The following is a 936,638-nucleotide window of genomic DNA, read 5'->3' on the forward strand; positions in this document are numbered from 1 at the left end:
AAATGCTCTGGGGATGAGAGAGAGGGATATATTACATTACCTGGAAGGGTAAGAAAGATTCCTCATGAGATGGCGCTGAGTTGGGTCAGTGACGAGGCAAAGCCTGTCATGCTCTGTACCTGCAGCCCCTGTAGCTCTGCAGATAAGTGATCACTCGTGACTACTTGCCTTTCTGCAACTACATGCATGAGGCTTAGTTGATATGTCAACTGGGATTAACTCAACAATATAGCTGTGATGTTGTGATTTATGGTAAGAAATATACATTTGGTCTTCATTCCCATTTCTGGCACAGAGCTCCTAAAAACCCTTGAATTCCCTAATGATGAGAGCCAAGAAGGTGTCTTTTGTTACGTTAATGAGGTGAATTGGAAAGCAGCAAGGGAGGGTGCTGGTAGCCAAGGGAACCAATCCTAATTAGAGGTTTGGAACTTTCAGTCCCACCTCCAGCTTCCAGGGTGGAGAGCGAGGCTAGGGATTCAGTTCAATCACCAATGGCCAGTGATTTTATCAATCATACCTATGTAATGGATCCTCCATGAAAACCCAGAAGGAGGTGGTTTGGAGACCTTCCAGGTCGGTGAACCGGAAGGCTTTCCTGTGCCACTGTGACAGGCCCCAAATTCCATGGGGACAGAATCCCCTTTGTTCAGGACCTCACCCTATGAATCTCTTCATCTGGCTGTTGATTTGTACTCTTTAATATCCTTTGTAAGAAGCAGGTAATCTAGTCAGTAAACTGCTTTCATGGTTTCACTCTAGCAAGTTAATCAAACCCAAGGAGGGGGTCTTAGGAACCTCTCATTTATAGCCAGTTGGTCAAAAGCATAGGTAACAACCTGAACTTGCAGTTAGCATCTGAAGTAGGAGTGGGGAGCAGTGTTGTAGGACTAAGCCCTTAACTGTGGAATCTGATGCTGTCTCCAGGTAGGCAGTGTCAGAAGTAAACTGAATTGTAGGACACCCAGCTGGTGTCAGAGAATTGCAGTGGTATTGGAAAACCTACACATTGGAACTGGAGTTAGAATAATAATAGTATTGGTGAACTTTTTAAGGCAATAATGCTATGACTTCAAAGTGACTGGCTGAGGTTGAAAGAGACTCCAAATATCACAGTACCAGGCTTCTGTGACGTATGCCAACATTCATACATGTTCCCTGGTAAGGAATGAGCACAGACCAGAGTCTGAATATCCCCAACTTGATGTCATCTTGTAACCTTAACTAAGACCCATACCCTTTAAACTTACCATAGTAAAATATAGTTTGTTTAAGACCTGTGAATCAGTGTGAATTCTGAACAGTCTCCAAACCCAATCCTTGAATTTGTGTTTGATTTCTTTTTCTAACTGGTAATCTCTAGAAAAAGGACATTCTACCCTGAGGAAAATCACAAGGAAACCCAGAGGAAGGATGTGGAAGAAATGGCACACTGATTAATGTGTCTGAGTCTAGGGCACAGAAAATGAAGAGAGGGGCAAGGCAGACTGGACACACTTCTGGCATGTTTGTAATGTATGACCTGTCATGTCTAATTGGACCAAGGGTGGACACTTGAGATGGACAGTCAGTTTACCTGGGAATTTAGAATTTAGACTGAGCGTTCTCTTGTTAGTCTCCACACCCAGGTGGGATTGCATCTGGGACATTCAGAGTTTCCTTATCCCATGATGGGGACTGAGCAGAGAAAGGGAAGGTTTTCCAAAATCAGGAGAAGAGTATGTAATTGGTAGGCAGTAGAGAGCCACTGAGATCTTTTTTATTTGAGAATGACCTGTAATCAGTCATCTAGTCTGCCAGAGACATCTAATACTTCTTAGTTCTGAAAATTGCTAAATTCACTGTGTGAAAGCTATTCTAAGGGCCTGCTCTAGCGTACTTTGCTGAGATGAAACCCAAGTACTTTTTTTCCACAGGAACTCAGCCTGAGTTCATGGGGCATCCAAAGGGAAGAATGACAGCCACGTGACTCTCCTACTTCCCTCCCTTCTGAAAAGGCTCAGTCATTTAAAAAAACCTCTTCATTTGCTTATCCTGGACCTGGACTTACACCTTGGCTTTCAGAAAATTCTATTATTTCTTTGGTTTTTTCTTGACCATATGCAACTTACAAACCGTGGCTGTCCAAATCCATTGGAAGGCTCAGCAGCATGGGCCCTCTTAGGCTTGATAATATCTGAGATTGTCTTCAGAGCTTTATTGTTGACAACAGCAGTCTTGTTATTTATTTATTTATTTATTTTGCGGTACGCGGGCCTCTCATTGTTGTGGCCTCCCCCACTGCGGAGCACAGGCTCCGGATGCGCAGGCCCTGTGGCCATGGCTCACGGGCCCAGCCGCTCCGCGGCATGTGGGGTCTTCCCGGACCGGGGCACGAACCCGTGTCCCCTGCATCGGCAGGCAGACTCTCAACCACTGCGCCACCAGGGAAGCCCCGTGTCTTGTTATTTTTAAGGGGTTCTTTTTCATACACTGACAATGCCTTCTGGAGAAGGTTGCAAACAGCTTCTTACCACGTTTCATGTAAAGAGGGTTAATAAGCCTATGTTTTCGCAGAGAGGGCAGCTGCAGCCCAGAGAGCACGGCCAGTGTTCTCATTTATCCTCCTCCTCCTAGTGTGCTTTCGGATTTCTGACGATAGGGAGCCCAGCACTCTGGGAAATGAGCTTCTCCTGGCACATAGGTACTGTCATTCTCTCTCCCCTTGGCGCCTACCTACTACCTACTTCTTCCCTTACGTGCTCTTAGCCAGCTCATTGTAAACACACTTCAATCCTTGCTTGATTAAGATTACGTGGTATTGACCTAACGTTCCCTGTACTGTTTCCTTGCTGGCCTCTTTCCTGCTTCCCTCACCTTTTAAGATGCTATTTGCAATTCCTTGAAAGTTATTGAACTGATAAACATATAAGGAAAAAAGGCTGTAACAATTAATAACGTTAATAATAACAATAGCAACCATTTGGGTACTTAATCTGTGCCGTGAACTGTGTTAGCACTTCGTAAACATTGTCTCATTAAATTCTGACTAAGGCTCACAAGTGAGGTATTTCTATAATTATCTCGATTTTCAGAAAGAGTAGCTGAGACTCAGAGAGTTTAAGTGACTTTCCTAATGGTAAACCTAGTAAGTGACAAAGCCAGAACTTGAATCTACTTGTCCTGCCCAAGTCTATGTTTCTATACACAATACTATTATAACTCATTGCTTGGTGGTACGAAATCATTTCTGAGAACCCTCAACATTGTTCATTTTCATAATATTTAGTCTTTGGCAGCCAAAATTCCCAGTGGTGATTTTGTTTCTCCTTGTTTTACTGTTATTGAAATCTGGGATCCAAGTTCTCTCCAAGCTCATGGTCATCTCTTACTTCCTTTACCAGGAGGTATTTACAGACATGTTTTCTTTACCTAATCAGGCAGTGCAGAGGCCAGTGATTATGTCAATGTTTTATTGGTTTTTAAATACCTTGTGTTAGATGTAATCGAAACCTTACTTCCTTTTAAGCAGATTAGTGTAATTTTGTGTTAGGACCAGATAGCTAAAATCTGATTCAGAGTTACAACGCCAGTAACCAGCACAGCATATATGCTCTTTGCAATGCTTTATGTGTATTCTCATTGATTCATTGCAATAGCCAGGTGAGGTTGATAACAATTATGAGCTTCATTTTGCAGAGAAGAAGCTAAGACTCAATATAATAGCAAGCCACTATCACCTAGATTACTGCATCATTTTCCCAACTTGTCTTTTCACATATCCTCTTGCTCTCCCATTTTTTTCCCACATTATGTTTTAAAATTGTGAATCTGATCAGGCCACTTCCCTATGTACGTCCCCTCAGTGGTCTCCAATTTTCCTTAGAATCCAGTCTGAAATCCTTAATGTGGCTTAAGAGAATTTCCACGTCTCACCCCCGACCAAGTTCTCAGCCTCATACTCACCTCTTTGCTCAAAGCTTATCTGACCCAATACTACTGGTTTTTATTCCATCTCCAGTAGGTGCCTATTTAACAGAAGTTGTATGTCTGTCTCCCAAGTTATCTGAACAAAGCTCGATCTCCTATTGGCGTACTGGCAAATACAGTAGTTTCATCTCTTCAGTTGTTGCCTACTTGTGCTATGCTTCACATACTCCACCCACAAAACTGTTTTCTGCATGAGGTAGGCTGAATCATGGCCTCCCAAAGATGTCTGTGTCCTAATCCTCAGGACCTGTGAATGTTAGTTTATATAGCAAAAGGGACTTTACAGATGTGAATAAGTGAAGGACCTTGAGATGGGAAGATTGTCCTGGTTTATCTGAGTTGGCCTGATGTAATCACAAGGGTCTTCATAAGAGGAGGCAGGAGATTGAAGCAAGTAGTAGATGTGACAAGAGAAGCAAGAGTTTGGAGTAATGAGAGGAAGGGGCTGTGAGCCAAGGAAAGTAGACAACCCCTAAAGGCTAAAAAAGGCAAGGAAACATTCTCCCTGAAGCCTCCAGAAAGAACACACCCTGCTGACACCTTGATTTTAGACTTCTGACCTCCAGAACTATAAGCGAATCAGTTTGTGTTGTGCCACTAAGTTTGTGGTGATTTGTTAAAGTAGCAACAGAAAACTAACACACCACATAACCCAAATTTCAAGATTCTGCATAACTGAGAGACTGAAATTATTCACTCAGCAAACATCCATTCAGTGCCAGACACTCTAACTAGGCTAAGGCCCTTGTGGTCTTTATATTCTAATAGAGGGAGACAGAAAACAAAGAATAAATATCACATTGAAGTGATAAGTGCCATGTATTTAGAGAGAAAAAAAAAAGGAGAGCGCGATTTTAAATAACGTGGTCAGTGTGGTCCTCACTGAGAAAATGAGTAATGCGAAGGAGTTAGATATTTGGACTTAGGGAAGGGCATTCCCCAGGCAGATAGACAAAACAGTACAAAGACCATTAGAAGGGAATGCTCTTGGCATGTGCGTGGATGGGTAAAAAAAAGCCAGTGTGGCTGAGGCGGAGTGAGCCAGAGTAGAGTTGTAGGATGATGAGGTCAGAGAGATAATAGTGGAGCCAGTTCATGTAAGGCTTTTCCTTGAATAATATGCGTTAGTCTTGGAGGGTTTTGAACAGAGCCATAAGATGCATTGATGTAGGTTTTAAAAGAATCACTCTGTTGCTGTTTTGAAAATAAGTTCAGAGCTGGGGGGTAAGGATGGGGATAACAAGAATGAAAACAAAGATCAGTGAGAAGGCTGTTGAAATAACCTAGGCAAGAGATACTGTTGGCTCAGACCAAAATGGTAGCATGGGATCAGTGAGAATTGGTCAGATGCTGGACGTATTTTGAAGGGTAGGGCCAATGAGACTTCTTGACAGAATGGATGTGGAAATGCAGCTACAAGATTTTTGGTCTAATCAAAGGGAGAATGGAATAGTCATTAACAAGTATGGGGAAAACTATGTGTACAGCAATACTGAGAGCAAAGATCGGGAGTTCAGTTTGGGGCATGTTAATTTTGAGTCATGTTAACATCTAAGTGGAGGTGATGAGTGGCAGTTGGATATTAAAATCTGTCCATCAGGAGAGGTACGGGCTGGAGATACTTGTTTGGGAGTTGACAGCATGTAGATAGCATTTTAAATGATGAAGCAAAAGAGAGTCCTAGGAGATGGAGGCAGGATAAGGGATATGCAGAGGCCTCCCCATAGGGATTGGAGTACAGGAAACAAAGAGTAATAACTGGGAAGTGTGACTTAGAAATGATTGCAACGTGTGCTGGGGAAAATCTATCTATATTACCTTAGGAAAATTAGTTGTCTATTTTCACATAGAGGGAGCTATTGATTGTCTATGAGAAAAAAACACAGTTTTGCATCAAATCTTTTGCTCCCTTTTCTGATTAACTCTACCGAATGCAATATAAGGAGTCCAGTTAGGTATCAGTATTTGCATTTCTTATGCTTACAGCAGTAATATCATTTTCCAGAGCCCCATAAATCTCCACACGTTGTACTCGAAGATGTCTATTCGCTAAGAAGTGAAAAATCAGCACAGTGACTTGAAACGAGGATAATTTTGTGGTTCAGGGAATGGAATTCCTAAGTGCACATTTTGTAGTCTCCCTCCTCATCCGACAGGTTGTTCTACTCTGCTCTTTGGCTGGAATTGGATGATAGCACTTACCTTGTGTTTGGCACTTTATAGATTATGAAAATTTTTCATGTATACTCTCATTCATTCCTCCCAACAGTCTTAGGAAGAAGATAATACTATTCTCATTTAGAGATGAGGAAACTTAGGCTCAGAGGGGCAAAGCAATTTACCCAAGGTCATTGAGCAAATTTTGGACGTGACTCAAGCTTAGAACCACCAGTTCTTCTCCTACTTCATTAAGATACATGAGAATCTTTCAGTTTATTAGCTTTTTTAAAAAAATCAGTTCAGAGTAAGAAAGAGGGCAAAGGACATTTTCTGGGCTTGTTAGAAATGGGTTCTACTAGCCATTAAAAAACTACGTGAGGTTGTATAAAATGTAATCTAAAGATAATTAAGCTATTATAAATTTCTTCTAGGAAATTACTCTTTCTTAGGTCTCGTGTGCTTCTCTCTTGCACAGATTAGTTAGCATATACGACATAACTTTTCCTTGATTGTTCCCAAGCTGCCTTGAGATTGGTCGAAATTGGAAAGCATCATGAAAGAAGAAGAAGGAAGCCAGCGAAGAAGACTAGGTGTGTGCCCCAGTTCACTGAAATGGGGCTTGCTAATGGTCTCCATTTTGTCCAGAAGTTTCCATCACTCTTACCTCTTATGTTTGCTAAAGTCTGTACTGTGTGAATTCCTCAAAGAAAACTAAAAAGCAATATCTTAAGTATTCTTGGATACATTTTCTGAGTATTGCTGATAAGGAGAGAGAACAGTAGATAAGGAGGGAGAACAGTACCAGAAGTGAGTGATGACCATTTTTGTTATAAACAAGTTGCCATGGGGGCAGGTTTCCAACTTGATTATTTGCTGCCATGGATGAGAAGTTTGGCTTCATGAGGAAGAAGTGTGGGACTAATTTAGAGTACGAAAGAAAGGGGGAGGCTTTGGGGAGCAAAAGGGACATGATAGATAAAGCTAGTCCCGATGGTTGGGAACACTGTATGTGGAAAACATTCAAGGATGACTCCAGAAGGAGGTGGGGATATGGAAAGGATACATTTATTAATAAGGTACACATGTAAGTGGAGATGAAACAATATATCCCAAATGACAGCATCTGAGTATATTTAGTTAGATGCTTGCATGTAAAAGAAATGAGATGTCAAGAGAGTTTGGTGATGGCATGACTCAGGAATAACCATTACAGAGAACAATTTGATAAAAATCGGCTGGTGGAGGGGGAACATTTAGAAACCCAGAGGGAGTTAAATTGAATATTGTCAACTTCCTATCCCAACCTCCACTCCCCAACTGTGTAAAGTTGTATTCAAGGTATTTATGGATTTGGAGAATATCATTGGTTTAGTGTAACCAGTATGCCCAACTGAAATCAAGTAGGATATTCCTGAAATAATTAAGTGGGCATTCCACGGCACTTATAGTCGCCAAGGAGCCTACACCTATTTTACTATGTTTCCTAGGTTTATCTATGACTGAAAATAATGGAAAACTGGTATTTATTATACTTAGGTTAAGTTGAAAGCTAGTGGAAGAAGATAATGGTAGCAATTAAAATTTCCATACAAATTTGTTCTATTATAAGAAACAGGAAACCAAATCTTAAGCTTTAGATCTAATATTTGGGAGAACACTGACTTAGAAATTAGAAGACAGCTTACTCCCAAGTATTAGTTTGATGATATTGACCAAATCATTGAGTCTTACTTTTGTTATCAGTAAAATGAGGATAATAAGCCTGCGTCAGTGAGTCAAGCTGTTCAACAAACATCTCCTGGGCAAGCAGTGTCTGCCAGGCCCCGTGTTAGCCTTTGGGGATGCAAAGCCTAACCCACAGGATGCAAAGTCCTGCCCACAAGGACTTCAGGATCCTCTGAATGATAGGATTGTTGTAAAGAGTAAATAGGTTTAATGAGATGCCTATAACAACACTGTGCACATGGTGAGCCTCTGTGTAAATGTAAGATAGTAGTATTTGTGTCAATGAGCCTTCATGAGGCATTGAATGTGATAGATCGTGTTCAGAACATAATGTTAAACCGTTACACGAGATCTTTGTTTCTAATTTTTCTTCCTGTTAAGTGTTTGTGTTTCTAAGCATAACTTCCTTGAAAACAAAGACATTCTAAAAAGCAATTAGAGTTTCATGCCCACGTCATGCTCTCTCTCTTTTTCTGTTATTTTGAAAATACTCACGCGGAAGGCGAGAAAGTGCCAGGAGGAAGCGCCAGGCAAACATCACAGCTGCCACGTACACAATGGCAGAAATTCACAGGCAAAATGCAACGCTGGGTATATTTTGAAGGTAGAACAAATAGGATTTTCTGATGGATTGGATATGAAGTGTGAGGGGAATATAAGATTCAAGAATGGTTCCAAAGATGTGGGCTTGAGAATCTAGAAGGATATGTTTGCCACCATTTAAGATGGGGAAGACTTCAGGGAGAGAAGGTTGGGAATAGCCAGTGGTAGAGATCATATGTTTCACTTTGGGATATGTTAGATTTGAGATGTCTACTGGCTTCCAAGGGGAGACGTTAGTTAGGCAGTTAAGACAGGCACATCTGAAGTTCAGGAGAGAGGTCTGGGTTGGAGGTCTTTTTGTATTTTTTTTTTTTTTGCGGTATGCAGGCCTCTCATTGTTGTGGCCTCCCCCGCTGCGGAGCACAGGCTCCGGATGCGCAGGCCCTGCGGCCATGGCTCACAGGCCCAGCCGCTCCGTGGCATGTGAGATCTTCCCGGACCGGGGCACGAACCCGTGTCCCCTGCATCGGCAGGCGGACTCTCAACCACCGCGCCACCGGGGAAGCCCCAGATCCTCTCACTTTAATGTCTAATCTATCTATAGGTTACTACACTAGACTAGAGTCTTAAACTGCATTTCCTTTATTTATAGTCATCATGGGAAGTCAATTTGTCACTACTCTGATCATGCACTGGAAAATTATATAATGAACACTGATTTTCTGTGTGCCATGGTGGAGGTGGATTATAGTGTCAAAATCAGGCCACTGATTTTGGTTGTGATACTGTCCAATGCAATGCAGAAATTCCTGATTGACCTTCACGTGATGAACTAATTTTTGCTGTTTCTCAGCATGATTTTCCGGGACTTTCACTAATTTGGCAATTTGAAGGATTGATCAAGTTAGAGTTCTATTCAAGTATCTGCTACAAAATATCAACTTGTGAATTTTTTTAAAGGTCAAGGTACAGCTTTTACCGCAGTACACTTTATATAGAAATTAAAGTGATTCTTTTTACTTACCCCTCTTAGAGGTATCTAAGATGGCCAGAGATTTGGGGAAACTCTGGGAGTGAGGGAGGTGGAGCCTTTGAAGGGCCAGCATTCAGTGGGTTTAAGCCAACGATCACCATATGCAGAGAGCAGCCAGTGGCGGCAAGAGTGTTGTTAGGAAGATGGGCTTGTGAGGCAGAAAAGTCAGGGATGAAGCAGCTCTTCTTTATGTGAAGCTCTGAGAACCTCTCTCTCTTCCTTCCCACCGAGGGGCTGTGTCAGGGATTGGTCCAACAGCAAACAGAAAACACACCAAAAAATTGAATAGAGGAAGTTTAATATAAAGAATTACCAGGGGCTTTTGGGAATGAGGCATTGACTAATTCAAGCCACGGGAATGCTAACAAATGCAAGAATAGCAGATACAGTAGCAGACATTGCCCCTGGTGCTGAGATGGGGCACCCCAGGAGGTGCTGGGTCTCGGAAGTCTGCAGGCTGTGGGGGCCTGGGATGCCGTAAAAGAGGAGATGCCAGGCCCACCAACTCTTCACGGAAAGGTGCTAAACAGTGGCCCTCCCCTGGGAAGCTCTCGGTGGTGGGGGCTTGGTGTGCTGAGAAGCCAGCCTCAGAGATGACGGCTCAGACACACCATCCTGGACCCTCAGCTGGGACGTCTCCTGAAGGCCGTATGCTGGGGAAGCTGCCACAGATAGGGGTCACTTGCTGCTGGCTGCTAGGCATTGCTGAAAAAAAGTCACACACTCTGCAGGAGCCCAACAAGCTGAACATGGCGGACCAGGCAGAGAAACCTCGTCCTCTTCTCCTGACAGCGTTGAACACCAGGCCACCCGGCAATGGAGAGAGATTTGCAGAATTCAGCCCTGATATTGCAGAGCATGGCAGGAAAAGTGAATCTGGAGCCGAGAGGTAATAAATCGATAGCTAACACTGCACTCTAGATATCTCCCCACCACCTCTCATCCCCTAAATGAGGGTGGCCCTGCGCTCTTTGCTTTCTGAGGAAATTCTATTTAAATGAAAACATTTGCTGCAAGGTGCCTCTCATAGTGCTTAAAGCCTACTATGAGATTCAAAGTCTCTTAATGAAGAAAAAGACTTAGTGCACAGCCTAACATGCCCTGAACATAAAACAATTCCAGCTCTGTGCCAGGTGTCATTACTTTGGACAAACCCTCACAACAATACCTAGAGGTTGAGCTGAGGCTCTGGTAGAGAACAGCAAGAAAGCAATTTAGAAAAGCAATAATAAAATGGATGGTGGCAGCCAAAGGCTATTCACAGGGAATTACCTTAAATATATTTGCCATTTTAGTTTTCTGGAGGGTTTTCTTTGTAATTACATGGAGGTCTCTAAGGACCTCTAGTTTCTTTATCAGCTCCTTCAAATTACATCTGTAGAAGACAAGGCGAATAGTTATTTAGGTCAGCATGGTTTTCGTATTTATTTTCTGCGTATATTTCTTAACAAACAACATGAAAGAAAAGGAGCTTAGTCTTAACACAGAAAAGCTGAAATCTAGTTTTTAAAATAGGATTCTAGGCAATTGAAATCAAACCAGAACCTACACTTCTTCATCTACTTGGGAAAGAGATTACTTCTTCGGCAGAATTGGTAGATTTGCTGGTTTGTTATTTTCTGAGCTAAAGGTTCCTGCTCTCTGCACCCTGTTCCAGCACACTTACATGCCCACAAAACAGTACAGCTATCGTAGTAACTACCCTGACAAGAAACCTGCACAAGCAGACAGAGTTAAGGCATTGTGTAGTTCAGTGCCCAGAAAGGATAGCAAGGAGGCAGTCAGAGCTGGAGATCATAGTTCCACATGCACTGGGATTCTCTGGTCTACACACAGTGATTGACTTGTCTACAACCCTTGCTTTCACTACTCCTGAAGGGGATGAAGAAGATAATCCAGGATGAAGGCAGAAGAAGCAATTTCCTCTTTGTTTAGAAGGGAATTTGGCTAGCATCTTTCAAACATGAAAAAGGACCCATAAGGGAGTTGTTCAAAATAATCAGCATGTAGCAATGGACAAACGGTAGTCTTTAGCAACTAAAAGAATGGTAAATTTGATGTTATATATATTTTACCAAAAAAAAGCAATCAAAATGTAGGCAGCTAAAAAAAAAAGTGATTTCCAGGCAGTTAATAATAATGTTATTTTTCTGGAGTTTGTGATGTTTGTAGTCTTGTCAGCATCTTTTAATCTGTAATGACTTCTCATTCTAAATATTCACTTTATTAAGAGAAAGTATGGATTAAACACTACCCAGAAACTAAGAAACAGATTTTCCTTATATGAATAAATGAATATAAAGTGAAAATAAAATGACAGTTTGGAATGAGGGAGGTTTTGGAGACATGAAAGGGACATCGCAAGGGTGAAGACAACCAAAAGAGAAGTCTGGTAGGTTTTACAGCCATTTTTTCTTTAAGGCAATTATATAAAGGGGAATATAACAAATTCTAGAATTTATATACACACACAGGAGACCTGTGTGTAACACTTTGAGTCACTGAATAAAAGAATCAAGTTTTTAGTATCCATTAAGCTCATCTCTAGGGAGATAATTCATTTAATAGATACTATCATCTCAGATATCCACCTGGATAACATCCTTCAAGAGCTTTTGAGAGATGAGTAATCTGATACTATATCTCTTATCATGTCTTATTTTGCTAGGAATTAGAGTGTGCTGATTTTTAAAAGCTCATTGTATATAAGACTTTTATAATAATTATTATTATTACTATCACTACTATTATTTGGCATAGAATGACAGGACTGCTTCAGGAACTAATAATCAACTGAATTACTTTTAAGATTGCCTGGTACAAACATTCCCAGGCTGGTAGTGACCAAAGCCCATTACTGTTGAACAGTTGTACAACAGACCACCATATTTATGTTTCCCTAGACTCAAGCCTGAAACAGGAAGAATTTTCTGCCTTGGGAGCCGCCTCTCTCTGATCCTTAACTTTTCCATAATTGTTTGCTTTGTCCCTAGCTACCTCTAATTTTTGTTGTTTTGCTAAAGTCCTGCTGTGCTATCATTACATGTGCCATGAAACTTGATCACTTAGCAGAGTTGGTTATAGCATACTCGGTACTAGGAGAGAAGGCATAATCGAATCAGAGATGTGTGGAATCAGCTTCCCCTACTGCATAAGCTGTTCCCCCAAAGGCAGTTAGACTCCTTGGGAGCCTGTAATAATCCAGACCACCAGGGTACTACTTCATAAATTACTATTTCTTCATGGTAAGCTTTTCTCTTTGGTTGCAATTTCCGGGGCTGCTAGTGGTGACTGCTTGCAATATCCAAAAAAGAGAGAAAGTGGGGCAATGATAGGGAAATAATAGAAGCAGGATCCAGAGCTTGAAATAGCTTTAGGACAGCACTGCTGACTGTAAAGCATGGTCTACTGAGTGGAGTAATGTTAGATCTTTTATCCATCCATCCATCTGTTCACCCAGATGGCAGAATAAATAGTCTAAAAAAAACCTTGGCCATTATGGAAGGAAAGTTGTAAGATTAAATGTAAAAGGGATATATGTATATATACCCTAAATTGAGGTGTAAAAATTAATCATACAGTTACAGTGTGGAGCACCCTACCTTAAGCAAGTATGTGCATGTATAAATAACAGGTGATTAAAAACTCGACGTTACTCAAATAGCTGTTAAAAAGCTCTGTGATCATGTAAACAGAGTTAGAATCTCTATCTCAGTGTTTAAGAGTCATGTTTTCCTCAGGGATGTTTGATTTACATCAGGCCACTTGGTTCTGAAACCACATTTAAGAGGAGCATTGTACACTGGAATTCTCAAGCTGAAACTGGTCAGAAAGCTGTTGGAATGCGATACTGGGAGCTCTTGGTGGCTATCTTTCCAGTTTATGGAGATACTTTTCTGCAATATGAAAGACTAAAGCTGATAAATATAGAGACAGATATGGTTAGTCAGTCTTTGAAGTACCTTCATCAGGAATCCACACTGTTACAGGTGGATGCTTAGCATTTCCAATATTATCAAAATCTTCATCCAAGAGATTGTTATTAGTTTAAGGGCCATTGGAAACACTTTCTTGGTGAAATGTGTCACGTTCAAGATAGATGTTTGGTTAGGAACATTGTACATACAGGTTCAAGGTACAGAAGTCCAGGTATCTCAGAAGACTTCTGCAATTACTGTTGTGCTTGAGTTCTACAGTGCCATTGGACCTATGTTCCTCCAGTTCATGAGGAACCCAGCCACCTAAACTGGTGATAAGTCTAGGTAGTTTTGCCATGAGAATACTGTTTCTGTACTGGAGCAAGGTTTTCATGCAAGGTGCTGTGCGTCAAAGACCTCAGCATGCAGTTAGAAAGTTCTTGCTAATCAATGTTTGTCTTCTCTTCTGTGGGAGACTGGTGAGCAGCATTTGGCTCATGACTTACTTTCTTTGTGATACGCCATCTGTTATTGAGGTTAGATCTGTGTGGTGTGTGTGCTTATGTGTGGTATCAGCTGCTACCTACCTCAAGCCGCAGGAAGATAACATTTACCCCCCCCAAATCTGCTATTTGCTGAATGATCAAATTGACCCACATCTTTCTGCAACAAGGGGTTCTAATACCAGGAGCAGAGATGGTGTTGAGGCTGCAGGCACCCTGCGTGGCAGGGTGCCAGAACTGGGCTCTGTTCATAAAGGTAAACAGGAAACTGCCCCATGGGGATGCCTTCCTAAACCAGGGCACATAAGACTCTCACCATGATAAGCACTCAGTCAAAAACTACAAAACACTCGAGGCACTCTACCACCCTGAGATTGTTAGCTGGCACATAAATTGGGAGCATTCCTCTCAAAGAATTATAGATAATAGAGAAACTTAGAATAAATTAAAATATGTGTCTTTAAAATGCTTAGAGATTCAGAAGAAGAGGATATTATTTTTTTTAATTACAGGAAGATGTGATAAACAACAAAATAAAAATTTCAGAAAGAAAAAGGCATTGAAATGAAAAATCAACAGATGAGATAAATGGTAGACAAACTTCACTGAAAAGAAAATTCATGAAACACAAAACAGAAGCTGAAGGAATCAGAATACAGTGGAAAGAAATAAAGAAATGGGACCGGTAGAGACAGATTTACCAGATTTATAAGGAAATAATGATGCTTATGTCTAGGCCCTTGCCCCTTCCAACAATACGCCCCTCTTTAGCAATGTGTTCATTTTAGTAGATGTTTGTATAAAGTTTGCAGAAGTGAGATTTTAAACTGCAATTGGTTAATACTGCTATATCTTTCCATTCCAATTAGCCTCTCTCACACTTTCCTCGTGTTGGGAAGCATTGGAGTAGTTATGTACATTTTTGGGAAAGTTGACTCGGGAATATTTGGCTTGTGTTTGGTGGGATACACTTGTGTAGCTTGCAGCAACTTCTCTGTGTAGCTGAGTTGCTGCAGGCATTCCTAGTTCCAGGATTACTCCTGCCACCACTGTGCCAAAATACCTAGGATCGTGTCACTGAAAAACAGGGCCAGAGATGATTTCACGACAGAAAAAGGTCCTCTAGCCCCTGGCACTGGGACAGTAAGGATAATTAAGAAGAAACAAGATTTGATATATATGGAGTCAGAAGGTGGTCTTCCAGTTTATATACGAAAGAAATGTGCTAGCAGTTTTCCCCATATTTGACAACAATCCTAGACACAGATACTACTAATGATGAGTTGTGGCACTACAAGAAAACTGCTTAAAAACAAATTATCAACAATAAGAATCAAACTAGAGAACAGCAGACCAAAATATCCTTCTATTCCTTCAACTGAAAAAGATACTACATAATCATTGTCATAAAAGAATATGCAACCAAAAATGAAGGAGAAAAAATTATTATGGAGGTATTCCAGCAGTTAATATACAAATTATATCTTTCTAGAGTTTATTATGTTTGTAGTATTTGTCTGCTTTGTTTCGATTTATAATTTGTGTGATTTATTTTTTCATTATAAATAAATATTCATGTTCAATTTTCTGTTCATACTTTGTATTCTTTTTTAAAAAAGGACTCCCAGATTGTGGAAATTGCAGGTCCCCAAAACCTGGATCTGTCCGTATAAGTATGAAAGACTGGTTGAGCTGTGGAAGATAAAATGAGAAATTCCAATTTAAGTGGGATTCAAATGGAGAGAATAGGAGAATTTGGAAGAGGCAATATTTAAAGAGATGTGTTGGAGAATTTCCTCAAATTGCAAGAAAACTTAAGGCTTGTATTAAAAGGTACATTAAGTTCTGAACAGCACGAAGAAACCAAATCTTTACCTAAGTACGTTACAGTGAAACTACAGAATATCTTCAAAACCATCAGAGAGGGGGACTTCCCTGGTGGTACAGTGGTTAAGAATCCTCCTGCCAATGCAGGGAACACTGGTTCGAGCTCTGGTCCGGGAAGATCCCACATGCTGTGGAGCAACTAAGCCCTTGCGCCACAACTATTGAATCTGCGCCCTAGAGCCCGCGAGCCACAACTACTGAAGCCCATGCTCTTAGAGCCTGTGCTCCGCAGCAAGAGAAGCCACAGCGATGAGAAGCCTGTGCACCGCAACAAAGAGTAGCCCCCGCTCGCTGCAACTAGAGAAAGCCCGTGCACAGCAATGAAGACCCAACGCAGCCATAAATAAATAAATGAATAAATAATAATAAAACTATCAGAGACAACAGAAAGAAAACTTACAAAGATGTCAATCAGAATAAAAACAGACTTCCCATCAGTGATAATTGATACAGAAGGACAATGAAATTGTATCTTCAAAGTGCTAAGGGAAAATGTTAACCCAGAATTCTGTACCCCAAACTATCATTCAGTGTTAAGAGTGAAAGAAAAACATTTCCAGACATTTAAAAACTAAGAGGTTTACTTTCACTGAGCTACTTAAATAATATTCCTCAGCCAGAAAAACAAAAGAATCCAGAATGAAGAGGTGAAAGCCATGAAGAAATGGTAAACAAAAGTTTTTAAACTAACGTATTTATTAAAAAAACAAACCCAAAACAACAACAGAAAAACAGCAACAGCCAATTTTGATGGATTTAAAAGCAAAATGGAAGTAAAACACTATACAGAAGTAACATAAAGGTGGAAAGGATGAAGATGGAACAGTCCAAGTTCTTTTAGACTGCTTTTTTTTCTAAATTAAATTTTGAGTTGAATATATTAAGGTTAAAGAATTAACCTTACATTTTAAAAATTAAGAAAATAAATTAGTATAATTGCAAAACCATGGGAAATAAGAGAATTATTTATTCAACATAATGCAGGAAAAAAGGAGGGAAAGATGCAAAACCAAAGTCTGTGTGTCAGGTAAGCAGAAGGTATTATTTTTATTTAGAAATGAGACAAATGAGGCTCAGAGAGTTTAAATGATTCATCTAATATCAGACACCTAAGTGGTGGAAACCAGACTCTCATCTTCTGCCTTTTAGGTAGATTATAGTTCTATCTCACTAAGCTATGTCTCTCCTTCACTTCTAAGAGGAACACACTCTGTAATATCTCTGACACATGGTTATATTTGAATACTTCCAAAGTAGCCCTCAGAGCAAATGTTCCCATCAAATATTTTCTTTCCACCCAATCATCTCATCTCACACTCGTTGGTTTTGGTTGACACAGCCTTCTGAATACTTCACACGAAGCAGGAAATTTGTCCATTGTCCCTGTATCCTAACCTGCCCCAAATACAACAACTCTCACCTCCTGACCTTAGTAAATTACCTTACCATTGAAGCAAAACAAGGAGGAATTGAAATGATGTCAAGTAAGGCCTTTGCTTATAAACTCAATTTTATTTATGCTTTTTGGGTTTACCCAAAGAAATTTTTGTTGGATTTTGTGGTCGTTGGAGTTTCCTAAGAATAGAGCCCTCCAGAATTCAACTGTCAGGTGTTCTTTCCAGTAGAAGCTCAGCTTGCAAAACAGTGTCAGTGGCCTTTCCCCTTTCTGCAGCCACCTGGTCTAAAAGGGCGCTCGCTGCTCACCTTTGTGTCTGTGGTGTGCGGGGGAGAGGGGAGGGGCAGCGGGAGGCTGTGGTTAGCAGTGCTGGCGCTTTGCGCCTTATTCAACTTGCTCCTTTTGTCTGCTAGACTCTATTACATTATCTATGTTTTTATCTTTTACTTTGAGATTTTATCTTGCTTGCTTTTATTCTACTCTATTACATGTATAAAGTTTTATCACTTATTGATGGCTGGAGAGCGATTTATTTTAACTGAATTATTTAAGCTCTAGAAATCTGGAAACATTCTGCTTTCTTTCAGTTCCCAAACTGCAACCTGGCTAAGAGTACTTGGGTAAGAGGGCGTATGTGATCTGATTAGTTAGTGATCTCTCAGTTACTGGAGCTGCATCTCTGAGAACCAGTGCCTTTTTTGGAGTCATGTAAGCTTGTTTAATGGACCAGTATCTTTTATTGAAATTGTGTGTGCACACATGTGTTCAAATAGTTTAATGATCTTTCATTCTACTCCTTTGGTGTGAGTGAGACAAGTTTATATGCAAGCCATTGGGCTGACACAAAATAATCCCTTTACAGAAAAATAGGAAATACTTAATGTCTATAAATGCTCTCTTTAATTCTTTGTTTCTCCTTCACTGTTCAAACCACTTCTTCCTTCACCAATCTACAGAAATAGCTTTTGTTGAGGTCATCACGTTGTCTACCAAAAGACTATCTTCATCTTTCAGAAAACACATTCAGCACATCTCGAAACACTCTCCTCTCTTGTCTTTTCTGACATCACATTTTTTAAATTAATTAATTTATTTATTTGGCTGCGTTGGGTCTTCGTTGCTATGCGCAGGCTTTCTCTAGTTGCCGCCAGCGGGGGCTACTCTTTGTTGTGGTGCACCGTCTCCTCATCGCGGTGGCTTCTCTTGTTGCGGAGCATGGGCTCTAGGTGCACAGGCTTCAGTAGTTGTGGCTCACGGGTTTAGTTGCTCCGTGGCACGTGGGATCTTCCCGGACCAGGGATTGAACCCGTCTTCCCTGCATTGGCAGGCGGATTCTTAACCACTGTGCCACCAGGGAAGTCCCATTTTTCTTTAATTTTTAGTTTTTATATTTTTGGCCACGCCATGTGGCTTGTGGGATCTTAGCTCCCCAACCAGGGATTGAACCCAGGCCTTCGGCAGTAAGAGCGTGGAGTCCTAAGCACTGGACCACCAGGGGGTTCCCTCTGACACCACATTTTCCTGAAATCTTTTTCTGCTCCTCATTCTACTTTGTTGACATCACCACTTCTGTGTCCAGCCTCTAAATGTGTTGGTTCTTCAAGCCTGGTCCTGAGTATCTCTCTGTCTCTGTTTCTCTCTCTCTCTCTCTCTCTCTCTCTGCTCTCTGCCTAGGAGATCTTACTAATCTCCATAGGTACTTGAGTCCTTGCCTCTCAAATTCATATATCTTGCCCAGATCTTTTTTTTTAAGTGTAAGATTCACACATCTAACTGCCAATGACTGACATATTCATGGGATGCTTCATATCTCAAATTCAACATGTTCATAAAGGAACATAGTTATTTTCCTCACCCATTATAGATACTGTTAGCCACCCATACATCTCTATCTTATATTTCCTACTGGCAGAATGCTGACTTTATTTTAACGGACAATTTTTAGAGCAATTTTAGGTTTACAGCAAGATTGAGTAGGAAGTACAGAGAATTCCCATTATGTCTTCTTCCCCTGCTCCCACCCTCCTCACCCCGTACCGCCACACAATTTCCCCTGTGATGCGCATCTTGCATTAGAGTGGTACACTTGTAACAGTTGACGTAATGATATTAATAAATGATTATTAACTGAAGTACATAGGTTATATTAATGTTTATATTTGTGTTGGCTTTGACCAATGCATCATGTCATTTATTTTATTTTATTGCATTACTTACCTCTTTCTCCCCAAAGAATGAAAGAGACAAGGGAATCCATCCATATTATTCAACATAGTGTCTCCAGCACCTAGCCAATGTGTTACATGTAGGAGGCACTCAGTAGTAGGTGCTAGATGAAAGAGGAGCGATAAACTTTACTTTTTCTTATTTTTAATAGTCATGTCCATTTGATCTTAAGTTGGCATTCACCAAGATTAGATTTTTTAAATGAAAGCGTGACATAGTGGAAAGGCAGAGAAAGGGGGAGAATCAGAGAAAGAGAAAATGGTGGAAAAGGCATTTGATAATTTATCACACTATGAATATTACTACCTCATTTTAGAATGTTTGATCTAGAAAGCATAAATGAAGGTTGTTATATGAGTTTTACAATTTTTATTCCATTTGGGAAAACAATCTACTTTAATTCAGTAGAGATGACTGTGGGTCCGGTGACCATATCCACTTGTATGTGTTCATAAAGTGTTTGCTGATAATGAGAAAGAGGTTACTGGGTTACTCTTCACTCTTTTTTTTTTTTTTTAATTTCTGTATTTATTCATTTTTGGCTGGTTGGGTCTTCTTTGCTGCGCACGGGCTTTCTCTAATTGAGGCTAGCGGGGGCTACCCTTCATTGTGGCGTGTGGCCTTCTCATTTGCAGTGGCTTCTCTTGTTGTGGAGCATGGGCTCTAGGCGCGTGGGCTTCAGTAGCTGTGGCACATGGGCTCAGTAGTTGTGGCTCATGGTCTCTACAGCGCACTTCAGTAGTTGTGGCGCACAGGCTTAGTTGCTCCGCGGCATGTGGGATCTTCCCGGACCAGGGCTCGAACCCGTGTCCCCTGCACTGGCAGGCAGATTCTTAACCACTGTGCCACCAGGGAAGTCCCTACTCTTCACTCTTGAGAGATGTTTTTATTTAATATCTGTCTTACTGCCATGAGGAAAAGTAGCTTCATTAATTTTTCAGAAATACATTAGATTGAGTCAATTATAGACATTCCGTTAAGTAAATTCGTTGTTTTTTCCATATTCGCACTATGTGGACTGCAATAAACACAAACCAAGCATTTTGAGTAAACCTTTAAGTTATGGAGCAATTTAGATTGATTTATTTGGCAGGTGAGGTTCTTTAAAAGCAGGGGGAGATAGGATTTTAAAAACTCATTATCATTCAATCATTGACTAAATATTTTTTGGTTGTGGTGATAAAACTTTCATTTATTTCATTTATCATCTGTTTTTTGGAAGGATTCTATGAGACACTGCATAAATCTTATAATTTCTTTGGGAATATCAAAAAAGTGGTAGTTTTAACATGCCAGTTTTTTTTTTTTCAGTGCCTGTTTCTGTTGTTAGATATATTATCAAAATATGATCCTTTCATTCATCAGATCACATTCTGTAGGAGTCCAGGTTTCAGATCTCCCTGTTTGGATTACCTTTCCTTCTCTGAAAATCCCTCAAGGCCAAGTTCAAGTCTGTGATATAGTGATTTACCCATATTTACATATTTGGTCTTTGTCCATTTCTGGCACAGAGCTCCTAAAACCCTTGGAATTTCCCAGTTGTGAGAGCAATAAAAATTGTCTTTTGTTATGTTAATGAGGTGACCTTTGGAAAGCACCTAGGGATGGGGGCTGGTTGCCCAGAGAAACAAACATGTGATCTGAGGGTTGAAAGTTCCAGTCCCATATCTACCATCCTCGACCCCACCTCTGGGTTGGAGAGAGGAGATGAGGTTGCATCTGGCCAATAGCCAGCGATTTAATCAATCATGACTATGTGATGAAGCTTCTATCAAAACCTAAGATGATGGGGTTCAGAGAGCTTACAGGCTGATGAACTCTTGGAGATTTGGGGAGAATGGCATGATCAGAGAGCATGGAGGTGTCATACCTCTTACCCCATACCTTGCCCTATGCATCTCTTCCATCCGTCTGTTCCTGAGTTTTATCCTTTTATAATAAACTGGTAATCTAGTAAGTAAAAGATTTCTCTGAGTTCTGTGAGTTGCTCTAGCAAATTAATTGAACCCAAGGAGGAGGTGGTCGGAACCTCTGAATCACAGGTGACAGCCTGGAATTGCCATTTGAAGGGGATTGGGGTAGTTGTGCGCCGCTGAGCCTTTAACCTGTGGGATCTGACACCATCTCTAGGTAGATAGTGTTAGAACTAGTTAAATTGTAGGACACCCAGCTGGTGATATGGGGAAAAAAACCCACACATTGGAGTCGGGTGCTGAGTCGAAGTTGGTGATCAGAAGTTGGATCAGAGTCAGAATTCCACCAGGGACTCAAAGCCTCTCCTAGCAGCCCCACAGAACCCCTTCTCCCCTGAACTTCTATGTACTCTGAATTTAGCACTGACTTTGTCTTGCTGCTGTGTGATAGTTGAACAGTTTTTTTGAGTTTCTATGTAGTCAATCTCCCTATTCTCTGGGATCCCTCCTGCCTCAGCCACTGGGGAGGGTTATAAACAGGTATATTTGTCCTATCTGATTCTTCCCATGGCCACACTGATTTGATCATAAGCGGTCAACACTGGATTCGTGCTTAGCCAAAAATGCTTTCTGTTTAGGGAATTTCAAATTTGGATCAAGAGCATCTAGTCCTTCTCTGTGGGGTCCTTGAAAATGACTTTTGTAATCAGAAGTTGTCTATATACAGGCAGCCGTAGCAGGGTATCCCATCTGGAAAGAGGGAAGAGTGAAGCAGCGAGCCAGTGGGAAGCAGAGATGGAGGCAGAATAGCTGCTGGGGAACCTGAGGGTTTTCAGTCCTTGACCGCACGTCCTTATGAGGGGTCAGGCTTCTGTTGCTTCCTTGGTTTCCATGAAAACCCCTGATATTGTGATAATACACACCCTTGTGTTGCTTTGGCTGGTTTAATGGATTTACTTACACGCTAAAGAAACTTGGATAAGATACATGCTGCTCATTTCAACAGTGCCTGTATGTTTTAGGAGTTAAAAATGTTTGTGGAAAGAAAGATCTGGAATGATAGCTTTTCTCTCTCTTCTCAGTGAGAACACTCCTAGGCTCACAGTAACTACTTTTCAACTTAATTCGGCAAGTTCTATTTTTTAAAAGGCAATATAAGCGTAAGAAAATAATAATCTACGACTTTACTTTCAGAAAGTATTGAACCTAATATGAATATTTTCAATATAAAGTCAGTGGTTCCAGGACTTCCTGGCTGGGTGACTTTGGACGTCACTTAATTATTTTGAGCCTCTGTCTTTTTCATATCTAAAACGGGGATGATGACAGCACTGCCATGAAGGGCTGCTGAGAAGACTAATTTGGGGATTGTGTTGTGCCCAGCACGTAGATGACGTGTCTGTTAGAACCGATTGTTCCAAGTGAGAGAAAACTCTGATAATTGGCTTTAACAACAGAAAACTGTCGTGCCACACGTAGTTGAAAAGACCAGAGTTATGACAACCTTCAGATGAGGTTTTACTCACTGACGGTATGGTTTCTCCACTCTCCTTTATGCGTTACCAGTCCCATCCTCAGATTCCATCCTGTGATCCCTTGGCAGATCCGGGCTCTCCTCTCATGTTAGCAAATTGGATGCAACAGTCCCAGCTATCACAGCCCTGTGCACACTATGCCTTAGCTCAAGAGAGAGGTTGTATATTTTCAAATGGGCCTAACAGAAAACTCACTGATTCTCACTGGATTTCTTATCATCCCAGTCAATGTAAGCAGGAGAATGGGATGCGATTCACTGATGAATCACCCAAAACTAGCACCTATTTCTTCAGTAGGGATAGTGGGAAGGGTAGGTCCTCAAAAGTAAGAGGGATAGATTTGAGGCAGATGTCTTCTACAACTCAGCACATTCAGTAAATGTACCTTTTTTTTTTTCACCTTCAAAAGGATTTTTAAAACCTACACAAAATAGACCATATTATCTTCCCCAATATTTTATTTTGTATGAGTTCTCACAGTTGTGTAACTTTCATTAGTTTGTATCTCAGTGTGGTTTTTAGAAAGGCATCCTAAGAAATATTTTATTCTTAATTGAAAGGTTGATCTGAACAACTTATTATTTGGCCTTTTAAAAAATTTCAGTAGGGTTTCTACTTTCCAGAGTCTTCTAAGAAAATGGAATTTTTGCAATTTTTTTAAAAATTTATTTATTTTTGGCTGTGTTGGGTCTTCGTTTCTGTGCGAGGGCTTTCTCTAGTTGTGGCAAGCGGGGGCCACTCTTCATCGCGGTGCGCGAGCCTGTCTCTGTCGCGGCCTCTCTTGTTGCGGAGCACAGGTTCCAGATGCGCAGGCTCAGTAGCTGTGGCTCACGGGCCCAGTTGCTCCGCGGCATGTGGGATCCTCCCAGACCAGGGCTCGAACCCGTGTCCCCTGCATTGGCAGGCAGATTCTCAACCACTGCACCACCAGGGAAGCCCTTTGCAATGTTTTAATTTAAAAAAAATAACTCTTCATATTAATGTGCTGGATCCTAATGTCTTTGGTGTCTGTTATATTCCTGTTCAATTATTCCTTCAAGCACTTGGTTCTCCCATGACTCTTCCTTTTTGTTACCACATCTTTTCAGAGATGAGCTTCTGGGTACAACTGAACCTCTTGGTATCTGGTACCAAGAGTCAGAGCAATCACATCTGGGAAGCTATTTATTAAGCTACACTTTTAAATATTCTAATGTAGTTTAAGAATTCAGTTTAATAGTGTACCTTACATTGGCTTAAACCGATATAATTTGGATTAGTACCTAATTTTTACAAATTTGTTATTCTAATCTCCCTGAAAAAAATTTCCTTATCCCCATTCTTCTCTTCCCATTTTATCCTATTTTATTGTTTCTGATCATCTCTACTTCAAATTTTTAAACTTGTAACCTACAGAAATACATTTTACATATACTTTACATTATGATCCAGCATATATACATATTCACACATACATATGTAAAACAAGTTTTACAAAACAATACTTACCGTACAATGCAACTTGATGTTGTCTATTCTGTTCTGTTCTATTCCATTCAACTTTATTATATAAGTTGCTCCTTTATAATCCTGTCATTTGACCTCATGATCCACTGATGTGTCTCAACAATATAACTTGAAAATTATTGCTAAAGCAGTACTTCCTCACTGGGAGATTTTTACCCCACAGGGTTTTTATGATTGTACTCAAAGGAATTTTGTCTCATAAAGGCAAAATAGCAAATATTTCTATTTCCACTTAAAAGGGCATTATACAAAATAAAATAATTATTGAAATGTTTCCCTTAACTACACAGTTGAAAGCCCACTGGAGCACATCAAGTGACAGTACAGGCCAGTAAATGAAAACCAGATTAACGTTATGATTCAGTTACACAGTTGTTTTACTACCCAACAGAGCAGTTCTGGGTACCTTGATGTTTTGACTATTATGAAGTTAATTTTGGCAAATTTGCATCGTCAGATGTATGATTTATATTCATCTGATAAAAATTTTTATATGATGCATTGTAATTGTCTCTAATATATTAGAAACCAGTTTATGAGTGAAAATAAATTATTAAATTATATCGTTTATTTTTTATTTACTGGGACTAAACTATTCACAGTAACAATGTGTTATTTTTGAGAAGTGCCTGCATGGAGTAGTGTAAAAATTCCTCTTTTGATTGTCATTGAGAAACAAAAAATATCAAAATTAACCAATTGATATTTTAAAACACAAAAATATAAGAATTGCAAACATCAGATCATAGTTTTGACCCATTTCTGATGCTGTAACACATTACTAAAATTTCAAAGTATTTGTGTGCATTCTGTATATTGAGACCAAACAAAAGGAATTTATCAACAAATTTGCTGTTGCTTATATACTTATTTATTTTTTTGTTTCTTTTTTGTTCACTAGGTTGTTGTATTTTTTAGATTCCACATATAAGTTATATCATACAGTATCTGTCTTTCCCTGTCTGACTTATTTCACTTAGCATAATACCCTCCAAGTTCATCCAAGTTGTTGGAAATGGCAAAACTTCATTCTTTTTTGTGGCTGAGTAGTATTCCCCTGTATATATATATATATATACTACATCTTTATCTACTCATCTGTTGATGGACATTTAGGTTGCTTCCATATCTTGGCTATTGTGTTGAATATAATGCTGCTATGAACATTGGGGTGTATGTATCGTTTCAAATTAGTGTTTTTGGTTTTTTTGGATATATACCCAGGAGTGGAATTGCTGGGTCATATGGTAGTTCTATTTTTGGTTTTTTGAGAAAATTCCATGCTGTTTTCCACAGTGGCTACACTAATTTACATTCCTACCAACAGTGTGCAAGGGTTTCCTTTTCTCCACATTCTTGCCAGCATTTGTTATTTCACAAGAAATGTAGCAATGGAATCATAGGGTTAGGGAATTAAGAAAATTCAATTATAAACGAACAAATTGTGTGACCTGGATTTTTTAAATTAAGCTGGTTCCTCCTCCCCTGCTACAGTATAGTTTTCAAAAGGTTAAATATTCATGACCCTCAGGCAAATATAATGTGAACCCATGTCAAAGATTTTCTTTAATTCATTAATTAATGAGGAAACCAGTAAGATGTTAAAACTGGTCTAAAGAGCATTTGAGAAGCTACAAACACCCACATAAGCAAAGGAATATTAGGATAAGATTTTTCAGTTAGATACAAAATTGTTACCTTTGGGGTTATCTCTGCCACCAAACAAAACAAACTATTTACATCTCTACTAGACAAAAATCTGCAAGAAATCTTTGACCCTATAGAGTTGTAAAATAGCCTAGTCAAAAGAAAGTCAAGCCTGGTTCTGCACTGAAAGAACACTTAGCAATTTCTTTTGCCTATTTTCAAGTTCTGAATAATTTTTCTGACACCTGTTCTCTCAATATTTTTAATGTTGGAGTGTCCATAATCCTCTGTCTATACTCACTCCCTTAGTGATCTCAGTCAGTCTAGTGGTTATAAATTATATAAACATTTGGATGACTTCCATAGTTATATCTAAGTATAAATATTTAGACCTCTTTCCTCAACTCCAGACTTGTATATTCAACTGCCTATAGTACAGTGCTCTTAGATATCTAATGGACAGCTTAAATTCAACACATCTAAAACTAAACTCCTGCTTTTCCTTTCTATAAAAAGGCTATTACACCTATATCCCCTATCCCCCAATACTGGCTACTCTATCCTTTCAGATAAGCAGAAGTTATCAGTACCTTATTTTCTCACATTCTATAGGCAATCCTTCAGGAAATACCAATCCACCTTCAAAATATATCAGAATCTACTTCTCACCACCTCCACTGCCACCACCTCATATATCATTAGGTATGTCCCTGCAGAAGGGCTGAGCTCCAGGGAGACAACTTTCCCAAATAAAGCAGAGCTTTGATTTGTTCAAGGGCAAATGAATAGTTCTCTAAACCTCAATATACAAACTGGCTCTCCAGAAAACCTATTCTCCTGAAAAGTCCAGTAAGTGGTGTTATTGAATAGAACATTATTTCTTTGATTTATAATTGCTATCTAGCTATTCCTAATATCCCCAAGCATGTATAAACCAACTTCCTCTATTGAAGTATGTTGTGAAAATTCTTTTATATATTTTTAAGTCTCGATTTTTTTTTTTTCTATTCACTTACATAAGTGATAATAGTCACTGTTCAAAACAATTGATTTCTCTGATGTACATGTCACTCTTCAGGGAACCTGAAATGTGCTGATGCTTTAGGTATGTACTTGTGTATCTGTGCAGAAAGGCTTTGTGATAGCTTTCTGGGACTATCATAGCAAAGTACCACAGACTGGCTGGCTTAAACAACAGATATTAATTTTCTCACAATCCTGGAGGCTACAAGTCTCAGTTCAAGATGTCAGCAGGGCTGCTTTTTCCCTAGAGGCCTCTCTCCTTGGCTTATAGATGGCCCTCTTTTCTCTGTGTCTTCACATGGTCTTCTCTCTAGCCCTGTCTGTGTCCTGATCTCTCCTTATAAGGACATCAGTCACGTTGGATTGTGGCCCACCCATTTGACTTCATCTTACCTTAACTACCTCTTGAAAGAACCCATTTCGAAATACAGTCACATTCTGAGGTACTGGGGGTTAGAACTTCAACACATGAATTTTGGAGGGAGATAATTCATGCCACACTTTCACTTCAGTAATGGGCAGAGATGTCATGTTAACTTAGATAACTGGCACAAATGCAAAAGAGAGATCTGAGTCACCAGCTTGCGTGTCAAGATTCCAAAATCATGGCATTCAGGGCCCAGCCTGGGGCATCCCTTACCCTCATGTGCCCTTTGGTTTGCGGTACCTACTAATCTCAGGTCCAGTAAATGAGTACAGTATATTTGTTTGTATTTCTCTCTTGACTCAACACAGATAAAAAGATTGAAAAACAGAGATAAAAAAGTTGCATCAGTAACAAGTCATATCTTTGCAAATGGTAGTGGAAAAGAAGACTACCTTCTGTACTTATGAAGACTGAGTATTGTGTTTTGTTTTCACGTTAATTGTAGCTACCAATTTTATATACAAAATAATTCACTAAATAACTCACATAAAATCAAGGGATTTTAAAATTTGTCAAAGTAGTCTTTTTCTCTGTTGTTAAGCAGAAAACCTAGAAGAGTTCTGTAGTTGGAGACAATAGGCTAAATCAAAGAAGGAGAAAACAGTTATGATTTTTAAAACCACTGAAGCTTTAAGTGTCTGCCAGTGTTCTGGTGATTTGGGGCTGAAATCTGCTCTGTTCCTTACTTTCCTTTGTCAGCAGTGTTCACCATGGCAACTTCAATAAAACTCCCCTCACAAATGTTTTTCTTCTAGAGTGCAAAGCACCTTTTTAAAGAAGGCCGACAACCTGGTAGGAATGGGTGTTCAGAAAAAATCAAATGAAAAGTATTCTGCTTTCTTCATGATTGCTGTAGGTGGCAGGAGGTGAGGACATTATACAGGGGATAAAGTTGGGTGAAAAGAACATTTTACCTTGTTTTGAAATAAAAATTGTTTTTTTTGAGGTATAAAATTAGTTTAAAATATGTTAGAGAAACTTTTCCCTTTCATAACGTTTCTTTATTTCTCATCTAAGCATTTGGACAAGCTTTGTCCATACAAATTCATGAGCCACTTTCGAATGTGGATTTTGTATGGACAACTTTAGCCAATTACCTGATTTAGTGAAAGCTGCTTGGGTCCAGATCCATTTCTTGGGACTACTTTGGTAAACTTAACTAATGTGGGATTTTGAGCACACCATTAAATCTCCCTGGGTTCCTTTTAGTCCCTCCCCATAAAATGTGGAGGCAGTAGAAGCCCAGGAGTTCTCAGCCTTACAATCACATTAGAATCAAGTGGAAATGTTTCGAAAATGCCAATGCTAGGACCTTATATTTTAATTTATATATTTTAAGATTATATTTTAAGGTCTAGGTGATACTCAGATGTAAGATTTTTTCTTTTTTCTTTTTAAGTACCCAAGGCAATTTTAATGTCTAGCTAGACTTAAGAATCACTGTATTTATTGATCTCAAAGAATCCTTCCAACTACACCCTTCTAAGGCACTGATGTACAAGTTGACTCCGGCAGGGCTTGACTCTTGATAGGAGTGCTGATTAAGTACCTTTGCTTTCAAATTTATGTATCTTTTGTTTCAAGATTCAGGAAAGAATGGCATTAGCTTTTAATTTAGTAGCCTAGCATCTTTATTCCTGCTTATCTATTCATTATCCAGAATAAGCCCAAAAGTCATGTCAGTGTCCAGTGCAGAAGTAATACCTTCACTTTCAAAACACATTGGTTTTCAAAGGATTTTATTGCTTAGAGGTTGGTCAAAAGGCATTAGCTAGATACAATATTACATTATTTTCTTGTGTGTGTGAAAATGGCCAAGACAAAGTTAGCAGCAGATTTTTCAAATGACTCCACAATTCTTTGTTGCCACAGTGGGTCACTTTTCTCTTAGAACAGTGGGTCTCAATCCTGATGGCCCTTCAGAATTGCCTGGGAAGCTTTTTCAAAATCTTCATGCTTAGGCTATCAGAATCGCTGGACCAGGCACCAGTTCTTTGAAAGCTTGCCTGGTAATTACAAAATGGAGCCAGGGCTGAGAACTGCTTGCTCTAGAATGAAGTTGTGTGGACAAATTGGGTCAAGCAACTGGCCAGTGATGAAATGCTAAGAGTGTGTTAGCCATCTCCTTGATTAGAAACAGCACCTCCTTTTCCCCTGTGGATAACACTGTCAGAGATGATTATTCTTCTTTTGCTAAAATTACCACTGTGAGGAAAATCTATTCCTTTAAATGTTCAGCATTATTAGACTACAACTATTTCTACTGCAGGTGGCAAATGAAACGTTTCCTTAAGTTGATGAATAACATCTAGGCCTGTCTTCTCACAGATCCCTTTGAAGATGATTGAAATAGTGGGTAAAAGAAGGAGAAAACACAGCAGTTTTTTTAGGACATTAATTTGTTAGGTTAAATTACAACTCAAAAAGACCCAATGGTGTATGCCTTTTAAGTTTCAGCTTTGTTGTTTCCTCATAGGTAAAAACTGCATTTCAGCATTATTCCTCTGTGATTTTCCTCTGTAAATTGTGATAGTCACTGGAAACTTAAAGAGTCCAGAGCCTCAGTACTGTAGTATCAAATGTGTGCTAAATTGTCATTCTGGAGCTTGGTTCTGGTGTCTCCCCAAAAGCCTATAAATCATCATCAAACAAACAAATCAAGTGATTAAGCTCTCTGGCCTGAATCTGATCTATACTCTCCACCTTAAGCCTAAAAAGGTATCCATTCATGTAGCTAGTTAAATCCTCCAATAATGAATCTGGATCAGGGAAATGACTTGCTAATGCTTCTCGCAAACACGGGGAAAGGGAGCTCATTTCCTCCCATCACGCACCCGAAACCCACTGTGTTTTCAGTGGCCCGAAAGAAAGCCAAAGCTGACGTACATGGAAAAAGGATGACAGAAGTATTAATAGGAGTTAGTAAAAAAAGTGTTGCCTTCACAAATTACATCTGAGCTCTTCTTGAGATGACTCCAGGGCATGTTGCAAATTCAACAATTTATGATCAGTTGCCTTTTATCCTTAAAATCACGCAAAACAAGCAATTATTTAGAATGCAGTAAATGGTTTAATATTTATGGACTTGAGAAAGAACTTGAATTAAAATTCAGTCTGGGATCTGAATTAGCCCCATCAGAATACAGAAGGAATTTAATACGCATGCACAAATTAGTTTTAATAACATACATAAGTAAAATACATTTGTTTTACTTGATACGGTTGTTTTGGAGGACGCTTCTTGGAGTTGAACTTATTTTTATTAGTTGGCTGGGCATGATACAGGTTGAACACCCCTTAGTTCCAGGGCCTTGGCGAAATTCACCTCCAATGGCTTTCCCGTGCCTTTGGTGAGCCTTAGGGATCGGATGCAACCTCGGAAACGAATGTTGGTTGTCAGGCCAAACTGGTTGAGGCCCTCTGAAAAACCAAGCAAGGAGGGCTCAGTTTTGAAATTCAGCTACTATGTTAAGAGCATGCTTCAAAGTCAGCTGTTAGCTTAAGATGCAATTGGAATGCTATTTTACGTAAAGTCAGTGATTTTGTTCTTAGCTTTACTAACAGTTAAACTGGTAGAGAAACATCAACTTTTTTATAGTTATGTATTATGAAATATGGAGACATCTATAATTACACATTTGAAGACATCAAAGAATTTGGTTTGGAAGGGACAAGTTTACAGTTGTGAATTAAAATTATTAAATTTTATTTAATGAACCAAAGTAACTGATCAAATACTTTAAGTACTGAATTAGGACATGGACTTTTAATGGTGACTTTTTTACTTTCTTCCATTGTAAAGATAAATCCCAAATGGTTAAGTTTGTTGTGAACTCACACAAAATCTTTCTCTTCTTAAGGAGAGAGTCCCTTCTTTTAGCAGGCCTACTAGGTGCTAAGATACCATTTAGTAGACTGTAAATGGAGAAGTATATTACCTCCTTCATAATACCTTGGGGTTTGTCCTGATTGAAGCAGGAGATATTTTCTTTTTCTTTTTGTCCCCGAAATTTTTTTTTTTTTTTTTTTTTTTTTTTTGTCTGAGCCGTGAGGCATGCAGGATTCTAGTTCTCCGAGCCACCAGGGATCGAATCCATGCCCTCTACATTGGAAGCACAGAGTCCTAACCACTGGACTGCCAGGGAATTCCCAGAAGGAGATATTTTCCAAACCCCAGGAGCAATTTTGGAAAGAGGAACTCAGAATTGGTCCCCATGACTTCTATATCTTTTCCATCATCAACTGCTGCTTAATATACATTTTGCTTGTTTTGTTAAGGAGAGGAGCTCTATATAAATGGGGACAAAGGTTTCTCTGGCCAAAATATTGAAAGACCATTCCAGCAGTCTGCATTACTACAGTATTTATTAAGAGGCTGTTGGCTTACGTCTTATCAAGTTGGGCACTCTTGTTTATAGGCACTCTGGGTAACTCTGTGGTTCACATGCTGTATTTAATGTGCTGGAGAGGTATTTTTGAATGCAGATTTATTGCTTGGGTTTCTTTGTCATATAAACTCTATAGTAGCCTAAGGGGGAAATTAGCTGTGTTTAACCCAATGATTTCCAGAACTTGAGGAAATAAGTTCCATAACATTTAATGATTCCTCTGGTATATTAATTTTTAAAAAATGAGAAAGAACACCGATTCTGGCCCTGATTGCTGTTAAATGCCTCATATCTTTATAAGCCAAATGCATTTCCCCTAGCCTCCATCTCCCACGAATGAAATTTTGGAGGCAATCATGCAAAGTTCAGTCCCATGTGGTTTATGTAAGTAAAATGCTCATTTTACACACTAGAAATGTCAGATAATGTATTATTTATTGGAGCAGATTCTAAAGCTAGGAAGCAAGTATACTTAAGCACACATTCTTGAATGTATTTATAGAATACAAATGTGTTCAAAACCACTAACAAAACAGAGCAAAGATATTCTTGCTGGGGTAGGCAACACTCACCTGGGAACCCTCCAACAAACACGGGGTCATTTGTATCAGCCGATGTAGATGCTCGATTTGGGCTCTGGGCTTCCACCCGGTTCCCATCTACTGTCAGCTCGATTCGGTGCTTGACCTTGTTGGCCGTGACTTTATGCCACTGTCCGTCACACAAACGCCCTGGGATCCCAGCATCATAGACAGCAGTGAATCGGCCGGCGCCATTGTCCACGTGAAACATAAGCTAGAAAGCAGGAAATTGAACAGCCACAGATGGTTTCATTGGAAGGGTGTCACGGTGGTTCACAGAGTAAAAATTATCTCTAGAAAAGTCATTAGCTGAAATAGTTTTAAATGAATAACTTAGGCATATTAAATTAAAAAAAAAAACTTGACAGAAATTAAAATGCAGATTTAATGACCAGGAGTCACAAATTATGCTCTTTACTTTCGGACATTGTTGGGAGCAATAGGCAAGACGTACGAGGCTGGTAATGAATAACTCTGCTTTCAGAAAATGTCAAATACAATTTGAGGCCGGGTGACGAAAAAAAGGATGTAGTACACGCTGGGAAAAATTCTACCACAGATCTTTCTAGAGTGTGGGAGTTCTTAGGAATCTGGTTTACAAATTCATTTGAAAGGATGATTTTTTTTTTTTCAGATTTTGATGTTTTAATTGTATATTTTTTCCTTCACGGAATCTCTTTTATATGTAGGATTGAGAGTTACATAAATTACATTTTGGGGCAAGTTTCATGTCACAGTTACCGAAGACTTTGAGCCAGAAGGCCAGTTCAATTCTTAACAATGAAGAACTTAGACTAGGAGTTCTTGTCTAAATGAGAAAAATCTGTTTTTAGTAACACAGAATGGGCCCTGAAACTTGAGATTGCAGAATTCTTTTGAAGCTGATGAAGAAAAGAAACATATTGAAACATTTAGAACAGGCAGTTTGGCAAAACATTTGACAAGGTAAAAGAAAAGAAATAGGAGTTTTAAAAAGAAGATTAAAAGTGCAAGTAAATAGGTGAGAAGTTTGTAAACTATACAGTGATGTAAATATTAGTTAAGATTTTGCTATATTCGGTGAAATTTGTAACAAGGGAATTTGGCATATAAAAAGAGCTTGGTGAGAAATCCATATGCATTGTGATGGAACTCGACACGCTGACAAGTTGCAGGGAACTGTGGTTATAATCAGGTGAAGAGCAACACTGACAAGATGCATTGAAACTGTGTGTTGGAAATCTGGCAAAACTATTCTATTATTATTATTATTATTATTTACATCTTTATTGGAGAATAATTGCTTTACAATGGTGTGTTAGTTTCTGAATATAACAAAGTGAATCAGTTATACATATACATATGTTCCCACATCTCTTCCCTCTTGCGTCTCCCTCCCTCCCACCCTCCCTATCCCACCCCTCTAGGTGGTCACAAAGCACCGAGCTGATCTCCTGTGCTATGCCGCTGCTTCCCACTAGCTATCTACCTTATGTTTGGTAGTGTATATATGTCCATGCCACTCTCTCACTTTGGCACAGCTTACCCTTCCCCCTCCCCATATCCTCAAGTCCATTCTCTAGTAGGTCTGTGTCTTTATTCCTGTCTTACCCCTAGGCTCTTCATGACATTTTTTTTTCTTAAATTCCATATATATGTGTTAGCATACGGTATTTGTATGACAGACTCTAGGTCCATCGACCTCATTATAAATAGCTCAATTTCGTTTTTTTTTTATGGCTGAGTAATATTCCATTGTATATATGTGCCACATCTTCTTTATCCATTCATCCGATGATGGACACTTAGGTTGTTTCCATCTCCTGGCTACTGTAAATAGAGCTGCAATGAACATTTTGGTACATGACTCTTTTTAAATTATGGTTTTCTCAGGGTATATGCCCAGTAGTGGGATTGCTGGGTCATATGGTAGTTCTATTTGTAGTTTTTTAAGGAACCTCCATGCTGTTCTCCATAGTGGCTGTACCAATTCACATTCCCACCAGCAGTGCAAGAGTGTTCCCTTTTCTCCACACCCTCGCCAGCATTTATTGTTTGTAGATTTTTTGATGATGGCCATTCTCACTGGTGTGAGATGATATCTCATTGTAGTTTTGATTTGCATTTCTCTAATGAATAATGATGTTGAGCATTCTTTCATGTGTTTGTTGGCAGTCTGTATGTCTTCTTTGGAGAAATGTCTATTTATGTCTTCTGCCCATTTTTGGATTGGGTTGTTTTTTTTTTTCTTATTGAGCTGCATGAGCTGCTTGTAAATTTTGGAGATTAATCCTTTGTCAGTTGCTTCATTTGCAACTATTTTCTCCCATTCTAAGACCATTGTCTTTTGGTCTTGTTTATGGTTTCCTTTGCTGTGCAAAAGCTCTGAAGTTTCATTAGGTCCCATTTGTTTATTTTTGTTTTTATTTCCATTTCTCTAGGAGGTGGGTCAGAAAGGATCTTGCTGTGATTTATGTCATAGAGTGTTCTGCCTATGTTTTCCTCTAAGAGTTTGATAGTTTCTGGCCTTACATTTAGGTCTTTAATCCATTTTGAGCTTATTTTTGTGTATGGTGTTAGGTAGTGATCTAATCTCATACTTTTACATGTACCTGTCCAGTTTTCCCAGCACCACTTATTGAAGAGGCTGTCCTTTCTCCACTGTACATTCCTGCCTTCTTTATCAAAGATAAGGTGACCATATTTGTGTGGGTTTGTCTCTGGGCTTTCTATCCTGTTCCATTGATCTATATTTCTGTTTTTGTGCCAGTACCATACTGTCTTGATTACTGTAGCTTTGTAGTATAGTCTGAAGTCAGGGAGCCTGATTCCTCCAGCTCTGTTTTTCTTTCTCAAGATTGCTTTGGCTATTCGGGGTCTTTTGTGTTTCCATACAAATTGTGAAATTTTTCGTTCTAGTTCTGTGAAAAATGCCATTGGTAGTTTGATAGGGATTGCACTGAATCTGTAGATTGCTTCGGGTAGTACAGTCTTTTTCACAATGTTGATTCTTCCAATCCAAGAATATGGTATATATATCTCTCCATCTATTTGTATCATCTTTAATTTCTTTCATCAGTGTCTTATAATTTTCTGCATACAGGTCTTTTGTCTCCTTAGGTAGATTTATTCCTAGATGTTTTATTCTTTTCGTTGCATTGGTAAATGGGAGTGTTTTCTTGATTTCACTTTCAGATTTTTCATCATTAGTGTATAGGAATGCCAGAGATTTCTGTGTATTAATTCTGTATCCTGCTACTTTACCAAATTCATTGATTAGCTCTAGTAGTTTTCTGGTAGCATCTTTAGGATTCTCTATGTGTAGTATCATGTCATCTGCAAACAGTGACAGCTTTACTTCTTCTTTTCCGATTTGGATTCCTTTTATTTCCTTTTCTTCTCTGATTGCTGTGGCTAAAACTTCCAAAACTATGTTGAATAAGAATAATGAGAGTGGGCAACCTTGTCTTGTTCCTGATCTTAGTGGAAATGCTTTCAGTTTTTCACCATTGAGGACTATGTTGGCTGTGGGTTTGTCATATATGGCCTTTATTATGTTGAGGAAAGTTCCCTCTATGCCTGCCTACTTTCTGCAGGTTTTTATCATAAATGGGTGTTGAATTTTGTCAAAAGCTTTCTCTGCCTCTATTGAGATGACCATATGGTTTTTCTCCTTCAGTTTGTTAATATGGTATATCACGTTGATTGATTTGCGTGTATTGAAGAATCCTTGCATTCCTGGAATAAACCCCACTTGGTCATGGTGTATGATCCTTTTAATGTGTTGTTGGATTCTGTTTGCTAGTATTTTGTTGAGGAGTTTTGTATCTGTGTTCATCAGTGATATTGGCCTGTAGTTTTCTTTTTTGTGACATCCTTGTCTGGTTTTGGTATCAGGGTGATGGTGGCCTCATAGAATGAGTTTGGGAGTGTTCCTCCCTCTATTATATTTTGGAAGAGTTTGAGAAGGATAGGTGTTAGCTCTTCTCTAAATGTTTGATAGAATTCGCCTGTGAAGCCATCTGATCCTGGGCTTTTGTTTGTTGGAAGATTTTTAATCACAGTTTCCATTTCAGTGCTTGTGATTGGTCTGTTCACATTTTCTATTTCTTCCTGATTCAGTCTTGGCAGGTTGTGCATTTCTAAGAATTTGTCCATTTCTTCCAGGTTGTCCATTTGATTGGCATAGAATTGCTTGTAGTAGTCTCTTAGGATGATTTGTATTTCTGCAGTGTCAGTTGTTACTTCTCCTTTTTCATTTCTAATTCTATTGATTTGAGTCTTCTCCCTTTTTTTCTTGATGAGTCTGGCTAATGGTTCATCAATTTTGTTTATCTTCTCAAAGAACCAGCTTTTACTTTTATTGATCTTTGCTATCGTTTCCTTCATTTCTTTTTCCTTTATTTCTGATCTGAGTTTTATGATTTCTTTCCTTTGGCTAACTTTGGGGTTTTTCTGTTCTTCTTTCTCTAATTGCTTTAGGTGCAAGGTTTCTGTTCTTCTTTCTCTAATTGCTTTAGGTGGCGTGACGTGATGTTTATTTGAGATGTTTCCTGTTTCTTAAGGTAGGATTGTATTGCTGTAAACTTCCCTCTTAGAACTGCTTTTGCCGCGTCCCATAGGTTTTGGGTCATCGTGTCTCCACTGTCATTTGTTTCTCGGTATTTTTTGATTTCCTCTTTGATGTCTTCAGTGATCACTTCGTTATTAAGTAGTGTATTGTTTAGCCTCCATGTGTTTGTATTTTTTACAGATCATTTCCTGTAATTGATATCTAGTCTCATAGCGTTGTGGTCGGGAAAGATACTTGATACAATTTCAATTTTCTTAAATTTACCAAGGCTTGATTTGTAACCCAAGATATGATCTATCCTGGAGAGTGTTCCATGAGCACTTGAGAAAAATGTGTATTCTGTTGTTTTTGGATGGAATGTCCTATAAATATCAATTAAGTCCATCTTGTTTAATGTATCATTTAAAGCTTGTGTTTCCTTATTTATTTTCATTTTGGATGATATGTCCATTGGTGAAAGTGGGGTGTTAAAGTCCCCTACTATGAAAGTGTTACTGTCGATTTCCCCTTTTACGGCTGTTAGTATTTGCCTTATGTATTGAGGTGCTCCTATGTTGGGTGCATAAATATTTACAATTGTTATATCTTCTTCTTGGATTGATCCCTTGATCATTATGTAGTGGCCTTCTTTGTCTCTTCTAATAGTTTTTATTTTAAAGTCTATTTTTTCTGATATGAGAATTGCTACTCCAGCTTTCTTTTGGTTTCCATCTGCATGGAATATCTTTTTCCATCCCCTCACTTTCAGTCTGTATGTGTCCCTAGGTCTGAAGTGGGTCTCTTGTAGACAGCATATATATGGGTCTTGTTTTTGTATCCATTCAGCCAGTCTGTGTCTTTTGGTAGGAGCATTTAATCCATTTACATTTTAAGGTAATTATTGATATGTATGTTCCTATTCTCATTTTCTTAATTGTTTTGGGTTTGTTATTATAGGTCTTTTCCTTCTCTTGTGTTTCTTGCCTAGAGAAGTTCCTTTAGCATTTGTTGTAGAGCTGGTTTGGTGGTGCTGAACTCTCTCAGCTTTTGCTTGTCTGTAAAGGTTTTAATTTCTCCACCAAATCTGAATGAGATCCTTGCTGGGTAGAGTAATCTTGGTTGTAGGTTTTCCTCCTTCATCACTTTAAGTATGTCCTGCCAGTCCCTTCTGGCTTGCAGAGTTTCTGCTGGAATATCAGCTGTTAACCTTATGGGGATTCCCTTGTGTGTTATTTGTTGTTTTTCCCTTGCTGCTTTTAATATGTTTTCTTTGTATTTAATTTTTGACAGTTTGATTAATATGTGTCTTGACGTGTTTCTCCTTGGATTTATCCTGTATGGGACTCTCTGTGCTTCCTAGACTTGATTATTTCCTTTCCCATATTAGGGAAGTCTTCAACTATAAGCTCTTCCAATATTTTCTCAGTCCCTTTCTTTTTGTCTTCTTCTTCTGGAACCCCTATAATTCGAATGTTGGTGCATTTAATGTTGTCCTGGAGGTCTCTGAGACTGTTCTCTGTTCTTTTTATTCTTTTTTCTTTATTCTGCTCTGCAGTAGTTATTTCCACTACTTTATCTTCCAGGTAACTTATCCGTTCTTCTGCCTCAGTTATTCTGCTATTGACCCCTTCTAGAGTATTTTTAATTTCATTTATTGTGTTGTTCATCATTGCTTGTTTCATCTTTAGTTCTTCTAGGTCCCTGGTAAATGTTTCTTTCATTTTCTCTATTCTCTTTCCAAGATTTTGGATCATCTTTACTATCATTATTCTGAATTCTTTTCAGGTAGACTGCCTATTTCCTCTTCATTTGTTAGGTCTGGTGGGTTTTTATCTTGCTCCTTCATCTGCTGTGTGTTTTTCTGTCTTCTCATTTTGCTTATCTTACTGTGTTTGGGGTCTCCTTTGTGCAGGGTGCAGGTTCGTAGCTCCCTTTGTTTTTGGTGTCTGTCCCCAGTGGCTAAGGTTGGTTCAGTGGGTTGTGTAGGCTTCCCGGTGGAGGGGACTATTGCCTGTGTTCTGGTGGATGAGACTGGATCTTGTCTTTCTGGTGGGCAGGTCCACGTCTGGTGGTGTGTTTTGGGGTGTCTGTGGACTTATTATGATTTTAGGCAGCCTTTCTGCTAATGGGTGGGGTTGTGTTCCTGTTTTGCTAGTTGTTTGGCATAGGATGTCCAGCACTGTAGCTTGCTGGTCGTTGAGTGAAGCTGGGTGTTGGTGTTGAGATGGAGATATCTGGGAGATTTTCGCCGTTTGATATTACGTGGAGCTGGGAGGTATCTTGTGGACCAGTGTCCTGAAGTTGGCTCTCCCACCTCAGAGGCACAGCACTGACTCCTGGCTGCAGCACCAAAGCCTTTCATCCACACGGCTCAGAATAAAAGGGAGAAAAAGTAGAAAGAAAGAAAGAGGAGAAAAGAAAATAAAATAAAGGTAAAATAAAATAAAGGTAAAATAAAATAAAGTTATTAAAATAAAAAAATAGTTATTAAAAATGTAACAAAAAACACGGACGGATAGAACTCTAGGACAGATGGTGAAAGCAAAGCTCTACAGACAAAATCTCACACAGAAGCATATACATACACAGTCACAAAAAGAGAAAAAGGGGAAAAAATAATAAATCTTGCTCTCAAAGTCCAACTCCTCAGTTTGGGATGATTCTTTGTCTATTCAGGTATTCCGCAGATGCAGGGTACATCAAGTTGATTGTGGAGCTTTAATCCGCTGCTCCTGAGGCTGCTGGGCGAGATTTCCCTTTCTCTTCTTTGTTCTCACAGCTCCCAGGGGCTCAGCTTTGGATTTGGCCCCGCCTCTGCCTGTAGGTCGCCTGAGGGCGTGTGTTCTTCGCTCAGACAGGACGGGGTTAAAGGAGCCGCTGATTCGGGAGCTCGGGCTCACTCAAGCTGGGGTGAGGGAGGGGTATGGATGCGGGGCGAACCTGCGGCGGCAGAGTCTGGCGTGACGTCGCACCAGCCTGAGGCGCGCCGTGCGTTCTCCCGGGGAAGTTTTCCCTGGATCCCGGGACCTTGGCAGTGGCGGGCTGCACAGGCTCCCGGGAGGGGAGGTGTGGATAGTGACCTGTGCTCGCACACGGGCTTCTTGGTGGTGGCAGCAGCAGCCTTAGCGTCTCATGCCCGTCTCTGGGGTCCGCGCTGTTAGCCGCGGCTCGCGCCCATCTCTGGAGCTCCTTTAAGCAGCGCTCTTAATCCCCTCTCCTCGCCCACCAGGAAACAAAGAGGGAAGAAAAAGTCTCTTGCCTCTTCGGCAGCTCCAGACTTTTTTTTTTCCTGTCAAAACTATTAAGTGTTGCTTATTCCCCCTTTTTGTCTCTGTGCTCCTGGATCTTTTTGCTTTACTGCCTTTGAGGATGGTTTGAAGACTGAGAGGAAGGAGGGAAGAGGATAAGGAAAGCGTATTTTAGGTCAGTGTGTGGTTTTTCTTCTTGGGAGGCAACGGCACCCTAGGATTGGAAATGTGAACAGAGCTGAAGTATGATTCCTGTTGCAAAGGCAAATAGGAAACTTGTGAAATTGCTTGCTTTGCCTTCTTCTTTTTACCTGTGCCCTATAGTACAAAGTACATGAAAACTGGTTATCTCACTGCAGGCAGGGACAGAAAAGGCAGTTAGAATTAGATTATCCATTGTGAGCAAACCGGCACAATACTTTATATTCTACTAATATAACTTTATTATGAATTTGTTCTATTGTGCAATGGTATGTGGATGCTTTTAAATAAATTGAGCAATCAATATGTCAGCTAGACATCTTCATTCCTGAGAGGTGCCTACCCTGTTATAAGAGGCAAAGACTGATTTTAGACAATCTAAGCCCTTTTTTTCCCCACTGGAATTGATAGCTTCATAGAGCATGTATTCATAAAGAGGAGAATAACTTTACTTTTAACCACACAGTAACTAGCTTGAGATCCAAAACCACTTCGGCCATTATTAGCATAGTTGGCTTACTGTAGAATTAGCACATTTAAAGTTTACACTGGTCTACAAAATAAGTGTGTTGAAAACACACAAGAATTGAGATAATCCAGAAGGATGAAAAGATCCAATCTAGCTTTCTCCCAACAAAGACAAGAGCAGGGCTTCAAAATAGAGCAGACGTAGAGAATGGCCTTGAGGACACGGGGAGGGGGAAGGGTAAGCTGGGACGAAGTGAGAGAGCAGCACTGACATATACACACTACCAAATGTAAAACGGATAGCTAGTGGGAAGCAGCTGCATAGCACAGGGAGATCAGCTCGGTGCTTTGTGACCACCTAGAGGGGTGGGATAGGGAGGGTGGGAGACGCAAGAGGGAGGAGATATGAGGGTATATGTATACATATAGCTGATTCACTTTGTTATAAAGCAGAAACTAACACACCATTGTAAAGCAATTATACGCCAATAAAGATGTTAAAAATAAAATAGAGCTTTCTACCTGTAAACGACAATATCGTGAAGAGAGCAGAAATGCTTACACTGCTGATGCTTACCTTTTCAGCGATCATTTCAATACCCATTCCATCCATTTTCTGGCTGCTGATTCCCAGAAGAACTCCAGTGGTTCTAGTTGTGCGGAATTCAAATTCTACAAGAAGGTCCAATCCTACTTTGAACCCGTCAACTGTAAAATGAAAACAGTTTTAAAAAATTGTGGATTCGAGTTTAGGAACTGTCAATTCAAATTTGTACAATGCCATGGTTTTATTAAGCTTTCAATTCATGTGTTAGACCACTATAAGTTCCAGACTTCCGTATGGCCTACACCTCCACCATTTAGAGTTATTGCTTATTTTCTTGGCTGCCTTCCTTCCTAGAATATAAATTCTGTGAGGGCAAGGACTTTGCCTATATTGTTCACCATTTTATTTCTGTGCTCACCAAAGTATCTGACACATGGTGGAGGTTGAATATATATTTGTTGAATGAATGAATGAACACAAGACTAAGATTGACTCAAAGAATCTCGCAGCCAGGTGTGATTGTCAGAAGTCTTGTTGCTGGATGAAGTCAAGCACTTCAATGATTATTCAGTAAAATTTCACTGGGGCACTCTACGTGGTACCACGATGATCTGAAAGGGCTCAAATATCCCCAGACATTTTATTTATAAAGAAAGGAATTACAAATACAATTTTGAAGGATAAGATTCTGGGACATAAATAGACTTTTCTAGTTCATCAAGTTAAGTCTTTATAATTTTCCATATTTGATTCATTGGTTTACTTAATCTTTTAGCAAGTATTTAAGACATGCTTCTTAGAAACAAAGTGATCCATTAAGATCAGGCTAGACTAGACCTGCATGAAATATTAGAGGAAAACTCATGGAAATTTTTTCCAGGTCTCCTATTTATTAAGCAAGAAATAAATGCTATGTGTAACCACAACTATCTCCAATGAAGGGAGGCAGCTGTTATGTGAAAGACTTTTTTCTTCTACTGAGAACCTTGATGAGTTTGAATGGACAAAGACGGGCTTAGGGCAGATTTTAAGAATAAAGGGTAGAAGAAGCTGGAATTTTCTGCAAAATAAAACAATGATTTTGTTTCTGTTCCTGAAAGGAGGATAAGGAAAAGAGAGAAATAACATGAAGCCATTCAGCAGAGGATAGGGGGAATGAAGAAGCTATTAAACCCCCAGAAACTGGGTAGCTGGAAAGCTTTTAAGGACAGAGGTGTCAAAGGTTTAAACTGAAGTCGTATATTTTCCAGTAATGTAACCTCCTCTGACCACCCAAGTCTTATATAGATTGTATTACACTGTGTGTTGAGGTGATGGCAGGAGTTATTGGAAACTGGGGAAGTGTCTAATTTTCTGGTCCAGTTTGATCTCGAACCAAAAAAGCCCAGGCAGGATGGTAAGTTAATCTGTTAACTGCAGAAGTTGAAGCTGAAGCTTGCCATCAATTTGACGAAGCTAATGCCAGCTATCTGAATTTGCAGAAAACTTGAGAAAAGCTTTGGGCTTTCACAGAACATGGAATTTGGGGTTCAACATAACCTCCAACATTTCAATATTTAACATATCCTGTGTTTCTCTGTTTTCTGCTTCTGCACAGGGGAAATTTCCCATGTATCCCCTGTTGGAGGGCCCTGCTCTTCCGTCTCCAACCTTTGCATGTGTGTTCAACTCATCTTTTAAACCTACCTCAAATGTCAATTCCTCCATAAAACCTTTCCTGATTTCCCCAAATTAATGTTTCCTTAAAATATCCACAGAACCTTGCTTGTGTGTCTTCTACAGTTTCTAGTTATTTTTTACTTGTCTTCTTGTGATTTCTGAGCATAAAGAATCTTATCTATTGATAGCATGTTCTTGAAGGAAGGGAATGACATCTTATTTACTTCTGTTTCCCATGTTAACTTCTACATATTATGTACTCATTAATTTTTTTCTAACCAGCAAATGCATGTTCCTATGGTAACCATAGGACTGATTCTATCTTAGAGTATGTTAATGTCAGATTTTTTTGTTATTATGTACAAGTGATTTCATATTTTTTCTTTCCAAATTGTACATTCACTGTCAGTGATCCAGACCCGCGCTGAAAATGCTCACTGGAACGGGGGGAGATACTTAAAGAAAGTCAGGGAAAGGTGCCAGTCATCATCTCCATCAGCAAGAACTGGGCACCAGTATGTGTGCAGTGTGTGTGAGGGGAGAGCATGAAATGGAGCCTTGCAAGGAACTGAAGAGAGGAAGCAAGGAAAATGCTGTCTCATCTCCAGAAAGAAAGGTAGATGGGGAAAACTAGAAAGTAGATACATTACATAATATAAACATATGAACCTTCTTGTAGAATTACATTTATTTTGCTATGATTGATCTCCAGGGAAGGAGATGGAATAAACTCGCCAGATAGCCTTTTACTTTATTTCTTCTATTAGTTCTTATCAGAATCAGACGTATTAATCTTTAAGAGGCATTTTTTTTATTACTTCTAAAAGTTTTTATTTCTGGTTTAAACAAAGGATGCTAGTTTCAGACCCCAGGGACTTTTATTTTCCCACACAAACAAGAAGTCAATATTTGGACCTAGTTAATATTCAACAGAAAGGACATGGAAGCACCTCACCTGCTTTGGCAAAACCCGTTCCGTCAAAATACGTTCCTTTCTGAGCATTTGCAAAACACGTCCCGACACGGTAGCTGGACGTTGGCTGTTCAAGATCGGCAGGGGCTTCTGCCATCTGAAGATTCCTGATGCAGCCGTCAATGCTGTAGGTCACCTAAACATTCAGGTCAGAAGAAACACATATCGGGTTTTAGCAGAAGTTTGCCTTTATGTGGAATGCAATCATTGGTAGGGGGTTCTCATAGGGGCGCGAACCCTACTGCGAACTGTGCATGCGAGGGATCTAGGTTGCACGCTCCTTAAGAGAATCTAATGCCTGATGATCTGAGGTGGAGCTGAGGCAGTGACGCTAGCACTGGGGAGCAGATGCAAATACAGGTTATCATTAGCAGAGAGGTTTGACTGCACAGAGACCATAATAAATCAGCTGTTTGCAGACTCACATCAAAGCCCTAACAGTGAGTGGCAAGTGACAATGAAGCTGCATCTTACGGAGTAGACTGGACATAAGCAACACGCTTTGGGTGTCACTGTCTCGCATCACCCCCAGATGGGACCATCTAGTTGCAGGAAAACAAGCTCAGGGCTCCCACTGATTCTGCATTATGGTGAGCTGTATAATTATTTCATTATATATTACAAGGTAATAATAATAGAAATAAAGTACACAGTAAATGTAATGTGCTTGAATCATCCCGAAACAACCCTGTGCCACTCCACCTCCCCGCCCCGGGTCTGTGGAAAAACTGTCTTCCACAAAACTGGTCCCTGGTGCCAGAAAGGCTGGGGATCACTGCTCTAGATACTGCATCTCTCAATATTTGCTGAATCTCTAGTCCCGAAACAATACCATCAATATCATCATTATCATCTTCCTTGTTGTCTTAGTGCTTTCTGTATACTTGGTATTTTTCCAAGCACTTTAAGTATGTTACCTCATTTAATCTTTCCATCAACCTTGCTTGTTTGGTTATTATTAGTAAACTATTTTACAAAAGAGGGAACTTTTCAAAGAAAAATTAAGTAAGTTGCTCAGGATCGCACAGCTACTTAACAGTTAAGCACATATTCAAACCAAGGGAGTCTGGCTCCAGGGTCCACACTCTGTTTTGTAATATTGCCTCTCATAGTCAGATCTGTCTAGAAGATTTGTCACTTCTCAGAAAAGATGATTTCCTATTCATCTATAATTGGTCATGGGCCAATGTGACCTAATAATTCAAAATACATTCATGACTCAGGCAGCTATTTAGGCCACAAAGAAACAAATTAGACACTCACTGGACCAATTCTTCGGGTAGTGTAGTTAATGGGTAGCCCGCCAATATACAGCATTCCCACAACATCCAGAATATCAGCTTTCTTGGGACTGATGGTTCTGTTGGAGGCACCGTCTACGTAAATAATTCCTTCTTGCTTAATTCGAATAATCTTAATCTACCAAAAGAAGAGGAGTCATTAACACCAATCATAGATAAATTTCAAATATGCAGAGTATAAAGCATAAGAACTTTTAGGATAGTCCTTAGGAAAAAGTGAAACAACTTACTGAGGGCCTAATATGTGCTAAACCCATAATATAAGTGAAATTAAATCTGTTTACAGAATGTCTCAAAGTCTGTCTTTTCCATGAGTACCATCTCCAAAAGAGGAGAGAATCTTCCTGGGTGAGTTTTAGATTGAAGACTCTTCTATAGTAGCCAAGTGAGCATCTGTATCAAGAGGTATGCTTGTTGTAAGGAAACTTGCAGATTGAGAGCTCTGTCATGAATTAAGTGGGCTGCAAAATTCATGTCCAAATTCAAAAGTTCATTGGTTTGATTGAGCAAAGCCTGGTCTTCCCAGCACCATTTCAGATATGCTACATCCCTCTGCTTAAGAGGCACTTCTCGTGCAGAACTGCAGGAATGCAGTGCATCCGGGCTTCACTGCCATTTCTGCAGCAGCTGATTAGTACAAAGTCAGGGAGGAAGATGGAAGGCTGACCGGGCTGAAATGACAGCAGCGGATTGAATTATTTTCTGGGGCAGAGTGAAATAAAAAGTGTGGAGACTAGCTTGAGCATAAAATCCTTGCGTCTGAATTTAGGAAAAGGAGCCTGTAACCCTGTGAAATGCTGGAGTACAATAATGGTTTAAAAACGAATCTACATCAGGATTAGAGTAATTTAAGACCTTATTTTACACTGATCTATTCTGGTTTTGGAAATAACTTTCTAAAAACCTGCAAGGATAAAATCCCTCCTTCATTTGGCTACTTAGCGTAATCCCAGCCTCATTGTAGCCCAACAATATGTCTTTTTCTCAAGTGTCATATTTATTACGCTATTAGCCAGAGATGAGAATAAACGTTAATGAGAGCTCCTGCATAAAGTATTTGCTAGTCATAAGCTCCCTAGAAAATTTCTTATTTCTAGATAACAAATTAGTTGACTTTGCGTTTATATTGTATTTTTTCAGGTTCCTTGGCTTTCTATATGATACGACAAGTCCAAATATGTTAATATATAAAATCCAATATCTAATAATACCTTACTCTAAAAATTAAACATTTAATTTGTCCACCGAGGGAAGCTTTACTTGATAGGCTACCACAGGTGCAGAGACAAATTCCGAGTTTTCGTTTTAATCAGGCAGTATATTATCTACTTGCAGTCATGCCAAAGAGGACAGTAAGCTGGCAGGTGAGCCTTCTGTGCCCATAATAGTACCAGCTTCTGGGTGTAAGGCCAACATTTAAAAAGTTGTTCCAAATGACTGTTAGTGGAAATGATACCCCAGAGGCCTTTAAACGTGAGGTAGCAGATTCTCAGACCCTTGGTGTGCTCAGACCACTATTGGGTGGGGGGGGGGGGGGAGGCGCAGCCATAGGGCCCATTTTAGGTTGCCAGCTTTCAAGCTGGTCAAATATTATTTCATAAAGAGAGGTTATTTTAGCACTTTGAAAATAGGAAAATATAATCTTAGAAGAAATATTATTCCTTTCAATTGAATACATAGAGCTTTATGGTTAACACACTCCACTGTCCCATAATAATAATAATACTTACTTAGAGTACTGGAAATGTCTTCAATTGCCTGGCCCTAGTTTGTGGACAGATGTTTGGGAACCACAGATGTACAGCAATGATGGAATCTTATAGCACCATGATGAGGCATGTAAGTGGTCGACTATAAACCTACCCAGGTTTGATCGCGTCTTCCTAGGTTGGGCAGTTGTATATGGCACTTACTGTATTTTTAGCCTCGGCCACGTTCCAGTACCGCCAGAGTCAGTGTCTGCACTGGCAAGATAATACTGGCACCAGGGGAATGCCGATGGCTGCCACCCAGTAACCCCCTCGTAGGGCACTGCCAACACCCTGGGGACTATTACCTTGTGCCAATGGCCATCATTGATTTTGGTGGGGATCATGGTGTTGGTGTCACCACTTCCCAAGTCATAACTGAAGTAGGGCAATCCATTTCTCAGCTGAACTGTAGCAAAATCAGCATGATTGATCCGGGCCATGTAAAAGAGCAAGCCTGATTCGGCTTCGGTTCGCACTTCAAATTCAATGGTGAGACTGTGAAATAAAAGTATGCGAAGTAAAAGAGAAGAATAAGAACGTTCTTATTCTAGGATACAGTGGCATCTGATCGTGGTGCTTTTTCGTAAAGGATAGCAAAACCTTTTCCAAGGTGAGGACTATCTAGGTCTGCTGAATTCCTCAACTGGCTTCTCAGGCTCAGACAAATATTAATATAATTCTCTTCTTTACAGTATTCAGTGAACTAAAAAAGCTCACCTCATTTATTAATAAATATAGTTATTTAAACTTGAATAAACAAATACTGAGTACTTCCATTTACCGGTTCTTGTCTAATATCTCAGAATAAATCATACCGGTTTTTAACTTTGGTGTCATCAAACGCAATTGCAATGTGACTGTTTCTCGAAAGCCCAAACTGTTTGCTCCCTATCAGGAGAGCTGGTTCCGATTCTGCAGCACAAGGAGCCTGTAAAATACCAAGGAGAGAAGGAACAGAGATTTTGGACTCCATTCTTTAAAAATGTAATGCTGCTGTCTAATGGTTTCTTATATTTTAGTTTAATGTTCTTACAAAATCTCGTTTAAGTTCCTTAGAAACGAAAGCTGTCTCTTATTCATCGCTGTACTCTACTACATAGTAGGTACTTACTATTTATACTGTACCTTTGCGTTGCCAAAGGAATGGTGCTCAAAAATATTCATTGATTAATGCATGTTTTCATTATCCTTTAAGGAAATCTATTATTTATATTTCTGAGAAAACTGGAATTTCCTGCTCACTTTTACTTCATTTATGAAGCGTTATATCGTTAGAAGATTGAACAGGGAAAATGACAAGCTTGCCACCGGGTTACAAGAGTAGAAAAATGTGTCCTTCTTGTCCTCCCCATTTCTCTCTCTCACCGGCTTACTTTTTCTTGAAAATTATCGGTGCTAGAAGGTTTCCGTGAATTTAGACTTTCAAGCTGGTGTATCTCAACTTGCAAGTCAGCCCATTCAGGCTTAGCCCGTTGCTAGGCAACCCAGCACACTTTTTAATGTAACCTGCCATACACCATTTCAACTGCCACTGTTCAAAGATCAACTTCCTAGGGTGCTTACAAGGTAGAGCTCGCTGCAGGGCTGGCTTCAGAGGCAGGCTTCCTGTGTAGTCACTGAGCTTAATGCTCTGCTGTCACCATTTTGAAATCCTTAATAATTTTTGAACAAGGTACCCTGCATTTTCACTTGGCCCTGGGCCCTGCCAATTACATAGCCAGACCTGACTGGGTAGACCTTACTTGGCTACTGTAACCCTCAGCTCAATAGTTAATCAAGGCTCCTCAAATTACCAAAACCACAATTCCTTTCCTTGGTCTCTGTTTTCACAGAAATAGCTCCGAGTACAAGCTGCTTAAGAAGTCTTTTACAACACAAAGTACGTGAGAAAATAAATAACCTGCCTGCTCTCAACAACACATCTGCTTTTAAAGATCTGCACTTAATAGCTGTGGATGGGCCACTGCCCCAGTGCGCCGCTGACTCAGCAGAGGTTCCCAAACAGCCCAAGGCAGGCTTTCGATGCAGCATGCTCTCCCCAGGGGGTACCTTGGGGATGACTCGTCAGCGCACAGGAAATTTTTACTTGATGAGGAAAAGCCTTGCCCCTCTTTTCTCTGGAGCTTAGTCAAATGGAGCACTCTGCCACAGCAGGTAAAAAGCTTTAAGTGTTTTGAAATGCTGTAAAATTGGGCTTTATGGAAGTATTTCCCTTCTTGCTTCCCAGGAGATGGTCAGTTACAAAGAGCAGACTGTGGCTGAAATTCACACAGATATGCAAAAACCCAGCGGGTAGAACAGGAACATGCTACTTATTCATACAGCTGAATGGACCTCTCTTGGAATCAACATGTGGCACCTTTCTTATTACCCTGACTGCAAAAAGAGCCCAAATGGAAAGGCCTTGGTAGCTTAATGTCTCAGCCTTCTATGATGCTATTAATAGAACTGGGAACATTTATCAACCTCTCACAATATTTCCTGTAGAGAGGACCGTCACAACACACGTAAGTAGCCTGCAGAAATCTCGAAGAGAATCCAACCTGCTGGGAGTCCATCAGGGGCAGAATTTAGCTAAAATATCTCTAAACCCTCAGCTCTGAAAAACTGAGGGATTGAAAAGGTCACTGGATGTGGAGGAATTAGGGAACTATAATGCATAGCCTAAAAGGAAACCACCAGCAGGTTATTTCTGTGTTATTGTTAACATTGTCTAGTGGCTACATATATATGTTAATATAAAACAACTTTTCTCATGTAATTTTTTAAATTATCAAAGTGGCTATTGTAAAGAGTAGGTCTTTTATGGGTAGCAGCTATTTGTCGTGGAGACCTTTTGTCTTTACATGTTTGGGGCGTTGTGGCCTGAACACCATGCTAACCTTGCTTGCTGGTAGACTGGACACGTGATTTCCAACACTGGTCTTGAGCTGAGCGGCTCTGCTACACGTTATGAGATTTTCTAGATGAAAAAGGCCCTGCTTACATTGTTTTAGAAAAACCTTTGACTTCCTAAGGGTCCTGTTTAGAAGCGTTACATGGTACATACACCCACTTGAAATTCAGGAAGAGCAGTGTTACCCGGAGAGTCTTCTGCTTCACTTTTACAACAGGTGGATCCTGAGAAGCAGGTGGAAAACAGTGGCTAATAAAACCGTGTTCTCAGATTGGCCAGTTTTATAGAAGAGATGCATCACTCTATTAGGTAAATGCAAAGTATAAAGCCGTTATGTAAGTTCATTGTTCTTTAAGGACATCCGAGTTGACATTTACTGTCATCAATTTGCAGTGGGATGGATATTATGGAAACAGTTTAAATAAACTGTCTATCACCTTCCTTTATAAAACTGGCAGTTGAAAGAGGGCAGAGAGGTTCCAGTGTAAGAGGATTTTCTGTGTATCTACTTTAGGATTTAAATGGGAAGACAATTCTCCAGCAGTCTCTAATCTGGTAATGTTTTTGGTGCAAGCCTAGATGTCTCCTCTCACTTGGTTAAGGGGAGGCGGGATGGATTGTGTCTGCTTTGCATCACTTTCCCTTGGGTGGATCTGAAACAAGGCCCGACATTCCCAGCAGGTTTGCCTGCTTGTTGTGCCTCTTCTTCCTTGTCCCTCACACCCCGCAGAGGGTGGAGCTCCTCACCTGGCCACTCAAGCAGCTCTTTTCCTTCTAATAGCGTTTTTTTTTTTTTTTTTTTTTTTTTTGCGGTACACGGGCCTCTTACTGTTGTGGCCTCTGCCGTTGTGGAGCACAGGCTCCGGATGCGCAGGCCCAGCGGCCACAGCTCACAGGCCCAGCCGCTCCGCGGCATGTGGGATCTTCCCAGACCGGGGCACAAACCCGTGTCCCCTGCATCGGCAGGCGGGCTCTCAACCACTGCGCCACCAGGGAAGTCCCTAATAGCATTTTAAAGAGTGACCATGTGAGATGGAATAGAAAATGCCCCAAGGTTTGCACGAGAATAAAATGATCTTGTCATTAAGGACATTTTCAACCCTGCTTCCCATAGAAATCTAAGCTAAGAGGAAGGATCTTCTAATGAGGTAATTTTAAGGAACCTTTAAAGAATGGCTGTTGAAAGATGAGTCGTCCTTCTCCAAGCCAGTGTGAGCTCGAGGGGAGGCACTGGCTTTATGGATGTGATACATGACCTGTGCTATTTTGGAAACACTTATCTCTGAAATGTGTTAAAACAATAATACAAATAGCAGTGGCTCATCAATCTCAGCATGTTACAATCCTGCCACCTTGTGGGGACTCTTTAAAGTACATATGGGGGAAAACAGAGGGCAGGATGTGCTTGCTCCTCATTTGTCTCTGCTTGGCAGGTGACAAGATGTGGGCAGACAAGACTTGGGTGGGGAGTCTAAATGTGGCCCTGCACCTGTTGCTGAGAACAGGGACACAGCTGGAGAGGATTCTGAAGGAAGCCATGCTGCCCATAGCCATGCTTACGCAAGTGGGTAGAGCCGCAGGTTAGTAATGGAGCTTAACATTTTCACCCTCGTATTGTTAATTAATTTCAGATCAGAATAAAGCATGGTCATTTCCAACTGCTGATTGTTGGCTGACATTTGGAAATGAGTTATTGGATTCAGGATGGCATATGATTGGTGGATAAGCATTCCTTGACTCTAGATTGGTGCAGAGTAGAGATTTCAGTCGCATTGATCAAAACTGGCATCTCTGTCCTTGAAAGCACCAAATGATGAATGATATAAAAATTGCATCATTGGAGTATAATCTGCAAAAATACTGGTTCACTATGCTGTACACCTGAAAATAATGTAATATTGTAACTCAACTATACTTCAATACAAAATTAATTTAAAATAGCATCATTTTCTTCTTTCATGAGTCAAAAATCCTCTAACAAGTGTGGGCTAACATGACATCTGCGAAGTTGGGTGCTTCTTTGTGATGCTCTTTCAGCATGAATACTAAGTGGAAGATATTTTTTACGGCACTGACTTTAATATTCTGAAATACAAAAATCCCTATTCAAGTTGTTTACTGAGAAACTGAGTTTAACTCCCTGCACATAAGCTTTTTTGCTAAGTAGAGGGCATTTGCTAACTCCCTGCATATAAGCTTTTTTGGTAAGTAGTGGGCATTTGCGGCACTATTTACACACTAATGCCTGAACAGTAATTCTTTGCAGTATGGAAAATGTATGTTTCCCCTTTAAATACATATCAGTATCCAACTGATTTATCCTTTGGCCGGGACTGTACTTAGCTTTTAAAATCACAGCATTCAATCTGCTGGAGGAAGAGCTTTCTTTTGCTCTGTTCTTTGCTTCTCTGCTCCCTTCTTTCCCCCAACTCCCCAAGAGCCCCGAACAGCACAGGGACTCTTCCTGGCTGCTCTTCTTAGTTATTCACGTTTTAAAGTTTGAAGTTCAAAGTTCAACTTTCCAATAAACTTCAAGTAAAAAAACCAAAAAACATGCAGCCAGCTTACTGTATACAAATCCACACAGGCCACGCTGGTTGTAAAGACTTGGTATAAACGCCGTATATACCTGCTGAGAACCTGTCACATTTTGACAATCTTCTGTAATACTAGAAGTCCACACTCTTAATCCCTCCCGTCCTCCACGAGAAATAGCCACAAATAAAACATGTAGAAATGTTTTATGCAGCTCTAAATGGGCTGAAGAATAAAAGTATAAAGAGAAGACAGGGTATCACACTAGCAAATGAGATAATACGCATAAAATATGCTCTCTGATCTATGATGTTCTGGCATGTATTAATAATAGGATTGACATAATCCATTTCACAGGGCAGGGCTTTCTCAAGATACTCTTAAATTGCCCTGGAGGAGAGTGAATGTCGTCCTGTTGCTGTAAGCTGCTGGTGGGGAGGGGTACGATGGCATAAAGAAGAAAACTAAAGGAACTGAGAATAGGAGAGGGTTTCTGTCCACTGTGCTAGAACAAATGAGAAACATATAGATAGGTAGTTCCCACTTCTGGAATTAGTGTGTAAGTCTTAATTCTTAAATTCTTAAAATTCTGAATTCTGATCTTAAAAAAAGAAAAGAAAATGGTGAGAGTTGAAAATGATTGATAGGAGACTTGAGAGATAATAACCATATCGTGTTGGAGTTTGTTTAAAAAGGAACGCTCACCCTCCTTTTCCTAGCGCTTGATCTCACCCTAACTAGCTCCCTTAGAAGAAGAATGATGGAGTGTTACTGTGAGCCAGGCATGGTGCTGGGTGCTTTGCACACAGTGTATATAATTTAGTCCATGGTAATCCTCAGGGTAGATATTATCCTCATTTTTCAGTGAGTTTACTTACATTTAGAGAGGACAGTAAGTTATTCAGTGAGCCCCCCTGAGTTCACTGAGTAAAGGTAGGTGGGTTACACCAAGGTAGGCAGACCCGCATCGTGGATAACTTGGATTAAAGAAGACCCAGTTTATTTCCTCAGTGACTCTCAACGCAAAGGAGCTGAGAGGGGATCACGCACCATGTCCCTCTTCCCCAGTGAAGAAATCAGCTATATAACTGGATATTGTGGAGGAGTCAAGGTTGAAAGACCACTGCTTTTGTCTTTTTAAACATTTATGAAAGCAAAACACGTTTAAGAATGTTTTTTGAAATGATGAAAATCATCTCTGGACCATATACCTCTGCTGTTAGCATCTGATGCATTTCTTGGAAAGGCTTTTCTTATGCATTTTTCTAGCTATTGATATAGACATGCTTATGCAGTATACAGAGTTTTATATTCTGTTTTCCCTACTTAACATAATGTCATAAGTATGTCATCATTTTATATTGTTTCAATTGAAAGATTTTAAGAGTATGGTGGCATATTAAAACTTGCATTTTATGGACCTGTTTTCACACTTCTAGGTACCACTACCCATTTTGTTTGGATGGAGTTTAACGGTGTCCCCTGCCATGCTTCTAATTTTCAGTCTTGGAAGCCAGCAGGTTGTTTGCAGCCCATATTGGCATTTATCCTGACTGACCGCTACACATATTTGCTTACTGTGGTATTTATGTTAATGTCTACTTTCTCAAATATGTCTCTCAGTTTCTCTTTCTTTCTCTTTCTTTCTCTTTCTCTGGTAAGCTCTTAATAAATATTTTTCATAAAATAAATGTCATAAGTGTCTTATTCATCTTTGCATTTAGTAGCCTTTTAATAAATATTTGTCATGAAATAAATTGTCAAACCTTTAAGTAGCCTTTAAAAAGCCGACACTTCTCTCCACACACACAAAAAATAAAGAATGAAGATAAGGGAAAGAAATCAGATTAAAAGAGGAGATCTGTATGGTTTCATGATCTGAAACCCTGAAAATACAGTACAGCCCAATAAAGATGTAAAATTCTAAAATATGTAATTATTTTGACCACATAGTCATACATAATTTATAACGTGCAAGATCTGATGTTCTATGAGTCCTTCTGTACCAATGCACGGGACCACTACTCAACCTCTCTCTTGCTTTTGTCTTATCTACTAAGTGGAATGCTCTTTTTTGGAGAAGTTAAAACATACACTGCTGAGAGAAAATGGAAACTGGAATGAGAACAGAAGGAAGGTTATAAGAAAACTTAAATGAGTTAAAATCTCCAGTCCAGATGGGAAAGTACCTTTGTTTTCAGAAAAAGGGGAAAAAAATGTGATCTCTAGAAACCACAGAAGGATATGCTTGAGACCTCCTATAAAAGAAAGTTTGTGATTTAGAAATATAACGAAGAAAAGAAAGGTGATCACTGAGGACCAGCAGTGTTATTCACCAATAAACCAGACCAATTCAGTGTGGACTGGCTGAGGGACCTGATTCAAGAGAAGTTCAAGTGATACAAAGGCCCTCAAGGTTTTGGTTGACCGAATATGGTACCTAATGATGAACTGATGGCATGATCCATCCGTGTACAACATTAAAACATTCCCAGGTATATTAGTAGAATATGGTGACAGACCAGTGAAAGGAGCAACTCTGCTGTTCTCTGAACTGGGCACTCCATTTTGAGTAGTATGGTCTATTCTAGGTGCCATATTTTGAAAGATATTTCAAATGTAAGAATATTATCAGTGTGAATATGGGAATTAGAAATTAATTAAGGAGAATGCTTGAGATAATGGAATATTCAGCGTGGGAAAGGAGAACACTTAGCTGTTTTCAAATGCTTGAGGGGGTGTTTGTTAGAGAAGATATAATGTGTTTGGCTACAGAAACACAATCATTACGTAGAGGTTACAGGGATGCAGTTTTACTTCATTATAACCAATGGCTTTCTAACGACTACAGCCTGCCTCATCATAACACTGGAAAATCCTCGTCAATGGAATGTTCAAGCAAAGGCTGTAAGTCCACATCAAGTATCATATAAAAAGATTCATGTATTAAGATGGAGATTGGACCAGCTGGTCTCTAGGGCTTCTGCTAATTACAATTTATAATTCTAAGTCAGTTGTTCAGAATTTAGGATCCACTTTCCTATAGAATCCAAATGGACATTTGGATCCAAGGTCAAAAACGTTTATTTTAACCATGGTGTTTTTAAATTCTTCAGTTGAAAACACTTTCCTGAGTCCAGGGAACAGACACGAGGGATAACAGTCTAGAGAACAGGACGTGAGGCAGAAGGGAGGGAGGATCATTAGCCTTCCCTTTGCTGGGGGAAATCGAGCATAAGGCCACGTTATGGAAGAGCTAAGGAAACATTCTACAGTCCACGTGGCAGATCTCAGTGAGGTCTTAGGAGAAAATCAACTCCTTGAACTAATCCCCACATGACTGACAGCCTTTCACTTGCTAGCTGTGCTGTGTGATTGTAGGTATTTTCTTCTGTGAACTGGGGCTAATAATACTTCCAATGATATAAATAAACATAAATAAAACAATAGCCTGTGAGAATCAAATGAAATAATGGATATACAGTGCCCGGCAGAATACTGGACACATACTATATAGTTACTTAGTAAATGCAGGGATTCCTCACAGTATCTATGTGTGTGTGCTTCCTTCACTTTTCAAAGAAGTTCCACGTGCATTACCTCATTTGATTCTTACAATAATCCCATCGGCAGGCAAGGTAGGTGTAATACCCACATTTTACAGAGGAAGAAATGATGCTTGGAATAAATGGCCGGTTTTCCTAAAAGATGATTATTTGGCTCCACAAAGTGTTGCAGTGATAAGGAACCAGATTGTATAATCAGACCCACTGGATCAAAATTCCTATCCTGTCACTTACTGGCCGTGTCTGGGTATATTACTTAGGCTAGCTAATTCTTATTAACTCAACTAAAAATGGGATGATGGTATATAGGTATATATTTTAGACAGCTGTTAGGAAAATTACAATAATATTGGATAGAAATTGTTAAAAGCAGTCATTATGATCATTACTGTATAGTAATTATGCCATTTATTAAACGCTTAGTATATGCTAGGGGTTTAACAAGCATTTTTTAAAATCCTCATAATGACTCTTTGATATATGTGTTGTTAGTATATTCATTGTACAGATGAGGAAACTGGGGAATAGATTAGGCAAGTAGCTTTCCCACATTCATACAGATGGTAGGTTAGAGTGCTGGGATTTGAACCCAGGCAGGCTGACTCTGGAACCCACGCTCTAATCAAGGATATACTACCTCCAGTGCTATGAAATATTTTGTGTGTGTCTCTCTGTCACACAAACACATATACATGTAATCATATTAGATATGCACATTTGCATGATGTTTAGAAACAATTTTAATTATGTATTACTGGTTTTAAAAAATAGGATACCAAATTGTATGCATGATATGCGATCTACTATGCAAAATGCAAATAAAAGGGGCTGAAAATCAATATGGTTGCCTCTGTGTGGTGCTATGGTAGGTGGCTTTTATTCTTGATTCTGTAGACATTTCTGTGCTAACTTTTCAACTGAAAACACGTGCCATTTTATAAACAGGAAAATTAAAGGAGAACAGATATATAAAAGAAAGTAATCCAAGGAAGATATAAGGAGAAAAGGTTTCCATAGACAGGTGACTGTAAGGCCAGCAGGTCCGGGGAAGGGCCCAAGGGAGCCAGACGGAACCCCCGCCAAAGTGGCTGACGCAACCGACACCTGACATTGCCACACCACTCGGCCCCGGTCTTCCCGCTCCCCGAGGGGCGGAACCAACGGCTCTGAGCCTGATGTAACCAACACCTGACATTGCCACAACACCACCCAAGAGATTACCAAAAAAGGGCTGCTTCACACAGCAAGCGCCTCCCCTGCGTCCACCCCTATAAATTTTGTTCGCGCCCGCACCCGGGCGCGACTTCTCTGGCCCCTTTCTCTCGGACCAGTGAACCTCGCCCAGGAGCATTCCCAAATAAAGCTTGTTTAAGCTCTCCTCCGTTTCTTGGTGCCGTTCCTTACAGTGACCCTTCCTTTAATTCTAGCAGTAGAGTATACTAGATATCCTGAATAACCTTCGTTCTGAAAATGACTAAAAACACAGCGTTAAAATGAGAAAGCAACGGGATATAAACACTTACATATGCCGGAACTGGGGTGGGTGCAGGTACGGCTGGGGTGGGAACTGGCTCTGGCTGGATAACTGTTTCAGCTGGAACTGCTCCATCTTCATCCTCAGGTGGTTTCTGATGGGCACAGCGACCGATGTCTGCATTTTTGAAGGATACAGGCTGTGCAAAGTCCATAGGGCTACGGGAATATAATTAAAATTCAATACTTTCTCCTATTTTTCATTGTCCTGCTTCCTTACCATGACATCGAATTTCCCCTTTCCCATTTTAAAGGTCATCAGTGCAATTAAAAAAAAAAAATCTAACCTGAAGATCTTCACTGTTTCCTTCCCCCTATGGTTTTAGATAGTGTAGATGCAACAGTGATGCTCATACCAAAAAAAAAAAAAAAAAAAAAAAAAAAAAATTAGTAACAAGGAGATTCACTTACACAGAGTTTATAACGAGGTTCCATATACAGCCTTCAAAAGGAGGAATATTTCTGAGTGGGGGAGGTTGAAATTCAGGTGGAGCACCCCCGACGAAAAGCTTTTTAACTTCTATCGCCTGTTCTACTGTCAGATTTTGCACATGCCTTCTGTCTTCATCCACTTGAACAGTAAAGATGCTGATAAAACATTGAAAATAAGTATAAAACACACAACGTCCGACACAACCGGAAATCCAACTCTTTCCTGCCACCCCGCACCCCTCCTTCCTGAAGCTTCTAAGAGAGCCAAGTTTGACGATTAGGGATTCGACACTAAGCACACAGTACTGTTTCTCAGGATCTCATCCCTCTGCCTCCCTTGTAAATTCTCCTTGAGAGCTTCCGGAAACAAGGCAATGGTGCAGCTGCAACACTAGCCTCTGGTGGTGGTTGACAACAGCGGCCTTACACGTGAGCCTGTGGAGCAGAGGCTTCCGTAAGGGGTAGTAATGTCTACTCGCAGGAGGCTCAGTCGGTTTAGCACAGCATGGGGTCACGTTTTGTTTCGCTCTTTCTTTCTTGCTTTGTGCTAGCTCTTATCTCCTTGCTAGGGAACAAACTGTACCCCTGAGAGCTTAGATTGCAGGAATCAACAGCAAACACTTACAGGATGTTTTATAAAGAACGTAGCTGCTGGCTTTTGAATAGAAGAGGCAGGCCAGAATACCATGCTAACTGTTCTCGGCAATGATTTTCCTTAGTGGCCGTTTCATTAATTTCCCTAATTTGCTTATGAGAGAGAACTCACACATTACTAATTGAACACCTCATGCTACTTATTCACTCTGTGGATCCTGGAGCACAGAATCAGGAGACAAAGAATTCTGCTGATGAAAATGACCAAAGGCATTTTCTCTTTTGTTCTAGAAGCAGATTTTAAACTTTAGTCCCAGTAGTCAGCATGGGGCTCTTAGTCATAAGTGTTAGTCAATAGCCCGAGGATCATGAATGGATTGCTGAAAACTTATTTCACATCTGGGGAGAAAACCCTAAGTACTCAGGTGGAAAACTCAGTTCCAAAATGCCATTTTACTTGATTTTAGAAAGAAGAAAAACCACATGTCAAATTAGAAACAATAAACTAGGGCAAAGATGCTCTGAAAGGGCACTGAACAACTGGCCCACTTTGGGACAATTCAAATGTAAGAGAATAAGACAAAGAATAGACATTGCTGTGGCTCAAAATGTCATTATTCAGGAGGTGTAGAGGGAGCAGGTTGGGTTTAGTTTCAAAGGCAAAGTAGGGGAAATGATACATTGATGTTTTGCCAGACTCTGGGCCAAGGACCATAGCAATGGTCCTTTCTTACTGGATCATAGGGTGGAGATGTAGAATGAGCCTGAGCTTTCAGAAGGAACAGACTGGAAGTAAGCACTAGTATGGAAGCTTACTAGCTGTGTGACCTTGGGCCAGTTACTTAATCTTGCTCAGTCTCATTTCATTCAGTTATAAAATGAGGATAAGAACACCTATTTCGAACCATGGAAAGCATTAACTAAGGCATTGCGCTGAGTCTGTATTACTTAATAAGGGCATTGCTAGAAGACTATAGCTGAATCCAGTTTGTATTTTACATCCTAGGAGCATCAAATCTAGGTCATTTATTTAGTTCTTTGTAAATAGGGATATTACCTACATGTCCTCTCTGATTCTGGAGCATTTCCTTTTTAAAAAGTATTTATTCAAAAACTCTTTACTGTGGACCTACTATGTGCAAAAAGCATTATAAGAACCATTACATTACTATTAGTATTGTGATAGGTCAGCTGAATTTCCTTAAAATTTCAATAGTTGATTCTTGAAGTTTTATAATTAAATATTTTATTACTTAAATTCTATTTATTTGTATGGAATATGGATCTAAGATTTTTTTCAAACCACCACCAAATGAACTGCGTACATGGTAAAAGATATTAAGAGAAGTGCCCTGATATTTGCAATTTACATGAGAAACAAAATCTGAAATTTTTTAAGTTGATGGTAAGAAAGAAATATTTGGGTTGCACTGTCCAAACCATGATCCCTTTCTGGAAACCTCAAGTTACTCCTGAAATATTTGCTACAACTGTGTGGTCTTTAGCCTAATTCTGTACCTGTGTGTAGAATGCTTTCACGTAGGAGAATACCTACTTGCCTAAACGTCTACTCCAGGCTCTTAGGATTTACTGTTTTCGTCCAGTTAGAACTACTGGCCACTGAGGTGGACTCCAGGTGGAAGATCAGAGGACCAAGCAGTTACAAAAGGCAGAGGTCACTGGAGTACTAGGAAATTAGATACCAAAGTGAAGGGAGTGGAATTTTTGCAGAGGAAGGGGTAGAAAAGGAGAGAGAATGTGGGAGGATGGGTAAAGAGAGGCAGAGGGAGAGAAAAGGGCAAGAGTAATATTGAAAAGTTTGCCTCTCTATTATGAGGTGGTATTAATGGTATTAAAATTGCCTTCTTATCCAGAGTTTTAAGAAAAGAGATAACAGTTGACATTTATGGTCTAAATAGTGTTGGAAGAAAGCAAATATTTCCAAGTTAACAGGAGTATCATAATCAACATGAGGTAATACAAATCTCTGAGGTCACAAAAAGGGTAAGAATAAATAGCGGGTGAGCACAGATGGGGGTGTTAAAGTCAAGTATATCTGGGTTTAAATCCTGCCTCTCTTATTTACTAGCTATGTGATTTTTGGCAAATTAGTTAATATATCCTCATCTGTGATGATATTAATACAGATCTCACATACATTTAGAATGACTAAAGGACATAATCTTTGTTTAGTATTTGACACACAGCATGCCATAGAATTGATATGAAGCATTAAAATTGTTTCTGGGAGATGTTCTTAGGGTCATTAGTGATCTCTAGTTAATCAGCTAATTGAAGTGCTCGCCTAAAGGATAGGTGATGATTGTTTTTTGACCTCAGAGTGCTGAATGAGACATTATGGTGCAAATGAGTTCTTGCTTTGCCACAGACTGCAGTGACAACCCACTAATATGTCCAATACATTATCCTTTAATTAACAGCCAATAGTAAAACTGTTTGTTTATATGGCCAATTAACGGAATGACCAGTTTTCAGGGGATGCACTATACACTGAACTTAATCAAATAAAGGTTGGATTGATGGCCAACAGCTGTGAAGCTGGCATAATAAAATACCCTTCTTGAAGAGACACACCTGTTAAAAGGACACCTTAGCATAACATCATAATGCACTTGAGAATGTCAGAATTCTTTCTCTACAAAATAACATATTTGGGTGATTCTTTTGTCAACTATATTTGTCAGATCTGCATTTGCTTCTTGAAGTTATTTAAAATTCAAAGACTTTAGAAAGTCTTTCCTACAATGAGAAGGACTAACATTTGGCAAAGGACCTGAAATCTAGTCTAGAAGACATGTAAAATCAGTATTCTAGAGCATTCCCTAAGATTCAGATGAGAAAATTCATTTTGCATTTCTCTTCAGAGACTATGACCGCAATATGTGCCTATAAGATTAGTAAAAGTTCTTAGTTAGTCCAAATACTGATCCCTCATTTGTCTTAATCATGGTTTCTAAACATCTCAGTTAGAAGATATCTGCAAGAAGGCTTAGTATCAATTCATCCCACAACCTAATGCTCTATGTAATAGAAAAACATGAACCAAGGAGAGCTTCATCACTTACTTAGAAGAAAAGGCATTCTTATTACTTAAACTGTTATCCACACAAGAGGATGATTAGAAAATGGAGGTCTTTAAGTACAGAATAACATCTGCTTACTTGAACTTTTCCTACACATTCATACTGTTGTTGTGTTTAAAAGTAGTCTCTGTGTTTTGTGGTTTCATCAGATTTGCTTTCCAGTTCTCTTCTGTTTCTTCAGTCTAATAAAATGGATTGCGGGTCTGGAGGTCTGAAGTCTCTGGGTTTCTGTTTTCTTTTTCTCTAATTGTTCTTCTAAGTTCATTACCTCTCTGAGTTGTCATACAACATTTTGATGGAAAAAAAAACAAATGACTTCCCCAATAAAGTCAGTATGAAGTACTGTAGCATTCTGAAGAAATGAGAAATCAGCTTATAACACTAATAAGCAATTCCCTGACTCAGGGCTGGGAAGCAGGTGCTCTGGTGGATCAGCAGAAAGGCAGCCACCGTGCACGGATGGCAGGACAGCAGCCTTCTCCCTTCCCTCTCTCAACTCTGTTCCCTCATGGAGCCGTCCCGCAGGGACCCAGCACACCTTGGCGGCGGGTGCGGGGGTAAGGGCCGGGGACGAGGCATGCGCAGAACCGTGCTCCGTGGGTCCTGCAGCCGCGGGCCGCGCTCTGTATCTGTGACAGATTTTTAAGCAGCCGCCATAACTGCTTTGGAACCTGAATGAAACAGCAGCTGTCAAAGGCTGGCGGCTCCAGCGGAGCTGTTCTGTGCGTTTCACCACGCGCATGCCCTCCTTGAGGAGAGAGTATTTGAGAGGTGAGGAGGGAGTTTTCTCATCTATGCTTCAGAAGATGCATTTGGTTTTTCCAAAGGTGGAGAGGAGAACCACCTAGCATAAAAACGTTAAGAACAAAACTCCTAAGGGTCAAGGGAAATGAGGTTCCCGAAGTATGAAATATAAAGAAGATGAAATTAAACTACTTGATAGTTTTGCAATGCATCGTATGTCCATACACACAAAGGTCCAGTAAAGGACTAAGGCGAGCAAAGGAGTTCGCGTTAGTTATGACAGTACAGTCAGTCGTTAGGACTATTGTTACCCTCTAGTTCTCTCTACATGAACAGAATGTTCTCTCCCGTCGTGAAACAGACTCGGCTCTGGTTTGACGGCAATTTTCCTCATTGTTCGTGCCCCTGTGGAGAGATGCACTTCCAGACGACCCTTGTTCAGGAATATCGCATAATAGGCCTGCAATAGCAAATGGTCATTGAAGATTAAAGAGGAGTCTCATCTATGACTTAGCTTAGTTCCCTGACAGAACTGCGTATTCATCCGCTCTGAGATCTTACCTGAGAAGTTAAGACTCAGTATTTTCTTAAAAAGAGTATTTAAAGCAGCTGGAAATAGCTTTTTAATCATTTACCATTTTTGCTTGTTAGATGATGTGGCAAGTGGAGATAGTAACATAGCAGTCTCTGCAAAGCAGATCTGCAATGCTGAAAGGAACAGTTGTGCTGGCACTGGGCTTCTAACTCACAAATCCCATCAGGAAATAAAGAGTGTCAATAAAATCCCTCTCCCTTGTATTCACAAACAGACAGCTAGCTTCTGGGAATGAGGTCTGACTCCCAACCTCACGGCATTCTGAGTGTTTAGATTTCAATTCGTTCTCAGGGCTGGTGGAATAGATTGCTATCAACATGTAACTTGTCTCCCACATTTAGAAAGAAGGAAGACAATTTTTCATCCACAAACAGGACTGCTTTCTTTTTGCCACTGTTACTATAGAAACACTATGGTTTTGAGATCAGTTTATGAACCCCAGGGAGCTTGAATGCAGTCCTTGTCCCCAAAGCTGACGCCACGCTTGCTCCCTTTCTTGTGGAGCAGGGGGGTGGCACCTGATACACGGTGATCACTTGGTCCTCCGCGAGTCACCTGAGGTAGTGGAGATGGTTTCATTCAAACATCATAACGTCTCCAATAACTTACAAAATCGTCTGTGCCGCGTCGTGTCCACCACAAAATGGCCAGAGGATCTGGATTAGTGCCATTCATCAAAAGGGGCAGCTGCCATCTACTCAATTATAATTTTTTTAGCTGACTGAGTTCTCAAACCCCTTTAGCAGAACGTAATCACAAATGACCCTATGGGTATCAAAACTGGTAGCTTTGAAAACTAAAGTACGTCATTTAACCAGTATCGATTCTACGACAGACATGAACTGCTTAACATTGTTTCCTCTTTCAGATAGCATTGACAATGAGATTTTGAAAACTAGATACTCATTATCATTAAAATGCTGAAACATTAACATGTTATTTCTAATTTACTTTGTACTATAGTGCTTAATATTTTCTCATTTTAATTGTTTTTATGGGAACATGTTTTATTTTAAGAACTATCCTGCAAGCTGATGACTCAAGTCCATTTATTTAGTTCTGATGAGGAGAAATCTGGAAACGATGGCTGGTGCTCAATTATTTGACTGTGACCTAGAAACACATATCCTTTAGTGAAACCTATTTCAGAATGTTTGATCTGGCCCTCTTATTATAACTAGCTTATCATTTGTAGCAGTGAGAAAATAATTTAATTTTTATGATTAAAACATAAAGGCTTTAAGAGAAGTTATATTTTATATTTATTCAGTGCTTATGCATAGTAAAAAATGAGATAAAATACCACTTTTTCTCCCTCTACTCTTCAAAAAATATTTTTTGTTTTTTTTCTTCCCAAAGAAATCCTTTTCTTCCCTAAGGTCAAAGGTTATCCTTTTATATTTTCTTCTAAACTTTTAAAACTTTTTTCCTTTCATATGTAAGGCTTTAATTCATTGGGAATTTATTTTTCTGTCTGGCATGAAGTAGAAATTAGTTCATTTTTTTCTGTATGGATAACCAATTGCCCCAGAATCATTCACTGAAAGGGCCACTTTTTCCCTAATGATGTGCAATGCCACCTATTGCCAAATGTTGTTTCCATCTATACCTGGCTCTCTGTTCTGTTCCACTGACACAGAGTTATCCATGAATTAACACCATACTCCCATGGTTCAAAACTCTAGCTTCTAATGTGCTGATATCTGCTAGGACAGTCCACCAACTTATTCTTCTATTTCAGGAGTTTCTTGGGCTCTTGATCTTTGATATAAATTTTAGAATTAGCTTGTCCTGATTTACAAGAAGATAAGGGTATTTTCATTGAAGGTGAATCTACATATCACTTTGTGGAGAACTGATATATTTTTAACACTGAGTCTTTCCATTAACATGTTGACTTTAATAAGTAGTCTGATGTAATTTTTCAATAAGTTTTGTAATTTTTTCCATATAGGCCTTACATTTTTGTTATATTTATTCTTAAATTATATACTTGTTCTTGTACTATATTTACTTGTTCTTTTGTTATTGTATTGGCTAAGACTGATATAGTGATAATATTCATCTTTTCTTGGGCTTGATTTCATAGAAAATGTTTATAATGTTTTCCTATCAAGAAGCCCCATCCTGTTCTTAGTTTATCAAGTCTTTTTTTGTTGTTGTTTTTAATCAGGAATGGTTGTTAAGTTTTACCAAAAGTTTTCTCTGCATTTATCAAAATGATTATATGATTTTAGATTTTCTAATATCAAGCCACCTTTGTATTCCTGAGATATTGCAAATTACTCATGGTAATGCATCTTTGGATTTTATTTGCCAATACAGCTGACCTTTGAACAACACGGGGCGCTGACCCTCCGCACAGTCAAAAATCTGAGTATAAATTATAGTCAGCCCTCCTTATACGCAGTTCCTCCGTATCAGATGTTCTGCATCCTCAGTTTCAAGCAACCTCGGATCGTATGGTACTGTTATATTTACTATTGAATAAAACCCGTGCATATCTGGACCTGTGCACTTCAAACTTGTGTTGTTCAAGGGTCAACCATATTTTGTTTAGTGTTTATTTTTTTTGTGGGGGAAGAAAATGGTATTATTATATGACTACCCATTACTAAATTTTAAATGCTAAAAGTGATTTTAAAAAACGTATAATTACAAACAACACAACCTGATTTACAAGAATGCATGCATATTTAAGGCTATATTTGTAAAGCACTCTGTGCTTTGGCCATGGCATACTGGTAATTCCTAAGAATGCTTTCACTGAGAAAAATGAGATTAAATGGAAAAATGTATATCTTTAAAAATGTGACTGAAAGTATTGGAGGAATATCCATGCAGTAAAGAGTTATGGTGCCTAGATCAGGACAACTAAGAGACAGCTTTTAACAGAATCAAATGGCTAGGGAGTATGAAAACTAAAGCTCACAGCCCTACAAAACAGACACTGTGTAGGCTTTATTTTAATGTCACTAGTGTCCATGCCTGTGTTGGTTGTGTTCTCTTCACCTCCTCCTGCCCAGGTCCATTCTCTGCCTTCTCTCTGTCCAGAGAGGGTGCAGCAGGTTAGGTTCCAACAGACTGCATCACATTAGCTAGTGAAAATGGGAAGCTGATCCTAAAAAAATTAAAATTAAAATTTAAATTTAAGGGACTCCATCTGGTTATCTACAGATCTGGTAGGAAATTGGATTTAGAGAGAAGATTAACACAATGTGAATGTATTTTAAGCTTTCTCTCTTTATATATGCAAAACCCATATGAAATATGGATGTAAATACAGGTGTGTCTGCACCTAGAACTGACCAACAGGAAAATCCTAGTGGAGATCATTGTCCTAAGAAGATGATAGTGGAAATAAATGATGCAAATCAAAAAATATAAAAACAATTTATAAACTGTAAATGCTTCACCTGAGTCTCTATAAAATAATTATTTTATATAAGCATTAGGGAAAATGCATTATTAGCTAGGTGTGAGGGTACCTGTCCAGTTTGCCTTCGTTTTCTCCTAGGTGGCGCTGGTGTCCCTCCACTTCCCAAGAGAATAATACCAGACTCATTCTTGGTGCTGAAGGACAGGTTGATTTCTGTTCCTACATCAATAGGCACAGGGGACAGCTCTACAAAACCAGGCTTCGGGAAGCTAACTGTGTAAACGTTCTTTGGGTAAAAGGAAAGAAGGGAAGAAAGCATTAGAAATAAACATTTAAATTAATTTCTCCATCTCACTCATCCTCCTCAATGCACTCAACGTTACTATGAAATACAGTGTCATTTTAGAACACATAAAAACCCACAGTTACATGGAGGGCTTAAGAGCAACCAAAGAAATATTATTTCTAGCTGTAACTGAATTTTCTGAACAGTTTGAGTTAAAATAAAAATTTGGGCCTCTGCTTTTATCCTAGAACTTTTGATTTGAAATATAAAAGGTTATCACTGACAGGTAACATTTTCTTTTGGTTTAAATCTGTCTTGCTAAGTCTCCCTTGAAAACTCTCTAACTGATCCCTGGAATAACACCTACCAACTAACTGCTTATGTTTTATAGCTGAGTCTGACCATGGTCTCTGTCTGCATTCTTCCTCAGTGAAGAGCCCAAGGTAAAGATGTTTGCTGCTCTCAAGTATATAAAGACACTCTAGTGGAATTAAAAAAAAATCAGATACAATCTATATCTTAAAAATAAATAAACCAAATATTTCTTAGTCTGGTTTTCTTCTCAGAATGAAAGTAGTATCATTGTCCTTGCTGATAATAAAATTAAAACAGTAACATTTTAAACGGTAACAAAGTGCAAAAGGGAGAAAGTAAAAATCACCCCCATTCCAAAGCTGTGTAGAAGCATATAGCTTTTTCTAATCCATTCATTCATGCATGCATGCACGCATGTTTTCATTCACTCACTTTATCTTTTACACCTGCCCTCTTCCTCTCTCCTCCTGTCTATATTTAAACTGAATCATGACAGGCACGTTCATTTGTAACTTCTCTTTCTCACTTCACATGTGGAGGATATCTCTCTGTCAGTAAACACAGATCTCATCATCACTTATAATGGCAGGAGGTCATTCCATTGTATGAATGTGCTAGGACTTATTTAAGCATGGCCATGGAGTCGGGCATTTAGAGTGCTTAAAACATTCATTTAAAAAGTCCTGGATTTGGCTGGAGTGAAAACAAGGGATCCTTTAATGCAGGTTATTTTCCTCCACAGTGTTTCAGGCCCAGTTAAATGTGTTGTAAAAATGTATAATCTGTTTTTGATTCCAATTTTCAAATCATAGAATTTTGGATACTTCAGATAAAACTACTGTGCAGACTTTTCAATATTTATCAAATATTGAACTTTCTGCATCATATTTTAGTTGCAAACAATTCCCAGTTATTGAAAAGTGCCTTTACAGAATCATCATTTCCACACATACAGGCTATCCATTTTCTGGACAGTTTTCCATCCTCATGCATATATCTTTTGCATGTGGATGAGAGTTAGGCTTTGGAAGATTAAAACTCTGAGTAAAAAGAGGCTAGTATGGATTCTTAGAGATTTGATTCTGTATGTACTTCCTTTTTCCTCATTCCCAAGCTTCTCAGGGTGGATGTCTATGGCTAATTCCAACTTGGAGACTGTAACTAGGCACAGTGAAGACCCTGAAAGTTCTGTTTCAGTCTTTAACCTCATGGCTCAGTGGTGATTTACTTTTTCTTTTTCCCCAAATCCCTTCATCTCCTATCACAATGCTTTAACATAATCTTAATTGGAGGAAGCAGCTAAAATGAATAGTTGTGTCACATCAGGGTAATTAAAAATTTGTAAGTATGATATATTTAACATTTTCTTTTTAAAACAAACTCATCACTTTTAGAATTCCCATAAAACTTTTACTAATATTTGCTGATGACTGTTGGATCTTGTTTACAGATATAATAAGAGAGCAGCGCTGTGACCTGTGTTCCTCTCTCCTATGGACCAGCCTCTACTGAAGAGTCAGTGCAAAATAGTCAAGTGGTATCAGGAAGCTTCTGGGCTGCTTTGGCAATAAAGAAAAGATACTGAAGATACATGATAACAGGGTACTTTGCAGTCTCGTCAAAGCCAAGTCTTTGTAGATGGTTCCCACTATGTGCCATCTTCAAAGAAAAGGAGGTTTGACTTCTAAGCTGTGAACAAGATTCTATGCACTAATGATCATGGTGTAAACTATTACTTGCTACTCGTGTAAACTCCTAACACATTTCAGAAAAATAATTTAAGGCTACTAATAAAGCTATATAAAATACATGAAGATAAACTAAATCTAATATAGATGACAAAAATGAGGCAAAGAGATAAGTAGTGTGGGAAAGGAAGAAGGAACCAGAAAAGGGATTAATATTAAAAATACATGCTATGAAGTGCTGTACGTGTGGGAAACTTGTTCACAATTTGGGGTCTCTATAATACTGTTCTCCTAAGTTCAGCTGATCATGAAAACTTATAGAAGTACTTCCATCTTGCTTTATCATTTATGCATAGCTAAGACTAGGGTCAGTAGGAATTTAAAATATATTAACAAGGACTGGTCCCTGTAATAGACCCAACCTAAGTAAGTGAAATCCGATATGAATGTATTTAGGAAGTCATTAAGAAGAGACCAACCTCCAGTGAACATCCTTTGGTAATACCAACATAATCAGGGCTGCTAAGTATATTATATGGAGTTCTTGAAATTTCAATATCTCTGAGGCAGCCAGAATATTTCTTCAAATTTACTTCCGGCCTGTTGAAAAGTTAAATGGAAAACAAAAGCAATATCATTAGGGCAATGGTGGTATAGCGTGTGTGCCTAGTGGATGAAAGCCACATGGAGCAAAGTGCTGCACAGGCAGGCACGTCTCTCAGACTGTGCACACACACACACATGTACCCAGAAAACTATGCTTCCCAAATTACTGCACAGACAGGCATGTCTCTCAGACTGTGCACACGTGCACACATGCACCCAGCAAACTATGCTTCCCAAATTACTGCACAGACAGGCACGTCTCTCAGACTGTGCACACGCACACACATGCACCCAGCAAACTATGCTTCCCAAATTGCTGCACAGACAGGCATGTCTCTCAGACTGTGCACACGGGCACACACGCACCCAGCAAACTATGCTTCCCAAATTGCTGCACAGGCAGGCACGTCTCTCAGACTGTGCACACGCGCACACACGCACCCAGCAAACTATGCTTCCCAAATTGCTGCACAGGCAGGCACGTCTCTCAGACTGTGCACACGCGCACACACGCACCCAGCAAACTATGCTTCCCGAATTGCTGCACAGGCAGGCACGTCTCTCAGACTGTGCACACGCGCACACACGCACCCAGCAAATTATGCTTCCCGAATTGCTGCACAGGCAGGCACGTCTCTCAGACTGTGCACACGCGCACACACGCACCCAGCAAACTATGCTTCCCGAATTGCTGCACAGGCAGGCACGTCTCTCAGACTGTGCACACGCGCACACACGCACCCAGCAAATTATGCCTCCCGAATTGCTGCACAGGCAGGCACGTCTCTCAGACTGTGCACACGTGCACACACGCACCCAGCAAACTATGCTTCCCGAATTGCTGCACAGGCAGGCACGTCTCTCAGACTGTGCACACGCACACACATGCACCCAGCAAACTATGCTTCCATTAGCTACTGGTTGGATAAGTGGATATGAGCACCATCCTGCACAAGGAGTCTTTATGTACTTCTTCTTCCTCTCCTTTTAAAAAATCTTCTCACCTATTGCATTTAAATACAAGGTACAGGAATTAACTGACTTCTTATGAAGTGCTTCATATGCATAATGAAATGTGTTTCTTTTTTTCCAACAAAGGGCAGAACTTGTATGGGACAGCATAATCAAACTACATACTGACAAAGTTAAATAAAATCTTGCTCAAAATTAAAAAAATATCTGGAAACATTGATTTTGAAAAGATGATATTTTCATTGAGACTTTTTTTTGGGGGGTGGTTAGCTGAAGAATAAGATAATGTCATATTTCTCTTTAAAGATTTTAAGTCAAATAAAACCTGAGAAACATTCTTTTGGATTACATAGTCCAAAAAAAAGATACTTTAAGATTAAGTTTACAGATTGACCCTAAAGTCCTCATTCTGTATTGCAGCAGTAACAAAATAAAGCAACCAGAGTCACGAAACATACATTTAATTTTTCCAATAAGGTTGAAAATGGCTTCAGTACCCAAATGACACTTGAATGTTTACTTTTTGCTCACTACTTCTTAAAAAGGGATAAACTTGCTAGCACGTAGTAAGTGCTCAATAAACATAAGCTAGCAGGATATTAATGGTGATGACACCTCTTTCATCTATAGCAGCACTGTCCAGTAGAACTTTCTGTGATGATGGAAATATTCTTTTCTGCACTGTCCAAATCAGTAATTAGTAGCCATATATGGCTGCTGGCACTTGAAAAGTAGCTTGTGCCAATGAGAAACTGAATTTTTATTGTTATTTATTTATTTATTTATTTGGCGGCACCGTGCGGCATGCAGGGTCTTAGTTCCCCGACCCGGGATCAAACCCGTGCTCCCTGCATTGGGAGTATGGAGTCTTAACCACTGGACCACCAGGGAAGTTCCATTTTTAAAAAAATTTTCTTTATTTTAAATTTAAATAGCCACTGTGGCTAGTGGTTACCATATTGAATAATGCAGGTCAACAACAATAGAAAAAGTAACACTTTTCTTTATGTTAATAAGCAACTCTAAAAACTGTCCAATCAACACCAAGATATTATATTTATTTGGATAATGATTAATTCTCTCCTCACTGTCCCATGATGGCAGGATTCCTTTTTTTTGTCTTAATAAAAACCACATGACATGAGGACAAACAGGTAGGAAAGCAAATCAGACCCTGGGAGTGTGTATCAGGTGATTTATGTCATGCTGGGTATTTGTTCTACTTGTTTCTCTCTGTCTGGGACTGTTTTATTTTCTTTGATCATTTCCACTTGTTCCCAAGGTCTTCCCCTTCTGTTCAATTAGCTGGGTATTACAAAAAACATGCCAACTGGAGAGTGAGAATCTTGCTTATATTCTTCTTGTATAAAGTAAAGGAAATGGGTGGACTTCATTCTCAGTGTTCATTTGCTTCCATGTTCGCTTAGAGGAAGACTGATTTATCACAAGTTTCTCAAAGGTCTTATCAATCACTCCTACACAAAATAAATCACTCCTACAAGTTATACACTTCATTGTTTCAGGGAAATACAAAGAATCATTTCAAAACCCAATGATTTAGCAAGCTCAACATTATGAAAATCACAGGGTATAAGTAATCACATATGGTGATCAGATTCCTAATGAAAACCACAGGCCACTGTTTCCTCTGTTTGCCTCAGAGACAAAATTACAAAGCTACACAGTGTCATTCCAGAGTTTTATTAGCATATATTTTCACTGAAAGCCAACCTCTGCTTTTCAGCCATCTCAGCAAACAGCACTTGATTGGTCTTATAACTGTATCGTGATTAAACAACTTGGATTGTTTTTTTCACACTTTCATTTCTATATAGTCTGGTTTCTGGTATTAAAAGTCTAGCCTTTGCTTTAAAAATTTCTTAGATCAGCTCAGCTTCATTATGTCCTTTCGGGAAATTTGGCACCATTAGGTTTTGAAATACCAAAACACTCAGCTGTAGCTCTAGCCAGAGTTTGATCAGCCACTTACAGAGGCCTGCTGCTTACAACTTCCACGCTAAGACCTCCTGCCTACAAATAGGAACTGAAATGCTCCTGAGAAGCTAGGATGACTGTCCGCAAGCTTCCTCGTCATTAATGCAAACACTTGTTTCACATATAGTATTTCCAGAGAAATACTGACGCCATAGCTAAATTCTAAATAAACATGGCAAGAAAGAAGCAGCTTTGTCAAGAGGTGCAAGGGCCATGTTAACACTTGCATATTTGCAGGCTTGCAAAAAGCAACCAGGCAGTAGTACGCATTTGGGAGCACAGGTTGATTGTTCAGCAGACAGTACGGTACCTGGGAGACCAGAGTCTGAGGTTCAACCCAAGAGACCAGTTTGTTCCCCGGAGCTAGATTTCGCCCATAAACCTGTCCAGCTGCCCTTAGCGTGTGCTGCTGCATGTGTGCACCTGGCGGCGCTGTGCGTGGGCGGTTGAACAAATAAGCAGAGCAACTTTGTCATCACGGCTGGTGAACAAGTCAAATTGCAGTGATGGTGGGGAAGCAGCAGCATTTTTATAAGCAAAGGGCAGCATGAGCACTATCTCAGAATGCACTACTTGTTCGTGAAATGTACTGTGAATAAAGCTGCATAGGTGTCACTCTGCTTCTGCATCACTGCTTTATCTAAGAAGCCACATTTACCCAACCCATGCACTTGAAGAAGGCATGCATAAATTTAAATTTTACCTTGCTTTCATACTAGGTCAAAGGGAAGAGAAAAAAAAATGATTTACTTATAATTGCATTTTCATTTAGTAAAACAATAAACCTTAATCATAAATCTTTTAAAAATGAAAGCATTTCATAGAGATCTACAAAGGAAAGGAATATAAAACATGAACAGAAAAGAAAACAGACATATACCCCTGACTACAGTGAAAATAGAGTCCAACGGTGACCATCTCCCACACTATTCTCTTGGAAAATTTTAATTTGGGAATTGAATTTAAAGCACTCATATTTATCATTCTTACAAATGGGAAAATGCCCAAGTGCTGCTATGCTGTAGTGTTCATGAGTAGCCTGTAAGGAGAGCTTATTGCCTCTTTGAACTTAATTCGAACTTAATATACATAAAAATAATTCATGTTCATCACATCTTTTGTACTTTATCATATTAAGATCCTGTTTGTAGGCAAAACTACAGCTAACTATGACTGCATGGCTCCTTGACTAGTCACAAATATATGTCTAAAGGCTGTTTTGAACTAAGGTGCCCTGCCATAGAAATATTATAATTATGAAATGCTGTACTGTGAGAGTAAAAATATCTTGGCAGTAAAGACTCATCAGGTATGTAGTCTGCAAACTAATACATAAACCCATCTCAATGAAGTTAACATATACACTTTTGTAGATAATTCCTAAAAATCACTTTATGGTAATTAAAGCTACATTATCACAAGGATAAATGAAGCCACCTTTGGATAGCCTTATTCTGGGTACATTTAGTTCACTCCTAGAGAATTTAGTTAGTGATCTTGCAAAGTAAATCTTAGCCTTGAACAATTTGCTGGATCCCTAGTATTTAAATAGTACCTGAAACATAGTATTGATAGATGCTCATCAAACACCTGTTGAATGGATAAATGGACTTTGGAGTAATAACTATGCCACTATTCAAATACATTTAATCTGCAGTGATTTTTCTGACCAGACACTTTAAATCTATATTCCTAATACAAATGCAATATCATGTAGATGAATGCAGAGCCAGTTTATCTGCACCATTAAAGCTTATCAACTTATACCCTGATAGACTGGTAACTGGACAGGTGCCTGGTTTACGAGTTTAGATACGGAGAGGAGCAAACCTCTGTCTGAATACTCACTATCATAAAATGAGACTGAATTTCCACTGCTCATTTGAGAAATATGAAAATAATTGACCACCGTACTTTTCAGTTATTCTGAGACACTTCCTATCGTAATGTGTCTTTTTAGAGTAGAAACACCTAGACAGGACTTTTGCAACCATCAAAAGGTAACAAACTAAACAAAACAAAAACTAAAAACATGGTGGTCTGTATTTATAGTAAACTCCTACAGGTTAGCCACATCAATTCATCCCATTCTAATTAGATTTAATTAACATTTATTGAGCACCAAATACTCTATAACTTGTATTTCTTATAGGTTGTTTTATAACAAGAAGGAAACTAATTAAATACCACATGAAATATTTTCTGACACTTTTTAGTTACTTCTATTAATTTTTTGAACTAGTTAAACTACGAGCTAAATATATCTCCCTATCTGCTCTCTACAAAACATACGTGAAATTTTAAAAAATGTTGACATGGGCACGAGAATAACTAATACCACTTTAGCATCAGGCATATGGAAAAGTTCCAAAATTATTATCATTGCTTGTGCTTAGCCATAAAATAGGTTATACTCACAGTGTCCTGGAACACTGACTAATTTTCAGAACACTAAGCAATGTCAGTACACCGTTATCTCCAGTGAATGTGCAAGGAGAAAGGCAATTACATTCAACTCCAGTTTCTACCTTTAATAACTTTTATAATTCTTTTCATCCAGTGACTGTAAGGGAAACAGTAATTCCCATACATCTCTTCAACAAAGATATCAAATTAATCTTTAGTTTTTAAATCCTGGTGGTGTTATTGTAACATGCAACATGAATTTTTAGATTAGGCCTTTCTGCAACTAAAGGTTATGACATTCCTGTTGTAATTAAACTTCAGAACTCTAGTGAGCATAGTGGCCATTTAATTAAAACTTAATCCTTAGCTCTAAATATACACCAAATTACCTCAAATTTCTCAGTGTTGGCAGACCACCAAAATATATTTTGTCATCTGCTTTCAAGTCAAGACCGAAGTTGTTTCCAGGAGATGAAGTTGCTATGTTCTCCTCCTGGTTAGTATCTATATCTACAATTGATATGTTGGCTGCAAAGGAAAGAGGAAGTTTCACTTTTTATTTGCACAATACCAACCACATCTATATCATCACTGTTCCTTCAAGATAAATTTACTTTAATTCTCAAATTAACATTGACTTTCTCAAGCACATATACTATATACAGCTATTTAATAATTGCAGAAACGACAATAACATCAATAAATACGCTGTTAAACGATCCACAAAGAAAGCACGAAAATAACAGCCTGAACACCAGTGAAGGTAAACTAACCAAGTTAAAAGAAAGAAGTGTAGATGGACAGCAGAGAACCAGTTGACATAATTTTCCATAATATAGATAGGTAGTTAGAAAATAGGGCAATATAATTAACTAATGCTAAGATAAATATCTAATTAGAAATTAGATTATTCATTAGAAATATACAGAATTTGTGGTTCCTTCTGTAAATTTCAGTATCCACAGAAGTACTGGGGTTTAAGCTCATCCACAGAGTGATGTTGATAAGATGGCTGTGCATGGAAGTGGAGAGATGGGAATGTTTGTTTTGCAAGATAATGGGATCCACATCCATTGTAAATTACATTTTAGTTGGGGGATGCTGCGTGTTTTGAGAGAGGTACCGTCTTCACGCCTTACTGCTTTTCTCTCAGGTCTCTAAAGGTTCTTCCAGTATGATGAGGATAAGAGTTCAGAAATAGAAAGGAAAAAGGAAAAAAGAGAGGCTCTTCTCTGTTTAAACTGCTTTGTTCAGAGAGCAGATGGGAACACTTTATCTCATTGATTTTACCCTCTTCATTCTTAAGAGTCAAGCTAGGCTCCTTCTGAATTATGTGCTTTCTCACCATAACATTTGCCCAGGCCCAGCCTTTAGCTGCTAAATATAGTTTGGATCCTTGATGCATACTGAGGCATTCGTTCATTAACATGACAAATTTGGCCTCTAAATCTTTGCCTGATATAAGATCTGGATTAGCAAGGGTCTAAAGATGGCCACTTGAACCAATGGATTATAAGGGCATTTCTAAATGTTTATTCTTTGGAACACTAGTTTCTTGGATGTTCCTGGGTCAAATAAATATGACAATCACTGGGTTAAGCAAAATTAAACATATGTCTTAATTTTATAGCTGCCCATATCTTTCAACATGCTAATATGTAATGGGATGCTCCAAAAGAGGGACACAGAGCACCAAGTATTTCCCAAGTTTGTTTGACCCTGGAACATTATTATTTTCTCTCAACTCATCATCTTTTAGAAGAGTGTTCTTTGAAAAATAAAAGAACTAGCAAACCGGAAAATTCCATTGTAATCTGTAGTCCTTCCATTTCAAAAGAAGTATTTTCAATGAAACCAAACATAATTGCCTTATAAAAAATGTCCAAAATAAAATACCTAAACCTATTAACACCTCAAATCCTCAAAGCAGAATTTTGTAAAAATAAACAAACAAAAAATACCTCAAAAATAAGTTCCCAATTAAAAAAATATTCAGCAAGTTAAGATTTAAAAAATTAATTACTTTCTAGCACATATTAATTTCATACACACATATCTTTTTGACCAGACTGGTGGCTGAAATAAAAACTTTTTCATACATATTCCTTCTTATCCAGATCAGCAAAGAAGTTTTCATATAGGGCTGTTGACTGGAACATGAAAATAGCCTTTTTTTCTACAGACCTGGTATGTATTTTAATGGTGTCTGTGAAAATGAGATTCTCTCTCTATCACAGGCAAGCCAGAGACTGGAGGTAGCTTTCCTTCTTATCCCTGAGTGAATATATGCATTTTTAGAAATCATTCTAAGAAAAACTGATTAAAAAGCAGAAACACAATTGAACTGAAACTCACTGGCCCAAGTGTTAGCTTTGATAGAGAGACAGAGGATGGCATATTTTTACTGATTTAAAGGAAGCACTCTACCCTATCCTTTATGAGTGATAGCAATGAAGTGGGTTCTGCTATGGAATGCTAATACTTGCTTTTATTTCTTGCCCTATTTCTTTCCCTTATAGAATAGCCATTAACATAAAAGTTTAGAGTTGATGAGTTCAGACATCATTTATGGGTAAGCAGGGAAATAAGGGTTTTATTAAATACTAGACACAGAGTAGGGGCTTAACAAGTATTTTATAATCAATGCTATAAAGGAGTTGTTATAAAGGAATTGTTTTTACTTTGGTAATTCTTTTCTTCTCTCTCTTAGTCCACTGAAAATCTAAATGATCAATCTTGCATCCATATCAATGCACTTGAGGGGATAGGAAGCACTTCTATTAGTGACTGTGGTTCCACTAACTGTCTCTCAGGGAAGGTGGGGAATCCCTCCTGAAGGAGTGGATTTGAATTTCAAGGGACAGTGGCTTTTACAAACTAGCTGAGAATAAAGCAACTAATCTGGTATCTGAAAAGGAGCAATGGCCTTACTTGAGTTCCTGTCCCACTATTCCATGGATTCTGTTCTTGCTAAAATCCACAGTGCCATCCCTACAACCAAACCCAATGGGGTCCTTTGATCCTTATCTTAATCCATATCTATGCAGTATGTGAGGTTAAAATTTCCATCCTTCTAGAATTTTCCTCTTTGACTTCCACAATGCCAACTTCTCCAAGCTTCTCTTGCCTTTCCAACGTCATTCTCAGTCTCCTTCCCCAGGACCTATTTCTTTGAACACTTCTGAAACGCTGATGTTCCCTAATGTGCTTTCATTTGGCCACTTGTCAGGTTTCAGCTCTCGGGGTAGCTCAAGTTTATATTTACTTACCATATGTTGACAACTCAGAAATATATATGCCTGGACCTGATTTTTGCCTAAAAATCCACATTCAACAGGTGAGTCACTATATACATCCCCAGTTGATATTCCAAATTAAAATGGTTCTCTTTTTCCTCCCAGATCTGTATTATTTATTTTATTTGGTGGCACTAAGACTCCCACCCAACCTAAATTAGAGTCATCCTTTCTCCTCACCATTCCACATCTTACCAATCAACAGCCCTACTAATTTCATCTCCTAAATAACTCTAATAGCTGTCCTTCTTAAAATTTTTTAAATTTATTTTTTTCTAATCTTCATTTTTTATTTTATTTTTGGCCACGCTGCACGGCTTGAAAGATCTCAGTTCCCCGACCAGGGATCGAACCCAGCCACGGCAGTGAAAGCCTGGAATCCTAACCACTAGGTCACCAGGGAACTCCCTCTGTCCTTTTTTTAAAAAAACACTTTTATCGAAGTAAAATTGACATAGTATAATTTGCCCATATTTAAAATGTACAATTTGACAAGTTTTGAGATCTCTATACATCCATGAAATGATCACAGTCAAGAAATGAACACATCCATCACCCCAAAAGTTTCCTTTTGTCATCCTTCCTTCCAGTCCCTCCCTACAAAACCCAGTCAACAAATATCCTCTATCGGCTTTCTGTGACCATATGTTAGTTTATGTTTTCTATATAATTTCACATAAATGTACTTTTTTGTCTGCCTTCTTTTACTCAGAAAAATTATTTTGTTATTAATCCATTTTGTGTGCAAATTAATAGTTCATTTTTTTTTAACCACTAAATACTATTCCATTGTGTGCATGTACAACAATTTGTATATCCATTCACCTGCTGATGGATGTTTATTTTTTGTTTTTCTGAGTATCACAAATAAAGGTGCTATGAACCTTCTGGTACAAGTCTCTGTATGGATATATGCTTTCACATATCTTAGGTGGATACTTAGGAGTGGATTGGTTGTTTCATGTGACAGGTCTATATTAAACTTTTGAAGAAACTGCCAACCTGTTTTCCAGTGTGGCTGTACCAATTTACATCCTCGTCAGCAGTGTATAAGAATTCCACTTACTTGACATCCTTGCCAGTCCTGGGTATGTTCAGTCTTTTTAATTTTAGACATTCTAGTAACCGTATAGTGGTATCACATGTGGATTCATTTTGCATTTCCTTACTGTCAAGTCCCACTGCAACTCTTATTTCAAGCCATCATTCATCTGTCTGAACTACTATTGTACCTAATTGGTCACCCTGCTTCCAGTTTAACCTGAAAATTTCCATTTCTTATTTCTCCTTTCTCTGATTATTTCCTTATAGCTCCCTTTGTGGGCTCTTCCTTTACTATACTGCTTCAATATTGCTGTTTGCTCAAGGGCTTTGGATCACCTTATTCTAGATATGACTGTTTTGTTTTTCTCATCTCTATTAAGGTACAATGATTTAAAACATGAGGATGCTTTGTAGCTATCCATCTCTGCCCCACAACTCTGCTTATCCTCAGATACGCATAACTAATTGCCTGTCAATTACACAGCTTCCCTAGGTTGCTAAGGATACTAAGAGTACCTTTAATAAAGCACATCCAAAATAGAACTCAGCATCTTTTCTAAAAAACTATGCTGCATTTTTCCTGTATCCAATAGCTTGGTAAATGGCACTGACATATTCTTTGTTATTTTAAGGAAAAAAAAAGGAGTCATTTTTGATCTCCTTTTTTAAAAAATCTTACTCTCTGCATTGAGTATATCATAAAGCTCCTCAATTTTAAAATGCTTAATATCTTTCAACTCCATTCTTTCCTATCCATTCTCACGGTTCCCTTCTCCTTGCTCCTCCCCTCGTTTTCCTGCAGACTGCAGGAGCATCTGAAATTGTCACCATCTACCCTCCAGGCTGCTGCTAAAGAAACTGTACTAAAACACAAATCTGATGGTGTCACATTCTTGATTAAAACTCTTAGTAGTTCCCTATTGATTTCAGGAAGAGTTGAAACTCATAAGTTTAGCTCATAAGGCCCTTTATAAACTGACTCTGTATTCTCTCCAGCTTCATCTGATAATTTTCTGCCAACATTCATCCCGTTAGCCTATGGATTGACTTGTAGTTCCTAAAGCATTTCCCAAAGTGTGTTCAGCCAATGCTACTATGGCGTGGAAGGATTCTGGTGATCAAAGAAGTTCGGGAAGTGTTGGATCAAACAAAGTTAAACATTCTTCTTAACTACTGTGCCGAGTCTCTAACACGCAAATGTAACTCACTCGGGAACAATGTATACAGACAACAGTATTCCAATTTATTTTATGAGTGCAAAACCAGTTTCTGTCCAAACTGAGGAGTTTCTCCAGGGTTTCCTGTTCCAAGGAAAAGCAGTTGGAACAAGATGTATAATGATGTATTATGCTCACTGAGCCCTTGAGGCTTTCATACAATGTTCACCTCTCTGAATTGTCCAAAGGTGCTTTTCACCCAGAGTGCTCCTCAGCCCCTGCTCATGCCTCAGGGTGCTTCCTTGGGGGCTGACCTCTGGGTTTGACTTTGACGTTTCTCTCTTCTGAGATTCCTAGCCTGCTCTGCAGATCTCTACATGGCAATTAGATTTCTACTCTCTAACCGTTGACTGACTTGTCCATCTCCCCCATTAGACTGCAAGTTCCATAAAGACAAGGACTTACAGACTTCACTTAGTTCTTGCAGAGTATTTACTTGGTTCTTGGCAGATATATGTTAAGTGCAAGAATGAAAGATGGTGCAAAGTTATACCTAAATTTTCATGAAATGTCACACTGGCATGTTCAAAATGAATGAAGTCTAATTATATAAACAGAAGAATCTAAGTTTCATTTGCAGATATTGGTAATGCCATAGTACATAGAATTAGCGGAATTATACTAAGATAAAAATAGCAGTCCGCAAAGACCTAATAGGCTCGGATTTCTGTCTTGGTTGTGAGATCTTATGTATATATGTCTGGGACCACATATAAGTTGGAGTCTACACTTTCCTTTCTGTAAACCAGAACAAAATACCTGCTTCATGAGCAAATGAAATAATGTTTGTGAAAGTGTTTTGAAAATGTCCTGGAATCATAAAAATGTTACATTATTATTATTAACTTGCACACATACAAATTTTTGGCATTTTCAAAAAATAAAGAACTGGTAGCTGTGCTCTATCACCGCTACAAATTCTACCTGTGGGCCACCCTAAAGGAAACATCTTGGCAAAATGGGAAGAAAAGGAAAGCACGCAAGATTTTCAAATCTACTACAGGATATAATTTTACAAGTTGTAAGACAGTTTTATGCTTTCAAATTAAGCTCTCAGTTTCAAAAGAAAATGACAGAGAACCATTTGGCTCTTCAATCAGTCATGTCTAACCCAAACCACCTATAAGCTAAGCCAAAGAAATGACTGTATCAATTTTTCACAGAATTTGTGAGTACCTAAAATAACAGACAGGGTCTTCCTCATGATTAGGTACGTGGGAGCTTTGGATAGCATGATTAAGGCTCTGAGTGCATTATTACTATAGAAACTCACCTTGTTTTTGAGTTCTTGACAAGGTGAATGATTTCCATTTCCCATCATTATGGTTTTGATTGCTGACAACGGAAGCCATTCCTGAACCCAGATCATAGCTGACTTTTATGTGCCCATCAGTGAGCTCTACACTCATGAAATCTTTCTATTAATAGAGTAAAAACACACCAGTGATTAGATACACAGAGAAATATATGAGTATTCATTTCCTTTGTGGAGTTTATAATAGGGCTTTATGGCTAAATTACTGACTGTGTTGATCTGTAACTGAAATCCATTTTTGGATACAGAATTGGTGTTACTATTTTGTGAATGTTTGTGGGTGTGATATTATGGTGCAAATGGTCACAACGAAATTACTAGGATGTGTCCTTTTATGACAGGAGTAAAACTGGGTTCCTTTGAAAACATATTAAGCAAACTAAAGAGTACATTTCCTGAAAGAATTTACTAAGAAATATTGACCTGGAAAAAATAATGAGGCTATTTAGAACAACCTTTTGACTTAGGTCTCTACAAGAAGACTAAGGAATAGTTTTTCTGCTGCATGTTTCCATACCGGGGGAATCTTTACTGGGTGCTTCTCTTAAAGGATTATAAGGGAGTTATACTGAAAATAAATAAAAATTAAATTGTATCTGTAATTAAAGTTACTGATGGAAATATATAAACACTATGCACCACTCTTGGGTATTACACAGCCATCCCAGACTCCTTTGAACAATAACTGATAATTCAACAAAACTGATAACTGCATTGGAACCTTACAGAAAAGAAGCAAACATATTTTCAGTCATGAAAGATCAGCTGTGCAAATCTTTACCAGGTCTCGTGTGGCAAGGTACATCAGAAGAGCATTTGAAGAAAATGTCCTGAACTTGAACATGACAGTAGAGATGTTGGGGTACCAACGAATGGGGCGGCTGACTAATGCATAGCCTTCTCCATCAAACTGAATAGTCCCCTCACTATCTTCTACCTGCGGACTGAAGAGAGACATTTCACATGAATCAGACGATGTCTACTTGGTCCATCAGTATTCAATACATCACACTGTCTTCTGAGACTGGACTGTAGGCTGTTGTAGGGCAGGAACCATCCCAGATATATCTTCCATCCTTCCCCTTCTCTCCAGCTCTACTGCCACCATCAGACCAAGTAACCACCATCTCTCACCTGACTTCATTAGCTGTTCAATAACTAGGTCATTGATGTTTTAACTACTTTTGCTGAAGTGCTTGGTGGCTAGTTATATTAGTGTTTAAGTGTATTTTAGTGGTGTGAACTAGTGGGATTTTGGAATGGGCTGAGAATGCATTATTACATTTCCCAAATACGTAACGTAATAGGGAGTAGGGGTTGGCTGAAGAGTGAAGGTGGTTGAAAGGTACTAACTTAAAGTTGTAAGAAAAAAAAAGCCGTACCAGGATATAGGCTTCTATTCTCTGAACTCTTGCTATGCAGTAGGATTTTCTGGGACAGATTAGATTCAGATAATGAAGGGTTCCTCTAACTATGTGTGTTTGTTGATCTGCCTTCTTCACCAGGATGTAAGCTCTATGAAACCAAGTAGAGATTATGGGCCAGGCTCCATGCCAGGCACAAACTCAGCATCTAGTGTGGTACTTGGCTAATAGCAGAATCTGGTAGATATTTGTGGAATGAAAGGGATATTAGTAAAGCAAATTGCCTCACAGAGAATATATGTTCAATCAATATTGGTTGAATAATTAATGAATATCTAAGATAAGTCTTATAAATATAACATTTAAAAAGATTTTTTTCAAATGAAAAGTTATCATCTATCTATCTTATCTAATTGATGCTAACAGAGTAAGTTTTGATTGTGGAGGTATTTTTAAACTTTAACTATCTGCGTATTAGCTTATATTTGAATCTGTGAAATTGGAGTGCTGTATTAACTTGAGAAGAGAGGAGATATGAGAAATATTATAGTAATCTCATAAAATAACAAGAGGTTAGAATAGTATTTGCATGCAACCTTGGCTAATGAGAAAAATAATAGGGTATAAACATTAATGGCCTTGAGGAGGAGGAACTGTTACTCATTTTAGACAAGTTGGCTTTCTCTCTGTTTCTGGAAAAGGAGAAATAAAACTCTGAAGACAAAAGGAAGGGAAGAGTCTTAACTACGCATTTCACAGTCAGGTTTTTGTAAATTTAAGATACATCTAAATAGGTATAAGATCAGATGATGCCATATACCCTTAAAAGATGCTTTTTCAATATTCATGAAACATGTTCACTGAAAGGTTGAGAGACTAAATCAGCCTATTAACAATATAATTTATGTGACTAAATCAGCTGAATAATTTTGGCCTTCCTTCATCATTATAACAAATCCATTAAAATCTACAGCACCACATTTGAGATAAGAAAATGTAATGTAGCATCTACTAAGGAGAAGTTCCATGAGGTTCTCAAATCCTAGGATTTTGCATTATATACTGCCATGCTACCAGTGACAATAGGGTGTGAGAGTCACCACTGACACTTTCCCGAGTGCTTTGGCCCAGTGCATTGTTACTCACAAATTGAAGAGAAAAAAATACAAAACTTCATATATAATGTCAGGAGAGGCACTGGAATAAAAAAATATATATCACATTTTATTTTCCTTGTACGGAAACCCTGGAATATTTGTATCCTGGTGTTCTCACGCCCTTAATCTATTAATTTCCTCAACACACAATCGAAAAAATAGCAGAGTAGATGGCAGGTACCCTGGAATCTGACGTGGAATTTCAGAAGTCACTTTAACACCTCAGGTTTCAGTGTCTCCACTCTGAGACGAAAGGGTTAGATCTACTCCAACCCTATTAGAGCTTCTACTCAAGCAGCAGGCAAATCTTCGAGCAAGAGTTTTGTACAAGAATAGCAAAACATACAGATGAAAATCAGCCTACTTCATTTAATTCATTAGCTAAAACCGGTAAATCTGGCTTCAAATTGTTGACTTGGAGGTGGGGGAAAAATGAATCTTTCCAGGTATAGACTCAATATTTCAACATCTAACATTATGCTAGAGTTTTCCTATTCATTTTCAATACATTTACCAGGAAGAGTGACAATTCTTTTCTAATTAATAAATGCTAAGCTTCTTAACTTGCTTTTTGTTTCTCTTTTGAACCTGGATTTCTGGTCAAGTTAGGAAAGATTAATTATGCTATTTGGAACAGCCATGCTCTTCCATGTAAAGCTTGTTAACCACAGAACTAGATGAATATTGAAGTTTAGTGTATTAATATTTCATCATTGTTTCAGTGTTCAGCTAAATACATTTTACTGGTAGCAGTTTTTTCCCTATTTTTTAAGAAAAATAAGATACACTTTTTTTATAGCCCTGACAGATATTCCTTTCTAAAACATTACAAAAATTATATCCTTTCTACTGACTACGGAATAAGTGCAAATTTCTAAAACTCACATTCCAAGATTTTCTACAAAATGTTCCTAGTCTATGTCTTGTAGCCTTGTCTATTTCATCTCCCCCGTTTTACCATTTCTGCTCTAAAAGTGCAACCATTAATTTTATGTTAAATGTGTTATATGTTCTCCTGAAAAGAAAACAAACACCAGGAGTTCTAAAACATTTTTCCTAAAATTACCAAGGCTTATGGAAAAATAGGGCTAGGGCAAGCCACTCAAAATTTATGTGACTTTGTAATCAGAGCACTCACAAAAACAGTAACATTCTTGATCAAAATATTAGTATAATTCAAAAACGTATATTAGGAATTTTTAAAATAAGGAATTATTTCAGTAAATGTAGAACTTTAGCCTATTATAATTATATTAATTCATATAATACTTTATATAATGAAGGCCCAAGATCTTTGCAGAATTGATAATTAGTGATGCTACAGTCTTAACACATAATATGCACTGCTGAAAGGACATTTAAATACTTTAGACGTTTGTTTGATAATAAGCTTTGGAAAATCCTACTTAGAAATTTACCAAAGAAATGTTTACGGAAAAGTTGGCGTTGATTTGTGAGTAGCAGAATATTAATGTAGAGCTCATTGTCCTTGTATTGAAAGAATTTTACAGACAACATTCTATATTAGATTTTATTGAAGATTATTAACAAAACCACTTTAAACTATGAATGGATCAGGCTTTCAAACTGTCCTCAATGCCATACTGAAAAGTCCATGATGACAAAAAAAAAGTAGAAAGATGAAAGTTAAAACTTTTGGAGGGGGAATATTTTTGGGCTACTTTCTTCTATAAAACTCTAGAGATGTTGAGAAGAAAATGTGAAGTATACTCTGCTACATTAATGGAGAATTTAGGTCCTAACAATGTACATGTTCCCTTTATACTGGAAATAAAAAATATAAACTCCTTAGCACCTAATGATGTTAGAGTTACTATGTATATATATTAAGCTTCCAGGTATTTAATTTAAATTTTATAGCTTTAACTAAGTATAATTAAAATTGTTGTAGGCTCAGATGATCAGTGGGCTTTAAGTTTTTTATGCAGAGAAATCCTCTATTTCTTCTTAATTGTTTTACATCCTCTATTCAGGTTTATATAAGAATATTTATATATGCTTTATATGCTTTTTAAATATTTTTGAATTCCAACATTCTAACCTCTATCTTATAATTAGTGATGTTTATTATGAAACTTTCTCCCGGTTTATCTTGACCTCTGCTTCTTAAGCAGAATCTTCAAGTCCCATGGGTTTCCACTTGAAAAGCACATACATGATGCTGTGTGTCATTTGAAAAATCCTGTGGGAGATAAAACCTGCAGTATCGTTCTATATTTTGTTGTAAACACAAGCAGAGTGAATCCAGGCTCTGAGAGGCCTGAAGCTTAATCAGTTTAGGGAGACCTTTCCTTAAGTAAAAATAAATGATGACTACAGAATAGCCACAGACACGCAACACCTCCTGAACATGAAGGTAAGCTGGAGTGGAAGGAGATAGCAGTCTTAACTGATCGAGGCTAAAATGTCTTACCTGTGCAAATTTTACAAAAACACATGACCATGTCAAAGTACTAGGATACTTCCCAAATCCTTGGAAAGTGCCTGCACAAGTGAGGGAGGGGACTTAAAGTTTCTTAGCTTCCTGGTAAATCCACCTCTGAACACAATCGCTTCAAACTTGTTGTATATCATCTACATGATAATAGAACACTGCACAATAAAATTAAAGCTTTTGTGATACACAGGCCTGATAGACCTTGGAAGAGTCCTCCTCTCCACTAACCTGACGGTACATCCTTTGCAGTCACCTTCTATTTCTCGGAAATTCCACAACCCTATAGGTTTGCTGTCAAAGTATGCTTCTCCCATACAGCCAGTGAATGTAATCACACGTACAGCATCAGCCTTCTGAAGAGAGAAACATATTTGTTAGAGTTTAGAATTTCACAAAAAAATTAAGAGTACCCTTGAGAGTTATTATATGAGCAGCAGAATCTGGAGTAGTTATTATCTACTCTTTGTGAAAGTCTTGGTTGTGTACGTATCCATCTTTTAACCATATAATATCCTCATGGATCCTGGTTATTCTGTGCTTTACCAGTTTATCACCATTAGTAAATAAACACTCCAAGCTTCCGACCTTAGGTAAACTGCTTATTCTGAGATTCTATTATTTTTATTGGTCTGTAACATGAGATTATCAGGAGAATTAACTAAGAGAATTTATTTATGGTACCACATTCAGTGCCTGGCACAGAGAAGGTGTTTAATAAAAGTAAGTGTTCCTATCCACTAAGGAGATTTACGAGAAAGGGTACATACTGACTACATAAAGGGGAAAAAAGCTTGCATATTGATTACCCTATGATACTGCTGTCCCCAATTTTTCATTTCCTTTTACACCCAAGTAGGTTTCTAGGGCAGGAGAATGAAGGGACAGAGTAAATTTATAAGAGAAGGGTCCCTGTTGTTGTTGTTTGCAGGCATACACAGCACAGAGCCTGACATCGAATAGGGGCACAATAAATATTTGTTGAATGACAACTCTGGTGTCATTCTCACAGGAAAAGGTCTTTTATAAATTTTTATTTTATATTGGAGCATAGTTGATTAACAATGTTGTGTTAGTTTCAGGTGTACGGCAAAGTGATTCAGTTATACATATACATTTATCCCTTTTCAAATTTTTTCCCATTTAGGTTATTACAAAATATTGAGCAGCATTCCCTGTGTTATATAGTAGGTCCTTGTTGGTTACCTATTTTAAATATAGCAGTGTGTACATGTCAGTTCTGGGTATTTAGCAGTCAAGAAGGAGGGGAATGATCCGATCCACTCTAGAGAACCTTGCTGTAATTTGAACAACTACTCCTTTTAGCGTCAATATATGACAATTCTACAACTTTAGAAGCACTTTGCCAAGGCGAATCCACATTTATCTGAATAACCTGGAAGGAAAAAGTGAATTGATATGTTTGGATTTTAGAAAAAATAGAAGATAGTCACTGAGTAGTTAAACATTTATAGTTATAATTTTAGGTTAAACTCATCAACACATACATCTTCCTACCGTTATGATCAAGTGGGGCACTGCCATGGAGAAGGAATGTTGTCAGACACTGACAAATACAAGTCAGGAACAGTCCTTGGAATTCTCTGTCATCTGTGGAAGCTTCTCTTAATTTTCCAGAGGTTGATTATCCTACTTGCGAATTGTACTTGCTTTTTGCTTCTCCTTCTTGCATCATAAAAACTATACTTGGGATATTTTCCTGCTCCCTTGAATTTTCACTAGCACGTTGATTTAATTACTTGTTTTCAGTTTTTTGGTTCATATTCTGGTACGGCAGAAGCCTTGAAACTCTTGGCCAAAATGATGAAGATTTTCTGTAGATTTCATTTGCTTGTGTTTTTTTCCCCCCTCAGACTGGCATAAATAAGTTTCTTTATGTCTAGTGACATCTGAATAATAAGAAGAATTATTTAAGGTGCAATTTAAGGTGTGACTACCATATCTTAGGCATGTAATCTCGCTATTCATTGAGGTAGTAAAGGGTGGTGATTAAGAGTAGAGATTCTTGTGCCTGGTAACGAGTGTTCAAGTCCCAGTTCCACCACTGATGGCTATGTGATCTTCGGTGAATCATTTAACTTCTCTCTTACTTAGAGTCCTTAACTATAAAATGAGGAGGATATTATCTACATTTTTGGGTTGTTATGAAAACTGTTAATTCATGTAAATTACTTAGAACATTACTTAGCAAACAGTAAGGGTTATATAAATGTTATAGAAGTTTATTATTGTATCCTACAATATGCAAGCAAGGTAGATACTTTTATCTCCCTTTCTAGTTAAGGAAACTGAAGCCCAAGAGGTTAAGTGACTTGCCTAAGGTCATATTTTCGTAAGTGATAGAGCAGGGAATTCAACCTGGATTTAATTTCAAAATTCATGTTTTTTTTTGTATTGCTCGGTGCTATCCCTATATTTATCTTTCTGAGGAGGAAAGAAAGTTGGCAGTATGACTATATATTACGATGTACCATATATATTTATATGCAGCTCTAAGAAATGAGGATGATTTTAGTGTGTAGCTGTGGCCTCCATTCCAATACTTTAGAGTCACATCTCATACACAAAGCAAATAAAACCACCTCACTCTATATGAAGGTTGAGTTCTCATAAATTTGGGGTCACCCTGGCTTTTCACATTTTCTGACTAATCTCATCCCAGGATGATTCTGCCAGACCCAGGATTACACATTGTACTTGGTTGTGCTCTTACATCTCACCCACAAGTCGTTTTCCAACACCTAACTCCATTTAATCAACACGAGCTTCTTTAAAATGCAGGCACTTTGCAATCTGAAATGCATAAGGACCTGTCACAAAGCAATTATGAATATTAAGTGCATTACTCGATAAGAATGAGAAGAGCAACTTGAAAACTTTAAAAATCGGATCATGATCTGAAGGCTTATGGCTCCTGTGATATTTCCCAAGGTATTCATAAATCTTTTTAATTAGATGTGAGTTTGAACTTTATAGCACTTTATATCAATAAATCATAAATTGATTCAGAAAATGAGGTATCTTTAGAAAACACTTTGCTCTTGAGGCAACTAAAATATCAAAACATTGATGCCACAGATGAGGGCAAAACAACAACTGTTTAAGTAAATACACATAGGTTTAAAAAGACTGTGCTTCCAGATTGCATATTCAAGGAAGAAAATTCTTACTCAAAATATATTCATGTTTTCATAAAAACAAATTAAGTAAAAAGTGGTCAAGTTTTTGCAGTGCTTTATCATGTCTTTGCCCAAAGTCATCATGCCAGGAATTGTCTGCAGAGATTAAATAAACAGAATGGGGAAGAACAACACATTACCTTCAATTTCCCAGTCAAGCCACCAACAAACAGCATTGCGTTTGCGTCCACATCTAGAATAGTGTACCCTGGAGGTGACGCTGAATGGTATGTACTGGGCACAATGCTGGCTTTGGGTCCATCCAGAGCTCTCACGGAAATTGTTCCATTTCTCCCAGTTCTTCCACGGTACGTGTTGAAATGAAATGAAAGAAAATACAGAAAATGAAGTAGGTATCACATTTCTGGTCACTTCAGATTTAAAAGATATAAAATGTAGAGATTTGTTTTGGAATATTTAAGAGATAGCTGGGTGTTTAGCTTCAAACATTCCAGATTCATTAAGCTGCAAATCAAAACCCAGAATCTGCTCTCTGCTACACGTTTACCAACAGATTCAACCAGGACCACTGAGCAATCTACCCTGATTCTGAATGTGTCCAGTGATAGATAGGAAATGACACAGCAACAATTAGCTGATGGAATTGCTGTTGGTTAAATGGAAAGTCTTTTTCCTCTTGCTTTACAAAACAATATGCTATTTACCTACATGGACTATTTAAACAAGTTTATATTACTTCATTCAGTCTAATTTAATTCAGCAAGTGAACCCCAAATAAGCCACGCTTCTGCATTATAAACTGCATAATTTCTCCTAAAATCCCTGATTATCTTGGATCCAAATTTGCTGAAGTAGTCTTCCTGGAATCATGCATCATTTATTGTTTGGCACACCATCTTAATGTGTACACTATAAAATCCAGGCTACAGAGTTGTGTATACAAATTGTACAGAAGAACTTCACATTTAGATTCAATTAATAGACTTCTGGAAGCTATTATTATTGTATTTCATTTTCTTTTTTTAAATGATTGGTTCCCATGAGTTATTAAACATGAAAATCTGATCTTTTTCCGGAGACAAGCAGTCATAACAAAACTTTGTCATATTTCTCTCCCTACTGTCTCATTTTGGTAATCTTTTTATCTTTGAGGGTGCAGTATTAACTGAAATAGGTAGAAACAATAGAATGAATTTATAAGGTTCTTCTTTAAGAGAATACATCTTTTCTAATAGAAGAACTGTACTTTGCAAATATAAGTATTCTTAAGCCCAATAAAGTACTTAATCCCTCCCCCACCATCACACATGTAAGCATTTTATCTGTTGCTCTCTCCTCTCTCTCCCTCACACACACACACACACACACACACACACACAAACACACACACACTTTTATTTAAGATCTTAAAAAGGAATTGAAGATATTTCTTTTCATTAAGTTTTTTTTAAACTTTTAATTGTGAAAAAATTAAACATGTACACACATAGAATGAAACTCTATGTATCTATCACCTAGATTCAACAATCACCAGATCTCCAAGTCTTCTTTACCCATCTCTGATCAACTTCCCTTGGCCTTTAACAAAACCTCTTGACTGTTAGCTGCTTTGTGTTTAGTAGGTAGTTGGGAATTAGAAAAAGAAGAGGAGAAAATGAAGAGGAAGTATTGAGGACCAGAATGGATTCTACAAGTAATCTGTACACTGTTAGAAGTTAATTAAATTAAAGCATCAAGGATAGAATTAATCAATTTCCTATTCCTTCCCACAAGTAGTGTGGACCTGACATATTTTATATTCATGCCAGCATTTAGATACTGCACCCACCTGTAGCCAAGACTGCTGTGTAGACTAGAAGAGGCGCTTTGCACCAAAGACAGATACCAACGGCACCTCTTAGGCTCTGGATTGTACTGAAGAAGGGCAACAGAAAACAACTTAACCTCAAAGTTTCTACAGGACAACCAGATGAGGAGGCCAAGAAGGACCGGTCATTCTGTTCAATACCTTGAAGATCTGTCAGTTCCTAACACGTTCTACAAAGGTACCATTCACACACACTTATATATGTATATAATATATAACATTCGTATACATGTGTGTGCGTACCTACATAGCTACCTTCTTGAAACAGAAATAAAAATTTTCTTATAAACTAGGAAACTACTTCAAAATTCTGTCAATGATCTTAATCTCTATTGAGTTAGTTACCTTGATGCCTCAATACGGTACCAATATGAGTCATCAATAGTCAAATCTGGATACTCGACACGTCCAACCCCGGATCCAACATCCCAGAGGAAGCTTACTTTGCCTTTACGCATCTCTATAGCCAGAAAGTCAATCTAGTGCAGAGAAACACAAAAACAATAGATATCAGATGTAAGGCACCCTGAAAGAGGAAGCCAGCCGAGTCTTTTCAACAGGTACCATTTTCAGATATATGAAATAATTAGAAGCCTCACAATAAAGATTCCCAAATAATATGATCTATTATTTCTACGATTAAATAATACTTTATTATTGTATCTTTACAATACAATGTCCATACACATGTTCATAGTGCTGAGGCAAATGTGTTAATTCAACCAATTCTAATTAGGTCTAACATTGGGACAAATGTCTTTTCTTGCACTGATACTTGTGGTAGAGATAAACACAAATATTGGGGTTCAGAATTCATTGTTTTCACCATGGGCACTGATGTTTTTGAGGGACCAGGTATGCTTTTTCACCCAAGGTGATCCAAAATGTCTCACCTGATTTCCAAGTATTGATTTATGTGATAAGTGGTCTGTTGAAAAGTCTTACTCATTTTGGAAGGTCTCCATGTGTATAAAGTCAAATGGGTCAAATGAAAGGAATTAGAAGTTTGGGGTGAGCTCTTTTAGATACATTTCTGTTATTTCAGTTTGAGTCATTAATTCAACATGAATCAGAAGAGTTTTCATTGGTAAGAAATAGTACACAATTTTCAGTTTCATTTCACATGCAAGTTCATTGTAATTTCTTAGTTAGAGAAAAATGTTTAAAAAGCCTCATTCCTATTAATCTTTCTTCTTAAATAGCTGGATCTGAAAATATAATTCAAAAATAAATGCTGGTATACTCACAAATGAAAGCAGATATGCCTAAACACTGTAAAAAGTTTTCATTTCATTTGCCTTCTAACTTCATTTGACACTTCAGAACTTGGTGAGGTAAGATTCTGAGGTTTTCGAATCTGAAAGGCTACCTTATTCAATTTTGGGACCATTATATTAGACTCTATACATGTCCCACACTACCAGGATTAACCTCTGACTATACACATACACAGTAGGCCAAAGAAAGGCTGAATGTTAGACTTACAAATTTGGCACTTCCAAGATAAAAAAGGAGGTTGTCCGCGACAGCCGTCTTTACGTTGACAATGATATTATTGTAGCTTCCTTTCTTGATTTCTGGCTTGTATGTTCGAATGCAGTCACCTCCCGAAGACACAGATACTTTGATCTTTAAGAAAAACGAGGTACAAAGAACCAAGACTAAATCTCTCAGAAAGTTTGAAGTAGCTCCCAATCACAAAGCCATCATCATCTCTTCTTTCAAGTTATTTTTCCATCAGCAAATGGTATCATTAAATGCCTATACGCAGACCCCATTATACTCATTAATGAGGGCACAGAAGAGCACCTTTCCACCAGTATTTTGACAATGAGCTGTTCACAGTGTCATGGCTTGTTAGCACGCCACTACTTTTTGAAGCATGCAACTAACAAATTCTTGCCTTCATAACTTACTCCTTTATGAATAGGGGAACATTCTCAAGAGGTGATTTTATATGAAGCTAATGGTGTAGATCTTCATTCAGGTTGCTTAATGAAATTTTACAATTCAAATTTCAGTGATTTTGGTATCACTTAAAGTAGGAAACCATTTTTCTTTTAGGTTTTGAGAGGAGGTTACCTACCCTGCCATGTTCTTACAGTTGAAAGAGGCCAACTAGATTTTGTTCCAGATGTTCTAACAATAAGAAGAATAATCATTCTACTCAGAACATACATTTCAGAATAAATTATACCTTTTTATTAAGTCACCAGGAAAAGGAACAGAAACAATTTCCAGTGGCTATCATTACTAATGTATTTAACAGCTTTTTCTTTTGACTAGTACTTTAAAAATTACTATAAATTGCTAAGATAGAAATTCCTATGTGACTAGAGCTGACACTGTTTGTACCAATTTGTACTTACACTTAGGGAGCCTTTCTTCAATCACAAATAACACTAGTTGATTATTCCATTTAATTTTCTTTGGTTCATGTGTACTATCAAAAAGGTACTTCCAGGACAGCAATGTTGTTGTTTGGACTCAGAGAGATTCTGTTACTTTGTTAGTGATAGTGTTCAAAGTAGGAGGCAGAGACACATACAAAACTTCTGTCACTGATTCAAATTCCTGGCTTCAAGGCTTCAAGAAGCCTCTTGGCCCTCAGTAGGGGTGAATTTCCATTTTCTCATCACTTATAGCACCTTGCACACTTTGGAGAAAGCCAACGGCTATTATTGTTACCTCCATAAAAGGGCTGTGCAAACTCCAAACAAGATAGCCTAGGACACCAAACCCGTCTCCACCTTATGGTGAGACAAGGAGGTGTCTTGAAGAGTCTAATGAGAGAGTAGGTGTTAGGCAGCGCCAGCACCCCTCTCCAAGGGTGGTACAGACTACACAGAGGACGTGCTGGATTCAAAATTGGTTGGATTCAAAAGAGAAAGCTAAGGAGAGATTTTTGGTTCTGACAAATATGTAAATTCATCTATGTTTGAGAACTCCCGGGGATATAGCAGATCTGTTGAATCTCCTGCGGATCCTGTGTAAGTCATATACTTGTACTGTTTCCTCGCCTAATCTGCTATCCAAATTGCATTTCCAAGCAAAGAAAACAGTGTGCTGGAAAGAAACAGGGGCTCACCCTAATGGAGTTCTGTGTGGGGCTGGGGCTGGAATAATCTAGGACGACTGCTGCTTAGACTGCTCTCCCTGTCCTTTCCTTCCCTCTAAGGGTGGGACCCAGACTGCCAACTGAGGAGCACAGTACTGGTCACCAGAGTGTTTGCTCTCTGTCCTGGAGAGTTAGTCTTCCTGCTTGTGTGCTTTTCAGTTAAGAAGGTAGCTCTTTGTTCCACAAAGATAAGACAGGATTTCCCTTCTACATAAAATGCTAAGAGTAGATGAATCAAAATGACTTGCAAAAGAACACAGATCAAGTCCAGAAGGCTTGACAACAGATTTTTATCAAGGAATTTTTTCCCCTTTTCTTAATTAATTTTATTAGAAGGAATAATCTCAAAATAGAACTGATAACGGTTAAAATGTCACACTGTACAATTTGTTAGAGATTTTAAAAAAGATCAAACTGACTTAATAAAATTTATTTATTTATTTTTAACAGGAAAAAAAAATGACTTGCAGAGAAACAGAACCGGGAAAGGTATAACTCATTTTTGTTATTTGTGATTAAACATAGCCATCATATGTTATTTTGGTTATTCCTTTTGTTATTAAAATAACTCATATGTGTTATAAAGAACACAATGTAGTAATACTCCTCGGTTACTGTTTAGAGAAGAAGTGACTGAATATGGGTGGAATGCATGACTGATCAGGATGTTTCTGCCCTTGCTTGGGTATACCTGGTAAAAATGGTAGGGGATCCATGACTGGAGTGTTGAAAGTGGGGTTCTCAAAGCGTTGTAGACAGAGCACCAGTACTGAAGCCTAATTCAACTGATGAGACTCCACTGGAGGACTGAAAGTCTGAGTAGCCATTTTAGAACTAAGGGTGTTTAACATCTCTAGGAGTTAAAATTACTCTGCCTTATGGCATACTTTACATATCAAAAATATATGGATCTCTGAACAACATGGCATTGTTATACCCAATATGCCAGGAATTAATCTTGTAAAGTAACCTATTGCTCAACTCTTACACATTTTTATAAAAACACTCTGGATTTTCTGTTCTCTGGCTTACAGTTTTGAATATATCCTCAGTATCTGAGATATTCAGGCAGCCCAAACTATCTGTAACCAGTCAATAGCTACTAATCTCTCTGTTTAAATACCTTGTGTTTTGTTTTCCAATTATATTGTTTTATATACCTTAAGACAAGTAAATCAAAGGACAATATTTATAAATTTCTCTAGAAGAAACCTCTGACATACAATCCTCTCATAAGAGGGGAGAGATTTCTGAAATACAAACATCCTCTTAAGATATTTGTTGCTATCAATTATTGTTATTTCTTTTTTGTGTGTGAATTTTTGAATTTTAATAAGCAGGCTCTTATTAGTTATCCATTATATACATATTAGTGTATATATGTCAATCCCAATCTCCCAATTCACCACACCACCACCCCCGCCACTAATTATTGTTATTTCTAATGTGAACCCTTAGTAAGACTTCTAAACAAAAATCACTAAGAAGTAGGTCTCTCTGAGGCATTTCTCATACAACATTATTTACCAATTCGTTATCATGAACTCAAACATTATTGAGGATCTCATTATTCTATCTATTGAATTTTCACTGCATTTTTTCATCCAGTTAACTAGGTCATTCATTTAAAAAGAGTATCAGCCACTGAATTTCAGAGTCAACAACAAGGGGAAATCTACTTTAAAATAAATGTCTTTAATTTCTTGGTCATATTGAATATGTGTTAGGGCCACATCCAGACACTCATGCCAGATTACAAATATATTTCTAAAATCGGGCAAATGTAATCTTCAATTAGTACAAAACCCATTTGAAAAAAACGTTGGCTGCTTACAAATTTATAACATCTTACAAAAAACAAAGAACTTTGTTGTAACTTCCATTTCTAAAGGTAGTTACAAATTACCTTGAAAGGCACAGACAATGGTTGTTTTTTCAAGCATGACTTTTATACCTTTCTTTCATTTTGTATTTTGAGACAGGTTTTATATATTTACAGGCCAGAATTTTATCTTTCTTTCCAGGGGGGTGGGGGTGGGAAGAGGAAGCATTTATAACTGATGAATATATAGGCATATATTTAGATTTCTTTACAATGAAGAAATAATGAAAATGTACAGATTTCCCTGCTTGGTAACTAAGTCAGAAAATGTGGCTAAGTGTGGAATTCACAAGAGAACAGTTACTATTACTGCTTCTTCAAACTTAACATGTCAAAATACAGGAGGGATACATCAATCTCTTTCTTTCTCTTACCACTGCCACTGCTACAGTTGGGTCTCTTATTAAATTTGCTTCCTTCTTTCTAGTTTCTCTCATCTATCCCACAAACTACTTCTGGATTCATATTCAAAAATCACCGTTCTGATTATATTGCATTTCATGTTCAAGAATTTTCAGCTTCTCCTCACCAATGAGGTTTATCTCAGGTACAACTGTGGCTAAAAGAAACTGTTTAACTTACCATTCAACTTACCTGAGAAAACCTGGCCTCCGTTGAATTTTCTAGTTTAATGTTCACTCTAACAATAGTCTTGGCGAATCAGACTGTTCTGTCATGAAATGACCCTGAAACCTCCTTTTCTCACTGCCTTGGCTGAAGTCATTCCCTCTCCTCAGAATGTTCTCCTTCTTCACCTTCTCATCCCATGTCCAGCACTATCCCATTTCAGAGCCTGGCTCATCCTTCCCTTCAGGAAATCTTCCCACCCTGACTAGAGGTGATCTTTCCTTTCAGAAACTTAATAGCACTTCCCAGCGCTCATGGAATGTAGCACAATATTCTGCCTTATCTTAGAGTTATTTGTGTACATATCTTATTTCTTCTATGGCGTTGTAAACTATTCGAGTGGAAGAACATGCCTCACAGCATGTAACCTTGTGCATAGGAGATGCTTTTTCTGCATTGGTTAAATCTTAAATAAAAATCCAAACCTTGGAGTAACATCTGATTTCTTTTCACCTTGTGCTTCACATATACAATGCTCACCTGTCATCCTTACTGCCTGCAAGGTTCTCATATTGTAGTTTAATGTATGTCTTCTCAATCCTATCTGCTTCTTTTACTCTGAGTTTATGTACTTCATCTTCACTAATCTTTCTGTCATTTTCTAGGTTTCTCTTCAATTAGTCATGAATTCCTTTTCAAGGTTCACCCTGAACTTATTGTCTTGACCTGGTTTAAAGATATCAGGTATGTATAAGGAGGGAGAAGAATATACTGTCACTTGGGCATCATATTCTTGGCCACTTACTAAAAAAATAAGTTTATGGATTAAGAAAGGTTATTTCTGGTCATTTTGGCTTCACAGTTGTTTAAAAATAGAACTTTTTAGAACTACCATATGATCCAGCAATTCCACTCCTGGGTATATATCCGAAGAAAATGAAAACTTTAATTTGAAAAGATACATGCACCCCAGTGTTCAGAGCAGCATTATTTACAATAGCCAAGATTTGGAAGCAACCTACGTGTAAAGAAGATGTGGTATATATATTCAATGGATTATTACTCAGCCATAAAAACAAATGAAATTCTGCCATTTGCAACAATGTGGATGGACCTAGAGAATATTATACTTACTGAAATCAGACAGAAAAAGACAAATACTCCATGTTATCACTTATATGTGGAATCTAAAAACTAAAACAAATGAATGTATATAACAGAAACAGACTCACAGATATAAAAAACAAACTAATGGTTACCAGTGGGGAGAAGAAAGGGGAAGGGGCAAGATAGGGGTATGGGATTAAGAGATATAAACTACTATGCATAAAATAAATAAGCTACAAGCATATATTATACAGCCCAGGGAAATACAGCCATTATTTGTAATAACTTTAAATGGAGTAGAGTCTATAAAAATATTGAATCACAATGTTGTACACCTGAAACTAATATAATACTGCCAATCAACTATATGTCAATAAAAATAAATAAATTTTAAAAATGGAATTTTTAAAATTGAAGTACAGTTGATTTACAATGTTTATTAGCTTCTGATGTACAGCAAAGTGATTCAGTTATATACGTGTATATATATATACATATATATACACATATATATATATTCTTTTTCAGATCCTTTTCCATAATAGGTTATTACAAGATATTGAATATAGTTCCCTGTGCTATATAGTAGGATCCTGTTGTTTGTCTATAATACATAAAATCATGTATATCTGTTAATCCCAAGCTCCTAATTTATCTCCCCTTTCCCCTTTGGTAACCATTAAGTTTGTTTTCTATGCTTGTGAGTCTGTTTCTGTTTTGTAAATAAGTTCATTTGTATCAAAAAATGGAATTTTTGAGATGGAAGGCTTGGGTATCTAAAAAGATTTCAGTTTAAGCCTGATAACATGAAAACTGTTTTTTTTTTTTCATTCTATTTCTATAAAGATCATAAGATGACTTCACAAGGTTAAAGTTTCATATTGGCATTTACAGTTCTGTCCTGGTTCATTAAGATGCTACCTTCTAGAAAGTTTTGCCTCTATCCTTATAGTCTTCTAACTGGGTTAATAAAGAGAAAAATTTTGAGACAAGTGAAGTATTTCCTATTCTTGCTCCAAAAAATTGTAGAAATTGTAAGCAAAATAATTTTTGGTTGCTTGTACTCAGACAAAAGAATATATAGAAAATAATAGTTCCTCTATGCTATTATTCCTTATAACCTTGTCCGTTCATTCCTTCCACAGCCTCACTGGTTGGCCTGTTTTGCTTTCATTAAGAGCAAGGCTCTCTCATCCATGCCTTTTTAGTACACAAAAACCAGGCTTTCATTCTTACAGTTTGTATTAACTCTATTCGAACAATAATAAAATATATCAGAACTTTCATTTCTCAAATAGTAAGTAGTGATTACTCTTCTCAAGAAATGTCTTTTGAAATTTATGGGAAAAGTATCTAATCTTCCATTCCCCACCTCACCTGCAAATAGCTTCAAATTAAAGGAAAAGAACCAGAGATCATTCAACAGGATACACTGAAGGAAGGTATTCCTTCTGGGAATAACACCAAAAATTACAATCATTTACTGATAACTGAAAGCAGAAAGAGCTTACAGAATTGGCCTGCTTCCGGGCTTGGTTTATCAGTTCTTTTATCTCAGAGATGTTTTTCTTCAGGTTATCCTCAAGTTCCTTGATGGGTTTGAGTTTATCTATCAGTCGATCAGCTTCTTGTTCTAGATTTTTTACAGTGGCATCTGCATCTGCAACTGCATAGAACAAGATTAGCGCATACCATGCACTCACACGCATACACACACACAGACACGCATGCACATGCATGCACACACAGACACACATACACAGAAATGAAAATAGCAGTATGCTTAAGTAAATAATGGAAAAGATTTCATCTCATCCACACGACAAAAGCAAGGCCATGACAGTTGAAGCAGTTTGTGATGGCAAATGGAAATATTTTAGTTGGGACTCAAGCAGACCAGAGGAGGAGATGTTAGAAAAAGAAGGCCAACACTTTGGTTTTGTGATTAAGGTGAAAATTTGCATTGAAGATTGAGACTATGATGAACTAATTCAATGCTTAATTTCTAGCTTCAGCCCCAAAGCTAATCTTTATAGCATAGAACTTTAGTCATAGAATCAAGGAATTGGAGAAGCATCTGTAAAATGTCACCTAGTCTGTCCAAGCCAGAACTGTATTTAAATCAGGGTTCTCACACAAAATTGGTTTTCCTTCTTTTTCTCACTGTCTTTCTTTGTACATCTTAACGAGAAAAGCTATAAAAATGTCTTCTGAAAAACATCTCAATGTTGAACAATCCTTCGACTGAAGGCCTATATTATATTTTAATTAAATCTTTCATGCTGCAGTTCATTTTCATTTGGAAGAACAGTTGATTCTCCTGCTCTTTACATTAGGTTGAACCACATTAAACTGTCACTTTTGTAGTTAAAATTTAAAGAAGGTTGAATATTGACAATTTTAAAAGGGGTTTAACCCTAAAATAATTGAAGGTTATCACTGATCCTTAGACTTCCAGCTTGTGCTTTTCATAGGAGGGCAAATGACACATGGAAAATCAATTATTCTGTCCCTAGGATGCTGGCAGTCTTATCCAAACCATGTCATTAATTATCTGATCAAGTGTGTATTGTTCTGTTTTCTGTCATTGCGACCCTGATGAAAAAGAGAAACTGCTTAAGGTCCAAGGCTTTTGGCCCTGATGAACTATGAACGATCTGGGAATTAATCCTTAGGAATGAATCAGATGTGCTAGAAAGGAAGTAAGTTATTTTAAAACTCGGTTTTGAAGTAAGTATTTTGAACTCATGCTCATAAATATGAGTTATATAGTTAGTGATGTTTAAAAAGAACTTGGTCTATTATTTTATTTTATTTTTATAAATTTATTTATTTTATTTATTTATTTTTGGCTGCATTGGGTCTTCATTGCTGGGCGCAGACTTTCTCTAGTTGTAGCAAGCAGGAGCTACTCTTCGTTGCAGTGTGCGACCTTCTCATTGTGGTGGATTCTCTTGCTGCAGAGCACGGGCTCTACATGTGTGGGCTTCGGTAGTTGTGGTGCAGGGGTCTAGTTGCTCCGCAGCATGTGGGATCCTCCAGGACCAGGGCTCGAACCTGTGTCCCCTGCATTGGCAGGCAGATTCTTAACTACTGCACCACCAGGGAAGGCCCATGGTCTATTATTAACTTCAACTAATAGAGCTGCTAGATCAAGAACTGACTCTTCTGAAATGCAGGTTATTGAGGTCAAAGCTCTTGTTACATAACTGTATAGGTATTCAACATAAAGACAGTTACCCCTCCGTTTTTACACTTTAAATAAACCATTTATCCATTTTCTCCCTTCCTTTAATATTTCCCAATATTACTCTGATATTCTAGAAGTTATTCTAGAAGTGAGAAAAAGTGATTTAGATTTAGATTCATGAGAATGAAAAAAGGGCTATGCAGGGACTACTTAGACAAGTAATGGATCCTTTTCTTCTAAAGCTCCCAGAAGCTTTTATAAAATGTTTCAAAATGGAACCTGGAGGTCCCCCCATCCCCTACTTTTTTTCCCCCCTCTATCTTCTGTAGCAGTCGAAGTCATATGGAAATTATCTTCTTGAGGTTTTAAAAATAAATAACCTGTGATATTGAGTCTGATGCTCTCTTGTGCAGTAGTTTTTGAAAACTTCTCACTTTCTTCCATAATTATGTGTGTGGATTTTAAAGTCATTGCTGAAGACAGATTTTAATAACAATATTTTACTAGAGAATTATCTATCTCTTTTAGGCTTTACAATTTATTAGCCTAGAGTTTTGCTAAGTCTTCTCTTACCTGCTAAATTTCTTCCCTTATCTTGTTATATCTCCTTCAGAACTTTGCCTATTTGTGCTTTATTTTTCTTTATTAAGCCTGTCAGGCATCTAACATTTTTTATCTTTATATTCCTAAAGATATACCACTTGAATTTATCACATCTATTATTTTCTGTCTTCTAATTCATTAGCTCTTTTTTATCTTCTTTCTTTTAGTTAATTTTATTTTGTCTGACTTATAGAGTTGATTGCCTAAATTGTTTTATTTCAATGCTTTTTAGTAATGTCATTGCATTCATTTTCCACTGAGGACCGCCTTCATCGTATTTCTGAGGTTTTGATATGCTGGATTTTATTATTACTATTTTCTATTTTTCAGTTTTATTTTAGACTTGGAATTTAAACGATGAAATTGTTTAAGACAGAATATTTTTATATCCCAGTGATTGCTCACTTGTTAAGATCTGATTTTATTAATTCTGTTTTATGCGTCTCCAAATATAATGCTCTTGAAGTTGAGAATAATTACTTGTAAGGGGAGGAGTGAGCTTCAGGGGGGGACAGCAACAACAGCAATGTAGATTTTAATCTATTTTAATCCTGCTAGAAGGAAGTCATTTGGACTTCAGTAGCTGCATATATGTTATCAGAAGCATCATAATTTAGCTGAATCTGTGGGAGAATTCAATTTTCTACTTTTATATGGATAACAGATATTTCACTAACTTTTCAAACACACAATTAAAATATTTATGTCAAATATATTCACATACTAACTTTTTGTAAGGAAAGATTCCTTTATTAATCCAGCATTAATACTGTGACACTGGAAAGAATAGCTATCTGATGTGTAAAGCAATACTAAAACATGCAAAGCTGAAGCTTTTTGCAATAGGCAACCAAGCATAAAAATTACTAAAAGGTATGCAAGTAAACATATACATACTGATTTCTTCAGGTAATTTCATATGGAAGTAAAACAGAAAAATAGAAAATTCATGAGAAAATATTTTTAATAGGTATTATAAAGTAGTGATTATCAAAAAAATAGAACTTTTCACAACAGGTGCTAATTACAAATTCACCCCATTTTAAGTCAAACTAGCGTTATCAAGTAAAAGTCCACAAAAACATGGCATTTAGCAGCCACTGTTCATATTAAAGGGAGCTTTATTATAACGTTCTAATAAGATAGAAACAGACCCAGTTTAATTAGTGTTTATAGATATTAACTATTTCTTTTGATAGATGATAGAATCAAAAAAGTGAGATAAATATTATAAAAAGGCCACTCTCAGCTGAGAATCAATCTGAAAATGAATGAAATGATACCTTAACTTACAGAATAAAAGAGAGAGTGACATTTACTTTAAAACTTACTTTCATTCATTTCTTGGGGGGAAATATTGTGATTTGGCATGACTCTGAACCAGTTATTCAGATGGTATCTTTGAACTACAGGGGTAAGCTAACTCTGGGCTTACATAAGAAATAAATTTAAAACTATGTATCTCTTCTTTTTCTTCCCTGAAGAAGTGAGGAGTGAAATCCTTCTCCCTAGCTCTGAAGTGCATGGCAGCTGTGTTTGTACTCTTCCTTGCTCAGGAAGGAGTCATGCTAGTTGTATCTATTATTTCATAGCATCATTAGCCTTTGATCTGAGGCAAAGGTGCTGAAAAATCAGGCTCCACTCCCCCGTCGAACAGCATCTGGATTATACAGTGTATAACGCCAATAACTGTGGTTTTGTTATTACACTCTACAAATGTTTTAATTCCCAATAAATATATTGGTGCTACATAAAGCGGGCTAATCTCTTGAGACTGACAAGTACAAAGAATCAAGCATCTCCTTCGGTGAAATCACATACTAAGATAACATTTTATCACTTGAAAGAATAAAAAATATTAGAAATCATAACGTTTATTGAGTATAATTAATAAATTATATTTAGTTCTCCCACATTTTCTTGTAAATCCTTGTTAACTCAATATAGTTTAATGCAATATACAAAAGATGTAAAGAAATATTCTTCTTGATAAACTAGATAAAAATTTTAATTTCCTGATAATGTTAACTAACCAGAATCTAAGTAATAAAATAATAATAGTTTCCAGTTTGAATGCATTTCAAGTTGATCCCATTTAATATCCTGTTCTAACAGGACTGCTAATAAGACTGCTCCTTGACCTCTAGGTTCTATGGAATTTCACCAACTCCGAGGATATAATTTCCCAAGTATAACTACTTTCAATTACACTAAAGGATTTTAAAATATTTGGCATCGCTATACCAAATATCATGTAGATCTGAGAATTCCTAATTTCCTCTCAATTGGACGAAATTTGAATAAGATAAGCTCTAGTGCAGAGCTGGGAGTCTTGGATTCTGTGTCTGGAGCTGCACGCACTCAATTCCTGAGCCCAGTCTATGAAGGGAGGAGGGCAGACTACACCACTACGAGGGTCCCTTCCTGCTCTAACAGTTATGAGTCTAGGATACTTTTATAGTGTGAAGAAATAAATGACATAATCAAAGTGAAAAAGCACATCTTACTGTTCTTTGAAGGATCTTTTACCACGGCATTTGTTTTGGCTACGCTGTCTGCCAGTTGATTGTAATTTTTCTTCAGGCCATCAAGATTCTGGTGGAGATCTTTAATCTGTGCCAGTACATCTTTAGCTGTGTCGTTGGCTTGTCTTGCTTTGTCCTTAACAGCTTGCAGTTTAGCGGCTGTGTCTGTCAGCAGAAGATGGTATGAGAAACAAAGGGTCTGGAGTTATTGGCTTAATCCATGCTTGTCAAAGCGAGGCTGTGGCTGGCTGACCTCAGGGACACAGGCACAGAGGGAAAGGCTGAACTTTGTCTCATTCAGTCATAGCAAATGAAGTACATTTTTAGCTAAACTGAATTTTCTCAGGGACCTTTGCTATGAATACCTGATTAGCTCTTAAAATAGCAACATGATTGTTCTAAATGTTCATTGTGTAAGGGTATATTGTGATTTGCTGCTGAACATATTAAAGAGAGAAGTTTATCCACATGAATCAAACAGCTTCATCAAAAGTAGGTTTAATCTGCATTTCTGAGGCGGGATGGGGAGGGAATGAATGTGTTTCAATTTTAGTATAAAGAGACTTTTTCAGATATATTAGACCTTGTGTTTGTGTATTTATATTTGTTTTCAGCATTGGAAATTTTCTATGTACATCTTTACTACTGAAGAGGTGACATGAAAATCGGGAAAGTTACTTAGGATTTTTAATGTTAAAAAAGTATAAATCATTAAGGTTTTAATATTTCTTGTTTTCTATAGATGTATGTGTTTCCTTCACCGTAATTTGTATAAAAAACATATATATGTGCCTAATAGTATGTTGTAGATCAGTGGTTAAGACCACAGCCTCTGAAGTTAAACTGCGAGGTTCAAATCATATATGCCTCTCTTAACAATGGCCCTTAGTATCCCTAAGTTTGTCCCCTATAAACTGGAGATAACAATGCTATTTACCTTGTAGGATTAGTATGAGGATTACATACACTTAACATAAGCATATTGAATAAGCACTCAAAAAACGTTAGCAACCCTTGTTATTGTTATATGATGCCACTAAAATATAAAAATAGTATCCCTAAAAGAATAGTGCTTTCAGGAACTAATACGAAACATTAACTCCAAGTACGTGTAATAGGTAGAAAGATATTACAGACATGGTTCAATTCTTAATGTCAATGTTTTTGAAAGCTAAAACATTTAAGTAACAGAACTTTGCCAATAAAGATATGCTGAAAGGCAGTTGGCTCTACCTATTACTGTAGGTACTGTAATAAGCTGCAATTGTGTACATCAACATTGTAGAGAATAGTGTCTGTATGATTTTATTTTTCCCACCAATATAAGATTTCCTGGGTCAAAACATGGAAGGACAATACAATAATAAGATGTCTATATTTTCCTTTTTGTAATTTATTCCAACGAATGTCAGCTAGGGTAACAAATGACAAATATCACAGTGTAAAGTACGATTTAGTTTCTCATTCTCACAAAGAAGAATTCATAAGTAAGAAAACTGTTATTGAATAGCCTGACAATGGTACAAATGTAGTGTTAGGAAAAAAAGGCAGAAGTTAGAACATTCTTTAAGAGTTCATATCCACTGGCACGGTCTGCAGTGTCCTGAATGCTTACCATTTGGAATGGCTGATAACTTTTCCAAAGTGTCATTCAGAGCTCTCAGAAGATCCCTGTTTCTGACATTGGCATTGTCTAATCTGGTTGTCAAGCCATTCAGATGTTCATCATTTTCTGTGAACAGAAAACAAAAAAGGATGAAATAATTTTAATCATCTCTGAACTGATACATGGATATAAAATTTCAGGTTATTTTAATAAAAATTTAGTTAAAAGCAAGAAATTGATTTACTTTATTGGCATCTGTCCCAAAATATATTTCAGACCAGAATATAAAATATGTGTTTAAATGACCATTTGACACTTCAACATGTTCAACAATTACATTTTCTTCTTGGTATCTGATCTTTATTTGACTTAATTTGATGGTTTTCTATGGAGAAAAAACTTTGACAGATTTGGTCTTTTATTGCATTTATAATGATGCCCTCTTGACATCACTTCCATTATGTCATTATTTTAAAAATTTTATTACCCAAATGAATCATTGAATTAGCTTTTAAAAATCTCAAATAGATATGATTGTTAAGCAGAATCTCCCAACTTTACTAAACATCACTTATTAACATTTATTTGAAAAAAACAAAAATCAAAAGAATGAATAAATAGCTTCTAGCACATTTCCAATTTTTTATAGAGAAAATATTTTATAAATTACTTCAAGTAGGCTTTATATAGGTCTTTTCTTGCTACTTTAGCATGCTTACTTTAAAAATAAAATATATTATTTACTATTACTAATGTAATATTACTACTGTAAATTTTCCAGCTTCTCTCCACTAATTTTTAACATGTCTGAATTTTAAGTTAGTTTGTATATAATGTATTTTATAGCAGATAAAAACTAGGAATGGAACAAGTAAGGCAGTTAATGATGGTGTGAGCGACAGTGTACTAAAATCTTTCATTTTATACCTGTTTGTGCTGGTTAAATCGTTTTCTCTGTGCAAATGTTTTTGCTTTTTTATCTAAAACAGTAAAATAAATAAGCAACTTGGACTGGGGAGGACCGTTATTTGCCAACACCGAGACTGTTGTTTTCGTCACTTTCCTGGTACCCAGAGTGGGCAGACCAGGAGAGACTACATCTCACAGAACAGAGCCAGAACAGTGTTGATTTGATTGTGTGTCCACCCTTGCAGAGGTAGTGCATCTGGCTTCTTGAAGGAACCAAACAAGCCACTGGCAGCTTAGGGAACAATGCTTGCCTTTATTGGCCTTCATCTGGGAAGAATAGCAAAGGGAAGGGAATATAGATGGAGGATTCTTAACTGTCAGTGTACTGGGTGTGAAAAAGAGTACTGAACATATTAATTAATGATCCACTCCATTTCATATCAGGGTTTTATAGGCGGACGAATTACACCACTGTTATACTACAGTAATATAAGTACATAATATTGTTTGAGGCATCTGCTTTTAGGTTCCAAGCCAAAGGCCTAACATCACTGAAAAATAAAGCATAAAGTATTCCAGCAAAATGTGGCTCTAAAATATCAATATGTCCATTTCAGTCACTAAGATATTATTATTTTCAATTCTAGTCCTTCAAAATATACTTTCCAAGTAATTAGATTTTCTCCTCTGTCAATCACAATTCACTTTTCTTTTAATACTTCTGTTACTTTCACTGCACTAAAGTAAAATCTTTGACTAGGTTATGGAAAGAATACTTTCTGAAATAAAGACAGTATGATTATGACTGTGATAGCTATATGAATCCCCTAAGAATAGTTAAAGGCTGCTCTTTTGATATTAATTTAGAAGTCTTCATCAATTAAGGAAATAGAACGGTACAAATTTGATTTCTTAGTTTCTTGATTGTATTTGACTTTTTAAATAATGAAACATTTAAAATGTTCTGGCAAGCAAGATATACATGTACAGTTGCAAAAATCATTAATTTAAAGGGTATCACTTGGTTTATACTATTTTATGAATTCTGAATGCAAATACTGGCAGAATAATCAGGCCAATTATTCAGAAGAACGACTGATCTGAAGAACATTGTTACTGCCGTCCCTCAAGTTTCAAAGTGATTTTGTTCCTCTTTTTCTGTACTAGAAAGTCAAGATGTGAATATTCTGAGCCTGTTCTGATATCTTTGTTTCAGCTATTTGACTCTATTTTCTTGTTAATTTATCCTTTCTTACACTCTGGTCATTTTTTTCTGAAGTACTTTTTGGAATTTCTCAAACCAAGTCTAAACACTTTATAGTTTTGTCAGTCCAATTCTTTAGATGAATAGAAGTTGTATGCAGAAAAGAATTACAGATTTTAAAATGGAAAACTTACAAAATGTTAGCCATGAAAACCTAGAAAATAAGCACTCCAAGGCTGGCTTTAAATGCAAAGATATATGAGGCAGAGGTATCTATAATCAAAATGTAAGGAAGAACGCATGTGGTCCAGTTAGAATGGTAACATGGCCAAAGAAACAGAATTATTGGTAGTTAAAAAAATATCCAACCCAATTCTATACTTGTAATTTTTGGAGAACAAGAAAAGGATCCAAATTATAATCATAGTGCATTTTCCGCTCCTTATTTCTTCAGTACTCATACCCATTAGCTGTAGCCAAGTCATTTATCTTCTCTCTAGATATCACACCCAACTAACCTCAAAGGTTACACACACGCTCCAGCTTTGGCTCTCCCCTTCTCATCCTCTCCTCCCACATCAGAAGACAAGTGTCCAGGAATGGGTTCGTCAGAGACAGAGCTCATAAAGTGAGGGGAAGAAGCAGAACAGCCAGGGTAGACTGTGAACATGCCTGACAATATCATTCCCCTTTGTTGCATAACCATTGACATTGAACCCGGTAGACATATTCAGAATGAAAATCACTAGACAGAGTTGTATGTTACTTCCATTAATAATATGCATTTACTTATGTTGACCTCATTCCTTGTACTGTGCTAAATATATTAGAGTTTAGTTTACTTGGAACTGCTAACACTGAACTATGCTATGTAATATCTCAAAATAAAGCTATTACAAGTAAATCAGTTATACAGCAGAAACTAACACAACATTGTAAATCAACTATATTTCAATAAAAATTTAAAAATAAATTTAAAAAGCTATTACAAGTATTTCTTTGATCATTAATAATGCATTCTTTTACAAATTCTAGCCATTAGAGAAAGTAGTGTGGTGCAATGAAATTATTACAGGACTTGGAGCTGGAAGCTGTGGGTTCAAATGTCATTTCTATCCCTTTTTACATGTGTAAAATGAAGATAACAACTTCCTTCATATGACTGATATGAGAAATCAATTGAAGGATGTATGAGAAAGTACTGGATTTATCACGGGCAGTTACTAAATAGTAACAAATAATTCATGTTGGTTTGATAATTTACATTCGTCTGATAATTGCCCTGGTACATTTGCCAGTTTTCAATAATATTATTTACGATTTGATTTCTTCTTTGTTTAAACCGCATCATCCAGAAACTAAAGTTGTTAATTTTTCTATTATACTTTTTTAATATATGTATATAGCTCTCATTTTCAACTAAATATAAGAATGATTTTTATAGATTTTAATGGGAATGTTCTATTTTGACTGTTCACACTCATCTAGTTAAGTTCCTCAAATGCAATTTTTTATTTTTTTATTAATATGAACAAAGCACAAATAAATACCTTGAGAGAATCCCTCATTCACAAGGGTGAAGTTTGTAGAAATGTTTTTAATTTTGAAGGGATCTAGTTAAATGGAATCTACTGCAAAATTACCTTATAGATAACATTTTGCAAGCACAATTTTCATTACCGTGACATTTGTCTTATGAGCTACTTCTTGTACTCAATATCACTTCTGACTTTGCTCCTTTAGCAAAAAATGGAGAAATATCCTCTCTTTAAGATTTCTTTGTAAAAAAATTTTACAAGGCTACAAACCTGTTTCATCTTTTGTTCTAGAGGCTCCTTCTGAATTAGAGAACAGCTTAATCTCTGCAGTGCTTCTATCTGCAGTTCCGAAGCAGAAAGTTTCGAATAGGTAAGGGATCTGTATGAAGTCAGGTGGAAACCTTGATTTTGACCTTTCTGGTAATGAGAGATTCCTGCTACTCTCTTCCATTCACTCATTCTTTATCAAATATTTGTTAGGGCCATGAGTTTTAATGTGTCACCTCTGCACCATGGCAAAAGCCCAGTTTTTGTCCAGCAGTGGTTAAAAGCATCAGCTTTGAAGCCTGACTAACCTGTTAAACTGTTGGCTCCACTATATTTACGAAGTTTATTCAATCTGTTAGTATTTCTTCGACTTAAGTGATTTTGCTTTAAATATCAAAGGGGGCCAACTGTACTAAATTATATAATATGTGATTGCTCTGTACAATTTATTAATTTTATTACATTATGTTTTTTTTGTTTTGTTTTGTTTTGTTTGCGGTACGCGGGCCTCTCACTGTTGTGGCCTCTCCCGTTGCGGAGCACAGGCTCCGGACGCGCAGGCTCAGCAGCCATGGCTCACGGGCCCAGCCGCTCCGCGGCATGTGGGATCTTCCCGGACTGGGGCACGAACCCGTGTCCCCTGCATCGGCAGGCGGACTCTCAACCACTGCGCCACCAGGGAAGCCCCTGCATTATGTTTTTACCTTTGGATATTTTAAGAACATAAGAGGTACAATTTCCCTCAAGTTACTTTACTATAATTTTTCATCCACTTATATAGTCCTTTGTCTTCTTAATATTGAGATTTCTAAGAACCTGCCCCTAGGTCAACCCCATGAGTACAGGATCCCAACACCTGTGCAGAAGGAAGAGCAGCTGTGTAAGGAAGAAAGCTGGGTGAAATTCAGAGCCCTATTCCTGTCCCTAGCATTCTGTTAATTGATTTGATGAGGTCGCTACACCCAGTCTTTCCACTTTGGGGTGCACCTAGCCTTCTTTCATGACATTATTCCTATGCTTCCCTCTCCCCAGTTGCTGTCACAAGATTGCAAAGTGTCCTATCTCTGGTTGCCTCTTTTGTCCAGACATGCACCAGTGACTGTGTATGGGAACTTCTAAGATCACTTAATGGAGCCTGCGTTTATAGGAAGGCATATTACCGATAAACTTTGTCCTGATCTAAAAGTTCCAAGTCAGCTCTTGTTCAGCATGGGCACCGTGCTTTCTAGGTCCTCAACAGCTGTTAGCTGCAACTAACTGCACAGGCTCTTCCTCCCCACTACAGGGTTGTAGTAGAAGCCCAAGGAGAGGAGGAAGGGGAATTTGCCTGGTGGCAAGATCTCCAAAGACTTAAGATATCAGGATAGAGGGAGTCCTCTCTTCAGCCAGTGGAATGAGAAATCAAAATGACCAGATATCGAAAACTCCATGTGGTTCCTTTAGGGCAAGCTCTAAAGCCTGACTCTGGGCTTGCAGGCTCGTTTTGTTTTGGCCAGCAAGATATTCTAAAAGAAATGGACTTTAAACAACCTTAAGTAAGACAAGTACTCTCTCTGGTTCTAATAGTTCCTGCCCTTCTATATTTGGCCACTACTTTGCCCCTTTTCCTTTTAACTCCTAAACCAAGCCCAACTTGGTTTTAATTTCTCAATTTCCTCTATTCACAAGGCTAAGGAGGAACAAAAACTCTGTATGAGGGATCAGCAATATCTACAGGAAAAGATTGCTTTGTTCTTCAGACTACAGTAGGCTAGGGGATCCAGGCTTGGTTTTGTCCATTTAGTCCAAAATTATTCTTTGTCAGTGGAATGGGTTTTGTTTCTTTTTCATATGCCTACCTACGGGAAGGCTGATTCTGGCAAACGGTAGTATGCAAATTCAAAAGGAGTATATATATATATATATATGTATATTTTTGGCTGTGCCACACGGCTTCTGGGATATAGTTCCCCGACCAGGGATTGAACCCGCATCCTCGGTGCTGAAAGCATGAAGCCCTAACCACTGGATCCCAGGGAATTCCCAAAAAGAGTATATTTTTAATAATATAAAAATGCTTTATTTACTTTTTGGGGGGGGCAAGGAATAGTGACTTTATTTGGAAAGCCAGCAGACTGCGAAGACTAGTGTCCCACAATTTTTAACTCCTGAGTCATACTTTGGCTTAACATCACTGCAATATTCCTGTTTATTCTCTTTTTTCTAATCTGAGATAATAACACAGATTCTTAACAGGTTAGTAATTGCAAGTGTTATTATATTCATGATCGCAAAACCATTCTGATACACTTGTCTGGACTTCATGACTCAGTGTCTGGAGGATCACAGTACAGAAGAAAAGTATGGATTAATTTGATTAAAGTAAATGTTTGGAATAATTCTGGCACTGCTCTGTAGTTTGGACAGCATCACATGTCATACAATTCACTGACTCCATATTCTTGGGCTTGGAAATAGATCTTTTTATTCCATATGCGTGTCGTCCATTTTATAGAAATGTTATCCATTTGTTCATAAGTAATTAAATAATTTCACTTATTTTGGGCAAAGATGAAAAGTAGGGATAAATTAAGAAGTAAAATAAAGTTTAAAAGTTACTCTATATAAGGTATATAATTATAGAATCTTAGTATTTTCAGACTTCTAATGTACCATCCTCAGCTTCATTCCTTGCCCTGTACACATTCCATGAGAACCTCAACTAGCCCTTTTATTGACAAAAATCTTTTGTCAATCTACAAAGTAGTATTAATTCACCCAGTGGCATTAATTTATCTTCTAACTCTTTCAATCATCAATTTGTACCAAGCCCCATATCCATCAACAAAACAATTTTTATCTCCATGGACGTTCAATCAATTCAATGTAGAATGGCTTCAAGTCTCAAATGCACAGAAGGGCGAATTTACTTTTAACAAATGTACATCCAAAAATTAAAAAGCAAAACAAATCGCTCCTGGAAAGTTCAGGTTCCCTCAAGGCACGGACAGCATAAAAATGGCAGGGAGAAGCTCTAAGTCATTCATGACTAAAGCTCATGAGCTAACTGGATTGTACTGAATCGAACCAAGGAACAACTTAGAAATATGGAGTGTGTACTGGGCTCACCACTTTTATTCCTTCTAAGTCCAGGCACCACAGAGAGAGAAATGACTAAATCTCTATTTTTAATAGCTGCTGTAAAGTATTTTGCTCTGTAGGGCCTATTTCAGCAGTTCCTGGTGGTAATATATGGCATTTCCCTGATTAACAGCCATTTTATAACTTGTGTAATTGGCCACAAATCAGGGGAATGTCATAATGTAGCAAGAAAACATTCCTGTCTCCCTCAGAGCCCTGGCTTGGATTTCTGGAGGAATTATTACTTGAGTAGTTTGTGGGTTTTCATTACTTTCAATAATGTACTACCTGAAGTACAAAAAAAGACATTTAAACTAATGAACATTTCTGTCACCTAACCCCTTCTACCGTGCCTGTCCTTAGATTTCTTTCTCCCTTGGAAAAAATTTCTTAAAAATCGGATTCTTTTTTCATTTTTATAACACCAGTATTTGTGGGGAAAGAGAGGCAAGGGCAGGGCTGGAAGTAGGGTGAGGTGACTCAGGCACTCCCCTCAGGTGTGAAATTCAAAGGGGCACCAAAAAATTCAGTGATCAAGGTAAAAATGTTTTAATGCAGTATTTTTTAAAAAATCAAAAAAGATCAATGATGAGCAAATATTAACATTTAAAATAAAAACAGGATCTAACTCTGCACTTGCATGGCTCAACCTCTCTCACCTCACCCTGATCCCAGCTCCGGCCAAGGACACTGGAGACGAAGGAGTGATGGCAAAGTAATGAGATCAACTCAACTTGCCCAAAAGAAAAATAGGGTTGACTCTATAGTTACTGTTCAGGTTGTAATAAGTGCAATCTCCTGCATAGGATTTTATATATATATAAGGGGTTGTATTTCACCTGTGGTACATAATCCAAAGCATTTACTATCAGAGTGCCATCTATAATGGAGAAAGAACGTGTAATTCCATACCAGCCTCTATTGGAGACTCTTCGTTTAAAGCATGACAAGTATAAATGATGCTAAAAGCTCTTTTCTTTCTAAGGTTAGTAAAGACCAACACCATTCTTTTATTTAAAAAATATGCTTATTTCCTGATTTGAGATAGTCATTGTGATACTATACACTAGAAATACAAAGTTAAAAAGAAGACCCTGTGACTGTCCTCAAGAAGATGGAAGCCAAGTCCATGGCTGCAGTGATTTGATAAGTCTATGAGAAAGGGATGCACAGAGAAGAGGCATGTAATTCAGATGGGATGCTAGGTTTCCCAGAGAAGATGACATTTGAGCTAAATCTTGAAGGTCTGGTAGAAGGCAGTTGGATGAAAAAGAAAGAAGGATGGTGAGAAGTTCCAAAGAGAAGAATGAATGCTGTGGAATGTGGAGGCTTGAAATGGTAGCATGTTTTCAGAGGACATGAATGTTTCAGTAAGGTTGCAGAGCTGGATGCAAGACAGAAAAGGGTGAGTGAGACTGAAGATAGAAACAGGAGGCAATTAAATGAGAACAGGAGATATTCGAATGAAATAAAAATATAATAGCTTATCTAGAGTGTGGCTGTATTGAATAATACATTTTTAATGCAAAACCCATAATATATCAGGGTAGCTATATTATGCACTTTGATCCTTGAATTAGGAATAAAATACCTAAAAGTGTATTTAAAAGGTGAAAACTTTTCGAGACGTGCCCCACTAAATCGAAAGTTTCACAAGGATATTTATATTACATCTGCCTGATTGATTCCTTTGTGACTATGATTTCTAAAGTCCAAAAAAAAAAGGTGGGGTTTGGTGCTCTTTAAAATTTATCATACATTAAAAGTTCCTATACTCTATATACAGATGAAATGATGCTATAGAAATTAGGTTTAAAAATTATGAAGTATTGCCCAGTGCAAAATGAGGTGTGAAGGCAAAATACTGTAAAACTGATGAGAGAGTTTACTTGCACTAAATCTAGATAGTAAAAACAATCATAAAAATTATGCTGCAACAATTACACTTTTCCAATAATGTGATAAAATATCCTACCAATTACAACTACAATTAAACTTAAAATAATAATAAAAAGTGGTCACACTAACCTTTTACATCATTTGCTAACTTCTTGGCTTCATTAAGAAACCCGAAGCTTTTCTGAAGAGAGCCTTTGGCACCTTCCTGTAATGAACCCTGAGGACCTGTTGCCTGTGGACAGAAAAAGAAGTGTCACATATCTAAAACAAAAGAATTATGGAGTAGAGATATCTAGCAGGCAATTGGTACACAGAGTTTACCTTCAGGAAAGCATTCTGGGCTACATATGCAGAATAATAAATTATCAGCACAGATTTGTGATTAAAGTCAGGAGACTGTTTATTGGGAGATGAGAAGAAAGCCTAGAATAGAGTCCTTAGGAATCCCAACATTTAAAGGCAGGTACAGAAAGCTGGGCTGGCAAGGTGATTGAGAGTCCAGAAAGGACAAAGAGAACCTAGGAAAGCATGATATTATGGAAATCAAGAGATACAGAGGTGGCTCAGAGTATGACGACTTGCTATGTTGCAAGGTCAAAACTGGTCAGTACTATCAAGTGCTGTCGAATGGTCAAGCAAATTAAGAACTAAGCACATCCTTGACTTTATACCTAAGCACATTTCATTCAAGTTGTGGGGTAAGTCGGGGAGCATTTTCTGTCCCCTAGGTGTTGAAATGAGGAAGAACACTGCTTCTGTTTTGAAATGCATCTCAGAGTACTAGGGCAAAACAAAATCTTCTAAATGAAAATCTCTGAGCCACAGTCATCTCCTAGCAAAGATGGATTTGTTGAACCTTGGACTATAAGAGGTGACACAAAGATAATAGAGTGATATGGGAAAACGATCATTTAAATTGAACGTTTAGCTATCCATTTTAATAGTGTTTGCTCTTCAAGAATCATTACATAGTACGTTAATACCAAAAGATAAATCAAATAGGATCTTACCTGTAAATTTTAAATTGGAAGAGTATTTCAGGGTGCAAGACGAGCTAGAGAATGCTAAATAACTTACTGTTGAAGTTATAGATCTGAACTCAGGTTAGCCCAGACATAATACTCTTCAAATACATCTCCAGTGCCTTAATAACATTTTTTATCAGTCATATGATTTAAACATTAAACTAGGAGAGATTACAGAACTTGCTACTGTAGTGGCAAAATTTATTTTAAGGTGTTATTCCAACAGTTTTAAAGAATCTATTGTTCATAGAACAGATTGATTATATAATACTATGACATCTACAAAGGGACATATAGGAAACATCTACATAAACAAAAAGAGACATTGTGCATTTATTTCTAGCACATGCAAAAAGAGCTGTGTGACAACCCTGCCAAATTATTCTATGGGAAATGGACACTCTCTTCAACTGAGAACACATAAATTCTTAGTCCTGCAGTTTCCTGTCAGAAATTAGGTACAGTGACACCACATAAGTGTAATTTATTTTGAAAAAAAAAGGAAGAGTGTCAATATAAATAGCACAAATCCAATGTACCTTACTCAAAAAAAATAAGCCTCCATTACCCACTCAGGTTCTATATTTGTTCCAAATTTATATGCCGTTCTTACTCCCTTGGTTATAGGTTTCCTGAATCAAAACAGATTAGAGAAAGGAAATTACAAAGAAAGAAGGATGAAGATTCTCTAAATAGGCACATGAAAACAGCCGAAGTGACAGCTGACAATCTGACAATGAGGAAAGAGAAAACCAACAACTAGAGAGAAGAGTTTTTAAATCTCAGAAATCCAAATCGATAAGGATGAAATAGGTTTCAGTAGATGCCAATATTATTGTAGTAAAATAACTAATGTTGACAATGATGATCCTGAACCATCAGAATAACACAGGTCATTCACAGTACAAGATGACACCAGGCAAAGCAAGCTTTCCCCATAGCCTTAACATGTGAATTCCTCTCCACAAGAACATAATCTGGTGAGTGTCTAACAACCAACATCTTAGAGCTAATCTTGGATATGCAAAGTGAGGCATGGGAGTAAAGGAGGGAGAGAGAGTTGACTTGCTGTCCATGAGAAAATTAAAGAAATGAGGTAAGAGAGAAGAGAAGGGCCAGACAACATGTAAAGAGGCTAAAGTCTGAGCCGTGGAAATTGTGGAAGGATTAGGAACAGCGATGGGCAATATTTATTTTTTTCTACTTTCTTACACTCTTCAGCAGTTTTATTGAGGTATAAAAAAACTTCACATATTTAAAATTTACAATTTGATAAGTTTTGACATTTATACACCCATGAAACTGCCAATCAAGGTAGAGAACATACCTATCATTTCTTTTCAATCCCTCCCTTCCACCCCTCCTTGTCTTCCCCCATCTCCACACAAACACTGACCTGCTTTCCAACACTATTAGTTTGCATTTTATAGAATTTTACACAAATAGAATCATCCGGTATGTACTCTTCTTTTTGTCTGGCTTCTTTCATTCAGTGTAATTATTTTGATGTTTATCCATGTTGTGTGTGTATCAACATGTGATCCCTTTTTTATTTACATGGATATGCCCCAAACTATTTATTCATTCATCTCTTGATGGACATTTGGATTATTTCCAGCTTTGGCTATTCTAAATAGAGTTGCTATGAACATTTGTGTACACATCTTTGTATGAACATATGCTGATTTCTCTTGGAGTGGAAACCTCTAAGTGGAGTGGCTAGATTATCTGGCAGATGTATGTTTACATTTTTTAGAAACTATCAACATGTTTTCTAAATTATTTGTACTATTTTAAATTCTCACCAGCAGTGTATGACAGTTACGTTTGCCTACATCCTTGTCACTACTTGATATAGTCAGTCTTTTAAAATTTTAGACATTCTAATAGGTGTGTACATCATTTGGTTTTAATTTGCATTTTCCTCATGACTAATAATGTTGAGCATCTTTTCCTGTGCTTATTTATTTATTCTTTGGCTAAGCGTTCAAATTTTTTGTCCAAGTTTTAACTGGGTTTTTTGTTCTTATTGAGTTTTGAAAGATATTTATGCATAACATGACAAATCCTTCATCATGTATGTAATTTGCAAATATATTCTTCTAGTTTGTACCTTATCTTAATAAATGGTTGGATTTGATTTGTTTTAACATTGTCCATAATTTTTGCATCTATGTTCATGAGGGATATTGGTCTATAATTTTCTCATTTTTTTTGTAATGTCTTTGTCTGGTTTGTATCATAGTAATACTGGCCTCTTAGAATGAGATAGGACATATTTTCTCCTCTTCAATTCTCTGAAGAATTTATTATTTCTTTCTTAAATATTTGGTAGAATTCACCAGTGAAGTCATTTGGAACTGAATTGTGTGTGTGTGTGTGTGTGTGTGTGTGTGTGTGTGCGTGCACGTGCACACATGTGCATGTATGTGAGGGTTTTAAAATACAAATTTAATTCCTTAATGAGTATAGGGCTATTCAAGTTATTTATTTATGGATGAGTTTCAGTAGTTTGCGATTTTCAAAGAATTTGTCCATTTCATTCAAAATGTCTAATTTTTGGCATAAAGTTGTTCGTAATTTTCTCTTATTATCCTTTACTGTATGCAGAAGTTGCTGTGATTTCACCTCTTTTATTCCTGATATTGGATATTGGTGGCCTTTCTCAATTTTTCTGATGAGTCTGACTAGATGATTATCAGTTCAATGATCTTCCATTGGACCTTTGCACCATCATCCAGCAACACGACTGAATCCTGACTGAAGTCCATCTGCTGATAAACTTCCCTGCTGCCAATTTCTTATCTTGCATTTATGAGTGTTGCCTACCTTTTGCTTCCAGACCTCTTGTCTTTCCTGTTTTTCAGGAAGCCAGTGATTTCTTCCTGGATTCTTAGTCAACTACTCCTTGCTCAGATGTAAGGAGGTGGGTGGTATACATGGGGGTGTAGGATATATTGTAGGAATAAGGTAAGGAAAGACAAGGAGACAGGGAATTTTGATGTGTGGATGGGAGAGCAAGTATTTTGGTTGCAAAGGACTGTAGATTTTATGAAGGGCAGTGTTAAGAAGTAAGGCTGTTAGGTAGTTTGGAGTCAGTTTCTGGAAAGTTTGAACGTTAGACTAAGGAAACTGGACAACAAGCAACACGGAGCCGTTAAAAGTTTCTGAGTAGGAATGTATGCTCAGAGCAATAGTCCAGAAGAGGAATTGGGCAGCTGTGTGGGACGAAAAGGAGGTATCAGTTGACTATTGTAATAGTATGAGCCAGAGAAAATAGAGTTGTAACCTTAGGCAAGGGCATTGGAAATGAGAGGTTTGGGTTCAAGAGATGTGGAGGAATAAGACACGTTTCAATGTTTCAAGAAGCACTTCAAAATATTAAAGTAAAGAGCTGATGGAGTACAACTGTCAGCTATAAGCAGTGTACTAACAATCCAGGTTTAAAAGACAAGTCTTTCATATGATAACAGAATGGAAAACACTAATACGTTATGGATGAACAGAACTGTTTCAATTCATTGGAATTTGGAGAGTTCATTTTCCAACATTGCTTAGTAAGTCACTGAAGCACATCAGCAATATCAGGACAGGTGATGAAGCAGCATTTTCCAAGCTAATTATACTTCATGCATATTTATAAGCATCACATCTGAGTTTCTGGGCTGTGTCTACAGCATATGTGAAATATAAATGAGGTTCTTAGACTTGCAAGATATTTTGTTACTTGCTTTTTAGAGACTGTATTTTTATAAATAAGTTCTTCTCTGTGTATATATACATATATGTATTTATAAATTATCTAAAACCTTTTATTATATCACACAAAATAGGATCTATTATTACATGTAGGTTGCTATATGTTTTATTAGCTAATAATCACTTATAGAAAATGTGAGATAATTTAAAACATCAGAGAAGGAAAGATACAGGAAAAAGTAAAATGATAAAGTCTACAAAGATTTAACAGAGGCTTGGCACTTAATTGGCTTTTAATACATGTTAGTTTTCTTCTTCCTACTATTTGTTAAGTATTCATAGTGACTTGTTTAGGCACCATGTCATTGACTAATAGATGAATGAATTGACTGATTTACCCAATAAAAGTTTTTAGCTCTCTCAAGCACCAGAGTAAGCTCTGATTATTCAAAGATCGAAAGACTCTGCCTTCTCTAATGGAACTGGAGTGGAGAGACAAACCAAAAAATCCTCATAAAGAAAATGATGATTGCCATAATGGAGTATGGAAATATCTAAGTGTTTTGTTGTCAGAGGAGGCTCTCTTAGGGGGAGGAGATGTGCAGGTGAGACCTAAAGTTAAGTTTATCAGGATGGTATACCCACACCCCACTGATGTATTATTTAAATAAGCAAATTTAAAAGTTATTGTTTATATTTCTTTCTATATTACATTTTTATTATTTTTTCTAAATGTTCCTCTACTAACTTCTTTATTAGAGATAAATTTTCTGAATTCATTGAAAAAGTTGGTGCTAAGGAGAGATGCATAATTGTTTTTGTTTATTTTTGTTTTCTAAAGAAAGTACTAGCTGAAAATTCATCAGCGTGGTTTATAGCCTATTCCATTACTTCCTCTTTATGAACTAATTTATTTTAGAAGACAAGTCTTGCACATTTCCAATGGGGATAATGTGTCAAGATAATATGTGACTTAGATGATTTTAAATTCAATATCTTTTTAATAAAGAAAACTGTTCAAAATGTGCAGAGGTATATGTAAGGGCTGATAATTAGCTGCAGTGTGTTTATGTAAAATATTTATCAGAAGAAATTTATATTTGGGCATGTTAGGCTGTTGTTAAAAATCGGGGAAAAATTTCTTACTATAATAAAATAAATTCTTAGAAGAAATGGTGGAATGTAGCCCTATATACATTTTAAAAGACATAACTTTTGAGAACACTGAAAAATGTGCAAGTGATGTTACTAGATATATTAAGCTACAAAACAGTTATGTAAAAATTACCCATTTGTACAAAAGCTATTTGCACAGGAAAAAGTATGGACAGATAAACAACATTATAAAACTCGTTGTTTGTGGTTGGTGAGATTACACACATTTTAGATTTTCTCCCTCTTGCTTGTCTGTATTTCCTATTTTGTTTTATAATGGACATGAACTGCTTTTGTAATAATGGAAAAGATCATACACAATTTTTAAAAAAGAAAATCATTGTGTATTGATTTTAAAGGTGTTTTAATATAACCCATATTTTAAAAATCGACAGGATACTAAAATGAAATTATGAATCAAAAACGAGTTCAGAAAGAACCCAAAGAATGACTTTGGTCAGAAATCTGGTGAAAGACAGGTTGTAGATCCTAGCATTGCGTAATATCCTAAAATGGGACAGGGGTTAGATGAGTCTCTGGAGGACTGGAAGCAACTGAGCACACAAAGGAGACCAAGGGATGAAACAGAAAATCTCCAAAACTACTCATGAGAATTTAGAATTCATGACTGCGAATTTGCAGCTTGAGAACACCAAGAAAGACAATTGAGAGAGGATTTTAAAGTATATAACTAATTGAGAACAGGTTTTCACCAGTCACAGCATGAGAGCCATTGCTCCATCACCCTTGGGTGCCACTGGCTTGCTGCTGACAAGCTGTTGAGGGTAGGATGGGTGGGTACCACAAGGAGTCTTGATTTTGAGTACAGACAATGCATAAAGGTCTATTGAGTTAGAAAACCTCCTCAGAGGGCTTATTGCTTTCTTTCCATTTAATGTCCAGAATCAAACTCAACATGGCAATTTCAAATCTTGATTATTCACGTATTTATTATTGTATTTATTCCTACTGGTGGAAATCTCAAATACCAGGTCTGAGAGCATTGCTGCCTTGAATAAAATTAGTTTAAATTTATATTGCATTATAGCATCACCCCAAAGAGTTTCTGTGTTGCTGACTGATGTAACAAACTCTTTGATTTCATTTTTAACACTTTATGCCCTCAATTTTTAAATACGCCAAATTCTGGGTAATCAAATAGAAGTTTGTTATTCTGCTTCCAATAGATTTTCTTAAAGTTATTGACGCAAATGAGTGTATCACGTACCAAGAAAATCACTAAAGTCAGCTGGCTTGATGAATACCGTTTTCACACACAGATTCAATATTTTTCTATGTAACTTAGATCCTCACTGACTTTTTCATATTTGTTCTTGTGTGAATCAGTTCTTATATAAGTCACTGAATTGCTGATGGAGAAAAAATGTTCACCAGTTTTATTGACAGATTCAATTGTCATACCTATTATGGATTATACTATTTCTCCATTAATACCACACTGGTACAAACTTTAAATCCCAATGATTATAGATATTAATAAGAAGTCAAAATTACTGTTTGAATGACTCCTAAGTAATCACTGGCAGAATAAAATACAAGATATATGAGAGTTAAAGTTTAAAACTTGACTGACACTATATTATATTGGGCCTTTTGAATGCAATGTGTATTCTGCCAATATTTGCACACTTCTTTATGTAGGAAATAAAAACTCAAAATGACCTTGCAAGTATTCTTTATGTATTTTGATTCATCCAATTACACAAAGCAAATATTAAATAAGACAGACTGAAAAGACGATATGACCACATTTCTAAATAGATACTCATTAGAAATACCTTAATGTTTACTCCTATTGTAAGATTCACAGTGTTTAACTATGTGATGTATTGACCAATAGCAGTGATATCAAAAGACTCTGGCTACAGATTAGGAACCAAGATGGCAGAGTAGAAGGACGTGCTCTCACTCCCTCTTGCGAGAACACCAGAATCACAACTAGCTGCTGGACAGTCATCGACAGGAAGACACTGGAACTCACCAAAAAAGACACCCCAATCCAAAGACAAAAGAGAAGCCACAATGAGGTGGTAGGAGGGGCACAATCACAGTAAAATCAAATCCCATAACTGCTGGGTGGGTGACTCACAGACTGGAGAACACTTATACCACAGAAGTGCACCCACTGGAGTGAAGGTTCTGAGCCCCACGTCAGGTTCCCAACCTGGGGGTCTGGCAATGGGGGAAGGAATTCCTAGAGAACCAGACTTTGAAGGCTGCTGGGATTTGATTGCAGGACTTTGACAGGACTGGGGGAAACAGAGACTCCACTCTTGGAGGGCACACACAAAGTAGTGTGCACACCGGGACCCAGGGGAAGGAGCAGTGACCCCAGGGGAGACTGAACCAGACCTACCTGGTAGTGTTGGAGGGTCTCCTGCAGAGGCAGGCAGTGGCTGTGTCTCACCGTGGGGAAAAGGACACTGGCAGCAGAAGTTCTGGGAAGTACTCCTTGGTGTAAGCCCTCCCAGAGTCCACCATTAGCCCCACCAAAGAGCCCAGGTAGGCTCCAGTGTTGGATTGCCTCAGGCCAAAGAACCAACAGGGAGGGAACGCAGCCCCACCCATCAGCAGTCAAGGGGATTATAGTTTTACTCAGCTCTGCTCACCAAAGCAACAGTCAGCTCTACCCACCACTAGTCCCTTCCATCAGGAAACCTGCATAAGCCTCTTAGATAGCCTCATCCACCAGAGGACAGACAGCAGAAGCAAGAAGAACGACAATACTGCAGCCTGTGGAACAAAAACCACATTCACAGAGAGATAGATAAGATGAAAAGGCAGAGGGCTATGTACCAGATGAAGGAACAAGATAAAACCCCAGAAAAACAACTAACTGAAGTGGAGATAGGCAACCTTCCAGAAAAAGAATTCAGAATAATGATAGTGAAGATGATCCAGGACCTCGAAAAAGAATAGAGGCAAAGATCAAGAAGATGCAAGAAATGTTTAACAAAGACCTAGAAGAATTAAAGAACAAACAAACAGAAATGAACAATACAATGACGGAAATGAAAACTACACTAGAGGGAATCAATAGCAGAATAACTGAGGCAGAAGAACGGATAAGTGATGTGGAAGAGAGAATGGTGGAATTCACTGCTGCAGAACAGAATAAAGAAAAAAGAATGAAAAAATGAAGACAGCATAAGAGACCTCTGGGACAACATTAAATGCAACATAATTCGCATTATAGGGGTCCCAGAAGGGGAAGAGAGAGAGAAAGGACCCAAGAAAATACTTGAAGAGATTATAGTCGAAAACTTCCCTAACATGGGAAAGGAAATAGCCACCTAAGTCCAGGAAGCTCAGAGAGTCCCATACAGGATAAACCCAAGAGAAACACACCGAGACACATAGTAATCAAACTGGCAAGAATTAAAAACAAACAAAAATTATTGAACGTAGCAACGGAAAAACGACAAATAACATACAAGGGAACTCCCATAGGGTTAACAGCTGATTTCTCAGCAGAAACTCTACAAGCCAGAAGGGAGTGGCATGATATACTTAAAGTGATGAAAGGGAAGAACCTACAACCAAGATTACCCTGCAAGGATCTCATTCAGATTCGATGGAGAGATCAAAAGCTTTACAAAGAAGCAAAGGCTAAGAGAATTCAGCACCACCAAAACAGCTCTACAACAAATGCTAAAGGAACTTCTCTAAGTGGGAAACACAAGAGATGAAAAGGACCTACAAAAACAAACCCAAAACAATTAAGAATATGGTCATAGGAAGATACATATTGATAATTACCTTAAACGTGAATGGATTAAATGCTCCCACCAAAAGACAGGCTTGCTGAATGGATACAAAAACAAGACCCATATATATGCTGTCTACAAGAGACCCACTTCAGACTGAGGGACACATACAGACTGAAAGGGAGAGGATGGAAAAAGATATTCCATTCAAATGGAAATCAAAAGAAAGCTGGAGTAGCAAAATCATATCAGATAAAAACGACTTTAAAATAAAGAGGGTTAAAAGAGACAAGGAAGGCCACTACATAATGATCAAGGTATCAATCCAAGAAGAAGATATAACAATTATAAATATATATGCACCCAACATAGGAGCACCTCAATACATAAGGCAACTGCTAACAGCTATAAAAGAGGTAACTGACAGTAGCACAATAATAGTGGGGGACTTTAACACCTCACTTACACCAATAGACAGATCATCCAAAATGAAAATAAACAAGGAAACAGAAGCTTTAAATGACACAATAGACCAGATAGATTTAATTGATATTTATAGGACATTCCATCCAAAAACAGCAGATTACACTTTCTTCTCAAGTGCGCACAGAACATTCTCCGGGATAGATCACATCTTGGGTCACAAATCAAGCCACAGTAAATTTAAGAAAACTGAAATCATATCAGGCATCTTTTCTGACCACAATGCTATGAGATTAGAAATGAATTACAGGGAAAAAAATGTAAAAAACAGAAACACATGAAGGCTAAACAGTGCATTACTAAATAACCAAGAGATTGCTGAAATAATCAAAGAGGAAATCAAAAAATACCTAGAGACAAATGACAATGAAAACACGACGATCCAAAACCTATGGGATGCAGCAAAAGCAGTTCTAAGAGGGAAGTTTACAGCTATACAAGCCTACCTCAAGAAACAAGAAAAATGTCAAATAAACAATCTAATGTTACACCTAAAGGAACTAGAGAAAGAAGAACAAACAAAACCCAAAGTTAGCAGAAGGAAAGAAATCATAAAGATCACAGCAGAAATAAATGAAATAGAAACAAAGAAAACAACAGCACAGAGCAGTAAAACTAAAAGCTGGTCCTTTGAGAAGATAAACAAAACTGATAAACCATTAGCCAGACTCATCAAGAAAAAGAGGGAGAGGACTCAAATCAACAGAATTAGAAATGAAGAAGGAGAAGTTACAACAGACACCGCAGAAATACAAAGCATCCTAGGAGACTACTACAATCAACTCTATGGCAATAAAATGGACAACCTGGAAGAAATGCACACATTTTTAGAAAGGTATAACCTTCCAAGACTGAAGCAGGAAGAAATAGAAAATATGAACCGACCAATCACAAGTAATGAAATTGAAACTGTGATTAAATATCTTCCAACAAACAAAAGTCCAGGACCAGATGGCTTCACAGGTGAATTGTATCAACCATTTAGAGAAGAGCTAACACCCATCCTTCTCAAACTCTTCCAGAAAACTGCAGAGGAAGGAACACTCTCAGCTCATTCTATGAGGCCACCATCACCCTGATACCAAAACCAGACAAAGATACTACAAAAACAGAAAATTACAGACCAAAATCACTGATGAATATAGATGCAAAAATCCTCAACAAAGTACTAGCAAACAGAATCCAACAACACATTAAAAGCATCATACACCATGATCAGGTGGGATTTATCCCAGGGATGCAAGGATTCTTCAGTATACATAGATCAATCAATGTGGTGGACCATATTGACAAACTGAAAAATAGAAACCGTATGATCATCTCAATAGATGCAAAAAAAGCTTTTCACAAAATTCAACACCCATTTATGATAAAATCTTTCCAGAAAGTGGGCAGAGAGGGAACCTACCTCAACATAATAAAGGCCATATACGACAAACCCACAGCAAACATCATTCTCAATGGTGAAAAACTGAAAGCATTTCCTCTAAGATCAGGAACAAGACAAGGATGTCCACTCTCACCACTATTATTCAACATAGCTTTGGAAGTCCTAGCCATGGCAATCAGAGAAGAAAAATAAATAAAAGGAATACAGATTGGAAAAGAGGAAGTAAAGCTGTCACTGTTTGCAGATGACACGATACTATACATACAGAATCCTAAAGATGACACCAGAAAACTACTAGAGCTAGTCAATGAATTTGGTAAAGCTGCAGGATACAAAATTAATGCACAGAAATCTCTTGCATTCCTATACAATGATGAAAAATCTGAAAGAGAAACTAAGGAAACACTCCCATTTACTACTGCAACAAAAAGAATAAAATACCTAGGAATAAACCTACCTAGGGAGACAAAAGACCTGTATGCAGAAAACTATAAGACACTGATGAAAGAAATTAAAGATGATACAAACAGATGGTGAGATATGCCATGTTCTTGGATTGGAAGAATCAATATTGTGGAAATGACTATACTACCCAAAGCAATCTACAGATTCAGCAATCTACAGATTCAATGCAATCCCTATCAAATTACCAATGGAATTTTTTACAGAACTAGAACAAAAAAATCTTAAAATTTGTATGGAGACACAAAAGACCCCAAAGAGCCAAAGCAGTCTTGAGGGAAAAAAGCAGAGCTGGAGGAATCTGTCTCCCTGACTTCAGACTATACTACAAAGCTACAGTAATCAAGACAATATGGTACTGGCACAAAAACAGAAATACAGATCAATGGAACAGGACAGAAAGCCCAGTGATAAATCCATGCACCTATAGTCAACTAATCTATGACAAAGGAGGCAAGGAAATACAATGGAGAAAAGACAGTCTCTTCAATAAATGGTGCTGGGAAAACTGGACAGCTACACTCCCCAACACCATACACAAAAATAAACTCAAAATGGTTTAGAGAGCTAAATGTAAGACCAGGCACTATAAAACTCTTAGAGTAAAACATAGGAAGAACAGTCTTTGACATAAATCACGGCAAGATCTTTTTTGATCCACCTCCTACAGTAATGGAAATAAAAACAAAAATAAAAAAATGGGACCTAATGAAAGTTAAAAGCTGTTGCACAGCAAAGAAAACCATAAACAAGACGAAAAGACAGCCCTTAGAATCTTCTGCTATCTTCTTTCCACAGCTTGATTAGGAAATTCTGGCACACCACTTGAGCCTAATTCTAATCAATAAAAAAATCCTACAAGGCATCTACATTCAAATAAATATTCATAGATGATCTCAAACTAAGTAGGGAAAGAAAGTAATTTTATTTTTTCTTTGAAATTTTCTTCTCTATTCAACTTTCCTATCTCTCTTGGCAGTGTATATATCTTGTTCATTCTGAAAATCTGGAGCATCCTAGCCTTTCTAGATTCCTAGTATCAATGTTTGGAGATGGCAGGGGGCAATTTACATTTAGTGATCAGCTACTATACACCAAGTATTACCTATATGAAAATCATGGAATATTACTTGTGAAATAGTGCAAATGAAATTCTCACGGAGTTATTCATGCTTCTGTCCCCTCGAGGTCTATTTTCAGCTTAAAATTTAATACTGGAGACATTATTTTCTGGTAAAAGGAAGTAGGAAGAGGAAAACACCACAGTCACTAAGCTGTGAAATGGTGGCAGCAGGCCATGGGAGCAGAATGCCCAGAGTAGAACGCAGGCAGAGATGCAACATCTTTCAAAGCCCCGGATGCTGCGGCTGTGCATTTGGCATCTGACCCAAAGACTTTTCTCCCTAATTATTTTAAGATTTTGTTTTCTTTTTCTCTTTAGTTTCTGTAGTTTAACAATGATCTTTCCAGGTGTGGACTTATTTTATTTATTGTGATAGGCTTCCTTAACTTGAGAAATCATATCATATCCTTCACCAGCACTTGAAAATTTTCAGTATCTCTTTTACTATTACTATTCCCCGTTCTCACCCTTTTCAACTTCTGGAACTCCTAATAGATTTGCGTTTCATTTTTACAATCTATATTCCTTGTTTCTTATACTCCTTTTATGTTTTACCATACTTGTTGCATTCTAGGCAATGTATTCAACTCTTTCTATTAACTCATTCTCTTTTCCTATATATTTTATTTTTAGAAATTTTATTTGCTTCTGTTACAAATTTCTGTAATCTTCTGTATTTTTTCTTTTTATCACTCTTTTCTATTCTTTTTAACATTTCAATACTTTTAAACACGTTTATTGTATATTCTCTTTCAGATTTTTGAATAACTTCAGGATCATGTTACATACTTTGCCTGCCTACCCTCTTTCCTACTTGATTATTTATACTGTATCTAAACAGACCACTTTCCTGTGTCCTTCTAGATGCTCTAGAGGTTGCAAGAACCAGGATCAGTTCCTTCCTCTCCCCATTAAATTTTTAGCTTGGAAAGTCTTGTACCATATGGACTTCAACCCATATATAAATATATACAGTATAAATTTGGACTTCAATCCACAGGCTTATGGTTTTAGCAACTTATGAGAGACATTTTTCACAACTGGAGGCATGAAAAGTAACAAGGCTCCTTGGCATGTTCTGGGCTAGAAGGAGTGTTTGTTGATGAGAACAATTGTTTCCAAGTCTCACGGTTTTGCATACTTTCGATTAGTCAAAAAAGACTCCTTCTTTTGTAGGTTTAGGATGATATCTGTGATGTCTTCTCTCCCTGCCTGGGCTTTAAAATCCCAGTCCCTAGACATATGATCTATATTTATGTTCCAAATTCATTGAGTCACCAAGCTGCCAGCTCTAGAATGTGCTATTCTGTTTTACTCTCGTTTTTATTTTTAGATTTTCTTCTGTTTCCTCTTTTTTTTTTTTTTTTTTTTTTTTTTTTTTGTGGTACGCGGGCCTCTCACTGTTGTGGCCTCTCCCGTTGCGGAGCACAGGCTCCCGACGCGCAGGCTCAGCGGCCATGGTTCACGGGCCCAGCCGCTCTGCGGCATGTGGGATCTTCCCGGACTGGGGCACGAACCCGTGTCCCCTGCATTGGCAGGCGGACTCTCAACCACTGCGCCATCAGGGAAGCCCCTTGTTTCCTCTTTATAAAATAAAGTATGAGTTAAATTTTGGGGAGTTAGAATTTACCTAGCATTTCTGTGAATTTCTCACATTTGGATGGATCTGAATTAACTCAGACTGCCATGTTATCAGAGCTCCCTGACTTTTCTTTCTAGTACCCTTATTTTCTATCAGGGTTTTTCTCCCCACTGATCTGTCACATAAGAGTGAATTTACAAAAATCCAATTTATTCTGTAGACTCGACCCTAAAGCAAGAAAAAACTCCTTCAAGTTTTCTGAAGAAAAAACTTCGAGTTTCTATGGATTTTTACTGCCCTCATACTAAGGAATCAACAGTGGGAAGTCACTTACACAGTTCACGTATTTTTAGGATCAGGTGTCTAAGGCTTTAAACTTACTTAATTTTAGGTATATTTTCCTCCTGTCTAATATTTTTTTCAGAATTTTCCCCCTCTCTTTAGTTCATCTAAAGCCTACATATCACTTACACAGCACTGTTCTTTACTACCTCTCACTATTATTGTTTCTATGAGAAAATGCATTACTTACAAATTGCGCTCACTTTCTTCTGTATTTTATATTATTTTTTCCTAGGTGTGCCTGAGAAAGATCATGCTGAAGATATTTAGACTTATGGCTCCCAGGAGTGATGGGTAACTGTAGCAAGTGACAGAACTTGAATTTGGAGAATAAAGAGGAAGACCACATTGTGTACTGGTGTTGAGAGCAAGTATAAATTCTTCTCAATTTCTAGTGCTGATTCTTAGTGAAGATCAGACTAAACACTGAGACTGAGACTAATTGAGAAAGAGGATTCTGGATTAGAGTGTTTTAAGGAATTTTGTTGGTGTGTGTTGGGATGGGGAGACAGAGAGAGAGAGAGAGAGGGAGAGTTTCAGACAATAACAATGATTGCAGTGTAAAGAAGAGGGTATAGAAGAAAAAAGAAATCTTCAGGTGCTGTGGGAAGTGAAAAAGTGATTCTTTTTTTTTTTAATGGAAGATACCTAGGGAAGGTGAGGACTGCCTACATTTTCTACACTGAAGTACATATCACAGAGCACATTCTATTCACCTTGACAAAGGGGGAGAGGGAGAAAAGAAAGAAATGAAGGAAGGAGGAGAACATTTCAGAATAGATGGAGATTGTGTGATTATTGTTGTGCGATGATTCTTCAGGATCTTAAAGAACCAGATCTAAGGAATCCATTCTACATTAGACTTCCTTTTTGTTCCTTCCTTTTGTTTGCTGTTTGGATATACCAGATTCAAGTGCAGAGCATCTAAGAACTTCCCAGTGAAAAGGGCAGAGGGTCTCATCTCCCAGTGCTACTGACACCGTGCCTATTGCCTCTGGTGGTCATCCCAAGGACCCAGCAGCACATGAAATCTACTTTTCATCTACTTCTAAAATCTGATCTGCTTGATAACATAGGTTTTAAGTTCACCTATGATCTGGAAACATTTTTTAAAGGTTTAATTCTCTGTTATTTTAGAGTCTGAGGACTTTTTACAGCATCAAAGCAATAAAGATTAGAAAAAAAATTACTGGATCTTCATATTCTATTTTCTAAACGGTGACATATTTCCTTTCTCTTTCTCCTTGTGCCCACCAATGAGAGGCACAAAATGAGATGTTATCTTGGAGATCATGTGTAGGGAAAACAATCTTTTGTACCAATAATATAATAATAGTATTTATCTGCCTAGCACTAATAGAAATACAGTGTTTTTTCATAATGTCTGTTCCTAAAATAGTATTTCATTTTGATATTTAAATAAATTATATATACAAGGGGCTGTTACTCTTCACATAGGAACTATACTACAACCTTGAATTGTTTATAACCTCCACCTGCTTATTATTTAATTAAAATAAAGGATCAACTTTTTTCTCATTCATATTTTCCTTTCAATTCCATTGTTGATTATGTGTGCACTACAAATAGGTAGACTTAAGCAGATTTTTAAAAGTGAAGTGGCTTTACAAATGCTGTCAATTATGCTTTGAGACTATTCCATATTCATTTGTTTCTTTTCCTATGGTATTTTCAATGTTTTTTTTCTTCTCACATTATCTTATCGTCCATCTTCTTCACAGTAGTAATTGATTGCTTTATTGCTTGTCTAATATGTCTTTTTTCTCCTTGTATAAATTCCTGCTGTGTTTCTTTGTCCTTTGTTTCTAATTCATTGAAAACATTCTTCCTGCTTTGCAGGACTAGACTCAAATGACTCTTTCATACACAAATAATAAACTTAATCTTACTCTTCTGTGTTTATCTATAGCTCTAGCAATAATATCAGCTCTAACATTTATGGAATGCTAGTACTATCTAGGTAATTGTTCAATTTAATGGTAAATATATTTCTTTTCCAGTATAATAGAACTATATTATAATGAATTATTAAAATTAAAACTTTATTTATTCTGTTCTTGAAACACGGTCCAACAAACTTTCTGGCCAAATCAGTCTTCTGTGTGTTTGTTGTTAGCCACTTAATATATCAGTGATTCTCTTTAGCTTTTACTTTGTAATTTTTCAGACACTTAATTATTTTTACATGGCTTATAGAGAAGGAATAACAATAACAAGGGGACATGCTGTAATGCAGTAAAACTTGTCCTAATTAAAACAAAAAACAACAACAAAAAACTTGTCCTAGCTCTATGTTTGAGTTTGGCTAGCCTATCATGTATAAGCATCAGTGTTGAGGAAAAGTGAATATTTCATGTTGGCATGAATATGAGAGTCCCTGAGTATAAAGTGATAGTATTAAATTTGGGTGAAAATCAACAGGTCTTTAACATAAAATGTTAGAAGTTCATAAAAATGAAGCAATGACAATAGTGAGGATTTTATTGGTACAAAATGTTGTAAATAGGTATGAAAAATGTCAATTAGAATGACATTCATTCATTTACTCACGAGTGTCTACTCTCTGTCAGGTACTGTGCTAAATGCTGAAAATGGTGATCCAATAAAACATGGGTCAGATGAAGATGGTGAACTTGAAGACTAGGATCTTTAAATAGATTTGAAAAATGGTTCCTTTTGAAAGGATAATTGAACATAGGGAAGTTTCTGTAATAACTGTGCCATGATTTTGAATAAGAAGTAAACAGAACATATGGTATTGGTAGAGCTCATTCCAGAGAAACCAAAACAGTACTAACTGCTGATGGAATATGATGCGTCATTCACCATGACCATAAAATAAACCTGCTAAGAGTGTGGCAAATACCTCCAATATCCCTGAAATCCATGAAAGCATCGTGCTCAATACCAAAGCAAAGAAAATAGGGATCTGTTTCTTCAACACCCACTATTTATGCATATTTCATTCACAGTCAAGTGTCCAATCAAATTCTTTTTCTCCTGAAATTCTGATGTATTTGGGGGATTCTGTGTGAAGCCAAAGGAGTAAGTGATGGTTCTGAACATTTTAACTCACCACGTGCTTCCTATGAAATGAAATTTGACCTGAAATAGTATTACCAAGGTTTATCACATAACTTGGTTACAAAATGTTGCTGTACATGTAAAGGAAAAAGATTTGTTACTATTGAAGATACTCAGATAATGTGCTATACTTAGAACCCGAAAACTCTAAAATATTAATTGCAAATTTATCTTGAACAATGACAGCAGCCAAAAGTAGCTTTGAAGGTAAACATTTCAACTGATAAAAACAGTATAATAGTTTAGAAATATATGATCTGGCGTGTTTGTAAAATGTGCACCTTATAATCAAACTTTACATAGAATCAATCTGTATGTGACTATAAGCACTGGTGTTAATTTCCAAGGCACTTTCTTACTGAAGACATATGGAATAATAGTGATAAATTTCCCTGTTCAGAGTCTTATGTTTGACTGTTTTTCCTTTGCGAGTTGGTGGCACAAACTATTTGGCATCTGCGATAATTTCAAGACCCTTATTAATAGTGGAAATTAGTAGGTGACTGAGAAAAGAGTTTTGCTATGACTGAGAATTTATTTAGGATAAAATTTAAAAGGAGCCTTTGAAAATAATACAAACCAAATATTCTAATTTACTAGCATTTTCCAGAGCTTTGAGAAATTTAGTTTAGGTACTTGTTCAAACAGATTGACTTCCATTCTCAGTACAGAACGCTATTTGTTTCTTACCAGTTCTGTGGCTTCATGTGCAAGATCTTTGGCTTCTTTGGCAATTTTCTCAGCTTTATCAATATAGTCCTTAATATTGCTGTAAGCTTTGAAGGCTGCAGTGGCATTGAAGGAGATGTTTTTGGCCTCATCAAGGATTCTGTTGGGATTGCCCCCAAAAAGAACATCAGAGCAGTTGGTGCTCAAATGAAGAACATCTTACTTATAACAAATATGGCTTCCAAGTGATCATGGTCAGTATAATTATGTTAATTCCAAACCATAGTGAGGTATCTACTAATTGTATTATATTGTAGTTTTCAGTTTAAACTCATATTCCTAAATAATTAAGCAGTGAAATGCTGCCAACATATTTTTAAGTACCCATAGCATCCTCCAGAAGTTTCTGCAACCATGAGCACCACGCAAGTATGAGCAGTGAGACGATTCTTTATGTTATTTGTGAAGCACGCACAGGTTTCAGAGCACTTGTTCTATATTATTGGAATGAAGTTCACAAAATCTCTTTAGAGTAAGTGCACTTCTCAGATGAGGCCAAATGAGTCTCAGTTAAATTGCTTGTCTCAGGTCACATGACCAACATGTCACTAATTAGCTAATTAAGGACTTGGAGCCTGCCTCTGTTGACTTCTAGCTTACTGCTCCATTTACCACCCTTCATGATAAATTAGCAAAATGTTAAAAAATGTTGTAAAATTGTTATAAAATGAATTGTATGTAAATTTTTTCCCAGGGTCTTCAAACATTAATATTTTCCTTTGTATCAAGAGTATTACACATGGAGTATATTAAATACAGATTCATTTAGGAAAATTATTCTTGGGGCTAATACACCTATTTTGTTATGACAACCCTGAAATTGTAGGGGAAGCACACCAGTTATACCTAGAAGGCTGTTTACGAGTCCAACACACCTCACCAGTTGCCCCCCCCTCACTGACCCGTATAAGAATCCCAGTTATAATGAGCTGTTATTTCACAGGGCAGTATGTAGTGCCTCCATGGAATTTGAAAGAAAAAACAGGACTTAAAGGCTATGTATGGAGCCACATTTTCAAAAGCCACCCTTTTAACAATAAATAGTTGGATTTCATTAAAAATATAAAACTGAAATTTGAAGCAGAATGTGTGTTTATACATTATTATTTAAAATGCTAATAAGGAAACTGCTGTGCTCTCCAATAAAGAACAGAAAATATTTTTTCTAAGTGTAGCCTAAGGCAATGTTCACTCCCCACCATGCCATACTTGAATCTACTTTTAACTCAGACTTTTGATGCTGCTCCAGTAGAGCTTTGCCCAGACCCTTCTAATTAGGCTTTTCCACAGAAAGGCCATGTAGCTCGTATGTGCATAATTACAAAAATCAAGCTTTGAAAGCAACTCTCTACCATTTCTGCTAGTCAAAACTTTTGGACAAGCGTCAAGATACATAGATATTTCCAACAACAAATGACATACCTATCAAGGACAGCAGATGAATCATTTAACTGAGCCGCATGGCTCTCAGCCTGGGACACCTTCTCAGCAAGCTTCCTGTCCTTTATTTCTTGGGAGAGGTCATCTATTTTACCTTTCAGATCCTCAGACAGAGGTGGCAATTTAGTTTGAATGTCTTCAACATACTGATATGTAGAGAAAAGAAGGTATTTTAAGTAAGTGAATCCAAGCCTCCTCTCACTTATTAATTTCTCTTGGAGATCTAATTATACACACTTAGGTTTTTATGAAACTTCAAATTTACTAACCTAGCAAAAAAGAATAGAAAATAAAAGCTATTATTTAATGATAGAGATTAGGAGATATATGAAGGCAATTTATACCAAGAAGAACCTGACAATCTTTTTAAAAAAATGCTACTTTGTAGCATAAATAATAGTCATTGGGATCTTTTACCCTATTTGCATTTCTATTACCATTCATCACCACATATCAGTATCTACTGCATTAGACAGCATGTTAAAAGTCTGTTTGTAGCTTTACATTTCTCTTTTAACTAATATTCTGTGAATATTGAAGCAGATTGTAAGTGCTATCCTAGGAACAAGAAATGCCCTTCATCACTGTGAAAAAAATACAGGTTGGTGTGAGTGTGTGAATACCCTCACCAGACATTCATGTCTACTGAGCGAATAATGTGAAGTCCTAATTGTTACCAATGGGTGAGCACGGTCACAATAGAATAAGGCAAAAATAACTTTATACCCACAAGAAACTAACAGTATTTGCTTATACTACTGAGATTTCTTATTGATTCCCATTTATGAGAGCTTGTATCATTATCATCTTTCTTTTAACTTTGGGTTTCACCAAATACTCACGTCTATGACTGAGTTGATTTCATCTGCAAGACGGTTGGCTTCATCAAGTATGTCAGTGCCTTCTTTTAAAGTGTCCTCAGTTTGTCGTTTGCCACTTTCAATAGCCTCCTTCTTTTTCTGTAGGACAGTATAAACAAAACATCAAAATGCCCTTTGGGGAAAACCCTATCCAGTCCTGTATTCCTGGCTTTCCTAAGCTGTCTGAACAGGGCTTTGCAAACAAGATATGTCATGTTGACTGTGAGACTACATGAGAGTGCTATAGACTACCCAGCCAGCCCTCCAAGAGTTACTTTATTTAAATACCTGTACAGGTACTTTCTTCCTCCTATTGTGAGAAAGTCATGCAAGAGAAGAAAAGTTATGTGATGGTAGCTGAGGAATTAAAAAATATTTTTAAAGTGAGATGCACATCCATTTTAACTGAAATGTAAGTACTGAATATGCATTGCTGAGCATGTGGTAGTACACTGAATTACATTGGAATGAGACATTAAATTCCAGAATCTATGTCCAAATGAATGTTTTGTGAGCATAAGTGTAAGCAGATTTATTCTATGGGAGTTCTGTAAAAATTGGAAGAAGTGGGATTTTATTTCTTTTTATTTCTAAAATAATTAATTAATTTTATTTTTGGCTACGTTGGGTTTTCGTTGTTGTGCGCGGGCTTTCTTTAGTTGTGGCGAGCGGGGTCTACTCTTCGTTGTGGTGCACGGGCTTCTCTTGTTGCAGAGCATGGGCTCTGGGCGGGCAGGCTTCAGTAGTTGTGGTGCATGAGCTTAGTTGCTCTGCGGCATGTGGGAGCTTCCCGGACCAGAGCTTGAACCCGTGTCCCCTGACTTGGCAGGCGGATTCTTAACCACTGTGCCACCAGGGAAGCCCAGAAGTGGGATTTCAAAGGAAACTTAGGGAAAGTACTTTCCAAAAAAAAAAGAGAAACTCTCACATGGAAGAATAGACTTAATGGACTGTTCCATAAAAAAGAGAGCAGACTCTAATTTTTCTTTGAAACTGACAGCTTGTCTCAAACCACATGAAACTCATTCCTAGTCTGTAAGAGTAAAATCAATGAGAAAGATATAGTGTTATTTCTCCGTTTGGAACATAATTTTGCCTTCTTTTTCTTTCTATTTCTGACTCATTCTTTCAATTACCTTTTTACCTGTGGATTTAACTGCATCAATTATAATTTTAAGCCTTTGCCACTTACGCTTTTTATATAAATAATAATGCTAGTTTATATATTCATTTAGATTTCAGTATGTGCCAGGTAGTTTATAAGCTTTTCTCATTTAATTCTAAACTAACACACGTCCTGTGTTTATTACCTTTTAAATGAATAGAAAATTGAACAAGTTAAGTGATTTACCCAAGGTCACACAGTTAGTACAGTGTAGTTAAGATTTGAATCCCAGTCTACCTAATGATAGAGCTTCGGTCTTGAGGTGTGAAAGCACTGACTTTCCAACTGTGGAAATCACACTTCTTATTTGCACTGGATAGTGCTAATTTCACACCCTACTTTCCCTACCTCTTCACCAACCACTTCAATCTGCTGCCAGTACACACATCTTATTCCTGCCTCTGAGCCTTTACAGTTGCAGTTGCCTTCACCATGTGCCCTTCCCCAGTTCCTTGCCTTGTTTCCTCCTCCATTTAGCTTCATGTAAAATGCTTATTCTCTCAATACTCAAAATATGGCCCATTGACCAGCAGCATTGGCATCACTGGGAAGCTTCTTAGAAATGCACAATCTCAATGCCTTTTTGGGAACTACCAACTCAGAATCTGCATTTAACAAGAAGCCTAAGTGATTGATATACACAATAAAATTTGAGAGAAATTGGTTTAGAACACAGCCTGGCACACAGTGAACACTACAGAATTGTTAACTATTATAATTACCTTATTTTCTTTTCCCTAGAACGCATTTATCTGAATTATATTTTATAGGGTGGCCATCGATTATAGAAACATAGATAATACGATTTTACTTTTTGTATAGATTGAACTATCTTGATTTCTTCTTCTAAGAGTTGCTAAAAGCACAGGCTATTTAATGATAATCAGACACCAGTTCATCACAAGATGCATGCATAGGGAGGAGAGGAAATGTACAGCCCATTGAGCTGGACCTAGTGGACGAAGGATAACATTTAATTCATCAGGCAATACACTGAGAACAAGTCACTTATTATGCATATTAGCCCATGCTCCAGACTTTATGGCCATATTATATTCTTATTTATTGGTTTAGTGACTATCTTTCTCACTATAATATAAATTCCATAAAACAGTCTTTGTATCACTTTATCTTCAGTACCTAGAAGAGTTTCCTCAATAAATAGTTCTGTTTGCACTGGTGACTCTTGGTTCATTCAACTACTCCCAGACCTGGCTAAATAAGAGAAATTTCATTCTCCCTTCACGAACAGCAAATGTAGAGGTAGTCCTGATGTTCCTGGTTATAAGGCATATCTTATTTTCCAAAGGTCTGACACTTTTATATAACTATCAATTTTAGCCCTTAGCTTTTTTTTTTTTTTTTTTTTTTGTGGTATGCGGTCCTCTCACTGTCGTGGTCTCTCCCGTTGCGGAGCACAGGCTCCGGACGCACAGGCTCAGCGGCCATGGCTCACGGGCCCAGCCGCTCCACGGCATGTGGGAGCTTCCCGCACCAGGACACGAACCCGTGTCCCCTGCATCGGCAGGCGGACTCTCAACAACTGCGCCACCAGGGAAGCCCTAGCCCTTAGCTTTTGTATGAACTGATTTAAAATTGACCCTGGACAGACATTCAAGAAACTTTCTTTAGCATGGCTTGTTTTCATTTATGAATCAAGCTAACAAAATGCTGTATCAATAGGAGGGAGAATATTTCCACCTATACGTGAGGTGAAGAGCTACATTCATTTTGGTTTCAATTAAGCAGTGAGTTAGAATCTTTATAAAAGCTCTCTTTGAGTCACTTTAAGGAATTCATTGTTATGCAAAGATCAAAATGTGCTTTTTTTTTTTTTAATCACACTGAAGCAGAAATGATCTAGGGATTAAAGAGATTTTCAGTGGTGGCTAGTTTCAGATTAGACACTAATGACATCTAGGTTTGAAACAAGGAAAGATGAAGGTTTGGAGCTCCTAAATATTGATAAAAGCATCGATATAACATTTATCTGTGTTTGCTTTATAGTACTTTCTTCATTGAGAAAGAACACTTCTGTTCTGTCTTGTGCCAGGTACTACGCTCTGGCCTGGAGATACAGTGGGCCAGAAGACATGTTTCTCATGGCTTTCTGCAGGGAAAAAAATTGAATGAATATATTAATGTATATTTTTAATGATGAGTGCTATAAAAATAAATAAAGACAGGGAATGGATAGAGAAGGATGTAGGATATAAAATACTTAAAGATAGGAAGCTTTGAGGAGCAAACGGGGTGCTCATGTTTAGAGAGAATTATTCTCCAAGTGTATACCACAAGCATAATTGTTAAGTGATTCTGATTAGATACCAAAGTTGTTGTAGTTCTACTTTTAACTTCTAATTAGATCTTAATACATTCCAGAGCTTTGTAAGTTTAATACTTTTTTTTTTTTTTTTTTTTTTTTGCTGAGGGGTGTTGCTGGGGGGTGGATTAAGAACTTACAAAAGTTATCTTCCTGTCTGTCTCTATCTAGCAACTCATTCTTCCCTTTCTTCTAGCTCCTTCCTGTTCAAGGTCATAATGGTAAACTTGGGGACAGACTGCTCAAAACACATTACTTTGCTTGATTGAATTGCTCATCTTCTCTTTGCCCCTCAGCCCACAGTTTCCTCTGCCTTTTCTCCATTGCTGGAAATGGCATTCTAACCCTGTCCCGTTCTAGAAAGTAGCATTCAAAGCCTTCTGTGATCTGGCTCCAAAGCCCCATTTTCAGAGCCATCTTCTGCTACAGACTTACGTAGCTTATGAACAAGTATCACTGCTCTATTCGACATTTCCTAAGATCATACTTGCAGAGCTCTGTGTTTCTGCTTATGCTGCTCCATCATTTCTATCAACTTCTATGATGCCATCATTTTGGTGTTTGATTCTCCCAGCCCATATTAATCACAGTGTTACGTATAATGAAAGGTTAAAATGCCTGAATTTTCAGGCAATCGTAAGTTCTCTGAGGCCAGAAATCATTCCTATTCAGCCTCTAACACCCTGGTTACCAATAGCATCTTGATAATGGTAGGTGTCTAACAGACATCTGCATATTTTTCCTGCCTGCTTTCCTAGCCTTATATCACACTATTTTCCAATACAAAACCAATCCTCCAGTTTACATGAACCACTCAGAAAGTCCCCCAGATATAATTTTAATCCATGACTCCAATATTTCAATTGCTTCTGATAGATTTCAGGATAAAACCAAATTCCTCAGCTTCGTTCTCAGAATGCAGTTCTCTTATAACTCAAGGTCTGGACCCTCTCTGTCTTTGTTGGCTTTCTATCCCCTCACTAGTTCACAGGCAGTCTTTATTCCAATCCTATCAAATCACTGACATTTCTCCAAAATGTCTATACGTTTGCATGTGTTTTTTCTTATTTCTGGAATGTTCTTCGTCTTCTACTTTGACTCACTAGAGCTCACCCTTCAGGACTTAGCATACGTGTCAAGTCCTCTATGAAGCCCTTCCTAAATCCAGGGGTGATTTCAGTGCCCTTCCTTTGCATACCTCCATGATAACTCCTGGAGTGTACAGACTGGTTTACTTGTGTGAGCCTCCCACTACATACAAGTCACCTGAAATCATCAGAGGTGGTGTTTTATTTTTTATATCAATATCAGTGTCTTTAAAGCTTAAGGCTGCATCTGAATCATGGGTAGGATTTTAAGAACACAGGTTGCTGGGCCCCACTCCCAGTTTCTGAGTTGATAGGTTTGGGGGGAACCTGAGAATCTGCATTATTAACAAGTGTCTGGGTGATGCTAACGCTGCTGTTCCAAGGACCACACCATGGGGACCAGTGCTCGATATACTCGGTTTTGGTTTAGTACATTTCCTGAACTTAGTAGGGGCTTGATAAATGTTTTTAATAATAAACATTACATGCTTACTTCCTTAAATTAAAAAAAATGAGTTGGGTCTTAATTATATCACCTTTTTGTGGGCACAGGCTCAATGAGTCATTTATTGAAAGCACAACGAATTACTCAATCAAATGGATACAACATATCAGTTCTTTTAAAATCTATATGTACATCAGATTAACCCAGGGGATGTTTTAGAATATGGACCCTGGACCACACCTCAGACCAGCTACCTCAGATTCTGGGTGGGAGCCCAGGGGATGCATCTGTTTAGCAAACTCTGAACAGGCGATGCTTTATTGGCCAGTCTAGCATCAACCTTAGCAATCAACCTTAATCAGCCTTGGCAAGCAACCTTAAATAAGCTCTGCCTTATTCATATTAATTTAGTCAGTTTATCTATTTATTCTAGTAAGTTTTAAACAAGCCTTTAGTTAAGCATCACGTGTAAAATGAAAATACAAGAAGGACAACTTACACTTCAATACTGACTACGTAAGCTCCAGGCTTCTCTAGGGGTACCCAAGAATGATGGCTCTTGGTTTTAAACACCACTAAAATGAAGGAATAGCTAAAAGCACCATTTACTGTGCCACTACAACTCTTCTTGAAATACTTCCCAGATGCTTATTATAATTTCCACACAGGTTATTTTAATTTCTTAAACTGTTGCCATAAAATGGAGTGGTGCACCTCCGGGTAAGTTACACCACTGGTGTATCACCGAGCAAGATGAATCATGCGGAAGCCTGTGATATGAAGGCAGCCTAGCATCCTGCCTAACAAGACAGTGCTTTTTCTTTAATATTGCCAGCATGTCAGTAGATTCCAAATTGGTTAAGATTAGACACATCAGTGAGTCTCCTCAATCCTCTATCAAAATGACAAGGCTAAGTCCCAGGAGAGGGATCCAGAAAACAATTCTTTTAAAAAATTAATTCATCCTTTTGCTTCTTAATCCAAAGGAAAATGGAAAGAAATGAATGGATAAAAAAAAATCCAGATTCTTTTTATTCAACTGTCATTCCATGAACAGTTTTGAGAGCATAATATATGCCAGAGAGTGTTCAGTTATAGCTGCAGGTAAAATTTTATGTTAGAAGAGATAAAGGTCTGCCACTGTTTTCAGATCTGTTGGGGTCAAATACTTTGAAAAGAACAAAGGTAAGTTTGTTTCTGGTGAGGAAGTTTTTTTTTTTTTTAAATGCTAAATACAGGTTTGTGCCATCATCTGAGCTGAATTCACTGTAGGGAGAAGTGATCAGTTTGCCATGTTAAATATTAAGAAAGAAACGAGAGAGAAAGGGGGAGAAAGGAAGGAGAGAAGGAAAGAAGGGAAGTAGGAAGGAGGGGAGAAAGGAAGGAATGGATGGAAGGCTCTGTTTTAGTTCTAGCTTCATTAACACTCTAAAAAAGGCAGAAGCTGCCTATCATTTCTTGAGGAGAGAACTCTCTCTTGTCTGAGGAGAAGGAGACGAAAATAGACTTGATCTGCTCATGTTAGTCCGTTGTAAAATATCATTTTCATAGAACATGTTGCAAAGAAGAAGAGAACCAAAATTTTCCCAGGCTCTGGTCTCTCAGTGAGCTGTTTCCTCTGTGCCCCGATTCCATTAGAAAATCCTCGGCACTTCTGTGACTTATGGCAGCCGGATGTCTAAACCATGGTTTGTGGATCAGGTTGGGTGGACTGTACAATCATATGGTATTAGTATTTGAAGAAACTCTAGATATGCCCTAGAGTAATGCACTCATTGTATAGTTGAGAGACTGATGCTTTGAGACTTTAACTTACTCACACTAGTACTTCTAGTTAGTGGCACAGTTGTCGTTAAGACCAAGGACCCCTCAGTAAAGATCTCATTCCACTGTACCATTCTGCCCTTAAAAATCTTAAATAGTTTAAGTTATCTAAATTTTATTTGATTATATGGGCAATGATCATTCATTAAAAAACAAAAAGAAGGATCATTCCCCATTCTGCTTCTTAGAAGTCTCCTTTCAGAGTTGTCACACTTGATTTCATGCGTGTGCATCAACTTGACTTACTCCGCCATGGTCAAACTCCCACCCCGTGCTCCCAGATTCAGATGAAAGAGCCTCTAAGACTCACCTCCAAAGCAGTCATGTTTTTCTGGTTTTCTGCAGATAAGCGATTAGCTTCTTTGATTCTATCTGTGGCTTCTCTCAACAGGTCCCAAGCATCATCAACCTTGCTTTTGTAGTCTGCCAGTTTCTCCCAGAGATCCTTCTCCATTTCTTCATTTTTCCCTCGGGATTCTCCAAACAGCTTCTTCACTTTCTTCAGAAGGGCTTCTGCAGCTCTATAAACACCCCAGCCCAATCAGAGACAATAAGCCCTTGCCACTGCCTCAGGGTTTATTGGTATTAAACAGTGTTACAAAGAAATGCTAACATTAAAAGTATGGAAAAATTAAAGACAATATTTAAGGCAGATTGACTGTGTGCTAAACCAAGTTGAAAACTGATAGCTGAAAAGTGGCAAGAGCATTTATAATGAAAACTAAAGAAGAAAAAACTCCACACATTTAAAACTGATTAGTAATATAACATTTTCATTTGGAAGGGATCTCATGTTATTCTCATAATCTGGCTGATGAAATCAGTTTTATGATTACTTCACACACCAAAAATAAAATCTACCTGATTAACCATGAGATATTTTCACTGTTACTTTGAATATAAGATATGAATATTGATATGTTTGGTTAGAAACTGTGAATATAGTGCCATGCTGTTGACATGCTAGTATGATATAATTTTGACCTACATTTCTTTTCCTTTGAACTGAGTGTTCTGGGAGTTTCCTGGATTCAACTTAATGGTTTTCCTAAAGTGATAATATCTGAGCCCTTTAAGGAAGGCTAAATATTTGAAGAACAGTAGTTCTCAAACTAAAAGGCATCATAATTCCCTGAAGAAGTTGCCAAAACAGATTGCTGGGCCCCATCCCCAAAGTTTCTGATTCAGTAGGTCTAGGGTGGGGTTTGATAATTTGTATTTCTAACAAGTTCTTAGGTGTTGCTAATGTTGCTGATTTAGTATATACTATTTGATTATTAATAACACCATCACTTTGAAGTTAGCTGACTATGAATGTAACAATGTATTTTTTTATTGAGTGTACGGTCACAGGAATTCATTGGCATTGTAAAATCACTATCATTAGTCACAACCTCAAATTCCCAAACTTTATTTCATAGTATTAGGCATGTATTATTTGACAATTCTTCTATTCAGTATTTCCTAAGATGACAAAATGTATAGGATGGCCTGTTAAATTCATAACTTTATTTATCCAAAGATATTTTTATTAAAACAAAAATAATTAATAGTTCTAAAGGCCCTAATAATGGAAATTAATAAAGAAAGACCATTAGCCTAATTGCAGAAGGGACAGCACCAAAAAAAGATCATTTACTTGATTATATATAGGTATAAACATGCCTTTGATCCGTTTTAGAGCAAGACAAATTATAACTAAGTAGATGAAAAATAAATAAAGAACAAAGTATCTCCTACTGATATGTGATGGAAAATTTAGAAATCTCTACACAACAATTTGGAAAGCTCAGTTTATCAAATGAAAAAGTAATAGCGCTTCTACTCACACCAACTCATCTTCAGCAACTTCCTTTTGTGTGTCTAGATTTTTCCTCCTCAGTTCTGTCATCATCTTATCAACTTCATTCTGAAGCTCTTGAAAATTTCTCTCAAAGGCCTTGTCTTGAATTCCTAGAGTTTCATTTAGTTTTACAGCTTTTTCACTTACATCTGCAGGGGGTAAAACAAATTTTGCAAATTAGTAAACTAAATGCCACATGCAAAAATGGCACCCAGCATCTGCTCTTCCCCACCATCTCTAAGAGAAATGTTGTTTGTCATGGGTGTTCCTGCTGGGAAACAGAGAGGCAGTTGCTATAACAATCCATAACAAACAAGGAAATGTGACATATTTCTTCATATTACATTGCTTTTAGGGGGACACAGTAATTAAAACACAGTGTTTCTACCCCAAAAGGAAGAAATAAAGTAAACAAATAGCTCAAACCTTCTTCAGGTAAAAGGTAAAAAATGAGACATGTAGCATAACACTTGGAAGCTGAAAATGCAAGGTCTGCATTGCTGATAAGACACAATCATATTCAATTTTAAAACCCTAAGTATAGAAACACTATCAGTGATGAGATCTCTCAAAACGAACCTGCCCTTGTACTTCCACGCAGTTCTGTGTTGATCTGTGTAAAGGAATGAGGAAAGGAGCCCCTATCTACGGACAGGCATTATGCATTAGGGCTCACAGATACCCTCCAGCAATAACAGCCATCCTAAGAGTCTGTGTTTATTATGCACTAAACACATTTTCAAACTGTGCTCTTTGGAATCTTAGGATTCTCCAGGCGCTTCAGGTATTCTACAAATGATATCTCTTCTGCCAAGAATCTGTTTTATAGGTTGGTGCTCTGGGCAAGTTTTCATTTGAAAAAAGAATTCTATGTCAAATAATAGTTTGAAAAATTGGTGAACTGAAACATGCACACAGTTCTACCTTAGTTTGAGACCAACTTTTCCTGAAGCGTGTTCTATGGAGCACTAATTTAGCAAGATGAAGAGAGGTGTTTTTCTGAACTCCTTTATCTTCGGAACACTATTTCTATTATATAATATTACCTATGAAAATCCCCAGAATAAAGGCTATGGGTTGGCCAAGAGACATTTTCTACCATTCAAAGCTGTATCCTAAGACCTCTTTAAGACCTAAAGAATTTTCAAAACTCATTTCTATACTTGGAGAAACTTTTCTGATTAACACTGGTGGGAGCTGTTCCAAGGGTCATATGAACAGAGCTCCTGAAAAAAGTGCACATAGTTAGGCGAAGTAGACCAGCCATGGGGATGTGACATGGTGGGTTAGTACAGTGGTTCTGAAATGTGGTCCCCAAATTAGCAACCTCAGATCACCTGGGAACTTGTTAGAAATGTATATTCTCAGGTCCCATCACAGATCTATTAAGTCAAAAAGTCTGGGGTGTGGACCAGCAATTTGTGTTTTTAACAAGCCCTCCAGGATCTTCTGATGCACCTAGAGTTTGAGAATCTTGGGTTAGTAGAAGAAATTGAGTTTCAATCTCTAATTCTACCCTTTCCAAAATGCATCTTTCTAATTCTTTTTTAATGATAAATGTCTTTGGTTAGAAAATTGCTGCAGTCAACCTGTTATTTCTGATAACCATAGTTTAATCTGCAGAACAATCTAAATCAGGTCTTTTAAAGAACAAATATGGCCATTCTTAGCCCTGTGGTAGAAATTACTGCTCAGGTGCTATTCTTAGAAGTAGGTGAGGGTGCCTACTTTCTGGCTGACTACTTCATAGTCATCCCTTGACATATGCCAAAGAACCTTCTTAAGATTCCACCACTATGATTAGTAAGATATCACCTAGGCCATGTCATTCTTGTTAAGGAAACATGGTAACCATGGACTATTGATTGGAAAGCTCCTTGGTCCAGCAGACTATGGGGAAGCCATGCTAGAATGTTGATGATGAAATGTAAGAAGGTTTCTACTCTTTAGATTTCAAGAAAGGTAGTAGTAGATTTGGCTCTACTGATGATACAGCCCCATCCTTTGGTTTGAGTGCATGCCTATCTGTACAGTTGGTTTTAACCAATTGTAGCATGTAAGTAACCAATGACATCATTTGTCTTCACATTTTTTTTTTAAATGTAAGGGATAAGCCCCACTTTCTAACCTGACAAAGCTGTATGTTTTTTCATTATTAAATGAATACATAAATGAACTTTGCTTAAAGACATTTTTGGAAATTTGATGGAATTTAGGTCCTGGGCCTAGGTGGTATTGAGGAAGGAAGGAATGTGAGATGCAGCCTCACTATTTCTTTTGTGGTCTAATCTCACAGCTAAATTTCTACAGAGAAGAATTTGGTGGAAAAAGAATGATGGAGTGAGAAAAGGAAAAGATGGATTGCATCATTTCTTTTAAATGAAAGCAATATGTAAGCAACCAGAAGAAATTATTAGGGTACACAAAAACTGCTTTAGCAAAATGATGCTATATTAAGAAAGCAGCATTATTTTAATAGAAGAGGTCTGATTGCTCCTTTGCTTCTATACATGGAATTTGGAACTTCTCTGAGTACTTTTAAACTAAAGATAAATGTGTTATGTAGTCTACTATTCCAAGATATACACTATCACTTCAGTATGTTTTCAACAGTATTAAAAATACTTGCAACATAAACACATCTTTTAAATTTAATTATCTTTTCTTTCTAACTTATTACAAAGGGAATTTAAAGTCGTTTGAAAATATCTTTAAAACAAGATAAAATAAATATAAAAGGAAATGGAGCAAAGATAAAAAAAAATTAATGTAAATCAGGCAAAGAGTTACTAGACAGAAATGCATATGCTGGAATGCCCAGGGCAGTGGATCCTACATCTAGTGTTAAGCAGCTCAGTAGCCAATGCATCAGGATAAAAAGGAGTATTTTAAGAGGTATACAGTATCCATAACATACAAACTAAATAAATAAATTCCTCAGGAGAAGCAGAGCTGTTTTTCATGCTGAACCTGAGAAAAATATCCTATAATGGGTAAATTTATCATGAATGACTAATACTATTGAGACCTGAAGAACAGGAAAGAAGGGTGTCCAGCATTTCTTAAGTCTTATTATACATCAGAACATATGCTAATGGTTTATACAGACATCCAAGCCTTGTTATATATATGTAAACGCTTTATGATTTAACTCTGGCATATTCAAATTTGAATTTTCATGAAATTTTAATAGTTAGATTAATTCTGTCAAAGTTCTTTTACAAAGAGCTGTGGTTACCATTTTTGTTATCATTTACGTTAGTACCTGGTGGAAGAAGAGAGTAGTATTCATTTTGTCCTCGGGTATAGGATCACAGCTGTCCACATGGTACTTCACATGAATTAGAAAAAGGTGCCCCATTTGGACAGACACAGCCAGACCACCTGACTGATGCACAATGTAGGAAATGGGAGACACCTTTGATGACATAACCCCTTTCTTTGATAGACAGATTGTGGATGGTGAGCCAAGCCTGGGTTAAATACCATCTCCACTCTGCCCCCTGCTGGTGCCTTTGTGGCACGCACAAAGATGCAGATAAAGTAGGCAGTGCTGGTACTGTAGTCTATCGGAAACGTGTATTAGGATTTATGCTTATGTAGCAACGTTTGATTGAAATGATCAAGATTAGTTCCTAGGATAGGCTGCTGGGTGTTAGTGCTTGAGACTGAGTTGGAAGGAAAAGGAAAGTCCCTGGAGTACTGACTAATGTCTTCAGGAATCCAGGTAGAGTGAATCTGTTCTAGCTGCAATGGGATTTTTTTTGGTGGGAGGAAGGGAGGGTGGACACTTTCAAATAACATTACTGGAAAATAAAAACAGGGAAAGGACAACAACTTCATCTAGCAGAGGAGAAACCACGAGTTAACTGAGATTTTTTTGGTAGGAGTAACTTCTGTTTCGGATCCTGACACGTCTTGCCTGAGATTATACCTCAGATTGAAACTCTGTTGTTTCTTGCTGTGGGGAATCTTTGGAATTTTCTGCCTCTTCTTGGCCAGTGATTCCTAAGACTGACCTGTCAGGATATGCCTTGAAGGTTCTCACGTCCTGATTTATTTGGCTATATTAGAAAGCAAAGTATCTAAAACGTATAACATTATAGAGCAATAAAAATGTTTTATTTTTAAAGCAAAAAGAAAACACTTTTTCCTATTTTCTCAACATGCATGCATGTTTATCATATAGTAGTAGATATTTAAGAACTAATGTTCTGTTGTTTTGTTTTTTGAGGGTTTTTTTTTCTTTCTTTTTGCATTATCTGTTTTCTTTGAGTTTCTTAATCTGGGCTTTTGCCTAAAAATGGCTTCCACTTTGATTCTCAAATCAGATTGGTAGATGCCAAGAACTAACCCTTTGAGAATTGTGGACTAAATGCAGTAGAGCTTCTGGTAAGGTAGCACATCCAAATCCCAAGGAACAGATGTTCATTAAAAACTGGTACCAAGTATTTAAAAGCCATTTTGAGAAATTAAAGTGCTGCTTTAAGGTACTAAGCAGAACAATAAAATTAACTTTTTTTAAAAAATCAAGGATCTTTTAAATAGTTCTGAATACAAAAACAGCACCATAGCAGAGGATAAGTTGCCCATTAACTAATTTAATCATATTTGATCACAATAGCCATTCCTCAAGGATCAGAGCATTCATAAAGGAATGCATTCAATTTACTGCTATTTTGTACTCATAATTCCTAATTCACTGACTTCTGTCACAAATTTAACACTGTAGGCTGTAGATTCTCAGTTGATAATGCCCTTGAATATCTTGATCAAAAAACTTTTTAAAAATCCAACCCTCAAATTTAGAAATGTCATCTCTTACTAGAGAAATTCCAGTCCTGTGCAATCCTTTTTTTCTTTTCCTGTTAGGAGAAATAATGATTAAATTGTGAGTTTTCTAATACCTTCTGCGTGCTGGGCCAGGTCCTTAATGAATTCTCCTAAGGAGTTTGCTCTCGTGTTGGTCCTCTCTGCATCCTGTCCAGTTTGCTCGCCATCTGCTGTCACTTTGGTAGCCTAATGAACCAAATTCGGGAAAAGCATAATTAATAGAGATGATGAAGCTACAGCTAGATAAGCTCTCACCGGCTGCATTTTCTTTCAAATATTACTTTGAGCCAAAGGAAATTGATGAATTATTGATCAGATGTACTGGAAATGACGCCCGTGCTCAAATATACAATTAAACTTTATTACTTCTTCCATTAAATGGAAATCAGAGAGCTGTATTTGGTCTTTTTAAAACCCTCATTGTACGCAATGGCACAGTAGAAGCCATAAAGCAGAATTATTTTTGAAATATTTTGAAGGTACTATTGCCAAAAGTCTTTAATGGATTCTTCAGCCTGCACATGTTGCAGTTTTGTCCATATTTTATTTACTGAAAAAGTGTGGAGTGTAGCAATGATCTCTCGAAAGAGGCACAGACAACCTGTCTCAATCAGCTTGATCCTATAGATTCGGTTTAGATCAATACATTAATTAAAGAAACAAAGAAAGGGAATGCTTAGCTACTAAGTAGTAAATGCTTGTTTTATAACACTGTAAAGATCTAGTAAAATGTTAAAGAAGAATAAATGTTAACTTTCCCCATATGACATCACCAAAAAAGATTCCAGTAATCACAGGACCATATATTACTATCAACAAAATAGAACAGAACTCTACAACAGCCCCACCTCCCAAAGAAAGTCCTCATATTGTTTCACCCTTATTCACATTGAAAATATCACTTGACACAATGGAATCCATTTAACGTGTTCATAGTTAAGATATACCATATGTAATCAAATGGCATGTGTAACATTACAAGTTTCAGATACTATGAGGCTTAGAGCACGTTGTAACAGGTTTATACTTCGTTTTTTAATGTGTATGCATATGCTAATAAATATGACTTCCTTTTCTAAAAAATAGGGATAATCTAACTACAGAAAATGAATCAAAGAATCACAAACTGCCTCAATACAATTTAAATAAAGGTTCAAGCTGGCAGAGTATTAATACTCCACAATCTTGTACCAGAGTGCTTGCATTTTAGACATGCCCAGAGAATCTAAGTTGTTTTATACGTAAACGGATTTTAAATAGAACTTAAGATAGAACTAACTGTCTGGCCAGCACAGAACATGGTAGGAGGTGCTGCAGGAATTATAGTGCATTTTATGATTTCCCAGGGGGCAATAAGAGGTTTAATCCATGAAAGTTTTCAAGGTTTTAAATAAAAGGTAGAATATAAAGTCCAACCATTATCATCTAATTTCTCAACCTTCAAATATTATCACCACAAATAAAAGAATGAAAGGAAAAGAATCCAATGGAAGTTTAAAAAATTCCTCGTTATAGTTTCAGTATATATACAAAATGATTTGGCGTGTGTTAATCAATATATTAGAATGCTCTGGATTAACTCTTCCAAAACATTAATATTGGAATGATTTTCACTTTTAAATTCGAGGTCCAGTTGGGTCAAGAAACTCTACACATACACACCACACAAATGTATGCTCACATAATTTTTTAAATGTTGCTTTTGAATTACTAAGGTCAGCTGCTTAAGATGTTGGTCATCTAAACTGCTTTAGATGTTTGTCTAGTCTGGATTTTACTGTGTTCTATAATATCTCTACTAATTTCACATACCACAGAATACCATAAGGGATTTGATCTACATTATTATCATCTTGCAATATCTTAAGAATTAATATACCACCAGCACTAGTATCACTTACTATACAGAAAATATACATTATAATTTGAACTAAAATTTATTTTTTGCTTCATCAGTATCTTATTTACATTACTAAAAGGTAATAATTCCCACAAATCTCATACCAGAGAGCTTTCCAACTCTTGTATGCTCAAAGCATCTAATTTCTTGAATAAATGTATACTGATACACTCTCCTTTTAAAATTCTGGATGATCAAGATAATATTCATTGCCTTGACTTCTATTTATCAAGTTAATTTATAGAAAAATGTGTAAGAGTCATTGTTAACACACTCAGTACCAATAACATGAGTACTCCAATATTAAGATGTGAAGAATTCTACATGACCCATGGTAAGAAATAAGTCAAAAATGTTATAATTAAGACCCTATGCAATCAGCTTCCCTGGCTTCCTTTTATATGTAATATGCCAATCTCTTCCCTTCTTAGGGTCTTCTCATATTCTGTTGTCTTTGCCTGGAATGAGCTTCTGCTCAACACTTTAGTGGCTGGATCCTTGTCATCCATCAGCTTTCAGTTTAATAAGTATCTCTTCTTGGTGTGGCCATCCCCAGGGCACCTATCTAGGTTTCTCAGCTTCCTGCAGAAGAATATTTCCTTCATAGCTCCATGCATTTTAGAATTACTATTTACGTGTTGGCATACCTATGTAATGGCTACCTGACTAAAAAGTAAGCTCTAAGAGGACAAAAACTTGGTCTGTTTGCTCATCACTTTATATCCAGCTTCTAGTATGATATCTCACTTACAGCAAATATTGAATGAATGTTGTTAAATATATGACTAAACAATTTCCTAACTAATCTTGTCAACATTATTGCCATTCTTATTGCCTACTTATTGCCTACCTTTCCAGAAAAAGCTTTGTTCACACTATTGCTCCCTAACTCCTCTCCAATTATCCAAAATAAATCCAGCCCCCAAGATGATTCGCTTCCAACTTCACCTTCTCTGTGAAGGCATCCCCAATGATTTTGACCCATACGCTCCTTTCTTAGATTTTCAAAAACAACTATCATTACCACTATTCGTGACTGTTGTGGGTAATTATTTTTTTAGGTGTTTCGTCATATCTATTGAATTGCAATCCTTGGGGGCTAGGGTTATATCTTATCTCTTTTTTATTCCTCCGAGTGCCAGGAACAGTGCCTGGCAAACTGTAGGGGGTCAAGGATGTTTGGTGATTGACTGATGTAGTAATAATCAAACAAACTATTCCTTTGAGGTTCTAAAGCCTGGTGGAGAAAGAAAAACCTCTTTCCATATGCCTTTCTGATACCATTCAAACTGGCCATATGCCTGGTTTTGCTTACCAGTGAATGTGGATGGCTGGGCATTTTTTCTGGACATTTTTCACAGCCTTATAGGAAGCTGCTGCTGAAGGGCTACAGCTGAGTGCTTAGGAGGAGAGCCAGGCCTGACTGCCTCTGGTCCCAACCACACTCCATTCTAGTTAGTGGCTTTCTGGTAATTCAAAACTAGCCTGCGATTGCACACCAAATACCACGCTGGTGGGGGTGAGTGGAGGTAGGGGCCGGGGGTGGGCAGAAATCTTTATGGCCAGAACAGTACTTACTAAGGGAGAAGATAGCCTTCCTTCTGCACAAAAAGAGCTTCCTCTCTTGGCTGCACTCCAGGAGAGGAGGAGATGTGAGATTCCTGGACCAAAAGGCATTGACTTATGATATTAGCCCTCTAAGAGGTGGGTTACACAGTCAGGCTCAGCTGTACCCCAGATTGACATGCGTGTTCAGAGGGCTGACAATACTCTTGTGTTTCGTTTACTCTTCCTGCCTTTAGAGATACATAGAGGGCATGATCCCTATTTTCACACTGGTGAGGATGAAGGTATAAAGAGGTTAAGTGACTTATCTGAACTCACACATATAGGAAATAGGGGACAAGACACAAATTTTCTGTCTCACAGCCTTGTATGCTGTCTGTATTAAACATTAACTTATGTTTGGCTAACATTCAGGAGGACTGGGAAGATATTTGAAAAAGTTAAGCATTCTGGGTGGGAGGAGGGACACGGCTCCAGCTTTTACGTATTTTAAGTGCATAAGCTTTAGGTTTTAGTAAACATATTTAAAAATCCATATCAGAATATCATATAGATACATTAAAAAAAAAATCATGTCCCTGGTGGCCCAGTGGTTAAGACTCTGCCTTCCAGTGCAGGGGGTGCAGGGTTGATCCCTGGTCGGGGAACTAGGATCCCACATGCTGTGTGACATGGTTAAAAAAAAAAAAATCCTGTCTCATTACACAGTAATGAAGTTGAAGAGTCACCTTGTCAAAACCACCCAGGAGAGACTCCATAAAGGAAGGCAATTACAAATACACTATCACCTATGGGGAGTGGTGATAGATTGTAAAAAGTGAAATTTACAAAAATCAGTTTCAACCAGGACAGGCTATTGATAATGTTACAGATGAAGGCTACATAGTTCATGATAGGAGCTGTCTGCCTGATTCAGTTTGGCTCTCCTTGTATTTTATTAACTTGCCATCCCCAACCCTTAGTCAGCTTCCTTCTAACTCACTATTATCTTGTCCTTTGAGTATTTGACAAATGTCTTCTCATTTATCCTAATATGTTGTACAATCTTCCTTTCACTCTCTATCTTAGATTTTCTTATTTTTACTTTCTCTTACCTCTGTTCTACATATTTCCAGTATTCCTTTGTAAATGATAGCTCACACACTGCTTTGCATGTATCTCTCTTACCTTTGATTATCTTTTTTTACATTCAAGTTCACTCAACTAGGTATTTTTTCCTTTTATTTTTCTTTTATTTTCTTTGTGGGGTTTTTTTTTTTTTTGAGTATTTATATCTAGGCAGCACGCATTACCATTAGGCACACATTCATTTACTTCTGAACAATGTAGCTATTACTTTCTTACTTTAGCTCAAGCAGTTCTCACTGTGCCTCTTGAAATCTGCACATAATTTTCTTGGTTGGATATTACTAGTGTCTTTCATTTTCCACCTTCTTTATGTTAAAACTAGAACCTAATGGAGCAAATCTAACTACTGAGTAGACAACATTGCTTAGATGTCATCCACCTTTGCATTTGCAGAGGTTTTCTGCTGAATATAAATTTGAGATCTAATCATTTACATGATATTCTTTAGGGTCAACTTCAAACACTACCGGTTCTGTATATCCAAGAGTCAGTGAAGTACTAGGACAAGCTACTAGGACAGACAGAGCACAAAGAGAGAGACAACCAACTGACCCTGGGGAATGATAATAAGTCAGTTCTATGTAAAATTTCTCCTTAAATATTTCAGGCGTCAGTTTTGAAAGTTCCAAATAAACAAGTGTGATTTGTTATACATTATCTCTCTCTCTTTTAAAAAAATATTTTATTTACTTATTTTTTATACAGCAACTTCTTATTATCTATTCTATACATATTAGTGTATACATGTCAATCCCAATCCCCCAATTCATCCCACCACCACCACCACCTCCACTTTCCTCCCTTGGTGTCCATACGTTTGTTCTCTACATCTGTGTAGAACTGTTGCAAAACAGTTCATCTGTACCATTTTTCTAGATTCCACATATATGCATTAATATATGATATCTGTTTTTCTCTTTCTGACTTACTTCACTCTGTATGACAGTCTCTAGGTCTATCCACGTCTCTACAAATTCTCTCTCTTTTAAAATATAACAGCAGAAATGAAAAACATTGTTGGCAACTTAAACCTTTTAAAACTATAAATAAGGCATTGTAAATATATATATATGTGTGTGTGTGTGTGTGTGTTTATATATATATATATAGTAGGCACTTAAATCATTTAAAAACTAGTTTCATCATTTTGGAAATGCCTCATCTTCATTTAAATTTGATTTTCAATATACAGTAAGAAACAAGGTAGATAAAGCTAAATTTTGATATTTTATATAGTTCAGTCTATTACATTGCATTTACCCCTTATGAAATATAAACAGTTAAGAGATGTTTATCAAAGAAAGCAAAATATTCAACTCAATATAATTATATGCCTGATTTTAGTGCATTTTAGAGAAATTCAAAATTAATGCTTATTGTAGGTTTCTATACCTTTCATTTATTTTTATGCTATTTTTAAAATTATTCACAATTAGTTAATTAATTAAACAAATATTGACTGAACACCTCCTATATACATGATACTGGTGATACTGTGGTAAGGGGGAAAAACCTCACACTTCCTGCTCTTTTGGAGTTTATAGTCTGGTGGGATAGAGAGGTATTTGTTTAATGATCATGAAAATAAATTATAACCACAAACTGAAGAAAAAGCACAGTGGTATAACACAATTATAAGAGGAATCACATCACACCTGGAATATCACAGAAGACTTGTGGTAGACTTCGAGGAGCTGAGCTTTAGAAAGTGAATTGGAATTAACAGAAGTTAACAAGATGTAGGAGGAAGTGATTTACTTCAAGGCTAAAGAAAACATGTCCGGAAAGGCTCTGCGGGACAAAGTAATTGAAGGACACCATGGCTGGAGTACAGATGGCCAGGGTCAAAGTGGTGTGAGATGTGGCCAAAGTGAGACTTTGGCCTTTATCTGAAGAGCAATGAGAAGCCAGGGGGCTGAGTTTAAGCACTAGGGTGCCATGTTCAAATTTGGGGTAGCAAAAGTGCATTCTGGCTATACCTTGGAGAACAATCGAAGGAAAATAAGAATAAAAGCTGGACAAGCTAGAAAGCTAATCCCAAACTAAGGGCTGGATGAGAGTAGGGTAGTAAAGATGAGATCTATACACAGAAGTGGAACTCACTGTATTTGGTAATGGGTTAAATAAGTGGGAGGATGAGAAGGAAGAAAGTGGCATCAAAGAAGATTTCTAGGTTTCTGGCTTATATGTTCAATGCACAGGGTCCAGATAACCAGAGCATGAGCTGGGGAAGAGACGAAGCTGGGGAATTAAGACCATGAGGAAAGAGCATCACATGTCAATGAACAAAATGGAGAATTTGAAGGAGGAGAGTGATGTGATCAGATCTGTGATTTAGAAAGTTCACTCTGCCATAAGAATAATAATTGTTTGGAGTTAGATAAAGCTTAGGAAGAGAGGTAATAGAAGACCTCTGAATTGGGTTGGGGTAGAATGAAGAGCAACCATTCAGTTCTATTTTGGGAGACTGGTAAATATTGGAGGACAAATCATTGAGGTGTTCTAAACAGAAGAAAGTATGGGTTTTAAGAGGAAGACGGTGAGTTTAATTTGAGATGTCCAGTTGATAGTTAGGTACGTAGGACTGAAACAGGAGAATGAAGTCTGTCTTGAGAATATGGACTTATTAATCACAAACATATATGTGGCGATCAAAGCCAAAAGAGAGGGTTTACAAAGTGAGAAGAGGTGTGGACTGAGGACTGGACCCCAAGAAAATCGACTTTTGAGGGATGGGCAGAGGAAGAGCTTGAAAATGAAAGGTCTGAGAATTAAGATAAAAGCAGAGAGGAGAGTATGTTAAGAAGGAAGATAGGGTCAAAAGTGGCAATTGCTGTAGGAAGTTCAAGTAAAATCAAGTTTCCACTGGATTTAGTGACCAGCTTGTCATTGATTACCTAGTTGAAATAGTTTTAGTAGCAGGCTGGGAGTGGAAATCTAGACTACAGTGGAGTGAGAAGTGAAAGCAGACCAAGTCTTTGAAAAAATTTGGCTGTGAAATGGAAGAGGGAGGTAAGGACAGTAGCTACAGAGGTATATGGAGTTGTCATCAAAAACATCTCAATATGCCACACTAATCATACTGTCTGACAGTATGAACATGTAACATATGATTGTCGTATTCAAAAAACATATTCCAAGGGGGAAACGGAATGACAATAAATTAAAATACATTGAAAAGGATACATAATTACGCAACATTTTGCATATGTAATATTTGACATTAAATTATATAAAATACATGTTTAAAATGTTAATCTGGGGGAGGAATATTATTCTCTTTACCAAGGGCTATCAGAGAACTAAATTGCTTCATGAAAAAGATAAGCACAAAATATACAAGCACTTGCAGGACAGAAGGCAGCTCACACCAGCTATGCAGGATCAGACTCGCCAGATGTTTTAACAAACATAAAGAACGTACTAGTCAGGCTTCCCTGGTGGCACAGTGGTTGAGAGTCCGCCTGCCGATGCAGGGGACACGGGTTCATGCCCCAGTCGTGGAAGATCCCACATGCCGCGGAGCAGCTGGGCCCGTAAGCCATGGCCACTGAGCCTGCGCGTCTGGCGCCTCTGCTCCGCAACGGAAGAGGCCAAAACAGTGAGAGGCCCGCGTACCGCAAAAAAAATAAAATAAAAAAAAGAATGTGCTAGTCATAAAGTGACTCGCCAGCTAACAAAGTAGAGAAAATGATTCTCAAAAAGATTGGCTGTAGCAGTGAAAGCACTTTCCAGAGGAAAGGGAACTGGAAGAACCGGGTACCTCTAGGCTCACCATAGTTTTCAATCTTAGCCAACATCAGAATCATCTGGAAGCTCTTGAAACTCCCAATGCTCATACTGTGCTCAGACCAAATACATCACAACCTTTGGGGGTGAGACTGGGCACCACGTAACTCTAATGTGCACTCCTAGTTTAGGCACTATCTCCTCTAACGTAGCCATGGATAATAGGAAGTCATGGCCCCTGCCCTTATACTCTGGGCCCAACTGCTGAATCATTCATGGCTGTGAGATAAAGGTACTGGGGGGTCTCAGCCAATATTAGTGGATATTTATGTTATCTAGTCCACTAGTTATGATTACATGTGTATCAGTACACCTTTTGATTATCACGCTGATTGACCACAGGCAAAGAAAGAATTGATCATTTTGAATATTGAAGGTCTCCATGACAATCCTGTTTCTGGTGGGGACAAGGTTAATAAATAAGCGAGGATTTCTATTTCCTCCCCATCCTCACTTAATCAAGGAGATACTTACTTTTAGAAGTCTTATTTCTAGGCTTTCTATGTTACAAAATCTGAAGAATGGGCAGACAAAAATGGTATTGAAGTGTGGAAAGGGGGAAAAAGAGTAATGTTCCAGTGGAGAAATCTGGCAAATGCTACCTCAGTCAGGTGATCAAGATCAACATCAACAGTAATAAGACATATTGATTGCATGGGTTCTTAATATGACGTGATAAAATGATACATTATCTCTGTGGTCTTCCCTACAAAAACCTATATGTCTATTCTGATCATGAGAAAAACATGAGGCAAACCCCAACTGAGGGACATCCTACAAAATACATGAACTTGTCAAAACTGTCAAAATCATCAAGAACAAGGAAAGTCTAAGAAACTGGCACATTCTAGAAGCCACAGCCTAAGAAGACACGATGACGTAATGTAATATCCTGGATAGGATCCTGAAACAATAAAAGGACATTAAGCAAAACTGAAGAAAAAGCAGAGTCTTTAGTTAATAATAATAATCAATATTAGTTCATTTGTTGTGATAGATAGATCATACCAAGATATTAGTAGGGAAAGTGGGTACGGAGTATATGGGAAATCTCTGTACTATCTTTGCAATAACTTTTCTGTACATCTAAAACTATTTTAAAATAAAAAAGTTTATTAAAAAATAGTATTGGAGGGCTTCCCTGGTGGCACAGTGGTTGAGAGTTCACCTGCCGATGCAGGGGACACGGGTTTGTGCCCTGATCTGGGAAGATCCCACATGCCGCGGAGAGGCTGGGCCCATGAGCCATGGCTGCTGAGCCTGAGCGTCCGGAGCCTGTGCTCCGCAACAGGAGAGGCCACAACACTGAGAGGCCCACGTACCGCAAAAAAAAAATCTCAACATAGTATGTCACTAGGGAATTGTAAATTAAAACTAGAATGAGATATTACTACATACCTACTAGAATGGCCAAAATTCAGAACACTGACAACACCAAATGCTGGTGAGGATTTGGAGCAATAGGAACTCTTACTCGTTGCTGCTGGGAATGCAAAATGGTACAGCCACTTTGGAAGACAGTTTGCAGATTTCTTACAAAACTAAACACACTCTTCCCATATGATCCAGCAATTGCACTCTTTGGTTTTCACACAAATGAATTGAAAACTTATATACTTGGATGTTTATAGCAGCTTTATTCATATTGCCAAAGCTTAAAAGCAATGAAGGTGTCCTTCAGTAGGTGAATGGATAAATAAACTTGGTACATCCAGAAAATGGAATACTACTCAGCACTAAAAAGAAGTGAGCTATCAAGCCATCAAAAGACATTGAGGAAACATAAATGTATACTACTAAGTGAAAAAAGCCAATCTGAAAAGGTTACATACTGTATGACTCCAGCTATATGATATACAGAGACAGTAAAAAGATCAGTGGTTGCCAGGGGTTAAGGAAAGGGAGAGGTGAATAGGCAGACCATGGAGGACTTTTAGGGCAGTGAAACCACTCGAAATGATACTATAAAGGTGGAGACATGTCATTAAACATTTGTCAAAATCTATAGAATATACAATACCAAGAGTGAACCCTAAAGTAAACTATAGGCTTTGAGTGATGATGATTCGTCAGTGTAGATTCATCTATTGGAACAAACGTATCACTCTGGTGGAGGATGTTGATAATGCGGGAGGCTGTGCTTGTCTTGGGGCAGGGGGCATATGGGAAATTTCGGTATTTTCCAATCAATTTGGCTTTAAACTTCTCAAAAATACAAAGTCCATTTTAAAAAATTTAGTATGTGAGAGTCTGCTGGAAAGATGAAAGGATGCCAGTTAAGAAGTTATAAGGTAATAATAATAATAATATTAAAGGCTCAGATCATTTGGCTGTAATCAGCTCAGTGAGAGCAACAACAGTGTCAGTTTTGCTTATACCTCTTTCCCAGTGTCTGTCATTCTGTTATAGTGTCTAGAATATATTTGACCCTTAGTAAGGATTAATTAAATGAATGAATGAATGAAAGGCCTCTGTTCCATGGAATCTTCCCTAGTTACCCTTAACATTAAATTAATATTAAATTAATCCATTTGTGTGTATTTCTCAGGTACATTCCTTTATTTTATTTCATGCTGTGTTACATATTTACTTGCACTTGTCCCATATTACCCTCCACATACCTAAATACTTATACACACACACACACACACACACACACACACACACACTCGAGATTGCAACCTCCTTGAAGACAGACTGAGCCTCATTTTTATCTTTCATCTGCCAACACTTAGCACTTGGGCTTTGTATGTGGTGAACATATGTGCTGTTGAATTGAGATTACTTTGGCATGATCTGTTTAAAAATTCTTATTTAGTGTATTCACATAACCAATACAAAATTGTTAATTATTGAATTGATATGAGATAATTTGTACTCATTAATCTGATTAATATCTAACTACATTTGGCAAGAAACTCTGTTCTGTATTTGTACATTCCACATTGCTGGTAGGAGATTCTGAAAATGTGTTTAGTACGCTATTTGTAACATCAGGGCCATTGTTTAGCATCACGTGCTCAGAATCCCATTTGATTTCCCTGTGGAAATTCTCCTAAGCCAGCAGCAGCTTAGGTGGAAATGGTACTGGGTCAGTGGGAATCTGGAATCTGGGTCCTACTTAGGTCCTTGAATTTGGTGAAGTACGCGGCCATTGCTAATTCATTTCACTATCATGGCCTGAGGGATTTCTTCTTTAAAAAATGGACTAGATAATCTGTAAGAACCTTCTAGCTCCAATATTTTTTGTCATTTAAAGTTCTTTGATAATCAAACTGGATCCCTAAATTCCAGGCCAGTTTTCCAGTTCATGCATTTTTCTGGCCACAAGATGGCAGACTTTATGCTCTTTTCTTCATTCTGTATCAGGGAAAAGAACCTTAACCCTCTTGCAGTTTTGAAAATTAAAAACTCCCAATATCTTAAAAAGTCTGATAAACGCAACATGGACTTTACATTATGACTCTAAAAAGTGTCTTGAATGCTTTGGATTTTCATGATAACGGACATTTCCTCTTTTGTGGGGGGATAATGATTTAGGCTGTATTTCTATACAAACACAAAAATCTTATGATGAGATCAAAGAGACTACAAGTATTTTCATTTGTTTTTCTTTTTCCTTACATATCAGAGCCGGGGCTTTGGGAATCCAGAATCAATAAAAACTTTACCATGGAAGCTACTGGATAGAGTACTCAAAATATACTGTCATTCTGATATTTTTAGCCATTGTCCTTGACACTTCCCAAGTATGTATCCCAATCTTTTCTTGTGCTACTGGGTTCTCAGATTTTATCTGTGGCAGAAGTAGCAAGTCAAAAATACATCTATTTCATGCACCAAATTGGGATTTAGGAAGAACAAGATTTGCATTTCAGAAATTTGAAGTAATTTTCCTTAATTATACATAATCTATCTGCTTTAAGAAGAAGCATGATTTTGCCAACTTACCCTGGTCAGAAGTTCATTCATTTCTGTCACCAGTGTGTTCAGATTGCCTTCTGCCAACTGAATGAGCCTCTCTGGGGCCCGCTGAGGTGAGAGCAAATGCTGAAAAAGATTTCATTCCATATGTTTTAGAGTAAATGGTCTTGCAGCGATCATGGGTTGAACATTTAACAGAACACATTTTTTCTTTATATACAAAGAACTTAGCCTTCTCACCTTCAGAGAAGAGAGAAAGAAACTATTTCAGTTGGGCACTTACAAAGCACCGTGCAGAATAATCTGGCAAATACTACAAACTGCTGCAATTTATTGAGACATTACTATGTTCCAGGTCTTTTTGTTTTGTTTTGTTTTTCATTGAGCTCTTACAACAGTTCTATGAGATAAATGCTATTTCATTTTGTATATAGAAAACTGTGGCTTAAAGAGACTTAAAAATTTATACAAGATTGCACAGCCAGTAAGGGGTAGAGTCAAGATGAACCTTGTCTGAGTCTTTAAGGCTCCCATTCTAATCAACAGAGATACAGTTTACAGGTTTATTACCTCTTTCTTTGAGGACAGGAGCCCTGACAGAAGGACCTGGCCAGACACTAACTAATTGCATGGCATCAATGTTGTAGGAGCTGCCCTGGCACTCACAGATGGGCCATTTTCCTCTCCTATTAAACATAATCAATCTCACCAAACACTAACAGTAGACAGCATCACTCTGTGAGAGTTATGAATGAAACAAAAGATGAGACCACTCCATAATCTTATCTAAATGCAGATGAAATCATGGTCTCTGTGCAGACCACAAAAGTACCTCAAATTCCATTTTCTGGCTAATATGAGTGACCACTGCCTCCTTACTAACTGTAGCTTTAGCGTCCCTTTTTCTTCCCTCCTTCTAGATAAGATTCATTAGAATACTTAATTATGGAATTATTCCCACTTCCTAATAGTACCCAGTCCAACACAAACTCCTGCTTCCTTGAATCTGCCCCCAAATTCCCTAGCACAAACCCCCAATACTCTAAGTGATTCCTAATGCCCTGTTATTGAGACAGCCCCAATTCCCCACACTGTGTAGTGCCCCTTGTTGCAACAAGTTAGTAAACCCAACTTCGTTCTATCACATGTGTGTTTCTGGTCATCTCTGGCTGGAACCCAGGGAGCACTGACACAGTTAAAGGAACTGAACAAAGAGGGCACATGACTTGCTTAAGGATTTAGAATATCAAAGTAGGGTTCCAAATATCCAGATATTAAACAAGTTATGGAAGAAGAACACAAACAGAAGCAAGAAAGACTGGAATTTAAGGAAAATCAAGGTCATTCTGACCAATACCCAGCCATAAGGAAACAGGTGACTGAACCCCAGGCTTGGTTGATGTCCACAGATTGGAACCTCTTTCAGAGGGCCCTTCAGTACTTCATCCACTGCTTAAGTTATTACTTTAAAATTATTTTACGTCCTACTGAAGTATTTGCTTCTCTAGTTTAATTTTCTTTCTTTGTATTCCTTCCATACATGATAACTGGTCAGCATTTTCTTTATTAGAACTCTTTGCACTCCTGAATGCTGGGCCTACAAAGGAAACTCGGATTCCTCTGCCTGGCTTTCATGATTGTCCTTCATATCACCCAGCCCCACTGAAGTCTCCAGCCTTATCTTTCACTAGCAGGCCTGACTTCTAATGTCTGCTGGACAGGCCTCGCTCATCCACACCTCTGCCTCTGCGCATGTGGCTCTCCTAGATTCAGTGGCAAGAGTATGTAAGGATGGGCTGGGGGTCAAGGAGACCTTGCTACTGGTGGACTGAGCCCTTCTCTCTCTGAGCTGTGTGAAGGTAGTTTCATTCTCACAGGCCCTAAAGTTAAACTACCTCCTTCCACGTCCCAGCTCTGTACCTAGTAGCCATGTGACCTTGTCTCTGTGCCTCAGTGTCCCTACCCGGCTATCTGAGACAAACATAGCTAATACAGTACTCCTTTCCTACTTCTTGGAGTTTCTGTAAAATCTATGTATGACAATTCACAGAAGACTTTAGTCAACTGTCTAGCACAGAGATACTCATCAATAAATGCTATTCTTGCTATCATTATGATTGGTTTCTTCTTCTGGTAAATAAGGATAACAATACTTACTTTGAAGGCTGTGGTCTAAATTAAAGAATATATTCCCTAGAAGAATGTCCGCCAGTGCCTAGTGAATAAATCTTAGGTTTCTTCCTCCAGTCTTCACCAATAATTCTCTGCCTATTGAAATTGTTTCTATCCTTCAAGTTCTAACACAAATTACACTTTCATTAATGATGTATTCCCTGGTTACTCTGAATCTTATCTATTTCTACAGTCTTTGAACCCTATTGTATGTCAAATGTCTATAAAGCATGTAGTAATTATGTATTTTTGCTAATTGTTTAACTATTTTTAAACCACATAGACTCTACGCTTCCTAAGGGTAGTGACTGCATTATAGGGGTCATGAAACCCCTGGGGAACCAAGTGCACTATTGGGGCTTTCCAGAGTTTCTTAATAAATATCCAGTAATTGACTGATAGTGTATAAGGAGTCACTTTTCATCTTTTTTTTTATTCAGGTGAAACAACTTCAATTTCCTTAACATTTCCTCTTTATCCCATTAACTACTGAAAGCTTTAAGGATGTCTTAGAATAGTGTTTCTCTTACAACAAAATTACTTCTTGTTGAAGTACTTTCAAAAGTCTCCTCATTCTCCAGTACAAAATTTTCACCTTGTGTTTTCATTTTGATAGTAAACTTAAATGTTAATATAAGCATTTCTGGAACCCAGGCTGGGCACCTGAGAGATGCACTTGATCTTAGCACCTACATTTGCATGCCTGTTTGATCATATGGCAGATTGAGCACATAAATCACTTGTCAAGTGATGCTAAATGCCATCTCAGGACCCCTCACAAAGGGTTCTCTAGTTCAAATTGTGGAAAGGTAGGAGAATCTAGTTACCACATGTCACATGCTGATGAAAGAACCTATGTGGAAGTAGCCAGTGTGATATTCTTGTTGCAAGTAGCAATTTGCTTTCAGCAAAAATCATCTGTTATTTTATATTAATGTTTTTAATTTGAATTTTATTGGTTCTTTAGGCTTTTGTAAAGATTAATTTGTTTTGATTTTATAGAGCTATTAAGTATAAGGAGTTCATATCTGATTTTATGTTTGCACATATTTAAGAAACATAATAAAATTGATTTAGGCCAAACACTGGGGGTACATGAGCCTCTTTTTCCATAAGAGCAATCAGTAAATTATAGTTCTCAAGTTTGAAAAACACTGGTTTAGAAAGTCTTTGAATTTCCCTAATGGCTGCCTGCCTTGATTTGGGACAAAGGGAAGAGCATTTACCAATTACGGCAATTACCCCTTTGGAAGCTTCTGTCATTTTTACCCTGGCTCTTGCTGTTACTGCTCCAACCTACCTTGAGTTCCTGAGTCATATTTTCAAGACCATACAGAATTTTATAAGGAGCAGGCAGTGGGCCAGTGAGGTTGATGCTCGTGGCCATCTGTTCCAGGCGAGCCAAGTCACCGAGAAGAAGGCCGGTGCATTCATCTCCACAAACTGTGAAAGGGAAACAGCAAAGAATATTTACTTCTGCTAGGCATCCCAGGCAGATGTGCAAAGATTTCAGCTATGAAATGTTTTATGGCCTAAGTATTATCCTGTGAAAGATGATGTTTCTCATCTCAGATAATTAATGCTTTCGAATGGATGACAGTTGATAAAAGATGAAAAGAACAACAAAAGAGCAGACATTCCTGTTGCCCAGAACCTGAAATAGGGATGATGATATAAACTGAGAAACCAAAGAGGACGAACAAATGGATTTTGAGGGTAAACGAGTGTACTGCCTAAGTACTAAAGGAGAGGTAAAACATGGACTATAACATTATAAATGCCCCAGAGAGTCGCACATGAACAATCTAGAGGAAATCTGTAATTGGCAATAAAATATACTTTGGAATCTAAAAATGTATACATTGCCCCATTAGATTGAAATGTGGAGTGTCTATAGCAATTAGGTCTCTACGTGCTTCAGGTATTACATATTCAAAAACTGTATGACTCTTTAGCTTGACATCTATTGAGAAGAGTATTTTTAAAAGTCAAAAGAACTCTTCTTTTTACAATTATTTTGTCATGATGAAATGTATTTATTTATTACTTACTTGTTCACTTACTTATGCATTTGCCAACTCTTCCTCTTTAACTATTCAGCACATTATCACTCATGATTAGATGCAGTCCCACAAATTCCTACTTTGATGACTAACCTAATCCTGTTTTGTGGATAAGTAATTGCCAAAAGCCAGGAAAACTTCATTCTTGAAGTAGCCAAGACTGCTAGTGTTCTACCTATATTTTTTCAATGATTAGAAAGGGGGACTATTCAAATTTAGTGGTGGTGGAAGGGGGTTGGACGGTAGTAGGGTGGTGGAGAGAAACAATGGTTTCTTCACCCTTATCACTTGAGTCTCATAAATAGTAAAATTTCTAAAATTAAAAGATATTGATTCTTTTGGAGGCTTTATAAAATATACCTATTCAGTTTGGATTTTTAGTTCAAAAATTTTTTTTTCACTCTTTGCATCAGAGTAATGAGATGTAGCTCTCCATGCCAAGAAGCACGTGCTACCATATTTATGATATGCGTTCGTGCATACAGTTACAATTTCTAGCTTACGTTCTGCAGATAGAGGTATAAAAACTATACACATGTTAGAAGAGAGGAAAATATATAACATGAAAAATACTGAGACCTGGAGCAGCTTTGGATCATGCCCCAAACTGGCAAGAATTCAATTAGTTCTCTAAACAGGACTCCCCTGAGCTGCCTAATGGAGAGAAAACCATTAACTGAAGCTTGTAAACAAAGAGAAGTAGTACAGAGAGTGATTCTGTGACGGGACAGCAGTTAGAGGTGAGTTACAATATCCCTTCACAGGGATTAAACTGCCCCAGCAGGGATTTTAATAAATCAACTCCTTGCAGGTGACACCTGTAAGTGTTGAGTGTCACCTGCAGGGGCGCTGTAAGCTCTTGATGCCTTGCAAGCTGAGTGAACAAAGAGGCTTTGGGAGCTGGAGGTGGAATCTGAAACTAGAGCTGGATCTCTTCCTCTTCTAGCCAGAACGAAAGAGAATTTGCTCTGCATGGAAACTAAGCAAAAGGAAAAAAATGCTGTGGCTTCAAACCCTCAGTTCAATGCAAGTGCTTGAGAAGCTTCAACAGACCTCTTGACATGAAGTAATTGTAGAAAACACAACCTGGAACACAATTAGGTGCCAAATTGACTATGTCTAAACACCAAGACCCTGTCTGATTCTCACACTTGAGTGGGTTTCAGAATCATCTGAGGGCTTTCTTAAATCACAGGAGGCTGGGCCATACCCCTAGCAGTTCTGATTCAAGAGGTGATCGAATCATCTGGTTTCTGATTCTCTGACTGATCATGTGCTTTTCCAACAAACTCCCAGGTGAACACTAATACTCTGGTCTGAGCACCACACTTTGAATAACTACTAGATCAACAGCAATGGCATGACCTGGGAGCTTGTTAGAAATACATAATCTTGGGCTCTATCCTAGATCTAGTGAAACAGAATCTGTGTTTTAGAAAGATTCCCATGTGACCTATGCATGTTAATGTTTGAAAAGCACTACTGTAGGTCAGTGGTTCTCCATCTTGGCTGCATACAAATCATGGCGATTTACAAAATACAGGTATCTAGGTGTTTCCCCTACCCACCTCCAGAGAATCTGATTTGATGGGTCTGTGGTGAGGCCCAGGCAACAGTATATTTAAGAGATTCCAGATGATCTTATCATACATATAGCCAGAGTTTAGAACCACTGGGCCAGATAACAAACTTTAGGGATGCTCTATCCTAAAGGGAGCAAGGATTTGGAAGAGGTCATTTTACTTGCTGTCTCCTCTGCCGAGAACACTTCTTTCTTCATCTTCATCCATGTGACTCCTGGACTCAAGTGCTCAAGTGTTACTTCCTCGGAGGAGAAGCCCCTGATGACTCTGAAATTACTGTCCGCACCAACCACTACAGTATTCCCTTTGTCTTTCTATCTTAACACTCATGCATGTATAGGCTATCTTTTCATTTTATGTGTTTATATATTGTTTCTCTCTCCTCAGAGAGGGACCTTAATCAACTTTGGTCACAGTGCCTAAGAAAGTGTCTTGCACATAGTAAATAATCAATAAATATTTGCTTACTACTATCTTTGTGAAAGGAGAGCAAAAAATATTTTGGAGAAGATCAGGGAGTTACAAGGAGAGGACTGAGAGAAGAATAGAGAGAGGGAGAGAAAGAGACAGAGAAATAAAGATAACAATATTGGCCAAATAGGAAATGTCTGAATGTGAGAACACTATACATGATACGAAATGAAGAATCACACAGATATGTGAGGAACAGAATAGTAAAAAAACTATAGTTTTTATAGTTATAAAACTATAAAACATAGTATAAAAATGGCCAGAGAGGGAAAATTGTCTTGTGATTGGAGAGGCAAAAACTGACTCATGTCAAGGAGATGATTGCTATGATACCTGCATGAGGTAATATTGACACAGGAATTGGAATGGTATTGGAATGGAGGAATGGAGGGGAAGAAAAGATATACAAAACGTTAATAAAAGAAATGACACAGTTGGGTTACTGGTCAGATAAAGATGGTGCTCATTTCTGGGGAGGATGAAGGTTTAAAAGTGTTTACCATTTCTTTGCCGCTCCTCCCGTTAAGAGGTGGAGTCTATTCCCCCGCACATCCCCCTTTGAATCGGGGTTGGCTTTATGACAAACTCTGACCATCAGAATGCTTCAGAGGGACACTGAGCCTTAGCTTCAAGGAGTTTCGCAGTTTCTGCTTCCACACTTCTGGAATCCTGCTGCCTTGTGAAAAATCCCAGGCTAGCCTTCTTCAGGAAGAGAGGCAACATGAGCAACAGAAAGACAGATCCAACCATTCTAGCTGAGGTCCTATCATGTAAATAAGGCCATCTAGGAACCCACCCCACCGCACGATAACAAAAGAAGTATCCAAGGGGACCCTGTTCAAATTGCCAACCTACAGAATAGTGAGGATATATATAGTTGCTGTATATTCTCAACAACTATTAAATTTTGGAGTAGTAGCAATAGATAACTGATAAACTTTGTCAATTTTCGCATGTGTGATTTAGAATGTGAATTCAGCTTAGAGACCTCAAGTTGCAATTCATAGGTTAAAAAGTATTAACAACAGTTCTTAATTTTATTAAAAGTTAAGAAGAATGTGAAGGTCCGTTTCCCACTGAATCCAAGTTCATCACTACTTTAAAAGTTCCATTCAAAGCACTGTGCTCTTTTTTCACTTTCAAGATCTTGAAAGATACTTGATAATATGACATCTCACTATGCTTTTTAGGGTAGTGTATGCTTCAGAAATACTTTGCTAGCTCTTTCTCTAATTTATCTATAATTCATAACCTACCCATTTCTAAGAGGAATTGAGTCAGCTCATTGATAATGGTATGGCTAGAGGCTCCTTACTGATGGTTCCAGAAATTTTCAGGGAAATGTTTTCTCAGTACTCTCAGTTTTCACTTCAGACAAGCAGAAATCAGGGACTGGAATGCAGAACTAGATCTGATTTACTGTAATACACTACAGAGTAAATTAGTGAGCTAAATTGATGCCAAGAGGCATGATGGATACGGATTTTTCTGTCACTTATTCTACCTCCTGCCCATCTGTTTTGGTTCCTCATCTTCAGTTGTTGAAATGAAAATGTACTTAATTGCTCTTTCAAGGACTCATAATTCCATTTTATGTCTCTGTGTCCAAAGGTCTATTATTATCCCATGTCTTATGGTCTCCGTATCTGCTTTTGGGGGAACAAAGTACAAGCACATTTCCATAGATGAAAGGTAAGTTTTATAGTATGCTCCAAGTAATACACTAACATCTGTCCAAATGGGTCAGAAAGACTTATGAATTCGACAGCCATGGGAGTTTTTTCAAAGCTTCTGTACAAGTCTAGTTCATGCAGTTATAAGATAAACACATGGGGAAGTGTGCCCTTTACATAATGGTTTGCTATTTTATCCTGACACAAAATATTTAACTTACACCACAAGCTACTTTTATTTGTCCTCAAAAAGTCTGAAATGTCTGGCAACAAACACTGGAAGTGGGATGCAAATTAAAACCACGTTTAATTCACTATGATAGGGAAGATCTGAAGAGTGTATAGAGACAAGGAATATTCACATTATGTAAACAATTGTTCTTTGATAAGGGTGCAGTAACTGCTCAGTGTAAATTGACACCTATCTTATAATCAAGACCCCCAAGGAACCTCTCCAAACCATTCTCCTATTCAGCAATAGAGATAAGGTTATAAAATGAGATTCTGCCTGAAATGCATGGGAGCAAAAGCAAATATTTCAAGACTATGATTATATTTTACATGACTAAATGTTTTTGAGGCTTTGCTTATAAAAGTGTCAGGATAAATTTGTGTCTAATACTAGCAAATGCAATACTACATTCAGGTTGTTACAGCTGGGCACATGTAAGGGGCAAATCATGCAGCTTATATTACAGATCTTTCCGTTAGCAATTAGTACAAAATACTGCATTTCTACCAGAGTCCCCCATGCATAATAACTACTGGCTTACCGTCACAAAAAATACACACACTGTATCCAAACCAAAGAAGCCAAAGCTGAAATGAGTGCACTGCATGTTTTTAAGAAGGCCAAACCTATTAACCAATTTTAGGTAAAGATACATAAAGTGTCTGGCTCTAATCAAAAAGGGATCAAATGAGTAAATATACATTTCTAACAAAAGATAAAATTTGTGTGTTTTAATTTAATTCTTCCACATTAAGGCCATTGATAATTCCTTGGGTATGGATTGTGTATTTCTCTTTCCTCTTTCTTCTTCAAGAAGAAAGTTTTAGATTAGCATTTATTTAGGGCTTATTAAAATGGATTCAGTTATTTCACATTATTTATAGATAAATATCTTCTAAAATAAAAATGTGGTTTCAGACCCATTAAAAAGGCTTTCTTTTTCTTTTTTTGCCTGTTAGTTCTTTGAATAGAGGGAAAGACTTTCCGTAGGTTTAGGATGAGGCTGATGAATTTATTCATGTACCAAGCAGTTGTGATATATATACATATATAAACATTAAATAAAATTATGTATATAAATATATATTAAAAATAAGTTCGATATGATTCAAGTATGGTATAGCTCTTCAAAAAACAAATGGAAGCTTTGAAAGTATTATAAGTAATAATGGGACAGTAGCTTTTATCTATACAATATTCACTACATTGAAGACAATATGTTGTGTCTTGCCTTCATTATCTCATCTAATGTTTGCAGCAATTCTATGAGATAAGTACAATTAATATCCTAATTTTAAAGATGAGAAAAAGAGTTACAATCATAGTGTTTATGAATCTATAAATAATGTATTTGAAGAACTTTAAGAGAAAACAAAAATGTAAGGTCACCGTAAAAGGGGTTTTCAACGACTTGAAAAGCTAAGAATTATTAAAAAAAAAACCCCAGAATTTAACCTAACCTAAGTATCTCATCAAAAACTGCTTCACTCAGTGACCAGCAAGCTATAGTTCTGGACACCCTATGCCAAACAACTAGCAAGACAGGAACACAACCCCACCCATTAGCAGAGAGGCTGCCTAAAATCATAATAAGGCCACAGACACCCCAAAAAACACCACAAGACGTGGACCTGCCCACCAGAAAGACAAGATCCAGCCTCATCCACAAGAACACAGGCACTAGTGCCCTCCACCAGGAAGCCTATACAACCCACTGAACCAACCTTACCCACTGGGGGAAGACACCAAAAACAACGGGAACGAACAACCTACAGCCTGCAAAAAGGAGACCCCAAACACAGTAAGATAAGCAAAATGAGAAGACAGAAAAACACACAGCAGATGAAGGAGCAAGATAAAAACCCACCAGACCTAATAAATGAAGAGGAAATAGGCAGTCTACCTGAAAAAGATTTCAGAATTATGATAGTAAAGATGATCCAAAATCTTGGAAATAGAATAGAGAAAATGCAAGAAACATTTACCAAGGACCTAGAAGAACTAAAGAGGAAACAAGCAATGATGAACAACACAATAAATGAAATTAAAAATACTCTAGAAGGGATCAATAGCAGAATAACTGAGGCAGAAGAACGGATAAGTGACCTGGAAGATAAAATAGTGGAAATAACTACTGCAGAGCAGAATAAAGAAAAAAGGAAGAAAAGAACGGAGGACAGTCTCAGAGACCTCTGGGACAACATTAAACGCACCAACATTCGAATTATAGGGGTCCCAGAAGAAGAAGACAAAAAGAAAGGGACTGAGAAAATATTGGAAGAGATTATAGTTGAAAACTTCCCTAATATGGGAAAGGAAACAGTTAATCAAGTACAGGAAGCACAGAGAGTCCCATACAGGATAAATCCAAGGAGAAACATGTCAAGACACATATTAATCAAACTATCAAAAATTAAATACAAAGAAAACATATTAAAAGCAGCAAGGGAAAAACAGCAAATAACACACAAGGGAATCCCCATAAGGTTAACAGCTGATCTTTCAGCAGAAACTCTGCAAGCCAGAAGGGACTGGCAGGACATATTTAAAGTGATGAAGGAGGAAAACCTACAACCAAGATTACTCTACCCAGCAAGGATCTCATTCAGATTTGATGGAGAAATTAAAATCTTTACAGACAAGGAAAAGCTGAGAGAGTTCAGCACCACCAAACCAGCTTTACAACAAATGCTAAAGGAACTTCTCTAGGCAAGAAACACAAGAGAAGGAAAAGACCTACAATAACAAACCCAAAACAATTAAGAAAATGGGAATAGGAATATACATATCAAAAATTACCTTAAATGTAAATGGATTAAATGCTCACACCAAAAGACACAGACTGGCTGAATGGATACAAAAACAAGACCCGTATATATGCTGTCTACAAGAGACCCACTTCAGACCTAGGGACACATAGCAGACTGAAAGTGAGGGAATGGAAAAAGATATTCCATGCAAATGGAAATCAAAAGAAAGCTGGAGTAGCAATTCTCATATCAGACAACATAGACTTTAAAATAAAGACTATTAGAAGACACAAAGAAGGACAATACATAATGATCAAGGGGTCAATCCAAGAAGAAGATATAACAATTGTAAATATTTATGTACCCAACATAGGAGCACCTCTATACATAAGGCAAATACTAACAGCCATAAAAGGGGAAATCGACAGCAACACATTCATAGTAGGGGACTTTAACACCCCACTTTCACCAATGGACAGCTCATCTAAAATGAAAATAAATAAGGAAACACAAGCTTTAAATGATATATTAAACAAGACAGACTTAATTGATAATTATAGGACATTCCATCCAAACACAACGGAATACACATTTTTTTCAAGTGCTCAAAGAACATTCTCCAGGATAGATCATATCTTGGGTCACAAATCAAGCCTTGGTAAATTTAAGAAAATTGAAATTGTATCAAGTATCTTTTCCAACCACAATGCTATGAGACTAGATATAAATTACAGGAAAAAAATGTAAAAGATATTAACACATGGAGGGTAAACAATACACTACTGAATAACTATGAGATCACTGAAGAAATCAAAGAGGAAATCAAAAAATACCTAGAAACAAATGACAATGGAGACACGACAACCCAAAACCTATGGGATGCAGCAAAAGCAGTTCTAAGAGGGAAGTTTATAGCAATACAATCCTACCTTAAGCAACAGGAAATATCTCGAATAAACCACCTAACCGTGCACCTAAAGCAATTAGAGAAAGAAGAACAAAAAACCCCCAAAATTAGCAGAAGGAAAGAAATCATAAAGATCAGAACAGAAATAAATGAAAAAGAAATGAAGGAAATGATAGCAAAGGTCAATAAAACTAAAAGCTGGTTCTTTGAGAAGATAAACAAAATTGATAAACCATTATCCAGACTCATCAAGGAAAAAAGGGAGAAGACTCAAATCAATAGAATTAGAAATGAAAAAGGAGAAGTAAAAACTGACACTGCAGAAATACAACCGATCATGAGAGATTACTACAAGCAACTCTATGTCAATAAAATGGACAACCTGGAAGAAATGGACAAATTCTCAGAAATGCACAACCTGCCAAGACTGAATCAGGAAGAAATAGAAAATATGAACAAACCAATCACAAGCACTGAAACTGAAACTGCGATTAAAAATCTTCCAACAAACAAAACCCCAAGACCAGACGGCTTCACAGGAGAATTCTATCAAACATTTAGAGAAGAGCTAACACCTATCCTTCTCAAACTCTTCCAAAATATAGCAGAGGGAGGAACACTCCCAAACTCATTCTACGAGGCCACCATCACCCTGATACCAAAACCAGACAAGGATGTCACAAAGAAAGAAAACTACAGGCCAACATCACTGATGAACATAGATGCAAAAATCCTCAACAAAATACTAGCAAACAGAATCTAACAGCACATTAAAAGGATCATACACCATGATCAAGTGGGGTTTATTTCAGGAATGCAAGGATTCTTCAATATAAGCAAATCAATCAATGTGATACACCATATTAACAACTGAAGGAGAAAAACCATATGATCATCTCAAAAGATGCAAAGAACGCTTTCGACAAAATTCAACACCCATTTATGATAAAGACCCTGCAGAAAGTAGGCATAGAGGGAACTTTCCTCAACATAATAAAGGCCATATATGACAAACCCACAGCCAATATCATCCTCAATGGTGAAAAACTGAAACCATTTCCACTAAGATCAGGAACAAGACAAGATTGGCCACTCTCACCACTGTTATTCAACATAGTTTTGGAAGTCTTAGCCACAGCAATCAGAGAAGAAAAGGAAATAAAAGGAATCTGAATCAGAAAAGAAGAAGTAAAGCTGTCACTGTTCGCAGATGCTACCAGAAAACTACTAGAGCTAATTAATGAACTTGGTAAAGTAGCAGGATACATAATTAATGCACAGAAATCTCTGGCATTCCTACACACTAATGATGAAAAATCTGAAAGTGAAATTAAGAAAACACTCCCATTTGCCACTGCAACAAAAAGAATAAAATATCTAGGAATAAACCTACCTAAGGAGACAAAAGACCTGAATGCAGAAAATTATAAGACACTGATGAAAGAAATTAAAGATGATACAAATAGATAGAGAGATATACCATGTTCTTGGATTGGAAGAATCAACACTGTGAAAATGACTCTACTACCCAAAGCAATCTACAGATTCAATGCAATCCCTATCAAACTATCACTGGCATTTTTCACAGAACTAGAACAAAAAATTTCACAATTTGTATGAAAACACAAAAGACCCCGAATAGCCAAAGCAATCTTGAGAACGAAAAACGGAGCTGGAGGAATCAGGCTCCCTGACTTTAGACTACACTACAAAGCTACAGTAATCAAGACAGTATGGTCCTGGCACAAAAACAGAAAGATAGATCAATGGAACAGGATAGAAAGCCCAGAGATAAACCCATGCACATATGGTCACCTTATCTTTGATAAAGGAGGCAGGAATGTACAGTGGAGAAAGGAGAGCCTCTTCAGTAAGTGGTGCTGGGAGAACTGGACAGGTACATGTAAGAGTATGAGATTAGAACACTCCCTAACACCACACACAAAAATAAGCTCAAAATGAATTAAAGACCTAAATGTAAGGCCAGAAATTATCAAACTCTTAGAGGAAAACATAGGCAGAACACTCTATGACATATATCACAGCAAGATTCTTTTTTACCCACCTCCTAGAGAAATGGAAATAAAAACAAAAAATAAACAAATGGGACCTAATGAAACTTCAAAGCTTTTGCACAGCAAAGGAAACCATAAACACGACCAAAGACAGAATTGGAGAAAATAGTTGCAAATGAAGCAACTGACAAAGGATTATCTCCAAAACATAGAAGCAACTCATGCAGCTCAATAACAAAATACAAACAACCCAATCCAAAAATGGGCAGAAGACCTAAATAGACATTTCTCCAAAGAAGATATACAGACTGCCAACAAACACATGAAAGAATGCTCAACATCATTAATCATTAGAGAAATGCAAATCAAAACTACAATGAGATATCACCTCACAGCAGTCAGAATGGCCATCATCAAGAAATCTACAAACAATAAATGCTGGAGAGGGTGTGGAGAAAAGGGAACACTCTTGCACTGCTGGTGGGAATGTGAATTGGTACAGCCACTATGGAGAACAGTATGGAGGTTCCTTAAAAAACTACAAATAGAACTACCATATGACCCAGCAATCCCACTACTGGGCATATACCCTGAGAAAACCATAATTCAAAAAGAGTCATGTACCAAAATGTTCATTGCAGCTCTATTTACAATAGCCAGGAGATGGAAGCAACCTAAGTGTCCATCATCAGATGAATGGATAAAGAAGATGTGGCACATATATACAATGGAATATTACTCAGTCATAAAAAGAAACGAAATTGAGTTATTTGTAGTGAGGTGGATGGACCTAGAGCCTGGCATACAGAGTGAAGTAAGTCAGAAAGCGAAAGACAAATACCATATGCTAACACATATATATGGAATCTAAGAACAAAAATGTCATGAAGAACGTAGGCGTAAGACAGGAATAAAGACACAGACCTACTAGAGAATGGACTTGAGGACATGGGGAGGGGGAAGGGTAAGCTGGGACAAAGTGAGAGAGTGGCATGGACATATATACACTACCAAGCGTAAAGTGGATAGCTAGTGGGAAGCAGCCACATAGCACAGGGAGATCAGCTAGGTGCTCTGTGACCGCCTGGAGTGGTGGGATAGGAAGGGTGGGAGGGAGGGAGACGCAAGAGGGAAGAGATATGGGAACATATGTATATGTATACCTGATTCACTTTGTTATAAAGCAACAAGTAACACACCATTGTAAAGCAATTATACTCCAATAACGATGTAATAAAAAAATTATGAATTTAGTCTTAATCATATCTATGAGTAAAAATTTTACTGTTATACTTTGCCTCTTATTTTTCTAGTCAGTTCTTAACTTCAATTTGGAAAGGAAATACACTTGTCTAAATAGATTTGGCTCAATAAAATTACGCTCATGTTCAGAATTTCGAATTTAAGGAATAAAAGTGTTAAAATATTAAAATTAAATGAGCATTAAAATAATCTTCCTTGTTACTGGTGAAACTGAGGGTAATCACAAGTTAGAGTCATTAAACTATTACTTTCTGAATCAATAATAAACTCTAACCTGCCTAAATTAAAAACAAAAACAAAAACTGAGGAGCTACATAAAGCATCATGCTTTTGAAAAAACTGATCAAATAATAACCATGGTGATAAGGCCAGCTAAAATTGATTGAACATGTATTATGCTTAGACACCACCTAATGTACATAGGACTTTATTTCCACTTTACGGATAATAAAATGAGGTTTAGAAAAGTTAGCTAATCGAACGTCACACAACTTACATGTGGCCAGCCAGAATTCAAAGCGTCTATACCCCTTCACTATAGCATGCTTCCTTGCATTAGGAGATGGTCTGTTTCAAGGACACCACCGAATAGAAGATGATTAGACTACCTCATTTATAAGACTTCCAACTTTAAGGTGATGTGATCTATTTTTCTTCAAGGTTAATAAACTCCCTGGATTCTACAGAGTGCAAATTGCAATCAAGTAGAGTTTACTCTCAAAATAAAGCCTGACTGAAAAGAAAAGAAATAGTGATCAGCCTCTTCTACACAACAGTTCAACAGCACAAGTCCTTAATCTGTTAATGGAACGGCTTTCTCAATGTGTATACAAACCACTGAGACTGATGGCCAATAAGAAAATTACCTGGAATCAGAGTGATAGTTGCTGTTCTACAGCATTGCTAGCCTTGACCAAGGCCGAGAACGTTGCCAACAAGAAACTCAAAGCACCTTTCACTAACAAAATAGATGTGAAAAAGGTGTGAGGAGGGTGAACAGAAGTTAGTTTTATAGCTATCCTGATGCCTGGATTTGAACAACATACCCCAGTTTAGAGTTGTAGAAAACCATAATAGCCATACTGGGCTTTGAATAGGAACTAGTACTTGGGGATTAAATGGGGACAGAGAGAGGATGGTGTTTAAAAGGTTAGGATGGGGCTTCCCTGGTGGTGCAGTGGTTGAGAGTCTGCCTGCCGATGCAGGGGACACGGGTTCGTGCCCCGGTCCGGGAAGATCCCACATACCGCGGAGTGGCTGGGCCCGTGAGCCATGGCCGCTGAGGCTGCGTGTCCGGAGCCTGTGCTCCGCAATGGGAGAGGCCACAACAGTGAGAGGCCCGCGTACCGCAAAAACAAAACAACAAAAAAAAAGAGGTTAGGATGGAGTGTGATCACATGTCCAACAGAGCCTCACTCATTAAATAGCAAATGGAGGTCAACTGATGTTTTTTATCATCTTTTATTATAGAAAGTCCCATTTTCTTTACAGTAATCAACTGCATTCCACTATTTTGTTCCTGCTCTCATATATAGGGGACAATAACTGCCATTAGTAATCATCTTTGATTATAAGAGTACTGCAGGGTTCTAGTGATAATACATAAGGGCCTCTGCATTACTGTGATAGATCCTTGTTGGCAACTGGCTATTGAAAACAATAATCTATATAAAACAGATAACTAACAAGGACCTACTGTATAGCACAGGGAACTATACTCAATATTTTGTAATAACCTATAAGGGAAAAAAAATCTGAAAAAAATTATACATATATAAAATGGAATCACTCTGCTGTATACCTGAAACTAACAAGACACTGTAAATCAACTAGGGTTCAATAAAATTAAAAAAAATAAAAACAACAATCTAGACTGTGTCTCTGCAGGTCAGTATCAAGTCAGGGTAAAACTTCAAACCTCGGGTTTTATCAAGTGTCTAGAAAGTGCACATTTTACAGAGTTAGTGCACTACCACATTTAGTTAGGCTTACCTTAGGCTACAGGTAAAAAAAACCACAGTTTATGATTGCTTTTGCAACATTAGCAAGAAAAGCATCTTCTAAAATGTTATATTTTAGATAAATTGTGACTATAAATAATAAAGCTGATATATACCTAATATTTCATATGCTTTGAATAAAAATAGAAAGCATCAATATGATATTTATAAAATGATATTTCAGGCTCTCTTTACAGAATGACATCCTGCCAACAGCTACTAATTTTAAATTCTGTTCTTTAGGAGAATAATATATTTTACTACGCCACTCATAATCTATTTTAAACATTGTACAAATTGTTCAGTGTTAATTACTAGTCTGTAGAAAATAGGACATGAAAAAATCCAAGTTTTGTGCTTCCCAATACAAAACTTTACTATTAAATAAATAATGCTTTTCTTGCCGAGTCTCAGATTTCAGAAAGGCAGGTGGTTGTTCTCACTTTATAAAATGACTTGTAAATTATGAATGAGGGTTGAAAGAAGAAGTTGGATTTGTATTAACCTAACTAAGTAAGAAGTCCTGATTTGGGAAATCCAATAAAATATCTACTCAGAACTCATCAACATCTGTAAAGAAAGAATGCATTGCAGAGCTCTCTCCAATTATCCCCACAAGAAAAAAATGAAAAGGCTTTGGAGGAAATCTGAGCACCCAGTTAGTGTGTCTTCTCATCTGCACAGAGGACAGGACTCCACTTGACCATCTCTGATGAATAAGAATCTATCGTAACTACCATAACGTTTTTTTGTTTTTTTTGGTTGCACCATGTGGCTCATGGGATCTCAGTTCCCCGACCAGGGATTGAACCTGGGCCACAGCAGTGAAAGCTCTGAATCCTAACCACTAGACGACCAGGGAACTCCTGATAACTACCATAATGTTTTAAAACTTAGAGGAAAGAGTCTTAATGGTTAGCAGAGGGGGAAAAAAATGTATGTACCTACTGACATTATACACATTAAAATTTTTTCATTTTTTTAAGCCCATTTTATCTTTCTTCTTCATAGAGGTAAGATGGGCTCTAAGCCCAGAAGAAGTAAATGAATTAAGAACTGAAATAATGTTGAATATATTGGGAAAACCATGTTTTCTTTTTGTGCCTTGCATTAACAGTCAGCATAGGGGTTAAGAAAGTAAGATTTTCAAGACAGATCTAGGTTCAAATCACAACTCTGTTGAAAAGTCAGGGTGAACCTTGGAAAGGTGACTTAAATCACCTAAATTCAGTTTTATTTATTTATTTATTTAAAATGTAAAAATTTTTGTTGGGGTATAGTTGATTTCAGTTTTTTTTTTTGTTGTTTTTTTTAAAATCACACTGTGGACATAATAATGTATGGGGACGTGGCAAGAATGAAAAGAACAGCATATAAAGCACTTAACATCATTTCTGACAAATGGAAGGCTCTCAACACGGGTGAACCTTTAAAGAATGACTACTGTGATGAATCCTGTGTGGCGGAAGGGGCTGTAGGGGATGCCTGGGATTGAAAGCAGATACGTTGGTCAGGTGTGCCCAGGCACTGAGCTGGTTTGGTGGGGTTGATAACGTTGGTGGTTTGAATTTGGCTAACTATGAGAGACTCTTGTATCTAAATATTTCCTACTAAAGGCACAGACTATTCGTGTAAATTCTTCATGATAGTAATGGAATGCCCATGTATAAAAAGCCTGTGTCCTGCAAGAAACTCACTATTTTGGATCCAATAAAACCCTAGCTTGCTCTCTGGCAATTGTCCGTGGCAGCTATTAGTTTCTTTTAGAAATGTAGGTGGTCAAGAAAAGTTCTTTCATGCTTTCTGCATTTTCTCTGTGTCCTCTACAGCACAATTTAAAATTATTTGTTAAATAAATTAAGAGCATAAACTAACTATACAGGGAGACTCCTTCCACCAATATGCAGCTCACCTGAGATACTGCAATGATCATGCCAACATCATTTACCCTACATTTTTTGGGGGGTATACATATCCATGATGTAGGCCAAATTAAACTGTGTTTTCTAGAGAATGAACCAAAGAGAGAAGAATTAACTGTACAATACATGCTCCAGGCTCCAAAGAAGCTTTTCTCAGAAGACATTTCTCTTACTATATAAATATTCTCTTGCCAGAACCAGGCTACTTTCATCCACTCCCACTCACGGGCATTATAAAATTCTACTATAGGCACACGTGACAAAACAGGCCCTGCAGATCAAATGTGCTGGGTCAATCCATTCTTTGGTTTCTTGCTCTAAGTTAGCTTAAGGATATAGAAAGATAGAAGGAAAAGAAGAAGTAAAACTGTCACTGTTTGCAGATGACATGATGCTATATATAGAAAACCCTAAAGGCACTGCCCCAAAACTATTTGAACTCATCATTGAATTCAGTAAAGTGGTAGGACACAAAATTAATATACAGAAATCTATCGTATTTTTATATACTAACAACAAACTATTAGAAAGAGAAATTAAGAAAACAATCCCACTTACAATTGCATCAAAAAGAATAAAATACCTAGGTATAAATCTAACTAAGGAGGTAAAAGACCTATACTTGTAAAATTGTAAGACACTGGTTAAAGAAATTGAAGACAACACAAACAAACGGAAGGATATACCGTGCTTATGGATTGGAAGAGTATTGTTTAAATGACCATACTACCTAAAGCAACCTACAGATTTGATCCAATCTCTATCAGAATACAATGGCATTTTCCACAGAACTAGAACAAATGATTCTAAAATTTGTATGGAAAAACAAAATACATGAAAGAGCCAAAACAATCTTGAGAAAGAAGAGCAGAGCTGGAGGAATCAGGCTCCTTGACTTCAGACCCTACTACAAAGCTACAGTTATCAAAACGGTATGGTACTGGCACAAAAATACACATATAGATTAATGGAACAAGGTAGAAAGCAAAGAAACCAACAAACTCATGGAAAAAGAGATCAGATTTTTCTGATCTCACCTCTAGAAAATTAATTACTTTAAAGTTCAAGGTCCGTTAGATTAGCATTTAGGTTAGGAATATCTATATATTACTTAGTTAAATATTTCCATATTAATAATTTAGTTTCAATAATATTAAAACTAGTTGGATTACATTGGAAGTCCATTTCAATTATCATTAAAATATGCCATTTTACTTGAGAAGAGTGAATATGTATACACCAATAACTGAATACGATAATGTAAATGTATATTACATATTACACTTCATCTCTCCCCTCCCATCAACCTTGACACTTACTTTTATTTTAAATGCAATACACTTTCATCAAAGATTGTTGAAATACATAGAAAAAAAGTTTAAAAAGTTATATTCCCAAACATACCCAGTCTTTACCTTTTGGCATATCTAAAAAGCCAGCCTTAGCTTTTGAGGTAACTCATCAAACTAGAGCACAAACAAAAATTCTAGTTAAAATGTTAAGCTTCAGACACACATAAGATGTTAAAACCAGAAATACTGGCATGTGTAAATACATTAAAATAAATAAATATTGAAATAAAAGACACTTAAATAATTTCCATTTCTATTTGTTAGAAAGAATTAAGACCACTAATGTAAATTCCCTCAAGGAAAAGAATACCATAATATAACTGTCCTCTCTAAATTTATAAATAACTGTTTTAGATTAGAATTTATATAAGATCCAAGAATTCTATTTAACTACTGATATTCGATGTATGTTTAGTATGGCATTACTGAATCCAGAAGCAGTTATTAAAACAAAACAAAACATATGAGTAAAAACACTTGAGTTCATTGTCACCACTTCCAGGTTCTGTAGGGCAAGAGAAAGTTACGAAGCAGGATGCCCATGGATTTCTGTAAAAACTCGGGAAAGAAAAGTCAGTTGTAATTCAAGCCTTACAGTGTCTGTCCAGCTGATTACAAATTCAGGAGGATTCTAAAAATATTTAATAAACCCAGACCTTTAATCTGTCACAAAGGCAACGTCAACTTTAGGTAAAACTGCAAACTCTGAGATGGGCAAAATAAAATAAAATCTGCCTCCGGGAGCTTTGCTGTAGGTCTTCAGTGAACTGACTAAAGCATGCTGAGGATTTTCTCAGCTGTTCTCGGCTCAGGAGGTGGAGACAAAAACAGCAGGCAAACAGAAGAAGGTGGATAGACAGTGTCAGAGAAAATGAAGAGTAACACTAGCTATTGCAGAATAAGAAAAAAAAAAGTCAGTCTTTCCCATTGGAAATGAGATAGAAATGGAACCAAGGCCCCCAGAACTAATAGCTAAGTTAGTATACGTACAAACACACTCCATGCCCTCGCGCGCATGCCAGTGTTTGCATCCGTCACACTTCTGCCCCGTGGCTCCGGGTCGGCACGTGCAGATCCCTGTGACAGGGTCACAGGGGACAGGCAGTGAGCCATGGGGGTCACACTCACATTCTTGGCAGGAGCCTCCGGGGCTGCTTGGGCTGCCGGTATAGCCAGGGGCACACCTGAATTTAAACAGTGACAAAGCAAAGGAGATTAATAGTAAGTCATGTCTCGAAATTGTTGTTGTGTGTGTGTGTATTGTTTGAATGAAACAAAATTGATACCAGAAGTCAATAGATCAGGGGTTAGCAAACTTTTCCTGTAAAGAACCAGACTGTAAATATTTTAGGCTTTGCAGGTCAAGAGGCAAAATCAAACTCGTGCAGTGAAGAAATTTTCCAACACTGTTGGTTGATGGAATTCAAAACATAATAATAGAATATAAATTGTTTTATAATAATAATCTACTAATGGAAAACCAAACTAATAATGAGAAGAATGGGATTCTTGTTGAGGTATCAAATTTACTTAACTAGGGCTCAAATTCACTTAACTAGGGCTCAAATTTATTGCTCTCTGTCATCAAAGTTTGCCCATAACCGCCATTCCCAGCTTGAGTGCCATACAGGATTAGGCAATGGGCCAAATTTTGTGGTCCATACTCTGCCCACTACTGCTCTAGATCATAAACTTTTTTTTGAAGGTTTCATTTTTAAATTAGAAATGAATAAAATTTTCTGTTTACTCCTGGGCTTTCCTAGAAGCACGCATTTTAGAGATCAAAATGACCAAGAAATTCAACCCATTAATTTTACTAATGAGCAAAAAGAAGCAAGTGGCGATAAACTACTACATTTTCTATTTAATTCGACTGGTCTTTCCTTTCTACCACATCTTCCTCAAGATGGATTTTTCATTGTGTACCTCTGGAAGTGGGGTAATGTTATGCCAATAAAATATGTAACACCGACTTGAGAAATTAGAAAGGAAATCCAACTGGATGAAGCCAAATTGCCATCCACTCTCTTCTACCCGTCTGTGCAACCATTCATCTACGTATATACCACTGTCGGTTATGTTACTGGAAGTCTGATAACTTTACAAGATGCTGGCAAAACCATATGCTCTGGTTTACCCAGAATGGTCCCAGTTTGCCTGTTGTCCTGGCTTAAGTATTAAAAACATATTCTGTCTTTCCCTAGAGTATCCTGGATTGGAAAATAAATTATACACATAGCCTAAATATAATCAACGGTAAGAATTTTTGTTCAAGAGGAAAATATGGGAGGAAGCTGAGAGACAGTAGGAAATTGAAGGCAAAAGTTGTAAACACTAGCCAGATAATCCTGGACCATCTTTAGTGGCCTGGGATTGTAGAAACTTGCAGGTTGATTGTGAAAGTTAGTTCATCCCATGCTGGTTAGAAAAAGCAAAGCAAGAAGAAAATGATCTGTAACGTTAGGTTTTTATACATTTATGGTTGTAATATTTTATTTCCAATGTACTATTACAAATGCTCAATAAAAGTATCATTTAAATAAGCCCACTTAAATGGTTTCTTAACATTTTCAGGTGAAAGAATTCAATTCTAAGCAGGTTCAGAATGATTAAATGTTCAAAGAGTTTTAGTTACAAGAGTAACGAAGACAAAGCATGGGTAGGGGTTTCTACAATACAGTGACACTCAAGACATTTAAGCAGTTTTAGACCTGAGCTGATGAGTTTGGGCAGGTCATAAGGTGATTTCAATGATTTAAGAAGCTCTCAGAAGTGAAACAAATTTATTTGGAAGGTTACAATAAAAATTTAAGCAAGACCTTTGGATTAATTTAGCTGAATAAAAGCAATTTTTCAGGGAAATATAACCTGATCATTTATGTGTTAGAGATGATGAATGTGGAGCCGTAACAACATTTGAGAACTGCGAAAACAATTCAAGCCATTCCCATTTGATAGTGTAGGACCCTGCTCATCTCTATGCTATATAAATGTCACCTCTTATTGATTAAACATTTATGGATGTTAAAAAAGTAATTTTTCTATAATCACTCTGCCTTATGACAATAATTGTCATTTCAGTGTACCCTTCCAGTCTTTTCTATATACACGCTTTTATAGATAGTGGAAACTCCAATTTACAAATGTAGCTACAGTATCAAACATTTTTTCATAAATTATGGCAGATAATCCCCTTGGCATCCAGGGATGTTTTAGTCATCATCCTACTGGTGTTTACAAGGGCATGAAATGAATATTAGCCTAAGCGTGAACACTAAAGCACGCTGGCTGATATTAAAATATACATATTCAAATGATGTATATATCGCCACAACAAATGGAAATGTTTTTGGATTTTGTACTGCTTTTAGTTACCTAATTGTTACAAATCTCTGTCGGCATGGAAATTGTGAATGTACTGTTTTATATATATATATATATAGGCAAGTAGTGGATATTGTGTTTAAAGTTACCACATACAGAATTATTTAGAAATATATTTTGCAAACTTATAGAAACAGAATTGGAATTTATAAAACGTGTTTAATTATTTAGTTACCTATTTATTTCCATTATTAACACAACCATTGCTGGTTATATTAAAAGACGATTCTTAAATTGATGATGATAATATTGGTTTATATTTGCAAAGAGATTCGTAATTTAAGGAAGTGCTCCTGGAAGAATCCAGCAAAGGAGTGGGTGAAGCAGGAAATGGAAAAGAAAGAATCCAGGCAATGGTGTGATTCCAGGTGAGGTCCCAGTCTTAGCCTAAGTCCATGGAAAGCTCTGGAGCATAAATAGCATCTCAAGATTTGTTCAGCTTTCGGGCAAAGGAGCTGGACTTTTGTACTCCCACACTAGCGAGTCATTAGATCTGGGCCACTGGAGGAAGGCGTGGGGGGTAAATTCTCAGGCTTTTTTGCCTCTCCTATGGGAGAGGAGACCTCTATGTAGGTACTCAGGCAGGGTATCCTCTATTTACCTGATCTTCATAATGTCAGTGGAAAGTAGGTAGAGTATCAGCTATTCTGATGTTATAAAAGAGAAAAATGAGACCCAGCAGTTTGTGGAGCTCAGCTATGTCCATGGGTCTTTATAGAACTTTATACTGTTATCAATTACATTAAAATTATCATGTGTGTTTAATGTTAATAGTTAATATCAGTTGTTCTCCATTATCTTAGAAAGAATAAAAACCTACTAAAAATAGTGGTGATAAGCTTGAGTATCCAAGATACTGATCTTATAGAAAATATGCATCCAGAAAAATATAAATTACAACCTTCCTAGACAGTCAGTCTGGAATTCTGTTTCTTAACTTACCATTTGTATCACATGTTAGCATTCAATTTAATAACTACATACATGCATTATCAGAATTTGTAAAAAATATGGTGAGAGGAGGCATTTAAATACTATTGTTTGCGTGTTGAAAAGGAGAACCAAATAACACTTTAATGTTTGGTGGTTTTAATTAAGAATTCCTGATACCATTTATATTCTGAATTACGTGTATACTTGCTGATGTAGTGCCAGAGTGCTCAGAACAGTGATGTGCATGCAGTTAGTGCTAGCCAACAACTTCCAGTGAATTCAAATGAGAATTATGTGTGGCCAGCTTTTTATTACTGTTAACTACAGATAAGCTTTTGGAAATTATTTATTTGTTCTTGTAAAATGCTCCCTCCCTCTGTCTCTCTCTCCCTCTCTAATCTATGTTGGAGTATATACATATATATATATATATGCTAAAATATAAATTAGATAATTGTGAAATAATTTGGAATCTTAGAAAAAGTCTAAACAGATGGAAGTAAACAACTTTCTTTGGATAAAGTCTAAAGATATAAAAATACTTTTGAAAGCATATAAGCTACTAGAGAATATGAAAATAATGACATAAAAATAATGAATACTTTTCTACTATGATCTTTTATTATATGATCTCTATGCATCATTGCTCTAAATGTATCATGACTGTTCCTACCGTTCGCAGTACTGGCCTTCGTATTCTCGAGGGCAAGCTGTGCAGCGGTAATCATCCAGGCCTTCCGTGACACAAGAAGGGCTGAAACTGAATCAGAAAAGAAAGATTGCAAAAAATCTTTAGACTTATTTATTTTATAAATTTAAGCAATTCTATCTATTAACTAGATGACTGGAACTATTTTTTGATGGTTAGAAATGGCATATTTATAATTATAAGTTTCTATTCAAGGGTAGGCTATCACAACTAAGTACTACTAATAATAGTCAGCAAATAAAGATGGTTGTTTTTTGATGAATTAACAATGCGACCATGTTAAAACTTTGAAATTTTAATAATTATATGACAACCAGGAAAATATTAAACACCCAGAGAAAGTGTACTATTTTTCATGAATCAGAAGAAAAACATGATGAGAATTCCTGCATATTTGTCAGATAGTAGAATAAGTATTATTGAATATCTTTCAGGTTAAAAAAATGGAGACATAAAAGCTATATAATTTTTTTTCTAAGAAGTCCAAATTGCCACTGGCATTTCAATGCATGACGTGTGAATAGATGTTTCACTTAAAATAAAAGAGTGCCTTTTCTAATTTATATACAGATTTCAAGCTACATTTTACTTTAAACACAAAATAATGTGATCTAGTGTGAGGAAAGAAGAATGGAAAACTTTCTGCATGAAAATGAATAAGCTTTTCTGACAACTTTATAATCTCTTCTAGTAAGTAGGTCTCATATAACATGCCCTGTTTTCACTACAACACTGACAGACCACGGCCAGTCAGCCCTTCTCCAGGATTCTTGATCACCTTACACCACAAAAGAAATACTAGACAAGACTTGAAAACTAAACTATGCTAAAACGTAGTTTTGTATTGTTACAAACTTCTCTCAAATACAAGTAGTGATTCATTCCCACTGGACAAAATGCATGGTACACTGGAAATTTAGGAAGAAAAGACACATATATTCGTTGCAAAATGGTAATGCTGCAAACACCATTTTCCTTTTTGTTGGTCTGCAAAAGCAGTTGATGCTGAAAAAGCAATAAAGTATATAGACCAGAGCTGCAACTCCTATTGGTCAGGTGCCATTAGGACACTATTTCAATTTTCTGTCTAATGCATTAAATCAATAGTACATGAATGAGTAATAAACTCTAACCTTTGCAAAATATGTGAACAAATTGATCAACTACTCACAACATCATTATTCAACAAATTATTTTTTTTGCCTTCACAAAAATAGACCCACAAATACATAATTGACACATTCTTGCAAGCTTCTAGCTCTTTTAACTCAGCTTGATGCTGAGTTCATCTGCGCGCGCACACACACATGCACACACAAACTCATATACATATATAGGCACTTGGAAACAGATTTTTAGACATTCAAGGGAAATTCTACAGAGCCAACATAATTAAATTATATTCCTTTATAGTAACATATCTGTCTCAATTACTATGCAGGAATGTTATAATTCTCCTTGGATAGTAGATATAAATTTTTTTGAATTATGACATTATGGTGGACTAAACTTTTTCCTTACATCATATATAAGGACTTATGAAAGAGGAAGTAGGAATTACACCTTACTTGAGGTTAGAGTTTATTCTTTATGCTCCCAAATCCCTCATCTCCTCTCAATTTTCATACTGTCTGCAGGACCACTCAGAAGTCCGACTGTTTTTCCTCTTGTAGGCCATCTTTTACATTCCCTTAGATTTGTTAATTCCAAGGTTGCTTCAACAGAATTTCTGAGATTTAGAGTCTGCTGCTCTGTGTCATCCCCTGTGGAGTCTACTGAAATGAATTAGCTTCTGGGATCCCACCCCCTTATCCCAGTTCCCTGATTGTTCCTTGTCAGTCTCCTTTGCTGGATCTACATCATGTCCTTGACCTCTTAATATGCTTCACAGTTCAGCCTTTAGGTTTCTCCTATCCTGTCCTGTCCTTTCTCCCCTAAATGATCTCATTCAGTGTTAAAAGGCTCTAAATACTGCATCTATCCTAACAGATCTAAAACTGAGCTCCTGCCCTCCAAAAAATACCGCTAAATTCCCTGTCTCTGTCAATGGCCATACTTTGCTTCCTTTGCTTCCATTTGCTCTGCCATAAACCACAGAGTCACCTTTGTCTCCTTTCTCTCACATTCCACAGGTATTCTATCTGCAAATGCTGCTGGTGTTACCATAATTAATTCATTGCATTATCCTGTTCTAAGCCACCTCTTGCCATTGGCAGATTTTTAGCCTTCAGGACGTTTAGTTACTCACTGGAGCTTCCCTGACTCCAACTCCTGTCACCCTTCCCCTGTCCCCATTCACTCTGCTCCAGCTGCCCTGGATCCTTGCTGTCTACTAAACGTGGCCTGTCTCCAGGCCAGTGCACTTATTCTTTCCTCTGGCTGGTCTGCTCTTCCTCCAGGTAGTCAGGTGACTCTCTCCATTACTTCATTCAAGGCTCTGAACAAGCCTCACCTGTTTGTTTGTGAAGATCTCCATCAAGCACCCTAACTAAAAGGGTACCCCATTCACTCCAGATTCACTGAGGCTGCTCTATTCTTTCCTGGTAGCACTTTCACTGTCTGATATTACATTATATATCTATTTGTGTTTTTTCAGCTTTATTAAAGTATAACTGGCAAAAAAAATTGTAATATATTTAAAGTGTACACGTGATGATTTGATATACGTGTATGGTGTGAAAGCATTCCCACCATCTAGATAATTAACATATCTATCACTTCATATATGTACCTTTCTTTGTGTGAGAATTCACAAGTTCTACTCTCCTAGTAAGTATCCATTATACAATAATGTATTATCAACTGTGGTCACTATGTTATGTATTAGATCCTTAGACCTTATTCATTTTATAACTGAAAGTTTGCACCCTTTTACCACCCTCTCCCAATTTCTCCTGCTCCCTGGCAACTACCGTTGTACTCTGTTTCCATGAGTTTGTTCGTTTTTAGATTACACCCATATGTGAAACCATGCAGCTTTTTCTTTGTCTGGCAAAAACTGCTGAACACATTTGGAGAAGAAAAGCTCCGAGAAACTCAAACTTGGCCTCATTGTAGAAGGGAGGAGAGGGCATTGAGCCTGGAAAGAGGGGTCAGATTGCAGAGAGTTTCTAACACTCTGCTAAAATATCTGAGCTTTCCTTGGTAGGCAGTGGAAAACCCTTGAGGGTATGCGAGCAATGCTGTACTGTCACAACGGTTAAAAGTTCATTGTATTTGTTTTGGTAAGAGATATTGGAGACTTGAACTAATATGTGGGTGAGTTAGTAATCACTTACTCACCATCCTCCATCTATGAAGAGGGATATCTCAGCCTCCTCCATCTATGTTTCAGAATCTTTTTTTCTTATCTCAGGGAGAAGTGCTTCTCTTCTCATCATACATAGGTCTTTACTTTGTTAATGAATGTTCCAAACTTTATGTGATGACCTTAGGGGGTCACGAAATCACTTTAGTGGGTTTTGACTAAAGTTTCTTCTAATAATACAAGAAAGTAAAATTGAATAGAAGTTACAGTATATATTATATATGTATAGCTAGCTAGCTAGCTAGATATCCACACACACATTTTTTGTGTTCTAGCTTATGATTAAAAAAAGGTTTTCATACAGTGGTTGCAATCAATAAAGTTTGAAAGCCACTGAACTAGCCACTTTGATTTCATACTTGATTCTTACAGTGTCCTTTGTATAAAAATATACTTAAATTACGTAACTCATATAAAACAAAAGTGAAACAAATATGAAAACACTTTTTTTGTTGATCGTGCTAATCAATCAAGGTAGTACTATTTCTTTCCCTTCTTCACATTTCTTAGAGCTGTGCACTCACACCCACGTGACCTAATGTCTGCTTCCACTATTGATTGCCAAAATCCATCAGGGACCTGCACAGTTAATTGCCACTGTATGTACTTAGTCTCCCTTGGGAGAGCAGCATCCAATGCTCATTCTCTGCTGCTCTTTTCTCTCACTGTGTCAGGGGCAGTGTGGCCTCGGTTCCATTGCCTCCCTCACAGCTCTTGTCCTGGGTCTTCTTTCTCTTCTGACTTCTCTAATGTGCATAGTCTTGTCTTTCCTTCTTTCCATGTGCTCCCCTTGAGTAACATGACCCTGGGGAATCTTATCTATAATTCATTTATTCACATATCACTTCCTTCATCTGCCCTCCCAATTTTCAGGTTTTGATTTCTTGTGGCTATTTGCGTATTTCCATTCAGATAGACCTTTCATATCAATTTAACTTATTTGAAACATAAATTGTCTTTCTTCTATAGCAGCTCTCTCCTGGTTTCTATTTCAGTTAATGACCCCACCATTTTGGGGGGTCAACCTGGCTACAAATCCCTGGCTTCAATCCTGCTTTGCCTAAACCTGTCGTATCTAATTAGTTATCAACCCTGTAGAGCTGCATTCAACAATTTTCTCACATCCATCTCCTTGTCTCTATTCTTGTTGCTATTACCTACTTTCAGGTTCTAATTATCTTTTGCCTAAGCTAGTGCAATAGCTTTTTAATCAGTCTCTTTGCTTTTCTTATTTTCCTGTTTCAATTCATTACACTCAATTCCATCATAATAGTCTTCCTAAAGTGTGGCTCTCATCACATTAATCTTTTTTTTTTTAATAAAAATGTGTAATGTTTCCTCATTACATAGAAAATTAAATAGCAATTTCTTAGACTGGTATTCATGGATTTCTACACTATGGCCTCCATTCTCTCATTCATTTTCTTCTGTAATTATGAAATTCTATTTGAACCCATGCTCCAAACTCTTAACAGTTCTTAAACATGATTTGCGTTTTCTGCTGCTAAGCTTTTGCTCCTTACATTTTCTACTATCTCCACCAGTAAAAACCCTTCAATCCACTGTAAATTTAATAATTTAAATACATTTTAAATTTATTATAAATACTCCTACTTCTTTAAATATGTTCTTTAAGTTTCCACAGTCAACTGTGGTACTTTGTGCCTTTGAATTCTCTTTATATCTCAGTTGACCTCTCTGAAGACACCCATTTTACTGTGAGCCTCTCCAAGAGGTGTTATGCTTCTTTTTTATATCTCCTGGAGCTTTTGCTATAGTCCGCCCAACAGGAAATTATAAATTAATTATTGAATTTTTCTAATCCAGATCATTTATATTTTAATAAACAATAAACAGCATTCTCTTGTTCAAAATCTGGTCATCAGAGGTAGATTAGGGAAAGGAAAATGATATTTTTCATACACCTACCACTTGGTGCTTGGATGAACAAGAAGATCATGTATTTTATCCTCATCAATACACCACTTACCTAAAAATTTACATTTGAGACCCTATGCAAAACTTGTGATTCTGTTCAACCAAAAAGAGGTGCTTACAGAGGAAAGGGAGACAATTACATGAAAATGTTTGCAAAATGTAAACAAAGCCAGAGATGGAAAAAGAAACTTAGTGAGTATAGGTGGAAATAGTTCTTCATCTGAGTTGCTTTGTGCTTCTTATACACTCAAGATAAGGTGTCCAGGATTCTAATTCTGAACAAAGTGCCCTACATTCTTTTCAAAAGCAAATTCTTAGAGAAATAAATGCCCTGCAATGTAGAGATTGATGTCTATAAATCACTTAGCAGAAAGTATAGATAGCCTTAGCAAAAAGGTAAGTGAAAACACCTAGGGGTTTTCATCAATACATAAACAGTGCAGAATGTTCTGACAGCACTAAAATAAAATATGCCAGCGTTTGTTTCCCCTTATGGCTGTGTTTCCATGGTACCAAGCTCAGACTATCTTAACAGAAAGGGGGTTGTGATTCTGGGAGATATTGACTTACTCTGGAGTATAACAATAAGTCACCCTGCTTTAACAACATTATTTTTCAATTATTTCCTTGATAATTCTTTACCAATCATGAATTAAACACATAAAATGAATGGAAACAGCTACAAAATTTATATAATATGCATCAAACAATCCTTCATAGCTGAATTTATGACAGAACTATATGCAAACACTAGACCTTTCTAAAAATTTATAAAATTATGCACATTTGTACATATATTATTTATTTCATAAATATAAGTTAATGTTGGTATTTACATTTTAATTAATAAGCATTATTTGCTTGGGACAGAGTTTTAAAAGAAAAATGAACCATAGAGTATTATGTGCTCACTTTTGTCATGTTTTTATATTGTTTAAAAACTCTATCTTAAATTGAGACTTTTGTCTACATGAAAAGAATAGCCAAATCATAGAAAGCCCATGTGCTACACAGATGGTGTTACTGATTGGGAAACATGGTAATATTTCACAATCTTACTTGTTGCTGGAAGAAATCAGAGGGCAAGCACATTGCTGACAGTCATCTGGCAATCCCTTGACAATGCCATAATATCCAAGAACACATCGTTCACAGAAGTCACCAGCAGTGTGATGTTGACAATTCTGTAAAGGAAGAGGGATGTTTGTTTTTAAATTAATGAAAGAATGTAATTTATCATACAGCTCCCCACCTACGCGTTGTGTGCTCCTGTGAACACACATGCACATGTGCACACACATATCATTGAGAGAGAACTCAGCTCTTAAACATATTGATACATACTTTTAAAGAAGCTCTTTGATTTGAGAAACGAATACTGGGCTGTTGTAGCTCTACTGACAAGAGTTTCTGTTCTCTTTTCCCTACATCAATCTCTGCATTAGTTTTTCTCTTACTCTAATCTGGGGAATAGACTTCACAAATTTCTAAAATTTATTGTAGCATCTGGCTATTTACATTTCTTCTCTACAAGGTGTTAAAAAAAAGTGCTAAAAATCCTGGGGCCTTGGTGCATACCCATCAGTGGGCTTTTTGAAACCAAACCAAGGTGGAAAACATAAATATTTTAAGAGGCAGGAATAGCAAAAAAAAAAAAAAAAGTCAGCCTAGTTACCACATTAAGAATGTTATTCACCTAATTCTTGCCAAATGTTGATCATTCTTTATAGATAGAGAGGACCCAACCTAAAACCAGGGATCTCAAGTCAATATTTTCTTTTTATGTTTGCATAGTAAGAGGCACTTGGGTAATATGCTTTAAGACACTTCCACAAGAAAATGAGAACAGTTTCAGAATATTGTGTAAACAGTTTTGAAATTAAAATTCTCACAAAGTGGAACTTTATTTAACAATATATTTAGCAATTATTCACGCAATAAGGACTTAGGAAGAGCTACAAGCCAGGTACTGAGAAAGGCACCAGGAGGAATCAAATGAGGGAAAAGGTAAAATAACATTCTAACCTATAAGAATTTATTTCCACTTTTGGAAAAATTTTTAAAAATGGCAAATAAGAAACATGGCAAATAAGAAATGTGGAATTTATTGGAAATGGGACAGTTGACTTTAGGAGTTGAGAAAAAGGAAGAAATAGAAGGAATTTAGAGTTGGATTTTAGCTTGATTTTATAAAACCGCATTTGGAATGGTCAGAAGGGTAATTTCTTATAAATAGTATTTTTTAAAAGGTTAAGAAGCAAAAATGTCAGTAACAAAATACATGTATATATACGCTAGTGAACCCATCTCCTGATCAGCTCAGCTGGAACCACATAGCCACCTGTGGGCTCTACAGTAAATTTTCCATATGCTGTGCTCTTTGCTTTATTCAATTAATCTAGAAGAACATATTTATTTTTCATGTGTCATCTAATGGCCAGTGTTTGGTATGGTATGTGTGGTCATTCACCACAAACAATAACTGAAGTCTCTTCCTCTGACTTTTTTTATGTTTATGTTACTCTCTGGGGAGAAACCATGCCATTATCACAATGAATTTTAGAATACCGTGGGTTTTTTTTTTTTTCATTATTTGTTGTTATATTTGAAAACACATTGTGTTACTTACAGATAGATTTTATAATTCACTCTTAAATGGATCCAGTTTTCTATATGATAGGATGCAAATCTCAAATCTTCTAATTCCCCACCTCACTCTCAGCAGATGTTAGCCCTCTATTTTCAGGGAAAAGGAAGCCCTCATTGGGTGTTCCCTTAGCTTCCTGCCAAACAGCACACCATCTTGTCTGCATTACTTTCCATCCCTTCGACATTTAGTTCTGTCCACAAGAAGTGGTGTGTTGTTCTCTGTCTAAAGCTTCTCTCTTCCTAAACTCTGGTTTAGGAAGAAGGCCCTCCTGTCTCCCATTTCCTCCAGCACCTGCATTTTCTCCTTCTTTGATGGCTTATTTCCATTGACAGTTGAGGCTGGTCAAGCTTTTCTTATCTTAAAAAAATCTCTGGGGTTTCTGGACAACTTCCATTCTATGTTTGATAGGCTTCCTAAAAGCATTGTTTACATTGCCGGTCTCTACTTCCTCATCTCCCTTTCAACTCTTCATTCTTTAAACAGGCTCGCTCTCTTTCTCTCTCTCTCTCTCTCTCTCTCTCTCTCTCTCTCTATATATATATATATATATTTATATATGTATATATATTTATATATGTATATATATATTCTTTTCCATTATAGGTTATTACAAGATATTGAGTATGCTCAATACTATATATATTGTGCTATATAGTAGGTCCTTGTTGTTTATCAATTTTATATATAGTAGTGTGTACATGTTAATTCCAGACTCCTAACTTATCTATTCCCCTCCCCCAAACAGGCTTCTGATTTCACTATTGAAGGATAAGTCCAGACTCATGCATAAGATCTTTGTTGCTAAATCAAAATTTACTGACAATAATCAGTCTTCATGATATATGAATCATCTGCAGCAGCTGATATTTCTGGCCACTCTTTCTTTGAAATTTTCTCTTCCTATGGGTTCTTTAATAGTACAGTATGTATGTAGATTGTTTTCCTACCTCTATGGCTACTCTTTCTAACCCTCCTTCATAGATTCTTCTTCCCTTTTCTGTTGAGTAAGATTGGGGTCCTTGATTCTAATTTTGGCTCTTATCTCTTTTCTTTCCTACATTTTCTACCTTGGTGATTTTAACCGTTACTAGAACTTCAGCTATCTTCTATGTACCCCAAACTCTAAATTTTATATATTCTGCCTAGATATCTATCTCTAATGAGTTCCAGACTTATGTTTCTAATTGCTTCTTAGCTAGGTCTTATTGCATAATGCAAAAGCATTTGAATTTGAGATGTCAAAAATCAAGCTCATTTCTTTTGAAACCTGCTAATACTCCGGCATTTCCCATTTCATTTGAGGTCACTATCATCTCTCTGGCATGGCAAGGAAGACCTTTATAATCTGGCTTCTGTTTACCCCTCCAGCCTTCTGTCTAGCCACTGCAAACTTTGCACTCTATGCTAAACCCATATGCAGCCATCCGAAATTCTCAAATTATGCAGTGTTCTCTCTTACCTCTAGGACTTTTCATATGCAAATCCCTTGTTCTGGAATGCTTTTCCTCCTCTTGCCTGGCTAACACCTATTCATTCAGCTCTCATTTTTGCTGTTGTTTTCTCTAATAAACATTCCCTGATGCCCCAAGTCTGGGCTAAATGCTCCATCTAGCTCAACACAGTGACTGAAATATGTTGACATTCAATGACTATTTTGAATGACTGCATAAATGAATGCATGTTCTAGGTATTATAGAGGAAACTGGTCAGGCGTCTTAAGATGAAAAAGGCCAAGCTTCAAGTCTGATGACTTTGCAGAAAGGTGGTTAGGTTAGCAGGGAAAGAGGATTTGTAGTATTTGGATATTGATTTAAGTACCATAATCCTCTCTTATTCAATCATCCAAAGGAACCACTGTATTTTAGCAATAAAATAGCCATTCCATATTTAACAGTAGCATGGTGAGCGATAATGGTTCCAAGATAAAATAATTATCTGTGAATTGCAGTCTCAAATCATTCAGCAAGATGCCAAATGATGAATAAATGTCAACTGGGGAGTGTTTTAAGAACATACTTTATAGTTACAGAAATGAAAATGTGCCCCAAAATACATGGAATCTAGAACAATAATTGTCAGCTTTTGCCTTTGGAAAAAAACTAACTGCATGAGTTATTTTGTGTAACCTCCTATAACATTGATAACTGAATCAAAACAATAATGCTAATCATTACTAAAAATACAGAGGTTGAAAAACATGGTTTGCCTCTTTTATATCTACAACTCTGTATAATTTCTTCACAAAGAAAGCAAATATTTTAACTTTCTTTGGACAGTCAATCTTTCACAGGGTTGCTGACATACTAAACTTGGTTAACGGAATCAAATGTCCCTGTTAGGTCCACAAATACAGCACATAAATCATGATGCTATTTTTGAAACTTTTTGACATCGACCTTTCGTATGACTTTCCTGTCTGCTCTGAAATAGTGGACATAATATTTCTCTTGTATAGATATTAATCTTTAGGAACAATTTTTATATTTTAGATGCCTAATGAGAAGTTTAATTATCTCAAGATTAATATGTGCTACTATCTTTTCAATAGTAGATTAGAATATATGGCATTTGTTTTTGTTTTTTGTACATGGGAAAACTGGTGGTATACACTTTTCCACTAGATCAAATGAATATTATATTTATATTTGGAATCTTAAAACTAAGATGAGAAGTTACTTAACCTTCTTTCCTTATAGGGATGCCTCTACACATTCCTTGACATATTATTAAATGCATGGATTCTTATAAGGCAGCCCTTTTCATCTTGTATAACTACAAGCTATAAAGTTTTTCCTTATGCTGAATGAAAACTTGTTTCACTCTAATTTTTAGTCAGTGATCCAAATTCAGCCTTCTGAAGCTATGCAGATTAAGTCTAATTCCCATTTCCTGGGGAAAGTCCTCAAATATCTAAAGAACACTATTATTTCCTAAATCTTTTTTCAATCTATCTTTTTTTTCCCCAAGCTAAACAGCTAACAACCCTGGTTACTCAGAATTTCTCTTAAAATAGAGATTATAAATTTTGCAAATATATTTAATGTACTTCCTTCCTTGATCTTGATCTTGTACAAATGAATCTGTAGTCAAGTAAGAACTCCTATTTCACAGAAATTGCTACTATGTGTCATTTCCTTTGTTCTTTCACTTAAACACTAGAATATAAACTCCTAGAGGGCAATGTTCACACATTCCTCATCATTATTCTCCCAGCACCCACCACAGTGCCTGAACTTTGGAAATACTTATTAACAAATGCCTCAAGGATGAACAAACAAGTGAGCCTACCTAAGTTCAAAACCTATTCTATTAATTTCATCTCGTTAATTGTAGCTCATAGTTCCACCTGCTAGGCTCTTTTTGATTCTTGACCACCATTCAACACAGTAGGTATAACTTCTAGCTTTACATCATCTGAATATTTGATAGATCTCATCCAAATCACTGATACAGATTTTGAACATGACAGGGTCAAGCACAAATCCTATGCCTCATTATTGGAGACATCTCTAGAGCTTATTCGAGGTCAGGCTGTTCAGCAACTTCTAACTTCTGTTAACTGATTACCACTTGACCCATATTTTCAACCATGTTTGTGAGGATATAATGAAACATTCTATCAAATGCCTATTTAAACAAACCAGAGTTTGAACCATAGATCTAACCCTTATAGGCTTATGACTTAAGCAAATTATACAATTTCTCTCAGCATCAGTTCATCAACTGTATTAGAAGGAATAATCCTGTCTGTCTCATAAATTTACTGTAAGAATAAATGAGAAAAGATCTATCTACAGTGGCAAGCCCTGGTTCTGGTACATATATAAGGTTGGACACATGGTAGCTGTTACCATTTTTACTAAATTTGACATATGATTTATCACACTGTCTGATGAATTTGAAACTATACTGAGATTCAGGGACCTAGAGTCTCAGATATTATATACATAGTAACTCTAGCAATTAGTTTGATATGTTTTGTTTTGAGGGAACCTATTCTGATTCCTAATAAGCACTGTTTATGTTTCACTGGAGATCGAAATCAATCTGTTTCTCATATTCTACAATACTTTCCTTTATAAAACCTAGAGTGGGGCTTCCCTGGTAGTGCAGTGATTGAGAGTCCGCCTGCCGCTGCAGGGGACACGGGTTTGCGCCCCGGTCCGGGAAGATCCCACATGCCACGGAGCGGCTAGGTCCGTGAGCCATGGCTGCTGAGCCTGTGCGTCCGGAGCCTGTGCTCCGCAACTGGAGAGGCCACAACAGTGGGAGGCCCGCGTACCACAAAAAAAAAAACCCACAAAAAACAAAAACTTGGAATGACATTTCACTGCTTTCCATCCTGTGACAAATTTCATATTTTCATGATTTTGCAAATATTTTTCATATATGGCTCTTAATCACACCACAGATTCCATCAGTATTCTAGGGTATAATTCACCTGGACCTTCAAATCAAACTCATTTAATCAGCTAAAAGTGTGATTACTCTCTCTCACAATCTCCAGGTACCATTTTGCAGTGGATTTGAAACCCGAGTCTAATGCTTTTTAGCCAAGGCACTGTAAGTTAAATTGTTTTAGGATTAATTTTCAGAGTTATAATGAAATGCTAATAATTCCTATCTTGGTAAGAGGTCAGATAGATTAAATAAGATAAGGTTTATAAAACACCTCATATACAGTAGATTATAGCTATGAGATTATTTACTGAGGATATAGCTAATTGATTAACCACAGATACTGACAATGTTACAGACAACAGGGCAGATCAATGATAGAGATTTATTTTATCCTTTTCATTTTAAAATAAGAATTGTGATAGAGTGAAAATAATATTTCCACAAAGTATTTGGTCTTGAGAAGTTATCTGCACTAGCTGGGACTTCAATTTTCCCACGTAAAATATAGGAGAAATAATATTGACTATAGAGCTATAGTGATAATTAAATTAGAATATATGTTTATAAATAAATATAGGCATAGATGTGTGTGTTATATAAACTCTGAAAACTCTATCTACCTATCTATCTATCTATCTATGTGATTGTGTATGTGTGTGTATGTGTGTACTGATTAGTATTAATTCACCTACCTCTTCTCCCCCTTCTGGCTTGGGGTTCAATATCATGCAGGTTTTACTCCTCCATTTTGAAGAAAATTTTCCTTAAGGGGTAATGGTCACTGAGCTATTGGTAATCACATGCCTACGTGTAGGATTTATTAGCACCTACAAAGAAGCAACAGCTCTCTTGTAAGTCTCATGAGGAATTATGAAGAGAATAGTTACAAAATGATGTGGGTTTTATTTAATAGTTGAAATGCCTAGCCTGTGAAGTTTTCTATAGTTTCGTTTCTTCTCTACCCCTTATTTTTGAAGAAAGGAATAAGAAAAAAGAAGAAAAAGTGAGAAAATCTAGCATAGCGCTGGATATAACGGTGGTTTTTACATTAATTTTTGATTATTTATCATCTGATTGGTTCTTAGACTATAAATAGTGGCTAACATGTATGGTAATGATCACCTTTATCATCACCAATCATCATAGCTATCACTTCCTCTATAGAGCTTATCACAAGCTAATTAATGTTCTAAGCCTTTTATCTAGTATTTCACTGAATCCATAGAAAAAATCTGAGTAGGTACTATTCTTATCTTCATTTTATAAATGAGGAAATTAAGACACCACTGAGGCTAAATAAATTGACTAGGCCCACAGAGCCCAAAAGGGATGAAGCCAGGATTTGAATCAAGGCAGTCTGATCAGAGTCATGCTTATAACCACTATACCAACATAGAGGGCATTGCACTGTGTAGTGGATATGATATTAACCTGGGAAACACATTACAAATAGTAAAGAAATCAGTATGCTTCAGTTGCCTCAGTTATAGCATCAGAGTAATAATAGCTATTTTCTATTTGCCTCATGGGGCTGTTTCAAGGATAAACAAAGTTGTCCAAATTCAGAAGTTATAAGTTCCCTGAAGGAAAATATAAAAATTCAGAGCACAGCACTTTATACTAGCTGTGCATGTGTGATGCACCTATGTATTTATTTTTTACTTCATCTAGGGATATCTCAGAAAATAGACCTCTAATAAGGATCCTTAAGGCACAAAAATAGATATAATAGCCTATTGGTCAAAACAGGACAATATAATGACAGCAAATTTTTATCCTAAATAAAAATGAAAGTAAACTGTATATTTTGTGAATGCTTCTAAATTATTCATATGGAGTGACATTACTATTAAAAATTCCAGCGACGATTGCATAAGAAAGAAAAATGCATTTAATTCCCACTTAAGAATGCATAAGTTAACCACATTCCTGAAATTATCTATTGAATTTTACAAGCCAGTAGATTGGTGAAAAAAATGCTACACTTAAACCAAATCATGATTATTTCAAGAATTTAAGGATGGGTAAGACCTTCACCTCCACTCCAGTCCTCACAAATAAGCATATGATAAATTTCCATACTCTGCCTTGATTGAAAGAAGGTATCTTTAAGAAGTCAGGAATAAAAAGAAGTTTTCTTAACATGATAAAAAATATTTACCTTAAACTAATCACCAGCATCATAGTTCGTGGTGAAAGACCTGAGGCTTTCGTATTAAAATCAGCAATAAGATAGGAAGCTGACTACCCTCCTATTTAACATTTTTTGGGAGACTTAATCAATACAAAAAATGAAATTATTATACTAGATATAGCTCTGGCAAGGAAGACACAATTATAGCTATTGCAAATATTATTGCTGTAAATATAGAAATAACTGTAAGAATCAAGCAAGAAACTTCTAGAAGTAGAAAAAAGTGGCTGGATATCAAACACATGTAAAAAATATATTTTGTCAATATTTACCAGTAATGACCAGTTAATAAATACACTGAAACAAAAAAAATGTAATGCTCACCATTAAAAAGAAAATGTAAGATAAATGGCAATAATTTTAACATTAACAAATGCATAGCCCATATGGATAATATTAAAAACTGTGAGACATAAAACATAAAATGTTTGAATAGAGAAGAGTATCATTCCTGGGTTTAGGGAGGATAGCTGAAGAGTGTAAAGATAGCAATTCTTTACAAACAGCTTTAATGCATTTTCAATAAAAATTCCAGTAATATTTTTGGGGGAAGAGATTAAAATAGTGAATCAAAATGTCATTTGGAAGAATATATAAGTACATCAAGTTAAGAAAATTAGGAAAAGGAGAGTAGTAAAGGGTCTTGCTTTACCAGAATTTATAGTGTACTATAAAATGAAGGTAATCAGAACATTATAATAGGAAATAAAAGGTAAGCAGAAAAGAATAGATGATTCTTTAAATATATCTTAAAATGAACAAAACAAATGTGTATATATTCAGATACCATGATGTGTCAAGGAGAAAAGGAAATATTAACAAATAAATGTTTCTTTAAAGTAACATATTGAAGGAAAATTACCTCCCCACATTATAATAAATTCTGGAAAGACTAAAGAGTTGGATCTAAAATTTCATCATAGAAATAATGGTAAATATTGTGAGATCTCAGTATAGATATTGAAAGTCATTGCCTGGGTGAGATCACCATGAGAATGAGTGTAGTCAGACAAGCAAATTGCTCCAAGGATTGAATCCTAGGAATACCAGTATATTGATTTCAGGTAATGAGGAGAAAACAGCAAAGAGGACTGAGAAGGAGCAGCCATCTAGCTTGAAAAGCCCTAGACTGTCATGTCCAGAAAAGCAAACTGAACAAAAGCTTCGAGAGCAATGGCTGCTTCAGAGGAGCAAATGCTGCTGATGAATCAGGCACAGTGAAGAGCGGAACACTAGTAGTTGGTATGCATATCGTGGTGGAGGAAAAGCCTGATTTTAGTAGTTCAAGGGAGAATGGGAGGAGAGAAATTGTAGACAAGAGTATAAACTCTTCTCTATGTGAAAGGAGAGGAATGAAGTGGTAAAAATCAAGAGGGGAAGTGGAGTCAAGAGAGATTTATTTATTTGTTTGTTTATTTATGTTTTTTAAGATAGAAGAAGTACCAAAAAGTGATTCAGAAGGGAGGGGAGAATAGGCATGGCCAGAGTGATGTCCTTGAGTGGGAGGGAGGGCTGGGATCTAGAGCATAGGTGGCAGAGTTGGTCATTTCTACAAACAAGAACAGTTCATCCAAATTGGTGGAAAAACCAGAGTCACTGCACACAGATGCAGAAAGGTAGGTGCATGTGTTAGTGGGAGCTTGGGTTAATTCTCTTCTGATTGTTTTTAATTTCTCAGTGAAATAAGAAGAAACAAGGCCATCAACTGAAAGTAAGGATGGAAATGGGTCTGGGAAGGGTTTGGGATTTGAAGAGGGATGAGAAGGTAGGAAATTATCACGCAGGAATGTGAGAGAGGCACTGGACTGGAGAAACGTGGCATGATGGAAGAGCAGAATAAAGGTTCCCTTTGAAGTGAGTGATAGTGAACATACGGTGAGACTAGTCAGCATAGTCGACTATTTCCCAGAGCCACTTTCAGATTAGAAGGCATAGGTATTGGAGGAGTAGGATTTAACCGGAGCTGGAATTCACTGAGTAAACATAAGTAAAGGAGTGGTAATAAGAGAAATGAACATTACAAAGCAGTGATATTAAAGAAGGGTCATGGGACTTCCCTGGTGGTACAGTGCTTAAGAATCTGTCTGCCAATGCAGAGGACACGGGTTCGATCCCTGGTCCAGGAAGATCCCACATGCCGCAGAGCAACTAAGCCCATGCGCCATAACTACTGAGCCTGTGCTCTAGAGCCCACAAGCTGCAACTAATGAACCTGTGTGCTGCATCTACTGAAGCCTGCGCACCTAGAGCCTGTGCTCCGCAACGAGAGAAGCCACTGCAACGAGAAGCCTGCGCTTGCCGCAACTAGAGAAAGTCTGTGCACAGCAATGAAGATCCAACGCAGCCAGAAAAAAAAAAGGGTCATGAATATTAAGGTGGCTAAGAAAGTGAGGGCATGAGAAACATAAGGAATGATAAAAATGTGAGCGTCGATGATGAGACAAAATGTTGACATTGAAGTACTAAGAAGTGAACTGGAAAGAAAAGAAACGGTGGTCAAAGAGAGGATAGTTGACATTGAGACTATAGAGGTACTCAGTTCCTGGTAATGACAAGTTCTCAGATAGGCTCATGGAGTGAGGACAAGACATGGGAAGAGTCCATTTTATGGGCATCAAAATCACCAGGAATTATGATAGGAGTGGTGCTACAGTGAACGGCAATGATACAAAGGAAAAATCTTCAAGGAATGAGGTGGGTGACCTGAGGGTTAGTAAATGGCTTCAACAAGCAGGTGTAGTGGGCAAATGGATGGAGACCTGAGATTCAAAGCTAGGTGTTGTTACAGAAGAGAAAACAAGGATGACCTGAAAGTGGCAGCGAGGAGCAGGGCCACAGCCCCGCCCTCAGGCTCAGGGAAATGAAGAGTGTGAGAAAAAACAGCGGCTTCCACTTGAGACCGCTGCCAGGGGAGTAGTGTGTTGGGAAACCAGGTTTCAGTTTGAGCAAATAAAGAGGACCTCAAAAGAAGAGGGAGATTACGTAGGGGATTTTGCTGATGTCTGGTCATGAGTTCCACAAAGCTCCATGAAAGAGCTTCAGGAGATGAGGAGAGGTGGGAAATGAGTTCAGCAGAGGAGACACCCAGAGTTGCCTGGGGACTAGAGTCTGGGGACCCTAAGTGGTGACACAGGAAACCTGAATTTCTCCACAGTCCTGATTGTTCCAGGGGTGACAGAGTAGGGTGTTAGCAGGAATGTAATAACAACAACAAGAAAATAAGAGCAGTAAACTGTTTTAAAGAAATGGTTAAATTATGGGATATCAAATCAAAGATAGTAAAGATTTTAGAGACTATTTAACAACATAATATGCTCATGATATGTACATTTTTTAAAATGCAGAACATAAAACTACACCTATGGTGTCATATAAATCTTCTTTATAAACACATACATAAAATTGGTGGGAAACACATAAAATATTAAATGTGTATGTTCAATTTTGGGTGACTTTTATTTTTTTCCTTAACACTTTTCTATGATTTCCAAATGTCTTACGAAGAGCTTATTTTTATTTAAAATCAGAAAAAAACCCTCATGTGATTTTTAAATAAATCGTTGCGTTGTCTGGTATTTGTCTACGATGCTGTTGATAATAATATACTATTTCTTGACATGAGCAGTGGTTTTTCCAGTTGTAACTTTTTAATTACTTTAAAAAATGCATAATATGGTAAATGTATTTTTTTCCCACGTTTTGTTTCACACACACACACACGTTAAGTCCCCTGCAGGTTAGCTGACCTCTGCACTCAGTGTATGAATATGTGTAAAGAGAAATGAGCACATGGGCTTTGTTCAAGAAAGGCTCAGATGAATACCTGGCATATGGACGTTTCAGGGTCACACAGGCTGCTGTGTCCATGACACTGACATGGAACACAGGTGCCCAGGGCTGGTCCAGGGGTACGGCCACCTGGCTCAGAACGCAGTCGATAAAATCCTGGCATGCATGCCTGAAAGAAAACGAAGCCAATTAGGACAGCCAACTTGGAAATCTTTCTTTAGTAACACTTGGGTTCTTCAGTAGTTAAAAAGAAGGATTTCTTTCCCCTCATCAGCAGTAAAGGCAACACCACTTAGAAACAATGAATGTCACTTTTGATTCCTAATGTGTATTCTGCCTGGTCCATAGAGTATACAAGCAGCGTCTGTGTCATCAGACTTTAGCAAAGGAAAGCTGTCATTTGCAAATACCACTCAGACTGGACAAACTTCAAATAGTCTTCTTTTTCTTGAAACAAAAGTTTGTTTTTAAATAAAATTGTCATATGGACTAAAGAGAGAATTCCAGTGTCCTTGACAACCTAAAATCTGCTTCCACTGTGCTTGATGGGTAACTAGGAAATGTCCAATGAGACTCAGAAAAACATTAAATAAATAAAAAAGTGTCACGGTCATGTTATTTATATAGGTATAATTAGAAGACTATAAAAGTAAGAAATTCAAAATAATAAAAGCTCTACATGTCTTGGGAATATTAGGCCACCAATAAAATGTATCTTTCCTTGATCTAGTTTTTTCATTTTGCAATAAAAATCTGAGAGCAAACAGGAAACCGCTAGCAAAGCTGACATATGCAAAATCAAGACTTCCATCTTCATTTGGGTTTATTATGTAAATGTATCAAGAAACATCTCTGGCTCTTTGAAAGAAAGCCCAGAGCTCTGAAGAGGGAATGAGAACAGTCTTGTGTTTTGGGCTCAGATCTCTTAGTGTGCAAAGCTGCTGCATTTATTAGCCATTGTTTGATTTATGAGTAAGAGATAGGAGTTAGTTTTCCAGATTCCACTGAAGATTATAAAGGGATATTAGCTATGTAAAAATTTTTTCACAGGATATTTTGCTCCCATTGATGAGAAAAGTGATTGCTGAATAAGCAGGGGAAAAAATAGTGAATTAAGAACTTCTTACTGCCTTTGCATCCTTTTGGTTCTGGACTAGGTCATCCAGAGTGGAGTATGTAGAGGCTCCTTAGAAGAAAAACGATCAACAGTCAGCACTCTCCGTGTTTGTTTTGATTTGGATAATGTGAGAGGACTTCAGTTAAGCATTTAAGAGTCTCTCTGCTTTTATCTCAGCCTACAAGAAATTCTAATGAGATTTAATAATATCCTGGATTTGAGCAAGCTGATAAAACTGGGAATAGTATTCAAAATATTTTGAGTCCTATTTGTCTTATAGTGGACCTAAGATATTTTAATAAGTTTATTCATATTCTTGAAAATAAAGGTTCATTTTTGCCACTGTTACCAAATAAGGCCTGGAAATTATGGCTGAGGAATTCATTTAAGCATAACTGAAGAAACAATCCAAGATGTATTTAAAAATTTTACCTAGTATGGATTGTTCCAGTCCTGGTGTGTGCTGACTGTAGAATAAAATTGGATTTTCTTTATATAGATTTCATCGCTGGATACCTATATAATTATTGTTATTTTACTGGTATATTTGCTTGAGAGGTGTGTGTGTGTGTGTGTGTGTGTGTGTGTGTGTGTGTGTGTATGTATGTGTGTGTGTGTGTCTTTAAAAATCACACAAATTGAGAGTTCCTAGCTCTACTTTTTATATCAAACAAAAGTTTAAAAAAAGTCTTAGAAGAAGAATAACATTAAGAAATGGTACTTTTCATTGAGGAATCATAAGAAATTCAATGTTATGGACTGAAATCTGAAGGTGCGCACCACAGGTAAAGTTTACACCCAGTTTCTCTTATTACTATGGCTCTTCTCTGGAAAGAGTAGGACAAAGTAGAAAAGCACTCCAGTGCGGGTAAAAGTCTGGGCTCCAAGTCAAGCTCTGTGTGGAAGCTTTTAGGCCTGTCTATGTGATTCTCAACCCTGGCTGCACATAGAAGCGTCTGAGGAGCTTTAAATACGGATACCTGGCTCTGCCCCCAGAGAGTCTATATAATTGGTGGAGACTAGGGCCAGGGTGTGTTGTAAAACTCCCAGGAGGGTCTAATAAGCAGCCAGGATTGAGAGTCACTGGCACACTCCTCATTCCCTGCTGGGAATGTGTGTCTTTGAAGGGCATACAGACTCTGGGACTATAACATCAATGAATAAGGAAGCCTTGATTTTACTAGTTAGTTTTTCCTGAGGGATACATGCAAGTCGTTTGGTGTCGTTGAGATGTGGTTTCCTCATCCCACAAATGAGCAGATGTATTAACTCAGTTGATTTCTGAAGTTTCTACAGTTCTAACACTCTAGATAAATTTTGTGTCCTTATAAACTTCTGAGTTAGGAAAAAAAAAAGACTACTCTGTAACACAAGAATTAGAAACTTCAAACACACTGTAAAGGAATGAGACATATTTATTTCTCTTTAATCTCCTCCTTTCGTGGACCCTGTATTTATTTTTTCCATTTTTCAAATATTTGAGGCTATTTTTCAAAATCAGATGTTTTTCTTGTCAGTCAACTGGGGCAAAATTCATGAGAATGATTATATTTGAGTTGGGCAAAAAAGAGGAAAGATAATAGCTACTTTTTAAAGTCCCATCTAAAATTCTTTCTGGAACAAAACAAAGAATTACAGAAAAGCAAGTACATAAACACTGTCCTAATCTTATCCATTTTTTTTTTTCCTAACTCAAACTTTTCCAAAGTTCTCTTCTTGCCTTGTGCTGAAATTATTCAGAGCTCAATTTTCTTCTGCTCTCCTTCCGTCTTTAATTTGTTTTCATAATATGGTACCCCATCATAATGTTAGAATCAAATTGCACAAAAATGTGGGAGGGAGGAAAGAAGGGAATGGGAGACAAAGAGAGTAAAGAGGCAACACACTCCAGATGCCGGGTTACATAACGCAGAGTTTAACCATTAAAAAAATAATAGATACTTGTGCTGTTGCCAGTAAAAACACTGTCTTGTATCTTTACATGGGTTTTGCAATCAGACAATCCTAGGTTTAATTCCTGTTTCACCACTTACTACATATGACTTATGCACGTTTTAAATACTGTGGGCTGCAGCTTCCTCACGTGGAATGTAAGGATGTTGTATAACTTACTAGTTGAGTATTAATGTAGCTAGGTTTTTTGAAACAGACTTAGGTAGGTTCAGATTGCTGTTTTCCAACTGTGTGATAAAGGGCAGGTTTCCTAACCTGCCTGAGCTTCCATTTCCTCACCCATAAAATGGGAATTATAATGTGCTTAATGATGTTGGTGTAAGTGTATTAGGGAATGCACTTGACATTGTGCAGGATACAGTAAGCACTCAATAAATGGTCAGTTTTGTGTGTTTTTTAAATAGGGTTGTGAGGATTAAATGAGATGATGTGTGTGTAGTGCTTGAAATACAATAAATCAATATGGGTGCCTCTATTCCATATAATTTTTTAGATATAGTCATCGAGAATACACTGAAAACAAAGGCAACAGTGATTGTTCTACACTGCACTGGGAAACAAAATTACAATGTATGCCACTTACCCATACCATGTTCTGTAATATTTTAATGTATATGAAAAGAGTCTTTGGGTCTTCCATGTGCAACTGAAGTGGTAAAGAGCATCCCTAGAAATGTGCATGTGTAAGAAAAAATGTCTAGTCTCGCTATTTTGTCTTTTGAGTTTTATGAGTTGATAATAGGTACTGTTTGAGGATTTAAAAAATTATTGTTGATAGCCAATTGACAGCTTGTGAGTGGTGATCCAGTACACACTAGCCATTCAACTGTGAGCCAGAAGCCCTAATAAAACATGATGGAAAGGGGAAACAAGATGAAATGAGCAAAATATCATTAGGAGATCACCTGTGAATTTCTGACTTCCATGATCTTATTGCAGAGAACCACATATTCAGCATTGAATAGTTTCCATTTCTACCTACAACCTAACCTAAGTTTAGGTCAGTTTAGGCAACAATGTTAACCGAGACAACAGTGAGGAGTAGCTTAGGTAAAGTATGGTAAACTCAACGGCTCCCACACCAACAAATGTGGTGAGGAAATTGTGTTATTTGACTTCTAAAGGTAACCTAGTCTCTACTTCAAATCATAAATTATAATAAGTAAGCATTTCTAGAACTGAAATTTTTAATGAACAGGGCTACAGTATTATAACCCTACAGGTAATAGGCAAGGCTAAGTGTCTTCACAACTGGCTACATTTACAATGGTAACCAACACTTAATTTGGTTTCTTTGCAACCACATTTCTGGATAAAAACATGAAATGAGTAGCTTGTAAATGCAAATGTCTCTAGAATACCTTACATTTGGTGAAAGTATTGTAAAGGTATTGCTTTGCGTATTCATGACTTAAAGCATATGTTACTAGAATGGGATGTATTATTTCAAAACTGTCCTTAGTTCTTGCTTTGATGATTAGATTTTATGCCTGAGTAATTACACTTTAGATTCAAGATGAATTATAAATAAGATGTATAATGGATTAGAGGCAATGGGTTGTGGAGAAAACCTCAGGTAGCTTATTATAAGAGATAGGTCTTTATCCCCTAATCTCTCCTCTAAGATATTACTGTAATTATTGTCTGTTAACAGGAGCTTAAGTGAAATTCACAGGACATAGGTGAAGCCACCAATGCAGATAGTAGTTTGTATGTGTTTCTAGTTTTTCTTGATTTTCTTCATATATCATTGGCTTTATTTGTATTGGCTAATTTATATTTTCATATAATGATGGAAAATTACTAAAATTAATGGGAAAGTATGTTTTAGAATATACTATTTAAAAAGCCTGGTTGTCATAATAAGATGAATTTTAACATTTCAAATCTGGAATGGAAGGTAGATTGCATTAAAATAATCTGACACTCTGCTAATATTTTGGTTCATAAGTGAAGAGTACTCTTTAAATAAATGCAGAAAAATATAGCTGTAGTAACTTTCTCTTCAAGATATCTAAGGTCAATTTTGACTACTTAATATCTTGTATAACAAGATAACATTGCAGAATTAGAGAATGTTAGAACTTCAAAACCCAACCTGTAATTTTATAGATTGGATAACTATATAATAACTAAGGCCTACAGCAATTAAGGTATTGACCAAGGTTACACAGTGAGACAGCAGTACAGCCAAACACTCCCTGGGATAAATAAAATTCCACCTCTTGTCTAGAAAAATCTCAAATTCTATCTTTTATCTTTTTCATGCTCATTGGAAAGGTAGCATATTTTGTATGTGCCTCTGTCACTGCCTCATTTTTCACATCTACAATGTGTGTGCATATATATATTTCACACATATTGGGTTGTGCATATAGGTACAATATATATACTTACTGGTATATGTACAAATGTATACGTGTGTATGAACGAGTTATGATTTAATAATGAGATGGATTATTTGGTCATTTATTAGATCAAAATATACACATTCAAATAAATATTGCTGTTCAGAGCAGTCACAAAACTATAAAATTATTCCAAGGATATTTCACAGATATTTGCAATTATTCTTAGGAAATTTGTTTTCTGACCTGTGTGGAATTCATACAATGGCAACTAAATTGAATGGCAACTAAATTGAATTTCAATTTGCAAAGGAGATTTTATATGTATGATTTCATTTAAATTAATCCTCATGATGATTCTATGGGTATGAAAACCCCAAAGTTCAGCAACTAAGAGCAAATGTCCTGTTCAAGTGGAGAAGCTAGGGAGGATTCACTGAGACCAAACTCCTTTTTTCTTTTCATTGTGCCATGCCACCTCTCAAGAGATTTATATTCATTGTTTTTTAGTGTACTTCACCTGCCTTGTGAGCCATACTTAATAAAACTTCTCAAATCCTATTTACAAAAGATATACAAAATTACAGTCCTCCCTCATTATCGGCCAGGAGATTAGTTCCATGAGTCTCTGTCAATGCTTAAGCCCCAGAGTCGGTGCTCTCATATCCGCTGGTATGGCATTAGTGGATTCAACCAACCATGGATGGAATTTTTGATCTGTAGTTGGTTGGATCTGTGGACTGGAAACCCGTGGAGGGTCCATTGTATATTTACTGAAAAAAATTCATATATAAGTGGACCCAGGCAGTTCAAACTCATGTTGCTCAAGGGTCAACTGTATTTATAAATAAATCAATAGTTAGATCTATAACTACTTATTCCATTAATAATATTATTAACCATATTGACTTTGGTTATTATTATGACTACTACCAGGCACTGTGATAAGCGCTTCAGTTCTAGTTCATTTAGCCTTCATGTGATTCTTGGGCTGTGGGTACAGGAGATATTAAAAATATCTAACTAGTATGTAGTGGCCACCAACCAATCTGACTAAGGGGAAAGAATCCATGCTGTAGGGCTGGAGCAGGTCCTGGAGGTCCCTCCCAGGTCAGCCTTTATTTGTTGCACTGTGGCGAGGACTATAGGGTCTGCAGGAGAAGGGGTGAGTGTGGTGGCAGTTACTCAGGGGCTTGGAGATTTACCAGCTGAAGCTTAAGCAGGTTTACAAGCTGCACAAGGTCTCAGTCTTAGTATATGATGAAGTAGAGATTCAAATCCAGGTGACTTTTTCAGCAATTCCACCTCTCCCTAGATCATACTCTTCCTATTAAGATTTAATATTTGTAAAATTTAAATTGGTTCCACAAAATAAAGATCTAGAAAATTTACCGATTCTGAAGATAGTCAAAGGAATATACTAGAAAGTAAAAAATGCAGTTTTAAAAATATGACTGAGTGACAGTGGCACTATTGGAACAATTTATGTCCTTCTGAGAAGCCTATGTTAAAGGGAACAGTCTGATATTTACTGCCTAAGTTTTGTCATGTTCTATATAAAAACAATCTTTCAAATCCCAATACAATCTTGTCTCATAATCACTGCAGTTTAAATGTCTCTGTTCAGAAAAGGTGCCAAGAAAACAGATCAGATACAATAAAGGGGCCTCAAGAAAACATTCTTATTTCCTGACTGTTTCATATTTTTACAAATCTTTTAATTTTTATTAGATATTCCCCTTGAGTTGTGATTCCTACTTCTAGGGAGCAATAACATCATCCTCTTCTTACTGCGTCTCATACTGTGAGTGGAAGATCAGATAAAATAGGTTGAGGGTATGCCTGAAAGTAAAACTGACTGTGGTAAAGGTGGTCCTGGGAGTATTTCCATTTGGCTGGTTGAGTGGGGCTTGAGAAGGTTAGTTGGAGCCAGCTTACCTCACAGGACAAGCCAGAATAGCCCGGGGGACAATCACATCTTTCTATCAAGTGAGCTGGAGGAGTCATTGCTGTGATGCGTCCTGGTTCAGCTACCTCCATTGAGATTTCAGAAATCCTGGAACAGCGAGCAAATACTTAGATGGGGGTACCAGTAAATTAAGCTTACCCAGCAAACACTCAATCCTGAAAGAAGGGTCTTCTCAAGGTTTTGTCAACAACCACAAACTTGTTCTATTGTTTTGAAGCTGCTAAATTCTAGGGGCTCCGTGTGCCACATTTTATTTCAGCATCTTCACTTCCTCAAAGGGTGAGATTACACATTAGCAAAATATTCACATAAATCATAAAGCGTTTAGGAAATTAGATGTCTGATGTCCTATTGAGAAGTTATTATAAAGAGTTTTCCTCCCACTTTTAAAAATGTGAGTGGCTTCAGGTAGACATGGCCAATTAGTTAGACATTTTCATTCTTTCAAACAGACAACCCAAGGTCATTCCCTGTTGGAAAATCTCCAGTCGTTACTAGTGAAATTGCTTTTAATTTGCAACCAGTCCCAATTTCTTGCTCTTGAATCTCTGAACGTCCTTTCAAGAACATTAGAAAACCATCTAGGAAACGACTGAGCATAAGCTAGTAATATTGATAACTTTCTGAGGATAAAGAACCTCTCAAATTAGTCTTTTGTTAACTTTATTGAATAAATCCTTCAAGTAACTTAACCCACCCTTCCTATTGGCGGAAAGGTCCTCATAATTGAAAAAAATTATTCACAATAAAAATGTTGATACCCTTTGTAATAATTTGAAATTATACATTAAAAAATATACACAGTCCATAAACTCACACTATTTCATGACTAACTGGTAACATGAAATGTTCTGCAAATAGACTTTTTTTTTTTTTTTGCAAATAAACTTTTAAACAAGACAATGAATAGTTTTGCTTCAATAAAACACACCTCTAAGAGCTTAAGGAGCTTAAATCATAAACTTTATAACAAGCATAGGTAGGTTTTATTGACACTGAATTATGAATGTGCTTTCTGACTTGGCTCCCATTGTAATCTACAATCTGAAGACCAGCCAGCCTTTATGAAACACATGTTCAGTTAAAAGTCAGATTTCATGCTCCCCTCATTATAGGACGCACAGCAGTTGTGATCTGTAAATAAACCACTCCCCTCCTACAAGAAGGACTCTGGGTTCTCTGACGGAGTAAGAAGGTAACTCGGTGTTTGTTGCAAAGTCATCTCTGCTAGTATCTCATGGTATTTTATAACCTGAGGAGTTTCTAGCATCACCTTCCCTTCTCTGGCACGTGCAGGCACACAACAGACTAGTGAGTATTTTAAAACCAAGTGAAACCTGAATGGTGTTAGCAACAGACATTTCTGCAACACATCATTATTTTTCCTCAGGGAATCAGAGAGGAACTGTTTTGCTTGAATCAGGGATTTGGCCAAACTCAGGCATCTATTTAAATGAATACTGAAAAACAAGGTCGTTAAGTTCTTCAAATAAATGTAAGACAGGACAAAAGCAAAGAAAAAAGAAAATTTCAGCATTGTAATATGTACAAAGTCAGAACCTCAAACCACATGTATAACAAACTCTCTGCTTCTGAGACTATTTAAATTTGTAACTGAATAAAGATGCAGCGTTATGTGTTAACTGCTTTGAGAGGAAGACTCAAACATATCTCTGACCTTTGTCAAAATTCCACTGTCTTACAAAATCAAGTGCTGATACACTGCTTTATTTGTTTTTATCGTTACTAGATGTTCACTCTAGTTTTTATTGAGCCTAGAAAAAGTGAAGTATTTACTTACTCTAGTGTTTAAAAAAAGAAATTCTTAAGCCAAAGGATATTACTTAGTGAGCTATATGAAATAAAGTGATAAGAGAAAGAGACTTACGGGGAAAAAAAGCAACCTTACAGCAAAGAAAGGTGGAATCGGTGTGAGAGAGGCAAAGAAAGCGTAATGAAAAATGCATGACAACACTGTTTCTACCAGATCCACTAACAAAATGTTCTGCGTATGACCAAACTTTTTTACTGAAGCATAGAACAATTTCAAAATAACATATTTTCACACTCACAAAGTCACCTGCTGTCTTCTAGGACATGCAAACCTGCTTTGGCTTCTGTCATCTAATTTACATTTGAAATTCTAAAATAATTAACAATATAACTGACAAGATATTTTGGTATATGTTTTTTTAAATTATTTCATAATTGGGATTTGGGATTGACATGTACACACTGCTATTATTTAAAATAGATAACCAACAAGGACCTACTGTAAAAAACAAAACAAAGAATCTCCTGTTAGAAATGAGAAATATGAAAAAAAAATCAAAACAATATAGACTTAAAAGTAAATTTTGGTCCTTGATTTGGTCCCTACTTTTGGTACAATCAGAAGAGCAATATGGATCTTCCGCAACAAAGAAAGGATTTTCTGCTACATGTTTAACAGTGTAAACATTTGAAACATGGTATTTTTTTAAGGTATTTTATTTTATTTTCTTTATTTTTTAATTTTATTTTTTTAAACATCTTTATTGGAGTATAATTACTTTACAATGGTGCTTTTCTGCTTTATAACAAAGTGAATCACCTATATATATACATATATCCCCATGTCTCCTCCCTCTTGTATCTCCCTCCCACCCTCCCTATCCCACCCCTCTAGGTGGTCACAGAGCACCGAGCTGATCCCCCTGTGCCATGTGGCTGCTTCCCACTAGCTATCTATTTTACATAGTAGTATATATAAGTCCATGGTAGTATATGTTAAGTCCATGCTGGGACGAAGTGAAACATGGTATTTTGATATTCATTGGTTTGTCAATGAGAGGGTTCATAATTTTGTTTTCTTTTGTTGTCCTGCACTGATCTACTATTTTGTTCTATAAGATTATTTCTAAACATCTATTGATTTCATGTTCTTATAGACACAACAGAGAAGCTAATATGCCAGAGAAGTTGAGACTATGTGTATGAACTCAACTCAACTTTCTGCCTCCATGGCATACATTTAGCTACATCTGTGCAGTTCCTCATTTTATCTCATTAGATAAGTTTTCCCTTATACTTGAGGCACATGACCTCAAGTATACTCATGTATACTCATGATGTTGAAGAATCCTGGCTTCTTCATTGTTTATTTTCTCTTTATTCTATCATTTTAAAATTTATATCTTGCTACTAATTCCTCCCCTTCCCCAGCCCCATGGTATATAAACATGCTTACTTCTCTCTCTGATTAAACAATCCTCCCTTGACTTTTGACACGACCTCATTCCTCCCTTTTTATGATTTTGTTCATGGAGAACAATAGTCTACATTCATAATATTAGGTTCATTGCATCCCATTCATTCCTCAAAACCTTGAGACTATTTCTGCCCCAGAACTTCACTAAAACTGGTATTATGAATGTCATCAGTGTGATCCTAGGTGTCAGTTTCAAAGAGCCTCCTTTTAATTGTCCTCTTTGGGTCATACGAAAAAACCATACCTACTCCCTTATAGTATTCTCATCCTTTGGCTTTCACGACATTCATTCTTGTTCTTGTTCTGTGTACTTTCCTATTCAATGTGATTCCCAGTCTTTTCACATCATGAGGCACAGGGAAAATGGCAATATAGTATGGCCCACTGGGGTGAACAGATGAGAATGCATATGGTTGGGAGAGACAGGACCAACTTGGCCCTGCCTGGTTCCCCTGACGGTTGAAGGAGGATACCTTCTCAGCAATCTTGCAACCTATTTATAGCACAGCAGTGAATTCTCTCTACCCTGTAGGACATCTTCTCCTGAACTTCTGCCTGACATCTAAAATTCACCATGTCAGAGATCAATTCAATTTTTCCCCTTAATCTTGCTTCTGATTCTGTTTCCCTTTTGGGGGGAATGGCAGTAATTTCCACCAGATGACCTGGACACCATCCTTGACTAGTCTTCTATCATCACACTCTCAAACCAAACTTTTAAATCTTTCTTGTCTGATGTCTTACTGATCTCTCTTATAGACTCTAGAATAAGAAATTAACTTGGATATTCATTATACTTTACCTGCTTTGTCTCATGATATTTCCATAGGTAGCCTTGATAAGAATATAATGGATATCATATAGTACATCCAAGAAGTCTTCACGGGTCACAGTTCTACTGATTCGAGGATCATCACCATAATATTTCCATTTTTTCTGTTAACAAGAAAAGAAACCACTTTGCCGAAACCGAGTGCAAATCCATTGGCATCCTGGCACCCAACAAGTAACCACCTTACCTCTGTCATTTCAATTTCATGTCTTGTCAACTGGCCAATTAGAGGAGCAGCCATATGCCTGATGATAATTCTCACATGACTAGGAGTCCCACCTCGAATGATAACTTGTGGGTTATATGTAGAGAAACCTGTCTCTTCCCGAGCCTCAAAATAGATTGTGTACTTGAGTTTGCCCCCATAGGCCATCAACTGATAAAACAGAATGAGGAACGATGAGTTAGATAAATCTCCAAATAGCATTATTCTAAAAACATTTTATTTTGTTCTCCTGTGACTTCAAAGTTCTTGTCCTTACTTTCTTTCCTTCAAATTGTTCTGGAAGTTTCCAATAAAAAGGTTCCAAATGAAGATCTTGTCTCACCAGATCCATGTGTGCAACAATCTCTGGATGTTGAAAAATGATGCCTCTGGTAGTTGTGTGCTGCAGCGCCTCATCCACCAGGGGCAGAATGGTCTGCTCAGGCTTCAGAGTCACCTGCATGGGATCAAAACACAGCAGGGGGCTGAGTTTAAGTCTTTGGAGGCCTCCTTTAAACTTAACCTCCAAAACTTACAAGCAGCTCATGCAACTCAATATCAGAAAAACAAACAACCCAATCCAAAAATGGGCAGAAGACCTAAAGAGACATTTCTGCAAAGAAGACACACAGCTTGCCAACAAACACATGAAAGAATGCTCAACATCACTAATCATTAGAGAAATGCAAATCAAAACTACAATGAGATACTACCTCACACCAGTCAGAATGGCCATCATCAAAAAATCTACAAACAATAAATGCTGGAGAGGGTGTGGAGAAAAGGGAACCCTCTTGCACTGTTGCTGGGAATGTAAATTGATACAGCCACTATGGAGAACAGTATGGAGGTTCCTTAAAAAACTAAAAATAGAATTACCGTATGACCCATCAATCCCACTACTGGGCATATACCCTGAAAAAACCATAATTCAAAGAGTCATGGACCACAATGTTCATTGAGGCTTTATTTACAATAGGCAGGACATGGAAGCAACCTAGGTGTCCATCGACAGATGAATGGATAAAGAAGATGTGGCACATATATACAATGGAATATTACTCAGTCATAGAAAGAAATGAAATTGAGTTATTTGTAGTGACGTGGATGGATCAAGAGTCTGTCACACAGAGTGAAGTAAGTCAGAAAGAGAAAAACAAATACCATATGCTAACACATATATATGGAATCTAAAAAAAAAAAAAGTGGTTCTGAAGAACCTAGGGGCAGGACAGGAATAAAGACGCAGACGTAGAGAATGGACTTGAGGACACAGGGAAGCTGGGACGAAGTGAGAGCGTGGCATGGACTTATATATACTACCAAATGTAAAATAGACAGTGGGAAGCAGCTGCATAGCACAGGGAGATACGCTTGGTGCTCTGTGACCACCTAGAGGGGTGGGATAGGGAGGGTGGGAGGGAGATACAAGAGGGAGGAGATATGGGGATATATGTATATGCATAGCTGATTTACTTTGTTATAAAGCAGAAACTAACACACCATTGTAAAGCAATTATACTCTAATAAAGATGTTAAAAAAAAAAAGAGTGATAGACTGCATGTCTCTCTGCAGCCCCATCCCCTTCTGATGAAGTGTTCTCATGAGAAACAGAACTCGTGCACAATGAACAGGTAGGAGAGGGCATAAACCCTTCTGACTTGTTTGCATAGTGAAATCCACAACATCTGTGAAAACTGGTCTTTTTCACTAACAATAAGTAGAGTTTAAAAGTAGGAAGACTTAAAGGAAAATTAAGGCAAAAATGAACTTTTTTCCACCCTAAAGAGTGATGATTCTCTAAGCCTGGTTGGACTAAATGCACAAGTTCTGGTTTTCATTACTGCATGAACACACATCTATCTTCCCGCTCTGGTGCCCTTGCTCTTCAGAGGGCAGCTTCTTCCCATCCCCAAACATAACATTTCCCTTATAATGTTTTCCTTTTTCACTCGGCATCTATTTCCTCGTCCGCAATAAATGAACTCTTTTAAAGGCAGGATAAAAACGATATTTACTCCAACTGTCTAATGGCACACGGCCCCTCTACCCGTCTAAACGTGCGCAGGGGAAAAGGTTACTTAAATGTTTTGCCATTTCCTCCTACCCCTCAGTGCCTGGCTAAAAGACGCCAGCAGGAACTAACATTATACCATTACATGGCTCAGCAGTTCCTTACTCACCCACGTATGGATCAGTCCTTTTGCTTCAGAGCACTGAGTAGTGGCGCCGAAGCAATAGCAGCTGCTGCAGCCAAGTGGGTTCCTGGCCTCAAGTCCGAATTTGCCAAGCCGGCACCTGTCACAGCGGACGCCTTCCACATTCACCTGAAGAAAGATGAGAGATCCCCAGAGTCCATACGGTGATATGGTGAGAGAAATAAACTCAAGAATGAATAACAGGAGCACATTTTAAAGACAATGAAACAAAAAATAAAAGAATGCTGAATATCAGACTCACGTCCGAAATAGCATATGCAGTTAATCTCTTTGTTAGTGTGGCATGGGTCTAAAAAAATGCTTTATTTATAAAGGCATGCATTACTAAGGATATTGTATATTGTTTTTTAAATTTAGGCAGCACATTTCCCATTATTCCACTGTGAGGAATATGAAAGAGTCATGAGAATTTTGAAAGCAAAATAAAAACATTGATTCCTAGACAGTGGTGTGATGCAAAGCTGTAAAAAACAGGCAATATGTTAAAATATAGATTTATATAATTATTATTGAATACTGTATATACACACATATAGCATGTATTAAGTATAATGTATAATCATAATTATAATATGTAATAATGCAGCATCATACTTTGTGCTTTGTCTAGGACTTTTAATGGCAGAATCTTCCATTTTCCTAAATTCTCAAGACTCTTAACAACCACTCCCTAGATTTCATCTTTCTGTTTCCTCTGACTCTCTTTGCATAGACTTTTTCTTGTAAAGATACTTCTGATACAGTCTTTACTGCATTTATCCTGGGACTGATTTTCCAGAAATATCTAAGGGAGAAAAAAATCCTTCTTAACCTTTTTTTTAAAAAAAATTATTTTATTTTTATTTATTTTTGGCTGCTTTGGGTCTTTGTTGCTGCACGTGGGCTTCCTCTAGTTGCAGCGAGTGGGGGCTACTCTTCGTTGCAGTGCGCGGGCTTCTCATTGTGGTGGCTTCTCTTGTTGCAGAGCATGGGCTCTAGGCTTATGGGCTTCAGTAGTTGTGGCTCATGGGCTCTAGAGTGCAGGCTCAGTAGTTGTGGCTTGCGGGCTCTATAGCACAGGCTCAGCAGTTGTGGCACACGGGCTTAGTTGCTCTGCGGCATGTGGGATCTTCCCAAACCAGGGCTCGAACCCACGTCCCCTGTGTTGGCAGGCGGATTCTTAACCGCTGCACCACCAGGGAAGCCCTTCTTACCCTTTTTAATTGGCTGTTTTCCTATGTCATTTAACAATATTAATGAGGACTGAAATTTGCATATAGTCACTGTTTGTAATGTCACTGCTTATACGTGATGAAGTTTTACTGAACTTTCACAGCAGTAAATCTATTTTTCAGTGTACAGTGATTGCGGATTAATTTGAGGAGAAAATTTTTTTTAAATCAACCTTATCATTTAGCTGTGATTTTCTCTGATGATGCTTAAGAGAACTTTTTTTTCTCTCCCACATTATTCTTGTTGAAGCAAAGTGAATATGTAAAGACAAACTGAACTTTACTGTTGAAAATATATCATTTATATGAGCTAGAAAAATATGTTGGGTTTTGGTTGAAAATCAGTTCTTAAAAATCAGTGCTAGGGCTTCCCTGGTGGCGCAGTGGTTGAGAGTCCGCCTGCTGATGCAGGGGACACGGGTTCGTGCCCCGGTCCGGGAAGATCCCACATGCCGCAGAGCGGCTGGGCCCGTGAGCCATGGCCGCTGAGGCTGTGTGTCCGGAGCCTGTGCTCCACAATGGGAGAGGCCACAACAGTGAGAGGCCCGCGTACTGCAAAAAAAAAAAAAAAAAAAAAATCAGTGCTTATCTGTATGCTAGAATAAAACTGTGTCTGGCAATGAATTTTCATTTGTCTGTCTGTTTGGCCTAATGATGCAGGAATAAATAACTGAATGAAGTTAAAGCTGAGCAATGGAAATAGAACTGAGTAAGGTTTTTCCTTACTGAATTTCGGCAGCACTTACCTTACAAGTACACTGCCCAGTCTTATCAGTACAGGAGCATTTTTTAGTCTCTAAATCACAGGTTGAGTCATCAGTCCCTGGCAGGAAGCAGTCACAGGGATTGCAGTGAGGGTAGCTCCAGTGGCCTCGATTGCACTCTGTACATTTTGCACCAGAGAATTTGGGACGACAGTTGCATTGCCCCGTGTTTATATTGCATTGGAAATCCAAGGATCCCACTGAGCTGCAGTTGCAAGGCTATGGAGGAGATAAAAACAGCAATGATTAACATCATTTCATGGGCAATATCTTTAAATTTTAATTCTAATGTTTCTATGCTTCCATTAAGCACATATTAATCATGTGTCTGTTACATGCTTTGTACTGTTCTAGTTCAGTCGCTTGGGAAACATCAGTGAACATAATGTGAAAATTGCTTCCTGCATTTACTAAAATATATGAGTGTCCAGAAACCATAAAGCTATTGAATAAGAAAGAAACTGTGTTTTCTTTGTCTTTGTGGTGAGCAGGAGGTAGGTATAGGTTTTCTTCAAATACTTCTTCAAAGATTGAACTTTAGACAAAGCCATTTTACCTTATCATTTCATTTTTACAGCATTTATTGTATAGAGACATACCTTACAATCTAATGTACATAAATATAAGTAAATACATAAATATAACACAGGGGAATAAGCATGATATAATAGGGAAAATGTAAAATGCTATGAGAACGTATAAAAAGCACCAAACCAGATGTGGGGAAGCCAGGGAGAATTTAGAGGAGAAGTGATATCTAGGATGTTGTGTTTTAGAGTTAGGTTTGCAGAAAAGCCCAATCTGAGGTGCTTTGCTGGTAACCTTTTTTCTTCTTCCTAGATATGCATAGGATTTTCTCTTTACATATGTAATTTGAAATTTTGCTAGAATTTTTTTTTTTAATGCTCATTCCAAACCTTTTATTTTAAACACTAAAAAAAAAAGGTAGGGGCTTCCCTGGTGGCACAGTGGTTGAGAGTCTGCCTGCTGATGCAGGGGACACGGGTTCCTGTCCCGGTCCGGGAGGATCCCACATGCCGTGGAGCGGCTGGGCCCGTGAGCCATGGCCGCTGAGCCTGCGCATCCGGAGCCTGTGCTCTGCAACGGGAGAGGCCACAACAGTGAGAGGCCCGCATACCGCAAAAAAAAAAAAAAAAAAAGTTTAAGCAATTAAAAAGTGATGAGACCATTAAAAAATTCCTATTGCTAGGGTGATGAGAGGCCCTTGGAAAATTTTAAACTATACAAACAAATAAGACTGGATTAAACCCATTCCAGAGTATTGAAGCTATTAAGATTATTAGGCTGTGAAATATGCTGCCAAGGAAGTGCCAGATCCACCACCTCCTGAGATACTTAAAACTCAACTAACAAAACAGTACAAAATGTATTTCTGGGAAAAGGAAACTAGCACAGAAGGGGATCAAGCTACTAATTAATCTTTTTGTTTTCCTTCTGATATTCATGTTTAAGCAGCTACTTTTTTTTTTTTTAAGAGGGAGGAGATATGGGGTTATATGTATACATATAGCTGATTCACTTTTTTATAAAGCAGAAACTAATACACCATTGTAAAGCAATTATATTCCAAAAAAGATGTTAAAAAATATTAAAAACATAAAAAATTTAAAAAATAAAATAAAATGATGCCAAGTTTTGCTAGAATTTTTAAAAGCTTGAGTCTTTTTAAAAATTAATTTACTGGAACATGGTGAGTTCTTTCAGTTTGAGAATAAAATTGCTCTTTAATTCAGTGCTATTTCTTCAAATTTGTTTTTGATTTTTACTTCTGTTCTAATTTATCAATATTCTTCTTCAGGATCACTTATAATTCTTTAAGTACATCATTTTTATCTGTCTGCCAAATCAATAATATACTACTGTTTTCTGTAGTCGTTTCCCTATTTGCCTCTCAAATTTGTTCTCCATTTTGTCCTTTCCATTCTACACCATGAAAATTCTGTTGTATGTATATACCACCAATACTTATTTTAATTACACTGCTGCATTTTTAGCTTCTTTTCAATAATTTCTTTATCTCACCTCATCAGCAATCTTCAATTGCTGCTCATCCACATGTCTCTTCGTCTCCTATTGCTTAAGGCTCTCTGTTTCTGATTTACAGCTCATAGTTCCTTGCATTTTAATTAAAATTCAAGTGGATTTCTAAATGTAATTTAAGGTCTTGGAATACATCATTTTCATAGATCAGCTGTGCCAGTGATTACTCTGCTGCCTCTGAGCTCTAAACTCACTCCTCCTTGCCCTGCTTTGTGATATTGCAGTTAGACCCTGTGGACACCTCTCCCTGGCCAGGTAGCAGAACATTAGGCTTATTCATTAGAAGGCCATAGTGATGGAAAGACATTTCTGTTCTGGGTTCTGGGTCTTCATTACTACTGCCATCATTATTATTTAATTATTTAGCATGGGAGCCCAGAGGCCCAGAAAGAATTCTAGCTATGCCATCAGGCCACTCTCCCCTAGGCTGCTTAGGTCTGCACACAAGCTCTGTCCACAACGGGCTGCTTCTAAGTAGCTCCAGCATACCCATAACCTCCAGCAATGATGGGTAGCATCTATAGACCAACACTTGCCCACAAACTCTGGCAAGTTTTGTGTATTATTATTATTGTTTGTGTTTTACCACCAGCAGGCTATGCATTCCTGTAGTAGCCACATTCTTTTCAACTATGTCTGAACCTAAGCCTTGTTGGGAGTGGGGGGCAGGGGGATGCCTTCCCCTAGCCCTTGGTTCCTTTATTGTCCACCACCCCTCACCCTGGAAGTAGTAGCTACTCTTTTGTACCTACTACTTCAGGACATTTTATATCCCTCTTTTATCCTTTTTACCGGTTAACAATTCTTTATATTCTACTTTCCCTGTTTAAACAGCTAGTGTGGTTTCTGTCCCCCAAGTGAGTACCACCTGTCTCTGTGTCTGCGTTTGCCACCACACAGGCTTTGTACTTAGTCTATGACCTCTTTTTGGTGACTTTCTATTAATTATCCTTCTCAGATCTACAGCTCTGTGGCATACTCAAATGCATAACAACTTGCCAAATTTCCAAATCCAAGTCTGGCTGGATCTCACTTTGCATTTCTCACATTTTCATTGCTCAGCTTAATTCTTATACCCACTACTACTAGGGCTATTCCTGCTTCTGCTCCTGCCAGCAGTTTACTTATGGGACAACACTTTCCAGGCTGTGATGTACAATCACCAGCTTTCCACCTATTATCTCTTCCCTGTCGAAATGTTTGGTGAAATATTTTCCCAGATTCTGATATTAAAATATCACCTGGCCTTATTTTTGGTGTCTTTCTGGTTCAGTATTTTCCTGTCTTCACTGCTATCCAGTAAAAAGGCCTGCAGTAGGGGATGCTCCTAAAAGGTATTTTAAACTCAAAGATCTAAAATGTGATTACGTATTATACTACAAACATGGCTATAGTTTCCAAAGCATAGAACAAACAACCGCCATCCCCCCAAGTAACTCGTTCTTATAGAACATCAGATGTAGAATGAGAATTCAAAATAAGGATGACTGGGCTTCCCTGGTGGCGCAGTGGTTGGGAGTCCGCCTGCTCATGCAGGGGACACGGGTTTGTGCCCCGGTCCGGGAAGATCCCACATGCCGCGGAGCAGCTGGGCCCGTGAGCCATGGCCGCTGAGCCTGCGCGTCCAGAGCCTGTGCTCCGCAACAGGAGAGGCCACGACAGTGAGAGGCCCGTGTACCGCAAAAAAACAAAACAAAACAAAATAAGGATGACTGACTTATTCCTTTCAATAACTTTTCCTTGACTCATTTAAACAAAACTGACCATAATCAGAAAGAGAAAATTATATGCTATGGAAACTATAATCATGCAATAACTTTAAAAATTGTTTTATGAGATAGAGATACTTAACTAAAATAGATGTCTTAGACTTTATTAACTAAAATAACTGTCTTTAGACTTTAACTAAAATATGAAATGTCTGCTACAAATTTATTATTATAAAATGAAAGCATTAATACTTAAAGACTAGTCAACAGTACAGACAGACATTGGGACCTTTCCAAATCAGGGAGTTTATTCAGGAAGTTATAGTAGAGAATAAAAGAGACCATTAACCGTATGTTTAGACAGTACTATAGCCAACATGAAATGTAAATCATAATTAGATGTAATGTTTGTTTAGCAATAGAAGATTTATGCACTATTCCCCTGCTAGTGAAAGATGGCAGGCTTTGTATTCTAGTTCAATAAAAGCTCAGATGATGTGTGTGCTCACACCTCAGCACAGAGAAATTATCCATGACACAAAGGAATGAAAGCTATAAATCTCAAATCACTGTTCATTTAGATTATAATCATCCAAGATTTTTAAATAGTAGGATACATGCTTATAAATATTTGTGAGGGCTGTATGAATTTTTTTGTAATTATTCATAATTATGAAGTGTCTAGCTATTCAGAAATTTAGATTTTTAACAGTGGTTCAAAGTAATCAAAATATTTCGATCGACTTCAGTCAACATAATGTTTATTCAATGATCAGTAAATATAATGGAATCAAACATACAAATGCTTAAAAATAACTTGGTCTACATTCTATCCTGATTTACATCCTGAACATTAAGCATCAGCTTCAATTTCAGGAGTTCCATTAGAGTTTGGCCACATCATAGGATTTTGTAGATAACATGGAACCCTCTTAAGTTTATGTACAACTTATTCATGAGTCAAGCGATAGGGCAGATGCTTGGATTTGAGGTTGAAAATGCAAAATGTCAGTCATAGAAACTTAAAATGTTGTTCATACTCATCAAAAATCTTTGGAACTCTTGAGAAATTTTTGTTTTGTTTCCAAAAATGTAGCTCTATGGACCTTCAAACTTAATATTGCTATTGGCAATAGAAAAATGAGCATCCTGTCCAGTTTTTAATTTAATCACATGTCTAACTGAAGTCATGTATCTGCACTTCCTTGAACAGTCACCAATACTCTTGTTTTCCTCTAGATCAGTGTATCTAGACAAATGTATTCAGATATTTTATCATATATGTAAGAATGGTTACAGAGTCTACATGTGTGCTGACTCAGTAGAAAGTAATAGTTTACATCTCTATAGGGTACTACCATGGAGTCAAACAGGCCACACTTGGTCATTATGTTCCAGTATTTCTCAGTCCAATCTGATCAACTGGAATGGCTCTCACTAACATCAAAAATGCCCTTATTTATTGCTCTTAAATTTAATGGACACAGTTCAGCCCTAATCTTACTTGACCTTTGTGTTGCACTAGGCACTAAAGAATATTCCTTCTTTTTAAACAGTCTTAGTTTTTAGAGCACTTACTGGTTTATCTCCTCTCTTTTAATCTGTTAAACTATAAAACTAAAAACAAAACACATACAGAAATAAAAACCAAGAAATAACTGTTTTCAAACATTGGATAACAGGAAGCGAAGGACTGTGATTTTTGAGAGAAGAAAAACAAATGAGTTAGAACATAAAGGCAGTCTAGTCTGCAACCCAAAGAGGGGAAACCCAAATAAAGCCCAAAACTATAGCTGAATTGAGAAACAGCGTAGAGTTTGGAGAAGCTGAGGCAATTAGAATTTATGGAAGACAAGTAGAATATGTGTCCCAAAAGAAGGAAGTTAGAAAATTCCAGAGATATGCAGAAGGGTTCCCTTGAGTCGCTGGCTAAGTACTGATCTGTGCATGCATGGAATGAAATTCTACATGGTTGGAGAAAAAATAATTGGAAAGCCTGAGGCTGAAAAATTCCTAGGGTCCACAGAAAGCTTGGAATAATTCATATTCCCAATAGCCAGAGTGAACAGATAGTAATGCACTGGGTAGTGTTCTCAATGTATTTAGCACCTTAGTAGTAGGGCTAAGTGATTCCTAGATTAAAGGCTGCTCTGGACCTTTCCTAATAAAATTTAAAAGCAAGCATCAAAAGGATTCAAGTGATCGGTGAGTAACTAACCTGATAGCCAGGATAAAGTTCAACTCTCTTTAAAGGAATACAACAAAATCTAATGTGCAACAATGAAAAAATGTACAACATCTGGCATCCAAATAAAAATCACCAGTCATGCAAAGAAGCAGGAAAACATAGTTCATAACCAGGAAAAAAAATCAACCAGTAAGCATGATCTTGAAATAAAACAAATGATGGAATTAGCAAAAACTACCTTACAAAAACCAATATTTATAAATATTATAAATAAATATTCTCAAGGATAAATGAAAAATGTGAATATAAGGAGGAGAGAAATGAAAGATATAAAAAGATACAAAAGGAAATTTAAAGATGAAAGATACATATTTGAAATGAAACAAGACTAGCAACTGGATTAACAACAGATTAGATACTACAGAAGAAAAAAAAATCAGTGAATTTGAACACCTAACAATAGATACTAACAAAAATGAAGAATATAGAAAAAAGAAGAATGAAAGAATAAACAGAATTTCAGTGAGCTGTGGGAAAATATCACGTGGTCCAACACATACATAATGAGTTCCAGAAGGAGACAATGAGGATGAAAAACAAACAAACAAAATTTTAAAGATATAATGGCTGGAAAATTTACAACTTTGATGAAGTCTGCAATCCCACAGATTCAAGTCCAACTAACCTCCTGAGAAATGAATATAAAGTGACTACAAAAAGACAACATAATCAAATTGCCGAAAAACAGGATTTAGGATTATATACTCAGAAACAATAACTTTGAAAAATGAAGGAAAAGTAGAGACTTCTTGGTAACAAAAATTGAAAGAATCATTGTCAGCAGACCTGAAATACTAGAAATAATAATAATAATAGAAATTTGGATGTATCCAAAGGAATAAAGAGCACTGGAATTGATATTTATATAGAAAAACAGAAAATAAGTTTTTTCTCATTTTGAAAAAATAATTGATTATTTAAATCAAAATCATAAGATTATATTGTGGGATATATAATATATAGAAGTAAAATATATGACAACAATAGCATAAAGATAAGAAAGAAAATTAGAGGTTTACCCTTGCAAGTTTCTTATGTTAAATGTAAAGTGTTAAAACATTATTTTAAGGTACATTATGAAAAGTTAAAGATGTATATCCCTAGACAAAGACAAAAATATAAAATAAATAAGTAGAGCTAAGAAGTCAAAGTGAATATAAAACGTAATTATAAAAAATTACTCAGTCCAAAGTGAGGTAGAAAAAGAAGAAAAATGAAGGTAAGAGCAGATAGGGCAAATATAAAGCAAATAGCAAAATGTAGACTTAACCCATTCAGACTGATAATTGCATTAAGTGGAAATGATTTAAATACTTGAATTAAGAGGCGGAAGCATTAAGATAAACATTAAACTATTTTTAAAAAGAGATGGAATAAATGATAATGTTTAAAAATGTATACAACCACAAAAACACCAATCAGAAGAAAGACAGAATAGCTATATGAATATGATAAAAAGTACACTTCAGAACAAGGAACATTATCATGGATAAACAGGGATGCTTCATAATGATAAAGGCATCAACTTTTCAAAAAGATAGATTCATCTTAAATGAGCATACACCTAATATCACTGCTACAAAATACATGAATCAAAACCCGAGAGAACTGAAAGAAGAAATAGATCACAGGTATAGCTCAACATCCTCAGGTATTGAGGAAACATGCAGACATAAAAATCATTAAAGATAATTGACTTTTATAGAAGATTTTATCCAACGGTGCCAGAACATAACACACCTTGTTTTCAAGGACACATGTTAATCAAAATGGATACGATTCTGAGACAAAAAACAAATCTCTATATATTCAAAAGGACTAAAAAATACAAATTACGTTTTCAGACCAATACAGAACTAGATGACAATAACAGAAAGAGATCTTGAAAACTCCCAAATATTTGCAAATTAAAGAACATACTTTTAAATAATCATTGGATTAAAAATAAAATAAGTAAGAATATTTTAAACAATGAAAATTGAGACACAACATATCAAAATGTATGGGATACAATTAAAGTAGTGCCTGGAAGGAAATTTATAATATGAATTGCTTATATTAGTAAAGAAGAAAGATCTCAAGTCAATAATCTAAGTTTTCACCTTAAGAAACATGAAACGCAAGGGCAAATTAACTTCAAAGTAAGAAAAAAAAAGGGATGTTAAAATAAACCTTTGAAAACATTCCTCCATTCAGTTCATTTAATATGTTATCAAATTTATTGTTTTAAGTTGTTCAGATTATTCCCATATTATTCTTTTAATGTCTATAGGATCTATAGTTATGTCCCCTTCTTTATTCATCATTTTATTTGTTTCTTCTCTCTTTTTTTCTTGATCAATCTTCTTAGAGTATTGTCAACTTTATTAAACTTTCCAAAGAATCAGTTTTGGGCTTCACTGACTTTTTTCTAGAGTATTTTTATTTTCTTTTTCATTGATTATGTAAACGCTTCAGAAATTATGTGATGGGAATACTTCCCAATCTATTTCATGAGGCTAGCAGTACCCCAATACCAAAACTGGAAAACAACACTACGAAAAATATAAACCAATATTCCTTATGAATGTAGATCCAAAAACCATTTACAAAATGCTAGCAAACATAACCTAAAATAATTCTAAAAGAATAATTCCCCATGATCAAGCAGGGTTTATCTGAGGATTACAAAGTTGGATCAACATTTGAAAATCAATCAATATGATTCACCATATTAAGAGCTTAAAAAGAAAAATCATATGATCATCTCAATAGCTGCAGAAATTCATTTGACAAAATTGAACACACATTCTTGATAAAAGTTCTTAGCAACCTAGGAACATGAGAGACATCCTAAAACTGATAAGGAGCATCTGTAAGTAAAATATAGCTAACATCATTCTTAATTATGTTTTAATTATAAAAGACTGAATGCTTTCTACTTAACAGAAGGAATGAGGCAAAGATGTTTGCTCCAACTTATTCTAGTCAACAATTTACTGCAGTAGGTCAAGAAGATGAAATAAAACTTATATGGATTGGAGAGGAAGAAGTAAAATTCAATTTACAGATGACACTATTGTCTAGATAAAAAATCCTAATGAATCTACCAAAAAGCAAGTAAAACTAATAAGCTTAGGAAGATTGCAGTATAGAAGGTTAATGTATAAAAATAATTGTATTTTTCTGTTCTAGTAACAAACAATTGGAAACTGAAATGGAACAAATAATAGCATTTGCATCAAAAATATGAAATACAACAGTAAATTTAATAATGCACATGCAAGTCTTGCACACCAAAACCTATAAAACATTGTTGAGGAAAATGATAAAGACTTAACTAAATGGAAAGTTATGCCATGTTCATACACTGGAAGATCTGATGTTCTTAAAATGTCAATTTTTCCCAAATTGACCTGTAGATTTAACATAATCCCAATGAAATCTTAGCAGGCTTTTTAGAAAGAAATTGGCAAGCTGAGTTGTCAATTTATACGGAAATGCAAAGGATTCAATGTAACCAAATGGTATGGGAAATGATGAACAAGGTTGGAGAGCTTATACCACCTAATTTCATTCCTTGCTAGAAAGCTACAGTGATCAAGACAGTGTGCTGTCAGCATAAGGATAGACATAAATCAATGAAACAGAATAGAGTCCAGAAATGTGTGAACGCATATATGGTCAGTTTATTTTGACAAAGGAATCAAAGTAATTCAGTGGGGAAAATAAGATAGCCTTTTCAACAATTGGTGTTGGAAAAATTGGACATCCAGAAAAAAAGTGAATTTTGACCTTTACTTTACACCGTATATAAAAATTAATATTGAAAATTGAACATGGACCCAAATTTAAGACATAAAACTGTAAAACTTCTTGACGAAAACACAGGAGAGATACTTTAGACCTTTAAGAAATATAAATTGACTTCCTAGATGGACCATAAAAAGCATGAACCATGAAAGAAAAAGATAATAAACTAATTTTTATAAAAATTAAAGATACTTAGAGGAATTGAAAAGCAAGTCATATACTAGGAGAAAACAGTTGCAGAACTAGATGTATTAAAGAGCTAGTATCCTGAATATATAAAGAACTCTTTCAACTTATTACTAAGTAAACAAACAACCCTAAATAAAAATAGGCAAAAGATTTAAATAGGCATCCAGAAGATATATACCTGACAAAAAACCAAAATTATTCCTAATATCATTGGACAAAAAAGAAAAGAAATGCAAATATATGAATACACACCCAATTGAATGCTTAAAATAAAAAAAAAGACTTAGAATCTTGAGTACGGGCAGGGATGTGGAGCATTCTTGTGAAGAGGAATGAAAATGTGTCTACACACTTGCTTTTGACATTTATACACTAATGGTCACAGCAAAATTATTCATAATAGGACCAAACTGGAAATGACCCAAGTCATGGCATATCATACAATGAAAAATTATTAAACAAGAAAAAAGAACTACTGATTAAATATAACAGATGGATGAATTACAAAAGCATTATACTAAGTAGAGAAGCCAAACTAAAAATAATCCCCCAAAACAAACAAAAAAACCCTCCAAACAACAACATGGAATATGACTATATTTATGTGCGTTTGTAGAAATGGCAAAACTACAGTGATAGAATGAAAAGAGTAGTTTCCTGGTGCTGACTGGGGGCAGGGGGCAGGGGAAGTAGACTGCAATGGAGCACAGGGGTTGGTTATACAACTGTAATCGTTGATCAAAACTCATCACTTTAAATAGGTGAATTGTATTTTATTTAATTAAAGTCTCACAAAAAGCTGACAAAAAACCCCGAACTCATCACTTTTCCTTTTTGAACTTGCATCTCCTCCTATAATCCCTCTAGCAGTAAATGATACGATCACCTGTTGCAAAGCAAAACCTGGCAGGCATCCCTATGCCTTCTCTTTCTTACCCCCTAAATACATGAGTTCAGCAGGCCATATCAGTCTAGGAGTTCTATAACTTAGCTTGCCACCTAAATGTTAGTGGATAATTGGCTGGGGCCAAAACCTCTGTCAACTCTCACCAACGTTTCTGCAAAGGCCTTACAAGCAACCTTCTACCCTGAGGCTGTATAGATTTCTCTAAATCCGAGTCTGGTCATATCACTTTCTATGGTCCACTCATGAAAAAAAAAAAGGGTAGTTTTCTAAGCTAAAGGTTGTTTATATGACTCTTCAGAATCCTCTCACCTACTTCCTGAAAACTGACACCTAGGTATAAGTTGGGAGAAATTCTTTTAATTCATTCTTAATTTCCTTGTACTTTGCAGATATATTCATTGTGTGTAGGTATGAAGTTATAGATGTTTCCGGTTTTATTTTAGAATTTTTGGTTCTTTTTCCTCCTTTTTTTTTGTAAGTATCATGGATGAAGCTACATAAATGTATATTTACTTTATCATCTTTCCCACAAGTAAAATGTAAGATACTGATCAATACCTGCAAGCATGCTATAGTGATAGTTCTGTATTGTTTTGTAATATAATATTGACTTTTGAAATGCCAGACTACTGAGGTCTACCAAAATAGAAATCCTTAAAAGACATTATGAGATGAAATAAAACAATTCACTCACCTTACAACCAGTGGTAATGCTGTGGCCCCAGGTATTAGGTACACATTTAGAACATTTCTCTCCAATGGTATTGGGTGGGCAAATGCATCGACCAGTCTTTGGGTCACAATTACTACCCAGATGGGAACAGTCACAAGCTTCACAGGTGAAAGGATAAAAAAGAAAAAAATAATTTGATATAAAGTGTTTGTGTTGGTTTTTTTGCGATTTGTGTCATCTTATTTGGTTAAAGATCCTTGAAAATGACTCACCTCATTCATCTTTTATATTATAGTACCGTGTATTTCAGAGGCGTTGTTCAATAAATATACTGAATTTCATTTAATAATTTTAAAGGGTAAAACATTTTTGCTTTTCGATTAAGGAGAAAAAGAACTGATGTATCAGATTCCCTGTTAACTGTATTCCCTTATATCTAGATACTATCAAGGTTACAATTCTGTTTCTATATTTATTTTAAGCTCATAACTAATGTTTCTGTGCTGTATAGATTAATATTTCCTTCCTGTTGATGACTCAGATTTGCAATAAAAACAATAAGCTTACTTAATAAGTTTCCTAAATTCAGTATATCGTACATTTAATTAAAATGACATCATGATATTTCAGTTGTGCAAATATTTTTTAAATAGTTGAACTACAGAAATATATTTACATATAAAAATATTTTTTGAGTTTCATTTACCACCTGCATTATTTCTTTTCAATGGATTTTTCATTTTCCTAGCTATGACACTATATATGAAGAGTGCAAACATCCCTATCTATTGCACTTTCTCAAAGAATGCAAAAATAAGATCTGACGGAAAAAAAAAAGATTTGAGAAGATCTTCAAAGCCATTCAAGACAAGGAGTGCATGTCACTTATTAGCTATAGTTGACTCAGTTGCTGAGTATACCTTAGTGCAGCATTTCAAATCAAAAAAGTGAAAGAGAAAAATACCATCAAATACTCAGATTCAAATAGAAGACTAATGTTACGAGAAATCTTTAATTAGTTATATGATGATGAAATCTTTTAAAAAATACATTTAGTTTATTTGATTAAGTTCACTTTTCAAGGGATCACAACTATCATTGCTCACAGCATTCTGTCCCGCTGTGAAAAATGTGTAGCACGATGCTTGACATAAATGTTAGCTGTTGTTTTTATTATTGCTGTTGTTGCTAATTTTAAGCCAAAGGATTTATTTTATATATACCCTTTATTAAGAAGAAAAATATTTTCACATTATGCTTAAACTTATGTGCTAAAGAATGTCTTGGGACAGTTACAATCTACTTGCAAGTAGAAATTCTCTAAGTAGTTCTTCAATGGAAGCACAACACTGAATAGGAAGACTTGAGTAATTAGCTAGTTTTCCCTACCAAAACAGAATGTTTATCACAATTGATAATACTAATAAACAAAAATGATGATGATGATGAACACTTACATAACACTTTTAGTGCCAGGCATTTCTCTGAATCTTTTATAGCCATTAACTCAACTATTTCTTACAAAACCCCAGTGAGGTAGATACTATTATTTTCCTGACTTAATAGATGAATTTTGCAGAGGGACAGTGAGGCCAGGTCACTCAGTCAAGGTCATATAACTAGTTGCTGGTGGAGTCACTAAACAAATCCAAGCTCTTTGGTGAGAGTCATGCTCTCAACCATAATGCTACCCTGCCTGTCCTGTGCTATATTTTTTTCTGTTCTGCTTCTCCAGGTTCGAATGCTACTAAGTTTGCATTTCTAAAATGTTATCACTGTTTCATAATTTAAAATAATTTTTTTGGTATTTATAATTTCTGGTAGTGGATATATTTGAATGTGTAGTACTTTTTCATCAATTCAGATTCAGTGAAAATGCTAGTGAGAGTTGTGTTTATAAAGAACAGAGTATACTTTAAAATGCAGCTCTATAAATTTTTTAGTATATACAGATATTGCCTTAGAGATCATACATAGATTCTTAGAGGATCTGTAATTATAATATTCAGAATAACTTACAATGGCTGAATTTATGATAAAACCTGTATACATCAGAAGTGGTTGAGAATATCTGAAAGGTATTGGCTTTTAAAAGAACTTTAAATATTCCTGACACTTCTCACATAAATTTGCTACAGTAGTCAATAACAGTATCTTAAAATCTTGCCATGTATTTATTATGGTGCTGTGAGTGTAAGAGTACCATCAATGTTGCATCAGTGAGTTTAGTAAACAAGGGTAATATTCAACCTAGTGACTGTTGGAATAGGGGTCAATTCCAATTTAGTGGCATAAAATTAAGGCAAATGTTCAATCTTTACTTTCATCTGCAGTGTGCTAATTCCTATTTTCTTCATTCAGGATCTGCAGGAAGGCTGTGGCCGGACATAGGAGAACACTGCTTGAGGGAGCCATGGTTAAAAAACCTGGCTTGCAATTTCTCAGGAACTGACAAATATCTAGAGCCAATCTATTTCTCTCTCAGAACATCACAGTTTTCAAGGCACCTGGAAGTAGATGAAAACATTTTTTTTTTTTGTACCAGAGAAAGATATTAACTTCCCTGATCCTTGTTCCAATTTTGCAATAGGAAGAGTAAAAGTTGAACTGTATTAGCCTGCGAGTAATGTTTAAACTAAGGTAACTTTGGCACCAGAAAAACTGAACATCTGACTTTCAAGCTGCAGTAGCCTTTGAGCGACTGGCTGAATAGAGGTCACAGAAAGGGAGGGAGACAGCAGAACTGGGACCTGCTGATGGATTTTTATTGCAAGCACAGTTATTTATAGGGCAGTGTTTCAAACTGCAATTTATTTCATCTATTTAAAAAATATATATATATGTTAGGTTAAATATTATTTGCATTATATATCAATACTTGCTTGTTGTCAAAGTGTATTTCCCTTAACTTCTGGGAACCTTGTAGAACCAACTGTTACAAATGCTTAAACACCAAAAGCAGATAATGAATGCATGGAGCTTAGTCTCATTTACAGACCTGTGCATCCTCCTTCTTGAAAGTTGAAATAGCCGTGGGCACAGCGATCACATTTCTTTCCTGTTACTCCGGGCTGGCACCAACATTGACCACTCTCTTCACAGTCAAATGATTTAGACCCAAAGGAATTGCAGTTGCAGGGAATACACCCCCTTGCTGATTGGAGGCCAAAGGTTTCAGGCTGGCATAGAAGAGGAAAGAGAAAAATTACATTTAAATCAATTAATTCACAATGGCACAAGATGCACGGTAAGATCAGGTGGGAAAAGAGGAGCCTGGGGTTATCCAGGTTCTTCAGTGATGTTATGACAACTGGGCTGTCATTTAATCTAATGGACCTTTTATATAATGTCCAAGAGAAAAGTTCAATTACTTTGAAATTCTATCAAGATTATTGGAAGAATTAGGGCACTATTATTGTCTGTTATATTTTCACCAGCGTTTCCCTACACCTCTCAAGATTCTAATGGAAATGTGGAAATAAGCGAGGGTGGCATTTCTATTTAATTAAAATTTTTTCTTGTTTCATTCCTAATAATCTGAATTGATTATTTTCAGATCTTATTAAGTCCTTTTACTTGGTAAATATGTTTTCAATATTATTGGCCAGCAGCCTAAAGTTAAAATAAATCTTTTTTTCCCTCTTATATTTGATGTAATTTTTGTCGTATATCCATAAATACTTCTAATCATCACTATAGGGCTCACATTATAAATATAACTCTTAGGTTATGCCTATACTGACAAAATAAGTGGTTTGACTGATATCTCGTTTGTTGGGTTTCATTCTAACGATCAAAACTGATTTGTGAGATCACATATCAAAGCACCAGATTAGGTTGAAAAAGGGAAACTTTCATCCTCTGATGAGTGATTCATATGCATATCTCTTATCTATTTATGACAAATAACCTTCCATGGTCAAGCATTACTAGCTTTGGCTGACTTTCTGGAAATACATGTTATCAGACCTAGAGTGACTATGTTAGAAAATGCTGATGGATTAAAAATCACTCCTACCAGAAAAATGAAAAGCACATATCCTACTTAAAGTATGTCAGGGCTGTCTTTTAAATAGAAGTTTGTCATATTATTATGATATTTTTATCTGGAAACTTAGTCTCAGTAATTACTTCTTTGTAAAACTAATTCCTATTTTGGAAAATTAGACTTAATAATTACTTCTTGGAAAAAATAAATCTTGCTATTTAATGTGAGCCACCCAAAGAGAAATGAAGAAGACTCATTAGGTATTTTTGCCATTCTTGTTAACAATATTAAAAATAAGTCCTAGAAAACAAACTCACACTGAAAATTAGTTTCTTAAAATGACTGCTGCTAAGAATAGTTTTGTTTTTTAAATCTAAAATGGGTTACGTTTGATAATCATTTTAATCTTTATATTTCCTGCTGACTTTATTTTTATTTCTAGTTCTATTTCAGCTTTCACTATATAATTAAAGACGGAAGTGTGCATCACTTCTAACAAATGACCTAACACTTGATTTTGAAGTTAAATTAAGTTATAAGAAAAAATGAAAACATATAGTATTTTTATTCATAAAAAGCAATTCAATGTATCCTTCTAATACGTAATCAGAAATTAAGAAAATGGTTAAAGTACAAGCATGCCCATTACAATATTATTTATCATAGTGAGTAACTGTAGAGGCACTTAAATGTTCAATATTAGAGAAAAAGTTGAATAAATTGTGATACATTCACGTCATGAAATATATGCAATCATTAAAATCCTGTTTTGAAGCAGTTTTAATGATATGAATATATGTAGAATATAGCGTTAAGTAAAATTTTAAAAAGCAGAATACAAAATTATGTACACACTATAATTCTAATTACATATCCGTAAAGATACACATACCATTCAGACACACACTGATAGAAACATATATACATAGAAATAAAAGACTAGAACATTATATATTAAAATTTTAAAAAAAGTTGTACTTCGCATTTGTCCTTATTTCCTAAATTTTCTTTTCTTTTTTTTTTTTTTTCGGTACGCGGGCCTCTCCCGTTGCGGAACACAGGCTCCGGACGCGCAGGCTCAGCGGCCATGGCTCACGGGCCCAGCCGCTCCGCGGCATGTGGGATCCTCCCGGACCGGGGCGCGAACCCGCGTCCCCTGCCTCGGCAGGCGGACTCCCAACCACTGCACCACCAGGGAAGCCCCCTAAATTTTCTTGACTTAGAATGTGAATTGTAGAGATAGTACTTTACATTCATCTTTATTTCCTAAGTTTGCTTTACTTAGCGTATCTATCTTTAATGCATAAATCAATAAAATATTAAATCAACTTTCAAATCATTAGTTATTTTAAAAATTCCAAAGTTGATTATATGAAGAAATATATGAGAAGCAATGTCCCTATCATACTTTTCTAATATTTAACTAATGTAATTTTAAAGCCTAGGTTATACCAAAACAAATACTACAAAATTTCAGTAATAAAATTTTAATAAATTGGTGATCAAAAATTTATTTCACAGACCAGGGAAAACCCTGTAGTAAACAACTTTAAGGAACAAATATCCTTAGTCAGTAATTGAGATTAATGAGGTAAAACATATATGGAAGAAAGTGCCTGCCTAGTCTCAGTGGAGAGTCTGATGAGCTCCCATAAATTATTCTCATTTGGGGTAATAATAAAAACTATCACTTACGTATTGTACTTGCTATGTACCAAGCACTGTTCTAAAGCCCTTTAAAAATATGAATTCATTCAAAATCTCAAGGCAAACCTGGAAGATAGTTATTAGCAATAACTTTTTACAGAGTGGTGAAACTGAGGCATAGAAAGGTCAAGTAATTTGGTTACCAGCTAACCAATTGTGCAGTCAGCCAAATCAACTAGACTGGCTTCAGAGTCTGCGCTCTTAACTCTCACATATACTGCCTCAAAGGAAAAATGGTCTCAGGACAAAACACCACTCCATCATACATCAGTGCTGTAGCATATGTAGGAAAAGGGCATGTATCAGGGTTAAAATTCCGTTAAATTTATATTTTGGAGACATACTGATCATTTATTGTCCTTTTCTTTCACTTTAAATGTATGCATTTATTTCTGAAAAACATAATCTCTTTTAAAGCTTTCTTCATTTAATAACAATAGTAATAATAACAGTAATAATACCTAACATTTACTGAGAACTCTTCAGATGTGTGTCTTATGCACTCTTCTCATGACACCTGGAAACAGCCATGGAGGTGCCTGGATAGATCTCCCTGCAAGAGAGCCTGCAGTGGGAGTGTCGCTGATTGACGAGCCCCAGCTTCCACTCTTGGACCTAGTGGAGGAGCTCACAGCAAGTCACGCTTCTCCAAGTCAATGACTGGTACACTGAAGTACTAGAATCTTCCTGCCCAATCCAAGATTCCTCCAATGGGCAAATTTTGCTGGGGCACTCCCTACTGGCCAGGCTAAGAATTTGAGATTTGGGCAGAATGCACCCAATGAGACTTTCCTACTCAATATTTCCTTCCCTCTCTCCTTTCACATGGTCAGACCCGCATTTCAGTAGAAGGCTCCCTGCATACTGCTCTCTCCTCCATCATCCTTCACTGGAGTTTTCCCCCAGTAAATCTCTTGGCATTTGCTTCTTGGAGGATCTGAGCCAACACAAACCCTATGAAGTAGGTCCTACTATAGATGAAAAAGCTGAATTACAGAAAGATTTAAGAAACTCTTAACAGTAAACTCTTTTACAGTTTACAGGCAGTGTTGGAGTTGGGATTTGATCTGAGGCAGTCTGATATCAAAAGTAGTTTTTTTTTAAATGTCAATAAAGAGCCAAGAAATAAAACCATAAATTTGTTCTGCTTCCTCCCCGCCTTCCTCCTACTCCATCTCCCTTTTCTATCCCCTACCCTTAGTTCTCCTGAGCTCTGATGCTACACTGGCAAGTCCTGTCTCCTGGTACTTTGCAACTTGGCCTTGGACCTATTCTTCCCTCCTTCCTCCTCTCTTCCTTTCTCCCCTCTCCCTTCCTAACTTCCTTCCTCCCAGCATTTGTTTTGTTTTGCCCTGTGAGAAGGGGGACCAAACTTTTGTAGTAGAAGACAGGCTAACTTACTTTGTGTATGTTGTACATTTATAGTGTGTGAAAGTGCGTTTCTTGTGTTTGTTGTATACGTGAACAAAATTGTAAGGTGGAAATGTAACAAGATCATTAACTATGATGAAAGGTCAGCCCAATGTTAGATCAATGGGCTAGATTTTCTTGGCTAGATCTCACTTTCTTTGCTAGATTTCCCTTCATTTATTCATTCGTGTGTTCCCTTCATTTGCTCCAAATGATGCCTGAGGTTCCTTCCCCTTCTAAGATTATAGGTTCCTACTAATAAATTTTTCTTTGTTTTCTACATATCCATGATCAATTGAAACTTTTATGAACGTATGAACTTGAATAGGCTTTAAAAAAGATATTGATTTAAAAAAAAGATATCGATAGCTATTTTTAAAAGGCAAGACTTCAATCAGGAATTGTCTAGTTTTCGCATTTGCAATTTGCACACTTAGCAACCTTTATTTGGTAAAATGGCACCAGAGCAGGTCAGCAGCAGCACATGGAACACAACATGCTGAGGCACGAGCCATGCAGCGCCTCTGAGATTACCGGAGCTGGGGGTCGATAGGCTCCCCGAGGACATCCACTGGAGCTGCTGACACCCCACCTCTGGGGAGACCCCAGCACTGGCTGCGCTCTCTGTGGCTGCTCCTTCTGTCGGTGCACCTGCCTGCTGAGGGTGCACTGTTTCCCTACGAAGCCTGATTTACAGACACATCTTCCTGTGATATCACACTGTGGTGTCACAGAGCCAATGGGATTGCAGCCACAGGACACACAGAATCGCTTCTCTGGGTCCCACCACATAGTGGGCTTTAAAGGCCAACAGAAATATAAAACAAAAACAACAAAAAAAGAGCACATAATATTATTCAAGAGATAGAAGCAAATGATATTTCCAAACTTCCTACAGACGGCCGGTTGACACCTGAGAAATGCTTGGTTCTGCTTAACAGTGTTTATCACCAAAATATTACATATATATGTGAAGGAGACAGTGCAAATCCATGTCCTCTTATGGAGGAATCTCAGGTGCTCACCATACTGAAGGCAGGGCAATACGTGCAGGAACAGAGAGCAACATATTTTGATTTTTGTTTCATTTTAGCAAAATGGTATCTAAAAAAAATATTTTGATTTACTTCTCTACTGAAAACTTTTGTTGAGTAGAGCGCTCACTGGAACTTTTAACTGATGGAACTAGTACAAAGTGTTTGATAAGAGCAAAGGGTGTGACACTTTTTTTTTTTTCCTGCCAAAAACATAAAAGCAAAAGAAAGAATACATGACTCGCCATAGACTGGGATTAAATTTGTATGCTGTTTCAGAAGCATCTGAATTACAGTAAATATTACACAAATTTACTACCAAGGACATATAGGTTGAGGGTCAAATGCTAGTATTTGGTAAATTTTGTTCTATTTTGAAAAAAACATTTCAATGATCACAGTAATTTTGTATGTACAGTGAGATATTCCTGAACTTGTCTTTCAATATGCTCAGGAGTTCATCAGTGAAAGCCAATGAGAAGTTTGAAGGAAGAAGTAATCATGGTCAGCTCCTACTTCTTACCTTACATTCATCACACTGCCGCCCCTGCACGTTAGGTTTGCATTCACACTGTCCCGTCTGGGCATGGCAAACCTCAGAGAAGGAGCCGTTGGCATTACAGAGGCAAGCTGCAAAGAGAAGAGAGACCTGTGATTGGGAAAAATGTTCTAATAGTCTTAATAGGTTTGTTAAATAGTAATATCCCCCAGGTGGTAACACTGGCCACAAAGTTTTAGAATAGAATGTTTTCTGATTGCTAGGGGTTCTGTTAAGCATTATATTATTTGATGTTTACACCCACTTTATAAGCTGTAGAGATATTTATGTAAAGCAACAGCACAGTTCCTGGCACATTCATATGCTGTGAAAATACTAATGTCACCATTAGTATTCAAATTCTGAGAATGAAGACACTGAATTTCCACGTAGCCATAACTCAAACAAGGCCACATGATTAGTAGGTGATATAGTTGACTTCAGGTAAAAGGTTCTTTCCACCCGTCCTCCAGCTGTTTTGCTTCTTCACAGATACACTGGGGTAGCACCTAAAATATAGTCTCAATATAAGTAATGCATACTGACTCTAGAGCTGAAATAATTTTGAGAAGTTATCAAAATGAATAGCACCCATGGCATAATATTAATTTTAAAATTAATGAAGCAAAATTAATAAATTTTTTCCAATTTAATGATTATTTACAATACGCCAGTTTTTGTGTTAAGCTCAAAAAATGAGCTTGAGGGGAAATATATACATACCTTTAAGATTAGGAAAGTATGTAAGACCATAGAACCAAGTAGACATTTTTCTAAAGAGGATATCAAAGTGGCCAACAAGCACATGAAAAGATGCTCAACATCACTACTGATCAGGGGAATGCAAATCAAAACCACAATGAGATATCACCTCACACCTGTTAAAATGGCTGCCATCAAGAAGACAAGAGACAACAAGTGGTGGTGGGAATGTGATGAAAAGGGAACGCTTATACACTGTTGGTGGGAGTGTAAACTGGTCCAACCACTATGGAAAACAATATGGATTTTCCTCAAAATGTTAAAAACAGATCCACCATACAATCCAGCAATCCCATTTCTGGATATATACCCAAAATAAATGAAAACAGTGTTTTGAAGAGATATATGCACTCCCATGTTTACTGCAGCATTATTCACAATAGCCAAGATATGGAAACATCCTAACTGCCCATCAGTGGGTGAATGGATAAAAAGATGTGATGTATATACACAATGGAATATTACTCAGCCATGAGGAAGGAGGGAATCCTGCCATTTGGATGGACCTTGAGCACACTATGCTAAGTGAGATAAGTCAGATATAGAAAGACAAGTACTGGGCTTCCCTGGTGGTGCAGTGGTTGAGAATCTGCCTGCTAATGCAGGGGACACAGGTTTGAGCCCTGGTCTGGGAAGATCCCACATGCCGCGGAGCAACTAGGCCCGTGAGGCACAACTACTGAGCCTGTGCATCTGGAGGCTGTGCTCCACAACAAGAGAGTCCAAGACAGTGAGAGGCCCACGCACCGCGATGAAGAGTGGCCCCTGCTTGCCGCAACTAGAGAAAGCCCTCGCACAGCAACGAAGACCCAATGCAGCCAAAAATAAAAATAAATTAAAAAAAAAGAAAGACAAGTACTGTATGATATCACTTATATGCGGAATCTAAATAAGTCAAACTCATAAAAAAAAACAGTAAAATGATCGTTACCATAGGATGGAGAATGGGGGGATAAAATTATTGCTGTTTAGGGTAAAAAATTGCAACAAGTAGTTAATAAGCTATAGTGATCTAATGCACAGTATAATGAATATAGACAATATTGTACTACAAATTATGTAACAGGATAAATATTGCTACAATGGCAACCATGTTACAATATATAAATTTATTAAAGTAACATATTGTACACCTTAAATTTACACGTTATATGTCAAACATATTCAATAAAATGTATATAAGATAAAAACAACTTTTTCAAGTGTATTAGGAGTACAGCATTATAATTTTTAAACTGAGGAAGATATATACTATCCTCAGTTTATATACTATAAACCTTATTACTATGATAGTATATATTATATACTATCTCCAAAGATAGAAAATGTATTTGGTTTAAGTAACCTTTTGTCATTTTTATGTTACAAAGTTGTCTGATGTTATTCTGAAACACATAATAAATCAGCCTAAAAATTAAGAAGCTTTTTCACAAATAGAACAGTAATTAATGGTTCACTCTGTACTCCACAAGTGTATTTTTAATGGTACATATAATTGCATTGATACCAGAGTAAAAATGTCACGGGGAGATGACATGGGAATTTAGACTATTCGTAGATGGTTTTTGTAAATTTTGTACAATATTTCATGTCTCTGAATACTTTGATTTGAGCACAACTTATAAATACATTATAAATAGCTGTTCCATCAGCCTGCACTATTTATCTGTTCATGGGGCTGGAAGCACTACTTAGTTTTACTGCTTTCCTAAAAACTGCTTGATTTTTCTTCCAATAGTTTGGTCTTCAGTGTCTGCTAACTTGATACTTGTTGGGTGGCCATTTAAAAACTTGTCCCAGCCAGTTATCTTACTCAGGTAATAGCCTACAGATAGTCTATAGCTGGTGTGTGAGAAGAGGTTGAAGAAAATATTTTCTTTAAATATCCATTTCATTTGGCTAATAGAATTGTTATATATACTTTTAATCTCTTTATATATTTCATATATATATATATATGATACATCGATTTTAAAAATCTCAAATAATTTATAAATTAAAAGCCACTTTTTCTTAGAGTGGGGAATACAAGATTAAATTTACTAAAAAGTCATCTTAAAAATAACAAAAGCTGGGCTTCCCTGGTGGTGCAGTGGTTGAGAGTCCGCCTGCCGATGCAGGGGACACGGGTTCGTGCCCCAGTCCGGGAAGATCCCACGTGCCGCGGAGCGGCTGGGCCCGTGAGCCATGGCCGCTGAGCCTGCGCGTCCGGAGCCTGTGCTCCACAATGGTAGAGGCCACAACAGTGAGAGGCCCACATAATGCAAAAACAAAACAAAACAAAACAAAAAACAAAAGCAATATAGAATTTTTAAGTGGCATTTTTAAATGAAATGTATGACACAGAAATATGTATATAAATTTAAAAAGCAAAATATATTTCTTAGTAGTGGTGTACTTTTCATGAACAGATCCAGAGGAAACTAAAATAATAGTTTATTATGAATTTTCTTTTTGTAAAGGTTTACTAACTATGCATAGAAGAGCTATTATATCTATGAAAAGTTAAAAATAGAAAATAAATGTGTTTTGGTATTTTTATATGCTAAAGAGCATTAAAAACATAATTGTGTCTATACTTCATGGCAAGTGATATAAAAATTGGTGATGGTTCAAAATGTTTTTATACCATATTCTTCTATGTGTTAAGACTTCATGCCACAGATCCTGAATTTACCACAATAAAGAGTGGAACTGTCTCTTCAACTTTATGGAGGGGGTTATTGGAAGATAGAAAATGAGGTCATTCAGCGAGTAACACAGCCTCAGAATTAGTGAGCATCTCTACCAAAGGAGCTACCATGTGTGAGTAGCCCATGCCCCAGGCAGCTTACTAGATACTCTCACATGCTAGATCCTTTAATCCTCATTGAAAATTAGGACCCTTTATGTAAATGAGGAAACTGAATCTCAGCGAGGTCAAACGTCTTGCCCAGCATCACATAGGTAGAAAGTGTAGACCCTAGATGATGAGTTTGAACTGGAGAATTTCTTAAGTTCCTTATGGTTTTACACAGATGCCATAAACCCACAGTGTTTAAAGGTGCTTCTGAGCCTGTTGGAAATTTTGATTTAAAAACAATTGACAATTTACACGTGATATTAATAGCTGCAGACTGTCCCAGAGAGTGGTTTGTTTTTGATTCAATAAATTGTCATTTTTAAATGACAAAAAGCTGGCACTTATCTTCCAAACCTGTGAGTAGAAAGACACATTTCTTATTGAAATGGGGGACGGGACTAGCAGGTCTTTGGTGTTTACAGCAGAGATACTAACAGGCACAACATTTCCAGTGGTTTCTGTATTGTTGCAGGTCCTGGGACCCAACTGAATGATTGGAAGAGTCCCTTCTTAGATAACGAAGTCTGCAGAAGTGAATATTGAGCTGGTATCATAACCTGCTCTGCCTAAAGATTATCACAGCAGGTGAAGTTGATGATGGCAGTGTCCAGCAGTAACGTGGACTAACAAGGATGCTCGTTCCATTTAATTCTCCACAATGAAATCTCTCTTGCATAATATATTGCCACTAATATAAATTATTTGTAAATTCTATGCAACACCAAAAAATACAGCTGAAGAGATCAAGATGAGGGTAGGAATGTACTGACTAATATGGATGAAGTCCTATAATAGCTAATTTGTGGAAGTAAAACACAGAAATAGCATTCTGTGAGTAGTCCTAAGGTTAATACCTCAACAGTTACAAATGCCAGTGTGTAAGAATATTGGCAGAATTTTACACCTGCTGTGAAATGCTAGAATGTAAAGTTTACATATGAAAGCATAACAGATTAATATCTACTGACAGGTACTAATGAAATAATACGGACTGATAAATTTATTTCAAGAAAATGGTTAGAAATGTAATAAACAATAAGGATAAATAGGGGCTACCTAATTTTCAAATTCTTCTTTCCTGTCATAGACAGAAACTTATTTAAAAATCTTCATCCCATGTGGAAACAGAGATATGTGTATCATTTGAAAAATGATACTTCAACAATGCAGCAGTTTTGAAAGGATTTAATCTATTAGCACAAAGAAATGTATTAGAATATTCAGACTCTGTGTATAGGCTGTGTATCTATCTATCTTACATGTATTACACATAATTTGCTACCCTCCAATCCCCACTCAAGAACTCATCAGTTACTTTGAGGTGCAATGCATCAATTCTGTCAGGGGCATCAATAGTTCAGGACTTACTCTGACAGTTCTTTGCATCAACTGCGTCTCCAAAATATCCATCAGCACAAAGCTCACAGTACCGGCCTGTTGTACCTGGCTTACATATCAGACAGGAGCCAGACAAGCTGTCACAGCTGCCAGGGATGGAGAAGTCGAGGTTGTCATTGCACTGGCATGGCTGACACGATCCTCCAGGTAGAGAAGGTTGTCCAAAATAGCCTTCTGCACACCTAAGGTGAAAAGTTGCATCAGTGAGTATTTGGAAGGAACTCATGAAACCCTTTGGGGGCAATGTTTACATATTTTTTCATTCTATCCCTCTCCCAGGATATGCTTTCCCTTTAAGCGCTCCTTTTCTCAAATGCAAGGTGATTAAAAGAATGTTTTTCTGTTACTGCAGTGTAGATACAAGATGAAACCCTGCCAGCCCCACTAGTAATTAGATTTCAGCCAGAAAAAAAAAAAAAACTTGTCACTGGCACTGAAGACGAGACCAAAGCATAATAAGAAATCCGCCACTGGCACTGCGGCAGGATCCAGGTCCACGCTGGAAAGCCTTTGCAGGACAACACATATGTACGCAGCTGGTTGTTTCCTGTACACATATGTAAGGTTCACACGTTTCTGTTGCTGCAGCAAGAGCTTGTTGTGGGGAAGCAGGCTCACAAGGCAACTCAGTAGTGAGAATTCAGAGTTTATTAAATAGAAAATCGAAAAAGCCTCATCATTTGTGTGAGGGCCGTACGTCTGCCTTACTAATAGGCTTTTATACATTTGCACACCATATGGAGGCAGGTTTCCACTGAAGAGTCTTTACTGAGTAGCAGGCCTGCTGCATATTATGGTAACATGACATAAGGCGAGGCTTAATGGTGCCCAGAGCTCTTATTAGCAAACTCCAGTTCTTTTTTTTTTTTTAAAGGACTAAACACTATTGTACATATTATTGGAAAAACAAAAGTTCATTTATTTGTGAGGCATGGGAGAGATTTTTTTCAATTATAGTATCAAATTTCCCTTTAACCACACCGTTATGTTTTACAATGCTACTTAATGTTACAGAGGCACAGATACACCTTTATAGGAAGTACTTATTTATATTCTACTCTGTTTTCTCTTTCAGTTACATTTGCTTATGCTTCATATTAAGCTCCACTTGCCAAAGGAGAAATGAAACAGTACATCTGAAGTCTTATGGTCAGGCTAGCTCTGTTTTCTGTGCCATCTTAGCAAAACAGAAAGTCCTTTACGGCAAGGGTCAAAATTGAAGGGGAATATATCTCAAAAGTACATTATGTTTATGCTCATCTACTTACAGATACGTAGAGAAAAGTGCTCTCTACTCTAGAAAGAGAAATGGTTTAAATACAGTACATCATATAAGGATACTTTAATAATATCATGATTGTGGGGCAAAGTCATTAATTTGGTAAGATACATTGATTAGTCTAAGTTTTCTAGAACATTTATAGGTACCATAATAATCTTGTAGAATTAACCTTTTATCATAATTTTTAATGAGATTACTAGTTTTAATTTTAACAAAATCTTTTATAAATTGTGAAAGTCATTGTATAAATATTGCTTGGAAGAATACTGCCACCCACAAATATTAATTATTAATTCTCTGTTGTAAAAATGAACTAATATTTTAGTGCATAAAATTCCTCCACAATCCCTTCAGGAGTGGTAGTCAATAATGATAAGAAGAAAATCCTTTTGAATTTTAATCCGATTCTTCTTGCCTTACTTGATATTCAGAGCTCATGATCACACCCACATATATTCACATCTCATTTTGTTTACCATTAAGAGAGTGACTTTGCTCCACCAGAATAACAATATTCAATGATCATTATCACAGATAACAAACCCCCATTATTTTCAGTTCACTTTCCTCAAAATGACTTACTGCCCTCAGGAGAGAGGGTGCTATATAACAAGATCTTGTAATTTTTTTTTTTAACGTAGATAGCAATTAAGTCCCAAATTCTCCCACAACCATAATTTAAAAAACCAACTCAATCCATGAGAAAATAATTACAATTAAATAGAATAACTGAAGAGGCATCTGTCTTTTACTTTTTGTTGTAGGACATGTAAGGAGACTTACTAAATATACATGATACGTCATTCATATGGCACTTCACTGAAAGTAAGCATTCAGATTTTATTAGGGGTGTGCAGGTGTGTGTGTGTTTCTATACATAGAACAGTATTCTTAGAGACTTACAGAAATGTTTCAATAGAAATTTTTTAAATTAGTTTATTATTTATATATTTTTTAATTGTTTTATTTTTGGCTGCATCGGGTCTTAGTTGCGGCACATGGGATCTTCACTGAGGCGTGAGGGCTCTTCATTGTGGTGCGCGGGTTTCTCTCTAGTTGTGGCGTGCAGGTTTTCTCTTCTCTAGTTGTGGCACACAGGCTCCAGAGCGCGTGGGTTCTGTAGTTTGTGGCACATGGGCTCTAGCTGAGGCACGCAAGCTCAGTAGTTGTGGCACGTGGGCTTAGTTGCCCTGGGGCATGTGGGATCTTGGTTCCCTGACCAGGGAGCGAATCCCCATCGTCTGCATTGTAAGGCAGATTCTTTACTGCTGGACCACCAGGGAAGTCCCATCAACAGAAATTAAAAGGTAATTCTAGGGTCAGTGAATACAATACCGCTAATCATATAACTTGTATTAATAATAGCGTTTTATAGTCTGATCAAGTTGGATTCATCTAATTAACATTAGTGTAAATCACAGTCCTTTAGACCTTTCCAGCTTCTCAGACTTTCACTCTACCAAAACAAATTGTTAGTTGAAATCTAAAGTCCTCTCATTTTCATATGAAAGGCAAAAGGAAGACATTTGTAAACAGAGAGTTAACTGGATTTTTTTTTTGCTAGAGATGGACCTTAACATGACAAAGTCCCTGTTCCTTTGCACATTTGCTAACTTTTTTTCAAATCGAATTGCAATATTTTAGAAAGAGATTCTTTAAATGTAGATAACACATGCAGTTACGTAAGATGACTTAGGAACAATATTAAAGGAAGGTATATATATATATATATGTCTGTCTATCTATCTATCTATCTATCTATCTATCTATCTATCTAAGTGAGAGTAAGACTGAGAGGGAGGGAGGGAGGGAGGGAGGAAGGGAGGGAGAGAGAGAGAGAGAGAGAGAGGAAATGGCAGTGGAGAGAAACAATAATGAAAAGAAGAAAGGAAATTGGTGAGACTTTTCTCTATTTCATTCTGCTCCATCATTTTTCAACAACTTTTGGCTAAAATCTTTGGTCTACGTTCTTCCTATCTATAGACTGAAAACAATGCTTCAGTCTCTCTAAGCAAGTTAGAAAAGCTCTTGCTTTTTTTCCCCTCCCACTCTTCCTTAAACATCTACTGAGCACTTGCACATGATACTAATATAAATAAGGAACAGCCTTTATACTACAGGCCATGGAGAAGAAAGATATAGAGTTAAACCTTGAACAACATGGGTTTGAACTGCGTGAGTCCACTTCTACACAGATTTTTTCAATAAGTACTATAGTACTACGTGGTCCGAGGTTGGTTTAATGTGCGGATACCACACTGTGGATACAGAGGGCCAACTGTTTTCAACCACACAGGGGTCGGTGCCCCTAACTCCCATGTTTTTCTAGGGTCATCTATAGTTAAAAATGTAGCAGTGAACTATTAGAGATATGCAAATACTGTTAAAGAAGTATAGAAAAGGGCAACCAACTCGAGCTAGGATTCATCAAGGACCCTTTCAGGATGACAGAGCTGAATTTTAAGAGCGAAGCAGAGTTGGTCTCAGGCAGAGGTGGGGGAAGGGCTGCAGTCTTCCAGGCAGAGGAAGCAGTATTGGCAAAGGCACAGGGGAGGGTGGCTGAAGTTTAAATGGGAATGGTTGTGGAACTGCAACTGTGGTAGCAAGTATTCTTACTACCTCCCACTTGACTGAATCAGCTGAAGACTGAGGAATTGTGCCTGCTTATATGGTGCCTTTCGGCAAATTAAAAAAAAAGATTCTGTCTGGGCAGATGCAGAAAAATGAACAGAAGACTAGACGTGGCTGGGCACCCAAGCACAGCACAGCTAGCGTATTGGCAAGAAGAGGGCACTAGTGTATTGGCAAGAAGAGGGCACACTGGATTCGAGCCCCCACTCTCCCCCTTGGCTGAGCACTTTTGTGCAGTGTACGCACTGCACAACCACAGATGAGCAGCCTTTTGAAACCTCACTTCCAGTCACAATTTTCCTAATGGCACTACTGAGTAAGCATAACTGTCTCTCATCTCTAATTTCTGTAACCCCATGCTCTGCATACAGGACTCAGGGATCAAGGAGACTCAGCCATGAGCAGAAATTCTCACCATCATAGTGATCAGATGACAATTAGACTTGGTTCAGAGTCAAGACGTTTCTGAAGCAGAGAATATCTAAATTGGATTTTGGAATTGAAATAAAAAAAAACAAACAAAAAGGGGCTTCTCTGACACTGAATATAAATCATGTGGATAAAACTGTAGGTAAATTTTCCAAATACAAAGCAATTGAATTCAAATACCTTCTGCATTCTCTGTGGCAATTGAGAAATTAAAGTTACCTTTGACTTCTCTCTCCTTACTTAGGGAGGACATAAAAAACTTCCCAGCTCAGGAGGGGACAGGGTTTAAGGGGTCCACATAGCTCATTAAGTTTCTTGTGGCCCTATGGATCTCATTGGATGAACCTGTCACAGTCTCTTAAAATGTCTGTCTCCATGAAGTGTGATATGTTGCTGAGGCTACAAACTTATTCAGAAAGTAGCTTAGTACCCAGTAGAGCAGATGTCATCAGCATTTAGCTCACTTTTTTTTCTCCATGTTCTTTTTAATTTCACTTGATGCTCCGGCACTCATCCCTTTTTGCCCTTCAAAATACTGTCTCCTTGTTTTTCTATATTTTTCTCTTCTTGTCCAGATAATATCCTAGAATCTTAGCAAAGTGCCATGATCCATGATGAATACCCAGTTCCCTCACCCCTGGTTCTCTTCTTTTCATTTTGTTTAAAACAGTCCCTAGTCAGAGGAAAGCAGTACTGTCTCAAGGGATGAGTGCTTTGGCCGCAAGCAAAAGTTTCTGAAAACTGTAACCAGTGTCCTATGTGTGACAGACTATCAGTCCATATTTTGTCATATCTTGTTTTGCCGTCCTCTTGTTCACAATTTTTCTCCCTTCCCTCAATTTAAGCAGCAAGACCATCTGTGCTGCTTGACTGAGTCAAGGGATCTGACAGGAAGGAAAGCAGAAACATAGGAATCTTTTGGACTTTGCCTTTAAAGGTCACCATTTCTATGAGTGTGGCACATCCTCCTGCAATTCATCCCCAAACAGGAAATGGGATGGAGTTAGAAAGGCAGATGGAGGAGAAATGATGAGAGTAGGCATGTTGGTGGATCCCAGTTTGGAAAGAAGACAGCAGTATGTGTCCTGTGTGCCCACGAGTGGTAGGACAGTAGTGGGGAGAGTTATTAGACCTGAGGGCAAAGGTAATCAGGAGGACAGGAAACAGGAAGAGGTCAGCAGAAATGCATTTGGATGAACTACTCAGAACAGGTTGGCCCTACTATATGTGCACTACCCAAAACAGTCACACACACACACACACACACACACACACACACACACACACACACACACACACACACTCTCATTCCAGCATTCAAGGCTGTTGGTACTATAAGTAAGCTTGTTAGAACTTTGGTTCTAACCAAAGCTAGAGGTGGAAAGTGGGGAGAAGAGAAAAAATTTTAAAAACTGGAACATAATTGACATATAACACTGGGTAAGTTTAAAGTGTACTTGACTGAGATTATGTGTCCAAGCCCTCACAGCTCCTACATATAAAGAATTTGATCTCAAAGTAGAAATTAAACTGAGATAAAAATATAAAGTTATAATTCCTGTCTATCTGAGTCTGAGATGCATTCTTGCTATATAATAAAAGTAGGGAATTTATGGTCACGTAAGATTAGAAAATGATGAGTTAAACAAGTTGAAGAGATTTTTTTCACTCCAGGACTGGTCAGAACCTTTCACATGCTAATAGATGCTTCCCAAATGTAAGTGATCACAGAACTCTATTCCAAGAACATCTATAACTTGGAAAACACAGCTTCAGTTTTTCAATGCTGATTTTGTGTAGATGATATGTATAACTGATTACACCAATCACTCACAGAATACTTTTGATTACAGGATTTTCAGTCCAACCCATATCTCCTTCCTTCCCTGACCCTTATTCTCCCTCACACCCCGGTCTACTTCAGCCTGCACATCCCCCAAAATGTTTCTCCTAATATTTTGGATCCATCTAATGGACTTCTTAGCTCCTACAAACACAAAGAAATGATAGACTCTAAATATTCCTGTAAAACCCTAATCTGTATTCTGGCTAGAAAAATATAATATCACATCTTCCATATAATAATGGATTAAAGTTATTTTTGACTGAAAAACTTGAATTAGAGGTAAGATATGCCATTTGAGGCATGTTTCTCTCTTCTTTTGGATCAGATTAATAAAGGTTTTAGACAGGAAATCATCCTTTTTGTCAGGTATTCCTTTCCTAGGTGAATTTTATTATTCAGACCAGAATGTTCTCCAGAATATGTTCAAATATTCTCACCCACATTAAAAATGTGAGCTGCTTGAGGGCAAGGATGGTAGGATACATCTGTTTATAGCCTATGTCTAGCCCCATGCACAGCACATGGTAGTTGCCAAACAAATGTTTCTTAAATAAAATGTAGGATTTTAAATTGTAGATGGTTCAGAAACCATTGTCTAACGTATACAGAAAATACATCTCATGGAGCAAAGCGGTATAAATACATCAGAAACTAAGTCCCCCTAGATAAATGGATTTAATGGCCTTGTATGACAGAGCAGCTGTCATTTTCCAGTTGCTAAAAAAAAAGGTTGCCTGTAGTGAGCCAGAGGGATTAGGCATTTGATGTAAATCTGTCTTGGCAATGATATGTTCTCCTATTACAGTAAGTAATATGCATGTGTCCTCCTTTTTTTTAAAAAAAAACACAATCAAAGACTTCTAGTTTCTCAACTGCAAATAAACCCTCCTTATTTCAGTTCTGTTCCTCCATTACTCATTTACAGATGCTGCCATACTCACAAACAGTACTTGCTGCCGCTAGGAGCTGTCACGGGCACTGTGTCCACAGACTGCTAGCTGCTGGTTAAATTCTCTCTGGGTGATTGGCTCTTCCTTCATTAACTTTATAGAGCCTTGTTGAAATAGGGTTGATGGCTGCCAAGGGGACAGGAAAGGATAGGCAGAAATAGCCCTCTGTGGCGTTAGCCTTGGTGATGCTGGGTGAAAGCAGGTTACTTTCTCTGCCTCTCCCCCTACCTTGACCCCCACCCACCTTCTAGTGATGGAAACAAAAGGGACTATTTTCAGTGCTACACCCAGGAGATGCTGTTGTGTTTGTCAATGACATTATGGGAGAATTTTGTACCATTTTCAGTGAGACTGAAATACAGAAGAACCTTTTCCTCCAAAAGATTTTAGGAGGAAAAATAATCACACGAATTACATAAAATAATATCCCTGGCTCCACTGCAAAACAACCTAGTAAAATCAACGGGAATTAAAATACTGGCTTAGAAGTAATTAGATGAGAATATAAATCATGATAATAAATTACATTTTGTTTCAATTTTCAAATATATTTAAGGTAAATTATGGACCACTTGCTGAACTATGAACTACACACATTTAAGCTACATTTTAAGGACAAAAAGCTAATTATGAAAAATAAATGTTGCCAACGTAGACAGTAAGATAAATCTTAAAGTGCATGACTTTCCACTTGAACAATACTTTCTAGAAAGATTGCAGGTTAATGCTTAACCTTTAAGATTAAAACATTAATCAAACACTCTCTGAGTGAATGGAGATTTATAGAGCAATTTCTAGAGAATAAATAAACTATAAAAATATACCGCATTTGTTTGACAAGTGTGGTGAGAAACTTTATTTCACCTGAGTGTGGCGGCTTTTCTGGGATAGTGAGAAGGATGATAATGCCTGTGGTTTTTATAACTCCCAACGTGGAAATCACATTGAAAGGCAGTGTAGTATGTGCTTACCTCTCACAGTGTGGTCCTCTGTACCCGACAGGGCATTCATCACAGATCAAGCCAAGACTTCGGTCCAAATGGCACGTCGGGCTAAAGCTATGTTGATGTCATTGGGAAACAAAGGCGACAAGGAAGAAGCATATACACAAAGTCATTAGCAGCATATTTTCATTTCTCTTCTTCGCATGTTGCTGTGACAAAAGGGTACAGGCTAGTCATTCTCGTCTCACAGACGGAGAGTAGGATCTGGCCAATCCAGGATAAAATGACACTGCTATTTCTGCAGACGTGAACACAGTCCAACGGAAAACAGTATCCCTGTGACATGCTATTAACTGATTTTTGACTGTTCTGGGTCCCTGATCATCAGTAACAAGTGGGACTGTATAGCTGCTCTTGAGGGATTCCCTGGGCCTGGAAAAATACAGTCTCACATACTTTCTCTCTAGCCAAATCCTGATGAATTTGAAGCAACCCAGAGAAATCTGTTAGAGATTTTGGAAAACTCAGTATGTGGTAGTGGAAGCTGTGGTAGTGGTGGTGGTGGTGATGGGGTTCCTCTGTCCAGTACTTCTGTCATGGGCGTGGATGTGTGTGTGTGTGCAGGCTGCTGCCCACGTGTACTCAGGGTTACACTGTTTACACAGACAGAACCCTCAGAAAAGCTTTCAGATGAGATCAAGCATGCATATTCCGCCTAAATTTATAATAAAACGAAACAAACCAAAACAACCTTGCCATTTCATATCTTCTGGCATGTTCCAAAGTTTACCTCTCTCGTTGTACATATTTCCATCCTGGGTGTCTGAAGTCACGGAGTTGAACACCAAGTCAGGAGCTAGCAGAGTAATTACGTACTAGCTTTAGCCTTCATCAACCTGTTCGACTCTGGCCATACTTCTTTGCCTTGTGAGAGACAGCCTGCGCGCATGGACCGTTACCTCAGAAGTGACACATGGGCTCTTTGCAGAGCCATCAACTGTTTGAATTCTGTGACCTCTGCTCCTCTGCCGTTTCAAAGGAAATGTCCCCAACTACTCTTTCTCTCACTATGTTTTCCCTAAATAGATTTATTTTCTATTATATATGACAGGACAATTCAGTAGAGGTTTGCTTGATGGCTAAATGAATTAAAGAGAGAACTACAAATTAAACACTGAGCTCGTTTTGCTCCTGACACTTGTATGACTTTGGAATACTTTCTTAACTTTTGTGCAGATCCGATCGTGCGTCCTATTTTTTAAAATAATCTCCCTTTGGCTTAACTCATAGTAGTCCTGTAAATAGTTATTATTTCTTTTATTTATTTATTTTTAACTGAAGTATAGTTGATTTACAAGATTGTGTTAGTTTTGGGTGCACAGAAAGTAATTCAGTTTTTTATATATATATATATATATATATATATATATATTTTTTTTTTTAAATTATTTTCCATGATAGGTTATTACAAGATATTGAATAGAGTTTCCTGTGTTATTTAGTAAATCCTTGTTGCTTACCTATTTTATGTATAGTAGTTTGTATCTATTAATCCCGTATTCCTAGTTTATCCCTCTCCCACTCCCTTTCCTCTTCGGTAACCATAAGTTTGTTTTCTATGTCTGTGAGTCTGTTTCTGTTCTGTATGTCAGCGATCCCCACCCTTTTTGGCACCAGGGACCAATTTCGTGGAAGACAATTTTTCTATGGACCGGTGGCAGAGGGAATAGTTCAGGTGGTAATGCGAGCAATGGGGAGCGGCAGATGAAGCTTCCCTCGCTGCTCACCTCCTGCTGTGTGGCCTGGTCCCTAACAGGCCGTGGACCACTACCGGTACTTGGCCCAGATGTTGGGGACCTCTACTGTATACAGATTCATTTGTATTATTTTTTGGCTTCCACATATAAGTGATAGCATATATTATTTGTCTGACTTACTTCACTTAGTATGATATTCTCTAGGTCCATTCATGTTCCTGCAAATGACATTATCTTATTCTTTTTGTGACTGAGTAATATTCTGTTTATATATATACCACATTTTCTTAAACAGTCTTCTATTGATGGGCACTTGGGTTGTTTCTATGTCTTGGCTATTGTAAACAGTGCTGCTATGAACATTGGGGTGTACATATCTTTTCCAATTAAGAGTTTTCATCTTTTCTGGATATATGCCCAAGAGTGGGATTGCTGGATCACATGGTAGCTCTATTTTTAGTGTTGTAAGGAACCTCCATACTGTTTTCCATAGTGGATGCACTAATTTAGATTCCCACCAACAGTGTACCCTCTCCAGCATTTATTATTTGTACACTTTTTGATGATAGTCATTCTGACCAGTGTGAGGTGATACCTCATTGTGGTTTTGATTTACATTACTCTAATAGTTAGCGATGTTGAGCCTCTTTTCATGTGTCTATTGACCATCTGTATGTCTTCTTTGGAGAAATGTCTATTTAGGTCTTCTGCCCATTTTTTTTTGGGTTGTTTGTTTTTAAAGATTTAATAATTTTTATTTTTTGATAGTAGCAAGCTATTAGAACCAAGTAGCTCTATCATTTAAAAAATTTCAACTCAGTGGAACATTTAAATGAATCTGGTGAGGTAAGTGGGGAAAAGCCTGGTCTGGTGTATCTTAAGTTCACAAATCTTACTCAGATAAAAGATTTCACGTTAAGGGGTTCTGGTGGCTGCCACGAGCAGCAGAAGCAAGTTACACCCAGTCTATGGTCTGTGAGAGGGGACCCATCTTTCAGAGAGCAGCCTGTGGTTTGCCACCCATGACCCAAAGGGAGCTCACCAAGGGTGATTTTCTTGGCAGGAGTATGACCGCAGTGAGGAGAAGAGGCACACGTAAAAATGGAAAGAAACAATTGTTTTTTCCTCCTCATGCCGTGATTTGCTATTGTTTTCAGACATACAACGGAGGACTGGATTTTGACAAACCTCTGGAATGCACGTATGTTTTCTTTTAAAACTGGCATTCTTTAACTACCTCATCATCTGCAGAGAAAGTGACCCTTAACTAGAAGCCCTAGGTTTCCCACCCATGTGGGACTACAATGATTGAAAGAAAACCATTACCAATTGTTTACTGATCCTAAATTAGTTTACCATAAGTCATGTCAAAGGTTCTTGATAAGGCTTCTGACACTTTAAAACTATTTATAAAATAGATTTCAAGTTCTTGAATATACTCATGCCTCAGTTAAGGCTGACAGAAGGAAAATAAAACACACTCACTGACAGAAATCAATGCTTTTTCAGAAAAAAATTAAGCAATAACAATATATCAGATTTGACTAGCTCTTTACATTTTTAGAGTGCTTTTATGCATAATTCTATCACATTTTCACAAAATCCTATGAGCTGGTGAGGGCGGGCATAATTTTTCTTGCTCAAAGTCATGTGCTACTTTCCAGGAGAATTTAGCACGGGATCCAAAACTTTTGATTTCTAACTTGATGCTCTCTTTTCCCTATAACCATCCAGTATTCAGAATTAAGTGAATTTAAACTTCTAGTAATATAACTATTTGATATGATGAGTCTAAATAAAAGCTCCTCATAAAATATATTTGTATTTGTGCTTCAATACTCTTTAAACAACGTAAACTGAGGGTTCACTCCCTTACTGCTGTAACTGCAGTTACAAGTATGGAGAAGATGGTAGTCAAATACAAACATAAAATTAGAATGAGAAATAAACATGTACAACAAAAAATGTCTATAGAATTCGGATTGGCAAATGCAGCAACTTGACACTGATTTTGGCAAATACAGGAAGCTAACTGTTCTGTGATAGAAAGAGGGAACTGTAAGATCTTTGTTGACTTCAAGTGATTCCAAGATTATGTCATCTAACTCTAGTTGGCTCGCTCTACACCAGCAGAGGCAATATTCGGCTTCCTGGATTATCCACTCCATGCCACAGAAGACACAAGAGATCAAGAATAGCAGGCTTTTTCCACAAACAGGGGGAGGAAGAGAAGCTATTGCTGGAATAAACAGTAAGGAACTACACATAGAAACAGTCTTTTTAAAAGGCTGAATGTAAATTTTTATATTTATAAGTAAGTGTATATATGTACATACAAATGAATATGTATGTGAGCATATGTGTATGTATTTAGGTATGTGAATGTATAAATACAGATAAAATTAGCTTTGTTCCAGAATGCATTTAATCTTACCTATCAAAATATGTACATTAAGATAAAATGATGCAATACGATTAAAGAGAAAAAAACTAAAAAATAAGATAAAATCAGGGGTATATTTAGAGTGCAGAATGTGTGTTGTAAAAAATGCGTATATATGTGTATATGTATATATTGTACAATATGTTCATTGGATAGTGGCAGATCATATGGATAGTGGCAGATCATATGGCTTTGAACTTTCTCACAGCCAATGCAAGAGGGAACTGAATTGCCTCTTGGTTTCTGTGATGTGACAGGAAATAATGAAGTTTTTCATCACTGGCATAAATTTTCCATCATTAGGGGTTAGACAATCAGGACATGTTCTACGTTTGCATACAAAATAGGAGAGCAGGACTCCTTTTAGCTAATTGTTACCTGGAACACTTGGGTAGGGGAAGACAGACCAGAAGGGATAAGATGCTGCAAAGTGTCGCTGAGTGAGGAAGCTAGGGCTAAGATGGTGTGACTGTCCACGAATAACTGCTAAAGGAGTAGAGAACTGAGAGAAAGAGGAGAAAAATGAAGGGCAAACTCATCTTACTTCATGACTGTGGTTTGGATCACATATATTTTTGAAATTTCTCCATAAGTTTTTTCTTCTTTCAGTTCAGTGATATCTGTTCTCTTTATTCTCAGGAGACCCATTTAGCAAACATATTTCTTTAATTATCTTTAAATAATGTGAAATCTGATGTAATGTCCATAATTGGATTTTATAATTAGAATTGGGTTATTTTCTGTGTTTCTCTAAACATGAGTTTCTCATTTAGCAAAATAGGAGTATGATCTGAGTAAAGCCTTCATGCTGATAAATTACGAAAGCAAATACTTAGCATAGTGCCACAATAAATTAAGTAATTAAACCTGCAGTTTTTCATCCAACTAGCTCCTTACATTTGAGTTAGCATAGCTGTTGCCAAACACTAGAGTCATTTTTTACAATGGACATTCATAGTTTGTCTAACATTAAGTCCTATTAAATTTTTTTTTTTTTTTGCTTCTCTTCAATGTCTCTGTAATTGTTTCTATTTCTATAGTGCCATTGGAAGAAGCACAGAGAGGTGAATCAGAATATACGGGTTCTAATATTGGTTCTGCCACAAGCAAGCTGTATGATCACGATCCAGGAACTTAATTTCTCTGGAGTTTAGTTTTCCCTCTGGTATACGGGACTAGTAAGATACACGATAATCACCTGTGTGTACATAAAACTGTATGTGGGAAAGTGCTCTAAAATACCTAGCACACTCTAAAATTTCTAAAGTTGTTGAAATGAACAGGTCCTTAAATTTAAATTTTGTCTTACAATATTTATATTTCTCTAAGTACTAATTTTAACAACAATTCAATGTGGCCCCTTGAGTGAGTCCAAAAGTCAGCTCTAGAAGTGGTCCATCCTTTCACAAATTTAAAGTTTAGCATTTCTGATGTGCACAAAGAAGTAGTATTCACAATGATATTAGTAGACAGAACTTATTAAGAGCCTACTCTCTGTTCAGCTTTGTGCCAAGATTATCTCCAATTTTTTTATATAACTGATGAAAATCTACAATGATTTCAATAATATTATTTATTCAAACACATCCTAAGTGTTCAAGGGCAGACAATCATGTGTCTCTTTCATATCATATTTAATCTATAAGCTGTGTGATGCCAGAAATTAATATAAACATTTGAAATATTTACATTTTAATTTGCATTATTACATAATGTAATGATAATTACATTATTATTCTCTAGAGATAAATTTCACTACCTAGTTACAATCTATAGCTAGAATATATACATCACCAATGTGAGATGGCTAAGCAAACAGTGGACACTGTAAATAGTTGATGAAGTGATATATATATATATTTTTATATATAATTTAAATATTATATGCTTGTCTGTATTCATACATCATAATAATTATACTGATCTATCTCTATCTCCCTACACATTTGATTTATTTTGCAATATTATCTAAGAAATTTGGAGCCAAAATGCTTATGACCTATAAGATTTATGACTGGGGATTAAATAGATAAATCACCAAGGCAAAACTATCACTAAGCCTTACAATTCTAGATGAAGGTTGCAGCAACCTTTAGTTGAATTTTTTTTTTTTCTGAATAACTTATGAACATTCAAATCCCATCTTCTGAATAATATGTAACTAGTCAAGTTATTCCTCATAGTTTCTAACTCAGATTATAAGTGTAATGACTTTTTAAAAACTTTTTTAAAAGGGGAGTTTCTCTAAGTCATTAAGTATCCCCATTATTTAGTGAATAAAAAAATTCAGGTTATTAGATTAAAATGAATTTTTCTCATCACTATTGTGCAACTTAACTATGTTAATTTTCAAAGTGTGTTAAATTTAAAAGACCTAATACCTCTGAAAACAAATTTTTAAACAAAGTGGATCATCACTGTTCCCTCTTTCTACTTATAAAAATGCCACTTTTTTATTGAAATATAGTTGATTTACAATATCGTTAGTTTCAGGTGTACAGCACAGTGATTCAGGTTTTTTACAGATTATATTCCATTATAGGTTATTACAAGATACTGGGTATAATTCCTGGTAAAAATGTCACATTTAAAGCTGGCATTTAAAATTGTTTTTTGCCCTCTATTGCCAATTCTAAAGTTAAAATTATTACTTAATAATTTAATAATTATTTAATGTAAATGAAAACACCTGAAATTAAGAATCTTTAAATATTTGGTGTAACTTACATTGTTATTATTGAGTTGTCTTTATTTTTAAAGAATCAAGATCTGCATAATATACCGAACTGTAATACAATACTAAAGAACATTTTATCACTGGACACTGGGACCTCAATCCTTTTTAGCACTGACGGATGGTATTATAACGCTTGCTGACTTTCTCCTTTCAGGAAAACAATTAGAATCCATTTTAAAGTAGAGGCACAGTAAACAGAGAAGAGTGGGTCATGAATGCTTATAATTACCCAAGCAAAGTTCTCTCCCTTATGGCTCTTCTGCATTTATAGTAATTGGTAATTAGTTGGTCTAATTTGAAGATAAATTCATAAGGTCTACATATTCACTAAATTACCTATTCTGCAAATATATTAGGCTAGGATTCCCATGGTACTATGAATGGTCAGCTGTGCTGAATTGACAGCTGTGCTAATGCCATTGACATTTTGGCTGAGAAGGAGTGCAATGTAGATGAGTGGCTAGATGCTATCCCTTTGTTTTCCTCACCCAGTGAAAGTTTTGTATATGTTGGATGGTTCTGGAGAATTCCATTCAGCTACGTAAGTGAGTAGGTTCTCCACTGCTTGATCTGACCCTTCACAAGTACACCAGAGGGCAAGGTTTGTGTCACGTTATGACCAACATATTCATTATTTTCCAGATTTCCTTTTGCCTTCTTCCTCTTCTCTGACATCCCTGGTTACCAAAGGATCTTCAGTTTTGTAACCACCCAGGCTCATGCCCTAAATTCTGAAAATGTTCTGATCACTAATATACAGTTACCCCATTTCCCATTTAAGTCTCTTAATGCTATCACTTAAAATGCAGTGTGATTTTTAAAGAAGCCCTCAATGTAAAACTGTAGAGGAATGGAAAGCACATTGGACTTTAAACTTAAAATTCCAACTCTGATACTTTAATATTTTATGACTCTGAGCAAAATAAGGCTCACCATGTTCAATCATTGTTTTAGGTGCTTTGTGTATTTTAATTTACGTAATTCTCACAAGAACCCTATGAGAGGGTCCTATTATCACAACTAATGACAAGAGAATTGAGGCACAGAGAGTTTAAGTAACTTTCCCAGAGTCACACAGTTAGAAAGTATGAAACTCAGCATTTAAATCAAGGAATTCTCTGAGAATTGGCACTATAATGCTCTTTTCCCACTCGGAAACTCTTTTCTTAATCTATAAAATAAGACCCACTTATTGAATAGTTTTTGAAGGTAAAATAATGCCAAATATAGTGCTTGAGCCTATGCCTAGAATGTAGTAGGCTGCTTTCATTAAATCTTAGTTCTTTCTCTTCTTTTCCAGTGACTAAGATGGAAAATTCTGAGGGAGGATGTTGTCAGGAAAGAGGATAAGGATTTCATGTGAGATGAAGTATAGGAAGCACAGTTCCTATGAGGACTTTTAAATTTAATGACAGAATTATTCTCAAAGTCTTTAGCTTGTAGTATTTATGGACCCTAGTAACAAAAGACCATTTCCATTAGGAATATCCTGGGTAAGACCTCAGAGTATGACCAACTTGATAACAGCTTCACATTAAAAAACTGTAACGGACAGATTTCATTAAAAATCATTAAAAACTTTTGCTCTGCAAGCATTAATACAGCATTTAGAAAGAGGTGGAAAGTACATAAAATAATATGAATTTTATTAAGCACTAAGCTTGCCTTTAAGAAAAATTTTTATAATTTCTTTGATTTAAAACTATAGTTTATAATTTTTACTAGTAAAAAGTGTTGATTATTGTTCAACATAATATGCCCCATTAAAATAAAAAACATTTTTGGTTTCAGGGTCTTGCTTACATATTTGCTTAAGGGATGGCTGCTCTAAGGGGAAAGTGAATTAGAGCGGCTGAAATACAGTGTTCCCCTAAAAGGTAAAAGGAAGAGCAGACAAAATATATACTTTTAAAAGTGTGGTACAGAAGGAGAAAAACAAGTATCGTATAATATCGCTTATATGTGGAATCTAGAAAAATGGTACAGATGAATTTATTTGCAAAGGTGAAACAGAGTCACAGATGTAGAGAACAAACTTATGGTTACCAAGGGGGGAAGGGAGGGTGATGAATTGGGAGATTGGGTTTGACATATACACACTACTATGTATAAAATAGATAACTAATGAGAACCTGCTGTATAGCACAGGGAACTCTACTCAGTGTTCTGTGGTGACCTAAATGGGAAGGAAATCTAAAAAAGAGTAGACATATGTATATGTATGACTGATTCACTTTGTTGTACAGTAGGAAACTAATACAGCATTGTAAAGCAACTATATTCCAATAAAAACTGATAAAGCAAAACAAAAACAAACAAAAATCAAAGTCTGTTACAAAAGGTTATTATTTTAGGTGAACAAACAGAAAATTTTAAAAAAAGACAGAAAGAAACCTGGATGACTAGAAAAATTGTATGAAGTTTGCATTAAACTTTTTCAAGATGTAGTTTATGTAAAATAAGATGCAAATTATTACCCATATTTCAATATTTATATAATTTATCATATAATACCATTATAATTATTTCAATAAGATAAACATACATATATATATATATATATATATATATACACACACACACATAATATGATAATATGATAAACCGTGCGCTAAGGGACAGAACTGGTGCTTAAAGGTCAACTAACTGATTTCTTATTTTACCTTTTTGAGGGGTTTATGACTTGCCTAAGAGTTACAAATATTGTGTGACTGGGACCCAAATGAGCAGCATTTATATTAGTAGTCTTTTTATTACAGTATGAAGATGTGTGTGTGTGTGTGTGTGTGTGTGCGCGTGCGTGCAAGTGCTTGCCTGTGGGCACATGTCTATGTTTGTATAATATATGTCTTCTGTTCTTTGGAGTTGGTTTAGAAAATCTATTTAAGTTCTGTCTCTTAGATATTAAATCCCCCAAACTAGAGCTAAAATACTAAAAAATCTGCGGAATAAATAGCCATAACTTTAAATGTTTTATATTTAGAAAAACTCACAGTATCTTCTTGAGAAATTCATGCATAAATCTATTACTTTTTTATGTGTGACAAGAGAAAGGGTAAATTCTATATCAAAAATGCACTTGCAGAACTGGATTCCCAGCTCACGAGAGAGGTTAAGTTTGTTACTCACTTATTGGATGGGATATTGAGTGGACAGGCACAGGGCTGACAGTCATCAGAGGTTCCTTTAGTAGGATCACCATAGAAACCAGGAAGACATTTATTGCAATATAGGCCACCAGTGTGATCCTTACAGTTCTGAGGAAGAAATGCACATCAGAGTTTATTATTTCAGTCTCAAGCATCAACATGTTACCAAAAATAGATCTACAGAATCATTAGTCTATTCCTCGCCAGAAAGAATAATTTTCCACATTAAATGGTCAATTTTACAGCTGGGAGAGAGCACTGAAAGTTAATTTAATATCTAGCTTATAAACTACACACTAGTTTCAGCATATGCATACTTACAAAAAGATGATTGAAATTCATTATAAATATTTTTCATTATGCAAATAGTATTTCCTTTTTTTCTTTGTTGTTTTTTTTAAGGAAATACAAGTGATCGTGAGTGTGTGTGTGTGTATAGTTATAGTCTTAATAATATATGTTTAATGGAAATTGTACCTGATTTAGGTAAAAATCAATTGTTCAGCTTCAACTGCTGATTTAATGAGAACTATGGCTAATCCTACAAAACCTCTGACACTATGGCCTTTTACATCAGAGATTAATTTGGACCTCAGTAGGCTCTGATGATGTGGACAATGCACTAATGTATTACAGCTGCAAGGGCCTTGCTTAACTCGTAATTTAAAAATGAGAATATTGAAAAATTAAAAATGCATACCAATAAATAATAAAACCACAAGGCACATAACAATTTCCCTCACACATTGTTTTTTACTTTTTCTTTTTTATTATTTTTATAATCTTTATTAGAGTATAATTGCTTTACAATGGTGTGTCAGTTTCTGCTTTATAACAAAGTGAATCAGTTATACATATACATATGTCCCCATATCTCTTCCCTCTTGCGTCTCCCTCCCCCCACCCTCCCTATCCCACCCCTCTAGGTGGTCACAAAGCACCTAGCTGATCTCCCTGTGCTATGCGGCTGCTTCCCACTAGCTATCTGTTTTACATTTGGTACTGTATATATGTCCGTGCCACTCTCTCACTCTGTCACAGCTTACCCTTCCCCCTCCCCATATCCTCAAGTCCATTCTCTAGTAGGTCTGCATCTTTATTCCTGTCTTGCCCCTAGGTTCTTCTGACCATTTTCTTTTTTTTTTTTCTTAGATTTCATATATATGTGTTAGCATATGGTATTTGTTTTTCTCTTTCTGACTTACTTCACTCTGTATGACAGTCTCTACAACCATCCACCTCACTACAAATAACTCAGTTTCATTCCTTTTTATGGCTGAGTAATATTCCATTGTACATATATGCCACATCTTCTTTATCCATTCATCTGTTGATGGATACTTAGGTTGCTTCCATGTCCTGGCTATTGTAAATAGAGCTGCAATGAACATTGTGGTACATGGCTCTTTTTGAATTATGGTTTTCTCAGGGTATATGCCCAGTAGTGGGATTGCTGGGTCGTATGGTAGTTGTATTTGTAGTTTTTTAAGGAACCTCCATACTGTTCTCCATAGTGGCTGTATCAATTTACATTCCCACCAACAGTGCAAGAGTGTTCCCTTTTCTCCACACCCTCTCCAGCATTTATTGTTTGTAGATTTTTTGATGATGGCCATTCTGACCGGTGTGAGATGATATCTCATTGTAGTTTTGATTTGCATTTCTCTAATGATTAATGATGTTGAGCATTCTTTCATGTGTTTGTTGGCAATCTGTATCTCTTCTTTGGAGAAATGTCTCTTTAGGTCTTCTGCCCATTTTTGGATTGGGTTGTTTGTTTTTCTGATATTGAGCTCCATGAGTTGCTTGTATGTTTTGGAGATTAATCCTTTGTCAGTTGCTTTATTTGCAACTATTTTCTCCCATTCTGAGGGTTGTCTTTTCGTCTTGTTTATGGTTTCCTTTGCTGTACAAAAGCTTTGAAGTTTCATCAGGTCCCATTTGTTTATTTGTGTTTTTATTTCCATTTCTCTAGGAGGTGGGTCAAAAAGGATCTTGCTGTGATTTGTCACAGAGTGTTCTGCCTATGTTTTCCTCTAAGAGTTTTATAGTGTCTGGTCTTACACTTAGGTCTTTAATCCATTTTGAGTTTATTTTTGTGTATGGTGTTAGGGAGTGTTCTAATTTCATTCTTTTACATGTAGCTGTCCAGTTTCCCCAGCACCACTTATTGAAGAGGCTGTCTTTTCTCCACTGTATATTCTTGCCGCCTTTATCAAAGATAAGGTGACCATATGTGCGTGGGTTTATCTCTGGGCTTTCTATCCTGTTCCATTGATCTATATTTCTGTTTTTGTGCCAGTACCATACTGTCTTGATTACTGTAGCTTTGTAGTGTAGTCTGAAGTCAGGGAGCCTGATTCCTCCAGCTCCTTTTTTCCTTCTCAAGATTGCTTTGGCTATTCGGGGTCTTTTGTGTTTCCATACAAATTGTGAAATTTTTTGTTCTAGTTCTGTGAAAAATGCCAGTGGTAGTTTGATAGGGATTGCATTGAATCTGTAGATTGCTTTGGGTATTAGAGTCATTTTCACAATGTTGATTCTTCCAATCCAAGAACATGGTATATCTCTCCATCTATTTGTATCATCTTTAATTTCTTTCATCAGTGTCTTATAATTTTCTGCATACACTCACTTTTTTAAAAAACTGAAATGGTATTTTTCTGTTAATTAGTATTTTTTGAAACCATGTTCTTTTCAAAAATAAAAAATCAAAATAAAGTAATTTATATCTTGATTTCTTCATATTAATTAAAGTATATTCATAAACCCACTTTGTGTTCACAAAATTGATCAAGACTGGTAAAGGTGAGCAATCAGATAATCAACAAGTGAAACTGTCTATAAAGCACTGATAAGTTTTAATGATGTTTTGGCATCATGTAAACATAACTTCTTCAGTCTCCAATGATACAATAAAATGTATCTAATGCCTATTACCTATCATACGATATGGATTTATTATGACTGAAATACATTTTTAATTTTACAAGCATACAAAATGCTATTTTTTTCTCATTTCCAAAGAATTCATCAGAGCTTGGAGTGCAAAACCTTTAATTTTATCATCAATAACTAAATAGGTAGAAGAAATGGCTAATAGCCAAAATATAAATTCACTTTAAGCATAAAGTAAAAATTTGTTAATCTGATTGACCAATGGGATAGCCAGTTTGATTCAATGAAAATTCTGAATTATTATTTCTTTTAGTATATTTTTAAGAAGCTCAATTTTAATTACACTTAGTAAATGGATTTAAGAAAAAAACACCCATAAATAAACACTTCTGAACATAGCTTGTTAAATTCCTTGGGGAGAGGGACAGATTCTTTATTGTAGACAATGTTAAATGAAAATCCAGTAATCCACTTGCTTACAATCTGTAAATGTGGGAGTTAAGCTCACAATACATGAAGTTTTCAAGCTCTGAAATCTCATGACAGTTTCATGACAGTGAGTAGGTAATTCTTTAGTATCTGGTGATACTTGAAAATAGGTTTTTCTTTAAGGTATCTAAAATTCTCAAATTTATTTTGCAACCCTCTATCAAAGTAGCAAAGGTGTTAACTTTATTATCCACATTTGTCTAAATAACAGCACATTGGGATGGAAGGTGCAAAACATGGATCAATTTGATGAAAGGCTTTCCTCTTTGATTTCATCTTCATATTAGTTCCTTTCAGTTTTCAAGTTTAAAGTTGTCTCTTACTAAAAAAAGTATGTTTTTTGCAATATTCTTTGCATATTGTCAGATTGACACAATCAAAATTATATCTTCAAAGACTTAGGGACTTTAAAAAATAAGATTATAAAACTGATTATGTTTTAACCACGTTGAAAATGGTATTTCTAAAACTCAACTGAAAATCTTGCACAACCCAGAGACCATGCTTTTCTTTACTGATTTGAAAGAAAAATAACATGTAGGAGTTTCTTACATTTCCTGATGTCATATTTCAGTTAATGTAAATAAAATTAATCTTAAAACTCAAGTGTTTCTGCAGTTGAAACCATAAAACAATATTAGACAACAATACTATGGAAAACCCAAACTGAAAAAGACGAAAGGTTCGCTCTGATGGGCTGGTTATTTTTACAGGTGTCCTGCTACAAAACTACTTTCCAAATGTCTATTCACATTGCTTATCAAAAGAACAATGACAAGGAACAAGTATGCAATCTTCCCATGTGGCTTGAGTGTTTCCTAGATCACTTCAAAAGTACTTTGAGTCAAAATGACCTTTTAATATATAATAAGTCTGCCCTATAACGGAGGTCTGGATTTTGATCTAATATCAAAAAATATTTCAGTTAATTTCTAATTAGATTTCAAAGCCAAACTAAAAAGCAGTTTATCTGTAAGTTTTGTAAATTTTCTGTCTAGTGCTGGTGGGGGGAAGCATAAATAATAAAAAAAGGAAGCTAAAATGCAGGTCAACTGAACAGTAAGAATGCCTTTGATGTGCAACATTTAAATATTTTTCTCTTTGTGGATCACATTAGAATGAATACACTCAAAATGGAACATCAGCATTTAGTTATTAATACCATTTCAGATAAAGAGAATTTGAAAGTCTCCAGAAATATCTTACATGATCACCTATTTACCAGCTACAGAGGAAACCTCAGAAAACACCCCAGATTCTATCTCTATCATCAAGATCTCTGTTGTTTCCCTAAGATTCATTGTGTTATTTGAAGTAGCCTATCTCCCTGTCCATGAAACAAAGTCAGTAAACTAGGCTTCATTAGTAGAAGGTCTCACATAATCATTGATCCCCTCCCTTCTTCCTCCCAAAATTATGCTGGATGAAACTATTTTATTCTAAAACAATGGGCTTTCATTCTTAGAAATATTACCTAACCAAATGAATTAACAGCATGATTTTAGACTTAATGAATGCAACATGAAATATTACTATTGGGAACATTAAAAGTCTGGTATCATGAAATATTTATTTTTGTCTTTCTAGGTTTCAGTAAAGCAAATCTGTATCTGGTTTGGGCTGAATATTTCCTATTGCATGTTAGTAAAGTGTTTAAAGGTAATTCAGTATTTTTTCCAAGGTACATTTTAAAAGACTTATTGTAAAATTAAAATGAAAATCACTTAGTCTTTCTATTCATAACAATGCCATTTAAAAAATCTACTGATCCACAAATTAAGGCTATCACGCTGTATACTGCAATGCAATTAAACAAAATCTTCTATACAGAAAACAGAAAGAGCATCAATAAACCTAAATGCCAAATCACATTGAAACAAAAGCCCTGAATTTTCATTTTGGATTTTTCCCAGAAGCTTTTAAGTAGAAGAAAAAGGGTGGGGGAAGAATGAGCAAGAGAAAGAGAGAACATTAAGAAATACAGATAACACAGTCTGCCTTAAATTCTACAGGGAAATGAGAGTATGATATCTTCCTAAACTGCCACCATTTCAAATTGTGTTTCTGCAAGACTAATGAAATGAGAAGTGTTGTTTCAAGCTTCATGCCATGTCAGACAATATAAAACTAACATGCCCTTGAGTTAATCAGAATGGTCTATTCAGTGTAATTCTCTAATCCAAAAGCTTCTTAGCAGGATGGAAAGTACTTTGCCTTTTGCAGAGCTTTTTTTCTGGTTGAAGTATAGACTTAATTGTAAAAGGAGTAAGGAGCTCTGGTGAATATGTATTGCATATATTTATGATTTTTTAATCTATATATGTTGCTTTGTAGTTAGTTAAATGCTGACATTTGACAATAAAAAAAATGTAGTATTCCCTCATTTTCAAAGTGACAAAAACTGAATTATGCCTGTTACAGAGGTTACATTTTATACTTTTCATATTATGGGGATATAAATTATTTCCTGTTACAGAAATACAGTCTATTTTTTGGTAGATTTATGGAAAGGATTGAAACCATATATATTTGTGGTAGAAAGGTATCCCAGTCATTAGTTATGCTTTATTATGATGTATCTGATCTTAATTCAATTCTTAGACTAATATGAATAAACACTTTCTAATGCTTGTTAGTCAGGGAGACCACGTATGAAAGAACGTTCCCAGCTTCCAACTCAGTTCAATATAAAGAGTGCCATCAAATCACTTCCTGACTCAAGTATTTAAAGCCCCAAAGGTAGTAATTGAATTGCAGGGCCTATTGAGCTGATTTCAGCCCTGTCAATCAGCATCTCCAAAGGAGAAAGCACTTACCAGGCATTCTCCAGTGATATCATCACAGGATTCCGCGTGACCAAAGCACTGACAGGGTTCACAGATGCCACCATAAATAGTGCCGTTAACTCGTCTGTGCCTAGGCCAACAAGACTGAAAGGAAGATAAGGCTTCAAGTTAGTCTCAGGGATTTTTTAAAAGTTTGCTTTTGGTCTTTATTGGATAAAGGAAAATATTTAGGTAGCAAACCCAGCAAATGTGCTTGTCAAAGCACCGCCATTATGGAAATATTGCTACAGAGCTATTCCTCCTGACATGGGAGCTTCGTACTAACCTTAGTGTTATTGGCAGGTATGAGATTAGAAGAAGCATTAGCTTGATGTCTCTTCTGAAATAGCAAAATAAAGCAGAGATATAAAGAACTGAAATATGACACTCGCAAAGTAAAAAGCACAGATAAGAAAATGGAAGAAAAAGTACTGAAAAAAAGCAGCCGACAGAAATGGACTCTTCAGAACCTTAGCCTAAGATAGCACCTAATGTCATTCCAAGGAATATAGATTCTCTGGAGTGACCTCTCTTTCCCACGTACAAACTGCCCATAACTCTGTCACTTTCAGAAAATCTTTGCAGTCATTTGGAAGAAAGGTAGCATCCGCTCTTAACATCTGATCACACAAACATATATAATTTATACCTCTCATTCTCAACTTCCTCCATCCTATTATGCTTTCTCAAATTTACACAAAATAGTTTATGATTTATTTACCATATATTTATTCCCTTGGTATTTTATTTTATGGCATTATTCTACTAGAACTCTACTTATATCTATCATTTCCTTTCTAAGTGTGAAACACTTTACCGTCCAAAAATAGAATTCTGATTAGAAAAAGGGTATTTGGGTCATACAGTATCTGTGTGTCTGTGCTGGCTTTCAGTTTAAGTTTCTCTTCCGTGCGGGTCACTATAAATTGGACGGGATGCAAAATAAGGGGACAAACTTCACTGCCCTCTAGGAGGTTATGATCTCCATCAAGTTAAAATTGCATTTTGTGGGTTATTTACCATATTTCTGGATGGTTAACTATGACATAATATATCACGAAAAGGCCTTTTTTTTCCCAGTTGAAAGTGGAAACAAGAGAGAAACCACTGAAGTAATAAATAATATAGAATTGTGTTGTGTATTGTTGGAAATGTTCCTTCTGCCTCAGGATATGAGGACTCTTAAATGTGAACATCGATAGCAAACACATTAAAAAAAAAGGATGAGCTGATACTTCATATTTGAAAGGAAAACAAAACAACTTTCCTCTTAATTTGCGCAGTACAGGAAAGGTGTCAATTTTCTAACCTCTTCTAATAATTTCTCCTCATTAAAACTGTTGTCACCCTAGACTCATTATAGAAGAGATTTTGTAATGTAATATATATTTCTAAAAACTGGTGAAGCTACATATCCAGAAGGGGGTAGAAATTAAGGGTGATGATAACAAGGAGAGAACTGATTTACTGTTTTCAGGACAAATATTCATGGAATTGTCATTAATAAGTTATATATATATATATATATATATATATATATATATATCTGCAAATGTACTACTCCATTTGTACATGTACTCCATCTTCTTTCTTCAAATTTCCCAACTCTTTACACCTCTCTCTTAGCCAGTAATTTCATCTCATTAGTCACAGAGAAAATTAAAGCCATTGGAAGCCAAATTTCCACTACCAAGTCCACAAGCATAAGTGTATATTTCCATTTGTCATATTCCCCTCTGGAACAGGCATGCAGGATTCTTCATCCTCTCAAAGGAGTATCACTGCACTTGTAATCTGTATTCCATTATCTATTGTCTTCCCAGTATTTCCTCTCTGTGCTGCATCAGTAATAGCTTTCCTTTCTGTTGGATCATTACTATCAGCTTGAAAATATGATCTAGTGTCTCCATCAAAAATCAGCTAATAGAAAAAAAAGACAAAATTACTTCCTTAATATCCTATAACTTTCAGTTACCTCCCTGTTTTTCTTTTCAGTAAGACTGTGCTAAAAAGAATGGATATATATATATATATATATATATATATATATATATATGTATGTATGTATAACTGATTCACTTTGCTGTACACCTGAAACTTTCACAACATTGTAAATCAACTATACTCTGATAGAAGTTTAAAACAAGAAAAAAACTTTAAAAAAATGTTTTTTCTTCCTCACTTCCCTTTTATGCTTCATTCCATCCTAATCAGTCCTGTGCTATCACCACTTGATTAAAACTGCCCTTGTCCATGCCACCAAATTCCAGGGAGCCAAACCTAATACACAACTCTACAATCAACACTTTATTGCTCTCTCATCAAGATATGGTTTAGTTGATTCCTATCTCCCTCAAAAGTCCTCTTCTCGAAACTTCCATGATATTACAGTCCCAAAGTTTCCACCCCATTTCTTTGCTGTCTCCTCTGCTTCAACCTACTTCTCATTGTCAGGAGCTCCTGGGGGCTTAGTCACCTTTCTTTTTCTTTCCACAGTTTCTCCCAGGTCATTTTATTTAGTCCCCTAGTTGATGATTCCTTCTAAATACATATCTATAGACCAGACAGATATTCTGAGTTCAGGACCTACATTGGACATGGACAATATACTTCACAGCTCTTTCAAACCTAATATTTCCAAAATGGATCGTTGATTTCATCCTCCCCATCACAGCTGTTCCTCTCCCAGTTTTCCTCAGCTCAGTAAATGGCACCACATCCAATTGCTCAAGCTCATCATCTGACTCATTCTTAAAACCTTCAGTTTTTTCAACTCTCCCATGGCATGTCTATCAGGAAGTCCTATTGGTTCTACTACCAAAATATATTTAGAATAAACACATGTCTTTCTACATCCTCTGTCATTATACTAACAAACCACTATCATCACTGCATTCTACCACAGTAGCATATTAACCATTTTCCTTCCTACCATTCCTGCCATGTACAATATGTTCTACACACTGTAGTTATAATGACTTTTTCAAAAAAATATAAAACTCAGATCATGGCATCACCCAGCTTAAAGCCTTCTTTCCATTGCATTTAGAATAAAACCACAAGTTCTTATCATGCATGCAAAGCTCTGAATGGCCAGCCTCCTTCAATCATACCTTGTGCCACTTTCTTACTTGCTTACTATACGCTTCAGCCATACCTGCTCCAACTCAGCTCCTTGCCGACTCCAAACGCTGTTTCGTTTCCTCCTCAGCTCCTTTACCTAAGCTGACCCTAAACTCAGTTTAGATGCTACCGCCTCAGAAAACCTTCCTGACAACCTCTAATAAAGCAGTTCCTCCCATCTAATCTTCCTATACCCATTCTCAGTACCTCTATCAAGGCACCCTGTTTATTTTCTTCATTGAATTTATCATATTTATCTAAATTTTCTTTGTGGCATCATACAGAAGAGGGAACTGAGATTTGAATCAAAACAACTTTTTTTAGTACCCAACTTTGCTTTCACTTCCTCACCTGTTCCACTTGTCAAGTGAAATGAATTATGACGATACTAGGAAAGTATGAAAATCTTTGGAAGATGAACTGTGGGGGGATTTATAAGAAGTAGAAATGAGGAAAAAAAAAGATTCTGAATCAACATTGTGGACCCAAACAAAACAGAAGAGAACGATTTTATAATGGAGTTATAGAATGTGTTTTTGGTAAGCTAGAATTAAGACACTAATCGTCTTTGGAGTTTACTCAGCTTTTAAAGGATCCAGAGATATTAGTGATAACAAAACTAGAGTGCCTGGTGTTAGGAACTCAATAAAAAAGCAAATGAATTTAGGAAAGGATAGGAATAGATAATAGTGAGTTTAAGGATAGGAAGTTTCAAAGAAAAGAAGGAATTATTAGAGAGTAGAAAAAACTAAGAAGCCAGAGAGAAACTCCAGAGTTCATTGTCTTCTGATTCAACTAAATTCTTTTATGGATTCCAAAGTAACTTGATTTATCAATTATCATGTGAGAGGCACAGGAAGGTTTTCTTATCCCTGCTCTGCTTCTTTGTTCTGACTCTCCCACACTCGCTTGCTTCTCTCTCTTCCTACCTAATTGTTACCATTATTTAGCATCCAATTTGAGGTTTTTCTACCCTAGGATACTTTCTGTGACGTCTCTCTCCACTGGAATTGCTCATCTCTTTGAAAGATTATTGCACTTAAGTTCTGTACCACTTACTGGTGCCTTAATTATATAGTGCTGTGATCCAATTTTTCATAGGTATTTGTTCTGTCTCCCTAAACAGACTGCTAGCTCTTTAAGAACAGGGATTGTGGTGTAATCTTCTTGATAATCCCCTCAGCATCTAGGGCAGAATTTACCAAAGATTCTTAATAAATACTTTTGAAGAAAGAAAAGAAGAAACAAAATGCATAACCAATTAAATAATTCTAATATTCAGACAATTTTAGATTCAATGGGCATTTTAAATTTGTATAAAAGATGATGAGGAGCACTGAGAGTAACCAATGCGGGAATAAGTGCTAAACCAAGAATAGAATCAAGGTATTTATTATTTCAGTTGAAATAAGAACATAAAGGTTCAAAGAGAGCTTTCTGGTTTGAAATAAAAACTGCTAGGCTCTTAATAAAAAAATACTTTTCATCAAGTACAGTATTTATTTTACATGTAAAATCAAATTTGGGTTGACAGAGCTAATTCATTTCCATGATTATTTTTCTCTTCTCTATTTGAATTTTGGAAAAGTGACAGTGAATTACATTTAGTTTTATTTCCGGATAGGTGAATCTGAGCCCAGTTAAAGAAAACACATTTGTCACCAATATGACTCGAAGCCCTGAGTATCCTCTCGTAGCATGCATTATTTTAAAGTACAAGAGAAACGACAAAGCAAGGCCTAGGGTATTTCTGTAAATGGCATAATGGGATAGTGTGCTGAAGTGGAACATCTTGGTGCAGTCAGATGATTCCTTAAAGGCACCATTTTTAAAGAATTTAAGTTCCCATTTATCCGCAAGCCATGCCCTCTATAAGGGAAATGGTGTTTATATTTTTTTTGACCAGATTTCAAGTAAAATCAATTTTCAAACTACCTAAAAAAAATGCATAAAAGTAAATAAAAATTATTACCTTAGAATGACACACTGTGATATTAAGTAAGGAACATTAATCTTATTATAAATCTAGAATATTGAGACAGCAATAAATATCTCAAACTTTAGGTGCTAAACAAATCAAAGACCTGTAGGAAATTTTCTAGATCAAGGTATTTCTTCCATATATTATGTTCTGGACATTTTAAAGACTGAGCCCTTCAGATGATTGTGATTTGGTTGTATTCTTAGGAATAAAGTAGATTAAAAAATGGATTAAAAAATGTGGAAAGGGTGAAAAAGAAAAGAAATAGTGCTAAATTCCTCATAAGTACTCAGGTGGAAAGAGAAATATATTGAAATATTATTCCACCATCATTTATCCTATTTCATCAACAGATTAAATCAAAAACAAACACTTAAAGAAACATCAGATTTTTAGCTATATGTCATAATGCAAAATATCTCTACAAGAAACCTGATTTCAAGATGGCATTACATGAGTAACACTATTTGAAAGTCATGACTTTTTCGCAGACGTTGGAGTTTCTTCTTTAACTAATAATACACTATCATTTGTGCAATCCTTGATGAAAAAACTAAGCTTATTTTAGAATAGTTTATGGAAAATAATGCTGAAGGAACTTAGATTGCACTGAAGCTATATTCTTGCAAACTTACTTCACAGGAGGAGCCAGTATACCCTGATGGACATTGACAAACTTCCACAGCTGCTGCAATGCTTCTGTCAGTAGGATAGGGGACAGCAGATTCAAGGCCAACAGAGCTCAGCCTGGAGCAGAAGGAAAAAGAAATGGTAAATAACCAACAGACTCCTAGGTGTTACATCCCTTGAGGAATAGTACAGAAACAATGATGTAAATATAAGCAAATTTTTATGTTGAAAAATAAGGCAAATGAATATCCATAACTTGATGCTCTGGTCATTCATCATATTAGGCAAAGTCAGCCCAGTTAAAAGTGCTCACAACCAATACCACAATCAAATGTTGAAAAGATAGGACTATTCTTGCTCATTTCTTGGTTTTTGGCTATATGTTTTGATTCCACCATCCCCCTTTTTTTTTGAGATACAGAGTTTAAAATCATAGTTGAAGAGGCTTCCCTGGTGGTGCAGTGGTTAAGAATCCGCCTGCCAATGCAGGGGACACGGGTTCGATTCCTGGTCTGGGAAGATCCTACATGCTGTGGAGCAACTAAGGCCATGTGCCACAACGACTGAGCCTGTGCTCTAGAGCCCACAAGCCACAACTACTGAATCCGTGCACCCTAGAGCCTGCACATGCCACAACCACAGAGCCCATGTGCTGCAACTACTGAAGCCCACGCACCTAGAGCCTGTGCTCCCCAACAAGAGAAGCCACCACAATGAGGAGCCTGCGCACTGCAACAAAGAGTAGCCCCCGCTCGCCACAACTAGAGAAAGCCCGTGCACAGCAACGAAGACTCAACGCAGCCAAAAAAAAAAAAAAACATAGTTGAAGGAATTTTTAAAACAGAAAACACTCATATGACTGACTTATTTTTAATATTTAAACTAGATAAGCAGAAGGACATAACATTAATATTCAGTCCAACATTTTAAATTTAAAGAAAAATGGAAGCAAAAAAAAAGAAAAAGAAAGAAAAGGAAGATGGAAATTATTTTGGTTGCTTTTTCTCAGAGATAGATCTTCATGTTGGTAGGTAAAAGTGAAACTTTTTCAAATGCTCAGTTGAATTAGTTAGAACTATTTTCCTAAATTGTTTTGGGCCTAAATTAAATTCACTGTTTTCTGTACTTACGGGCTTCATTTTATTGGCACTTCTGTACAATCTGGTGATTTTAGCACAGAGATTTGGTATCATTCATTATTCCTAGGAAAAGCTGGTTTGGTCAAACTGAAAAATGCTGTTACATAAATAGTATATATGTATAGTGTGTGTATGTATTTCTTTCCAAATATGCAACCAATATACATTCACAATTTAAATAAATGTTATTAGTGTCTTATTGGCTTTTCTCCATTAAAAAAAACCAAAATGTAAAATCTTCATTGTTAAGAACACAAACTCAGAAGTCAGACAGATCAAGATTCATATCCTGTCTCTGACATCTACCAGTCCCGTAGCCTAGGAAAAATTACTTAACATCTCTTGGCCTCAATATCATCATCTATGTAATGGAGATAAAACAAGAGCCCATACACGATGAGCTTGATTAAAGGATTAAATGAAATAATGAATGTAAAGCTCTTGATATAGTACATAACTCATATACGTGGTTATAAAATGCTAGGCATTTTATTAACATATATTGACTGCTGCAACAGGATCAAAATGACTACATGACTAGTACAAGAAATACTATTTCCATCCCCAAAACTAGATTTTTGTCATTTTAATGTATTAAAATAAATTTTAAATAAACTCTAAGAGCACAAAATTAAATGACTGCTATTGATTCATAATGATAATTATTGTTTTTTAAAATGACTGACAGATCTCCATAACACATAATATGCCATTATTTAACCATAAAAAAGATGTAACTGATTCTTGCTAGGGTATGCATTTTTAGTTGCTTTCTTAAGAGTGGTGGTAGATTTTTATTGTTTGGCGATTCACAATTACCAAAGAGCTTGCTGGTTTGAGAATCTATGTTGTAATCAAGCCAGAGAACAAAGTTAATCAGCTCATTAAATGTATCTTCAGAAGTGACAACCTTTAACCAAGTCGTAAGCTTTTCAGCAACAAGTTTCTAAAATCTTTATTGTTTTTACTCCGATTTTCTTAATCCTACAAGCATTAAAAATCACTGTTTTACAGTGTTCAGGTTACACAGAGATTGAAAAAATTTTTCAAACGGTAATTTTTTCCACCAAATAAACTTGTATATGAAGTGTCACTGGCAATATTTTTTTAATTGAGGTGACATTCACATAACATAAACTAACCACTTTCAAGTGTCATTTAATATATTCACAGTGTTGTACAACCAACATCTCTATCTAGTTCCAAACATTTTCATTAGCCCCCTCCCCCTTCCACAATAAAACCCGGTATCTATCAAGCAGTCACACTCTAGTCCACTGTTCCCCCAACCTCTGGCAACTGAGAATCTGCTTCTGTTTCCATGGATTTACCTCTTCTGGATACTTCATACAAATGGACATATATAATACATGACCTTTTGTGTCTGGCTTCTCTCTGTTAGCATAATGTTTTCAACGTTCATCCACGTTATAACACATATCAGTATTTCATTCATTTTTATGGATGAGTAATATTCTATTGCATGAATATACCACATTTTCTTATTCCATTCATCTGTTCATGGATCGTTGGCTATTTCTACTTTTAGGCTATTGTAAATATATTGCTATAAACATTTGTATACAACTATTTTTGAGTGCCTGCTTTTAATTCTTTGGGGTATATAACGAGGAGTGAAATTCCTAGATCTGGCGATTTTTAACACAACATAAGGTTTGGAAGAGTTACTAAAATAAGGATAGTACTTGTTTATGCTAACATGAGTTTATGAGTACTCCTTAAGAACAGAGACCCTGTTGTGTCGTCTCTACCTAGCCTGATCACGTCAATACATGCTCAACACATTTTTGTTGGATGGATGAATCTCTGGATGGATAGAAGGATAGACAGGTAGTGGGTAGATGAATAGATGGATAAATGGATGGATACAAGACCAAATACATACATAAATGAATAAATAAATGGATAGATGAATGGAATGTAGTTATATTACAAACAATGTATAACATACTCCATAACAAATGATACACTGAAGCCAGGATCCACATTTCAGATGAATAAAATCAGATAAGTAGAAGAAAACTTACTTGTTTTACCTAATAAAGAAAATAAATTGAAAACTGCTAGCATTAGGATTTGAGGCCAGAGGCCAGAACTCATCTGAATTTATTGTGACATCTAATTGCCTGCAATTAATGGACTGTCGCATGACAAACTTGTATTTCTGATCACTTTAATTTCAGAATTAGATGATTTCATGATTACTATACTAGTTGATTATCATACAAAAGACTTTCACAACTTACTAAACAGCAGCCTGGTCAATTGTATATAGATATAATCCCAGGATTTTCAATATAAAATTAATGAGCAAAACATAAAGAAAGATTACTGGAATGTTTTAAAATAGAAAAATGAGTAATTGACTGCTTTAAGAAACAATTTAAAATAGAACAAAACAAAAACAAAAATATTTTCAACGAACTGCCAACCTTCATTTGTCTTTTGAAACAACAGATGTTCCTCTCCTTAATCTATGTAACCATTTTGAGCTATGAGAAATTTCAACACTCAAACATCTTTCCCAGCAATATTGCACATTAGTATTCACTGAGAAGTCCCAATGTTCATTAGGTTCTGCTATTTGTTAAATGGGATTTTAATGTGTTTAACAGTTTTTAGTGTTACTCATGAAGAAGGCTGCAGTTTCTTCTTTTTCTCCCTTCAATATGGTCATTTTATTTTCTTGATACAGGCTGCATTTATTTAAATCCATAATGCTGATAGTAATAAAGTACTAAAGTTTGGAGATGCATGAACTGTTGAAGATTTGTCAACTAAATCAACTGAATCAAATGTTTTATCTGGCTAGTTCTCTTTATTCTCTTTATTATTATGAGTGATGGATGAAGAGAAAAGACATAATTATATAAGCTAGTATTGAAAATATTGGAATCATATAAGAAACACTGTCCTGGAACTGTCTTAAAGATTGTTCTTAATGTTTTTGTTTCCCTATATTTTCCACCAGAGTTAGCTATGTCATGCTTCACACACAAAAAAGAAAAAAACCCAAACTATTCTTTAAACAACAGGACATTTGATCTTAAAACTCTTTTATATTCTTTTTTTTTTTTTTTTTTTTTTTTTTTATATTCTTAAATATGGTTTAATACTCTTCTCCATTTCTGTACATCACAACACCAAGATTTTGCTGCTTAGGATCTCTCCGTAGAGGCTATAGAGAATGCAAAGGCTACGGTTTTCACCCCCTCTTATTTATGTGTTTGTATGTGTAAGTGTAATACATATCAGTATATATTGATACACACATCAATATATAATGCAATATATATCACCAAAGAGAACACATTGATTAAAGAAATACAAAAATTTGGCATCATTTCCAAACTTAAATAGTAAAAATAAAAACTACAAAAGGAGCTGCATACCCTAAATGTATCATGTGAAACAACAAGCATATTCAAAAATGTAAATTTACATCCAATTTCTCTGGTCTTGTCATATCACATTAGACCCATTTACAATGGCAAAACCCTAAGGTACTGCTGTGAAGAGAGCATGTTTGCTCGCTCTTGGGTGTTCTGCAAACAAACAGCAGAGCCCAAAGCAAAAGCCTGCTCCGGTGAAGCCTCCCGCGTTGGTGAATACCAAAGAATTGACTCTTCTCACTGGGGGTTGAGACATCAGGTTATACATAGACAGTCATTTGGACCTCAGAGTACAGTGTGAGAACCAGAAGCTTTACATTTAAGACATACTCCCTTCATTCAAGTGAAACAGGATTATTGGAACGAAAAACTCTTTTATATTCTTAATTCACCTTTTTTGTATAGAAGATATCTATTTAATTCTACTTAAACAAATGTTACTTCAGGTTCGTCACCATAAAGATTTTATCGCTGTTCAGGTGCTTTGTTCTATTTCATTTTTGACAAAACATAAGATGATGACTTAGAACTTCCTTTAGCCTCTGTCCTGTGGAAGTTCCACAAAGTACTACTCAATTAGTGAAGGCTGATCATTTTTACTTCATTCCTAAAAAGGCAACAGAATCATTCACTGGTTCATTCAATGTCTGAGTGGGCCATCTGGGAACGAGCTAGACATTTTCTCCAAACATTTTCAATCCCATACCAAGTAAGGAAAATAACTGACAGAATCTGCTATTGTTGCAGCCATTCATCAAAAATATATTAAATGCTAATATAAGAATTCATCTCTTCCTCCTTAGTTCCACCAGGATGCTCTATGCACACTTCCATTGCACTCTTTATTATACTACCATAAACGTTACTACATGTCTGCCTTTCATACTCGACTATGCCTTCTTTGGATTCAATGATCCTTTATCCATCTTTGTATCCTCTTTCCTTAGCCTAGAACTATCACATAATAATTACTGTGTACTGAGTGTCTTCTGTACACTATCATGGGAACTTGAGACATAGCTCCTTTAAATATCAATGAAACTAATGTGGTAATCATGTTTTTGTCCACATTTACAAAGCTAGCACCTGAAGCTCAGAGAAGTAAAGTGCCTTGTCACTATAATACCATTAGCAAATGGTGCAGCACAGACTCAAACCCAAACCCAATGGTTAGCCTGTTACTCGACATTGCCTCCCAACATATACTAGATAGCAGGTCAGATGTCTTGGATACATCATTTTCTCACCTTAGCATTCAATCTTGAAAGTTAGGTATTCTTTTTGCCATTTTACAGAAGAGAGAGCTGCAACTCAAATGCACAGGGAAGGCACTCAGTAAATGCTGGCAGACTGAATGAATCCAATGTTACAGAATAGATTTGGGAGGTAGTCAAAGATAATGGGGAGAAAACACATGTGGGCATAAACCCTGGCTGAACCTCTTCCCAAGAGCAAGTTACATAAATCTTTTTAAGAGCCTGAGAGCCCCCGTCATAATAATTTCTTCAAAATGCGATTACCTGTATCATTAATTTCAAAAGGTAGAAGTATACTACCAACACTATTTCCACAAGCCTCAAAACACTCCTTTCTTTATAAGGATTTTTCTAGATTATTTATTATGTAAATTCTGTGTAATATTTTTGATACCCATACCAAAAAATTTACTATTAAAAGTCACGTGAAAACATCTTGCCTTGGAGAAATTTCGTATTTCTTTTCAAGCAATAAAGACACATGGGTTGCATCACAATAAAGTCATGATGGGCTCAGTTATGCTGTGGTAACAGACAACTCCAAATTCTCAGTGGCTTAACAGAAAACAAAAGTTTACTCATGTGAAATCCTCTACAGGTCTGGTAACTATTCCGGGTAGCTGACCTATGTGTGCTGTCAATATTTCAGGCTGTTTTGATCTTCTGGTAGCTAAGTAAGCTCCACAGAGTCTCACACTGGCAATTCAATGCTTTTCCAGGGCTTGGGGGGAGAAGGAGAGGAATAATACATCATTTCAGCTCAGATTTCATTGGCCAAACCAAGTCCTATGACCACATCTACCCTCAAAGGAAATGCAATATTCCAAAAGGAGGAGATTAAAAATTTGATGAACTGTACTAATGTCTATTATAGGGTATAAGAAAAAATATCAAGCTAAATATCAAGGATGATACTAAGAACAAGGTTCGGTGAATTTAAAGGAGAAAGATACACAGGTTAAGTTGATTTCTCTTACATTCTTAAAGGAAGAATGAAAAATTTTCCATTTTTATCTTCATCTTATCAATGAGGGCAATGAGAAGGAAATCAATTAATTTTATCGTATGGGCCTCTCAGCATTATCGAAAAGAATGACAGCAAAAATGGTCTCAGTTTTAGAAATATCAGTCCATGCTTTATTCTAGATGTCTCCAAGTCTTAACGGTACTTGGAAAAAATGGTATTCCCTGGAATGATGCAGGTCAGATAGAAAGGCTTCAGATTTGTGTGCTGATTTGCCATTAACAAAATACTTTTGCAGTCCTCTAATTCCATTCTCATAGTGACTTTCTGACGTTGGCAAGCAATTGTCCTCATCCTTATTTTACAGGCGAGGTGATTGAATCCAAAGAGGTCAAAATGACACTTATGTTTACAACTATTAAATAGCTAAGTTGAAAACAGAAGTCAAAATCCTGACCTGCAGCCCACTTCTCCCTCCACTATTCAATTCCAGTTCCTCCATAACAGGAGGAACGTAAGCCCATTTGCTGAGAGAACTACCCTGGAAATAAATCTTCCTTAAGTAATTCTAAACATGAATTTCTGTTGAGATAGCTTCAATTTACTTGTGCTTGCACACAAGCTGTATACCAAGTTGGAAGCCTACTGTGCAAGACAAGTTGAAATCAATTCAAATGATGTTTTACAAATATGACTCAATCTACTAGTAGATAAGAGATAAATAAAATATAACAAGCGTACTGACTCGGGATTCATGCTGACTTTCGGCTCACCTGAAGTGGGTAGGAGTTTCAAATATGATATGGCTTTCACTTCTGGAACCACAGTGCCTTACAAAATGTAGGCCGCAGAAAGCATCACCTACTTGGATTAGTTCCTGTGTCAGATCCCATAGACACACTCTGTGAACATGTTGTTCGTGTATGGGGAAACCTCAGCAGGCCCAAATGAAACTAGTGATTTTCAGATGGGTAGACACTAAAATTATCTGACATGAATCAGGGGGATTCATGTCTTTGGATTAACTAGTCTGAGAAACAATGCTGGCAAAAATAAATAAGTCTCCCAGCCACTTTTTGTCAATTTGCTTGTCATTTATTTTGAAATCCAGAGGACTCATCTCGTTGTACTTGTTAAACATCGTGGCAATCTCTATTTACTAAATGTGAAAAAACATAATTAATTCCTAAGTGCTGCTTCTCATCTTCATGGCATTTTAACCCAGCTTCTAGCAGAATTGACTCTGCAGAAGAGGTACATTGTTTGGCAGTGGTTCTGTTTATGAATCTGCGATACTCTCCTTTGGGAGATGGTAATGATGATTACACTTAGTTAAAGTACTACAAATGAAAGACAAACTAGGCCATGCAAGCAAATGAAGGAGGTAGGGGAGCATCAGTAATAAAAAAAAAACCCTTTTGCAGATAAATCAGTATTGGAGACATTGCTTTGATTATGGGTATGCCAAGTTGTCGGTTTGGGGTCACATTTGGTCATCGAATTAACCTGATTTAGGACAAAATTGCCACGAGAGCTTGTGTTATTTAGTATTAGAGTAGAAAAGGAGAAAGGAAAAGAGCTCATTTAGACACAAAGTCAAAATTTTGTCAGAAAAATACATCTTTTTTTTTTTTTTTTTTTTTTTTTTTTGCGGTACGCAGGCCTCTCACTGTTGTGGCCTCTCCCGTTGTGGAGCACAGGCTCCAGATGCGCACGCTCAACGGCCATGGCTCACGGGCCCAGCCGCTCCACGGCGTGTGGGATCTTCCCGGACCGGGGCACGAACCCGTGTCCCCTGCATTGGCAGGCGGACTCTCAACCACTGTGCCACCAGGGAAGCCCCATCATTGTTTTAAAAATGGAAAGCACAGCAGCCTACAGTCAGCCCCTTATGGATGTTTGGTTCAAGTCAGGGAGCTCCCTCTTTAAGGAAAAAAAATGGAGAACAGAAAGGAATAATCCTTTGAAAGCGTTCTAGGTAAAGAGCACTTTACATAATTATCACATATAATTTTCACAACGACCCTGAAAGGTAGGCACTATTTTCTCCACTTCACATTTGAAGAAATCAAGTTTCCACAAGGACCAACCACTTGCCAAAGGTCACACATACAATAAGCAATAGAGCTAATTTAATTCCTAGTCAGGTTACCTCCAAAGCTCATACCTTCCTTTATATCATGCAGCCATTACAGTATTACAGTATTTTTTTAAAAAAAACCTTGTAGTTACTTAAATGAAGGTGCTTATATTTCTCATCATAAACTATATACTATTAAGTCAGAGACGACTGAATTAATTTATGGAAGAAAATATTTTACAAACCACTTTCTGAATACGGGTATCCTGGAATTGTATCACTTTAGTTTTCCACTATCTGAGTCATCATAAAGGAGACTCTTTTCCAGTATAGCATTTCTCAGTATGGGAATCATTCTTATTGTATGCTCTGGCAGAATTGAAAAAGAATCATCAATACTAAAAAATGACTAAGACAAATTCATCTTGGGTATGTAAAATTTTAAAGCTTAATAGAAACACTTTTCAGAAAACCAGTGCTCCGTTCTTATCTACTATTTGAAGACAGCAAACCTTAGGGATCTTCAGTCACTCAGCACATGCGTGTTTGCCCCAAGGTAAATGTGTGAACACTGGGAGATGCAGTTCTTGAGTTTACCTGAAGATGGCATCCATCCCAAGGCTGTATGTGATTTGTATAAGGACTCTCTTTAAATTCGCAAGCACGGTCATAAACTCTTTCCTACTGACTGGGAAATTTGTGCCATGTATGGTAAATAAATCTTCTTTAAGTGACAACACATTAATATGTTCTTCAGATGGTTGCAGATACACCTCATCTTGGGCTGTGCTGATTCTCAAGTCATTTCCCTAAAGAGAAAAAGAAAGTATAAAAGGGTAAAACTGTGAAGAAAGGGATTCTCTTCTCTGTGGATTATCCTCTGTAGGCTTTTAATTTCAGGTTAGCTTCCCCTGTCAGCCAGCATATTTCTAGTATGTATAAAAGGCAGAGAAAACAATTCAAATATTAGCCTTAACCAGATGCATCACAAAGTATAAGCTTCCTGGTTATGCATGACTTTGCTTCCCCCATTAACTAAAATAATAAATACCTGGCAACTCATAGATATATGTGATTACAAATGTCTCAGTTTTACAGAAGTGTACAAAAATTGCATATTTCAAATATACTATTTTATGGTGAGTGGGGGTTGTATAGGAAAATAGGGAAGAAAACTTAGAACAGTGTATGAAGCTATTGTTTTAAAGGACTCTTCTATCTGGGGGAAAAACAAACAAACAAGAAAAAAACCTGCAGTTTAATGTTCACAATAGGATAATGGCATCATTACCATTTAGGTTAACATTTTATCTTAGTTCATTCGTATTAATAATATGTAACTTCTCAACATTTTACATTTAGAGAATCCCTTTTACCTCAAAGGAATTCCATGACATACTTCTAGTTTCATACACATACATATGTAATGATATATATATCACCCAGATCACTTCATCTAATACTGGGAACATTCATTTTGGGGAAAGAATTTTTTTCATTGATTCTCATGCATGAAAGTTTCAAGACAAAAAACAACAGAGCCTCGTGCTAAATCAACACAGATCCGTTTGGACTCATAAATATGCATGAAATGTGTGATTCTGTGTGAGTTGAGGGGAGGAGGGCATGTGTTACGTGAAAGGAAGAGTATGAGAAAGGATGGAAGACAGCCTTTGTGATAACTTTAGCCTTCTAGCATTTGGGAACTGCCTATGGCCCTCCAAATCCCGAAAGCAGTTTCTCCTATATTTTTCTTACCTAAATTAGGAGTTTTGAATTCGATTTAACTGCACCTAAATAAATGTTTCCTTTTCCATTTACTTCTACCTAATATAAACAAAGAAATAAACAATAAAATCTACTTGGAAGCAAGGAGAGATGGAAAAAGTACAACTATGTAAATCTGCCATTTGCCTAAATACTTTCAGTATCCTTATATTCTTGGGAAAATGGTCATTAAGTTTTAAATTTAAATTCCAAATCTGCTGTAAAACTCCCATTTACCATTGGAACCCAATGCCTATGCTCAGTCTTTTAGTTATGTCTCAGAGTGAAACATAAGACTGGCATAAAAAAATTCCCAAAATATGATATTTTTCTCTAGTAGTATGTAAATTAATGTTAAACTAGCCAAGTAAGGAGTAACCTCAAATAACGTAAGAGTGTAAAGCAGTTAAATATAAATGACACTTTCCATACTCTACCTCTAAGATGAGCGTAAGCTGGAGTACGTGTTCTGTATCTTCCTCCTCTTCTTCAAGGTCGTATGATACAGTAAATGTCAATTGTCCTCCCACTGCTGTGAGCTACAAGAGAGGAGATGCGTAATCATTACAGGTCTGGAGGTGGGTCATTAAATCATGTTTTAGTTATTATTTTAAAATTATTGTATTGCTCTAGAGGGCAGGATTTGGAAGAAGCAGAAATCATGAGCGTGCAGAGTGAGAATGATAGACACTTCTTTAGGAGTAACCTTTATACGAACCTTACCCATCAACAGCAAGCCTGACACAAATATAAATTCATGTGTTATTTTCCCTGGTATTGCAGGCTTGCTGAAATAGGTTAAGTTCCAGGGAACCAAACACAGCCCCTCCTGTCATTCTCCTAGTGCGTAGCTTGAGCTTTAAAATTCCCAAACAGAAAAGGATCTTTGTTCAAATTGGGAGATTTCTACCCATCCCTGAGGGTCACTCACTTTCTGTGGGTCTGAATGATTTCAGCAAAGACATCACTCCATTTCACAGGCACTTTACCTAGACTATAAGCTAAGCTGGGAAATGTTGTTGGTCAAAGAAAAAGAAGGGTAGCAGCAAATTTTATATCATGATAAAATTCAATCAAAACTCCCAAAGAAGATACACTTTCCCCTGTGCAATCAACTATGCTTAGTTTGAATGAATGCTGTTATCCCTTTTCGTTAAACAAACTTCTTTCCTTCCCACATGCATGCCGAGCCCCATACAATGTATGCTTGAGGTTTACATCCTCTGACATTGACAGTAACCTTGCAGAAAGGATAAAAAAATAGGAAAGCAAGATCATTTACAGGATAGGAATCAACACTGGAGCTTGAGTGACAGACTCGATGCAAATGCTACAGTGCTTTTTAAAAAATTCCACCCCAGCATTGTAAATAGACACTCATAAAACAAAGCTGATGATTTGTATTCTGCAGTTTCCTCCATGCTGACAAACAGACGCAGCTTCGCAGCCCTAGGCTCTTTGTGGCCTCTCATAGCAGACCCTGACCACAAAGCAATTCCCGATCATGCTCTGGATTGAAGAGGAGGAACCCGGATTCCTCTCAGAGTTGTTCCATAGGGAATGGAACATAGCTCGCCATGGCTGATTAAACAGGGTTTTAAAATTGCAGCTCCTAATGTCTTCTAAGAGCTCATTACAGGGAGCTCTATAAGGAACTAAAATTCAGAAAACTTTTATTCCCCTGCTCCACTGAGAAATAGCCCTATTCTAATGTCTTTTCATATATAAAATAATAAATATCTCTCTGGACTATAGCCCTTGGCATTATTGTGAGTAATGAGGGGTGAATCTATGTAAAAGGTTTTTGGCTCTATTAAGATAAGCTTCCAAAATTTCACATAGCATGCTTGTTCAAAATCAGCCAGACATTTTCTCAATGACAGGAGTCTAGAAAGGCAGCAGAAAGAATGTTTCATATATTTCAAAGAGGACTTAACTATTCAGAATTTCATAAATTAATAAAAATATTTAGTAGGAGGTAGGGATTGAGTTTGGGAAGAACATTGGGATATAGATCTATAATGTCGCAAACTTTTGAGCTTCCAAATGTGTTTTGATTATTTAAAATTTGGATTACATGTTATTATTCTTCTGGAATATGTTTCTCTAAAAAAAAAAAAGACCAATGTAAATTAATTCTTAATTTCTTAAATCAATTTGAGAAACTTAGAATTAAAGGTAATTCCCACTTTGCCAATAAAAAGAGCCAAAGTGTGTGTAATTTGAGTATCCCAGATGTTAAGACTTAAGATGAAATACAAAAATGTTTGATCTGTTACAATATTTGATTTGTCAATGTATTTTCCATACTTGCTTATAATCAGTCATATAGTATATGAGATAATATAATATGGGAGAGTAATGAGGGTGGAAACGGGGAAAAAAGAACAAATAACTACATAGAAAAAGAGAGGGGCCTTTTGCGGGTCAATGATAATATAAAACATGAACTAAGGAATAGAATTAATTCAACCTATTTTCCTGAGGGCTTATAGTAATAGTAGTAATAATAATAATGAAAAACTGGTTTCACATTTCATAAAAACTTTTCTCCAAACTCTTCCACGCATATTTGATACCCATGCTTTGGCAACATTAGAACCAGTTTTTGAATCATCTAACAATTTTCATGAGTGAATTTATTTTGCTTCCACCTAAGTTGTGAAAAACAGGAAATTTTAAATAGATGCATGATACTGTTACCAGGTGTTTTTTCCCCAAACCACAAGTGTTCATTTCTATAATATTAAAATCATTGTCTACTTCATTCATCCTAAGGTGTGTATTTATGATCACCTCTATATAACTACTTAGTCAAGTACTTAGGTAATTTTTTAAAAGACTGTTTAAGATATCATCCTTCAATTTAGAGATTGTACCTCCTAGGAATAATTACTTATTCTCTGTTAAACTCCTTTGCCTCTATTTTTCCTTCAACTCCATAAAGTAATCTCTTCATAAGCAATAAGACCAAGCACTTCCTGGTGGTGTTTCCAGCTAGTGTGTCTTCCCCAAAGAGTACATACCATTGTAAGGTCTTTGTAATGATTCAGTTATAAGATAACACCTTCTTTTCTGAGGAATATTGTTTTTTTGGGGAAAGAGTTTTGCAAATACTCAGAATATAAGTTGTCCTTTCATATATGGCTTGGATGAGGAATTCTGTCTCTTCTCCATCAATGTACTGCTCCATATTCCAAATGCCATTTTTACTTGGCTCCCCCACATGCTTGCTTCTCCACTCTCCTATAATTCCTTCAGTATCCCAATCTTCACTCTCTCCATCAAATCAAATGTGCACAGGGCTGCAAGTCATCAATTAACTTTGTTGTCTCCTCTAGCTGTTATCTCTGGTTATTTGTTAGTTTTGCTGTCAAACTCTAAGATATGTGGTATTACACTCGTTTTCTTTAGTTCTACCCAACCACCCTTTTATTTTATCAAGCTGCAGCCTGCTTTCCACCCTTAGTACTTCACTAAAAGTGCTTCTTGAAAGGTCATTTATCAGCTTTATCTAGCAACCACTAATGGGCTTTTGTCCAGTTCTATGTGTCATGTGATAATTCTTAAGATTCTTGACTCCTTGGTCTTCTACTACATTAGACTTTTCTGATACTTCTTCCTCTGGAGTACGACAGAGGTCATAACTCTGTCTCTGTGATAGATACATTTTTCTTTTATTCTATACTCAGTGTTTGGATGTCTCCAAGACTCCTACTCTCTTTTGGTTATCCTTTCTTATTGACTTTCCATTCCTCTCTCATGGATTGAACTATGTTCATACCTGGTTTCTCAATCTGTATCTTCTATCCTGTCCCATGTCCCTGTATTAATTTGCTCCTGGTGTCATAACAAAGGACCAGTGACTGGGTAAACAACAGAAATCTGAGATCAAGATGTCAGCAGGGTTGGTTTTTCTTAGGCCTCCCACCTTGGCTTGTATTATAGATGGTCATCTTTTTCCTGTGTTCTTCCATGGTCTTCCTTCTGTGTTTGTCTCTTTCCTAATTTCCTCTTCTTATAAGGACAACAGTCATAGTGTATTAGGGACCACACTAAGAACCCCATTTTAACTTAATTAATTAATTGGAACAAAAGATCCTTTCTCCAAATACAGTCACATTTTGAGGTTCTGGGAGTTAGGACTTCAACATACAGTTTTGGGGAACAATTCAGCCTGTAACAGTTCTGTACTGAATGATTGTTCAGTAATGTATCACACACTCAACATACCCAAAGTTAATCTTATTATCTGGGTCTTCCCAGGAAACAACTATTTTCTTAACTTTCATGAAGCATGGGTCAAGCCAATTGCTTTGTTTCTCTACTGTAATTTGGAAACCATAGGTACAACATAATATTGTTTTCACTTTATTTTCTGTATCAGATTAGTGCCTCGATCCTATTCCTTGAAATGCTTCTTGTCTAACTTTCTGTTCCCATTGCTACATCCCACTCACTAGGTCCTCATCAAGCATTTGAATTCAATTCCCTGACTTCAGTCTTCTTTTTTGGGGAAAGTGTTACCAACAATTACTTCTGTTATTGCACTTGCCTAATGAAGAACCTCTAGTGGCCCTGGGATCTACGGTATCATTCAAGTTTCTATGCAGTTTCAATACTCTGTAGGATCTATCTAGCTCCCTGTTCACAAAATCTGCGCAGAGATGTCCCAGGGCACTTCAGTAAACTCACAAAGGCACTGTGGGATGTTGTAAATGTTTGAAGGAAATACAGCAATACTGTATAATGGTTGGACACCACACAAACAACTAGCTCTACGTAGTTCACAATTTTAACAGATAGTTCTATATTCCTCTAGAGGATGTTCTCAAAATTTTGAGCTATGTTTTTGTTTACTTGCATTTTCAGCCATGTCATATCTTTGTTAAGCAAAGTTTTCAGTGGATGCTGTGATAAACAAAAACAAAAACAAGCATTGTACAAAAATCAATGTGAAACAAAATAAAGGCAGCAATGTCTGATCTGATTCTCGGTTTTGAGAACTTGAATATTACTCAGCAAGAAAGATCCCATTAGTAAGTAATTGTGGTAATTTATGAAGAAAAGAAATTATTATATTGTCTAAATTTATGTGCATTATTTTTTAATGACTGCTAAGTTGTTAAATTACAAATATTTATTAAGTTGTTTAGCCCTAACTACTGCGGCATATTTCAGTTGATCTAGAAGGCATTGTGAGAAAAATATGGAGACACTAAGAATACCACAAATTGAAAAAGTTTCAGAACTCCCAGTCTAGCCTCTGTATCTATCCAGTCTGCTATTTATGTGTGCTTCAAGTAATTTTCCTGCTGCAATTCTCATTCCTACAGCTCTCTGACCATTCAAATGCTGCTTTTCTTTCTTTGCCTTGTTGATGTCCCGCTGGACAGAAGACTGAGGGAAAAAAGTTCTTTCAGTGATATTCTTAAAGTCTACTGAGAAGTCAGTGGCAACCACAACTAGTAAAAGAACTAAAGGACAGAAGAACAGGTAGAGCTCTGTATAAACCAACTCATCCAATAACATTAAAGAATTCTAACCATACATCACATGACATTGGTAAGTTATGTGTACTGTGCATAACTTTAACTTTCCATAATCTTGGACTTTGTAGACTCTATTAATTTTATATTTGAGGTTTTCATATTAGTCCTTTTTGGGGACAACACTGATTTCTCTAATTTTACAGAGCACTGCATGTACAGCCAATAGAACATTTCATTTTCTCCTGCTATTTAGGAACTAAACTGGCATCGTTCTATTGGCTAGAGAAATATGCTTTTCCACAGGTAGAAATAAGTGCAATTCCAGTTTGCTTTAGGGCCTTTCTTATATTTACTGGATGGATTAGACTATATGTACCAGAGATGAAAATTATATTCCTTTTCAATACAAAGAGAAAGTGAATTTAATGAAAATATTTCATTCCATAAGAGTTCCCAAAGACCTAGCCTTTTATCTTTCCCCTTATCTATTAAGCAAAATTCCCTTTGGGGAGATTCAGATATCAAATTGCGAAGGCGCTGCAAGACAAAGGAGCAGCACCCATCCATCCATTCCTGGAGATGGTTCAGTGCTAAGCCCTTCACTCTCCTGATCCTCAAATTCACCCCATTAAGAAAAGAGCAATGCGAGTAGCTGTTTCCCTTGAATACCTGTTTTAATTCTACCTTCAGGGGAAAGGAACAGCTTGATTGCAAGTAACATTATAGTTACTATGCAATATATAACCTAATGTCACACTTAATAATGCAGTGCGCATGCAGCACATTGCATTAAAGATCTAATGAGGCAGGAAAGTTTTTCCTCATGAGTGGAAAAGGCTAAAGTTACTTCATAAAGCTAAGCTTTACAAAAGCATTTAGTATTAGGTTTTGTGTGTTCTAGCCTCTCTTTTTCTCCCCCCAATTTAAGAAGTATGGATTGAGGGATGAAGGGTGGATGATCTATGGAGGACAATATATCTGCAAGGAAATTTTTCTCAGAAAAATAAGCCTGGAATATTTGGTCCTCTGATGTCAGAACATCATCACTCTTACTCCACAAAATGGGGTGTGAAACCTAATATTTGCTTTTCTTACCACAGCAAATATTTCAGAAGGGATATACTAAAATCAAATGAGGAAAAGGCTTTGTAATATTGAGCAGGAAAAGTGAAACAGAGCTGTCAATTTCAATTTCGTATCACAAAGAGGGCAGGCGATTCATCTTTCTAGATTCCAAAGCCCCAGAGTATTAAACTCTGAAAAGGTATCCTCCCATTTAAGTGTTTATTAATGTGTCTATTCATGAAGCTCTCTTTCAAAACAGAAAATGTATTCCACTACAGGTTTTGTTATACTCTTCTGTACATTTATAACATTGAGATAAGTGCATGTTTCTCTCCTTTCAAAACTTGATCATTAGAATAGAACCGATGCAAGGGGATGTTGAATTAGAGAACAGGCAGAATTTACATGGGACATCTTAAAGTTACATCATCTTTGACGCACAGAAAATGGACTAGGAGTTGTGGGTGTCACATGGGGACAATACGTTCTAGAGATGTTGCTTTGGAAGAGCAAGAGGCTACTTTATGCAGTCCAGGAGATACAAAGAAAAAAACTCGAGGAATTTTACTTTCTGCCTGCCTTACTCCCTTTCTTTTCTTCCTCTCTGCTTGCTTTTTCTGCCTTCTTTCCTTCCTTTTACACATCTCCCTCAAACCCTACCCCCACTCCCACCATCTCCTTCTCTCCTCTTTCTTCTGATATTTTTTTTTTCCTTTTAGACTTGGCCACTTCCAACCCGATAAGATAATTTTGCATCCCTCTGTACTTTGTATCATCTAAAGTTCATATGTATCCAAAGCAGTGATTAAAATTGTGAATGCGTCAGGGCCAAGGACAGAGTTTTGTGGCAGCCCACCAGGGATACTCCCTCAGTGTAACACTCGCTACCTGATCATTCAGTGTCCTTGCAGCCCAGTCCTCCAACTGCTTACGGAACTACTCACGCATATTTATTCTTCCCAACTTTCACCATGTCTTTCCAAATTCTCACAACCTACCTCCTAGCTAGTATTCATATACAATGTTTCTTATTCATAATGCCAAGAGATATTCATTACAGCATTTTGGTTGGCAGAGGGAAAACAAAGCAACTGTGAGAGATACATCTAGAGGAATTAAGAAGTCAATATGAGATTCTCATATGAATTTTTGTTAGATGTTTATTCACTTGAGTAATGCCAACCTATCTCCAGCATAAGCTTTCTGTCTCCTGCGTAACAAAGTGAGGCCCAATTATACTTTCCCTATACTCAGTTATGATTCAAAGCAAATGGAATTATAAAGGTTTGATCAGGTAAGAATGTATCTGGTTGCAACTGAAAACCAGACAATTAGTGGTTCTCATATAACAAGAAGTCCAAAGGTAGACAGATCAAATTTTTAAAAATTACAATGAATGGGTTAATCTTTTTCTATTTCATGTATTTTCTACAAATGCCTAGATCCTTCTGGGGGCACTTAAAAATATAAACATCTCATGAACAGATTTGCTAAACTTTACATAGAAGACGAAGCACTTAGAAGTACAACATCTCATACATAAATTAGTATTTAGTGTTTTCTCTAAGTTCTCTGACTTAGAGAACTACTTGCTACCTTGTGACATGCACTGATCAAATATTGAGTTGAAATAGTACAGTCTCAATAGATGCGAGTAAATGGTAGCAGCCAAATTCTCCAAACTGTTTTTTGTTATCAAGCCCAGACTCAAAAATAGGATTTTTGCAACAGCTGTTTGTCTTCTGTTTACTTTTTATGTTTGGATGGAAGCTTCCATTAGTACTCTTTCTTTGAGTTGGATTAATTTATGAGTAAATATTCAGTACAAAAAAATACATGTAGCATATTATTAAACATTGATCTAATCAAATAAACCATAAATTATGGTTTTATATATACGTATGTTTTGTATTGACTAGGGCTTAATTTTTTTCTTTAAGTTCTCTGCCAAGAAAACAGAAAACTATATCCTCATGACATACAACATTGATCTGATTAAAATAACAGGACCCATTTTAATCCAAGTTCCAGTAAGTTAAATAGAAACAGACTTACTATTTTCACATAAATGACGAATGAAAACAAAATATACAATCCTTGTGGAAAATTTATGAAAACACTGTAAAAAAGAGTTATCAGCATTGCTGTTTTCTATGTGAATGAGAATTTTAGTTAACCTTTCTCTTACTGCTTAAGTATTTTGTCTTTAAGTATATTCATTACTTTGGATAGTATATGGCTATTGTATAGCCTTTTCCCCTCACATTGCAAAAGTAGCAACAAGAGTGTAATAAACAGAGCTTTCCTCTTGCCCGCAGGCAATTCTAACAGTTTATATCTTTAGCAACACTAAATATGGTTGGAACTGCTGCGTGTTTAAATAAGTTCAATTAATTTTAGGTTACATTATTTAAATAGAGGTTATTTTGAAATAGCAGTCAACTTATCTCCCTCAAAAGCAGAAGCCAGAACACATCTTGGAATACTATTCTGATTTGATGCTAAATTGACCTACCACTATTCTCTTTGCTTTCTTTCCTCATTTGTGAACTCTGCAGGTGATTCTTTATTAACAGCAGTAGAAGCTGATTATGAATTTTAGAAGAAAACATTCCCAAATGTGCAATGGAAACTAGAGGAGAATCAACAGGCTAATAAAATACATTTAAGTATCTTCTTCCAGAATGAACAGACAAAGGGCTGTGTTAGTTATCTGATGTCTATTAATATAGGGGTCAGATATAAATCACACCAAAGATCAAACCCATTCCTGGAGATTTTCCGGACCTAATTTCAGATCCTGGTTCTGCCTCTAAATTGCTGTATGGCCCTTGGGAAAGTTATTTATGCCTTCAGAGTCTCAGTTGATTTTCACTAAAATGAGCTGAATTACACCTACCTCAGAATTTTGTTCTGAGTATGAAATGAAAAAATAAAAGGTAAATTCCTCACCCGGCACCTAGCATATAGTATATAAGTAAAAAATATTGTAAGTTATACTGCTTTAATATATTTTCAAAATTAAATATATACACACTTCACACAAAAAATCTAATCATAATAATATTTATTTCACAATTCTAAATGCACTTTAAAATCTTAGGTTTTCTGGAAGAGTCACAGTGATGGCAGGATTCAGATCTTATTCATGTTTTAATGTTTCCCTCTGGTACTCTGCATAAGTATCTCACAGATAGTAGATGGTACATAAATATTTGCTGAATTTTAATCAAATTCAACACCATATATCATTTCAATATATGATATTGAATAGATGGAGAAGGCATTAAAAAAACTTGGAAAATTTGTACGACTCCATGAGATAACTTGCAGTTGTTATTAAAGTAGGTCTTTATTGGTCTCTCTATTATTATCTTTATCAGTCCTAAAAACAAACCAAACTAGACATATCTATTTGAGCTTTTTGGTGATTTGAGCTTACCACAGGAACTTACTGTACTGCTGACTGGCAAACTATAAATGCATTTGTTTTAAAATAAGAAGGCTTTAGCACTGGGAAGTTTGATCTGAAGTTGAAGGCAAAAAAATCAATATTTAAGTCATTTAGACATTTACACACATGAAGCAACTATACGCCATTACTTTTCACCAGCTTCTATATGCTAGGATAATAGTGCAATTTCCAGCACTCCCTAATACATATTTTATAAGTCATATGCACATTTTCAATACGTTCTGATACATTGGCAAATAATGTACTCTCTGTATTAAGAAGAGACCTAGCGTACAGATTAAAGGAAGCAATAATCCCACTGCAATCACAGCTAGTAAGAGCACATTCTTGATATCACCGTTTAAGAGAGTAGTTGACAAATTAGAGTTCATTCAAAGAGGAATGACCAGAATGTTGATGGCTCTAAAAGCTGAGCAAAAGGTTTAGAAAGGTAATAGGAATCTTTAATCTTAAAAAAGAAAAAACTTAGGGAAAACATGATTGTTTTCTCGAATGTCTGAGGCTCTAGCTTGTACAACAGGAAAAAAAACGTGCTCTGTTTGTAGCACAGAAACTGAGCCTATATAAGGAAGTGGGGAGAAGGAGTATTGTTTGGTCATGTGGAAAAATTAACTTCTAATATCTAGAACTGTTGAAAATTGAATGAACTACCTTGTAGGGTATCCATATCCCTGAAGATATATGAATAGAGCTTCATCTGTCTAGGATGATGGAGGAGGAATGCTTATATCAGCTGAAAGGTTGGACTAGATCTGAAATCCCTGGGCAACTTGAAATTCCACCATGCTAAGTTTTATAGCTACTTTATTATAGTTGGTGACTAAATATCAGGGTAACCCTCTGCAATTTCTATTGTAGAGCCCCAGGATAGTATTAGTTTTATAAACATCTGCTTTCTGCTCTGTGATTTTAGAGATAAAAAATTTATAGGAAAGAGCAACACATTTTATTAAGAGAAAACTACTTGTATACACAAAGACAGAATGGCATAGTGGGAAAAAGAACATGTTCTGGAGCTAGACTTCTGGGGAAGAAACAGTCAGCTCTGCCTGCCACTTATTAATTGCTTATGACTAGAGTAAATTACTTAATCTCTCTTTGTCTCAAATCTTCATCCGAAACATGGATATGATACAACAGTAAATGCTTTATAGGGTTGTTGTGAGAATTCAATTGAATAATCCAGAATAGTGCTTGACACTTTACAAGTGTTGAATAAAGGTTAGCTGCTATCATTGTTCTTGTTGCTATTATGTAAAACAATCTGCAAAAGTTTGTAACCATCCAGAGCAAGATTCTCTGATTACCACATCATTGCAACAAATCAGTATGATCTGGGTATTTTTAAGTTTGAAAACAAACATTTGTCACATTTTTAAGCAATATATGCATAACATAAAATTACGGTAGGTCTCAAATTAAGGGACCCAATTACTAAGCCTTATATAATCAAGCAAACATTTATATAAAACTTTAGAATTTCAATAGCACTTTTGGCATCATTTTATTTACTCTTGAAAAATCTCGTATTATTATTATTATATCATATCATATACAGGGGGAAATTAAGGTTCCAAAAGGTTAAATTGTTCAAGGTCACACTTTTACTTTAGTGATATCGAGATGCAGCCTTGATTTACCTTTTTAAATTCAAGACTCTGTATCTCTCCCTCCTTCTCTCTCTCTCTCTCTCTCTCTCTCTCTCTCTCACACACACACACACACACACACACACACACACACACACACACACACTCAGTGTGCATGGTATCTATAATGCAAAGATCCTGTGCTCCAGAATAGGACTGACTCACTCTCCGTTACATTTACTGTGTGACTTTGGACAAATTAATTTAATTCTATAGTATACTTAGTGTTATGTCTAAAAGAAAATGAAAATACCTACCTTGAAGGGTGTTTGTAAAATAATTCAGGTGAGAAACTATGTAAAACCTATTCTTCATGTTCTACACGAGGCATATTGAATTTATTCAAACATAGTCTCATTTTCTCTTATAATTATTCTGGGAACTGAGCAAGCTTAAAATAAGTTTGTTAATTTGAGTCTAAGTGTTCATGTAGAAAATAAAATACTGCTGTTTCTTAAACATGAAAATATATTACCTTCATTAATAATGAGAAGAAAAAGTAAAACTTCTCTAAAATACCATTGCTCACTCATTGAATTGGTAAAGATCCAAAAGTTTGCTAACACACTCTATTGGTGAAGGGCTTAGGGAAACAAGCACTTTCATGCATTGGTGGTGTATGTATAAAATCTATGGGATCGGGGCTTCGCTGGTGGCGCAGTGGTTGAGAGTCCGCCTGCCGATGCAGGGGACACGGGTTCGTGCCCCGGTCCGGGAAGATCCCACATGCCACAGATCGGCTGGGCCCGTGAGCCATGGCCGCTGGGCCTGCGCGTCCGGAGCCTGTGCTCCGCAGCGGGAGAGGCCACAACAGTGAGAGGCCTGCGTACCGCAAAAAAAAAAAAAAAAAAAAAAAAATCTACGGGATCGATTTGGTAATATCTAAAGTACAAATGCATATACTCTTTCATATGGCAATTTTACTTCTGGAAATTTATCCAACAGTTATACTTGCACATGTAAGATATAGCTAAGCACGTGATTATTCATTGCAACAATGTCTGTACTAGAAAAGCATTGAAAATAGACCCATGTCCATCAATAGTGATCATTAATGGACATATTAATAATGATAATAATGGCGATGGCAAATATTCTGCAATGTGGCTGTACATATATTAACTCATTTAACCCTCAAAATAATATTCATACAGCCTTATGAGATAGGCATATTGTTATCATTGTTACATTTATTTTAAAGATGAGAAAACTGAAGCATTGAGTGATTATATGACTTGCTCAAGGTTATAAAGTTGGTAGGTGGTGAAACCAGGACTTGAACCTCATGACCTAGCACTAGAGTCAAAGTTTAATCTCTTTTATGACTGCTGAATGAATTTGGGTGCATCTATTCAACAAAATAAAATTAACCAAAAGTTATATATATAAGTATATATATATATATATATATATACATGGAGGAGAAAAATATCCCTTAATATGGAATTATTTTCATCACATTAAATAAAAACTATAATGTGCTTTTATAATATGTATGTCATACTACCATTTACATAAAATGAGAAAAATTACATCTATGCATATATTATATATATATATATATATATATATATATACATAAAAAGTAATGTAGAAATAGGGAAAATAAGAGTCAACCCCAAAATACATGGCAGTTACTATTTTGATATTATTTATTCTTAATTTATCAGATGAAATAACTAATAGAATCAGCATCGCTAGCTGGGATACCTGAGTAAGGTCAAATATTTGTGATTTAAGCACCTGCAACATGGCCCTGGTAACCAGGGAGAAAGTGCATTTTTATAAAGAATGCTTTGCACATATATTTAGAGGGGTTTCTGGAACAGTGATACTGAAGAAATACAAAGAAAAGGGAGTCAGGAGACTTGAGTGTTAGCTAGCCCTGCTCAAACCAGATGTGTAATTTAAAAAGTGTTTGTTTCTGAAGAACAAAACCAAAACCAGACTCTGAATATGGAAGTGAAAGAGCTGACATGATGTCTCAGTTCATGAGTATTTCATAGAAGTATGACTTCTGTCATACTTATATGACATACTTATCTGAAAAGAGCTTTAAAATCATCATCTTTACTGTGCAAATTTCAATGATTTTCCTGCTATTTTACTGTATTATTTTGAGATTTCTAAGAAGTAATATTAGTATATTTTGGAGACTACATATATGTACATTTTTATTATTTGACACCTTTAGTTCTAAAATTCTCTGACTAAATGACAACAGAAATCTGATACATCAGACTTCTTGCTTCAATAGTGAAACTCTAATATGCAGAAATGATTGCACTCAAGTAAATATATTACACATTATTTTAGATATGCCTTGCCCTCTTTTCTTTTCTTTTTTTTTTTTTCCCGTTGCAGAGCACAGGCTCCGGACACGCAGGCTCAGCGGCCATGGCTCATGGGCTCAGCCGCTCCGCGGCACGTGGGATCCTCCCGGACCGGGGCACGAACCTGTGTCCCCTGCATCGGCAGGCGGACTCTCAACCACTGCACCACCAGGGAAGCCCTCTTTTCATTTTAAGTAGATAAATCATTACACTAAAATAGCCTTACCTGAATCTACAAATTTCATCACTCATATATTAAAAGTACGTCAGACTCTGGACTCCTTAACTCAAAACAAAAACAAAAACCAAAAACCCAGAAGTCAGGGAAAAACAATAGCCAAAATTTTAAGATAAAGCTTAGTATTTCTTGTAAGATATAGGAGAAAACTTGTGATTTTTCTACTAAGTCCCCCAATTCCCATAAACTGTAGGTACGCTTTTATAACAAAGGGAGTATAAATAGTGTTCCTTACTATTTTCTAAGAAAACAGAGTTTCTGCCATACAAAGGCAGACAGACCCTTAGGACACTCCATTCTGCTAAGAGTTCAAAAGGCACGTAAAAGCAGCCCCATCAATCACAACATGAAACACACACTTTCTCACACTCTCACAGGGGTGCAAATATTTATGCAGCTTTGGACACTTATTTTCTTCATGCACTTTCACATCAGCATAGCAATTGTATACTTTTTAGCGGGGGGGAACATTTATGCAGTCTTTGAACCTTACCATATTGCACTGAATTTCATAGTACATACTTTATTTTATATACTATTTCTAAAGCTTTCAACATCTCTGTTATTTCTCTTTCTTCTCAGTCATAACTGAACAACCCTCCCACACAGACCAGCTGTTTCTCTATTTAAAAGAAGGCAAGTGATTTAACATCATAAATACCAAATTGCATCTCAAGGTCAGAGTCAAAAGCTTTTATGTCTCATTAATTTTTAGTCTCCTCATCAGTTTTTCTCGTTGAGCTACCATTTATATTTTGGTACATGGAAAAGCATGGGACTTGTATTATCAGTTAAAACAGAAGGTTAGCTCCAGCTACTAATGACTAATATAAAACATTTCCAATTAAATGTGTAGTACCTCATATACTTTGTAAATGGCAACAGCAAAACTTCATCAGCTTTCTGGCCCATTTAATAGCAACTTCCCTTCCCACTGAGGGAGAAGAAGGAAAACACGTCTTTGAATTAATCCATCCCCTAAGTGCTGAGACATAAAAATATGGACCTTTATCTCTCTCCTATATCAAATCAGTTAGGCCACTCATATAACTCTTGGAAGTGATAGATTTAATTTTAAAATATTAGATATTTCTTAGAAATTCACTAAAAGTAGGTAATAAAGAAAACCTATATGCATCACTGTCTGATTTTAGCACTGATTTATTCAATGATAAATAAGCAGAAGTGTGATAACATGAAGAACCTCCCATCGTTTTAGAGTCTACAGCAGTATTTCTGAAAGTAATCATGTATGAAGAAGCTGATGGCAAATCAACTGACTTCATTTATTTCCCCACCTATAATAGGACTTTTTATGCCTTTTAGCCCCCAAACACTTGTTTTATCATAAGGAAAACATCGGACCAAAGAAGATACGTGATCTGCCCAAAGCCAAAGTGTAAATAATGGCAGAGATTCTGGGACCTGGTTTCAGTTCTGCATCTCTACATGTGTTCATAGATACTATTTGCTTAGGACAACATGTTTTCTGTTCTATTTTGTTATAATTGTTTTAAAATACTGTCACAAATTCTTTGACACCCATCCCAGTGAGAGTCAATGGGGGTATCTGTCCTCTCTCTTGAATCTGAATGGGTTTGTGATGGCTTTGACCAATGGAATATCGTGTGCAATTTGAGGTAAGGTCATAAATCATCATTAAGTTTTGCATTATTTTCTGGGTACATATTCTATTGGAACTCTGCGCTGCCATGAAGGTTCCTACTACCCTAAGGCCACCATGCTTTGAGGAAGCCCAAACTACATATATTGGTCATGTGTGGGATGCCTGGTCTGTCTCAGGTGAGTTCAGCCTTTGAGCTACTGCATTCCAGGCAATAGCCATGTATGTGAAAAAGCTTCCAATGGTTCAATTCACTCACAACCATTCAAGTCTGCCCGCCTGAGCCCCAAGATATTACTGAGCAAAGAGTAGCCATCCCTGCAATACTGTGTTCAAATTCCTTACCTGCAAAATTTGTGAACATATTAAAATAGCTGTTTTACACTACTAATTTTGAGGTGGTTTGTCACTCAGCAATAGATAACTGGAAAACTCTTAGATCTTAGTTTTCTCCCATATGGGTTAAGCACGCTGGCTAGTTTGATACGTTTAGCTATTGCCAGTCAGAAGGTATACTGTTCTATAGCTTAGCTTTTCTTAAATGACCTTTCTTTAGAGCTATAATTCTGCCATCCTTTTGCATATTATTTTTATGAGCATAGAACAGCACTTTTTTTTTGGTTAAATTTCTTTTTTAAATTTCATTCACTAAACCATGTATTGAATATATAATCTATATTTTAAAAATTAATAGATTTCAAACATATAGAGATGAACAGAATAAAATAATTGTTCTCCAGAGAGTGTGGGGAGAGAGAGAGCTGCTGTTTGATTTTTTTGTCCTTATTTTCCTCTTTCTCCTCTTTTTATTTTATAATGAAAGCATTTAGGACTTTAGATTTACCCTGAATACTGCTTTTGCATCATCTGAGTTTTTGCTTTATCATACACTGTTTTCTAGATTATATATAATTGTAATTTAAATTTCTTTTTGCAGGATAGTTATTTTACAGCATGTTTCAAGATTTTAATTCATTTATTACTTTTAATTTATATTTGACCACACCATGATCAGAGACTGAAAACTAAACATTTTCTGGTTTTAGAATTTCTGAAAAGTGTGTGTGTACATGAGTATGCCTGTGTAGTCTGTCATGAGACTGATTCTTAAAATATTCCATCAGTATAGGCCCTATTTATGAATATAAAATTAACAAAGTGCTATTATTTATTTTTTAATCTTCAGTAAGATTTATCAATGTTTACATCCTCTCTCCTTACCTTTCAAAGGTTGAGTCATGTATTAAAGTCTATCACTGCTACAACTGTTTGCTTGCATATCAATAAAATAGTGTCAAGGAATATGCAGTGAGTATTCTTCAAACATAAGAAGAAATTCATGATATACTGGCATAGTTTTTATTCTAACAAAGAAAGCCTGGGGTAAACTAATGATATGTATAGTTTCATATCTATAAGACAACATTTGGAGCATTTCTAACTAGCAAGTAATTCTAAGAAAATATACTAACCATATAATTTATTTATTTAAAATTGTAAATTAAGAATCAAATAATTAAACTAAATTTCACTATTTCTAAAAACGTTATCAAATCTGACAATATACTTTGGATGCACTAAGAAGTTCAAAAATGAGAGGAAAAAGAACATCCAGGCAAAGTATTTTTTATGCAAGGTAATTTGCATAATAAATTTATAACAAATTAATGCCATAATAGACATTTTTAGTGTTACATTATATTTAGCTAATGAGAACTGAAATGTTAATGTGTATCATAATCATCAGGCAAGCGCATTCATCATTTTATTAACTTTTTCTGTCCTATTTTATACATCTGACATTCAAGAAAATTTGATCATTTTTCTGGACCAGATAAAATTGTTATAATTTTAGTTATTATCAGGTAATTCAATAAGCATATTTTTACATATGGCTTGGTATTAAGCTTGTCCTTATGCAAAAGTATGTATAAATCTAAGGATATAGCAAAAAGAACCATGTATTTCTATTTTGGTTCAATTTACAAAATGTGAATCTTTTTTAATGGCAAGTTAGAAAGACAGAAAAGCCTGGTAGCTGTGTCAATGGATGAAAAAGGTGGGGTGAAGCAAAGTTTGCTCTTTTGGAGGAGTACTGATTATGCACAGCATGTGAGGGGAGAAAGCAAGAGCACCAGGGGTCTCTGAGTCATCTTGTTAAAGCTCATTGGTTCCTCACCATGGCTTGATAAGAGCGAAACAAAACAAACCCAAAGTGTGGATACTCTAGGAGCATAATAATTAAGAAGAACCCTTTTTTTTGTCCACAAACTCTATACACTGAAATAAATAATGTTTGTTTTCTTCCAGTTCAATTGGTTCTAAGCTTCCCAGTCCCTGTAATTTTCTTGCTTGTCAATCATGCCAATGTGAGCATTCAATTCTGAGTATAAAACATGCTCAGATGAGTCAATACGCTCATGTAAAGGCTGGAATTACGAAATTATCTTCTTAATATTTCAGAAATGTGTTTGAAATTTTACTTCCAGCTTTTAAATCATACATTTTGTCTAAAATAAACTAGAATAAGATAAGATTAACTTAATGTACTGCATTTCGTTCACTCAAACACACAGGCCACAATTTGTAGTAGGTTAATGAGATGAACTCACTTGAGTCCATTGACAAATTTCTCTTTTTTTCATAGTTTCATAAAGACCCAGAGTCTGTGATCAGTTTTATGCCTCCTAGTATTTGCCTAGGTTGTTTAACACTTGAATACTTAAACACACATTCCATGTAACTGATTTTCTAAATTGCATGAAAGTATATACACAATTAATAATGAGCATATTAACTGATTTATTCACATCAATATGGCTTAATTTTAATAATGCAGTTTTGATTTTTCAACTGTTCATAAGTGTACCCTCCCAAGTAAACATTATTTTGCTTCAATAAAATTTACTCATTTAATTTAAACTAAATTCATGTTAATGGATTTCTTATCACAAAAATAGCTCCAACTTCCTTGGTGGTGCAGGAGTTAAGAATCCGCCTGCTGATGCAGGGGACATGGGTTCAAGCCCTGGTCCAGGAAGATCCCACATGCCGCGGTGCAGCTAAGCCCATGTGCCACAACTACTGAGCCTGCGCTCTAGAGCCCACAAGCCACAACTACTGAGCCCGCGTGCCGCAACTACTGAGCCCACGTACCGCAACTACTGAAGCCCACGTACCGCAACTACTGAAGCCCGCATACCGCAACTACTGAAGCCCGCGCGCCTTGAGCCCGTGCTCCACAACAAGAGAAGCCACCTCATTGAGAAGCCCATGCACTGCAATGAAGAGTAGCCCCCGCTTGCCGCAACTAGAGAAAGCCCATGCGCAGCAACAAAGACCCAATGCGGCCATAAATAAATTAATTAATTTTTAAAAAATAGCTCCAGTACAACATGTGTATGGAGCAGAAATACCATTATTACATTCTTTCTTCAATTTAGCTCCCATTTTTGTTATACTTTGAACATCCTGACTCTGTGATATAAGTGAAAAACACAAAAGTCAGCAATAGGTGAGCTCTGAGGAGCTTCTACATAATAACAAACAGCTGGATTGGTAGAATTATTATGATAAATGATTCACTTTTGGGGTTTTAACCTAAATATGTGGCATTATACATCATTTATAATGGCTGAATATGTGGACATTAATTACTTCAGGTTTTTCTAGTGATAAATATAGTCTGTTTTACATGATGCCCATATTCCCAGACCTCACAAACGTATGGGTAGAAATGAGGTCTCACTGACATTGGTGTCCAATAAAGATAGTCTTAGACCCCTTTCATTTCCAAAGGAAATCTGTTTTAGTCTCTCATCAAGACCCCTCTTCATTAGGTGGCTGCTGGTGCCCGTAGCAGGAATCCAGATTCATGCAAAGCTGCTCTTAACTCTCAGGATATCAAATCTGCTCTTGGTTAGATGTGGGGAAAATGGGCTTTTCCTCTGCTGTGTTTCACAGTTTGTCTCACAAAATTTTCACAAAAATATCTTACTCGTTTTTAGTCCTCCACCTTTTTCTCTATTGTAATGAGGATTCAAATACCAGTTTCTCACGGCCCTCCAAGAAGGTGAGAGGAGAAAAAGGGACAAAAACTACGACATCTTCCCTACCGATTTTTTTCATCCCATTATTTCCTCCTGGTCTTTTGCACAAAATAACTCTCACCTCCTTCTGACCAAAGATACAAGCATCCATATATATTATATTAGTTTCCAATTGCTGTCAGAACAAACTTAGCAGCTGGAAGCAACACAAAATTATTATGTCACAGTTCTGTAGGTGAGAATTCCAAAACGGGTCTCACTGGGCTAAAATGGCTAAATCATGGTGGCAGCAGGACTGCATTCATTTCTGGAGGTTCTAGGGCAGAATCCATGTGCTTGCTCATCAGAGTATTGGCAGAATTCAGTTCTGTGGTTATAGAACTAAGGTTCCCATTTCCTTACTGGCTGTCAGCCAATGCCCATTCTCAGCTTCTAGAGGTCATCCACATTCCTTGGCTCATGGGCCCGTCCATCTTCAAAGCCAGCAATAATGGACAGAATCTCTTTCATGCTTAGAATCTCTCCTTCCTCTTCCTCCATTGTCACATCACTCCGACCTTCTCTTCTGCCTTCTGCTTCTAACTTTAAGGCCTCATGTGATTAGATTGAGCCCACCTAGATAATCCAGGATAATCTCCCCATCTCAAGGTCCTTAAACTTAAGCACATTTGCAAAGAACTTTTTGTCATGTAAAGAAAATTTTATAGGTTCTGGGGATTAGGACGTGGACATATTTGGAGGGGTCATTATTCAACCTACCACATATATCAGTCAATATAAAGAAATTCTTTAGGGGTCACTAGTCACCAGCTCTGTAAACAGATCCAGAATTCCAATTTGGAATCAAGAGCTGTGATACTGAAATAGTAAAAATAAAATGTGGGGGAGGGGAAATATGGAGAAAGAAAAAGGGACTTGCAATTATAGATTTTGCTCTAAGATACAGAATGGCTGCACAATTTCCATGGAGCAATAGGAGTTAACAGATTAAATCATAACACCCAGAAAAGGAAGGCTTACATTGAAAATTCTGACAGGTTTCTAACAACAGGACTGCAGCCCTAGCAGGCACAGCTATAATAAGACCATATACTTTCCCTATGTATCTAATGACATTTTGCTGAGTTTCAAGCAGGAAGAAGCTGAGATCTCCTTAGAATATAAATCATGTCAAAAGTAAGAGTTAAACTCCAAAATAAATTAAGTAAAACTTAAAGTGACTTTTCTAAGCCTAGCACATAGACACAAATTAGGACCATATTGTACATAAACTGTGTGATGACAATATTCTGACAAACATGAAAATGTCTTCTTTAAATAGACAGCTATATTTTTCAGGATATTGAGCTAAAAAGAAAGAACATTTGTATAATGCAGTTTCAATCAAGGGCGCCTTAGTGACCACTATTATTTCTATATCATTTTTCTGCAATGTGTTTGGAAGTCTATATATATTGTGTTGATATAGCGATGGTGACTACATTGAGGCAGAGGACATGTATTCATTTACAAGTAAATGTCACTAATATCTAATGACATGCCACTCCAGAAGCTGAACATTTTCTTTAAGCAGCTGAATCATTTTATGCTTAAGATGCTCTAAACAATATTTTGGAGGGCATATGTTCCATTGGCTTCTTTTTGTTTAAAAAAATTTAAGCTCTCCATTTTAATCATCAGTGTAAAAAGAAAGAGGAAGGAAGTGCATGGGCAGTTTGAGGAACTAAAGGACAAAGAATAAAGTGTGTTTATGCCTAGAAAAACGGGTGTACTCTACAGTGCTGCCTTAGCAGCCTGAAACTATTCAGTGTCAACACATACGAATGAAAAGTGAACAACCATACATAATATTGCAAAACATTCCTCCGTTCCCCAAGTAATAAGCACATTTTTAAACTGTTTGCTATATAATAAGAATAATGATAATAGATACTTCAGAGCACTGTGAAGGTCAAATCAGATAATGTAGGTAAAACACTTGGCACTGTGTCAGGTACACATGTGAACACAAAGTATTTCAGATATACACAAAATTCCTCAATACATTTCAGTTATTGCTATTACTAATATAATTATGAAATATGACAACTGGTTAAATAATTGGTAAACATTCTTGTGTGCATAGCAAAGTGTTATTTCAAGACATTAACCTATATTTTCCTTGTTGCCATATTTTGTACTGGATATAACAAATAGATGATTGGCTTGTTTTTTGTCTTTGCATGAGTATTTTAATATTATATAAACTAGCTTTGTTTTGGGGGGCATGTAGAAAAAGGCCCATTTCAAAAAAGAAGAAAAGGCACTGAGGTTAAAAAACTGTTCATGATTACTTACTGTTCCCTTAATTTTGGTGAAGTGCTACTGATATTTAGTGTCTGGGGGATCAAGGATACTAAATATTTTATAATGCGTTGCATAGTCCCATAAAACAAAGACTTATTTTACCTAAAATGCCAATAGCATTTTAAATTCTTTTTTTTTAATTATTTATTTTTTGCTGTGTTGGGTCTTCGTTGCTGAGCGCGGGCTTTCTCTAGTTGCAGCGAGCGGGGGGCTACTCTTCGTTGCAGTGTGCATGCTTCTCACTGCGGTGGCTTCTCTTGTTGCAGAGCACAGGCTCTAGGTGCACGGGCTCAGTAACTGTGGCTCTCAGGCTCTAGAGTACGGGCTCAGTAGTGGTGGCACACAGGCTTAGTTGTTTCGCGGCATGTGGGATCTTCCCAGACCAGGGCTCGAACCCATGTCCCCTGCATTGGCAGGCGGATTCTTAACCACTATGCCACCAGGGAAGCCCCTAATAGCATTTTGAAGGAGGGGAAAATAAGAAAATGTTATGATCTGAGACTTTACCATCTTTACTATCACCATCTTGAACTCTGTGGTCAAAAATTTTAATCTCTCCCTTCCATAAATCTCAATTCCCTTGCCCTTCTCTAGTTTCATTGTACTCCCTTGGCTAAACACACCCTAGTTAAATCCAACTCTCTACCTTCTTTGTACCTGCAACTATTGAGCTGGATGTATTTGAAGAAACACGTAACACCTTGTTGACTGACCTCACATCAAATTCATGATCACTAAACTTATGTGACTCCTTAGTACTTCCTGGTCCATTTTCCTCCTATGTTCTTGCTTGCTATTTCATATTTTCTCCTTTCTTCTTCAAAATCCGAAATCCTCCTCCCATATCCTCATGCTCAACCATTTTCTATTTTTCTAAGAACATAAAAGCCAATAGAAGAAAACTTCAACCCTTCCCACCACTTCAAATCATGTCCAAGCATATGTCTGTATTTTTTTCCTAGAAAGAGAGGTCTATCATTGCTGTCTCCAAATCCTTTCTCCTCATTCTCTCATAAATCAACTCCAGTCAAATTTTTATACCCATCACTCTACTGAAAGTGCACTTTCCAAGGTCACCAGTAACACCCATTGCTAAATTCAATGGTCAATCCTCATTCTGTACGTTATTTGATCCATCAGTAGTATTTGACAGAGTTGTACACTCTTGATTAACTCAATTGGCTTTCAATACCCTCCTCTTCTGATTTTCCTTCTATCTTTCTGGCTATTCCTTCATAGTCTCCTTTCTGGTTTCTCCTCACTTTCTTAATGTCTAAGCATCGGAGTGTCCCAGGACTCAATCCTCAGATTTCTTCTCTTATCTCTCTTTTCTCGTGTTTGTGGTTATCATATCTAGTCTCCTAGCTTAACCGACATCTGTATTAAAGATTAAAACATTTTTTAGAAATTTAGTCTAGATGCCCTCCCTTCACTACACAGACAGACAGACAGACAGAAACACGCACTGAACTTCAGACCTGTATGACAATTATCATCTTAACATTTCTCCTTGGATATCTAAAAGGCATTTCTTACTTAATAGAACCAGCTAGGCTGAGCTCCTGATCTTCCTCCCAAAATATGCTCTTCCCTGTCTTCCTCACTGAAGTAAACGGTAACTCTATTCTTTCAGGTGTTCAGATTGATAACTTTGAAGTCATCCTCAATTCTCCTTTCTCTAAAATGTTCCACAACCAAACTCTCAACACATCTTTTTGGCTTTACCTTCAAAATAATCTATAATCAAATCACTTTTCATTACCTCCACTGCTACCACTCTGGTCCAAGCCATCATATCTACTGATCCGATGATTACAAAGCCTCTGGTCTCCCTATTTCTGTCCTGTCCTCTTCATTCTATTCTCAATGTAACAATCATATTGACCCTATTAAAATAGTTCAGATAATTACACTTTTGTGCTCAAAGGCTTCCTATTTCATTGTGAGAAAAATCCAAAGACATTATAATGACCTAAAGGTCTACAACATTACCCCATCCCCTTCTACATTCCCTCTCACTCACCACATAATGATTTTTTTAACATTCCAGGCATATTCATGTTTTAGGGCATTTGCAATTGCTTTACTCTTGCCTTAAGACCCTCTTGCCCAAGATAACCACATAGTTTGCTCCTATATCATTTTGATTTCTTTGAATAAATATTCTATCTAAAATTATAGCATCATCAACCTACCATCACTATTCCTATCCTCTTCCTTGATCTATTTCTCTCCTTAGCATTTTAAAAATTAATTAATTTTATTTTTATTTATTTTTGGCTGCATTGGGTCTTCATTGCTGTGCGCGGGCTTTCTCTAGTTGCGGTGAGCGGGGGCTACTCTTCGTTGCAGTACACAGGTTTCTCATGGCGGTGGCTTCTCTTGTTGCAGAGCACAGGATCTAGGTGCATGGGCTCCAGTAGTTGTGGCGTGTGGGCTCAGTATTTGTGGTTCATGAGCTTCATCGCTCCACGGCATGTGGGATCTTCCTGGACCAGGGCTCAAACCCATGTCCCCTGCATTAGCAGGGGACCAGGGCTCGAACCCATGTCCCCTGCATTAGCAGGCAGATTCTTAACCACTGTGCCACCAGGGAAGCCCTCTCCTTAGCATTTATAACCACCTAACATACTGTATTTTATGTACTTAATCAATTTTCTCTTTTCTAACTAGAAATAAGCTCTAGGAGGGCAGGGTTTTTTCTGTTGTATTCACTGCTCAGAGACTAGAAGGTTCCTGATAAATTAATATACACATCGGTCATCAAATGGTAATTTGCAATGATAATTCTCTTAAGTGTCTGTCTTGAGTACTTAGATCCAAGTAATAGTATAAAATTAAGAGGAATAGAAGAATCCTAGATAACCATCAGGAGAATGGGGGCCACAGTTGGAAAGACATTAATTGTGCATGAAAGACAGACTTCATCTATTCCACAGGTTTTTCTTAGGGCTGGATTTACTGCACTACTCAGTTACCTAGAGCAGGGGTCGCCAGAACTGGTTTTACAATTTTAGCAACAAAAATGCTTTTTAGGGTATATATACACATATATATGAGAATACATATATACATGCATGTGTATTGGGTTGGCCAAAAAGTTCTTTCGGGTCTTCCATAACATTTTACGAAAATCCCAAACAAACTTTTTTGGCCAACGCAATACATACATGTATCTGTACACTCTCTTTTTGTATGTCATGAACCCTATGGCAAAGAAAATTTGATATTTCTAATATTTGAAAAAAAACAAACAAACTATGAATTCTGGTGAATTTTGGTGATGCAAGCCAGGAGCTTTTGGCATTGGGATTGTGCTGGTTGGCATACAAGTGACAATTATCTCCTCTGTGCATTTCTAAGAAGTAAAGAGAGAAAGACACTTCTTCACTTTACTAGGTTTACCACTTCTTGACTTTACTAGGTTTACACAGAGTCTTCTGGAACACAAACTACTGTTTACTGGCCCAAATTTATTTTTCTCAAGGGATTTTTAGAAACATTTTTTGAAATGTGACAATATCTCTTTGCATCTGAGCTTCAGAACTAACTCTTCAAGTTATATATAGAGGCTGAACTGCCCCAAGCCCATAAATATGAAGCTGTCTTTGTCTGTGAATGACAGTCTAGAATAGTTTACATCCTGGAGTTTTCAGAAATTCTGACATTTGTTTAAACTTGTCTTCATTTTTTTCTCTATGAAAAGGCTATAAACCAGATCTCGTTAACAATCTTATTTCAAAATAGGAAACATCTCATGTTTTAATATGAACAGATTATTTTAAAAGAGGAAAGGTTTGAATTTATTCACAACTTGGTAAGAGATGATCTCCATGGAAAATGCGATGGAAACGTTTACAGGAGAAAGATTGTTGAGGTAAAGTAAGGTATAGTTCTCCATATTACTATGGTAGTCTTACTGAAGGTAGTCTGTTAACATTCTTTTCTCTACTTTAAAGGGAAGGCTGAATTCAACTCCAAGTAGAGTAGACAATGGCCAAAAAGATTTCTAAGACTGACCAAATGATTTGATATTCACGTGCATTCACATAATTACAAACCTAATAGATATAAACTGATTATAGAAACCAGATGTTGGGACTTGTATATGAAAGGAAGTAACTAAGATTCTAAAAATAGGTATTTTTTTATTCAAAACACACTCTTTGTATTTATCTACATTTTAAGAACATAATTATACAGCTTATTTTCCTGCTCCAAAATCTAATTTCAAAACAAAGGCCTTAACCCATGTTTAGGTACAATTTGTATTTCCAATAAGTACAATCTATACAAAGTATTCTCAATAACTTTAAAGTATTTTATAATTTTGCAACAAAAATCATGCATCATAAATGGAATATTAATAATGGCACTTTATATTAATGTTCTTTTATTATTTATTAAGTTAATACTCATTGTATTAATAAAATGAAATAATAATTCCCATTGAGAGTGAAAATGGATCTCTTATATCCCTCCATGATTCAATACTAACTAGCATTTGTCATGATAATACCTGTAGCTGTAATGTAGATTATTATATAATCCGAAGAAAATGTCTTTTGCATTTCAACTATTAATTAATACCTACTTGTAACACAGCATTATTCATTACACATTCCAGAGAAGCAAAAGTCTACTTATTGCAAAACTACCTCAAGGCTATTCAGATAACCATGTGTCTCCATCCTCATGTCAAGGAACATCATTTTAATTATAGGGATTACTTAATATTTATATAATGTGCCAGAATATGCTCAAGGCAGCCCTAATATATGAAAGGCATGTATTGCCCTAAAGGATATTCTCCTATCCTCAAACTGACATGAAAACAAAGAAGAACAGTTTTCAAAAATTATAAACAATGAAGTTTCTATCTCTACAATGGTGTTTATTCCATAGAATGTAGCTGCAGTTTACTGTAGTTGTACAACTAGAGACTCCATTCACTAGCTGATTTGTGGTTATTCATCACTTGTAAAACGGGATTTGCTTACTGATTCATGATTTCCATCATATATTGAGCTCATGTTTGCTCTGCACAGTAGGGCATCGACAACCATTATTGTCCTTGTTCATCCTGAATCAGTAGGCAGCAATTTGTTTATGGTCACTGATTCTGTTTCTTCTCTAGATACTTTTTAGAAACCAAAGAGAAAAATAAGTGATAAGCCTCTTCCTCCAGATTAAGTTAGTCAACTGGAATCTATCATATAATTTTGCATATTAAATCAAATTATTTTTATGGGAATATCAAGGGAAACCAAAGGGATAAATAATAATCCAGTTCCTATTACACACCAGATGTTTTATGTATTATTAAATGAAATCATCATGACAATTCTATGAGGTAGCATTTACAATCTCCATTTTATAAGTAAAGTTAGGATATGAAGTGAAAGTATTTTTCTAAAATCTCACAGCTAGTAAATGTTAGGTTTAAAAAACAAAATCAGGTCTGTTTGACTCCATCATTTTTGCTATTATACTACACAACCTTGAGAAATGTATATGGGCTGGGTACCCTAGCGTTCTCCAGAAATGCATTATTGTGGCAAGGAGTGGCAAAACGGTATTTCTAGTTACTTCTTACTGAGGAAAAAAAAAGACTTATGGATATGGGGGAGTGGTCTAAATCAGAAGCTTTGATATTGGGTTACATTTGCAGCTAGCATACTGTACATAACCCTTTATGAATCTATTGGGAATAAAAACCTCTAATTTGGATAATCCCTTGGGGTTCTATTCAGTCTTTTACCTCCTGGAAGATAACACAGGAGACAATCTAGATGATCTTAGGTTTGGTAATGAGATTTAAATACAATACTATAGTTATGAAAGAAAAATAAATAAGTGGGACTTTATTAAAATTAAAAATGATCTGCTCTGCAAAAGACACTGTCAAGAGAATGAGAAGCAAGTCACAGTTTGGGAGAAAATATTTTCAAAAGACATATCTGATAGAGAACTTATTACAAAACATACAAAGAACGTTTAAATCTCAGCAATAAAAATATCAACAATCCAGTTTAAAAAATGGGCAAAAATATGAACAGACTACTCACCAAAGATTTTATACAGATAGCAAGAAAGCATATGAAATGATGTTCAGCATCATACATCGTTAGAGAATCAAGAATTAAAACAATGAGAGACCACCACACACCAATTGGAACGCCTAATACCTATAACGTGAGACACCAAATACCGGCAACAATGTGGAACAACACGAACCCTCTTTCATTGTTGGTGGGAATGCAAAACAATACAGCTAAATTGGAAAGACACTGGCAGTTACATATAAAACTCAACATTCTCTTCCAATAACCTAAAGGGACTGAAAACTTAAGCCCACAAAAAATTCTATATCCACAGTAAAACCTACCTGTGGATGACTGCGGCAGCTTTATTCATTTTTGCCAAAACGTGGAAGCAACCAAGATGTCCTTTAGTAAGTGAATAGATAAATAAGTTGTAGTGTAGCCCCCAAATGGAGCATTTCTCAGCCCTGAAAAGCAATGAACTATCAATTCACCAAAAGAAATGAAGAAACCTTAAATGTATCTTGTTAATTGAAAGAAACCCACCAGGAAAGGCTACATACTTATGACTCCAACTACATGACAGTCTGAAAGACAAAACTATGGAGACAGTAAAGAAGAAAATGGCCTATCGCATCTTTGCCGCTTCTTCTAAAAAATATAGATTATGAAAGTAACACGTATATTGTCAAACAGGTGCTGCCAAAGCAGTGTCATGTCTATTCAGGGGATGCAGAGACATAGAAAGACAGCCAGACCCAGGACATCATAATAAACATTAAAAATGCTTTAAAATGCGTACACCTCTCTCCACGAGAATATTTTGGAAATCAGCAGACTAAACAGCACTAAGTCAAACATCTAAATTAAAAGCCACAGCTGACCAAATATTATTGTATCTGTTTATTATCTTGAAAGACAGCTGCTTCCTACGTGAAAGCAAATTAAACTTAGTTAACAAACTTCTTAAATTTGATGGCGTAAACTCAAAACTGATGTTTCAAAACAAATGTCACAATTTTAACTTACCTTGACCATTATGTAAATAACCTGCCCTTTTTCATGTGTTGCATAGGAAAATGGAAAGAGATCTGCACGGAAGTCAGGGGGTCATAACTCTAACGTCAGCCTGGTCTCTGACCTCTTCATCTCTCACAGCCTCAGCTTCCATTCCATGTACTCTCAACGTGCAAAATAGATAAATACACCTGGTCTAAGAAGGAAAGGGGCTCCCTGTCTGCTCCATGCCTCCTGTCCCAGCACAGGAAGACCACACAGAACACAGTGTGAAAACCATTTAATAGAATATGGCTCAAATGATTTCCAGTTCTGAAATTCTTTGTTTCTGCGTAAATATTCAAAACAGTATAACTCCCTCCTGATTCACAGAGAACAAGACTTTTACTCAAACAATGCTACTCAGGCTCATACAATTTGAGGGCTGGAAAAGAATTTGGCAGACTATTCAGGTCATCTGCCTGGCTCTGAATGGATGTGGCCTTAAATGATCCCAGAATTATTTTTTACAATATTTAGAAAATCCAGACAGGTACTTCTGGAGAAATCCCAACCAAGTTCTTTTCCTACAGCTTCAAAACTTTTTTATTTAGGAGAATTCTACCTCTATTTCCTCTTGTTCATCTTCTATGGAAACAGAAATAATAACTATTCACATAGAGCGTCTATTTATTCACTCTACAGGGGATTATTAAGCTCCTAAACAGCAGTAAGCAATCTCCTAAGTCCTAGAAGTACAAAGGTGAACAGAAACCAGTTGCATCCAGGAACTCACAGTTTAGGGAGGAATATTTCTGTGTGCGGGGTGGTGGGAAGTCTCAGGGAAAGAGCACAAAGGAAGACCTAACTCAGCCTGTCCTGGGAGATGGGTCAGAAAATTTTCCTATAGAAATCAATGCTTGAACTGCATTCTGAAGGATGAATACAAGTTAGTCACTCAGGAAAATGTACAAGAGAATCTCAGACAAAAGGAAAATGTGAGATAGGAAAGTATGAGAGAGCATGGAATACATATGGGCATTTGAATGGCTGGACCACAGAGTTCCTTCCTGAGTACAAGACAAGAATTGTCTCAGAGACCTCAATGTATCGTTAAGACAGTGTGGTGGACTGAGGCAATCAAATTTGAGTTTTATAAAGATCTTCCTCCATCAGGTATGTGAATAAAGTATTAGAATGGGAAGGCTGGAGGTAGAAAGTTAGGTGGCTTTTTCTGTAATTTAGGTAAGAAATGATGTGGGCTCAACACTGACTATTCAGTGTCTTAAATCATTTTAGTTGCTCTGCTCTGAAACCTCCCACATTTTCTATGGCTGGGTGTAGGTATCATCAAGGCATCTGGACATGGACAATAGCTCAGCTGAGAAACACTTGTTTTTTCAATTGGTATCAAGTAGCCTCTTTACCATACTTTGTAGAGTTGTTATTTCATTGTTAGTAGTCAGCTGATTGTATTATTCTGTTTGGTGTTAGAATCATAAAATTTTAAATCTGCAAGAGACTTTCTAATTCATTTGGTCTGTTTGTTTTCATACCATGTTTCTCCAAAACCTAGTTTTCTTTTGGGGAAACCACTGATGAGGCTATGGAATAAAATGCAGACAGAGCTCCTGGCCTTGTCACCCAGTACAACCAGGACCGGCCCTGCCAGTCACTGTAACCAGCACCGTTCCTGTCTCCCCTGGTAACCAGCACCAGCCCTGTCACCCACTTGAATGATTTTTCTTGATTTTGTGTGTTCTAATTAAGATTTTGTTTGCAACACAGGATCTGTTGCTAAAGTTATAACCTCTCCCTAACTTCACCAATAAAAAATTCAAACACAAGGAAGTTAAGGGTCTTGCTTGTGTTTATACTTAGCTAGTGAGCAACAGAGCTCAAGTAGCAAAACTGTTAACACATTCAGGAAGCGTTGGAACCTCTTCTAGAACCTGAAACTGTCCTTAATCCCCAAGTCATATTCTGATCTTGCCAAGCTTCCTCATTCCGGGTATCCATGGCAGGGCATTTCAGACTTCCTGTTAAAAAAGAACACAGCTTATTTCTAAGAGTCATTTTCTTCCCATGTGAGTGTGTATGTTTGTGCGTATTGTGTGTGTGTGTTTCTATTTGTAATGACATGGATATACAGATTTGGATTTACACATCTTGTTGTAGCTAAGAAATTATTATAATAGGGTTCCATTGCACAGGCTAAACTATTACTATTGGGTAAAAAAAAGCCAACCTCTGAATTCAGAGTAAAGCATGCGACAGGATTTTTTTTTTTTTTTTTAAGCTTTGGGAAGTTTCACTCTCTGGAATCATCTACAGATACTTAATTCATCAGCAGTAATTTTTTAAAGTAATCATAAAAGAGTGGCTCTCAAAATTTTATGCGTAAAGAATCACTTGGGGAGGTTGTTTAAAAATGTAGTGGTCATAAGGATCATTCTCAGCATAGTTTATATTCTCTTTAGCCTAAATATCTTTCACCAGGCACAAAGTTCATGTGTTTGGCACAATAGAAAGTTATTTCTTGTTCCAAACACTTACTCTATCCTTCATCCTCCAAATATCTGCTAGACAGTGAGATCCATTAAACTGCTGTGTTGTTTCCTGTGTAAAAGTTTCTCATCAAGAGCAGAATTAAGATTAGATATTAACATAATCAAATTTTATCTCTACATGTGTTTTGAAAGAAAAGCAAAAAGTATTCTGACTTTTATAAAAAACCATCACATCTTAATTTAAAATTATTTGATATAAGACAATGCCCCTATTCATTTTTTTCCCCTGTGATGATAAGTAAAAATAAGCTTAAGGCAGTAAATGGCCTCGGAGACCTTCAATGGCCTGCCAAGCTTTGTGCTTGTGGGTTATTTCCAGTTCCATTTCATTATAAAGGACTTATTTCAAGGACACTGGGGCCGATAATCATGTCAAGCCCAGCCTCAGAAGAAAACTGGAAAAAAGAATATTTACTCAAAGACCAAACCACCTCTTGATAGATTTGGACTAGAAGAGAGAGGTCCCAATAGATAGTTACTTTCTAAATCAAAACACCCTAAAAAATGAAATATATATAAGCAGATTCTTCTTTTCCTTTTCTGCTCTATTTCTCCCTTCCTTCCTTCTGTCCTTCCTTCTTTCCTTCCTTCTTTCCTTCCTTCCTTCCCTTCCTTCCTTCCTTCCTTCCTGCCTCTTTTCCTTTCTCCCTCCCTTCCTTTCCTCTCCTGTCCTTTCCTTTCCTTCCTTTCTTTATGGGTAGTTTTTCTAAAAGTTCAATGAATAATGTCTGACCTCAAAATAGGCCCACTAATACTGAGTGCTTATTATTTATCAAGCAATGTCTTAAGTGCTGTATATGTATTAAATCCTCAAAATAATTCTGCTGAAATGGGTATTAGTATTATCTCCACTTTACACATGAGGAAGCAGTGGCACAAAAAAACTAAATAACTATATTATATGATCCCACAGCTATTGTCTGTAAGAACTAAAGTCAACATAATTCCCTATTCCTATGTTAAGGCTGGGAGCAAGCATAATTTCTAACCCCTATTGCTGAAATACTTATGATAAGAGCTCTGGGACTTGCTTCAGTGTGGTGGAGGGAGGGAGGTGTAGGGGAATAGGTGTGATTATAGTTGAAATAAGATCGTCCATGAGTAGATAATTGGTGAAGCTGGATGGTAGGTTCACTATAATAGTCTCACTACCTTGTATATGCTTGAAACATTTTATTATAAAAAGATAAAAATATATGGAAAACTAACTAACTAAATAATTCTGCAAACAAGCTCCAAGAACACCTGGTTCCTGGACAGTGATCTGTCTCAACCAGCTTACTTATATACTAATAGCATGCTCTTCAACACTTCAAGACCCTTGTGACAAATCCAAAACTATGGTATCATAAATTCTGACCACTTGCCTGCAATACGAGATGCACCCTGAAGTCAGCCAACCTTTCCCCTACTGGGATACTGCCCACGAGTATCCTCCTCTGTTCTTTCCTTTCCTTCTGAGACACTACTAAGACTTTGTCAAGGTGACTGTTGTTTTCCCTTACTTCAGTAACTTCATAAACTTAGTTTTGCTTGGTGAATACGTTTTTTCAGGATATATTTGGGAGGTTGGCAACTGACCGCTGTCTAATAATTATTAGGAATTAGAAGGCTGTATTTTGTTATAGACATAATAACCTGTTCTCCTCTAATTCTTCTCAAACCAGAGATATCACTACAGCAGAATAAGGAAATTGATATCAACCTTCAGTAACTACTTAAAGAATTTTTGACATTTCCTTAAAATAGAAATCCAAAAACTAAAGAATTTAGGCTTGTGTGATTCTTAAAGAAAGAGCTTTACAAAAGTTCTCTACAAATAACGTCTCTGACTAGTTTCCCTAACTCACACCAAATACAAATTGTGAGATTTAAATTGTGAGGATTAAAATACTTAATTTTTAAAAAAACAGTTGTTTGTATATTACAAACTTCATTAATGTAAAAAAAATATTGTTATTCTGAAATTTTACTCAATCAGGAGACCAAGACTGGGCAATTAAAACACCAAAAACAACAAACAAAAACTAAGACAAAAAACAAAACTGGAAAAAAAACCTAGTTATCTTAGAATGATGTAGCTTTCCTGATAAAGGAAACGTCACATGGTAAATATTTCAGGTGTGAACACACAAGGCACAAGGAGGTCCGGTTTCTTTGGAAATAGCTGTAAATATATTCATCTGAGTAAAACAATCATCTGTGTCTAGTCATGCATGCTCTCTGCTCCCGTGGCTGTCACTGTTGTCGATCTGAACTTCAGAGGTAATGGCCTCATGATTCAAGGAAACTGCTGAAGTGTGTACTCAGGCTTCAGCTGAAGAGATGGGTTCATTTATCATCATAATAAGCTATTACCATCGAGAGGTCACAACTCATTGAAGAGACAGTCAGTCTAATTGGATCAATTCCATCAGCTTTCGAGGTGCCTCAAGGAGATAAGCACTCTTTCACAGGTAATTTTCAATCACCCAGCAAACTACCTGTTCAATAATTCATCACATTTCAGATTGGGATCTTATCACATAGCTCCTTTTTCCATGTGGCAAATGTTGAATTTTAACTACTTGGAATCTCCGACCTAGGTAATAGAGGGAGAGCTTCAGAAAAAGTAAGGTGAGAGAGTGTCTGCTTTACTCGGCTACTACTGTTGGAAGTGACGAGAAGACCTCAGTAATATAAATGTAAGCTTTATGCTTCCCCAACATGCCGTGCTGACAATAACAGAATTTCCTGAAACTACCTGGTAAGATAAGAGTGCTATTGGAATCCTTGTGATTAATTAAGCATGACAACCATTTTTAGCTTATAGAATTGAGGCACTTAAGTGATCACATCAAAGCAATAACCTTTACAACAAAGTCTAGAATAGAAAATTAATAGGTTATAATAGATCAAAATAAAAACAGACTGTTACTTAAAATATCTTATTTTACAACTTTGACAGTATTACAATCTTGAGTGGGGCAGTAGATAGTCTCTGAGGCAAACTCACCTCAAATCAAATGCTGGCTGTGACTTTAAATAGCTAAGTTACCTTATAATTACAAGCATATTATTTTTCTCCACTATTTTTTACACAAATGGTGGTCATATATACACTATTCTACTTCTAGGTTTAATTACTTAACCATATACCTTGGATCATTCCATATTCGTAGACAAAGAACTTCTTTTCTTATTTACAGTTTTATAGTGTTTGACTGTGTGTATGTACCAAAATTCGCTTAATCAGTCTCTTGGTGACAGACATTTTTGTGTTTATCACAAACATTTATAAATGAATAACTTCGCATTTCACACGTTTATATATACCAGTAGGAAAAACTTCCCAGAGGAGAAATATATAAGCACATGTGCATTTGTAACTTTGCTAAAGATTTCTAAATTAGTTTTCTTGGATTGCATCAATATCTGTCTCCACTACCAATATTATAAGATCTTTGTCGTTTGAAAATCTTACTAATACTGTACTATCCATTTTGCCATTTTGTTGTCTTTTCCAAGATAAATGACAATTTCTCAGTGTAGTTGTATTATGAGTCAGGTTGTACATTGTTTCATACACCTAAGAGCCATCTGTATTCCTTTTCTATGAACTGTTCATTCATATCTGTTGCCCATTTCTTCATTGAACTGTTGGTCTTTCTTATCAATTTCTATAACTTCTTTAGATATTAGATTAGCCTTTTGTTTGCTATAAATTAAAACAAAATGAAAATATCAAATTTTAAAAATAATTGATATTTTACTTGATTTGTTTGCTAAGGCTGCCACAACAAAACCATAAACTAAGTGTCTTAATAAACAGAAATTCATTGTCTCACAGTTCTCAAGGATACAAGTCCAAAATCAAGGTGTTGGCAGTGTTGGTTCCTTCTGAAGGCTGTGAGAAAAGGATCTGTTTTAGGCCTCTCTCCTTGGCTTGTATGGCTGTCTTCATGTTCACATGGCATTCTCCTTGTAGGAATATCTGTCTCCAAATGTTCCCTTTTTATAAGGATATCAGTCATATCGAGTTTGGGTCTACCTTAATGACCTCATTTTAACTTGGTACATTATAGCTGCAGGGTATTGATGCTGTTTATAATGCCTATAAAATTAACTTCCCTAATCAGTTATTGATGGACAGAAATCTTAAATCCCTTTAAATATTTCAGTAAAGCAGGAATAGTTAGATACTTATCACATCATTTACTTGGAAAGACATGAAGCGATGCTTGTTTGCTTTATTTTGGTACCTTCAAGATAAAATGCAAAACACTCTGCAGGTTTCTCAAAAATCTAGATAACTGATTTAATTTTTTCACATTTCCGTAAAGCTGCTGTTTAAGTCACATAATCTACTTACTTGCTGAAATTAACTCTCTGTAATTGTCCATTTTTATTTTTAATGCTACCTTATCTTTACCACCACCAGATGCTATATCAGATAGCAATAATAAGCAAGGGACAAAGTGTTTTAACAAGTGTCTTATACTGATACAAAGATTACCTCTGTATAAATTTATACCTCTGTATAAATTCCAATCCTTGACATTTACTGAACAGCTTCTGCATGCTAAGGGCATTTTTGAGGGCTTTGTACTATTCTGAGGAGGTGCTGGAACTCTCAATTTGCAGATATTGAAAGTAAGTCTCAACTAAATAATGGGATGTGTCCAAGATTACAAAACTAATAAGGAAGAGATGCAGCATTTGAATCAGATCTGTGAAAGGCATAAGGATCAAAACACTGAAAATAACTTACCAGAGCCTCCCCATGCATAAATAATAGCTTTCAATCAAGAGCAAGATGGTGGGAAAGGATGGGACACAGATAGGTATAGAAAATGAAAATGAAGAAAGAAAATAAGTACTCCTTTGGTAGTCCACAATCAAGATGTCAGCAGGATTGGTCTCCTCTGAGGGCTGTGAGAGAAGGAGCTGCTCCAGGCCTCTCTCCTTTGCTTACAGATGGCCATCTTCCTTCTATACATATCTGTATTCCATCCTTCCCCACCATCTTGCTCTTCTCCCACTACCACCAATTAAACAGCATACACTGGGTTACATACAAAAACCCAGTAGATAAAACACTCTGGCCATGATAGGTTCAGAAAGGGCATAATACTGCCCTCCTAAACTACAACAGCAATAGTTGGTGGGTCTGATCTATTGCAAGTGGCAGAGGCCAGCACACTGGAGGTTTGTCCCACAAGGACTTGGGCTAGTACATCAGAACCAGCAATCCACTGGTTTCCTATAGCTCTTCACTGAGTTGCACATGAAACATGGGTGTAAAAGTGTTATTGAAAAGGATATAGTAAAAATGTAAAGTTTTTCATTAAGATTTGATTGAAACTTTCAAATTGATGGTGGTTTTGCTTTCTTTACTTTTGAGATAAGGAATGGGGGTTTCATGGTCTTCCATTTTATAATTCCAAATAAAAAATTATACAGAGTACCCAAATTTCTGTTTTCACCTTGTGTGTTTTGTTGTTCATTTGATAATCATTGTGTTAAGCCCCAAGGCTAAAGAGGTGACCAGCCTGAGGTCCCATGGTAGGTGGCAATCCGTGGAGAAAGCATTATTATTTACCTTTTGTGTTACTCTTAGTTTCTTTTTGTAGGGACAAATTTCATCTGCTATCATATTCCTTTTACTGGAAGAACTGTCTACATTTCTTCTAGTGATATGTTGGTGAAAAAGTATCTCAGCCTTTATTTCTCTGGAATACTCTTTGTTTTGCCTTCCGTTTTCAAAGGTATTTTGGCCTGGTAAAAATTCTAGATTAATAATTTTTGTTTGTTTGCTGTTGTTTCTTTCCCCCCAATATTTTTAAATATTTCTGTACTGTATTCTGGCTCTTGTGATGTCTAAGAATCTTCTATCTTATCTTTGTTCTTCTGTACATGTTGTGTCTTTCTTTCTCTGGCTGCTTTTAAGATCTTCTCTTTATCTCGACCACTGTTTGTTTTTCTACTAATTTGATTCTGATGTACTTTGACATTATTTCCTTATCATTTTGGGTCTGTTTCTGATTTTTCTCCTGGTTATGGCTCATATGCCCCTGCTCGTTTACATGCTTGGTCATTTTTTATTTGATGCCAGACATGATAGATTTTACATTCTTGGGTGATGAATTTTGTTGTAATTAATTAAGTAGTATTGGATTTTGCTCTGGTATGCAGTTTTGGAATAAACTGGTTTATTTTAAGGTCAGCTTTTAAGATTTGTTAAGGTGGGTTAGAGCAGCCTGTAGTCTGGGTCTAATTTAGCCCTATTACTAGGACAGTATTAAGTATTTTACTGAAGTCGTCTCTATTATGACACTGTTCCCCTTTAGGTGGTGGGAAAATGAGCTAGGAATTGTTTCTCATTACTTTTTGGTAGTTCTTCCATCAATATTAGATAGGTAGTTTTCTGCAATCCAAATCAGTATTCAGCCAGGTTGAAAGTTCCCTTTACATCTTTACAGATATCTGGATTGATTCTCTCTTCTCTTCTCTTCTCTTTTCTCTCTCGCTCTCTCTCTCTCTCTCTCTCTCTCTCTCATTTTCTCTCCACCTTCCTCTTCCCTAATATTCTGTCCCACAAGTTCTAGCTTCCTGGGCTTCCCTGAACTCCAATCTCCCTCTTTCAAACAACGTTGTTTGGGTTTTCCCTCAGTGCATTTCACCTTGGAAACTACACCCAGGCAACAATCTTGGCAGCTGTTAAGCCTGAACTCATCTATTTCTTTTTTCTCAGGGATCACAGTCCTACACCATCTGCTGTCCAGTGTCTAAAAACTCTTGTTTGACACTTTTTCTCAAGTTTTCTTGTTGTTTAAGAAACGTTTATTCAATCATGGTCAGAAGCAAAAATCCAAGGTATTGCCTTTGAAAAGCTTTTTTAGTATGATTTTTGAAATTGTAGTCTTTGATTCAATTAGAGTTTATTTTTATGAATAATATGAGGTAGAGATGGTTATTTTTTTTCCTCTTTAGATAACCAATGGTACCAGTAGCATTTATTATATGGTCTACCTTATTCTCATTGATCTGCAATATCTGTTTTGTTAAAAATCAAGTATCCATATATGCATGGGATATTTCTGGGCTATTTTTTTCAGCTCCATTGAGCATTTTTAACCCATTTTCTCACCAACAGCACTTTGTCTCACTCATTATTTCTTTTTTAAAATGAGTCCTAAGTCTTTATATCAGGGAAGTTTTGATTAATACTCCATTTCCGGCTTTCTTTAGGATTTCCTTTAATTATTTTTGGCCCTTTGGTTTTCTGTATAGATTCTATCCTTGGTACTTTTATTACTTATCGCTATTATAAAGCACTTCTTTTTTTGTTAAGTTTTTTTCTTTTTAATTGCAGTATCGTTGCTTTACAATATTGTGTTAGTTTCTACTGCACAGCAAAGTGAATCAGCTGTTCGTATACATATATCCCCTCTTTTCTGGATTTCCTTCCCATGTAGGTCACCACAGAGCACTGAGTAGAGTTCCTTGTCCTATACAGTAGGTTCTCATTAGTTATCTATTTTATACATAGTATCAGTAATGTATATATGTCAATCCCAATCTCCCAATTCATCCCAACACCCCGCCCCTTCCCCCTTGGTGTCCATACGTTTGTTCTCGATGTCTGTGTCTCTATTTCTGCTTTGTAAACAAGATAGTCTATATAGAGGACTTATTTTTAAAGTGTTGTTTTAACTGATTTTTGCTGATGTAAAGAAACACAATCGACTTCTATATATTAACTTTGTATACAGTTTCTTTCTTGATTCACCTATTAATAATTTATCTTCTGAGTTCACAAAGCAGATAATCATATCATCTACAAATGACAGTTTTATTTCTTCCCTTTCGATCTCTGTATCTTTTATTTTTTATCTTACTGCACTGTCCAAGTATTCTAGTACAATGTTAAATAAAAGTGGTCAGAGTGAAAATTGTTTGCAATCTTAAAGAATTCTTTCAACATAGATGCTATTCATTTTTGTGGACATAATCTTCATCAGATGAAGAAGTGCCTTTCCAATCCTAGTCTGCAAAATTTTTAAAACATCATGAATCGTTATTTAATTTTAACTATTTCTTTTTCTACCTCTATTGAAATATTTTTTTCCCCTCTCCTTTAATCAGTCAATATTGTCAATTACTTACACTGACTTTTTGATATTAAACTAACATTGAATTCCTATGATAAAAGTAACCTGGCCAATTTAGTTTTACCATTTTTATACATTATGGATTCTGATTGTTCATGCTTTGGTTAGGATGTTTGCATCTATTTTCATGAATGAGTTTGAACAGGGATTCCCTTTTTCATACCTCCCTGATATCCAGCATATTAAGCCACATAAAACTGCTTGAGGAGTAGTCCTCACTGTTCTGTTCTCTGGAAACCTTGTAAGATTGAAAAAAAAAAATTAAGGTTTGAAATGTGACTGAACAAACTAAATAGAAGTAAACAAAATACTTATTTTATTTATGGGAAGAACATTTTGGCTACTGATTCAATTGCTTTAATATTCATATCACTTTTCACATTTTTCAGCTTGAGTCAGTTTTATTAATTTTCATTATTCTAGAAATTTGACTTTGAGTCCTCATAGGTAGGCTAATTTTGCATTGTAGACATTACCAGAACTATGGGCAATAAATGAGTTCTTGAATTCTTTTGTTTGCTTTTTAATAATATCTTTCCTCATTTGCCCCTAACAATTCATTTGGTTTATTCTTGACAACAGATCTTCTTCTAGTACTACCCCATTACCAAATCATTTTTTATATGATCTCATTTATGGAATAAAAATTCAATCACAGTTGATTTATCGTATTTACTTTTATGGCCCTACCATTCACCACATACATAATACTTTCTTAATTAATCCATTAAATCTAAGACTTAAATTGAAGGACATTAAGGATGAGGGAGAGAGTTCGACCTTTACTTCTGAATAATTTTGAGGAATGTGGAACAAAGAAGTCAGAAATACAAATTATGCTGCTAAAAGGAGAGTGGATCATGCTTATTAGTAAGTTTTTAGTTTTTTTTTTAACCAAGATTGAAATCATCTTTCAATTCTAACTTAATCCCAACTCAAGAGTCATTTCTGAGCAATCTAATGAAAACTATTCTGTTGTTGTTAAAAATGTAGCACTGATCACAAAATATTTGTGAAGTTCCTTTTATGTAACAAGGCCTACCCTGTCCTGTAAATCTCAAACATCAATCTCCTTCAAATCCACAGCTTTAATTAGGGATCTTAGGGGTAGAACTGAAAGTCAAGCAAACACAGCAAAGAAATACCAGAGATTACTTTTAGAACCAGACACTATTTTGTCCACAGACTCATAATGTGCATCTTAAGCTAAACTATAGGTATTCTTGGCAACTACATGAAACAATTTACAAGTTTCTCTAAGCTAGAAACAGAAAAAGATAGTATAATGTTGTAGAAAATAAGCATTGTTTTGTAAAGACCACATCACACAAGATTAATTTAATAACACTCAGAGAGAGATTTTCAAACCTTAATCGTAATGTGGGAACAGTAGATAGGCCAAGCCAGATTCTCAGGGAACTTTACAGATGGGAAGAGAATTGCTTTTGGAAGCTGCACTATCTATTTCAGACCACTAGGGTAACCTTAAGTAAATGACCTTTCAATGTTCCAATAGCACTTAGTTTACTAAAGCAGTAAATTATTCCAACTCTGAAATACCCAAACTGTTTCTCAATAGCTGTAGCCTGTAGCAAATCAGCAGGACTCTTTGTCCTCTAACTCTTTCCATTCCTGCCTAGTTTCATGCTTAAACAACTGCCCTAAAACTAAGCATTAACATGTGCCAAGTATTTTGAAAATAAGCTGCTGCCTAGTAGAGCCCTGTGGGTGCCTGACTTAATTCTCTTTGAATTATCTAGAATGGAGGAGGGCAAGGAATTAACACTCGATTGTGACAATTGTGCTAAATACTCAATCACATATGAGAAAACAAACATTTTCAAGATTGCTCTTGAGGAACCAACTCATAGTTGAGATTGTAATCCAGCAAGACCCTCTGGGGCCTTCTCGGGACAGACCCCTTCCCCCATGTCCTCTGCTGGCCTCTTGTTTGTAGAAAAGCTGTAGGCTCCCAGGCCTCCCCTGAGTCACAAACCCTGGCTCAAGAATTAATGACTGAAAGGATGTGAACATGTAGTGACAAAAATAGCAGTTGGGCCAGGAGAATTGGTAAGAATTTAAACAATAAATCAGCCGTATGACAGTCACAGAATCTTTAGTTCCTCCCTGAAGCACCTAGATAACTGCATCTGATGCACATTTCCTGAGTTGTTTTACAGATGCTAAAACCCCCACCAAATGGAAGAAGTTAACTACTTAATGACCATAAGCATGTAGCCCCCAGACCTACTGAACCTGAAGATTGATAATGTTAAGCCCTGTGACACTAGCCTGTTATCTTGCCATCAACCAATCAGAGAATTGTGCACAGGCTGATCACACACCAGGCAACTCCCCTCCATCACTTTGCCTTTAAAATCACTTCGAGGATTTTGGGTCTTTTGAGCGTGAGCCACCCCATTCTCCTTGCTTGGCCCTGCAATAAACCTTCCTCCGCTCCAAACTCTGATGTTTTAGTTTGTTTGGCTTCACTGTGTGTTGGACACAAACACTTGCAATTGACAACAAGATCATGGAAATTTTTTAAATGGGTAGTATAAAAATGTGCTACCTTTTCCTAGGCCTCATCCACTATCCACATACATAACTATATTCACTTAGGTACTCCTCATTAGTCCATAGAGGAACTGTAGTCAATAAAAATGTTTCTTAAGATGAAAAGTATTCCTTTGCTAAATTGGCTAGTGCTCTTGAGTTTAATTATGATCAGGCAGGTTTCTATGTTAGCAAAGTGTATCCCAAGTGAGAATAGCTTTATTATTTGGGGTTAGGTTACCCAAAAAAAGGAAGACTGGCATGTGGCACCTTCATTATAACAATATGTACAACACATCTCCCTTCTGTTATAAGTGGACTTATAATCAAGTAACTTGGAAAATGTTTGAAAACTGGTTATATAAATATTTAGGAAAAGCTAATAGCATCTCATAAATATATACATTTTTTGACTTAGGAATTAACAATAAAAAGGCAGAGGAGGGATTATGTACCCACAGCCCCCTGGTCATGGATGTAAACAAAATTCTGTATTTAAGCAGATGTACTAGTTTCTTGATATACTATTTCTGTCAGATTCTGGCAATGGCTCTGATTCCTACAGCAATTACTGGTGAAGAACTTAGCCTCAACTATTTAGAAAAATGGCTTTACTGGATTTACAAACAAGGCCTTACAATTTTCCATTTCCTTAGCAAGATATTAAATCAACCAAGCTAAGCATGTCATCATGACTGTAATTTATGTGATATGACATGACAGTTAAGATGTACTGTGGTAATTTGTGAGAGTTGGCAGTATTATTGTAGTATCAAAAATTTATATGGTTCAGTTATTAAGGCGAATTGTTTCATTCATACTGAGATATCTGACTGTAAACCACAGAGGGATTTCACATTACATTAAAAAATGTCTTCCATATTCAAACAATTTGCACACCCTGTTATGATTATTTTGTTCACTGAATGGAAACTGAAGCACAGACAAGCACAGCTTTTTGATGTGAAAATGATCTGTGGGGGACATGAAGTACTTCGTTGTGGGTGGATATAAGAAGCAGTTCAGCCAGGATAAGGGAAGTTATCTTTGGGAACCAACAACTACGAACAGGATGTCCAAATCCTTTGCTCTGATGCTATTTAATACCGCTTTTGCTTGCTTTCCTTCTGTCAGTTTGATTTTCAGCCAACAGAAAGAAAAAGCATATGACCAAAGAAGAAATGATGGAAAATATGGTAAAGAATATTCTATTTAAAAACTATCTGTAAGTAAATTTCTCCATTGTAAGAAAAGTAAGACCTCTGAAACTCATCCAATGGCTCTTCTCTAAACTCCTCAGAGCAGTTAGAAAAAAGACAGTTTATGTATGTATTTATCTTTTTGGCAATTTTAAGCTATAAACATTCAAGTCGTATGTGCTATTTTATTCCTGTCAGGGATTCAGGAAGCTCCTAAATAGAATAGGATAGAATGACTTCTTGTTGGAAAGGGCTTTGAAGTAAAAGTTTAATTGGATTTTATTACAGATAGAAAATTTTATGCAATATACACTGTCTCTTTAAAAATACATATTCAATGAAAATGTGTTTTATTCATTTACACATTTTTCATAATGGTATTCAGAAGCTTGTAAAAATAAGAAACAGGCCACGAATTAAAATGTTTTCAGTCAGCTAAAACCACTAGTTCCCATTCATATGAACTAGTAAGGTTTTCTATCTCAATACTCACACGCCACTATTAATATATTTTAATTTATTTAATCAATGAAGATTTCTTCAAAAGTAATGCTATATTCTTACAGGTGAAAACTAGGCTTAAATAGCATCAACTTGCTAACGAATTTTTCTCGGACTGTCACAATTTCTGGTGTGATTAGCTGACTTAACTATTAGCTGAAAAGGTATTAAGTTCCACAGACCAAGCAAATATTCCCCCTTAGAATTACTATATCAAATTTTGTTTCCAACAAATTGTTAAGCAAAATAAAATAAAATAAAATGATAAAAGCCAAGCAACCTATCTAGATAAAGTTAATCCACAACAGGCTGGGGTGGGGGGGGGAAGCACCTGCGTTTCTGAGATTGCCACATTTGTTTATCTGTGTGTGTTTTTATATGTGTGTGAGTGGGCTTGGAAACAAACATGTGCTTTCAGTCTGGCACTTCTCTTAGGGTAGTTCTCTTCCTGAGCTCCAGGAAATATGGTGTTTATATAAGCTTCATGGCAAGCATTAAATTAGTTGTGTAATAAATTTCATTTCCAGTTAACATTCAGACATGGTAGAAAAAGTAGCTCTCTTGAATATCAGTTTTGAAATGAAATAGAAACGGATGAGAAAAACTTCAGTAAGTATTGCACCATAGACAACTCTAGAAAAACAGCTATTTCAGGTAAACATAACACCGTCTCTTCCAATATCTATAATTTGTTTTGCAAAAAACTATCCTAGAGGCTTCATTAATTTATTTGTAGATCCAAAATGTGGACACAGAACAGCAACTATGTAGAGTTGTGAAGTAGGCATGCTGTGGCCCACGGGGCAGGGCGGAAATGTCCAACTTAATCTGATTCAGCCGTTTCCAGCAATTCAATACAGTATACATTTGATTTTATCTGTCTTTAAAGAAAGACTAAATAAAACCCATTATTCTTATTGATCAGTTAAAGCAAAGTAGCAAGAAACAAGCACTATCTGGACTTACTTTGTTTCCCAGATACAGGGCTGGCGCGCTCCAGTAGTAGCTCTGGGGCAGGGCTTGTCGGGCCTTCACGCTGCTGATGCTGATCTGCTGATGTGGATCTAAGTCATCCTGCTGCGGAGTCACTCGAATGTGGCCAGAGATGTCAGTCAGATACCAGCCACTCATGTCTTGTATCTTAAAGAAAACACACAACCATCGTTACTTAGGGAAAAAAAACCCCACCCACTTCTTTTCTCTTTCATATTCCTGTAGTGTTCATTTTATGAAAATTAAAAACGCAAGAACTATGAAAGTTTAGAAAAAATGAGAGTTGTGAATATCATTAAACTTGTCAGATGTACTCAACTTTAGGTACCAATTATTTTTTTGCTTGATGTTTCTAAGAGTTTGGATGGTATGATATAGTAGCCTGCTTTTATTGATCCAATGTGCTTTTTTAAAATTATGATTACAAATGCTTCTTTCTTAAAAATAGAAACTCATTCAAAATTACACATAATGTTATATAAATTATCAAATAGTTGAACTTTGATTTTCATGTTTTTCACTCCACTAGTAATTTCCTGTTTCGTATAGAAAAAATTATTTCAAAAGGTGTTATGTATGTGTTTGTAAAGCAGAGGAAGAAAAAAGATATGAAAGGTAGCTTTTCATTTAATATTTCCTTCCTTTTCATATATTTAAATTTAAACTTTGAGGCTCAAGTGCATTTGAATCTACCAGCTCACAATACTGTACCTATTCCTTCCCATGAGGCTGGAAGCATTGTAGGAACTCCTAGCCTAGATCCTTGGCCCAGAGAAGGGAGGAGCCTTTAAGGGGGAATTAGGGAATACATGATGATTTGCTTTTCCATGTTTATACTCCAGCCATGGGTGGGCACACAGCTACAATCAAAACCATCCAACCTCGTCAGGACAAAACACTGGATAGTGGGGTTTGTGGCTACCAGGTGCCCACTAGATGTGTGTGAGCTGCTTGGTGCTGTAGGTGATGGGGAGCAGAATGGTAATGGTGATAATATGTGGATGAAATATTTTTTTAAATTTCTTCATGTAGAGGTCATTTGATTCTGCATCTCCCAAAGCTGTGGAATTGCTGGGACTGCCCTGGTCAAAGAAAGAGAGATTAAGTAAAAGCTTATGGGATAGCCACACTACAAGATACATATTACTTCCTTCTCTTCCCTTTCCAACATCATCATCAGACATTCTAAGACAGCCCAGTGAGATTCAGAGAAAGTTGTTTCCAGAAGACCTACTGAAATGCAAATATCAATGGACCTAGTTTCTGAAGAACAAGGCTGAGTTCTACCTCTGTTCCTCTGCTAAACATAAAACTTTAGTACATTAATGGAACAGTCTAGAGGGTGAGGTGCGACTCTACAAACAAAAGAAAGAAGTTAAACTAGATGTTCATATGTCGTTGGTTCTACATAATTTGCTCCAAAAGCTATGCATTTGATAAAGTATGTATAAATTCAAATTTAGGTATGAGAGTACAATCAGAAACTACTCATAATATTTCAGACTTTAAAAGCAATACAGGCAGAGAAAATTTTCATAGTTGTGTTAAGGATTAGGTAGCTGACTGAAGTTGAAAGGCAAGAGTAGTGTCTGGAAGACAGTTTTATTAAAATAGTGATCTTTGTAAAAACCAACCCTAATCATAACAGTCTCCTGCTAAAATCCTCCAATGACTCTCCAAGGATAAGAACTCAACTTCTCAGTAAACTCAGCCCTATATGGTATAGTTTCTCATTCACTCTGTAGGTTTCTGTTTCTTTCCCCAGCCTGTTTCCTGTTACTCTGTACTCCTAAGTGCTGCCACATAGGCTATTTGAAATTCCCAAAGGTCCTCTTTTATAGGGAGACAAATCGCTGTCTGTGGAGGGTTGAAAAGGCAATGGGAGTATGATGAGCAGTGAAGGTGGGAAGGGAAACATGTTTATGTTTATGGTAGAGGAAGAATATCCCAGTAACTACTAAACAGGTAATAATTTGAACTTTTTCAAATCAATTAAGAATGAAGGTATTGTTCAAATTCAGTGTCTCGTTTTAACGAAGAAAGGGCCCTGGCAACATCAAATCACGACTAAAGGCTGGTGGGTAATATGTACCATGTAAATAGTTATTAAAGGAGTTTTTGTTAATGGGTATCCCAAAAATACTGGTGAGTGAAATACATAATCCTTCATAGCACAATCTGATGTTTTCTCTGTTGAATCATCGGCCCTTGAGGCTAAAGCAACATTAATTCCGTTATTGCTTCACATAATAATCATGGACACCGGAAAGGCTAGTGTTGACTTATTCTAAGAGGTTCCAGTCTACACATAAAATAAAATCCTAAAGAATTTGGTCAAAGAGGCACAACTAGCATTTGAAAGAAAATTCTATCACTTCTTCATGATAAGTTTAAGTAGAAGCTCACTACGAGAAAAAAATTAATTTCTTATAGAAGGAAAACAACAACAATAGCAAGAAGCCCCGTGGAGCAGCACATTGGATTCAAAGGCTGTTGCTTACATTGCCATAGGTCCAGTAGGAGCTCTGACATCTGTCTGAAACCCCTGAACAGAAACACTCATCACAACCTCTATGATTATCCTCTTGCAAATTGAAGAAGCCGAATTTGCAGCGACTACAGTCTCCTCCTTCGACATTTTCCTATAAATAGAGAGGTGGGTTAGCAACAGAGGTGCCCTTCAAAATGAAGCATTATCTCTATTTCTGTTTATGAAAAATATAAGCTTTCTATTCTTCATTTTACCTCTTAGCCTTATTTAAAGTATAATGATATTTTAAAAAATCTTCTCAAAACCTTCTTATTAAGTTATATGCTGTCCTAACCACACTGATGGGAAATAATTTGGATTCTAATCTACTGCAGTAAGTTACAATTTGATCTTCATCTCTGTCAAGGGTATGGAGTAAATGTCATGGTAAATACAGCAATAAGTTAGACATTTGGTTTACTATTTACCGTTCTATGCTGTTGAAGTACTTCCTCTTAGGAACACATGATATATGATAAAAATAAAAGACATTAAGCTAATACATGGATGTAGAATAGAACACTGAAATTATACAGATGGTAAAATACTTTTCACTCCACATATGACAAATACATATATTTGAAGCAAGCATAAGAATCTGACAGGTAGAGAAACTGGGGCAGATAGTTATACTATTTCCCTGATGAGATCCAGTAGGAAGGGAGGAAAATTTTCCCTGGTTAATTTTCAGTGTTTCCTTTAACCCGTTGGTATAGCCAGTTAATCATATAGTAACATTACGGGAAAAAATAGTTCTCATTCAGTGACTGCTCTCCAAATTGGTCTCATTAATCCTAGGCCCAATACACCGAAAAATTATTTGTTTATAGGTGGGATTCAAGCCAGGGAAAGCTGACTATATGATGAAAAGCTGGGAAGGGTGTAATCTCTCAACTTAAAGAATGGTTAATCTTGACTAATGTCTTCTCATTGAAAGTTCCCTGCTTTCCAGGAAACAGATTCTCAATATTCCCCACATACGAAATTGCTCCACATTTTCCTTCTTCCTTGAATTCCCTTATTACTTCAATTCTGAAGCTTTCCTTTTCCTTAGAGAACTAACTTCTCTCTCAAATGTGTTCCCATTGCCCTTTATACATTGCTCTATTCTAACCACAAAAATGTACTGCTGTATCTTCTAAGATTATTCTCTCCAGCTACATACCATAATCCGTTCAGGTAGAACCCTGTCTTACTTACCTCTATAGTACCAGAAAATGGCAGTGTTCCTGGTACAACACTGAGCACTAGCTTAATAAAGCTTTATTAAGTTTAAATAAGTCTCTTGGTGGTCATATTTTTCACCTAGTAGATGTTTCATAAAAACATTTTTGAATAAAGCAAGATTGGTCAGAAGATGGGATAATAAAATCTGAGAACATGGGGGAAAGACAGAAGAGGGAAGAACAATAGAGAAAAAAATAGACAAATTTATAAAAAATAAACAAAAAAGTTCTCCTTGTATCCAAGAGAATAATTTATTTGAAAGTAACTTCTGGGCTCAATTTCTATGAATTATTTACCACCTCAATCATTTCTACATTGCCGGGAGCCTAAACAAAGAGGCATCTCTAGGCCCGTTTCATGTGTCCAACTTTAGCCTCCCAATATGTACACGGATTTAATGACTGCAATGATATTTTTGCTGGTTTCTGTTTCTAAGGTAAATTTCAGATTTTTTGAGATGGTAGATGTCAACAAAACTAATCAAACTAATTTCAGACCTAAGGTGACAAATAAATCCCCCAAACCCTGAAGTTGAGAGCATCTTCAGAAGAGTACACAGGCAGGAAAGATGAAACATATCTATAATCATAATTTAGTTGATCCTGTTGAAGACATAGTACAGCTGTTCTGTACACTGTGTTCTTACGTAGTTGGTCTAATCTACTTTCATTTACTCTAATTTGAAAGCTTGGAATACCACTTTTCTGAGATTCAGACTGAGTTCAACAATTAGAAAGTTTTAGACATCAGTTACATTTTCTGTAACAACATTTTCGCCTGGCAATATGACCTTGAAAAGTAATGATTAAATAATAGCAATATTCAATTTAATTTAATAAACCGAAGCATCACATTAGGGTAGACATTCTAGGGACTATAAAGATGAGTGAGTCAAGGTCTCTGTTTTTACAAGCCAGCATCTAGAGTTGGGTAAAAAGATACATTTACAATCAACCTTAATGCAAGGTGGAATATGAAAAGGTCATCTCAGGGCTTCCCTGGTGGCGCAGTGGTTGAGAGTCCACCTGCCGATGCAGGGGACACGGGTTCGTGCCCTGGTCTGGGAAGATCCCACATGCCGCAGAGCGGCTGGGCCCGTGAGCCATGGCCGCTGAGCCTGCGCGTCCGGAGCCTGTGCTCCGCAACGGCCGAGGCCACAACAGTCAGAGGCCCGCATACCGCACACACACACACAAAAGATCATCTCAGAAATAAATTAAATTATGGCAACACAGAGGAGGAGGGGCTAGTTTCTGCTATGAAGGCTTGAGGAGGATTTATGAAGGAGTGGAATTTGACTTAAACTTTGGAGCATGGTTTAAAAATTCGACCTGTTGGAGGGGACAGAATAGAGGCCTATGTTAGTAGGCCTAGGAATAAGAAATAATTATTCTTAGGAATAAGAAATAATTCAAAGCTTAGTTTGACTTCTGGGGTTACTGGAGACTGAGTAAATAAGGCCAGTTATATGAGGACTCCATATCTACTTAATTGACCCCCAATAAAAACCCTGGACACCAAGACTTGGGTGAGTTCTCCTGGTTGGTAATACCTCATATGTGTTGTTACATACTGTCGCTGGGAGAATCATGTATGTATGATTTTACTGGGAGAGGATAACTGGAAGTTTGTGCTTGGCCTCTTCTTGATTCTTCCCTATGCACCTTTTGTCTTTGCTGATTTTAATCTGTATCCTTTTCACTTTAATAAACCACAAGTATAACAGCTTTTCAGAGTTCTGAATCCTTCTAGTGAATCATTGAAAATGAGTGTTATCTTGGGTCCTCCAACACACCACCGTAAAGATAATAGGATGTCTACACCTATAAAAACAGGTTAGCCAACTGGTAGTTTTACTTTGTTTATTGTGACAAATCTTTGAGGCAAAATATTTTAGATCCTGCTACAGGTCCTCAAGCTAATCCTATACTCAATTCACTTCAACCCTCTTCACAAGCAATTATCAACTCATAAATTTGCAAAGACCTTATCTAATATTGTATAGCATCCCAGCTGGAAGCCACCACTTTAAGTTTCTAGACTTCTGCTTTTTCAGTCCTGAGTCTATACCATACTTTTTCTTTATTTCATACTTTCTCTAGCTCCTAATCAGATTGAGCTAGACTCATTCAGTTGAGAAGTTCTTGGTTCTGACTTTTCTCTAGCTCTACTACAGTTGAATATGAAGCCAACACTAAATAGTAAATATGGTGGATATAGTACCTATATGTGTGTCCTTATGGACTGGTTAAAGAGCCTCTTGAAGCTGGTAGGAAAATGAAGAATCAGGGAGAACATCTTTTTAGCTCCCTAGCACTCTGCTCTCTGGACATGTATAGAATTAATTAGTTATATCAAGTTCTACTTCCTTTTTAGTTTTCTAATCTCCCTTGAGAGAGTATATATCTAAGTAATTTCTTATTGAAGGATTGTGTCTCCAGAGTTTTCTTTAAAAAGATACTAGTTTTAAAACAGTGATTACTAGAGGACATTACAGTTTGATATTTAATAAATTTTAGATTTTTAGAGTGGCACAATTCAAACACAGAAGCATGGTGTTCCAGGACTTTTATTGAACCTTCATAGAGACAGAGGTTCCCCACTTTCTAGTAGTTTGCTAATACATGTGATCTTGGAAGCTTGGGTCTCAATTCTTTTTATGGGTTCCCAGGTGCATAATTGCTTTTTCAAAACTTCTTTATGACTCATCAACAACTGTCATCCATGAAGCAACCCCTCATTGTATTCCTAATTTATTTTCAGCTTGATGGGTAAGTTTTATGGGTAAGTTCGTTAAGCATTTTAATTTCCTTTGCTATCAATATCAAATTATTAATAAATGCTCTGTATATCACTTCTCACTGTTTCTTTATTCTCTGTAATTATTCATTCATCAAATCATAGCTGAGCTACTACATATAAGGCATTATATGAAATGCCAGAGGGAATATAAAAAAATGCCCTCAAGACAATTATAGCAAAAGAAGTAAGAATGTGGACAAATAAGTATAAGGCACAAGGGAGTTACTGCCCTAAGAGGAGTATTGAGTACGTGCTCTGGATCTGACACCAGATTTATGACCAAAGTTCTCCAACCCCCTGAAGGAAGAATAACACAGAGAAGCCACAAGGCTGAAAGAAGAAGATGTATCCCAAAGTTTGTATGATAGGAGTAAAATAGGCTACTGCAGCACTGTTCTCTTTAATTAGAATGTTCACAGATGTAAGAATGTCTATTGTAGATCTTTTAAATCAATCAATCAATCCAAACAATAAAACCATCGTTTTTGTTCTTTTCTTGCCACTTATATTACTAAGATCTTCAAAGGCAAATACCTTATAATGTGTCACCATCTAACTCAGTCGCTAAAGCACAGATGTGAAAACAATTGATCCTGAATACCTAATAATGACGGTGAGAGTCTGTGACTTCTAGCCCAAATACTATTTTAGTCATTATGAGACTTCTCTTTCCTTTAGCTATTATTCTATCACTTCTTTGTACGGATCAACTTTAAAAAGAATTGTTAACATGTAATTTAATACAAATTTTAAAAGTTGTTTTAACTGTTTATCTAAACAAAATGGGGTCTAATCTATTCTCTCTCTCAGCATTTCAAATGGATAGCTGTTGTCAATCCAGTATATTTATTTTAATATTTTATTTATTTAGAGTTCAATAGTGATTCTAATTTACAAATTTAATGGTTATTTTTATACCTAAACCTATGAAATAGGTAATTTCCAGAATGCTCCAGACGTAATTTCCAGAATGCTCAGACTTCCACTCTAGAGATTAACATTCCCTTATATGACCATATTTTCCTAAAAACAAATATTCTAGTTTTTTCATTTCTAAACCATTACTCCAGTTGGTTATATTAACAAAAATTAAACAGAAACTAATGAGAGTTAATTATTTTTTCATTGTCAAATATTAATCCACATAATAAATATTTTTATTCTCTTATGTATGGTGATAATAAAAAGTATCACTTCAGACCAGTGGTTCTCAACCTAGTTTTTATTATCTTATCCCTAAGGAGCCTCTTTAGTCATTTTTTTCATAATCATCTCCACCATGAAATTTTAATTCTACAGATATACTGCATGTGCTGATGTACTGTGTGAATATGTTTGCCTTATACATAAAATGGATATGATATTTTTGCCCCCAAGAACAAATTTTCATCCCCTTAGAGAGAAATATGTGCTTTATATACATATTTCTGTTGAACATATTTAGCTGAGTATCTAATTAGATATTTTGTGGCCTACCCTATAAAAAATATATGTAATAACTGTCCTTTTTGTCTTTAGTACTTTTTTTTTCCTAAAAACAAAGTTGAATTAGAAAAATCTGACTAGGTTCTTTTTTCTTGAAGTGACATATTGTTTGGTTGACATCAGTTTTATTTTTGCTATAGTTTCCTTAGCAGTTTCTCTCTTGAGAAATATAGTCACAATAGTTCCCCTGTATTCTTTCTTATGAAGCCACCTTCTTATAAATTAGGAACAACTTCAACAGTACATGTTTATATGTGATTGTTAGCCAACTGGGAATTCTACTGGCAAAGTTACCAGGAATATCTCCACTGATATTTAAGTTATTTTTTGTGATAAGTGCTTCAGAAATTTTGCAGTCATGCTTGTTTATTGGGGTGTTTGTAGTCAATTACAGATTTTCCTGTTATGGCCTTCATTCTAATGTACCCTAGTATTAAAAGAAGTTAACAAAAGAAGGATAATTAGATAATTAGCATTATTTCTTGAGTGTTTACTCTTTAAATATACTGTTCCAAGGCTAAATAATAAATACTTGGTGGGTTAGAAAGAGAGACAGAAGAAAATAAATGAAAATTTAGTTCTCACTTTTTACAACCTTAACTTTTAATATTAGAAAAAACAATATTTTTGAACTGTAACTGTTGCAAGAGACAAATTCTGGTATATACCTTTAATGCTAAAAATTTTACATCTGTAATTTAGATTTTGGATCAAATATATAAATCGAATGCTTCTTGTAAAAATGCCCTGGGGGGCTTCCCTGGTGGCGCAGTGGTTGAGAGTCCGCCTGCGATGCAGGGGACGCAGGTTCGTGCCCCGGTGCAGGAAGATCCCACATGCCGCGGAGCGGCTGGGCCCATGAGCCGTGGCCGCTGAGCCTGCACATCCGGAGCCTGTGCTCCCCAACGGGAGAGGCCACAGCAGTGAGAGGCCCGCGCACCGTAAAAAAAATGCCCTGGGTTCGAGCCTAACAAGTTAAAGAGGTAATCATTCCTGTACATAAACGGAAAAGAGGAGGGAAACTCAAACCAATAAAAATATTAGCACACACCATAAAAGTCCCATTGGGGAAAATAATGGAAACATCTCTACTTGTAAAAAACAATATAAATAATCAAAAAATTAATCCAGCAGGTATTTATGATTATACTTTATATTTGCACAGGGCTTCAATGTTATAATTACACCTATTGAGAGTTGGGCAAGAAAGATTTAGTATCATTTTATGGATTAAGAAATATGAATCAGACAGTTTAAGCAACTGTCAAATCTTCACACTTCTTTTAGTTTTCTCCTTTCCTTCTTTTTTATGTATGAGCCACTGTGTTATCTTCTTATTTTTTAATGACGAAGAAAATATACAGAATTGATGTCATCACAGAGGTGCAAAAGACATTAAATGGATTGCAAATTGTGAAAAGATCATAAAGGAAAAGAAAAAGGTGACAAGTGACTATGGCAGAAGAACGATTTATACCGGGGGATAAAGGATAGCTTTGCTGAGAAGTGGAACTGAGCCTTGAAAAATGCCTAGGTAAGCAAAGGGAAAAGGTGAGAGTGAGGGTTTCCCAGCAGTCTGAATGGAATCTGTAAAATTCCAGAGTTAGAAAGAGGTTGATGACTCAAGAAATTTAAGCAAGGCTGGAAGACAGTGGCTGAAGCTCAAGAATATTCTGGCGAGGTAAACCAAGGTCAGATCACATCATTTTGTGCGTCAGTAAGAACTTAATGTAAAGTGCAATAATAAACCCAAAGCAAAACAAGATGAAAATACAGATTTTGATTTCTAGTCTTTTACTTCACTGTTTATCTTTCCATTATGACTTTGATAAAAATAAAAGCACATGTTCCTACCTAGATCAATGTCTATTTATATTATTTATCAGAGCCTGCAATCCAACTGACTTTGGATACATAATATGATGCCAAACTTCAAAAGAACCAATTTTTATCATGTAGTACTTAAAATGAACAAATACCAAGAGTCAGAACAGTATTTACATTTACTTGATTTGTCATATATCTGCAATTGTCTTATCTCTTGTAATTTACCAGGAGAGGAATTTTCAAAATTTTAATAATGCATAACAATTAGTAAATATTTTTGTGTTGCATTGTTTTCATATTTTGAAATATAATTAGAATGGGGTGCTCAGTAATATCATTATCTAAAGAAGGATATAACAGAAAATCTTATGTGTAGAGGTAATAGTATTTGACAGTGTATTAAGTGAGAAATTTTGTTCACCTCTTTTTAAATCAGGAAATCCTTTTTTTCCTTCAATTAGAGAAAGTTTAAATCTGGAATTATTTTAAAGCATTAGAAAAGTACATATAATATGATAATTATCCACTACCCACAACCTAGAGGCAAAAAATATGAATGTTTTCCCAAGTGTGCTTCAGTTATATTTTTAAAGAAATAAAACTTAAGCACATTTGAATCTCACTTCTCTCACTGCGCTTCTATCCTATTCCTTTCCCTCTTTCTCTAGAGTTAACTATTATTCTGAAATTAGTACACATAATATCAGTGTATTTTTAAAATTTATATTTGTGTGCTCACAGAATGTTTTATGTTTTACAACTTTACATAAATGATAACATAATGGTATTTTTTTCCTTCACTTCACCTGAAATTTATCAGTGTTTTTACACATAAGACCTATTTCACTCACTCGAGTTGTTTCTTGTACCAGATTACATGAATATATTATAATTTATTTTTTCTTCTTTATGGATATTTAGATTTTTCCTAATTTTCATTATAACAAGTAGGTCTATGTTGAACATCTTGTACATGCTTTTATATGTCTCTTTATACATGTTATATAAGATTCTTTTGGGGTAAACATCTAGATATTGAGTTGCTGGCTGACAGGTTTTTAATATCTTTAATGATACTAGATAATGCCATATTGGCCTCCTAAGTAGTGGTACTAATTCATCCTAATAACAGCATTTCCATTTCTCCAGATTTTCACCAGCACTTGATATTAGCAGCTATCTCCCCATTTTAAATATTACTTTATGGTCTTCAATAATCTTTTAAAAAATACCTGTACTTGAGACATTTATTTCTAAGCACCACATAGTTTTGTTACTATTCTAAATATTTTTATTACATTTCCTAATTGGTTATCACTAGTGTATAGAAATGCTACTGCTTTTTATAAACTGATTCTTGTATTCTGCAATCCAGTGAAACTCTTCTGGGTTCAAAATTCTTTGACTAAAGTACATATATTCTGAGAAGTTTTTTCAGTGAAGTTGGACTATTAGTGGGAAACACAATAATCTGATATTTGTCTCTAGTTTTAATATTTTTCTCTTTGTCTTGACTAGTGGGCAGGGTTTCTACTATAAGACCTGCTGGTGGTCTTTTTTTTTTTTTTATCTTCTTCAAAGGATGTATAATTTTAATTCTACATAATTCTTTACTCCTTCATTATTTCTTGAATATTGTTTCTCCCCAATTTCATCTAATCTCTTCTTTGGCCAGTCCTGCTATATTTTATGTTGTTTTTTTATCATTCTATCAGCCATGCCACTTAGCATCTCACACTTTTATTTATCTCCCTATGACAATTTACAAGTAATTTCCTCCATTCTGTGTTTCTGATTCTCTATCCAGCAGTTTCTAATCTCTTGTTCAACCCATTTACTGAATTTTAAATTTCAGTGACTACATATATTTTTATTTCTAGAAGTAAACTACAGTAACGTTTTTCCACACCTGCGTATTCTTTTAATATAGTGCCCTATTTTGTGTTGTTTTTGCCTATTTTTTCTTTCTTTGTTCTTTTATTTTCTAGTCATATTTTTATGACTGTACATTTTCTACATATTTTATTCTATTATTTATATAATTATGATTACATATTTTGTTTATATAATTTTTTAGACTATCCTTTTTTTTTAGTGTACAAATATTCTGAATTTTATGGCTTCTGATTCCCTTTTGTAGTTATTTTCCTTTTGTGCAGTATACTGCTTTCCAGTGAGCTCACTGTCAGTTAAGGTTATACTTTCTTTCCTGTGGAAATACCATTTGCTTGACTTGTTGAAGAATTCTAGCACAGAAAGGGAGAATAAAACTGACCCCATTCCCATGTGGCACACAGGTTTGAGGGTTTGACAATGCACTATTTTTACCCACCTAGAGCCCCAAAGGAAAGAGAATGTTTTCTAGTTGCCACTCCTAGCTTGCAGGTGCAATTTTCTCGTGCCTGTTTGTTTCACTGCCAGGGGACATTTCTAGAGTCTAAGCTTAAGTGAATTCAGTTCCAATTTCCCTCAGTGAGTCCAAATCCTAGTGTCAAGTCTCAGAAAAGCCATTAAAACTCTAAACTTTAACCCCCATCTTAGGACTATGACCAGTCTCCCACCCCCCACCCAACCCCCCAGTGACCTTAATTGCACAGTTTTGCTTGAGTTTATGCTTAACTCAGACTTCCCTCTTTGGTTTAACATCTAGGAAATTCCCTTTCTTTCCTGAATCTACGTGATTGCAAATTTATTTGCTCTGTTTTATCCAGAATACTTGTATTTGAAATGGCAGAAATGGGAAAAGCGGTGTCAACTTTTCTCAGTACTGCATTTTAATAGAATGTTAGTCATTTAAAATTTATAATAGAAATAAATTTAGGTCCAAGACTTTATGACAAAGTACTTTCTTAAGATGTTTACAAACTTCAGTAAATAATTTTTCTAAAAAAATTATGGAAAACTGTTATATATTATAGTGAAAAAGAATAAATGTGCAAATGTTTACTGGTTAATAGACATTTTGGAGATGAACACTTTTACAGATATCACTTTTCCTGAATTTAAGTCTCTAGTATCTTAGCTTCTCAATAATGTTTTACCTGTTAAATAGCATTTGATATATGTTGTTTTGAATAATCAACTGACAATCCTATGTCAAATCATGTTTTTGTTAAACATGCATATAATTCATGACTTTTAAAATTATGTAGCTATCTACTGAGACTTGCTTTCTGCAAGTTTTTATCCCAAAAAACATTTAGTTTATAAGAACTTATAGTAATCTATTTAAAATATCACATAGTTGAAGGGTAACTCTTTTCATGATGCTAGTTAATTTTTCATTCTCTTTTATGATTTAATTGCTTATTGTTGTGTTTTAATTGTCTATGTAGAGCTTCAAGTGACTTTGTAGAAGGCATTTTTCTTATTAGGATTATAATCACTCTTAGTGCAATATTGAGGCAGGCAGAGAGCAGGTGGTGGCTCGAGGAACTATCCCTCGGATCTCTGCTAATGGCGACAACTCTCCTGTTCTAGCCTTTCTCTATATATTTTTCAAGGAAAATGAATGGGGTCTGCCTCCTTTATGTGTTTCTCTTTCCTCGCAAAAATACTGGGCATCTCCCTTCTATATATAGTATGTGTGTAACACTATTCCCTTTCTCTTTTTTTCTTATAATTTTTTTTAAATTCATTTTTGGCTGCTTTGGGTCTTCATTGCTGCGCGCAGGCTTTCTCTAGCTGCAGCGAGCGGGGGCTACTCTTCGTTGCGGTGTGCAGGCTTCTCATTGTGGTGGCTTCTCTTGTTGCGGAGCATGGGCTCTAGGCACGTGGGCTTCATCAGTTGTGGCACGTGGGCTCAGTAATTGTGGCTAGTGGGTTCTAGAGTGCAGGCTCAGTAGTTGTGGTGCACAGGCTTAGTTGCACCACGGCATGTGGGATCTTCCCGGACCAGGGCTCGAACACGTGTCCCCTGCATTGGCAGGCAGATTCCTAACCACTGCACCACCAGGGAAGCCCCCTTTCTTTTTTGTCCAGTTTGATTTCCTATATTCTAGAGACTTGGGAGGTTTCTCTTCCATTTTAAGCACAGCTGTGTCTGTACTTTATTTGAGCAAGTGATAAAGGTCAGAGATTTCTGTGGAGTTTTGGAAAAGAAATAAATCACACACAGGAAATATATTTGGTAAATATTAGAGAATATGCATTAAGAGCCTCTAGGATCGCCCCAAAAGACATACAGGATGAAGATAGGTGGTGTCCTTTAAAAAGTGATCACCCACAGACCACTCCAGTCTTGATCTACAAGTGTAAGTCTCCATTTCTGATAATATTAGAATAAAAGGTACTAAATCTAGTTAATTTACTATATTTCAGTACATGGCAACTCTTTACCATGGACTGTACACTTTCTGCCTGTTTATATGGACAGGAGTTTTATTGTTTCAGTGGTCCAAGATAGGTACCTAAATTATCCTTGATAAAACATATACTTATTATATAACTATTATAGTATTTAGTTTCCTATTTCAGACATTCCTGTCCCAATAAATGAACACTCAACATCAATACTAATATTTACTTCTTATTTTATGGTCTAACGTTTTTATACATATGCACACTCATGTAACAACCATCAGCATATAATTTATAGCTGCCTAGAGAAGACTAATGAATTAATAAAGGAAAGATTCTTAATAAGATTCCACCTATGTTTGAGAACAAAGAAAAAAAGAAGTAACATTTATTTTTACATCAGTATGGAATGCTAACTTTTTCAATGGAGTGGTTATTTTCTCAGCTAATATAGCTAACACTGTCTGATCTGAACGTTTTGGAACGGATTACTATAGCTGAAGGAAATCAGTTTTATCAGTTTAGACTTGGGCTTGCCTCTATGTTTCCCCTATGTGTATAAGCTGCAGGTGTAATATATCCCTTGGTGTTAACACGATTATCTGAGTGTATACAACAAATAAAGTTGCAATTTCTGAAAGTACTCTTGGGAGGAAATATTGAGCATTTAATCAATTCCACTAGGGTTTCTCACATTATTTGGTAATTAAACAGAGGATTTTGAACATGGTATTTTCAGACCTATCTGGGTTCAAATTCAGAAGATTATTTAAAAATCTAGAATAAAACCCTTGACAGAATTATTTTCAGAATTAGATACAAAGCTTTTGAGTTTTGAGTTTTAGTTTTGAGTGTACAGTAGATTTAAAGGATTGCTAGTTTTACTGTTGTGTATTTTAAAATTAACAGACTAGATAGGTAGTGGGGGAAACCTGTTTTTGTTATAAAATAACACATTCTCAAGGTGACTTATCTTCTGTATTTGTAGGTTTTTAGACAAATGGCATGTGTCTTGCTGCAGTGAACCTGGTTCTAAAGACACTTAACAGGAATGCCACCAATAGAATAGAGAATGGAGATTTACAGACGTTCCAATTGCTTAATGCCTGCAGATATATGAGAGAAACCAAGAAAAATGACCTTTGCTCTAAACAATGGGACATTACTAGAATAAACAACATACCTTGCAGTTACAGGGTCCAAAACAAGGGTCCTCATTTGTGCTCCCTGCACCACTGCAATTACAGGGTTTGCAGTCTGGGTAGCCAGTGTAGCCCCTGGCACACCGATCACAGCTCACCCCTCTGAAGCCAGGTTTGCAATGACAGGACCCAGGTGCCAAACCTAATGGTAGATGAGACACATATCAATATTTTCTAACTGACTCATAACCCCCCTCAGACTATCACAAGATGGGAAAGTGCCTTGGGCATAAAAATATACTACTTGAAAAAAAAACCTAACAACAATCATCTAAGTACAACATCACTAAGTACAACAAAGAAAAAGACTAAGGGTGTTCAACCTAAATGTCCATCGACAAATGAATGGATAAAGAAGATGTGGTACATATATAAAATGGAATATTACTCAGCCATAAAAAGAATGAAATAATGTCATTTGCAACAACATGGGTACAATTAGAGATTATCATACTAAGTGAAGTAAGTCAGAAAGAGAAAGACAAATACCATATGATATCACGTATATGTGGAATCTAAAATATGTCATAAATGAACTTATCTACCAAACAGAAACAGACTCACAGACCTAGAGAACAGATTTGTGGTTGCCAAGCGACAGAGGGTTGGGGGAAGGATGGACTGGGAGTTTGGGATTAGCAGATGCAAACTATTTATATAGAGAATGGATAAACTACAAGGTCCTACTGTATAGCACTGTATAGCACAGGGAACTATATTTAATATCCTGTGATAAACCATAATATAAAGGAACATGAAAAGGAATGTATATATATATCTATAACTGAATCACTTGGCTGTGATTTACACAACATTGTAAATCAACTATACTTCAATAAAGTAAATTTTTAAAAGAGACTGAGGGTGTTCATGGGAATACATATTTGGGGGATAAAAAGGAATAGAGGAGGGAAATAATAGCCATTTAAGTTTGCTTATTTTAAATAGAGAAATGCAAGAGACAATTTTTATTCTTGTCTTTGATTAGAAAAATAGAAAAAAAACACATGAAAGAATACAAGTTACTGACCTTCAAAATCTGGAAAAATATAAGAGCAAATCAGTAAAATATAGTCCACTCAAAAAACAAAAGAAGGGAGAAAAAAGCAAGGAAACATTATGCTGAGAAAACATAAAACAATGACAGAAAGAGTGCCAAACATACACACTAACAATACATAAGTTAGTCTTACTCTTTCAATTAAAAATATGTGCATGTAATGTTCACAAGAAATAGACAAAATGACAAGAAATATTAAAAATAAAAGAAGGTAAATATACATTAGGAAAGCATATAGAAAATTAAAAACAGTTGTAGTAATATTAATGATGGCCAAAGTAGAATTCAATTAAAATAAATTCAATAGAACAAGCTCTCTGTTTACATTACTAAAGGTACAATAAAAACATAATTTAAGTTATTATATTTATGCTCCAAATAAGCACTAATTAGAAGTACAAAAAAATACAGACAATGAAAGATACTGGAAATCAAAGGAAAATTGCCCCAAAATCAATGGCTGAGAATGACATTAACCTACCAACTTTAAATATTTACACATGAAGTAGCAAAAAGCAAAACACAAAAATTTGAATAATCTAATAATGTTGAATTATATATTAAATGGCATATAAATATTTATTGTAGCTTATCTTTAACTAATCCACAAAAATGTTCAATTTCTCAAAGCAGAAATTATTTAAGGCTTATTTTCTTAACATAAATTGTTACTTCTATATTTGTAACAAATGCTACATTAAATTAGGATTAAATTAATTATGAATATCAAACATGAAGATAGAATTTTATGCAAAACTCAGACACTCTAAAAATTAATAAATATTTCTTCCTAATAACTCTTAGGTTAAAAAGAAAATCAAGACTTTAATTGCAGATCAAATAGTTTTTTAAATAGAATATAAAAGCAGTAAGAAAGGAACTTAGCAATGTTCATTGGATGTTGAAAAACTGAAGCCAAACTTTTAGGTTTAAATATTCCATTATTTTAAAAAATGTAAATAAATTAAAACTTAATTCATGTAATTATCAAAAAATTTTAAAAAACAAAATGAACACCTGGGAAAGAAGGTAAATTTGAAACATAAACAAAAAGAAAAGGAAGCAAAAAAAGGAAACTTAGACAAAGCTGATTAAGGATATCAAAAGAGGACAAATGATGAAAGAATTCCCACAAAAATATTTCAGTACCAGTTAGTTTTTACAGTGTTTTCAAAGTTTGAAACTCTTATGGAGCATATAAAAAACAGAGAGGTATGTAATTCAGTTTATTAAGCTAGTGAATACATGATATAAAAATCTAACAAAGATAATCCAAAATAAACATAACGACTAATATTTAAATAGCATTTATTTTATGCTAGGCATTACAATTTGCTTACATACTACATATATGCTAATTGAGTTAACATTCAAAATAACAATATGAGGTAGACCCTATTATCTTCCCCACTTTACAGATGAGGAAACTAAGACACAGAAAAATTTAGTGATTTGCCAAGGTAGCACAGCTGGCAGGTGTCAGAGCCAGGAACAAGTTAACATATGAATCCAGATAAGAAAATCCTAAATAAAATAAACACCAAGCTGAACCCTAAAGTACTGTAAATTAAAAGGACCTTCCATGATGACCTAGTAGAATTTATTTTGGTAATATAAATACCTCATTTTATTTCACTGTTTTATTGTGCTCTGCAGATATTTTGTTTTTTACACATGGATGGTTTGCCCCTGCATTGAGCACATTTACTGGCACCATTTTTCCCACAGCATCTGCTTACTTTGTGTCTCTGTGCCACATTTGGGTAATCCTCCCAATACTTCAAACTTTTTCATTATTATTATATTTGTTATGGTGATCTGCGATCAGAGCTTTGATGTTACTATTATAATTGTTTTGGGGCACCACTAACCACACACACATAAAACAGCAAACTTAATCTATAAATGTTGAGTGTGTTCTGACTGCTCACAGACTGGCCATTTCCCATCTCTCTCCCTCTCCTCAGGCCTCCCTGTTCCCTCAAACACAATATTTAAATTAGGCCAATTAATAACTCTACAGTGGCCTCTAAGTGCTCAAGTGAAAGGAAGAGTTGCATGTCTCTCACTTTAAATCAAAAGCTAGAAATAATTAAGCTTAGTGAGAAAGGCATGTCAAAAGCCGAAATAAGGTCTAAAGCTAGTCCTTTTTCACCAGTTAGCCAAGTTGTGAATGCAAAGGAAAAGTTCTTGAAGGAAACTAGAAGTGCTACTCCAGTGAACACACAAATGTTAAGAAAGTGAAACAGCCTTATTGCTGATATGGAGAAAGTTCTATTGGTCTGGATAGAAGATCAAACCAGCCACAACCTTCCCTTAAGCCAAAGCCTAATCCAAAGCTAGTCCCTAACTCTCTTCAATTCTATAAGGGCTGAGAGAGGTGAGGAAGCTACAGAAAAGTTTGAAGCTAGGAGAAGTCGGTTCATGAGGCTTAAGGAAAGAAGCCGTCTCCATAACATAAATGTGTCAGGTGAGGCAGCAACTGCTGATGAAGCAGCTGCATCAAGTTATCCAGAAGATCTAACTAAGATAATTCGCAAAGGTGAGGACACTAAACAACAGATTTTCAGTGTAGATGAAACAGGCAACTATTGGAAGAAGATGCCATCTAGGACTTTTATAGCTAGAGAGGAGAAGTCAACACCTGGCTTCAAATCTTCAAAGGACAGGCTGACTCTCTTGTTAGGGGCTAATGCAGCTGGTGACTTTAAGATGAAGTCAATGCTCATTTACCATTAAAAAAATCTCAGGGCCCTTAAGACTTATACTAAATCTACTCTACTTGGATGATAGCACATCTGTTTAAGATGGTTTATTGAATATTTTAAGCCCACTGTTGAGAACTATTGCTCAAAAAAAAAGAGACTCATTTCAAAATATTACTGATCATCTTGACAACGAACCTGGTCACCCAAGAGCTCTGATGGAGATGTACAATGAAATTCATGTTGTTTCCCTGCCTGCTAACACAACATCTATTCTGTAGCCCATGGATCAAGAAGTAATTTTGACTTTCAAGTCTTATCATTAAAAATATGTATTTCCTAAGGTTACAGCTGCCATAGACAGTGATTCTGCTGATGGATCTGGGCAAAGTCAATTGAAAACCTTCTGGAAAGGATTCACCATTCTAGATGCCATTAAGAACATTTGAGATTCATGGGAAGAGGCCAAAATATCAACATTAACAGGAGTTGGAAAGGAGTTGATTCCAACCCTCATGGATAACTTTGAAGAGTTCAACACTTCAGTACAGAAAGTCACTGCAGATGTGGTGGAAATAGCAAGAGAAATAGAATTAGAAGTGGAGCCTGAAGATGGAACTGGATTGCCACAACCTCATGTTATATTTTAATGAATGAGGAGTTGCCTCTTCTGGATGGGCAAAGAAAGTGATTCCTTGAGATGGATTCTACTCCTGGTGAAGATGCTGTGAAGACTACTGAACTGACAACAAAGAATTTAAAATATTACATAAACTTAGTTGATAAAGCAGCCACAGGGTTTAAGAAGATTGACTCCAAATTTGAAAGAAGTTCTACTGTGCGTAAAATACTATCAAATAGCATTACATGCTACAGAGAAATCGTTCATGAAAGGAAGAATCAATCGACGTGGCAAACTTCACTGGTGTCTTATATTAAGAAATTGCCACAGCCATCCCAGCCTTCAGCAGCCACCACCCTGATCTGTCAGCCACCATTGACAGCAAGGCAAGACCCTCCACCAGCAAAAAATTGCAACTCACTACAGGCTCAGATGATGGTTAGCATTTTTTAGCAAGGAAGTATTTTTTTAATTAAGGTATTGTGTTTTTAGACATAAAGCTATTACACACTTAAGAGACTACAGTATAGTATAAACATAACTTATATGCACTGGGTAACCAAAAATTAGTGTGACTTGCTTTATTACAGTGGTCTGGAACTGAACTTGCAATATCTCTGAGATATGCCTGTATCATTTAACATTAATACATTTATTTTTTTAAATCATATGTATAAGTCAAATGGAAAAGAAATCTGTTCAATAAAGGTTGCAGATGCATTCCCCCAAATTAATATTTGTTTCTGACGTTAAAATCTCCAGACCTTGATACCAAATGTAGAAATACTGCAAGTAATAAACAATGTCTATTAAAGTTTGTTTCTGGAAATATTATGAAGTAAATGTCCATAAAGACTTCCTTGTTCAGAACACTTGACTATGCAGGATGAAATTAAAGATAGACAGTTACCACAGAGAGATATATATAAAATGGTTGTGCTGTTATGAAATAGAGAAACCCCTTGGAGATCAGAAACTAAAAAAATTACTTTCTAGAGTGGTAAGCCAGTCCTTAAACCAGTGTCTTTCCTGAAGTTGACTAATTCTGATTAACTAGTCTAGAGCATGGAGCATGGTTTTATGGAACAAAAGACAATTTCTAGGTACTACTCAAGTTAGGAGGACATATCAGAGAACTTTACATACAAACTCAAGACTCCTGAAAGGGTAAACTAGAAAATACACAGGTATGTGTGCACGCGCGCGCACGCGCGCACGCACACACACACACACACACACACACACACAATCATGAAACACACAAGAAAACAAGGCCCTGATAAAGACTTAGCAGAAAAATCAAACTGCAGAATCAAACAGATAGCAGAGAATACTGGTAACAGATACAAACTAAAAAATAAACATAGAGCTGTCCTGTCTTATCTGTGGTTTCACTTTCTATGGTTTCAGTTAACCTATGGTCAAACACGGTCGAAAAATATTAAATGGAAAATTCCAGAAACAGACAATTCATTAGTTTAACATCAAGTGCCATTCTGAGTACAGTGATGAAATCTTGCACCATCCCACTCTATCCTGCCCAGGATGTGAATCATCCCTTTTGGCAGCATATCTCATCCCACTGGTCACTTAGTAGCCATATTGGTTTTCAGATTGACTGTCAAGGTTTTTCAGTGCTTGCGTTCAAGTAACCCTTATTTTACTTAATAATGGCCCCAAAATATGAGTAGTGATACTGGCAATTCAGATATGCCAAAGAGAAGCCATGAAATGCTTCCTTTAAGTGAAAAGGTGAAATTTTTCAACTTAAGAAAGACAAACTGTATGCTGAGGTTGTTAAGGTCTACCATAAGAACAAATCTTATATCTATGAAATTGTGAAGAAGGAAAAAGAAATTTGTGATAGTTTTGCTATTGCACCTCAAATTGTAAAAGTTTTGACCACAGGGCATGATAAGTGTTTGGTTAAGATGAAAAAGGCATGGAATTTGTACAAAAAGATATTTTGAGAGAGAAAGACCACATTCACGTAACTTTATTATAGTATATTGCTATAACTATTTTATTTTATTATTAGTTGTTGTTACTTTTGCTGTGTCTAATTTATAAATTAAACTTTATCATAGGTATGTCTGTATAGGAAAAAAACATCGTATATGCAGGGTTTGGTACCATCTGCAGTTTCAGGCATCCACTGGGAATCTTGAAACATACCCCCAGGGATAAGGGGGGACTGTATTTAAATGTTTAAAGAAACAAAAATAATATTAAATATAGGTGAATTAAAAGAGACTATCAGAAAAACAAAATGCAGTTAGAAACTTTTCTTATAAAATATACCAAAATAAATTCCAGATGGATTAAAGAATTAAGTATCATAAAAAGAAATCAAGTGGTCAAGATGAAAGTGGTCAAAGGTACAAACTTCCAGTTATAAGATAAATAAGTACAGGGATGTAATGTACAACCTGATTAATATAATGAACTCTGCTGTATGTTATACATGAAAGTTGTTAACAGAGTAGATCCTAAGAGTTCTCATCACAAGAAAAATTTTTTTCCTTTTTCTTTTATTTTGTATCTATACGAGATGATGAACATTCACTAAACTTACTGTGGTAATCATTTCATGAAGTATGAAAGTCAAATCATTATACTGAACACCTTAAACAGTGTTGTATGTCAATTATATTTCAATAAAACTGGAAGAATAAAAGGAAATAAAAACTAAAGAAATAAATAATTTGTGTAAACTTGGAGTAGATAAGAATTTTAGGATTATAAAGGCATGTAAGAAATCCAATAGAAAAATACTGCTATGTATAATAATTTTAGCATGTCATTATTATAGCTAAAGTGGGTTTTCTAAATTTTCATAGGTTATTATATAAAAATTTTAAAATTATATACATTAAAAATTCTTATCTATAATAATGAGACACAAAGAAAATCTAGAAATTGTTCATAACAAATACGACATACTATTAGAGCTCTTACAAATCTATGGAGGGAAAAAAACAACCTTACACCAAAAAGAAAATTAAGGAAACAGAAAATTCACACACAAAATATTTGTTTTTCTCTAGCAATCAGGTTAATGCCAATGAGATAGTGAACATCATTTCTCATGATCTGGTTATTCATTCTGACTAAGAAATCCAAATCATTAGACTACATCTGAGACTGTTTCCTAAAGAGATCATCAGACTAAACAGGAAGAGAAAAATGTATCATGGTTATATGTCTAATTATTCAACTCAAGCCCATACTGAATAAAATAGATCTAATTATAATATTACAAATATTGATTATTGCTTTCAATTTAAAATTAGAAAAATTAATTATTGGCCTGGAACCAAATATCTCTACACAATTTTTGAAAAGGTGAAGATGCAATTGACAGATATTGTCAAGTAGGTTGAAGATCAGGGGAGCATGTAAGGACGGTCTTTTTCTCAGTTTGTGTAGTATGACCTCAAGAGATAAAGTCCAACTTTAATAAATCAAAAACTAGGAATTTAAGCTTTTTATTTAACATGCTAAAAATACCATAGAAGAAAAAAATTATAAAAAGATATGAATGGTAGGAAGAAGGTGATATGAATGAAATGTTTGTGTTCCAAGATGGACAGTCAATAGGCAATATTTAATGGTGATGAAAAATACTAAGAATATTATTCAGATATTGTTTGAAAGATAAGTTCTTCCAAAAGAACTTAAGAGGAGGAAAGGATCAATGTGATTAAATTTGGAAATGAGACTAGGGGTGCATAAGTTGAAGAGGACACTTTGCTGTTTATTTTATTACCTTCCCTACTGTTAAAATTTTATGTGACCATGTGTTGTTTTTATAATAATTGAAAAATCACTATTTTGTACAACTGTAACTTATATAATATTGTACATCAACTATACCATAATTTGGAAAAAAGAATTTAGAGCACAGAGGAAAAAAATAATTGAAAAATATTTATATCCAGAGATCTTCATTAAAGCATTGGTTAAAATATACAAAATTTAGAAACAATCTTAATATCTATTCAAAGTTGAGTACTGTATTCAGGAGCTAAAACCAGATTTCAGAGAAACAAACGGATATGGGGAAAATTCATCATGTAAAGTTAACATACAAATGTTAATAAGAGTACTATGCTGAATTACCACTGCATTGAATACTCATTTTTCTACTTTTTTTTTTTTGTAGTCACTTTTTTCAACAACAAAATACCTACCATTTTAAACTCAGGGGATAAAATTAAATTACATTGCTCAAAATAATGTGATTCAGTTGCTACCATAAAAAGATAAGGGACCATAAAATGAAAAGTGACATCAATAATTCACCATTTGAGTTTTTAAATAATCATTTTTTAATCTTTTAAGATTTAAGACTTTAAGGCTTAAACAGATAATCAAATAGTTTTGTAAAGAAAGCAGGTAAGCTAAACTGTGCCAAAGAAATATTGCCAGTCTTTTAAATAGAAGGTCTTTCGGGGAAAAGCCTATAGCATAGCCATGATTTATTTTAGTCTTTCCACAGAAGAGAAGAATCCAGTCTTAGAAATATAAAGAAACAGTTCCAGATATATTCTATGAATTTTCTACTTTGGCAAGCAACTTTCCTGGAAGTAGTTCCTAAACATTTTACATCAAAGAGTTAATTTGGCATTTGATTACTTAATGTTTGGAGTTCATCGTGAATTTCAATCCTCATAGAAGGTTTTGTCTTAAATTAATGTCAACCTCTTTCCCTTCATTAACTCATTCCTACTGCCTTTTACAGTCCTTTATGTAGACTTCTTGCTTTCTGTATTATTAACTACATCTCAGTCTGTGATCTCATCTATTTGCTCTTCCCATTGTAGCACACACATCCCTCAAAGAACACTGTCATTTCACCCTAGAAATCATACATGCTACAAAGCAATATAACAAATAGCAGGACGTCAAAAAATTACATACACCACAGATTTATAATAGACTAGAAGATATATATAGATATGTAAATACGTATATATGTGTGTGTATATATATATATACACACATGTATACTAATGCAAAACAAATGATTCAACTTTTCTTGCTTTTAAAGTATAATTAAACAAACATAATTATTGAGATGAATTAAAAACTGCTTCCTGTAGGGGACATTGATAGCTGTAAGAATAAATTTATACTGAGCCCACGTGCTCTGGGGCCCACATGCCGCAACTACTGAGCCTGGATGTTTCAACTACTGAAGCCCTCACACCTAGAGCCTGTGCTCCACAACAAGAGAAGCCACCACAATGAGAAGCCTGCGCACCGCAGCAAAGAATAGCCCCACTCACCGCAACTAGAGAAAAAAGTCTGTGCGTAGCAACAAAGACCCAACACAGCCAAAAAAAAAAAGAATAAATTTATTCCATCTTCTGAAAATAATCACACTTGGCTTTAGTTGTCCGTTCATCAGAACAACGGCCTTCTACTATAGCTCTCACCTCGCTGAGCACGTTTTTCATCCTTGACACAGACTTCACTTAAGGAACCAACTGGGTCACAATGGCATGGCTGGCATGGTCTTGGATAATTTGGAGATATCTAAGAAAAATATTAAAATTCTGTTTTAAAAACAGTAAATTTTTCAATTCAGCAAGCCTTTACAGAACATTTTAATAAATAATAATAAATTATATTTAGAAGATGATAATATAAGAAATTTTCTTTATTATATGTTTGCATTTTCTAAAATCCATTTCATCTAAGTGGATATACAGAAATAAAGAGGATAGCACAATAAACTACTAAATATTTGTTACCTAGATTCAACAATTATCAAGATTTTGCTATATGATTCATCACGTTTTATTCTTTGCTGAAGTTTTTAAAGAAAATCCCCAGTAAAGAGTCTTTTAATCCCTACACATTTCAGTATGCATCTCTTTCTTTTATAATCACAGTATCATTATCATTACAAACAAAAAGAACAATATTTGCTTATACAGAGAACATTAGAATATTAGAGAAATATACATTCCATAATAAAATCTTCCTTACTGTTTTATTACAACATAGTTCAAAATTAGTAATTTTTCCCCAAATTAATTTTTCAAAAACTTTTTACATTGATCATGATATAGCTAATTAAATAGAAATTTATATTTGGTGCTTGAAAAAGATGTTAAATATTTACGTTGAAAATTTGACTTTCCCCGGAGGCAGCATAATCTGGGGGGAAACAATGTAGGCTCTGTAATTAGGAAGGCTTGAGCTCATATCCCACTGTGTCCACTTACTGGCTATGTGGCCTCCTGCAATTTACTTACTTCCTGATAATAGGGGGATAATAGTAGAAACTTTAGTGATGTTATTAAATTAAAATTAAGAGGAATAACATATAAAGCATCTCATAAGATTCCTCACATACATTAAATACACAGTACAACTAGTAGTTTTTAATGTTAGAATATTTTAATTAAACACACCTAGACCGTGCTAATGTACCAAATATACAATATTTATTTTCAAGACGCAATAGGATAAGAACAAAAAAAAATAAACAATTCTTTGCCTAGGAAATACTAAAATACTCTGAATATATATATAAAATTGTGTATATAAGTATATATATATGTTTCTCCAATAAAATACAGTTTTATATATGTATATATCTAGGTTTAATTGATAAATGAAAACCTGTTTGCTAATATAAGTCAAAGTTTCACAAGTAGAGAAATATTTACATGTCTGATAGAATTCAATCAACTATATCCACAGATCAGTTTCAAAATCATCATTTGTTTAAGACCCATTCATTCACTTCCTATTATGAAGTAAGGACTGTGCAAAGCACAGATAAGGCCTGATTTCTGCCTTAAAGAAGCTTACAGGAATAGCAGACTTGAAAGATATTGATTAAATAGAATGTGCAAAGTGATAAAACAGACACACAAGCAGCGCGTTCTGGGGCAAAAGAAGAGAGAGTAATAACACAATGAAGTCAAGCAATGTTTCACAGAAAAAGTGACATTTAGACTGGAGCTTGAAGTATGAGTAGCAATTTGAGAGTGGAATTGGGAGGAGGGCTTTCTAACCAACAGAAAACCAAGACATGAAGAAAAACAAAACAAAACTCTCTGTGGGCATATAGCAATACATTTCTTTAGGATAGATTCTTAGCTCTTATAAATATGATTTATGATTCCAATGATGAGCTTGAGTAAGCCAAAGCCTCTTAATTTGTTATCCTTCTTTGTGGTAATTGGGAAAATCTGCCTGAATCAGACTGCTGATCAGGAACAAGTCCTAACATAGAGATTTTATAAATTAATCTACTTTATACTTGATTTTTAATTTTATTAAAATAATCAGATTACTAATCAATCCGCAAAGTAAGCACTGCTATATGTGTGTGTGTGTGTGTGTGTGTGTGTGTGTGTGTGTGTGTGTGTATTTTAACATTTAAATATATGTATTTAGGAGATAAATCTAAAATTAGTTTTTAAGGCAATAATTTTAAGAATATCATAGAGATACGTTATTTAGCTATAAAATTTGCAATGCACAAAACTTTTCTATCTATATCTTCATAAAAAACACACTGAATTTCTACCCAAATATCAAGAACCTGAAAGATTTGAATTTTTAACACAATATAGCATACGTATTTTTATGTGTTAAAATATCAAAATCTAGGCTCAGATTCACTTAATAACTTGTAATAACTTGATGAAGCTTCCAGTTTTAATGATGGCACAGTGTCTTCTATAGGTCTAGCACATGGTCAAATGACAATTATGAATTCTGGACAAAATATAAAAATCAAACATTTGAGGACTTGGGAGAATAATCAAAAGCAGGCAGAAATTAGAAGGATTTGAGATTTGAAAGAAAAAAATACAGTAGATGAGATCCATGTTCATATAAGGGTAACAACAAAATTTGCATATCAATACCCCTCAATTCTTAACTGATCCTTTAATTGTACATTAAATCAGGGGACTCCAAGGAGCTCAGTGGATAGCAACAGCTGGAAAGCTAAATGATCTGAGTAAAATTTTCCAGTCTACGCACCATAAAGGGGAAAGAAACGAGAGTTTATCAACCAAGTCGGAAAGGTTAGATAAACACCTGAGCTTTTTATTAGTCTGTCCTAACAAGGTATAAAAGCAAGCCTCTTCAGTTTAATAGTGATTAGTCAGTAAGTTGATCACCTATTAAAACAAAATTCACAAATCTTCGGAAGAAGACAACAAAATCTTGTCTCTACACTGTATCATCCGCAAGGTCCTGTGTAAATCATAAATTACTAGACATGAGGAGAAAAATGAAGGTGTGGTCCTTATTCAAGACACAGCAAGTCAATAAAAACAGACCCTGAGGTGTCCCAAGTATTGAAATTAGCAGACAAGGACTTGTACAGGTCTGTATATATGCCCAAGAATATAAAGGAAATAATGTTCATAAGGAGTAAACACATGGATTATTTCAGCAGAGAAATGAAAATTACAAAAAACACAATAAGTCTAAAAAGCTGAAAATAAAATATCTCAATGAAAAAATTAACTGGATATGCTTAGCAGCAGGTAAGTGATCGCAGGGAGAAAGGTAGTATACCTAATTACAGATAAATAGAATTTATCCAATCTGAAGAACAAAACAAATTTTCATTACCACAGACTCAGTAACCTATAGGACACCGTCCAGCAACCTGACCTGTATGCAGTTGGAGTCACAAAAGGGGAAGAGATAGCATGGTTCAAAAAAGTCTTTTAAGAAATAATGGCTTAAAATTTCCAAAATGTGGTATAAAATCTCAATTTATAATTACATGAAGCTCAGTAGCCAAGAAGGTAAGCACAAAGAAATCCACATTTAGATACACATGGTCCAATTCTGAAATTGGAACATTTTTTCTGTAACTAAAACTGTAGGCTTTGTAAGGCACATAAGGTTTGTTTCTTCTCTTCCTCCTCCTTCTCTCCTCCACCTCTTCCACCTAGTTCTTGTTCATCTTGTTCTTCTTTTTCTTTTCCTTAATTGTTTTGTTGTTCTTTTCATTTTCTTTCCATCTCCTTTCCCTTCCTCTCCTTTTTCTACTCCCCTCCTTCTCCTCTGCCTCTTTCTTTTTTTTCTTTTAACAAACTTTTATAAATGTAAAAAAAAAATTATTTATTTGCAGTCCATATAGATATAGGCCATGGGCCAAATTTTATCTAGAGGTCATAGTTTGCCAATACATGTTTTGGCTGCTAAAAGGCAAATAAAAAGAGGATATCTTGAAATCAGTCAGAGAATTAAAGACACATTATATATAGAAGAAAAAAAATGCAAATGATGGCTGCCTTCTCATTAGAATAAGTGAAATCCAGAAAATACTATATCTTTATTTTTTAATAAATTTATTTATTTTATTTTTGTCTGTGTTGGGTCTGCATTGCTGCATGCAGGCTTTTCTCTAGTCCTGGTGAGCAGGCTTCTCATTGCAGTGGCTTCTCTTGTTGTGGAGCACGAGCTCTAGGCACGTGGGCTTCAGTAGTGTGGCATGCAGGCTCAGTAGTTGTGGCTCACGGGATTAGCAGCTCTGAGGCCTGTGGGATCTTCCTGGCCCAGGGCTCAAACCCATGTCCCCTGCATTGGCAGGCAGATTCTTAACCACTGTGCCACCAGGGAAGCCCAAGAAAATACCGTATCTTTAAAGTACTGAAAGAAAAACAAACATCTCTCTCCATGTAATGAAAATACACTTCAGTAATAAGGGTAGTATAAAGATATTTTCTGATGAAATAAACCTGAGAGAAATTGCCACCATCAATTCTTGCCCTATTTTTAAAAAAAGCTAAAGGAAGTTCTTCAGGCAGAAGGAAATTATACAAAATTAACAAATTAACAAAAGACATGCAAGATCTCTACACTGAAAACACTGATATGAATAATTAAAGAAGATAGAAATAAGTGAAGAGATATACTATATTCATTGACTGGAAGACTCAATATTGTTAAAGTGTTAGTTCTCTGCATATTTGCATTTAGATTCTATACAACAATCCCAACTAATATTGCTGTCATTGAGAAGTTGATTCTAAAATTTGCATGGAAATGTAAAGAAACTACTATAGCCAAAACAATCTTCAAAAGGAAGAATAAAGTTAGTGCACATATGTTTCTGAATTCTAGTTTTATTAAAGCTAAAGTTATCGGGCTTCCCTGGTGGCGCAGTGGTTGGGAGTCCGCCTGCCGATGCAGGGAACACGGGTTCGTGCCCCGGTCCGGGAGGGTCCTGCGTGCTGCGGAGCGGCTGGGCCCGTGAGCCATGGCCACTGAGTCTGCGTGTCTGGAGCCTGTGCTCCACAACGGGAGAGGCCACAACAGTGAGAGGCCCGTGTACCGCAAAAAAAAGAAAAGAAAAACAAAAAGCTAAAGTCATCAAGATAGTGTGCCATTAGCACAAAGATGGACAAATAAATCCATGGAACAGAACTGGGGCTCCAGATGTTGACCCAAAAGATCAACTGATTTTCAAAAACTGCCTCAAAACGATTTTAAAAGAGAAAAAGAAAGTATTTTTCCAAAAATGGTGCTGCAACAACAGATGAACCACATAGATCTCAATCATTATTTCATACCCTACACAAAGATTAACTTGAGATAGGCCATAGCCCTAAAAGTTAAAATTATAACATTTCCAGAATAAAAAAGAACAATTTCTTGACTTGAAGAAATACTTCACAAGAGAAGATATAGGAATAGCCAATAAACACTTAAAATAAGAATTTAATCCATGGGATCTGCTGTAAATTCATAATAGAAGATCTGCTGTAGCACCAAGCATTGATGGGAATGACTTAGTGATTGCCTAGTACCCACTTGCCATACCTACTACACCCACATCCACTAGAATGGCTAATTCAAAAAGATAGTCAAGACCAAATAACAGATAATGTGGACGAACTAGAATTTACATACATTTTTGGTGAACACGTAAAACAGTATTACTAACTTGACAAAATGTTGGCAGTATCTTACAAAGTCAAACATATATCTATCCTATGAAACAAGTACTCTACTCCTAGATATTTACACAAGGTTAATAACACATGACCACAAAAAGACCCACATAAAACTGTTTTATAGGAGCTAACCAAAAACTGGAAATGACCCAAATATCCACCAACAGGAGAATGGATTAAAAATTAAGATATGTTCATGCAAAGGACTACTCCTTAGCAATTTTTTTTAAAAGAAATAACTACTGATGTGTACAACATGAATAAATCTTAACATGTTAAATTGAGTGAAAGGAAGACCAACAATTTTATGTACTTTATGATTTCTTTTTTAGGAAATTCACTAAGAGGCAAAACTAATTTATGCTCTAAAAATCAGAACAGAGTTTGCCTGGGGGTGGTGATTGACTGGAATGAGGCACAATGGGACTTTCTGGAGAGATGGAAATATTTTATATCACATCCTGAAAGATTTATACAGTTTCTACTATGAAATATTTCTAGTCACCTTTGAGAATTTGAAGTCCAATTATTTAGAGAAGCTATCAAAATTATTTTTCCCTATAATACATCTCTGTCTGAAAAAGCCAAAATAACACTTAATGAAAGAAAAAGCATACTTTACCCCTTTGGGTCTGAAGAAACCATCAATGCATGTCTCACAATTTATGCCAGCAGTGTTTCCAGTACAATTAATGCACACACCCCCTCCAATGTACTTTCCATGTATATTTAAACTCAGATTTCTTCTGGCAACATTTTCATCATAATAGCATTCTTCAGCTTTCCCATGACAATTGCAGGCTACATTAGGGAAAAATAAATTTATAGACATTAATTTCAGATATACTTAAAAATAATATTTTGTTACATAAGAGATTTTTATACCATATGGAAAATTATATTACATTATATATGTATATATATAATCAATACAAAGGTATCTAGAAAGTACTTGGATTTATTAGACATGTTAATAAATTTGCATGTTTTAATGGAACTTGAAATAGTTAAAACATAAATTAAGCTGAAGCATATGAAATTGCCAATATTTGACTGATTTTATCTTATAAAACTGATATTTCATATAATTCACCCTACAATTTCCTATTACGACAAACAAATTACTGAAGTATGGTACTGAATGATTAACATCCATGTAATCTGTAATGAATAATTATTATATGTGAACCTCTGTGTTAGATACTACGGGTAAAAAGGATGCTTAGTATATACACTTGACCCTTGAATAATGCAGGAGTTAAGGGTACCAATCCTCTGCACAATGGAAAATTAGAGTATAACTTTGCAGCCAGCCCTCCCTGTCCTTGGTTTCTCATCCCCCAATTCAACCAACCACGGACTGTGTAGTACTATAGCACTGTTGTCTGCATTTAGTGAAAGAAATCCACCTATAAGTGGACCCTTGCAGTTCAAATCCATGTTGTTCAAGAGTCAAATGTTATTCCTTTCTTTTACTACTAATCATAACTAAAACCTAGGGATTTTTTTATATGCCACATTCTGTTCTAAATGTTTTATATTTATTACCACTGATTTTAATTCTCAAATAGTTTTGTGACTTACAGACCCTATTAACCTCTTTTCATATATTAGGAATCTCAAGCAAAGAGAAGTGAAGTAACTAGTAAAAGTTCACCAAGTCAGTATTGTAAGCCAAACTCTGAAGTCGGGCTCCAGAGTTTGCAGGGCTAACCACTACCACAATCCCTTCAAGTTATCTGATAAGAAAAAGCTGTACGATAAGTGCCAAGGTATCAGGACAAGATGAGAGCTGGTTTGCTCAGTGGTGAGGTCACGCTATTTTGTGCCAGTCTTGGATTTGGGTGTCCTCTTCACTCCTTAGTAGTCCTGTGAGGTAGGGAACTTCATTTCACTAAGGCTCAGTTTCCATATAAAACATGAAGTGGTCAGTAGTAATTACTAGGTAGGGATATTTAAAATGCACGTAAAATCATTAGCATAATGCATTATAAATAAGTTCCCAAATGATTTTCCCTGTTCCACTTCCCCTCATCTTCATCCTCTGTGTTTTCGTAACCCCCTTCTCTTCTTCTCCTTTTCTTTTTCATATCACATTACAGGCGTTCAGAGGAATGATAAATTACTTCCCCAGGAAGAATTGGGTAAGGCTTTGAAAAATGGGTAGAATTTATTTTAGGATGGCAACTAGGCAAAAAATATACTATGCAATGTCTTTCCTCATATGTTGAGTTTCTTAGGTGTCCTTGCATTGATTTCCACATCTATACGTGTGTGCGTATGTGTGCATGTGTATGCACGTGCACGGGCCTGTGTGCGGCACACAGCTCTTTAATTCCACAAAAGGGGACATTTATATACTGTTCTGAACTATCTTTTTACTAACAGTAAATAGCATGGCTCCTTCTCTATTGGTATTATGTTTTCCCTAAGGCTACACTGGGTACTTCTTGATTAATTAGATGCCTAATAGTGGGCAGTTACATTGTTTCCAGATTTCTCCTTTATAACACTGAGTACCTACCAGGAGGGCAATGGAGGTCGGGGTTAGGAGTGGGGGTCTGGTGTTAGACGGCTCCCCATTTGCCAGCTGAGTGACTTTGAGGAGACAGTTCAAGTCTTAGCGTCATTTTGGTACTTAACTCTTAGGTTGTGGTGAGAATGCAGATCATCTAGCAGAACGCCTGAGACAGTAAATACTCAGCCCTGTAAATGTCAGTAGCAGTGGTATTAGCAATTGGGTACTAAAGACAAGGATCATAAAACGTCCTGTACAGCTATCCAAGTCCATCTACAGATTAAATTCCTGCAAGTGCAATTTCTAGTCAAGGGGCATGGGAAATTTTAATTTTAATTAATTTGAAAAAATTCCCTCTGCAAATGCTATGTCAGATTACTCTCCCTCTGATAGACAGGATAAAACTCTTTCCCCACAGCCTCACCAAAACTGTGTATTACAAACATTTTCCATTCGGTTTGCATTCAAACATAGGTTGAGTGAATGAATGAACACTTTGGTAAGTTTTAAAAAAAGTACTATTATTGTTTTAATGGATACTTCCTTAATTATAAATAAGTGTGATCATTTCTTTATATGGTTATATCATATTTTTTTCCTGAGCAATGTCTGTTTTGATCTTTGCTCATTTTTAACAGGTTGTTTTGAATTTTTTTCTTATTGCTATGGAAGATCTCTTCATATAGTAAGGATATTATCTCCTTTTCTTGTTTGTTGCAAATCTCTTCTTCACCTTGTTGGCTTTTGATTTAAGATATAGTACTCTTGCTATATTAGTGGAGAGTTTTCAAAATGTATTCTAGGGGACATGTAGTCACAAATATAAATCACTAGGCATCATAAGCAATTTTATATCTTTAGGACAATGCACAAGAATTCTCAAAAATCTTGTAAAACTATATTGCAAGAAATAGTCAAGATTTCTGCCACAAGTACAACTAGAGGGAAATACAGAGGAATACAAATTTATTCTCACATTATTTAGAACTAGTATTGCTGACTGTACTTATAACCATGAGCTAATGCAGGTAAAGACTGATGCCTGAGGAGCAGTCCTTTCCACACTCCATGTATGAGGGCCCTTTCCTACAGCCTTGGCTGCTGTTTAAAGGTCCTGGGCCTGCACAGCTTTCATCTATAGCCTTAGAGGAGATGGATAATATCTACTCACAAAGAGCCATTTTTCACTCTGTCATCAGCAGTTTGTTATTTCACAGAATGTCCAAGACACATGATAGAAACGGTCTGTTAGTACAGGCTTAGCAATGGAATACATATCCTTTGCACTTTAGAGATATAACCTGCCTCAAATAAGCTAGATTGATAAAAGTCGAAATTAAATTCAAATGAATTAGAAGGCAGTTATTCATTTTATAGAGGGATTTTTCACGTTGCAGGATTTTTCTAAATATTAAGAGGTGAATGGAACACAATTCAACTTGGAAAATAAAATTTTCATATAAGCTTTTACGAATGTGTACATTGCCAAAAGCACAATATTTATACAAGGTTTTATGGTTAACACCCCTATCTTTAATTTGTGGATTTCAAAAAAAGAAATTATTTTCTCAGTTTGGAAATACAACCTCCCATCTCTTCCACAAAGAAAGATAAAATTGTTTTATAATAACACTATTTTATAAAAATGTATATAGCAGCAAGTGGAAATTTCCTTCTGTGTTGCTTTGTCCATCCCTGTTGCTAATAAGTCTGATCCATCCTTTCTGTTTCCTTGTTTAAACACATACACACAAGTGGAGAGCGGTAAAGGATTCTGCAGAGCCACTTAACGTTACATCATGATAACTTTGTGATAGAATGTTAGAGACAACAGGAAGAATCCCTACCCTCAAATGCCCAAAAGTTCCACGTGTGACTGTTGATATTCTACAAGCAGCAGAGAAATTAATTAAATTTAAGGAAGTTTGAGAAGAGATATTCATGGTGTCATTTAACTCAAATTCAGTCTTAGGAATGAATGTCTGCTCTTGTCGGGACAAGCTGTGGAGATCCTGAGGGATTGTCAGGAATGGGGTTGGGGGCAGATGATAAAAAACAAGGGCTGGGCATCTGCTATGCCCCCCCACCTTACAACACTGGGTAGTGGTGGCCCGTTCCCTCAGTACATCTCAGTAACAATGAGTGATTTCTAAACCAAAATATCTTCACAAGCACTCAGACACAACTCAAAAGGCAAAAGAGATATGTGCAGAAAATGAAGGGACTCAAGACATTGATAGGATAGGCAGAATCTTAAACTGAAAAGAAAATGTATTTTATGTTTGGGGAGTATTTTATGATTAAAGTCTGCTACAATTCAATAATTTTAAGGACGTATCTTGTCTGACACATGATACATGATAAATATTTTTATTCAATAAATACATAAGGTTGGTATTGGTTTAAAATGGCTACCAAGCCTGTTTTGGTGACCACATACACCTACTGAACTGAAAAAATGTGATTAGGACTGATTCACTAAAATATTAATATTTGAATTCAATAGAATTGGGCTTTCTGGCTAGTTCGAATTTACAGTTCAGCAGAAGTCTTTGTTTTTAGGTCTCGTCTTGGCCTGAACAGATCTCCAGAAACAGAAGTTTCTCTAGCTTCCCTGTCACTGTGTTGGGACAGTTGGCCATATTAGGCTACAAAGTCATCTGCTACCTTTCTTTCCCTTCAGGGAAAACTTCAAAGGTGATAATATTAAAGTATAAATGAGTATTTGTTGGCAAATGTTTGCATAGCCAGTTGTTTTATGGTTTTTCATTACTGGCTTTTTCTTGGTTGTCACTGTCCAATAATTACTATAGCATAGTTTATGCTAATGATTATCACTGATACCATTTCTAATAGTAGCATTTTATACCGTTATTAATGTGAAACCACACATTTAAAATATTAATGCCTATTATTAAAATAAATATTCTTTCTCCACAAATTTGACTGCTTGCCTTCTCTCTGTTACATTTTACTCTCCTATTCTTCCCAGCTACTGCCCCCAAACACTACCCTTTAATAAGTATAACTAATGAATCAGAGTCCTTTCTTTCCCAGATAATAAACTGACTCTAACCTGTAGGGTCTGATCTCTTCCCTCTGGTTTTTCTCCATTTATTAGATGATGGGTACTCAAAAGCTATTTACTATTTACCTGAGCTATTTAGGGGAGGAACTACAAAGGGAACAGGCAGAAGGATATGGAACTACACTGGTTTCAGAACCATTTTATAAACATACATGATTAGAAGGTTAATCTCTATACCCTGTAGGTTTTATTGAATGTTTATTTACACTTGTATATATATATTATGCTGTAAGCTTCAGATTCACCCCTGATGACAGTAAGTGTATACTATGCTTTTATCTATTTCTCATTATTCTCACACAGTGGTACATTCGTGGGTGTTTTGTAAATATTTGTCAAATTAAAAAAAAAAACTTGAAAACTCTAAAACAGGAGGGTAAAAGAGCTTACCAGCTACTGTCTTGGATAAACTATATGAACTGGAAATATGCACTCACCTGAAATCAGCACATGTTTATATCACCTGTGTCCCAGGGAAGGAAGAATTACCCATGGTGCTGGCTTGTCAGAACATACCTTCACATTCAGTTTTGGTCAGAAAAGTGCCTGCTCTCCACGGTTTCTGATGAAATCCAGGACAGCACTGATCACAGCTATCACCACACGTGTTATGCTCACATTCACAGCGGGATTTCTAGTCAAAAAATGGGGAAAAAGCATACTTTCAGCATTCTTTGGAACCATAAATGAGGGGCTTCCCCTGAAAGGCAGAATGAAGAGAAAAGGAAACATCAAGACTATGTACCAAAATCTAAAACTCCCGTCAGTCTGGGAAGGAAGAGGTGCCAGCCTTGGGAGTGGGTATATTTGATCAACACCAGCTTAGGGAGGGAGATCCAGGCTGGCTCTGGAATCACTGGGCTCAGACATAGAAGAGAGAAGAGGACCAGCTGGAAGTAGTCTAGAAGACTAGAATCCCTTCTCTGATTCCTGAGATCCACAGGTCTTCTGGGTGGGATGTATCCATTTTAAGGATTCCCTCAAAGTATAATTAACATTTGGTGTAGGAAGAGGGGAAAGAGTAGATTCCTAGGCATGGAGGGGCATGGATAGAATAGAAATCTAATACCCCAAGCCTGAATCTCCTGTCTGTGTGTGTTTTGAGTACAGTCTTATTTCATCACATGGAACTGGCCCTCCAAAGCTGCCGCCTGATCTCTCAAAGCTTGGGAAATACTGCTCATCAATACCCCTGATAGACAGTGCCCACACTCTGAAGAAAGCAGGACCACAACCTTGCCCAGAAAAATATGCCAGGGGTTTGAATCTTCCCGAGGAGGTAATACTATGATGCATTAGTCAGAAAACTAATACTATTTGAGAAATACCACTTGCTTTACAGTTTTAGTAGGAAAAGAAATCTTTATATATGTAGCTACATTCACTGATCTTACTATTGAATACATTTCTTCCATACACTATAAAGTGGATGATTTTCTATTTCACCAGTTTATTTATGACTGAGAAAAACAGATGCTCATTCATCTTCTTTTTTAGGTTATGTTCATTTAGTCCATTGTCATTAATGAAAAATTCAACCCAAAACCATTCCAGCATTTTCTGACCTGGCGGTTTCAAGCTCTCTTGAATACTCTCTTCCTTCCTGCCCCTGTCCTACCTCAGCCTCCGGTTCCATGGTCATTTAGATTTACTTCCATGTACATTTTTCATTTGTTTGCATTAATTTTTTTGATGAAAATTCTTAAAAGAAAGGGTCAGGTTGATTGATGACAGGAGTTCTTTAAAGCTAAATCATACAGCTGGCTGTCATAGCTAGAAAGGTTTCAAAATATATAGACCAGTTTGGAGCCTTTTTGGAAGAAAACTAATTTGTTTTCTGATACTGTGATGGCTGCCTTCAAAGTCTATCATCCTACCTGCCAGCTCTATTTCACCCTGGCACGGCTTTCTGTTAAGTGGGGGCCTGACACCCATTCACAGCGTCCCTGTCAGCAACGCTTCTCATGAAGCATTTTACAGTTCAGAGCTTCATTTTACCAAAGCATCCTATAAATATACATACATTTGTCACTGGATCAAGTGGACAAGCCCTGGCATGACCATAGCAGATGCACATCCCTCCAACCGAAATATCCTTGACCGAGTAGTAATACTGCAAAAAAGCAATCCAGAGAGAAATCCTATTAAGACTACTGCAAGGTGAAAGCAACAAAAGGGAACATTCAGTTAAAAACTTGGCTTTCTGCTTGTATCCTTAGTTTGAAGCACTAGAGAACAGAAGGTTCACAAAAGTATCCAGTAACTCCTCACATTGAAATCATAGCCCAGGGACAGAATGCCTCTAATTTATGTTAGGTGGGCATTTTAGAAATTTCTTTCTTACAGACAGTACAAAGGACTGCACAGTACAAATACTCCATGCTGGAGTATTTATTATTGAGAGCAAATTGTTATGGGGCGGGGGAGCAAGGGCACTAATTCTTCATAAAAGTTGAAAGAAAGAAAACCTTTTTTATTATCATTATAGGAACATCAGTGTTCATGAATCATACGCAGACTGTTTTACTTGATGGATTTGAAAAGAATCAACAAATTTAGGGAAATAGTGCTCATAACAACACATTTCTTAACCATATCAAGAAGAAAATGAAAATTAATTGTAAGATTGATTTAACATAATGTGAGAAGTAAACTAGATGTGCAGAATACTTTTTTTTCATTATTATGTTAAAATATCCATGCAATTACTTTCCTATCTGAGTTAACAGGACTATTTCTAATTATTTTCATCTACTCAGTTATTTTTAAAAGATCATTTGTAATTACAGAACAGGACTATGTAAAAATTTTACTTAATTTGTATATAGCATTTTATAGTTGTGAGAGTACTTCATATTACCTTATGGAATCCAAATAACCATCTTATGGTAGACAGTTCTATTATTCCAATTATTTACACTAAAAAAAAAACCCACACATTTAGTGAGAATAAGTAGGTGGACACAAAGTTCCCTGAATACAAATTCCCTTTTCCAATTTACTTCTTTTCTTTACTTCTTTTTAAAATTCTTTTTGTTTGTTTTTGCTATTTATGTATAGTATCTTTTATAATATTTTTGTTACTTTATCTTACTTGATATACTTAGACCTCACATTATTATAACTTGCAAGGGAGTTTAGGTGTAGCTTAGACATAAAAAAGTCTGCTTTTCACTAACTTCATCACCTTATAATACAGATACAAACAGGGATAGTTGCTCAGAAAGCTGAGACAGTAGTTTTGTAGGTGTTTTTAAAATTGGGAAATTTGCTTTAAATATAAATGTGCAATGCTTCATTTCTGTGTCATGAAGAGGAGCTAAAATTCAATATCCTATTTTTATATATTTAAATTTATATGTAGTGTTTACAGAACTTGAGTACTTTCAAAAAACATATTTATATGTTGAATTTTACTGCACTATTTTAAAGGCTCATGTACAATGAAGTTATAAATAATAGATGTGCACCCTAACCCCTCTCTGCTTTCTGCAAAAGATGATAAAAGGAACACATTTATTTCCATTGATTTTTTTCTTTGATAGATATACTGTCAGGAAAGATTAAATTTCACTTCAAAATTATTCAGTCTTCCTTGGTGTGTATTTTTAAGTCATGCCAAAATTATAATTAAAAACCTTTTTTTTAACAAGTGAAGAATCTAAACATTGGTGAAAAATAATGATTACTGTTGCATAAAACAATTTACAATATACTGAAATATAAGACAAGGTAAAATTATTTCAGGTTTGGAAATAAGGGCACTAACACATCCAACACGTGTTGCATGGGGACAATAAAACTTTAAAAGTTATTTTGCCATGATGGAGAGGTTAGGTGTGAGTAAGTTAAGTAATGAGAAGAGAAAATATGCGAGGGGTACTCAGGAATTGTGAAAAGTACCACCCTTCGGTATTCAGCCAGCCGGTTCAGCAATTTGGTAATTCGTGGCAACCATCTAACCTTAGTAGGGTCATTCTAGAGCGATGCTTTTTCTCACAATCTCAGTTTCTCCCTACAATCCTCTTTTCTCCTCCGCTGTTAGCATATATTTGTTCTATGGATTTACTGCTGAATTGACTCTCTTGGTAATAGTGTCTTGGCTGTGTAGCAGCATATAAAGGAGATGAGTAAACCAGTGAATACGGTGAGGCGTGGATAGGAGAAAGAACAGTTATCACTCATAGCAACTTGGGTTGATCGTCTATGTCATAATCTCTCAAATTCCTGTTTAACACTGGAAAACAACACTTGGTAGCTCCTACTTTCAATGATCTGTTGAAAGGATGCTATGACCATTTTTTCCTGATATTCAATTCATAAAGGAAAATAAAATAGTATATATGATCACTTTTTTCCTATAGCAGCGCTCTTTTGAACTAGCAGTGCCTTGTGATTCATTAAGGAAGCATAAAACTAAATTATTTAATTAGACAAAATGGTCCACAGAACGGTGACATCCATATCACCTGGGAATTTATTAGAATTGCAGTTTCTCAGTTCTGCCCTAGACCTACTGAATCCGAATCTGCATTTCCACATCACCAGCTGATCTATGCACATTAAAGGTTATCAAGATGTCATGTGATGTGTGTGTGTGTGTGTGTACTGAGTCATGATATAAAATGTATTTCTCAGTGTGCGTTGCAACCAAAAATGTTTCAAAGCCCATTCTCTTCCTGTAGTAACCACCCCCGCAAAGCCAATTATAATAGTAGTATGGATTACCCGAAGTGTCAAAAAACTAACTTAGGCCTCAAAATTAAGATAATGATCTAGGCATTACGATCTCCATTGTACCAAAGAGGAAATTAAAGTTTAGAAACGTTAAAAAGTTTGATAAATGTTACACATCTAATAAGTGGCAGAGCTTAGATTTAAACAAAGGAAGGTCTGTGGAATTTCAGTCTTTCACTCCTTCACTGAAAGATATCTTTTAAAACTATTTAACAGACAATTAAAACGATGGGTGCAATATCATTCACAAGTTCCAGTATGATTCATTGTAACTTACTCTTCGTGTGACAATGGGGTCAATTTCTCTTGGGTCTTTGTGAGCAAACATCATCAAATCGGCATTCAAGGTGCGGATCCTCTGAAATCTCAGGCGAATATAGCGGGCGGAGGTAAATTCCAGCAGTTCAGGAGACAGATCATCAGCACTTGGTCTCCCATTGATCAAAGAGATGTGAATCTACGCAAGGTGGGAAATCATTTGACAATTAAAGTTACCAAAAATTAAATATCTGGTTTTAATTTTTCTTAGAAAAATAAAGTTAAGCTCCCTTTCTCCCAGTCAGTCAGGCAGATACAGGTTCATATTTACTTACTGGAATGCAGTGAAGTAATTGAGAAATTTTATGAATGCTTTAGTACATATACATGCAATTTATTTGCTTATATTTCAGGTGTGTTGTATATACTGCAATTACCCATATTTCTCTGTTCCAAGGCAGTGCATCTACTTGACTTTCCTAGGATTTCTATAAATTCTTGTCAGTCATTCTTTTTCTGAGAATTATTGTGCCCTAACATTATTTAAGACTGTAGTATATAGTGGGAAACCAAAAACCTTGGTATAATAAAGTTACAAAATATCAGACAAAAGCAAGAAATCATCAGGAGCTTAATTTTTTTTATTCTGAACTTGAAAGTATCCAATTATATAGCCTTAAAATATGGAGAGCAAAAATGGACACATTACAAGAAAAACTACACAAATCCCCAAGCACAGTGAGAAATTTCAATAAGCTGGTTTTTGTTGTTGCTTGTTTTTTAGTAATTGATAGATCAAGAAGGCAAAAAATTTACCAAGGATATAACACATTCTATGAAAAATATACTCTATGAAAATATATTAAAACCTGGATAGGATGGTAATTTTTTCAGGAAAATAATTTAGCACAATTGACACCAGAAGAAATCAAATCTAACCATGCCATTTTCCATGTAAAAAGTGGAGAAAAGGTCAAGGAATTACCCTCCAAAGCTAATTTGGAGGCATGGGGCCCACATATTCTAACAGGGATTTCATGAGAGCAGAGAATTCTAATGGGGAATAAACCATTTGATAAAATAAGAAGTACTTCTATCACAGATAAAGGAATTATTTTTCTAATGCCTAAAGAACTCCTATAAATCAACAAGAAAAAATACCAACAACACAAAAACAGACAGAAGATATAAGAGGACTATTCAAAGAAAGGGAAATATAAATGGCTATTAAACTTTTGATAAGATAGTGAGCCTCACTCATAACAGAACCGTTAATTAAAACCACTCTAAAAACCTTTTCCAGTTTTTCAGGTTGTCAGAATCCTAAAATATTGATAATACTCCCAGATGGCAAGACTAAAGAGGTACAGCAATCCTCACATACTTACAGGTGTGAGTGTAAAATGGCACAGGCCCTTATGAAGGTGAATTTAGCAATAACTGTCAAAATTACAAATGCACAGAATATTTTACTTAGAAATTCCACTTCTGGGGAATCACCCTACAGATATATATGTATAGATATATACATATATATACACATATATATATATATATATATATCTCACTAATTAACATGAAATTAATGAAATGTACAACTATATTGAATTCCCACCACTTGTAATAGCAGAAGACTGGAAACAATCTAATATCCATCAATGTGAGACTGGTTAAATAAATTATACATCTATACAGTGAATTGTATGTACCTTACAAAAGAATAAGGAAACTCTCAATATAATGACAGGAAGAACTACTTTCACTTTTTTGTACTTTGTAAATGCATTATTACCTATGCAATAAATCAAATGAGATTAAAATTGTTAAAGAAACTGAAATTGAGTGGTAAGTTTTGGACTGAACACACACACACACACACACACACACACACACCATGTGTACGCACACACAGGAGGCTAAAAAGCAAAGGAAACCATAAGATGAAAAGACAACCCTCAGAATGGGAGAAAATATTTGCAAATGAATCAACGGGCAAAGGATGACTCTCCAAAATATACAAACAGCTTATGCAGCTCAATATTAAAAAATGGGTGGAAGACCTAAATAGACATTTCTCCAAAGAAGATATACAGATTGCCAACAAACACATGAAAGGATGCTCAACATCACTAATCATTAGAGAAATGCAAATCAAAACTACAGTGAGGTATCACCTCATACCAGTCGGAATGGCCATCATCAAAAAATCTACAAACAATAAATGCTGAAGAGGGTGTGGAGAAAAGGGAACCCTCTTGCACTGTTGGTGGGAATGTAAATTGATACAGCCATTATGGAGAACAGTGTGGAGGTTCTTTAAAAAACTAAAAATAGCACTACCATGTGACCCAACAATCCCGCTACTGGGCATATATCCTGAGAAAACCATAATTCAAAAATTGACAGTCAAAAAATGACTGCTCCTACAATGTTCATTGCAGCTCTATTTGCAGTAGCCAGGACATGGAGGCAACCTAAGTGTCCATCGACAGATAAATGGATAAAGAAGATGTGGCACATCTTTGGATGGAATATTACTCAGCCATAAAAAGAAACAAAATTGAGTTATTTGTATTGAGGTGGATGGACCTAGAGTCTGTCATACAGAGTGAAGTAAGTCAGAAAGAGGAAAACAAATACAGTATGGAACACATATATATGGAATCTGAAAAAAAAAAAGGTTCTGAAAATCCTAGGGGTAGGACAGACATAAAGAATGGACTTGAGGACATGGGGAGGGAGAAGGGTAAGCTGGGTCGAAGTGAGAGAGTGGCATGGACATATATACACAACCAAATGTAAAACAGATAGCTAGTGGGAAGCAGCCACATAGCACAGGGAGATCAGCTCGGTGCTTTGTGACCACCTCGAGGGGTGGGATAGGAAGGGTGGGAGGGAATATGGGGATATATGTATATGTATAGCTGATTCACTTTGTTATAAAGCAGAAACTAACACACCATTGTAAAGCAATTATCTTCCAATAAAGATGTTAAAAATAAAGAAAAAGAAGAAAGGAGTCCTGTGCTGGGCTGGGAGCTATTAAGGAACACAACAGTCTGTAAGTGCACTGGGAACTGTGACTTGAGGTCACCCACTGGAATTTTCATCCACTTTTGCAAGACAATATATCATTTGTGTTAATTACACTTTTTGACGGCAGAGGCAATACGTGTCTCCATTCCTAACATTCTGCATTTAGATAATCCCTGAGAGAATTTTACAAACTGACTGCCAATAAACTACTGAGTCACTAGAGGAATAAATACAGCAAACTCTGAGATGAGAAACTAATTCTGATGCCACAAAGAATAGACTCAAAATGCTTCATGATAAAAATATGAAATGTCCCAGCTAATTGAAACTACCTTGGATACTTAGTAAAGAATAAATTCACTTAAATCAACTTTTGAGGATGATAAAATACAAGGTCTTCTAAAATAATAAATCTCCAAATATTGACTATCCTCCCCATCTGATGTAGAAAATTTTAAGAGTAAGACAGATCTTGTATATTCCACAGTTCTGGCATCTAACAGGTGAGCCAGAAATGTGTTTAAAGTCAAGTTGTCTCTATTACTTAAGAAGGTATCCATTAAACGGTAAAGGATGAATAAATAGATGTATGAAGCAATTAAAATGAATTCCCCTTACAGATTAATTTTGGCATCCAAAAATTCACCAGTGCCCTTGAATTCATGCTAAATTTCTGTCTTATCAAGCTCTTACTTGACTGCTCCTAAAAATGCTATTTGAAGGGAGAAAATCAGACCATGTCTAGAATTAAGTTTTCCAAAAATTATTAAGGTTTATTTGGCGTTAATGCTATGGTGAACTGTATTTGTGCTATACATGGAATCAGTAAGTGCCTCATTTAAACATACAGGAACTTTAAAAAATGGTGAACATGTTCTCATTTACGTTAATAAACCATATGATAGCTAAAGAAAGGCTTCAGCAAAAGAATACTTCTCCTCACAGCTTTTGTATTTTCATCAAGCGACTCCGCCAAGAGATCTTGTGAGCATAGTTAGTCCCAAGCTGTTTCTGAGACAGAAAACCAGACAGCTGTTTGGCCATGTTTTGTGCAGCTTATTTCCATCATTTTTTTTTTCCTTTTTAAAAAAACTCTCCTTCCAAATAAATCATAATATTGGATAAGATATTTCCACTGGAACCTCGCTGTGTAATTCCAACTCCACTGGATAGTTTAGCATACTTCCTGATTTCCTGTGGGGTAACAACTGGAGGGTGTCTATCTTCAAAAAGATGAAAAGTATCATTCCTCAAGACCACCACTGTCTTGCTGAGAGGCTGTGGGAAGTCTGTGGCAGTCTAGTGTCTTCTGAAATGACTTCCATGTTAGTGGATACATGTTCATGCTGTCAAAGGAATTTATTCCAACTGAAAATATCAGCCTGATTAACCACCGGTTTTTTAGATTTTAAAATTACACTCTTCTTTGAAATTAACTTTCACAGATAGATAAAAGAGAAAAGAAAAACTCATGAGAGATCATCTCTTTTTACGACTAAACAACTAAATCAATATTACACTCTACTCATCCAAATAAATTATTTTTATTAGTGTAAGGGTACTATATAAATCATGTTTCCCTTGCAGATGGATAAGATTTGAGGGCCTCTATGGCATTTTTACTTTGATAATTAGAATATAATTTAAAGACGTTTTATGCAGCAAATAATCAAAATTCTAGTATGGATAATGGCCCCTTATTATTATGTTTTTCTATTTATATTACTACCTCTGCTTTAGATTACTGGAAAAGCTATATTCCTAACAGCCTCCCCAATGATAGAAGTTTAATGAGTGGATGGATGGGAGAATGAAGGCTACTTAAGGATCATTAATAAGGATAAGAAACTTTGAAATGAGTAGTGGAAGTGGATGGAGTTGACAACTTGACGAACATTTTAAAATCCCCTTTATCAATCTCTAAGTGTGTCAATGAAATTGGTATAACAATTTGAAAGTAAGGTGACACCAGAGGATAGAACAATAATTTTCATATGTATAGGATGAGATCAGCTATCTATAGGTGTGGTCAAAGAACATGTATGTAAATGAGTGGTTGAGACTTGTGGAACCTCTTAAATCTAATCATGATTAATGTGATATTAATTCAGAGAGGGAGAATAAGATCACAACGATAACTTTAAAAAATGAACCTAACCACTTGTATTTTACCCAGCATGGGAAAAAAAAAAGAAAGCATACGTTTGGAGAAAGGGGGTGATCTGTATGAAGCTTAGGAAAAGGTGACAGCGCAACAATTTGCCACTGTGTTTCTAGCACAGCATGAACAAAGGCTCTGACTCTGGCTCTGGGTGGTCAACAGGAGCCTCTAAATGATCAATTTTCAGTCTCCACCATACTTGATCTATTAGCAGCATTTGAAACAATTGATTACTCCATTGATTTCCAGGATACCACACTGTCTTTGTTTGCCTCCAGCTACCCATTCCCAATCTCCCTCTCTACTTACTTTACTACCTTCTCTCCTCCCTAACTTTCTAATATTGGAGTACCATGGTGCCCAGTCCTTGGCCTTGTCTTCTGTTCTATCCACACTCACTTAGCGATCCCACCAAAGCTCACAGATTTAAGTACCATCTATACTGATGCCTCCCACACTTATATCTCCAGGCTTGATCTCTCCTAAGGTCCAGATACAGAATCCAACTGCCTTCTTGATCCATTTATGCGACTGTCTAATAGGTACTTCAAACTTATATCTCAAACTGAGTTCCCTTTCTTCACCCCCAGTGTTCCCAATCTCATTAAGTAATTTTATCCTTTCTATTACCCAGGACGAACAACTTGGAGTCATGCTTGCCTGCTCTTGTTTTCCTTCTTCCTACATCCAACTTTTCTGTAAATCTTGTTGGCTTTACCTTCAAAATATATCCAGCATCCAAACACTCTCACCACCTCTACTAAAGCCATCTTGGTCCAAGAGCTTTCATCATCTTGCACCTGTGCACTGCAATAAGGATCTGAACAGGTCTTCCTGCTACAACTCTCACCTCCTTAGGGTCTATCTGCAACATAGCAGCTGTTTTTTTGTTTTTGTTTTTTAAGTTTTTAGTAAATGTTTCCATCAATTTATTCTCTGTATTCCTTATTAACAAAAATCATAACTTTAATATTAATAATTTAAAATATTATGGACCAAAGAAAGCCAACTCTCACTCATGCTGCAAGTTGGTCGGTGTTTTCTTTACTTCTGTTCGCCAGATGATCTTCAGTAATTCCTGCCAAGAGACTCCTCTTCAATAGGTTACATGCAAGAGGTAAAAGCTGGCCATCAACCTTATGAAAATAGTGTAAACCATGGCAAAAGAGGTCCATTCCCATCTCAAACCCCATACCATAATCACATTCACCATTAGAAAACTATACAAAAGTCATTATTTCCTGAAGGTGAGTAAAAGCTTTTATTCCCTCCTCATAATTTGGTGCCTCAAAAACTGGCTTGCAAATTTTATCGAGGACAACATGTTTCAGGGAGCGCTCTAAATATTCCTTGAAAAATATAACTCTGGTCATGTCATGCTTTTCCTTAAGACCTCCCAATGCTTCTCTATTGCACTACCAATAAAAGCCAAAATGTTTACAATGAATTATGAGATCCTATACTATCTGCAATGTCACCACCCCACTCCTACCCCTTAATACTGCCAAAGGAGAAAGTAATGACTTTTTGGAGCTCTTTTCCTACTTTCTCCCTCATCCACACTGCTCCAGCCAGGCTGCCATCTTTGTTTGGGCATGTGAGATAGGATCTTACCTCAGGGCTTTTAAACTTGGGATCCCTTGCCTGGAATGTTATTCTCCCAGATATTACAATGCTTACTTTCTCATTTCTTTCAAACCTTGCTTAGATGAGGCCTTCTCAGTGAGTCCTTCCATGACTATCTAATTACAATGCGAACTTCATCCTGGCACTCACAATTTCCTCTATTTGCTTCAGTTTTCTCCACAGTACTTTCCTTCTAACACACCATGAATATGATTTATTTGCTTTGTTGACTATTCCTCTCCACTCTCTAGAACATAAGTCCCAAGGGTTCATGGATTTTTTATCTTTTTTGTTAACTGACATAATCCCCAGAAAACAAGATAATAGCTAAAAATAACTGAGTGCTAAGTAAAAAATTTTGAATAAAGAAACATATAAATTCTAAATATTTAGCATATTCAACTAGCTTCCTACCTGTAAAGCAATTTCATAGAATAATTAATCAGATTTTTCTGTTATTATATGAGTAAATCTTTGAGTATGGTATTTCCACAGAATGAAATTCAAGTCAGTAATCCTTCATATCACTTTCTACCCAAGCATTTTGGGTTAAGTTGAATTACAGAAAATTAGGCATTAACATCTTTGGTCCACAATTTCCTTATATCTAGGTCTCCTACATTTGTTAATATTAGTTAAACATTAGTTAACTTTAAGTTTCATTTTGACAGGCTATTTTCAGCTGATAAGGACATAGAAATGTCATAAGACATTGTGTTTCAACTTAAGAACTATTCAACTTAATTTCAACCAGAGCAAAGTGGACCTTACCCATTGGTTAGTTCCTTCAATCATATTCTGACTATTTCATAATCCAACCAATAAACTGGATGTGCTATTAGTCACACAAGAGTCCATGAAAACACAATAGAGTATATTTAAATTATAGAGTATATTCCTTAAACACCATGGGCATGCAATAACTATCGATAAAGTTAATTAACAATTACAGAGTACCTTGCTTCTACAAGAAAAGTTTTTACTAAATGTATTATCATCTTTATGGATTGCCATTAGTTTTATTATATGTAGCTGAATAACTATTGAAAAATAACCTTTCTTACCTTATCAGAAAAGTTTCACTGCAGCTTTTAAAACCTTTCCAAATCAATGCAATATTTTTAAAGTCTTAAAAATATGAAAATACATGAATATATGAAAATTAATTCATGGGTAATAAAAATACACTAGATAAATAATAAAACTTACCCAATATGTCATTTATAATACAAGTTAATAAAATATTTAAACATTTCAGACTAGAGATTTCCCTATCAAGAATCTTTAGGTTCTTAATGAGAAAATGGGGTATTATAAAATGAATCTTTTTCTAGTCCATTATTTCCAGTTATATCAGGCACAGTTTATTGAAGTCCTCTTTTCCTTTTCCTTACATTTGGTTATTTCCTCCATCTAATGACTGTTGTTTTATGATTATTCTTATTAATTCAAATACTGTTCATTTGGGGCTTCCCTGGTGGCGCAGTGGTTGAGAGTCCGCCTGCTAATGCAGGGGACACGGGTTCGTGCCCCGGTCCGGGAAGATCCCACATGCCGCAGAGCGCCTGGGCTCGTGAGCCATGGCCACTGAGCCTGCGCATCCGGAGCCTGTGCTCTGCAACGGGTGAGGCCACAGCAGTGAGAGGCCCGCATACCGCAAAAAAAAAAAAAAAAAAATACTGTTCATTTGTACATCCAGAAAATGAAATACTCTGAGGGCTTAAAACACATGCTTACAAAGCTTTATCTCTAGACCACCTCTCCATGCTTCAATATTTCTCATTCATTCATTTAGTCATTCAGTCTCTCCTTCATTCAAAAATATTTATTGGATGCTTACTACATTCCAGGTCACTGAATCATTTTCACTTTCCCTTCTGTGTCATGATCTATCTCATCTTTGGGCCTTTGGTCAAACGTGTTTTATGTCTCCCTACTGCTCCCATTAGCACAGATATACTTTATACCTTTCAGGTCTCAGCTAAGATGTCAATTCCTTCCTTCCATGAACACTTCCATGTCCTGTCTAGGAGCTCCTCCTATGAATTCTCTGAGCTCCACTGTGATCACTGCCTATTTACTTGCTTGTATCTGCTACTAGACTGTAAGCTCAATGAGAGTAGGAACTTTGTCTTATTTACAGTATAGTCTTAGTGATTAATATAGTGAGTAGCATATAGATTCAATAATTATTTGTTGAATGAGTAAATCATTAACAGTGCCCAAATATTATAGACTGTGATAGAATTTCCAATGAATTAACTCTTTCTTCAAACATTCACAATTTTTGAATTGTGTATGTCATTTAAATTTTGACTTTGTATATATTTCACCTATATTTTTAATTGCATTTATTGGATGTACATCAAGAATTTTAGCATAAATTTTATTTGACATAGTTCAATAAATCTCACTAGAGGTGTAATAATTCAAGTACCTACAAAACATTACAGGCAGATTCCTGTAGCCCCAACATTTGGATAAATCATCCAAAAATTATTTAAGTCACTAATAGAGCCATTTTTGAATATAAAAATAATGCAATATACTTGTATATCCTTAGGTGCCTCAGTATTCCTACTTAACAGAACTGGAAAGATTTTCTTTTCATGCAGAGTGTAGTGTACTGAATTATCTTGGAAGGTCCTTAATAAACATCACACTATCATCAGAAGTTTATAAGCCCAACCAAAACAACTACTATACTTCCATGGTTGATGACTACTGTGCTGCTGGAAAAGTAATATTTTAACATATAAAATGTCAAAGACTGTGAATGACATTAACTTCCTTAACTAATCTATTCCAAGAATATAAGGAAATGTCAGCTTAATGAACTATTTAATAAATATGACTGTATCACTGACACCTGTACCCTGAGCTTAGTCTTAACAGGTCTTTCAGACTCCCATATATATCTCCTTTCTGACACCTACTTGGCTCCAAATGCCCCCGAAACTTAGATTGCTTTCCTCCTGTTCTTTAGAATTACAATTCTTGAATTTGTTATTCCTGGATGAAAACTTTTCCTTCCATGAAATATTTACAGAGATTCATCACTGCCAAAGTAATGGTCATTAATAAACTACAGTAGAATAAGAAAATCAGTTTTCTTCAATGGGTATCTGTCATCTTATGTTTTTATTTTTCTCCTCTCTTAGTGAAACTAGTTAAAATATTGTGCTCCAAAGGTTGTGTAGCTTCTCTCTTGGTCAAAGAAGAGAACCTCTCTCTCTCTGTCTCTCTGTCTCTAACTCTCTGTATCAGAGTTATTCAGAGTTATTTAATTTTTTGTACGAATACCAGATTTCATGTGGCAGTGCTTTTTAAATCCTATGGAATTAACATACAGAAAGGCTAAGTGGTTTGGAAAGATTAAAAATAGAAGTAGTCTTAGCTGTTTTAGGAGTTCCAATTTTCTCAAAGTTTCGAAATTGGTATGGTCCTTCTTTCAAAAAGCTTCTGGTGGTGTTCTTGCTTTGTACAAGTCAAAGCAATCCAGCAAAGCATTTAATTCTAAGCCCTTTGATCTTAGATTAGTTTCATCTGAAACATGTCCAGATGAGTGACATGTAATCCATCATAACTGAATAGAAGAGCCCACTGGTCATAATGTATGAAAGAAACAATGACAATTAAGTTCCTGAAAGTTTCAAAAAAAGGAAATAATTATTAAATGTAAATAGCTTTTTTCCCTCAAAAAGGACCTTGACACATGACCTCATTTTACATCTCTCTAAAAATTTATAATTATTTTCAAATAATAATTTTTAAAAGTACTCCAAGTTGTGAATTTTTCATTTATCATTTGTGTTTTTCTTCCTCCCATTAAAGTATACAATATTTGCGTGGATAAAAGAAGAGTTGTCAAAATAGGTTTTCTCAATCTCTTTTGGGAGCGTCTCATTTAAATTTTATCAAATGCAGGTGTCATTACTAAATCTTTGTGCTGTCCAGCTGAGACTATATAGGGATATAGATATCGTCTGAAATTCACAGCAAGAAAAGAATCTAAGAGGAGTTGCTCCAGAGCAGACCATGAGGGAAAAATCACCAGAAGAAAAATTCTTTCAACTCTCCTCCAACATTTGCATTGCTCCAAATTTCATTCTGGGTGTGTCTCAACCAAAGATAGATTAAGAGAATAAATCATTAGTTACCTATTCCAACCTCATAGCTATTTCAGAAATTTCTCTGCAATATACAGGAGCTTACTCATAAAAACAATAGTGATTATGATTCTGTACTTACTGGATACCAGGCACTCTTGCATATAATCTGGGTGTACTAACTCAAATAGTATTAACTCACTTAATGCTTACAACAACCTCATGAAATTGGTGCAATTATTATCTCCTTTTTTAAGAAGAGAAAACAGACATTGATATTTTAACAAGGATGGCTAAGTTCATATAGCCAAGATGTGTTCTGATTCTAGTCTGACTTCTTTGGCTGAGTTCCTCAGCTCACCATTTCACTACCTCAAAGAATAGGGGTTTAGTAAGCATCTGTTGAATGAATAATAGCTGGTCATCTAGGCTCTATTTGAAGACTTCTAGCAACATTAAGCTCACCACTGGTGAGACAATCTTCTCCATACATGCTCTCCATTATTTATTTGCCTTACTTCCATTCCAAACCTGTCTGTGACTGACACTAGTATTTTAACTTCAATTTCTCTCTATTATCCTGCTCTTGCTCCTCTGGAATTATCTAGCTTGTTCAATTTCCCCACCTCTTGGCTTTTCTTCTTGAATCTGTGTCAGGTTTATCCCACTAGTTTTATCTGTTCTAGACTTCCTTGGGTAAACTGTTTACCATGCCCCAGGTCACCACTCAGGACCCACCCCCAGGTCAGATGGTGTTCAGGCCTCCTGCAAAGGGGCAAGAATGAAGTATATTAAAGCACAGAGGATCACTAAGGCAAGGGATAGCTGCAGACCTCATCAACATCTCCTGGGATTGATCCATATCAGTAGAGAACCTCGTGGTAAATGGAAGCAAAGCTCTACATTAATCAAAATCAGAACCAGAACCTGTCCAAAAATCGAAGGCTAAAGCACCAATCGTTCTGAAAAGAACCAACCCCTAAGGCCTTACTAACATCATAATAAATGAAATTAGTTATGACAGGTTTAGTACTTAAGCATTTTAGTAAGTGAAAACCACGCGCTGGTATGCAAAAAAATTAATTTAAACTTTATGGCAAATTCTACTTAGTAGGAAGTACTAAAATCTCAAGTTATAGAGAGAAGGGGAAAATAATGTGCTAATACCAAAAATAAATATCTGTGAAACTAACATGTTCTTCCTTGTTGTGGAGAGCTGTTAGAGACAGTTCCGAATAGAAAAAAAGCAACTGAGGGTACAATGACCTACATTAGTAGGATAGAACAATCAGTACACTTGAAAGACATTTAATAACAACACAAAGGAAAACTTAAGCAACATTTTCCTGTTTTGTTTTCAGTCCCTGTGTGGGAACACTTGTTTAAAATTAAAATAAAATCTTGGAGCAAGAGGTCTAGATACAGTGCCAGATCCTGTGTCATTCGATTGGAACAAAACCTAGATGTGTACTTGAAAAAGAAATGCAGTCTCTCGTTCTCATTCTCTGACTCAAGAGTTCCTCAGAGAGAAGGGTGTGTGTGTCGTGTGTGTGTGTGTGTGTGTGTGTGTGTGTGTGTGTGTGTGTGTTGCAAGTATTTAAATGAAAGCTGTAAAAACACATTAATTTGATTTTTCTCATTTATATAGAATAGCGTTTGGGGATGGTCATTGGCAATCTCAACTAATTTAAGATTCAGAAAGGTTCAACTTCAAACGACATGTCAGAGATTTTAAATGATCGAGACATACTAATACATACTTAGAGAGGGGTCTGAACATAGCACAAGGTCTTCAAGATTGAGCATGCCCTCTAGGCTCGGCGTATTTCTGATATCCCTGACCTATGTGTGTGCAAGCTGACTGCCGCGTCCCCCACCCTCTGATATGTGTCCCTGGACTGCCCTCTTGCACCAATACAAGGACAGGCTCATTCTTTGAATGTTCCCTTCTTTTGCCACCTTTCTCTCTCTTCTTGTTTTGCTTTCACATTATTAATTTTTTGGTGTCTTCTTCATATCTTTTCTTATTCTCCACTCACCTCTTACGGTTTTTATTCTTGCCCTGCTTCATTTTATTTCATCTTTAGAGTGAAACTGTCCATCCACAGTTGATCAAGTTTCTATGCTTTCAAGTGAAAACATGTGTTCAATTACTTTAAACACGGCCTCTAGCCTAGCTTTGTAAGAAGAAACTGCAGGATTTACCTCTTTAATCCTAAGATTTTTCATTGCACAGAGTAAAAACAATTAATAAAATAAGTTGGTGTTTTTGTGGAACAAAATTTTATACTTAGATAACTGAGGGCTTTTTATTTCAGTGGGCTTGTAAATCTGAGTACCGATGAGTCTGTATGTGAGACTACAAAAATGTTTATACATATATGCCTTTCTAATTTGGGCTAATACCGTTTCTGGTGCTTTGTACGATAGTATGTGTGGATGTGTGTTGTGTGTTCAGATAGCTAATGACAGCTGAAGACCATATATGTTGAAGCAGACTGCCTGGGATCAAAGTCTGGCTCTGTCACTTACTACCTGTGTGAATTTAGGCAATTGACTTAATATCTCTGTGCCTCAGTTTCCTCTGTAAAAGGCAAGTAATAATAATAATACCTACTTATTATGCTGCTGCTAGATTAAAAAAGATAATTCATGCAACCTGAATAGAAAATGCCTGGCACACAGGAAAAACTATTAAGTGTTAATGGTTGTTACTCTTGAAAGAGTAAGAAAACTAACACAAACAGTTGTATGTCTCTTTGCTAAGCAGAATATGCTGTCCTCTTTACCTACCAGCAACCTGGACAGCCTCAGGACAATGGAAGTAGTAGTGATAAAGTTCCCACCCACAATGGAGAGGTGAATCTGGAAATACTAAGAATGTTGAACTTCAACAGGAGATTATGTGTCAAGAAGAAAGAGCAGGACCTCTTCCTGCGTTTTGCCTCCTTGCTTATATCCAATTTCACACAAGAATTAAGAGAAAGAATGATCAGAGGACTTTCTAGCTCAAACCCCCTCCAGCTCCATGCTGGGACTATTGTTTTGGGGATGGCTTATATTCCCATCCCCTGACATGACAACCTTTGGGCCTGAGGACAGAGTAGGTGACCATGTGGCAACACAAGGACTGCAGGAAGAGGAGGCTGTAGAATTACCAACATCTGGGCAGTAGTTTGTGAGAAGAGAAAGACGAAAAGGAAAAGTATCTGTCATAGGAAGGGACTCCATAAATGTGCAGTCATACTTAAAATTTCGTTGGAGTCACCAGGTTTGCAACACAGCACTGTGATGTGCACAGATGACTAGATACCATTTGAAAATATCAAGGTTTTAAGGAAGTTTTTCATTTAAGAGGTTAGGTGTTAATTTTACATGCTTTATTGAACAACAAGAACAAATATGATCCATGTCAACAGTAGCCTACGTTCAGGTTCTTACCATTATTCTGTACAGAATTGGACCATAATCATTTATTTACTAGGTTTATAAGATGTTGGCTCCTTGCACCCCTGACATCTGTACAGCACCAACAGATCTCTAGTCCCTTCAAAGAAACAGAATGCACCACGGGACCTCTCCTCCCACACAAACAGAAGATGAAGTTTTCTGTAGATTGACCGAGTACACAGTGTTCTTGTTCCTTTGCTGGACTCACACTAATAACTGACCACAGGAAGCTGCAGGGCCATGCCCTCAAAGAAGCTCAAATACAGCTCGTGTTGTGGTTAGCTGGTGGGGGTGGGGGTGGGGGGGTGCTGAAATTCAGGGTCTCATTTTCTGCAGGAACCCATGCAGAATAGTGAATATTCAGAAACATTCAAACTTGAGAAAAATGAATAAACGGCTGATTCGAGGTCACTGATCATTATCCTGTTATTTGTTTAAAGTGGATTTTGTTTTGAAACACTCCCTTTTCTCTCTCCTCTGACAAACATGGCGTGAATGAAAGGTAAAGGGAATAAAAAATTTAATCAATCATCTAGAGGCCAGGGCTGAATTACTTTCTGTTACACATTTGCTGCCAAATTCACAGAATCAGGTTTGTTTTCAATTATTTGTAACATGCTTTCCTAGAAGAATTTATAATAGGCTGTTTAGGGACTGCCCCCCTTTCTATTAATGATAAAAATACAGCTGTTCCTCCTTAACAAAAAAGAAAAGGAGTTAAATTAGAAAATTGTTATGAATGTCACTGTTGGGCTTAAGAATTTTTTTGTTTGTTTCTCCAATGAGAAATGGCAACCAGACTGTTTCATTTCTTTTTGCCTCTTACTATGTTTATTTTCAAAATAAAAAGCTACCATTAATCTTTTTTGAGATAGTTTATACTAATAATACCTATAAAATATTAAAAATAAGCATATGTCATGATTATCTATTGATGTGTTGCTTCTGTAGTTCTAACAGCTGTGAACTTCATTCCTTGAAATAAAAGTACACGGTAAGTCCAGTGAATATTCACTGACCAGAATGCAATGCTTCCAGTCTCTCCATTTCCAAAATTACCTTTTCTCTCTCATCGCAGACTTCCCTGTATCTTTTCTCTAGGCCTCCTGTATCCTGACACTATCAGCATCCCTGCCATCTTCTGTCTGATCAAGTGCTTATTAAAGACACAGACTCATTAATAGGAGATGTCATTCCTTATTAGTTGCCTAGGTATGGCAGTCTTTTGAGAGACACAAGTAAGAATCTCTGAAATCCTACTTATAGGCATCCAGTTGGGCTGATCGCCTATGTGGAAAGATGACATACAGACTTTTCTTATCCCAGTCATCTCACTCCATTGCCCAGGCCCAGGGACCACAACGGCCATGCTCCAAAGCCCACCTTTATTCACAATGCACTAGAGCTGGTTTTGAAGAAATATGGGGCATATGACTGCATTAGTATGGACTGGGGTTTATTTGTAGATTTTTCTGAAAATCTGATCAATATTCATTCCCTTCTCTCCTGATAATCCACCTTCTTTTCTGTTTCTCTTTCTTCTCTATCATAATTAAGCTCTTTCACTGGTTTATCTCATGACCTTTCCATCCTCCAGTAATTTACTTTAGGAGAAATAGTCCTTCCTCTTAATTGCTGCATCTATACCCCAGCTTCTTTAAAGTCCCTTTACTGGGTCTCAAAATTATGTCATATTCTAAATAAAATTGAACTAATTTTCTATTTTAATTTACCACCTTGTTTTTACCTGAATCTCTTACAATTATAAATCCCTATTTTCCTACCAGTAGTATATTTAAGAAATGATGACACTGACAAAGAGAAAGGAAAACATTCTCTTATAAATATCATTACCAATTTACACAGTGTCTACAGAAGTGCACATATACCACCAGCAATACCATTTCTTTTTCAAATAAAAATACAATATGTATGTAGGTCAACAAACTAGTGAATAATTTTAAAATAAGTATTCCAGAGTTCATACATTCAAATGAATGCTGCTCTTTCAAAATACCTATTTTGGAGTGCTCTGTTTACAACAATAGTGTCTTCTCCTTAATCATTTTAATAGTCCTTGTGTTTTTCTTTATTTCTGAAATTTTTCTTTAAGTGGTAGGAGGAAGACTATTTCAAAAACAAAGGTTATTGGGGAAAGAAAAAAAAGTCACAAAAATTAAAGGTCAGGATAGAAATTAAAAATTTAAAATTTGAAATAGAGAAAGGTACAGCTAGTAAAGCCTATGCACATTTTTCCTCCACCACCCAGAATTACAGGGCTTCTTACAGCTCTGGCATTCCTAAAGACTTAACAACGAAGGCTGTTGGGAAATATTAAACGTTTAAGAAAGAAACTGGCAACCAAAGATAGTTTACTGGAGAAATCTTTTCACTCGTCAAATCAAATACTTGTAGCCCACTGAAGACAAATAATCATTCATGATGGAAAGGATTTTACTATGTCAATGACACTTATAAAAAAAAAAACTTAGAGTTAAAAGAAGAAAACCTGACAAAAATATACACTATGCTTGAACCTTAAATGTAATTTATAATTCTGCCTGCTGTTTTCAGTCATTAATATCATTAAAACACAACAAGTTAAATTAATTTCAACACATTATCATTTTAGTATAAATTCTTTTATAAAATAATATACCTTATCTTTATACATCATTGGATGGATTATGTTAATAGTGTTTTTCTCTTTAACTCTGAGAAGAAAACGAAAATTATGGGTCATCTAAAATGTCCTTCCAGCTTGTAGAATGAGTTGTGTTTGTATTTCAATGAACATCTGTTTGACAAATTGTAATGCTAATTATGATTTATCATTTCCATGACACCAAATATCAAGGTAGTAATAAATACTGATGACTAACAATATTTTTCCATTTCACCCAGATGTTTGGCATCACCAAACTTAGTTTTACAAAAAAAAAATAAATTTCTTGAATTCTGGCACATTATGGTGGACGGGAACTAATATGAATGACGTGGAGGGTGCTTTTTTTTTTTTTCTCAATATGCAAAATTTGACTGGCAAGGCTTGTAAGATACAGAAATGAAATTGTACTTAAAAATAAATGTCTTGGGGCTTCCCTGGTGGTGTAGTGGTTAAGAATCCGCCTGCCATTGCAGGGGACACGGGTTCGAGACCTGGTCTGGGAAGATCTCACATGCAGCGGAGCAACTAAGCCTGTGCGCCACAATTAATGAACCTGAGCTCTAGAGCCCGCGAGCCACAACTGATGAGCCCATGCGCCACAACTACTGAAGCCCACACGCCTAGAGCCCGCGCCCCACAACAAGAGAATCCACCGCAATGAGAAGCCTGCGCACCTCAATGAAGAATAGCCCCGGCTCGCCGCAACTAGAGAAAGCCTGTGCACAGCAATGAAGACCCAACACAGCCAAAAATAAATTTAAATAAATAAATGTCTTTCAAAGTTTTACCAATGCAGCCAAAAGCCAGAATGAAAAAATAATTAAGTAATTTATATCATAAATGTTTTTCAAAGCAAGTCTCTAAATTCAGAGTTTATCCTTTAGATCTTATTTCAAGAATGTACCATCGTGAGACATCTTTGAATATATGGCATATAAGATCTGATATGACAATTTGGAATGTGGAGCTTGAAGGACATAAAACAGTATACACTAGTTTGTTTGCTTTTGTTTAATGTATAGCAACGCTTGGGCTTTTCCACACCTTTCCTGGAAAACACTTACCAAGTTCTCCTTTATGAACCTGGAGCCCCTTCCCCTGATACTGTTTTTTTAATAACAAATAACATTTTAGTTTTAATAGTAATCAAATGGAATTAGCAAATAGTCCATTGTTTATTATATAAATCACACCAAGGTCTGAGTGCATGTTTCCCAAAAGATTATTTTTACATCCTGCAACAAAGAGAATATGTAATGCTTGCAATATTCCTGTGAGAAAACTCTCTGTCCAAAACTGTTTGTTTGCTCTTTGATTTTGCTGGTTCTACCTCATCTCTCTGACCTCTAAAGGTGGAAATGCCTCGGCTCAGTTCTAGAGCTGTTTCTCTTCTTGGTTTTCATGTACTTCCTGGGTGATCTTGTGCAGTCTTACAGCTTTAAATCTTCAAATTCAGACATTTCGGCAGTATTTCTCATCTGAACTCTAGAATACTATTGAATATATACTGTCTATTCAACCTTGCCATAATGTCTAATAGACATTTCAAGTTTAACATACTCAAAACTGAACGCCTGTTCCTCCTCAGCAAAACTTGCTATACCCACGGTCCTCCCTAACTCGCTTAACTGCAGCTCAGCCCTTCCAGTCGCTCATGCCAAAAACTGTAGACTCATCCTTTGCTCATCTCATTCTCTCACACCTAATGGAAAATCCATCAGCAAATCCTCCTTGGCATATCCAATTGGTCAGGAAATCCTATTGGCACTACTCTAAAAATGTATCTTCTGTTCAGACAATTTTCACCATCTTCGCTGCTGCCAGCATGCTCTAAGCCACTATCATTTATCCCCTGGAGTACTGCAAAAGTCTCTTGACTGCTCTCCTGCTTCTACCCTCCCCCGCATGTGTTAACCAACCCAACACAGCCGGGGAGAAGGGGAGAAGGACAGGAATGGGGAGGGAATGGGGAATGACTGTTGATGTGTATTAGGTTTCTTTTTGAGAATGTTCTACAATTAGATTCTGATGATGGTTGCACAACTCTGTGAAGATACTAAACACAACTGATGTGTACACTTTAAATTTTTGAATTTTGTGGTATGTGAATTATATCTTAATAAAGCTGTTAGTATAAACTGTGAAGGATCTGAGATTTTCGATTTTTACCTTATTTGCAGGGTAACAAGTTAGACTGACAGTTTCCTGGATGCTGGTGGAACATATGAGACTCCAACAACAGGAAAAAGGGTCTTTATCACTCCGAGTACAGGAGGCAGCATGAGCATCAGCATATTTGATGCCAGTCCCTGAGCCTCACTTTGCCACACAAAGAGATACAATGAGGACCAGCTGATACTGGCGCTCCAGTGGGCTGTGTTACAGATGGAGAACTCTGAGGGTAACGAACCCAAATCTTTTACTCTGGGGGGAGATACCATCCATATCTTTCAAGGCTATAAGCAAACCTGTCCTTGGATTCACAGGGAGATACTATCCAAGGCTGTTCAGTCTATAAATAGCCTTGAAAAGATAGCCTGGAACAAAAATGATCAATGCTGCTGGTTTCAACATTTATAACCAATTTATCAAGGTGTGCCATCTGAATTTAGGCATAAGCTTTTTTTTTTTTTTTTTGCAGTACGCGGGCCTCTCACCGTTGTGGCCTCTCCCGTTGTGGAGCACAGGCTCCGGATGCGCAGGCTCAGCGGCCATGGCTCACAGGCCCAGTCGCTCCACGGCATGTGGGATCTTCCCGGACCGGGGCACAAACCCGTGTCCCCTGCATCGGCAGGCGGACTCTGAGCCACCAGGGAAGCCCTAGACATAAGCTTTTAAATCTCAACTATTAACCAAAATATAACTATTATTTCAAGAAAACACCACATGAATTGGAAGGTTTTAAGTTGCAGTAATTAAAAAACGGGCATTTATATGCTTATTTTATCATTTAAGTTTCTCTCTTTTAATTCTCAGGGTTAGGAAGGAATTACCATGTTCCTCATTTTTGCAGATGAGGAAACAGGCTCAGAGAGGTTAAAGAACTTACCCAAGAGCAAACAGGTTGATAGTGACAGAGCTGGGACAGTCTGACAGTAAATGTGTGTGGTGGGGCTGTGTGGGTAAGCTGGAGCAGGTAACCCAAGCTGAACACACCTGCCACAGACAAATCCTCTGCACAACTCCTGTCCTGCAAATCCAGAGATCGTTCAACACCCACAAAAACACAAGTTACAAATGTTCACATAAGCACCACTTGGGAAAAATCAGGTTGTAAACCTCATATATAATTTTGCTTTCCAATGTTCTGTCTAGTGCTACTGGGCCTCCCAAAGATTTCCAAGGGCATGAAACAAAGAACAGCATGAAGGCATTCTGAGTCCCATTTTCTTGAATTTTCAGTTTGGACCACAAGTATTAATAAGGATGTGTTTGCAATAATGAGCACATTTTCCCACTGAAGCACCAGGGAATGAAATCCCGTTGCCTAGGGGAAACACAGAAGTCTGTATTGGTATGAGCTCAGGAAAGAACATCTGACAAATAGGGAAGCAATTCTGATATAAGATTTTTTCAAAACCACATTATAAATGTTGATTGTATAAATGTGATTAGGAGAAAAAAACCATTTCCTTCAATATTCTGTTAATCATATATAAATTATCAGTTGATATGATGAAAGTATTGCATAGAGTTAAGCCTAAATTTTCATAGGACATTTAGCTGCGTATTCAAGTAGAGATTAACTGGTTTAGGAAACTTGTAAGTTTTGTTTATGTGTTAAGGAGAGACCAAAACAACGTTTAGTAATCTTTTTTCACACAATGTTGAGCTAACCATAATTTTGCAATAAACCCAGGAATCAGTAATAATCACAAATTTGATTTTTTTCATGCTGGTCAAGAAGTGAAGCAGCAAATAAGATATCTTTCCTTTATCTCAACTGAAGCGATTACCTCAGAAGGATTTGAGATTCTAGGTAACTTGTAAATCTTTAATAGCTCAAGGCCTCAGAAAATTGACCCTGGTTAATTTTAATTATAATTTCAAAATATATTATTTACAGTTTGCTACTGCCTTCTAATTTCTTTGACCCACAGCCTTTTCCATAGTTTTCAGAGGTTCCAGATATAATTTTCTTAAAATTGATTTATAATGGTTTTTAGAAGATTTAATCTAGAGCTTCACTAAGAAGATGATTTTATTTTTCTAAAGCATACAATTTCCGGATTTGAGGATATTTGTTAGCACTTCCTTCCAGAGCTTTCAGTTTTTACTCCAGGTGTCATGAGGCTCTGTCAGGTCTAATGTGTAAAGTTCAGGGAGATCTTTGGAATAGCAGACACACCATTGAAAACACATAGAAGATACTGCTAGACAGAGCTAGGATGGAAAGTTGTTACTCTACAGGAATGACTCAGGCTAAATTAAAATATCCAAAGCAAGTAAAAATATATGGAAAACAAAAGCATTAAGGAGGTTTGTAATAAAAAACTGTAAGTATATTTGCAGAAGACTCTGAGGTCTTCAAAAAGATAGCAAATATTTTTATTAAATTGGCAAATCTCCCAATTTAACAGCCTAGTAGACAAATTTCCCGAAACGGAACAAGCACTGTGAAGAGGTTGAGTCATTTGTTTTTATAAGTGCTCTGTAAGTAATTACTTCTGAAATCCCAGGCCCACCATTGGTGAGGGACAATGGGGAAGGAGGTTTTCATCTTGCACTCAGCAGGGGCCTCTAGACTAATATGTATACACACCCACGATTACCACAGCACAGTTTGTGCAATTTCACTTCAGATATTGTTAATCATTTAAGCATTCAAAATGTCTCCTTGAAAAGTCCAGCTAAAGGAGCATACTGATTCACATGGCTGAAAAATACCCTTGCAATTCAGAAGTTATTTTTTATTAAAGGCAATAAGGCAGCAGCATGAGAAGATGTTAGGTGCATTTGGATTCTTCTAGAGTGCTCACTTCTACATTTCCCTGTATATTTTGCCTTTATTCTAAGTCACAGCAAATGCAATAGCCAAAGACTGTGGAGACACTTGAGAATACTAATTTCCTTGAAGAAGATTTCTCAACCAATTGGAAAAGACACGCTGAAAGCCTTAGAAAGATCACTTGATGGAGGATAAATAAGCCTTTAAATAAAACAGCACTAGAGACAAAAGTAAAGTCATCTGTGGAGAAAGGTCTGACTTTGAAGGTCATATAAATATCTAAAATCCAGATGTTATCTTTTCTTATCTTTTAGTAAACATTGTAAAACTGTTTCACTTTTCCTGATTTTTGAATCTGAAATCCCATAATTGATTTTATTCACAAAATAATTATACGTTTTTACTCAGTATGATTCTCATAAAATCTTTTCAGTTCAAAATTTTATTAGTCTAATCATATCAGTTTTTATGTGTGATGATGTTTCATGGCACAAAGCTTATTGTTTTAGATCATTTGAGATTTTTTTCTCCTTTTTTGGATAATAAACTTTTAAAACTTTAAAAATGGTAATCCATTTATGGATTTTCACTAATTGGGTTCAGAAATCCCAAAATATTTAAAACTCAATTTTGAGCTTTACATTACTGTGTCAATGGTGACTCTCTTAAGAAAGAAGGAGAAAGGGAGACAATGGAATTTGGGATATTTAAATAATTTCTTTTGATTTTTTTGAATGTACAAAAATTTGTATCTGAGAGACTCAGGCTCAGACATGCTGAAATCTGCTCTGACAACTTTAAAAAGGCTCTTGACATATTTGACTTTCCTGTGGACCCAGAAGTTTCTGGTTATAAATAGAACTTCTTTATGACATTAATATACGAGTACTGGAAATTATATTTTAAAGTTTCTTAAGTTGGTCATATCACAGATATAATTAGAGCTAATATAAGTGATACTAATACTATTAATAATAATAATTAGCTAATATAAGCTAATATAACTTCTATATCCCCTAGAAATATCTTTTTATTGGTTATTCACTCAATTCTGTGCCAGTGCATATCAAAATAAAATGTGTATATCCTCTGACTAGTGATTCATATTACTAGATTTATTTACAGAAATATTCGTGGATGAATATAAACATCTTTGTACAAGATGTCCATTACAGCATTGTTTATAATCATTAAAAGTTGGAAATGAAGAACCATCAGTGAGAATATGATTAAATAGATTGTAGGGTACCTACTTTCAAATGAAGTACTGCATCACAATTAAAATAATCAAACAATGTAAATCTACCAGTACTGAAATAGAAAAAAAATGTCTACAACATCATTAAGTGAAAAAGCAAATCACAAATACCATGCAGAGGATAATTCCACTTGTGAAAAAAGCAAGAACACATAATATATTTACACATGTTTTCATATATGCATTAAAAATAATGTCTAGGAAGGATACATACCAAACCATTAATAGTTGTTAGCAGTGGAAAGAAGAGTTGGGGAAGCGAGGACTCTTTCCTTCATCTTGGCCTATTGATCACAGTGTAATTCTCCTAATATAATTACATTATATAATTTTGTACTGTTTATTTTTAAATTGACATTTAAAAAGCATTAAAGCAAAACTTTATGTATGTTATAAAACTTTTTGACCCCTTAAGGAATCTTTAGGCTGGATCCCTCAGTCTTACGCAACACCCTAAGGAGCACATCAAGTACCACTACTAGTCCTGGCTTCACTTCTTCCATGCTTGCGGGAAGTAGTGCAAAACAATAACATGCTTTTCACAGTTTTGGGAAGTCTCTCATCGGCTTTTGACTGTTACAGAGAGATTCTGACTCTATATACTTTTGGCATATATTCCAGTCTACTGAAGTTTCCTCAAAGACAGAATCAGAGTAGTTAAGAACAAATTTACAACAGAAGAAATTGCAACTTTAAATGCCATGAAACTGGCCAATAGATAAGCTGCTTGTCTTTTTTCTTCATGAGCTGCTTGTATATTGTGGAGATTAATCCTTTGTCAGATGCTTCGTTTGCAAATACTTTCTCCCATTCTGAGGGTTGTGTTGTTGTCTTGTTTATGGTTTCCTTTGCTATGCAAAAGCTTTTAAAGTTTCATTAGGTCCCATTTGTTTACTCTGGCTTTTATTTCCATTTCTCCACGAGGTGAGTCAAAAAGGATCTTGCTGTGATTTATGTCATAGAGTTCTGCCTAGGTTTTCCTCTAAGAGTTTTATAGTGTCTGACCTTACATTTAGGTCTTTAATCCATTTTGAGTTTATTTTTGTGTATGGTGTTAGGAAGTGTTCTAATTTCATTCTTTTACATGTAGCTGTCCAGTTTTCCCAGCACCACTTATTGAAGAGACTGTCTTTTCTCCATTGTATATTCTTGCCTCCTTTATCAAAAATGAGGTGATAAAGTGGGTTTATCTCTGGGCTTTCTATCCTGTTCCACTGAGCTATATTTCTGTTTTTGCTCCAGTACCAAACTGTCTTGATTACTGTAGCTCTGTAGTATAGTCTGAAGTCAGAGAGCCTGATTCCTCCAGCTCCGTTTTTCTTTCACAAGATTGTTTTGGCTATTCAGGGCCTTTTGTGTTTCCATGCAAATTGTGAAATTTTTTGTTCTAGCTCTGTGAAAAATGCCATTGGTAGTTTGAAAGGGATTGCATTGAATCTGTAGATTGTTTTGGGTAGTATAGTCATTTTCACAATGTTGATTCTTCCAATCCAAGAACATGGTATACCTCTCCATCTGTTTCTATCATCTTTAATTTCTTTCATCAGTGTCTTATAGTTTTCTGCATACAGGTCTTTTGTCTCCTTAGGTAGGTTTATTCCTAGGTATTTTATTCTTTTTGTTGAAATGGTAAATGGGATTGTTTCCTGAATTTCTCTTTCAGATTTTCATCATTATTGTATAGGAATGCAAGAGATTTCTGTGCATGAATTCTGTATCCTGCTACTTTACCAAATTCATTGATTAACTCAAGTAGTTTTCCTAACATCTTTAGGATTTTCTATGTATAGTATCATGTCACCTGCAAACAGTGACAGCTTTACTTCTTCTTTTCCAATTTGGATTCCTTTATTTTCATTTTCTTCTCTGTTTGCTGTGGCTAAAACTTACAAAACTATGTTGAATAATAGTGGTGAGAATGGACAACCTTGTCTTGTTCCTGATCTTAGTGGAAATGGTTTCAGATTTTCAGCATTGAGAATGATGTTGGCTGTGGGTATGTCATATGTGGCCTTTATTATGTTGAAGTAAATTTCCTCTATGCCTACTTTCTAGAGTGTTTTTATCATAAATGGGTGTTGAATTTTGTCAAAAGCTTTTTCTGCATCTATTGAGATGATCATATAGTTTTTCTCCTTCAGTTTGTTAATATGGTGTATCATATTGATTGGTTTGCATATGTTGAAGAATCCTTGCATTCCTGGGATAAACTTCACTTGCTTATGGTGTATGATCCTTTTAATGTGCTGTTGGATTCTGTTTGCTAGTATTTTGTTGAGGATTTTTACATCTACGTTCATCAGTGATATAGGCCTGTAGTTTCCTTTTCTTGTGACAACTTTGTCTGGTTTTGGTATGAGGGTGATGGTAGCCTTGTAGAAGGAGTTTGGGAGTGTTCCTCCCTCTGCTATATTTGGGAAGAGTTTGAGAAGGATAGGTGTTAGTTCTTCTCTAAATGTTTGATAGAATTCACCCGTGAAGCTATCCAGTACTGGGCTTTAGTTTGTTGGAAGAATTTTAATCACAGTTTCAATTTCAGTGCTTGATACTGGTCTGTTCATATTTTCTATTTCTTCCTGTTTCAGTCTCGGAAGGTTGTGCTTTTATAAGAAATTGTCCACTTCTTCCAGGTTTTCCATTTTATTGGCACATAGTTGCTTGTAGTAATGTCTCATGATCCTTTGTATTTCTGCAGTATTAATTATTACTTCTCCTTTTTGATTTCAAAGTCTGTTGATTTGAGTCTTTTCCCTTTCTTTCTTGATGAGTCTGACTTATGGGTTATCAATTTTGTTTATCTTCTCAAAGAACCAACTTTTATTTTTATTGATCTTTGCTATTATTTCCTTCATTTCTTTTTCCTTTATTTCTGATCTGATCTTTATGATTTCTTTCCTTCTGCTAACTTTGGGGGTTTTTTGTTCTTCTTTCTCTAACTGCTTTAGGTGTAAGGTTAGGTTGTTTATTTGAGATGTTCCTTGTTTCTTGAGGTAGGATTGTATTGCTACAAACTTCCCTGTTAGAACTGCTTTTGCTGCATCCCATAGGTTTTGGGCCATTGTGTTTTCATTGTCATTTGTTTCTCGGTATTTTTTGATTTCCTCTTTGATTTCTTCAGTGATCTCAGTAGTGTAATGTTTACCCTCAGTGTGTTCATATTTTTTACATTTTTTCCCTGTAATTTATATCTAGTCTCATAGCATTGTGTTTGGAAAATATATTTGATACAATTTCAATTTTCTTAAATTTACCAAGGCTTGATTTGTGACCCAAGATATGATCTATCCTGGAGAATGTTCCATGAGCACTTGAGAAGAACATGTACTCTGTTGTTGTTGGATGGAATGTCCTATAAATATCAATTACATCCATCTTGTTTATTGTGTCATTTAAAGCTTGTGTTTCGGGGGCTTCCCTGGGGGCGCAGTGGTTGAGAGTCCGCCTGCAAATGCAGGGGACATGGGTTCGAGCCCTCGTCTGGGAAGATTCCACATGCCATGGAGCAATTAAGCCCGTGTGCCACAACTACTGAGCCTGCGCTCTAGAGCCCGCGAACCACAACTACTGAGGCCCGCACACCTACAGCCCGTGCTCTGCAACAAGAAAAGCCACCACAGTGAGACACCTGCGCACCGCATGAAGAGTAGTCCCCGCTCGCCACAACTAGAAATAGCCCATGAGCAGCAACAAAAAAGACCCAACGCAGCCAAAAATTAAATAAAGAAAAAAATTAAAGAAAAAAAAAGCTTGTGTTTGCTTATTTATTTTCATTTTGGATGATCTGTCCATTGGAGAATGTGGGGTGTTAAAGTTCCCTACTATGATTGTGTTACTGTCAATTTCCCCTTTTATGGCTATTAGCATTTACCTTACGTATTGAGGTGTTCCTATGTTGGGTGCTTAAATATTTATAATTGTTATATGTTCTTCTTGAACTGATCTCTTGATTGTTACATAGTGTCCTTCTTTGTGTCTTGTAATAATCTTTATTTTAAAGTCTATTTTGTTTGATATGAGAATTGCTATTCCAGATTTCTTTTGATTTCCATTTGCATGGAATGTCTTTTTCCATCCCCTCACTTTCAATCTATATGTGTCCCTAGGTCTAAAGTGGGTCTCTTGTAGACAACATATGTACAGGTCTTGTTTTTGTATCCATTCAACCAGTCTATGTCTTTTGGTTGGAGCATTTACTCCATTTACATTTGAGGTAATTATCAATATGTGTGTTCCTATTACCATTTTCTGAATTGTTTTGAGTTTGTTATTGTAGGTGTTTTCCTTCTCTTGTGTTTCCTGGCTAGAGAACTTCCTTTAGCATTTGCTGTAAGGCTGGTTTGGTGGTGCTGAATTCTCTTAACTTTTTCTTGTCTATAAAGGTTTTAATTTCTCCATCGAATCTAAATGATATACTTGCCAGGTAATCTTGGTTGTATATTTTCCCCTTTCATCACTTTAAATATGCCATACCACTCTCTTCTGGCTTGCAGAGTTTCTGCTGAAAGATCAGTTGTTAATCTTATGAGGATTCCCTTGAATGTTATTTGTTGCATTTCCCTTGCTGCTTTGAATATTTTTTCTTTGTATTTAATTTTTGATAGTTCAATATGTGTTAGTGTATTTCTCCTTGGATTTATCCTGTATAGACTCTCTGCATTTCCTGGAATTGATTGACTATATCCTTTCCCATGTCAAGGGAGTTTTCAACTGTAATCTCTTCAAATATTTCCTTGGACACTTTCTTTTTCTCTTCTTCTTCTGGGACCCCTGTAATTCGAATGTTGGTCTGTTTAATGTTGTCCCTGAAGTCTGTGAGACTGTCCTCACTTCTCTGCATTCTTTTTTCTTTATTCTGTTCTGTAGTAGTTATTTCCACTATTTTATCTTCCAGGTCACTTATCCATTCTTCTGCCTCAGTTATTCTGCTACTGATTCCTTCTGAAGAATTTTTAATTTCATTTATTGTGTTGTTCCTCATTGTTTGCTCTTTAGTCCTTCTAGGTCTTTGTTAAACGTTTCTTGTATTTGCTCCATTGTATTTCCAAGATTTTGGATGATCTTTACTAGCATTACTCTGAATTCTTTTTCAGGTAGACTGCTTATTTCCTCTTCATTAGTTTGGTCTGATGGGTTTTTATCTTGCTCCTTCATCTGCTGCATATTTCTCTGTCTTCTCATTTTGTTTAACTTACTGTTTTGGGGTCTCCTTTTTGTAGGCTTCAGTTTCGTAGCTCCCGTTGTTTTTAGTGTCTGCCCCCAGTGGCTAAGGTTGGTTCAGTGGCTTGTGTTGGCTTCCCGGTGGAGGGGACTGGTACCTGTGTTCTGGTGGGTGGGACTGTATCTTGCCTTTCTGGTGGGCAGGCCTGCGTCCAGTGGTGTATTTTGGGGTGTCTGTGAACTTAGTATGATTTTAGGCAGCCTCTCTGCTAATGGGTGGGGTTGTGTTCCTGTCTTGCTAGTTGTTTGGTATGGGGCATCCAGCACTGGAGCTTGCTGGCCATTGGGTGGAGCTGGGTCTTAGCATTGAGACAGAGATCTCTGCAAGAGCTCTTTCCAGTTGATGCTACATGGAGCCAGGAGGTCTCTGGTGGTCCAATGTCCTGGACTCAGCTCTCCCACCTTGGAGGCTCAAGCTTGACACCCAGCTGGAGCACCAAGACCCTGTCAGCCACACAGTTGTCTCTGCACTGCTTCCCTGCTGAAAGCGTCACAATATGGGGACCAACTCAGCCTCCAAGTTCCCTTCCTCAGGATGGGGATCTTCCAGGAGCTCCATCATCTCAGCAGCACAAGCCCTCACACCTGACTCCTCTCATGCCTGTGCACTCACCCCTCCACATATCACTATTGAGTGAAAATTTTAAGTCTGTATCCTTAATGTGGAAGAAATACACAAATAATAGTACTAGTTATGCTTGCAGATATTACACTTCCTGCTATCTGAAGTCTTTATGTAAGGATTGCATTAAAATGTTATCTGAGAATTCATTGCCAAGAAAATGTTTGTCTTGAAAATTTGGAAGCTGTCCTTTGTTAGGCAAGGAAACTGTATAATTTAACATCTTCTCTTTTTTTTTGCCCTAATTATCTGAAAATTCTGAATTAAGTGTTCAACTGCAATAACTCATTCCAGATGAACAATAAATGTGCACTTTAATATTTTTCTGGTTCAGTTAAATTTTCTTTTGTCAGTTTAACGTTGTGTTTTGTTATGTATACTACCCTTGACACTTTTCTTGGAAGTAAGTGGAGGTACAAAAAGGAACATCTTTAAAAATGATGGTAATATATTCATTTATTTTATCATCTGTTCATTCATTTGCTCATCTAGTATTATCTAGTATTACTGAGCACCAACCCTGCCAAGTATCTAGGAAAGAATGAAAAATTAGTCTGTAAACCTGTAGCATAAAAGCATGAGGAAGGAAATATTTAAGAAAATTATTGGGTTTTCAGATCATTGTGTGAAACCCATGTTATTAAAATCATTTCTCTGAACCTCTGTTAACTCATGCTCCTTTGAAAACTGCCTTCTAATCTGTGAATGTAAAATGAAGCTGCTAATTTTTTAACAAAGAGATCAAAAAATCTTACAACTAAATGAATGAAAAACACTTTACATTAATTGCCTTGGTTCTACACATATCTCAACAGCACTCAAGAGATTTTTTGAACTCTTCAGAGCTGTGTTCAGAACCTTCAGTAGATTCCTTTGACTAACTTGATATTACAAAATTTTATCTTTGAAGGTGAATAATGGGCGGGTGGGAATGATGAAATGTCATTTAGAGTCAAGAGTGGTTAATGAAGTCATCAATATAAAAATAATAGACTCCAAGAAGATTTCCAAAACATTTTGAAAAACATTTCACTCACGATTATGAACGTAAAACTATTTTTACCTCTTACCATAATAGTTTGAACTTAAAAGATTTTATTTTGGTATGTGAATTCCAAAGCACTGCTTAAAAATTTAAGTTACTTTGGAAGCACACATCATAGCCTGTGCTACAGAAGCTCAGAAAGGAAGTGTTCTCTGGTTTCCTCAAAAATGCCTTTAGCTAGCTTGATTCTGTCCTTTTCTTTCTACTCAAAAGAGCAACTTGAAAAGATTTAGTCACAGTTCTCAAAAACCTGTACAAATTGCCAAACTGCTGATTATATACATAAAAGCCCTAGGAGGTCAGAAAAAGAAGAAATTCTAACTTGCATTCTGTATACACACAAATAAATGGTAATAACAGCTCCCATTTATTGAGTCCCCAGCTTGGGCCAGATAATCTATATAAATTGTCTCATTTAATACAACCAGTATTAGAAGACATGTATTTATACTTCTCCATTTTGAGATAAGGAAACTGAACTTCAAAGAGTTGCCCAAGGATACATAGCTCTTGGCTGCGAGACCAAGATTCCAAACCAGGCCTGATTTCAAATCCCATGTGCTCAAGGACACCACCTGTTACCATTCAAAACTCTTCCTTCTATACAGAGCTCAACCATTTCTCCCATGGGAAAAGCTGGTAGGAGAGACAGTCAACTGTCAGGACTTTGTATTAAACATGCTTTGTGTTTCCTCAGGAATTTCAGAGGCTGTTACACGCACTTAACCATGTCTTTCTGGAATGAATAAACAGCAGCTGGGAAAATACATTTCTTACAGAAGTATTCTATATGCATCAGACAAGTAAAAAAAAAAAAAAAAGACCCTCAATTCCAGATGTTAACATAAAATTATCCAGATGCTACAAAATGATCATCCAGAACACCAGAGGCAAAAGAAAACCGAAGTGGAAATTAATTTCAAAAGAGAAATCAAAGTGGAGACACCAATTTGGTTTTGTGCTAAGTTACAGGAGACTGGTTATTTCTCTGTTTTTTAGAAATTACTCTCTTAAATGATGGAATAGGGTTGCAAAATTAAGTTTACTGACTTGAGTAATTAATGCACAGTCTTCAAGATAACATTCTGGGGCCTCTGTAGCATTTTGCTTATGTGTTACTTTTGGATTGAAAAAGTATAGTTCTCTCTTAGGTACCCCCAAGAGATACGATACACAAAATAAAAATTGTCATACAAATATATTTTACCTATTAATATTCCTATGTGAATGTTTAAATTTGAATCAAGAATAATTGATTATCTTTTTGTTCTTGATTTTCCTGGGAGTTTGATGTTGCTCTAGCACATAAAAGAATGACACACGCAAATACTACAAAATTCTAAGGTGTTACTTTCCTGCCACACTTTTGAAAGTTATGTGGTTCACTGGTCAAGACAGTCAAACTAGGTAAGTCAAGTCCCACTTTCTACTCCCAGGCAAGAATGATCCGATTTGGCTGTTGGTATGGAAGACCTTACACATATGTCTACATGATGTAAACCGTGGAGTGGGAAAATGCAAAAAGGGATAAATCATATTCCTCTCTCTCATGGAATTCAATAACTTTTAGCAATGCTCAGAAAACAGCAGTATCTTTCAACTACTTAATGATCTATGACAGTGGGAAAAGATTTTATGTTAAATGATCAGATATAAAATACAGAGATACTTTTTAAAAGCAAATACAGAAAACATTTTTTACCTCATCTTCATTCTTGTTATCTGACTTAAAAACAAACAGATGAGCAAATGATATTTGTATTCCTATCTCTAGAAACATCCTTTTGTAGTTTTCCTTTAGGGAATTGTATACGAGGTAACCATATCACTGAGAATTACGAAGAATTTTGTTGAGTTTTGAGTCTTTGGTTGTTCTTTTACCTTCCAGTCTTCTAATAGGATGACTTGTTTACGTCTGTTTCTGCAGCTGTGAGTTCTGGACAGAGTTGTAGTGACGTTGTTTTTCAAAATAACCCCAAATCCTCATTCCAGACCAGAATATCAAAGTATTCTTTGGTTGGCATATATTTTACTGATTGCTCTTGACTTAATTATTTTATATCTTTTCAACCTTGATTTGCATTTATCTTATGCTTTACAAGTCCCCTCTTTTTAATGGATGAATATCCTATTTGTCATTATTTGATCTGCTTCCAATTTTAGAGTCTAAAGTTCCTGGAGATACTGTTTCTTTTATTATTTTAAAACAAATCTTTGTATATTCTAAGCTGGTATCAGCTTCTCTCCATATTCTGCCTTTGTTTCCTCTTTTGATAAAAATCTCATTTGGCTGAAAAGTCACCTGTGCTATTTTCAGAAATGAAAGTTAGGCACCAGCTGTGCTGTTTTTCCAGTGAGAGAGATAAAATGCCCCAAACCATCTCTCCTCTCAGTACCAATGTGGAGCCTTAACCAGGGCAAGGCTGAGGGTGACTGATATCCTGGACTCCCCTCCCTGGGGAGCCTTGAAGACACTAGAGAGCCTTGGCAAACTTCAGCAGAGTGGCTCTGAGGGTAAGAAGATGGGTATAAACACGTTACATGCCCTGGATACCATTTCCCCTCATTTTGCTACTGCCCTAATGATTTGGTTTCCTGAGAACACCGTTTGCAATCCTCAGTCCAAGTTTCAATACTCTATATGGTCACAGAGAGTTGTGACCATATAAAGAGGTTGTGTTTTTGTTTGTTTGTTTGCCTACATTTAACATCATCTGTGTTAGTATTCAGTAAACATCAGAGGCCTAATGGAATTAACTAGAAGAGACTATGTCACAGCACCCAGACAACACAATGTAAGATGTAAGTGCTGACAAAATGTGTTACAGTGGTCCCTCATATCTGCAGGGCATTGGTTCCAGGACCAACCCCATCCCCGATACCAAAATCAGCAGATGCTCAACTCCCTTCTATAGAATGGCACAGGCCAGTCAGAACCCATGGATATGGAGTGCCAATTATAGTACTTTGCTTTGGGCTTTTTTCCCTACAGTTGTATTAGTTCTATCTTTCTATCAGTTCTCTGATGCTTTCAGCTAGCCATTGTCTCAAGAAACATGTAGACACGTTCCTTAGTGTGGAGCCCTGCTAACGATGAGTACATCCATATTCTACCAACTGGACTGCTTCATTTGTGACGGTAAGTTAGAGGTTAAACATTACTCTGTGCTTGTTTCAGGAAATTATTAAAAAGTTACCTCCCAATGGAAAGGCTGATCAGAACACTGAGAAAAAAATGAAGGACTAAAACATTGCAACTCTAGTAAAAGGTCCCTCACGCTAAAGGGCGAACTCCACATTACATGAGCCTTACTGGAAAAGAATTACAAAACAGGATACGTTTTATAAACTAAAGCAAAAAAGTCAAATGCTTTCATTCCTTAGGCTGATAGCATCCTTATTTTTTTGTAATTTAGCAAGCACTTAGCCGTAATTATTGTACAGGGAAGAATTCTGCTCCCCTAAAATCCGTTTCTGTGATATGTTTCGGCAAGGCGGGTGTTTGGTTTTTTTCTGGGTGTGGGCTTCAAATCGAATTTTTTCATTCTGAAACTGTTTTACAGCTCAATATAGGCAGCCTTTCTACTGAATTTATTCAGATATGCAGTAGCTGAAATAATCACAGTGCGTCAAAGCAACTGCTATGAGCACAGCCTGTCTCCCATTATCCCCTCCCACATTTTCTACGTGGCACTATTCAGTTCCCTAGACAGGTCACTGCTATTCATTCTCTCTCTCTCTCTCTCTGTCTCTCTCTCTCTCTCTCTGTCTCTCTCTCTCTCTCTCTCTCTCTCTGTAACCAAGACTTTTCTGTGCTACGTATGCCTTTACCACCCTGTCCAAGCCTCCAAGGTGTTTTCCCTGATTTATTGAATCTCTTATCTTACCCTCACCCAAAATATAATGTCCTTTATCCCCTGCACCTAAGAGAGTGTTTGCAACATAGATGGTGATCAGTATTTGTTAGTGGAAAAAAATAGCTAAATGTTGAGGACTACTCACTGGCTACATAAACCCATAACATTTATTCATAATATCAGATCATTTGGTGATTGAACTGAAACTGTATCCTGGCCATATTTTTTTGTCCTATCTTTTTTGGTAATGGATTGGCTTTGTAGTGAATAATGTGTGAACTTCTCTACTGCAGCTAATTCAACACCAAATTTTATCTTGTTGTAAGATTAATGGATGCAACATAACAAATTATAAAAAGGAAGAACAAAATGTTTTTTCATCTGCTGATAAAAAGAACAAGTATAGAGATAAGAAAGCAAAACGGAAACATTGCTATGATTTTTTTCCCTTTAAAAACAAAGTGTTTCTTTTCCCTTTAACATAATCTTCAAGAATTTTCACCAATAATCTTACAATAAGGTAATTCATACTGAAGAGTGGATAACTACTATAAGATGGATGCCAGTTTTTTAAATATTTGAAATGCCTCTAAGAAGGTGGCAGCTGTCACTCCTGATACAACTAACATCTATTTACATGATTATGCTGCACATTTATTGGCACTGGAATGTGTGTGTAAAAACACAGATATGCTTTACATTCTATGAACCAAAACTACTCAGCTCCCAAACTTATTCCCCGTAACCAATACACCTTCAACTCCCACGTGGTTATCCATGGTACCCGACGTAATGCCTGATTATTCATATGAAAATGCTATTTGCTATTCTCCCATCGACCAAAAATTAAGAAACAAATGCAATACAACTCATTTTAGCTTAATATTTACCATATAACTAACAGTAAAAAAAAAAAAACTTCACTATAATAAATTATTATACTTATAAATTATCGTTTCAGTGAAGGAACTTGATTTCCTTTTAATGCTTTTGCTAAAATAATGTGTACAAGTGAGGTTATGCTGAGGACAATTTAAATTTCTGCAAATGTTTCTATTCATGCTTTGGCGTATATTAGTTAAAACCATATGAAACTGCATATTTATTGTCTAAAAATAGTCAAATATTGGCAATTTCATATGGCTCAACCTAAGAGTAAGCCTGGTTTTAGAAGGCACTTATCTGCCGAGTAAGAAAATAAATAATTCTTATAACTTAATGAAGCTGAAGAACAAATTTACCCAAGGGCAATATAATTTTCTTCTAACTTGTAATCTTGCCAGGTTGCCATTCTCCTTTGCAAAATGAGTATCATGGGATTTTTGCTACCTATGATTAGAATTTAAATTGTATGTCTCATATGATTCCCAGGTAGCAGAATTCAGCAGTTACTCATTTAGGTATTTTCAATGAAAATATTTGGCTGCAGTCAGTCTGCCACAGTGCAAACTAGTACACATCCTCAGGCTAGAACGCTTTGCAGTAGATCATTCTCCAGTTTTTATTCCATAGCAGGAGACCTGGTAAAGCAGCTCCTGGTATCTTTTTAAGTTTGCCTGTAAAGTATAATTATAACTATTCCACTCCTGAGTTACTTGTCTCAAGGACTTTTGATGATAGCTCTAGTATTGAAATAGTTTCCCCAAGGATCAGAAGCTTATTTTAATAGTTTTAAGATCCTTTGTTGTATTTTCAAGTATACTTCTGCAATAAAGATAATAGTATATTATCTTTCCTCTGTGAGACTGATTAACTGACACACCCTCAGGTCCTCCGGTTTTTCCCAGGAGAGATGGTGGATGGCATTTAAATACCATACAGTGTCACACAGCCCTTGTGACCAATGGTAAATGCACATTTAGACGATGGCTGATTGGACCTAAGGGTTCAGTTTATGAAGTAGAAATATTATGAGATTTGCCATCAGAAGATTTGAACTGGACCTGAACCAGAGATTAATGTTGAAAATTTACCATTATGTGACCACAAACAAGTTATTTAACCTCCATCAGTAAAATGAGAATGATAAATATTTTGGCTTCAAGTGTCTCCAAGGCTTTGATAAAGATCAGACGGAAGAGTGTATGACAAGTGATTTGTAATCAGTGAAGCACTATATCCAAAATGGTCATTGCCAACATTATTGATAACAATAACAACAGTACCCACAAATCCTCTTCCTTCCCATGGGATTTACATTTTAACTGAAGACTTAGTCCCTACTTTGGTAACATGAAAAAAAAAAAATGCTGACACCATTAAGTATAGTATGACCTGCCATTCTCTCATGGAATGTTTGCTCAGGACTTCAGACTTGATTTTAAAAGCCACAAGGTGAGTTTCAATGGTCTCAAATGCTTCTTATAATGTCCAGTGCATTTAATAGTTCTTTTTTTCCTCTTTCTGTACACAACAAATACAATTCTGTTTCATAATTTTCTAATTTCAACACGCTTTAAAGTTGGGTCTCAAAATACTGACAACACTTTCAGAGAATTTTAACATAAGTTTTTCTATTACAAGTTGCAATGAGTACAACAAATGGAACTTGGTTTACCCAGCTTTCTTGAAATTCCTCTACAAGGTGCTCACATAACTTAAAGCTTGTGTACTTGTCTCTACAATATTTATATGGAAGAATAGCATTATTGGATGTATAAGCTAAAGACTGCATATATAATATTAAATCTTATTTTATCCTCTGCAAATTTCCTTATATAATAGTGAGGCTAGCACTGACCAGTCATCTCACATTTAGAGGGGAGCTTAAGCCAATGTTACCTACTAAACTAGAGTATTTACTATCCTATTACATAGGTTACAAGGAGGCATTACCATAAATGACTTAATTTGATCTTTATTATATTTATGTGAATTGGCTGGGGCATGAATTGGGTTGTTACTCATCCGTCCAAGCCCCATGGTTAATCAGTGACACAGCTATACGTGAGAGCCATATCTAGTGAACACCCTAAAAGAGAGTAAGCTGTGTCTTTGTGCCCTCTACCACAACACCAACAAAGCAACAAACAACATACAACAGAATCCCCATAAGGTTAACAGCTGATCTTTCAGCAGAAATTCTGCAAGCAAGAAGAGTGGCAGGACATTTTTAAAGAGATGAAAGGGAAAAACCTACAACCAAGATTACTCTACCCAGCAAGGATCTCATTCACGTTTGACAGAGAAATTAAACCCTTTACAGATACGCAGAAGTTAAGAGATTTCAACACCACCAAACCAGCTTTAAAACAAATGCTAAAAGAACTTCTCTAGGCAGGAAACACAAGAGAAGGAAAAAACCTACAATAACAAACCCAAAACAATTCAGAAAATGGTAATAGGAAAACACATATCAATAATTACCTTAAATGTAAATGGATTAAATGCTCCAACCAAAAGACACAGGCTGGCTGAATGGATACAAAAATAAGACGCATACATATGTTGTCTACAAGAGACCCACTTCAGACCTCGGGACACATACAGATTGAAAGTGAGGGTATGGAAAAAGAAATTCCATGCAAATGGAAATCAAAAGAAAGCTGCAGTAGTAATTCTTATATCAGACAAAATAGACTTTAAAATAAAGACTACTTTAAGACATAAAGAAGGACACTACATAATGATCAAGGGATCAATCCAAGAATATATAACAATTGTAAATATTTATGCACCCAACATAAGAGCACGTCAACACATAAGGCAAATGCTAATAGCCATAAAAGGGGAAATCGACAGTAACACAATAGTAGTATGGGACTTTAACACCCCACTTTCACCAATGGACAGATCAACCAAAACAAAAATAAATAAGGAAGCACAAGCTTTAAATGACACATGAAACAAGATGGATGTAACTGATATTTATAGGACATTCCATCCAAAAACAACAGAATACACTTTCCTCTCAAGTACTCATGGAACATTCCCTAGGACAGACAATATCTTGGGTCACAAATCAAGCCTTCGTATTTATGAAAATTGAAATCATATCAAGTATCTTTTCTGACCACAACGCTATGAGATTAGATATCGATTACAGGAAAAAAAACTGTAAAAACTATGAACACATGGAGGCTAAACAATGCACTACTGAATAACCAAGAGATCACGGAAGAAATCAAAGAAATCAAAAAATACCTAGAAACAAAACACAATGAAAACACAATGGCCCAAAACCTATGGGAGGCAGCAAAAGCAGTTCTAAGAGGGAAGTTTACAGCAATACAATCCTACCTGAAGAAACAAGGAACATCTCAAATAAACAACCTAACCTTACACCAAAAGCAATTAGAGAAAGAAGGAAAAAAAATACCCAAAGTTAGCAGAAGGAAAGAAATCATAAAGATCAGATCAGAAATAAATGAAAAAGAAATGAAGGAAATAATAGCAAAGATCAATAAAACTAAAAGCTGGTTCTTTGAGAAGATAAACAAAATTGATAACCCATTAGCCAGACTCATCAAGAAAAAAAGGGAAAAGACTGAAATCAACAGACTTTGAAAGGAAAAAGGAGAAGTAACAACTGACACTGCAGAAATACAAAGGATCATGAGAGATTACTGCAAGCAACTATGTGCCAATAAAATGGACAACCTGGAAGAAATGGACAAATTCTTAGAAATGCACAACCTTCTGTGACTGAACCAGGAAGAAATAGAAAATATAAACAGACCAATCACAAGCATTGGAAGTGAACCTGTGATTAAAAATCTTTCAAGAAACAAAAGCCCAGGACCACTTGGCTTCACAGGCGAATTCTATTAAACATTTAGAGAAGAGCTAACACCTGTCCTTCTCAAACTCTTCCAAAATATAGCAGAGAGAGGAACACTCCCAAACTCATTCTACAAGGCCACCATCACCCTGATACCAAAACCAGGCAAAGATGTCACAAAGAAAGCAAGCTACAGGCCAGTATCACTGATGAACATAGATCCAAAACCCCTCAACAAAATACTAGCAAACAGACTCCAATAGCACATTAAAAGGATCATACACCATAATCAAGTGGTGTTTATCTCAGGAATGCAAGGATTCTTCAACATATGCAAATCAATCAATGTGATACACCATATAAACAAACTGAAGGAGAAAAGCCATATGATCATCTCAGTAGATGCAGAAAAAGCTTTTGACAAAATTCAACACCCATTTATGATAAAAACCCTCCAGAAAGTAGGCATAGAGGGAACTTGCCTCAACATAATAAAGGCCATATATGACATGCCCACAGCCCACATCGTTCTCAATGCTTAAAAACTGAAACCATTTCCTTTAAGATCACGCACAAGACAAGGTTGTCCACTCTCACCACTATTATTCAACATAGTTTTGTAAGTTTTAGCCACAGCAATCAGAGAAGAAAAAGAAATAAAAGAAATCCAGATCAGAAAAGAAGTAAAGCTGTCACTGTTTGCTGATGACATGATGTTATACATAGAGAATCCTAAAGATGCTACCAGAAAACTACTTGAGATAATCAATGAATTTGGTAAAATAGCAGGATACAAAATTCATGCACAGAAATCTCTTTCATTCTTATACACTAATGATGAAAAATCTGAAAGAGAAATTAAGGAAACACTCCCATTTACCATTGCAACAAAAAGAATAAAAGTCCTAGGAAAAAACCTACTTAAGGAGACAAAAGACCTGTAGGCAGAAAACTATAAGACACTGATGAAAGAAATTAAAGATGATAGAAACAGATGGAGAGGTATACCATGTTCTTGGATTGGAAGAATCAACATTGTGAAAATGATTATACTACCCAAAGCAATCTACAGATTCAATGCAATCCCTTTCAAACTACCAATGGCATTTTTTACAGAACTGGAACAAAAATTTTACAATTCGTATGGAAAAACAAAACACCCCTTATAGCCAAAGCAATCTTGAGAAATGGAGCTGGAGTAATCAGGCTCCCTGACTTCCCACTATTCTACAAAGCTACAGTAAGCAAGACAGTATAGTACTGGCATAAAAACAGAAATATAGATCAATGGAACAGATAGAAAGCCCAGAGATAAACCTAGGCACATACTGTAACCTTACCTTTGATATGGGAGGCAAGAATATACAATGGAGAAAAGACAGCCTCTTCAATAAGTGGTGCTGGGAAAACTGGATAGCTACATGTAGAAGAATGAAATTAGAACACTCCCTAAGACCATACACAAAAATAAACTCAAAATGGATTAAAGACCTAAATGTAAGACCAGGCACTATAAAACTCATAGAGGAAAACCTAGGCAGAACACTCTGTGACATAAATCACAGCAAGATCCTTTTTGACCCACATCCTAGAGAAATGGAAATAAAGACAAAAATAAACAAATGGGACCTAATGGAACCTAAAAGCTTTTGCACAGCAAAGGAAACTATAAAGAAGACGAAAAGACAACCCTCAGAATGGGAGAAAATATTTGCAAATGGAGCAACTGTCAAAGGATTAATCTCCAAAACATACAAGCAGCTCATGCAGTTCAACATCAAAAAAACAAACAACCCAATCCAGAAATGGGCAGTAGACCTAAATAGACATTTCTCCAAAGAAATGGAGAAATTGCCAACAGATTGCCAACAAACACATGAAAGGATGCTCAACATCACTAATCATTAGAGAAAGGCAAATCAAAACTACAATGAGGTATCACCTCACACCAATCAGAATGGCCATCATCAAAAAATCTACAAACAATAAATGCTGAAGAGGGTGTGGAGAAAAGGGAACCCTCTTGCACTGTTGGTGGGAATGTAAATTGATACAGCCACTATGAAGAACAGTATGGAGGTTCTTTAAAAAACTAAAAACAGAACGACCATATGACTCAGCAATTCCACTACTGGGCATATACCCTGAGACAACCATGATTCAAAAAGAGCCATGTACTACAATGTTCATTGCAGCACTATTTACAATAGCCAGGACATGGAAGCAACCTAAGTGTCCATCGACAGATGAATGGATAAAGAAGATATGGCACATATATTCAATGGAATATTACTCAGCCATAAAATGAAAAGAAATTGAGTTATTTGTAGTGAGGTGGATGGACCTAGAGTCTGTCATTCAGAGTGAAGTAAGTCAGAAAGAGAAAAACAAATACTGTATGCTAACACATATATATGGAATCTAAAAAAGAAAAAAAGGGTTCTCATGAACCCAGGGGCAGGACAGGAATAAAGACACAGATATAGAGAATGGACTTGAGGATACAGGGTGGGGCAAGGGTAAGCTGGGATGAAGTAAGAGAGTAGCACTGACATGTATACACTGCCAAATTTAAAATAGATAGCTAATGGGAAGCGGTTGCATGGCACAGGGAGATCAGCTCGGTGCTCTGTGACCACCTAGAGGGGTGGGATAGGGAGGGTGGGAGGGAGACGCAGGAGGGAGGAGATATGGGGATATATGTATATGTATAGCTGATTCACATTGTTATAAAGCAGAAACTAACACACCATTGTAACACAATTATACTCCAATAAAGATGTTAAAAAATGTGATCCAAATAAGGAAAAAAGTGAATTATGGATTTTATGTGTGTGTAATTCCAATACATTTCAAGTGCTCTGTATATTCCAACTGGAGTTGAAATAAGCTGGGGGTTCTTTTGGAGGAAGCCACATAAACCTCATTGTATTAAGGCACTTTCACCCTGTTGCTCCAGGTACTAACTGGCTCCATGTTGGTCAATGCAAGAACTATTTTTAGAGGAAGGAAATCTGAAACCCCCATAAATTATTTCCCTAAATCTCTATTTAAAACCAATACAAATTAGTGATACCCCGATGCTTCTCCTTAAGGGAGCAACTCCAAGGGTAACTGAGAAAGGCTCGTTCCTCATTTCCATCCCTGCATTTCCACACAAACTCACACATGCAATCACGCCATACCGTGAACAATATCACATCAAAGAAGGTTCTCAGAAACAGTTTTTTTTACACAGTGTTGGGTTTGTTTCTTCATTTTCCAGTATTTGCAATTCTAAGGATCATGATAGTGTCAGGTGATATAAAGAGGGAGAAAAAATTCTGTCTGTATATGTAAAATTCTGTCACATAGGAAATGAAAATAATATCAAAGCTCCACACACAGTTTAAAGGAAAAAAAAGTGTCTTCAAGAATTAATGATGGCTGCTCCAGGGAATTTATACAAGCCTGCCATGTTTCAAAAGCAGAATCAAAGTGAATCTAAGTTCCAACTGAGTTGCAGTCCTGAAGAGCTGGGAAGTGTTGTAGTAAAAAAAGAGGAAATCATATGTGAATAACTTAAAGGTCTCTGTATGAGGAAACTGAAGCAAAAATTAATATGGTAACTATGAATATTATTTAGCAGTCTAGTGACAATCCAAAGAAATTTAAAGCAATAATCCCAGTCACAGAAAGGGGAGAGTCTCATATAACAGAAACACATTTACTACAATTTTAATTCTAGGAACCCTAAAGCAGTGCCATCCATACAGCCCCATTCTTGTCAATATCAATGTGATTCTCCTCTCCCAGCCGCTCCTTTAACCATCTGTAACTTAGTGACAGCTCAAAGTTTATTTACTAAACTCAAACTCACCCACAGATTCGGTCCACCAAAGCCAATCATGTTTTCTGTCAGAAAAGTAAGCCTCTTTCTTCAGTTAGAAGGAGTTAGAATGTCTGATACGCTTTCCCTAAATAACTAATGATCTGTTCTTCTCCAGGGTTTGGGAAAGCTGGAAATATCTGAACAATGAGCCAAAAGGAGGGGTATCAAAATCACCAGGAGTACTTGTTTAACATATACATAGAGCTTCCTGAGCCTTTCCCAAACCTACTGAATTAAAAACCCTGGTCCCAGAAATAGCTATCTTTCAAATGTTCCCAGTGATTGCCAAGTAAAGCCAAGTTTGGGAGGAGCCATGGCTGCAATCATAGTTCACAGTGGTGCCTCCAAGTGGTGGTTCTTGTTAGCAGTTCTAAATAGCATCAGGGGCAAGTGCTCTCAGCAGAGGCAGCACTCCGGCTGATAGCAGCTCTGGTTGGAATTGGCTCCCTGTGGCACTGCTGGAGAAGTACATCGTTGCAGCTGTACCCACCAAAGTTTTTGTCTTTGGCTGCCCTCAAAGTAATGGAGGCCCCCTGCGGTCTGTTACTACATACTATACAACTATTCTGGAGCTTAGGATCATTCTCTCAAGGCAAGGCAAGCAGGGTTCCTGCTGAGCCCTCTCTTGGCACTGCTGATGCAAAATCACCTTTCTAAAATGAAACTCTTGGAAAGTTTTGCTCCAAGTCTCCTTCTGTTTACACCCTGGATAACAACATACTAGGCCATACTATTATGACCATTGCCTCCATTGCCCTCTATTATTTTTCCTCTGCCAGTCCTGAGACTTGATTATCTCATAGCTCAGTAAATTTCTCTTCTCCCTTTGGGTGCAAGCCCAGGATGCTAGCCTGCAGAACTACTCTTCTTCTTGGATGCAGTTGAACCCAGTGATCTAGGGGACTGGGTATGTGCCCTTCTGGTGAATCCACATGACTAACATTTGTTGATCTCTTGCAGGCAATGTGAGGTGGAGGACAGAGAATGGACCAGGCTAGAGGGTGGAGGCCAAAAAGTGGCGGTGGCTGTAGCAACAAATAAAACTGAAGAAACAAGCAGAGATGATGCTGTTAAGACTCAAGAGGTCAGAAGGAAAGGCTAAATGGTCTCCAGTGATAATATGGACAGAGGAGAGCGCTGAAGTTTGGATATAGATGTCAAAGTCAAGGCTATGATATCCTTGAATTCCTAAGGTATTCACCTAAGGTATCTTTCAGCTCTAAAATGATGTACTTTTCACCTGAAATATGATATCTTGGAATGTTCCAAAAGTTATGGCACATGTCTCTAAAACTCTACAGACAAGTAATAATGTAATAAACCTTAGACTCAATAGATTTGATGTTACTCACAGAAGACTATTTTCTATTAATGTTCTATACCTATAACATAAACATTATTACTTGAGACATGTTTATTTCATAATGCCTTGCTGCACAGGTGAGTCTTAAAAATACTCTGCTCTTATTTTTCTTATTCTCTGACTTAAATTTATATTTAAAGTGTATTATGAAGATCTGGAAGCAAATGATCATTCAATGCTTAGTCAAAAATATACATTTCAAATCATGGTGAATATTTAGATATTGTTGTCTAAAATAAAATCCTATCTAGAAGACAGTAAAACTTATAAACCAATAAGGAGGACATAGGAGATGTGCATATAAAAATAAATATGAGTGATGCAATAAGAAAGTTGTTTCACCTCTGTGGTATTCTTCCCCCAAACCCAGTAGCCCAGTCTAATCATGACTCAAAATGACTAACATGTTACAAAAAACTTGACCAGTACTCTTAAAAGTGATTAAGGCCAAGGAAAACAAGAGACGATTAAGAAATTGTCATGGATTAGAAGAGACTAAGGGGACACAATGATGCAATAAATGCAGTGTAGTATCCCAACTTGGATCCCAGAAGAGAAAAAAAAAAAGACATTAATGATAACATGAATTAAATCTGAATAAATCTGTGGTTTAGGTAATAGAGTATCAATATTAATTTCTTATTTTGACAAATGAATGGTAATTATGTAAGATATTATCCTTAGTGGGAGCTGGGTAAAAGGGACATACAAATTCTCTGTCCTCTTCTTACATTTATGTAAATATAAAATGATTCCAGAATAAAAAGGCTTTAAACAGTGCATATGAGACTATGCTTCTGTTTATAGTAAATTATATAATTAGTGCTAACACTGTCAATAACAACTAGACCAACTGGACAAAATATATAAAAACATTTATGTAAAGCCATATGACAGCTCAGGAAGATAAAGAATCAACTTCTCAATATCAAGGAGAAGACTGATGTCTATACAGATAATTAGTGTATTGTGACAGCTTTTGTCCTGTGGACATTTCCCTGTTCAGAAGACATGGCTCAGAGACTGAGCAGTGCTTTGACAGTCTTGCTGTACTAGGAGGACAAAAGTTGGATTCCGGAACTTGTATGGGTGAGACTTAGGTAAATTCCACACACTTTAGTTTGGACTTCAAAGACAGGAAGCCTAGAATGGGGATAAACTAGAATTAAATCAGCTGTCATGGGAGTTCAGCACAGCTTTGAGGCATCTAAGTATCCCAGAAATTGGATTAAGATGATCCATATTGTCATTGCCTGGCAGAAGCATCAGAAAATCCTCATAAGGTAAAGATAATTTCTTAGGCCTAAATTATTTCTATACACAGTTTTTCAAATACAACTTCTGATAAGCAAAAATAATCAAGAATGTGAGGATACGATACAGCATAGGAAAGAATCGGCAAATGAAACAGAAATAAAATATATTCACAAAGGCCAGATATTAGAATTATAAAATGAGAACTCAAACAATTGTTACTTTATGCTCAAGGAGATAAAAATAGAATATTGAAAATTTGAATATAATTTTATTATTAAAAATTCAATAGGTATATAAAAATTTGATATAAAACTAGATACCAAACTATTTTAAATGAACCAAAGAGAAATTCTAGAACTGAAAAATATAATACATGAAATTAAGAATCTTATGATTGGTTTCAATAGTAGTTTTTACATAGCTGAAGAGAGACATCGTGAACTCAAAGTAAGCAAGAAGAAAATATCTAGAATGAAGGACAGAAAGCCAAAAGGATGACTATGAATAAAAGAGAGTGTAAGATGCACAGTGTATACTGTGAGAAGTTCTAAATTATTCTAAATCATATTTATAGAAGAGAGATAATGGGGAAGAAGCAATATTTGGAGAGTTAGTGGCTGAATTAGTTCTTGAACTGATGAAAGACATCACTCTGCAGATATACCAACCAAATAAATCCCAATCTAGAAAATAGAAAGCTATCATCTATAGCAACACTGCCCAATAGAACTTTAGGCAATGATAGAAATGATCTATTCTGTGCAATCCAGTGTGGTAGCTGCTAGTCACATGTGGCTATTGAGCACTTGAAGTGTGGCTGTGCAACTGAGAAACTGAATTTTAATTTCATTTGAATTAATTGAAATATAAATTTAATAACCACATATGTCTAATAAAGATTGTAATGGGCAGTGCAGATCTGGAGCATCATAGTAAAACTAGTGAAAAACAAAGATAAAAATCTTTAAAGAAATAAAAGACTTTACAAAGGACAATTATTAAATAGTTACCTTTTCCACATAAACAATGGAAACCAGAAGACAATAAAATATGCCAAAAAACAATAAGAAACCTACAATTCTATACCCAATAAAAATATCCTTCAACAATGGAGATGAAGTCTTGTTATATGTCTAGTTTAAGTCATAGGGCATATTAGAGATGAATTTGCAAATTGCCTTTGAAACTTTTGAGATACTAAGAAACTTCTGTTTCTGTTTCCCTGTACTCTGAGAATTCATCTTCTCAATGTGGCTCCTTTGGCTCACCCAGATGGACGTTACCACTTTCTGTACACACTTCTGCTGTGGCATTTATACTATCATTTTGCATTTACTGGTTTACATATTTGGTTTTTACTTGAATGTCACTTCTCTGGGAAGTTCTGAACATAAGCACCTAGTAATTAGATTTCAGATGGTACTCAAAAGTGAATCATTTTAAAACTGAAATTTAATAAGATTTATTTCATAGTCACTTGTCTGGGAAATATTGGAGACAAGCATCCAAAAATTATTCCCACATGTTATATTGTAGTTGATATCCAAAACTATTACTTTAGAACTGAAAGATGCCTTAGGACAATTTATATATAAAACTAATTCATGTATTAAAGAAATTCAAACTCAGAGATTAAGTGACCTGCCCAACATCCCACAAAAACAAGAGCCAGAAGCAGAGCCCAGTCTTCCAGTCCCATGTACATTCTTCTATATCATGATATCTCAGGATTAAGAATCTTTCTACTTTAATGGATCCAGCATATCTATCTCTATATCTCTTCTAAACCATTATTTGAGTTTAGCTATTACCAACTTTTAAAAAAAATCGACTTCCAGTCTTCAGTCTGAAAGAAACACTAACCTAGGAGTCAGGGGACCTGGATTCTTATCTCAGCTTTGTCACCAGTGGATCTGGGAGTCTTGGGAGATTATCACCTACCTTTGCTGGACCTGTTCATTCCAAAAAGTAATATGTTTCACAGCATAATATATAAAATGAAGCAGATATTCTAGGAGAGGTCTGAATTTAATTCATATTCTTAAATACTATCATTCTACATCAAATATTTTGAATTTACTTTCTGTTCCTCACCTCATCCACTTTCCAATGAGAGAAAAATAGACTTAAAAAAGCATGTCACAGAGAAAGTTGAATAAGTTGTTCTTAAAAGTCACCATCAGGGCTTCCCTGGTGGCGCAGTGGTTGAGGGTCCGCCTGCCGATGCGGGGGACGCGGGTTCGTGCCCCGGTCTGGGGGGATCCCGCATGCCGCGGGGCGGCTGGGCCCGTGAGCCATGGCCGCTCGGCCTGCGCGTCCGGAGCCTGTGCTCCGCGGCGGGGGAGGCCGCAGCGGTGAGAGGCCCGCGTACAGCAAAAAAAAAAAAAAAAGAAAAAGTCACCATCAATGATTAGTTTTTAGTGAATGTCTAATACAGCATAGCCAGTTAAACACAAACAAATAGAATGTGTGTTTGTTCCATGTTGGCAAGTTGACACGGTCTAAAGGATGGAGAACCACCATCATTGTAGGGAGAGCATGCTTCAGGGATATACATGTAACTTGTATGTTACACATCTATCTGGGTACATTTTACATTGTTCAACAAATTTCTGAATTAGACCATTTTTTTAAAGGTAAAGAATAGCTTTATAAATATTAGATAATTATTGGTTCTGGGTAAACACTGGATCCAGGAGAAAAATAATACAAATTCAACTCAAATATAGTCTCTCTGCACTCCTCCGTACTCCCATATCCTCAGGCCAATCTGGCCAGGACTTTGGATGCCTCTGGGCACAAAGCAGGCTGAACAGCTGTTTGACTCACTGCTTTTGACTCCTTGTCATTTGGCAGATTGGAATCTCTGCTGAGAGCACCATTTGGATTTCTTTTCGCCCAAAACTGATATTTTTGAACATGAAATTGAAATATAGTGAGGCACTGGTATACATTCATAGAATAATAGTGCCAAAAGAGAGTGTGATAGATTTATGTCAAAACTCTAACTTGCCCCCAGAAGTGTTTAAAGAGATAACCCTAGATTGGTGGAGGTGGGCATGATAGTGTATGAATATGGATTTTCTGAAACTGTGAATATAAAAAATGATACCAGCTTTAGGTGTGTGAACTGGTGAGGAGAGAATATCAGACATGAATATAAATAGAGATGTATACAAACAGGTAGGAAAAAAAGAGCTAGGCCGTATATACTGAAGGGAGACTGATTAGGGAAATATAACTAGAGAATCCAAAAAAGTCACTAAGTCTAGGTTTGGGTATTTGAGAGAAGGCTACTAATACTATGACTACGACTACCAACAAAAACAACAATCTCAATAGTTGTTATTATTATTATAACAAGAGCAACAAAAATAGTTAATGCTTACAAAGCAATAGTATATATGTCTGTCAGCACTGTTCTAATGTTTTAAACATAATAATTCATTTAATCTTCTTGACAATCATAAGAAATAAGAACTATTGTTATTGTTTCCAATTTATGGGAGATGAAACTAAGGCACAGAGAATTTAAGTCAGTGATTCAAGATCACACAGCTGGTAGAGGTAAAGTCATGGTTTGACTCTGTGGCTGAAAAGCAATGAATGAATCTAAAATCTTACCCATACAAAAAAAAATGCTACGGAGAAATTGAACGCTTTTGAATTAAGCATATAATAAGCAAAGCCTGAACAAAGGAAAGGAACCCCACTGCAGCACTATGTGGTGACAGCAGAAAAACATACAAAAACTGACAAAATTTCCTTCTCTTTAGGTCCTTCAGGTGAATTATATTTCTTCCCAAATTTACCTCTTTTGTCCCCATCTTCAGACCAGAGTACACACAGATCTAGGCCTTCTTTTAAGGTCTCAATCCTCCTCCAATTATTAGCAAACCACAGTGTTAGAAAAGTCTCTTTATATTTAAAATTAAAGTCTCTTTATATTTAAAATTAATCACTGACTTTCCAACTTAAGCCCATTTCCTCTTCTCTGATCTTTATTGGAAATGGGAGATAACACACTAGAGGAAGGCAGTTAAAATTCTAATCACTTTCAGTTTTTCCCTTTTATTTAATAAGTTATTTAAAATGTACTTCTGCTAAATCCTATTTTAAAATCTCCCTGACATTATGACTGATATATTCTAGTTTTTATGACAGGCCTATTTTGGCACCTTAAATGTACTGAGGGTGAGTTTTCTCATCTTACCTCTCCGTTTTCTAAGGGGTGTATCTTGGAATAAAATGAAGTGCAGATGACCTCATCATCTTTGGCATATGATGGTGGTCCAGTGCGGGGATGAATATTGTAGAGTGTTAGGCACTCTGTGTCCGTCACAGCATGATACTGCCAGGGCTTATAATCAACATCATCAAGTGAGCGTTCCAAAATCCAGTTTCCAGGCCGAGGGGAATTAGCTGCTTTCACAATCACATACGCAATCTGGAACACCTGGGGAAGAGTGACAACAACATGTAACTCTGAATTCCAAAGTGTTCTCACTATTACATATCAAATATAAGGCCTACCTAAGGCTACAACAGATTTTATTCAGATATTATTCCATAACCCTATGATATTCTCTAAAAATATTTTTACTGTTACATATTCATATTTCGTACCTTTTGGCTAAGATGAGATGTTCCATTTTGTGGATTTTAGTTCTCTAATAACTCATTAACATCATTTCACGTAATTTTTGAAGTTCTATTATAATCACAATCAGTTAAAACATTTATTACATACCAATTTACTCACCTTACTCTGTTGGAAATTATAATATATGAGTTAGAAATTCCATGTGTGGATAGTGCTTGATAGATTAGAAAACAGTTACTTATGTCACCTAATCCTCAGACAAGTACCATCCGTTACTGTGGTACAGCAAAAACAACATAGTGATTCAGAGGCACAATCTTGTATTCAAATTGTGGTCCCAGCATTTCTGTGACCTCGGGCAGATTATTTTACTTTGTCAACTCCTAGCTCCCTTATCTGCAAATTAGGGTCAATAATAAGTACATTAAGTACACTACTGAGAGACAATTTAGATTAAATGAGATAATGTATGCAAAATACCTAGCAAAAGGCTTGGCTATAAATACTCAATAAATGTCATTTCCTTTACATCCCCAAATAGAAAATAACGGGGAGGAAATTCTAGTACATGCAGACAACTGTTTGAAACTGGAACATATTCAATGAAGGGTTTCTGTACCTTCTGTATAAGAGGTAAACATGTGTTAAAGAAAAGGAAAATAAAGGCATCAAGTGACCATAAATCAACAGAGTGACAATTGAGGGAAATATGGCAATCCTCTACGTTCAAATCTACATAATATATGAAGAGGTAAAAAATAAATATTCTGGATATTTTGCGATGGTCCATATGTGTCTTTACCAATTCAATCCAAAAGAACAATGCACAAACATTACCGAATGACATTTATTTGCAATGTGCTGGGTAGAAAGGTAGATACAAACTAGTTTAAGTTATTGTCCCACCATCTATGAATTGATAATATATTGTAATAATGAGATATATAATGAGTACACTAATAATAAAGCAGTGGTATATCTTCTTTTCAGTAAATTCAGTGAGGTACAAGGAGCTTGTCAACCCTAAGCTCTGGGTGATTGGGGTCATTGAAAGGATACAACTGGAGGACAAATCTGCTAAAATGTGATTAAGGGTCTGCTTAGAAGGGAGCTTGAAAGGAATGTTCTGAAAATAAACCTTACTTGCTACATAGTTTTGACATGAGACTTTCAGGAATACATCTACACTGTCTATGGTACACTTTAAGGGACTTAATTTAAAAATATGAAAGGTTGATATATAAGACGTAAGACAGGAGACCTTCAAGATGGCAGAGGAGTAAGACGTGGAGATCACCTTCCTCCCCACAAATACATCAGAAATACGTCTACAAGTGGAACAACTCCTACAGAACACCTACTGAACGCTGGCAGAAGACCTCAGACTTCCCAAAGGCAAGAAACTCCCCACGTACCTGGGTAGGGCAAAAGAGAAAAGAAAAGAAAGAGACAAAAGAATAGAGATGGGATCTGAACCTCAGGGAGGGAGCTGTGAAAGAGGAAAAGTTGCCACACACTAGGAAACCCCTTCACTGGCAGAGACGGTGGGTGGCGGGGCGGGGTGGGTAGCTTTGGAGCCACAGTGGAGAGCGCAGCTACAGGGGTGCAGAGGGCAAAGCGGAGAGATTCCCGCACAGAGGATCAGTGGCGACCAGCACTCACCAGCCTGAGAGGCTCGTCTGCTCACCCGCCAGGATGGATGGGGGCTGGGAGCTGAGGCTCGGGCTTCGGAGGTCAGATCCCAGAAGAGGACTGGGGTTGGCTGCGTGAACACAGCCTGAAGGGTTAGTGTGCCACAGCTAGCTGGGACAGAGTCCAGGAAAAAGTCTGGAACTGCCTAAGAGACCATTGTTTCGGGGTGCACGAGGAGACTGGATTGAGAGTACCGCCAAAACGAGCTCGAGACGAGCTCGAGACGAGCTCGAGACGGGCGCGAGCCACGGCTATCAGCACAGACACCAGAGCTGGGAATGAAATGCTAAGGCTGCTGCTGCAGCCACCAAGAAGCCTGTGTGCAAGTACAAGTCACTATCCACACCTCCCCTCCTGGGAGCCTGTGCAGCCCGCCACTGCCAGGGTCCCGGGATCCAGGGACAACTTCCCCGGGAGAACGCACGGCATGCCTCACGCTGTTGCAAGGTCATGCCGACATCTGCTACCGTAGGCTCGCCCTGCACTCTGCACCCTTCCCTCCCCCCAGCCTGAGTGAGCTAGAGCCCCCGAATCAGCTGCTCTTTTAACCCCCTCCTGTCTGGGCGGAAACAGATGCCCTCAGGTGACCTACATGCAGAGGTGGGGCCAAATCCAAAGCTGAACCCCAGGAGCTGTGCAAACAAAGAAGAGAAAGGGAAATTTCTCCCAGCAGCCTCAGGAGCAGCTGATTAAATCTCCACAATCAACTTGATGTACCCTGCAACTGTGGAATACCTGAACAGACAACGAATCATCCCAAAATTGAGGCAGTTGCCTTTGAGAGCAACTGTAGACTTGGGGCTTGCTCTATGCGACAGACTGGTTTCTGGTTTTATGTTTATCTTAGTTTAGTATTTAGAGTTTATTATCACTGGTAGATTTGTTTATTGATTTGGTTGCTCTCTTCCTTTTGTTTTTTAATGTATAGATATATATATTTATATATATTTTCCTTTTTCTCTTTTTGTGAATGTGTATGTGTGTGCTTCTTTGTGTGATTTTGTCTGTATAATTTGCTTTTACCATTTGTCCTAGGGTTCTGCCTGTCCTTTTTTTTGTTTTGTTTTGTTTTGTAGAGTTTTTAGCGCTTGTTATCATTGGTGGATTTGCTTTTTGGTTTGGTTGCTCTCTTCTTTCTTTTTTTTTTAATTACATTTTAATTTTTAATAATTAAAAAAACCTTTTAATTCTTTTTCTTTTATTTTCTCCCTTCCTTCCTTCCTTCCTCCCTCCTTCCCTCCATCTCTCTCTCTCTCTCTCTCTTTCTTTCTTTCTTTCTTTCTACTCCCTTTTCTTCTGTGCCATGTGGCTGACAGGGTCCTGGTGCTCCGGCCTGGTGTCTCTGAGGTGGGAGAGCTGAGCTCAGGACATGAGTCCACCTGAGACCTCCCAGCTCCATGTAATATCAAACGGCAAAAGCGCTCCCAGACATCTCCATCTCAACGCTAAGACCCAGCTCTGGGCTTCCCTGGTGGTGCAGTGGTTAAGAATCCACCTGCCAATGCAGGGGACACGGGTTCGAGATCTGGTTTGGGAAGATCCCCCATGCTGAGGAGCAACTAAGCCGATGTGCCACAACTAATGAGCCTGCGCTCTAGAGCCCGCAAGCCACAACTACTGAGCCTGCGTGCCAAAACTACTGGAGCCCGTGTGCCTAGAGTCCATGCTCTGCAACAAGAGAAGCCACCACAATGAGAAGACCGTGCACTACAATGAAGAGTAGCCCCCGCTCTCCACAACTAGAGAAAGCCCGAACGTAGCAATGAAGACCCAATGTAGCCAAAAATAAATAAAATAAAAATAAATTAAAAAAAAAAAAGACCCAGCTCCACTCAATGACCCATAAGTGACAGTGCTGGACACCCTATGCCAAACAACTAGAAAGGCAGGACACAACCCCACCCATTGGCAGAGAGGCTGCTAAAATCATAATAAGATCACAAACACCCCAAAACAAAACACCAGGCGCAGTCCTGCCCACCAGAAAGACAAGACACAGCCTCATCCACAGGAACAAAGGCACTAGTCCCCTCTACTAGGAAGCCTACAAACCCACTGAACCAAGCTTAGCCACTGAGGGCAGACACCAAAAACAATGGGAACTACATCCTGCAAAAGGAGACATCCTGCAAAAAGGAGACATCAAACATAGTAAGTTAAGCAAAATGAGAAGACAGAGAAACAAACAGAAGAAGGAGCAAGGTAAAAACCCACCAGACCAAACTAATGAAAAGGAAATAGGCAGTCTACCTGAAAAAGAATTCAGAATAATGATAGTAAACATGATCCAAAATATTGGAAATAGAATGGAGAAAATACAAGAAACGTTTAACAAGGATCTAGAAGAACTAAAGAGCAAACAAACAATGAAGAACAACATAATAAATGAAATTAAAAATGCTCTAGAAGGAATCAATAGCAGAATAACTGAGGCAGAAGAACAGATAAGTGACCTGGAAGACAAAATAGTGGAAATAACTACTGCAGAGCAGAATAAAGCAAAAAGAATGAAAAGAATTGGGGACAGTGGTAGAGACCTCTGGGACAACACTAAACCCACCAACATTCGAATTATAGGGGGTCCCAGAAGAAGAAGAGAAAAAGAAAGGGACTGAGAAAATATCTGAAGACTGTAGTTGAAAACATCCCTAATATGGAAAAGGAAATAGTCAATCAAGTCCAGGAAGCACAGAGACCCCATACAGGATAAATCCAAGGAGAAACACGCCAATACACATAGTAATCAACCTATTAAAAATTAAAAACAAAGAAAAAATATTAAAAGCAGCAAGGGAAAAGCAACAAATAACATACAACGGAATCCCCATAAGGTTAACAGCTGATCGTTCAACAGAAACTCTGCAAGCCAGAAAGGAGTGGCAGGACATATTTAAAGCTATGAAAGGGAAAAGCCTACAACCAAGATTACTCTACCCAGCAAGGATCTCATTCAGATTCAACGGAGAAATTAAAACCTTTACAGACAAGAAAAAGCTAAGAGAATTCAGTACCACCAAACCAGCTTTATAACCAATGCTAAAGGAACTACTCTAGGCAGGAAAGCACAAGAAAAGAAAAAGACCTACAAAAACAAACTTAAAACAATAGAATTCAACACTCAAATCAATAGAATTAGAAATAAAAAAGAAGTAACAACAGACACTGCAGAAATACAAAGGATCATGAGAAATTACTACAAGCAACTATATGCCAATAAAATGGACAACCTGGAACAAATGGACAAATTCTTAGAAAAGCACAACCTTCCAAAACTGAACCAGGAAGAAATAGAAAATATCAACAAACCAATCACAAACACTGAAATTGACACTGTGATTAAAAATCTTCCCAGAAACAAAAGCCCAGGACCAGATGGCTTCACAGGTGAATTCTATCAAACATTTAGAGAAGAGCTAACACCTATCCACCTGAAACACTTCCAAAATATAGCAGAGGGAGAAACACTCCCAAACTCATTCTATGAGGCCACCATCACCCTGATACCAAAACCAGGCAAAGATGTCACAAAGAAAGAAAACTACACCCCAATATCACTGATGATCATAGATGCAAAAATCCTCAACAAAATACTAGCAAACAGAATCCAACAGCACAATAAAAGAATCAAACCCCACGATCAAGTAGGGTTTATCCCAGGAATGCAAGGATTCTTCAATATACGCAAATCAATCAATGTGATACATCATATTAATAAATTGAAGCAGAAAAACCATATGATCATCTCAATAGATGCAGAAAAAGCTTTTGAAAAAATTCAACACCCATTTATGATAAAAAACCTGCAGAAAGTAGGCATAGAGGGAACTTACCTCAAAAAAATAAAGGCCACATATGACAAACCCACAGCCAACATCATTCTCAATGGTGAAAAACTGAAACCATTTCCTCAAAGATAGGCACAAAACAAGGTTGTCCACTCTCACCACTATTATTCAACATAGTTTTGGAAATTTTAGCCACAGCACTCAGAGAAGAAAAAGAAATAAAAGGAATCCAAATCAGAAAAGAAGAAGTAAAGCTGTCACTGTTTGCAGATGACATGATACTACACATAGAGAATCCTAAAGATGCTACAAGAAAACTACTTGAGCTAATCAATGAATTTGGTAAAGTAGCAGGATACAAAATTCATGCACAGAAATCTCTTGTATTCCTATACACTAATGACAAAAAATCTGAAAGAGAAGTTGAAACACTCCATTTTACCATTGAAACACAAAGAATAAAATACGTAGGAATAAACCTACCTAAGGAGATAAAAGACCTGTATGCAGAAAACTATAAGACACTGATGAAAGTAATTAAAGATGATACAAAGAGATGGAGAGATATACCATGTTCTTTGATTGGAAGAATCAACACTGTGAAAATGACTATACTACCCAAAGCAATCTACAGATTCAATGCAATCCTTATCAAACTACCAATGGCATTTTTCACAGAACCAGAACAAAAAATTTCACAATTTGTATGGAAACACAAAAGCCCCTAATAGCCAAAGAAGTCTTGAGAGAAGAAATAGAGTTGGAGGAATCAGGTTCCCGGACTTCAGACTATACTACAAAGCTACAGTAATCAAGTCAGTATGGTACTGGCACAAAAACAGAAATATAGATAAATGGAACAGGATAGAAATCTCAGAGATAAACCCATGCACATATGGTCACCTTACTTTTGATGAAGGAGGCAAGAAGATACAATGGAGAAAAGACAGCCTCTTCAATAAGTGGTGCTGGGAAAACTGGACAGCTACATGTAGAAGAATGAAATTAGAACACTTCCTAACACCACACACAAAAGCAAACTCAAAATGGATTAAAGACCTAAATGTAAGGCCAGACACTATAAAAGTCTTAGAGGAAAACATAGGCAGAACATTCTATGACATAAATCACAGCAAGATCTTTTTTGACCCACCTCCTAGAGAAATGGAAAAAAACAAAAATAAACAAATGGGACCTAATGAAATTTAAAAGCTTCTGCACAGCAAAGGACACCATAAACAAGACAAAAAGACAACCCTCAAAATGGGAGAAAATATTTGCAAATGAAGCAACTGACAAAGGATTAATCTCAAAAATTTATAAGCAGCTCATGCAGCTCAATATCAAAAAAACAAACAACCCAATCCAAAAATGGGCAGAAGACCTAAATAGACATTTCTCCAAAAAAGATATACAGACTGCCAACAAACACATGAAAGAATGCTCAACATCACTAATCATTAGAGAAAGGCAAATCAAAACTACAAGGAGGTATCACCTCACACCAGTCAGCATGGCCATCATCAAAAAATCTACAAACAATAAATGCTGGAAAGGGTGTGGAGAAAAGGGAACCCTCCTGCACTGTTGGTGGGAATGTAAATTGATACAACCACTATGGAGAACAGTATGGAGGTTCCTTAAAAAACTAAAAATAGAACTACCATATGACCCAGTAATCCCACTACTGGGGATATATCCTGAGAAAACCATAATTCAAAAAGAGTCATGTACCACAATGTTCATTGCAGCTCTATTTACAATAGCCAGGACATGGAAGCAACCTAAGTGTCCATCGACAGATGAATGGATAAAGAAGATGTGGCACATATATACAATGGAATATTACTCAGCCATAAAAAGAAATGAAATTGAGTTATTTGTAGTGAGGTGGATGGACCTGGAGACTGTCATACAGAGTGAAGTAAGTCAGAAAGAGAAAAATAAATACCATATGGAATCTAAAAAAAAAAAAATGGTTCTGAAGAACCTAGTGGCAGAACAGAAATAAAACTGCAGACGTAGAGAATGGACTTGAGAACACAGGGAGGGGGAAGGGTAAGCTGGGATGAAGTGAGAGAGTGACATGGACATATATATACTACCAAATGTAAAATAGATAGCTAGTGGGAAGTAGCCACCTAGCACATGGAGATCAGGTCACTGCTTTGTGACCATCTAGAGGGGTGAGATGGGGGGAGTGGGAGGGAGATACAAGAGGGAGGAGATATGGGGATATATGTATATGTATAGCTGATCACTTTGTTATAAAGCAGAAACTAACACACCATTGTAAGGCAATTATATTCCAATAAAGATGTTTAAAAAAAACATAAGACAGGTGGCTCTGATGCTGGTCTTTTGAGATCTTTAGTAGGATGTGAGCATTTCTATCTGTGTGCACTAAGGGGAGAATCACGAGCCATCATATATGACTGAAAGTACGGATGGTATTTGCATCTTAGGCACAGTTGTGGAAATACTGGTAATTAAAATACTGAAATACTTCTGTAGTTGGTAAATCACTGCTGCCCAAGCCTTCCAAATGCCTCCTCTCTCCTGAGATCATCTGGTTAACCTTGGGATAGCAAGGAATAGCCAAGACATCGTCTCTGATTAGTCTGGGCTTTGACCAATTCTAGTTTATTGACTAACACTCCAGGTGGGAAATATTATGAATTTATATTTCCAAAGGTATATAGATAAGTGTAATTGCAGATATACACACATATATGCCTATGTGTCTATAGTTATTGGAATACACTTAGACATTTTGGGGAAGGGTAGATATGGACATCTTAAAGCTGTGACCAATGGGGTTTGGCAATCAAGAGTCAAAGAGATAAGAAGAGCTTTTAAATTTCATCTAATAACCTGCTATATTAATTGCATTAATATAAATGTCTTGGTTTTTAATAGAATTATTTTTAAAATAAAGAAGTATTTTTAAAAGTATTGAAGAAAGGACAAGAGTAGGAGTAAAATGGAATATACTCTAGCAATCATAATCTAAAGTATTTGCTACTTCTGCATTTTTTAGGTGTTATTCATAAGGAATTATTTCTCTTAGACACTCTGTATTCAATAACTCATACACATGGAACCTCTTTAAAAAGGAATTCACTGAAGGTCAAACCTATTGATTAATCTGATAGAACAGAGAGATATTTGATCCTATTAAAAATCTGAAATACCCTGTTCCTAATTTCTGGTAATCCTAAATTATTCGTGACAAAGTCTATAAAATGATAAAGAATATGAATAAATAAATTGTGAGCTCCTAAAGGGCAGAGATGCTACAATCCTTATTATACCTTATTATAATTCTTTTGAAATAGTGTGCATTCAATATTTATTAGTTTTAACTGAATAACCAAAATCATTGCAACATGCTTCCATGTTACTTCTACTAGCTTAACACTTTCTTTTCTGTTTGTTAGAGCCTGAATTTCAGTCAACCAGCATATTTTGTCACTTGTAGGAACTAAGACATACATCGCTTGTAATGTTCGTCCTATTACATCTCTATGAGTTGAAAAAATTTCTTAAACTCTTTTACCCTCTGTTTCCCAGTGTTTCTTTTCCAAAGTCAAAACCATGGAAAGATAACGAATATAAAATACTGCATGGTCTTTGGAAAAAACAATCTATATAAATATTGTAAATTAGCAAATTTCTATCCAGAAAAAAGAATGCACAGATATTTTCTTAGTGGAAAACAAAAAGAGAAATATCAAAGCATAATTAGAGATCACAAATACAAATAAGAAAAATAAAGATACACTGATGTATGGATAAAGTACTTTGTTTAGAAACAACTCAGCAAGCAAATACAGGAAAAGGCCAAATTGTCTTGGAGCTACAACATGGATTTATGACTTAGGACCTTCTGTGCTGGCTCTGGAATAATAGATGAAATCCATGAAAAGAAGTTATACTAGAAACCACACAGACTCTTTCTATAATTCAACATAACAGCCTACATTAAGTGACATGGAAAAGCAGTCATTGCCTTTGAGAATATGTCACCCCATTTCAAAACAATATCCTTCTTTCATTTATCTTCTATGGATTCTTTCACATTTCATGCAAAATTAATTAAATTAGTTAGCATGTAGTATTTTGAATAAACTTTTAAAAATGTGGTAGACAGCATTATTGGAAAACACAATGAATAGAAGTATTCTTTGAAGGCGTCAGGCAAAGACTGTCAAAATTCTAATAGTGATTTTCTAAGTATGCCAAAATTTTAATGACTTGAATAGAATAATTCTCTAACGTACTCATGCTACTTTTATTAACTCTGTCTTGTGTTTTCAGTAAAAAGGCTCTTCAAAATCAGTAGTTATAAAACCTTATTTCCAGATAGAAAAAAACTCAATCTGTATGGGGTGCAACAAGGAAAGCAAACACCTCATTATAAGTACAAAAATGCTATGATGGCTAGGCTTTTATAAACCGTAGATATCAATACACAATACCCAAATTTTTGGAGGGCACGTTTTACAAACTTGGTAACTAAAAAAAAAATCCCAAATAATTTTTGAAATAATACCAAATGTTTGACATTTTACTGTAACAAAGAGAACTTTCTATTTCATATTCCATTTGTGCATCACCTAATAAGATATCATGTAATTATAATCATATGTCACTGATGTAGCATTAAATTAGATGTTCCTAGAGTATTAAGAACCTGATCTCACTTAGGGTGGAAATGAAGAATACAGTCTTTCTGAAGAATCATTGTCCCAAAGTAACAAGTAACATGCAATGACCATCATACACACTGATGCTTTCTCATCTTTTTCACATTATAGGAGGAGACCTCACAGCCTGAAGTGAACAGCCTAGGAACTTTGGCCACTGTCCTAGGACAGGATATACATTAGCTCACCTGTAATCCATGTGGGTAAGTCTGACCTCCAGAACCAATTTCTGGCACATGCTTTGCTGGGTCTGAATTTTTGAAAAATATTCTCTGCTATGACTCTCAGGAACCTACTTTATCCCAGTTCTTTTGTCCTCAGAAGAATCATGGATCTAGGAAAATGCTACCAAAGAGTATTATGTTTTGGAGATTTTAGTGAGACTTTTGAGTGTCACTGGCACACAGTTAAGAGAGCCAGGCCAAAGTAGGACTCCTTAATGATGTAACAAGGACAGAGGACCTCCGTTTCCTATAGGCTGATCCCCCATGAAAGCCATAAAACTATTAATGAAGGCCACTCTCTGTGGAAGATGGTACTTCAACTTTCTCATAGAGAAAGTTTGTCAAGAGAAAAACACATGGCCATCTAACTTCTGCCCACTGATATGCTCTGCCTCCCTCCCCCTGTTGCTATCTGTCTGTGAACTTCCTAGAGCAAACAGTTGTCCACATAACAAAATTGCTTAGTTGTGAAAGAGGCTTTGCAATATTCTACTACCTGCTCTTGCCAATGTTATGGATTTCCACAAGCTGTGATGTCATCTCTAATACGTTTTGAACACTCCTGTGTATTCTTAGTTCTAGTATATGTTTGTCAAATACTCTTATTTATTCATATAGGTATGTTGGCTTTCAGAAAGCAATGAGAGTTATACAATATCAGAACCTGAAAGGATCCTTGGAATCATGAGTTTCAAGCTTAGTACCCACTAGAATAATCGGGGAAGCCTTACAGAAATGTGTGCCTGTCTCTGTGTTTGAGTTGATAGATGGAGTTCATGTGTTACCTAATCTTTCACCTGAGACCTAAAAAGAGGATAAATAAATAAATAAGAAACCAATAACAACAAAGATAAGAGCATGAGGAGGGTTCAGTATTTTTCTGGAAGGTCAATGAGAGTCAGCTGAGGAGGGAGAGCAGAGATCATGGCCTAAAGTACTCAGTACTTGCCCTGGGTCAAGTCCAGCAGAAACTCACAAAGGCAAGTCTGACCAGAAGCAGGGATGAGAAGCGGGGCTGAATGTACGAAATTCTGAGTTTAATAGAGGCTTCACTCAAAGATGCGCCCACCCAACCACATGTAACCAAATTCTTACTCCCCAGCAAAAAATTTCTGAGCAATCACAGAAAACAAGTGGCTCATTATAATCTTAAAACTTATCTGAATAGATTATTATACAGATTTTGAAAATATTGTTACTGGACTTATTGGATCAAGTTCCAACAACAGAAGCTTTTAAATGATGCTTTAAACTTAAAAAAATTAACCTACAAATAACTCTAATCATTACTTTTTGAGTCAGTTTTATGTCCCTTGTAAATTTACACTTACTTCAATAAACCTAGAATAATGTGGTGGCGGGTCCAGAAGGATAGCTCCTTGCCTGCCTGTGCTTTCAGACAAATTCATTTACAATGATTTCAAAGACGGAAATGATTTGAGATTGTCACTCAGTTATAATGTGCAGCCCATTTATTCTCCTCCCCCCAAGTGTACACTACAACTGCTGAGTGTGAATTTAGTGAGTTGCAGGTAAGCAAATGTGCCATTTCACCTCAGGGTAAGTGGCTCCCGAGTTGCCAGAGGAACAGAAACACTCTGCCCTCAATTAAAACAGATTTTTTATACTCACATTAAACTCATGTAAAGTTTATACATTTGAAAATGAATTAATCTACCACTCCAGAATTTCTAAGAAATAATAATCTACCTGGATGACTAATAATCCTTTGAAGATAAAACGTTCAATTATTTGTTGAAAGTTTTTTTTAAGGGTTTTTATCAATGTCTAACTACTCATGGGCACGTATTTGAAGGACTGCTCCACCTCACTATGCAAGGAAGAAAATCTCAACTTCTAGTTCTGAAAAGTAACAAGAGTTACTTTTTCTGCTCTAAGTTAATACATAAATTTAAAGCAATTTAATTTCTTATTAAAATGTTAGGTTTATTTTCCCCCTAAAGCTGGACAAGTTGATTATAAAGTTGATTTGGAAAAATTAATGAGAAAGAATAGCCAAGAGAACCTGAAATGAAAGAACAACAGATGCAGGGATGTATTATTAAATGAAAAATAATCAACATAGAGAATATTCAGCTATCCTGGATGCTGCTGTTTACTAAGAGGGCCTTTTTTGAAATGATGGATCTGTGGTGGGACTAATGGTCATCATGGCCACTAACGTCCCCAAAAGAGAGAACACAGCACCATCTATAAACACAGCACCATCTACGATTAATCGTGCCAGAAAAGTGAACCCAAATCAGAGTGGATCTCTACATTTTTAACTATCAGCTTACAGGAAATGAGGTATCCAAGGAGCATGAAAACAGCACCACAGGAATACAATTAACAAAATCCAGAATGTGAGAACCTTTACTAGACAAACCATATCGCTTCTTCCAAAAATAAATTGCAAGAAAATAAAAAATAATGAGGTTATAGATTAAGAAGGCTTAAGAGATATCAAATAAATGCAGTATGTAACTTCAGCTGTTCAAAAAATTCAATCAGCTGTTTAAAAAATTTGGAGGTAAATGTGATGAATTTTGATACTGACTGAATATTTGCTAGTATTAAAGAAGTAGTAGTAATAGTATTAATTTTTAGGTGTGACAATGCTTTTGTTTACAAAAGAGCTGTATCCTTCAGAGATACATACTGAATTATAGAGGAAGTAATATGCATGGAATTTGCCTCCAAATAATCTGGTGGGTGGGGTGGGGTATGATAAATGTAGAATTGAAACAAGAAGGGACACAAGTTAATTCTTACAGGTGGGTGTTGGTTACATGTGGGTCTAGGGTATTCTTCTCCATACTTCTGTGTATGTTGGGAAATTTTCATAATGAGAATTTTTAGAAAGATTACCAATACATCTCATTTTGATAAATAAATGATTCTCTTTTACATAATGATTTTTTTTTTTTTTCTTTTTTGCGGTACGCGGGCCTCTCACCGCTGTGGCCTCTCCCGTTGCAGAGCACAAGCTCCGGACGCGCAGGCTCAGCGGCCATGGCTCACGGGACCAGCCGCTCCGCGGCATGTGGGATCCTCCCAGACCGGGGCACGAACCCATGTCCCCTGCATCTGCAGGCAGACTCTCAACCGCTGCGCCACCAGGGAAGCCCTACATAATGATTTTAACACTATTGGTAATTCAGTGCTTGCTCTTAAAAAGCAAATATTTAATGCATTTTCTTTATTATCTTGATACATGGTTAACTCTGCTTCATGCTGTGAAGACATTGCATTCTGAGCTCAAGAAATATATCTTAATTATTTCAAATTAATTATCAACTCTAAAGGGCATTGCTTGTCCAAAATATTAGTCCCATCTTAAGAAAACTAGGAACACGAATAAATGGAATCCAAAATGCAATGAGTAAGGTCCTCCCTCAGCTTATTAATGCATTTAGTACTCTACGCTTCATTAAATTGCTATCATTTTTAACAATGTTAGCTGCAGGTAAAATTCAGACAAGCATTTTCCTTTTCTTTAGCACTGCCCTTGACATCTGTTCTCTCCTCACATATTTCTCTCTTATCTCAAACAATCTATGGTTTCAAAACTTTGACCTGCCTCCTGTGAATGAGCCATTGGCACAGCATGGCTTTCACACCAGCTACTGTTAAAAGAGCAGGTAGGCTGAGTCCCCCACAGAACATGACAGTCCTTTCAATGAAGCCATCACAGAGGACAATATTGGTGTGAATCACAGACAATCAGAAATGTGACGGTTTAAAGCTTGCGTTCTAAAAATTATCCACCCTGGAGAAATACCCAGGATTGCCTTTGTTTTTGTGCTTCTATAGTGATCAGGGTAAGAAGAACCTATACCTTCTCAAATTTATGACATTGCAGACATGAATGAATCACTCTAGTTCAAAGCATTTGGGGAATAATAGCAAAGATTTGTAGTGATGAGAAGAGTTAGAAATATAATGTTAACAGTGGAGAATAACAAATCAAAGACAGATGAAACTTTCTGATCTTGGTTCATGAATTCTTTCAACAGATCAGAGCCACTTAACACTTATTCAATTTTAGTCATTACAAATGAAATAGCATCAGCTATTTTCATGCTTATATATTGCCCCACTTCCTTGTCCGTCTCTAGGGACTTTCTTAAGAGTAGTTTGTACCCTCTTTTGTTTATTACCTTAATACCTCCTCTCTACTTAACCCTCTGCAGTGCATGCAACACTCACCACCCTACCTGAATCACTTTCAGAAGAGTTACAGCAACCCATTTGGAAAATTCATGGTTTTTTCCTCCATCCTCATCTTCTTTGAGATCTCCGCAGCTTTTGACTATACTGTTCCCCCCGCCCCCATCTGAAACTCTCTTTATCTTTGGAAAAATGATATTTATTTATAATTCAGGGATTTTTTTTAAAAAAGAGAAACATGTTTTCCTAATATGGCTTTTTACCTAAAATGGAAGGTAAACAATAGGAGAGAAGGGAGTGAAGACAAAAGGAATATTCAGAAGAGAGCACTGTGTGGGGTACGCCTGCTGTGGGTCTTTTTAATTCGAATTTCTTTAACAAAGGTGTGTCCCAATGTTCTATGTCCTAATAATCTTTTCTTGGGGAAAGCAGCATTTTATTTAGTGCTTAGTTTTTGCCAGGCACTTCAGCATGAGAAGTTTGTTTCTGTTAACAAGAACCCTATGAGATAGGTAGGTAGGAACTGATTAGAAATTGAAATGAGAGAGTTACCCTAATTTGTGTGGTAGAAAGAATAATAGCTCCTCAAAAATGTCTATATCTTAATCCTTGGAACCTTTGAACACATTCTCTTATATGTCAAAAGGGATTTTGCAGATATGATTTAGTTAAAGACCTTGAGATGGAATGATAATTCTGGATTGTATGAAGGGGTCCAATATAATCACAAGGATCCTTAAAAATAGAAGAGGGAAGCAAAAGAGGAGGCCAGAGAGATGGAACATGAGAAAGCTTCAACCCATTTCTGGCTTTGAAGATGGAAGAAAAGGCCACAAGCTAAGGAACACAGGTAATCTCCAGAAGTTGGAAAAATCAAGGAAATGAATTCCCCTCAAGAAACTTCAGAAGGGAATGCAGCCTTGCCCACACCTGGATTTAGGCCAGTGAGGCTCCTGTCAGACTTCTAACCTACTAAAATGTAAGATAATAAATTTGTGTTGCTTTAAGCCACTAAATCTGTGGTAATCTGTTACGATAGCAATGGAAAACTGGTACACTAGGTAACTTGTTCCACTTCACATGACTAGTAAATTATGGAGCAAGTCTATAGATCCAGTTTTGTTTAATTTTGCTTTCTGCATAATACCTTCCATGTCTATGACTATTTCAACTAACTCCTTTATACAGATATGTCCCATATCTCAATTTCTAACCTAACCACATTCTCATATCCCATTTTATATTTCAAGCTAACAACTGAACATCTCTATGAAAATTTAATTTTGCTTTGTAAAAAATTAATTTTGCCCTCGTTTTACCACCAAAACTGATACAAGTTACTAGCAGTAGAAACTGTAGAATACTCTATAGATGTTTTTTAATGTCTTACACATAATTATCAATTATTTTTTAAAATTCAATGGAATAGGTGATCAAAAATGGAATGCCACCTCTGAAACAATTTAAGGAACCTCAGAAGTAATTTCTATAAGCACCTAAAGTGTGAACGTACCTAGCCACAATTCAACATTAATAAATACAGGTGACACATCCCTCATCATTTCTAATTTCCTTGGGAATTTCTACCAAGGTAACAATCTTAAATATGTCTAAATCACATATTCTTCCTCTGAAATGAAAATCTGCAAAAAAGAGAATTCTGACAAGGTTTGTCAAGCTGGCCTTTACCCCAAATTTTAAAGAGGTGACTTCACTTGCCAGTGAAGTGTGAAGAGTGTAAATGAAATGAAAAATGAGAAAACTCCAGAGCCTGATATCATTCTGGCTAAGATTTTAAAATAAGGATAGGAGATGGCACTCATATAACTGTATAGACATTTTCTAAAGACTGAGTGCCAACCGTTATGACAAATATGCCTGAAAGGTGACCATTTCAAGAGGACATAGGATAAAGTTCTTACAAAACCACCCTACAAGTTGTTTGTTCTTTGTATTCTGCCTAGATTTCTCCTGATTTTTTTTTTTGAGTTCAAAACACACCAAATCATCATAGAACTTTGGTGATGTCAAGTCAAAAATGATTTATGAAGTGCTGAGCTGGATTTCTGAAGCTCCAAAAGAATCCATGGCACACAGATAACACTTAGGGAATTTTACTGTCTCCTTTATGCTGCCTTCACAAAATTGTGTTTTACTCTGTCAGCAAGTTTGACTGCTCGTGGATTTTCCAAACCTCTCCATGCAGGACTAATTAATTGGTTGCACCAAAGCAAAAGTTTTTTTTTAAGCCCTCACCCTTAGAGGAAAATCAAGGCTAATCAAATTAGGACTCAGCACAGGAAAGGGGGAGAAAAGCTTAAAAATTGACTTAGAAAACAATTTTCTGACACTGAAATTCATCCAGTTAAGCAGGTTATGAATGTCATGAAAAGTCATGGTTATAGTTGTCCTGAAAAAGAGCAAATAAATGTTTTTGGACATTTTCTGTAGTACTACATGTCCTGCTGTGAACATTCTATCAGCCCTGAACATAATTAATTTATGTAAAAGCCTTCACTAGAAAAACCCTACACACATTTCCATTTAAATTATTACAAAATGTCATTGTACTCTGATTCTGAAATTGCTATCCAAGAGAACATTTGATCACAATGTCTAGAAACAAATTGTAAAGAACAATATATCTTTGGGAAACATAAGTAGTATTTCATCAATATGGAATCAAGCTCCAACTCATTTATGATACCCAAGGCATAAAACAGAATCCATAGGGCTTCTTGAACAGTTTAATTGACTACAATTACTCAACATCAAATAATAAAGCTGCAAAATCATCAAGAGTAAAATCCGACACTATAAACTGAATCTGTCTAAACAGCAGAGAATGGATGACAGCAGAACATCCACACAACTCTACCATAAGCATATATGGAGGGATAGTTGTGAATAGAAACACTATAAACAACACTTTAATGAAGTGCTTCATTACTAAGCCAAGATTCCGTTAAACCTAAACATACGGTGGATTGTTGCAAAATAACTGCAGCTATTAGTAAAGCGCTATGAAAGGTATGAAGGATGAAAGCTTAACTTTTTCTTATTCCAGGCTTCATGTCTGCAGTGGGCATAAATATGGTATTACAAATAGTGACCATGAAAAGCAAGTAGTAAATAAAGTCACTTATTGAAAGCAGACTTTACCACATTTTGTGTGAAGGAGACCTTTTTTCCATTGCTTGCTTGTTCAGTAAAATACATTACCAAGTATCATCACAGACAGAAGTGAAGAATAGCCGTATGACTATTAACATTTTTTAGTCTAATCCTTTTTGTGTCTATGTCACTTTAAAATTATAGTACAAACCAAAAGAAGGTCATGATTTGAATTGTAGATGTTCTTGACATGAACAACATTTTAGACATATATCAAGTGCTTAAAGAACACAACATACTGGAATAACTTCAGATTCATTTTTCCAGACTAAACATAAATGAAATTATTTAAATATGAGCAGAATAAATTTAAATGTCTATATTCTCAGTAATCTATTTAGGGAGGTTTAAAAGAATATATTCAAATGGGAATTGGAACAACTCCTTGATTAAGAAGGATGGGAAAGACAGTTATACCTGCAGTCAAATTCGCTTGAGCTAGTGTTACTCTCACCCTTTTGTTCCAAGGTTCCTATTATGGATTCTAAAATTCTGTACTTCTGTACATATTTTAAAGGCTCACATAGAAATATATTAATTAGTTCATTTATTCTCCAAATATTATTGAACAACAGATTATTTATTGTGCCAGTCCTTAACATAAGTGTTGAAATATAGCAGTGAGGATAATAAAATTGCTCTTTCATGGAGATTATATTCTAGAAAAACAGACAATACACCAGTAGTCTGCTGGAGCCAGCTTGCACTGACTTTCAAAAGCCAGTTTTGGCAAGGATGTGGAGAAAAGAGAATACTTGTACTCTGTTGGTGGAAATGTAAATTGGCACAGCCATTAAGAAAAACAACATGGAGGTTCCTCAAAAAATTAAAAATAGATCTAGCATATGATCTAGCAATTCCACTTCTGGGTGTACACCCAAAGGAACTGAAAATAGGATATCGAAGAGATATATACTCTCCCATGTTTATTGCAGAATTATTCACAATAGTCAAGACACAGAAACAACTAAGTGCCCATCAATGGATAAATGCATAAAAAAGAGGTGATGTGTATATATATATATATATATATATATATATATATAAATACATACAATGGAATATTATTTCACCATGAGAAAGAAGGACGTCCTGCCATTTGCAACAACATGGATGACCTTGAGCACATATATTATGCTAAGTTAGAAAAGTCATACGGAGAAAGACAAGTACCATATGATATCACTTATATGTAGAATCTAAAAAAGCCAAACTGGTTACAACAGAGAGTAAAATGGTGGTTACTAGGGGATGGGGAGGAAGGGAACAGGACAGATGTGGTTTCAGGGTACAAAATTGCAACGAGTGGCAAATATGACCTAGAGATCTAATGCACAGTATAGTGAACACAGACAATATAGTATTATAATCATAAAACTTGCAAAGAGACTAGAACTAATTATTACAACCATTAAAAATAAATGATAGCTATTGATATGATATAGGTATTAATTATTGCTATAATGGCAATCATATTACATTATATAAATGTATCAAATTAACATGTACATATCAAATTTATACAATGTTGTATATCAAATATATTTCAATTTTTTAAAAAGCCAATTGTGTTTCTCTCTTCCCAATTCCTTGTTCAGTGACATCATGTTGGTAGCTTGAAATCAGTCCTGATAACGAATATTTACACCACGGAAATTGGCTAACACTATAAATCAGGACTTTTCTTTCACCCCCAGAGAATCAACTGTTAAACATCTGTCAGGACTCCACTGCAACAGACAAGACAAATGAATAAATAATGCAATTTTAGGTAGGGGTTTCTATAATAGATGGTAATCAGGGAAGAATTTTTATTTGAGCAGAGACTTCAGTGACATGACAGAGGAAGCCACGTCAAGATCTGGGGAAAGAACATTTAAGTCAAAGGAAATAGCAAATGTAAAGGGCCTGTTGTAGGAATGAACTTGGTTCATCTCAAGAAGGCCAATGTGGCTAGAATAAAACAGCAGCTACAGATTGTTGTCAGCTATGATTTTGGAGAAGCACACAAGGGCCTGGTCTTGCAGGTTCTACAGGATGTGGCAAGAAGTGTGGATTTTGGTTTCTGTATGTTAGGAAATCATTGTAGAATTTTGATCAATGAGGTGACAGATCCAACATATATTTTTTAAAGAGTACTGTGGCTGCTGTTTGGTGAGTAGGTTATGAATAGGGGATGGGAAATCAGAGAGACTAGACAGGGAGCTATGCTAGTAATCTAGATGAGAGATGGTGGCTTACATTAGGGTTGTAATGGAGCAGATAAGAAGTTGCCAAATTCAGGATACATTTTGTAGGTCGAGTTTTCAGAACTTGGATAAGGGGTATGAAGGGAAAAGAATAATCAAATATAATTCCCAAGGTTTTTGTTTGTGTTTATCTATTTGCCTGGAAAACTGAATTAAGAGTAGTACCATTACTGAGAAGGTACATGTTTGGATAAAGTAAATCATCAAGACCTCTCTTTTGAACTATAAAATATGTGTTGCTTCATTAGACATTCAAGTGGAGTTGCTGGTTGAGAGACAGAGGCAGGGTAGTGTTAAATGGGCTATTGCCACTTGGGAAAGTTTCAGAACCTTTCAGTGCCTCATTTTTTTCCATCTGGACAATGGGAATAATAGTACATTTCCATCATAAAGTTGTGAGGATTATAAAACATAATACACATAAAGTGCTACAGCACTGTCCAGCCCATATTATACACTCATTAAATATTAGTTAGCAATGCTTTCATCCATTTCCTAGCTGATACATAGGCTCTAAATTGTTATACTTTTTAGATAACCTTGAAAGGCAAAGAAACTTGCATATAGAGTTGGCAAAAAAAATCTAGATCTATTTTAAAACTTTTAACTGAGACAGAGACACAGAGCCAAAGAGAAATTAGATTAGTCAATAAATATCTTCAAAGTGGAAGCCAAGTCTACCTTAGCCTTTACTCCTATCTATCCTTATAATTCACATGCCAATAGGCATTTGGGTTTTGGTTATTTCTGTTTTGTTTTGTCTTGCTTTGGTTTTACTATCGTAATGAACAGAAAATGAAGAAAAGGGGTTGTAAATAATGCAATGGCAAAATACATTTTAAAATTTATTTTATTATTGAGATTTATTACTTGTTTTGAAAGGTCATATTATTTGCTCCAATGATATTGCAGGTAGCATAAATTTTATGGTTTTCCTAAGATCTGGCTAGGTGTTCTGTCTCACTTACATCACCCTTGCATTCCAGGGAGTCCACAACTTCTAGGAGGTCTGGAAGCAGGAACATAGTCTATGAGACCATATATTTGCAATTTAGTTTTTAAATAGCTAAATTTCAAAGACTACATAATTATATGAGGAAGATGTTCATAATATAATATCCATTTGACAAAACACAGTTGAAAAGAAGATAAAACTTTACAGTATGCTACCAATTTAAAATTCATATGTATTTGTGTGTGCACATATGCATTGGTGTGTGTGTGTAGAAGTAAAAGAAAATAAAACCAAATGTTATTGCTATTAACTAATTTTTATAATTCAATAGAGCAGAATATATATCAAAAAGTTAGTTCATGAGGAAAAAAAATCTGTAAATATAGCTATGCTTCCTATGAAACCTAGGTAAAAAAAAATCCCAAGATGTATAAGGGAGAAACAATCAATAGGAAAGTACCCATGGAAAAAGAAAATGTTTCAAGAATAAAAGTTCAAAGTACTAATTTTAAACCATACTGGATTGAGAGATTGGGACTGACATATACACACTACTGTATATAAAATATATAACTAAAAAGAACCTACTGTACAGCACAGGGAATTCTACTCAATACTCTGTAATGGCCTATCTGGAAAAGAATCTAAAAAAAGAGTAGATATATGTCTATGTATAACTGATTCACTTTGCTGTACACCTGAAACTAACACAACATTGTAAATCAACTATACTCCAATAAAAATAAAAAATATATATATACTGGAAATAGTAAAATGAAATGATTTTAAAGATATAAAGGAAAAGATGTTTGATGAAGTGTACTTTTATATGAGCATGTAGTTCACAAATTAATTAGGAATTCAAAGTTTTAATGAAAATCAAAAGAATTAAAGATAGTCAATACAGTCAGTATTCAGATAGGGAATAAAAATTATTCCTAGGAAATTGACAATATGGCCTAAATTAGAAAGGACTGTATATGAGTCCTATTTTTTACAATTTACAGTATCATCTACTTTAAGTTTGTTCCCAAAACAGAATCCCCACATTACATAATCAATAGATACAAGTGTTTCTTGTTGAAACTGAACTCTTTTGGAAACTTGAAAGTAGGCATCTACTAGAGAAGTCACATTATATCCTAACTTTATTGGGTGTTTAAAAGACTTAGATTACTGAAAAAATGTGTTAAGACTAAGAGGCTGGATTAGCAATTTATGTTATTCTGGAGCAAGGAATAATTTATATAATCATATTATAAAGGAGTGATATAATATAATTAGAAAGTAATGTCATAGCAACACAAAGAAGAAAGTTCAGAGACAAGAAGATTCAGCAAAGCTATCCATTTATTCAACAGCTATTTATTGGGCACCTATTATGTCAGTCACCAGAATCCACTGATACTAGAAAAGTAATGAAAATCTGTAAAGGAATTACCAAGAACTCTTAACATATTTCTACATCTAAATAGTATCATATGCAATTACAGCTTTTAATTCAATCATACAGTATAAATTTTATTTCAAGTATAAAATATTATTTTGTCAAAGGTATCATGTTTTTAGAAATATTTTGATTGAGATATATGACTTTAAAAAACCCCAGCTATTTGACATACAGATTCAGCAAGTTTATAATAAATCATTGTTTCCTATCAAGTTGTTTTAGCACCTTAACCTTCATTTTCTACATTTGACAATGATATTAAAAAGCACGTAATTTTTTGTGTTTAAAAAAATTCTACTTATTTTCTATATGTTCAGAAATGCTTCTTTTGTAAAATTTAGAGTATGGAACTCTATTTAATGTCTATAAGTACTAAGAACTTTAAAAGCTATGTTGATATGTAAATATTCAGGCAGGCTTTCATTGTGATTACTGGAGAGAAGTTTAAAAGCCCTTCCTTAGGAAAATCAATGAATAACACTAAAAATGAAGAAATAAGGATTTAAACTTCTGGAAATCATTTTAACCAAATTGTATTAATGATAATTTTTCTCAAATCTTCTAGCACGGTGTTTAGTTTATTGCAATTGTAACTGCCCGAAGAATTTTCTTATAGAGGCCCACAAATTCTGCATGATTCCTTAAAAGAAACGTACTTAAACTGAGCAATGAATAGCATTTAATAATGCAATAACTGTCTTCAAAACATTTTGAAAAGACCAAGAACACAGAATATGCACTTAAATAGCCAACTGCATATTTCAAGTTATATCTATACATATATTACATGTTAGAGGTTAGCAGTATTCCTGGTAAATCTTAAATTTGAGGTAGAGTTTTAAAATTTAATACTCTTTTATATTCATCTATTCTTGTTTTTAGTGAGATTATCACAATTATTGGCATGTACACAAGCCATTATACATGCAAATGTATATGGTATACAGAGAAGTCCTATGCTCTTAATTACTCTAAGATTCAAGTAAGGAATTATACATTGCCTGAATGTCTATTGGGAGTAGAGAGGGCAGGCTGTGAAATCATAGAGAACTGGGTTTGGACTCTGGCTCTATTGCTTGCCAGTTGTGAAATTTTGATCAAGTTGCTAAATCTCTCATCTTTCTAATAGAGTTGAAAAAACTCCATAAGACGATTCATGTAAAACATTTTGCCCCGTGTCTGGGAAAAAACAGGTTTACAAAAAGTGCCAGTTAAAACTCCCTAGAGATAAAAGTACCTCTGCTGTATTTCTCAACACAAGTACTCTACATATTATATTTATATTATCAAATTATTTATACTGTAAAAAACATAATTTACACAAATAAATTATGATAAGCAAAATGGTTGATTTCCACTTTCATGACTCAAAGTTATCACAGGCCTCTTTTTGATGACACATTTCCGCAAGCTGAGCAAAACTGCCCAGGATTTAACTTCCTTTCATATAATTCTTTTATCTGCCATGCTTCAAGATTCTCACATTTTACATGGGCACTCTTTACTGCTATTCTTTCCAACAGCATATGGTCTAAAAGTTATTATATATCTCTCTGAATGATTTATCCCAAGTTATCTCAAGAAAGATTAAAAACTGCGAAAGAAAATCTGAACCACTACCACTTCACACCCATTAGGATGGCAACTATCAAAAAAAAAATGCAGAAAATAACGAGGGTGGGCAAGGGTATGCAAACTGGGAAACTTCATGCACTGTTGGTGGGAATGTAAAATGGTGTAGCTGCTACAAAAAATTATGATAGCTCCCCAGAAAGTTAAAAATAGAATTAGCATATGATCTAGCAATTCCACTTCTGGGTATATACCCAAAAAAGAAACAAAAGCAGGAATTCAGAAAGATTTTTGTACATTTATGTTTTATAAGCATTATTAGTAATAGCCAAAAGATGGAAGCAACCAAAGCCATACTTCAGAATCATTAATTAGTTAAAGAAATTATTCTCAGCACTGATGGATGGAAAAGCTTATCATTTGAAATGAATTAATTGAGGGAGGTGGCAGTAAGGATAATAATGAAGCAAACATGGAAACTGTATTTAAATATTACTACTGAGAAGATGACATATTCCAGCCCACTACTGCAAGATTTTATCACAGAAATAGTAAATACTATGATGGCAGACAGTTAAATTAAGTATTTACTCTGCATTTGCAAGAGTATTCATCTGTGCTTCCCAACCTGGCTTGTTAAATTAATATAATCATAATGACCCAATGCAGAGAGGCAACTGCTCATTAGGGTTTGGGCTGCTTTCCTTGGTTATACTATATTATGATGCTGATTTTTTTTTTATTGAGTTCATTGTTTCAGCTAATTTGAGATTAATCTACCATGACCTTCAACAGCAAACCTGGCTGAAATACCACATTAAAATATTTGTAAAAACAAACAGAACTGAGTATTTTGACAGGAAACATATTACTTTTAATATGTAGACCCAACCTGGCTAATAAGTAAAGGATGCTAAAATCTATTTTTTTTTCTGTACTGTTTTATTAGCTATCACCTTAATTTGAAAATTATACAATCAACACATGCATGTTTAAATAAATAGACTGAACACTGATAGGTGTTGCTGTGGTGAAAGCTTCCAAATTAAATCTTGGTTTTTGGAGCCATTCACCCTGTATTAAAGTTTCTCTAATAAATAAATGTTGTCACTCACTGAAATTTAATATGGTGCTTTTTTTCTATATTCTGATACTTCCACTACCTGAGTGGTTTAACTCGTCCCTCTTAGCAGCTACATTACCACAGTTTATCGTTCCCTCTTTCTTGATATATTTTATCTTGGCTTCTCTGATTTTACCTTTCTCTCCTTACTCCACTCACCACTAAATTTGAAGTGCCTAGGATTCAATTTCAGGACCTCCTTTTAACTCTATACTTTCTTTCTAGGTGATCTTAAACAGGGCCTTTGTATTAAATACAGTGTTCAAAAATCCAATCATATCTTTTATGTTTCCACTTGGATGGCTACTGTGTTTTTCAAACATAACATGTTAAAACAGAGGCCTTATTTACCACCTAGTATCCCCATCCTGGTCTTTCTTGAGTCTATAACTGTCTCAGTAAAATAAATTTCTTCAGGCCAAAATCCTAGGAGTCAACATCTTTGCCTCACTCTCTTTCTCCATTCCACCAACAGATCTAGTCACATCATCCTCCACAGTAAATCCCAACCTACCACTTCTGTCCATCTGTGCTCCTACCACCACAGTCCAAGTCAACATCATCTCTTGGCTAGAGTATTTCAATGGTTTCCTAACTGCCACCTAGTTTTTAACTCTTGTTTCACTACAATCATTCTCCATTTAGCAGGCACAATAAAATTTCTAACAAAATAAATGAAATCACATTATTCCTTTCTTACATCCCACCGTAGGTCTCTCATTACACTCAGAATTAAATCTAGCTCCTTATGGTGATTGACAACTCCCTCCTACTCTAAGTAGACCTGGATATGTCCCAGACATCATCTCATAAAACCTTTGCTCTTCATCACTATGCTGTAGCCACACTGACCTTCTTTTAATTCCTCAGCCTACCAAGTTTATTCCTGCCTGGTATAAAATTTACTTAGCATTTTTCATGACTGGCACTTTCTGTTATTCAATTCTCAGCCCAAATATCACTTTCTTAAAAATACATAGAGACTTCCCTTGTGGTCCAGTGGTTAAGAATCCGCCTTCCAATGCATGGGATGCGGGTTCAACCCCTGGTCAGGGAACTAAGATCTCACATGCTGTTGGGCAACTAAGCCCATGCACCACAACTAGGGAGGAGCCCAAGCACCACAGTGAAAGATCCCGCATGCCACAACTAAGACCCAACACAGCCAAAAATAAATAAATAAATATTTTTTAAAAACATAGATAAACCATACAAATAAAGTAGCACCTTTTATTACTCTCTATCATATTATCCTGTTTTGTTTTTTCCATGACATTTTCACTATTTTACATTATTTATTTGATTTTCCATGTCCCTTCTCTCTCTGTAGCAACCCTCTCTATCCCTGCAATTACAATGTAAAATCTTGGAAAACAAGGACTTCTGTCTCCTTCATGGCCAGACTTTCAGGCTTAGAACAGTGCCCATCAAGTAGTGGTTACTCAATAAATATTTTTCAAGTGTATTATTGTTAAATGATTTTCTTTATGTATTATTCAGGGCATATACCATAAGGGGCATGGTGCTTCCTACTGAGGATCATGCCCCTACTTTGATTAGTATTACTTTAGATGACAATTTCATGCATCTCAGATTTTTCAGGATGATCCCAGTTTTAAATATGCTTTCTTGCTTTCTTCATAACCCATCAAAATATTCCAATATTTAGTATATTTTAATATTGAAGCAATAATTGAAACTGTTCCTTAAATTCACCAAAAGAACCCCCCCAAATTCTTATCAGATAATATTCTCATTTTTTAACTATAAACAAAACAAATACACATTTTCTTTCAAGTAGAAGAACTATAAAAGATGAATAAAATACTAAAAACAGCTGTTTGAAGGCATCAGAGAGCAAGCAAAGCAGCCAGACTTGATTAAAGAGATACAAATAAAGATGAGCTGGCCATTTTCCTCTCAGGGTATTCTTACAGGAAGCTACATCCTAGAGCTTTCATCACTCTCTCAGGATGAGATGATGAACACTGAAGTTCATGGCTATAAAGTCAGCTAGGATGTGAAGGCCCATGAGCCACAGAGAAATGAATCCTACGTTCTGCTCAGCTTTTGACTTCAAGAGATTTGCCAAATTAAGTGGTGAAGGAGCCAGAAGATAAACACCATGCAAAAATTAACTCATAAGAAGTGAAAAGCTAAGCAGATCTTTCGTAAGTCTCACAGAGCTGAGAAGACAAAATTGAAAGTTCAGAGTCTGCCAAGAGAGCAAGAAAAGGCTTCAATTATGAACCCTGAAGGTCTACCCCTAGAAATAAGGGCAAACCAGAAATAGCCATCAGAATCCTTGATCAAGCCACAAAAATCTAAATAGCTGATTTAATCAAGGCAATCTGGTCCTACTCTAACTCTTGCCAGAATGAAAATAAATTCATTTAAGAGAATTTTTACAAATTTTCAGATACAATGTATATTATTTAATTTAAAAAAACAAAAACAAAACTACCAAGCCTTCCATGAATCAGTAAACCAAGAAGGGAGAAAAAGAAAATAGAAAAAGACTCACAGGTGTTTCAAATGTTAGTTATCAGGCATATAATTAAAAGAAACTGTGATTAATGTGTTCCAGATGACTAAATAAAGAAGTAGTCTGGAATCTATTTTTTAAAAGAATCAAATGGAAATTCTAGAACTGAAAAATAGAATTATTGAAATTAAGAGTTGAGTAAATGTGTTTAATAGATTAGATCCAACAAAAGAAAGCATTAATATACTGAAAAATAGGTCACCTGAAAATGTATAGACTAAAGAAGCCTTGAGAGAGAGAGAGAGAGAAAAGAAGAAAATAAGGAAAAGCATAAAATATGTAACTGGAATCCCACAAATAGAAGAGAGAATGTAGATAGGAACATTTGAGGAAATACTGGCTGGGAATTTTCCAAAACCAGTGAAATACATCAACCCATAGAATACAGAAGCTTTTGAGTCCCAACCAGTATTTATACAAATAAAATCACTCCTAGACACAGGTGTCTCTGAACACCAAAGACAAAGAAATAAAATCTTCAAAGGCAAAAAGACACCTTACTTTCAAAGGAGAAGCAATGTCTTTCACTGACCTCATATAAATTATGAAAGCCAGGCAATAATGATATAAAATTGTTAAAGTGTTGGAAAAACTTCCAAATTAGAATTTTATTCCTAATGAAATATATAAGTCAAAAAATAAAGGAAGAATAAACACTTTCAGGAAAAAATTGAGCGAATTTTTCACCAGCAAACTGTCATTGAAAAGTAAGTCAGAAGGGAAATGACCTTATATGGAAGTAACTAATAAAAGAATAAACAAAAAGCAACAGAAAAAGTAAAACGTGTTTAAAATTAAACGAATATGGCCTCTTTATGATGGTAATAGTTACTTCTTATGGAGCTTAATATATACATAGAATTAAACACATCAGAACTATGGGTGAAAATCTGACTGGGACAGGGGAGAGCTGGGGGTGGGTGGAGAGTGTAGAGTTAAAATGTTATAAGGTCTTTTGCCTTGTCTGGGAAGTGATGAAAGTACCAATTTATAGCAAGTTCTGAAATCAAAAATACATGCTATAATATTTATGCTGTAATATTATAATTAATACAAGTAATAAAAGACTGCCCAGAACACATGTTAATGAAAGGAGAAATAGAATAATTAAATGGGGGAAAATCTTTAATATCCAAAAGAACTAAAGTCAGAGGAAAAAATATAAAATAAGACAAATAGAAAACAAATGGGAATATGTCACTTTGAACCCAAATATTAATAATGATATTAAACGCAAATAATTAAATATCCAATTTAAAGACAAAGATCAGCAGACTTGTTAAATAAACAATTCAACTACATACTGCTCAAAACAGGTACTCCTTAAATATAAAGACCCCAAAATAAACAGAAAAAGCAATATTATGTAAACACTAACAAAAAGGAAGCTTGTGAAGCTACAAAAGTAAATCTTAAAGATAGAATTACTGCTAGCAATGGTACTATTAAAAAGAAGGGTTAATACAGCTCAAATCCTAAATTTGTATGCCCTAATAAAATAGCTTCAATATATATAAACAAAAACTTACTGATATATTCATAAAACTGCAGCCAATGACTACAGAATCCACATTCTTCCTAAGTGCACAAATGTCAGTGACCAAATGTTAAATGAAAATGAGTTTCAAAAATTTGAATTTCAAAGAACTGAAAATATAATGATCACAGTGAAGTTAAGTAAGAAAAAATAACAACAGCAAAAAGATGAGAAAAACACTCAATAGTTCAGGAATGAAGTACTTCACTTCCAAATAATCCATATATTACGGGAAATTATAATGGAAATTAGAAAATACTTTTAAATAAATGATAATGCAAAATTTCAAATTTATAATATGCACCTAAAGCCATGTATAGAGACAAATATGTACCCTTAAATAAATACATTTGGAGAAAAGAAAGGCTGAAATATTAATAATTTAAGTATCCATTCAAGAAGATAGAAAAAAAAAGTAAACTAAAATTTAAAAAATTAGAAAGGAAGAGACAAGACACATAAACACAGAATTCAATGCAATGTAGTAATCTAAAAAGAGAGAAAAACAACCAAGCCAAATGCTGACTATTCAAAAAGTAATAAAATTATTTAAAAACCTGTTAAAGCTTTAAAAACAGGTTGCACAAACAGTATTTGGAATGAAAAAAAAAAAAAGAGGCATCACCACAGATCACTTATATATTAAAAAGTTAATACTGATATATCATTAACAACTTCATGCCAGTATATTTGAAAATGGAGAGGAAATGGATGAATTTTTTGAAAAGTCTGACTCAACTAACCAGACAAAATAAGAAATAAAAACTCTGAAGAGTCCCACATTTATTATAGATATTGATCTATAACTAAAACTCTATCCACAGAGAAAATGCCTGAGGCCAAAGGCTTTCAGCATTGAAAAGAAGTTAGAATACTGATTATCTTTACAGGGAGAGGCACAGAATGGCTCCAAGAGGGTCCTAGGTTAGTTTCTGGGTTGCTGGTTATCTTGATCTGGGTATTGGTTACTTAGGTAGGTTCAATTTGTGAAAATTCATCAAGCTTTTCACTTATGATCTGTCAACTTTTTCATACACATGCTTCCCTTCAATAAAAATGTTAGAAATACACATATACATGGAAAATAAATGTTTCCTTCTAAAATAAAAACATTATCAGTCTAGTTAAAACATCAAAATTCAGCTATATGCTGTCTATAAGAAACATATTTCAAATGGAAAGTGGCAGAAAAGTTGAAATTAATAAAAAGACAGAAAAAAATAAACATGCAAATGATAACAAAATAAAGGGGATGTAAATGAAATAATACCAGGAGGAAAAAGTTTTTAAGAACATACTAGTAATGAATACGTTTACTTCTTAATGATTAAAAATTCAAGTAATCAGGAGGATATAAGAACAACAACAAAATAGTACAGAAGGTGTTAAAAAAAGTTTCATCACCCAAATGACCCTTTTGGGGCTTTCTCTATATAAATATTAATTTTCATAAAAACTGAATATATATTGAATCAATACTTTATTTAAGTTATAGGCCAAGTGAAACTTATAGGTAACCTTCAAATATGTCAGTAATTAAGCTGTTTTAGAACTATTAAACCAGCTTTAATTTTGCTTCTTTTTCGGAGATTTTTTTGACGTGGACCATTTTTTTACTCTTTATTTATTTGTTTTTTTAACATCTTTATTGGAGTATAACTGCTTTACAATGTTGTGTTAGTTTCTGCTGTAAAACAGAAAGTTAGTAAAACAAAGTGAATCAGCTATATATATACATATACAGCCATATCTCTTTCCTCTTATGTCTCCCTCCAACACTCCCTTTCCCACCCCTCTGGGTGGTCACAAACACGGAGCTAATCTCCCTGTGCTGTGCGATACTTCCCACTAGCTATCTATTTTACATTTCGTAGTGTATATATGTCAATGCCACTCTCTCACTCTGTCAGAGCTTATCCTTCCCCCTCCCCATATCCTCAAGTCCAATCTCTATGTCTGTGTCTTTATTCCTGTCCTACCCCTACGTTCTTCAAAAATATATTTTTTTAGATTCCATATATATGTGTTAGCATACAGTATTTATTTTACTCTTTCTGACTTACTTCACTCTGTATGACAGACTCTAGGTCCATCCACCTCACTACAAATAACTCAATGTCGTTTCTTTTTATGGCTGAGTAATATTCCATTGTATATATGTGCCACATCTTCTTTACCCATTCATCTGTCAATGGACACTTAGGTTGCCTCCTTGTCCTGGCTATTGTAAATAGTGCTGCAATGAACATTGTGGTACATGACTCTCTTTGAATTATGGTTTTCTCAGGGTATATGCCCAGTAGTGGGATTGCTGGTTCATATGGTAGTTCTATTTTTAGTTTTTTAAGGAACCTCCATACTGTTGTCCATAGTGGCTGTATCAATTTACATTCCCACCAACAGTGCAAGAGGGATCCCCTTTTTCCACACCCTCTCCAGCATTTATTGTTTGTAGATTTTTTGATGATGGCCATTCTGACTGGTGTGAGGTGACACCTCATTGTAGTTTTGACTTGCATTTCTCTGCTGATTAGTGATGTTGAGCATTCTTTCATGTCTTTGTTGGCAATCTGTATATATTTTTAGGAGAAATGTCTATTTAGGTCTTCTGCCCATTTTTGGATTGGGTTGTTGGCTTTTTTGCTGTTGAGCTGCATGAGCTGCTTGTATATTTTGGAGATTAATCCTTTGTCAGTTGCTTTGTTTGCAAACATTTTCTCCCATTCTGAGGGTTGTCTTTTCATCTTGTTTACGGTTTCATTTGCTGTGCAAAAGCTTTGAAGTTTCATTAGGTCCCATTTGTTTATTTTTGTTTTTATTTCCATTTCTCCAGGAGCTGGGTCAAAAAGGATCTTGCTCTGATTTATGTCATAGAGTGTTCTGCCTATGTTTTCCTCTAAGAGTTTTAGAGTTTCTGGCTTTACATTTAGGTCTTTAATCCATTTTGAGTTTACTCTTCTGTATGGTTTTAGGAAGTGTTCTAATTTCATTCTTTTACATGTACCTGTCCTCTTTTCCTAGCACCACTTATTGAAGAGGATGTCTTTTCTGCATTGTATACTCTTGCCTCCCTTATCAAAGATAAGGTGACCATATGTGTGGGTTTATCTCTGGGCTTTCTATCCTGATACACTGATCTACATTTCTGTTTTTGTGCCAGTACCATACTGTCTTGATTACTGTAGCTTTGTAGCATAGTCTGAAGTCAGGGAGCCTGATTCCCCCAGCTCTGCCTTTCTTTCTCAAGATTGCTTTGGCTACTCAGGGTCTTTTGTGTTTCCATACAAATTGTGAAATCTTTTGTTCTAGTTCTGTGACAAATGCCATTGGCAGTTTGACAGGGATTGCATTGAATCTGTAGATTGTTTTGGGTAGTATAGTCAATTTCACAATGTTGATTCTTCCAATCCAAGAACATGGTATATCTCTCCATCTCTTTCTATCATCTTTACTTTCTTTCATCAGTGTCTTATAGTTTTCTGCATATAGGTCTTTTGTCTCCTTAGGTAGGTTTATTCCTAGGTATTTTATTCTTTTTATTGCAGTGGTAAATGGGAGTGTTTCCTTAATTTCTCTTTCAGATTTTTCATCATTTAGTGTATAGGACTGCAAGAGATTTCTGTGCATTGATTTTGCATCCTGCTACTTTACTAAATTCACTGATTAGCTCTAGTAATTTTCTGGTAGCATCTTTAGGATTCTCTATGTATAGTATCATGTCATCTGCAAACAGTGACAACTTTACTTCTTCTTTTCCAATTTGGATTCCTTTTATTTCCTTTTCTTCTCTGATTGCTGTGGCTAAAACTTCCAAAACTATGTTGAATAATAGTGGTGAGAGTGGGCAACCTTGTCTTGTTCCTGATCTTAGTGGAAATGGTTTCAGTTTTTCACCATTGAGGACAATGTTGGCTGTGGGTTTGTCATATATGGCCTTTATTATGTTGAGGAAAGTTCCGTCTATGCCTACTTTCTGGAGGGTTTTTATCATAAATTGGTGTTGAACTTTGTCAAAAGCTTTTTCTGCATCTATTGAGATGATCATATGATTTTTCTCCTTCAATTTGTTAATATGGTGCATCACATTGATTGATTTGTGTATATTAAAGAATCCTTGCATTCCTGGGATAAGCCCCACTTGATCATGGTGTATGATCCTTTGAATGTGCTGTTGGATTCTGTTTGCTAGTATTTTGTTGAGGATTTTTGCATCTATGTTCGTCAGTGATATTGGGCTGTAGTTTTCTTTCTTTGTGACATCTTTGCCTGGTTTTGGTATCAGGATGATGGTGGCCTCATAGAATGACTTTGGGAGTGTTCCTCCATCTGCTATATTGTGGAAGAGTTTGAGAAGGATAGGTGTTAGCTCTTCTCTAAATGTTTGACAGACTTCGCCTGTGAAGCCACCTGGTCCTGGGTTTTTGTTTGTTGGAAGATTTTTAATCACAGTTTCAATTTCAGTGCTTGTGATTGGTCCGTTTATATTTTCTCTTTCTTCCTGGTTCAGTCACAGAAGGTTGTGCTTTTCTAAGAATTTGTCCAACTCTTCTAGGTTGTCCATTTCATTGACATAGAGTTGCTTGTAGTAATCTCTCATGATCCTTTGTATTTCTGCAGTGTCAGTTGTTACCACTCCTTTTTCATTTCAAAGTCTGTTGGTTTGAGTCTTCCTTTTTTTCTTGATGAGTCTGGCTAATGGTTTATCAATTTTGTTTATCTTCTCAAAGAACCAGCTTTTAGTTTTATTGATCTTTGTTAAAGTTTCCTTCATTTCTTTTTCATTTATTTCTGATCTGATCTTTATGATTTCTTTCCTAATGCTAACTTTGGGTTTTTTCTGTTCTTCTCTAATTGCTTTAGGTGTAAGGTTAGGTTGTTTATTTGAGACATCTGTTGTTTCTTGAGGTAGGATTGTAATGCTATAAACTTCCCTGTTAGAACTGCTTTTGCTGCATCCCATAGGTTTGGGTTGTCATGTTTTCACTGTCATTTGTTTCTAGGTATTTTTTGATTTCCTCTTTGATTTCGTCTGTGATCTCTTGGTTATTTAGGAGCGTATTTTTTATCCTCCATGTGTTTGTATTTTTTACAGTTTTTTTCCAGTAATTGATATCTAGTCTCATAGCATTGTGGTCAGAAATGATACGATTTCAATTTTCTTAAATTTACCAAGGCTTGATTTGTGACCCAAGATATCATCTATCCTGGAGAATGTTCCATGAGCACTTGAGAAGTGTATTCTGTTGTTTTTGGATGGAATGTCCTATAAATATCAATTACGTCCATCTTGTCTAATGTGTCATTTAAAGCTTGTGTTTCCTGATTTATTTTCATTTTGGATGATCTGTCCATTGGTGAAAGTGAGGTGTTAAAGTCCCCTACTCTTATTGTGTTACTGTCGATTTCCCCTTTTATGGCTGTTAGCATTTACCTTATGTATTGAGGTGCTCCTATGTTGGGTGCATAAATATTTACAATTGTTATTATCTTCTTCCTGGATTGATCCCTTGATCATTCTGTAGTGTCCTTTTTTGTCTCTTGTAATAGTCTTTATTTTAAAGTCTATTTTGTCTGATAGAAGAATTGCTACTCCAGCTTTCTTTGGATTTCCATTTGCATGGAATATGTTTTTCCAACCCCTCACTTTCAGTCTGTATGTGTCCCTAGGTTTGAAGTTGGTCCCTTGTAGACAGTATATATATGGGTCTTGTTTTTGTATCTATTCATCCGTCTATGTCTTTTGGTTGGAGCATTTAGTCCAATACATTTAAGGTAATTATTGATATGTATGTTCCTATTACCATTTTCTGAATTGTTTGGGTTTGTTATTGTAGGTCTTTTCCTTCTCTTGTGTTTCCTGCCTAGAGAAGTTCCTTTAGCATCTGTTGTAAAGCTGGTTTTGGTGGTGCTGAATTCTCTTAGCTTCTGCTTGTCTGTAAAGGTTCTAATTTCTGCATCGAACCTGAATGAGATCCTGCTGGGTAATCTTGGCGGTAGATTTTTCCCTTTCATCACCTTAAATATGTCCTGTCACTCCCTTTTGGCTTGCAGAGTTTCTGCTGAAAGATCAGCTGTTAACCTTATGAGGATTCCCTTGTATGCTATTTGTTGCTTTTCCCTTGCTGCTTTTAATATTTTTTCTTTGTATTTAATTTCTTATAGGTTGATTACTATGTGTCTTGGTGTGTTTCTCCTTGGATTTATCCTGTATGGACTCTCTGGACTCTCTGCGCTTCCTGGACTTGATTGACTATTTCCTTTCCCATATTAGGGAAGTTTTCAACTATAATCTCTTCAAATATTTTCTCAGTCCCTTTCTTTTTCTCTTCTGGGACCCCTATAATTCTAATGTTGGTGCATTTAATGTTGTCCCAGAGGTCTCTGAGAATGTCCTCAATTCTTTTCATTCTTTTTTCTTTATTCTGCTCTGCGGTAGTTATTTCCACTATTTTATCTTCCAAGTCACTTATCCATTCTTCTGCCTCAGTTATACTGCTATTGATTCCTTATAGAGAATTTTTAATTTCATTTATTGTGTTGTTCATCATGATTCCTTATAGCGAATTTTTAATTTTATTTATTGTATTGTTCATCATTGTTTGTTTTCTCTTTAGTTCTTCTAGGTCCTTGTTAAACTTTTCTTGCATTTTCTCCGTGCTGTTTCCAAGATTTTGGATCATCTTTACTATCATTACTCTGAATTCTTTTTCAGGTAGACTGCCTATTTCCTCTTCATTTGTTTGGTCTCGTGGGTTTTTACTTTGCTCCTTCATCTGCTGCGTATGTCTCTGTCTTCTCATTTTGCTTAATTTACTGTGTTTGACAAATCCTTTTCTCAGGCTGCAGGTTCGTAGTTCCCGTTGTTTTTGGTGTCTGCCCCCAGTGGCTAAGGTTGGTTCACTGGGTTGTGTAGGCTTCCTGGTGGATGGGACTCGTGCCTGTATTCTGGTGGATGAGGCTGGATCTTGTCTTTCTGAGGGGCAGGACCAAGTCCGGTGGTATGTTTTGGGGTGTCTGTGAACTTAGTATGATTTTAGGCACCCTCTCTGCTAATGGGTGGGGTTGTGCTCCTGTCTTGCTAGTAGTTTGACATGGGGTGTCTAGCACTGGAGCTTGCTCATCGTTGAGTGATGCTGGGTCTTAGTGTTGAGCCAGAGATCTCTGGGAGAGGTCTCGCTGATTGATATTATGTGGGGCCAGGAGGTCTCTGGTGGTCCAATGTCCTGAAGTTGGCTCTCCCACCTCAGAGGCTCAGGCCTGACACCCAGTCAGAGCACCAAGAACCTTGCTCTCGGGAGGCCACGAGCCAGGCAGCTCTTTATTGATTTTGTTACAATACTACTTCTGTTTTATGTTTTAGTTTTTGGCTGCAAGGCATATGGGATCTTAGCTCCCTGACCTGGGATCGAACCCACACCCTCTGCATTGGAAGGTGAAGTTTTTACCACTGGACTGCCAGGGAAGTCCCCTTGTTTTGCTTTTTCAAGTCACTCTCATTACTACTCTAGCCCATTTGTTCCCTGCTCAGCATTATTATCAGTGTAGAAGGCCAGGAACTATTACTTACTGAGTATTAACTACTGTGTAGCAGTGTGCTTGGCTATTTGCCCATATTACATCACTTTACCCTATAACAATCTTCTTAAGAAAGAAGTGGTGCTATTGATTCCATTTTCCATATGACCATATTGAGGAGTATAAAAGTAGGACAATTTACCTAAGGTAAATGAGCTAATAAGTGATAGGTCAGGAAATGGAAGTGGGCAAAATTATATCTCCTCCTTTCTCCTTAGCCTCTTGCTCATCCTTCTTGCCATTTTAGTATTTTTAAGACTCAGGGTCATACTGAAAACATGTATCATCTACAAATTAAAACACACATGCTATCACATAACTTAAATATACAGTCAACTTCTAGGAAAAAATTCTAATTTATATGTGCATATGATATATAACTATATATAAGTATAATTATATATATAAGCATATATAAATATAATAAGTAAAAACTTAGACTTCAAGAATAAAATGGGACAATACACAATATTCCACCAACATGAGGAAATACAGTTGTGTTTCATGTGTGAAAGTCATCAGACAGCTGTGAAAAATTGCCCACATTCAGTCTCTTTTAGTCAGTCCTCTTCAGACTTTGCATAACAGAATCAGTATGATTTAAATTTTTTAACAGATCTTTTCCCACAGATATTTAACAGATCTTTTCATTATGTATTATTATTTCTATTTTTAAAAAATTCATGAATTTATTCCCTGGTTTCAAGAATCATTTTCCAGGGTAGTCATCTTGACACTATTTGAAATAGGATCTGCATCTCCAAAACATTTACATTTTCATGATATTGCTAGAATTTAGTTTATTAGCTATTTATATCAAAATACATAATATCTTTTGTCTAGAATCTTGTTTAAACATCATTCTGGTGGCACTTTCCCCCTTTTATACTTCTACTTTTTTCAACTGGGAAATTTTTAAATATCAATTAAAAAATTACAGTCCTAGACTTCTCTGTTACAAATGAAGAGTTAAATTGATTAAAATCTGCTTTTCCCAAATAAAGCTATAAATGTGGTAAAGTCACACAGAGAGTGACAAATATGACCGAAGTTTAGAACATGTTTAGTAAAAGGATTAGTGAGAAAATTTACTTCATGCTATTTAACCGGAGACTTAAAGGAGAAATCATAAATTTGAAAATGCATAGCATATTTTATCATAAGAAATACAGTAAGAATATTTCTTCCTTTGTTTAATTTTCACCTTTATATGATTCTTACACTATGAATTGGTGTTTTGATTGTTTATTCATTCAATCATTTATTCATTTAATATAAATCTATAGAGTACCTCTTATATGCTGTGTATTATTCCAAGTGCTTAGAATGCGGCAATTCAAAAAAACAACAAACAACTATCTCCACTCTCATGAAAATTGCATTTTAAATGGGGAGATAAACAACATTCAATATAAATACAGATGGTCTTGGACTTACTATGCTTCACTTCAGATTTTGAATTTGTATCTTTTCCAGGCTAGCAATATGTGGTATGATGCTCTCTTGTGATGCTGGGCAGTGGCCGTGAGCAGCAAGACGCAGTCAGCCACGGGATCAGGAAGGTAAGCAACTGATACACTTTCAACCACTTTGTACCCACACACCCATTCTGTTTTTCATTTTTAGTACAGCATTCAATAAATTACTGGTGAAATATTTAACAATTTGTTATAAAGTATGCCTGTGTTAGGTGGTTTTGCCCAATTGTAGGCTAATGTAAGTGTTCTGAGCATGTTTAAGGTAGGCTAGGCTGAGCTATGATGTTTGGTGTATTAAATGCATTTTTAACTTACAATATTTTCAATTTGCAATCAGTTTATTGGGATGTGATTCCATCATAAGTCGAGGAAGAGCTGTAGTAAAATACATGTAGTAAGTTAGACAGCCATGTACTTTATGGAGAAAAATAAAGCAGGGAAATGGGTTAGGAAATAGGGAGGGATTTGTAATTTTCAATAGGATTATCAAGGAGGTCCTTGCTATGAACATGACATTTGAATAAAAATCCAAAGGAAATGAAACAGACTGTATGGAAATTAGGGAAAATAATTCCAACACAAGGAACAGCAAGTGCAAAGGACTTCAAGACTCAGTGAAGTAGCCAGTGGGGCAACTGAAGAGGGGAGATTGAGGCCAGGGATGAAAGGGGGTGAGGTAAATTCTTGTGGGTAATTGTGCTTTTTCCACTGAGTGCCATTAGAGGGTTTTAGTGGAAGGAGTGATCTGATCCAATTTGGTACTAAAATCAATGTGAGTGCAGTGTTGAAAGTAGACTGAAGGGGAGAAAATTAAAACTAATGCTCTGCACAATACAGACAGTAAAGCTGGTAGTCACCTTTATTAGTGATTAAAAGATCAGCACAAATTCATTTAGTGAGAGAGATTACACTTTCTAATTAACCACAGATCCTACTTGTGACATTGAATCAATGATCTTAAAAAAAAAAACTAAAGCAGGTAAAGAATTTAATTATATTATATTATATTTAATTATATTCTGCTATACTAAACAAGATGTATCATGTAGGACATTTTGAACGTGTAGATTATAATCTCCACTGTAGTTAGTTTTATATTCATCAATTTAGCAGTGACCCAAATAATACCAAGAAAAAATTCAGTGATTTGAAGAGCAACCATGAACCATTCTTTCATCAAATCTGCTGAGTTCCTGCTAGATGCTGAGTGCCATGGTGGGTAGAAACAGTCTGAGAACTCTGCCTTCAAGAATGCTCAATCCAGAAGGACAACAGGGGAATACATCTAATCACCATGCCATGGGCTAAATCCTTCATAGAGATCTGTCTCCAGGAGACAGATCAAATAGACTGTATTGAACAGAACCATATTCAACCAGAGCTATGTAAATCTTGTTTCGCTTTTTAATATATCACGTGTATCTTCCTTATTTAGATAATGGGATATTAAATGTAGGAATGTCATTTATACTTCTTTCTACCTGCTGAATAATAATTAATTGTATCTATCTCACTTTTTTCATGCTTTATTATTATATGAGGGATTAATTATTAACAGTTCAAGGAAAAATGGTTTTATGCTATTCACACACATTCCAAAAGTATAGCAATATTTGTATAGAAATATTAATTCATCCTCCTCCAAAACACAACTCTCACTTTAAACTGTTAACCTATCTCACTAGATATGTCTCTATAAGGTCAATGAATAAAACATTTAGGTCAAGAACATGTGGAACTTGATCTCTGTAGCTGTAAGACAATTTTTCTTGATAAATGCATTTTCAGTTTTGGGGGATAAACCAGGAAGAGAAGGGAATTATGTATTGAGATAAAGGAGATTCCTACACGTGAGCATAACTAATTCCATGGCATACCTGGATTATCCAGGAATGAATATGACTCAATGTACGTTTTTTAAAGGTCTATTAAAAAGCTGCCCCTCTGTATTTTAACCCACTTGCCAATCAACTTTCTTCCTAAACAAATCAAAGGGAAAGCCTAAGAAAATGGCCAGATTTTTTTTTTTTTTTTTTTTTTTTTTCAGTACGCGGGCGTCTCACTGTTGTGGCCTCTCCCGTTGCGGAGCACAGGCTCCGGACGCGCAGGCTCAGCGGCCATAGCTCACGGGCCTAGCCACTCCGCGGCATGTGGGATCTTCCCGGACCGGGGCACGAACCCGTGTCCCCTGCATCGGCAGGCGGACTCTCAACCACTGCGCCACCAGGGAAGCCCTAAAAATGACCAGATTTTTAAAAGTAATAAAATGAGATCATATATTATCATGAAAATCCGGTTGGAAAGGGACTAAAATGGACTATTTTGGACATCCTATTAACCTTCAATTTCCTATTATTGTCTTTTAAATTTATGTATATTTTTATTTACCACTATACTGGGGTTTTGCCTACACATCATTGGAACAGCTAAGCTTCTCTTTGAGATTATGCTGATAGTAGGTCTTTATGATAACTGTAATTGTCAGATGTAATTTAGTTGTTGTATTGCTATTATCGTTATTTCAATTTCTTGCCATGATATAATAATATTTATTTTACTAATCTAGAACTTGGGGCACAGCATGATTAAATTATTTGCTCAAGATATGCTGTGAGTAAATAGTAGTATTGGGAAAAGTTAATAATCCCTTAGTAATAAAAATCTAAAAACAATCTATAAAATAAGTACCTACTTTCTTCTCAGTAAGTGTTATATTTTTCTAGGGCTCATCTTGAATGATAAAACGTAAAAGAAATTTCCCAGTGTAATCTGTAATGATTCAATCAAGGAAATCCAATGGTGAACTTTATTTAAAATAGTAACTTATTAAAAGTATTCCACAGAGGAGCCAAGTATATATCAACAACAAAAAACCGGCACTTGTTGAAATTCATGCATCTCAAAATAAAAAGGAGAACTAATAAATGGTCAAACCTCTTGCTGAATGAATGACAAACAAACATTTAGTGATATTTACCTATTCATTATGAAACTACTGCCCTTGCCTCCCAGCTGAATAATAGCTCATATTATGATGAAAAACCTATTAATCCTTCATGCTGTAGGTGAAAAAGACTAAAGTTATGCTGTTTTAGAGATATGCTAAAGTGTAGTAGAAAATGAGAGATCTAGTCCTTGTTTTATGACAAAACAGACTTTGGCTATATTCTCCTGTGTAAGCCAGGAGATGATAACCCAGTATTCCTTAAACCCAAACAATGTATGGACCCCTTGAAATTATATACCAAAAATTCTCCCTAAGTTAGGTCTTCCAATCCCAGTTTAGGAAATACTGGCATAGTTTGGCCTCTGGATTCATACAACTCCGGATGAAATCCCAGCCCTGCCCATAATAGACTTTAGTAAGAAGCCCAAGTCACTTAATTTTTCTAAGTCTTAGTGTTCTTCAACTATTAAAGAGGGGTAATAATACTAGCTGCCTTATCAGCTAATTGTAAGAAGTAAATGATATAATAAGGATGTCCACATTTTCTCTGTTGCCAATGCATTGTAACATGACTTCCTGCAGCTTTGCCCCTTAATTGAATAGGTTTAAGAACCTGTTCCACAGTTTGTTCCTCCAAAGCCTGAGGCTAAATAAGAGATCTAATTCCCCTTTCTGTCTGTGGAATTCCCTTATAAAATCTGATTACAAAATCTGCTTAGCTTTTTACATTATTAAATCATTGACTAAATTAAAATCTTGAGACAAGTAGAAATAAGGATTTATTTTATTTTATAGGCTGTGTTCTGCTTCTCTTAAACACATGATGAGTTGATTTACAGGAGGTAAGAGAGGGCTGAAGTGAATAAGGGCATGGGTGGGTGCCATTCTGGGATATGAGGCCATACGAGGACACATCTGTGCCACTTCCATGAGGTGTACTCCAGACTCTGGAGACCGGTAAACTGATCTTATAAACAGATTCCTGCCACTTGTTATGAAGACTGAACTATAAAAGATGTCTTGAATATTCACACCTCTGAAGGCCATTAAACTAAAAGGGAAGAGGGGAGAACAGGAAAACAAAGATACCATGGGGAATGGATGAGTGGGGATGCAAAGCAAATGGGAAAATATAAACGGCTTCGCTGAAAAATGGGTTTTCAGATGCACTCTTTGACCTGTGGAATTAATAATGATAGGTATGTTGAGTAAAAATGATTTAGTAAAAACCTGTGATTGTATCATCCAGTTGTAAATTAGAAGGAAAAAATGCTGCTGTGTTTAATAACAAATGCAGGCATACCTTAGAGACACTGCGGGCTCGATTCCAGACCACTGCAATAAGGCAAATATCGCAATAAAGTGAGTCTCATGAATATTTTTGGTTTCCCAGTGCATATAACAGTTTTGTTTATACTATACTATAGCCTATTAAGTGTGCAACAACATTGTGTCTAAAAAAACAATGTACATATCTTAATTTTTAAAATACTTTATTGCTAAAAAATGCTGAACATCATCTGAGCCTTCAGCCAGTCAAAATCGTTTTGCTGGTGGAGGGTCTTGCCTGGAAGTTGACGGCTGCTGAATGATCAGGGTGGTGGTTGCTGAAGGTTGGGGTGGCTATGGCAACCTCTTAAAATAAGACAACATTGCTGCATTGATTTACTCTTCCTTTCATGAACAATTTCTCTGTAATACGCAATACTGTTCAATAGCATTTTATCCAAATGCTTTCAAAATTGGAGTCAATCTTTTCAAACCTGCTGCTGCTTTGTCAGCTAAGTTTATGTAATATTCTAAACCCTTTGTTGTCATTTCAACAGTCTTTATAGCACTGTCACCAGGAGTAGATTCCATCTCAGGGAACCACGTTCTTTGCTCATCCATAAGAAGCAACTCCCTGTTAATCATGAGATTGCAGGAAGTCTGTCACATCTTCAGGCTCCATTCTAATTCCAGTTCTTTTGCTATTTCCACCTCATCTGTAGTTACTTCCTCCACTAAAGTCTTGAACCCCTCCAAATCATCCATTAGGGTTGGAATCAACTTCTTCCAAGCTCCCATTAATGTTGATATTTTGACCTCTTCCCACGAATCATGAATGTTTCTAATGCCATCTATAATGGTGAATCCTTTCCAAAAGGTTTTCAATTTACTTTGCCCCGGTCCATCAGAAGAATCACTATCTAATACTTAGAAATTGAAATTACTTCTTGATCCATGGACTGCATAATGGATCTTGTGTTAGTGGGCATGAAAACAACATGAATCTCCTTGTACATCTCCATCAGAGTTCTTGGGTGACCAGGTGCACTGTCAATGAGCAGTAATATTTTGAAAGGAATCTTTTTTTTTTGAGCAATAGTTCTCAACAGTGGGCTTAAACTATTCAATAAACCATCTTGTAAACAGATGTGCTGTCATCCAGGCTTTCCTGTTCCACAGCACAGGCAGAATAAATTTAGCATAATTCTTAAGGACCCTGGGATTTTGGGAATGGTAAATGAGCATTGGCCTTAATGTCAAATCACCAGCTGCATTAGCCCCTAACAAGAGAGTCAGCCTGTCCTTTGAAGATTTGAAGCCAGGCATTGACTTCTCCTCTCTAGCTATAAAAGTACTAGATGGCATCTTCTTCCAATAGAAGCCTGTTTCATCTATACCGAAAATCTGTTGTTTAGTGTCCCCACCTTCATGAATTATCTTAGTTAGACCTTCTGGATAACTTGCTGCAGCTTGCATCTGATCTGCATCAGTACTTGCTGCTTTACCTGGCACTTATATGTTATAAAGACAGCTTCTTTCCTTAAACTTCATGAACTAATCTCTGCTGCCTTCAAACTTTTCTTCTGTAGCTTCTTCACCTCTCTCAGCCTTTGTAAAACTGGAGAGAGTTAGGGCCTAGCTCTGGATTAGGCTTTGCCTTAACGGAAGGTTGTGGCTGGTTTGATCTTCTTTCCAGACCACTAAAACTTTCTCCATGTCAGCAAAATGCTATTCTGGTTTCTTATCATTTGTGTGTTCGTTGGAGCAACACTTTTAGTTTCCTTCAAGAACTTTTCATTTGCATTCACAACTTGGCTAACTGGTGCAAGAGGCCTAGCTTTTTGCCTGTCTCAGCTTTTGACATGCCTTCCTCACTAAGGTTAATTATTTCTAGCTTTTGATTTACAGTGAGAGATGTGTAACTCTTCCTTTCACTTGAACACTAAGAGGCCATTGTAGGGTTATTAATTGTAGGGTTAATAATTTCAATGTTGTGTGTCTCAGGGAATAGGGAGGCCCAAGGAGAGGGAGAGAGATGGGGAAATGACCAGTTGGTGAGCAGTGAGAACACATGCAACAGTTATTAAGTTCACCTTGTATGGGGCATGGTTCGTGAACTCCAGAACAATTATAATAGCAACATCAAAGCTCACTGATCACAGATTACCATAACAAATATAAAATAACGAAAAAGTTTGAAATATTGCAAGAATTACCAAAATGTGACACAGAGACACACAAAGTGAGCAAATCAGTTGGAAAAAATGGTGCCAATAGACTTGCTGGCCACAGAGTTGCAACAAACCTTCAATCTGTAAAAAAAAAATCTAATATCTGCAAAGCATAATAAAACAAAGCACAGTAAAATGAGGTGTGCCTGTTAACATAGGGTTGGCCAAAAAGTTCGTTCAGGTTTTTCTATAAGATGTTACAGAAAAACCCAAATGAACATTTTGGCCAACCCAATGCTATTGTGGTTGAGCTCAAAGGGTAGTATAAGTGACTTGTGCAAATTATATTAACAATTGAGTCTCCTGCTCCATGTGTGATTTAAAAGAATAGGCAGAAAGTAAACCAGAGCAATGAACCATCACTATTTATTGATTCCCTATCCCAGGAGATGACCCAAGGTAATAGACAGCAGACTCACTCCTGATTGGAAAGTTGGATTGCAACTTTCAACGACCACATGATGGGGGACAACTGCTGTGACTGGCAAAGGACCAAGTTGTCTTTATCCAGAGAGGGATAAAGTCCATTTCGAGGCTAGCATTTTCAGGAAATTCATGCATAAGACTTCATTGAACTAAAGCATAATTGATCAACGTAGCAGTTTGCCTGCTTTCCCTGATTGTGCTCTGAGATTTCCTGAGAAATACTGTTAACTCAAGGCTGACATTCAGCTGCTGGTATGGGTAGAAATAAATACATACCAGTTGGCAGTTTAGCTGCAGCACTGAGTCCCTGCTGCTACCCTGTTGCTCAAGTCCTGAGGAGTCCCAAATGGGTGGAAAGAGTATCTGCTGTGAGACCCACTAACTGGCCCTTTGCAATTCCTGAATATGTGCACCCTGGCCAAAATGGGCCTCAAACCTGAAGTGGGTAGTTCGTATCTTTTGATGACAAACAGCATCCATTAGGGAAATGCCTGGTGCCTATCTGGCCTCCTGAGAAGGTGACAAACCCCCACTGGCTAGTGCTTTCCTCCACTGTGATCACATGTGGAAACACAAGCTCTGCGGTTACGGTATCTGTCATTAACTATTTTAGCCATATCCTCTCCACTAACCCCAAGCCCCTTTGCTGCTCTGCCTCTACTGGGTCAGGGAGGAATGCCTAAGTACCTTTCCTATGCTATCCCAGAGAGTGAGAGAGGAACAGGTTGAGTTAAAAAAGTCATCTAAGTTCAACATTTCCAGTCTCAGCCTTCAGTCAATCAAATAAATTTTTGTATTTGGAATAACAGTAAAATATGGGAACATTTTTCCAGACTCCATCCTATTTGCAAGCCTAAATAATTCTTGAGGAATACTTTCCACCTGACCTGAATATTGTAAACAGAAAGAAGAAAAAAATTAAGGTAGAAGGCACTATACCTACGTACCACAAACTCTAACAACTTCCAACATCAATTTTATACAACTACAAGGCTTGTTACCTCATTACTGGCCCAACTTTAAGCATCAACCATCACATCTTCCTCAACTCCCAGTAATGAGGGGCAATGTACTCAAGAGTCCTGTTATCCAAGAACCTTTTCATACACCCACCATGAGCGGAGTGGCAGCACTCTATTATTTTAAAAGTTTTAAAATGGCACTATTATATTTTATTTATGTAAGATTTCATTGATCAACATTTTTATCATTAACTCTCATTGGCCAAAACAGAGTCAGCTCCTAGTTCAGTTCTAAACCTCTCACGCGAATTCATTTTATTGGGCTGGCCCAAAAGTGAGTTTGGGTTTTTCCGTAAGATGTTATGCAAAAAACCGAATGAACTTCTGGGCCAACCCAAATAGCTGTGCTTTAGAAGTAAATGCCAAATATTTTTAAATAGCAATTTACTAAATGAATAAGCCCCTTTGTTCACTGTATCAAGAAAACAATGGAGGGTAATAAGAAAGAGTATCCTTTCACCCAAGAACTGCTAACTACACAAATAGCAAATCCAAGATCCAATTTCAAAGTGGAAAATGATAAAAAATAAAATGAAAAGTAAAAAAAGGCATAATACCTGCTGTAAATCCAGTGTAATTGTCACATAATGGTATTCGATTCCATTCTTAATACTGGGACTCTGCCACCAAGTGTTCTTTCCATCAATAGCATTTGTAATCGGGTGTCTCACTATTGAGTCAGCAGCAGCATGTGAAAGAAGAAAAGATCATATGAAGAATTTATAGCTGTTTTTTTAAAGTAAAAAGTAAAACTAAGTTAAAACCATCATCATGTGAAGGTCAAACATTAAAGTAACATAAAGAGAGAACAATTCATATCTTTAACAGAATTTGGTTACTGTCGACTTTTTCACAGCGCTCCACAAGGTAGTGTGAAATAGTTAAAGACTATAAGAGAAGAAGCTGTGCAGCACTCTGGCCATCAACAAAAACGGGCAACTCTAAAGATAACTACAGAAATTAAGTGTGAAGAAATGATATTGAAGTCTAATTGGTGTGTCAGTCATTCAAAGAAGTAACAACTCTACTGTTTGAGGCAGCTCTAGTATGACATCAACTTTTTGAACAGAAACATAAAATCCTGAATTGTGGTTGAAAGGTACTTGAAGATTTGCCCTTCTGACACATACATTATTACCAGGACTTGGGCAATTCAATATGTATCTGGTTTTAATAGAAAATGCTGTCAAATCCATCCTATGAGGCTTTTTGCAGTCAGTCCTCAATCTGCCAACTTTCTATTTAAACCACTATTTAAAAATATAATGAAAGATACTCCAAATCTCCCATCCAGCGATGCCTGTCCCCATAATCACTAACTCAGTGGAGGGGTATGGACAATAAAAGCAAGCAAAGAGAGCTTGGCACATGAAACTCCATCCTACTAACTAAACATGGATCTCCCCTTGTCTTTACTCCAGATACATGAGAACAGGACGTATTGTGAAAATTAAAAAGGAGATTGGCAATAAAAAACAGGAGGTGTGGACGATCGTTGCCACCTCCCCCCACAGTTCCTTCTTACAATCCTCAAAACTCACACATTCTTCATCTCCTCCCACTTAGTTCCATGCATCTCACAACAGCAACCATTACCTCTGGAGTGCCAAAGCTCTTGTTCCTTTTTGGATGCAGTCATTGGTTCTTATCTGCCATCTGTGCTTCTCATTTCCCAAGTAAGGAGGAACAGAACTTGTTCCTCCTCTGATCCGGCCCAGCTCAGGCACGGGTGAGGACGGCAGGAGGGCAGTTTGCTGGGGATGTTCCTATTTCTATTCCTAGGGCTGCAGTAAGAGTTGTTAACTTCCTAACATCTCACTTGGACGTCAGCCTATTTGCCCACAGAAATGTAAATAGAGTGGAGGTTAGCTCCCCTGCTACTCTGATTAATTATGCTTTGGAGTGTCAGTCGTGAGAACTTTTATAACACTAATTCCTTGGGAAGATGTTTCAAATGAATGGCCTAAGAATACCCCTTTATTAGAACATAATCTTTTTTTGCAAACTGAAGGAATATTTCAAATAATATACAAGCCATATCACTATGAGGAACAATCATGGACTACTTGCAATCTGTGGACGTAATGTAATCTAGCCAGGTGTTTTAATGATAATGGTGATGAAAGAGCATAAGATTTGAACCATGAAGTGCTGGAGTAGGAGCAGCTGGACAGCCTATCTGCACCCACCATTCAGCACTTAACTGACCACGGGCAAGTCACTTAAACTCTGTGTCATTCTTGAAGTGAGGATAACATAACTCCACTCATAGCACAGGTACCCAGAATCTTAACTCTCAGAAAAAAGTAAAAAAAAAAAAAAAAATTAAATGTATGTGAAAGAGATTTGTGGACTTGATACAGGAGTTCTAGCTCTTTATTTCTCAAAGTAATAGTGTTCAGTAGTAGCGTTCAGCCTACTCTTGCTATCATTTAAAATATCACTTATTTCATAAAATGGAGGATATTTAAAAACAACAAAAGTTTTAAAACAACATAATATTAAAATGAAGGATAATTCTTTGAAAGGTATTCATTTTATCTTCATAAAAAATTTGGAATTTTGTTTTCATTTTCTCATTTTGCCATGGACCAGTAATTGGATGGGAACTCTCAACTCACAGGGTTACCAGAGGAACATTAAAACCATTAATATTCTAGCCATTATTATGCATATACATAGAATTAATTATACATCTGTTCAAAATATGCAGGATTCTGAATCTTTACTGGGGACAAATTACATTTAATAAAATTTTTGAAGATAAAAACCAAGCAAAAAGAAGTCCTCAGTGCAATAGGAGTCTGATAGTAAAGTAAAATCATCTTCAAAAAATTTACAAAAACTGAATATTCATTAAATTTGCCTTTTTCAGATTGTGAACATTTTTATTGCATATTAATTTTATTAACATAGTCTGCTATAACCTGTTTAACTGAAAATATAAAGGCTTATATCTTTGATTTACTTATGGTAACATGAGTATATAAGACAGGACAAAAATAATCTATTTTTATTGGTAAATTACTTAATTCAGCTGAACATCTGGATGGGCTTTGTTTTGTACTAAGTCTTATCACATTAGCAGTCCACTGAGATGAGGCACCTTATCTCATTAATGAAAAGTAAAATTGCTGACTAAATTTAATAATTAGCACTAGTTAACTTGTTCTGCTGAAGCTAGGGAAAGTGTTAGGTCTTTATAACATCAACAAATACAAGAAGCATAACTAAATATCAAATAAATGTCCTTGGTAGTATGAGTGGGTGCTGAAATTGGCACATTGGGAATCAGAACCATAAATGAAATATTACTGGCACTGCTTCTGAAGAAAAATAAATATCACAGCAAACATTCCTTAAACATCCTCCTGAATCTTCTTCACAGATTGTGGGTTTAAAATGTGATAGAAAAACACACACACAACCACATTTCCAAATCATACTTGTGGCTCATAAGGTAGTTGTGAGAGAAGCTATCTAATTGGAAATTTTGATATCTGTCACCTCAGGTCAAATTGATATGAGAATTAGTCATGAAAAGGAAGACTGGGAGATGAATCAACAATTAACCATAATCCCCATTATGAAACTTGAATCATAATTAATTTGAAAATACTGATTAATTGTTGGCATACTTCCCTTATTTAAAAAGAGATAGAAACTTATAACATCCTCAACAGGGATAGTGACTCAAGTCAATCCAAAGGCTAACTGCATCTGAAAATTGGCGAGGGAATCACTGATGAAGTAAATCTTTCAAACTGCTATTTTAATTGGAAAGCACAATCTATTAACAGTCAGGAGGTGCAAATTTCCTTTTCTTTGTATAGTACTTAAGTACCAACCTTCCAGATTAATTCTAGCTGTTCAGTGAATCTGTGGAATTTTATCATCTGTTGCTTCAACTTTTACTAAAATATATCCATGTGGATTATTGCTAGATTTTTTATTCTTGTGGGGTATTATTCTTTCTAAATTTCTGGTTCCAAAACAGGATTTTGAAATGTAATGAAGCTGGTAATTTGAAATTAAATTAATCAAAGTAAATGTAGGCTGTGTAAGTTTTAAAAACTTACCACAACTAAATAAAATGGGAAATACAAAACATACTTCATATATGTCTTGCTTTACTAAAACAGTTTATTCACTTTTTTGTCCCAAAGTGAAAATACGGGGTGGGATTGCCTAAATACAGATGTCTCCCACTGAAAGACGCTGAATATTGAACTCTGAAGAAGGGAGTGACAGTCACTCGTAGACTTAATTTGGTGAATACATCTCACTGATTTTGCTACCAAGAGTGTCCACTCAATTATTTTCTACCTGAATCACTGCACCTTCCTTCCATCCTGTCTATTTACACATTTCCAGCTTTTTCTCCTTTCCTGGAATGCTTTTCCTTCTTATCTCGGGTAATTCAGGTTTTTAGAGCCCTTCTTGGAACTTTCTCTTGCTACTTCAGTTCCCACTGATGTTTTCCTTCTTAGAAATTCTACATCATTGATAACATGTACCCTAAGGTATAGCCCTGAGTTTACTGCTTAGAATATCTGTTTAATTGTCTTCTATACCCAATTTTATGCATATGTATATATAGATAACCATACATATATACACATACATATACGTGTATATACGCACACACGCACACAAACACGCATATATACGATTTTCGTACTTTCTCTAACTCTCCTTCTCTGCCCAGCCCGTCCTAAACACACATATACACACTCCCAACCACCCCCATCATTCCCTCCCAGCCATTCCATGCCTCCAGGCTTTCTCACATTCTCTTTGAAATCATCAAGGCCACCAATTCTTGCAACAATGTCAATTTCTCCCTATCAGGCTTCATCTTCTTCTCTAACGAACCTAAAGCTCATAGTCCATCAATTCATTTATTTTTAAATTCACTTTATTTTCATTTATTTACCTCAATTTTCTTGCTTTTGATGTTTCCCCAGGGCTCTGACCTAGGTCTTTTGTCCTAAACGTTTTGTACAAGAACAGCAAACAGATAGGATGTCTTCCAATATTCCCGACTCCTACACCCATAACAATCTACACCATAGAAAACAACCAGAGTCACTTAACAGGCAAGGAAGGTTTCTGATGCTTGCCATCTTTGGTTTCTCAACTTTTTGTTTAACATTCTGTGATATACAAGACCAGCAATTGTATTCATAAAAGTCCCAGTTCTCCAAACATATTAACGTTTTCAGTATCTCTAAATTGTATAATAGAGAAGGGACTATGCATTCTTCCCTTTAACCAGCTCCAAGAAAGAATGCACAGTGCCTCCTGACTTTCTTTTGGGATTAAAAAATATAAACTGTGAGAGAAAGCTTTCTTCGTTTTATGAGCATTATAACTTTTTTTAAGAAGAGAAGAAAAACTAAGTAAATTTTAAAATAGTATAATTGTGAAATTTTATTATAAAGCACCTCATTGACATTATTCACTTTATTAATCTCCCCAATATTTGATGATTTCCCAATGTATCAATATATCTATAAATCAACCCCCATCTCTAGAATTATCTCATACCATTCTCCCCTTCTCCATATAAATTCTTTACTCATTAAACCTAATTACTTATAGTTCTCTGAATAGATCATGCTATTTCATGCCTTCAAGATTTATGTATTTTTTATATATATAATACTTTTCCCCTTTTCATCTTACTAACCCTTATTTTCTCAGTACATGGTCACTTTCTCCCAGGAATCTCTAGATGTTCCCTTAGCACTCAATTTAGTTTTGTTTTCCCTATTCCCCCCTCCAAGTCCTTTAAGTCAAGGACTATGTATGATTCAACACTCTGCTCCAGTAGAATGCATTTCTAGTAGCTGGTGTTCAAATGCTTGCTGAATAAAGCATGAATGAGTCTGAGATATCAGTGTGGTTCCTAGAGGCCACCCAAGAGGGCTTTGTATGACACCTCTCCTTGAAACCCTCTTCTTGTGGTGTTTAAGAACCGTATAGTCTGATTCCAGCCCTGTACCAGACTCATCCCTACCCTCTGCCCTCTGACACCTTCAGTTGCAGCCATTCCTAACTACCTGTTAGTTCCCTGAGCAAGTACTCTTTTCTGCCTTACTCTGAAACCTCTTCCTGGCATTCCTTCTCTTCCCTCTGTCTCCCCTTTGCCTGCTCAGCTCATATTTGTCCTTGGGCCTCAGTTTAGATGTCACTTCTGGCAAGCCTTCATCTACACCAGGACTAAATTTGTAACCCTCTCCTTTCTCCCTAAAGCCCCTTTGCTCATTCTTTCCTTGGTACCTACCACACTACACAGCAATAATCTGCTTTTTGCCACTTCTTCAACTGAGCCAGAGTCCACATCTTATTCCTGTTGGATCCCCAGCAAAGTACCTGGCATATAAGTGACCACTGAATGACTAAAACATGAATTAATAACCACATCTTCAGATAATCTTCTGCAAGTGATAAACTTAAGGACTGCCACAAGTCTTCAGCTAGAAAACTCTCCTCAAGCACCACACCCACTACACATAAGGAATTCCAATAATGTTTGTTAAGTGACAGAGAGGGGCTGTAAGGTTCACAGTGGAAGTAAAGTTCTAGAAATTTGGGGGACCACAAGCCCTTTGACTTTAATGCACTTTGACCTCAACATCCTCAATTACAGCTCCTACCCAGTGCCACACAAATTCATCCTAAAATACGTACGGTGTGGATTGCTGCTGTTTTGATGGCAGATCCGACACTGAGGGTTCCTCACGGGCTGCCCAGGGACGTGCTCTACCAATTTGCAATACATTTCAGGTCCTTTTTCTCCACATGTTGCATTTGTGGTGATGAGAGCACTGGAAGCAAGATTCAGGACAGCAGGGAATAAACCTAAAAAAGATGAACAAATGAAGGTGTGTGGGATGATTTTGCTGCATTTTAAAATGAAATTAAGATAGCATGTTTTCCAGAGCATTAAATTAAATGAAAAGGGAATAATCAGTTATAATTAAATATCTGACTTAAGTAAGTACACTACGTAAGTAGCATGTGTTATCAAGCGAACCTTTTTTTTCTTTCTGGGTCTTAAATATGAATTCTAAAACTATCTTCTTAATTTTTAACCTCTAATACATAATTAGAAAATCCTGTCTCTAAAACATACTTTTAAAAAAGTCTTCTGTTATCTTCATGTTATTGACACAAGTCTTACTGAAACCTCCATTCTGCATTTCAGCCATTTTGTGAAATTTGTCAGGTTACAAATGTTAAAATAATTCAATCATCCCCAGAACATTATCTCTCTACCTTTAGACATTGTATTCTCTAGGTTGCTAAATGATTTATTATTAAATAAATAAGGTTTCTCTTCTGTCATTCATCATTATTTTGCATTTAGCTATACAATTATTATTTCATAAAATACATGTTGAGCCAACCCAATCCAAAAATGGGCAGAAGACCTAAACAGACATTTCTCCAAAGAAGATATACAGATTGCCAACAAACATATGAAAGAATGCTCAACATCATTAATCATTAGAGAAATGCAAATCAAAACTACAATGAGATATCATCTCACACCGGTCAGAATGGCCATCATCAAAAAATCTAGAAACAATAAATGCTGGAGAGGGTGTGGAGAAAAGGGAACACTCTTGCACTGCTGGTGGGAATGTAAATTGATACAGCCACTATGGAGAACAGTATGGAGGTTCCTTAAAAATAGAACTACCATATGATTCAGCAATCCCACTACTGGGCATGTACCCTGAGAAAACCATAATTCAAAAAGAGTCATGTACCACAATGTTCATTGCAGCTCTATTTACAATAGCCAGGACATGGAAGCAACCTAAGTGTCCATTGACAGATGAATGGATAAAGAAGATGTGGCACATATATACAATGGATATTACTCAGCCATAAAAAGAAATGAAATTGAGTTATCTGTAGTGAGGTGGATGGACCTAGAGTCCGTCATACAGAGTGAAGTAAGTCAGAAAGAGAAAAACAAATACTGTATGCTAACACATATATATGGAATCTAAGAAAAAAAAGGGTCACGAAGAACCTAGGGGCAAGACAGGAATAAAGACGCAGACCTACTAGAGAATGGACTTGAGGATATGGGGAGGGGGAAGGGTAAGCTGGGACAAAGTGAGAGAGTGGCATGAACACATATACACTACCAAATGTAAAATACATAGCTAGTGGGAAGCAGCCACATAGCACAGGGAGATCAGTTGGGTGCTTTGTGACCACCTAGAGGGGTGGGATAGGGAGGGTGGGAGGGAGGGAGATGCAAGAGGGAAGAGATATGGGGATATATGTATATGTATAACTGATTCATCTTGTTACAAAGCAGAAACTAACACACCATTGTAAAGCAATTATACTCCAATAAAGATGATAAAAAAAACAAAAACATGTTGAGCACATACTATGCCAGATACCATAAAAGGTTTGGGGGTTTGGGAATGAAAATACTATTAAGATGGGCTTATTGTGGGAAGTGATCCTGATCTGAATCTTGGAGGAGAAATAGAAATGTTTTTGATATAGAAAATGAAGAAGAAAAAAACAAACATACCAGGCAGAGGGAATATTATATGAGTATGGACTTTATTCTGAAAGCTTATATGGATGCTGGGTGACTGACAAGAGGACTGAATTTGTAACTGTTCTAACCTGTTAGATTATGTGATCATATATAGATGCAGATATGGATGTAGATATAGATATAGTATAGCTACCTACAGATTATACACAGCGTATGCACAATGGTTCACATGTATATCAACCCAAACCATTACCTGTTTGTCATTGTCAGTAATTTTAGTGGGATTTTCTTCTAGGTCTTTAAAATTATAATTTATAGTATTAAAAAAGTAGGTAGTAGGAAGGAAGAAATATGCTGAGAATCCTGTTCTTAAGAGGTCAAAACACCTTGCTGACCAGCAGGATGAAGTTAGATAGTTAAGCCCCTTCTAGCTTCTTCAAACAAAAGCCACTTTACTTACACAAAAGCCTTCTCAGGCAGGAGCCAATCTCTAAAACTGCCCCAGGACATTGTCAGTTTTACTCTGTGATCTTTGTCTCCCTCACCTCTGCCTAGTCTTGACCTTGACCCTGACTTTGGGTTCTGTTTTGTAGGTATGGGTGAGACTCCCCATGCCCTGCTTTGGTACAGCCCTGTGAGACCTAATTGGAGCTGGGCAGGCCTGGACTTTCTCAGATCTGAGGAATCATGGGAGGGAGCCGAGATGGGAAGATGGCTGGTGAAAATTATTTTCCTCTATGTCGTATGTTCCAAAATATAGAATTGGATTACATCCCAAATTACCCACAGCATTAAATGAATAAAATGTGAGCAAAATGACATGGTTATAAGAGAATTATGGGTATAGAAGTAACATTAAGAAGCTATTTCATATTCATTAATATGATTTAATCACCAGTAACCCCATTATGTAGATTTTATTAGTCCCATTTTACAAGTGAAAAAAATGCAGCTCAGAGAAGACAAACAATATGCACAAAGTTATGAATTACCAAGATCAATAACAAAGATCTGAACTCAGCTCTTTAACTCAGAAGGCTAATTCTCATCAGGGCATGAAGAAAAACCTGGTCCTTGGCAGAACTTATCAACTTACATACTTAATAAAAGAAATAACTTACCCAGTCACCACCCCTTTGTTGTTTCATAGAGTTTTCCAATCATAAACTAAAGATGTTAATATAATTTACATTTATTTTCTTCCAGTTCTTTCCATTGATTTGTTACATTTATTGATCATGTGCTCAAAATTAACCTTTTCATAATTTAATTGCCTTGCTTTGTGATCAGGGAACAGGTGCCTTTTGAAATTTTATTAGCAATTTTGTTGTTTATTTTAAAAAATCAGTAAAGTGTATTGGTCAGGGAAGTTCCCCAAGTAGTTTCTAACGACCAATTTGAAGAGTCATTCAATATCTGAGCTTCTACTGAATTTTCAGCAGGTTGTATTATAGATTGCAGCCCATTTTCATTATAAGTTAAATCTATTAGACTGTACCTATTTATTCCCATTCAAAAGCAGCAGAGCAATATTTATTGCTATATTCAATATGGGTTACTTGGTTAAGATTATATAAACATTGCAAGTGTAAATGAACTACAAATAGATGGTGAACCTTTATAGAGTATTGACTTACAACCTCTTAATTAAATTCTTAATTTGAGGTCATGTAATGTTAATGACATAAAAGCCAGTCATCGTTACCAATACAATTATGTCTGACATTTTTTTTTCTGAATAGTATCTAGACTAAGTAAATTTAGTTGGATTTGTGGCTTAAAGAACAAAGTCTAAACAAAAAACAAATAATATTTATTCTCCCTATACTATATATTTTATTGGAGATTAGAATATGTATACTATATAGAGAATAATATAATAAATTCTTTTCTATAATATATACATTTAGTAAATAGTCTAGAAAAATTTACATCATGGGAAAAATAGAAATTTTGCTACAATATGGCAAACATTTAAAAATTCACCAAATTGTCACTGTTTTTATTTGAATGTTTTTAGACTATATTTGCTTACTCACTTACTGTGCTCTATTCATACAATTTTGCATGATTTTGATGATTGCCTTAAAACTCCACATTTTGGTTTTAAATGGCAGAAGCATCTATAAAACCTGCATATGGAGGTTCTACTTTCAGTAGTTGTGAAGTAGCTCCTATTAAATTAAATCACTCACAGGTAACAGCTATGAATTCTAAATAAAATATATTTTTAAAAATCTCAAATACTTGAAGACATTGAAGAACAACTCAAAACAGTTAAACCAGGAGGATGTGTATTCTTAGAAGGAAGATAATGGATGTGTCTCAGACTGCCCATGCAAGGTGGCTAAAACTCAAGTAGAAACCCACAATTTCACTGCCCTTTTTTTTTTTTTTTTTTACTTTACTGGCTTGAAGAATCAGAAAACAGAACCAAGAATGATCACAGCTGCTGTAAAGTGAGGAAGAAATACTGGAAAAAAGAAAGCTACAGACAGGGAACCTCAAAATATGTGTATAAACTCTTCCCAAATCTCTCATCAATAACAGATATGCATATGCCCTAGGCAGACTCCAAGTACCCCCAATTGGACTAAAAGAACAAAACAGTGATCATAGTTGCTGCATTCCATAGGAAAGACAAGAGTGTTTCAGTCCAGATAAGTTAACCAGTATAACACAAAACTATAAGATCGATAACTATTCTTCAGAACATATCAGAATCCTAAGTTTTCTACCATGGATTGTTCACAACATCCAGAATGCAATTTTACAAAAAAATATTAGATAGACTTACAAGGAAACAATAAAATGCCACCAGTACTTAGAAGAAAAGCAGTGAATGGAGACAAACACTGATATCAACCAGATGTTGGAATTAGTACACAAAAAATTTTAAGCAGCTTTCATAACTATGATGAAAGACACACACACAAAAATGCTTATATTAAAAAATAGAGAATAGAAACTACAAAAAATATGAAATATATATTCTGGAACTGAAAAACGCAATATCTAGAATAAAAAATATTACATGAGATCAGTAAAAAAATTGGAGGACTTCCCTGGTGGCGCAGTGGTTAAGAATCCACCTGCCAATGCAAGGAACACGGGTTCGTCCCCTGGTCTGGGAAGATGCCACATGCCGTGGAGCAGCTAAGCCCGTGTGCCACAACTACTGAGCCCGCGAGCCACAACTACTGAGCCTGCGTGCCACAACTACTGAAGCCCACGTACCTAGAGCCCGTGCTCTGCAACAAGAGAAGCCAGCACAATGAGAAGCCCATGCAACACAACGAAGAGTAGCCCCCCACTCGCCGTAACTAGAGAAATCCCGCGCGCAGCAACGAAGACCCAATGCAGCCAAAAAGAAAAAAAAAAAGAAATAATATATATAAGTATATATCTGTGTGTATAACCATACATACACATAAATGCACATACACATATATGTATATATAATTCATGTCATTCTTTGGCTTTTATGAATTATCAATACCAGTAACAATAGAATTTTAATTTGACATTTGTCAAATCAAATGTGGAAAAACTGGTTAGATACTACAAAGGGAAACTGTTTTCAATCCTGTTCAGAATCAGAAGAATGGAGAGAAAGAAAACCCTGAATTAGCAAAACAGCTGAATGTCTTTCCAAGACACCTGCTGGCCAGCAAACAGCAGGTGAATTTATTTTCCTGTACAGCTTTCCAGCTCTTCCAGCTTTTATTTTATAAAAATGAAGAACTTTGACACAGCATCATATTTAATACATGTTTGTCTTTTGAATAACTACAAGTGAGTCACAGAGAAATGCATTTTACATATCAGTAAGTGATCTACTGTGTGGCACAATTCAGACTCGTTCCTTAGGATTTAGGCAATGTTTCTCTAGGTGAAGAGCCAGAGGGTTGTTATCCAGTAGGAAAAACAAGACTATTTCGAATTTGAGCTTTACAAATGAGGAAAATAACTCCCAGAACCTAAAAGGCACAGCTGATTTTCAAACACAATTACTGTAATCCCAAATAAATTAGAATTAATTTTATCATTAAAGATCCACCCTGCCTCACTCCTCTTCCTGCTCTAAATGAAAATCCTTCTCACCTCCTACATCATTCCTGAGTTCTGTGTCATCTAGTTCTCCTTTTCCCTTCTATATGCACACCCACAGGCCAACTTCCATCGTAGTTTTACAAGTCCTATAATTTATTACCAAATTTTCCTTTTTAAGAAAGCACTCCTTCAACCTGCTTATTGTAATTGAAGCTTTGATTTCCTCTGACAATGACACTTCATAGATTTCCCCAGTGGATCCCTAGAAGCACTGGGAAAGGAAAAATAGCCTCCTTCTGGCTTCTAAATGCTACTTACAAATCAGTTCCTCTCGTTGGCACTCATAACTTCTTAAAAATTCCAAGTCACCCAACCTTTCCAAGTGCTCACCTCCGTTGACTGACTTCATGAAGACCATCTACAAAAATATTGGTAACTGATTCACAGTAATCTTCATCCCCCAAATCTCTGTCATTCTTACTAAATAGGTGAACATAAACCAGCATTAATAAAATGTTACTCCACAGAAACCAGAAAATGTTAAAAAAAAAAAAAAGGTACTTTAAGGACAAATATGTCTTACTTCTAATCTTAATTCTAAGATCTCTGCTCCCAATTAATTGTTTTGTCTGCAGCTTAATGTTATCTATCTATCCATCTACCTATCTATCCTTTCAGGTAAACATATCCTATCTGATCTTACATCTAATGCAACAGCACCCATACTAGTCTTCCTTCATGACTCCACTTCCATTCATCTTCCAAACTGCTGGAGAAATTACCTTCCTAAAAACTAAGTCTGATCATATCACCTTGTTGTTTAAAACCTCTGTGAGTTGTCTGTTGCCCATAACATAGCAGCCAAATTTCTTGGTAATCTGAACATTTATAATCAGGCCCCTATCTACCTCTCTAAACTCATCTGTTTCCATCCTCTTTCATGCCTTCCTACACAACCAGAGTACTAACATCTTACTGTTTACAAATATATCAGGTGCTTTGAAAATTCTTTGTCATGACATTATCTTGTCCATAGAACATTTTCCTTTTTTTGCTTACATGGTCATCTACTCATCTTTCATGACCCAGCTCAAATATCCACACCTCTGTAAAAATGTTTCCTCGACTTTGCAACACAGAATTGGTTATTACCTTCTTGGTGTCTACATAGTACTTAGTTTATATTTTATTATAACCCTTATCACACTGAAACTTTAATATCTTTTACAGTGGATCTCCAGTCTATAACATTATTGAGTACGGGGATAATACTAGCTAGCCTATAATAGCACTCAAATTTAAATTTATTGAATGAGAATAAATTCATGCACTTTGTTATACAGCAGAAACTAACACACCATTGCAAAGCAATTCTACTCCAATAAAGATGTTAAAAAAATTTTTTTTAATTATGTTTCATGATGAAAGTTTCCTTCTAGCTTATTTTATTTGTTTGTTTCCATCGTGCTCTTTATCTTAATTATATTTAACTGTGTGACGTTTGGTGAACCACCATTTTAAAATGACAGTGATATAACTCATATCTTAAAAGAAAATCTTCCTAATGTAGTTTGGCAAAAGGAATTCCTAAATATATTTTCTTGTTTTCATCAGTTAAAATATTAAACTAAATGAATATTGTCGAGTAGCTGTCTTCACTAACTGTGCCTAGCATACTATAATATTTTTCATTAACATTCAGAGATATTGATAGACATGTTAAATATCAGTATATGTATTTTAATTTCTCAAATAATGTTTCTTGTTAACATCTACAGTCCAACTCACAAAGACCATCGTTAACATAATTGATAACAGACAGTACTTGGAGACTTGCTATGGGAAAGTCATCCAGTCAATGAATTCTCTCCAATATATTCAATTTTTAAATAACTTTTAAAAATCATCACATATTTTTTACAGTAATACAATGCACATTTCTCCCCCCGCCTCCTTCTGTCATCCTAGTCTTGATACACAATATTTCTCTTGCTCGCTTATGCCAAGCATCTCTCCCCTCTCAAACGAATAAGAGGAAACTGTTTGAATGTTTCTGACTTTCCATTTCAGTCTCTAGGTCTGTGGAGCACTTTTAAAAATTCTCATGCAGGCAAACAGAGCTGTTTGCAAGTAATTCAGCATTTGAAAGACAAAGGAGAACATGCCAATTTAAAATGTTCTAAGACATGTCAAGGAAGAAAAGGAGATACTTGTCTGAAATCCTGAGCTATGTGGATGTGTAGGAACACACTGGTATAAAACAAAAATGGGACAAAACAACATGTTGCCGAAGAGAATGATTTCCAGCTGTGCACTGCAGGAAGTAAGTTAATGCTCCTAATCCATGATGCAGATGAAGAGTTTTACAGAACTAGAAAATCAGTCCAATGTGAACTACTAGCCATCCAGACACAACCATGTTTGTAAGCTGGAAAAAAATAATGCTGAATCCAGTTGTTCAGAAGAAAAACAAAAGGAGGGCATGTATTCTCATCCTAACAGGCCTTTCCAATATGTCTTGTACGGTTGCTCAGTTCTCCTCTTTCCAGCTTCCAAAATAAAAGGATATTTTTGGAGGCTTAAGGGTTGGTTTGGTCTCCTTTCTTCTTTTCTAATCAGAAAAAGTAGTACAATTTCTACTTAGTACATGTTAAAAATTGTTTAGTTTGTTTACTCTAAACAAAGATGAAAATTTAAGTATTTTTATTATTATCAGACACAAAATAAACCAGATGCAAACACACATATTCCAAAGGGTCTTAAGCAAGTTTTGCTTATGGAATATCAACTCTATGTACAGATATTCTGACTAAAATAAGGATTACAAGGGCCATAATAAACTCAAATGCCATCTTAGCCACTTGACCCAACCAAGCGCTATAGGATTTTATTAAATTTCTGACAAAGCATATTATTAATCTTATTAAGACAGGATTACATCATGGATTTTCAATAACCTAAAATGATATATATAAGAAAATAACTGTCATTATGACATGGATTTCTGGTAAGAACACTAACAGATACACCAGGAAGGACATGACAATACATCTCTATGACAGTGACTCAAAATAAGGCATTTGTACTCAAAGTTCCTCAAACTCCTCAAAATATATATATATTTTTTAAACCAACTCTCTAACTACCGTATGCTTATTAAATTGAACTTGACCACACTATATCTGATCAATAAAGACTTCTTGAGATGGATAAATAAATAAATTAAGTTCAGCAAAATATCATCTCTAGGGCTAGATTGAATAGATTCTTTTTCAAACTTCAAATTTATATCCCCAAAATACAGATCCCCACTACTCCCACTTCCATTATTTGTTGAGGACCTGGTGGACATTGCCCTGGTCACAAAATTTCCATTCCTTTCAATTTGCGTGGAAATCTCACCCACTATCCATTTAAAATTAGTATTTACAAACTGCTTTGTTTTTATTTTAATTTTTTTAATGTTCCACTTGTAGAACAATCGTGAATCATCCTAGAAGTTTTCAAAATCATATGATAAAAAATAATTATTATAGCTGGGGCACTTACTTAGAATATTCTAACATAAGGGTACCCAAAATATTCATTGAGGGGGTGGCAGTTAGGGAGAAATAGACTGTTTCCCAGCTTCCTCCAATCTCACTTCATCCATATCAGCAGAGCATATGTTCAGTATCTGCTCTCTTCTCTCCTGCCTGGCTTCCAAAACCAAGCCTATAAACTAGATGTCTCTTTGGCAGGTCTGTCTGCAAACTCAAAATGAGAAGTAAAAAAGGCAAAGGAGAGGAAATGTGAAACAATTTTAAGTCACTGAAAACGAAATTTAGAGCCTTAAATTGGCAATTACCCCACAACAGAGGTGTTTGTAATACAGAAAACAAAATAAAAACTTTGTGTCTGTGTCTGCTGTTGACAATCCAAAGTACAAAAATATAAGAAAGCTCTAAATTAATTGCTCAGCAAAGAACATGAGCTTATATTTACGGCCCTCAAACAAAACTATCAGAAGGGACTCAAGTAAGCTTTGGTGCATATAATGGCAGCAGGAAAGACACTGTTCCCCATGGGTCCTGCTCTTTAAGGACTGCTAGACAATTTCTTATTTCTAATGATGAAACAGATATTTTTTAAAACAAAACCAAAAACGCTATTCTACATTGTGCTTCCTCTGGCTTAAAAGATCTAGACAAAAGGAAAAAGAAAAGTCACATTCATTTACTATGATCTTTTTCATTTGTTTTTATCAGTAAGTATTAGACTTCCTCAGGGCTTGATCCTAGATCCTTTTCTTATTTCATTCGCATCCCCAAATAATCTCCAAATAATCCCCAAATAATCTCCAAATAATCCGCAATTATCTCATCTACTTCTAAACCGTTTACATACCATCTGCATAGTCAATGTGGAGTTATAGCTCCAGGCCAGATATTTTTTCTGAAGCTCCTGGTTTAATTATCCAAATACCATACTACCTCCACTTAGATGTCTCACCAGCATCTCAAACTTAATCTACACAAAGCAGAGCTTGTGATTTCCAGTGCTCAGGCACCACCACCGTCCCCACACAACCACCCTGAATTAGCTACTCCTGAGTTATTTCTAGCTCAACACATTTTATTTTACCCACCCAGTGTCTCATACAGAAAGCTAGGAGTCATTGTTGATGCATTCCATCACCAAAAACTATTCTAAGTCCAAAATTAATTTCAGATCCATACGCTTCTCCCCAGTGCCAAGGCCAGGTTACAGGCATTTTTAGCATCTGGATTTTTGCAATAGCTTCTTAAATGGACTTCTGACTACCCTTTGCCTTTCTTCAATCCATTTTTAACAAAATGGATTTTCTTAAGATGCAAATCTGATCAAGTCACTCTTAACATCTTTCAAGGGAGTATAAGTGCACCTAGGTTAAAATTTAAATTATCCTATTTTATATAATATTCTCTCATCACATTCAAAGAATACTACCTTTAGTTAGTTTCTAGAACAAGGCTCTGTTTTTTCCTTCCTCAGGATTTTGCCTAGAAATCCCTGCCTCTTAACTTTCCTCCACTCTTTATACCTTCCTATCTTTCACAAATCTTTTTTCCTTATACCTTAATTCCTCTGAGATCTTTCCTAACCCTTTCTAAACAATCCCCCATTTTAATCCCTAAATATGCCATACTTTGCCCATGTGTAATTTTATTTAATGATTACTTACCCAAGGTCTATCTCCCATACTGGAACAGAAACTCCATGAAGGAAGAAACCATGTTTATTTTATTTACTTTGTTCCACTGTATTCTCAGGGCCTAGAGAGGGCTGGACACACAAAGGTGCTCAAAAATATTCTCTAAGGAGAAATTAACCTTAGAACTTAGGGTATAATTGTATGCCTAGTCTGAAGAAGTGGAAAACTTCCTTTTGTCAAAATATAAAAGAATAAAACATGAAAAAAGCAAAACAAAACCAACACACACAAAAAAACCCCACTGATACATCTCTTTTATTGTTTTAGTGACTTGACAACACAGACAATGTTAGTCTCCAGGGCTAAAACCATTATTTCCTTAAAGTTTATTGTGTTAATTGTCTTCTTAAACCCAAGTCCCTAAGCTCTGGGTAGTTTCTTATCTTCTATCTTAGAAAATAAAACTGTCTTTTGTGTTTTATGTGAGCAACTTTGAATTCTCTCTGGGATTAGATTGGTTTGGTTGATAAATCAGAAGTTAGATTTATTGATTGATGTATTTCCCCACACCCTGGTCTATGTCCATCCTCATCCCAAAGCCCCTCTACAAAAAAAAAATTTTGGAAGATATAAATATATAAATGTATGGTTCTAATAAATACAATGTTAAAGTTATGCTCATCACTGGAACTTCATATTGTATTATCCCTTTCAAATTGTACCAGGTCTTAGCCTGATCCATAGGCTGAAGAATGAGAATGAGAGTTGTATGAAAAAATACTTCACAGCTGACTCAAGCATCTAATTCTAGTTTATGCTTTAAAAGCAAATTCTATGCAGCTTTAGTATATCTATGGAAATACTTGTTTTATGGACAAATTTTTTTCAAAGTGAGATTTGACAGTGTTTATAGCAAAACACTTTGTTCTCCAGCAGCTGTTTGAACACACATATAAATATGCAAGAAAACTCACAAATATTCTGTTTGCTCTTGTAAATACTTGAAGCAAAAAATCAGCATTTTAAAGTCATTTAGCATAGTGTTGCTAATAATACTTTTCATTTACCAAGCACATATAAACTCTCATATATAAGGAGGTTTTTGTCACTTTTGCTTTTGCATTTTTACCAACATTCTTTGACCACTAAACTCTAAGTCCCTTGAGGGCAAAGACCATAATTCATGAATCTTTTTATTCTCAGAGACAACTAGAGTCACTGACATCAAATAGATGCTCAGTTAATATTCATAATATTAATGAATATCAAAAGTGAATGAGATTCGGTGGATTGATTTCATCACATCAGTTCTAACTTCTTTTTAAAAATTCTGGAGTAAGTATATTTGTTCTAGTTTGAACTAAAACAAACAAAAACAAAACCAAGAACCATGAACTTTCCTTTGTCGCATGGTACGTACTGTTAACATTTGTTTGAGTAACGCAATTCATTGATCATAATAAAAGAGTAGCACTGAATTTTACAAAGATTTTCATTTATCGCTTGACTCTCACAACAAAACTATAAGATAGATGGTATAGGCATTATTCACTCGATTATACAGATGAAATAATAGAACATCAATAACGATAGACCATTTCCTAAATATAGAACTTGTGTTTTTCAAATCCAATCCCAGTTTTTCTTCGACTGCATGTAACAAATTCATTGAATTCCTCCAACTCTCCAGACACTCAGCTAGGCAGCGAATTAATACAAGAATGAACAACACAGGCAAACCTTCCACCTTCACAGAGCTTCAAACTAGTGCCAGAGAATTACATAGTAGAATTTTTGCATAAATTGTATTAGAAACGATAAATGGAGGACTGGAATTAGGGGGTGACAGCAGGCAGCAACGAGAGAATTTCGAAGATACTCAAAGTAAGTCTGGCCAGAGGTCAAGCCTAGAGGGTGTCCTAAGGAAAATATGGCTATAAGCCCAAAGAAACCAGATTTAACTAATCTTCACCTTAAATACCTAGGCAAGGACTTGAAACCTAAGTTTGGAGATGCAGAAATTATAGCTATGGATCTCTGAGAAGGCGTCTGATTCTGAGTCAGCTGCTTTCAAAGGGAAAACCTCTGTATTCTAACCTAAAGGCAGAGGTAGCCTTTGCAGTGGGTAAAGGCAAGAAGGCTCTACAATTAGTTGCCCTAGAGATCTGAGGAAAAAGCAACCATGCCATTCCTAAAAAATCCACTTACGATTTTCAAAATTTGAAAATTTCTGAAAAACTACTGTCAAAATGTGACCCAAAAAGTTTAGTATTGCAGGCTAAAAACATTTTCAAAAATGTCCTTTGGTCTTGCGGGGGCTTTTTCCTAGTTTTTCTCATGATTATTTGGAAGCATGTCTTTTTTCTCCAATTATTAGTAGACATTAAGATAATAACTCATCACCACCAACTTTATGTTCTTTAATAACTTCAGTCACTTTAAATGTTCTAATTTTCTGTAGAGCTCCTACCAAATAAATACCACTGCAAGTATTTCAAAGATCTTCAAAAAGCGTTTTGTTTTTTTTTTAACATCTTTATTGGAGCATAATTGCTTTACAATGGTGTGTTAGTTTCTGCTTTGTAACAAAGTGAATCAGTTATACATATACATATGTTCCCATATCTCTTCCCTCTTGAATTTCCCTCCCTCCCACCCTCCCTATCCCACCCCTCTAGGTGGTCACAAAGCACCAAGCTGATCTCCCTGTGCTATGTGGCTGCTTTCCACTAGCTATCTATTTTACGTTTGGTAGTGTATATACGTCCATGCCACTCTCTCACTTTGTCCCAGCTTACCCTTCCCCCGCCCCGTATCCTCAAGTCCATTCTCTAGTAGGTCTGTGTCTTTATTCCCATCTTGTCCCTGGTTCTTCATGACCATTTTTAGATTCCAAATATATATGTTAGCATACGGTATTTGTTTTTCTCTTTCTGACTTACTTCACTCTGTATGACAGACTCTAGGTCCATCCACCTCACTACAAATAACTCAATTTCGTTTCTTTTTATAGCTGAGTAATATTCCATTGTATATATGTGCCACATCTTCTTTATCCATTCATCTGTTGTTGGACACTTAGGTTGCTTCCATGTCCTAGTTATTGTAAATAGGGCTGCAGTGAACATTTTGGTACATGACTCTTTTTGAATTATGGTTTTCTCAGGGTATATGCCCAGTAGTGGGATTGCTGGGTCATATGGTAGTTCTATTTGTAGTTTCTTAAGGAACCTCCATACTGTTCTCCATAGTGGCTGTATCAATTTACATTCCCACCAACAGTGCAAGAGGGTTCCCTTTTCTCCACACCTCTCCAGCATTTACTGTTTGTAGATTTTTTGATGATGGCCATTCTGACCAGTGTGAGATGATATCTCACTGTAGTTTTGATTTGCATTTCTCTAATGATTAACAATGTTCAGCATTCTTTCATGTGTTTGTTGGCCATCTGTATATCTTCTTTGGAGAAATGTCTATTTAGGTCTCCTGCCCAGTTTTGGATTGGATTGTTTGTCTTTTTGATATTGAGCTGCATGAGCTGCTTGTAAATTTTGGAGATTAATCCTTTGTCAGTTGCTTCATTTGCAAATATTTTCTCCCATTCTGAGCATTGTCTTTTCATCTTGTTTATGGTTTCCTTTGCTGTGCAAAAGCTTTTAAGTTTCATTAGGTCCCATTTGTTTATTTTTGCTTTTATTTCCATTTCTCTAGGAGGTGGGTCAAAAAGATCTTGCTGTGATTTATGTCATAGAGTGTTCTGCCTATATTTTCCTCTAAGAGTTTGATAGTGTCTGGCCTTACATTTAGGTCTTTAATCCATTTTGAGTTTATTTTTGTGTGTGGTGTTAGGGAGTGTTCTAATTTCATTCTTTTACATGTAGCTGTCCCAAAAGTGTTTTATCATCACTAGAATCAATGAGTTTAGGACACAGAGAAGAGACGAATAGGACTCTATAACTTGCGGTGGTTACTAGTTATCCGCATTGAAACTTATTCAGTTCTCAATCTTGCTTGGCAGTCAAGTTGACAGAGGGACGTTAATGGAGTATAGGATATATACTATTGGCCGTGAAACAGAACATTCCAATCAGCATACAGGATGTTGATGCATCTTTGGCGTATCATTCTTACTATAAGTATGATATCCAAAATGAGACATTCTTGCTTGAAAGATATTACAGAAGTTGTCTGTGTAACTGTTCTCTAATTAAATATTCCTAATCAGTCTCCTTTTTCAAGAGTATCACTCTACTAAAATTCCACCCACTTCTAAATTTTTATATGCCACCACACATGATACACTCTTATTTATACTCTCTAGTATTTTAATTGCATGGTAGTTAGAGCTTTTCATTGCTGATGTATAATGAGCTCTCAGATCACTATGGTATCACAAGCTATTTTTTTCTCCACACTTGCACACAGTGTAATTTCTTCGTCATCTTGTTTTAGTGTCATGAGATTTTTGCTTACAAAGTAAATTGCTCTTCAGTTTTATATAAGAAACTTATGATTTCTGTCTGCCCACTTCTCTAACTTCTCTCCTTGTATCTTTAATAATATTTAATCTATTTTTGCACTACTGGTTAATTTAATAATATACTACATCATCTAAAATCATATCTAGATAATATGCCCTGAATCACTTTGGAAGTGAGATGTGTGTGTGTGTGTGTGTGTGTGTGTGTGTGTATATATATATATTTGGTGGATTCAGTCATGTCAAGACAGCCAAGGGTTGGTTATTTTTTTCTTGTTGATACTGAATCTCACAATTGCTACCAGATTGGCTTATGGCTAGAAGTTACTGGTCAGAGTAAAATATTCCAAAAGGTAATTATTTTATTCAAAATGTTAAAATAATAACAGTAAAGAGTTGATAATACAAAAAGATTAAACTTAGACACACATAGAAGATTAAACTTAAGGCTCCAAAATTTATTCAAAACTCAAGAAGGTCAACTGATTGAACAAAATGTTTTCAGTATATAGATTTATTCACTCACAAAACTGTAAACATTAACTGGTCCCAAGCATGTTGAAACAAGAGATTTAAACAACACTTTCAGAACGCTATATATTTGCTTGGCTACAACAAACATGCCCAGTAAAATGTTATTCTTTCGAGATATATATTTTGTCTACCTTGTCAGTAATGAAGCAGGCTTGTAAATCATGCTCATGAAACTGACAGATGGGTTTGGGGACTTAAGATTTCTAGGCATTCATAATAATATTTTTATATTGTCTCCATTCTTCTAAACTAAATTGAAGACTTGTTTAACAATATATTGGGTTGGCCAAAAAGTTCGTTTGGTTTTCCATGGGCTCTTACGGAAAATCTGAACGAATTTTTTGGCCACCCCAATATCTGCTTAATGTAATGCTGGACCCAAGAAAATATTCAAAAAATATTTGATAAATAAATCATTTACTGCATGAATTCAACATAAAAGGCTGGTTTACAATATGAATTAAACTTACACTGCAGAGAACAATACAAATAATTTACAATTTAAATTTGACTGTGTGTCTGTATTTGCATTGTTTTAAAGTGATCTAAGAAAAATTCTTCTTTCATCTTTGAATCATCAAATCTTATACTTATTTTTCAAAATATACTCAAAATTTACATTATCCTCCATCAGTACTGATGCAGCCTAAATCCCATTTTTGTTAAAAGCAGAGATTATAATAATGTGTTACATTCCTGTGCATTATTGTTAAAATAAGCTCCGAAGAAGTCCACTTTCTTCAAGTTCTTGCATCCCTCCAGATCCTATAATAACTGTCACTTGACTCTAACTATAACTGTTTCATCCAGATATTTCAAGTATTCCATAATCTCACTCTAATCCACCTTTCCTACCTAAATTCCCCGAAAATTATCTTCTATTATTCTCAATTAAAATTCCATGCTCAAGTAATTTCCTTATTTTATTCTGAAAACACTATCTCATTACCCACATCACCTAGGTTGTGTTAATTTCCCTACCTGAATTATTCTCCATGGGTCTAAATATAATACTTCCCTCAAAATCTTGATTTAAAAAAATTATCCATCCTTTCCCAATCTTTTGCATTAAAAAAATCAATTAATCTTTATTAAACAATTTATCGTTTTAAACAAATTGTTTATTTTATTCTTTTAATGCAAATGTACTTATGAGATAAGAAAAAAAAAATGTTACATACTTGTTTAAATCACCAGAATGCCTAGCATACGAGGAAGTGCATAGTCAGTGCTCAAAAGTTCTTATCAAACTTTCTTTCATTCGCTTACAGTATATAAACATACTTATCACACACACACACATATGTGTGTGCGTGCATGTATCTCTGTGTATTAAAACCTATACGTTTCTGGGTGAAAATTTCTACAAATAAACAGGTTATTACGTATGGATTCTAACTTGTTCATTCAGCAAATATTTATGGAGGCCTTGCTGTATACAAGACAAGGTCAGCCTTTGGCTAAGTCACTGTCAAGTTATTCATTTCTGTAACCCCCTCTGTGTCTAGCTAGAGCTTTACACACAATTAAATGAAACTCAATCAATAAGAAGATACGGTCTCTGTTCTAAAGGAGCTTATTTATTTTTCAGAGCTATTTAGAAGACATTCACCTTAATATACAGGTTATTACTAAGCAGAAAATATTGCTTTTAGTTTTAATATTGAGTGCTAGTTTTATGTTCTCTTATAGTCAAAACTACCTGGAATTTTCCACTTTGAAAAATGTTTAATTTTAGCTATGGCTGAATAGAGAAAGTAAGGCCTGAGCAGATGGCTGTCAAAACACCAATGACTACATACCATGGCTGAGAACTTGCACACAAAAATATGCAACTTGGTACACTGTAGACTTCTTCCATGTAAATACCAAGGGACAGCTGGCTTGAAAACTCTGCAAAATCAATTTGATGCTATTCTATATTTGGTCCGTCTTCCACGAATATTAAATTATATCAGCATCTGCTAGAATCCCTGACAGGAAAGGCTGTGTCCCCAGAACCATTTCAAGCCCTAGTGTTTCACTTTCCAACATCAGAAAATAGCTGGAAGCTGAAATCTGTCTTATATGAAGTGTACTGCTTACATGAATGGAGTTACTTGGGAAATAGAATTCTTATGTTTGAAAGAATTACTGCATCCCTACTCTAGTGTTTCATTTTCAAGCTCCAGTGTTTCACTTTCAAGCCCTAGTGTTTCACTTTCCAACATCAGAAAACAGCTGGAAGCTGAAACCTGTCTTATATGAAGTGTATTGCTTACATGAATGGAGTTACTTGGAAAATAGAATTCTTATGTCTGAAAGAATTACTGCATCCCTACTCTCAAAGCACATGTATACTAATGGCTTTTAAACAGCTTTATTCTTGGAGTTTCTTTCTAAATTTGTCACCACTACCTTCATCCTTGCTGTTAGATTCAATATTAGTGCACATTTATGCGACTGTCTTAAAGCAAAATATTTTGCCACTGGGCTACTTGCAACTTGATAATATATTTGTTTTAAAACAGTGTATTATCAAGTTGCAAGTAGCCCAGTGAAAAGTTATATAACTTAACAGAGAAATCAATATTCTACAAATTCAGTTCCTACAGTACGAATGTATTTAATTATCATAGATACTTTTTATATCTAGTCAAAGTACCTATTTCCTTCTGCATGATAGATAATTGTTACCGTGATTTTAATTTCACACAACCTTTCATTCTACTGCATATTATATTAAATAAAAATCACAAATACATCTAAGGTAAAACAGCCGAGAGAGAGAGAGAGTAAGTAAAGAGCATTTTACTGATGAGATAAATTAATATTCTAACTAAAACATAAGTTCTAGTTGATGGCTAAGTTTGACACACACTAATAAATATATAGACAGCTGGTAAACTTTGACACGTGTGAGCATTTGTGCAGGTATGTGCACAGCAAGTACATCTATGACTGAATTTGCACTCCCCTTTAAGCGTAGCAAAATTAGAAAATGATTCTGAGATGAAAAAGAGCAAGGACTTTGTTCCACTAAAAAGAAATCACTGTAAATTTTCTTATGGCTCCATAATGTAGTCAGAACATTTCAAATGTAATTTCTTCAAATGAGCAAAAGCTGCCACAGGTTTATTGTACCCTGCATCCCCTCTGACCACAGAGCTCACATCACTGCTGTTCAGCAGCTATGAAAATTCCCATTTCCCATTTAAAATGCATGAATTTGCACATCATACTGAAAGAAGTAAAAATGGTTTCCTTGATTTAAATTTTTTCAATTTAATTTTAATTCTGATATGGTTCATCTTTTTCTCCATGGATCCTTCTTCTTAGGTATGATTTCTCCTTGACCTACTAACAAAGCTACTGATGAAAAGAGTAATCGTGGCTATATTAAAGCAAAATGTGATATTTCTACCTTTATAAAAGAGCAATAACTGTTGTCAGATCACTATTTTAAAAAAATCTTTAATAAAACAAAATTCATGATTTAAGCTTTAATTTTTTTTAAATGGTAGCATTGTCTGAATATGTATTCTTTTCTTTTAAATGTTAAAACAATGTATTTGAATATTTGCACTTTTCTTAGAAATTTACTTGCTACAGATAACAAGGTACCCAGAGAGAGGGGAGGCAAAAAAGACTTTTTTTTCATAATTGGAAGTAAAAGGTCTAATTTATGCAAAAATAGCAGAAATATACATTTCATTTAATTTTTCACATTTTATAATACCTCAGTTCTCTCTTTTCCCAATGACTCAAACTAAATTACACTCCTCAATAAATTCACTCAGATGTGGACATGTACTATGTGTAATTTTTGTCATTGCAAAATTATTTTCTATGCACTGTGAACCCCAAAACTATGTAGCACTAAATTAATTTTTAAATTTTCAAAAGTTAAAAGAAATTATTTTTTGTGGCACTTGATCTTTTATTTTGACTGACCTTAAGTACACTTCTGCCTAATCAAGAACTGGAAAGATATCTGGACATACCATTAACATCATAACGTAACGTGAATTGGGTTAGACAGATCTACAACTATACAATATTTGGGTTGAATCTATTCCTTGGGCATATTATCATAGAAATTAGAAAATAAGTTTATCATACTTCCTAAATTTTTTCACATAATTTGACTTATTTATCTCATGTACTCTCTATATAATAAATACTTAAGTAGACTCAGCATTGAATTGTATTTAAGTTCTACATTAAATGTATGAATAACCCTGCTTTTAATACAGTCAACTTTCACAAATGCAAGGAAGAAATAGAAAACTTCTCCCAGACTATTGCTGAAACAGCTGCTGAATGATGCTTCCAATTTCAGTGACTAGCTCTCATCCATGCCCCACTACTCACTCAGTCATTATCAACTGGCTTTGGAGCAGTTAGGCTGTATTTATTCACATATCTATTTACCAAAAACCAGTTATTAAGTACTTATAACAAGTACTATGATATGGAATGAATGACAAAGACAAAAATAATATTAATATAGAATTGGTACTATGTTCATTGCAGCACTATTTACTATAGCCAGGACATGGAAGCAACCTAAGTGTCCATCAACAGATGAATGGATAAAGAAGATGTGGCACATATATACAATGGAATATTACTCAGCCATAAAAAGAAATGAATTTGAGTTATTTGTAGTGAGGTGGATGGACCTAGAGTCTGTCATACAGAGTGAAGTAAGTCAGGAATAAGCAGAACAGGAATAAAGACGCAGACGTAGAGAATGGACTTGAGGACCCAGGGAGGGGGAAAGGTAAGCTGGGACGAAGTGACAGAGTGGCATGGACATATGTACACTACCAAATGTAAAATAAATAGTCGGTGCGAAGCAGCCACATAGCACAGGTAGATCAGCTCGGTGCTTTGTGACCACCTAGAGGGGTGAGATAGGGAGGGTGGGAGGGAGATGCAAGAGGGAGGGGATATGGGGATATATGTATACGTATAGCTGATTCGCTTTGTTATACAGCAACAACTAACACAACAATGTAAAGCAATTATACTCTAATAAAGATGTTAAAAAAATATATAGAATTGGTACCTAATGAGCTAACAAAGAGCATGACTTATAAGTGAATAAGTAAAATCAAATATATAATAAAAATTGATGTGATATGACAAATGTTAAAAGAGAGGAAGATGAGAGGAGTGGACTGAATGGGGTTGGCAAGACTAGATACAAGACAGCAAATTGGAGTGCTATTCTAGCAATGCAGGTGGGATATAACCCTGTCTGAAGGGTACTGACAATAGGGTACTGAGAAAAAAGCAACAACTGAAGAGATATTAAGAAAGCAAAATCAGTGAGATTGGTAATTCCTTAAATGCAGGGGTAGGAAAGAAGGAGGGCTCCCAGGTGATCCCCAAGTTTCTTTGCTGGCACCCCGCAATGGTATACAGAAAGCACAACAGATCCGGTTGATGGTCTAGACCTGAAAGTCTCCGATATACACTTGGAATGCATGCCAAGGAAATGTGTGCAGATACACAGAGAAACTCTGTGGAACTGAAAAAATGTAGACCATCTGTATATAAGCATTATGCAGAGGAACCTACAGAGTGTCATCTCAGAAGTCAATGGAAGAGGGTTCTCAAAGAAAGAGGGAGTGCTCAGACATGTTAAATACCACAAAGAATTCAGGGAAGATAAAAAAATAAATCTTCACTGGATTCAGAAATCAGGGGCTTATTGATGAATTTAATGAGAACTGCTTTATAGAGAGATGGAAACAATGCAGAATGTCACCAGTCGAAGAGTGGATAGATATGAGACAGCAGGTATAGACATGGACGCAGGGGGTAGCGTATAAAATTTTTTTGTTTCACATTTAAAAAGGGGAATAAAAGCAAACAAAATGCTGACGGGAAATAAATAATAGGGTGGTATATTAAAAGTATAACTGAGAGTGAAGAAAAAAATGGATGGAGTGGGATCTGATTATGGGGAATATTCAAATTCAAGGAGTCGATCAATGTTGGCATGTAGATGCAAACAGAGTTCCCAAATATCTAAACTGGAAGCACTAAACAATTTTAAAACTCACATTACTTTTAAGTATGAGAGTATTTTGAAGTTAGTGATTCTGTTTGTTTTGTTGAATTATTATTTCAAAAAAGTCCTCTTTGAATAGAAAGCTGGCTAGATGATTTCTAGTTATCAACACTGTTGCTTCTTATTACTGAAAGGAAAAGTCTACAGTTGTGAGTTACCCTAGGAAAAGCTTTTGAAGTATGATGATTTCATGTGGGCACTCCTCATGTATCTATCTATTAATTTTGTCCACGTTTATCAAAATCTAAGAACATGCTGACATTATATGTCAAAGTACTATTTTTGCTAATTTTTTTGGCTAAAAGCGATTACAGTACAATTTCTTGAGCCCCAAGAAAATTTTGCCACTGAGAATGCATTTATAACATGCATAGCACTGAACACTTAATTTGAGAGTAAGTGAGGGTTTCATGTTGTGATTAATACACAATGAGAGCTTTTCAATGGGCAGAATTTCTTCTGAGTTTCAAGAATAAGCAAAAATGTAGAATAAGCAAAAATGTGCAGCATTATAACATTCCATTTAGGTAAAGCAAAATTGAATCTCAGTCTTAAAAACCTCAAAAATGTATGATATTATCTTAAAGACTCCTGAAAGATTTCTTTTTTCTTTTCTTTTCTTGTCATTGCAAAGTTATATTTATATACTGAAAATCAACAAGCCAAGAAGTAAGCAAATATCCAGAACAAACCATCCAGTCAACAAAACAACAACAAAGCAGCAACAAAACTACTTAGGTTCTACCAACCAATCATTTCTAGCAGGAGAGATTTTTACTAGCATGGTTGATTTTTTGCTGCTGTTTTCTTTCTAATACTGTTTAAAGCACTGGGGAACTCTCCAATGGATGAAGTATCCTAGAACCTTGAAGTTCATAAAGCTGCCTGGCAGGCCTTATGGCCTATTTTTGGTCCATGGCCTACTTAAAATCACATTCTAGAGGAGTCTTTTTCTTTTGGAAACAAAGGTAAGTAGCATCCCAAATTAGTCCTCATCTTTCTGTAAAACCTGTAGTCCCTAAAGAAATGACGTATATTTAAGTGGAGGAGCACAGCAAGCTTTTCTGGCTTTCTTCCCTTTGGCTATTTATGAGTCTCTTGTTTCCTTATCCACAAATTCTTATCAGGGCAGGACACACTTCCAATTACAAAAAAGTCACCTACAGTTTCCTCCTGGGATAATAACACCTGTTCTTGCCTGAGCTATTCAAAGGGATGCTCAGGGCATTCTATCTCCTACCTTTTCTCTCCAAAACTGCTGCTAATTCTTGTGGCTACAGAACTAAATACACTATATATATGTGTGAGTCTGTGTATGTGTGTGTGTAGCAAATGGAAGAAAAATAGCAAAGTAACAGGGAGAGTTATTTAGCAGCTGAACATTTTTATTTCCAGAATTATGTGCATTTTCTGTATAATTTTAAGAAATAAGCTATGTTACATAGAATATATACTAATTCTCCCAGTTTATAACTTATTTGAAATCGAGGAAAACGTAATTTCAGCATCTGAATAATTTGCCTTTCTAACATTATTTTAACTTTTATATAAAGAAAAGCCAACATAAAAGAGCAGTCAATTCACAGATGAAATATTTTGGAATAAATAAGTGATACAATGTGCCAAACAACTCAATATTTCGCTCGATGCATGAGATACTATAATTTAGCAACCAGGGCTCCACATAATTAAGTGGACTATAATTCAAAAGCTGGGATTTTCTCAAACACTAAGATTTCAGCCTACTATACATTGAAATGTGAATCCAAAAAGGAAAAACTTCAAAGAGTTACTGGGGAATTAAAGTTACGAAGTTTTCTTCAACGAATCAGTTATGTGAAATAAAAGTTATTCATAAGTTACCACAGTGTTCATTGCAGCTCTATTTACAATAGCCAGGACATGGAAGCAAGTGTCCATCAACAGATGAATGGATAAAGAAGATGTGGCACATATATACGATGGAATATTACTCAGCCATAAAAAGAAATGAAACTGAGTTACTTGTAGTAAGGTGGATGGACCTAGAGTCTGTCATACACAGTGAAGTAAGTCAGAAAAACAAATACCATATGCTAACACATATACATAGAAACTAAAAAAACAAATGGTTCTGAAGAACCTAGGGGCAGGACAGGAATAAAGACACAGACGAAGAGAATGGACTTGAGGACATGGGGAGAGGGAAAGGTAAGCTGGGATGAAGTGAGAGAGTGGCATGGACTTGTATATACTACCAAATGTAAAACAGATAGCTAGTAGGAAGCAGTCGCATAGCACAGATAGAACAGCTCGGTGCTTTGTGACCACCTAGAGGGGTGGGATAGCGAGAGTGGGAGGGAGACGCAAGAGGGAGGACATACGGGGATATATGTATATGTATAGCTGAATCACTTGGTTATAAAGTAGAAACTAACACACCATTGTAAAGCAATTATACTCTAATAAAGATGGTAAAAAAAAAATCTTACTGGGGAACTAACCTGCCTACTGTAGAGTTAATTACCCAGGGTGGGTGGGGAAGTTATTCATAAGATGTGATTCTCATAAGAGGTATAATTTGACAAAAGTAATGAAAACTTTTCTCTATAGGTGAACACTTCTACTTGTGGCCAGGAACAGCTGTGGCCCCAAATACTCGTAGGTACTTCTCCCCCAGGAAAAAGAATGAAGGTTACCTCTCTAGAGAAATATGATCCCAGAGGAAAAACAACATATTCTTGCATTTGATGCTGCCTCCGTGGAAGAGCTAGCTCCCTGCCTAATCACACCCTGGGTCCTCAGTCCTCTCAATCAGCTCCTCAAGCAGATCATCTTAAGACCTCACAGCACAATATTAATAGGGAATAAAGACAGGCAGTTTTTTTAGTAAAGAGTACCTCATAGAAAAGAAGAACCAAGATTAAACAGTAAAAAAAAACTGGAAGACAGAAGATTATACAAAGGACTGATAATACCATTTTTGAAAGAAAGAAATTTCTAATTAATATTCCTGGAGAGATATGAAAAGAGAAAAAGAATACAGTAACATGAAAAAATAATATTAAACAATTATTAAAATTGTTAAATATTAAACAATTAAATATTAAACAATATTAAACAAATAATAAAAAACAATTATTTATCTATAATAAAGTTTCAGTACAACTTTTGAAGATAGAGTTAAAGACATTGACTATAAAAGAGAAACAAAAGGAAAACATTAAAAATAGGAGAAGAAAGATGAAAAAGGCCAAATTCGAAGAAAAGGAGCTTCAAAAAATAAAAGAGAAACTAGATAGAAGAATTTGTACTAAAAAAAAGAGAAATTACCCAAACTTGAAAAAAATTTTATATAATACAATGACTTAAATTTTATTAAAAGGACTCAAAAAGTTTAGTGTCCATGCAACATCTCTTAAGAAATTATTTGTGGATGTACTCCAGTAAAATGAGAAAGTAAACCAAAAAACAGGAAGGTGTGAATTCCTAGACAAGGTGAATTCAATGTAGGAAAACGTTACAGTAAACCTAGGGAACAATGAATCCAAGTTCAGGCAAAACACAGAGGACTTTGGGCAAAGAGATCTAAAGAAAAGTGGGACTGTTAGAAAAAACTAATGTACTGAAACATTTTTGAGAGAGGAAACAATATAATAGCAAATAGTATAAGAAGTACAAGAAGAATTAGAAACCCAGGAAACATAAACAAATAAAAAATAACTCTCAAGACAGGCAAGAAAGATGGTGTGCAAGAAAGCTAAATTGTGATTTATAAAAACAGAATGTCAATTGATAGTATATAAAATTGACAAATTGAGAAATATGAATAGAAGTCTATCCAAAAATATGAGATGAAATTGCCAGAAGTTGTTAACTTTAGACACCTAAGAGTAAAATAACTGGAGAGGGATGGATAAATGTGTTTTGTTTTCTCTCAAGCTTGTTAATATTACTTAACTTTTTGCGTGTGTGTGTGTGTGTGTGTGTGTATATATATATATATATATATGTCTTTTTTTGTTTTTTTGGGTTTTTTTTGTGGTACATGGGCCTCTCACTGTTGTGGCCTCTGCCGTTGCGGAGCACAGGCTCCGGACGCGCAGGCTCAGCGGCCATGGCTCACGGGCCCAGCCGCTCCGCGGCATGTGGGGTCTTCCCGGACTGGGGCACGAACCCATGTTCCCTGCATTGGCAGGCGGACTCTCAACCACTGCGCCATCAGGGAAGCCCTGTACTTATATTTTTTATTTTAAAAAACTCAAAATTTTATAATAATAAATCTCATCAATCTTTTCTTTTGAATTGTATATCACTTTTAACATATCCCATCAATTCTTCCTTTTAAGACCCTAGTCATCGTTTCTGATTTTTCTCATGTATGCAAGTTTGCCTTCAGATTAATTTCCTGACATGTTCAACCCTCTTAGAGTTACTGCATATGCCTCTTAAAGCAACATAAAAGATCATCACGTCCTTTCTTTTCGTAGATCCTTTTCTAAAATACTTAATTTTTGTTTCTTAAAAGAAAATCTTTTATTCAGCGTGACGCTATTATTTCACAACCAATTCTAACTTGAAATAGCAAAAACACTTTACAACATCCAACACAGTCATTCACTCTTGTTCCAAGGCAACTAGATTTGAAAAAGAAATATTCTCATTCTATTTTTTTCCATGCAAAGTAGACTGGAAAATCCCTTTAAATTTTTCAGATCATGTAATGGAAAAAGATGTCATCAGTAACAGAACTGCTGGTTTCAGGATATTGGTATTTCTGTGCATATATTTAGATCTACAAGATCTAGGATAACTGCATTTACTTTTATCCTCCCTTGATGCTAACTTTTTTAAAGAATCTTTAAGTATACTGGATGATAGCCATCAAATGATGGCATTCTTCTTTAAAAATGGTCAATTTTCTCTTCAATAGTATAAGTGAAATAATGATTTTAGGAAAATCACTTCACCAATTTTAAGGCAGAAAAAAATTCCTTGTTTAAATTAACTCTCTCTGGAAATATAGGTATCATATGTATTATTGGCCATAGAAGTAAGTGCCCAGCACATGACATATGCCTGGGAAACAGCAGCTTAGTATCACCTTTATCATCCTCTTAGATAATGCATCCCAAGAGATTATGAAAAGTAGTTTTTTTAAGTAATACATTATATATATGAATAATAAAGTTTTGCTAGACTTTATATTACCAAGTTCAGCTGCCAGATGCCAGGCATGTTTACACAGATCTTCTACCTTTCATAGTGCACTTTTTGAGTAGTCGATAACTAATCCAGAGATTCGCATATGTACTCACTTGCTGAAATCAAGAGTACTCTTATGTACAGAATTTTCTAACTGTTATGCCACAATAGGAGCATTTATTATATAAAAACCATAGTGCCTCCCATAGAGTAGGAGCAAAATAAAATGTTTTAACTTAAAATTGAAGTGAATTATTGAACTTGATGAAAATCAAGATGAATTCAACAGACTCTGAGTTACAAAAACTTTAACATTAAATCATGTTAAGTTTGCTCAGAGTTAAAATACTTGAGGATTGTTAAGAAAGAAAAACAGTTTTCACTTTAATTTTTTAAGTGGCTAAATGAAATGTAACTAAACTTAGTTCTGTTTTGTGACCCATTAGAAGCCTAAATGGAGTTGCTGAATTGCTTATTTAGCATATTTTAACATATATATGCATACACGACTTGTACATAATTGAATTATCTCTAGCGAAAAGGAAATGAAGTATTTTTTATATCCTGAAATTTTTTTCTTCTTTTTAAAGCATTTTTAAAATTGGTACATGCTACATACCAACATACATATTATAAATGCCATGTATTATATATATATATATATATCAATACAAAAATGTACCAATATAAAAATGTACACATGTATTATCTTTTCATAATTTAAATGTAAAATCTTAATGTCCTGTACTAATATTATCAATGTACTATCATAAGTAAAAACCTATATAACAATTATCCAGGTCAAGACAATATTTCCCATGAATCTACCCTCTCAATCCCTGTATCCACCCTCCTTAAAAATAACTACTCTCCTCAGTTCTAACACGATAGTTCAGTTGTATCTATTCTTGAATGTTGTATAAATAGAATCATGCAGCAGATAGACTTTTATGTCTAATTTCTTTTGCTCAACATTATGTTTGAGGATTTACCCATGCTGTCAGGTATAGGTTCATTTTTACTGCTTTATAGTATCTCTTACATGACTATGCCAAAAAATATTTATCCATGCTTATATTTATGTCATAGGTTAGTTCCAGCTTTAGGATATTATTAATAGTGCTGTTACAAGCATTTTTGGATGTGTGTTTGGTGCACACATTTCTCATGAATACACGCCTACTAGTTGAACTGCAGCTTCACAGAGTATGCATTTATTAACTTCAGTGAATAATGCCAAGGAGTTTTCCAAAATGGTTTATACGACATACCTGCATACCTGTTTTTATGTCTAATCTGGATCTTAGAGAATTTTTTGGCTCTGTTTGGTATTCAGATAATGGTTCTTGGTCTACTATGCATAGTAATTTAAAATTTTATTTGGTTTTATTGTTACCCATCATCATAGAGGATACCTCAAACTGTTCTTCAGCTAGACAGAAGTTTTTGTGGCATTCAGCATTTAAGCCACAAGGGGCAAAAGAAAAATCTTTCTGTCAAATACTGTATTCTATGCAGATGACAGGACCTGGTTCTTCTAAACAAACTGAAAGAAAATCTCCTGCTCATTGAAGCACAGACAAGAGTGGTGGTTTTTCTCAGTTGGATGCAAGCTTATATATTGTACCTCACAGTTCTTATTGTCTTCAATCCAAATTTCCACTACAGTCAAAAGCTAGAATACAAAATACAAATGGCAATTTTAAAATGCACACGATTGCAAAAATAAGCAAACCCAAGATGCATAAACAACTTGCAAGATAAAAAGCTGTATTTTTGTGCATCATTTCCATTTTCTTGTGCAGACTACATAAAAGAGATCTTTTGATTAGGAACAATGAGGAATACTATATTTATTTAAAGAAATACCTTCCTTTGACAGTCATAAGAAAACTTGAAAGACTTGAACAAGTATAAAATTCTGGAGTGTTAGGGTATTAAATTTCTTAATAAAGTTAGAATTGACAAGAATAAGGTCAATAAAAATAATTAGCAAAGATGGTGCATTTAATATTACATACTTAAAATGTTTAGTGCTTTTTATGGTGAAATATTTGTGAATATTATTACACTAAGAAAAATATTTTTTAAAAATACCTCTATACTTCCCTGGTGGCGCAGTGGTTGAGAGTCCGCCTGCCGATGCAGGGGACACGGGTTCTGTGCCCCAGTCCGGGAAGATCCCACATGCCGCGGAGCGGCTGGGCCCGTGAGCCATGGCCGCTGAGCTTGTGCGTCCGGAGCCTGTGCTCCACAACGGGAGAGGCCACAACAGTGAGAGGCCCGCGCACAGCAAAAAAAAAAAAAAAATACCTCTATAATCCATAATACAGATAAACTGTAGGGAGAAGCAAAAGTGGTTGAGATGCTGCATATGTCCTTTTCCTAAGGGGTTCACAAGTGAGGCCCCCTTTTCTGGCTGTCATTTGTCACCAGTGCTTCTTAAATTAAACACATGACTTTGATGATCTCACAGCAAAGACAATCAGCCTAAACTTATACATGTGTTTTTAAGGGAAGTGGGGAAACCCTGGAGATTTGATATGATTAATTAAGATAACTTCTCCTTAATATCCGTTCTTGATTTGTATCTCCAAATAAGATTACAGCAGTTTTTAAACTCTAAATTGGTATCCTTTAGTTAGTATGTTTACTTTTTTTTTTTTTTTTTTTTTTTTTTTTGCGCTACGCGGGCCTCTCACTGTTGTGGCCTCTCCCGTTGCGGAGCACAGACTCTGGACGCACAGGCCCAGCAGCCATGGCTCACGGGCCCAGCCGCTCCGCGGCATGTGGGATCTTCCCGGACCGGGACACGAACCCGTGTCCCCTGCATCAGCAGGCGGACTCTCAACCACTGCGCCACCAGGGAAGCCCTGTTTACATTTTTAATGATAAATGATCTATATTGAGTTCAATTTCAGACAAGAGTGTTCTCAGCTATTTTGAAAAGTGTTAATTAGTTACCTTGGAGTAAATTCTATTTAATTTCTTATTTGAAGAGATTCCTTAGTTCTATTTCAAAGCATTAAGGCTTGATAATTCTCCCTGGCAGAATATAATACCTGATATACTCATGCTTGGTTAGAGTCTAATGACAATATTGAACACTTATTAGTTCACAATCCTAATATCCTTACTTGTTCATATTTATGTTCTGCTCTGCTACCTGGATTTTATATTCCTTATTTTAAAGATGGTAGGTTAAATAATTCCACCATAGTCAAACATCTAGAAAGTGTGCACAGGATGAATGGTATTTGTCTTCTGTTTTGTACTCAGAAAACACAACTTTAGAGAATCTTTATAAAACTAATGAGCCATCTGAAGGCAAGTTTTATATGGATTCTTCTGATGCAGCTTAAATCTAGATGATGGAATGATGAAAAACTTAAAGTTGGAATGATTAAATGCAGTATCTTGTACTCGAGAAGCTGAAACTCAATAAATACTTGTTCATGAATGTTGACTGTAAGATGTAGTACCTAAAACCAGACCTGCCCACTGAAGTGGTAAAAGTGCAGAGGGGACACACCCAGCTCCAGGTTTTGCTAGGTAGCCCAGACCAATGAAAAAGTACACAGGATCCAAATGTAAGATGATCAGAAAAGGCATAGCTGAGGTACCCATATCTTCTTGCTCTTCAAGTGTACTAGACTCCATCCTCCTCTGCCTTATTTTCCAATGTTTGTCTTGTCTCATACCCCTTCAAGAAATTAGAAGCAATGAGACAGAAACCTTCTCATGTTCACATCACTGTTGCTATAGAGGAAACGACACTCTTATCAAAGACCAAGCTCTCCACATGTGGTCTATAAAGTCTGTATTACAACCTCTCCCACTTTCTCAAGGACCTTGCTCTATTTTGATGTCTAAAAGATGTCTCAAATTAAACTCTTTATTCCCCAGCCTTTCCTCCCTAAAAATCTTGCTCTCCTCCTAATCTATTCCAGCACTTTCAATGACATCATCATCCACGTAATTGCTCAAGACCAAAATCTAGGATCTATCCTTGATTTTCCTTTCCTAACTACCTTAATTAAACTTTCTCCTTTTTCCCTTATCACCTACATCCAATTCAGCAGAAAGTAGCATTTATTCCGCCTGCCAAAAAATCCCATACACATCTTCTTTTTTCTCATTTCCATGAAATCCACCCTATACAAGCTGCCCTCACACCTGGTTTCCTACAGCCTCTTAGTTCATCTCCCTACTTCAGCTCTTGCATCCCAATAATAAATTCTCCATATGGTAGCCACATAAATCTTTCTAAAATATGTCAGAAGTAATACACATCTCTACTTACAATCTATTTAGAGTAAAATGCAAATGTTTCTCCTGGCTTACAAAGCCCTACATGTTCTGGCCCTGTCTACCTCTCTGACATTCCTTTCTAGAATAGGAACATTCTATTTCTCTAACCCATACCTTCTATGCTCCAGTCACACCAGCATTCTTTTGGTTCCTATAATGTGCAACTCTGGATTATTTTACTAGGTCTTCCCTGACCACCTTAATAACTATTTGGTTATTTGTTATCAGCCTATTTATTCAAAAAAATTTAATAAATATCAATATACAAAAAAGTTGAAAGACTAATAATATCTGGCTATACTTGTTTTATTTTTAAAAGTGAGTTTCATATCATAGTCTGATAGCCATAGATAAGACTTCAAGAAGAGATGGGAATTTGTAATATGATTATGTTGAATGAGAAGGGGACATTACAGCACCTTCCTATTTAAGGTCAACATTTTATATCTTATCACATGTAGATGGCACATTTGTCACTGACTCTAAATAAAGCCTTTAAGATGTATATACCATAGACAAAAACATAATCAGTTTTTGGGCCAAGCGCAGCAGGTTTGAAAATGATTTTCTTTTTATTGTGCTTTAATTCATTTAATAAACTAAAATACATAACTAACATTGTCAATGGAACATTTATTTATTCTTTATGAACCATCACCTTGATGAACAAGAAAAACAATACAGTATTATTCTTGCCCTTCAGTGAGCATTATTTTCATAGTACCTTTCCACTAGGACAAAACCCCATTATCTTTAATGAAACTGCAATAATTTTGAGAGACATGTAAAAATGATAACTGGCTATTTCCAGTGAATAGCCAAGAAGAAGGAAGTATTCCAAAAGTGAACAAAGTCTTCTTAATATCCAAAATAAGTGTGTATTTTATCCATAGGAGAATGGATAAATCCTTTTTTTCATAAATAATTATAACAACTTTAATAATTTTAATTCCAAATTACAGCCATTTTAAGGAAACAAATTAAGGGTGGTAACAGTACTGGAATCTGGGGTTATTTGCAGATAGAGATAAACAGTTCTAAATAAATTTACAGTGTATAATGTTATCACTGTATTTAAATCAGAACTATAATTATAGTAATAGTGAATGAGTTACAAAAATCAGTAAATTTATCATCTACATTCTGTGTTTAAGAATGCAAATAAGTGCAAAATATAGGTAAAGAAATTTTAAATGTCCCTGCCAGAAATAATAAAAACATATATCCTAAGGGTCGTGGATGGCTGAGTTTTGAACTACAACATTACCTTTGCTTTGCAGAAAGACAAGGTACAGTATGGAACTGTGTGAAATGACTAAAATTAATCCTGAAAGTCTACAGTTGGGCCCTGGGTTGGAGGAAGCAAAGGGAGAATATAAGCCATGGTCCAGGAACCTAGCGCTGCATTTGCCCTCTTTCAATAAATTTTCTGTATTCAACAACATTAAACCTACTCATTTTTACAATTTTTGTATGCTACCAGATAAAATTTATGAAAAAAATAGGATCATAAAAGAGCCTTAGTGCATTTAGAATTCTATCTACTCATTATCTCCCTCCCTTTACCACTTAAAATGAATTACCAGGCACATGTAAAAAAACTACCAAAAATAGTTTTGAAAAGGAACCAGATTTGCTGAGAAACTTTCCTCCTGACCCCGAAAGTTCTGAAGTAAACAGCGCTAGGAAAACCATGTGTTCTCAGAACAGATTTCAAGAGAAATCTCTGAAGATCTTTTCTTTGCTCAGTCTTGATGCCGGGCACACTACTGCCACCTTTCATGCTCGGAAACACTCAGAGATAGATGAACCACCAGGCACAGAATAAGAGCAACTCCTCTCCATTAGGTAGAGCCTAACCTAATTACATAAATGCTCAAAAAGATATAAAAGACAAGTCACAGTAATTTCATAAATGTGCAAAGACATGGAGGTGGGTTCAAGGCTTCCAAATAGAATAATCAGCAGATCTCTTTTCTCCTGGTGTAGCATTTCTTAACCCTGTTACCAAAAGAGCAGGGACCTGATTTTATAAAAGACTGTGACTGTCAGGTTTGCCACCAAAATGATGTATGTGCTTAAGTTACTTCTCAGAAAGTGGTCTGCATGTCTTGCCTTAGTAGCTGAAGGCTCTATTAGTGAAGGATGAAAAGAAAGAGAAGGGGTAAGAAGAATAGTGAGTGGGTTTACAAAGTAAAATGAGCAAGGTGGGCTAGTCTCCACATAAATAAATGAGATTACGTAGAAGTCTGCTTTTCTCACTAATAAAATTTGAATATGAAAAAACGAACACTTGAATTTTTGGTATATGGATGTACACGTATGCATAGATAAAGGCATAGATATAGGAAACAAATACATTAAATAAAAAGTCATATTACATTTGCTTTAGCTCTAGACCATTCACCTCTCTGACAGAACTCCTAAAACATCTTCTGAAATTTTTGAGACTTTCCCTTAGGGAAAACACATATTTAGACAATCAGGAATGATGGACTGTATAAAGTATGCATTGTCATGAAAACGAATAAAGTAAACAACTACATTTCTCTCCTTCCTCTTCACCCGTGAATGTTTCTCTCTATTTTGCCTTACTGTGAAATGTCATAATATACTAGGAAGGGAGAAGTCAATTCCACATTATGACCTTAGAGTCACTTTTCCGTATTCAGAATAGGAGAAAGATATGTTGAATTTAAATAGATCATGAAAGTTTTTAAATCCCTTCTCTCTTGAGGAGAGAATTTTCTAGATTAGTAAAAATTGATTTCCTCAAATCCACTATGTCTGTGAGCACCTGCCATATGAAATTCTAATTATCAGAGCTGTATCCTCCATTTCACCTGAACCAAAGGGAAAAAAATTAAAGGAATATTGTAGCTTTCCCATCTTTTCAGGCATGTTTGGTAGGGATACTTTCAATGTTGCTGTATTTCTGGGAGAAAATTGTCCTGGCTTCAGTATATGTATGGTCAGTAGCCAGATTTAGAAAGTATAACTTGGTCCCAAGATATATACAGGTTCATTTGGGTTCACCACTTAGAATTAACATCTTTGATTATAAAAAGACTTTTAAACCTTTTAAACCAATTCAGTAACCAGTTTAAATCTGATTTATTACTGTTGCCACATTGTTCCTGACAAAGAAACCTGCAATAATCCCCAACAGCTGCCGGCCAACAGGTGCTGCCGAATAACATTGAAACACTGAGCCATAAGCTAGAATCAATTTTGTCTCCTTCACTGTTACAATCAAGCAAGCAGAACGACTGGAGCATTTTTAATCTTACCTTTAATATCCTTCAAAAACAGAGGTGGGAAACAGGACCCCACCGCATAATCAAGAAAGCACACTCCCTGTCATGATAATTGTTCTCCAGACTCATGCATTTTATGAGTTACATATAAAACTTATAGGGAAGGTCATCTTCTGAAATCAGAACACAGCTGGAAGGCAGTAAGAATCACATTGTATACATAAAAAACTCAGTGCCTGAGATATCACATTCAAGGGTTTAAATTTTAAGAAGTGCTCATTTGCAATCTGTGAACATATATCAAGGCAATTTAAACTATTTTTGTCCTCTGGCCCTGAATCTACATTCATATCTTTTCCTTCTAACTGCTTCTTTTTGAAAATGGACATTTGAGAAGCCACAAAAGGTCAAATATTTAATTAATAACTCTATGCTTTTCAAAAAACTTATTTCTTCATTTTTCTGAAGACTCACTCTAATGTCTGTCTCCAGCCTGGATTTTTGGATTAAGCACGTTGTGATTTTTTAAAAATAACTATCCCAATTCGAAGAAGTTGTGGAATATTTGGCAAAATTTTGAGGTTTTTGGAAAACTAGTCACAACACAGTTTTTAAAGAATCTGAGCCGCAACCTTGACTCTAGTATTGAGTTTTTGTCATTCTTGGCAAGACACTGTGACTCAATTTTACTATCTATGACACATAAATAACACCAGCATGCTTTATCTTCTGCAGTTGTGGTACCCTTGAAATCTGTGTGAATGGAAGTTGGGAAAATAAAATTACAAGCTCTGAATATATTCGTGGAAAAAAAATCAATAAGAAACTGTAAGATGAATCCTTCTGACAAGTGAAAAATCCTTTTATACCTTATTTTGAGAAATAAATTCCAGTTTTAGTATTTTAAAAAATTTCAACCATAACTCCAAAGTCCTTGGAAGCAAAAAGAGAGAGAATTCCTAATAGTTGAGAGATTGTGGTCTGGGTGGGAAGATAATCAACTTATTTCTACATTGGCTCAAGCATTTTATAGGCAATTTTTATACTAAATGAGTCTTTATTTTACTAAAGAGTTAACTTCTATACTCTCCAAAGATACCCAGTGAAGACGATTGTTTCCTCATCACCACCAGGTGAGATTTCAATGGCATGTCTTTCTTAATTAATTGTAGTTGGTAGAGATACTGGTATGTTTAATATGAATGAAGATATTCTCTTGTAGGAAACCGTTTCATAGTAGAAGTGCTAAAATTAGCCATTTCTATCTAGGTCTTTGGGTTATGCATACCCCCCCCCAAAAAAAAAATCACAGACCACACCGCAGTAAGCACTCTACATCCTGGGTACAATATGTATTTATGGTCCCTACAATGTTTTCCAGAAGATTAAGTTGATTCTGTGTGAATCAGTTAGAAAATTCCTACAAGTGATTCTATCCAAAAAGTCATCTTTCCCCGCCAAAGGTCCTGGCAATATACAGATCTTGACTCTATCGCTATTTAGGGAATATTTTAAGAGGTAGAAAAAATGAAAAGATAAGCTATCTTTGAATGCATATTTTTCTCAGCATTCCTTTACATGTGGAGATAGAATTTTTTTAAATCTAGATTGAACAAACAGCAAGACTTTAGTAAAACAACTGCTTTGTTAGGAGACTCTATATAGTACTAATTAAAGCTACATCTTTGGATTCTTGTAGACCTGGGACCAAATACGAGCAAAACTTTTAGTTCTCATTGGTATAACAGGACTAACTATATTTCCACTCTCCCAGTGTTATGATGAAATAGGATGATGGATGTAAATTCTTATGTGGCTTTGTAGTTAATTTTCAGTACTGGAAGAAAATGAGCATCTCTTACCTTCACTAACTTTGAATTCTTTTTTTAAAGTCTGGCAGCCTTATATTACCTTATATCCCAAAGGAGTAATCTTAAGATCAAAAAGATGGACAGCAACGCTTGCATCAGTGAATGCATGCAGGGTTTCTGCAAGCTTTGGCACAAAGATTAATGCCAGCCTCTGAGACAGCATCAGTATCCCATCGTGCAGGTAATGACACCATGTGCAAGAACAAAATAAGCATGTTGTCACTGTCTTCCATTATTTCAGTCCTGAACTATCATGTGTTGTGTACCTTAGTTCTTTTCTTTCAAACTGTACAGCTACTAAAATGGTGAGGGAAATTTCTTGAGAATGTATTTCATTAGGTTTAAAACTGCCCATAAAATCTGACAATTTGTGTCAGTGTCGCTGCTAGGAAGCCAATAAAGCCAGCACACCACGGCAGGTTGCGTGAAATGCCAGCAGCATCTCCATCACCTGATGAGTCAACTGTACCCCAAAGACAAACTAATCAACACAGACCATTTTACTGACAGTACACTTGTGTTCCCGTATTTCAGAAAGGCAATTTGGGTATACTTGATGTGTAGCAGCTCTTAGGAAAAAATGGCAGCCTAAAATGGAGAAAGCTGGCTGTTAATATTTCTGATGTATTCCTCCATCAGAAAAGCACTGGCCAAAGCGATTCCTTTCACTAAATCTCCCTTAGTGAATAGAATGTTAGACTAACTATTCGTGTGTGATTTACATACACGTGGCAACACTTTGGGAATCCTGTTTGAGCCCACATATCTTAATCAAATAGCATGGATCAGACATTTCATTTGGAAAAAAGGATGTATTTTAAATAGATTCCAATGCTACAGAGAAATTATTTTTTGAAAGCAATTTAATACGGTTCCATGAATAGCATCTAGGATCCCCAATTCACTTAACATTTAAGAACCTACTATGTACCAGCAGACAATCTGTTTGCCAAACACCATGTGGTGCTCAGGGGACACACAGATCACAGACATAGCCCCTGTTTTCCAGGAGTTCACTCCATTGTGGAGGAAACTGCAGTGGGGGCGCCAGGAGTTGCTTAGCATCCCTCATACTTCGCCTTTCCTTGGTAATATCTCTGAGCTTCCCTAAAACCATCTCGAATCAGTACAATCTAAGTAAAACACTGTGCTGCCACTGCATCTTAGAGACAAGTCTCCTTGGCCCCCTTCCAAGATTGCTTCCCCTGAGCTCTCCACAGAGCTACCTAAGCCCATGATGGGAAACAGCCACAAACCTTCAGTGGCAATATCATGTGATAAATAACATAAATACAAAGACCTCTGTAGTCCAGAATGGTGACTGTTAAAAGATTAGGACATCAGGGGATAATTTCAGGAAATTCTTAAAAGGTGAGGACATATTGCCCATGCAAATAATAGGAAGTTTAGGAGAAGGGAGGCAGAAGGGGCAACCTTTGAGAAAGTGTATGCAAGTTCACTGTGCAATAACCACAAAGCACTCAGCATGGCAAGAGCGCAGCGTGTCAATGCAAGGCGTGTCAAAGATTAAGTTGGGCTGATGAACAGGGACCAGATTATAAAGGAGATGCCTGCCTTACTAAAAGTTCCCATATAAACTTTAAATTGGAGACCATGGCATCCTTAGGAGAATATTAAGCAACAGAGATGTGAGAATGGGAGAAGGAAGAAAGGGTGGCAGATGACTGACTAACTTAAGAAGCTGTTCAGAAATCAAAGGAAGAAATATTTAGATTTTGAATGAAGGTAATGGCTGTAGGACTGGAAAGAAGCAGAAGGCTTTTAGAAAGATGTCAGAGGCAATACCCACAGCACTTGGTGGCTGAGTGGATGGCAACTGTAAAAGCGGGCTCCATGGTACGGCTTGTGATGTGGATAATGGGTGAATGGGGCTCTTCATCAAGATCAGGAATATAGAGGAAGAAATGAGAGGTCACAATGACTAGTGCAGCCTCTATGATCGAAACAAGTATGTTTAAGGCAGCTAAAACAAAATAAGATTATCACCCATTTCTTCCTAAAAGAAATTTGTTAACACAAGTAGTAAAAAGACACTAAACTCTTAGCAAAAAGCACTTCAAAATTTCACATTAAAATTCTACAAAAGTGTTATGCAGAGAAGAATACGATTTCCTATATATGATCACAACCACAAATGACATGTCTCTGGGTTTCAATAATCGAAGATCACATTTTAAACACTTTACAAGTTGGTTCTTACCTAGCCTGTGTTATCTGCTGCCAATATTATATATTTAATTATAGACTGATTAAATACTGATCATTAGGCATTTATGATAAATGCCTAACATTAGGCTTTGCCATCCGAGACACTGATGGGCACTTTTCAATCTTAGGTTCTTTTTTTTTTTACCAAAACATAAGAATAATTATATCACACTTACATATCTTTTCTTTAAAAATACAATAAATCTCAAACAGATAGTTCTGAAGAAAAAGCATAAGAATAGGAAACACTTGAAAACAGGATCTCCCCTAAAAACTAGAAATATGGAGCTAATAGGTAGATAAATAAATATAAAAAGGGACAGAAACACAAAAATTATACATACATATACAATTATATATAATATAGATATAGTCTTTCCCTTGAGTTGAGGCATCTTTGGATCACTCTACAGAGCTACAGAATAACTGGAAAACTTTTCTAGAATGAAACTATTGTAATTATTCCTTCAACAACAATTTATTAGTCTCTGTGTATTTAGCATAGGAACTGGAATTAATTTAAATTGTACAATTACTATTAAATTATTGGAAATATTTTAAAGTAATGAGAAGTCAACAAGTTATCAATTACTCAAAAATTTAGTAAAATACCAGTATTAAAATGCTAAATAGCCAGGACATGGAAGCAATCTAAGTGTCCATCAACAGATGAATGGATAAAGAAGATGTGGCACATATATACAATGGAATATTACTCAGCCATAAAAAGAAACGAAATTGAGTTATTTGTAGTGAGGGAGATGGACCTAGAGTCTGTCATACAGAGTGAAGTAAGTCAGAAAGAGAAAAACAAATACCATATGCTAACACATATATATGGAACCTAAGGAGAAAAAAAAAAAAAGTTATGAAGAACCTAGGGGCAAGATGGGAATAAAGACACAGACCTACTAGACAATGGACTTGAGGATATGGGGAGGGGGAAGGGTAAGATGGGACAAAGTGAGAGAGTGGCATGGACATATATACACTACCAAACGTAAAATAGATAGCTAGTGGGAAGCAGTCGCATAGCACAGGGAGATCAGCTCGGTGGTTTGTGACCACCTAGAGGCGTGAGATAGGGAGGGTGGGAGGGAGGGAGACGCAAGAGGGAAGAGATATGGGAACATATGTATATGTATAACTGATTCACTTTGTTATAAAGCAGAAACTAACACACCATTGTAAAGAAATTATACTCCAATAAAGATGTTAAAAAAAAGACTTGGTGCAGCCAAATAAATAAATATTAAAAATAAATTAATTAATTAATTAATTAAATAAAGTGCTAAAAAAATCATCAGGTAGGATAATCCTCACCTGTTCCTCCTTTTGGAGGGCAGATACAGAGTGAAATAAGTCAGAAAGAGAAGAACAAATGTACAATATCGCTTATATGTGGAATCTAGAATAATGGTACAGATAAACTTATTTGCAAAGCAGAAACAGAGTCACAGATGTAGAGAACAAACTTATGGTTACCAAGGCGGGGAAGGGGGCGATGGGATGAATTGGGAGATTGAGACTGACATACATACACTACTATGTATAAAATAGATAACTAATGAGAACCTACTGAATAGCACAGGGAACTCTACTCAATGCTCTGTAGTGACCTAAATGGAAAGGAAATCTAAAAAATAGTGGATATATGTATACTTATGACTGATTCACTTTGCTGTACAGCAAGAAACTAACACAACATTGTAAAGGCAATAAAAATTAATTAAAAAAATTAAAAGTAAAATGCTAAAAAAGCAGGTTTTCTTTATATTATCTTATTATATAAAGCACAATAGGGCTTCCCTGGTGGTACAGTGGTTAAGAATCCGCTTGCCAATGCAGGGGACACGGGTTCAAACCCTGGTCTGGGAAGATCCCACATGCCATGGAGCAACTAAGCCCACGCACCACAACTACTGAGCTTGCACTCTAGAGCCTGTGAGCCGCAACTACTTAGCCCATGGGCTGCAACGACTGAAACCTGCGCATCTAGAGCCCATGCTCTGCAACAAGAAAAGCCACTGCAATGAGAAGCCCGAGCACTGCAACGAAAGAATGGCCCCTGCTCGCCACAACGAGAGAAACCCTGGCGCGGCAACAAAGACCCAACACAGCCAAAAATAAATTAATTAATTTAAAAAAAAATCAGGCCTGACAGGAAAATGCTGCTGTTATGGCCATTAAAAAAAAAAAAAAAACCGACAATAGATAACGTTAGTAAATCATTTTTTTTTTTATTTCAAGGCTGAGATATTTGAGTGGGCTAAGAATGGAGCAATCATTATCCCCTCCTCCTACAAGAAAAATGTGAGGTGTGTTATCTATAAAAATTAATGAAGAAGGAAGAAAACACAGAAAGAAGGAAGGGGGGGATGGAGAGAAAAATGAGGGAGAACTTAAACTCACTGCCTTACACAAACCTAACCTCAGCAGCTAACATAAACACTGAGAATAAACTCTGGGAAAGAAACCTTTGCATTTTTACACAAAAAGGACAGTAAATCATAACTTATAGAAGTTTTTATCCAAAATAACACACATTAAAGTAGAATTTTCTTTCCAGTATATTTTTTCTTTCCAAAATAAATTTCTGACAACTCAGCAGATATTTTATAGAAGTTTTGAATGTTACTGAGGAATCTGATAATTCCTTAAGATTTCACTTGAAAATCTGGATCACATAAATTGAAACCAGGGTGAAACTGTGTCAACAAGCACTAACTATAAATATGTCCTGAAATGAGTTTAGTGGGAAATGTGTTAAATTCCATATAACAGATTATGAAGCGTCAAAAAGATATTGTGTTTATAATTTGACAATAATTAGAACGTGTCAAAATATGAGCATATACTATAATAGAATATAAGAAAAAGAATTAGAAATAAAGTCAGAAAATAAGAAAAGTACATTGTTCTTAGTTTGCAAATTAAAATCAAAGTAAGAAAAACAAGAAACTCAGTTTACAATTTAGTCAATTAATTTCAGTCAAACTGTATTTACTAAGAGGACAATATGTTAGGCTCCGATGATTCAACAGTCCACAAAACAAACATGATACCTGCTCTCACAGAAATACATCCTTGCTAAATTGTTCAGAAATACATATGGGTGTAAAGCAATGAGTATTGAGACATGACTGTATTTGACTGAAAATAACCACCACCATCCTACCTCTGATTTGGAAACCTATTTTTCTAAAATGTTTCAAGACGTAGCAGTAGTTTACATGTCCACCTTGCTCCTCTTTGCTGCTACTACCAAATCAATTTTCTCTTTCCCTCCAGAAATCTCAGCTTATTTGAAGCTTCTATCATCAAGCTATACCACCTACTACATCCCCCACTGCTTTCATAAAACCACCTTCCAGGCATTTTAAAGACATGGTTTCTGATTCATCTTCCTTCCCACCTCTCCTTGTGTAACAGCAAAATCTACACATGTGACTCACCCAGTGTTCAGGTCCTTGACTTCCTCATCAACCTCTTTTATGCCTCTCCATCTCCAGTACCCACCCTCAGGGCTCCTCCGTAGACCTGGAATTCACCACACCACCTCATCCTTTCAGCTCACTTACTCTTGTACCCCATTACAACAAGTCATGGTCCTTTCTCTTACCCATCCTCTCTTTCCTGCCATCATTCCCTCCTCCCAGGCTTAATGATTCCATGATCCATCCTTAAAACCACTGCATTACAAACCTCCTCAACTCCATTTCTCTTTTAAGAAAGCTGCTTCATTCTTTTACTTAAAAATCACTGGAAAATTTGAACATCTTATCACAGGTATGAACTCTTGAATAGTCAGCTTGTACCTACAGTTCCAACCTTGACTCCCTTACTCCTAGTTACACTGGCCATATCTTGAACCCACCAAACCCTTTCTTACTATTATGCCTATCCACTTTTTCACCATTCTGCCTTGTGAGCTTATCTCCCCAACTCTTGACTTGCCAGCCTCTCTCTCATCCTTCTCTCAGCTGCAATGTCACCTCGACATACAGTCTTCTCTGGCCATCTCATCTAAAATAACTTGACACAATGACTTTCTATTACATTGTCTTGTTTATTTCCTTCTTAGAACTAACTGTATATATAGTTATATTGTTTAATTACTTACTGGCTATCTCCTGCATTAGACTTATAAGCTCCATAAGGACAAATGCCCTTATCTGTTTTTTCGCTTTTATATTACATATTAGCAAATATTAAATTCATACACAAATTAATAGAATGAATAAAAGGGAAGTAATAGGAGAGTAAGGTTTGACTATATACATGTCAAAAATCTAAAAATAGTAAAAAAAAAAAAAAAACCCAAAAAGAAAGGGGGGGTGGAACTGGATGAAGGCCATCAAAAGGTGCTAAAAGTTCCAGTTATAAGATACATAAGTACTAGGAATGTAAAAATCATGATAAATATAAACACTACTGTATGTTAAACACAAAAGTTGTTAAGAGAACAAATCCTAATAGTTCTCATCACACTCAAAAATTTTTTTCTATTTATTTAATTTTGTACTTATATGAGATGATGGATGTTCACTAAATTTATTGTTATAATCATTTCATGATGTATGTGAGTCAAATTATGCTGTGCACCTTAAAATTATACAGTGCTATATATCAATTAAATCTCAATATAAAGGAAGAAAAATAAATGAATAAAAATTGATTTAGAAAGGAAAAAATAAAGAAAAACAGTAAAAAAAAGAGTTCAATATTTATTTAGCCATCTATACAAAAAAAAATCAGTGTATACCAAGTCTACTAATTATACTCTTATTTTGGTCAATATAACTAAGAGAAATTAAGGCATAGAAATGTATTTTAATGTAAAAACTGGTAATAACATAAAAATTCACTAATAAAAAAAAAAGAAAAACCAGTCAAGTGGGTTGTTTGATAGCATATAATAAGGAAAATGATACCTGAATTCAATTTTTGAAAATTAAAATTAAAGTAGCATGAAAAATATAGATAGAACCCAGAAATTCATCTATAAGAGAATCAGATTTAAACTATGAAATAACAAAGATACGCTAAATCATAATATTTACAATAAATTCTGAAATTCACAAATATTAAGTAATTGAATATGTCATTGATGAGTCACAAATCTAACGAATCATGGGATTTCTCTACCAAATATCAGGTTCTTATCAACCCTCTTAACTTCATCCTACAGAAATCTTCTTTAACTATCCAGGTAAATACAGTATTATGCTAAGTATAATAGAATTATGTCAAATACATATATTATCTGACATAATATCTATGAGAACTTTCACTCAGAAAATAATTTGTATTGGCTATATATAATTCAATGTGATAAACTTTTACATGTTCTTTATTTTCTCTGCCCATAAAACTATACCCATGAGGATACATTTTAACTATCTCTAAACTTCTATGGGGTAGAAGATTATAATAAATATGTGATCAGGATTTGTATAATAAGTGTTATTTTTAAAAGTAATCTTGGTAAAATATACAGTGGAACTTACACCCAATTTAATCTTCAGTTTCAAAGATAAAACTACATAGGTTCGATCAAATGGTAACAATACAAATAAATAAACAAAAAGCTCTCAGCTAAATATTGATTCAAACTATCATAAGAAACTCAAAGTGTATCAGACTCTAAATAGATCAGATTCCATCCCTTTAGTATTCCTTTAGCACAGGTATTATAAACTCTGGCCTACTGTCCTGGAATGGTTCCATAACCTTGGTGTGATACACTAAAAACATCTTCATTCACAAATTTGGACCATTCAGCTAGTTGGAAATTGAGTAAACTAATAAGATAACGGATACCCCAAATCCTGGGAGTCTTCCTTGAAATAAAAATCCTTGGTATTCCTTGCTTTTCTCACCTGTCCTTCTCACAGTTACAGGTGTGTAATCATACGACAGAGATTCTTAATCTATCCTTTTGATTTGGACCATCAATTTTCAGCAGTTTCAGATGTCACAATCCATTATGCACCATTCCTTAAAGCTCTTCTGTCATAAATATCTAATTCTCTGGTTCTTAGCATTGACATAGCATTAACTCTTAAAATTTGATTCACAAAACCACTCCAGTTCTCAAGTATAATACTCCCACTTGAAATTAGGCTACCAGTTTATTAAACACCACAGAGTATTGCTCAAAAAGCCCAAGCTGATTAGTCTTTAATTAAAATAGCCACAGTTCGGACCTTTAATATCTCACTGGATTTAAACTTTCTATTAATTTTTCTCTGAGTCTATTAATCATAGTAATTAAATGAGAGGAACATGTGGAACAAAGACACTACTTTCCTTCATAGATTTCTTGTTTAAAAAACACTGCCTCCCCCCACCCCCGCACGAACACACACACACATTGTAAAGTTTATGTTTTTTAAAAAACTATTATTTCCTGCATCAAAAAAGCTACATATTTTCTTTCATGTAGCCAGAATAGTCAACCATAACAATGTGTATATTAGGGCTATGTTAATTTTCAAAAAAAGGGGGGAGCAAGGATGCAGGTAAGAGTGTCTTTCATGTATATGCTGAAAAGCTCACACAAAAGAGAACAGAAATGTACAACTAGCCTGTAATGATGTGTGTAATATATTCTCAATAAAATATGTATAAAATCTAACATATATAAATTTGAGTGGAAATTTCCCATCCCCTTTTGAGTTGCCTAGCAACACGAAGGCACCCAGAACCACTGTCAAGACAATGTTACTGAAATTTGTGAGAAGTAACTGTTCACTCATTGTTAAGTCAGGCTCCATCTACATTATATCTAAACTCTTGGTGAATCATTTTCCAGTTTCTGCTGCTAGTAATGTTTTCATACGAAAAAGAGAGTACTTTTTTTCTCTTCAGCTTTCCAGTCAGGATGTTTTTGGCACGATCGATACATGTGCATAAAAATGTGGCTGTTGTCATTTAAAATAAATAATCCATGGCACTCACTGCTGGGGTTCAGTGATTTCATCCGCAGAAAGATTTTGCAGTGTATCTCCGGGATGGTTCTCATTGACAGGTAGAGAAATTAAGTAGTACCAGCGATGTATCTGGCATATGAAACCCAAAATATTTTTATTAAAAAAAAAAAATTCTGCTATCTTAAATGAAATTTCCATTCTACTTTTGGATAGCCTTGTACATAACTGAGAATTGGACCTTACTTTGACACTGTCCCAAATTTATAGTTTTCTCTTCACAGCAGTAGATTCAATGAGGTGATACACATGAAGTATCTAAAACAAAACTGTCAACAAACAGTGAAGACAAAAAGGACAAAAGCCATGTGGAAACACTGAAATGTTATTGCACAAAATATTGGTTTCTTCTTACCCTAACCTAGCTAGTCAGGAATTACACTCTTCCTACTCTTCACTAAACATAAATGTAATTGGATACCGTAGAATATAGACGTGTTATTTAAATTTAAATGTGAAAGCATGATGTGTGTGTGTGTGTGTGTGTGTGTGTGTGTAGTTCTCCTTAAGTGACAATTCCTGGGTCTCATATCCAGATACCCTAAACTGCAAAAAAAAAAAAAAAAAGATTTTTATCAAAGATGATAATTATTTGAATGCTTTATAGTTGCAAACTATTTCTAATTTGCAACATTTCTCATTTAATGGAGGGCTACATACCAACTCCTGAAATAATCTGATCACAGAACAAGAAATGTCTCTAACTTCAGTAAAACCATAACATTCCTGAGGGATATATCTTGGGATCACAAATCTCATAATACATAAAAAATTTAAATGACCAGAAGTTGAACTTCTTTTTAGGTACCACTTCCTGATATGAAATAAAGTTTTTATTATTTTTTAGAAGTTAATATAAGGTGTTAATTAACTGACAACCACACTGCAATGTTGGTACTGTGTAGTCAGCTGGACTCACTTACTGGCTGCCAATAACTGAAGTCAGAGCAAAAATTACTGTCCTTAAAAATTTCAAAGTGTATTACACACCTTGGAGATTTCTCACAAATATCTGAAACTGAAAGATTTGTAACTGTATAGGGTAAATCTATAAATGCCAAGGCTCTATCACTGCATTAAAATTTTTAAACAGTTGATTATGTCAATTATTCTATACTATATGCTATAATATAAAAAGGGTTAAATAATTCACAATAAACATGCTCTGGCCATAGAATACAGTGGCAAATTCATGCTGTGATTTAAAATAATGTGGACATAAAAGAAAATTACTAGACCATGAATGCATTTCTCAAGTTAATATTCAAATGAGCCTAATTCCAGGGTTTTGCTTTCACTGGAAATTAAACAGACGTACAGATGTCAAGAGTACACAGGAAATACTTTTGAAAATTAAAACTCAAATGGTCAGTTTGCTCAAATATTTCACCAATGAATTAGGTATGTAATTCCAATATCATTTTATTTTATCTTAAAATAGATTTCATAGCCAACCATAAGTTTCTCCTGAACGGTTTCTTATAGAAGTCAGCAACTGTCACAGACTTTTGTATCCTAACAAAACAGGAAGAGTTTTTTTAAATCGTGCTTTTTGCTTCACTATTTAATATGAGAAGCAGATTGCTTTACCTTCTTCAATTTATTGTGAAGAATTCTAAAATGAATTTTTATGTTATTATACCAACATTACTGTATTTTACTTTGAAAAATTTGTAAAGCAAATATGAAGATGTTTTTGCTTCCATAATAGATTGTAGTATTTTCATCCATTTACATTTTGGGGAGCACTAGTTTTACCAAAATATAGCAATAGAGTGTTTCATATTTCAGGACAGCAGAGGAAAAAGGGCTATGTCAATTGATACAAATTTCTATTTGTAAACCAGTCATCATTATTAGGGGAGAAAAAAAAGTAGAAGGAAGCAAATCTAGGAGAATAAAGTAAGCTTCCTAGCAGGATTTTGCTCTCAGGAAAAAAAATAAACAAAAATCACAAGGTGATTTTTCCCTTTGTACGGGACAGATTGTACAATACCCCAAATCCCAAGAATTCATTCTTTGAACCAAAATTCAACCTAAATGATCATCTCTATGTTTATACTTGTTTAAACTGATTGAATCACAATCTTCTACCCAACATTAAAGAAATAACATTGAAATTGTCCCCTTTATAATGATTAAAAAGCATTTTTAATACCTACATTCTTAGATCTGTAGACTAGTTCTTTCAACCTTTAAATACAGGAACCCATGCTGATTAAGATATCCTCTTTATGCATATATAGAAATATACGATATTGTGTGATTTATGTACTGACAAGTCCTCGCAGCTCAATTAAAAACTAATTTTAGCTCATTTGTTTTAGGTAACAAACAACACACAATGAAAGTATTTCAGATTAAAGCTTTCAACAATGAACTCTCTGATTAAGGCAAGATAAATAAGAGTCAAAGAGGCCTGCTTGAAAACAAAACAAAAATACAAACTAGTCTTTTACCATGTACTTGGCTTAAGGCAAACCAATACATATTTAATAAGCTCACTACAAAGAAGTCCACTTCTTCCCAGACACAAAACTCTATTGGGTGTTATTACCTCTAGCTGTGGACCCAGAGCTTCCATTAGCAGGATCTATTATAATAGGAAGTTGAAGCACAGAACAACTTATTAGGAGCTCGGGCAGCCAGCCAGGCTCTAAATGCATGTTCATATTTGAAGATATATGTTTTCTTTGTTAGATACACATTTCTGAGATGTTCCACTTGCAAATCATTTGTTGTTGTTTTATTCCTATGAGTTACAATAAAATAGTCCCTAATTAAACCATCAATAATCAATAATTAGAATAATTACACCCTTCAGGGAACCAACAGGAAATACAAAAGAGAATAATATTTTTTCTGAAAAGGACAGGCCGAGAAAGAGCTGAAAAATAAAAAACGCTAACTACATATTGTGCGCTGCGGAAGCCTGATAAACACTTCTCTGAAACAAAGCTATACGAGATATCCTGGCTTGTGCTAGAGCTCTGAGTTTAGTAATATTTCAGCAGTAGCCATAATAAATAGAAAGCATTTAAAAATAATAAACATTTATAACTACTCTTAGTTCTATTCAGCAAAATTATCTAGAAAACTGGCTTTTATAAATATCAATGAAGTTTGATGTGAAGTGAAAAATAGTAAGTTACATTTTATAAGCTCTTATTATGTGCCAGGTCCTTGTATGTATTATCTGTAATTCTTAGGACAGCTCTGTGAGGCATAGATTTAATAGGCAGAGTACCTGAGGCATGAGAGGAAAATGTCTTGCTTTCTAGTAGCCAGCTAGCAAAGGTACAACAAGAATTTTGACACAAATTCAAAGGTCTATTCTTACTTAGCCCATGCAGGCTATTTGAATGCTATTTTGTAAACTGATGCTTTATCAACTGAGCATATATGAGCACCATGCATGATTTCACTCACTCAAAAGAAATTAAGTTCACATGATTCTTCTCTGCATTACTCCATCCTCATAATTTATATTTAATATTTACAGTTTTTAAATTTTAGAACAAATGTTTCACATGTATATGCTTTACTACAATTCAGTTGTTAAAATTTTGAAGGATGGAGCCCTATTTCAGTAATTTAAAATACATATATATATATATATAAAGTATCAACAAACTTGTTTAACTAAATATTATAAAATTCAAGAAGCCAGGCTCACATAGTCATAATATCTTCTAGATAATCATCATTTTTAAGCAACCTACATCCACACATCACCACCACTGCCATTCTTTATAAAATGTTTTTGTGAAGACAATCCTTTCACTTCTAGAAACTCAATATTACTTTATAGAACAATTTTGTCCTGTTTTTCATTTAATTGACTAGGAAAGGATAATTTCATTTTTATTCCATATCCTATTAATTTGAAGTGAATCTAATAGACTTGATAAATGAACAACTTTAGCATGAAGAAATTTCTGAGTTTTCTAAATCAAATGCTTCAGTTTTAATTTATTTGGCTCAACTCAGATGAAACTTAATCTCCATCAACATAGAAAATAAACGTGGAGAACCAAATTTCTCTTAGTCCTATGATTTCAAAGACTTAAAGAAAAAAAATATTTCTAATTTATTCTAAATTCTGAGCACTTATGAGAATACCAATCACTATTTAATTGTCCAGGCAATGCTTACGCAGTATTGGGCTCCGTGCCCCCTGATCCCTTCTCATGCCCATGGTAGCATATGTAATGTACATTATTATAGTGCCTTAGTCTTAGGCTGGCCTAGCAGGTTTTGTTTAATACCTAAAACTTCTTTAGTAAAACATTTGTCCATACCTAATGTGTTTATTTTTTATCAAAAAATGCATTTGATGGAGAAAATAAAATGTTACTTGCCCAGGATCACATTTTCATAGCCTGTGCATTGGTTTGGCACTAGCAAGCCTATTTCATTAACAAGTGGACACTTTATTTTTTTTCCACTAAATTTGCATTGTCATGCCCCCTTTTAAAACTCCTTCACTTGTCCCAACATGGTGCACTCTCTAAATAGACTAACATTTCAAGTACTGATTATCAGATCAAATGTTGAGCAGTACTTGCACAAATAAAAATTATAAAGTAAATAAGCAAAATAAAACCAAGCTATGACTAAACAACAAGGTCCTACTGTATAACACAGGGAACTATACTCAATATCCTGTGATAAACCATAATGGAAAAGAAAATGAAAAAGAATATATATATGTATAACTGAATAACTTTGCTGTACAGCAGAAATTAACACAATATTGTAAATCAACTATACTTGAATAAAATGAATTTTAAAAAAACCCAACAAACTATGACTTTGGCTGACAAATGAGTTACACTGGTTCCTGATTTTCCTTTAAAAAAACAAATATAGTGACATAATTTGAAAAAGGCATTTCCAGTTCAAGTTGGTGACATTTTTCTCTGAAAAAAGAGGGCAAATTAATATGAATGTAAATATTTAGGTGAGTATTCAACTTAAGTGAGTACTCTGGTTAAGCTAACTTTATTTCCATCACAGTAGCAAGAGACCAATTAAGGGTCATTCATATATTCAAAAAACATTAAGTGATCAGTTTGTGCCAAGCACTAATCTAAGCCCTGGGAATACACAGATTGTTAAAATGTGAGGAATCAGTGACCAGCATAGAGAGCAGCGTGCTCTTTTTCTTCTCTACAACTTCAGACTGAGCTCCACTAGAGACCTAAACTCTAAGGCCATGTTTATCACAGTTGCAGGCTGAATTAACCCCCAGGTACTATAAAGAAGTTAGCAGACCACCCACCAGGAGGGTGATGTTTTCAATGGTCTTTCTTTAATTTAGGAGAGAAGATTCTTCCACTAAACTCTTTGAACAACTATAACATTAAGCCACTTCACAAAGGGTTATAGCCTCTTTTTACTCCTAAGTAGGGTAACTTCTAAGAATGAATGTTGGTGCTACTAGCAGTTGTATCAGGATATGAAGTGTAAACCGGCATGGTCCTGGGCAAACAAGAATATATAGTCATACTATCTATAAGGCACTGAACTGGTTTTGATTTCTTGAACTGAACTTTTTCTTCCCTCAAACCCAAACATCCAAATACACGCACACACACACACACACACACACACACACTCATGCACGTACACTTGCAGACTGTCGATTTCAAAAGTTGAGTCAACCATAGTAGCTACATGAACTTGTGCAATCACTAAGCCTTTCTTACCCAGTTTACTTACCTGTCAAATGGGGTTAATCTCTATATTTACAGAGTTTTGTGATAATTATAATTATATAATTTTTAATTCAGGAAAAGTGTTTGGCATGTAAGTTTTAAATGTAATACATATTTATTATTATTTTAATTATTGTTCCACATCGACTTTGGCCTTTGGAAGGGGCACTAGAGATTATCATAACATCTAGGATAGTGGTGATCCTAAAATCATTGGTCAGTAATAGATATCCCCTTTTCTGTTCTCATCAAAACACTGTTAGAAATTTCCAAATAGTTTAAAAAATCTCAATTGCTTTACATTTGAAAACTGCATGCTGAGTAACTAATATGATAAGGTATTCTATCATATATTTCATAATATCACCTCATTCAATTGTCAAGTACAAACTAGAACTTGCCATCTACCTCTAAAAGGATTAAACTATGAGCCGCTGCAGCTGCTGACCGTCAACACCCCCTGAAAGGAGTTCAGGGTGGAGATCAGGAGTGAGGCCCTCTGTGCTCTGGGAAAAACTGGCAGAACAGGTCTTCAGATAGTTAGATATATTCAGGATAAGATTTTATAAGCCAAATTCTTGCATCTCCTTGAACCTAGAAAGGCACTAAAATCCTTCATGGTGACGTCTGCTCCTCGTGACTAGCAGTAATCTTCACAAGGGTAGCAGCAACCTTCTGCAAAAATGTGTGCTTGATTGCATGTACTCCCCTTTCACAAAAATCACATATATACTGACCTTCCCACCTGCCTCTTAGGAGCTGTTTCTCAGAGCTATCTGAAATGCTATCCCCCGGGCTATAGTCCTCATTTTGCCCCAAATAAAACTTAACTCACAACTCTCAAGTTGTGCAATTTTTCTTTCAGTTGACACAGTCTTCACCACAGACCTATGGAACAAATGAAAAAAGTTAACTAACCCGTCTAAAGTCAAAAACGTAGTCATTGACAGGCCAGGAATTGAACCTGGATCTTTTAACTTTAAGTCCAGGACTGTTCCCTTCAAATTGAGTTTTCCCTTTTTCCTCTTCCCTAACCATCAGACGTACCCTCAGAAGCTTTGGAACATAAAATTTAGACACATGATTTGTTAGATAATCTGCATGAAAAATACACTATCATATACTGGTCTTGAAATTGGAAAATGGTCATACCCACACAGAGAGGAATTTGACAATATCTAATTAATTTATATTCACGTTCACCCTTTGACTGAGTAATCACACTTTAGGAATCTATTTAAATACATAGTGAAAAACATATAAAAGAGACATACACAAAACAATTGCCTGCAATCTACTTGTAGTAGCAAAAGACTGGAAAAAATACCCTTAAGTGGATTCTTTGTAAAAACTATTTAGAGACATTCCCCTCAAAATGTAAAGGTAACCCAAAACTAAAGAAAATGGTGACACATAAGGGAGAGAATAAACAGGATGGATAGACAGAGTCTAGTTTTCCCTGAACATACCTTTATTTCATAGATTTGACTTTGGAACTATGAAAAAGTTCTACATTTTTATGAAAAAAACCAAAACTTTAAAAATTGTTACGCCCGGACTTCCCTGGTGGCACAGTGGTTAAGAATCCACCTGCCAATGCAGGGGACACAGATTCAATCCTTAGTCCGGGAAGATCCCACATGCCATGGAGCAACTAAGTCCGTATGCCACAAGTACTGAGCCTGAGTCCTAGAGCCTGTGCACCGCAACTACTGAGCCCACCTGCCGCAGCTACCAAAGCTCGCACACCTAGAGCCCGTGCTCCACAACAAGAGAAGCCACCGCAGGGAGAAGCCCGTATACCACAACAAAGAGTAGCCCCTGCTCACCACAACTAGAGAAAGCCCACGCGTAGCGATGAAGACCCAACGCAGCCAAAAAAAAAAAAAAAAAAATGTAATGCCTTAAAGCAAAAAATCACATAAAACAAATGAAGCTGTGATTAGAGTTGGCAGCTTAACCACATAAACATTTTTTCAGGTGAATATTTTTTTAAGAAAGGTAATTTGACTGCACATGTCTAGTGGGATGTTTCACAAGTACAAACTAACGACTAGGAATTTTTTTAAAATAATTTCAGTAACTATGTTGTATATGATAATATTGGTATTATTCTAAAAGTACATATACAGACAGAGAGATAGCATGACAGAGTAAATAAATTATTAGGAATAAAAGCTTTCAGTAAATGAGAAAATAGATACAATATAAAATATAAAAAATTAAACATAGCCCCATTATCCAAAATGGACATACCAGCATGAACTCATGATGTATTTTCACTATCAAAAAATACATATTTCCCACATGAGCCGCTGCAAGACCTAAAAACTACCGACATATTAACAGTGAATTGCCCTACAGGCCTAGATGTGGCCTATAAATATCATTTCCCACTACAAGGACCAGAGTTCCTCTGTGAAATGACTGTTTCTAAGAGTAAGACACAAGCAAGACAATCCTGCAACATCTTCATATGCCAGACAGCACAGAAAATAGCCAAGAAAATTGAGCTGTAAAGACTATAAAAAAGCCAAGTTGAAAACGCTCCCACCAGACAAAGGTGGGGCAATTTAAGCATTGATAGGGATAACTACAATGAATTGAAGGACATCAAATATGTTCAAAATCCATGAATTCAAAAAGATACGTGGAATCTACAAAAAAGGTACAAATGAACTTATCTACAAAATGGAAATAGAGTTACAGATGTAGAAAACAAACACGGTTACCAGGGGGTAAGGGGCAGGGAGGGATAAACTGGAAGATTGGGATTGACGTACACCCAAAATATCAAGTATTTAATCTGTTTTCCTGTGTGAACTCTAGCTGGGGTTAAAAAAAATAGTCAATGATGGAAAGCTTTTCTTTATATAAGTATTCCAGCAAATATATTAAAAAGGAATGTTAGATTATCACTGACTATTTGATGATAAAACATAATTATTGTTTACTTTTTAATGTATAATGATATTGGGATTATGTTTTTAAAAATAATCTTTGTCTTTTAGAGATGCATTCTTACATATTTGCAGATTATAGATTATATGATAAGATATCCAGGATTTCCTTCAAAAGAATCCAGTGAGGAAAGAGGATAGTCAGCAGGGTTTCAGATTTAAAAAAAAAGACTGGAAGGGTAAGCTGGGACAAAGTGAGAGAGTGGCATGGACATATACACACTACCAAATGTAAAATAGATAGCTAGTGGGAAGCAGCCACATAGCACAGGGAGATCAGCTCGGTGCTTTGTGACCACCTAGAGGGGTGGGATAGGGAGGGTGGGAGAGAGACGCAAGAGGGAGGAGATATGGGAACATACGTATATGTATAGCTGATTCACTTTGTTATACAGCAGAAACTAGCACACCATTGTAAAGCAACTATACTCCTATAAAGATGTTTAAAAAAAAGACTAGGTGATGAGTAGTGCTTATTGAAGTGACTAATGTGTACCTGAGGAGTTTTTTATACTATATTCTCTATTCTTTATGTTTGAAATTTTCCATAATAAAACATTTTTTAAATATTGGAGGATTAATGTCAGATTCTCCAGTGGGCTCCAAACCGAAGTTTTACTTTGTTTTTGTGTGCCATTTTGTTGACACTTTTAGATCTTGAGTCAAACTTTCTTATTAAAGTCAATCCCCTCCCCACAATCATCCAATGTTTTTGTCTTTATTTTTGCCTCACTTTCCAATAAAATGTCTACTCCTGTCCCAACATCAAAAGAGCAGAATTTTGCCATAAGCACTGAATAGTTTAAAATTGCATAGTGGTTTGAAGTGTTCAGGCTGGTAACAGCACTGTAAACCTTGACTAATCCGTATTATAAAATAGCACCCTTCAAAAAAGCCCAGGAAGCTATCAGTTTCTCCTCAATCTGCACAAGCAACCATCTGACCCACTTTCCTTCAGAGAGACCCATTCCACATTCAGGACCATGAACATCATGAACATAAATCTAAAAAGAATGAGGCAGGCTATGAACAAGAGTTTTTTAAAAGCTGTACTTACAAGACACTATATTATGATTTATATCAAATGAATAAAAAGTGGTGCAGTCTTTGAATGCATAATAAAAATCATGTATTTCAGACCTACTAATTAATTTGTAGAAGATCTACACAGAAGAGCAAGAAAATGATAGTTTCTAATAAACTTTGAAATATTCATGAGTCTATTTTCCATCCCGATTCAATGCAGTCAAGTGATTCCCAAGGTGCATATAGGAAATTTATGTTGTTTTGTAATACAAACACAGCCCCCTGAAAACTACCCCCTAAGTACTCCACCCCCGAAAACTAAGGAATCAAACAAAATTTAACTAAACCATGTCTGTCACCGTCTAAACTATCAAGATTAAATTAGAGAAATTCAGATGGAAACCCCAGTAAGATTCGTGAGAAACGTCTCTCTTTCCCATTGCAAAAACTTCATTAAATTTTTCATCTCTAGAAAGAAACTTTGTTTCTTCCATAGAAAAATGGTTTTTACTCTGAGAAATTTGTCATTTGATCCTGCAGAATTTGTAGGCACGGCATTTTTCCTTTAGAGGTGTCCAGAAAGTTGAAACAGCCATGTTTTAAACAGAGAAAATGAGAAGTTTAGAGAAAAGGAGAGTAGCAGAGGGAGTTCACATCCAGATACTTGTTTCTAATGATCTTCACGTTTAAATACATGTGAATGGGTCCTTAATGAGAGAAGTAAGTTTTCAAACATCTGCCAGGAATGAGGAGGCATTAGTCAAATCGGTTATACATAGTGACTACAGCACAGCAAGAATGTGAGCAGCTGATGAACAGAAAAAGATCATGTCCGACTAAACATGAGAATTTGCTAGTAGTTCTGAATTGTCCCAGCATCACAGCAGAAAACAAAATAAAACAAAACAGAATGATGTGGCAGTTAACCATATCGGGGAACGGGGAAATGAGAAGGACTGAAAGATAGGAAAGGAAAAGGTGGAATTGGCAAGAATAACTACACTGCAAATTTCAGGTAGTCGTGCATGTATCTATTATATTTATTCACTGCACACTTTTGTTTTTGTTTTTGTTTTTTTGTTTTTTTGTTTTGTGGTACGCTGGCCTCTCACTGTTGTGGCCTCTCCCGTTGCGGAGCACAGGCTCCAGACGCGCAGGCCCAGCGGCCATGACTCACGGGCCAAGCCGCTCTGCGGCATTTGGGATCTTCCCGGACTGGGGCACGAACCCGTGTCCCCTGCATCGGCAGGCAGACTCTCAACCACTGCGCCACCAGGGAAACCCTACTGTACAATTTTTTATGTATTAGCACTGGATATAAAATGATGAACATAGGACAATATTCAATAGGGTTTGATTGCCTTAATTTTCAGTTTAATGAAGGAAAAATAACTATCAGTGGTACATATTAAGTAAATGTCACAACTAATATCTGTATTATGTGCACAAAATACTTACCTGTGTACTTGACCCAAATCCCTGAAATTCAACTTCCTAAATAAATGGCAAGTGCAGTCATTTCTCTCCACTCCCTCTGCTCATTTCAGACCATTACCATTTCTTGTCTGGTCCACTGCAATATTTTTCTAAGCCCTTTTCTTGCTTCCCTACTGCCTTGACCTCCAAAGCATCCTTCAAAGCTCATTTTTTAAAAACCAGCTCTGAAGCTGTTGCTCTTCTAGTTAGAGTCCATCAATAAATTTCCATAAACAGATGATAAAATCCAAGCTTCTCAGCAGTGTGTTCTTCCATCTCCCTCACTGTCCTCTCCTTCTATCATTCTTTCACAAAACAATGTTTACTGACCACACTGCCTGCATATGCATAATAGAATACTCCCACTTCCTCAAGCCTGTGAACATTCACTTTTTCATTCTCTGGGGGGGAAAACCATGAATTTACAGGAAATTCAGAGTCAGCAGCATCTGACGGACCAATGGGAAAAGCTCAATCCATTATTAATCAAAAAGGTAAATGAAGACCACAATGATATATCATTTTCACTCATAAAATTGACAGAAATTAAAATTTATTTAACATTCTACATCTTGACATATTCACTCAATGTTTTTGAGACCTATACATATGGGCATAATATTGAAATAAAATTGCAAGTAGTATCTTACGGAATGTACAAAACCATTTTAAAAATTGTAAAAATATAAATGTCAATATTGACTATGTATATATAATACACATGTAAAAGTATTTTTAGTGGAAAGGAAAACGGCCACAAACCCATGATGGTGCTTTCCCTATAAGAGAGGCAGAAGAGGAGTAGGATTTAGGGTAGAGATAGAGGTGAGTTGTATTTTGTTTTATTTCTTTGGTGAGAAAAAGAAAACACGACATGTCAAAAGTTGTTATTTCTAAGAGACAGGACTGTGGGTATTTCTTTTTTCTGTGTTTTTTAATTTTCTCAGTATAAAAAATAAATAGACAAAGAAAACACAATTAATATCCTCAAAGAGCAAAGCAGTGAAGAAGGCAAGCAAGGAAAACCACAATTCTGATAATGTGTGACATGCTGTTAGAGGGCTAGACTGTGCTGTGAGAGCAGAGAGCGTGGGCTGCCTAACTGACCAGGAATTACAGGATGGCTTCCAGAAGGAGTCACTGCCAATTAAGGGATGAGTAGAAGTTGAGGAACTGGGAATTGGGGATTGTGTTTTTGTGTTGAAGGCAGTAAGAATAGCATTTACAATGGAAAGGCAGCAAGAGAGAATAGGATATTCTGGAGGAAGTGGAAGTCATTTTTAATGCCTTGGGTTCAGATGGTGTACAGACAGGTAATGAGAATTGAGGCCAGAAAGGCAGGCAAGGGTGAGATCCTGAAAAGAAGTACTTCCAACTCTCAGGACTTTGAACTCTATCCTGATGGATGGGAAACCACCAAAGACTTTTAATCAGGGGAATGATAACATCAGGTGTAGATTACAGAAAGATCACTGCAGGGAGACTGAACATGACCTGCACTGGCAGAGAAACAATAGGGCAGAGGGAGGGGAATCAAGAAGTATTTTGGGACTAAAAACTACAGGACACACTTAATTACATGTGACTTTGAGGAGCAGAAGGAATAAGATGAAGCCAGGCTCTGGCTTAGCCACCTGGATGAATGGGATGTCCTTCATCAAACAGGGGAATATGGGAAAGAGTATGTAGCTTGGTTTGGGGAAACTGGAAGGATAAGAACTAAGACTTTCTAAATACTATCTTCTGTCCAATCCTACATTTGTTAAGTGATTGGTATCCCAAATTTATTTTCATGTTATTAGTACTGGTCCAAAGAAATCTTAAGATATACATATTAAAATCAAATCTACTTTTGTTGTTATTGAAGTTCTCAAGAAGCAAGAAAAAATAAAATATCTACCCTAACTTTCTAAAACAGACACATAGTTCACTAAGTATTTGTGGAGGGAATATTAGAATAACAATCATGATATTTCAGCTGGTAGAAATATTTTTATACAAAAGTTTCACTATCTCTCTGGCACCATGGAAAAATAAGCTTATTTATTTATAGATGTGAAATTCTTTTAACAGATATGTAAACAGCTTGATAAACACAAGTTTCCTAAACTTAACCTAATATGACCCATTATTCCATGAGAAATGTCCCTCAAAAAAAAAAGAGAATGGACTTTTTTGGTTAAAAAGAAAAATACCAAAGAGAACCTCTTTAATCAATATGAAAATCTAGAACCTGGCACGTTATTCATATATGTGAAGTGTCATTTCATGTGGGCTATAGTGCAGGAAGTCCGGGGATCTACAGGACAACTAACAAAATATTTTAAAAGGTACAACAAATGTTACTGTTCATGACACCAATCTAGAAAAGTAAAATAACCATTTTTTCCCTTACAACGTTCTAATATATGAGAAATGACTGTTGACATCAATTCATAAAATGTTTCTCCTAATAGCAGACAGACCTTTCATTGTTTTGTACCATAACAGCAGTGACAGCCTACATTTATTGGGACCAGACATGACACTAAAGATCCAATCCATTTCCTATTTGATACTCTTCCTATCATTTTATCATATCAGTTACATTGATGGCTTTTGCAAGCCATGACCAAGCTACTCTATCCCCCATGGTGTCAACACGAGTTTACTTTCTAGGGGGTTCCATATCCCCACGGTTCCAAAGGGGATCCTCTACATATCGACATATAAATATTTAGACTTTTAAACTACCTCTGTCGAGATAATCTGTGGTAGAAAAAGTGGTGCCCTCCAAACATCCCACCTGCTCTTCCATGTCACTCAGATGCCTTGCATTAGGTGAGGCCGTGTGATGGGGTTCTGGCCAGTGACCTACAGGTATAAGTGGTGCTTGTCATCCTGGCCAAGAAAGGAGGAGATGCATGGGATTCTCCAGGTGTCCCTACATCAGTCAAGGTGCCCCGCAATTGTCCATACAGTGGAGCACCCATTAGTTCCAGTCCTAATGTGGCTATTTGAGCAGAGCTCCTCTTTCTACCTCCCTAGTAATCCAAGTTGGATAAGTAATGTGAGAAAGAAAAAACCTTGCTGTATTAAGCCACCAGAACTGAGGGGTTGCTTATTATAGCAGAATAATCTTGATTAGCATGAACCAATAGAGTAAACCCCCCAAGGTCAAATGCGCCACAATCTCAACTGTCTCCTACTATTGTGGGGAAAAGGTGGACATTTAAAAAGATTATCCTCAGCTCCTTCTAAACAGTATCTGTTTTAAAGAGAAACTTTAGGGCTATGATTTTCAATAGTGATTTTACATCTACTTCGATGATAGTATTACATAGAACTCACATTTCTGAAGACTCTGATGACAAGAAAGAGCACATTATCTTGCAGGATCTATTGTCAAAGGGCTAGACTAGACAAAAGTCTTCATCCACTTAAATATTTTTTGAGCCCCTCATCGTGCCAGGCACTGTTTTAAGACACTGAATGGAGGAAACTGAACAAAATCAATCACAGTCCCTGCTCTTATGTTGCTCCCTACCAAGTTGAAGAGATAAGCATTAATAAAGCAATTATACAAGCAAATATAAAACTGTGTGTGATAGTCTTGAGTGCTGTTTGCCAAATACTCCCAGCTTTCCACTTTCTGGGCATACAGATGGTAAGGCTGTATACCCTGGCCCACTATGGGTGAGTGGGGGCCATTTAACTAGTTCTGGCCAATGTATTGTGAGAAAAAGTAATATGAGTCACTTCTGGGCTAAATATTTAATTGTTCCAGAGCTCTCTCTTTCCTTCCATCATGGCCACCAGCAACACTGAGATGATGACTGCTCCATTAGTGATTAAGATTAGTAGAGCCCTGTGCTGACTACAATGAACATACATTGTGAGTGACAAAAAAGTTGGTTGCTTACAGCCACTGAGATTTTGGGGTTGTTTGTCTTTGCAGCATAACCTAACCCAGGCTAAGTAATAAATTTCTTCTAAATTGTGCCTAGTGTTATAATTCCAAAATATTTTAAATATGCTATGTAATTTTGACAAGGATTTTATGAACTGGTCACTTGAGCATAAAAAAGTTTTATGAAATTACTCTAAGAAGTTAGTAACATAATTATAAGGGGAAGTCAAACCCACGTTTTTAAAGTCTTTTTAGCTTTTCCACATTTCATCTGAACACTTTTATGACAGTACATCATTCTCTACAGCATGAGCACTAAACTCAATACTTCTCAAGTACAGTCTGTTGTCTATGGAGACCACAGGTGCTGTATATCAGACAAGCTGGAGCACAGCCTTGTAATACAGTTTGTTCTAGCAAGAGGCAAGTTAATGCATGCTTTGAACAAGTTCACCTCCCAAGCGATTTTTGCTTTTCATGAAACCTTTTTAACATTTTCTTAGCACTCATTCCCTCTAGTAATCCAGTTTCTGGCATTTCATTTTGTCTTTTATGCTCTTTCTCTTGGCAGATGAACCAGGCTGTTGCTTTCTTCTCGTGACATGAGTTCAAAGGAAAATCAGAGAAGTCCAATTTTTTTTTTTCTGAACCCAGTTTTCAATGTATAAAGTACATTGATGCTCGCTGACTATACACTGTTAACGTCCCCCAAATATCCCTGTGCCACTTCCAGTGAAATTTGAAAATAAGGCAGGAACTTTAGGATTTACCTAATTAGGGAGTATGCAAGATACTGCCCTTGATTTTTTTTGTAAATAAAGTTTTATTGAAACACAGTCACACCCACTCATGCATGTGTTGTCTATGGCTGCTTCTTCCTTACAACAGCAGGGCTGAATAGCTGCCACCATATGTTTATTATCTGGCCCTACACAAAGTAAGTTTGTCTACCCCTAACCTAAATGGTCAATATTACTTAATTAGGATAATGTACCAAATACTTAACGTAACCTTTAAAGCCTTTCTCTCTAAACACCTTCCCCAACCTGCTGCCCCAATTTGCCTGACTAGCTCCTACTCATACTCCAAGAGTCACTTTCTCAGAGAAGTGGCTCATGAGTGCTGCCTGACCTGAAAATCACATTCTTTGGTGACACACCTTCGAGAACACCATTCCTTATCTTACCTCATGTTCTGTTAGCTTGATTATTTGAGTCTGTTCTCCCATAGGCTGCAAAGGTCTTTAAAGAAACGAGAGGTCTGGTTTTTGTTCAGCGTCTGTGCTTAAGACACAGAGTAGGTGTTCAGAAAAATAACTGCTGAAAAAATACTTGGATTCTTGGGATACACAGACTTAATATTTGAAGTTTCAACTATCCACGTACGGTTGCAATAATTTATTACAAATATTCATTGGAGTTCCCCTCAGGTCCTGCTTTGAATCTCAAAATTGTTTGGTTAAAGTGTGAGTTCATTAGCTAGTCAGTGAAGCTGCTGGCACCCAGGATACTTATTTTATTGCAGGCTTGCTACTCCACATTCATTTTCTCTCATAGAGTAAATCAGGAAATAATTTTTTTAATGGTTTCTTTTTATAAAAGAAGTTCTCCTTAAAAGAAAGTCAACTGACAGTGCTGAAGGTTCTTTTTTGTTTGGTTGGTTTTGTTTATTTATTTTTGGCTGTGTTGGGTCTTCTTTGCTGCGCACAGGCCTTCTCTAGTTGCAGCGAGCAGGGGCTACTCTTCGTTGCAGTGTACAGCCTTCTCACTGTGGTGGCTTCTCTTGTTGCGGAGCACGGGCTCTAGGCATGCGGGCTTCAGTAGTCATGGTACGCAGGCTCAGCAGTAGTGGCTCGTGGGCTCTAGAGTGCGGGCTCAGTAGTTGTGGCGCACAGGCTTAGTTGCTCCACGGCATGTGGGATGTTCCCAGACCAGGGCTCGAACCTGTGTCCCCTGCATTGGCAGGCAGATTCTTAACCACTGTGCCACCAGGGAAGTCCCATGCTGAAGGTTCTTAACTAGAATATATACATTTGGGACTCATGTAAAAGTAAAACATTGATTTTGCAGTATTTCCAATCTGGAGAGGGAATGAATCAAACATATTCTCTGAGGCAAACAAGATAAATTTTTTAAGGTCTTGAAATTGTTTCCATACGATTTCCTCTGCTATAAAACTATTTATCAAAATAGTGGTAAAACTAGATAGACGTTGAAAATAAATTAACTTTGTGAAGTGAGGACATATTCAGAAAATACTCATTTCAACAGAAACCTAAATCAGGTGAAATATAAAGTGTATATATAATCATTCCTCTGAAGCAAAAGAGGCTGAAAGCAGCATTTATCAAAGTAAAATTTAGTTTGCATAGTTTAAGAATCTTTCTCTTTCAAAAAAAAAATTAAGATGAGAGGCTGAAAGGTGATCACATAGCCTTGTGAAGTTCTTCCTAACCAAAGGTGATCATAGAGAAAAAGGTTATAGACCAGGAAAGGCATTCATCACAGATATCACCAAAATAAAATGCATCTGTGAACATATATGAAGAGAAGAAATAACCAAATATGTCTTCTCTTGGTAGCACATAGTGTTTTGCTATATTATACTGGGAACCCCAATTGGGGATTATAAGAATAATAACTTATGTCCATATATTGGCATTGGGTCACAAGGCTACTGTATGGATCAGTTTTATAAGTGCTATATTTGAAGTATATCTTGCAACACAACCATGAAACTTAACATCTCAGAATTTCTTTGTATTCATATGTACTAAAATGATATTTACAGATTTGAAGGTCCCAAGACACATTCCTCATGAATGCTAACAGCATTCACATCATACACTCTTCATTAGTGAGATACCACTGTACAATAGTCTGAAATATGGAAAAAATAATTTCTTTTGTTATGATGCTTCCCTCAAAGAGAAAAATCAAAATGTAGAGTACACCCTCAAGCAAAGCATCTTCCTCTCCCACGTTGATGTCTTTCACAGTGTTCCTATCACTCCTTTTCACCCTACAAACTTGTCCTAGACAGCATCTCCCATTCCCCTGGGTTCCAATGACTATTTATATGCTGAAATTTCCCAAATCATTATCACCAGCTAGAGATCTCCCGTGAGCTTTGACTCTGTTTAACTGACGCTTAGATACTTGCCTGTGAGTATCTATCAGGCACGGGAAATAAAAAGGAAAAAAAAATCCAAGTGGAAAGCTCTTGTTTCCTTTTGAAATCTTTCTGTGTTTCTTTTAACCAACTTAGATATCTGAGGGTCATGCCTAACCCCTTCCTCTTCACACTCTACATCTAATCAGTTACCAAGCCTTTTTGTGTCAGACCACTAAGAAAAAAATTCTGCCAGTCCATTCATGCCTGTCCTACTCCACTGCCACCACTGTAGTTCGGGTCATTATCACCAATCCTTTCAATTACCTCAATAATGTCCTAATGAATTGTCCTGTCCTGACCCCTCTGATTCATTTTCCTCCTAGCTGCCATCAAAGGGATTTCCTGAAACTCTTTATCAAGGCTCATAAAGTGGTTAATGATCAGGTCCTTTTGTATCACTCAACCTTCCCTCCCTCCATTCCCTCTGATCCTCACTTCCTCCTTCTTCTCCATCTTTGTCCCCACACTTAAATTCCGAGCATTCCAAATTTCTCTCTGTTCCTGGAAAAGTAAGTGCTAAATGAATTGCCTGAAACATTCTGCCCCGTCCTCCCATTCCCAACCTCACTGCAAATTCTTTTTACGTGAACTTCTCCTGTTCATCCTTAAAAATCTCGGGTTAGTTGTTACTTCCTCTGGGAAATCTTCCCTAACTCTTCTGAAGACCTATTTTTCTTTTTTCTGTCATATGTTCCTACAGAATCTTGTTTAATTTACTGTTGTACTTTGCTCACCATATACTATTTACTTTAGTAATTGTTTCTCAATAGATTGTGTCACAAAGCAGAATTCCTATTCAATTAATTTTGATATTCAAAGTTAATAAAATATATTTAGCCCATAAGAGTGACTTGATAAATATATACTGTGTGAATGAATGGATAGATAGATGGATGGATGGATGAATAAATGAATCAGTGAATCTACAGGCTCATTTCCACTAGCTTTTTCTAATTGATTTACTCTGCAAATATTTCTCTGAAAATCAATGACAGTCTAGGACAACACTTCTCAAACTTTTTGAAGGCATTAATACTACTGGCAGAAGAGTCTGAATTAGTACCCCAGAAAATGTATTAATTTGGGGGGGTTATCTGAAAACTGCATATGAATGTTCAGTTATATACCATAATATGTTTGAACATATCCTAATACAAAACAGTGTTTTTCTTACCCCATACCTCAACAAAATCTTTAGGTAAAATTTATATTCCACAAGATGCTAGTACCATGTTCATGCTGTAGTTTTGGTTATCTGCTGGCACGCTGTTACATACCCCAATAGATATGAGTATTTGAGTTTAAGATCCTATCTACCTCCAGGACTGATTTTTCCACAAGTCATGAAGGCATGTCTTCTAGTGAAGATTGGATGTAGCAAATAATAGCAAATATTCTGTGATTTCAAGTAACAATTTCTATAGAATGCCAGGATACTTTTTGTCCCATTGTGACCTCTTTGACAGTCTAGTCTATGTTTGATAAAGCAACTAGAGGGTCAACTGGTTAACTGGGCATAAATGGAGTACCCTGAATTACAGGAAAGGCCAGAGCACATACCGGGCACAGCATGCTGGTATCTGACTACTTACCTTGATTGAACTAGACACTGTGTGATATATTCAGGCCTTTTAAATGCTGCACTGGGTCAGTATTAATATGCAAACTTAAAAAACATTTGAGGAGGGAAATGCATCTACTTAAAATGTAAGTCTGCATTCGTGCTAGAAGGGAGTGCCCAGAACTGTTTATGGAAAGGGGCACCAGCTATAAGATCCCACGGCACTGCCCCCACAAAGCAAGAACTCCATCCACTCCCATGGTGGCTGACCATTTGTAGTGAGTCCCTTAGTTATTTATTCGTGGGACAGGTAAAGAAATAGGGTTAACCCTATACTTAAAGGGTCCTTTGTCTCAGTAACTCTTTCATCTCTTCTTGCAATTTGAAGCTGTGTTCAAAAAGGGAGTTTCTGTTCTTCCTCCACCCACCCCTCCATTTTCCCTCCTTCAACTTCAAATTCCCATGAAGCAAGCCAGCAAACTCTTATCATTAATATTGTCTAGAGATGATTAAACCAAATATTGAGTCATTTAGCTAGAGAAGTATATAGTGAGAAGGAGGATTTTAAAATCATGCCATAAATACTGTTATGGCTTCAATATTTTAAATCATCAGTAGAGCTTTTAAGGGTGTTCTGAAGGAAAGAAAAAGGCAGAAAATACTATATTTTAAATTAAGCTTCTATTTTTAAATAATTTCCTTGTATTTTTTCTGTTTTTGTTTTTGTTTTTTTGCGGTACGCGGGCCTCTCACTGTTGTGGCGTCTCCCGCCACGGAGCACAGGCTCCGGACGCGCAGGCTCAGCGGCCATGGCTCACGGGCCCAGCCGCTCCGCTGGGATCTTCCCGGACCGGGGCATGAACCCGTGTCCCCTGCATCGGCAGGCGTACTCTCAACCACTGCGCCACCAAGGAAGCCCCCCTTGTTATTCTTGATTCAAGAATTAGAAAGTGATGCTGGCAGAAGAAAAATTATAAAAATGTCAAACTCTATTATTATCAGTGTCCTTCTCTGTATGGCTATGCCTTTGAGCCAAAGCCAGAGGTAGGAGTACTGCACAGTAAAGAAATCATGAATCTTGCTCTCAAATGAGCTCTAATGTCCTAGGCTCATTAGCAACCGAGCCAAGCTATTAAGAGGTCTGTAACATCTTACAAGGACTTTGACTTAGGATTGCCCCACATAAAAATGACTTCACCTATAAGGGCAGCAATTGTTGAATTACCAGTCTTATTTTTCCACTGCAATATAGTAACTTACTGGTAACTACTTTTAAATTAATAAGCAAGTTGATTACACTGTAGTCCATTATTTTCCTATGTATTCTCAACTCTTGCACTCAGTTGAAATTTTATATCTCAACAACAAAAGGATATTAATACTAAACTGAAATACCGATATTATAACTAAAACAATGCCAATACTTTTCATAGAATATTGGAAAGCCATTACAAGAGACATAGAGATCATTTGGAATCAGAGCTATTCTCGAGGTATTACTAAAATAATCTCATTATTAATATATTTTCCTTTGCAATGAATTTCATGGATGCTCTAACATATCAATAAACCATCCTTTTCAATATCATTTTTTTTTCTAATTCAGCATAAAGATTTACTTTTCAATGATGAGGTCAGGGAGGTACCCTATGACACAAAATTTAAGATGGCAGATGCCCAAGGCATCTCATTCCCTCATCCTGATCATAGTCTTTGTCACTAATCCCCCAGAAAGAATCAACAATGGCCCCAAATACCCTGTATTGAAAGAGTAAAGTTTTATTCACTTAGTAAAGCAATAAATGCCATTTGTTGAACATTTACTATGCACCAGGCACTCTGCTGAATGCTTCACATGGATTACTGCTTTAATACAACAAGCTTGAGGCAGACATGATTAGCACATACTACAGATGGAATCTGAGGTTCAGCATGGTTCAGTAACTCACACAAAACCATTTATACAGCAAGGGACAAAGCCAGAGTCTAAGCCCATGTCTGTCTCACTCGACTGAAATCAAGTGCTCTTAATCAATAAACCTTCCTATCTGTAAGGAAGGGAATGACATGGATCTTTTACTAAGTGCGCTTTTTTAAAACTGTTATTTCTTCAAAATGCATAAAGGAGCAATAGCTGAAGTTTAATACAGTATTACCAATTAGAAGTCTTGACAAATCTGCATTAATGGACACTGCCCAGTAGGCTGGTCTCATTTCCCACACCTAACACGCTATGCTCCCAACATTAATTTCCCCAGCATAGGACATTCTGCTGATGCCCAGAACCCTTCACCAGGCCTGAGCACCCCTCTCTCAGCTGCACCCAGCGCTGGCTGTTAATGGCTTGCAGCTGCGCCATTCCAGAGACCTGCCCTATGTGGACGAGAGCCACCTGGCCTGCAACACCCAGCAAGTTACATCACTTGCATCAGCCCGACCCCTGGCCTGAAGCCAGTGGCTGACTGATATGGGGTGTAAAACTCTGACACCTCATTCCGTAATGAGGAAACCCTTTCTGTGATGAACTTCTCTCTCTAGACCACACCGTGGGTCAGGCTGAGGCTCCGCTTCTCCTGAAATAACGTCTGTCCAGTTTCTCCTCCATCCCTTTACTGCTTCCCTCCCTCTCATGGATTTCCTCTGAGAGCACTCCCTCAGTAGTTACTCACACTACAGTTCCTGCCTCAGGCTCTGTTTCTAGATACTCTGCTTGGAAGACCTGCCACTCTTCTCTCTCTAACCTTTCTCTTATTTAATCCCAACACATCCTCCAAGTCCCAGCACAAGTACACCTCTCCTAGAATGCTCTCTTTGTTTACTCACCTGGCAGTGATTCTCATCCTCCTCTATATTCTCAGATACCTATTTGCCTAAGTTCTCTGTGTTAGAGTTTAATTATAATTTCTTTTTTCTGTGAACACTCATTTCTTTTCCAATCCATAATATAATTATGCAGTTGAAGCTTGAACACCACAGTTAGGGGTGCCAAAAATCCATGAGGATCATGCAGTACTCTACAGTTGACCCTTGAACACAGGGGTTTGAACTGTGAGGGTCCACTTATAGAAGGATTTTTTTCAGCAGTAAATACTAGAGTACTACAAAGTCCATGGTTGGTTGAAACCAAGGATGCGGTGGACCCTCAGATAAGGGGGGCGAACTATAAGTTGTATGTGGATTTTCAACTATTTGGAGGTCTATGCCCCTAACCCGCACAATCCATTGTTCAAGGATCAACTACAGTGTGTGCTTATTGAAAAAAATGCACGTGTAAGTGGACCCGCATAGCTCAAACCCATGTCATTCAAGGATCAACAGTATGCTTTCTTGAGGGCAGGTAGCCTACTTCATTTATACCTACAACAACACTAAGCACATAAAAAGTATATTAATAACTGCCTGCTAAAAGAACGTGTTGAAATTTCAGTTATCAATAGAAGTATCATGTTAAATTATAAATATAGGTAACAAAATGCTTTAAAATGCTTTCTCCATATAAGAATTTTTTCCTTTAGTTTTCACTGTGCCTTTCCAGTGCCAGGTGAAGGAGAGCAAAGGAGATGGGCTCTTGCGATTGCAAAAGCCCAGGGCACCCAGACCCTCCTGAGTCAACTGAAAGACTGGTCAGAGCAAGAAGAGAGGAAACCATTGCCAGGAAATGAGAGGAGTAGTTTGGGCTCCTATTCTTACCTTCCCACACAGTCACTAGTAAAACCAGCCCTTCAGCAAATGAATCCTGCTTCAAGGGACATGCAAAAGAAAGCTAGCACCTCTCACCAGAGACAAGTTTAGCTACCAAGGTTCACAGCTGTAGGCTATAGTCATTCTAAATTACAACTTAATTCATTGCACCAAAAGACAGCTCACTAGTATAGAAAAAACAATGGGGAATGGTCAGCTTAGTGATGATAACTCTATCACTAACCATCAAACACATTTTAAAAACAAGTATCCTAACAAGTTAGGAGAAATAAATTATCAGAATAAGAATACGATTTCTAACAACTGAATTTTCTATCATGAAATGAAAGTTTATTTATTGATGTTCAGGAATAAATTTTAGAGAAAAGCTGTTTGAGAAAATTTTTAATAGACTGTTTTTCTTAATTAAAGTGTGTTTACGTCTGTTGAACCTTTGAACCTTATCCAACTTCAGTTCTAAGCCCCAAATAAGCCATCTTCTTATCCGCACCCATAGAGGATTGGTAAAATCAAAAGCAGCTGCAAAAACTCACGCAGACTCTTAACACAGTAGGTCATGTAACATAGAAGAGAACTATTTAAAGTGACGGTATAGTTGAAGGCTCATCACACTCTAATTTCCACCTTTATTTCTTGAATTCAAACTATAATATTCTATCCATACCGAAATTTTTAAAAATAACTTGTAGCATAATAAAAGTCACCATAAGTTTGCATTCTTTCAAGAACTGATTATTAAACAAAACAAAACAAAAAGACTTATGACGAGGGGAGGAGTCAAGATGGCCAGTGGGAAGACACAGAGTTAGCGTCTCCACACAACTAGGGCTCCTGTCGGTCGCTGGTGGGGAACCCTGACGCCCAAGGAGACAGGAAGAACCCCCAAGTGAACCAGTAGGACGTGGGGGGAATGAGTGGGGGGAGGAGAAGTGGAGGTCGGACAAGACCAGTGCTCCTGAGGGTGGCTGAGAGGGGGGTAGGGGTTCCCACGCCTGGAGGAACCTTCGGGGGCTCAGATCAGGAGGGAGCAAGCCCAGCATTTCCCCTGCCCAATCGGCCAGGGAAGTCTGCCTGGCTCTTGGGCCAGGTCCTACACCCTCAGAGGCCCCCTCCGGGCTGGGTTAGTCCCAGGGGTACAGAAGGGAGACCAGGAGAGAACAGGAGAGGCAGGCGGGAGGGGCCCCCCAGGATGAGAGGAGGAGCAGAGGGCATTTGCTCCGCCCACCAGGGCCCGGGGAGCCTGCTAAGCTCCCAGGCCACTCTCCCGCTCTCCAAAGCCCACTCCAGGCTCCGTGGGCCCTGAGGGCATGGAAGGGAGGTCAAGGAGATCAGGAGAGGCACACAGGAGGGGCCCTCCAGGACAGGAGGAGCAGGAGAGGGGCAGAGGGCACTTACCCCTTCCATTCAAGCCCAGGAAGCCTGCTAGGCTCCCAGGTGGGGTCCCCCGCCCTCTGAGACCAGAGGTGGGAGGCACCCCTGGGCCCCTTCTATTCCGGTGAGCCTAAGCCCCACCCCCACACACACCCCAGCCCTTTCCATCCCTGTGGGTACTAAGTATAGGCCCTGCACACCACCCAAACCTCACCCCTGCTTAGGCCCTACCCTCTACAGCCAAGGCCTTTTCCACTTTTTTTTCTTTTTTCTCCTCCTCTTTTTTACTATTGTGGTTCTGTTTTACCTTTCAGTTGTTGTTTCCTCTATATTTTTTTAAATATATTTTTTAACATAGCTGTTAGCTTTCTAGCCTAATTTTATTTATTTATTTATTTTTGCGGTACAAAGACCTCTCACTGTTGTGGCCTCTCCCGTTGCGGAGCACAGGCTCCAGATGCGCAGGCTCAGCAGCCATGGCTCACGGGCCTAGCCGCTCCACGGCATGTGGGATCCTCCCAGACCGGGGCACGAACCCGTGTCCCCTGCGTTGGCAGGTGGACTCTCAACCACTGCGCCACCAGGGAAGCCCTAGTCTAATGTTACTTTTTACTACGTCATTGTCCTTTTATTCCCCCACCCCCACACCACACACCTTGCTGGATCTTGGTTCACAAGCCGGGGATCGGACCAAAGCTCCTGTGGTGGGAGCTCCAAGTTTGAACCACTGAACTAACAGAGAACCTCAGACCCCAGGGAATAGTCATCGGAGTGAGGTCTCCCAGAGGTCCGCCACTCAGCACCAAGACCCAGCTCTACACAACAGCCTACAAACTGCAGTGTCGGAAGCCTCAGGCCAAACAACCAGTAAGGCAGTAACACAATTCCACTCATAAAAAAAAGGAAAAAAAAATGAGATGTCAAAAAAATATGTCACAATGAAGGAGCAAGGTTAAGAGCTACAAGACCAAATAAATGAAGAGGAAATAGGTAATCTACCTCAAAAAAAATTCAGAGTAATGATAGTAAAGATGATCCAGAATGTCAGAAATAGAATGGAGGCACAGACTGAGAAAATGCAAGGAATGTTTAACAAAGATCTAGAAGAACTAAAGAACAAACAGAGATGAACAACACAATAAGTGAAATGAAAAATACACTAGAAGGAATCAATAACAGAATAACTGAGGCAGAAGAACAAATAAATGAGCTGGAAGACAAAATGGTGGAAATATCTGCCAAGCAGCAGAACAAAGAAGAAAGAATGAAAAGAATTGAGGACTATCTCAGAGACCTCTGGGACAACACTAAATGAATCAACATTCATATTATAGGAGTTCCAGAAGAAGAGAAAAAGGAAGGGTCTGAAAAATATCTGAAGAGATTATAATGGAAAGTTCCTTAATATGGGAAAGGAAATAGTCACCCAAGTCCAGGAAGCACAGAGAGTCCCATACAGAATAAACCCTAGGAGAAACACAACAAGACACATATTAATCAAACTAACAAAAATTAAATTCAAAGAAAAATATTAAAAGCAGCAAGGGAAAAACAAAAAATAACATAAAAAGGAATCCGCATAAGATTATCAGCTGATTTTTTAGCAGAAACTCTGCAGGCCACAAGGGAGTTGCATGATATATTTAAAGAGAAAAACTTACAACCAAGATTACTCTACACGGCAAGGATCTCATTCAGATTCTACAGAGAAATCAAAAGCTTTTCAAACAAGCAAAAGCTAAGAGAATTCAGCACCACCAACCCAGCTTTACAACCAATGCTAAAGAAACTTCTGTAGGTGGGAAACACAAAAAAAGAAAAAGACCCACAAAAACAAACCCAGAACAATTAAGAAAATGGTAATAGGAACTACATATCGATAATAATCTTGAATGTAAATAGATTAAATGCCCCAACCAAAAGACACAGAATGGTTTAATGGATACAAAAACAAGACCCATATATATGCCGTCTACAAGAGACCCACTTCAGACCTAGGGACACATGCAGACTGAAAGTGAAGGGATGGAAAAAGATATTCCACGCAAATGAAAATCAAAAGAAAGCTGGAGTAGCAATACTCGTATCAGATAAAACAGACTTTAAAATAAAGACTGTTACAGGAGATAAGGAAGGACACTACATAATGATCAAGGGATCAATCCAAGAAGAAGATATAACAATTACAAATGTTTATGCATACAACATAGGAGCACCTCAATACCTAAGGCAAACACTAACAACCATGAAAGGGGAAATCAACAGTAACACAATAATAAGTAGGGGACTTTAACACCTCACTTACACCAATGGACAGATCATCCAAAATGAAAGTAAATAAGGAAACACAAGTTTTAAATGACACAATAGACCAGATAGGTTTAATTTATATTTATAGAACATTCCACCCAAAAGTGGCAGAATACACTTCCTTTTCAAGTGCACATGGAACATTCCCCAGGACACATCACATCTTGGGTCACATCAAGCCTCAGAAAATTTAAGAAAATTGAAATAGTATCAAGCATCTTTTCTGACCACACTGCTATGAGACTGGAAATCAATTACAGGAAAAAAAATGTAAAAACCACAAACACATGGAGGCTAAACAGTGTGCTACTAAATAACCAAGAGATCACTGAAGAAATCAAAGAGGAAATTTAAAAAATACAAAGAAACAAATGACAATGAAAACACAATGACCTAAAACCTATGGGATGTAGCAAAAGCAGTTCTAAGAGGGAACTTTATATCAATTCAATCTACCTCAAGAAACAAGAAAAATCTCAAATAAACAATCTTACCCTACACCTATCAAAGAAAACCCAAAGTCAGTAGAAGAAAAGAGCTCATAAAGATCAGAGCAGAAATAAATGGAACAGAAACGAAAAAAACAATAGCAAAGATCAATGAAACTAAAAGCTGGTTCTTTGAGAAGATAAGCTAAATTGATAAACCATTAGCCAGACTCATCAAGAAAAAAAGGGAGCGGATGCAAATCAATAAAATTAGAAATGAAAACGGAGAAATCACAACCAACACTGCAGAAATACAAAGGATTATAAGAGACTACTACAAACAACTATATGCCAATAAAATGGACAACGTGGAAGAAATGGACAAATTCTTGGAAAGGTACAATTTTCCAAAACTGAAACAGGAAGAATTAGAAAATATAAACAGACCTATCACAAGTAATGAAATTGAAACTAATTACAAATCTTCCAACAAACAAAGTCCAGGACCAGGTGGCTTCACAGGTGAGTTCTATCAAGCATTTAGAGAAGAGCTAACACCAATCCTTCTCAAATTCTTCCAAAAAATTGCAGAGGGAGCAACACTCCCAAATTCATTCTATGAAGCCACCATCACCCTGATACCACAACGAGAAAATGATATCACAAAAAAAGAAAATTACAGGCCAATACCACTGATGAACATAGACACAAAAATCCTGAACAAACTACTAGCAAACAGAATCCAACAACACATTAAAAGGATCATACACCATGATCAAGCGGGATTTATCCCAGGGATGCAAGTTTCTTCAATATATGCAAATCAATCAGTGTGATACACCATATCAACAAATTAGGGAATAAAAACCATATGATCATCTCAATAGATGCAGAAAAAGATTTTGACAAAATTAAACTCCCATTTATGATAAAAACTCTCCAGAAAATGGGCAGAGAGGGAAACGACCTCAACATAATAAAGGCCATATATGACAAACCCACAGCAAACTTCATACACAATGGTGAAAAACTGAAAGCATTTCCTCTAAGATCAGGAACAAGACAAGGATGTCTACTCTCACCACTATTATTCAACGTAGTCTTGGAAGTCCTAGCCACAGCAATCAGAGAAGAAAAAGAAATAAAAGGAATACATATTACAAAAATAGAAGTAAAACTGTCACTGTTTGCAGATGACATGATACTATACATAGAGAATCCTAAAAATGCCACCAGAAAACTACTAGAGCTAATCACTGAACTTGGTACAGTTGCAGGATACAAAATTAATGCACAGAAATCTCTTGCATTCCTATACACTAATGATGAAAAATCTGAAAGAGAAATTAAGGAAACACTCCCATTTACCACTGCAACAAAAAGAATAAAATACCTAGGAATAAATGTATCTAGGGAGACAAAAGACCTGTATGCAGAAAACTATAAGACACTGATGAAAGAAATTAAAGATGATATCAACAGATGGAGAGATATACCATATTCTTGGACGGGAAGAATCAATATTGTGAAAATGACTCTACTACCCAAAGCAATCTACAGATTCAATGCAATCCCTATCAAATTACCAATGGCATTGTTTAACGAACTAGAACAAATAATCTTAAAATTTTTATGGAGACACAAAAGACCCCGAATAGCAAAAGCAGTCTTGAGGAAAAAAAACAGAGCTGGAAGAATCTGACTCCCTGACTTCAGACTATACTTCAAAACTACACTAATCAAGAGAATATGGTACTGGCACAAAAACAGAAACACAGACCAATGGAACAAGATAGAAAGCCCAGAGATAAACCCACGCACCTATGGTCAACTAATCTATGACAAAGGAGGCAAAGATAGACAATGGAGAAAAGACAGTCTCTTCAATAAGTGGTCCTGGGAAAACTGGACAGGTACACGTAAAAGAACAAAATTAGAACACTCCTTAACACTATACACAAAAATAAACTCAAAATGCATTAGAGACCTAAATGTAAGACTGGACACTGTAAAACTCTTAGAGGAAAACATAGGAAGAACACTCTTTGACATACATCACAGCAAGATCTTTTTTGATCCACCTCCTAGAGTACTGGAAATAAAAACAAAAATGAACAAATGGGAACTAATGAAACTTGAAAGCTTTTGCACAGCAAAGGAAACCATAAACAAGACGAAAAGACAACCCTCACAATGGGAGAAAATATTTGCAAATGAATCAATGGACAAAGAATTAATCTCTAAAATATATAAACAGCTCATGCAGCTCGATATTAAAAAAAACCAACAACCCAATCCAAAACTGGGCAGAAGAGCTAAATAGACGTTTCTGCAAAGAAGATATACATATGGCCAAGAAGCAAATGAAAAGCTGCTCAACATCACTAATAATTAGAGAAACGCAAAACAAAATTACAATGAAGTATCACCTCACACCAGTTAGAATGGGCATCATCAGAAAATCTACAAGCAACAAATGCTGGAGAGGGTGTGGAGAAAAGGGAACCCTCTTGCACTGTTGGTGGGAATGTAAATTGATACAGCCAGTATGGAGGTTCTTTAAAACACTAAAACACTAAAAATATGGCTTACCTGGTGGCACAGTGGTTGAGAATCTGCTCGCTAATGCAGGGGAAACAGGTTCGAGCCCTGGCTGGGAGGATCCCACGTGCCGCGGAGCAACTAGGCCCATGAGTCACAACTACTGAGCCTGCGCGTCTGGAGCCTGTGCTCCGCAACGAGAGGCCGCGATAGTGAGAGGCCCGCACACCACGAAGAAGAGTGGCCCCCGCTTGCCACAACTAGAGGGAGCCCTCACACAGAAACGAAGACCCAACACAGCAAAAATAAATAAATAAATTACTAAACTCCTACCTCCAACATCTTAAACAAACAAAAAAAAACACTAAAAATAGAATTACCATATGATCCAGCAATCCCACTACTGGGCATATACCCAGAGAAAACCATAATTCAAAAAGACACATGCACCCCAATGTTCACTGCAGCACTCTTTACAATAGCCAGGTCATGGAAGCAACCTAAATGCCCATCGAAAGACAAATGGATAAAGAAGATGTGGTACATATATACAATGGAATATTACTCAGCCATAAAAAGGAACAAAATTGGGTCATTTGTTGAGACATGGATGGATCTAGAGACTGTCATACAGAGTGAAGTAAGTCAGAAAGAGAAAAACAAATATTGTATATTAACGCATGTATGTGGAGCATAGAAAAATGGTACAGATGAAGCGGTTTACAGGGCAGGAGTTGAGACACAGATGTAGAGAACAAACGTATGGACCAAAAAAAAAAAAAAGAAAAAAGAAAATCCTAAAGATGCCACCAGAAAACTACTATAACTAATCAATGAATTTGGTAAGGTTGCAGAGTACAAAACTAATGCACAGAAATCTCTTGCATTCCTGTACACTAACAACAAAAAATCAGAAAGACAAATTAAGGAAACAATCCCATTTACCTTTGCAACAAAAAGAATAAAATACCTAAGAATTAACCTACCTAAGGAGGCGAAAGACTTGTACTCAGAAGACTATAAAACACTGATGAAAGAAATCAAAGATGACATAAACAGATGGAGAAATATACCATGTTCTTGGAGTGGAGGAATCAATGTTTTGAAAATGACTATACTACCCAAAGCAATTTACAGATTCAGTGCAATCCCTATCAAGCTACCAATGGCATTCTTCACAGAATTAGAACAAAAAACTTTACAATTCGTATGGAAACACAAAAGACCCCGAATAGCTAAAGCAATCTTGAGAAAGAAAAACGGAGCCAGAGGAATCAGGCTCCCCTACTTCAAACTATACTATAAAGCTACAGTAATCAAGACAGTATGGTACTGACACAAAAACAGAATATAGATCAATGGTACAAGTTAGAAAGCTTAGAGATAAACCCACACACCTATGGTCACCTCATCTATGACAAAGGATGCAAGCATATACAATGGAGAAAAGACAGCCTCTTCAATAAGTGGTGCTGGGAAACCTGGACAGCTACATGTAAAAGAATGAAATTAGAACACTATCAAATACCCTATACGAAAATAAACTCAAAATGGTTTAAAGACCTAAATAAGACCAGATACTATAAAACTCTTAGAGGAAAACATAGGAAAAACACTCTTTGACATAAACCACAGCAAGATCTTTTTTGACCCACCTCTTAGAGCAATGGAAATAAAAATAAAAATAAATAAATGGGATCTAATTAAACTTGAAAGCTTTTGCACAGCAAAGGAAACCATAAACAAGATGAAATGACAACCCTCAGAATGGGAGAAAATATATGCAAATGAAACAACAGACAAAGGATTAATCTCCAAAATATATAAACAGCTCATGAAGCTCAATATCAAAAAAAGAAATAATTCAATTAAAAAATGGGCAGAAGACCTAAATAGACATTTCACCAAAAAAGACATACAGATGGCCAAGAGGCACATGAAAATATGCTCAACATCACTAATTATTAGAGAAATGCAAATCAAAACTACAATGAGATATCACCTCACATCAGTCAGAATAGCCATTATCAAAACATCTAGAAACAATAAATGCTGGAAAGGCTGTAGTGAAAAAGGAACCCTCCTGCACTGTTGGTGGGAATGGAAATTGATACAGCCACTACGGAGAACAGTATGGAGGTTCCTTAAAAAACTAAAAAAAGACCTACCATATGACCCAGCAATCCGACTTGAGCATATTCCCTGAGAAAATCATAATTCAAAAAGAGTCATGTACCAAAATGTTCATTGCAGCACTATTTACAATAGCCAAGACATGGAAGCAACCTAAGTGTCCATCGACAGATGAATGGATAAAGAAGATATGGCATATATATACAATGGAATATTAGCCATGAAAAGAAACAAAACTGATTTATTTGTAATGAGGTGGATGGACCTAGAGTCTCTCATACAGACTGATTAAGTCAGAAAGAGAAAAACAAATACCGTATGCTAACACATATATATGGAATCTAAAAAAAAAAAAAAAGTAGTGATGAACCTAGTGGCAGGACAGGAATAAAGACGTAGACATAGAGAATGGACTCGAGGACACGGGAGGGGCAGGGGTAAGCTGGAGTGAAGTGAGAGTAGCATCGACATATATACACTCCTGAATATAAAATAGATAGGTAGTGGGAAGCAGCAGCATAGCACAGGGAGATCAGCTCGATGCTTTGTGATGACCTAAAGACATGGGATAGGGAGGGTGGGAGGGAGGCTCAAGCGGGAGGTGATATGGGGATATATGTATGCATATGACTGATTCACTTTGTTGTACAACAGAAACTAACACAGCACTGTGAAGAAATTATACTCCAACGAAGATCTATTAAAAAAGCAAAGAAGCCTTGTGACTAAAATATGATGTGGGGCTAGAAGATTATTTCAATTTTCATAAGAATTAAACTTGGTAATTTGCAATCATAATATAGTGATTTGCAGCTTATAACTTATACATTTTAAGGAAAATGATATCATACTTTCCCCCTAAAAGCCAAATTCTTTATTTCACTTGAGTTATTTAATCCTGAAAAAAAAATTATTTCCACTTACTTTCAACCCAGATTCTAGTTGTTTATTATTCCTTTCTGAACCTCAAAATAACTGCAACACCAGCTGTAATTGTATTTGGTTTTGATCTTCACACAGCCTTAGACCTGAGCCTACCTCTGGGAACACCAATGTCATATCTTCCACTTATAGAGCACTTTTGATTTTCCTTGTCTATACAAATACTAACATTGTTGCTATGGTTTCTGTATGCAGAATATTAATTTGCTTTAAAAATAAAAATATAGGGCTTCCCTGGTGGCGCAGTGGTTGAGAGTCCGCCTGCCGATGCAGGGGACATGGGTTCGTGCCCCGGCATGGGAAGATCCCACATGCCGCGGAGCGGCTGGGCCCGTGAGCCATGGCCGCTGAGCCTGCACGTCCGGAGCCTGTGCTCCGCAACGGGAGAGGCCACAACAGTGAGAGGCCCGTGTGCCGCAAAAAAAAAATCTATCTATATCTATCTATCTATATATATATATATAAACCCAAGTATTTAAAACTACACAGGAAATTGTAATATAAAAATAAAATATATTCTCAAATAACTGGGAATTCATGTGAACTGCCTTTAGAAATTGGAATGTCAGTGATAATCTAAGATTTCAAAACTTCTTTTAAATTGTACAAATGTGACTATTTTAAAGTGCTATTGCATCCTGTGGAGACCAAAGGAAAAGTTTGTTTGTTTTTTTAAAAAAAGGTTTCACTTTGTCATCTTCCCTATAGGTGCTTTAACCCTATTCAACCAGCCAAGATGTGAGCCAGAACTAACAGTTGTAATTGGTCCCAAATTTCACCTGCTCAGGTGTCTTGACCTGTAACAAATGAGAGCAATGGAGGAAGAAGCCCTAGTGGTCTCCTTCAGAGTTTGGGAATTATAGAAACTGAACTTGGCAAACTCTCCTCTGTAGTCTTTGACTAGAAGTATCACCTGCTTCCAACTCTTGTCTCCCTACAATCTGTTTTCCAGAGAGCAGGCAGAGTATCATCGTATTAAACAAGCACAGTTTCAAAACCTTCTATTCGTTTCCCATGCACTTACAGTAAGGCTCAAACAAAGCCCCACAGTTAAAAAGACCTTACAGGATCGATCTGGCCCCTGCATGTCTTCTGATTTTACCTCATACCACCCTTGCCCTGACTCACAGTACTGTAGCTTTTATGGCTTTGTTTCTGTTCTTTAAACATAAGAAGTTCATCCCACATGAAACATTCATTCACGTCTTAGGATCTGTGAGTCTCTCTGTCCATCTAGAGCCACCTGCACCTTAGATCTCTCATAGCTGGAAAGGCCTTCAGTTGAGCTTCAGCTAACACATTGCCTCTTTTAGCAGAGCCTTTCCTGACCTCCCAGTCAAATTGACTCCCACCCCATGAACTAGCACAACACCCTAGCAATGATGGACCTGAGGCTTGGAATCTTAATGGTCTTTAGACACTGAGTAACTTAGAAACAACCTGAGATGCAAAGTTCAGACTCAAATCTGCTTTCCTCAGTAGAGAATGGGGTCTTCTTCCTAGAAGCCTATGCAAACCTTGTGCTCTTGATTGGCAGGGATTCCCCTACACTCTTGAGCAGGAGGGATAGTTTTTTAAATGTCTGGCAAATATATTCATCAGGTATTCCTCAGTATAGATTCTGGTGGTCTCCTCAGTACAATAGCAGACAGGAGTCACATGTACCGTGAAGAGTGGTGAGGAGTGTGTCTCTAAGCCTGACATATAGCAAGTGGGTGTACAAGCAGAGCACATGAGGTCAATCTAACAGTGCCCACACAGATATTTTGCTCAGTGAATATTTAATTAAAAAATTGATATTGACTGTTCTTTGTGTTGTTCTCTGGTACCTTTTAAAAAATATTTCTTTGTTTTCTTTTCCTTCTAAAATTTATTTTGTTAATATTTCTATTTTTATTAATGTTTGATTTAGTATGTTTTGGGGAATGGTAGAGCGCTTCAATCTATGTGTTCATTAGCAGTCAGTCAGACAAACCCCACTGGGCACAGGTGGTAATGGAAGCTTCCCTGATGCTGCTTTCTGTCTCAGTGCAAAGAGCATAGCCCTGAAAGCTTTATAGCAGCAAGAATGAATCGAGGCTGTTGACTCCTGGACACATCCCTGTTCCATATTCCCAATGATATTATGTAAGTTTCTCTAACAATCTGCATAAAGTTTGTAAGCACATTTTCCCACCTACACTTGAGTTAGTCATTAAAATTTAGACCTTCACTAGTTGGGTAATGAGGAAGAATTTTGACCCTGAAATGTGTTTTATGCAATACTTCTACAGTGAAATTTAATTAATCAATTCTAGGTTCAAAACAAAAGGACAGTTTTCCTGTGTACAGTACTTTCATTATCCCAAGTACCTTATTTGCTGAGCTGATCTTTGCTCTTCTTAAAGAGCACAGATTTAACTATTTAATAAAGAAAAGCTCATTTCTCAGCACACTGACCTACTTTTTCCTTAATTTATCTCATTTTAAAATGTGAATGAATAATTTTTATGAATATTTAGCATTGAGACAACAACTGAACCATTAATCAAAATAATAAGGATTTTTCTATCTATTCAGTTAAATGTGGCCTTTAAACACAATGCCTTTCTTAAAAAGAGCTGGCACATTCTCTGAGGCCTTGTCCAAGAAAATCCCTTGAGTTCAAATTAGTTTTCTTTTATTTTCAGTCTTTGTTCTCATGTATTGTTTTAGTTTATTTATTTGAGTTGAAAGGCCTATGTGTTAACCAGGAACAACGGAAGAGACCTCCAGAAGTTGTCCACAGAAGGTAAAAATTACAGAGGAGACTTGTATTTCCTAAAAAGAATTTAACTCAGATATTCAGTTGCTCTTAAACAAGGGTCTAACTTATAAACTTGTACAACTGAGCCTTGAATAACTCAGGGGTTAGGAGCACAGGGGCGCTGACCCTAACCCCCACCCCCACCCCCATTCAGTCAAAAATCTGCCTACTGCTATCTCTGCCTCAAAAACAAAAGAACTGATAAATGACTCCTTAGGGCAGGAAGCTGAAACAATTTGAATAGAATCAGGACTCAAACCCTAGTTTGATTCCACATATTGTGATCTCTAATTGAACACAAACTTTTCCCCAAACTTAAAGGCCCTTAAAACAAAAATACAAGTACCATATTTACTGAAAACAAAATCCACATGTAAGTGGATGCATGCAGTTCAAGACCGTGTTGTTCAAGGGTCAACTGTCCTAATAGAGAACATAACAACAGTTACATTTTAAAATCTATGAACAGTTTCTGACCATTGTTTAGCAAAAAAGGAAATCAAAACATTTGCATTTCAGATACCAGGTTGAACCCGATGTGAAGTCCTACAAATTGAAAAGTTCTTTATAAAAAATCTAGTTCTGATCTATTACTATTTAAGTATCAAACAAAGGTATTCAAACAAATGTTCTATTCCTGATAAGTTTGTGGATTTCAATCTTTCTTACTGACAATTAATACTATCCTAAGAAGTGTTTTAGACTAGACTGTTCTAAGAATTTTTTAAAAAGCTGTTTTATATATCTAATCTTCCAAAGAGCAAGCTATATTTCAACAGAAATGAAGAACATGGGAATAGAAGTATAGGTCATTGTTTATTATTTTAATGTATTGCCGATACTCTTAAAAAAGGGAACACTAGGGCTTCCCTGGTGGTGCAGTGGTTGAGAGTCCGCCTGCCAATGCAGGGGACACGGGTTCGTGCCCCGGTCCGGGAAGATCCCACATGCCGCGGAGTGGCTGGGCCCGTGAGCCATGGCCGCTGAGCCTGCGCGTCTGGAGCCTGTGCTCCGCAACGGGAGAGGCCACAACAGTGAGAGGCCCGCGTATCGCAAAAAAGAAAAAAAAAAAGGGAACACTAGAATAATAGATGACTTTAAATGGATTCAAATATTGCTATACCGAGGGGGAAAAATATCAGCAGCCATTTTAAAGATTTTTTTTTTTTTTTTTTTTTTTTTTGCGGTACCCGGGCGTCTCACTGTTGTGGCCTCTCCCGCTGCGGAGCACAGGCTCCGGACGCGCAAGCTCAGCGGCCACGGCTCACGGGCCCAGCCGCTCTGCGGCATGTGGGATCTTCCCGGATCGGGGCACGAACCCGTGTCCCCTGAATCGGCAGGCGGACTCTCAACCACTGTGCCACCAGGGAAGCCCTAAAGATTCATTTTTAAACATTATAAAACAAATGTAACTCAGGAGATACTTTAAAACTGTTTAAAAACAATTTTTAAATACCATAATAATGCCATTGCTATTATCTGTTTGTTTGCAAACACCCACACTCAGAAACCTATACACTTTAAATTGCTTCTCATTTCCTTTAGAGAGCTTGGTCCCTCTGAGCTGAAGGAAGAATAAATGAATGATTCAAATAAATAAGAAACAAGATAGGAGTAAAATAAAAATTGACAAATCCCAATTTTCTTTCACAGTGTTATCTGTTATAGTTTGGTTGATGACCACATTATTAAATCTGATTCATATCTTGAGGCCAATTTTCCTCTAAATATAATATAACAGAGTTTGTGTTTTCCAACGTACAAACTAATATATTTAAAGAGTTCTATCTAACTGGCGCAAGAGAAAAATAAAATGATACTGGCACAGCCATCACTACACCCAAATGTCAAACAGAGCAAAATATTTCACTCAGAACAGAGATCACTGCCCTGCTTTATTTAGTTTTCTAATATATGGTCAGCTCAGTACTTATAAAAAATATATAAACTCTTCCTCCCAATTGATATTTACAAAAATACATATATATTTGGAGTAAGATTAATAAATCCTTGAAAGTGTATTTTTTTCATGATTTAAAGGACCTTAACAACATACTAGTCACTGCAGTTGCTTGTGCTATTGCTGAACTTCATTTTATGATGCTCTCACATAAATTGTTCATGAGGGGACTCCTCTTATAGACTCTTGAAACAAGAATGTATCCTGTACATTTATGTTACAGGTTTATTATGATAGATTGTTCTTGCCACAGAACTGGAAACTACCAAGCCAGTTTATAAAATCTCTTAATAAAAACAGTGCTCACACTAAAGCAAACATTTACCGAGCAACCCAAGCTTACCCAACATATATTCAACTTCCCAAATAAAGAAATGTCCTGCTACGTGAGACATGTGTGTGTAATAAGAGCAAACATTTTTGATTTTTACTTTTCTTATTAAACTTAAATGAAGATGACTTTGATGAAGTACATGTTTTTTGAATTTCAGGTGATACACCTGTGAAACACTAAAGGTTGTATTTTTTTCAACATAATTGAAAGAGACATATGATTTAGCTTACCAAGTGTTTGAATGCCAACATTCATCTACTCAGATTCAAACCTGTTCTTTAATATTTGCTTCAGCGTACTGAAATTTGAAAGTAGGGATTCTAAACATTGTAGAAATTCTGCCCATGATGAAGCAAATTGGAGCCAAACACAATGACAGCAGAGTACTCTGCAGTCCCCTGTCCTATAAAATTATGCCAACATTCACTATGGGAGAGGTGAACTGTATTTGACAACATATTCCCAGACACTATGTAACGAACCTTCAAACTTCAGTTAGAACCTATCAGAAAGAAAAACAAACACAATTTCACTAAGATGCTGCCTTCATAAGAAAAACAAGTCAGTTGGAAAATATAGCAAGTTCAACATCATTGGCTGCTCATCAGGCATTCCTTTCTGATGTCAGGTATTGCACAAATGCAGATTCTTTTAGTAACAAGAGAGATCACTCCCATTTTAAAAATACAGGGCATTCAACTCACTTGATACCCTTTCAATCAACAACAATTCTATAATCCAGTCTTTAATAATGGTTCTTTCCCACTACTTACACCAAATATTTTTTTTAAGTGCATTGAATAGCACTGTTTATGAAAGGTGATCAGTATATTCAAAGCTCAAAAGGAAAAACACAACCTTCTGGGATACCATGTGTGGAACATATAAAACATCTACATGTTGGTTTAAATTAACCTAGATGAAGAATGTTGAAGGTTTCCCCCCAGATAGATTACATTCTTCAGGGATTTGGATTCAGACTATTCAGATGATAAATTTCCCAGTGCTTCACACAGATAACATTTCAATAAATGTTTTGTCAGTTAAAATGAAATGGTTTGTCTGTTTTTAACCCTTTCCTCACCAGTGTTTATTAGTAATTTGCAGAATTTTGGCCGTGGGAAAAGCATTCATGAAAGGACCAAAGTGATGAGTCTAGTTAGCTTATAAACTGGGATAAAAATGCTGCCTGCATTAAGGGATGAATAGAGTGTTTGGTTGTTCTGAGGTTTCGCTGAGGTTCTTTTGATGAAAGTTTTCCTTTGATGTAACATTTTAATTTAAGATATTATGGCAGTAAACAAAGCACTTGGTAGAAAATACTCAGTGAATTTTGTGTAACACGGGGTCTAAAGATAGCCATATGTGAAAGATCTCAGTCATACAAGACACTATTTTAATTACATTTCGATAATTGGAAGTGATAACTGCCTACTAGGTAAGAAATAAGACTGTGTAAAAAATAGTCCATATCAGGCTTCCCTGGTGGCGCAGTGGTTGAGAGTCCGTCTGCCAATGCAGGGGACACGGGTTCATGCCCCGGTCCGGGAAGATCCCACATGCCACGAAGCGGCTGGGCCCATGAGCCATGGCTGCTGAGCCTGTACATCCGGAGCCTGTGCTCCGCAACGGGAGAGGCCACAACAGTGAGAGGCCCGCGTATCGCAAAAAAAAAAAAAAAAAAGTCCATATCACTCCTGCATTTTCTACATACCTTTTTATAGTAATCATATGGTCATATGCTATTATTTATTTGTATGTTTGTCAATGATGTGCACCAACATTTTTACCCCTAGAATGTGAGCCAGTTGAAAGCAAGAGTCATTTATGTTAATATCAAAAAGAAAAGAAAGGCAAAATCACAGAAAGCAAGGGAGAATAGAAAGAAGGGGGCTTTATCAATCATCTAGTCCTACAGTTTCTGTGGTCACACATCAGGGACTAAATACATCAGTTAGTGAAAGAACTATACCTGAAAAAGGCCATCTATTTCTCAGGCCAATATTCTTCCCCCAACAGAACCATGTGTTTTGTTGTTTTTTTTTTTCCCAAGAAAAAGTAATAACAATAATAAGACAACAAAGCTACTAAAATAATTAGCATAATCTCTCATCATTAGTTTGTCTTATTCAGTAGGAGGAAAAATATGGGTATTTGTTTGTTGCCCTTTCATTAATAAGGGATGTAGATGACAACTTTCTCTTTGCCATTCCAGAAGATTCTGTCGTTAAATTTAAAAAACAGAGCCATTGAACTTGAAATAACTTTTAATTGATTCTATCTCTGCCATCAGCTAAATAAATATATATAAATTTTTTTAAGTTAAATCTGGATATAGTCTGGATTTACAGACATCTTCAGTAACCAGAGGTCCACATCACACGGATGATAAAGTCTTGGACTAAATCACTCAGGGTGCTTTTCTTTACAAACGTGGGCTAAAGAGAAAATTTCCTCCATTGTTTAATAATTAAAAACTACTTCCTAACTTCTAACAAAACTTTTAATGGAGTTATACTAAATTTTCAATGTCCTTGTCACTATAGCAATGAAGAATAACTCATTAGCATCCTCCTCACCATAGTCATGTGATTGAAAAATCTAAGACACCATTCACTTCTGTGCATTAATGAAATACACATAGAATTAGCAAACAGTTTAACACTATTTGTATGTAATTTGATTGAAAACTTAGGGCTCAGAATCATAGGCTCTCAAAAGTAATGGGATAGAAAAAGCATATTCTGTTTGTGCTTCCCATTAAAATACCCACACCTGGGAGTTTGGTTAAAGATGGCCACAAACACACACACTTTAAATACTACTTAACCTACAAAACCTTCTAAAGTAAGGGTAAAGTAATAAAAAGATATACAGTCACTAGATAACTAGACAGAAGATGACAGCTGAAGAGAAATTCACAGAGGATGGAAAGTTAGTGGATTGAGTAAGTGGTCCTAACTCAGAGCAGAGAAGGCTGGTGCGAGGATGTGTCTGGAAGGGTAGGGGATGGGGAGGAATAGCAAGAAGGATAGTTTGATCCCCAGAAAGTCTCTGAAATATGAGGCATCAAATAATTCATAAGGCAAGAGTAAAAACTGAGGTTACAAAATCTGTCTTTAAAAACTAGTTAGGTCACCAAGTACCCTCACCAACCCCATAAAGTCTAGCTACCATCCCACTGCTGACCTGGCAGGATATAGGGGATTTATTCCCCAGAGAAATTAAATCAGAAAGTCTCCATTCTCCACATAGTGGAGGATGTGGGTGAAGGTAGGTTTCTAAGGAAACCACTGGAGAGTGTTATCCACAGAAAGGTGACAGTAAAGAGTTCCAGGATGATTGTTTCGGGAAAAAAAAAATTCAACTAATAGATTTTGAAGTGTTATTCAGTATACTGAGAGGAGGTTTACAATTCCATCAAAGAGTATACTTTAGAATTAAGGATGTGTCTATAGCAAACTAAGAATATAAAAAGAAAACAAGGCAATTACTAATGATAGGACAAATATACAAGAAAGAAAACATAGGCATAGTGCATCACAGAACTCAGCTGTGAGTAATATTCAAATAGTTTTAATTATGTTAACACTAAATATTTATTTTAAAATATAAGTATATATCAGAGAATATAGGAGAAGTATGTGTACAGGTTGGATGAGAGAGTTCAATCTTTGTCTTCCACAGTATGAAAGGAAAACATAATATCTAAAAATTTAAAAATCAAGGTATTTAAAATTTTGGAGTTAAATGCTAGAAGAAACAGCTAAGATAGATCAGTCATGCCTCTCAGAGTGAAGAAGGGATAGACAAATTGCAATTTTTTGTTATTATCATTTTCAATATTACTTTTTTGCTTTAGCTGGTTTTACTTAGATATGATTAAACTGAATGAAAATACATATAACCTCTTTTAAAATTCATCCAGGGATTTCCCTGGTGGCACAGTGGTTAACAATCTGCCTGCCAATGCAGGGGACATGGGTTCAAGCCCTGGTCGGGGAAGATCCCACATGCCAGGGAGCAACTAAGCCTGTGCGTCACAACTACTGAGCCTATGCTCTAGAGCCAGCGAGCCACAACTACTAAGCCCACGTGCCACAACTACTGAAGCCTGTGTGCCTAGAGCCTGTGCTCCACAACAAGAGAAGCCACCACAATGAGAAGCCCACGAACCATAACAAAGAGCAGCCCCCGCTCGCCGCAACTAGAGAAAGCCCATGCACAGCAATGAAGACCCAACACAGCCATTAATTAATTAATTAATTAATTAAAAAATAATAAAATTCATCCAACCTGCTTGGGCAAGAGGCAGGTCATGATTGGAACACATCTATATTATCTGTTATTTCCAGATTACAAAATCTACTGTAAAGATGATGATGAGGGTGAATGTGAAGAAGAAACATAAATACCATAATAATTAGCTCAAGTCATTCATGATCACAAATTATAAATTATGACCGGTTCCCTTGAGGAGAGGAGGAGAGATGTGATGGTAGTACACAGTGGGCTTCCACTGCACTTGTAATACTTTATTTCTCATTTCTCAACAATGTAATAAACACATGGTACTCAGGAGTCTGCTATATCATTTTTCTGTCTTCAAAAGTTAATGTATAAAAAGATTAAAATGTATTAAACATAAAAACAGTAACATTAAGAATTTTGCTTTAAGTCCTGAGACTTTAATAGTATCATCTGTAAGTCACAGAAAAATGTGTGCTACAGATCAAGAAGACCAACTACTGAAAAATTAAAACCAAAATATATAAATAACTGTAATTATTAGAAAACACTGCCTTGACAATAAGCATAGATTTTTTTTCATAACAATTAGGTATTTTTAAAGTTTGGAATAATTTGAATTCCTTACATAAAAATACAAGAAAATAACCTACCCAAAATGAAAATGCCAAAAGCACCATCTGTCTGAAGCTTATTGACAATTGTATAACAATGAGAAAAACCAATAGTAAATTTTGGAAGGGGATCTGTTGATAAACTGTTTTAAGTATTACAAAGATCTTTTAAAAATTCACCTGGTGATTTTATAAAGATCACTTGATAATCTTGGAATAAAAGTAACATTCAGATAATAAAAAAATGTAGATGACAGATTGAAAGCCATGAAGAAAGAAATGCATATATAACATGGTAGGAACAGGTGATCACAAATATGTAAAATGTATACTTGCAAATAGAAATATTATAACGTATGCTAAATACTAGCAGACGTTATTTTTGATTGGTGAGATTACTTGTTTCTGCTCTTATGAAATTTCCAAATTTTAATATAAATATGCAATATTTTGTAATCAGGAAAATGAATACATGGCAATTTTTTTAAAAAGCAATAAATAGATTAGAAATAGGAAACAGAGAACAGATAAAAAGAACAAACTGAAGACGAGCTAAATTATCACCTGTATGGGCTAGGAGGATTTTCAAGTGAAACCTCAAATTTGCAGATGACACAGCTTTTCTTGATAGTCAAATACACAGAAATACATTTCAGGAAAAACTAAATAAAATAGGCAGAAAACTGGCATGAAATAGTACACCCAAGGAAAAAATACAAACTCTACTTAAATGAAAACTGAGCTCTGTGCTCTCAGGGACCTCATCCACACTGTGTCAAGTGCTCCTCAAAGATAACAGATCTAAGCCCCTGAGACAGTCAGTAAGATCAATAAAACACCAGGCATCCTTGAGAAGGATATTACAAACAAACGGAAAAGTATTATTCTACATTTGTTATCCAAAAAAGCGCCCCTCACACAGCTATAAGTAACCACATCTTTGAGAGGACATTGATTTAATGGAAGGTCCAGAAAAAGACAAAACCAATTACTGCAATCCAGGGGCTGCTATAGAACAGATTTTAGAAGATTATATACATTTGAGATCTGCAGAATGACGTAAATACAAAAGACACAGACAGTATATCAAACCCCAACTGAGTACAGGAATACTTCATTTTTTTCGCTTTGTAGATAGTGTGCTTTTTTTTCCAAATTGAAGGTTTATAGCAACCCTGCTTCGAGCAAGTCTACGGGCATCACTTTTCCAACAGCATTTGCTCACCTGGTGTTCTGTGTCATATTTTGGTAATTCTCATAATAGTTCAAACTTTTTCATTATTACTTTATGTGTCATGGTGATCTGTGATCAGGGATATTTGATGCTACTAGTGCAAAAAACAACTCAATTAAGGCCCAGGTGACGGTTAAGATTTTTTAGTAATAAAGCATTTTATTTTTTAATTTTTTTGTCAGAATTATACTTCACTTTAATTAAACGCACAGTTTTCTTATTAGTCATCTATTTTATACATATTAGTGTATACATGTCAATCCCAATCTCTCAGTTCATCCCACCACCACCCCCATACCCTGCCGCTTTCCCTGCTTGGTGTCCATACATTTGTTCTCAACATCTGTGTCTCTATTTTTGCCTGCAAACTGGTTCATCTGTACCATTTTTCTAGGTTCCACATATACATGTTAATATATGATAATTGTTTTTTTCTTTCTGACTTACTTTCATTCTGTATGACAGTCTGTAGATCCATCCACACCTCTACAAATAACCCAATTTTGTTCCTTTTTATGGCTGAGTAATATTCCGTTGTATAAATGTGCCACATCGTCTTTATCCATTCATCTGTTGATGGACATTTAGGTTGCTTCCACGTCCTGGCTATTGTAAATAGTGCTGCAATGAACATTGGGGTGCAAGTGTCTTTTTGAATTATGGTTATCTCTGGGTATTTGCCCAGTAGTGGGATTGCTGGGTCATACAGTAATTCTATTTTTAGTTTTTTAAGAAACGTCTGTCTCAATTTACATTCCCACCAACAGTGCAAGAGGGTTCCCTTTTCTCCACACCCTCTCCAACATTTGTTGTTTGTAGATTTTCTGATGATGCCCATTCGAACTGGTGTGAGGTAATACCTCATTGTAGTTTTGATTTGCATTTCTCTAATAATTAGTGATGCTGAGCAGCTTTTCATGTGCCTCTTGGCCATCTGTATGTCTTCTTTGGAGAAATGTCTATTTAGGTCGTCTGCCCATTTTTGGATTGGGTTGTTTGTTTTTATAACATTGAGCTGCATGAGCTGTTTATATATTTTGGAGATTAATCCTTTGTTGATTTGTTTGCAAATATTTTCTCCCATTCTGAGGGCTGTCATTTCATCTTGTTTATGGCTTCCTTTGCTGTGCAAAAGCTTTGAAGTTTCATTAGGTCCCATTTGTTTATTTTTATTTTTATTTCCAGTACTCTAGGAGGTGGATCAAGAAAGATCTTGCTGTGATTTATGTCAAAGAGTGTTCTTCCTATGTTTTCCTCTAAGAGTTTTACGGTGTCCAGTCTTACATTTAGGTCTCTAATCCATTTTGAGTTTATTTTTGTGTATGGTATTAGGGAGTGTTCTACTTTCATTCTTTTACATGTAGCTGTCCAGTTTTCCCAGCACCACTTAATGAAGAGACTGTCTTTTCTCCATTGTATATCCTTGCCTCCTTTGACATAGAGTAGTTAACCATAGGTGTGTGGGTGTATCTCTGGGCTTTCAATCCTGTTCCATTGATCTATATTTCTGTTTTTGAGCCAGTACCATATTGTCTTGATTACTGTAGCTTTGTAATATAGTCTGAAGTCAGAGAGTCTGATTCCTCCAGGTCCGTTTTATTCCCTCAAGACTTCTTTGGCTATTCAGGGTCTTTTGTGTCTCCGTACAAATTTTAAGATTTTTTGTTCTAGTTCTATAAAAAATGCCACTGGTTGGGCTTCCCTCGTGGCACAGTGGTTGAGAGTCCGCCTGCTGATGCAGGGGACACGGGTTCATGCCCCAGTCCAGGAAGATCCCACATGCCTCAGAGTGGCTGCACCCGTGATCCACGGCTGCTGAGCCTGTGCATCCGGAGCCTGTGTTCCACAACGGGAGAGGCCACAACAGTGAGAGGCTCGTGTACTGCAAAAAAAAAAAAAAAAATGCCACTGGTAATTTGATAGGGATTGCATTGAATCTGTAGATTGCTTTGGATAGTATAGTCATTTTCACAATATTGATTCTTCCAATCCAAAAACATTGTATATTTCTCCATCTGTGTCATCTTTGATTTCTTTCATCAGTGTCTTATAGTTTTCTGAGTACAAGTCTTTCGCCTCCTTAGGTAGGCTTATTCATAGGTATTTTATTCTTTTTGTTGCAGTGGTGAAGGGGATAGTTTACTTAATTTCTCTTTCTGATCTTTTGTTGTTAGTGCATAGGAATGCAAGAGATTTCTGTGCATTAATTTTGTATCCTGCAACTGTACCAAATTCATTGATTAGCTCTAGTAGTTTTTTGCTGGTATCATTAGGATTCTCTACGTATAGTATCATGTCATCTGCAAACAGTGACAGTTTTACTTCTTTTCTTACAATTTGTATTCCTTTTATTTCTTTTTCTTCTCTGATTGCTGTGGTTAGGACCTCCAAAACCATGTTGAATAAGAGTGGCGAGAGTGGACATCCTTGTCTTGTTCCTGATCTTAGAGGAAATGCTTTCAGTTTTTCACCATTGAGAATGAGGTTTGTCATATATGGCCTTTATTATGTTGAGGTAGGTTCCCTCTATGCCCACTTTCTGGAGGGTGTTTATCATAAATGGGTGTTGAATTTTGTTAAAAGGTTTTTCTGCATCTATTGAGATGATCGTATGGTTTTTATTCTTCCATTTGTTAATACGGTGTATCACATTGTTTGATTTGTGTATACTGAAGAATCCTTGTATCCCTGGGATAAATCTCACTTGATCATGATGCATGATCCTTTTAATGTGTTGTTGGATTCTGTTTGCTAGTGTTTTGTTGAGGATTTTTGCATCTATATTCATCAGTGATCTTGGTATGTAAGTTTCTTTTTTTTGTAGTATCTTTGTCTGGTTTTGGTATCAGGGTGATGGTGGCCTCATAGAATGAGTTCTGGAGTTTTCCTTCCTCTGCAGTTTTTGGAAGAGTTTGAGGAGGATTGGTGTTAGCTCTTCTCTAAATGTTTGACAGAATTCACCTGTGAAGCCATCTGGTCCTGGACTTTTGTTTGTTGGAATATTTTTAATCACGGTTTCAATTTCATTACTTGTGAATGGTCTGTTCGTATTTTCTATTTCTTCCTGGTTGAGTCTTGGAAGGTTATACCTTTCTAAGTATTTGTCCATTTCTTCCAGGTTGTCCGTTTTATTGGCATAGAGTTGCTGTATTAGTAAAGCATTTTAAATTAAAGTATGTACATTGATTTTTTTAGACATAATGCTATTGCACACTACAAGTGTGCAATGGACTACAGTACAGTGTAAATGTAACTTTTAAATGCACTGAGAAACCAAATTTGTGTGACTTGCTTTATTGTGATATTTGCTTTATTGCAGTGGTCTGGAACTGAACCCACAATATGTCCAAGGTGTATTTGAAATAACCACTTAAATTGCGTGGCAGGTAAATTTCAGACAGAAAGGAATTCCTGGCACAAATCTACAGGATTTAATGGTTTATAAATTGACACTGACTAAAAATAAAAATAGCCTCAAATGGTTGCCAATGGGGGTATTGGGGCACAAAAATGGATAAAGGGGATCAAAAAGTACAAGTTTTTATTTATAAAATAAATAAGTCCTGGAGATGTAATGTACAAGTACAGTGACTATAGTTAACAATATTGTATTGAATATTTGAAAGTTGCTAAGAGACTAGATCTAAAGTTTTTATCACAAGAAAAAAATTTTTATAACTATGTATGGTGACTGATGTTAACTAGACTTATTGTGGTGATAATTTCACAATATATACAAATATCAAATCGTTACATCATAGACCTGGAACTAATATAATGTTATTAGCCAATTATACCTCAATAAAAAAAATTATGACCTTATATCAAAAAAAAAAATAGCCTCGAGAATAGTACTAGAGTCCAAATACCTTTATATCCAACCAGCAATTAGGCTGGTGCCTGCCACATAAAAGACACTTATAATAAATACTCAATAACTTGAATGAATGTTCGGGAAAACATTACTAATTTGATGAGATAGGCACCATGAAGGCAAATCGTTTCTTTTCCTGGAAAGTCTTTTGGTTTCACAATCAAAAACAGAAGAGCGGCCTCCATCAAAAGGTTACCATCTTCTGAATGAAAGTATAACTATTAATTTATGGAAGAACTGCACTGCTTTGCTTTTTCCATGCAGTATGTCTTATAGAGCATTTTAGTTTGAATTTCTCTTCATTCTACATACAGTCACACATAAAACCCGGCCACACCATCATTCGATTTCAGTGTTCCTTAAATTTTAAAAAAGTTCCATCATTGTGGCCTCCTGAAACAGTATTACTTGAGAGGTGAATTTCTATGACGTGACAAATAAAATGGAAGCAGTTGATGATAATATTAGCATATGCTGTGATATCTTTACAGAGAACAACAGTAAAAATCTATTTTAAAAAGCAATAATTGCAAGGTGAAAAAGATTACTCAATGCACATACTTTTCAATCCTATGCTATATAAAATATCATGTAACTTTAATTTGTATTTATTATATATTATTTTCTCTTTATTTTCTTTCACTAAATAAACTCTTCATCTATCCATCCTATTTGAGTAACGCTGATCAGTACACATAAGGTATATAAAAATTTCCAGCACTGTGTTTCACCTTCACTCTCAGCTTCACAGTAAGTATCAAAAATTTACTAGCAATCTATGGAGAGAATAACTATGGAAAGCCTCATTATCTCAGTGCTTCTCAAACTTTTTTTCAAAATTTTCCTCAAGGTAGAGAAGAATAAATTGGATATACCCTGGGGTCTGGTGGTATAGCCACAACTCTGAAAAATTTTTTGGAGTCAGACTGGATCTTTCAAAAATTCAAATAAATTTTGGTCTACTCATATATATTTTCTTTAAATAAAAATAATGTTTAAAGTTGCTCTTGAATAAAATCGATGGCCCAAAAAGACATGCCACGTTCATGCTGTGGTTTTATGAACTCCATGGCATAGCACTATGCCATGGATATCTTTAGTAGCTACTGCTCTCCACATTGCAAATGGTGTGAATTTTTTTCTCTAAAAATGGTAGTGAAATTTATAATAAGAATTCTTAACTCATATGAACCCATGTATTTTGTTCAGATGAGCTTTTATTTTTTTCCTTTCTGCCCCCAATTTTTTTTATTGAATTTTTTACACACTGGAGTTTTTTTAGATATACTAATCAACCACACTACCTACTCTCATCTGAGAAACAGAGGCATTTTAAATGTTTTTGAAATGATTAATTAATGGCTCTACTTAACGTTAAAACTTTGTATGGGTAGCTTGATTTTTGCTCCTCAGATTAGACAAAACTTGCAAAGAGAGATACAGCGATACAATAGGTAGATGACAGATTTATTTATTTTAAAAAAAACCAAATTTAGAAATCCAAACAGGATCCAAATGCTCATAGAGTGGCAAAAGTAATATAAGGATGAAACTATTAAATGTGGGTTTTGTTCTATTCATTTTATTCTATTTTAAAAGTATTCCCAGTTTTGAGTACCTCCATGTCTTCTGACCTTTTGTTTTCAAGTTTTGATAAAGCTAGGACTTATCTCTCTAACTCACCCGCTGTGGTCATAAGTCACAGACTAGTGGTTGACAACCCAGATCATACTACCTTTTTACATGTGCCCAAATCCTGGATCTGGTGCTTAATAGCTGTGTGGCCTCACTAAAGCTTACGTAACCTCTACCTCTATGACTTCATCTGTAAAACAGGAATAACAATAGTTCCTATCTCATAGCAGTTAGTGAGAAAATAAATTATCTGTAAACACAAGATTTATCACTACTTTAAATTGACTGTCGGATTGAACTTTCTAGCTTTCTAAAGACAGTAGTTTTTATTTGTGTGGAAAAAATATTGTATGAAGTTTTCAATAATATTTTTTGTATATTGCTTTTATAATACAGCCTTGGAAGAAATAAAGAAAACAAAATCAAAATACACTCAGACAATTTTATCAACTTGGAATTTTTTAGCTCTAGTGAGGTATAATTGACAAATAAAATGGCATATATTTAAAATGTACAACTCGATGTTTTGATAATACATATATACTGTAAAACTGGGAAGACCCAGTGGGCTCTCTCTGTGTTACTACCTACAACTGCACGTGAATCTACAATTGTCTAAGTAAAATTTTCAATTAAAAAAATCAAAAGAAATATATTCTCAGACATTCTCACTACATTCCTGCACTGTCACCAGGAAGGGAACTGAGATACATATTAGAAACATAATGTTTAGAAACATAATGCTGTTTGGGCATTGGTATTCTATAAGGTCTTCCATGAAATAATCACATCTTACTGAAGTATAAACACATCTAAATTAAGCTCCTCCTCTGATCCTATAATATGAATGATTAAATAACTATTACCTGAAGATTTTTCCATCCAAAGCTCACACTTAGTGACAAAGTGACACTTAGTGGTTGAAAGTGGATGCCTTGAAGTTAGCACAACTTGAGTTAGAATATGGACGTCACCAGTGAAGAGATCTATGACCTCGTGCAAGGTCCTCACCATGAACTTTCTCTGAACCCCATGCCCACTGGCCACCCCACCACTACATTTCTCCAGCAATCTGTGCTTAGCTCTAACAGCACTCAGGATCCTGTTTCCAACTCCCTGTTCTCTTTCTTCTGATCTCCCCAAGATTATGCTTCATTTATTGTTGCACTAAATAATTTTATTATTTATTACTTCCCTGTGAAGAGTGATTCTTACTCTTAGTACTTTCCTTGCTCACATCTGTTTCTTATAGGTTTATCTAGCTCATAAATCATAATCTTCTTCTGACACACTGAAGAATGCTTATTAATACTGCTGAAATTTAAATTCATGTGGACAGTACTTAGAAAGATAAAGAAAATTAAGTTGGAACATGCATAGCCATCTCACGCAATCTACTGTTTGATGGTAGAATACTTCTGTGCTTTAAACCAAAGGATTGTTTTAAAAGCTCTTAAATATTTCCCCTTATATGATTTTGTAATTTTTTCATTCAAATGTGTCATATCTGGCTATGTACTTGAGAACAACAGAGCTTTGCTGTGGTACAGATTTATCCCATATGACAGGTCAGCACTGAGAGTAAAAATTACATCAAGGAATTGGTAATGTAAAATGCCAACAAACCCCCCTTTCATAAAACAACTGTATGTGTTTAAGAAATATTAAATAAAATCAAATATGATGACTGTTAGCAATCTTTTGCTGATACAGATATTCCTTTAAAAGAGCTATAAAAACCAGAATCTTCTTTCACTCAGACACAAAGAATTTCCAGAGCTTGCAATTTCCTCCTGAAATAATATAATATAAAAAACACATCCTAATTTAAATATTTACATCTTCACTTTATTTAATGGTATGGTACTTTTACTATAGATATTATATTTTAATGTTCCATGATGGTTCTTCCTGTTTTAGAAAGCTAAGAGCCACCTTCAAGAGTAATAGATCATCATTATGAAGTTCATATTTCTTTCTTTGAAAAATGTGTTCTGCTCCTAAAAATGACAACACACTGGCACTCAAAATAAAATATTTAACATGCATACTACATTTTTTAAAACTAGCAAATAATCCACTGGTCTAGGAGACAAACTTCAGGATTCAAGTCTACTTCAAACAATCTTGATCAAACATTCCCGTAGAACTAAAGCATAAGAGATGAAACATGAAATTTAGCAAAACAATAACAACAAATCTGCAGGATATAATTTGGTCCCTGAACTTTTTGAAGATCAAGAAAATTCAGCTGGGATTCAACATTTAAAGGATACTACCAATAAAATATACCTAGAATAATGCAAATGTACTTTGCAGGTTTGTCATTTTGACTAGAAACATCTGAGAAATGAAATTCTTTTAAAATTGTCCTCAGAAAAGGTGGGGTGGCGGGGAGCAAGTTTATCTCCTTTAAACAGCACATCCCAAGTCATCCTTTTATCAGTTTGGAAGAAAGGAAAAAAGAAACATTCAACAAAATTATCATAGAACCTCAATAGGCTAATATCATACTTTTTCTCTCTTCTCCTTGCGTCTCTCATACATACCACAATGCGTACACACATACTGACACACACACATCCATCTGCATACACATTCATACGCACAAGCATACATACTACAGACACAGGTTTGTTGTGGAGTATTTTTTTAACAAGGGGCATATTTGGAGGTTGGGAAATGGACCATACAGGCTGTCAAGTATGTCAGAATCCAGGAGGCATTAAATATTAAAGGATATTCTAATATTTTATAAAAACTATGTTTTTCTTCCTTAAAGATTAGATCTACTAGTGAAATCCACTCTGTGTAAAAGCTAGTTTCTTTGTGAGAAGAAAATATTACAGGGCCTTCTTATTGCTTTTATATGAAAACCAGAATAATAGGTTTTCACACAAAATTAAAGAAACAAACCAGGAAGCAGTCTCAATTGAAAGGTACTTTAAGCAGAGACAGGGTGATCTTTCGGAAGGAGCATGGATTCCGATCCCAGCTGATATTGACTAGTTCTGGAATACGTATCAGGCATTTTCACCTATCTGATACTCAGGGAAATGTGACCTAAGCTGGCCAGGTATCTTGGTCCCTATGAACACATGGTTGGACACATGAACCATGCAAGCTAATCAGAGCCCGGAAGTAGGAAGACTTTCTCCTTCTGAGATTTAAAGTGCTGAGGACCACTTAACCCTGTAACTTAGGCATCTTGTAGAGAGAGCCCGAATGAAATTAAAGACAACAAAAAGGAAAACTGAAAGGAGAGAGGGGAGAGCCCCAATGAAGCAACTGCAAGCCCTCATCAACAGGTGGTTAAGTCAGGTCTCCTTTGCACTCTCTGGACAAAATACCAAGAGTTGTCAATAGAGGCTAAATTTTTATTTCCATCACCTGCAACTGAAGACTAACATAAGAGAAACTACCTATTTTATATAATTCTAGCAATGAATAATCTAGGACAGTACGTAGAAGGTATCTGACAATGCTAAATATTATTATTACTATTAATATAAAAGGGTAATTCTTTTTTCTTTTACAAAGGATGTGCTCTGATTTTGCATTATAAAACTCAACACCTATAAACATCTCCCTAACACAGGATAGATACCTAATCAAATATTGATGAGCAAATTAATAAACAAAGTTGATGGGTTTCAATTTGGAAAAGCTATCTATGGTATAATGTTTTATTTTCCAGCTAGATAGCTAACAATTTAACAAGCCATAGAAGGTGAAGAGCATTAAATTAATATTTCATGTTCATGAAGTAGGGGAAAATATAAATTATCATTCTATTTTCCTTTTTTCCATGGTTAAACAGTAAATCTCTCAACCTTCTTAAGTAGTTTAATTTTTGTATCCAATGAGACATATTTATCAAATGTTAACAGAATTATTAGTAGGAAAATCTCAACTTTCAGCAGTTTACAACTTGAGAATTAAAAAGGCAATGTCAAAACTGGATGATAACTTGTAGATAAAGCAAAAAAAAAAGAAGTATAATTATTCAAACTTTTCCATTCTGTTATCACTGAATCCTCTTTTAAATCAATAATTATAGAATAAATAAATAGAAGTTATATGTATTGTAAAGAAAATATTCAGTGTTTGAGTACAGGATTGTTGATCTGTAGTATTACCTTTTCAATCTTGATTTCTACTGCTGCATAATAAATTACCAAAAACCTCATAACTTAAAACAACATGCATTCACTATCACACAATTCCTGTGGGACAGGCGTTGGCATTGCTTAGATTGGTCCCCTGCTTAGAGTCTCACAAAGCTGCAATCCAGCTGTGGTTTCTTGCTGGTTATCAACCAGGGGCTGCTCTCAGCTCCTAGAGGCCCCCAAAGATCCCTGCCATTTGACCCTCTTATAACCGGGCTATTTGCTTCTTCAAGGCCAGCACAGGAATCTCTCTGAATTCTAGGTGTTCTTTAAAAAGCTCATATGATCAGGTCAGGTCCTCTTAGGATAATCCCCCTTTTGATTAACTCAAAGTAATCTAGTTAGAGATCTGAAGTATATCTCAAATTGCCCCTTGTACTTTGTCATAAAATGGAACTTAATTATGAAATTGATATCTCATCATCTTCACAGGTCCCTCTCACACTCAAGAGGAAGTGATTATACAGGACATGCAACCCCAGGGTTGGGAACCTTGGTGCCCACCACACCAAAGAAACTAATTGTCCCAAAATATGATTATATATACACAAAGCCCTCAGACATGCAGACCAGTCACTTAAAAAAACACAATTTAAAATTACCAACTCCAGAGGCTTCCGGGAAGATGGCAGAAGAGTAAGACACAGAGATCACCTTCCTCCCCACAGATACACAAGAAATACATCTGCACGTGGAACAACTCCTACAGAACACCTACTGAACGCTGGCAGAAGACCTCAGACCTCCCAAAAGGCAAGAAACACCCCGCGTACCTGGGTAGGGCAAAAGAAAAAATAAACAGAGACAAAAGAATACTGACGGGACCTGCACCAGTGGGAGGGAGCTGTGAAGGACGAAAGATTTCCACACATTAGGAAGCCCCTTTGCGGGCGGAGACTGCGGGTGGCGGAGGGGGAAGCTTCGGGGCCGAGCCGCAGAGGAGAAAACAGCAACAGGGGTGCGGGGGGACAAAGTGGAGAGATTCCCGCACAGAGGTTAAGGGCCGACCCGCACTCACCAGCCCGAGAGGCTTGTCTGCTCACCCGCTGGGGCGGGTGGGGCTGGGAGTTGAGGCTTGGGTTTAGGTCTGCTCGCAGGGCGAGGATTGGGGTTGGTGGCGTGAACACAGCCTGCAGGGGGTTACTGCGCCAAGGCTAGCCGGGAGGGAGTCCGGGGGAAAAGTCTGGACCTGCCGAAGAGGCAAGAGATTTTTCTTACCTCTTTGTTTCCTGGTGCGCAAGGAGAGGGGATTAACAGCGCTGCTTAAAAGAGCTCCAGAGACGGGCGCGACCCGCGGCTAAAAGCGCGGATCCCAGAGACGGGCATGAGATGCTAAGGCTGCTGCTGCTGCCACCAAGAAGCCTGTGTGCGAGCACAGGTCACTATCCACACCCCGCTTCCGGGGAGCCTGTGCAACACGTCACTGCCAGGGTCCCGGGATCCAGGGTCAACTCCTCCGGGAGAACGCACGGCGCGACTCAGGCTGGTGCAACGTCACGCCGGCCTCTGCCGCTGCAGGCTCGCCCCACACTCCGTGCCCCTCCCTTCCCCCCGGCCTGAGTGAGCCAGAGCCCCCGAATCAGCGGCTCCTTTAACCCCACCCTGTCTGAGCGAAGAACAGACGCCCTCCGGCGACCTACACGCAGAGGCGGGGCCAAATCCAAAGCTGAGCCCCTGGGAGCTGTGAGAACAAAGAAGAGAAAGGGAAATCTCTCCCAGTAGCCTCAGAAGCAGCGGATTAAAGCTCCACAATCAACTTGATGTACCCTGCATCTGTGGAATACATGAATAGGCAACGAATCATCCCAAGTTAAGGAGGTGGACTTGAGAGCAAGATTTATTATTTTTTCCCCTTTTCCTCTTTTTGTGAGTGTGTATGTGTATGCTTCTGTGTGAGAGTTTGTCTCTATAGCTTTGCTTCCACCATTTGTCCTAGGGTTCTATCCGTCCATTTTTGTTTTTTTTAATTTTTTCTCTTAATAATTATTTTTTATTTTAATAACTTTATATTTTATCTTACTTTATTTTACTTTATCTCCTTTCTTTTTTTCCTTCCTTCCCTCCTTCCTTCCTCCCTCCCTCCCTTTCTTTCTTTCTGTCTTTATACTTCTACTAATTCTTTCTTTCTACTTTTTCTCCCTTTTATTCTGAGCTGTGTGGATGAAAGGCTCTTGGTGCAGCAGCCAGGAGTCAGTGCTGTGCCTCTGATGTGGGAGAGCCAACTTCAGGACACTGGTCCACAAGAGACCTCCCACCTCCACATAATATCAAACAGCAAAAGTCTCCCAGAGATCTCCATCTCAACACCAGCACCCAGCTTCACTCAACAACCAGCAAGCTACAGTGCTGGACATCCTATGCCAAACAATTAGCAAGATAGGAACACGACCCCACCCATTAGCAGAGAGGCTGCCTAAAATCATAATAAGTCCACAGACACCCCAAAACACACCACCAGACGTGGACCTGCCCACCAGAAAGACAAGATCCAGCCTCATCCACGAGAACACAGGCACTAGTCCCCTCCACCAGGAAGCCTACACAACCCACTGAACCAACCTTAGCCACTGGGGACAGACACCAAAAACAAAGGGAACTACGAACCTGCACCCTGCACAAAGGAGACCCCAAACACAGTAAGATAAGCAAAATGGGAAGACAGAAAAACACATCGCAGTTGAAGGAGCAAGATAAAAACCCACCAGACCTAACAAATAAAGAGGAAATAGGCAGTGTACCTGAAAAAGAATTCAGAATAATGATAGTAAAGATGATCCAAAATCATGGAAATAGAATAGACAAAATGCAAGAAACATTTAACAAGGACCTAGAAGAACTAAAGATGAAACAAACAACGATGAACAACACAATAAATGAAATTAAAAATACTCTAGATGGGATCAATAGCAGAATAACTGAGTCAGAAGAACGGATAAGTGACCTGGAAGATAAAATAGTGGAAATAACTACTGCAGAGCAGAATAAAGAAAAAAGATTGAAAAGAATTGAGAACAGTCTCAGAGACCTCTGGGACAACATCAAACACACCAACATTCGAATTATAGGGGTTCTAGTAGAAGAGGAGAAAAAGAGAGGGACTGAGAAAATATTTGAAGAGATTATAGTTGAAAACTTCCCTAATATGGGAAAGGAAATAGTTAATCAAGTCCAGGAAGCACAGAGAGTCCCATACAGGAAAAATCCAAGGAGAAATATGCCAAGACACATATTAATCAAACTGTCAAAAATTAAATACAAAGAAAACATATTAAAAACAGCAAGGGAAAAACAACAAATAACACACAAGGGAATCCCCATAAGGTTAACAGCTGATCTTTCAGCAGAAACTCTGCAAGCCAGAAGGGACTGGCAGGACATATTTAAAGTGATGAAGGAGAAAAACCTGCAACCAAGATTACTCTACCCAGCAAGGATCTCATTCAGATTTGATGGAGAAATTAAAACCTTTACAGACAAGCAAAAGCTTAGAGAGTTCAGCACCACCAAACCAGCTTTACAACAAATCGTAAAGGAACTTCTCTGGGCAGGAAACACAAGAGAAGGAAAAGACCTACAGTAACAAACCCAAAACAATTAAGAAAATGGGAATAGGAACATACATATTGATAACTACCTTAAATGTAAATGGACTAAATACTCCCACCAAAAGACACAGATTGGCTGAATGGATACAAAAACAAGACCCATATATTTGCTGTCTACAACAGACCCACTTCAGACCTAGAGACACATACAGACTGAAAGAGGATGGAAAAAGATATTTCATGCAAATGGAAACCAAAAGAAAGCTCGAGTAGCAATTCTCATATCAGACAAAATAAACTCTAAAATAAAGACTACTGGAAGAGACAAAGAAGGACACTACATAATGATCAAGGAATCGATCCAAGAAGAAGATATAACAATTGTAAATATTTATGCACCCAAAATAGGAGAACCACAATACATAAGGCAAATACTAACAGCCGTAAAAGGGGAAATCAACAGTAACACATTCATAGTAGGGAACTTTAACACCCCACTTTCACCAATGGACAGATCATCCAAAATGAAAATAAGTAAGGAGCCTCAAGCTTTAAATGCTACATTAAACAAGATGGACTTAATCGATATTTATAGGACATTCCATCCAAAAACAACAGAATACACATTTTTCTCAAGTGCTCATGGATCATTCTCCAGGATAGATCATATCTTGGGTCACAAATCAAGCCTTGGTAAATTTAAGAAAATTGAAATTGTATCAAGTATTTTTTCCAACCACAATGCTATGAGACTAGATATTACAGGAAAAGAGCTGTCAAAAATACAAACACATGGAGGCTAAACAATATACTACTTAATAACGAAGTGATCACTGAAGAAATCAAGGAAGAAATTAAAAAATACCTAGAAACAAATGACAATGGAGACACGACGACCCAAAATCTATGGGATGCAGCAAAAGCAGTTCTAAGAGGGAAGTTTATAGCAATACAATCCTACCTCAAGAAACAGGAAACATCTCGAATAAACAACCTAACCTTGCACCTAAAGCAATTAGAGAAAGAAGAACAAAAAAACCCCAAAGTTAGCAGAAGGAAAGAAATCATAAAACTCAGATCAGAAATAAATGAAAAAGAAATGAAGGAAATGATAGCAAGCATCAATAAAACTAAAAGCTGGTTCTTTGAGAAGATAAACAAAGTTGATAAACCATTAGCCAGACTCATCAAGAAAAAAAGGGAGAAGACTCAAATCAGTAGAAGTAGAAATGAAAAAGGAGAAGTAACAACTGACACTGCAGAAATACAAAGGATCATCAGAGATTACTACAAGCAACTCTATGCTAATAAAATGGACAACCTGAAAGAAATGGACAAATTCTTAGAAATGCACAACCTGCCAAGACTGAATCAGGAAGAAATAGAAAATATGAACAGACCAATCACAAGCACTGAAATTGAAACTGTGATTAAAAATCTTCCAACAAACAAAAGCCCAGGACCAGATGGCTTCACAGGCGAATTCTATCAAAAATTTAGAGAAGAGCTAACACCTATCCTTCTCAAAATCTTCCAAAATATAGCAGAGGGAGGAACACTCCAAAACTCATTCTATGAGGCCACCATCACCCTGATACCAAAACCAGACAAGGATGTCACAAAGAAAGAAAACTACTGGCCAATATCACTGATGAACATAGATGCAAAAATCCTCAACAAAATACTATCAAACAGAATCCAACAGCACATTAAACGGATCATACACCATGATCAAGTGGGGTTTATTCTAGGAATGCAAGAATTCTTCAATATATGCAAATCAATCAACGTGATACACCATATTAACAAACTGAAGGAGAAAAACCATAGGATCACCTCAATAGATGCAGAGAAAGCTTTCAATAAAATTCAACATCCATTTATGATGAAAACCATGCAGAAAGTGGGCATAGAGGGAACTTTCCTCAAGATAATAAAGGCCATATATGACAAGCCCACAGCCAACATCATCCTCAATGGTGAAAAACTGAAAGCATTTCCACTAAGATCAGGAACAAGACAAGTTTGCCAACTGTCACCACTCTTATTCAACATAGTTTTGGAAGTTTTAGCCACAGCAATCAGAGAAGAAAAGGAAATAAAAGGAATCCAAATTGGAAAAGAAGAAGTAAAGTTGTCACTGTTTGCAGATGACATGATACTATACATAGAGAATCCTAAAGATGCTACCAGAAAATTACTAGAGCTAATCAGTGAATTTGGTAAAGTAGCAGGATACAAAATTAATGCACAGAAACCTGTGGCATTCCTATACACTAACGATGAAAAATCTGAAAGTGAAATCAAGAAAACACTCCCATTTACTACTGCAACATAAAGAATAAAATATCTAGGAAAAAACCTACCTAAGGAGACAAAAAACCTGTATGCAGAAAATTATAAGACATTGACAAAAGAAATTAAAGATGATAAAAATAGATGGAGAGATATACCATGTTCTTGGATTGGAAGAATCAACATTGTGAAAATGACTCTACTACCCAAAGCAATCTACAGATTCAATGCAATCCCTATCAAACTACCACTGGCATTTTTCACAGAAGTAGAACAAAAACTTTCACAAGGCGTATGGAAACACAAAAGACCCCGAATAGCCAAAGCAATCTTGAGAATGAAAAACGGAGCTGGAGGAATCAGGCTCCCTGACTTCAGGCTATACTACAAAGCTACAGTAATCAAGACAGTATGGTACTGGCACAAAAACAGAAATATAGATCAATGGAACAGGATAGAAAGCCCAGAGATAAACCCACGCACATATGGTCACCTTATCTTTGATGAAGGAGGCAGGAATGTACAGTGGAGAAAGGACAGCCTCTTCAGTAAGTGGTGCTGGGAAAACTGGACAGGTACATGTAAAAGCATGAGATGAGATCATTCCCTAAGACCATACACAAAAGTAAGCTCAAAATGGATTAAAGACCTAAATGTAAGGCCAGAAACTATCAAACTCTTAGAGGAAAACAAAGGCAGGACACTCTATGACATAAATCACAGCAAGATCCTTTTTGACCCACCTCTTAGAGAAATGGAAATAAAAACAAAAATAAGCAAATGGGACCTAATGAAACTTCAAAGCTTTTGCACAGCAAAGGAAACCATAAACAAGACCAAAAGACAGCCCTCAGAATGGGAGAAAATATTTGCAAATGAAGCAACTGACAAAGGATTAATCTCCAAAATTTATAAGCAGCTCATGCAGCTCAATAACAAAAAAACAAACAACCCAATCCAAAAATGGGCAGAAGACCTAAATAGACATTTCTCCAAAAAAGACATACAGACTGCCAACAAACACATGAAAGAATGCTCAACATCATTAATCATCAGAGAAATGCAAATCAAAACTACAATGAGATATCATCTCACACCAGTCAGAATGGCCATCATCAAAAAATCTAGAAACAATAAATGCTGGAGAGGGTGTGGAGAAAAGGGAACCCTCTTGCACTGCTGGTGGGAATGTAAATTGATACAGCCACTGTGGAGAACAGTATGGAGGTTCCTTAAAAAACTACAAATAGAACTACCATATGACCCAGCAATACCACTACTGGGCATATATCCTGAGAAAACCATAATTCAAAGAGTCATGTACCAAAATGTTCATTGCAGCTCTATTTACAATAGCCTGGAGTTGGAAACAACCTTAGTGTCCATCATCAGATGAATGGATAAAGAAGATGTGGCACATATATACAATGGAATATTACTCAGCCATAAAAAGAAACGAAATTGAGCTATTTGTAATGAGTTGGATAGACCTAGAGTCTGTCATACAGAGTGAAGCAAGTCAGAAATAGAAAGACAAATACCATATGCTAACACATATATATGGAATTTAAGAAAAAAAATGTCATGAAGAACCTAGGGGTAAGACAGGAATAAAGACACAGACCTACTAGAGAATGGACTTGAGGATATGGGGAAGGGGAAGGGTAAGCTGTGACAAAGCAAGAGAGAGGCATGGACATATATACACTACCAAACATAAGGTAGATAGCTAGTGGGAAGCAGCCGCATAGCACAAGGAGATCAGCTCGGTGCTTTGTGACCGCCTGGAGGGGTGGGATAGGGAGGGTGGGCGGGAGGGAGGGCGGGAGGGAGACGCAAGAGGGAAGAGATATGGGAACGTATGTATATGTATAGGTGATTCACTTTGTTATAAAGCAGAAACTAACACACCATTGTAAAGCAATTATACTCCAATAAAGATGTAAAAAAAAATTTAAAAAGTAAAATTACCAACTCCAAATATTTAATCTATATTTCACTATTGAAATTTACACTCAACTTTTTCTTTTGTGGGAAATGAGTTGGGATTAGAGTTCAAGCTATCGTAAAAACTCTTTTCGTTAACGTGCCTATCCCTGTTTATTAGCACCTGGATGCTATGACAGAAGGAGAAATGAAATAATAACAGCAGCTTTTCTTCATTTGCTGCTGAATTACTGTGACATGGATCAAATGGATTAGCAGGCAAGCTGGTTGGTCAGTCTGATGGCAGCAATGCTGATTAAAAAGTCCAGAAGGGAGAAGCTTGCTGTAGCAAATGTATCTTTATTGACATAAAATGTTTCATAGGTCTTGGTATTTAAAATTTGAACAGTCATCAGAAGAAAAAGGCACAGTTACATCTACTAAAATGCATTTTTAATTTTTTTTAATCCATAAGTGTTTACTGAGAGCATTCCCAGCTTCACCACAAATAAAATGAGTGAACATTATAAAATCATACCTCCTCCCTAAAGCCTTCAGTGAAAGGATTTAGGTTGAAAGGATCTAGGTTGAAAGGATCTAGGTTTTTTTTTTTAAGGCTCTGAGTCATCTCGCAGTTAATAAAAATTTTTAGGTAAGTGAGGCCCCCTTATGAATATACTTCTTCTTACTGATATTCTCTCAAATGTCTGAAGATAACTAGTATACCTTTTCTGAGCCTGCTCTGGTATATGATAAGTACTTGCCATCACCCCAGGCATTACTCATATGGGCCTTCATTCCAATATCCACTCTTTCCTCAAAAAGTAAACTGCTTTCCTATATGCCTCTGAGGTATGGCATCTGAAATCTATGTCTTCAGATTTAACTCAGCAAACAAAAGACAGGAGCTATCACTTTTCTATTTTAAATCAGTGGGCTGCAAATTTAGGGGTACATATAAGGATTTTGGTAAACATTCAAATTACTGGACCCAAATCCAGAGATGCGGATTATATTTAATCTGGGTAGGGTCCCTTGAACGTGCATATTTAAACCCTTGGTAATTTGGACTCAGGTGAATCATGAGTCACTATGTGAGAAAATTTATCTCTTGAAATCATATATGATTCCATTAGCTATTGTGTAATCTTATCAGAGGACTGACACCTAATGAATTTCCTGTTCACTAAATTCCCTAAGGTTATATATATGAGTTCCCATGCAGTGTAAAACTATCAAGTTCAGGGGACAAATCACAAGGGCTTTGACATAGTACTACAGAAGTCCATCATAATAGATGTATCACTCTAACCTTTGACGATATTCCAAGATCTTGATTTCGTCATACATATATGTACCTAATGAACTTGCCACCATAAATATATTTTATAAGCTGTCTCTCTAAATCTTTATTAAAGTCAGTGGCTTTTTCTTCACAAGGTGCCTCCTATCCAAAAAGCCTCTCATCTGACATACTCTCACAAGGTAGATATGCTTCTCCTCCTCTTCTTTATCTTTACAACTGTTTTCTTCTACATTATTCATGAGAAGTATTTGGTGATTTCTTTTTAATATTATTTCTATTTTAATAATATTTAATATTATTTCTATTTAATATTATTTCCACTAATTTTCTCTGATAAGTGAGTAGAAAAAAACTTATGAGACTCTCATCGTTTCCTAGTCATATGGAAAAATGTATTATATACAAACCTGCAATGAAAATCATAGTCACTTCCAAAAAGTAGAAACTGTCCAAGACACATTCTCTGATCACACCAAAATAAAAACTATGCCTTAAAAATAAACAGTTTGCACCTAGAGGGATGGGATAGGGAGGGTGGGAGGGAGACGCAAGAGGGAGGAGATATGGGGATATATGTATATGTATAGCTGATTGACTTTGTTATAAAGCAGAAAACAACACACCATTGTAAAGCAATTATACTCCAATAAAGATGTTAAAAATAAATAGTTTGTGTTTAAAAAATATATATTAGCTTGTGTAGAAATTCATGATAATGAGAGCCCTATAGAGCAGCTTGCACAAATGGCACTCTCCCTCATCCAGTAAGCACACTGCCCACAGGTCTATAGAACAGTCTTTAAGCCAAACTTGCAGTCAGTCCTGCCACCCCAAGTGAGCTCCCTCTGATAAGTACTTGGGCTTAACTGCAACCAAGGCAGTTACCAATGGAACTGATATTTGTTCAATATGCTCCGTAATACACAGGTAAAAAATATGTGATTTTTAAAAAAATGTTATCCAAATAATACTACATATTAAGAATCCCATTAAGACATATCTTCATTAACTAAGCTTTTAAAAAAATTCTATAAAAGATCAACTAGTCGGCTTAGTCTACAGGATTCTACAGAAACTAATTTTTTTTTAACATCTTTCTTGGAGTATAATTGCTTTACAATGGTGTGTCAGAAACTTAATTTTTTTTATTCCACAGAAGCATCAACTAGAAGAAATCTGCCATTCTCAGTATATACAACTGGAAAAAATAATTTTACTCTCCATGACAACAGTGTTCAGACACAAACAAAAACTTTTAGAACCCGTTTAAATGAGTCAACTCATAATTTTAAGAATGAAATTAAAAAACGTAATAATTTATTCAATGTTTCTGGGTGCTGTCCATATTTTATTACCTTTTCTTTTAAACTGAGCTGGAAGAAAAGGATTTCTTTAGTCTTCAGAGAAGTTTCAATAAACAGTAACTTAAATGACAATGGAACAGACAGTTTTCAATGATATTATAAACGTATGTTACTTTAAAAGCACTTGAGGATTTGGAACCAAGATGGCAGAGTAGAAGGACATGCTCTCACTCCCTCTTGTGAGAGAACCAAGATCACAGCTACCTGCTGGACAATCATCGACAAGAGGACACTGGAACTCATGAAAAAAGATACCCCACATCCAAGGACAAAGGAGAAGCCACAGTGAAATGGTAGGAGGGATACAATCACAGTAAAATCAAGTCCCATAACTTCTGGGTGGGTGACTCACAGACTGGAGAACACTTATACCACAGAAGTTCACCCACTGGAGTGAAGGTTCTGAGCCCCACGTCAGGCTTCCCAAACTGGGGGTCTGGCAACGGGAGGAGGAATTCCTAGAAAATCAGACTTTGAAGGCTAGTGGGATTTGATTGCAGTACTTCGACAGAACTGGGGGAAACAGAGACTCCACTCTTGGAGGGCACACACAAACTGGTGTGCGCATCAGGACACAGGGGAAGGAGCAGTGACCCCAGGGAAGACTGAACCAGACATACCTGCTAGTGCTAGAGGGTCTCCTGCGGAAGTAGGGGTGGCTATGGCTCACCGTGGGGACAGGACACTGGCAGCAGAAGTCCTGGGAAGTACCCCTTGGCATGAGCCCTCCCAGAGTCCAATATTAGCCCCACCAAACAGCACAGGTAGGCTCCAGTGTTGGGTTACCTCAGGCCAAACAACCAACAGGGAGGGAACCCAGCCCCACCCATCAGCAGTCAAGGGGATTAAAGCTTTACTGAGCTCCGCCCACCAGAGCAACAGTCAGCTCTACCCACCACCAGTCCCTCCCATCAAGAAACTTGCATAAGCCTCTTAGATAGCCTCATGCACCTGAGAGCAGACTGCAGAAGCAAGAAGAACTACAATCCTGCAGCCTGTGGAACAAAAACCACATTCACAGAAGGGTAGACAAGATGAAAAGGCACAGGGCCATGTACCAGATAAAGGAAAAAGACAAAACCCCAGAAAAACAACTAAATGAAGTGGAGGTAGGCAACCTTCCAGAAAAAGAATTCAGAATAATGATAGTGAAGATGATCCAGGACCTTGGAAAAAGAATGGACGCCAAGATCAAGAAGATGCAAGAACTGATTAACAAAACACCTAGAAGAATTAAAGAACAAACAAACAGAGATGAACAATACAATAACTGAAATGAAAACTACACCAGAAGGAATCAACAGCAGAATAACTGAGGCAGAAGAACGGATAAGTGACGTGGAAGACAAAACAGTGGAATTCACTGCTGTGAACAGAATAAAGAAAAAAGAATGAAAAGGAATGAAGACAACCTAAGAGACATCTGGGACAACATTAAATGCAACAACATTCGCATTACAGGGGTCCCAGAAGGAGAAGAGACAGAGAAACTATCTGAAGAGATTATAACTGAAAACATCCCTAACATGGGAAAGGATATTGCCACCTAAATCCAGGAAGTGCAGAGAGTCCCATACAGGATAAACCCAAGGAGACACATGCTGAGACACATAGTAATCAAACTGGCAAAAATTAAAGACAAAGAAAAATTATTGAAAGCAGCAAGGGAAAAATGACAAATAACATACAAGGGAACTCCCATAAGGTTAACAGCTGATTTCTCAGCAGAAACTCTACAAGCCAGAAGGGAGTGGCATGATATACTTAAAGTGATGAAAGGGAAGAACCTACAACCAAGATTACTCTATCCAGCAAGGATCTCAGTCAGATTCGATGGAGGAATCAAAAGCTTTACAGACAAGCAAAAGTTAAGAGAATTCAGCACCACCAAACCAGCTCTACAACAAACGCTAAAGGAACTTCTCTAAGTGGGAAACACAGGAGAAGAAAAGGACCTACAAAAACAAACCCAAAACAATTAAGAAAATGGCCATAGGAACACACATATCGATAATTACCTTAAACGTGAATGGATTAATGCTCCAACCAAAAGACACAGGCTTGCTGAATGGATACAAAAACAAGACCCATACGTATGCTGTCTACAAGAGACCCACTTCAGACCTAGGGACACATTCAGACTGAAAGGCAGGACATGGAAAAAGATATTCCACGCAAATGGAAATCAAAAGAAAGCTGGAGTAGCAATACTCTTATCAGATAAAATAGACTTTAAAATAAAGAATGTTATAAGAGACAAGGAAGGACACTACATAATAATCAAGGGATCAATCCAAGAAGAAGATATAACAATTATAAATATATATGCACCCAACATAGGAGCACCTCAATATATAAGGCAACTGCTAACAGCTCTAAAAGAGGAATTCGACAGTAACACAATAATAATGGGGGACTTTAACACCTCACTTACACCAATGGACAGATCATCCAAAATGAAAGTAAATAAGGAAACAGAAACTTTAAATGACACAACAGACCAGATAGATTTAATTGATATTTATAGGACATTCCACCCAAAATTGGCAGAATATACTTTCTTCTCAAGTGCACATGGAACATTCTCCAGGATAGATCACATCTTGGGTCACAAATCAAGCCTCAGTAAATTTAAGAAAATTGAAATCATATCAAGCATCTTTTCTGACCACAGTGCTATGAGATTAGAAATCAATTACAGGGAAAAATATGTAAAAAACCCAAACACATGGAGGCTAAACAATATGTTACTAAATAACCAAGAGATCACTGAAGAAATCAAAGAGGAAATCAAAAAATACCTAGAGACAAATGACAATGAAAACACAACGATCCAAAAACTATGGGATGCAGCAAAAGCAGTTCTAAGAGGGAAGTTTATAGCTAGACAAGCCTACCTCAAGAAACAAGAAAAATCTCAAACAAACAATCTAACCTTACACCTAAAGGAACTAGAGAAAGAAGAACAAACAAAACCCAAAGTTAGCAGAAGGAAAGAAATCATAAAGATCAGAGCAGAAATAAATGTAATAGAAACAAAGAGAACAATAGCAAAGATCAATAAAACTAAAAGCTGGTTCTTTGAGAAGATAAGCAAAATTGATAAACCATTAGCCAGACTCATCAAGAAAAAGAGGGAGAGGACTCAAATCAGTAAAATTAGAAATGAAAAAGGAGAAGTTACAACAGACACCGCAGAAATACAAAGCATCCTAAGAGATTACTACAAGCAACTCTATGCCAATAAAATGGACAACCTGGAAGAAATGGACAAATTCTTAGAAAGGTATAACCTTCCAAGACTGAACCAGGAAGAAATGGAAAATATGAATAGACCAAACACAAGTGATAAAATTGAAACTGTGATTAAAAATATTCCAACAAACAAAAGTCCAGGATCAGATGACTTCACAGATGAATTCTATCAAGCATTTAGAGAAGAGCTAACACCCATCCTTTTCAAACTCTTCCAAAAAATTGCGGAGGAAGGAACACTCCCAAACTCATTCTATGAGGCCACCATCTCCCTGATACCAAAACCAGACAAAGATACTACAAAAAAGAAAATTACAGACCAATATCACTGATGAATATAGATGCAAAAATCCTTGACAAAATACTAGCAAACATAATCCAACAACAAATTAAAAGGATCATACACCATGACCAAGTGGGATTTATCCCAGGGATTCAAGGATTCTTCAATATATGCAAATCAATCAATGTGATACACCATATTAACAAATGGAAGAATAAAAACCATACGATCATCTCAATAGATGCAGAAAAAGCTTTTGACAAAATTCAACACCCATTTATGATAAAAACTCTACAGAAAGTGGGCATAGAGGGAACCTACCTCAACATAATAAAGGCCATATATGACAAACCCACAGCAAACATCATTCTCAATGGTGAAAAACTGAAAGCATTTTCTCTAAGATCAGGAACAAGGATGTCCACTTTTGCCACTATTATTCAACACAGTTTTGGAAGTCCCAGCCACAACAATCAGAGAAAAAAAAGAAATAAAAGGAATACAGATTGGAAAAGAAGAAGTAAAACTGTCACTGTTTGCAGATGACAAATACTATAGATAGAGAGTCCTAAAGATGCTACCAGAAAACCACTAGAGCTAATCAATGAATATGGTAAAACTGCAGTATACAAAATTAATGCACAAAAATCTCTTGCATTCCTATGCACTAATGATGAAAATTTGAAAGAGAAATTAAGGAAACACTCCCATTTACCACTGCAACAAAAAGAATAAAGTACCTAGGAGTAAACCTACCTAGGGAGAAAAAAGACCTGTATGCAGAAAACTATAAGACACTGATGAAAGTAATTAAAGATGATATCAACAGATGGAAAGATATACCATGTTCTTGGATTGAAAGAATCAATATTGTGAAAATGATTATACTCCCCAAAGCAATCTACAGATTCAATGCAATCCCTATGAAATTACCGATGGCATTTTCTACAGAACTAGAACAAAAAATCTTAAAATTTGTATGGAGACACAAAAAACCCCGAATAGCCAAAGCAGTCTTGAGAGAAAAAAAACAGAGCTAGTGGAATCAGACTCCCTGACTTCAGACTATACTATAAAGCTACAGTAATCAAGACAATATGGTACTGGTACAAAAGCAGAAACATAGGTCTATGGAACAAGATAGAAAGCCCAGAGATAAACCCACATACCTATGCTCAACTAATCTATGAAAAAGGAGGCAAGGATATACAATGGAGAAAAGACAGTCTCTTCAATTAGTGGTGCTGGGAAAACTGGACAGCTACATATAAAAGAATGAAATTAAAACACTCCCTAACACCATACACAAAAATAAACTCAAAATGATTAGAAACCTAAATTTAAGACCAGACATTGTAAAACTTTTAGAGGAAAACATAGGAAGAACATAAATCACAGCAAGATCTTTCTTGATCCACCTCCTAAAGTAATGGAAATAAAAACAAAAATAAACAAATGGGACCTAATGAAACTTTGACATAAATCACAGCAAGATCTTTCTTGATCCACCTCCTAGAGTAATGGAAATAAAAACAAAAATAAACAAATGGGACCTAATGAAACTTCAAAGCCTTTGCACAGCAAAGGAAATCATAAACAAGATGAAAATACAACCCTCAGAATGGGAGAAAATATTTGCAAACGAATCAACGGACAAAGGATTAATCTCCAAAATATATAAACAGCTCATGCAGCTCAATATTATAAAAACAAACAACCCAATCCAAAAATGGGCAGAAGACCTAAACAGACATTTCTCAAAAGAAAACATACAGATGGCCAAGAAGCACATGAAAGCTGCTCAACATCACTAGTTATTAGAGAAATGCAAATGAAAACTACAATGGTATCACCTCACACCAGTTAGAATGGGCATCATCAGAAAATCTACAAACAACAAATGCTGGAGAGGGTGTGGAGAAAAGGAAACCTTCTTGCACTGTTGGTGGGAAGGTAAATTGATACAGCCACTATGGGGAACATTATGGAGGTTTCTTAAAAATCTAAAAATAGAATTACCATATGATCTTGCAATCAGACTACTGGGCATATACCCAGAGAAAACCGTAATTCAAAAAGACACATGCACCCCAGTGTTCATTGCAGCACTCTTTACAATAGCCAGGTCATGGAAGCAACCAAAATGCCCATCGACAGACGAATGTATAAAGAAGATGTGGTACATATATACACGGAATATTACTCAGCCATAAAAAGGAACAAAATTGGGTCATTTGTTGAGACGTGGATGGATCTAGAGACTGTCATACAGAGTGAAGTAAGTCAGAAAAACTAATATCGTATATTAAAGCATATATGTGGAATCTAGAAAAATGGTACAGATGAACTGGTTTCCAGGGCAGAAATTGAGACACAGATGTAGAGAACGTATGGACACCAAGCGGGGAAAGTGGCAGGGGGGTGCCGGGGGGGGTGATGAGTTGGGAGATTGGGATTGACATGTATACACTGATGTGTATAAAATTGATTACTAATAAGAACCTGCTGTATAAAAATATATATATTATTCAAGTAAAAAAAAAGAGAATAAAATAAAAGCACTTGAGTGAAAACCTTTGCTGATAAAGATTGTTTTTCAAGTTTCTCCTAAAAGAACTCAATAAAAATCAAAGGGGAAAAATAGTAGATGGGATGGGTGAATAACCACAGAAGTTATGGCTATGAACAAAGTTTACTGTCCAAAACAGAACTTGAATAAGGAGCTGTGAAAGTAGAAGTCAAGGGAAGGTCACAGTATTTGTGCTTCAGCTGTTAGGTTTGCTCTTAATCATATATCTTGGAATTGTTTTCTGAGCTTGTTTTAATGAGATTGTTTTTGCTGCTCTTTTGTGGTGAAGACCTTTAAACACAGCTAAATTTGGATAGTGTTCTCTAGCCATAATCTTTTCAAGCTAAGATAAACATAGGCCAACAATGTCCTCCTTTATCTTTTGCTTCTGAACTTCTCAGTGACAGAGGTATATATAGGTTATGTGATGACCCCTAGCTACATGGTGTATTTGAAAAATCACTGTCAGTAGATTACAGCACACTGGGCACAGAGCGTAAAACTACCATCTACCACATGAGAATATGTTTGCTTTTAATGGTGTATCTTGTTAATGAAACTCATTATCATGTTTCTCACTTACATATTTATCATCTGGTTAATACTGTTTTTTAGTTCTGAGCTCACCTGTTTGTTCAGCATGTCATGTATTTTTTGTTTGTTTTGAATCTTGTAAACTATATTTTTAAAATCTCTTAAAATGAATGTAAGAGACGCAAAGGATTAGTGAAATACAAAGTCAAATTTTACAGTCAAGAGAACCAAACTGAATGAGGATGCACAGAATATTCACAAAAAGCATGACTCATTTATTTGATTTACTGATTCATTCATTCATTCAACAAACTTCCTCCCTATCCCCAATCTCTCAAAACCTTTCAGATTAATCTCCTAACACAAACTTTGATGGTGTACTTTACTTTTCAAGAGCTCACAGTAAATCTCTCCCACCTCATTTTACTTTCCTCCATTTCTCTAGCACCTAGTATTAAATGGCTGGTAACTAGTAGACATTAAGTCAGTGTTCATGGAAAGTTTTACATAAATTCATTCCATCTAAATTACTCTGAAGTTTTTCCATTTACTTGCTCCACTCCAAGCCTTATTTTCCACCATCACCCAAAGAATACCTTCTGCTCAGGCAACTTATCTTAAAAGCCCCAGTCTTATTCCATGTCATTGCCCTTGACTTCTTCCTTTATGGAATATGTGGTTCTGTACCTCTGTAAGTACTACACACCTCTCATTAAGATTTAAAATAGCATTCTGCATATATAATATACCCTCTGTGTTTCCATGGCTTCTAGGTCATATTTTAGGATATGGCACTCCTAGATTTAGCCATGGAGTTAAACAAAATATTTACCACAAAAATGTGATACATTCTTTATTCATTCGTGAATGCATTATCTGTTTATTCCCTCATTTAATATTGATTCATTCCAACAAATATTTATCGGGTGTCTATCAGTGCCAAACAATGTGCTGAGCATTAATAGAGAGAGATGGTAAGGAAAACAGAAATAGTCCTTTCCCTCTTAAAGTTTACAATAGAGAAAGAAGGGACACTCATCAACTCATTCAAAAAGTCAACAATTATAATCCATGAGGAGTGCTAAGACAGAAAAGCATAGGAAATGACAGCACCCCCAATAAGGGAGTATGATCTACTTGCGAGGTAGGAGGCAACCTTAAAAAGACTCCTCTAAGGAAGTGATATTTGAACTGAAGTTTGAGAAATAAATAAGCTAGGTGGGGGCTATCTTCTTAAGCAGTAGGAAGGCTCAGAGATAAGGACTTTTAATTCAGCGAAGCAAACGGAACATATTTAAGATATCAAAAGAGTCTAGTATGAACAGATACAACTTGACAAATAATGGCAAAACCCCTAGAGGCAAGAATGGTGGAGACTTTTTTGGTGTTTCTTACAGGAACAATGGCAGATCACTTTGCTATAACTTTAAAATAGGGGAATGACAAACATCTCTGGCTACTGTGAAGAGAACAGATTGGAGTGAGCAAGAACTGGGGAAGTCTTTTCAGAAAACAATGATGGGGGCTTTGCTCAGAGCATTCAGAGAGAATCAGGAAGGGCAGCTGAACCTGCATAGAAGAGACACCTGTTTCTCAGATGAGGTGTGCTTGAGTTAATTATCTTGTGAGAAGTAGGAGTTGGTCAATAAGATAATGGAGGGGTAGGTATTATAGCCTCTACTCAACCGGAGTGACCATTTCTTTTTTGTTGATCCTCCTTTTCCTCTCTGCTTTTGATTACGACCCTACACTTTGGACTCTGCTTTCCTACCTGTAACCATGATACCCATCTGCCATCTCTGAGTGAACTTTCTGGATACTGAAATCTTCTCTGCCTTCCTCTAAAATAATTAGGCATTTAACATTTGTTCATTCATATGGTTAAGGCTTGTACTGTGTATCAGATACTCTTCTAATTAGATGAATTAGAAGCAGTTGTGACTCATAAAACTCAAAGTCAAGTGAAAATGTTATCAATGGTTTCATGCTTTCACTCAATGCCTATTTATTGAATAGCTACCATGTACCAAGCGTAAGGATACAGAAGTGAAACAAGAAAATGCCTGATTTGGTGCTGCTTCCCTCTGGTGAGGAAGATAACATTTGTAACACGTTATGCTAAGGGCTATTATAGAAACAGGAACAGAAAAGAAAACTGTTAATATTGAGAGGATAGAAGAGTGGCCATTTTCATGAAAAAGCAACATCTTTGTTGAGTCTTAAAAGATGAAAGAGAGTTTCCCAAGCATAATGGTGGAGGAAGGCCTCCCTAGACCAGGTGGTGAGCATGTGAAAAATCTGAGTGGGAACTGAGGAGAAATTAAAAGTTGCAGAACCTTTGTTTTTTTAAAAAATAACTGTGGATTTAGGGTAGGGTGGAGGATTGCTTAAAATAAGGAAAGGCTAGCACCAGGAAGATGAGTTGAAAGTCTGTAGTGAAAGTACAGGGAGAAAATACTGAAGTCTGGACTGTAAAGATGTAACAAGCTGTGCAGATGGAGAGAAAAGAGTGGGGTCATTCTGAGGTTTCCAGATAAGGCAGCAGGAGTCATTAACTGAGATTAAGACCACCAGACATGGAGTGCACTGGGGAGTCAAGCTGATAGAATTCTATCCTTTTGGCTGGCTCTTTTGCTTTTGCTTACTCTCAAATGTTGGTACGCCCAGGGATTTCCCTGTGGTATATAATAAAGCACAACAGATGTTTACAAATAAAGACAAACAAAAACAAGCAAAACACAAATAAGTAGGAGGAGGAATACTTCTGAAAAGGACATATTCTGCCAAGTTTGAGTTGGAAATTTTAATGTGCAGTGCCTTAATCCTTTCTCATTTCCATGGAATCCAGGCACTAAATGCATACTCATCTGGGGAGGCAGATGTGGTGGTGAAGTGCTCAGCTTCCTGCGCTGGATGAAAAAACCTGAGGTTTGTATACCATCTCTTCCATATGCTAACTGGCTTAACTGCTCCAAGTGTTTCTTCACCAAAAACATGGCACAACAAAATTTTCTTAAGGTTGTGGTGAAGATCAAATGAAATAATCCATGTAAACAGTGCCTAGCACTGTAAAAGCCTCATAAAACATTAGTTTAAGTAATAATAATAAATACTATTGATATATACTGTGCACTGTTCCAACTACTTTTTCTTCTTACTACTTAATTTGATTCTCATAACATCTTAATGAGACAGGCACTATTATCATTATTATTATTATTACAATCATCCCATTTTTACAGATAAGGGAATTGAGGCACAGAATTCTATTGATTGGCCTAAAGTCATATAGGTTGCAAGTGCTGAAGCTGTCATTTGAACATGAGCAGCCTGGCTTTGGAGTCAGAAATTTTAACTCCAGGAGATTCTGAAGGATATCCAAGGATATCCTTGCCTGATCCCACAAGCTTTCCGCAAGTACTCACCTACTGACATCTGGCCTCCACGAAGGATTTCTCTCCTATACCATTCATGCTCCATATTGATTTCTCCTTTTACTCCACTCTTTCCACTTATAAGCTGTACAGTACAATTTAAAACTTAATCATTTACTTGCACATTTCTCTGTAATGTATGTGAGTCTTGTCTTGAACATAAGCCCTTGAGGCAGGGATTATATCCCATACTTGGTATTCTCTCTAGTAATAGCTTAAGGCCTGAGTATCAGTAAGTTCTCAGTAAATACTTGTTGAGTGAGTGATTCTCAGGCTCCAAGGCATCATTACTGGAAGAAACAACTGGAGAGATTTGCATAAGGTCTGGTCACCCCTACTAAAGATTTCATATTAGCAAAAGTGCAGTCCATGAGACAGATCTCCACTTGTGAGAATATTGCTAAAGGGCCCATAGAGAAGAGGCAAAGCTCTTGGAATTTGTATTGAAGAATGACTTAATCTTGTTCTTTTGTTTATTACTGTGAAGATTACTTTTACAGTATAATATAGAGGCATGTTTAAGTATGATTATGCAGAATAAAAATTTTTAGATTTTTTTCCTTTTAATAATTACAATTAGGGCAATATAGAAGAATATTCATTGGCTCAGTATATGAATATTCATTGGCTGAGAATATTCATATACTCAGAAAAAAATGGTTGGTGCATTTAAAGCAGTTTGAGAAAAAAAATATAATGAACAATTGCTATTTTTTAAAATGAAGTAATAGATCTAAAATGAATATGAACAGATTTTACAGTAACAGACCAAGTGCACTATTTAGGAAGTAACAGCTTGAAAATAAGTTCTCTAAAATAATTTTTATTTGTTTAAAAACTGGAGTCACAAAGAAATGCTTGAAAGTCAAATACGTCAGATAAAAGAGTAAAAGTCAAAGTAGACCTTAGGAAAAAATATTTTTAAGAAGATCATTTGAAAGAAAATGACTACCATGGAATTTACATTTTTCTAACAAGAAATATTCATTGCAGCACTTGTCTTGTTGTTGCCAGTACCACATGGTTTCTAAAGAGCAAAGTGGCAGTTTTAAATCAAATGTAACCTTAATTTCATGTATTCATTTATTCAATTTTAAGATATTTACTAGGCACCATGAAAGAGAATTTGCAATAATATGGAAGTGAAAGAAGACCATTTCCTACCTGAAAATAACTAGAAATCTACTCAGAATGGTAAGTGCGAGGTGTGAGAGCTATAATGGAGATTCAAAGTCCTTTGGGAGATGTGGGAGTTATCTCTTGCCCCTTTTATGCAAGAGTCCAGGAAAGCCCTCATAGAAATGATGGCATTTGAACTGTTACTTAAGAATAGGTAGGGGCAGGACAGGAATAAAGAAGCAGATGTAGAGAATGGACTTGAGGACACAGGGAAGGGGAAGCTGGGACGATGTGAGAGTGGCATGGACATATATACATTACCAAACGTAAAATCGATAGCTAGTGGGAAGCAGCTGCATAGCACAGGGAGATCAGCTCAGTGCTGTGTGACCACCTAGAGGGGTGAGCTAGGGAGGGTGGGAGGGAGATGCAAGAAGGAGGAGATATGGGGATATATGTATATGTAGAGCTGATTCACTTTATTATAAAGCACAAACTAACACACCATTGTAAAGCAATTATATTCCAATAAAGATGTTAAAAAAAAAAAGAATAGGTAGCACTTGGACAGCACTAGAAGGGGATCGCATCCTGGATCAGAAGAACAGAAAAGCAAATGAGGTAGGTGTTTGGTGTGTATGCGTGTAGAGAAGCAGCAGGTTGTTTAAAAGGAAGTTGAGATACATGTGATGTGAGGACCAGAGTGAAGATAACAGGAAATACTGAAAGATTTTAGTAAGGAGTTCATATAATTAGACATATTTTAGAAAGATTAATTTGACAGTGATAGAGAATAATTGGAAGGGGCAGAGACTTTGAGTAGAGAACTCAGTTAAGGTATACTATGTCTCAGGACAGGTGGGATGTTGTATAAACAGAAACTCCCAAGGCTCAGTGGATTAAACTAACAGAGACTTATTCCCTGCTCCTGTTCCATGTGATGTAGGGGCCCATAGGGGCCACTGATGCATATTTTCTGCACTCAAGCATCTATTTGGAAGATCATTTGTCTCTACAGCATGGTGAATTGTACACTGGATTTTAAAGGACTCAGTCTAGGAGTAACACATGCCACTTCTGTTCACATTGCATATGGCTATGCCTAACTTCAGGGGATGGGCAAGTACAATCCTGCTATGAATCCAGGAGAAGAATGGGAAATATCCACAAACAGCACCAGTGACTACCTCAAGACATGACTGCCATAGTTCAGATAAAAGGTAATAAGGATGTAAGCAATGGGAATTGAAAGAAGTAGAAGAGTAAAAGAAATACTCTAGAAATAGAATCAAGACCTTGCTGACTGATATAATATAGGAGGAAAAAAAGGGATCTAGTATGACTCTAAGAAAGGGATCTAGTATGACTCTAGTATGACTCTAAGGTGTCCTTAGCAGAAATTAGAAAATAAGGAGAAAAGAGTTGATTTGAGGGGTGAAGAGTGGTATAGACGTGGTATAGAGGATGGGGAACTTCAAAGAGAGGATGCTTACTTGTTAAGTTTAGACTACGTTAAGTTATAAGTCCTTAATAAATATCCTTATTTATACTTTGTAAATAAGGATATCCAAAGGACAGTTGAAAATTAGGAGCTGGAGTTCACAGAAAAGTTCAAATGTGGAAATAAGGATTTTAGACTCATTGACATAGAAGTAATGTGTAATGTTTAAACCTATGGGCTTAGATGAGACTACAAATTTTACATCATTAGATTGACCTTACCACATTCTTGAGCCAATAGAGAGAATGTTGATCTTATTTTACTGGCTTCATATTCCTGAAGAAAATAAACTACCAATGATAAAAATAATGCAGACAGGAATTTGCAGTTGTTCTGGAGGAAGATACACTACTATTTTAAGTATTAAAATTGGTGATAGTGATGAATTTCAAACCTGTCAGGAGTCTTTTGTTAATACAATCTTACAACTTTTATATCTCATTCCTAGAAGGTCACCATGTAAATGAAAGTGAAGACTGCTAATCTCTACTGGGATAATTAATAAGCACATACTTAAAGATAATCCTCCTCATGGTGTTTTAACACTTATGCAATTTTTAAAAAGAGAGCTTTCCTTTCCCTTTGCCTTAGCGTGCACAGACATCAACATTTAGTAGAGAGCTAATAAGGTAAACCCTTTATAAAGAATTTCAAGCAAATTTCCTGAACAAAGATTTGAGCTCACAGAAACATTTTACTTGTCTATGCAGGTAAATATGAAGTGATCCATTACTCAGTCAACACACATTCAATTACTCTCATAGTGAAGTCAAATATATAAAATGAAACACTCTAGGGAGGATTTTTCAAATTGATTTTACAATCTGTGAGTGGATATTTAAATCAAGTTAGTAGGTTAAACCTAGTATTAAAATAAAGAATATCGAGTTAAAATATTGGAGTGCACTGAATTTAATAAGTCTAAGTATTGCTTGAAGACACTTTATGACATTTTCACTGTGTGTGTGTTAGACAGAGAGAAGTGGTCATAATTTAAATGTATTTTTTTTTTTACCAAGAAAAAGAGTCTGAAGACCACTGCTCTACAGGAGTAAGGAGACAGGAGGGAGACTGGTGTGTTAACCAGGACATGCTTTAGCTACTTTATTAATTACAGGAAAATACCAGCTATGGATCCCACTTCAATAGCCATAGAACATTCTCAGTCCCTTAAAATCCACCAGGTCTTTGTGTTCTGCTGATTTCAACTTCACCGTTTTCTGCCTGGTTGATGATTTATACCCAAAACTATACCTTAGAGAATGAATGTATTCAAATTGGATGTCAACCTTAATCAGATTCAGCATATACATACTTATTCTCCATTTCATCTTTGTTAGCAGAGCTTAAGTGTACTGGGATTTGTTTCACAATCTTACCGGTAATACTGTAACATTATATCTGTTGAATACTAAAACACCTTATCAACCCTGCACTTGACAACTATACTGAATATTTCTAATTGCCAAAGTGGTCTTTATCTACTTCAAAAGGAGTGAGGGGCTCAGGAGAAAGGCCAAATTTCCTGAACTTATCTCAGAAAAGGATCACCAATTTTTAAAATGAGCATAAATATTCAAAATATCATCTATATTTTATTAATCAAGACACAGTATTAGTATTAAATAAGGATTAGATATGGAGTATCTCACTGTTATTTGGAAATTTCCTTATGTTTAAAAAAGAAACAAGATTTAAGCTGTCTTGGTTTTTTTAAGCATTTAGGTTTTGAAACTTTTCTTCCCAATCCTTCATCTTGGGTTCACCCTAAACACTCAGAACAAATAATATTATTGAAGTATAAAATATGTGAGTAACCTCTGAGAATTATAAATTCGGGGTATGATATGTTCTCAACCTTGAAATTGTGGATTGCTCATATCTAAAGATTAGAGACCTGAAGGAAAACTAATATTTGTACTCTAACCCCTACTATCACCACCACCAAAAAGGTTTTTTAAATAAATTCAGAACAGACTCAAGGCTAAGGCTATTTGAAGAGTTGTAAAAGATGTGATTTCACCTTTGAAGCTCAACATTCCACTCATACCCCTAGATGGATGGATGGATAGATAGATTCTATCTAGGTAGATAGAGACACATAATCTTCAGTAGATAAGGGAATTTGGGAGAAGCAATATGGAAATGGTAGAAGTTGAAGGTAGAAATCCCACATCTGGTGGACCATGAAAAAGTCCATCAGAATGGGTCATTAGTGAAGGACTGATGGAGAGTCTCAGTCTAATGAAATTAAGACCACAGAGAACACAGCAGAGAAGGGAATAAGAGGTCACCTCAGTTTGGGCCCAGAAATTCTCTTCCGCCATCTCTCGTAATAGGACTTAAACATTGTTGGACATGCAGAACAAGATTTGCAGTAAGATAATATTTATGTGAAAAACAAAACTAATCAAAGAATAAACCATATATTGCTACATGAGAATATGTGTTTATGTAAAGGCATAAGAAAAACCTCACAACTGAAGAATAAAGACAGTGGTTTTCTCTGGGTAGAGCACTAGGAATGTGTGAATTTTTTTAATTGTGGTAAAATACACATAATATAAAATTTGCAGGTTTAACCATTTTGAAGTGTAGAGTTCAGTAGGTTTAAGTACATCCATATTGTTGTACAACCATCACCACCATCCATCTCCAAAACCCTCCTCATCTTGAAAAACTAAAACTCTGTACCATTAAACAGTAACTTCTCCCTGCCCCCTGGCCCTGGCTACCACAATTCTATTTTCTATCTCTATGAATTTGATAACTTTAGGTACCTCATATAAGTGGAATCACACAGTATGTGTCTTTTATGATTGGCTTACTTCATTTAGCATAATGTCCTCAAGGCCCATCTCTATCACAGCATGTGTCATAATATCCTTTCTTTTTAAGGCTAAATAATATTCCATTGTTTGTATATGCCACATTTTGTTGATCCTCTCATCTGTACTTGGACACTTGGGTTGCATCTACCTTTTATCGATTATGAATAATGCTACTATAAATATAGGTGTACAAATATCTCTTTGAGATTCTGCTTTTAATTCTTTTGGATAAATACTCATAAAGTGGGATTGCTGGGTCATATGGTAATTCTATTTTTAATTTTTTGAGAAACTGCCATGATGTTTTCCATACTGGCTGCACCATTTTATATTCCCATCAACAGTGTTTAAGGGTCCTAATTTCTCCACATCCTCACCAACACTAATTTTGTTTTGTTTTGTTTTTTTAAGGTAGCCATTCTAATGTGTGTGAGGTTACATTTGAACTTTTTACAAGCAAAATATATTCTTATATTACTTTTGCAAACACATATCTTAATGTTGCTAGAGACTTAAGTATGTATATTCTGTAAAAGGCTTTTCAACGTTACTTCTCATACCTAAAACAGATGTAATCCTGTAAAGAGTAATTGCAACCAGCTTGATACGAAAAGGTAGTTTGGCTTGTGGTGGAGTCAGATAAAGCATCTACATACTGGGTAATAACTCTTCGGTATGAGCTGCACCTACAAATCTAGGGGGAAGTTAGGGGGCACCCTAGACACCTGTGCACTGAACTCTAACAAATATCTAACAGAGGAGTGTAAATTTTTTATGAGTCTAAGAAGAGTGTTGGGTAAAGCTTTAGTTTGTTATGAGAGGAAATTTTTTCCTGAATTCTGATAACTGATTATTCAATTGACAGAAAAATAATGCAAGTAAAATATCAGGATGCTTCTTTTACTCTAAAATCTTTAGTGGATGCCTCCCCCTCCCCCTCCCCCTCCCCCTTCCCCCTTCCCCTCGTCTCCTTTTTCTTCTTTATTTTTCCTTCTCATCTCCTCCTCTTCCTTCTCCTCCATCATAAACATTTCAAACATATTAGAACTGAACATTAATGAATGTTTAAATAAGGAATGATTTTGGACAGAGAAGAACTTCATCAATGTTGTCAGTAGTCCTGGCATAGACAAATATAACACTGTGGAAATGGAAGGACGTGTAATAGCTGTATATATGTAAAAAGAAGCCTTTAAAAGACTATTACTAGGATAAAAGGAAACCAAAACTAGGGAGTAGCTGGAATCTTTGAGAAGGTAGTGTGATATTCATAGATGTTGAAGACTATTTTCTTTTGCCATTATGATTAAGCAGAGATAGTAGTTCTCACCAAACATTCCTTGTGACCCCTATACTTTTTAGCTCCCTTGCAGTGAGGAAGGGAATATGACTATTTCTTGATAATTACATGTAGACCAGAAAAATGTGTATGACTTCCTAGATGAAGCACTGAAGAACCGGAGGGCCAGTTCTGCCCTCCTCTCACCCTCTGAGACTTTTGCTGAGTTGGAGAAATCACAAAAGGAGGAGCAGAGGGACTCTGAGTCACCGGATGGACCCCTTGCACACTGCATGATTGAGAACTAGACCTCTGTCATGCTCAGCTATTAAGATTTTGAGGTTTATTTGTTCCTACAGCATGGCCTAGCACTGATCAGACTACTACAGTAGATGAATCATTGTGAAATTTTGTTATTAAAAGAATTAGCAGTGGGATTGAGAGCAATAAGAAAGCACAGCACATAAATTAAATCCTAAGTAAATATTCCTCTGATCATTCTACCATTTCTAGCTCCATCTTTTCCATGTCAAATATATTGGATATACTTTTTTTCTTTTTAAAATAGCTATATTCGTTTCCTAGTACTGTCATAACAAATTACCACAAACTGGGTGGCTTAAAACAATAGAAATTTTGTCTCTTGTGGTTTTGGAGGCTAGAAATCTGAAATCAAGGTGGAAGAGTCTATTCCATGCCTCCTTCCTAGCTGCTGGTGGTGGCCAGAAATCCTTGGCATTGCTTGGCTTGTACATGCATCACTCCAATCTCTACCTCCATCATCACATGGCCTTCGCCCTTTATCTCAGTGTCTCTCATCCTCTTCCTATAAAAACACCAATCATACTGGGTTAGGGCCCACCCTAACACAGTATGATCTCATCTCAACTTATTACATCTGCAAAGCCCCTATTTCCAAATAAAGTCACATTCATAGGTACCAGGGATTAAAACTTCAACATATCTTTTTGAATGATACAATTCAACCCACAATAATAGCTTGCAAACGATAGCTTTCAACAATAGCTTACAAACAGCTTCCCACTTTCATTTTCTGGAAGTGAATGCTATAAATTGGACTTAAACAGCCCTTACTTTTAGTCACCATTTCAGAAATTATTTTGTTTTTGTTTACCATAACTGTTACCAACTCTTAAAAGGAGAGATTATCATGGTACAATACTTCCTCAAATTCAAACATAATTACTTTCTGCACTTACTGAAAATTATGTTACTATATATGATGCTCTAATAAGTTTGCGCACTGCAGGCAAAATATAATGGGTTTCAGACTTTTTAAGTGCCCCTACTAAGACAAGCGGGGCAGCAGGGCAAAGACAGGATCAGATGATCAGAAGTGGAATGTACGTGTCCATGCAAATTGTCAGTTCAAAGCCTCTCAGTTTTTTTTTTCCATTTGTTCTTTTCTTGATACTCAAGACTTAGTCCCTTTTCTGGTCTCCCTTTCTCTTCTTCTCCTCGTTATAGTGTATAGTCTCTCAACATCTCTCTCATAACATAAAAAGTCAGGAGCAGGTGTCAAAGTGCAAAGTCACCCGAAAATTGTTTTGTCTCATATATTCATTCAGCACATATAAGTATATTTTTAGTAACATCTATGAACAATAAGCGCTTATTAAGCCCGGGGGGGATACAATACTTTATAAACTGAGAGCTCTGTCTTGCCAGAACTAACACTCTGAAAGGAAGCACAGAAATCAGGTAGAAACCTGGTTAAATGGGAAGAGGTTTTGACTGGGGTGTATAGAGCAAATATGAGTACAGGAAACCTGGGAATTTAAGCTGGTCTAGAGATCAGGAGGTGCTTCTAGCGGTAAGTATATAAATGCAATCATGACAAATTGGCACAAATTAGGCTAACAGAGGGGTATTGCAGGCAGCGACATCATCATGGGCCTGCACTCAGAACTGAGAGATGGCATGACATGTTCTATAAATTCAAAGGACTTCAGGATGGCTACAGCTCAAATTGTAATCTAAAAAGTGGTGAGAGATGAGGCTGGAGAGAAATGCACAGGCCAGTTCATAAGGTACCTTATAAATAAGGTGATCATATAATTCATCATCCAAACCAGGCCACATGTGAGACTAAAAGGGGCACCTTTAATAATTGAGCTGGGGCAGCAGGATAAACCAGGGCTGTCAGAGACTTAACAGGGATGTATGGTTACATGACTTACAAGCTACATTAACGGAGCTTGGATTTTATACTAAGGTCAGTCAGATGTCATTACAGAATTTTATACAGAGAAGTGGCTCAATACCATTAAATTTTATAAACCGTACTCTACAAATGGGAGAGGGTGAAATGAGAAGCAGGAAGATCCATTAAAAGACCGCTGTGATACTTCTACTTGTGAGATGACAGTGGCCTGAATAATTGTAATGATTATGAGTCTGTAAGGAAATTGATGAAGTAATATTAGGTTGAACCACATGAAATTGCTGCCACTCACCATTTTTAATGTACAAAAGTGGCAGTTTCAGAAGGTTCAACTAATAGATTTGCAGGAAATAGGCTAGATTGGACTTCATTGGTGAGTGTGCACTAGACAAAGTAACAATTTGAAATATTAATGTGTTCTGGTTTTTCTCCCATGTGACCAATACTGGCTGAATCTTAGACTATAAGGGCATCCTTTTCCTGGGAGGAGTCCGAGACTGGCAGCAAGAGGAGGAAAAGAACAATAAATAAAGATCTCAAATTTGTGGTTTCTGAACCGAAAAGGTCAGAATTCAGGTGAGAGTCAGTGGAATAGTTGAAAGCAAATGAAATTTGCTCTCCACTGAACAAGTTCCTCCGCAACCCTCCACAACCATCCCCTGGCCTAGATCAGCCCCTGGACCACTGAGGACAAAAGAATTGGCAGAGATGAGAAGAGAAAGTTAAACATATGGGTGTACCCCACCGAATTTAGGAATTAACAGGACAGACCCTAATGTCATATGACCTGGTTCTGCCACTTAAAAGTTATTTAACCTTATGCCCCAAATTTCTCATCTACAAAATGAGAACAATACTATCTACATCATTATACTGTTTTGAGAATTAAATGAGTTTATATATTTCCAGCACTTACAATAGTACATGGCAAATTTTAATCACTATACGACTGTTACATGATTATAGTAGTAATAGCAGTAGTATGAGTACTATTGTCAGGATTGACTGACACCAACTGTACATTAATGTTTCAAACATAGAACACTCAAAATTGCTACCTCTAGATATTGGGAGAACAGCTGATGGTGTATGGCTCCTGCATAAACAGGCACAAGCAGGGAATCAATCTGGACAATCCCCATGAGTGCTCCATGGTTCTCAAGGGGGAGGGAGGAGAAAACCCCAACACTCTTGTGGGCCCATCAGTGAGGAAACTGAGGGGAGTCAGTTCATTTGCTAGAGATCACCAGAGTGCAGTGCAAAGTGACCAGCTTAGGAGAAAACCGTGGGCCAGATGGAATGTATGGTTAAAGTGAATACTGAAGTTACTATGGGAAAACTGAATCTGTATGAGGAGGGATTCCTGAACGCCACTAGTTGAAGTAATCACAATATACTCTCTATACTGATACATTTAATCAGGATCCAAAATGCACTCCTCCCTGTCCTGACACTATGACACTATGATGCTACATATGCTCCCTTCACCCCCCACCCAGATCTTACACCAGGACAAAGATCAGGAGGCTGACGCTTGCAATGAGTTAGTTTTAAATTAAAAAGTGACCCCAAAAGTACCGGATTGAATTCACATTACCTGAAAACACCTAGATTAAATTGCTTACCCTGAAAGCTCAGAGTTACTAATCAAGTTCTATACTAGAAATATTAAATTTACATTTTTTTGCACAACACTGCTAAGATTATTCCTGTTACAAGAGAATGTTGGGTATAATGGAGGGGAAGAAGAAAGTGAAGATTAGGAAGACAAAATGTTTCCGGTTGGACAAGAGTTGGGTGATAGTGCTTTTCTAGTGTTCAGTGTAGGAGAGCTGGAAGAGGAATAGAAGACGATAAATGTGCAAATTCTAACTTCCAACATTCTTCTATTTCATTTTTTAACTCCCACCTCTCTTTAGATAATTCAGCATTATGTAGATTTTTATGATAAAAACATTAAATTTTCAAACACAACCATTACCAGAATGCAAATATACATACATTCATTCCAGCAAGTTTACTTAGATCCCGAAGTGTATGTTTCCAATATTTCTAGAATCAAGTACAGAATTCCTACTTCACTAAACGGAATTATAAGTTCAGAAAATTTACAGTAATGATACCAGTTTTTTGGTAAACATCATCAAGCTGGGGGAATCACTTTTGCTCCCAACCTTTCATTCACAAGAAAATAACAAAACTAACCTTTCTGTCACAGTAGGTTGACTCAACCACTTTATAAAAACGAGGTTAAATGAAAGGGAACAAAGAGGACAAATAAGAGATATTAAGATGAAAGGACGACAGATAGAAGGATATAGAATAAAATAAAGAGAAAATAGATGTAAGAAAATGAAATAACATTCACCATTGTACACATTCAGTAAAGGGGTTGTGGTGGAATTAAAATTCCATGGGGAAGAACTAGTGCTGACGTCAGGCTCTTCTCATTTCTTCTCATTTTCCTCACCTCAAGAACTAAATACGAAAATATATAAATCCCGAAGCAAGCAAAAGGAGCCTCTTTCTCCACTGAAGTTAATAGGCCTTACACAAAGCAAGTAAAATTTAATTTAGCTTTTGTGGCATGGAAAAGGAGGAAGGTGAAAGCAAAATAAAAGATAAAATGAATTTTTGAACTGAGAACACAATAAACTCTTAAATAGATGAGAAAAATTAGGTAAATTATACTTCTTTCTATATAATTATAGTTCTTCAGTGCTTTTGATTCATTTCTAGTTTCGAAAGATGGAATTTTTCTCTTTTTTGCTTATAGTTTCTAATTGTAATGAGTGAGTAATAAGCATATATTACTTTTATTATCAGGTTTATTTTTTTTTTAAGAGGGAGCTTCAATTTCATATTCCACCGTGGAAGGGGGAAGAAAAGAAGAGGCAATGAGATACCAAGGAATAGAGGAAATGGAAAGAAATCCAACACAGGAATGAAAGAAAGAACAAGAATTCGGTGGGCTGAGTTAGAGAAGGGGGAATAGTAAACATAAATGTAAAGATAATGGGGTGGGGGAGGGGCAGTCAACACTCCTCACCTATCTTAAATCTAATGCTTAAAAGGTTCTACTTCCCAAATCTCCACCCCTTCAGATCCACTCTTATCATCTGCACAATAACTTACCCAAATCATTCCTATTAAAACAGAGAAAAGAGCCAGCTTGAGGACCAATGGGTTTACAATTTTATTGGAATACTTGACCCATCAGATGGAAAGGAAGTTGGGCGGGAAGACTTTGGATCACCTCTAGCCGTAAGTCATGGGCTGGTCTTACAGCCACTGTTGACAGGACACAACAGCTTCTCAGAGTTGTGTGATGTCCCCACATCACACAACTATATCCACACTATTTGAGAAACCCCATCTTATAAGGAATGGATCTTGGAGTTGTACGCAATCAGGTTCTAACTTAAAAAGCAGTCATTGAATAAAGACAAAGAAATCACAAGGGAAGGAAGAATTAAAATGCCAGTTATTTTACTGAAGCATGATCACAGTGGTGAGACTTTTCAGATTATACTGCTCAACTGCCATGCCCAATTATAACAGCATTGCATACACCATTTCACAAGCAGTCACATAACTAGTGAGTTATTCGTATATCAGAAACTCAGTGATTCAAATACTAACTATTTCAGTTGCTAAACTCAGTACCTACACTTAGTGTTCTCTCTGATCATTGCATTTATTCTGGAGTGCCTACCAACTCACTGAATAGAATACAAATTAATAGAATTGAAGTCTTTCAAAAATTTGCCAAGGACTTTGAAAGTTTTGGCCCCCATTCCCATATCTCCATTAGGCAAACACACTCTTTGGTTGCCTGGCTATTATTCTGCCCAGCTAGGACCATGAAATCACTACTAAAATTTGCCATAAGAAGCAGGACTATCATCACCCAGGGAGATGGATGGTGACAACCAGCAGCAAAAAATGGCACAGCAATTTGATAATAAATAAGAGCAGCAAAAGGTAGATAATTAGGTACATATGCAATTAAATGTTTCAATTTCAACAAAATTATATTTATACACTTGAAAACAACAGTGACTTATTAATTATATTATACATCTTATTGTAGAAGTAAAGAACAGGGAAGTTATCTCTCATCACATATACTTGATGGACTATGGCCCAATGACTGAGTTTACAATATTTACCCACAAGGAACAATTATAGTTTTCACTACAGATAAAGATTGGGCTTTTATATTGCGGCCTCAGAGGTCCATTTTTTAAACTACAAATAACTGGCAGACTATTCACTTGCATAAACATCACTCCAACTTGTGATACAACTCTCGTCAGAAAATGTATTTCACACTGTCTAAGTAATACTCCCATCGAGTGGAGTTATATAAGACACTGCCAAGTTTACCTGCAGAACAACACACTTCAATAGTTCTCACACAGCGTGAAGGCATTTATCATTGTTTAAATATAGAAGAAAAGGTTCCGATGTTTTTGACACTGTAACTGGCTGTGGTAAACTGCAGTTAAGCAGTGTTCAGTGGGCTGTACTTATCCTACACAATTGGAAGAGACCTCTCATGCTGTTCCACAAAGTGCTAAGGGAATCAGAAAAGCTCTGGGTAAAATGCCTTCCTTAGCTCTTACCCTGTGCTCCCATAACTCTTCAAGGTCAACCACAGAGTAATCCGAAAAACAGATTAGCAATTAAAAGGGGGAAATATTTATATGAGTATGTATGTATGTGTGGTCTTTTTTTAAGAAAATAAGTACGTTTTTTCCATTATCCTTTCTGTCTTGTTCATGTGAGTGTCCAAGTGGAACGTTTACAAAATGCTTTGACACAGGCAAATATATGCTGATCTTCAGCCCTTGGACAAATATTGAATACATAGCAATGGCATTCAGGCTAAGTTCCACGTAAAGCAAAGTACTTCGAATTAGACCAACTATCTCCCATCTTGACCTTATCTCTATCACCTAATAGGGTCTAGAAACAAACTGCTCCAAGTAGAACTATTCACAAATCGATCTAGCCATTTAAGTGTTCTTACTATTACTCAAAATCAGTAATGTATTTGGGGGGAAATGTTTTTATTGTTGTTAGTAAAATAGAAAAAAATTCAAAAGTACCATATATTACGAATATTCTATTGAATTTAGAAATTTGTAAAATACTAAACAATATGAATATCCTACCAAGTTTAAGAACACATTTTTGATATTATAAATTAAAACATATTTAGGTTCAATAGTAATGAATTCAAGAATGACTAACCCATGTTCAATTATCAGTCTGTTTTAAAGAATATGCTATCTTCACCTTAAGGTTCAAGTAAAAGAATTATCTTAAGACTCTTATAAGTGTAAGTGTCCATGAAAGCTGACTTAGTTATCTAACTAGGTGGTACATCTTTAAAACTAAAACAAATAAAGTAAAATAAAAATAAAGCAAATTCTTCCTTTGAAGTGAGCATAGCTATTTCAAAATTAGACATGCTTGAGACCAGACTGGGATATACAGGGCCCAGAAGCTACGGTGAATTGAAGCAAATATTACATACATATGCTATGGAGGATGACACAGCTAAATTACAAAGGTCAGCTCTTATCATCAGTAGTATTTCTCTGTCACTCACTTCACATCTGTTTGCTAATTTCAACATTCACGTTTCTAATAAACACGCATATAGTTTCTAAAGTGCAAAATCAAATGCACCTAAAGACTATTTAAGCCGCATTTATCTCCCTATTTACACCAGGAAGGCAATGAACACAAACCACTGGTTTGAAGAATCTAATACAACATGCCCAAAACATGTGGCGTTTGGGAGCTGTGAAAGTTAAACAATGGAAACAAACCTTGAGCTATATAGAGCTATTTTCTAAATAAAAGTAAAATCTCCATTTTTCTGTAACTATTAAGGTTGGAAATTATTTGGGCCAACAACCTTAAGAAAAGAAAGGATGAGGAAGTTAGTTTTCCTCTATTCTTCTAATTTTGTTTCTCTTCCATTTCTCCACAATCCCTTTTTTATTTTTCTAATTTTGGTCTAGGTTTGCCATATATCTGTACCCACAGCAGAAAAGCAGAGCCACATTTAACGGAACCTACGCTTACTCTCAGAGGATACCTAAAGCTTTGGCTGTGATATTAAAAACATATATAGTCTATCTAACAGATAAATTTTCCCTTTTCCTCTCAATTATAAACTCATTTAATTTAGATTAACCATGTGCTGAGGTAATTCCACTACATAAAAATATGTTTATGCCTGATATCTTTTGACTATATTTTATTGTTAGTAAGCATGTCTAATCTTCTCTGAGAGCTTAACTCTGATTGCTTTATTACTGCAGCTTTAAAATGTACTGTAGACAATGACCACAAATCAGATTCTGGAGGTAGAAGTATGTTGCAATAAGACACAAGTACACAATTTTTAAAGGAATTTTCTATTAAAACACCTCTAGTTAGTAAGTTAAAAACCAAATTATTAAAGTCACCTAAACAACTGGGATAAAGAAATAGCTTAAGTTCCTGTGGATGTCTATCCAGTGCGAAAAGAAGCCTGAGTAGAATAAAACTGTCCTTTTTTTTTTCATAAGAATGTGTCATTTACAGAAAAAGTACACCAGTCAAATAAACCATTGTAATAATTGGTTAAATCAATGATGGCATGTCTTTTTCTCTGGCTAGAGTAATCAAATTTGAAAAGTTACTAAAAATGTGAAATTTGAAAGTCTGCAGCCACTTAAAAATGCTAACATAGTGATGACCTTTCTCACACCTTCCAGACTTCATCAAAGCCAATGGCTGGTGGCATCATTTCATCTCAATAACATACAAGGAGACCTCACCTTTAATTTTCATAATCTCTCTGAGTGGGGACATTTTCAAAATTTAATTTTGAGCTTTCCTTTCTCTCACTGAAAATGAACCTCTTTCCTTAGAAAATAATAAACCTAAACTTCATCCTTTGTTCTCCCAGTTCATCAACTCTGTTTAACTTATCTGCCTCTCTGATCAGCCATACCCCACAACCCACCCTTCACTTTCCTGAACTGTTCTTTTCCTGATCTGCCTATTAAAATTCTTCTCTTCTGTTAGGCTCAGCCAAATTCCATCTTCCCTGTGAAACTGTCTCTACTCCTATGAGACGGAAATCTTTCTGCTTCACTAAGAATTTTACTTTAGTTTTTATTGGAGTATAGTTGCTTCATAATGTTGTTTTAGTTTCTGCTGCACAACTAAGTGAATCAGCTATATGTATACATATATCCCCTCCCTCTTGGACCTCCCTCCCACCCCCGCCTCCCACCCATCTAGGTCATCACAGAGCACCGAGCTGAGCTCCCTGTGCTATACAGCAGGTTCCCACTAGCTAGCTAATTCACACATGGTAGTGTATATATGCCGATCCTAATCTCCCAATTTGTCCCCCCTCCCCTTCACACCATGTCCACATTTCCATTCTCTATGTCTTCATCCCTACTCCTGCCCTGCAAATTGGTTCATCTGTACCATTTTTCTAGATTCCACACATATGTGTTAATATACAATATTTGTTTTTCTCTTTCTGACTTACTTCACTCTGTATGAGAGACTCTAGGTCCAGTGACATCTCTACAAATGTCCCAATTTCATTCCTTTTAATGGCTGAGTAATAGTCCATTGTATATATGTACCACATCTTCTTTATCCATTCATCTGTCAATGGACATTTAGGTTGTTTCCATGTCCTGGCTATTGTAAATAATGCTGCAATGAATATTGGGGTACATGTGTATTTTTGAATTATGGTTTTCTCAGGATATATGCCCAGTAGTGGGATTGCTGGGTCATATGATAGTTCTATTTTTAGTTTTTTAATGAACATCTATATCGTTCTCCATAGTGACGGTATCAATTTACATTCCCACCAACACTTCAATAGTGTTTCCTTTTCACCACATCCTCTCCAGCATTTATTGTTCGTAGATTTTTTTATGATGGCCATTCTGACTGGTGTGAGGTGATACCTCATTGTAGTTTTGATTTGCATTTCTCTAATAATTAGTGATGTTGAGCATCTTTTCATGTGCTTCTTGGCCATCTATATGTCTTTGGAGAAATGTCTATTTAGGGCTTCTGCCCATTTTTGGATTGGGTTGTTTATTTTCTTGATATTGAGCTACATGAGCTGTTTGTATATTTTGGAGATTAACGCCTTGTCCGTTGCTTCATTAGCAAATATTTTCTCCCATTCTGAGGGTTGTCTTTTCATCTTGTTTATGGTTTCCGTTGCTATGCAAAAGTGTATAAGTTTCATCAGGTCCCATATTTTTATTTTTGTTTTATTTTCTTTACTCTAGGAGGTGGGTCAAAAAAGATCTTGCTGTGATTTATGTCCAAGAGTGTTTTTCCTACATTTGCCCCTAAGAGTTTTATAGTGTCTGGCCTTACATTTAGGTCTTTAATCCACTCTGAGTTTATTTTTGTGTATAGGTTCCCTATTTCCTCTTCATTTATTTGGTCTTGTAAGTTTTCACCTTGTTCCTTCATCTGTAATATATTTTATTGTCATCTTATTTTTTTCTGATGTGGGTGGGGCTGTTTTGCTGTCTTACTGGTTGTTTGGCCCGAGGCATCCAGTACTGGAGTTTGCAGGCAGTTGGGTAGAGCTGGCTCTTGGTGCCAAGATAAGGACCTCCGGGAGACCTCACACCAATTAATATTACCTGGGGTCTGAACCCCTCCCCTCCCCCAGCCGCCCCTCAGGGGTGCCGGTCCCATCCCAACTCCACTTTTCTTCCCCTCCTTCTTCCCTCCACATCCTACCCGGTCATTCGGGGATTCCTCCCGTCCCTTTAGGTGTCCGAGGTCGCCTACCAGTGCGCTGTAGTTGCCTAATTGTGAGAAGATGCAAACTCTGTGTCTTCCTACTCTGCCATCTTGACTCTTCCACCCCACTACGAATTTTAAAACATTTTAAATAATTTCATTAAATCCCTTTCCACATACATACTGCCTGTATTAATTTCACTGCATACATACATTTACGTTTTTCTCTACTTATACAATTCTGCAGGAAAAAATTATGTCTTTCCCATCTTTGTATGTACAGTATAGAAAACTTTATTTTACTCATAGTACATGTTCAACACACTCTTGTTTAATGAATAAATTGGAGTTTTTTCTTTTCCCATTAATATTATTATTGCTTTACCCATGATTATAGTCATGTAAAACAGTTAAATAAGATGACCAATAACCTACTTTAAAAGTTGAACAAAGCATATTTATTCTGCTTTGTATACCTATGTAGAATTTTAAGAAATCTTAAATTTACCAGAGAGCCTCTTGAAAAATAAAATCTTCCTTTTTTTTAGTTTTCTAAAAAAAGAGAGAGAAATAGAAAGAAAGGAGTAGAGAGAAAAATGGTCAATTGTCATATCATTCTTTATCCCAAAATTTAGCTTACCAAACATTTACAGTGCTTGAAGTAAGTAAACATCACTAGATTAAGGTCATGTCTTTGTCTTGGAAAAGTAAAGCAGTGCAATCATTTTGAAAAACAATTTTCCCATTTCTTATAAAATTAAATGTATATTTACCATGCAACCCAGGAATTCTACTCCTAGATAAATATGAGAAGTGAAAACATATGTCCATAGAAAGTCTTGTACATGACTCATATACAGCAAATTTATTCACAACAGCTAAAAACTGAAAACTATCTAAAAATCATCAACAGGTGTTAAATTTAAAATTGAGATATATTCATACATTGTTAATTCCTAGCAATTAAAAGGAACAAAATATTGATGAACACAAAAATATGGATAACTTTTACAGAAAAGTTGTTAAAAAAAATAGAGGTTGTGGGCTTCCCCGGTGGCGCAGTGTTTAAGAATCCACCTTCTGGGCTTCCCTGGTGGCACAGTGGTTGAGAGTCCGCCTGCCGATGCTGGGGACACGGGTTTGTGCCCCGGTCCGGGAAGATCCCACATGCCACAGAAAGGCTGGGCCCGTGAGCCATGGCCGCTGAGCCTGCGCGTCTGGAACCTTTGCTCCGCTACGGGAGAGGCCACAACAGTGAGAGGCCCGCGTACCGCAAAAAAAAAAAAAAAAGAATCCACCTTCCATTGCAGGGGACATGGGTTCAAGCCCTGGTCTGGGAAGATCCCACATGCCGCGGAGAAACTAAACCCGTGTGCCACAACTACTGAGCCTACGTGCCTAGAGCCCATGCTCCGCAAACAAGAGAAGCCACCGCAATGAGAAGCCCACGCACCTCAATGAAGAGTAGCCCTCGCTCACCTCAACTAGAGAAAGCCCACTCACAGCAACGAAGACCCAACGCAGCCAAATAAATTAATTTAATTTAATTTAAAAAAATAGAGGTTGTGCCTTTATGTCATACTGTAAATATTTTACAGTCATATGAGCCTCATCTTCTCAGCCGGATTCTCTAGAATGGTAACCATAAAACCAGTCCTCAGGGATCTCAGAAATAGTAGAGACAAAGTGAATAAAATGCCTGCCACATAATTGGTACTATCCCTTGGGTAGAACAGGAAAATAGTGAAAGCTTGTGAAAGTTAAATGGAAATAGGTTTAAACTCAACATACATATTTCCCAAAGAAACCTCATTACACACATCTACATAAATGTGTTTAAAATAGATAATTATCAAAATACATATCAGAAAACAACAGTGTTTTAACTGCAAGATGTCATTTAGGCTACGGTTCTAAATAATCGTTACCATGAAGGTTAGTTTTGGAAATAGAGTTGCTTTATCTGGCTCAATAGTTGTACTACAGGAAACCATGCCCAGAATACAATGCACAGTATAGAAAGATATTGGAAGTTATATGGTTTCTAGAACTTTATAGCACCGTTTAGATGAGTACTTGTCAACCAGTTTCCAATTAAAATTATAAAGTATTTTATTATTTCATTTAGCTCATTAATTGCTTCATCAATTAAAATTTGCAAATAAGCAAAACATACACATCTCAGGAAAGAGATATTATTCTGTTAACTCCCACACATACACAAGAAGGCTAATCTTAAACAGCTGTCTTGTTCTTTAACTAAATTAACAATGCTTATTAGACTCTGGCTTCCAGATGCAGAACAACATTTCATGTTAATATGCCTAGTTTCTGACCTAGAAATAATGCTAAGGAACTCAGCAGGAAATCTGGCTTCCAGATACTCTTATCTTGGGAGATAGAAACAAAGGAACACGATTCTCTGAATTACTCTATTGTGGAATTTTAAATGCTCATTAAAACATCATCAAGGGCATCTCTATTTCAAATATGTTACCTAAGTTCAAACACGATGCCCCCAAACCAAGCTGGAAACTAAGACTGTGGGTGGCATAATGATGAAATATAAAGCTGTGTTTTGAGGTGGTTACTAACTGTCCCCACAGAAAGAACAGAAAGAGTAGAAAGAAGAGGAGGTGTGGTAAGGTTTAAGCACAGACATAGCAGGTCATTTTGACCTGGATGAATTTCAAATGTCCCTCCCATCAAACTAGACTGAGTAGAAGTATCCTCAGCCTTGGTATTCCCTGGGTCTCGGACCCTTGAGGAAATGGTTCTAGAATTAATGGCTTTAAGACTATTCTAGGGCAATTTCCCTTTTGTATCTGGCACTCTAAGTGTCCCTCTGAGCCAAAAAAAGGGACTACCTGCAGATGGAAGCCTATGTCTGAGATTTTCTAGGGTAAAAGATGAGGAGGTCTCAACACCAGCCCTCTTAAAACCAAAGTCCATTGTCTTTGTCACCTCCTTCAGCCCAGCCCCCTCCTTCTCCGGTCTCCACAGATATAGCTCTGCCATCTAATCCAGAAACATGTATCCAGACAAAAGATCCTATTCTCACCAAGCTTTTTCCCCTGAGCTTGAGACAAAAGAAATATTCTAATTTTACTCTTTAAAAGAGAAAGGCATTCTCAGCACTACATAAAATACTTAATTTTCTACAAGAGTTTTCATAATAAAGTATAGAATAAAAGAAAGTTACAAGAGAAAGCCACAATTACAGCTTAAGTTCCACAAAGGCTTTATAAAGACCTACTGTTAGAGAAAACTCATGCAAATATATTTAGAATCCATAAATTTTATCTCATTTTTATACAATAGTTGCAACTAACATGAAGAAATATTTTTGAATGATTTCAGAAAGGAAAAAAAAGCCACCATTAAATCAAGCAATGGAGTTTAACAGAATTCCTCTATACAACAACTATGTAAATCAACAGTAGTTTCTTTGAAACAGAACTGAAAGCACACATAATGCATTTTAATGCAGAGTGTACAAAGACAATAAGATCTGTAATTCTACTAAATGTCAACGATACTGTAACCCACTTATTGTGGAGTCAGATATAATGAAATTCCATTTATAGTGAAGTAGAATGGAAGTTTAAAATTACATCAATGGAATGTAATGCATAAAATATAATTCCAGTAATGGGGAATGTCTTATTAGAAAGAAATCTTAGTGAAATGATGATTTCACTATAAGTCTCCAATATCTCTCAAAGGTGATATTCAAAATAATGTTAGATTTTAACATCAATATTTTACTCAGTGAATAATTATAATAAATTCAGTTTATAATTCCCCAGTATATGAAACCATATATAAGTCTACCAAGAAAGACAGAAAATACATGTGTATTAATATAAAACAATATAGTATACATATTCTAAGTTGTGTCTGGTCATATTTATGAACAGAATGTAAAAAATGAATTAAACACTTCAATTAAGTTATGGAAGGAATAAGAATTATCTTAAACACAAAGATAAAATGAATGGATGTTTCTCTCTGGAGAACATGAGAAACCATCATTTTTGACTGAATTTAAAATACCTGTTATAGAGTATCTACAGAGTCAGTTTTCAAAAATCTTAACCCTACCATCCCTAAATATTGTTATAATGCTGCAATTTTCATATTAGCTTCCTCCTTTTAAAAATTGCTACTTTCCATACTAGAAAGAAGAATTTATATAGAACTGAAATGCACGTCTGGGATTTAGAAAATCTGGGATTCTATATCTCCATTCTTATTTTTATCAGGCTAAGTCGTTCATTTTAAGTATTGACCCCAATGTTACTCCAACTGTAGGAGTACACTATATACAACAATACTCAAAAGCTTTGTGTGGAGGCACAGAAATGGTGGTGAAACAATAAAACATCCTAGACACCAGATGCTACACAAATGTAAAGCATATGATAGCAGCATGGTGGAAAATGAGGCTGTAATTAAGGCTATCAGAAAGGATTTGATTTTCTCTCTCCATGGAAATCATGATAACTATGTTATGCAGTTACTTAAATTTAGAAATTTAGTTTATAGGATCTGCTCTATCTTAAAGTTATACTAGCTAATCGCTGTACAGAAATTTTTAAAGTGTTTAATATAATTCCCAGTTGTAGCAGAACACCTAACTTGAAAGAAATTTGCTAGTATGCTAATAATTCTATAGTTGACTGCAAAAATTTTTTATTATTTGATTTATATTATCTTTTCAGTCACTTTACTGTTTCTTCATCTATGAATAATACACACCAAGAGAATAATAATTAGAGTGGCAAGCCACTTTTCTATTCCCTTTAAGTAATCTCAGCTGAAAATACTGCCCTTGCCTGGTGAGTTCATGTAGAATTCAATCACTAGTGCTTCAATTGGTATTATATAAAATGAAGAAAACATCTAATTTCAATAGAAATTCCTACCCCTCCCACACTCTCAGCTCATAAACACATAAATGAAGCAAGACAACTAAGAAAAACTTCACATACATAATATGATGAATATTTTTACACTATACGTAATGATATGTGGGACTAACGTTACAGAAGTGATCAGACACAGGTGGATTCATACCTGAGGACTTGGAGGAAACGAGCTTTTAACTCCGTTTTAAAAGTGCAAGAGAATGTAGGGTGTTCAAAAGCAGGGTGTGTGAGGAAAAAGAAAGGTGTCTTGATGGTTCAAAGAGCTTAGTAAAGGCAGAGAGGGTGAGAATTACCTTTTTGCAAAAAATGGGTGAAAACAGGTTAATTTGGAAAAAGTAAAAAAAGGAATCCTTTCCAAGCTTGGAAAGTGGAAGAGTTAGGAAGGAAAGAGGTGGGGAGCTTTGAATATTAATGTCTATGATATATCTAAAATGATAGCTGGTAAACATTTTAATCCTTTGTATTATAATTCTCATCCAAAAAGACCTCACATATAGAAAAGTTCTGACCAAGCAAAGAAATATGCATTCCTCATCCAAAGCTTAAAAATTGCTCAGCTCTCACTGGAATATCCTTAGGGGAAAAAAATATGCATCAAGAGCAAAATAAAGTACTCTAAAATATTTTATTTATCACCTAAGTGGCATTGATAGCAATACCTTGTATTTGTGCACACTGTGTTTCAGTATTTTTTGAAATGTATATCTTATAAAAATATTAATTTCGACTATGAAAGCATTAGGAAAAATAATACATGTACAACAATTTTTAAAGGCAACTCTTTTAGTCTGTCCAAAAAGAGTGGCTTCTTCATTTTAGAAGTTTTATTGTGTTCCTACTATATACCAGACAAGAGACAGAGCAGTAAATAACAAGACAAAAAGCCCTATTATTATGAAACTTAACATATTAATTTCTAACCATCACATAGCTGAAGATCTTGGAAGAGGAACTGGTTAATTATATGCCCTTCTAGCTTTCTGAAATAGCAATAGCTCTCGAAGTTTGTATAAGATTGGATTGGTTGTTCAACTTATTACACAGCTGAAAATCATAAAACAAGACAGATTAATTATATACATGAACCAATTTTGACCTAATCTATGGAATTACGTTCAGAGAGCCTGAATGCAGTCATTTGTTAATTCAAAAAAAAAAGGTGGGGGACTTCCCTGGTGGCGCAGTGGTTAAGAATACACTTGCCAATGCAAGGGACACGGTCTGGGAAGACTCCACATGCCCCAGAGCAACTAAGCCCGAGCGCCACAACTACTGAGCCTGTGCTCTAGAGCCCATGAGCTAGAACTACTGAGCCCACATGCCACAACTACTGAAGCCCAGGCCGTGCTCCACAACAAAGAGAAGCCACTGCAATGAGAAGCCCCACACCGCGATGAAGAGTAGCCCAGGGCTTCCCTGGTGGCACAGTGGTTGAGAGTCTGCCTGCCAATGCAGGGTACATGGGGAGTAGCCCCTGCTCACCACAACTAGAGAAAGCCTGTGTGCAGCAACGAAGACCCAACGCAGCCAAAAATAAACAAATTAATTAATTATTTTTTTAAAAAAAGTAGGGATCTCCTAGAATATGGAAAATGGTCTGAGAGGGCAAAGTTCTGTCCAAAGGATCTAAAGTTAAAATTTCAGATCCTAGATGGATAGGAACTTTAGGTTAGTGTTGCTTTCTTAGCACGTCTTAGGTAGCACATATTAGGAAGCCTGTGGATAAAATCAGTTCTTGAAAGTTGAGTGAAAAATATTTTACACCAGCTTGAGGAAGATAATAAAGAGAAATAAAAAGCATTTTGAAGAATCTTTAAACATATCATTGTCTGTATACGAAGTGTATCTATAGCTATTTGCAAAACCAATAAAGATAGGATATGCATTTTAAATATTTCCTTTCCATACCAATTCACTTTTTCTGTGTTACTGGGAGATACGTCACAAAAAATGAAAAAAAGAAATAGAAGGAAGATGCGCCACGGTTTTCAATACACAAGAACTAAGTGTATTAAGAGCTACTAAGGGGAAAAAAATCAAAGAAAGGGAGTGAAGAAAAACGTTATAAACCAATAATGCCTTTGACCAAACCTATCATTTATTATAATACAGAGTAGTAGTATTAATAATACTATTTGTATGGAACATTTTATTTAACTCTTATAACAACCCCATGAGATAGATTTGAACATTATGTTCTCATTTTTTAGATGGAAATTGAGTTTCAGAATAGTTAAATGACTGAACTGTTGTTTAAGGGCACAGCTTTAGGAAGAGCTGGAAACAAAACCCGTATCCTGGAGCTCCAATTACAAATCCAGTGATTTTTCCAATTTACCACAGTGAAAAATTAAATAGTTGTACATTACATGTTAGGCATGATTGAAACTTTTTGAATAGGAAAAAGGCCTATAAGAAGTGTTTTGTCTGAATTAATTTTCAAAATCTGATATTCCCAAGTTTAAAAAGCAGGTTTCCCTAGAGATCTGTTGGGGTTACATGATTTCCTGAGGTAGTTTTTGGGTTTTTTTTAGTAATTTACCATTAGACTTAACACATAGGTAGACACAGTAAAAATTCTCCCTATTCAGGTTGATATTAAATATTGTGTTCCAAGACTATTTTTCACCTTAGTCAATAGAGAGAGTCCAAATAAAGAGGGTCTATCTTGAGAGCTTTTCTACAATCCAATTAGACTTTACATTGAAGACCATCCTGAAATTAATTTCCATTGTGTGTCAAACATGCTGAATTGCCATCTCTACCCAAGCAGATGTTAATGAAGACAAGCTTCACAGGCTGAAAATAATAACTAATCTTTACAAAGCACTTATTATGTGCCATACATTTTTCTAGCACATTACATATATTAAAAGTCTTTAAAAAGTAGTTTATCAATCCCTAATAAATCTATGTCCAGAATTGAGAAATGCCTTTTAAAAGTTTATTATATCATATTTGAAATATAAAAAGCCAAAAAGTACTGCTAAAATTTCCATTCTGTTGCCTGTTTAAATCACTTCTCACATTCAGCTACTAACATAACTATTAGCTAATTATAGGACCTTGTGTTTCTTCCTATCTCTATTACTGACTTGTTGTGTGACCTTGATAGAATTCTTCAAGTGACATAGTTTGACATTCCTGCAGTGACATAGTTTACCATCTATAATCTCTTAGGGTCTACTCAATGAAGCTTTTAGAATATTTTGCTCTTCTTAAGCTAAAGGGGTGTCATCTGCACTGCAAATATCATTTTGAGCTTTGTGATCAAATAAGAAGAAACTAGCTAATATTTACTGATTAACTGCCAAGTATTTTCGCAAATATTATCTAGCTTAATTCTATTTTACTAATAGGAAATTTAAACTCTGTCGACTCAGGTTTTTGGTCTCAGTAAGAAAATACTTTCCATCTCCCAAGTTAATACTTCTTCTGCTATTCAAAGTTATCTTCAAAGCAGAGGAATGTATATGGAAATTGAAGACATAAAGAAATATATGTTATAAAGAACAGACTTGTGGTTGCCAAGGGGGAGAGGAGTGGGGGAGAGATGGAGTGGGAGTTAGAAGATGCAAACTAGTATATATGGAATGGATGAATAACAAGGTTCTATTCTGTAGCACAGGGAGCTATATTCAATAGCTGGTGATAAACCATAATGGAAAAGAATATAAAAAGAATGGGGCTTCCCTGGTGGCGCAGTGGTTGAGAATCTGCCTGCCAATGAAGGGGGCACGGGTTCGAGCCCTGGTCTGGGAGGATCCCACATGCCACGGAGCAACTAGGCCCGTGAGCCACAACTACTGAGCCTGCGCGTCTGGAGCCTGTGCTCCGCAACAGGAGAGGCCACGATAGTGAGAGGCCCGCGCACCGCGATGAAGAGTGGCCCCCACTCGCCACAACTAGAGAAAGCCCTCGCACAGAAACAAAGACCCAACACAGCAAAAATAAATAAAATAAATTAATAAACTCCTACCCCAACATCTTCTTATTAAAAAAATGAATGCATAACTGAAGCACTTTGCTGTACAGCAGAAATTAACACAATGTTGTAAATCGACTATACTGTAAAAAAAAAGTATATGTTAATAAGAATATTTTTGTAAGTTAAGCTATGAAGTTCAGAATAGCGAAATACTACAACACAAATTCCAATTAAAATTGAACTCATACATTTGTGTTTTCAAGTATATAAGCAAATACCTTCATAATCAACCTCAGCTGAGTTTGGTATACCACAGTATTGGAGAAAAAAAGTGCTGCTTTAAGCCAGAAGACACCATGACAATTTTTAGACTTAATTCATTTTTCTTGAGGCATTTTGAAAATTCACATTGATTGAGTCCCTAATAGATGCTCTATGTTTTATATACTCCTCACAACAAACCAATGAGATGAAGCAGCTACCTGAAATGACAATTGCACGACTTTGTGTTCTCCTTCATATTTTCAGCCTATTCAGTAATTGAAAAAGGCATAGCAGGCAATAAGCCAGAAAATTGGGGTAGCTATACAGGCTTGTGGAAAAATATATCTGATGTGGCAAGCTCGACTAACCTTATTTCCTCTTTAGAATAGGACCTTACATGTTACAAGCAACTTAAAAAGAATTACCCTTAGAGTTTTTTGTTTGTTTGTTTGTTTTGTTTTTTGTGGTACGCGGGCCTCTCACTGTTGTTGCCTCTCCCAGTACGGAGCACAGGCTCCGGACACGCAGGCTCCGCGGCATGTGGGATCCTCCCAGACCGGGGCACGAACCCGTGTCCCCTGCATCGGCAGGCGGACTCTCAACCACTGCGCCACCAGGGAAGCCCTACCCTTAGAGTTTTAACAGTACAGCTACCAGACTGAAAAATATAATGATCCCATTTACAGTTTATTCTGTGGTCCACAATCACTTATCAAGGCAACTAGACTTTTCTGCAAATTCAGAATTCTAGAAATTTTTAGATTCCCTTATTCTATACTTTTGTTTATAAAACTGAAAATCTAATGACTAAAAAAAAATCACATTGGAATATACTAAATATATTAAGTACTGTGAGAGTGTTAAAGTATAAATGGTACATACATACACATCCTCTCAAAATCTAGGAGGTTTGCAAAATTTTCTCTTAACTGAGAGGTTCAACTTCAAATAGAACTCTCTAAATCTTTTTATGAAGATGCCAGTGTTCTACACTTTTTCAGAAGGAATTTTGAGATTCACTCTGCTCTGATTCTTAGGTGTATCTATTTGATTCTTGCTCTTTTCATTCACAGACATACACAGTGACTATGTTTTAAAGAATCTTTTGTATAATAAATATCATTATGTTTCTAGCCTGCTGAAGTAATTTCTGTAAGGTAACTCCAGAAAAGCCAATAATCAGTTAATACTTTCTCACAGTCTAGTGCCCAATAATCCAAATCCTAAGAATTTAAAGACTAAAATTTGATGAATACTTTTAAATTTATGCATAGTTTTGAGTAATGTGTGTGTGTATCTCTGCATAGTTTTAAGTAGTGTGTACGTGTGTTTAAATGATAATGAGTTTTGAAGACTACACATTTTATTTTTCTTGTTCTTACATAATACCTAGTGAATCTCCAGTTTCAGATTAGACTACTAACATAACTTAGAAATGAAAATACGATTTTTGAGGTGTTTTATAAAAGATAAGAAAGGATCTAAAACTCCAAAAGAGATGACAACTTAGGATCCATAAAAGCAGCAGCAGGAACATATTCTAATTTCTAAAACTAACATTGGAACTTGTGTTTGTCCTTGACAAACTTCTCCTTCTATAAAATGAGGATAATTATATTAACCTACTAAAAATTTTTGCTATGTAAATGAATGTGTTAACTTTCACAACGCACTAGATACTATTCAACCAATCTGAAGCATCTGGCACTCAAGATGCAGTTAAACAAAGAGCTTCGGGAAATGGCACAGCCCAGTGGTCAGATGAGAGGACCGTACAAGGCGAGACATAGTTAACATTGCACAAGGTGCCTTTCCCAAGTGCCAGGCACGAAATAGTTGCTCAGGTGTTCATCATTCAGAATTTGCACAGATGAACTTGCTATTTGTATTAGATTAGTCCTGTTACAGAAAGCGAGTGTTATGAGTAATAAACCACTAATAGACTACCCTCTATGATCTTTTTCTAAATGTCATGTGCCAAATAGGATAAAGCTCCCATATTAAAATTCACATTCAAGATGACTGGAAAAACACTATTTTTTATTCATATTATACATCTTTGGCAGGCAACCCCCTAGCTTTAACTCATTATGTAAGTTTAGATTATGTCTCAAAACTATCTTTAGATAGTAATTATCAGTGGCTTTTAATAAGAAGAAAGATTTAAGCAAAGTTTTGCCTTTCATATTTTCTAAAAAGTTAAATTTGTTAGAATCATCTCTTCGAAAACCATATTGTATTCACAATCAGGGTACTATAGGACAAAAGAAGGAAGGGAGAGAAGAAAGGAATGAGGGAGGAAAGGACGGAGAGAAGGAGAGAGATTAGAGAGAAAGAGGAAGGAGGAAGGAGGGAGGAGGGAAGGAAGGGAGGGAGAGAAGCTATACAATTTTTTTTCACTTAAGTTTGTTCTAAATGACAGAACTTAGGCCAAAATTGTGTTACTTTATTCCAAAGGTTACTACAAGACTTACAGAGACCCTTAAAGAAGTTATAAAAATCGAAACAGAGCGTAGAGTAAGTTTCTGATTGTAAAAATAGGTAACATTTCAAAGTCCATTTCATAAAAGAAGTCATCAGATCAATACATCATTGTGTCATTTTTAACAATAGTATCTAAACTTTAGCTCTGATACTGAAATGAATAATAAAAAAGAGAACTCCAAGGTACACACATATCCACGTGGGATTGTGGATAATTTTTGTTTTAACGTTTTTAGTTAAAAGCACTCTAAGAAACCTATGAAATCTTTCTAAGAACACTGGGACAAAATAAAAGGATATGTAGAAATTCCTTGCGCTTGAGTAGTTTTGAGGTATTGATATTCTTTTAATCATGGAATGGAAGTGAGATGCCAACAGCAAAAAAAAAGAAAAAGAAAAAGAAATTTTACAAAGACACATCTGAGCTTCCCAATGGTAAGATTGTTGAGGTGGAATACTCTGAAATGGAGTCACTTAAATATGCTCTATGAATAAAAGGTTGGGGCAGGAGATGAATTTAAAATAATCCTACATTTGTACTACTGGTCTAGTCCAACGGATTAGAGTCTGCTTGAAATGAAAAATATTAATTATTATTTCATTTGTTCATTTAATTCTACTCAAAACTCTTCAATACCACCCATCTGACTTAGATTAAAAGGCAAAATCTTCACAATGATCTAGCCTCCCGTTACTTCTGTCCCTTCTAATTGTGCCTTAGACCTTTATAAGCCTGTTCCCTGTGCCCAGAGTACCCTTCAAGCTGATATCTGTATGAATCACTCCCACATCAGTTTCAAGTGTTTGCTCAAGTGTGACCTTCTCAATGAGGTCAACCTTTATCACTACTTAAAAATAGCAACCATCCTTCACTCCTAGAACTCCTGATTCCTCTTACCCTGCTGTATTTGTCCAGAATCCATCACCCTCTACATTCTACACAATATAGGTATTCATTATAATACTTATTCATTATATATCCATCATATTTCTGTCTCGTCAACTAGAATATAAACTCCATAAGAGCAGGGATACGTGTGTGGGGTTTTTTTGTTTTGTTTTTGGCTCTCTTTTACTCACTGAACATATTCATTCATTAACCAATGAATGAATACACATAGGCCCAACCCCACCAATTTCCTGCTCAAATTCTGACCTTGGAACTCAGTCTTACCAATGGGTACAGCCCAGAATCTGTCTTCTTTCTGTCTGCCTGGCATACACTGAGCCTGGCATGAGTCTTGAGAACCATGTGCCAATCTGATGCCATCTTTCTCTAACCTCTACCTTGTTTTCTCATTCACTGCAACTAGGCTTCTGCCTTAGGTCCCGCTTAGCTACACATTTCAAGGTTGTGACTCTACACAAATCCTAAACCCCATTCTAGATTAAACTAAACAATTTGGCCATTGACAACATTTTCTTCCTGATCTTTTCCACTGGGTCTCCAGGTGCTAAATAAGGACCTACTGCAAAATAGACAGATGACCCGGAGTCACCTTTTTTTTTTTTTTTAATTATCCCCTTGGAAACTCTTCCAGACATGTTCTACCCACATGACAGAATGCTACTGGATAGCTAATGCTGACTGGACTCAAGTGTGCATTTGATACATCCTTTGGACTCTACAACTTAGACAGCTAGCTGCCCCACAAATCTTGTTATGCATAGGCTAGGTTGAAGTTACTTTTCCCTATTCTGAACCCCACTAGACCTCTATTCCTCCTCTTCCATTGTTGCCCACAACTGTAGTTCCATAATTCTAAAACAGATTATGAAAGAAGATATGAGACCTCATATAAAGTTTAAGTGAATTTCTTTTTATATTTCACTGCTAAATATATTTGGATTAAAAGAAAGAACAATGATTCCGTCTCAGAGGTCCACACTGAAAAGTCTAGCACATTAGTCACTGTCAATGAATAAGCAGTATTTATTAAATGTATGAATAGAAAAATAGTGGCAATGATCTGCTTTAGATAAATGGGAATGGAGAAAATACTAGGATGTGAAATCTACCAAAAAGTAAACTTTTTTGAGTAGTAGCTATTACGATATAATTGTAAGGTGTCAAAATTCCAAATACTACTTCAGAAATTCTTCTTATTTAAATAAATCCATCCCACAGAAAAACAAATTCATGTTTTTCTTACAGAAGTCATATCTGGGTAGAACTCTTGGGATATCTATTTGAGCTGTTAAATAATTATATCTGAAGAAGGTGAAGAGTGCAGTTATTACAGTGAGGTGACAGTTATCCCATCTCTCAGGAGCTACAGTAACTGAAGTGTACTAAGAAAGAATCGGCAGAGCAGGCACAGTTCTTTCATAATCCCTAGCAACTCTTGATACAGATTAAGTTCATCACTCTGCATGAAATCTTAGAAGAAAAATATTTTAGGAATAAGATATATCAGCAATTGGCATACATTGATATATCAGATTTTTGAAATATAATATATAATGTATGTCATTTTAAAAAATTCTAACACATCCATAATATAATAGTCGATGTTGAATATGTTCTTATTCTTAGCCATACATTTATCTATTATTAATAATTTTTACCAAACTAGTAGGCCAGTATGTAGTGAACAAGCCAACAAGTTACATGTATAGTAAAAGAAAATATCAAAAAAAAAAAATCAATTCCAGCTTTACTGCCACAATAAATCCCCTGAAAAGTTCTCTGGTAATTTATAAAGTGTTCTCACATTTTATAGCGCGGGATGTTTTAGAACTGTGCAATTTATGGTGATGTGGAAGTTCCATATTAAATTTTTAAGTATTCTTGCCAAACATGAGTGAGGATCGTCTCAAACATGTTTTTATTTTAAATCCCAGAAGACATTTAAAAACACATTTATATTCACTTAATACTTTCTTGACATTTTTTAAGAATTCAGAAGTTCAAATACAAGTATGCACTCTGAAAACAATAGAATGTAATACTAGAATCTTGGACTTGAAAAAGGACTGGAGACTTGATGAGTCTTAACTTCCTCTCTGTAGAGGCATTCAGTCCTAAATCATCTCTAACAACCTGAACATCTGATCACTGCATGGACATTTCCAGAAGCTGGGTGTTCCAGCACAACCCAGATATTTCTGAAGAGCTCAGAATAGGGAAGGGAGAGGAGAGGGAAGAGGTTTCCTCCCATTTTATTTAACTCAAACATTCCTCTTTGTCACACTGTTCTATGGATCCAAGTTCAGGCTTTAGAAAGAATATTTTAGTCTCTCTTCCAAATAACAACCCTTCTAAAAATTCGAAGATATATCTTATGATTTCCTAAGTCTTTCTTTCTCCAAATTAACAGTCTTTACTTGGAATAATGCTCCTCTGAAAATCTTTTCAGACTTCTAACCATTCTACTCTCCCTTCTCTGAATTTACATCCATTTGTCAATGAAGCACCCAAATGTATATTAAACAAACAAACCTACCCGCTTCTGAGTTTTTTATAAAAGTGAGTTAATTTTTCTGTCACCATATCATACTATATGTTCATATTGAACTTGCTGCAATTCAGACTGCCTTTCTCATCCTGTCTTTGTACTCATTCCTGTACATATAAAGGAGAAAACAAATTTCCAGAAGACAGCAAAATGAAATTAACATCTGGATACAAACAATAAAACCAACTCCATGTAGGTTCTATTCATGGACCAGGCTATAGAGACATTTATAGATTCCTGAATCTGATATTCACCAGCTTAGCTACCTGAATCAATTTTGGACCACCTGCAGTTGTCATATGCTTGGATTTTATTTTCCATCAAGCCATTACCAAGACAAATGAACATAAGGAAACCTCTGTCACAGCCCTAAAAACTTCTTTCTGAATTGACCATGATCCACCATGCAACAGTCTTTGGAAACTGTTTTCAATCACTGGCAATTTACCTACTATTACATTTCCATTTCCACATATTATTTACACAGATGTGAGGAAAAGATTTTTTCTGCTGCCTTGCTGAAATACAGAACTATTTTGACTACATCGTTTTCCTATTTTGTCAATCTTCAATTTAGTTAAGGAATTTCCTTGGAATATCTTTCTTGCTGAGTCAATGCTATTCATACTACAATACAGTATGTTCTAGAAACTACACAAGATTTCAAATATTTTTTTTTAATTCTGATTAAGTTTCTAACTTAGTTACAACATCTGAAAAAGTCTGCTTCGTGTCAACATTCTTAGTAAACTGGCACCATACTATAAGGGAAAACAGAACTCATTCTAAACAATTAATTTTTGGTCAGGAAGGTCAGTGCTAGTGTAACTGAAAAGAGAAAATTGATGACAGCCAAGAAAACACCTCTTCAATCAAACTCATATTCAATGATCTTCACTGAGAGCTTGCTTTAACAGAACGCCATTGAAAAGGAAACACGGCCTCAAAAATTAAATGGAAAGAAACTTTGGTACTATAAAAAGGGAATTTTACCATAAAGTTCCTTGTAAAGTTCCCTTTAGCATAAGGTAATACTAGAAGCGCTCTTAGTTGTTAAAAATTAAGTTATTATCATTTGCATGAACTTAAGAGACAGCTACTCCAAGCCCCAGGTTTTAAATTTGTCCAACAATAATAAATAATGGCTGGAGCTGAAATAATCTCACGTATATAAGGCATTTTAAAATTATAAAGCACTATACAAATTTAAGGCATTATGAAATATATTTTATGTAGACTTTTAATATTAACAGGTTTTAACCATTTATCCAGTCTCTAAACATATTGCAAATAATCTATAAAATACACAATAATTGATGTTAGAATGCAGAATATAGCAGTGTATAGTAGACTCTGTGCTATAGTTATTTTGCATAGAATTCCTTATTGTGTGTAATGTTCAAGTTATCTCTCAACAGAATGGCAGTATAAATTCTCCCTTCTGAATTCACTTCATCTTGTGCCTGGACCACAGAAGTCAGAGTTAATTTTACCTCAAATAAACCTGGGGAGGGGGGATGGGAAGGGAGAAGGAAATAAGTGAAAAGGGGAATGGGGAACACTCTATGGAAAACTGTCAGGAACCCACTTGATCCCTACTCGGCATGCTTTGAGCTTCTGCCCACTCCAAGTGAACAGAGGATTGGTGATCTTGGTCTCTTCACTCCCAGCTGCCTAACAGTATTAAAGTATTATGTATTGTTAAAACATATCACATAATTAAGTAAAGTTAATATTTAAAAGTAGTATTTTTAAAAACCAGCTGCCAAAGATATTCTCAAACTCACTCTCATAAATTCTATTAATTAAGCCACATTGACCCCATTTTACTTCTCAAAGAAGGAAAAGCAAAAATAGAAGAAAAAAGTTTATAGTGAACTTAAGGTCATTTTCATTCTAGGAATTTTAATCAAGAGGTTGTTATTATAGCAAGGAGTTTAGAGTGCTTTTTCTACTCCTTTTAAAATAAAATAGTAATGTTAGACATGCTAGACTACAAGCAGAAAACCTATCAGAACTGTTAGACATAGCTTTATCCCAGTTAACTAAAAGAGGGATAAGTATATTTCAAAATTTTGGCAGATTCAGCCTCATCAAAACTGTCAAAAGCACTAATCTCCAGATTTTGTACTCTTGGGGCAAATATTTTGATATTTGAAACCAAACCTTAAATATTTCTTAATTTTTAAAATTTGATACATGTTTGCTAACTTACAGAAAAGATTTCTAAAATTTTGTATTATAAATTATTTTTTAAACGCTGCACATATGCTTTTTTTAAAATTCATGATCATAAAGTAACCCTTCAAAGTCTCCCAAGAGCTCCAGAAATGATATGCATATAAACATTAAGGCACTCTGAGGAGTATAATTTGAGTTACATTAAGTGCAGCTGTTTTCCGAAGTCCCGTGAAGGGTGTATCTGGTCACGGTGGTCTTAATTAAAATACAAATGACATAGAGGTCTCATCTGTATTTAAGCAAGCGGAGACATTTCACTATAATAAAATAGGATACCTAAAATAGGATGTGGGTAAAGAAAAGGTGAGGCTGGAAGCAACACTGCCATGAAAGAAAAAATCCACATACTTAACGCCTTTACAAACCCCGTTCAGAGTTGGAAACAAAGTCCTTAAAAAAAAAAGATGTATCAGCTGCCCTCGCTTAAGTTCCAAGACGTACCACAGATTGGGAAAGCTCTCTATGTAGGGATGGAATCTAATTGGGAGAAACTTTTAAAAAACATTTAATTGGTTAAAAGTTTGCCTCTTGGAGAGATTTCGGAAATCAATTTGCAACATGTATAGTGATAGCAAGTCCTCTTAGAAACGAATGAAAGATGAAAAGCGTTTCGTGTTCTTTTGGGGGAGGTAGGCAGTTCCCCCTACACCGTGAACTCCGGGAGTTGAAAGTGAACTTGCATCAAACTTAGCCTTTCTTGCCCCAAAGCGCACTCCTCAAGGGCAAAAAGCAAGAAAGCGGTCCCTCGCCTGCAACTGTGAGAAGAAGGGACCCGTGAGGGGCCGCGGGCCCCGGCAAAGGGTGTCATCTGGAGCCCGTGCCTCGACTGTACCTCTTTGCTGATGCGCCGGTGGCTGCCGCCGCTGCTGCTGCTGCTGCTGCTGCGGACGCTGCGCCTGGCCGCCCTCGAGGCCTCCGCTGAGCAGCAGGACCAAGAAGACCCCGGCGGCTCCAGGCATTGCGGCGGCCCCGAGCGGATCCACTTCTTAGGAGCCGGAGTCACTGCCGCCCGCTCCCCTGGTCAGAGCTTGTGAGCCGAATGAGCCGCAGCTGCCGGGTAAGGGAAGGAGACAGCCCCCGCCGGCCTCCACTCGGCCGGCGCCGGAGCATGGGGGTAGAAAGAGGACACTCCCCCTCCCGCCCCCTTCCCGGGCCCTCGCCCCACGGACGTCCCGGCCCAGGCCCTTAAAGGGTCCTCCGTGAAAAAGGCCTTTCCTACGGCGGTCCTTCCCTCTGAGAAGGGATTGGCTTGATCTGTTAGCTGAACTTCCTTTAAGTTAAAGAAAGTAATTGATATGAGAGCAGTTTGTGATCTTTAAAATCCCTCCACATGGAAGGCATTACTTGTGGGAAATCTGCACAGCTAGGGTCTATACCGAAGCTGAGTAGATGCACCTCCTGAGAAAGGCCGGGCACAGCTGTGTGCGAGCACTGTGGATCCAGGTGATCCACGTTGGTGGTAAGACTATCCAAAGGCCCCGTTGACTGCGAAGTTACCAGGAGGCAGAAGGTGGTCCCCGGGATGCTGCAATTAGGCCAGGAGACTTACTGCTTGGTAGACTGCTGGCAAGGCAGCAAAGGGAGGACAAAATAAAACAAGCCCCCTTCATCCACTGCAATGTTTATGACCAATATAAAGGTAAAAATTAAGGTTTTCCGTTCAGTCAGGAAACATTTATTTAAAGAGGATAAAAGGTCTTTTCATTTGTTTCCCTTCAGACTCAGAATTTCATGTTTTCAGTCTCCATTCCTTCCTTTAACTCAACAGAATTTCTGCAAGTTTTTCTAACACCCCATGTTCAGATGACAGTTCCTTACTAGTTTTTTGTTTCTTTGTGTGTTTGTTTTTTTATGGTCTGTGGTTCTCATAAGGTTTGGAACAGCTCCTTACTGGGGTTTTATGAGAGTTGCAGGATGTCTTTTGGTGTACTCAGCGACTAGGGGTACTACTGGCATCAGTATACAGTGAGGTCAGAGAGCTAGTTGTCCCACAATGGGTAGAACAGTCCCACACCATAAATTGTCCCCCATGCAGGTCTGAAAGGGCTGCTGGACATTCTTGTAGGTAAAAACCCTTGCATTATATTTGAAGCCCAATTTAAGTCTGTTTTGCACTTAAGCAAAATTTTTCACACAGCTTTTATTTTCCTGGATGCATCTATTATGTAAATTGAGGAAAGAATATGTCTGTGTTTTTTGACCTTATTAAGATTTGTTTAACCATTTCAGAAAATCAAATAACTGATAACAGTTCTGCTCATGGTATTGACTACAGGACAATAACAATACCCCACCTGTCACATTGATGGTGACTCTGGGAATAGGTTCACACTTCTGTTTCATTTTGCCTGCTAAGGTAGTTTTACCCAAGCATTTACACATTGAAATACATATTGTTTTATATAGGTAACTTTTTTCCCCTTTATTTTATACTTGATTTTACATTGATTTTTTTAAATATTTTATTGAAGTTAGGTGATATTATCTATGGATTTCCTTTCACTAAAATAAAGGAGGTATTGTTCCTAATAGGATTGATTGAGACCCATTGGCCAAATGGTACTGAAGTGAATGAATATCCCTCAATGTTACCCATCTTTCCGCGTTTTATTAATATTAGTACTAGGAAACTTTAAAATCAATTTTTCTTTATTGTAGAAGCAAAATGGAAAACGGCCCACACCTTGAGAATAAGACTGTGATCTCTGCTGTCAACTTTACTTGTTTGATTCAACATAGGGAAAAAAATACAAAATTACTTAACCAAAATTAAGATACAAAAACAGTACTATTAGAGCTATAATTTTTTTCAAATAAACCTAATTGCGATACAATTTACACAAAATAAATGCATCCATTTGATATGTTTAAAAATGTAAACAACCGTTTGACAACTACTCAATTAATATAGCCTATTTCTATAATTCCCCCAAAGTCTTCTTTTCTGCCCGTTTGCAATAATTTCCCCAACCAGCATCCCTAGAAACAGGCAACCACTGATCTGATTTCTGTCACTATAGATTATTTTAGCTCTTCACAAATTTTATGTAAGTGGGATAATAAAATAATAATCTTTTGTGTCTGTTTTTTTCACTCAGTACAGTGTTCTGCAGGTATAGCCGGGTTGTTACTTTATGTCAGTAGTGTGTTCCTTTTCATTGCTGAATAGTACTCTATTGTATGGATATATCAAAATTTGTTTATACATTTACCTGTTGAAGTGCATTTGGACTGTTCCAGTTTTGAGCTATTAAATATAAAGCTGCTATGAATATTTGAATACAGTGTTTGTGTGGACATATGCTTATATTCCTCAATTCCTGAGAATGATATTATCGGGAGTTTTGGTAGGTATATAATTGAAATTATGAAACTGTTTTACAGTATGACTGTATCATTTTAAATTCCTCCAGTAGTATATGAGAGTTCCAGATTATCTGCATTTTTGCCAACACCAATAATTAAAATTATTTAATTTTAGTGACTAGTATCTCACTGGTCTTGTCATGTGCATTTCTCTGGTAATGCTGAAAATGTTTTCAGGGCTTACTGGGCATTCCTATGACTTTCTTTTGTGAAATGTCTATTCAGATCTTTTGTTCATTTTTCTAATTGTTTAATTTGCCATACTATTATTAAGTGATAAGATTTAAATATAAATTCAAGAGAAAAGTCCTTTGTCAAATATACTTAATGTAGTGCATATTGTTCTCAGTATGTGGCTTGACTTTTCAATTTCTCGACTACTGTTGAAGGAGGTCATCGGGAGGACGTGACAGCCAGTTGGGCCGGGCAATTGGAGGCTCCTCTCCCCCTTCCCTCTCCTTGGAAAGTGCATTAATGCTGCCTGCCTTCCCTCCACTAGAAGCTGCCTCTAGGACACACCCTTGAAACAGTAATGTGTTGTTGAGATCATCTGGACGGTATATGTGACTGAAGCCAGCTAAGGCCTCCATATAAACGTTGCGGGCTGGTATGGAGATCTATGCATCTTGCAGCTGCACAAGACAAGCTTCCCTTGCTTGTTAAATCTGCTTGTTAAACCTGCCACCTACAAATCCTCAGTGGTTTGCCTCTTCCATCTCCTCTTGCCCTCCATGCACTGGGGCCAGTTTGTGAGGCTACAACTTCTTTAGCAGAAGTAGTTAATTGTAAATTCCATTTATTAAGCCTTTTCATTTATGCTTAATAGTTTTTGTGTCCCATTTCAGAAATCTTTGCTTTCTCTATTTTTCCCTAGAAATTTTATAGTCTTGGGTTTATGATTTATTAGTGTTTGCTATGAAGTAAATGCCTTAGGTAAGGGTTTCTTTTTTTTTAATGCAGATATCCATTCATTTTAGTACTGTTTGTTGAGAGAATTATTATTTTCCCATCTGATTACCTTGGCCCTTTTTTTAGAAGTCAATTGATCAAATGTGGGTCTAATTTTAGACTCTCTTTTCATATATCCAAATATATATATATGATAGCTTATGCCAATATCATAGTCTTTATTAGTGTAGCTTTATAGAAACCTCGAAGTTAAGTAATGTAAATCCTACAATTTTGTTTTACAAACAAAACTCTTTTGTCTATTCTAGGTCCTTTGCATTTCCATACAATTATTAAAGTCAGCTTGTCAATTTCCATCCCCAAAAAATAGTGTCGTAGGGAGTTTGATGGCAGTTGGGTGGAATCTATAGCTAAATTTGGAAGGAAATTGATATTTTAGTAATACTGTGCCTTCCAATCCATGAATGTAGCATGTTTCCATTTATTCACATCTTCAGTATTATAAGCAGTGCTTTTTAGTTTTCAATTTATGTCTTCAACATACTTCCTAAAATTCACCTCTAAATATTCATGTTTTTGGATGCTATCATAAGCAGTATTTTTAAATTTAATTTCATACTAATGGTAATACAAGTGATTTTGGTTATATACATTGGATCCAGCAAAATTGTTAAAATAACAATTTTGTTATTTTAAATAACAATAACATTAACAATAACAATTTTAAATAACAATAATAATCTCTTTTGTCAAATTTTATTCATTAGAAGCAGGATAAGTATAGATCACACTCAAGGAATGGGGAATTAGCCTACACCTTTTGAAGAAAGAGTATCAAAAAATTTGTGGGTATGTTTTAAAACAACCACAATCCTGTAAGATTTTGCTTTCTGTAATAAGAAGCTCAGTGTATACACACTAGTATTGTTATGTCTTCCTCAAAATTAATCTGTTATCACTATGAAATCTCTCTTTATCTCTATTAATATTTTTCATCCAAAATCCATTTTCTTATTATTCATATATCTACTCCATTTTTCTTTTTTTTCTACTCCATATTTCTGATAATTAATGTTTGCTTGGCATATTTTTTCCATCCTTTACTTTTCAATCTGAATCTTCATATATACAGAGTGTCTCTTACAGCCAATATATAATTGAATCTTGCTTTTTCATCTAGACTGATAACTACTGCCTTCTTATTGGAGTGTTTAGACCTACACTGTCTAATGCAGTAACCACTAACCACATATGGCTGTTTAAATTTAAACTTAAATAAATTAAAATAAAATAAATTAAAAATTCCGATCTTCACTCACCCTAGCCATAGTTCATATGTTCACAAGCCACATGTGGACAATATAGGCTATATGTGGACAAGGAACATTTCTTTTATAACTGAAAGTTCTATCATGCAGTTCTTGTTTAGACACTTTACACTTAATATAATTATTGATATGATTGGGTTAAATATACCAGTTTTATGTTTTCTATTTCCTCCGTCTATTCTTTATTCTTTTTCTCTTTTTCTGCTTTCTTTTTGAATAATTATTTTTTAGTATTCTATTTATATCTGCACTATTGTACTATTGTGTATATATGTGATATATACACATATATGTCTAGTACATATATACATTGATATAATAACACTATTATACATCATAATATACATTATTATAAATAATGGTCTACATATATGTACATATATTGTGTGTATATATAAATGGCATGCAATATACAACTTTTAGATGTTTCATTACATTCTAGAGTGCATAATTTCTGATGACAAGTCTGTAATTATTCTTTTGTTTCTCTTTATTCAGGCTGATTTTAAGATTATTATATAATCCTTGGTTTGGTAAATTTTTTATTATGTACCTTGATATGGATTTCTTTGATGTTTATACTGCTTAGGGATCATTGAGCTTCTTGGAACTGTGAGCTTAGAGTTTTCATAAAATTTAGGAAAATTTAAGTAATTTCTTCTATAATCTCTTATGTCCTTTCCCACCCCCACCCCTGACCGCCTCTGCTTCTGAGATCAGTTCTCATTCTGTTCATTTTTTTTAAATTCTTTTTTCTCTTTGCGCTTCAGTTTGGTTACTTTCTATTGCTGTATCTATGTGTCTTTGTTTAGGCTGCTATAACAAATTACCATAGACTTGGTGGCTTATAAACAACAGAAATTTATTTCTCAGAGTTCTGGAGGCTAGGAAGTCCAAGATCAAGAGGCTGGCAGATTCAGTGTATGGTGACAGTTTATTTCCTGGTTCATAGACCACATGGCAGATGGGTAAGGGAGCTCTCTGGGGTCTCTCTTATAAGAGCACTAATCTCACTCATGAGGTCTCTACCCTCATGACCTAAGCACCTCCCAAAGGCACCACCTCCAAATACCATCACATTAGAGATTAGGTTTTATCACATGATTTTTGAAAGGACATAAACATTCAGTCTATAGCACTATGTGTTATCTTTTCTTCTTCAGCATCTAATCTGCTTTCAAGCCCATTTACAGTACATTTTTTCTGTTTTATATTACATTTTTTTAAGTAAACAAATTGTTAGTTTTAATTTTATGCTTCCCATTTCTATTCTTCTTGTGTTCAAATTTAACTTTTAACTTTTTGAAAATATTTACAATGGATGTTTTGAAGTTCTTATCTGCTTATTCAAACATCTCTGTTATTTCTGATTCTGTTTCTATCAACGTATTTTTTAACGTATTTTTTTTTTTACCATGGATCATATATTTCTGCATCTTTGTGTGTCTAGTAATTATTGACTGACTGTTAAAGTGATGAAGTATTATAAATTCTATGTTGTTGAGTATCTGGACTTTGATTTCTTCCTTTGAAAAATAATTTTTTTTGTTTTGTGGATTAAACGCTTCTTGGCCTTTTGGCTAAGATTAAGTGTTTTGTGGATCAGCATGATCCTTTCAGTGTTAGTTTTTAAGATATTTTTAGGGTGTAAATATGGTAGCCTTCACTTTAGGTCTAGTTTAGCTCTCCTATTAATGCATCACTCCTCTAAGGTCAGTACAGGATTATAGAATTGTTAAGTAATATCTCTTCATTGTGGCTGGCTGGAAATGACATGTCTTCCAGTCTTGTATGTTCAACTACAACTCCCCTGTAATTCTTTGCATAGAGTTTCAACTTTTGAAACTCGACATTCAGTCAAAAATACAAGGGGACCCGCAAATAGATTCATGGAGCTTTATCCCTCAAACTCACTCTTCTCCAGTACTCTGCTTTGCGAATTTAAGTTGCCTCCCCAAACTCTGATCTCTATCTCTGCAATTCAGTGGGACTGCTATAGTTCATAAACTGTCTCCAGCAGAAAGTTGGTTCAATCACTGGCACTATCTAGTGTGTTTCTTTTTTCTCAAGACATACAGATTTGCACTGCCTATTATCTAGTGTCTTAAAAGAGCATGTTTGTATTTTCCCCAGTTGTTCACATTTTTCCCTAGTTGTTTATATATAGAAAATTCAGTACCTATTAGTCCCTCATGGCTAGGAGTAAATGTCTCGAAGTTGCACTCTTTAAATAATTTTTTTTAAAAAGACTAGATACAAATAATGATAATTCATCCTAATGATTTAAGAAATGTAATGAGCAGAACAATTTTGATGATCATAGCCTGAGACTATTTTATTACTCTTCATATTAATAATATGACCTTTGAAATGGCTCACAGTGTTTAAATTTTTTTTCAAATTATACTTAACAGCTCCTAACAACCTGTACTTTAAGAAAACATGAGAAGATCAAGAACAGGAAAAATAATTGTGGTTAACCTAATTAACATTTCTTACAAATCTGTAAAATTATGTCAGACTATTTATTGAATTTATCCATATTAAATAATGGGGAAGTCATAGCACTACTTATTAATAAGCTGAACACTTATTTACCAAAATATATTCTCTAAGTAACTAATCACAAAATATCAGATTGGCAATAAATGTGGGAACATTTTACCCTACAAAGTAGTATTGAAGGTCAGGAAATTAAAGAGTTGATTTACAAAGTAGGAATTTTTTTTTCAAAAAGAGTGTTTTATCTATATACAGTTGACCCTTGGTAATACAAGTTTGAACTGTGTGGGTCCGATTATGCATGGATTCTTTTTTTAATAGTAAATATGTACTACATGATCCACAGCTGGTTGAATCTGAGGATGCAGAACTGCAGATACAGAGGAACCATATATGTAAAGGAACCATGAATATGGAGGTTCAATTATAGGTTATACATGGATTTTCGACTGAATAGAGAGTTGACACCCCTAACCCCCACATTGTTCAAGGGCCAACTGTAATTTAAAAGACTAACTTAAAAAGAAAAATGTATAAGTAAAAACAGCATAGATCTAAAAGGAACAAAGTATAATTCAAGATAAAATTGTTAAAATACTCTGCAAACAAAAAAACATAGAAATACTATTTTATATTTTACTTCGAAGGAATTGATTAAATCATACCATTAAATTGTATGGAAATAAATTTAGTAGTAAAAAACATCCCCTATATATTATAGGACAAATATGATACAGAAAACTATTAAAAATGAATTATATGGCTAATACACAATTTTAATGTCAAATATGTATGCTTTTTAAATTATTTTTATTTAAAGAGGACGAGATATTAAAATGTAAATTTTTAGTGATTGCCACACAGAAACATATAATCTGCAGAAGAGATAATGGCATAAGACAAATCAACCCCACAGGCTAATCACAAAATACAATTATTTTATGTGTAATTTCTATAGCTCTATCTAGAAAAAGATAGTGTTTAACTGTTAAGATTCTAAAATATAGAAAAAAGCTAACAATTAAAACTTTATAATAGAAAAATAAAGGAAACGTATGGAAAAGAGAAAAAATAAAACTTAATCTATGAAAAAATTAAGTCAAAAACATCTGTGAAGAAAGGATAAGGGTGGGATAGGGAGGGTGGGAGGGAGATGCAAGAGGGAGGAGATATGGGGATATATGTATATGTATAGCTGATTCACTTTGTTATACAGCAGAGACTAACACACCATTGCAAAGCAGTTATATTCCAATAAAGATGTTAAAAAAAAAGGATAAAATCTATACAAATTCATGAGCTTTTTTAAATTCCAAAACTATAGAGAATCATGTTTTTTAAATGCATAATTTAAGACCAAATATGAATTTTAAGATTTTGACCTAGTACTATACATTCAATTCTACTTAAAACCTCATTTAAAGTACATTAAAATTACTTCTAATTTTAGTTTTTTGAGAAACCACCATACTGTTTTTCACAGTGGCTGGACCAATCTACATTCCCACCAACAGTGTAGAAGGGTTCCCTTTTCTCCGCATCCTCGCCAACATTTGTAATTTGTGGTCTTTTTGATGATAGCCATTCTGACAGGAGTGAAGTCACATCTCATTGTGGTTTTCATTTGCATCTCCCTGATGATTAGTGATGTTGAGCATCTTTTCATGTGTCTGTTTGTCTTCTGTATTTCCTCTTTGGAAAAAATGTCAGTTCTTCTGTTTATTCTTTTAATCAGGTTTATTGTTTTTTTGTGTTTTTTTGATGTTGAGTTGTATGAGCTGTTTATATATGTTGGATATTAATCCCTTATTGGTCATGGCATTTGCAAATATTTTCTCCCATTCGGTAGGTTGTCTTTTTGTTTTGTTGATGGTTTCCTTTGCTGTGCAAAAGCTTTTAAGTTTAATGAAGTCCCGTTTGTTTATTTTTGTTTTTATTTCTGTTATTCTAGGAGATGGATCCAAAAATATATTGCTGTGATTTATGTCAAAGAGTGTTCTGCCTATGTTTTCCTCTGGGAGTTTTATGGTATCCAGTCTTACATTTAGGTCTTTAATCCATTTTGAGTTTATTTTTGTATATGGTGCTCTAATGTTCTAATTTCAGTCTTTTACATGTAGTTATCCAGTTTTCCCAGCACCACTTTTTGAAGAGACTGTCATTTCTCCATTGTATATTCTTGCCTCCTTTATTGTAGATTAATTGACCATAAGTGCATGGGTTTATTTCTGGGCTTTCTATCCTGTTCCATTGATCTAATTCTATTTTCATGCCAGCACCATACTGTTTTGATTATTGTTGCATTGTAGTATAGTCTGAAGTCAGAGAGCATGATTCCTCCAGCTATGTTCTTCTTTCTCAAGATTGTTTTGGCTATTCGGGGCCTTATTTCCATATAAATTTTAAATTACTTTTTTCTAGTTCTGTGAAAAATGCCATTGGTATTTTCACAGGGATTGCATTGAATCTGCATATTGCCTTGGGTCGTATGGTCATTTTAATAATACTTATTCTTCCAATCCAAGAACATGGTATATCTTTCCATCTGTTTGTGTTGTCTTCAATTTCTTTCATCAGTGTCTTATACTTTTCAGAGTACAAGTCTTTTGCCTCCTTAGGTAGGTTTATTCCTAGGTTTTTATTCTTTTTGATGAAATAATAAATGGGATTGTTTCCTTCATTTCTCTACCATATGACCCAGTAATCCCACCACTGGGTATATATCCCCAAAAAAACAAAAACACTAATTCAAAAAGATACATACACCCCAATGTTCATAGCATCATTATTTACAATTGCCAAGATATGGAAGCAATCTAAGTGTCCATCAAGAGAAGAATGGATAAAGAAGATGCAGTGTGTGTATATATATATATATATATATATATATATATATAATAAAATACTACTCAGCCATAAAAAAGAAAAAAATTTGCCATTTGCAGCAACATGGATGGACTTGGAGGGCATTATGCTAAGTGAAATATGTCATACAGAGAAAGACAAATATTGTATAATATCACTTACACGTGGAATCTAAAAAATACAACAAACTAGTGAATATAACAAAAAATGAAGCATACTCACAGATAAAGAGAACAAAATCGTGGTTCCCAGTTTGGGGTGGGGAGAAGGGGAAGTGGGAGGCACAAACTACTGGATATAAAATAGGCTACAAGCAGCTGCACAGCACAGGGAGATCAGCTCTATGCTTTGTGACCACCTAGAGGGATGGGATAGGGAGGGTGGGAAGGAGACGCAAGAGGGAGGGGATATGGGAATATATATATAGATATAGCTGATTCACTTTGTTATACAGCAGAAACTAACACAACATTGTAAAGCAATTATACTCGAACAGAGATGTTAAAAAAAAATAGGCTACAAGGACGTATTGTAAAACACAGAGGATAATAGCCAACATTTTCTAATAACTGTAAATGGAAAGTAACCTTTAAAAATTGTATAAAAATTTTTAAAAATTTTAAAAGATATACCAAACTCCAAAAAAAAATACTGCTGTTTTCCTATTAAAAAAATAGACTAGAAGTAATTTTACCACTTTTTATAGGCTGTGGAAATTGATGTCTATCTTGTACTTATGAAGATAAAGAAAGTTTTTAAACTGGGAAGTAACATGATCAGATCTCTGTTTTTGATAAACAATTCTATCAGTGTGGAGGGTTGATTAGAAGAGATGAGTAAGGAAAGTGGAATCAAATGACGACCCTAATAGAAAGCAATGTGTTCTTCATTCATTCATTCTTGTAACAAATCTTTATAAAGTGCCTATGAGCTAGAAACTAGACATTGTGACTACTACAGAAAACAAGATAGACAAGGCCCTACTATCATAGCACTTACATTCCAATGAAGAAACAAATAATTAGTAAAAAGTTTTAAATGTCATTACAATTTGTTATAACACTATGAAGGAAATAAACAGGGTGATATAACTGTAACTGTAAAGTGAAGACTCTTTAAAGAGGGTGTCAGGAGAGCCTCTCTGAGGATGTGACACTTAAGCTGAGACTTGACAGAGCACAGGACTCTGATGAATGCAGGGTCAGTAGGGAGAAGAGAAAATATTTTGGAGATGTTTGAGCAAGTGCATTAACAAGATGTGCTAACCAACCGGATATGGGGATTTAAGGATCATTCTAAAGTTTCAGGTTGGAGCAACTGGCTGTCTGGCAGTGTTAATACTGAGATAGGAAATACAGGAAGACTGCCAGGTGTGAGTTAGAAATGTTGAGGTAACTACCATTGGAGATACCCAGTTGGTTATTTTTAGTTCTTCTATCACATTTCACAGTCATCCCATGAACAGACCACACATTCAAGGGAATAGGTTTCTCTATGAAGTCGAGGAGTGGGTGTGAAGGGAATAATTAGAAGACATAGCTAGTCTAGAAACAAATGTAAGGGTACAAAATAATTTAGAATAAACATTTGCACTAAATGTTCTACTAGAAAACAAACTCTGAAGGAAACATATTTCTGCTAATGTTTTATTGGGAAGTACAACCCCAGGGAAGCATGAACACTGAGAAAATGGAGTAGAGCAGGGGATGAGATAGAACAAAATAAGGCAGAGTGTTATGGACCAGGACACAGCTTTATGCAAACTGATGGCTGGGTCATGCGATACATTGTCAGGGAGATCACACAAAGCCACTCTGCCTTTAAAAAGAGGAAGAAGAAAGAATTTATCCACTCACTCCCATCCCCCTTCAGTCAAAGTTCATCTTTCAGGAATTAGCCCCTCAGACTTCCAAGCAGCACATGTGTGGTGCTTAGTGAAACAGAGAGCTGCTGCCCATGTCTTGAAAACCAGTGGCAACATGGAACATAGAAACAGGAAGCAAGACGGGTTATACCCAGACTTTAAAGGGGGAACAGGAGAGGCAGGCACAGGGGCAGCGCCAGTCTAAAGCAAAAGCAGCTGCCGTAGCAGCAATCTGGCTCCAGGCCTGTGGGACACAGCAAGCCGCTACTCTAAGCAGAAAGCAAGGCAAAGTGCCCAAGTCAGGGGTTGAGTATAGACTGAAGCCAATGCACAGTGGAAGACGGTGAGGGACAGAGGAAGGGGTAGACAAAGTGGTAAGCGACAGGTAGGTGGTGATGGGGCCAGATCATTTTAGCCTTTTTAAGGACATTGGTTTCACTCTGAGTGAAAAGGGCAGCTATTGCTATATTACTTTTTAAAAAGATGTCTCTGGTTGTTTTGTTGAAAGTAGCCTGTCATGAGCAAGTGTATGCATAAGACGATGACTTAGCTGGCTACTGCAGAAATCCAGAACTTGTGAAGGTGGCTTGAACCAGAGGAGTAGCTGGGGTGGAGAGAAGTGACAGATTTTGGACATATTTTAAAGGTACAGCCCACAGGATTTCCTTGCTTAACACTTTTCACAACATCAAATTTCCAGTGGATTAAGAAGCTAGCTTTTAAAACTGTTAAAAATAAAATCATAAAAGCATTAGAAGGAAATACAGTCAAAGGGAAGACAACATTCTAAAATTCAAAATTTATAAATAGTATCAACATTAAAATAAATAAAATGAACAGATAAACAACAGACAAGTAGAAAATATGTGTAATGTATAAGAGATTAGAGTTTAGTACCTAGAATATATAAAATACCTTTATAAGTTCAACAAGAAAAAGGCAAATTGAAAAGTGGGCAAAGAATATATGGAGGATTTTCACAGAAAGTAAAACGTGAATAGCAATACACAAACAAAAAAGCACTCATCCTTGTTAGTAGGAAAACACAGCTTAAAACAGTTGTCAACCATTAGGTTGGCAAAAATAAGTCAAAACTTTCAAAGGTCGGACAAAACATGATAATGGGGTGCTCATATACTGTCCAGGGAAGTGAAATAAATTGATCACAAAATTTAAAGGTCAATTTTACCCAGTGCTGGTGAAAATAATAGGAAAGTAGACTTCCTCATACTCTGTGGTCAGAAATTCTTATTATGCTTTTGAGGAACAATTTGACAGAATCCACACATTTGAAACATACATTGCCTTTGACCCAATTATTCCTCTTGCAGAAACATATATTTCATAAACACAGTCTGTTTTTACCTCAGCCCATGTTTCTCTAATTTGAATTACTCATACTTGATTCATAAGTAAGGGAGTAGATGCAAAAAACACAGATGCTATGTAGATTTATACATTATTTTTTCCAGGCAAAGGAATCAGAGAAAGCAAAAGTAAAAATACAACCTTAAGCAGAAAAGGAAAAAGCCCAGAGCTGGGCTGATGATACAGTAGAATCAGGACTCCATTTGGCTTTTTTTTTTTTTTTTTTTTTTTTTTTTGCGGTACGCGGGCCTCTCACTGTTGTGGCCTCTCCCGTTGCGGAGCACAGGCTCCGGATGTACAGGCTCAGCAGCCATGGTCCATGGGCCCAGCCGCTCCGCGGCATGTGGGATCTTCCCGGACCGGGGCACGAACCCATGTCCCCTGCATTGGCAGGCGGACTCCCAACCACTGCGCCACCAGGGAAGCCCCATTTGGCTTTATTTTTAAAAATTAAACATCAGTGCCTGAGCCCAGGCCTCTCCCATGATTGCTCACCCTCAGCCTTATGTCGCTTTCATCTTTAAGGGCAATTTGTATTGCCACCTTCATGGCATCCACCCAGTTTATGGCTACACTTAATCTGTACACCTTCAGCACCACCAGCCCTACTCTTATCAGCATTTTAAGTTAGTAATTTTGTACATTTTTAGTATCCACTGTGACAGCCCTCCGGCACACAAAGCTCTCTTGCCCTGACTGTCCACATGATCTTCCTAAGTATCAATTTGGTTTTGTGGTGCTCTAGTTTCAAATGTGCATAGGTATTGAGGAGTCTGCCACAACTCTATTTCATGTTCTGGTATTTTAATTGCACTATTTTGAAGAACATGAGGTTTTTAGGAGCTCATACATAGCTGTAGGAAGAAAGCCTATACTTGCACAAGTGAGCAACTAAATATGGGTATACGGATGATCACTGCAGGAGTGACTGCAATGGTACATAATTGGAAACCTAAAGTCTATTCACTGAGAACTGGTTAGATAAATTACGATGTCTTTTCTATAGAATTCCGTGCATTTATCAAAACAAGGCATGGAAATTTTACCAAGATATATTGTTTAAAAAGTCTCTAAGCAATATGTATTTTTACATTAAAATCAGGAATAGAAAAGTATCTACTTGTACCAAATTGTTCTCAGGGTTACATATAAGGATGCAAGTGTTATTAATGGAGAATTTTCAAGTTTTAGTAAATATGTTTCTGTATGATTTAAAGCTTTTTAAAACAATATGCATATATTCACAGATCATCTTTGTAGTGATCGTAAATAACCTACTTTAAATTCAAACACTAAAAATCTACAAGAAAATGTTCAGCTCTTAGGAGAGACGAGGATAGAAATGAAAACAGATTAAAAAAGACAAATAACCTTTATTAGTAAATTTCATATGTTTATTTTCTCAAAAATTATAAATAAAATGAAAATATAAACACAAACATGAAAAATACCCACAAAAGATGTAACTGATATAAGTCAATATCTTCATTAACTTAGGAGCACATCAAAAAATATGTGTTTTTCTGAAAATATAGATGCCCTTCTCCACCCCCAGAAATTCCAATTCAATCTGGCAAAGAGGAAGGAAAGCTGGATAAAATAACATGGTATTGTTAAGTTGTTAATCTGTAGATGTAAGTAAAGTGTAGGAGTGGTTAAAAGAGGGATAGATGGTCAGGGTTTGAAGAACAGCAATTTTTTTCCTTGCCTGAATTCAGAATCAATTAAAAGTTAAACGAAGAAGTCAGGCAGAGGAGTAATGGAAAATCAGTATAACATGATAGTACTGTTGGAGAATGTAGCTTAAATGTGTAGCCACAGGTCCTTAAGCCCCAACCCCAAAGTTAGTCAGATACTTATCCACCTACTGACAATCAACTTTGGGGACCTACAAACACTCCCATGGAGCCCACCCAGATAAAACTGTGTTATGGGGCTGAGAACCTGAGCAGGCAGGTAAACACCAAAAGCAGAAAGCCTAGGCTTCACATACCCAATTCCCACTCTGTAGTTATCAACCAGATAGTTCTGTCCTCCTCCCATGGAGAAGATAGAGTGAGGAGACTGAGAGGCAGGAATGTCAATCCTCACGGAGAACAAGAAGGCAAGTAAAAGGAAGGCCCATCCCTTCTTACAGAGACTAGAAGAGAAAGTAGAGATTTAAATGTGTAATTAGGGGACGTCTACCACAGAAGAGATGAAAAGTTTCAAAGAATAATTCTCATGGCTATTAATGTAAATTATAAAGCATACTATAAAACAGTTTCTATTATTTAGAGGAAATTTGCTCCTTTCAGGGTTTTTTATGTAACTTATGCTGCAGATGAACTTAAAACCCTTATATGAAACATAAAATGCATCATTAACCTTGACTTAGAATTTTAAAAATATAGAATGATCCCTGAATCAGCATTCTTCTGAGGAGAAAAAATAGCATTGAAGTTTATATTTTAATGTCAAATAATGTTCTTTAGGATTAAATGTCCCACCAGCCTATTTTGCCTCACATTGTATCAGTTTGAGAGCAAAATATTTCCATGATCTATATGAAGGCAAAAATTATAAAAAAGGAATATATAAAGAATGACAAAGAACTTGTAGGTTTATTATAACTAGTGTAGTATTACAGAAAATTTCCACTGAAAGAACACTTACATCAAATAGAGGTATTCAGAAAGAAAATGATTTGACAGACTCTTAATTTTCAGTTAGTGAGCAAAATGCCCTTACAAAATTCAAACACCCTGTTCTTGTCAGGACACATAGTCTCAGAACACTCTTAACCAGAGTAATTTGGGAATGGCTAGAGGTGATATTCAGGATAAAAGGTCAATTTTAACTTTCTTACTTCTTTTTTTTTTTAAATGTCTTTATTGGAGTATAATTGCTTTACAATGTTGTGTTAGTTTTAACTTTCCTACTTCTTACTTGATCTTTTCTACTTCTTCCCACATTAGAGAAATAACCAACTTACAAATAAAAGTCTTCTCTCCTTACATATTTTTGATGCAAACCTACAGGGCTTTGTCAAGACCTCTTTTAGCTGTATTTGTGACAAGTGCTGCAAAAGATACTGACCCTACCCATGGGGGGATTACACCTCCCCACTGTGTTGAACTCAGGCTTGCTGTGTAACTTGCTTTAGCCAGTGAAATGGGAAATGTGATATTTGTCATTCTGTGCTTCACTATGCTTCTCCCCCACTCTCTCATGAGGACTAGCAATGCTCCAAATAAGCCAGGACCATTGCCTGGGTTTTAAAGTGACATGTAGTGTAAGTGAGATATAAACATTTGCTGTTATAAGACCCTGACAGCTGGGAATTGCTGTTGACTGCATTAGAGCATACCTATCCCTAGGTACTAAGAATCATCCAAGAGAACGGAGAAAAAAAGCCTTCAGTATACTTTCCTCTTCTGGAGTAAAAATAAATAAAAATCACTCATTTTTAAATTCATCTTTAAGTCCTTGAATTGACTGATTAAAACAGAAAAACGATCACTTGGTCTAGTAACCTATAGACTTAATCCGTTACCATCTTTATTTCTGTAAAAGCTGGTAACTTCTTACTAAATATAGAAGTTTATTTTAGTCCTGACTTTTACAAAAATTGTCATCTGATAACTGATCTGGAATGAAAATAAAAGAATTAAATTAAATTAAAAGAAAACAAAATAATACCAACTTTTTCCCGTTAGGAGAAAAATGCATTATTCTCTAATTTCTGAATCAAACAAACTTCTATTTATTTTTACTGTGAATAAGCATAGTTTAAATTAATAAGAGAAAAAATAATGATGGTGCTTTTAGAAAATTATGTAATTTTCAAATGAAAAACAGTAATCTTAACACTTTCTTGGGCAAAGAAGATTATGCTACTAAAGAGAGCTTGATACTTTCAATAAAAAAAATTATTGAAGAGAGTCTCTACCACCTTTACTTGAATAGTACCTCTGTTGCAAGAGAAAAGAATTGATTCATAAGGAGAATAGTTGCTTCCTACTAATTTTAATCTTTTTACAGCTTTGCCTCTCATGGGATAAACATGAGGACTATGTGGCTTTATAATCAAATCTGAATCTAACCATTCCCTTGCCAGCAGCCGATGAGGTGCAAACACAAATTAAACTAGATTGAGGATTACATTGCTTAGCTGTTTGAAATTTTATATTACTTGCAAAGCACACAAAGAGTAGCAGATGGGCAGTACTGAGCAAAACTTTCTTTCTGGATATTGCCCATCTGTTTTCCTTCTTTGCATTTCTACTTCAAACTATTCTAGATGTCCTAATTTTCCTGTCTTTCTTTCTCTCTTTTTTCATGGTTTCATAAATTAGTTACTTGAATTTTCAGTGGTCAAACGAGTAACATAGAGTTGATGATTTCAACATAAGCAGTAATAATAATTACTAATTTATATGTGTTCTTACTAGATTCCAGTCAGTTTGCTAAAGATTTTAAATGTCTTAACATTTTGCCATAACCACTAAGTAGATACACCTATTATCTCCATTTTACAGATGAGGAAATTGAAGAATAAGAAGTTCAAGACAATTTTCCGGTTCACGGTGCTAGGAAATGGTAGAATAGGGACTTAATGCTGTTTTAAAATATCAAGCCTTGCAAGAAATAAAAAAAAATTTTTTGCTCTAAAGTTAAATGTACTATCTATTATTAACATTTAAATTTTGTATTTATAATCAAACTTAAAATACATTTTATTTAATTTCTCTCAAATTCTTCAAAGAATATAAACAAAATATTTCAAACAATTATTTCAAATAATTGGTAGGATGTTATAAGTGGTGAGATTTTAAGTACCAAGCCATTGAATTTCAGATTTGGAATGGACACAAAACATCATCTTATCTAGTGCTTCTCAAAAGTCTTTGTGCAATGGAATCCTTTCTTTAAATAAAATATGAGATGAAAATTGAACATAGAGAACAAGTGAGGTTAATCTAATATATAGAACCAGATCAAAGTACCTGAATACAATTGGGAGTGGGGAAGAAGGAGTTGCCATGGGAAGGAAGAGGGAAGAGACTTGGAGCCCTGCCGCCTCAACAGTTCTCTGTCCTTGTCCCTCTTTTCCCCTTGCACTGGTCCTCAGCACTCCATTTTGGACCTCTAGTGCATCATGTATTCCTGAATAAAACTAACAAAACTCTCTAATGATGATAACTGCCTAATGAGTAGATAATGTTTATTTTACAGGTCTCAGTTTAACTAGAACTCACCTCACAAAAAAATCTCAAAATGTAACCACTTACCTTTATCCACTGCCTCCATCCTCAGAAGCCAATCTGTGACACCAAAGGAATCTCCAGAAAAGCCTTCAAGTTTTTCAAGTGATCTATGTATTTAGAAATGGAAAAAAGAAGGACCTGTAGAAAGCAGAACAGCTTTGGTGAACCAACCTTGGGAGCAAATACATAGGCAGAGCAGCCTACCAACATGGTGTTTCAACCACCCGAATTGAATGCCTTCTCACTTTTTGCATGCAAATACAGTGCTATAAATATTACTGTAAATTAATTTTTTAAAAGTAGATAATTTTGGAACAAGGATCCCTTTAGATCATGTAGTAAGGTTGGGTCAGCGCTACACTTCAATAACTAGGTTAGCAACTCAAGTTTAGTCAAGGAAGTAAAAGTACAAAAGGATCAATAAGCAAGATGGGAAAATCTGTTTTGGTTTGGTTTGGTTTGGTTTTTAAGACCTAAAGACAGGAAAAGGCTTTTCTTTCTTCTACTGCATTTCATGGCTGTTTTTTCACAGGGCCTAAAATCTACATCTTACTATCATAATGTATCTATAGTCTAATGGCTCTAAGTTGGCCTTTGTGGGCTGGCCTAGTAACTAACATGATTAAGAATACAATATGTTTTTGGAGGAGCTTCAAGATGGCGGAAGAGTAAGACGTGGTGATCACCCTCCTCCCCACAAATACATCAGAAATACATCTACATGTGGAACAAGCCCTACAGAACACCTACTGAACACTGGCAGAAGACCTCAGACCTCCCAAAAGGCAAGAAATTCCCCACGTACCTGGGGAGGGCAAAAGAAAAAAGAATAAACAGAGACAAAAGAATAGGGATGGGATGGACCTGCACCAGTGGGAGGGAGCTGTGAAGGAGGAAAGGTTTCCACACACTAGGAAGCCCCTTCGCGGGCGGAGACTGCGGGTGGCGGAGGGGGAAGCTTCGGAGCCAAGGAGGACAGCACAGCAACAGGGGTGCGGAGGGCAAAGCGGTGAGATTCCTGCACAGAGGATCGCTGCCGACCGGCACTCACCAGCCCGAGAGGCTTGTCTGCTCACCCGCCTGGGCGGGCAGGGGGCTGGGGAGCTGAGGCTCGGGTTTTGGAGGTCGGATCCCAGGGAGAGGACTGGGGTTGGCGGCGTGAACACAGCCTGAAGGGAGCTAGTGCGCCACAGCTGGCCGGGAGCGAGACCGAGAAAAAGTCTGGACCTGCCGAAGAGGCAAGAGACTTTTTCTTGCCTCTTTGTTTCCTGGTGCGCGAGGAGAGGGGATTAAGAGCGCCACTTAAAGGAGCTCCAGAGACGAGCATTAGCCGCAGCTACCAGCGCGGACCCCAGAGACGGGAATGAAATGGAAAAGCTGCTGCTGCCGCCACCAAGAAACCTGTGTGCGAGCACAGGTCACTATCCACACCGCCCCTCCTGGGAGCCTGTGCAGCCCGCCACTGCCAGGGTCCCAGGATCCAGGGACAACTTCCCCGGGAGAACACAGGCGCGCCTCAGGCGGGTGCAACGTCACACCGGCTTCTGCCGCTGCAGGCTCGCCCCGCATCTGTACCCCTCCCTCCCCCTGGCCTGAGTGAGCTAGAGTCCCCGAATCAGCGGCTCCTTTAACCCCATCCTGTCTGAGCGAAGAACAGATGCCCTCAGGCGACCTACATGCAGAGGCGGGTCCAAATCCACAGCTGAACCCCGGGAGCTGTGCGAACAAAGAAGAGAAAGGGAAAACTCTCCCAGCAGCCTCAGGAGCAGTGGATTAATATCCACAATCAAGTTGATGTACCCTGCATCTGTGGAATACCTGAACAGACAATGAATCATCCCAAATTGAGGAGGTAGACTTTGGGAGCAACGATATATATATATATTTTCCCCTTTTTCTCTTTTTGTGAGTGTGTATGTGTATGCTTCTGTGTGTAATTTAGTCTGTATAGCTTTGCTTTTACCATTTGACCTATGGTGCTATCTCTCCCTTTTTTTTCTGTTTTGTTTTGTTTTTTAATATATTTTCTTAATAACTAATTTTTATTTTAATAACTATATTATTTTATTTTATTTTTATATTCTTCTTTCTTTCTTTCCTTTTTTTCTCCCTTTTATTCTGAGCTGTGTGGAGGAAAGGCTTTTGGAGCTCCAGGCGGGCGTCAGGGCTGTGCCACTGAGGTGGGAGAGCCAAGTTCAGGACGCTGGTCCACAAGAGACCTCCCGGCTCGACATAATATCAAATGGCGAAAATCTCCCAGAGATCTCCATCTCAATGCCAAAACCCAGCTCCACTCAACAACGAGCAAGCTACAGTGCAGGACGCCCCATGCCAAACAACTAGCAAGTCAGGAACACAACCTCATCCATTAGGAGAGAGGCTGCCTAAAATCATAATAAGGCCAAAGACACCCCAAACCACCACCAGACGTGGACCTGCCCACAAGAAAGACAAGATCCAGCATCATCCATCAGAACACAGGCACCAGACCCCTCCACCAGGAAGCCAACACAACCCACTGAACCAACCTTAGCCACTGGGGACAGACACCAAAAACAATGGGAACTAAGAACCTGCAGCCTGCAAAAGGAGACCCCAAACACAGTAAGTTAAGCAAAATGAGAAGACAGAGAAACAGACCGCAGATGAAGGAGCAAGGCAAAAACCCACCAGACCTAACAAATGAAGAGGAAAGAGGCAGTCTGTCTGAAAAAGAATTCAGAATAATGATAGTAAAGATGATATAAAATCTTGGAAACAGAATGGAGAAAATACAAGAAACGATTAAAAAGGACCTAGAAGAACTAAACAGCAAACAAACAGTGATGAACAACACAATAAATGAAATTAAAAATTCTGTAGAAGGGATGAATAGGAGAATAACTGAGGCAAAAGAACGGATAAGTGACCTGGAAGCTAAAATAGTGGAAATAACTACTTCAGAGCAGAATAAAGAAAAAAGAATGAAAAGAATTGAGGACAGTCTCAGGGACCTCTGGGACAACATTAAACACATCAACAGTCAAATTATAGGGGTCCCAGAAGAAGAAGAGAAAAAAGAAAGGGACTGAGAAAATATTTGAAGAGATTATAGCTGAAAACTTCCCTAATATGGGAAAGGAAATAATTAATCAAGTCCAGGAAGCACAGAGAGTCCCATACAGGATAAATCCAAAGAGAAACATGCCAAGACACATATTAATCAAACTATCAAAAATTAAATACAAAGAACAAATATTAAAAGCTGCAAGGGAAAAACAATGATTAACATATAAGGGAATCCCCATAAGGTTAACAGCTGATCTTTCAGCAGAAACTCTGCAAGCCAGAAGGGACTGGCAGGACATATTTAAATTGATGAAGGAGAAAAACCTACAACCAAGATTACTCTAACCAGAAAGGATCTCATTCAGATTTAACGGAGAAATTAAAAGCCTTACAGACAAGCAAAAGCTAAGAGAATTCAGCACCATCAAACCAGCTTTACAACAAATGCTAAAGGAACTTTTCTAGGCAGGAAACACAAGAGAAGGAAAGGACCTACAATAATAAACCCAAAACAATTAAGAAAATGGGAATAGGAACATACATATCGATAATTACCTTAAATGTAAATGGATTAAATGCTCCAACCAAAAGACAAAGACTGGCTGAATGCATACAAAAACAAGACCCGTATATATGCTGTCTACAAGAGACCCACTTCAGACCTAGGGACACATACAGACTGAAAGTGAGGGGATGGAAAAAGATATTCCATGCAAATGGAAATCAAAAGAAAGTGGGAGTAGCAATTCTCATATCAGACAAAATAGATTTTAAAACAAAGACTATTATAAGAGACAAAGAAGGACATTATATAATGATCAACAGATCAATCCAAGAAGAAGATATAGCAATTGTAAATATTTATGCACCCAACATAGGAGCACCTCAATACACAAGGCAAATGCTAACAGTCATAAAAGTGGAAATGACAGTAACACAATCATAGTAGGGGACTTTAACACCCCACTTTCACCAATGGACAGATCATCCAAAATGAAAATAAATAAGGAAATACAGCTTTAAATGATACATTAAACAAGATGGACTTAATTGATATTTATTGGACATTCCATCCAAAAACAACAGAGTACACTTTCTTCTCAGGTGCTCATGGAACATTCTCCAGGATAGATCATATCTTGGGTCACAAATCAAGCCTTGGTAAATTTAAGAAAATTGAAATCGTATCAAGTATCTTTTCCGACCACAACGCTATAAGAGTAGATATCAATTACAGGAAAAAATATGTAAGAAATACAAACACATGGAGGCTAAAAAACACACTACTTAATAACCAAGAGATCACTGAAGAAATCAAAGAGGAAATAAAAAAAAATACCTAAAAACAAGAGACAGTGAAAACACAACGACCCAAAACCTATGGGATGCAGCAAAAGCAGTACTAAGAGGGAAGTTTAGAGCTATACGAGCCTACCTTAAGAAACATCTCAAATAAACAACCTAAACTTATACCTAAAGCAATTAGAGAAAGGAGAACAAAATAACCCCAAAGTTAGCAGAAGGAAAGAAATCATAAAAATCAGATCAGAAATGAATAAAAAAGAAATGAAGGAAACGATAGCAAAGATCAATAAAACTAAAAGCTGGTAATTTGAGAAGATAAACAAAACTGATAAACCATTAGCTAGACTTGTTAAGAAAAAAAGGGAGAACACTCAAATCAATAGAATTAGAAATGAAAAAGGAGAAGCAACAACTGACACTGCAAAAATACAAAAGATCATGAGAGATTACTCCAAGCAACTATATGCCAATAAAATGGACAATCTGGAAGAAATGGAAAAATTCTTAGAAATACACAACCTTCCAAAACTGAACCAGGAAGAAATAGAAAATATGAACAGACCAATCACAAGCACTGAAATTGAAAGTGTGATTAAAAATCTTCACACAAACAAAAGCACAGGACCAGATGCCTTCACAGGCGAATTCTATCAAACATTTAGAGAAGAGCTAACACCTTTCCCTCTCAAACTCTTCCAAAATATAGCAGAGGGAGGAACACTCCCAAATTCATTCCACGAGGCCAACATCATTCTGATACCAAAACCAGACAATGATGTCACAAAGAAAGAAAACTACAGACCAATATCACTGATGAACATAGATGCGAAAGTCCTCAACAAAATACAGGCAAGCAGAATCCAACAGCACATTAAACGGATCATACACCATGACCAAGTGGGGTTTATCCCAGGAATGCAAGGATTCTTCAATATACGCAAATCAATCAATGTGATACACCATATTAACAAATTGAAGGAGAAAAACCATATGATCATCTCAATCGATGCAGAGAAAGCTTTCAACAAAATTCAACACCCATTTATGATAAAAACCCTCCAGAAAGTAGGCATAGAGGGAACTTTCCTCAACATAATAAAGGCCATATATGACAAACCCACAGCCAATATCCTCCTCAATGGTGAAAAACTGAAACCATTTCCACTAAGATAAGGAACAAGACAAGGTTGCCCACTCTCACCAGTATTATTCAAAATAGTTTTGGAAGTTTTAGCCACAGCAATCAGAGAAGAAAAAGAAATAAAAGGAATCCTAATTGGAAAAGAAGAAATAAAGCTGTCACTGTTTGCAGATGACATGATACTATATATAGAGATTCCTAAAGATGCTACTAGAAAACTACTCGAGCTAATCAATGAATTTGGTAAAGTAGCACAATACAAAATTAATGCACAGAAATCTCTTGCATTCCTATACACTAAAGATGAAAAATCTGAAAGTGAAATTAAGAAAACACTCCCATTTACCATTGCAACAAAAAGAATAAAATATCTAGGAATAAACCTACCTAAGGAGACAGAATACCTGTATGCAGAAAATTATAAGACACTGATGAAAGAAATTAAAAACGATACAAATAGATGGAGAGATATACCATGTTCTTGGTTTGGAAGAATCAACATTGTGAAAATGACTCTACTACACAAAACAATCTACAGATTCATTGCAATCCCTATCAAACTACCACTGACGCTTTTCAGAGAACTAGAACAAAAAATTTCACAATTTGTATGGAAACACAAAAGACGCTGAATAGCCAAAACAATCTTGAGAAAGAAAAACGGAGATGGAGGAATCAGCCTCCCTGACTTCAGACTATATACAAAGCTACAGTAATCAAGACAGTATGGTACTGGCACAAAAATAGAAATATAGATCAATGGAACAGGATTGAAAGCCCAGAGATAAACCCACGCACATATGGTCACCTTATCTTTGATAAAGGAGGCAAGAATATACAGTGGAGAAAAGACAGCCTCTTCAATAAGTGGTGCTGGGAAAATTGGACAGCTCCATGTAAAGGAATGAAATTAGAACACTCCCTAACACCATACACAAAAATAAACTCAAAATGGATTAAAAACCTAAATGTAAGGCCAGACACCATCAAACTCTTAGAGGAAAACATAGAACACTCTATGACGTAAGTCACAGCAAGATCCTTTTTGACCCACCTCCTACAGCAATGGAAATAAAAACACAAATAAACAAATGGGACCTAACGAAACTTCAAAGCTTTTGCACAGCAAAGGAAACCATAAACAAGACAAAAAGACAACCCTCAGAATGGGAGAAAATATTTGAAAACCAAGCAGCTGACAAAGGATTAATCTCCAAAATATACAAGCAACTCATGTAGCTCAATATCAAAAAAACAAACAACCCAGTCCAAAAATGGGCAGAACACCAAAGTAGACATTTCTCCAGAGAAGATATACAAATTGCCAACAAACACATGAAAGAATGCTCAACATCATTAATCATTAGAGAAATGCAAATCAAAACTACAATGAGATATCATCTCACACTGGTCAGAATGGCCATCATCAAAAAATCTACAAACAATAAATGCTGGAGAGGGTGTGGAGAAAAGGGAACCCTCTTGCACTGTTGGTGGGAATGTAAATTGATACAGCCACTGTGGAGAACAGTTTGGAGGTTCCTTAAAAAACTACAAATAGAACTACCATGTGACCCAGCAATCCCACTACTGGGCATATACCCTGAGAAAACCATAATTCAAAAAAAGTCATGTACCAAAATGTTCACTGCAGCTCTATTTATAATAGCCAGGACATGGAAGCAACCTAAGTGTCCATCGACAGATGAATGGATAAAGAAGATGTGGCACATATATACAATGGAATATTACTCAGCCATAAAAAGGAACGAAACTGAGTTATTTGTAGTGAGGTGGATGGACATAGAGACTGTCATATAGAGTGAAGCAAGTCAGAAAGAGCAAAAGAAATACCCTATGTTAACACATATATATGGAATCCAAAAAAAGAAAAAAAAAAAGGTCTGAAGAACCTACTGGCAAGATGGGAATAAAGACACAGACCTACTAGAGAATGCACTTGAGGATACGGGGAGGGGGAAGGGTAAGCTGGGACAAAGTGAGAGACTGGCATGGACATATATACACTACCAAACGTAAAATAGATACTAGTGGGAAGCAGCCACATAGCACAGGAAAGATCGGCTCGGTGCTTTGTGACCACCTAGAGGGGTGGGTTAGGGAGGGTGGGAGGGAGGGAAACGCAAGAGGGAAGAGATATGGAGATATATGTATATGTATAACTGGTTCACTTTGTTATAAAGCAGAAACTAACACACCATTGTAAAGCAATTATACTCCAATAAAGATGTTAAAAAAAAAAGAAGCCTGCACACTGCAGCGAAGAGTAGCCCCCACTTTCCTCAACTAGAGAAAGCCAGCAAGCAGCAGCAGAGACCCAACACAGCCAAAATTGAATAAATAAATAAATAAAAAAAATCTATTTAAAAGAAGAATACAATATATTTTTATTTAGGAATAATCCAAAGCCCATGTAACCAACTATACAGGAATTGTTAGAAATAAATCTCTTTCTATACTGGGGTTGTCTTTGTGCACACACACATACACATGGTGACTGTGATTAATCAAGCTCTCAAATCTAAAACAATTAAGGACACTGATCTGATTCTTGGCATACACATTTGCAATCTTGTCCCTCATCTATGTTCATTCTCTCACACATGCTCTATCACAATGTAGCTTGAGGGGACCTGGAACATCTAGACATTCCACAGAACAGGATAATGTTTTCCTATATATCAATGACAGCATCCTAAAGGGGCCACATAAGCAATAAGAGGCAACTAAATCAGAAGCCCTGATTACACAAATGAGCTCCCAAAGGGGAGAAATAAACTACTAAAATTCAGGGGTCTCTGTGTTAGTGAAATCTGGGGGACATGCCAGTAGATCCTTTTGAAAGGACAGGACAAAACATTGTATCTTACATCTCCCAGCATTAAAAAGGAAGCATGGTGCCTTGGTGGGCTTCCTGGGGTCCTTTCAAGTCTTTGATGACGGTTTGATGATGATTAATTCCCCCCAGGGAGAGGGTGTTGCTTTCAAGTTATTACCTTGCTAGGAAGGGAAAGCTCCAGGGCATTTAATTTGGCCCTCCGTACTATAGTAACCTATATTTCATGGTTCAGACGGGTAAATAGGAGGTGTTGCTAGTTATTAAATACATGTATTCTAATAATACACTCAAGATCTGGTAAAATAAATATGGCATGTTGTGGCAGAGTTTATTGTTTGATACCTTAACATCCATGCCCCACTCCATCCTTGCTAATGTCCTCATTTTAATTCAGGAGAGCAATGAACCCAGCCCAACTGAATGTATCATTATAAACCTTCCTTGTTTTTCCTATACTTTCTTATTGTCAGGGTGAATACATACTACACAATCCTAGAAATGATCTCTTAGCAGAGTCAAATTGATGTTATTTCTTGGAAAATTATTTGCTTTATAAAAGGGGAAATAGGCAGAAGGTTAGCCTTTTTTCCTTACGTTGACCTTGTCTTGAACATGAATGTAGAGGTAGGAACTGCAAGGGTTGTCCTTTGACATGAGGGAATGGCAAAGGGAAACAGAGCCATAACCTCTGACACCACAGAACTATTCAACTCATTGACATCTGCTACCTCCACACCTCTTGGGATAAGTGTAACATGAATGCTTCCTTATTTAAATCAAACTAGTTGGGCTATTATATTATTTGCAGGCATACACAATCCTAATGAATACAGATGGATTTATCTGAGCCTAATGGGAGGTATGCATAGGTCAGAATTCTATTTATCAATAACTTCCTTAAATCTTAACTCTTCCCAGTGGCTCGTCAGCATACTTAGTCCCCTAAAACCAGTGTTCATTCAGGCTGTGGTCCAATCATTCCTGATTCATGTGGGAATTTCTCTTTCCACAGAGCACAAATATCCTGGTTAATGGTATTCTGTGTATTGGGCTGTTACTAAGAGGTCCTCCTTCCACAGACCTAACCTCCCTTAATCCAGGGACTGAGAACCTGTAAATAGACTCAGATCTTATGAGTTCAAGTTGGGCCTCTGTTCTTCAGACCGAGTTTTTGGTACATATAAATCAAGTAGGGCCTTAAAGAATTGTCCATCTCTTTCAGTGCTAGAAATTCCATAGTCAATTAGCCACTTCAAAACAACAACAAAAGCACAACCACAACACCTGTGTGTATGCCCAATACAGTTTCTAAGATAGTCCTACTACCTTTTATGGTAACCAGCCCCATTTTGCCTCGGAAAATGAAATATTCCTACAGGCTTCTGTAGATTTACATGGGTGGAGTACGTGACAGATTAGGGAGGAAGTGAGTGCTTCATATACCCTAATTCCACTCCAAAATGTCCAACATCTTCAATCCTGAGACTGTTTTTTCTGCGCTATCATACTGGAGGAATTTCTGGCCCCTAACATAATGTAGAGTCTGTCACTACTGAGTCTAATGCAAAAGAGAAGTTAAAAATTCAGATTACTTCCAACAGCTCAAGCAGCACGTTGGCAGAATTGCCAGTGTGGCCAACCCAAATGAATAAGTCCAGGCTGATTCAAAACTTTGTTCTCTTCTCTTAAACAGGGGGTCAGCAGACTTTTTCTGGAAAGGTCTAGATAGTAAAGATTTTTGGCTTTTCAGGTGGGACAGTCTCTATCACAACAATTAAACTCTGCTGTTGTAATGATCAAGCAGCCATAAACAATATGTAATTGAAAAAGCAAAGTTGTGCTCCAATAAAATTTTCTTTATAAACACAGTTAGTTGAGCAGATTTTGTCTACAGGTCACTTCTAATCTAGACCCTCAGAAAACAGTCCCACATATGTTCATTAGATTTTTACTACACAAATTTGCAAGTTCTTACAACTCTTTATGTGTTTGTGTGTGTGTGTGTGTGTGTGTGTGTGTGTGTGCATGCATGTATGCACAAAGCTTTGTAAGATCTGAGTTTGTAATTGTGCCCCAAAGCATGCTGGGATCTAACTTTTCTGATTGATTTAAAGATGAGGGAACTATTGGGATAGGGACATGAGTAGAACTGGCTTCCTGCTGGCAATTCCTTCATTCATCTCTTAGGTGAGACAAGCAAGAGAGGGGCAACCACATCAAAACAGAGGAGTGGTAGCTTTCTGCAGGCAAAGGAGGCTCAGAAAGCATTGGAGGCCCAGGCTTCTCTGAATTTTCCAAACATCTCAATTCCAATGTTCACAGGCACATTTTTTTTTCAAACAGTGCTCTAACTTTCATCCAAGAAAGTCAGTGGAACAATGAACTTACCCAGTGTAATTCAGCAATGCACAGACTCAAACTTTTGTTTAGTTTTCAATATATTAGCTCTGTGCAACAAAAGATTATAGGGTTTCTTTTTTCTTTTAATACAGACATAAAGATTCTCTTATTTACAGACTGTGTGTGCCTTAAGCCAAGAATTTTGAAAATGAGCAAGCCATTCACTTTTTTTAAGATGTCCATGCATTTAGGGAAAAAAATCTCTCATACTCATTGAATTGCCCTTCATACTTCACTGTAATAGCCACTGTTGCCTCACAGCCTTGCTTTGAATTGTTATTTTATAGTAGATAACCCCAAGGGATAATTTAATTAGTGGTTCAGGTACCACATGCCATTGGCCACTAGAGTTCTACCCTTTAATATTTGCTAGAATTTTTCTGCCTTTAGGCCAGTTAACAAATCTCAGACGTTTCAACGTGCATGTGTTCATGTGCTCTTTTCCCACCCCACCCCCTATTTTCCCTTAAGCTTGTTGACCGCAAACATTTCTGGTCCTAATTTTATATGAGGGATCTTCACTGAAAGCAGCAAACACTGACACTGGCTGATTCAAGATAAAAGAATGTTTTGAAAGAAATGCCAAGGGGGCTGGAGAACAGACTCAGAGGTCACACAACCAGAGCAGCAGCCAAATCATACCCCAGAAACTGGCCACTTCTTGTGCCGCTATTGTCACTGCTGAACCTTCAAAGCCACAAGAAACACCACTGACAATTCTGGAAGTCACTGTCAGGCAGGACCCCTGCTACTGCCCTGGAAGGTGGCTGTTGCTGCTACAGTTGTCTTGGTCTTCTACAGAATAGATTCACTTCTGTGTATATTTCTTTGCATCATTATCTCATAATTTAAAATGTGGGCTACATGCATCTGGTTTCTAAGCCTAAGTACAAAGGAGGCTAGATATGCAAGCATCATAAATACTTGCCATTTAAACTTCTATATAAGACAGTTGACTCTCCCTCTTCCCAAGGGGTTTTAGATGGGGAATTCCCTGTGTATAGGAAGATGGTCTGTATCATAGACAAACAAGAAGAAAGGCAAATATTCAATATAAATTGTTAACATTTACCAAGTTCTTATCATTGCCAGGCACTCTTATGAGCTTTCTATCTGTTAATTTATTTAGTTCTTACATTACTCCATTTTCCCCATTTTTGGAGAGGAAACTAAAATACAGTGAGTTTAAATAGCTTATCTGAAGTCACAGCTAATAAGTACCAGGAAAAAATTCTATTTCAGGTCTGTCAGATGCTAAATCCACCCTCTTAGCTGTTATGGACATTGTTTATAATTGCATAATAAACTTCTCACAAGGTCCAAAAGTATATTGTAATTTTGACATATAATATTGCTTTTTTTTGGAGAAAACTGATAAGGTGCTAAAGAAAACTCATACGAAAGAAGAAGAATATAAGATTGTGATTGAATTTAAAGCCTGACACATTAGATTAAGATGGTTGCCATAGGCATAAAATTTCTCAGGATTGTGAAATTGGGTCAGAAGTCTCTAGCTGCAAAATTAGACTTTAGAATATATTGTAAACCTCTGAGAAGACCTCAGCAGACATTTTTTTCTGCTTTAGTACAAGTAGTAAATATTCTGCTTTCTGGATAACATCAGCAGAGACAATAAAGAAAGTGATATTGCCAGAGGTACTTTTCCCTTTACTGGACAACAAAATAGCAAAATAATAGATTCTGACACTGATAGAAGCTATATGTTATAGCGGAATACTTACTTTCACAACAATTTTTTAACTTAATTTTGTCTTTGTTTATGAGTGTTTTTATATTTTAGATTGATGGTATTGTTTATATGCATTTTGAGGTAGCTTGGTCAAAAAATTAGAATAAAAAGACTGACATAAGGTTATAGATTTGTATTACTTGTCAGATATAATGGTCTCAGTCCTGCTCAATATAGGACATGAAACATAATAGGTTTAATTGTTTATTGATTGAAGAATGCCAGTACTTTGACTCATCACTAATTATCTATCTACACTAGTCTTATCAGGTTTTCCAAGTCTCTTTTCCACTTCATTCAAGCTTAAACTTTTCTTGCCCCTTTATCTCCAGTTAATTTCCTCTTATAGTTTATTAAAACACGAAAGAGCATCTAACATGAACTCTCAACATTCTTCTCCATTTCAATTTTTTCCCTTTTTCTTCTTCTTCTTGTTCTTCTTCTTCCCCCTCCCCCCAATTTATAGAACAGGAAAGTGAGGCACAGAGTGGATAAGCAACTTATCCAAGGTCAGACTACCAAGGCATAGATAGAATTTTAACTCAGGTGGTCTGACAGCTGGGTCAAGAATCTTTGCCACTTCACATGTTAACTCCAACTTTTCTGGGAATGGTTTGAAAGATAAATTATAAATGGAAACCCCAAAGCAACAGAACTCTATAAGAGGTAATACCAAATGACCAGACAACAGATGATGAAATTCTATGATTACAAAAAAAGGAGTTGGGATGAATAGTTGAGACCCACTTTTGCAATAAAAAGCATAGAAGCTTGATGAACAACTAAATGAAAGATAAGAGGTAGAGGGTAGAGTTAAGGACAATTCCAAACTTTCTTACATGGATATCCATGTTAGTGGTGTTACTGAGATAGTGAATTTGAAAGAATACGTTTGCATCCATAAACAATAACTAGTTCTTTTAATATTAATTAATCCATGCATCCTACTAACAGGAGGAAGCAGAATCCTAGTTTTCAGAAATGAAAAGGTGAGAGGTAGATTGGTGGTCATGGTGATGATGCTGAGCTTCAATCTACCGAAAGAGCAATCCTTACTCTTTCTTCCCTTATGGTTAAACCGGATCTAGAGCAAAGTTAATGGAGGTACTGACTGTGAGAAAAGAAAAATTGCAGAGCCTGAAGATCCAGTCCAACCCTGACATCAGTTTAATACTCTAAAATAATACCATTAAAGATGTATGTGTCCTTTAGCAATTCCACAGAAAACAAGATCCATTTTACTTCATGTCTGTTGTTCCAGACAAGGCTCTTGGTCAATATCTGGAACTAACATTTCTATTATAAGCAGAACAAAGAATATATTGAAAGGCCATTGTATAGCCTTTCATATATTTGAAATTTATGCTACCAAAAAATTTCTACTTAAAATCATCAAAAAACATCAGAACGAGGGTATAGTAGTCATTTATGCCAACCTATCAAAGACATTCCATGTCTTTCTCATAAGTGAACACTTCTGAAATCTATTGACCTTAAGCAATCTGAAGAATTACTTTCTAAAGTTTTCCAAATGTAATGCTATCCTCCCACATTATAAAAAAAAGAACTCTGAGTATTCCTTTATTCATTTAATTCTTCACATTTCAGGCAATCAAACTAATCTCTAAACTTAAAGTAAGAAACTGACTATCATTTACACAACTGACGTTAGAAGTAACTGCCATGGAAACAACGTAGGAGGGACACAACTCTTGAAATAGACGGTGTAAATAAAATATACCATTCTTTGCCTTAAGATTCATTAATCATCTTTGTTTTGTTCATTTGATTGTTTGTTTAGTTTTTTAAGATCACAGAGTTAAGAAATAGGCTATTGTCTGCATCCCTTACTAGTACGAAATAATCTTAACAGCAGTACTTCAAATATCACTGGATTATGATTCCATCTGTCTATGAAAAATACTCAACATCCCCACCCAGTTGCCCACCTCTTGTTGTTTGTCTCATACATGCTCACAAATAATTTTCAGGTCTTAGTCCAACATTTCCCTGAAGTTTGCTGTCTACCACAGCTCTCTGAGTGGGCCCCCTCATGCTGCTTCTGCTGTCTGTGACCTTCATGAAAGTATTACTTCAGGATAAGGGTAGCTTCTCTTGTTGCTTATAAAGCTACAGAACCACTAGAGAACAAAATGCTGCTGCATTTACTTCACTCTTCACTGTGTCTGCTTCATGCTGTGTTGCTCTGAAAAATGAACAAGTGGAATGTGCCTCTCTAGATACATTTTAAACCAAAGCACTGAACTGCTTTGCCGGAGCCACCCTTGGTTTGTGGGGTATTTTATAAGAAGAGTCCATAGGTCTATCTTTGCACGGCTTCACACTACCACCCAACCAGGCACAAACCACCTATAAGTCATTTCTCCTTCATGTAAATAAATTAATGAATGGCCTGACTTGGCAATAATTCATTTAACATATAGTACACAGTATCTTGACTATTGGATTGTTGGCTGAGCCTGCTTTTCTGGAGGATTTTAAGAAATGTTAGAACCATACCTTTCTGGAAAATGTTAAGTATGCTTTAGCCTGAAGATAGTATAGTATTGAGGTGTCCTTCTTAGCACTCTTTTCAATGCTAAATGATGTTTCCTATATCCCTAATCCTTCTAACTCTTTCCTCCAAGACAGTCATATACAAATCCATGTTTATTTGTTCTGTATAGTTGTTACATGTGGTTTAAAATGTATTTTTAAAAAACTGAAGAATTTTGGCTCTAAAACTTTAAAAGATCTGGAGCAAATCCTTATATCTTATTCATTTGAACTGTAAACAGAATTGCTTTTTCAGTCCCTACAGAACTTAAAGTATCTGTCAACTTTTAACACAAACCATCCTTAACTTGTACTGCAATATTCGCCTAGTGTTCTCAGTTTGTTCCAACTGGAGCTTTGCCTCAGCTCACCTGAAGTGATTTGCTAAAACCAAATAGACAGAAAAAAGAATGTTAACTCTTTTTTCCCTCTTCGGACACAGCTGTCAGTCCTGGAAGTCAATTTGAAAAAAAGCGGTGTGGTTATTGCTAGCATCAGAGAAATGGGAGATAGAAAACCATCTACAACTTTGATGTAGCATTTTTAAATCGTTCATTATTTAATCAGATCTATAAAGGCAGTATTTCTCATGCTTCCAGATGAAAAAGTGTCTGAACTGTGCATGATGGAACCACATGACAAGTGTCTTCCAGATGCCATCGAGAGCAAGTTACTGGGAGGTATATTTTCAAAACAAGTGTTCAGTTCCCATAACTGACAATGCTCTTGGTTGGGACACATTACTCAATACTCACAGGCACAGTCATTTAAGACACCTGGATCTCCAGATCCATAAACTTCAACAAAATCTACATAGAAAAGTAAATAAAATTTCTGGGAATAGAGGTTCTATTTAAGAAAAAAAAAGTTAAGGGATTACTGTAATAACTGTAGATATGTTCTTCACATGTGCTTTTATTTATTTCTACAAGTAATGTAAGATGTATAGTTATATTTAGAAAATCCCCAAGATTAGTTTTTATGATTTTTGTCATTCTTTTTGATGACTTTGATCAAAGTGCCTGCAGTGGATCTGCCGGTCACCTAGTCAGCATCTATTGGCTCCTTTATCTTTCCTAAAGGCTTTTTTAATTTCAGTTTGGGTATCTACCATTTCACTATGCAGCCCATATGTTCTGGGGAATGTTAAATTTGATAGAGTAGCATTTGATTGACCTAAGCCAATCAGCACATTTCCATTCTCTTGCACAGAGATTGGTTCAGACATATGTGACCTTAGCCAATCCAAGCAGAAACTTAATTTTTTTGTTGTTTCTGGTTTTTTTTGGTTTCTTTTGGCTGTGCCACGCAGCATGCGGCATCTTCGTTCTCCAACCAGGGACCGAACTCATGCCCCCTGCATTGGAAGCGAGGAGTCTTAACCACAGAACCACAAGAGAAGTCCCAGAAACCAAATTTTAAAAAGTAAATTTTAGGACTCTGGCTTAGAACCCTAAGAAAGAAACACTCCTATTTCTGGAGGATGTGTGTTTATAAAGACTGGAACTGCTGGAGCTATTTTGTTAATATGAGGAAACTTCTAAGGTGAACTTGACAATGGAAGGAAGAAGGAAAAAATAGGGGTCTTTAAAGATACCTTTAAGTTGCTGAATCAAAATGAATTCAGCATGCTTCCAGATTTATATATTTATGAAAGCCAATACATCCTCTTTAATATTTAAACCACATTCACTGGGATTTGTTTTTTAGTTACATGAAACATTAAAAAAAATACAAAACTATAGTATCATATAGTGTGGTATAGTATAGTATAGACAAGACAAGATATATTAGCTATGGAAATGAATTGTTGATCTCTAGAAATTTCTTTTCCTGGAGGTTCTACTTTTAAAATATGGCATTAGGCACAAACAGCTTTAATCCTCTGTCATTGTTATGTGATAAAAGATAAAATAAATATCAGTTACTTTAATTACTTATCTTATATTTTTAAAATATTTCTGCAAATGGAAATAGTAATAATTTCTTTTAAACTTACATTAGAGTTGTTGAAAGCCCACAAGAGTTTTGCTTTACCTTGGAGATTACATATACCACCTGCTTCACTAGTGATGGAAAGAGCAGATGGAGATGTTAATATGTTAAAATATTTTAGAATTTGACTAGAGGCAAATCCTAACATTTAGGAATCTTTTTCTCCAAAATCTCACCCAAATTTTTAACTTATTGTGTGTTTTGATAAAGAGATGAACTTCTTAATATTAAGACCTTATTTCTCAAAAGTCAATAATAAATTACTTTAAAAAATCAATAATTACAAAAGATAAATATCAAATCTTTAAAATATTTAATTTACTGTTATTCTTAGGAATGTCATACATTAAATTATGTAACTATGTCATATTTTAAAGTATGAGAATGTATATTGTATCATGATTGACAATATTAAATTACATAAATATCAAGAGGTTTGATACTTATAAACGCTTAAATCTTTTAATAGATATTTTAAATGTTTATAATTCGAGCTGTTTGTACTAATAACAATAATAATTTAAATTTTTAAATTGCTGCTTAATCAGGAATACATTCTCATATATTCCTCATAATAATTCCTGGAGGTTATTATTCCTTATTTACAAATTAAGAAGCTAAGGTTTATAGAAGTTCAATAACCTGGTCAAGGTAAACAGCTGGCAAACAGAGAGCCAAGGCTGAAATCCACGGAATCCAACTTCAAGCCTATGGGATTACTCACTGAATGATTCTTCCCAGGATATCAGAACTTTTTCAATTTAAAGTTTAGCAATATAAAAAAATTTTAATTACTACAAATATATAAGAGACAGATGATAGGCAACTAAAGAATAGATTTAAATCTAGAAATTTTAAAAGGTAATTATTTTCAGTAGTGATGTATATTTTGTGCAAATGATACACCAAGGAAATAATGAGTTACAAAGTTTGTATGTTCACGTAGATTAAACCTAGAAATATTTGTCTGAGGGGATGAAGTTTTAGAAACTACTTAAAAGATGAATTTTCTTGTTAGTCATAATATACTGCATTTTAGAAAGCCAAGAATCTATGCAGAGATGGGTGTAAAGTGATCAGATAGTGGATTTCTTATTTACAAGTGTTCCATTTACTTTGATAAATGATGTGAAAATATTTTAAAAACTATTTGTAGTTTTTGTTGTTTTGTGTTCATAAGTACTTGGTGACTTCCTATCATCTACCAGGACTCATCTACCTTATCACTTAATACATTTCATGCTCACACAGTGTCCTAAAAATACTATCCAATTATGTTGAATCCAAGTACCATCCAGCTACCTTAGCAGTTTCTGAAATTATACAACTCTTTCCAAAGACAGAAAGATTTTGTCACCCCAGGAATACTGCCAAGATTTTACCTTCAAAGCCTTCTCAAAGAAATAGATTCCAGTAGGGCATATTCACTGCACAGATTGAAAAAAATATCTTACATCAGCTATGGAATTACCATGACTCTGAGTACAAGCTTAGGAAAAAATTAGGCCACCATTAAATAAATTGGCCAATTGATCAAAATTGATTTTTGATAAAATGTAAGTTTGTGGCACCCAGTGATCTTTCTCTCTGCCTGAGCCTCCACTTTTGGTAAATGACCTAGCTCATGATTGTTTACTGTTCTTTATAGCTCTGTGACTTTTTGCATATGTTACTTAGTCTTCTCCATAATTTGATTTCAAATGCAAAATATAAACTTTATTTCATAACAATAGTGCTGACATACAAATATTCTTGTTCGTAGATAATGTTAGAATGGCTGTTCTAACTATAATCTCGGGCCCTCTGCAGCCTCTATGCTGGTGATTTGCTATTTCCCCTGGACCTCTCCTCTCCCCATCTATCCTCTTTCTCTGCTAGTCCCAGTAGACTACATCACTCAAGTTCCCTCATTGTTTGACTTCCTGTAGGATTTGGACAAAGGAAAGCACCATCAAAATAGAGAGCAGGAGAGAAACGAAGATGTTTTATTCTAACCACTTCTTTACTTCCTTACTTTGGGCCATGTTTCTGTCAGCTCCCACTGTGTGTCCCTTCCTTCATGATTTCTCTACTTGCTGGGCTCCATCCAGTACCAGGAAATTCCTTACTTGGACCCTTCAGACCTAGGGATGGTAATGGCTAGGCTCTGAGAATCTCAATATACCTTGTCTGTTTCTTCAACCTTGCCCACACCTGGCTAAGTAGTTCTTTTTAGAAGAACCTTCTATTTAGTCATTTGGGGTAAAATTGTTTCCGGATAAGACCATTTGGTCTCCAAAACAGTTCTCTCCAGTATTCCTATGGATAGCTTGATTTCCTTCTGCTATTGCACTTTCACTTTTCAGTTGCCTCCTAGACCACAAGCTCCACTGAAGTACAGATTTGTCTTTCTTACTCAGTCCTGTATTTTAAGCTCTCAGAAAGTACCCTGAACACAAAGTCCAGTAAATGTTTGTTGAAGAATGGATGGAAGTTGCTGCTAAAGATCAAGGAAGAACCTGCTTGCTGCTGTGATTAAAATTGTCCTCATTTTACCACTTGCCTCAAGAAAATCTAAATTATATTTAGTCCAAATTGGAATTAGTTTATGTTTGAGTTATACAGTAGTTCAACTTCATTATAGATTAAATAGACTCTTTGAATTCTTCTAGGAAACTGATCTTCTGCCAAAATATTGTTTCTTAAAGATTATGCATCATAATTTGCAAATAGACAAATTTACAAATAAACATGTAAAAATAACCTTCAAAATTGAAGACAAAATAAGCTTTCTTTATTCCTTTTGCTCCCACTATAGTCCTGGAAATGAAGCCTCTTAGTATTTGGTTATAGAGGGGCTGATTGTGGGGAAAAGAAAAGATGATGTTTTAGATACAAACTCAGGGAGAACAATTTTAAAGTTGTATCTTCAAAGGTATGTTTTCTTGTAACAACTGTGAGTGTCTTTAATGGGATGAAATGTGTCCACCTAAAATTCATATTTTGAATTCCCAATCCCCAGTACCCCAGAATGTAACCATATTAGGGGACAGGCCTTCAAAAAAGTGGTTTTGTTGAAATGAGGCTTAGAGGGTGGTACCCTAATCCAATATGACTGGTGTCTTTATAAGAACCAGGAATGATCAGGTACTGAGAAAAGGCCATGTGAGGATGCAGTGTGAAGAAGGCCATCTGCAGGGCAAGAAGAGAGGACTCACAAGAAACCAACCTTTCTAACACCTTGATCTTGGACTTCCAGCCTCCAGAACTGTAAGAAATAATTTTTGTTGTTTAAGTTGTGATATTTTTTATGGCAGCCCTAGTGAACTTAGTATCTCAATCTACTATGTATAAGATCTTCAAGGCTACCTTGCTTTTCAGATTTACTGAGGTGGCTTTAAGTTTGATCTACCACATTTTATTTTAAGTCAAATTGTCTTAAGCTGTTAAAGAAAATACTGATTCGTTCCCTATAGAAAAAACATTGAGTGATGTAACCATAATGTGGAAACATGAAATTGCAAGTAGAAACTAAACACTGACAATTATTTTGCAATATGAAGTGAACATGGATACCTCAGGATAATTCCCTCCAGTAAAGAAAATGTAACTTCTCTACCTTTTTATTCCCAGATTTTACCACATAGTACTCAAATTTTTATAGAATGGTTGAATTGATAACTGAATAAATTCATATCATATTTCATAGTAGAGGTTCTTAAAGTCTGGTCCCTGGGCCATCAGTTTCAATGCTACCCAAGAACATCTTAGGAACAATCCTGAATCCAACTCTAGACTTATTGAATCAGAAGCTCTGGGGCCCTGCAATCTGAGTTTTAAAGGCCTTCAAGAGATTCTGATACAGGCTAACATTTCAGAACCACTGCTGTCACCACATAAATCCAAGTGTCTCAACAATAAATGAATGACTTTGAAAATGTGTGTGGGGAGAAAGCATTCCTTATCTTATAAACAAATTGAATTATTTCTTCCAGATATTATTTTAATAACAATTGATGTTTATTAAAATGGAAAGTGTTTTGTTAATTATTTGGATTCCAAATCTTGTAATATTGCAAATAACTCATTAGTATAATATTAAATATTGACAATATAGTAATAAATTATAACTTCTTAAAAATCTAAATTGTAAGTAACATTTAAAATATTTATGATGGTCTTTCAAAAACTACACAACGTAATATGTCATACTTATACAGCGTACCATTAGTAGCATTTGTCAAACATTAGCAGTACTCCTAGTTCATCCAGTATTACTCACCTAACAATTACATGGTAGGAAAGACTTAAACGAAACACGAATCCCTAATGTTTTCATGTCACCTGTAATTTGATGAATGATTCTCAACAAATTAAGAACTTTTATAAATCTTCAAATAAAATAGTAAAAAGGAATTATCTCTAACAAAGGTATTATCTTTTGCTGCTCTTTATTTTCTTCATCTCCAAATGAAGCAATGATTTTTAACTGACTTAGATTTGTCAAAAGAAATACATTAGAACCCACTTCAAAACAAACACTTCTAAGAATCTTTCACATATGTAAACAGCCTCCCTGTAATCAAGTTTCACTACTATTTTCTCAGCATGGGAATGTTTTCATTTCATAGTACAGTGTTCAAAGGGAGAAGAAAAAAGAAAACCAAAAGAAGTATCTTTGTTACTCACAGAATTTAGAACCAGTGAAAAATCCACTACCTAATCTGCTTGTAGTCATAATAAATTACATTAAATAGCAAATACTGTATTTACCTCAATGATAAAATGTTTTAAACTTGCTCGCTCTTTAATTATAGCTTTTGCACTCATTTGTGTTACAAAAGGCTACTGTATTTTTGTAACACAGAGTGAGAATTGAGAATTCTCATGTGGTTTTTTAAGGTCACTATGTCATCACTGAATAATTACTAGCCCCAGGTTTGACCCTTAGTTGGCCAGCCAGTTTTGTGGACAAGAAGACTGTGATTAATTGGAGTCTAGTGGAGTATCTAATAACTACAGTAAAATTTTAAAGTAATCATGAAGGAAAATAATATTTCAAGGTTTCTATAAAAACTGTAATATAATATGGACATAAAAATTTCTATTTATGACAAATAGAAATAAAAATCTATATAGTAGTGCTAAATACTTCTGTGGTTTGCTGCCCATATTCAACATGAAAGAAATGCTAAATGTCTGTTAAAAATTAGGGAATATAAAGATGTCTTTTTCCTAACCCATGTCATAGAATCCCTGAATTCTATAGATCTGAGACCTCAGGTTAAGAACTCTGGTGTGGAGGAGTATTATAGAATGCCATGAAGTTATCATCAGTCAAAGGCAAAGTATGGGAAATTCCACGGGACATAACATCCAGTTACTTCAACAAATATTGTGTGTGTGTGCGTATATATATATGAGTTTTAAAAAGACAAATATAACAGATTTTTTTAACTTAAGGGACATTCAACCAAATGCAATGTTAAGATTGTAATTCAGATAAACCAATTATAAAACACATTTGGAAAATGTCAGGTAAAAATGAACGTGGACTGGGTATTCAACTGAGTTTATTTTGCTAAGTATAACAATGGTATTATGACTAGGTTTAAAAATTCTTATTGCATATAGATATATACTGAAGTTATTGTGAATAAAAATTAATATGTTACCTTGACTTTGTTTTAAAATACACAAAGAAAAAAGAGAGAAGGTATTGATGAAATAAGAGTAGCAGAATATCAGTAGGGATTTTTTTTGAATTTTATTTATTTTTTTATAGAGCAGGTTCTTATTAGTCATCCATTTTATACACATCAGTGTATACATGTCAATCCCAATCTCCCAATTCATCCCACCACCACCCCCACCTGCCGCTGCTTTCCCCCCTTGGTGTCCATACGTTTGTTCTCTACATCTGTGTCTCAAATTCTGCCCTGCAAACCGGTTCATCTGTAGCATTTTTCTAGATTCCACATGTATGCGTAAATATATGATATTTGTTTTTTTCTTTCTGACTTACTTCACTCTGTATGACAGTCTCTAGATCCATCCACGTCTCTACACATGACCCAATTTCGTTCCTTTTTATGGCTGAGTAATATTGCATTGTATATATGTACCACATCTTCTTTATCCATTCATCTGTCGATGGGCATTTAGGTTGCTTCCATGTCCTGGCTATTGTAAATAGTGCTGCAATGAACACTGGGGTTCATGTGTCTTTCTGAATTATGGTTTTCTCTGGGTATATGCCCAGTAGTGGGATTGCTGGGTCATATGGTAATTCTATTTTTAGTTTTTTGAGGAAGCTCCATACTGTTCTCCATAGTGGCTGTATCAATTTACATTCCCACCAACAGTGCAAGAGGGTTCCCTTTTCTCCACACCCTCTCCAGCATTTGTTGTTTGCAGATTTTCTGCTGATGCCCATTCTAACTGGTGTGAGGTGATACCTCATGTAATTTTGATTTGCATTTCTCTAATAATTAGTGATGTTGAGCAGCTTTTCATGTGCTTCTTGGCCATCTGTATGTCTTCTTTGGAGAAATGTCTATTTAGGTCTTCTTCTGCCCATTTTTGGATTGGGTTGTTTTTTTTTTTAATATTGAGCTGCATGAGCTGTTTATATATTTTGGAGATTAATTCTTTGCCCATTGATTCGTTTGCAAATATTTTCTCCCATTCTGAGGGTTGTCTTTTTGTCTTGTTTATGGTTTCCTTTGCTGTGCAAAAGCTTTTAAGTGTCATTAGGTCCCATTTGCTTATTTTTGTTTTTATTTCCATTACTCTAGGAGATGGATCAAAAAAGATCTTGCTGTGATTTATGTCAAAGAGTGTTCTTCCTATGATTTCCTCTAAGAGTTTTATAGTGCCCAGGCTTACATTTAGGTCTCTAATGCATTTTGAGTTTATTTTTGTGTATGGTATTAGGGAGTGTTCTAATTTCATTCTTTTACATGTAGCTGTACAGTTTTCCCAGCACTACTTAATGAAGAGACTGTCCTTTTTCCATTATATATCCTTGCCTCCTTTGTCATAGATTATATATCCTTGCCTCCTTTGTCATAGATTAGTTGACCACAGGTGTGTGGGTTTATCTCTGGGCTTTCAATCTTGTTCCATTGATCTATATTTCTGTTTTTGTGCCAGTACCATATTGTCTTTTTTTTTTTTTTTTTTTTTTGTGTGTGTGGTACACAGGCCTCTCACCGTTGTGGCCTCTCCCGTTGTGGAGCACAGGCTCCGGACGCACAGGCTCAGCGGCCATGGCTCACGGGCCCAGCCGCTCCATGGCATGTGGGATCCTCCCAGACCAGGGCACGAACCCGTGTCCCCTGCATTGGCAGGCGGACTCTCAACCACTGCACCACCAGGGAAACCCCCATATTGTCTTGATTACTGTAGCTTTGTAGTATAGTCTGAAGTCAGAGAGTCTGATTCCTCCAGCTCCGTTTTTGTCCCTCAAGACTGCTTTGGCTATTCAGGGTCTTTTTTGTCTCCATACAAATTTTAAGATTTTTTTGTTCTCATTCTATAAAAAAATGCCACTGGTAATTTGATAGGGATTGCATTGAATCCCTAGTTTTTAAAGCTGGATCCATGGGGTTCTATTACACCATCCATTATAATTTTGTTGATTTTAGAATTTCCTTAATAAATAGATGCTAAATGATGAAAAATTGCCAGAAGCCCTTAAGATGAAAGAAATTTAACCTAACTTGATAGGAAATGGAGCTCCTAGAGGGGTTACATCCAACACATCCTTCCACACCTCCCATCCACTAGACCCAACTTTTTATTGCAGCTGTTGTTGCAGCTACCAGCTGTACAGAGGTTGACACCTTCATCTTACTTCAGCTCATCCTCATCTCTCTCACTTTCTAGCAAAAGGATGATTCTCTATCCCACAGTTGAATTTTCAGTAGGAGTCTATTCAGCCATTCTGATACACAGGGAAATCTGGTAATGTAAGGGAGTTAACACCCCAAGGGCATCCCTTGACCAGTGAGAAACTGGGGATGATGAAAATTACTCCACTTTTCCATTTCTCCAGGAGACAATTCTGCAGCCTCCCCACTGGTCTTTAGTGGAACTTAGTCCCAGTAGCTCTCAGTGGTCATCCTAACTACCTTTGGATTATCTGTTTCACTCTGTCAACTGCCCCATCCTTGTTCCCTAGAATAATTTAGTAAAATAAGCTGTCTGGACATAAGTTCTTGTCTCAAGTTCTGCTTCATAGGGAACTTAAGGAGTAAAAGGGTAATTAGATTATAAACTATGGTGAATTTTTAAAGCATTAAACAAAGCAGTTAAAATATTATGTCAGTTAAGCGCCCTGGGAAGTCATCTCTGAAATAAAAGGCTTTGTTGAGCTATAATGCCTATAAAAGATAAAAGCTGGAGGAAGCAGAATCTTGCAGAGAAAGACTTGAGGTCATGATAGTGAAAATCTGACACTTATGAAAGGAAAAGGAAGCTATAAGAAAGATTGGACAAGGAGATATTCTAACAGTGATGTAGGTTTAACAAAATCTCAGCCAACCAATTGGGAGCTCTGAAGTAAAGACTGTCTCATAGTAGAGTTCTGTATGTATTGAACAGATATGCCAGGACCAGCACCTGTAGTGGGCTCAGTCATGACTATGGGCTGGCTGGGAACAGCATGGATTGTCTCAAAGGCTAAGACAGAGACTGCAATTCTTCCAGCTGTAGATTATGAGATCACTGTATTAACTACAGTTGAACAAAACGTATTGATACTTTCTTGGAGGAAGATTCAAACAGCCCACCTCCATGGCTGCCAAAGGTACATTAAAAAAAATAATAATTCATATATTTGATTACCTCTCTTTTTTCTAACCTTAGTGAAAAGGACTATATGAAGCTGAAGATAAAGTGCAGTAATCATTGAGAAATATAATTATACACTGTTAGTCACTTGTGCTGAAATCAGTGAAGAAAGTTTCACCAACTCTGTGATCTTGCAAAGCAGTCTGTGGCTGTGTTCAGAGATGAGTGAGAAAAAGAAGTTTGAATTAATATTCTAAAGGTAGACATGAGGGATGTGCACTCAGAGTCCTGCAGGAGCTTCTCAATGGTAGTGGAAACAGTCACCACAGTAAAAGATTACAAGGGCTCCCAGAGAATGGGAAATTGAAAACATAAGTACATGAACCATATCAGCACCAATGTATTTCTCACAGACTGTGATCCTCCTTTCAAAAAGTCTCTTTTCTGGCCACTTTGAATCCATAAACAGGAAGTCGGCTATTAACAAGGCAATGTGATTATACATTAAAAAGAAGGACCAATCCATAACTATTGAAGAGTTAAGTATTAACAGTTACAAAGCATGTGTAAGTGCACCACAAAAAAGTCTAGACATAAACCTCACATCATCCCATTTGCCATTGCAAAAAACCAACAGTCAAAACCAGTACTACATGTCTATCATATTGAATCTTTTTCCTTTTAGAGTTCTGCCTCACCTTATCATATTTAACCAACTTTAAATAACACTTAGGAAGCATATAACTGGTCAGTCTTTTTTTTTTTTTTTTTTTTTTTTTTTTTGCACGGGCCTCTCACTGTCGTGGCCTCTCTTGTTGCGGAGCACAGGCTCCAGATGCGCAGGCTCAGTAGTTGTGGCTCACGGGCCCAGTTGCTCCACGGCATGTGGGATCCTCCCAGACCAGGGCTCGAACCCGTGTCCCCCGCATTGGCAGGCAGATTCTCAACCACTGCGCCACCAGGGAAGCCCTATAACTGGTCACTCTTAAATTGATCTCACCAAGTATTTCCAAACAGTCTTTCTAGTACTAATTTCTAACGCTATTCAATTTCAAGATAAGAATCAGTTGAAAGGTATTGAGTGAGAATAGCTGAGGCATTAGACCTGAAGTGCTGTAGCAATGCCCATGGGAAAGGCTTCATTTGCTCACAACTCTCCATGGCTTTCGAGAGACTGCTTTTTGTCTTTGAGAAAGCTTATAACTGGAGAAGAGGACCCTTAGGCAATTTCTCATGGGAATAACAATCACAGATATTCTTAGAGAAAAAATGACTGTCTCTCCTTCCCTGTCACAATTCGGGGAGAAAACTTTTGTTATGGTCAGTAGAAGTAAAAGCACAGCTCTGTCTGAAGAACAAATGCAGAAAATATATCATCTTGCCTTTCCTAATATTATCAGTTACTCATTAGAAAACTACTACCATAATTCAGTTTATCAAATTTCCAATTAATTGTGTACATGATTCTCATTTGCTACTTAGGATAACTTAGAAAATTATTATTCAGAAAGTTCAGTAGTGCTCGCTTCGGCAGCACATATACTAAAATTGAAACGATACAGAGAATATTAGCATGGTGCCTGCGCAAGGATGACACACAAATTCGTGAAGCGTTCCATATTTTTATGAATGGATAAAGAAGATGTGGCACATATATACAATAGAATATTACTCAGCCATAAAAAGAAATGAAATTGAGTTATTTGTAGTGAGGTGGGTAGACCTAGAGTCTGTCATACAGAGTGAAGTAAGTCAGAAAGAGAAAGACAAATATCATATGCTAACACATATATATGGAATCTAAGAAAAAAAATGTCATGAAGAACCTAGGGGTAAGACGTGAATAAAGACACAGACCTATTAGAGAATGGACTTGAGGATATGGGGAGGGGGAAGGGTAAGATGGGACAAAGTGAGAGAGTGGCATGGACATATATACACTACCAAACGTAAAATAGATAGCTAGTGGGAAGCAGCCGAATAGCACAGGGAGATCAGCTGGGTGGTTTGTGACCACCTAGAGGTGTGAGATAGGGAGGGTGGGAGGGAGGGAGACGCAAGAGGCAAGAGAAATGGGAACATATGTATATGTATAACTGATTCACTTTGTTATAAAGCAGAAACTAACACACCATTGTAAAGCAATTATACTCCAATAAAGATGTTAAAAAAAAAAAAGCTCTGTAATAAGGGTATTGAGAGGGATAACAATTTTATATCAGCAGTCCAATTTACTATACTGATTTTTTTGTGCAATATTAATATCGTTCATAAATGTCCTAATGTTCTTGATTTTTTTTATCTTTATAGAGCATAAAAAGAAAAGCTCAACCAAGCACTATTCCATTTTTTATTTATATAACAGCAAAATCTGTACGTATCTAATAACTGGTTGACTAACCCAGAGACACTGGAGATAGGTCTATAATTAGTTGTTACATTTATATATAACAGAGCAAAATACAAGCAGCTATTTATGGTTACTGCTTTCACCGATTCTGAGAATAAATTTGTAAAGTCATGTGTGCATGGTGTAACCGTTCCGTTTTTGTTATGTTCAATAATATACACAGAACATTCCAGTGATTAGGGGATTGCCATATCACATTGCCCCGTGATGAGCAACATCTCTTATTCAGTGATGAATTCAACAAATTCTTTCCATGTTTACCTCATGTCATTTTATAATTATAAATATCTCATAGATGCAGAGCCAAGCAAATCGTTGATGGCAGAAGGAAAATAGTAGAAAAACAAAAGGCAGGTCATAAAGATGTCTGACAAGGAAGAGAAGTGGAAGAGGCACTTGCCAACACTGAATAATCTGCTAACCACTCCCTGTTAGGAAAGATCCAAGTGTTGTATTGTCCAGAGGTTCAAGAATCCTTCCTCCACCCACACAAAACCTTTCTTTAAGTCAGTAAGCACAAGCACTTAATGAACATCTGCCATGTTCTTACCTTGGAATTTGCACTACGTGGGATTCAAATACACATCAAGTCCTGACAGGCGAGGAGTTTACAATCTATTTGTGATGCTGTAGCTAACACACAAAATCATTAAGGCCTAATGAGTGGGACTTATCTAAAGGAAATAGTAGACTGAATCCAAACAAACTCAGTAGGGCTGAGGGTATCTTCATGGAGTAGGTAGGGCCTGTGATGAGGCTTAAGGGTTGGCCATGATTTTGTGAAACTAAATGAAAAACAATTTCAAGCACTGGAAATAAACACATAGGGTTAAGTTGATGTTACGTATCCTGATAGAAATAATCCTCTGATTTCTAATGGAGTTGATTAACATGGTTATTGGAGAGAATGTGGGTAAGCATTTTAGGGTACAGGGAAAACAGAAATAAAAATTGTCTATACAAAAGAAAAGAAAAAGATCAAACACTAAATGAGAGGTTCAATGATACAGAGCAGTGAGAGACAAATAAATACTTGTGATGACTGAAGTACTCAGTGATACAGGGCAGAGGAGACAAAGGCAACTAATATTTATGCACGACTTCTATGCCCAAGAAATGTGCTAAGTGTCTTATTAAACTGTAACCAAATTAGGTATCAATGGCTTTATTGCAGTGTCCTCCAGGTATCCCTGATGGTATCCCTAATATTCCACAGTCAACCAGGACCAATTTATAACTTTGGACATGACTCCTCCTAAAGACTGGGTGATAATGGAAGAGAATTCTTGAACAGTAAGTAACTTATACTATGATATAGAGTAGCCCAAACCCTAGGAGCTATTTACCCTGGCCTGCCTCCCCATGTCCATAGGCATCTCAGACCTCACCCCCAAAAACTCTCCTGGCACCTCCAAGCCTCAGAAATGTCTCTGCCCTGATTGAGGTACCCATTCATACCTGTCTAAACCAGATTTTTTAAAGTGTTGAAACTCATTTCCTTCAAGAAGAAAATTTCTTTTTCTTCCAAAGTCTCCATTTTTCTCGATCTTCCATTTTTCTCCATCTTCGTTTTGCTTCCATTATCTCAGCAAACATCCATATCAAATCCTCTACATTTCTGATCCATCTAATGCAATGACTGCTGCCTGCCTCTCCAGGCTCTTCAGACTTCAGAGACTTCATTTCTTCCTACAAGGTTGACAGCCACTACTGGCTGTTGACCAATCAGCCTGCTTCTGTGCCATTGGGCATACTGGTATGTTGTTTGCCTGCCTTTTCTAAAGAATCATTACCTCCATTGTGAAATCTGGCCTAACTCCCCAAGGCAGATTTAATTTTTTATTCTTTTAAAAATTTCTGAGTACTCTTCTAGGCCAATCACTATTCTAGGAACTGGAAATTTAATGTTGAACAAAACAGGTAAGGTCTCTGCTCTTACAAATTGAGCATCCAATTCTGAGAACTGGAGACATTAGAGCTTTTTCATCAATATTTCATGCATATACCAAGCATACCTCTCCAAAGTACATGGTAATGTACTTTCTTGTTTCCTTGTCTCTTTCTCGTTATAGTATAAGAAGCTTAATAGCAAGTACTGGGACTGTCACCTGAGGGTCTCTGGTGCCTAGCAAAGCACCCGGAAAATAGTTCTGCTATTCAGCACTCAAGGGAGCATTGTCATCAGTCAATGTCAGTGGAATCATGGAATCACATTTAATAAACTGAACTTTTCACATATCAAAAGGCTTTTTAACATTATTATTATTATTATTATTATTATATATGATAGCAGCTTTTCAGAAAACAGCTCTTGCTATTTTCCAAATTTGGAAAGTATCCCCTAAGCCCAATACCAAAGAGTTTATTATTTTTCTTCTAAGGATACATTCCCTCTAAAAATACTTCAAGAATTGTATAAATATCATAAACCTTTTGCTAAATGATTTCGTTTAATAAACATCAATAAATGTTTATTTATTGATTAGTTTCAATTTTGCCCTCCTTCTCAAGTGTTTTTCTTCATAAATACATTGAGTTGTTATTGTTGTTGTTTGGAGGGGGGCTGTTGGTGGTGGGTTTTTGCTTTTGCCATTGTTTTGCTTACTATTTAATACATCTGTCTTCCATCTCTGGAAACTGGGAACTGACTGAGAGAAAACAAAGAACATCAGTAATTCTAAAACATGTTCATTCTTTATCTTTTTTATTTTTCACTCTAAGTCAACAGTTTCTGTTTAGCTCTCCTCTAAGGTTTAGATCTTTAGGCTTCGCAAACTTCTGTTTCTTAGTTTATATACTCTAACTTCTGAAAGAAAAAAATGACTTTTACTTATCTAATTGTATCTCCACCAATTTTCTATAACTTAAGCTGTCACTTTCAGCTGCTGAGTCAAAAATATTCTACGGGGAAGATAGCAGCTTCTGCTCATCACCTTTTCTCTATCACAGATGGAGGCCAAATGTGCAAAATGTACAGAAAGATTTTAGGACATTATTTTTCTGAGGCAACATGACTGATGTCACTTTGTATTCTTTCTCATCAACTTACTATCTTTTTTTTTTTTTTTTTTTTTTGTGGTACACAGGCCTCTCACTGTTGCGGTCTCTCCCATTGCGGACCACAGGCTCCGGACGCGCAGGCTCAGCGGCCATGGCTCACGGGCTTAGCCGTTCCGCGGCATGTGGGATCTTCCCGGACCGGGGCACGAACCAGTGTCCCCTGCATCAGCAGGCGGACTCTTAACAACTGTGCCAACAGGGAAGCCCGAACTTACTATCTTTATATTGCAATATGTTTACTATTTTTTTATATTCCAGTATATGGTTATGACATAATTCCTTAACTAAAAATCAGCACTTCCTAACACCCCTTTTACTTTCTAAAGTCTCATGAGTCTTTATCTCCTTCTCAAATATCATCCTCTCATTGTTTAGACATCTCACTGTACCTTCTAGCTTCCCAGAGTTGCTCCTACTGTATCTAATCTAAACTACCAAACATTTAATATTAGAGCCATCTTGTACCAGTCAAAATGCAGCTGTCCTGGGTCAAATTCTCCAAATATTAGACTAGTTAACTACTAGAACTAATAATTTGCATTCAAGATTCCATTTGTAATTTTTACTGGTAAAACTTCGGCAAATTAAACTGACTTGTCACTATCATATGGTTGTCTTCATTGCACACTAGTTTCAAATTTTATTTTTACTTTGAAGCAACTTCATTTATTTACCTTGAATACCAGTACAGTATTTCTTTATATGACATAAATATAATTTCTTGTCCTCTCCTTTACCCAGCCAAGTATTGCTGTGCTTTTTTTTCCCCTTCATGTAACCTGAAGGCACACTCAGAAGCCTTCCTAAATTTTTATTTTAAAATATTTCAGGGATGCCAATCCTCTCAACAACCATATTAAGGAATTATAGGGAAAGCAGTTGTGTTGCCACTTTAAATAGGGAGATGCTGGACTGCAAATAAAAGTGTGCACTTTTTACACAAGTCAGTTGTTGGTCTGGGAAAGGAGCCCAGGAAACTTGCCTCTTATGTTAGCATATCAGTAAATAGACTAATTTTTATTTTCACTTAAGATAAAATCGTAAGACTAGAAGGGACCGGTTTCAGTTATAGCCTAGGCAGAATTCTATCAATGCTCTGCCAGAAGAAAGGTTAATTTCCCAAATATTTATAGAATTCTTTGTAATATGCTTCCATGATTTTTTTTTCTGAAATGATAAAGTCAGAGAACTGTAACTCTGTGTCTCAAATTAGAAGCCAGACTAACCAAGAGAAATGGCATGCAATTATTCTTGAAGAAAACAATAGCATCATTGTGATATTCATAAATCCTTTTTTTGAGCATGCTCTCTAAGTCCAAAGCTATCTGGGTCTTAAGCTGTCATTTATTTATTAATTTGTTTTTAAATATTAATTAATTAATTAATTAATATTTAAAAATATTATATGCCTATCCCACCCCTCAAAAACATAAACCACAGTTCCTTCCTCACACAGCTTACAATCTTTTAGAGATTATTTATAGTGTGCTAACTCTTAGAGTTGAAAATGTACAAAGCGCAGTAAAAGCACATGGTCAGGGCAACTCCATAAGATTTCAGGGCTCAATGACGTTTTCTAAAGGAAGCAGCATCTTAAAATGAGGCTTGAAGGGTGAAAAAAAGGGACAACACAGTCAAATCAGAGGTAGGGTAGTTAAAGAATATTGTAAGTAGAGCACGTACAAAGGCACAGATGAAAGACAGCATAGCATATTAGATGATCTGTAAGAAGTTTAACATGGGTAGAGTGCAAGAGTGGGAAATGACAGAGATGGGGGTGGTGAAATACCCAGGGCTAGTGTGGAAAATAAAATAGAGCAAGAGTTGACAAACTTTTTGTAAAGGGCCGGTTGGCAAATATTTTAGGATTTGCATGCAGTCTCTTGTCTCAACTACTCAAATCTGCTATTGCAGAGCTAAAGCAACCTTAGACAATATATAAATGAATGTAATCCAATCGCTATATAGATCAATTTGTGGAGATCAAAATATAGAATATAGATCAAAATATTTAACAATATTTAGTCTTTTGATCCATGAACACAGTATATCTCTTCATTTATTTAGCTGTATCATTTTACTGAGCAACGTTTTGTAGTTTTCATTGTATAGGTCTTCCCCTCTTTTTTTTTTCAGATTTATTACTTTTTCGTATTTTAGATGCCATTGTAAGTAGCATTATTTTATTTAATTTTCCTATAGTTTGTTGGTAGTATATAGAAATATATTTTTATATATTTATCTTGTATCCTGCAACATGTCTATATTCACTTATTAATTATAATAGCTTTTTTTGTGGATTCCAAGGAATAGTCTACAAATCATCATGTTCTATACAAATGAAGTGACTTTCTTTCGAATCTGGATTCCTTTTATTTCTTTTGCTTACCATATTGTACTGGCTGAAACCTACAATATAAGGTTGATTAGAAGTGGTAAGATTGAGGGCTTCCCTGGTGGCTCAGTGGTTGGGAGTTCCCCTGCCAATGCAGGGGACGCGGGTTCGTGTCCCGGTCCAGGAGGATCCCACGTGCCGTGGAGCGGCTGGGCCCGTGAGCCATAGCCACTGAGCCTGCGCATCCGGAGCCTGTGCTCCGCGACGGGAGAGGCCACAGCAATGAGAGGCCCGCGTGCCGCAAAAAAAAAAAAAAAAAAAAATTAGTGGTAGGATTGAATATCTTTGCCTTTTCCTCATCTTAGGAAGATAGCATTAATATTTCACCATAAATTTTCACCTACAAGATTTGCTGTAGGTTTTTCTTGGAAAGCGTTTATTCTGTTAAAGGAGGTTTCCTTCTGTGATGGTTAATTTTATGTAACAACTTTGCTAGGCTATGGCACCCAGTTATGTCATCAAACACCAGTCTAGATTTGCTATGAAGATATTTCTTAGATGTGATTAACATTTAAATCAGTAGACACTGAGTAAAGCAGATCACTTGCCATAACGTGTGTGAGTCTCATCCAGTCAACTGAAAGTCTTAGGATAAAAGACTGAGATCCCTCAAAAAGGAAGGAATTCTGCCTCCAGATTGCCTTTGTACTCAAGGTTGCAACATCAACTCCTCCCTGGGCTTATAGCCTGAGGGTCTGCCTGGCAGGTTCTAAACTTACCAGCCCCCACAATTACATGCGCTAATTCCTTAAAATAAATACTTTCTTTAACCTCTCCCTTTCCCTCTTCCTTCCTTCTCTCCCTCCTTCAACCTCTCTCCCTTATCAACCCTCCCCCTTTCTCCAGGTAGATAGATAGATAGATAGATAGGTAGGTAGACAGATAGATAGATAATAAATAGAAAGATAAAAGTATAGATATCTTATTGGCTCTGTTTCTCTGGAGAATACTAATATACCTCTATTCCTAGTTTGCTGAATGTTTTTAAAAGGAATAGAAGTTGGACTTTTATCAGTTTTTTCTGTATGTGTTGAGATGATCACATAATTTTTCTCCTTCAATTTTTTCATTTTTGAATCATATCTTTAATTTTCAAATGTTAAATCAAACTTGTATTAACCACATGAACCTTGGTCATAATACTTTATCATTTATATATATTGTACTTGATTGGCTAAAATTTCTTTAATAATTTTTGCATCTATGTTTATATGGGATATTAATCTATTTATTTCTTTGTAGTGCATCTGTTTGGTTTTGATGTCAGAATAAAGCTGGCCTCAAAGAAAGTATTACTTCCTTTTCAATTTTTTCTCTATTTATATATTTTCTAGAAGAGTTTGACAGTGCTAAATAAACTCATTAGCTCTAGTAGGCTTTGATTTGTTTTCTTTTGTAAAATGCATAAAGTTTATTAAGTATACATGTCATCCTTAAATAAAGTTTTACATCTTCTTTTCTAATTTTCCTTCTTGCTTTATTTTACTGGCTAGAAGTTTAATTTCAATGGTGAATAAAAGTGGTGCGACTGATGCATCTATCATTCCCCATAAGGAGACTTTCTAGTCTTTCACCGTTATATGTACTGTTAATTGTAGTGTTTTCACAGATGTCCTCAATGAGGTTGGAAAGTTTCCTTGTTTTCTTGTTTTGGGAAAACTTTTTTAAAAATCATGAATCAGTGTTGAATTTTGTCAAATGACATTTTTGCATCTATTGAGGTGATCATATTTTTTTCCTATGTTTATGTTCTCATTTTGTTCTGTTGAAATTACATTGATTGACTTCAAATATTAAACCAACCTTGCATTCAGGGAATCAAGTGAGCTTGGTCAAGACTTATTATCTTTGTTATATATTGTCACATATGATTTGCTCATTGCTAGGGCTACCAAAAAGATGTACATGACTAAGTGGTTTGAAAAGAAATTTATTGTCTCACAGTTTTGGAAGCTAGAACTTAGCAACATTTAAATGGTAAACTCTTTTTTTCCCAAGCAATGATCAGTGACTGAAACCTCTTCTAATTTCTTTAACCTCCCAGCTTCTGCTTTCCTTTTGGCTCTTTGGAGTCTTGTTTATCATATACACATTTTAGGAATAATCTAAACAGTTGAAGGAAATGTGTATACAGAATTTGGGGGTGGGCATCCTTTCCTTCTTTGCTTCCTCACTTCTGAGGTCTTCCCTAAATTTCCATCTGTTCATGTCTTTTTCAACCTCTGTCTCTTCAGTCCGGTAAGACTGCAAATTTTTATTTGAATTCTATTATTCTGTATGTCTCAGGAAACTGGGGAGTGGCCTAGAGGGAAAACCAACTAAATAAGAATGTCATCGTGTTTACTGCTTTTCTGTAGAATATTGTGGCCCATACACTTTCTGATGCTTTCCATTGCTTTTAATGTCACTAAAAAGTTTTTTTTTAATTCAGTTATAATAATTATCAACAGGAGCATAAGTCTCATAAAAATTACTATTTCTGGAATGTGAACTCTAATCAGTATTCTATTGGTTAAAAAAAAGTTTCATAATACAACCCCCTTCATGATTTCTATATATTAATTTACTTTTTTTTAAACAACTTCATTGGAGTATAATTGCTTTACAATGTTGTGCTTTCTGCTGTATAACAAAGTGAATCGGCTATATGTATACATATATCCCCTATGCCCTCCCTCTTGCGTCTCCCTCCTACCCTCCCTACCCCACCCCTCCAGGTGGTCACAATGCACCGAGATGATCTCCCTGTGCTATAAACCTGCTTCCCACTATCTATTTACATTTGGTAGTGTATATATGTCAATGCTACTCTCTCACTTCGTCCAGGCTTACCCTTCCCCCTCCCCGTGTCCTCAAGTCCATTCTCTACATCTGAGTCTTTATTCCTGTCCTGCCCCAGGTTCATCAAAACCTTTTTTTTGTTTTTAGATTTCATATTTATGTGTTAGCCTACAGCATTTGTTTTTCTCTTTCTGACTTACGTCACTCTGTATGACAGTGCCTAGGTGCATCCACCTCACTACAAATAACTCAATTTTGTTTCTTTTTATTGCTGAGCAATATTCCATTGCATATATATGTCACATCTTCTTTACCCATTCACCTGTCGATGGACACTTAGATTGCTTCCATGTCCTGGCTATCGTAAATAGAGCTGCAATGAACACTGGTACAAGACTCTTTTTGAATTATGGTTTTCTCAGGGTATATGCCCAGTAGTGGGATTGCTGGGTTGTATGGTAGTTCTATTTTTAGTTTTTTAAGAAAACTCCATACTGTTCTCCATAGTGACTGTATCAATTTACATTCCCACCAACAGTGCCAGAGGGTTCCCTTTTCTCCACACCCTCTCCAGCATTTATTGTTTGTAGATTTTTTGATGGTGGCCATTCTGACCGGTGTGAGGTGATGTCACATTGTAGTTTTTTTGTTTTTTGTTTTTTGTTTTTTTGCGGTATGCGGGCCTCTCACTGTTGTGGCCTCTCCCGTTGTGGAGCACAGGCTCCGGACGCGCAGGCTCATCGGCCATGGCTCACGGGCCCAGCCGCTCCGCGGCATGTGGGATCTTCCCGGACTGGGGCACGAACCCGTGTCCCCTGCAATGCCAGGCAGACTCTCAACCACTGTGCCACCAGGGAAGCCCCACGTTGTAGTTTTGATTGGCATTTCTCTAATGGTTAGTGACGTTGAGCATCTTTTCATGTGTTTTTTGGCAATCAGTATACCTTCTTTGGAGAAATGTCTGTTTAGGTCTTCTGCCCTTTTTTGGATTGGGTTGTTGGTTTTCTTGATATTCAACTGCATGAGCTGCTTATAAATTCTGGAGATTAATCCTTTGTCAGTTGTTTCATTTGGATTTTCTCCCATTCTGAGGGTTGCCTTTTCGTCTTGTTTATGGTTTCCTTTGCTCTGCAAAAGCTCGTAAGTTTCATTAGGTCCCACTTGTTTATTTTTGTTTTTATTTCCATTTCTCTAGAGGTGGGTCAAAAAGGATCTTGCTGTGATTTATGTCATAGAGTATCCTGCCTATGTTTCCTCTAAGAGATTTATAGTGTCTGGCCTTACCTTTAGGTCTTTAATCAATTTTGGGTTTGTTTTTGTGGATGGTGTTAGCAAGTGTTCTAATTTCATTCCTTTATATGTAGCTGTCCAGTTTTCCCAGCACCACTTGTTGAAGAGGATGTCTTTTCTCCATACTGTATACTCTTGCCTCCTTTATCAAAGATAAGGTGACCATATGTGCGTGGGTTTACCTCTGGGCTTTCTATCCTGATCCATTGATCTATATTTCTGTTTTTGTGCCAGTACAATACTGTCTTGATTACTATAGCTTTGTAGTATAGTCTGAAGTCAGGGAGCCTGATTCCTCCACCTCCATTTTTCTTTCTCAAGATTGCTTTGGCTATTCGGGGTCTTTTGTGTTTCCAAACAAATTGTGAAATTTTTGTTCTCGTTCTGTGAAAAATGCCATTGGTAGTTTGATACTGATTGCATTGATTCTGTAGATTGCTTTGGGTAGTAGAGTCATTTTCACAATGTTGATTCTTCCAATCCAAGAACATGGTATATTTCACCATCTGTTTGTAACATTTAAATTTCTTTCATCAGTGTCTTATAGTTTTTTGTATACAGGTCTTTTTTCTCCTTAGGTAGGTTTATTCCTAGGTATTTTTTTTCTTTTTGTTGTAGTTGTGAATGGGCGTGTTTCCTTAACTTTTCTTTCATATTTTTCGTCATTAGTTTATAGGAATGCAGGAGCTTTCTGTGCATTGATTTTGTATCCTGCTACTTTACCAAATTCATTGATTAGCTCTAGTAGTTTTCTGGTAGCATCTTTAGGATTCTCTATGTACAGTATCATGTCATCTGCAAACAGTGACAATTTTAGTTCTTCTTTTCTGATTTGGATTCCTTTTATTTCTTTTTCTTCTCTGACTGCCATGGCTAAACCTTCCAAAACTATGCTGAATAACAGTGGTGAGACTGAGCAACCTTGTCGTGTTCCTGATCTTAGTGGAAATGGTTTCAGTTTTTCACCACTTAGAACAATAATGGCTGTGGTTTTGTCATATATGGCCTTTATTATGTTGAAGTAGGTTTCCTCTATGCCTACTTTCAGGAGAGTTTTTTACCATAAATGGGTGTTTAATTTTGTCAAAAGCTTTTTCTCCATCTATTGAGATGATCATATGGTTTTTATCCTTCAATTTCTTAAAATGGTGTATCACATTGATCGATTTGCATATATTGAAGAATCCTTGTATTCCTGGGATAAACGCCATTTGATCATGCTGTATGATCCTTTTAATGTGCTGTTGGATTCTATTTGCTAGTATTTTGTTGAGGATTTTTGCATCTATGTTCATCAGTGATATTAGCCTGTAGTTTTCTTTTTTGTGACATCTTTGTCTGGTTTTGGATCAGGGTGATGGTGGCCTCATAGAATGGGTATGGGAGTGTTCCTCCCTCTGCTATATTTTGGAAGAGTTTGAGAAGGATAGGTGTTAGCTCTTCTTTAAATGTTTGATAGAATTCACCCGTGAAGCCATCTGGTCCTGGACTTTTGTTTGTTGACCAATCTTTAATCACAGGTTCAATTTCAGTGCTTCTGATTGGTGTGTTTATATTTTCTATTTCTTCCTGATTCAGTCTCAGAAGGTTGTGCTTTTCTAAGAATTTGTCCATTATTTCCAGGTTGTCCTTTCTTTTCTTTTGTGGTACGCAGGCCTCTCAGTGTTGTGGCCTCTCCCGTTGCAGAGCACAGGCTCTGGACGCACAGACTCAGCGGCCATGGCTCATGGGCCCAGCCACTCCACAGCATGTGGGATCTTCCCGGACCGGGGCACACACCCGTGTCCCCGGCATCGGCAGGTGGACTCTCAACTGCTGCGCCACCAGGGAAGCCCCAGGTTGTCCATTTTATTGGCATATAGTTGCTTGTAGTAATCTCTCATGATCCTTTGTATTTCTGCGCTGTCACAGTTGTTACTTCTCCTTTTTCATTTCTAATTCTGTTGATTTGAGTCTTCTCCCTTTTTTTCTTGATGAGCCTGTCTAATGGTTTATCAATTTTATCTTCTTAAAGAAACAGGTTTTAATTTTATTGATCTTTGTTAATGTTTCCTTCATTTCTTTTTCATTTATTTCTGGTCTGATCTTTATGATTTCATTCTTCCTACTATTCTGGGGTTATTTTGTTCTTCTTTCTCTAATTGTTTTAGGTGTAAGGTTAGGCTGTTTATTTGAAATTTTTCTTGTTTCTTGAGGTAGGATTGTATTGCTACAACACAATAACTTCCCTCTTAGAACTGCTTTTGCTGCATTCCATAGGTTTTGGGCCATCGTGTTTTCATTGTCATTTGTTCCTAGGTATTTTTTGATTTCTTCTTTGATTTCTTCAATGATCTTTTGGTTATTTAGTAGTGTATTGTTTAGCCTCCATGTGTTTGTATTTATTACAGCGTTTTTCCTGTAATTGATATCTAGTCTCATAACGTTGTGGTCAGAAAAGATACTTGATACAATTTCAATTTTCTTAAATTTACCAAGGCTTGATTTGTGACCCAAGATATGATCTATCCTGGAGAATGTTCCATGAGCACTTGAGAAGAAACTGTATTCTGTTGCTTTGGGATAGAATGTCCTATAAATATCAATTAAGTCCATCTTGTTTAATGTAACATTTAAAGCTTGTGTTTCCTTATTTATTTTCAGTTTGGTTGATCTGTCCATTGGTGAAAGTGGGGTGTTAATGTCCCCTACCATTATTTTGTTACTGTCGATTTCCCCTTTTATGGCCGTTAGTATTTGCCTTATATATTGAGGTGCTCCTATGTTTGGTGCATAAATATTTACCATTGTTACAACATCTTGGATTGACCCCTTGATCATTATGTAGTATCCTTCTTTGTCTCTTCTAATAGTCTTTATTTTAAAGTCTATATTGTCTGATATGAGAATTGCTACTCCAGCTTTCTTCTGATTTCCATTTGCATGGAATATCTTTTTCCACCCCCTGCCTTTCAACCTGTATGTGTCCCTAGGTCTAAAGTGGGTCTCCTGTAGACAGCATACATTCAGGTCTTGTTTTTGTATCCATTCAGTCAGTCTATGTCTTTTGGTTGGAGCAGTTAATCCATTTACATTTAAGGTAATTATCAATATGTATGTTCCTATTACCATTTTCTTAATTGTTTTGGGTTTGTTTTTGTAGGTCTTTTCCTTCTCTTGTGTTTCCTGCCCAGAGAAGTTCCTTTATGATTTGTTGTAAAGCTGGTTTGGTGGTGCTGAACTCTCTCAGCTTTTGCTTGTCTGTAAAGGTTTTGATTCCTCCATTGAACGTGAATGAGATCCTTGTTGGGTAGAGTTGTATTGGTTGTAGGTTTTTCCCTTTCATCACTTTAAATATGTCCTGCCACTCTGTTCTGGCTTGCAGAGTTTCTGCTGAAAGATCAGCTATTAACCTTATGGGAATTCCCTTGAATGTTATTTGTTGTTTTTCTCTTGCTGCTTTTAATATTTTTTCTTTGTATTTAATTTTTGATAGTTTGATTAATATGTGTCTTGGCATGTTTCACCTTGAACTTATTCTGTATGGCACTCTCTGTGCTTACTGTAATTGATTGACTATTTCCTTTCCCATGTTTGGGAAGTCTTCAACTATAATCTCTTCAAATATTTTCTCAGTCCCTTTCTTTTTCTCTTCTTTTTCTGGGACCCCTATAATTCAAATGTTGGTGCATTTAATGTTGTCCCAGAGGTCTCTGAGACTGTGCTCAATTCTTTTCATTCTTTTCTCTTTATTCTGCTCTGCAGTAGTTATTTCCACTATTTTATCTTCCAGGTCACTTATCTGTTCTTCTGCCTCAGTTATTCTGCTATTGATTCCTTCTACAGAATTTTTAATTTCATTTATTGTGTCCATCATTGTTTGTTTGCTCTTTAGTTCTTCTAGATCCCTGTTAAAAGTTTCTTGTATTTTCTCCATTCTATTTCCAAGATTTTGGATCATCTTTACCATCATTGCTCTGAATTCTTTTTCAGGTAGACTGCCTATTTCCTCTTCATTTGTTTGGTCTGGTGGGTTTTTACCTTGCTCCTTCATATTCCTCTGTCTTCTCATTTTGCTTAACTTACTGTTTTTGTGGTCTCCTTTCTGCAGGCTTCAAGTTTGTAGTCCCCGTAGTTTTTGGAGTCTGACCCCAGTGGGTAAGGTTGGTTCAGTGGCTTGTGTAGGCTTCCTGATGGAGGGGACTGGTGCCTGTGTTCTGGTGGATGAGACTGGATCTTTTCTTTCTGGTGGGCAGGACCACGTCTGGTCCTGTGTTTGGGGATGTCTGTGAACTTTCTATGGTTTTAGGCAGCCTCTCTGCTAATGGTTGGGGTTGTGTTCCTGTCTTGCTAGTTGTTTGGCATGGGGTGTCCAGCACTGGAGTTTGCTGGTCGTTGAGTGGAGCTGGGTCTTAGCATTGAGTCAGAGACCTCTGGGAGAGCTCTCACTGATTGATGTTACGTGGGGCCGGGAGGTCTCTGGTGGTCCAGTCCTGAACTTGGCTCTCCCACCTCGGAGGCTCAGACCTGACACCCGGCCAGATCACTAAGACCCTGTCAGCCACATGGCAACTGAGGAACTCCCAGGCAGACGGGAATGTTAGAGAGGCTTCTGAGCCTGATCCGCCATCAGCCACCGAGCTTCTTCTGCCACCACAGCCTCCCTCTACCCTGTAGATGTATTTTTGATGTATTTGTGGGGAGGAAGGTGATCTCTACATCTTACTCCTCTACCATCTTGAAGGTCCCCCCTACTATTTATTATAATAATAAATTTAATACATTTATTATTTATTTTAATAATTAAAATTTGATTTTATGAAGCTTTTAATTTTATAATATAATAAGCAAAAATCATTTCTAAAAGTAACATTTAATACTATTAGTGAGGTGCAAATATATATCCCTTATTTACAACATAATTCCATAATTTTAAATTTTTTAACATAATACTTTAAAATAACATCATATAAGCATAACTTAAAATATTATATGCAAGAAACTCCTTGGTCTGTCCATGTTTTTATTACCATTAGCATCTCTTGTTTCTTTTCCCTGTTTTGTGCAGACAACATGGTAACATACTTATATTAGCCAAAATTTGATGTAATCAAGAGAGGTACAAAAATCATTCTGTGTATAGAATCATAAAAGACTAGAAATCAGCCCTAGGAGAAGGTGAAGGTAAAATGAGCTGCTTTTGAGCTAAATTCTATTCCCCCAAAATAGAGACTTAACTAGTGACTACTGCACCTCTTTTCCTTCCCTCAATTTTTATTGGTACTTTCAACTATTAAGTAGACTTATCTCAGACCCACAATACATAGGACATAGTTGACCACAAACTTAAGAAAAACGACTAAAGAAATGCTTCCTTTTAATATGTAGGACAATTAAATCTGTAATGATTAATTACACACTATTAATGTTTCACCTCTTTTTTTTAATGGGTGGGAACACAAAATTACAGAATGCTGTTTTGACTTGCATAATACTGAAAATGATGTTCAGCATTGTATTCCCATAAAAACTTTTCAACACATTGTGTTGAGTATAGGAGATGTGAAAATGAGCTAGATGTAATCTTTACCTTGCAAAATATATGGTCATTCAATAACTCATCCTCCTTCCCCAAATCTCTCATGCCTATACCTGCCTCTCTGTTCTCATTGCTTAGTCTCTAATATACATTTTATAACAACACCTCTAAAATATAGCTACTTCCTGTGAGGCAGAGCATTATGGTGGAAAAAACATGATCTTTGAAGGCAGAGAGACTTTTAGATTCAAATCTTAACATTAACACTCATGAAATGTATGTTTTTGAAGAAGTTACTTCAACTCTCTTGGCTTAATTTCATCATTTGTAATATATGGGCATTAACATCTATATCAAAGTGTTTTTGCAGGGAGTAAATGAGATAACAGTTGTGCAAGTCTCCTCAGAAATTATCAAGTCTAAATAAGTCTTTATTTCCTATCTTCTACTGGCATTGAGAAAATGATGTAAACATATTTTATAAACTGTAAATTAATCTAGTAATTTTAATTTTGTTTTGAATCCATCAATCATATTGCAGATAGACTAATCTCCTTAAATTTGCTTTAACACACAATATGCCTCAAAAACCTTGATCAGCTTTCCATTTTCTTCCTCAGGTAGTCTAGCTCCACCACTCGACTTTCAAGGTCACCAAAAGTTGTTCACATCATCCCTATCCAATCATTTCCCGATTACTTCTTGAGGTCTACTGTAATTTCTAAATCTTCTCTGTACAATTTGAACAGGCATGCACATTCTGTCCCTTCTAGGCCTTGGATCTCACTTCTAGGACTTCTAGTCTTTGTTAGGATGGTTTAGCAAACTAATACATGTCATTTTCGAATCTTTGTTAATGTTCCCATAAAACCAGATGGAACACTCAGGGTAGCAAAATCAAACACTGTGGAAAATAGGTGACGATACACACCTCAAGAACAATACCCAAATAGTTTTGTTGGGTGACTCTGCAGGAGGAAGTAGAGGAAAGGCACAGGGATTTTTTAGAGCCATAACAGCTAGAGAACCCTCAAATTATCAAGCTCTGAAAAGCTTGGGAAGGAAATATGGGAACATTAACTGATTTGGAAAAGGACTTGACAGCTTCCAATTTGTGGGTACAATACAGGAAAACATGGTAAGATCACATGGTGTGGAGTAGTCTGAACCCTCAAAACTCTATTTAAAAAACAAACAAAACAATCAAAACTCCTTCCAAAATCTGCTGGACAGTAGAATGAGAAATAGGGGAGGGGCAAAGAAAGAAAAAGTCATCTAATATTGGAGAGGGGAAAAAAGACATAAGATCTCGGAGAGTATGAAGACATATTTTCTCCAACACTTCATTAAACTAACAGAAGAGAGAGGTCTAGAACCATGAAGCTAGGAAATACAATTGTACCCACTTTTCTCTCCTAAGAATACAAGAAAATTAATCTGAAGCATTAGCAATGAAAAGGATTGCAGCCAAATCACAGATAAAATTATTGTAGCAAAACTGAAATTAAGGAGAAAGTTTATGTCCCTACAGACAATGAAAGTGCACTAGAATAATATTCCCACAAAACAGTTACCTAATCATTAAATATTAGCCCAAAGAATTTAAGAAATTTTTACAAACTATGAATTAATAGCTTACGTAAAGAATTATACAAATTCATAAATGTGATGACTAGACGAAAGTATGATTTGAAAGACTGCTGGAAAAAACTTAGAAAGAATTCTAAATAAAAGAAAAAAATCACTTCAGAAATGAAGACTAAACTAGAAGGGATACACATATACATGCACACGCACACACACACACACGCACACCAGCATGATTAATGGCTTAAGAGAAAGAAAAGATGGAAAGGGCTTAATGTTTGAAAAGCAAAACAAAATAGAGATAGGGCTTCCCTGGTGGCGCAGGGATTGAGGGTCCGCCTGCCGGTGCGGGGGACGTGGGTTCGTGCCCCGGTCCGGGAGGATCCCACGTGCCGCAGAGTGGCTGGGCCTGTGAGCCATGGCCGCTGAGCCTGCGTGTCCGGAGCCTGTGCTCCGCAACGAGAGAGGCTGCAGCAGTGAGAGGCCCGCATACTGCAAAAAAAAAAAAGAAATAGAGATAAAAGGGGATTCAAAAGAAAATGATAAACATCACTGGAAGTTAGGCAAGATCCAACATATGAAAACCATGACCATAAAACAGAACAAATACTAAAAACACAATTCAAAAACACTTTCTTGAAAAAAGAAAGGCTGAAAGTACATATTGTAAGGCACATTATATATGTGGACAAATGATCCAGAAGAGGATACACTGTCACATTTAGTAAAAAAAAAAATGAATTTTTAAGAAAAAGGAAAAGGGGGCAAGGGGGTAGTTTGAGCAGTTAGGCAAAAACATCAAGATATCTAAAAGGAAAAGAAAATTAAATTGTTGTTAGACTGTTTGACAGCAGTACTTTATGCCAGAAGACAACTGAAGAAACAGATTTGAGAAACACAATAAAAGAAAATGTAAGCCAATAATTTTTATATTCAGGCAAATTGCCATACATACATACAAGCATACTACATATACAAGCTGAAAAGCGTCCAACTCTTAGGAATATCAGGAGCCCAGAGAATATTACTTCCATGAGCATTCTGAAGGAATCTATTAAAGAAAAAGTTTCAGGCAAGTTAAATAAATTGGGAGTCATCAGCAAGATGTCTAGAAGAAGCTTTAAGGATATATTTATCTGCAGAACTAAAAGTAAATGATGGTTATAAAGAAAATAGTATAGTCACAAAAAACTACATTCTCTAAAAGTATAGATACATTACAATTATTTTACACTGAGTATGGGGAGCAAGAACTGATACTAAATGAGGTAGTCCAACAGATGGCACCCCAAAGTCATTTAAACCTAATTTTAAGTTTCTACATATAAATTCCTGTCTATAGGTAATACTGCAGATAGAGAAACAAGTTAAATGATACCACAGGAAGAAAGGTGTCAAACCCAGAATTCCTCAGGACACCTGACCCAGGTTCTTCAACAAGTCAATGGCATGAAAAACTAAAGGAGGACCATTCAACATTAGAAATAACCTAAAAAACATAATAACCAAGCATAGTGAGAGTTCCTTGTTTGGATCCTAATTCAAACCAACTGCAAAAAGATATTTTTTAGATATTTTGGGACATTTGAATATGAACTGGATATTAGATCGTAATAAAAATTATAATTATGTAAGATGTGATAATGGCACTGTGGGTATGTCAGAAAATGCCTCCCCTTTTCGGAGATGCATATTGATGTATTTAGAGGTTGAAACGACATGAATTCTGCAATTTGCTTTGAAATACTTTAGTATAAATAATTGGAGGATAGATGGAGCAAGTTTGTCAAAATGTTGATGATTGGGTGATGACAGTGTTTCATAATAAAAGTTTAAAAAAAGAAAAGAAAAATGGCACCCAAAAGATTCCCAAGTCAAATACCTGGAACCTGTAAATGTTACCTTATTTAGAAAAAGAATCTTTGCAGATGTAATTAAGGACCTTGAGATGAGATCATTCTGGATTATCTGAGTGTTCCTTAAATCTAGTGAAAAGAACCTTATGAGACAGACAGAGGAGAACAGACAGAAGAGCAAGGAAGTAATGTGGCCATGGATGCAGACATTGGTGTGGTGCACCAAAGGACTGCCAAGGAATGCCAACTGCCACCAGAAGCTGGAAAAGGCAAGGAATGCGATTTTCCCTAAAAGTCTCTGGAGGGGATTTGGCCCTGCTGTCAGTTTGAGTTTGGACTTCTGGCCTCCAGAACTGTGAGAGAATAAATTTTTATTGTTCGAAACCACTAAGTTTGTGGTAATTTGTTATGGTAGCCCTATGAAACAAACACACTAAATTCATTAATAGTCATAGTATGGTGGGGGAAACTCAGCAAGGCCTAGAGTCCACTCTGTGTCCCACTGTCTCTGCATGGCCCAGCAAACATTTATTTTTCCATCTCCATGTGAATTGCCTTCTCCCCTCTGTAGTCCCAAACAACTACCCCCAATATCTTTTGTCTTCAGCTGAGAATAATATTTAAGGTGAGAATTTTGGCCTTTGTGGTGAGTTACTCAGTTTTCCTAGGTCTCTCCTATGTATACGTGTTATTAAACTTTTGTTTGATTTTCTCCTGTTAATCTGTATTATGCCAATTTAATTCTTAGATCAGCCAGAAGAACCTAGAAGGGTAGAAGAATATTTCTTCCTCCCTAACATAGGAAACACATTCACCTCTTAAGGTTCTGAAGCAACACATTTCTCACTGAGGAATACTGATCTGGTTCATATACTGGATACCATGAGATACTGCTGTCTTTGACTGGAGCAGATAGGGTATATGAAATGGGTTCAGGCATGCTGTAAGGAGCCTGCTGCTTAGGCTATACAAGTTAGTCCATCCTATATTGAAGTGGAAGTCTCAGTGGTAGCTAAAGATAGTGAGGGATTTATGGAAAGCCCCAGTAGGTGAATCACAAGGCAGGCAGCTGGGGTGATGGAGCGAAGTCATGCTATCTACAGTGGAGAATTATACACTTTTTGAAAAACAGTTCCTGGTGGGCTACTGGGCCCTGGTAAAGATGAAACACTTGACAGTAGAACACCAAGTGGTCACACATAAGGAACCGCCTATCATGAGTTGTGTTCTGTTAGGTCCACTAAGTCATGAAGTCAGGTAGACACACCAGCCATCATAATAAGATGGAAGTGGTACATCTGGGATCAAGCTCAAACAAACCTAAAGCACATTAATAAGACACTAAAGCAGGCATCCCATAATCCTGTATCACCCACCATGCTTGCACCAGTGCCATTCCCTCAACCTACACTGATGGTCATATGAAAGGAGGAAGGTCCAATACAAACAAATGAAGAAATAGGAAAAAGGCTGAGTTTGGTTTACAAATGGTTGAGATTGCTTTGTCTTTGTATTTATAGATGACATGATGCAATACGGGAATTTCCTTGAAAGTAATCAGGAGTGGATAGCATAGAGTAATAAATATTGGTCATAGGTTGATAATTGTTAAAATTGTATGATGAATACACGGAAATTTATTATATCATTTTCTCTCATTTTTTATGTTTGGCGTTTTCCGTAATAAACATTTTTGAAGTAAATTAAAGGTGATTATAGACAAGAAAATAAGGAAGTCCTTGGTAAATTCCATAATATTAAATCTTCAATACGAAATATAATTTCTTGGAATGATATTCCATATTTTTCCATCACCAAGCCAATTAGCCTACCAAGAAATTTACAGTGATGAATATCAGTAGATTGGAATGTTGTGGTATTTAAAGGATTATTTTGTATGTAAGGGGTCGTTTTGTGCCTATTGCATTGGCAAGATGCTGAATGCTGAACTGAACTGTAAAAAGAATAATGTCTTTATCTTCAAAATCAAGAGCCCACAATATATTTATTGTCCTGTTACTACAAAATGTTCAGTTTGCAATCCAGTTTCTTTTGCATTTTAGTAGAGCAAATCTCTTAATTACACAGTCACATAAGTAGAATCATAGCATTTTTAAAAGTCAGAGAAAATTGAAAGATCATTTACTCTAACTCTTGTATTTTACAAAAGACGAAACAGGATCTTTTAAAGTTCCCAAAGTACAATATTATTGACTGAGCTGAGACTAAAACCCAGAACTTCTGCCTCCCGATCCAGTGTTTCTTCCACTACCCACCCCAAAAACATGATAAGATAATGTCCCTTTCAAAAAAATCCATTCTGACTGCAACTGATGCAAACTTTCCAGTGAATATTGAAGAAAGGTTTCAATTTCAAAGGTTTCAATTTCAAAGGTTTCAATCAATTAACCTTAATTCGCCAAGATCTATCACAGTACCTGACATACAAGAGGCAGTTAATGAATGTCCACTGGAGAATAAAGGATGTGGCAGATCTACATGTGAACAACTGCAAAACTTCATCTGAAAACAAAATAATTGTCACTTTTTGTCAATGAGATGACAGAGGTGATGTGATATGTTTCTGATATATAGACATAAATAGGTTTGAAGCATTATTGTTGGTGTGGGTTTTTTCTTTGTTTGTTTGTTCTGTGAAGTGAAACAAAACTCACTTCCAACAGTGCAACTTGGTATAAGCAGTATGTAAAGTGTTTCTTGATTTATGTAAGGCTCATAAAAACCCAATATATAATTTTACTTAATCTAAGTAATGAAGAAAAATTAATATAATGTAACATAATGTATTAAAGTTTTATACCTCATAATTAGAATATATGCTAAAATCTCATCACTATTTCTCCCAAACAATTTAAAATTCTTTTTAGAGTGGAAAACTATTTTTTAAGTGTCAAAGAAATTTTAAAAAAAACCTGACTAAATTCACTTCCATGCCTGAAACAATCTATGAAACAATTTTTAAAACTTAATAATTATTATAAATAAATTCTTATCTGTTGTCTTTTATTTGTAAGGGAAATTCATTTTTTGCTCCTATGCACATAATCTCTAATAATGTAGAAAAGTTCTTTGAGTATGAACATCTCCATATGAATCCAATAGAAACATTTTACTGCTCTAGACAAATGAGTTACAGCAAATTAAATAGCTGATTCTTGTGTTTATGAGTGCTTCTTAGTGCACCCTTGTGGTCAAGTCATACCTTACAAATGCAACCTTAAAAATTTCAGAGCATAAAGCAAGATGGAAAAGAAGCAACTGTGAGTCATCTGTTTGCTACTTTCAGAAAGCACCAGCCGTTGTCCTACGTGGCTGTGGAAAAAAAAGGTTTAGTGTGACTTTTGTTTTTAGAAAAGGAGATACAAGATAAATGATTTGAATAAAAAGGCGAGGACAAAAAGATTATCTCAAATTAAGTTTGTAAGAAAGGCTATTGAAAATGATGTTGAATAATATCAACACTGAACAAATATCAGTAGATTCATTTGCTGCAATTTGCTTGTTCAAACTTCTGTGTTCTGTCATATGAGAAAATGGTATTTGGACAGTGCTTTTCAGTTTCTTTCAATTTGTCAAATCTACTCAAAACTCTTCTCTACATTTTTTTTTTTTTTTTTTTTTTTTTAGCGGAACACAAATCCTTGTCCTGGACAGAAATGGATGTTTTCTTCACATCAACTGATATACCAAGTGAGATAAAACATAGTATTTACCTTTTTTAAACAATTAAGCAAAAGAGCATTGTGCATACCTTTGAAAATAAGACAACAAAGAAAAATATTTGCAGGTTGGACAGCAAATTTGAGATTTCTGACAAAATTAACTTTCAAAAAAAGTATTAATATTACATTTCTAAACATGTGTATTTCACAAGAAATAGAATTTGTCTGGGATACATAAGTTTATATAATAGCAAAACACAGTCTAAAACATTTCTCTTTTTCCTGATAACTTTTAAGAAACTTGTGGTTAACTCAGATAATTTTATATTAAAGAGAATCTCATGCAAAAGTAAATAGACATATATACAGAATATTTATATCAGTAGTGTTTGTAATAACAAAAATTTGTAAACAATCAAAAGTACACTGACAGGCAAATGGATGACTAAATTATTGTATATTCACAAAATGCAATAATGTCAAATAATGAATGAATAAATGTTACATATAATAACACTAAGGAATGTAAGCAATCTGAATTTAAGAGGGGGAAGGTCAGTTCTTTGGTAGGGAAGAGAAGGAGTGAGGGAGTGCAGACCATGTCTTGGCTCTATAACCTTGGTCTCCATGACTGAGGTAACTAGTCTCTGGGAGTGGAACTGACTACCTTGATGGAGAATTATCAACACAGAGAGAGATAGACAAGATGAAAAGGCAGAGGGCTATGTACCAGATGAAGGAACAAGATAAAATTCCAGAAAAAACACTAAATGAAGTGGAGATAGGCAACCTTCCAGAAAAAGAATTCAGAATAATGACAGTGAAGATGATCCAGGACCTCGGAAAAAGAATGGAGGCAAAGACCGAGAAGATGCAAGAAATGTTTAACAAAGACCTAGAAGAATTAAAGAACAAACAGATGAACAATACAATAACTGAAATGAAAACTACACTAGAAGGAATCAATAGCAGAATAACTGAGTCAGAAGAACAGATAAGTGACCTGGAAGACAGAAGGGTGGAATTCACTGCTGCAGAACAGAATAAAGAAAAAAGAATGAAAAGAAATGAAGACAGCCTAAGAGACCCCTGGGAGAACACTAAACGTAACAAAATTCGCATTATAGGGGCCCCAGAAGGAGAAGAGAGAGAGAGAAAGGAACAGAGGAAATATTTGAAGAGCTTATAGTCGAAAACTTCCCTAACATGGGAAAGGAAATAGCCTCCCAAGTCCAGGAAGCTCAGAGAGTCCCATACAGGATAAACCCAAGGAGACACATGCTGAGACACATAGTAATCAAACTGGCAAAAATTAAAGACAAAGAAAAATTATTGAAAGCAGCAAGGGAAAAACAACAAATAACATACAAGGGAACTCCCATAAGGTTCACAGCTGATTTCTCAGGAGAAACTCTACAAGCCAGAAGGGAGTGGCATGACATACTTAAACCGATGAAAGGGAAGAAGCTACAGCCAAGGTTACTCTACCCGGCAAGGATCTCATTCAGCTTCGATGGAGAAATCAAAAGCTTTACAGACAAGGAAAAGCTAAAAGAATTCAGCACCACCAAACCAGCTCTACAACAAATGCTACAGGAACTTCTCTAAGTGGGAAACACAACAGAAGAAAAGGACCGACAAAAACAAACCCAAAACAATTAAGAAAATGGTCAGAGGAACATACATATCGATAATAACCTTAAACGTGAATGGATTAAATGCTCCAACCAAAAGACACAGGATAGCAGAATGGATAAAAAAACAAGACCCATATATATGCTGTCTACAAGAGACCCACTTCAGACCTAGGGACACATACAGACTGAAAGTGAGGGAATGGAAAAAGATATTCTGTGCAAATGGAAATCAAAATAAAGCTGTAGTACAACAGTCATATCAGATAAAATAGACTTTAAAATAAAGAATGTTACAAGAGACAAGGAAGGACACTACATAATGATCAAGGGATCCATCCAAGAAGAAGATATAAAAATTATAAATATATATACACCCAACATAGGAGCACCTCAATATATAAGGCAACTGCTAACAGCTCTAAAAGAGGAAATAGTAATACAATAATAGTGGGGGACTTTAACACCTCACTTACACCAACAGAGAGATCATCCAAAATGAAAATAAATAAGGAAGCAGAAGCTTTAAATGACACAGTAGACCATATAGATTTAATTGATATTTATAGGACATTCCATCCAAAAACAGCAGATTACATTTTCTTCTCAAGTGTGCACAGAACATTCTCCAGAATAGATCACATCTTGGGTCACAAACCAAGACTCAATAAATTTAAGAAAACTGAAATCATATCAACCATCTTTTCTGACCACAAAGCTATGAGATTAGAAATGAATTACAGGGAAAAGAAACGTAAAAAACACAAACACATGGAGGCTAAACAATACATTACTAAATAACCAAGAGATCACTGAAGAAATCAAAGAGGAAATCAAAAAATACCTAGAGACAAATGACAATGAAAACACGATGATCCAAAACCTATGGGATGCAGCAAAAGCAGTTCAAAGAGGGAAGATTATAGCTATACAAGCCTACCTCAAGAAACAAGAAAAATCTCAAATAAACAATCTAAACTTACACCTAAAGGAACTAGAGAAAGAAAAACAAACAAAACCCAAAGTTAGCAGAAGGAAAGAAATCATAAATATCAGAGCAGAAATAAATGAAATAGAAACAAAGAAAACAATAGCAAAGATCAATAAAACTAAAAGCTGGTTCTTTGAGAAGATAAACAAAATTGATAAACCATTAGCCAGACTCAAAAAGAAAAAGAGGGAGAGGACTCAACTCAATAAAATTAGAAATGAAAAAGGAGAACTTACAACAGACAAAATACAAAGCATCTTAATAGAATACCACAAACAACTCTATGACAATAAAATGGACCACCTGGAAAAACTGAACTAATTTTTAGAGAGGAGAACCAGGAGGAAATAGAAAATATGAACAGACCAATCACAAGTAATGAAATTGAAACTGTGATTAAAAATCTTTGGGGCTTCCCTGGTGGTGCAGTGGTTGAGAGTCTGCCTGCCAATGCAGGGGACACAGGTTCGTGCCCCGGTCCAGGAAGATCCCACATGCCATGGAGCAGCTAGGTCTGTAAGCCATAGGTGCTGAGCCTGCGTGTCCGGAGCCTGTGCTCCGCAACGGGAGAAGCCACAGCAACGAGTGGCCTGCGTACCGCAAAAAAAAAAAAAAAAAATTCTTCGAACAAACAAAAGTCCAGGACCAGGTGGCTTCACAGGTGAATTCTATCAAACAGTTAGAGAAGAGCTAAAACCCATCCTTCTCAAACTCTTCCAAAAATATTGCAGAGGAAGGAACACTCCCAAACTCATTCTATGAGGCCACCATCTCCCTGATACCAAAACCAGACGAAGATACTACAAAAAAAGAAAATTACAGACCAATATCACTGATGAATATAGATGCAAAAATCCTCAACAAAATACTAGCAAACAGAATCCAACAACACATTAAAAGGATCATACACCATGATCAAGTGGGATTTATCCCAGGGATGCAAGGATTCTTCAATATATGCAAATCAATCAATGTGATACACCATATTAACAAACTGAAGAATAAAAACCATATGATCATCTCAATAGATGCAGAAAAACCTTTTGACAAAATTCAACACCCACTTATGATAAAAACTGTCCAGAAAGTGGGCATAGAGGGAACCTACCTCAACATAATAAAGGACATATACGACAAACCCACAGCAAACCTCATTCTCAATGGTGAAAAACTGAAAGCATTGCCTCTAAGATCAGGAACAAGACACGGATGTCCACTCTCACCACTTTTATTAAACATAGGTTTGGAAGTCCTAGCCATGGCAACAAGAGAAGAAAAAGAAATAAAAGGAATACAAATTGGAAAAAAAGAAGTAAAACTGTCACTGTTTGCAGATGACATGATACTATACATTGAGAATCCTAAAGATGCCACCAGATAACTACTAGAGCTCATCAATGAATTTGGTAAAGGTGCAGGATACAAAATTATTGCACAGAAATCTCTTGCATTCCTATACACTAATGATGAAAAATCTGAAAGAGAAATTAAGGAAACACTCCCATTTACCACTGAAACAAAAAGAATAAAATACCTAGGAATAAACCTACCTAGGGAGACAAAAGACCTGTATACAGAAAACTATAAGACACTGATGAAAGAAATTAAAGATGATACCAACAGATGGAGAGATATACCATGTTCTTGGACGGGAAGAATCAATATTGTGAAAATGACTATACTACCCAAAGCAATCTACAGATTCAATGCAATCCCTACCAAATTACCAAAGGAATTTTTTCCGGAACTAAAACAAAAAACCTTAAAATTTGTATGGAGACAGAAAAGACCCCGAATAGCTAAAGCAGTCTTGAGGGAAAAAAAACGGAGCTGGAGTAATCAGACTCCCTGACTTCAGACTATACTACAAAGCTACAGTAATCAAGACTGTATGGTAGTGGCACAAAAACAGAAACATAGATCAATGGAAAAGATAGAAAGCCCAGAGATAAACCCACACACCTATGAGAAAGGAGGCAAGGATATACAATGGAGAAAAGACAGTCTCTTCATTAAATGGTGCTGGGAAAACTGGACAGCAAAATGTAAAAGAATGAAATTAGAACACTCCCTAACACCATACATAAAAATAAACTCAAAATGGATTAGAGACCTAAATGTAAGACCGGACACTGTAAAACTCTTAGAGGAAAACATAGGAAGAACACTCTTTGACATAAATTACAGCAAGATCTTTTTTGATCCACCTCCTAGAGTAAGGGAAATAAAATCAAAAATAAACAAATGGGACCTAATGACACTTAAAAGCTTTTGCACAGCAAAGGAAACCATAAACAAGATGAATAGACAACCCTCACAATGGAGAAAATATTTGCAAACAAATCAATAGACAAAGCATTAATCTCCAAAATATATAAACAGCTCACGCATCTCTATATTAAAAAAAAACAAACAACCCAATCCAAAAATGGGCAGAAGGCCTAAGTACACATTTCTCCAAAGAAGACATACAGATGGCCAAGAAGCACATGAAAAGCTGCTCAACATCACTAATTATTAGAGAAACGCAAATCAAAACTACAATGAGAGGGGCTTCCCTGGTGGCGCAGTGGTTGAGAGTCTGCCTGCTGATGCAGAGGACATGGGTTCGTGGCCCGGTCCGGGAAGATCCCACGTGCCGCGGAGCAGCTGGGCCCGTGAGCCATGGCTACTGAGCCTGTGCGTCCGGAGCCTGTGCTCCGCAACAGGAGAGGCCACAACAGTGAGAAGCCCGCATACCGCAAAAAAAAAAAAAAAAAAAAAAAAAACACAAAACTACAATGAGGTATCACCTCATACCAGTTAGAATGGGCATCATCAGAAAATCTACAAACAACAAATGCTGGAGACGGTGTGGAGAAAAGGGAACCCTCTTGCACTGTTGTTGGAAATGTAAATTGATACAGCCACTATAGAGAACAGTATGGAGGTTTCTTAAAAAACTAAAAGTAGAATTACCATATTATGCAGCAATCCCACTATGGGCATATACCCAGAGAAAACCATAATTCAAAAAGACGCATGCACCCCAATGTTCATTGCAGCACTCTTTACAATAGCCAGGTCATGGAATCAATCTAAATGCCCATTGACAGACGAATAGATAAAGAAGGTGTGGTACATACATATAATGGAGTATTACTCAGCCATAAAAAAGAACAAAATTGGGTCATTTGTTGAGACATGGATGGATCTAGAGACTGTCATACAGAGTGAAGTAAGTCAGAAAGAGAAAAACAAATACCGTATATTAATGCATGTATGTGGAACCTAGAAAAATGGTACAGATGAACCGGTTTTCAGGGCAGAATTTGAGACACAGATGTAGAGAACAAACGTATGGACACCAAGGGGGGAAAGCCATGAGGGGGTGGGGGTGGTGGTGGGATGAATTGGGAGATTGGGATTGACATGTATACACTGATGTGTATAAAATTGATGACTAATAAGAACCTGCTGTATAAAAAAATAAATAAAATAAAATTTAAAAAGAAAAATAAATAAATTTAAGTGGGAAAAATAAGTCCAAAACTTAAAATATTGCATAACATTTTTATAAAGTTAAAAAATTAAAACAAAACAATCTACTTGTTAAATACGTCTTAGCAATGACTAAGACATATTTTTAAAAGCAACATAATATCCATATATGATCCAAGATAATAGTGACAGAAAGTGGTGAGACTCAGGTTGGGGTAGAAATAGTAAAAACCAGGTCATTAGATGTTTCATTTTCTAAATTGGGTGTTAAGTTAATTGGTACCAGTTATACTACTGCTTACAAACTAAACTAATATATAAAAACAAACTAATAAGATATGCAAGAGCCACTGATGAGTGTGTGTGGTAAAATAAAGATAAATATTAGTCAAATCCTGTTCCCCTGCGATACAAACTTAGAAACACTAAGATACAAAGGAAGATAAATGTTAATTAATGTATGTTTCTACAAAGTACAAAAAACATAATAGGTATGTAGCATAGTTAGGCATTACAGATGTTGTAAAATTTTGTAGCTCATCCTGAAATCAATAATTCGCCTTCTAATGATCTATTCACATAATTTTACATGACGGCAGAGAGCACATGTCTTTTGTTGATCCTTATGTGTCCCACATAAGGATCAACAAAGGATCAACAAAGCACAGTGCTTTGCATAGAGCTCTGATTAATAAATACTTTATGACAAATGGATATATGATTCAAATATTAACCCAGTCTATATTCAAGAAGGCCCCTAAAATAAAAAGCAGGAGAAAATAATTATTTTCCAAAAAACATTATACACATACTTTAAAGTCATTTATATAAAAAATACTCTGAAACACGTTCCAAAGTATATGACAATAATTAATAACATCATCTTTTTATGAGAATATTCTCCTGAGGATATTTATCTAAAGTGTAGAAATAAAATTTTGCACTTTATTTTCAACCTTTATTATTTAAAAATTTTTAAATGCCGTATTTTCTTTCTAGTTAAATAATTTCTACTTGGTGGTTTATAATGAGACTAGGAATTCTGCCCACCAGCAGTCAAGACAAATAGTCTTTGCCTCATTAGAGAATCTGGTGTGTTATGAGAAAAAGCCAAGGCAAGAAGAACCTGGAACATGAGATAGGCCATGAATATGGCAAAGGATTTTAAGAAGATGCCAGCTGGCTTGGGGAAGAAGTAGAAGAGCCTTTCCTGGAATAAAATTGAATGATCATGCCAACCTAGAATTGGGTGAAATTTGGCACTAAACAGAGAGCCCTGGAGAAAGGCCAAGATGACTTAGTAGGAAAGACGAGAAAAGGGAGCAGGTGGGTAAACTCCATTGCAAACTCAAGTGTTGAAAACAGCCACGCTTATACCTCTTCAGTAGAAATGGAAAGATCTCGAGAATATAAATATTAGTAACTTAATTTTACTTAGAATTCATTTAATTTTAAAAATAAAATGTCCCAGACATAATTAGTCTATTTTCAACATATCCTTCCCACACCAACCCCCAATAACAACATGCTAAAGGAAATATTTCTTATTTGCCTGTTATGTGCTAAGTATTTAAGTTAAACCCAGAGAAAATATACTTCAAATGAAGAAGTGAAGGGTGAACAGAGTACACCTAGGAGAAGGGGGTAAGGACGTGTGAAGATGTAAAGATGCATGACTATCTCACACATTTGAAGAACCCCAGGTTAAGTGAGGCTAGAGTACAGGGTATAAAAGGAAGAAATGGAAGATACTGGATTGAAATGATTATGGCCAGATTTAGACAGAAGCCCTCAAAATCATATTAAGCTTTAATTAGATTTTATTTTTCATGCTAAATGCTGTGAGAAGTCATGAAGTGTTTTAGCAGAGTTCTTGATCAACTATGTATTTTAGAAGGATTACTCTGGTTGCAGCAAAAGGAATTTATTAGAAGAGAGTGCAAATGAAGGAAGGGAGAGATATAGGAAACGTTAAAGATGTCCAGGTAAAATAGAATGGTGGAACTTACACATCTGGCTAAGAAGGAGTAGCAGGGACTGAATTTACCTTCCTACTTGAAACAACTGAAAAACGAAAAGAAAATATATGAAACATTTTCAATATATCACATGAAGGGCAGTGATTCCTGAGATATGACACTCAAAGTGGTGACTTCTACTACTGTCCCAGCTTACTGCCTTAAAACAATTTTCAGGTGTCTTTGCAGGGAGGGGTCATGAGGAGACTAACAGATTCCCTGGGTAGAGAAAACAGAGCTGAAAACCCAGAAAGACCAAGGTGACAAGAGTCAAAGGAAAGGGTATCAGTGAGAATACAGCTCCACAGAGATTGAACCCCAGAGAACTACTAGGTTCCCCTCTAGTATACAGACAAGTACTCACTGGTGCATTAATGTGAGGAGATCACCCAAGGCCAAGGAAAAAAAAACACCTTAAATAAATAAAGGGAGCAGTATCTGGTGCTCACCAAAAACCAGAAATAGTGCCTGTTCCCACAAGCATGACTGGAAAAACCTCGTAGTTCAAGGTGCATTGTGTAGAGTACTCAGAAGGGTCTCAACTCAGTAATGGAGTAAAATTAGACTTAAATGGTGCACTTGTCCTGAAAATCAAATTTTAAAAACAGGACCAGAATGAATCAAATTATTTCCAAGTATTAATAACTGCACTGAGAATAAAGATCAAGACTATTTCTAGAAATAAAAAAGTACATAGCACCAAAGAAGTAAAATTTATATTTCTGCCATTCAATTAAAAAAAAATCAGCAAGCACCCAAAGAAGAGGAAATTATGTTAGGACAAAAACCAATCAACTGTAACTGACCCCGAATGGGAATGGATGTTAGGATGAGCAGACAGAATATGAAAACATGTTCATCGTTATAACTGTTTTTTATATATTCCAAAGCTAGAAAAATTGAGCATGTTAAGTAGAGACATATAAAAAGATACATAGAGATCACATATCATGATCAATTGGAATTTATCCCAGAGATGCAAGGATGGTTCAATATCTGCAAATCAATCAATGTTATACACCATAGTCACACTGAAGAATAAAAATTGTATAATCATCTCAATAGATGCAGAAAAAGCTTTTGACCAATTTCAACATCCATTTATGATAAAAACTCTCAACAAAGTGGGTGTAGAGGTAATATACTTCAATATAATAAAGGCCATATCTGAGAAGCCCAAAGCTGACATCAGACTCAACAGTGAAAAGCTGAAAGCATTTCCTCTAAGATCAGGAACAAGACAAGGCTGCCCACGCATACCAATTTTTTAAACATAGTATTGGAAGTCCTAGCCAGAGCAATGAGACTAGAAAAAGGAATAAAAGGAATCCAAACTGGAAAGAAAGAAGTAAAATGGTCAGTTTGCAGATGGAATGATACTACACACAGAAAATAATTAAGACACTATCAAAAAACTACTAGAGCTCATCAATGAATTCAGTAAAATTGCAGGATACAAAATTAATATGCAGAAATCTGTTGCATTTCTATATACTAACAATGAACTATCAGAAAAAGAAATTAAGGAAACACCCTATTTACCATCACATCAAAAAGAATAAAATACCTATGAATAAACCTACCTAAGGAAATAAAAGAGCTATACTCAGAAAAATATAAGACATGGATGAAAGAAATTAAAGGTAACACAGGTGGAAAGATATACCATGTTCATGTACTGGAAGAATTAATATTGTTAAAATAATCATAAAACCCAAGGCAATCTACATATGCAATGCAATCCTTATCAAAATACCATGGGCATTTTTCACAGAACTAGAAAAAATAATTCTAAAATCTTTATGGAAACACAAAAGACCCTGAATAGCCAAAACAACTTTGAGAAAGAAAAACAAAGCTGGAGGTATCACATTCCCTGAATTCAAACTATACTACAAGGCTACAGTAATCAAAATAGTATGGTACTGGCACAAAAACAGACACATAGATCAATGGAACAGAAGAGAGCCCAGAAATGAACCCACACTTATATTGGCAATTAATCTATGACTAAGGAGACAAGAATATACAATGCAAAAAAAGACAGCCTTTCAATAAATAGCGTGGAGAAAATGGAACAGCCATGTACATAAGAATCAAACTGGACTACTCTCTCACACCATGCACAAAAATAAATTCAAAATGGATTAAAGACACATGTAAGACCTGAAACCATAAAACTTCTAGAAGAAAACAGGCAGTACTCTCTTTGACACTGGTCTTAGTAATTTTTTTTTGGATATGTCTCTTCAGGCAAGAGAAGCAAAAGCAAAAATAAACAAACAGGGGGGCTTCCCTGGTGGCCCAGTGGTTGGGAGTCTGCCTGCCAATGCGGGGGACGCGGGTTTGTGCCCCGGTCCAGGAGGATCTCGCGTGCCACGGGGCGGCTGGGCCCATGGGCCATGGGCGCTGGGCCTGCGCGCCTGGAACCTGTGTTCCGCGGCGGAAGGGGCCATGGCGGTGAGAGGCCTGCGTACCGCAGAAAAAATAAATGAATTAATTTTAAAAAATAAACAAACAGGACTACATCAAACCAAAAAGGTTTTGCATTGTGAAGGAAACTATCACCAAAACAAATATACCACCTACTGAATGGGAGAAAATACTTGCAAGTACTATATCTGATAAGAAGTTAATATCCAAAATATACAAAGAACTCATACAATTCAACATTTAAAAAAAGCTAACAAACTGATTTAAAAATAGGCAGAGGATCTGAATAGAAATTTTTCCAAAGAAGACATACAGATGGCCAACAGGCACATGAAAGGATGCTCAGAATCACTAATCATCAGGGAAATGCAAATCAAAACCCCAATGAGCTATCACCTCACACCTGTCAGAATGGCACTTATCCAAACCCACAAATAACAAGTGTTAGCCAGAATGTGGAGAAGAGAGAGCCCTCCTGCACTGTTGGTGGGCATGTTAAGTTGGCGCAGCCACTACGCAAAACAGTATGGAGATTACTCAAAAAGTTAAAGACCGAACTACCATATGATGCAGCAATTACAATCCTGGGTATTTATCCAAAGTAAACACAAACACTAATTAGAAAGATATATGTACCCCTATGTTCACTGCAGCATTATTTACAATAACCAAGATATGGAAGCAATCCAAGTACCCATCAATAGATGAATGAATAAAGAAGATGTGGTTGGGCTTCCCTAGTGGCACAGTGGTTGAGAGTCCGCCTGCCGATGCAGGGGACACGGGTTCGTGCCCCGGTCCGGGAAGATCCCACATGCCGCGGAGCGGCTGGGCCCGTGAGCCATGGACGCTGAGCCTGCGCGTCCGGAGCCTGTGCTCCGCAACGGGAGAGGGCACAACAGTGAGAGGCCTGCGTACTTCAAAAAAAAAAAAAAAAAGAATATGTGGTTATATACATACATGTGTTTATGTGCGTGTGCGTGTGTGTATACACACACAGGCACACACACACAAAATGGAATATTACTCAGCCATAGAAAAGAAGGAAATCTTGTCATTTGCAACAAAATGGATGACCTAGAGGGCATTAGGCTAAGAAAAATACGTTAGACAGAGAAAGACAAATACTGTATGATTTCACATATATGTGGCATCTTAAAAAAAAAAAGTGAACAAACCCCATAAAACAAAAACAGAGTTATAGATAGAGAACAAACAGGTGGTTACCAGAGGGGGTTTGGGGGAAGGAAAGAAATAGGACACAGAGATTAAGAGGTGCAAACTTCCAGTCGCAAAATAAGTGGGTCATGGGATGAAACGTACAGTGTGGGGAACACAGTTAACAACTAAGTAATATCTTTGGTCAAATACCATAGCTAGACTTATTGTGGTGATCATTTTGAAATCTATGGAAAAAAAATCACTATGTTGTTCAAAAGGATCTAACAAAGAATTGTAGGTAAACTATACTTCAAACATACAAACTCATAGAAAAAAAAAAAAAGATCAGATTTGTGGCTACCAGGGACCGGGGATGGGGTAAGGGGATTGAATGAAGGCAGTCAAAAGGTACTACAAACTTCCAGTTATAACATGAATAAGTACTAAAAATGTAATGTACAACATGATAATTAACATTGCTGTGTGTTATATATGAAAGCTGTTAAGATGATAAATCCTGAGTCCTTATCACACAAAAAATTGTTTTCTGTCTTTAATTTTTTATCTATATGAGATGTTGGATGTTCACTGAACTTTTTGTGATAGTCATTTTCACGACATACGTAAGTAAAATCATTATGTTGCACACTTTTAACTTACTTACACAGTGTTGTATGTTCACTATATCTCAATATAACTGGAAGAAATTAATTAATTTAAAAGTAGAGACATAAATAAATAAATAAATAAATAAATATATATATATATATATATATATATATATATATATTACAGTGTGTGAAAATTAGGTAGTGTGAGTCCTCTAGCTTTATTCTTCTTTTCAGAACTGCTTGGGCTATTCTAGTTCCTTTGCCTTTTCATACCTATTCTAAGATATATTTGTCTAAGTCTACAAAAAAGATCTTTTTGACAATTTGATAAGAATAGTGATTAATCTATAGATCAGTTTGAGGAGAACTGACATCTTTATTATGTTGAACTTTCTAATCCATGAACATTGCTTCCCTCTCCATTTATTTAGATCTTCTATATTTCTTTTACCATGGTTCTGTAGTTTTTAGCATGCAGACACATTAATGTATTTTCAAGTGCTGAAGTAGCCTTGCATAGCTGGAATAAAATCCACTTGGTTATTATACATAGCATTTTTAATACACTGCTAGATTCAATTTGCTAATATTTTGTTGCTGATTTTAGTGTCTATGGTCATGAAGAAGTAGTTTGGTTTTTTGTACAATCTTCATCTGGTTTTCGTAGTAGGGTCATGCTAGCCTCAAAAAATAGGGAAGTGTTTCCTCCTCTCTTGTCTTCTGGAAGAAATTATGTAAAACTGATCTTAACTATTCTTTAAGTACTTGGTAGAATTCTCCAGTGAAACCATCTGGGAATGTGTTTTCCAGAAGCTTTAGAGATTAATTTTAAAGATTAAATTAAATTAATTAAATTAAAGATTTAAATTAATTAAATTAAAGATTTTAATGTGTTTTCCAGAAGCTTTAGAGATTAAATTAAAGATTAAAATTAAAGATTAAATTAAAGATCAATTTCTCTAATATTCACAGAAGTATTCAGATTATCTATTTCATCTTGAGTGAGTTTTGGTGGTTTGCAGTATTTGAGGAATTGGTCTAGTTAATTGTAATTTGCCAATATCTATATCCTGTTTTGGATAATGTACTTTGTAATATGTCACCACTGACAGAAGCTGGAGGATGCATACTGTCTGTACTATTTTCGCAACTCCTAGTGAAATAAATTAAAAGTTGAATAAAAAGAAGTACATGTATTTTTAATAGTAATTGTTAAGTTTTTTATATTGTACAAATTAATTCAACTATTTACTACTATGAGAGTATGAATAAGTAAGAATCTACCATGTGATTCTTACTTTGTTATTTATTTCTTTGATTGCAACCACTTCTGGTTTGAAAAGGCAAAAAAATAAAAATAACAAAATAACACTCAGCCTTCTCAATCCTTTAATTTAGTAGGAAAAAATCTCTCAATAGTGCTGTCTGTACTCACTTCTTGTAGGCAGTATACCATACAATCGTGATAGGTAAGCTCTTTCAGACTGGAAGAAATCTTCTAGGATATGCTGATATTATTTCAGTTGATAGGGAATTATTTTAATTATAACAAGTATTCCCAAGACTCAACAGACTGAATTTTTTTTAAATTGAGAGATATTTAATTATGAGTCATAAACCTCTCTCCTACTTGCCTAAGCAAGAAATAAGCTCCCCTCAACTTGTTCTCCAGGTTTTTTATCTTTTTCTGGAAGTGCTCAAAGAATGTCTCGATTATGCTTAAAACACAGCCTGTCGGCTGCAGTCATCATGTCACATTTATACTCATCTTCAGCTCTCCTTTCAGGTTTAACATAAGTTCACACCCCCCAATTGCAGAAGCCCTTGGAAAAGAGTGGCTGCTTCTAGTAATGAAAACTCCAATGCCCCATGTTGTTGGGCTCTAAAGGACTAGAAGGATGCTGTATTCAATGCAGATGTGGGAAGAATAACCTTTTACTAACTTTGGGCTATACTTTGACTGTGAAAATAAACCCTGCTCTGCAGGGCCCCTGGGTGTACAACATCGACACAAAGAGTTCTGTCAAATTTGATCACAATCTCTTGCCTGAATACCACAAAGTTCTTTCAAAGGATGAAGGAAATTAAATCTCTTTACAACCCCTGTGGTTGAGTTTAATTCCCTTTTAAAGGGCTCAAAAGTTGAAGAATCAGTTTCTCTATCCTCTTGCTCTCAAAAAATCTATACTCTAAAATTCTTCCCTCTTTTTCTAATTAGGAAACAAAGATACTTCACACATGTGGATACTGATATTTGTAGCAGGTAGAGCTAGAGAAAAGTGTCAGCAGCATCTTTGCACTATCGTAGCTAGTCAAAACTTTCCTGTTACTAAAGGATATGTGGGAAGAAAGGAAAATGTGAACAGCAACAAACCAGACCTCATAGACACTGAAATATAGTGGTAGCTCTAGCAGAAAATCAGACAAACCTGGCTCTTATTGTTTTATCAGAAGTGAGTGTTTTGAGCCTAGGACTTAACCATTATGGTGAGTTATCAACATTCTGGCTCTCCATCCAGTATTCCTGAGATTAAAGACTCCCTCTCAGTATGTTCAATATTCAAATGCCATAAGAGAAAGTCTGGAATTGTTCATTTAATCACCTATTATCGCTGTTTGGAAGAACTCATCAGGCAACTGATCATCCATCCTTGGGTCAGAAACTTACCTCTGATGCAATCAGCTACGGAAAAACCTATTAGCACTCTTCAGTGTGCCAAGTTCCAAGAACATAATAGATTCTTCTGAAATTGAGATCTTGGTAGTAGATGGTCATGTTCAATGTCTGAAGTATCTTAAATAAACAGAATAAAACTGTTAAGCCCATCCATTGCTAGCATAAGCTTTGGAGTCAGAGAGACCAAAGTTCTACTATAAGGGTGCCTCTTATCTACAAATGTATGTCTGATACATTTTGCCATGTATTTGTTGATTAAATGAAACAATTTAATCTATGTTTCTGTTTGCTTATCTTTAAAATAAAAATAAATATTAGTAGTACAGCTGTTAGACTGTTTGTGTCCCCCCTAAAATTCATATGTTGAAATTCTAATCCCTAATGTGATGATGGTAAGAGGTAGACCTTTGAGTAGTAATTAGTTCATGAGAGTTGGACCCTTTTGAGTGCGATTAGTGCCCTTATAAAAATAAGAAATTGAATCTTGCTTCCTCACTCTCTGCCCTGCACCATGTGAAGGTACAAGAAGAAGACAGCCATCTATAAGCCAGTAAGTGGTCCCTCACCAACACAGGATCTGCAAGCACCGTGATCTTGGACCTCCTAGCATTCATAACTGTGAAAAATAAACGTTTTTGTTTAAGCCACTCAGTCTGTGATATTCTGTTAGAGCAACCCAAACTGACTAACACAATAGCTCACATATGACCAGCATTTGTGAACTAGTCAGTGAATGATAAGTGAGTTATTAATAACAAGCTACTAGTAGGTGCTACATTTTTTTTAAAAAAAAGGATACCAAAGTTAAACCATAATCAAAATCTTTTGGGAGCACTTACATCAAATACTATTCTAAGCGCACTTGACATATATTAACTCATTCAATCTTCACAAGAAACTTATGAGGCAGTTATTATTATTATCCCCACCTTATAGATGATGAAACTGAGGAACAAAGAGATCAAATAATTGGCCAAAGGTCACCCAACTGGCAAATGGCAGAGTCGGAATGTGCTCTTGAGTTGCCTGACTACAGACTTTGAGCTCCTAACCAATGCACTAAACCACTTTTCAAATAAACTTGGGAATTATTATGCCAAGCAGATTTCTTCAATAGGACATATGAGAGAAACTATTATGTTTAAATTCACTGAATCTACAAGATAAGACATGGTTTATGCTTATTATACTGCATATTATACCATAAAATTCTTTGTGTTTTCATGAATCATCCCACAGGATATTCTGTAGTCTTGCTTTAGGACATGCTGCTCAAGGTATAAAACTTCATTCCACAAAAATCAGTCTCATTTTTCCTTTAGAGTCAATTCCCATTTATTAAATTCCTAAAATCTGAAAGTGGAGAAATTTTATGCATGGTACCAGCATTGTGCCTTTACAATGTCTTTCACATGAAGAATACATGTGTCAGTGACATAGAAACTAGTAAGAGGCAAAATTCCAGGAAGCTAACATTAGAACTTTAATTGTTTATTCACTTGTTTGTTTCAGAGGCAAAGAAACTGTGGTTTGATCAAAGAGAGTATTCCAAGATCCCTGGGACAGGAATAAGTTCTATCAACACCAGAAAGAACATAGGGAAGGGTCATGATATCTGTATCCCAGAAGATAAAGATAATAATGCTGGGGTTTGGGAGGGATAAGGAGAGTGTAAAGTTCCTTCAGAGTGACACATTTAAATATGAGAGTAAGTAAAAATTTCTCAAGAACTAAATAACCAGTGCACCAGACTGTCAGTGACTGTCTAACATAGGACAGTGTGATAGATATCTACTTGGTTTTTTTCTGCCAATGCTTATGAGTTCATGAAAAGCACAGAAATATACTGTAATGAAGACTTGGATGGATGTGTAAATTTGTAAATGTGATCTCTGTTGCATGCAATCCTCAGTTAGAATTTGTCACAGAGAATTAATCAGAATTTCTTGCAGTTACTTTTAAGGAGTGCAGGGGAGTACTGGGGGGCACAGTTTTTCTGTGTTCTCAAATGTTCTGGAATGGCATGCCTAAGTCCCACTTCAACTAAGGAGGAAGCACAGATGATATGAGGGTAAAGGAGGAAGTGAATGATTAGGGCAAGACAAAGTTAAAGATGCCATATGAGTAACATGGCAGGTGAAGCAATAATACTGGTTTGAACTCCTGAGGTACACACAGAAGAGGCATGGTTTCAGAATACCATCTTGTGCTTAAATATCTTTAGTCTCCTTTTCATGATCTCTCTTGTTCCCCCAGGAACTGCTTTCTCTCAAGCACTTAACTGGCTAAAGTTTTTATTTTCTCAGATTTAACGGAAGCCCAAGGGAAAGAAGCAAATTAAGAGGGACAAAACATAGATCCTTTTTCTCATTGGTTAAAATTGTGGGGCTTCCCTGGTGGCGCAGCGGGTAAGAGTCCACCTGTCAATGCAGGGGACACGGGTTCGTGCCCCGGTCCGGGAATATCCCACATGCCGCGGAGTGGCTAGGCCTATGAGCCATGGCTGCTGAGCCTGCGCGTCTGGAGCTTGTACTCCACAACGGGAGAGGCCACAACAGTGACAGGCCCGCGTACCGCAAAAAAAAAAAAAAAAAAAATGGTGGTAATATTCGTGACAATTTTTTTCAGTTCTTAAGATTGCTCGGTTGTCCAGAGAGTAGGCATAGAGGGAACTTTCCTCAACATAATAAAGGCCATATATGACAAACCCACGGACAACATTGTCCTCAATGGTGAAAAACTGAAACCATTTCCACTAAGCTCAGGAACAAGACAAGGTTGGCCACTCTCACCACTATTATTCAACATAGTTTTGGAAGCTTTAGCCACAGCAATCAGAGAAGAAAAAGAAATAAAAGGAATCCAAGTTGGAAAATAAGAAGTAAAACTGTCACTGTTTGCAGATGACATGCCACTATACATAGAAAATCCTAAAGATGCTACCAGAAAACTACTCGAGCTAATCAATGAATTTGGTAAAGTAGCAGGATACAATATCAATGCACAGAAATCTCTTGCATTCCTATACACTAATGATGAAAAATCTGAAAGAGAAATTAAGGAAACACTCCCATTTACCACTGCAACAAAAAGAAAAAAATACCTAGGAATAAACCTACCTAAGGAGAAAAAAACCTGTATGCAGAAAACTATAAGACACTGATGAAAGAAATTAAAGATGATACAAACAGATGGAGCGATATACCATGTTCTTGGACTGGAATTATCAACATTGTGAAAATGACTCTACTACCCAAAGAAATCTACAGATTCAATGCAATCCCTATCAAACTACCAATGGCATTTTTCACAGAACTAGAACAAAAAATTTCACAATTTCTATGGAAAAACAAAATACCCCAAATAGCCAAAGAAATATTGAGAAAGAAAAATGGAGCTGGAGGAATCAGGCTCCCTGACTTCAGACTATACTACAAAGCTACAGTAATCAAGGCAGTATGGTACTGGCACAAAAACAGAAATATAGATCAATGGAACAAGATAGAAAGCCCAGAGATAAACCCACGCACATATGGTCACCTTATCTTTGATAAAGGAGGCAAGAATATACAGTGGAGAAAAGACAGCCTCTTCAATAAGTGGTGCTGGGAAAACTGGACAGCTACATGTAACAGAATGAAATTAGAACACTCCCTAACACCATACACGAAAATAAACTCAAAATGGATTAAAGACCTAAATGTAAGGCCAGACACTATTAAACTCTTAGAGGAAAACAGGCAGAACACTCTATGATATAAATCACAGCAAGATCCTTTTTGACCCGTCTCCTAGAGAAATGGAAATAAAAACAAAAATAAACAAATGGGACCTAATGAAGCTCAAAAGCTTTTGCACAGCAGAGGACAATGTAAACAATATGTAAAGACAACACTCAGAAAAGGAGAAAATATTTGCAAACGAAGTAGCTGACAAAGGATTACCCTCCAAAATAAACAAGGAGCTCGTACACCTCAATATCAAAGAAACAAACAACCCAATCCAAAAATGGGCAGAAGACCTAAATAGACATTTCTCCAAAGAAGATATACAGATTGCCAACAAACACATGAAAGGATGCTCAATGTCACTAATCATTAGAGAAATGCAAAGCAAAACTACAATGAGGTTATCACCTCACACCAATCAGAATGGGCATCATCAAAAAAATCTACAAACAATAAATGCTGAAGAGGGTGTGGAGAAAAGGGAACCCTCTTGCACTGTTGGTGGGAATGTAAAGTGATACAGCCACTATGGAGAACAGTATGGAGGTTCCTTAAAAAACTAAAAATAGAACTACCATATGACCCAGCAATACCACTACTGGGCATATACCCTGAGAAAACCATAATTCAAAAAGAGTCATGTGGGCTTCCCTGGTGGCGCAGTGGTTGAGAGTCCGCCTGCCGATGCAGGGGACACAGGATCGTGCCCCGGTCTGGGAAGATCCCACATGCCATGGAGCGGCTAGGTCTGTGAGCCATGGCCGCTGACCCTGTGCTTCTGGAGCCTGTGCTCCGCAATGGGAGAGGCCACAACAGTGACAGGCCCGCGTACCGCCAAAAAAAAAAGAGTCATGTACCACAATGTTCATTGCAGCTCTATTTACAATAGCCAGGACATGGCAGCAACCTAAGTGTCCATCGACAGATGAATGGATAAAGAAGATGTGGCACATATATACAATGGAATATTAGTCAACCATAAAAAGAAATGAAATTGAGTTATTTGTAGTGAGGGTGATGGACCTAGAGACTGCCATACAGAGGGAAGAAAGTCAGAAAGAGAAAAACAAATACCATATGCTAAAACATATATATAGAATCTAAAAAAAAAAAAATGGTTCTGAAGAACCTAGGGGCAGGATAGGAATAAAAATGCAGACATAGAGAATGGACTTGAAGACACAGGGTGGTGGAAGGGTAAGCTGGGGCGAAGTGAAAGAGTGGCATGGACATATATACACTACCAAATGTAAAATAGATAGCTAGTGGGAAGCAGCCACATAGTACAGGGAGATCAGCTGAGCGCTTTGTGTTCACCTAGAGGGGTGGGATAGGGAGGGTGGGTGGGAGATGCAAGAGGGAGGAGATATGGGGATGTATGTATATGTATAGCTGATTCACTCTGTTATACAGCAGAAACTAACACAGCATTATAAAGCAATTATACTCCAATAAAGACATTAAAAAATAGTTAATTAAAAAAAAAAAAAAGACCTGGATGGCATCTCAAAAAAAAAAAAAAAAAGATTGCTAGGTTATTTGCTTGGTATAAAATATGTAAATATAATAAAGCAGTATTTTTAAAACTGGAAAATACTGATATTAGGCTAACATAATTCATAATATTAGCATGGTTTTCATTAATGTTATAAAATTTATAGATCATATATCTATTCATTAAGAGAATAACTATATTACTTTTAACATTTGTGTAAAAATTAATTTGATCTTTATGAACATGTAAATTCACTGAAGCTAGAGAAAGTCTTATATCACTTTATTCTCTCAATAAATATCCATGTGTTATAGTGTAGATGCTAACTAAGCTCAATAAATGTTTGTAGACTGAATAAGTCAATGAATGCTCAAAGTGAAATCCTTCTAGAGTCAAATGAACAATTTTTCTTCTTTCACATACGTCTCCTGCATTTACGTAAGGTTTTTAATATTTATGTTCCTTTCTGCAAACTTAATTTCAACTGTAGCTTTCATATATGAATTTCTCATATCTCTGTATAATATTATATTCAGTTTTCAAAAGTTCATACTTTTATTGGAATTTTATTTTATTTACTTAGTTCAATTCAATATCTTTCATAAGTTAACCTTCAAAAATATACTTCTGTTGTTATAAGACTGAATCAAATCAAGTTCTCAATTCCTTAGGTAGACTGTTCATCTTAAACCCTTACATTACATTTAACATTTATAAGTTTAAAATTATTAACATTACTTTGAATTTGTACAAGTTTCTTACTAATAGCTCAGACATACCAGTTCATCCATTCATCTACAACATAGCATAGAGAAAATAAAACTGTTTAAACAAGGAATAGCTTCTTCAGACTAATCTTTCCTTGTTCTTCATCAAATCTAAACACTACTAAACAACTAAGTTCAGAAAAATACATAATTTACCAAAATAAGGTTTAATTATATTTTTAATAAAAGAAGAAAAATTCTGTGGATAAATGACATATTAAAAACAAATATACAATCTCTTATATTCCTATTTTCATCATAGCATATCATACTTAATCAATTACAAGAAATGAAAGATCATTAGAAGGTATTGCACTACAAGATTCTAAAATATATTTTCAACTTCCTACTATTAAACTATTAGATACTTTCTTAAGTATAAACAAACACACGAATAGCAGGAGAACAGCAAGTCCAGAAAGAGATATAAGTATAAGTAAGAATTAACTTTATGATAAAGTTGATATTTCAAATCAATGAATAAAGATTTAAACAGTGCTTTGAGAACTCATTTACTAATTAGAAATTAAATTATTTGGGCATCCGGGAAGATGACGGAAGAGTAAGACACGGAGATCACCTTCCTCCCCACAGATACACCAGAAATACATCTACACAAGGAACAACTCCTACAGAACACCGACTGAATGCTGGCAGAAGACCTCAGACCTCCCAAAAGGCAAGAAACCCCCCACGTACCTGGGTAGGGCAAAAGAAAAAAAAAGACAAAAGAATAGGGACGGTACCTGCACCAGTGGGAGGGAGCTGTGAAGGAGGAAAGGTTTCCACACACTAGGAAGCCCCTTCGTGGGCGGAGACTGTGGGTGGCAGAGGGGGAAAGCATCGGAGACGCGGAGGAGAGCGCAGCCACAGGGGTGCGGAGGGCAAAGCGGACAGATTCCCGCACACAGGATCAGGGCCGACCGGCACTCACCAGCCCGAGAGGCTTGTCTGCTCACCCACCAGGGTGGGCGGAGCTGAGAGTTGAGACTTGGGCTTCGGTCGGAGCAGCGGGAGAGGACTGGGGTTGGTGGCGTGAACACAGCCTGCAGGGGGTTACTGTGCCACGGCTAGCCAGGAGGGAGTCTGGGGAAAAGTCTGGACCTGCCGATGAGGCAAGAGACTTTTTCTTACCTCTTTGTTTCCTGGTGCCCAAGGAGAGGGGATTAAGAGCGCTGCTTAAAGGAGCTTCAGAGACGGGCGCGAGCCGCGGCTAAAAGCGCGGACCCCAGAGACAGGCATGAGACGCAAAGGCTGCTGCTGCCGCCACCAAGAAGTCTGTGTGCGAGCACAGCTCACTCTCCACACCCTGCTTCCGGGGAGCGTGTGCAGCCCGCCACTGCCAGGGTCCCGGGATCCAGGGTCAGCTCCTCCGGAAGAACGCATGGCGCGCCTCAGGCTGGTGCAACGTCACGCTGGCCTCTGCTGCCGCAGGCTCGCCCCACACTCCGTGCCCCTCCCTCCCCCCGGCCTGAGTGAGCCAAAGCCCCTGAATCAGCGGCTCCATTAACCCCGTCCTGTATGAGCAAAGAAGAGACGCCCTCCGGTGACCTACACGCAGTGGCAGGGCCAAATCCAAAGCTGAGCCCCTGGGAGCTGTGAGAACAAAGAAGAGAAAGGGAAATCTCTCCCAGGAGCCTCAGAAGCAGCGGATTAAAGCTCCACAATCAACTTGATGTACCCTGCATCTGTGGAATATATGAATAGACAACCAATCATCCCAAATAAGGGGGTGGAATTTGAGAGCAAGATTTATTATGTTTTCCGCTTTTCCTCTTTTTGTGAGTGTGTATGTGTATGCTTCTGTGTGAGATTTTGTCTGTATAGCTTTAATTCCACCATTTGTCCTAGGGTTCTATCTGTCCTTTTTTTTTTTTAATTTTTTTTCTTAATAATTTTTTAATAACTTTATTTTACTTTATCTTCTTTCTTTTTTTCTTTTCTTCCTTCCCTCCTTTAGACAACGAATCATCCCAAATTGAGGATGTGGACTTTGAGAGCAAGATTTATGATTTTTTCCCCTTTTCCTCTTTTTGTGAGTGTGTAAGTGTATGCTTCTGTGTGAGATTTTGTCTCTATAGCTTTGCTTCCACCATTTGTCCTAGGGTTCTATCAGTCTGTTTTATTTTTTATTTATTTTTTCTTTTTTTTCTCGTAATAATTTTTTATTTTAATAACTTTATTATATTTTATCTTACTTTATTTTATTGTACTTTATCTCCATTCTTTTTTCCTTCCTTCCCTCCTTCTTTCCTTCCTCCCTCCCTCCCTCCTTTCTTCCTTCCTTTCTTTCTTTCTTTATTTCTTTCTTTCTTTCTTTCTTTCTTTCCTCTCTCTTTCTACTTCTACTAATTCTTTCTTTCTACTTTTTCTCCCTTTTATTCTGAGCTGTGTGGATGAAAGGCTCTTGGTGCAGCAGCCAGGAGTCAGTGCTGTGCCTCTGAGGAGGGAGAGCCAACTTCAGGACACTGGTCCACAAGAGACCTCCCGGCTCGACATAATATCAAATGGTGAAAATCTCCCAGAGATCTCCATCTCAACACCAGCACCCAGCTTCACTCAACGACCAGCAAGCTACAGTGCTGGACATCCTATGCCAAACAACTAGCAAAACAGGAACACAACCCCACCCATTAGCAGAAAGGCTGCCTAAAATCATAATAAGTCCACAGACACCCCAAAAAACACCACAAAACGTGGACCTGCCCACCAGAAAGACAAGATCCAGCTTCATCCACCAGAACACAGGCACTAGTCCCCTCCACCAGGAAGCCTACACAACCCACTGAACCAACCTTAACCACTGGGGACAGACACCAAAAACAACGGGAACTACGAACCTGCACCCTGCAAAAAGGAGACTCCAAACACAGTAAGATAAGCAAAATGGGAAGAGAGAAAAACACACCACAGATGAAGGAGCTAGATAAAAACCCACCAGGCCTAACAAATGAAGAGGAAATAGGCAGTCTACCTGAAAAAGAATTCAGAATAATGATAGTAAAGATGATCCAAAATCTTGGAAACAGAATAGACAAAATGCAAGAAATATTTAACAAGGACCTAGAAGAACTAAAGGTGAAACAAACAACGATGAACAACACAATAAATGAAATTAAAAGTACTCTAGATGGGATCAATAGCAGAATAACTGAGGCAGAAGAACGGATAAGTGACCTGGAAGATAAAATAGTGGAAATAACTACTGCAGAGCAGAATAAAGAAAAAAGAATGAAAAGAACTGAGGACAGTCTCAGAGACCTCTGGGACAACATCAAACACACCAACATTCGAATTATAGGGGTTCCAGAAGAAGAAGAGAAAAAGAAAGGGACTGAGAAAATATTTGAAGAGATTATAGTTGAAAACTTCCCTAATATGGGAAAGGAAATAGTTAATCAAGTCCAGGAAGCATAGAGAGTCCCATACAGGATAAATCCAAGGAGAAATACTCCAAGACGCATATTAATCAAACTCTCAAAAATTAAATACAAAGAAAACATATTGAAAGCATCAAGGGAAAAACAACAAATAACACACAAGGGAATCCCCATAAGGTTAACAGCTGATCTTTCAGCAGAAACTCTGCAAGCCAGAAGGGACTGGCAGGACATATTTAAATCGATGAAGGAGAAAAACCTGCAATCAAGATTACTCTACCCAGCAAGGATCTCATTCAGATTGATGGAGAAATTAAAACCTTTACAGACAAGCAAAAGCTTAGAGAGTTCAGCACCACCAAACCAGCTTTACAACAAATTGTAAAGGAACTTCTCTGGGCAGGAAACACAAGAGAAGGAAAAGACGTACAATAACGAACCCAGAACAATTAAGAAAATGGGAATAGGAACATACATATCGATAATTACCTTAAATGTAAATGGACTAAATGCTCCCACCAAAAGACACAGATTGGCTGAATGGATACAAAAACAAGACCCATATATTTGCTGTCTACAAGAGACCCACTTCAGACCTAGAGACACATACAGACTGAAAGTGCGGGGATGGAAAAAGATATTTCATGCAAATGGAAACCAAAAGAAAGCTGGAGTAGCAATTCTCATATCAGACAAAATAGACTTTAAAATAAAGACTATTAGAAGAGACAAAGAAGGACACTACTTAATGATCAAGGGATCGATCAAGAAGAAGATATAACAATTGTAAATATTTATGCACCCAACATAAGAGCACCTCAATACATAAGGCAAGTACTAACAGCCATAAAAGGGGAAATCAACAGTAACACATTCATAGTAGGGGACTTTAACACCCCACTTTCACCAATGGACAGATCATCCAAAATGAAAATAAATAAGCTTTAAATGATACATTAAACAAGATGGACTTAATTGATATTTATAGGACATTACATCCAAAAACAACAGAATACACATTTTTCTCAAGTGCTCATGGAACATTTTCCCGGATAGATCATTTCTTGGGTCACAAATCAAGTCTTGGTAAATTTAAGAAAATTGAAATTGTATCAAGTATCTTTTCCGACCACAACACTATGAGACTAGATATCAATTACAGGAAAAGATCTGTAAAAAATACAAACACATGGAGGCTAAACAATACACTACTTAATAACGAAGTGATCACTGAAGAAATCAAAGAGGATATCAAAAAGTACCTAGAAACAAATGACAATGGAGACACGATGACCCAAAATCTATGGGATGCAGCAAAAGCAGTTCTAAGAGGAAAGTTTATAGCAATACAATCCTACCTTAAGCAACAGGAAACATCTCGAATAAACAACCTAAACTTGCACCTAAAGCAATTAGAGAAAGAAGAACAAAAAAACACCAAATCTAGCAGAAGGAAAGAAATAATAAAACTCAGATCAGAAATAAATGAAAAAGAAATGAAGGAAACAATAGCAAAGATCAATAAAACTAAAAGCTGGTTCTTTGAGAAGATAAACAAAATGATAAACCATTTAGCCAGACTCATCAAGAAAAAAAGGGAGAAGACTCAAATCAATAGAAGTAGAAATGAAAAAGGAGAAGTAACAACTGACACTGCAGAAATGACACTGCAGAAATACAAAAGATCATGAGAGATTACTACAACCAACTCTATGCCAATAAAATGGACAACCTGGATGAAATGGACAAATTCTTAGAAATGCACAACCTGCCAAGACTGAGTCAGGAAGAAATAGAACAGAATATGAACAGACCAATCACAAGCACTGAAATTGAAACTGTGATTAAAAATCTTCCAACAAACAAAAGTCCAGGACCATATGCCTTCACAGGCAAATTCTATCAAGTATTTAGGGAGGAGCTAACATCTATCCTTCTCAAACTCTTCCAAAATATAGCAGAGGGAGGAACACTCCCAAACTCATTCTATGAGGCCACCATCAACCTGATACCAAAACCAGACGAAGATACTACAAAAAAAGAAAACTACAGGCCAATGTCAATGATGAACACAGATGCAAAAATCCTCAACAAAATACTAGCAAACAGAATCCAACAGCACATTGAACGGATCATACACCATGATCAATTGGGGTTTATCCCACGAATGCAAGGATTCTTCAATATATGCAAATCAATCAACGTGACACACCATATTAAAAAACTGAATGAGAAAAACCATATGATCATCTCAATAGATGCACAGAAAGCTCTCGACAAAATTCAACACCCATTTATGATAAAAACCCAGCAGAAAGTACGCATAGAGGGAACTTTCCTCAACATAATAAGGGCCATATATGAAAAACCCACAGCCAACATCGTCCTCAATGGTGAAAAACTGAAAGCATTTCCACCAAAATCAAGAACAAGACAAGGTTGCCCACTCTCACCACTCTTATTCAACACAGTTCTGGAAGTTTTAGACACAGCAATCAGAGAAGAAAAGGAAATAAAAGGAATCTAAATCAGAAAAGAAGAAGTAAAGCTGTCACTGTTTGCAGATGACATGATACTATACATAGAGAATCCTAAAGATGCTACCAGAAAACTACTAGAGCTAATCAATGTATTTCGTAAAGTTGCAGGATACAAAATTAATGCACAGAAATGTCTGGCATTGACGAAATATCTGAAAGTGAAATCAAGAAAACACTCCCATTTACCACTGCAACAAAAAGAATAAAATTTCTAGGAATAAACCTACCTAAGGAGACAAAAGACCTGTATGCAGAAAATTATAAGACACTGATGAAAGAAATTAAAGATGATACAAATACATGGAGACATATACCATGTTCTTGGATTGGAAGAATCAACATTGTGAAAATGACTCTACTACCCAAAGCAATCTATAGATTCAATGCAATCCCTATCAAAGTACCACTGGCATTTTTCACAGAAGTAGAACAAAAAATTTCACAATTTGTATGGAAACACAAAAGACCCTGAATAGCCAAAGCAATCTTGAGAATGAAAAACGGAGCTGGAGGAATCAGGCTCCCTGACTTCAGACTATACTACAAAGCTACAGTAATCAAGACAGTATGGTACTGGCACAAAAACAGAAAGATAGATCAATGGAACAGGATAGAAAGCCCAGAGATAAACCCACGCACATATGGTCACCTTATCTTTGATAAAGGAGGCAGGAATGTATAGTGGAGAAAGGACAGCCTCTTCAATAAGTGGTGCTGGGAAAACTGGACAGGTACATGTAAAAGTATGAGATTATATCACTCCCTAACACCATACACAAAAATAAGCTCAAAATGGATTAAAGACCTAAATGTAAGGCCAGAAAGTATCAAACTCTTAGAGGAAAACAAAGGCAGAACACTCTATGACATAAATCACAGCAAGATCCTTTTTGACCCACCTCCTAGAGAAATGGAAATAAAAACAAAAATAAACAAATGGGACCTAATGAAACTTCAAAGCTTTGGCACAGCAAAGGAAACCATAAACAAGACCAAAAGACAACCCTCAGAATGGGATAAAATATTTGCAAATGAAGCAACTGACAAACAATTAATCTCCAAAATTTATAAGCAGCTCATGCAGCTCAATAACAAAAAAACAAACAACCCAATCCAAAAATGGGCAGAAGACCAAAATAGACATTTCTCCAAAGAACATATACAGACTGCCAACAAACACATGAAAGAATGCTCAACATCATTAATCATCAGAGAAATGCAGATCAAAACTACAATGAGATATCATCTCACAGCAGTCAGAATGGCCATCATCAAAAAATCTACAAACAATAAATGCTGGAGAGGGTGTGGAGAAAAGGAAACCCTCTTGCACTGCTGGTGGGAATGTAAATTGATACAACCACTGTGGAGAACAGTATGGAGGTTCCTTAAAAAACTACAAATAAAACTACCATATGACCTAGCAATCCCACTACTGTGCATATACCCTGAGAAAACCATAATTCAAAAAGAGTCATGTACCAAAATGTTCATTGCAGCTCTATTTACAATAGCCCGGAGATGGAACAACCTAAGTGTCCATCATCGGATGAACGGATAAAGAAGATGTGGCACATATATACAATGGAATATTACTCAGCCATAAGAAGAAACGAAATTGAGCTATTTTTAATGAGGTGGATAGACCTAGAGTCTGTCATACAGAGTGAAGCAAGTCAGAAAGAGAAAGACAAATACCGTATGCTAACATATATATATGGAATTTAAGGGGAAAAAATGTCATGAAGAACCTAGTGGTAAGACAGGAATAAAGACGCAGACCTACTTGAGAATGGACTTGAGGATATGGGGAGGGGGAAGGGTAAGCTGTGAGAAAGCGAGAGAGAGGCATAGACATATATACGCTACCAAACGTAAAATAGATAGCTAGTGGGAAGCAGCCGCATAGCACAGGGAGATCAGCTCGGTTCTTTGTGACCGCCTGCAGGGGTGGGATAGGGAGGGAGGGAGGGAGATGCAAGAGGGAAGAGATATGGGAACATATGTATATGTATAACTGATTCTCTTTGCTGTAAAGCAGAAAATAACACACCATTGTAAAGCAATTATACTCCAATAAAGATGTAAAAAATATATATATTTTTTAAAAAAACAACATAGCTTGAAAGTCAAAAAGAAAACGAAAGGATACCTAGTCAAATATAAGCAAAAGAATGTTGCTGTTGCTATATTAATATGAGGCTATTCTTTAAGAAACAAAGCGCTGTCAGGGAGCAAGAGGCTCACTACTAAAGGACAAAAGGTTCATTTTATCAGAAGTACTGTTCTGTTCTAAACTTAAACGCTTATTAACAAAGCCTCATAATGCAAACATTCACCATCTAAGATTTTTAACTTTCTTACTAAATTAATAGATCAAGCTGACACAAATTTATAGAAACTATTTTAGCAATACAATTTATCAGCTTGATTTCTCTACCTCCCAAGTTAGAGAATGCACATTTATCAAGTTTATATTAATAAATAAAGCATCACATTTTAAAGAAAAAAAAAGAAATTAAATTATTTTCTTTTCCATTACATACAATGATTTTTAGGAGTTCTGCTTCTGACCAAGGTAGAGTACCAAAAGCCAACTAGCTCTTTCACCATTCATAATGAAAAATCTGCACAAAAATATATGAAACAACTAAGAGACAGGAAACAAATCAGTGAGACTTACATTGCCCTGGATTTCTGTCTGGAAGCACAGTCCAGATCTAAGTTCATGGGGAAGATTCCAAAGAAAACACAGTGATTTCATTGAATTAAAGAGTGAAAAGCTGGATTGAGGGAAGTTTAGGTAGCTGGAAATTACAGAACAGTATTCTACAGTGAGGGAGCTACACAGAAAAGGAAGTCCAGAAAGATGCACAGTGTTGCCCTTAATTCTTTGGCTGACTATGTGACTACTTTATATATTAAAGACTTCAAAACATTGTAGGACAAAGTTTTGAAATATCTAAAGAAATGGTGAGGTAGACCATGTTCATGAATTCGTAGACTTCTAATTGTTGAGATAATTCTACATAAATGAAATATAGCTTTAATATTTACAATTCCAACAAAACAAGCAGGCTTTTTGTGATAACTAATAAGTTGATTCTAAAATTATATAGAAATACAAAAGACCAAGAATAGTTTTTAAAAAGAACAAAGTTGAAGAGCATGCACTATTTGACATCAAGACAGTATAAAGCTGAAGAAATCAAGACAATTTATCTTTGGTATAAAGATCAAGCTATGGATCAAAGGAACAAAATAGACCTACACATGTATGGTTAATTGATTTTTGACAAAGGCAATTTAGTGGGAAAAAAATGTAGTCTTTTCAATAAATGGTGCTGGAAAAACTAGATATAAATATGAAAAAACATAAACCTTGACCCTTATCTTACAGTACACAAAAAACTTATCTCAAAGTGGATTATACACATAACCATAAGACTTAAAAATATAGCACATCTATTAAAAAACATAGGACAAAATGTTTGTGATTCTGGAGTAGGCAAAGATAGGGGGAAATAGCATCATCCATTTTAGAAAAATTGGCAAGCTGGATTTCATTAAAATTCAAAACATCTGCTCTTTAAATGACAGTGTTAAGAAAATAGAAAAAGCAATCCACAGACTGAGAAAAAAATGTCCTCTATATGTATATTTGGAAACTGACTTTTATCATCAACATATAAAGAACTTTTACAACTAAATATTTAAAAGACAAAGCACTTCCCCACCAAAATAGACAAAAGACCTAATTAAGAACCTCACAAAAGAAGACATACTAATGACAAACAACTACATGAAAAACAGTTCAATGTGATTAGTGATCAGTTAAATGAAAATTATAACCACAATAACTTACCATTATGCTGTAGACTGAATATTTTTGTCCCTCAAAATTCTTATGTTGAAACCTAATTCTGAATGAGATGGTATTTGGAAATGGGGCCTTTGGGAAGTGATTGGTTCATGAGATAAAGTCTTCATAAATGGGATTAGTGCCCTTATAAAAGAGACCCCAGAGAGCGCTCATTCTCTTTCTGTCATGTGCAACAAGAACAGTCATCTATGAGCTAGGAAACAGGCCCTAACACTAGCACGTTTATCTTGGACTTCGTATCCTCTAGAGCTATGAGAAGTATTGATACATGTTTGTTGGTTCCCCAGTCTATAGTATTTTTGTTTTGGCAGCTTGAACTAAGACACACTATGCACCCGTTAATATGGCTAAAATAAAGAAGATTAACAATACAAAGTATTTGTAAAAATGGGGAGCCCCTGGAACCCTGATACATTACTGGTAAGAATGTAAAATGATTTAACCACTTTGAAAAACTTTTTGGCAGCTTTTTTATAAAGGTGTACACATTCCATGCAACTTATTAATTCCGTTCATAGTTATTTACCAGTTGAAATGGAAACATCATATGTTCACGTAAAGACTTGTATATGAAGATTCTTAGCAACTTCATTCAAAATAGCTAAAAACTGGAGCCACACAAAAAGTCCACCAGTAGACAAACGTATAAATAAATTTTGGTATATCCATATAACGGAATACAACTCAACAAAACAAAAATAATGAACTACTGATAGATACTAGAAAATATTTAGCTAGACAATTTTATACTAACAAAGGATTCAGACACAAAGAGTACATTGTGTATGATTTCATGCAGGACAAATCTTATTTATAGTGACAGAAAGCATCAGTAGTTGCCTGTGGCCAGGGTTGAAGAAAATTTGTGTTTAAAAAGGAGGGACTGATAAGAAAAAAAAAAAAAATCCAAAACTTAGAAATAGGCAAATGTATGACTGCATGTCCTTTCAATGTCATGTTAGATCCTTTTGTAGCAGGTTTGTCTAACAAGTATTAGCTAACTCCTAGGGGCATGTACATTTGATTGTGGTATTTTGCAACTCTGTAAAGGTAGGTGTTGGTGAGTATAAAACTGACAGTGATGCGGATGATCCTGTTTCTATAGCAAGGCAGATTAATTTTGTCCTGTAGATATGCAAAATATTTTTATGCCATAGAAACCCTTATATATCCTGTAGGGTATTGAAATTTTTTGTATGTAATTTATAAATCTTAGTCTAGCATTCTTTCTTTCCATGGCTATAAATAATTCTATCTACCCTATAATTTTTTTTAATCAGCTTTACCATTTTATTGATTCCATCAATAATGAGGTAAATATATCTTTGATATGTTATCATTTTTTAAAAATAGCCTTCTCCAAAGATTCCTGTGAGTTAAAATATTCAGATTACCACTTCACTCCTGCTGCCCATTACTGTAAATGTACCTACCTTGTCTCTGATCCTATTTAAGCACTGACACTTAGGTTACGTCATTCTGAATCCCATCACCCTTAATAAAGCCAGAGAATATATCTCACTGGCAGCATCTCCTGTGGTCATCACTAGCCTACAGATTACAGTCATCACTAGGCTTTTTAAGGACACTGGTGGTCAATGCCCTAGTTAAGTGAGGATCTTTTAGGTCTCTTTGGAATATATAAAGATTAGGGAATGCACAGGTCATACATGATAAATATTTCAACACTCATATTTCCTTAGACTTCTGGATTCCTTCCTTTACATTATTCTAGGGAAGTTCCAGATATCAACCTCTTTCAATCTAAGTATCAGTCAACAACAAAACAAATTATTAAAGCTCTTTCCAGCTGTTCAAGTTAATATATAAAATCTAACATAGCTAGCAAATTTACACATTTCAAAAACTGATACAATCTAATGTTACATTCTGTTCTCCTTGGTCTAATACTCTTACAAGGCACTCCCACATCTAATCCTCAGGCATCTGCAACATACATTAGAAATTTTCTGCAATTTTTTTGGTAAATGAGTTATTTCCTCCCTGCTCCGACTTTGTACCTGGCACTCTGAAGCATGCTGATAAATAACCATAGTTATGAGTCCAGTAGCAACAAGGGTACTTGAAGGGTGTGGTAGGCAGGGTAATGGCCCACCAGTGCTTTCTACATTATAATCCCCAGAACCTGTGCATATGATACCCTACATGACAAAAGATGTTTCAAGTGTGATTAAGTTAAGAATATTGAGATGATTATCCTGAATTATTCCAGTGAGTCCAATGTAATCACAAGGTTCCTTAAAAGTAGAAGAGGGAGAGGGAAGGGGAGGTCAGCATGATGGGATTTGAGAAGGACTCAACCCCCATTGCTAGTTTTGAAGATGGAAGAAGGGGATCATGAATTGCAGGTAGCTGGAAAAGGCAAAGGAATGGATTCTCTCCTAGAGCCTTCAGAAGAGAATGCAATAAATTATCCTGGATTTTATGAATTATAACTGTAAATATCAAAAAGCATATATCAAGAAAAAAATAAGTCCATTATACAAATTTGAAGAATTAATTTTATATATTGTCTAAAAAATTTCTACTAAGTATCTTTTTCTAATCTTGCTTTTGTCTATTTTTCTGTCTGTACAAGAGGTATCAGTATACTAAGTGGTCCTAGAGTTCTCCTTTCTACTCCCAGGAGCAAAAAACAACAAATCTTTTCCTGCTAATTATAAAGGAGAATTAGTATAACTGATTCACTTTGTTATAAAGCAGAAACTAACACACCATTGTAAAGCAATTATACCCCAATAAAGATGTGTAAAAAAAAAAGGAAAAAATAAATAAATAAAAAAGAAATTTAAAAATTCTCAAAAAAAAAAAGGAGAATTAAATCAATTTAATTTTTAGCATTTAAACATTTAGTACTGATTTAAAATCCAACCATGGCAGGGAAACTTCTCTATTTCTTTTATACTAGCAAACAAATGGTGAAGTCAGGGACTCTCTGGGAAGACTGACATTTCTTTAAGCTAGTGGATTTTTTAGGCCACTCTCAGTCCCTAAAGCCACTTAAGTAGTCATTGTTTCTGCCTGTCAAGCAAGATAGTTGTTAGCCTCTGTGAATATTTCCCTAATAGCTTCACCAATCATTTTTATCCCTGCTGCCAACCTGACTTTCATTAGCAAGTGTGAAAAATGCTCACAAAGTAACATAAAGAGGTCCTGGACCAATTCAGTCTTTCTGAGTTTTTACTTATATCCTGTGAGAATTGTTATACTCCTAGGAAAGACTTTGGAAATCAGTACATATCTAATATTATTTTTCCCTCTCAGTAAAATAGTAATGTCTATTTTTCCAGGTTTTCAGTCAAAAATCATGGAGTCATCTTAGTTTTTCTTCTTCTCACATTCCATATCCAAACATCAGCAAAGCCTGTTGGTTCTACCTTTGAAATGGAGTGGGAATCTCACCCCTCTACAGATCCCACATTAGCCCAAGCATCACCATTTCTTGTCTGTTTTATGCTAATAGCCTCCCAATGTATCTGCCTGCTTCTACATTTGTTCCACTATAGTCTATTTATACACCACACACATAGCATTTTTTTAAAACACAAGCCAGATTATGCCCTTCCTCAACTCAAAACCCTCCAGTATATGCCCATTTTATAGAGAAAAAAATTCCAAAGTCCTTATTAAGGCCCACAAAGCCCTGCGTGTCCTGGCTCCTGGCAACACCTCAGACCTCATTTCTCACTCTCCTGTCCCAGTGCTCCAGCTGCATCACTTCTTTGTAATTCCACAAACATACAAAGCAAGCTTCTTCCTTGGTCTGAATTGTTCTTTCCTGAGATATTGTCCTGTCTCACTCTTTCACTTAATCTATGTCTGTACTGAAATGTTACTACATCAGGGAGGTATTTTCTGACTAGCTAAAATAGCAACCCTGTGAATTTCTCTGTCCCTTTATTTTTCATATTAGTTTGCATCACAAAACACACATACATATATATACATTTAAATGTATGTAGACATGGCATATATGTGTGGTGTATATACACAAAATCTTTACCAACCAGACTGTACAACTGTAAATTCCAAGCAGATTATAAATTCCATGAGAGCAAAGACTTTGTTTTATTGATTGCTTTGTGCCCACGACCTAGGATAAGGTCTGACACATAGTAGGCACTTAATGAATTTTTTTAAATAAATGACTAGGGCTTCCCTGGTGGTGCAGTGGTTGAGAGTCCGCCTGCCGATGCAGGGGATACGGGTTCGTGCCCCAGTCCGGGAAGATCCCACATGCCGCGGAGCTGCTGGGCCCGTGAGCCATGGACACTGAGCCAGTGCGTCCGGAGCCTGTTGCTCCGCAACGGGAAAGGCCGCAGCAGTGAGAGGCCCACGTACCGCAAATAAATAAATAAATAAATAAATAAATAAATAAATAAACGACTAAATCTCTACTAAAAGAATATAATCCAGATAAGAGTTTATACACACACATATTTAAGAGAAAAAGAAAGTCCAAGATGCAACAGAAAATAAGAGTATCTTTCAAAGCTCAGACATTAAATTGAAGGACATGAATGAATTTATATAGTGGGTATGTGAATAAAAGATGATGAAATATTTTGATCTGACTAGTTTGTTTCTGAATTTATGCTCTTGAAGATTCACCCAAGAAGCAGGTAACTTGAGCAGGGGCTGACAGATCCCAGGTGTGTAACTATGCCTCTTTTCATCCACTTGTCCTTAGTGCCAGAAAAGGAATATGCACCACTACTGTCTGCTGTCCCCTAAAATTATTCTCCTAGTTATAGTACTGTCTGAACTTATGAAATTAGTGAAACCACAGTATGGAAATGCAAACCATATTGGCTGGATGAGTTAATCAAAATTAGTCATTAGGGCAAGAGCGCTGACATTTTTCATCCTTGATTAAAGATTCTAACAATATGTTTCAAAACCTAAAATAATAAAAGACAAAATATGTTCAAAGACTGGTAAAATTGTCTTGATATCTTTGAGTTTGTCAGGAAGCATCTAACTAAGACTAACTCAGGCAATTCATATTTGAGTATATCTCTTCCAGAGACCCTCTGCTTTACAATATTTAATGGAAATCAGTTTAAAACAAAAAAAGGAGGTCAAAGAATCCATGTACATTAAATCCATTTGTGAATTAAACTGATATTTCATTACTGACACTAAGATAAGTTTAAGAGGGGTATAGTAAAACACGAGGCATTAAAAACAGCATTGCATTTGGAAATGGGAGACATGGGTTCTAATTCTAACTCTTCACCTAATTTTCCAGACCTAATTTTCTGGACCTCATTTTTTGTTCAGTGTTGAACAAAACTGACTCTCAGTTGCCTTGTTAAAAATATGTACTAGATACAAGCTTTTAAAGGAATGGAAAAGGATACAAGAATTATTCGGAGGATTTTATCAAAGTATCCATGCCCTTCTGTAGCCTCCCACTCCCTCGCCAAGAGGCTAAACTTACACCCTTTTGGGAACCACTCCAGTTGTTACCTATAGGAGTTGGTTGTTTCCATCAAGTGTGTTGAGTAGGGAGAAAAATGGTTGAGGACCACAGGGAAATAGCTCTTTTCAGCTCTAAAATCTCATTTGTTATACAGAAATAAACTACAGATAAGTCTTTAGAATGTACAAAATCATCAAGAAGATATTTATCCTAGAGGGATGATTATAAGGGTTCCTTTAAAAATTGTCCAAAGTTGGTAGCTATCTTCCTTGTTTATACACTCCAATTACAAGTATTCCCCTATATTCAATGTAACCATTGTTTCTGCTATAATTTAAAATCTCTATTATTCCAAAAAAATAAATGTGTACTTAAAATACTAATAAAATTCCTCTTATTTTACTTGAAACTATTTCATAATTCCTTTTTCCATCTCCTCTCCTAATAATAATATTCTCTGGAAGAATCAACCTTAAATCTAAATTTATAAATTAAAAAGTTCCCATTAGTTCCAAATGTAAAAATTCTTATAGTTAGATGACTACTTTAGGTAGCAGTTTACTTCTTTTTAATTCCAATTATATTCTATTTTATTTCCTGATTTACTGCTTAATTTAATAATGGGAAAGTTGTGATATTCAGTAAGTATATGTAATCTGGAGAGAAAAAAACACTGGTGAGGAATTTTGTGGGTTTAATAACTGTTTTTTGTATTTTTTATGATTTACCACCAAATTTTTAGAAACCAAGACTATAAGTGATCATTTGATTTTTTTTTAATTCCAAGAACATTCTTTAAAATATTTTTAAGTAGCAACACCAAAAAAAGATTTTCAATTATAGTTAAGACCACCAATTATAGTTAAATAATCACGAAGTCTAGGTGCTGATGATCCCAATAAGCTGGAAGTGCCTCTTCTAACACAGGTGTAATCAGCAGCACATTACTGGGCTGCTTTGAAGACCACAAACTTCTTTGTTGCTTCTTGGAAATATCTTTGTCTCTGGTTTGAAATTCCCATTAATAGAATCACTTATATTGGATTATGACGCTGACATCAAAAGACCACTATTACCTTGTGCATATGTTATATGAGTTGAAAATTGGGGAATTAACCGGTTATTATTCACTTACAATGCAGCTCAGTTTTGTCAATTTGCTAATTGTCATCTTGAAAAACAGGAAGAACAATGCTGAGGAAATTATTCTCATGAGAGAAGTAGAATTCAGAGAGAAGGTCTTGGGTATAGGATACAGTGCAATGAAGCTAAATTTGGAAAGTGTTCAACAATGGGGCTCTGGGCATTCATCCTAGTTGTAATGTGAATAGGGTTGCCAGATAAAATACAAAACATCTTGGTAAATTTGAGCAAATATTGCAATTTGGGACATAACTTATATTTAAAAATAATTCCTTGTTTATCTAAAATTCAAATGTAACTGGATGCTTTTTATTATTATTATTATCATTATCATTTTTGTTGTTTAGTAAGTCTGGCAACCATGGTATGAAAGCAATACAACTTTGGGTAAGTGGTTTGAGAAAACAACCATTGTCCATTGTCCTCTTGCCTTTGGATTTATTCTTGTTTGCAACTACAACTAAAGGGAAAAAAAATCTTCAAAATTTACCTTGCCCACAGAAACGCTGCTTTTTCTCATTGAAATTCATCCACATTATTATACTCATTATACATCAACTCCTCCATTGAGTGTATAGCTTGTGTAATGTATTGCACCGAGCATGCACTATGATATAAAGAATGTAAAAAAATTCCTTTCTTTGCTGAACTTACACTCTTGTAGCACAGCAAGAACAAGCATGCAAACTAGCAATGATATAACAATAGCACAGAGCATGTTATAAATATATAAAAAGAGAACTGAAAAGTACTGGCAGGTTTCAGAGGAAGAAAAAAGTATTTCCAGATTGTTTGAGCAAAAGGTTAAAAGCTACATGAAGGCCTAAGAAGTGACTTATGTTTCCTGAGAATATGACACACTAGATATTGTCCAACCACAGAACACCTAGAAATGTGGGATAAAATATAGAAAACAAGCTTTTATAAGCATAATTTATCTCATTTGAGAGTAAGGAAATTTCCAATGGTGGCTAAAAGAGTAAGAGAAGAAAGAAAAGAAAAGAGAAAGCACTGACAACCTGCATAGTATGCTAAAACCTCAGGATGATTCTTCAGGAAATATTTATTGATTTTAATAAACTAAAGGCTTGGATTTTAAGGCACAGATGGAAGTAGGAGACAAGATCTTGGACATAACTATACACTGGACTCATGCAGGTAAAAAGGTTTAGTAGGAAAAAAATTGGTCTGACAGCAAACATAGACAATAGGGATAATTCTGTATCTTTAAGAACAGAAAGAACAATATAATACAGTAGAAAGAATTTCTGCTTCTAAGTAGGATGTAGAGAAATGCAAAAAATACAGACTTTTCATGGTAGCCACAAGAAAAACGACAAATAACAAACCTATACATAATAGTCTATGGGAATATCAAAGGCTGATGGATTCATGGAAGCGTTGAGAAGCTAAACCCCAGCAAGAAATGAAGCATGCACAGAAAAGTAGTGGGCCAAGATAGCTTCCATGCCTGGGGTGCATGCCTTTTCTGGGTACAAGTGGGCAGTAAGTGGGCTTGTCATAGAAAGACTTGGCAGAAATGAGGAGAAACCAGCTTAGCTTTTTAAAAGTGTACACTGGCAAAGAGGATTAAAATCTGGAAGATCCCCAGATATCAATGTACCTGACAATTTCTCCCAAAACTCCCTGAATTTTGGTGAACACTGGCAGTGGAAGAAGAGTATGAAACAGAATTCATGCAGTGTTATGCCTTCTGGGGTGCAAAGTTTCCAGAGCCCTGCTGAAAATGAATCCTCAGAGTCATACCTGAAAAGGGCATTAAAAGAAAAGAAAATAACAGAACAATATCTATCATGAATATAGATGCAAAGATCCTTAAAATATAAGCAAACCTAATCCAGGAATATATAAAAAGATAATATATCTTGACTAAATGGAGTTTAACACAGAAATTCAAAGTTGGTTTACTATCAGAACATCTGTCAATGTAATCCACCATATTAACATAAGTCATATAATCATTTCAGTAGGTGCAGAAAAAAACATTTGACAAAACCTAGCACCCATTCATGATAGAAATCCATAGCAACTAGGAATAGATGCAATAAATCTGTAACTACTTAAGTAGAACATCAAATGCTTTCACTTGATATATGAAACAAGACAAAGATGCCCACTCTTGACACTTTTACCCCAAATTTTACTGCAGTCTTCAGAGATACAATAAAGCAAGAAAAAGACATTTTTTAAAATAATAACAATATGAAAGCAAAAGGTAAAACTGTGTTTATTCACAGACTGCATCATTATATATAGACTTAATCTATAAAATGAATGACTAGAATGAATAAATGAGTTCAGCAAGGTCATAGAATACAAAGTCAATATCTGTTAAAAATCAGTTTTGTCTCTATTAGCAAGAAACAATTGTGAAAGGAATATTTTTTTAAAATAGCGTTTATGTAAGCGTTAAAGAATACAAAATACTTGGAAAGAAATTTAAAGTAAGAGATACCTGTCCTATATACTGAAAATTACAAAAGTTATCCGAGAGAAATTAAGAAAAACAAACAGGGATATTCTATGTTCACGGAGGAGACTGGTTTCATGAGAGGCTGCTACAAGGGCTTTCTCATTCATCTCTCCAGTGCTGGTGAGGAATGAGATTCTGTTTCCCTCTCCCTGCTCCTTCCCTCACTTCCTTCAGTACCCTTGCAGGCTATAAAGCTGCTTAGCTACAGTATAGATACAAAAAATATCTAAGACATAGTTTTTGCCCCCAAGTAATTTATAATATTCACAAAAGACCAAAATTTCCTTGATTTTAGCAATGAACTGTACATATTAATTTTTCCAGTGTTGGCCCTAAAGGCTAAATAAATACCTCACAGGCAGGTCTTCCTCTACTTTGTCTATTAAAAAAATTCCATTGAATTGAACCTAGAGATTATCATACTAAGTGAAGTAAGTCAGAACGAAAAAGACAAATGCCATATGATACCACTTATATGTGGAATCTAAAATATGACACAAATGAACTTATTTATGAAACAGAAACAAACTCACAGTCATAGGAAACAAATTTATGCTTACCAAAGGGGAAAGGGGGTGGGGGAGGGATAAATTAGGAGTCTGGGATTAGCAGATACAAACTATTATATATAAAATAAACAACAAGGTCCTACTGTATAGCACAAGGAATTATGTTCAACATCCTGTAATAAGCCATAATGGAAAAGAATATGAAAAAGAATATATATATATATATATATACATATATACATAAACTGAATCACTTTGCTGTACACCAGAAATTAACACAACATTGTAAATCAACTATACTTCAATAAAAAATAAAATAAATAAAAAATTTTAAAACTCTAGTGTGAAATCAAAAAAAAAAAAAATCCTGTATTAAACAAGAGAAAAATCAACAGGTCGATTATACTCTTAATGATGATTATAAAGTTGAAATCAATTCATTTGCTATCAAGTTAAAAATATGTAACTACCTTACTCAATAATAAATCAAGCAAAATGAACTACAATAAAAATTTACTATGTATTTGATCAGATCTAATTAGCATTTAATATGTTGTTTAAAACTTTTTAATGGTGTCTTTATTGTGTCATACTGGAAGGTGCCTTTTGAACAGGAACTCAACTAGAATGAATGAACTCAATGCATTATAGACACAATATTTCAGCACTAATTTAATAAGGATACTGGAAATGGATAACTAGTAAGAGGTTTTCATTAAATCTAAATGGGTTCTGCAGACTAATAGGAGGCATAAGCTCAGTATGTAAGATTGAGCAGTTTCTAAACAGCCATCTCATTTGATTCCGAGATGCAAATAAATATATCCATGGATGAATGTAATTGTTTTAAATGTTGCTATTTGTAAATTAAAACCTAAAAAGTAGTGCTTCCAGGGACTTCCCTGGTGCAGTGGTTAAGGATCCGCCTGCCAATACAGGGGACACGGGTTCGAGACCTGGTCCAGGAAGATCCCACATGCCACGGTGCAACTAAGCCCTTGTGCCGCAACTACTGAGCCTGTGCTCTAGAGTCCGTGAACCACAACTGCTGAACCCTCATGCCACAACTACTGAAGCCCGCACGCCTAGAGCCTGTGCTCTGAAACAAGAGAAGCCACTGCAAGGAGAAGCCTGCACACCGCAACAAAGAGTAGTCCCTGCTCACTACAACCAGAGAAAGCCAGTGTGCAGCAACGAAGACCCAACGCAGCCAAAAATAAATTAGTTAAAAAGTAGTGCTTCCACATTAAATGCTTAGTATAAATAATCAAGAGTAGATATTTAATTTAGATTTAGTATTATAGGACTTTTTTTGTGTTATGTTGTTATTGCATCTCACAAAATATGTTCTCCAATTAATTGGGCTTGATACTGCAGTGTGTATCTAATATATGCAAATAGCCTGTGAGTTTGAATTTATACTGTCAAAATATTCATCTCTCTTCTCTGGAAGTATGGGCTTAGGTCACAAATGAGAAGACCATAATTATCGTTTGTTTCTTCCACTATTAAAGTATGAGTGATTTTGAGAAATTAAGCATTTCAGCACAATATCTTTAATTATACACATTTTTATTTGTGTTATACTCTCCCATGTTTAAGAGGCTAATGTTTGAAAGGCTAATCTAAATCTTGAAAGTTTGTATAACTTCAGGACTCTATTGCTATTGCAGGTAGAATTAAATGAGGATTTATACAAGATTCACATATAAAACACTCTCATCAAGACGTTTTTATTTTTAGTGTCTTTAAATTCACTGTGAATAGGTTAAAATTCACAAATATTACTCTCAAGTAAAATGTATTTTTTAACATATGTTTCATATAATAGAGTGCGTGCATGATTGCTTTCAGCTTTTACTTATCATTTTAGTGATACATGCTCCTAGATAAGTGATTTAACCGAAAGGTTTTACATAATGGCACAGAATATATGGCATTTCCATTCCCACACAATGGATACCTCATCAACTCTATTTAAATTTGAATGTGGGTATAAAGTTATAATGATGAGAGCCTTCTGTGACAGGACTGGTTAACTGTACAAAAAAATTCTGATCCCTCTTCACTAATATAAGAGTTCCTGTGGGAAGCCTACCCATCTGAAGTCTAACTGCCACCTTTAGGCAGTGACACCGATGTAATGTGAATCAAAGTGATGTCACCTCAGGCTGAGAAAACAGCCCTGCTTTATTTACACTCTCTTTTCTTATTTACCAACTAAACGCAGAGGACTTCAAGGTCCTAAAGGATGGTGGAAACACAAGATGAAAGGAGCCTGAGGTCCTGAATCACTTAATACAAGGCAAATTATCAACCAGGAGCAACTATATTAGATATTACTTGAGCAAAATATAATCTTCAGTCATATAAACCAAAATTTTGTTTTGTTTGTGCTGTTTGTTAATTTTATAGCACCTGGTTTTATTTTAATTAATATAGATATTAGTAATTTGAAGTGGGATACTTCCTTTAAGAAATATTTTGCAGGGCTTCCCTGGTGGTGCAGTGGTTGAGAGTCCGCCTGCCGATGCAGGGGACATGGGTTCGTGCCCCGGTCCGGGAAGATCCCACATGCCGCGGAGCGGCTAGGCCTGTGAGCCATGGCCGCTGGGCCTGCACGTCCAGAGCCTGTGTTCACAATGGGAGAGGCCACAACAGTGAGAGGCCCGCGTACTGCAAAAAAAGAAATATTTTGCAGTGTAGCACTGGCTTAGTGATTAGGCAGTAGACAGTGAGGAAATTGATATTAGAAATGGAAAAGATGGATAACTATATTATCCAATAGCAAAATACTTGGTAAAACTATAAACATCAATAAGTTGAAAGTTACCCAGCTTGTAGCTCTAGGGAAAGAGGTTAGAAAAAGTAAGAATGTTAATAGCATAGATTGGTTATTATCCCCTCCATATTTTGTATTTTCATGGATTTTAAATCTTCACATATTTTAAGCACCATAAATCATTACTATTGTTGTTGTTTTTATGGACTCTCTAGGTTTGGACTTACCCACATATTTATCTGACCTCCTGAATTTCCATATTTCTATCTGAAATTATTTTACTTCTGCCTGAAGAATTCCCTAAGTATTTCTGTTCATTCAGATCTGCTGGTGATGACTTCTCACTTTTTGTTTGTCTGAAAATGTCATTAATTATGTTGTCTACATTTTTGGAGGATTATTTTGTTTGATATAAAATTAATTCAGGCATGTCTTTTCTTTAATATTTTTAAGATAGCATTCTACTGATTTCTGGCTTCCATCATTTTCACTGAGTAACTGTCAGTCTATGAAGATGAAGTGTCTTTTTCATTTTTGCTGCTTTTGAAATTTTCTATTTGTCTGGTTCTCAAAGTTTTGTTATGGTATACCTGGGTATGATTTCTTTGTATGTATTCTGCTAAAAGTTTTCCAGCACAGTTTTTCTTCTAGTCATTCTATGGCATCTTTCATCAATGTTAGTAATTCTTAGTCATTATTTATTCAAATATTGCCTCTGCCACATTTTCTCTCTCCTTCTAGAACTCTAGATCATATCCGTATTTCCATAGGTCTCTGATGTTCTTTCTCTTTCAAGGATTCAAATTGGATATTTTCCATTGAATCCAGTCTTCTGTTGTTTCTAATCTTTTATAGAGTTCTTAATTTTAGTCCTAAAATGTCAAAGTTTTTTCAATTTCTAATTCTATAGTAACATTCTCTAACTTTTCATCTTTTCACACATTTTCCTCTTTTTTTTTGAACATATTAATTATAGTTATGTTAATGTTCCTATCTGCTAACTCTGGTTACTAGATTTCCTGTGATTCTGCTTCTATTGTCTATTTTATCTCTTAATTCTGATCCCATGATTCTATCTCATAACGTGCCCAGTGTTAATGAAATAGCACAAATTTTGTGTAAAAAACTGTAACTCCAGATAATATTGACTTCCTCTAAGGAGTTTTCTTTATGCTTGTTTGTTTGTTTTGTTTTTTTTAAATTCTCTCTGCCTAGAAAATACAGTTGTATGGAGTAGCTATCATCTTAATCTAATCAGGGACTAAGCTAAGTAGAGTCTGATTACAGTTTTGTTAAGACTCCTCTGATTTTTACTCACTCCTAAGGTGAGCCTCTCATTGTTTTCATCTGAGATTCAAATGTGTTTACTAGTGCCTCTTTCTCTGGTGGATCTTGAACACTATTCTTGTATAAGAGAGGTAACAGTAGGCCAGGTCATGCAGGGACTTACATGCCATTGTATGAACTTTGGCATTTACACTAATTAAAATGGGGAACCAATGGAGCTTTTCAGTAAAGAAGTGATGTGAAAACTAATTGTGTTTTAATGCATCACTCAGTTACTGTAATGGGAATAAATTGTAAAGAAACCAGACAAGAGGTAGGAAGACTATTTAGAAGTCTAATGAAATTGTCTACCTGTGGTGGTTCAAACAGTACTAGTTAGATGCTATATATACTTTGAATTTACTGCAAACAGGATTTCCGGATGATAGAATGTGGGATAAGGGAGAAAAAGAGCAGTCAAGGATGAATTTAGCTGCTTCCCTGGTGGCGCAGTGGCTAAGAATTTGCCTGCCAATGCAGGGGACATGGGTTCAAGCCCTGGTACGGGAAGATCCCACATGCCAGGGAGCAACAAAGCCTGTGCGTCACAACTACTGAACCTGTGCTCTAGAGCCCACGAGCCACAACTACTGAAGCCCATGTGCCTAGAGCCTGTGCTCCCCAACAAAGAGAAGCCACTGCAATGAGAAGCCTGTGCACCGCAATGAAGAGTAGCCCACTCGCTGCAACTAGAGAAAGCCCGCATGCAGCAATGAAGACCCAACGCAGCCAAAAATAAAATAAATAAATTTTAAAATATTTTAAAAAAAAAAAGGATGAAGTCAAATTTGGGGGCCAGAACAACTGAAAAGATTTAATGATATCAATCAAGATGCAGATGACTTTTATGGAGTTTGAAAAGAATGAGGTGGTGAAGAGGGGGCCAGATTGGGAATTCAGTTTGGGATTCATTAATTTTAAGCAGGTAGATATACAGTCTGATATTCAATGGAATGATCTGGCTGGAAAGAGAAATTTGTGAGTGGTATTTAACCACTGAAATTGATATAAATAAAACATGAAGAACCCCTAAATGCATGGAATTCAATTGAAAATTGAGAATATTTTTATGAGATTTTTTTTCCATTTCTGTCATCATTTTAAGGCCATGTTGTCCATAAACAGCTGAGATAACTGCCTAAATTCCAATAAAAAGAATGTGGTTTTGCCAGAAGAAATGAGCTTATCAGCACTCAAATGGGAGAAAATTTGAAACTTTCAACACATATTTTTCAACTGTCAGTAAGGCCCAGGCTAAATTTGATGTGAAAGATGTTCAGAACATTCAAATTTCTATCTAGGAAGATGACTGGATTTTACCACCATAGTACAGTCACTCTCTATTCTGTATTCATTTTAATCATTTCCATCAGTCTTTTTCTTTACATCAGTTCTTACAACCTAAAAATTTTCAATATGTCTTTATGTCAGTAGAAGACAATAAACTGGTAATGACATAATTTTAAATTGTTTGGAAAGAAAATAAGCTGTTGTAATAGAGATTAGGGTAAAAGACTGAAAAAGAAAATACTAGACACCTTTTTATAATTGGGAGTCAAAGATCTAGAGAACAGCTATATATGAAGTTGAATGATTTTGACAACATTGTTAAATAGGTTGGTGATACTTGATTTGTTTTCATTTCTGACCAGAACTGGCATTTAGAGAAAAGGTAGAAAATGTAAGATACATCTGCAAACATTTCAGAAAGTCAGGCTCCTCATTTCAAATAAGTTGGCAATAAAAGAAAAGAAATAAAGTTATTATTAGTTTACGAAGGCCAATTTAAAAAGACAAAATATATGTGTGATATATGTATACGTATATCATTTTTCTTAACTATGGTGCCTATTTTGAAAATAAATTTTAAAATGAAAATTTAGAATGAATTACAGTATTTCTATAACTAGTAGACATGTTTATGTTCAGGATACTGAGAAATGATACATACAACATAGGCAAGTTCATCTTAAAAACTAATCCATGTACAATCTGTGAAATATATTTGCAATCACCTATCACTCCCACTAAAAAAATGATGGTTTTGTGTGTGAGTGTAAAACAGACTTTCAAAATTTTTTCATGGTAAAGAAAAGTAATAAAATATTTCTAGAAATGTTACAAAGCAATAATAGAATCTGTCCAATTCATATTTCCAGCCCACGAAAAGAAACAGAATACTTTTTTTAAAAACACAACAATATAAGTTTAAAGCTCTGCCTTCAAAACATATCCAGAATCCTACCGTGCAAAATCTAGAGTCTGGATCACCATCATTTCTCATCTGTTTTAACAGCCTCCCAACTATTCTTTCTACTTTGTCCTTTCCTCAGCACAGCAACCAGAGTGATCCTTGAGATAATATGACTCTACTGCTCTCACTTCTCTTTCTAATATTCACTTCACTCAGTCACTCCTGCCTCTTGGCCCCCTTGCTATCCTCCATCACCCCAGGCATACTTCTCTTCAGGGACTCTACTAGTTTCCTCTCTCCACCATACAACTTACTCCCTTCCTCTTTCAGGTTTTTGCCCAAATATCACCTTCTCGATGGGGCTTACCCTGACTCCACCATGCCCCTAATACTCCCATCTGCCTACCCTCCTCTGCTTCCTTTTCCATTGTGCATTCTTCTTCCCTACTAGAGAGTGAGCTCTGAGAGGGCAGTAATCTTAGCTGTTTGATTCACTGATATATTCCAAATGCTTAGAATCATTCCTGCCACTTAGTGTTTACAGTAAACACTTCATTAATGAATGAATCAAAAGTTCAGCTTCAACTTGAAGAAATTATCAAAAATATTTTCTGAAAAAGAAGAAAATTTAAAACTGTCCAATATTATCCAAAAAAAAAAACCAATCAAGAGACATCACATAGCATGTTATAGCTATTACTTTTGGATTCCAAGCTCGTTTCACCACTTAATTCCCATACATACAAGTGATTCTGCTTTGCCTAAAATTGCTGAATGAGAAATCACAATAGCAGCAAAAAGAAAATTACAATTAAGTTGGGTTCATTTTGGTAAAGAAATAGGAAGGAGGCAAAGTTGAAAAAAACAGTGTTTTGTTTACTGACATAGTGGGAGTGTTCTAATGGACACATTATCACATTGTACATGTTTAGTGTCTGTGTTTACATAAAAAGAATCATAGTCCTCTGTTTCTTTTCTAAATTTCCTTATGACATTGCTAAAGTACTAATATGACATAATATGGTATTAAAGTACTGAATAGATTTAATAAATAAGTCATTGAAAAGAAAAAGAAAAAGTTTTCGAACGTTAGTTTGTGGTACTGACAAAAATAGTTATAAGTAAGCATATTTCTTATTAAAATATTAGTTTTTAGAAAAAATAACAATACTGACATATCAAAATAGGATAAAAACAGCAGCATTTATATTTTCTGAAAGAAAACATTTTCAGCGTGCCAATCAGAAAAAATATATATATACCTAATTGTATTCTTATGCCCCCAAATCATAATATAATAACAAATTTATATGAATATTCAGTCTACTTGACTGACTCAACAGAGTAAGCTATTCTCTCCATTTCTACTATAAGGATACTGACTAATGTCCATTGATTCCTGAATGCTGCCAACTATTATCCAAGTGCCCTTACACTTCTGCTCAAAGAACTCATGCTAAAGAAAATCTTCAGCCAGAATGCATACCTTGCTCAAAGTAAAAAAAAGAACTTGTGGTGGATGGCTGAAAAGACTGGTCACATATTTAGCCATATCACATATCTTTTTCAACCTCAGAGAATTAACACTAGAGAAAAATCCTCTGAATGCATTGAATGTGGGAAGGTCCATAGTAATAGCTTCTAAATTAAACATCAAGGACCTCAGGCAGAGGAAGGACCACACACTTGTTGTGAACCTGGGGAAGTGTTCAGGTAGAGAACATCCCTGATTTGTCATAGAGAGGCTATAGTTATTTACTAATAAATATTTATTTATTTTCTAATCTACCTTTCCATGCTGGCAGGGATTCTCATCTGTTTTACTTACTCTCATATCACCAGGACAAAGCTCAGAGCCTGGTATACTAAAGTACTAAAGGAGTTCAGAATATACCACTTTAGCCTATTTATTATTTTGAGCTGAAGGCACTTGAGAAACAGCAGATGCAAGAAGGGGTTTCTGACCTACCACTTTCTACCTAAAAGCAAGTCGTAAAATTTCCCATGAGAAAGATGTGTTTCCTGTACCATAGCGAGAAGAACATTCTTACCACCAGAGACTAGGAATCAACAACAAAATGGATCTATACAAACAAATCTGCTAAAATAACCTTTTTGTTCCATTAGTTTCCCCCGTATATTTCCTAATAACTGTACCACTGTCCTACTTGCCCCTAGCCCAAGACCGTTTGTCTTGTCACATCCTTACAATTTATTATTCTTTATTTAAAGATATATAAGTTTTAAGACCTAATAGCTTGTTTGAATCTTAATTTTTCTTTTAAAATCTCTCATGTACATGTAAAAATATTAAATAAAACTTGTATGGTCTTTTCCTGTTAATCTATGTCTGTTTAATTCTTAGGCCCAGCTACAGAACCTAAGAGGACAGAAAGAAGTTTTTCTCTCCTGAATAGTCAGTGAATACTTTTTTAAGTGGATATGCTTCCACTAGTAGAATTGTATGCTTACCAAGATTCAGTTAAATTTCCTAACTGTTTATGCCAGTTGAACTTGTTACTACAATTATGTAATTAAATTAAATATTATGCAAATTGATGAAATGTGATTGATGATGGGTGTGCTATGTAAACTAAGTTAAATGCTGTGAAAGATTTCATAATTGTGAGTCACTAACACGTATTCTCTGTTGTATGAAGTACAGACAAAACTGTTAAAAGTTGACAGGAGACAAATCTAGAAGGAATTTGCTCTCAATATTTTTTTTTCAAGGGCATGGGCTCTCATACTAATTTTAAGGAAACCAAAATCAAAAATTACAGAGTGTATTATAGATATGTTTATATAAAAAGGAAAAAGTAGAACTTCTCTCAGCCATTCCATCAAAGTAAAGATTTTGGATTTCCATCAGCAGATTGGCAAATATACAAACTGACTTTTTAAAATTAAAGTGGAATGTTGAAATATGTATCTATATTTGTTTCTGATATTCAACTTAAAACAACTACTTCAGTTACCTTTCTACCACTACTCCTGAATTGAGTAGGAGGGATATTGTTACATAATATATAGAACCTGTAACCTAATACAGACTTTGGAAAGTTTTTTTTGTAATTATTTCATGTTGTTGATGAAAGTAACCAAGGTTTGACAATCATAATGAAAGAGCATAAAAATATTGTAGTTTTACTTCATGCTTTATCTGAGGCAAAATATTAATATTCTTCTTCCTTTGGAAACATTATCTTTGATGAAAACATTGTTTATGTAAATAACTGTTCCAGACAACCCAAATTTCCAAGGAAACATGCTTCAAATTTTTCAACAGAATATGCAAAAGGAGACCTCTGAGTGAGAGACAATGCCTGAAACAATAAGCCAATTTAAAGATAAAAAGAAACAACTGGCAAAGTGACTCCAGTGGCTTTGTTCAAAAGCCATGAAAATCATTCTCTTCTGCTCTACAGATTTTAGTACCCAGTATCAATATTTGCCTATTGTCAATGGGGGAGAGATTAAAAATAAATTGGGTTTAAATGTTCTTGAATTTGCATGGTGGTGACTTTGCCCCTGAATGATATCCATTCAGCTAGCTGATTGTTGAGATTAAATTGCCTTGTAGAGCAGTTTGTGACAGTTTTTAGCCTTCTTTCTACAGCTGAAATCAATGTGACTTCCCTGATGAAAAATGGAAACAACAGAGACTATAAAAGATATAGAGGAAACTAGAAAGCTCCTGCTACTTGTAACATTGTAAGTTGGTTGTGTATCCAGAATACATTTACAAAGTTTTACCATTTGACCAATTAAATAATTATCTTATCATTATACAAAAAGAGGAGGATGAGAGAAAGAGAAGTAGTAGTGCTACAAAACACAACTACCTCTGACTCCTATAAACCAAGCTCTCAACCATACTATCTACTACTCTACTCTTTTAAACTCATAAGTCTAACAAATAGGTCTAATTTTCTATCCCCTAAACACACCATGCAATCACTCCTTTGCTGGTACAAAATGAACCAACTCACAGAATCTGTTTTGGAAGAGAAAGTTAAAGCCTTTGCCTATGCCTGCTCCAAACTGCAAAATTGGTTTTAAAGACTACCTTGTGAATCTAGCTTTTTTTTTCTTTAGCTTATAATATTTTGAAAGAGGAACAACAGAAAAAAAAAATCTAAAGAAGAATCATGTCAAAGAAAACCAGAGCTGGAGAGCAAAGAGTAAAAACATTTTATTCAAGACTATTGCAATAAAGGGAAAGAGACCTCAGTAAAGAACTGGTCTCAATTCCAAATCCAACAAGTAGAAACTGGAATTTATAGTCAAGGAGCTGAGGGTGGCGGGTAGAGCGGCAGTGAGTGGAAAATTACTAAGAGGAAACATGAAGATTACCTAAGGGAGGATGCTAGCTAAACTGACATAACAGGATTCTTGATGAAGGTAGGCCAGGATGATCAGATAACACCTGGGCAATGGCGAGAAATGAAGAACCTGATCAGAAACCAAAGGTGATCAGATACCCAGAGTAGGGGATTCTGGCTAAACCAACTTAACAGGGTTCTTGCTAAAAGTGGGCAGAAGTCCAAAAATCAAGGCCTCACTAGACAGTATTCAAAGGAGTCTGACTAGGGACTTCCCTAGCAGTCCAGTCGTTAAGACTTTGCCTTCCAATGCAGGAGGTGCGGGTTCGATCCCTGGTCGGGACCTAAGCTCCCAAATGCCTCGCAGCAAAATCCCAAAACATAAAACAGAAGAAATATTGTAACAAATTCAATAAAGACTTTAAAAATGGTCCACATCAAAAAAATCTTTAAAAACAAAAACAAAAGAGTCTGACTTAAGTTTGGTTAAAGAGAGACTCTTTGTCAGGCCCTAGGAATAGGCAAGGGAGAATTTTTTTTGTAAACGACACTGGTAGAACTTTGCACCTTTTGCAAAAATAAGGTGACTTCTCTTACGGAGTAGTGAAATAGTCAGCACATAGAAAAAGCAGGCATGAGTGTAAAGAGCAAACTAAAATATTCAGAAAAGAGAGCCAAAATGCTGTACCAATATCTACTGTGACATCAAGTAGGAATGGATAAACACTAGTTAGAGTATGTGGACAAGATGGTTGATATCTGAGTTTGAAATCCCCCTGAAGCAAACCCAGAGAAAAGGGCTAGAATAAGTAATTTGCTTGGGAAATGATCCAGGTAAATATCTATAAAAGAGTGGAGAGAAAAGAAAGGAAAGGAAGCCAACAAAATATGTAATACAAGTTACCACTATGGGCAACTGGAACTAAACCCACTAAGTAACTATGGTAGATGGTGTAGAACATGCTTTGGAGTTATCCTAAATGAGGGGCAGGAACCTGTGATGGTTACACACCATGTCATATCCAATTTTCTGTGGACTGTTTCCAAAGGCATTAACATTCTAGTACTTTTCGTTTGTACTGCATTTAGGTTAAGCAAGATACTACAGCCATAAAGTGCCCTCAACAACTCTTAGGAGAGTGGAAAAGCTTATAATTCAATAGCCAGATACTAAACAAATTTAAAAGGAGCTTACAAAACCTGTAGCTAACTTTCAAAAATTATCACAATACCAAGAAAACAAAACAAAACATGGGTCAGGGCAAGAAAGCATGATGAAAGGGTGAACATTAAGCTGAATAAACATATACACAGGTCAAAATAGTACAAAGGGTACACCCTTTGATAAGCTCCCTTGATTCATAGTAATGACAAATAAAAACAGAAAAACTAAAATGACATAGCCATACTGAAATTCACAGCAAATATCTCCATTGACCAGAAACGGAATATAAATGCAAAACAGTGTGAGAGCTTGATGTTTCAGGACAAGGAAATAGACAAAAAGACAAACAACCTTGTGACAGGAGGCTGAACCAAATTGATCACTGGCTTTGTGAATAGATCTGGTATTCCCAGTATCACCACTGGGCAAGGAAATATTGATTGTCATTACTTGACTTGTTTCTGAAATAGACGATCAAGGACCAGCTAGAAGCAAATTCAACATCCTGGGTGGGAAGTGTGACAGAGTGGGAGAGAAAGAGAGAGAGAGGAAGTAAAGGAGGGAGGGGAAGAGAAAGGGAGAGAAAGAAAGAGGGACAGTAAAAATAATACACACAAAGAAATATAATGTTAAGAGACAGCCAAGAAAGTCAATAATTAGAAAATAAATTCATTTTAACTAATTTAAGTTTATTGTTAAAAATTGGGGCAAGGATTTAAAACTAAATATGTTGAAGACTTTCAAGGGAAAAGGGAGACACAGTTCTCTTTAAAATTTCAAATTTTCGAATTCTTAAGAAATAAATTAAGAATATAGAAAATATTTAAATATACTAAAAATGAAAAATAATGTTAAATTAAAATACAATATATGTAATTAACATAGAAATGGAAACAAATATACAGAACAGCTAGGAAGGTGAGCATAAGGAAGGGTCTCATCCAGAATACAGTTCAGAGAAGGAAAATAAATATGACAAAGCAGTGAAGAAACATGGAGGATGGATTGAAAAGCTAAAATGCTGGTCCCATAGGGAGACTGATGAATATGCAACATTTGAACACATAACTACTTGAGAATTCTCCAGAACTAAAGAAAAGCATGAGCCCTCAGATCAAAAGTACACTCTGATTTGTTGGTAACTTCTATACATAGACACAGTGCACTAATACATACTATAGGGCATCAGGGATAAAGTGACACTCCTGAAAACTCCCAGAGCAAAAAAGACAAATTACTTACAAATGACAGAACAGATACTTCTCATCTGCAACAAAGCATTTCAAAATTCTATAGAATAATTATATACAAGGACAGATAGATGGGAAAAAAAGAAAACTGCCAAGATAGAATTTATACTTAACAAACTATTATTCAAGAGTGAGAACAAAATAAAGATGTTTCAGACATAAAAATATCTAAGATCATTTCCCCACTAGCCATTCTCTTAAAAAAAATTGAGCCATGTATTTTATGGAAAGAAAAGTGAAGAAGGAGGTAAGGTAGGGAAATGATGAGCACTGAAATTTATAAAAATACTCTAGTAAATTCAACTAACTACCCTTCAAAAATAAAAATTTTGTCTTTTAAAGTAGGAAATTAAAATTCTTAGTTAAAATAAAAAGGTGAGGCAGTTTCAGACATTGTTCAATGAGCAAATCGTGCTAAGATCTTTATTGTTGTGTGTTTGAGAAACGGAAGTTCTAAAAAATTATAGATTTGAATTAAAAATTGTAGTTATTTATGTTAATTTAGGATTAAACAAAACAATAATATTTAACTGCCAAATCCATACAGAAAATAATTTAAACAAATATATATATATTCTACTTTTAAGCATCATGCCTCAAACAAAACCACACAGAAAGTTTGAAAATAAAGAGGTTAAAAAGATACAGTGTGCAAACAGAAACAGATACAAAGGTGTTGAAGCAATATTGATAGTAATATAAGGGAAAACAGAATTTTAAACAAAAAAAATTAATAGGAATAAAGGTTGCTATACAGTCACAAAATTAATAATCATCTTCTGAGAAGAAAAAATAACCATAAAATTGTATGCACTTAACAATACAGGCCTGAAATGTAAAAGTCTGCCTGAATTATAAGTAGAAATTTAAAAATTCACAAACATGATGACAATTTCTGACAAACCTCTATCAGAAATAGATAGAATAAGGATAAAACATATAAGACAAACTATAAAAGATTTTGATAGAGCTATTTAGGATATTTATTAAACATATGGGAGCAGGCACCCAATTAATTTTCCTCAAATTAATTCTTCTCTTCCCCCTTTAAAATAGAATTACCACTTTTTTCTGAGCATACATGAACTAATTGTTTTTGCTATAAAACTCAATAATCAGTAGAAAAACTGAATAAACCAATTATAATTAACGAATTTGATTTTGTAAATATATATATGTGTATATGTATATATATACATTCACACATAATTATTTACTTAATTTTCACTCAAAGAGGTAATTTCCATAAAAAATTCAAGGAACAGATCTCAATCATATGTAAAATGTTCCCAAGATAGAATACTTTACAACTAATTTTATGAGCCTAGTGTAGTCTTGATGCTAAGACTGGACCAGGACAGTTAGGAAAAAGGAAAATAGACATCAGTATCTTTTATAAGCATATTTGCAAAAATTGTAATATTAGCAAGTCACAGTCAGCAGTACCTTACACACATATGCATACGTACACACACGCACACACACACACACACACACACACACACACACACACACATCTAGTTTGGTTTTACCATAAGGATAATTGAATGTTAATGTAAGATACCATTTTCTCATATCAAAAGAGTAAATCCATAGGTAAACCTCAATAGATAAATACATTTGAGCAAATTCAGCTTTCATGTTTATTTTTAATTATAAAAATAGAAATAGAAGAGAATTACTATATCCTGGAAAAAGACATTTTTAAAAATTTGTAGGAAATATCCTTGACATTGAAGTCAGAAGAACAAGCAGACCTGATATCACTATCCTACTGAACATCATACTGATGGCTTCAGCCAATTCAAAAAGACAAGAAAATTAGAGAGTTACAAGAATATGAATTGAGAAAATAAAAGTGGACATATTTTCATAAAACATGGTTGTTTAATTAGAAAATCAAAGACAATCTAGACTCATAATGTTAGAAGCAATGAGGCACTGAAAAAATTATTATCAGTAAGCTTCCATTATAAAATAATAGAAAATGAGATTCAATTTGCAATGTCAACAAAAAGTAATTTATAGTTTCTTTGCAATTCTAAACAAAATCCTGACAGAATTTCATGGAACTTGATTTTATATTCCTAAAATTCATATGGAAAACAATGATTCTACCAATAAAAAACAAAATTTTGAAGAAGAAAAGTGGAGATGCTGCCCTATCATTATAAAAATTATAATAATTATGGCAATTATTACCTCAATTATAAACAAATAGAGAATAGACAGCCTAGAGATAGATCTCCACACATATGGAAAAGATATGCAACAGAGGTAATGCAAATCAGTGGGGAATGATAAAAAAATCCAATACTGAGTTTGTCCAAGTGGTTGTCTGTCAGGATACTTTGAGAGCATCCTTCTCTGTTGATCAGATCAAACTTGTTAATGTGCTGTATTTTTACTATTTATTTTGTCTCCTTGAAATATGAATTCCTGTTTTAAAATCTACTCAGATAGTATATTTGTTCATTTATCATTTAAATGTTTTCATTTTATAGCAAATTTAGTACCTTTTTCATATTTAATAATGCATTTTGCTTAAAAGTCTAAGTTGTCTGATAATAATATACTTTTCTTTGATTTAGTTTTTTTTGGAAGGGTTGTCTTTTTCAATTTTTTTAAATTTTGTGTCTTTATAATATTAAACATGTCATATAAGCAGCAGATATTCTGATTTTTACTCTAGTTTTGATAATTTTTGTGTTAACTAGAAATTTAGTTCAGTCATTTATATTTATTGTGATTATGGCTATGTTTAGATTTACTTGTAACACCTTCTTACATGTTTTTATTATTGTCCTGTATATTTTTTCTGTTTCTTTTTTGCTTTTACAAATTTCTAGCTTTCTTTTGGACTAGAATCTTGTTTTCCTTATTACAGTCTCCTATTATTTTGGAAATTATATGCTTAGAGTGTAACCCATTTATATTTGTTGTAATTACTGCTGTGTTTGAATTTATTTATACCAACTTTTTATGTGCTTCCTATTGTTCTGAATTCTATTTTCCTCTTTCTTTTTTACTTTTACTAATTTCTTGTATTCTTTGAGATTGGTTTCCTTCATGACATTTTTCCTTCTACCTGTTAGAAATTATTCTGTCAGTATACACTTTTTTAGTCACCCTTACAATTTTAAGAGGCATAGCTAACAAAGTCTAACGTGTTGAATCTTATTGTGAAGTCTATTGTTTCATCTGACTCTCTCCTGTGGTCTATTATTTGTGTGTGTGTGTGTGTGTGTGTGTGTGTGAGAGAGAGAGAGAGAGAGAGAGAGAGAGAGAGAGAGAATGAGATTTTTTAAATTTTGCACTCATTTTTGTGAACTTGATGTGAGGAAATTCTTTGAGGACTTTTCTGAAGTTGTATTTCTCCAGAGAAGAATTGTGTTTGTGTTTGGAAATTGCCTAGAGGCACTAACAATCCTAGACAATTTTAAACTATATTCTCCATTTAAATGTTCTAGATCAACACAGTGTGAATTTGGATCTCAAATCTGCTTGAGGGTTGGTTTTTGGATATGAATTCTCATATTAGGTTTTTTTCCTTCTTCCCAGAACAAAAGTTGAGACAGGAAAATGCCCTTGCTGCCCACTTCAGCATTGTGGTTCTTTTCTCTGTATCTTTATAAAGAGTCTCAGCTTTATGCAAATGTCTCCTATAAGACTCTGCATCCTGCATAAGTTCTAGGCTTTATAGCCTATTCCCTGCATCATGTGCCCTTCCAAAGATAAGCTTCAGATCTTTCAGAGTGAAAGCAAGTTTCAGCTCTTCCTTATCTCCAGAGGTTACTGCTTTCATTTTGTTTGTCCTTTTTCAATTCCTTTCCTTTGTGCCACCTAAGCATTATATTTCAAGATATTTACATATTTTTAAAGCATTGTAATTATTTTGTTTGGGAGGGTCGTTTAAAGTATCTCACCCACTATATTTTTGGAAATAGTAGCAAACCAGTATTATACAATTGAGATCAATTAGTTCTTTTTTTACTTTCTTAAGTTCCCAGTAAAAGCTCACATTACATTTTATAAATCAAACTCTGAAATAAATTAGACAAAGTGAAATTTCTAGAGATAATTATATTAGTTCCAGTTAGCAGCCTAAATGTGCATTAAAAAAATTACTAAGCAAGTTTCAATACATGGCTTCAGAATAGGGACTAACCCTGCTTGAATAGTTCAGTAAGCTTGAAGTTCACAAGCCAGGACCAGATTTCCCTGTTCTTGATGTTTAAAAGTTGCTAGATAAGATATTCCTGTTTGCCATCCTTAGTTTCAAATAATAGGAGCTGGAGGCAATCTAGTCTTTGGAAATTTATATTCCATCCATTTTGACAAACCTAAAATTTTGTACACATTCTGAGGTGTGTAGTAAAGCCTGGCTTTCTAATCTGAATTTTCTTGAAATAGAGTGGGCAGTCTAATCAGGGAGAAAACTGTGAACATTGTTTTCTTTCCTCTGCTTTTGACCATATTTATTATTCCTATGGAAATTGGAGCAATTTTCTAAGTCTATTTAATCTTTCCTGTCTCTGAACCTTCATAGCAATTTGCTAGAACTTCTGTTCTTATTCTTACGGTCTGCCTTGAGGTTGAGCTGCTTGTGGGCTTATCTTAGGCCCAGGATGAAAGTTAAATTTCTAGACTATAGGGGTCTCTGAATTTTTTTCATACTGCTGGAAACCTTCACAGAATTGCATGTTGTAGATGTTCAATAAATGATGGGTGAATGACAAAAAAAAAAAGAAATAATAAATACATAAATAAAATAAAGGTTGCCAGATCAGAAATCATGAGAGGAAACAAATTTAAGTTGAGCTTGCTATTTTTTGACACTTTCAACAATATTTATTTTTTATATTCTGGCCTCATAAACATAATAATAGCAAAAGACCATTTGATAATTATTTCTTGTTAATTAATAATTTATATAATGAAAATTTGTTCATTCTAATTACCATGACAAATTATTCAGAATTAGTCATTTATTTCATTGAAGTTAGGTGTTTCTATCTATGGTTTAATAGATTACTAATTATATAGGGGTATGTGTTTCACATTTTAATAAATCCATTTAACTTTGCACATTTGTACTATTGTAATGTCTGGCCTGCCCAATCAATAGTTTTCATTGATGAAGAAGAGTTGCAAAAAATAAATGTAAAAAATCATCCTTCAGGGCTTCCCTGGTGGTGCAGTGGTTGAGAGTCCGCCTGCCGATGCAGGGGACATGGGTTTATGCCCAGTCTGGGAAGATCCCACATGCCGCGGAACGGCTGGGCCCGTGAGCCATGGCCGCTGAGCCTGCACGTCAGGAGCCTGTGTTCCGCAATGGGAGAGGCCACAACAGTCAGAGGCCCGCGTACCGCAAAAAAAAAGAAAAATCATCCTTCAAGCTAAGATTGTGAATCTCAATTCACTTATCCAAAAAACAAAAAGAAAAGAACCAAATGTCTTATGAAGATCCTTTTCATATTCCATTAATTTCTGTGAAGCAAGATATTATAAAGGAATTAATAGGAATCTCACCATGGCATTTATTTAGAAATATTGCAATACTGAAATAATGAAAAATTATTAACAGTTAAAACTCAGACTTCCTCTGAATTTCCTGTGTATCAGTGTGGGTATGAAAAACTTTCATTGTGAATATGAAATAGTTATCTGTTTTTTTTGTATTTGCTGATCTCTTCCTTAATTCATCTGTTCACCAGTGTTGTTCACTGTGTGAATCTGAGTAGAATGCAGAGCCATTCAGAATTGCTTTCTACTTTGTTTACTCAGTTGATAAGTTTGAGCAAAGTTTGATATGTCAAGAAGCAAGCTTATAAAAGAAAAAAAACAACAGACTTTAGAATATTTTGCCAAGACAACGGCACTATCCTTCGACTACTGATTAAAATGAAGTCAAATGAAGAGCCAAATAGAATTCAGTAGCATTGTATCCATATACATTTTGGTAACAGATTCGATCTGATTGTTCAAGGTTTAAGAATTTTTCTCAGGGGACTTCCCTGGTGGCAGAGTGGTTAAGAATCTGCCTGCCAGTGCAGGGGACACGGGTTCAAGCCCTGGTCCAGGAAGATCTCACATGCCTCGGAGCAACAAAGCCCGTGCGCCGCAACTACTGAGCCTGCGCTCCACAACCACTGAAGCCCGTGTGCCTAGAGCTCGTGCTCCGCAACAAGAGAAGCCACCGAAATGAGAAGCCCGTGCACCTCAACGAAGAGTAGCTCCTGCTCACCGCAATTAGAGAAAGCCCACACGCAGCACTGAAGACCCAAAACAGCCAAAAATAAATAAATAAAATAAAATATATTTGTAAAAAAAAAAAAAAAAGAATTTTTCTCAGAAAGATGGGAAATGATAATGGTTGAATAGTGGACATGTTATTCACTGGTATCTAACCAACAACTTGGAGGTATGCTAAGTATATAACTCTCTGCATACATGACCAGTGCTCAAACCTGAAATCAAAGGAAGAGACAATAATATAGTACACATGATATTAGAATATCATGTAGAATATAGAATATCACATCTATTATATTATTGTTTCTTGCTGCTAATGAAGATGATAGGTACTAATTAGAGTATTTACTATGAGCCCGGTCTTTACCATGAATCAGTTTCATTTACTTCTCCAAGAGCCAATGGAATAAATAGTGACATTAACTCTATTTTATAGAGGAGGATATTTCCCAACCTATACCATATCAGTTTCCTTAGTTAAAAAAAATCAGTTTTTAAAAATCATATGATTGATATAATTGTTTTTTGTGATTAAATTATGAGGACAATCTCTTTTTAAATAATGTAAATCGGATCATTTTATTCATTTTTCCTAACCTCTTGGCCCCTTCATCTAGAGCAAAAAAAAAAAAAAAAGAGAAAGAGAAAGAAAGTCACCCAATCAAAGTGTCACCCACTTAATCCAATACCAATCATTCTAAGAGGACAATCTTAAAGACACATAATATTCGGCTATCTAAAATCACTGACTCTTAAATTAAGCCAATAAAAAATTATTATGAGAACAGTGGCACAAAAGAAAGAATTTGAATTGTACCTACAATTCAAGAGGAAATACTTTTCTAAATTAAATATTTCCTAATTATAAAAGTAATATTTTTAATTGGAAATGTACAAAAGTATAAAAAGGAAAAAATAATCATAAAAAAAATCCCACCTATCCAGGATAAACAACTGATAACATTATGGTACATATATCTTTTCAATCACATAAATATATACATGCTTTTTAGGTTTCTTGTAAAATTGGTTATGTGTTGTTTTGCAATCTGATTTTTTTCACTTAATAAAAGTATTATAACATTTTCCTCTGACAGTAAGTATTCTTCAAGATGATTCTGAGATTATTTCTACTATTTGTAATAAACATTCTTGAACATAAATCTGTGGGGATGCCAAGTACTTTTCCTTAGGGTGAATTACTAGAAGTAGAATTTTTAGCTCAACAGATACACATTTTGGCCTTTGATATCTGGATCTTTTTCACTGGTTCCCTCAAAGTAAATACAAACGTGGCTATTGCAGTGTGATAACACAAATTAGGAGGAAGTTTGGTGTTCTTCCGCTTTACCCTCCAAATTATTCCTCCTATAACTGTTGGGCTAGAGGAGTAGAGGGAGGTATCACAGTTCTGTAGTCCCCCTGGTGGTTGCCCTCTAATCATGCAGTCTTCCTGCTCTTTTCCATAGCCGGGGCTCAGCGGCCCTGCTTTCTTCTGGACTTCAGAATACTGGTGCTTTTTTTTACTTGTCAGCCAACAAGAAAGCTCTCCCCTTTGCAAGACCTTGCTCTTTCACAGGAAATTGGGCCCTGGGTGACACAGTTCTTTCCTTTCATATCCCTGGCCTTTTTCACAGGTAACAAAAACAGGATTGGGGATGGACAGATTTCTGGTTAGTGGATGGTCGAGCATGCCCCATGCATGGACCCTAGGCACAGACTTCCAGCTGAGCATCTACTTCCCAGTTCCCTGCAAGCAGGAAAGTTTGGATGACCAAAGAATGATGACCTCTAGGGGGCAGTATTGCCTAAAACCACAAGCTAGCTTGACAACTGTAGCTGACCCAGACTAAGTACTGCCCTCTGGAAAAAATGGTGCTGCTAGAACGTCTGTGTATTACGGTGGCCATTTCTCCACACGTTTGCTAACACCATTATTTTTTCTTTTTCTTTCTTTTAAACTAATTTGAAAGGCAACAACAGTATCTTATGTTGTTTTAATTTGGATTTCTTTGATTACTAGTAAGGGTGCCCATTTTTTAAATTCTGATTTTTACAAACAAAATGTACCTTTTAGAAAACACACAGCACTTAAAAATACACAAAGAAAGTACAGTCTGTCATAATTTCACCTCCAGAGGAAACCATTTTTATGTATATGCTACCAGAATGTCTCCTATGAAAACATACTTATATACACAGATAAATATCTTTTATGCCTAAACTCACAGACCTAAGCTTACCTCACTATTTTTACTAGCTACTGAAGATTTTACACAATGAATACCATAACTTATTCAGCTACTCCTATACTGATGAACTTTTAGCTTGTTTCTAATTTTTCACATGACTAACAGTGCTACAGTGAATATTTTACATAAAGCTCAGTGCACTTGTGCAAGCTCTAAGATAAATTTCTAGAAGTGTAATTATTGGGGCAAAGTTTGATAGAATGAAATTACGTGAGGTCAGAGATTTTTGTCTATCATGTTCACTGCGTTAACCCCAGTGCCTAAAACAGTAATTGGCACATTTATAAGCACTTAATGAATATTTGAGTGAATGCTTGAAAATATTTTGCCCAATTCTCCAAAAATTTTCACCAATTTACCCAACTGTTTATTAAAAGACCTTCTTGTTACACAGTTCTCATATTAGAGCCTGTTGAACCTCTCCTGAAGCCTTGAGTGCCACAAACAGGATGAGAATCACCGGAGTCACAAAGCGTGCACACAGCCTGAGAGCAGAAAGACCTTGGTAGATTCAATGCACAACAATGTGAATGTACTTAGTGCAACTGAATTTTACACTTAAAATGATAAACTGGTAAATCTTTGTTACATATATTTTACCACAATAACCAAAAAAGTAGATTCTGCCATTTACTGAATAGGTGACACTGGGCAAGGATCTTAACCATGTGGACTGTTAGTTCTTTTTCAGCATGTTGGCATAAGTCAGAACTTGGTTAACAGGGCATTAAAATTGAACTGTTTTGTCTCAGTTTTCTGCTAAAGCCCTGAGACCACATATCAAAGTCAGGTGCAAGACCACCAATGAGATTTGCAGAAAATGGTGAGAGGAACTGATTTTGTGGGTCTTCAACTCCCACCCATACTGAGTGTATAAAAGGGCTGGAGAATTTTGGAGAGTTGGTTAAGCTTCTCCCCTAGGAAAAGGAATTAGGGGTTCATTTGTCTTAATGTCAAAACCAAAGAGAAGGCCTTTGAAGAAACCATTTAGAGAGAGTGATGTATGTCTAAATATGAAGGTGAGACAGGAACTCTCCCTCGAGGAAACAACTGCTGTGAGACTTTCAGCAATGTGAGGTGAAAGGAGAGGAGTCTGTGAGGAACTCGCAAAAGTGCCTTAAGAGAAATGGGTAGTTTGAAACAACATCAATTCCCAGGGAGCTTAACACCAGCTCATGAAAACATCAGTCAAGAAAGAACTTTCCTGCTCATTTCTTCTTTTCTCTCCACCAGCTAGCTGAAAGACCACAGGAGGGAGGAAGAAGGATTTACTCAGAGAAAACAGGAAACAGAAAGTCTAAGAGCAGACAGAAGGCAATATAAAGTTGAGCAGGTGAATGCTGTCTATGCTTCATCAGTCTTAGAGTTTCTAAACTCAAAAAATACTGAGGGTGAGTGAAAATGCTGTGGCAAACATGGGAAGCTGGCAGATTTCATGACCTGACTGATGGAAGAGCAAACAGCACGTGGGGATGCAGTGAAAGAGATGCCTTAGTGGGCTTCTAGATTGCAAGAGGATGCTTGCTCAGCCCCCAAATCAAGTTTTAGTCAACTCTGAAAATGAAGTGAGGAAAATTTAATTTCCTATACCAAACTCAATTTTGCAAAAGATTATTTGAACCTTACAAGTACGATATACAGACTGCCATCTAGAAATTGACACAGAACAGCTACCTTGGTCCAGCAATGGGACAAGCCTCATCACTTCCCTTCCCTTTCTGGAAGTTCAATTGGGCTTGCTCTCTCTCTCCCTTTCTCCTAATCACCTATATCACCTTCTGTATCTGCCTAGCAAAGCATTCTTGTACAACCCAGCCCCAATTTCTATCTTTTTGGTGTTGAACAATATGATGATAGTCTCATATTGAAAAATATGGCAAAGAGTCCTTTAAAAACTGAGAGTTCATTACTTCACAACCATTTTTTTTAGTTTCTCATATGTCTGACAATGTGATACATATTGGGCATGCTACAAAGAAAAAGACATTGTCTCAGCTTCAGTGAATTTGTAGATTAGGTGCAGAAAGAAGAAACTGAAGACATAATTATCAGGTAATGAGAAAATTATAGTAAAATATATATACAAATTGCTATAGGAGCACAGAGAAAGGAGAAATTTGTTCTTCCTCTGGACTTATGAAAACCTACATGCAGGAAAAAAATAGCTAAAGAACCAATTAAATGTAATTGAATCCCCATTTAACCATTCCCTTTCTTCCGGTTCAGCACACTGGAACATCACTGTGAACAAGCAGCAGGAATGCATCACCTGGCTATTGCCATGGAAACTGCTGGCCCTGCCTAACCACCTGAATGAGACTCTTCCCTCCAAGCTGACATGGCTCCCTTTGTATGGAAAATTTAGGGTTTTGTGTGATCCTCACTGTCCCTAAATAGCTGCCCTACTAATCCCACTACTGGCCAAAATGCCACTATTAGAATCACTCCAATGAAATTGCATCACTATCTTCAGATGGCTACAGATAATCATACATTTGTTGCCTAATGTTTAAATGTCTCTTTGGGTGTTTCTACATGTGTGCTGTGTAACTGGTATACAATTTTGTGGTCAGCTGGCAAACTTAGCATAGCCTAGAGCTTAGCAGCATGCTTTCTGCAGTCAGGCAGCCTCAGTTCAGACCCTACCTCTGGCACTCTGCATAAACCATTGTGCTTCAGTTTCTTCATCTACAAAATGAAGATGTTATGAAGACTTAATGCCTAGCACATAATAAGCATTTTTTAACTAAAAGTATTGTCTTTATTATCTGGAAACACATTTAAAACAAGGAAAAAGGAAGCAGAGGACAAAAGTAAGAGTTTCTAAAGGAAAGAAAAAAAAAACTTAAGACTGTTAAACAAAATTCTTGGAAGAAGAGCACTCTTTGCCATTCTGAGTGATCTCTTTTAGTGCCACTTTATGTTTGAAATATTCCAGAGAGAAACATGCTTCCTAATAAAACTGTAAAACCTATCCTCAAAGTTGAACTGTGGAATAAATCTTGAGGTAATGATTGCTAGTCTGCAACTTCTTTGCATTATTATAAATAGAAATATTCTTTCAAGCAGACACACACACACACACCCCAGAGAGTGAACATTATATAGCTCAGCATATCCTTTATCTACAATTTTATTCTAAGATAATTTTCATAAACCCATAGTTATGATATGCATAATCATTAATTACCTAACTCCTCCCATTTCATTTTATGAAGATATTTGTACTACTTTATTAAGCAACATCATTATCTTATCTATAAGTAAATTATTAAGTGAAAACCTCATTTTAAAATTTAATGGTTTTAAGTAATGCCCTATATATTATACCCTAAAATGCTTACTGTCTTAAGAGCCCTGCTTCAAAGCAACTAAGCAGATTTTTATTCTCAAAATAGTTTTTGCCCAAAAAAGCTCAACCACATTCCCTCATTCATAAAACTCTGTTACAAATTTGGTCTTTACAACAGGGCAAGGACAAGAAGCAAAATTACTAGCACTTAGTGCCAAAAGTCTTTTGCTTTTCTTTACAAAGTTGCTTACTTCCTTCTGAGATTAATGGACTGTCAGTGGGTTCTCAGCAATGACTAAAATTTTAATATAAGGAAGGGTGACCCCTAGTGTTGGCCTTTAGAAACCAAATTCAAGTAAAACCACAAAGCTCCAAAAATGTGGGGAAAAATTCAGTAGCATGCATTATACGACAAGTCAAAAGACCTAATTTACTTGCCTTAATTGTCTATTGACACATAAATCATTATTATTTAAGATATTACTAAAATGTTTAAAGAAAATCTTTCAAACAACACAGTTCCTCCTACATAAACTCCCTTTCACTCACTGAAAATGTACAAATTGAAAAATAATAAAATAAGAGGAAAAGGCACAAGATTTGCTTGAATGAGAAAAGAGAAAACTAGCTAAGGAAAAAATAATGCCCAAACATTAACTCCACATTGCACTGTAGATGACAAATTATATAAGCCACAGCATTAGACTTGTGTGAAGTATTTAGTAAGAAAGTCTTGAGAGAATCATTTACTTCCTTACTAGTTTTTGCATAGTAAGGTTCACCTTCAACAAACGCAAAGTCACCAGTTCTGCAGAAAAAGGAAAATAATTCAGCTTAAACACCTGTCACTTGTGACAAAATGAAATGAGAGGTCAAAAGTGACTTACTGCGTCCTTTGAACTCATTGTCACTCAACAAGAGAGACTTTGGCAAAAAGAAGACATGCTGGGACAGAGAAACCCTACATGTGAAGGGGAGTTCTTCCCGGAGGAAAAAAAAATGTAGTATGTAGGAAAGTCCTGCAGTTCTTTCCTATTAAGTTTTATTGCCATTATTTACTAAGGTTCTTGACTGGAGCTGACTTGACACCAGCACAGAGCTAAGCAAAAATTAGACATTTAATGCTCTCCTTTTGAATTTCAGGTGCCAAAGTGACATAAGAGTTGCCTAGGCAAAGTTTGTGCTGAGGACAGCACTGCTACTTCCTTTTACTCATATGAACTCAACAAGGAACAGTATAGACTGATGGGGAAAATAAGGAATAAGAAGGAAATTGAATGTAGTGATGAAATTCTTGATTTAATATGGGAGGTAGAACTTAAAAGGATAGCAGAACTTCTGCTATTAACAATGACTGCTGACACATCACCCATTACTCATACAACACGTTGGTTCTTGGGATATGGATTCATTTTCTTGCTTTGTTCTAATGTGTCCATGAAAAGAGAACCTTTTTCTTGGTGAGTGCTTCACAACTGGGACCTTAACCTTTCCAAATGCCAGTTCTATCAGCAAACAATTTCTATCGGTCATTTAAAATCTAAACCTTCCTTAAGTCCCTAAATTTTGTTCAAAGTGGATTTTTCTTTTTATTTTTCTCTTATACCCTCTGATTTTACTCTGTAGGTCCCCTTCACCTTTATCAAGAAAGAAGTACCTTTATGTTTCACATAAATGGTTCCTAATAAACATCTTTTATCTAACTTGTAACTGTAAATTATTTAGATCACACATGCTAAATTAAAATAATGCTTTGAAAGAATTGTATTAACAAAAAACACAATTTTACTCTCTAAGATGATTTAGTACTAAAAGATTTATTTTATTCCTTTTATGTGTCTGATTTCAAACATTTGGGAGAAAGTAAAATACCCTTTTTTAATCTGCATTTTCCATATTTTGTAAAAAGAATTTATGCAAACAGGTGGCCTCAAGTTTCTGTTGTCATTATACACCCACAACCAAGGATTTTCAACTACAAGAAATATGTCTCATAAAAAAATTTCATTTACTTAGCAAGAAGGTACCCCTTAATAGGTGCATACATAATTCCATTTTGTATGACTGATTTACCTGCCTACTGATGCTCGTTCTAGCAGAGCCTTAGCACTCTCTGGGAACATTCGCTGCTTGTAAAAGCTGCAGCAATTCCTTCCAGTGACTAATTTCATAAGACACTGAAATGGTTTTTCTGAAGTTCAGCTTTCAAAAATGCTGAAATCCTAGAAAAGAGCTTATGCACATTTTGCTTTCTTTTATATATAACTCCCACCAGGAGCATAGAAAGCTCCTAAGAAAGGTTGGGAAGACAATCTTTCCTTGTCAAATAATAGTACAAAATAATGCCCTATTCAACACACATATACACACACACATACACACACACACTCCTAAACCCAAATGCATATGAAAGTTAAGTAGTAAATACAGTGCTTTGGCAAGGTGCTATTCAAGGAAGCATGAGAGTGATGATATTAACAAGAACACATCTTCTTGGAGATGGAGAATCAACTTTATTCAAGATTTGGTGGAATAAATGATTTATTCTATTTCATATTTGAAGCCACAATTTCATATTAAAGTAAGCATATTACGAAGTGGAATTCAGCCAGACTTGAATTATAGAGATAAAACATGGGCCTTCAAAGAAATTCAGTATTTGCTGGGTGCTTTAAGCTATTTTCCCAAGTCCTTTGGGTTTATAGAGATTTTATTTTTCTATTTGGAATATTTCTATGGAAAGGCTTGTGGTCAAGTTCTCTGTTCAAATTTAGACTCTCCTGGGAGGGGTAACAAATAAAGCTGTTAAAGGGAAAGTGTATGTATCATATCCATGTGAAAATCAAGGGCAGCTGCCTATACAGAAAAAAATAGGTGATAGATGGATAAATAGATAGATAGACAGATAGATAGATAGATGATAGATAGGAGAGCAACTTGACAGAGGGTGAGGTCCATATTTAAGGGCTAGGTAGGGAAGCAGGGATGGCTATGAGGAAAACTTGGGGAAGAATGACCATACAATGCTTATGGGTGGGATCAGGTTGGAGACAGGGCAACAAAAAGAAAGACAGAAATGTGGGAACATCCCAAGGATAAATAGCTGACATCACAGTTTTGTGAGTCTACCTTTCTTTTACCATCTATATCCTTGAAACAAGGAGACTTTTGATACTAAAACTCAGACTTCTATCCTCTCTTTGCTTCTATACAATGAAAACATTTAAGCTATAATTTAGATATATGTGTAGTATGTCATAAAACTAGGAAGAAAATATGGGATTTTTTTGGTCTGCCAAAAGTTCCCATACCATTTGGATTAGGTGCAGAGAATAGGCTAAATTAACAAAATAATATTAAATGAGATCAATGTAAGGTCTTGTGCTTAGATCTAAACTTTTTTTTTTTTTTTTTTTAGATCTAAACTTTTGATTGCAAAAGCAAGAGTGTGATTTAGATGAAGTGACTGAATCTGGTTTCTAACACAGATCTGCCCAAAATTATTAAATGGAGAAGAGTCTATATGGAAAGAATTTTTCTGAGCCTAACTTTGTCCCAAAAGTCTATGTCTCTGACTGTAATTCCAAGCTAAGCAACATGTTTATCCAATATCTCTGCCAACCTTATGACTTTTCCTAAGACTCGATTTTTATTTTAATCATAAAAAATTGTGTTCTTGTTGTTTAAAAAAAACCCAGTGTTATAGAACTGTATGCAATAAGTAGTAAAGTGTCTCCAGTGCCTCATGAGTTAACATTTGGATGTGCATCTTTTGAGCATTTTCCTCTATATATTCAAATATATCTAAATGTATAAATATGGATTCTAAGCAAAATGAAATTAAACATAGTTTTTCAACTTGCTTTCTTCCCTTACTAATATCCCCATCAATCAATCAATATCCACCTCATTGCTAGGTCAAAGAATATGCACGTTCCTCATCTAGATATGTAATGCCATATTAGCCCCCCAAAATATTGTAGCAAATAACACTCCCACCAAGCATAACTGAATATGTCCATTTCTTTGCAAACATTGATTAATTTAATTCAAATGAAATTTAGAATCATGACTATTAAAATTTTTATTTGAATTACACTCAATTTATAGATTAATTTAGGAACAAGTGATATCATTCCATGCTGAGTTTTCCTATCTAAGAACATCCTATATGTTGGTATTTCTCAGGTCACCAATTCTGAATATAAGTAAGTGGTATGGTTTTTTTCTTAGTCCTGTTATAATGATAGTTTCTCTAATGTTTAAGCAAGGTTATACTCCTAGAGTAAAGTTTTAACTTTTAAATCATATTTTCTAAGTGAGATTTAACGTGTCTCTGTGTGTGTGTGTGTGTGTGTGTATGTGTGTATAAATGAGTCCTTTATGTGACAGGTTTTGTTAGCAGTATAATGCTACTATAAATATAGGAATTTTCATCTTGTCCTGTTTTGGGAAGCAGTTTTAAACAACCTAAAAATCTTACACAAGTTAGAAGAATTTGTTCATAAAATCATCTAATCTTATTACCTGTCTTAAGTACCATTTTTTTCTGTAATTGTTGCTCTGTTCAGGTTTCCTACTTTATGTGATTAGAATTTACCAATTTATATTTTCTTAGAGATAAATTCAATTAATCCAGTTTTTCACAGTTATTTTGTCAAATACTTGTTTTAAATATTCTCATATTCCTTCCCATATGTTTAATTAGAGCCCATTTCTTCATGATACCAACAATAACTAATATTTCATATTCTTAATGTATGCCAAGCACTGTATAAACATAATTCTTACAACAACTCTTGAGATAGGTACCATATTTTTTCAGATGAAGAAATTGAGGAGTAAATCAGTGTTACTTATCCAACATCATACAGAGAGCCTCTGTAGGGCCTCTGTGGCCTCTCAAGGGTTCAAACTCAAACTCTATGTTCTTAACATGTACACCATAAAAATCTGGCAATTGTTAGGTTCTTTAGGTTGCAAATTGAACTTATTTTTGTGAAAGGAAGAAGTTCTCACCAGACCCCTGCAGCACAAGTTTCAGGAGTTGGTCTTCTCTTTAAAACAGAGGTCATCAAACATTTTGCTTATGTATCTTCATAAGAATTGTTTTATTGAGATATAATAGACATATAACATTTTATGTTTCGGGTGTACAGTATATTGATTTGATACTTGTAAGGAATTTTTAAGTTGAAAATTAAAATATTGTATTGTAAATTTAATTAGCTGCAAAAAGATAATTTTCTGTATGTTATAAATATATGACTTTAAAAATGAAACTCCTCTATCATTTTAAAATGTATCCAGTGGACTCTAAATACCATAATGATTTGACACCCACCACAATCCTTTTTTTTTTTAACAATCCATTTCTAAAAAGCTTTAAAAAGTCAAAAATTTCCATCATTCCTTGTTTCCTTTTTTATGTTTCACTTGACCCCATAAAACTTATACCAAGGTGATACATATTTTTATGTTTGAGCATCTTTTATTTATTAACCTTTAAAATTTTTCTTCAAGAAAACTATGCACATAAATTTAGTGTTTAATTTCCTTTGATTATAAGTTTCCAAGTGTTAAATTATATTTTTTTCTTTTGGATTGAATTATTACTAGTTGCTCTCTGTTGAGTTAAACAAGTTCACAAATTTTAACAATTACCAACCATAAAATGTAAACCTCAATTAAAAATGTATTTCTTAGTGAAATGGAAGGGACTAAAGATTTTCTGTCTTTCCATTTATTTTTTATTATTAATTCATATATTTATTGGTGAATGTTAATATTGCTTGAATGAGATAGGGCTCAAAATTCAGATTATCTGTATTTTCATTTTCATAGATTTAAGTGCTGAGAAAGTTTGTTCATATAAATTAATAACTGGTCCTAGAAGGAGTTTTGATATAGTAATGCTTTGGATTCTTTTAACTCATCATCATTTACATGACAAAAATTACATTACAAAAATTACTTTTGATATAGTAATGCTTTGGATTCTTTTAACTCATCATCATTTACATGACAAAAATTACATCATTTACATGACAAAAATTACAAAAATTTAAAAGATATATCTTTTAAAATTATTATTAATGATTAATCAATGGAAATTCTATTAAGTTCTCCTGAAATTTTATTTAATTCTATGACAAGAAATCTCCTGACTTGCAAGAGGATTTGTTACCCAGTCATTAAGACTTCACTTCTTCAATACCGACATCAATATTTCCAAATGTTCTTTCTTTGGCACCCTGGTGTTTTTTACATACTGGTGCAATTAACCATTGTAATATTCAAGAAGCCTGAGTGAGATGTATGTCTTTTTTTGTAAAGGAGAAAAGGGATATTGTGAAAATTAAAATGAGAAAAGCATAACTAGAGTATGAATGGACAATAAGTTTGTGGAAATTGATTCCTTTAATCTATCCATGAGTCCCAGTAACTTTTGGAGAGTCTGCACATATGTGCAGAAGCACAGTGAACCCCAGATGAAGTCTACTTCTCTAGGCTCTAACCATTCTGGATCTTGGTTTCTTACAATTTTAAATGTCAAAATTTCAGGGGGCAAATCATAATTGGTCCAGCTTGGGTGAGTTCCCCAGCTTACTCAGTGAATGATGGCTACTGGGAGAGGATCACATACTACAGACAGGGCCACTAAGAATCGATCACTGTGCTATACAGTAGGTCCTTGTTGATTTCTACTCAACATTATGTAGTAACCTATATGGGAAAAGAATCTGAAAAAGAATGGATATATGTATATGTATAACCAAATCACTTTGCTGTATACCTGAAACAACACAACATTGCAAATCAACTATAATTTAATATAAAATAAAAATTAAATTAAAAAAATGAATCAATCACTATTTATTGGAGGCCAATCCTAGAAAAGGTGAAGTTGTGAGCTGTACCACCCTCACAAAAGTTACCTGCAACAGATCTTAATGTGTTTTCTCTCTTTTTTTTCTTATTCTTCAACTTGCCAATTTTCTCCTTTTCATTTGTTTTCTCAAAGAACCAGTAAGAACTTAGTCTTATTTTATTTATTTTATTTTATTTATATTCAATTCCTACTTATAGCTTTCTTCAGCCTTTCCACCTATTTTACCTTACTTTCTTAATTACACTTTTGTTTAGCTAAATGTTTAGTTTATTTACTTTCAACAATTTAAATAGATCATTTTACTGTTATAAATTTCTCCCCAGTATCACTCTACCTATATCCTTTAAGTTTTAATATGTAGTAATGTCATTAATTTCTAAGTAATCTATAATTTCAGTTGATTTGCAATGTCAAGACACAATATCTTATTCTGTACTTGCCTATTGTCAAATTTCAATGGAGTATCTATAATGGTCATGTTTTAAATATTTTATATTTAAAATATAAGTAGTTCATGGCATGCTCTTCTCAAAATCCTACAAAAGATGTTCATCAAATTTCAAATAAATTCCAGACTCCTTACCATGGCTTAGGTCACTTCCTTGATTTGGCCCTATACCACACCATCCTCACCTGCTATGATTTCATCCTCACTCTCCCAATCTGTCTACTCTGGCCAGTTTGCTTTTCCTGGAGTACAACAAGCTTGTTCCCACATAAAGGACCTTGCAAATGCTGTTTACTTTCCCTGGAATTTTCTTTCGCCAAATTTTCACTGGATACGCTCAGTCACTTCACTAAGGCTTCTGCTCGAATGAGACCTCCTTAGGGACAGCTTCACCACTCCCTTCATTATTTGTATTAAAAGCAGGGAGAGGGGAAGGGATGAGGATAGAATATATATATTATATTTGTTTATATATGGAACATCTCTGGGAGGAGTTAAATGGGGAGCTGCTAAGGGACAGAGACTGTATATGTCCCATGGTACCTTCTGAATCTTATACTAAGCGAGTAAATCATCTATTTTAAAAGACTATGTATATGACATTAAGAAAGGGGAAAGATTAACAAGAATAAGAGGAAAAAATTGATAGGGGAATAAAAAACATTTGTTGGGTCATGGAGTTTCCATAGATTTATGTAAAGTGATGGGAGAGAAGAAGGCATTCCAGGAGATTTAAACAGCATGTATGAAAGCATAGAAGGCGAGAGAAAAATAAGGAACATGCTACTGAATATTTTATGCAAATTTGTATCTTCAGGGCCTAGTTTACTAGAGACAAAAAATATACCTGTCTTGGTAGGGCAGTGGAAGCTTGTTAAGGAATAATGGAAAATATTATTGCCTAGGAAGAGTAGGAACAGATGGAGATTTTAAAATTCAACGGAGAAGCTTTGTTGTGCTAGGAAAAAGCAAGCCATTGAAGGTTCTTGAACAAGGATATCGTATGGTCAAATGAGTGTCTAAGGAGGATTATTCTAAATCATTGTAATGAAAGGATTAATAGAGCTAAAACCTGGGGGCAATGTGTCCAAGTAGACTACACTTATAGTTATTCTCAAAGGATATTGGGACCTGATTAGGAAAGTGGCTTTGGCTTATAGAAGAAAGTAATAAAGATAAGACATTTTTGTTTTAATCAACAGGATTTGGAAAGTGTCTGTATATGAGAAATGGAGAAGTGATATCAAAGTAAATTCAAACCACAAATAACCACAGGCTTTTTATATAAAAGTCACTCTGTTATTCATGTTTGTTCATGTAATGAACAAAATGCAAAGATGTACAAAATCTGACTCCTCTGTTCAAGCACTTGATTTTAGTCATTATTTACATTTTACCACAAATCTTATAGTTTATAAACATCTCATAGAAAAATTTCTCATCATATCCCACAAATACTCACTTGAATTATAATCCATCCCATTGTATAGCAGAGATAATAAAAGTACTATGGGTTTAGGTGCTATGACCAGGTCACAGCACTGTTAAACCAAGGGGCACAAAACTGGGAACTTAATATTCAAACTCCAGGTTCTGCATATTTTCACAATATTATGCTTTAGGAGGTGATCTTTTGAGTATTTACTATGTTCCAGCTATGTGCATTATTTTCTCATTTAATCTTTTTAAGCATCCCACAAACTAGGCATTATTAGTATTGTTTACCGCTATGGAAAAATGAAGCTTCAGAAAAGTTAAGTGGCTTGCAACAAGTCATCCGGCTTATAAGTGATGGCACGAGGATCAGAATACAGGCCTGTCCAACCCAAGAACCTGAGCTCTGAAAACCACAGTATTCAGCGGTATCAGGATGGGAATAAAGAAGTGCCACAGGAACAAAGAGTTCTGAAAAGGTTCCTAAGAACGCTGGGATCAGGTGAAATAGCATTTTAGTGGGCTTTTGAAGAATGAGTTGACAGGTGATGAAGAGGACCACTGTGATATTGTGATATAATAAGAAATATATATTTGGTCTTCAACCCCAATTCCTGGCACAGAGCTCCGTAAATCCTTGAAGCTTCCTGAGTGATAGGGATGAGTATGGTCTTTTATTATTCATAGTAACTCCCTTTCAACTGTATCTGAGTTTATGTTGACAAGGTGATTCTTGATAGGTCCTTACATAGCTTCAGGATTGGCGATGGTTGCCAGAGGAATCAACCATGTGATTAGAGGGTTGGAACTTGCAGCCCCACTCCCTAACCTCCCTCTGAGGAGGAATGAGGGGGCTGGAGGTTGAGTTAATAATCACAGTGGCCAATGACTTAATCAATTACTCCTACATAATGGAACCTTCATAAAAACCTTAAACGAAAGTGTTTGGAGAGATTACAGGTTGGTGAATGCATCCTTGCACTGGGAGGGTGGTGTACTCCATGGGGACAGAAGCTCCTTTCCTTCCAGACCTTAATCCATGTGCCTCTTCATCTGGCTGTTCATTTGTATCTTTTACAACATCCTTTAATAAATTGGTATTAGCAAGTGAAATGTTTCCCTGAGTACTGTGGGTCATTGTAACAATGTAAAGAGGTCATGGGGACCTCTGATTTATAGCCAAATTGGACAAAAGTGTGGATAACCTGGGGGCCCTCTACATGTGATTGGTATCTGAAATGGGGGCAGTATTGCGGGACTGAGTCCTTAACCTGTGGCTCCCAGTAGTTGGTGTCAGAAATGAATTAAATTGTAGGCAAGCCAGCTGGTGTCCACAGAGAACTGGAAAATTTCTTAGTGTGAAAAACCCACACACTTGATATCAGAAGTGCTGTGGGTAGAAACAGATCATTGTAGCCACCACCAGATGATAATCCAGGCTAATCGGGTTAGAAGTCTCTATTGGTTAAAATCAAACTTAAGTGAAGATTTTGAACTAAATGACTTGGCTAGTAGTTGTATTATTAACGCCCATAGGAAAGTTAGAAGACACTGGATGGGACAGAAAAAAAAGATTATAAATTTAATCCTGAATGTGTTACTGCACTATATTGAATGCCTAAGTACAATGTATGTCCAGTTGACTGTTGGAAAGTGGCCAGATAGTTGGAAACTGAAAAATATGAATTCAGGAGTCTATAAAATGAGTACAATAATATCAACCTCACAGGTTCATATTGAAGATTAAATATAACCATACAAACAAAAAACTCTTTAAAAATGGGAAGCCATTTTTTTAAAAATAATTTTTCACACAAAAGGGAGAGTTGCAGTTCTGGGGGAGATGGGATCTCTGAGGTGTATTATTTAATAGAGAGCACAACACAGGAGTGAAAAGAAATATTTGAAAAAGATTGAGCATTTAAGAGATAGGAAGAGGAGAATTTGAGAACTGCAGAGCAATTTAATGTGCTTTCCCAGAAGTCAAAGAAACACAATTTTAAGGAGTGAAATGCATTAAAGAATTAAGTAGATTGAGGATTTCCCTGGTGGCGCAGTGGTTAATAATCTGCCTGCCAATGCAGGAGACATGGGTTCAAGCCCTGGTCCGGGAAGATCCCACATGCCATGGAACAACTAAGCCTGTGTGCCACAACTACTGAAGCCACATGCGTAGAGCCCATGCTCTGCAACAAGAGAAGCCACCACAATGAGAAGCCCGCGCACGGCAACGAAGAGTAGCCCCCATTCACCACAACTAGAGAAAGCCCGAGCGCTGCAACGAAGACTCAACACAGCCAAAAATTAATTAATTAATTAATTTTAAAAAAAGAATTAAGTAGATTGAGAGTGGATACTAAAGTTGACAATGAGTGGATCTTGAGAGGGTAATCCCAGTAGAATGAGAGAGAAGAAAAAACAATTACATGAATTTAAGATCATACGAATAGACCTGAAAGGGACATTGAAGATGTTTAGCAATAGAGGAAAAGAAGGAAAGAGGACTGTAGCCAGAGGGGGATATGGGAACAACTGTGAATGTTAAGAAGGAGATTCTAGTCTGGAAAAGAATATCTGTGAGAATAATACTGCTTATGAAACAGGAAGAACTGGGTCAAGGACAAAGAGACAGTTTGGTTTTATACTATAAACATCTCTTTCTTAAAAATTGAAGGGAATCACAAACTGACAAGCCAAGAAGGAGGGAAAAGTGCCCTGAATCTTTCCAAATAAATAGGAAGAATAAAGAATAATCATTTGATGAGGACTAAGGATGGAACTTGAGGAAGAAGGGAATATGGAATTGGAAAGATCAGGGGAAAGATGAAAAAAACCTCACAGCAGCTACTCTTTTGAATATTTTATTAGAGAACCATTGAGATAATTTTTTTAAAAGAGAAGGCATGAGCTCAGTTAAAATTGGCATGAAATTGTGGTGAGCAAGAGCTGAACAATTCCTTGGGGTTTTTTTGTTTGTTTGTTTTTGTTTTTTTTCCTATACAGTTGTGAAGCCAGGGATAAGAATCAGATTACACAGGCAAAGCAAAACCGTGGTAAATCAGAAAATCAAGAGTGCTTCAGCCCATTATTTTTTCCTGCAAACAATGCATTGAAGTCAGAATCTAGATTTCTACATTTCAGCTTCATTATGAGATAAACAAACCAGTTTGGGGATCATTCTTGGACCAAGTCCTACTCCTTAATATTGCTGCAGTGGGAAAATTTTTCCAAAATTTTATACATGAAAATTTTTAAATCTCATTCATTAGTTATTAATTGCCTGTGTTAAAGAAGTTGATTTTTAACAGAAGACTGTGTTTAATAAGTGGTTGAAGAAATTAGTTATGATGTTTTCATATTTGCAGTTCCATAGCTGGAACATTGAGAAAAATATCATAGGAAGATCTACTTGTGGCTATATTTCAAGTTAAAATAAGTCAATATGGACATTTCTAGTAAGCAAGAAATTTTAAGGAAAGTCTATACCACAGGGATTCTGAACTGTTTACTGCAGTTTGTTTCCAAAACTATGTAGAATTTGTATAAAATGTTAGGCAAAAGAGAAAGATAATACATTCAAATTTATATTTTAAATTTTCTTAGAAGAAAAACGTCAACACATACACACACATGCCTTGAACTTGCAAAACTAAATGTAAGGACACTGGCATTCTAAAATTCTCCTCAAAGTGGAACCATTTCTTGTTCATGGCAGAAAAAAATTTGGTGGGAAAAAGGAGAGAAAAGAAACAAAGGAATGAGAAAGGAGAGGAGAAAAGAATAAAAGAGAAAGGAAAATTAATGAAGGGAAAACCAAATACAAAAAATTACAGTCTAAAAAAATGTATAACGTTTGTCAAATACACATTAAGTTCAATGTTGGTCATAACATTTCTCTCATCTTTATTTTTTCTCCATTTTAGTTTGTTCCTAAGTGGTTCACTAACATTCTCACATCTTCCTGTACTATACCTATTTTCTCAGGAGAGTCAGAGGGGAAAAATGCTTAGAGTGTAACAAATTACTCTACAGATACAGGCTTTTGGGAATTTAGTACATATACTAGTAAAAACCAGTGAGCTTATATAGCACAAATATTAAGTACGAAGTTCTTTAAACAAAACATAGTTCTAAAGTTTGAAGCTTTGTAAAACATAAGCTCAAAACATTATCTTACTTCAATTCTTATACTTATTTCACATACAACAAATAGAAACATGTTTCCTAAAGCACAAAGAAGGAGGGAAGGAGGAACAGAGGAAGGAAGAAGAAATAACAGGCCATAGCATTGGATTTTTAAAAGTTACAGAATATAATGGAAGACTTATGTACAAAATATTAACTATGAGTCCAATATTTCTTTTTAATTTCAGCAAAATCAAATATTTTAATTTAACAGCTTCCAGATAACTAGCTTATTAGCAAACGATACAAAAGTAAAAAGCTTCAGGCATACCCCCAAGGCTTCTCAACGGTACTTTCCTTCCAGATGGCTGTTAACTCTGACTCAGATGTAGTTTTCAATCCAAATAAATGAATCACCTCTTACCATTTTCAGCTTTTTAAGAAACAATAATAAATTAATCTGGCACCCAGAAATGACAATGAAGCTTCTTTTTATTATAACAAGCTTACTTGTTGATTATGACGTCTGATTGCCTTTAAGCGGTTGATATGTTTTTAATGATATCATCATTAAATTTTAAAAAGGAAATTTTCTTTATTGTTTTATTTTACATCTTTTTATGCATATGTTTTGGGGGATTGATTGTTGGTAATTTAACAGCTTTAAACTTGTGGTTAAGCAGCCATGATTTACCAAGACGACAAAATATAGGCACTCACTTGCAAAAACTAGTGCCAATTCTTGCCCTTAAGGTTTTATTTCTCTTATTGTTTCTTTCCCTCTTACTTTCTTTTTCTTCTATATGGACAATTTCCATCTTTCCTGGCTGAAGACATGCTCTTCTCCGCACTCACATTACTGAACTGTTCTTAACTTATTATCCTGTCACAGGGCTTGGTTGTTAAATGGCAAAATTCCAATGACATACCCATGAGCTAAAATAAAGGCTAGGCATAAGAATGAGAAGCTCAGAAGATGACGTTGCTGACACCTGGTATAAGGAGCTGTTACTCAAATGAGATAGCAGTGTTATCACTGTGTCCAGGTCTTGGATCATGATTTACATTCAGCATCTTCTTGTTAGTAGTAATTTGCTGATATTTAGAATTGCATCTGTTTGAGAGAACTGCATGAACTTTAAAACAATTATTTATATATATTTATAAATTTATATATATGTAAACTTATTTTATCTTAAAGTTATACCATACATTCATACGCTGCTTTACTTCAAAGATCACTTAAAATAAGGATTATATTTTAAGTGCTGACTCCCTGTACATGTCCAAACTTTCAAATTTATAATTAAGCTTAGTCTGTTTGGTTTTCTAGTCCATTCATTTTTGTTTTATGGTGAAGACTTATTGTCTGACCAAAATATATAAGGAACCCTAAAAAAAAATTCATATTGCCCAATGAGTTTGCAAACTGGTATGATAATTTTCAGTTATATTCCCATAATTTCTTTTTCTCATGAAAGGGAAGTCATGTATGTGTTGAGCTGCACCTTCTTTCTGTCCAGTGTATGTAAGGAGATGTTCATACTACATCCCCAACCCAAAGAAAGAGACCTAAAGGAAGGGTCATTAATAACTTCTTTCAAATGCCAGGGAACCTGGACCTCATTCTGAACACTCAGCTGTCTTCTCCATTTCCTTCAGTTACATATGCAGAAATACTTAATACTTTGACATTTTACTGACAGCTGATTTTCTCTCCAAGCTTTGATTGTTCTTAAATGTTCTTCCATGTAAAGTAGGCTTGTACCTCTGCCCCATTGTGCTTGGAAAATGGGCCAGACCAGCAACATCAAAGGACCAGTCATGATTTTTACTCTTTCCCTCACTTGTTCAACTGAAGGTAAGGGAGTGGGGAGTGGAGGTGATTGTTTTTGTTGAAATATGAAAACATTTATGTTCCTTTGGGTTTAATTTATAGCCAAAAGTAATAACATGTATGAGGAAAGGATTATGAAAGAATTTGAAAGAAGGAAAGATGGTTGCTCAAATGCTAAAATCTTAAACACTTAAAAGATAACTTAAATGCATTATAATGAAAATATTGGTGAATAAAATTTACTTTTTTCTTCATATCATATCTTCCTAAAAAGAGGGCTCTTTCTGAAATCCCACAACAAATAATTTACTTCTCTAAACTTAACTTCCAATCAATACATCCTATTATTTTATAAGCTATGCCCTTGGTAATTTATTAAAATCCACACAGTTTGGTAGGCTTCAGAATAATTAAAAGAAAAATTGAATCAAATTAATGTCCCTATATCAGACTGACCAAAATTTATATTTAATTGATTTAATGTTTTGTTAATAATTGAATTTATTATAGACACACACATACATTTAAGATTTTCATCTTAGTAAACTACACAAAATTGATAAAATAATATATAAACAACTCATGACAGTAATAAAAGACAAATTACAATTGTTAAAATGGACCAAGGATCTGAATAGATATTTTTCCCAGAAGATAAACAAACGGCCAATAAGCACCTGAAAAGATGTTCAAAATCATCAGGGAAATGCAAATCAAAATCACAATGAGATATTGCTTTATTCTCACTAGGATGGCTATAATAAAAAAGGCAGATAACAACAGGTGCTGGCAAGGATGTAGAGAAATAAGAACCTCATACACCACTGGTAGGAATGTAAAATGGCACAACCTCTTTAGAAAACAGCCCAGCAATTCCTCAAATGACTATTCATAGAGTTACCATATGATCCAACAATTCCACTGCTAAGCATATACCCAAGAGAAGTAAAATATCCACTTAAAAACTTGTACAGGAATGTTCATAGCAGCATTATTTATGATAGCCAAAGGATAGAAACCACCCCAATGTCCTTCAATCAATGAACAGATAAATAAAATGAGGTATACCATATAATAGGGTATTATTTGGCATTAAAATGCTATGACATACTGATACATGCTACAACATGGATGAGCCTTGAAAACATTATGCTAAGTGAAAGATACCAGTCATAAAAAAACCACATACTGCATGATTCCAGTTATATGAAATGTCCAGAAAAGGCAAATCTGTATAAAGACAGAAGTTAAATTAGCTGTTGCCTAGGGTTAGGGTGGTAGGAGGATGGTTGGGAGGAAATGGGGAGTGATTGTAAATGGGTATGGGATTTCTCTTGGGGATCATGAAAATGTTCTAAAATTAACTTTGCCAATGGTTGCATAACTCTGAATAGATTAAAAACCACTGAATTGTATACTTTAAGTGGGTGAACTGTGAGGTATGTAAAATATATATCAATAAGACTTGTAACAAAAAACTTCCTAGAAAAAAAAAAAACAAAAAAAACAAAAAAAAACAACAAAAAAAAACTTCCTAGCACAATAGCTGTTGAGAATAACACATCACTTAATATTCACGGAAAGGGACCTGGCTTGTTAAATCACACTAACTAAATAACAGAGTCATCTAGCACTCTTATTATTACCAATTTGGTGAACAATCCCTCTCCTTCCAATAAGAAAACCAAAAGATGATGTTTAGAACAACTAAAAGTTAGTCTTGAAGTTGTTTTCTTGCTCTGCTTAATAAATAAGAATTTTTTAACAAAAACTTTAACTAGGCATCCAATGGACAATTTAGGCTTTAACTTAGAGATTATTTGTAGTAGTAGAAATCTGTAAATGATAGTAACATTTCTGCCCTGCATTTGTAAGTGTGACTTCAACCCAGCATATCCATCTCTGATAAAGTACTTTGGGACATGGAACAAGACCAGAAACAGACATTTATTTAATAAACATATACTGAAAAAATATAAAATTTTATAATTAATTGTTATAAAACTCCTCTAGCCTACTTCCCAGAATTCATGCCTGCATGAAGACACTTTATGATTAGTTTATTACTATTAAGATTAGTTCTTTATTTTAAATATTCAATATACCGTTCACTTTTCTTATTACATAGAGTGATGCTGTTTGGATTTCCTTCATTCAGCAAAAACACAGTTTTACAATTTATGATGCAGTAAAGCAAACTTAGTAAGCAAAAACACAAAGGACTTACCTTCTTTGTTCTTAAGAGATACTAAATAAAGAGACCAATGTCACCATTTATTTCATACTGTTTACAATTTATTACAATAGGAAGCAATTCATAAAGGACTCTATTAAATACATATCAATGTTTTATATTAAATATATTACATTTATATTTAAGTGATTAAAGTAATTTGAAAGAAAAAGTTGAAATTTTCACTGAGTAGTGTCAACTCTTATTGAATTATATTAAAATCACCCATCAACATTAGCTTGGACATATCTGCCCTTTAGTAACGAACAATTTATCTACCAGTAATATTTTATGCAAACCAGACTTTGAAACAGTCTGAGAGGTATTTGGCAAAAAAAAAATCTAATTTCTTATTATTGTGATATAAGCAACTAAAACCAATTTGAAGTCATATTTTTGAGATGTGAACTAGCAGAGATCTGTAGAGTTAAGTATAATGTGACAATTGAAAGAATATTAAAACTAAATTTTTGTAAAAAGTTACAAGCATCTATAGAAATTTTAGCACACATTAACAAGGAACTATAGTTTTCAGATGTCTGTGAATTTATTTAAATAACAACCTTTTTCCTTAAGAAATAATATAGCCTTTTTATTTTTATGCATTATGTACAATAAAAGAAAGAACAAATGTCCAGTGATATGGTTGAAAGGTTATTATTACTCCAACGACAGAAACAAAAGTATATTATCACTTGGATGATGTCAATGAAAGGGTATCATTACTTTTTCTGAGGAGAATATTCTGGTAAGTAAACACACAAATACAGTATTTATTACATTTTATTCCACATGTGTCTCCAAGGAAATCAAAAAGAAATGCAATTAGTTTGTGATGTTGGGGGAAAAATCTTTGGTTTCATTTGTTCAACAAAAATCTCTGAATCAATTATACTTTTATCAACTTTCCCTTCATATCCTAGCATTCTATTTCACCATCCACTCTATATTTCTCACACATATCTATCTCAAAGTTACCTTGCTAGGGAGAGTGAAAACAAAAATCCAAATTCTAAAAGCAAGTGTTTAAACTTTCAATGTTAAATATATCCACAGTTATGTATATTAAACAGAATCGTGTCTATTGTATCTTTTTAAGCCTCTGAAAATAAGCATATTTATGCTAAGAAATATCATTGCGATATACAAATAAATAATTTTTTCCAAAATTTAGATTATTTTAAACTAAAATTAAGCTAATTTGTTAGTTAAATGACTACTTATTAGCTCCTTAAAAATCAGTGTTCATTGTTCTTTGTATTTGTCCAAGTAAACTTTCAGGTGTAGAAACTTTTAAATACCACTAATGATGCTATAGGTACAACAGATCACACCTAAAGGAAAATACTTCAAAAGCAGAACTATTTTTGCATAAAAAAGGTAGCAGCTGAATCATAACATATTTTAACACTAATGTTTCTCTCACCAAACTTTTCTCTCCACATCTACATAGTACCAACCAAAAAAAAATAGGAAACTACAAGCTCCAAAGCACATTGCGTGTCTTACCTCTATTGTCAGTCAGGTATCTGGAATAAAATATGTAGTCTCTACATAGACAAAGCTTTCACCATGAAAGTCAAGGAAGATACAGCTGGGCATGCTGGCTAAATGACATTTTCCTGTTGCCTATTGCAGTTGTCATTAACTAGAGAAAGTGTCTAGGTAGCTAACGGTCAGGAAGAATATATACTTCACCTTGCAGTCTTGTGTAGACAGCTTGATTAACCCATCAATGGGTGGACCAATTCAGAATGATCACCTTTATACTTCTTTAGTCCCCTTCCAGAAATTTCTTCTTTTGAGTTTTTTTTCCCCTACATCACTGATAATTTACCTGTTCTTTTTCTTTTCTTCTCCTCAGAAATCTGTCATTGATATTTTTATTTTCTTATCTTTAATTCCCATTCATTTTCAATTATCTAGGACAAAAGTCATGGTTATTACCCCTCTCTGTTTTAGGGTAAGTCTATTCTCAGCTTTTTTCACAATCCCTGAAAATGGACCATAATTCACTGTAATCATGGCAAGAATGAATTCCCAGTTTCCCACATAATTCTAATCCTAATTCTAACATGGCATCTAAGCAGTGGGAAACGGTTGACATACGTGACTTATACCTAGACAAACCTGCTAGGAGGAATCATGCATTTAAAAGGGTGTGTGCCACAGTGGCATATAATTAGTATAATAATATCAGGACACCAAGTTTTTGTAATCATCTCCTTTATATGTACACACTTTAATTATTTTATTGATAGCAAAGACAGTATTTTCTTGTTGACAGTATTAACTCATGTGTTTTGAGCTTCAGATGGCAGAATGGGGACCAGTAGGTAGTAAAAGATTTTCACTATACATGAAAAAGACTTTTGCAGTAATTAAAACTTCCAACATTTCAGCACACATATCCAAATAAGGGCATGCTTCTAAAAAGGTACAACACCACTACTAAAACTAAGAAATATTAATAAAAATTTCATAATATCTTCTAATTCAGTTGTCATTCAAATTCCCCCAATTATGCTCAAAATATATTTTAACAGTTTTTTGAACTCCAATATCCAAATAGTCACATATTTCAATAAAGATTGTTATGTCTCTGAAATCACTTTTAATCTAGAGAATCCTTCTATTCTTTAGATAGTATTTCTTCTTTTCTCTCGACTTTTTAAATTTTTTTCTCTTGACTTTGACTTTTTAAAAAGTCCAGACAAGTTTGCTTTGAGAATGTCCCAAATTATCAATTTGTCTGATTGATTCATAATGATGCTATTTAACTTGCTTCTTTAATTCCAATACTTCTTGTAAAATGCAAATTAGATAGATGCTTTATTCAGAATAAACATTCTTGGCAAAATCACTTTATTGTCAATGATTTATATATGTTATATTACATAGAAGAGAAGACACAAACTGTCAGATCATCCTACTATTAGCAAATACTAAGACTGTCTACTTGGTTGGGGTAGTGACTGACAGATCTTTTTGTACTAAAGGTACATTTTCCCCTTTGCAATTAGCAAGCAATCTATGGAGTGATGACTTATCACTGTGAGACTATCGTGTTACCCAACAATCCACTGGTCAAAAATTTTAGCCTCCATTGACATTCCTGCCTGAATCAGATACAACATTGATGCTGCAACAGTGATTTTTTATAATGTATCTTTTTTCCTATAATTTATTAGTCTCTTTCTTTTCTTTTTTGGGATATCTCTGTTGACTGATGAATTTTTGTTTGTTTATTCAAATTTTTGTGATCACTTACCATCGTTGTTATTTTTTTTTATGTTCAAATTTTCCCAAATTAGACCAGTCAGAGACCCTTCAATGTGATCTCTGAGTCCTTTTGACATGACCCCATTAGTCTCTGACCACTTCCTTTATCTCTAGCACCACAAGATGATCTGGCTTGATTGTATTTTCCTGGCCACAAGCTGTAATCTCAGCCATTTCTCCAAAGAGGCTTGGTTCCTTTAGAAGTTAATGGTATTCAGAAACCAAGATCTGTGCCCTAGGTGTCTGCCGGTGGGATGTCACTACTTTCATGACAGTACCTTATTATTAACGAAGAAAGACAAAAACAAAGAAACTTAGTAACTACCTTTAAAAATAGAAAATAATTTAAAAATATATAAAAGAAGATAACACAAGTATTTCAAAAAACTACATGAGTCTGGAGATGAAGACGACTTTCCTAACCAATACTAGGAAAAAATTCTTACAGCAAAGAATACCAAAAGCAAAACCAATAATCAAACAATATGACTGGGGGAAATATTTGCAATCCAAATAGCAAAAGCTAACATCTACAATATAATATCCAAATAGACACATTCTGAAAAGAAAAATGCAAATGACCAATGGAAAAAAATGTATGAAAGTTTAAATGGGAGTTAATAGATGAACAAATCCAATCAACTACCAAACATGTGAAAAATGCCGAAATTTGCTAGTCATCATAGAAATGCACATGCCCAGTCACATTTTACCTTCCTCACTGGCAAGCATGTTTAAATGGACATCTCTCTGATTTGTGTGGATATGGGAGAAAAGAAGCTCAGACATTTGGGAGAAAAGTGACTTATCGCATCCATTTCAGAAAGCAATCCAGCAACATCTATCAAAGTAAAAAGTCAATACAGCCTTTGAGCCAAAAATCTTACTCCTATGCTTCAAGCTATAGAAACAAATGCACCAATACTTAGAACATATAGGTATGGATATGAGTGTGTCTGTTGTTTCACTGGTTGTTGCGAAGGGAAAAAATAAACCTAGAAACAAACTGAACACTCCTCAACGGGGAAATAAACACCATGGAATAGTATGCAGTCGTTAAAAATAATTAATTAGAGCCACTGGAAGAATTTCCATGAGGTAATGCTGAGTGAGAAAATCAAGATGCTAAAAGGTATGCGGAGTTAGAATTTATTTTAATAAAACCAAAAGACCAAATAAAATCTCTAACATATGTACACGTGTATGGATACATATGGTTATATATCCAAGGCTTTAAAAGACACCATAAAGAAAATGAAAAGACAAGACACAGGCTGAGAGAAAATATATGCAAGTTATATCTGATAAACGTCTTGTGTCCTTGCTTCTGAAGAATGTGAGTCTATGCACTGTGACATCCACAGAGAAATGCTGGCTAGCTGAAAAATGTCACCTGAAGTTAACATTTTGCAGGATGTGATTAAAATTATCAGCCACGTTAAAGTACGTGCCCTTAACTCACGTCTGTTCGCGCAGCTCTGTGAGGAGCTGGACGCAGAGCACACACGTCTTCTCTTATACACAGAAGTGAGATGGCTTCCTAAAGGTAGATCACTGGGCAGAGTTTTTGAGTTATGAGAGCCGCTCCACAGCTTTCTTTTAGAAAAACAGTCACCACCGGCAGCACACTTCAGTGACACATAATGGGTCACAAAACTTGCTTCCTTGTGTGACATACTCAACCTGCTCAATGAACTCAATCTGTCGCTTCAGGGGAGAATGACAACTGTGTTCAAGTCGGCAGATAAAATGGCTGCATTCAAAGCTAAACTGGAATTACGGGGACGACGAGTGAACACTGGGATTTTTGACATGTTTCAAACATTAGCAGAGATTTTGCAAGGGACTGAGCCAGGGCCTTCTTTCTCCCAGCTGGTGCATGATCACCTATCTCAGCTTTCAAAAGAGTTGAGCATTACTTCCCAAACACGAAAGACCCCTGAACTAGGGAGGAATGGATCGCAACCCATTTGTGAATAAGCCAGGTGAATCGACTGTCCGGGCTAGAAGAGAATCAATTGCTTGAGATCGCAAATGATGGTGGCCTTGTGAAGCAGGGTTTTCTGCAGTGACAGCAACCAAAACGAGATTACAGAGTAGACTGGACATAAGCAACACACTTCACGTGTCACTATCTCCCACCGCCCCCAGATGGGACCAGCTAGTTGCAGGAAAACAAGCCCAGGGCTCCCATTGATTCTGCATTATGGTGAGTTGTATAGTTATTTCATTATATCTTACAATAATAATAGAAATAAAGTGAACAATAAATGTAATGCGCTTGAATCATCCCAAAACCATCCCTCCCACCCCGCCCCGGTCCGTGGAAAAACTGTCTTCCACGAAACTGGTCCCTAGTGCCAAAAATGTTGTGGACCACTGACATAGAGAATATCAAAATGGTTCTGTGAAACAACGGAAATTTGAGGTGTGTCACACTTAAAAATAAACAAAACAATAAATAAGCTAACAGATAAATTCTTCAGTAGATCTTCACAGGTCATAATATGAAATTTAAACTTTTCTGGACTCTTTCCTTTGCAGAACTCTTTTTTGCGGAGCACAGGCTCCAGACACGCAGGCTCAGCGGCCATGGCTCACGGGCCCAGCTGCTCCGCAGCACGTGGGATCTTCCCGGACCAGGGCACGAACCCACATCCCATGCATCAGCAGGCGGACTCTCAACTACTGCGCCACCAGGGAAGCCCCAGAACTCTTTTTATAAGCAGCTACCATATGAGCATTACCCAAGTCATGTTTTCCATACATAAAAATGAGGTCCTAGATGGGTAATATGAGGAAAGCTTAGAAAGGACTTTTTATAAACATGTAGACAGGTTCATAAAGAGGGACAGTGTAAATTCAAAAGGCTTGCAACAGCTGAGGAGTACTGCCAGCCTTAGGTCTAAAGGGGTTAGGAGAAGGAGAAGTTATAGGAACTCAGAGAGGGTAGCTTTATAAGAAATGCCATCGAAAAGGAGTTGTGGCCTTCAGCTGAGGGAGCAGCTAATCTGTGGTGACCTGGTTACTTGGAAGAGGAATAAATATCCTAAATTCTCTCTCCTCCCACTATTACCTTCTGAAAGTACAAGTGTCCCAATTAGGCTAAACACAACCAAAAACAAACACGGGGGCACTCGAGCATGAAATCCATAAACATCAGCATCCTGGGAACAATGTGAAGAAGAGTAGAGAGTAAATCTGGAAGGGTCAACAATGGATGCTACCCAACACATCACAGGTTGCTAACAGCTACACAAAAGGAAAGAAAAGGTATGTTGGCAAAATAACTGTTGGCTAACATAAAGCCAAATCCTAAGGCATGAGGAAGGATATAGTGTGTACTCTTTTCAAAACTTCATTTTTAATTGAACTAATTTAAAAGACACTTAGTAGAATCGGTGTTTCACAGAAATCAAATGCAAGAATTCACTACCCATACAATGGCTGGTTTACCTGACTCTCTCCAGCTACGTTGTAACCTTGAGAGCAGAAACTGTTTCTCATCTCTCTGTCCCCATTGCCTGAGATATATTCACTGAATGAATAAGTAAGTGAGTGAAAAGAATGAATCAACTCTATAGTCTAACCTAATACTCAAGGTTCACCTAATAACATTTTATTTTTAAATTTTTTTAATTCAAGTATAGTTGATGTACAATATTATGTTAGTTTCAGGTGTACAACATAGTGATTTGACAGTCAAATACATTATGAAATGATCACCACAATAAGTCTAGTAACCATTTGTCACCATACAAAATTATTAGAGTATTAATAACATTTTCAGTATTACCTACCTCTATTTCTCTACTCCTGTCAAACTAATTCCAAGCATCCTATACTTTCTCCATTTGGTAACTTTGATAGCCCTGTGTTCTCTTCAAGAACGGAATTTCTCTATTGACATTAAGGTCTGATTATTCTTTGTTGTGCGGAGCTGTCCTGTACATTGTAGGATGTTTAGCAGCATCCCACTAGATGTCAGTAGCACTTCCCAAGTTGTGACGACCAAAAATCAAAAATGTCTCCAGACATTGCTAAATGTCCCCCTGGGATGGGAGGAGGAGGTAGGAAAGGGGAGGATTGTCCCCCATTGAGAAACACTGTTCTACAATACCATTCCTCCTTTTTTTCCTAGTAAAGCCACCTCTAAGATGCTACCTTTACAGAAATTTTGTATTTCTTGAAACTGTATCTCCCTTTTCTCAGCCATTGTAATAATGACTTTTAACCTTCTACAGAGAACCTATCTCTTTCCACCTTGAACTGAATTGCTTGAATTCTTCTATTAGATGCATTTGCCATGAAAATGAGAACATTTCTATATTTCTCAATGTAATTGGTGATTTATCTTTTGTATGTTTTAGTATATGCTCAATAAATGTTTTTTAAATAAATTAATAATTTTGCTTTTTCCATATGCAGAATTGCCATAATATAGTCATGGGTGCTCTTTGCATTAAGTAAAGGGCTTTAGAGAAAGGTGAGTCTTTGAGGCTCTGGTATGACAAATTTCTTTTTACAATAAGGAGGTGGGAGCGATTTTGCTCACTCCCTGGGATATAAAAGAGGCCTATGACCGTGAGAAAAACAAAATTCAGAAAAACAAGCTATCCATGATTTCACAGCCTAAACATCAAAATTCAAAGCAGGATTTCACATCCTCTTTATAATAGTTTTTTTTTTAAGATTCCTAATTAACATAGGGATCCAAATTAAATATTTGAAGAGAAATTGAAGAGATCAAATGCATGGTTTTCGTTGGTTGACATTTACCATAACAATTTACCTTTAATAATGAGGCCTATAAAGTTGTTTTCATCTTCAAAATGCTCTAAGACATTAGTTATTGCAAGACTCCTGTGCAATAAATAATTATTATTATCTCTCTCTTTATTGATGGGAAAATGAAACAAAATTGTTTAAGAACTTTCTCCAGCTTACTTAGGTCAGCTACAGTGTTAAATATCTAATTCCTTTCAGCACACCTTTTTTTTTCACTCTAAAACCTGATTTAAGAATGATTTTTACAAAATATATTTTATGAAGTTTGTTAACAGAAACCTCAAATAATTTTGTTTTTTTTTGCGGTACACGGGCCTCTCACTGTTGTGGCCTCTCCCGTCATGGAGCACAGGCTCTGGACGCACAGGCTCAGCGGCCATGGCTCACGGGCCCAGCCGCTCCACGGCATGTGGGATCTTCCCAGACTGGGGCACGAACCCGTGTCCCCTGCATTGACAGGCGGACCCTCAACCACTGCGCCACCAAAGCCCTCAAATAATTTTTAATATCAGAGATATAAATAACAAACTCTCCTCTTCCACTAAATATTAAATCAAACTTCAGTCTTCAGTATTCCAGTTTAAACTATAAAATTTTACAAAGGGATAAGTGATTTCTAGAAATTACTTTTCCATTCCTTCAGCATCATTAGTAGTAAGTGGATGAACATTTTCTTCAAGAAAATATGTAATCTTTTAAAAATTCTAGCTCAAAGAGAAATAAAGTTCAAAACATAGTCTGATGATATTCCAGGATTTACAAACCTAGAACTTCCCTTGGGAAATAAATGACATGAAATATACTATGTTGTCATATTTTATAATGTTTTTGGAAATAAAATGTTGGAAAAGTTTTGCATATTTCTGTCAATTTTGTGTTTGTGAATTTGCAGTTTCAGATGCATTATAGGATATGTTCACAGATTTAGGAAAACAAATTTCTTGTCCTATTAATTCCATAGAATATGGATGTGTCTTTGTATTTGCACCACTTACTTATAATATATATATTCAAAATGATGTCTACATCCACCCAGTCAACATAAATGGATCTTCTCCTTGAGACTGTTAAACATATCTGTGCCTCTTTTCCAAAGTGGTCACTTAAGTAGCAGCTTCTCACTAAACACTCAAGTTTCTACAATCATACCTTGTCTTCTGTTGAGCATATTAACTTGTACGTAATAGGTCAATCTACAATTTCACTTCTTAAGAAAATACAAACTAATTCACCAGTTTTAAAATTGTATCCATTAGCTGCTTAATAGTTTAGGATTGAAATGCCAGAAGCATTTAAGAAAGGAAGGAAGCCAAGACAGTGGATGATGACAGGATACATGTCAGTGCTTAACATTTCAAATAAAGGTTGTCCACTCAGTGTAAAGGAAGATGAGGAGAGGAAGGGATGTGATGGAGAAGTACTAGGAGTTTCCATAGTAGCAGAGAGGAGAGGTTTTAGAAGAACCATAGTCAGCGCTATTATTTCTTCACCTGTGGAATGACTTGACTGCTAACTCTCATGGAAGTCTTGAACTCTTGGCAGGAGAGAGACATGGCTAACCCCCCACAGAACAGCCACTTCAGAGTGCTGCCCTGAAACAGCCTTTTTCTTACTATGTATACATTTTTAGGCATCCACATGCTTGCCACCACTATGACATTAATCAGAATGTGTGGGTGAGTGAAATCAAAAGTAGAATGATAAAATACCCCTGAGAGGAAACAGAAAGCAGCCAATGCTAACATTTCCCCTAAATTCACACAGAATATTCCAGTGTAAAACTATGGTCAGAAATATTTCATTTGCTCCTTTGTTTTCTTGCAGAAGTTATCTGAGTCTCCAGCGATTGAATAAAAATTTGGCAAAAAGTGACTTAAGAGGTATATTAAAGTTAAACCTTAGATTAGGATATTGTTGTCTTTATTAAAGTACAAACATTTGGAAAGATGGAGGTAAAAAGGGAGGGATGGAAAGGTGGATGAACATAAGAAAAAGGGACAGAGAAAATCTTCTTTGACTACCTATCTACCTACTCTATAAGATGCACCTGTTAACCATTTTATATACATCATGTTTAATTCTCACAGTATGCCTGTAACACGGATTTATATACTAATTTTTATAAGTAAAAAAATGCTCGGGCTTCCCTGGTGGTGCAGTGGTTGAGAGTCCGCCTGCCAATGCAGGGGACACGGGTTCGTGCCCCGGTCCGGGAAGATCCCACATGCCGCGGAGCGGCTGGGCCCGTGAGCCATGGCCGCTGAGCCTGCGCGTCCGGAGCCTGTGCTCCACAATGGGAGAGGCCACAACAGTGAGAGGCCCGCGTACCGCAAAAAAAAAAAAAAAATGCTCAAAGCTATTAGGCAATCTGCCCAAGATTACTCAATTAATATGAGTAGTAATAGTAATTTTAAACCAGATCTAATTCTGAAGAACAACCTTTTTGTACTTCACAATTCTAATACCTTTTTACTAATTTATACTTAAGTGAACACTTAAAAGTCTAAAATCTTAGTGAGAGCATTGGGGCCAAAAAAAAAGTAGCAAAGAGAAAACAGTGGGACAGGGAGAGAAGACCATTCAAGAAAATAGGGCAAGAAAAAAGTTCTAGAAGAAAGTTGTGCCCTCTCCAAAAAACTTTAAGAATAAAGGAAACCATATAGACCAGGAGACTACAAAAGAAGCTTGCAAACACTATATCTATGAAATGCAGCTTTGTGAAAAGCAATGACATTAAAATTAAACAAAACCAATTTATGATCAATTCATCAGTAAATCATAATTAATCAAAATTCTTAGGGAGTACAACAGTCCAATATGTGGTAAATATTTATTTATTAATTGGTTATAAAACTATATAATATGATCCTTTCATAAGACTAATAAAAATGTGCTGAGAAAGACAGAGAGAGAGAGAGAAAAGAAAGAGAGACCTTCATAGCACTGACTTATTTCTGGACAGCTCTGCCAAAAATTAATGCAATGCCATTAATCTTAACATGTATTTATCACCATCAGACAGTTTTCAATTCATTCAATGCCACTCATTTTTCAGCTACAATGACAGTGCCAATTAAAATTAATTTTTCACATATTTCAGGTACCTTTAATGGTTTACTAAATTCCAGGAACTACATACTGCATCTACTATCTTTCTTCTATTCTCAGAGTTTGTAATTCGACATGAAGCTATCAATCTTAACATAATTTATCCTTTATAAGACCATGTTATTGTTAATTGATCCCAGTACCCTCTAAATTTTCCAAGATGCTATATATATAACAGCTTATAGGAAAAACAGGTTTACCAAAATTAATTAAAATTTTTTTATGATCACATACATTTTCTATTTCACCTTCCACAGTATCTATATATTTCATATAGATATGAAGATCTAAAAATAGAGTACTTTCTGTTTTCTCGAATGGTTATTTTCTAAAAATATTGGTTCCTTAAACATCCAGAAAGTCAAAGAGGTTACTTATTTTACAGAAAGGAAAATAACAGAGAGCTCTAGATTATTTTTTCTTGATAAAATAGATTATAATTTTGAGTGGTTTGAGAATGGCAGAAAGTCAGAGGTTACATCTTTTATTGATTTTTTTTTTTTTTTTTTTTTGGTGATTTTACTATCATGAAACTCTGATGTCCATCTGGAAAGAATCAGAAGTATAAAGTATCAAATCTAGGTTCAGTGTGCCATGGAGTTATTTACGTTAAATGTTGGTATACCTTGATATACTATTTAGGATTTAGGATTTGGACCATTTGCATGAGACAGAAAACAAAAATTACTAGTGGCCTGAACAAAACAGTAGTATACTTTTCTCCCATGTAAAATAATTTTGGGGGAAGGCAGTCAGAGTTTTCAGAGACCCAGACTTTTTCTCTCTTTCTACTCCACAATCCTAGTACATGCTTCGCATTCTAAAGGTCAATCATGGTTCAAAAAAGAGGAAAGGAAGACAAAGAGCATACTTCCTCTTTTTAAAGAAGGCTTTGCATAAATCCCACACAATATTTCCACTTATATCAATGGAAATAAGTTAGTCACATGATCACACCCAACAGCAAGACAGGAAATAGTCTTTTAGCTGGGCAAAAAATCAGAATTTTCTCACAAAAGAAGAAATGGACATTAGGGGGCAATTAAAAATCCATGACATGAGAGTGTTCCCTCCTTGTCCCTCATTTTTAAAAGCATTCTTCAAATACTTTTTAAATCATCTGTTATATTCTTTCTTTGGGTAGTGGCTTTCATTATCCAATATCCAACTTATCAACCCAATGTAATTGTCATTATCTTTAAAGCTATATTTATTATTCAGTCCTGTCTCCTAACTTCCTAATTTCAAAATGCCTATTGTCATCTCTACTTGGATTTTCTACAGTGTGACAGACATACTGCTATGTACTCACCAAACCATTTTATTTTTTTTGGCAGAGAGGGGGATGGTGCACACAAGAAGACTACATTTACCACCCTCCCTTACTATAAACTGAAACCATATGACTAGATTCAGGCCAGTGGAACACTGGAAGAAGTGATATATTCTTTTTTTTTTTTTTTTTTTAAGAAGTGATATATTCTTAAAAGGCCCCATTTGATAGTTCACTCTTTCTGCTATATCTGAAGCAGGGGTGATGGACTCCAAGATGGTAGAGCTAAAGAACTGAAGGAGTCTATAGGTGTGAGTCACTGCTTAGAGATGGGCAATCCAGGAAAAACCATTACACAAACCCCTATCAGACTTCTTATTAAAATTATGAGATTTGCAAGGTTATTTGTTCCATAAAGCATTAATTACACTGATGAACACAAACAGGTATCAATAATTTAAAGGTTCACTATATGTTCTAGTGACTCAAATATAGTTCATACCAGATTAGTTTTGTTAGGTGGACAAACCATGTTTAGAATTACAGGTTTTCTTGATATCAACCAGATAGACTGAAATCCAATATTAATCAAATTATGAAGGTTAGAGGAATTATATATAATAGCATAAAGGGGAAACATCACAATCAATGAGGGCAAATTCTGGGGACTCTTCAAGTAAGTCTAATGGTTTTGATTAGCATTCCTTCAGTGCTGTGTATATCTACTATCTCTACTCCTTGTGATCAGAGCTGTTGTCTAATTTCTGTTTCCACACAAATACACAGTATCTTACTTCGTATGGAATGAGTGTTCAATGGTAATGATGATAATGTTGATGAAGATGACAGTGATAATGATAGTATTAATAGAGTTGAAGTAAAACTATACATTGGTGTCATTTTATCAAGATTGGTAAATATATAATAAATACTTTCAAATAATGAGTTTGGAGGTGGAACAGTTTAAAGCTATTCCCCTTTTATTTAATTTTTCTTTTTTTTTTCTTTTTTTCCCTTTTAATTTTTGGTTGCCTCACCTCTTGTATATGTACCAAGTTTTATCATATGATCACTTTCTCAAAATTTTTCACTTTTGAGCTTTCTTCTAAATGTGTATTTGTGTAAATGAAGCAGTACATTTAAAGCCTAATTGGCATCCTCACCTTTCATTAAAAACAAAAGTCAATACTTGCCACCTCACTTTTTTCCCTGCTGACATGTGACTAATTATTCTTCCAATGTCTCCACACCTGAAAGAAGTCACAAGAAGGATTCTCTACCCAAATAAGGAAAAATTTGAGTAAATAAGCAATACTGCTCCATCTACAGTTTTTGAACACTTAAACATGAATTGCAATATATATAAGTGTTTTTAGATGAAAAGTACAAGGACAGAGTCTTTTTCATGCTGTGTAAGCTGTGCAGAAATAATGGTGATATTTATTCTAGTTGTTTGAGCAGAGGGTACATTGAAGTCAAATGGAAGATGTATGACGAGAGGAATGAAGAGAAACTTTTACAAATATAATAGGACCCCTATTAAAGGAGCTTTAGAAAAACTTCAGTAAAAACTTGTACTGTTAACTATGACAAGAAAGACAAAAGAGAAGAAAGGGGAAAAGGGGTATTCAAAAGAGAAAGAAAAGCATGGACAAAAGTTTGTTTTTTGCTTTTTTAAGTACTGCAGAAAAGAGACAGAAAAAAATTATGAGATATAAAAAGAGCACAAAATAATACAGGTTTATCCTATTCTACTTTATTCCAATTTTCCCTGAAAGGAAAAATGGTCATGAAAACAGAAAAAGGACAGGGTTATCGCAGGTAGGGAACCATTAGGAAACAAGCATGTGGAGTACAAGGACAGTATCAACTATGGAAGAAGACTGTTGCAAGTTCAAAGGAGAAAATAACCTGACTCATTTGGTAACAGACCACTCTCCCCAACGCCCCCCCAAAAAAAGATTTTAAAAATCCTTCATGTTTAAATAGAAATACAGTCAGATAATAAGGAATTAAAAAGGCCTCCAAGTGCCTTCTTTGTGAGTGTCTGCCTTTGTGCTCACTTTCATGTCCTCATCCCCAGTCCCCAGCCTGAGCTCCCACCTTATACAGAGTGTCTGGCACAGAGTGAACTGTCATTAAATGTCTGAGGAAATGTTCATGAATTCAAAGTGCTCTTCTATAGAGGTGTACAAAAAGCCTTCCTTATGCCCAATGAGGTTTTATATGTTGGAAACTGCACTGAACTGATGTTACACTTATGTACTTGGTTTTCATACCTTCGATGAAAACCCTTCTCTATCTTGGAAGGTATCTTTAAACTGTCCAAGACTGCAAACTGGTAAAGGACACAAATGGAGCAGTAGAGAAGAAAGAGGATAAACAGAAAACAAATTAATTCAGCCAAACCTTCCTTAGTGATTAATGGACTGACAGATGTCAATGCCAAATCACCCTTGTATCTATAGACTCTAAGTGTTACTTCTCAGTATTACTCTACTTCTTGGATTAATACTTACTCTAAGTATTACTAAAGAACCAATTTAGATGTTCATAATACAATGACTTTTGACCGGATGAGAGTGATGCATAGGCATGGAATAAATATCAGAGTTGGCAATTCTATCAAAAGAACCTACCAATTCCAAATGATATGTTTCTTAAAGACCTAGAATATCAGAGCACTTGCTGATCAGACATGAAGGAAGATAGCAGGGAGCTCTAGACATTTTTTTTCTTCCTGAAACAGATTATAATTTTGAGTGGCTTGAGAAATGACAAAAAGTAATGAGCTACCTCTTCTGTTGATTTGTTATGCTTTTGTTGTCAGGTACCTCTGATGAGTACCTGGACAAAGTCAGAAATATGCAATATCCAGTCGGGTTTCAGTGTGCCATGGAGTTAGGTTAAAGGAAATGCAAGATCTACAGAATTTAATCTTTACATTTAGAAGAACAATGCGTGGATAACATAAACTAGGAAAATATGAGGAAAGCCATTAAGGAGTGGATAATAATATAGAATAGTCTATTTAAAAAAGGAAGAAGGAGCAAAATCTAAGTCAACAATGACCCCAGACATAGGCCTTAGGGGTTTTTCAGCCTATTTGGCTGACAGAGAAGTCATAATTACATATTGGAATTGATTTTATATAACAATCTTGTTCTGCAGAGGATGTTCCTGGATTTAGTACTTTTATCTATTATCTTGTAACACTGTACAACTTAAATCTGTATAATGCTTTTTATTTTTCCAAGTTCTTTCATTCATGTTAATTTGCTCTGTGAGATAAGATAAATATAACTTCTCCTGGTTTTGAAGATGAAGAAAACAAAGCATCAAAAGGTCACAGGGCTAAATCAAAGTATGGAACACACCTCACAATTCCCAGCTCATTGAGAAAATGGAAAAGTTAAATTCTTTGCCCTATATTTACCCCAACCCCCATCCAGCTGTACATTTCAACCACACACTTAACCTAGTTTGTAATTAAATAATAGTGAGATGTTTTAATTAATATCTTACCTTCCAAGAATAAGCTCCATAAGTGTTTTGTTTTTCTTCATCATAACTCTCGCACAAAGCATGGTCCCTGGCACACGAGAGATGGTCAATAGATACTTGTTGCATGAATGGATGCATGATTTTTTTTTCATCAAATGGTACATAATCTTTGTCCCTTCATCTAATTGTACTTCAACTATATCACTTGCAGCTTTTTGTTACACTTGGTTATCTCTGCATGCATACATCTATTTCCTTCTGCTAGAGTGTAGATTCTTAATTATCTATGACCATCAAGACCTAATACAGGTCTCTGTCCTGGTGTGGTAACCAATAAATGGTTGAGAAAAATTAATTTATCTCCATGCAGTCTAGGAAGTTTACTAGAATGATTTTTTAAATGCTATGATCACTGATTAGAGACAAGCCACCTACACAGTAAGCCCTTGATGGATTTTAGGACATACAACATTTTCCAAATGAGTGAATAATTCTCTCTTGGTCTAGAGCCATGACACATATTACATGAGTCGTGACTGCTGCCTGTCAATCCATGTGAGATCACCTTCTTCCTTCAAAAGACACCCTTCTGGGCTTCCCTGGTGGCGCAGTGGTTGAGAGTCCGCCTGCCGATGCAGGGGACACAGGTTCATGTCCCGGTCCGGGAAGATCCCACATGCCGCGGAGCGGCTGGGCCCATGAGCCATGGCCGCTGAGCCTGCGCGTCCGGAGCCCGTGCTCCGCAACGGGAGAGGCCACAACAGTGAGAGGCCCGCGTACAACAACAAAAAAAAAAAAAAAAAAAAAAAAAGACACCCTTCTTAAGCCAGTATCAGAGAGCAGGTAAAAACTGAACATTCAGACTGGCCATTTGAATTCTGACATTTGTTACTAACATGTTAATACTGCCAGTAATTGCCCTCGGTTGGGGACTGAATTCCCTAAAACAGGTGGCGATTTTTTCTTGTTTTTACATGGGCATCAAGCCCTTACCCTTGAAGGCGAGAAATGCCAGCGGTAAAAAATTCTGACCTAACATTCTATACAAGTAGAAGTTGCACTTCGTGAAACTAGAAAACTGAACATTTTAAAAAGATTTCGTCCACATCTCACACCTCAAAGGGAGAAGTGACATCTTCAGTTCTTGCTTCTCAATCAGGAATAAAGATCTCCCAATGTAAAAAGGGAAAACAGCAGTAATTCAGAGACATTTTAAAGTCCAGTAATATAAGACATAGAACTGAAGTCTGTGAAGAAAACCACTACTTTGAAAGGATAAAACTATCCACTCAACCTTCAGATACACTAATTAAAATGATATCTTCCTAAAGAAAAAATGCTAAGTCAGATACTTTACAAAATAACAGCCTACTTTCACTGAAATTCAATTTCATATAAGCAAGAGGTTCTTAAATGTCTTTCAGATCCCTACACAAATGGTATCCACAATGACACAGAGACAGTTTATTGATCATATGATTCAAATCTCTGAATTTCCTTATTCCCAATCTTTATTTAAGGGTTAAATTTTGTCTCACTTATAGGGACTTATAGGGACAGCTAAAGGCCATCCACTTGCTTAAGTTCCCTACAGAAATTTTACACCTGAAAAGTAGCTGTCTGACTGATCCATCACTAGTTCTTAATCACTTGCTTTTGGTCTTTCTGTTTTTACTCTTAGTAATGATAAAAATAAGAAAAGTGTCTTAATTGTAAACTATTAAAGCCTTAGTTTAAAACCTGCCTGTGGATTTTTTTGTAAATCATTTTAATTTTGTTCTTTATTTCTCAACTTATATATCACCTCCAGCCTTGCTCTAATGATGCTTAAGATTTGGTTTTACTATAGACATAAAAATTATAATTTATAAATATGTCTAACATGAAAAAAAAAACCCCTCCAATCTGCTTTAGCTCCTAGAGAACACGTCAGCTTGAACAAAAGGCTCCAGTGGAGTCTCTGGGAATACAAGAGTGGGTATCTTAGTTAGCTCAGGCCACTAACGAAAGACCATAAGTTAAGTGGCTTATAAACAACAAAATTTTATTTCTTACAGTTCTGGAGACTAGAAGTCCAAGATGAGCATGCCAGCATGACTGAGTTCTGATAAGAGCCCTCTCCTGGGTTGCACACTGTTAACTTCTTGTATCGTCACATAGTGGACAGCAGAGAGGGAAAGCAAGCCCTTTTGTGACCCTTGTAAGGGAAATAATCCCACTCATGACAGCTCATCTAATCCTAAATACATCCCAAAGTCCCCACCTCCTAATACATCATTTTGGAGGGTAGGGTTTCAACACACGAATTTTGGGGGGACAAAACATTCAGTCATAATATGAAATAATTGCTATATCATGTAGAATGCTGAAGGGGAGTAGAATATACTACTTCAACATATGTCACTTGGCATAAGGACTATTTTGAGCCAAGGGCAATAGAGAAACAGCAGATACAGGAAGAATTTTCTGCACGCCCCCATTTTTCCTAAAAGGAGAGCATAAGTTTCCATTTGTAAATGTGTTCCCCTCTCCAGGAAGAGGAAAACAACTCTTATCTGCATAACAAACCACATTCAATAACCCTTATCTACTATATATTTCCTAGTCATCTTCCCATAATTTACTGCCCCTAGTAGCCCAAACCCCCTCTTCCTTTGTCTAATCATTTCTCTGCAATTTATGACCCTTTGTTAAAATGGTATACATGCCCCAAATCTAACTCTCTATAAAAATATTTATATCAATAAAGAAACATATGCCTTTCTCCCACTGATCTGTCTTTTGTCAATTTAATTTGCAGTCTCCCAAACTTTGATACTAAAAGGGAAGAGGAAAAGTTTTTCCATCCCAGCAATGCTTTTGGCTGCAAGAAAGAAAAAAGCCATTAAAACAAAATTGGCTTCAGTAAAGACATTTGTTAGGTCATATAGGAGTTCATAGGTATGGCAGGGTAGGACTGGTTAGTTGGTTAATTTGTCAGTCCATTATACCATGAAGAACTCAGGTTCTTTCCATCTCTTCCATTCTGCCATCATCAGAATGTAGACATATGTCCTTGGGCTTGTCTTTTCCTGATAGCAAGATGGCTACAGTAGCTTCAAACATTACATCCTCACACAACAATATTCAAAAGCCAGAAAGAAGAGAGGACATATTCTCCTTCTTCACATCCCTAAATAAGAATGGCTAAGGGTTTCCCTGGTGGCGCAGTGGTTGAGAGTCCCCCTGCCGATGCAGGGGACGCGGGTTCCTTCCCCGGTCCGGGAAGATCCCACATGCCGCGGAGCGGCTGGGCCCGTGAGCCATGGCCGCTGAACCTGCGCGTCCGGAGCCTGTGCTCCGCAACGGGAGAGGCCACAACAGTGAGAGGCCCGCGTACCGCAAAAAATAAATAAATAAATAATGGCTAGAAGTGTCCCAGAAGCTGTCCAAATGATTTCCCTTTACATCTCACTTGCCAAAATTCTGTCACATGCCCATGCCAGAATGAATCAGTTGGCAGGGATATGGAATTACCATAATTGGCTTGGACTAATCAAGCTTCACCCCTGGAGTTGGGGAGGAAGCCAAATTCTCCTGATGCTCAACATCCCTGGGCAGAGCATGAATAAAATCAGTGAATGTTTGCATGTAGCCCCCAACCAACACTATCTGTCATGGTTTCTAATGCTATCTCTTTGTTCTGCTCATGCATTTCTTCTCTTTTACTTTTGCTATATACTTAAAATACTGACTTACTTGTTTTATTTTCCACCACCCCAAGTTTGTAGCATGAGCTTAAAGAGTTCCCACTAGACCACTTTGTGGCATGTCTTATAAATAGGCTAACATTCAGTTCACAAAAGAAGCACTTACAAGCACATTAAGAAATGCAATTGTCCATTAACCTTCCTGATCTTTGATGATCACCAACATAATTCACTCAGGATACCTGGGGGGCAGGAAGTAGCCACAACATCACTCAGCAGATTCTATTACTTTAGTTCTTCAGACTCAAAAGATCGTGATGTTTGTGGTAACTTATAAATTCCTCAAGAGCAAGACTGTCATCTCCCACAGTGATATGTTATGGGCAGTTAATAAAGATTTATTGGATTAATTAATAAATTAGAATTATTCGTTTTGTGACTCTCTTCTACAGTCTGACTAGATGAAGATTGCCTTTTGGAAGCTCATTAAACCTCCTCTATCTATTTATGGTGTGACTCTCCTTCACCCCAGAGAATCTAGATTCATCTTGCAAAAATGACCACTTGCTGTACATTAGACCAGGGGTCCCCAAGCCCTGGTACCGGCCCACAGCCCATTAGGAACTGGGCCACACAGCAGAAGGTGAGTAGCAGGGGAGTGAGGGAAGCTTCATCTGCCGCTCCCCATCGCTCGCGTTACCACCTGAACCATCCCCCCACCCCCCACCCCTGTCCAGGGAAAAACTGTCTTCCACAAAACTGGTCCCTGGTGCCAAAAAGGTTGGGGACCTCTGCATTAGACTACACCATCCTACTTCACAACACTCCATAGGTTTGTGTTATTGCTTGACACAAATGTACGTTTGGGGATTATAATGACAGCATTATTTCTTCTCACATTACAGAGTTCAAAAGAGTCCACTTCAGAATGCTCTAACATGTGCTAGTGGGCAAGGCCTTTCATCAGTCGGCCTTTGTCACAGTCCAGGGTCATGTCATGCCTTTTGACAACTCCACCAATATTCTACCATTCAGTTTTCAATTTCCTCAGCGTTCTCTACTTTACACCTCTTCAGTGCATTTGCCTGTAGAGTTTCGTATGCCTGAAATGCCCTTTCCTACTTGGTCTACCTTTGAGACTTATCTTGAGATTCATTCTTTGGGCATAGCTTGCCAGATAACCTCAAGCAGAATTAGACATACTTTTTCTAAGCTCCTTTAGCTATGTTTTATTATAGCTTTGTTTTGGTTTGTTTTAACTTTTAACATGCTTGTTTCCCTATTTAGATGGTAAATTTCTTGAAGACAAATTCTGTCTTTTATTCTTTTTTATAAAATTTCCATTGCCTTTTACAGTACCTTGAACATAGAAAGTACTTATTAAATATTTGCTAAATTAAAATTTTGAATTTCACATAAATCTAAAACAACCAAAGAAAATTTCTAATATCATTATAGGACTGGGGTCCTGTGTGACTTTTAGTAACTTATTGCCAATCCTTTCTCAGTGCTTAGTAAGACTATAACTAGTCAGTCTCACAGACAGAAATACTCTTGAGGGAAATGTACTTCTCAGACTTAAATCTCACTATTACAAACATGAATGAAAACTGCCATATGTTGAAGACTTTTTGTTTTATAACATGTTTAATACCCAGGCAATTCAATGCCTCTCTCCAGCTATCCAAAGCACTTCAGATTTTTTTCCAATTCTTTTTCCTTATCTTTCTTTTTTCTTTTCTTTTTACTTTTCTGTCAGGTCACTGTAGAACTTTCAGACTGATAAAGTATAAGATGATTCTGAAATGTTTAATTTAAATACCCTTCAGTTACTTTATTCTTTAGTTCAAATGGAATATTAATGACAAGTAATATCATCTCTTCCAGACTCCAAGGAGCAAATTTCTTGCCTACTATTTTGGCACAAAAAACTAGAAATACCTCCACAGCTTTGTAACATTTTACCCTTTCACAACTAGCACTTTGTGGTGCCATAATTGTCCCGTTCACTTAGGACTTCTGTATCATCCCCTAGAATGTAAACACCTTAGGAGCAGTAACGTTGCTTTGTTCACTGATGTATTTCAAATGCCTGGAACAGTGCCTGGCTCATAGCATAGGCCCTCAGTCATTTCTGTGGGGGTGAATGAATGTACTCATAGCTCCTATATCCATGCACATACAGTTAAAAAGAGCTTTCAGGGTTTTTTCTTATTTTCTCTCATCCTAATTTCTTCTTTTTCTTCCTCATATTAAATCTTATATGAACTTATATATGCTATGCAAAGAAAAAAAATCTTACACCAACTTCATCTCTTTTCACTTCCCAGTCTTTTATACACCACAATCAATTTTAACTTTCAAAAGCATTTAAAGACCCCATTCCACCAATAATATCTTAATTGGAATCCAAAGACTTCTATAATTTGGCCCAACTTAATTCAGCTCTAATTCAATTTGGCTGCTTACTCATCATTTCTGAACCAATTTACTTTATTTTTTCCTTTCTTATCATTTGTACTCTTGATCTCTCATAGAATGCTCTCCCTTTATCTGTATGTGCCTCCACCCATAGGCATCTTATGCAACTTTTAGGTGCTATGTTTATCTTACTTCCGCCAAGAAACCATCACTGATTATTGCAAAGATCCCCAACAATGAAAGCAGTTATGGTTTTAAAGTTTGAGGAGAAACTAATGGAATATACAAATCCTTTCTTCAGAGAAATATGAATATACACATCTTCCCAATATTCTCCTAAGGAGTCAAAAATGCCTTTGGTATCCTGTGCCACTCACAAGTTAGCTTGTATCTTCATGGTGTCAACATTTTTCTCTCCAACTAAATTATAAATCCTTGTAGAGTATGGACCATGTCATGAATGTGTATACATTCTTATATAAGTGCCAAAGTGTCTTAATGAGAGCTAAAAAATTTTTTTAACTTAAAAATCTGTAGTTTATTGAAGTCCATCTTATAAACAATTGTAATAGAATTAATGACAACTGAGCTTGCATAAATTTTCTACTCATATTACCTACTGTATAATTACTTATGCATGTGCTCATAACTACACTTTAAAAAAAACTCCAAAATCATTTAATACCATTCCAATTTGAGAAATTCCAAAAATCTAAATATACTTTTTATAACACTTTGTTTATATAGGAAGAAAAAAAAGCAACTTTCTGGAGAATTTTGTGCCTTTGTTGCCCCATAGCTTCACTTTTCCCTATACTTTCTGCTCCAAAATCAACCATCATATATATATTTCATAATATATAACATATATATATACATATATTATGAAAACAAATGGATACCTCCCTTAAGTCAAAACTGTAGTCAAATGCTTAAGTGCCAAAGTGCAAAAATGTGATGGTGGCCAGAGAAGAGAATCAGAGAGAGAGAAAGTATCTCCACGAAGGAGAAAAATAATTTCACATCTTTAAAAATTTCATAGTAACCTGCAGGAAAATATATTTTTAAATCCCCAAATGGAGTTATTTTATGTTATGAAATACTCCGCTCTAGATGAAACTAAAATCCTTTCTCTATTATAACTTGTTTCTGCAATCTTACCTCTGCTATTAAAAATATGAAATACTGTAGCTTTTTAATATACAGCATTCAATTTGTAGAGAATTGTCACAATCAAAGATAAAGCCAATTTCAAAGGAATAGGTAACCATATTAGAATTCTTCTGCAAGAATGTACTTGTTTCACTCAGATTCTCCAGAGGAAATAACACATTTCGAATATACAAAGTACCATTCATCATTTTGTTAAAAGTATAAATAATCCATTAGGGGGAAATGTGGGGGAAAAATAACCCAAGAGCACTATGTGACTCTGGAATGCAAAATTAATTTAGACAAATTATTAGAAAACATACTGTAAAAAATAATCCTTTGCTCTTCACAGACTGAACAAAGTGACCTAGAGAGAAATTCACATTTTTTTTTATCCAATAAAACTGTCCCTCTAGAATAACTGAGAATATGAATCAACCTTTCAACAGGACAATTAATCATTCCTTAATCTGCATCATTCTCCAGCTTCTGCAAAATATCTTCACGTTTTTAGGACTCTCCAAATGGATATATAACAGATTCAAAGATGGAATGAGACTTTCAAATGTCAGAAAGTCCCAGGTTCTACCCCCAAAAAAACTGCAAATCACAAAAACCAGCTATTTATTAATGGGCTATACAGGTATAAAAAACAGCCTCTGAACCAGCTCTAAAATCCTTTCAGCTTCTGTGTTTGACCTGTTTGTTCAGTCTGCAGATTCATGTAGACTCTGTGGTATGATATTTTTATCAGAAGCCCCAAGGTTTCTAGCCCTGAAGATAATTAAGTTCCATGGAAAGAGAAGTTTGATCCAAATTTTGCTAACTCAGGAGTGAATTTGGAAGTCTCAAAACAGCTCTAGTCCCTTCAAGTAAGATTTTGAAATCTCAGATTCTTCTAATACTTATATGACTGAGCTTATGATACATCCAGGCTAACTTGGCATGTCTGGGCAAGATCTGGACTGTCCTTGTAAAACTAGAGGAATAAAAGTCTAGATCCACTCTTCCCTCTGCATACCACAGGCCACACTCCTAGTTCAAACCCTAATTACCTCATATTTGCCTTTTTTTTTCCTGTAATGGTATATTATTTATAATTTCTGTTATGAGCTATTCATGCATACAGCCTTTATTTGATTTTTAAATATTTTAATTTCATAAAATAACTTTAATAAAATATATTTTAACAACCATTTACTTTGGTCAGTCATGATTCTAACACTTTACAAGTATTATTTCAATTAATCCTCATTACAATTCTATGAGGTGTGTCCTATTAATTTTCTCATTTTAAAGATAAAAATGCCACAAAGAGGTTAAATAATTTGCCCAAAGCCACATAATTTGTAAGTAATGAAGCTGAGATTTGAATCCAGGCAGTCTGACTCTAAAGTACATGCTCTTAATCACTAGGTTCTCTGAAATATCCTCCTTAGATAACCATTTTGATTCTAGAATTGCCATATTTCTTCCTCAAGAAAAAAAGAAAAGGAAAAAAAAACAGCTAACCAATCAATTTAAATTAATACTCTTGACAAGGGCCCACTCGTTTTGGCCAACTCCACCATGGTCCAGCTAATGCTCACCAATGAAGACAAAGGGATTTGCTTTGTCTTATAATGAACTTGTCTTCCTTGACAGCACAAGCCACTACTTGTACCTTCTTCCTCCTTACAGTCCATGCTTTTTCTGCACCATGCACCTTCCCTCATAAGGTTCTACTAAAAGGCCACGTGGAACTGCAATTTGTTTGTAATTTCCTTACCAGAATCATTGTCTAATAGAACCTCCCCCTGCTAGCTGGAACATGACCTCTTGCCTGCTAGATCTACAGTGCCTACAACATTCTTTCTACATAACTGGACTTTTGGACTTGGTCCTAAATAGCCAATTTTGCCCTGAAACGGTCATTGCTCACTCATGATATCATCCCTCCAAAAAGTATGGCTCTTTCCTTCTTCAAATATTGCTCAACACTAATCTTAACAGTACTTTTAATCTAAGAAATATATGCATTTGTTTGTATGGCAACATATTTGTCATTACATTAACACATTTTACACCCAGTGAGCTCTCAATATACATTTGTGGAAGGAAAAGGAGTTAGGAGGAAGAAGTAATGGAGGTGGGGGGGAGGCAGAGGGCAAGAGATGGAGAATGAAATGAAAAGAGTTGCTCATTTAAGGTATTGTTTAAAAGGATAATTTTAAAGCAAATTTCTTGTTCTCTTAAATTTTTAATCTAGACTTTGACTTCCAAAAGACAATTATAACAATTAACTCTTTAATTATATCTATGGTCTAACAGACCAAAAAATGCAAACAAGGATAATACATGTACCACCAACCCCACCCATAAAACTTTATCTAATAACCTTGAATTCCATTTTTAAAGCCCAATCTTTTAAGTAATGATTTATTTTTTTTATAATTTCTAAAAATATTACTCCAGGGGGAAAATGAGACCCAAAAAGATGAATGTTAGCAATTAAAGTAGAATCTTCTATCTTATGCTAGATGGTGCATTTATAAAGCCACATAGAAAATATGAATCATCTTTATGACAACTGTTAAAAGAATCATTAGTACTAGTCTTGCATTAAGTAAGGAAATAAATTGCTTTGCTCAAAATTTATTCCAACTATTTTTTTACATATTTGCTAAAGCGAACAACACTTTAATTGCTAGAAGGGCAGCTAAGGACGCTAAACTCCTTGAAGCAAACAATTAATATGCATCACTACTATAAAACATCTAAGTATTAGTATAATTAGACTAGATAAAATGTAGAGGCTTATTTCATTATTTTGATTGACCTGACTTGTCAAATCAAGTCACTGCCATCAAATAATACTTGATAAGGACAAACAATCCCAGGCATGTGAATCCCATTTCATAACCCATTACAGTAGGGATTTTGAACAGCATAAATAAGAGAGTAGATTTTTTTTTAAAAGACATCTTATATAGCAATAACAATAATAATTTTCACAAGAGTTGCTACTTTTCAAAACCCATGACATATTAGCTTTTCATCTTTCAGCTATACAAGAATTAAACTTTTGATATATTCCTTATTCACATACTTCTTCTTTTCTCTTTAGCCAGATACCTATTAGATATTTATCTAATAATTTACATTATATCTGCTTTTGAAGAAGAGTCAAGTAAAGGAGACAAAACACAAACCAGTTCCTTATGCTCTTGGATAACTGCAAAATATTGATAAAGGAGACTTATATTTACTGTTTAAAAAAAAAAAACAGTTTTGAGGGCCACAGTGGAGTTAATTCGTCAGCCTGATGGACCTCTCAAGCAACATGTATCACTATCATTTCTATATAATTGGCTCTGCTGCATCTGTTCCTGTTTGGAACTGCCTCCACATTGTCACTTTTTAATTTTTTTACAAAAATCCATCCATTCATGTCAGTCCTGTGCTTTAAAATACTGGTTAGTTCTCCATGCCTACAGAATAATTCTTTATCATGGCAATAATACTCAATAATTTGACCTTAAATGAGTTCTAAGCCTCTTATCTTACTTCTCCACCATCTTGTTCCTTTACCCAACTCGATAGGCCTCAATCACTCTGGCTTCTCTTAATTCACTATACTCTTTCATACCATTTTTTCTGTTGGAATGATCTTCACTGCCTCGCAAACTCATGCATCTCTCAAGGCCCAGTATAAATGTTATTTCCTCTGTGAAATCATTACCTACTACTCAAGGAAGAGGGGGTTGCTTCCTCCTCTGTTTTCCAAACGGACATTTATTCATAATTATTATATCATGCATTAAATTATTTGTTTACATGGGAGATATTGTAGTATATTGACAACAGTTTGCCATCTAGAGTCAGCCTAAGTTACCTCACCGGGTTTTTATATTAGATGATGTAGGTAAGTACTCAGTCCTTTATATGTGTTTTGCTAAATGAACAAGTGATAAAAACTTTCACTTTCCTCTATATGAGTTGATAACTGAAGGATATCCTTCAAATATATAATTTACTTTTAAATGAAATGAAAGAAAAAAAGAAAGCACAAGGGTAATTATATGTCTTGGTTTATTTACATGTTCAATGTTTATCTCTATAAAGTAGAGATTCCATATCCTATATACAGACAGTAATGTCATAGAATTTAAAAGTATAACGTCATCCCTAATGACTTTTAAAAAGTTTATTTTTAAGTGCTAATAATGAGTCTTTCATTGGTGATCTCAAGTCTCTTTTTAAACATATTTTTGTTCAGATTTTACATTTTTAATTTTGAATGCCGTCTTTTTCGAAATCTATGGTTTTGCATAAAAGGCACGATAAGTTATAAAACTAATAAAATACGTTCTTAGCTGGAGGAATAGTTGTTATTTCAAGGAGAAACCCCACAGGTGGCACTTTAAAATGAGTAATAAAAGGAGTTTAAAAAGAGGGACAAAACAGAGGATATGAAACCAACCTGTACATCCCCTATCACTAGCGATGAATAAATAACTAAACCTAAAATAAGACCAAGGTAAGAAAATCTAAAACAAGCCATGTCCCTGAAATAAGTGGACTGAAGGGTTACATGCAGAAAGTATTACTAATTTAAATATTCAATATTTTTGGTTTCACAGATCCAGAAGTAATATAATCTTCATGCAGATTCTTTGAATGTGTCTTTCATGAACATTTTGGGAAGTTTCTACACAGAGAATTGGGGGGTGGGTGGGAGGCAAATCTAACTTGCATATACAGGATAAATACATACTTTTCCCATAAATTATATTTGGATGGGGGCACATTATTAAAGCAACATCACTTGAAACAAATATCAGAAAGCAGGTTTTGTGTTTTGCAATAATTTTACACTGACTGAAAAGCTACAAAGGTTGGATCATAATCACTGAGACCCGGAGTGGAGCAGATGGATCATTATCTAAGCGCACAGGATAGACCAGCAGAGCTCAAGCATCTTTCTGCCCATGGAGCTTTACGGGCCTTGTTAAGTAGGTAAATTTTCTGTATTATTCATGATAAAATGTCCTCACAAACAGCATTATAAACAAGGACAAAACAGATGTGCACTTATATGTGTATATTCTCTATATACAACATTTCAAATTTATGCCTTGCAAATCATTTAGAGAAAAACTATAGTATAATTCCAGATGGCTGCTTAATTTTATCATGAAATTTATTTCAAAATCTTCAGACATTTTACCACTGATAAACTATAGTGGCAAAGATATATGTGATTGATTAAAATCGATGTTTATAGCAGGTGGTCAAATTACACAAATCTGCTTTGCTGTGAAGCTGTATTAAAAACACTGCTCATAAAACTAATCTGCCATTTTAAGGAAACAGTTCTAGCCAATCCAGTAGCTGTTGCTTTCTTAAAAAATTTGACCATGCCCTACCAATATGCTAATACCCATCTGGGACATAATCCATTAAAATAATCCAAAGATGCCAAATGAAATGATGACCAGACTCTTTCATTTGATGACCCAAAATAAGCTGAAAACATTTCTAAAGCTTTATTTTTCTCAACTATTTTATGTTAAGTTTTATATTATGTTGGAAACTTGTGAGCAAAATTTCATGCTGACCACAGAAACATCTAAATTCTCTTATACTAGGATTTGTTATATACTTAAGTAAGACTGGCGAATGTTTCCCAATATGCCACCTGTCCACTCTAGTTTATAGAATCCAACACTATTTACAAAGATGTCATCTAGGGGGTAAATAAATTATGCAGATGATAACAAGCAGAAAATAAATGACTCCCATTCACCATCTCATGTTTGGTAACAGTGTTGATGGGAACAATGTAGTGACAGGACTGGACATCAAGATATGTCATCTACAGCTGGCTAGTAATATGCTGACATCAGCTGTGCCACAAGCACAACCAAGTGGATCATTTTGTTAGAATTCATTACTAAAAATAAAATTAAAGTAAAACAAATCAAAAGAAACTAAATAAAATAAATTGGTTTATATTTTAAAAGTCATAGATCTGACTTCAAGGAAATACTTATGAAATCTGGATTCCTATCAGAAACTCTGATTGTTGGGGGTAGAAAAAATGGGTGACCGGTTTTTGAATTTTTTTTTTTTAGTTTAAATAAATTGAATTTTTAAAAAAGAAAAAACCCAGAAACTCTAATGAAGTAATTTTTTTAAGTTTTCACGATTTCATCTCATGGAATTTTTAAAAATCTAGTTAATAAGTATGTGTGCATAGCACTTATATATATAGCTATATATATTATTTTGGTGTATATATTTACATATATATATTTTTTAATTTAAAAAAAAATTTTTTTTACATATATATTTTTTAGATGGAATTTTGGTTTTATCACTCTAGCAACAGTTGATATTGTCACAACACTTGTTGGTATAATTTGAAGTCTTCAATGTTACACGAAAAAAAAGTGCTATTAGGCTTGGGAAAGACGGATTGGTTATAGTCCATAGGATATGTAACCACCAAATTTATATCCAAGTACAAGATGTTTTGAAGTTTCTTTATCATTTATTTGGCTAACTCCTTCCATTGCCTGTGGGCAACTTCACATAAATTTAAATATGTACAATGTTGAGTAGGATTCTCTCTTTAAAGCTGAAAAGTTTCAATTCTCATCCATCTAAGAACTTGCAACTTTGCTCTGTCCATCAAAGGAACTCTAGCATTTCTGGTCACAGAGTGGGAAACAATTTATACTCATGATATTTCCTTGGTTCCTACAGGGTGAAGGCTCAAATCCTCTACTAGGTATTCAAGACTCTTATTCATTCATTCACCATTTATATTGAGTACAATTGCATCTGTTACAATGGAAGACTATCTACAATATACCCAATTTTATGACTCCTACTTTATTTTACACCTGGTTCATAAACACACACACACACACACACACACACACACACACACACACACACACACAGCACTCAACTGGACTGACCTGTCTACTCCTCCCTCAAATACACACTATTCCTTCCCATTATTGCTGTTTTCCACACACCATTTTAGGCAAGGATGACACTAACCCAAAACACACAGACTCAGAATCGCTGTCTTCAAAAAGACTGCAAGCTTCTAAGGGTAGAAACTTTCTTTGTTAAACTCTTAAAATCACTCTCTCAACAGTTCTCATTATTTCTCAATAATTACTGATTGGAAGAAGAAATACCTATAATATATAAGATTATAAGAAGCTAATTTAATACGTTGCATGGGTGCCTTTAAATGAGCTCTACATAATAAACCATGGCACTACTACATAAAAATATTTTGAGGGTTTTATGCAGCATAATATCCCTTTTATTAAACTGATAATAAGAGATACTACACTTGATCTTAGCCAAAAGACAGAGAAGCAATGTAATATCTCCTTTAAATCCAACTGAAATAACTGCTCTGAAAATTGCAAAATTCATAGATTCTCACTGTTAGTGTTCATGGATTATTGTTTATTGAAAAGAGTAAAATATTCTTCAAGGCACATTTTTAAAATTCTAAATTTGCTTGATGCTATGAGTAATTATATAATCCAGCATCTCTAGTTTTAAGCCAAATCATTTCTCTATGCTTCTAAAAGTCAAATTTGTCTGATATCCCAGCATGATGAGTAACATCCATTAGTTTGGAGAGGATACACCTGCATGTGTAGTAGGTTCTGTTAAACATTCAGTATTTTCTTTGACAAATGACCAAGAGATTAGTTTATCTAGACACAGAATACCACACTCTGGAACCCAGCAGTACATTGGAATGACCATTATTCTTCCAAAGCAAGTTAACCCATCTGTCCAGAGCATACACTGGCCAGTGCTTCTGAACTATCTCTTACCCTCTTTACTTGTGTCCAATTTCTGGGCCTCAGAAGGCAAATAGAAAATTCCAACAGAGATCTGTACTACTTAAAGTCAAAATCAGGAGAGATTAAGCAGGGTTTAAGAATGAAGCAAGAGACTTTAAATGAAACTCTTTAAGACATATTTCTTTTCCTTTGTTCTCTTATTAAAAGAGTAATCCTTGGAAGTTATGGAGTAAGGCGAGAGAGAAAAGGACAAGGCTGCCTCCACCTTAGCCCTTTCTCCCATGGCTACTGCAGGTGTTTACTTGACCCAGACTCCCCCATGGCAACCTTACATAATGCTGTATAACTCCTATGACAAAGTCTCTTAAATCATCCAACTGCAAGATTGAAAATTTAATATAAAAAATATTCTAGAGGGACAGTGGAGTAGGTATGCGTGGGTTCCTGTGTGGGTTGGAGGAAAAATAGGTACTGTTGTAAAAAATATCCATGCAGTTTTAGGCTTAAGTCCATCCATGGAACTTCCCTCACATTTCAGTAGGCCATTCTGCCATTCCAAATCTCTGACAACAACTAATCTACAGTCAGCAATGTGTAAGAAATCAGATGGCAGTTACGTTTGGTGAGGAAGGAGGTACACAGTAACTGAGCAGAGAAGTTTGGGGTGCCAGTCATGTTGTGTTTCTCGATTTGGGTGTTTGTTACACCAGCATGTTCACTTTGTGGGAGTTCACCAAGCTTTTCACTTATGATTTGTGCAATTTACATGATATATATTTTTAAATTTTCTAAAAATGATAAAATTAAATCTGCTACCAAGTTAAAAATCTAACACTTTCCCTACTGTCAAATGACTTCGAGCCTTCTCAATTTCACATTTTATTTGCCAATACAGAAATGGCCTTCATGCTAAGTCCTGAGAAGAAAAAGTGATTCAACAACTTGAAAATTAATAAAGAAAATATGATACTTTCTGTCCTAGTATTACAAATGATGTATATCATCTAATATAATTAATGTCTACAGCTATGAATCTATTTATTTTTCTTTAAATCACCAGAATAGTACTATAATATCCCAGTATCTCATAAAAAATTCCCTTCCAGGGACAGAACTCAACTTTGGATATCACCATGACTTTTCACTGGGGGCTGTTTCTTTCTCTTATTCACTTCTTTGAAGTTTAGCAAGAACCAGTGTTTAGCATCCATGATCCTCTGCAACACTAGCCATGCTACATGGAAAGAAGAAGGCAATAAGGCAACAATTTCTACACTAGTATTCCAGCCTAGAAAGTAAAAGTGTCATTTTGTTCCTTTCCCTTCGCAGCATCCTGGGCTCTACTAAAGTGTATTGTTAGTGATCTCTCTTTCAAATACCAGTTTTTCACAGCTATTCACTACAGAAGAAATTCTAGTTTAAGATAAGTCCACCTTGTTCCCTAACAAGGGAAGGAAGTATTTATTATTACGCCATCAGCATAAGAGAGATGACCCATGGCAGCTATTTGTATAGCATGCCTGGTTGGCTGGCTGCTCATGCCTGCCTTCACTGCCCTCTTTTAAGGGTAAAGCAAGACAGAAAGGAAGTGGATTCTGGATAGAATACTCAGCATTTGAAATACAGAAGCACCCAAGCTCCTCTATGGGTATGGAAGTAAAACATATTTTATTACCTAGGACTGTTTCAGTTATGAGTAACAGAAAAAGGCAAGTTATGGTGGCTCATGCGAAACAAAGCGGGTAGGATAATCTATAGGCTTAAGAAACTGAACATTCAAAAGGCTCTAGATCCAGTGCCTCGAACTATATTGGTCTCTCTTCTTCTCTCAGGTCTGCTTTTCTCTGCGTGGGCTTCTTTCAGTCAAGCTTACCCAGGGAGTAACAAAATAGCTGCTAGCAGCTCCAGGCTACATTTTCTACTTTCAGCAACCACAGTGGAAAGACCTCCTCCTTTTCAATAGTTCAACCCTAGGATTGTTCTGCAAGGTGTGATTCCCACCCTCCCCTGAAAACCATGCTCTGTAGGCACAGGAATTGAATAAAGTCATTGTCTAGGCCTGGATCATAGTCATGTAAGGGTCTGGGTGGGTGCTCATCTCTTTCAAAATATAAACCCTAAAACTGGGAGCAGGGTGAAAAAAAAATTTAAGAGAGAAAGGTAATGGGTTCTAGTGAGCAAATGTAGATATTCAGTAGTAGGTATATTCAGATGAGTATTTTAAAATAAAATGTCAACTTCCTAAGGACAGTGGAAAAAAACACTATGTCAATTTACAAATAAAGTAATCAAAGCTTTGTTCAGTGTCTTGTGTCAGTCTGAATTAATGTTCCTAGTTCCCATTGTCTCTGACAAAGACACTAGTCTGCCTCTCCAAGAAGTCTCCTCTGAAGACAGAGTCTCATCTTTCCCTCTTATTAAACTATCTACTTAAGCCCTTTCACACTCAGCCTGTATCTTTCATCCAACTTTAATTCTACTACCATTTAATATATCTTCCATCATTATCTCTTCTGAACTTTCTCTAAAGCCAAAGGAGTGCTATATAGAATACAAAAGACAAGACATGATCTGTATACAAGTTTACACTTTAGATAAAATTAAGGAAGGGGGCTTCCCTGGTGGTGCAGTGGTTGAGAGTCCGCCTGCCGATGCAGGGGACACGGGTTCGTGCCCCGGTCCGGGAGGATCCCACATGCCGCGGAGCGGCTGGGCCCGTGGGCCATGGCCGCTGGGCCTGCGCGTCCGGAGCCTGTGCTCCGCAACGGGAGAGGCCACGACAGTGAGAGGCCCACGTAACGCAAAAAAAAAAAAAAAAATTAAGGAAGGAAGTATATATATAATTTCAAAAGAATAAACTCATTCCTCCCAGGGGTCTATTAGTTAAGATACTAGAATGACATGATAATAAGATGGGCTGTTGACATCCTGTGCTAGTACTATATTAAGAAGAGACTTGGAAAAAGGAACATCTTTGAAAATGTATCTAAAAACAGCCTGCCAAATAGATGTTTTCCACAGAGCTTACAAAGGAAAGATTGTGGCCTCTTCTTCACAGATTTTTAAGAACCAAGAGGGATGTTTTAGGTTAGTTTGAATGGTATTGGGCCTGGAGTCAGGAAAATAGACTATATATAAGTCTTCCCAGGCTATAAATTCGGGGACAGTCAAACCACTCAAAGGATAATCTACAAATCAATTGTTATATGAGACATTCAGGAACAGGCTAAGTAAAAAACTTAAAGACAAATTGCAGGGTAAAATCCTGGACTGCTAGAAGATGGAGTCTTTTACCCAATTTTACCTGTTGTTCTCGCTATTTTACTAGTTGTTACATGGTAGATTCTCTCTGAGAAAAAAAATAACGTTCAGTATCAAGTATTGTGAAAATAAAATGCCCCATAAAATCTGTATGATGGTATCCTTATTTCTTTAGGGATCTGAACATTCTAAACTTTCAGGCTTTAGTGTGGTTTCTAAATAAATGGTTTTCTAACCCTTTAAGACTGCTTCATGAAGATCTAGATTTCACTTTTCCTCTTGAAGGTTACAATTTTTATATTAATCTTTCTGCCAAATTTCTGTTGATTTCCACTTTTACTTATCAATATAAATAATATATATGTTATATATATAATATAATATATATTATATCAATTTATAATATATATATTATATATATAATATTATATAAATTATATAAACAAAAATCAATATAAAATATTCTGTAAGTAAGCTTCTTGCTTTAGAATCTTGAACTCTTCAAACAAAATATGGTAAAAACAAAAATAACAGAACAGTATTGCCAGTAATTAACTAGTGAAAGATAAATAGAAAATCCTTATTTGTACAAATGATACATATGAAAGAATGCACAAAGCTAAGTCATAACAGGCAGTTTATCATTCCTCCAAAGCTACACCTTTTTTTATTCCCTTCTTCTGATAAGAAAGAAGCTTTAGGGGAGACATTGTGTTCAACTAGACGAATGTTGTTTGAATGTTGTTTAAATGTTTTTCATGCAATACAGGTCTTTTATGTAAACGTTTTTTGGAAATGTGCTAAAAGTTTTCTTACAAGAAATTTAACTTAGCTCTGTTTCTAAAAATACTGTCTGAAAGTGGAATCCAATCTCAAAATTCAAGAGAATTACTTGTTACTGCTTTGATACAGGTGGGAAAAAAAAAACCTCAATTTCAGTTTTAGCTCAGATTATAATATAAAGGAATCTCACTACATTCTTTTAATTTGAGATCATTTCCACAACATATCGGCTTAAAAAATTCCTGCCTTTGCCACCAATCTCCTTAGCTTGTTTGTTTCTTCTGTCCTATTAACAGCTATTAATGGAGATAGACGTTTAATCAACATTGGGAACTTCAATCAAAATCTTTAAAATAATTGAAAGAAATTAAAGCGTATGTGCTTTTTACTTGATTATTTCAATCCATTTTATTTGTGGCTAGTCTTTTCTGTTACATTTACTTTTTCATTTCAATCAGCTTCAATATAAGTATGGATATTGAGTAACTTATATTACTTTAAAAAATATAAAATCTACCCAGGCACTTTACTAGTTTCTTTACTAGTAGAAAAGCCATTCAATAATTCTGTGAGCTAATATTTATTGTCTCCATTTTACAGATGACATAACGGAGACTAATAAAGTAATTATTTGGTCCAATCTATATCCAAGTCTCTATAGTTTCAAAGTATTGCTACTTTGTTTGAGATTCTAAAGCAAAACAATAAAAAATTTGAATGCTTTTAAAATGTGAGAGGCATTACTAATTACATTAAGTTAAAATAACTGTTAAAATTTCATTTGTCTCAAAAACTGCATCCCCTTTTAGGTGTCATCTCAACTTGCTGTGTTTTTTCCTTAACACTCCTCCCCACTTTTCTCATCTCTTGGTACCTTTCTTTTCATAATGATTTATACTTTGCTTCACCTTCTGTAATGCTATATTTTCAAAAACTCATCTTTATCCATTCTAAACTTTCCTTTCTTCTTGAACATCTTTCATCCCCAAATGCCAAATTTCTTCCCATTATAATTTATATATATTATCACTTGGTTAGACTTGACCCTATTTGTCACATTTTTTAAGAAGCCACAGATAATATTCACATATTCATGTTGTAGTGCTCTGTCACCAAGATGAAAGTTATAGTTCACAACTTCTTTAAGTCTGGTGTTTGCGGTTTATGTTGGTGCAGTACTGTGTACGCATAACCAAAAATCAATAGGAAGTTAATGGAAAGCAAATATCATAGGGAGAATCAGGCACTATACTTAATGTACTCATACAGCAAGAGAGAAAACATTTCAAGCAAATGGATAAAAACAAGTTTGGAAAGTTGAAGAAAAATGGATCACTTGTTGCTTGGTTTATATTTTTGCGGTACGCGGGCCTCTCACTGTTGTGGCCTCTCCCGTTGCGGAGCACAGGCTCAGGACTCGCAGGCTCAGCGGCCGTGGCTCACGGACCCAACTGCTCCGCGGCATGTGGGATCCTCCCAGACCGGGGCACGAACCCGTGTCCCCTGCATCAGCAGGCGGACTCTCAACCACTGCGCCACCAGGGAAGCCCAGATCACTTGTTTTATATGATGCTTACCTTTAGGGAATCTATAACTTGGCCTTAGGTTCAGTATGCTTTCACTCTCTCATCCTATAAAAAATGTGTGTTTGGAACACCTTGAGGGAAACACCCAGATTAAGATGGTTCACCAGGGTGTGCTAGGAGGTTCATGTATCTTCTTATTCTCAGAATTCTAAGAAATGAACTCTCAAAGGCTTGAGTAACTCTCAAAAGATAGATGTAATGAATAGCTAAAATAGAAAAAGCCAAGTTCTAAGTTGCTCCAGCCACTGACACCTCTATCCAGGGAGGTAGAATAACTCCAGCCTCCTGAATATTCCTATTGACCAAAATGCTGCCCTTTAGAAAATTAAGAATTGGGTTCTAAAAGAAAAGGCAATTTTAAATTATAATATTAATTATTCATAAGCATTTCCTGAGCACTTCATTTACGCTCCATATGTACCCAACTTGGTGTTACAGATCTTAATTATTCATTCACTGATTTATAAATGAATAGCACAGTGCATAGCACAGTGGTTAAGACTATAGGCTTTGGAGTCAGACAGAGTTTGATTCAAAACTGCCTTCAGCCTTCTGCTGTAAAAGTCTAATGCATAAAATTGTGTGAGAACAACAACAAAAAGAATATAGAGTATTTAACCAACTATTTTGTGCACAGTATGTGGACAATAATGTAATCTAGTGTTATTATTTCTATCTGACAGTCATATTAAGTTTCCTGTTATCATTGTAACAAACTACCACAAATTTAGTGACCTAAAGCCAAGCTGATTTATTATCTTAGAGTTCTGGAGGTCAGAAATTCGAAATGGGTCTCAGTAGCCTAAAATCAAGGTGTCAGCAGGACTGCATTACACCTGAGGCTCTAGTGGTGAGTCTGTTTTCTTGCCTTTGTCAGCTTCTAGAAGCTGCCGACATTCCTTGGCCCATAGTCCTCTTTCCTTTTCATAGCCAGTAATAGTCTGGCTAGTTTCTCACATCAAATCACTCTGACTCTAATCCTTTTGCTTTCCTCTTCCACATTTAAGGGCCTTTGTGGTTACTTTGTACCCACCCCGAAAATACAGGATAATTTCCGTATTCTAAAGTCAGTGGGTTAGTAGCCTTAATTCTAACACCCTCTTGCCATGAAATTATGCCAATTTAATTTATTCACAGACTTGAAGATTAGCAGGTAGATATCATTGGGGCGGGGCCATTCTTCTGCTTACCACATACTGAGTAGTTAAATAATAGTATTTAATTTACTAACTATAATATTTTAATAAGTTAGGCATAATAGGAAAAGATTGATATTTACAAGATCCCTTTTCAAAAGAACCCAGTGATATTAGATAACAACAAAGTCAGCAAACTGTATATGTATTGTTCATTAAACTAAACATATTTTATTATTATTTTTACAAATAAAAAAATTTCTGTGAATAATAATCAAATCCAATTGTAAACTACAGAAATGTAGAAATATGTGATGGTAGATGAATTTTCACTAGAAAATTCAATTTTTTATAATTTTAAGAAGCAATAATATAGGTTACTTGTGAACAAAATTTTTAATTAACCTTTAAGATTAAACCCTTGTGCTAGAAATGAAGGGGAGATACAAAAGTCATAAAAAAACTATGCCTCTTGGAATTTTCTATCTGATCTCTAACAGAAGCCATTCATTTCCCAAGCCAGTAAGTAGCATGTGAACCAGTTTATATTTAAGTACATTAAGTCTTGCAGAACTACTTCCAGAGTGAGAGAAATGTGGACTAGAGTCTTCAGGGACAAGGCAGGATTTTTGAGCAGCTACCTACAATTTTGACTCATTGTTTTCTCTTAAAGCTGGTAAATATTATGGACTCACTTCTCTTGTCCAATCTTGACTCTGAAATACAATTCTAAGTTTTCACTGACCCCCTGAAGCCTATGCACAAACTCCAAATGTGTCTACAGCCTTGGTGAAAAAGGTCTGTTCTGTTAGAGAATTAGATATGATTAGACTGATGAGGAAAAGAATAAGTTTCTAAGGACAAGGAAGCATCCAAAAATGCCCAAGCACCTCCTATACAATCTGGCACATAATCCATGCTTAAAATCTGTAAGTTCTCCTACATTCTTTCTCCTCCCAGTGACTGAAGGTCTGGAGAAAAGTCTGAGCAATATGAGTTGGATAGCAGAAAGAAAACAAGTCTTACTGAAACAGTGTAAGGAAATATATATAACAGCTAAGTTTACTTGATAGTTAAAGCCTTTCTACTTAGACTGGTAGATTTCTTAGGCAGGATAATTCTTTGCATTCACTGCATCCCACTGACAAAACTAGACAATGTGTATTATTCTCTGCATTTTAAGTCACAAGACTAACACTTATTTCAAGAAGAAAATTAATGTCAAAGGCATAAAAAAAGAACTCGGAAATTTAAACCCATACACTTTTACATTTCTCCACTTTTTTATTACAAGTAATTATAAACTGATTTTTTTTTTATTCCACAGGCCTATTGGAACAAGTCTGCCACTTTAACATCTGACTTAGAAAATATATACAAAAACACTTTATTTCAGTTCCTCAAAGAATCATTCCATGTTATTCAGACTTGGTCAAGTTCCTTCTCTTAGTGGTTCTCCTGAATAGTACTCATTACAGTTAACAATGAAGTAAATAAATGTGTAACTAATCATTTAATATCTTCCTCTTCCCTCCCCACAAGAATATGCGTTCCATAAGGAAAGGGCAGTATCTGCCTTGGTTTCTGCTATATGTTCAGTGCCTTATGCTTCTATAGCTGCCCAATGAAAAAATTAAATGAATAACTAAACTGCTTATCCTTGAGATTCACCCTAGATTAATTCTGCATGGATTACCTCATTTTCCTAAATGTTACTTCCAGCCTTTTCCTATCACCCTTCCAACCTGCTTCAGTCCCATCTCCAGCTCTAGAGTACCTGGTACTTAAACTTCCCACACAGAATTTTTTTAAACCTGGCTCAAGTCTAACCTTCTTAGAAATTATAGAATCTGATATAAATCTGCATTACCAGCCTCTGACTTGACCTTATCATCTTTCTTCTGCCAACTGACTTCATCTGCTTCCCAGGAGATGATATACAGTTTATATAGTTTAGGGTAGATGTTGGATAACATATCTGATGGTTTATACCAAAATTTTACTAAAATAAGTTGAATACTTTATTAGTTGGAACTCCTGCCTTATAAGCATTATAAACTAATTTAGCTAGATTAAGCAAGAGAAAGAAAGAATTTATTATAAGGTAATAGGTACATTTCATTAATGTCTAAGGACAGGAATGTAGGTTGGCTTTTGAGAAATGCTGGAACTAGAAAAATGGAACACATCAAAAACCTGGAAACTTTCTCCTCCCCTCTGCTTCTTGCTGAGTACTAACTTCACCTATTCATCTCTCTCTGAAGGTTACAGAGATACAGTGAACAAAGATGCCCATCCTACAGCATCCTAACATTGCATCTTACCCATTCAAGTGGCTCCCCTAATTTTCAATTTAAATTTTAGAGCCCAGATTTAAAATCCCATGAACATCCATCTTGATTCAGATGATGGGTAAACAAATTGGTGATGGGTAAACAAATTGTGGTATATTCACACAATAAATATTGTGAAACGGAATGAACTATTGAAACATGCTGCAACATTAATGGATCTCAGAAAAATTACACAGTGATGTATATAAATGTCAAATCACTATGTTTTACACCTGAAACTAATGTAATATTTTATGTCAACTGTATTTCAATTAAAAATATATATATTAGACAGTTAAATGAAGCCAGACATGAAAGACTCTATACTGCTTGATTCCACTTATATGAAATTCTAGAATAGACAAAACTAATCTATAACAAGTCAGTGTCTGTTTGGGAGGGAGGTAAGTGGAGGTTTTGACTGCAAAGAGGCACAAGGGTAGTTTTTGGATGACAGAAATGTTCTATATTTGTGGTTTTGTGGAGGTTACAGTGTACACATTTGCCAAAATTCAGAAATGAATGCTTTTGTGTATATAAACTAATGCCTTCAATTGTTTACTTCTTCTTAAAAGAGATGGCAGAGATACACCATGGAAAATGGATAACAGTTTTCCCGTGGCTCGGAATTTTGAAAGAAAAAAATTAAAGAATTGATAACAAGAAGATTTGAGTAAGAAGTGGTAAACTTCTGGGAATGAATAAGAGTTTGAAATTATTTGTGCCCAAGTAAGTGCTCACAAACAGGCATCAACTGCAAAGAATTTCCTCAATAATAAAGTGGAGAAAATAACACTTTCTGTGGATATTAGCGACACTCTTTCCCCAGCCACTCCAGCTTGACCAATGAATGGGCTCGTGAACAAAGTACTCAAAGCATCAGTGACAGAGGCTATGCATGGGTTAAAAAACATGATCTTCCCTTCAACAAGAACAATTCTGACTGTTATTATTGCTAAATATCTGACATGCCATCAGCTGAGCCGGATGCTAATCCCCTTTTGTGGCACCGTACCCAAGGGGATTAGCTAGCCAGGATGATCACCCCATCATAGAGGAGGAAGCAACATGTCATAAGAATAAACATGATAGATATGCATATGCCTTCCCTGTCTGCACTGTTTTGTAAGCACCACTACCCATAAGCTAATGAAATTCCTGATTTTCTATTGTGATAGCCACAAAACTTTGCTTCTGGCCAAAGAACACATTTACTGGCAAAAAAAAAAAAATGAGGAAAATGTTCACACCCATGGAATTTATCAGTTTAGTTATGTGTCACAAATTTCCTTGCTTGATAGAAAAAGTGGAATACCCTATTAAAGACAAGTAATAATACCTTGTTCAGCTAGGTGCTATCCTACAATATTTTGTGTATGTTTGGAACCAGCAACCAATATTATATTTTTCTCATAGCCAGAAGATATTGACTAAGGAACCAAGAATTGGGAATAGGAGTGTTTCCTCTCCCTGTTATTCTTAGCATCCAATCACAAAAGCTTTTGTTCCCATTCACCACCTTTTGGCTTTACAGGTTTAGAGGACTTAATTCCTGAAGAATAAATGTTTCCACTAGTAGACCTAAACATGATTCCACCGAACTTAAAGTTTAAACCTTGAACTCTTTATGCCCCTAAGCCAATAGGCAAAGAAGGGTTTGCTGTACTAACTGGAGTGATTGATCCTGATTATCAAGGAGAAATATAGTTACTGCTACATAATTATGGCAGAGAGGGTTCAAGGGATTCTCTGGGTTGCCTCTTAGTACACATATGTCCCATGACAAATAGGTTAATAAAGTAGTGGAGCAAGCCAAAAAAGAAGGGCCAGTAATAACTCCAGCCATTCAAAAATGAAGTTTTGCATCACCCAATCAGGTAAAGAACCATACCCAGCTAAGGTGCTAACTGAGGGCAAATGGAATGGGTAGTGAGAAAAGGAAATTATAAACACTGACTATGGCCTCTTATTTACTTGTAAAAATAAGGCAGGTAGGAGCTAAGCCTATTTCCTTATCTGACTTATGATATACATATTTGCATATATCAATCAGTTTGTTTTCTAACCTTCCTCTTCTTGTATCTAATATAAAGTGTATTATTAGAGATTAATCTTATAATTCAGTCTGTAAGTTATAAGCTATCAAAGGAGAATTGAAATTAAGTTAGAAAAGGAATGGACATCACCTAGGGATAGATAGTGACTCACGGAATTATGTGTCAACCTTTTTGGAGAAAAGGTGAGCTATATGTGGCCAGATGTATATATGGCTATAAAAGCAGAGTTATATCATATTATATAGAAGCATGAAGTTGAATGGTTGTTGTTTTTGAAGTTAAAATATGGGTAGAAAGGCATATATAGACTTTGAGTTGACAAACTGTGAACTATGCCAGACTATTCAACTTGGCATCACTCCTGTTCCCACTTGCTTTGGACTGAATGTTTGTGTGCACCTAATATTTGTATGTTGAAGCCCCAATCCACAATGTGATGGTATTTGGAGATGGGGCCTTTGGGAAGTAATCAGGGTTAGGTTAGGTCATGGGTGGGGCCCTCATGAAGGGACTGAAGCCCTTATAAAAAGAGTAAGAGGGCTTCCCTGGTGGCACAGTGGTTAAGAACCTGCCTGCTAATGCAGGGGACACGGGTTCGAGCCCTGGTCCAGGAAGATCCCACATGCCACGGAGCAATTAAGCCCATGCACCACAACTACTGAGCCTGTGCTCTAGAGCCTGTGTGCCACAACTACTGAGCCCGCGTGCCTAGAGCCTGTGCTCTGCAACAAGAGCAGCCACTGCAATGAGAAGACCATGCACCACAACCAAGAGTAGCCCCCGCTTGCTGCAACTAGAGAAAGCCCACGCTCAGCAACGAAGACCCAATGCAGCCAAAAATAAATAAATAAAATAAAGAACTTAAAAAAAAAAAAGAGTAAGAGACATGAGATCTCTCTCATTGCCATGCGAGGATAGAGTGTTAAGATGGCAATCTGCAAACCAGGAAGAGCTTCCTCACTAGACACTGGATCTGCTGGCACCTTAATCTAGGACTTCCTAGCCTCCAACACTGAGAAATAAATAGTTGCTGTTTAAGTCACCAAGTCTAAGGTATTTTTGTTATAGCAGCCCCAACTGACTAAGACAGCATTTTATCTTTTGGTCTGCTTAAAGGAGAAGAACTTGAAACTCCATTTCCCAGACCCCCTTTAGATGGTTCCAAGTTAGTCTGCAAAGGGCAAACAAGCAATAACATGCTGAAAGTAGCAAAGAAAAGAAGCATTATTTTCTGGCAGCAGTTAAAGAAATATGCATAGGTAGATATGAGATTCTGAGATGAGGGCTTCCAAATCATCCACTTTGGGTGCCTGAGGCAACATGAACATTAGTAGCCACTTCTTGGAGATTCTTAAGATTCATAGCTTCCAGAGGAACTCTTGAAAATCCACTCTAGGTCTGCTGGCCTCTGGGTCTTGACTTCCCTACCCTCAATCACCAGCCATAACTATGGTTACATCTGTAATTCTTGTGTCCAACCCCTTCCTGTTGAATAGTCAGAGAGGCTCCTGCTTTTTAAACGGAAATCTTCCAATACAGGAAAATATCACAAGTTTGAAATGGCCAAAAAGTAACTGAGAAATAAAAAGAAAAAAAGAAACAAATTACAACCAAAAACCACCCTTGATATCAGTTCTGATGAAACCATAGATCAGGGGATTTTGCTATATAATAGTCTACCTCAAGGGCTACTTGTATGGGAAATAGAAGAGCTATTGTTATCTTCATTTATTGTAAGAAATTATTCAAAAACTTTTTTCTGGTTATGCATTTTTTTGATAGGAAAAGTAGTTCACTACATGACTGTGAACTCAAAGCTTTAGTCGAAGGAATGAACCATCTTTTTGGTTCTTACTCTCAAGGCAGGATAATCCTTCACAGGCATATCTCTCAGCCAGATTTCAGTTAATCTCAGCAAATTTATTATAGGTGAGCTCGTATTACTGTATATAATCTACCACATTTAATGTTATAACAATAGAATTGAAGTATTTTGTAAATTATGCAACATTTTAGATCACTGAAAATATGTCATTTAATATCAGAGGGCATCAAATGATGAATGAATTAGTGCTCAAGGAAAACAAATTCCAGTTTCCTGCTCCAAGAAACATTTCATGCCAGTGACTAAAACTGGGGGGTTTGTTTCCAAATTAATCATAAAACTAATGCTGATTAGGAAGAGATCTTTATGCATGCAGCAGTTAAGTTAATCTGAACAAAGTCTCACTTCTAAGTATTAAAAGTTCAAAATGAAAGCTCTCTCTGTTTGTGATTTTACGTTTAGCTTAAAAAAGATTATTCATTTAACAGAAAATACTTGTGGTTGTCAAAAGAAACGTTATGGTCTATTAATGGTGCTGGTAAGAGCATTTAAATATTTCATTGTTACAGAAAACTCATCATTCAAATAACTGAATATTCACTTTTCATGTGTTAAGAACAAGGCTAAGTTAAAGACGGTATTCATTAAATATCTATTTATCCTATAAGAACTAAATGAAGATTTTCCAACTAAAAATAATCGTGGCCTCTTGATACATTTTTAGCATGCTAGCAAATGACATATTGACGTATGAAGAGCTAAACAGCTACAGTGAACCCAATGCGCTTTTGGCAAGAAATCAAACAATGTTCTATGAAGCAACACTACTGTCTACTATACAATGTGACACCTAAATCTATCAGTAACATCATATTCAGCTTCCAGATAAGTTTCACTGTTGACATGTTCCTCTTAGCATCAAGTGACAAGGGAAAAGTGTCCATTAAAAAGTTCTGAACTTCAGGCACTCCAGAGGCATGACAACCAAATCTACGTTCAACTAAGCATTTTGGTCAACTGATAAAAATGTAACAAGTGACAACCAATTGTGGAAGAAGTTGATTCTAAGGCAGTTGCACAAAGGGCAGAATACCTGAAATGGTTCCAGAACATGTTACAATCCAATCTGAAACAATGCATGAACAGGACAAGAGCCAGAAAGTGATAACAGCAGAGCAGCTACAGCTGTCAGAGATGGAGCAGAAGAGAAAATATAAGTTTGAGAAAGACTGAATAAAGCTACAATCTGCAAATGACCTCCAAAGAAGCAGCATTTTCTAATGGGCAGAAATCGGTAAAGACAAGAGCTGATTATTTTTAGGCAATATTGTTTAGTCCTCTGACAATGTAATGTTATTTATGAGAAAAAAATGATAATAATTGTCATTTGTTGATACCTACTAGATGCCAGGCATTGTATCAGGACTTCTATTTCTTTATCTTACTTAATCCTGGTGATAACACTTCAAGATAGTCATTATGTGAATTTTATAAATGAGGAAAGTAAGGTTCAGAAGCTAAGCAACTTGCCCCAAATCACACAGCTAGCAAGTAAAAGTGCCGCAGAGGATAGATTAGGAGGATGTAGAAACTGGCCCAAATGATTCAGAAACTGGAGGTTGATTTTCTGGAAAAAGTGCTAAAAAATATACTCCTGCATTAAACAAAAAAAGTTCTGCAGACTGTAAATACTGTATTGTTATCATGTTTTTTCCTGAAGTTTGAAAGTAAGAATGGAGTCCTCTTCAATTTATTGAGACTGATGATTCAGTCACATGCTACCTCTTCATATAATTACCTTAGGTAGCTCTCTTTAGCTGTCTTCAGCTATTTTTTAAAATTTCCTTTCTTACTTTGTTGAGTCAACCTAGCAGAAAGTTCAGAATATTTACGATGTGTTTCCCTAGTAGTTTAAGAGAAAAATCAGGTGAATAAAAGCATCTGTATACTCAGGTGATGTACTAGCAAACCAACAACTTTTTCTAATTAGCTGCGCAAATTTCAGCAACTCAATAGCTTTGTTTGTGCCTCATTTTCCTCCTACCATAAAGTAGGGGAGTTGGACTGGATGACATCTAACAAATTTATCAGCTCTAAATTCTGCAGTTTTGTACACCAAGCTATTAACTGTGGCTGACTCCAAGGAGTGGACATCCATAGGAATGTCTGCCTTTATTACAGCTCTTGTTTTTTTCTTTTCTAATAATATGTAGTACTTTTGTAAACAAACATTACTATAGATTTTTCAATCCATTATTTTGTGATAACTGGCATAACAGAATTCTATTATCTTTGGTGCATACCACAGCAAATATCCACTAAGTGTCTTTTAGAAGTAATCCTCTGCATACACATTTTAAATATCTAGCAGAGTACCCTCCCTTCCTCCTTTTACACTCAGAGGGGATTGATTTCATTGGTCCTTTCAGTAACTAAATACCCCATTCTTTTCAATTTCTTCTTTTCTTTCCCAACTTTATTTTACATACTCTAACAAGTGACTTGACTGGGCCCCTCACACTATCTGACCAAACTCAGTGTGACTTGAACTCTGAAAAGAAAACCTTTGCATTTCCCTTTTGATCGTTTTAAGGGTATGTCAGTCTCTGAATATCACTCTCTTGTTCTAGCAAGAATAAGTCTGGTCGCCACTGCCAGGTCGTTATCAAATTTCTCTTGCTTTTGTGATAAGCGTTTGGGATTTCAACTAACTGAGGGAAGGCTCCCTGAGACTGGGGCTACAGCTGGATTCCCTGAATTATCTGTCCCACATCTCTGTGCATCAATGGAGCTAAAGCCTGACAGCTAGATTATAATGTTGCCTTTGTGTAACATGAAAAACTTTTCTTTTGTCTGTCAGATGTAAATTTACTAGGTCTGGCATCCACAAGGTCATTTTGAGGAAAGAATGCTTTGGAGTGGATCTAGTTTGAGTTTTGAAGCAGCAGTTGTTTTTGCCCTTTTTTTTTTTTTTAAACCTGGTGATTTAAACCATTTCTTTAAAAAGAACTGTTCTTAAGGTCCAGAAAAATGACTCACACAATTTTCCTTCTATTGGTTTCTTTATTGATAAACTATACCATACATCCTATTTACTCAGCAACGCAATTTTGAAGGATAATCCAGGACTTGGATTAAAAAAAAGAAAAAAAACAGAGTATCTGGCACCCATTCTCATCCAGTGTTGTAACTAACACAACTTCATTCCATCTAGGTGGTTAGATTTAATATCTCAACTAAAAGGGAGATTGGGGCACTCAAAAAGAGACCTTTTCCCTCTTATTCTCCCCTCCTTTCACTTTCCAGTTCTATTACAATAGCAAATGTTATTGTTGCCAATGTACTGCTAGATACCTCCCACATTGCCTATCTGCTTTTCAAATTTTACCTTTCACCATATTAAAAGCACATTTAGAATCACATTTCTCCCCAACAAATTGCAATGAAGATGTTCTCCAAGGCAGGAGTTATTTTAGTTACTGTATTCATTTCTTGGGTTGCAGTAAGAAATTACTACAGGACTTCCCTGGTGGCACAGTGGTTAAGAATCCACCTGCCAATGCAGAGGATACTGTTTCAAGCCCTGGTCCAGGAAGATCCCACATGCCGCGGAGCAGCTAAGCCCTTGCGCCACAACTACTGAGCCCACGTGCCACAACTACCGAGGCCCACGTGCCTAGAGCCCGTGCTCTGTAACAAGAGAAGCCACCACAACGAGAAGCCCGTGCACTGCAACAAAGAGGAGCCCCTGCTTGCCACAACTAGAGAAAGCCCGCGCGCAGCAAAGAAGACCCAATGCAGCCAAAAATAAATAAATAAATTTATATTAAAAAAAAGAAATTGCTATAAATTTAGTGGACTAAAACAATAGGAATTTATTCCCTCTCATTCTGAAGGCCAGAAGTCGAAACTCAAAGTGTCAGCAGAACTTTATTCCCTCCAAGGCTCTAGGGGAGTATCCTTCCTTGCCTCTTCCACCTTCTGGTGGCTCCAAGCATTTTCTTGGCTTGTGTACACATCGCTCCAATCTTTGCCTCTACAGTTACATGCGTGTCTATGTGGAGTTCCCCTCTGCCTCTAACTTATAAGGACACTTGTGATGGTATTTAGTGCCCAGGGAACAGGCCACGGTAATCTCCTCATCTCAATATCCTTAATTTAGTCACATCTGCAAAGACGTTTTTTTCCAAACAAAGTAACATTTACAAATTTGAGAGATTAGGATTTGATATATTTCAATGATATCTGACATAGAGGGCCTGGGCCATAAGTAATTTTACTTCTTTGGATCTGTAGAAAAAATATTCACAATTTATCTTGTTAAAGGGTTGATATCAAGTATCTTGATGTTCATTTACATGATATCAACCTACACTGTCCTCTTAATTTTCCTTATCAACCTTGAATATTTGTCCCAAGATGGGGCAGTTGTCCCTAAACTGTCCCTACCTCAGAATGATTTCTCTACCTCCTTCAAATGTCTTCTCTACTTTTTATCAGTTCTCTGAAAAACAAGGTTTATTCTTCTGATTAATAAAAATATTTATTATATTAAAGGCTACCTTTATCTCACTCTGTATTCTGTATTCCTTTTTTATCACTTATTTTTTGAGTCTCCATAAGTTTCCAAGGTCTATGAGAGACACTGATTTTAATCCCAAAGTCCCCTACTCTTAATTTACCCAGGAGTCCTAAAGGCTTTCATGAAAACATTCTTGTAGCCTGTCTTGCCAGTAAAGTCTTCAAACTAGGCAGGCAGGTGTGTAGAAAGGCATGGCCAAGGCTCTGAGGACTGCAAGATATCCCCCGCTGACATACCAAAATTTCAAATACTTTTTGAGACACTCATTATACCCCCAGAAGTTCTAAAAGAGTACCTTCAGTAAAGCGCGAAGCCTGCCAGCATGTCACTGAATAACTAAAGGTAGAATGGAATAGTTTACCATTTCAACCTGAAGATCCCTTCACCCAAGGGAGGTGCCACAATCAACAGCCTGCCATGGGGAATGGTTTCTTAAGAGGGAGAAAAACTAAGTACTCAAAGTCCAGAAGAAAGTAACTCTAACCTGGAGATCCAAAAGTTAGCCCAAGCAAGGAATTGTCATATGAGCAGGAGATCCCACTGACAAGGTAGTTGGTCAGGGAACCAGATGAAAGGAATCTTCCTGTAGAGAAATCAGGAATTATATTGTCAGAAATTTTTCGAAGCTTGTTTTTGTAATTATAAACTTAATGTAAACTTGTGGAAAATTTGAGAAGTAGAGATATGCATTTTAAAAGACTTACAGGGGCTTCCCTGGTGGCGCAGTGGTTGAGAGTCCGCCTGCCGATGCAGGGGACACGGGTTCGTGCCCCGGTCTGGGAAGATCCCACATGCTGCGGAGCGGCTGGGCCAGTGAGCCATGGCCGCTGAGCCTGCGCGTCCAGAGCCTGTGCCCCGCAATGGGAGAGGCCACAACAGTGAGAGGCCTGAGTACCGCAAAAAAAAAAAAAAAAAAGACTTACAAAAATTATTCATAATGCCCATCACCCAGATAAAACCATAATTAATGTTTTGCTGTATTTCCTCTAAGCCTTTTTATAAAAATACATGTTTATTGTTTACTGTAATATTAAATTTATTTTATATATATTATTTTGCATCCTATTTTGTATTTTTGCTTAATATTACATGGAGATCATTTTCCAATTTTATGGGGTATTCTTTGCAAACATGAGCCCAATGAGTGCATACACACACACACACACACACACACACACATACACACACACAGAAACACATACCAACAAGCATTTAAGTGTTATTTTCCATAGACTTAGGTAGTCCATCTTTGGTCACAGTAGAAAGAATATAATCTTATATCTGACTCTAATATTTATAATTGTGTTATATCAGGGTATCACTTTTTAATAATAAAAGATTTTTTGTAAAGAAATGTACTTTGATTACAATTAGTTTTATAGTTTGCTTTCAAAATTATAAAAGTAGAATTATTTAAAAATTAAATAAATTAATTTTGTTTATTTAAATAAAGCAAATTAATGTTAAGGAAATCACCATTTTTACCATGCATATTTAACAGTTTTTAAAATATCTAGTTTACCTTCTTACTAATTTATTTTGAAACTTTTTCACCCATGCTTTTTATTTCCTAAAAGCTTTTTATTTCCTAAAATACAGATTACCATAGAAAATCCCAAGTTTCCCCATATCTTTCAAAGCATATAAAATCAGGGAATTTGAGGGTCAAAATACTGCCTTCTGGGACTTCATCTCCTTTGATCTTAAAATTCCATACAAATAAATTCTCATATTCTTCAAATTTAAAGTAATCAATTAATTACTTTTAACTTGACTGTGAATTTTTACTTGTGAATGTTGTAAGTTATATTTAATTAGTAATCAAGAAGATAAAAATCCAAGTTTGAATGTTCTGGACTCCATTTAATCTATGTCTGGATCATTAGAGAAGCAGAAGGTGCCCAAAGAAGACTTCAGGACCACCTGGCATAGCAGCAACCATTAGACAAATTTACGGGCAAGACGGCAGCATGAGTTAATGTGATAATAATCACATCATCTTAGGTAACACAAGCAATCAAATTTATTTTCTTCTGTGCCATTCTCCTTCCCACCTTTCACTTTAATCCAATAAAAATGCCCAAGAAAAACCTTACAAAAGATCATGCCAAGGTTACGAGTTACTAAGAGGCAGGACTGGAACAGCCAAGAGATATTTGGGACCCAAAACCGATGGAGCTGAAGGTCCTAAAACGGTGTCTGAAGTGGAGTTGGAAGTATACAAACACCAAAAGATCAAAGATGAACTAAACAGCTGATTACAAGTGCAGCAATAAGGTGACCTTGAAATTATAACAACTTAGGCTTCCCTAAGTAACTCCTAAACATTTCCTGCTCTGGCCAGACGGGGACATGATCATTCTAGAACCCAGCAGTAGAAGGCCAGTGAGCCAAGATTAAAATATAATAAACAAACTATTATAACAAGAGTAAAAAGCATGCAGTCACCAAAAAAGAGCTAGTCCCCACATGGATTGGCATAATGCTTCCAACTGTAGGTCATCAGTGTGCTGATGATGAAGATCTTTTTGACCAGAGTGTCTTCTCTCTTTCTAAGTCCTTTTGTGTCTACTTGCTTTTCCTCTCTATAATTTTAATTTAAAATAAAATATTTAAACATCAGCTATCTACCTATCTATCTACCTATCTATCTATCTATCTGATACTGGGCTAAGGAGATAGAGAATACAAAGCTGAAAAAGAAACTCTGTGCCTTTAAGGAGCTTACAAAATAGTGTGGCAAATGAACAGATTAAGCAAATAAGTGTAACTATATGAAGAGTGAAGTATTTTGTGCAGTCAGAGGAAGGAGAGATTATATTCAGTTTAAAAGATTCGGAAAAGGCTTCACAAAGAAGTGACATTTGAGAAAGAAACTGAAAATGATTAAGATTTTTGTCAAGTAGAGCTGAGGGAAGAGTAATTTGCTAGCAAATATGCAGTCACTGAATATTTTTGAACGAGAGTGGCAGGCATTGGAAGTCAGGAAGATGTCACTCTCTGTAGCCAAGTTTTGACAAGGAGGAGCTAAGGTATTGCCTCAACATCTTCAGTGGCAATTTTATTCATTCTGAAGGGAGATTTTGATACTCTTTCTAGCACTGTTTAATTTGTCCCAGCAACTCCCACAAATTTAAAACTGGTAATAAATTTTATGGAATAATTAGCCATTCCTATGACAATTCATTCACAAGATCATAGAAATCTGAACAATGACCTGTTCCTAACTGATAACCTTTGGTTATCATTTGGTTGATAACCTTTCTAGAGAAGTATGTCTCTTTTCTAAAGCACATTTGTATATTTCTTAAAAAATTATCTACTCACATCAAGCAAGACAGACATAAATATCAGGACTTGAAATTTGCCATCACAGAGTGTAATCTCATATTTTCTTGAGTCATGCCCTGAAAACCTTGTGTGTGTTCAGGTATATGTGATCCATGTGCTTATACGGATACATGCAGTGATTTTCAAAGGCATGTTAAGTTGTATGTACGGTGCTAAATTATTGAAATATTTAGGTAAAAATTCTAATTCACTTCCAACTGAAACATTTTTAAACCAATAAGAATTATAAAGGAAACTGCCGCTTCCAGGTATAACTCCAAGGGGGATTTCTAGAAAGTGCCTCTCTGTCTCTGTAGAGACAGAAGCTCTTCTGACCCTCACAAACTGGATTAGAGGACATCAGAGCTCTATGGATGTTCTGAAGGCCAAGGGCTCCAATCAGCTCTGCTAAATTCATTGATAGAAATCTCTTAATCATTCTCGTCTTTGCCCCTTGTGTGAACAACAGATCATGGAAGTAAGAACACATCTACATATTCACTAAGGAGACCCTGACTTAGGAGGTGTTATACTTTCTGGAACTTTCCTTTTTAACTGTAGAGCAGTTCTATTTATTGAAAAAATGTTTGCATTGACCTGGAATGAAATAATTAATCAATTTAACTTCTCTGAAATTATTGTTTTTTTTTACATCTTTATTGGAGTATAACTGCTTTACAAGGTTGTGTTAGTTTCTGCTGTATAACAAAGTGACTCAGCTATATGTATACATATATCCGCATATCCCCTCCCTCTTGAGCCTCCCTCCTACCCTCCTTATCCCACCCCTCTAGGTGGTCCCAAAGCACCGAGCTGATCTCCCTGTGCTATGCAGCTGCTTCCCACTAGCTATATATTTTACATTTGGTAGTGTATATATGTCAATGTTATTCTCTCACTTCGTCCCAGCTTACCCTTCCCCCTCCCCGTGTCCTCAAGTCCATTCTCTACATCCTGACTACTGTAAATAGTGCTGCAATGAACATTGTGGTACATGTCTCTTTTTGAATTATGGTTTTCTCAGGGTATATGCCCAGCAGTGAGATTGCTGGGTCATATGGTAGATCCATTTTTAGTTTTTTAGGGAACCTCCATACTGTTCTCCACAGTGGCTGTATCAATTTACATTCCCACCAACAGTGCAAGAGGGTCCCCTTTTCTCCACACCCTCTCCAGCATTTACTGTTTATAGATTTTTTGATGATGGCCATTCTGACTGACCAGTGTGAGATGATACTTCACTGTGGTTTTGATTTGCATTTCTCTAATGATTAGTGGTGTTGAGCATCCTCTCATGTGTTTGTTGGCAATCTGTATATGTTCTTTGGAGAAATGTCTATTTAGGTCTTCTGTCCACTTTTGGATTGGGTTGTTTTTTTGATATTGAGCTGCATGAGCTGCTTGTATATTTTGGACATTAATCCTTTGTCAGTTGCTTCATTTGCAAATATTTTCTCCCATTCTGAGGGTTGTCTTTTCATTTTGCTTATGGTTTCCTTTGCTGTGCAAAAGCTTTTAAGTTTCATTAGGTCCCATTTGTTTATTTTTGTTTTTATTTCCATTTCTCTATGAGGTGGGTCAAAAAGGATCTTGCTGTGATTTATGTCATAGAGAGTTCCGCCTATGTTTTCCTCTAAGAGTTTTAGAGTGTTTGGCCTTACATTTAGGTCTTTAATCCATTTTGAGTTTATTTTTGTGTATGGTGTTAGGGAGTGTTCTAATTTCATTCTTTTACATGTAGCTATCCAGTTCTCCCAGCACCACTTATTGAAGAGGCTGTCTTTTCTCCATTGTATATTCTTACCTCCTTTGTCAAAGATAAGGTGACCATATGTGCATGGGTTTATCTCTGGGCTTTCTACCCTGTTCCATTGATCTATCTTTCTGTTTTTGTGCCAGTACCATACTGTCCTGATTACTGTAGTTTTGTGGTATAGTCTGGAGTCAGGGGACCTGATTCCTCCAGCTCCATTTTTCTTTCTCAAGATTGCTTTGGCTATTTAGGGTTTTTTGTGTTTCCATACAAATTGTGAAATTTTTTGTTCTAATTCTGTGAAAAATGCCATTGGTTGTTCGACAGGGATTGCACTGAATCCGTAGATTGCTTTGGGTAGTACAGTCATTTTCACAATGTTGATTCTTCCAATCCAAGAACATGGTATATCTCTCCATCTGTTTGTAACGTCTTTGCTTTCTCTCATCAGTGTCTTATAGTTTTCTGCATACAGATCTTTTGTCTCCTTAGGTAGGTTTATTCCTAGGTATTTTATTCTTTTTGTTGCAATGGTAAATGTCCAAAATTCTTAACCACCTACATTGCAGGTCCTGCATATCTAGGAAACATAGTTCACATAATCTTGTTTCAGGAAGTGGGTAGCCTTTTGGAAATATCCCAGCCTTTCTTAGCCCCAAAATGTTATTCCTGCCGCCATTTTTCACCAGTTCTCTCTCATAATATTTCATGTTTGGCATCCAGTTCAGTACTTTCTCAGCTCTCCTGTAGTGCCCAAGGCTATTTTGAGCTTTTGTGATCACTCTACTTTGAAATAGAAGTTGACCTGTGGTTTACAACAATACTGTTAAGTAATGGAATTAAGTATTTCTCTCCTCTCTCCTGTCTTCACTGTCACCAAGTTCAAACTTCATGTACAATGTTTTTCATATTTTTTAAGGGTTAAACTGGAAAACCTGAATCAGTTGGAAAGCAATCCAGCTCTGGGCATACATTTTCCTTGATGCTTTTAGTTTACTTATTAACCTGGGGAAGCCCCTCTTCCTGAGAGGTTCTATGGAGTTAAGAAAAAACAAAATTAATTCTTAAAAACAAAATACTGTCTTAATTTCTTCCAATACTGATGTTAAGTTTTATACTATATATATAATGACCTCTTAGAATGGCTATTATCAAAAAGACGAGATAAATACTGGTGACAATGTGGAGAAAAGGAAACCCTGTACCCTGTTGGTGGGAATGTAAATTGGTGTAGCTGCTATGCAAAACAGTATAGAGGTGCCTCAAAAAAATTAAAAATAGAACTACCATATGATCCAGAAATTCCACTTCCGAGTTCATTGCAGCATTATTTACAATAGCCAAGACATGGAAACAACCTAAGTAAGTGTCTATGGATGGATGAATGGATAAAGAAAATGTGGTATTTACAGTTGACCCTTAAACAACATAGGTTTCAACTGTGCAGGTCCACTTATATGCGGATTTTTTTCAATAAATACATACTACAGTACTAAATGATCCACAGTTGGTTGAATTCAAAGATGTAGCCCCAGGGACAGAGAGTACTGCCTGGAGAGTAAGCGTCCTTAACCTCTAGCTTGTTCAAGGGTCAACTTTATATACAATGGATATTATTCAGTCAAAAATAGAAAGAAATCCTGACATTTGCAACAACATAGATGGTACTTAAGGGCATTATGCTAAGTGAAATAAGTCAGAGAAAGACAAATATCGTATGATCTCACTTACATGTGGGTTCATGTAAGTGAGAAAAAAAGAAACTCATAGAAACAGAGAATAGATTGGTGGCTGCCAGGGTTGAGGAGGGTGGGGGAAATGAAGGTGAAGGTGAAGGTGGTCAAAGGGTAAAAACTTCCAGTTATAAGTGAATAAGTTCTGAGGATCTAACATACAGCATGGTGACTATAGTTAATAATACCATATTGTATACTTGAAAGTTACTCAGAGAGTATATTAAAAGTTCTCACCGGGCTTCCCTGGTGGAGCAGTGGTTGAGAGTCCGCCTGCCGATGCAGGGGACGCGGGTTCGTGCCCCGGTCCGGGAGGACCCCGCGTGCCGCGGAGCGGCTGGGCCCGTGAGCCGTGGACGCTGAGCCTGTGCGTCCGGAGCCAGTTGCTCCACGGCGGGAGAGGCCACGGCGGTGAGAGGGCCGCGTACCGCAAACAAACAAAAAAAAAGTTCTCACCACCAAAATAAAATAAAAGGGTAACTATGTGAGGTGATGGATGTGGTAACTAACATTATTGTGGTAATCATTTCACAATATATATATATACCCAATTATCATGCTGTATACCTTAAACTTACACATTATATATCAATAAAGCTGGAAAAAATTTCACGTTACAATAGCTACATTATGAATTTAGAACCATTAATGCTAGTCTAGAAAATGACATTCAGAATTACTATTTAAATTAATAAAAGAAATACAAATAATATCATGAAAAGAAAGAAATAGAATCTGAGAGGCCAATTTTGTCATTTTGATTATATGAATTTACTAAAATCAACAATTCTCTGAATTAATAAGGGTGTTGAAGGAGCAAATGTAACTCCTCCCCTCCTTTTTTTTTTTAAAAAACCAAATGAGCAAAGGGTCTTGTAACATTTAGAAAAAGAAGTAAAGGAAATACTTTCATGGTATCAGAGTGGGTTTTGATTGATTTGATTTGGCTTCATCCTTCCAAGGTAAATCCTTTTGCTTAACAAAAATCCTTAAAATATCACCTGAATTTTCACAAATGAGGCAATACCCACCCCTGACTTTTTAACTTTTAAATTGAGTGAACACTCGTAGGTCCCCATCTTACTTGACCTCTCAGTCACTTTTGACACGGTGACTGCTTCTTCTACCTTGAAATTATTTCTTCCATCATCTTCCAAGATTCTGCTATGTCTTGGATTTATTCTTACTTCTACGGTACTCTTCCTCAGCTTTCCTTAAGTTTCATCTTCCTCCTTTTCCCTGTAAATACTGGTTTTTCCCAAAGTTTCTTCATTTGTACTTTTCTGATTCCTATTAACCCTTTGTCCTGAAACATCTTAGCCAATCCTGTGATTTCATCTGTTCAGCAATGAGTTTCAAATCTATATTTGTCTCTCAGATCTCTCTCCTGAGCTCCAACCCATATATCTCTATGTCTATTATACATCACTCATTTCTAAAGCAATAGATCCACAACTGAACTCACCATTTTTCCTACCTCTTTTTCATACCCACTCCTTCAAAACTCTCTGATGTGGACCATTAACTATTAGGCCAAGCCAGAAACTGAGCAATCAACTTTAACCATTCTATAATTTCCATCCCCTATTTAATTTTTCATACTGTCCTATTGATCTAACCTCCTTAGTATCTCTTAAACCAACCTCATTCTCTCAGTTCCTACCACTGCTGCTTTGGTTCAGGCACTCTTCACTTCTTACTTGGAATACCCAATAGCCTCCTAACAAATCTCTCGAGTTTATTCTGAAACTTCTCTATCCACATTTCATACTGATCCTAAAGCTGTTATTCTTAACTGAGTGACTAGAAGAAAATCACATAATCCCATCTAAATGTTAGGGAAGGAGTAGGGTGAAAGAAGAGAGTCTTCTTTAATTAAACAAATCATATTATTAATAAAGTAATTTGGAAAATCTTATTGGAGAGTAATAATTTTTATTTTGAACTTTAAAATCTTTTAAAGGAGGCCATATTATTTCTATGTATATTGAAAAAGAGCATGTATTTTAAAAGGAAAGAAAGGAAAAAAATATATACTGAATAAGATTCTTCAGTGGGTCCACGTTATCCTTAGAACAAAGAACCATTTGTTTAGCATGCTTTATAAGGGTCTCAGTGATCTGGCTCCTATTTATCTCCCCTCAGCTTCTCATCAATGATTACTAAACATAAATACTATATAGAGCTACAAGTGATAAAGAGCTATTTGATGCCTTAATATCTTTGCACATGCTATTTTCTCTTTTTGAAATACCCAGCCTACAGGCGTGCACACAGACACACACACACACTTTTCCTTCTGGCTGGTATCTTCTTTTCCTTCAAGAAACCTATCAAGTATAACTGTGTTTAGAAAATCTTCTTTGACAACAAAATAAATTATTTCTAGTACAAAATAATGTCTCTCTCTGCTCTCATCTTTGAATATTGTGTGAATTCCTCTATTATATTACTCATCACACTGGAATGAAATGCTTGCTTTCCTTATCTATATTCCCTACTAGACAGTGAGCTTCTTGAGAAAAAAGATCACGTTTTTCATCCCTATATCCCCAGTATCTAACCTACTATTTATTAGATGTTTTCTGCAACCACTGAGACTTTTTTAATGTTTTAGTAAATAAGAGGTAGTAAACAAACACCTTAATACAGATTTGTTTTGAATATTTCATACGTGAAATTCTTTAGCTTAAAATGTAATACCTCCATAATATTCAGAGAATAATCATCAAATGACTAACTCCAGTCTACAGATTATGTAACAGGGAAACTGAAGTCTGAAGTACTCAATGAAAGTCACTAAAGACAAAATAAGACATAAAATTCCACATTTTTTTAATTCTGTAAAAGTAAAATTAGTTAAATTTTAGTTAGTTAAATTAGGTTAAATTAGGCTTAATTTAGGTTAAATTAGTTAGTTAAATTAGGCTTAGTTCATTTGGTGATTTTCTCTTTAATTGGCTTTAAAACTCAAATTTATAAGCTTATTAACAAAAGAAGACAAATTACTTCCAGTAGACAGAATGTAAAGAAATTTGGTGAATGCAAACTAGCCTGAATAAATTATATTGCAAATCGTTTGGGGAAAAAAATAGCCCATTTAAGGAAAATAAACTTGCTATTATTAGCTAAAATGGTCCTTTAACGTCTTTATTATGTGTATTAATTATTATACAACCAACTAGTTAGGTCGGCTTAGATTTGTTCCTATTGAACATACAATTAAGAGTTACCATGAAATTTGAGCATACAAATAATGATGTATTCATGACCACCCTGAAAATATGCTTAAAACATTTGACTGCCTGCCAAAGTTGTTTATCATCTCATGCTAAAGAATTGCACAGGGAGCTGAAGAAATGAAAACAGCTTTTGTTTACAGCTCACCTGGCCTGTTACACAATTACTGTATACACAGTGTGTAATCAGAATCCAGGGTAAGATAACAGCTTTGCTGCTACCAACACAATCAGAGAAAAGAGTCACCTCCAGGTCTCACAATGCTCCCTGGCCATGGCCAACACTTGGGCATTCAGGCCACTGGTACCCAACAGGCTATAAATCAGGGCACAGAGCACAGAACCTTTAGTGTTTTATTCAAGGTCAACTCTGCTGACTTTCTGTGGTATCCCTGGACCTACTTCCTTCATTGACTAACCCTCTAATTATCTACTAGGTTCATTCATTCTTCCACTCATTCATTTATTCTTTCACAAAAAATGTATTAAGTTCTCACCTTGTAGAGGCTCTGTGTATCATACACAGTACATGGAGGATTCAAGATGAGAAAAAACGAGCAAGGTTCCTGCCTTTATGGATTTTATAGTTTATCTGAGGAAACAGGGATTATTCACTTAAATAAATATAATTCTTACCAAGTGTCATAAGGGAAAAATATATAGGATAATGAAGATATCTTATGAGGAAGTGAGAAAAGGATCTCCTTTAACTCCTCTTAGTCTTACTCCCTCGCTCAGAAATTGTCTGGTAACTGTCCATTGACCAAAGCCTTATTTTTCAAACATCTTCATGATTCCATACGTGAAACATGAAGATGTTTGAGAAATATTTTCAAGTGACAGGGGTATTCCTCAGATGTACCTAAATGTTTTTAAAATATTTTAAGTGTATGCCTTTAAATTCCATATATATTTTCAGCTTGTGTAATTTCTTGGAGTAATAATTATCATAAGCTTATTGTCCATTTTGTAAATGTAAAAAAGAGATCTTTTGGTCAGTGAATGGACTTATAGGAGGTTTTGGGCCTATTCTAAATGTTGAAGCTTTGATGGAGTTGTCCAGAAGTTATGGTGAATAAGAAAATTTAGCTAAGATTCTTTTCCATTAGAGTTAGACAGGAGAGAAAAAGAAGAATAGTTTCAAAAATCTCATGGTTATCTTGAAGGATAATAATAAAGTTATCTTGTGGGAGACAATTACTGTGCACTAAAAATGGCCCAACACTCACACTACCAAGGTAAGATTCAGTCATACCAGGATGATATTTAAAGCATCAGAAACTGTAAACCAATGTTCACTGTTTAAAAACTTGAGCCTGACTGGTTTTGCATATGGAGCAAATTCTGTAAAAAATATTAATTTGACAACTGTCAGTTCCACATATTCAGAGTTAGTGTTACACGAACTGTCAACCACAGTCTGGTTGAAGAGGGGGTGGATATACTCTGGGGAACCTATCTTATCAGTCTGCCTCACATCATTTTTTTTAAATAAGGGAGCTGACAAAGTCAAGGGCAAAGTAAGGAGAGCTACAGTTTACAAATCTCTCAGATTAGGGTTTTACTGCTTAAGTACAGATGCATCCTTGGCTTTAAGATTCCCCCTTAAAAAAAAAAAAAAAAAGATTCCCCCTTAAAAAAAAAAAAAAAGATTCCCCCTTTCACTAGCACAAATTCCTCCTTTCCTAGCACCAGGGAATGATTTTGCCACTGAGGACAAAGATCAATAACATGTCCTAATTCAGGACACAATGAATTTTCCTGGGAGACCAAAGATATGATGTTACTTTCAGGTAACAGGGATTTTCCCAATTTTTTCAAGATTTCCGACTTGAGCATTCCATCTCATGGGAGAGTAGAAAAGGCAAAGAACAACAAAGCAGCCCTTAGCCAAAAAGGTCAGGTGTCCCCTCTCAGAGCCACAAGTTCTTGGAGTTCTTGCCATGCCTGCCTCTGCCCAACCTGTATGACCTACTTGACTTTGTGCCAGTCCAAGTGTTTCAGATCAAACCACCTGCTTAGTCCCTCCCCAGGACCTTGATCTAGGCTGCTGACTGCAGCTTCTCAGCCCCAGCAACAGGCTAGGCCAGCTCGTTAGCCAGAACTAGGGCGCTGCTGGCTAGTCCAGTGCTCCCTCCTGACTCCTGTGGCTTCTCACCCACCTGAAGCTGTCAAAGCCATGGGCACAAGCTAGGTTTAGCTTTGAAAACAATAAATACATACACAGTCACTGCTTTTTGCAGAGTCTTGCCCTGGGCATTCATACTTTATTCTCGCCTTGGATCAGCTCAAAACTTCTCTTGAAAAGACTCCCAGTTTGTGTTTCGTATCTGTTCTTTCTGACAAGGTTATTTTTTTTCTGCGTCTTACCATACTGCTTCATTTTTATTTACTTATATTTGCCAACTCCTGGTGAAGGTTTTCTACCTCAACTCCATGGAATCGCTATTTAAATATCCTAAAATTATTAAACTACCCATATCCATCCTGTCTAGCACAGTGGTACTGCAATAGCATTATTTGTTTTCCAAAGAGTTTTGAGACTGTTACCTTGATCACATGTCAGTTAATATTAATTGCGGTTTCGAGATGACAATGATAAAAATGCAGTATATTTAGCAGATATAGCTTACTAAACCACATTCAAAATTGGAAAGTACTATACTATCCAGTGTAAGTACTTCTCTGCATGAGTGGCTATTTGCAAAGCTGATTTACAGTGTAGCAAATAAGAAAATGGGATGATATACAGCAGTAGAGATGCTGCAAGAATTGCCGTGCAGGCACTGTTCGCAAGTACTACCTACCATAAATTCTCACAAGATAAAGTGTATACCAGAGGATGCAATGAACCATTTTCTTTATACTTTTTCCATTCTGCCAGAACTCTAAAATTAAAATAGGAAAAGTGAAAAAGAGCCTCTACTTTGAAATCAGAGTGGACAGTGCTAAAGAAGAGATGTGACTGGTTCCAACTCTGGATGGACTTATGTGACCTTGGGCAAGACTGAATCTCAAAATTCTCAGTTGCTTTCTTTTTTATTTTTATTTTTTTAAGGAACAAATATCTTCTCTATCAATGTGAGGATACTATAATATAAAATTGTTATGTGTCACTAAAAAATGGTATATACATGTGTATGTGATAAAACTATATAATTTGACATGTGACATATAAAAATACATATGAAATAATGTCATAAAAGAAATACAGTGGTTGCATATACCTGGTTACTATATATGCTCAGGGCAAGTTTGCCACTACTCCAGTTCCTGATATTATGAGCTCCCCAATAACATGAGAATTCTAATTACAGGTAGGTAAGGGAATTTATTATCTTTCCTATTTACTTTAAAGAAGCGAGATAATTTTTGAATTAGTTTTAACTAGCAATATTGAAAGGGATACAAAAGCCAATAACTTGAAAATCGGTCTGAAACCAGCAAAAACATACAAAACAACAGAAATGCATAGCAATCAGATATCATAGAGTCAACTGTCCCTCAGATGTCCCTGATATATCTTTGAAATGATCTTGATAAAAGAAACAACCACAGGATTTTTTCCCAATCCAAAGTGATAAATTTATGGTATATAAAAGCTATTAATACTAAAGATGTTGATGAACTTTGATGCTCATTTATATTTTAAACTTTTTATAATAAAGATATAAATAATTCCACATATTGGGTAGAATTTTATTTTATTTTTTAAGTTCCCAAGCAATAACAACAAGAAATCATCATTCTTATAGTAACATTCCAAACAAATCTGAGAGCTTTTCAGGATATTTTGCAACTAAAAAGAGAGAGTAGATAAATGAAACTAAAAATTACTTCAGGCTTTCTTCAAAAATCAGTGAAGCTTGGCACATAAAAAGTATATTTTAGAAGTAACTTATTTGGGAAAGTCCTATAAATATTAAATGCCTAATATATACCAGTCAAAATGTTAGACGTGGGGGATATATTAGTTTAAAAGATAGCCAGGTTCCTACCTTCATGGAGCTTACACCAGTAGGAAATACACAAATTAAACAGATAATTACCAGGGTTGAATAAATAATTATAAGGGTGCAAAGTGCTACGGACTGAGTGGTTGAAATACATATATGATCACTACACAGAAAATAAAGTTTTAATTGGATGAAGAAAGAGTTAATAATAAGGACTATGAGTCGCTTGAGATTCTTGATTCATGAGATGAGAATTACACCATTAGGAGAAAATAAAGATCAGCATCAGTGAGTAAGTAAGACTGGCCAGTTGGATGCAGAGACCTTTTCAACTTAGATAGCATTTGAGTCTCTTCTCAGCAAGACTTGTAAGAGTTTCAGAAGCACAGTGAAAAAGTCTGTTGTATCCCTAGATTTATGTTACTATGAACTCCTGAAATTTAGTGATTACAAGACAGAGTAGACATTTCCTGGACACTGAAACTTACATGTAGAGTCAGTTGTCTTTATCATACTTATCTGAAATTCATAAACTTGATGCAATTGCACCCATTAAAGCAGAAAAATGAGATTATTTTTTCCTAAAAACTGTTAACCCACAGTTTTTTATATTCTAACTAATTAACATGTAAGGAATGAAATAAAAATTCATATAAATTTGTAAGATATAAGACGAAACTTAAAGACAACTACCTTCCCAGACACTCCCCAAATACATGCCTATGCACATAACTTCCACAGGGACATAATTTTACTCTCCTCTGACTTTATTGAAACTGTAATCAAAAGTTTTTTAGGCAGAACTTTTCTGTGTATATCCTAGCTTTGCAACTAAGTGGCTTTTTGACCTTTAACAAATTACTTAAACTTTTTGAGTCTTGGTACCTTCATCTGTAGGAATAGAATTAATACCTCCTTGACAGATTTGAGAGATTCCAACTGTGAAATGTTAACTCTTACCTAAAAGAGAGAAGGTACTCAATAAAGTTTCCCAGTTTCTCTTTCCCAGCTTCTATCCTTCTCACTTTGCTAAAACTAAGCAAGAGAAAGGAAAACAAAAGGAGAGAGAAGAGGAAACTTGCTTCTCTTTCCAACAGAGCTGGAATCAGAATAAAAGATGACTTCTAGGCACAAAGAGAAATTAGTGAAAACAAATTTGCATTTTAGCCATCAAGTAGTGACTGAGTGGAGAACCTCTGCCCCTATTTCAGTGACAAATACAAAATAGGTGCTTAATAATTATTAAATTAATTGAAGATAATGAAAAGAATGACTAAACTGAATGCCTGAACTGAAGGAATAAATAAATGAACAGAAAAGGAAAATAAGGAAATAAGGAAAAGAAATAAGGAAAAGAGAAAAGAAGGAAAGAAAATGTAAAATGCAGTCAGTTCTTTAACTCAACATATTAATTCCTAAAAATGACTGTCTTTTGCAAAACCATGCAATTAAAAGGCTTATGGGAATAATGGGGCTGGGAGTACAACGCTCAAAGACTTTGTCAGTGACACATTAATAAAAAGATCGGAACCTAATAAAAATGAGGGACAGTTTTTCCCTCTTCTATATGCCCCCAGAAAAAACTATTTAAATGCTTTTATTTTCTCTCTTATCCATTATAAACTCTGAGGTTTTGCTCAAATAATGTACTTTTGGTTGTGAGTAATAGTCAGTCCTCATATATCCTTTCAGTTTCAAGATTCCATAATTAACACTACCTTAACAGTCCAAATCAATAGGATATTATTATCCACATAGACTTAGCTATATGGTTCCATATCCTCCTCTCCTCTCCTCTATTTCAGTGTCTCTCTTCTATTTTACTTGTGATTTGAATATATTGTTATCTCAATTATTTTCTTCTAATGCAGAATATACTCCATGGTTTGCATAATCATAAATATCTTTCCTACACTCTGAAATATGGGTATCTTTCATGAGTGCATTACGATTCTTGGCTTGAAGTCTTTCTCCCTTCGAGATGTTATTCCACTCTCTTCTATATTACCTTTTATAGATGAGAAGTCCATTGACAGATTCTCTTTCCTTTGTAAGAATTTTTTTTCCTTTTTTGGATAAAGGCTTATAAGGATCTTTTAAAAAACATTTTACCATGAAATCCTTAGGTGCATGTATTTTCTCATCAATTTTACTTGAATATCATTAAGTTCTCTTGGTTCTCTCTTCATCTCTAGGAAGTTTTCTACTGTTGGTTTAATCATTTATCTGTTTTTTTTTCTCGTTCTGGAACTCCATTTCTTCACATATTAGTTACCTTCCAAATGTCCTATGATTTCCATAAATCTTTTTTTAAAATGTACACACTGAGATATTTATTTCCTTTGATCTTTCAAGCCACTAATTTTCAGGTCACCGTATTCATTAACGTATACTTTAGGCATAACAGATAAACGCCATTGCTTAACACAATTGCAGTGGATTTCTTGATCGCATAAAGTGTAAGCGGTAAAAGTTGGGGTGGGGGGGTCTGCTCTGCTCAATCAAGCTTGTTTGACAGAAACTTGTTGTCTTCAACATAGGATTTCCCAGGTTACCTCAGACATCTCCATCCAGCCAATAAACAGGGAGAGAGTGGAGGCTCACCATTAGAAGTTTGTCAGTTCTGGAGCTGGTGCACATCACTTCTACTCACATTCCATTAGCAAGAGCTCTATGGCACGGGCATTCGTTAGTGCAAAAGGGGCTGGGGAATGTAATCTACCCACACGCCCAGGACAAAGAAGGGTCAGGTTTTGTGGAACATATAGCAGTCTCTGTCACCTTACCGAAGACTGTCAATCCTTCAGTTCTTCTGGTAAATTCTTCAGTTAGAAAATCATATTTTTTCTCTTTTGAGGGGAAGGAGTGGATTTTATTTTTGTTTGTTTATTTTAGCTTCAAAAGACTTCTTGAGAAGTACTTGAATCTCCTTGAGAGCTCTAGATTGCAGTTCAAATTATTATCTACCTCATCCAGAAGTTCAATTCTGTTTGGCATGTGTTTTGTTTGTTCTAACCCATCTTCCTCTCTAGTTGCTGGGCTCGTTTAGATGTTTTTGGTTTTGTTTCATTTTTCCTGCTCAGTGGCACTCAAGTCTGGTTGTATAGTACCAAAGTGATGAAAGTTACACATATATTGGAGGCCTCTTTGGTGACCCACCAGCAGTGTAGAAATTCTTGCTAAAGCAGCTGTCATTCTCTCCCAGACTTAGGTACATGGAAAACATCTGAGAATGGTGCAATTCTCTTCTCCTTTATTAAAAACAAAATGTTATTTCTCCTTTGGAAACCAATGAAAACCATGCCCACAAACATGGTGATCTTCCACTGGGTTTCCATGAACCTCTAAGGGCCAAGCTCTCTACAGATTCTGGTGATTAACAGGACAAGGCTCCTTTAGTGGTCCTGGGCATTTGCCCCACCAGAGTGGGAAAAATGAACGCTTTCTTTCCACCTAGTCATTCTATGAGTCCTAGCAACCATTTGACTCAGGAAAGACAGTTTGGATGGCGTAGGTACGTGGTGGAAAGGAAGAACACCAAATGTAGGTTACCATCTTCCTAGAATCTCATGTTTTTAATATTGTTTTTAATCTTTGCACATTAATTTAAGGAAACATTATTTCCCAACAGCAAAGATTCAGTGTTAATCTTTTAAACTCTGCTTGTTCCTGTGTTATTTAATGAAGAAATATATGAACAAAATGCAAAAAACAAAATGCTTGTTCCTGTGTTATTTAATGAAGAAATATATGAACAAAATGCAAAAAACAAAGATTCTACGATATTTTTAAAGAAATATAGTTGCATCCAACTCAATTACTGATGAATCAAGATCTTATTATATATACCTTGGGAAATAGCTACAATTTCATTGTAATTAGCATTGACTCTATAAACAGAACTATGCCTTTTTTTTCTTTCTTTAAATACTGTATGTAGGTTAACCAAATCGTCTAAACTTTCATTTTTACCATCAACATTTTAAAATAGACAAACAAAACAGAGGCTTTCCTCATGGCGCAGAGGTTAAGAATCCCCCTGCCAATGCAGGGGACACGGGGTCAGGCCCTGGTCGGGGAAGATCCCACATGCCGCGAAGCAACAAAGCCCGTGCGCCACAATTACTGAGCCTGTGCTCTAGAGCCTGTGAGCCACAACTACTGAGCCCATGTGCCACAGCTACTGAAGCCTGTACACCTAGAGCCCGTGCTCTGCAACAAGAGAAGCCACTACAACGAGAAGCTGGTGGACTGCAACAAAGAGTAGCCCCCACTTACTGCAACTAAAGAAAGTCCGTGGCAGCAATGAAGACCCAATGCAGCCAAAAATAAATAAATAAATAAATAAAAATAAATTTATAACTAAAACAAACTTCAGAATAAAATATTTGATTTATCATAAATTTTAAGCAATTGTCAATTAAAAATAATAAGATTTTATTCTGAAGACAAAATATAAAATAAGGTTCTATATAACAGTAATATTCATGTGTCAGTGTATTAGTTTTTTTTGTACAGCAGGTTCTTATTATTTATCTATTATATACATATTAGTGAATATATGTCAATCCAAATCTCCCAATTCATCCCACCACCACCAACCCTACGTTCCCCCCTTGGTGTCCACACATTTGTTCTCTACATCTGTATCTCTATTTCTGCCTTGCAAACTGGTTCATCTGTAACATTTTTCTAGATTCCACATATATGCATTAATATACGATATTTTTTTTCTCTTTCTGACGTACTTCACTCTGTATGACAGTCTCTAGGTCCATCCACATCTCTACAAATGACCCAATTTTATTCCTTTTCATGGCTGAGTAATATTGCATTGTATATATGTTCCACATCTTCTTTATCCATTCACCTGTCAATGGGCATTTAGGCTGCTTCCATGACCTGGCTATTGTAAATAGTGCTGCAATGAACGTTGGGGTGCATGTGTCTTTTTGAATTATGGTTTTCTCTGGGTATATGCCCAGTAGTGGGATTGCTGGGTCATATGGTAATTCTCTTTTTGTTTTTTTAAGGAACCTCCATACTGTTCTCCATAGTGGCTGCATTGATTTATATTGCCACCAACAGTACAAAAGGGTTTCCTTTTCTCCACACCCTCTCCAGCATTTGTTGTTTATAGATTTTCTGACGATGCCCATTCTAACTGGTGTGAGGTGATACCTCATTGTAGTTTTGATTGGCATTTCTCCAATAATTAGTGATGTTGAGCAGCTTTTCATGTGCCTCCTGGCCATCTGTACGTCTTCTTTGGAGACATGTCTATTTAGGTCTTCTGCCCATTTTTTGATTGGGTTGTTTGTTTTATTAATACTGACCTGCATGAGCTCTTTATATATTTCGGAGATTAATCCTTTATCAGTTGATTCATTTGCAAGTATTTTCTGCAATTCTGAGGGTTGTCTTCTCGTCTTGTTTATAGTTTCCTTTGCTGTGCAAAAGCTTTTAAGTTTCATTAGGTCCCATTTGTTTATTTTTTTTTATTCCCATTACTCTAGGAGGTGGGTCAAAAAGGATCTTGCTGTGATTTATGTCAAAGAATGTTCTTATTGTGTTTTCCTCTGAGAGTTTTATAGTGTCCGGTCTTACATTTAGGTCTTTAATCCATTTTGAGTTTATTTTTGTGTATGGTGTTAGGGAGTGTTCTAATTTCGCTCTTTTACATGTAGCTGTCCAGTTTTCCCAGCACCACTTATTGAAGAGACTGTCTTTTCTCCATTATATAGCCTTGCCTCCTTTGTCATAGATTAGTTGACCATAGATATGTGGTATATCTCTGGGCTTTCTATCCTGTTCCACTGATCTATATTTCTGTTTTTGTGCCACTACCACATTGTCTTGATTACTGTAGATTTGTAGTATAATCTGAAGTCAGGGAGTCTGATTCCTCCAGCTCCATTTTTTTCCCTCAAAACTGCTTTGGCTATTCGGGGTCTTTGTGTCTCTATACAAATTTTAAGATTTTTTGTTCTAGTTCTGTAAAAAATGCCACTGGTAATTTGATAGGGATTGCATTGAATCTGTAGATTGCTTTGTGTAGTATAGTCATTTTCACAATATTGATCCTTCCAATCCTAGAACATGGTGTATCTCTCCATCTGTTTGTGTCATCTTTGATTTCTTTCATCAGTGTCTTATAGTTTTCTGAGTACAGGTCTTTTACCTCCTTAAGTAGGTTTACTTCTAGGTATTTTATTCTTTTTGTTGCAGTGGTGAATGGGATTGTTTCCTGAATTTCTCTTCCTGATCTTTCATTGTTAGTGTATAGGAATGCAAGAGATTTCTGTGCAATCATTCTGTACCCTGCAACTATACCAAATTCATTTATTAGCTCTAGCAGTTTGCTGGTGGCATCTTTAGGATTCTCTATGTATAGTATCATGTCATCCCCAAACAGTGACAGTTTTACTTCTTCTTTTCCAGTTGTACTCCTTTCACTTCCTTTTCTTCTCTGATTGCTGTGGCTAGGACTTCCAAAACTATGTTGAATAAGAGTGGCAAGAGTGGACATCCTTGTCTTGTTCCTGATCTTAGAGGAAATGCTTTCAGTTTTTCACCATTGAGAATGATGCTTGCTGTGGGTTTGTCATACATGGCCTTTACTATGTTGAGGTAGTTACCTTTATGCCCACTTTCTGCAGAGTTTTTATCATAAATGGGTGTTGAATTTTGTCAAAAGCTTTTTCTGCATCTATTGAGATGATCACATGGTTTTTATTCTTCAGTTTGTTAATAAGCTGTATCACATTGATTGATTTGCGTATACTGAAGAATCCTTGAATCCCTGGGATAAATCCCACTTGATCATGGTGTATGATCCTTTCAGTGTGTTGTTGGATTCTGTTTGCTAGTATTTTGTTGAGGATTTTTGCATCTATATTAATCAGTGATATTGGTCTGTAATTTTCTTTTTTTGTATATCTCTGTCCAGTTTTGATATCAGGGTGATGGTGGCCTCATAGAATGAGTTTGGGAGTGTTCCTTCCTCTGCAGTTTTTGGGAAGAGGTTGAGAAGGATGGGTGTTATCTCTTCTCTAAATGTTGGATAGAATTCACCTGTGAAGCCATCTGGTCCTGGGCTTTTGTTTGTTGGAAGAGTTTTTAATCACAGTTTCAATTTCATTACTTGTGATTGGTCTATTCATATTTTCTATTTCTTCTGGGTTCAGTCTTGGAAGTTTATACCTTTCTAAGAATTTGTCCATTTCTTCCAGGTTGTCCATTTTATTAGCATAGAGTTGTTTGTAGTAGTCTCTCATGATGCTTTGTATTTCTGCAGTTTCCGTTGTAACTTCTTTTTCATTTCTAATTTTATTGTTTTTGAGTCCTCTCCCTATTTTTTATGATGAGTCTGGCTAAACGTTTATCAATTTTGTTAATGTTCTCAAAGAACCAGGTTTCAGTTTTATTGATCTTTGCTACTGTTTTCTTTGTTTCTATTTCATTTATTTCTGCTCTAATCTTTACGGTTTCTTTCCTTCTACTAACTTTGGGTTTTGTTTGTCCTTCTTTCTCTAGTTCCTTTAGGTGTAAGGTTAGATTGTTTGAGATTTTTCTCTCTTTTTTTAACTTATTTATTTTTGGCTACGTTGGGTCTTTGTTGCTGCACATGGGCTTTCTTTAGTTGCAGCAAGTGGGCCTACTCTTCGTTGTCGTGCATGGGCTTCACATTGTGGTGGCTTCTCTTGTTGTGGAGCATGGGCTCTAGGCACGCAGGCTTCAGTAGTTGTGGCACGTGGGCTCAGTAGTTGTGGCTCATGGGCTCTAGAGCGCAGGCTCAGTAGTTGTGGCGCACAGGTTTTTTTGCTCCATGGCATGTGGGATCTTCCCAGACCTGGGCTCGAACTCGTGTCCCCTGCATTGGCAGGTGGATTCTTAACCACTGTGCCACCAAGGAAGTCCCAAGATTTTTCTTTTTTCTTGAGGCAGGATTGTACTGCTATAAACTTCACTCTTAAAACTGCTTTTGCTGCATCCCATAAGCTTTGGATCATCATCTTTTCATTGTCATTTGTCTCTAGGTATTTTTTGATTTCCTCTTTGATTTCTTCAGTGATCTCTTGGTTCTTTAGTAACGTACTGTTTAGCCTCCATGTGTTTGTGTTTTTTACATGTTTTTCCCTGTAATTGATTTCTAATCTCATAGCACTGTGGTCAGAAAAGATGCTTGATATGATTTCAATTATCTTAAATTTACTGAGGCTTGATTTGTGATCCAAGATGTGATCTATCCTGGAGAATGTTCTGTGTGCACTTGGGAAGAAAGTGTAATCTGCTGTTTTGAGGTGGAATGTCCTATAAATATCAATTAAATCTGGTCTATTGTGTCAGTTAAAGCTTGTGTTTCCTTATTAATTTTCTGTCTGGATGATCTTTCCATTGGTGTAAGTGAGGTGTTAAAATCCCCCACTATTATTGTGTTAATGTCGATTTCCTCTTTCATAGCTGTTAGCAGTTGCCTTATGTATTGAGGTGCTCCTATGTGGGTCCATATATATTTATAATTGTTATATCTTTTTTCTTGGATTGATCCCTTGATCATTATGTAGTGTCCTTCCTTGTCTCTTGTAACATTCTTTATTTTAAAGTCTATTTTGTCTGATATGAGAATTGCTACTCCAGCTTTCTTTTGATTTCCATTTGCATGGAATATCTTTTTCCATCCCCTCACTTTCAGTCTGTTATGTGTCCCTAGGTCTGAAGTGGGTCTCCTGTAGACAGCATGTATATTGGTCTTGTTTTTGTATCCATTCAGGGAGCCTGTGGCTTTTGGTTGGAGCATTTAATCCATTCATGTTTAAGGTAATTATTGATATGTATATTCCTATTACCATTTTCTTAATTGTTATGGGTTTGTTTTTGTAGGTCCTTTTCTTCTTTTGTTGTTTCCCACTTAGAGAAATTCTTTAGCACTTGTAGAGCTGGTTTGGTAGTGCTGAATTCTCTTAGCTTTTGCTTGTCTGTAAAGCTTTTGATACCTCCATTGAATCTGAATGAGATCCTTGCTGGGTAGAGTAATCTTGGTTGTAGGTTTTTCCCTTTCATAACTTTAAATATATCATGCCTCTCCCTTCTGGCTTGTAGACTTTCTGCTGAGAAATCAGCTGTTAACTTTATGGGAGTTCCCTTGTATGTTTTTTGTCATTTTTCTCTTGTTGCTTTCAATAATTTTTCTTTGTCTTTAATTTTTGTCAAATTGATTACTATGTGTCTCAGCATGTTTCTTCTTGGGTTTATCCTGCCTGGGACTCTCTGAGCTTCCTGGACTTCGGTGGCTATTTCCTTTCCCATGTTAGGGAAGTTTCCGAATATAATCTCTTCAAACATTTTCTTGGGTCCTTTCTCTCTCTCTTCTCCTTCTGGGACCCTTATAATGCAAATGTTGCATTTAATGTTGTCCCAGAGGTCTCTTAGGCTGTCTTCATTTCTTTTCATTCTGTTTTCTTTATTCTGGTCCATGGCAGTGAATTCCACCATTCTGTCTTACAGGTCACTTATCTGTTCTTCTGCCTCAGTTATTCTGCTATTGATTCTTTCTAGTGTATTTTTCATTTCAGTTATTGCATTGTTCATCTCTGTTTGTTTGTTCTTTAATTCTTCTAGGTGTTTGTTCTTTAATTCTTCTAGGTCTTTGTTAAACATTTCTTGAATCTTCTCAATCTTTTGCCTCCATTCTTTTTCTGAGGTCCTGTATAATCTTCACTATCATTATTCTGAATTCTTTTTCTGGAAGATTGCCTATCTCCACTTCATTTAGTTCTTTTTCTGGGGTTTTATCTTGTTCCTTCATCTGGTACATAGTCCTCTGCCTTTTCACTTTGTCTATCTTTCTATGAATGTGGTTTTCGTTCCACAGGCTGCAGAATTGTAGTTCTTGCTTCTGCTGTCTGCCCTCTGGTGGATGAGACTGTCTAAGAGGCTTGTGCAAGTTTCCTGATGGGAGGGACTGGTGGTGGGTAGAGCAGGGTGTTGCTCTGGTAGGTAAAGCTCAGTAAAACTTTAATCTGCTTGTCTATTGATGGCTGGGGCTGGGTTCCCTCCCTGTTGGTTGTTTGGCCTGAGGCAACCCAGCATTGGAGCCTACCCAACTCTTTGGTGGGGCTAATGGTGGACTCTGGGAGGGCTCATTCCAAGGATGACCTCAAGAACTTCTGCTGCCAATGTCCTTGTCCCTGTGGTGAGCCACATCCACCCCCAGCCTCTGCAGGAGACCCTCCAACACTAACAGGTAGGTCTGGTTCAGTCTCCAGTGGGGTTACTGCTCCTTCCCCTGGGTCCTGATGTGCACACTACTTTGTGTGTGCCCTCCAAGAGTGGAGCCTTTCTTTCCCCCAGTCCTGTCAATGTCATACAATCAAGTCCTGCTAGCCTTCAAAGTCTGATTCTCTAGGAATTCCTCCTCCCCTTGCCATCCCCCAAGTTGGGAAGCCTGACGTGGGGCTCAGAACCTTCACTCCAGTGGGTGGACTTCTATGGTATCAGTGTTCACCAGTTCGTGAGTCACCCACCCAGCAGTTATGGGATTTGATTTGTGATTGCACCCCTCCTACTGTCTCACTGCAGCTTCTCCTTTGTCTTTGGATGTGGGGTATCTTTTTTGGTGAGTTCCAGTGTCTTCTGATCGATGATTGCTCATCAGTTAGCTGTGATTCCAGTGTTCTCACAAGAGGGAGTCTCTCGTTCTCCAGGATGGAATTTCTTCTGGACTCTGCTGTGTACCTTCCACTCTCTCCTCTTCAGAAATAGGACAGCCAGTAGTCCTTCCTCCAAGGAAATGGCAAGCTATGTCATGACTATGCAACAAAGTCGTTTTTACTCCATTGGAATCACTGTTTAAAATTTCACGTTGAGTTTTTACATTTCCTTAATATTCATGAAGGGGCTTGGGCGGTAGACAGAGTCCAATCTTTAGTCTGTATTGGATTTTTGTAACCAGTACTTCCTAGATCTATTTGTACTAATTATTCTCTAGAATAATCCTGCATAACAAAGGCATTTTCTGTTCTTTATGATTTTAACAATCACTCATTATAATTAAAATGGCTTGAAAATATCTTATTTGTCCTGGAATGATGAAAAAACTTAGAAAGAACTAAAAGAGCTATTATTTTGACTTGAACAACAATTACCCTTTCGCTCCCATCACAACTCTTTCTTACTCCCAATACAGGGTTTGGTAATTTGGAAAAAAGAAGAGACAGGTAATGAAAAGAATTATGTGAAACTATCTCTTTTAAGCAATTCAAAACTTCACTTTTAGAGGCCAAGTGACTACTGTATTTATTATTCAATAAACTTGTAATTTCTAACAATGACGAAAAATTTTATAACAATCAGGCCATTTGCTTTTCCCAGGAAGCTTGTCATAATAGAATTACCTTTCAAATTGCATACTGTTATTATTCAATGGTATTAAAACACTCCTACTGTGAGCATTAATTTGCACAAACTACCATTACACTTGCTACTCATGAAAATACAAATAATAAATTACACATTTCAAAACTACATTTGAGGGCTTCCCTGGTGGCGCAGTGGTTGAGAGTCCGCCTGCTGATGCAGGGGACACGGGTTCGTGCCCCGGTCTGGGAGGATCCCACATGCCGCGGAGCGGCTGGGCCCGTGAGCCATGGCCACTGAGCCTGCGCGTCCGGAGCCTGTGCTCCGCAACGGGAGAGGCCACAACAGTGAGAGGCCCGTGTACCGCAAAAAAAAAAAAAAAAACTACATTTGAATTTGAAAATATGTCCAATATCACTTGTTATCCCAAATAGAAGGAACTAGCTGTGGTAACTGGGTAAAAATATGATGGCTTACATCTGATGTTTTCCAATAAGAGAATTTCATGTGCAAGAAAAAAATGTAGTTGGTTATAGTTATGAGGACTGTTTTTTGTGAGCCATCCTCCTCATTTCTCCTTTGAGAGAAAGCCAATACAGTAAACTGTGGCTCTCCCATAAAATTTAGGGTATATGTTTGTAACACCTAATTTGTACCCGATACTGGGAATATTGATAGAGACTAAGTCTGCTGGACAGGCACAGTCTAGTGGAACAATAGACATATCCATCAATTACTACACTTTAAGTTATAAGGGGGCTAAAAGATGCAGTGAGAGCTGTATTAGTTAAGATTAAATTAGTGGCTATAATGGATAAATTCCAAAATTTCAATGATTTAACACCATGGAAGTTTGTTTATTTCTCACTCCTACAATGGTCCCATGCAGGAGTTACTAGTTGGGCAGTTCTCCTCCAAGCAATGACTCAGGCACCTGGTCTCTCTTTTTCCGACAGTTCTACCAGCCTCAATACACAGCTCCTGAGATATCCTTGAGGGGTTCTTAAACCAGCCATCTGAAAGTGGAGGATGTCATTTGGGAGGAATTTAGAGTGGAGACTAAGAGCTCCACTAAACAGATTGTTTCCACTCATATTCTATGGCCATGTCAAACAAGTGAGGCTCTGCAATGTTTCCTTTTGTGCCAGAAAGAAAAACAAATGTATTTGTTATTCTCCAGCAAGGTTTGCATAGAAGTAGGGAAATAAAGGGAAATTTCACAGGGATGTTAATTCTGCTACTGATTTTTCAGAGACATATCCACTTTTCAGGTAAACAATGCATTGCTAAGAACAGTTGAGGCAGAGGTAACAGCTTGTAAAGGCAAAGAAACATGGAATCATCTGGAATATTGGTGGAAGAGTAGGCTGTACAGTGCGGGTGGGGTGTAGGATGCAAGGGTAGCAAGACATAAAACTAGAAAACCAGAGACCAGATTATTTAGTTCATCTCCACAAAACTTATTGCATATTATATTTTATATGCTTTTAGGAGTTGAAATGAGAAAGAACATACAGAAAAACCCTCATCAACAAAAAGCTGCTTCCAGTTCAGTGGAGATCACAAGAAGAGAAACCTGATTAAGAAAAAAGATAGACTCATGACATATTTAAGGGAAGAATCAATAGGACTTTGTGTCTGATGGATGGGAGGTGGCAGGAAAGATAAGAGGAATAGGCAGGGATGAAAAGAGAAGTATAAAATGACTTCCAGGCTTCTCATTTGGGAGACTGGATAACTAGGAGGGGGAAGGCAGCAATAGAAATATATTTGAGAATGGGTAGGGTCAATTAATGAAATTTATTTTAAACTTTTTGAGCTCTAGGATATGGGACATCCATCTCAAGACTAGCAAGTCTTAAAATTCACATTTTGTGTGATTACGATTTTGCTCTATCATGGTGAAATGCATCATGGTGGAGTAGGGGGGAGCACATCATGGAGAGTGGCCAGTGAGCTACACTTGGAGATCTGCCTGAAAGACCCAGAGGAGAACCACACCTGCGTTACTATCAAAAAAATCCCACCCGGATTGCAAATTGGTGCAGCTGCTAGGAAAAACAGTATGGAGGGTCCTCACAAAACTAAAAATAGAGTTGCCATATGATCCAGCAATCTCACTCCTGGGCACATATCCAGACAAAACTGTAATTCAAAAAGATACATGCACCCCTATGTTCATAGTAGCACTATTTACAATAGCCAAGACTTGGAAGCAACTTAAATGTCCATCGACAGATGAACGGATAAAGAAGATGTGTCATATATATACAAGGGAATATTACTCAGGCATAGAAAGAATAAAATAATGCCACTTGTAGCAACATGGATGGACCTAGAGATTATCATACTAAGTGAAGTAAGTCAAAAAGAGAAAGACAAACACCATATGACATCACTTACACGTGGAATCTAAAACATGACACAAATGAACTTACCTATGAAACAGACTCACAGATATAGAGGATAGACTTGTGGTTTCTAAGGGGGTGAGGGAGGGAAGGGTTAGGTGTTCGAGATTAGTAGTTACAAACTATTATATAGAGAATGGATAAACAACAAGGTCCTACTGTGTAACACAGGGACCTATATTCAATATCCTGTGATAAATCATAATGGAAAAGAATATGAAAAGGAATATATATGTATAACTGAATCACTTTGCTGTACAGCAGAAATTAACACAACATTGTAAATCAACTGTACTTCAATAAAGTGAAAAAATAAAAATCCCACCCGTCATCTAGTACTAGGGAGACCATCAGCAAGGAGTCCCCACAAGCACAACAGGCTGTACATGAAGGCAGGGCCCTTCCTCGACTCCTTGGTTGAGGACACCGTCAAGGGCAGGTGTCGGCCAGCCAGGAGTTCAAGTAACGGGCCTCTATCTGGCCAGGAAATATGAATGGAACCTGTCCCAGGCCGAAAGAATGCCGTCCTTTGGGCCGGCCAGCACCAGCCCTATCATTTTCCGCGACATCAGCAAGGGTGCGCAGAGCCTCAAGGAGAACAGTGCCACCTGGCGGCCGGCCTCCCGGAGCCACCGAGCAGGAGCTCTGCGCCTGTAGCACAGGCGGGGCCCTGCGCCTCGACGTGACGTGACGCTGCGCAGATCCATCCTGAGCGTCTCCACGCCAGGGCGCTACCTCTACGCCACGCCGGCCACCAGCCCTGCCCCAAGCGCCCATCTCCTTGTGGAGGTCTGTCCCTGCACCGAGGGCCGGGTGGCCTCTACCAGGTCCTGAACAGGTAGCGGGGCCATGTCTTAGAGGAGGCGCCGGTGGCCGGCACCCCCATTATTTGTCGTGAAGTCCCAACCGCGAGGCCTTTGGCTTCGCTTTCCACTGAGTTCCACACCGGCCGCCAGGCCCTGTGCGTGTCTGACCGCCGCCGACCCTGCCCGCCGACCCCTTCCACCACACCGGCAACCCCAGCCAGGTCACGCGGAGACACGTAAGCACAAAGGCCTGAAGGAAGGCGTCCCAGCCCCAGACAACTTACAGGACAGATTATAGGCGGCCTCGCAGCCCTTCTTCCCAGGCGGGAGTCGGCGCAGCACCTGCGTCCAGCTGGCAATCGACCGCAGCCACGAGCCCTCGCGTCCTCCTGGCGACGCCTCGCGAGACTGTCCGGAGCCCAGATGCCCCGCCTGACAGGGCTCTGAGGCCGACTGCGTGTCATCTCTCCAGGTGAACACTTGATACCGTTTCTTTCTTTATCTATTTCAAGATTTCAGAGCAACAGAAATGCCCTCGCAGCAGGTACTTATTGGCTGGTGGAAGTGGCTTTGAGGGTGAGACCCAACACTTTTTCATTTCTTCAGGGGGAAACTCAAATGTCCCCCCCAAACATTTAAGATTAACGCATTAAGAGGTTTATGTGGGTACAATTTTTTTTTTTTTTTGCTCAGTCATTCACAGCTGGCTAGAATCAGGCTCTATCTATTGTTTCTGTCTCTTCATGCTATTTGCAGTTATCTCCTACTCGAACTTCTTACGAGTTGGTCAATAACACTGTTTTATTCTATAATAAAAAAGCAGCCCTCCTATAAAATACCTCATCTAGCTATCACTCCATTAGACAAAATACTTTCCAAAAAAAAAGAGAAAGGAAAAGGACTTCCTCACTTCCTCTGTCCACCAGAGTTCTGTCCAATCACAGGAATGAAACTGCTTTCATTAATGTATGCCATGAGTCATCTTCTAATTAACAAAACCAGTAGATTCTTTTCACCCAGGCTACCAGGAGTCTTTGGGAATGTGGCTTTTTTTGACCACACCCCTCCAATTAACACTATCTGCCCCCTCCGAGTGTGATGGTAATGCTCTCTCTTGCCTCGTAAATACTATCCTCTGCTGCCATTCCAACGTATACCAAATTGTGATGATTGAAGCTGAGCTTCAGAATGTTTTGAAAAGTTTAAATAAGAAATCTATCATAGATAATAAACTCTCCTTCCAGAATGGTGCCATGAAATCATGACCTTTTGACCAGGCAGATAGTTACTCTCCATCTGTGAGAACATCAGCAATTATATGTCCAGCATCACTCTCTCCTTCTTCAAGTCATGCAACCTCTCCTTTCCTCCTGATGACTGCCTGTCTCCCATTCTGGAGTTAGTGGTTGGGTGGGCAATCAAAGGGTCACATTTACCCTGTCACACTACAGGATTGGAAATGTGTATTAGTTTGCTAGGGCGTTCAAGAGAAAGTACCAAAGACTGGATGGCTTAAACAATAAAAATTTATTTTTTCACAGTTCCAAAGGCTAGAAGTCCAGGATCAAGGTGTCAGGAGGGTTGATATCTTTCGAGGCCTCACTCTCTGGCTTGTAGACGGCCATCTGCTCCCTGTACCTTCACATAGTCTTCCCCTCTGTACACATCTGTGTCTAAATTTCCTCTTCTTATAAGAACATCAGTCATATTGGATTAGGGCCTGCCCTAATGACCTCATTTTAACTTAATTACATCCTTAAAGAACATATTCCAAGAAATACAGTCACATTCTGAGTTACTAGGGGTTAGAAATTCAAAATACGTATTTGGGGGAGAATACAATTTGGCCCATACCTGGGTGAACCAAAGCTGGCCAATCAGTATATCCCATGCCCCTAAATAGAGAGGTTGGTCCCATTTGGGATTATTTTCAGGCAAGATTATGCAGTGTCTTTTTGAGAATTGATAAATATGTGGAAAAAGGAAGGTCATATCCTACTTTCTGAGATCCACAGTTCCAGTAATGATATAGGTTTGGAGCTTACCTATAAGCTTACAAAGCTTCTTTTTAGCCACGTAGAGAAAAACTGTCAAGGATCAACATGAGGAAAAAAGACGTGAGAGATAGGAGGAGAAAGAATTCTGATATTATTTGACCACACATATCCAGCATGTCTAAACTAGGGAACTTCTATAATTTTTACCTGAGGCCATATGTTTTTCTTTTACTAACTAATGTCACTTCCAATTGAAAAAAGCCAAACAAACTGTACCTTGGAAAAATAGATACATTTGGTAAAGTAAGGTAGACTGCCTGTTGTGTTGCTGTAAATACAAGTCAATCATAGGTTACCAAACATTGCTAACAGTCAGTGCCCCTACTGAAACGAATCTAAGATGTGTTGCAGATCAAGTGATCACTACCCTCCAGAATTTTTCCCTGTATGGAACTTCTTGGTAAAGGGAGGCCATGGCAAGTCCTTGGTAATAACTTGAGAACAACTTCAGTTCCTCAACCAACTTTTTATTGGACTCCACCAACATACCCATTAATATGCAAGACAAGAAGAGCATGAACAAACAATTCACAAAGGAGAAATTTCTCAACGTTTCGTGCAGTATTAATGCAAAATAAGGCAAGGTGTCATTTTTCCACTATGAAATTTGTGAAAATGTGTCACAATCCGAGTGCTGATCTCATGAAGTATTTTCTAGCTCTCTTCCTTTTTTGTACATGGTAGATTTGTATTTCCTGGGCAACTTATGACTGGGTGAAGCCATATGAGTAGTTATGGCTAATGGGGATGTGAACATAAGTGCTGCTTTTCACTTCCGGCTTAGAATATTCCATTTCTGATGTAAAACCCTCCAGATCTCTCCTGGGTAGGATTCCAGAGCAGAGTGCCCATCGAGCCTGAAAAAGATATATAGTTTGAGCAAGACATAAACCTAAGTTACTGTAAGTCACTAAGGTTTGGGGATTCTTTGCTACTATGGATAATGTACCCTGTCCTGATTGAAACAAAATGTAAAACATGACAACACCCTATTTTGACGAAGCAGATTAAAATTGCATATTTATATATTGTTAGTGACAAGTAAATTGGGGTAAATTTTTGAAGTATACGTTGGCAGGATGTCCTATGAGATCATTAAATTTTTAATCTTTCTTCTGGTAATATATCCTAATATAAAAAGGACAAAGGGAGAAAAGAAGTATTAGCACTGATAAAAGAAGTTTTATTTTCTAGAAAATTTAGGGCCAAATTAGTTTTCATAAAGTTCCAGTGTATTATAAGTTAAAAGTGCCTAAGCTGAGCTCAGGCCCTGTATTAGTCAGGGTTCTCCAGAGAAATAGAACCAATAGGCCATATATGGATATTTATTTAGGAATTTATTATAGATTTATTATCAGAATTGGCTTATGTGGTTTTCGAGGCCAAGAAATAGGACAATCTGCTGTCTGCAAGTGGAGAACCAGGAAAGCTGGTGGTATAATTCAGTCCAAAGTCTTGAGAATCCTAGGGGTGATGGTGTTAAGTCCAAGTCTGAGCACAAAAGATGGATATCTCAGCTCAAGTAGAGGGTGTGAATTCACCCTTCCTCCACCTTTTTGTCCCATATAAGTGCTCAACAGTTTGGATAATATCCACACACATTGGTGAAAGTGATTTTCTTTACTCAGTTTACTGATTCAAAAGCTACTTTCTTCCAAAGATACCCTCACAGTCACACCCAGAAATAATATTTTACCAACTGTCAAGGAATCTCTTAGCCCAGTTGAGCTGACACATGAAATCTTCCCCTTGTAAGCTAATTTTTCAAAGAAATTAAAGTCCATACTTATTCCTCTACAATTACTGCTGAATCCTGGCAGAAGCATCTCACTCAGACACCTGGGTGGGTTTCAAGTTTCTTCAGCAGCTGTGGCCTGGGATTTTTTATTACTGGAATGCTTGTGGTCTCTCATTAATGTTGATAAGCCCAAAGAGTTAGATGATCACACAAGATAATCAAGGCATGCACCTGTTAACAGTTTAATTTGTTTCTTAAATTGGCCTCTTTATTTTATGTAGGTCTCTCACCATTTGTAGGTTTTCGGTGACTATTTTTCATTTTCTTGACCTCTCAGGTTCTCTCTCAGGCCTGGCCATTTGTTTCATTTGTTTTTCAAATCGTACTCTTTAGATCTCTGGAGTAACCACATGAAGTCAGTGAGTTTTTTATGTTCCAAAGGTACCTTCCCCACCCTAGAGTGGATAATCTCAACAAAACAGTAACAAACCCTGGCCTGGATTTAATCTTTTGCCTGGTTTACATTTAATATGGTTCAGTTTGTCTGTCTTCCCTTGAAGTCTCCATCTATTCATTTTTTGAACACGTTCCCTAAGGACACAGGACTCTTCATGCTGACTATCCACCAGTAATAGCTTTGTCACCTCAAAACCCATCCAGCAGTTCTTTGAAGTGTTTACATTGCTCTTCCTTTCTCAAATCTGCTCCGATTTCAGTAACCATTTGGTGTAGCTCCCTAATCTTCAAGGGACGGTTCTCTACTTGCCCTTTCCATAAGTATGATTGGAGTGAAAGGTAAGTAAATGGATTCCAACACCATTCTTGACTGGAAGTTGGGAATTAAGACAAGTGACATTAGTCATGCAGCCCAGCTCCAAATCTGCTTAAACTTCTAGTTGTCCTTACTCCTTCATTGAAGAACTAATCCACATTAGAGTGGGATCTTCAATCACATATCAAAAGAAGTGAGAGGTTTTAAAATTTACAGTTTGAGCCTTGGGACATTTCATTAGATTAACAGATGGTATGCAACATATTGGGAAATACAGGAGCTAAAAATGGGATTAGCAAGGCTATACTCTCAGGGATCATTTCTATAGCTCATTACTAGAGAAGTTTCCCTGAACATGTAGAGCACTGATAATAAACCAGTGATCTAGTAAGTTAAAAAAAAAAAAGGCGGGGGGATAAAACTCCCATAATAATGGGAGTTTTGTGTTTTGTTGTAGAGGAGCTCTATTTGTCTGCAAGACCCAGAGCCTTTAGACTTTAAAATAATAGAACAAACTCTGGAATTTACTAGAATAGCTTTGAAGTTCTGGAGGCCAGAAATCCAAAATCAAAGTGACAGCAATGTTCTCTTTTTTTTTTTAATTATTATTTATTTATTTGGTTGCGCTGGGTCTTAGTTGCAGCATGCAAACTCTTAGTTGAGGGATGCACGTGGGATCTAGTTCCCTGACCCCGGATCGAATCCGGCTGGGCCCCCTTCTTTGGGAGCGTGAAGTCTTAACCACTGGGCCACCAGGGAAGTCCCCACCAGCCATGTTCTCTTAAGGCCTCTCTTTTTTGGCTTTCAGATGGCCATCTTCTCCCTGTTTCCTCCCGTGGCCTCTTCTCTGTGCATAGCCATCCCTGGTGTCTCTTTATCTTCTTATAAGGATACCAGTTATAATGGAATAGGGCGCCATCTTTAGGACCTCACTTAACTTTAATTACCTTTTTTAAAAGCCCTGTCTCCAGATACAGTCACATTGGGGGTTAAAGTTGGACACATGAATTTGTTGTGGGGGAAGGGGGCACAGTTCAGTCCATAACACCAGGTACATGGTGTACTTCAATAAGAAAGTTAAAAAGAAAAGATGAAGCAAACTCCATAAAATGGGAACACTTTAATGTAAACAAAGAGACTGAATTCACTGTATGAGTTTAAGATATCCCAAACCTTCCAAGAAAAAATGTGATAGTGGGAGTGGGCATGAAGGTAGAGATGGGAGGCAGATGGGGGAGAGTAAGAGGAAGGAGGTGAGAGAGAAAGAGATGTGGGGAAGGAGGAGAGAGGGGAGAAAAAGGGAAAGATGGAGAGAGGGGGTAAAGAGAGGAGAGGAAGAGAAGGAGGGAAAGAGGAAAAGGGAGAGAACGAATAAATGGGACTCCACAAGAAGCAAATGTATGGTTTAATGGTTACGTAAATGAACTCTGAAGGGTGACTGCCTAGGCTTATGTCTCAGTTCTGTCACTTGAGAGCTATGTGACCATGGGGAAATCACTAAATCGTTCCATGCCTTAGTTTCTTAACCTCTCAAATGAAGTAAAGAATATACCTACCTCATATTATAATTTATAGAATCAAATGAGCTAATACATGTACAGACTGGCATATGTTTAAGCAAGTGCTATATAAACATCTACTATTATCAGTCAAGTTTAAGACTTCCACCTGAGATCCAACGTATAAACAAGAAATGAGGACCTACCTGCCTCTGTGAAGATCCAGTGACAGTGTGCAGCTTGGGAAATAGCCCGTTCCCTTTTTTCACTCCCATGCTTGCCTCTCCTGCTTGGGCCTAGGTTTGAATAGTCACAGCCAGCTCTGAATATAGAACTAGACAGATTGCTCCACTGAGCTGTGCTGAGGTGGCTGGGATGTACACTGTAGTTCTCATGTGATTTTATTTATGCCTGATATTTCCCAGCATAAACCTAATTTCCCATCTAGGAAATGCTCATATCCTGCCTTTCCATGATAAGGCTAAGTGAGAAATCTGTAGTTCTCAAATGTAATTTTTTCTACATGGGTTATCTTGCTAAGTTTTTTGCATTGAAACAACCAAAACAAAGCAACACCTCAGCAAAGACCTTTTTTTCCCCCTCCAGTTCACTGTGATACAGGTTGATAGAGCACACCAACCCTGAATATTATCCTTTCTGAAATGTGAGACTGTCGGTGTTTTGCTCATTTCCTACATGGGCACTTCCAGAGGCTACAACACCATGCAGTAACTGGGAGCTGGAAAACCACAGGTAACGTTCACTCTGTGTGTTTATTAAAAGGTGTTAACAAGTAATTGCATGGCATCAGCCACTTAGACACATCTGAAATGGTATTTTTACCCTAAGTCTGAGGTATGTTTCCTTGGCATAGATTTTTATAGCTTTTAAAAAGAATATGGTTCTATAGTAGATGCCAAATGTGTGGCTTCATCCAGTGCAATTCAGATGGCGGACAAGATGTGGTTCAGCAGTTATGGGGGTTGCAGTGAGTCAGCTATGGGGACAAACGTTTCCATGGTGACCTTCCCCATTCATTCAGTGTGAGGCCTCCTTACACCCATGAGGATTAATGACATGGCATTAACACAGATAATCATAATGAAGAGAGCTCTCTGACAGTGGGGCAACCCAACCCTGAATTTGTGAGGAAATAGGATGGAGGAATTTAGCCAATGTGTGGAGGAAGAAAATATTGAACTACAGGGAAAGGAAATCCATTTCTTTTTCTTTTATAGAATAGTTTTCCTGCCGGAATGAACCCTGCTGCTGACAGACTTCTATAGTCTCCCCTCTGAGAATTCTCTTACTACTACGACAAAGTGAGGGTGGAAATAAGTAACCCAAAGAAGTGATTCACTAAAGGTCAAAAGACACAGGATAAGAGAATATAGAAGGGGCATAGGCTTAAACTCTACTCAGGGGCATAGGTTTAAACTCTACTCATCCTGGTTTGTTTGTTTGTTTAAATACTTTAAAATGTTCTTTAGGAGGTCCTTTTAGGAAAAGTCTTTTTCCTGAAAGACTTACCTTTTTCTATAGCTTCATGGCAAAATTTTTGTTCCTTTCAGGGGAAAAGTGCTTTTCACATTGTGCTAATAGCAGCAGTTTACTTCTGTGTTCACAGATGTAGGACATTGTACAAACAGAGAATGTGAAACGTTAGGAGTCTACTCTCTAACTCTGATGCCAGCCTGGGTGAAATTATAGACACAAAGAGAGATTATGCTTTCTCAGCGCAGGATGCAGATTTTCACAGGCTCCCAGAGGATCGGGCCTTGGGATTTAGCTAGTTGTTTGCATGGTTATCTCATTTATTAAATTTTAAGATTCCATAGAGCAGAAACTTCATCTTATTCATCTTCGGCATTATCAGCTCCACTCCCACTGCACGCACACATGCAAATATACACAAGTACATGTGCACACGCAAACATTAATCTAGCATTGTTCTTTACACACCACACACCATGTTACTACGTATTTATGAAATGAGTGCATTTGATCAGCAACATAAAACCTCAGGTGAGGCAGTTAAGCGCTTTGTATGTGAAGTTTTAGAAATCCATAGAGCTAAATTATAACAGTTTTTAAAACTATGTAGCACTGTTTTGCTTTTTTGAATGTTTACACAAGTAGATTTGACACAAATACAATAAAGCCTGAGAGGCAGTAAATGAAAAACATGTGTGAAGAAAATCAAGCGGCTCTGAAGGCAGCTGGACTATTCAGATTGATGAAATGACATGTGCAGAGTGCTGACGGCTGGACCTACTGTGGCATTTCTTAATCTAGCAAACATTTATTGAGAACCTACTCTAATAGCCATTTGCTCTGTGCCAAGCACTATTCTAAGTGCTTTATGCATATTAACTTATTTAATCTTCCCCAAGAGGTAAACACTATTACTAAAATACCTATTTTTCATGCAAGTAAACTGAAATACAAGTAATTTAAGTAACTTACCAAAATTCACACAGATAGTAGAGCTGGAGTCATAAATTGAACCAAGCAGCCAGGCTCCAGATCACAAGCTCTTAACCGCTATGTGGTACTGCTGATCCTTGGGCTGGGAACTCAGAATAAAGCCATCATCAGGAGGTACATACGTTTTCTTTGTTTTCATAAAGCTTAGAGTTTTGAAGGAGAGACATGCTGAAAACAACCAATTACAATCACAAGTGACAAGTGCTATATGAGAGCCAAGGAAGAACTGTAGAGACAGGGCAATATAAATCATCATAACCTAAGGATTATGAGGTTTCTCATAATGAGGAGAAGATCAAGATAGTAAACGAGGCGAGTGCCATTTCTGTACTGACCTTGTTTCCTGACGGTCATTGGTGATGAGATATGAATGGCTGAGCCAGAGGTGTTGAGTCATATTCAGGAGGGAATCTTTCCAAGTGATTCCTAAGGTCAGCTGATGATCTTTGAGAGACACACCTCTGGTAAGTGTGCCACAGGACAGAAAGATAGCATCTGACTAGATAGGGACCATCATACCAGGTAAAATGTGTCAGCAGAGACTGTTGGGAGGGACAGTATTGCCACAAAGCTAGAAGTGTAGATGTGGACCTTCTAGAAAACAGCACAGTAATAATACTGAGAAGCTCTGCTAGGGTAAGAGAATGCCATAGATGTGAGAAAATTTGGGGGAGCCAGGCACCTTCTAGAGGAAGTCCCTCGAAAAGTCAATCTAAATCTTAATGATCATTACACATTTTTATTCATCACCATAAAAGTTAGTACATATTGAACAGTTTCTATTTATCCAGCTTTATGCTAAGACTAGGGGGAAAGTATCATTATTACAGTTGTTGTCGTCGTCATCATCATTGTTGTTTATCCTGATCAAAGTTACAACATAGTAGAGCTAAAGCTTTGACCCATTGTCATCGCACAACCCCCAGAAGTTGTTTGTCACTTAAGGTTGCTGATTGCCACCCTTTTGACTCTGAAGTTTGATAGTCAAATCTATGGGGGCACATTGAAAAAAATGTAAGTTTTTTCTTTCTCACTTCAAAGTTTTTATGAATTTCAAGTATTGGTTGATTAGCTTCTTTCATACAACACTAATTACAGCAAAATATGTAGGGACAGGGCAACGTGGAGGTCAGAAGAAGCCCTAAAACTGGGGAGAAATGTATTTTAAAACATCAGGGAAATGAATAAACAATCAAGAAGACAGACATAAGTATTGGAAGTCAGAGCAAGTCAGGAGTTTTAGAGGCCCCAGCAAACAGCTTCTAGATGATCCGCAGAAATAGAAGGGGTAAAAGCTAAATGTGTGGCCAAACAGGCAGGCCATCAGAAACTGCCAGGGGAGCCAAAGAACTGTAAGGACAAAGCACGACTTGTGGGACAGGAGGCCAGGACAGGAGCCCTGAGCCCAGGCGGCCTGCTCTCCTGCACCTACTTCTTGGGTTCCCTCCCATCCTGCTGAGAATGAATGAGCCTGGGTGGAGAACCACATATGGAGAGAGCAGAAGGCAGTAACCAGGAGTGAAGCTGTGAGTGGAGGCAGGTGCTGCTACATCTGAGTTAGTTTAAATTGTTAATGGCCTTTCAGTGTTCCCTAGGTATACCTCAATGATTAAAATAGCATTCATTTTTAAGAAATAAATGACGGAAAAATCATTCTTAAAATCTTCTGAGATAAGAAGGGCCTTATTTGGGAGCCACAAAATTTTAATGCTTTCTAGTACAATTCTTTCCTTCTGCAATTTTGCAATTGCCCTGTACCTTGCTTACTGTATCCTCTCCTAACCATCATCCCTTCCAGGCTCTTCAAAGAGAACAAAATGTGGCATATTGGGGCATCATTTGAAGTACGTATTGCTCCTGACACCCATGTTTAAAGGCACTTTATGCATGCCCTAAACTGTACCTTTACGTTTGATTACAATTACTTTACAGGATGTTTGTTCATCTTTCGTGCGTCATTACTAGAACTGCTAAATATCGGGATAAGGGACTTGAACATATCCTTTATAAATTATGGCAATGCTTAGATAAATGTATTTTCAATATCTAGGCACAATTAGTTAACTATACTATTCCTTTTTTAAAATATAGGTTCAACATAAGGTTGTTGAACTCAAATAATGTACTTATTTGAAGATCTATACCTGAATGAGTTTCAAGGAGAGTCCTCAAAATCTAACCAGTTCACTAATATTGTGGACCAGGAAGTAACTTCCTTATTTTAGCAATAGGAAGTATTTTTATGACCTATAGTACCTTGGGTGGTACTTTGGGGAATTATGAAGCAAGAATTTCCTTCCCTGTTTGCAAACCTGTAGCTACAAGTTATTGCCCTTGGTCTTGATGCTTCTGGCTGGCTTATTAAGGGTCTGATGTATTGTCTTTTGTCCTTTTGGCTTCTGTCACTGTCTTCATTTTCCTGTCCTTTTTGTGGTATCTTCTCGGTTCTGGAATCTCTTTTTGGTTGCTTTTTCTCCCTTGTACAAAATGCTGTCTTGTCTTTTCAGCATTTCGAAAGGTTTCCCCAGAGACTTGAATTTGAAGAAAGCTGCAGGGTCGCAGATCAGTGGAAAGCTTAGAATGACAGTGAAATCCCTAAACAGGGACTACTCTTTCTGAATAGGGAAACCTAAAAATAAAAGCTGTCTGCAGCTGGGACTGTGTGCCAAGACAACTATCACTGAAATGCAGAGGAAATCGAAAGCATAAATAAAAAACAACCTTGCTAGAAAGGACTAAGGTGTTAAATTGGTGCAAAGATCGAAATCTGGAAAAGGCCAACTTCATAGTAGGTGGCTTATCACCCACAGATAGTTTAATATGGTGGAAGTTTGATTCATCCAAGAAATGTCAGCCCCAAGAATGCAAGGATACAGCAAAGAGGCTCTAAGTCAGCCTAACTTCCCCAAAACAACTGGAGAGCTCCGCGTTCCCGGGGCACCACTATCTGCTTTTCTTCATTCTACATGAGGAGCCCTGATTATTTTCCACCAACGTGCTCCTTTGGAATGGTGATTTTTTTGAATCAGCAGTCCCAATTCCAAGTCTCCCTCTCCTTAACCCCATCTTGCCTGGACTACATTTCACATCATCCTACTTCTGTGCTCCTGTAATCTCACTCTTACTGCTGTTCCAGTGCATTTTGACCTCCAGCTTTTCAACCCCTCCGTCTTAATCCTGTCTGTCATCCTTGCATAGTTTCACTTCCTTTTCTCCTGGAAAAGTTTGGACCACCCCCTTGGTTATCACTTGTTTGTACCCAGGCTGTGATAACATTTGAGGAAAAAGAAACATACAAATGTACAACTAGCGCTACTGAAAATGTACAGTCATCTCTTCACGGGACCATCCAATGCTGCTCAGCAATCCAACGTGTCCCTGTTTCAGCCCCCTCATCTATGAGCCACAAATATGACTTCAAATCTTCACCAAGCTTCAAAATCCTCTTTATTCTGTACGTCCCATTTTTTCTTAACATATGATCTATATGGAAAAAAGTGGGGCTCTCTATAGTACACAAGACTTCAAATTATTTCTATCTACGTGGCATGTCACGTACTTTCTACCACCGTAGTTGAAAAAGTGCTCTTTCTAGTTCTTTTTATTTGATCACCCACTCTTCTGGCTTTCCTTCAGAATATAAAATCATGCTTATTTTTCTTAATTTAGCAGGAAAAAAAATCTCTCATACCTATGTTCCTTCTCTAGCTACCTTTCCTGCATTCTCCATCCTTCTATTGTTAAGAAGAATAGCCTTCACTTACCATCTTTACTTATTTACTCACTTCACCATATTTCATTTATTTTAAAGAATATAATTCTTTAACATCATCATAAAGGAATGCATGTACCTATTTTTAAATGAAGAATAGTAATTTCCAGATCTACCACTGTCCACCTCCCGATTTGGCTACTCTTGGGCACCTCTTTTAACACTTTCGGCAACATGAACACTACCATTTTAATATTTCTCTTCACCAATGGATGTATTTTTTTTTCTTCCCTTATTTAAATAGAGTGGATTCTTCAGTTCTGATAAGAGCTTTCTGAGTTCTTGTGTATCTGAAAATGTTGCTGTTCTACACTCATCCTTGATTAATAGGTGGCTTGGGCATTGAATTATTTGTTGAAAAACAGTTTCCCTCAGACTTTTGAAGTCAGTACCCCTCTATCTCCATCATCTAATGTTACTACTGAGAAGTTCAGTGTTATTCTGATTATTGTTCTTTTTTTTAATAGTCAATTTTAAAGTTAAAAAAAATTCTCAAACAGAGAGAAAAGTTGCATAAGTAGCACAAAGAATTTTTTTCCTGTTCTATTTGAAAATAAGTTATCAATCTGAAGCCTCAATACCCTGATTATTTTAGTATATATTTCCTAAAAACAAAGATATTCAATATGCTCCTACATAATAAAATGCAGCCATCAAAATTAGAAAATTAACATTGATGCAACACTGTCAGCTAACTGGTTTAATTCTTTAGGCTACCTCTTTGGACCCTATTCGTTTGCCAGTTGTTCCAATAATGTTTATATTTAAAGGATCCAGTTCAGAACTACCTCTTACAGGTCTCTTTAGTCTCCTGCAGTCTGGGACAGTTCTTCAGTTTTCCCTTGGCTTTTATAACATCGACACTTTTGAGAAGGACAGGTCAGCTATTTTGTGGGACAAATGACCCTCCAGTTGGGTTTGTCTCATGATCAGATTCAGGGTATGCATTCTTGGCAGGACTATAACAGAAGTGGTGCTATATTCCTCTCAGTGTATCATAACAGCTTTATAATGCATGGTCCATCTCTTTCCATTCTTTAGCTTTTAAACCTTTAAACCTGTGTCATTATATTAAAAGTATATCTCATGTAGACAACATGTAATTGGGTACTCCATTATTTTATCTCTTCTGACAGTCTTGCCTCTTAATTGGTGTACTTAAATCATTTGAATTGATGTAACTATTGATAGGGTTTCATTTAAGGCTCCAATCTTACTATTGCTTTCCATTTGTCCCATTTCTTCTTTGTTCATTTTTTTTTTCCGCTTTTGTGTCTTTTGAATCATATAATTATTTTGTAGTATTCAATTTTCTTTCCACTGTTAGCTTATTAGCTATATCTATTTGCTTTATATTTTTAGTGGTTTCTCTATGGTTTACAGTATGCATCTTAACTTTTCACAATTTGCTTTTAAAAATTATTAAATTATTTAAATGATTTATTCAACATAAAAATAATATTACACCTCTTGATGTATAACGTGAGGACATTACAACTGTAAACTTACATCTCCTCCACTTGGCACTCTTGTTATCATATGCTTTGCTTCATCAATCCCAAAATACATTGTCATTATTTTTGCTTTAAATAGTATGATATCATTTAAACAAGTGAAAAATAAACAAAACCAAAAAAAAGAATTTTGTGGAAGCTGAAAAGGTTCTGGAGATGGATGGTGGTGATGGTTATACAATAATGTGAATGTACTTAATACCACTGATCTAGATGTACACATAAAATTGTCAAAATGGTAAATTTTATGTATATTTTATTACAAGAAAAAAGAAAATATTTTATATTTACTGCTAATTTACCATTTCTGGCACTTTAGAGTCCTTTGTATACATATATGTTTCCATCTGGGATCATTTACCTTCAACCTAAGAACTTTGTTTAATATTTCTTGTGGTTAAAATATGCTAACAATTCTTCCAGCTTTTGTTTCTCTAAAAAAGTCTTGCAACAAAAGCAAAAATGAACAAGTGGGACTACATCTAACTAAAAAGCCTCTGCAACAAAATGAAAAGGCAGCCTACTGAATGGGAGAAAATAATTGCAAATCATATAGCTGATAAGAATGTAATATCTGAAATATATAAAGAACTCATTCAAATCAATAGCGAAATGCAAAACAATCAGATTAAAAATGGGCAGACTGGGGCTTCCCTGGTGGCACAGTGGTTGAGAATCTGCCTGCTAATGCAGGGGACACGGGTTCGAGCCCTGGTCTGGGAGGATCCCACATGCCGCGGAGCAACTGGGCCCGTGAGCCACAACTACTGAGCCTGCGCGTCTGGAGCCTGTGCTCCACAACAAGAGAGGCCGCGATAGTGAGAGACCCGCGCACCGCAATGAGGAGTGGCCCCTGCTTGCGACAACTAGAGAAAGTCCTCGCACAGAAACTAAGACCAACACAGCCAAATATAAATTAATTAATTAATTAATTATTTTTTAAATGGGCAGACTATCTGAACATACATTTTTTTCCAAAGAACACAAACAGGTAGCCAACAGGTACATGAAAAAAAAATGCTCAACATCACTACATCAGGGAAATGCAAATCAAAACCCCAGTGAGCTATCCTCTCACACCTGTTAGAATTGCTGTCATCAAAAAGGCAAGAAATAACAAGTGTTGCCAAGGCTGTGGAGAAAAGGGAAGGCTTATGCACTATTGGTAGAAAATAAGCCACTATGGAGAACAATATGGATGTTCTTCAGAAATTTAAAAATAGAACTACCATATCATCCAGCAATTCCACTCCTGGGTATTTATCTGAAGAAAACAAAAACACAAACATGAAAAAATACATGCACCTCTGTGTTCACTGCAGCATTTTTTACAATAGCCAAGACATGGAAACAAACAATTGTCCATCGAGGGATGAGTAGATAAAGAAAACATCATATATACATCCCATGAAATATTATTCAGCCATAAAAAAAATGAACTCTTACCATTTGCAACAACATGTATGGACCTTGAGGGCATTATGCTAAGTGAAATAAGTCAGACAGAGAAAGACAGATACCATATGGTCTCACTTATATGTGGAATAAAAAAAAAAAAGACAAACGGAGCTCGTGGATGCCAGAAACTGGAGGTGGGGAGGTGGAAAGGGGTGGAATGCCTGAAGAGGATCAAAAGATACAAACTTAACAGTTATAAAATAAATAAGTCCTGAGGATGTAATGTACAGCATGGTGACTATAGTTCATAATACTGTACTGCATATTTGAAAGTAACTAAGAGAGTAAATCTTAGAAGTTCTTATCACAACAACAAAAAATTTATAACTATGTTTGGTGACAGATGTTAACTAGACTTATTGTGCTGATCATTTTGCAATATGTGCAAATATCAAATTATCATATGGTACACCTGAAACTAATATGTTATATGCCAATTATACCTCAAAATTTTTTTAAATAAATAATTATCTAAATAAGTAAATAATTTAAAGTCCTTATTTGCGTGCTGTTTTTGAAAATATTTTGTTGGATATAAAATTCTTTTAGCATTTAAAAATACTGTTTCATTACTTTCTGACTTGCATGTTTTTGAAAAGAAGCCATTCTCATGTGCCTTTTTTGCTTCTGGCAGGTAGGGCTTAACTCATTTGTGAAGGAATTACAGCACTCTGCTACCTTTTGGCCAATGTCTGAAAATAATTGTTTCATATATTTGGTCCAGTTTTCTAATTGTTTACAGAGAAAAGGCATATTCTATACCAATTTCTTCCTCATGGATAAAGCAGAATTTACCATCTCATCTCACAAATTATGTTAGATATAAATAACTTACTTCTTCCTATTAAAAGACAAGAGATTCTTCACCTGGATTAAAAAACAACAACCACCAAAAACTCAAGACCAAACTATAACTTTTTATTCATTTTCTATTTCTCTCATCTGTTTATTTGTTCCTGTCTTCTTTCTTGCTTACTTTCTTTTAGATTAACTTGATTATTTTTTCTTTGAATTCCTTTACTGGCTTTTTATTTTTAGTGGATGTTTAGGGGATTTCAACATGCATTCTTAACCTACCATGGTCTACTTAGAGTTAATTTTATAACATTTTAAATAAAATGTAAAAACCTTGCAAAGAGTTCCTTTTATCCACTCCTGTCCTTTTTGTTACCGTTGCCATACATATTATTTCTACAAATATAGAGTTTATAGTTTCAATCATATAGTTTGTTTTCTCAATCATAGGTTTATAGTTTTGGTTTTTATCATATGAGTTTTACAGAAACTAATTGAATATAATTATATGTTTAGCCACATATTTACCAAGCATAGGTGAAAGAGATGGAGTTAAGAATGTGCTTGGGTCCCCATATTCTCAGAATTCTATATTCCACCCTTCTTGTCATTCATGAAGGAAAGCAACTTCTCTCCCTCTCATGCATACTTCTGTTTTTGTTCCACTGTACTAGAGACTTTGTTAACCAGAAGCAAAAGCTAGACTCTGAAATGTTTCATCTCCATTTCTTCCAGTATCTGGTGTGTTCTCTCTAAAAGAAAAAAAAAACGTATCATATTATTTTTCTTGCTTAACTTTGCTGACTCTTCCCCTGACCCATATTTTGCTGTTTGAAATCCACTCTCTGTCTTGATGTCATCCATTAAATGGGCCTTGACTCAGTCTTGTGCCTTGTCTCTCATTCTGCTTTAGCCAGGCTGAGCTCCTTGTTGTTTCCTGAATCCACCCTGCCATTTCCCAGCCTGTGTTTTTCCTCTGGTTCTCCTTTGGAAGAAGAGTACCTTCATCCATTGACCATCTGGAAAAGCTCTTTTGAACACTCAGGTCATGCATCATCTGTACCCACAAAGCTGCTGTTTCATCTCCCCTCTCTCAGATGGTAAAAACCATACCTTCCTTTGGGCCCCCAGAGTGCCCTGTATCTCCTTCTGCCTTTGTTCTCCTAACATTTAATGGCACTTGTTTGTCTACCTGGCCTTTACAAGCATTTTTAGATCATAGAACACATATCTTTCCTCTTTGTTTCTAGCACAGTGTCAGCACTAGAAGTTGCTGAATGAACAAATAACTAATTGACTGAATATATGAAGGAAGGAATATAAGTTTGAATGTATTAAGTTGTAGTGGGTAATTTTAAGGTGGTAAATATTTTAACAAGGATGCAGTGTCTTAAACTGAAGAAGTTAAAGTGAGACGAAAATGTAAAGATTGTATCACATAGAAATAGTTAAGAATGACAAAAGATCCTATCTGAGATTTCTAAATATAAATTGGATCCCTGTGTACAAATTTTTCCATTTTTCCCTTGAGAAATATATATTTGCATGCAATCTATAGCTGATTGGCATAGGATGCTCACAGCATCTGACCAAGCATAAGAAGCCAGCATAAGAGAGTTCAAGAAAAAGAATGTCTTCCATGGAAAGACAAAATGCAAATGCAAATGTGCTCAACCATTTCAGGAACTGGTAGAGGAATGGATTTAAAATTCTAAAAAATTTAAGTCCAAGGCAGAAAAAAATATGTCTCTTAAAAATCAGTGTTTCAGTGATGAACAATTTTGGCCAATTAAAGTTTAGACTAATTGCTATGGTGATTTTGGAAAAGAATGAAGCTAATGAGTTTCTGAATGTCAACTGCAATTTTTGAGTACTTTTAATTTGCAATCTCTTTATTTAATGGAGAAAGCATTGAAGACTCAGTCTGAATGTATTCAAACTGCATTTTAGTCTTTACAGCTGTACTTTACCATAGGAATTATATTTTACTATAATATCCACTCAGTTTTTTAGAAGTAAAGTCTTAGATATCTCCTTTAGGAGTGTCAAATCATACCCTCTGTCAGATTCTAAAAATAAGTTTGTTCAATGTTATACAGGATAAGACTCTGGCCTGATATACTAATCCTCTGATCTAGAGGAAAATAGTTGACAGATTGCTTGACCTAGCAAATCATTCAGATAGCTCTGCTAGGAGCAATGGCCCTGCCATTTTTTTTTTAATATAAATTTTTGATTCTTATCAATTTTCACTGAAGGAAACTTTAAGAAAAATGTCCAAGGGTTTTTGAATTCACTGTAGTTTAAATGTCTATTTCAAGCAGATAGAAAGCAATCCCCTGTCTTTCCTACTTGTGCAGAGGCAATTGGGGGAAATAATGAGTGACAATTTGACTTCTCCTTCCTGCTTTATATTAATTACAATAAATGTAAAAATACAGCCCAGCCACCTACACATTTAAATCTACTTCAGCCTAGACATTTACCTAAAGATCAATAGTTAGAAAACCCTCACAAACTATGTGCATACATAAATAATGGGTGCTTTTCCTCCCACTTTAGAACTTCCCTTTTTATTTCCTAGTATTGATATCTACAAAGAAAGGAGTGAAATGACACTACAAAGTCTAATGCACCAATCACATGAGGCCCATCATACATGGGAGAGAAGTAATGAGATGATTTCTTTTCATTTTTCTGCCTGCATTTTCCCCTCTTGATTTTTAGCACCAAGGTAATATTTGAGATCAGAAAAAAATACACCAAAATAAAAATATGAAAAGCAAAAAGAAAAACATGGCATCAAACCAAGGGTGACTTTCTGTGTCTGCATTTCAGATTCACACTGCCAATTATTTCAGAATAAGGAACTCAGAGACACAAGGATTACCTACTCCTACAAATACATTATTTTCCCCTTAGTTGTCAGGGTGGCAGGCAACACAAAACAAACATGAAAATATGTATTTTCAATGTTTTTATATTCAGTTAATGGTTTACTAGTCCAACATTCACTAAAGCAAACTACTGTAGAAAAATGCCTGCCCTGTGGTTTCTCTCTCTCTGTCTCTCTTGCAATTGAAAGGCTTTAATGAGAAATACCACTAGTTCTGACACTTTTAGTTAACATGCATAGGACTGAGTTATGAGCTTTGACCTTTCCCTGACTAACTCAGGGGCACTGATCTTTGCCTTTCTTTTTATTTTATTTTATTTTTTTGTTACTGTCATCCATTCTGTTTGTTTTCTTTTTTAAAATTGAAATATAGTTGATTTTGAATGTTGTGTTAATTTCTGCTGTATAGCAAAGTGATTTAGTTAAACATATATATACATTCTTCTTTTTTGTATTCTTTTCCATTATGGTTTATTACTGAATATTGAATATAGCTCCCTGTGCTGTACAGTAGGACCTTGTTGCTTATCCATTCTATATATAATAGTTTGCATTTGCTAACCCCAAACTCCCTGATCTTTGAAATAAACTTTGCTCAAGATAAACAAACACACAAATGAGGAGTTCAATACAATTACTTGAGCGCTAGATGGCATTAAATTTAATGAATAATATGTAGGTAATGGTCCATGTTATCTATAGATCTGTTATGCTAAATTATATCTAATTGTCTGTACTTTTACAATAGACATTCATATACTTTTATCTCCATCAGTATTTGAGGCAAATAAATTCTAAGATAGAACTTGCACCCCCTCCAGTAGTGGTCAGTTATTGGAGCAATATTACACTTCAGTGATTTTTTTAGACTCTCTACATACTACCTCAGCATGCCTTCAAAATATTTTTCTGTAAATATTTAAATAATTTTTCAAAATCATACCATGGTATCTGAATAATTTAATAATATTTTAGAAATAGGAGGACTTTAAAGATTTTACAAAAAAAAAAAAAGATTTACAGGCAAACCACTTCCTTTGACATAAGAGATACAAGGCCCTAAGAGATTAAGTGATCTTCCCAAAGTCAAACGTTGAGTTAGTGAACAAGGCAGAACTAGGAAGCAAAGACTTCAAGTGTGAGATACATTCATCAGCACTAAATCATGATGAGATGTCAGAATGTTTTCATTGTCTTTTTTTTTTTTCTCCAGCAGTTTATATTTTTTAAAGCTGCTTTTAATGGATTATTTCCTATGTGGTCCGTAGGCAGAGTCAAGATGACGGTGTGGAAAGATGCGGCGTTAGCAACTCCCCACAACTAGGGTGCCTGCCAGCCACTGGTGGGGGACTCTAATGCCCAAGGAGATGGGAGGAACCCCAAAGTCAACCTGTGGCTTGTGGGATCTTGTTTCATGAGCGCGGGGTCGGATGGAAGTTCCTGCGGTGGGAGCTCCGAGTCCGAACCACTGGACTAATAGAGAACCTCAGACCCCAGGGAATATTCATCAGAGTGAGGTCTCATGGAGTTCCTCATCTCAGCACCAAGACCCAGCTCTACCCAAGAGCCTACAAACTCCAGTGTTGGAAGCCTAAGGCCAAACAACCATTAAGACAGGAACACAATCCCATACATCAAAAATAAAAAAAAAATTGAGATGGCAAAAAGATATGTCACTGATGAAGGAGCAAGGTGAAAACATACAAGACCAAATGAAGAGGAAATAAGCAATCTACCTGAAAAAGAATTCAGAGTAATGATAGTAAATATAATCCAGAATCTCGGAAATAGAATGGAGGCATGGATTGAGAAACTACAATAAATGTTTATCAGAGATCTAGAAGAACTAAAGAACAAAGAAACAGAGATAAAAAACACAATAACTGAAATGAAAAAATACACTAGAAGGAACCAATAACAGAATAACGGGGCTTCCCTGATGGCACAGTGGTTGAGAAACTGCCTGCCAATGCAGGGGACACGGGTTCGAGCCCTGGTCTGGGAAGATCCCACATGCCGCGGAGCAACTGGGCCCGTGAGCCACAACTACTGAGCCTGCGCATCTGCAGCCTGTGATCCGCAACAAGAGAGGCCACGACAGTGAGAGGCCCGCACACCGCAATGAAGAGTGGCCCCCGCTCGCTGCAATTAGAGAAAGCCTTCACACAGAAACGAAGACCCAACACAGCCAAAACTAAAATAAGTAAATTAATTAATTTTAAAAAAATAGGGCTTCCCTGGTGGTGCAGTGGTTGAGAGTCCGTCTGCCGATGCAGGGGACACGGGTTTGTGTCCTGGTCCGAGAAGATCCCACATGCCACGGAGCGGCTAGGCCCATGAGCCATGGCCGCTGAGCCTGCGCATCTGGAGCCTGTGCTCCGCAATGGGAGAAGCCACAAAAATGAGAGGCCCGTGTACCGCAAAATAAATAAATAAATAAATAAAATAACAGAATAACTGAGGCAGAAGAACGAATAAGTGAGCCGGAAGACAAAATGGTGGAAATAACTGCCAAGGAGCAGAGTAAGGAACAAAGAATGAAAAGAATTGAAGACAATCTCAGAGACCTCTGGGACAACAGTAAACACACCAACATTTGCATTATAGGGGTCCCAGAAGAAGAAGAGAAAAAGAAAGGGTCTGAGAAAATATTTGAAGAGATTATAGTTGAAAACTTCCCTAACATGGGAAAGGAAATAGTCACCCAAGTCCAGGAAGCACAGAGAGTCCCATACAGGATAAGTCCTAAGAAAAACACACCAAGACACATATTAATCAAACTAAAAAAACTAAATTCAAAGAAAAAATATTAAAAGCAACAAGGGAAAAACAAAAAATACCATACAAAGGAATCCCCATAAGGTTATTAGCTGATTTTTCAGTGGAAACTCTGCAGGCCAGAAGAGAGTGGCAGGATATACTTAAAGTGATGAAAGGGAAAAACCTACAACAAAGGTTACCCAGCAAGGATCTCATTCATATTTGATGGAGAAGTCAAAAGCTTTTCAGACAAGCAAAAGCTAAGAGAATTCAGCACCACCAAACCAGCTCTACAGCAAATGCTAAAGAAACTTCTCTAAGCAGGAAACACAAGAGAGAAAAAGACCCACAAAAACAAACCAAAACAATTAAGAATATAGTGATAGGAACATACATATTGATAACAACCTTGAATGTAAATGGATTAAATGCCCCAACCAAAAGACACAGCCTGGCTGAATGGATACAAAAACAAGACCCATATATATGCTGTCTACAAGAGACCCACTTCAGACCTAGGGACACATACAGACTGAAAGTGAGGGGATGGACAAAGATATTCCATGCAAATTGGAAATCAAAAGAAAGCTGGAGTAGCAATACTCATATCAGATAAAATAGAGTTTAAAATAAAGACTGTTACTAGATATAAGGAGGGACACTACATAAAAATCAAAGGATCAATCCAAGAAGAAGATATAACAATTATAAATGTTTATGCACCCAACATAGGAGCACCTCAATACATAAGGCAAATGCTAACAGCCATGAAAGGAGAAATCAACAGTAACACAATAATAGTAGGGGACTTTTAACACCCCACTTACACCAATGGACAGATCATTCTAACAGAAAATAAATAAGGAAACACAAGCTTTAAATGACACAATAGACTGGATAGATCTAATTGATATTTATAGAACATTCAACCCAAAAGTGGCAGAATACACTTTCTTTTCAAGTGCACATGGAACATTCTCCAGGATAGATCACATCTTAGGTCACAAATCAAGCCTCGGTAAATTTAAGAAAATTGAAATCATATCAAGCATCTTTTCTGACCACAACACTATGAGATTGGAAATCAATTACAGGAAAAAAACTGTAAAAAACACAAATACATGGAGGCTAAACAGTAAATAACCTACTAAATAACCAAGAGATCACTGAATAAATAAAAGAAGAAATAAAAAAATACATGAAACAAATGACAATGAAAACATGAATCAAAGCCTATGGGATGCAGCAAAAGCAGTTCTAACAGGAAAGTTTATAGCAATACAATCTCACCTCAAGAAACAAGAAAAATCTCAAACAAGAAATCTAACCCTACACTTAAAATGACTAGAGAAAGAAGAACAAAGAAAACCCAAAGTCAGTAGAAGAAAAGAAATCATAAAAATCAGAGCAGAAATAAATGAAATAGAAATGAAGAAAACAATAGCAAAGATCAATAAAACTAAAAGCTGGTTCTTTGAGAAGATAAACCAAATTGATAAACCCTTAGCCAGACTCATCAAGAAAAAAAGGGAGAGGACACAAATCAATAAAATTAGAAATGAAAAAGGAGGAATCGCAACTGACACTGCAGAAATGCAGAGGATTATAAAAGACTACAACAAACAACTATATGCCAATAAAATGGACAACCATGAAGAAATGGACAAATTCTTGGAAAGGTACAATTTTCTAAGACTGAACAAGGAAGAATTAGAACATATAAACAGACCTATCACAAGTAATGAAATTGAAACTGTAATTAAAAATCTTCCAACAAACAAAAGTCCAGGACCAGATGGCTTCACAGGAGAATTCTATCAAACATTTAGAGAAGACCTAACACCAATCCTTCTCAAACTCTTCCAAAAAACTGCAGAGGGAGAAACACTCCCAAATTCATTCTACGAAGCCACCATCACCCTGATACCAAAACCAGAAAAAGATATCACAAAAAAAGAAGATTATAGACCAATATCACTGATTAATATAGATGCAAAAATCCTCAACAAAATATTAGCAAACAGAATCCAACAGCACATTAAAAGGATCATACACCATGATCAAGTGGGATTTATCCTAGGGAGGCAAAGATTCTTCAATATGCGCAAATCAATCAATGTGATACACCACATTAACAAACTAAGGAATAAAAACCATATGATCATCTCAATAGATGCAGAAAAAGCTTTTGACAGAATTCAACACCCATTTATGATAAAAACTCTCCAGAAAATGGGCATAGAGGGAACTTACCTCAACATAATAAAGGCCATATATGACACACCCACAGCAAGCATCATACTCAATGATGAAAAACTGAAAGCATTTCCACTAAGATCAGGAACAAGACAAGGATGTCCACTCTCATCACTCTTATTCAACATAGTTTTGGAAGTCCTAGCCACAGCAATCAGAAGAAAAAGAAATAAAAGGTATACAAATTGGAAAAGAAGAAGTAAAACTGTCAGTGTTTGCCGACAACATGATATTATACATAGAAAATCCTAAAGATGCCACCAGAACACTACTAGAGCTAATCAATGAATTTGGTAAGGTTGCAGGATACAAAATTAATGCACAGAAATCTGTGGCATTCCTATACACCAACAATGAAAAATCAGAAAGAGAAATTAAGGAAACACTCCCATTTACCATTGCAAGAAAAGGAATAAAATACCTAGGAATAAACTTGCCTAAGGAGGAGAAAGACTTGTACTCAGAAAACTATAAAATCCTGAAAGAAATCAAAGATGACATAAAGAGATGGAGAAATATACCATGTTCTTGGATTGGGAGAATCAACATTGTGAAAATGACTGTACTACCCAAAGCAATCTACAGATTCAATGCAATCCCTATTAAACTACCAATGGCATTCTTCACAGAATTAGAACAAAAAATTTTGCAATTCATATGGAAACACAAAAGACCCTGAAGCCAAAGCAATCTGAGAAAGAAAAATGGAGTTGGAGGAATCAGGGTTCCCAACTTCAAACTATACCACAAAGCTACAGTAATCAAGACAAGTATGGTACTGGTACAAAAACGGAAATATAGATCAGTGGCACCTAATTTACAACAAAGTGGGCAAGAACATACAATGGAGAAAAGACAGCCTCTTCAACAAGTGGTGCTAGGAAAACTGGGCAGCTACATGTAAAAGAATGGAATTAGAACACTACCTAACACCATACACAAAAATAAACTCCAAATGGATTAAAGACTTAAATGTAAGACCAGACGCTATAAATCTCTTAGAGGAAAACATAGGAAAAACGCTCTTTGGCATAAACCACAGCAAGATCTTTTTTGGCCCACCTCCTAGAGTAATGGAAATAAAAACAAAAATAAACAAATAGAACTTAATTAAACTTAAAAGCTTTTGCACAGCAAAGGAAACTATAAACAAGACAAAAAGACAATCCTCAGAATGGGAGAAAATATTTGCAAATGAAACAACAGACAAATAATTAATCTCCAAAATATACAAACAGCTCATGGAGCTCAATATCAAAAAAACAAACAATCCAGTTAAAAAATGGGTGGAATACCTAAATAGACATTTCACCAAGGAAGACATAAATGGCCAAGGGGCAAATGAAAAGATGCTCAACATCACTAATTAGAGAAATGCAAATCAAAACTACAGTGAGGTATCACCTCACACTGGTCAGAATGGCATTATCAAAAAATCTAGAAACAATAAATGCTGAAAAGGGTGTGGTGAAAATGGAACCCTCCTGCACTGTTGGTGGGAATGTAAATTGATACAAACACTGGAAAACAGTATGGAGCTTCCTTAAAAAAACTAAAGATAGAACTACCATATGACCCAGCAATCCCACTACTGGGCATATACGCAGAGAAAACCATAATTCAAAAAGAGACATATACCACAATGTTCATTGCAGCACTATTTACAATAGCCAGGACATGGAACCAACCTAAATGTCCATCAACAGATGAATGGATAAAGAAGATGTGGCACATATATACAGTAGAATATTACTCAGCCATAGAAAGAAACAAAATTGAGTTATTTGTAGTGAGGTGGTTGGACCTAGAGTCTGTCATACAGAGTGAAGTAAGTCAGAAAGAGAAAAACAAATACCATATGCTAACACACATATATATATAGAATCTAAAAAAAAATGGTACTGTTGAACCTAGCTGCAGGGCAGGAATAAAGAGGTAGACATAGAAAATAGACTTGAGGACATGGAGTGGGAGGTCAAAGCTGGGGCGAAGTGAGAGTAGCATTGACATATATACACTACCGAATGTAAAATAGTTGGCTGGTGGGAAGCAGCAGCATAGCACGGGGAGATCGGCTTGGTGCTTTGCATGACCTAGAGGGGTGGGATAGAGAGAATAGGAGGGAGGCTTAAGAGGGAGGGGGTATAGGGACATGTGTATGCATATGGCTGATTCGCTTTGTTGTGCAACAGAAGCTAACACAGTATTGTGAAGCAATTATACTCCAATAAAGATCTATTAAAAAAAACAACAGAATCATGTGGTCCTGTGGACAAAGCCAAACTTATTCAAATAAATGCTTAAATTCTAATTATTCACTAACACTTCATAGATAATCCTCAAACCTACTCAGCTGTGGGTCCCTGAATTTCTAACTGGGTTGATCTTATTTATACTTTATGTCAAGCAATAATGTTAAGAAATTAAAAAATAAAAATGGATTATTTTCTCACCAATTCCCTAAAATATAAGCTTTTATTTTCAAATTTTCAGGTTTTTTGGGGGGGGGGAATTTAAAAAAGTATTTTCTGTTGAAGACTTAAGGGTTTTGTACATTAGGAAAGAATAACTTAGAATTTGGAAATTGACTTTAGAACTTTAGAAATGTTTGTCAGTTTATATTTCCCCTGAAAATCCATTTGGTATTCAAGACATTCATTCATCAAAGATTTAGGGGTACTTCGTTATACAATGCCAAAAGTGCACATGTATGTTTGACATCTGATTTGGGTTTTTACCCTTTCCTACTTTAAGTCCATTTGGTATTTGGTGACAAGTAGAAGACTGCAAACTCAGTCAAGAAAAAAAATATTTTTAAAATAGACAAGTTAATAACTGTTTCATATTTTTTCAAGGGGTTTTATAGAAACTGACTGGCCCATTGAACTAACTGTGTTCTTTTTTTTAATGTGAACATCTTTGCAAATCCTTTAGTTTAATTTTGAAGAAGAGTATTTTGTTTGTTCTGTAGGACCTTGTGTCTAATGATGTAGCAGACATTAAGCTAATGTTACTGGAAGTTATTTGAGACTATGGCCTGGGACTTTTTCATTGTACAAAGTATAAAATCTGATATTTTATATTGATACATGTAAATGCCTCACCACTTACTGAGTCACTCGTGAGAGAAATAGATTGCAGATTTAAGAGATCAAACCATAAGGGATCAGCAAAGCCATTCAAAGTTCCCCAATTAACAAATTTATGAATCGATCTTTTTTATAACTCAATTTAATTGCTTTTCCGTTTGTTATAAATTGAGAACTGAATTACACACACATACACACACACATTGGCCTGGTGTACCATATTGAGAGATATGCATAAGTGATGGTTTTAAATTGACTAATCGTCTGTCCCGCCCTTACACGGATTGTACCCAGCCAGCCGTTGCTCAGTGACAGAAGCTGCTCTCCTTGGGATACAGCTTTGTATGTACACCTCTAGTCTAACAATTATAATGGTGCTTTTTATCATAATCACAAAGCATTTAATTACACAGAGCAATTTAGGAAACAGAGTCTAGGTCAAGACAGATCATATTCTAAGACAGATAACACTGATGTGGAAAACATACAGGGTAGGCAGACAACAAAATAATAAGCAATGAGTAATTACAAAGATAAAACTTAGCAGTTTCACTGTATTTTTGTTCAGAGTAAATGCATTTTAGACAACTCACCTTTGACTGCTAAATGCTTTAAAGGGTCATCAGATGCTATTATTTCCTCACTGAGCTTTCATTACTCCAGAAATCATACTTTCTGAGCACTTTATCACTGGATAAAGCAATAGGGGTGAGGTGAGGAATATAGTGAAAAATAAATAAGTTCCAAGAGTCATTTCTGTACAACATCATTTAAGCCAGGTGTTCTCACCTCACACAACATGTACACAGCTATTTACTAAAGACCTCCGTCCTTCATACAAGGGATGACTATAATTATCAAGCATTTTTTGCATTCCTTAAAACATTGATTAAAACCACAAGAATAAAAATATTTTGGAAAAGGGTAAATAGGACAAAGAAATATATATTCAAGGAAATAGTAATAACAGCAATAATGATACTAATAACAAACAGCTATTCCTATTAAATCTTCCTACAATGATGTCAGACTCCTAATATTCTTTAAAAACCTTTTGGCTCTTATCAATATATCTTTATTTCAAGAAGAGAAGGAAAATTTGGGCATTTTCAGGTATTTGTGTATTAAGATGATTGGTTAGCAAAAAGAGGAAATTAAGGAGAAATGCATTTTTTTTCTTGGAATCTTTTCTGGTATGGACTATTATATTTTAGTACCTACAACCTGCAGTTTTGGAGTCAAACAAAATACATCAATATGTAAACTGGTAAATATTTTAAAGGCTATCACTCCCTGGTGGTAAAAACTTTAAATTCAGTTTTCTATGCTTGCTAACGAGGAAACAAAATAATTATAAGTGTAAAACAAAAAGTTTGCCCTGAAATAAGGATTATAATAGTTTTAAGTTGCTAAGTTCTGATCAAATCACACTCAGTTCTGTTTTAATGGAACATAGGTGTTTCTAAAAATCTCCACACTGGGCTTCCCTGGTGGCGCAGTGGTTAAGAATCTGCCTGCCAATGCAGGGGACACGGGTCCGATCCCTGGTCCGGGAAAATCTCACACGCCCCGTGCGCCACAACTACCGAGCCTGCGCTCTAGAGCCCGTGAGCCACAACTGCTGAAGCTTGCACATCTAGAGCCCATGCTCCACAAGAGAAGCCACCGCAATGAGAAGCCCGCACACCACAACGAAGAGTAGACCCCGCTCTGGGCAACTAGAGAGAAAACCCGCGTGTAGCAGTGAAGACCCAATGCAGCCAAAAATTAGTTAATTAATTTTTTTTAAATCTCCACACTATGCAAAAGAATGCACTTAAAACCATAGGGGCTGGGGCATGATACTCCAAAAATTTGTCAGCGGAACATTAAAAAAAAAAAAAAGTAAAATACCTAATGAAAATGGTAGCACAGTTTTACACTTGTTAAATGGATAAGAAATACTACAATAAATATGGCACTTTACTTTGAAAAGGACCTGAAGTTTGTTTGTGAAAGGGTCGCAGTTTGTGAATCATTGTGAAGTGTGGAAGGAAGGTTTTCTGAGTCACCAGGAAGTGAAGCATCAGATATGGATGAGTGTGAACCACTAATTATCCTTGTAAGGTGTGAATGTGTGTACGTTTTGTACATTCCTAGGAGGCTTAGCTCAGCAGTGTACAGTTTCTTGTGTTTACCTTTTTTTTTTTATAGCAGATGAAACGGTGCATAAGCAAAATTTGTCTGATGTGAAACTTCTTTCTTAAAATATCAATTGCATTGGAACAAATCCACATTTTAAAAAAATAATCATTATAACAGAACTGACTGTACAGGGTTGGTTGAATTCAAATTTTTATTGGTATGTACCAGAACATAACAAGAAAACAATTTATCTGGGTCTCAATTGTCTGGTACAGCTGAGTCTCAAATAGCAATTAAATGAAAGTAAATGATCCTATGAAGTACACATGGAAACCACAGAATAGTGACAGTTGAAGGAATTGTTAGACCAGAGCACTGGTTCTCAAACTCTAACGTGATCAGAATCAACTGCAGTGTTTGCTAAAACTCAGATTTGCCCACTCCCAAAGTTTTTATTTCAGTATTTGCATTTCTAAATATTCCCAGGAGATGCTGATGCTGCTGGTCCCTGGGCCATGCTTTGGGAACCACTTGGTTGAACCATACTAACTACTGCTGAAAACAGTTGACAGTACTGTGTGTCAGTACTTACACAAATGAGAAAATCTGTTTTCATCATGGTTACCATTAAGAATGTGACTTGGGGCTTCCCTGGTGGCGCAGTGGTTGAGAGTCCGCCTGCCGATGCAGGGGACACGGGTTCGTGCCCCGGTCTGGGAAGATCCCACATGCCGCGGAGCGGCTGGGCCCGTGAGCCATGGCCGCTGAGCCTGGTGCGTCCGGAGCCTGTGCTCCGCAACGGGAGAGGCCACAACAGTGAGAGGCCCGCGTACTGCAAAAAAAAAAAAAAAAAAAAATGTGGCTTTCTCATCAAAAGGATCCCAATAACCTTTCTCTAACTTTCTTTGCTCCTCTGTTAGTGGAAAAAACAAACAACAAAAAGAATAAAGACAAATTTAATGTTTAGGTTCATGCGGTATGATGGGCATTTTGATTACCACCTACAAGTATTTGTCATTCTCCATTGTATAGAAACCATGCACATGTGGTGCAATTGGCCTCCTCCAAGGATGAGCCTTGATTAGAATAAATCATTTAGGTTAAACTCATTCCCCCTGGGCATCCATGATTGATTCACTCAGAGAAAAATTTAGAACTTCAACAGTTTGGGAAGCAATGTTTGCTTTTCTACAAACCTGAATTAAGAAACAGGTCACTCCAGAAGCTGCTGGCAGTCATTTTATAACCATAAGGCAAGACAGGCTGAGGGCAAAGCTGAAACTGTGGGAGGCCAGAGCCAAGAGAATTACTGAAAAATAGGGCTGGATTCTTCACTGAACAGAACATGAAGCTCAGACTACCACTAGGACTCTCAGTTATGAGAGTGAATTAACCACTTTTAATATTTAAGCCACTTTAAGTTAGGTTTCTTGTTACTTTAACCAAGAATAAAACAAACAGGGACTTCCCTGGTGGTCCAGGGGTTAAGACTTTGCGCTTCCACTGCCGGGGCTCGGGGCGCTCAGGTTCCATGCCTGGTCAGGGAACTAAGATCCTGCATATGGCATGGTGTGGCCAAAAAGTTAAAAATTAAAAAAAATAGAAGAAGCTGTGGGGAAAAAAAAAAGAATAAAACAAAGTCAAAAAAACCCCACAAGGTCTTCCCTGGTGGCGCAGTGGTTGAGAGTCTGCCTGCCGATGCAGGGGACACGGGTTCGTGCCCCGGTCCGGGAAGATCCCACATGCCGTGGAGCAGCTGGGCCCGTAAGTCATGGCCGCTGAGCCTATGCGTCCGGAGCCTGTGCTCCGCAACGGGAGAGGCCACAACAGTGAAAGGCCCGTGTACCGCAATAAAAAAAAAATTTAAAAAAACCCACAAAACTCCTACCTGAATAGATACAGACAAAGGCAAGAAAAGACCAGAGCTAATAGGTAAATCAAGCAGCAAGTATATGGGAAGGATGCAACGTCTCCATAAAAATCTATTGATAAACCTTCTACTTAAATCAAACTTTGGCTATTTATACATCCAAGGACCAAGATCTTATTAGTAAGGATTCCAGGGGGAAAAAATTTCAGTTCCAGCTAGTAGAGCCTGGAGAAATCCCCAAAAGGATCAAAGGAAACAAAGTGTCTAGAACAATTAAAGGTACCAGCTATTTCCATGGCCACCCTAGCTAAACTTAGGTGACCTATCCAGAAGATGAATGTAATCCCCATTCAGGAGTGCAGTTAGTCATTCTTTTTTTTGGGGGGGGGGGTACGCGGGCCTCTCACTGTTGTGGCCTCTCCCGTTGCGGAGCACAGGCTCTGGACGCGCAGGCTCAGTGGCCATGGCTTACGGGCCCAGCCGCTCTGTGGCTTGTGGGATCCTCCCGGACCGGGGCACAAACCCGTTTCCCGTGAATCGGCAGGCGGACTCTCAACCACTGCGCCACCAGGGAAGCCCACAGTTAGTCATTCTTAATAATTATTTTGGTCAACTTCACAAAGTCTCAAGTAAAAAGCATCTTTCTGACCTATTATCACATACAGATATCTGGACTGAGTAGACTCTACTGATTATTATAGAATTTTGGGCAAAAAGTGAGCAAACCCAGTTAGGCAGTCTTACTTCCACTCAACTTACAAAATTTCACCTTAACCAAATTTACTTCTGCCTAAATATGTTCAATTTTTACCAACAGAAAACAAACAAAAAACAGAGCCATGAAAAGTGAAAGGTCCACAGAGTCAAGAAAAATAAATTTAATTTGCCAGTTTGCCTATCAGAAGAGAGATTCTTTCACTGTCATTTGGCCTAAGGGTAAATTAGGCCCACTAAACAAAATAGTGAACAGAAAGAGCTTTATTTTAGGAGTGAGATAATCCGTTGAAATCCCACCTCTGCCACTTAACTTTGGACAAGCTATTTAACGTTCTTGAGTACCAGATTTCTCATCTGTAAAATAGGGATAATATGTAATTTATAGAAGAAGTTTTCTGGTGTGAAAATTAAATAAGACAGCATGTAGAAAGCACCTCACAGTGCCTGATGGATATTAGATGCCTAATATATGATGGTTTCCTATCTTTCCCTTACTCTAAATACCTCATTAGCCTCTTAAATCAAAATATAAAATAGCTATATTTCACCAGATTATTTAGGCTATTCATGGAGGCGGGCAATCTGAGTCCTGTTAACCATAGGTGCCTTGAAGGTATGGCTGTATTGGAGGGGTTATCATTTTGAGGGTCCTCTGAACAGTAAGGGGTATCTACTGGCAAAGGAAGCCATAATAATATCCAGGGCAACGTTCAGGTATATACAAGAAGGATAACAATTAGTTCCATAGAAACCAGATATACAAAGTGTTTCCTATTAACAAAAAGGCAGAAATTCTTTATGTGCCACTTAACCAGCAGCTTTCACATTTGGCAGTGGGACATGAGACCTAAGGACTGATTGTGTCCATGGAAAGTAAGTCATCAAACAATGAAGCTGCAGGAAAATCATGTGGCATTTTAGGACTCATTTATAAACACATTCTCCTGGAACACTTCTACAAAGCTGGTGAAATTGTGGTCCAATTTACTCCTGCTTGCCAAACAGTAACAATCTCAAACTGCTGAGTTTAAGAAGGAAAAAGATACCTTACCATGTATTAATGGATGAGTAGCTAGAGTTTTGTTTTGTTTTTTTCTGGTTGTTTTAACCTTATTTTGTCACCTGCAGTGTACTTTTTAAAAAGCCTTGTCTGAATGATAGGTTCAGCTAAGAAAATTGTAGAATATAGTCTGAAAAACAGAATGCATAGTGTAATAGTTTTGTGATTTTGCTGCCTGCCACTGTCACCTCATTATTCAAAGGGTGTACCTGGGTGTTATTCAGAATATGTAATGCTATAAGAAAATTTAATTTCATGGGATATTAATTCATAAAGCATTCAAAAATTTCTATCATATTTATGGTGAATTTGTAGGACTCTGCCTAAAAGAATATAGAGAGGTTAAAGAAAATATTTGTCTGGTGTTTAGCATACAGAGATGAGTTTTTTCAATGAACGTGGCTGGATTCCTCGTTGCACCATTACCAGCTAGATGACCTTGGACAGATAACCCAACAATTCCACACCATTAGGTACCAAAATTAGAGAGGGATCAGTAAGTACCATATAGATCGTTGTGAATAACAAATTAAATAATGAATATAAAGATATTTTCTAAATTGAAAAGTACTGAGGCAGTTTTGGAATATTTAATTGTTCTACGTTCAAGCAGCTCAGCTACTTACACCTGTGTTACCTTGAGAAGTTGTTTTGTCTAAGAGCCCAAGTTTTGCACCTATACATTGCAAAAAAGCAGTAATAACACCTATCTTCTTATCTGCAGAATTCAAATGAAATTATATTCTCCAAAAGAACATGGTCAACTGTAAAATATTATAAAATTTTAAGTGAATAGGTGTTCTTGTCCCAGGTAAACTAACATGAATTCTTAAAACAGAGACACTTCAGTTAAAAATATTAGATTGTAAACTCCATGAAGTTAGCGATTCTGTTTTGTTCCTTGATGTATCTTGAACTCCTAGAGCAATATCTGATACATAGCAGGTACTCAATAAATACTTGTTCAATAAATATTAACATACATATATAGAAAAATATATTGAAGTTTCTATGTTAAAAGTGACAGGTTGGAAAAAGGAGATGATTTGTGTGCTACTAAGAAATCAACTGACAATGAGAATGAAGAATTTTCCGGAGGGTAAGGAAATTATTTGAGAGAGGACTATGTACTTTTATTCCATGATTTACATTGGGAAAGAATAGCCATATTACATTCTCCCGGGGGCCAAGCAATACATTGGTTTTCTTCCATATATATGAAAAAGAAAACAAATCAATGAAAATAAACTAGAAGCAAGCATTCAGCAATCTAGGCATCTTTTCAAGAAAAAAATGTGATGTACCTCCTCAAATTGACATCCATTTGTCCCTACATCCTGTATCTCTATCTGCATGTACACCTAAAGCTGAATTAAATAATTATTGTTCATAATAGTGACTCAGAATTCTCAAAGAAATGATGTCACATTCAGTGTTGTTCTTTCTAATTCAGAGAAGTAGGTAATATGTTTCATAAGTATATCCTACCAAAAAAAGAATTATTACTTTTTTAAGTTGTGGTATTTACTTCTTTCCTCCAAACATTTTAATTAAGCATCTGCTATGTGTCATGAAATGTAGATAATTCAAAGAAAGAATAAATATTACCCATATTGTAATGGAGATTATAACTCAAAGAAAGATAAAGAGAGATTTAACCTCTTCTTTATTTAAATTATTTTATTCAGTCAGTCTATATTTTCCTAGACCACCAGTAAGTATATATCAGGTTTATTTTCTGTAAAATTTTAAAAACTAAGACATATTAATAAGCATCTGGGTTGATATGCATTTTCCTTTCTGGGTAGCTTTGATTCTTACTATTGGTTTTTTGTTTGCTTTTGTGTATTTTTGTATGTGTAAGTGTATTAGTCAGGGCACAATAATGTTATCCTGTGTTATTGTCTAGCAGCTTCCAATGTATATTTCTATCCAAGTATTCATCCACAGTGTATTATAATTATTAATTTACTTGCCTGTCTCCCCAACAACTATAGTCTGGGTTTATTAGGGTATGGATTTTCATTTGACTTTGTTTCTCTAATATGTAGCTCAGTACCTGGGATATTATATACACTAAATAAATGTAGAAGGATGAAAGAAAGGAAGGGAAGGAGGAAGGAGATAAACATTAATGTAAATAAATGTCACAGTTTATTCCAATGATCACATGATCTGAACCTGAAGAAGTTTTAATATAGAAGTGAATACATTGATGCCGAACTATGCTGGAGATCTAAGGGCATACAAAAGCAAAAGAAATAAGGCAATAAGTGATAAGCTTGGAATCAGGAATTAGATCATGTCTATCTACATGCCCTAGTTAACCTCATATATTCTTTTTTTTAATATCTTTATTGGAGTATAATTGCTTTACAATGTTGTGTTAGTTTCTGATGTACAACAAAGTGAATCAGCTATATATATACATATGTCCCCATATCCTCTCCCTCTTGAGCCTCCCTCCCACTCTCCCTATCCCACCCCTCTAGGTCGTCACAAACCATTGAGCTGATCTCCCTGTGCTATGCAGCAGCTTCCCATGAGCCATCCATTTTACGTTTGGTAGTGTACATATATCAATGCTACTCTCTCACTTCGTCCCAGCTTGCCTTTCTCCCCCTGTATCCTCAAGTCCATTCTCTATGTCTGCATCTTTATTCTTGCCCTACTACTAGGTTCATCAGTACCGTTTTTTTAGATTCCATATACATGTGTTAGCATCCGGTATTTGTTTTTCTCTTTCTGACTTACTTCACTCTGTATGACGGACTCTAGGTCCATCCACCTCATTACAAATAACTCAGTTTCATTCTTTTTTATGGCTGAGTAATATTCCAATGTATATATGTGCCACATCTTCTTTATCCATTCATCTGTCGATGGACATTTAGGTTGCTTCCAGGTCCTGGCCATCGTAAATAGTGCTTCAATGAACATTCTGGTACATGTATCTTTTAGAATTATGGTTTTCTCAGGGTATATGCCCCAGTAACCTCATACATTCTTTACACCACACAAAGAGAAGTCACAGCCTACTGAGCTGGATGGAGTCTACTTTCACAATACAAGTCACCTTGAGCCACGAGAGGTTCAGGTTTCCATAGCCAGATGAAAGCAGAACATTGTGGTTGTTGCCTCAGTGACACAAGCAGGAGGTAGAGGAAGCCTTAATCATCCTCTCTTTATTTTTACCTTTGGGCCTAAACTACCTAGATAATTGGCTTACCTCTCCATTCTGCCTAGAATGTGGAATGCTGGCAGAGCTGCAAGAGGAAACTTGCCCAGACTTAACCCATGGTACCAGTTTCTTCATTATTATTCACCCCACACTCTAAATAAACAATAAAACAACTAGAAACTCGCTGAGAAAGGTTCTGGCAGAATGACATGCCTGCTGCTTCCAGACTTGAGAAACAAACTCAAAAGTGATTTGCAGGAAAACGAAAGCACAAATAAAAATCTAGTCTGTTTCAGTCCTACAGAGCAGGTTTTACTGGTAGATCGGCAGTCTCACTACTACACTATGTGAACGCTCTGTGCTTCAGCCCAAAGGGCATGCCCCCAGGGTTCTGGGATGGCTTCCTACCACCATTCTGTCCACAGAGGGCATTTCTCACTGGTATCTGTTAGGACAGCTGGAAAGATATTATTTTACCAAAATAAACTTTTTTTTATTAAAAGTTATGATTGCACCTGCAATACAGCCCAGCATGTGGCATGTCAGCTTTGTTGTACCTTATTTTCCTTACTATTCCAGGAAAGATCTCTATCAGTGACTGCCTGCAGAGTAGGGAAGAAACCCAAAATGGAGCATTATAACTTATAGCCTAGAGGATACCAAAAAGAAAAGAAAAAACAGAAACAACAACCTGGGATTCCATATCCTCCTTTCCCTTAGGAAAGGGAAAGATTTACCCGATTTTGAGTAGCTTAGTTCACATATGCAAGACTATTTTTTATAAGCCTATGAGAAAAGAAAGTGCTGCATCCAAGCAATTTTAAACAGATTTAAAATGTGGATGGATATTGCCAAATTACATGCCAAAAAAATGCCTTACATATATGACCTCTCAAGTCTTACGCAAATCACATGCAATTCATCCTCCATACTGGCTTGTGTGCAGGCTTGGGAGGCTGTGTTTTTCCCTATCTTTCTCCCTGTCCAATCCTTTGTCTTTCTAAATATTTAGCTTAGGGACTTCCCTGGTGGTGCAGTGGTTAAGAATCCACCTGCAAATGCAGGGGACACGGGTTCCAGCCCTGGTCCGGAAATATCCCACATGCTGTGGAGCAACCAAGCCCATGTGCCACAACTACTGAGCCTGCACTGTAGAGCCTCTGTGCCACAACTACTGAAGCCCCCGTGCCTAGAGCCCATGCTCCTCAACAAGAGAAGCCACGGCAATGAGAAGCCCGCGCACCGCAACGAAGAGTAGCCCCTGCTCGCCACAACTGGAGAAAGCCCGTGCACAACAACGAAGACCCAATGCAGCCAAAAATTAAAAAAAAATTAAAAAAAAAAAAAAAGGTCTGGGAGAGAAGTATTAAAAAAATAAAATAAAATAAAGGTTTAGGTTAACCAGTCCCTACTCAGAGACACCTTTCTTCCCTACTGGGTTCCTTATGTGTTTTCTTCATCAAAATGTTTACAAATTATTACTGCTTAATCTATTTCCTTACTTGTATCTATTTCCTTCAGTAGAATTTACATTCCCAAAGGGCAGGTACCTTCTTTGTCTTTTTGATCATTGCATTCTCAACACCTAGCTCTCTGCTTGACATATATTAAATACTCAGATATTTTGTTAAATGAATGAATGAATTGTGTAACCTTGTGTTAAATAACCATATTTAATTTATTGGCCTTGCTGTTTATTTACTGCATAATCTTGAGTTAATTACCTCCCTAAATATCTTTTCATTTCCTTCCTTTTAAAAAATAATAATAATTCTAACCACATAGAGATGTTGTGAGCATTAAGTGAAATTATGAGTAAAGCGCACCATGTGTAACAAAATAGAATTCAAAACAGTTATCTGTTATTGCCTAAACTAGAAAGAGGGGCAGGGAGATAGGTGAATGAGTGAACCCAACCAGGAACTCAGTGGGAATTGTATATTCACTCATGGCAAGTGGAGGTAATTTGAGTTGTTGATTGGCAGTTTCCTGGAGGCAGAAGACCAATATGTGGTCAACCACAATTTGATTAGAAGGTGCACATATGCCTCTAGAAGGAGGAAATCGTTAAGGATACTTCTCCCATAAGACATTCAAGGGATAGGATTTCCACGAATTATTTTATTCAACTCCTTCTGGATGCTGTGGTGTCTTTCTGTAGGTCATCCCTGGAAGGAACCAACTGTGAAACAGTTGTGAGAGAGAGAGGATTTTCAGAACTTTATGTTCAATGCCATCCTACCATCACCGCCCATCACTTCATAGCTAGAGACAAAAAAAGGTTGGGAGAAAAAATCTGAAACAGAATATTGAATCACTCTATTGCCTTTATTAAGGAAGCCAGAGAAATCTGTTGGAGGTTCTGTTTGACTTGTAACATCAGAGATGAGATTTACTCAATTGGAAAATGTGGAGAATTTTTTTTAAAAACCTAAAACATTCTACTTTGATACATATTTGTATGTAAACTATCCCCATAAAAGTAAGGAATCTTTTGGTAATGAATTACATTATAAATCATATAAGTGAATTAAAAGTGTCATAAGAACAATACAATATTTATTTTAACTTTGAAAATGTGTGTAGATTATCATTTGGTAGCCAACATAAAATTAAGACACATTTTAATTTTTACCTAAAAATTTTTTTTTTCTTTTTTTTTTTTTTTTCTTTCTTAGCAGTACGCGGGCCTTTCACTGCTGTGGCCTCTCCCGCCGCGGAGCACGGGCTCCGGACGCGCACGCCCAGCGGCCACGGCCCACGCGCCCAGCCGCTCCGCGGCACATGGGATCCTCCCGGACCGGGGCACGAACCCGCGTCCCCCGCATCGGCAGGCGGACTCGCAACCACTGCGCCACCAGGGAAGCCCGACCTAAAAATTTTTTTAAAACTAGCCCATTGTTGATTTGAATTGTTTAGTTAATTTGCTTAATCTTCTCCTATTGCTTTGTGAAGCCTTTAACAAAGTATATTAAACAAGCTCTATTTCATACACTAGTCACAGGTTTACCAGAAGTTCTTTTTCTTTTTAATTAAAAAAATTTTATTTATTTATTTATTTTTGACTATGTTGGGTCTTCGTTGCTTTGTGCAAGCTTTCTCTAGTTGTAGTGAGCGGGGGCTACTCTTCGTTGCGGTGCACGGGCTTCTCATTGCGGTGGCTTCTCTTGTGGAGCACGGGTTCTAGGCACGCGGGCTTCAGTAGTTGTGGCTCACGGGCTCTAGAGCAAAGGCTCAGTAGTTGTGGTGCACATGCTTGGTTGCTCCGCAACATGTGGGATCTTCCTGGACCAGGGCTCGAACCCATGTCTCCTGCATTGGCAGGCAGATTCTTAACCACTGCGCCACCAGGGAAGTCCTCATTGATTGATTTTGATTGGCTGATTTTTCCCCTTAATGTGGGTTGTATTTTTCCCATTCTTTTTATGTCTAGAAAAATGTTATTAAACATCAGGCAATATAGATTTTACCTTATTAGGTGCTGGATATTTTGTATTCTAAAAATATTTTGAGCTTTTTCTGAGATAAAATAGTTTGATCCTTTGGAGTCTTGCTTTTAAGATTTTTTAATGCAAACTAGAGTTATTTTTTTATGCAAACTAGTTAAATATTCCCAGTACCAAGACTAGACCCTACTACCCAGGGCCCTGTGAATTGTATAGTTTTCCAGTGTGGCTGATAGGTGCAATGACTATTCTCCATCCTACTTGATAGATGGGTCCTGTTCCCTTTAATCATTTTGGGTGTTCTTTTCCCCTCAGTTACTATGGAGGTAGTTTTCTCAAATGCATGCACTGATCACTACTTTGCCGACTATACGAGGGTGATTCTCAGTAGTTGTCCATAATTTTATTTTCATGTAGCTATTTCCTTTCTGGTACTCTAGCTGCCACGTGAACTTTAACTACATTCTCCTTGGACTCTTAGCTCAGCCTCCTCAAATCAGGAAGTCCACTGATCTCCACCTGAGTTTACCCTCCATATAATCTGGACATTCTCTCAAGGTTGGTGCAATCAGAAGGTTCACCTCATTTGTTTCCTATCTGTGAGAGATCACTGTCCTTTGTTATTTGAGGCCAATGTCTTGAAAACTGTTCTTTCCTATATGTGTCCAGATTTTAAGTTCTTTCAGATTGAAGAGTAAATCTTATTTTTCGTGTTCTATCTTGGCCACAAGTAAGGTCAATGTGTCTTTTAAACTCCATCTATGTCTATATCTATCTATCTATATGGATTTTTTATATATTCAGTTTTTAAGTTGGAGTTTAAATTCATGAGTCTAACCTATTTACATTCATCATTATTATTCATATACTTGAATGCTTCACCAACCTTAACTTATTTTTGTTTACTGTTTCTTTTTAACACTTTATCTCTTAAAAAAAACAAATCTAGTCTTCCCTATTAAGATAAGAAATTAGCAAGTTCTTAAATTCCTTAATTCTCCTCCACAACAATTCACATCATGTAATTTTTTTCAAGACTTTTAATTCTGGATTATTGTGGATGTATTTCCTCTTTTTATTTAGTCTTAAATAAATGGCTACAATAAGAACAAACTTTGCCAAGCCTGTCAGTCACCTTTAATTCATATATCTTTTGCAGCATCTCTTGGATTTTTCTTTCATCCTCCTTTACTTAAAACTGTTGTCTCTGTGCATTATCTCATGGCAATTCTCTTGAAACTTTCCATGCCTGAGAATTTTTTTTTTTATTATGCTGGCATATTTGAAAATTCTATATTTTAAACTATTTTCCTTTAGTACTTATAAAATACCTCTTCATTATCTTCTTATGTATGTTTGTTGAAAAATCTGATATCAATCTGATTTTAGAGTCTGTTAGTCTTTTATATATGTATATGGTGTGAATTTGGCTACCCACACTCTTATTTATGTATTTTGTTTTTTATTTTTCTAATATCTTCCATAATTTTAAATTCATAATCTGCTTCTGTGGAGATCTGTATCCAGAAATTCGTTTTGAAATGGCTGTGGTCCTCACGTGTCCTGTTATATTATTCTGAGTGCTTTTTCTTTAGGGGTAGCTTCCAAGCTTTGCTGCCCATTAGAGTCACCTGTGGAACTTTCAAAATCCCCAAAGTCAGATCCCACTCCATAGCAATTAGATCAACATGTCTAGGAGTGGGAGCTAGGTGTTAGTATTTTTTAACATCTCCATGAGATTTCAACAAAATTTGGGAACCACTGTTCTAGAAGTATCAGATTTGCTGTCAAGTGTGTATTTCCCAATGTGTCAGCTCATTGAGTCAGGGAGTACCTGTGAGGGGGTTTGATGACTCCTAAGATGAAGAGTTCCAAATTCCAGAAAAATCACGCCTTACTCCAAAAACCTCTCAGGTCAATGCTTCACCTTTCACCACCCTTGGTAGAGTCAGTATTAGAGGGAGATACTCCTTAGATTATAATTCTTTAGTACTAAACTGTATGGAGAACCACTTAATCACCAGGCCACACCCTACACCAACAAAATCCAAAGCTGTTAAGGGTGGGACCCAGGCATTCATTTGTATTTCTTAAAGTTCCATAGATAATTCCATTGTGCAGCTAAAATTGAGTACCACTCTCCCAAGAATTTGGAGAATGAGGGTGGAGACACAATTGCCTGAAGTTGAATTGTCTTCACCTATTTTTCTTAGTTCCTTAGAAGGAAAGAACTGTTTCTACTGACCAAAATTTACTCTTGAGGATATTGGGACAAGAGTTCTGAGCAGGGATTTGGAGCAGATGTTAACTGTACCAAGATAAAAGGGGACAGGGGAGCAAAAACAGAATTGCATCTTATCCCAGGCTAAAACCATCTGAGGGCACACACACACACACACACACACACACACACACACACACACACACACACACACACCAGTTGCTGAGAGAGCAACAGAGAGGTGATAACCCAGTGTTGTTCATGTTCCTGTTCTGCTTGCTGAAGGTTGAAAATAAAAGAGGAATCTAGCAGTCGGACTAGTTTAGTATCTTGGTTGAAATCAGCATCAAAATCAGTGCATATGAAAACCATTTCAAAAAATTAAATAAAATAAAAGCTTTGTACATAATGAAAAACAGAGTTAGGCTCTGGGTTCAGATGAAGTTTTGAACACCTTGTGGGCATGTGAATGTCATGCAACATTTCTTGTTATGTAATTCCCTGTTATATAGAACTGCCCTGCACATTGCAGGACATCAATCATCCCTGGCTCCTGCCTTTCCCTCCAAATAATAATATATTGTGCCAAAATGTGAAGGGTCTTGCAAGCCCTGATAAATTTGAACCTTATCCTAAAAGTCACTGGCATATGTTAAAGGTTTTTTTTTTTTTTTTAAGAAAGGAAAATACAAGGTTTAACTGAGCAGTAGTGAAGTGGACCAGGCTGTTAGTTCCTTAAGGGAGGCACCACCTTGGTGCCTTGACTAAACCGGGGCTTAGTCAAGAGCACGGCAAACGATAGACAGTAAATACATAGGTAGACAGATGGGTGGAAACAAAGAGAAAGAAAGAGACAGGGACAGAGACAGAGAGAACAGAGGCAGGAAGACCAGTTAGGGAGTTAATATAATTATTTAGTTAATTATTAAAGAAGTACCAAATTAAAGTAATAATAGTGGAATAACGAGAACTGAATAGATGAGAAATACTTAGAAGAAATAATCAATAGGTCCTGTGAAATAGTTTAACGTAGTAGCCAGAACAAGAATTCTGTAGCCCAGATAATCCCTGATTTAGGTAATAATTTCTTTTTTTTTAAATTATGTTTTCTCTATGTAGTTCATTTTTGTTTTGTTTTGTTTTGGCTGTGCCACACGGCTTGCGGGATCTCAGTTCCCCGACCAAGGATTGAACCCAGGCCAGGGCAGTGAAAGCCTGGAATCCTAACCACTAGGCCACCAGGGAACTCCCAGTAATTCCTTTTAAGCACAGAGAAAAGACAATCATATGAGAAGTCCAAAGATAAAGCTACTAAATTGTTCATTTCTGTATGATGTGCAGTTTCTCAAACTCATCTATATTTTTCATATAATGTAGCAGCATACTCAGGTATATAATAAACTTCAATAAATACCTGTTGATTTCGTATAAATAAGCAAAGCTGTATTTTATTCACATAATCAAGCTGCTCAAATTTCCATCACTGTTGCAGCTTCAACAGTGGGTCTTTCTGATATTAGCTGTGGTTGAATGAGCAGGGTTTGGTGCACATGTACAACCATTTTTTAACTGTTTTTCTAATTTTACACTTTATCATTGTGGATTTTTGCCAGTTCTTTTTGGACTGATCATATTTTAAAAACACCTACTCATGCACATCTTTAATTATCAAAACCAGTAACATGTATATTTAAAAGAAAGCTTAGGGTGTGGCAAAGGAGTTTGGAGGGTGTTAGGTATAAAGGATATACATTGCTAATGTAGAAGTGAATTGAACAAACGCAGCAGTTTATGAGAGAATAAAATCATTTGGAATGTAGGAGATTAAATAGATTAGAAAAAAAAAAAGCAAAAGGGCAAGAAAAGTTAAAGAGAAGTAGGTCATAGATATCAGTGCAAAGAAGAGGAAGTCCCTGACAACCAGAGTGCCAAGGGCTAAGATTAAACGGAGCAGATTACAGAGAGCTTGAAAAAGAGAGAGAAACAAGAATGAGCAAAGGCTTGGTCATTGATTGATTGGGGTGACTTTGAACATCTTACAGAAGGATATAAAGAAGATGGGTTTAGTGAGGAGAAGAAAAAAATTAAACACCAAAAATATTTATTGCAGCATTATTCATAAGATATTCACAAAATTTGGAAACAACCTAAGTGTCAGTCAATAGGTGAATGGATAAAGAAGTGGCATATATATACAAAGGAATATTATTCAGCCATGAGAAAGAAGGAATGCTACCATTTGCAACAATGTGGCTGGATCTTGAGGGCATTATGCCAAATAAGTCAGAAAAAAATACTGTATGATACCACTTACATGTGATGTGGAATCTAAAAAAGCTGAACTCAACAGAAACAGAGAATAGAATAGTGGTTACCAGGGGCTGGGGGTGGGTGGGGGGTGGCAGGGGGGAGATATTGGTGAAAGAGAAAAAAAAATAGCCACAAAATACAGAGAAGAAAACAACAAAAGACATGTTAGTAAAATTAAAGTCACCGTATGAAAGTTATTAAGTGAAGCAACAGAATTGAGGGTGTTGCTACGGAGATGATAACTGAACTCAGAAAGAGAAAAAATCTTTTAGAGAAGTCAAACTATAATAAAACCCAAAGGAAGACACAAGTATTTATGATGTTTTTCATATCATAGTTCCAAGTAGCAAATTTGTTTAATACATCTGAGCACAGAACAAACAAAAAGCTTTCAATGGTGTCAGAGAAAAAGTATACCTGGGAGGATATTGAAGAGGGCAACCTACCTGTGCTCTCAAATCTAATGCACAGAAACTAAATTATAGCAAGAGATGAGAATTAACTATTGAATAGTCAGGTAATTATGGCAAAGTTTTGGACATTAGGACAGTTGGAGCACTTGTGGTTGGCAAGACCATCAAAATGATGAGGCAGTTTGTCCTCAGCTCCTCCCATGTGTTAATCTTCCTTCCTTTTGAGTCCATCTAACCTCCCAGGTTCTTTGTCTTCTCAAGGCCCTATCTCTTTTCCCCAGGGCCTGCCATTGGATAAGCATGGATAATCGCCATTAAAATGTTGGTTGATAATAGATTAATGTGTTTTGCATTTAAACAGGAAACACTTGTACAAATCCTTTTAGGCAAGTGGACAACGGCATGTATCACTGGGTGTTTAGAATATGACTGAGAGGAGGCAGAGATGTCAAGACTGCTGGTCTCCCCTAGGCCCTTAGATGCACATCTTTTTTTTTTTTTTTGCATGTACAGTATTCTATAAAGAAATATACTATATGTATGCCATGCCCTCCCAAAGGAAGATTTTATATCACCATAGTCTAGAAGAAATTAAGGAAATTTGAATTAAACCTAATATTCATCATCCTTCATCCCCACCCTTACCTTTATGGAATTATAAGCAGTGGGGAGAATTTTAAGGTGGACGGCATTCTAGGTGATAGAAAGGAGAAAAAAAATGACTAAAAAAGAAATGTGGTAGTATAGATTAATGTGAGTGGTGAAAATGTACATTTTCCAAGCTAATAGTTCTTTGGAAACTTAATGATTTTGAAGGCTAAGGTAACAAAGTGTAGAAAATGGAAAATAATTGGAAGAAAGGGAAAAAATAGCATAGAGAGTAGGAAAGCAAACAGGATAGAATAACCTTATAATAATAATGTTTATTTTTTAATAACTTACTAACAGCAGATCTTGATCAATTATAAAATGTTTCTTCCACTCTATTCTCTTCTTACATACTTTGTGCCTCTTATCTATTCACAGCAGCAGATGAGCTTGTTCTCATCATAAGAGTAATTGAGTGTGAACATTATTTGAGCAGAGAAGGCTTTCTGAAGAAATGTGTTGTATTGTTTATTGGTGGATACTGTCTCACACATACACAATGCATACACAGATCTCTGATAATATTTTTTATCACATTTTGTGAAAATAAAGTATTTTATAAACACTAATTAAATACCATAGACGCTCCTATTAACAACATCTAAAGGGAAAGAGCACAGTGAACCTACCAGTCCTGAGATTATTGGACAAGTATGAAGAACACAAATTCAAGAAGACTGTTGTGACCTCCAGATATCTATTCTCTTCATGGTTCTGACAAATCTATTATAAACCTCTCCAATCACATATTTGATCAAAAATAAGCTGCATTTACATAATTATTTAGTAGTTGTTTTGAATCAAATTATCATTTTATAAAGATATTTGTGAAGTTATAATCCTATATATTATTCTAAAATGTTGCCCTAAAATGCAATTTAGGTTATTTTTTTTCTATCTCTAATATTGTATCAAGCTTTCTTGTTTTTCCAGGGCACTGTCTGTTTCTGATTCTTCCTTCCTCCTGTTTCCTTTTCAATGTTTATTTCCTCTCCTTGATGTAATGTACCATCTTTTAATTATTTTGTGTGCAGTCCATCTGTTAAAGTTCTGTTTCTATCTTTTTCTTCTATTCTCTCAATCTAATACATTATCCTCTCTGAATCATCTGTGTTTTGCTCTCTCAGTATTAGGGGATTCCTAGTTATTTGCAAATAATATCGCAAGCTGATGCTAGATTGTAATAAGCCAGGGCCAAAATACAGAAAGGCAAGGGCCAGGGAAGGAGACCAACAGAATAATAATTTGACAGGATCAGTGCTAAGACTTCCAGTCCTAAAATTATTTGAAATTTTCATTCATTGGTTTGCTTTATATTGATAATTTTCCACTTTGACAATTGCTCAAAAAATGTTTTTAAAAGAGAACATCAGGGACTTCCCTTGTGACGCAGTATGTAAGAATCCGCCTGCCAATGCAGGGGACACGGGTTCTATTCCTGGTCCGGGAAGATCCCACATGCTGCGGAGCACCTAAGCTCGTGCACCACAACTACTGAGCCTGCACTCTAGAGCCCGCAAGCCACGAGAGAAGCCACTGCAATGAGAAGCCCGAGCACCGCAACAGAGAATAGCCCCTGCTCACCACAACTAGAGAAAGCCTGAAAAAAAAAAAAGAGAACATCAGCTGTGTTAAGTAGCTGATAAAGTGATGGTACACATAATTGTGTTTTTCTTTGCAGAATTTCAGTATCTGAAGAACATCAGAATGTGTCCTCTTTTTGTAGTATAGCTTATTGACTTCATCAGTTAGATGTAGGTAATTTTCCTCTTGTAATTGTGCACAAAAGCAGTTTATGATTTGTCATCTTTCCTACAAACGGTTCTCTCAGCATTGTCTGCATTCCCAGCCAAGTCATGTGGTATGTAGGGCTTGAAGGGCCCTAATAAATAAAGAATCTCCTTGATTAGGAGTTATCTCACTTGGCTGGAGGATATTGTGTTAGTTTCCCAGGGCTGCTGTAAGAAAGTGCCACGAACTCTGTGGCTTAAGACAGTAGAAATGTGTTGTCTCAAAGTTCAGAAGACTAAAAGTCTGAAATCAAGATGTCAGCAAGGCCATACTCTCTCTGAAAGTTTAGCAGAGGATTCTTCCTTGCCTCTTTCTAGATTCTGGTGGTAGCTGGCAATCCTTGGTGTTCCTTGGTTTGTGGCAGAATAGCTCCAATCTCTGCCTGTCTTCACATGGCCTTCTTCCTGTGTGTGTCTCTGTTTTCTCTTCTTATAAGGACCCCAGGCATTGGATTAGGGTCCACTTTAATCCACTATGGCCTCATCTTAACTTGATTACATATGCAAAAATTCTGTTTCCAAGTAAGGTCACATTCATAGATCCCAGGGTTAGGACTTCCACATATGTTCTTTGTTGACACAGTTCAATCCATAACAGATACCTTTCCTTTTGTTTCTCCCATTTGAAATCACAGTGATGAATTATCTAATATGATGTCATATATACTAGAGATGTTTAATTCACATTATTTGATTTTGATTTCTACACATATGCTTTTTACTATTAGTTATACTGGTGGTAATGGTCATAAGAAGAAAACTGCCGATGAGAAAGGATTTTCTGCTCCCATCTGTGAAAAGCAGGTTGAAATACAAGTTTTAGTAATGTATGTCACTCGATATTTTATATGTTGCTCAAATAATAATTTTGCTTTTATTTTTAGTACATTTTTAGAAACACAAAATCCTTATAAAAATAAATTGAACTATGCTAAAATATCCAGGAGTAAATTGAGAAACTATCTTCATATGAAATAAAACTAGGCCTACTTTAAAGCAAAGTAATGCAACTCAGGCTTTGCTTGAATGAAGAGCAGATGTAAGATCTGAATATTCAATAACTACTGAGCAGAAAGAGTAAATCTCTATTTTTTGTTTGCTTCAGTTAATTATACTAATTAAAATTAGAACTTCCACCATTAAAATTACCTGCAGCTGTATGGTTCTTGATGCTATTGTTGGTGTACACTGAAAATACTCCAACAGAGGGCACCAAGACTTGCTTGTGATTAACATACCCACACATTCTTGTCACTTTGGAAAGATTGCAGACAGCATAACAAAGTTATTGTGCTCTTGTGAAAGAATAATAGCATGTTTGAAGAGAGTGTATTAACCCTGTTGTAAAGTATTGATTACACTCTGTATTAAAGGAAATGAAAGAACAAAGATAAAGTGTTTTTAATTCTTACCCTGTTTGCTCTTGCTTGTTTTATTCCATTTCAATTTACACCTATATTCAAGAACACTAAAAATATATCACCCAGCCTCAAAGGCAGTTTTATTTTTCCTACACACTTTTGTAACAATTTGATGCTTTAAAGAACAGATGTATAATTTAACTTAGGAAGTGATGAATAAGAAATAGTGTCCAATCTCAAATAACTGTGAACTCAATTTGCTATTTCACTATTATAAAAAAGGAAAAAGAGGAAGGAGGATAAGAGGGAGGGAAAGGAAAGACAGAGAGACAGAGGCAGAGAAAGAAGTTTTGTTATTTTTACTCTTTTGTTGACAATCTGAAATTTCTATTTACTGGATAATCCTGGTTGTAAACTCCCAGAGAATATAATAATAAGCGAACAATCAATATTTCTGAAATCCCAAGTTTGAAATTAGAAATTTTTAATATTGTGCTGATCCTCATTAAAGACTATTAATGCCAATAATATGTTCACAAATATGAATATTCATCCAAACCAGCAACCCCTGTATATAAAGAACAAGCTCTTTGAAGATACAGAAATAATGGAAATTATTTGAATGTTGGACTATTTTGTCATTGTTGAAAACAGGAAAGGGAATTACTGAAATTTTTGACTACAGAATTTATATTTACAACATTGTTGCTACTCCATTGTTATACTACGTAAAAAAAAGCTATCCTGAAAATAAGTAATATTTGCATATTGATTGCTTCTCTATTCATTGTGGTGTAACAAGTCTTCAGAGTATAGTTCATGAGTATTGATGTATAAAAATAAATTGGATTCCAAATAAATTTTTTTTAATGTTCAAAGTTTAAAATTTGAAATATTTTTTTAAATGAAAAAAATCACAAGATGAAGCTCCACAGTTTTGAGTGGCAGTTGATGGCCATTTCATGCATTTTATTAGATATAATCCAATATTTAAAAATCAGATCAAATTCTCTTTTATTGTTAATGAACATGATTTGAAATTATCCTTGTGTGGTGATCTAGTAAGTATAAAAATCAGTCACCTTTTTTGAACTACTTTTAAGAGTAGAGTTCCTGTAATTGCATTCTCATCTTTCTTTCTTTCCTTTTGAGATGTATCTGTACAGACATTTGGCATCTCATCAGCAAAAACAGCAGCGGGAGAAAGGCCTTCCTATATGCTCTTTCAAGAGAATTGCAAGTTTACGTGGGGTTTTAATAGACCTCAAGGATTTACTGACATAACATAGATTGCATGCTTTCATTCTATCTATTATTTGTGCCTTTCTCTTTTAATGGAAATGAAAACAATTATAGAGCAGAAAAGATAAAACTCCCCTTTGAGAGTACTGTGTTATAGCCCATGAAGAGGTATAAACTGACAAATACACACATAAGGTAGATATTTACACATCAGATGACACTAGTTAAAATTAATTTCTATTTTCAAATTTTGTAGGGAACATCTGTGAAAACCAACCTAAGGAAACAAATCAATAATATTCCGTGTAAGTCAAGGAAGGTTTTATTATTATTTTTATTCCGATTCACATGTTTTCTGGAACTGCTAGTGATTATCTGACATTTTTATACTTCTAATGTTGTTAATAATTTTTTTAAAGTTTGAACTTAAAAAAAATACAAATTAGACAAAATTCCCTGAATCTAGCCCTGAAGATTTCCTTCATAGTGTGCTGGTAGTTCTTCAATGTGCAAACCCCATCTTACATGCTGTGGTCCTACATCAGTCAGGATCAAAATAAATTTGTTGATTTATTGCTGTTCAGATGGCTAATTTTTTGGTATTCAAATCTGCCCATCCTCTTTTAATGGCTATTTTAAAAAATGAAAAATTTTCCACATCAAGACTGTATCAAATATAACGATAGTTCATTTCTTTTTATTGCTGAGTAGTTTCCATGGAACGGATGTACTTTTTTTTTTTTTTGATGTTGGGGGTAGGAGTTTATTAATTAATTAATTTATTTTTGCTGTGTTGGGTCTTCATTTCTGTGCGAGGGCTTTCTCTAGTTGTGGCAAGCGAGGGCCACTCTTCATCGCGGTGCGTGGGCCTCTCACTATCACAGCCTCCCTTGTTGTGGAGCACAGGTTCCAGACGCGCAGACTCAGTAGTTGTGGCTCACGGGCCTAGTTACTCCACGGCATGTGGGATCCTCCCAGACCAGGGCTCGAACCCGTGTCCCCTGCATTAGCAGGCAGATTCTCAACCACTGTGCCACCAGGGAAGCCCTGGATGTACTTTTGAGAGACATTCAACTATTTAGAGACGTTTTAGCTTTTTCCAGCTTGAGGCTGTGGCAAATAAAACTGCTAAACAATCATGTACAAGTTTTATGTACACATAAATTTTCATTTCTCTAGGATAGATGCTCAAGAGTACAATTGCTGGAATGTATGGTAAATATATATAGTTTTTAAAGAAGCTGTCAAACTATTTTCCACAGGGGCTTTAATTTATATTCCCAACAGCAAGTATGAGAGATTGAGTTTCTCCACATCCTTGCTAGCATTTTGTATTGTGACCATTCTTTTATTTTAGCTATTTTAGTATATGTGAAGTGATATCTCATCATGGTCTTAATTTGTATTTCTCTAATGGCTGATGATGCACAACATCTTTTCGTGTGCTTATTTGCCATCTGTATAACCTCTCCATTTGTTTTGAAATGTCTCTTCACTAGTTTTGTTTGAATTTTTTTTTGTCTTTTACTGTTGAGTTATGAGAATTCTTAAATATTCAAAATAGGAGTCCTTTGTCTGATGAGGTATACAGACAGTTTCTCTCAGTCTGTAGCTTATCTTTTTATCATCTTAACAGGCTCTTTTGAAGAGCAAAATTTCTTAATATTGATGAAGGCAAGTTTATTGGATTTCTTTTCATCTAGAGATCATGGGGTATTTTTTGTTTTTTGGCGGGGTGTCACATCTAAGGCTCTTCACTAAGCCCTAAATTCTAAAGATTTTATCCTATATAATCTTTGAAACATTTTACAGTTTTTGTTTTACACTTAAATCTATGATCCATTTTGAGTTAATATTTGTATAAGGTGCAACGTTTTGGTGAAGGAATTTTTGCCTGTGGTTATCCCATTGCTCTAGCACTATTTGTTAAAAAAGACTCTCCTTCCTCCATTGAATTGCTTTTATCATCTCTGTAAAAATTCAGTTAGCCATAGTTGTTTAGAGCTATATATGAGTCTTTTATTCTGTTCTATTGATGTATGTGTCTCTCCCTGAACCAACACCACAACAGTTTTTATTACTGTAGTTATGTATGTACTGAAATCAAGTAAAATAATATTTCCTACTTTATTCTTCTTTTTCAAAATCCTTTCCTGTTTTAGTTCCTTTGCCTTTCCATATAAATTTAGAAAAAAAATCTTTTTTTATTTCTAAAAGCAAATATCTGTGGAATTTTGACAAGAATTACATTATACTTATATATCAATTTGGGAAAAATTGACATCTATACTATTTTGAAACTTCCAATCCGAGAACATATTACATCTATCCATTAATTTAGAAATTTAATCATGTCTTCCCTCATCATTTTATAATTTTCAGCATACAAGTCCTGGACATGTTTTGTTATGGTTACACCTAAATTTTTTGAGTGATTGTAAATGGTATTGCATTTTTAATTTTAGTGATCATGTATTCATTGTTAGAATATAAAAATGCAATTGATTTTTGTGTCTTGATCTTGTATCTTGTGACTTCACTGAACTCAATTATTAGTTCTAGGAGTTTCTTTGTAAACTCCTTAGGATATTTTATGTAGAATATGGTATCTGCAATTAGAAACAATTTTGTTCTTGTTTCATCTGTATGCCTTTTATTTCTTTTTCTTAATTTATTGTGCCAGCTACAACTTCCAGTACCATGTTGAATAGCCATGGTGAGAGTAGACATACTTGCCTTGTTCTTGATGTTAGGAGAAACACAATAAATCTTTAACCATTAAGTATATCGGTTAGAGGTTTTCTGTATATGTTCTTTATCAATCTGAGAAGTTCCCCCTCTGTTCCAAGTTTTCTGAGACTTTTTATCATAGGTTGATTTTGAATTTTGTAAAATGTTTTTCTATAATATGATCATGTGATATTTCTTCTTTATCTTATTAATATGATATTATATTGATTGCATTTCAAATATTGATGTATCCTTATATCTTTGGACTAAATCCCACTAGCTCATGGTGTATAATTCTCTTTACATTGCTGAATTCAATTTGTTAATATTTTCTTAAGAATTTTGGCATCTCTATTTGGAGGAGATATTGATTTATATTTTCTTCTTTTGTACCATCTTGTTTTGGTTTTAGTATCAGGGAAATACTAGCTTTATAAGATGGTTTAGGAAGTACTCCTGTTTTATGGAAGTGATTATATAGAATTAGCATTGACTCTTCTTTAAATGTTTGGCAGGATTCTGCAATGAAACCATTTGGGAAGAGAGTTTTTAATTATAAATTCAATTTTCTTAATATTTGTAAGGCTATTCAAATTACCTATTTCATATTGAGTTGTTAATTTGTGCTTTTTTGAGAAACTATTTCACCTCAGATAAGTAGTCAAATTTATGAGTTTAATGTTGTTTGTAGTACAGTATTCCTTTACTATCATTGTAATGGCTGCAGGGTAACATAGTGATATCCCGTTTCATTACTGGTGTTCGTAATTTATGCCTTTTTGTTGTTGTTAGTTTTGCTAGAGATTGTTAAATGTATTGATCTTTTCAAAGAACTGTTTTTTTCTTTATGTTTTCCATAGTTTTTGTTTTCAATTTCATGTATTTCTGTTCTTTATTATTGTTTTTTAAATTATTTCCTTCCTTTTGGTTGCTTTGGTTTTTTCTTGTTTTTCTAGGTCCTTAAGGACCTAGAAAATAAGTTTAGATTATTGATTTGAGACTTTCCCTTTTCTAATGTAAGCATTTAGTGCTATAAATTTCCCTCTCAGCATAGCCTTACCTATGTCCCATAAATTTTGATTTTTTTTTTCATTTTCATTTAGTTCAATGTATTTCTTTTCCTTGAGGCTTCTTTTTTGACCCATGAATTATTTAGAAGTGTGTTGTTTAGCTTCCTAGTGTTTGGAGATTTTCCTGTTACCATTTTTGTTATTGATTTCTAGTTTGATTCTGTTGCCATCAGAGAACATGCTCTTTATAATTTCAATTCCTTTTAATTTGTCGAGGTTTGTTTTATGGCCTACAATATGATCTATCTTGGTATATGTTCTGTAGCACTTGTAACTATTCTGCTGTTTTGTGGTAGAATTTTCAATCTCAATTAGATCTCACTGCCTGATCGTGTTGTTGAGCTCTTCTAAATCCTGTCTTGTTTTTCTATCGATTTTTGACAGAGGATGGTTGGAGTCTTCAAGTATAATTATGGTTATACCTATTTCTCCTTTCAGTTCTATCAGTTTTTACTTCACACATTTTACAACTCATTGTTCAGTGAGTACACATTTAGGATTTCTGTGTCTTCTTGGTGGTTTGACCCTTTTGTCATTGTATAATGGCCTTTTCTGTGTCTAGTAATTTTCTTTGCTCTTAAGTCTACTTTATCTGATATTAATACTGCCACTCCTGCTTTATTTTTATTATTATTCTTTTTTTTTTGCGGTACGTGGGCCTCTCACTGCTGTGGCCTCTCCCGCTGTGGAGCACAGGCTCAGCGGCCATGGCTCACGGACCCAGCAGCTCCACGGCATGCGGGATCCTCCCAGACCGGGCCACGAACCCGTGTCCCCTGCATCAGCAGGCGGACTCCCAACCACTGCTCCACCAGGGAAGCCCACTCCTGCTTTATTTTGATTAAGGTTTGCATAGTATACCTTTTTCTATCCTTTTCGTTTCAATCTACCTATGTCATTACACTTGAAGTGACTTTCTTGTAGACAGTATATGGTTAGGCCATGGATTTTTATCCACTTTGCCAATATCTGTCTTTTCCTTGGGTTTGTATAATTTACATCTAGTGCAATTATCAATATGTTAGGGTTCAAGTGTGCCATTTTATCTTTTGTTTTCTGTTTGTTCTCTTTCTTTTGCATTTATGTGTTTTTTTCTTGCTGTCTTGCAGGTTACTTGAACATGTTTTAGAATTCCATTTTGATTTATCTACAGACAGTCCCTGACTTTGATGTTTCAACTTATGGTTTTTTGGCTTACTATGGTATGAAAGCTATATGCATTCAGTAGAAAATGTACTTCAAATTTTGAATTTTGATCTTTTCCTGGGCTAGTGATACAAATGTGATACTCTTTCATGATGCTGGGCAGTGGTAGCAAGCTGCAGCTCCCGGCCAAACACATGATCCCGAGGGTAAACAACCAGTATACTTATAACCATTTTGTACCCACACAGCCATTCTGTTTTTCACTTTCAGTACAGTATGCAATAAATTACATAAGATATTCAACACCTTATTATAAAATGGGCTTTGTGTTAGAAGATTTTGCCTGACTGTAGGCTAACGTAAGCATTCTGAGCACATTTAAGGTAGGCTAGGCTAAGCTATTCTATTCAGTAGATTTGGTGTATTAAATGCATTTTCAACTTATAATGAGTTTATGGAGACAAAACCCCATCATAAGTTGAGGGGGTTGTGTATAGTGTTTTTAAGTGTATGTCTTTGTATTTTTTAGTGGCCGTGCTGTTTATCACATTATATGTACCTAACATACCACAGTCTATTGCTGTTGATAATTTACTAGGTCAAGTGACATATAGAAACCTTAGCTCCCTTACAATCCTTTACCCATTTATAATAAGTCTTAAATATTTCCTCTACATACCCTTAGAACCACATCACACAGTGTTATAATTATTGCTTCAACTGTCAAACACAATTTGAAAACTCAGAAAGAGAAGAAAAAAATTATTGTAAGTAAACACGTATTTACCTTTCCATTTTTTTCAAGATTTATTCTTTTATTATTTCCTTCCTGTTAGGGAACTTCCTTTAGCCATTATTTGAGGATTGGTCTACTGGAAACAAATTCTCTAAGTTTTTCTTCATCTGAACATTTCTTGATCTCCACTTTATTCTTAAAGAATATATTTGCTAGATATAGACCTCTGGGTTGACAGACCTTTTCTTTAACCACTTGAAAAATATTGTGCTGCATTTTAGTGGTCTTCATGGTTTCTGATGAGAAATCTATTGTCATTTGAATTGTTTTCTCCCTTTGGGTAATGTGTCATCTCTCTCTCTCTCTCTCTGCCTTAACTAGTTTTTCTTTGTCTTTAGTTTTCAAAAGTTTGATACTCATGTAGCTTAGTGTGAATTTCTTTGTGTTTGTCCTATTCAGGTTTATTCACCTCCTTGAATCACTCTATATTTACCTGAAAAAATTAAATTTGTAGTTAAAAACTTTAATTACAATTTTAATTACAATTGTTAATTGTTGTTAATTGTTAATTACAATTGTTTTAAATAGGGCAATATTCATGTATTTAACTTTCATATGAGAAAAAAAAGCATTGTATTTCAAGAGAAGGACTCCACATTGCATCAGATTTCTTAAAGATAATATTCATTTGAAGGAAGAAAGGACAAATGAGCAGGAAGCAGGGAAGAAAAGGTGGAAGGAATAAGGGAGGGAGAGAAGAAAAGAAGGAAGAAAGGAAGGGAAAGACCTAACATGCGCAAAAATTTATATCTTTTTGTATTAATAACTTGACTTCTGAATTCCTTTATATAAAAATCATAAAATTTTTTTATCATCAAAGAAAGGAGATATAAATATTCTGGGTTTATATATGAGATATAGTACTAAATGGGAAAGAAATGGACCGGTACAGTAAACAATTACACGATTCACAGAGCAGGATGGCAGAGCACCAAGGGCCATCTATCAAAAACTTTGAAAACAGCTGGATTATAGTAGATAATCATGGGACTCTTAGCAGTTAGGATACAGTGCCAGGCATCACTTTTTGAGATGTGTTGCTAAAATGAAACTTCTACATTTAAACAAGATTACCTAGAATTTAGCATTCTATTTCCCACCATGATAAGGAATCATATCTTTTTGTTTGTTGGTTTTCAAATGGATACCCTTGTATAACATCTAGTGTTCTCCCCTGTTCTGTAATAGAAATAATTTCAATTCCACTTTTAATAGCTCACAAAAGAGGCTCTGAATTATTAACCCCTGATCAATTTCTAAACAAAGCTGACCTTTAATGTAGTCCAAGTTTACTGAAATTTTACAAAATAGAAATAAAAAAGAATAGTTGAGAGTCAATACAACAAGAGTGATCCTAAAGGAAATCCACGTCTACTACCTCTTTCCTGAAATTCATGGGGCAAGATGTATATCAAAGTTAAGAACTTTTAGAATTTTAGAGCAGTGATATGGTACATATACCATATATCACATACATCTACAGTGGGGTCTGTAGAAGCACTGTAATCAAAGGCTCAGCTATTTTTGCAGGGAAATGTGTTAACATCCATAAGTGTGTAAAATCGAGATCATAAATAATCTCATGTTCTGCTAGGTTTTGCCATCATATGAGTTTCAAAACATCTTCTGGTATTCAGACTATTTTGGATTTCAGATTTGCAGATAAGGCATTATGGACCTGCAATTTCAATATGTTGAGAAGAAAACTGTGGCATAAAACTGGAGGAGATAGCCTTAAATATGAAAAATAAAGTATATGCACACATTTAAACAGATTTCCATTAACTTTCAAAGAGCTGATAATATAGATATAGGTCTGGTAGTTTTCAACTATTCTATTTCAATTTCATTTTTACAGAATGGCCATGTATTTTCTGAAAAGTGTGGCTATGGATCACGAAACCAATATTTTTTTAGAGAAAACCTCAAGAATTATGAATGGTGGTGTGGTAGGCAGAACCGTAAAAATTATAATATATCATATTTAAGGTAGCATACTTAAGATATACTTTTATATATACTTATATTAAATTTAAGTTAGTAAATTATGTTCCTATTACATTGGAACCTCATTATGATACTATCATCAGGGTCTGTGTAGAACAAACTTATAGATAAGACTATCACAGTGAAATCTTTCAGGTCTAAAATGTAGTGCATTGAGACTGAGGGCCAACTGACTTCTGTTTCCTTTTTAATGAAAGGAAACAAGATAGCAGGAAAGGAAGAAGAGAATGTAGGAAGGAAAGAAGGAAGGGGGGAAGGGAGGGAGAAATCAAGTGTATTTCATTCTGGTGAATAATGTATTAGACATTTCATATTGGATGATAGAAATTGTTAGCTCAGGCTTCCTGCTTAAATTAAAATATGCACTTAATTTCAGCATGGTTTTCATACGTAATATTGTTTTTTAGAAACTTGATTTTTATTCAGATTAGGTTGGACTTTGTTAAATTGAAAAGAAATTCTGAGTGCACAAAGTAGCCTGAGTATTTATAATGTTAGTACTATTAAAATGCCATGTGCCCATTCCCACTCCTAAGCAATTATAAACTCTGATGTTATTCTCTGAATCATCTAATGAGTCAGTCTTTCTCTTCATTTCGTTGACATCTTCTCCCTTAAATTTCAAAATGTTTACCCATATAAAGAAACAAAATTATTGTAATTAATTTCAAAATATAGTAGACAAACAGCGTTCTCTTAAACATGATTATTTTTAAGCGTAGCTGAGGTCAGATGAGGGAAGAACAGAATAGCTATTAAAACAACAATAAGAAAACCATTCTGTTCCCACCACCATGTGAAGTCATTTCACATGTTACTATTATTTAACCTTCATCACAACACCCTCATATGTATACTATTGTATATTTTACAGGTAAATTAATGAGATTTACCGAAGTCACAGTTATGAACGGTTTCTCTGTCTCTGGATTGGTAGCCTTTTCTTAATATCAGACTACTTCCTTTTTTCCTCATTCTGCAAAAGATTGAATCTATAGACCCATGTAAATATTTTCCTGATGCTAAGAGCTTAGTGGAATTCTCAACTAAATTCTTCCACTAAAACATCCAAGCATACAGATTCTCCCCCAAAGTTTCTGGCAACAGGCTTACCTGATCACTTTGGAGCTACACAAAGTAGAGTATAACAAATTGAATCAGGATCTCAGATGCTTAATTTGTTCTATTATCCCCACACATACAGCCTACTAGTTGTTTTTGCTTCATATATTCCCTAATCTGCAGTCTGGGGCTTTCAATGCCCATCATTCTTGTGTCTCTCTATTAGAATGGGACATTTTAAGATTGAATGAAATTAGATATGCTTCAAGAGCAGCATCTCTGAAATATTATTATGCCCTATTGCAACCCACATTTCTCTCTCTTTGTCCAGAATGTTCAGGCAACTTCAAGTAGTGCCCAGATGTTTTGAGACATTTGATTAGCAGGAGTTATTCCTCTGAAAGTGTGAGGGATTTATTTTGAGATGTGTGCTGTTACTCTGACTGCTGCTATAAAGCAGTGGGTTGTTCTTTCCTTTTTGCCATAGGAGTACTTTATAATTTCAGTAAGATTCTCTCTGCATGAAATAATGTACTTTAATGTAGATTTCCTGCAGCAATCCACAAATACTTCTCTGTGGGATTTTACATTTTAACCAATTCAATGTACTCATATCACTTTTAAATTCATTTTTACTTACATTTTTATAATGTTCACCCTGACTAGTAATTTTTAGCCTTACCATAGATATTTTTTGTCATGTTCTCTCTAAATCTTAAAGCCCTAGAACTCTGAACCACAAGGCAAAAGTTTTTTTTTTCTTGGACCTCCTTTCTAATATGGAATGACAAGTCTTAGGTCATAAAATATTAAATAAAAATGAAAAATTTCCTCAATGTTAACATGATTAGCTTGGATTAAAAAATAAAAGAGTCTGGCTTTTGCTAACTTGCATTACAGTCTGACCAAGGTAGAGCAACATTCTTATTTGGGTACAGCCTACATACATATTTTTTTCCAATCCCAGACTGGTTCTTTTGGTTTAAGCTTTTTAATTCCAGTTCCAATTTCAATAAACTTTATTGGCATGGCAAGGAATGCAAGCATGGCTAGAATCCATAAATTATGTTTGTGACTTTAGGGCAGGTTTCACAGAGGAAATGGGATTTTTCTCCTTGCATCTTCATTTTCCATTAAGTAAGGGAAATGGAAGAGCATATTTCAGTCCTAGTAAGAGAGCAGAAGAAGGAAAGAAATGGACTTCTCAGTGGGGCTGCTTTTTGCAATGAGCCATGAGCTAGAAGCAAACGTTGTCTTTAAAGAAACAAAAGAAATACCAATTCAGTATTTTATATCAAAATAAAATGTATATATAAGAGAATATGTAGGTTCTGTGAGGCTGACATCTAATACAACTATGTGGACCCTTTTTAAGAAAAGAAATTACAATTAAAATTTAATTAGATTCAAAAGTGAATATTTAAGATGATAAAAAAGCACAATAAATTGTGTATTTTTAAAAGCTGACAAATAAACATCACAAAATTCAAGAAAATCCTAACATTATTGTCATTAATTAATTATAATTAATTAACTGCCCATCATACCTGTATAATACTTTTTTATGTGACGATTCCTATGTTTTCTCTAAATGGAATGAAAAGATAATTCAGCCTGTCTTCTAGTCTTGTAGAACAAATGAGTTTTAATTAATGCTGGCTTAGAAACCTTTATTTCAGCCTCACAACTGGTAGTTGGTATTGTCATGCCAAGATGCCCCTATATTGGAATGCCCAAAATAGGTGACTTTAAAAAACAGACATATACAATGTTTGTAGTACTGCTTTAGCTGTGTGCCCTACAATCAATCTGAAGAGTTCTATAAATTCCATTTTGCATAATTCTCATCAAAAAGAGAAAAATGTATGGTGCGTTTACAGTTGTATATGCTGTGTTATTTAGCATGTTTCCAACAGAAGAGGACTTCTGTTTTGAGTAGTCAGCCTCCCTTTGCTTTCGCTATTCAATGTTTGGAAAAGTTATCTCAGGCTAGCTTCTGGCTCCACAAATTTCAAAACCCTTTTCTCCTCCGCAACCTGCTTATATACTCTACTGTCAATTACTGTAGAGCCAGTTCACATACAATTTCTGCTCTTCCATCTTCATATCATGACCCTGGGAGTGTCAGCACAGAATATCCATGGAAGTCATTTCTACACCAGGACAACCAGAAATAACTTAACTCTACATGAAAGTGATTGCAAACCACAAAAATGTGTTCCACTAAATCAGGATTACTCAGCCTGGCAATATTGACATTTTGGGCCCAATAAATCTTTGTTGGTGGGAGGGAGGGACATTCTTTGAATTCCAGGTGTTTGGCAGCCTCCCTCTCCTCTATATGCCAGTAACATTCCCACCTCCCACCCAAGCTGTGAAACCCAAAAATGTCTCTAGACATTGCTGAATATCTCTTGATGGGCAAAATTGTCCCCAGCTGATAATCAATGCATTGGACAATCAGTTGCGTTCCCAGCTCATCTAATTAACTGAATAGCAAAAAACTTCACCACTACTCCAATATCTCTCAGTAGGGCAAAACATGGCACAGGGAAAGATGAAGAGGAAAGAGACAAAATCTTAACCAATTGCACATATAATAACTTTTATCTTCCACAAATTTTACAAAAAGCTTATGGTGATATGTGCACCTTGTTAGGGACTTCCCATGGTTTTGGAAGGGGGTCAATGTAAGAGGCTTTATAGATTAAGGTTCATTAACTTTAATAAATCCATTTCTGTTTGTAGTTGAGACTAGAAAGAAAATAATAACCGTTGATATTTTTATACTCTATTATTCAAGGGTTCCCTAAACTTGGATAAAATGTTGCTGGTAGGCAGTGGTTGTTTAAATTGTACTGAATAGGGAAAAGCCTGGGTTTCCTCATTCATTATTACTCTCCTTGGTCTCTAGGGTGATGTGGCTGAAAGTCTGTTAGTGAAAAACATATGTGTAGTGTTCAAATAATAAGGAACTGAGCATTAAATTAAGTTAAATATGTTTCTTGCCCGCAGTGTGATTTTTTCAAGCGCAGTTGGTGATAAAGCCCTTTTTCAGGGAACAGTCTTATTTTCTCACCAGACACTAGTATCATTTGGAAAAGAGTTTGATGAATGCTGGTGTTATGGTAAGAAGATGGCATTTGGCACGAGGCAGTTTGGGGTCCAAATCTTGGCTCAGCTCTTTACTGCAATATGTCTGTTATAAAGTCAATTAACCTCTCCAAGTCTCTGAAATCTTATCTACAAAACTGGGATCAAAATACCTGCCCTATTGTATTATTGTGAGGTTTAAACACAACCCATAGAAAGTACCTTGTGCTTTCTATGGTACATGGTACATGTACCCATAAATCACACCTCCTGTTAATGTTTTAGTGTGTTCCTTGAAACACTTTAAGGAAGCATTAATCTGAAATCATAGGGAAGACATTTGTATGGAGTTGTAATTCTATTAGTTTTTACTTAATGTAGATTGATTGAGTTTCTAGGGAGAATGAAATCTGCCTGGATTTGTTGAACCCCATGAAATGCTCAATAGTAATTTGTGTAAAAATCTCTCAGCTCTAGAAGAAGCAAACAGCTTTTTCTAGTAGAGACTGATTCACCATTAATTTAATATGGTCTTAAATGAAATAGTAGTATTCTTAGTAAGGTTATACATCAAGTAGCAACCATGGTGTGTCTAAGTGGGTAGGAGTTGTGACATTTTACAGGTTTTCTTCTTTCTAATTTTTCTGTCATGGGTGTATATTATTTTTTGTAATGAGGAAATAAGTTATTTAAAAAAATTAAAATAGTAAACTCCTGAGTTCTTTGGTGTCAATGTTCTGGTAATGCTTATGTTCCTAGTAGGAAGGTAGTGCTATACAAAACACAATTCTTCTGAGACCTAAAAATAATCATAGACTTTAAAACTAAAATCGATCTTAAGGATTATCTTTTCCTGTGATTTCCTATGAAATATGAAGAAATGGATTCCTGGAAGTTTAGAGTACTTGCAAGCAGTTAGTTAATGATAGAACCAAGACTCCTGTGCTTTTCAACATGTTTCTGTGTAACAAACAATGAAGATCCTAGGTGACTGGGAGAAGGGTTGATTAAAACGAATGTTCACGATTCATGTACGATTCATGTCAGTTCCATTATTCATATTATAATTCCTTCCAAATTATCCTACTAGTGGAATCCCAACTGCCTTGTTGCTTTGCCTCTTAAAACAAACTCTCAATGGCAAAAGTCTAAAATAGTCACAGACTGTCTTATGATCTTCCCCTGTCCCCATCTCCCTTTTGACATTTTCTCCTAAATTCTGAATCTATGTCTTCTCCACTACCCACTGTCTTTCGCTATTCCTGGCTGCTTAAAGTCTCTATCCTGGCCTTCACGCCAAACCTCCCTATTTTAAAATGTTTAGGATTCCAAATTCTTCCCTCCTTCCCTAGCTCTGGTTAACTCCAACTTAAACTTCAAGATTTACCTCAAATCTGTGATCCTCTCTCTGAAGCCTATACCCAGTTCCCAAGGCAGCACTGGTGGTTGTTCCTTACAGTTTTCATTTATTAATGTTGTGGTGTGTTTCTTTTCCCAACTGGCATATGAGTCAGACAAGTCTTCTCCATTTTTGTAACAAGTTAACCTGAAATAGGATGCTAAATAAATAGAGCCTGAATGAGTGAATTAGCCTCCTGAAGGTAGCTCATGACCACTAGATGTTTATGGGAAAAGGATATGATAAAATAATTCAAACTGTGGTATAAATGACTGATAGAACTTCTACTCTACCCTCACAGGAACATTTGAATGCTTGATAAGACAAGTAAAATGATGGCATTTTAGACAAAGTGACTCTGGAGAGTGTCTATAATTCATAACACATAGGCAACCAGGCTGTCCTGTTACATAGTCTGATCTGTACTTGAAGTACGCAGCAACTAGAATAGTCTGGTACAAGGAACTAGTGAGGCAAAACACTGGGAAATCCTAGGAAGGCGTTGGGAAGTTGGAGGGAGAGGAAGAAATGAGAAAATATGCCTCAAACAACTAGTATCGCAGGTCCTAAAGCAGAAACTGGCAACGGAAACCTAGGATCACTGTTCCTCATAGAGATTTGGTCACCAAACTGCTCTTTCACGATATTAAATTAAATACAGCCTCTTCTATGTTTGACATCAGAATAAATTTCATCCTCCAGTTTCACATTTCAGTAGCGGAAACAGACAACCCAGATCCCAAATTGTCCCCATAAAAAGTGAGAGAAACAGATGGGAGGGGAATAAGCAGAGTGAAGATATTTTGTCACCCATCTTTGCTTAGAAAATGACAGAAATTAATTGCTTCTCTATCTGTGTTTTCACAGCCGATTGTTTGTACCTCAGTTGTGCCTATCATTTTTGCCTTTACTCCTAATTCTTTTCCACATGTCACCCTCCAAGTCCCCACACTCACCATTAGATGGTAGCTTAAGCTCTTGGAGGTATGGGACACTGTGCGCTACCTCCTTACCCTTCAATGCCTGGTAGAGAGCACTAAATATATCAGTAGAAAGAAAGGGAGGGGAAGGAGGGAGGGAAAGATGCAGAGAGAAATTGCCCTATTAGGAAGGTATTGATTAGCATGAAGTGGGCGTATGGGGTGGCCGCGGGGCAGGGGGTGGCGGCTGCGGGGGAGTGGAGGTAATTGGATGAGCTGGAGTTGGAAAAATGGAGGTAGAAGGTTAAGAGGAAGAAAAGGGAGATGGAGATGATAGACCAATTGCAAAACCTAGTTTCAAATTCACTTGCATTTTCTCTGATTACTGCTGAGAGTTTTGCAGTCTGGTGTTTCAATTTGTATTGAACTAGTTAGGGCCAACTTTTCAAATTATTTCACTGCTAAATAATTAATCTACCCCGGGCTCCTTAGTAAACTGATCAGCAGCTGTATTACTACCGGACAAAATAGTTCTGTTATGTGTCTTGTCACTTGCCAACTCAGGTGTAATTTTTCTTCATTGAGAAATCATACCGTTGGATCTGAATCACATACTTTCTTTTTAATGCAGGAGTAGGTTGCAATAATGTAAAGGCATTTCTAGTGTCTTACCTAGGCCCCTCAAACATGTCTATTTGCTAAGATTTATAGATTCTGTACCAAGATTTATTTTTCTTAAGAATTTGGAAGACCTGGTAGGTCATCCTAATCCCTTTCTCTCACCAAAATCCAAGGATAACTGGCAGAATGTCACATAGAGGAGATAGAAACTTAAAAGCTACTAGAATTCTGTGATTTAGAGATGAATAAACTTAGATTACATTTTAACCAGTAGCCTTTCCTTATGTAGATACCATTCCTGGCACCATTCACTCTGACAAGGGGTTAATTAGCATATGCTTGAGGATGCACTATTAAATCTTAGGGCACTTTGACTTCCTGTGACTTGGCAATTTTTATCTAAAAAGGTTTACGAAGCAGGAAGGTAAAACCTCTTGAGTTATGCTATAGATCTACAAAACTTAAGTACCCCTTCTCCTGGGGTAGTTTTGCTTATTTATTGGGAGACTTAGATTTTGGTTTACAAAAATAAAACTAATACACTAAAATATAAATAAGTAAATGTATCAAGGTAAAAGGAAAACCAGGGTAGAAGAGTAAAATGAGACCACTGGAAATGAGTATATAAAAATAGAGACCAATAAGTTGTACATAATTGCTAAATAATGACCACAGATTTAGCTCTGAGTTTCCCAGCAGCCCAAGTAAAAAAGGAAACCCAGATAGTTACACAATTATTCATAAAATATAAAAAGAAATGGTTTCAAAGAAAAAAAATGTTATCTCTTAATCATACAATCTTCTCTTATACTGAGTAAAAATTTTACTTTTGCTAACATTATTACCAAAGTGACTTGAACCCAGGCTTGGTTTCAAATGCAAAATACAATAAAATTATCTATGTTTGTGACATTTTTGAGATATCACAATATCAGTTGTAATGATGGAAGTTATTTCTTGGCCATCTATATATTTTACTTGTTTATCATCCATCTCCCTCTGTTAGAATATAAATACAGTGCAGAGATTTTTGCCTACTTTGCACCCTGTTGTTTAAGCAGAATAGTACCCAGCACTGTGAGGCACACAGTGAATATTTATTAAATAAATGAAGAAAAAATCAGGTTGTGTAGGACAGGCTGACAGGAGAGATGTCTGAGTCATACCACGCTAATTAAGGGTGTATAACCAGTAACTGGATCCTACGCTATCAACCTGATTACGATTTGTTTACTGAGATATTTTACAATGGAAAGACAACATTCTGAATATGAGGTATGAACTTACCTTTCCTTTCTTAAAGCTATCTAGAAAGGGACAAAATCCTCAAACACTCAGATCTAAGATGAATTAAACAGCCCTAAACTGTTTTAGGGTACAATCTCACTTTACCCAGGATGCTTTGGATTTAGAATCACAGCTCTCATTGCTGCAGCAGGAACTGAGTCCTGAGTATCATACGATGAGTTGTAAACCTAAACCTTCATTATCTCTGGGTGCAGATAAGTGATGTTGACAGCTGTTTGTTACGCACAAAAGAAAATATTTCATTAGCAGGAAGAACACAAAAAGAAATAAACGAGTATGTCTGTATTCTTGATCAATATTGTAGCTATAAACAAAAATGTATTAGAAATGAAATAAAGGAAAAAATGAGCTTCAATATCTTGCATCAGAATAATAGTTTTAAACTCCAATGGCCATAGGAGTTAAGATTTTCTTACCCTGTTCTTTTGTTCTTAAACCTTCTCTTCAGGGGTTTGTTCTTTCATTATCTCAGAATTCTACCTCTTTTCCTGCCAGACTATAAAGCCATTTGACCTTGAAAAGTCTTTTCATTCATCCATCCATCCTTTCATTCATTCCTCAACACGATGCATCCATTCATTCATTCCTCAACTATCATTACTTGAACAACTATGTGACAGTAATTATTTTATGTGTGGAGATACAATGATAAACAATACACAATCCTTGACTTCCACCAAATTAGAGTGACAGCGTATGCACCAATGAAACAAAAATTTGATTTCTGAGGAGGCAATGATCCCTAGAATTAATGACCAACTGATTCAGGTAAAAAAGATTCAAGCAAGTGGTTATGATGACATGGGCTATGGGCCTTGTAGAAAATAGAGGAAATATAGTCTCAGCCCTTTCAATAGGTTATAATCTATAGAAGACAATACAGTGAAAGTTACCACAGGAAATAAACCAAATGTAAATGATGGTTAATCTTCAAGATAACTATTGTAAAGGCAATTTCCTATTTTATGTGTTCCTCTGACTAAAGAATATAGTTATACCAAACCAAAATGTTATTGCTAGCATTTATAGTAAAGGATTTGTAACAGAAGGTTAAGAAATGTATTCATTGCAAATACAGAAACTTACAAATACACTTTTAAAATTTTATAAATTTTCTATCACAAATGAACCTTTGTATGGTATTTCAATATATTTTTACCATTCAAAATTAGCGGGAGTTTTTAATTTGGAGGAAAGTTTATTTTATTTTTTTTCCAGTTTTATTGAATATGTTGACATACAGACTGTATAAATTTAAGGTGTACAGTATAATGATTTGAGTTACATACATCATATGATGACCACAATAAGTTTATTGAACATCCATCATCTCATATAGATACAAATAAAAGAAAAAGAAAAAATATTTTTTCCTTGTGATGAGAACTCAGGATTTACTCTCTTAATAACTTTCATATATAACATACAGCAGTATTAATTATATTAATAACGTTGTACATTACATCCCTAGTACTTATTTATCTTATATTTGGAAGTTTGTACCTTTTGACCACCTTTATCCAATGCCCTGTGCCCCTCCTCTGGCAATCACAAATCTGATCTTTTTTTTTTATTTTTTTTTAATTTTTAACGCGGGCCTCTCACTGTTGTGACCTCTCCCGTTACGGAGCACAGACTCCGGACGCGCAGGCTTAGCGGCCATGGCTCACGGGCCCAGCCGCTCCGCGGCATGTGGGATCTTCCCGGACCGGGGCACGAACCCGTGTCCCCTGCATCAGACTCTCAACCACTGCGCCACCAGGGAAGCCCAAATCTGATCTTTTTTTTCTATGAGTTTGTTTGTTTTGAAGTATAACTAACACTATGTTAGTTCCTTTTGCACAATGTAGTGTGATTTGATATTTCTATAACATTTCAAAATGATCACCACAATAATTCTAGCTACCATCTGTCACCATACAAAGATATTACATTATTGTTGACTATATTTCCCACACTGTACATTTCACCCCATGACTCATTTTGAAGTTTGTACTTCTTAATTTCCCTCACCTATTTCACTCATCCTACACTCCCATCCCCTCTGGCAACCACCTGTTTGTTCACTATAGCTATGAGTCTGTTTCTGTTTTGTTGTTTGTTCATTTGTTTTGTTTTTTAGATTTCATTGTACATATAAGTGAAATCATATAGTATTTGTCTTTGTCTGACTTATTTCATTTAGCATAATGTCCTCTAGGTCTATCTAGGTCTAATCCATTTGTTGTCACAAATGACAAGGTTTCATTCTTTTTATGGCTGAGTAATATTCCATTGTGTATATATATATATATATATATATATATATATATATATATATATATATATACCACATCTTCTTTATTCAGTTCAACTATTGTTGTCCACTTAGGTGCTTCCATATCTTGGTTATTGTAAATAATGCTACAATGAGCATAAGGGTGCATATATCTTTTCTAATTAGAGTTTTTGTTTTCTTTGGAAAAATACCCTGGAGTGGAATTGCTGGATATATGGTAGTTCTATTTTTAATTTTTTGGAGGAAACTCCATACTATTTTCTATAGTGGCTGCACCAATTTATGTCCCCACTAACATTATACAAGAGTTCCCATTTCTTCACATCCTCATCGACATTTATTATTTCTTGTCTTTTTGATAATAGCCATTCTGACAGGTGTGAGGAGATAACTCATTGTGGTCAAAGTGAGTGTTTTTTTTTTTTTTTTGCGGTACACGAGCCTCTCGCTGTTGTGGCCTCTCTCGCTGCGGAGCACAGGCTCCGGATGCGCAGGCTCAGCGGCCATGGCTCACGGGCCCAGCCACTCCGCGGCACGTGGGATCCTCCCGGACCGGGGCACGAACCCGTGTCCCCTGCATCAGCAGGCGGACCCCCAACCACTGCGCCACCAGGGAAGCCCAAAATGAGTGTTTTGAAATGGTATATTTCTTAACACTGCAGACTGTAGAGTCAGAGTGCCTGGATTTGTGCTTTGGCTCACCACTTAAGCAAATTGCTTAATCTACTTGAGCACCAGTTTTCTTATTTTTCATTTGAGCTTGTAAAGTGGGTATAATAACTTTAAGGGTCAAATGAGATAACCCATGTGTATTAAGCTTCCTATTGATGCTGTAACAAATTATTACAAACTTAGTAGCTAAAAATTATACAAATTTATTATCTTAGAGTTCTGGAAGTCAGAGAAGTGGATTTCAGTGACTAAAATGAAGGTGTTAGTAGGGCTGCATTCCACATGGAGGCTCTAGAGGAGAATCTATTCACTTGACTTTCCCAGCTTCTAAAAGCCACCTGCATTCCTTGGCTCCTGGCCCCCTTCTCCGTCTTGAAAGCTAGCAGTGTAGCATTATCTCTCTCGTCTCTTATCTCTGCTTCCATCCTTCCATTTTTTTCTCCCTTATTCTATTGTTTCTCTCTTATAAGGACCCTGTGGATTACATTGGGCCCATCCAGATATTCCAAGATAATATTGCCATCTCAAGATCCTTAACTTAATCACATCTGTAAAGTCTCATTTGCCATGTAAAGGAGTATATTCACATATTCACAGCTTCCAGGTATTTTGGGGGGAGGGTGGGAGCTTGTCATTATTCTGCCTACCAACCCACATAAAGTGTTTTTTTTTAATTAGCTAATATTATTTCCATGTACATTCCCATTGACCACCAAGCTTCTCTAAAGTTTATAAAAATTAGTTAACTGACCATTTTCCATTATGCAGAAACTGAAACAAAACTAGGTTTTAATCAACTCAGCCTCTGATTCTTTTCCCAGACTATTGTAGTCTGTCATCCTTTGACTTTCTGCTGAGATCAGTGGACCATTAGCTTATATCAGCTGTAGTTGTCAACAAGTGAAGAGCTAATTGACTATTTCATTATGGCCCCAAAGAAATTACATGTGATTTTAATACTCCACTGTGCTTGTACGGCTATTTCCTAATGAACTCTGAGTTTATTTAGTTTAGGCAGTTGTGAAGCTTTAAAAGCATATAAACGGATGTTACGACATAAAGGTATTTTATATGTCTTCTGACAGAACTTCTCAGGTGATTTAAAACCGTTCAACAACGAAATGAGAGCTTACTTCAAGGATAGACAGGTGTTGCAGTCAATGAGAGGCACATTTTGAGAAAACTACTTCACAGAAAGCCTGTTCAAGGAAGTTCAAGCTCAAAAGAGTAGTTTACATCTCATGCCTATTTTCCCCCCTGCCAGTCACAACTATCACTTTCTTCGAGATATAGCTTAAAACTGGTCATCCCCAAAAGCTTTTCCCTCCTACTGCACTTCATCAGGACCTAATATTTTGCTATCTATTTCTTCACATTTTGAATATATTATATCACACACACACACACACACACACACACACACACACGATTTGTTTTCTCTTATTTTTTTTTGTCTGTTAATCTCAAATGTAAACTGCTATCCTGTATCTCCCATAGAGTAACTAGCAGCGTGTAGTACACTTAATAAATGCTTGTAAGTGGCAAAATGAGTTCTTTGCTTTGATTAAAGAGGACTTCAGCACTGAAATGAGCCCCTATGTTTGTGTGTAGGTTTTAATGGTTCATTTTCTTGTCTGACTTCCCCTGGTTATGAATGTGGTGGCAGCACCAACAGTGTAGGGAGGATTTTATTGGAGAACATTTAGAGGATTAGAAAAATCTCTAGAGCTTTGGAAGCACCACATTTGTGTTCAGAATTCTATTTCATTCTGTCTCAAGACCAGAATAAGCAAAGAAGAAAGATGGCAAGATCCACAGGGTTCCATATGTGAAGCCAGCCCCCGCCCCTCCGAAGTAAGTGGGAGGAAGGAAGGAACATGATCACTAGAGAATTTCTCATTCAGCTGTATTAATTCTCCTCAGGCTGCAACTTTGCATACAAGCTTTTAACCCTGCAAAATGTATTATTAAATACATGATGTATTTAATTAGTTTTAAGAGTTATCCTCTTTCTTGGGTTTTACCAAAATAAAAAACAAAAAAAAAAACCCCAGGATAATTTGTCTATTCGGAACAAAATAATTCAAACAGGATTCAATAGGATGCTGTATAGCTGGTGCCCTTTATGCCTTTTTTCTTATAGTGAGCCAGGGAAAAATACACTTTTTTTGGTGTGGAAATTGCCCACTATTATAACGGGTTAATAAGATACCATATAGATATCATATAGTAAATACCATATAGGTACCATATAGTACCCCAGAAAAAGTGATTTATCAAACACATACTAGGGTATCACGAAGACCAAACATTTTTTCCCTCAATCTTTTATTAACATCATTAGACTAGGCTTTTTGAAAATGCGGAGAGACTCTGAAGTCAGAATATACCAGATCTGGAAGTGACTGTCACTGTCCCATCCCTCCACCTCAATCCAATTCACACTTTTATGATTGGCTTCCTTTTTGACCCATGCTTGTTAATTATATCCAGCTGTAGGCAAATTGCTCTTCCAAATTGACAACACTGAGCTCTCAAGCTGCTCACATTTTTTTTTTCCCTTCCCCGGATAAAACCTTTGGATCATGCATTATCTTGACTAGTGTTTTCTAAACTAATCTTCAGTTATGGATATTTTAAAGGGTTCAAGGGACTCACAAAGTAACTCTGGGTTTGCGTACAGTGTGTTTCTTTCCACTTGATCCAAAATTTCCTAAGAGCATACAGAGAGGAGGATTTCCTTAGAGACATAAGCACATAGCTATCACAATTCCATTTGTTTCTGGATGCTCTGGTGTCAAGATCTCAGTAGTAACTGGCCAGGTTCCAGCACTACTCGTGGGATCAATGGGCTTTGCCCTACAGTCTCCAAAGCTCATCCAGAACAATAGCTTTCAAAGGCATAACACTTTTTTTTTTTTTTTTCCTGGAAGTCGGTATTCTGTTCAAGGGCTTTATTGTCAGAAATTCTCTGCCCCTTCCTTCCTGGAGGACTCTACTGACAACATACATACCCATGCAAGGCTATGACTGTGAGGAAGTGCTTTTAGTTTTCTGTTTGTTTGTTTTTGTTTTTTCTGCTTTCAGAGAGAAAATAGAACCTCATTTCCATCCACCAGCCTAAGAAGCTCTATCTGATGAATTTGCATTGAGAATTTTGACACCTAATTCAAATGAACGTTTTTAGAGATGAGAATTAGGTACATAAATATTAGGGGAATGGGGGAAAAATGAAATTCAGAATCAGAATATGCAGTTCAGAGTGACAGCTTTGCTATTGACCAGCGTCAAATTTTGGCCAAGTATTTTAATGACTCTAAACTTGAGTTTCCTTATCAGTTAAGTGAAAATTAATAATGCTACCTGCCCTGCCTACTTCGCAGGGTTGGAGCGAGGATAGATTGAGATCATGTGGGTGAAAAGGCATTACAAACTGAAAAGCATAATATAAGCAATCAGTTGTTATTAACAAACTGAGAATATTATCTAATTGCTTATAAATACATGCTGTGGGTACACTCATGGTCTCTCAGTGGGTAAATAAAACCTTGGTTTTGCTGGGTACATGTTTGTACATAATCCTTCAGTGGAACAAGAAAAGAACCTTTACTCAGCAATTAATATCATCTGGGCCCTTTCATATCTATACCTATAACTAAATTTACATATTTATAAAAATACATATTAAAATATACTATATTTCATTTAGTCCTCTGAAAAATGTGATTGATAAGCCTCAGTTTCATATGAAAGAAATTGAGACACAGAGATGTTAAATGCTGCTTAAAGCAGTACTTCCCAAATTCTGTTCCCTGGAACCCTAATCCTGAGAAATACTTCTCTTTTAAAGAGTTCTATTGTCCAAAACTTTGAGAAACAATGTATTCTTTTCCTCTCTCCAACAGATTCACTTTGCACAATACCATACTGGTAACCATTGAAAAGTTCTGCAGTAAAGAAGCCAGCTGTAGTAAAGGAACCTGTTTAACTTTGCTCAATCTAGAGTTAAAGCTAATTTGATCTGAAGACCCTATTTTCCAATTTTACTTGCTAAATTTTGATAGAACTGGGATTCTACAGAAAACATTTTGTCAAATGTAGATCTAAATTTTTGACTGGAGTTATTTCTTGGTAAATCTGCAATCAATCAGACTACAAACCTATCTTCTTTAAAAAGATATGCTATAACCACATACCAAAAACGGTAGGAAAATAGGGAAGGGCAGTTATAAAATGTTACTATTCTACATTTACTTCTAATTATATCAATATTATGGTTTATCGGGATTTTTTTTCAGCCTTTTTCTTTTCCTATTTGTAATCATAGTATATGTTGACTTCATCTTCCAATTATTTAAATGTAGTAAAACATGCATAACATAAAAATTACGACTTTAACCATTTTTAAGTATATGGTTCCATGGCATTATGTACTTTTACATTGTTGTGCAATCATCACCACCATCCATCTCCAGAACATTTTCATCTTCCCAAACTGAAGATGTATCTGTATTGTCTTCTGATCTTTTTCTTTCCCAACATTTTATCAGAAACATCTTCCCACTTTGCAGCTTACTCTTTTTTTAATACCTTCATTTCTAGTGGCTGTGAGATATTCAATCCAGATAATGCTCATGAATCTGCCTATGGTTGGACTTTTGTATTATTTCCAGTTTTCCCTTTTGTAAGTGATAAATATCTTTGTGTCTATGACACTTCCCATATTTTAGATTATTTCCTTAGAATAGCTAGTAGATTAAAGAATACAAACATTTTAGTGATTTTTTTGAACACATGTTGACAATTTTTTTGTTATATCAAATTTACTCTTCTATTGTTTAATTGATCATTCATCCATTCTTTCAAATTAACAAAGACCTAGTAAATTACTAATATTTGCCGAGTACTATGTGAAAGACACATATATTCTCTACTCAAATGATTTCAATATACCATGGCCAGCATTAGGTATTGTGGCCAGCATTAGTGACAACTAAGGACAAAAGTACTGATTTACTTGTCCAAAAGTTTTGTTGCATTGCTTTGATTTTTAGCGAGAAGACATCCTTGCTAGTTTGCTGTCTCCATTTGAGGATTTCCTTGTCCCTCTTTGTTTCCCCTCCCCCACTTCTTACTCATATATGTGCTGTTGGACAAATTACTTAATCTCTAACTTTGTTTCCTCATTTGTCAAATGAGAGTAGTAACTGTACTGATGTCATAGGATTGTTGTCTTAACTCAAGGAGACTTTGTATATCTTAATGTCTCAACGAGACATTATGTATTTTAAACCAGTGCCTAGTACATTGTAAGCGCTCTAAACATTACTTGTTATTGTTATTACTTCCTGAATGGAGAAAATGAGATGAATCTTCTGTCAGTTGACCCAAGGAATGGGCAAGCTAGAACTGTGTGCACTTTGCCCTGGCACTGTATGTCAATTTTTAAACAAGCTTTCTGTGTGTTTAAACAAACAAACCTACCAAGTCATGAACTCTCTGTCAGGAATAGAACAGATTAATTAGTTTATGGATGGGGGAGGAGGGGTGTTTGTTTTTCCTGAGACATATTATTGCTAAGTTTTACAAAGTTCTGCTAAGTCCTTTAAAAGGAAAATATATGTCCTTCAGTTTTTTGTTACCTAAGATTTAGGAATATTCTTCAATCAAAGAAATAGGAACAGTGATGTGGTAACAGTTATAGGTTAATGACTTAAAAAATAATCTACATTGCACCCTAAGGAAGAATGAACTTATTGCTGAATTGAATTGACAAGTGCTGAGCTAGTCAGTGTGCCAATGAGCCAGCTATAAGACTGCCAGTTACGTTTAATCAAGCATCTATTCTTATCAAATTTTTAAAGAAGTATTTTCCTTGCTGATTGGTATATATATATGTGTGTGTGTACATATATAATGAGTTCTACCATCAACCTGGTCTTTAATAGTGTATACTTAATCTGAATAAAGGGATATGTGTCCTGGGAAATTGTGTGAATATTATATTAAATTGAATGTCACATTGTCCGTGATTTACAAAAGCTAAAGGTGTCTGAGTAACTGACAGATGTCAATCAAGAGATTCCATTGTTCTAGGAATTGTATATATGACACCAAAATTCTGAATAAAAATTGTTTATTCTACTGTGACCACATCTATTTTATTCGCTATTTTACAAAAATGAATGAAGTATGTACTATACAGTCCTCACAGAAGCAAGTATTATAAATGTGGCATATGGTGAAACCACTTCAAGCTTCTGAAGAATCAGCAAACTGTAAAATACTTTACTGTCATAATACAGCATTATTTTCCAACGGATG

The 936,638-nt window shown here is 36.3% G+C and overlaps 1 protein-coding gene across 1 annotated transcript; it reads right to left on the minus strand.

Moving 5' to 3' along the window:
- Positions 1-30,391: 30,391 nt before the first annotated feature.
- On the minus strand, positions 30,392-633,493 carry LAMA2 (laminin subunit alpha 2). Its single transcript, XM_082855622.1, has 64 exons — positions 633,316-633,493; positions 476,870-477,040; positions 470,731-470,843; positions 423,648-423,890; positions 374,246-374,425; positions 371,255-371,344; positions 369,748-369,865; positions 364,248-364,426; positions 358,118-358,217; positions 348,271-348,431; positions 335,419-335,559; positions 332,891-333,064; positions 288,072-288,173; positions 286,465-286,676; positions 277,021-277,132; positions 271,273-271,386; positions 265,050-265,177; positions 255,011-255,097; positions 246,872-247,083; positions 241,885-241,991; positions 236,221-236,401; positions 233,244-233,380; positions 221,626-221,862; positions 219,633-219,776; positions 217,726-217,905; positions 217,431-217,619; positions 217,214-217,347; positions 213,131-213,248; positions 205,809-205,943; positions 193,800-193,924; positions 187,460-187,546; positions 183,460-183,653; positions 165,539-165,681; positions 162,094-162,192; positions 149,834-149,945; positions 144,913-145,075; positions 143,394-143,604; positions 136,221-136,337; positions 135,361-135,524; positions 133,900-134,038; positions 115,245-115,347; positions 106,188-106,304; positions 104,555-104,737; positions 99,766-99,920; positions 93,066-93,209; positions 91,926-92,059; positions 89,893-90,052; positions 86,784-86,908; positions 82,358-82,520; positions 81,535-81,679; positions 75,094-75,232; positions 73,002-73,013; positions 69,205-69,325; positions 66,546-66,722; positions 62,774-62,922; positions 58,000-58,176; positions 57,579-57,747; positions 47,874-47,986; positions 47,364-47,553; positions 45,270-45,425; positions 43,989-44,142; positions 41,405-41,535; positions 32,371-32,593; positions 30,392-30,830 (listed from the first exon to the last, which is right to left on the minus strand). Exons 1-64 carry the CDS (start codon positions 633,440-633,442, stop codon positions 30,673-30,675), a joined length of 9,378 nt encoding a protein of 3,125 aa, XP_082711748.1. The 5' UTR covers positions 633,443-633,493; the 3' UTR covers positions 30,392-30,672.
- Between the last annotated feature and the right edge of the window lie 303,145 nt (positions 633,494-936,638).

Source organism: Leucopleurus acutus, assembly GCF_964270905.1.
Source record: "Leucopleurus acutus genome assembly, chromosome: 15".
Taxonomy (NCBI): Eukaryota; Metazoa; Chordata; class Mammalia; order Artiodactyla; family Delphinidae; genus Leucopleurus; species Leucopleurus acutus.

Coding starts and splice junctions, on each gene's coding strand:
- LAMA2 (XM_082855622.1), bottom strand. CDS start 633,442: ATGCCTGGAGCCGCCGGGGTCTTCTTGGTCCTGCTGCTCAGCGGAGGC. Junction 241,992..246,871: donor TGATGCAAAGAACTGTCAGA/GTAAGTCCTGAA, acceptor TTCTCTTTGCAG/CTTGCCTCTGTAATGCCAAC. Junction 57,748..57,999: donor AACCTCGTTATAAACTCTGT/GTAAGTGAATCT, acceptor ATATTCCCGTAG/CCCTATGGACTTTGCACAGC.